The 1090888-nt window shown below is 47.1% G+C and overlaps 1 protein-coding gene and 2 non-coding genes across 3 annotated transcripts; all 3 read right to left on the bottom strand.

Moving 5' to 3' along the window:
- Positions 1–121963: 121963 nt before the first annotated feature.
- Positions 121964–917465, bottom strand: PDZD8 (PDZ domain containing 8). Its single transcript, XM_069611909.1, has 5 exons — positions 916387–917465; positions 671268–671393; positions 525819–525921; positions 197262–197424; positions 121964–125825 (listed from the first exon to the last, which is right to left on the bottom strand). The coding sequence occupies exons 1-5, from the start codon at positions 917265–917267 to the stop codon at positions 123679–123681; spliced, it is 3420 nt and encodes a 1139-aa protein (XP_069468010.1). The 5' UTR covers positions 917268–917465; the 3' UTR covers positions 121964–123678.
- A 102875-nt stretch (positions 917466–1020340) lies between these two features.
- On the bottom strand, positions 1020341–1020412 carry TRNAP-AGG (transfer RNA proline (anticodon AGG)). Its single transcript has one exon. It is a non-coding gene; the product is annotated as a tRNA-Pro (tRNA).
- Positions 1020413–1031922: 11510 nt separating this feature from the next.
- Positions 1031923–1031994, bottom strand: TRNAP-AGG (transfer RNA proline (anticodon AGG)). Its single transcript has one exon. It is a non-coding gene; the product is annotated as a tRNA-Pro (tRNA).
- Between the last annotated feature and the right edge of the window lie 58894 nt (positions 1031995–1090888).

Raw genomic sequence — 1090888 nt, 5'->3', positions numbered from 1 at the left:
CTATTCATAATATGTGGTGACATGTCACCCATTATAAAGGAGGCTGTATCACAGAGGACATCTCGCAGGCTTCCTGCCTCTCCCTGCAGGAATCATGCGGGTCATTCTGGTGCATGATCAATGGGCCATGCCCGGCTTGCACATACAGCTTCCTCAGACATATTGAGCACTCCATCACGAAAATTGTAATAAAATGACAATTATGACATATTGTTTTCAATGGTAGCAACAGGTATTTTACAGTGGCAGTGCTGCAATATCCCACATATTGTTGGTGACCAAGCATCTATTAGAATTGTCCATGTGTTAAAGAATTATTTGTACATTGTATGGTGTTTTGCCCAATTTTTTGCAAAAACAGAGCTCATAAATTGCACCATTTCAACCCAGTAGTGAAAGGCTGAAAGTCCCCTACCAGAATTGAACGTAAGCATACAGGCTCCCCAGCGATCCCTGTAGATCTCCCGGTTTGTGCAAATAGCTAAAGGGGATGAACCCTATTAAATGTTCTCCCATTCCATGGCTATCCACAATGTTCTCTCTCCGTATTCAACAACCTGTTTTGTACAATGCTTTGATACTTATAACTAGGTTTAAACTATATCAATCCTATACATATCAAAATATAAACCAGTGCTCACTTTTCTGACCTAATTACTTCATTACTGCGTTTTTCGTAAAACATAGTCTGAAACAGAACTCTTATATCATGTCTTTTATGCCCTGGCATTGATGGCACATGTCATATTACATTCCTGTTTAGTTTTATGAATGTAATTGGACCATCACCCGAATGCAGTGCAGCCAGTAGCTTTCCACATTTACTTAAATGATAAACTGCTGTCAGCACTTACATTCCTGCATTGGACACGCAGAGGTAGGATCCAGCAGATCACGGCAAATTAAAACATAACCTTTAATACAATTGGGGGCCTTAAAACAGAGAACGAAGACTCTTCACTTTAAAAACCTTTTTCTTGTAAGTTGAGACTCACATGTATTGTCTTTATTTTTTACACAGTCATACACAGGGACACATGTGGAGCAAACACCTGTTAAAACTGTAGCTTTATTTTTCCCCACTTTGATTGAAAGCCTACAGTTACCAACATACAAAGTAATGCTAACAGAAATAAATCTAAAGAAACTGTGAGACTGAAACTATCACAGCCCCAGCTTTGTTTCACATGGCATGCCGATTTATGCACGCCTTCCCTTCCGAATGGTGGCAGTGGCCAGGACACACATTTGCCATTTACTTTTCTTGTTGATAGTTTTCCCCTTGTTGGGACACTGCCCAAACGTCCTTCCAGCCCAGATGCCGCCCCTCTTCTCACTGTGCACACAGCTTTTGACTGTGTGCGTTGCAGGAAGAGGAGAGGGAGTGCACAGGGGAAGAGGCCCAGGGACCGAGCTACTGGAAAGCGTCAGGAGAGCTACCAGTGGCTCGTGATGTACTTACTGGTTGGAGACCCTGCCTTTAGAGTATGCAAAGACTCAGATACACAAATACATGTCATTTGGAAGGATGCTTATCCAGGCTGGGACATATGGTTTCAGAAGGCAAAGGAACCAGACATAGCATCCCCTCAGTGGCATGGGTTATTAGCCTGTGTGGATAGAGCGAAGAAGAAGAGAACGCTGTTCCTCCAATGGTGGCACATACTCGGAGTGGTCTCTGTGCCTTTAGGATTAGCGCTTATGAAAGGTTAAAGATGATATTACATGGATCTGTTGCCCGCCCATATACACCCAGTATCACTGGGTTTGCCTGCGTTCCAGTTGTTGCACTTGGCGTGATGGCATGTGTGCTGCTGTGTGATTTGCATGTGGGAACATGTTTTTCCAGGCGTGGCCCTGGAATATCCTGGTGTGAAAAGGGGGACTGCATGTTTGATCTGAGGTGGGTGTGACCTGGTTTGCTTTGGGCCATATACACCCAGCGTCTCCTGCTCTCTGCCCATGGTCAAGGATGCTGCTGTCATGTTCACGTGTCACAGCGATGCAATGTGGCATGATACCAGAGCCAAGTGTTCTAGTGGCATGCAAGTGTTCTGAGGATAACACTAGGTGGCGTGCTGCCTGACATTGGGGAGGGGTGGGCTGTATGCAGGTGTGCCCCTGGGTGGTACTGTTAAGTATGTTGCTGTGCCGTTGCAGGATGGGCCGCTGCGTTTCCTGAATCTGGGAACGAGTGATGCTGGTGAGTGAATTTCATGCTGGTTCTGTTGAGATGCACAGGACAGGTGTGTGCATGAGTTCCATCTCTTGCCCTGGGGTTTTTATGGTATATTGGTTTCTATGTTTTTTGTGCACGTCGGAGAATGGGTTTCCAGGAGTGTCTCTCTGGAATTGGCTGGTGTGATGCGGATGGCCTCGGGTGGATGTGAGCTGGTTGGCTTTGCACCGTCCGAAGACTCGGCAGCAGGTGGGCGATGTGCTCCAGTGCTGTTGTGGGATGGCTGATTATGTTGCTTGTTTGCGGGATTGAGCAATGCTGGTGGTTGCTTTTGATGCTAGTTGCAGTGAGGCGCATCAGTGCAATCTATGTCTGAAGGCCAAAAGACTGACCTTGCAGATTCCAGGCCAAGAAAGACACACCCACAATGTCAGTCTTTTCTTACCACACTCTTCCTCTGCCCTCTGGGGATGGCAACCCGATGCACAGCATGTTGCTCTTCTGTACGCAACCTTTTGTGCCTCTGCAGACCTCAAAGACATGGGTGTGTCCATGTGTTCTAGCTGTTGTGCTCGTGGTTTGATAGCATGTTGGTTGCTGAGAGATGCCCCCTGGGCTCCAGTTGTTGCACTTGGTGTGATGGCATGTGCATTGCTGTGTGATTTGCATGTGGGAACATGTTTTATCTGAGGTGGGTGTGACATGGTTTGCTTTGGACGATCTGTAGATCCATCCTATAGTGTGTATGGCCAGAGGTCTGTTCCATTGGCATTGCAGGGTAGACAATTGTGTTGCCTGTTCAATGGTGTGGGTGATGCTGTGGTGTGCTTGCATTCCCTTCTGAGTGAATGTAACAAGCAAAGGTTTTGTAATGGTTTCCTGTTGGGTATCATTGGTCTGTTGTGGTATACTGCAATGTAGTTGTTTCCAAGTTTTCCTTCTTTGTGGGTAATGTGCTACTGCGTGGCCAGGAAGTGATGGAACGGTCTACCTGTTTCATGGATTGGAGGACCACAAATGTGTGGGTGCTGTTTCTCCCAGCCTGCCCTGTATGGTGATTGGCCCTTTGGCTCAGTTGCTTGTAACACCTGTGTGGTGCATCAGGAAGCAGAACTCTGTGCTGTATTTTTGACCCAGGCAGCCTCCTGATTGGGTATTTCATAGCACTGTGTGTGCTCCGCTCCTGCAAAGCATTTGTTTTGGCTCATTATTAGTTTTTTTTCTTTATCCTGCAATTTTTTAACCGCCTCACAGCCTGTGACGCCCCCCCTCCTTCATCCGCAGCCCTCTTCCTTCTCTCCCTCTCCCCTGCCCGCCCCGTATGGTGATTGGCCCTTGGGCCCATATTACACAACTCACCAGGGCAGCCCACTACCCGTGCAGTCCCTGTGGCTAGGGACCTTGAGGCAAAGGGCAGCTCACAATGAAGCAGCTGCAGACCGTGTTGGCCTGTGTTAGCCTGTGGCACCTGCAACCATCAACCAGCAGCGACTGACAAGGTAGGCAATGTCTGGTCAGGAGGACCAGCAATCACTGCTCCCTATTAGACTGTCCTACCCATCTTATTATCCCATTATATTATCTAAAAGCCTACAGTTTGTTGTGCATTCATATGTTCGCCATATCCAACGCCTAAGCCAACTATGTCAATTAGCAATATCTTGCATCTAGATAGATTGTGTTTGTCAGCCATATCACACATTTCAGATAGATTGGGCCAGGTAGAAAGTCTGGACAGTCACATCTAAGCAAAGTGTCCACTGCTATACTCACAGCAAAGGCATTTAACCCTCCGCCCGGTATCCCAAACGTTGTAGCTCCTGCCTGCATTGCTATACCCCATCTAGGCGTATCACCAGGTATCCCAAATCTAAGTGCTACTGTTTGTTACAGTCTATTGTTGTATCCCCATTTAGGCATTTCTCCGGCTACCCAGGTGTCCCAAATGTAGGTGCTACTGTATTTTACTGTCTACTGTTGCAACCCCCAATTAGGCATTTCTCCGGATATCCAGGTGTCCCAAATGTAGGTGCTACTGTATTTTACTGTCTACTGTTGCAACCCCCAATTAGGCATTTCTCCGGATATCCAGGTGTCCCAAATCTAGGTGCTACAATGTTTTACTTCTACTGTGGTACCCCACTTTTTGGCACGCACCCCCCCCCTATCAAGGTGTTTCAAAACCTGCTCCTACTGCCCTGACCAGGTGCCCCAAGGCCAGGTAAATACACATCTAGAGTTGTAACACAGTTGGACGTGCCCCCTCTGCTCAGACACTTAATCTGATGTACCCTTCCCACAGATTAGTCACCATGCCACACGCTGGCCAAATCAGAGCCGCACGCTGGTGCAGCAATAGGCCTGTCTAGAGCCACCACACCCTAACCCAGCCATCCCCAATGCATAGCCCATCATCCCAAGCCTTCACCACATCTCTTGGCCCCCTGCCCAACCTCCAGAACCCCATGGCATACACACCTCCCACCCACTCTTCCGGGTCCCTCCTCCATTGTTCAGACATGTGTTCCAGGGAGACCACGAATAGTGAGACCAGCCAATCGCATTGGACCAATATAAAGAACATTGCTGTCGGACTCGATCCAAGCATACAGTAAGTATACCTTAGACCACGTCTCTGGACACAGGCCACAGGCAAGGCCACCCATACCTGCACCTTAGAATGCAGTATGGCTATGCTATTCCAGTCTAGCAGCTCACATAGCCGTCCACACAAACCCCAGATATACCTCAAAACCTCTTCCATTAGTATACAGCGACAACCAACGAAAAAAAAAAAATCTGTCTAGCTGGGCACACATCGAATCTTCAACACAGAGAGCCTGATTCACAGATGCGTTTTTTAATGGCGCAATCCCATAGGAAAATGCTCTGTGAATCAGGCCCTAGCACTCTATCCTAAACCATCGACAGCACCCACCCATGTGCCTGACCACCGGGCTGCTTACTGGAGCCTAGCCAGCCCACCTGAGTCCTAACCGGGCACAAAAGTGCACAAGCATCTTAATTTAAACTCTTAGTCCCTCCTACACATGGACTGCGGTCAGCAAGGGCGTTCCAATAGCTTTTGTTATATTTTCTTCTCATTGATTTGTTAAGGATGTTTGGTGATCGGCAACTAATAACTGCAAGGAGCTTGCTGTATTCTTGCCTATATGTTATGGAGTATGCAATGTTCAGAGAAAAATGAATGTTCTGGATTAATCAAGCTTGCAGGACCTGACAGTTGTCTAAGATCTCACACTATTAGCTTGCCAGTTTGGAATGGGTGCTGGCACGTCAGACAGAGACACCAAACAACTCTAGGACAACTGATGGGCTACCCAGAGACTCTAGTGAGGTTCAGTGGCTACATAACAGGGGTATGCAACCTTTGGCACTCCAGATGTTTTGGACTACAGCTCCCATCAGCCCTAACGAGCAGTCTCAACGGGGGGGCAAGGGCTTGTGGGAGGCATATTACAAACCCTGTGGAGAGCTACCAGTTGCAGGTATATGAATGGTGAGGTCCACTTCCTGTTCATGCCTGGCTGTCTCATGACTGCTAGAGGGAGGGGCAGTGCAGATCCACACCAGGAGAGAGGGGCGCTCGTGCGTCAGGCATTTCAGGCCATTTTGAGTGTCTTTTACACATGGGATTCCGTGTCTTTGGCATTTTGCCCCGTCCCTAAGATTTTGACTCCCTCTTTGCGAACCTGTTTGTGAAACCCTTTGTGACACACTTGGTGATTAAGTAGATTCCAGACCATAGCCCTTACTCCATCCACCTGGAAAAAACAAAAATGAACTCTTTATGGAAACCTATGCAACACCCTCTTCCTTAACTACACGGCATAAGTTAGTTTTCCAGTTCACCCGATCCCTGCTGTGACCTGTGGCAATGCCCCGCTGGATCTCTTTGGAAGCATGACATGTGAGGATGAGGTTGGGGCAGATGTGAAAGGCGTGCTTGCTCACACCACCGAATGTGAGGCGGACAGTCTGTCTGAGGATGTAGATGTTCAAGGCATGGGTTATGCTGTAGCTTATGCAGATGTTTTTTTGGGACATGGTAGAACCATCATCCATTGAACAGAAAAGGTGCATACAGAAGGTGGAACGGGGATGGCACCCATTAGCAGGGCATCGTGGAGTGTGCTGCCTCACCTAATGTGTGTCAAGGTGGCAACAGATGCATGGTGCTTATGCATAAAATGGTGGCTGTTGGGCAGGAAGCGGTGGCAGCAACAATTGAGAATCTATTGTGGTGGATGGTTGAATGGCAGCAGAAGAAGAAAGACAGTGAGGTGGCTGTAAGGGAAGAAAGCGATGGAGTGCCAGGCCAACAAGGCGGCGGAGGCAAGACGGAGGGACAGCAGGTGGAATGCAAGGAGGCGAGGCAAGAGAAGAAAGCGATGGAGTGGCAGGTGGTGGAGAACAAGGAGGAAGAGGCCAGGCAAGAGAAGAAAGCGATGGAGTGGCAGGTGATGGAGATCAAGGAGGAAGAGGCCAGGCAAGAGAAGAAGGCGATGGAGTGGCAGGTGGTGGTGAACAAGGAGGCTGAGGCCAGGCAAGAGAAGAAGGAAATGGAGTGGCAGGTGGTGGAGAACAAGGAGGCTGAGGCCAGGCAAGAGAAGAAACCGGTGGAGTGACAGGTGATGGAGATCAAGGAGGAAGAGGCCAGGCAATAGAAGAAGGCGATGGAGTGGCAGGTGGTGGAGAACAAGGAGGAAGAGGCCAGGCAAGAGAAGAAAGCGATGGAGATCAAGGAGGAAGAGGCCAGGCAAGAGAAGAAGGCGATGGAGTGGCAGGTGGTGGAGAACAAGGAGGCTGAGGCCAGGCAAGAGAAGAAAGCGATGGAGTGGCAGGTGGTGGAGAACAAGGAGGCTGAGGCCAGGCAAGAGAAGAAAGCGGTGGAGTGACAGGTGATGGAGATCAAGGAGGAAGAGGCCAGGCAAGAGAAGAAGGCGATGGAGTGGCAGGTGGTGGAGAACAAGGAGGCTGAGGCCAGGCAAGAGAAGAAAGCGATGGAGTGGCAGGTGATGGAGATCAAGGAGGAAGAGGCCAGGCAAGAGAAGAAGGCGATGGAGTGGCAGGTGGTGGAGAACAAGGAGGCTGAGGCCAGGCAAGAGAAGAAGGCGATGGAGTGGCAGGTAGTGGAGAACAAGGAGGCTGAGGCCAGGCAAGAGAAGAAAGCGATGGAGTGGCAGGTGATGGAGAACAAGGGGGCGGAGGCCAGGCAAGAGAAGAAGGCGATGGAGTGGCAGGTGATGGAGCACAAGGAGACTGAAACCAGGCAAGAGAAGAAAGCGGTGGAGTGACAGGTGATGGAGAACAAGGGGGCGGAGGCCAGGCAAGAGAAGAAAGCGATTGAGTGGCAGGTGATGGAGAACAAGGGGGCGGAGGCCAGGCAAGAGAAGAAGGCGATGGAGTGGCAGGTGATGGAGCACAAGGAGACTGAAACCAGGCAAGAGAAGAAAGCGACGGAGTGGCAGGTGGTGGAGAACAAGGAGGCTGAGGCCAGGCAAGAGAAGAAAGTGATGAAGTGGCAGGTGATGGAGAACAAGGGGGCGGAGGCCAGGCAAGAGAAGAAAGTGATGAAGTGGCAGGTGATGGAGAACAAGGAGGCGGAGGCCAGGCAGGAGAAGAAAGCGGTGGAGTGACAGGTGATGGAGAACAAGGGGGCGGAGGCCAGGCAAGAGAAGAAGGCGGTGGAGTGACAGGTGATGGAGAACAAGGGGGCGGAGGCCAGGCAGGATACAGACGGACAGCAGATGGAATACAAGCAGTGGATGAGACGACGAGGATTGCAAGTCATGTAGGACAAAGATGAAGATCAGATGGTGTCTGAGTAAGATGATGAAGAAGCAGACAATGCGGATTGTGTCATTCTGGATGGGCACAGAGAGCCAAGGGACAGGACAAAGGATGTGTTCCTCCAAGGTATGACACCACCACCCCCCCTCCTCCCCAGCCCCCCAACCGCTGGGAATACAGAAGAGTGCAACCTTTGCAACAAGAGTGTGGGGTGGTGCAAGAAAATGTGAGATGTATTCACTGGCCATGACAGCAATGCCTAAAAACATTCCACTGTGGCTCAAAGCAACCCATAGGAGCCAAGTAGCTTCCACAGTCCTTTTGGGTGACATGACATGATGACATAATAGGTTATTTATAATGCGCTTAACACCCAGAGGTTGCAAAGCGCAGTCCTGGGCTCAAAACTGTGTTGCTCCGTGTCTTCTTGCTTCCAAGGCGAGCAAGTTGCCCCTGAGCTATCCTCCCTGATGAGGAGGAACCATCTGTGAGTAGGTCTGGAGAGGTTGGTCATTTCCCACCTACTTTTTAAAAATGTACTGTGTTTTGGTTACAAGTATACCCTGTCATAATCTCCAACACATGACAGTCGTACATTCAGTAGAAAAACAGAACATTTCGCAAATAAAGAAAACATACAAATATTGAAATTAAAGTTAATTTCCATTCAATGTTACTAGAACATCAATTATGGCATTAGTCCATATTACAATTATTTAGATTTTCCGTTGGAAAAAAGTTCATGTATACATCTTTCTACAGCTAAGTATAAAGATATTTGAATGCTTATCAGTACTCTGTCCCAGAACCAGGGGTGTTGCTAGGTCTGGAAAAAATCTGGGGCTACGCTAATGTTGGGACTGTCGGGACTCAGGGATAGCTAGCCTTTTGGTTGTAGCCCCTGAGCTTCTATCCAAGGCTAAAACCCACAGGCCCGGGGCTATAGCCCCTCAGCCTACCCTAGCAACACCTCTGCCCAGAACCTCCCTGTATTTCCCACCTGGTCATGGGGGGCAAAGACATGAGTAGAAGTCCGAACCACAGCAAGTGGCACCATTGCCAGCTATTTATTAATGTATTGGACATTTATAAGGCGCTTAGACAACAAGACAGTGTTTCAAAGCGCCATAGGGAACCAGGGAGAAAAATAAACAATGGAAATAACTATGAATACATAGAAAGAAACAGCGGTCCCACTAGGCCTTGTGACATTCAGTGCGTGCAAGTGCAATGAAAAGGAAAAAGGGGGTGTGGGGTCAGGGTAAGTGCTATTAGGCTCCCCTAGGGGAGGAAGTGCCAGAGGTGCCCGTTGCGGAGGCCACATATCAGTGCATGAGCAGAGACATCCCAGGAGAAGAGGGAGGTCTACCATCCAACAGGTAAGTGGGGGGCGGAGGTGAAACCACGCAACAGGCGGGTGTGGGCTCAGTGGCCAGTGCAGGGGGGGATGTGGGCGTTTGGGTTGAAAGTCTAGGCCCCTATTTGACTCTTGAGGGACCAGTCCGCCAATCTCAGTGACAGAGGAGATGGTTAGCAGGGGAGGGGTCCTGTACTCGCTCACTGCCACCCTGTGGTAGCTAACGTGGCTCTGCCTCATAGGGGAGGAGCTGGCATGTAGGGGTGGTCAGCATAGGCAGGGAGCTGGAGCACAGGTGGCCCACGACGCCTTCGCGGTTTATCCGAACGCCCATCACCCCAAGACATCAGAGTAAAGCCAGCAAAAATGGGGAAAGGGAAAATGGGGAAAGCATTAGGAAGAACCAATTAAATATTCCCAGTGCCACCTATTGTGTTGCAGGGAGACACAGATACACATCTGTAATTGCAGCTACTGCATAACAAGGAAACGCCCAAAATTGTGTGGTTTAAGCTATTGCATAGTAGGGAAACGAGTAGCAAGGAACGATTGCAAAATACTGCGGTTTAACAGGGAGAACCTGACAAATTCTCATGTTTGCTGAAATCATGTAGCAACGAGAACACAAAAAATGATTTTGTTTGACGTTCTTGTGTGCACGGAAAAAACTAAATATATTCATGTTTGCCTGCCTCGTATAGCTGGGAGATGAAAATAAATAAATCTCATGCTGGCGGCACTCGTGCAGCAGGGAGAACCAGAAAACTCTCAAGAGGGTCTCTGCACTGTTCGCAGGTGGCGGTGGGCATTACTATATTTTTAAAATAACATGAGCAGAACTCAAGAAAAGGGAAAGGAAACGCTAAAGTCATGCCAATAGCATTAAAGCCATCATTAATTTGCGATTAGTGCGATGCCTTTCACAATCACAAACACCACCAAACATCCTCATCCTGCTTCTATGGGCCTCATTACGAGTCGGGTGGTACAGGGTTAACGGCACCGGTAAAGGTGCCGGTGCCGTCAACCCCGTACCGCCCGATTCAGAGTTCCCCTCACGGGACCCGCTCTGCACGTCTGGTCTCACCAGACGTGCAGAGCGGGTCCCGCAAGGGAAAGAGGGAGCAAACAACCGGCCATCTCGTAATGGCCCGTTGTTTGCTCCCTCTCCCATTCAGCCCTATGGGGGCTGAAATGGGAATGGGGAAGGACCGTATCCGGGTCCTCGTGGGAGGAATTACTGGGCCTTCCGACCTCGGAATGACCCGGTAAGTCCTCATTCCGAGGAACTGGACCCGGATACGATTTCGGCGGCAGCCATGCCGCCAATAGCGGCATGGCTACCGCCGAACTCGTAATGAGGCCCAATGTGTTTGGCTTGGAGCAGGCAATCGGCCTCATTACGAGTTGGGCCGTGCAAGTAAAATGCAGCGGTAATACCATTACATCACCGCCCAACTACAAGTTTGGCAGAAAGTCAAAGGATTCAAGTCCAGCTATGGAACAGAGGTAAATCCGTCACCTGTCCACCAAATTATGGCAGAATTAGCAACAACGAAATTCCCTATGGACTCGAAACAAATGGGGACTAACCCCCCACCACCACTTGTAATCCGGCTGTAATACGACCCGACCTAGTGGCGATAACAGTATCTCGGCAGATTTACCACTGAGATACCACCAAACACTTAATGAGCCCCAATAAGTCGTCATCAGAGCTGGTGTGTAGGCTATGGCTGGGTAAATATATAGGCGTGTCAGAGAACTGGCACTAGAGAATTGCTTACCCCTCACTACTCTAACCTCAGCGATGGGTTGGAAAACTTATGGTCACACATATATACATTTACATAACAGCATTAATCTGTGCAAACAGCAAATATAGGCAGCCACACGCATAAGCGTACATGAGAGTAATTTTAATTGGGGTGTAAAACATTAAAAAACAACAGACTAGTACATCAACAAATAAAAAAGGACACAAAATGAAGTTGCAGTATTTGTGTCAGGGAAAATAAGGCAAGGCTACAGGTAACAAAAAGCCAAAAAGAGAACAGACAAAAAAGGTGAGGCAACTTAATACACCTTTTAATCCTGATACACAGATTATACAAAATGGCTAAAATTAGACATTTGATGAGATATAAAATGTCGACATGTTTCGGCCAGTAATCAGATGGGACAGTTTCTCAAGTGTCCATCCAGAAGAAAAATGTAGTGGCCATCTTCAGGACAGGACATTTCTTCAAGATGAGCCTTATGAGCAATTTAATATTGGCATCAGAGATCTAAAAAGATGTACATATATATACAATTAATCACGAGACATCAAAACATTGGCTTACATGATAGGGCTACAATGTCATTAAATACATAACCTCAGATGTAAAAGCAAAACTCATGTAGGCTGTCTATTTTACTCATATTGCAAAACACATTCGAATATACCATCAAGTTTTGTCCTGCAGACAAACTAGTTTCGGATACATGCTTAACACAGCACACAGTTGACATAACATCATGTGACACATAAGATAAATCCAACCCTTACCAGTAACTACTGGATCGAGTGTGATCAAACCAAAGAGAAGGACAAAGCCGTCAATGACTCCTTCGTGGACAGAATTGTCGCGCCTAATGACTGATTAATAGTCATCCAGATGACTCATGGCACTATCTACATAAATAGACAAAAGGTGGCCAGTAATTACATCTTGGTCCTTTTACACATTAGTCTTTCCATTTGTCATGTTATTACTACCAAGGGCAGTGCTAGAGAAAATGAGCTCGCGGAAAACGGGACACCAAACAGCTTTATTCATACAAAAAGTAGCTTACTTCCAAATGTCGCCAGTTAGGTCATACAAGAGACTGGAAGGAAACTGTAGTGAACATCATTTAAGCATCCAGTGTGAGACTCAGAGTGATGTCGTGGCATCAGATTCAGGGAGTGTCCTAAGTCAAGAAAAGGAAAAGAAGGAAACCGCAGAGGTTTAATCTGGGGGTCCTTTCAGAGGAAAACAACCTTTAAGGAGGGCATTATCTATATATACCTTTTTAAAGTCTAGCACGAAGAACGGCATCAATACCGATTCGTGGTGGAAAGATGCGGCATGAAACTCATACCGGCGTTCAAAAACGGGTGAATTTTAGCCCGTGTAATCGAGAGCTTGCTGTACAATTACTATGTAGTCAATCTGCAAAACACAGAACACAAAGAGCTAATCAGAAACACAGTGTTAGCAAAGTCGGGCTTGTCACTATGAGTAGGGTAGAGTTCAAGGGCTTACCTCGGGCTGCTCGATATGGAACCGAACGATCCTCTCGTCAAGACCGCGATGCAGCAACTGGTAGGAGCGGTCGTCAAGAGGACGAATTTAAATACGTCTCGGCGTCGGCGCAACGGCGGTCGGAGACTCCTGTATTTAAAGGTACAGTGTATCTGATACCTCGCAGAAAGCAAGGTCTTAGTACACACGTCAGAGAATGACAGTGTTTAAGAGAACTATTAATCAGGGGCCCCACAATGGTGTGAAGGGGCCAACCTGGGATACACACAACGATGAAGGCAGCTTATAAGGGCAGAGATCAAAAGATTGGAAAGTCAACCGATGTCTATGTATGACAAAGATAATAATTTATGTGTGCCCAGTGGTGACATAACAAAAACGTCACAAGGCCAAAATATGACCAAATGAAGGGAGGTGGGGGGGGGAGAGGAGGTGTGGGGGGTTGGTTGGAAGGAGGAGGAAGAAAAAGGTGAAGAAACGGGGAAAGAAGGAAAAGAGGCTGGGTGACTTGCCATAGTCATCCACAGTGTACTGCATTAGTCTAAGACCGTCTCCCTGCCTCTGTCCCACCAGTGGGACATTTAGTACAGGCATGCTGCCTGTCAAGATGGTCACTTCCTCTCCATAGCCACAGGAAGATGATGTGTTGCAGGCAAAAGCAGGCACCGTCAGCTCTCAGAAATGCGGCATGCTTTACGGTTACCACCATACTCTTAATGAGGCCCTTTATTCTTTAAAATCCTATTTGCATCTCCGTTCTGACAACCCAGAAGATTTCCTAGGCGCACTATTACGGCTTTGAAGAACCCCCAGATATCACAGAGTTGTTTTTGAAGCTCGGATATCTTCTGCGTTCCTGATTAATTTTAAAGGCCACCATCATATTGAGACACTCGCCGTAATCAATAAGTAGCTGCCATGCTGTGACGCGAGGCTCGCGCAGTCTTATCTGCGAGATGTGTAGCAGCCACGCAGCGTGCACACAAAATGGACCTCACGCTGATCTTCACCAGGCACGTTTCAAAATAGAGCTGTATTGGGAATAACAAGTGAACTGGAAATTTTATTGCAAGGTATATATTTATCATGGCTTCCATTTGGCTGAATGCAACATTGCATGTGTTAAAGATGCAAGGTGGCTGAAGGCCTCACAGCCCGCACTACGGCTGCTTGCGAGTGGAGGCTTCACAACCAAGTGCTGCTCCCTGTTTGGGCCGGAAAGGGCATAGGGACCGAGCCCCTGCTCAAGCCAGGACTTCAGCAAGCGCCCTTTATCTGGCCTCTTCTTCCACGCGTAGGGATCCTTCCACCTTTGGACCACCCTTTCGTTGTGGCGCTTCCGTTACCTCACAGGAACAAGGAAAATGGCTGTTTAGGGCCTGTTAACTGTCTTCTGGTTACCTATAGCCCTGTTCTAACCCAAATCAGAACTTACACCTGCTTCTTCTCAGACAAACGTCCACCCCTTCCGCTTTCCCACCTACCCTCATTCTCACTGGTACTGCACCCTCTCTTCACAGTCTTCACTTGCCTATTTCTTCTACCATCCATCTTGCATCTTGACGTCTCCCCATTCCTCCTTCTACTTGCTCTTCTCCCTCCCTTCTCTTATAGCCTTCAGCTTCAACTTGGTGTAACTTCTGCATCCCTCTGCGACCTCCCCATCTTCCTCACTACTTCTTCCTCACTGCACATGCGCCCCTCAAATAAGACGCTCCTGTGCTCGCAGAATTTCCATCATAATCTAACCCCCTCGACTACTGTACAACTCTTACTCCTCTGCCCCGCCCCCTATAACTCTCTCACTTGGCCTCAGGAAAGCACAATACCTCTGCAACTCGTCTTTTTACATCTCTGTCCCCTTTGACTCGTCACCCACAGCTTTCACTTCTTGGCATCTCAGAAACCTGGATCTCCCCCGCTACCTTCTCCCACTGACCTGTTGGGAAGGACGGTGGTGTGAGGCTCATCATCACTAGGGCCCTCAATACTGCCCCCTCTACCCATGTCTGACATCATCTCTTCCACTATTGAATATGCCACTACTCAACTCCCCCCTCTTACTCCTGCCACTGTTAGGCTTCTCTATCGACCCCCTGGTTCGCTCAACTCCTGACCTGACCTGACCTTTCTCCTTGAATCACTTCCTACTGACAGTCCCTTGTCATGCTAGGCGAGTTCAACCTTCCAAGCCCTTTCTACTGCCTTCCTTCCACTTAACTCCCTCCTTTCTGACCACTCCATCTACAACCAGCCACTCACTCTGGTAGGAACTCTGTTGATCTCATCTTTCTCTCCAATTCACTCCTCTTCTGACCTCTCCATTAACCCCTCTTCCGCTGATCACTACACTCCTAGCTTTAACATCTCTGTCCCTCCACTCCTTTTACTCATCTCCCCTCTTCACTGTCTCTTGCCACTTACCCTGATAATGTTAGGACCTCTCTCCAGTTTCTTTCCCCTATTCATGTCTCTTCTATTGATCATGTTTTCTCTGACTTTCACTATGCACTTATAACTCCATTTGACCTCAACTATCCTGCTCAGACATTCACACCTTCCCGTCCCCAGCCTTCTGAAATTCACACCCTCAAAACAAACATGTGCAGTGACCTATGACACTAGCACAAATTATGGCTATCTACCCTACTTTGCTGCCCTAACCTCTGCCCTGGACTCTGCCACATAACCACCTGCTTCACAAACCTAATCTCCTCCCTTAACAATCAGTCCCGCAAACATTCATCTACCATCCAATTTTGCTTACACCTGCCATTATGCATTGCCTCCTTCGTTTCTGCGAATGACTTTGCTGACTACTTTTCCTGTAAAATCTGTAACATTTGTGAAAACTCTCCTCTCTCTCCCTCCCAAACCTTCCTTCTGCCCACTACGTCTTCTACTCTCAACTACTTCTCCCCTATCTCTTCTATTGCGTTAGCACCCATCCTTTGCAGCGCCAACCCATCTTGCACTCCAATCAAACCTTTTGCTCCCCAAAAGGTTTTAGGGCCCGATTCATGGAATATTTGCCTGGTTCAAAGTGACTTTGCACTGCTGACACAAACCCTGATTTATGGAACTGTGCAAAGTGTATTTCTACAGTGCAAAGTCTGGGCAAAGTCAGCGCATAGTCATTTTAGCTGTAGAAAATGACTTTGCTTGGATTTTGCATGGCAAACATACACTTTCAGCAGTGCAGTCATTTTGAAGCGCACAAATATTCCATGAATCAGGCCCTTAGTCTCAGTAACTTGCAGCTAGTCTCTTTAACCTCTCTCCCTCCAGTGGCCTCTTCTCTGCCTCCTTTAAATCTGCATCAGACTTGCCCCTATTAAGGAAACTCCCTATTCACTAAAATGTCCCAGCAAACTATTGCCCATTATTCATGTCCTTGAGTGGGTGGTCTTCGACTGGATCACTAAGTAGAAAGATCACTTGAGGATAATGGCCTGGGAGATCCACTTCAATGTAGCTTCTGTAGTAAACACTCCAGTGGGACTGCAGTCATGCATGTCTTCAATGTTCTGTCTAGTGTTCACCACTTCAAACTCTCTTCTACATGTGCCTTTCAGATCTTTCTGCCTCTTTCGGCACGGTCGCCACTGCCCTTTCCTTATCACTCTCCAGCACCTGGCCAAATCTTCTCTTCCCAGGATCACCTCCTACTTGAAAGGTCAATCCTTTAAAATGTCTTGAACTCACAAATCTCTGACTCCACCCGCTCCCCTGCAGCACCCCACAAGGAAAGGTCCATGGACCTCTGCTCTTCACCCTCTATACCTCTGCCCTAGGAAGACTTATGTTATCCTTTGGCTTTCATGATCACTGTTTTGCTGAAGGCACTTCTATATATTTCTCCTTTCCCTCCTTCAACCCAGCCATCTCGGAACAGATAATGAACTGTCTCCCTGCAATTCATCACTGGATGGCTGCCACTGGCACTCCACTGCCTCACGCTGAACTATTCAAAAAACGGAAGTCATCTTTCCCTTGGCTTCCAATGCCATCCTTCCCATCCCCTCTTCTATGTCCTTCCCACCTGACCTTCATTCTCCCTCACCCAAGGCTCAGAATCTTGGGGTCCTCTTTGATAGTGATCTACAATTGCACCCATTCATTACCACTGCCTTTGCTGCTCAAATTAACACCAACATTCAGAAAATCCATCCTTTTCTTACTAACAACTCTACAAAAACACAATCTCCACTCTCGTGCTCCGCAAACTTGACTAGTTCTCAAGCCTTCTGCTTGCCCTTCCTTTCTACTCTTTCGTCCCTCTAGACAAAGTCATCAGTTTAGCAACCCACACTCTACAACCTACCCAGATACTCCCCAACATCTACCTACTGATAACATGCTGGTTGGTTCTCCACACACAACTGCTCTCAAAAAGTTCCTTCTCTGGATTTACAAAGCTATCAATGGTCTTGCTCCTCATTAACGGTCTGATTGTATCTCAGGCTACTCACCATATTGTTCCCTCTGATCCTCCTCTGCACTCAATCTCACCATGCCAAACCCACCCTGTGCCTCGTCTTGCTTCCACTTTCTCTTTTGACTCACCCGCTCCACTGGAACCCACTGTCCATAACAATCAAAGCCCTCCCAAATGTGAATCTTTTCAAAGATTGCTTCTTACTTGCTCCCCAAGTCCAAGGTTGGGTGAGAATGCCAACCAATCAGTGGGTCTATGGGGCAACCTGCTATACAATGTTGCATAGACCAATCCGCTGCCATTTTGTTTGCTATAATCAGTTTTATACGTAAAGGTAGTTTGAGGGTTGTCATACAGATAAGAGACAGCCAATGAAGTACTAAACCGTATATACCCTGTAAGTGGATATGCCCCCCTAATCCAATCCCTCCCGCTAATAGTTTTTATGGTTTGCCAGATCGGACAATGTCATAGATAAGACAGAGCTAGCCAAGGCCTATGGTGATACTCTTGAGAGACATCAATAACCTGGCTCCACTGAAAAGAACAAGTTACTTACCATATGTGGTAACGTTGTTTCGATGGGATGTTCCTCTGACATATTCCACGTCTATGATAGGCAATGTCCACAGTTGTGCTGCTTTGGAAAATATTCGGCAGAGGGCGTCCTGCATCAATGACGTTGATCCGTTGTTGTAACGCTCACCTGGTATCCACAGGGACGTCACTCAGCCTGTTCTCACCTCTTACGACCTCGAACCCTTCCCTGGAGGCTATTCGACTGGAGACTGGGCCTGACACATGATTGGTAGAGTTTAACTCCCTATTGTCTCTGTGTGCTTGAACCCCTTCTTCCCCGGGGTCCACCCCTTCCCTTTGATCCACAGCTCACCTTGTTTTCTTGGATAGTGTGCTCTCCATCCTGCTTTCAGCACAGGGGTGCGTTGATTGATTCAGGCTTGTTGCTGCCTAATTACTTCACTGTCAACAGTCCGACAAGTAAGTATAATGAGTCTTTTGAACAGTTCTCTAACTTCATTCCTTTCCTTCCTTAGATGATGGCCGGCGTCCGGGGATGGCGACGTGCTGCTGAGATGAGTAGCGCTGAAGATGAGTGAGAGCGCGATGCGCGATGCGACCCTTTCGTATTTGTATTGAACTGAGTTCTTTTTCTGTGTCTTTTAGGTGCTGTGATGTTTTCGGCATAGATTTCGGTTATGAAGAAGAAATGCAGTCAGTAAGTGCGGAACGTGGTGCCTCTAGATGTTTCCATGCTAGCCTCGAGTGTCTTTTCCCTCTTGCAGATGGATGAGAAGTTCCGGAGACAGAGTTCCCCCAGAGCGGCTGGGATTCAGGTAAGCGTTTGAAGCTCGTACAGTCTTTAAAAATAAGCAATGATTTGCTGAATGCTTACTAATGCCTTTTTTCTGTTCTTTTCCCTTTTCCTTAGGAAGCAATGTGCCGGGATGGGAATGACACCGCCGAAGATACACGCAGAACAGAAGGAGCGATGAATGATGGGCAGAAGCGCCGCAAGGTAAGGGTGTTCCTAACGGTGTTCTTGCAGGAGCTGAGCACAGAAGAAAGATGCAGGCCTACTGGAGACCGATCCGAACACGTTGAGTGTCACGCTGCAGGTGCAGAAAACACAAAGCATGTTTCTCAGCCTGGACGGGGGCTTAAATAGTCTCTGGGTATCCCAGGTGTCTCTGGGCTGAACCACACCCAAAAGACTAGACTGCACATGCAGTTCTGGGAACTGAAATATGTGGGGGCATCCATCTTGTCCCCATCAATGCACTACAAGTCCAATCCCCAATGTTATCCTATGGGAGTGAGTGAGTCTGGTGCCACAAGCGCCAAGTCTGACTCCAAGTGGGTCTTTGGAGGGATGGAGAGGCCCTTGAGGCCCATGTAGGTGATCGTGGCCTGGCTCCAGCCTGACATCTTGGAGGGCTGGGGACATGAGGGGCAGGAATCATGACAGTTGTCCCTCGAGTGCCTCCGTCGAGGGACGACGTCACCTCATGTTATATATAGGACGCACAGCGCCCGTAGCCTCAGTTATAGTTTTTTCCCAGAACGTGTGGCACCAATCTCCTGCCAGTATGACTGCAGAAAGTCTTGCGGAAACGGAAGCTGCAATCGCATAAGAAATTCTGTAGAGGGGCAGGCTGGGAGGGCGTTGTGGAATATGTCGGAGGAACATCCCATCGAAAGAACGTTATCAGATATGGTAAGTAACTTGTTCTTTGAGGGGATTGTGTCCTCCGACATATTTCACATCTATGACAGACTCCCAAAGCAGTACCAATTTATGGAGGTGGGAAAAGAATTGACAATTTTAGAATTTTAGAATGCCCAATCAAATGGCTGAATAGAGGACTTCCTTACCAAAGGCCAAATCCTGCCTATGGATGGAGTCCAAGGAATAGTGTTTCACAAAAGTATGGACAGAGGCCGATGTGGCTTCTTCGCAAATATTGCGAATCGGAACGCCCCTCTGTAGAGCAGTGGAGGCAGCCACACCCCTAGTAGAGTGAGCCCGTAAGCCTACTGGAAGTTCCTTTCCCGCCAAACGGTAACACTCAGATCGTCAAAATGATCCATCTAGACAAGGTCTGTTTGGAAACAGCCTGGCCCAAGCGCCTTCCAGCGTAACCAACAAAGAGCTGATCGTCCACTCTGACCCAGGACATCTGTGAGAGATAGAAACTCAAAGCTCTTCTAGGACCCAACCTATGGAGCCTCTCCTCTTCCTTACCAGGATGTGGAGGAGGATAAAACGCAGGAAGAATCACCTTCTGGCTCAAATGAAATTCCGACACATCCTTCGGAAGAAAATAAGGCCACACCCGCAGGACAACGCTGTCCTTATGGAAAACAGTAAAGGGTGGCTTGGCGGAAAGTGCCTGCAATTCACTCACTCTGCATGCAGAAGTAATCGCAACTAAAAACACAGTTTTAAATGACAACAGTCGCAATGGACAAGAATGTAAGGGCTCAAACAGAGCTCCCATTAGGAAATTTAAAACCAAATTCAAATCCCATCGCGGCACCTGGAAAGGCGAAGGTGGAAACACATTAGTTAGCCCTTTTAGAAACTGAGAAATCAAAGGGATCTTAAAATAAGAACATTCCTCAGACAAGCGCTTAAATATGGACAGCGCCGCCAGGTAATCCTTAATGGTACCCAGTTACAGGCCCTTGTGGACTAAAGAAAGCAAAAAAGACAAAACTAAAGGAATGGAACATTGGAAAGGATCCACATTCTGTACCCTGCACCAGTCACAGAACTTCCTCCAACGGCAACGGTACAGGGATTTCGTTGCGGGCCTTCTGGCCGAAAGCAACACCTCCATCACGTCTTCAGGGAGGTCCCAATCTTTATACCTCAACCTTTCAGATACCAAGCATGAAGGCTGAGAGACTTGACCTCTGGATGGAGAACCCGACCCCCCACCCGTGAGAGAAAATCGTCTCTGTAGGGAAGACTGTGTGGAGGGCAGATGGACAGGTCTAGAAGGTCCGGGCACCACGCTCTCCTGGCCATCGCCGGAGCATTGAGGAGCATTCAGGAACCAAACCTCTGTAACCTCTGCAACACTTGCGGAATGACGGGGACTGGAGGAAACGCATACAGCAGTGGGAAGGACCACTCCACTACGAACACGTCCCCTAAGGCTCCTCTTGGAGGAAATTCCCACGAGCAGAATCTGTCACACTTCTGGTTGACACTGGTGGTGAAGAGATCCACTTATGGGGTTCCCCAAAGGGCGAAGATCTCCATAAGAACTTCCTGAGCCAGCTCCCACTCGTGAGAGACCGTGCTCTGCCTGCTCAGAGCGTCCACCGCCACGTTTTCGTCTCCGGCCAGATGAACTGCCGAGATCAAAACTTCCTGCTGGATGGCCCAGAACCAGAGCTGCATCGCCTCCCTGCACACGGGAGTGACCCTGCCCCCCTTTTTTGTTGAGGTAGTGCATGGCAACTGTATTGTCCATCATAATCAAGACATTCTTCCTCTGCACAAATGGCAGAAAAGCCTTCAGGCTAACAGATTGATGTGGAGTCTGGACTCCGACGGAGACCAACGTCCGCTGGCTGTCAACTCGTTGGCATGAGCGCCCCAACCTGTGAGGGATGAGTCCGTCACGATCGTCACCTCCAGCCATGGTTGCCAAAATGGTGATCCCTTCATCAGATTGCCTTTTTCGGCCCACCATAGAAGATCCTGGGCGACCAAGGTCGGAATCTGAACGGGATCCGACATCCTGCCAGAGAACTGCAACCACTGCATCTTGAGAGCCCACTGCAGGGATCTCATCCGCAGCCTGGCCTCTAGCACCAGGAAAATGCAGGATGCCATGAGGCCCAGCAACCTCAAGAATTGAAACGCCAGGAGACTCTGGGCACTTTGAAACTTGTCCACCATCTGCAGAATGTGATGATCCCTCACCTGGGGAGGCGAACACTGCCCCAGGGATGTGTCGAGCACTGCTCCAATGTACTGGAGCCGCTGGGTAGGTGTCAAGTGGGACTTCTTTAGGTTGAGGGAGAAGCCTAGCTTGTGAAGGGAGTGGCAGGTGACGGACAGATTATCCAGAGCTTGCTCGGGAGAGCGCGCCCTGATCAACCAATCATCCAGGTAGGGGTAGACGTGAATCCCCCCTTTCCTGAGATACGCTGCCACCACCACCATCAGCTTGGTGAAGACCATCGGGACAGAGGTCAATCCGAACGGCAGGACCCGAAACTGAAAGTGCGAGTCGCCAACCGCGAACCTTAGGTATTTCCTGTGCTTGGGATGAATCGGCACATGAAAGTAAGCATCCTTGAGGTCTAGATACACCAACCAATCCTGAAGTTGAAAGGCCTGGAGGACTAGAGAAAGAGTAACCATCTTGAACTCGTCCTTACTGAGGAGCTTGTTCAACCAACGCAAGTCCATGATGGGTCTCAATCCCCCGTCTTTTTTCAGGATAAAAAAATAAGGGGAATATCATCCCTTGTTCCTCTCCGCTACAGGCACCAGTTCTATGACGCCTTTCTCCAGCAGGGATAGGATTTCCTGCGCGAGGAGAGGATCCAGATGCTTCAAAGAGAGCTTCCCCGGTGGATTGTTGTGAGGCCTCTGCCGGAAGGGAAGACAGTAGCTGTGGGCTATGATCTCCAGAATCCACACATCTGAAGTAATGGCCCACCATTCTCCAAGATGCTGCACAAGTCTGCCCCCAACCAGCGAACCATGGGACATGGCCTCATGACTGAGCGGACGCGGCAGTGCCTGAGGGCAAAGAGGCAACTGCCCAAGCAGCTTTGGCACCCCGAGTACCTTGCTTTCCACCCCTGGTACTCCTACGGTGGCCCCTTTGAATGGCAGCTCACCTCGATCTACCAAAGGAAGAGTAGTACCGAAAGGAATCTCCCCTCCATTGCTGTCCCCTAGGACGAAAAGGTGGAGGTTGACGAACTGCACTGCTCGCTCAAAGACTTTGCAGCAAGTTGAGAGAAAAAAAAAGACAGCAGCAGCTTTGGAGGTCTGCAACATCTCAAGGCTCTCGTCAGCCTTGCTGCCAAAACAGATGAACACCATCAAAGGACATGTTCAGAAGACGGGATTGCACGTCAGGAGCAAACCCTGACTTCCACAGCCACGCAGACCTGCGTATCACGGTGCTCGCAGACATGGACCGGCTGACACAGTCTGCAGTGTACAAACCCGACAACGGAGTCGCATCCTTGCCGTCTTGCACGAGGGCTAGAAAACCATCCCGTTCCTCCCTTTCAGGAATACGCTCAGCCGCCAAAGATGCACAGTTCCAAAGAGTGTGTGTAAATCTCACCAAGGCACAAGTGGAGTTGGCCGCCTTCAACGCCATACCCCCAGCCGAAAACATCTTCCTCGGCCAACCATCAAAGCACTTATCGTCCCTATCAGGAGGGATTGTAGGGTACGCAGCCTGTTTCGAGGAGGCCGTAGTCGCCTGCTCCACCAAACTCTCCGGAGTAGGGTGCATCGATAAGTAGCAGGGGTCACCACTGGATGGGTGGAATTTATTCAGAAGCAACTTATTAACTGCCTGTAGACTCTCTGGAACAGTCCAAGCCGCTGCCGCCACCCTCCTTTGCAAAGCCATGTGAAACAGCAACACCAGGTCAGTTGGTGGACCTTGTTCCCGGATGTCCGTCAAATCATCCTGAGCAAAATCAACAGGTGGAGCAGACCACCCCAAGTATTCTGCCACCCTTGACATGAGATGCCAGTAGCAGGAATCGGCATGCGCCCCAGGCTCAGTTCGGCCAAACTCCACCTCCGGAGAGATGTCAAGGCCACTAGCGTCATGCAATGACTGACAGAGTTCCTCCATCTGACTATGCCCAGACAAAAGAACATCAGGGACATCAGGTATCACAACCATCTCCTCATCAGACAATTCCTCAACCTCTGAAATATCTTGCAAAGGTTGGAAAAAGTCCAATCTAGGAGGAGGAAGAGAATAGGGCTCAAAAACAGGCCTCACAGACTTACTGAGAGCCTTCCTCGGAGGTTCCACAGCCCTCAGGGGCACCTCCGGCAAATCCTCCACAAACAGCGTCAAGGGCCCCGAGGGAATCGGGGTCGACCGAAGCACTGAAGGCGTCGAAAACATCTTCGAGGGCGGAGCACCGAGAGAGCCCCTCGACAGACACGGCGCTGATGGCATCGACAACTTCTTCGAGGGCGGAGCCTCGAGAGAGCCCCTCGACGGACACAGCGCCGATGGCGTTGACGCCTTCTTTGAAGGCTTCACAGGTTCCAACGATCTCGATGGCGTCGAGGACTGGGACCTGGATCTGGCATGGCTATGGCGATCTCCCTTGTCTGAATGGGGCCTCGACGGCTCCCGATCGCGCGGACCACCCAAGCCTGAAGGCGTGTGAGTGGTGGGCCGAGCCGGTTCCTTGCTGGCTTCTTTCGAAGGCATGGACGGAACTGTGCCTTGCGACTCGAAAATCGCTAACATCTGCCAGCGGAATGAATCCCATTCGGCCGGTGACAAAGACTTGGTGGGACAAGTCAACCGTCTGGTGGAGTCCTCCTCCGACGAGGAAGGCAACTGGTGATGGCGCTTCCTAGAATGCCTCGATGAGGCAGAGGAATGGCAGGAACCACTCCTAGACTGAGACCCACTGGATTTTCGCTGACACGGAGAGTCGCCCCTCAAGTCATTGGTCGAAAGCCCAGCAGACTTCGATTTATGGGGCTTAGACACCCTACCTACTTTCACTTTCTTCTTACGTTCCCGCAAGGCCTTAGACTTCAGGGACTGGCAGATGTCGTGCAGGTCCATGATGGACATCTTCAAACTGTAGTCCCAACATTTTTTAAAGCCAGACTTTGGGGTAGTAGAAGAAGACGAAGACATCGCTTTCCAAGAGAAGAATCGAGCGCGCCGAATACATCGGAGGACACAATCCCCTCAAGCACGCCACACAATCCCCTCAAGCACGCCTTTCTAAAGATAGGCCAAATAAAAATGGTTTACGCGCAGCTAAACTAAGGGCGCTGAAGCAATGGGGAAAAACCCATTCAGCAAAAGACAAAAACATATACAAAAGCGATGTTGAAAGCTAAAAGACGCCATTACGATAATAGAATCTCTGGAGCAACCTCAAGTGAACTATTTAAGATTCTCAAGGAACTGGAAGACCATCGCCCAGTTCCCGTACAGTTAGTACAGAATGCCAGCTGGTATACATCCATCCAACAGGTCATGAGGAATAAAACAGAGAACATACAGAAAAACGTAGTAACCAAAACCGACTCCCGTACTGAGGTTAATGCGATCTTGCCACCGGTATGCTCCGACCCAGATACGTCTACATTTGAGTCCCGACCCATTTCCGAGCAATATTTGCAAAAGGTACCCAGCCACTTAAAACCAACTAACTGTAAGGGGGATGTTTGTCCTGCCTCAATATTCAAAGAATGCAGTAACCAACTTGCCATTCTCATTACTAAATTCATAAACCTCTCTTTTAAAGAGAGTGCTGTCCCTATTAGCATTAAAAAAGCCTGGATCTCACCTCTTTTGAAGAAAACCACTCTTGACCAGAATGTGCTAAGTAACCACCGGCCTATTACGAGTGTGTCATACTTGCTAAAGATTCTGGACAAAGTGGCGCAGCTACAGATTGAGGCGTTCCTATCTAAATATAACATTTTGGTGTCCAACAATCAGGCTTCTGACAAAGTTATAGCACTGAGGCGACTTCAGACCTTAAGTCCAATATGGTTGATATACTGGACAGAGGGAACTCAGCTCTGCTGGTGCTACTAGATCTGTGCACAGCATTTGATCTTGTGGATCATACCATCCTTGCTGACAGACTATGTAACATGGCACACTTCTCTGTCACAGCAGCTAACTGGGTCTGATCATTTTTATCTGACCGAACCGCAAGAGTCATTTTCCAGGACGCAATGACAGAAGAATTCCAGGTCCCCTGCGGTGTGCTGCAGGGCTCCTGTCTATCACCGGCGCTATTCAACATTTTTATGCTCCCTTTGTTTCAATAACTGGATGCAACAGATCATTTACGCAAATTATGCTAATGATACTCATTGCCTCATACCATTATCAGGGGACGGTAGCACTGACTCCAGTCCTCTACACTGTATGTATGGGAAAATACAAGCATGGATGCAGGTGAATACAATAGCCCTTAACGACTCAAAGACAGAACCTATGGTTGTGGGCACAGCCCCCCAACTTAGTAAAATGGTTAAAAGTATGGCCAGTTTGATATAGCGGGATGCCTGATCAAAACCCAACCTAAGGTCAAAACTCTTGGTGTCGTTCTTGACCAAAATCTATCAATGAAGGCACATGTGAGTGTTCTAATCTCTGCCTCTTCCTACTACCTTAAATTGATAGCCCAACTCCGCCCCTTTCTGGGCATTATTAACTGTGCTATGATTGCGCGTGCCATCATAGGGGCCAAGCTTAACTATTGTGCTAGCTGGTTACTGGGGGGTAACCAAAGGGGAACTCACTCGACTTCAGGTGGATCAGAATAATGCTGTGTGTTGTAATCGGGTTGGGGAGGGCAGACCATTTCTCTGTAGCTTGAAGGGCCCTGCACTGGCTACCAATGAACAACCACATTCTGTACCGTGTGCACTGCATAAGACATCGATGCCTCCATGGCTTGGGCCCAGAATATCTAGCCCAACATTTCCAATGGCTGCTCGCACATATGTGCTTGCGCTCTAACACCACCTCCCTTCTAGTGACGCGATGTTCCAAACGCTCATATGTGACAAGGGGGCCATTCCCACATGGAGGCCCGAGTCTGTGGAATGAACTTCCGCTCAATCTGCGATCATGCTCATCCTTTCCTGTCTTCAAGAAGAACCTGAAGACCGTAGTCTTTGCTAAACCCCTAATTAGCAGTTAATCAGCCATCTTCCCCAGTTTCTTCTCTTCATGTTTTGTGTATGTATGTTTTGTTTAGAGCCCCTATGCCCAAGGGCTTCGTCCTTGGCGCTATATAAATGAACTAAATAAATTGGGGTATAAGACCTCTGTGCAATCAAGTTTACATGTGAGTGTACAAGCATCCGTCTGATGTTTTTCAGTTGACCCTGCTTTATATAACCTTATAATAAAGTAGTACTTTGCCATATTCCTTGAGCCTGTCTGGTTATTTGGTCTGAGATCTTTATTGGTAATTCCATCTAGTACAAGAGACCCTTCAAGGCACTAGAGGACATGTATTATACAAATATATCAATATTCACTAAAAACACTTTGTTTAAGGGACGTTATGTTTAAGTTGGACTAATAAAAACCTATGAAATTCAAAGAAAAAACATTTGTGATGTCATCTTTGATGTCCTGGGTGTTAGTCTTAGCAGTGCATGGTGGTGGCGCGAGTTATAGTTGCTTAGCTTACCATAAATGGTGAATTTCAGGGGTTTTTCGGTTTTACTTGGAACCGTAACATCCATTTAACAAAGTTTTTTCTTTGAATTTCATAGGTTTTTATTAGTCCAACTTAAACATAATGTAACTTTAACAAAGTTTTTTCAGTGAATTTCAAAGGTTGGTATTAGTGCAACTTAACCATAACGTCCCTTTAACACAGTTTTTTCATTGAATTTCATAGGTTTTTATTAGTGCAACTTAACCATAACGTCCCTTTAACAAAGCTTCTCATTGAATTTCATAGGTTTTTACCAGTGCATGCTATTTTCCTATAACTTACTAATATCATACTTACCCGATATAGCAATATTTGTGTCCAATTTCCAAAGTTTCACCTTAAAACTCTGCCATTTCCCACCTTCTGGAATAATTTGTAACCCTTCTATACACTTCTTGCAACTATTTCAACTAGTTTTGCATCTGTAGACGTCTATGAACATCTGACTTCATAGCAGACCTTCCGGACAGTGCCACATGACCATACGCTGGCGCGAGGCATGAGGACGTGTCTGAGAACCCGTCCGCACTTCGTGATAAGTTCTCTCCTTGGCAGACAGTTCAGAACTGCATTTTCTACTGATGTAGGAACTTGCAACTTCAACATTTCCCTTGCACAGCTCCAACACCTTTTCGTACTCAGCCATTAACAATGTAGTACACAGTACATACTTTTAGCAAAAATACTATTTATCTGAAAATGACATGAGCTAAGGCCATCCCTCCTCCCCATGAAACAGCACCACTGCTGTAATGAAGGAGCATGAGAAACACTGCCCCAACCTTACAAATAACACACACACAACGTTTTCCCCCATCTACCTACCCCTCCATATTACTGTTTGGTGCCTCTTTGCTCATTTCCATCCGCAACTTTCCTTCTTAGCTGTCCTTCCAAAAAAAAGCCATCCGTACACAAAATAAATGTTCCTTTAAGAAGCACCTTTCACAGTTAAAAAATATAAATAAAAAATTAAAAAATCGCATAGACTCCCTCTACTTTATATTTTTCAGTAAAGTACATAGACACAATAAGATTTTCCAACATTTCCATTTGCAGTTTGTGTTATGCTAATGGGAATATTGTAGCGTTCATCCTCGGTTCCAGGGACTGGAACGGTGAATAAAGGGCCAGCAGGCCAAGTTATCAGCCCAATCGAAGCGAGAGTGCATAACATGATCTCTGGATCATTACCCCCCCTTCGTCCCCTAAAATGGGGGATGAATACCATTAACAATCTAGATTTCCAAAGCAGTAACCCGTGCTACTAAAAAAATTGATTTTTCGTCCTAAACCGGGATGCCTGTCCAAGACCATCGACTATTACCATGTTCAATCAAATAGTAACATTGTTTCTTCAGTCATCATCGAAAACGTTAATCGTGAGGCACACATTGTTCTTTTCCCATACACAAAGTATTTGTTTTCGATAAAGCAACCGCTTCTGTCGCACTGTGAATTCCAAGACGTCGGCATGAACTTGGGCCTAGACCACCATAAAAGATGTTATGTTACTCCTAATGGCCACTGCAGCGAACGGACAAATGGGGCCCCCGCGATCGTCCCACAAAACTGTCACGGTTAGGCAGCCGGTGACAAGTACGTGCATCTGGCGTGCAAAAAATCCATCACTTGGCACCTGGAAGCCATGGCAATCGCAGTAAGGCAGGATGTAGCTATTTGGAAAACATACAGGAAATATGTATCAATACCCAACCTTTAGCAACCAATTTCAAAAAAGACAAAAAACGTGGAAACTGATACACAAATCAATGTGGTCATACATGACATTTTAAAGAAATATTAGCATTGAACATGGTTGAATCTAGTGATAGCCTACAAATGCTGAGAATCTGCACTCTCCATAACTAAAAAAAACAGGACGAGCACACAGAAAAATAGTACTTCAGTTACATTGCCAAAATTAATGTTCAGGTAATAAAAAAGTAAATCTCGTTCCGGTGTACAGTCGTCAAAAGCAAACTTACACGATATTCACCGTCTCCATTGTCTTCGTGAAACTCAGACAGCAATGTGCTTGCACCAAAGATTCTTCTTGATCTGATATTACATGTGCCTTACAAACGTTTTGAATGCATAACCTTATCAAATGGTATTTTTTTGCAAACTTTCACTCCCTGCATTCCTACTGAATTTTGCCTTTCGCTCAAGGACAAAAAACAATTGAACCTTATGGGTTCAGTCGGATGCGTGGGCTTACTGAGCTCGCAACCAAAAAAGCAAACCAAGTGACCTTCACTCAGAATGCAAATACATTTGGACTTTGCAACAACATGTCTCAACCCGTTGATGAGAACTGGTACTCCCAAACACTTGCAGACCTGCTGTTTCCACCAAACAGTGCAGGTGGCTGCCTCAGATTTCAAACTCTAGTGCGCCAGTCTGACTGCAATATTATTTTAAATACATTGTAACACAAACACAGTAATTCTTCGCCTATACTGTACGGACACTATATTGAGCAACAACTTCCAATTTAGCGTATGACTTTGGTGATAGAAAAACACCACTTTTTGACTTCCTGCTGCCTCATCCCATCCCAGCCTCATTAACCCTCACCTTCCGAGACAGTATTTAATAAGTTTAACAAGTGCAATGTTGTGTTTTATATGTTTTAGCGGCGATGACCGCGTACATCAAAACACAAATGAAATATGGCGGGCGCATCGAAACAATCTGACGCACTTCATGCTCTTCAACATCCAATCAGTGAACGCGTCACTTGTCCATGGACATGACGCTACAGATTAGCCAATCGGTGTCTTATTCGCGGAGCGAACAGGGAAGTATGACCGCAGAGCAGACATAGACATCACTCATTTTTTGAGACATACTTTTTGATAGTTTTAAAGAAAACTACTGGACGGATTGGCACAAATTTACAAAAGCACGCTTTCGGGACCAAGCTCCTGCTGCAAATTTGGTGAAAATCCATCCAGCAGTTTGGGCTGTAGGCGTGCGCAAACTTTTTCCCCCATTCAGTTTATGGGAAAAAAAGACGTTTTGGGACCCCCCCCTATAACTTTTCCCTGCCTGGACCAAACATCACCAAAGTTGCCCATATACTTTTTTTGCAAAGTTTGGTAAAAAGTCCTCTTCCTACGGAAACAGCAATTTAACCCTAACTACACAGCCACTACCGTGGCTGTGTAATAACAAACAAATATATTATAATTTGTATATAAAATACATCATATAAATTAGATGTTACATATAAGTATCATAGAAAATTAATAAATATAAAAATCAATATAATACATACAAATATATATGGGCTAAAGTCCCACCCCCTACCATGCATTATTAGGATATTTCAAGTCACGAAGGAGGTTTTCCACCAAATAGAGGAGCGAGGCCTAAGGTCGAGTTCCTTTATAAGGTCACGAAACTCCAAGGTGACTTGCAATATCCTTTCTATGTATGGTAGGGGGTATTTAATTCCTCATTATACATGACCACACACACACTGTCCTTCCCTTTAATACCTCGTCTCTTGCTTAATATAATGTAAGAGATCTTATATTTGCTGATCCATAGCCCCCAGTATAGACTCTGTTTGGATGCAAAAGAGCAACATACAGCTCTTAATGTGTTACAGAAAAATAGTTCAGGCAGTTTGATAAAATGTATCAAAAAAAGGTTTTCAATTTGTGCTTTAATAGAAGTGAAACATGTGGGTCTGTGCTCACATGTGTTAAACGCCAGCCGTGCACAAATTAAACGTACTACAGTAAACAGTTGCTTGTCAATTAATAGCTGTAAAGCGACATGGAACACTATTCAGCAAGCAGGGACTTTCATTTTTGTATTTTTATTTGTCTAACTTTATTTTAGTGCAGTGCCAGACATACATACATGTTTACAGAGTACATTTATATTGCAAGCAGGGAATTTAAAAAGCTTTTCACTGCTTTAAGTGCTGCTGTCAGCGCTGGAATTCTGGCCTGTGCTGGCTCAAGCAGCAGACATTGTGGCGTCACACTGAAGCGTAATAACTGGTCACAGAGCAGTGATGATATTTTCTCACCACAGGTTAGTTGTGATATCACAACTAGCCTGTAATGAGAACCTTATTTCTAAGCTTTTATTTGGATATTGCAAATTGCCATATATTTATATAGTCATATTTTTAATATATGTAAACATTTATTGTAGCGTCTACATAAGTAAAACATATATAATAAATCATTTTTATGTATTAACTAATTAATACAATAAAACCCAACATGTCGCTATGTAATAAAGTTGCGGCAGCAGGTTGAAACATGGAATCTGCACTGTGTATATTCCTGTGCAAGTGGATGTCACAAAGGTGCCTGCTCAAGATACGCGCGGACCAAACACAAAGGGCCTGATTCATAACTTGGTGTAGTGAACGTGCTAAAGAGCACGATTCACGCGCCAAATGAGGCCGCCCTGGCTCCACCAGTATTCTCAAGTAGGCCTGGGCGTCCTTGTAGTGCACGACAGTGCACCTTCAGGATTGCGCCCGTTTTAGTTAAAACGGGCGCAATCCTGAAATCTCGGCAGCATTTTTCTAAAATAACGACATTTGTTATTTTACAAAAATGCTGCAGAGAACACAGGTGTATATGAAGACTTTCCTATACACCACAGTAAGCAGCAAAGTTGAAGCTGCTTACTTTGGTGTATATGAAGGTGTTCATATACACCACACGGGTGTAGATGAACGCTTTAATATTCACCAAACAAGGCTTCTTGTGGCACTCCTCCAGTAGAACGGCACCAAAATGGTACCGTATGATTTTAGCGCACATATAAAACTGGAGGAGTGCCACAAGAATACCCTTCTAAAAAGCCAGGTAAGGAATGTGGCGACTGCTAGGTTGGTTTCCATCCCATCCTAACAACCGCCACATGTATTCCACAAGTGGTGCATTCCTACTGACTTCCGAAGAATGCTCCACCTTCAGAATAGGTCTTAAGTACCGGGGGGTGTCAGAAGATCCTATTGGAAAAGATGGCTAAATGACCAGAGCCTTTCACAAGAATACTCTGATCAGGGTCACAATTTGTAAGAATGCTGGAAACTTCAGGAAAAGGAGGGATTGACTTTTGATCAACGTACAAAAAGGCCATCTTCAATATTTCTCAGTTATTTAAGAACACTTGACAATTGATTACTTACATATATATACCAATGGTCATTTAGAAAGGCGCAATCAGCTTACAAATGAACGAACCAGTGTTTTGCCCATGTAGTGCATCTTCAAGGCTTCAGCCCTTTAATGTTGATTTAAATATATAAATCAATGTTATTGGAAAGCATGTATTCAGTTTCATCCGGACGCGGACCCCTTGCTCACTGTGCTGAGAGGGGCACAGCTACACCTCACTGATGAGGCCCAAAAAGGCTGAAACACGTGTCGGGGGTTGCTGTTGGTACTCTTGTTCGGAAGGGAACTGCCATAGCATTGCGGGACAAAGACTGATATGCGGATGGATGTTTCCAATCTGTGAAAGGTACAGTGCGCTAAAGTGTGGCTGCAGACTCTCGATTGGGTACCTTCCCAAAGAACAGGTCAATGGGCCGTGTTAATTCTCGCAGAGGGGCGCCTGTGACTAATCATTTTTCTTTTCTCTATTTGTTTAAGTTTTGCCTAGTCTCGAGGTGACGCTTCTCATTACTACAGAATTGTTATTCTAAATCAACATCATCAAAATGTAGCACTGAAGAAGTGAAAGGTGCACATTTGGCTAAAGTGTAAAGTGATTATTCAGCATCATCAAGTGACTACGATTAAAAAGGACTTGGTCTATAAAAAGGGAGCGCCTGTGCAGCGTGGTCCGGGTGGGCAGATATGCCGGTCGCCAGTGATTAGACAACCAGGGGCATGAAGTGGGAGAGTAGATCTCCAGGGAGATCAACAAATAAAAAAACAACCCTCAGATATTTTGTGGCGAAGCTTGCAGGGCAGGCCTGCGGTAGCAGACCGGTTCTCATAGAGACCAAACACTCATCACCTCATGGGCTGCTGATAACAGTAGGGCCCCCACCTGACTCCTGGAGCGCCAAATGAGGCCGCCCTGGCTCCACCAGTATTCTCAAGTAGGCCTGGGCGTCCTTGTAGTGCACGACAGTGCACCTTCAGAATTGCGCCCGTTTTAGTTAAAACGGGCGCAATCCTGAAATCTCGGCAGCATTTTTCTAAAATAACGACATTTGTTATTTTACAAAAATGCTGCAGAGAACACAGGTGTATATGAAGACTTTCCTATACACCACAGTAAGCAGCAAAGTTGAAGCTGCTTACTTTGGTGTATATGAAGGTGTTCATATACACCACACGGGTGTAGATGAACGCTTTAATATTCACCAAACAAGGCTTCTTGTGGCACTCCTCCAGTAGAACGGCACCAAAATGGTACCGTATGATTTTAGCGCACATATAAAACTGGAGGAGTGCCACAAGAATACCCTTCTAAAAAGCCAGGTAAGGAATGTGGCGACTGCTAGGTTGGTTTCCAACCCATCCTAACAACCGCCACATGTATTCCACAAGTGGTGCATTCCTACTGACTTCGGAAGAATGCGCCACCTTCAGAATAGGTCTTAAGTACCGAAAAGGTTAACCCTTTTAACAACCTTTTCGGTTGAGTATCAGGCCCTGAGCATCCCTTCAGTTTGCTGCTTCGTTGAACCGTCAGCCTGTTCCGCACAGAGATGCTGTGCATGCGAGTGGCGACCCACCACATTCAATCTGCTCCGAGCTATGATATAATGTCACGCAGCATCTGCACGCTTCCCTGCAGAAATACACAATTTCGTACAATTCCGTTAAGTTCGCGATTCAGTAAAAGAGTGCAAAGATCCGCAACTTCACACAGCTCTGCTGATAATAGTCAACACGAAGTAGTGCACTCTAGAGTCAAAAAGGGAAGGAATACGTGTGGATAATTGAAACCGGTCATTAGGGCGAACCTCTTTCATAAACGTGGAACATCTTTCTTAAGCTCAGACTTCTCTAGATGGTTTACCCAGGCTGAGTCCAGTTACTATTTCGATCCTACCTCGTTTCAAAGTAGAGATAAGAGCTATCTCTGAGAGGAAGCATGCCATGAGGCCCTCATTTTATAGAGAGCGAAGAGTACCAACTTTTGAAAGGTAGCACGCCTTCAAACACACATTTAAAAGGCTGTGGAATTATGCAGTTAAGGACTGCAAGGTAGGTCAGTCTAGGAAGCCAGATAAACTGTGGGTAACAAAGGGAGGAGCTTGCAGAAGAAGGGGGGGGTCAGAAGATCCTATTGGAAAAGATGGCTAAATGACCAGAGCCTTTCACAAGAATGCTCTGATCAGGGTCAAAATTTGTAAGAATGCTGGAAACTTCAGGAAAAGGAGGGATTGACTTTTGATCAACGTACAAAAAGGCCATCTTCAATATTTCTCAGTTATTTAAGAACACTTGACAATTGATTACTTACATATATATACCAATGGTCATTTAGAAAGGCGCAATCAGCTTACAAATGAACGAACCAGTGTTTTGCCCATGTAGTGCATCTTCAAGGCTTCAGCCCTTTAATGTTGATTTAAATATATAAATCAATGTTATTGGAAAGCATGTATTCAGTTTCATCCGGACGTGGACCCCTTGCTCACTGTGCTGAGAGGGGCACAGCTACACCTCACTGATGAGGCCCAAAAAGGCTGAAACACGTGTCGGGGGTTGCTGTTGGTACTCTTGTTCGGAAGGGAACTGCCATAGCATTACGGGACAAAGACTGATATGCGGATGGATGTTTCCAATCTGTGAAAGGTACAGTGCGCTAAAGTGTGGCTGCAGACTCTCAATTGGGTACCTTCCCAAAGAACAGGTCAATGGGCCGTGTTAATTCTCGCAGAGGGGCGCCTGTGACTAATTATTTTTCTTTTCTCTATTTGTTTAAGTTTTGCCTAGTCTCGAGGTGACGCTTCTCATTGCTACAGAATTGTTATTCTAAATCAACATCATCAAAATGTAGCACTGAAGAAGTGAAAGGTGCACATTTGGCTAAAGTGTAAAGTGATTATTCAGCATCATCAAGTGACAACGATTAAAAAGGACTTGGTCTATAAAAAGGGAGCGCCTGTGCAGAGTGGTCCGGGTGGGCAGATATGCCGGTCGCCAGTGATTAGACAACCATGGGCATGAAGCGGGAGAGTAGAACTCCAGGGAGATCAACAAATAAAATGATAGCCATTGAGTAGGAGAACTTTGACTTCTTCCACAGTGTGGGTAGAAGCTTGCGGTGCCGGTAAGTGCATGGACGTATTTAATTTTTTAATAAACGAAATGGCACTATGTGGGTTTCTACAGTGCATTCATGTAGGAATTTAGTGAAAGGTTAGACCAGAGGATGGATGGGGCCGGAGTATTTGGGCTAAACTCAGTGACGCTCGTCTTCGAGTTCCAATGTAATTGGTCAGCGGGGAACTGTACGTTTACACTTTTGGGTAAACTGGTCCCCGCCTTTGAATGTTCCTCATTTGCACTCTGGGGTGCAAAACGGGAGGGCAAAAAAGGCAGTTTACACACGTGTACATTGCCCTTCTGCACCCCGCCATGAAATTTGAGTAAACGCTGCCTGCCAAGTATGCATGGCAGGGAGCATTAAAAAATGTATTCCCATGGAGTCCGCGGACTCCTTAGGAACCTCTAGCATTTGCGCCGGCATGAAAATCTATGCCGGCGCAAATGCTGGAGTATCTGGAAGGAAGGCGGCAGCAGCAGAAAGGTACATTACATTCCGCCCCCCCTCTACATCATACAAATGAATGAAAATGTAGACCGCTGTAGAGGGGGTAGAATTTCAGGCAGTGTGGGGGAAAAACAACCCTCAGATATTTTGTGGCGAAGCTTGCAGGGCAGGCCTGCGGTAGCAACTGGTTCTCATAGAGACCAAACACTCATCACCTCATGGGCTGCTGATAACAGTAGGGCCCCCCACCTGACTCCTGGAACTTATCCCTTCAATCTGGTGATTATATGCATGGTAAAAGCAGCCCGGAATTTCATTCCCGGTAATAAATTGTGCGATAATGCAGTGGTAAAGTAAAGGTTGCTGATTACCGCGGTAACGAGAAAACACTCCAAAATGAAAAAGCCTTCCCTGTCCTCACAGTCACTCACCATGTGTCCTTCTCCCCTCCTTTCTAGGTGCCCCGACTGTAAATGTCCTCCTCTTCCCTCCTATACACCTTTTTTTCCTACTTCACATATACATTTTTAGGACTTTTCACTTTCAGTTTCCCTCTGTATTCCCGCAGGAATCGCTCTCCTCCAGGAAACATAAAAATGGTCTCTGTGCTCAAAGCACATGGGAGATATATAAAAACGTTTTCAGCAGCCGGGGGCACCCTTTTCTCTGTCAAATATTTAAAATACTACAGGACGGATTTACTCCACACCAGAAAAAGGCACATCTGTCGTGCTTTGTGACTCACCTGTTTACGGTTTGGTGCAAATGTGCCCAGCGGATCATCAGATCACTTTCTCTGGGGAAAATCAATTGCACTACGCCAAAATCTATTTTTTTCTTAATAGCTGTTTCACCTCTTAGCTAATATTCACCAAAGTTTGTAGTTTAGGAGGGCTCAGAACAACATTTTTTGTGTGGAAGATTTGATCCAAACCCGTTCAGCGAGTCAAACGTTATTACCAATTCATTGTTGTGAAGTTTATGTCAACACATTTCACCTTAACTATAGGGAGGTGACCTCCAATATACATACACACACACAAAAAAGACCTGGGTGATTTTGGGGGTTCTGATACAGATCAGAAGAAGGGGCAGGTAGTATTTAGTTGACTTACACCTTGGGAAGGAAGACTGGTAGACAAATGTTGGGGGGTTTACTATCATTGCCTTAGAAGAGATGTGGTCTTTAGCCTTAATCCACCAAGATGGTTGTAACGGTTTATTGAGAAGCCACCCTCAACACTTGGAGTTCCTTCCCTCCCGACTCACATGGTTATGCAACAAACTGTTTAACAGATTCTTTTTAGCCCTATCTCAGACATACATCATGCCTCTTGGATTCCCTGCCCCCCTGAGCTAACAATGAGCCAAGAACCAGGCCGGTGTGCGGGAAATATCAGTATTTATTTCAATTAAAGTAATAGAAATTAGCACGAAAATTCCAAAAACCTCTTTATCCATGGGACAACACAATCAACTTCTCTCAGTATAAATAAATCGCAAAAGTGAGTTAAAAATAACACAATCACTATTCTTAACTTTCTGCAAATTTCACTTCACAAAATAATTATATTGATCAATAACAAAAGGCACTTGGTGTAATGTTGTGCGATTTTGATTTTCTTACAGGCTTAAAACGGTAGCAATAGGATTTCAAGATTGGTAAAAATACATATGGCAATTACAATTCTGCCCACACTTGGTTTAAAATAAACACAGGATCATTGATCCCTTTATTTTGCAAACCCGCCTTGCTTTGGTCTGTGTTGGGAAATCAGACAGAAAAATTGGAATGCTTTGGGGAATTTTGGATTTCAGACCCCCCCCCTTACTGAAAGGGTGATGTTGGGGAAGCTCGATAAAAAAGTTGGTCTGATTTAAGAACAAACACACCTTTCTTCCTTAAAAAAAGTCGGGGTCAGCTGGACAACAAGGATTACCCAATTAATGTATAGGCTATAGTTTTCAGCACACACTGGGAAGTGAGCTTTATTAATTTCGAATTTTAACAAAATTCATCCCGTAGTATTCCACCAAATGGGAATTAATTAAATTAATATTTTTGGTTAAATAGGCTAAGGATCTACACAGTTTTGCCTCCCCCCACCAGCTATAAAAGGAAAGGATTCAAGGCAAGCAGACTCCCCCACCTTTTAGTTTCCCAGTGCTCAGTGCTACTTAGATAGCAAGCCTCTGTTTGAGGTCCAGGAAAGCCAGCTGCATTGGAGTACAACTAGTTATGTATCACAACTTCATAATTTTACTAGCAACTGCCATACTAAACATATTTTCTGTATCCACAAATCATGGGGATTTGGATAAGCCAACCACCAAATCTGTATCATGTAGCACGGCCATGTGGCACCTTTCTGCCGGTTCCATAAAAAGCACAACAGTTATGAATATTTAATTTATTAAGCATATCCTTAATTTCATTTTCCACCTGCTGGCCAACTGTCACATCTGGAACATGTTCAGATAAGCCAGAAACCTAGTTTAACTGGCCATTAGAGTTCCCAGAGTCACAGGATGACAAATTTGATATCCCCTAAATCGCCTGAAAATTACGTTTAAAAAAAATGGTACATAGACGAAATCCATACGCCTTATGATGGCTGAGAAAAGGGCCTAAATGATAATAGTCCTTTTAAATAAATTGTGAATCTTCATGTGGGACAAATGGCCCTGACTCTTGCCTTCCGGCCATTTGTTTTCATGGACTTTAAGAAAAGACATCCTTGGCTGGAGCACGACTAATTTGTGTGAAAAGGGGAGGACCCACTTCAAAGAGCAAGCTTCCAACACAAAGGAGACTGATAAAGGTACACCTCTTTTCTTAAAGTCCATGCTTTCAGAGCCCTCAGGTCTGGAGAACACTGAATTTCGACACCTTCAGCAGGACATTTTTATTGTGGGTGGTCATTAGATGGGAGATGTGACATCCAGGCTGGAAGTAGTATATGTCCTTGTGAAGTTTTGGCCACAGCCAGCAAAAGGGTCTACCTTGGGCTGACTTTGTTTCATGAAGACAAAGTGGTTCTTCAAATGTCACTGGAGTTTTGTGGGTGAAACATAATATACATTGCTCTTTTTCAAACCACACATGTTTTGTTTTCCTGACATCTTTCTGTGAGTAGTGATTTTTTTTCACTTTTACCTTTTCAAAAACTTTATTTGCACACACATGTGCAGGCCGTTTTTGTTTTCAATGTTTAAAAATCCTGTTTTCCATGTGGCAGGGATCTTTGATCCTCCTTTTGTAAAAAACAATTTTAAAAAAATGCTGCTTGTTCATTGGTAATGACAGGTAGGCCCCTTTCCACATGGCTCTTTAATTTTACTTGAAAAACAAATGCCAGGCCGTTTTTTGTTTCAGTGTTTAAAGTCTTGCTATTCATGTGAAAGGGACTTCTGTTTGGGGCCTTTAAATGCACCCCATACAGTTATGCTGCCGACCACGTGCTGGCAACTCCTTCCATGAAAGGCCTCCCAAGGGAGGGTTGACAATGATTTCGTTAAGCCTATCAGTTATCAGCGAGCAACCGTAGGCAGATTCTTCTCTGCCATGGTCCTATTTCGTAGATGTGCAGCCAAACCCGCGTTTGCTGTAGCAACGGCACTGCTGAGACAGCCACCCTGACATGCATGATGGACAGTGTGTCCGTGGGAGTGTTGAATGGTCCATACTGGTGGTGGGGGTTGGGAGGGATCTCAATGGCCAAGCGGCTGGAGGGACTGACTGTATGGCCCTTGTGTGGTTGGGATTGACCTATTGAGGGGTATTTTCCCCTATGTTTGCCATGACAACTGTATTAAGATGGGACCTCAAATGAGACAATGGGTGGATGAAATGGGTGTCCTGAAGAGTGGAACAGATGAGGAATGCGGTGGCTTCATTCGCATTTAGAGACCACCAAGGAATTAATTAATCTTTGATAACTTGCTTAATACCGAAGCACGGGACCAGGATTCAAAAACACGTGGCTCGGCGTTGCCTTGCTTACAAGATAAGCATGTTGCCCCCCCCCACCCCCCCGAGGTATCCTCCCGGCCCGGAACGTCACTAATAGAACGTTTCATAGAAGCAGAATATTTGGGGTTGGTCGTGAGTTTTAGAATTGAGCCTAACACGGAACGCGACCATGGTTTCCCGAAAATTGAGCCCTGCCCCCATCACCTGGAAATGAGGGAGGACAAGATACATCCATGCCAGAGGCAGTAGCAGGGCACAGCGGAGTGTGGCTGTGCTTCCAAACCTTTATGTGGCATTGAGTTAACAGCCAAAGTCTGCAGACTCCCCTGCCCTTGCTTATATCACCTGTCATCGTGGGTCTTGCCAAGATCCGGGGCTACGCTAATGTCGGCTCTGTCGGGACTCAGAACTAGCTAGCCTTCTGGTTGTAGCCTGTGAGCTTCTGTCCGGGGCTACGACCGAAAGACCGGGAGCTACAGCTCCCCTAGCCCTCCCCTAGCAAAGTCTCTGTCATTATCAATCGACTTTCCATGGTACCCAGAAACACAGTTGAGACAGAAGGCCAGTCACTGCAGGGATCTGCTGGTGCTTCCAATTGAGTGGTGGGAATTCACTTGAGCAGCGAAAAGGGTTTTGCCACTGCGGTCGGGCCCTCAGAACCATTGAATACCTTTGTTTTCCTGAATGTATTCAGGGAAGCCATGTACAACCCTGGGTTTGTGGATCCGACGAGTGCCACGAAGAAGGCTGAGACTCTACAAGCGGCAGAGCAGCAGCACAGTTTAAAAATAAAATGCCTTTTAATTGCCACGTTGTTGGCAATGAGGACCCCCCAACTGTGCATTTCGTTCAGGTGATGCGCGGCCCCGGGACACAGCTGTACACATAATAAAGGTCATGAACTCGGTTACCAGAAATCAAAAAGCTGCGCTTCTCTTGTCGATTACTAGACAGCTCTGTGCTCCGTTAAAGGGACAGGCGCTGCCTGTTACCCTGCATTCTCCCCCCCCCCCCAAGTAGCTCCAAAATACAGTGATGGAAGAAGGAACACAGAACATCAACCCCACCTTTGCACCCGCAGCAGGCTCCTCGTCCCCGCCCCAGCTGGATCCAAGGTCACTGGCTGGGTTGGATGGGCTGGATTTCATTTCTGAGTTACAGAGTGCACACCATGAGTTCATTCGGCCTGGGTCCTGGTGTCACAGACCGAGGGATCAACTGGTGGCTCAAAGTTGTGTTAAACAAGGTTTAATGTGATCAAGGCAGCGGGGCTGGAGTAAGGGTGTAACCACACATTGATTTTTCTAATTTAAAAGCTGGGCGAGAGTTGAGAAGAGCTGAGCAAGTTCAGAAGGTTGGTTAGAACACAGTTTTGATCCTTTGGTTTATCTCAGCCAATCAGCAACCAGTACTGCTGGGCTCGAGTGAAGGTCCTCTGTGCACACAGATGTCGCCTGCCATCCCAGCCAGCAAAGGGCATGGATGCCTGCAGCCAAGCACTTTAAAAACATCATCTAACAGCAATGCAAGTTTATTGGCCACTCCAGCTATACAATACATAAGGATTATATGACCCAGACTAATAAAAGAAACCGACAAGAGGAGAACTACAAATCAGGCTAATTAACACTAGATCAAACAAAAGCACCTCTGCCAGTGACCACATCCGAGCAGCGTGACATACAGACCTGATGGGAGTGACTGAATCCTGGATCTCTGACAGCTGGACTACCTGGGCTAGGCACTCTGCTGCCACTAGCTCCAAGCCAAACACAAAACACAGTCCCACCAGAATGGGTGGCGGAGTGGCACTAATCTACAGTGGGGGGGTTGCCTTACACCAAACTCAACAGGCACATTTGAGTACCTCCTTGTGAAAGGTTTGGCTGATCACAGTACCATGGTAATCGCGTACCACACCCCTCTAATCCCCACGAAAGTGTATGGCTCGAGAGTACTAGAGGGGCAAAGCGGCCTCAAGATCAACCTCCAAAAAAGCAGTAGGAAGCATCTTGATCCAGGGCCAACTAAGCCTGTGGGTTCACAGCCCTAACAAAGCGTCAGACCAGGCCTTACTCTCAAGCATGACTAACCTACGCTCCTAGCCCTTCTCACAAAGAGGGACCTATATTAGATGTGATCTATGCAAAGTGTATCCATGTAAACCCTGGGTCTGCAACCTGCAGCTCTCCAGATGTGTTGGACTTTGACTCCTAGGACTCATCACCATTGACTATGCTGGCTAGCGGTGATGGGAGTTGTAGTCCAAAGCATCTGGAGAGCCAAAGGTTTCAAACTCCTGAACTAGACCCTTCCACTCACCAGACAGAATGTTAGTCTGATTGCCACCACAAAAGCATAAATCTACCTCCTACTACACACATACCAAACACCACTCCCAAGAGCAAAGTGAGCATAATTGGGCCTCGGAAAAAAGGGGACCTCAACACAGGTCAGGAAAACCTTTGTCTCCCACTGAGACCACACCTACACAAAGGTACTGCAGTACTATCTGAAACAGCAGACCCTATGAAGTAGAAAGAACACTAGCTAAACAAATCCCATCATTAACTTCAAAGACCAAAATCCAGCCTGAAACTGCATTACAAAAGGTGCTACACAGAACTAGCCCAGGGGCCAGGGCGGAAAAAAAGGAATGTTAATGGTGCAAACCAAACGACAACCTGTAAAAGACAAAAGTGTGGCTATGAATTCAAGTGTAAGAAGAGACAATTCTAACAGACAAGTGCAATGGAAGGGCCTAGCAAAAGTAAAGAAGTGTTGAAAATATGCCCCCAAAACTAAATCCCAGTGCAAACAGAAAATAGCCCATCACCATCACAAAAAGTAGCCCCAGCACACTTCTTTCAGGAAAAATCTTAAAGCAATGAAAAACACCACCAAAAAACAGACCAGGTACCAAAAAGAAGAAAGAATACAGGTTCCCCCTCTCGATTTAAGAGTTTAATTCTAGTGCTCCTTGGAAGATAACGGAATGAGTCAAATCTAATGAACACTTCTTGGCGTAGGGCAACCAATTGCCGGCCGACATCAAAGACCAGTCTTTGATACAGTAGCCCCTGTCCTCTCGAGAAGTCCACGTATCCTTTCAGAATGGATTAAAAGTAGCCATCACCACTCGGTTGTCATGGTGCTTCCAGCGGTCATGCGATTGGTTCCGAAGTGGGATCTCGGAGTTGCGAGACAAAGTTGGGTGTTCTGGGTGTCCTGCCATGATTGTCGGGCAGATGTTGGGGAGAATAGCAGATCATGCTGTAATTTGCTCTTGCTCGTGTTGTAGAAGTGGTTGATAATGAGAGGTCCTGAGTATTTAATTCAATAGTTCTTCCTGGATTTTTATAAGGGAGTTTGTCTGGATATTTGGTTCCAGCACTCTTTTGGCATAATCTCAGCAGGGCTTATTCTTGGGTCTTCTAGGCCACCTTCCCCCACCTTGATTTTGTAGTCAAAGGATTAATGTAGTCAATCATATACGTGAATAATTAGTTTAGCTTCTTCTGAAGTTTTCCAACCAGGTTGGATGAAAGCCAATCCCATTGGCTGCAACCTCCTTGGATCCTAAAAAGTGATGTTTCCTTCTATGCGGTGGAACTCCCACTCTGGTTGGCCATGTGTCCCAAGCCTTAGTCACTTTGACATCAGGTAGCTTTGCTCCAACTGGTGGCTGTGGCCTTGTGTGTTGGTTTGCCTTCATCACATGTATTCCAAGCTTGCTTATGCAGTTAGCATGTGTTTGTATCCGAGCATATATGCATTGGCATGTCAGATAAGCTCGCGCGGGCTTTATCAGTTAACGATGCGATGTTGATCCAGTCTTTTTCCTTAATGTCAGGGGTAGAGTCATGTGAGGCTATTTGCCTATACAATTGCTGGATGCTAGCATGGTGTCAGTAGGCTAATTTATTGAGCCCAGGAGTGGCGTATTGATTTATGCAGAAACATGAAAACAGTCAATCTAGCGCCATGTGTGGTCCCCACTTTGTAGGCCAAAGAGACCCCACCGCTGCTTACTAAATTGAAATAATTAAAATATGAGGTGCTTTTTATGAAAAGGATAGTTGCTATTTAATAGACTATACATTCCAAAGATACTGCGCCTCTAATAATTCAATTAAAGCAATGGGCAATATGACAAGTATCAACGTGGTAAACTCTGTTGCCCAAACTTAATTTAGGATGCCACTCAAGAACGCATACCTCGGTATTAATGTGCGCATAGTCCAGCGTGGGCAGAGGACTGCCTCACACTGCCATGAGAGAGTCATTCTACTATTTCTATTAAATTGCTGCTATAGAAGAATCACTAAAGACAATGTATGGTTTCTTTTCATTTTAGGGCTTACCTCAGGTTCTTGCTCACATTTCCTTGGGATGCGGGAGAATGTGATGCAGGGTTTGGTCTCTTTTTAGCCCCTCCCCCGATAAGAATTCTTCCGAAAAGGGGTCGGCGCAGTGGGATGCGAGTTGAAGTTTCCAAGCTGCCTTCTCTCTCCCAGTAAGCTGCAAACGCCCACCCCTCTCCCAGTCCGCGTGGCCCCGCAGGGCTTCTCCCAGTTCGCAGGGCCTCTCCCAGTCCGCAGGGCCCCTCTCCCAGTACAGCTGGCCCGCAGGGCCTCTCCCAGTCCGCAGGGCCTCTCAGCGCCTCTCCCAGTCTGCAGGGCCTCTCCCAATCCGCAGAGCCCCTCTCCCAGTCCGCGGAACCTCTACCAGTACGCAGGGCCTCTCCCAGTACGCAGGGCTCCCAGTCTTCGCAACATGTTTTTTGTACCCATTTATTTTTTATTTGTTGTACATCAGGAATGACATTTTTGATCCGAAATGCTGCACATGGGGGGGGGGGGGGGGGTAATGCAGATGACTGAGGCAGTCCCTGTGCAGTTTGCCTTTTCAATGGATGCGTTAAGGTGTGAATGACCAAGGGTGGCATACAGGGACTGGCCATGGGCATGGGCAAGGAAGATGCACAGACTAAACAAAGGCAGACTAGAGCCACTGCCGTTTATGTGTGTGCACACCTGCTGTCAGTGCCCGCATGTAGGATAACCCCGGGAGGGTGGAGTTCAGGGCCATTTAAGGTCAGTACAAGTCTGTGAAGTGTTACTTCTGTGGCAGGCAAGTCGGTTTTTAAAGAAAGTTATTGATGGGCCTATAGCGATGAAGGAGGGGGCGGGCGGGCATGACAGGAGCAGCAAGGAGAAGGAAAACCGAGAAGAGGCATCCAGGGGGTTGACAGAATAATGCGTATTTCTATTTATTTAAAAACAGGGCGACATTTCCAACAGAAAAGACTTACAAAGTAGGCAACAGAAAGCAGCAGCAGTTCCCGGGTAAAGGGCATTTATGCTGATAGAATGACATTTCCTGGGCGAGGAAGGGGTAATGGGAACATATTACAGGAACAGGAACTGGAGGACATCATATTTTTTAACATTGAGAGCCTAAGGCCAGTATTTACATATTTAAAATTACATAGAGGCGTCCTAGCCACACAAAACATCCACCAATACCCCGATGACACACAGCTATACCTCAAAATTGACTCCATCAAGGACATCCACATGCTCAAAACCTGCCTCTCGTTGACCCAGTCTTGGATGTCCAGTGCATACTTGAAGCTCAAGCCCTCCACGACTGAATTCCTGCCCCTCATCAACACTGAATACCCACACATACAGAACTGGCTATGAACCCTGAGGGGTTCACACCCAAGCTCGCCTCCTGCTCCAGATCCCTCTGGTTCCACATCACTTCAAGATTCACATCGCTGAGAAAACTCAGACAGCTTGGTATCAGGTCTCCCTCCTGCGGAAAGTGAAGCCCTTCCTCCCTCTGGACAGCTTTAGATCCACTGATCAAGAACTGGTTCCATCGCCCCTGGATGGGGCAATGCAGTCCTCAAAGGCCTCCGGTCACCCCCCCTTGTGCCCCTGAGATGTGTCCTAAATGCGGCCGCACGCCTCATCAAGGGTCTATGCAGATACAACCACATCACCACAGCCTTCACCGGCCTTCACTGGCTCCCAATGCACGCATCAATCACCTTCAAATCTTGCTGCATCATCAATAAGACAGTCAGCCTCAAGTTCCCCAGCTACCTCGCTGATAAACTCAGCATCTCCAGCAGAAAGCCCACCACCAGAAGCCAAGACACGTGCAGACTTGAAATCCACTGCTGCCAAAAGGAAAGGACCTGAAAACAAGCCTGATCTGCCTTTGCCCCAAGAGTATGGAATCTCCTCCCCGTCAGCATCAGACACATCCCCGCGCTCCTACAATTCAGAAAAGAACTCAAGACTCGCCTCTTCAAGGAGTCTCTCCTCCTCAACACCTAGGCCATCACGTTGCCCCTCGCACCACCTGATTCGCTTGATGCCACCCGCCCCTCTGCTCCCCGCCAATCGGTACAGCTGCACCCCTCCTCTGTATATCTGTTCTGTTTCCTCTGTAAAGCGCCCTGTTATGCATCTGTACTGTTGTACACCTCTGCAACGTGCTCCGTTATGCATCTGTATTGTTTTATACCTCTGTAAAGCACTCTGTTGCTTTTCGTAGCTATGTCTGTGCTCAATAAATACCATCACAGTAATAATAGAGAAGTCCAGAGGGCATATGCCAAGAGAGGTGGGTTGGGTGGTTGTTGTGGAAAGGAGGGCAGAGGGGGCTACTTCCACTGCTAGCACTGGTGTTTTCTTATACGTGATGCAAAGTGGTCTTATATAGAGCCCTTCATCCAATGTTGGCCTCGCTGCGCATGGCTCTTTAAGAAAGGAGCATAGGATGCGTTCGTCAGATAGTAGCAAAGCAGATGCAGACACATGTGGTGTTCAAGTATGCAGGTCGGAAGTACCCAGTATATTTGTGCAAATTTGAACATCTCTATGTTTGTGGCTGGTCTGGACCAGGCCGGTTCGCCATATGGCCAGCTCCCAGATTGTGGAGTGCAAAAATTGACCAAACATTTGCCAATAGAAGATGGCTAGCATCTGAGTATGTTAAGTGCACCAGACCTGGTGAGACATCTGAAGGAGTGTGGGGACACAGGTTTTTAGTATTGAGGGATAGGAAGGCATGAAGAGGGGCAGGGGAGTTAGGGTGTTGCTTCCTGGTTGTGGAATTCTTGGAGATTCCGGTGCGGACCAGTGTCACGCAGGAGAGTACCCATCAATCGAATTGGTTTCCCATAGATGGTAGTGCAAAGAGTTTCCAAACTGCTTGTGTTAAAGCAGCCCAGGTTTCTGGTGTACAGTCTTTAGCCAGTTGCTATTCTCTTTCATTTCTTTTAAAGTAGTTGGTCGAAAAACAGGAGCTGTTTCCCAAAAGAAAGGTAGTTTACTTCAAGGTGGAGCGATTTGGGTAGGGTGTTGGTGATCCAGAGTGATGAGGTCAAATCAGACCGAAACACGTGTCTGGGGTTGCTGTCGGTGCTCTTGTTCAGAGGAGAATTGCCTGGCATTTCGGTGCTTGACTGCTCCAGGGCAGGACAAAGACAGATGTTTTGGATATTTCTCCTCTGTGAAAAGATAGTGAGCAAAAGAATCTGGTTAAGGACATTGTAACCAGGACTAATGTCTGGCAGAGGGACTGTCAGCACCCTCCCAAGCCCCCCTTGTTAATTTGCACATTTAAGTAACTTTGGGTCTGACCCTAAGTTACTAGGGGAATCCAGACGTGAACCCCTTGCTCACTATTCTTAGAGGCACAGCTCCACCCTACTGATGAGGTCCAAGCAGACCGAAACACGTGTCTGGGACTGCTGTTGGTACTCTGGTTCAGAGGAGAATTGCCTAGCATTTCGGGGCTGGACTGCCCCAGGACAGGACAGAGTCTGACATGTTTTGGATATTTCTCCTCTGTGAAAGATAGTGAGCTGAAGACTCTCGATAAGTCTCTCATAACCAGGACTGACGTTTGGCAGAGGGACTCCCAGGACCCCCCTTGTTAATTTTCAGAGTTTAGTAGCCAGAATTGAAAAAGAGGATTCTCCTTGCCATTTCTTGTTGAAGTTGGAGACTAGTGCAGCATTGCTGGACATAAGTGTTCAGGAAGGAGTTTAATGTTGACACTTTCTTCTGTAGGAGGAAAGCACCCCTGCCTCTGTGGTATGAACAAGGAGTAATGCACACGGTTTTGAAATTAACTCTTGTTTTAATGGGTAGCCAGTGGAGAATATGTAATACCTTTGTAAAAGGTTCAAATCGCTTAATTCTGAGAAGTAGTCTTGCCACTGCATTTTGATGTTTCCTCATTAGGTAATCTGGGAGTCCGCAATAGAGGCCATTTGCACAGTCTAGTTTGGATAGTATTAGAGGAATTATGGCCATGCTCCTGTGGGTGAATGTTAAGTAAGGTAAGATGCGGTGTAGCACGTGTAGCTGGGAGAAAATGCTTCTGATGCTGGCTTGGTTATGTGGATTCAAGAGAGGATGGTGTTCATTGTTGTTCCAAGACTTCTTGCTATGCCTGATGGTTTGGGCAATGGCCCATCTCATCAGGCCAAGAGATTGTGGTGGAGTTAGAACCTGTAGGATTGCAGAGCATCGCTCAGTTTTGTTAGTGCTGAGTTGTCTGTTTGCTGTCAGCCATGCGCCCACTTGTGCAAGCCAGTTTTTAATGTCTAGAGCATTTGGTGATGGGTGATTCACAAATGTGTAGATTATCTGTATTATCCGCGTAGTTGTAGCAGGACATACAAGATCGATTGAGGAGGTCTAGAGTAGGGGTGTCACGTAGATGTTGAAAAGTAAAGGGGAGAGGGTGGATGCTTGGGGTACTAAACAAGTGGGTGAGGCCGGGAATTGTAGGGTCCCAACATAATGGTTTCTTTTCTACCCACAAGGAAGGATAAGATCCATTGTTGAGCTGTTTCTTTAATGCCAATATCTTCGCGTCTTGTTAGGAGGAACTCATGACTGATGGAGTGAAAAGCGGCTGCGTGTCCAGCGGGATGAGCGCACTCTCTGAGCTTTCATCTGCATTGTTTTGAAGTGCATTCCAGATGGACCCGATTCGGAACACCTAGAGGGTCTAAACCTCACTATTCCTCATTCAGGAGTTGGTTTGTTTCAGTGAAATCTCAGAGGGGACCACATTTGCTAGTGCAATAGCTGGCTGGGTCATATGGGCCAGCTCTAGGCTTTCGAGATCTGATGTATTCAGATTTTAGCAGAGCTCAGAGTCTTCTGCTGCTGGAGTCATTAAGGAGGGATAGGAAGATGGGTGCTAAGTCTGGAGATTTCATGATGAATTTGTAAAGATCGGGGGCGGGGGGTTGGGTGGACAGATAATCTGGATATCTGGATGGGTTGCACGAGTCAATGGTAGCTTGGAGGCCCTCTGCAGACGGAAGGACAATAGAGAGGTGGTTGTGGGAGATGTTGGAGGTGTGTGAACGGGTGAGTGTTTTATTGCCGAGGTGATCCTGGATGTAGAGGATCCTTTGATTGAAGTGTGCAGCAATTTGGTCACAGAGGTCTTGTGTAGGGGTTATGTTGCAGGCTAATTCTCTGATTGTCTTATACATTTCCCTTTCACTGTGATGTAAAGAATCAATTCATATTAATATTTTATTTCTATCGCGCTCGTACACAAGTCTTTCAGAGCGCGACAAGGCAAGGGAGGTGAACAGGGGAGAACAAAACAACGATCATACTAGGCCCAGTGACATTGAGAACGAGCAAATGCATTTGAGAACGTGCACGTGAAATGCATTTGAAGTGTGCTTTCTTTGCTTCGACTACTTCAGCCCTGTAAAGGAGTAACTGTTGATGGTAGGTGCATTTTTCCTACAGATGTTATCCAGTTTCCTATTTTCTTTTTTAAGTGGTTTAGTCTGGAGGTGAACCATTCATATATGTATATGATCATACCAGTATTAGAATATGCAGATGGCTGTTAAGAATGAGAACATATTGTTACCACCAGATGCAGGGAGACCCCAGGGAACAGGTCACAAGGCTAGGTTGTGTCTGCACTTTAACATCTATAATACAACATAAACCCACTCTTGTGTGCAAAAGATACACATTCAATTTGATTTAACATTCTAAAAAATATCAATTTGTCTACATCTCATTTGAATAAAAGACACTAAATAATGCTACAGGTCTCTTGTCTCAGATCACAACGGACAACAAATACTGACACAATAAATTCCATTTCTAAATACAATTAATTCCTAAAAACAGAGTTACTTGTTCTATCGCACACAAAAAAAAACACATTTCTTCTGCCACCTGAAGTACCCTTTTCACTCATTTACTAAAGGGTGCAAGTAGCATGAAGTGCTCAATATTGTATCCTTAACCCCATCTACCCAAAATGTTTCGTTCTTTCTATATTTGGGTAAATCATGAAACTTCTCAGGGACAATCATCAATTACCAACACTAATTCTCCGAGACCAAACTCTGTGTTGTAGCAGACCTGAAACTTCATATCATGTTTTCAGACGGCTGTCATTGCAATTACTCTCCAACTCATTTGAGAATTCTACAGTGACATATTATAGATATACACACCACCATGACCCGTTCCGTTCTTATCCATTGGTTCCAAATTACTCTTCCTTCTCCTAAGTCTTGAATCTCAATGCACTTCAAATGGATTCTACATCTACTGTTCTCTGAACACCTTTAAGAAACAAAGTATGTCAAATAAGTGGCACATGTTTTAAGGTTTCACATCTTCCAAGAGAAAAAAACATTTAATGGATTCACTTCACTGTCTTTCTCTACAGCCTTGCAGAGAATCACCTAGTCTGCACATGTATACAAAAGAGAGACCAACAGACAGTGTGGTGACTCTATAATTACCTTCAACTGTACCTCTGTAAATACCTCCCCTCTAGAGCCCTTCGCTCCTCTACCTCCAACTCCCTCGGGGTCAGTCGTTTTTTCAAGAAACGAGCTGGTGGTAGAGTTTTGTCTTCTGCGGGGGCCTCCCTCTGGAACTGCCTCCCTGCCACCTTGAAACTTGAGGAGAACCATCTACGGTTCTGGAAGCTCCTCAACACCTTGCTCTTCGCCTCTGCCTTTGCCCCCTTCTCCCCTGCTGATCTGCTATCTCTCAGCAATGCTGCACCTGGCCACCCTCTGCCCATGGGCCCAGGTACCTGCTCACCCTGCTACCCTCCTGCACTGCCCCCTGGCCACCCCTTGCTCTGGGGCCTGTATCTGTACCCATACAGGCCTCCCCCACTCTTTGTCTGCACTGATAAGATACTCCCTATCTGACTAACCTTACACTTGGCCCTCACAGGCTGCACTACCACTGTTTTGGATCAATGTATTTATTTACTTATTATTTATCCTGTGTTCTCTTATGCTCTGCACTTACCAATTTCTCCCTCCTCCCATGCATTTTCCCCCTTTTCCCTTCCCCATGCACTTGCGCGTTCTCAATGTCACTGGGCCTAGTAAGATCGTTGTGTTTGGTTCTCTCCCCTGTTCCCCTCCCTTTGCCTGGTCGCGCTCTGAAACACCCGTGTATGAGCACAATATAAATAAAATATCATATCATATTGGGCCACTCCTTCAGTGTGAGTTAATCTTCACTCAAAAGCTACGTTTACCGAAATAAACATACTTCTCAGCTTTCATAAGTATGTTTCATATTCCAAGTGTTTGCTCATTTCAAGATTAGTGCAAGCTTACGCTTCAAACTACAATGGAAAACACTAGCGTCAAGTTTCGACAAAGGTACTCCTGTGCAATCAGTTTCTTCCAATTGAGCTACTGTAGCTGCTACATATATGGCCACTCAGATAAAGCTACTCTATTCTCATGCTTACTTATAAGTAGAGTGTTACCTCTTCATGTGACCCTTACATTTAGCCTTTTCCTCCTTTAGCCGGTTCTGCTGCATACTGTGCCACTGTATTCAACTCTGGCAACGCTTTTCAGACATCATGTCAGCCATCAGCATAACGTTTGTACGTTGTAAGGTTATTTTCTTTAATTGCCTACTGGCATCTCCTCACAGTGCAGGGCTATGCCTATCACATTTAGCTGTCAGAATGTCTATTACAAATGAACAGTGCGGCCTAGCTCAGTTTGAATAACAAGTTGAATCCCTCATGAAATTAGAAACTGGGAAATCACCCATAATCCATTACCTCATTAGGTATAAAAACTCAATAATTCTGAAGTAATCTTGGACCATTCTATACATTCATTGATGCCGCTCATATCGCTCTGTGTCAAATAAATGAGCTCCTGTTTTCTTAGCAACCATTCTTTGTCTGCTACAGCGTCATTGCCGTTCTTTATTCTGTATAGGACAGTCCATTTCAATTCATCTGGTGTATGATTCAGTTTGGAAAAATGATTCAGTAGCGGTGCAGTCAAGATTATATTTTGTATACAGCTTTCATGCTCAGTAATTCTAGTCCTAATCATTTTTTCATTCTTGCCGATATACAATCATTCACAATGGCACTAAATGGCGTGCAGCACCATAAAAGCAATGCAAATTCCAGCGCTGTAAGGACATGGAACAAGGTCTTTGTTGAGGGGATCAAAGGAGTAGATTGGTGAACCAAGAAATAGGATTGCACAGTAGTCCAGTTTGCTGAGCACAATAGCAGAGGGAAGTGCTTTAGTTGACTGGTGTTTGAGGTGTAGGCATACATTTTTTAATATTTAGGAGGTTGAGTCGGAAATATGAGATTGAGAGAGTTGCCTTCAGTGGTGGTTGGAAGATTATGTTGTTTGACCAATTGATAGGGAGTGGAGTCTGAGCTGTTGGACCTCAGTCATATTGGAGCGGTCGAGGCTACCCATTATGATGGCAGGTTTATCAGCTGGGAGTCTTTTGAGTAAGAGACTGAGACCAGAGAAGAGGGAGAGAGTGCACAGTGGGCAGTAGATGAGGATAGCAAAAGGTTTTGGAGCAAGAAGTTGGACCTAGATATGCTCAAGGCAGTAGGGCATGCCAATGGCCAGTCCTTGATGATCATGAGACCAAGTAAGAGAAAGAGGCCAAGTCAGTGTGATTGGGTGCCTGGGTGGCAGCGTGATGGGCATCCAGGTTGTAGTGGTAGGCATCTCCGAGAGCTTGGGCAGATGGGAATCAAAATGAATTTAGGGAAGAGAGGTTTTTTGCAGAGGGATTGGGCATTCCAGAGACTCATGATGGGGTCATTAGGTGAAGCAGTCGGAGGAGGTAATTGCTGGAGTAGATGAAGGGGAGCGGGTAGTGTAGTAGGTGTGATGAGAGAGAGAAGCAGCCTTAGTGGCAGAGTGAATGAGTTAGGGAAGCAGGGGGGAGGGGACTGGAAGGAAGAGGGGTGTGTGTGTGGAAGGAAGGCGTGGTGTAGAGAGAGGGAAAGGACATTAAGTTTGGCATGATCGTGGCAGGCTAGCAGTGATAGGGAGCGCGTGCGGTGTGGACCACATAGTCCTAGGTGACCAAACAGGCCAAATTAGGAAAACACAGGGTTCTATGTGAACAGTGTAATTTGTTTTAAAAAAAAAAGAACAGTCATAGGGTGGGGGATAAGTGGTAGAGGAGGCAGGAGAATTGCAGGGTGTGCCAGGGAGATCATCAGAGAAATGCAGTCAGGTAGGTAGGTAGGTAGGGGAAAGACGATGGATAGGTTTGTAGATGAGGAGCAATAATTTGAAGCACGAGGGCAATTGTGAATAGTGAGCCAGCCAGCATGGTGACGGCATGGTGGGTTCGGGAGGATCTAGGTAGGTTGCATGGGGTACGTGTGGCAAAATTGAGAACTTTTTGAGAGTAGATGGAGAGAGATGGCAGAATAGTAGGCTGGAATAGTAGTCTAGTCTGCTGAGGGCAAGGGTGGATATGAGAGATTATGTAGAGTGGAAGGTGAGGCATGGATACATTTTACTTACTCACCTGATGCAGTGGCTGTTGTCATGATGAATCACTTGGGTCCAAGTTGGTGTCAGCTACCTTAATGACCACTCCTTCTGTGACCCCTTTCAATCAAGCTTCGAGTACAAACACTCTATGGAAACCGCTCTCACTAACGTCACCGACTTTCTAACCACCACTCGTCACTCTAACCTATCCACCTCGATCTCTGTGCAGACTTGGACACCTTCGACCATCCCACCTTTGGCATCCAGGACATTGCACTTGACCGGGTGACATCCAACCTCTCCGGCTATTCCTACTCCGCACCATGGATCTCCAACACTGCCTCCCCAACACCTAGGCCAGATGGTGCATTCCTGGGCACAGTCACTCCACCCTTTATACCCCTTCCCTGGGCAAACTCATCCCTTCCTCTGGCTTCCAATATCACTGCAGGTGAGACGCAGATCACTTTCCCCTTTGCATCCTTCGGCCCCACCCTTACGATATCCATCACTGACTCTCTCACTGGAGTGCGTCACTGGATGGCCTTACGCAGTCTGATGCCGAACTCATCCAAAACAAACGCCCTAAATCTCCCTGCCTCAAACATTAACCCATAACCTTTTCCATCCTGACGACCTCTCTCCCTCGACTAAGGCCCCCAGCTTTGAGGACCTCAGAAAGTTAGGAATTACATAAGGAACTTCGCCAGAGTCCTGGGATTACGTTTCCCTCCTTAGGTGGAACAAATCTTACTAGATGGATGCCCTTTACTCATATGAAAGGAAGACTAGAGCTAACAGCTGAGTCAGGCCTAGGAGTAAAGGCCTGTCCTCTTTATTGGGAGTATTTTTGCTGTGCTTGCATTTCATTCTTGTCTTCCCAAGTGATGCAAGGACATAGAAGTCATCAGCAAGACTGGGTATTTCCAAAGCATTATTGCTGAACCCATCAAGTGCAGAATTATCCCAGCATGCAATGCACCATAACCTTCACTTACACAGTTCACTGATATGCTACCCATTAATGGACCTTATACAGGGCGCTTAACAAATATAATGTCAAATTCTATAACACACTTCACAAACTGAAGTGTGTGTAGAATTGACCAACAGGTATTACACAACACACTTGTACTAAAATGTATCTTATTTTGGTTATTTATAGAGTGTGAACCTAGATTAGATGGATGTTGTCGACTTTGCTAGGGCAAAGGGCTGAGTCGGCCCCATTGGGATTCAAACCCATGAGCAGCAGACTACTTTCGATCCCTGGAGCTGCAGATAATGCTAAACTCACTGAGCAGTCATGGCATCTATTTGCAATGTCACAGTGAGATCACAGGTACAGGCTACATCTGAAGGACCAGGCCCTGAACAACAGGTGCTCTGATCAGAAGACCCCAACACACTTCTATTGGGGGGAGAGATTGTTGGCACATGGCTTTACCCGGCGCCTGCCCTTTGATGGACATGCTGAGTCATTGCAGACGCCTTCTAATGTAATGTCACAGCTTACTGTTGTGTTAACAGCCACAAATGATTTAAGCAGCATCAGGCAAATAAGTTTGTATTGTATGCAGTAAAAACTATCAATATTGAATCAGACATTGGATAAGGGACACCCAAGAGTACTGTGTAAAGAGCTTTGTGGCCATAAGAATTAGGGCTGAATTACAAACAAAAAAGACGGAGGAAGCAAGAAAATAAAACATAGAAGTGACCAATGTTCCCTGTAATTATTTTTCTCTAAGTGCGGAACTGGTTGCCTTTCGTGCACACTTTATTTTCCATGTGCGCCACTGACTCACAAGGTAAGCCACTTTGTGAGCATGTGTAGTTAGTGAGCTACCATCTCCGAAGAGAGTTTGGAAAGGATTTGGCCCTTCCAAACCACTGCAATTCTTTACTAATCTGCATAAAAGGTGCATCTTACAACACTTTTTCCAAACACATAGGTTAAAAGAAATATTATATATGAGACTATAAAGAGACTTCATCAACCAGTTCAAGACCTCAAGATGTATCACAGTAGCTAGCAAAAGTACTCCTGGGCAGAGAGAAATATGTGCTTTATGTCATTGGGAAAACACTCAAATGTATTACAAAAAAAACAAATATTGCTTTTCATAACTGATGTGGCTATCAAAAATCAGACCAGATACAATATTTGCAGATGAAATAAAGGCAACTCAAAGGAATGTGTCAGAAAACATGCTAATAGGAGTCCATGTGGCACTTTAATGAAGGGCCATATGAGAACATGCCCCTCATAATTAGTCTAAGGATGACAATTGCATCAGAATAACTGCACCAGAGAATATGATGATCAGAATTCCCTAACTTCTACTTACTATCCACATTATGTTGTCCCATGAGTTACTCAAAACCAGCCTTACAGATTAGAGACATATACACCATCCATTTTGAATCCCTAAAAAGAAAAATGTGCCCAATAAAAAGGGCAAACAATGAACACATAGGAACCAACCCCAGGCTTCTGCCCACAACGTTCCAATGATATTTTTTTGAATCAGTGTTCAGCAGAGCAGTGGCATAGAAAGGAACTCTAATAATATGTATGGTCGATCTCAAGATGCATTTTAAGGGCAAATAACATCTTTCAATAAGCATAAAGTATTCATGTTGGCAAAGCGAATTACTTTTTTACTCCCTGAAAAATAATTTCACTCCAAGTAGGAAGCAAATTCTTATCAGAGCCTTGCTTGTAACCCTGACATAGGAAGTAAAATGACTTGGCACATACTGCCTATAGTTTGCCCACCCTTCCTCACCACAACCTAGACAAAATTCAACAAAAGACTTACTGAGGTTTCTTATACAGCCCTGTTGAAGTAAATCACATATTTATGCCTTTTAAGTTAATAGCTCCAATGCTCCGATGTACAACAGCTTGAGAGCCTTCTTCTGTAACTAGGGATCCCTCCGTAATTAATTGTTATCAGTTAAACAAGATGCAGGGGGATCCTACAGTCAGTAAACACAGAACACATGTTTAAATTGAAATGCCCTCAGCAGCAGAGCATAGAAATAAACAGAAAGTGCAGTCCTCTAGACTATTACTAGAGTGTCCTTTCCTTCGGCAAACACACACATTTTCTACACTGTACTGCCAAAACAACTGACTTGGTTTTTGAAAGTTACTGATTTGTTCATCACCCGCAAGGAGTGCTCTCCTGTGCCCTTTCACATGTGCCCTTCCCCAGCTCCTGTGCTCGCCTCCAATACTAGTTGACAGGGCACTGTAAAACATGAAAGTTTGTAGCAGTGAAACACTCACTAGTATATTTGCATACTCATAATACTTTGCAAGCAAAAATTATTTAGTGCCTCACCATGATATTATATGCGCTTTAAGAAAATGTCATGAATCTGCAGGTACACAATTATTTTGCAGAGCATACAAGATTGTTTGCAACTTATTCCACCCTTATATTGTTGGGTAGGTTTATGAGTGAAATCGTTTTTGTATAGCATTGAGTTACAATATGATTTGTTAAGGTCTATGCCCAATGCAGCTCTGAACACTTAGAAAGGATGCAGATTGTGTGGAATTCATTCTACTGTCGGAATATCTGTTGCCCTAATACTATGTACGAGATATACCTGGCATAGCCCATAACCATTATCCCTTGTAGACCAATTAAGTGATATTGCAATGTTGCTCTCCACTTATAGGGTAATGTTAGCAATGCTAAAGCAGGAGACACTGAACAGGACATTGGCCTAGTCAAAATTCTTAGACAGAAAATTAATATGTGAGTTTTATAATGCGTTAACATGCAAGATACCACTTCAAAGCGCTTGCGTGACATATGTACTAAGAATAGGAAGCATGGGATGAGGTTACACATTCAAGTAGCATGTTTACGTACAGTCAGTGTCCGATATATGAGATAATTAGGTTTTATAGTGTGGGTAATGCTTTTATTATTAATATGAGTGTATTTATTGAGCACGGCCCTGGCTATGGGAATTACCAGAGTGCATTACACTTGTAGGGGAACAACACAGTTAGGGAAACAGTGACAAGAAAGTGGGAGCTAACAAGGGAGGACAATGGCGGCCAATTTACAGCAAGAGATCTACAAGCAACCATGGGAGGAGAGAGTGGGGGCAGATCACAGAGTCTCAGATACGATGGGGAGTGAAGGGTGTGTGGACATGTGTTATGGAGGAGCCATTCCTTGAAGAAGGTGGTCCTGAGCTCTTTCCTGAACTGTAGCAGCAATGGCGCAAGTCTGATATTGATGGTAGAAAGTTCCAGAGTCTTGGAGCATAGTCAGAGTTCTTCTAATGTTTTCCTTCCTGCACATTCTGAGTACAAGCCTTCACATTTCCTTACTTCTGGTGGATGACAGGCCTCTGGGAGATGCTGAGTTTCTCAGGGAGGTAGCTTGGGGACTACCCTGTAGAGGATGCAACTTTATTTGAATAAAATACAGGCTTGCAGCGGGAGCCAGTGCAGTTAGAGGAGGTTCAGGGTTGAATTTCCAGAGTCCTTTCATGAGTCATGCTGCAGCATGCAGGACACATCTTAGGAGTGCCAGTGTAGTCACTGGAAGGCCTTCCAAAAAGCAACTTTTTATCAGGCACAATGAATAACAGAAGTTCTGGTACTTGAACGCTATTCAAATTACAACAAACATAAAATAAGTAGCTCTAGGTACTTGTCTGGTAGCCGTTCGCAGAGCCAAGAGAGGAAGAGTCAAGGTTATCTGGTACTATCTAAATATGTTTTAGGGTATAGGTTAGAGTAAGCGCGTGTAGACTAAAGCATAGGATTTATGGGTAGGGAGTGAACAGTAGTTGGTTAATGCGTGCAAGCATATCTTAGTTCGATTTTTCTGTTCATGGAGCCATGTTTTCATATTAGTTTTTACCTCTTGTGGTGCCACACTAACTACATCTGTGGCACCAGACCTTTGTTAGGACTATAATATACTGACTGAGCCTGGGTTGGTCCACAATAAGAAATGTGTTACTTGGAAACATTATTTGCTGCATTGGGTTTAAATGGCCCTGCAGATGTTTTGGACTACAACCCCCATGACCCACCACCACTGACCAGGCTGGCAAGGCATACTGAGAGTTGAAAACTCTAACGCATAGAGAGCCACATAACGAATAAGGATGCAAAGCTCCAATTTGATGGGTGGTCAGGACTTTAGGGTCTGAGGCGGCTCCGGTTTTAATAATTTCAGGGAGCTGCACCAGTCTTTGGTTGACATTGCATTGTTGGGATTTCACCACCTCTGATCCGCTATCGGATCTGTGGTGTGATGATGTGTGCCAAGATACAAATAAGATGGACGGTGTGAGCCAGTGGAGCTAGGCGTTTTTAATGGAGTACCGGGTCAGGCAACACTGGCTGCTGTTTCTCTAGGTCTAGTGTGGCTGTGGAAGAGTTAGGATCGTTCATAGATATGAACGTCACTAGTTCTGTCGATATCTACCTTGTTAGGAATTGAACGATGATTCGGGGTGAAGTGCGTTTTACCCGATACACTTAACTTCGTTTGGACAAGTACCCCATGGACTGAATTTTACAGGGGACATTTCATTTGTCTTTTATAATCTGATGGTTGAAGATAAATGGCATGGAGAACAGTTCTTTTAATGTTGGTTAAAAAAAAATAAATACCCACTTCCTTTGCATATTTGCAGATGCTCCAGTTCGTGTGACTTTCTGATGTCACGTCCTGTGTCAGAGAATTGACATAGCTCACAATACTAATGATGGCCTAGGTAAGATACAAAACAATTCAAAGAAAGTAGATAGAAATCGTTCATTGGTCAATCGGGCAAAAGGGAAAGAGTTAGGTACAAGCTCTTGATTGTAGTAACTCTCCGAAGGGTAGTTGCCACACGTATGGGACACTGGGCTGGTGTGACCTTGACTGGGACATTTCTTGAACGGGAATCATTTTATTAATTGCTAAATGGCAATATGGGGTCTCCTTATGCAACCACCGACTCAGAGTGCCACAATCTATAGCTCTGCGTCACACCAACAATGTAGAAAAAGAGATGGGGGCTGGCGAGGGAGCTTCGTCTCTATTAGCTCGATTAGAACAAGCATCACGACTTACATTTCTTGATAATCCTCAATACTCGCATCTTAGGCAAGAGCTTAAAACCGTATGTCTAACCGCGGCTAAACCGCCTAACATCATCGACTTCAGGTTTGGATGGAGTGAATGTCTGATGTGGAGGGAGCGTCCATGAAGCAGTGTTTACAAAACTAATTTCTAATAGCAAACACAGCCGGCAAGATATGGCATCAGCCACATGGCACCAAAAAGTACAAAAGGAAGCTGGAAAACCCCACCCCCAAAGCATGACTGAATTTCTAAAGGTGAAGGAACACCAGCTCTTGAATAGTATTCGACTATTAAAGAAATCATCCAGCGTGCAATTGACCACCAATGGTCACAAGAAGTCTGGACAAAAGCTCTTGTCCAAGGAAGGCAGGATCCGAGCTTTGTGGACCTCAAAATCAGGCATCAACCTTTCCTTCTTTGATAAGTGAATTGGAAAACATAGATGGTAGTCAAACTTCCTCATTTAGCGTGAAAATTAGAATCCCTTTTGGCAGAAAAGATTGGCTCTGTCTTTATGAAAAATGGCACTGGCCTAAGAGTACAGAATTTCCTGCAAGCTACTAAGAAGCACATCCAACGCCACCACAACCAAAAACACTGTTTTTCAGGAAACTGGTTTAACATCATTCATGTCCAAAGGTTCTAATAGCTAACAAGCTGATATTGAAACCTCCAAGAATAAGTCTAAAACTGGGAGATGTTCCTCAAGAGAGAAACAAATAAAAGCGCCCCTCAAAGGACAATTAACAATTCCTGTGTAACACAAGATTTTCTACTGATCAAGTGCGACATCTCGGATGTCTTTGGCACATGTTGTATAGTGCTTGGAGTGAATGCAGATGCATGATGATGCAGAGAGAATGTTTGGGTGTGAATGCAGGAATGCCTGTCGTGAAGGTTCCAGGAGTGAGCAGTTGGAGCAGCCTAGCCTGGTTGATGGGACCGAGTGGTTGACTGCGTCATCTTAACATGTAACTAGAATAAAGCTTACCTGAGGAACCTTGTAGATGTGTCCTATCTGTGTTTCTACACTGGCGACGAGGAAGGTCTTTAAGAAGACAAGAAATTGATCTACAAAAGTAAATGTTTTAAGAAAAGAGGCTGCGGGTATGGGGGAGTGCAGCAAGAGGAGAGAGGAACCAGTGCCCCCCCATTTATAGTAAGTCCCATCACCCAGGGCAAATTAATAGGCTGCATGGTTAAAAAGCACTGCCACAGCCCAGAGGACCTTTGCCCTGTAAGAGTCCAAGAAGAGGGAGAGGCCCTAGTGCAGAGCCCAAGAATGATAGAGATGGGGCCAAAGGCAGAAGCAGAAATGCCAGGGCAGAAGTAAATATAAGTGCTGTGTGCAGGTCTCAAGGTTAAAGATGCCCACAAGTATAGAAGCACCATCCCAGCGCAGAAAGAGTGGGAGGTCTCCAGAGAAGAGGAAGAGTTGGTGAACCTGACGTGTAAGGAGTTTGAGGAGTTGCACCTCAACGAGAGGTTTTAGGGCAATGGGGACTACCTATGGCATTTGGTAACGCCAAAGTCCAAATGCAAGACAAAGTCCCTAGACAATGGTTCATCAGTGACAGTGGGCAAGAGATTAGCACGCAGCTCGAAGTTTCACTCAAGCGTGGCTGACTGTGAATAAGTTGCAGAAGTGGGACCATGCTAATGAGCTATTAAGGAATGTCTGTGGCGAATGTGGGGATGCTGCTGTGTTATGGAGGAGATTGAAGTGCCTACCAGATTGGGCAAAATGGAGAGGTTCCATTTTCTCCAAATGGCCATGGGCTGTCATGGTGCGAGGAGCGGCCGTTGGTAGCATGGATCTCCACAGTCCCCGATGTCCGTTGCCTTTGTGATGACGTAACTGCGTCGGGGTGGGTGTTTGCGATGGGCCAGAACGCTGGTCTCTGCATTCGCTCAGCAGATGCCGTTTCCAAGAGGTCTGAGGAAAGGACTCTGCGGCACCGGCAGCTTCATTGACAGTATGTCTAAAACACTAAAAAAGCACTAATGAAGCTTTGTGTGGTGAAATGCATCTAGGGGACATCAGGAAGAGGAAAGAAAGTATCTATGTGAAAACTGTGACCCCCAGAAGTCCGATGGCCGAAAATGCAGACTTTTTTTCCAACCCCTTTTATACCACATACAGATGCGGGGGAGAACCCCTCCAACCACCATACTTGTATTATATCCCATACCCCCGGCCACATATATGTCGTGTAAGGGGGTGGGTCAAAAGAAGAAAAAAAGTCTTCATTTTAGGCAGTGAGTTCTGGAGGCGACATTTTGGCATATTTCTGAAAGAAAGGCTCGTGTTGGAGGGTCTCCTTCGTTGCGAATTGAAGGACGTTGTGAAGCCCAATGAGGGTCAATGGATCCGAAGCGGATCAGGGAGAGGCGGATCAATTTAAGGTGCTGTCCACGCCCATATAAAGACAACTCAGCTGCTACCGGTGGTCTGGATTGAGAGGCCGCGATATGCAGGAAGCAGTCATGAGCAGTGTCCGCAGCAACATGGAGCTTCTCTCGGTTCAGGAGTTGAGGTCCTGTATATATGGACCAGGTATATGGCATTCACAACGCGCCTAAACACAAGGTACTGTCAGATGGTGCTGACGTGACTTCAACCGGCAATGCAGGCTGGGGGGTGATTTTGGGGATGAAGGAGAAACCTCAGCGTTGCACACTGATGCACAGCGCACGCCTTGTATCCTTTGTATTGCATACAGGCGGGAAGTACATGTTCAGTTAAATATCTGCTTCATTTTCAGAACCGTTTGAAAAATGGACCGAATGTATTTTATTGTGGTAATGGATGGCTATGTGAATGGATATGCAGTGTACGCGAAGAAAGGTTTATAGCTGCGTTTAGATGCATGTAAATTGAACCTTTTTTGAGCAGTTTCAGGTTAGTGGTGCAAAGCACCTATGGACTTTGTTAATTACTGCTATTGCTTTTAAAGGGCAGGGAAAGTACCTGAAGTGTTGTGAGAGCCTGAGAAGTGGGCTAGAACTAACCTGTCGAGGAATGTCAGGTTTAGAGCTGTTGCTCAGCATGGACTCTTAGCTAATTATTTTTAAAAGGCAAGTATTAATTGTCGTGTGGGGTAGAGAATGTTTAACATGGAGGCATGTTGAATGTTATGTATTTTCATGATGCCTGATGTGAAGTTGGCATGCATAAGTGGATGGGAATTGTTGTGTTCCCACAAGGTAGGAGGGTCATGCCTCCCGCAGTTGTGTGGATGGGAATAGGGTGTCCCACCAGTTAGCAGGGTCATGCCTTCCACATTGTGAGTGGATGGGAATTGTTGTGTCCCACCGGGGTAGATGAAGAGGGGGGGGGAGGTAGTCATGCCTGCCTCATAACAAGTGGGAGTGAATCCGTACAAAGTCCGTGCATGTGCAAGTTCGCACCAGACTGTGCTTAAAGGTATGTGTTCACATTCCGCCAGGTTATAGGATTGTTGCTTAGCAAGTGTAGAAAGAGTAATGTTTGGGGGGCGCTCCTGCCTTCTCTGAGTTGCATCCGTCGTATAAAAAGATGCCATGTTAGTGTGGCGCTTTTGTGTTCCATTTCGTGGATTTGTGTGCGAGTGTGAAGGAGGGAGATGTGTTGTATAGTGCTTGGAGTGAATGCAGGTGCCTGATGAGACAGAATGTTTGTGTGTGAATGCTGTTGTGAAGGTTCCAGGATTTAGCAGTTGGAGCAGCCTAGCCTGGGTGATGGGACCCAATGGTTCACTGTATCATCCTAACATGTAACTAGAATAAAGCTCACCCGAGGAACCTTACAGATGTATCCGAGGAATCTGCTTTTCTACAGCACTCTTGACCAAGGAATCATTTTAAAGAGACTCCATTCCATAGAGAGGGTGGCGAGCAACGCTTTAAAATAGTTTGAGGTGCATTTATCCAATGGAACCAGACTGATTATGGCTAATAAATGGCCTTCATCTGGGAAATGTGGAGCTCCTCAAGGATATAGCCCATCTCCCTTGCTGTTTAAGCTATATCAGAAGGGACGCCCATTTAAATGCACTTAAGAATCTTTACAGGAGGTTTTCCACTCTTATGCTCCAGGCTCGCAGCTGCTTTTTACACAATATGGTAACAACTTCAGTTAACCATTCTCTAAGGCTATTTTTCAGACTATTCAGCCTTGGGAGCAAACCACCTGGCTCGGTCTCAAGAGTAATAAAGCAGACCTCTTTGGTAGAGCGCAATCTTACTTCGACTATCATTAGCATTGTGAGCTGTGCAGAGGCTCTGGACCAGGGTGCATCATCATACAGGGCCAGGAAGTGGAGCATGCAGCTCCTTCACATCAGGAGATATGCAGAGTAAATAAATGGGTACCTTTCGGCCAACATTTCAAAGGAGGAATCATTATTCATTATTCATCATTATTCATGCCATCAGCAGGCTACTTATGTTTCACCGGCTTCTTACTCTTTTTAAAAAAAAAAACTTTATTTAATACTGGCATGTAACATTATAGGAAGATCATGTTTTACTCAAAACAGTACATTTTCATTGCATTTCATTGGTTTAAACTACATTAATTTATACAGCTTTACGGGTGAGTGAAAGGGAGGAGGGGGGAGCCGACAGAACTTAGTGGGTCTAGAGGGGGAGGGGGGGTTTCCAGTTCTCGTGGTCCTCGTCTTGTCTTCTTCTGCCATATAATATGTTCTGAGGGGGGCCCATATGTCTTTAGGCCTCCAGGTGGGCTGGACCCCTTGGATGCAAGATTCTTCGCATTCCTGTGTGCTGATCAAGTCTCACATCCAGGCCTGGTGTGTTGGGGGAGGTCTTTAGATTTCCATTTCCTGAGGAAGTTTCTTTTGGCCACTGCACCCCCCACGGCAAACAGTCTGCGGGTCTTGACCAATGCTTTGCCCATGTCCCCCAATAGGTATTTCAGCAGAGTGGCCGTAATATTTGAGTTCAGGATCGAGTTCATAGTTTTTGCCACTTTGTTCCAAAATTATTGATTGGTGGACATTCCCAGTACATATACATGGCTGTAGCATTAAGTGTACCACATTTAGGGCATGTCTGTGGTCTGGAGGGATCAAACTTGGAGATTTGCTTGGGGGTAATGTGCAGATGGTTTAGAATTTTGAATTGGATAAGCCTGAAGTTTGCGCAGAGGGAGACGTTTTTTGTGTATCTGCAGTAATTTGTCCATTGCGGCTCTTCTATCTGGATGTTCAAGTCTTTTTCCCATTTGGTTTTTATGTCATTCTTGACTGGTGTGTTGGATTGTGTTATCCTGTATAGCATGGAAACATTGCCTATGAAGCCTTCTACAGTAAGGATTTCCGTTAGGAATTTGTGGGTTGGAGGGGCATCCGGGAAGGTCAGCCATTTCTTCTTGCAGGCAGCCTTTAGTCTTTGGTAACAGGTAGAGTCGTGGATTGTCCTTTTCCTGCCCTGTTTTGAATTTCTGTCAGCTTGAGAAACCGGCCCTCCGGGAATAGGTCTCCAACTTTGGCATGTTTTCCAGGATCCCAAGATGCTTGTATGGAGCGGTCCGTTGTGTGTTCTAGACCTGGGTAGTGCCATAGGGGTGAGTGTGGTCAGTATGGAGTTTCACAACCTACTCTCTTAAAGCTCTGCACCCATGCTCGCACTGTTGATTCCACCGGGTCTGCTAGTGATTTTGCTCTGGGTACTTTGGCAAACATCATGCTTTTGAGTTCTAGGGGGGGATGCAGCAAATTTTTCTGCATGTATGTGTGCGAATTGTTCCACTGTGTTGGTCCATTATTTTGCAAAGTGTGCTTGTGCAGAGTAATAGTATTGTTGAAAATCAGGGGCTGCAAGGCCACCTGTGTCATAATTTTTGCATAGTTTAGACCAGCTTATTCTGGGACTCTGTCCCCCCCACCCCCCCCCCAGACGAATCGTGTGGCGAGCTTTTGTGGCGTATCGAAGAATTTCCTGCCCGGCCAGATCTGGATTCCATTAAATAGATATAGTAGTTTTGGGACTACCAACATTTTTAGTAGAGCTATGCGGCCGTAGAGGGACAGCGGCAGCCTGATCCATGCAGAGAGTTATATTCCAGTTGCGTCAGGTATGGGGCGTAGTTGTTAGCAAACAGGGTTCTTCTGTCCGGCGCCATTATGATGCCCAGGTATCTTGCAGTGGTAGTGGACCAGCGTAGGCCTTCCATGGTTGCGGTCTGGATAGTGGATTTGGTCAGCAGGATTATTTCAGACTTGGCTTGGTTAATTTTAAATCCGGAACGCCTGGTAAATTTGGCTACGTCTCGGAATACTGGTGCGAGATGGGTATCTGGGATCCTGATGCTTAACATTGTGTCATCCGCGTAGAGAGAGAGATGAATTGTGGGGTTCCCAGTATACGGATTCCTCTCCAGGCACGATTATGCCGCAGATGTGCCACCATTCCCTCTATTGTCAGTGCAAATATCAGCGGGGAGAGTGGGCAGCCTTGTATGGTTCCTCTTTGTAGTGTGAAGGTGGACAACAGCATTTTGTTGGTTCATACTCTAGCCGTAGGGTTATGGTATAGTATATTTATGAAGCAGAGAAAGCCTGCGCCAAAACCAATTTTGCTTAGGATTCCAAACATGAACTTCCACGGGATGGAGTCAAATGCTTTTTCTGCATCTAGTGGGACTGCTACCTCCTGTGCCCGATGGTCCAATTGGGAGGTAATGGCGAAGAAGCACCGGAGGTTCAGGGCCGTGGAGCGCCCGGGAATAAACCCAGATTGGCCCAGATGTACCAGTTTGGTCATGTATGGATTAGGTTTGTTGGTTAGGGCTTTAGCAAAAAATGTTGTATCAACATTAATAAGGGATAGCAGCCCGAATGAGGAGGGGGAATGCGCTGGTTTATTTGGTTTCAACAGTACGGTGATTATGGCTTCTCTCATTTTAGGTGGAAGAGTTCCGGATTCAAGAGATTCTTCCCATACTTCTAGGAGCCGTGGGGCCAGTTCGTCTGAGGATTTTGTAAAGGTCTGCCGGTAGGCCGTCTGACCCTGGTGCTCTGCCCGCCTTGAGGTCTTTAATTGCCTGCTGTAGGTCCTCTAGGGTTAGTGGCAGGTCAACAGTGGCGCTCTCTTCATTAGTGAGTTTGGGGAGTGGGAAGGATTCCAGGTAATCTTGCAGTTCGGCTGCCGTTACTCGGTCCGCGTTTGTGTAGAGTTTGCAATAAGATTCTCGGCACACCTCGTTCACTTTATGTTGGTCTACCTGAGTCCCTCCTTGATCGTCTGTGATGCTAGTGATTTGTCTGTAGCCCTGTTCTGTCTTGATTAGGTTAGCTAGTAGCTTGCCAGATTTATTGCCCTCTCCATAATTCCTGGCTTTGATCGGTTGTGCAGTGTACCACACCTCTTGTTCAGCAAGTGTTGAAAATTTGGCTAGGGCTCCGTGTAGTCTGGCTAGTGTTGCAGGTTCTGGTGTTCTAGTATATTCTGTCTCTACCTCTTTGATGTGGTCTTCTGTTAGGGATAACTGGGTGCGTATGTCTCTTAGCATGCCGTGGACCTTGGAGATCAAATGTCCTCTCAGCCATGCCTTAAAGGATTCCCAGACTGTGTGGTGAGATTTCAGAGTTTTGGTTCCGGTCGAAGTAGTCCTGCACCTCAGTACGGAGTGCTTCATGGAGTGAGACATTGCGTAAGAGACCTGGAGGCATCCTCCATGGTTGGAGTTCTGGTGAAGGAGGTCTGGATTTCAAGCGCCACTGTTGAGTGGTCTGAGAGTGTTCTAGGGAGTATTGTGCATTCTTTCAGTCCCGAGATGTGGCTTGTGGAGCATAGTCAGTAATCAATTCTGGAGCTCGACCCATGGATGTATGAATGAAGTGTATAGTCTCTGGATATGGGGTGCATTTCTCTCCAGGCGTCTGCTAGTGGTAAAGAGGACATGGCTTGTTTTATGGTGAGTGCTGATTTCGAGTTTGGCCGTGGTGTGGTGGATGTCCTGTCTAGCAAGGGGTCTAGTATCGTATTGAAGTTGCCTCCCACATAATACAGTTGTTTCTTCCGTTGGAGATATCAGGGACACTATCTGTTGGTAAAATTCGGGTGTATCTACGTTGGGGCAATACGTATTCACAATGATCAGTTCTTGGCCATGTAGTGAGCCCCATATTATTACGAATCTTTCGATCTCATCTAGTTTTGTTTTTTGCAGCAGGAAGCCTAATCTGCGCTGAATTAGTGTTAGGACTCCCCGTGATTGTGTTGAGTAGTTAGTGGAGAATACCTGTGGGCCCCAAGCACGGCCAAATGGGTTGGTCATCTGTTCCGTGATGTGCATTTCCTGGAGCAGGAGAATGTCGATTATGTGCCTGTTGGCATATGCAGCTATTTTCCTGACCTTAATCGGGTTCAGAAGGCCTCTAACGTTCCACGTCAGCAATCTAGTGCCTCTGATTATTTGCTGTTGCGCCATTCAAAAATTGTTTGCAATGTGCATGTTGTTTCTTCCATTTTGTAGTGATCTTTTCTTCTTTGTACCCATACCAGGGTTTTCTCATTCTTGTACAAACAGGTATTAACTTTGTGAACATTTTGACAACAAAACTTCGCCCTGTACTGGCAACTGGCCAGTGTAGTTCTCATCCCCCCACCCTGACCTTCCCCCGCAACGGGCGGTGTATCCCCAAAAACCATATGCAACTTTGCAAGTAGGAACTTAACTTCAATGGAGGAGGGGGGCCATGTGGGCCAATCCTGTTACGGTACCACGGCTTCATTTGGCTTGTGGATTGACATATTGCTGTTTGTGGTTGTCTGTGCTTTATGGGAATTGTTGTCCTTCTTGTGGCCTTAGTTGGAGGCCTGTGTGTCAGGTCTCGTTGGGTGCTTCCGGAATGTGGCACTCGAATGACATAGCGTCTTCTGGTGACTCAAAGAATTGTGTTTTGCCTGCGTGCTGGATGCGAGCTTGCCAGGGAATAACATTGCGTAGATTACTTTCCGTTCCCTAAGTGTTCTTTTCACAGGGTCAAAGGATCTTCAGACAGTTTGTACTCCCATTGAAAAGTCTGGATAAACATGGACACGGTTGGACTCAAATGTTAGTGGGCCGTGTTCTCTTGCCAGGCGGAGAATGAGGTCGCGGTCCCTATAGCTGAGTAGCCTAGCTATAATCGTTCTTGGTGGTGGGACTGGTGCCCGATGTGCTCTTTCAACCAAGAATTGTTTTGAGAACTGCGCATCTGGAAATAGTGAGGGGAGTAGGTCCTCCAGGAATTGTTCCCTGGTGATATTGGACTTGCGCTCTGCCACCCCGACCACTCTTATGTTGTTTCGCCTAGATCTAGATTCTAAATCTTCGCATTTGTTTTGGAGGGTCTTAACTTATTTTTGGATCCTATCCATGGTTTTACATTGGGTGCTCGTATCTTCCGGGGTAGAGACCCTATCCTCCGCTTCAGAGACCCTAGTGTTTCGTTTTTTTTATATCTGTGCGGATAGAGGCGATGTTGTCGCCAATGTCATCTTCTAGTTTGGCATTAATGACTGCAAATCCTTTTTCCATGGCTGCCATGTAAGGGATCATGCTTTGTGTTGAGGGATCAGGGGGCGGATTTTCAGATGATTCGGTAGATTCCGCATTGTGTTCTTGATGGGGGGAGGGGGGAGTTTGCAAATGCATCCATGGGACCCTTTTTCTTCTCCTTATTTTTGGCGCGGCCTGCCATGTTCATGTGATGGGTGTGGGTTATTTTAGCTTGGTCACTCAGGCCTGTGGGTCTTTAGTGGAGCTTGGAAGCAAGTTGGTAATCTGTTTTCGTTGGACAGCGTCCGTATCTGGTGCAAGGAGAACAGACTTTGTATTAGCACCTTGGTATGACAGTGTGTATAGCTGGATGATGTAGGGAAGGATTTGTCTTGGCCCTATTCACCAGTTTTCAATCTTATCTTTCAGTTTTGGAGATAATATAGTTTGGTGTGGAGGCAGCTCCAAATCATTACTATTGGCATCATGTATGAGGAACCCCTTTGCTCCACAGATGGCGCCGTGGGTAGATGCAGCAGAGTGGGGGCACATAGAGTGCCAATCTGACTTGGCAGCTACCTTCCCGCCCTGTGTCAATGGGCCGTGAAGAGGAGCAAGTTTTTTTGTTTTGTTTATGGATGGCCTGTGGGGGTAGGGGGACTGTGGCCCGTGTGCATTGGGGGACTGCGGTGTTGCCCACCCCCACCCGCATACCTTAGTGGCTGCACCGAGCCAGTGTCCGCCTCCAGCAACGTAATGTTCTTATCCCCTCCGGGGAGCGGTGAGACCCGAGCGTAATAACACGCTCGGTCCTGGCCTAGAGGCCCGCGACAGCGTTTCTGGAGCTTGGGTCAGGAGTTGTCCTCACCGCCTGCCGGTGTTTTGTCGACCAGCGTCTGGTGCCCCGTAGTGAAGGGTGGTTTCAGGAGGCGGTCCGGGCCTGCCGCAGTCAGGGGACCGTCGCCGCTCTCACGCCACGCAGGGAGAGCGATGAGGCTGCAGTGGAGGATGGAGGGATCCCGCTCGCTGTTTCGGGAGGATTTTGGCGCGCAGGCGCCAGGCAGGACGTCCAATCTTGTAGACGGTGTTTCTCTGCAACAGAGCTTTGGACAGCTCTGTAGTTGGTTCAGATTATGCAGGGGACATTCATGCACCTTCCAGCTAGCAGGGAAGTGTAAGTCGTCGCGTCTCTCCGCAGGATTTTCGCTTCAGGGTTTCTGGTGCCGTGGAGCTCGTAGATCAGGCGGCCATCTTGTTCGGCACATCACAGCGCCCCCCGCCTTCTTACTCTTTTAATGAGTCTTAGCCTAATCTGCCTGAAGTCAAACTTAGACCTGTATCTTCATATGGCTCAGCAGATAAATGCAGATCTTAGCAGCTCCAGTTTGCAGCCAGAAAACAGCAAAGAAAGCAGTGGGAATGAAGATCATGATCAGTGTGAAGGATGAAACAGAAGCCAACATGCAGACTGAAAGTACCATGAGAAACCACATAAAAGCAAGTATTGAGGCACCTGAAGGAACAACATTCATGCACCCAAGAGATCATAAGAATTATGTGGTACATTGGGTCCTCTGTAACCCCAGGGGAAAATGCAATTAGATGACCTGGAGTGTGGACAAACACATCAAAAATGGGGCACCCTGAAGAAAGAAACCTTTCTTCAAGAGAAGAAACAAAGAAACGGGGAAACTTGAGGAGGTGGTCAAGAACTCAACCAAAGGGGGGAATGTAGAGGAGCAGACAAACATCTGCAGGAGATCCTACCCCCTTACCTCCCCAGTATTGGAGACATGAGACCGTGCTCTGTCCAACACCAGCTACTGTACCATTATCGCAGCGATTATTTGGTAGTCGGTATCCATTAAGACAACCATATCCAATATACCCTCGAGTTGGTGAGCCTGCAGGAGGAGATCCCTGAAGGAATATGAGAAGGAGCTAAGAAAATGGACTGATGACATCAGAAAGTGTGCATAAAGTCCTGAAATACTGAATGTAGATAATGTATGAATCCTAGAGGAGAAATGACAAAGTAAAGAATCAAGTGAACCATAAATGTGTAAAAGAAGATTACATGTTAGAAAGTGCTGCAAAAATGAGAAGTATTATGAATGTACATACGCTGAAGCTCAAGATAGATCAAGTCATCGTATTGGCTAGCTACAAGGAGTGAATAGAATGCAGGCAGAGCCGCCATTGTATAGAAACTGGACATTGGAATCATGAAATAAGTAAGCCAAAGAAACATGGAGAAAATGAAACGCTGTTTCGCAGTAGAACAACAGGTTGTTGGAGCTGCGTTGGGAGGCTGTCTGGCCTGAAGTCAAGAACTGAGAAGTCAAGGTCAGCTATCTATGCTGGAGAGTAACATGTGTGCAGAGGATGAATCCTCTCACGCTTAGGTGCAAGAAAGAACACAGAAGGTGCCAAGTCTTAATTCATTAAAACATTTAAAAGCTTGCAGAATGAACAGAACTGTGGTCTCTTATCACATGAGTCAAGGCTGAAAATAGGGCTTGAAATTGGAGTTCGACGTAATAGCAAGTGCCCTCACTTGCGCTGCATTCCTAGGACAAGAATACTCTGCAAGGCCAAGTACAAAGACAATTTCATGGCAGAAGGCATGGGTGATGAGAGATGTTGGGCTAATTGGGTGATAAGGCAGCTACATGGCCTATCTACTTGCACCTGGGCCTTGTTTTATGTGCTGCTAATTGAACCAAATGTTCCAGACATGGCACAAGCGTGCCCAACCAATTGTATTAGTCCATAGAATGAAGGACCTTATAGCTTGAGAAACCAATGAAACACCAATTGATTTTTCTTAAATGACACCTATGAAGAGGTAGTCATAAATTGTCCACCTGATATGACAATAACACACCTAGCTCCTATATGATTGTATATCTAGATGTGTCCCTTAACCAATCCCAACCACTGATGGGTTTTATACTATTACCACGTAGCAAGGCGTCATTCTGACACACAAAGAAAGTATATCATTGTATTTCATGTGGAAATTGCAGAGAACGAGTGTCAGTCCGTTGTAAACTCTGTTTTAGATAATTGCTAATAAAACAGCAACTTGACATCTTCTTCGGTTTGTACGGTTATTTGGACTGAGAATTATTCTGGTGTAATCCCATCCGGTAACAGATGCAGGTTTCCAAGGACCATAGCTCACTAGCATGTGCAGTGATGTGGGCACAACAGGGAAGAGCATGGTCTGTGTGGACAGATGTATGGATGGCATGGGAAGGGTTTGCACAGTGTGTGAGGTGGCAGCCGGGTGTATACGTGAGAGGGAAGTGTGGGGGACAGATTGGGTTCGCAACACTAGCACAGGTGTGGGAAGTGAGTGCACCAGCATTATTTGGCCGTGATTCATGCAGACAGGTCCCCGGGAGGTACATGGCATTTCTGCGGTACTAACGCACTGGCTCCAGCTTGGGGTCCAGGCCACTCACCGTCCAGTGCTCACCGCCATTCCTGCTGTGTAGGGCACTGAGCCTCTGGCCAGCCTACTGGATGTCGGCCTTGAGCTCCAGGAGAGGGAGGCTGTGTGCCAGGGACAGTGCCAAGAGCTGTTGCAGGATGCGCGACAGCATCACGTTACAGAGGGCGCAAAGCTCCAGCACCAGCCTGCCTACCTCTGCATCGGCTGCCTCCTGCGAGGGCCCCACTGGCCAAGCATAGTGGCACAGCCACTGCACGATCCTCTTGGCGAAAGGTATCCTTGCGGCAGCCACGGGGGCTCAGGCTTACTCCCTTGCAGTCTCCTCCCGGCTGTTGCACTCCTTCCTGCACTCTCTGCTGCTTTCCTCCACAGACTTCAGACGAGTTCTGCTTCTGGTTGCTTAGCAACCATTGAGAACAGAAAGCGCTCGAAACAGTGGCACCGGGCCTGCCGCCCAGGTGGAACTTGTACTTTAAAAAAAATAGTTTGTTGTTTTCAATAATGGTCACCATCCACTGTTGAAAAACTATTCTGAAAAAGCACAAGCTCCAGTCCCGGTGTCGTAAGGGAGTCACCAGGGGGCGCAGCTGCAACCCCCAAATGATGTCCCTGCACTGGTCTCTGAAGATGGAACTGCTCTTCTAACCAGGACCGAAGAGCAGCAATTGCCATACCAACCAGTTGATTTTGGAATCAGTGGGATTGACCCACTTGCTAAGCATTCTCAATTTTGTTTTTAAGTTCCTTTTGGCAGACTCTACGTTTCTTTGAGATTATCTGTGGGACCTTTCAATTAACTAAATAGATGACCATGTAGGAGGGGAGACCTTTATATGTCAGTCTGAAATCGCGTTCATGCAAAATCGGCCTAATGCAACAATGTATGTGGTTCTGTATAGCGCCATTCCGCCACTTTTGGAGGCCTCTGCTAATGGCTATGCATGAAAATGGGCGGAAAGGTAAATAGTGGGAGGGGCAGATGCTAACCCTGTGGTGTTCAAGGGTGCAGTTCAGAAGTAGCCGGCTCCAATGTCCCAGTCCGCTTCGTATGGGTTTGTATGCAGAGACTTGGGACAGTGTTATCCATAGGCAAGTGCCCAAGATCTGATTGACTACAACGCTATGGGTCTGGTAAGTTGCTGATGTGGGAGAGTATGATGGCGTGAAAACGGAGAAATTAGTCATGGCTCAATTAGTTGATGTGAAAATATCTAGGCCTGTGGCAACTGTCTGTGAGGGAGATGTATGTGTAGTGTAATGTGGTAGAAGATCTTAGAGGGGAGTCATTTAACATCCGTCTCAAACAAATGGTCATCGAGTAATTTCTCATAGCTCAGCACATTCAAGGCACTACTAGGTTCTTCTGTGCACTTCCGGCTTGCCTCTGGCCTCACATGTGCCTAGATTGAATGTCAGCAAACTAATACCATTCACTTTTAAGCTACCCCAAACTACATTCCAAACTCCAGTTCAAGCGTGCAAAATCCGCAGACCCTCCCTCTGAAGTCCACCAATCTACTACACTCAGGGTTCCTCTCCTCCGTCCCTACGCGCATGCCTCGCTTCTAGAATATTGGGGGTGCACATGATCTCAGCTAAGTCCACCTCTGTCATGTGAAACACTCTTTTCTACCTTCTTCTAATAGGTAGACCTGTTAAAGGTAATGTATCCCTTGGAATGATGTTTGCAAAAATACCTAGAAAGAAAGGGCCTGCTGATCTCTCAAATTACAAACAGGTGTAAACATAGATGACCCTTCTCCTGAGCCATCGTGTATTCCCCTCCGAAATCTTGCCGCCGGGAGAATTCCAGTAGCCATGCTAGATACCCACCCTGCTTGACAACGCAGGGCTTCGCCCATTCTTCTTGTATTCAGGGTTGTAGAGTTGTTGGTTGCTATGAGAAGCATGCTTTGAAACAAAAATTGACTTACTGTATAAGGGCCTAATAAATGCACAAATAAAATAAATAGATTTTGGTTCGAATCACTAAAGGGAAGCATGGCGCTGGGTGTGGGTAGCGGGGCGCTTGATGTGATGGAGAATGAAAGGCATGTACCAAAGGCTATTTGGCAAGTAAGTTGCACAGGGCACCTGCTTGAAATCATACAAGCATTGCTAAGCTTGCCCAGAACATTCCCTGGTCTCCATTCTTGCAGATCAAGTGGGCAATGTGGGTAGGATTCAACCATTACCACTGATGTTTCGGATCCAATCAACTTGTCTTGTTGGCAGGCTCTGGTTCATGCAGCATTCTATTTTCCCTTGCCCGCTTGCATTCTATTTGACCATCAGAATGCTTGTTCCAAATTACCTAAAATGAATACTTTAAAAGAGGGGCACTAAATCGGTATGTTAATTTCTGGTTTAGAATACAATGTGATAGTAGCTTTTGGCTCAACACCATCCGAGTTTGGCTGCTTTTGGCAACTTGTTTTAATATCTTCACCATTCAACTTTGTCTCCCCCATTTCTACCACCCTTCCCTACAGAATCGGAGGGAGTAAAATATCAGAAACTGGAGATATTCTTCTAGAAGGGGGTTAAACATTGAAGAACCGATGAAACCCCAATATCTGTAACTGGCAGCATTAGGTAGCAGGCCTTGCATTGCACAAAATCAGGAGCGCACTTGATCCATCCGATATTGAGCAGTGCTTAGTCGGGCGTGAGGGCTCATGTCTGTATTTTCTATCTTTTGTTCCTCAGTATCTGCCTCAAGACTTTAATAGGTTTTATCTGGTGGTTGCTGCTTCCTTAAACCGAACTGAACACGACCAGCCGATCTCGGCCAGTAGAGCAGAGCATGACCAGGGCCTAGTACACCATAAGCCGGACAGAGCTAGGTAATACACAGACTCCGGCAGACCAACAAAATATGTAGCAGAGGAAATAGGGCTTTAACCTTGGGGCAATAGAGACAAGGGGTTTATCTACAACTTGAATAGGGTGTCCCGCTCTGGGAGCAATCTAAGCAAACTGCGGCAGGATGGGTCAAACTAGAGGAAGAAAACCCACCTACCTCAGGTTCTCTACGCTCGAGAGGCATAGGGATTAAGCACCCAGCTACTTCTTGATTTTTAAACAGACATGGGGCCTCATTACGAGTCCAGCAGTAACCTTGTGCTACCAGCGGATTGCCGCTGGACTTGTAACACTTTCGTAACACTTTGTCCGGCACCTGATATCCCGGTGCCACCAGGAAATTACGAGTCAGGAAATCAGGCGCCGGAAAATGTTGTTCCCCATTCCCGTGGTGTCCCATAGGACTCCCTGGGAGTGGGGAGACGGAAGCACTGGCGCCGTTGTTATTGGTGCTTCTGTGACAAGTCTGCCTACCGGGACCGTAAAGCCTGGCAGGCCAGTCCTGCCGGGCGCAAGAGCCCTAGCAGGCAGACTAGCAGTGTGGCAGTCCGGAAAGGGTGCTGGTACGTTGCTACCAGCATCCTTACTTCCAGACTGTCACACTTGTAATACGGCCCATGGATATAGTGGCTAGCCACTACTTTGCTCGATTCGCAGTCTCAGTACACGAGCTGCTGCTTCTTTGCCACAGTTTACGTTCACAGGGATACAGCACCCAACTCGCTATTTGTAATTCAGCGCAGAGGAGAATACCTTGTACACGTCTTCCGGGCCCAGGGTTTTAGTGCCGCAGTGCTAAGGGGCAGCAATTGCTGCATAGTGCATTTGAAGGGCACCAGCTCAGAGATGGGAAGAGGCAGAGGAGCACATATCCTTATGCTGCTCCGTGTACGCACCGGTGCATGGGGTGGCTTTTCTTTGGTGGGCTTCTAGATTCCCCCTGAAGCTGCAGGTCTATGAACGTATGTGCTGATTGAGGGCAGCAGCTGCAGCAATGGATGTAGTCCTCAGAGCATCAAGTGGAAGGCATCATTGCATAAAACCAGCAGCCCAATGCTTGAGACACAAAGGCTGAAGATTGATGGGATACAATGGTGTCATGTCACCAGATGGAGAGGGCAACGCTATGACATCAGGGAGAAAGGCAGCAGGTGCTGACCTTTGTGTGTCCCTGGTTCATATGCTTTGATCCACTTTCATGCATAATATCCAAGAAAAGCTCCTAACACAGACAGTTTGGTGGAAAACCCAACAATCTGCAGTTGTTGCCACCGCCATATTCATATATCGGCTGAGGAGTCTTGGGGTGTTGCTGCTACCCGGGACTCGGGCCTAGATCTGAGCACCTCCTGCAATTACACAATTCATAAAGTCACTGACTTGGTTCTTAAGCATGATCACATTTCAAGCGCAATAGCCAAGAGAGAAGCCTTACTCTGCCCCTTAACACAGCCTTGTCCAGTCCAGTTCCCTGGCAGCCAGAAATTAAGCCCATGAGCACGCTTAACTATGATACATTCTTCCAAGCCCAAATAAACTCCAGCCGTCTTCCGGCATAGCGCATTTTCAGGAAGGAATGTTGCAGAAAAGCGCGTTGGCAGCATATAACTGGGGAGACTAGACCAGCTCTGCAGGGCAGGTTCAAGGATCATCTGTCACAAAGACTAAAGGAGAGACTGCAACCTTGAAAGCAAATCTCCCAGGGCAATATCACTACCTGGAAGCAGTGCAGAAGGCGAGCTGTGTAGACCCCCCACCCAGACTCTCTGCCCCGATCTGCAGTCCTAGATCCTGATGTCCAGAGTGAGGTGAAAGATTTGTGACCTCTTCAAATCCCATGCCCCAGTCTTGCATGCACTCTGGAAAAAGCTGAACCATACCACAACAAGGATCTGAGGGGGAGCAGCAAAGACACTAAAACACAGTGTCCCACTCCAAGCAAGACCCTTCAGACACAGGGAGACCCTTACAGAGCTGTCCCATTGGTAAGAAGGAGAACCCGATTAGAAGGCTGTCCCAGGACCATGTATGCCAGAAGGGATGTCTGGTGAAATGCTAGACTGGCTCCTAGTAAGGACGATGGAATGAAGGGAAATGCAAAGTGTATCTGTGGGGTTCAATAGGCTAAAAGGAAGCCTTCACATTAATGATGAACCCAGACTGTACAGCTGCAGGAGAAATTGAGCCATGGGAGCACGGAACAGAGCCAGAAAAAAAGGGGCAGGGCGCCGGCATGGGACCAACATGGTCACTAGACCGCATGTAAGCTTGGGAAACTGTAGATCCACAGCAGCTGGGCCAGGTCAAGTAGCTAGGGAACCATTCAGACCAGAGCCAATGAGAGAATGCTTCAGACAAAGAATGGGAAGAAGAGGGCTAAATCAAGCCAGCTCCAGACAAGAAAAGGGAGCAGAAAGAACGATCCAGATTCTAGGACACAGTTAGAAAGTCTTAAGCTGGGCAGATTCCAACTCGGAGAGCCAGTCGCTTTGCAAGACCTGTGCCATTTGACAGACGGGCCAAGCTGCTGATGCTCAGTGCTGTAAAGTTCTCAAGTAGGAAGGGCAATGAGTATACTGCAGCGCTCGAACCCTGGACCAGCATCCTGACTGCCAAAAGCCTTGCGCTGCAAACAGAGTAAAGCCTGGCCTGTACCAAGTAAGACACTGTCAGAGTCGGCCCCAGTTTTAATGCAAGGCTTGCAGACTTAAGGTATCTGCAGACGAGTGGTTTTAGCATGAAATAAACTTATGCATATAGCCTTTATTGATCTTGCAAACTCCTACCAGTCGGGGGCGGGGGAGGTGAGAGAACTTTAGCAGAAAATGAGCAGTTGAGTGGGCAAAGGGAGGGAGGGCCTTAGAGACCTAGCTCACCCTCGGTTGCCGAAAGCACCATGGTTATGAGGGGCGGATAACCAAACACTCAACGCACTTATTCGCTGGCAATTTTTTGGGGGCCAAATAATGCTGAGACGATTGGTTTGGGTGCCCGCTGCAAGCAGGTAAAGAGCTGGAGCCTTTGAGAGGCCTCTGACCACCCATTGCACTCACCTATTGATGATCAGAAGTTTCCTTTCTGATCATGATAAAATAAACTCTTCTGGACCAGGTGACATGAGCACCTTTTTGCCCACAGATAAAATGCTGCTGTGTCCTAACAGACCATTCTATATTGACGTAGCAATTTAAAAGAAAAACTAAAATAAAGGACGATAAAAGACTGTTTTATTTCATCTCATACACACGTGTGAAGGACCACAATGCCATCCAATGATGTTTCTTCACTTTAATATCAGTACAGGGGAAGCTTTGGTTTCTGGCACCCTGCCATCTTATATTACTGGGAATAACATTCCTGTTCACAGAATGCTTTACTTTTTTATTTTTAAAGCTGAATATCCCAGTTTTCAGAAGACTTCGCTGGTAAAAGAGCAGCAGACCAGGAAGCATTTTCTGGCCTTTTTGCAGCCTTCGGCTACCCAGATAAATAATATTTGGTTATCCAGCAACATTGGGTTACTGTTGGTGCAGGACAATCAAACCTTTACTCTAACTGCCAGGTCAACAATCTTCCATTTCTAATACCCTCTCCTCCTTACACCCCCTCGGTTAATCGAAATCCATCTGGTACCCAACCCTCTATATCCCTACAGAAGATTTTAAAATATTGCGCCACATTTCAACCAGTATCTCACGACGAACGGTATTACTAACAGCAGTGGAGAATTCGAGGAAAGAGTTAAACTACAGAACATTTCATCCCCACACTAGTGTTGCACTGTCCTCCTGCAGGTCCGCTCCAGTGCAAGACCAGAAGTACACACACTAAGAAAGATATAACTTGCCTGTGACTAGATTTCCTTAGCTTTGCGTTCTAAGGAGTATGTTGCTTACCTGTAACTTCTGTTCTCCAGCATTGCCTTCTTTCATGGATTCACATGCTTTGAATATTCCCCCGTCAGGCTGGGAATCCTCAGTAACTTCAGTAGTACACTATATAAAATAAAATCACTTTAGTAGCCCACCACTGTCCTTTTCTGTGTATTGTTCCCCAGCCAATGGGACATCTAGTATCTAGCCCCACTCAAGATGCCATCTTCAGATGCTAACCCCCGGAGAGTAGTGTCACAACCTTGCTCCCCTTCGGATGGATGACGGGCACATGTGAATCCATGAAAAGATACCCATGCTGGAGAACAGTAGTTAGAGGTAAACATACTCCTTCTCCAGCATTGGATCATCCATGGCTTCACATGCTTGTAACAGAGCAACAGCAGTCATTAGAAAATGAACAGGAGGGGGTCAGGGGAGTATGGCATAACTTATTGAAACAGGCGCTGCAGCACTGCTCTCCCAACTCTTGCCTCCGATTCACCTTGCCCTTCGATGCAGTAGTGCTTCACGAAGATATGCGCCACTGGCCAATCCCATCGCTCTCATAGAACACGCTTTCACATGTCCCTATTTGCGTATGTATGAGCCATGGTGATCGCAGCCGCTACCCATCGGGTGATGCTTTGTTTGGAGATCGCCTGGCCTTTGCTTGGGGAACTAAAAAGCTATGAACAACTGAGGCCTGCCAAAAACGTGTCGTTCTGTCCAGGTAAAATTGTAAAGATCGTTGAAAGGTCTAATGAGTGCAGCGCCTGCTCTACTGGGGTAGAAGGCTTAAGAAAAATCAGCAAGACTATCTCGGATTGTAAGTGGAACTCTGAGAGCACCTTAGGGAGGAAGCCTGGGTTGGCTTTTAATATTACTCTGTTAGGTTTCAAAACATAGGTATGAGGCTTGATCGACAAAGCCTGGATCTGGGATGTCCGCCTGAATTACGCAACTGCCAGTAGGAAAGCAATCTTCCAATACACATACTTAATAACAGTGGTAGCCAAAGGCTCGAATGGCGCCTTCATCAGGGCCGTGAGGACGGTATTCAGGCTCCATTGTGGAGGCATTTTCTATTGAGGGTAAGTACGAAAAAATACTCTCATTAAATGTTTCACCATTCTTGCACCATCGAGAGGGGCTTTGCCCTCCTTCCTCATATCTGGAGATTGCTGGCAGGTGCACTTTGATGGACGAGTGTGAAAGGCTGTCCTTTGCAAGTTTTAGCTAATATGGTAGAAGGGGACGCAGTGCTATGTGGAGAGGATCTTGCTGTTGCTGGATACACCACTTACAGAAATGATCACATTTTTACCTGAATCACTTGTTTGTAGAATCTGCTAGCCGCTGCAAGATGTCTCTGCAGTCTTGTGAAATCAGGGCGTGGACGAATTCTACCAAGTCAGCAGCCAGGCTTTTAAGTTGAGGGAAACTGGATCGTGGTGCAGAACCTGTTGGTTGCACATCGAAGGCAGATTCGGATCTTTCCTTAGGGGAAATCGGTTGGTGTTCAGCCAGATGCATGAGATCTGAGAACCATGGCTGTCTCGGCCACGTAGGCACTATTAGGATGATCCTGTATTTGTACATGGTCATCATTTGTAGGACTTTGCGTATCACCAGAATCGGTGGGAACACATAGGCAAACATTCCTTACCACGATTGAATGAAGGCGTCCCCTCTAGTGACACCTTCTGTGGGTATCTGCTGACAAATTGCAGATACTTCTTGTTCTCCCATGTTGCAAACCGGTCGAAGGATGGCATCTCCCACCGTTGGAATACCTTTCCGAGCTGTGTGCTCGCTAGTTGCCATTCGTGGGACTGAGTGATGGCTCTGCTGACTTGATTCACCTTTTCGTTTTGCGTTCCTGGAAGGTGGAAAGCTTGGAGCATTATTCGGTTGCAGTTTGCCCAATGCCTCAATTGTTGGGCTTCTTGTGCTAATGACCTGGATTTTGTGCCCCTTGTTTCTGTATATAATACATGGTGGTAGTGTCCGTTCACACCCTCACCACCTTGTTTTTTAGCACTGGCTGGAAAGATCGAAGAGCCTGGAACACTGCTTTGATCTCCAGGACATTGATGTGCAGTTGGGGCACTTGGACACACCATAGGCCTTTGATGGTTAAGTAAATTACGTGAGCGCCCCATCAAGTGAGTGACGCACCTGTTAATATCGTTTCCTGAATGGTAACTCTTGAATTGACATTCCAATTGTGATGTGACGGGGTTCCACCCACCATTGCAGCTGGCATGCTCGCCGAGATGTTATGAGCAACTAGTGGGTCCATGACCTGCTTGTCTGTGACCATTGGTATGCTAGAAATTCTTGTGGTGGCTGCATGTGTACCATGCATTGCAGAATCAACAGGATACAGGAGGACATTGTCCCTAACAGTTGCATGCAGGTTCTAACAGAAATGTTGTTCACAGGCCGGAACTTTGGTAGCAGATGGGGATTTGTGAGGGTAATTTCTCGAGGGGGCACCCCAGCCCTTGTTCATGAATTGGGCCCCCAAGAACACCAAGTTGCTGGCCGGCTCGAAATAGGATTTTTCAGAGTTGATTTTGAAGCCGAGGCATGCGAGGATGTGTATAACTAGCGGTAGTGGTATACATGATATGCCTCCCTCCTTAGGAACGCTGCCACTGGAGCCAGGCATTTTGTGAATTTCATGGGTGCTGAGCGCAGCCCAAATTGCAAGACTTTGATCTGATAATGGTTCCCACAACAAAACTGATGCTAAAAAATCTCCTCCCTCTACCACTTTTATTACGTCAGATAGGGCGACCATTTTTAATTTTAGTTCATTGATGGGCTTGTTAAGCCCTCTCAGGTCTAAGATTGGTCACCAGGATTTGTCTGGTTTCGCACGACAAAGAAACAGGAGTATGTTCCCTAGCCCCATTCGTTACTTGGTACTTTTTGTATGGCCTGCTTGATAAGCATTTTCTCCACTTCGTTTTGCAAGACGCACAAGTGTGGTTGTTTTTGCGCGCTTGGTGGGTGTTGAGTGGTGTTCTGCTAAACTCCAAAACATTACCTTTTTAAATATTATATCTGTGACCCACCATTTGTCGGTTGTAACGTTCTCCATTGTTGTACGTGCAACTGTAGATTGCCTCCCACCTGGGCTTGTTGAGATGTTGCGTGAATTCCTGTGGTGGCCTGGAAAACTTTGCAAGACAGGACTGATTCTGCGGTCTCCCCCTTTGGGCGGTTGGTCCTGGACACCTCCTTTGGCATCCTATTTTGTTTGTTAGCATAGGTTTTTCTGTACCCCTGGGAATATCCTTGGAAATAGGATGATTCCCTCTGGTAATATCTGTTGCCCCTGCCGGAAGCTGTTGAGCGCCCTGAAGCCCTACGAAAGGACCAACATGTGCGCTTTGCCTGAAGGGAGGTCAAAGACCTTATCATATCTATCTGTTTTAATTATATGAGATCATATCATATTGTACATAATGCCATAATTGCCTTTAGGGCATCATCTATCTTTGGGGCAAAAAGCTGATCGCCCTCAAAAGGCATATCTATTGTACTTCAGCCAGGACCGTCTTTGCAATAAAACTCCATTGACGATCTGCTTACACTCCTACAGCTTCCTTGCGTTTGTCATTTGGAAGTTACAGCAGTGATGCAATTCTATTCCCCATCTCTCAAAACATACCTCGTTATGATCACCCAAAAATGTGACCCCTTGTCCGTGATGGAACCAGTAGCTAGGATCTTTTTCCCAAAAGCATAGTTTCCTGCCTTCATTAGGCCCAGGGACAGAACACTTCAACCCCTGGGTGTGGGACTTTTGCCCAGCATTGGCCAACACCACCGACTCGGGATTGGGCTGCGATATAAGGCACTTAGGGGGCCAGGTCGGGTGCTTTAAACTTCTTTTCTAGTCTCCCTTTTATCGCTTGCTCAGAAAGCGGCTTCATCATTAGCAGCAAGCATTCTTCCCAAACACGGTCTAGTATAGGTGCTGCCATAACGGTCTATAATTGCTTGTGCATTAGATCAAAAAGAAAGCAATCCTTTTTCTGCTCCGATGTTACCAGGCTGAATTCTTCACACGCTTTTGCCATTATGATATGAAATGTGCCTACTTCGTCAGGAGGGGACGGTTTGGTAGGTTCCTCCAGTAATGGGCCAATACCTGCATCACCTTCATCCCAGCCATCCAGGGGCAGGGATTGTGTGGTTACAGAAGCGGTCTCTGGGTTTTCTCCATCTGTGTCTGTAATTTGTAGTTCTTGTTTGTGATACAGAGAATCGGCCGGTCTACATAGTGAAACTCCTAGGAAACCTTGTGATTCTCTTAACGGGCTCCTTGATGCAGCCTTGTACCGAGGGGCCAAAAGCCTGAGGTGACTCCCTGCGAGGAGATCTACTGCTTAATGGAGAATTTGCACCCTTGATAAATTCCCCCAATTATAAGCGCTTCTCACCAGTATCAAAGGAGGGAAACCATACGAGTTGTTTGTTACATAGGTTGCATTCAGTAATCGTTTCTTATACAGGTTAGTCTCACAAGCACAATGAGTCATATGTAAAATTGTGATTGAGAAATTTGAGTTAGGTGATTTTGCTGTTCAGACTATTCTGCTGAATGTGCCAATGGAGAATTTGCACCCCTGCGTTCCAATTCTTCTCTTTGTGATGTCTTTTCTTTCCCCAGTAGGGAATCTGGTGACTCCCTGAGGGACATGGAAGATCCTTGTATGAGGTATCCTGACCTCCATGCTCCTGCATGGAAAGCAGTCTGTTATCCAGTTGTTCCACTAGCAACTGCAGTGAAGCTAAGATCTGAATGATCAGAAACTCCTGCAGATTGATAGCGAGTGGCTGTGGAAGCTTTGGCAGGGCTGGTAGGGTCGGCAAACACGGTGCTGGAAGCATTAGGTAGTGTATTGGTTTCTTTCGTGGTGATTGAGGACTGGGGTCTGAATAATCCTCCTCCTAAAATTCGGGCGAATAACCGTGTTCAAATGTAGAGTTTATGTGAGCTCAAGGATTTGTTCTGGTAGCACCAATGAGACTGGTGAAATGGAAGGTTATTCCCCCTACTGATTGTCAGGGATTTCAGCCTGACTTGCTCTTGTTCCTTGACCAGTTGTCGTTAACCGATAAGCTGATGTTGCAGGACTTGCTTCTGTTCCACAACAGGCTCTAGCTCCTCGACGGGCTATTGCAATGCTGGTAGAGGTACCCGTTTCACTATGGGCTCCCCAGGAGCGGCATCTCTGCTTTGTACTTGACGTTGCTGGATTTCTTCCTGCCTTCAAGAAGATGCTTCGCCTGAAGAGGTTGCAGTTGGCAGATTCTTGGACGATTTTTGTGATTTTTTTATGGTCCGTCAACTTTTTAGTCGATGGGGGGGCCGACTGCCTTTTTCATGTCCTCAACAGTGATCTTGCTTTTACCTGTTGACGAGTTTGTCACAGTGGCCCCTTTCGCGGTCAAATTTTTTGTTGTCGACGAGGACGTGCCTGTCAGTGGTCGTATCGTCGGAGATATGCCATGCACAGTGGGCAACATAATAGTTGTCAGAATGCCACTGGTCGTCTTTGTTGTCCTTTTTGTCATCAACAAGGTTTTTTCCCCTCCCATCGAAGAGTTTGTCGTGGATGGTACTGCCTGCTTTGACATGGCTCCTGTCACTGACTAGTCCATCGACGGTGTAGCCGTCGACATGGTAACAGTCTTTGACAGGGGTTTTGCCTCGATTTACTCAGACGGTTTTCTTCGTGGACGAGCCCAGTGATGCCATCCACGAAAGTCGGATTTTATGGTGAGGCTTGATTCTCACCCCTTGTTCGTCTTACAGAAAGCTGGTAGTCTCTCCTCATACCTAACCCATTTAGGGGTTTGTCAATCTTGCCAGCAACCACACTTCTGGAAGACTCGGCCTCAGAAGGGGGTATTTACCTTCATTTAACCAACATACTAGGCGCCTAAATGTTGTGCTTAAAAAGTAGCACATATGTCACAATTTTCCTGTATGTGGTTAGGGTACAGGCAAAAAATGCAATCCCTCAAAAGTTCTTTATGACACATGACAGTCAAGCTTTAAAACAACAGATGTCTTTGCCTTTTCTTCCATAATGAATTGACACCCCACTTATCTGTTAAGAGAAGCAGTTTGAAGGAATTACTGTACAAAATGTATCTGCCCTTTGCAGCCTTTGGTATCTTGCTCTGGCGATTCCACTTATTTCAAAGGTTTAGTTGTCATGCAAATTGTTTTATCCCTGTTGTGAGCCTGCTTCACAGCTTAGAATTGTAATATATAGAGGTGGGGAGAAACGGTCTTTGCGCCGGTTGTTGGCCAGTTCACAGGTAGAAATAACTTTCACTGATCGATAGTTTTTGTTGGTCACAAAAGATTTTTAATAGTCAAGGTCTCCGGTCTCAAAGTTTTGACTCTCAACACGTGTTTCACCATTCAGACAGTCCTAAATGGTTCATCGGGAGAGATTTGTCAATAAACAATAGTTAGTATTGTACCTGAAAAGTTCAAACCAAAGAAATAACATTTGTCATAAAAAGGGTCTTGTGTCACCTCATTTGGAAAACAAATAAGCATTACATTCAAATCTAGATGTTACACTTGGAATAAGTTACTTACCTGTAACTGTTGTTCTCCAGCATGGGTCTGGCATGGATTCACATGCTCATGAATATTCCCCGTCAGGCTGGGAATCCACGGTAAACAAATCAGTTTCAGTTTCTGAACTGTCTTTCTCCTAATAACCAATCACTGGTCTCTGGGTCATACAGCCCCCAGCCAATGACCGCCCTCTACCTAAGCCCCTCCTCTGGCAGCCATCTTCAGATTTGATAGCACGTAAAGTGGCAGTAGGACGAAGAGAAGAGACGCAGAGGGGTAGGAGGGAGGGATTGCATGTGTATCCATGCCAGACCCATGCTGGAGAACAATTGTTACAGGTAAGTAACTTGTTCCTTCTCCAGCATGGGGTCTGGCATGTATTCACATGCTCACGAATATGAGAATACATAGCAGTACACACATGCACAACCACGGGAGGTAGCAAGGCTCAACATTAAGCATTTACATCAACTCAACATTAAGCATCTCTTACCCCTTTCACCAGGCCGACTCTGGACTCCTCCCTGGAATCAGCCGGTCGACGCAGTAGAATCTCGTGAAGGTGTGCGTCGACCTCCACGTAGCAGCCCTGCAGATGTCCAGCAAGGGCACACCAGACAGGAACGCCGTGGTAGCAGCGATCGCTCTGGTTGAATGGTCTCTCAGACGGCCGGGCGACGTTCTGTTTGCCAACCGGTGACAGTGCATGATGCAGCCGGAGAGCCATCTGGAAACGGAAGCCTTCGAGAGGGCCTTCCCTTGGTTCACAGGTCCAAAGTTCACAAACAGCTGTGATGTATATCTTCCGAAAACTCTTTGTGCGGTCCAAGTAGAACTTTAGCGCTCTAGCCACATCCAGCGAGTGCAAAGTCCTCTCGGCCAGCGACAAAGGCGACAGGAAGAAAACGGGTAACACCAAGGGCTCGTTGAGATGGAAGTCCGACGGCATCTTGGGCATGAAGGAGGGGTGCGTCCTCAGCACCATCCTCGTCTCGTGGGATGTCAGGTATGGTGGTTTGCAGGAGAGGGCCTGGCTCTCTCCCATTCGTCGTGCGGAGGTGATGGCCACAAGAAACGCTGTCTTCCACGATAGGAACTTCAACGGTTCCGAATGCAGAGGCTCGAATGCCGGCCCCATGAGCCTGCTCAGTACCACGTTGAGCTCCCACGCCGGAGCCTTCACCGGCGGGAATGATCGGAACAGTCCTTTCATAAACTCCTTCACCAGGCGATGAGACAACAGAGATGATCGCCCCGGAGTTCTGGTGTAGTGGGAGATCGCCGCTAGATGCATCTTGATGGAGAAATGAGCTAGCCCCGCCTTGGCCAGCGACAGCAGGTACGGGAACACTTGAGGAGCCGTAATCCGTAGAGGGTTAATCTTCTCTGCACGGCACCAGACAGAGAACCTCTTCCATTTGTGTCCATAGCACTTGAGAGTTGAGGACGCCCTGGCCTTTGCAAGCACCTCCTTGCAGTCCGCTGGGATATCGTACCCTACAAACTAGTGCTGCAAGAGCCAGGCCTGCAAGTTCAGCGACCCCAGCTCGTGGTGGAGGATGGCGCCTCCTTCTCTGGTGAGTAGGTCCGCGTCCATCTGCAATTTGACTGGGGGGGGGGACGCTGACATGTCCAGAAGGTCTGGGAACCAGATCTGTCTCGGCCATGCCGGTGCGACGAGGATCGTTCTGCACCGGGACCGTCTGAGTTGGTCGACGAGTCGCAGCAGCAACGGCAACGGCGGGAATGCATACAGGAACAGGCCGTCCAGGGGAATGGGAAGGCATCGCACCATGCTCCCTGGCTGGGGAAACCTGCTGGCGAACCTCTGGCACTTGGTGTTCGTCGCCGTTGCGAATAGGTCGATCTGGGGATTGCCCCATCTTTGGAAAAGTAGATACTGACGCAGTTCCCACTCGTGGCACGAGCGCAGCTCCCTGCTGAGCGAGTTGGCAATGGTGTTTTGTATTCCTGCCATATGGAAGGGTACCAGAAACATCCCTTGTGCGACGGCCCAGTGCCACAGATCCTGGGCTTCCTTGGATAGGGCTGGGGATCTGATGCCTCCCTGCTTCCGGATGTAGAACATCGTGGTGGTGTAGTCGGTGAAGATCCTCACCACCTTGGCCTTGAGGAACGGGAGGAACGACCCGAGGGCCCAGAACACAGCTCGGAGCTCCAGGACATTGATGTGTAGTGACCTCTCCTCTGGGAGCCAAAGGCCTCTTGTGTGGAGATCTTCGGTGTGCACTCCCCATCCCTCCAGGGAGGCGTCAGTCGTCACCATCTCCTGATGTGCCAGGGTATGCAAGTCCATACCCACCGCCAGATGCGTGCGGGTGCCCCACCACCGGATCGCTTGGCGGAAGGTCTCGTTGAGCGAGATTCTGTCTTCAAAGCTGCCTGCCGCCTGCATCCAACGGGCGTCGAGGACCTCTTGCAACTGACGCATCCGCGGCCTCCACAGGCACATGGCGTAGATGCACGAGGACATCATGCCGAGCAGGGACTTGACGGACCTCACCCTGGCCACGTCCATCGTCGACAGCCGTTGCACCTTGCCCAGGATGGCCTTCGTCCTTTCCTCCGACAGAGAAGCCAATTGCTCCACTGTGTCGAGCCTGGCTCCCAGGAACAAGATGAATTGCGACAACACCAAGTGGGATATCGCAAAGTTGATCGAGAATCCATCCCAGATCCGTGAGCAGTTGGACAGTCTTCACTGTGTGCACGACGGCGAGTTCTCTTGTCTTTGCTCGGATGAGCCAATCAGGTAGGGACTTGAACTGATAAGTGTCGCCCTTGGACTACGAAGCTCAGGAACATTCGATGGCCTTTTAGAATGGGATGTGAAAGTAGGCATCTTGCAAGTCCAGCGACGAAAGGAAGTCGCCTTCCTCCAGCTGTCCCTGCACGTGTTGGAGGGTGACCATCCGTAACTTCTGGGACTTGATGTACTTTTTTAGATGACGAAGGTCCAGGATGGGTCGCCAGCCGCCTGTCTTCTTTCTTACGAGGAAGTATCGTGAGGACACTCCGGATCCCCGGAGCCTCTTTGGGCCGAGCTCGATGGCTCCGTTCTTCAGCATCGCCCTTACTTCCAGCAGCAGTTGAGAGACGTGGTTTTCCTTCCTGGCCACGGGTGTAATGCGGGGGCACTTCTTTAAAAACTCGAGTGTGCCCGCGGGCCAGGGCATCCAGCACCCATCGGTCGGTGGAGATGGACTTCCACACGCTGATGAACTTCGCCAGCCGGCCTCCCACTGGGGTGCTCAGGTGGGGGCCCGATGCTACGGCCTGTTCAGTCCTGCTTTGCAGCGGCCTTGCTGCCTTGGTGAGGACGAGGAGATCCTCCTGACTTGCCTCGTCCTCTGTAGGCCTCCTGCGACGAGGAGCGGGCCGCCTGGCGGTACGTCGAGGAGCCGCCGCCGAATCCTTTGGAGGCACCTTGCTTGCCTCCGGAGTTCCGAAAGGTCAGCCGTCATTGTTGCAGAAAACCCAAGGCCCAAGCCGTGTCTGTGTCGGCCCTGATGGCCTGCAGTGACTCGTCCACTGTCTTGCCAAACAGGTTGTTCAAGTCAAAAGGCATGTCCAGAACTCTGGTCTGCACGTCTTGGCGGAAATCGGTTGCCTTGAGCCGACCACACCGGCGAAGGCAAACGCTGTTGCCCATCTGGCGAAAACCGGTGTCAGCAATGTCCATGGCCACCGTCATGGCATGGTCCAACGCCACCTTGCCTTCCTGTAGGATCTCCAGGTCCTCAGCCCTCTTGTCATCTGGGAGGAAATCCAGCAGGGGAGCGATCTTAAACCACAGCTCCCCATCGTAGCGGGTCACAATTGCGAGGGCGTTGGCCGCTTTAATCGTCGTCGCCGCTGACGAGATTATCCACCATCCCATGGCGTCCTGTTTCTTCCCCTCGCCGTCCGGCGGGGAGGTCGAAGTTGAAGCCGTCGCCCATGCCGCTTTCTTATTGGCCGCCGTGGAGATAAACGAATCCAGGGTCGGCTGCGCCCTAAGGCACATGGGGGCGGAATCCGGGACCCGGTACTTCTTCTCGTACTGGTCTCTCTTGGCAGGAGTTGTGGACGGGTTCTTCAGGAGCAACAGCCCCTCGTCCCAGATGTCGTCAAGTAATGGAACCGAGAGTACCGTCTTCTTCTTGGCCTCACGCCGTCGATGGAGGAAACCTTCCTTCTTCTGTTCTTCTGTTCCTCGGGGCAAAGCTGGAAGAGCTTCAGAATTTTTTTTCTCCTTTCCACCAGAGGGCGCTACCCTCAAAGCCGCGGTGTCGCTGTCACTCGGCGGTACCCATCGAACACAGACGTCATTGTCTGTATAAGAGCCTCGAGCGTGCCCGCTGGCTTCAGTTCTGTTTTTTCGTATATTGTAGTCAATTGTTTTTGATTAATGGTGTGCCTCTTTTGACCCAAGCCTTAAAAGAACTTAGAGTGTAATACACGTAAACTGTACTGTGGGGTTGGTTTCGGAGGGTCGATGAGGAATACGTGGGAGGAACATCCAATCGAAAGAACGTTACAGTTGGCAAGTAACTTTTTCTTCGAATGGATTGTGTCCGCCCACATATTCCTCATCTTAGACTCCCAAAGCAGTTTTGTCTCGGAGGTGGGAGTACAGACTTTTTCTAATCATGTACAGAATGGAGTACAGATTTAGCAAAGAGACTTCCTTGAGAAGAAGTCGAGTCCAGAGCATAATGTTTTATAAAGGTATGCATGGATGACCATGTGGCTGCTGCACAATTGTCTTGTACAGGGACACCCCTTTTTAGTGCTGTCGAAGTTGCCATGCCCCTGGTTGAATGAGCTCCCAATCCATCAGGTGGTTCTTTCCCAGCCAATCTATAACATTCTGTTATAGCCAAAATTATCAATCTAGATAATGTTTGTTTAGTTACCGCCAGTCCCAATTTGCGTCCAGTGCACCCCACAAAAAGTTGATCACACTGACATATTTTTGCTAATCTTGAAATGTAGAAACTAAGAGCTCTTCTGGGATCTTATTTTTTGTGACAGATGAAAGTCTGAAACAATTTTTGACAAAAAAGATGGTTTAACTCTAAGAACTCCTTATAAAAGATAGGGTGAGGAGGACCGCTAGAGAGCGCCTGCAACTCACCCTGTGGGCTGATGTCAATGCTAGAAGTAGTATTGTTTTCAAAGTAAGTAGCCTTAGCGGACAAGAGTGTAAAGGCTCAAATGGAATACATGTGAGAAATTTTAGAACCAAGTTCAAATCCCACACTGGAACCTGGAAAGGTATTGGTGGAAATACATTGTTTAACCCTTTCAAGAATTGAATTATTAAAAAGGTATCTTGAAGTAAGATTCTTCTTCTGAAGAGCGCTTAAAAATGGATAGCACTGCCAAGTATCCTTTTATCGTACCAACCTGGAGCCCCAGATTAGCTAAATATAACAGAAAAGATAAAATTGTGGGGATATTACATTGAAATGGGTCCACATTCTTTTCTCTGCACCAGTTACTGAACTTATTCCAACGACACCGATACAGAGATTTGGTTGCTGGCCTTCTGGCCGAAAGCAAAATCTCCATCACGTCATCCGAAAGATCCCAATCCTTGTATCTCAACCTCTAAGAAGCCATGCGTGAAGGTTCAGTGTGTTGACCTCCGGATGGAGAACACGACCTTCCTCTCGCGAGAGAAGATCCTCTCTTCTTGGAAGACGTATTGAAGGGCAGATGGACATGTCCAGAAGGTCCGGGTACCACGTTCTCCTGGCCCAATCCGGCGCAATTAGGATCATGGTTTTCCTGAACTTTCTCAACCTCCTTTTTACCCGAGGGATCACAGGGACCGGAGGAAACGCATACAGAAGAAGAAACTCCCATTCCACTACGAATGCGTCTCCTAGAGCTCATCTCGTGGGAAATTCCCTTGAGCAGTACAGTTGGAACTTCCTGTTGACACTTGTCGCGAACAGATCCACCTGCGAGGTTCCCCAAAGGGCGAAGATCTCTTGAAGGACTTTCTGAGCTAGTTCCCACTCGTGGGAGACTGTACTCTGCCTGCTCAGAGCGTCCGCTGCTGTGTTTTGCTCTCCGGCTAGATGAATTGCCGAAAGAGATCCCTTCTTGTACTGCCCAGACCCAGAGTTGCATCGCCTCTCTGCACAGCGGCAGTGACTCCATTCCTCTCTTGTTGAGGTAGTACATGGCCACTGTGTTGTCCGTCATTATCAGGACATTCTTTCCCCGTACAGAGGGCAGGAAGGCCTTCAGCGCTAGTCTGATTGCCCTCAAATCCAAAAGGTTGATGTGACGTTTGGACTCCGATGGAGACCAACGACCGCTGATTGTCAGTTCGTTGAGTATGGGCTCCCAACCCCATGAGTGAGGCGTCCGTCACTACTGTTATCTTCGGCCATGGTTGCCAAAAAGATTCTCCTTTGAGAATATGATGTCTGCAAGCCCGCCATTGTAGATCCTGTGCTACTTTGGCTGGAACCTGCAACAGATCTGACATTTCCCCTGAGAATTGAGACTATTAAGTTCTGAGAGCCCATTGAAGGGATCTCATTCTCAATCTGGCTTCTGCGACCAGAAAAATGCAGGATGCCATTAGACCGAGCAACCTGAGAAAATCGAAGGCCGGAAGATACTGGGCAGGGCATTCTGGAATCTTGTTACCATCTGCAGAATGTGGTGAGCTCTCTCTTCGGGAGGCGAGGCTGAGCCTGAGCAAGTATCCAGGACTGCTCCAATAAACTGGAGTTTCTGTGATGGTATCATGTTTGACTTTAAATTCAGAGAAAACCCTAGTTTGTGAAGGAAGTGACAAATCATGGACAGATGATCCTGGGCTTGCTCCGAGGAGCGTGCTCTGATCATCCAATCGTCCAGATAGGGGTAGACATGAATCCCCCCCTCTCCTGAGACTCGCTGCCACCACCGACATCAACTTGGTGAAAACTTTTGGGGCGGAGGTTAACCCGAATGGCAGAACTTGAAACTGATAGTGAGACTTGCCAATCACAAACCTTCGGTACTTTCTGTGCTTGAGATGGATTGGCACATGAAAGTAAGCATCCTGAAGGTCCAATGATACCAACCAATCTTGGAGATGGAGAGACTGAAGGATCTGAGAAAGTGTGACCATGGGAAGTGAAGCAGAGTCAGTCTGCTGCAGTCGTGTTGTGTGCTTATCCTTTTCTTTTCCACTTGAGGAGCTGCAGCGACGTGCTACGAATACTGTTTCTTTAACCAGGAGGTGTGCCTATAAAATCCCGGAAACAGCGCGGAGCGGTGAAGCAGAGTCAGTCTGCTGCAGTCCGCTGTGGGCTCTGCGCGCTCTGGGCACCAACCCCTGCTCTGTCTGTCAGTCCCTGATGACCGCAAACTCGGGGCCCCAGACAAGAAAGAAGATCTTACAGCACCGTCGGATGCTCAACCCTTGGACTGCCATGAAAGCGGCAACTGGAAATAGGCGGCCAAGGTAAGCTAGCAGGGAGTGGGGGAGTCTACCCTGAAACGGGTTCTCGTGAAGTCAGTGTGCCCCCTCCCTCGGTCTCACTACCCTTAATGTCTTCAGATGTAAACAACATACAACCTGCATTGTTGGTTGACCTAGACATAATTCCGGAACAAGGAGGCCTGCGAGGGGGGAGTCAGTGTGCTTGAAGTAAGCTCGCCCCCTCCCCCTGCCTCTCCGCTTCTAGCCCCGCGTATCAGTGGGCCGCTACTCTCTAATGACACACCTGCAAGCATATTGAGTCATCCACCAGCGCTTCAGCCAGAGCCTGTGCAGGAGCCCAAGCAAAACACAAACGCTCAAGGAAAAACCATGCAAGCGATTGTCCCGGAAACAAGTCCTGAGGTTTTTTATTCTCCCTTCGACCTGACCGATGTCGAGATGATCGAAGGAGAAAATATAAAACGCAAACACTGCAACAGTGCTTGTTCACACACCTGTTCAATCACATGGCCCCGCTGGGCCACCTGCCATTCAGCATGTGATCCCGACTAAGTCTACAGAGATGTCGGTTGCTTTGGGCATGCCATCCGTTAGTTCCTCTAACAACGTCAATTCTAAAATGTCCAACATCATGAGTGATTCTTGCGGCCCACGCGGCTCCTGCTTAATGTCGAAGCGCTCCACTCTTCAAACAATGTTTCTGACAGCATCAGCTCTAAGAAAGAAGTCACATGACATCTCAACGAGGGTCAATGAACATTGCGCCACAAACGATTAACCTGACAAGGCTGCCTGATACCTTGGCGTGCCCTGTAAATTAATTTTCTCCACTTGAAATCCACCAAATGATAGATATGGATGGACATAGAGAGGGAAATGAAGTTCCAACTAACCCATTGCATGGCGAGTTGCCCTTCACGCCTGAAGTGCAAAATGCAGTTGATCATAATGCAAAAAAAAGACCATATGGATCTCCATAATGCAGGACGAGAATTGCGTTTGATGGCACAATTGGACGCCGACTACGCAACGGCCGAAAAAAACTGTTAGCACACCATGAGCTACGACACGTAAATAGACAACGTCCACTGCCGCAGCCCAGATTATTCGATCAATTAGATCCAGTTCCACAAGCAAACCGTTTTCGGTACGATCAAATTGTACTGACTGAGGCCAGTTCTGACATGGCTAGTCAGCGATCTGAAAACTTGGGCTGCACGCACAACCTAAATCAGAGGGCGTCCTTACTAAACGTCGTCTCAAACCATTCACTATTAAGTAACCACGCATCAACGAGTACTCCAAGAGACCGACAAATCTGGACTAAGAAACAAATGCCTGACAACCCTATAAACTCTCAATTGAGTGCCGATCGAGCAGCAGCCACCCAGATCTACAACAACGTGCTTGGTGCTTCATCCATGGCGATGATTCCTTTTACAAAACTTTATGAATCAATCCACGAGGCTCTCAAAGATCAGACATCTGTAATAGCGGCTTTATCTGAAAAAATGACGAAAGTTGAAAATTTTAACAACTTCCTCACAAACCAGATTTCTAGAGAGGCAGATCTCACGGTGCGCTGGCAGGAACGCCTGACTGATCTAGCCGCGCAACATCACTGCCAAAATGACACTTTGTCAGAAGGCCTACTGGACTCCCTAAAATGGATGCGCCACAATGCTGATGAGTGCGGCTGCTCTCTAATGTCGACGAAACGACATAACAATTAACAATTGTGCCTACAATTGAACTACCATCGAATGGTAGATCTAAAGCTTTGGTTGGAAATAAAGCAAGTACAATACAAAGTGGTCCCGCCCCCCTGAATGTGCCTCAAATTGGACACTCTAAATTAACAAATCAGAACCTTGCCCCATAATCCTTAAAAATGTCACCCAAAATGCATTAGCGGAAACCTCAAACACGACCTTCAGCCAATTTGATGTGACCTCTGATGTTCATCGGCATGTGGTGAATTCTACGAACGACATGACTGAGCCAATTGTTATACAGCAATCTCGGTGCCCGACCAATTCATTTGGCATCTTTGAAGGATCAGCCAAATCAAATACCACTGCCCAGCCAGATGCCTTACCTGTTAATTTTGATCCACCAAAGCGCCCTTCCACCAAAAACTTGCAAGAGGCCAAACAACCAGGACTAACAAAAGCCAAACCCAAAGTAAAAAAGTTTATCAGAAATCCGTCTTCTCTGAAGCAGTTGGGTCTGTTCAAACGAGTAGACTCAACAAAAGAAGTGGAGGGCAAGTCAACTATTGCCACAGCAGATCGTGTTACCTCAAACGGCGCTTTAATCTCCATGACTAACAAAAGGAGAAGAGTGGAGTCTGAGACTGGTACTGTTGATAATTCCAAAAATGGATCTGAAATAGACCTTTGTGATCTATCCACATACTCGCATCAAGGAGACTCATTTGAGAGCCATGAAACGAGGGAAATCAATCACTCAAAGCCGAATCTGAAATCACTTCCTAGACCAATTAAACCAATGTCCAACCAAAGACCCAAACCACTCGTGTCAAATCTGCATGATAGAAAGGTATCAAAAAGACCCCAAGATAATCACGACCATCCAAAGGAGCCTTTATCAAAATGGAACCCAAAATGCATCTTAACCCAACAGAGTAAAAAGGTACATTATTCCTCAAGGGTCCACCAAAATGCCTCTTCTTCTCCACCATCCCAAGTTGGGAAATTACATCTTCAAAACATTCAAGACAATAAGAATGAGGTCAACCTAAATCGCACCAACGTGATGAAGTTATTTAAATGTATCCCAGCGCTACGTACTATTGAGTCAGACGATATCAAAATTGTGTAATATCCAACGGAACACACTGCTGACCAAGTATTACTGCACATTGCTTCTGCTTCAGTTCGAAAAACAATCATGCGAGCTTCTGAAGAATTATTGGCCTTTGGTTTCGATATAATGACAGACCCATCGGTGCAGACAAAGAGCGTGAACAGCTGCTCTTCACCATCTTCACCTAAGCATGACACCACCCTGAGTCGCAACGACCTGAGAAAATCACTTGCTGAAGTTTCAAAAAGAGAAAGCCATTACATGAAAAATAGCCGCAAGTCGGCATGAGAAAGCCTCAAATCCATTTCCCATAATGTGAGCCAATAGCAATGATCTGTAGGGTGTGAATCCTGGTGCGAGTTCCTATCCTAGAATACGAGAGGGTTCACGCACCTTTTTAACAACTTCGAAATCAATCTACAAAGGGTGATCGTAATTTGCTTACAGGAAACGTGGCTAAGCGACGTGCCGACAAGAGATGGCTTTGAAATTCACTTGAATCCGGTGGTAAAGAACCTCCAAGGTCGTCCACACTCGGGCCTCCTAACAATGATAAAAATCAACATTTGGTGGAAAACACTGGAAACGTTCAATCCTAATCCCTTTATTCAGGGATTGTTCATGCAATCATCCCATTCTAAATTAGAGGAGCATCAGCACTTACTGATCATTAATGGATACTGGAACCCCCACAAAATCAGCACAGTGTCTTTTCTAAAGGCTACCACTCATCTGATTGACAACGCAGTAACATCCTATAGAAATCTATCTATAATTTGTTGCTCCTGGTTTGCTTTCAACGATGATCAACAGAAAAATCTACCGTTGGAAGACCATGAATCTCTAGCCGGAGTCGGGCCTGGACGACGGCTCTAAAAAACCGCAATTGCCATATGGTTAATGGTAATGCCAAAGGGGACGATCCACCGGTTTCCACCTGGCATCGTGAGGCCTCACACAGTATTCTGAACTACTTCTGGGTATCACAAAACATTGTGGAAAAGACTATCCAGCTGAACGTCGTTAAAATGATGAACAGCGATCATCACCTTTTGCGATTCTCATGTTTCTTGGAGTGGGTACACTTGGATGGGCAATATGAAATACCGATTACAGTCAACACAGGGGGAAATCACCTGCGAATAAACAGGCCCCAACTTCAAATTTTGAGTGACCTGCTACTCAACCTTCATGAATTTCATCAAGTGAACTATGCCCTGTTGGTCAGCCAATTTAAGTTCTCAATGGTTGCGGCCCGGTCAATGGGTATGTCTCACAAACATGTGTCATGCACAATCATTTCTGAACAAAAGAAAACCATGCGGTCCGATATAAGACGGCTGAAAAGACACTTTAGTGTTCTCATAAAGCCTGAAGAGCTAAGAAAGGTAATCAAACAAAGGTGACAGACGTACCGAATTTGGTTAAAAAAATAGAGCTGAAGAAATGATGAAAATCTTGGTGACTAATGATGTGAGACAAATATGGGCTATTCTTAATACAGGAAATTCTTGATGCCCTGCCATTATTTCAAACAAAATAAACAGTATGACTTGGGAGGATCATTTCTCTGAAGTCTATCAGAAGCCACATGATGAACCGCTTACAGCTACAAGGTCCGCTGATGTCAATTGGGATGTGAAGATGTCCGTCACTGACATAGTGAAAATGATCAAGAGCCTAAAGAATTATCATGCCGCTGGTCCTGACATGATTACCAACGTGATATTGAAAAAACACGCCCAACAATGGGCAGCCTTGATCGAAGTTCTGTTCAAGACGATATCTATCACGAAGCAAATTCCTGATTCATGGCTGGAGGCAGTTGTAGTCCCAATATTCAAGAAGGGCAATCGGGCTATTCCGTCGAACTATCGCCCGATTGCCCTTCTTGATACAATCGGAAAAATCCTGGGCTCATGTTGCCGTCAAAATCTCTCTGCATGGGCATCTAAAGCAAAGATTTTGGATATTCGACAAAGCGGCTTCACTCCAGAAGTAGGTGTAGAGGTAAACCTGCTCATTCTAAACATCTTGAAGCTGGAAACCCTGAAGTCGAAGAAAAAACTATTCCTAGCCTTCATTGATATGAGTCAAGCATTTGATAAAATAAATCGTGGCCTGCTCTGGAAGAAACTGCAGGCCTGGGATTGTCCGAAATCCATTTTGGAGCCGATACAAGCACTTCACACCGGTACATCAATGCAGGTTCGGCTAAACAGTCAAGGTGACCCATCAAACAAAATTTTCACACACAGGGCGTGAAACAAGGATGCCCCATGGCAACAGAGCTTTTCAAGCTCTTCATTGCAGACGTTCCAGACCACCTGAACAAGGTTCGTTGTTTCCCTCCCAAACTCAATGGTACTCAAATAACGTGTATAACCTATGCAGACGACTTTGTGCTCATCGACCGGACTCAAATTGGGTTACAACGGTTGTTGAAAAACCTCAATGAGTATCTAAAATTCAACGACTTGGAACTGAATGCAGAAAAAACAAAAATAATGTCCATCTGCGCCACATGTTCTCGGAAAGACAAAGCATTTAAATGGAACATAGAGACCAAAACTTTGACGCCAGTTAACGCTATTCGCTACCTTGGTGTCATGTTCAACAATTCTTTAAATGAGCACCATTGGAGGCAGGACTTAATTGCACAGATGACTCCGTTTGCCATTCAGGGAGCCAAGATAAATGGAGACTATGGGAAATTCAGTTTATCACCCGTTATAACATTTTACGTTCAAAAGGTAATCCCAGCGCTTACTTTTGGCGCCGAGACCAGTTGGACCATGGCTCCACAGACATGGGACAGACTAGAAGCGATATTCTGGAAGCGTGTGTTACATCTATTATGTTATGTATCCATCACTGCGATACGTTACGAACTATCCTTGAACTCCTTATACTCAGTGGTGATCTGGAAATCAATGAGTGTCTGGCGGAAAATGTGTGTAGAACCAACCATACCTGCTTATAAAATCTTTGTTACAAATCCTGACGTCTCCAATAACAATCTGCTGATTGAGTGGAAATCAACCCTGGCAAATCTAAAAAAACACCGACATAAAAAATGATGACCTAATTAATCTTCCGCAGTTGGCCAAAAAGAAATTTGAAGCCTGGTCTTGGATCTGTAACTCAGAACAACGAGACAAAAACAAATCCACGCTGAAAGCCGAAACCAGTTTTCATAGACTGAATAAACCCTGCAGATACTTATTAAAGTGTCCCACACGCTACTACCGTGAACAATTTCTGAAGTTTTGACTAAATGCCATGCAAACAAAGGAAATGTTGTGGCAAAGGAAGAACAAGAACACATTAGATAATATTTGTCAATACTGTTTGAATGACATTAAATCGTTATATCACTTGGTGATAGTTTGCCCAGGGTTAATTACTCAGCGCTCATGCCATCTTGGGAAGTATGCACCTCAGGACGATGATACGGTAAACTGGTGGGGTTGGGTGATTGCAGGGCATGATATAAATCTAACATGTGCTATTGTAAATTATCTTGACGCATTCTTACGAAAGGGGGCGTAAGTAACTTCTGTTGGTGTAGTCAAAAGGAACGATACTGCCCAGGCATTGTTTTGTTGTTCAATTAATTCTTTTGTGTGACCTAATATTTCTAGTATTTCCAAACATGACACGGGTGTCATGAGTTATGCTGCACTTGACATATTCATCTTGTCATGCTGTTTAGACGTGATGATTCTTTTGTAACAAAAGTTGAGCTTGATCGACAGTGAAGTTGTGATTGCTTGACTGAAGTTTCAATGAGAAAAAAAAAAAGTAAGTGTGACCATCTTGAACTTGTCCTGCCTTAGGAACTTGTTCAAGTTTCTCAAGTCCAAGATGGGTCTCAGTCCTCCGTCCTTCTTTGGGATGAGGCAATATGGGGAATACCAACCCTTGCTCCTCTGTTACAGGTACATATTCTATTGCACCTTTCTGTAGCAGGGTAAGACTTCCTGCAACAGGAGCGGATCCAGATGTTTGACAGAGTTGTATCCCGGGGGCGATTCTGAGGTTTCTTTAGAAAAGGAAGGCAGTAACCTTGGGATACTGTTTCCAGTGCCCAAGCATATGAAGTAATGCCCCGCCATTCTTACAGATGCTGTGAGATCCTGCCTCCCACTGGGGTCTTGTGGGTCAAAACCTCAGAGTGGTTTTGCAGCAGCTGCAGCAGTGGCTGAAGGGACAGATGTCGCTGCTGGGGCAGATCTAGCACCTTTTCCTCGCTCCCGACGAAACTTTGACTGGCCTGTCCTCTTCCTTTTCCAATTGAGGAATAATAACGAAAAGGACGACCCCTCCAGGAAGAGGAGCCTGTGTAGGGGCGTTGCTGAGGTTGTCTTATAGCGGCACTGAGAGACTTTCATCTGCCTTGCTGCCAAACAACCTTGAGCCGTCAAAAGGCATATTAAGAAGCCTGGATTGCACTTCCGGTGCAAAACCAGACTTTCTTTGCCACGCAAATCTACGTAGCACCGTGCTAGTTGCCATGGACCTACTGATACTGTCAGCTGTGTTGAAACCTGATTGAAGGCATTCTCCAGAAGCTTCCTTTCCATCCCTTATTATGGCTAGAAAACATCACGCTCTTCACCTTCTGGGATGTGTTCAGCTGCCGCTGACATGCAGTCCCACAGGGTATAAGTGAACCTTGCCATGGTACAGGTTACATTAGTAGACTTCAAAGCCATACTCCATGATGTAAAAATCTTCCTAGACCATGCATCCACCTTTTTATCGTCCCTATCTGGAGGGATTGTAGGGTATGCAGCATTTCATGTGGAAGTGGCTGTCTGTACTACCAGACCTTCTGGAGATGGATGTTTACTCAGGTATTCTGGATCAGAATTGCAGGGTCTATATTTAGACACAAATTCTTAATTAACTGCCGGGATGGCTTCAGGGTATTCCCATGCAGAACTAACACTTCTCTGCAAGGCAATGTGAAAAGGGAGAATGGGGTCTTGTTGAGGAGTTCCTGATAGTATATCAGTCATATCATCATCTTGACAGACTGGTGAACTTCTACCCCACCCCATAAATTCTGTAACTCTATTCATGAGTTTTCTGTAGCCCGCATCAGCCTGCTCTGATGGGTCTGCCTTGTCAAATTCGTACTCTGGAGAAGTGTCCAGCCCACTTGCAGCCTGTAAACATTCCTGTAGATCTTCAATTTTTCATTGTGGATTAATTAATTCCTCTGGAACAGATTTTATGCCAAATTTAACACCAGCAGAGGTGACTTCTTCCTCTTCTGATTCTCCCTCATAGATAGATGACATGGTCCTGAAAAAATCATGTCTATTCTCAGGTTGAAAAACATTTTCTGGTAATGTAGGTTTTTCCCTTATAAAATGCTATGGGGTCGACGTAAACGTCGATGGTGCCGATGTCATAACCACACCCTTAGACGTTGAGGGAACCTTCGATGACCTCGATGTAATCGTCGAGGGGATTGAGGAAACTGTCGAAGGAGCTTTCGAATTTATCGAACGCGAACTCGACGTAGTTTCCTTCGAAATAATTTTTGACTCGAGGGCCTTCGAAGTCGTCGATGGCGTCAATGTCGACTTCGATGGCGTATGATATTGACACAGGATTTTGTTTCCCTCTGCCGTCGATTTATGCACCAAAGGGTCTTTTTCATGAGGTCATCGAGAAGAGTCCCTCGATGACACCCTCAACAACTTTTTATCAGCTTTCCTTGTTTTGGACCTCCCTCTGTCACGTTTTTCGTGAGTAGGGGCATGGTCTTCTTTAGCCTTTTTTCAGGGGGACTGGGCCGCGTTCTCAAAAATGTTTAGCATGGAAACGCGAAAGGCTTCCCATTTACTCAGGGAGTCATGCATTGATGGGCATGCGATCACCTCCTCCGAAGACGTCGAGGAGGATGAGGGAGATCGATGCCGTCTTTGCTTTGTCTTTTTGGATGACAAAGAAGACGACTTTCTCAATCTACTCCTCGACCTATGCTTTTTACGATACTTTTTTCGAAGACTCGGCTAAGTCTTTCCCTTTCGAAGTAGACTTTGATGAACCCTCCCCCATCACCAGTTTACCTCTGCATTCTTTCAAGGCTTTATGGGTCATCGACTGGCACGAACAACAGTCTTCAATTTGGTGGTCAGAACCGGAGGCACCAAAGACAATTTTTGTGTGGATCAGTCAGAGACATTTTCGTTCCACACTTGAGACATTTTTTTTAATCCCGTCTTCCGTATGGAAGGGTTCGAAGAAGACGACAGCTTTTTCTTCACAAGAGATTGAAGCGCCGTTTGAAACGATCCAAAGCAACGCTAACGGAAAAAGCGAACTGAAGCCAGCGGGCGCGCTCAAGGCTCTTATACAGACGATGACGTCGGTGTTCAACGGTTGCCGCCGAGGGACATTGACGCCGTGGCCTCGAGGAGAGCACCCTCTGGTGGAAAGGAGAAAAGAAAATTCCGAAGCAGCAAGATGAAGGTAAGGATATATCTAAGATGAGGAATACGTGGGAGGACACAATCCATTTAAAATGTAGTGTAGTGTAGTGTTATTCTAACTCAATAGTGTTCAAAATAAAGTCTGGCACAGTCTCTGGCTCCCTTTGCCAATTTCCGGATATAGTTGCAACAATTAACAGCTTCAAATGTTCCTTCAGAACTTGGGTTTCCCTTCCCCAAGTTTCAAGTACACTTGGTTTCAGTATAAAAAGTTCAGAAGGGGCTCAGGGTAACCTTCCCCAAGATTCACAAAATAACCTCACAATGTTCAGCTTTATCTTGTGTCAGGGTTGCTTTCACAATTCTCCTACATTCGTTGGGGCTACTTGGTCTAGGCGCAGTTAACAGGCCACACAGCTCAACCATTACAGGTCACACAACCAGTTTTCCTTGTCCAGGCTTTCGAGGGGATTGGGTCCTCCAACGTATTCCATATCTATGACAGTAATCACCACAGCTGTGCTGCTTCGGAAAATCTTTCGGCGTCTGCGTCCTGCGTTGATGACGTCTATACGCTGCCCTCTAGGACCTCCTCCGACGTCACAGGATGTAAGTAGGACGCACAACGGCCGTAGCCTCGGTTCCATTTTTTCCCGCAAACGTGTTCATTTCGGAGATCTCGGCGCGCCTCGACTATTTGGAGTTTATTCTTTATCGGTTCTTCGAACCTGTTCCTTTGTGAAGTTATCTTTAATGATCTCTACCTCGTCTTCCACCCCGCGTCCGGGCTATAAGTGCAGGGATTTTGGGTCCAAGATGTCGGGGACGGACTCGCACGACGCCTGCCTTTGGTGCCTCAGGGAGGACCATGACACGGATGATTGTGTCGACTGCCAGTCGCTTACGTCCAAAGCCTTGCGGGAGCGCAAGAAGAAACTGTCGGTAGGTAAGGTGTCCAAGCCACAGAAGTCGAGGTCTGCGGGGCTTTCGACTGACAATTCAAGGGGCGACTCTCCGCATCATCGTCGGAAGTCCAGTGCGTCTCAGTCCCGGAGTAGGTCCCGCCACTCCGCTGCCTCTTCGAGGCACTCCCGGAAGCGCCGTCATCAGTTGCCTTCCCCGTCCTCATCCGAGGACTCCGCCCGTCGGCGGAACACTTATCCCACCAAGCATGCGACGCCGGAGGAATGAGCTTTCTTCGGTAAGAAAAAGCTAATGATTCTTGAATCGCAGGGCACTGGTCCGTCCGCGCCTCCGAGTGGGGTCGGTCGTGATCGGTCGAGAGACAGCGCTCGTACACCTTCGGGCTCGGGTGGTCGGCACGATTTGCGGGACAGGTCCCGCTCGGACAAGGGGAATTATTCTCGTCATGCCCGTTCCAGGTCCCGGTCCTCGATGCGCTCGAGACCGTGTGCACCTGTGATGTCTTCGAGTAAGACGTCGACGCCTGTGGCGCCGAGGTCGTTGACAGACTCTTTTTCAAGGCTCTGCCTCCGAAGAAGTCGTCGACATCGGCGCCCAGGCTGTTGAGGGACACGCTCAGGGCTTCGACCTCGAGGCCTGTGTCGACGCAGTCGGTGCCACATTCGGCATTGACGCCGATTCACTCGACGCCCTCGATGCCTTTCGAGGCCGTTTCGACGGGGGTACCCCGGGGCACGGTGGACCCCCCTAGAAAGGCTCTGGCCAAGGTCAAGCATAGCTTTGTTCCCCATTCTGTGCCCTCTTACCGCCATCTTGAGTACATTTCAGAGGTGGATGAGGGCTCCGATGATGGCATGGTTCCTGATACGGTGCCAGATGAGATTCTCTCGGGCCATAGCCAAATTGAGGACCTGTGTCTGTCCCTGCACGACGCCAATGGTCTGGACACCTCTCCGGAAGTGGAGTTTTGAAGACCTGAGCCTGGCACTCATGCCGACTCCTCGTACCGGCGCCTTATGTCTAGGGTTACTGAGTACTTGGGGTGGTCTGCTCCCCCAGGGTATTTTCTTCAGGATGACCTTATGGATATCCTCGACCAAGGTCCACCAACTGACCCGGTACTGCTGTTCCATATGGCTCTACACAGGTGGGCGGCGGCAGCTTGGACTGCTCCGGAGAGTCTCCCGGCAGTGGACAAGTTTTTGCCGTGAAAATACCGCCCAGCCAGTAGCAACCCCTGCTACTTGATCGTATCCTACCATCCCTCCTGATAGGGACAGCAAGCGTTTTGATGGTTGGGCGAAGAAAGTGTTTTCTTCAGGGGGTATGGCGCTTCAGGCTGCCAATTCCGTATGTGCCTTGTCTCGTTTCACGCACACTCTGTGGAACTGTGTTTACTTAGCGGCTGAACATATTCCCGAAGGGGACGAACGGGATGGTTTCCTTGCTATGGTCCAGGATGGCAAGGATGCCATGTGTGAGGCCGTTCAATCGGATTTGGACATGGCAGATTGCGTCGGCCGGTCCATGGCGGCGAGCACCGTAATATGCAGGTTTGCGTGGTTGCGCAAGTCGGGGTTTGCTCCTGATGTGCAGGCCCGGCTCCTCAACATGCCCTTTGATGGTGAACATATTTTTGACAGCAAGGCTGACGAGAGCCTTGAGAGGTTGCAGACCTCCAAAGCTGCAGCCAAGTCATTGGGCGCTGCAGTTCGACAACCTCCGCCTTTTCGTCCTAGGAACAGCAATGGAGGGGAGGTTCCTTTCGTTATTACTCATCCTTTGGTAAAGCGAGAGGAGCTGCCAGTCAAAGGGGCCACCGTATGAGTGCCAGAGGTGGAAAACGAGGTACTTGAGGTGCCAAGGCCGCTCGGGCAGTTGCCTCTTTGCCCTCAGGCAACGCCGCAGCCGCTTCAGCTCAGTCATGAGGCCATGTCCCATGGTTCGCCGGTCGGGGGAAGGCTGGCGCAGCATCTCAGAGTGGCGTGCCATTACTTCAGATGTGTGGGTTCTGGAGATCATAACCCACGGCTACTGTCTTTCTTTCGGGCAGAGGCCTCACGACAATCTACCGGGGAATCTCTCTTTGACGAGTCCCGATCCGCTCCTTGCGCAGGAAATTCGATCCCTGCTGGAGAAAGGCGCCATAGAACTGGTGCCTGTAGCGGAGAGGAACAAGGGATGGTATTGCCCTTATTTTTTGATTTCCAAGAAAGACGGGGGATTGAGACCCATCATGACCTTGCACGGTTTGAACAAACTCCTCAGGAAGGACAAGTTCAAGATGGTTACTCTCTCTCTCAAGTCATCCAGGCCCTTCAACTTCAGGACTGGTTGGTGTTTCTCGACCTCAAGGACGCTTATTTTCATGTACCGATCCATCCAATGCAGAAGTACCTGAGGTTCGGGGTTGGTGACTCGCACTTTCAGTTTCTGGTCCTGCCGTTCGGATTGACCTCCGCCCTGAGGGTCTTCACCAAGCTCGTGGTAGTGGTGGCAGCGCATCTCAGGAAAGGGGGGATTCACATCTACCCCTACCTGGACGATTGGTCGAGCAGGACGCGCTCTCCTGAGCAAGTCCTGGATCATCTGTCAATCACCTGCCACTCCCTCCACAAGCTGGGCTTCTCCCTCAACTTAAAGAGGTCCCATTTGACGCCAACTCAGAGGCTCCAGTACATCGGAGCAGTGCTCGACATGTCCCTGGGGCTGTGTTTTCCTCCCCAGGTGAGGGCTCATCATATTCAGCAGATGGTGCACAGGTTTCAGCTTGCCCAGAGTCTCCCAGCATTCGAGTTCTTGAGATTGCTCAGCCTCATGGCATCCTGCATTCTTCTGGTGCCAGAGGCCAGGTTGCGGATGAGATCTTTGCAATGGGTACTCAAGCTCCAGTGGTCTCAGTCCTCCGGCAGGATGTCGGACCCGGTTCAGGTGCCGTCCTCGGTCGCCCAGGACCTTCTGTGGTGGGCCGTCAAAGGCAATCAGATGAAGGGGGCTCCTTTTTGGCTACCCTGGCCGGAGGTGACGATCGTGACGGGCGCATCCCTCACGGGATGGGGAGCTCATGCCAACGAGTTGACAGTCAGCGGTCGTTGGTCTCCGTCGGAGTCCAGACTCCATATCAATCTGTTGGAGCTGAGGGCCGTCAGGCTTGCCCTGAATGCTTTTCTGCCGACTGTGCGAGGAAAGAATGTCCTGATCCTGACAGACAACACAGTGGCCATGCACTACCTCAACAAAAAGGGGGGGCAGGGTCACTTCCTCTGTGCAGGGAGGTGATGCAGCTCTGGTTCTGGGCAATCCAGCAGGAAGTTTCGATCTCGGCAGTTCATCTGGCTGGAGACGAAAATGAGACGGCGGACGCTCTGAGCAGGCAGAGCGCGATCTCTCACGAGTGGGAGTTGGCTCAGGAGATTCTCCTGGAGATCTTCGCCCTTTGGGAGACCCCTCAAGTGGATCTCTTTGCCTCCAGTGTCAACCGGAAGTGCGAAAGGTTCTGCTTGTGGGAATTTCCTCCAAAAGGAGCATTAGGGGACGAGTTTGTGGTGGAGTGGTCATTGCCACTGCTGCACGGGTTTCCTCCAGTCTCCGTCATCCCGCAAGTGCTGCGGAGGTTGCAAATGTTCGGTTCCCGGATGATCCTCATTGCTCTGGCGTGGGCCCGGAGGACGTGGTACCCGGACCTTCTCGATTTGTCTATCTGCCCCCCACGTCGTCTTCCCTACTGAGACGATCTGCTCTCACGGGAGGGGTGGGGAGGGGGGTCAGGTTCTCCATCCAGAGGTCAGATCCCTGAACCTTCACGCTTGGTTTCTGAAAGGTTGAGGTAGAAGGATTGGGACCTCCCTGAAGACGCGATGGAGGTGTTGCTTTCGGCCAGAAGGCCCGCAACTAACTCCCTGTACCATTGGCAAAAGTTCTGCGACTGGTGCAGGGTTAAGAATGTGGATCCTTTTGCATGTGACATTCGGAACAAGTTACTTACCTGTAACTGTTGTTCTCCAGCATGGGTCTGGCATGGATTCACATGCTCATGAATATTCCCCGTCATCAGGCTGTGAATCCTCGGTAAAGAAAAAATCAGTTTCAGTTTCGTTTCTGAACTGTATTTCTCAGTAGTAACCAATCACTGGTCTCTGGGTCATACTGTCCCCAGCCAATGACTGCCCTCTCCCTAAGCTCCGCCTCTGGCAGCCATCTTCAGATTTGGTAGCACGCAAAGTGGCAGTATGACCAAATGAAGAGCCGTAGAGGGGTAGGAGGGAGGGTTCGCATGTGAATCCATGCCAGACCCATGCTGGAGAACAACAGTTACAGGTAAGTAACTTGTTCCTTCTCCAGCATGGAGTCTGGCATGGATTCACATGCTCATGAATATAAGAATGCATAGCAGTACACACATGCACAATCAACGGGAGATGGAAAAAAAAGCTCAACATTAAGCATTACCTAAAACTCAACATTAAGCAGTTCTTACCTCTTCACCAGGCTCACCTTAGGCAAACAGGTTGCGCAGCACCGCTTGGCCGACCCTGGACTGCTCCCTGGAATCCCGGTCGACGCAGTAGAATCTCGTGAAGGTGTGCGTCGACCTCCACGTAGCAGCCCTGCAGATGTTCAGCAGGGGCACACCAGACGAGAACGCTGTGGTAGCAGTGATAGCTCTGGTTGAATGGGCTCTCGGGCGGCCAGGCAATGGTCGGTTTGCCAACCGATGACAGTGCGTGATGCAGCCGGAGAGCCATCTGGAAATGGAAGCCTTCGAGAGAGCCTTCCCTTGGTTCACAGGTCCAAAGTTCACAAAAAGCTGTGATGTCTTCCGAAAACTCTTCGTGCGGTCCATGTAGAACTTCAGCGCTCTAGCCACATCCACCGAGTGCAAAGTGCTCTCGGCCGTTGACGAAGGCGACGGGAAGAAAACAGGTAACACCAAGGGCTTGTTGAGGTGGAAGTCCGACGGCACCTTGGGCATAAAAGAGTGGTGCGTCCTCAGCACCACCCTCGTGTCGTGAAAAGTCAAGTATGGAGGCTTGCAGGATAGGGCCTGGATCTCTCCCACTTGCCATGCGGAGGTGATGGCCACAAGAAACGCAGTCTTCCACAACAAGAATTTGAACGGTGCCGAATGCAGGGGCTCGAATGGCACCCCCATGAGCCTGGTCAGCACCACATTGAGTTCCCACGCCGGGGCAGGGGCCTTCACCGGCGGGAACGATCGAACAGTCCCTTTATAAATTCCTTCACCAGACGATGGGACCACAAGGACGCCCGTCCTCGGTTCTGGTGTATCGGGAGATCGTAGCCAGATGTATCTTGATGGAGGCGTGAGCCAGTCCAGCCTTGGCCAGCGACAGTAGGTATGGCAGCACTTGAGGGGCCGTAATCCGTAGAGGGTTAATCTTCTGTGCATGGCACCAGACAGAGAACCTCTTCCACTTATGTCCGTAGCACTTGAGAGTTGAGGAAGCCCTGGCTTTTTCAAGGACCTCTCTGCAGTCAGCCGGGATATCGTACCCTCCAAACTCTAGTGCTGCAGGAGCCAGGCCTGCAAGTTCAGCGACTCCGGGTCGTGATGAAGTATGGCGCCTCCTTCTCTGGAGAGAAGATCCGTGTCCGTCGGCAGCTTGACTGGTGGGGACGCTGACAAGTCCAGAAGGTCCGGGAACCAGATCTGCCTCGGCCACGCCGGTGCGACCTGCACCGGCACCTCTTGAGCTGGTTGACGAGTCGGAGCAGCAACGGAGGGAACGCATATATGAACAGGCCGTCCCAGGGGAACGAGAAAGCATCGCCCATGCTCCTCGGCTGGGGAAACCTGCTGGCGAACCTCTGGCACTTGGAGTTCGTCGCTGTCGTGAACAGGTCGATCTGGGGTTTTCCCCATCGCCGGAAGAGTCGATCCACTTGATCCTGACGTAGTTCCCACTCGTGGCACGAGCGCAGCTCCCTGCTGAGTGAGTCAGCGATGGTGTTCTTTATCCCTGCCAGATGAAAGGGCACCAGAAACATCCCTTGGGCGAAGGCCCAATGCCACAGATCCTGGGCTTCCTTGGAGAGGGCGGTGAATCTGGTTCCTCCCTGCTTCTGGATGTAGAACACCGTGGTGGTGTTGTCGGTCAAGATTCTCACCACCTTGAGGGACGGGAGAAAGGACCTGCACGGAGCTCAAGGATGTTGATGTGGAGCGTCGTCTCCTCCGGGAGCCAAAGGCCTCTCGCGTGAAGTTCTCCGGTGTGTGCTCCGCACCCTTCCAGGGAGGCATCTGTTGTCACCGTTATCTGGTGGGTTGGGGTCTGAAAGTCTGTGCCCGCCGTCAGATGAGCGCGGGTGCCCCACCACCGGATCGCTCGTCGGAAGGTCTCGTCGAGCGGGATCCCGTCCTCCAAGCTGCCAGTCGCTTGGATCCAGCGGGAGTCGAGGAACTCTTGCAGAGGGCGCATCCGAAGCCTGCTCAGGCGCACAAGATATATGCAGGACGACATCATCCAGAGGAGGGACTTGATGGACCTCACCCTGGCCACGTCCGTAGCCAGCAGACGATGCACCTTGCCCAGAATGGCCTTCGTCCTTTCCTCCGACGGAGAGGCCAGACACGCCACTGTGTCGAGCTTGGCTCCCAGAAACAGTGACTTGCGACGGGACCAGGTGGGATTTGGGAAAGTTGATGGAGAATCCCAGGTCCGTCAGCAGCTGGACGGTCTTTGCTGTGTGATCCATGCCAAGCTCCCTTGTCCTTGCTCGGATGAGCCAGTCGTCCAGGTAGGTGTAGACGTGGATCCTCTGCAGGCGCAGCCGCGCCGCCACAGGTGCGAGGCACTTGGTGAACACCCTGGGTGCCGACTTCAATCCGAACGGGAGGGCCTTTAACTGGTAGTGCCGTCCTTGGACCACGAACCTGAGGAACTTTCGGTGTCCTTTCAGAATGGGGATGTGTAAGTACGCATCCTCCAAATCCAACGACGACAGGAAATCGCCCTCCTCCAGCTGTCCCAGCACGTGCTGGAGGGTGACCATCCGGAACTTCTGTGCCTTGGTGTACTTGTTCAGTCGTCGCAGGTCCAGGATGGGGCGCCATCCTCCTGTCTTCTTTTTTACTACGAAGTACCTTGAGTATACTCCGGAGCCCCGGAGCCTCTTCGGGACCAGCTCGATGGCACCTTTTTTGAGCAACGCCCTTACCTCCAATAGCAGTTGAGGGGAGTGATTTTCCTTCCTGACCACGGGTGGAATGCGGGGGCACTTTTTTAGAAATTCTAGGGCGAGCCCCTGGGCCAGGGCGTCTAGCACCCAACGGTCGATGGAGATGGACCCCCACACGCTGACGAACTTCGCTAGCCGGCCTCCTACCGGGGTGCTTCGGTGGGGGCCCGACACCGCTGTCGGTTCAATCTTGCTTGGAGGACGCCTTGCCACCTTGGCCTCCCTGTTGACGACAGCGTGGCCCACCCGACTTGCCTCGTCCTCTATAGGCTTCCTGCGACGAGGAGTGGGCCACTTGGCGGTACATAGAGGAGCCACCGCCGAATCCCTTGGAGGCACCCTGCTTGCCTCCGGTGCTCCGAAAGGACGGCCTTCATTGCCGGAGAACGCCTAGGGCCCTAGTTGTCTCCATGTCCGCCTTGATGGCTTGGAGGGACTCATCCACCGTTTTCCCAAACAGGTTGCTCCCTTTTGAACGGCATGTCCAACGCCTTGGCTTGTACATCCTGGCGGAAATCCGTCACCTTGAGCCAACCTCGTCGTCTAAGGCAAACGTCGTTGCCTAGCTGGCGGAAACCGGTGTCGGCAATGTCCATTGCCCCCGTAATGGCATTGTCCGGCGTCACTTCGTCTTCTTGCAAGATCTCCAGGGCCTCGGCCCGCTTGTCATCCGGTAGGAAGTCCAACAGGGGGGTGATCTTGTACTATAACTCCCTGTTGTAGCGGGCCACGATCGCGAGGGCGTTGGCCGCCTTAATCGTTGTTGCCGCCGACGAGATAACTCGTCCCATTGCGTCCAGCTTCTTCCCTTCGCCGTCAGGTGGGAAAGTCGACGTTGAGGCCGATGCTCCCCCCGCTTTCTTCTTGGCTCCCGCTGAGACAACCGAGTCAGGGGTCGGTTGTGCCCTAAGGCACAAAGGGGCTGTGTCGGGGACCCGGTACTACTTCTCGTACCGATCCCTCTTGGCAGGCGTCAGACGGGTTCTTGAGAAGGGTGAGACCCTCGTCCCAGATGTCATCCAGCAGAGGCACGGCGAGGACTGCCTTCCTCTTGGCCTTGCGCCGTTGGTAAAGGAAACCTTCCTTCTTCTCATCGGGGCAGAGCTGAAAAAGTTTGGATGCCCTGGCGATCATTGCATAGAAAGATCCGATCTCGTCGGACGGGGAGGCCCGGGCTGCTGATGGGAGCTCCGTCCCGTCGTCATCGCCGTCGTTGTCGGTACCCGTCATGGGCGTGTCCATTCCCGTGTCATCCCCAGGGACGGGGGACGTGGGACGTGGGTAAAGGTTGAGCAGGTCGCGAGGGCTGAGAAGGCAGGGCTGGATGGATCCGTCTTCTCTTGTTCGGGGGGCTTCCCGCCAGCCCGGCTCTGGTTCCTCCGTCGAGCCTGGTTCCGGATCCTCCGTCGGTGGTAAGGGCAATCTCGTCCTTATCTCCGAACATAAGGATTGTATTGCCAACAAAATGGCTGCCGAGTTATCCTGCGGCTCCGGAAGAGACGGGTGACTAGGACCCTCGCCAGTGCCGCCGTCACTCTCGTCGTCACCCTCGTCGGGATCCCTCCCGTGGGGACGGGCCTCTTCGACGCCCTCGTCGAGGCCCTCTAAGACTTCTACCAGCTCCTCCTCGGATGCTGTGTCAGTGTCCACAATGGCCACCGCCCCCCCCTCTTTTTCTGCCGGGGACTTCACGGGGGTCTTTTCAATGGGTCTGAAAGAGGCTTCCCTCCCCGGAGGCAGGGAGACTCTGGGCCCCGAGGTCGCCTCCACTGGTGTAGCCTCCACAGGCTGCGCCAGGGCCGCCGCAACTCCCTCGATAGAGGCCTTGGCTGGGTGAATCAAGGTCTTCACCGCCTTAGGCGTGCTTGAAGCCTTCACCTTGGGGGGAGGGTCACCGCCCCGCTCCCCCTCGGCCAAATCCTTCCAGATCGACCAGGGCCTCTCCAGAATCTTACCCGGGTTCTCGGATTTCCTCTTCCTCGAACCAGAGCGTTGGCTCGTGGGTGATGCTGCCGGGGAAGGCGTGCCCTGCCTGGCAGCCGAAGAGCCAGACCGTTCGGCGCCCGCGGACTCGCAGTGCTTTGCCTTCTGTTGGGCCCCCGTCGCCGGGGCGCCCTCACAGGACTTAGAAGACCGCTCAGACGACTTCTTCTCACCTGACGGACTCCTTCCTTCCAGCCAGTTGGAGAGACAAAGGTGTCGGTCCCTGATGGTCCGTTCCGACATGTTCCTGCAAAACGCACAGTCCTTCTCCACATGCGCTTTGTCCTCATGAAGGCAGTAGAGACATTTCGAATGCTCGTCCTCCTTGAACACATTCGGTAGCTGGCATCCAGGGCAGACCCTGAACAGCTTTCCAAGCGTCAAGCTTCCTTTCTCCTGGGCCATGTTCGGGTAGGCCGCAGAAACTTCTTGAATCCCCCAAGAAGCGTAACTCGACGAAATCTTCACCCTTGAGGGGCGTAGGAAAAAAATCTGACACGGATACCCGTTAATCGGATGTAGAGACGGTGGAGCTTGAGGCTCTATTTGACCAAAAAATTTGAAATTCTCCTTGAAAAAGCGCGAAAAAGCAGGAAAAGCTTGAGAGCTAAACACGAGGACTCCCAACACTTCAGCGTGCGGTAAAAATCTGAAGATGGCTGCCAGAGGCGGGGCTTAGGGAGATGGCAGTCATTGGCTGGGGGCAGTAGGACCCAGAGACCAGTGATTGGTTACTACTAAGACAGATCAGAAACGAAACTGATGCTGATTTTTTCTTTACCGAGGATTCCCGGCCTGACGTCGGGGAATATTCATGAGCATGTGAATCCATGCCAGACCCCATGCTGGAGAAGGAAGGTCCATCCCGTCGTCACCACCATCGTCATCTGTCCCCGTCCTTGTGTCCGTCGCCGTGTCATCCCTGGGATCCGGAGAGGGGGGTGAAGGCTCCCCAGGCCACAAGGGCATGAAGGGGGGGGGGGGTCAGGTGACCTCTCCTCCGCTTGTTCAGAGGGCTTCCCGACGGGCCCAGTTCTGGATCGTCTGCCAGGGTTCGTGGTAATCTCGTCCTTATCTCCATGCATAAGGTTTGGATCACCATCAAAATGGCCGCCGAGTTGTCCTGAGGCTCGGGCAATGGCTGCGACGGGAGGGCTGGTCGCTCCTCCACAAGGGCCTCGTCGACGTCACTGTCGCTATCTTTGACCACCTCCTCGGGATCTCTCCCGTGGGATCGGACCTTCTCGAACCTCTCGTTGAGGCTCTTCACGGCCTCCACCAGCTCCTCCTCAGAGGCTGAATCCGTGTCCGTAATGGCCACCGGGGTCTTCACGGGGGTCTTGTCGATGGGCTGGAAAGAGGATTCCCTCCGCGGTGGCAGGGAAACTCTGGGCCCCGAGGTTGGCTCCACTGGTGTAGCCTCCACAGGCTTTACCAGGGTCGCCGCGACTCCCTCGATAGAGGCATTAGCCGGGTGAATCAAGGCTATCACCACCTTGGGCGCACGCTTGAAGCCTTCACCTTGGGGGGAGGGTCACCGCCTCGCTCCACCTCGGCTGAATCCTTCGAGATTGACCGGGGCCTCTCCAGAAGCTTACCCGGGTTCTCGGATTTCCTCTTCCCCAAACCAGAGCTTTGGCTCGTGGTTGATGGTGGAGGGGAAGGTGCGCCCTGCCTGGCGGACTCGCGGTGCTTAGCCTTCTGTTGGGCCCCCGTCGCCGGGGAGCCCTCACAGGACTTAGAAGACCGCTTGGACCTTTTCTTCTTCTCACCTGCTGGGCCCTTCTCCAGCCAGCTGGCGAGGCAGGAACAACGATCCCTCATGGTCCGTTCTGATAGGTTCTTGCAGAACGCACAGTCCTTCTGCATGTGCGTCTTGTCCTCATGAAGGCAGTAGAGACATCTCGAATGCTCGTCCTCCTTGAAAACATTCTGTAAACCGCATCCAGGGCAGTTCCTGAACAGCTTGGATCCAGGAGTCAAGCTATCCTTGTCCTGGGCCGCGTCCATGGTAGGGCTCAGATCTTCTGGAATCCTCCAAGAAGCGTCACTCGACGCAAACTTCACCCTTGAGGGGCGTTGGAAATTCCAAAACGGGTCCCCGTTGATCGGAAGAAGAAACAGTGGCGCTTGAGGCTCCATTTAACCGAAAAATGAGAAAATCTTGAAAAAGCGTGAAAACGCAGTAAAAGCTCGAGAGCTATAGCACGAGGACTCCCAACACTTGAACGTGCTGTAAAAATCTGAAGATGGCTGCCAGAGGAGGGGCTTAGGTAGAGGGCAGTCATTGGCTGGGGGCAGTATGACCCAGAGACCAGTGATTGGTTATTAGTAGAAAGACAGTTCAGAAACAAAACTGAAACTGATTTTTTCTCTACCGAGGATTCCCAGCATGACGGGGAATATTCATGAGCATGTGAATCCATGCCAGACCCCATGCTGGAGAACTGTGGTTCTGTCTTTTTTGCTTTCTTTAGCTCACAGGGGCTTGCAAGTGGGTACGGTTAAAGGTTACCTGGCAGCGCTGTCCATATTTAAGCGATCGTCTGAAGAGTGGTCTTATTTTAAAATTCCTTTAATTTCTCAGTTTCTAAAAGGGCTCACTAATGTGTTCCCTCCGTCACCTTTCCAGGTGGCTGGTTGGGATTTGAACCTTGTCCTCAAGTTTCTGATGGGTGCTCCGTTTGAGCCTTTGCATTCATGCCCTTTGAGACTGTTAACTCTTAAAACTGTATTTTTGGTTGCGGTCACTTGCGCACGCAGAGTGAGCGAGTTACAGGCACTTTCAATTAAGCAACCCTTCACTGTATTTCAGAAGAACAGGGTTGTCCTTAGAGTTTGTCCTTCCTTTCTTCCGAAGGTGGTGTCAGAATTTTACTTAGGCCAGAAGGTTGTTCTTCCGGCCTTATATCCTCCTCCACCATCCTGGTAAGGAAGAGAAGAGGCTCCATAGGCTCGATCCTAGGAGAGCTTTAAGCTTTTTATTTCACGCATGTCCCGGGTCAGAGTGGACTATCAACTCTTCATTGGTTACGTTGGAAAGCATTTGGGACAAGCCGTGACTAAGCAGACTTTATCTCGCTGGATTATTCTGGCTATTTCTGAATGTTACCGCTTGGCGGGTAAGGACCCACCGGTCGGCTTGCGGGCCCTTTCTACCAGGGGTATGGCTGCCTCTACTGCCATACAGAGGGGTGTTCCTATTCGTAACATCTGTGATGCAGCGTCACTACTCCCTCGATTCCATCCGTGGGCAGGATCTGGCCTTTGGCAAGGCGATCCTTTGCTCTGCAATTTCATTGGGCATTCTAAATTTCTTTTTCCAAATTCTTTTCCCACCTCCTTGCATTGGTACTGCTTTGGGAGTCTGTCATAGATATGGAATACGTTAGAGGATCCAATCCCCTCGAAGAACAAGTTACTCTTACCTGGTAACGTTCTTTCGATGGGATGGTCCGACGACGTATTCCATATCGCTCCCTCCCTGCCTTCCCCGCTCCAGAATTTCTTATGCGATTGCAGCTTATGTTTCCGCAAGGCTTTGTGTGGTCAGACTGGCAGAAGACTGGTGCCACACGTTCTGAATAAAAAAACTACAACTGAGGCTACGGGCGTCGGGCGTCCTACTTATAACATCCAGTGACGTCAGCCGTCGGAGGAGGTCCTTGAGGGTGACGTATCGACGACGCAGAAAGATTTTCCGAAGCAGCACAGCTTGGTGATTATTGTCATAGATATGGAATACGTCGTCGGACCATCCCATCGAAAGAACGTTACCAGGTAAGAGAGTAACTTGTTCTTCTGGCACATTGACTTAGATGGGTTTGGCAGGTCACGAAAACTCACAAGTTCATAGATCAATGATTTATCTTTTGTGGCACTTCATTGGTTCTTCTTTCCATATTCCACTTGGTTTACTTACAGCCTTCACTTCTAGTTATTCAGCTCAGTTTTATTAGTTCGGCATTTTGATCCCACTTCACTGGCCCCCCCGGCTGCTCATCCACAGCTTTTATTCTCTTTTCTTTAACATTGCCATTTCGTATTACTTTCTCAGTGCCTTTGATTGATCAGAGACTTTTGAACATGTACTGTCCCTTCAAACGTGACTGATAGTGTTTCTACAAATTCCATTTCTAACATTGCATTTGTTTGTTCTTGCTGCTTTGATCTGAGGCTTTCGAGAACGTGCCGACTGCACACGTCCTCTCTCATACAATACAACTTGCGTACCAAGTTTCTCACATGCTTTGAAACTCACTGGTCGCGGCATTCTTTTATTTAGCTTCCTTGTTAAGCCGGATTCATGAATTTGGCGTCAGGGTCTCACCGCCTGCTCCTCAGACACCCCTCGACTCTTACTTTGCATTCAGGGGGAAGAGCACTGTTTGGCAACAGTAAAGAGACTGACATTCCACTGCTCCCTTCTCCTGCTTTTCCTGGCCCGCTGGAGACACAGCTCCCTCACCACAGAATTACACTGCTTTACTGTACAGTCCTTCGGCGTCTCAGCATCCCATTCTCCTTTGGCTTCTCGCGGGTTGTGCTGGCCTTCCTGCTGTGCTCTCCCTTCTACCAAAGCAGCTCTCTCCCTTCTCCTTTTATACACCTGGATCCCATCAAGGGGTTTCAGGTGTGATTCACTAGTCTCGTTTGCCTGATTCCAATTAGACAAATTATTGGGACATGCCTGACCTTAAGCTCTGTAGTCTTCAGGATCCCTCTTCTTCGTCCCAGTACTATAGTGGTGTTTCCTATAGGTAGTCTGCATTACTCTTTGAGGCATCTTCATCTCAGTACTTCGTGAAATTTCAGGGGGAAAATTAGGATAGGGACAGCAATAACCGACAAAGGCTGAGGGAGGGTAGGGCAAGTCACTGTCAGGAATGGGGGGACACCATGTCTCACCCTCCGGCACCCTCTCCTCTATCCCCAAAGACCCTCTGCCCAGGTTATCCTCCCTCGTCAGTCCATCCACAGCATCGGGATCCAAAAGCGAGGGCCTTTCCCTGGTCACCTGACCAGAAGATCACAGAGAACTAGTTGCGAGAGTGCCTTCAGGTGTCTCACAGAACCTGCCCTTGAAATGTGCTGGTGAGGGAGAAAATCATAAGCTCACCTAACCATGCATCTTGAACATAAACTACAGGGTGTACAAGCCAGCCATACTCTGAGCCAGGAAGTTTCACTGCAGAGGACGATCACACACTCCAAGGAGCTCATTAAAATTAACAAATGAGGGCCGGCAGGGAGAATCTGCCACTCCAATGGGATTTCAAAACACTGAGGATGTTCTAATGTCCCTCCAGAAAATAAGTTGGGCATATTGTAACCTGTGCCTAGCGTTCACTGTTGATGTCCAGTGAGGCTAAAACAGGTCTGCGGTCGGTACAGGTCTCGTGTAGTATTGGACTGGCCCCTTCTGGAGGGCGAAGGGACAAAGTCAGATTTGCATATGGATTTCTCCTTCTGTAATAGTATGGTTGCCTGAAAAACAATGGCTGCTCAGAGCAATGTCAATCAAAGCCATCCATCATCTTGTGGCAGTCCTAACTCTGCATGTGATCACCACCCCCTCAAAGTTGGCCTGCTAAACAGTCTTCCCTGTTCACCTTCTCTCAATGTATCCCTACTTCATTTGTGATGACCCGTGCACCCAGTTCTGGTGTCCATCTTCACCAAATGGTAAATGATGTCCCACAAAAGGTCAACCATGTGGTAATCGCACCTTTATTCAAATGTCCAATGCAGACTCGTCTAAACACAACTACAAGCCTACCACTGTTATCCCGAGTGTCCCTAATACACTGCAGTCCACTGTGAATGCTCAACTCTCCACCTATTTCTCACATTGATCCTCAACCATTAGTTTTGGGTGGGCCCTTTGTTTTGGTTTTGCTTTCCTGCATTTATGAAGCACTTTTACGACATACACTGAACCACTACCGGCTCGGTTAGCATATGTATGTCAACAATACACAAGTGCATTTAACACTGCAGGAAAGCACTGCGAGCCACCTCAAAGCCATCAAATGCGCAATCTGGGTCTAGCAATGGAAGCAGAAAACTGGGTCTGCCTGATGAGATTCTTCACATCATCCTGATGACCCCCAGAACACATTCAGCACAATACAATCCAGCTGCAACCTCAACCTCCCATCCCAACAACTTATCCTCAAAGCGAAGATTCTTGAAATGTGTTATTCCAAGTTAATCTCACATTTGAGCCTCAGAGCAACGTTGGCATTCAGCCACTTGGTGCCCCCTGTGCGGTGGGTGAGGGGGTAAGCCTCACTGGCTCATTCTTAGTATGAATGTACTGGTCCTAGTAGTGGCTATATCCCCTTGGATTATTGTAATAGCACCAGTGCTTTAAGGGAGCCGGGGACAAGCCGCGGCAGTCTCCAGAAAAGGCTCCCGAGCAGGGGCCTTTCCGGGGCCCACCCCCGACTTACCCAAGCCATGCAGACACCTGAGGCACCCTGTGTAGCGGCTGCCCGGTTAGACGAGCGGCCTGCAGGTGTCAGCACTTTGGATTAGAAGAAAAGAAAATGCATTGCCTTTTCTTTTTTTCCAAACCGACGTGCGGACACCTGCAAGCAGGGCTGCCTGAGGGCTGGACTGGCCAGCCCTCCTTTTGTTTGAGTAAATAGCCATCACCCAGCATGAAGCCCATGCTCTCTTCCCGCTGGCTGGTGGTTATTTACTCGGAAACAAAAGGGGAGCTGGGCAGTCCAGGCCTCCTGTTTCAGAGTATAACGCCATCGGCAGCACTTTCATTCAAGGAGCCCGTGGTTAAGCATTGCACCACGTGGGTCCTTGGATGACAAGGCTGCCTGCTGGGTGTGAGCTGGAGCACACGGGTCCCACACCTTTGGTGCGCCCAGCACCTTCTTTTGTTTAAAAGGAGGGGCTGGGCAAAGGTAATAATGCCAGTGCGCCCAAGCTCTGTTTCTTTTAGCAGCCCCCACCCTTAGGCGATTGGGGTGGGCTCTCGATAGGGGGCGTGGCCTAAGCACACGCACACTTAGGCCACACCGCCTAACGAGAGCACCCCCCCTCTTTTTCTAATTCCACTTAAAGCACCGAATTGCACCTTCATGGGAATCCCAAAGGCTTTCAATTAAATGGCACACATCATCTGGGTTCTGAAACTACCCTGCCACATCTTCAGCACTTTGTTTAATCGGTAACCTAGGTAATAATGTCAATGTTGGACTTACATGCACCCAGCTTTGTCCACATAGATTAAAATAAGCTTTCCCTGGTACCTGACATGGCTGCTGCCCTACAACAGGCTGAAGATGCACCCTTCACACCACAGGTCCCAACCAGAGAAACATGTGACCACACCTTTCCCTAGAACCCAGAGTTCTAAAGTTGCAAAAATGACAGAACTCAATGGTTTTGCTTAATCGATTACCTCCAGGTGAATTAGCCACTCGGGAAGCCCCGTCTGTTTCAACAGCCATTCGTCCTTCTACTTAATGCCTAGTACTTGCGCCCAATGCTGGCCCTTCTGCTCGATTCATCAAGCTTAGGTTGTGACTCTACAGAAGACTAAATGCGCGACACAGGCTACTTTCAGAAAGATGTTCAAAAGACTCATGAACATTGCTGGCCATGGCGTTCATTTCAGAGGATAACTACAGAAAACATTGTAATCCTCTGGTGAATTGAAATACTGCCTCAGTTTTAAAAGTGATCCTGGCCTCAGAGACAGTTGAAGTAGTTATGATTGCAATACCATAATCGAATTGGACGTCAATTTCAATTTAGAAAATGTGAAGCCAGGTCAAATAATATTTTTCTAAAACACACACACACAGGCTTAAAGCAGTGCCATGTTTATTTCTTGCTGGAGTAACCTCTTCAACAGGCTAGTTTGCAGCCCAAGGAGCAAAAATATAAGCAAATTGATTTAGTAAAAAAAAAAAAACTTGGATAAACTACATTTCATTTTCTTTTCATTAGTGACGTTGTGTTGTCCAAAAGCAGCAGAGTGATTGACGATTCCGAGTGGAACCAACATTCAAAGCGGAACAGACCAACGGTGGCAGCGGTGGGTGAGGCTCCATTCCTTCTTCATACAGTTTTCTCCATAGCACCTAGAAGTTCAGATGAGAATCAAAGGTGTAACAGCATTCCACCGTGTCTCTTATTGATAGTGATATATGGCAGTAAGCAGCCAAAAGGAACTTACCTCTGGCTCCACACTGAACACAGCAGCACTGCTTTCACTGGGATGAGAAGGCCGCTTGCAGTTTGCACCACACATGGTCTGTTTTCATGCACGTGGGCGCGTGAGCAGGAGCAGAGAAAGTGAAGCCGTTCACCACATTCAGTTTCTTGCAGCCATTTGTGATGGAACATGGTGATCAGGGGCAACTGTGGCAAGTATGTGGCTGAATCAGGAATATTTAGGGAAGAAGGCATGGATAACATTGGTGTTTCAGCGACCATCATGTTTTGCGCTCCCAATTCAAGGCAAGTAATATCACCAATTACAATGACGAGTCGCACGTTACATTTGCACACTTCTATATAGGTTACTACCTTTGGGAGTAAAAACAAAGATTTTGTACCAATCCTTACATAGCTATCCTGCCCCACAGTTGTTGGAAGAGCATGCCCAGACATGTAGTGGCAGCCATCTTTTCCAGTTAAGATGCAATCATCGAGTAAGGATGACGGCAGGGGAGATATTAGGGTTTTAGGAATCTGGAAGCACTACCACTACATGTTACGCAAGCTGCACAGGACTACCCTTGGGTCCTACCCTTGGGTCCGCTTTCCCTTTCCCAAGCAGGTGATCTTGCTCTTTTCTGCACAGGGATGTGCTTTCTTACCAGGATGCCTTCTCAGTTGGATGATGACACAAAATAGCTTTTTGGAGGGAGTTTGCTGCTAAAAGCCCCGAATGGACATTGAAGCCCTACATGCGTTTCGCCCTAAGAGAGACATCAGTGCCAGTTCCAGACCATCAATGGCGAGTCGCCCTGAGATGCTCAGTGCCTAGACAGAGTCTGCAACAGGGGAGATGCACAAGACCTGTTTAGAGACCCTCAGGGCTCTGCTACAGATTACAAGAAACTGAATTCGTCCAAGAAATAACCATGTTTTATTGTTAGTGTGTGTCGATTTGTAACGCTTAATACATTTTAAATCAAAACATTTTCTTTCCATTTTTTCCTCCACAACAGTTTTTGCCAATCCCCCGGTCTTTTGAAAGCAGCTTGAACAATGCAATTAATGTCGCAAGAGTTTAAATATAGCAGGTAAAAAATAAAATAAAAAAAAAAAAAAAGCATTAGTTTAACTTTTTTTTCCAATGGACCCAACTTTCTTTAAAGGAGGAACTATTACAGGGCAGCGACCAGGGTGACTGGCCGGTGCACCTATGCTTAGACACGACTGATGCAAACAAATGCCACTGACGCTGCATGAAAGGCGTGTATACTGCTACGAAAAACAAGGACTGTAAGAACATGTGCAGCAGCAAAAGAGGATCCTTCCCATGTTCACGGATTGCAAAATATGGACTTATGACCACTGAAAAATATCCCCTTTTAAAAAACACATTTTCCTCTGGTTTCATAAAACTATGTAAGGCAAGCAACGTGATATGTGACAACTTTACAAAACAAATGGGGGTCGGGGAAGGGGAGGGTAAAATAAATAAAAATAAAGCCACTGTTTGCTTCCAGAATACATTTGGCAAAAAAGTAAATAAAGCAGGAACCCTCTAGCCTTCCCAAAATAAAAGGCCAAATAAACCTATTTTTAACCGAGGCAAGACGAACCATTCTCATCCCTGGTCCCTCAATGATTACCGTGTCCTCGTCCGTTTCAGAGCACAGAGCGGTATAATCGTCATACAACAGATCACAGGTGGCCCACGAATGCCCGGCATAACCCAAATGAACATTCATCCCAGAACTAAAAAGACACAGACTGTTGAGTTCACATAATTGGTTAAATAAAGCCAAGAAAACTGGAAAGTGGGGTAGATTCTGCAGTAAATTATTAAAACACAATTTCAGGATTCAACCAATTAAAATCCATTCGTAAAGGAATGTTGCACAACCAGCAGTTGCATGGTTCGCGACGACACTTCTCATTCACAGCATCCGGAATAAAGCACAGGAAAGCATGCAACGTGGAGCTCTGGAGGAAGGTGCTGTAGAGCCAGCCACACCGCATGTGGTGCTCGCGGCAGCTGGCTTAAGGAGATGGAAGGCCACCTAAAACCAGACATTTGTCCAAATCCAATTTTAGGATTAAAAAGGAGTCTTTCTTCCAGGCTGCAAGACCACAGCCCCGCAGAAAGGCTTGGAATCTGAAGCAACTACAGAGGTGAAGACTGTGGAGCACCTTACCAAACTCCATTGCACTTCATCCAGTTCCAGGTCAAAATGGAGGGAGCTTGGGGAGAAAGATACTTGGGCACGCCGCCCTCTTGTGTGTTCTGCAGTAGCTTTCAGTGTACTGCTAGGACTCTAGTCTCTGCCCCCAGACTCAGTTGTCCAATCTCAGAGAGGCATCTCTCTCCAGAAAGAGATCCAACTCCACAGAAACTAGGCCCACCCAAACATTGTATTGCAGTGGTGGCTATTTGATAAGAGCCGCTATTAGTGTCACTTCCACCACAAGTTAACCTGCAGGAAAAGTGCTGCTCATCTTATTGATATTTTACTACATTTTGATGAATTCAATATATTTTTGATTAAGTGCAAATAAATACCGTATTTATCGCTCACTATCAGTTCCTGAAGCCCAGATGAAAAAACCTTCCATTCGTACCTAGGCCACGCTACACCGGTTCAGATGGGTCTATAATTTGCTCCTCCAATATGCAATTAAAAACGTCCGGCTCCACCTGGCTGACGACGTCTGTGTCATCAGCCTCCTCGGCGATGCTGCTCGTTTCTTCCACCGATTTAGCTATTTTTCTGGATTGTTGCTCTACAGATGCACTCTCTAAGGACTCTAAGTCCTCAACCCCGGCCCGATAATGGATCGTGAGCAGCGTTAGGGCCTGAAGTCTCTCGCCAGATTTACTTAAAGCAGCAGATAAGAGGGATTTCTTGCGGGCATCTGTTGTCTCTTTCTCTTCCCTTAACAGCGAGTTATTGTGTTCCAGCTCCTGGTCAATTTCACACTGCAGCTTATCCAACATAAACTCAAGCTTTTGGAACCGTTCATCCGTGGGTAGACCTCTGTAGAGGTCCCGGCCAATCTCCTTAACAGCAATGAACACACTGTCATCCAGTCCACCTTCCTTCCTCACCAGCTTGGCTCCGCTGTTCGCCCGTTTGGAGGGACTGCTGGTGCTCCCAGTCTCGGTGTCACTGCTTTCATTATCAGAAGTGTTTGGGGTGTGCTTTGGTGATGGCTCTACTAGGTCGCTTCCTTGCTCAGCTGCACGAGCTTTAGAGACTTGTCGGAGATTTAAAACGCGGTAGCTGGTGTTGATGATATGCCTGGTGATGCCAGTGGTTCGGTTGACTGACAACTTGGATTCAGAATCAACCCTTCTTTCCATCGAGATGCAGAGTGGGTTTTCAGCCAGACACTTCTCCTGGCATTTCTTGTGGCAAACATATGCACAGATTAAACACTGAGAAGCTGCCTTAGTCCACACTTTCTTTTTGCAGTGGTCACACCATGTAGGGTTCTGGAACTGAGTGTCTTGAAAATTATGCCTGCTCTCTGTGAAATTGTGCCCTGGGGTGGGTTCCTCCCTGAGGAATGTAGACATTTCCTCTGGAGAACTGCATTCCCTTTCCTGTTCCGTCAGGACACTTGACGCTTCAGATTCGCCGTCTATCAAATATCGAAAGTTTAAAGTTACGTCACCATAGCAAAACCTTTCATTAAATCCTTTGTGAACACTGAGACTTCGCAGGGCAGTTCTACTCACCGTAGCCTTGGGTTCGGGCGCATTTAGCCTGAAGGTGGTGAAATACTCCAGGCATGATGTGGCCACACATTCCAGAGCTATGTCCTCCAACTTTATGCTGGCATGTCCCAGGCAAACCAGACCCCCCGTTTTGAAAGCATCCCTACACCAGAGAGCGACATTCAAGTACTTATGAGCGCTTTCAACTTCAAATACACAGGAAGCCCTTGTCCATCGACCTAGTCGGTTACGATAAGCAGTCTCAGAGGACTCCCATAAGTGATGGTCATCTGTACTGTCCTTTGTGCTGCAGGAGCTTTCTGAAACCTTGTCTTTCACAGACTCCGGTTTGACAATATTTTGCTTTGGTGCAGGGAGGTCCTCCCCTTGATCAGTAATTTTTGCTGGCTTTTCTGCAGGTTTTTCAACATTGTTACAAGGCGGAGGGGGCCGCTCTGGCTTCTCAGTGGTGGGTTCTACAGTTTCCAACAAACAATGAATTTCAGAAGAAGGCAAGGTAAGTTTAATCTGAGGTCTAGGTGGCACTGGGGGTTTAAGAGTGGATCCTTGGGATGGTCGGGCAGGTGGTTGTGCTATGTCGGAAGTCTCAGGGATTTTTGGCGCCAGCGGTTTGGGTACCTCCTTTTGCTGTGGCTTCAAAGATGTTAAATTGGTTGGATTCAATTTGCGATTTGGAATTGGAGAAATAGATCCGAGAGGCTTAGTGGCTAGTATCGGTGTGCGCTTGGGGCTCTGATTGGCTGGTGGGGTCACTTCCTCTTTCAGGTCACTGAGTGGCTTGATCTCGCCTGCCAAGTCTTCAAACTCAGAATCCAATTCTTTGTTATCACCATCCCCCAGATGACCAGACGGGTCATCCTCGTAACTGAGTGGGCACGAGGGCGACAGGAAGGCCGAATCCTCCAGTTGGCCAAAGTTATCCTGCAGGGGTGCCGTCGGCTGGTTCTGGCCCACGGGCCGTTCGTAGAAAAGCTGCACTCTATCACCAGCCTGCTTGAAGAGCTTTGTAATCTGCACTGAAGAAGTAACCTTGACACCTATTGACAAAAAGAAGAAATTAGAATTAATGCAAAAGTAAACTATGGCAATATCAGGTGAAGCACTCTTACAGAAGTTAATCGGGTTTAGGAATACAGGAATACTTTCTGGTTGATCGGCACTCAAAGCATTCTTTTATTTTTCATTTTTTCCAGGCACCTCACACAAACTGCTTTGGCAATATTGTAAGCATGCCACAAAACTGTTCATTAACTGGAGTTTCCATGAAACCGTTTTTAGCTATGCACCTTAAGAAGTTTATGCCTACAATTATTCTCTATTAGAACAGAATGTATCCTCATTGGATAAGTACCATGTGGACACAACTTCCATGGAGCACGATTTGATGTAGTCTAACATTCACCTAAACACAGATAGTAGAAGCTAATCGTATATGAACGTGCGATTAATCCGCTCACTTAGACAATGAGGTGCTTCACATTAGAGATATGTTGAGAATCATCTTTCCTTATATTGAAATGTATTGATCAAATCGTCATAGATAATTAAAATGGTAAATAATATGAACAAGCAAACTGGACAAATACGTAGAATTTACATGGTAGAAAACACGATTATATTTTTAGATGTGAACGGAAAGGAGACTAATTGGGAACGGATGTGATGTAAAGAGGGGAGGGGTTCCAATGTTTGGGGGCCAGTAGTGCAAAAGAGCCTAAGGTGGCTTTGGGAATGTCGTCAGAAGCTCGGTTTGAGATCGAAGGGAGCAAGGCCATACAGGCTTTCAAAAACGACAGCCAGTGGACAAGTAGACAATATTCAAAGGATAACCAGAAACGGACTCAAGTAAGGGGAGGACAAAGGTAAGTGGAGAAAGACCACAGATGGCAGAATTGAAAATAGAGCGTAAATGGGCAAGTTGACAGGCAGGTGGACCAACAAGGAGTGAGAAGCAGCAGTCAAGAGGAGAGAGAATCAATGTAGTGATAAGAGGTTTACTAGCATGGACTGGAAGGGCAGGATTGGTAAATATTGTAAAGTTGAAAACAGTAACCAGCAGTGTTCGCAATGTGCAAGGAAAAAGAACCATGAGTCAGAGAGAAGGTTTAAGTTACTTACCTGTAACTATTGTTCTCCAGAATGGGTCTCATATGGATTCCCATGCTCATGAATATTCCTAGTCGTCAGCCTGGGGATCTTCGCTAAAAGAAAAAACTATTCACTTTCACTTTAAAACTGTATTTCTCCTCTAAACCGATCACTGCCCTCTGGGTTATACTGCCCCCACCCAATGACAGTCCACTCCCTAAGCCCCTCCTCTGGCAGTCATCTTCAGATTTGGAAAGCATGTGAAGTGTAAGTATGACTAAGAAGAACCGCAGAAGGGCCGGAGGGCGGGTTCGCTTGAACAATAGTTACAGGTAAGTAACTTAAACCTTCTCCAGCATGGGGTCTGTCATGGATTCACATGCTCATGAATAATGAATACAAAGCAGTACAACATTCCACAACCACGGGAGGTGGTAAGGCTCAACAGAAGCAAATAATTCTTACCTCTGGAACAAATTCACCCCAAGCAAACAGGTTGTGTAGCACTACTTGGTCAACTCTTGACTCCTCCCTGGAACCCCAGGCGACACAGTAGAACTTAGTGAAGGTGTACGTGGACCTCCATGTAGCAGCCCTGCAATGTCCAGCAGGGGCACACCAGAAAAACACCACCATCACAGCGATCGCTCTGGTGGAGTGGGCTTTTCGGACGGCCGTGCAGCAGTCCGTTAGGCAACTGATGACCGTGCTTGATCCAGCCAGAGAACCACCTTGAAATGGAAGCCTTGGAAAAAGGCCTTCCCAAGGTTCACAGGAGGAAAGGTCACCAACAGTTGTGAAGTCTTACAAAAACTCTTTGTGCGCATCACGTGGAACTTCAGGGCACGAGCAACGTCCAACAAGTGCAAGGCCCTTTCCGCCAGAGACAAAGGTTTCTGGAAGAAAACAGGTAGCACCAAGGCTTGTTGAGGTGGAATTCTGACAGAACCTTCACCATGAAAGGGGAGTGCATACACAGTACCACCTTTGATCCATGGAATGTCAGTTATGGCTGCTTGCAGGATAGGGACTGGATCTCACCTACCAGTATGGCAGAGGATAGCCACAAGGAAAGCAGTCATCCACGAGAGAAACTTGAGCGGGCCCAATGCATAGGCTCGAAGACAGCCCCACATGAGCCTCGTTAGAACCGCATTGAGTTCCCACGCCAGGGCATGGGCCTTCACCGGCAGGAAAGATTGGAAAAGTCCTTTGAGAAGCTCCCTGGCGTGTCTGTGGGACCAAAACGAGGATCTTTCTGGGGATTGGATGTAGTGGGAGATGGCCACCAGATGCAACTTGATGGAGGCATGCGTCCAACTAGTCTTTGCAAGGATAGCAAGTTTGGAAGGATCTGTGGAGCTGTGACCCACCCCGCCCGTGAGGGGTAATCTTCTGCAACCAGCACCACGGAGCAAAAATGCTTCCACGTATGGCCGTAGCACTTTAATGTCGACGATGCCCTACGGTTGGCGACAACCTCCCTGCAATCCGCTGGCAACTCATAACCTCCAAACTCTAAGGCTGCAGTAGCCAAGCTTTTAGGTTCAGCGATCCTGGGTCGTGATGAAGGATTGAACCTCCCTCTCTAGTGAGAAAATCCAGAAACCACTGGCAACTTGTCTGGAGTTGACGCTGATAGGCTGAGAAGGTCTGAATCCCAAATCTGTCTTGGCCACGCTGGGGCGATGAATATCAACTTGGATTGACACGGAGTAGGTTCATGACTCATAGCAGGAGGGAAAGGAGGAAACGCATACAGAAACAGCCCTACCCACAGGAAGGAGAACACGTCCCCCATGCTCCTCGGCTGGTGGAATCTGCTGGTAAACTTCTGGCATTTGGAGTTCACCACTGTCGCAAACGGATCGATCTGGGGTCTGCCCCATTTGGTGAACACAGTCCACCTGGATCCAGACAAAGCTCCCACTTGTGGCATGAGCAAAGTTCCCTGCTGAGGGAGTCTGCGATGGTGTTCTTGACTCCTGCCAGGTGAAGAGGGACGAGGAACATCACCTGTCCGACGGCCCAGTGTCAGTGCCCCATTGCTTCCTACAACATGCTGGTGGTGGTGTCCGTGAACATCCTCACCACCTTGCCTTTCAGAGATGGTAGGAACGACTTGAGGGCCCAGAAGACTGCCCATAGTTCCAGGATTCACTCCAAACCCTTCCAGGGAGACGTCCATGGTAACTGTCTCCTGGTATGGGGGGGAGGGGTTTGAAATAACGTGCCTTGGGCGATGTTGAAGCGGATGCCCCATCACTCTAACACCCGTCTGAACTCTTCATTGAGTGGGATCTTGCTTGTGAAGCTTCCGGACACCTGCAGCCAATGGGCGTCCAGGAATTCCTGTAGGGGTCGCATCTGCAACCTGCAGAGACGTACAAGGTAGATGCACAATGACATGCCCAGTAAGGACTTAATGGGCTGCACCGTGGTCGCCTCGGTCGACGACAACCATTGCACCTTTCATAGAATGATTGCTAGCCTCTCCTCCGAGGGCGATGCCAGACAAGCCACTGTATTGTGTCTGGCACCTAGGAACAGCACGTTCTGTGATGGCATTAAGCAGGACTTTGGATAGTTGATGGCGAATCCCAGATCCGTCAATAGTCAGACGGTCGTCTCTGTGGGTTAGTCGGCCAGCTCCGGTGAGCCGGCGCATATCAGCCAGTCGTCCAGGTACGGGTATACGTGTATACCCGGTAGACTGGCCACCACTGGTGCCAGGAATTTCGTGAACACTCTTGGGGCTGACTTCAAGCCAAAGGGTAGAGCCTTGAACTGGTAGTGCTGGCCCTAAACCACGAAACCTAGGAATTTCTGATGTTTGCGATTGGGGACGTGGAAATTAGGGATGTAACAGTATACCGTTAAAGATACCGCGAACAACGTAATTTAACAATAACCGTCACATTGTTTATACCAGTATACCGTTTATACCGTTAAGTGTGTTTTTCAATCTGATTTGGAAAGGTTCAATAAGCAAGTGCTAAGCAGTCCTGGTCTTGCACTGTTGGATGTGCCGTCTGCCAAGGGGGCCTTGTTTGGCAGACAGCATAGGGAAAGTGAGGCCACATTAGTAAATGCAGCTTTGCTGCTGTGACCGCTCTTTCTCTGTGATCAGTAGTCGGGTCAAAGATCAGCCGACTTTGCGCAAATTGTGTTGAAAGCTGTCCAGTGCCTGAACATTTGTGTTCCCAATGCAAAGCTGGTAACGATGAGCTGACTGACTAGCTCTATAAGCATACCGGAGAATCCAGTTCATAGACTCCGCCAGACCTGGTTTTCATGGGCAAACTAGAACAAAGTTATTTTGTTTCAGGCATTATTTATTTGAAAGGCAGCAAACAGATTTTAAACGTTTTCACACAGTCCTCCTGGTCCGCGCTACAGGTCAGATCTTCTATGGTAATTGTCCCAATTTCAATTTGCAATTAGCAAGACCACAGGGACATCACAAGGATGAGCTGAGGGCCTGAAATGAAGTGAGCATTTTATTTTTCCTTTTGTCCGTATGTCAACAAATGTAATAAAACGTTCAGTGACTTGCAAAACAGTGGAGCCAGGAGCACTTTGCATAGCAACCACTTAGCCAGCAGGATCAGAAATGTATTGATTCAGCCTGGCCCGGCATCATGTGCCATTACTTCAGTAAGTTAAGGTCCTACTGCACTGAGCAAACACACATTGGAGCAGCCCTTGCTCTGGCTGTGCAAATTGTAAAACAAAAAGGACAGCCAATTAAATCATGCATATCAGATTACTCTCCCCAAGTTTTAGATTCAGGGAACTTAAGTTTCCCATGGTCATGGACAGATAGCCATCCAGTTCTGTTTTAGCTTAAAATACTGGGATTTGTAGTTTTCGCAGCAATTTGAAAGATGGGGAACTACAAATCCCAGAATTCAAAGGGGGGAATGAACTGGATGCCCTTTTGATGCATGTCCACAAACATTTTTAGCTCTGTAGACCAGGCATGGACTGACCTTTATGGCAATAGGCCCATGGGCGAATCAAAAACGCGAAATGCTTGTGTGGGCCAATTTTTTGGGTCAAAGCGGGGCACTTTTTTGGCCCTTGTGTGCCAGTTTGATGAGTGACTTCACTATGCGGGTAATAGTTTTGACCACTGTTGCTGAATAAATATTCTTTTAAATTAACAATTTGCATCACATTTTATCAAAAATCTCCCCCTTGGGTACTATTCAAACAATGTTCCAAAAGGAATGAATTCCCATTTGCAACTATGTACCACTTTTATGTTGGTTCCGGGGACAATTTTATGCCCCAGTCCGACCCTGCGGTAGTCTGTGTGAACACTGGGCCTATCAGTGCTTTCTGCTAGCAAATAACTGCCACCCACTGTCCTCTGTGTAGATGTGCACATTGGCACTAGAGTTGCTGCTTCGCTTGACCCTTCACCTATTTGCCTTCTGCATATGGCACTGGACTCGAGCAGGCAGGACAGATTTTACATTCAATTTGAAGTATCCAGAGCAATGGGGGTGAAATGTTTCTTAGGTCTATTCTCAATTTGTGACACCACCCATGAAAGCATTCCTCCCTCTGATGTGGCATCACAAGGGTTCTAATGCACTCAGACCTGGGGAAAACGGTACTGATGAGGCTCTGGTGAGGTGGTGGTCTAGCCCATATTTGTGCCGATATATAATTTAACAGTCATTTTTAAATTTCTTTTTTTTGCCACTATCTTCAAGAAGGTAAATGAACATGTATTGCAAGAATCAAGAAAGAAATCAACAGCGCCCACTGAATGCTGTCCCTTTAGGAGTACATGGTCAGTGGTGGCTCCGACATCATAATACACCAGGCAGATGGTGAATAAGCTATAGTGATTAGATCACTATGCAACCTTTCAGTGTGTCTGTGTTGGCTATGACCTCTTGACAAAAGAAACACAATGACATGGGCTTTCAGACCGCACAAGTGACTTTTCTCTCTTTAATGGGATAAAGAAATTTCAAAACAAACTTTGTCGCAGCCAGGGGTCCTGATGCCCATGCCATGTGGTTCCAAAAAAATGGAAGTCGGTCAATTTTCAAAGCGATGACCAGTGACTGAGCAGCAAGCTCATTGCTCAAAATGTGCATTATAACACTTCCACTAGTCACTCTTTCATTCAAGGCGATCAACGAGTGAGCGCCATGAAAGACCAATTCTGCAGCCAGTTTAGATTCCTGGAGGATCAGCTAAATATGTGCAGAGACATGTTTAAAAATGCTACCTTGATGCAGCTGGAAAATCCTGCCTGCGTATTCGTAAGTTAACTAAAAAGCATTGACTTAATGGTAAGTTAAATGACTTCAAATTCAAAAAGGCAATGCAAAAAAAGTTCTTTTTTTGGTACAAGTAGTTTCAGTTGGAGCAGTTTTTAATGCCATTTTGAAAACCACACGTGCCTGACACAAAATCAATGTGTTAGCAATAGGAAGAATAAATACAGTGCCAAGAAGGAAAAGGATTTACTTTGGGTTGGCGGCTTTGCGATTTATATATAATTAATGTTTTCTAAACATATGACAATGGGGGATTTCCCTGGTTCTATCATTGAATTTACATATAATAAGTCACACCACAAAATGCACTCCTCTCTGTGGGCATTGCCTGCTGCCATATCAAAGTGTAACATGTCCATGATTACCGAAACCCTTTTGGTCCTCAAGTAAACTAAAGGCTGTAGCGTAGAGGGAGTGAGTGCATGTGCGCGCGTGTGTGTGTGTATGCGCACAGGCGCATACTACCATCAGCCTCAATTGATCTGCGGCATGCAGATTATCAAAATGGCAACATGTTCATCTTCACCAGTAGCCTGTGGGGGAGCTAATAGCCTAAAAAGAAAAGCTATTAAGTTTGCTTTGCCAGTCGCAGCATGCCCCCTCACCCCACTCCTCTCCACACGTGTGTGTTTGGTGGAAGCAAGGGGTGGCATTTCAGTGGAAAGTATGTTGAAAAGCCCAATTCTGGTCCTGGGTGCCTGGTTTTGTTTGTGATGATAAATCGGACAATGTATGACCTTATAAGAAAATATTTGTCAATATTAGTTAACTCCACCTGCTATACCGCGATAACCATGATATACCGTCATTTGGCAAGAAGGTTATCGTACCGCCATAAAACTAACACAGTGACACCCCTAGTGGAAATATGCTGCCCCCTGGTCCAATGACCTTAAGAAGTCTCGTTTCTCCAGTTGACCCAGCACATGGTGCATCGTAACCATCCTGAAATTTTGGGACTTTAAGAATTTAAGATGCCGTAGGTAAAGAATGTGTCTCTAGGCTTTCCCAGTCTTCTTTCTGACTAGAAAGTATCTGGAATAGACTCCAGAGTCCCGGAGCCTTTGGGGAACTATCACCCTTTTCGCAGCATGGCTCTTACCTCTTCCAGAAGCTGTGGGATGTGCTGCTCCTGCCAGGGAAGGGTGGAATACGAGGACACCTGCATTGGAACTTCAACGTGTGCCCCTGGGCAAGAGCGTCCAGCACCCATCTGTCGGTGGTGATCTTCCTCCACTTGCTGACAGACCTAGTCAGCCGGCCCTCCCACAGGGGTGCACGAGTGGGGGCCCGACGTCTTGGCCGGCTCAGGCTTGCTTGGGCACCGGCATCCTGCCCTATGGGCAACAGAGACACTGCCCTTGTTACCGTAGGCCTGTGATCAGCCTCTGAAGGCTTCTTGCCTAGAGGATCAGGAAGGCTGTCTGTAAAACGTGGAGAACCCTTTTGACAACCTGTTCGATTTTCCCCTGGAGCAGTGAAAAGATGAGCAGTGCTGCTGGAGAGTGGTCTCTGTATCAGTCTTGATGGCCTGCAGGGACTCGTCGACAGCCTTTCCAAAAAGATTTTCCCCATCAAAGGGCATGTCCAGCACCTTCGCTTGGACCTCGTGATGGAAGTTAGTGGCCTTCATTCATCCCTGCCATCGAAGGCAGACACTGTTCCACATTTGCCAGAACCTTGTGTCAGTGACATCAAATGCCACCGTGATGGTGTGGTCCGATGACACTTCCCCTTCCTGGAAGAGGGTGAGGGCTTCTATCTTCTTATCGTTGGGGGAAAATGCCAAGATCTGTCTTAGCTTGTACCACAACTCAGTCATACCTAGCCAGGATCAGCAGTGTGTTGGCCGCCTAGATAATGGATGTTGCGGTTTCAATCACAGTCTTCCCCGTGGGGTCCCATCCCCCCCCCACTCCCCCAACTGTCTTAAGGACCGAAGACGACAAGGACAGGTTAGCCGACACCTCACAACCACCGACAACACTGAATCCAGAGATGGTTGTGATCTCAGACACTTGGATGCGTAGCCCGGCACCCTATACATCTTTTCCAGCCTACGCCTGCTTGGTCGGAGCTGTGCAAGGGTTCTTCCTGAGAGCCAGGCCCTCTTCTCAAACATCTTCCAGAAAAGGCACCGCCATGATAGTCTTCCTCATGCCCTCTCGCCTTTGGCACAAGAAGCCCTCCTCCTTGGTCTCCTCGGGTGCCAACTGCAATAGCTCGGAGGCCCTGGCGATCATGGAGCGGAACGAACCCACCTCATCCGGTGGGTAAATGCAACGTGGGTCATCCAAATGTGACTAATCACCGTCCGCTGCCACAATGTCCTAGTCATCATCCGTCCTCAGGCCCGTACCCGTGTCTGGGTCTGCTGGGGCCCGACGTGGTGGAGGAAGAGATTGATATGGGGCCATCAGATGATGCTTCCTCTTCTTCAGAGGAGGCTGATTGGGGACCTGGGGGACCACAGGTACTTGAGCCACAGACATCCTCATCTGGATCTCCGACACCAAGGTGTGGAGAGTCGACAATATCCAAGGAAATGTCCCTCGGCTCAGAAGGCAACGCAGTAAAGCAAGGCACCGGGCCGGCGTGGTCCACATCGTCCGAGGACCGTATGTATGGACTCCTGATCTTCGTCATCCGCAGACGAGAACTCCATATCTTGGGCGATCTGGGAGGGCTTTTTAGGGGCCTCCCCACCCCACCCCCTTTCCTCCCTGAGGGACCAGAGCGGTTATCTTCACACCTTCAGGCACACCTGCAGACTTTGCCAAGGGCTCTGCAGCTGTGTCGCACCGCCTGGGCACCTACACTTTCTGCACCATGGGAGCTACCCTCGTAGGATCAGCATCCATAGTTGCCGTGGTAGTAGCCGTTGACTGGGTTGCCAACTAGGTCTTCACCTGTGCCGGTTGGGCTTGCGTGGGCTGTGCAGACTTCTCCTCGGTCCTCGGCTTCTCTATAAGGAGACAATGGACAACCTCCAGCTAAAGGAAATGCGAAGTGTGAAGGGTCGTAAATGGCCTCTGCCCAGGAGAAACATGGAGGAGATGCTCCTGGGTCCCAGGGAGAGACCAAAGGGGTGGAGCTGAACAACCCTTTGTTGCTTAACAAGGACAAAAGACACATTTTAAAAAGACTGATAACTTACTATGTAAAATTGCGCAAAAAATAGAAATATAGAAATAATACACGTATGGTAATGTTCAACGCGCACATATGTAGAAATATTCTCCTAAATTGGACATTGTGTTCAGGATGAAAAGGGAATAATTCTGGGAAAAGCAGACAAGATCCCACAGCGGCGGGGCTTGGAGGATTATCTGCTACACAAAATATGTAATCTGTATATATGGTTGTTATAGAGGTTGCACATCTGTAGATATGTATTGTACCAAAAGTAGATTTTGTGTTCAAGGAGCTAGGGGTGGACTCTAGGCCTCATAAACCCACACCATAAAGGTGACACACTGTTTTTCTCCTCCTATCAAGGAAGAGAGGCGACCTTGACCAATCCCTGTCAAAGGGGCGAGTTTAGGATAAACCGACCCAGTCCAATCCGAGGAGCCCAGCAGTCTGTCCTAACTGGAATCCCTGACCAGAAATCTTGACGGACCAGAATCCTGACAGTTCCGTTTAAAACCATATCTAGTGAGTATCTATAGATAGAACTGTGTCACTAGCATATGTACTGTCCATAGTCAATCCCTATCTTAAACCCATCCTCTTTTGTCTTCAGAACCTGATATTGTTAGGAGTATTTTTGAATTGTTAGAACTTTTCCAACGCTGAGTTTCTCTTATTTGTATTCTAAAATCATAAGTCATTAGTGTTGTGAGTAACTAAAGTGAATCCCAGAAAGAAAATGAATATCCACCACGTGAAGGGTTCCCTGACCAGGAATGTGGAGATTCATGTGTGGCATTCTCTTTTTCTATAGTCATAATCTAGTGTAAGAAATCCTGTTTGTCTTTTAAAAGTGCATTCCTGTTTTCCCATTCTTGCGCCCGTCTCGAAAAACGACCTCCACTAAAACGTCCATAACTCCCTCGATGTTTGTGCTAGAATCCAACATCCACAGCTTTAATTCGCATCTAAAACCACATCCCAAATCCATATGGTTCTCCTGTGATCGTGATTACCGTGCATTGAAAAGTTTGCCGTGAATTTCGTTTTAGGGAAATTCTGACACATGTAAAACAGCTTTTGATTGCTTCAGACCTTAATTTTAAGATTTCACATTGTTCCTTAGTATCAAATCATTGCTAGTGTTTGGGTGCAACTATCCAAAGTGGCTCCCATAAGAATTTAAACTATTTCAGCAATTTAAACCATATTTAGTGTTTTTACCCAATCCAGATAACTTTAAAACTATTCTGACCGCTTGCCAATCAATTCTGTTTTTCTCTTGTGTTGCTGGGGGGAAATTGGGATTGATATTTTGTTTGAATTCTGCTATTCCTGAATACCTGCTCTCTCCTCCTATCCCTTTACATTGCCTATTGGGGGGTTGAAGGGCGTGCAGGGGGAACTAGTAACCACACTGCTATTTGATCTGAACATACACAAAAGTATTATTACTGTGCTGAATTGTTTTGCTCACTATTACTCCTTGTGTATTAAAGAGATTATTTAGTGTTACATCACCGCATTGGTGATCATTGTGAACCCATTCAAACACAGTATGATTAAATTGTGAATATATAAATAAATATTTTAACTTTGCAACCCAGCTTGATTCCTAGTTCAGTGTGACCGGGGAGGGTTGGGGGGGTTCCAGGAGAGGAGCATGATATGAGTGGTACATCGTTCAGAATAAAAACTTTTAGACAGAAATAAATAAGGATTTTAGTTGTGCATTACACGCTAGGCGTTGACTTTTGTGTGTGCCGGATTGAAATCACTTACAGATTAGGGGCTCGTCACGAGATCCTGAATTAGAAATACCACATCTGACAGTCTAACACAGCGTGCTAACTGACGGGGTACATACACCTTGTTGGGCTACCACACTGTGCTACACTGCAAAAACACCCTTCAATAGAAACACTCAAAGGAGTTGGGCCTGTTTTGCAAAGGTAAAAGTAAGCCTGAGACAAGTCAGAAGGAAATTAATATTTCCAGAATGGCGACCCCAGTGAAAATTAATATGGCAAAAGAACACCTACGGCACAAATTGTTTGTCAGGGGGTAATGGGATGAGCAGGATGAGAATATTTGGCTGCATGAAATCAAACAACAAATCACTGCCATAGAATTAGACATATGGCAGGACCAGGGTCCATTACACCAGGCACTTAGTGAACTGTATATGGCCTCAAGGGTAAAAGAAGAGCAATGTACCTGTACCTCCACATTGGAGTAATACAGGAAAAATATGCCGAAAACCTAGATCTGGCAAAAAAGGCAAGTACAATCACTAGAGAAAACCCAAATTGATCTGGACTCTGCAGAGCAAAGGCTACAAAAGAGCCAAGAATCAGAGAGTGAAACCAGACAGTACCTGACAAAAGTAAAAGAAGATCTAGAACTCCTGCAGCAAGAGAGGGTAGAGCAAGACACCAAATTACTGACACTACAAAAAGAGTGCCAAGAAAGGTTGGATTCTCTACTACAGAGCCAACAAAAGCTGGAACAGCAATTCAATTATAATAGGGCCTGCGCAGGGCGATAATCGCCCTGGAAAATCAGATTGATGAGACAAAAGAAGAAAATAATAAATTAATTCTTAAAGACCTTGAATCTCAAACAGAATTTGATGAAGAGCGCCAGAAAGCTGGTGCATTAAAAAAAACAAAGGGTCGACCTGGCTGCACAGAGGGGTACTCCAATTCAGGATTGGGATGCCTTAGGCCAGGAAGTCAGCCATTTAAAAACCAAGGTGGAAGAAAATCACCCGGCCCTTCAGGGACTGGGTGAACTCAAAATTGCCTAGGAAATGCTGTTAGAGCACACCAGGAGGGTGGAAGATGCTCTCGCGAAGAATGATCAGGCTAGGAAGGATCAGACTCAGGAGGTGAGCCTCCTGCAGCAAAAAGTGGCCCAATACTCCCAAATCAGACAGGAAGCAGAGAGAGGCAATGAGGCTCTCTGTGAAAAAAATGACAGGCTCCATAGACAAAAAGCCATGCAGGAACAACTAATAGAGACCAGTAAGACCTTAATAGAAGAACAAAAGGGTCAGATCCTTGCATGCCATCTGGGAGTAGGGGCTGAGAGAGATGAGGTCAGATGGGAGAGGGAAACCCCTGAGCATAACCTCAGGAACCTTCAGTTCCATGGACTGTGCCACCCCCATGTCCACTGGCTCACATGAGCCAGGGGCCACGGGGATGGTAGACTTCAACCCAATGGGAAATATGGGGCTAATAGGTCAGCACCTCCCATAAATGGATGGGCGGGCATCTATGTACAGGTTCCCAAGTTCTAGTGCCATCTTCTCTGATCAGGGAGACTCCAGTGAGGGGAGAATCAGAGAAATGGATCCTCAGAAATATAACTTACCCAGAGATCAGACAGTAAAATTTGGTGGGGAACTCCATGAGACTAGGCCCACTAAGAGCATACTAAAAACCTCTTCCCAGCTAGGACGGGGGGGGGGAACTCAGTCAATCCTGGGAGCAAGGAAGACTCAGAAGACTCTTCGGAGCACCACAGATCCCTAGAACCTAGGCCCCCACATTCTGCCAGCCATTCCCAAGCTCGCAGAACCAGGAGAGTCTAGAAGACCAGACAGCCACCTCTGGTAGCAGTGCCTCTGAGTCAAAGGATGAGTGGACCAGGGTGACCTGAACTAAAAAGGCCCAACAAAGTCAAGAGGGCTTTACTAAAGGATCCCCTGAAACAAATAAAAGCTATTAGGAGTGTCATCACGACCTACCACAAAAATGCTAAATATTCAGTTTGGGAGCACCTTGAATTATTTGAGCAGATGATGGAGACTTTCCATCTTAAGGACAGCCAAAGTTGTATTCAGTATGTAAAGTGGACATTTTCTCCTAAGTATTCCAGCTTCTTTGCGGGGCTGGAGGATCAGAGCCATTCCAGATGATCCACCTATAGGGCGGCCATCCTGAAACATTTTTCCGTTCACAGGAATCCTCAAGAGGCTGCAAGGAAGCCTACAACTTACAATGTGGGGAAGACCAGGCCCCACAAGAATTTGTTCAGGAATTAACACGCCTTTGCGCAGACCACTAGAAGGGTATGCACTAACAGTAAGGAATTTTTGAACACCTTCTTTCATGCTCTCCCTAAGTATATTATGACCCAGCTAGTGAGGGACTTTCATGAGAAAAGATCACTAGACTGGATCATTGAACAAGCCACGTGCATCTAGGAAGTACAGAAGCCGTTGGAAAATCAAAATATGAGCAAGAGCCCCAAAACGACCAACATCCCTGCTGCTGCTAAGGTGGCGAAGGTGAAGGTTGCCCCCATTTTAGATCTGGAGATGGGGGGGCCTAAGAACCTTCCCGCGCAAAATCCGGCCAACCCTAAACCCAGAAGGCCCTCGGGGCAATCCCAAACAGGGAGTCGGGGGTGGGAGGGGGGATCCAACCAGACACCTAGAAACCCAGGAAACCTTTCTCACTGTCCCCAGGAGGGCAGTAATCCCCAAAATGCCAGACCACATTTCTTTCCATGGTACCCGCCAAACTTCAACCCCCAAAACAACCCATCCTTCTTTGCCCACTTTCCTGAGCCCAGACAGCCCAATCCAGGAGAGGGGAGTCCAAGGGTGGAGGGGTACCCAAACTTTCCGAAACAGGGGTATTTTGCGAGAAGGGATAGTTACCCTTCCTGGGATCAACCCAGGGTAGATCTGAGGACCCCGTACCAGCCAGAACGGGTGTCCCAACTAGAGCGCCAGGTCCGGAACATGGCACAGGATCTGGGTCGCATGCTGAGGGCTCAACAGAACCCTCAGATGAGCATGGCAGTTCAGAACTCCTCGAATCCAGGGTCTGGTGCTCCAGAACAATGACGGGGGAAGAACCCAGACAACCCACCGGTTCCCAGGGAGGAGGCACAAGGGGAAGGGGGTGTAAAGCCTCAGAGGAAGCTTCCTTCCCCACTTGTGGAAAGCCTCTGGAAACCCAGGAACCAGAAGCAAAATCTCCTGCCCCCGAAAGTCTGCAACCCATGAAGCAGAGGGTGGGTACGAGAAATCAAGAACCTAAAAAAAAACATTTTGTGGAGGGGGTGCAAATCTTCCAGTTTCAAGGAGAGGAATCCTCAGAGGATTCTGGGAAAAGGATCTTCTCCTTCAGGGATGGGGGAACTCCTCCCAAAGAAAAATGGGTCCCAAAGGATCCAAATCCTGACTGGGTAGATGTGGGGGCCGAGTTAAAACCGCCCATCATCAGTACCCAAAATGACCAGCACGAAACCCCCCTGGTTCAAACACATGCTGGTGACTGCCACCAAAAAGGAGGGGTGGGGGAGCCCAGAATCAGAACCAGCGGAATCCAAAACTTCCCCCATATCTAGCTGTCACCTTTTTCTTACAGATTCCCAAGAGCCCAAACAAAATCCTGCCCAAATCACCTCTCTGCCAGTATCCAAAGCAAAGTAATTAACCCACCAGTTGGCCAAAAATGTGCATTATCTTTGCCCCCTTGAGGAAAAGGAGGGAAGATTTTATGCCCCGGTCCAAATACAGGGGCAATGTATAATTTTGGCACTGGTAGATACTGGATCCCAAGCCACCCTTCTGTCAAAAAGGGCCTTTGATCAACTGAATTCGGGAAGGGGGAGAAGTACCATACTCCTCTCACCCCTCTTCCTGGACAACTTCAGAACCTCGACGGGAAGGAAACTCCCGTCGAGGGGACTGCGGATTTGGACATTAAAATTGGGCGACACAAGGTGAAGCACCCGGTCATAGTTGTGACTCCAGACGGGACACCTTGTTTACTAGCGAATGACATCCTGCGTAGATTGTCTTCCCTCAGATTGTGTAAACACGGTCCTCTGGACCCAGACTAGCCGACCAATAAAATTGAAACAGTGTCAACCATGTTAGTTTAAATGACACATGGTTGAAAGAAAACCTGACCGAATAGAATTTCACTTCCAGAATAATCAAATCCCAGACGTGACAGTAATTGCAGTAGGACAACAAACTGCTGATGGGGGGGTCCTCTCTTTTTCTGAAAATCAACCTCCCTTTCAGTCTAGGTGGCATTCCACACTGGAAGGAAACACTGAAATTCAATATAAATTCACAATCAGAAAATCCCATTCCTATAGTCCAAAAAGATGAGAAATCAGCTCAAAGCTTGGTGGATATTCAGAAAATCGGAGAGCCGTTGTTCATCCCCATTCAGTTAAATAAGGGGAAGGACTCTGTTCTCGCCCGAGTATGTGTGAACAACGGTAAGAGCTTCATCAGCGAGGCCATGTTCCGGCAACTCCCAAAAGATCCAGCCATTCCCACATTTAAACTGTTAGACAAATGGGAAATGGACCTGGAAACACCCAATTCCAAACATCTCCTGCCTAGCAGGTGTATGCTCAAACTTTCCATAGGCAACAAGAGCATAGTCCATAATTGTTGGGTTGTGCGAGATGTCCCTGCTGCATTTTATTTAGGCAGTGACATTCTCAATCGCTTTGCCATTAGTTTGGACCTAATAAACTTCAAAGCTTGGTCCCGATTAGAAGGTAATCCCATGGACTGATGACCCAGAGAAAGCATTTCGGTCAGCTCAACTGCTGCCATATGCAGTTGAAATTCAGATTGGAGGGGAAGTCACCATCACAGAATGGACCCAACAATTCTCACTGGTGAAATTTAAGAGCGACAGAAACTGAATAACCGCGACGCCCATGTCCATCTCAATGCTCACTTCCAACAGCAAGGGTTGGGGGTAAACCCAACACCAATAGTCAACATAGAACACAACACCATTCCAATAGAGGTGGATAACAGTGACCTAAAGAGTATCACTCTGGGCGCAGGCACCATTATTGGAATGGTGGTTGATGACCGACATTTTTCCATAGATTTAGCTAATGGACTGTTAGGACCAATCCCCAAGGACTGTTTTGACAGCGATAGCGACGATGACACAACACCAGACAGGATCTTATCCCGGCATGGGGAGAATTTCCTGGTGTACTCCTCCTGCCCTTATGGTGAAGAAGATGTGACCTGTGACTTAAGGAGGGATGAGGTGATCTCTCAAGTCCACGAGTACTGCCTCCGCCACCTGAAGCCATCAGTCCAAATCAGCACTCTGACCAGGGACTTCTCCACCCAGCTGGAGGAGGCCGCTGAGATAGCCAAGCCGGAATTCTTTCCAGGCTTCAGGCAGATGGTTGAAGGGAGAGAGTCAACCTAGCTGATGCCTGTGAGACTCTGGAGCAAAAGCAAAAATTGAAACAAGTTTTCTTAGATTTTCAAGATCTCTTTGTGGTGGACTCATCACAGTGGTCGCACCGACATCCACGCAACAATTCCCACGGACCCTGGCATGACTCCAGTGTTTGAGACGCAATATCGCTTGCCTCTCACATCAATGGAGTCCTTACTGAAATAATTAAGAACCATGAATCCTGTGGGATAATTTTTCCAGTCCACAGCACCTTCAATAATCCGGTGCTGGGGATTTTGAAACCCAACGGCCAATGGAGACTCTGTGCTGACCTAAGGGAGCTCAACATACGGGTCCATACTTCCCGATGGCCTCTTTCCTACATTGACCAAGGGCTGGCCCAGATCCAGGGGTCAAAGGTATTCACTGCCATTGACCTGACCAATGGGTACTAGACTGTACCTGTCAGTAGGGAGGACCAATACAAGCTGGCCTTTACCTTTGAGGGGCAGCAGTACACGTGGACCCGGACTCCCTTCGAATGCAAAACCTCCGGCAATGAATTTAACATCTTTCTACATTAGGCCATGCCTGACCTGGGTGAGAGGGGTAACCTGGCATATGGGGACGATATTCTAGTCAAAAGCTCAACTGTGGAGGAACACATAGCGGAGATCCGTTATGTCCTGACACAGTTGTGGGCGGCTGGAGCAAAACTCTCCTTTCAAAGGGCACAGTGGTGCAGAACCAGTGTCAATTTCTTGGGGCATGAGATAACTCCTCAGGGTGTCTGTCCCCAGGAAAAGAAAGTGGAAGCACTCCAGAAAATAAGACCCCACAACTCTACGGGAACTAAGGAGCCTCCTTGGACTGACTAATTACAGCAGAAAGTTCATTGAGGACTACTCAGAGATAACCAGACCCCCGATCCATCTTTTTAAAGGGGGGGGGCGTCAAGTGGGTGTGGGGTCCAGAACAAGCAGAGGCAGTAAGACAACTCAAAAGAAGCCTCTCACAAGCGCCTTGCCTAGCTTACCCTGTCAAAAACAAGGAGTTCTTCTTGGAGACGGGGTTCTCAAATACATGCTTGACTGCAGTATTATATCAAAAGCATGACAAGGTCAATAAAGTAATCTCCTATGCAAGTAAGACTTTATCCTCTGTGGAGGGAAAATTCAACGATTGTGAGAAGGCACTCCTGGCAACGGTGTGGGCATTGAAGAATTACCGCCCGTTCATCCAGGGGGAACACATCATAGTGGAGTCTCCACACCAACCTTTGCAATATCTTCAGAGTGACAGAATCTGGACCGGAAATGTGAGTAATTCCTGAATTACTTCCTGGATTCTGTCAATGCAAGGCTTTCCTGTGGAGGTCAGATATGGCAAAAACAAGAAGAGTCCCCTCGCGCAAGGGCTGGCTGACTTGCATGATTGTGCCAGAGAAAACTGTCTCGAGGACGAAAGTCTTAAAATCAAGGACAACATGGAGGCATACCTTAATTCCCCACACAAAGTTTATGAAGAAGACCAGTGTGAGGGAATGCCCACTGTCTATGTGGATGGATGCTCCTACCATGTTGACAACAATGGGAAAAAAAGAACTTGTGGCCGGCGTAGGGAATGCATGCATGAATGATGCCCCAGAACCCTCTGCTGGGTACAAAATCGGTCTCCGAAGTAGTCAAGTGGCAGAGCTGATGGCTGTGCATCAAGCCATCCTCACTGCTGTCCAACACCAACTCCACGAACTGGTCATAATCACCGATTCAGATTATGTACGGAATGGTTTCGTGGAGCACCTGGTTAACTAGAAACCCAGAGGCATTCTATGTGCTAATAAACTTTTAAAAAATGGAAAATTAATACAAAATATTGATGATCTGGTCACCTCGAATGATATGACAATCTACTGGAAAAAGATCAAGGGTCATTCTAAAGTAGAGGGACCAGACAAAACTGGAAATGACCTAGCTGATCAGCTGGTCAAAACCAGAGCCATCCAAGGGGATCTACTTGAGATCGAGTCCCTGTTGGGGGAAATCCAGGTCACTGCTATCACTAGGTCCCGGACAAATGCCCACAATGAACTTTCAACGGCACAATGGAGTAAGGAGACCCCAGATGCCGATTTGATTACGTTCAAAAAGGGGATCCAGTAATTGGTAAGTTTTATCAACACATTGAGGACCCTGAGAACTTTCCATAGGGAAAGAGGACCTCAGAGTGTTGAAGAAATGTTCCGATTTCAAGACGGTTTGTTGGTGAGGAGATCTATAGCTGGCCATGACCAGTGGGTGGTCCTCACCTCATTCCGAAGCCTGATGCTAAGTCACGCCCATGATGCAGCCACAGCCGGTCATCAGGAGTTTCATACCACACAAGAAATCTTGCGAGAGGTTGCATCCTGGCCACACATGGGGCAGGACCTCGACCAATACTTGAAGGGGTGTCTTGTGTGTGCGCAATTTCAGCCAACATCACTCACACACCGTGCTCCCCTCCAAAAGAGGGGAATGACACTGCCTTGGTCAGATTAACAAGTCGATTTTATCGGGCCAGTCATTCGCTCCTCTAGGGGGAACAAGTACATGTTGAACGCGACATGCTTGTTCACTGAATGGGTGAAATGTCTCCCGGCCCCACATTGCAATGCGGAAACAGCAGCTGCCCTGATGATCAGTAACATCTTCTCGCATTTTGGACTACCCCAAAAGGATTGAGTCAGACCGAGGTAGCCACTTCACTAGTGAAGTGATGACAAAGATGTGGGAGATACTTGGGGTCAAAAGGAAACTACACATTGCCTACCGGCCAGCCTCTAGTGGTGGAGTTAAGAGATACAACAAGACTATTGTGAGCATCTTAAAAACGTTTGAAGCAGATTCTGGGCCAAGTTGGGACATTCAATTACCTCTTATCCTGATGGCCATCAGATCTACCCCTTCTTCTGCAACAAAAATGTCTGTTTGAGCTGATGACTGGACGAAGGATGGTGCTTTCCCAGCATCCGCTCTACAGAACCCAAGAGCAGACCTTGATAAATGCCTCCACAACTCATGAGTATGTCGAGAGTCTGAGAAACACCTTCAACATGCTTTTGCATATGCTCAGTGGAATCTAGAAAGATCTGCAGACAGTATGAAGACCGACTATAACCTTAAAACAACTAAAAAAGAATACCAAGTAGTAGACCGGGTCTACTTGTACAATTTCCAAAGGAACCAAGCCAAACATCGCAAATTTCTCCCAAGCGGGTGGGGTCCTTTTGAAATTGTAGACAGAATGTCACCAGTCGCCTACAAAATCTGCATCCCCAAGGGCAGTGTGGCAGAAGGGGAAGACAAGTGGGTCCACATCAACCAGCTGAAGAGTTGCCATCCCAGGCATACTCTGCGGCAAATAGAGGAGCCAACCGGAAACCCAGAGGGGGACATTACGGATCCCTAGAAAAATCCAAACGTTAAAACCATTCCACCTGTTAAAATCATGGGAATTACAGGTGGGGAATATTGTAAATGGTATTCAATGTATGCATCTGCCCCACTACATGAATAGTAGTGTGGAAATTTCCAGAACCATGCTCTGTTCTGTCTCATAGCACTGAAACCAAGGATTCTGAGTACAAAGGAGGACCACTCAGGGACCGGGAGGAAAGACCCAAGGGGCCCGGAGCATCGCTCCATACTCCCATCCAGAACCGTCGAGGAGAACATGTCGATCCAGTGCTGATGGGAGTAGCAGATGATTTTTCCACCTGGACCAAAAAGAAAGAATGAAAATCCCAATCTCCCGACTTCCCCTTGACGAGCGGTCAAATTCAAGTCGTGAGGGGGGCTCTGTGGGATGATTCAACCCTCTTGTTGCTCTGCCATGTGGCATCACTGTGTTCTGATGCTGCCAGAATCATCAAAATGGCCGCATAACCCTTGTGCACGCCAAAATCTCTGAAAATCGCGCTCTGCAAAGCACAAAACGATGGCTGCCCAATCTACCACGCATGTTGTCAGTGGTGGAACAGAGATCCCACTCCTGAAATATGTCACTGGCTCCACAACAAGTGAAAATGGAGTACAGAGGGGAAAAGCAGTGCTCTGCTAAAGGAAATCCAAAAATCTTGCTTTAAATCCTTTTTCTTTGTTGCTGAAACTGCAGAATGCTGGTACAAAACACCCAAAATTCTTGCTGGGTGCTACAATTCACTTATTCCAAGAAATCATTGTGAACTTACAATGTCCTGAAAAGCTGAAAGTATCAAAGAAACATCCACAGAATAAATTGCCTGCCTGTGGAATCAGTAAAAATCTGGGCGCAGTACCCTCGGCCGCCTGAATGACAGCTGTCAGAACCCTGCATGATAAACTTTAAAACCTGTATAAACTGAAATCAAATGTTTGAAATCTAAGTGACCTGTTCCCGAGAGTAACCTATGTTGTAATTGTTTGAGCCCATGGTTTAGAATCTGGAATAAGTGTTCTAGCTGTTACTTTGAAATAACAAGTTTGTTTTAAGCCAAGGAAAAATGCAACAGAATTAACATTTAAATTTAAGCCTGGATAAAAGCCACCCAAACTGGAATAACAGCTTTCCTCACAGAGGCAATGCCTCTCCCCCCCAGTCCTCTCCAGCAGGAAATTACACCTAAGTGATGATCATACGGTGGGGGAAGAATTCGGTCTGCAGGGGGAAGGAGACAATGGACATCCTCCAGCTAAAGGAAATGCGAAGTGTGAAGGGTCGTAAATGGCCTCTGCCCAGGAGAAACAGGGAGGAGATGCTCCTGGGTCCCAGGGAGAGACCAAAGGGGTGGAGCTAAACAACCATTTGTTGCTTAACAAGGACAAAAGACACATTTTAAAAAGACTGATAACTTACTATGGGGGTCATTATGAGTTGGGCGGTAAGGGATACCGGGCACCGGTAAGGAGACCGGTGCCGGTAATCCCTTACTGCCCAATTCTGAGGTCCCTTAGCGGGAATCGTAAAGGACGTGTGGTCTCACCACACGTCCTTTACGGGTCCCGCTAAGGGACCAAGGCGCGAATAACGAGCCTGCTATTCGCGGGCCCGTTATTAGCACCTTCCCCATTCCCATTGAGCCCTATGGCGGCTCAATGGGAATGGGGAATGGTTGGTTGAATGGGGAGGTCTGCACAGATCGGAATGTCCCGATAAATCCCCATTCAACCAGACCGGTGCCGGACCTGGTATTGGAGGCAGCCATGGCGCAAATAGCGCCATGGCTACCTCCAATCTGGGAATGAGGGCCTATGTAAAATTGCGCAAAATATAGAAATAACAGAATTGTTAATGTAATTTCGGGATGCACGGGTGAAAAGGCACCAAAACTGACATGTTCTGGGAAGAAACAGCGGAAAATGTGATATTACACAAAATGTATTTCGGATAGAAGAATGAAACTTTATACACGTATGCCCATGTTCAATGCGCACATTTGTAGAAATGTGCTCCTAAATTGGACATTGTGTTCCGGATGAAAAGGGATAAATTCTGTGAAAAGCAGACACAAGATCCCACAGGGACGGGGCTTGGAGGAGTATCTACTACACAAAATATGTAATCTGTATATATGGTTGTTATAGAGGTTGCACATGTGTAGATATGTATTGTACCAAAAGTAGATTTTGTGTTCAAGGAACTAGGGGTGGACTCTAGGCCTCAAACCCACACCATAAAGGTGACACACTGTTTTTCTCCCACTATCAAGGAAGAGAGGAGATCTTGACCAATCCCTGTCAAATGGGTGAGTTTAGGATAAACCAGCACACACACCCCTTTATCATAAGCATAAATACATAGAGACAGCAGAGGGCAGAAAAAAACAGACAGATTCACCCACTATCCGAATGCTGGCGGAGCACCCTGCTGCAGAACCATCCTTCTTACTTGCTCCAGACTCCAGAAACTTGGCAAAGCAGAAAGGCCCATTGCATAGCTGAACCATTATCAGTTTCTGATCTTTCTTTCTTAGTGTAACCAATCACTGGTCTCTGGGTCATACTGCCCCCAGCCAATGACTGCCCTCTCCCTAAGCCCCACCCCTGGCAGCCATCCTCCGATTTGGTAGCACGTAAAGTGGCAGTGGGACCAAGTGAAGAGCCGCAGAGGGGAAGGAAGGAGGGTTCGCATGTGAATCCATGACAGACCCATGCTGGAGAACAGTTACAGGTAAGTAACTTGCTCCTTCTCCATCATGGGGTCTGGCATGGATTCACATGCTCATGAATATATGAATACATAGCAGTACACACATTCACAACCATGGGAGGTGGCAAGGCTCAACATTAAGCATTACATAAACTCAACATTAAGCACCCCTTACCTCCTCACCAGGCCCACCTTCAGGCGAACAGGTTGCTCAACACTGCTTGGCCGACCCTGGACTCCTCCCTGGAATCCCAGTCGACGCAGTAGAATCTCGTGAAAGTGTGAGTCGACCTCCACGTAGCAGCCCTGCAGATGTCCAGCAGGGGTACACCAAACAAGAACGCCGTGGTAGCAGCGATCACTCTGGTCGAATAGGCTCTCGGACGGCCGGGCAACGGTCGGTTTGCCAACCAGTGACAGTGCATGATGCAGCCAGAGAGCCATCTGGAAATGGAAGCCTTCGAGAGGGCCTTCCCTTGGTTCACAGGTCCAAAGTTCCCAAACAGTTATGAGGTCTTCCGAAAACTCTTCGTGCTGTCCACGTAGAACTTCAGCGCTCTAGCTACATCCAGCGAGTGCAAAGTCCTCTCGGCGCCGACGAAGGCGATGCGAAGAAAACTGGTAACATCAAGGGGTCGTTGAGATGGAAGTCCGACGGGACCTTGGGCATGAAGGAGGGGGTGCATCCTCAGCACCACCCTCGTCTCATGAAATGTCAAGTATGGAGGCTTACAGGATAGGGCCTGGATCTCTCCCACTCGTCGTGTGGAGGTGATGGCTACAAGAAATGCTGTTTTCCACGACAGGAACTTCAATGGTGCCGAATGCAAAGGCTCGAAAGGTGCCCTCTTGAGCCTGGTCAGCACCACGTTGAACTCGCACGCCGGGGCCGGAGCCTTCACCGGCAGAAATTAACGGAACAGTCCCTTAATAAACTCCTTCATGAGGCGATGAGACCACAGAGATGATCGTCCCGTAGTTCTGGTGTAGCGCGAGATCACTGCTAGATTTGGATGGAGGCATGAGTAGCCTGCCCTGGCCAGCGACAGCAGGTACGGCAGCACTTGAGGGGGCGTAATTTGCAGAGGGTTAATCTTCTGTGCAGGGCACCAGAGAGAGAACCTCTTCCATTTGTATCCATAACACTTGAGTTGAGGACACCCTGGCCTTTGCAAGCACCTCATTGCAGTCCACCGGGATATCGTACCTTCCAAACTCTAGTTGCGCAGGAGCCAGGCCTGCAATTTCAGCAACCCCAGGTCGTGATGGAGGATGGCGCCTCCTTCTCTGGAGAGAAGATCTGTGTCCGTCGATAGTTTGACTGGGGGGTAGGAGGGACGCTGACAAGTCCAGAAGGTCCGGGATCCAGATCTGTCTTGGCCATGCCGGTGCGACGAGGATCATCCTGCACTGGGACCTCTTGAGTTGGTTGACGAGTCGCAGTAGGAACGGCAACGGGGGTAACGCACACAGGAACAGGACGTCCCAGGGGAACGAGAAAGCATCGCCCATGCTCCTCGGCTGGGGAAACCTGCTGGCGAACCTCTGGCACTTGGAGTTCGCCGGCGTCGTGAACAGGTCGATCTGGGGTTTGCCCCATCATCGGAAAGGCTGATCCACTTGGTCCTGACGCAGTTCTCACTCGTGGCACGAGCGCAGCTCCGTGCTGAGAGAGTCAGCAATGGTGTTCTTTATCCCTGCTAGATGGAAGGGCACCAGAAACATCCCCTGGGCAACGGCCCAATGCCACAGATCCTGGGCCTCCTTGGATAGGGCCGGGGACCTGGTTCCTCCCTGCTTCCAGATGTAGAACATCATGGTGGTGTTGTCGTTGAAGATCCTCACTACCTTGCCCTTGAGGGACAGGAGAAACGACCTGAGAGCCCAGAACACTGCTCAGAGCTCCAGGATGTTGATGAGGAGTGACCTTTCCTCCGGGAGCTAAAGGCCTCTAGCGTGAAGATCTCCGGTGTGCACTCCCCCTCCCTCCAGGGGGGGGGCATCCATCGTCACAGTCTCCTGGTGAGCTGGGGTCTGAAAGTCTGTGCCCGCCGCGAGATGCGTGCTGGTGCCCCACCACCGAATTGCTTGGCGGAAGATCTCGTTGAACGGGATCTTGTCTTCGAAACTGCCCACCGCTTGCATCCAACGGGCGTCGAGGAACTCCTGTAGAAGACGCATCCGCAGTCTGCATAGGTGCACAAGGTAGATGCAAGAGGACATCATGCCGAGAAGGGACTTGATGTACCTCACCCTGGCCACGTCCGTGGCCAGCAGGCACTGCACCTTGCCCAGGATGGCCTTCGTCCTTTCCTCCGACGGAGAAGCCAATCGTGCCACTGTATCGAGCTTGGCTCCCAGAAACAGTGCGACGGAACCAGGTGGGATTTGGGGAAGTTGATGTAGAATCCCAGATCCGTGAGCAGTTGGACGGTCTTCGCTGTGTGCTCGACGGCGAGTTCGCTTGTCCTTGCTCGGATGAGCCAATTGTCCAGCTAGGGGTAAACGTGGATCCCCTGCAGGCGCAGCCGCACCGCGTCTGGTGCTAGGCACTTTGTAAATACCCTGGGCGCCGACTTCAATCCGAATAGAAGGCCCTTGAATTGGTAGTGCCGTCCTTGGACTACGAATCTGAGAAACTTTGTGTCCTTTTAGAATGGGGATGTGGAAGTAAGCATCCTCCAAGTCCAGCGACAATAGGAAGTCGCCTTCCTTGAGCTGTGCCAGCACTTGCTGGAGGGTGACCATCCGGAACTTCTGGGCCTTGATGCATTTGTTTAACCGATGCAGGTCCAGGATGGTGCGCCAACCGCCTGTCTTCTTTCTGACGAGGAAGTATCTTGAGTATACTCCGGAGCCTCTTTGGGACAAACTCGATGGCTCCTTTCTTGAGCATCGCCCTTACTTCTAACAGCAGTTGAGGGACGTGATTCTCCTTCCTGGCCACACTCTCGAATTTCTAAAGAAGTGCCCGTGGTCCAGGGCATCCAGCACCCAACGGTCGGTGGAAATTGACTCCCACACGCTGACGAACTTCGCCAGCCGGCCTCCCACCGAGGTGCTCAGGTGGGGGCCCGACGCTATGGCCAGTTCAGTCCTGCTAGGAGGCGGCCTTGCCACCCTGGCCTCCCTGGCAACAGCGACGAGATCGTCCTGACTTGCCGCGTCCTCTGTAGGCCTTTTGCGATGAGGAACGGGCTGCCTGGCGGTACGTAGAGGAGTCACGGCGGAATGCTTTGGAGACACCTTGCTTGCCTCCGGAGTTCCGAAAGGGCGGCCATCGTTGCTGCAAAACTCCCAAGGCCCGAGCCGTCTCCGTGTCGGTCTTGATGGCCTGAAGTGACTCCTCCACCGTCTTTCCAAACAGGTTTTTCCTGCCGAAGGGCATGTCCAAAACTCTGGTTTGCACGTCCTGGTGGAAATCTGTTGCCTTGAGCCATCCCCGCCGTCGAAGGCAAACACTGTTGTCCAACTGGCGGAAGCTGGTGTCAGCGAAGTCCAGGGCCTCCGCCCTCTTGTCGTCCGGTAGGAAGTCCAGCAGGGGAGCGATCTTGTACCACAACCCCCTGTCGTAGCGGGCCACAATCGCTAGGGCGTTGGCCGCCTTGATCGTCGTCACCGCAGACGAGATGACTCGTCGTCCCATGGCGTCCAGTTTCTTTCCCTCGCCGTCAGGTGGGGAGGTTGAAGTTGAAGCCGCCGCCCCTGCCGCTTTCTTCTTGGCCGCCGCCGAGACGACCGAATCCGGGGTCGGCTGTGCCCTAGGGCACAAAGGGACGGAATCGGGGACCCGGTACCACTTCTCGTACCGGTCCCTCTTGGCAGGCGTCTTGGACGGGTTCTTCAGGAGACCAAGTCCCTCGTTCCAGATGTCAAGCAACGGCACTGTGAGGACAGTCTTCCTCTTGGCCTTGCGCTGTTTATAGAGGAAGCCTTCCTTCTTCGGTTCTTCGGGCAGAGCTGGAAAAGCTTGGATGCCCTGGCAATCATGGCGTGGAAGGAGCCAATTTCGTCGGGCGGGGAGGTCCGAGGGGGTGGTTATTGAAGGCCCATCCCGTCCCCACCATCGTCGTCATCCGTCCCCGTCGTGGCCGGATCTGTTCCCGTGTCATCCCTAGGATCAGGGGAAGGAGATGAGGCTGAGCGGGCCGCAATGGCTGGAAGAGTAGTGGGCGGGGATGAACTCTCATCTGCTTGTTTGGAGGGCTTCCCGATGGGCCCGGTTCTGCGGGGTCATCCATTGGGGGTAGATGCAACCTCGTCCTTAACTCCATGCATAAGGTTTGGCTTGCCATCAAAATGGCCACCGAGTTGTCCCGAGGCTCATGCACTGGTTGCGACGGGCGCGATGGTTGCTCCTCCTCCACGGGAGCCTCGTCGGCGCCACCGTCACTCTCTTCGTCCACCTCCTTGGGATTCCTCCTATGGGACCGGACCTCCTCAAACCTGTTGAGGCCCTTCACGACTTCAACCAGCTCCTCCTCAGAGGCTGTATCCATGTCCGTAACGGCTAACGCCCCCACCCCCTCTTTTTCAAGCAGGGTCTTCAGGGGGGTGTTATCGATGGGCTGAAGAGGATTCCCTCCGTGGTGGCAGGGAAACTCTGGGCCCCGAGGTCACCTCCACTGGGGTAGCCTCCACAGGCTTCGCCAGGGCCACCACGACTCCCTCGATAGAGGCCTTAGCCAGGTGAATCAAGGCCTTCACCACCTTGGGCGCGCTTGAGGCCTTCACCTTGGGGGGAGGGTCACTGCCTCGCTCCCCCTCGGCCGATTCCTTCGAGATCGACCGGGACCTCTCCAGAAGCTTACCCGGGTTCTTGGATTTTCTCTTCCCCGAGCCAGAGCGTTGGCTCGTGGTTGATGGCGTCTGTGAAAGTGCGCCCTGCCTGGCAGCCGAGGAGCCCGACCCTTCGGCGCTCCCGGTGCCCGCGGACTCGCAGTGCTTTGCCAACTGTTGGGCCCCCGTCGCCCGGGCGCCCTCACAAGACCTAGAAGACCACTCCGACTTCTTCTCACCTGCTGGGCCCTTCCCCAGCCAGCTGGCGAGGCCGATCCGATGATCCCTCATAGTCCATTCCGACAAGTTCTTGCAAAACGCACAGTCCTTCTCCAAGAGCGATTTGTCTTCGTGAAGGCAGAGACATTTCGATTGCTCATCCTCCTTAAAAACATTCTGTAAACCACATCCAGGAAGTTTCTCAACAGCTTGGATCCGGGCGTCGAGCTCCCCTTGTCCTGGGCCATGTCCATGAGGTAGGCCTCAGATCTTCTGGAATCCTCCAAGAAGCGTAACTCAACGAACCTTCGCCCTTGAGGGGCGTAGAAAATTCCGAAACGGGTCCCCATTGATCGGAAGTAGAAACGGTGGAGCTTGAGGCTCGATTGACCGATAAATTGAGATTAAACTCTTTGAAAAATCACAAAAACGCAGTAAAAGATCGAGAGCTATAGCACGAGGACTCCCAACACTTGAACGTGCGGTAAAAATCTGAGGATGGCTGCCAGGGGAGGGGCTTAGCGAGAGGGCAGTCATTGGCTGGGGGCAGTATGACCCAGAGACCAGTGATTGGTTACTACTAAGAAAGAGATCAGAAACAAAACTGATACTGATTTTTTCTTTCCAGAGGATTCCCAGCCTGACGATGGAGAATATTCATGAGCATGTGAACCCATGCCAGACCCTATGCTGGAGAAATATTTTAACTTTGCAAACCACCCTGATTCCTGGTTCAGTGTGAATGAAATGACGGGGCGGGGGGGGGGTTCCAGGAGAGGGGCGTGATATGAGTGGTACATCGTTCAGAATAACAACTTTTAGACAGAAATAAATAAGGATTTTAGTTGTGCATTACATGCTAGGCATTGACTTGGGTGTGTGCCGGATTGAAATCACTTACGTACTGATCATGCCCAATCCACTTTGGGACCTGCTTCTGTGGCGTACCCGTTGGACTCAGACTTGCAGATCATGGCCTTCTCTTGGGGCCACAAGGATGAGGCGTGCTTAAAGGATTTAGATGACTGCTCCTCTGACTGGCTGGTTCTGGATGAGGCATGACCCTACTCGGGGTATGGGTCAGAGGCCGTATTCGTGTTGGGCCATGCTGCCAGCCTACTGTGAAAGTCTTTTGTCGTCTTCTTAGAAAAACCTAGGCATATCTCACAATACCTCCTTGTCTGGGTGTAGGCAGCAGAGGCATTGTAGGTTCTTGTCCTCCACAAACACATTCTGTAGCCCATATTTGGTGCAGGGCCTGAAGAGGGGCCTTCCCTCCTTCTCCTCAGTCATGGTCGGAGAGCGCAAAGTAGGCCCAAGATGGCCTTCTAGAATCTTCGATGTTGTTCGCCCTTGTGAGGTGTAAAACTTCACAGACAACTGATCGCTGCTGTCAGCAGACGAAAGAGCTCACCGGCTCTTTGAAACAAAAACAAACTGTACTTATTTCATCAAAAAACACGGAAAAACGTACAAATAGCTCAGAGAGCAACTCGAGGACTCCCAACACTTAAGCATACAGTAAAAATCTTAAGTGGCTGCCAGAGAAGGGGCTTAGGCCTAGGACTGTCATTGGATGGGGCAGTATGACCCAGAGGACAGTGATTGCTTTACAGGAGAAGAACAAGTTACTTCTTACCTTGTAACGTTCTTTCGACGGGATGTTCCTCCGACGTATTCCTCATCTTAAATATCTCCTTCCAGCTCTGCTGGCCTCGGAAATTTTTTTTCTCTAGAGGGCGCTGCGCGTCGACGTCCTTCGAGTCGATGTCCCTCGACAGCCGCCGTATCGACGTTCGATGTCATCCTGCCTATAAAGGCCGCGCGCAGCGTCCGTTGCTCAGTTCCGTTTTGTAGCCCACAGTATTACTGTCTGGACTAGACTAATCACCCTGAAGGAGCGTAAACTGCAACAACAAGGGAAGAAGAACTGCGGGGATGGATGGGAGGGTCGATGAGGAATACGTCGGAGGAACAGCCCGTCGAAAGAACGTTACAAGGTAAGAAATAACTTGTTCTTCGAAGGGATTGTGTCCTCCGACGTATTCCTCATCTTAGATAGGCTCCCATAGCAGTATTCTATATTCGGAGGAGGGAGTACTGACGTCACGCTGTCTTCTATTGATGAATAGAATGTAGTACAGCCCTTCCAAACCTAGTCTCTTGACTGGAGGAGGAATCCAAATTGTAAAAACATGTAAAGGTATGGACAGACGACCATGTAGCGGCCGCACAGATGTCTTTAACCGGCACGCCTCTTTTGAGGGCCGATGAAGCTGCAATACCTCTGGTCGAATGAGCCCTAAGGTTTTGAGGGGGCTCTTTCCCTGCCAGTTTATAACATTCCAGAATGGCTAGAATGATCCATCTGGATATGGTCTGCTTAGTTATTGGTAACCCCAGCTTGTGACCTGTGTAACCTACAAACAGCTGGTCTGCCTGTCTTATCCTGGCTAGTCTACTAATGTAAAAACTTAAAGCCCTCCTAGGGTCTAGCCTGTGTAACCTCTCTTCCTCTTTCCCCGGGTGAGGAGGAGGATAGAAAGATGGTAGGGTAATCTTCTGAGTGATATGGAATTCAGAAACCACCTTTGGGAGGAAATTAGGCTTCACTTGCAGGACAACTTTGTCTTTGTGAAAGATTGTATGAGGGGGTTTACAAGAAAGAGCTTGTAATTCGCTCACCCTTCTGGCAGATGTAAGTGCTATTAATAAAACAGTTTTAAGGGTAAGGAATCTTAACGAACAAGAATGGAGAGGTTCGAAAGGTGTACCCATCAGGAAGGTTAGTACTAAGTTTAAATCCCATAGGGGAACTTGGAATGGTCTTGGGGGATAAACATTGGTTAACCCCTTTAGAAACTGTATTACCAAGGGTAATTTGAAATAGGATGGTTCTTCCGCAGTACGCTTAAAGATGGATAGCGCTGCGAGATAGCCCTTAATGGTGCCAACTTGAAGGTCTGAATTTGCCAAATATAGTAGGAAGGACAAAACCATTGGTGTACCACATGAAAATGGGTCGATATTCTGTTCTCTACACCAGCTGCAAAATCTGTTCCAACGGCAGCGGTATAAAGACTTTGATGCTGGCCTCCTTGCCGAAAGCAACACCTCCATAACATCATCAGGGAGGTCCCAATCCTTGTACCTCAGCCGTTCAGAAGCCAAGCGTGAAGGTTGAGGGTTTTGATGTCTGGATGGAGAACCTGACCTCCCTTCTGTGAGAGTAGGTTCTCTCTGAGTGGAAGTCGAATTGGAGGGAAGATGGACAAGTCTAGAAGGTCCGGGTACCACGTTCTCCTGGCCCAATCCGGGGCAATTAGGATCATGGTTCGACGGAATCTTCTCAACCTCCTGATCATTTGAGGAATGACAGGGACCGGTGGGAACGCGTACAGAAGCGGAAACTCCCAGTCCACTATGAACGCGTCTCCCAGAGCTCCTCTCGGAGGAAATTCCCTTGAGCAGAACAGGTCGCATTTCCTGTTTAGGCTGGTGGCGAACAGATCTACCTGAGGGGTTCCCCAAAGGGCGAAGATCTCTTGAAGGACTTCCTGAGCTAGCTCCCACTCGTGTTCTGACTGTGTTCTGCCTGCTCAGAGTGTCCGCTGTCAAGTTCTTCTCTCCGGCTAGGTGAACTGCCGATAGAGAGATTCCTTCTTGGATTGGCCAAAACCAGAGCTGCATCGCCTCTCTGCACAGGGGTAGTGATCCTACGCCTCCTCTTTTGTTGAGGTAATGCATGGCCACCGTGTTGTCCGTCATTATCAGGACGTTCTTCCCTTGTACAGCTGGCAGGAAAGCCTTCAGCGCAAGTCTGATGGCTCTCAGCTCTAACAGGTTGATGTGTAGTCTGGACTCCGATGGAGACCAACGACCGCTGATGGTCAAATCGTTGGCGTGGGCTCCCCACCCCGTGAGTGAGGCATCCGTGACTACTGTTATCTCCGGCCAGGGTTGCCAAAACTGTTCTCCTTTCAGAATGATCTCCTGACAGGCCCACCACTGAAGGTCTCGAGCCACCCTGTCGGGAACCTGAAGAAGATCTGTCATTCTCCCTGAGAATTGTGACCACTGAGTCCTCAGTGCCCACTGGAGGGATCTCATTCTCAGGCGAGCCTCTGGCACAAGGAAAATGCAGGATGCCATGAGGCCTAGCAACCTCAAAAAGTCGAAGGCTGGGAGACGTTGGGCATGCTGGAACTTGGTAACCATCTGTAGAATATCTTGAGCCCTCACCTCTGGTGGCGAGGCTTTTCCCAGGGAAGTATCCAGGATCGCTCCTATGAACTGGAGTCTCTGCGATGGTATCATTTGTGACTTCTTTAAATTGAGGGAGAAGCCCAGTCTGTGAAGGAAGTGGCACACGTGATTTAGCTGGATCTGAGCTTGCTCCGGAGAAACAGCCCTGATCAGCCAATCGTCCAGGTAAGGGTAGACGTGAATCCCTTCCCTCCTTAGGCTTGCAGCCACTACCGACATTAACTTGGTGAATACCCTCGGGGCGGAGGTCAGCCCAAATGGCAGCACTCGAAATTGATAGTGAGAGTTGCCAATTGCGAACCTCAGGTATTTCCTGTGTTTGAGATGGATAGGCACATGGAAATAAGCGTCCTGAAGGTCCAGAGATACCAACCAGTCCTGGAACTGAAGGGCCTGGAGGTTCTGAGAAAGAGTGACCATCTTGAATTTGTCTTTTCTGAGGAATTTGTTCAATTCTCGCAAGTCCAAGATGGGTCTCAGTCCTCCGTCTTTCTTCGGAATGAGGAAGTAAGGGGAGTACCAGCCCTTGTTCCTCTCCGCTACAGGTACCGGTTCTATGGCACCTTTCTCTAGCAGGTCCAAAATTTCCTGCAAGAGGAGCGGATCTGGAGCTTTCTGAGAGCTGATCCCCGGTGGATGACTCTGATGTATACGTAGGAAAGGCAGGCAGTAACCTTGGGCGACTGTTTCCAATGCCCAAGCATCTGACGTGATAGCCTGCCATACCGCCAGATGTTGAGTCAACCTGCCTCCTACAGGTGTCCTGTGAGGGGAGTCCTCAGAGTGGTTTTGGGGCGGCTGATGCAGATGCCGATGGTAAAGAGGCACCTGCTGTTGCTGCGGCTTTAGAATATCTACCCCGTCCACCTCGGGTAGTTCTTCTTTGACCCCTTTGAGCCGGTCGTCCTCTACCTCTTCCGAATGCGGAGTAGAAGCGAAAGGACTTGCCCCTCGCAGAGGTTCCTGTGGGACGAAAAGGAGTCTGACGGATTGCAGCTCCTAGGGATTTTGCTGCAGCTTTTGAAGTTTGCAGTTTCTCTAAACTGTCATCCGCCTTTTTCTCGAACAAAGAAGAGCCATCGAATGGCATGTTCAAGAGTCTGGCTTGCACATCTGGGGCAAAACCCGACCTTCTCAACCAAGCAAATCTCCTGGTTGAAGTACTTGCTGCCATTGCTCTGCTCATACTGTCAGCCGAGTCAATGCCCGTCTGGAGGGATTCACACATAGCGTCTTTACCGTCCTGTATAATATTCAGGAACGCATCCCTTTCTTCTCCCTCCGGGATGCAGTCAGCCGCTGTAGAAGCACACTCCCAAAGTGTATGGCTGAACCTAGCAAGGGTGCAAGTAGCATTAACAGACTTTAACGCCATGCTACATGCCGAAAAGACTTTCTTTGCCATAGCATCATATTTTTTATCGTCCCTGTCCTGTGGGACTGTAGGGTACGCTGTCTTGACATCGGTAGAGGATGCTGCTTGTACCACCAGACTTTCTGGGGATGGGTGTTTAGACAAAAACTCTGGGTCTGTGGAAGATACCCTGTACTTTGTAGACAGTTTTTTATTTACTGCAGGTATTACATCTGGGGTTTCCCAGTTTGTCATGATCTTTCTCTGAAGAGCTTTATGAAAAGGCACCACAGGATCCTCCTGTGGGCCTTTGTCAAGAATATCCGTGAGGTCATCTTGTTGGAAAGATTGTGAAGGTGCAGACCACCCCATGAACTCTAATTCTGGCCATTAAGGCTCTGTAGGGGGTTTCAGCATGCTCCCTCGGGTCTGGCTTAGCAAACTCCACCTCAGGGGAAGTGTCTAACCCACTTGCCTCATGTAAAGAATCATGAAGATCCTTTAATCTGCGCTCTTCAGAGGAAAATTCCTCTCTAACTGGGGTTACAGGTCCCTGTAACTCAAATATGTCTTGTTCAGACAATTCACCCTCTTCTAAAATTGAGGATATAGTTCTCAATTGTTCTGAACTCATAAAGGGAGTAAATCCCATTTCCAAGGCAGAGGGTGCCGAACTTGTCATTATTGGCCTCGAAAGCATCGATGTCGTCGACGCCGAAGGCTTCGAGCGTGGCGTCGAAAACAGAGGTGGAGGCCTCGAGGACCTCGACAGAATTGGAATTCTACTCGACAATATCGAAGTCATCGACGTGGAGGGCCTGGGGATAGTCACTGGATGTGTGGAAACCGTGACTTTTCTTGGCGTCGACGCCGGTGTCGAGGCCGGCGTCGAGTCGACAGACCCATGTGTCGAAGGTCCCCTCGACAACGGCGTCGAAGACATCGACCTCGACGGGACCCTCGTCGACGGCGTCGACAGAACCTTCGAGGAAGGTTTGGAGGTCATAGTCCTGCTCGAGGGTTCGAAACGCGCTCGAGAGGTTTCTTTCGCCGGGTACTGCGACTCGCGGCGTTTTTGACCTTCGGGTCTTTCGACCAGAGCATCGCTCTCGGCAGTCTTCGAGGGGGTCGAGGCCGCTTTCTCGAAGACGCTCATCATATTCTTTCGGAATTCCTCCCATTCAGCCCGGGAACTATGTTTCGTGGGGCAAGGGATTCTTTTTGGCGAAACAGAGGAAGAGGAAGACGGAGAAGGGGATCTTCGACGTCTCCTCTTCGAGTGCTTCGATCTCGAGGAGTGATGAGACCCACTCCGAGACCTGGAGCGCGAATGGTGACGAGGAGACGAATGTCTCGACTTCGTCGACGAAGAAGAAGCTTTAAAAGTCTTACCTTTCTCCAGCTTCCCCCTACGCTCCTTCAGGGCCTTAGCTGTCATGGACATACAGTCCTCGCACTCCGAACAATGGTGTTCAGCTCCCAAGCACCACAGACAAATTGTGAGGATCGGTCAACGACATCTTTTTCCCACAATCTCGGCATTTTTTGAAGCCGGATCGAGGAGTTGTCGGTTCCGACGAGGAAGCCATCGAGTACGGATCGAATAACTCGAGGTAAATAGGATTATTCTGACTAAGAACTGAGCAACGGTATTCCGAGGCACCGAGTAAGCGCGGAAAAACGGAACTGAGCAACGGACGCTGCGCGTGGCCTTTATAGGCAGGATGACGTCGAACGTCGATACAGCGGCTGTCGAGGGACATCGACTCGAAGGACGTCGACTCGAAGGACGTCGACGCGCAGCGCCCTCTAGAGAAAAAAATTTTCCGAGGCCAGCAGAGCTGGAAGGAGATATTTAAGATGAGGAATACGTCGGAGGACACAATCCCTTCGAAATACAGTTTTAAAGTGAAAGTTACACTTTTTTCTTTTACCAAGGATTCCCAGTCTGATGACGCAGAATATTCATGAGCATGTGAATCCAAGCCAGACACCATCCTGGAGAATATCCACATAGCGAGTGGAAGTTAAAAAAGGAATGGTGGTGGATGGAGAGAGAATTGAAGAGGAGATCTAGGCGTTGGGACAGCGAAGGCAGGAAAGAACAGAATCTCAGTTTTTGAGGCACTGAGATGTAAGAAATGAAAGTGCATCCAAAAATGGATTGAATAGGAAAGGCAGAGATGGTAGCATGAGGAGAATCAGAACGACGAGAACGACAGAGATCCGGGAATCATTCGCGTAAAAGTGAGAGGAAAGGCCAAAAGGAGAGTAAAGGAGGGGGGGAGGGGTGAAAGAGGAGAGGGCCCATAGCTGAGCATGGAGGGACACTTCCTTCCCAGGATATGTAAAAGGATCAGACGGATAAGATTGGGACCTCTGAAGAACAGAACCAGAAAACCCAGACACCAAAGGGGAAAAGAGAGCGATGTGATTGACAGTATCAAAAGCAGCAGAGTGATCAATAAGGATGAGAATAGATAAGACCTTAGAGTGGCGTGCAGATAGAAGAGAGTTAAAAACACTGAGGTGTTACAACAGCAAATAGATTGAATGCTAGTTTAAATGCAGAATTTTAAACACAGGCAAGTAGAAAATACCTATGAAAATGTGCCTCTTACCATAATAACTTGGCTGCTACCATAATATGTGGACCAGGCAGCAATTTGACATCTAATTGTGCTCACCATTCCTTGCATGAGACTCTCCTTAGCCCCTCCGTCCCCCAATCTCACTCCAATGTGGGTGCTCTGTGATACATAGATTCTTTTATAGCACACGTAGATGGGGGTGTCAGATGGTTATAGAAGCAGTTTACCTCCACCGCTGTTAATTCCTTCCCAGAGAAAGCAGAGTCGTTTAAAGATGGGTAGTTTCAGCAAGGTTCTCATACACCATGCACGCGCTCATTCACGCCCTCACCAAAAAAAAAAAAAACAGATATCGGCAATCTTGTTTTCATCACAAGCCCCAAGAGATCTCATTTTCACCTAGAGATTCCCATTTCCTGAAAAAAACATTTGCTCATTTTAAAAGCTCCAATATATCCCTCGGTATAATGGACGTTTTACCAATTCTGAGATAAAGATACATGCAGAGTGGCTAATAGAGAGAAACAGTTGGACCAGGACTGGCACAAAATGACACAGTCTTCATGAGCACGTATAGATAACATAAGAGTAGGGGCAGGAGATTCACAAGTTTTCAGACAAGAAATGCTATTAACACTCGGAACGAGGGAGCAACCAATCTGGTTGCTTGGATCGCCGGCTGAATCCCACGATTCAAGCAACCCGATGGCTGCTCCCCTCACCCTACCTTCTCCACATGGTAAATGGTCCCCTCCCTACCACACCCCCCCACCCCACACTTAACTTTTTTGCTTTATCGGTGGACCGCCTGTCAGCGCTGCTGCTTCATCTCCCGCTCAGCCTCCATGGAAATTGACTAGGGGCTCCAAATGAAGCCCCACCTTCTGGACTCATGGTGGCCATCTTAGAATGTATTCTCTTTGAATGAACGGGAAACTGCAAGGCATTCTGTTCATTGGGCAACACAGGGTTCTAATAGCAATATCAACCCATTACATGGGCTTGAATGGGTGGTAACTGCACTGGGGACCCCCAACCGGGACCCCCGTTAAAGGCCCTCACTATGCTCCGGATTTATCTTGGACCTCAGGACGTTACCACCCATTCCAGCCCATGGAACTAGCGGTTATTGCTTAATTGTTACTCCTTTTTGACCTTTCTTCCTAACACAAGGATCACATTGAACATAGAACGGGAGGCTCAGGGGCAAGGGCAAAAAGGGTCTTGCTGGAGGAAAACTTCATCTGCAGAACTGGGCATTATGTCAAGCTCTGTCAAGCTCTGACTGGTCCACCAGTAACACCAGAATTACTCGCTATCAAACGACAATGAATGGCAATTTCTTCATCGTTCTACAGGTTAAATGCCAGTCACAATATAAAACCAGCATCGCTGTAAGAGTTGACACGCTTGTGGAAGTATGAACCTTCAAATGTATTTGGTCTTCCACTCATTTTGAGAAAGTATGGCCCGTCTGTCCACCAGAAGCTGCAAAGAAAGCCAGCAGTAAGCTATTGTAATGTGTAGACTTCCAACACTCCGCTATCGTGAGAGAAGGCCTCGCTGGGCTTCATCGTAATTACAGTATACCTTGAAAGCCAACGCTAACCATTACTGTAATGCACCTACGGACAGTTTCACTTACAATACAGCAGGCGTTTGTTATGAGCCGAAAAGAAGGATTTCATTGGATTGTGTCCATCCCTTGTTGAGTCGGATTAAATAGTTGGGGGGCGGGTAGGGGGCGAGGGGGTGGTAGTTTGTTACCTGGGGTTGGGTACCAGCAGCCTTGTGTGCGAGTCATCCGAGGTGGGCTATCCCCTGGCAAGTAATACTAGTAATACTAGCTTAATTCCGATATGTGCTCTGCCAGCACACAGGTCATTCCATGGGTCCTAGCTGTGGGCACATGTAGGATGACACAGCACTGATCTAGGACCCCAAGTTGTCACATGACCCAAGGAAGCTTTTGCTAAAGCAGGGCAATCTTGAATGCATCCGAAGAATGATCACTGGAGTGGTGTGCAGGTTGGTCATTTCATTTCCGAATAGAAGAAGGAACAAGTTACTTACCTGTAACTGTTGTTCTCCAGCATGGGTCTGGCATGGATTCACATGCTCATGAATATTCCCCGTCAGGCTGGGAATCCTCGGTAAAGAAAAAACCAGTATCAGTTTCGTTTCTGATCTGTCTTTCGTAGTAGTAACCAATCACTGATCTCTGCGTCATACTGACCACAGCCAATGACTGCCCTCTACCTAAGCCCCGCCTCTGGCAGCCATCTTCAGATTTGGTAGCACGTGAAGTGGCAGTATGACCAAGTGAAGAGCCGCAGAGGGGTAGGCGGGAGGGTTCGCATGTGAATCCATGCCAGACCCATGCTGGAGAACAACAGTTACAGGTAAGTAACTTGTTCCTTCTCCAGCATGGGGTCTGGCATGGATTCACATGCTCATGAATAAAGAATACATAGCAGTACACACATGCACAACCACGGGAGGTGGCAAAGGCTCAACATTAAGCATTACATCAAACTCAACATTAAGCAAATCTTACCTCCTCACCATGCTCACCTTAGGCGAACAGGTTGCGCAGCACTGCTTGGCCGACCCTGGACTCCTCCCTGGAATCCCGATCGACGCAGTAGAATTTCGTGAAGGTGTGCGTCGACCTCCACGTAGCAGCCCTGCAGATGTCCAGCAAGGGCACACCAGATAGGAACGCCGTGGTAGCTGCGATCGCTCTGGTGGAATGGGCTCTCGGACGGCCAGGCAGCGGTAGGTTTGCCAACCGATGACAGTACATGATACAGCCGGAGAGCCATCTGGAAATGGAAGTCTTCGAGAGAGCCTTCCCCTGATTGACAGGTCCAAAGTTCACAAAGAGTTGTGAGGTCTTCCGAAAACACTTCGTGCGGTCCACGTAGAACTTCAGCGCTCTAGCCACATCCAGCGAGTGCAAAGTCCTTTCAGCCGGCGACGAAGGCGACGGGAAGAAAACAGGCAACACCAAGGGTTCGTTGAGGTGGAAGTCCGACGGCACCTTGGGCATGAAGGAGGGGTGCGTCCTGAGCAATACCCTCGTGTCGTGAAAAGTCAAGTACGGGGCCTTGCAGGAAAGGGCCTGGATCTCTCCCACCCGTCGTGCGGAGGTGATGGCCACAAGAAACGCTGTTTTCCACGACAAGAACTTCAACGGAGCCGAGTGCAGAGGCTCGAACGGAGGTCCCATGAGCTTGGTCAGCACCACGTTGAGCTCCCACGCCGGGGCCGGAGCCTTCACCGGCGGGAACGATCTGAACAGTCCCTTCATGAACTCTTTCACCAGTTGATGAGACCACAAGGACGTCCGCCCCGTGGTTCTGGTGTATCGGGAGATCGCAGCAAGATGAATCTTGATGGACGCGTGCGCCAGTCCAGCTTTGGCCAGCGTCAGTAGGTACGGCAGTACTTGGGGAGCCGTAATCCGTAGAGGGTTAATCTTCTGTGCGTGGCACCAGACAGAGAACCTCTTCCATTTGTGTCCGTAGCATTTAAGAGTTGAGGACGCCCTGGCCTTTGCAAGAACCTCTCTGCAGTCGGCCGGTATGTCGTATCCTCCAAACTCTAACGCTGCAGGAGCCAGGCCTGCAAGTTCAGCGACTTCGGGTCGTGATGGAGGATGGCGCCTCCTTCCCTGGAGAGAAGATCCGCGTCCCCTGGCAGCTTGATTGACGGGGACGCTGACAAGTCCAGAAGGTCCGGGAACCATATCTGCCTCGGCCACGCAGGTGCGACGAGGATCATCCTGCACCGTGACCTCTTGAGCTGGTTGATGAGCCGGATCAGCAATGGCAATGGAGGGAACGCGTATAGAAACAGGCCCTCCCAGGGGAACGAGAAAGCATCGCCCATGCTCCTCGGCTGGGGAAACCTGCTGGCGAACCTCCGGCACTTGGAGTTTGTCGCCGTCACGAACAGATCGATCTGGGGTGTGCCCCACCGTCGGAAGAGGCGGTCCACTAGATCCTGTCGTAGTTCCCACTCGTGGCACGAGCGCAGCTCCCTGCTGAGTGAGTCGGCGATGGTGTTTTTTATCCCTGCCAGATGAAACGGCACCAGAAACATCCCTTGGGCGACGGCCCAGTGCCACAGATCCTGCGCCTCCCTGGACAAGGCTGGGGACCTGGTTCCGCCCTGTTTCCTGATGTAGAACATGGTGGTGGTGTTGTCGGTGAAGATCCTCACCACCTTGCCCTTGAGGGACGGAAGGAAGGACCTGAGGGCCCAAAACACTGCACGGAGCTCCAGGACGTTGATATGGAGGGACTTCTCCGTCGGGAGCCAAAGGCCTCGCGTGCAGATTTTCGGTGTGCGCTCCCCACCCTTCCAGGGAGGCATCCGTGGTCACTGTCTTCTGGTGGCCGGGGGTCTGGAAGTCCATGCCCGCCGTCAAATGCGCGCGGGTGCCCCACCACCGGATCGCTCGTCGGAAACTCTCGTCGAGTGTGATCCTCTCCTCGAAGCTGCCCGTAGTCTGGGTCCAGCGCGCGTCCAGGAACTCCTGCAACGGGCGCATCCAGAGCCTGCACAGGGGGACGAGGTAAATGCAAGAAGACATCATTCCGAGGAGGGACTTGATGGACCTCACTCTGGCCGCATCCGCAACCAGCATCTGCTGCACCTTGCCCAGAATGGCCCTCGTCCTTTCCTCCGACGGATAGGCCAGAAGCGACACTGTGTCAAGCTTCGCTCCCAGAAACATTGCGTCTTGCGCGGGCACCAGGTGGGACTTGGCGTAGTTTATGGAGAATCCCAGGTCCGTGAGAAGTTGGACGGTCCTTGCCCTGTGCTCCACGGCGAGCTCCTTCGTCTTCGCTCGGATGCGCCAGTCGTCCAGGTAGGGGGTCCCTCTCGGCGCAGCCGCGCCGCCACCGGTGCGAGGCACTTGGTGAACACCCTGGGTGCCGACCTCAGTCCGAAGGGAAGGGCTCTGAACTGATAGTGACGCCCTTGGACCACGAACCTGAGAAACTTTCGGTGTCCCTTTAGGATGGGAATATGGAAGTAGGCATCCTCCAAATCCAACGACGACAGGAAATCGCCCTCCTCCAGCTGACCCAGGACGTGTTGGAGGGTGACCATCCGGAACTTCTGTGCCTTGATGAATTTGTTCAGTCGTCGTAGGTCCAGGATGGGACGCCATCCTCCCGTCTTCTTCACGAGGAAGTATCTTGAGTAAACTCCGGAGCCCCGAAGCCTCTTTGGGACGAGCTGGATGGCGCCCTTCCTGAGCATCGCCTTTACCTCCAAGAGAAGTTGAGGGACGTGATGTTCTTTCCTGGCCACAGGGGGTACGCGCGGGCACCTCTTTAGAAACTCGAGCGCGTGACCCTGGGCTAGGGCGTCCAGCACCCAACGGTTGGTGGAGATGGACTCCCACACGCTGACGAAGCTCGCCAGCCGGCCTCCCACCGGGGTGCTCTGGTGGGGGCCCGACCCCACGGCCGGTTCAGTCCTGCTTCGACGAGGCTTTGCCGCCTTGACCTCCTTGGCGACGACGGCGGGGTCCGCCTGACTTGCCTCGTCCCCTGTAAGCTTCCTGCGACGACGAACGGGCCGCTTGACGGTAGGTGGAAAATCCGCCGCCGGAACCTTTGGAGGCACCCTGTTTGCCTCCGCCGCTCCGAAAGGGCGGCCGCCGTTGCTGGAGAACCCCAAGAACCCGGGCCGTCTCCGTGTCTGCCTTGATGGCTTGAAGGTAATCGTCCACTGTTTTCCCAAACAGGTTGTTTCCGTCGAACGGCATGTCCAAGACCCTGGTCTGCACGTCCTGACGGAAGTCAGTAGCCTTGAGCCATCCACGCCGCCTAAGGCACACGCCGTTGCCCAACTGACGAAATCCAGTGTCAGCGATGTCCGTCGCAATCGTAATGGCGTGGTCCGACGCCACCTCTTCTTCCTGCAAGATCTCTAGGGTATCCGCCCTCTTGTCGTCCGGTAGGAAGTCCAGTAGGGGGGCCAGTTTGTACCACAACTCCCTGTCGTAGCGGGCTACGATAGCCAAGGCGTTGGCCGCCTTAATCGTCGTCGCTGCAGACGAGATGACCCTGCGTCCCATAGTATCTAATTTCTTTCCCTCGCCGTCCGGCGGGGAGGTCGACGTAGAGGCCGCGCCCCCCCCCGCTTTCTTCCTGGCCGCTGCGGAGACGACCGAGTCCGGGGTCGGCTGTGCCCGAAGGCACAAGGGGGCCGCGTCCGGGACTCGGTACTTCTTCTCGTACCGATCCCTTCTAGCCGGCGTCGTGGATGGGTTCTTGAGGAGGGCGAGGCCCTCATCCCAAATATCATCCAGTAGAGGTACGGAGAGGACCGTCTTCCTCTTGGCCTTGCGCCGTTGATAAAGGAAACCTTCCTTCTTCTTTTCTTCCGGGCAGAGCTGGAAAAGCTTGGATGCCCTGGCGATCATGGAGTGAAACGACCCAATCTCGTCGGGCGGGGAAGCCCGGGTGGGAGGTGACGACGGCAGATCCTCGTCGTAAACCTCGTCGTCCGTACCCGTCGCGGCCGTGTCAGTCCCCGTATCATCCCCACGAGTCGTGGACGGGGAGGAGGGCTGAACAGGGCGCGATGGCTGAAAAGGAGGTGGAGGATGAATCCTTCTCTTAGGGGGAGGGCTCCCAGAAGGGCCTGGCTCCGGGTCCCCTGTCGGGAGCGGTTCCTCCGCTGGTGGTAACGGCAGTCTTGTTCTTATCTCCGAGCATAAGGACTGTATAGCCAACAAAATGGCCGCCGAGTTGTCTTGCGGCACTGGTTGAGGGGATTCCGACGGGCGGACAGGGGCCCCGTCGGCAGCCTCGACGTTATCGTCGTCTCCCACGTCGGGGTCCCTCCCGACGGGCTGGTCTTCTTCCACGCCAACGCCGTGGCTTAAGACTTCGATCAGCTCTTCCTCAGAGGTTGAGGCCGAATCCACGATGACCCCCTGCCCCCCCTTTTTCTTCTCCGTCGGAGGTTTCACAGGGGTCCTGTCGATGGGCATAAAAGAGGACTCCCTCCGCGGTGGCAGGGAGACTCTGAGCCCCGAGGTCGCCACCACTGGTGTAGCCTCCACAGGCTGCGCCACGGCCGCTGCGACTGTCTCGATAGAGGCCTTGGCCGGATGGATTAAGGCTTTCACCACCTTAGGTGCGCTCACCACCTTCTCCTTGGGGGGAGGGTCACTGCCTCGCACTCCCTCCGGTGGGGCCTTCGAGCTCGACCGGGGCCTCTCCAGGAGCTTCGCCGGGTGCTCAGCCTTTCTCTTACCCGAACCAGAGCGTTGGCTCGTGGTTGATGGTGCCGGGGAGGGTGCGCCCTGCCTGGCGCCCGTAGAGCCCGACCGTTCGGCGCTCCCGGTGCCAGCGGACTCGCGGTGCTTGGCCTTGTGTCGGACCCCCGTCGCCGGGGCGTCCTCAAAGGTCTTAGAAGACCGCTCAGATTTCTTCTTCTCGCCTGACGGGCTCTTCCCTTCCAGCCAGTTGGCGAGACGTTGATGGCGGTCCTTCATGGTCCGCTCCGACATATTGCCGCAAAACGCACAGTCCTTCTCCACGTGCGTCTTGTCCTCATGTAGGCAGTACAGACAAAATGAGTGTTCATCCTCCTTAAAGACATTCTGAAGCTGGCATCCAGGGCAGACCCTGAACAGCTTTCCGGGCGTCGAGCTTCCCTTCTCCTGGGCCATGTCCGAGATGGGCCTGAGAAACTTCTGGAGTCCTCCAAAAGCGTGGCTCGACGAAATCTTCACCCTTGAGGGGCGTAGACGAATCCGAAACGGGTCCCCATTGACCGGATGAAGAAAGGGTGGAGCTTGAGGCTCTTTTGACCGAAAAAAATCGAAGTTTTTGAGAAAAAAACTGGAAAAAATAGCACTAACGCTCGAGAGCAATAGCACGAGGATCCCAACACTTGAACGTGCGGTAAAAATCTGAAGATGGCTGCCAGAGGCGGGAATTAGGTAGAGGGCAGTCATTGGTTGTGGTCAGTATGACGCAGAGATCAGTGATTGGTTACTACTACGAAAGACAGATCAGAAACGAAACTGATACTGGTTTTTTCTTTACCGAGGATTCCCAGCCTGACGACGGGGATGTGAATCCATGCCAGACCCCATTGCTGGAGAAACAGAGCAACTCCAATGAGCAATGCGGTTAATGGAGAAATCTGACAAACGTTCAATCTGGTTTCCAGCAGAAGGAGACAGCAGGCGTCTGACCAAGAAACCCTCTGAAGACCCCGCAAGGAGATTGCTCCCCAAGAGCACGGTTATTTAGTACAGGCAAACCCATCAGATGGATACGGTGTCATCTAGGAATCAAACGTAGCATTAAGGCAATGCCTGGGGATTAATTTCTCCTAATAAAACAGGAACATGTGTTTATTTCGAGAACCAGGAGAGCATTATAACTTATTGGAAAACACCTGAAATGATTGGAAACCTATACGAGCAAGCTGGATAAAGGACAGATGTTATACAAGATACAGAAATGTATCAATGCAGACTGATAATCGGTTTACTGAATCGATATTCTCGACCAGGTAGTGTCCCAATCGTGCAAAAAGTGTTAAATCACTGATTTACCGTAGAGGTAGAGTTGAAACTGATGGAGGCCCACCCTCCACCGATACTTTCTGAAGCAGGCAGCCCGCAGGATGAGGCCAAAGATGGAAGAATGGGACAGACCTGCTGTAGGATTGGCTCTGTACTACAGGTCTCCCATGTGATCGCATAAGCCCAGTGTTCTAGACACATTTACTAGAAAAACAAGCAAATGCGCTGAATCCAAAAGAGTGAGTAAACATATTCCAAGTAAATAGGAACCAGAGCTCCGGGGAGAGGTTTGGCTCAGTAGTACACGTAGAGCAGTGCCCGAGGAATCGGATCAGCCATCACTGCCCGAGAGAAAGCCCAGCCCGAGGGTCCACATGCAGGCTTTCATTTGCATGGATCATTAGGTGAAAGAATGGATTACAAACAGACTTAAAATTGACATCTAGTCGTACTCTACTAAAAATACAACCATGGAGAATGAGAATTACTTTTTTACTCCTTAAAAGGGACTTAAACATCTCACAAATATCTAGTACCATACTACCACTTGGAAATCATACCTGGAGCCCTGCACTCCACCAGTGACTGCTTCAAGTACTTCATGAATGGGGGTGCTGGTCTCACCTTGGCATTCCAGAAGTCCCCTCTTGTCAGTCGTTTTTTGGTATTTGCTCAGCCTTTGGAAAACCATTTATCATGGGCTTATTTTCAAGCAGGGTAGGTACGCATGTGCTACCATTATTTGCTGTGGTATGGCTATCCAAATCATGGCATTGCCACAAGGTGCCTCCATGTGCAGGCTATTGCTAGGTTATCATCAAAATTCCATATACGCATGATAATATTACCAGAAATTGCCATCAAATGCCCACTTAGGGACATTGGCTAGAATAGTGAAGGGACCAGCTCCCCCCTTCCCTTTCCTCCAGCCCTCTCCAGAAGACCTACCTTGCTTTCAAGCTTAGAGCAAGGGAGTTCTTCAATGGGAAAGCCATGGGTCTGCTAGCAGCAGCGAGGTCAGCTAAACACAAGTGACACTTACCATAGTTGCGCCTTAGAACAGAAACAGATGAAGGCTGAAGAAACGCTCATTCCTAATTTCGAACCTAGAGCCAAAAGCCATAGATTAACTGCATTCATGTGAACAGTGCATGAGAGCGAAATTGCTTGAAACACAGGACACTGATAACATATCCGAGTCACATGGCAAACGAAGATCGTAGGGTCGGTCCATCTAGTACATAATTTGCACATAATGGGACAGTGCTGTAAACGCAAGCGTGCAACGCTCTGCATCAAATGCTCCTGGCAGCCCTTAAAGATGCCAAAGCCAAGGAGTCAGATGACTCAACCTCCTAGCACCAGCCAACTACACTCCATCGACTGTTGTCTGGTGACCAGCTAATAGGTTAACCCAAAAAGTAGTGAACTGCAATTCTGTTTGGCTCAGGCATTGTATTACACATGTTAATGTTAAAGGTATTTGTATCGCGCACCGTCACCACCGGAGTGGTCCCCAGGCACTCTGATGGATCTGAAAAGCAGGGTGTGAAAAAAGGTGGCTTTGGGAGTGTTAGTAGGGTGTATTGGGAATAGGAAAGTGAGAGTTGTGATTTCCTATTGGCAGTTTCAGATCCTTTTGCACCGTTCGCTGAGCTTAAGTGCGGTTTTCGGGTCGGTGCGACTTCCCATGTGCTGTTGTGAAGGGTTATGTGTTGTTGCAGTGTGGTGAGGTATGTGCGTATTGCTGTGCAGAGATGTGGTTGTGTGGGTTTCTGTATGGGAAGTGTATGCGGAAAGTTAAGGTTTTACAGTTGGTTTAGCAGATTTTCCTTACCTCTCAGTCTTTGCGTTTCTGTGCTTAACATCAATGTTTATCCTGTGGGTTTGCTATTGTGGTTTGTCCGCTTAGTTGGCGGGCATGTTAAGGTGTGGCTGTTTCCTCTGTAACTAGTGGCATGTCTACCTGGCTGATGCTGGCGCGTCCCCACTCTGGGTTGGCGATGATTGGAATAGAGGGTCTTGGTCACACTCTGCCCATCCTTTGGGGGTTCCTTACCCACCTAAGTTTCCTATGTGGACATGGGTTGTTGTGGTGTCCTCCCCCACCCTCTGGTTAGGGAAAATTAAGATAAGGAGTAACTCATGACCCTAGGATCTTGTTTTCCGTCGGGTGCTTCCTAGTTTTCTTCTGGTTCTGGAGCAAAGAGACAAGTTTTGGGTAGTTTCCTGAATTCCAGATGATCCCTGGTGTTGCGTATGTTTTTTGGTAGGCCATTCCAGGTTATTGCTGCTAGGTGAGAGAAAGATGATCCTCAGAATGTTCTCTTAATGTATGGTTTTGGTTATAAACTAATGTTGTCATTTGATCTGAGTGGTCTTGTTGGACGGTAGATTGTTACTTTCTCATTTAGGAAGTCTGCTCCTTGGCTGGGGCTTGTTCTTTGCGTAATGAATATTGTTTTGAACTTTATTTGCTGTTTTATTGATAACCAATGCAGCATTTTCAGCGTTGGGGTAATGTTTTCTCTTCATTCTAGTTTGAGCAGGAGTGTGGCCGCAGCGTTTTGGATGCTGAGACTTTTAAATAGTCGCTCTGACATTCTTAGGTATATGCTGTTGGCCTAGCCTACTCTGCACATGAGTGCGATGATGGCGAGTGTTTTGTGGGTGAAAGAAAGGAATGGAAGGATCCTTTTTACCATGTGTAGGAGGAAGAAACCTTTCTTGATTATGGCGTTTACTTGTGGCTGGAGTGTCAGTTTCTTGTCCATGTCCTTTTGCACCTCCAACTCCCTCAGGGTCAGTCGCTTATCCAAGCTGGGGCCTCTCTCTGGAACAGCGTCCCTGAAACTTGAGAACCATCTCCTTAAGCACCTCAAGACCTTTCTCTTTGCTTATGCCTTCGCTCTTCCTCTCCCATGCTCATCTGTCTGCTTCGGCCCTGGGCACCTGGTTACCCTCTGATTTTCGGGCCCAGGACCCTGCCCACCCAGCCTCACACCTGCATTGCCTCCTGGCAACCCTTGCACTTGGGTCTGTATCTGTAACCCTACAGCCCACTTACCTGCACTTATCAGACACCCCGTGTCTGCGCTTTCACTTTGCACTTGCCACCTTGCTGGCTGCACTACCAGTTGTTTTATCCCTTGTTCAGCACTTTCCACTCCTCCCCTCTCCCCTGAACTTGCACATTCTCAATGTCACTGGGCCTAGTAAGATCCTTGTTTTGTCCTCCATTATTGCCCTCTCTTGCCTCGTTGCACTCTGAAACACTTGAGTAGAAGCGCAATACAGATAAAATATCTCATGCGATGTAGTGGTTGTTTTGCCCGCTTTTGGATATTATCATTATTTCTGTTTTGCCAGGGTTGAGTTTGAGGCTGGAGTTCATCCAGCTGTAGAGTTCTTATAGGCCGTCTTCCAGCGCTGTTTCCTTCCAGTGTACCTTGCATTTTGTAGACTCATCAGCGTAGTTGTAGCATGTGTTTTTTTTATTGAGCGTGTTTAGTGGCGCCAGGTATATGTTGAAAAGCAATGGGGATACGGAGGATCTTTGTGGTATTCCACAGGTGGAGTCTCTTGGGGTTGATTTGAAAGGTTTGTTCCATACAGTTTCTGTTCTGTTTGATATGAAGGATTTTATCCATGGTAGGGCTAGGTCGGTGATTCCTATTCCTTCCAAGCTCCCGATTAGGATGTCAGGTTTAACTATGTAAAATGTTGCAGAGGGATCCAGAAGTATTAGAGCTGTGCTTTTGTCTGAGTCTACATTAGTCTTTAGATCGTCCCAGATTGCGAGCAGTGCCGTTTGCGTTCCTCTCATTGGTCTGAAGCCTACTTGTGCTTGATCCAGCACTAGGTGTTCTTCTATGAATTCTTCTGTTATTCTGTAGACCTATGTTTCAAGTAGTTTCCCTGGGTACGAGATGTTTGAGATGGGTCTGTAGTTGGAGAGGTCCTCCACGTTTCCTGCTGTGCCCTTGAATAGCAGCTTGATGTATGCTGATTTGAATGATCGCGATACTTTCCCTGTTGAAAGTGATTGATTGAAAAGGTTTCCGTAGTATTCCATGGGTGTTCCTTGTGTGAGGATTGAATTGTGTATATCTGGTGGGCAGGGATCCATGGGGGAGCCAGCTTTGTTGCCATTGCTTACCAGCTTGACGAATGTCTCTGCTGATATTTGTGGGAAGCTTCGGAGTTTGTTCTGGTGATCCTTGGATGGCTGGTTAGGTTGCATGTTGTAGTTGCCTGGCCTGCTTTTTATAATTTTTTGGATGGTGGCGATTTTGTTTTTGAAGGTTTGAATTTTGTTTCGACGGACATGCTTCCCTTAGAGACACTTCAGCATTCCCTTGCAGCATTATCATTATCATCAACAACCTTTCAACAATTGGTCTTTGCTTTGAGGTTTTCTTGACTTTCTAAATTACTGAATATCAGGCAGCCATGACATCGTCTCAGTTCATAATCTGGCTAGTTTTGTCATGGGTGAGGATTTTGCTCTAGTGGCTAAGATGTTGAGTAGGACCTATGCTAAATCTGATCTACTGCACCCCCCCCCCACACTTGACACTAATGGCTCAGCAAGTGACACAAATGGAAAGGGAGGCTGAAGCAAGTGTGGGGAGGCAAGGAATTGAAACATGAACATGACTATCAGCAAACTATGTATTTTGGGGGGCATTTGAAAGAGCCCTCAAAGCTCTTGCCACGGTTCTTAGACTTCCTTTTATCTCCTTTTCTTGGTTATGTTATAGTCTCCCAAAAGTCTTCTCATCATGCTTTTCTTGGAGTTTCACCAAGGTGCAAACACAAGGCGAGATAGGTATTCATCAAACCTTTTACAAGGTTGTCCATAACTTGCCTTACTGTAGGGGTAAAACTAGAAGAAGTGACGAAGCGGTCATTGAGCGCCATCCTCCCTCCCTCCCATTTACCTAGATAGGAATCAAGAAGAATTGAGAACAAAACACAGGGGGCCTGGGTGATGGTTCTTCAGGAGTTCGAGAATGTGATGCATTTTATTGGGTGGGAGAGGCCAGCCTCCAATCTGAGGCCGATGAGTCAATTATGCTTCTTTTAATCGAGATTTCAGAAGGAAGTGAAGAATCCCATAGAGGAATTATTAAACTTCAGTCGGAGTCCACCAATGGGCCCCATCAACATATACATAAGATGGTGTCAAAACAAGAGGGGCACCTTTGGCTCATAGGCTTGATGATAGAAGAGACATTGCTTTGGAAGCAAAATGCTCTCTGCACCATCTGCCAATATTGTCGTTGAACCTTTTTTCCACGAAGTAAGGAGCTAAGGGCAGGGGATAACCATGCTCGACTCCTCATACAATACCCAAGCACCATGCCTGACAATAAGGGTCAACAAAAAGAAAAACAAAAATTAAAGTTTTCAGTCCTCATGAAAGATTCTAAGAATAAAGCACCCTCTTCTTGAGGGTTCCATGTACATCGGAGATTGCTGTTAAAAAAGAGAGCATCATGTTGGCCTGGGGTGGAAGTGGCCCACTAGCAGGAACACTTGCCCAAAAACTCAAACTTGCACTTCTAATTTTGGGTTTTTCAGTGGAGGATACTAAATATCTGAACAGACTAAAACCTGCTGAAACAACTGTGGCGAACCAGAAGCAAGACTCGAACCAGAGGACACTGTGTAACTTGTCTTTATTTATGACAAAGTGCCTCGGTTTCCCTAATGCTAAGAGGGGGATTCCCTTCCTTTCCAAAAATTAAGGTGCTTGTCAAAGGCTGAATTAGCAAAACAGTCCTTCGTCCTAACCTGTCCAACTACCTGTCCCTACCACTAGAAGTAAACTAAAGAAATGGGTTTTCACCCCGTCCCCATCAATGCTTTGCAACTAACCCCCTTCATTTCAGCCTTCTCAGCCTAAGTGTTCTTCCCAGGACATGGAGCAGTTCAAATAAATGTTCCTCTCGAAAAAGAACAAAGTCACTCAATCCGGGTTCATCAAATCCGCAGAGCTTTTCAGTTTCCATCAAATGAATGTTCTGTTCAGAAAAATAGAAAGCTACTCGATCCTTGCTCACCAATTCACCCACGCTTTGATTACTTTCATCCAGTAGCTAATTAGACTTCTCTCTCTCCAGGATAGTTGTATCCTGTGGTCCACCTCATCTCCTCAAGCCTCTCGACTACTGGGTAGCATGGACGATACCCTTCTTGATTCGGTCCTCGCTAGACTTTCAACATTATCAAGGTTCCTGTCCCTCTGGGCCACTCAGCATTACTCTCCCGTCCCTGGACAGTCCTCACAGCTTCCAGCCAGTGTTTGCTCTCCACCCCCCCCTCTCTTGTCTAGACTTCCTGATATAATTCTCTTGGGTTTCTGTACTTTGATCTCCCAGGACACCTTGATTCTGTATTCGATTGTTCTTGGGCTTGCTAACCAGTCGAGGATTCAGAGTTTGGATCCCCCCCCTTCGTGATTTTCCACCACCCGCCTCCTTTTTTCTTCCGTGGCCTAGGTACCTGGTTCCTCTCAGCACTTCTGCCAGGGAGGGTCAGTGAGGTCAGCAGCTGAGTTAGTCTCTGCCTGCCGTTCAATTTCCTCTTGTGGTGACAGCCTTCTCAGGGGTTCCCTATAGCTCATGGCTCTCTTGGTTTCTCGGTACCGGGGTTACTGAGCTTTCGCCTCAGACGTCACTGGGCTAGGAGACGTTTTGCAGGCTACATGTCCACCACATCAATTACATGGTCTTGCCTCAATGCTTCCTGTGATCTACGCAGCTCCTCCCTTGCCGTTCAATTTCACGTCATTGAACCTTCTCCTCCAAGTAAGGACTTCAGTGTTCTTATAGGAATCTTGATCACAGAAAGTGCAGTGCTTCTGATTATTCTGTTTTAAGTCTGAGGAGGGGTCCTCATGGGTGTCTGATAATTCAAAAGGCTGTGGTGACCATATCCAAGAGTACAGATGGTATAGGTTCTTGTGGCCTACCCCGGAGTCCTCGTGCCCAAGGGGGAAGACAATCCCAGCGAGGGCCCGCTTCTCCAAACCCATAAGGATGATCTTGCAGAGCAGGCTGATCTACCTAGCCTCAATGGGGGAGGCTTCCCCTTGGGGAGAAGGGATGAATTCTCAGATATGTCCGATAAGACATGCATTACTCACCGTAATAGCATTTCTGAGGATTGTGTCTGCTTAGATTCACATGCTGTGCATATAGTCCGACATCTAGTGGTAACCGCAGAGTATTGCATTTTGTCTTTTGAGGATCGAAAGGGGACGTCGGCATAGGCGTGTCTGTAACACTATCCCTAACGTGACGCGTAGTGTACCCAGAAAGCCTCACGCGTCGAGGTCCCTCGATTGTATTTCTTCTCCCGCGAGGGAGCCTTATGACTATCGTGAGCGAGTACAGAAAGAGAGAAGTAGTAGAAGTCTATGCTCCTTCCATTCGAGCAAGGAGGAAGGGTGGGCGCATGTGAATCTATGCAGATACAATAATCAGAAATGCTATTACAGTGAGTAATGCATGTCATCTGATGCTTGTGAATCTGCTTAGAATTACATGCTGTGCATAGACTAGCGAGCAGTACCCGGAGTTGGAGTTGGGATGCGAGAAGGAACAGTAGCGAAATGATGTCTTAATACTGCTTGTCCAAACTGGGAATCAGATCTAGAATGAGTATCTAGGCAATAGTGTTTTGTAAAGGGGTGTAAAGAACTTCAGGTTGCCCCTTTGCAAATGGACTCTAAGGAAACATTTGCACTGATTTCTATGGAAGCCCCCATGCCCAAGTAGAGTGTGCTCTAGGCTTGAAGGGCAGTTCTCCCTTGGCAAGAGTGTAGCAAAGTGTGATGCAGCAGACAATCCATTTAGAGATGGCAGATTTAGAGACAGGGTCTCCTTCTCTACCGGCTGCCACTGAAACGAAAAACATGTTTGTTTTCCTTAGTGGTTTAGTTCTTTCCAGATAGTGCATGACTGTCCTGCACACATCCAGTGTGTGTAAGCTTCATTCTGCCATGTTGGTAGGGTTCTGGAAGAATGTAGGTAGTTCTATAGACTGGTTCACATTGAACGTTGAAATTAATTTAGGCGCAAACCTGGGGTGAATGCGCTTACCTCTGAATTGTGACAAAAGGGTCTAGAATAGAGAGGGCCTGTAGTTCACTAACTCTTCATATAGAAGTGACTGCCACTAGGAAGGCTGTCTTGTAAGTGAGTGCTTTAAGGCTTGCTTTGTGTATAGGTTTAAAGGGAGACCCAACAAGTCTGGTAAATATCACATTTAGGTCTCATCCAGGAGCCGGTATGGAAATGGGAGGATACATTCTCTAAACCCCGTCCATAAAAGCTTTGATTACTGGGATCTTCCATCAGGACACTTTCTGCTGGGACATAGTGTAGGCTGAAAGTGCAGCGAAGTGGACCTTCAGGGAATTGAATACAAGACCAGAGTCCAGCAGGTGAGTCAGGTATAACAATATGTGTAGGAGAACATTCAATGGTATTGATGCTCTTGGGGTTACACCATAAGACAAAGCGCTTCCATTTATTGTAACAATGTCTGGTGTTAGGTTTCCTTGCTTCTCCAATCTCCAAGTATATCCATGCATCTTTGAGGAAGCTGGAGATGTTTAAACTCTATGATTTCAGGAGCCAGGCCGCTAAGTAGAGAGTTTGCGGGCATGGATGGAGAGTTTCCCCCCTGTCCCGAGACATGTTGTAAGGGCAAGGCAGCTTAATCGGAGGAAAGAGACATTTCCATCAGATGGGAGAACCAGGGCTGGCGTGCCCATAATGGGGCCACCAAAATCATGGTAACTGGTTCCTGGTGCATCTTGTGCACAATCTTGTTGAGAAGAGGAGATGGGGGGGAAGCGTAAACAAATCTCCATGACCATGTTATTCAGAGACCGTTCCCCTTGGATTGGTTCCGAGTGTACCTGGAGGCATAATCTGGGCATTGTGAGTTTTCCAGAGGTGCGTACAAGTCGTTCTCTGGGAAACCCCACTCTGCAAAAATGTTGGAGACTATGTCTTTGTGTGTCGGTCGCCATTCGTACTCTAAGGGCTGTGGGAAGACTCAGCTGATCACGTCTGCCAGAAGATTGAGTTCCCCTGGAACGTGTTGAGACAATAGTAACATCTTGTGCTTGGGAGCCCACTTTCAAATGTTCCGAGATAGTTTGGACAAACCTGGAGAATGAGTGTCCCCTTGCTTGTTTAGGTAGTGCATGGCTGTGGTGCTGTCCGTGAGGATCAGTACTGTCTTTCTCTGCAGCTGCATCTGAAAGGCCTTCATTGCTTTGAACACCGCCAGTAGCTCCAACAGGTGTATGTTGTTGGAAGTTACCGTTGGGGGCCAAACCCTGTGCACCGTCTGTTGAAGGTGAGCCCTGCCCCACCCTCTGAGGGATGCGTACGTCATACGAGTGGCTTCTACTGCGGGGGTGGTGAAGGTTTTCCCCTTCAAAAGGTTTTCCTCAACCACCAGGCAGAGAGAATGAGGGCTACCGAGACAACAATTAGATTGTCCCATAGTCCGCTGGACTGACACCATTGGCTGTTTAGCCACTCTTGCATTGGGCAAATGCGCGTGAAGAACCAAGTAAATGCAGGACGACATCATACTCAACAGTCGCATGGCCTTGCGTACCGTCACCTCGCGACCGGGTACATACAGAGGGATTTGAAACAGCATGTTTTGAACCAACTCGTTGGAGGAAGACAAGACCATCTTCTGTCCGAATAAGAGCCCCTAGAAACTGCCTAACTTGGCTGGGGTCGAGGCTGGATTTCTTCTAGTTTATGGAGAAGCCCAGGCTGAATAAAAGGTTGACCGTCCTTTGAGTATTTTCTAGGCATGTTTCGTAGGAGTCCCCTGTTATGTGCCAGTCGTTGAGGTAAGGCTAAAATGGGATGGATTGCCTGTGCAGGTGAGCCGCTGCCACTGCCAGTATCTTTGTAAATACACTTGGGGACGAGGCAATGCTGAAGTGAAGGACTTTGGACTGATATCATGAATCTTAGGTACTCTGTGTGCCGGCAACATTGAAATATGAAAGTATGCATCTTTCATTGGGGTTCGACAAACTTGTTCGCTGGGCGCAAGTCTAGAACAGGGCGCATGGTTAGATCCTTTATGGTTACAAGGAAGTACACTGAATAAATACCCTTGTTTACCTGTAGAACGGGGACGAAATTGATAGCGCCCTTTTCCTGCAGGATCTTGACCTCTTGTAGCAGGATCTTGGGGTGTTTCCGGTGTCAGGCACCTGGATCTTGGAGGTCTGTACCGAGGTGGCTGGCAGAACTCGATACAGTACCCGTGGGTGCCAGTCTTGAGCACCCACTGGTCGGATGTGATCCAGCTCCGATGCATGCAGGAATTATGTTAAGCATCCCCCGACAGGGGAGGGATGAGAGGGGACCCGGATTCGAGAGTCATTTTTGACCAGAGGCCGGGGAGCCTCTAGGGCTTGCATTACGACCCCTTCCCTTTCCCCGATGTTGTCCTCTCGGAGGGCAAGTACTGAGGGTGTTGGAACCTTGTCCCGAAGACCAATTGTTCCCTGAGCCATAGTGATTATGTGGGGAACGTCGATAGGATTGCCCGCAAAAGGAGCAGCAAGAATTTCCCCCTCTTTGTTGAAAAGGTATTTGAGTAATCTGGTTAAAAGATCTGAGAGTCTTGTGTTCTTTCTTGGCAGTCTCTAGCGCCTCATTAACCGCCGACCAAACAGATTGGAATCTTCCACAGATTTGTCAATCAAGGACGCTTGAGTATCAGGTTTGAACCCGGAGTTAATCAACCAGGCATGGCGATTTAAAAGGGTACCTTGTGCCAGGGTACGACCAGCTGTTTCAGCAGCATCCAAGGTATTCTTGAGGATGTTGTGATTGACTTGTTTGCCCCCCGACACGATTGCTAGTAGGCATGAGCGCACTGGTTCTGCGACCTCCTGCAGGCCCTCCTGCAGTAGGTTCCACTGGACATCCGAATAACTAGCCAAGAGCGTGTTATGGGCTATGCACATGGAGTAAGCCACAGCAGTGGTGATTCTTTTCCCCAAAGCATACAGCTTTTTGCACTCCGTCTGGTGGTGTTTCGCCTGCAGACAATTGGAGCCCAGCCCTCTTCCCAGCAGAGTCTCTGGTGTGGCATGACCCCCAATATATTGGGGATCGGTTGGGGAGGGCCGAAAAAGTTTCTCCATCCTAGGATTAACCGCTCTGGTTTGAGAGGGTGTCAATAAAGAGGGGGCGATGCGCCTGTAAATCAGGGTCCTATAACCCTCTCTCTCTGGGCATTGGCATCACTGGGTAAGGAAGCTGAAGCAGGACTTTCAAAAACATCAGTTTATTTTCTTCCAGCAGGCAAGGCACACCGTACAGCATTAAATACATCTCTGGAACTCTCCTTAAAGTTATAACATTTCCCCCCTTACATACCCTTCTTGGTTGGCTCAGCTCCCTATCTATGATGCAGAATACTCTCATAGGTTCAGGCACTCCTAAACAAGCCCCTTCCTCCTCTAGGGTTGGCTGACTGAGCTGTCACTTCACAAAGCTACCATGTCATACCTACATCTGTAACTGATTCAAATTGTGTGTGCTGTACCCAACCTTTAAAATGGGAACATTACTGACGTCAATCCTGAGATGATCTTAGCCCCAGCATCATGGTTTTCTGTCCCCAGAGGCCCAAATATGGGCATCTGCTGTGCCTTCTCTGCTAATTGAACCAGCTACATGCAAAACTCACTATCTTCCCTTGAATGATACCTCGCTCGAGGGCTCATCACTGTCAAGATTAGCGATAGGAAGCCCAGACACCATGCCCTCGACTACTGAACTCTCACTGAACTACCACGAGTTAATTCTTTCATCATTTCATCATGGTTTTACAGAAATTCACTTATATGTATGCCCAGAGTGCCTAACTTTGTCCCAAATCCAAAATGGCTAATCCCTTATGAAATGCCTGACCAACCCAATCTTTGCTTAAAACGTGGTACATGCTCCGATTTGAACCTAGTTTTTTAGTAAATGATAAGCAGGTACTACTTAAAATACCTTATATCGCACAATACATTTCTAGACATTCTGACCCCATAAAATAAATCGTCCTCCAAAGCGCCTTTCGGCAAAGCACTACGTTTCTGATTTCTACAACTTTTAGAGTCATTGATCACCCCAACAAGTTATCTACGTTCAGTTTGAGGTGGAGTGGCTCTATCTCAATTACATTCAGTTTGAAGGGGGTGGGGGTGCACGTCCCTGTACACGTCTCGAACTGAGAAAGGGAATAGCTTGGCTAGCCAAAGGCTTTAAAAAATAAAAATGTCCTCCACAAAATCTGAGTCTACCACTGCCTCCTGTGTGGCTATCAGGAAGTGCTTAGCAGCCTTCCTAAGAATGGCGCTAAACACCATTTGGTCGTCCACAGGAGAGGCCTGACGTAGAGGAGACTCAAGGCAAATGGCATCTGGGTCCGGGGTAGGGGACAGCCAAGGTGGGTTCCCATCAACTGGTTGGTCATCTCCCCACTCCGGGGTGTGATCATGAGGATCGTCGAAAGGATCATCCCCCTGTGCATTAAGGTCAACTCCCTGTGCATAAGGGTCAAAAGGAACCTCTTCAGGATCGGATAGGCCGATGACCTCCTCCTGAAGAGGGTCCGAGGTCCTCTGGTATTTATTTATTGTGGGTACATCATAAGGGATCTCCTCATGAGGCCTTTTTTGAGTGAACCTCTCTGAAAAATCTACAAATGTTTCTAGCCTGTTCATACAACCCTCAAATTTCTCCCTAGTCCATACAGATGACGCAGAGGTGTCTTAAGAGGGGGGTGGGGGGGCGGAGGAGGGTTCTTCTAGAGGATCATTGCAGCCTAGAATGTTGAGAATTTTCACAGAGTCTTCGACAAAGACTGGGTACTCTAAAGTCCTGCCGCTCTTTTGGGTGCTCTGGCTTCTCCTTTGACGTACTCTTGGGCCTATCCCGCCCTTCTGGGCATCCTGATATGTCTTTCGATGCATCTTTGTGTTTACTAGCCACTGAGACAATCTTTGCGAGGCTTTCGCTGATGCTCGGCGTTACGGGAAGGTGTTTAGGCTGGGAGGGGGGTTGCGTCAAAACTTTCGACGCAACCAAAGCTTTTTCAAGCGTCGGCGCACTCTTGGAAGGCATGTCAATGGCCTTGAGGGATTTGGTGCTGGCGCCCTTACTTACAGAGAGCCTGGACGCATGCCGCTGGTGCTTTTGCAGGGAGGGCTGCCGATCCTGCGAATCGGCTGGTGTTAAGAGGAACCCGACGCACCCGTTGGTGCCTTGGATCACTTCGACTGAGGTCGCGGCTGTACCAGGGGTTGTGTATTTAGTCCCATGTGATGTTGGTGCATCCTCGTCGCCGGGGTGCATCTTTCCCATAGCAGGACGTACGTCGTGCCTATCGGGGCCGGACATCGGGGAGTGAGTCTGCTCCGTTGTAAGTTCAATGGCATCCGTGTTGGAGCCATGGTCGTCGCTATGGGCCTCATCACTTTCGGCGGCTGTGGAGGCAGGGGAGCTACCCTCGGCCTGCAACATTACATAGGCCGCCCACTGTTTTACACAACGCTCCTTTATGGTCGTAGGAGTTTACAGTGCCGACAGGACACCTCAACGTGAATGAGGGGGAGACACTTAGTGCACCGAGGGTGCTTGTCTTTCCAAGGAAATATTCCCTTACAGGAAGGGCAAAATATAAAAAGGGAGTCCTGTCCATAGCGCAGGTAAACAAAAGCGACTACAATACCAAAGGGGCAAAGAGAGGAGAGAAGGAAAGACATTCTTAAAAAGAAAGGTAACCCCCAGACCCCACTCTCCCTACTGTGTAGGCCGTCCAGAAGGCCCGGCCACGCGTTCGACTTGAATGCCAGCCGTCGAAGTCTGCTCTGTCTTTGGCGGCGGTTCAGTAATCGTCGCGAAGGGGACAAATGTTTTATAAATGACCAAAGGTCAGGATTTTAACAAATTTGCAATTTAGGTGAGGGCTCCACATAAGGCGACCAGCTACCTGGGTTGGAAAAAACAATCTGAGGGACCTCGACACGTGAGGATTTCTGGGTACACTACACGTCACGTTAGGGAAAGTATTACAGACACGCCTATGCCAACGTCCCCTTTCGATACTCTAAAAACAAGATGCAATACTCTGCAGTTACCACTAGATGTTGGAATATATGCACAGCAGGTGATTCTAAGCAGATTCACAACCATCAGAACACAAGATTGGCTAAGGACAAAATGCAATAGCTGGAAATTTGCCTGCAGAATACTGGATTAGACACTACAGCGGATGCATGTTTAACATTTGTATTGGCACCTTCACTATATATTCCTGAAGGGTTATTAAAGATGTTTGTATGCACGGGCGCGAGATGGCCAGCACCCACGTCTCAGCAGGTAATGAGTCATAGTATCGAGACCCAGGAATTGGAACAAATATTTATATAAAACTGTGATGTTGCCCAAATACATCATCACCTTGACAATACCCGGATGCTGATCAAGAGTACATGTCCATGTAGATGGTCTCATGAAGAGGTCAGCGGGTGTTGTCCATTTGTGGAGCAATATAAATAGAATATAAAAAGGACAAATATCCTCTGTGAAGGAACACAGGGGGTATGGGTGCGGCCAGGGAGTATGCATACCTGGAAGTGGAAGAAGAACCCTGGGTGCCTTGTGAATAGTTGAGATTTGCTCAAAGACCTCTACAACAAAATTCCTTACATCTCGAAAGAATGCATAAAGCCTCCATCACCCAACATATCAAGATGGAGTGCAAGTAGGACTACCAATTGGGGCACACAGAGTAGGCATAACGGATTTTAAGCGATGGGTTTAGAAGAGTAAAGTGCACAATTCACAGAGAATATCCAGAGTATGTAGCGTGAATGGTTACAGTGGTGACGGGACAATGAAATGAGCCCAGAAGGTACAATTACAAACAACGTTTGCCAAGGGAACTGGCAATCAGTCTCCAAAGAGCAAGATGCTGCAGAGCAAATCTGGAGTAGACCAGTGGTGCCATACTCGTTGAGCAACTACATACCTCAAGGAGAAGTCTTCCTGATCAGGTCTTGGGGAGTCTGCTGGAAGAGTTGGATCACTCCTAGGAACTCTGCTTCCTTCCACCTCTTGAAAGCAGTTGTCAAAGCCATCTGGACTTTACTATGGCCCAGTTGTCACAGCCACCTGGCCTTTACTATGGCCGCAGTATTACAACACCCCCAATTCAGAACTATGGGGAAGCCTGCATCTTCTGCTGCCATTGTGTGCTCTTGACCAAAGAAGATTGCATTATCTGAGCAATGGGGCATCAGCTGACGATTGTATACTCTATGCAAAGTTTAAGGCTGTGTTAGTCTGTATGGCTTTTGCACAGTACTGTAGACTCTTTTATTATTTACTTAGATACCAAGGAAGCTGACTGATTTATATTACACTGCACAGATCCCAAAACGCTCAGGGTGTTGCTCCCAGCTGTTCCTGGGCCTGGTTTTCACAGTTTCAGTGCCTGTGTGAATTGCAGGCTTTGGCGCTACCCGTTGAGACTATAATCCCCAGCATGCACTCACGCCCAGAAAACTGGTCACTGAACACCCAGGATTCTGCCACGTATTCATTAAGACCCGAGCTGAACATCTTCCCCTACAATATATGCCAAATTGGAGAAGTGTTCCTTTCAGGTTAAGGAAGTGAAGTTTTGGGGTTTGTTTTAACACCGAGAAGTATTCAAATTAGTACAAGTAAGGAGGACAATGTTTTAGGGTAGCCTACACCCACTTCTCAAAAGTGTACATTCCTTTCTGGGATTGGCACATTTCTACAGATGATTCATACATCATGTTCTGCTATTGCCGCTCCACTTGCCAGCTGGACCAAGTCCCCTGTACCTTTTCAGTGGTCGCAAAAAGGGCTTTTGAGGCATTGGAAAGGGCATTTACTATGGCCCCAGTATTACAACACCCTCAATTCAGAACTGTAATTTATCGTAGAAACGGACACCTCTGCCACAGGACCTGTGTTATCACAAAGATGCCTCCACTCGGTAGCCTTTTTCTTCACGCAAGTTCAGACCACTGGAACAGAGATCGTGTCACAGGACGTTCGCCATTATCCTCTTTCCAGGAATGGAACATGAACAAGGTGGCTAGACTTCAGCTATTGGTTAACTCAAATCATCGAAACTTGTAGGCTCTAGTGCTGAAGTTCACGAATGCCCGCCAAGCTTTGTTCGCTCTTTGATTTTGTTATGCCCCCTCACCATGAGGGTTTGAATGGTAAAACAAATGCTCTGTCCTGGCTGAGTAAAGAGATCAAAGCACCAATAACAGGAGCAAATCCTGAACCTGGACCAAGTTGCTTGTAGTTGTATCCCTTCTAAGTGCCTGGCACTGTTCATCAGTGGGTTAAGATGCACCCCAATTGTAATAAGTAGATGAACCCAACCATAATCAACAGTCTTCCTTTTATTCGAGAGAGGGGCGCCCGCTACCTTTGTAAAACTATTTGTTAAGGAACCTGGGATTGGTAACCCTAGGTCTCCTGGGGGCAACCAGACGTGGTCTCCCTCTCACTGTGCTTAGAGAGGCATCAGCTTCACCTCACTGATGATCCCCAACAAGGGTGAAACACGTGTATGGGGTTGCTGGTGGTACTCTCGTTCAGATTGGAATTGCCATTGTATTTCGGTGCTGGACTGCCCCTGGGCAGGACAAAGACTGATATGCAAATGGATATTTCCCATCTGTGAAAGGCACAGTGAGTAAAAGCAGTGGCTGCGAACTCTCAAGTGGTTAATAACCACTGAACAGGTTATCATGTCTGTTCTTGCGAGAGAGGGGCGCCCGCTACCTTTGTAAAACTATTCCTTTTATTCGATGCAGGCTTTAATTTACCCTCAGACGACCTCCAGACTGTATCCATGCTGCTAAGGTTGCAGGAAACCCAGGGCAACAGAAGACTTTAGAGCTCCTGAAGAGACTGTTGGTGGCCTTCCAGAAGGGGGGGATTTAAATGATTATTTTAGGAGATGTTCCCTTTATATCTAAGGAAGATCAGACCATAAACAACCTGCAGGCCTCTTTACAAGATATACCCATGTCTCACAAACCTTGGTTTATGCTACCCATGGACTTTAGAAGAGTTCTGGTGGACCAAGGGTATGACAGTGCATAGGTCGTAGTGGATTCCTTCACAAAACTGGGGAAGAGCATACCTTGAAAAGAGATTCCATCCAGCCTGAAACTGGCCCGTTTATTTAACACATTTTCTTCTCCTATGGTCTCCCCGTCATCATCACTTCAGGTTTTGACAAGCACTAACCAAGTTAATGGGGAATCGATTCTCCATATTCCACGGCTTACCATCCTCAAACCAACAGACAGTGCATAGCAGACTATAGAACAGTGGCTCTGTTGCTTATCTGTTCAATACCAAAAGTCAGTTGTCTCCCTACTTGGGTTAGTGGAATTTGAGAAGAACTGTCCACTCCTCAACCATCTGTTTCACGTTTTATGCTTTATGTGCCAAACATCCTAGTGTTCTTCCTGTGGACTTCATGCTGACCAAACCAAGGCTTCACTTGTATGGATAAACAAACAGTGTAGCAGCATCCATTGAATGTACAAAAGACACAATAATGTGCCACAAACCTTTGCCGGCGTGCTTCCCTGCCCTGTCCCGTAGACGATAGGGTAGCGTTATCAACCCTTCCACAATATCTCAACTGGAGAAGGAAAAAAAAGCAAGGAAAAAAAAAAAAAAAAGACTGATATATACACCCGCAAAACATAACCCGTAATACCAACCTTTGGTAGGTCAGAAGGAGGCGTCAGATAAAAGGTTGGCATTTTTAACCAGAACTTTGTTGAAATGAAAAAAAGGCCCACCTGTCCCTATACAAAGGGGTGGGGGGGACCCGTGCCTAACAGAAATCCAACGTTGGTACTTGTCATCAGTGATGTTGCCCAAATCATAATAGGCCATCCCCCGTCCAAAAACGGCCTATGCGGACCCTACCACTAAAGAAAAAGGTTCAGCAAACAAAGAGGTCCAGGAGAATGACTCCCTTCTCCAGGATATGCTTATTTAGCGGAGAAGTCGGAGCCCAAGTGGTCCTTTGTGGTGCTTTGCAGTGTTTTTTTAGTGACTATTACCAGGAGACTGAGCAGAAACACCGGATCCAGCAGCAGAAGCTACTTGAACCCATTTGTTGTGCGGAGAAGTGGGAGGACAAGTGGTCCTTTGTGGTCAGTTGTGGGGTGGAGCCCGTAACTCCTGTGGCTGGGTGGGTCGCAACGCTTACAGATAGAGGACTATCACACCCCTGAGTTCCTCTCGCGGTACGGTAAGCAAAGACATTGTGAGAATTATTTGACGGGAGACTGCGGAAGGATCGGTTTCCTTCTTTGATCCTGTCTGCGTGACTGATTATATTCTCTCGAACGCAACACGTACTGTGCGGAGCCCCAGTCTGCTCTCCCCGCTCACCCTCCCTCTGCTTTCTACTTCAAGCTACTTGCCACTCCCCCACTTCTCATCTGATTAACCAAATTAATTGGAACTTTGTAACTTTTACTATTGCGCACTATAATGGCAACAGGGATTGAAAACAATGACCAAACCAAAGACTGTTAAATCAGGCTATAATTTACGAAGAGGGAACAACGTTAGAGCGGCAAAACCTGCTCCTAAAAGAATTCCACTGTAGCAGTGGCTGGCGACTCTGATAAGGGGACTATCCCTGCAATGTTTTCAAAAGTCACACAAAAAGTGACCCCCCCCAGGGCGGACGGTGAAATCACTGTAGGAGGGGCCCCCTCACCTACCCATAACATTAGCGAGGCATTGGAGATGACGAATTATAATGACATTGACAATAATTCTCTTTTGGACCTCTGCCTCCCTATTCAAAAGTCCATGGCAGCCACGGCCAGAACTGCAACCCCAACGAAGAAATGCACCATGGTTGTGGAGGCGCAGGTTTTGAGTGCTGTGCACCCTGAACAACAGGGATCCAATGGGATGCGGAGCCCAAAACAGACCGGAAACTCCACATCAAATGTGTCTGGAAATCATTCCATCCATCCCACCCCTATTTCACCTGTAGTTCTGACCATGGGACACATATCGACTTCCCCTAATCTTTATATTGACACTCAAGAACTTTAACACGCTGAGGGCGTGGGGGTTTGGGATGCTTAGAGCTTTAATAACAGCCATAATTGAACTGCAGGTGTCAATGGCATCAATGCAATTTGTACTTAAAATCTTACTAAAGCTTTATGGGAGGATTCATACCAACACAATTATACAACTCGGGCTGCCAGATTCAAAGGCTGGGCTGGAACATGAGGCACCAGAACTTGTGTACCCAGTTGAGGATATGGAGCCCTCGGCCCCCTCGAACAATGGAAACCCAATAGCACCATGTGAAGGCAGCCCGAACATCCCTATAACAAAGAAGCAGCAACGTATGGCAAAACGTGTGGCCTTAAAAAAGGCTCTGGTGGAGATTGCCTCCCCACTCCCTGCCACCAATGTCCCACAGGTTAAATCAAAGAAAGAAAAGAGGACGCAAAACCAAGAAACGTTTGGCTAGAGGTTCAGTTGGATTCTCCCAGATAAAACTACTGAGTCCGTAAGTACAAGTGGAAATGACTCAGACCTCTCGGTATGTACTATTGGCGATGCAACTAAAAACTCAACACCCAGTAGGAAAATCAAGCCAAGGGCGGAGGATTACCGTCAACCAACTGAATCTGCAGATGTGGAAGATCCCAAAGCCACTAAAATGTGTATAATCAAGAATCTGAATCAGAAGAAAAGGGACAAATGGCCGACGAGATCAGAGGTTTTAACCAAGCTTCACCTTATACCCCAACTGCGTGTCATACTTTCAGAGGATTTCTCGTTTGTTGAACCACTGAGGGTATGCAACCCTAATGTTTCAGTGCTGCATTGTAGGGTTTTGGCTTCCGCACAACTGATCCTTGCACACAAAAGTCTTATGCAGGTAGGGTTAGAGGTAGATACAGACAAGGAGAAGGAAGATCCCTCCCTACCTAGTGAGAATCACCCAGCGTCCAAAAGTAAATGTGTTAAGCCTACCCAACCAACTGGAAAGAAGGTGCAGATGAGCTACATCCAGAGTACTCTGAAATGGCTGGCAGACTCACTCCCCATGGTACTACAGCAGCCATGAGATTGTTCCTTCAGTTGGAATACGCATGGCCACCAGCATTTTCTAACGACCCAGGGGTCCCTATCTCTTATTGACAACCAAACATTTATCTTCCTTCAGGAGACGTGGCTACTTTTACCTATTGCTATGGATGGCTTTACTCTGTACTATACACTAGCTCTAAAAGGGGTGCGTGTCCTACCTTATGGCGGCCTTATCATCGGGAATACCAACATGATCACCAATAGAAAGATCACAACTGAATACGATAACTATATCTGTGCTGCCGAGGTGACAATTATGATAAAATCAACTTGGGAAAAAATTGTATTAGTTAATATTTATAATCCTCCTGGGGCTAAGCACAGAGTTGATCCAAGAAGCATTACACAAATTATTGGGCAGATGGAGGCTTGATACTAAGAACTATTTTGTTATTTTGGCTGGGGCCTTGAACTGCCACATCAAAGGTGGGATAGGAACGGGCAATAACCCTTCCCCAAGTAACATTAGCCTCTTGGATCATAAAACCTCAGATGTTGAAGGTGACTGTTGGTCTAGATACTTTAAGTGTTGGGATCTTGAGATCATTAATGGCCGCACTAAGTGATAGACCGGGCAAGGTTACTTGGAGGAATGAGAGGGGGCGGGTGGTGGGGAGTACCCTTGACTACATATTTACCAGTGCTGAGGTTGCCTCAATTGTAGAAGATATGGGGGTCCTGGAAACTGAGTGGAGCGACCATGATCCCCTTATAATGAAGGTTGCGACCTTCTCTCCTCCTGTGGGGGGCATTAAACTAGGGGACCTCTCCGCCTGCCACACTCTAAACCACATAATATGGTCAGAGACAAATATTCTGAAAGCAGCCAACTCTGCAGGTGAATGGGATCTGAAACATGCATATAGATTCAATCATATGTCACCTGTGCAAATTGAGAGATGGATATGTACATTCTCAGGGACACATGCTTCCTGTAGATCCCCGATGATGGTGGGGAATTCCACGAATGTTACTTCTTTCAACAGAGCCATTAGAGATTAAAAAACGGAGGCTTAGAAAAGACATTTGTAACCTTAAATCTGTGGCCTATCCCTTTGTGGTAATCTCCAATAGTATCAGGAAATTAATAAAATAGATACCGTTCTTGGCTAAAAATATACAACAAACGTAGGAAACTGGAACGATGGCAGCATACTGTTAAAATATTATCCAGTAGAAATACATGCAATATCTGGTCACTCCTGGGGGAAGTGGAGGGGAGTAAAAACTCCCATATGATCAATCCTATAGGTATTGAGGAATAGACTACCTTCCTGGAAAACCGCAATGGCATGGAGCGTAGTAAGGCTACTGTGCAAAATAGCATTAATCTCATTACGCCTCCCTTCGCTGTGTCTACAGAGGAGCTCCTATACAGAGTTGAACTCTTCCTGTGCACCGGATCCTAATGGCCTATCCAGTGTGGTTATGAGGAATAATCCCAAATTCTGGGCAGGTTTGTTGAAAATTCTGTTTCAGAAAATTCTGGCAGAGGGTCGTATCCCCGCTTCGTGGCAAGCTGCCATTCTCATTCCAGTATTTAAAAAAGTAAACACTACTGAGCCTGGGAATTAACTGTTACTGTCCATGTTTGACTGTACGGGCAAAATGTCTGCTTCCCTCCTCCTGAAGGAATTACAGAAGTGGGCTGATGGAGTGGGAATCTTAGACCGCTTTCAGAGCAATTTTAGAGCTAGCTACTCCATGTCCCATAATCTGTTTATTATGGATTCTCTCAGGAGTAAGGCTCTCTTACATTCTAGCGTCCCCCCCCCCGTTGTATGCCCTGTATGTAGATTTCAGGGCGGCTTTTGACTGTCAATAGAGCCTTACTGTGGAGAAAATTGAGAAGCCTGGCCTGCTCTGAGTCTTTTATACTATCTTGAGCTCCTACATACCAACACAACGGTGCAACTCAGGCTAGATCAGCGTGGGTCTACTACCAATTCTATTCTATAGCTGAGAGGTGTAAAGCAGGGATGTCTAACTGCCCCTACATTGAACAACTTATCTGTCTCCGACGTCCCCAAGTATCTCCGGGGGATCAACAACTGCCCGTCAAAAATTGGTTCCAGACATTGTACGATATTGGCATATGCAGACGATCATGATTTTAGATCACACGGTGGGATTATTTGATCAGCAGAGCAACTTTGGCGCTTTGCTGAGGTCAATGAATTAGTCATTAATCACAGCAAAACGGAATTGATACTATATACAGCGAGCAAGGTGGCTAGGCCCTGTATGCTTGTGGGATTAATTGAAATAAATTACACACACTTGTATAAATACCAAGTCGTGGACTTTGACAGCAAGGGAAACTAAATCACCTGTATTCAGGTCTGTAAAAAAACAAAGGCGGCCCAACTCACTGCGTTAATCTATAACTTCACACAAGATCAGAGTGGTTTTTCTATCTGGCCTGCACGTCAATTGTACATACAATGTCTGGTACCAATGGTAACGTACGGCCTCCACCCACTGATCAACATGAATTTGAACTGGCTGCAGTTAGTTGAAGGCAAGTTTTGGAGAAGAATTCTAGGCTTCCCTCAATACATCCCTATGGCTGCGATTAGGCTGGAGCAAGGAATAATCTCCCTTAAAGCTATTGAGCTACGGAAGAGAGATGAATTCTATATTGGAATCATAAACAACCCTACTAACCGGCTCCTAATGGCTGTTGAGGAAGATGTGCGTGCCGGCAGACAACATGGCCTAGAAATGCAAATGAATACCTAGTTTGAGGAAATAAGCTGGTCCCCGGAGTGGAGACAGGATAATGAATGCCCGTTTCACCTTCTGCATAAACGCTTAAATCTTTGGGATTGGCAGAACAATTTTGTACATTTAGAAAATCTGAAAAGTTATACATTTCTCTCTCATGTTCTGTTTACCAATAAAAAGGCCCAGCCATACTTAAATCTCTGCCCTCTGAATCCCCAAGGCGTTTTGTCCTGTTATTACGCATCAACCAATTTCCAACTTTGGAATCCAGAGGCCCTGAAATGGGCCTATTGAAAGCAGAAAGGTATTGCAGAATATGTGATTCACGTATGGAGTTAGAAACTGCCCGATACGTTCTTACTCAATGTCGACAAATGAGTAGAAGTCGTGCAAAAAATCTTGGGAAGTTTGTGAATAGATTCCAATATATAGGGCAGGTGGAATTTTGATATCAGTGTATTAATACACAATCCTAAATTGCATTTAGCCTTATTCCATGTCTGGCGTGCATCAGGGTGGGCCTTGTGACTATGCAGGCTCTTTTGGAATGTAATTAGAAAATCAGGTCCGAATGTTTAAACTAAAGCAGGTGATTCATTTGTATACGTTTATTTAGTAACTTGCCTGCTTGGTTCTCACCTTCTACATAATTTCTATCTATTTTTATCTTTTATTCTATATGCTCTTATGAACTTTTACTTTACATGTTTTCCTATATACTCCGCTTTGTGAAAATCGCTCTGTATACTGTAGAGCTGAAAAGAAGTTTTAGGCCATTGTAATATCCACCTATATGTATTAGGGAATTCCTGTCTTTTTGCCTTCTTTTAGGTCTTTATAGTGATTTGTTAGTTTTATGTGTAAAGTTTTTACTTATGCATAAAACTGTATCACATTAATAATGAATACAATATTTAGCCTTAGTACCTTATCTTTATATAGTTCCTTTGGATATTTTTAATTAACCCCTCTAGTTCCTTTAGGGGACTCTTGCAGCCCTCAAATGTCCATTGATACTTCTGTCTCAATGTCCTCCCTTTCACCATCACATGATCTTGCTCCTTTCCCCACTGGGTTTCGGTTAGTGTCTCTTACTCTCTTTTCCAGTCTTGAAGTTTCAGCTATTCCGTTGGCTTCCGGCTGTTCCTCCTGATAATCACAGTATTTTATTCTTATGGACCTGCAACCAGGGTCCCTTCCTCCAATGTTCTTGTTTTTATTCTACACTTTCCTGCTACTGGGATGAGTGTCACAGTCCCGTGGTAGTCTTGGCTGATTTTAGTTATTTTGCAACTACTGGGACGAGTGAGATGCTTCCTGTAGTAGTCTTGATTTGCTTTACTGGTGTTCCAGCTACTGAGAGGACGACTGAAGTCTTCCAGACTTGTTTTAGGGGTTCCCAATTACTGAGACAAGGGAGATGATTCCTGTATTATTCTTGACTTTCTTTACTGTCTTCTCTGTGCCACCGCTCCCGTTACCTTTGTCTTGAAGGGTCGGCATCACTGGTTCTACCTGGGGTCACAAGGTTACTCCAGGACGGTAAATGCTCCCAGCATTTCCCTTCGCTTTTATATGCTTCTCTGTGGCTCTGCAGAGCCCTTTGCTCAGCAGTCTCTGCGTTTTGTGGACCGCACGGTCCACCTCCCCGAGGTCACACAACCACCCGACTCTTGCAGATGTTCACGCGAGTCAGTTCGCTGTCGGCTCCTGGACTGCTTTGCCACGTCCTCTTGACTGAGTACCAGCCTGATTCCAAAGGTCTCTTTCCCAGGTTTGAGCTTTCCAGGCTACACCTGCTCGCAGTTGGCTTCCTTTTTCTGCAAGTCCTTCCATTTTTATATCCTCTTTCTGGGCCCTCCCCAGCAGATGCTCATTGCCCTTCAGTCTCCATGAAGTATTCTTCATGACTCCATGGTTTCTGACTTCCCAGAGATCCATGTTTCTAATGGAGGAGTGATTATTAATATTCTATCACTCTTCTTCCCAGTATGATTGGATTCCAACCTGGTGGCACGATTCATGCATGTTTCCTTTATTCTTCCTCTTCTCAGTAGTTGTGGATTTTAATTTATTTGGGGAAGAAGGGTAACACTAGAAAACGGTGGTCAGTTGCGGTTCTGATGACCTCAGGACCTCATAGGACAGAGGGCTAGCGAGTTCCTTCACGGAAGTCCTTATCACAAAGAGGGGAGTCCTAGCCTGTGAGGTCCCCCCTATGGCCACCCCTAGGGGGAATATTGTGTAGCGGGCACATATCCCTAGCCTCACAAGGAAGGGCCCCCCTCCGGGGAGAAGTGACGAGATCCTGTGAATCATCACAAATCCAGTAGCTATGCCTTAGAGTGCTGAAAAATAAATCACTCTTCCAGGATTCTCTTGTATAAACCATGTATGCCACTATTTGCTTGCTCCCTAAACCTCTGCCGATCACTGTACAGGGGTCGGAAGAACGTGTTTAAGAAAATGTTGAACTCTAGAATCCTCAAAGACGAACTACAGTACAGCATTAATTGGAAAGGGTATGCCGAGACCGAAGGTCATGGGAACCCACACTGTATGTACATGCCCCTAGCTAATGACCATGTTTCATCGTTTTCACTGGCACGCTTGTGTGGAATAGAAGCCTTAGGTTGGGCTGCCTTCATGGAGGGGAGCATGGTTGATTAAGGTTCTGACAGAACCCCCAAACAGGACCCAATGGAAACTTGCCTGGTACACTTTGGAGATCCCCAATGTTAGGCATGTCAGGCACTTGCAGGTAAATGTTTTACTGGTACTTTTAGCCTGGTACACGGGCTCCATTACAAGACTTACCCAAAAGCACATTTTCCACACAGTTGGACAAGACCCTTTATCAGGAAAAACCCAGCTATAAGCCTACTTGAGCCGTTGGGACCCCTTCCTACTGCAAGGCTTGCCACGTACCCTTAGTGAAGTCAATGTGATTACAAAACTGCCCGCCCATTTTATCCATTCCTTATTCAAGCGGACGGGAGGATTTTAGTCAAAGTCTTCGAGAAAATAAGGTTGTTTCACTTGTTTGTGCGGGGACGCTCCAGAACTCTTGCAACGGCGAGATAGACAATATGTCTGCATCCCGTCGAAGGTATGCAGTTCGTCGTGCAGAAAGACTGCTGCACTTCAAACAAGAGTGAACAGCTGCATGGAGGAAGTGAAAGCAGTACCCGAGAGGATCATCCTCTGAAACTTAACGTTACTTGCAGCTTGACTTGTGGCAAAAGTGACTCCTGGGAGAAACGGAGCAGAGAGCTAGAAACTAACGCTGCAGTCTTCTAAACAAGGAGACCATTGAAATGTGCTTGGGACACATCTTATATGCAAGGTCACTCAATGCCCCAAATCAGAGAAAACAATAACCCGAATTCTAGTGATACCTGCGCTTCTGAAAATAAGACGAAGGCCTGTTGATTGAGGGAAGGGCGCCCTGACCCCCTTCAATAGATGGTAGAATATTCCATTAGTATACAGAAAAGAAACAGAGTAATGCTGTGTCAGTAACAAGGTAGAACATGACTTTCTAGATGATAGTCAATAGATACGATTTTACTGGAAGTACCCGATCACCAGCAAATTGGAGGGCCATTTCTTGTGAGAAGCAGGAAGAAGAGTACTGATTCCATTGAGAGCAGAGAACTGGAGCTAGTCAGCTAAAGCTTTGCAAGGTCTGAAAGTTGGATAGAGGGATCTCAGTGGAAAGATACATATGGCGATTACTCATCAGAACGGAAATGTGTAACAGGCAATGTAATAAAGCACACGCTCTCGCACAGTACAAGCTTACCTCCGATGGCTATAATGCGATCTCCTCTTTGAAGGTCCGCCGCAGCCGCAAGAGAATTCGGTGTTACGGTTTCAATGCACACGTGGCCTGCATCTCCCTCGCTGGCCTGCACTTGGCGAAACGTGAGTCCAACGCTCTGCGAAGTCCCCTTGATGAGCTCGGCCTGAAAAGACAAATGGACAGCATTGTGGCGGGCATGCAGATCACTTGCTCTCTCTCAACTGTATTCATTTCCATCTGCGGGCAAGAAACCCAAAGCAAGAACTGTCTGCTGTTTGCAAGCCTGCAGCGTGCTCCATTGACAACTAAGGAAAACAAGCGCCTCCTCCGCTCCGATACTAGATAGAGGCACACTGTTTCCTAGTCTACAGGGGTGACCGGGCATGTATCAGAGCTCCATCAGAGTGGGAATAACATACTCTATGAAGGATGAACACATTATCTGCACTGTATTCTTGTGTTCATTATACATTGCTCACACTGCTGGACGGCTGCTACAAAGTGCTGTTCTAGTGGCTGCAAGAGAACAGATTTTCCAGGATCAATAGTGAGGCTGCCTTCTGAACAGTTGTTAGACGGCTTCTCCAGATGTTTTGGCATATGACTCCCATGACCCACAAACGGTCACCATGGACTATACAGATGGCGGCTTTGAGGGGAAGGATGGACGCCAACCTCCGTGTTGTCGGCATTTTGGTCTCTTTGGAGGGAGTAGGCTTCAGACAGGGTTGGTACAAGCAAGATGCAATGAACATAGATAAGCGCTCCATCAGGGAGCGGCTGACAGGCACCAGGGGCTTTCTGATGAAGATGCTAAGCATGGAAGAGGGTGCATTGGGTTTCTTATAAAAATAAGTTCCACTGCCAGAGTGATTACCAGCAGTACAAGTAGATGGCTGCAAAACCAAACCCAGAATATCCCCATTGTCTGTCGGTTGTCAAAGAAGGATAACAGAGTTCCCCCATCTCAGAGGAGCAATCTTTTTAAAATGACCCACAGAAATCACTATTGTCAGCATTTCCAAATGTTCCATCTACATAATGTAAACAGAATGATCTACTCCCACTAAAACGTTTCTACTTAAACAATTACTGAGAATAAAATATTTGATCCAAGTCCAATCAACCTAAAAACATCTTTTCAGAGGTTATCTGGATTCGAGTATCGACCAAAGGTATTTTAGATGTCTTCGGTTGTTTCTTTGTATAAAAGAAAACACGTGCCCAAACACCAATGCTCGAGTGGTGTCCCGAACAGAGGGAGTCATACTTATCTTGTATAATTGGCCCACATTTATATACACAAATCAAAAAATCTATTCTCCGTTTCAATGGGAAGGTTTTTAGGGGCCCCTCTAACGTTACACTTGCAGAACGTAACGCCAAGAAACGTTCCCAAAAGTCAAAGGGAGCCCCTCATTCTGTATTGGAAAGTTTAATGCTCTCATCTAAGGATGCCAACATTATAAACCTCTCAAAATCACTATTTTCGAAAGATCAGCTTAGTCAAAGATTTGCTATTGCCACTAAAATATATATATCTCCAATGAAAACATTTAGTTAAGGGGACGTTATGGTTAAGTTGCACTAATGAAAACCTATGAAATTCAATGGAAAAACGTTACAGGGACGTTATGGTTACAGGTAAAACCAAAAAACTTCAGAAATTCGACTGTTATGGTAAGCTAAGCAACCATAACTCGCGCCACCACCGTGCACTGCTAAGGCTAACACCCAGGACATCACAAATGTCACTGATGACATCATATAGCTGGCTCACTTTTTTTTGTTCACTGAACTATCTAGGCCAGGTGGGTTTGTTCACTGACATTCAGATTATAAAAATTCCAAAAGGTGCGATATATCTAGACGTTAACCTTGGCATATATTCTTAAAAGCACTTTGCTTAGGGTTTGGAGTCAGCTCATGGTGCACATACATGGGGCAATAAGCAGGCCTCAAACACACAATTCATTTGAATACATGAAGATAATCTTTAATGCTATTAACTTTTTCTGATGATGCCATTTCTTTGTTCCTTACTTTAGTTTCCCTGTATGTGCCTCCGATTTGAATGCATTACGGGTCTTCTTATGCATTGTTTGTACCAGCACAAGTGTGTAGTAAGTCTTAAATTGTTAGCGAGTTATTACATGTTTAACATTACACCATCACCCCTGATATCTAGTTACCAACATTATAAAAACAACCCCTTGGAGTGACTTCATCAAAATTAACTTCACATGTGATGTCATCAATGCCATTTGTGATGTCATCTTTGATGTCCTGGGTGTCACTCTTAGCAGTGCACAGTGGTGGCACGAGTTATGGTTGCTTAGTTTAGCAACTGGCGAATTTCTGAGGTTTTTCAGTTTTACCTGTAACCATAACGTCCCTCTAACAACGTTTTTCCATTAAATTTCATAGGTTATTAATAGTGCAACTTAACCAGAACGTCCTTTTAACGAAGATTTTTTTCTGAGTATTCCATGGGTTTTTACCAGTGCATGCTATTTTCCTACAACGTACTAATATCATACTTACCCCAATATAGCAACATTTGTGTCCAATTTACAACATTTCACCTTAAGACTCTGCCATTTCTCACCTTCTACCATCATTTTTAACACTTCCATACTTTTTCCACTGTTTTTGCTTCCGTCGACATCCGTGAACGTCTGACGTCACTATGGGTCTTCCGGACAGTGCCACATGACCATACATAGACTCAATACATTTTTCCAACATTTCCATTAGTATTTTTTTGTTATGCTAATGGGAATAATGTGGTGTTCATCCCCTGTTCCAGGGACTGGAACTTGGGATAACGGCTGGCAGCACAAGTTATCTGCCCAAGCGAAGTGTGTCTGTGCGCCCTGATGCCTGCGTGCTTCGGCACATTATAAATAACGAGGGCTCCCAACCACTATCCCCCATTGTAGCCCCTGCAATTGCAGATAAAGGCCATTGGCACCCCTGGTTGCACAAGCGAGAACCCGCGGTGCTAAAAATAGATTTTACTTGACCACCATGGAAAGAGAAGGTGGGGCTCAGTACAGACCTCCTCTTCCCTTTCCGTGGCAGCCTGCAGAAGGCGAAGTCAGAACCCTATCAGCATATTACCACAAGCACATTTTCTTCCCTTTCAAATCTATCCTACTTTCGAATAATTTTATCACATAGCCGGTCCCAGGTGGACATGGCCACTTTTACACCATTTTTCATCCCTCACGGTCATGGCCAGTAGCCAGATTGTCCGGGTCATCACCTTATACCATGACCCGGACAATCTGCCCACGGCCACAGGCTATCCCTCAGTCACCAAAGTTATATCACTATTTTTTGTACTTACATTATGACAATTGTCAAAAAATAAAACACAGGCACATTTGCAAAACCATGCTTTCAGGTCCTTGCCAATGCTCTTACACGAATTTGCTTGAAATCCGCCCATGTTTTTTTTCTCAAAAGTGTGAAAGTATGTACATACCTTAGTCATATGACAACCCCCAACTTTGCAAAATCAATTCAGACTTTACACAAACATTTACATTGCTTCTTTCAGCCATATTCCATCCCATCCTCATCCCCCCTCACCTCTCTTGGAGATTTGATAAGTTTGAGAAGTGCAATGTTATGAATATGATTTTACTGCGATGTCTGCAGATACCGGCCGTTGTCCACGAATCCAAGATAGCGGGCGTTTCCAAAAATCTGCCGCACTTCAAACCTGTTAAATCTTTCTCTGTGCGGGGGGGATATTTTTTTATTTGTCATACTTTTCATGGTTGTTCCGTCCTTTTCTTTGGTAGCATAAAATGTATTCAATTTAAGCTTCCTCGTGAATTTAAATAAATCCACTCTGGGGGACGGAGATACACACACTCTCACGCCTGTACTGGTTTCGAGTTTCATACTGTGCATATTGCACCATCTAGGGATAGGCCAAAAGTATTATACCGCCTATGTTTATTTCTTAAGTAAAAGTAGGAGTCGACTTGGGTATTCCCGCCATACGATCCATACCGTGAGAGAGTGTGTGTGAGTGAGTTTGTGTGCGAGTGTGTGAAAGTGCGTGTGCGTACACACATACACTGGACGTGTCCAACAGTTTTTGCTTCCAATTAAGCGTCTTCACTATATATTATACATTTCTAGGACCGGTTTAGAACGTGCTTCATGCTTGATATCTGCTCCCCTTTTAACACCGTTATTATGCATGGCACTCATGAAAAAGTGATTTAGCGCAAGATCAACCAACGAATCTCTCGGAAATGCCCTTTTTGATAAATTAGGCCATCCTACCACAGATTCCCCAATATTACATATATATCTTCCAGTGCCTTGAGAAACATTCCACCAATAGGAGGAGCCATGTAACTTGCACTTTACTCCAATGCCCGCACATTACGTCTGTTGGTGACAGAATATATGGAGCCATTAACGCCTCAAACTTACTTCTGCCTTCATCCCTAAGCATTCAGCAGCTGAGGCAGCGTAGCAACAGGTAAACAAGGAGTCCAACATGAGGGAGGGTATTGAGTAATCTGTGGGATTATTCATAATAGATGAGACCAGCATAGAAGCCCTAGAGGGGGAGGATCTCAACCACCACCACCACCACCACCACCACCTAGACCAGGAAACTATGGGGCACAGACTTTCCAAAACAGGCGTGCTGACTACAGAAGAAATCCAGGCGCTGCGGCTTGTCACGTGTGCAAGCCCACATGGCAAACTACTAGAGGCCAGATTTCCCAAACTGGTACAACTCTCTGCAGGGCTCACTGTCCCTGTGGTAGAGGTAGCCGTGAGACCTTCAAGCACTACCTTCTGAGGCAGATCAGAGCACTAGGAAATGCAGAGAATGACCCACCTAGACAAAGTCTGTTTGGTAACTGCACTGCCCATATGAGCAGCAGAGTAACCAACGAAGAGCTGGGCATCGTTTCTATTGTCCCTCATCTTAGAGACCTCGTAGTTGGGAGCCCATTTGGTATCCAGCAGACCTACCTCTGCTCCACCTTGGATGGATGAGGTGGAAGAAACAAAACTGGAAGGTTAATCTTTTGAGAAAGATGGAAATCCGACAACCTCAAGCACACGAAGTGCCTTTTTCCTCTGAGAAAAGCAGATATTGAGGGCGTACGCTTTGGTGCAGCCTCCCAGAAAGTTTGGTTGTATGCGGATGACATGCTGGTGGTGGTGGTTCAAAATGTGGAGAGCTCCATTCCTGTGCTGATGGAGTTGATCGATGTGTTCAACAAGGTTTCTGGATACAAGATCAATTGGACCAAGTCAGAAGCGCTGCCGGCATCAACCACTTGCACTGTTTTGAAGATGCACGGCTTTCCCTTTAAGTGGTGTCCGAATAAGATGCGATACCTTGGGATTTGGCTAACGAATGATGTCTCGAAAATAATGGATGTCAATATTACACATGTGATTCAATCTTTGGAGCTTGACCTGAAGAGATGGAATGCACTTAAATTGAGTCTCTGGGGGAGAGTGAATGCCATCAAAATGACATCAACACCGCAAATCAACTATGTGCTCAGTGTGCTTCCCCTGGATGTGAAGGGCCATTGGAGGTAAATTGAGAGTTTAATCCAGTCTTTTCTCTGGGAGAACAAACAGCCACGCCTCAGCTTGTGGAAATTGCAGCTGCCCCAAGACTGTGGAGGTTTGGGGGTTCCTGACTGAGAATTATCATTTGGCCTTTGGAGCCAGGCATCTGGTTCCATTTATTGAAGATTCGGAGGATGTTTGGACGCTGGCGGAATCAAGTAGTTCTTCTCCGTTGCCGCCTAGGGCCATACTGTCCACGGTGGATGGATCTGGTTATCGCTCATTTCCGCCGACAAGATTCCTGAGAACTTGTTGGAGGGAACTATGGAATAAGCGCAAGGTATGTGATAATGATTACATCCCTATCTGGTTGAATCCAGGTATTTTGCTGAATGGGAGGCCGCTATTGTGGTTGAACTGGCTCCTGAGTGGTGTACTACGGTTGAGTGATCTGATGGAAGACGGCAAATGGATCAGCTATAGAAGACTTGCACAAATTAAAGATCTCAGAGACTGTACAATGGGTGAATACAGAAAATTGAGAGGTTTGCTGCGGAACCAGAGAACTGTTGATGGCGGTGGTTGGCAGTTATGGCTACCTGAATATAAGACATTAGGTGGTATGGCGTCCAAAGTATATAGAAATCTGAGCCAACAGTACACGCCAGCAGAGGGGTTGTTAACTAAGTGGTCTGAGGTCCTTGACTCTGATATGACTGTGGAGAGGTGGAGGTTTCTTTGTAAAAACGTAACTCTGACATCCATTAATCTTGGAGAACAATGCCACCAAATCAAAATTCTTAATAGAGTGTTTTGGACTCCCCAGAGACTTTATGCGAGAGGGATGATTGACTCAGAGGCCTGTTGGAGGTGTAAGCATGATGTCGGCTCCTTTGAACACTTGATCTGGGACTGTTATGAACTGAGGACATTTTAGAGGAGTGTCACTGAGAAGATTAATGAGGTTCTATTACTGCAAGAGGATTTTGATTATAACACTATCATCTTGGGTGAGGATGATAAAGTGGAAGATCTCACTTATCCACAGAAATGCTGGTTTTTTAGGGCTGCAAATTCTGCGAAAAAAATTGTTTTGAGAAAATGGAAATGTGGTGAGAGGCCGACCTGTTCAGAATGGGTGGAGGACTTGAGGCAAGTGGCCAGAATTGAGAAGGTTATCCTTCGCAGGAACAAAAAGTTGAAATTGTTTGATGATATGTGGGGTGGGTTTTTGGATGACATGTGATAATAAGTTGGCCTGTTTTGCTTTTTAGATTCTGTGAAGGTTGGGGGTGGTTATGGGGTGTGGATTCTATGCAATGAGTTCTACGATTACAATGCTGATAAGTTTGTTGCTTGTATGTTTTCTATAAAATTCAATAAACTTAATAAAAAAATAATTAAAAAAAAGAAAAGCAGATATTGAGGCTTCACTGAAAGAGCCTACAGCTTACCCATCTAGCACAAGTGAAGGCCATCCAGAAGATCACCTCAAAGTTGAGCAATCTTAAATAACAAAGTGGATTAATGAACCACCATCAAAGCCAACACAAGATCAAAACCAGGCCAGAAAAACCAATGGACATGAGGGAAGCTAGTTATCCAACCTCCGTAAGAAGGGTATAACCTTGGGATAATACAAAGCACGCCCTGCTCAGAGACCTCAAAGATCAAACTAGTTGCCAGGAACCGTTCACGGTGAACCTGCAAGTCAGAGATGGGCCAAGGAGAGCAGACAAGCCAGAAGAGCAGAGGTAGGACAAGACAAGGGGTTGAGACCTTGCCCCCGAGACAAGACTACTTACACCAAACACAGTCACATATAGGCTTGGTGAAGAAGAGTGACTGCCCCCAGTCCTCATTACTCAGGATCTCGGCAGCCAAACATGGCAGCAAAGGCTGGTGAGGTTCAGAGGGAGGACCCGACCCCAATTTACAGAGACTGTCTACCCTTCCGGAAGACACCAAGGACAACAGACTGACATGTCCACAAGTTCTGGGTACCACGTTGGTCAGGCCCATCCCAGGTTGAACAGGATCATGGCAGACCTGAACCTCTGGAGTGGCTATGGAACCAGTGGAATGACCGGATTCTGAGGAAATACATAAAGGACAGCAAGGTTCCACTCAATAGGTCTCCTAGAGACCACAGCAGGAGAGGTTTCCTGTAGCAGAATAACGTGCCCTTCCTGTTGACTCTAGAGGTGAAGAGGTCCACTTGAGGGGTCTCTCCCAAAGGACGATTGCACCTAGACCTTCCTGGCAGAGCTCCCACTTGTGGGCGGTCCAAGCCTGCCTTCTCAAGACTTCCACAATCTGGTTCATGTTTAGCAGCCAGCTGGGCAGTCAGACATGTCATTCGCAAACGCTTAAAAACAGTTTCATTGCTTCTCTGCACAGCGATGATTACCACACCACTTTGTTTGCTTAGGTAATATATGGCCACTGTGTTCACCGTCAAGATCAGGACAAATGTCCTGCACAGTGGGAAGAAATGTCACCAGGGCCAGCATGTCTAGCAGTTCCAATAGAATGGCGATTTTATGCCTCAGCAGCAGACCACAGTCCGCTCACACTTCGATAGTTCATGTGATCACACTAGCCTTTTTGAGGCATCCATGACCACTGTAAACTGAGGGCAAGGATACCTTAGAGTTTCTCCCCTCAATGTATTCTACTGCCGAGTCCACCACAAGAAATCCCATGACACAGTCCGGCTTCTGCAATATGTCGATCATGTCACCCTGATACTGAGACCACTGATAAAGCAGTCACTGGAGCAACCTCATATGTAACAGACCCTGTAGTACAATGCAGGTGCAGGATGCCATGAGGCCAAGATGACAAAGGCGGAGGATGGGACCAAACTCGGATTATAAGAGAAAACATCTTGTCCTCAGGTAATGTCAAGGGGCGGGTCTTACCAGACCTATTGCACAGAACTGCCCTGATGAACATAAGCGAATAGGCTTCGAACTCCAGCCAGCTGTCAGTGCCCGTCATTGACTGTTATAGGACACCCAATGAAGGAACAATCGTGCATTGGAGGGGAGCAGGCTCAGGCATGCATCAGCTGAACCAGCAGCCGTGGAGTCATGGTCAAAAGAGGTGCCCCTGTCGGCCTGCCCAAACGCCTTGGGCACTTGCTCCGCCTCTGGTTGGTAAGACCAAGGCTGAAGAGCGCGGGAGAGTGAAAGAAACGAAGGAAGTTAAAAAGAAAAAAGGAACAACTCTTTCAGCCACACGATAAATTGGAGCAACAACTGTAAAATTTTAAGGAATCTGAATTCATTTATGTTGTTTTGGTAGCTATTGGGGGCGGGGAAGTATAAAGGGCTAACTTAACATCAACAGACTGCAGGGGGCGTGTGGACTACACTGTTCGAGTACTTACTGGGAGAAGGTAGGAGAGAAATTCAGATAATGTGGACAGGAGATTCGTGGAGGCATGACTCAGATTGCATTTAAGTATCCAGTGAGCATTCAAGCTTTCAAAATTGTGTCCAAGAGTATTGGGTGGGGAGAGCCAACTTCGTGAACATGTACCAGACAGTCCTAGAGGAATGATTTGGGGGATCATTTAAAAGAATATTGAGGGAGTGAGTGGTGGCGATTCGGTGATGAAGATTATCAGTTGAGAAGGGGATGCAGGGCATGCAAGGAACAGGGGTGAAGCAGTACAAAGTGAAGGGGCCACTGCGAGAGACACGAACTGCTGGCATGGAGCTGCTTTCTGCATCAGGACGGGGTGGCTCATATTTGGTGGTATGACTTCGCACAATGCACAGTTTACATCACAATCCCTGCCTTGATAGTAGCTTCAGGAGCGCTTCCTTCACCGTCCTATATGTAAATCTCATCAAAGGCTTGCTTCTGCCTTGACGATTAAGCTGCCCAATGACCCATTTTAGCGCAGTTTTTCTCTGCACGCCTGACACATTTGCCATTTAACAGAATCTGTTGCCTACAGCATGCATACACAATACAGCCACTGAAACTTTAATGACCCTTTGCAGCTGAGAAATCTCTTTTCTCCCCTTTAACACAACTTTAAATGCTGAAGTGCAGCTCGACGCTTACTGCAGAACAGCACAAGTGACAGGCTGCAGCACCTACATAAGAAAAGGGGGTTGGGGGAGCGGCGGGGTTTGTGCAGCCATAGATCTCTCCAACGGATAGGACATTTGGAAGGGTGATTTTAAGAGAAAGAGCGATGCAACTTGACCGATGCAAGGTGTGTACCTTCAGTACGTCTGCAGGACACATGGACAAGACCCTAAAATGATACACCTCCTGGTTATGCAATGAAGCCTGCGTGAGTTAAAACGCTTTCAGAAGCAACGTTGCAATGCACCAAGGTTAGTTCACGTGATGTCATTTTGGAGGGCAAAACCATTTAACATTCATGGTTATATAATTTTTTTCATTACCATATAACTTGTGAAAATACCATCTTCAGACGGAAAGCTCAAGGTGTTCCTCATTACAATTGCAGCAAAATCGTTGCTCCTGTGCCCGAGGGAAGCCCAATAGAGCAACGTTGTGCATTGACTTGGAAAACTGCTATCAGTCGGAAACACTCCACAGAGTGCTAACAAATTAGTAATGCAACACATGTATACACATGAGGGGAGTAATCAAAGGCCCCAAACCAACGTAACTGAAGGGCCCACTGAACGAAATGACCTGCCAGCATGTATAACAAAACTGATGTAATGGGATTCTCAGGCTATTTCGCGACTGTGAGCATAGGTAAGATAGATTGACAGAGTACTGGAACATCCATCCCACCCAGCACCTCAGTCACTGTAAAAACCCATTGAATCTAGTTACACCAACACTCCAGGCTCCACGTGACATGTCAGGTTAAGTGGCCAGCTCACAGACCAATTAAGACCACCAACAAAACTCCCCGACATGTGCATGCCAAGCAACAGAAAAAACAGTGGAGTCATACCAGGGAGCCCCACCACAATACCAACATACTGTAAAGTCACACACGCCTTGATGACCCTATGAAAACAATGCATGCTGTGACCACCTTAACATGCACACGATCCAGCAAAGGAAAAACTGGACCCTGCCTTCATGACCAATACAAAACCTGTTAACTAGAATAGCGAAGCAAACCAATTCAGAAGCTCCAGAGAAAAATCGAAAAACTGTAACTGGTACGCCTAGATGTAAAAACACAAACTCCAAAATGAAAATTCCAAAAGCAAATGTAACCCAAACTCCAGCTCCAACTACCAACTGGAAACACGTCCCCCAAACAATACCAAAACTATTGGAATTCCAACACCAGTTGGAACTCTACACACCAACTCCGCTCCCTACTTACACAACACAATTGCACGCAGCGGACCCGAACACCAGATCATGTACTCCACCAAAAGGTAGGTTAACGCACGCTGTAACCAATAACCATCACGACCTACTACATCCACTCCACACACTGTACAGGACCACCCGGCATCCTGTAATACCATGCACTGTAACCAACAGTGAAAACTGCACCACAGCTGTAACCAACTGTTAACACCAACCTACAGAACCCACCGGGCATTCTGCAATATACCCCAAACCCTTCACCACGCCAACACATGGACAAAACACACAGTAAAGGACAAAACAAACCAATGGCAAAAACCAAATGCACAAAATAGATTGAAAGGTACATCATGTAATGCAGCTAACCAATACAAGTTTCCTGCATCCACAAGTCCAAGAAATGTCTAAAGCTCGCCACAAAACAAAACACCTGCAGCAGATGGTGACAATACATTTGTCAAAAATACAGAAACAAACCCCGCTCCCACCTGTCCATGCAGCCAATCTGTAATGGAAAACAGCCTGACAATGCAATTAGCACAGTTCACTGTAATGGGGTACCCATGGGCAACACCACAAACACTCAACCATGCCCAGCAGGCCCCAGAACAAACATCTCTTCAGGACCAGCCCACTTAAGGAAAATCACTAACCCAGAGGCCACTACATATAACACTAACAGCAGAAATGCAGGTCTCACCCTACACAACTAAAGCTAGTTCATCTTCGCAAACCACAAGTCCTCTCCATTGCACATAGAAACCCCAAAGAACAGGATCCAATTCCCTCTTGTTGCCACTCCAGCTGCAATCCCTTTCGCAGAACTCCTCACTTTACACCAGGAGCGAATAATTAATGCAGATCCTCGATCGGAGACAATACATTAGGGCCCATCACCACCAAAGGTATGTGACATAACTTTTCCTCCACACAACCCCCCGGCCGCTGACCACAGCAACCTCGTGCAGCTGCTTTGTCACAAAATGATGAGTCACTGCACCAGTTATACACTCACCAACGCCTCCGAAATGCGACCATCCAGAGTCACATGTTTTGCACACCGCCCGCTGTCCATCCTGCACGGGCCTGGCGTGCGCTTGATCCCCATGGCAACCATTGACCATGCAGTAACGAGAAACTTGATCATGTGAGGATCTTAGCATCACACCAACACCTCCCTTAGCCACCTCCCTTATCCAACGTCATCAGTCAGCCTCTGCCTGCGGACACTGGCAGAACTCCCATCACCAGAACGATACTTCCTCTTCTACCGATGCCTCCTGGCTACCGGCAATCTATTGCTCATTGGGCCCACGTTCGCCTGGTCCACCGTCAACTCTCTTCCACCGCTGATGTGGCTGCCTGCCCGGACAACACTCCTCCTGGGGTACAACAACCCAAAGGCCACCCGCCCTACCCTCAGCCCAAGTAGCTGCTGCACCACCCGTCCTGCAGGGTTGCCCAGAACCAACTGCTTCTGGTCCCAAGCAAAGCTGGCACCTTCCTGGATGGATATCTCTTCAGGAGGGCAGTATCTCGTCCCTGTGCTTCCCCCTCCTCAGCAACCAAGACCACCTAGTCGCCAGTGAAGTAATGGGGTTCTTGGACTTGCACACCAAGCTGGAGTCAGGAGGCAAGTTAGTTGGGTAAGTTTATTCCCTCACTGAGCACAGGTAAGCTAGATGGACTGTTACTCTCACCTGGTATCCACAGGGACGCCACCCACCTGGGTTACTCGCTGGTATGCTTCTCAGCTTTGCCCTGATGTGGTCTGCGGGGAAGGTTCTGCCTTGTGGTAGAATTAGGCGTGCTCTCCGTCCTGCCTTCTTTGCAGGGGCGCGTTGTCTTTCATGGGCGAGTACGGTCCAGTTACTTCACTGACGCCGGCCCGTTTGATATTGTTCAGGTAGGTCTTATTGCTGTTCTTTAGTTTTGTTGCTATCCTGCATGCCTTTCTTTGTTTAAAATGTCTTTTTTTCTCCCTTAGGTATGCAGAGCTTCAGCGCGGAAAACTGGCTTGGTTGAACCCCGTTGGTAAATGATGGTGCATTAAGAGCGCTATGATGCGGTAAGTAGCGCTATGCGCAGCGCTGCAAAGTCTTGCCTTTGCTAACCTGCGTTTTCCTTCCTTGTAGGTCGTGGTGTTCTTCAGTGCGAGTGGAATGTCCGGAGTGGTGCCAGCCGAGAGGCGACCAGCCAGGTAAGCTTTTTGAGCAGTTCGTAATTTGTAAATGTCTCTACAGCTTTCTTTAATGTTGCCTCCATCTTCCTCTTTCAGGTCGTTCTCTCCGGGAGGCGTGCAGATTAGAGGAAGCTGTTCTCAGTAGCTGCGAGTGTTTAAAGATGAAGACTGAAGGTAAGATTCTGCTGCTAATGATGTTCCTTTTGTCTCCCTGCAAGTTCTGTTTCTCTGAGGTTCGAGGAAATAGCTGGACAAGGTGAGCTTCACGTTGCAAGCTGCAAAGTAACACGAAGCATGTTCTGCAATCAGGGTGTGGTTTATATAGCCCAGGTAAAGTAGTACCAGGGAAAGTAGTTCCAGGCCTGCCACACCAAAACACTAGACCGCATAGCTTGGTTCCTAGGAACCAAGCTATGTGGATGCCTCCATGTTGGCTGACAATACAATAAAGTAGTTCCCAAGCACATTGTTGTTCATGGTGTATGAGCCTGGCGCCATAGGCGCCAGGACTGGCCACATGAGGGCTTTTGAAGAGAATGCCAGGCTCTAGAGGCCAGAGTCCTGACTCCACTTGGCTAATGGGTTTGCCAGAGGGGGTTTTGAGCGAGGGTCGTGACATGGACAGAGTACTTAACATCCATCCCAGCCAGCAGAGCATCGCCGAGACTCACTGTAAGAACCCATAGAACCCGGTCACACCCACACTCAAGGCTCCACATGACATCACACCCTTCTACACCCGGACACACACACACATTACAACAAAAACCTTGACACTGAAAACTGGCCTATTAAAGCAGACTGTGGCGTTTCTGCAGGTAACACAAGGACAGGCCATGTGAAAAAAGGCCTACCTGTCATTACAAAAAGAAAAGCAGCATTTTAATTTACAAAGGTAGAAGAAATTCAAAGGTCCGTTTCACAAGAAAAACAGGATTTTTAAACACTGACCCCAAAACTGCTTTGTGTGTGTTTTCAGTTTAAAGCAAGACATGAGAAAAATGTATCACTGCTAACAAAGATCTCAGGGAAAAAACATGGTGCGTGTTGACAAAATGTAATGTACATTAGCTTCACATGCAAAATACCAGCAAACATTTGAAAAGAAAATCCCACTCTGTTCCCATGAAAAAGTTCCTGTAGGCATGAGGCAGACCCTTTTGCTTGCTCTGGGGCAAATGTCACAAAGGACTTGCCCCAGTGAAAACGTGGCTTTATTCCAAGCTGTTTACAACTGCAATAAAGTGTGGCCGCTAAGGGCGTTGAAAACAAACTTCCCCCAGACTGAGAGTCTCCGATTGCTCATTTCTTTGCAGGCCAGAAGACCTAGCTGGCGCATGAACGGAATGTAGGGGGCAAGATGTGAAAACAGGGGCTGCAATCAAGGCTGAACTCTGGAGAAAAAAAATACAGGAAAATGGAAGCTTTCTAGATCGAAATGGTGGCCCCCTTCAGATAAGGTCGATCAGTAGAATGGGATGACACTGGCTACATTAAATGTATACCAAAATATTTATTTGAAAAAACTCATCACATAATCAATCATTTTGCTAGAATAAAATTTCATAAAAAATATTGAATCAATTCATGCCTTCATACGCATCCACATTCAAAAATACATTCAAACATCCATAAATAAAACACCCTAGTGTAATAGTAACACCAATTTGTATTATTCCAAAATATTTTCAATTAACATTTCCTATAATGACCCAGTCCATAATATCAGGTGTCATATAGCTGGTTTCGAATATCACCAGATATCCCTCAGAGATCACGTCGACACGTGTTTCGGTCAGAGACCTTCTTCAGGACGTCGGGCAGGGAGTAATTGCTCCACCCAGTTCTCCACGTATATGGGCCAGTAATAAATCTAAAATGTAAAAAACCAGAATGTCATCCCTATTTCTTTACACAGGTGACAGGCAATGTCACAATATGCTTAAAAAATGAGCAGATAAAGCCCTACTCACCCCCACGTTCCGGCTTGCGGGACGGTAAGTTAGGACAACGGAAATCAATCCTCCATTGGCATCAATATCTATGTGGAGCCTATGCAACCAACAAGAACAACTCTAAGTGTCTGTCGCAGAACAACCCACTAATGCACCTGTCTGCAACATTACAACACATCCACTACTAGACATAACTAAGAAAAAGGATTTACAAACACAACGTAGCTGGTGGAGACTCCTATAGTGCATAAAGACCCAGGAACACCTCAAGTCCACGTACAGTTATGCCAGGTGGTGTATCGGTCAAAAAATTCTCCGTAACGCTGTCACAAGGGGAAACAATTGCCATATATCAATGCGGGACCTCGCTACTAATTATGTCATGATGGGCATAGTGCCTTATGTACTCGTCACCAAGTATATCATGATTAGAGGAGACGAACAAGTTACTTTCTTACCTGGTAACGTTCTTTCGATGGGACGGTCCGACGACATATTCCATATCTATGACAGGTAATGTCCACAGCTGTGCTGCTTCGGAAAATCTTTGGCGTCTGCGTCCTGCGTCGATGCGCCGTCCCCGAGGACCTCGTCCGACGTCACCCGATGTGATAAATAGGACGCACGACGGCCATAGCCTCAGTTATAGTTTTTTCCCAGAACGTGTGCCACCAGTTTTCTGCCAGTCAGACACACAAGGCCTTGCAGAACGCAAGCTGCAATCGCAAAAGAAATTCTGCAGCGGGGAAGGCAGGGAGGGAGCGATATGGAATACGTTGTCGGACCATCCCATCGAAAGAACGTTACCAGGTAAGAAAGGAACTTGTTCTTCGAGGGGATTGGGTCCTCCGACGTATTCCATATCTATGACAGACTCCCAAAGCAGTACCAAGCAAGGAGGTGGGAAAGAATTTAGAATACAAATTTAGCATGCCCAATCAAATTGCGGAATAGAGAACTGCCTTGCCAAAGGCCAGATCTTGCCCTCTGATGGAATCAAGGGAATAGTGACGTACAAAAGTATGTACTGAAGCCCAGGTGGCTGCATCACAGATGCGATGAATAGGAACTCCCCTCTGCAGGGCAGTAGACGCAGCCACTCCTCTGGTAGAATGGGCCCGCAAGCCAGTCGGAGGGTCCTTACCCGCCAAGCGGTAACACTCGGAGATAGCTAAAATAATCCAACGAGACAAAGTCTGTTTCGTCACAGCTTGTCCCAAACGCTTTCCAGCGTAACCAATGAAAAGTTGATCGTCCACTCTGACCCGGGACATGCGCGAAATATAAAAGCTCAACGCTCTCCTAGGATCAAGCCTATGGAGCCTCTCCTCTTCCTTACCAGGATGTGGAGGAGGATAGAACGCCGGAAGAACCACCTTGTGGCTATAATGAAAATCTGAAACCACCTTCGGAAGAAAAGGACGACGAACTCTAAGGACAACCCTGTCCTTCTGAAACACAGTGAAGGGTGGCTTAACTGAAAGTGCCTGTAACTCACTCACTCTGCGAGCGGAAGTAAGCGCAACCAAAAACAGTTTTCAGAGTCAACAGCCTCAAAGGGCAAGAATGTAAAGGTTCAAACGCAGCACCAATAAGAAACTTAACAAGGTTCAAATCCCAGCCTGGCACCAGAAAAGGTGACGGAGGGAACACATTAGTGAGCCCTTTCAGAAACTGCGAAATTAAAGGAATTTTAAAATAGGAACACTCTTCAGACGAGCGCTTAAATATGGACAGCGCCGCCAGGTAACCTTTAATGGTCCTCACTTGCAAGCCCCTGTGGGCCAAAGAAAGCAAAACAGACAGAACCATGGGAATGTCACATTCAAAAGGATCCACATTCTGAACTCTGCACCAGTCGCAGAACTTTCTCCAACCGCAACGGTACAGAGACTTAGTTGCCGGCCGCCTGGCCGAGAGCAACACCTCCATCACGTCTTCAGGGAGGTCCCAATCCTTATACCTCAACCTTTCAGAAGCCAAGCGTGAAGATTGAGGGATCTGACCTCTGGATGGAGGACCTGACCCCCCCCCCCTCCCGTGAGAGCAGATCGTTTTGGTAGGGAAGACGACGTGGAGGGCAGATGGACAAGTCTAGAAGGTCCGGGCACCACGTCCTCCGGGCCCACGCCGGAGCAATGAGGATCATCCGGGAACTGAACCTCCGTAACCTCCGCAGCACTTGCGGGATGACGGGACTGGAGGAAACACGTACAGTAGTGGGAATGACCACTCCACCACGAACGTGTCTCCCAAGGCTCCTTTTGGAGGAAATTTCCGCGAGCAAAACCTTTCGCACTTCCGGTTGACACTGGAGGCGAAGAGATCCACTTGAGGGGTCCCCCAAAGGGCGAAGATCTCCAAGAGAATCTCCTGAGCCAGCTCCCACTCGTGAGAGATCTTGCTCTGCCTGCTCAGAGCATCCGCCGTCTCGTTGTCTCCGGCCAGATGAACCGCCGAGATCGAAACTTCCTGCTGGATGGCCCAGAACTCGAGCTGCATCGTCTCCCTGCACAGCGGAAGTGACCCTGCCCCCCCTTTTTGTTGAGGTAGTGCATGGCCACCGTGTTGTCCGTTAGAATCAGGACACTCTTTCCGTGCACAGTCGGCAGAAAAGCCTTCAGGGCTAGCCTGACGGCCCTCAGCTCCAACAGATTGATATGGAGTCTGGACTCCGATGGAGACCAACGACCGCTGACTGTCAACTCGTTGGCATGAGCTCCCCATCCCGTGAGGGATGCGTCCGTCACGATCGTCACCTCCGGCCAGGGCAGCCAAAATGGGGCCCCTTCATCAGATTGCCCTTGACGGCCCACCACAGAAGGTCCCGGGCTACCAAGGGCGGCACCTGAACAGGGTCCGACAGCCTGCCGGAGGACTGAGACGACTGGAGCTTGAGTGCCCACTGCAAAGATCTCACCCGCAGATGAGCCTCTGGCACCAGAAGAATGCAGGATGCCATGAGGCCGAGCAGTCTCAAGAATTCGGACGCTGGGAGATTCTGGGCAAGCTGAAACTTGTGCACCATCTGCTGAATGTGAAGAGCCCTCACCTGAGGAGGAAACACTGCCCCAGGGACGTGTCGAGCACTGCTCCGATGTACTGGAGCCGCTGCGTTGGTGTCAAATGGAACTTCTTTAAATTGAGGGAGAAGCCCAGCCTGTGAAGGGAGGGGCAGGTGACGGACAGATGATCCAGGACTTGCTCGGGAGAGCTCCCCCTGATCAACCAATCGTCCAGGTAGGGGTAGATGTGAATCCCCCCTTTCCGGAGATGCGCTGCTACCACCACCATGAGCTTGGTGAAAACCCACGGGGCAGAGGTCAATCCGAACGGCAGGACCGGAAACTGAAAGTGCGAGTTGCCAACCGCGAACCTCAGGTACTTCTTGTGCTTGGGATGGATCGGCACATGGAAGTAAGCATACTTGAGGTCGAGAGACACCAACCAGTCCTGAAGTTGAAGGGCCTGGAGGACTTGAGAAAGAGTCACCATCTTGAACTTGTCCTTCCTGAGGAGTTTGTTCAAACCGCGCAAGTCCATGATGGGCCTCAATCCCCCGTCTTTCTTTGAAATCAAAAAATTAAGGGGAATATCATCCCTTGTTCCTCTCCGCTACAGGCACCAGTTCTATGGCACCTTTCTCCAGCAGGGCTTGAATTTCCTGCGCAAGGAGCGGATCCGGACTCTTCAAAGAGAGGCTCCCTGGTGGATTGTCGTGACGCCTCTGCCGAAAAGGAAGACAGTAGCCTTGGGTTATGATCTCCAGAACCCACACATCCGAAGTAATGGCTTGCCACTCTACAAGATGCTGCGCCAGCCTTCCCCCAACCGGCAAACCATGGGACCTGGCCTCATGACTGAGTGGTAGCGGCTGCAGCGTTGCCCGAGGGCAAAGAGGCAACTGCCCGAACGGCCTTGGCACCTCGAGTACCTTTGTTTCCACCTCTGGCACTCTTACGATGGCCTCTGACTGCTAGCTCCTCTCGCTTTACTGAAGGACGAGTAATAGCGAAAGGAACCGCCCCTCCATTGCTGTCCCCTAGGACGAAAAGGCGGAGGTTGGCGAACTGAAGCCCCCAACGATTTCGCTGCAGCTTTGGAGGTCTGCAACCTCAAGGCTCTTGTCAGCCTTGCTGCCAAAAAGGTTTACACCGTCAAAAGGCATGTTGAGGAGCCGGGACTGCACATCAGGAGCGAACCCAGACTTCCGCAACCACGCAAACCTGCGCATTACGGTGCTCGCCGCCATGGACCGGCTGACACGATCCACCAAGTCCAAACCCGACTGAACGGCGTCACACATAGCATCCTTGCCATCCTGAACCATAGCAAGGAAACCATCCCGTTCATCCCCTTCGGGAATATGATCAGCCACTAATGCAACACAGTTCCACAGAGTGTGTGTGAAACGAGACAAGGCACATATGGAGTGGGCTGCCTGAAGCGCCATACCCCCCCCAAAGAAAACACTTTCTTCGCCCAGCCGTCAAAACGTTTGTCGTCCCTATCCGGAGGGATGGTAGGATACGACGCCTGCTTTGCCGGGGCCGTAGCCGCCTGCACCACCAAACTCTCCGGGGTGGGGTGCCTAGACAAGTAGCAGGGGTCGCCACTGGCTGGACGGTATTTTCGCCGCAAAGACTTGCCCACTGCCGGGAGACTCTCCGGAGCAGTCCAAGCCGCCGCCACCCTTCTCTGCAGAGCCATATGAAAAGGCAAAACCGGGTCAGTGGGTGGACCGAGATCAAGGATGTCCGTGAGATCATCCTGAACAAACTCCCCTGGGGGAGCTGACCAACCCAAGTACTCGGTAACCCGAGACATAAGGTGCTGATATGAAGAATCGGCATGAGTGCCAGGCTCCGGCCGACAAAACCACCTCCGGAGAGGTGTCCAGTCCACTGGCATCATGCAGCGACTGCCTCAGGTCATCAAACTGGCTATGACCCGAGATAAGGTCATCTGGAACCATAACCGGAACCAGGCCTCCATCAGAGCCTTCATCACCCTCTGAAATGTACTCCAGGCGGGGAGTGGAAGACCTCCGTGGACCAAAGCAGTGCCGGACCTTAGCCATAGCCTTTCTAGGGGCAAACCCCGTGCCACGGGGCCCCTCCGACACCACCGCCTCGAAAGGCGTCGAGGGCGCCAAACGAGTCGGCGCCGGTGTCGACAGAAAAGGCGTCGACGTCGAGCGAACCGGCGTCAGCTGCAGCGCCACCAGCATCGGCGGCGTCGACACAGTCCTCGAAGCCGGAGCTCCGAGCGTGTCCCTCGACAACCTAGGCGCCGACGGCATCGACCCCCTCGGAGGCGGAGCATCGAGAGAAATCGTCGACGACCTAAGCACCACAGGCGTCGACGTCTTCTTCGAAGACGGCACAGGATCACACGGTCTCGAGCGCGTTGAGGACTGGGACCTGGCACGGGCATGGCGAGAACGGCTACCCTTGTCCGAGCGGGACCTCTCCCGTGAGCCGTGCCGACCACTCGAGCCCGAAGGCGTACGAGCGGTGTCTCTCGACCGGTGCCGACTGACCCCACTCGGAGGCGCGGACGGACCGGTGCCCTGCGATTCCAGAATCACTAGCATCTGCTTCCCGAAGGAAGCCCATTCGTCCGGTGTCGCTTGCATGGAGGGATAAGCGACCCGCCGACGGGCGGAGTCCTCGGAAGAGGACGGGGAAGGCGACCTATGCCGGCGCTTCCTGGAATGTCTCGAAGAGGTGGAAGAGTGGCGAGACCGACTCCTGGAAGGAGACCCACTGGACTTCCGATGACGCGCAGTCGCCCCTCGAGTCAATCCGTCGAAAGCCCCGCAGACCTCGACTTCCGGGGCTTAGACACCCGGCCTACCGACAGCTTCTTCTTGCGTTCCCGCAAGGCCTTTGCAGTGAACGACTGGCAGTCGACACAGTCGTCCGTATCGTGGGCCTCCCCGAGGCACCAGAGGCAGGCGTCGTGCGAGTCCGTGACCGACATCTTGGACCCACAGTCCCCACAGTTCTTGAAGCCCGGACACGGGGTTGAAGACGATAAAGACTTCGCTACTAACAGGTCTTCACAACAAACCGAACAGGTTCAACGAACCGAGAATAGAAAACAGCAAACTCCCAACGAGTCGAGGCGTACCGAGATTCATGAAGCGAACACGTTCGCGGAAAAAACAGAACTGAGGCTATGGGCGTCGTGCGTCCTACTTATCACATCAGGTGACGTTGGCCGTTGGAGGAAGTCCTCGGGGACGGCGCATCGACGTCGACGACGCAGGACGCAGACGCCAAAGATTTTCCGAAGCAGCACAGCTGTGGACATTACCTGTCATAGATATGGAATACGTCGGAGGACCCAATCCCCTCGAATAGCCCATACAAAAGGGGGCGACCTCACTGTGTGCTCATGTCTACACACCAATACAAATACCGTGTTATGGACTTAATGCCCAATGCGTATTAAAACCCATCAAAAAGCACCATACACTGTAGCGTGTCAATGCGGCATCACCCGTATGATATAGTAACAAACACCTCCTGTCCGTGTCATACAAACACTTTCATGCGAGGACTCAATTACAGCTATGACCATGTTCAATCTATCTAGTAAGGTTCCTAAAGAGCCCAACACCGCGTCGCAGACACCTCGTGTCTATTCACCATAGATAAGTGTATTTTCACAAGTTAGCGTTCACTCGTGTATGTCTACCTGAGCGTACCGCACAGCTCTGTGCGTAATGGGAAACAAATCTTCACGTCCGGTCCTCCTGCTTACACGCGGCATCAACACAGTGACAACAAGAGTGTGTGCTGACCGCTGCCGGGGACCAATATTTGTAGCATCCAAACCTCATTACAAACGAAAACACTAACACTAAACATTTTTTAAATTTATTTTGACAAACACCAAACACTCCGTGTGTATAACAAGAACTAGACACAGGAGAAAAGAAAAAATGAAAAAAATAAAAATGCGAAAGTGCACCCAGATTTACTGCCACGTTTATCACATACAACGTGAACTAAACCAAAAATGGTCAATGTTAATATTACATATACTGCACACCCTGATAGAAGGAACTGAGAAATATACAGAATGATAACCTTCAAGTTCATATTGCATTTATGTGAACATATGAACAGATGATACCATTGATTCCCCAAGATACAGCGGACCAAATGGATTGGATCAAGTCAATATAGACACAGTATATACCAACATGTATAACCAGTTGTGCTGCTTACATAGTTTGTGCACATGCGGGAGCAAATCACAACTTGTTAAAAACAGATGGAAAAAATAAACAAGATAAATATGTTCCAATGTATATTATCGTTATGCTAGAATCCGTTCATGAATATTCTACCCACACCAAGAAGGCAGTAATATTAATTCTCAATTTTTTGTCACCAAATTGTTCCATTCTACTGAAACATTCAGTCCCTTCTGGACTGTGTTGAGGGTATGTATCCATTTTTTTTCAGTATAATGCAATCTTGTATCAATATCGCCCCCTCTCATGGTATTCCTGATATGTTGAAGTATAAACCACTTCATATCTGGGTCCTTGTGTTACATTTTAATAAAATGTTGCACCAGCGGCTTATCTGCCACCCTATTAAGTATGCAGCTCCTATGCTCCGATATCCGTTGTCTGACCTTGCGTGTGGTCTTACCCACATAGAGGAGTTTGCATGGACAGCTAATGATGTAAATTACATTTTTCTTTAAGCAATTGGTGTGACAGTTCATCTTCCATACTCTATTGCCATAATGGAATTCCTTCTTGGTTTCCATAAGCGGGCACGCAACACATTTACCGCATTTATAATGCCCTATAATGGGTGGCAACCCCCATTGGTCATTAATAGTGGGTTCTTTTTTGGGCTCTCGATAGGTATGCACCAGTTTTTGTCTTAATACTTATTGGGCATTAAGTCCATAACACGGTATTTGTATCAGTGTGTAGACATGAGCACACAGTGAGGTCACCCCCTTTTGTATGGGATAGTCTCCTCTAATCATGATATACTTGATGACGAGTACATAAGGCACTATGCCCATCATGACATAATTAGTAGCAAGGTCCCGCATTGATATATGGCAATTGTGTTTGCCCTTGTTACAGCGTTACGGAGAATTTTTTGACCGATACACCACCTGGCGTAACTGTACGTGGACTTGAGGTATTCCTGGGTCTTTATGCACTATAGGAGTCTCCACCAGCTACATTGTGTTTGTAAGTTATTTTTCTTAGTTATGTCTAGTAGTGGATGTGTTGTAATGTTGCAGACAGGTGCATTAGTGGGTTGTTCTGCGACAGACAGTTGTTCTTGTTGGTTGCATAGGCTCCACATAGATATTGATTCCAATGGAGGATTGATTTCCGTTGTCCTGACTTACCGTCCCGCAAGCCGGAACGTGGGGGTGAGTAGGGCTTTATGTGCTCATTTTTTAAGCATATTGTGACAGTGCCTGTCACCTGTGTAAAGAAATAGGGATGACATTCTGGTTTTTTACATTTTAGATTTATTACTGGCTCATATACGTGGAGAACTGGGCGGAGCAATTGCTCCCTGCCTGACGTCCTGAAGAAGGTCTCTGACCGAAACACGTGTCGACGTGATCTCTATGAGGGATATCTGGTGATATTCGAAACCAGCTATATAATGACACCTGATATTATGGACTGGGTCATTATAGGAAATGTTAATTGAAAATATTTTGGAATAATACAAATTGGTGTTACTATTACACTAGGGTGTTTTACTTATGGATGTTTGAATGTATTTTTGAATGTGGATACGTATGAAGGCATGAATTGATTCAAGATTTTTTATGAAATTTTGTTCTAGCAAAATGATTGATTATGTGATGAGTTTTTTCAAATAAATATTTTGATATACATTTAATGTAACCAGTGTCATCCCATTCTACTGATCCACCTTTTCTTGATTGTTAGATACTTTACCTGAAGGATCAGGGACTGCGAGTGCAGGTTTAACCCTTTATTTACTTCACCCTTTAGATAAGGACAGGGTGCATGGCATCTGCAGTGGAGGATCTTTGTGTTGGCTGGTGCATCCCAGGTATTTACGATCTTTAGCCTACACTTCCAACAAAAAAGACTAATACAAATGTTTTTAGAACTCAGGTCACATGTTGGCCCAGAGGGGAAAATGGCCTGGAGAATATAGAGCTACAATTTGCATAACAAAGATTTGCTATTCATTTAAAAGGACTATTATCATCATCATTTAGGCATTTTTCTCAGCAACCATAAGTCGTACTGCCTTCATTTTTACGTCATTATTTACATAATTTCCAGGCGATGTTGCTGAAATAAAATGAATCCAACTGTGACTTAGGGATTTGTAATGAATATCTAAAAGATGTTCCTGGCTGCTCTAAACATGTTCCGATTTTGGGAGATGGTGGAGGGTAGAATTAAGAATGTGGAGAGTAAATGACATGTTCCTAAACTATTATTCTTTTCGTAAAAACAGCAGAAACTTGCCAAACTGCTGTGCAACCTAGTGCGGACCCAGCTGTTTTATTAAATTCCCCATGATTAGCAGAAGTGAAGATCTAATAGATAGATATATACATATATATATATCTATCTAGCTGGAGTCAATACGATAACGCAGGCAGCATTCTTCAGGGCAACATTAATACGTCTTCACAAATCACCAGAGTCCACAGTGAAGACTTACAATGTCTTTCTGTATTGCAAAAAACACACAATGTTAAAATATATCCAAGCAGCTCCTCAAGTTAGCCAGGGGAGGTGGTAGCAAAAAGTACGCGTTTCGCTACAGCTTGTAGCTTGACAACATTTGCCCGTCTGCATGCACACATTTAATTAGTGTGTGCAAAACGAATAAAGAGGTGTGCATCGACCTACAATTCGGGTGGTCCTATGTCACAATCTAGGTTTAGTTATGTGCAACTAGGAGACTATAGAAATTAACGTGGTGCTTCCCATACACGAGACATATTGTGGTGGCCATCTTGGACCGTCTCATGTGGAGTAAACATGTTGAGCCATACCAGTAGTGATACTTGCAAGTGGCCTTGTGGCCTAGACTCCAATAGGGTTCACAATCACCTACGAGTTGGCCAGGTACCCAGAAATCTACAAAGGTGTAAAGCAGAAGGCGCACAAAGCCCACACTTCGGTCATTGTTAATCACATGCATCAGGACTGGTGTTGGCCATTCCAGCCAAGAACAGTAATAGCTCAGCACAAGCAAAGACTGGGGGGCGGTGGTGGGGGGTTCCCGGTGTCGCTGCAGGGCAATCAAAATGTTTCTAACAGACTACAGATGGGGTATTCTGGGTATTTTATCTAGTTATCAGTGTTCTCACCGGAAGGCAGCACAAGTAAGTTTACAAAGTTCTTGCGATGGAACGGATGTGTGATATCTAACGAGGATTCAGGAGTTGTCTGCAAGTTATTCAAAGGCACTAAATGGGGGCTAACTTGATCGAGTGAGGGTGCGCGTGTGTCAGTATGCGAGCAGTTACACCTTGCACACCCTATAATCTCAGAGAAACAAATTAGTCTCACAGAAGAATGTTCCTGCTGTCTACAGGTGCGGACAAGTTTTTCTTTAAACTAGCTTTGCCAAGGCACAAAATATGTTCACTTCCCTATTTCCTCAGTAGAAACCCCACTCTCCCAAGCAGCAGTCAAAAATCACAAGCAACAACTGACCCACTCAAGCGTTTTGTTCTAGTGCCAATGCATAAACGGTGAAGTCGCTAGTATTAGCGTCTAGCAATAACCAGGGTCAGACTGGGTTATTAAATAAACCTTACCACGATAAAGGTTGCTCACATTCCTGAATCTCAGTTCTCGGCATTCATCCACAAATTGTGTGGCATACTTTTTGGGAAATTGCGTGTGAAATTGTGCATTTTGAGGGGTAATGGGCCAGAAACAGCAGTTAACACTACTACCTACACAGTTCACTAAGATTAAAGTGGGCCACACAAGCTTAATGGGTTGGCATTGGTTCATAAAAAGGTGGAGGAGAGTCCGTGAAAGATTGACTGGTGAGATTTGCTTCATAGTACCTCTCTCCCCCTCGCCATCAGCTGTCCTTTTACTTCCTGCTGCCCTCTAACCCGTGTTGGTGGAACTTGGGTGCCATCGGGTGGGGCCTGGTTGCAGTAGGTCAATAGGCACAGTCAACTGCGTAACTTGGGATGCTGTTCCAGAATGCATGGAGAACGGAGAAGGATTTTGGATTTCGTTTTCTGACTTCACAGGAAAGCAGCATAGTGCTGGGGAGTTGAAAGGGCACATTTTGGGAGACCAGAATATAAACCAGTGAACTAGTTGACCTTGATAGGATAAAGACGGTGAATAAAGGGGATTGTTCAACTGCTTGGGACATACGCTCTCTAATGGGAACAGAAATATTGGTCACATACTTGCTGTGTGTGGCTTCTTTAGAAGGCCATTTTTAACTATTCCCGTTTCCGAACGCTGTACCCCCTCCCACCCCCTGCTCTGATTAGTGATGAGTACATCTAGGTCAGACATGGGGGAGTCGACATATTCTTGTGGGGGTTTTTAGTTATTTGTGCATTCATACACATCCCATAGCCATGATAAACCCCCTGGTCGTTCTCCACCCGCTACCTGCACTCCCCTGCCTAAAACACATCCTACTGGGATATCTTTGAGCTAGCACTATGAAGCAGTAACATCAAATGTTAGCCTGCCAGTGTTATTTCTAAGCAGTCTGCAGAGTGCAAAATGAAAGTTACTCACCATAGTGACTAGAGTACTCAGTCCATAGTCCCATTTCCTCCATCCTTGTGGGCGTCCCCCAACATGGGGACGGTACCAGAACCTTTGGCAGCAAAACATTGAGCTTCCCCTTTAAATTTAGTATGGCGTGGCCTCGGGAACTCCCTGCCGAGGCACAGCCCTCCGGCACCTCAATTCAGTCCTTTTTCAACTCATCGGATGCTTAGATACCTGGCTACTCTTAGTACATATTAGCCCTTGGCATACACGCGTGGGAAGGCGGGTGGGACATATGAAGGAAAGGGGACTTAGGACTATGAGTACTCTAGTCACTATGGTGAATAACTTGAATTACTCATACATCACATCCCCTTTCCTCCATCCTTGTGCGTGATTCCACTGAACACGAACATAGGGTGGAGCTGTGATACCCTGCCTCATATCTAGAGCGAAGCCAAAAGGTTCTTCAGAACTGGTGGACCAAACTCTGCATCGTACCTGCAGCTGGTGCCCAGTGAGTAGTGCGTACAGAAGGCCAATTGAGTGGCCCAAGTAGCCGACCTGCTGACATCCCAAAAAGCATGCCTCTGAAACGCGACCCCAATGGCTTTGGCTCTGACCGCATGGGCACAAATCCCCTCAGGAACAGGTTTGCCCATGGCTGTACACCTCTCAGATGGCCTGCATCATCCAACAGTTGATGGAAGCCTTTGAAGCCTGAAAGCTGGGGAAGGAGCCCCCAAAAATCAAGAACAATGCCTTGGATTTTCTGAAGGATTTTATCAGAGAGAGATCAAACTTGAGGACCCTCTTGAATTTCAAGGAATGCAAGGCCCTCTCTGCCTCTGACTGCGGGTTCAGGGGGAACAGTGGCAGGCAGATCTCTTGATTCAGATGAAATGACGAGAACACCTTGGGCAAAAAGTTTGGATGAGTGCACAAGATGACCTTGTCATCGTGAAACGTGGTGAAGGGCTTGCACGAGGACAATGCCAGCAGCTCACGAACCTTGTCCACAGAGGTGAGAGTCACTAGTAGAACTATCTTTAGTGTCACCAAGCGGATGTTCACAGAGGCCATTGGCTCAAAAGGCTTGCGCTGCAAAGCTGCAAGAATAACATTGAGGGTCCAGAACGGGTGCAGCCTATGCACTGGCGGAAAAAGCCTAGACAACCCCTTAAGGTGGGCCTTAAACCACTGGGTTGGCAGCAGAAAAAACATGCTCAGGGGAATATTTGTAAGCCCCAAAGGCCGCCAAATAAGGGCAACACGTATCCACCTGAACTCCAGAATGGGCCGGTGTGTTGAAAAAGCCATTTCGTCATCCAGAGGACATGTGGCAGGGTCCAGACCCTTGTCTCGAACCCAATGGCAAAATGTAGTCCATTTGCTCTTATACTGGGACAGAGTCAAGGGCATCAAGTATGATGTCCCAGTTGTCATCCGAAAATTGAACATGCTAAATCCTCAGCTGGACGGGACCCTGGGAGCACAACTGCAGAAGATCCGAAAACCAGAGTCTCAAAGGCCACCGGGGGCAATCTGGATGAGGCTACAACCCACTGAAGCCCAAAACTTGCAGAGGGTCCGTTGGAGCAGAGGGCTGGGCGGGAAAGCATAACACCCGGGGCAGTGCCAGCAGATCTGGAAGGCATCTCCCAGAGACCCCTGACACAGTCCTGCCCATGAAGCAAACTGGGGGCACTTGGAATTCAGAGGGGATGTAAACAAATCCAGGTTCACAACTCCCCCACCCCCAAAGCTGGAACAGGGGCAACAAGGTCAGTGTGCAACTCCCACTCGTAGGTGTTGAACCCCAGGTGGTTCAGCTGCTCCACCTCTGCATTTCTGTCCCCCGGGAGGTGGACTGCGGAAATCCAGACTCCTGACATCAGGGTGTCAATCCCAGACAAATCTCCTAGGGGTGTGTGGTTCACTATGACCCGCCCCCCTGCTCTTGTATCTCAGGGCCTTTGTGCACTGCGTTACTCCTAGATTACTCCCAAGTTACTCCTATTGACACACTAACATAAGACACAAAGAAAACACATGAATCGTTTGATTCAACAATAGAAACTTTTATTCATACATAGCAATGCACAATGCAAACACTACTATAATGCAAATCTCAAATTTGCACCTTTTATGCTTTTGGTGCAAATCTACCATGCAATGCAATAACTGTAAGCCTTACAGACTTCTAATGCAAGCAATCAATAGCAACTCCAATCCACACCATTCCTCACACTCTCCAAGACAAACCCTGTCTGATTACCTCATCTATCATGTCAGCCAAAGTGATGTTTAAGTGTCTGTTCTAATTCCCCATGCACGTGTCTTATTCAACAATACTCCCCTTTTGCTCCGTGTTGCTCTGTCTCTCCTCTCCAGCTAACTCTGCAACCAGTCAGTCAGGGCCTCTCCTGGGCCTCTCTGCCAGATCGATCTCATCAGAATGTTTCCCCATCTGCATATCAGCCAAAGCCATCAGATTCTGCTGCTCACAAAACCAATTCCCGAAGTACATCCAATCACTCCCAAATGCCTCTCCAAGTCATCTCTCCTCTCTCAGAGTGTCAGTGTGTTATCTCCACCTCCAACTAGCATCTCGAACTACCAACTCCCTCTCTATCTCAGAGAGACCAGCACAGAGCAGCAACCCAAATCTCAGAGCCTCACCTCTCATACTGTTCAATGGCGTATAATTATCCATGGTTACATGTCTCTCTAAGCTAAAATGTATCTCTTTCTGTCTGTCAGCATTTCTAAATGCGAGCAGTGCCTAAAATCTGTGATGCATGTACTTGTACTTTTCAATCACTGTGTGTTGTGGTCATTGTGACAGTCATCATATCTACACCATATCTTCTTCTGTCTGCGGTACAAAACACCATCCTACCATCTCCTCATTTCTCCATTCACTCCCCCTCTCATTCTGTCTCGATCTGCAAAGCTCCTCTCGCTGCTGCCTGCCACCACCTTTCTCTGTCTGCCATACAACCCATGCCTAATAAGGCCTCCAATGCCTTCTCCACTCGGACCAGGGTTGCGTTATCTGTCTGCCAAGCAAACTGTTTACGCATTCTTGGTTCGCACTAACTCATAACTTGCGCACTCCGCGGCGCTTTTGTGTGTCATTCAGGACGGCTTAGGAGCCAGCTACATCTATGTCTAGCGTTTACTCTTTCTCTCGCAAACCCAAGCGCTATCTATAATGCAGACTCAATGCATATTCCAAGTGTCTCTCATGCATGTCTCTACAATGCATACATAATACTCCATAACATCTCTACATATGTCTACATGTCTCTACAAATATAACATGCGTCTGTACATGGCACTTCAAATATAAAATGCCTCATTCTATAGCAAATACAAATGCAACGAGGCAGAATAATGTGGATAGTCCAATGTCACTACTTCATGCCACTACTAATCAGAATGTATGATGGATAACTGGATCCCTAAATGGGTAATGATTCTGTAATGATAATAAACCAGGCTTCTCCATACTATCTGGTTTCCCAAGGGCCCATTCCCAGATCGATACTGTCTCCAAGTAGAGGAGGGGTGTAACGGCTTCCACCCTGCTTGTTCAGGTAAAACATTGTAGTAGAATTGTCGGTCCTGACCAGAACAGTCCTATCCCAGATGAGGAGCAAATACACCTTGAGGGCTAGGCCCACTACTCTGAGCTCAGGCAGATTGATATGCAGGTGGACTTCCATCCTGGACCATGCTCCATGAAATGCGTAGCTCTCTAGAGTAGCCCCCCAGCCCGAAAGATGAGTTGGTCATCACCAGCTGGGTAGACTCTGGTCAGGTGAAAGGGGCTCCCACTGAAACTGTGCCATCCATCAGCCACCAGCAAAGATTGGGCCGCATGACCGGTGGTATTGGGTTCCTGTCCGACTGAGACCACATCTCTGGATACCAATTGGCAGCCAGGTGGAGCTGGAGGCTCCTCATCTTGAGGCAAGCTGTACAGCGAGCACGCAGGAGGGCATCAGGCCCAGAATGTGCTGGAACCACCATGCTGATGGTGTTGTGTTGGCCAGAAAGTGTCCCACTGCCTTGCGGAGGGACAGAAGCCTCTCGGGCGTAGGAAACACCCGCTGCACGGTAGAGTTCCAACGCACCCCTAGGAAGACCTAGAGATGGGCATAACTGAGATGGGCATAACTGACTTCCTCTGGTTGAGGGAGAACCCCAGCTGATGAAGGATATCTGCCAATCTCTTGCAGGCGTGCACCACCCCTTCGGATGACCCCTGCCCTCACCAGCCAGTCATCCAAATAAGGGTACAGATGAAGGCCCGCTATCTTGTTCATCAACTTTGTGAAGACACGAGGAGCCAAGTTCAGGAAGAAGGGCAGCACCTTCTACTGAAAGTTGTACGACAATCGTGAACCGCATAAACTTCAGATGCGGTTGGTAGATGGGAACATGCAGGTACGCATCCTTGAGATGCAGGGAACAGATCCAGTCCCCTGCACACAGAGACTCTGCTATGTGCGCAGTAATAATCGTCTTGAAGCGTTCCAGTGCTAAGAAACAGATTTAGAAATGACAGGCCTAGGATAACCCTCAGCCCAGCCTGGTTGTTTGTGGGTGCCGCAGAAATCCTGGTACAGTACCCAGCGCACCTGTATAGTCTATAAGAGGAACCGGTTCTATCGCCTGCATCTCCAAGAGCGAAAGGCCCTCCCGTAAAAGAGCTGGGTACCCGATCTGACAAAGAGGAGGAGAGGATGGAGGAGGCAAAGGAAGAGTAAGACAATCCCGTGGAGACTACGGATATGAGCCACAGGTTGCTGAAAAGACACTTCCAGGTGTCCTGGAACAGAGCCAAACGGCCCTCCACAGGCGAACTGCGTTTCCAGACCTTGACGTCACTGCTTCTTGGCGTCAGAGAAGGGAGCAGAAAAACCCATGCAACGTCGTCTGCTGCTTCCCCCTGTTGTCGCTGGGTGACCAGTCAGGCCTCCATGTACTTGAACTCAGTCCTGCCCTGAGACTGAAGGAAGGATTTCTGACCTGGTTTTGTCAGTATGGGCAAGGACTTTGCGGTTTGAGTGGAGGTTTTCTTCTTTGTCAACTAGTCATCTGTTGACAAATCAAAAAGCTCTAGGTCCTCAAAGGGGGATCCAGGATCCGCTCCTGCACGTCAGATGAAGACAGTGGTGTGCATCCATGCTGTCCATCCCATCTCGACCTCAACACAGCCCTCTGCTGCTGTGCCGATGCGGGAGACCGAAGACTCCATGAGGTGCTGCTCAATGTTCTGGCATTTGCCAGCCTGGCCTTGAAGGATGCTTGCTTGTCCGAAGGGAGGTCAGGCAGAAATTCCCCGAGATCCTGCCACAGCTTCTAGTTAACCGCATCCAAGAGGGTGTCTGCATGGGCTTGCCGCAGATGCGGTCCTGAGATGGAATAACACAGCTTTCCCAGATACCCGAGGACTTGGTCCTCCTTGGAGAGGCAACTGGAGGTGGCTCCCATGGAGAAAGACAACACAGACTATGGTTTACAATACAAGGTAGCCGCAGCCATCACTGAGGAATGCGGCTGTCGGTGGAAGGCAAGGGGGATTGGCTCTACGTCCGTCAGCCTAAACCTGCTGTCCAACTTCTCGTTTATCTGGGCGTTGGCCTTGGGCTTCTCCCAGACCTTATGCGCGACCTGCCGAACATCCTTCTGGAGAGGGATACCAGACCAGATCTTGGTGCGCTTCCCCAAGACCTCTGCTAGCACTCCTGGGGGGGAGGGGCTTCCTCGGGCAGAGGGACCCCTAAGAACTCTGACTGGCCCTGAAGGCTGTCATGAAAGGCCTTTACTGAAGTCGAGGGTTCATCATCCTGGGCGGCGTCATTACCGTTGGGTCCCAAGGGGCCCCAGCCCTCCAAGGCACTGGGCAGAAGTATCCCTGAGTAGAAGCCTGCACCGTAGGATCCGTTGCCGCTTCCAGAGGGAAAGGGGCTGGGATAATCTTGCAAAGCTCATTCGACGGGCGAAAGCACTGGTAGTCCCAGAGCTGGATCCAAGCTGGCCACCAGCCTGGCAGGCTCCGCCACGTGCCTCTCCGTCATTTTGAAGTCTTGCGCCATGCACTGGGCGAGAGGGCACTGAGGCCCTGATCTAAGAGGCCCCAGACACAGGATACTACAGCTTCAGTCTTGCACCCGAAGCAGAGGCGTCTACCTTGGATCACACTGGCAGGCACTGAGCCCTCAGCCGGATGGCCGGTAGTCATAACACCCCGACTCCCGACCTCTGAGGGAGCTCCGGTAGGCCGGAAGCCCTCGGCACCTGTGCCGGTAGCCGTGTTGGATCGTGCCAAGAACAGACTCTTGGAGGTGGCACTCGACAATTCCTTACAGCCCGTAGGGTAGAAGAGGACGAAGTTCATCGCCCTTCCAAGGGCAACCTGGTAGGGGCCCCAAGCCCATCAGCTTGGGAGCCAGGACTGCCTCAGGTCTGTCCCTGGAGCACCCAGAAGAGCCCCTGGGCCCCTCTGCTCTGGAGCTGGTAGCCTTAGAGGCCTCTGGCCTCCCAGAACCTGAATTTGTGGGAACCCCGGGGAAGGAGTCGCCGTGCAGTGGGGCGTACTGAACAGAGGGCCTACCATGTCTTGTTGAGAGGTCCTGGAGATGAAGTCCTTAGGAGGGAAGGAGTAGAAGTGTGGTAGATCTCCCTCCACCACAACCAAATCTTCCATGCCCTGTGACCAAGGGCGCTGCAAGTCGAACATGCGTCCCAGTGGTGTTTGGGGCCCAAACACTCAAGACATGGTGCAGGGGGGGTCCGAGGCAGGGAACGAGTGGTCGCATGAGGCACATGTCGTGAATCCTCCTGCGGCTGATGAGCACCAGGGAGGTGAGGCACCGAAGGGAAGTTAACCAAGAATGTAAAAAAAAAAACGGGGAGCAATCAGAAAGTTAAAAAAAGTCTCTGCGCTGGCTTCCAGGTCCGACACCCTCTGCGTAAAAAAGGGACTTGGGTGTGGTGCGGGAGGGGCCTTGACTGGGACTTCCCACCCCTGAGGCCGCGCCCCCAAACAATACTAAATTTAAAGGGGAAGCTCAATTTTTTACTGCCAACGGATTCGGTACCATGCCCATGTTGGGTGACACCCACAAGGATGAGGAAAGGGGACAGAAAATACAAGTGTGTCTTAATTGTAGATGTAAATGCAGTTGCGATGTAATAAGTGTTTGAACCAAGTATAACTTCAGCCACTTGATTTATATCTGTTCCTTGCACTGAAGACCTGGTAAAAACAGACAAAGCCAGACGTTTCTGCTTCTACATAGGTATTAGATGGGCAATTGGCAGGCAGTGCGATCATACACTCAGGTACTCACTCCATTTTTCAGTAGTTGCCATCTCATGGCCAGGTAGTACCATTATGGAAGTGCCTGGAAAATACCTATTCAATGCCTGCACCAAGGCCAAACAGTTGGCCTTGGCAAGTATTGTTTTTGTAGGTTTTATATAGTTCCTTCATGCCTCTCGTCTCCAACTCATGCAATACTGGTCCACGGAAACAACAAAGGTGGTGCAAAAAATTGACAGATGGAGCAAGGTACAACAAAATGATAGCTGGGAGTCTTTCAACTGCAGTGTGCACTCCACCTTAGAGTTCTGAATGACAACACAGAAAGCTCGAGTTTCATTGCGTCACTTGGAAGCCTAAAATCTATCCCACAGTTGAAAGCTACCCCCCTCTCGATGTATGTGAGCATATAATCAAAAAAGTGAAGGGATTTTGAAAAATGTACCAGATAAAACCACTGGCCATGTAGAAATAAAAATGAAAACTATGCTGGACCTTAACCCTTAATTTCACTCATCATGGAGAGTACATTTGATATTCCAACTCCCTACTGTGCAATGGCTAGTGTTGGTTTTTTAACAGTAGGATTATTTTTGCAATATTAAGAAGGATACAAGCTTATTTTCTGAAAGTGAACTCCACCTGCTGCTACAGGTTGCTGTAGAGGAAGTAGCTTATAAATGGGGGAGATGCGAGTTTTGATGCAAAAACATTTCTATGTCAAGACCGGAGGATAGCATTATGCTTCAACATCCTTTATGCCTACTCTCCCAGCGAAAAATGTAATCAGAAAACTTCACATCCCATGAACCCCAGTGTCTCTGGTAGTTCCATGTCCAAATCATGTCCCTGGGCTCCATGGGCTACTTCCTGCCGAGGTCCCTTCCTCTTCTTTTTCTGCTATTCCATGAGATAAGTGGCATACTCGGTTAGCTCCATCTTTGGAGTATCTTACAGTATAACATTTTGTATGTTTAAACAATTCATAATACGCAGCACGATTCATGCGAGCAAGGGTAACGTTTATTTGCAAAGCGCAGCCCCGAGACGTATAGATTGGGATGTTATCCTTCTGTAGAGCATATTGCATTGGTGTTGCATGCTGCAGCACACACTGGAAAGCTTTTATTCACCCAAGTGAACGGACCGCAGAGCGCACCTGGACCCATAGTATCTAACTCACTCCAGGGCACCCGGCTGTGCTCTGTGAGGTGGTCGCACAGTTTCCAGCCTCTCGCAGCCTAAAGACGTTCCCAGCTTCGTTTTGGCCACGCGAGCGCTCTGGAACGAGGGCATTCCCAGGGGACGTTCCCCAGGGCTTGCGCATGCCTGCAGAGGCATGAGTGCGTATTGAGGTCCATTCCTTAAATCGCAGCAGTAATTTCCCTTAGCATTACAAGCGGAACCTATCCCGGGACACGGGCATCCTTTGCGCAGCGGCTCGTGAGATCAGAAGCCAGACAGCAAATCACTGACTTAAATTACAGTGAATACAATTACAGAGAGCTGACAGACACTTGCGGAACGCGAGTCTCAAGCAACATACAGCCACAGCAGCAGAGGCTTGATTAAGCAGGCCTAAGCGCCAGCTCTAAGAAAGAGTTAAAGGAGCAGCCCATAGCAGTTAGATAAGGAGCAATTCTGAAGAAAGTGAGAGCTCCAGCTCCAAGAGAGCATTGTACAGCAAACCGAGGCCGTAGACGTTTACTCAATTTTCTGATCATGTTAAGGCAGCACGGCCCCCGTCTGCCCCCCAGCCTGCCTAGTTTCCAGGGACTTGTACATTGAGCTCACATGGAGTCAGATGACGTGAGTGTGGGCAGCCAAGACCAGGTGTTCTCCCAAGAAAAGTCAGCATTAAAGGGTGTTAGGAGACTCCTTGGTTAGCGCAGTATGCCAAGGGATGCGCCTGCTCCAGGAGAGGCTGCAGATGGGCTCAGAGTGTCCCAGGACGGAATTACCAGGAGAGGTAACCGACACCTGAACTAGACCCTAAAATGATTATGTTCATATCCAAGGACCTCAGAGATCTTAGGAAAGGGATGGACAGAGCCTGGAAAGGTTGCCAGGAAACCGTGTTAGACATGGCATGCCCATTGCTAAGATCATGGACCTGGCTGAAAGGGCTGAAGATACCGAGGAGCCCATGGACCCCTGACACCTTAGCCAATTGGCCGCAAAGGGCAGTATGCCTCCTAGGAAACGTGAATTGCGCCCCATCGCCCTAAACTAGGAGAGACCTCCTATTGAAAATAGATTCTAAACTAGGGGATCCAATGTCGTACAAAGCCGGCGAGGCCGCTCGAGGTGTTCTATTTGTCGAAGCTTTCGCGAAAGAAATGAGAAGATTTGTGGGCATGTATACGGTCCTAGACAAAGCTCAAACATCCATCAAAAAGATTTTCCCCTCAAGAGTTTTTGGCAGGAACAGTCGCAGCAGAGGTTGTGCGTCTGGTCGTTGTCACTCAGAGAAGGCCTCAGAACCCGAGAGCACATTACTGGGAGTCCCAGCAACAAGATGCATTCTCAACACGAGGGCACATTACTGGGAGTCCCAGCAACAAGATGCATTCTCAACACGAGGGCAAGGCAACCGTGGACGCAGAGGGCGAGGATATTGTCACCCAGGAACACAGTCAGGTGAGAAGGGCAAGCACTTATTCCCCCAGTGGAGGGCTTACAATTTTGTAAGCATAAGTGTCCTTATGCTTATAAAATTGGTGAATTATTTCAAGCGAGTCATGGCTGCAGCAGATGGTAGCAGGTTTTCAGCCAGAGTTCGTAGCAATGCCTGAACAGTGAACCAAGCCAAAGAGATTCAGCAAGCGTGCAAGGAGAGTGAGCTACTGGAGAGAGAGTTGAGGCAGTTTGCAAGCAAGGGCGCGATTGAATGCAGTGACAGAGCAGCGACAGCTTCATTAACATGTGCCTGGTACACAGACAAGATAAGGCCCATTATAAACCTGAAAGAACTAAATGGGTGGCTTGTCTACAGGCACTTTAAGAAGGAAAGAGTTCACCTCCTCAGGGACATACTCCAAAAGGGAGATAGGCATCTTTGAGATCCAACCTCACAAGCCAATGTGACGATTCCGATTGCCAGAGAACATTGCAGGTATCTCTGCTTCCTGTGCAATGAAAAGTATGGCAGTTCAAAAGCCTCACATTTGGTCTAGCCTCAGAGCCCTGGGCTTTCACAAAGGTCATAAGGCCGGTAGCAATGGCCATATGAGAGAGGGAGAGGTATCCGCATGATCATTTACTTAGACGATATGCTCATGCTGGCGAGCAACAGGCGTGTACTCATCGACCATATGCATTGGACAGCCCAGCTGCTTTCATCACTAGGTTTCATGATAAATCGGAGAAGTACAAACTAGTCCCCATGCAACACTTAGAATTCCTGGGTTTTGTAGTGGCCACAATGAGAAAGACAGTGGAGTTGCCAGCTCCCAAGATGAGCAGTATAGAAAGAGCAGAGGACAACATTAGCAAAGCCCATGATCGATCCAAGCTCTAGCAAGGATTTTCGGGCTTCTAGCAGCCTCCATCCAAGCCATTTTCCCAGATCCTCTGCACTACAGAATTCTCCAGAGGCTGAAAGTTTGCCACCTGTAAGGAGGTGTGGAGTACCACCAGTTGGTGCCTCAGGATCAGGAAGGGAGGTTAGAATGGTGGCTTTAGAACATGGAAGCCTTGAACGGGTGTGCGATCTTCAGGGACATCCCAGAACTAGTTATAGAATCCGACACCAGCAGAGCAGACTGGGGAGTGCGGTGCGGCCATCTAGAAACAGGCAGCGAGTGGTTGTGGAAGGAACTGTCCCTCCACATCAATTGCTTAGAACTGCTTGCAGGCTCTTTAGCGATAAAAGCCTTCACCAAGAGTAAGGCAGAGTGTTGCATTCTGCTCAGGATGGACAACATCTCTGCAGTCCGATATATCACTCACCTGGGGGGCACCATGTCACGTAGGCTAGTGGAACTTACAAAGGACTTCTAGCATTAGTGCTTCGATCGGAAGATCTCTGACAGTAGAATATCCCCCTCAGTGTACAAAATGTAGTAGCGGACTGGAACTCTCGCTAGTGGCTCGACTCCAGTGACTGGATGCTGCACAGGGAGGAGTTTGCTCAGATTTCAGCCCTCTGGGGTCTACTAGACACCGACCTAGTCACACCCAGGTTCAACTAACTGTTAACTTTTTCAGCTGGAGACAGGACCCAGAACCGCAACGTGAAGATGCTTTTCTTAAAGCGTGGTCGAGCACAGTGCATTACGATTTTTCCCCTTCATGTTAGCCAGGGTGCTAGCGAAGATCAGGTGGGAAGAAGCAGAAGCAGTAAACTGGAAGTCGCAAGCGTGGTTTCCAGTTCGGATGGAACATATTTGGATTTCCCGCCAGTGCCGTCTGACCAGTCAGGGAATTCTCCTCTGACTAAGACAGGTCAGCTACCTGTGCATGATATCAGGAGCAGATGGTGCCTGCCGGGCATTTTGGGATCAGCTGCAGATTTTATCAAACAATCCTGGGCCCCGTCTACCCTCAGGAGTTATGAGGCAGCATGAGGGAGATGATGCCTATGGTGCAGCCAGCGAGACCTTGATCCCGTATCGGCACCTTTAGTGCAAGTGCTCAATTTTCTAGCCTCCCTAGTCAGATGCTATAAAGCTTTTCAGACCCTAGGAGTCTATAGGTCAGCAATTTCAGCAGGGCATGATCCGTCAGATGAGGCCCCAACAGAACCATTTAAGTGAGTGGTTGCAGCGACTATGGACCGTTGGGTGCGTGAAATCATGTCCCTGGCCGGCATAGACGTAACACGATTCAGAGCGCATCCAGTGAGGGGCGCCATAGCTTTTGGAGTACGAACGAGTATTCAAGACATTTTGAAAGCAGAGGATTGGTCCAGGGATACCACATTCATGAACTTTTACTTTAAGCCAATAGCGAGTGCAGGAATAGTAAAAAGCTTTGAACAAGCATAATGCTTGCCTCCGATCATGACACTGGGTGAAGATTACCCCTGCTTTAGCGCAGGGAGTCTTGATTCTATTAAAGACACTGAGGCAAGCATTATCCCACCCAGCAACACAACACTGGTGATCAGTTGTCTTATAATGCCTATCATGAGTTTATGGTACATTGTGTCGTGTGACCCTCCCTAATGCATGTGTTTTCCGACAGGTGATGACCCAAAGGCTGGCTGAGAGAGATCAGAAGGGACGCAGTTTTGCGAGCAAAGTTGTTTGCGTTAGCCATGTGGTGACCCTTTGTCGGAGAGTGTCAGTTTAGTCGCAGCAGGAAACGGCGTGTTGGGTTTTTCAATTTGGAGTGCGTTTGGCAGATGTCAGTTGGAAGGCAACAAAGAAGAGCAAGGGACCTGGGCAGGAAGTAGATCATGGAGCCCAGGGACAGGATATAGACATGGAACTACCAGTGACACTAGGGTTGATGGGATGTGAAGTTTTTTTGGTTATATTTTCCTGTTTGATGTAAAAAAATTAAAAGTGAAATAATGATTTAAATCTACTGGGAGAGTAGAAATAAAGGAAGTTTGAGCATAATGCTATTCTGTGTCTAATAGAATCAAGCCTCCCTGTGCTAAAACAGGGGTAATCATTATTGATCAGATTCAAAATATTTGCGCAAGCTACGTTACAGCTTTGTCAAATAAAGGGCTGGATTAAACGGAGGAACAAAAAGGCATTTGGCGTTCATTCAGCAGGAGCTTGCAATCTGAATATTCTGAATGTATAACTAAGTTTCCAGCTGCCAATAGAACTACTCGCACAGCGAGCCCTTTAAAGCAGAACTTCTCAAATATGACAATAGTGATTGCAATAAAAATTAAAGAAGTGTGGGAGCCACCGAGAACGAACATCGTTCCAAAAACGTGCTCTATGGAATGTATTCCCCCAGAAGGGTCTACTACCACGTTTTATCACACTGCACCCTTCACAGAGGAGCAATATCCATTTTCATATCAGTCCGGGCCCACCCACAAGGGCAGTCCAGCACTGAAATGCTAGGCAAATCTCCTCTGAACAAGAGTACCATCAGCACCCCCAGACGTGTGTCAGCCTTGTTGGACCTCCGCAGTGAGGTGAAGCGGAGTCTCTCTAGGGTGCAGTGAGCAAGGGGTCTGCGTCTAGATGCCCTAACTTGGAGTAAAACACAACGTTTTAGAATATTTACTAAAGTGTGGTATCCTCTACTAAGAACGAACCTAGTTCAAATAACCTATTCTATGGAATATTCCCCTCAGGAGGGAATACAACCACTTTATAATATTGTATAACTGAAATCAAACACTGGACAGACCCATTAGAACCTGCACGTTATAACTCCCAAATGTAATTAGCAATAGTTCCACCATTGTGGCTTCATCAGAGGCACAACCAGAAGAATTCTTCAAATCCTAACAACGTACTTTGAATCGAGGTGTACAAAGATTATAAATGCAATAAAACAATTTGTGAGCGGGGTGCTGAGCCCAAGGAAGATGGACACTGTCATGACAGTTTCCACGTCGTTCTAAATCAGAGGGCGGATCTATAATGATGAGCCCTTTCACCGCAGTGAGTGGAGAAACTATAGGCTCCACTCAAGGCAGTAGCAGGAGGTTGCTGTGCCAGACCTGGACAACATGCCTTCTGGGGTTCAGCAACTGCCAGAATGCAGAATCCAGAGCATTTAGCAATAGGAAGAGGACTAGCGCTCTCAGTAAATGGAGAGCGCCTCAATGCTTCAAAGTCCGAAGCATTAGCAAAGCTGCGCAACGTAGGATAGATAGCATAACAGTGCGAGTGCTAAAACTGCAGGTACAGCTTTATTTGGGCCAGGGAGTCACCCCCCCCCCCCCATCAGCCTCCAAAAACTACTCTCAAGCTGGCGCTCTGCCGTCCAAAGGTGTTGCCTTGGGGGCAGGGGCGGACTCAGGGGGCTACAGCCCCGGGTCTTTTGGTTGTAGCCCCGGATAGAAGCTCAGGGACTACTATCCCACCAGTCCCAACATTAGCTTAGCCCCTGATCTTTTCCAGACCTAACATCCCTGCAGTGCCGCCCACTAAATATCAGACCCATGCGATTTCTCCTGAGTGCACATCTGGAGTGAGCGCACTTTAGGTGACTCATCACTGTGAATTGGACGGGACAGGCTTTGAAAGCAACCATGGGCCCAAGACCATTGGGATATTTCCAGAAGAAGCGTGCCAACCTTCCAGAGCCGTCCTGCATAGGACGAAAGGCAGACAATGAACGAAGTTCAGGTCTGCGCAATTTCATCTCCAACTATGCTTCCAGATCAATTAAAGTGTGTAAAACGATAAACCTATATTTAAAAGATCAGTTTGTACTTCGGATGCCAACTACCGTAACATGCTATGTGGATAGCAAATGTTCTTATCATGCATTACAGCAGGCTGGAAGTTTGCAGCAATCTCTAGACCAGGTGACCTTTTTACACAATTTCTTTTAGAGTCGGGATCATGTTTATCATGACATAGCATAAAAAGCATGTGTAAAATGTATACGTAAAAAGGTTTTACGAATGCTTTTTATGCGCAGCATATTTTCATTTAACTGTATGGCAGAGAGCAGGCGCATAACTAAATTGCCTTTTCCGCCACCCCCAGAAGCACAAGCATGTACACCAGCATGCCATTTTCATGATAGCACAAATGGGTTCGATTCTTATTGAATCGAACTGCTTTTTACACCAGCTAAAAGCAGGCGGATTCTGCAGGAAACCATTGCAAACACTGCCGGCCATGCATTTATTTATTTAATTTATTGTGCATTTGTAAGACGCTTCTACATCAAGCAAAATTGTGTTTCAAAGCACCCACAGGGCAACAGGGAGGGAGCATGGGCAGAAAGCAAATATAACAATGAAAGATAGAGGCGGACCTATTAGGCCTTGTGAGCATTCAGGACGTGCAAGTGCAGCGAGAAGAGAATGGATGAGGAAGTGGGGGTAATGCTAGGGGTACCAAGAGGGAAGTGCCCTCTACGAAGTAAGCATCTGTTAAGTGTCTTAGTGAGAGTGGTCAGCTGCCAATAGATAAGTGCAGGCCTGTGGTGGCACAGGCCACAGGGTGCAAGACAAGTACTGCGAGCGGGCGGAGGTGAAGACAATTGGGTGTGCGAGTCCAGGACACAAGGGCCCTGGTCACCAATCTCGATAACTGTGGCGTTTTGCAGAGGACGGAGGAGTCGAAAAGGAAGGTCTGGAGGAGCTTCTAGAATTTGATGAGATTCAGCTCAAGACGAAGAGGAAGGGGGAGGCTGTTCCATAGGAGGGAGCCTGCTGAGGGAATATCGCCCACCAGCTCGGTGATTAGCAAAGTGATTGACACAGAGTTGGTGCTGGAGGAATCGGAAAGATCTGGTGGGAGAGTATTTAGTGAGAGCCAGTTGTAGATACTGGGTACCCAGGCTCAGACAACTTTATGGAAGATGCAGGGGGATATTAATTTGATCCTTGCAGCCACCGAGAGCAATTGGAGAGATTTTAGGGCTGTAGAGATGCGGTCCATGGGCTTGAGGCCAAAGATAAGTCTGGATTAGCTGGAGGGGTTGTAGAGAAGAAAAGGAAAAGGCTATTGCAGTAGCCTAGCCTAGCGAGAACCAGAGCTCTAGAGACAATGAGCTTCCGGGGGAAGTGAGGAAAGGAGGAATTCCAGTGAGGAGGCAAGTGCCATTTTCTTAATTTGTATCAAAAGTGAAAAAATTAACCAATACAGGTGAGTATGCCTGCATTTGCACCTTTGTTGTGCACTTCGTATGGCAAAATGCTACAATTGCACGCAAGGGACATGCTTCAACCCAAGAGCAAATATAACAGGTCCTCTCCATACAAGTTACATTTTTTAAGTAAGAGGACCCCCTGCATTTCCTAAGAGCTGAAAGCAAAGTGCTTTACAATAGCAGATTTTTCAAACTTTCGTTTTGCATTGTAGGACTACTTTCAATTCGGGGTGTAGAAAATAAAGAGACAATGATATTATTTTGGCTTATGTTTCTAGAAGTATTTACATATCGTGTCGCTTTACAAAGGCTGTGCATTTTTCAATTAAACACCACAACCATATTACTGTAGCCCTTGAAAGACATGTTAAATGTGTGTAAATAGTGTGCAGGGGTTATGTGGTCAGGTGCCTAATTTGAACAGGGTTCACTGCTTAAAGTGTGTAAACTCACTGACTTAACTGCATAAAGTAGGTTTCTTCGAAGTGATTAAGTTCAGACTATTCGAAACGGGCTGCCTTACACGACAGGGTGGGTTTCTATGACGTTTGGGACAAACTGGTGTCTTAATGTGCTCCTCAATTAGTGGCCCTCCAAGGCCAAGACTTAGAATGGAGTTATTGTGGCAGTGACCATCCCTCCGTTCCCATACCACTTACGTTGAGAGGGATCAAATAGTCTTGCCAGCTAGTTGGCACTTTGAATGCAAAGCCTGATGGTAAGGCTTCATTAAAATAGGAACGAATCTGTAACTAAACGTGTAAATAGGAGACATCTTGCAGCTTTACAACCGATTGCCGTGGACTTGCGGTTAAGTGTCTCCTTTCACAAGGCCGGTGTTCGATTCCCATCAGTCTGCAGCACTGCAGTCTGGTGTTATACGTTTAATTTCTGAAACACCCAGGGGGGGGGAACTATTGCATTAGAGTACAGATGAGGAGAAATGGCATCTTTCCCTCCAACTCTCTTCCCGCTCCCTCTCCTCCCCCATTCATTCACTTTCCTCCCTCTAATCTCCCCATCTCTCCATCTCTCTCCAAGCTCGTAATTTAGGCGTTCTCTTTGACTCCTCTCTCTCTCCTTCTCCCTCACTTCTCGCACCTGTCACTACCACATCTTCAATAGTCACAAAATCTGTCTCTCCCTCACTTTCCACGATACCAAACTCTTAATCTCCTCCCTCATCTTCTCCCGCCTCTTCTATTGCTCTTCTCTACTCTTTGGACTACCTATATCTCATCTTGCCCCGCTTAAATCCATCTACCACTCTGCTGTTCGTACCCTATGTCTTCTTACCTCCCATGACTCCATCTCTACTTTGCTCTCTTACCTTGGCTGGCTACCATTTCACTCCCAGCTTAAATTTCACTTTCTCTGCCTTGTCTTCAAATCCCTCCATGGTCTTGCTCCCCCCTTATCTCTCCTCCCTTCTCTCTTTCTACTCCCCCCTCCCGTTCCCTTCGATCCACTGACCATTTCCTTCTCACTGTACCTCCAACCCCCTGTGCCTCCTCCCATTTCCGCTCCTTCCAACTCCTAGCGCCTCTGCACTGGAACTCCCTTCCTCTAGCAATCCGCTCCACCCCGACCTTCTCCCCATTCCGCACTTATCGTAAATCCCTCCTCCTTCATTCGCCTCTTTGAAACCTCCCCCCTCTGCTTACCCTCCCTCCTTATTCTCTCCCCTTGACTATCTCTCTCCCCTCTCCTATCTCCCCTCTCTCTCCCTTCCATTTCCCTCCTCCAACTCATCACCTCCTTCCCCCCCTACCCAGTCCCACTCCCCTATTCCCCTTTCCCCCTTGAGTCAATTGTTCTTACTACTGTTTTCTTGAATGATTCATATTGTAATTTTGCTTCCACCGTTATATTATGATATTATGTTGTTCCACTGTACAGCGCCTTGGTGTAAGGCACATTATAAATCAAATCAAATATGAAGAGGGACACAAAGCTTGTGGGTGTTTGGTCATTTGTCCACCCATTGACTGCCCATGGCCATGCTAATCCCTGTGGCCGTTCCCACCCAAAATACCTCATGAGAACTCGCTTTCTAAAGTGGCCTTGCTTAGTTCAAGAGCTGCTACTTGGTGATGAATTCTGGAAGGGGGGGGTGATAGGCAGGATGTGACATTTGAGGTGCTGCTGGTTGCAGATCGTGAGTACCGGTTTTCTATCTGGGGTACATTTACCAGCCCAACAGAAATCCCTGCATCACAAAAACTGCCTTTTAGCAGTTGTAGAAAATAATGGCTGTGCTGTGTCTGCTAAGCACATATGGGCAAGATGGAACACAGACCCCGAGAATGGCTGCATTTATTTTCTTCATGTGAACCCAACGGGAAGAATTCAAAGGCAGCCTGGCTCAGCGCTGCTGTGTTGTCAGCTCAAAAATGTTACAAGAGAAAATGTTTGTGTTTAAACACAACCGTACACTGGTGCTACTTTCATCTTTAAACATCATTCAGCATGGTTTTAGTAAAACACAGACATGTCCATCTATATTCAGGTTGAACACCATCAAATGAGGGTCTTCACTCCGTGAACTGCTTTGTTGTGTCAAATAAAGTCTGTGAAAAGTAGGAATTCCGTTTCAGCCCGGACAGCTAGCATTCACTTTGGAAACAAGTTAACACCAGCAAAGCACTTCAAAGAAGCTCTCTCTCTCTCTCCTTTGCCTGGTGCCGGTTTCAAAGAACCAATTTCTCAAACATATTCCTGTGTATAAGAAATTGACCAGAGCTATGAAAGCCTTCAGAATGAAAATGCAAAGAAAACCACATTTGTTAAATTAACATGAAAAATAAAATGAACCTGTGTTGCCCTGCTTTGCAAAACAGTGAAATGACATTGTGCAAGCTAAATGGGAAGAATACTGTAAAGTGCCCAGAAACAGAACTGTATAGGTTGGGAAGAAAAGCTACCAAAATATAGGTATTTTACTCTGTACATTTTATTTTTCCTCACAAAAATAACTTCAACAGCCTGGCTGAAGCTCAGGCATTCCTGTTAGACCAGTTTGGCTCAAAGGCCACATGTCGAACCTCCATGTGATTTGATGCTGCCAGGGCAGAGACGCTGTTCTTTGGGCTGACAAGTGTGAATTACAGGGTGCATCAGACTGCTTGGCATAGATGCACCCATGGACAAAGGGCTGGGAGGTTTCAACCCATGTGTTTGCCTCAGAATTGTGAAATCCCCTGCATTCAAACTGAAGGACTTCAAAGGAGGAGTCATGACGGCCCCTGTGCAAGCTGACAAGGGAAAGACATTTGGCTGGGGGGTTGGAGAGACTGCTCATTTTGGGAACAAAGCCAGCCCATTTGAATTAAAAGACTTTACATTAAGACATTTATTTCAGTAATATGAGATGATGGTTTTTAGTGTGATTTTTTATCAGCAAGATAAAGACGATGTGGGTCTTCCTAGCATGTGGGGGGATCTGAATGGCATAAAGTGGCATTTCGGGAGAAAGTGTACATAACACAGATGTAAAATGTGATAGAAATATGCCTGACACGGTTAGGCTCATGTGTAGCCATTTGTAGGATTGTAGGTGAAATGTTTTCCAAACAAATTGTGAAAGTGCCAGAAGGGCAAAGCAGCATCGCACACACATGCGGTTTGAAATGACGTATTTCTTGCAAAATATGGGATCTGCCAATCTGATTTTCATGAGGATAAAAATTGTAAATATAAGGGTTTTGGTTCATAAATGATTTTGGCAAAGTAACTGTGGGGAAACAAAGCACATCATAAAACACCCACAGTAAAACTGATGTCCCTTCCCAGGGCGCAATCCGCCTGCAGGGTGGTGGCGATACACTCAGCCTAACCTATCCTATCTTAGAGGTATGTCCAGGTTACTTCCACCAACATAGTAAAAATTCTCGGATGTCATCCTGCTTATAAAAAGGAGGAAGCATAGAGAGTGAGGGCAGTCAACAATCCAACATTCAAAGTCCAGAGATCCAGACATTCAACATTCACCCTGCAAGAATCCAGACTCAAGAGCCAGGCCAGAGGTAGCTGATCCAGATCTAGGGAGAACCACTGATCCAGAATTAAACCATTCAAAAATCCCAATAATTCAGGGAGAAAGGAGGAAAGGCTGCTGACCCTTTTGGGAGAATCCAGTGACCAGTCCTTGCCCAGTGGATGCATCCCGCTGTCCGCTGTGACCAGACCCCGGTTACCCCACTGTTCCCTTAAAGGAGAGCCCCATCGCTGGCAGGGACCAGATCTTTGTCCCACTGTCCAGAGACCCGGTTAGCTGCCCAAAAACCTAACTCAAGTGCATTTTTAAGTATCACCCTCCCCAGTAAACAAAAAGCTGCATACACCGCTCTGTACCCTGCATTCTGTCAAACCCTATAAAAATACCCTAGTAAATTCAAAAATTGTTAGAATCCTCTTGTGTATCCTGTCCTAAGAGGAATCCGTGTTAGTCTCCATGTGTTGGCGTAATTCTTTCCAAATAATTTCAGTTCTTCTGAAGTCCTTAGTACTATTTTGAATAACTTAATTTCTCATAGAGGTGAACGCGACGTGAATAGGTTAACCTTGTAATGCGTACCGTGTCTTTAACAATCTAGCCATTAATATATAGTTGCAATATAACAAATCCTTTTGCTAACAAAACCAAGTTTGCCCATGAAATTGAAATAGTTTCCCTTTTAAAATCCGATTTTCCTTTCCTATAAAGAATCCCATACTGTCACCCATCAGGAGGCATCCTTTCACTTCAGTTTCATACATGTTATTTGCCTTGGTACCTTATCAGAAAAACAGATTTCGATTGTTTAGCTCATTTTCTAAGCCGTTTGCCCGTTTTAAACCTGTGAAAACTAAGAAATTACATTTCTGCCACGTGTGATTTTTGCTGCACTGTTTTCCTTCCAAAAGTCTATTTTCTCACTTATAGGCAGTTTAGTACCTTGCCTTGTAGTTTGTAAGTGTTCTTGCCTCTTTCGTACAGACACACAAACTCCTGTCTTATCCATTCAACCACACATGTAAAATAACCACAGTGAATTCCGGGTGCCATTTTGCTAATTTTTAAGGGTTTTCAATCCGATGTTGGCCTCCCACTCAGTGGTGGAAGGTCGGATTTTCAATCTGATTTTTGCCTGTGATACCCGACTCCTTCCTACCCCTCTCCACCCAGACACAACTCGGTTAACAGGGGTTTGGGGAAGTGTTGCAGGGGGAATACATAGCAGTTGTGCCATTTAAAAGTATTACCAAAAAGTAATCTTGCTTTGCATTGAGGTGTCTGATGTTAGAATGTTAACTTAATTGTATCCTATCAATTTGCTGTGCAATTATCACCACACAGGTCATTGCTGCCCTATACTGAATCTGTTTGATTTTCATTTGAATTTAAAAACAAATAAATATTGTATTATTCATGGTGCATTGCGACACATGGTGTACGTTAAGGGGGGTGCGAGACGGGTTGGCTGCCTTCTCAAAGCAAGAATCTGAATTTAATAAACGTGAAAGCATTTTTATTGTGAGCCACATCCCTGGCCAGTGAAAAGAGTCCTAGTCTGGAGTGTGCAGTGTCTTTAAATCTGTGACAGCTAGGAGGTTAGTTCTGGGGAGGACACTGGGTATATGTCCAGGCTGAAGGTATCCTACTGTTTGCGATTAACTTGTCCTGTGAGTGAGCGTTGGTAAAGTGTTGCTGTACGACTGCAGCTGGTAGGTTGGTGGGACAGGTTGGAGAATGTAGCAGACCTGCTGCCGTGTGCAACGGGTAGCCGATGTGGTCAAGGTAAGTTGGAAAGAGGAGGGTGAGCAAAATAGTGAGGGTGGTGGGGGAGAGCCAAACTGGTGCATCTTCCGTAAATTCAAGTGTTCCCTAAATACATCCAAGTTTAGAACATCTGGGAAGGTTTAGGTCCCTTAATACATGCAAGATTAAAACGCCTGAGTATGTTTAGCTCTTGAAAATATGTTTCGTACCACAAATACGTTTTTGTTTCGCCGGTTGATGCCTCTGTGCTGATTTTTGGGTCAAAGTATGATCACTGAAATAATTCAAATGAATTCAGAACGATTGGGAAACATTTGAAATCGGGTATTGTACAACGTGGTGAAAGTTGTAACTTAAGAAAACAGAGCAACTCCTGCTTGTGTCAGCCCCCGACTCATTGGCAGTGGCCGTCACACTTCCATGAATGCTATGGCTTTACAGCAATCCCATAGCATCACTGTTACATTAGAGCTCTTAGTTGCCTCCAAGTATGCATATACACAAAGGAAAAACCAGCAACACAAAGCATCCTGAAAAAGCAACATTTGCAGAAGCTATTGCAAAGCATTGGCAGGTTTCGAAATGAAGATTCAATGAGCAGAAGCAAAACACAGCTTCTGAGTGTCAACATCACTCTGTAGGTAGGCGCCACCACAGGAGAACCAGGCGATGCTACTGTAACGTTTTGCCCACTATGTATGATCCATTGCGTCTAAAAGTGCATTAGATGTCTCCTAATTCTTCTTTATTAAAATGTTCAAATACTCAGTTAATATCACATGCTTGTAGGGCACCAGTTGGCCAGAGGAGCCAGAAAGTAGCTCCCGATAGCTGTTGGATTTAAACTAACAGGCAGGAGCTAAATAGCCCCCACCATTTTCGAACCCTACATGGCCAAAAAATAAACCGTAAAGCATTTTTGATGCCAAACAGTGCTTGATAAATCTGTAATTTAAGAGATGTATTAATATTCCACATGCCTGAAGAAATAAAGGAACGTTGGCCTGAAGAGCATGTCTACCCGGTTATATGTGATTTTACTGACCACAATTACAGAGTGCTACATTTCATCGTGGCCAAAACACTGAAAAACAGTTTTTTAAAAACAAATATGGGGGCTGCCCTCAGAGCCCCTTGGTATTCTACCCTTATAACACCACCCAAACCCCATACCGACCCATTTTAACCCCTTACCCCACTACCCTTTATATATGTATTTAATGTTTGCAGTGTTTTTCAGTGTTATTGTCAAGCAGTGAAATGTACCACTCTGTTTTAGATTAATTGACTGGGTACCGTCTACCCTTCCCCGTCTCTCCCCCACACACACACACACACACACACTCCCGCTCAAGGCAATCACAGCTTTCATTTCAAAATTAGGACTCAAGCGTTGAGGCTTCAATATTGGGCACTCGTTAAGCCACTAGAGGGTCTTCAGAACGCGGATGTCAATACACACAGATGTTTCCATTTCCAATCCCTCTGCCTGGATACAGAACCATGGAATAATGCTAAGTGACGCACACATTTTGATTTTAGTGGTCGTGTGTTTTCTAACTTGACTAACAACCATGCGGTCACATCAACACAACCAGCATTCAAACCAGCCTTGCAACTAACCATACACTCCAGCTCCTGTCTTCCCAATAATTGCCTAACAAAATGACTGCAGTGCTTTGGGACCAAAGGAATCAAGACAAAGCTTCCATGGGTTGTGTTCCTTGGATGCTGTATACTCGATCACAGCACACTAACGTGGCCACACTACTCTGGTGGGAGTGTGTCTTAAATATCGACCAAAAACGAAACTGTGCAGCTAAAAACGGGAAGTGTGTCTCATAGACGACTACTCCAACCGCCCACCATGGAACAACATATTGCAACTCAAGTTTCATTGAAAAGTACCGGCTTACAAATGACCAATCAAGACAGTGTACACAGTTCAGGAAGACCCGCAATAGGCCACTTAGGGTTGACACTGTACCTAGACTTTAAGATTACCCGCTACTTTCACCAATGTAGACATTGGTTCTGCCCAGTACTGAAATACCACAGCTCATGGTCACCTGCATTCTAATACAACCCCACTAATTGGCAGGCCTCAGCGATTATTCAATTTAAAGTAATCCCAACTAATGGAATCCAATGTCAAATGTGTATCTAATTCAATACGTGGGTTAATGAGAATCAGACGGACATGGGACCTGGTGTGTGCTAGCTATCCGCATCCCATTCTCATTAACCGGTGCCCGCTCCCCCGCCCCCACCCGATAAGTGGTTTGCACAGTCTGTGCCTGCGTGGCGCAAGGGGGATCAGGCCGTGAGACTCTTCAGAGCGCCAGCCAGCATGGCGGGGCTCTGCTCTTAAGCCGGGCTGCAAGAACGAAGCAGTCCAGGAATTCAGCATCCACACTCCGTCTGCAAAGCTTTGAGATTCTCCCAATTAAGGATATTAAATCCTGCCAAAACTGCAGCAGTGTTAACCTGCCTGAGTTGTAAGGTAGTGTAAGACTTCCTACCCAGAGTTGCCCATACTTTTGCATTCTTATCAAAATCTGGAGCTGGAGAAGGGCCTATCCCCTTTGCGCCTAGGGCAGCTGACACTACTGCCGAGTGTGTGGAAAGATTGCCCAAAAGTATGAAAGGTTCCTCCTTAGGCACCCTGTACTTGTCTGGAGCTTTGGAGATTTGTGGATCTGAATGAGGCTTACCCAACGAGCTAAATCTTGCTCTAGAACCAGCAATTCCATGGGAAGTGGATGCTTGGACTGCTGAGATGGAAGTTTCCCAAAAATACCTGCCGTTTCAAGCTTATCCTTAGGAAGGATTTCTAGTGCCTTCATGGCTTTTGTCACAGTCACGAAACACCTTATATGGTGACTGAGTGGTGTCATCCGTATCTGTGTCAGTCTTTGGACATTTTATGTTTCTTGGATGTCCAAATTGTTTCCATTTCCACCACTGTTCACACCCCAATTATGGATTGTGTTCTCATCTTGATTTAAGACATGAATTTGAATTTCTCATTGTGCATGTGATGAAAGCTGTCAGAATAAAAACACCAAATGGTGTTGGCTGGTTACTATTGCCGAGCGTTCTGAAGGGCAGGGTGTGATAAATGACCACCTCTTCGTTGAGGCTTGGGGGACCAAAAGCTTAGTAATACATTTGCTATTTTGCTTCTTAAAACCAAAATAACCCTTTAGATATGCAAATCAGTGACATCTTTCCCGACAATTACACGGAATATCACAAAAACGCGTTACACTGTCTCATTTTCATAATGTCTTATTTGAAAAGCACAAGATAGGGTTTGCATTTATGTGGAGTTTAACATTTATTTTCTGCACTAAATACATTATATCATGAAGAGATGCCCGTGTTACCCAATAAGCAGGCAATATCACAATATAGTTTGAGTGCACAAGTATTGAAAGTACATTTACAAAAACATATTAGACTTGCATTACTTAGCATTACCACATTTCCAGCAGTTAGACCCGACGAGGTATTCTGTTCCAGTGCTAAGGGAGAGTGGTCTCAACTGCAGACTTCACCAGTTAACTCAAGTGTGTGATCCTGGGCAAATAATGTTCTCACTGGGTCCTACCCGTATGATTTTTAATGAGGTCATATTCCCTGACAGAGCAGAACGGCCTGCCGCCCAAGCTAAGGGTCCGAACAAAGCAGGGGTCCCTTACTGAAGGAGGCAGTGCCTTTACAGACAAGGACAGCCCGCTCTGGAGGGGCACATCACCATTCGCACCCTCAATGAGAGAACACCTGTGCTAAGGCTGACTACGAAGTGAAAAATAAAAAAGGACCTTAGCAAACCACAACGTCTCTAGGACTTGCAGAAGTTCGTTTTCAGTGTGCATGAGCAGGACGTCATCAACACTGAATGTGGACTCTGGCAGATCACACCCCTCCCTCCCCCCCCACCCCCATGGGTTAGTAGATAGCCTCTAGAGCGTGCATCGGCTCACTGTGGGTGCTAAAGGAGCTAGGAGTGTCGGCACAGAGGGGCAGCGATTCACAGCACCCCGGCTGCTCAGAAAGCTTCTGTAAGGTGTACTGCTCCTGTGAGATCCTATGGTCATGGGATGATCCATTTTAATCCCAGGCTTCAAAAAAGGCTGTAGGAATCGACCTTGCAACGATCGTCTACTGTCCATGTAGGAACGGGCAAGATATCCGCCACATTGCTCCTCGGGGTCCTTCAGAAATGGTCCATATCAATCCTACCTGGATAAGTGCCTAAAGAATTAGTGTGCCTGGAGTTCGCGTTGAGTTCCCGATCTTCCCAAGAGTCTGGGAAGAGGGGAATTCTGTATATAAAGGCTTTAAAAGGTCCAAAAGGCCCCTTGCTGCAGTTTTTGGCTCCGGCCATGCGAGGAGAGGAGAGGAGAGGAGAGAAATAAGAGGACCTCATCATGGGTAAAGGTGAATTTGGACCTGTTCGAACAATTGAATTGGATACCGGATTGGACCCTTATATTTTACCAACTAAGGGATGAATTTGTGCGTATGTTGAAGGCATGGCATTGGGCTGAAAATGTAGCACAGAGACCCTCAGAAGACATAGGGGCCAGTGTCATATGTCCTACACTTTGAGGAAATGCGCATTCAGTATTGTTCGCAGATTTCATCTGCTTCAAGACTAGATCAATTGCCGACCATGTCCACATTGGGGACCAGTTTACATATCCTGAGAGAACTACGTACTTGTGCCTCTCTGAAAGGTCAGAGATTGCAGAGAGCGCACAACACATTAGCTTCTCGCGACATGTATAACGCAATGATCTCGTTCTGCATAGAACAGCTGGGCAACATGCAAGGATGATGTGGCCATAGCGCCTTACCTCAAATACTTGCACTACATATTTATGGAAGGTGGCAGAACATATCAAATAGGTGCACATTGAATTTTAAGTATCTTTTATGAAGACTTTTTATTGGATTTTATTTTTTGTTACTAAATGCAAATTGTATGTATTTATAATTTTATGCATGTGGAAAAGTTTGATGGAACTAAAAAGATTTAATTAAATAACAAGGTTGGCCGTGGGCTCTGCCCAAAACAGGACTTGAAAAGCGCTCAAATCCTGGGTTTGCACTGAATGGATCTAATCAAACAGAACAAACGTGTGCGATTGTTTTTAATTATAATAAAGGGAACATATGCGTATACCCATATGGAAATATAAGATGAGATACTGATACAAAGTTGCAAGCGCTTTTTTTCCTGGTTCCTACACACTTACAAATGTAATGTTCCTTTGGCATGAGTGTGCGTACATGCATGGATGTATGGAACAAGTTACTTACCTGTAACTGTTGTTCTCCAGCATGGGTCTTGCATGGATTCACATGCTCATGAATATTCCCCGTCGTCAGGCCGGGAATCCTCGGTATAGAAAAAAATCAGTATCAGTTTAGTTTCTGATCTGTCATTCTTAGTAGTAACCAATCACTGGTCTCTGGGTCATACTGTCCCCAGCCAATGACTGCCCTCTCCCTAAGCCCCGCCTCTGGCAGCCATCCTCAGATTTGGTAGCACGTAAGTGGCAGTATGACCAAGGGAAGAGCCGCAGAGGGGTAGGCGGGAGGGTTCGCATGTGAATCCATGCCAGACCCATACTGGAGAACAGTTACAGGTAAGTAACTTGTTCCTTCTCCAGCATGGGGTCTGGCATGGATTCACATGCTCATGAATAAGAGAATACATAGCAGTACACACATGCACAACCACGGGACGTGGCAACAGGCTCAACATTAAGCAATACAACAACTCAACATTAAGCATCTCTTACCTCCTCACCAGGCTCACCATAGGCGAACAGGTTGCGCAGCACTGCTTGGCCGACCCTGGACTCCTCCCTGGAGTCCCGATCGACGCAGTAGAATCTTGTGAAGGTGTGCGTCGACCTCCACGTCGCAGCCCTGCAGATGTCCAGCAGGGGCACACCAGACAGGAACGCCGTGGTAGCAGCGATCACTCTGGTCGAATGGGCTCTCTGACGGCCGGGCAACGGTCGGTTTGCCAACCGGTGACAGTGCATGATGCAGCCGGAGAGCCATCTGGAAATGGAAGTCTTCGAGGGAGCCTTCCCTTGATTCACAGTCCCAAAGTTCACAAACAGCTGTGACGTCTTCCGAAAACTCTTCGTGCGGTCCACGTAGAACTTCAGCGCTCTAGCTACATCCAGCGAGTGCAAAGTCCTCTCAGCCGGCGACGAAGGCGACGGGAAGAAAACTGGCAACACCAAGGGCTCATTGAGGAGGAAGTCCGACGGCACCTTGGGCATAAAGGAGGGGTGCGTCCTCAGCACCACCCTCGTGTCATGAAAAGTCAAGTATGGAGGCTTGCAAGATAGGGCCTGGATCTCTCCCACTCGTCGTGCGGAGGTGATGGCCACGAGGAAAGCTGTCTTCCATGACAGGAACTTCAAAGGCGCCGAATGCATAGGCTCGAATGGGGCCCCCATGAGCCTGGTCAGCACCACATTAAGCTCCCACGCCGGGGCAGGAGCCTTCACCGGCGGGAATGATCGGAATAGTCCCTTCATGAATTCTTTCACCAGGCGATGCAACCACAAGGACGCCCGTCCCGTAGTCGTGGTATATCGGGAGATTGCAGCCAGATGTATTTTGATGGAGGCGTGAGCCAGTCCAGCTTTGGCCAGCGACAGTAGTTACAGCAGTACTTGAGGGGCCGTAATCCGCAGAGGGTTAATCTTCTGTGCACGGCACCAGACAGAGAACCTCTTCCATTTATGTCCGTAGCACTTGAGAGTTGAGGACGCCCTGGCCTTTGCAAGAACCTCTCTGCAGTCGGCCGGGATGTCGTACCCTCCAAACTCTAGTGCTGCAGGTGCCAGGCCTGCAAGTTCAGCGACTCCGGGCTGTGGTGAAGAATGGCGCCTCCTTCTCTGGAGAGAAGGTCTGCGTCCGTCGGCAGCTTGACTGGTGTGGACGTTGACAAGTCCAGAAGGTCCGGGAACCAGATCTGTCTTGGCCACGCCGGTGCGACGAGGATCATCCTGCACTGGGACCTCTTGAGCTGGTTGATGAGCCAGAGCAGCAACGGCAGCGGAGGCAATGCATAAAGAAAAAGGCCGTCCCAGGGGAACGAGAAAGCATCGCCCATGCTCCTCGGCTGGGGGAACCTGCTGGCGAACCTCCGGCACTTGGAATTCATCGCCATCGCGAAGAGATCGATTTGGGGTTCGCCCCATCGTTGGAAGCGTCGATCCACTTGATCCTGGCGTAGTTCCCACTCGTGGCACGAACGCAGCTCCCTGCTGAGTGAGTCGGCGATCGTGTTTTTTATTCCTGCCAGATGAAGAGGCACCAGGAACATCCGTTGGGCGACGGCCCAATGCCACACCTCCTGGGCTTCCTTGGATAGGGCCGGGGACCTGGTTCCGCCCTGCTTCCGGATGTAGAACATCGTGGTGGTGTTGTCGGTGAAGATCCTCACCACCTTGCCCTTGAGGGACAAAAGAGAGGACCTGAGGGCCCAGAACACTGCGCGGAGCTCCAAGATGTTGATGGGAGGGACTTCTCCTCCGGGAGCCAAAGGCCTCTTGCGTGAAGATCTCCGGAGTGCGCTCCCCAACCTTCCAGGGAGGTGTCCGTCGTCACCGTCACCTGGTGAGCTGGGGTCTGAAAATCTGTGCCCGCCGACAGATGGGAGCGGGTACCCCACCACCGGATCGCCTGACGGAACGTCTCGTTGAGGGATCCGGTCCTCGAAGCTGCCCGTCGACTGGACCCAGCGGGCGTTGAGGAACTCTTGCAAGGGGCACATCCGAAGCCTGCAAAGGCACACCCGATAAATGCAGGAGGACATCATCCCGAGGAGCGACTTGATAGCTCTTACCCTGGCCATGTCCGTGGCCAGCAGACGCTGCACCTTGCCCAGAATGGTCCTGGTCCTTTCCTCCGACGGCGAGGCCAGTCGCGCCACTGTGTCGAGCTTGGCTCCCAGAAACCGGGTGACTTGCGACGGAACCAGGTGGGATTTTGGAAAGTTGATGGAGAATCCCAGATCCGTGAGCAGCTGGACCGTCTTCGCAGTGTGCTCCACGGCGAACTCCCTTGTCCTTGCCCGGATGAGCCAGTCGTCTAGGTAGGGGTAGACGTGGATCCCCTGTAGGTGCAGCCGCGCCGCCACTGGTGCGAGGCACTTGGTGAACACCCTGGGTGCAGACTTCAATCCGAACGAGAGGGCCTTGAACTGGTAGTGCCACCCTTGGACCACGAACCTGAGGAATTTTCGGTGTCTTTTTAGAATGGGGATGTGGAAGTACGCATCCTCCAAGTCAAACGACGAGAGGAAATCGCCCTCCTCCAGCTGTCCCAGCACGTGCTGGAGGGTGACCATGGGCAAGGGCGTCCAGCACCCAACGGTCGGTGGAGATGGACTCCCACACGCTGACGAACCTCGCCTGTCGGCCTCCCACTGGGGTGCTTCGGCGGGGGCCCGACCCCTTGGTCGTTTCAGTCTTGTTTGGAGGCCGCCTTGCCTCCTTGACCTCCCTGTCGACGACGGGCACCACCTGACTTGCCGCGTCCCCTGTAGGCTTCCTGGGACGTAGATCTTGCTGCTTGGCGGTACGTGGAGGAGCCACTGCCGGATCCCTTGGAGGCACCTTGTCTGCCCCCGGAGCTCCGAAAGGACGGCCGTCGTTGTTGGAGCACTCCCAGTGCCCGGGCAGTCTGTCTTGATGGCCTGAAGGGAATCATCAACCGCCTTCCCAAACAGGTTGTTCCCGTTGAATGGCATGTCCAAAACCTTGGTTTGTACGTCCTGGCGGAAATCCGTGGCCTTAAGCCACCCTCGTCATCTCAAGCAAACGCTGTTGCCCAACTGACGGAAACCGGTGTCGGCTATGTCCGTTGCTACCGTGATGGCGTGGTCCGAAGCAATCTCACCTTCCTGTAGGATTTCCAGGGCCTCAGCCCTTTTGGCGTCCGGAAGAAAGTACAACAGAGGGGCGATTTTGAACCACAACTCCCTGTCGTAGCGGGCTACGATAGCCAGGGCGTTGGCCGCCTTGATAGTTGTCGCTGCGGATGAGATGATCCGTCGTCCCATCGTGTCCAGCTTCCTGCCCTCGCCGTCCGGTGGAGAAGTTGATGTCGAGGCCGATGCCCCCCCGCTTTCTTCTTTGCCGCCACCGAGACGACCGAATCCGGTGTAGGTTGCGCCCAAAGGCACAAGGGGGCAGCGTCGGGGACCCAGTACTTCTTCTCGTACTGGTCCCTCTTTGCCGGCGCCGTGGCAGGGTTCTTGAGGAGGGCGAGCCTCTCATCCCAGAGGTCATCAAAAAGTGGTACGGCGAGGACCATCTTCCTTTTAGCCTCGCGCCGTTGGTAAAGGAACCCTTCCTTCTTCTCTTCTGGGCAGAGCTGGAAGATCTCGGATGCCCTGTAAATCATGGCATGAAAGGATCCAATCTCGTCGGGCGGGGACGCCTGAGCAGGGGGCGACGGGGGACACGTCCCATCGTCGCCTCCGTCGTCATCTGTACCTGTCGTAGCCGTGTCCGTGCCTCTATCATCACCGTGGGTAGTAGACCGGGGGAAGGCAGAGCAGGCCTCAGAGGTGGGAGAGGTGGCGTAGGATGCGCCCTCCTCCTTTTACGCGGTGGACTTTCCGAAGGTCCTGGCTCCGGTTCCCCCGTCGGGTCTGGCTCAGGTACCTCCGTCGGGGGGAGGGGCAACCTTGTCCTTATCTCCAAGCATAAGGACTGAATCACTGATAAAATGGCCCCTGAAGTGTCTTGCGGCACCGGAAACGACGGGCGCGAGTGCTCTTGAGGAGCCTTGTCGTCGACACCGTCGCTCTCGTCGTCGCCCTCGTCGGGATCCCTCCCGATGGGCTGGGCCTCTTCCACGACTTCGATGAGCTCTTCTTCATATGTCGTGTCCGTATCCACGACGGCCACCAGCCCCTCCCCCACCTTTTCCAACAAGGACTTTGTGGGGGTCTTCTCAATGGGCCTGAAAGACGACTCCCTCCACGGTGGCAGGGAGACTCTGGGTCCTGATGGCGCCTCCACTGGTGTAGCCTCCACAGGCTGAGCCAGGGCCGCGGCGACATCCTCAATCGAGGTCCTAGCAGGGTGAATTAAGGCCATCGTCACCTTCTGTACGCCTGGGGCCTTCAGCTTGGGGGGGAGGGTCCGAGCCTCGCTCCCCCTCTGCCGGAATCTTCGAGATCGACCGGGGCCTCTCCAGAAGCTTCGCTGGGTTCTCAGACTTCCTCTTACCCGAGCCAGAGCGTTGGCTCGTGGTTGATGGCACCGGGGAGGATGCGCCCTGCCTGGCAGCCAAGGAGCCCGACCGTTCGGCGCTGCCGGTGCCCGCGGACTCACAGTGCTTAGCCATTTGTTGGGCCCCCGTCGCCGGGGCGCCCTCACAGGACTTAGAAGACCGCTCGGACTTCTTTTTCTTCTTCTCGCCTGACGGGCTCTTCCCTTCCAGCCAGTTGGCGAGACGGAGGTGGCGATCCTTCATGGTCCGCTCCGACATGTTCCCACAAAACGCACAGTCCTTCTCCGTGTGCGTCTTGTCCTCATGGAGACAGTAGAGGCATAACGAATGCTCGTCCTCCTTGAAAACATTCTGAATCTGGCATCCAGGACAGGTCCTGAACAGCTTCCTGGGCGTCAAGTTTCCTTTCTCCTGGGCCATGTCCCGGGTAGGCCTCGGAACATCTGGAATCCTCCAAAAGCGTAACTCGACAAAATCTTCACCCTTGAGGGGCGTAGAAAACTCCGAAACGGATCCCCGTTGATCGGATGTAGAAACGGTGGAGCTTGAGGCTCTATTTAACCGAAAAATGAGAAAAATCTCCTGAAAAAGCGCGAAAACGCAGCAAAAGCTCGAGAGCTACAGCACGAGGACTCCCAACACTTGAACGTGCGGTAAAAATCTTAGGATGGGTGCCAGAGACGGGGCTTAGGGAGAGGGCAGTCATTGGCTGGGGGCAGTATGACCTAGAGACCAGTGATTGGTTACTACTAAGAAAGACCGATCAGAAACGAAACTGATACCGATTTTTTTCTATACCGAGGATTCCCGGCCTGACTACGGGGAATATTCATGAGCATGTGAATCCATGCCAGACCCCATGCTGGAGAAACAGTATATCTAAACTGCGGTAGGGCAAGGGCACAGTAAGGACCGTGTTGTGGGCAACACCTCTCATTGTTTTTGATTTGTATACGTAGTTCTCGCTCTCTCTATATATTTTTCACCTTCCTTTGCTCTTATCCCCCTCTCTTCCTGTTGTCTCTTATGTGGCACTTGTTTTGCCCGGTCCTTTTCTTTCACCCCCATTCATCCTCTTTCTTTGCACCTTCCTCCGACCCCTCGCCTCATCCTTCCCATATGTGTTACCCTCTTCCTCACAACCTCCAGCACCTCAAATCATCCCTCCCACCCCGGGCCACGCCCCTTTCAATCTGGTCTTTAGTTTTATTTGGTTTCACTGTCGCCATGCCTGTCTAATACACCAGTCGGGCTAACGGTCACACTTTGACCAAGCCAGCAGAGCCCCTTCAAAGTGGATGCCATTGCTGAGGCCATGAAAAGCCATGGTTCTACTGCCTACATGGGTGGACATGGCAGAGCAGGCTTCCTCTTCTGCCAGGGCCATTAGCCTCCTGGAGCTTTCCCCAATGCTGGGGGCGGATTCCTATCTGCCTCTACTGTGCCCCTCGCCCACTCTGTGCCCCAGGCAGCTGCCCACTTCACGCACGCCCAGAGATTCTCCAGACGGCCTCAGACTAGTATGGTGCCACGGGTCTATATCTACCAAATGGAGGTGCCTAGAAGCAGAATGCGTCCATCGTTGCATCCATCATGTGGTGCATTAAACACTATACTCTACGCACCTTTTGCACGTGGCACAACCTTGATCCAGTTTTGTGACAGAAAAGCTTCAAGTGGATAAACAAAATGAAGATGTGTTTGGCTGCGACCTCTCCTGCTCCCCTAACACCGTTTAGAAGCAGGCGCAATTATTTCCCGTTTCTGAAGGCAGCTCTCGCAGCCATGACGCGGGAGAAGGCAAATTGTTTGACAATTACGCGGAATTGCCGCGACATTCTAACTAACGAGCAATTAGAGGCGGTGAATTGCAGCGCAGGGGAGGCAGCAGGCAGCCGGCATTTAACTCGCGCAATAATGTCACAGGCAGGTAAAGGCCGAGCCTCGGCTGCAGAGGGAGCAATTTTGCGCACGCCGATGTGGCGTGTACTTAAACTTAAGTGTTCCAAACTCTGACAGCCCTTTAGCGCGAATTATGGCTAACTGTGACAGCCTAGCCTAGCCCCCCCCGCCCCACCCCCGCGCCGAGGAAAGACAGCAAGCATCGATTTTCCTTTCTAGCAGAACCGTCTGGTTTATGCATGGGATGCAAAGTCTGAACACTCGAGCACGGCCAGCAGATCATTTGCCGACCCTTTGTAGACGTCTTCCACAAACACGGCTCCTTGGCCGCAGGAATGTGACTGATTTTTTTTAAAGCTGTAAAAGACACCCTGTCTTTACCAACTGTCCTCCACGCCCCTATAGCGCTCCCAAGCAGCAAAACCTCGCATACATACAGACGCTACAAACCCGCAATAAAAAGCCACTTCCAAAGCTTCAACACTTGCCTGCTCCATAACTCCTAAAGTTTTCCTAAGAGTCCAGGAGCAGCTGTGCCACCCACCGGTTGCTGAGGTCTGCATAAAACCTGGCTGCATGCCCTTAAAATGCGCTTTTTTGAGCAGGGAAAGGTATTTTTCAGAGAACTGTCTCCAAAATGCAGCTGCAGCTCCGAATCCAGACTGATATGTCCTTCGATGGTCAAACTGAGTAGCATTACATTGGATAACACTTATTCAAGCGCTTCGAAAACAAAGGATCCAGCACTGTGGGCTATACAAAGACAGTACTTTCTCACGAGATGGTGAATGGCTGAATGTGTCTCCAACCCAGGGCTGCAGAACAGCAGGCTTGGATGGAAGGGAGCAACACAGCTGTCGGAAGCAGTCGTGCAATATTAATGGACTACTGCTGCATCGCCCACGGTACATGGCTGGCCTGCAAACGTTGTAGAAAGGCAGGGTACAAAGGATAGCGCCTGGGAAACCGCGGCCAGCTCCTTAACAAGGGCTGGGATGTTACTTGCTTAACACGTTTCTTGATCAGCTGCACCTTTTCTTATGTAAAAAAATTGGAACTGTGATGCCACATTTGTAACTGAAAGCCCACACAGTGCCAGTGACTTCCCAAATCTACGCCTTCAAGACAATTAAATTGACGAACAAAATAAGTCTTTGTTAAAGCTCACTCAGGACTACATGCGACCTCAAGGAAAAACGTTATGACAAATCCCGGATGTACTATTCAGCCGTATAATAAGGATATTCGTGATGCTAAGAGAAGGTTAAGAGCAGAATTGCGGGGGTATAGGAGACTGAATATAGCGGGTTCTTTTTACTATGACAAAGTTAGAAAAGCTAAAAACAAATATAGAGCCAGTATAAGAACCATCAGAAATACAGAGAGGAATATTAGAAATCAGAGGTTGGTTTACACTATCTGCGCTGGAAATTCGCGTAATATATGGCAGCTACTGAAAGATAACAGAGAGAAGGCCAAGGGTCAGCTGGATAATCCCATAGGAGAGGAAACTTGGGTAAGATTTCTTCTGGACCGTAACTCTGGAGAGGCAGATGTACCCATAATATCTAGAGGGAAGAATCCCTTCCCTCCACCTTTTGAGGCCTCGGAAGAGGCCATACTGAATAAAATAGCATCCTTGAAAGCCTCTAGAGCTCCTGGCCCGAATGGACTAGCCAATATAGTCATTAAGAACCACCCGGCGTTTTGGGCTTCTCTCCTGTCAACACTTTTTAAAAAGGTATTAGCTCAGGGGATGATTCCCCTTTCATGGCAAAAGGCGATATTGGTGCCGGTGTTTAAGAAGGGATGCCGTATGGATCCAAATAATTACAGGCTTCTTTCCATGCTGGACACCACGGCAAAACTTTTTGCGGCTTTATTGCTCACGGAATTACAGAATTGGGCTGAACAGATTAATATTCTTAGTAGGTTCCAATGTGGATTCCGGCGTGGATTCTCTACCACGCATAATCTGTGGGTGATGGACACATTACGAACTCGGGCACTTACCAAAGGACAGCCCCCGTTATACGCCCTATACATTGACTTTAAGGCAGCATTCGATTCTATACCACATGTGAATGTCTACTGATTACTGCTAGTATATACACACAAACTTGGTGAATTTACTCTTGCTAACTATTTGTTAATCATGTGCATCAGGCTATTGCTACTATTCTCATGCAACATATCGCGCCACGCCTACTAGTGTCGCTGCAATCATGTTGTGCCCTTTGGTCGCTCATTGACCACAGTAATTGCGTTGTGCCCTTTGGTCGCTCATTGACCACAGTAATTGTGTTGTGCCCTTTGGTCGCTCATTGACCACAGTAATCATGTTGTGCCCTTTGGTCGCTCATTGACCACAGTAATTGCGTTGTGCCCTTTGGTCGCTCATTGACCACAGTAATTGCGTTGTGCCCTTTGGTCGCTCATTGACCACAGTAATTGTGTTGTGCCCTTTGGTCGCTCATTGACCACAGTAATTGCGTTGTGCCCTTTGGTCGCTCATTGACCACAGTAATTGTGTTGTGCCCTTTGGTCGCTCATTGACCACAGTAATTGTGTTGTGCCCTTTGGTCGCTCATTGACCACAGTAATTGTGTTGTGCCCTTTGGTCGCTCATCGACCACAGTAATTATGTTATGCCCTTTTGGTCGCTCATTGACCACAGTAATTGTGCTGTGCCCTTTGGTCGCTCATTGACCACAGTAATTGTGTTGTGCCCTTTGGTCGCTCATTGACCACAGTAATTGTGTTGTGCCCTTTGGTCGCTCATAGACTATAGCAATTGTGTTGCCCATGGCCATATATTCACCACACTGCCATCTGTACGAGCCCTATGATTACTGCAACTTAACACTATGTGCCTGACCTCATTCTCTAGATAACAACATAGCAGACTTAGCAGTTACTCTGCCTGCACTATACCATAACTAAAACTCTAGCCACCTATCTAGATACAGGACGCTTACACATTACACAATGCTCCTTATACTATCCTATCTAGTATACCTGGCCTCCTCACTTGACTCACTCGCCCCATGGGAACATCTCACTATGTCGCCTCTTATAGCAACTACAATACAACAATCCACTACACAATATAACATAGCTGACAGAAACCTAAGACTACGAGCAAGACTACCCAGAATCTTTGATCCGCTCATCAAATACGAAACTAACACCACTCGAGAACCTACTCGCAAACCATTCACCCATAACCACGTTAAGCACAATAACTACCAAACTAACAAAGAAACATTTGCCACTCCCAATGCTGCAAAAAATACTACTACACATCTTAACCGCACACCTAAACTCAAAGGAGCCTTAATAAACGCTAGATCCTTAGTCGCCCACGCCTTAGAAATATCTGAAGTTATCCTGACAGAAGACTACGATTTCCTAGCCATTACAGAAACTTGGCTGCATGAGGCATCAGGCCCAGCACTATCCCTAGCCGTGCCCAATAATTATACTATCCTCAGATCGGATAGGTGCGGAGCTCGAGGTGGAGGACTAGCCATCATCGTCAAAACTAAACTCCAGATGAGACTCACCCCCTCACCAACCATTGAATCTTGTGAGATAATGTCCACCAAGACACCTACAGCTAACTCACAAACCCTTAACCTTCACTTGATATACAGACCTCCAGGTCCAATCAAGAATTTCATAGAAGACTTAACTACCATCCTATCAGAAAACCTTAAAGATACTACTCAATCAATATTACTAGGCGACCTCAATATTGGCTTTAATGATATCAACGACTTACAAGCCACAGCAGCCTCCAACACCCTAACAGAACTGGGTTACACACAAAGAGTGCTTGAGCCCACCCATATCAAAGGGAGAACCCTTGATTGGATTGCTGACCACAACTGCATTATAGCCACTCTCACCATCTCACCCCAAATCTGGTCAGATCACCATCTAATCTCATTCTCCTTGGACACTGCCACCCCCAAACTGCAACAACCGTGTGCACCTCCTGCACTTACCAGAAACAAAAAAAACATGACACTAGACAAACTACTCCCCGGCATCATGCCCACTTTGGACGCTCTACCTGACAACCTTAACCCTAACAGCCTAGTGGAAGAATTTAACAATATCATGAACAAAACTCTTGACAACATCGCACCACTCAAGCTCAGAAACAGCAAGCCAAAGAACCACCTGAACAACTGGTTCACCCCTCTCTTAAAAAATCTGAGATTAGAAAAAAGGAAATGGGAAAATACATGGAAAATTAACCCCAGCCCAGAAAATAAACTGAAATTAGCTAAAATCTCTTCTCATTACAAAAAAGAAATCATCTTAGCTAAACAAGAGACCTACAATAACAGAATCACACAAGCCAAATCAAGTACTAAAGAACTGTTCACCATACTCAGAGAACTGGAAAACCCAATAACACCTCAAGACAACTGTCTTAAAGATAAAAAGTGGTGCTCCGAAATCCAGCAAGCCCTCTCTAACAAAGTCCGAAACCTCCAAAAGAAAATAGAACTAAAACGTGAGACCCTAGCACCCAATATATTACCGCCTATCAAGACACTTCCTAACTCCAAACCCACTACGCAATTCCACTTCTCCAAAGTCTCCATACTAGAAGTAGAGAAAGTAATACTCGGTCTAAAACCGTCCAACTGCAAAGGAGACTTATGTCCAGCACAACTCATCAAAGATGCCGCACGAGATCTAGCACCATTTATCACCAAGTTAATTAATGCCTCCTTTACCACAGGCATTATCCCCAGTAACTTAAGAGTCCTGGGTGCTCCCACTCTTAAAAAAGGCTACTCTAGACCCCACTATACCCACTAACTATAGACCTATTACTACGGTACCGTTCCTTCTGAAGATACTGGACAAGGTGGCATATATACAAATCCAGAGCTTCCTGGAACAAAACCAACTACTAGGCTCCCGACAATCTGGCTTCCGCCCTCTTCACGGTACAGAAACTGCATTGATTGACCTGAAAGCCCAAATAGACAAAGTAAGAGATTCTGGAAAACCAGCACTCCTCCTGCTACTAGACCTATCGGCCGCTTTTGATTTAGTGGACCATAAAGTCCTATGTAACCACCTAGATTCAGCAGCACACTTCTCCACTGAGGCTATAGCATGGATACAATCCTTCCTCAGTGACCGCACCATGAGGGTTTTCTCACCTATAGCAGCTGCAGACCCCATCCCCATTACCTGCGGTGTGCCACAGGGATCATGCGTTTCACCAACGCTATATAACATATTCACTAAGCCCCTGTTTGATGATCTGGACCATCTGGGTATCAGGTATACCAACTACGCTGACGATACCCAGATCCTCCTCCCACTCACAGGGGTTTACGAAAAAGATCTAGCAATGGTGAACAAAATATACAGCATCGTTCAGGCATGGATGGCAAACCATGGCCTATGCCTGAACGATGATAAAACTGAGCTTCTTATCCTAGGCACCGCACCCCTCATCAAAAAACTAAGCTCAAACTACTCTTCCTTCATCATAGATGGGAACTGCATACAAGTTGCCAAAGAAGTTAAAACATTAGGCATCTACCTTGATTCTACCCTATCATTCTCCAAACAGGTAAACTCCCTAGCTTCCTCGACAGCCTACACATGTAAGCTCATTAGAGCAGGAAAACAATTCCTTTCCCAGCACAGTTGTCTAACATTAGCCAGAGCCCTTATCATCTCTAAACTAGATTATTGTAACGCACTGTACATAGGAGCCACTAAATCTATCATAAACAAAATCCAGATACAGCAAAACAAGGCCCTCCGAGCGGCATTGAACATTCCCAGGAGAGAACACATTACAGTAATAAGAAGGAAACACAAATGGCTCTCCACCCATGAGAAAATCAGACTCAAAACTGCATCTCTCAACATACAAATCCCTACACAACAAAGCCCCCCAATATCTTAAGGACAGATTCACCAGAACACACCCCACAAGACAAACCAGACTTGCTTACACCAATCGCTTACAAGTACCACGCTTTAAACTGACCACCATAGGCGGAGCTAGCTTCCCAGTCAAAGCTGCTCAATTGTGGAACGAATTACCCACTACTGCGAGGCTAGAACACTCCTTTTCCAAATTCAGGCAAATTGTAATCAACTGGCTAACGACAGCAACTGCTAATTGAACCCATGATAATGCTCACGCCTGTTTGCTACACAGTATCTGCACCATACGATTGTAAACTTGTATTGTAAACTTGCACCTGTAACTGGTAATGTCTGTAACTGGTAATGTCTGTAACTTGTAACTGTAACCTGTAACTTATGCTCTAAGCTGTACATATTCTTACTTTCTGCGCCCTTATACCCCAGGGTCCGGTGCGCACAATAAATTCTAAACAAACAAACAAACATACCTAGAGCCAGGCTGTGGAAAAAGCTGGAAGTTATGGGCTGCCCGCCTAGTCTGCTGTACTACTTAAGACAGCTGCACTATAACACCATGGTGTGCCTCAGACTAAATCAAGAAGGATCCTTGACTAGACAAGTGAGACAAGATAGGGGGGTAAAACAGGGATGTGTAACTGCTCCACTGGTATACAATCTGTACGTATACGATATCCCAATAGTGTTGGCCGAAGTGAATAACTGCCCACCTAAAGTAGGAGATACAACTTGTGCAGTACTGGCATATGCAGATGATCTGGTCATTTTCGACAACACTATTGCTGGTATTAGGCGCTCAGCGGTAGCACTATGGGAGTATGCAAAGATCAATGGGTTAACTGTTAACTTAGACAAGACCAAAGTGATTAGATTCACGAAGAAAAAAGTCTCTCGTGTTGAGCTTTGGGTGCAGAATAATAATATACTCTATTCCCCTTCCTATCGATATTTAGGAGTTGAAATTGAACCATGGGGTGATTACTCTCTCTGTAGACAAAATAGGAGAACTAGGGCGCAGCAAGTTACAGCTTTAATTGCGTCATTTACCAGGAGGCAAGCTGGTTTTACATTATGGGGGACGAGACACCTGTATATACAGGTGTTTGCGCCTATGATTACTTATGGCCTGGAAGCACTAACCTCTTCTGATTTAGCCTGGCTGCAAGTGGTGGAGGGAAAATGTTGGCGACGCATTCTGGGGTTATCCCCTAGTGTCCCTATGGCCCTCATAAGGCTGGAGTTGGGTTTACCCTCACTTAAAGCAATGGTACTGAAAAAGAGGGCGGGCCTTTATCTCAAGATGAAGAATAGTTATCTGAACCCTATATTGGTTACCATGCAGATAGAAATAAGTAAAAAAGATACTACCTCTCCTCTTCAGAAAAGTATGACTCAATTTCTGAGAGATATTGGCTGGACAGACAGAGGGACATCTATTTCCCAAGAGGTCATGACAGCACTGGGGAAAAAGATAGATCTCTGGGATTGGTTAGAGAACTTTTCTCATCTAGGGTGTCTAAAGTCTTGTGCCTTTGTAAAGTATCGACTCTACAACTTTATGAAACCTCAGGCATATCTGTACCTATGCCCTTCCACAAGGCTAAGACGGTTTATTATTCTCTTCCGTCTGGAGCAACTTCCGACCCTGTGTAATGTGGGACCTAGGGAAAAGATCTCAATTGTTGAACGAATATGTCGTATATGTAATCTACCTGAAAGTCTGGAGACAGCCAAGCATCTATTAACTGAATGCACTATAATGAGACCCACAATTGTTAAATACTTAGGAGAATTTGCCCATAATCTGGGATCCATACCGGAAAATCAATTTTGGTTATACTGTACCAATACAGCAAACATGCATCTTTTTATTGCATTATATAATGTATGGCTCCAGATTGAAAAAGTGATGGGCATCCTGATTTAAATGACTGAAATGATTTAGAATGTTTTTATTTTTATTATGAAGTTCCCTTTTGTATATACCTGATTTTTCTTATCTTTTTTATACTTATATAATTGTATAAATTGTATAATTTAATTTTTGTATTTTGATTATGTAAAAGTAATGTGTAAAGTTTGAATTTTCAATCTATATCACATTAAAGTATTATTATTATTATTATTAAAGCTCACTTTAGATCCAGGATGTCTGCCAATTTGACACAAAATAGTCCGCCAGTGGGTCGATATTCACATTTTCTTATGCACAACAAGCTGGAAGTTTGTACCAAAACAATACCAGAGACAGGAGACCTTTTCACACAATCATTTTTAATGTGTGCCTTTAAGTGCCTAAAGTATAGTTGTGTAAAACCGAAGAGTATTCAGGTTCCTAGCACTTTGCATACTGGGTCTGTGAGGCTTCCAATACAGGTGTGAACAATAATGCACCAATAATTCTCCTTTCTCTTTACCAGGACCTACAGGCTCACTACCGCAGACCTTGTAATATCCTTCTAGAAACCTGTTAAGTTGCTCAACCCATAGGAAGAGGAGTTTTTGGGCGGCTTTTAACTTTGGCACTGTTTGACAAATCCTCACAAAACATACACAGCGGCCTCTGAATTCTTGTGAAAACTTTTGTGCAATATCATTAAGGGGGTAAGACATAGGGGGGGACCCCAAAACATGTAAAATTATGATAGACCGGAATGGAAAAAAAAAATGCTTGAGGCTACAACCCAAACCGCTGGATGGATTTGCACCAAACTTGTGCAAGGAGCAGTAGCCTGGCCCTGAAAGGTGCTTTTGCTAATTTGGCGTTAATCCGTACAGTAGACAAAAACAATCCCTAAAAAGTAAGTAAAAAAATAAGTGATCTGGGTTTGGTCCACGGACTCGCTTCCCAGTTCAGGTGTCTGTGCACTCCTCCGAATCAATCAGGGAGCAGTCACGTATTAAAAAGCACAACATTACACTTGTGAAACAAATGAAATAATCTCTGGGGAGGTGAGGGGTTATGTAGGGACATTTCTGTGATGTCACAAACTTGACAAAAGTTTGAGGGCATCCCTGCATATTTCGGCACTACAGGGCCAGTAAGGAACAAGTTACTTACCTGTAACTGTTGTTCTCCAGCATGGGTCTGGCATGGATTCACATGCTCATGAATATTCCCCGTTGTCAGGCTGGAAATCCTCGGTAAAGAAAAAACCAGTATCAGTTTCGTTTCTGATCTGTCTTTCGTAGTAACAACCAATCACTGGTCTCTGCGTCATACTGACCACAGCCAATGACTGCCCTCTACCTAAGCACCGCCTCTGGCAGCCATCTTCAGATTTGGAAGCACGTGAAGTGGCAGTATGACCAAGTGAAGAGCCGTAGAGGGGTAGGCGGGAGGGTTCGCATGTGAATCCATGCCAGACCCATGCTGGAGAACAACAGTTACAGGTAAGTAACTTGTTCCTTCTCCAGCATGGGGTCTGGCATGGATTCACATGCTCATGAATAAAGAATACATAGCAGTACACACATGCACAACCACGGGAGGTGGCAAAGGCTCAACATTAAGCATTGCATCAAACTCAACATTAAGCATCTTACCTCCTCACCAGGCTCACCTCAGGCGAACAGGTTGCGCAGCACTGCTTGGCCGACCATGGACTCCTCCCTGGAATCCCGATCGACGCAGTAGAATTTCGTGAAGGTGTGCGTCGACCTCCACGTAGCAGCCCTGCATATGTCCAGCAGGGGCACACCAGAAAGGAACGCCGTGGTAGCTGCGATCGCTCTGGTGGAATGGGCTCTCGGACGGCCGGGTAGCGGTCGGTTTGCCAACCGATGACAGTACATGATACAGCCGGAGAGCCATCTGGAAATGGAAGCCTTCGAGAGAGCCTTCCCCTGATTGACAGGTCCAAAGTTCACAAAGAGTTGTGATGTCTTCCGAAAACACTTCGTGCGGTCCACGTAGAACTTCAGCGCTCTAGCCACATCCAGCGAGTGCAAAGTCCTCTCAGCCGGCGACGAAGGCGACGGGAAGAATACAGGCAACACCAAGGGTTCGTTGAGATGGAAGTCCGACGGTACCTTGGGCATGAAGGAGGGGTGCGTCCTGAGCACCACCCTCGTGTCGTGAAAAGTCAAGTACGGGGCCTTGCAGGAAAGGGCCTGGATCTCTCCCACCCGTCGTGCGGAGGTGATGGCCACAAGAAACGCTGTCTTCCACGACAGAAACTTCAACGGGGCCGAGTGCAGAGGCTCGAACGGAGGTCCCATGAGCTTGGTCAGCACCACGTTGAGCTCCCACGCCGGGGCCGGAGCCTTCACTGGCGGGAACGATCTGAACAGTCCCTTCATGAACTCTTTCACCAGACGATGAGACCACAAGGACGTCCGTCCCGTGGTCCTGGTGTATCGGGAGATCGCAGCCAGATGAATCTTGATGGACGCGTGTGCCAGTCCAGCTTTGGCCAGCGTCAGCAGGTACGGCAGAACTTGGGGAGCCGTAATCCGTAGAGGGTTAATCTTCTGTGCGTGGCACCAGACAGAGAACCTCTTCCATTTGTGTCCGTAGCATTTAAGAGTCGAGGACGCCCTGGCCTTTGCAAGAACCTCTCTGCAGTCGGCCGGTATGTCGTATCCTCCAAACTCTAGCGCTGCAGGAGCCAGGCCTGCAAGTTCAGCGATTTCGGGTCGTGGTGGAGGATGGCGCCTCCTTCCCTGGAGAGCAGACCCGCGTCCACCGGCAGCTTGATTGGCGGGGACGCTTACAAGTCCAGAAGGTCCGGGAACCATATCTGCCTCGGCCACGCAGGTGCGACGAGGATCATCCTGCACCGTGACCTCTTGAGCTGGTTGACGAGCCGGATTAGCAGTGGCAAAGGAGGGAACGCGTAGAGGAACAGGCCCTCCCAGGGGAACGAGAAAGCATCGCCCATGCTCCTCGCCTGGGGAAACCTGCTGGCGAACCTCCGGCACTTGGAGTTCGTCGCCGTCGCGAACAGGTCGATCTGGGGTGTGCCCCACCGTCGGAAGAGGCGATCCACTAGATCCTGCCGTAGTTCCCACTCGTGGCACGAGCGCAGCTCCCTGCTGAGTGAGTCGGCGATGGTGTTTTTTATCCCTGCCAGATGAAACGGCACCAGAAACATCCCTTGGGCGACTGCCCAATGCCACAGGTCCTGCGCCTCCTTGGACAGTGCTGGGGACCTGGTTCCGCCCTGTTTTCTGATGTAAAACATGGTGGTGGTGTTGTTGGTGAAGATCCTCACCACCTTGCCCTTGAGGGACGGAAGGAAGGACCTGAGGGCCCAAAACACTGCACGGAGCTCCAGGACGTTGATATGTAAGGATTTCTCCGTCGGGAGCCAAAGGCCCCTTGCGTGTAGATTTTCGGTGTGCGCTCCCCACCCTTCCAGGGAGGCATCGGTGGTCACTGTCTCCTGGTGGGCTGGGGTCTGGAAGTCCATGCCCGCCGTCAGATGCGCGCGGGTGTCCCACCACCGGATCGCTCGTCGGAAACTCTCGTCGAGTGTGATCCTTTCCTCGAAGCTGCCCGTCGTTTGGATCCAGCGCGCGTCCAGGAACTCCTGCAACGGGCGCATCCGGAGCCTGCACATGGGAATGAGGTAGATGCAGGAAGACATCATTCCGAGGAGGGACTTGATGGACCTCACCTTGGCCGCGTCGGCCACCAACATCCGTTGCACCTTGCCCAGGATGGTCCTGGTCCTCTCCTCCGACGGGGAGGCCAGAAGGGACACTGTGTTGAGCCTCGCTCCCAGAAACAGAGCGTCTTGCGCGGGTACCAGGTGGGATTTGGCGTAGTTCACGGAGAATCCCAGGTCCGTGAGAAGTTGGACGGTCCTTGCCGTGTGAACCACGGCGAGCTCCCTCGTCTTGGCTCGGATGAGCCAGTCGTCCAGGTAGGGGTAGACGTGGATCCCCTCGCGGCGCAGCTGCGCCGCCACCGGTGCGAGGCACTTGGTGAACACCCTGGGTGCCGACCGTAGACCGAAGGGGAGGGCTTTGAACTGGTAATGACGCCCTTGGACCACAAACCTGAGGAATTTTCGGTGCCCCTTTAGGATGGGAATATGGAAGTAGGCATCCTCCAAATCCAACGACGACAGGAAGTCTCCTTCCTCCAGCTGACCCAGGACGTGCTGGAGGGTGACCATCCAGAACTTTTGCGCCTTGATGAACTTGTTCAGACGTCGCAGGTCCAGGATGGGGCGCCATCCCCCCCGTCTTCTTCTTCACGAGGAAGTATCTCGAGTACACTCCGGAGCCCCGAAGCCTCTTTGGGACGAGTTCGATGGCGCCCTTCCTGAGCATCGCCTTTACCTCCAGGAGAAGTTGAGGGACGTGAAGTTCTTTCCTGGCCACGGGGGGGACGCGTGGACACCTTCTTTAAAACTCGAGCGCGTGGCCCCGGGCCAAGGCGTCCAGCACCCAACGGTCGGTGGAGATGGACTCCCACACGCTGACGAAGCTCGCCAGCCGGCCTCCCACCGGGGTGCTTCGGTGGGGGCCCGACCCCACGGTCGGTTCAATCCTGCTTGGACGAGGCTTTGCCGCCTTGACCTCCTTGGCGACGACGGCGGAGTCCGCCAGACTTGCCTCGTCCTCTGTAGGCCTCCTGAGACGACGAGCGGGCCGCTTGACGGTAGGTGGAGAAACCGCCGCCGGAACCTTTGGAGGCGCCCTTGCCTCCGCTGCTCCGAAAGGGCGTCCGCCGTTGCTGCAGAACTCCCAGGGCCCGGGCCATCTCAGTGTCCGCTTTAATGGCCTGAAGGGAATCGTCCACTGTTTTGCCAAACAGGTTGTTCCCATCGAAGGGCATGTCCAGGACTCTGGTCTGAACGTCTTGACGGAAGTCCGTAGCCTTGAGCCATCCACGCCGCCTAAGGCAAACGCCGTTGCCCAACTGGCGGAACCCAGTGTCGGCGATGTCCGTCGCAACGGTAATGGCGTGGTCCGAAGCCACCTCACCTTCCTGCAGGATCTCCAGGGCCTCTGTCCTCTTGTCGTCCGGCAGGAAGTCCAGCAGGGGAGCCAGTTTGTACCAGAGCTCCCTGTCGTAGCGGGCCACGATAGCCAAGGCGTTGGCCGCTTTAATCGTCGTCGCTGCTGACGAGATGACTCTGCGCCCCATAGCGTCCAATTTCTTTCCCTCACCGTCCGGTGGGGAAGTCGATGTGGAGGCCGCACCCCCCCCCCCCCGCTTTCTTCCTGGCCGCCGCGGAGATGACGGAGTCCGGGATAGGCTGCGCCCGGAGGCACAGGGGGGCCGTGTCCGGGACCCGGTACTTCTTCTCGTACCGGTCTCTTCTAGCTGGCGTCGTGGAAGGGTTCTTGAGGAGGGTGAGGCCCTCATCCCAAATGTCGTCCAATAGAGGCACTGAGAGGACCGTCTTCCTCTTGGCCTCGCGCCGCTGATAAAGGAAACCTTCCTTCTTCTTCTCCTCAGGGCAGAGTTGAAAAAGCTCGGATGCCCTGGAGATCATGGAGTGGAACGATCCAATCTCGTCGGGCGGAGAAGCCCTGGTGGGAGGCGACGACGGTACATCCTCGTCGTATACCTCGTCGTCCGTACCCGTCGCTGCCGTGTCAGTCCCCGTATCATCCCCTCGGGTGGACGGGGAGGAGGGCTGGAAGGGGCGCGACAGCTGAAAAGGAGGCGGAGGGTGGATCCTTCTTTTCTTGGTAGGGGGAACACCAGAAGGTCCCGGTTCTGGGTCCCCCGACGGGAGAGGTTCCGTCGGCAACGGTAGATGTCGTCACCTGCGTCGGGATCCATCCCGACGGGTCGGTCTTCTTCCACGCCGAGGCCGTGGCTTAAGACTTCGACCAGCTCCTCCTCCGAGGTTGAGGCCGAATCTACGACGACGCCCTGCCCCCCCTTTTTCTTCCCCACGGGGGATTTCACGGGGGTCCTATCGATGGGCACAAAAGATGACTCCCTCCGAGGTGGCAGGGAGACTCTGAGCCCCGAGGTCGCCACCACTGGTGTAGCCTGCACAGGCTGAGCCAGGGCCGCCGCGACAGTTTCGATAGAGGGCTTGGCCGGATGGATTAAGGCCTTCACCACCTTAGGTGCGCTCACCGCCTTATCCTTGAGGGGGGGGGGACACCGCCTCGCTCCCCCTCCGATGGGGCCTTCGAGCTCGACCGGGGCCTCTCCAGGAGCTTCGCCGGGTGCTCGGCCTTCCTCTTACCCGACCCAGAGCGTTGGCTCGTGGTTGATGGTGCCGGGGAGGGTGCGCCCTGCCTGGCGCCCGTAGAGCCCGACCGTTCGGCGCTCCCGGTGCCAGCGGACTCGCGGTGCTTGGCCTTATGTTGGACCCCCGTCGCCGGGGCGTCCTCAAAGGACTTAGAAGACCGCTCAGATTTCTTCTTCTTCTTCTCGCCGGACGGGCTCTTCCCTTCTAGCCAGTTGGCGAGACGTTGATGGCGGTCCTTCATGGTCCGCTCCGACATGTTGCCGCAAAACGCACAGTCCTTCTCCACGTGCGTCTTGTCCTCTTGTAGGCAGTAGAGACAAAAGGAGTGTTCGTCCTCCTTGAAGACGTTCTGCAGCTGGCATCCAGGGCAGACCCTGAACAGCTTTCCGGGCGTCGAGCTTCCCTTCTCCTGGGCCATGACCGGGCCTGAAAAACTTCTGGAGTCCTCCAAAAGCGTAGCTCGACGAATCTTCACCCTTGAGGGGCGCAGACGAATCCGACACGGGTCCCCGTTGATCGGATAGTGAATCGGTGGAGCTTGAGGCTCTTTTGACCGAAAAAAACGAAGTTCTTGAGAAAAAACTTGAAAAAATAGCACTAACGCTCGAGAGCAATAGCACGAGGATCCCAACACATGAACGTGCGGTAAAAATCTGAAGATGGCTGCCAGAGGCGGTGCTTAGGTAGAGGGCAGTCATTGGCTGTGGTCAGTATGACGCAGAGACCAGTGATTGGTTGTTACTACGAAAGACCGATCAGAAACGAAACTGATACTGGTTTTTTCTTTACCGAGGATTCCCAGCCTGACGGGGAATATTCATGAGCATGTGAATCCATGCCAGACCCCATGCTGGAGAAAGAACAGTTTTTGGATGGCTTACAACTTTGGCGCCATTCAATGAAACAGCATGACATTATGTAATATCATTTTAGATTCGAATCTGAATGCCTTTGCAAAGTTTTGTGCCGTTTTGCCAAGAGGGGGCAAAATCAGAGACGGGGTCTCAAAATATTTGAACGGCTTATACATTTGATGAATCTGCGCACACGTTTGCAAAAAGATTTTAGAACCAACTTTAAATGTTTTTGGCGGAGTCAGGACGCAGAGTCTTTGTGTCGAGACTCCATTTGCCTACTGCTCCCTTGCTATCCAGCGTGTTCGGTCCTCTTTCGCTGCCCAATACTCAAGAGCATTCAAAAACTGCTGGACTCGGTGGAGCGGCCGCAGAGTCAGGACGCAGAGTCTTTGTGTCTTTGTGCTCCGAGGGCTAGAGAGCAGGAAATCACAGATTGAAGAGTTCTCTTATTGATATTCCGCCTCTACGGATACCGCAAGCATTAGTGAGAACAAAAAGGCGAGAGGCTGTCACTAGTCGAGCGGTAACACATTACTTTGAACAGTTGTGGGGGATATCTTGAAGATTCCTGTACATATGTTGTTTAAGAGTGTAGATCTCCGGGATATATTATTTGCCCCCAACTGACTGCTTTCTGAAGCCGCTGTGTAGATATTACGGCCCAGTGTGACCACGCCTGCGTCCGTAGCTGCATAGAGCAGAGGCTTGTTCAACTCAGCGGTGACTCAGGGATCGAGGAACATGTTTGTGTGCCAGCATCTGAATGATACGAATATAAAAAGCTGAGGTGGCCGGAATATCTCTAGGAACATTAGAGTGGAACGTACCTGAAAGAGCGCAACCAGGAGACTGCAGGATTAATTCCTTTGATCCTGGTTGAGCTGTATAAGGAGAGTTTATTGTTCTGAGCCTTTAAATAAGAAGGACTGATTATTCTGCTTTGCCATTGTGAAGCTCTGCTTATTAGTATACTTTAAATAAACCGGGCTGTACTTGTTAACTCTCCTGGAGGACAATCGGAAAGACAAGATGCCATTTCATAAAAAGGGCCCACAATGCAACTACAATTTGCAGAAACAAAATAATAAAGTCACTACAAAATCTGCTGACCGTGCTGTGAATAAAAGCAGAACGAAAAAACAAGTACCATCAAATAAAGGTACCGTAACTGATTTTGTTTCCAACAAATGCACATCCGGAGAATAATTCAATAGTACCGGAGGACATTGAATCAGACACAATGACAACATTCATCAAGATATAACAAATGAAGGAGACGGACAATAATTCTCTTTTAGAATTAAGTCTGTCGATGCAAAGGTCAATGACTCCAGCACCAGTTAAGTTTATGGAGAATAATTCCCAAGGTCTCCAAATTGAAGAGTCGGCTTCACCTGCAGCACCAGTGGATAGATTATCAGTATCACCAAATTTAGCTGTGCATCTGAAAGTATCGTTCTCGTGCCAGACTGCCTTGGTGGAATTACAATCTTCAATGGCCTCATTACAATTTGCTCTGAAAATATTATTAAAACTGTGTGGGAGAATATTAGAGAATACCTTAACTACTGCTCCAACGACTGTGGCAAATGAAAATTCCAGAGAGGCAGAGTGCAACTTATCTGAAGCTATACGGGAGTTTGCTGAGCCAACCGTGAATCCTGATCCGAATTGAATGCTACAAATAATTCAATGATATATTTTTCACGTAAACAACGGCAATTGGCGAAAAGGATAGCTATGAGAAAACTGCCTTGTATTGATGCCTCACTACTTCCTGATACTGCCCTACCGCCCAAACGTACAAAAAAAGCAGCATGAGCAAGAAAACATAACTTTAATGGAGCAGGTCGTTTGACTAGCTGGCTCATTTCTGAAAAAGATAATGAATCTTCTAATGGTGAGGAAGAAATACCAGTTCCTGGGTCACCCCAACCGAGTGAGGAACTGGATAAGATCTCTTCTAGCCCAAACAACAATGTAAGACCAGTGCTGCCGGTAAGGGAAACTGAAAAGTCAAGTATTACAGACAACGCTAAACCTACGGGACAGACTGGTAATCTAATTTGTAACATTAAGAATCTTTTACCAAAATAGTGATCATGGCTGGCTGATAAGAACTGAGTTGATGGTTAGTTTACATTACATTCCTCAATTGCGAATACTAAGGTCAGAAGACTTTGAATTCATAGAGCCTCAGTGAATTAAATTCGAATGAGTCAGTGATTCACTGCAAGTTCTTGGTGTCAGCTCAAATGTTACGTAATTATAAGGAGAGTCTAATAGAGGTTGATGTAGAAACTGATGCAAACCCCGAAAAAGAAGACCCTAAATGGCCTAAGAAAGTGAGCACAGATTAAGAACAAGCCCAGTGTACCTGAATTGCAGATTGGGAAGAAGGTTCAGTTGGCAGACACTCAGAACATCTTAAAGTGGCTAGCAGAGTCTTTACCAGTGGTAGTGCAAAAACAGTGAGATTGTTCCATTTCCTGGAACTGTAGAGGTTTTAGCCACCTGTTGTCTCCTTGAGGGTTCTATATCTCATATCATTAAACATACCTGTATATGTCTGTAGGAGACCTGGCTAACCTCGTCGATTGTACTGCATGGATATTCAATCTAACATTCCCTAGCAAAAAAGGGACAACTGGGAAGACCCTATGGGGGGTTAATTGTTGAGTCTCACATAATGTAAAACATGCCGTAAATACACAAATTTGGATGATTTTATTATTGCTGTTGAGTTGGAAAGTCAATGAAGAGGCAGTGTTGAGAAGATATTACTGATTAACCTATAAAGTCCACCGGGGTCCAAGCAGACAGAAAATATTCAGGAAGCATGTCATGACATCTTGATTAAATGGTTGTTTATTCCTGGGAATAAAATTGTAATAACGGTTGGTGAAACTGTCATATGAGAGGGGATGAGGGGACTATCAGTAACCCACACTTAAAACCTAGGAGTGAAATGACACTCGATTATTGACCCAGAGGGCGTATATTGGTTAAGCTTCTTTGACAACTGGGACTTAGAAATGGTAAATGGGAGGACCTCCAGCGATTATCCAGTAAATATGCCTGGAAAAATGGTAGTTCCCGGAGTACCCTCGATTACATCTTTATTAGTCCAGAAATAGCAGCTCAGGTCAAAGATATGGATGTCAGTTTAAATGGATGGAGTGATCATGCTTCTCTTATTTTAACATATGGCTCCGATGAATTCCGTACTAATGTAAAACATATGGGCAACCTGAACATATATCATGCCGCAACACGTATTTGTTGGTTGGAAGAAAAAAAAACGCGGCCCAGGCCTTGCCTGTAGATATTACTCTCAATTACAGCTTGTTTAAGGCCAGGTCTATGAACGAAATTGAGATGTGAATTTCTTCTTTTGTGAGTTCCCATGCCGCTACATCTGTTGGGATGACAGTAAATGATACATCTAAAAATAAACCATATGATAGAGGAATAAGAGATGCAAAAAGGCTTCTTAGATCTGAGATTCGAAAGGCAAAAAAAACATGTAATACGCTGGAGTCTTGTTACTCTACCATCAGGGTACTTAAGAACAAGTTTAGATTGTGGAACAAAAGAAGTATATGAAGAAATTAAAGCAATGGAAGGATACGGTTAAAGAACTGTGCACCAAAAAACCCCGAAATATTTGGGCCCATTTTGGGGGAAGTCAGGGGTAATAGAAGAACTCCCCTGATTAACCCTAGTGGAGCCCACATACGGGCACATTTTCTGCTGGGCTGGAATATTCCTACTTGTGAGGAGGGTAAAATGATGGTGAATATTGTTCTCCCGGCCCACCCTTTAAATTGACAGTTGACTTGCTGCTCTCTCCAAGATAAACAATTTTAAATCTTGCCTGGCACCGGTCCCAAACGTTCTTGCTAACATAATATTCACGAGCAAGCTAGAATTTTGGGCAGGGTTATTTAAGATTTTATTTGAAAAAGTATTGGCAGAAGGAAGAATACCTAGACCAGGGTCTCCAACCTTTACGTTAGCTAGAGCTACTTGTAGTGGAGGCCAACAGTGGAGAGCTACTAGCGGGCGATATCAGGGTGGGGATATTTATAAACCTCGGAATTTTTACCAATATTATTTTGGCTCCATTATTTCCCCTCTTTAAACAGATGGAATAACAAATCCCTTCACGAATATATTAAGAACTTCAAAAACCTCTTTGTTGAATTATTATTTATTAGTAGCTGTCTCAAAAAGACATATATTTGTTGGACTTCCACACAAATATCCTGTAATTTTTGTGCCCCTTCCTTTGCGTTTTATGCAGGCTTTCTACATGCTAGGCACACTATTGTTTTCCAAATGTGCATTTCACACTTCCATAAAAAAAAAGCAATTTCCAAATTGAAAAATGCTGCTTGCGTTCACGAGTTTTCTTTGAAATGTTTTTTTTGTCAGACACCACACATACTCCGTTATTTGCTGGTATGATAGCTCAGCGGGTTGAGCGCTCGCTGCTGCGATCTGAGCGTGATCTGCAGGTCGCAGGTTAAAGTCCCGGCAAGGCCAACTCATCCTTTCATCCTTCTGAGGTCGATAAATGAGTACCAATTTCAGTTGGGTGATATTGCATGTAAATATGTGCTCTGTAGAGCGCTTTGGATTAAGGCGCTATATAAATAACACATCATTATCATTATTTGTGTGCCCCTCTGTGTTTTAGCACAAGTTATATTTATAAAGATTTTAAATGCTTGTCAAACTGGTTGATCACAAATAAATGCTTCTGTTATGCTGACAGCAGTTTTTAGAAAATTAAACTGTGGGTTCATGGGTGCCAACTTTTGATTTTCACTACAGGGGCAGAAATATCCCCACCTCAGCCCTGAATATAAGCAAGCAACCAGCCCAACCCATACCCTGGCCAAACACATTGTATAGCACTTTTTTTTATAAGGCATTGCAAAAAGTCATACGATTAACAACCTGTAGTTTTGAATATATAACATCTCAGCATCGGTCTGTCAACCTGCTGAGCTACCCTGGTAGGCTTCTACTGTACAGCGTGTCTATGGATCGCTTAATGTACTAAAAGTGGGTGTACCTGTGTCATGGAAGTGATTTAAAGTGGAAATGTACAATATGGAATTTGGAAAGAAGCCACATAAAAGAAATTGCACCATTTTTTAAATATTATTTTGAACATTTCCAGGCGAGTGGCAGTGCTACTGTGATATTTACATTGCGTGGTCACAATGATCCTGATCCTTCCCCAGCCCCTCCAACATCTCTGGCAAACAAGAGCAGCTTGCTTAAGCAAGACTGTCGTGGGGGCGCACAAGGCCAACTGTGGTACTACAGGCGGACTGCAGAAGCATAACGTGATACTGACACTTGTCAGTGGATTTCCAAGCAGCTCCATGTGGCACAGCAGCCAAGCTCCCTGCCTGCAATTGGGAGGACACGGAAATAGCTGCAAAACGAACCATTAAATAATATAACTTAGGATAAATGTTTATTTTTCGGTATCTTCAGGCGGGCGCCTGAAAAGGCTCAGGCGAGCTACTAGTCGCCCGCGATCGACTGTTTGGCGACCTCCTACCTAGACCATGGCAGACAGTCATACTAATTCCAGGATTTAAGAAGGGCGATAAGATGGTACCGGGCAATTATAGGCTCCTATCCATGCTAAATTGCACAGGTACATTGATACTGCATGAACTCCAGGAATGGGTTGACAAAATAGGGTTGGTCAATTGGTTCAAATGGTCCCAAAGTGGATTCAGACAGGGGTATTCAACCACACAATCTGGTGATTATGGATACCCTTCGTACTAATGCCAGTAAAAGCGGCAATCCTCCACTGTATGCCCTCTTCGTGGACTTCAAGGCAGCCTTTGACTTGGTCCGTAGAGAAATACTGCAGTCAAAACTAGACTCATTTGGCTGCCCAGAGGGATTGCTGCATTATCTGAGGTTATTACATCAAAACACCATAGTGTATCAAATCCGATTGCCGGGGGAATATGATCAACCCGCTAGTGCACAATAGAGGAGTCAAACAGGGCTGTGTTAATATACAACCTTTTTGTGTACGATCATCCTGTGGCCATATTAGCGGTACATAATTGCCCCCCCTACAATTGGCACTATACACTGCCCAGTGTTAGCATATGCAGATGACTTCTGGATCATACATTTAGTGGGCTTCGCAGGTCTGCTGAAGCTCATTGGTCATATGCAGCAATCAATGGATTAATAATTAACCATGAAAAAACTCAACTAATGGTGTAGACTCCAAAAAATATCATTCGTACAGGACTTAAGGTTCGAGAGTTGGAGATTTATTATACTCCCCAATATAAATATCTAGGTGTCGAGATTGACGACCGGGGAGATTATACTACCTGTAAGCAAGCACGAATAACTAGGGCAGCCCAAATTACAGCACTGGTTCACCGCTTTACGATTACACAGCGGATATACCATTTTTGGCTGCCCACAGCTTTATCAACAGGTATTAGTGCCAATGATAATTTATGGCCTCAAATCACTTCAGTCGATTGATTTAAATTGGCTGCAGATACTGGAAGGCAAATTTTGGAAGAAGATCTTAGGCCTCCCTGCATGTATACCTATGGCTATTATCAGGCTAGAACTGAGACGATTATCATTAAAATCCTTAGTGCTAAAGAAGCGAACAGAATTGTATCTGAGAATGTGTAATGATCCGGATTTACCAGGTTACTCACCGTAGTGACCACCTTACTCCTAGTCCATAGTCCCCTTTCCTCCATACTTGTGGGACATCTCTCCGTCCTGTGGGGCGGGACCGGAGCACTTTGTAAAAAGCATCCACATTTTTTTCAAAAATGTGTCCCTCCTCTCTTTCCTGCGCGGGGCCCGGCACGCGGCCGTAACCCCGCCCACCTTGGCTCTGCCCCGCGCATCGCCCATCAGTCCTTTTCTATCGCCGGGTCAAAGACCCATTAGCAGTAACAGAGGAACATTATTAGAGGGGACGGCGGGCGGGCGTATGGAGGAAAGGGGACTATGGACTAGGAGTAAGGAGGTCACTACGGTGAGTAACCTGGTAATACACATACGTCATGTCTCCTTTCCTCCATACTTGTGGGAGATTCCCAAGCACTCCTTACAGGAACTACGGGTGGATGGAAATACCCCTTAATGAAACAGGTTCTTCAGCACAGCCTGACCAAACTGAGCGTCAGCTCTTGAGCTCATGTCGAGACAGTAATGCTTACAGAAAGCAGATGGAGAGGCCCAAGTAGCTGCCCTAGCGATGGACTCCCAGGGGACATATTTCTGAAAAGCAACCGCGGCTGCCTTGCCCCGCACCAGGTGTGCATGGATACCCTTAGGAGGTTTCAGCCCTTGGACGGTGAAAGACTCCGTGATGCAGGCGGCGATCCACCTAGAAATAGTTGCCTTAGACGCCGGCTTGCCCTGAGGGTTACCGAAGGTCACAAAAAGTTGAGAAGAACTCCTAAGCTCAGAAGTCCTGTCCAAGTAGAACCTAAGAGCTCTTCGGACATCAAGACAGTGTAGAACCCTTTCAGCCTCTGAGGCAGGGTTCGGAAAAAAGACCAGAAGGGAGATCGACTGATTCAGATGGAATTCGGTCACTACCTTCAGTAATAAAGCCGGGTTTGTCCGAAGGACTACTTTGTCCTTGTGAAAGACCAAGAAAGGACCACCGACAATGCCTGGAGCTCACTCACTCTCCTCGCTGACGTAACGGCGACCTGAAAGGACACTTTCCAAGACAAGAACGAGGTCTACCACAGCCATTGGTTCAAAGGGTTTATGGCACAGCGCCATCAGGACTACATGTAGATCCCATGGCGGGTGCGGATTACGAACCGGAGGGTAGAGGCGTGTCAAGCCAGCAAAATGCCTCTTCAGCACTGGGTTAGTTAGAGAATAAGAACAAAGGTCTGTAGAAAGATAAGCGGAAACCGCTGAGAGATAAGTCCTGCATGACAGAACATGAACCCCTGACTCTGCTAGGGAGGACACGAAGGACAGCACCGTGTCAATCGTGGCCACCCTCGGATCCAACTTCTCCAAACACCAATGACAGAACCTGAGCCATTTACTCCTGCATTGAGATCTGGTCGAGGGTTTCCTGGCTGCCTGGATAATGTGCATGTTATCCGCAGACAAACTCAGATTCTCTAAAGACTTGAACTCAGACACCATGCCGCCAAGCTGAGCGATTGTGGGGAGGGGTGCCACATCCGTTGTTCCCCCTGGTGAAGAAGATCGGGAGTTACTGGTAACCTGATAGGCGGAGACACCGACAGGTGTTGAAGTTCTGAGAACCAAAACCTGGCCGGCCACCACGGGGCTATCAGTAGAAGGGAACAGTTAACAGAGTTCTTCAACTTCCAAATTGCACGGTGAACTAGAGGCAGAAGCGGGAAGGCGTACGCTCTCATGTTGTGGCATGGAATCTCGAGAGCATCCCCTAGAGAGGAGGCTCCCAGCCTCCCTCTGGAGGTATACTGAGGAAGTTTCTTGTTCACCGCCGTGGCGAAGAGATTCACCTCTGGTGTGCCCCAACGCGAGAAAATCCATGATAGGACCTCCGCCTTCAACTCCCACTCGTAGCTGACCACTGTCCGCCGGCTGAGGGCATCCGCTGTGACATTCAGCTGGCCCAGGATGTGCACTGCAAGCAGCCAGACACCATGAAGCACAGCCCACTCCCAAATCTGGATGGACAGGTCCACGAGGGGGATGGGGGAAACTTTTTGTTCCCCCTTGCTTGTTTATGTAATACATGGAAACCACATTGTCCGTGTTAGGGAGAATTCTCTGTTTAGGCTGAATTTCCCTACCTAGTGAGTCCCCCAGCAGCTTTGCTGGATTTCTGGGGTTTAATTTTTTCTCCTGCCAAGAGTGAGACTCTTTTACCCTCACTCTTAGACATGTTGAACTGTGTTATCTTGGACAAACCTTGTGTTGAATGGGCTATGGGGTCTTTTACTCCATAGGGCCTCATGTATTTTTGTGATGTGGGTTACACAGCACCCTCTGTGCCGTGACCCAGGGGTGTCCTAGGGACTCCCCAACATAGACTCCATACCCTGGGACTGACTACTGTCTCCCAGGGCATGTAAAGTCACCAAAGACTTTGCTAGTCTTGAATCCTGAACAGAACCAGTACAAACCATCATATTGTGGACGTACTGGCTGGGGCAATTCGATTGCCCCAGGGTCTGTTAGTCGAGGGGGCACGTCTCCGTCCCCCCTGATCGAGTTTTGGCTGGTGGCAGTGGAAACTACGTTTTATATTCGACCGCGAATATTTTCCTATGGGATTTCCCATTGTTTTAGGCTAACACATTTAATTATTTATTTACGGTAGCCTTAAACATACCGCCGGTTTATATATTTATTTTTATAACTCCGGTTGGGACTTTTTGCCAAAACTTGATTCTAAAATGGCGTTGGTGTTCGCCTCTGTAACTCTGACCCAAAGTGGAGCCCTTTGTTCCACTTTTGGCGGGCTTCTCCACAGAAGCCCTCCAAAGTGGTGCCACTCTGTCTGGGGTACTTAGGAGGGGTGGAGGGGGGTTTAGGCACCCTGGACTGAGTTACCTTGGTAACTCAAGTCGCACTCCGTCCTGATTGGCCCAAGTGGTGAGCCGGCCGGCTCACCACTTAGCATGTTTGAGTGACAGCTAGGCTGGGTGAATGGGGGTTTGCTGCATAAAAGCAGGGCTTTGGGGACTGGAACTTCAGAAGTCGCCACAGGACCAAGAATCCGACGAGGGAAGAGCTGAGCCGACCTGCTTCGACGACACCACCCGGTGGAGCCCTGCTGAACCGTCTCACCACTTTTCCCGACGACCGAGGAGAACTCTTAACGGAGTGGCTCCTTCCCTTGACTGGTGGGGACAACCAGTTTTCGCCTGCTTTTCGCTTCTCGAGGTATCTCGTGGCCGCCTTGCCCGTGCCAAGCACCCCGGCAACCGGAACCCCACCACTTTTACCCCAACCACGAAAGTCGGTACAACCCTTTGACCGGAGGACTCCGCGGCTGGTTTCTTCCCGGGCAGTGCAACGACCTTCTTCTTCTGCTCTTCAGCGAGAACTTCTTCTCCCCTGACCGACGTCGAGCCTTGCTGCCACTGCCTGGAACAACTGCCACCGCTGGAGGATCCTTTCCACTTAAGGTACCGTGTTCCGCCTGGCTTCCCTTGCCACCGACTGTACGGGGTAGATTTAGCCCCCGGCTTTCGAACCTGGGAGTGCCTGGGACACCCTGGCTAAACTTTCTAAGCCACTCTACCCACTTTCTAACTCTTTGCAAGACTTTGAATCCCTAATAACAGTGTGATCTTGGGCACATTTTCGCTCCGGCTACTCTAAGAGTGGGCCCTGCCTAGTGACTTTTGCTCACCTGTGACTTTGTGCTTCTTTGAGCCTATTGCAAGTGTTCTGGATCTTAGAGTGGTGTGTTTAACCCATTTCTGTTTCTTTTTACCCCTTTCCTTAACCTAATAGAGTGTCATCTAACGTTAAGCGCTCACCTCTGTTTTAATTATGTGGTGTTAACTTAGAGTTGTCTAGATAGGAGTAGGGGTTGAAACTGCTTTTATTATAACTGTGTTTGAAGTGTTTTTACTATATGTTGCTAGAGTGTTTTTAACTTATGTGTATTTTAAATAAATAACTATATACTTTTGAAACCAAGCTCTGGTCAGTGTTTGCTTGTGCTATTCTGTCTGAGTACATATTGTGTATACTTTGCATACTGCCTAACTCTTCTTGAGAGAAGTCTGACTGCTCAGCCACAGCTACCAGGTAAATCTGGGTGGTACAGGCTGCTACCAAAGGGGTTTACTGCTCTACCTGTAGTCTTAAATCTTTTGCAGTGTTCCCCAAGGGAACTGCACAGGTTTCTGCCTAACACTGGTGTACAGCGGTGGGATTTGTATTGAGTATACATTTTATTGTGCTTTAGATACCTTAGTGCAACTAACCACAAAGCTTAGCACTGAAAAAGTAAAACCTCTAACATGTCAGTTATAGAAAGCTATAGTCAAGAGTCCCTTGCAGCCAAAACTGCTGATTGTTTAAGAGTGCTCTGTAAACATAAGGATCTCCTGACTAAGGGCAAGAAAATGGAGCTGATTGAAAGATTGTTAGCTAACCAAAGTCTGGGTGATGGTTCAGAGGAACCTACCACTCCAGCAACTGTAGATGACAGTGTTGAAGTTAACATGGAGCAAAATGTTGATGATTCTGAGGAAGAGTCAGAAGAGGAGGGTGAGGCCTGCTCTACCTGCTGTGCCTACTGGACCTTTACCAGGTCCCACATTTAGTCCTCAGTACTTTGAACTGGAGAAAATGAAGCTAGAATTGGAGTATAAGAAACTTAATGCTCAAACTGACAAAGAACTAAGGCTAAGGGAAATGGAGCTCAAGTATGACTTAGAAATGAAGAAATTATCTGTTGAGAATGTTTCTCTCTCTGGCTCCTCTAGAAGTTCCAGTCCTAAAAGACCCCGGATGCCTAAAGAATTGGTTGGTATGTATGAGCCTAAGTTGGATGTGTTGGATTGGTTGTCTCTGTTTGAATATAATCATGGGCTCCAGAACATCACAGGAAATGACTTACTCACCTGGTTGTTCTCTAGGCTTCCCCCTGTTGCAACTGATGTGGTAATGGAGATGGGGGAGGAGGATAGGAAGGACTATGAATGTGTGAAACTAGCTTTGATAGCTAGGTTTGGGAAGACCCCTTCCCAGTATCTTAAGAGGTTTAGGAACCTCAAAAAGCATGATGGTACCCCTTGGGCTACCTGGGTGAGTGAATGTTTGAAAAACTTAGAGGGATGGATTAAGGGTTACAAGGTGAACACTTATGAAGGTATGAAGAATTTGTTTATGTTGGAGACTATTTATGATGCCTGCTCTCCTGAGCTCAGACAACACTTGGCTGATTCCAGGGAATTGGATTCCCGGAAACTAGCTAAGGCTGCTGACTTGTGGGTTGCCAACAGGGCCACTCACAAGGATTCTGGGGTAACTCAGAAGAAGGATGGGGAAAAACAGTCTAAAAAGGACTCCAAAGAGAATTCTAATACTACAAATTCCAAAGAGGGCCCCAAACAAAACTATAAGGGTAAGCCACAAGGGAAACCAAATCAGGCTAGTGTACCTTCTGGTCCCAGACCAGAAGGAGGTCAGAACAAGCCTCCATTCCAGCGAGCCTTTGGCTCATGCTTTGTTTGTAAGGCTACTGACCATGTGAAAGGAGATCCCAGATGTAAGGGTAAACCTTCAGGGGTCCAGCTTGCCTCCTTAGCCTTCGCTCCAGAAGAGGAAGTACAAATGGCAAGTGGAAACTTTCTATTACTGGCTGATGAACCCACTGGAGTCTCAGCTAGTGTTTCTTTAGTCTCTCTGGGGTTGTGGGAGCAACAGAATTTAGATGTCTATAACTCTATCCCAGATAATACTAAAGAGTATTATAAGGACAGTGTCCAGGTGAATGGTCAGGAGACTCCTGCCATTAGGGACACTGGAGCCAGCATAACTGTGGTGGATGAATCATTTTTCAAGGCAGAGGATGTTGCTAAGGCACCCAAATGCCTCACCAAGTTAGCTGGTGGGCCTGTGCAGATGTGTCCCCAGTTACCAGTTCTCATCCAATGTAATGATATGGCTGTAAAAATACCTGTCAGTGTACAATGTGAAGTGCCAGGTAGGGTTCTGTTGGGTAATGACCTCAAAGCTCTTGGAGTTGTATCTCATACCCCCAGACCGCCTAGCAAAAGGTTCCAGGAACTCACCAAACCTGCAAGGGAGAAAACCCTGAGAGGGTTATCTCAGGAGATGATGACAGAAATCACTCCTCTACCACTGGAGCAACTTACTGCAGTAACTACCAGATCAGGAGCAAAGGGGCAACCCAAGACTCCTAGGAAAAAGCCAGCAGCAAGCACTCCAGTGCTTCCAACAAGGACTTCCCCTAGGTTGTCCAAAGTTACACCTGTAACTCCACCTCCAGCTGAGGCTGAGAGGGAGGTACAACCCTGTGTGGTTGAGCTAGACTCTGAGGAAGAGCTAGAAGGAGGCCCCAACCTTATTGGAGATTTGGACCCTGAGGACCATCCTGAGCTGCAGTCTTTACTGGCAGAAGGTGGGCCTAGCAGGGCAGCTTTTCGTAAGGGGCAAAGAGAATGTCCAACTCTGGAAGGTCTCCGCCACCAGGCAGCTTCTCAAGCTGATGGGCAAGAGCCTGGGAAGTATAGGTTGCACTGGGAAGATGGCCTCTTCTACAGTGAACCCACTGAGTCTGAACCTGGAGACTACAAACGCCTTGTAGTCCCACAAGAGAACAGACAACAGTTCTTACAACTAGCCCATGAGATACCTTTGGCTGGTCACTTGAGTTTCAAGAAGACCAAGGAAAGGCTCTCACTCTACTTTTATTGGCCAAAGATGGGGGCTGAAGTAGATAGATATTGTAAGAGCTGCCATACCTGCCAGACTTCTGGTAAGGTTGGTTCCAAGAATGTGGCACCTTTAGTGCCTCTCCCAGTTGTGGGAGTCCCATTTGAGAGGGTAGGGATTGACATTGTTGGTCCCCTTGATCCCCCAACCTCCTCAGGCAACAGGTTTATCCTTGTTGTAGTAGACCATGCTACTAGGTACCCTGAGGCAATTCCTATGAGGACTGTTACAGCTCCGGCTGTGGCTAAGGCCCTCCTTGGTATTTTTACCAGGGTTGGGTTTCCTAAGGAGGTAATCTCTGACAGGGGGTCAAACTTTATGTCCCACTACATGAAAGCCATGTGGAAAACCTGTGGAGTTACCTACAAGTTCTCAACCGCATACCACCCTCAGACAAACGGGTTGGTTGAAAGGTTTAACAGAACCATGAAGAGCATGATAGGTGCTTTAGAAGAACCCCTTAAGAAAAAGTGGGACCTTCTACTGCCATGCCTTCTCTTTGCTTATAGAGAAGTCCCTCAGGAGGGAGTAGGTTATTCTCCCTTTGAGCTTCTCTATGGCCATCCAGTCAGAGGTCCATTGGCCCTGATTAAGGAGGGATTGGAAGGTGCTCCTCCCCTCAAGCCAGTCAGAGTGACTGACTATGTGATAGGTCTCCGGAGGAGAATGTCACACATGATGGCAGAAGCAAGTGACAACTTGAAAGCTGGTCAAGCCCTGGTCAAACATTGGCACGACCAGAAGGCTAACATGGTTGAGTTTACTCAAGACCAGCTAGTTCTAGTTATGCTCCCAACAAGGCAGAGGGCCTTGCAAGACAAATGGATGGGACCCTTCAAGGTTGTGGGAAAACTTGGAGAGGTCAACTATCTGGTGGATCTGGGCAGACCCAGGGAAGCTCCTAGAGTCTTCCACACCAACCGACTAAAAGCATACATCTCCAGACCTGATGTAGGAGCCTTGCTTCTAGCTTCAGCTGCAGAGGAAGAAGAGAGTGAATCTCTCCCTGATCTTCTCAGAGGTGTGCCTTTAGATGAGAAAGTTGAAGGAGTCAACCTCTCTTCAGACCTGACACCTGAGCAACAAGAGGAGTGCAAATCTATGTTAAATCAGTTTGCCTCCCTGTTCTCACTGTCACCAGGCTTGACCCCTTGGGGCCAGCATGAGATACTCACTGGTGACTGTCTGCCAGTCAAAAGCAGAGGATACAGAATGTCAGAACATATCAGAGCCCACATCAAAGGAGAGGTCAAGAAGATGCTTGATCTCGGGGTAATAGAGCCCTCTACTAGTCCATGGTCTAGCCCAGTTGTGTTAGTACCAAAGGCAGGATCCAAAGATTTGAGATTCTGTGTGGACTATCGAGCTCTAAATGCAGTCACCAAGACTGATGCCCACCCTTTGCCCAGGACAGATGAGTTGGTGGATAAACTTGGTGCAGCCAAGTACCTCAGCACATTTGACCTGACGTCAGGCTATTGGCAAATAGCCCTGACAGACCATGCCAAGGAGAAAACTGCATTTTCAACCCCAGTTGGCTTGTACCAGTTTAAGGTCATGCCTTTTGGACTAAAAAATGCACCTGCCACATTCCAAAGGATGGTGAACCAAGTTCTGGCTGGGATGGAAGTTTTCTGCATGGCATACTTGGATGACATTGCAGTCTTCAGCCACTCCTGGGAAGAACATGTGAACCACCTAGGACATGTGTTGCAGGCTCTGGAACAGGCCCATTTGACAATCAAAGCCAGTAAGTGCCAGATTGGTCAAAGTAAAGTGGTCTACCTTGGACATGAGGTAGGAGGTGGAGAAATAAGGCCTTTGCCCAGCAAGATTGAAGCTGTGCAAAATTGGACAACACCAACTACTCAAACCCAAGTGAGAGCTTTTCTAGGCCTCACTGGATATTACAGGAATTTCATTGAGAACTATGGGACCATAGCTTCTCCACTGAATGTAATCTCCTCTCCCAAATTCCCTAAAAAGGTAAAATGGAATGAGGAGTGCAATCAGGCCTTTGAAAAACTGAAGAGAGCTCTTTGCCAAGCTCCAGTATTGAGAGCTCCTGACTACCACCAGCCTTTCATTGTACAAACTGATGCTTCCAATGTAGGTATAGGTGCAGTTCTAAGCCAACTGGATGAGAAGGGTAGGGAGCACCTCATTTGCTTCATCAGTAGGAAACTGAAGGATCCTGAGACAAGGTGGGCAACTATCGAAAGAGAATGCTTTGCTATTGTGTGGGCACTGAAGAAGTTTAGGCCATACTTGTATGGTTCTACTTTTGTTATTCAGACTGACCACCAACCCTTGAGATGGTTAATGCAAATGAAAGGGGAAAATCCAAAACTATTGAGATGGTCAATCTGCCTGCAAGGGTTTGATTTCACCATTGAGCACAGGTCAGGGTGTCACCATCAAAATGCTGATGGACTCTCTAGGATGTATATCATCGACTAGAGGTATGAGGTTCATCCAGGAGTGGATTAAATCCTCCTGTCCCTTAGTCTGGGGGGGGCGAGTGTTAGGGAGAATTCTCTGTTTAGGCTGAATTTCCCTACCTAGTGAGTCCCCCAGCAGCTTTGCTGGATTTCTGGGGTTTAATTTTTTCTCCTGCCAAGAGTGAGACTCTTTTACCCTCACTCTTAGACATGTTGAACTGTGTTATCTTGGACAAACCTTGTGTTGAATGGGCTATGGGGTCTTTTACTCCATAGGGCCTCATGTATTTTTGTGATGTGGGTTACACAGCACCCTCTGTGCCGTGACCCAGGGGTGTCCTAGGGACTCCCCAACATAGACTCCATACCCTGGGACTGACTACTGTCTCCCAGGGCATGTAAAGTCACCAAAGACTTTGCTAGTCTTGAATCCTGAACAGAACCAGTACAAACCATCATATTGTGGACGTACTGGCTGGGGCAATTCGATTGCCCCAGGGTCTGTTAGTCGAGGGGGCACGTCTCCGTCCCCCCTGATCGAGTTTTGGCTGGTGGCAGTGGAAACTACGTTTTATATTCGACCGCGAATATTTTCCTATGGGATTTCCCATTGTTTTAGGCTAACACATTTAATTATTTATTTACGGTAGCCTTAAACATACCGCCGGTTTATATATTTATTTTTATAACTCCGGTTGGGACTTTTTGCCAAAACTTGATTCTAAAATGGCGTTGGTGTTCGCCTCTGTAACTCTGACCCAAAGTGGAGCCCTTTGTTCCACTTTTGGCGGGCTTCTCCACAGAAGCCCTCCAAAGTGGTGCCACTCTGTCTGGGGTACTTAGGAGGGGTGGAGGGGGGTTTAGGCACCCTGGACTGAGTTACCTTGGTAACTCAAGTCGCACTCCGTCCTGATTGGCCCAAGTGGTGAGCCGGCCGGCTCACCACTTAGCATGTTTGAGTGACAGCTAGGCTGGGTGAATGGGGGTTTGCTGCATAAAAGCAGGGCTTTGGGGACTGGAACTTCAGAAGTCGCCACAGGACCAAGAATCCGACGAGGGAAGAGCTGAGCCGACCTGCTTCGACGACACCACCCGGTGGAGCCCTGCTGAACCGTCTCACCACTTTTCCCGACGACCGAGGAGAACTCTTAACGGAGTGGCTCCTTCCCTTGACTGGTGGGGACAACCAGTTTTCGCCTGCTTTTCGCTTCTCGAGGTATCTCGTGGCCGCCTTGCCCGTGCCAAGCACCCCGGCAACCGGAACCCCACCACTTTTACCCCAACCACGAAAGTCGGTACAACCCTTTGACCGGAGGACTCCGCGGCTGGTTTCTTCCCGGGCAGTGCAACGACCTTCTTCTTCTGCTCTTCAGCGAGAACTTCTTCTCCCCTGACCGACGTCGAGCCTTGCTGCCACTGCCTGGAACAACTGCCACCGCTGGAGGATCCTTTCCACTTAAGGTACCGTGTTCCGCCTGGCTTCCCTTGCCACCGACTGTACGGGGTAGATTTAGCCCCCGGCTTTCGAACCTGGGAGTGCCTGGGACACCCTGGCTAAACTTTCTAAGCCACTCTACCCACTTTCTAACTCTTTGCAAGACTTTGAATCCCTAATAACAGTGTGATCTTGGGCACATTTTCGCTCCGGCTACTCTAAGAGTGGGCCCTGCCTAGTGACTTTTGCTCACCTGTGACTTTGTGCTTCTTTGAGCCTATTGCAAGTGTTCTGGATCTTAGAGTGGTGTGTTTAACCCATTTCTGTTTCTTTTTACCCCTTTCCTTAACCTAATAGAGTGTCATCTAACGTTAAGCGCTCACCTCTGTTTTAATTATGTGGTGTTAACTTAGAGTTGTCTAGATAGGAGTAGGGGTTGAAACTGCTTTTATTATAACTGTGTTTGAAGTGTTTTTACTATATGTTGCTAGAGTGTTTTTAACTTATGTGTATTTTAAATAAATAACTATATACTTTTGAAACCAAGCTCTGGTCAGTGTTTGCTTGTGCTATTCTGTCTGAGTACATATTGTGTATACTTTGCATACTGCCTAACTCTTCTTGAGAGAAGTCTGACTGCTCAGCCACAGCTACCAGGTAAATCTGGGTGGTACAGGCTGCTACCAAAGGGGTTTACTGCTCTACCTGTAGTCTTAAATCTTTTGCAGTGTTCCCCAAGGGAACTGCACAGGTTTCTGCCTAACAGTCCGTTCTTATGCGGACCACCTTGTTGACAATGAGTGGTCTGAACGCCCTGAGCGCCAGAAAGATCGCCAGAAGCTCCAAATGATTTATGTGCAGGAGCGTGTCCTAAGGCGACCCGAGGTCCGAGACCTGAAGAAGATCTAACGTCGCACCCCACCCCAGAAGGGAGGAGTCCGCCGTGATAGTCACCATGGGGGCTGGGTCCTGAAACCCCGCGCCCACCGGCAGGTTGCTGAGAGATGACTACCAGTCCAGGTCCACTCTCATGGAATCTGGAATCCTTATCCGCATGGAATCCGGATCCACTGCCTGACGCCATGAATTCCGAAGAGCCATCTGGGTCCGTCTCATTTTGAGACGAGGAAGAGCCAGTACACACGAGGCCATGAGGCCCAGAAGCCTCGGGAACCACCAAGCCGACATGCTCTCCGACTGCGCAAACATCTGACACATGGCCAACAGATCCGCCATTCTGTCCCCGGTCAGTTGCACCCTGCAGTCGATCGTGTTCCAACGAAAACACAGGAAGATCAGGTCCTGTGAGACCGTCATGGAGGATTTCTGCCAGTTCACCGACAGCCCAAGATGGAACAGGAGCTGAAGGAGAGACTGGAGGTAGCCCGCTGCTGCCAACGGGCAAGGGCTGCGTAAGAGCCAGTCATCCAAATAAGGATACACATGGATACCCTGGAGACGAAGAAAGGCCGCAATCACCGACATCTTCGTGAAGACACGCTGCGCCGAGCTGAGGCCAAAAGGAAGCACCCGAAACTGGAAGTGCTCCTCTCCCAAAGAGAAGCAGAGGCATCTCCTGTGTGGATTCCAAATCAGGATATGCATGTACGCGTCCTGAAGATCCACCACGCTGAGCCAATCGCCCATCTGCAAAGAGTAGCGTATCTGGCCGGGCGTGATCATCTTGAATTTCTCTTGGGGTAGGAAAAGATTGAACTGGGAAAGTTCTAGGATGGTGCGCAGGCCAGCCTGGTTGGGTTTGGGCACCGTAAACAGCGGGAGTAGAAGCCCTCCCCTCGCTCCTCAAGGGGAACGGGTTCCACAGCTCTGATGTCCAGAAGTTTCTGAACCTCGGCCATGAGGGAGGGTGAGTCCGACAGGTGAAAAGGAGGGTTGAGGGGTGGGGTAGGGGGCAAAAGGTAAGCGGAAGCCCGCTTGAGCGACTGACAAGACCCCTCTGTCTTCTCTGATGGTCTGCCACGCCTCCCAATGAGACGCAATACATCCTCCCACCGGGGTCTCGTGCGAGCGCAGAAAACCCTCATTTGGCAGGCTTATCGGTGGTGGTGCCACCTGAACCTGATGAGGAGGCTGAGGAGCGGGAGAAAAACCGCGTAAGCTGTTGTCTACGGCGGTTATTCCCCGCAGGAGTATCCACTCTGCGAGATTTGCGGTCGAGGAAGCCCCCAAAACCAGAGGAAGGTCAACTTTGCGACAATGGTCTCTGGGATTTGAAAGGCGCTTTAACCAGAACAGACAATGATTTAGCCGTCTGGATGCTATCCTTGGTTTTGGTGAGCTCCACATCAGTAGAAGAATGAAAAAGCTCCTTACCATCGAATGGAAGGTCCAACACCTTGTCTTGCACTTCCTTAGAAAATTTAGTGGCATGCAGCCTTGCCTGCCGTGAGTTGTCAACCCCAAGCATCAGGCCCCAAGCCGAGGTGTCTACGTGATGAGCCGCAGCCTCCAGGAGATCCTGGGCCAAGACCCTGGCATCGGAAAGGCCTCCTTTGAAGTCTTCCAGCTTCTCGATGTGCTCCTCAAACTCCGACAGACCTTTCCACATCCGCATATAAGCTCCCGCCAATATAAATTCGGCGTTGGCCTGCCTGAGCTGCAAGGCCGAGTTGGCGAAGATTTTCCTCCCGAGGGAGTCGAGGAGCTTGTCCTCCTTTCGCAGAACCTGAGTAGCCGTCGTGGAAGAGGATGGTGCAGGCCTGGACTGCAAAGTGGCCGCAGCACTACTGTGGAGGAGGGAGGCGGACAAGACGACAGGGCCACCTCTTCCGAAGAATGCAGCCTGTACCTCGCGTCAATCTTTTTATTGACAAAAAGTCCCGAGTGTGGCTTTTCCCAGACTCTTCGGACCTCGGCCAGAACGTCCTTCTGCAGGAACAGGCCGGTATGCTCCAAGGGAGACAGGGTGAACGCCCCAAGAAAGCACGCCCTCCTGCGGAGCGGGTGCCTCGGGCACCAGAACATCTAAGAAACTCATGTCTAGTACCCGGTCATGAAAGGCTCTGATAGAGCGGGGAAGGTCCTCGTTGTCCTGATCGCCTTGAGGGTCATCTGACAGGTCATCTGACAGGTCAGGATCCTGCTGAGCTGTGTCAGGCACTGCCTTGTCCACTGGGGACAATGGGGACAATGGAGGCAAAGGCGGGAGAGCAGGGGGGGGGGCACCACGGTCAAGGGAGGTGCCGGCGGAACCACCGGAGGAACAGGTGGAGCCGGAGGCGCCGGTGGACATATCTCCTTGAAAAGCCCTTTGAAATATTCCCTCATGGGGTCGGTGCGCATAAGCGCTTGAAATTTACCGAAAAAGGCATCCTCAGGAGATTGTTTCGGGACCTGAGGAGGCCTCTCATGAGGTGGGCAAATCCAGGGACGTAACGGGGAAGAGTGCCACACCGGCCCCTCCGCCGACGTATCCACATAAATCAAAGGAGCCGCTCCCGCGGGCAACAAAACATTGTGCGGAAGAGGCATCCGGGCATTCCAATCATAAACCGGCCGGTAAGGATGCGCTTAAGGGACCTTAGGTTCACCCAAGAGACCGAGCCCTACACCAGAAGCCTATGGCGTAGTTGTAGGGGTAACACCTAAAATGACCGCCGTGGTCGTGGCGGGAACAGGCACCATTTTGTCCTTATCTGAGGGGAGCTGCGGCATGCGAGGAAGTGAGGCAGGGGTCCCCGTCGATGGATTAGGGGTCTTAATCTTATGCTTAACGTAAGGGACCTCGGCCGAGCCGGTACTATGAGGACTGGAATGTTTTTGTGACATACCAACCGCCAACTGAGCCTTCAAAGGAAGGACCTCGGCACTGCCGGTAAAAGAAGAACCTTGCTTCTTTGCCCCCTCAACAGATCTGGTGTCACCACAAGAGCGGGAACAGTGAGCTTTCACCGGCAAAGCCTTGACCGGCCTCTCAGAACTGTTGGTAGCTTTAGCCTCTGTACGAGGGACCTCGGACCCAGGCCCGGTAACAGCCTTTTCTGCGCAGGCCTCGAACCTCCGTTCGATAACTACAAGCCCAGCCAAGGCCTCAGGGCGCACCCCGGTTTTGTTTTTGAGGGAAGCCGACAGAGAGGCCTCAGAGCGAGCTCCGATACCCCACGACTCAGTGGAACTGGGTCTACAAACAGCCTCCACAGGAGGGGCCTCGGAGCGTACTCCGGTGTTCACAGGCCCCTTACGGAGACCTTCGGAGAAAACTCCGGTAGAATTATTAGGCCCAACGGGCACCTCAGGGCGAACCCCGGTAACAGAGCGATCAACGCCCCTCCCGGACCGAGGAACCCGGGAAGGTATCCCCCGTCGGGGTGCTCTGAAAAGTAAACTTACCAGGCGTTTTTTCTTCTCGTTGATGAATGCCTGAAAATGCGAAGGAGGAGTTCGTCGGAGCACCACCTCCCACCGCTCCAACCGACGTTGAAGTGCCGGACCGAAAGGGAGTCACAGTAAAAACAGGAGTCCGAGCGGTGTTCCGGACCCAAACACTCTAAACAAAGAGGATGGGGATCCGCCCTCGCGAAGCGATGGTGACACGATGAACAATCTGGAAAGTCTAATTTGAAAGACAGACAGACTAGTAAACGAACGCCAGCGAGAGCCAGAGAGGAAAAAAGGGAAGAAAACCTTCCAAGGATGCAAGTGCATCCGGCCCCGATTGAGCGGAGAAAAGGACTGATGGGCGATGCGCGGGGCAGAGCCAAGGTGGGCGGGGTTATGGCCGCGTGCCGGGCCTCGTGCAGGAAAGAGAGGAGGGACAAATGTTTGAAAAAAATGTGGATGCTTTTTACAAAGTGCTCCGGTCCCGTCCCACAGGACGGAGAGAGGTCCCACAAGTATGGAGGAAAGGGGACAGGACGTAGGAGTAAATCAGCTTTTAGTATCTATGGACCAAGCAATCATGAAGGAGGCTATGAATTCTCTCCTTAAGAAGAGAATGGAACAATATTTCAGAAAGATTTGTTGGACCGTACGACCGGGGAGGTGGGGTGTGGGCGTGCCTGTTGCAACGAAGTTTGCACTATCTAAACGTGTTGACCTGTGAGATTGGCTTGAAAATTATGCCCATCTAAGTAAAATTATCAATTTGTCACATACATACTCTATACATTGAAGAGTCTGCAGCAATATTTTAATCTCTGCCCTGCAATTAGACTAAGACGCTTTATTTTGTAATCAGGATTAATCATCTGCCTGTTTTGCCAATCACTGGAAGAGAAAATCAGTTACCTCAGACCGAGCGCTATTGCAGGTTATGTAAAAATAAAGAAACAGCAGAGACAGGCAAACTACCCTACTATGTCAAAGAGCTACAAGATTTTTACATGATGAGGACTATGTAAGAGAGACAATCTGGGAACCCCTTTCCTGACTCTGGGAGGCTGAGAAGTGCAACTGCAGTCACCTAATTTTGAGCCTCTTATGCGGCACTGCCAGGAGACATGCCGCCATGATGCCCAAGAAGTGTTGGTACTACCATGCCGAGGCCACTGCTCTGCTGAGAAAATGCCCCGCGGCCCTCTTGATGGCTGCGATCCTATCCGCTGAGGGGACAATCCTCTTAGAGCTCGTATTCAATATAAGGCCCAGGATGGTTAGACTGCGTGGGTGCCAACTGTGACTTCTTGAGATTGATGGAAAATCCCAGCTTGTGGAGTGCATCCATGAGGGCAGAGGCAGTGTGCTGGACTGCCTCCGGGACCTTGCCCTGACTAGCCAGTCGTCGAGATATGGGTAGATGCGATGCCCATGCACCCCGAGTAGGGCTGCAACAGCGTTAATCAGTCTTGTAAAGACCCCCAGGGCCGAACTGAGGCCAAAGAGTAGAACCTTGTATTGGAAGGGAAAACCCATGATCCTGAACCTCAAAGGACCAATGGGGCTGCCAAATCGGAACATGTAGGTAGGCATCCTTCAGATCCAGGGAGCACATCCAGTCTAACGCACACAATGTCTCCACTATTAGCGCTGGGGTAACTATCTTACACTTTTGGAGAGGAAGGGAAAGGTTCAAGGTCCAACACAACTATCAGGCCAGCCTGGTTATTTTGTGTATGGTGAAAATTTGTGAATACAAGCTCAGACCCCCCTGAGAGGATTCCTCCACTGCCTGAATCTCTACGAGCAAGCGTATTTCCGCCAACAGAGTTGCTGTACCAATCTGTGGGAGGGGAGGAGAGAGAAGGAGGGATAGGGAGCCAGAAGCCTGTGGATACTTTGGAGAGGGTTCATGGGTCCGTGAAACTTGTCTGCCAGAGGTGAGAGTGAAGGGGAAGCCTGCCCCCCACTGGAGACTTGTGGATCTGGATGGGTGTGTCACGATTTCTTGCCCTCTGAGGCTGGGGCTGAGGAGGGGGGGGACTGGAAAAAGCCCCTGTGAGCCGCCTTGTGCTGCCTGTGCTGGCTCAGGGATCTGTCTGCTTCTCTGGACCGTCTCTTGGATACCACTGAAGCCCTGAAGGACCGACCCTTGTCAGAGCTCTGGTGCTCTTGGCTATATGTCTTAGGGGTGGAGATGGTGAAGATCGATAAGGACTTAGCAGTCTGCGAGCTATTCTTTTTCTTATTGAGTTCCTCGTCCGTTGTTGAATGGAACAGATCGCCACCCCTCGAAAGGAAGGTCCAGCATACGTTCCTGGACATCAGGGTTGTACTTAGTTGCCCTTAGCCAAACCACCCTTCTCATGTTGGTAGCAATACAGATGGCACGACCTGAGGCATCAATGTGAGCCACAGTGGACTCCATTAGGGTCCTGTGCCACTATTTTGGCTTCAGCCAGCCCAGCCTTAAATCGAGCCTGGCTCTGCAGCGGGAGTTCAGGAAGGAAGTCGGCGATCTCCCGCCACAGCCTCTGGTTGACCGCCGCTAGCATCCGCATTGGACTGGCGCAGATGGAGTGGCATAGGAATAGATTTTCTTTCCAAACGCCTCCAGGATCATCTTCTTACCCAGCAGTGCTGATACTGATGTAGCAGAAGACAATTGAGGCTTTGGGTACAGTGATGCTGCTCCCATCACCGAGGAGTGTGGCTAGGGGTGCGCCAACAGTAAGAGGGGGTCCCCTTCCGTTTCACTAAACATCGCATCGAGACACCGATTGGTAGGCTGGGTAGAATGTGGCTTGAGCCATCCTTTTTTGGCAAGCGCCACCACGTCCTTCTGCAGTGGGATTCCCGTTCTAGCCGCAGGGCGAGAACCTCTGCCAATACCCCTGCCTCCGGTTGTTCCACCCGTGGCTGTGGCATCCCCAAATACTCAGCCAAGCCCGCCAGACATTCGTGAAAGGCTTTGGCTGATGGAGTGTCAGGGTCGTCTTCCTCATCTGTGTCTACCATTGTGTCTGCTGTTCCTGTGCAGCCGGAAGAGTGCTGGGCGCCGGAAGCTGTGGGGACCGATTATGAGCACCGGAGGCTGCTGCGGCCTTCTAAACTGGGCTGCCGTTACTGGTACAGGCATGGTAGCTGGTGTCGTAGCACCTGGGGCTGCGCTGGACCCAGAGGAGCAGGACCCAAAGGCGGTGTGGACATGGGTGTTCCTAGCGGCTGTACCGGAGGGAGCATGACCCTGATCACATCCCTAGGATGTTAACCATCTGTGGGACCTCACGGGAGTAAGGAACTTCTCAAAGAACCTGTCTTCACAGGCTGGAAGAGTGCTTGATGGAATGGGCATAGGTGCAGGGCCCTGAGGTTGCTGTGACCTAGGCGCACCCTGTCTCGCTGTATGAAGTGAGGTGTATCTGCCCTGCGAAGTCGATGGGTATGCTGTGGGCCAAGTGAAAGGCGTTGACCAGTCCCAGCTGGAAACTTGCTCCCCTACCTGGTCCCCAAAGGGAGATGGTGTTGGGTGAGCCTCTATTTTGTCTGGCCCGGCGGCCTTTTTGTTTTGCTACATGCCACGTGCCTGCGTTGTGGTACTTGCTTCCTCCAGTACGCAGAGCGGTGGAGGTTGAGGCCTACCCTGCACTTCAGGTCGGGGCACGGTAGGCGGAGTGCCATTGGTTGTGGAGCCGGTAGTGCTGCGTACAGGTGCCCCCTCAGACATTAGTCAGTTGTTAGGGCAGCCCCTCTGGTTGAGACCCGGTAATAGAACCTAATAGAACCTTGCGGTCCCTCCGTGGAATCACCAGTAGGATCTTGCAGCCCCTCGGCCTGGTGGCAGGTAGTTGGAGCAGCCTCTGTGCTTGTGCTGGTCGTAGAACCTGTTAGGTACCTTCCGCTAGTGGGTTTACTGGGAAAGGAGTCACCTTTGCAGGGTGCAGAGGAGAACAGTGCACCTACCTTGGAACTGGTCTTCTGCTTCACGAACGCTTTTAGGTCCTCTGGAGGATACCTTCTGAAGAGCTCCCTCCACCTGGCTAGTCTGTTCTTGAGGGGCGCAGTGTCAGAGTGTTGCATGTGGTACAACCGTCCCAGCCGTGGTCAGGGACAAGGCAGCGGAGGCAGAGGGCGTGGGGTCAGACGTTGGGAAGGGACCCACGCAGGCCGGACACCTGCTGTAGCCTGCCGTCATCGACATGTGCTGGGAAGGAGCGTGGCGCCGGAGGACAAAGAGGCACCTGACTATTGAAAGAGAAAAAGACGACAAAAGTACTTCTCCGGGGAAGAGCATGTGGAATTACTAGGCCAGCGACCTAACCCAGGAGCGCTGGTGAAAGTGGTTCATTCCCGTTGATGCAGAAAAGAGGACTGAAGAGTGGCGCCAGTGGGCAGTCAGAGGAGCGCATGCTCCCAGGTCCGCACCCAACTAAATTTAAAGGGGAAGATGATTTTTCTGGTGACAAAGGTTCCGTCTCCCGTCCCTAGCGAGGAACGCCCACACAGTATGGAGGAAAGGGGACTCAACGTAGAAGTAGGCACAGGAGCTGGAGGAGTGACTGACAATTGGCCGTTGCCAATATATACATGATATACATGATCTCCCTGAATTCTGAGGAATGTTGCGATGGCTGCCATAATCTTTGTAAAGACACCCGGTGCCGAGCTGAGACCAAACAGTAGCTCTTGATACTGGAAGTGTTCTGTTCCCACAGAGAACCTCAGATATTTCCGATGCGGGCTCCAGGTCAGGATATACATGTAGGTGTCCTGAAGGTCTACCACGCTGAGCCAATCGCCCTTCCGGAGAGAGTACTTTATCTGGCTGGGCATAATAATCTTGAATTTCTCTTGGGGTAGAAAGTGATTGAAATTGGTGAGGTCAAGAATAGTGCGCAGGCCAGCCTTGTGGGGTTGGGCGCTGTAAACAGGCGGGAGTAATAGCCCTCTCCTTGGTCCCACAAGGGAATAGGCTCCACCGCTCTGAGGTCTAGACATTTTTGCACCTCAGCTTTGAAGAAGGGTGACCCAGTCTGCTGAAGAGGAAGGTGTGAGGGTGGGGTAGGGTGGAGGGGCAAGCAGAAGCAAGCCCGGATGACGGACAACCCCATTAGTCTTCTGTGATTGTCTGCCACGCCTCTACATGAGACGACATTCGTCCTCCCACTGGAGTCTCGTGCGACCAATGGAAAACATTTAGATTGTTTATCGGCAGAGAGACCACCCGAAAGACCTCGTTTGAGAACCCGACCTCTGAGTATAAGCGGCGTTATCTGGGGTTTTGGCAAGGACCGACAAAGACTTAGCAGTTTGCATGCTTGCCTTGGTTTTGGTGAGTTCCTCATCATTTGAAGAGTGGAATAGTTCCTTACCTTTGATGGGAAAATCAAGTACTTTGTCCTGAACCTCCTTTGATATCTTCGTAGCATGCAGCCATCCTTGGCGCGAGCAGTCTACTCCAACCATAAGGCCCCGAGCGGAAGTATCAACATGATGGGCTGCGGCCTCCAGCAGGTCTTGCGCCAGAGCATTGGCATCAAATAAGCCACCCCTAAAGTCTTCAAGCTTGTTGGGAGGAATACATTCCTGAAACTCAGCAAGCTACTACCACAGCCTAACATTACAAGCCGCCAGGACATCAGTATTAGCCTGATGCAGCTGGAGGGTCGAATTAGAAAATACCTTTTTCCCCCAAGGGCGTCAAGAAGCTTGTCCTCCTTGGAAGGGACTTGGGGCGCTGCAGTGGAGGATGTAGAGAATGGCTTGGACTGGAGCGTAGCTGCTGCCACCACCAATGAGGGGAGTGGACATGCAGTCAAGGATATGTCTTCAGGTGCGTGCAGCTTGTAGCGAGCATCAATCTTCTTGTTCAGGTGCTGCCCGGAATGAGGTTTTTCCTAGACCTTGCCGGCTTCGGCCAGAACATCCCTTTGAAGGAATATGCTGGTGTGCTCCTGTATTGACAGAGTAAAGGCCCCTGAAAGTACACCACCTTGTTTAGTCAGAGGCTCGTGTATTGGAATGTCTAGCAATGCCATCAAATCCACTACCGAGTCATGAAGAGCACTAAGAGAGGGACGGGTCGTTGCTGTCCTGATCCACTTGATCTTCATCCAGTGTGGCGGGAACTGAATCCTGATTCGCATCACGTGGCATCGCAGACACCGTGGGCAGACTTAACTGCGCAACGGGAGCCTTTAGCAGAGGTGAAACTGGAGGCAGTGGAAGTGGCGGCCTCAATGGCAGTGGGAGAGGACGTGGCACTACCGGGACCTTCGGAGGAGTAACCTGAGCAGGTTGAGGTTCAGGTGGCTACTTCAAATATGCCTGTACTGGATCTGAGTGCATAAGCATCTGAAACATGCCACAAAACACATTCTCAGAAGAAAGCCCTGGCACTGGAATGGGTAGAGGCCGCTCGGAAGGGGCATACCCACAGGATTGCAAAGAGGAGATGCAAGGAAGGCCCTCTGCCAACTGGATCCATGTAAACCAAGGGAGCGGATGTAGGAAGGCGTGACCGTGGCAGCAGAAAACTAGCACGCCAATCCATCAGAGGGGGGTGGGGGGGAAACGGATTCTTATTATCCACATTACGTGGAAAATGCTGGTCCACCCCATAAAAAGACCCCTTGAAACCAGCTGTTGAGAGAATTGGTGTGAGAGGTCGTCAAAATGGCTGCAGTAGTCCGCAGGGGTTGGACCGCCATTTTGTTACTGCCTGAGGTGAACTGCGTCACAGGAGTCTGTCATCACGGGGTATCAGGGCACTTATGTTACATTTTAGCCCTGTGACAGAGACCCTCTGCAGAGCCGGTGCTACCAGATGTAGAGCACTTCTACAACCCCTTAAAACGTTCTGGAGAATTAGCCCTTAGTGAGGAAAACTGGACGGCGCCGGTACTGGAAGACTTAAGGTGTTTAACCGTCTTTTCCCCCTCAGCAGAATCGGTTTGATCACAGGCTCGTGTGTGGGAAGGCTTAGGGTCACCCCCAGTAGCCATAGCCTTCAGAGGAGGCCCTTTGATCTTGCTGGTCTTCGATATAGCTTCAAGTCAGGGATCCTCGGGGGGAACCCCATTGCGTTTAGTCGTCTTAACGGGACCCTCAAGACGAGTCTCAGTGCACTTAGTTCCAGATTTGGAAACCTCTGGAGCTACCCTGGAGAACCACCAGCTCCAGAAGTACTGGGGTTAACCTTAGCCCTGGATGAGGAACCTCGGATGAAGATACAGTCCTAGTAGCCCCCTTACAAGGAACCTTGGAGGAAACTCCGGAGTCCAGGTTGGATCCCTTTTGGGACACCTCAGGGAGAACCCTAGTACCAGAGCCACTTGGGGCCCCTCCCGGAACCAGAAAACCCTGGGAAAGAGTCCCCTGGCTGAGGTGCCTTGAAAAGGAAGGAACTTACCGGCATCTTCCTTTTCTCTTCAATGAACTGCTGTAAATGTGGAGGAGGAACCTGCTGGAACACCACCTCCCACCTGACAAGTCGACGCTGGAGTGCCCGGACGGAGAGTGAGTCGCAGTAGAAGCAAGAGTCCTACCGGTGTTCCGGGCCCAAGCACTCCAGAAAGAGAGCGGGGAACTGCCCTCACGAAACGACGTTCGCACGAAGCCCAGCACACAAATCTCAGATGCTCCGGCATAGATGGAAGAAAGACTGTGGAACCGGAGCAGGAATGTGAAGGACAAGGGAACAAAAAGAAAAAATTCCCGAAGTTGCAAGTGCGTCTGACCCCGACCGCGGAGAGAAAAGGACTGAAAGGTGATGCGTGGGGGGCAGAGCTCAGGAAGGCAGGGCTGCGGTAAAATGCAGTGGCACCGCATTAATATAAAAAGGACCAAAAAACAATTTTTTGATGTTTTAAAAATGCTCTGGTCCCGTCCCGATGGACGGAATGTACCACAAGTATGGAGGAAAGGGGACGGGAGGGTACAGTAGACGAGATGTGAGAAAATTAAGTAAGAAATCAGAAGTAGCATTAAACAAAAAAAGGATGAGCTTTCTGAATATTGAAAAGAGGATGCGTAAAAGAACGAGATAATCGAGATAGGATTAGAAAAGTTTAAGTCAGTGTCAAGACAAAGACCAAGATTGTGAGCAGAGTGAGCAATAGATAGAGAAGGCGGAAGAAAGGAAAGAGGCAGAGGAGGAAGAAGAGTAGCAGGAAAAAGAGAACTTCAGTTTCGGAAGACTTCAGAACAAGAAAGGGACCAGATATCCAAGTCTTGATGGCTGATAAACAGGCAGCACGATTATCGTGAATAGAAGATGTGAAAGAAGAGGAAGACAGAAAGAGTTGGGTATCATCTCCATAAAAATGAGATACCAAAGGACGAGATAATATCCGCCAAAGGGGAAGTATAAAGAGGAAAGGTCCCAGAACAGAGCCCAAAGGAACACCATGAAGAAGAGGTAAGGTATTGGAGGTCCCGGTCCGAGTTACTGAGTATGTGCGATAAAAGCGATAGAAGCAAAATCAAGATATAAACAGAACCAGAGAAATCAAAAGAATAGAGAGAAGCAAAAAGCAAAGTACAACCCATTGTGTCAAAAGCAACTAACAAATCCAGTAAAATAAGAGAAGAATGCTTGGAGTAGCGAGCCAAGAGAAGAGTCACAAACTGAAAGAGCTGTTTCTGTGGAATGAAAAGGATGGAAAACTTACGAGGAAGACTAGCATTCTGAGTAACAAAAACAGAAACCTGAGAACAAGACGTTCAAGCAACTTAGAAAGAAAAGGAAGAAGTGATATTGGACAAAAATGAAGGATCTAGTGAAGGCTTTTTCTCAATGGGGAGGATTGTGGCGTGCTTAAAAGTGAAAGGCAGATGCAAGGAGAGAAATATTAAAAAGAGCAGTTAGGGAAGAAATCAAAGAGGGCTAGACTTGGTATAGTGAAGAAGGAATAGGGTCATAGAGGCTGCAGGGTGGGCACGGGATAGAAAAAGACAAAGTATCAGAATTAGAAATAGATGAGAATGACAAGACGGTTGAAATAGATGTAGAAAGTGGGGCGAAGGAAGAAGCGAGGATGGAACAATGGCAGCTCGAAGAGTGGCCACTTTTGAAGAAAAATGAGTAGCAAAGTCTGAAGCGGTTAAAGTAGAATTAAAAGAACAGTCAGGCGAAGGACGACAGAAGGAGAGAAAATGTCTACCGGGATTTCTTTATTGAGGCATGCGGCATGGCAAAAGCCATGAGCACTGGCCGTTGGTCACGTTATGGGGAGATAGTGGACACTGGACTAGGATGCAGGTTAGGTGCAGTGGATACAAGGTGAGGTTTGGGGAGCTGGGGTATATGGTTAAGCCTCATGCACTAGGCAATTCAAGCATGACTTGCATCCCCAGCATGCGCTGATGGAAACAACACACATCAGTATGTGCTGCAAAACAATAGCTTTGTTAAAGGAGGTGTATAGTTTTCATATAAGTTAAGAGGAATTATTAATAACGTATATACAGTGCTGTAACATCATGAAAGATTTTCACTGATAAAAATCACTGAGATTCATGAAAAGAAACGTATGGTTGCAAGGTAAAATCAGAAAACTAAAGAAATTCGGCAGTTATGGGAAGCTTTGCAACCATAACTCATGCCACCACCATGTACTGCTAAGACTAACACCCACAACATGAAAGATGAAATCACAAGATCCTCGACTGCTACAAATGAATCCCCTTGTACTTAGAGGGCATTGTAAAATTAATCAAAAATATAAAACCATTTCAAGCAACTATATCTGTCTGACTTTCCCTCCTGGATGAGCGCCAGTGCCATCAGTTTTTCCAAATCGACAGGATCATAAATATTAGCCTGTGTCACATTTAAACAGGATTGTGAATGTTAGCCACTGCCACATTTAGACATTATTGTGAATGATGACTTGTGTCACATCTGGACAGGACGGCTGAATGTTAGCCATTTGGACATTACTACTACCACATTATTACTAACCATATGCTCAAATCTCTGCATACCAAACTCACATGAGAATCCGTACAACCATCTTCTCACAGCAAACCACATGCACTTCACCACACCGCAACAAACACATAAACCGCACCAACAGCACACAAGGTCTTGCTTCTGTCCGACAATGGGCTGCCCGCAAGGAGTTTATAAAACATTATGTTGCACACACTTGTTATTCTCTGCTGTTCAGCAACCCTAACACAAATGTGCATCAAATAGTGGCAGCCCTAAAAACGAACAAAATTGTAAGGCTTGACCAACACACATCACACCTTATGAAAAACAGACTGAAACTTCCCAAAAACTGCATACAAGTTCTGATTGAAGCGCACACAAATAGTCCACCAGATACTACTTTTGACCTATACACAAACACCAAGCCACCTTAAATTACAATGCACGTTGATCATGCAAATTGTTATCAAAACATAACAGAAACACCCACACCTATCAAAATACCAACACAGACTAGCACATGCAATACATCTTAGCAACTAATGGCTAGACCAGCACAACACTTCAACTTTGATAATACACAGACCGTACTAAGCCAGGGATAGTTTGAGCACAGTACCAGAAGGTTAATGCCGGCTTCAGAACTGGGAGGACACCGCAGCTTTATAAACCATCTCTTCCCGAAGCAGGACACTGCATTGGCGGGTACACGACCTTCTGGGTTATACGAGTTCTACACACAGGGGAGAGTCAAATTACCTTTTTTAATTGCAGACTAACTATAATCTTTTCGGGGTTTGTAAACCAGTAGACATGTTTTTAGAGCGCAGGTTACATTTACATTTTATTGGGGAAGTGACAAGGTTTTCGTTTTAACAGGATGTACTAGTGTGGGGTTTTAGCAAATAAGAGAAATGGGGTCACACGGATAAATACAAAAATTCAAAACATTCAAAGACTCAGTAGGGTGAATGGGCAATGAGGGACATGGACAGGTCAGAAGTCAAATTTACATATTTTATTCAATGAATACAAATAAAACAGTACAAATCCTTTTATTTCATCCACACTATAACATTTTCTAAAATGCATACAAATACATAATATCAAAAATATGCTAGAAAAAATAATAATGTATCTGTCTAAAAGACTATCTAATCAGAAAAAGTGCTAAGTGGCACTTAGCACTTTTTTTGACAACCTTGTTGCACTGACTTTTGTGGCCTAACTGTTGTAGATACACAGTGGCTATATACATTATAGTTAGCAGTGCCTGATTAGATAATCTTTTAGATAGATGCATTATTATTTTTTCTAGCATATTTTTGATATATATTATGTATTTGTATGCATTTTAGAAAATGTTATAGTGTGGATGAAATAAAAGGATTTGTACTGTGTTATTTGTATTCATTGAATAAAATATGTAAATTTGACTTCTGACCTGTCCATGTCCCTCATTGCCCATTCACCCTACTGAGTCTTTGAATGTTTTGAATTTTTGTATTTATCTGTGTGACCCCATTTCTCTTATTTGCTATTTACATAGTTCCCCAGGCCCACGGTTTAGGGGATACCCATCTCAATTGCTCTACTGGTGTGGGGTTTTGCCAACACTTCTATCCCTCTTCATGGGCAGGTATTTTTTTATTTTATTTTTACAAATGCTCAGTGATAATGAGCATACAGAAAACTGTATCCCCGCCAGGTGGACTTGCAACGTTCGCTAATAAGAAAAACACTCTTTGCATGAAACTGTGAAACCATATCCCCACCCCGTCCCCCAAAGCACAAAGTTCTTACCAACATGAAATATGACAATTCACTTGGCATGTGTTAGCCCCGGCATAAAGGGTTGGGGCATTTGACTTGGTCTCAACTAATTCAGTACAATGAAGATGTTGGGCTTTATAAAAAGGATTGGAGTTAGTTTTGTATCACGCATAAGACATGCAGGTCCATCATTTCAACATCAGGCACTGAAAACAATGTTGCACCTTAAGTCCGTAAAGGAGGTTTATAAGCATAAAGGCAAGTTTTATTTTATACTTCTGAGCAATTCACCAAATAGGTCTAAGTTAAAATGCCTACTGAGCGCGTGTGACTTCTGCATGCTCTTCCAATCTGACTGGCCCCCGATTCAGTGATCATTTAAAAAGGGACTGCGCCTCTACTACTATATACTGCTGTGCCAGCATATGCATTTACTTCTCATGCAGCACACTCATTTCCAGAGACGATGGCCTAGTAAGAAACAATTGTATAAAGAACCCAGGCAGAGGAACCATTCATTTGGTTGTGAAAGAAAAATGTATTTGTTGGGGAGTCCCGTCCTGACGAAGGCAGCTAATTTACTCACACCGAAACACAGCTATGTGTCGACCCTGAACTACTCAATTTTGTGAATTTTAGATATTTTATGTTACTCTGCTTGTCTTGTGTAGTAATATCTGTCAATTGCACTATCCTTTTGCTACAACATATTTGCAATACCATTGGTATGCAAACCTTTTTTGAACTATGTTCATAAAATTGTGTAGAAACTATGTACAATGAGAAACGAGACCCATGCTCAAATTAATTAAAATGCTTGGTTGAATCAAGACTAATAACTTCACATAATCTCGATTTTGTTTAAACAGGATGCTAATTTGTAACAAATTGATTTCGTAATACAAATTACTATATAGATTTTGAATTGCCAATGGTAGGAACATCTTTTTTTTGTATCAGTTACCCTCCCCAGTTTCTATATTGTAGGGGACCCCCTCCTGTGCTTTAGATAATGCAATTAGCAAGCAGTATTACAAATTGTACGCACATGCAAAGATATGGCTAAAAAAGGTGGGCAAGGGGTTGAGAGGGAGGAAAGGAATCAGTTCATGTGGTATTATTCGATGGTGTATGTACAGAAACTGATAAAAACCATCAGTAACAATTTATATAATGAGTCTCGGGTGGATAGCTCAGAGACAACATCTTGAGAGCAAAACGCCGCAAAGCAACACATGCTCGAACCCTGGGTCCACACTTAGAAACATCTGGGTATTAAGCATGTTACAAATAAAATATAGAAGATAAATTAAACTAGAGTGCGGGTTCACATCAATGGCACAAGCGTAGGAACACTAAATAAGCTACTTTTTGGCTATATTCATATGGGAAATTGCAACATTAAAAACGCCACTGCACTGATAAGATTGTAAAATGGACGCAGATTTACATTTCTTCTCCTGGTTCACACATCTATCCATGGTTAGGCACCACTGTATCTATCCTTCTGTATCCAAATTTGCTCAAAACCAAACTAAAGCCTCACTTACCCTCTTAACCTACTTCTCATCTTCGTTCTATCTAAAAATAATTCTCTCAGCTCTAACCTGCCTCTGTCCCTCACTTCCTCTGCCTCCCATCTAGCACTTCACCCATTAGGGACACATCGCTAACACAGCTGGCCGTATCACATACCTGCACTAAATGTCTAATGTTGGTTGTCCTTAATCTATGTAGGTCCACCCATGTATTGTCCCTAGTGACGGTTCCATTTACCCCCTCCAAAACCTGGTCAGAATGTCACTCAAACTCACCCAATTGTAAGAAGCTCACTGCTTCCAGTCACATTCGAGTTCTTATCGAATGTACATTCTTTTGCAATGAAAAGGCATTCTTCCTCCCTGTATATGAAAAAGAAATGGATGGCCAGGGTTTGAGCATTTAAGTGGTTACAATGTCCTAATCGTCAGTAATCCCATCATGAAGAAAACAATGAAGTGATTTCCTTCAGGGGAAGAGCCAATTACAGAACCTGTGGGGCTGAGGAGTTTTTATGTGGACACAGTAGTTACATTTATGGGCTTAAGGGGTCAGTGCTCTTCCCAGGCCAAGCTTTGACCACTGCACTAGAAAAAGGCACAGTCAACATTTAATCAGGCAACTCCCTGCTTGAGGGAAATGCAGGACTTAGAAGACGGGCCCTGCTCCTTGAGGTGCCTTGCTGCTGTTCAGAGGGTGTTCCAAAACAATAGGTATGATCATCTGAAATGAATAAGGCAGGAGTGCATAGAAACAGTCTGTGGTAGGTATCTATGGTGGGATAGGCAGACCTAAGCAAATAAAGCTCAGTCACTTCAATATACTGAAGTGGTGCCTTCGAACAGTATTCTGGCCCAGTTCCTATCTGGATCAAGTGTGAGGAAAAAGAGTGAAAAGGGTAGTATTTGTACTTCTGCTAATCTCGGTGTGATACAGGAGATAGTATTATGTGACAATGCATCCATTGAAAAGATCTCCGTCTAACAGGGAGAGACCATCTGCTCAACGTAATGGTCATTTGGACCAACCATATGGGGGCTTAATATTAAACAGTGGTCTGTGGGTTTTGCCAATGGGATTCCGAGTCCGGGTAGTAACGTCAAGATATGAACATTGGCACAACAATGGAGGCATGGATGAGCAAGAAAAAGCAGAAATGTAGCCAGTAAACCGCCCAGAAGGTAGTAACCCAGAGAAGCAAGAGATCCGAATGGACAAGGATGGCACGCCTTCCCCTGGGGAAAGACCAGAGCTGAAGCAGCGGAACACATCAGCGAGGATCAGAAAGTCCCAGTAGCCGACCAGGACAGGCCAGACTACAATGGCAACTGTGCATCTCGTCCAGTGTTGTGCCGAGGTTTGCCAGCACAAGCCTGGCTTCATGACAGTTCAAAAGGTGTCAGCTATTCACTGGGCTATCTGCAGAGAGAAGTCATCTTTAATATGTGTTCGAATAATTGATAATGATTAGCAGCATTCAACGGTACATTAAGTAGGTAGCAGCAGAGATTAGTTTTGAACTCTGGGTCGCAGAGTTAGTGTAAACAGAGGCATGCAGAGGAGTAGGGATACAGGTAAATTCAAGACACAGCCTAAATCAACCGGGATTTTCACAGTATGAAAAAAATTCTAAGATTCAGTAAAAGACATAGAAATGAACGTGTAATTGCCCAATTACTTGCAAGCAGGCTCATGAAAGTTCTAACAGTCGGCAAACATGCTCAGTTTAGCTCAATGTGAATAGAAATTCAGCAATACAGCACTTGCTTGCTGTGTCTTAACAGTTTGAATTTCTACTCACCTTTAGGTAAAACATGTTTGCCGGCAGTGTAACTCAATTCTAAAGACAACCTACTCTTCCGAAAGTCAAACACAGCGTGTCTTTAGAATTCACTGTACTGATGTCAGTAAACAAAACACAAGCTCACTCAAGGTAAAGAGTGTCTGCAAGCTTGCTGGAGGGGGCTGGCGTTTGATAATTGCCACCAGGGCACTGAATCATACAAACATATAGCAATATTACAAAATGGATGTCTGCAAGATATAAAACATACAGGGCTTTGGGACACATGACGTTGCTGATTCTATATTTGAAAATTACTTGCAAAGCATTTTTAATTTCTCGTTGTAGGCATATTAGGGTTGAGGGCACCCCTCCCAACACTAACACTCAGAAAACCCGGAATGCGTCATACACAAGCAGAGACAGCATGTAAAAATAAAGCATGCTCCTAGTAACCCACCCATAACTCAATCTTATTTGCTAGAGACAAAGCCCTGCAACAGGAAGAGGAAGTAACAACATCACCTGATCAAAGCCATTAACATTATTCATGCATTGTTTGCCTTGTTGCCTATCGGAGTAAAATTCAAAGATTCTGAATGATCACTCAAACATTTTTGTCATGGTTTCCAAACAATGATTACTAATTTCTGCAAAGTGATTGTATATTGTTCATGGTATTCATTAAAGATGTTTTTCAAAAAGACTAAGTTCGTGATTTTGCTATAGCACAGTGTTAACAGATTATACAAGTGCTCGTTCGGCGTTCCTTTATGCAGCCTAGTTCCCTACTGGGATCTGAGATTGGAGTGTTCTTAAGAGTAACCCAAGATAGTTGCATCTGATGAGAACTGCTACTGTATATAATACAGATATTCACAGAGTATCCAGAAACCCCAACAACGTTCCTGCACTGCAGTGTAAAGTGTGGTAAAGAAAGAAGGAATGAGAAAAGAAAAGAGAAAAATGTAATTCCTACAAATCTACCCAACCCTGTAGCATAACAATCCATTTCAAACATGGAATCTATCGGCAAACAGCTTCTTAGTTCCCTGAAAATGTACTGCAATGACTAACAGTGGAAGCTGAAAAAGTTGCTAATTTCAGTATAGGAATCATAAAGTAACTTCGAGGCAGCCCTGGGCTCACCATTGTCCCGTGTCAGGACATGAGTAAACCATTCAGATTTGGCTATATTCATGTCATCCAGGAGTTCCGTTTTTGCCTTTTTGTTATATGTGCAAGACTGAACGAGGATGATCTGTAGACGGGAATTGGTAATAAACTCTTGGTCCATCATCATAGTGTTCATGGGAGCCTCACTGTTCTCACGAGATGTGGGTTCTAGTTCTTCATGAGGACTTTGTTGTCCAAGACACAAAAAATAACAGTGATGCTTAAAGCCAATCTCTTTACATATAGATACAATACTCATCCCAACCTCTTTACATAGATGACAGCAAGCCCCCACGCCATTCTGGCAATTCAAATCCAGTTTATTTTCCTTTGCATTCTGGGACATTGTGTACAAGCAATACAAATAAAATATCAAAGTGTTTCAGAGCGTGAGGAGGCAAGGGAGGGGAACAAGGGAGAAACAAAACCAACGATCTTACTAGGCCCAGTGACATTGAGGATGTGCAACTGCGTGTTCACAATGTCTTATAGGACTTGTAGTCATGTATAATGTGGGCAAGCATAAGCAGCTCATCTTATGGGCAATCTCAAATGCCTTATTCACATCTACAGGTGAGGAGCTAGTGTAAAGAGACAGCTTTTCGTCAGCACGACTTGCAAAGATTTAGAAGAATGCCAGTTGTCTCTACACTTGCAGAGTATTTGCAAGCATCATTTTCATACTGTACTATGGCCTGGACTCTTCGCTCTAACTAAATCAGCCAATTTGGTGTTCATCCTGAAATTCCGGCTGACGGGGGTGGATAGCCGGGCCTTTCCAATGCTGCTGGTATTCTCTGGAATGCACTCCCAGTTGACCTACGGAGGGTGGAGAATCATCTCCAATGGCACAGCGGTCTTAAAACTGCACTCTTTTAGCTTGGTCCTGTTCGATGTCCTGAGTATCTTAGCGAAGATGCGCTCAATAAGAGTGGTTAACATAACACTTGGCACCAAAGTCACTGAATATGCACCCTGAAGCTCATCAATTAGCCACTGCTACTGGTAGCACTCAGGATAGGGAGACACGATTGATACAGCTTACCGTGCACTCTATAAATCAGAGTTACGTGACATAATAGAGGTCTAGAGGTTTGACTACAAAACCCATGTGTCTAAAGATTTTTAAATAATGTATTGCTTGAATGTGCTCCCAATACATCTTGTAACCGGCATCCATGAGGCTTTACCAACCCGCCATGAGTGAGGTACCCTTAATTGGGGGACAAAGCCAACTCTTTAAATTAGACTCAACGGTACGCACTCCAGTGTCACTGATACCACAGACGCTGCAGTCAGGTCATTCGACGCTGTCTCCCACCTCCCGGAGAGGCAGCTAGGAGTTGAACGCAAATCTGGATAGAACAGATATGCTGTTCAGACGCTTTGTAGAATTCCTCTGTCAAAGAACACACTTCTTGTTATTTCTCTCTGCCGGATCAATTTACTTATGGTTATAGGGCACACGTCGCTGCTGGCCAAATGAACAGCGGAGAGCTGTCACTTCCACTTTTCAACACGGCTGATGTTGCCTTGGGTTACAGTTACATATCGTTACTATCACTCATCTGCAAAAGCTGCAATATTGCATTGCAAAAGTAGACCTTTACATTAGTTTTAATTCCAGATAATTGGGTGAACACAAATGTCACCAGCAATATTTTAGACACAAATTGCACCCAGAACTCTGCATCCATTTAATTTACAATGACTTTCTAGAAAAGCATTTTACTGCCGAGTCAGGTATGGGCGGCATTTGGGTTTTCAGAAGGAAGCTACCCCGTTTGGAAGAGCAATGATAAAACGGTTTAAATGGGATGTGAAACCGATTCCCAGCTATAAACCATGGAAGTCAATAACCAACAGGTCAACCTTAAGATCTTTTAACGCAGAGTTTACAAGTAGAAGACATCGGTAGCATTCATAATCACCTTCTCGTTCTGGTAATGTGTCAGGGGGAGGGGGTGTCCCGAACCGTTTCCTGGTAAGTCACCCACATACTCCATAACCCCCGACATCACCTTTGGGATCATTTGCTGGTCGCGAGATCAGCGTTGGGACTAAGGAGTAATCCTATGGCTCAAACCCCACTTCTAATTCTAAACATTTTTGTCACTGTAGTAGTGTGATCGAACTAATATCAATGATGGTATATTAAAATGTCCCAATATACTTAACACCTTGTACCACGGCAATAGTTAGTTAAAGTGCAATGTCTCTAAAAAATAAATGAATAAAAAAGTCACATTGTACCCCATGCACCCGTCACAGATTTCATGAACAGATGAATTGTGCCTTGGCTGCTTTTTCACAAGAAGTGGTGACTTGCAGGTGTAAGGTGAGGGTCCGTGTTGCTGCAGCTACATGGCCTCTCCTTCACAGATTGACGAGAGGACAGGGTGCAGTTTCCTTCATGTCAGTCTTGCTTTGTGGACGGTGTGGAGGTGGAACACGGTCCTCGGCCCTGATGGGTCACTTTCATTGGGAGTTTCAAGGAGAAGGAACGAATGGTGCAGTTTCACCTTGGCAGTGTGGGGGGTGAAAGCGTGGCTTCGCCTCTCCTGTGTGTTAACAACTAGGCGCACTCCCACAAAAAGAAGTGGCACCTGGGCCAACGTCGCCGACCATCGTCCTATATAAGCGAGTCCTATCTGGAAGGGAAGGCCACTGGAGTGTAAGCGCTCTCAAACTGATGTGTTGGCAAACGCTGATAAAGCCAGTACCTTCTTCACGACTTAACGTCGGGGGGCTTAATCCCCAGCACCAAAACGCAAGAGTTCAGGTCATTTTAAAAAATACAATAAAGGAATTGATTGCAAATGAAATGTTGCCAGATTAACTCACTTCCCGCCATCTACAGTATGAACGTTCTGCAATTTTGGTGAGAATCCTTGGCCAGTACAGAACCCTCATACTTGACATGCCACAGTTCCCAGAAACACCAGCCCTCTGCAAAGCAGACGTGTCGCTCTTTAGCCAATCAGGGCGTTTGGAATGCAACGTTAAAGAAGGAGAATGGATGGTGGAACATAAGTAAGAAAAAAAACACAGACACGGAGAAGCAAAAAGCTAAGTATTTTTAAGATCAAATTACATTATTTTGAAACTTACACTTTCAAAGTTAAAGGCATAGCAATGTAAAGTATACAAAACAGCAAACGTAACTGCAATTTGAGATTTAATTTATAAACGTTAGTTTGACACCCACGAATATCTATCATTCTAACTAAAGCAACAAACAATTTTTGAGCATTTGGAAATGTATCTACAGGCAAAGCCATCACGCATATGCGCTTGGACTGGCATGACGCCTGAATATAGTTTAAGATTCAGACAAGTAAAAGAAATGACGCTATGCGACTCCCAGTAAATACGCTGAGACACCATGCAACATCTTACTCCCCCGAATGCTATTGAAACCTTCGAACAGTGAGAACTTGCGGGTCACATCTGCTGCACCAAGGTAGGGCTATTCTGAATGTGACCCTTCCAAGGAAACTAGAAATCAGTGGAGTTCTATACAGGAACACTGGTGAATTCAAAGAAATATGGGCAATGTCACTTTGGCCAGAACTCTGGCAGGAAGAAACCAATCCCAGATTACCGTCATGCCAAGCTTTGATTACTCTCTGGGATACTTCGTCCTAAGAAGGCAGGCCAGAACCAACCTGGGCTGAAGAACTTCCACGAGGCATTGAGCCTGCCAAAATGCTCTCTGTATACCACACGTGGAGTAGAGAGTTTCTATCTTGCCAAAAACCCTCCATATCACACCCCTTCTGACCCGTTAGGTGGGCATAGAGTCAGGTCAATGTTGATGGGATCGATATGTTCGGGCACAGAGCTCCAATCTAAACACAAAGAAAAGATGTGAAGCTCAAGCTGAAAACTGTTCAGAGGACATGCACCCATCACAGCGGAATGTGCTACTATGGTTGAGCTAAATAACAGCAACGAATTTCATACTGTTCAGCTAAGAAATCCATTTTTATAATGCTAGAAAAACATGGAGGGTAGGGCTGGGCGATATGGACCAAAAGTCATATCTTGATATGTTTGGGTTTAGTGGCGATACACGATGTATATCTCAATATTGTTTATGTGGGATAAATGCTCAGTTGCAAATCGCCAACTACATGTGAGATGTCACAAACACCTTTATTTATAAGATATTGATCAAAATACAGAGCAAATACATGGCTCCTCTCTTCCTGTTTGAGAATGCACGCAGCTGTGTAAATATCAAAATGTAAATAAAATATGGTAGTACATGTAATAATGTGTATATATCTTGATGCCAACAGTATTGTCTCATCCTATATCTAGTTTGAAAATATATCGATATATCTCCAAAAGCCGATATATCGCCCAGCCCTAGTGGAAGGGACATTGTGGGAAAATCTGTTAAAATTGCATTATACTGCTGAAAGGGCTGCTTTCTGGGGAAGGGATCTCGAAATTATGCATGTTCTATGATCAATCCATTTTATGTTTAGAATAGTAAAAGATAAAAGAAAAGCTGTACAGCAAGTATAGGACAGAAAAGAACTGCAGGCCAACTTGGCTACTGTGGATTGTTGAATGTCTGTTACACCAACCAATGAACTGCATCCGAATGTTTGGTCATTGTCATTCTCGTTTTACCTCATCTCAAGACTGTTAACTGCGCCCCAACGATCTTAACATGTGTATCATGTGGATGTATATAGCTGACAAATGTTTGGTATGATACCAATATTGTTGTGACATATGTTTTGTCGTGGTAAAAAGCAAACCAAAAATGTAAATAAACCTAATCTACTTTTAATTGATGTATAATCCAATGTAAATTTAGTGTTTCTTTTAATAAAGTATGCCAAATTCAATGGAAAATAGTTTGTGCACAAGAGGATTCAAGAAAGTTACTTTCTTCTCCATTGATCCTGAGCAAGAGAGCATCTTTGTCCGGTTGTGCAACTCCGGGAGTGTTTTTCTCCTTCATTCTGTATTTATTATAAATCTTAAGTTTGTAATTAATACAGTTGAGTTCATCAACCAGGCGCTGCCAAGTTGGCTGTAACCGAAACCAAAAACTACCAAAACCACTCAACTCCCAGCTGCAAGACCGGGTTTGCATATAGTGGATCCCTCATTCAGTATAACAAGGTAGCACCACATATCCATCTGTCATCTTAAAGAGGGGGAGAGAATACAGAAAGGAGAGTCAAAAAGAAACAACAAAAGCAACATCAGTCAATGCTCCCCCCATCACACCATCACAAGGTTCCCTGAATACTTCAGTCCGCCTTCAAAGAGAAAGCGCTTTGGGGAAACAATCATATCTTACTGTTATTGGACTTCCAGGGAAACCAGCAACTGGGGGTCAAATACAGTGCATGTATAAGGGTTAACGGCTACAATCCGCTTTTAGTGGTAGACCAGTATGGACTACAAGGGAATAAAATATTCTTTCACCCAGGAAGTGCAGCATAGACTGAAGTTGGGGGAAGAATTTGGAACCAGAACCATGAGGGTACCTGTTGCACAAGTTAAATGGAAAAGAGCCCTGTAGATCTGTTCCTGGCGGTATGGTCACTGGGAGAACATTTGTCAATTCTGATCAGCCCATATGGTTTGAGGATAGTGCTTGGATTGGTCAGGCAGGTCTACCAGGTCAAAAACTAAAATCCATCGTATCAGAAGGCACGCAAGCAGGGTAGCACGGTACAGAACAAGGAGACAGGGATACAAATCACACATAAAAAGGTAAATAGGATTGGCTGCACAGCGAGAACCACACATGACTCAACCAACGTTGAGACCAGAGCGCCATGACTTTGAAATAGGTGGAGGCTGATGCAGAGCTAAAAATGAATCGTGTAAAGTACTATAACTCTGGGCAATGCAATCAATCGCGGGGACTCATTACTTCTCCAAGGAGAAGTCCCTCTCTGTGAGGCTAGGGAGGTGAGCCCGCTCCGCTACACCCGCACTAGGGGTTGAGGCAGATGGGACCTCACCAAGAGAGACTCCCCCTTAGGGGCAAGGACTCGCATTCCTGTGCGAAACTCCTGAAGCAAAGCCATGTAATGGCATACAAGGGACTGCTCAAATCCAATACTTCCAATTGTTGAGAATTGAAAAAGGAGCAAGATAAAATATGCTATCCACAAGAGAAGAAAAAAACTGTTGGCTCTTTAAGTTAAAAGCCTAGATCCACTGGGGGAGTAGATTAAAGGAGTATTCATCAACTCTGGGGAAAAAAGAGTGAGGAGAGAGTTTCATGTAGTGAAGCAGGGGAGATGCCCCGATAATGTCATGCTAGCTGGAGGCAGCCCGTGTACAAGCAAGGAGCCCGCAAAGTCCAAACATGCTAGAAGCCAGCAACAGAGAAGCTATCTGCTTGTAAGCTGAAGCACATAAGACTGACTTGACAATAATGGTGATGGCGTGCCCACAAGATTCCAGTGCTGGGCAGGCTGCCCGGTTAATGATGCAGAGACTGCCATGGGAAAGTTCATACAGCTGACATGATTCCCCCTAGTGAGGAATAGTGAATCTGGGAGAGGACAAGCAGCATCAGGTGAAGAAGCCAGCGGTTAGAGGAACCAAGAAGAAAGAATGCTCAGAGGTACCAAAACCATAAGCAACCCTCAGATGTTCCCACCTGAAAGGAAGTAACAGGGAACACAGGAGGAACAGGAACTGAGGTTACAGGAAGATTGAAACTCGTCGTCTCAGTAGAAACAAGAAAAGTGAGAAAGTAAATCTGACAAATGTTAACTGTAAAAAAATGAGACTTCTAGCTGTGACGAATCACTGGATGTTGTCACTCCTCTCATGGGAGGTGAGGCAGCTAACTGATAGTCGCACTGGGGGTGGTTTAATGGGGAGGATCTCATGTGGAGTATCTCATCCACCCCCTCCGCCCCAGGGAGGACGACAACCATCTAGGATTATAGCCCTTATGAGAACATCAGACCCCACACACACTAGCCTCTCCTTCTGCTAACCTCTGCAGACAGTAGACCTATGTACTGTTTTAAACTACCTCAAAGTTCTGGAAAGTACTGAGACAAAGAAGACCATCGGAGACATAGGTAATCCAAGTGCCAAGACGAGGTGGGACACAGGAACAATGAAGTCCAATACCACAAATGAATTGCAGTGGCATAGACTTCTGTGGAGGCCCCTTTTACGCTATAAAAACTAAAGAGGGACTTCCCATCAGGGAGTCAGCCAACCAGGATGAGAGGCTGTGAAGCACGCAGGAGACGCGGAGAAGGCCAGGACGGAGCAGAGAGCAGTCTGACCCTGGAGTCATGAGGACAACAAGACTCCTTTGCCCAACAGCGTCCAGACTGTAACGAGAGGCTGGCAGATGGTGATGCGAACGCAAGAGGCAGTGTCCATACCCTCGCTCCCAGGGATACAGAAGATCTGTGAGGTCTACCACTGAGATGCCCGCGCAGAATATAGAGTCGGAGAGGGACCCGGGGAAGAACGGACTGCGCATCACAGGAACCGGCAAGGTAACCGGGGAGGTGTGGGGACATGTAGGGCCTGGAAGGTACAGGAGACCACAACCCTGTATGAACATAATGAGCAGGTCTATCAGCATTGTGTCAGTAGTTGGCAAGCGAGGAAGCAAAGGGGACATGAAGTGAAAGAGAGAGAAAAGGGGTTTGCGACCCAAACCAAGACAGTGCTACGAGTCATCTTCCACATGGCAATACTTGGCAGTGAAGTGAACCAAGTGGGCCAAACCAAGGCAGCAGACAAGGGGAAGACCGGCATTCCACCTGGTGGCACGAGATGGTTATATTACCACCAGAAGGGGAGTCATTCTCCTGGCAACTCTGACCAGGAGGAAGGTCAACAAGTCTGGGGAAGAGCCATTCCCCCAGGTTCTTTTTGATACTGAAACAAAAATCCAGTAGAAGGGAGGCATGCTCCTGGCCTACCGAGAAAGTATTATTAAGAATTGTGTAGCCTGGGAAGGGAGTCATTCCCCCTGAGCTATCTCAAACTGAACGCCATTAGAAGGGGGGCATTCTCCTAGCCCACTAGGAAAATATTGTATGGAACTTTGGTAGTAGGGTCTGATAGTATTCATTTTTGGATGCTGGACTCACTCTTTTTGGACAAGACGGACAAGCACCTTAGTTAGTAAAATAGGTAGGGAACACCGCTTCACGATAGGTATAGTCATGTTTTCAGACTATTATTTAATAAAGTAATTCTAAAGATGCCTCTGAAAGCATGTCCTTCTGATCCGCCACAGCTACTTCACAGAGGAGTGAGCGGAGACATGAAGCAGTTTCGTGGATCCAATACACGAGTACTGCAGTCTACAGTCTGAGGCGCTATATAATGATATGGCATTTATAATGCGCCTATACACAAGTCTTTCAAGGTGCGACGAGGCAAGGGAGGGGGCACGGAGGGAAGACAAACAACCATCTTGCTAGGCCAGGTGACTTGAAATCGCGCAAGTGCAGGGGAGGAGGGAGAGTGTAAGTGCGGGGGGAAAGGGAGAGGGAGAGGGGGCAGTGCAATACATAGGATCAACAGTAAGAATAAATAAAACAATAGGTCTCAGTGCAGCGAGCTAGTGGCAAGTGCAGGGGTAAGTGCAGACATTAAGTGTCAAGAGCTGGTGGGAACTGTGAAATAGCCCCCCAAGTGCAGGGGTCGCCCGGGAGGCAGTGCAGGTGTGCAGCTGGTGGGGGAGGGGAGCTGGCCCCGTGATCAGAGGGTAGCCACGTGACCAGTGCATTTTTTAGTCAGGAGTTCAGCATGGGAGAGGAGAGAAAGCACAAGCAAAGAGGAAGGTTTTGAGGTGCTTCCGGAACCAGAGATGGTCCTCCAAGTTTCAGGGATTGAGGGCGGCTATTCCAGAGCGAGGCACCAGCCAAAGAAAGATCTACCACCAACTCGTTGCTTGGAGAAGCAACTGACCCTGAGGGAGTTGGAGGCGGATGAGTGAAGAGTTCGAGAAGGAAGACATTTAGGAAGAGACAGTTTCAGGTATTGAGGCCAAAGGCCCCAGAAGGCCTTGTGGACAATGCAGAGGGTTTTGAACTTAATCCTTGCAGCCACTGGGAGCTAGTGCAGAGATTTCAGTCCAGGAGAGATACGATCCCTGTGCTTGAGGCCAAGGACAAGTCTCGCAGTCCTGTTCTGGATGAGTTGCAGAGGGCGGAGAGTAGAAGCAAAAAAGCGACCGCAAATGTAAATACGTTTTTAAAGCTGCGGTTTTATTTCTAGGTTTTCCGGGCTCCTCCAGCCCGGAAAACTTAGGAAAGAAAACGCAGCTAGTGCTTATTTTTTTTATAAAAAATAAATAGCACTTACCGAGATTCAGCTGCAGCTTTCCTGCTCTGGTCTCCGGTCCCCGTCCTCCGCGTACAGCACCAATGAAGGAAAAGCCACCCAGCGGTAGCTTTTGTTTACTACAGCTGGCTGGCTTTTCCTTCATTAGTGCCGCAAAAGCCAGCACAGGAGGGCCTCCATTTCACAAAATGGATGCGCCCATGTGCTTGCTTTTGCGAATTTTGAGCTTGAATAGCTCAAAATTTTACATAGGAAGTTTTAAAACAGAGAATGCTAGTATTTTTTTTATGTTGTCTATTTTTTAAATAAACATTTTTACTAGACCATCCCTTTAAGCATTCGAGTGTGTGGGAGGGGGCAGTGACAGATGGGAAAAGATAGTGGGAGTGTGTAGAGGGTAGGTGGAAGGCTATTGTAAGGAGGAGTGAGAAGGAAATGCAAAGAGGGGGGCGGGGGCGCAGATGCAGGGATTGTGTCGCTGCGCAAAGTGGTCCGTCCTGGTGCAGAACCTCGATCCCCAGATAAACCTGGAGAAACAAAAAGGTATTTAAACAGAAAAGTAATCAACACCCTTGCAGAGGCTGCAAGGATCCAGGGAGAGATATTCCACCCTTCAACCAGGGCAGTAGAATCACATGCCCTCTGAGGCCCTCCTCCTAAGGGGCTGAGAACCTGCCAGCCAATCATTGTGGTCTTCACCCCACCTTCCGAATGTTACTCTAAGACAGATTCCAGTCCGTTTCCGAGGGACAGAGTCAGGGCAGGGCCTTTCAACTTTTTTAGTTGACATGAGCCCTGGGCCTCAAGACCCCCTCCCAGAGAAGCCACACTGCAGCACGCTCCTTCAATTCGGGACATTAAATGGGTGCCTTTCAGCATACACATTACAGGCTGCCTTTGCAGGAGCCTTCAGGCCATTACCTCCCTTGGGTCACTTCAGTATCTGGCAACCTTCTGATCCCCTGTTTGATAGCAATTGGTAGAACAATGAATAGCTTTTCAGTGGACATTTGGCGTTCCATCTCCCCGCTGGTTGCCTGTTCATGAAAATCTGCAGCTATTGCCCTCCCCGCCCCCCCCCCACCTCCTTGCTGCAGTTCTAACTCGATTATCATTTAAGCATCATGCAAGTGCTTTGGTCTTTTGTTTCTTTTTTGCCAGATGGAGGTAAGGGGGGGGTCGAAAACATGTTGAAATGGGCCTCCACCAGTCCTACCACATTCAGCTGGACGTGCAATTTTCTATTGCTTAGTATTAAATTCTCCTAACCATCGGACCGTTACAATTGTCCTTGTGATTAACTAACCTTTGGACATGCATGGAAGGATTGCTTGAAATAGTACGAATTTCTAAAACATCTTTTACATTAATTAATTCAATATGATTGTTTATAACGCGCCCCATACACCGTACCAGAGTATGGTTTCTAAGCGCGATCTGGGATTCGAACCGGTGTTGATCTGCGTAGTCATGCTTCCAAGGCCAGCGCTTTGCCCCTGTGCGACCCATTCATAATGGTTTGTTTGTACTAGTCTCCTGAATGAAACGCAAAACAATGCAATATCGTGTATACATCTTTTAAGGTGCTTACAACTTGGTGGTGAGAATCGTGCTAACTTTTGCACCACTAGGTGTAAAGATTCAGTAAGTGAAAAATAAAAAAATAGAATCTTGCCCCACATTGAAAATTCCAAGTCAGCACCCATGACCATACCGCCAAAAAGCCAAGCAGGGGCTCTGGGTACTGTAGGCAGCTGCAAGGGACAGATGCAAAAGTTCATATCATCCACACGACCTCCATGGTCTGCACAGTGCGCACAACAAATAGCGAAGCCCTCCAATGACAGGGGTCGCTGCATAAACGTGCCCTTTTCAAAGCAAGTTGCAGACAACCGGAAACCTAAAGACCTCAAAAAATAAAGTGAAACGCAGCGTGCAATCGGCTCCCAGTAACTCATAAGTAGCTGCACTGAGGAAGCAAGTTATGTTAGTTTCCAGGGACTCATACTGCGCCCTGTGCCATTTGCAAGGTCTCTAGGCGCTGTGGTGGATCTTAAAACTTAGAAGGGGTGGGGGGGTTAGGTTTGTGTGTCAGGGAGGCAATGCAAGGCAGCTTCGCGCCTGGGTTGATGCACGCCTTTCAGAAGTTCAAGGATACTGTGAGTGGGTCAGTTTGCTGGTGTTCTGTGGCGAGAGCATATGGGCATTTGTGTCAGAAGGGGAGCCTGCTGAGCCTAAGGTTCTCGGATGCATTTGCTGGGCCTCCCATTGTAAAAGTGTAGGGTTCCAAGACTGGAAGCAACAACTAAATTCAAGTAGCAAACCATCCTCTCCGATCAGAAAAATGGGGGTGGTGTGACATGCATGCCCCTCCCTCTTCGAAGTAGTTCTGACCCTAAAACTCAAAGTAGACTTTTTTTACAACTGTATGAACCTCAACCCTCCGATTACCTCTACTAGTTTGGAAAAGTGAAATATAAGGAAGCTGGCACTCTTAGTTGGTTAAAGGCCCAAAGATCCTTCCCAGGTGTAGCCGAGGTTTCCTCCAGGCTACATTATGCTAAGGCACTCTTGACAGGTGTAGGGGTGGGGCAGTCTGAAGAGCCCAGGATGTGGCCTATGGGGAGATGTCCTGTATCTAAGGCCAGGGAATCTCTGAACTGGCTAAATATTGAACACCGGGTGCTATTTAAATGTCCTTGCTACCTGATCAAGCAACGCAGGCATAAACCTCAAGGGGTTTGAGAGCCACTCGTCTACCCCCCTCTACTCAGCCACTCAGGTGTGTCATTGCAGAGGACAGGCTTTAAAACATTGGAATAATCTACCTACAGAATCCATAATGCCACTTCTTCCTTGTCCTTTTAGTCTCAGATGAAAGAACTACTCTTGAACCTGGCAGAAAAACACAGCTAGAGTGCCTTTAAGCTATAGGGGTGCTTTAGGATTTCAATTACTCAATCCCTAGGGCAGCACTGCATACGTAATCAAACCAAATCTAGTTGAGAAACGGGATTAAATTTAGATGGAATTGCCATTTTGAAAAAATCTGCCTAAATTCAAATACTATGAGGGGGTGAGAAATGTTTGTTTGCACACTGTTCGAAGTTAATGTCAGTTAGCTGGGAAATCTATGCAAATGAGAAACGCTTTGGGGTGAACTGAGGTAAATCGGGAGTTTCGCACCTTTTATGAGAATCTATGTCAGGAACAGCAAATATCCAGCACTGCCATATATCTGAAGGAGCAGTCTCTATGAGAGGCACACCTTACAGGCCGATTGGACTCTAGAAGAGGTTAAGAGAGCAGCATATAGTCTCAATCTGGGGGAGGAGAGGGCAAGAGCCCGGGTCCAGATGGTCTGCCAGAACATTTTTAGAGCGCAACTGCCAGACAGGGTCATTAACTTGCTGAGGGATATCTTCACACTGAGTAAAAACAAGGGCACACTTCCAGTTACCCTTCGGCATGCTACAGGATCTGCCATTCTAAAACAGCGGAAGCCTCCTTTGAATTTTTGGAGCGACAGACCTATAGGCCTCAAAGTTAGACAGCAAAATGTTGTTGATGGCCTTGGCACGGAGGTTGGCAGTGTTCTTAACGAATCTAGCTAATGCTAATCAGACTGGATATGTCAAGGGAAAACACATAGCGACAAATATGCCGTAACCCTGCCCATCTCGGCTCTGCGCATCGCCCATCAGTCCTTTTCTATCGCTAGGTCCAGGACCTCTTAGCAATAACAGAGGAACCTTATTAGAGGGGACGGCGGGCGGGCGTATGGAGGAAAGGGGACTATGGACTAGGAGTAAGGTGGTCACTACGGTGACTAACCTGGTTATACTCCTACATCCCGTCCCCTTTCCTCCATACTTATGGGAGATTCCCAAGCACTCCTTACAGGAACTATGGGTGGATGGAAAAACCCCTTACTGAAAAAGGTTCTTCAGCACAGCCTGACCAAACTGAGCATCAGATCTTGAGCTCATGTCTAGACAATAATGCTTACAAAAAGCAGATGGGGAGGCCCATCTAGCCACCTTTGCTATGGTCTCCCAGGGGACATATTTCTGAAAGGCAACCACGGCTGCCTTGCCCCGCACCAGGTGTGCATGAATAGCTTTAGGAGGCTTCAGCCCTTGGACGGTGTAAGACTCCGTAATGCAGGCAGCGATCCATTGAGAAATAGTCGCCTTAGAGGCCTGCTTACCTTGTGGGTTACCAAAGGCCACAATCAGTTGAGAAGAACTCCTAAGCTCATATGTTCTGTCCAGATAGAACTTAAGAGCCCTTCTAACATCGAGGCAATGCAGAACCCTTTCTGCCTCTGAGGCAGGGTTTGGAAAAAACCTGATTGACTGGTTCAGATGGAACACAGATACAACCTTCGGCAGGAAAGTAGGATTTGTCCGTAGGACCGCCTTATCCTTGTGAAAGACCAAGAAGGGATGCTCCATTGACAAAGCCTGGAGCTCACTCACACGCCTTGCTGAAGTAACGGCGACCAAAAAGGACACCTTCCATGACAGGTGCTTGAGGTCCACCGTGGCCATTGGTTTGAAACGTTTATGGTACAGCGCCATCAGGACCACATTTAGATCCCACGGCGGGTGCAGGCTACGAATTGGAGGATAAAGGCGCGTCAAGTCTGCAAAATGCCTCTTAACCACTGGGTTAGACAGAGAATAAGAGCATTGGTCCGTAGATAGGTAAGCAGAAAGCGCCGAAAGATAAGTTCTGCATGACAGAACGTGAACGCCCGACTCTGCTAAGTAGGATATAAAGGACAGTACCGTGCCAATTGTAGCCCCCTTGGGTCCAAATGGTTGTTTAAACACCAATGACAGAACCTGAGCCATTTGCTTCTGTACTGGGGCCTAGTCGAGGGTTTTCTGGCTGCCTGGATAATACGCATGTTATCTGCAGACAGGCCAAGATACTCTAAAGACTTGAACTCAGGCACCATGCCGCCAAACTGAGCGATTGTGGGGAGGGGTGCCACCCTGGTGAAGAAGTTCTGAGAATCAAAACCTGGCCTGCCACCACGGGCTATGAGCAGAAGAGAATAGTTCACTGAGTTCTTCAATTTGCAAATCGTCCGGTGAACTAGAGGCCGAGGCGGAAAAGCATAAGCCCTCATGTTGTGCCATGGAATCTCGAGAGCATCCCCCAGAGAGGAGGCTCCCAGCCTGCTTCTGGAGGCATACAGAGGAAGCTTTGTTTGCTGTCGTAGCAAAGAGGTCCACTTCCGGTGTGCCCCAACGCAGGAAAATCCATGAGAGGACCTCCGCCTTCAACCCCCACTCGTAGCTGACCATCGTCCGCCAGCTGAGGGCATCTGTCGTGACATTCAGCTGGGCCGGGATGTGTACTGCAAGTAGCCAGACACCATGAAGAAACGCCCACGCCCAAAAACGGATGGACAGGTCCACAAGGGGGTGGGGGGCTTGGTTCCCCCTTGCTTTGCTTGTTGATGTAATACATCAACACCACATTGTCCGTGCGGATACGGACCACTTTGTTGGCAATGATCGTTCTGAACGCCTTGAACGCTAGGAAAATCGCCAGAAGCTCCAGATGATTTATGTGAAGGAGCTTGTCCTGAGGCGACCAAAGATCCAAGACCTGAATAATGTCCAATGTCGCACCTCACCCCAGAAGGGAGGAGTCCGTTGTGACCGTTACCATCGGGGTTGGGTCCTGAAACCCCACCCCTACCGACAGGTTGCTGAAAGACTACCACCAGTCCAGGTCTGCCCTCATTTAAGCCGGAATCGTTATCAACTTGGAGTCGGGATCCACAGCCTGAAGCCAAGAACTCCAAAGAGCCATCTGCGTCCGCCTCATTTTGAGACAGACAAGAGGAAGAGCCAACACACACGAGGCCATGAGACCCAGAAGCCTCTGGAACCACTAGGTCAACATGCTCTCCGACTGCGCAAACATCTGACATGTGGCCAACAGATCTGCCATTCTCTCCGTGGTCAGGTACACTCTGCAGTCGATCGTGTTCCAGCGAAAACCCAGGAAAATCAAGTCCTGAGAGACCATCATGGAAGATTTCTGCAAGTTCACTGACAGCCCAAGGTGGAACAGGAGCTGGAGGAGAGACTGAAGATTGCAGGCGGCTTTCAAAGGGCACGGGCTGCGCAAGAGCCAGTCGTCCAAATACGGATACACATGGAAACCCTGCAGACGAAGATATGCCGCGATCACCGACATCTTCGTGAAGACACGCGGCACCGAGCTGAGGCCAAAAGGAAGCACTCGAAATTGGAAGTGCTCCTCTCCCACAGAGAAGCGGTGATATCTCCTGTGTGGATTCCAAATCAGAATATGCATGTACGCATCCTGAAGGTCCACCACGCTGAGCCAATCACCCATCTGCAAGGAGGACCATATCTGGCCGGGCGTGATCATCTTGAACTTCTCTTGGGGTAGGAAAAGATTGAACTGGGAAAGGTCTAGGATGGTGCGCAGGCCAGCCTGGTTGGGTTTGGGCACCGTAATCAGCCAGGAGTAGAAGCCCTCCCCTCGTTCCCCAAGGGGAACGGGTTCCACAGCTCTGAGATCCAGAAGTTTCTGAATCTCGGCTTTTAGGGAGGACAACCCCGACTGCTGGAAAGGAGGGTTGAAGGGCAGGGTAGGGGGTAAGGGAAAGCCCGCCCGAGCGACTGACAAGACCCACCTGTCTTCGGTGATGGTCTGCCACGCCTCCCAATGAGACGCAATGCGTCCTCCCAGCGGAGTCTCGTGCGAGCGCGGAGAACCCTAATTTTGTAGGCTTTTCAGTGGTGTTACCACCTGAACCTGAGGAGGAGGCTGAGGAGCGGGAGAAAAACCGTGTCCGGTGCTGCCTCCGGCGGTTATTATCCAAAGGGGTATCCACTCTACGAGATTGCCGGTCTAGAAAACCTCTAAAAGCAGAAGAGGGCTGGCTTTGCAATAACGGTCTCTAGGTCTTAAAAGGAGTTTTAACCAGGACTGACAAGGACTTAGCTTTCTGGGTGCTGTCCTTCGTCTTGGTCAGCTCCACATCCGTTGTAGAATGGAACAGCTCCTTACGGTCAAACGGAAGGTCCAACACCTTGTCCTGCACCTCCTTTGAAAATATGGTGGCATGCAACCATGCCTGTCGGGAGGTATCAACTCCCAACATAAGGCCCTGAGCCGAAGTGTCTACGTGGTGAGCTGCAGCCTCCAGCAGATCCTGGGCCAATACCCTGACATCAGACAATCCTGCCTTAAAGTCTTCCAGCTTCTCAACCGGAATGAACTCCTCAAACTCCGACAGACCTTTCCACATCCTCATATTCGCCCCCGCTAACACTAGTTCTGCATTGGACTGCCGGAGCTGCAAGGCAGAGTTAGCGAAAATCTTCCTGCCAAGGGAGTCGAGGCCAGTAAAGCAGGTCCAGTTGAAGAATCGCCTTGTTGACTTCTCAAAATGCCAATAACGGAAACGCTTCTGTTGTTAGTGAATTTCTGTGCAAGTGCTGCAGAGAGTTAGCCAAACAGCTGAAAGTGGATGCATTACTGGTGAGCTCAGCATCAATATGGCTTAACCCATCAATAAAGATCAGTAAGCTGAAGTTCTGGCCAAACTAGTATCTGAGGGGAGTTGAGACGAATTGGCGACCTATCCCTTGGTGGGTCATGGCTTTCCTTCCAAAATCTTATGCAGAATCCAGAATCCTCAAGTCCTGTATACCATTGAGTAAGCTGCCAAATGAAGACCCAACTGATTCTCTTGATCATTTGGGGCACCAAAAACATATGGCTTTGGCTGTATACAAACTACTGAGTGGATCAGGAGTCTGGAATAGGAAAGTCTTTAGATACTTGGTCATGCCAAATCACTTCTGAGATGACTTTATCAAGATGGGAGGCACTTTGCAGGAATATACCTTGAATGTCAGTTAACATTGTTGAGAGGGCAAGGCAGGTCAAGCTACTGAACAGGGTTTTCTGGACAACTGAGTGGATGTGCAAACAATGCCCAAACGCACCTGAAGGCTGCTGGGGATGTCACCAAGCAAAAGTTCACTGGAGCATGTGTTATGGGACTGCTACAAAGTGATGACGCACTTGAGTGAAATCGATGGTGTAACAAATACAGTTCTTGGCGTAGACTAAGAATATGACCCACTCTGATCTTGGATGAAGACACTGAGTTGGAGGGTTTGTCATATCCACAAGCTACCTGGATCTTTAGAGTCTCTAAAGTGGCCAAAACAATAATGCAATTGGATTGTTGTCTCTTTTCTCCTACATTTCTAGCCTTGTTGCTAATTGATATTTTCTGCCAACATTAGATGGCTGCGGTACACTCAAAGGAAGAAGATAACATTTCAGAGGTCGGTGGGGCTGGAACAAGCTAAAGAACAGACATGGGCAGAGACATGTTTTAGACAATACCTGGACAAATCAAATGATTACACATCCAATGAAAATAATGGACTAGACAAACTGGAGGCTGCATGATATTTATACAATGTCATGTCTCCAAATATCGGAGGATAAAATGGGAAGACAGAGCGAGAAGGCTATTGATCGCCAATGTGCTCACCCGGCCTACAGGTGTAATCAGAACCTGAAATAAGCGGGGCAGCAGCGGGGAGGAAATCAATGACACTTATGGCTGCCGCCCTGTAACGCAGAGATCATCAGGGCGAGAGCTGATGGGACCTGACAAGGATCCTTCCAGGCCTCCAGCAGCACCTGGGAGAACAGTCCACTGTCAATCCTTTCCAATTTCCTCTCATTGCAATTGACAAACCTATTGGAACGCGCAGTCATGTAAAAAGTTAACCCTATGATTGGATGAGTCGGAACTTTCTTTTTACCTCATTATTAATGCATGTATATTCCGCATTCATGGAGCGGGTTGCTACTATTCACTCAAACATGAGATTTTAAACTGAAGCACTGCAGTGTTATTTTAATCTGCTGAAATGGGGACACATTTTAAAGGCCCTACAGTCCAGGCAGGGTTCATCCATCCACCCACTTTATTAAATAGCCATGCTGGCAACTTGATCGGATGGGACAAAACCATGTATCTCTCAGATTAACGCTGTAATATTTAAGAGCACTGCTTCAATGTATATCAAGTTTGGAAGATAAAAAAAAAAAAAACTGGTTATAGGTGCAGCGATAACCAGTCCCACAGGTGTAGGCAGCGGCAATGGGCTATTTTTACATGTATAAACCAGTACTTTGTACGCTGTAATAATTAGCACACTAGATTAAGTCATGTAATGGGGACCAGCTGGGCAACTAGAAACCGGATTGAATGGATGACTGCGGTTCACAATGCACTCGAGGGCTCTCCCCTACCCCACCCACCCACCCACCCACACACACACACACTCCAGGAAGCACAGTCATTCCTGGCAGCGCTACAAGAGTGAACGGTGGCTTGTATTGGCGTTTACATTGTGTAACAAACTATCCAAACGATAGCATCAAGAACACGTAAATTGTCATCTAGACTTTTTACCCAAGAAATGCCGTTCCTTAACACAAAGCCTCGAACCCACCAAATCGAACAAGGGCAAGTTGCACTTTTCAGTTAGTCAAATGTAATCTGTTTAATCGTGTGCATACATTACCATGCTGTGCTGCCGATAAAGGGAAAGGGGCATAATTGTAACGTGATGCGATACATTTTTTAATCTGTTCACTGTGCAAAATGGTTGGTAGCGTTCTCTTAAAAAACAAAATAGCCATTGTTCTTTTTATTTGTAAATCGGGGAGGAGCCTGGGTCCCAGAGGGCACTGGAAATGGCATCGAGACCAATCGGATTGCAACTGCAAGTCAGCTTACCTAACTCCCAATTCAGTGCAGCCATCTCCTAGCAAGCCAACTCACCTCCCTCCCAAGTCATTGCAGCAATATCATAGCAAGCCAACTCATCACCATCCCAAGTCATTGCAGCCATCTCCTAGCAAGCCAACCCACCTCACTCCCAAGTCATTGCAGCCATCTCCTAGCAAGCCAACCCACCTCACTCCCAAGTCACTGCAGCCATATCATAGCAAGCAAACTCATCTCACACCCAGGTCATTGCAGCCATCTCCTAGCAAGCCAACCCACCTCACTCGCAGGTCATTGCAGCCATCTCCTAGCAAGCCAACCCACCTCACTCGCAGGTTATTGCAGCCATCTCCTAGCAAGCCAACCCACCTCACTCGCAGGTCATTGCAGCCATCTCCTAGCAAGCCAACCCACCTCACTCGCAGGTTATTGCAGCCATCTCATAGCAAGCCAACGCACCTCACTCCCAAGTTATTGCAAGCAAACTCATCTCACTCCCAGTTAATGCAGCCATCTCATAGCAAGCCAACCTATCCATTAAAATGACGGTTTTTGGAATATTCACCTGATTGTGCACAATGAGGTTTAGGAACTGTTAAGAGTGTAGTGATTTTTCATAGACAAAAAAGCAAAGAAAGATGAAGGGGGCAAAAAAAAGTAATATATCTCTCCCTCTGGTACTATGTGTGGACACCTGTCTTGTGGGGACTAGCCCTTCCCGATGTTTTAGAAATGCGCTAATAGCAGAACTATGTTAAAAAAAAAAATCATAACAGGATCCAACTTCATATTTGCAGAAATGTTCATGTTTACTCGCGTGTACGGTACCATCTTTGTGGGGACTTACTTTATTATTCTTATTTGGGATCGATTCCACCATAAGGCGATGGAAAAATGCTTACTTTATAGTACTCAATATACTTTCTACAATTGCATTTCTACATGCGAGTACCTGCTTGCATTATAGCTATCACAACGGTTTGGCATTTCCCACAAGATGTTTAATTTGTATGTGAACCTTAAAAAGGCACTTAGTTTCTGGCATCAAACACCATTATAAACACTCAAAATGTTCCAGAAATGATAACTGTGACACCGGAGATGACTTGATTGACCCAGGCTGACACACTGTGGTCAAAAAGGAATAAAGAATTCAAATTCAGACTTCATTCTTTCACAGGCCTCATCTTCCCTGCTAACTCATATCTCCTCTTTGGAAATGGTGTAATGGAAATGATGTTGCTCTCTTCTTTTGGAATGTGTATAATAATAGTGGAGTTAACTTTCCTATAGGGGTCATGTTTGATTATGGAAAAATAACATTTTCCACAGATATCGTGTGTGATAATCATGAAAAGGTTCCCACAGAGACGGTGTGTACTTGCAATCATGTTGAGGTCCCCACAGAGATGGTGTGCGATTACAATGATGGTAAGATCCCATAGAAATGGTGTGTGATTAGGACTATACTCATGTCCCCACAGAGACAGTGTGTAATTATGGTGCTGTTAAGCGCTTGTGCATCAGCCGCTATATAAATCTAAATATAATACAAAAAATACAAATACAAAATATGGTCCTCACAGATATGGTAAGTGATTTTGATAACACTAAAGTGTCCACAGAGATGGTGTGTGATTACAATGATAAGGTCCCCCATAGAGATGGTGTGTGATTAGGACTGTACTCAAGTCCCCACAGAGACAGTGTGCAACTATGATGCTGTTAAGCGCTTGGGCATTAGCCGCTATGTAAATCTAAATAAAATAAAAATACAAAATAAGATCCCCAAAGATCTGGTAAGTGATTATGCTAATGCTAAAGTCCCCACAGAGATGGTGTGTGATTACAATACGGTCCCCATAGAGATGGTGTGTGATTACAATGATAATAAGGTCCCTACAGAGATGGTGTGTGATTACAATGATAAGGACCCCATAGAGATGGTGTGTGATTAGGACTATACTGAAGTTCCAACGAGACCGTGTGTAATTATGATGATGCTAAGCGCTCAGGCATTAGCCGCTATAGATTTCTAAATAAAATACTTAAAATGTCCATGTACACACACACACACACACACACAATGAGTTCACCGTACATAACATGTGCATCACCATAAACCGATAAAAAGCAAATAATCCAATCCATAAATACAATAGAACAGAGTTAACGATATGGATACATACAGATCCTTTTAAAATACAGTTGCAATACAAAGGAGAGGAAAGAGATAAACCATTGGACTTGATATATGTTTTCACCTTTCCAGTTTTAAGTTAAAACTCATACCCAATTACTCCCGCTACACCTAAAAAGGTTAATAGAGCGATTGTTACGCTCACCTCATGACCGCTCACTACCCCGTCCAAAAATGCCTTTGTAGATATCCAGAATGCATTGTGAACAAATCTAGCGGAGTAGTTAGTTCTGCACTCGTGCAGAGCTCTACATGCTCTCTGGCTGGATCAACCCCTGCACGAATCGCTGCCATCCCTCCAGTTTCTATTATGTTCAACCTGAGGCAGAGCAATTGCAGCGGATAGTAAAGATTCGGAAATCAATCAAGGTACTTTGGTAGAGTGCTGACCAGTTTATAGATCAGAGTCACGCTATTGTAGAGGGAATAAGATCTCATGCTTTCAATTGTGTTTTGCCAATCTTTATGAAAAAAAAGCTTTTACCAAATCGGGTGTCAGCACTAGAAGATCAGGCAACACGGTAGTGTACAACAATATGTTACATGCAAATAGACAAAAACGCCTAATGGAGTTTGTAGGGTTTGTCACCTTTACCTCTATAGTGAAATCTCTCAAGGGGGACCTATTCGGAGGAGTCAACACATTTCTGTATAGCAGTATCACTTTCCAGCAATACCCGGCCTTGAGTGAAATCAAACCAAACTCTAAACGCAATGCGGCGATAGGCACGCACGTGGGTACATTGAATGCCCTTCGCCATATAAAGGCCTCAACTGCGTCCCAATCAATATCGCCTGTCAAGTAGAAGGTTTTATTGCATATGAGCAGAAGATAGAGTTTAACCATTTTAGCCGAGATGTGCCTTGTGTCGCTTTGAAGCCATTTCACGTTTAACCATCAGATTCTTTTGGGTATGATGAAAATACCATCCCAAGATACTTAAAATCTACTGCAGGAACAAGACAGATCCACCCTCCAGACCACGTACAAGTATAAGGCCTGTTGGAGCGACCATAGAACCGAATGAGGAGCGTCTGCTATTTGTGATTAAATCATTCTCCTATGCGTAAGTGTCTCTGGTGTTGATTAAGTTCTGCAGACCAATCTTACACTGGTCCGCAAGGATCACGTTATTGCATAGGATATCCAGCAGACCGTCAGGCCGCCCATCAGTGGAATAAAAGCAACGGCCTACAGATAGGCCGCAGGGTCCGCCAGCTAAAGATTGAAGAGGCAGGGTGCCAAGCCGCAGCCCTGGCGTAAACCGAGGGATGTTTTAAACTGTTTCATCAAATGCCGCTGCCCATTCAACCTCACCCGGACGGACGACCCCTCATGGATGGTCATCAACAGACCTAGCAGATCTTCTGGAATTTGCCATCTTCTCAATTTTGCCCAAAAGTGGTTAAGATGAATGGTATCAAAAGCTTGCGACAGATCAATGTCAGCAATATAAACCGGTGGCCCATCAGCCCTCATGGCAAAATCCTGCAGGCATTTGGCAAATCTTTTTATGTTTGTGCCCAACGCTCGGCGGAAAACCTTGCTTTAGATCCCAAATGAGGACGCCCAGTCCTCTAGTTCGGCAAGCACTAATAAAGCAAATATGTATGCCTTTAAAGACAATGCAAAAGAAATGGAAATATAGCCGAGATTCGAAGGGGAGCTAAAAAATAGATTCAAGAGAAGCAGAGATGGAAGTGTTAACTGATGGAATAAAAAATGTTTGGATTGAAGATTTGAAAATCGAGTGCAAGGGAGCAAGTCAATAGGCAGGGAGGCCAAGCAGAAGAGTGAATCAATAGTCCAAGTGGTCAGAGTAGCAATTCAAGTTTGTTGGCTTGGAAGGAGAGAAAGGGGCAGGCTTTCCTCTCAAACCGTGAAAGGATTTGCACTCCAACTCGCCAATCTTCGAAACATGGTTTTTTTCTAGTCTTCCAGACACACAAAATTACTCTAGTGGCAACCAAAAGGACCTTATAAACCCAACACAACGTCAAATAATCAAAATGTTGAACATAACTCAGACTTCATTATCACAGCTAATGGCTTCCTTGGAAAAGTAATACCCCATACCACATCAACCCTGTCCAAAACATCATTCCAAAAGTCTATCACTTTCTCACAATTCCATAACATATGTAACATAGTACTCTTTTCCTTCAAACACCCCAGCACTTCTCATTATCGCCCATTCTCAATCTACACATCCTATCCAGAGTCTAAAAAAGACCTTTGGTGAATGAAGCGCACATTTAAATCAGCTTTCCCCTTAATTGGAACCTTCCACATACTTTCCCACTCTTCCATACATACAGACTCACCCAGTTCTTCAAACCATGCACATCTTAACTTATCCCATAATACTGAAGAACGATCTTCAACCCGGAAGAGTTTAAAAAAACTAGAAACCTTATGCAGAGCAGAAGAAAGAAAATAACACCTCTCAGGTCTCTGCATCAGAGGCAAGTCAATCATTTGCCTCCTATCTGACATTAAAGCACTCAGAAAGTATACCTTCTCAATTCCAGTTCATGTAAACCAAATGTATTCCTTAAATCCTCAAAGGACTGCATTCCCTCATCACACCAGATATCTTCCATCAACAATATACCCCTATTAATCCAACTTCTCCAACACAACGTTCTATATTAATCTGCAGACCTGGATTCTGCCAGATGGAAGCTTCCTCATAACTATAATCCTTGCCCACCACCAGTAACCAGTGAAGTGATAGCCTCTTTAGTGAAATTCACCAATTGCAAATTAGCCACTTGCCTAGGCAACCTATCAAAGGAGTATAAACTTACAATACAAAAAGGCCTCATTTTATGTTCCTCAATCCGAGCCCAAGAGAAGGAGTCTATAATGAACAATGGAGTAGATTCAATGAGTTTTATGCTTGATGTTTTGTCAGAATGGTTTTTTATTTGATTTTTGCTTGAAGGTAGTGGGTGGGGAGGGTTGATGTTTTTTATGTCTTTTTTGTTGTATTTTTTTCAGGGGGAGAAAGTGTATTTTTGATGATATATTAGCAGTTAATTGGTAATAAGAAAATGTATGCTCATTTACTTAGTCTTTCTATTTTTTTGTAATCACTAGATATTATAATCTAGTTATGTTCAGATTGTTCTAGTGTCTTTACTGAATTGTAATTGTTATGTTGAACTAAATAAAGAGTATTAAAAAAAATGAAGACAGGGGCAGGCTTTCCGAATATTATAGAGCTGTAGTTAACCAGAACAAACAGGGTTGGAGTTGCGCATGTAGAGTGGAATCAAAGATAACGCCAAGGTTGCTAGCATGCTGAGATAGATGAATTGAAGGGGGAAATTAAATGAAAGAGCACGATGGAGGGCCGAGATGGAAGAAGAGAGAAAATAGAATTTCAGTTTTGGAGGGGTTGAGGTGCAGAAAACAAGAATGCATCCGTGATGGGATAGAGAGTAGGAAGGCAGTCATTTTAGCATGCATAGAGTCTGAATAAAAAGATAAAGGCTTGTAAAATCAGAATAGACCACGTAAAAAGGGACAGGAGAGTCCAAAGGAATTCACAATATCTACAAGGGAATAAGAAGTATAGAGTGAAAAGGAGGAGAGGACTAAATACCAACACTTGAACACCATGTTGCAACAAAAAGGTGATTGAGGATTTTCCACAGTCCACGGGTTTGAAAATGAGCGATCTGAGAGTGGATTGAAACCATTTAAGGACAGTGCCAGAAAGACTTGGAGGGGAAAGAGAAGAGGCATAGATGGCAAGAGCAGAGAGATCTAGTAGAATCAAAATAGAAGATTGTTTATCTTGTTGAGCAAAGAGTTAGAAACACTAATCAGTTTCAGTAGAGTGAAGAGGACGAAAGCCAGAGTGATGAGAAAGCAAGGAGTTACGATCAAGATATGTGGAATGTTGGGTATCGACAATCCTTTAAAGAATTTGAGAGGTAGGTTAAGAGATAGACGAAAATGAGCATGAGTAAAAGAATCAAGGAAAGGTTTTTATAAAAATAGGCAAAACCACAGCATGTTTAAAGGAAGAAGGGAAGCATGAGGTGGAGAGGGACAGATTAAAGGTAGTAGTTGGAAAGGGGAGAAGGAAAGACGGAAAGACCTTGAGTAAGAAATGTGATCAAGGGGTGAGGCGGTAGAATGGGCACGAGCAATAAAACTAACAGTTTCAATAAAAGGAGCATGTGGAGGTTTACAGGAGAGGAAAAGGATCTAGGTGTCAGATTAGGAGCATATGCAGATTATAAAAAAGGACAGCAGAAAGACCATCAGTAAAAAAGTGAGCACAGTCTGTGGGAGAAAAGCTATGGGAAAGGCTCTGCGAAGGGGATACAAAATGTGATTCAAAATCTGAAATGGACAAAGTGGATGAGGAGAGCGAAAATCAAAATCAGACTAAAACAGGTTCTTAGCAATAATTAAAGAGGAATCCTGCATAGAATGTAAAGGGGAGCAACAGTGAAGATCAGCCAATGACAGATCCTGATATTGCTTGCATGGCCATTATCCTCATCGCAAATTTTGAAAATCTTTCAGTCATGTCCATTGGTTGGCACCATTGGGGCTATGATGCATCTTCATTTCAAAGACTCATTTATCTCATCCCGTACATCACCTTGTGAGAACTTTTAGAGTTCTGGGAGGAAAAAAAGATTAAGGAAAGCACATGTTTGGAAAGTTTAAATCTGACTGAATGCAGAGAACCCCCACATACAAATGATGTAGAGGAGCTGTAAAATAACGTAACAGATGTGGGGCATATGGATATGTTAGCAATTTTATTTATAGTGCTTCTGTTGTGTGGAGATTATGAATTTAAAAAGGCTGCCATGTGTGGCAGCATGGAACGAGGAGTCTGAACAAACAGTGGTATAGCGATTGCCATACACCTTTAATTATATGATAATCAAACCTACCTATGCGTAACTAGAGGTGGATTCCCTACCTCAAACAAACCAACTCACGCAATCAGAAAGATTGTAGTCAAAAACACAGGTTCACCGTCCAAGTCCAAACGCCAGTCCTATTCCATCACTGCCACTTAAAAACAATACTAATATAGGAACTACCCAGGAGAATGGCTCGCTTCTCCTGGGTATGAATCTCTCAAGGTGCAGCAACTACATGAAAAGTTCAAAAGGTTCACAACCAAAGGAGAGGTTCCAAGGCTCACAACCAAAAGAAAAAGTTCCACAATATCCAGGTGGGGCTAGGACAATGCCTCCCTTCTCTTAGCTTGCTCCCCAGTTCTCTCTAGCCTCTACCAAGCTAGCTCATCTTCAGAGTCTTGATCAACTCTTGTAGTTCCTTCCAAGGGCTTCTTCTGCGCTCTACTTGCTCTACTTTCTTTAACTTGCCACCACTGGGATGAGGAAGAGGCTGCTTGATACTCCACTACCAATTGGCCAAGGAATTGCATTACATGTTTCACTACTTTCTCTTCTACTGCTTCTCGATTCACAGTCTCAAAGGTTCCCGGCTCCCTACCGGACTTACTCTTATCCCAGTTAACTTCTCTTGTAACATGCTTGGGATCTTCTTCGTCCCTGTTCTCATCACAGCGAGATTGTCGGACAGTTTACATTAACATACGATTTCAGACTGTATGATACGTAGAGATGGTTTGGGTGTTAGTCTGTGGTGTTGGGAGTAAAAGGGGCTGTGTCCCAGATTCACGTCCTTGTCGCCAGGAAGGGAGGAACTCCCCCATGAAGTCCTCCTGCATGTTACCACTCCTAGGGGGACTATTGATTAATAGCCGCACCTCCCTAGACTCATGGAAAGGGACACGCCTCTGTGGAGAAGGGATGCATCTGGAGGATCATCACACATGTTAAAGGTTCTAAGCTGGCACTTTATATGCTCCATAGTATAAAGTCAAGTAGCACTTGTGACGATTCGCTAGGTTTCGTCACTTCTCCCCAAGGGAGAGCCCCTTCCATTGAGGCTAGGGAGGTGAGGCTGCTTCCCAATAGTTCCCCTGCAGGTGGCTTAATGGGGGGAGGGGGTACTTCATGGGGAGGAACTACCGAACCGGGGACAAGTACGACCACCGAGGGTATAGGCCCTCAGTTGACGTCACACCCAAACATTCTCTGACCTTATACCACAAACCTCTTTTCAGATAAACATATGTACAGTTGGAATACCTTCAGTACAGCCCAGGTATAAGACTAGCACGAGGAAGATCACAGAAGATATGAAAAGTACTTGTCAGGCAAGCACTCGTACAAGGTGGCCACAAGGAGGCATACACATGCAAATGCCAAAAAGGAACCCAGGACTTTCAGCCAAGGAGGAGATGGCAACAAGGTATAAGACAGAGGACTATAAAAACTTGTCACGCCCAGCTGGGCCAAGCCAGTCCCGGAGTAGCGAGAGTCGAAGCAGCCAAACACAAGTCCAGAAGCGGCAAAGACCAGAGACAGTACGCAAACAAGAAGCAGAGCGCATCTCCAGAGTGCTCGAAGGCAGCGATCGAAGGACCGGTAGATGAAGGCGAGGCAGTGGTATGAACTCGAAGGGGGTGGAACACGCGGTGCCACAACAACACCGAGACTGCAGGGAGCCGACAGATGTGGAAATGCTGCAAAACTACTAAAAACTGTGGGATGCCAGGAAGAGACAGACATCAGTACCTGGAAGAACCAGCGCTGTGCAAGCAGCTCCCAACAAGTAAAAGGAGACATGGTCGAACCGGTGGTGACCAGGGAAGAGTCAAGGGGACGCCGCTTCCAGCCGTCAAAGTGGCAGAGCCTGAAAGTGGGCTAAGAAGGGTCGGGGACCCTATAACGAATAGAGTGTGCATCCGAGGAGTACTTAGTCTCAGTGGAATGAGAGAAACCACTGACCATCAGAAAAGGGTTGGGGACCCTATAACTAATAAAGAATGCATCTGATGAATACTTCCTCGTCTCAGTGGAGAAAGAGAAACCACTGATCACCAGAGAAGGGCCCAGGACCCTAAAATAGCTGAAAGAAGCAACAGAAGAGAAAATCCTCAATAAAGTAGACACGGGAAGATTATTGAATATTGCATAAGAGTTGGGAACCCAAAGCAAAGTGCAACACAGCATAAGGAAAACTTTGCCCAATTCATTGACCATAGGAATATCAATGAAGCCCATAGAAATAGTTGAGATACTAAGAGCCTGAGAACAGAGGCCAATAGAATTTCTGAGCTGGCAAGGGTTAAGAATATTACAAGTTATATGTAGAGAACCAGGGGGAATGGAGTCATTTTATTTTTTATTTGTAAAGCACCTCAGCTCGTAGGCATCAGGGCGCTGTTGCATAAAACCAGTTACATGTAAACAAAGGCAGGCAGTGCAGGTTAGTGTCTGGCTTCGGTCCATAGATTTTCGATCGCTTTTCTGGCAAGGGTGAAAGGTTGAGAGATGATCAGTCTTGGCCCAGGAACTGCTTGGCAGGGAGCGACTTAGGTGAATAGCAAGGTCTTTACATCCATATACACCGGGAGAAGGGAGGCATCCTCCTGATAAAGAATCTGAAAGCAGAACTAATGAAAAAGTCAAAGGAATGTCAGGGGAAGGGAGTCATTCCCTGATTTGTCCCTTTTTGTAAAGAGAACTTTTCTGAATGTACCAGGAGAATGCAGCCATTATCCTGGTTGAAGATCTTTTGCGTTTGAACTGCATCAGGAGAAGGGAGTAATTCTCCTGGTGGAAGACTTTACTTTATTTAGCATTATTAGGATTAAGTGTAAGGGATAGAAGTAGGCTTTTGGACAAGGACCGTGACTTATTTGACAGACATTCTGACACTTCCTTAGTTTTGGATTGTGGCAGGGAGACCCCTCAGAGTTTGGGATGGATAGGTTTTCTCTGAGATATATAAAAATAAATGTTTATCACCAAAACCATGCCATCTTTGTCTGTCTCATACTTTTACACCCTTACATACTTCACTTTTCAAATAACGCGTTCCTGCTAGGCATGTGATAGCATGCCCAGAAGACTGGCAACTACACTTGCTCATTTAAAGATAGCCAAACAATTTGACAATTCCAGCTTCCCTAGTGTTCAATGTAGCTTCCACTCTAACAATGCATCTCTTTCTGCTTCCAGTGGCCTAGGTGCTATGCCAGCAGTCGATGCTTCGGGCTCAAGTCTAGAAAAGTAGCTTTGTTCTTTTCATTTGTTGTGCTTGGCTGATTTAGATGTACACTTTCGAAGGGGGGATTGGAGGGTTGAAGCTTTGCTAAGCATAACGGACCAGGAGCATTGCATCACAGGCGCTGGATTATTCAATGTACATGTTGAGTTAGCACACAGAGGGGGATTCCAGGTCAACCATTACTTTGGTGCGGTGGAAAATAGTCTTGTTCACAAGGTCAACAGAACATTGATCACGGATACCAACAACGAGAGGTACGATAGGCTCAGTGCTAGGGAAAGGCATCCTCATTGGGTTTCTTATGAAGTGGGGGGGGGTACGGAGATTGCAAGAGTTTTGAGTGTTTGGATGGTGCCCCAGAGCAATGGCTAGGTTTTATTCAAAATTGTCCAAGCATCTCTCTCCAGTTCTGCTTTGGTGGAGTAAACTGCCAGACCTGGTTGACAAGAGATTATATTCAGCAATAAAACGGTTGTGGCAAGTTCTTTTTTCACAAAGTGGGCATTTGTTCTGCATACACTGCCTGTGCCGTGGCTAAAAATGGGAAACCCTAAATTCTGCTGTATGAGATTAAATAGGAACAAATCTAGCTTGGAAGCAACAGGGCATCATGCATAGGGTACGGTACGCACCCCAGGGCTTATAGGTAGCGTTGAGGAGTAGCAGAGGAACTGGGGGAGGGCGAGCCAGAGAGTTGTCGAGCTCTGGAGAATGGAAAGTGAGGTTGAGTGATCAGCATTCGAGAGACTTTCTTTCAAGTGTAGGGTCTTCAGGTCCTTCCTGAACTGTAGGGTGGAGGGGACCAGTCTCATCTACACAGAAAACTTGTTCCAGAAACAGGTGTTTAGCAGGAAATATTCTTCCAATCTTATAGCTCTTTGTTTCAAGACTTGCAATGTTTTGGCTTCTGTGGGCTGTGCTGGTCTACGGAGATGGTGCGCTCCTCTGCCAGGATGGTGGCGATGGTCGAATTTGCTTAGTCCTATGAGGACAATGTTTAAAAAGGAAGGAACTGGTTACATCTTCCAGAGACTAAAGTACATTTATTTACCAGTAGTACTTTCAAGATCTTGCACTCATATCAGGTGCTTCTATAATGATTAAAATAAACCTTTGGCTTGCTTACGACATGAAAGACTAATTTTGCATATAATAAAAGGCCCCTGATACTGCGATGAAGTCAAGCGGGGCCCAGCCAACTTTGGTCTCAACAGGAGCAAAGAATGCCTTAGAGTATTACTCACCAGTGTTGCATCCGGGGAATCCCCTCCAGGAACTCAGAATGTTGTCTAGCTTTAGCACAGATGTAGTTTCACTGTCACAGCACCAGATCTTTCCGTGAAGGAGCAGGGAACGATGGGGTGCAGCATGCATACTGCAAAGATTGGGGCTATGGGATGACTCCTCCACAGTAAGAAGGGCAATACTCTATACAAAATTCTTAAGGGAGCTAGATGTTTGGAATATGATGGTGAGATTCAGGTTAATATCATGAGGTTTTGCGGTTCGGGATTAAAATGTGTTTGCAGTGCCTCCTTTTGGCAGACGTCCACTTCCGAGACAGTCAAGAAAGGTTTTTGCTCTTCATGTGTTTGCTGATTCATCATGGCTCTTCATTTGTTCAACAAGCAACAGCTCCATATGGAAGCGAGTACAACCAAATGGCTTTCTGATCAACGTGCATCTCCTTCCACTGCAGCACTAGAACTAGTAATAGTTATAGTTGGGACCACAATGTGCACTAAATTAGGTCAAATATTTCAGTCTTCATAAACCTTCAATCAAGACTGTCACATGTCCTGCTGAAGGATCAGGTACCTGATCAGTCAGTGGTCACAAGTACAAGGAGTCTGGATCACCTACTTATCAGTCATCCAAGGTCTCACCTTCACCAAACCTTAATCATGGTCTGCTGCAAATAACCAGGTGTTGCGCTTCTGGTGCTGTTCCCATCCAGAGGTGGTGCATGTGTGCTGGGTTGCTACTTTCAGCTCAACTATTGAAGACAGTGGAGCTGGTGCCCATGACTAGAATGACGAACAAATCTGCATGCATGAGATGTTCGGTGCCGTTTGGTCATACAAGATGGTCGTGGGCACATGCAAGACACTGTCCGACTGGGCAGATACACCCTTCAATTTCAAGGCCTTTAGCAATGGGGAAGATGGAGCAGGAATTTGTTTTTGATCTGTGAATTGGAACATTTGTGTCTGGGCATTTGAAGGCAAGTATGTTATAAATTTCTGTATGGCATGGAGTGCAAATTTACAAGGGGATGCAGCGTGGGTAACTTAACAATTCTGCAGAAGAAGGGATGCCACTTTTCCTGCCACACCACTATCTTCGTCATTGATTCCATGTGCAATGCTGATGGTATGGAAGAGTCAGTGAAAATGAATGCTCCAAGAAGGTCTTGCTTGTGGAATCGTCTGTCGTTTTGGATGGAGACCATGCTTTTCCTGGGTGTTCGTGTTGCCCTCTTACTTCTCAAACCCTTTACTGCACTCACCCTACAGCAAGGTATTTGAAAGGGTAGGCCTCCAACACCCTTGGTATTAAGAAGTAATTGACAAAAGATTTCAGGCCTTGGTAAGCATTGCCATTCTCTATATTCCCATCTGTGGGCTACGTTTGCCCCTTTTTTAAAAGTAGTATTTCTCTTAAAACCTTTGCGTCTTTATAAATGTGACCCCCACACCTCAGATTCTGGATAATCTGAGGGGTTGCTTGGGAGGACCTCTGATTTCAGAAACATTTGTTGTTACCAATCTGTTGTGTCGTTTGCCTCAGATAAAATACTCTCCATTTCGCTCATGCGATTGCCCCCTGGAGTGTGTAGCTCTGAAACACTGCAGAGAATTCTTTGGCTCTCACCTATACATAATCTTTACTGGCCGAAAGGTCAGCTGGATATATGGACAAACTGGGGTAGTTGCTGGGTCACAAGCAGTTTTAGATGAATGGATTCTAGGCCCACTATGGAATGCAACCATAAAGATTATTTCAGCCCCTCCATGTGAACCAAAACATTTTCCTAGGTGTGTTCTTACTGTGCCAATTTCAATGGAAACAAGATCCAGAAACAGGGTGTGGTTTCTAGATATTATTTTAACCAATGTTCTGGGTAGTTTTCAATGTAAATATCCGTTTATTGCTGTACTGTTTATGGTAGATCTGTCTTCGGCCGGTTCCTCCCTTTGGAACAGCCTCCCGGGCCACCTTGAAACTTGAGGAAAACCACCTCTGGTTCCGGAAGCACCTCAAGACCTTCCTCTTTGCCTCTGGCCCCCCCCCCCTCCTTATCACCTGTTGATCCGTTTCTTCTCTTGGCATCGTGCACCTGGGCCCGAATGACAGATGATTCGGGCACAGGTACATGCTCACGCTGCCACCCTCCTGCACTGCCTCCAGGCCACCCCCTGCACTAGGGTTCTGTATTTGTACCCATACTGTCCCCTCTCCCACTTTTCTTCTGCACTTATCAGATATACCTTATCTGACTTTCAACTGCCACTTGCTGGCTGCACTACCATGGTTTGTTGCCCTTATTTATTTTATTTAATATTTATTCTGTTCTCTCCTCCACACTTCCCAATCCCTCCCAACCCCCGCACTCGCCTTCCATGCACTTTCTCCCTTTCCCCCTTTTCCATGCACTTACACTTTCTTAATGTCACTGGGCCTAGTAAGATCGCGGTTTTCTTTTTTTGTTCTCCCTTGTTCCCCTCCCTTGTTGCCTGGTCGCACTCTGAAACACTAGTGTACGAGCGCGATATAAATAAAACAACATTTAATTTAATTTACTTTACTGTTTTTCTGTTATTCTCTTAGCACTAAGAAGAACAAGTTACTTACCAACTGGTAACGTTCTTTCGACTAGATGTTCCTCCAACGTATTCCACTTCTTTGACATGTAATATCCACATCCCCGCACTTCGGAAACTTTTTCGGCAGAGGGCGTCCTGCGTCGGGTCAATGTCCCTCGGGGGCCTTCATTGAGGGTGACATCACAGGATGTTATAAATAGGACGCACGGCACCCGTAGCCTCAGTTTAAGTTTTTCCCCTCAGAACGTGTGGCACCAGTCTCATGCCTGCTTGACTGCACTTAGCCTTACGGAAACGGAAGCTGCAATCGCATAGGAAATTCTCCTGAGGGGCAGGCTGGGAGGGTGATGTGGAATACGTTGGAGGAACATCCAGTGAAAAGAACATTACCAGTTGGTAAGTAACTTGTTCTTCGAATGGATTGTGTCCTCCAACGTATTCCACATCTTTGACGGACTCCCAAAGCAGTACCAGTAAATGGAGGAGAGCGAAAAAGAATTGAGTATCCAATCAGATTGCGGAATAAAGAACCGCCTTACCAAAGGCCATATCCTGACCATGGATTGTATCCAGGGGGTAATGGTCAACAAAGGTGTCGATTAAAGCCCATGTGGCTGCATCACAAATGTTCCTAATAGGAACCCCCTGCTGTAGGGCTGTGGAAGTAGCCACGCCCCTAGTGGAATGAGCTCGCAACACTTCAGATGGGTCCTTACCCGCCAATCGGTAACACCCTAATGGTGAGGATAATCCACCTGGACAAGGTCTGTTTGGTAACAGCCTGGGCCGAACAGTGTCCAGCATATACTACAGAGAGTTGATCGTCCACTCTGACCCTGGCCATCCTAGAAATGTAAAAGCTCAGAGCTCTCCTAGAATCCAACCGATGGAGCTGCTCCTCTTCCTTAATAGGAAGAGGAGGAGGGTAGAACGATGGAAGAACCACCTTTTGACCCAAATGATATTCAGATACTACCTTAGGTAGAAAAGAGGGACGTACTTGCAGTACAACTCTGTCCTTGTGAAACACACTAAAGGGTGGCTTAGATGAAAGTGCCTGCAATTCACTCACTCTGCGAGCGGAAGTAACCGCAACCAAGAACACAGTCTTGAAGGACAGTAATCTCAAAGGACAAGAGTGCAAAGGTTCAAACGGAGCACCCATGAGAAGTTTCAAAACCAAATTGAAATCCCAAACCGGCACCTGGAAAAGGGACGGCGGGAATACATTAGTCAGTCCTTTGAGAAATCAAAAGGAATCTTGAAGTAAGAGCATTCTTCGGACGAGCGCTTAAAGATACAGTGCTGCCAGGTAACCTTTAATGGTACCCACTTGAAGGCCCCTGTAGGCCAAAGAAAGCAAGAAAGACAAAACCATAGGAATGGAGCACTGAAAAAGGATCAACATTGTGATCTCTGCACCAGTTGCAGAACTTACGCCAACGGTACAGGGATTTAGTAGCAGGCCGCCTGGCCGAAAGCAACACCGCCATCACATCATCAGGGATGTCCCAATCCTTATACCTCAACCTTTCAGATACCACGCGTGAAGGTTGAGAGTCTTGACCTCTGGATGGAGAACCTGTCCCCCTCGCGCTAGAGCAGATCCTCTCGGTAGGGAAGACGACATGGAGGGCAGATGAACATTTCTAGAAGGTCCGGGTACCACACTCTCTTGGCTCAATCTGGAGCAATGAGGATCATGTGGGAGCCGAACCTCTGTAACCTCCGCAACAATTGAGGAATGACGGGACTGGAGGAAATGCGTACAACAGTGGGAATGGCCAATCCACCACGCATCTCCTAAGGCTCCTCTTGGAGGAAATTCCCTTGAGCAGAATCTCTCGCACTTCTGGTTGACACTGGTGGCGAAGAGATCACTTGCGGGGTTGCCCAAAGGGCGAAGATCTCCTGAAGGACTTCCTGAGCCAACTCCCACTCGTGAGAGATCGTACTCTGCCTGCTCAGAGCATCCGGCGCCGCATATTCATCTCCAGCTAGATGAACTGCCGAAATCGAAATTTCCTTCTGGATGGCCCAGAACCAGAGCTGCATTTCCTCTCTGCACAACGGGAGTGACCCTACTCGCCCCCCTTTTTCTTTTTTGTTGAGATAATGCATGGCCACTGTGTTGTCGGTCATGATCTTGACACTCTTCCCCCGTACAGAGGGCAGAAAAGTCTGCAGGGCTAGCCTGATGGCTCTCAGCTCCAACAGATTGATGTGGAGTTTGGACTCCGACGGAGGCCAACGACCACTGGCTGTCAAATCGTTTGCATGAGCGCCCCATCCTGTGAGGGAATCATCCGTCACTACCGTCACCTCCGGCCACGGTTGCTAAAACTGTTTCCCCCCCCTCATTAGGTTCCCTTCGTTGGCCCACCACAGAAGATCCTGGGAGACCGAGAGTGGAATCTGAACAGGATCCAACATCCTGCCGGAGAACTGTGACCACTGCATCTTGAGGGCCCACTGCAGGGATCTCATCCGCAGCCTGGCCTCTGGCACCAGAAAAATGCAGGATGCCATGAGGCCGAGCAACCTTAAGAATTCGAAAGCCGGGAGACTCTGGGCATGTTAAAACACAATGTGATGAGCCCTTACCTTGGGAGGCAAACACTTCCACAGGGACGTGTCCAACAAAGCCCTGATGTACTGGAGCTGTTGGGAAGGTGCAGTTGCGACTTCTTCAAATTCAGGGAGAAGCCCAGCCTGTGGAGGGTGCGGCAGGTGACACAGAGATGATCCAAGGTTAGCTCGGGAGAGCGCGCCCGGTTCAGCCAGTCATCCAGGTAGGGCAGAGGTCTTCAAACTGCGGGGCAGCCCCCCCCCAGGGGGGCGCGGCCACATTCCCAGGGGGGGGCACCAGAGCCCAGCATGAAATGTTTAAAAAAAACTTTTTTTTAAAAAAAAAGTTTTTTGTTTTTTTAGATTGGAGGAAATGGGTGGGGGAGGCTCACATGGTCAGACTGGACCATAAAACGGTCTTAGGCACCAATGAAAAAAGGGCCAGCAATTGCAAATGGTTATTCAGTCCTTTAGTCACAGACTGATTAGTACCCAAGGGGTTGTTTTTTGTTCAAATGTAAACAAATTGTGATATTTCAAGAATATTTATTCAGCAACAGTGGTCAAAACTACTAGCTGCATAGTGAAGTAACTCCTCAAACTGGCCCACATTGGCCAAAAAAGGTGGCCCATTTGGATTTGGCCTACACTAGCATTTTGCATTTTTGGTATGGTCATCGCCCTATTGCCCTATAGGCCAGTCTAAGCCTGCCGGCTCATCCATAATGGGTGAGGGTGCGTCCGCCCACTGGCCACCTCACCCATTATGGAGGCACCGAGGAGCCAGCCCAGTGAAACATTGAGCACTCCCCGAGCTGCTTTTTCCAGCTGAGGGAGTGCTCCTGGGCTGGCTGAACTGTCAAAGGGAAACACTGTTTGCCTGTGACAGTTCATTTCCCCAGCCTCATCACTGAGCCATGCAACGCTGGCAGTGTTTTGCTTCGCCAGCCTTGCATAGCTCATTGGAAATGCTGGCTGGGGCACTGAATGTACGTATGTGCGAGGGGGTGCTCCTGCGCCTCCTCGCACATACGGGCAGAGCAACCTGGAGCGGGGCCTTTTAGCAACCACATGCAGGCCCCTTCAGAAGGTACTTTTGTGGCGATTTATTTTTTATTTAAATGTTTATGGATGTGTGTATGCTGGTGTTATGGGACTGTGGTGGGAGCAGGATGGGCGGCAGAACTGGGATAGTGGTGGGAGTAGGGTGGGGAGAGCCCAGGGTCTGTACTGGGAGTAGGTTGCGGTGAGAGCACGCAAAAGTTCATAGCGATTTCTACATACTGTCCATCTGGCACTTTTGGGGGGCCCGGCCTGCCCAAACTTTTCTCAGGGGGGGCCCAGGCCAAAAAAGTTTGAAGACCACTGAGGTAGGGGTAGACGTGAATTCCCCCCTCACCTGAGGTACGCTGGCACCACCACCATGAGCTTGGTGAAGACCCTCGGGCAGAGGTCAATCCGAACGGCAGGACCCAAAACTGAAAGTGTGAGTCGCCAGCCGCAAGCCTCAGGTACTTCCTGTGCGCGGGATGGATCGGCACATGGAAGTAAGCATCCTTGAGGTCCAGAGACACCAACCAATCCTGAAGTTGACGGGCCTGGAGGACTTGAGAAAGTGTGACCATCTTGAACTTGTCCTTCCTGAGAAGTTGGTTCAACCAACGCAAGTCCATGATGGGTCTCAATCCCCAGTCTTTCTTTGGGATCAGAAAATAAGGGAAATAACATCCCTTGTTCCTCCACGCTACAGGCACCCGTTCTATAGCACCTTTCTCCAGCAGGGACAAGCTTTTCCTGCGCAAGGAGCGGATCTTGAAGCTTCAAAGAGTATCCCAGGTGGATTATCGTGAGGCCGCTGAAGGAAGGGAAGGCAGTAGCCGTGGGCTATGGTATCCAGAACCCACGCATCTGAAGTAATGGCCCGCCATTCTTCGAGATGCTGAGACAGTCCGGCGAACCATGGGACATGGCCTGATGACTGTTTGGAAGCGGCTGCGGCAGCGCCTGAAGGCAAAGAGGCAGCTGCCTGAGCGGCTTTGGCACCACGATTTCCCCGACCACCACGGGTACTTTTCCGATAGCCCATTTGACTGGCGGCCCCTCTAGTTCTACCAAAGGAGTAGTAACAAAAAGAACCTCCCCTCCACTGCTGTCCCCTAGGGCGAAAAGGCGGAGATTGACGCACCGCAGCACTCAAAGATTTCGCCGCAGCTTTTGAGGTCGGCAACCTCTCAAGGCTCTCGTCTTGCCTTGCTGCCGAACAAATGTGCGCCATCAAAGGGCATGTTCAGAAGACTGGCCTGTACATCCGGAGCAAACCCAGACTTCCGCAACCACGCAAATCTGCGTATAACGGTGCTCATAGCCATGGATCGGCTAACACTGTTGGCCGTATCCAAACCCGACTGAAGGGATTCGCATATGGCATCCTTGCCATCTTGCACAAGAGCAAGGAAACCATCCCTTTCCTCCCCCTCAGGAATATGCTCAGCCGCCAAAGCAACAATTCCACAGAGTGTGTGAAAGCCTTGGCAAGGCACACGTGGAGTTGGTTGATTTCAAGGCCGTGCTCCCAGAAGAATATATCTTAGAGGCCCAACCGTCAAAGCGTTTGTCGTCCCTATCCGGAGGGATGGTAGGTTACGCCGCCTGCCTTGAGGTGGCCGTAGCCGCCTGAACCACCAAACTCCGGGGAGTAGATAAATAGCTGGGGTCGCTAACGGAAGGGCAGTATTTCTTAGTTAAAGATTTATTAACAGCCGGAAGAGATTCTGGGGCCTGCCAAGCAGCTGCCACACTTTTCTGCAAGTTAAGATGAAATGGCAAACAGAGTCAGAGGACGGACCTTGATCTAAAATGTCCGTCAGATCATCCTGCACAAAGTCTTCAGGAGGACTGGACCAGCCCAGATACTCAGATCCTCGCCATGAGCCTCCTGTACGAGGACTCTGCATGTGCCCCAGGCTCAGGCCTACCGAATTCCACTTGATATGATATATGATAGTTTATTTATATAGCGCCTATACACAGTGTTTCAAAGCGCTTCAAGGCAAGGGAGGGAACAAGGGAAAAAACAATGACATTCTTACAGGCCATGAACAGTAAGGATGTGAAATTAACTATCATACTCGGCCTGACGACATTTCAGATAGTGCAAGAGCTAAAAAACAGATAAGGAAGGGAGGGGGCGAGTGGGAAGGAAATGGAAACAGACAGGCGACTAGGGAGAGGGGTGCAGAAAGGTAGGGGAGGAACAAAACAAGCAACTATCATATTAGGCCTGACGACATTTCAGATAGTGCTGGAGGGGAGTTGGGGAGGAAAAAAAACAGTAAGGGGAGGGAGGAGGAGACAGACGAGGTTGCTATCATACAAGGCCCAGGGACAATTCTGATAGAGTAAGTGCATAAAAGAAAGTAAGGGGAGGAGATAGGAAAAGGGAGAAGGGAAAGGAGGAGAGAACAGAGAGTTAGCAGTCAAAATAGTGGAGAAGCAAGAGGGGAGAGTGAATCCAATTGCAGAAGTCAGTAGTAACACATAATGTTGCAAGCCAGGATACAAGATGAAGATGGAAACAGCATGATTCAGGGCCACCATGAGATGCAAAAGAAGTTCAGCATGAGAGTTGAGAAAGGGTGACGCACCATGAATGAATGAAGTCCACAAAAGTCAAATCCAGCATTGTCCACAAGACGGTGATGGTGAAACCAGAATGTATCAGGACAGACTCCTGCAGAAATAGGCTTGAGTGGGGTGAGGGGGGAGCAGGGTAGAAGAATCAAGCAAAACAGGCAACACCTGTGTGCGAGAATGGGGGGCACAAGGGAACATCACGGGGGACCAGAGGAGTAACACATGTTGGTGCATGCCTACCTGCTGTCTGAGCAGGGGGGGGTCGGGCCCTGGGTCCTCCTCGTCCGAACAGGTCCAAAAAGGAATTCCCCTTTTCTTTGTCTGCCCTTCGCTTAGGACGCCCGGGCCAGACACGCCCTTGATCTAATAGTTAGGAGCAGGAAGGAAGAGGCAGGGCTAAGAAGGTGGCTGGTGCTTGCTAAGTGGTGAAAAAGAGCAGCAAACAGAAAGGCACCAGGTGGGCGGGACTTAGGCCAGGTGACCTAGATCCACTTGCACCTGCTCCCCATCTGCAAAGGAAAAGAGGCTGGAGGGCTCCTTAAGTAGGGAAAAGGAGCAGCAAACAGGAAAGCACTAGGTGGGCGGGGCTTGCTAAGTGGTGAAAAAGAGCGGCAAACAGGAAGACACCAGGTGGGCGGGGCTTAGGCCAGGTGACCTAGATCCACTTGCACCTGCTCCCCATTTGCTCCCCATCTTCCGAAGAAGTGTCCAACCCACTGGCATCATGGAGGGTCTGGCGCAACTCAAGAAAAAAGTGGATCATCAAGGTCACCAGGGTCCTCAACCTCAGACCTTTCCTCCTCTACATAAATGTCATCCAGTGGGAGTTGAAACACAGGCCTGGGGACAGAAGAGAGCCTGGAGGTCAAAACAGGCTGCACAGACTTCCCAGTAGCCTTCCTTGGAGGATCCATGAGATCCGGGTACTCCAGAGGCAAATTTTGATAAAAAATCTCTGAAGGTGCCGATAGCGCCGAAGGCTTAGACGCCGAGAGTGTCAACAACCTCGACGTCGTGAGCGCGAAGGCTTCGGCGTCAACGCAGGGGCCGACGGCGACCATGGGCTGGTACGATGGTAAAGCTTTGACGTCCAAGTCGGACTGACACTGCGGTCTCTCCGGGGACGAGACCTAGAGACACGTCTCTTGCGACTTTTCGATTCCTTGTCCGTACGGGACCTCGAAGGCTCCCAATGCGAGTCGCGTCATGAACCCGAGCCCGAAGGCGTGCGAGCCACGGTACGAGACCAATCCTGGCCGGCTTCGTCAGAAGGCGCCACCGGACCCGCGCCCTGCGACTGAAAAATCACTAATATGGATTGTTTAAACGCCGCCCATTCCTCCGGAGTCGAGGACTTTGTAGAGCATGCAACCTTCCTCGAGGCACCATCCTTCGAGGACAGGGAAGGCGACCGATAACAGCGCTTCCTAGAGTGCCGGGATGAGGAAGACGAGTGGCGGGAATCACTCCGGGACAGACATCCCCGGGACTCCTTCCGACACAGAGTCTCGCCCCTCAAGGCCTTGGCAGCTTGCAGAAAAAATTGAACTGAGGCTACAGGCACTGTACGTCCTATTTATAACATCCTGTGACTTCGCCCTCGACGGAGGCCCTCGAGGGACATTGACCCCCGACGCCATCAACGCAGGACGCCCTCTGCTGAAAGTTTCCGGAGTGCACAGCTGCGGACATTACACGTCAAAGATGTGGAATACGTTGGAGGGCACAAACCATTCGAAGCAGCAGAGTTACTTTGGTATTTGTGAGCATAATAAATGAATAGACAAACTATTGACTGGGTGTGTGTCTCCATTTGTGAAATCGGCAGCACTAAAAGAGCAAGAAGCCTTGAATAAAGTTGACTTTCTCTGCAGTTTACCAGCAGTCCTGGGTCGCCTTGTTTGCCAGCATGCAGGATTTATTCAAATTAGCGTGAAAGCCTCTTGTGGAAAGCTCTACAGGGCCTTCCTGCTCGAGTTTCATCGCATACTCATGTGTAACATTCATGGTACAACATAAAAAGTCCCTGTCGGGACTAAGTCGAGGTACATCTCAAATAAGGAAATAACATTTTGAAAAGGGTAAAATGACTGTCGCAAAACATAGATTTCTATTACTGCATATGTACTAATGGATTGATACCTTGTCCCACGAGCCACACAGGAAAGTCCAGGATTATGTTTTAGTCACCAAGTTAGTACAAACTAGTCTTCCTAAATCCTTCTGATGGGTCCTTCAGTATGCAGGGAAACACATTAATTTAATTCTCAAATGACACTCAGATTACTTCAAGTTTTGGACTGGTTTTGTTCACCTTTATTTAGGAAACTTGGAAGGTGTCCTTCCGGCCCCAGTGATGGAGTAGATAGTCAGCCATGAAGACACATTCGTGAACGTACCACCTAAACTGCGTTCCCATAAAAACATTTGAGACTACTGTAATAGTATGCCAGAGAACAAGGGGCATTCGCATCAACAATATCACCCATTGAGTACCTAGGGCCCATTTGAAACCTCCCCCCCTGGGCAATGACTGAAGACTCAGCCATGGGGCAAATTTTACTGTCCTATTCTCCAATAGATGGGGATCATAAAGGAAACCACAAATATCCAGCAATCTCAGCGTCTGTCCTGTGTGTCCCAGTTTTGTATCGTGCTGATGTTACAAACACCAACACCATCCCCAAAAAACAGGAACCCCCTATTGGTTAGCTCAGGCTTGCTACCTATGGAACCTATATACATCTGGATTCCCACTGGTCTTCCCATGTCAGGTGGCTTCGCCTGAGACTTCACAACAAAACGATGTATTACTTTGTTGCAGGGTGGCACGAAGACCATTGGTCTGTGCAACATTCTACACCACCTCACGATCAGAGCGTCTGGATTGGCTCGAGCGGGTCCCTCCATTACTGCGACCAAGTTTCGTTCACAGCGCTCAGTGTACCTTTTTAAAAGGTAAAGAGAAAGACTATGTGTTAACATTGTTGCCACCGCTCTGATCACCTAGCCTGAGAGAGTGCCTGCTAGTTGCAGTTATGGTGGACAACGCATGTATCAATCTTGTCTGATTTGCTCGAAACAGCTCCTCTTATCACCATGAGTAAACAGCCACTTTTCGGCTCTGCTAAATCACGTGTGCGAGGACCACAAAACTGATCCTTTCTGTCTACTATGAGGATTTTATTCAGTATTTCACAGGTGGCTCACTGCCTCGGGAATCAGAAATGTTCCACCCACCCTTGTCCTTGGCTGCGAACACCATCTCTGTGCTTCATGCAGCAGGGACTGTACTTCTCCGTCCATGTATTTGAGGCCTGTGGTTTCACATGTATTCACTAGAGTAATTCTATGCTTTCCCAACACATCCTAATATCTTCATAGAGGTTAGTCGCGATAAAGCCCAATAGGTTCCTTTTTCGTCCCTGTAGCTCTTTAGGATTTGTTGCAATAAAGCGGTTGCAAGCTCGGTCCACATATGTTTGGCTGTCTTGCGTTTCTGTATTTGGCTAAAGAAAAGGGAAAGCTCTTGACAGTATGTACATGTATCTGTCCCTGATCTATAGAAGGTGTAAGCATGTTCTTAGTGTATAGGCGTATGTGTTTCTGCTCATCGTTGTGCAGGAATGAAAATTTGCTTTGTGACTGACGCTGCTATGTCGTGTTATCACTAGTGACATCATCATGGCTTGACTTTGTCATCAGTCAATTTGGTTCATCAATGAGGCACCCGTCGCCTCGAAGCTGTCAACTGGATATGGTTTAAAAGGTTGTCTGAGAGAAGGAACAAGTTACTTACCTATAACTGTTGTTCTTCAGCATGGGTCTGGCATGGATTCACATGCTCATGAATATTCCCCGTTAGGCTGGGAATCCTCAGTAAGGGAATAGTTTCTTACCTGCAACTCCATTTCTCCAGCATTGGTATCTTTCATGGATTCACATGCTTAGAATATTCCCCGTCGTCAGGCTGGGAATCCTCGGTAAGTTATATAGACATTTTCCATAGGAAAAATTCCAACACTTTTGTGTCCCATCTACGTCGTTTTGGGCCGTGCACGCCGGCGCCACTAGGACGTAGGGGTATATATAGCTCGGCCCCCGGGGCTCCCTCAGATTTCAGCCCCCCAAAGTAGTATGGGGGGGGATCTCTGGTTTGCATGCTCAGGGGAGGCCGGCGGGCGCATGTGAATCCATGAAAGATACCAATGCTGGAGAAATGGAGTTACAGGTAAGAAACTATTCCCTTCTCCAGCATTGGATCTTTCATGGATTCACATGCTTAGAATAGATTGTATAGCAGTATTCCCCAACATTGGAGGCGTGTATGCAAACCAACATCACAACAATCACAGTGCCCACTTACTATGGCAACACATTAATATAGCATGTTAACTGTAAAAGACACGACACTTTAAAGCATAGTTACCAAAGGATGAAACCCCACTTGGGGCTTACCTTATTGGAACAGGTGACGTAGTACTGCCCGCCCCATCTGTGTATCCTCAGCATGTTGCTGTGCGAGACAGTAATGTCGGGTAAATGTGTGTGGTACTGACCAGGAAGCCGCCTGGCAGGCATCCCCCCAGCGGAATTCCGGACCACAAAGCCGTTGTCGACGATATAGGTCTCGTCGAATGGGCTCTTGGATGCTTTTCTAGCGGCTTTCCGGCCTTGGAATGACGATAAGAAATGGCCTAAGACACCCATCTGGATAGTCCTTGTTTTGAAATCGCTTTACCCCTAGCCACAGGACCATAAGCTACGAAGAGTTGTCTCGTGTCTGAAGCGTTGAGTGCGATGGAGATAAAATTTTAAAGCTCTTTTCACGTCCAATGTATGGAGAGTCTTCTCTGCCACTGAAGACGGTGTTGGAAAGAATGTAGGCAACACTATAGCAGCATGTTTATGGAACATGGAAGGTACTTTAGGTATGAAATGCGGGTTAGTGGCCCGCACAACTTTATTACTGAAAAACCTCAAATACGGAGGGTCGATCACTAGAGCTTGTATTTCCGACAGGCGACGAGCAGAAGTAATGGCCACCAGGAAAGCTAATTTTCAAGACAAACATTTTAATGTCGATGACATTGGTTCAAAAGGGGGTTTCATCAGGGCTGCCAGGACCAGGTTCAGACTCCAGATCGGAGGAAACTTCTTCTTGGGAGCAAAGGTTCGAAACAACCCTTTAAGGAAGTGTTTAACTAGGCGGTCACTGAACAGTGGAGTGGAATGTCTCTTCTGAGAAAATCTCGAGATGGCAGCTAGATGCACCTTTATGGATGAAACAGATAAACCGTTATTTGCCAGGAGCAACAAGTATGGTAGGAGTTGTTCCGGTGTGATCGCCCGCGGGACCAGACCTGGTTGACCTGCGCACCATATGCAGAACCTTTTCCATTTGTATGTGTATGAAGTGTTCGTGGACGATGCCCTTGCAGGTTGCAAAATACGACGACAATCCACTGGAATCGCGAACGCGCCAAACTCGGCAAAATCAGGAGCCAGGCCTTCAGACTGAGGTTGTCCGGGTCGTGATGCCAAACGGTCCCTTTCTCCTGAGATGGAAGGTTGGGGATCTTTTGGAACCTTCATTGGTTCTGCCACTGAGAGGTGAAGTAGATCGGAGAACCACACTTGTCTGGCCCAATACAGGGCCACCAGGATCACCCGACAAGGATATCTGTGGATCCATTGCAGAGTCCGACGGATGAGGGGGGAATGGGGGGGAAGGCATACAGAAACTTGCCCGTCCACGGGAAGGAGAACGCGTCCCCTAGCGAGTCTTGTTGTGGCCACCTGCTCGCGTATTGGGAGCATTTATTTTTGTCTCTCGTCGCAAAGAGATCGAGGGCCGGATGACCCCATTCTGCGAAGACACGGTGCAGTTGCTGATCGTTCAGTTCCCATTCGTGTAGACAATTCATCTCCCTGCTGAGAGCATCCGCTTGCACATTTTTTACTCCTGGTAAGTGGAACGCCAACAGATGTAGGTCGTGTTGTAGGGCCCAATGCCAGATCTCCTGGGCTTCCGTCGGCAGGCTCCTGGAGCGAGTTCCTCCCTGCTTTCGTAGATAAAACATTGTTGTCGTGTTGTCTGTCATGATTCTCACCACTGAGCCCCTTATCTGTGGCAGAAAGGATTTTAGGGCCCAACGCACCGCCCTCAACTCTAGCAGGTTGATGTGGAGGGAGGACTCTTCCGATGACCAATGACCCTGAACCTGTAAGGAGTCCAGATGAGCTCCCCACCCAGTTAGAGAAGCATCCGTAACCACTGTCTTCTGGAACGCAGGTTCCAGTAAGGGCATTCCCTTCGTTAGGTGTATGGAGATTCTCCACCATTGAAGCGCCTGCACGAGCAACCCGTTGATGGTCAACTTGTCCGACCAGTGTCCTCGACTTTGTGCCCATCGATCCGCCAAGAATTCCTGAAGAGGCCTCATGAAGAGGCGACAGTTGTCTATCAAGGGTATGCAGGACGACATGGTCCCCAGCAGGGACATGTACCTTCGTACTGACACTCTGGTGTCGACCTCCCATTCCGATGCCTTTTGTTGCAGTCTGAATCTTTTCGAGGGATGGCTTCACCAGCCCCGACTGTGTGTGGAACTCTGCCCCCAAAAAGACCAAGGTCCTTGAAGGCTTAAACGAGGACTTGTCGAAGTTCACTGCAAAGCCCAAACGTTGCAGGAGGGACAGGGTGGCATCTAGGCTTTCTTGTGCCCTTTCCGGAGACACATGGTGACCTTCCTTTCTTAACCAGGCTGCTATTGGAGCCAGACATTTGGTGAACGTCCTGGGGGACGATTTTAGACCAAACGGGAGGACCTTGAACTGATAGTGGGTTCGTCCGACGACGAACCGCAGAAATCTTTTGTGCCGTCGACGCATCGGGATATGGAAGTATGCGTCCTGAAGGTCTAGCGACGACAAATAATCACCGGGTTGTATCGATCGGATCACCTCCTGAAGCGTCAGCATTTTGAATTTTAAATTCTTGAGCAGTTTGTTGAGCGCTCGTAGATCGAGAATGAGACGCCATTTTCCATTTGGTTTCTTGACGACAAAGTACCGGGAGTACACTCCCTGTCCTTTTTCTGCCACCGGGACCAGTTCTATAGCCCCTTTCTGCAGCATAAGCGCCACCTCCTGCAGTAGTATTTGAAGGTGGGGCTGGGCCGAGAACACCGGTGGAATGTGTTTTGGCTTGCCCTTGAACTGTAGAGAGTGGCCCAGATGAATCGTGTCCAAAACCCATCGGTCTGTTATGCGCTCCCACTCGTCGATGCGACGAGACACTCGGCTCCCAGGACGGCCTGAAACATGTCATTGTTGGTTCTTGGTTTGTTTATCTTTTGTCGACAGAGGGTAGGCACCCCGCCGTCTGGAGGTTTGGTAATCTCTGCCTCTACGAGAAGATTGGGCCGCACGCCTGTAGCCTTGGGACGAGTAGGAGGGTCTGCTGAAACCTCGGTCTCTAGATGACCCAAACCAGGAGTTACCAAAGGCCCCTCTGAAAGGACGAAAGGAACGAAAATTCCTACCACTCGAGGGCTCCGAGTGACCGCGCCGTGTCAGTATCCTCTTTCATGCCCTTCAAGGCCCCATCAACTTTTTCACCGAACAGTTGCTCCCCTTCACACGGCATATCCAAGACTTTATATTGCACCTCCGGTCTGAACGTAGTGCACTTGAGCCAGGCTTGTCTACGTAGAACTACGCCATTATTGATTTGCTTAAAACCGGACTCGGCTAGGTCGACAGCAATGTTTATAGCATGGTTGGAGGCCTCCTCTCCTTCCCGCACTAGCCACATGGTGGACTTTCTATGTTCCTCGGGCAAATGCTCCAAGATAGGAGCCGGTCGGTGCCACATTTCCCTGTCATACCTAGACATAATCGCCAAGGAGTTGGCTGCTTTCACTGTAGTCGCGCCGATGGACAGCACCTTCTTGCCGAAAGCGTCCTGTTTCCGGGCCTCGTTGTCTGGAGGGGTCGTGCATTTATGTTGAGACCTGGCCTTTCTAGCCGCCACCACCGACTCCGGCGAAGGTTGAGACGTCAGGCACTTGGGAGTCGATTCCGGAGCCTTGAACTTCTTCTCCAAACGACCTTTCACTGCCGGTTCAGAGAACGGGTGCCGCATGGCCTTCAGGCCCTCTTGCCAGACATGATCCAAAATCGGGATGGCAAATATGGATTTCCTTCTCTTGCCCATATGATCAAAAAGAAAACAATCCTTTTTCTCCTCTTCAGGGACTAGGCCAAACTCCGAACACGCCTTACTCATCATGGCATGGAATGCACCCACGTCGTCAGGTGGCGATGGCTGTGCCGGGCTTCTCGGAGCTTCCATCTCTGCTTCAGAGTCCCAAGTTGGGTCCCTTGAGGGGGGATAGTGAGATGTCTGAACCTGATCCTTCACGGTCAGAGTCCTGTAGTTCTCCGTCTTGCAGGATAGGGCAATCTTCCGGCGCGTGGGAAGCGGCCATAATCCTTGTCGCCGAGCGAGGAGCCCGGCCCGGCTCGTCGACGAATGGCGTAGACTGTATCCGTGTCGGGGCCTTGTAGTGACGAGGTTGTAGGGATGGAACCCACACCCAAGAGCGACATTGCGCTGGTCGGCTGCAGCCCCAGATAGTTGGGCGTGCGACCGTGTCGCGTTCCTCGTCAGCCGACGAGATGGAGAAAGTCGCCTCTGGTTGAAGCAGGGCCTCCGGTGGGACGGGATCGAAAACCTCCGGTTGCCATCCCATCGACGGGACCACCGTCGACGATATGTTTCCTACCGCCGCAGTCTGACATGTGGGAGGAGCCGCCGATGATGCAGGCGTCGACGAGCGGGTCGTCGGCGAAGCCAGTGGCGCAGGGCCTTGAGGCGTTCCCGCCGCTTTTGGGGCCGACTTGCTGGCCGTAGCCTCTCGACTCAAGGTAGACTTATGACGGTCTCCTGAGGAGGATTTAGATGGTTCTTTTCTCTCCTTTTTAGATGAGGAGGAAGAAGACGGCGTCTTGTGTGAAGAGGAGGAGGCCTTCGAATGTTTCTCCGAGGGTCGTTTTCCGGCAGCACGTGCCTTCTTCGTCAGGGGTTCCGACTTACTTTTTGAGGCCGTGGAGCCCACCTCCGATGCCGGGTATGCACCCGCTCCGTCATTGAGCCAATCGACCAGGTGTCTTTTTCGATCTTTGAGGGTTTTCTGGGAGAAACCCTGACAGATTTCACAAGTGTCCGCCGTGTGGTGAGGATGAAGGGAGTAAATGCAGTCCATATGACCATCCCCTTTGCACACCTTCTTAAGACTGCACGTAGCACACGGACGAAACAACGCCTTTCCAGACATTCTCTTGAGAAGAACAAACAGTCGCAGAAGTAGAAAGAACAACCTAACCAAATAGCAGATACGTGAGGTAATCCCACCACTTTGGAAGACGGTTGAAATCTGAGGGAGCCGCGGGGGCAGAGCTATATATACCCCTACATCCTAGTGGCGCCGGCGTGCGCGGCCCAAAACGACGTAGATAGGACACAAAAGTGTCCGAATTTTTCCTATGGAAAATGTCTATATAACTTACCGAGGATTCCCAGCCTGACGACTGGGAATATTCTAAGCATGTGAATCCATGAAAGATCCAATGCTGGAGAAAGAAAAAATCAGTTTCGTTTCTGAACTGTCTTTCTCCTAATAACCAATCACTGGTCTCTGGGTCATACTGCCCCCAGTCAATGACTGAACTCTACCTAAGCCCCTCCTCTGGCAGCCATCCTCAGATTTGGTAGCACGTAAAGTGGCAGTAGGACCAAGTGAAGAGCCGCAGAGGGATAGGAGGGAGGGTCCGCATGTGAATCCATGCCAGACCCATGCTGGAGAACAACAGTTACAGGTAAGTAACTTGTTCCTTCTCCAGCATGGGGTCTGGCATGGATTCACATTTCCATGAATACAAGAATACATAGCAGTAAACATGCACAACCACGGGAGGTGGCAAGGCTCAACATTAAGCATTTCATCAACTCAACATTAAGCATCTCTTACCACCTCACCAGGCCCACCCTCAGGCGAACAGGTCGCGCAGCACTGCCTGGCCGACTCTGGACTCCTCCCTGGAATCCCGGTTCACACAGTAGAATCTCGTGAAGGTGTGCGTCGACCTCCACGTAGCAGCCCTGCAGATGTCCAGCAGGGGCACACCAGACAGCAACGCCGTGGGAGGAGCGATCGCTCTGGTCGAATGGGCTCTCGGACGGCCGGGAAAAGGTCGGTTTGCCAACCGGTGACAGTGCATGATGCAGCCGGAGAGCCTTTGAGAGGGCCTTCCCTTGGTTCACAGGTCCAAAGTTCACAAACAGCTGTGAAGTTTTCCGAAAACCCTTTGTGCGGTCCACGTAGAACTTCAGCGCTCTAGCTACATCCAGCGAGTGCAAAGTCCTCTCGGCCGGCGAAAACAGGTAACACCAAGGGTTCGTTGAGATGGAAGTCCGATGGCACCTTGGGCATGAAGGAGGGGTGCGTCGTCAGCACCACCCTCGACTCGTGGAAAGTCAGGTATGGGGACTTGCAGGAGAGGGCCTGGATCTCTCTCACTCGTCATGCGGAGGTGATGGCCACAAAAAATGCTGTTTTCCACGACAGGAACCTCAACGGTGCGGAATGCAGATGCTCGAATGACGGCCCCATGAGCCTGGTCAGCACCACGTTGAGCTCCCACGCCGGGGCCGGAGCCTTCACCGGCGGGAACCATCGGAATAGTCCCTTCATGAACTCCTTCACCAGGTGATGGGACCACAGGGATGAGCGCCCGGAGTTCTGGTGTAGCGTGAGGTAGCAGCCAGATGGATCTTGATGGAGGCATGGGCCAGCCCCGCCTTGGCCAGCGATAGCAAGTATGGCAGCACTTGAGGGTCCGTAATCCGCAGAGGGTTAATCTTCTGTGCCCGGCACCAGACAGAAAACCTCTTCCATTTGTGTCCATAGCACTTGAGAGTTGAGGACACCCTGGCCTTTGCAAGGACCTCCTTGCAGTCCGCCGGGATATTGTACCCTCCAAACTCTAGTGCTGCAGGAGTCAGGCCTGCAAGTTCAGCGACCCCAGGTCATGGTGGAGGATGGCACCTAGTTCTCTGGAGAGGAGATCCGCGTCCGTTGGCAGTTTGACTGGGGGGGGAGGGGGGACGCTGACATGTCCAGAAGGTCCGAGAACCAGATGTCTCGGCTACGCTGGTGCAACGAGGATCATCCTGCACCGGGACCGTCTGAGTTGGTTGATGAGTCGCAGCAGCAACGGCTGGGAACGCATACAAGAACAGGCCGTCCCAGGGGAATGAGAAGGCATCGCCCATGCTCCCCGGCTGGGGAAACCTGCTGGCGAACCTCCGGCACTAGGTGTTCGTCGCCGTCGCAAATAGGTCGATCTGGGGATTTCCCCATCGATGGAATAGCAGATCCACTTGATACTGCCACAGTTCCCACTCTTGGCACGAGCGCAGCTCCCTGCTGAGCGAGTCGGCGATGGTGTTCTTTATTCCTGCCAGGTGGAAGGGTACCAGAAACATCCCCTGGGCGACAGCCCACTGCCACAGATCCTGGGCCTCCTTGGATAGGGCTGGGGATCTGGTGGCTCCCTGCTTCCGGATGTAGAACATCGTGGTGGTGTTGTCGGTGAAGATCCTCACCAACTTGCCCTTGAGGGACGGGAGGAACGACCTGAGGGCCCGGAACAAGGTTCGGAGCTCCAGGACGTTCATGTGTAGTGACCTCTCCTGCGGTAGACAAAGGCCTCTTGCGTGGAGATCTCTGGTGTGCGCTCCCCATCCCTCCAGGGAGGCATCTGTCGTCACCGTCTCCTGATGTACCGGGGTCTGGAAGTCCATACCCGCCGCCAGATGCGCGCGGATGCCCCACCACCGGATTGCTTGGCGGAAGGTCTCGTTGAGCGAGATCTTGTCTTCGAAGTTGCCTTTCACTTGCATCCAACGGGCGTCAAGGAACATTTGCAGTGGACGCATCCGCAGCCTGCACAGGCGCACTAGGTAGATGCATGAGGACATCATGCCGAGCAGGGACTTGATGGACCTCACCCTGGCCACGTCCATGGCCAACAGCCGCTGCACCTTGCCCAGGATGGCCTTCGTCCTTTCCTCCGACGGAGAAGCCAGTCGCGCCACTGTGTCGAGCTTGGCTCCCAGAAACAGTGTGACCTGCGACAGAACCAAGTGGGATTTCGAGAAGTTGATGGAAAATATTGTTGTCCGGAAGGAAGTCCAGCAGAGGAGCAATCTTACCACAGCTCCCTGTCGTAGCGGGCCACAACCGCAAGGGCGTTGGCCGCTTTAATCATCATCGTCGCTGACGAGATGACCCGTCATCAAATGGCGTCCAGTTTCTTCCCCTCGCCGTCCGGTGGGAAGGTTGAAGTTGAAGCCGTCGCCCCCGCCGCTTTCTTCTTGGCTGCTGACGAGACAACCAAATCCAGGGGTCGCCTGTGCCCGAAGGCACAAGGGGGCGGAATCCGGTACCCGGTACTACTTCTCGTACCGGTCTCTCTTGGCAAGGGTCGTAGACTGGATCTTCAGGAGCGACAGCCCCTTGTCCCAGATGTCGTCAAGTAACGGAACGCGAGGACCGTCTTCCTCTTGGCCTCACGCCGTTGATAGAGGAAGCCTTCCTTCTTCTGTTCTTCGGGGCAGAGCTGGAAGAGCTTGGATGCCCTGGCGATCATGGCGTGGAAGGAGCCAATTTCGTCGGGCGGGGAGGCTCGAGGAGGTGGTGATGGAAGGCCCATCCCGTCGTCACCACTGTCATCCGTCCCTGTCGTGGCCGTCTCTGTTCCCGTGTCCTCCCTAGAATCAGGAGAAGGAGAAGAAGGCTGTGAGGGCTACGAAGGCTGGAAGGGTGGGGGGGGGGGGGGGTGAACTCTTCTCCGCTTGCTTGGAGGGCTCAATGACAGGCCAGGCTCTGCTGGATCGTCCGTTGGGGGTAAGGGCAACCTCGTCCTTATCTCCGGACATAAGGCCTGGATCGCCATCAAGATTGCTCCCGAGTTGTTGGGGAGTGGAATCCTCCACGGGAACCTCGTCGGCACCACCGTCGCTCTCTTTGTCCGCCTGGTCGGAATCCCTCCAGTGGGACCGGACCACCTCAAACTTTTTGTTCAGGATCTTCACGACTCCAGCCAGCTCCTCTTCAGAGGCTGTATCCGTGTCTGTGAAGGCCACCACCCCCCCCCCCCCCCCCTCTTTTTCCACCGGGGTTCTCACGGGGGTCTTATCGATGGGCTGAAAAGAGTATTCCCTCTGCGGTGGCAGGAAAACTCTGGGCCCGAGGTCACCTCCACTGGGGTAGCCTCTGCAAGCTTCGCCAGGGCCGACACGACTCCCTCGATAGAGGCATTAGCCAGGTGAATCAAGGCCTTCACAACTTTGGGCGTGCTTGAGGCCTTCACCTTAGGAGGGAGTGTCACCTCCTTGCTCCCCCTGGCTGTCTCCGTCGGGATCGACCGGGACTTCTCCCGAAGTTTCCCTGGGTTCTCCGATTTCCTCTTCCCCGAGCCAGAGCGTTGGCTCGTGGTTGATGGCGGTGAAAGTGCGCCCTGCCTGGGAGCAGAGGAGCCCGACCGTTCGGCGCTCCTGGTGCCTGTGGACTCGCTGTGCTTTGCCTTTTGTTGGGCCCCCCGTCGCCAGAGCACCTTCAACGACGCCTGCTCGGACCGCTTCTTCTCACCTACTGCTGGGCTCTTCCCTTCCAGCAAGTTGGTGAGGCGGGTACGCCGATCCCTCATGGTCCGCTCCGACATGTTCTTGCAAAACGAACAGTCCTTCTCCACGTGCGTTTTATCTTCGTGAAGGCAGTAGAGGCATCTAGAATGCTTGTCCTTGTTAGGACGAATCCTGTGCAGTTCTCTTAGGGAGCACTACAGAAGATTAAGACTATAGGTGGTGAGAGCAATAAATCCCCTTTGGTATCAGTCTGTAGCACAAAGATTTAGTTGGTAGCTGTGGCTGAGCAGTCAGACTTATCTCAAGAGGGAGATGAGCAGTATTCAGGGTTTACACAATAGGCCTACAGTACTATGGCACAAGGAAACACTGACCAAAGCTTTGTATTAAAAAGTAGATATATTTATTTTATACACTTCTAGTAAAACACATCACAGTAATCGAGCAAGTTAAAATAAGTCAAAGAAAAATATACACACTCCCTATTTGAATTGTAGACCAAGTGAACCAGTGCGAAAACTGAGCAAAACGGCACAGTGAAAACTACACACAAGGGGTCCTCTAACAATTTCTCACAAGGAAGGGAAAGCACAAGTCGCACAGAAATATCTTCTTACACACCCTAGCAACAATTAACATAAGTTTGTGAACCAGCTTAAACAAGACAGTGCATCAGTATAAACAATACTTAAATGAAAACTGAGCAAAATAGCATTTCACAAGGTTTAGAAAAGGGAAGGAAAGGACAGTTGTAAGAAATAGGAGCACAGCACCACACAGTTCTAGATGAGAATCAATCAAAGGCAGATCTAACAAATATAGCCAGTCAGTAGGCCTGTACCAGAGTCGGTGGTACAGGCCAAGGGCCCAGTAGCAAAATGTTCTTGTATCTGTAGTCAGTTCTTTGGTTAACGACTTTGAAAAGGTGGATGCAGAAGTTGAAAGACAAAGTTAAGAGAGGGGCGGCCAACCCTCCAGGTAGGTAAAGGATTTAAAACCTTTAGTGCTACCGCAAAGAAAGGGCGGCCTGGCTGAACAATGTACCTTAAAAATGAAGAAGTGGCTCCTGCGGTGGCGGTGGTTCCTGGTAGTTCCTGCAGTTCTGGTGATCCAGCAGAGGAAGAGAGGTTCTCGTCATGGAGGAAGGTTCGAGTTACTGCACCACCCAGGGAAGAAACCAGCCGCGGTGTTGCCCGACGAATAAAAGGTACACTCCTTTAAATCGCAGTCCGGGTGAACTGGTGCCTGGCTATCCGGCCTCCGAGTACTGGCTACTGGCGATTCGACTAAGGCAGGTCCAGGAAGGCGATTGGCAAACTGGTTGGCCCCACCAGCTCAAAGGAAGAAGGCTCTTGCAAATGAAGATCTTCTCTCGTCGTGTGGAGAAAAGTGGTGAGACGCTGCAGCAGGGCTTCACCGGTGGTTCCGTCGTTGCAGAGGCCTTTGGCTTCACTCCTCTTCGGCTTCTTAGTTCCATTGGCAACGTCTTGCTCTTCCAGTCCTCAGGACCCTGCTTTTATGCAAAAAGAGCCCCATTCATACAGCCTAGCTGTCAGTCACACAGTGGAGTGGTCCTCTTTGGCGGGAGACCCTCCAGCGTATCAGGATAGAGTGCGACATGGGTTGCTGAGGCAACCCTGTCCAGGGGTCCTACTCCCCCTCCCACACAACGGACCCACCCCAGACTCTGTGGCGCCGAAAGGAGAGCTTCTTGGCAGGAGCCCGCCAAAAGGACGAACAAAGGATCACCGACCTGGGTGAGAAGTTAAGAGAAAGACATGAGAAAGAATTTATATTAAAGTTCGGGCAAATAAAACCTACCGGAGTAAAGTTAATATTAAAATACACCGGCGGTATGTTAGAGGCTGTCAGAAAAAGTGGTAGCCTCGAACAATGGGAAAATCCCATAGGGAAATATTTGCAGTCTAATATTTACGGTAGTAACCACTGCCACCAGCCAGAAACTTTTGAGAGGGGGACTGTACGGTACCCTCACGAAAAAGAACATAAGGGAAAACTATTAACCCTTCCCAGTACCTCCATAGTAAGATGGGTTGTACTGGTTTAGTTCACAAAAATGGACTAGTAAAGTCAATGGGGACTTTACATGGCCTGGGAGACTGTAGTCAGTGCCAGAGTATGGAGTCTATGTTTGGGGGTCGCTACGACACCCCTATGTCACTGCACGGAGGGTGCTGTGTAACACATGTGAATAAAGATGGTTTCTATGGCGGTGAGAAAATCCCCATAGACAAACACAAAAATAGCCTAGACACACATAGCAAAAATGCCTAAGACTGGGGAAAAAGAGTCTCACTCTTAGCAGGTAAAAAGAAACAAACCCCTCAAATCCAGCAAAGCTGCTGGGGGGACTCTATAGGAAAGGGAAATTAGCCATAGAATGAGAATTCTCCCCAACAGTCCTCCTTGAAGACATTCTGCAATCCGCATCCAGGGCAGTTCCTGAACAGCTTGGATCCGGGCGTCATGCTTACTTTGTCTTGGGCCATGTCCACGCGGAGTAGGCCTCAGATCTTCTGGAATCCTCCAAGAAGCGGAACTCTACGAAAACTTCGCCCTTGAAACGGTGGAGCCCTTGAAACGGTGGAGCTTGAGGCTTGATTGACCGAAAAAATGAGATTAAACTCTTTGAAAAATCGCAAAATGCAGTAAAAGCTTGAGAGCTATAGCACGAGGTCTCCACTTGAACGTGCGGTAAAAATCTGAGGATGGCTGCCAGAGGAGGGGCTTAGGTAGAGGGCAGTCATTGGCTGGGGGCAGTATGACCCAGAGACCAGTGATTGGTATTAGGAGAAAGACAGTTCAGAAACAAAACTGATTTTTTCTTTACCGAGGATTCCCAGCCTGTCGACAGGGAATATTCATGAGCATGTTAATCCATGCCAGTCCCCATGCTGGAGAATGACAATGCATTACTTACCGTAAAAGCATTTCTGATGGTTGTATCTGCTTAGAGTCACATGCTGTGCATAGTTCCGACATCCAGTGGTCACTGCGGAGTATTGCATTTTGTTTTTCGTAGTCGAAAAGGGGACGTCGACAAGGCGTGTCTGTAACACTATCCCTATAGTGACGTGCATTGTACCCACAATCCCTCACGCGTCGAGGTCCCTCTGTTTGTATTTTTTCTGCCCTGAGGGAGCCTTCTATACGTGAGTGAGTACAGAAAAGAGAGAGCTGTAGAAAGGTGTCTATGTTCCTTCCATCCGAGCGGGGAGGAAGGGTGGGCGCATGTGAATCTAAGCAGATACCGTAAAAGCATTTCTGATGGTTGTAAGTAATGCATTGTCTTCTGATGTTTGTTAATCTGCTTAGAATCACATGCTGTGCATAGACTAGCGAGCAGTACCCGGAGTTGGTGGTGGGTTATGAGAAGGAACAGTAGAGAAAAGATGTCTTAATACTGCCTGTCCCACCTGGGAGTCAGATCTAGAGTGTGCATCTAGACAGTAGTGTTTTGTAAAGGTGTGCACAGAACTCCAGGTAGCCGCTTTGCAGATGGACTCAAGGGGAACATTTGCAATGAACGCTATGGAAGCCCCAGTGCCTCGAGTAGGATGTGCTCTTGGCTTGAAGGGTAGTTCTCTCTTAGCAAGAGAGAAACAGAGAGTGATGCATTGAACAATCCATCTAGATATAGTGCACTTTGAGACTGCATCTCCTTCTCTTCCTGCTGCCACAGAGACAAAGAACTAATTAGTCTTTCTCAGTGTCCTGGTTCTTTCCATGTAGAACATGACAGCTCTGCGTACATCTAGTGTACGCAGACTTTTTTCTCCCAAGCTGGAAGGGTTTTGAAAGAACGTTGGTAGTTCCATTGACTGGTTTACATGGAATTTCGAGATGAATTTTGGTGCAAATTTTGGGTGTGTGCGTAGAACCACCTTATCCTTGTGAACTGTTACGAAGGGGTCTAGAACAGAAAGAGCCTGTAGTTCACTTACTCTCCTAATGGAGGTGATAGCTATTAGGAAAGCAGTCTTAAGAGTGAGGTCTTTAATAGTTGCCTTGTGCATGGGTTCAAAAGGCGAGCCCATGAGTCTAGAAAGTACCACATTTAAGTCCCATCCGGGAGCTGGATTAGCTATCGGAGGGTGTATTCTCTTTACCCCCTCCATGAAGGCCTTAATAACTGGGATCTTACACCACGACACTAAGTTGGGAAGTGGTGTATGCAGAAAGTGCCGCCAGGTGGACTTTAATGGAATTGAACACTAGACCTGAATCCAATAAATGGGTCAAGTACAGAACAATATGTGTGGGAGAGCAGTCAACCGGGTTGATGCTCTTTCCTCTACACCAGATGACAAATCTTCTCCACTTGCTAGAATAGCAGTGGCGAGTATTAGGTTTTCTGGCTTCCCTGAGGATGTCCATACATCTCTGCGGGAGTTGTAGATGTCCAAATTCTATGATCTCAGGAGCCAGGCTGCTAAGTTCATGGTCTGAGGGCATGGATGCAGTGTCCTGCCCCTGTCCTGTGACAGCATGTTGTACGGGCAGGAAGGTATCACTGGGGGAGATAGGGACATCTCCATCAAGTGTGCGAACCATGGCTGCCGGGCCCACATTGGGGCCACTAGTATCATGGTAACTTGTTCCTGGTGCATCTTGTGCACCACTTTGTTGAGAAGGGGAGTCGGGGGAAAGGCGTAAACAAATTTCCCTGACCATTGAATCGACAGACCGTTCCCCTTGGACTGGCTCTGGGGGTACCTGGAGGCGTAACTTTGGCATTGTGAGTTCTCCAGAGTTGCGAACAGGTCTATTTCCGGGAATCCCCATTGCGTGAAGACGTCTAAGACGATGTCTTTGTGCAATCGCCATTCGTACTCTTCGGGCAGGGGGAAGTCTCTGCTGAGTTCGTCTGCTAGCAGATTGAGTTCCCCTGGTACGTGTTGTGACAGTAGGAACATGTTGTGTTTGAGAGCCCACTTCCATATATTCTGGGACAGCTTGGACAGTCCTGGAGAGTGGGTGCCCCCCTGCTTGTTGATGTAGTACATGGCTGTGGTGCTGTCTGCAAGGATCATCACTGTCTTCCCTTGTAGGTGTTCCTGGAAGGCTTTCAGTGCTTTGAACACCGCCAGTAGCTCCAGTAGGTTTATGTGCTTGGATGCTACGTTCGGAGTCCACACTCCGTGAGCAGTCTGATGGGATAGGTGAGCCCCCCATCCTGTGAGGGATGCGTCCGTGGTTAGAGTGGCCTCCACCGCAGCTGTGGCGAAGGGTTTCCCTATTATCAGGTTTTCCTTTGTCCACCGCGTAGCGAGAGAACCAAGGCCTGCAAGACCACCACTAGATCGTCCGATTGTCTGTTGGCCTGACACCACTGGCTGTTGAGCCACGCTTGCATTGGGCGCAGGCGCGCGTGAGGTACCATATAAATACACGACGCCATCATTCCTAGCAATCGCATCGCTTTGCGCACCGTCACCTCTCGACCTGCCACATATTGGGGGATCTGAAACAGCATGTTTTGGACCCTCTCGTTGGAGGGGAAGACGAGGCCCGTCCTTTGTTTGAATTAGAGCCCCTAGGAATTGTTTGACTGGGGTCTAAGCTGGACTTCTTCTCGTTGATGGAGAAGCCCAGTTGGAACAAAAGGTCTACAGTCTTTTGGGTGTTTGAGAAGCATGTCTCGTAAGAATCCCCTGTTGTGAGCCAGTCGTCGAGATAAGGGTACACAGGGATGGATAACCTGCACAGGTGGGCCGCTGCCACTGCCAGTACTTTCGTGAATACCCTTGGTGCAGATGCTATGCCGAAGGGTAGCACTCTGAACTGGTAGTGTTTGCCCTCTATCATGAACCTGAGGTATTTTCTGTGCGCTGGCAACATTAAAATATGAAAGTATGCATCTTTCATGTCCAGTGTTGTCATGTAATCTCCCTGTGATAACAGTGGGATCACTTCCTGTAAGGTCACCATACGAAACTTTTGGGGTTTGACAAACTTGTTCGCTGGGCGCCGATCTAATGCAGGGCGCATGCTTAGATCCTTTTTGGGTACAAGGAAGTACACTGAATAAATACCCTCCATTACCTGAGATAGAGGCACGACCTATATGGCTCCTTTTTCCAGCAGTTGGTCCACTTCTTGGAGAAGGATGGCGAGGTGTTCTGGTGTCATGCGGCGTCCCCTCGGAGGTCTGTATGTTGGGGAACTGTTGAACTCTATACAGTAGCCGCAGGCTACGGTGGAAAGTACCCAGCGGTCTGATGTTATTCCCTCCCATGCTGGAAGAAAGGAGGTTAACCGGCCCCCGACCGGCGTTGCATGGGAGGGGACGCGAATCTTCGCGTCACTTGGTGGTGTTGTTGGCTTGGGAGCCTCTGGGGGTGGAACCCCGGCCTCTTCCCTTGCCACAGCGTTGACCCCTCTGACTGTACTGGCCGCTATTACCCTGGTAGTTGCTGGCAGAATACTGTTGGTTTTGTTGCTGGCGTTGTCCATGAAAAAAGCGCTTATTACCAAATCCCCGCCTGTTAGGGGGTTTTGAAATTTGGTGTATGGTCTTTATTGTATCAAATTCTTTCTTCGCGTTCTCCAGCGCGTCATCCACTGCTCTCCCAAAGAGGTTGGACTCCTCTATGGGTTTATTAATAAGGGACGCTTGTGTTTCCGCCTTAAAACCGGAATTGCGAAGCCAGACGTGACGCTTCAGTAAAATTCCTTGTACCAAAGCGCGGCCAGCCGTCTCTGCTGCATCGAGGGTATTCTTGACGATGCTTTGATTGACCAGAGAGCCCTCGTTGACTGTAGCCAGTAAACGAGTCTTTAGGGGTTCGGGAACTTCTTCGATGTCCTGTTTGAGCTTAGCCCATTGAGCATCGGCGTAGCTTGCCAATAGGGTATTATTGGCGATTCTGGTAGAGAATGCTGCAGAGGTGGTGATTCTCTTGGCTAGGGCATACAGCTTCTTCCCATCTTTATCTGGGGGTGCCTCGCTAGTAGATAGTGGGACTCCTGACCTTTTCCTGGTGTTGGTCACAACCAGGGAGTCCGGGATTGAGTGACCCTTAATATATAAAGGGTCTGATTGAGAGGGAGAGAACAGTTTCTCAATCCTCGGATTGACCCCTCTCACCAATGCAGGAGTGGAAAGAGAAGGTGTAATACGTCTCTTAACTGAGGCGAGGATGGGTATTATCTGGCTAGTGGGGGGTTTTTCTTTGATAATCCTCTCCACAAAATCGGTGTCTGGGGTGACCTCCCCAGTTTCGATTTCGAAATGTGCTGCTGCCTTCTTCAGCAGTGCATTGAAGGTGGGTTGATCGACAGGCGAAGGGTTCCTGACTGGTGTAGTTTCAGTAGACCTGATGACTATACTGCTACTGCCTGCGTCAGTCGACCTAGCCGGTGACTGCCAGGGATTTGGGTCGCCCTCGCCTGTGTCTTCCTGGAATCCCTCCTCACCTAGGTTAGTTTCCTCGTGAAAAACTTCCTCTTCTTGTTGGTCCTCAACATAGGTGAACTCATCTTCCTCCTGGAAGAAGGTGTCTTCCTCAGTGGGATTATAAGAGTATATGTCCTCCTGTATGGGGTTATAAAACTTCTGGTATTTAGCCCTTGGACTCTCCAGGGGTGCCTCCCTTGGTCTCTTGGGCGCCCTGTCTTCTGGGATGGACATGAACCTGTCTAGTTTGTCCATACAGGTCTGGAATATTTCAAAGGTCCACTGAGGTCGGCCAGGACGGTCTGGGAAAGAAAAAGGAGTTTCTTCCTCCTGTAATTGTCTGGTTCTGTCCCATAACGTCGAAGAAAGTGAGCCTTCTCCTTCTGAGTAGCCTTCTTGCTGGCTAAGGCCTTCTGTCGGCGTCGGGAACTGGCCTGATCTGTTTTCCGGCGCTTTCGGCGTATCTTTGGCCTTGTGCACGGTTATCGGCGTTTCACTCGCCGTACGTCTCTGGCCGTCCTTAGATGCTATGCGCGTGAGGCTTTCGGCGATCATTGTCTCTTCCGAGGGATCGGTCGCCGTCGCGCTATGTAACGTCGGGCCTTTGCTCGTCGAGTCCTTGTTCGTCGAGTCCTTGCCCGTCGAGTCCTTGTTGGCAACGTGAGCGCTCTTACGATGCGCGTCGCCGGAGGTTTTGGTGTTAGCGCCCTTATTTTTAGAATGCCCAGTCGCCTGTCGCGGAAGCGGTGGCGGGGAGGGCTGACCACCCTTACGGTCGGCGGAAGACGCCAGTGGGCCCGGCGTCCCCGTTGGCGCTATGGCTGCCCTCGTCTTCGACGAATGTGTGCCGGGGGTATGTGCTTTGGTGTTTTTCCGTGTGCGTCCTTGTCGCCGGGGTGTACATCCCCATAAGCTGGGCGTGAGCCAGGCTTGTCCGGGCTGGGGACGGACGAGGAGCGTGAACGCTCCTTTGAGAGGTCTACAGCCTCCGTTACGGGGGCCGTGTAGTCACCGTCCTCGTCACACTCGGCGGCGGCAGCAGCGGGCGAGGAGTCAGGCCTAGACATGGCGTAGGCCGCCCACCTTTTGACCCTGCGGTCTTTTAGAGTTTTGGGCTTTAGTAATTTACAGGCCGCACAGCCGTCCTCCTGGTGATCGAGGGGTAAGCAACGGTTGCACCGTTTGTGCTTATCCTTCCAGGTATATTTACCCTTGCAAAGCGGGCAAAACCTAAATGGCGTCCTCTCCATAGCTGAGGGTAATAAGTGTGACTACGACCTCGAAAGAGAGGGAGGGGAAAGAGAAAGGCATTCTTAAAGAGAAGAAAGAAAGACCACAAAACCCCACTCTCCCTACTGTGTATGGCCGGCGAGGCCAAGCCACGTGTTCGGCAGCGCCGAAGGATCCCCACCGCTCGTCCTTCCGTCGAAGATCTTGCTCGGCGGAGACACGGCTCTGCGTCAAGGGAGGGATCTATGTTATTGATCTTAATAACAAACGACCAAAGGTCGAAGAAACTATTTGGCAATGTCTCTCGAGGAGCTCCGCATAAAGGCGACCAGTAGCTGGGCGGAAAAAAACAATCTGAGGGACCTCGACGCGTGAGGGATTGTGGGTACAACGCACGTCACTATAGGGATAGTGTTACAGACACGCCTTGTCGATGTCCCCTTTTCGACTACGAAAAACAAAATGCAATACTCCGCAGTGACCACTGGATGTCGGAACTATGCACAGCATGTGATTCTAAGCAGATTAACAAACATCAGAAATCTGTTTACATATGCACTGGCGTGCCTGGTGATTGAAATTGGCCGAACAGCAAGTTACATCATTTGTTTCTCATTCTTCGGGATGACATTCGCAAAAGGGACATTAGGGCCATTCCAGGGACCACCCTCTTCACTACTAAACCTCAGAAGCATCACAGAGAGTGGAGGCTGGAAAGTGGCAAGAGATCAGTCCCCCTTACTTCATTGCAAGAACTCGCCATGTGACAATTAGTGGGGAACTTCAAAGTCTATGCATGATCCACAGACTCCCTCTAGGGCTGGCCTGTCTTTCAGGAGGTCACATCATAATGGGACACAGTCTTCTGTTCTACTAATCAAACTTTTCCAGCTATACCACGCTCCCGGGCCTGGAGATGGGCGTTAAGCAAATCGTCCAATGTGCTGCTCAAGAGGTCACTGTTAGGGCTGCACAGTGAGAGTTGACCAGCCCATTTTATTTTGGCTTTATCTGTGCAGGCTCTGTTCTTTGACCCAAGTGTGAATAGTAACTTGCACGCAGGGCGCAATCGCGAAGATGAATTTCATGCAAAGCCGCAATAGCTGGCTTTGCACTGTTGCCTGGATGACAGCTATACACCACATCTCCATGTCCAGAACAGCATCATATAAGACTGCACTGCATAGGCATTGGGACAGAGTCAATGCAGACCACACACCAATAAGGAAAGATCAGCCAAGTACTGCCTGCAGAGCTGGGCAGTACTTGGCTGTTCGGTTGGAATGGATGTTTCATATCAACTGGCAAGGATGCTGAGACGTAGTCCAGCTTTCAATGTTGACTTTGCAAGATAAACACGTGGGGCTGCTTAATTTTTCACCATTGAATGGATTCAGACCATGTATAATTATTAGGTTTCAGACCATGTATAATTATTAACTAAATGAAATTACAATTTTTTCAAATCTAAAAATCTATTGTGTGTAAAATATGGTACGAGCTAATCCATCAACAAATGTTGAATCAAGTGTTTTCTGTAAATGATCTGCCAGTAGGTCAACCGGGTTCGAAATTGCCAGGAGATGGGAGCTATTTAGCGCCTAGTTAGAGGCAAGGGGAGTGTGGTTAGCTTGCAACCCACATCTACCAGGAGCTACTTGTGACTCCCCAGGCAAGTGGTGCCATTCAAACAGTTATGTGGTATTAACTGCGTGTAGCTTTGGGGATGTTTATAAAAGAGAATAAAAGACACACCCAAGTCATTTATAGCGTATTGAATAATATACAATGGAAACAATGTAGTTTGCATCTTATGCAGCAGCTCCTGGTAAACCAGATGTAGCTCCTACCTAAAGAGTGACGTCCGATACTCAGGAGCTGATTTTTGCTCCTGGTCAACCAATCCTAATTTCGACCCCTGGGTAGAGCAACAAGAAATCTATACAAATCAATACACTACAGTTTGACCTTTGGCGATTTTATTTTGGACTTGGCACTCAGCAGCCTTAATTAGCGCCAGAGGAATGCAGTCTTCTAGATGCAGAGATGCACTTAAATCAGCCCTTGGCACCCATAAAGTCACATTTTAGTGCATGCTATTTCACCAGGCAGCGACGGTTGCACTGGAATGTTGGTATATGTAGCCGCTATCCCATGTTGACACCAGTCCTATCTCACTAGTGCACAGATATTGGCCACTGCTTCTCCAAAAACGCATATAGTTTTTGACTCCAGCACTTTATCCATACGTGGAGTACGCTACTTCAATCCCTAACTTATTTATTTAGTTATTTTATTTAAATATTTGCATTTTTAAAGCGCAGCAGCTGCCCTCGGGCATTGTGGCGCTGTTATAAGAAAGTTTACTCGACATGCTGAAAATAACAGGAGCAGAGATGGAGACTTGGTTACAGGCATGGCTATAGTTCCAGGGTTACATGGAAACTGTGAGCATGGTACAGTTGTAATTTACAGACATTGTTGCATGCAATAGAATTATAAGTGGGATTCACTTAAATAGGGTGGTTTTCAGAGCTTTTCTGAAAGCTATAAGGGATGTTTCAGCTCTTAGTTTAGGCGGTAAGGAGTTCCAAGCTTTTGGTGCTAGGACTTCGAAACTCGAGCCGCCAGCTTTGACTCTAGTGAAGTTGGGGATTGCGAGTTGGTTAGCATACAGGTCCCTTTTGGGTCTGAGTGACTGGACTGGTTGTATCCGTTCATTGAGGTAACTAGGGGCAGATTGGGATATGCATCTATGTGTAATGGTGAGAGTCTTGAACTGAATGCGCTCTTTAACTGGGAGCCAGTGAGCATTTTGTCTTGCTAGGGAGATGTGTTCTCTCTTTGGAATATTGAGGGCTGCTCTCAAAGCGTTGTTCTGTGCAATCTGGAGTCTATTCATGTTTTTGGCAGAGGTACCTAGTAGGAGGACGTTGCAATAATGCAGTTTCGCGCCTATGGTGGCCCTGGCGATGTTGAGGCGGTTTGTAGTGGACAAGTGAGGCTTTACTGCATTGATTATTTTGGTTGTAAGAGCTGCTGAGGAGGTGATGTAACTGACATGTCTGTCCATGGACAGGGTAGAATCTAGGTATACTCCTAGTGTTTTTACAGCAGGGGAAACGGAGCTTACCGAGTTCTCAATTAGGAAGGTACTGTATTTGCTGTCTAACTTGCTGAGGGTTTCTTTAGGGCCCACCAGTAGGATCTCTGTCTTGTCTCCATTAAGACAGAGGCCATTGGCTGCCATCCATGCCTGGATGATGGCATACGTGTTTTGTGGGGTTTTTAGGTCTTGCTCGTAGTCACCAGTTCGTGGGAGAAGGATTTGAGTATCGTCGGCATAATTGTTGAACGTTATGCCAAATTCTTCTAAGTCATTGAATAGTGGGAGTGTGAATAGGTTGTATAGTGTAGGGGAGGTGCAGGACCCTTGTGGTACTCCACAATTGATCGGGGAGGGAGTGGCTGAAGCTTGGTCTGAGTAGACCCTTATAGCTCTGGGCTCCAAGAAGGATGAGATCCATGCTGTGGCTTCATCCGAGAAGTGAAGTGGGTTGGTGAGATGTGTCCTTAGTGTTTTGTGGTCGACTAAATCGAACGCAGCCGACAGGTCAAGGAGTAGGAGGATGGCACATTTGCCTTTATCCATATTTTTTAGGAGTTGGTTCTTTAGGTCGAGTAGTGCTGACTCTGTGCCATGGCGTGGGCGAAAACCAGACTGTCTCTTGCCTAGGATGTTGTGAGATTCAAGGTAGGCTTGTATCTGTAGATAGGCTGCCTTATCTAGGATTTTCAGCAGGATTGGCACTGTTGTAATGGGTCTGTAGTTGTAGGGCGAGTCTGGGTCCAGCGTGTTTTTTTTTATTTTTTTTTTTTAGTAGTGGGCGAACCCAGGCTTCCTTGAGGGAGGAAGGTACTTAGCCAGTGGCGAATGAGGCATTAATAAAAAGGTAGCAATGAAGTGGGCTAGGGGTTCAGCGCAGTCTTTGATTACGTTTGCTGGACAGATGTCTCCCTTGTAGAGTGAGGGTTTTATTTGTTTCATGATGCGTAGGACCTCAGGGGCGGTTACCTTTCTAAAGGTGAATGGCGGTGGAGGATTGTTGTTATGTTTATGTTGGGAAGGGTGCTTAGGGCTGGGGGCAATCCGCGTTTTGTGGGGAGACTTGGGTAGATTGTCAAGGTTGGCTTTGATTTTCTCTTGGAGTAGGTCTATTTTGTCAAGCATAGCCTTCTGGATGTCATTACACCAATTCTCGTCTTTGACTGTTTGATGTTTGGATGCGGGCGGTATGACTAGTTCGTTGAAGATAGCGAATAATTCTTTTGAGTGATTGGGCATTGTCGATTCTAGTGTTGTATGCGTCAGCTTTGGCTATGGCGTTTTTGTATTGTTTGACAATAGTTAGGTATGAGTCGTGTAGAGGGACGGGATTGCCATTTTTTGAGTGCTTGTCTTTTGAGTGTTTTTAGGTCATGTAGATCTTGGTTGAACCATATCAAGCATTACTTGTTTGTTTGATTTGCTTGTATAGCGCACCAAGCCCGAGGGTATCTGGGCGCTTATCTTGAGGTACATGTTACATAGTTATAGGCAGTAATACATTGGAATATAAAGGTAATTAGCATTTACAAGTATAAACACGGTATTAGAGATTTACAAAATGTACATTAGAGATAGGGTCATGATTAGAGCTAGAGAAGGAATACAACTGACTTTGGATGGTCTAGGAGTGAGACCTACCAAGGCTCTGGGCATAGTCGAGTGGGTAGCAAAGGTCTGGAAATCATGATAGGTTTGAGTGGTTGCGTAAATGCTATTCTGCATTTCAACAGTGCCCGACTGTGATAAACACACCGAATTACTGGTTACTCGCTTTACCTGCTGAGACCTTGTAACATGGAAGTGTTAACATTGAACTTGAAGATAAGCTTCAACCATGGATGCCGACAGGGGGGCCAAAATAGGATCAATGACCTCAAGGACCTTCGAAAAAATTTTTTACAGGGCCACTTTCATCAGGATCAAATGAGCCCAGGATAGATGCGCTAGATGGAGTAATAAGGAGTCCCAAGGTCTTTGCATTTATTTCGGGAATGTGTATCTTTATTGAAGAAAGGGTGAACACTTCTACCAAACTATGTACACGATAATACAACAGGGGCTGGAGCAATCGATTGCAGAGGAGTAAATGAAACTAGTGGTTTGAAAGCTAGTTGATGGTGGATTGCACAGTGCCAAAAACTGGTGACAAAAGTGTGACACATTGTATACTTCCATTTACAGTAGATTGCAAGAGAGAGGAGAAGCTCAGGAAAGGAGAGAATAATGGAGCAGCGGGTGGAGCCGCTTTACAGGAAGAGCAGATTTTAAAGGACAGCGGGAGCAGGAAGGGGGGGGGGGGGATCAGAGGTGGGTTGCAAACAGCACTGTAGCAGGGGGTTGGAATCATTTGAAGGAGCGGGCGATTGATTCAGCAAATTAAAGACAAAGCAGGTTATGGATGGATTCCAAGACTAACAAGTAATTTGAAAAGGGATTGTTTGCAGAGGGTCGTTCATCATGAGGTATGAGCAACGAGGGACGAAAAATAGCTTGAGAGCAGCAGTTCAGAATTTTATTTGGGGGGGGGTCTTCAAAGTGTAGAGCATCAGGTAGTGGCGTCACAGGTTCCTCCCTTTGGAACTTTAGCGAGTTTCCCCCACTGGGCAGACGGGCAATAAAACAGCAGTTGGTGCCCAAAAGAAATGAAAAAGGTTAATATTGCTCTTCAGAACTGTATTGCTCGCCTAGAGTGCACGGACAGTCATTAATCACCAGCGCAATTGCAGAGCCAATACTTTAAACGCAGGTAGACGCAATAACTTACAACCACACGCACGCTTAGAAAATAATGAGCACTTATATGGCTATTTATTCAAAGCTTGGAAGCAACAAGTGATAACACAGAAATAAATCACAGAAAAGACAGAATTCCAAAGAAAATACATCACCGTGGGCGTAACTGAATCCCTCATCTCGCCAGAAGCGGCTGGAAGACCCCGATAACAGCCAGGCCGAGAGCACAACAGCCCACAGGTATGCCAGACAAAGGCATCCCCCTTCCGACCGAGGTCTTTGTACTTGTCCCGTCTGACCGTTGAGGGGTTCCGCATACATGCACTCCTCAAAAAGGGGTGGTAATTTCTCGAACCTTCTGGCAATGCACTTGCGCACTGATGGGCAACCGTTGGTTGCCAGCTGGATCAACCGACAGTAACCTCAAGGAGCAAAGCGCTTTTCTCCTCTCCTAAGAACAAACGCCACAGAAAACAGTCCCATAACTCATAACAAGACATAACAAAACCAGTTTTCCCAGCAGAATGTCCTTGACTGCATACCAGGTTTGGAAAGCATGTTTTCTTCAGCAAAGTAAATTCAGCTCTCAGCAAAGTAAGTGCAGCTTTTCACTGAGGCATGGAGTAAATATCCATTATGGCTCTGAGTGCCCCCAGAATACACTGCGCACCAGCGCCATGTTTTAGCTCAAGCATAACAAGAACTGCCACCCAACATCCCTTAACACTCAGAAAAGTTAGAGGCTTCAGTTGGGTCGGATGTGTTCTTATCTTTGTTTCTCTCAATCAATTAGAACAGCTCATACAAAATGTACAACAGAAAGACTATTACTCAGACTCAACAGGAGAGAAGAGATAAGACCAGCTCTTATAGCATTGCACTGGGCACCAGACAAACAAAAATCAATTTCAAGGTGCTCTGTGTTGCCCACAGCGCTCACCATGGTCAGGGAGCAGAATTGATCCAAAGCAAAATCTCCTGTTATCAACTAACGAGAGATCCAAGTTCCAGATATGACATACTAATAAAAGCCAGAAGCCTCGGTAGAGAAAGACATGAAGCTCTGCCTTCTCCATTAGGGAGGGCAAAATTTGAAAACCACTACCAAGGAAAATGGGCATATTACAGGACTACTTGAAACAGGAAATGGCTAAAACCAGGTCTTCATCGCATAAGCGACAGGAATTAGCCAACACTCAAACAGCACCTCTCAATGAACCAACACCCACACAGATTAAGCAAACACCACACTGGCACCTGAGAACCCATTTCCAAAGCTTGGAGAAAGACGCCTGCAACTATTTTTTAAACCCACAACAGGATTGGAAATCTAACATTCACAAGGATATCAAAATGAAAAAAAAACATCTTCACCCCATGCCAGTTTGTTCCTCACTGGTTGCAACCAGCTTTGAGTTTCAACCGTGTACAAAGTTGCATCTTTGCGCTGATCGCTTGATCCAATCTTTCAATCTGAGGACTATTTACCAGCACTGGTGGCATCTAAACTTGCTACACCTTTAGCTCTCCTTGTGTCTGCATTCTTGAATCTTTCCATACTGCAAGGAATTAAACCAGCTGCATTAAAAGAGGCCATTATCACGCCCAAATCAAGAAAGCCTTCTCTGGATCGGACAAGCCTGAAGAGTTAGCACCTGGTTGCCTGGATGCCCAAGAGAAGGTTATGACTTCACTACTTAGCTGAATCTGGATTTGATTCCAGACATGGTACATTGGCCATTGTTGGCCATTGGTCTTGCAAATGCTGATGCAAGGTGCTTGTTACTTCTGGTGATGTTGGACCTCTGAGGCATAGCAGTGGATCACATTTTAATTTTCCACTCAGTTGAGGTAGGAAAGTTTGCTAAAACTCGCCTTTGATTCCACTACATGCTAACAGAATGAACTGAAAGAGTTAATATGAGCCCTTTTTCTCTGACCCAATCGGCATTAAAAGTCCTGCAGTGCTCACCACTTTCTCTCCTGCCATTTAATTTTTATATTAAACCCCCTTTGAGTTGGTTTCATCAATTGGGATTAAAGTACCATTCCTGTGTGGATGAAAGGTAGATATGTGTAAGCACCTGGTAGGGGTTTGCAGCTTGGCCATAACAGACAGATAGCCTGAGACATGGTGGGCCCAAGCAAAGCCTTCACCCCTTACCGGGTGCTTAACGCTATTAGTACCCATGAGGGAACTCTGGGTTGCCAACTGGTTTTTTTTTGGGTTTAACGGGAATCAGTTGTGAAATAACAGAGCAAGCCCAATTCATCTCCCCCTCTGCCCCTACAAATGGATAGCACGCAATGTAGAAATGGATGCAAGTTCCTTTTCGATGTTAATGCCATCCATGTAAGGTGGGAACAGGTGGTGAAACAGCAGGTAAGTGGGCAAAAGGAGAGTAGGAGGGAAAGGAGAGGTGTGGGAGGGGAGGGAGAGGTGGACAGGGCCGGGAGGGATAATGAAGGCACTGGGGGAGTGGTGCAGAGGCTGCGAAGGAATGCAAGACTACACCATAGGTGCAAGTCTGCGTTCTAGTCTCTTCACTGGCTGGCACCATGCCCCTAGGTGCCAATTCAGAGTATCAGATTTATTTATCGCTAGCTTAATAAGCTGCCTCAATGAAGCCAATGAGTGGTTGACCCAAAATGGTTTGCAGTCAAATCCCACTAAAACGAGGGCTATTATACAAGGCCCCAAATTTACTAATAGATTCCCACCCCCCGTCATCTCTTCAACCACTGCTTTTATTCAGGTTACCTTTTGTTCATGTTACCCATTAGCTACTCTCCCATCAGAATGCATCTAGTTCGTACGACAAAACTTCGGCCTAGCTGGAGACATAACTAGTCTCTCGTACTCGCACATGCTGACAACCTCTCAGCACCGATCCACATGCGTGATCATCATGGGTAGTTAACTGGGGCTCGACCATCCCATCAACTCTCTACTTTGGCCAGATGCACACACGTATTCTAATCCACTGACAATTTTCCCATACTTTGGACCTCAGTCCCCAGAGGGGATTCCCACCACAAGCGCGTTGAGGCAATATAAATGGAATAACGACGCTATATAAATGACAAACTACTACTACTCGGATTCTTTTAGGAATATAGGGCTAGTTTGGGGGGAGGATTTTGGAAAAATCCCAACTTGTTCACATGGCAGTTTTGTCGATTTTTAGAGTGCGACATCTTCGCAGGGTGCAGCATTTCTTTTTTTTTTATTTCTTTTTTTTTTTTACACAGATTAAAATATGTGGATGGGATCTTGGAGGGCATTTATTAATCCCACATTATATTACTCACAAATGCCTTGTATGCCGGGATTCTGGCCTGTCTGCACAACGCTGAGATATGGCTTCCTTTTAAATGCTCATCCTGTGACTATTTTCAGTGAGACTTTGTATTGGCCTCCTGTTCACTAAAGAATCATTTGCAAACTGCTCTGCCTGTACTTCACATGCATAAAATAAGCATTGAGGAGGAGCTCAGTCTTACGGGCATTAAGGCAGATATCGTTGGCGGCACACCATTCCTAAATTGCGGACAGGCAGTTTGCTATGAGAGAAGGAGCAGAAGTGCATGAGGGGAGCCTGAAGGAGAGCTGGGTGTCACCCGCATAACACTGAAAGTTAGATTAGAATGTAGAGATGCGGTGGGCGAGAAGTGCCAGGTAGTGGTTGAATAGCCAGGGAGAAATGTTAGACCACTGGGGAACACCACAAGCAGAAAGTGAGATTGAAGAAAGGAAAGTTGGACCTGGGAGGGTTGATCAGTGAGAAAGGTCAACCAGGCCAGGGCCTGACCAGAGATACCAAGGTTGTCGTGGAGGCGATTGAGCAGGATGTAGCGGTTGACTGTCGAAAGCAGCTGATAGATAAAGGAGAATGAGGACAGAAGGACGGTTGGAGTCAAGATTAGAGAGCAAGTCTTCACAAGTGTTCAGGAGAGCGAGGAGAGTTTTGATTGATGTAGTAGAAAACCACCCGTTGTATATCTTTTGCATTGAGGCCTTTTTATTATGATTTGTGGAGTAACCAGATCCTTTTGATAGGTAATAGGGGAGAACACAGTGCTGTAAAATGGAAGAAAACAGGATATTTAGTGAGTCTGGCACCCCCCGTTTAGCATATGAAGGGGGGTTGCATGAGAACTAAGATGTAGTTGCAGTAGAGGCCCTTAGTGGCCAGGGATCTCCTCAACAGATATAGTGAGGGTGTTAGAACAAAAAGTACAATTGTTTGTGATTTTATGCTCTGTGAGTTTTTTTTGTGGTGTGGTTAGTAGTGGCTGAAGTAGGGCTGGTTGAGGTGTGATTTAGAAAGGGTAAAGAACGCGTGTGTATTTGTGTGTGTGGGCCAAGAGGGGCGAGTGTGGGGTATAAGAAAAGGGTACAGGTGAAGGATGCGTGTTGAGGCAGGTCAGGGGTATTGGTAATATTGCACAAATATTGGCAGGCAAGGGACGCTATTATGGAGCCAACAACCCTGTTGGATTACATTTGCAAGGCCCTCCTGTTATATTGAGATAAAATTCTTAAAGCGAGAAAGGGTTGTTGATTTACGCAATGAAAAGGCTGAAGGCGGAATACGACTACACACACACAAACACAAAGTAAAAGAGGAATGGAATACAGTAGATTAATTGGAAGAAGAGCAGCCACCAGTGATTTCCCCACAAGTAGAAAGTTTGTGGGGGCCCAGGTTTTGTAACCGGATTGGACGAATGGCAGTAGCTAAGAGATCGGTGGTAGGAAAGAAGAAAGCTGGGACGACATTAGGGGCACAGTTTTCGATGTTGCATAAGGGTCCAGGAAGAGCACATTATATCCCCTGGGCACACATGGACAAAAACAGAAACAATCTTATAAAAACACTCCCATCCCTCACAGCCGGGGCGGGCAAATAGATATACAAATTCAAAAAGCATACAGCTGGGACTACTTTGGCTGTAGGGGATTTGAAAGGTTTGCGTCGATACTGAGAGATAAGACTGATATATGGATCAAAGCAGGGTATCCGGGTGTGAAATTGGATGATCGCCATGACGGTGCACATTTTAACGACATGAGTCCCCAAATATGGGCAGCGCTACAGTGTGCGTACCTAGACACACCCGATCTTCAGTCGATTATGCAACAAACAATGCACAATGAGGATGCGGCCCTATACATATTACACATATAAGAAATTTGGCGGGCGGAGACTGGGAATTCAAGGGGTTGAGTAATTCCTTTTTTCTATTTCGTGGTTAAAAGAGGGCTCCAGTAAGAGGTGCAGAAGATACTTGACAAGATAGTGGGGATTGAGGCAAAGGGTTTGGCGGAAATTCTGTTTATTATCCACCATTGTAAACGGTTGAAAGAAAAGAAGAAAATGGTACAACGAGCGCAAGCAAAACTGGTTCAAAAGAAGGGAGCAAAGGTTGTATTGGAGGGGGCTGCGGCAGCAGTGCAGACAGAAGGGTCAGCAATTCCTAGAGTGATTCAGGCTGATTTACACACAGCACCCGGTAACGGTTTATTGAGAGGCCACCCTCGACCCAGGGAGTTCCTCCTTCCCTCCCCAAGCTAAGTGTCACACAAACGGTTAATGTCGGTTCTTTTTATTCAGCCCTACCTCCAATTCATCTAATACACCTTGGATCCCTCTCCCTGAGAACAATGAACCAAGAACCAGGCCGCTGTACATGAAATATATTCATTTGAATTAGAGGTTACGAAACTCGCGCGGAAGTGTTAAACACCAATTTATCCGTGGCACAACACAAAACACTTCTCTCAACATAAATAAATCACACAAGTGAGTGGAGTGGAACAGAACACAAATGCGCATTGTGGCCCATGGGCATGTGGCGCGCCATAAAAATTAAAATAAATCACAATTCTTTAATTTCTACATCTACAAATTTCACTTCTAGAAATAATTGGCGCTGGTCAGTGAACAGTTTACAAATTAGCGCTGTACAATTTCGATTTTCCTATGTGCTTAAAAGGCTATCAGTTTGGTTTTTCAGATTTGGACAGATGCGTATGGCAATTATAATTTCACCAAACACAGGGTGATTTAGCGGTTTGTTTTTCAGACAACCCCCGTTTTAATTTGGTCTGGGTTGGGGCAGTAGGACGATTTAAAAATTATGGATTTCAGACCCCCTCTCCACTAAAAGGTCCCTGTTGGGGAAGTTTATACAAAAAGATTAGACCGATTTAAGAACTAAGACACCTCTTCCTCAAAGAAGTCAGGGTCAACAGGAAAAATGGATTACCCAATTAAAGGAACAAGTTACTTACCTGTAACTGTTCTTCAGCATGGGTCTGGCATGGATTCACAAGCTCATGAATATTCCCCGGCGTCAGGCTGGGAATCCTCGGTAAAGAAAAAAATCAGTTTCAGTTTTGTTTCTGAACTGGCTTTCTCCTAATAACCAATCACTGGTCTCTGGGTCATACTGCCCCCAGCCAATGACTGCCCTCTACCTAAGCCCCTCCTCTGGCAGCCATCCTCAGACTTGGTAGCACGTAAAGTGGCAGTAGGACCAAGTGAAGAGCCGCAGAGGGGTAGGAGGGAGGGTCCACATGTGAATCCATGCCAGACCCATGGTGTAGAACAACAGTTACAGGTGGTAACATGGGGTCTGGCATGGATTCACATTTCCATGAATACAAGAATACATAGCAGTACACACATGCACAACCACAGGAGGTGGCAAGGCTCAACATTAAGCATTTCATCAACTCAAAATTAAGCATCTCTTACCTCCTCACCAGGCCCACCTTCAGGCGAACAGGTTGCGCAGCACTGCCTGGCCGTCTCTGGACTCTTCCCTAGAATCCTGGTCAACGCAGTAGAATCTCGTGAAGGTGTGCGTCGACCTCCACGTAGCAGCCCTACAGATGTCCAGCAGGGGCACACCAGACAGCAACGCCGTAGTAGCAGCAATCACTCTGGTCGAATGGGCTCTCGGACGGCCTGGCAAATGTCATTTTGCCAACCGGTGACAGTGCATTATGCAGCCGGAGAGCCATCTGGAAATGGAAGCCTTCGAGAGGGCCTTCCCTTGGTTCACAGGTCCAAAGTTCACAAACAGCTGTGAAGTCTTCCGAAAACACTTTGTGCGGTCTAGCTACATCCAGCGAGTGCAAAGTCCTCTCAGCCGGCGACGAAGGCGACGGGAAGAAAACAGGTAACACCAAGGACTTGTTGAGATGGAAGTCCGACGGCACCTTGGGCATGAAGGAGGGGTGCGTCCTCAGCACCACCCTCCTCTCGTGGAAAGTCAAGTATGGGGGCTTGGAGGAGAGGGCCTGGATCTTTCCCACTCATCGTGCTGAGGTGATGGTCACACTGTTTTCCACGACAGGAACGTCAACGGTGCTGAATACAGAGGCTCGAATGGTAGCCCCATGAGCCTGGTCAGCACCACGTTGAGCTCCCACGCCGGGGCCGGAGCCTTCACCAGCAGGAACGATTGGAATTGTCCCTTCATGAACACCTTCACCAGGCGATGGGACCACAGGGATGAGTGCCCCGGAGTTCTGGTGTAGCGTGAGATAGCCAGATGGATGATGGAGGCATGGGCCAGCCCCGCCTTGGCCAGCGATAGCAAGTACGGCAGCACTTGAGGGGCCGTAATCCGCAGAGGGTTAATCTTCTGTGCCCGGCACCGGACAGAAAACCTCTTCCATTTGTGTCCCTAGCACTTGAGAGTTGAGGACGCCATGGCCTTTGCAAGGACCTCCTTGCAGTCCACCGGGATATCGTACCCTCCAAACTCTGGTGCTGCAGGAGCCAGGCCTGCAAGTTCAGCAACCCCGGGTTGTGGTAGAGGATGGCGCCTCCTTCTCTGGGGAGGAGATCCACGTCAGTTGGTAGTTTGGGGGGGACGCCGACATGTCCAGAAGGTCCGGAAACCAGATCTGTCTCGGCCACGCTGGTGGGACGAGGATCATCCTGCACTAGGACCGTCTGAGTTGGTTGATGAGTCGCAGCAGCAACGGCAACGGCGGGAACGCATACAGGAACAGGCCGTCCCAGGGGAATGAGAAGGCATCGGCCATGCTCCCCGGCTGGGGAAACCTGCTGGCGAACCTCCGGCACTTGGTGTTTGTCGCCGTAGCAAATAGGTCGATCTGGGGATTGCCCCATCGTCGGAATAGTAGATCCACTCTATCCTGCCGCAGCTCCCACTCCTGGCACGAGCGCAGCTCCCTGCTGAGCGAGTCGGCGATGGTGTTCTTTATTCCTGCCAGGTGGAAGGGTACCAGAAACATCCCCTGGGCAACGGCCCAGTGCCACAGATCCTGGGCCTCCTTGGGGGATCTGGTGCCTCCCTGCTTCCGGATGTAGAACATCGTGGTGGTGTCAGTGAAGATCCTCACCGCCTTGCCCTTGAGGGACGGGAGGAATGATCTGAGGGCCCAGAACACGGCTCGGAGCTCCAGGACGTTGATGTGAAGTGACCTCTCCTCCGGGAGCCAAAGGCCTCTTGCGTGGAGATCTCCGGTGTGCGCTCCCCACCCCTCCAGGGAGGCATCCATCATCACTGTCTCCTGATGTATCGGGGTCTGGAAGTCCGTATCCGCCGCCAGATACGCGCGGGTGCCTCACCACCGGATCGCCTGGCGGAAGGTCGCATTAAGCGAGATCCTGTCTTCAAAGCTGCCCGTCGCTTGCATCCAACGGGCGTCGAGGAACTCTTGCAGTGGAAGCATCCGCAGCCTGCACAGGCACATTAGGTAGATGCATGAAGAAATCATGCCAAGCTGGGACTTGATGGACCTCACCCTGGCCACGTCCGTGGCCAACAGCCGCTGCACCTTGCCCAGGATGGCCTTCGTCCTTTCCTCCAACGGAGAGGCCAGTCGCGCCACCGACTGTGCCACCTGCAACGGAACCAAGTGGTATTTGGAGAAGTTGATAGAAAATCCCAGATCCGTGAACAGTTGGACGGTCTTTGCTCTGTGTCCGACGGCGAGTTCTCTTGTCCTTGCTCGGATGAGCCAATTTTCCAGGTAGGGGTAGACGTGGATCCCCTGCAGGCGCAGCCGCGCCGCCACTGGTGCTAGGCACTTGGTGAATACCCTGGGTGCCGACTTCAATCCGAAAGGAAGGGCCTTGAATGGGTAGTGCCGCCCTTGGACTACGAATCTGAGGAACTTTCGATGTCCTTTTAGAATGGGGATGTGAAAGTAGGCATCCTCCAAGTCCAGCAACGACAGGAAGTCCCCTTCCTCCAGCTGCCCCACCACGTGCTGGAGGGTGACCATCCAGAACTTCTGGGTCTTGATATACTTGTTTTACCGACGAAGGTCCAGGATGGGTCGGCAACCGCCGGCCTTCTTTCTTACGAGGAAGTATCTTGAGTACACTCCGGAGCCCTGGAGCCTCTTTGGGACGAGCTCAATGGCCCCTTTCTTCAGCATCGCCCTTGCCTCTTTGGGACGAGCTCAATGGCCCCTTTCTTCAGCATCGCCCTTACTTCCAGCAGCAGTTGAGCGACGTGGTTTTCCTTCCTGGCCACAGGAGGAATGCGGGGACACTTTTTTTTTAGAAACCAGAGTGTGTCCACGGGCCAGGGCATCCAGCACCCATCGGTCGGTGGACATGGACTCCCACACGCTGACGAACTTTGCCAGCCGGCCTCCCACCGGGGTGCGCAGGTGGGGACCAAACGCAACAGCCAGTTCAGTCCTGCTTGGTAGCGGCCTTGCCACCTTGGCCTCCTTGGCGCCGACAACAAGATCCTCCTGACTTGCCGCGTCCTCTGTAGGCCTCCTGCGATGAGAAGCGGGCCACCTGATGGTACGTCGAGGAGCTGCCGCCGAATCGTTTGGAGGCAGCTTGCTTGCCTCCGGAGTTCTGAAAGGGTGGCCGTCGTTGCTGCAAAACTCCCAAGGCCCGAGCCGTCTCCGTGTCGGCCTTGATGGCCTGCAGTGACTTGCCCACTGTCTTGCCAAACAGGTTGTTCCCGTCGAAGGGCATGTCCAAAACTCTGGTTTGCACATCCTGGCGGAAATCGGTTGCCTTGAGCCAACCGCGCTGTCGAAGGCAAACACCGTTGCCCACTGTCGGAAACCAGTGTCGGCAATGTCCATGGCCACCGTTATGGCATGGTCCGACGCCACCTCACCTTCCTGCAAGAGCTCCAGGGCCTCAGCCCTCTTGTCATCCGGAAGGAAGTGGAGCAATCTTAAACCACAGCTCCCTGTCGTAGCGGGCCACAATCGCTAGGGCGTTGGCCGCTTTAATCGTCGTCGCTGCCGACGAGATGACCCGTCGTCACATGGCGTCTAGTTTCTTCCCCTCGCCGTCCGGCAGGCGGGGGGGGTTGAAGTTGAAGCCGTTGCCCCTGCCGCTTTCTTCTTCGCCGCCGCCGAGACGACCGAATCTGGGGGTCGGATGTGCCCCTAAGGCACAAGGGGGTGGAATCCAGGACCCGGTACTTCTCGTACCTGTCTCTCTTGGCAGAGGTCGTGGATGGGTTCTTCACGAGCGACAGCCCCTCGTCCGAGATGTCGTCAAGTAACGGGACCGCGAGGACCGTCTTCCTCTTGGACTCACGCCGTTGATAGGGGAAGCCTTCCTTCTTCTGTTCTTCGAGGCAGAGCTGGAAGAGCTTGGATGTCCTGGCGATCATGGCGTGGAACGAGCCAATTTCGTCTGGCGGGGAGGCCGAGGTGGTGGTGATGGAAGGTCCATCCCGTCGTCACCCATCCCCGTCGTGGCCGTCTCTGTTCCTGTGTCCTCCTAAGATCAGGGGAAGAAGGCTGTGAAGGCTGCGAAGGCTGGAAAGGCGGTGGGGATGAACCTTCCTCTGCTTGCTTGGAGGGCTCCCCGACGGGCCAGGTTCCGCTGGATCGTCCGTTAGGGGATAAGGGCAACCTCGTCCCTATCTCCGTGCATAAGGCCTGGATCGCCATCAAGATCACTCCTGAGTTGTCCTGTGGTCCAGGCACCGGCTGCGACGGTTGGGGAGTGGAATCCTCCGCCTCCACGGAACCTCATCGGCACCACTGTCGCTCTCTTCGTCCGTCTCGTCGGGATCCCTCCCGTGGGACCGGACCTCCTCGAACCTTTTGTTCAGGATCTTCACGACTCCAGCCAGCTCCTCTTCAGAGGCTGTATCCATGTCAGTGATGGCCACCGCCCCCCCCTTTTTCCACTGGATTTCTCACGGGGGTCTTATCGATGGGCTGAAAAGAGGATTCCCTCTGCGGTGGCAGGGAAACTCTGGACCCCGAGGTCGCCTCCATTGGGGTAGCCTCCACAGGCTTCGCCAGGGCCGCCACGACTCCCTCGATAGAGGCCTTAGCCAGGTGAATCAAAGCCTTCACGACATTGGGCGCGCTTGAGGCCTTCACCTTGGGAGGAGGGTCACTGCCTCGCTCCCCCTCGGCTGTCTCTGTCGGGATCGACTGGAACTTCTCCCGAAGTTTCTCCGACTTCCTCTTCCCAGAGCCAGAGCGTTGGCTCGTGGTTGATGGCGTCGGTGAAAGTGCACCCTGCCTGGCAGCCGAGGAGCCTGAACGTTCGGCACTCCTGGTGCCCGCGGACTCGCAGTGCTTTGCCTTTTGTTGGGCCCCTGTCTCGGGAGTGCCCTCAATGGTCTTAGAAGCCCGCTCGGACCTCTTCTCACCTACCACTGGGCTCTTCCCTTCCAGCCAGTTGGTGAGGCGGTTACGCCAATCCCTCATGGTCCGCTCCGACATGTTGCAAAATGCACAGTCCTTCTCCGCGTGCGTTTGGTCTTTGTGAAGGCAGTAGAGGCATCTAGAATGCTCGTCCTCCTTGAAGACATCCTGCAAACCGCATCCAGGGCAGTTCCTGAACGGCTTGGATCTGGGTGCCGTATTGCCTTTGTCCTGGGTCCACGGAGTAGGCCTCAGATCTTCTGGAATCCTCCAAGAAGTGGAACTCGACGAAAACTTCGCCCTTGAGGGGCATAGAAAATTCAGAAACGAGTCCCCGTTGATCGGAAGTAGAAACAGTGGAGCTTGAGGCTCGATTGACCGAAAAAATGAGATTAAACTCTTTGAAAAATCGCAAAACGCAGTAAAAGCTCGAGAGCTATAGCACGAGGACTCCCAACACTTGAACGTGCGGTAAAAATCTGAGGATGGCTGCCAGAGGTGGGGCTTAGGTAGAGGGCAGTCATTGGCTGGGGGCAGTATGACCCAGAGACCAGTGATTGGTTATTAGGAGAAAGACAGTTCAGAAACTAAACTGAAACTGATTTTTTCTTTACTGAGGATTCCCAGCCTGACAACACGTAATATTCATGAGCATGTGAATCCATGCCAGACCCCATGCTGGAGAACTATAGGATATAGTTTTACAGCGCACACTGAAAAGTGAGCTTTGTTAATTTTGAATTTTAACAGCAATCATGCCACCCCACAAGGATCCAGGGCCCGAATCCCTGCTCAGACAGCAGGTAAGCATGCACCAACACGTGTTTACCACGTGTTTACCGCTGGTCCCCCTGTGATGTTCCCTTGTGCCCCCCCCACACACAGGTGTTGCCTGTTTTGCTCGATTCTTCTACCCTGCTCCCCACCTCCCACTCCAGCCTACTTCTGCAGGAGTCTGTCCTGATACATTCTGGTTTCACCATCACAGTCTTGTGGCCAATGCTAGATTTGACTTTTATGGACTTCATTGATTCACGGTGCGTCACCCTTTCTCATGGTGGCCCTGAAACATGCGGTTCATATCTTCATCTTGTATCCAGGCTTGCAACATTATGTGTTACTACTGACTTCTGCAATTGCATTCGCTCTCCCCTCTTGCTTCTCCAATCTTTGACTGCTTACTCTCTGTTCTCTCCTCCTCTCCCTTTTCCCATCTCGTCCACTTACTTTCTTCTATGCACTTACTCTATCAGAATTGTCACTGGACCTAGTATGATAGCAACCTCATCTGTCTTCCCCTCCCTCCCCTCACTTGTCTCGCCCCACCCCAGCACTATCGAAATGTCGTCAGGCCTAGTACTATAGTCGCTTGTTTTGTTCCTCCCCTACCTTTCTGTACCCCTCTCACTTACCTTTTGTTTTCTCCGGCTCTACCAGAAGGGCAAATGTTGTCAGGCCTAGTACGATAGTAGCCTGTCTGTTTCCATTTCCTCCCCACTCTTCCCCTGCCTACCGTATCTGGGTCTTAGCTCTTGCACCATCTGAAATGTCGTCAGGTCTAATACGATAGTTAATTTCACATCATTACTGTTCATGGCCTGTAAGAATGTCATTGTATTTTCCCTTGTTCCCTCCGTTGCCTTGAAGCGCTTTGCAACACATTGTGTGTAGGCGCTATATAAATAAACATATCAGTGTTCTGCCAAAGGGAATACAATTTTATTTTTAGTTAAATAGGCCAAAGATCTACACAGTTGTGCCCCTGTGCCCCACTATAAAGGTAAAGGATTGAAGGCCAGCAGAATTCCTCCACCTTTTGGTTACAAAGAGCTCAGGTTTACTTTCCTTTAAAGTTCAGGACAGCCAGCTGAATGTCAGGACCCTCTGGGAAGATAGGATAGGGTCTGGTCACTCCACTTTCAAGGATGGCCTCCCACTCTCCAACATAGGACCCAGTCACCATTTAGGCCCTCCTAGAAAAACTGCTCCACCCAGATACACACTCCACAATCTCCAATGTTGTTTCCTTGCAGGTGTCAGATGTTAAGTTTAAGCAGCTCTCCCGGCCTCAGTACATTCCACTTATATAGCAGTGATGACACCACCAAGTTTACAATCTTGGGGGAGTACCCTGCAAGGGTTTACGCAACTAGCATTGGACAGTTACCCTTCTCTCTACTTTCAACTCCAGCCTCTCTCTACGGTTTAGTTTAACAGCCTGGAACAGACATATGGCAACTTCCATTTGCAATCCCCATTTGTTCTCATGTCAAATTTTGGCAAAATTCTAGTTATGTGGCAAAACTACATAATTTTACTCGCAACTGCCAACATGCATGTATTTTCTGATTCAGCTAATCATGGGGAATAAAATAAGAACAGCTAGGTCTACAACATTTTACACAGCCGTGTGACAATGTTCTGCTTTTTCACAAAAAATAACTGTTAGGAACATGCAATGAATTCCCCATATTCCTAATTTCACTCTCCACCTGTTCACCTCTTAAATTCGGGACATGTTCAGATCAGCCAGAAACCCATTTTACATGGCCATTACAGTTCCCAGAGTCATAGGTGGATGTATTTCATATCACCATAAGCGCCTGGAAATTACGTAAAAAAAAAGACACATGCATGCAATCAGTACAACGTATGCTTGCTAAAAAAGAAAATAAATGGAATCTTCATCTGTGCAGATATGAGCTTCCCTTCCTCCACACCATTTGCCTGTAACTAGGGTTATTAGTCTTTGTGTTTGAAGTTTGCTCTTTGAAGTTGGAGTTTAACCCTCACTTAATAGTAGCCCCCGTTCTCTCACTTCTTTCTTATATTCTGGTCATGCTCCAGCCAAGGGAAATTGTCCTGCAGAGACCGCAAGTCTAAAGGACACTTGCTTTTCCACATCTTTCAAGCAAGCCACATTTTATTGCAGTTGTAAACTAGCTGGGGGACCAAGGGGATACAAACCAGGCTCTCTGTGGGGGGAGTTTTGTGAATTTTGTCCCACAGCAAGCAAAGGGTTTGCCTCAGGCGTACAGAAACTCTCCGTACAGAAACTCTCTAATGGAAACAAAGTGGGCTTTTCTTTACAAATGACTGCTGATATTTTGCATGCAAAGCATAATATACATTATTTTTTGTCAACATGCGCCATGTGTTTTTCCCTGACATTTTTATGTTAGCTGGGGTACATTTTTCACATTTAAACTGAAAACACACATGCAAAGCAGTTTTTGTGTTAGTGTTTAAAAATTCTGTTTTTCATGTGAGAGGGACCCTGGAATGTCTTCCTTTAATTAAAATGCTGTTTTTCCTTTGGTAATGACAGGTAGGCCTTTCACACATGGCCCTTTAGTTCTGTTAGTGTGTGGCCTTTAATTACACTCCACAACCTGGGCGCAGAGGAGAAAACAGTGGCCAGGTGGGTACCAATCTCTGTATCAAGAGGGATTAAAAGGGGGGTTTCAACCGGGCAGAGGGGGGTTTTTGGGTGCCCGGAGAGGGCGAAGGGGTTTTGGAGGAATGCGACCTTGAGAAGGAGCAGGCCAGCTTTGGACATGTGGATGCATGGGCCATTTTTCAAAGGCATGCAGGAGTAGGCAGATGTATGCATATCCCCAACAGATGTGTCCTTATCCGCAGGGAGCTCCAGGTTCATGCCCTCAGTCATATGGACAAATACCCCCGGCGTCTTATGGTGCACCAATGCCCACGGCTCTGCTCGCTCCCCTACAAACTTTCCTGCAGCTACCCACCCCAGAAGCTAGCAAAGTGCCCCCATACACTGTACATTAGGGACAGCAGCAGGGCTCCCATATCCCGAGCAATAACACCTTTCCAAACAGTACCCTGACTCACTATAAGGGAGCCACTGTGGTTGCAGGAAACCCATTCGTCTTTACTGGGACAAAAACGTACCCACATTAGGACAGCCCACAGAGAGCTTTAGCATGTCCAGTTCCATCAGTCAATACCGAACCAAAAGAGGAACCCTTGGTAGGCGTGGCGATCGCAAACAAACTATTTTCATGGTGGATACATGTGCGACTAAATCATGCATTCGCAAGGGAGGATTCCCTCCATCAGGCGAGGTGATGGAAACTCAGAGCTTCTCTCGAGCAGTTTAATCGGTTCCTTTCACAAAGAACTTACCCATTAAAATCAGGGGCAGAGAGGTGGCCTCCCTGGTTATATTCCACTGCAACTCTGATCAATTTGTTGGGAAGGGATATTTTGAGTAGGTTCAACATGACCATCTTTTTCACCGAAAGACGTGTGGTGTGTTCCACACCTGGTGTGTATGCTGTGTGGGCAATGTTGACTTTGCATGCACTAGGCAATGAGTCAGTGGCTAGGGAAATACCAGTGGCACACAATTTGTTTCTATACAACATTACCATAATACTGAGTGCCGTGCCACAAGTGGCAAACAAGTATTGGTGAGTACCCACCATGTTTCTGTTCAGGCCTGCCCAGCCTCAAGAGATTGTTGCAGGCACCATCATTGAACTGGATATAGAAGGAGTTCTAGTGGCAGAAGATCGAATTGTTCCGATAGCAGTTGACTCCATTAACGGGGAGTGGTGCACAGTTCTGGGAATTGACCCTACAAAACCAATGAAAAAGGTCTGTGATGAGATGTTTGAGAACAGAAAAAGAGGGCGAAATACTGGAAGTGTGTGTTCCCGGTGAAATCATGGAAATTTACTGACATGTAGCGTGTCCTATGCTGCTAGTAGCAAATGCTCCTTCATTTACCTCTGCCAATTTGACCAAAGTTCTGGACAAATTGTCGAACAATCCACAGGACGTGGGACTTTTGAAAAGAGTTACACTGATACGCATCACCATGAAACGTGGCGCTGTGTTGCAGCGAGTATCAAAGGCAGCAGTGATAGGGATTTATGATACTATTAAGGCCCTTTTACATCAGGGCATCATAGTGCCCTCAAATTCACCATGTAACAGCTATTTATCTGGTGAAGAAATCAAAGGGTGCTAGTTGGAGGATGATTCAGGATCTGCGCCCTCTTAGTGACAATATACAGGCCGAGTTCCCAGTGGTTCTGAACCCTGCTACAATACTTTGTAATATACCTGTAGAGACAACCCATTTCACTGTAGTGGATTTGAAACATGATTTTTCCAGCGCCCTTGCTTCCTGATTCGCAGTATCTCAGAGTTTATGTTTGCAGGGAGCCGATTCCAACATACTAGGCTTCCTCAAGGGTACTGGGAGTTCCTGAGTATTTTTAATAGGGTGCTACATGAAGATTTAGGCCACATTTCCGTTCCCAGTACCATAATCCAATATGTGGATAACTTGGTATGTAGCAGCACGGAGTACCAATGCAAGAAGACTATGGCCCTCATTACGACCCAGGCGGTAAGTTACTGCCTGGGTCGTACCCTTACCACCATGGCGTAAACTAGGTTTACGCCATGGTGGTTGGCGGATTTACTGCCCCATTCCAAGGTGAGTGGGGCGGTAAATCCCCATTTCCCATTTTACCCTTCCCCATTCCCATTTTCGCCCCATAGGGCATAATGGGAATGGGGAAAGGCGATAATTACAGCACCGTAAATTACGGTGCCGTAATTATCGCCAAGGTTCCTTTGCGGCATGGATTTTAACGGCTGCAAAAAAGCAGCCGTTAAAAGCCATCCCGCAAAGGGAACCTTGTAATCGGGCGTTAAGGGTCGGCGCCGTTTACGGCGCCGTAAACCCCTTAACGCCTGAGTCAGAATGAGGGCCTATATTGTTGTTACAATTGTAAGCTGACAAAGGGTACAAGGTGGACCCAACACAAATGCAATACTGTCAGCAGGAGGTGTTGAACTTGGGACAGTTGATTTCTGTGAATGGCAAAAGTAACCCAAGAACGAGCAGCTGCAGTGCGCGCCACACTCCAGCCAGTGACCGTGAAGGATATGCAGACATTTCTGGGCCTTTGTAATTATTGTAAAGCATGGATTTTTGATTAAACGGCATACACTAAATCACTACTTCAAGCCCTCAAGGAGGCACAGCGTACACAAAATATGATTATCTGGACCAATGAGATGGCCATTTCAGGAGCTTAAGGATGTTATTTCCACTGCCACAGTATTGGCTACTCCTGATTATATGCAAGAGTTCTATCTCTTTTCACATTCTGATGGTCAAATGATGATGGCTGTACTGACAACACAGCACAATGGTGTATAAACCTTTGGCCTATTACAGCGGCATGTTAGATTCTGTCATGCAAGGACAGGTCCCGTGCGAACAACCGTTGGTGGCTGCTGCTGCCTTCGCCATGGAGAAGTCTTATTGTCGTGTGGTGTTCATTAACAGTGTACATAGAACATGCAGTTTCTGCGATACTAGAGTGATCCAAATCCACTTTGACCATGCAAAGGGCTTCCGCATACGAAGTAATATGGACAAGTCTGTCTACTCATATTGTTTGTTGATGGACAGTGAACCCAGCCACCTTTTTGACTGAACCCATTACTGACGATAAGGTGCATGACTAACCTATGAAGGCCTAGAAGATGGTATCCCTAAGGCCTGTGTCTATACAGTTGATGCCCTTGATGAAGGAGAAGTAAATTGACAAGTCTTCAACTATTGACCAAAAGACAGATCAGACACATTTTGGAGCTGAAATGGTGTGTCTGGTTGAGGGAGAATTTGAGGTTGTTTTGCAGCCAAGGCTGGCAGGTCATTATTCAGCAGAACTGATCGCTCTCATTGAAGCACTTGAAGCAGCACAGGGGTGCAGAGTAACAATATAATCAGACTCTGCATACGTCATGACAACTGTTCATTCAGGATTGTTGAGATGGATGAGGAGAGGGTTTTCGTAGGGCAGATCGGTCTCATGTACAGCATGCAGCTTTGTTAGACTGATTGCCGCGCTTGCACAACCTACGTTTGCTGTATTAGTAAAGTGTGCCACCCACATAAGCGGTGCAGACTTCGTCTCCCTCAGAAAGGAAGCGGCAGACACGGCGGCGAAGCAGGCTACCTATTTGCCAGTGCCAGAGATACCTGAGCATTCAGCATTTGTGAACATGCATTAACAGTTGCAGGTGCCACTCCCTTTCCACTCTCTTTATTCAATTTATATTATTTTTTTTCGATCCTCTTCTATTTATAATATTCACATTTTTTGGAACCTTAGAAATTTGACCGCCATGGATACAGCGTTTTCTGCAGCATTTCGTCTGCTTGATACACCACTGAGGTACTGTGACCGATATTTGCACACTACTCCCTCCCTCTTCTCTTTATTCTACCTCTTCTCCTCTTGACCTGGTCTTTTTCATATCTATTTGGGTTGAGTTTCCTCTCATCATTTTACTTTGAACTTATATTCGGTATATTCACACGGCCTTCTTGATATGTTTCCTAGTAGGATTGTTCATTATTCATTATCCTTACACATAACTCACTCCTTTGTTTGAGTTCCATTTGAGCTTGAACTATATATCTCAACACTAATACACTTTGACTCTTTAAGTGTAAGGTTTACCCCATGTTGACACTATGGACCGGTGGGCATTACAGCCTCGTCATGTTGATCGCTGTTAGATTACTTAAGATTATATATAGGATGATTGACTTACTTGCGAGAGTTGGGTCTAACACCATTTTCTGTTGCTTTGTTTACTTTTGTCTCATTTATGCTGTATTCAACTATAGTCCCTAAAGGCTTTTGAAGAAGAGGATTTCCTCGAGACGAGTCAGCCTACAACATTGGACTATAGTCAACAATGATGAATTATGTGATGTGTTTTTCATGCTTTAACTATTGCTTATGAATAAATGGAAGATTATCTTTTCTCTCTTTTTACAAGAATAATGGTTTCATTTGCATGCTATATTTGAAATCAAGATACTTTTGGATACCCAAATGTAATATGGACCATTAATTCTCAAACATTTCACGCTTTTTAAGCGTGTCTTGAGAGTGTGCAGGAGACGGGAGGACTCCAACCTTGGGTCCTCTCTTCTGTTTTTTCCATACACGGCCCTGCCCGTTATAGAAATTGAGATACAAGACCAGGCCCCACAAAGTGAACAAGTTGGTGTTGCAAAAGAGAGGGTGTGCACAATGCCCAGCTGACTTGGTGTGGAGACAAATGAGTACAGGGAAGGTTGTGATGTCTTATGAATTGGCATTGGTGGCCTTTGACCAGCTCCACTATCCCTTCCACATTTCAAAGCAACATATTGCAAGAGATATCCTGGAAGATTGGCATATGCATAATATTCAGGAATTGTAAACTTTGTTCACATCCAATTGTGTGGTGTGCCACTCTTCCAGTAAAGGACAAACCCTGAAAACCTTAAAAAGGCACATTGCCACGCCCTATTGGTCCATTCTGTGATTTACACATAGATTTTGGAGAGCAGTAACTTTGATACTTGATAGTGGTTGTTTGGCCTTTCTCCCGTTGGAGAGGCTGGGCCGTGTGCACATTCTGATGCCAAACCGGCCACCAAGTTCTTTTTTGATGGGGTGTGTGCGATACTTTTGACAACTGCACCCACTTCTTCAATGAGCTGTAGGAGATTGCAGAGCTCTTTTTGGAATCAAGCACAAGCTGTGTTCCATTTATCACCCTGAGGCCAACAGTCGTGGAGAGGATGAACGGAACAGTCCGCTCAAAACAAAATTGTCCAAGCTGAGTTCAACACTGAAAAGAAACTGGGTGCATTGTCTCCCCTTGACCTTGTTCAGTTTAAGGTCTCAGCACTGTAAGGATCCACGTCTCTCCCATCATGAGATTGTGACGGGAAGAAGTATGCACATGAATCATTCCTGGAGGATGAATGTCATTCGAATTTGACTCAGTTAACCAAGTGTATTTAATACTTTTCTCAACAGATTGCTCCACAGCGATCGGAAGACACCAATAAGCACTGCCCCGGAATCTGTGAGTTTGCCACCATTGCAATTGTTTCCGAATGACAAAGTGTATATTAAAAATGTTGTGCAAAGGTTGAGTTATAATAGTCTGTACACTGTAGTTTATGCTATTCCCCTTCCTGTTAAAGTTAAGAAACTGTTATTGGGTATATTTATCTGATGTTCCAAAATCAGCACAAACCGTGCCTCCACCAGGGGACATTTTGACTGAATGTTTTGGAATACTTGTCCCTGTTTGGCCATGCTGGTTTTCTAACACTTTACAGCAGTATCTATGGTGTTATTTCTTTTTCCGTTCTTTCCTTTTTTGGAAAGAGTGGAGGAGGAAATAGACTATGATCAGTACAAAGGAACAGTGCTTGATACAATGCCCAATGTGCACCACCCAGAGTTTAACAACATGTGGTATTAGTTGCATGACCACTCAATGCAAGCCCCACCCTATGTTGAAACTGGATGGAGTATTTTTTATATTGAACTGATGGGAGAAGGCGGTGGTGAGCTGTGCAGCGGGGGATGGTAGGAATCAGAGAAGCAGTTGTATGGAACATCAATAAGAACTGTTTCGAGATATGGTCTCCACACATATCTAGACAAATATGGATTGAAGCACATGAAACACTGGTAATGCAAGCAAAACTGGTAATGCAAGCAAGGGGTGAATATTAGTTTTGCTTGCGAGACCACATAACTGTACCAGTAGGCACCAACACCAATGATGGATATATACTGAGTATGCAGCCAGCAAGCACACATGCACCTTCCACCCTTTTGGCGAGGCACCTATGCATTGACAACACTGCACTGAGCTATCCTGGTGGTGCCAGAAGTACATTTGACAACAGCATCCGAATTAGGGGGGTGCAATCAATTTCACTGCCTATCCAACCCCACAGGTGAAGAACAGGCATTTGGTGAAGCCCAAAAAGGAGGAGACCGAACTGTCAGAGGAATCGTCCAGCTGTACACCAAACATAACTATTCTTCGCCTCCCTCTTGACTCCAGGAATCCAGACTGCAGCAAACACCAAGTGGTTGCGGATCATTTGGTGGAAAGTGATCCAATTTGGAATGACACTAAACAAGGTCTTAATGCTATCTAAAGTGGACTGAGGGCGCTGGGAAATTGATACGTTCTAGATCTCCCAACGGTGATAAAAAGGGGCATGTGCAAGATGTTTGGGTTGTCCTGTTGCACATATATTCCCCCAAATGACACGGAAAACAGGCCCCTGACGCATATCATTGGGGACCTGCACAAAAAATAGACTGGAATGGAGAACAAAGCAGATGTGCAGCCTGAAGATTGGTTTGATACATATTCATGGGCGCCGTCCTGGCTTGGGACACTGGTGAAGTGACTGGGTCCGATCATGGTGTTCCTGTTGGTTGTGTTTTGCACGTGCCAGATGATGAGCTGATGTTGTACCAAGACTATTTGAGAAATGCAAGAATGATGGTCAGTATTGGGGCAAGAATAGCCCCCCTAAGCACAAAAGGCCAGGCTCAGACTTAAGATTTGAATAAGCCACCCATGGTTAGGGTTGAAAAACCCTTCCACCTATCTGCCCCCCCCCCCCCCCCCAGGGACACTAACATCACCCGCACCAGATTCTGAGCACTATACTGAGCACAGGGTAGATCGAGCGGGTGATGGGGATTGCATCTATCTCGCATGCAACCCAGAAAAGTATGCACAGGATGGGAGTATGTTGCGCTGTGTGTGTAGGGCATGGGTCCCAAGGTTGAGGCAGATCGACAGAGAGAAGGGAATAAGTTAGTTAATGAAGGATTAACTAAAGGGGGGGGAATGTTGGGATGCACGCTCACACCACCACCCCTCCTAGACATTTAGTTTGCAGAAAATATGTTAAAACATGGAGATGAGCATAGGACAGTGTGGGGGTGAGGGGGGTTGTCATGGATAGAGGCACTTGGCAGGAATGGGAAATCACATAGGGGGGTGTTAGCCAGCAGTAAAGCAGCTACTATATGTAGGCTATAGTATGTTTAGGTACTCCGTTATAATACAAACTAATATGGTGGTTATGAGTAGACCTGAATCCTTGCAGGACGTGTTCTTGCAACACACACAGAACGGTGCGGCATTATGCTCCACTTGACCATTGCGTCACGATTCCCAGGCATGGCAAAAAACAAACACAGCCCCACACATCAGTTAGGCCTTTGAATCAATTAGGCAAGAATGTGTGCAGCTGACTAAGTGAAGGGCTGCAGCCCAGTGCTGAAGTCGTATTCTTGGGAGTGAAGGCAGAGGTCTTGGGATGCCAAAACATGAATCAAGATTTAAGACTCTAGTGCCCCCCAGAATGATGGTCACTCTAGTTGAGCTACCAGACGTGCAGGGAAATGCGCTCTAAATCAGTCGTGAATTGGATTGATTAGTGGGATAGTGGATCACCCTTGGGGAGGCGAATTGATAAAGGGGAAAATAAAGGAAATTATCTATGTTTTGTGCCAGGGAGAGCCAAGAATGATGCCTGTACAGTGGGGAGGGCATGGTGGGGACACCAGCGTGTCTGGGATGAGAAATGGGCTGATTTGTCCGCGAGGACCAGGCTGACCTCGAAGAGTCCCACTGAGTTCACATTGCTAATCCGGTGCACACCACGTGGTTAGGATAAAAGGTAGGGTGGTGCCAGTTGATGTTAACCAATTGCCTTACAGCATTTCATGATTAACGAAGATGTTCAAGCAGAAAACACACACCGACTATTGCTAGTCGGTAACCCTCTGCTGCACTCTTAATGGGAGCTAGCCCCAAGTGAAAGTTATACCTTGTATATGCTTAAGGCTCCAAGTATGGAGAGTTAGATATACAGGGACAGAAATCAAATTATTACAGAATTATAATTGGTTTTGTCTAATATTCAAAAGATTAACAGTATATCTGGGGCTCTGTCAATCTGACAATCTACAGACAAGAAACCATCAAGCTGAGAGTGGACAGATATAAAGTAGACCCCGTAGGTAATATAACAGAACATAATCAGTTTAATTGATAACATACAACTCCATTGGAGTGTGTTAATGCTAATCGCATTCACAGATAAGTTTGTACCGGTCAATGGTTCAAAAAACAACGAACAAAATTCAATTTGAGCTGGACAAAATAAACAAAACCTGTTTGGTCAAGAAAAGAACACACATATGTAGTGTACATTTACAGAATACTGGTGGTAGGGTAATTTATATGCAGGGTAATCACCACCTTGGTGTTGCCCCACTGCTGAGCAGTTACATTCACTCTGCTCAGGGTTCCTAAAGACACTCCTATTGGGTAATCAGTGCCTACGCGTTTCGGATTAGTGAAAATCCATTTTCAGGGCAGGACGTGTTTTAGTTTCATCAGAGTTCAGTTGCAATTCCTGCTCTTCTTGTGAAGCAGGATCGAATCATAATCAACCAGTCACAAGACAGCAGTGTCTCGCCGGGTGCAAGGGTGGTGACAGGCTGTAACACCAGGATTAGGCAGAAAGAGCGGGTCGTCCATCATACGCCAAAGTGAAACAGCAGCAGCTCCATACTTGGAGCCTTAAGCATTTACAAGGTATAACTTTCACTTGGGACTAGCTCCCATTAGGAGCGCAGCAGAGGGTTACCGACTAGCAATAGTCAGTGTGTGTTTTCTGCTTTAGTTTTGCTGAACCTCGGGTGGCCTCGAGTTTCTCCCTCCTGCACCTGAAATACAACGCACCAAAATCACATACATGATCTAAGACCCCTTTTGGGCTACTTAATATTGTTTTGAATCCTTTATTTATTGGAGTGCCTCCCAACCCAGCTCTTTTGTTTCTAACGAAGATGTTAGCCACGTGTGGTGAAGATGAGTGAGAAGACAGCGGAACCAACTGGAGAATGGGCTACATGTAACCATTTGCAGGTATATAGGCGGTAGCCAATGACGGTGGGGGATTTATACTGCATATGGATTACATCAGGAGTGCCTAATTGTGTGTTTATAATCTGAATTTCTTACGGAAGACATCGGAGCTCTGTGGAAGTGGATTCATAATACCCCGTCACCTTATTTCCTTTGTAAACAAAATAAAAAACTCGCGTCTTTCTCAAAAGCAGGTGCACCTAGTCTTTTTCCCGAGCGGGTTGTATTTTCATGGCTTGATTGCAAGGAGTTTCTCTACAGTTCATAGCAATGACCGCTGTGTACTACGGATAATGGTGATGCCAGACAAAGGTTTCAAGAATCAGAATAAGAGTAAAAGGCAATGCATACTGTTACATATGCAAGTAAACTGGCACCTACCACAGAAAGTGCCTTTCCTTGCAAATCAAGTGTACACGAGGAGCTAATATTTTTCAGAACATTGCAAATCGTCCAGTGGATGGAGCCAATAGTTTTACTCGAGAAGTAAAGATATCTATGGTGACATCATACAGAATACCGCACAAGTGAGAGTGCTTTAGTACCAATGCATCACTGGGTTAGAGTAGTAGGGCATACACTTGAGGGGTGGTAAGGTGCATGTACAGAGCCACACCCCCACCCTTTCACCTCACTAGGTCACTCCCACCTGCGGCAATGAAGCCGAGTGCTCAGAGAGCTCCGTGTGCTCATCACAGCCACAGAAACACCATTAACAGAAAGGTCAAAGTTAAAAGGCTAATATTTTCAAGAGTTAAATATTCAAGAAAATCTAATCCCATGCCTATTTACTGACTGAGCCCCACATGCTTGTGGTTATTTTGTGAATTCATTTTCGCTTCCATTTAGCCATGAACTTGAATGCTGCCAGGCAACGCAGACCTCGATGACCCCTCTCCTTGGCGTGCTAAACACATCTCATGGACGACTGGCCAGGGGCTGGCATGCAAACAAGACTTTAAATCTAATGCTGCGTGTTTTAGCCCTTGCTAAATAGGAATTTGACTTAATCTTAAATGCCCTGGAAACAAGTCTATGGCAGGTGCCACTTGTACAAGTCTTGTTCACATTGCTTGGCCAAACAGCAGCTCAGCACAGAAGCAGATTTCCCCTCTAGGCAGATTAAATAATTTACTTGCAGTAACTGGGTCTATTCCTCAAAGGAGAAAACAATACCATGAAAACAAATTGGAGTTATCCATGTCGAGGGGATGGGGTTTCAAATAAAATAAAAAAAAATACAAAAAAAAAAACATTTTTAAATAAAGGCCAAGACAAGGATGCAGGATTAATAGATCCATATGACGGGAAAGAAGTTTACCAAACTTTTTTTTCACTAAAACTACACGAAACATCCCACAAAAGAAAACATTCCAAGGACATTTCCGCTAGTGTGTCAAAAACCCAAGTTTCACAAGAGCCATTGTGAGTTTTAGCCTACACAGAACCTATTCTCTAGAAGCTCAGCATCAAGGCAATGTTCACAGCCTTCACGCAAAGTTCAGTAACAGGGGGTCTGCAACCTTTGGCGCACCTGGGCTTTTGGACTACAACTCCCATCAGCCCTAGTCATCATGGTCAATGGTTGGGGGAACGGGGAATCATGGAAGTGGAAGTCAGAAGACCTGGAGAGTCACAGTTTGCAGACCCCTGGTTTCATCCAAGACAGAACACTACAAAACCTTTACTCAGTCTCACGCAGAGATTCTCTCTGTCACTCACGCAGAGATTTCTTGTGTAATCCACAAACATGTGGATACTGTCCGAGCCGCTATGCCCTATATGCTTGGGGCAGGCACTAGCTGCATGTTCCTTTAAATATGCAAAGTCATGTTTTCTTTGCTCTATTTAAAACGAACTTTTTGGGATTTCAGTTTTACCCGTAATATACTTGGTTTGTGAATTATTTATGACTGCTAAACATTGAGTACAAGTATTGGGTGTCACATTCCTGAGTGCCCCCACCACCCCAACTCTTGCCAGCATCCCCTTGGAACCATTATGTCTGAGCGACACCTTTCAGCACTGCTCCAAGAGGCATATAAATAACCAATATCATGACAACCACTTTCGAAACGTAACCCGCACAAATGCTATGCCGCGCTTATACCTGCCTAATCTCCGGAATTTTTCCAGAGACTCCGGAATTTAAAGCATTTCTCTGGGTCTCTGAAAAAGTCCCGTGAATCTCAGGAATTTTGAGATTCTTTCCGGGTGTCATATTCTCCATCTGATTGGCTACCGGCGGCAGCCAATCGGGTGGAGAAGTGGCCGGGACCCGGAAACGGCGCTCAATGCGACCCCCGACCCCCGTAATAATGGTGCTTTCAATCCATATAATTGGATTGAAAGCAGTATTATTATGGCGGCGTCGCAACGTTCATTTTGCTTACCAAAATCATTCATTCAATGCTATAGTAACCAAAATGAAGGCAGCGCCGCAGCAGGAATAATGCTGCTTTCAATCCAATGACATGGATTGAGAGCTGCATTATTTCGGCGGGGGCGGCACCTTCAGTTTGCTTACTATAGCATTGAATGAATGTTGTGGCCGCCAAGGACGACAGGACGCCGGGGTAATTGTAACTGCCTTTATTGGTTAACAAAACGCAGGGTTGCAATAGTCCATGCGTGGGACGGGGCAGGTACTCACAGTCTTGGCTAGGCCTTCCAGTTATATGCACTGGAGGCCGGGTGTGCACTTGCGCTGCACGCTGTATACTTCCAGGGCCGCCAGGAGGCCTCCCTTGGCATTGGACTTACGCTGGAAGTGAGCTGGTACAGGATTGGGCCTTCAGTCACGTTGGCTCAGATGGAGCAGCGCTGTCCAGACCGACTTGTCTGGCGCACTGCCAGCCTCACACTGGCGCCAAAGTCCCCGCTCGCGGAGGGCGGGTCCGCAAAATCACGTTGGGCCGAGATCTCGCAAGACCGCGCTCCCGGGATCACATGATGTCCCCACAATGAATTATTTTCAGTGCTATAGTAAGCAAACAGAAACCGCCGCCGCAAAAATAGTGCTTTCAATCCAATGGCATGGATTGAAAGCACTATTATGAAGGCAACAGCACTGCCTTCATTTTGCTTACTATAGCATTGAATGCATTATTTTCAATGCTATAGTAAGCAAACTGAAGCCTACAACAACCGAGTTTACCTTTTGGGCGTGTGGGCGGAGCCATGTGCAAATGGGCGGAGTCTTGTGTGGCTGTGGGTGGGGCATAAATCTCAGGAATTTTGATTTTCAAATGTAGGCAGGTATGGCCCCGCTATACTGGTCATCTTAACCCCTTACAAGTACTCTTCAGAGGTACTTCAAGGCAAAGAAACAGTGGTCTATGACCTGGGGACCTGTACATTCGGGAAAGGTTAGGTTTCCTCCTGTGGCTATTCGGAGGCATTGTTTTTTCTCCCAGAGCTGCAACGTGTTGAATTATTTTTGTGGGAGATTACATTTGTAATGTTTCACAGATTGAAATTTTGATATTGTTGCAATTAAGTCAATATAAAAAGAGGCATAGTATGAAGACATTTATATTATGGAGCTGCATCTAGAAAACAAATCCACATAAAAAGGAACAGCTTAATGTTTTATGTTGAACGCTTGAATGAAAACACAAAGCAAAAACAGTTACAAAGTGTACTGGCATACACAGAGCAAATGAATATTCCGGAGGTTGTACCATTAACAATTTTGATGTTGGGTTAAAGGGATATTTTATGATTCCGTGAAAGAACTACAATTCTTTATCAAAGTAGAATGAGAACCATCTGGATATTGTCACAAGAATGACATGTAATAGCTTTATTTCAGTTTGAATTGTTACAGAGGAAGTTCAAATATTATTAAAATGATAATTGAAGGAAATCCGCCATTTCAGGACATAAAACGTACTGATACAGAATTTAAATATTTCCAGAAACAAATTAAACCAAGCAAGATAAACCAAAAGGATGACCACCACAGTGTGCTCCACTACATCCGACACTGATGGAAGACGGGGATTGGGAGGCAATAGCCAGACGTTCACAACGGGGCCATAAAAAGTGGGATGATCGCCTTCGTGGGGAGTGCAATTTGTTAAGTCATCCAAGTTCCGAAAGTCTATGAGAAATGGTAAGATTTGACCACGCTCTGCAGATTGGAAGCAGGATTCAATCTTTTTTTGGAAGGAATCGAATGAAGGATAACGCTACAAGATGTTGAGCTTCTAAATCTGAAAGTTCATATACCCCTTGGAAAAACACAGATTCAGCAGACATAGCTGCAATGGTGGTTGGGTTTCGAGACTTTCTGTAGAATGAGAGAAACAATAAAAGCCTCGGATAGACCAGCCATGTATCTAGCAAAGTGCTGCAAAATATAGGACAGAAACATATGGACTTACTTTAAGTGGGGAGTGTGTGATCGAAGCAGGGGCAATTGCTGTTGAGTCTGTAAACGTACCGGGCAGGACTACAGGCATCAGCAGCTCTGTTTAAGTCTAGTTAGATGGGGTGAAGCAGCCAGGGGGGGTGGTAGAGGGAGCAGTGCTTTCCAGACCGAAGCACCAGGTCAGCATTTTCAAGGATGTGATTTCTTAAGTGAACACAGGAGTGGATAGCTGGAGGAGATTCGGATCTAGTCAAATGGCCTTGGAAGTCCCCAAGAAGAGCTTTTATTGGGAAGGAAGAATGGGCATCAGTAAATTTGACGTTACTGTTAAAGGGGATCTTAAACAGAACAGTCTAAGAAACTGGCCCAGCCAAACCACGCGTGGGTATCAAGAAGTCTCGGGTTGCATTCTTTGAATTTATGAGGCAATGGCATGTAGTGTGTAAATTGGAACTTAGGCTTACGGGCTATAGGTGAAGGGAATATCACAAAACCCAGATGTGGGGGCAAGAAAAAGCCAATCGTCCAAGAGGATTTGTTTGGCAAAGCGAGCCCTGAATCTAAGAATCTTGAAACAAGTTGAAAGAACAAGTTACTTAATACTGGTAACGTTCTTTCGACTTGATGTTCCACCAACGTATTCCTCATCTTTGACATGTAGAGTCCAGCTTCAGCAATTTTTGGCAGAGGGCGTCCTGCGTCAAGTCGATGTCACTCGAAGGCCTCCATGAAAGGTGACGTTATCGGATGTTATAAGTAGCACGCATGGCGACTTGCCTCAGTTCTGTTTTTCCCCTCCTCGTGTAGCAGAGATGCCCATAATGCGGTCCTGACCGTACTCAGCCTTGTTGGAACGAAAACTGTAATAGCATGGGAAATTCTACAAAGTGGTAGGCTGGGAGGGCGATTAGGAATATGTAAGAGGAACATCCAGTCGAAAGAACGTTACCAGGGGTAAGTAACTTGTTCTTCGAATGGATTGCGTCCTCTAACTTATTCCTAATCTTTGACAGACTCCCAAAGCAGTATCCATATTTGGAGGAGGGTGAAGAATTTAGACATTTGATTTTAAAAGGCATATTAAAGTACTGCCTTACCAAAAGCAACATCCGGAGCATGGGAAGTATCCAGAAAATAATGCTTAGTAAACGTGTGCATTAACGACCAGCATCACAGATGTTTCTAATAGGGACACCCCTTTGTAGGTCTGTCGAAGTGGCCATGCCCCTGGTGGAATGTACCCACACAAGCCCTCAGGAGGGTCGTTGCCTGCTAATCTATAGCATTCAGAAATAATGACGATCTACCTAGAAAAGGTCTGTTTAGAAACAGCCTGGCCTAGTTTGTCTCCTGTATACCCCACAAAGAGCTGGTTGTCCACTCTCACCTTGGACATTCTGTAAATATAAAAGCTTAATGCTCTCATAGGGTCCAACCTATGGAGCCTTTCCTCTTCCTTACTAGAATGCATAGGAGGATAGAAGGCTGGCAGCACCATTTTCTGACTTAAATGAAAGTACAAAACTACCTTAGGTAGGAAAGAGGGTTTCACTCTCAACACAACCCTGTCCTTGTGGAATATAGTAAAGGTTGGCTTGGAAGAAAGTGCCTGCAACTCGTTCACTCTACGTGCAGATGTTATAGCAACCAACAGGATTGTCTTAAATGTCAACAATCTCAACGGACATGTGTGGCAAATGGGGCACACATTAGAAACTTCAAAACCAGGTTAAGGTCCCAAACGGGAACCTGAAAAGTCGATGGCGGAAACACATTTGTGAGCCCTTTTAGAAACTGATTAACCAGTAGTATCTTGAAATAGGAATAGTCCTTGGATGAGCGCTTAGAGATTGAAAGCGCTGCCAGGTAACCCTTAATGGTTCCAACCTGAATACCTTTGTGTGCTAATGAAAGCAAAACATCTGGAGTCGTACAGTGAAAAAGATCAACATTCTTTTCTCTGCACCAGTCGCAAGACTTATTCCAACGGCAATGGTACAGAGACTTTGTTGCTGGCCTTCTGGCCGAAAGCAACACCTCCATCACGTCATCCGGGTGGTCCCAATCCTTATATCTCAGCCTTTCAGAAACATGTTAAGGTTGAGAGTCTTGACCTCTGGATGGAGAACCCCAACTTTCCTCACGCAAGAGCAGATACTCTGTGGTATCAGAGGACAGATGGCCATGTCCAGAAGGTCAGGGTACCACAGTCTCCTGGCCCAATCTGGAGCAATGAGGATCATGTGGTTCCCGAACCTTCTCAACTTCATGATAACTTGAAGAATGACTGGGACCGTAGGAAATGCGTACAGTAGCAGGAAATACCAATACACCACAAACACATCTCCCAGAGCTCCTCTTGGAGGAAATTCCCTTGAGCAGTACCGCTCGCACTTCCGGTTGGCACCAGTCGCGAACAGATCCACTTGAAGGGTTGCCTAAAGGGCGAAGTTCCCTTGAAGGACTTCCTGAGCTAGTTCCCACTAGTGGGAGACTGCGCTCTGCCAGCTCAGAGCCTTCCACTGCTGTGTTCCTCTCCGGCTAGGTGAACTGCCGATAGGGATATTCCTTCTTGAATTGCCCAGTAACAGAGCTGCATTGCCCCTCTGCACAGTGATAGCGACCCTACACAGCCTCTTGTTGAGGTAGTGCATGGCCACCATGTTGTCAGTCATTATTAGGACATTCCTTCCCCGTACAGATGGCAGAAAAGACTTCAGCGCTAGCCTGATTGCTCTCAGCTCCAAAAGATTGATGTGTAGTCTGGACTCCGATAAAGACCAACGACCGCTGACTGTCAGATCGTTGGCTTGAGCCCCCCACCCTGTGATTGGAGCGGTCACTACAATTATCTCCGGCCATGGTTGCCAAAAGTGTTCTATCTTCATAAGATTTTCCTCGCAGGCCCACCACAGAAGATCCTGATCGGAATTTGAAGGTGGTCCGACATCCGCCCTGAGAACTGGGACCATTGTGATAAGAGAGCCCACTGAAGGGATCTCATTCTCAGGCGGCCTCTGGCACCAGAAAAATGCAGGATGCCATGAGGCTGAGCAACCTCAAGCATTTGAAGGCCGGAAGACTGGCATTATGGAATAGATTACCATCTGGAGAATGTGTTGAGCCCTCACCCTGGGCAGTGAGCACTTTGCCAAGGTGGTGTCTAATAGAGCCCTGATGTACTGGAGTTGTTGGGAAGGAGTCATGGGACTTCTTGAAATTGAGGGAGAAGCCCAGTTTGAAAGGAGTGGCAGGTAACATTGAGATGATCCAAGGCTTGCTCGGGAGAACGCACCATGATCAGCCAATCGTCCAGACCGGGGAAGACGTGAATCCCCCTCTCCTGAGATGCGCTGCCACCACCACCATCAGTTTGGTGAAGACCCTCGGGCAGTGGTCAACCCGAATGGCAGGAGTTGAAACTGATAGTGCGAACCACCAACGGTGAACCTCCGGTATTTCCTGTGCTTGAGATGGATTGGCACATGAAAATAAGCATCCAAAAGGTCCAATGACACCAACCAATCCTGTAGTTGGAGGGCCTGAAGGATCCGAGAAAGAGTGACCATCTTGAATGTCCTTCCTGAGGAACTTGTTCAAGTATCAAGTCCAAGATGTGTCTCAGAGTCCCCCGTCCTGCTTGGGAATAAAAAAATATGGGGTTTTGAAGCAGCTGTTGCAGAGGCTGATGGCAAAGAGGCTTCTGCTTCAGCTGGTTTGGCACCTCTACCTCGTCCACCAGGAGGACATTTGTGTTGGCCTCTTTGAATGGCCATTCCTCTCACCCTTCCAAATGAGTAGTAGCGAAAAGATCTACCCCTCCACTGCTCGCTAGGACAAAAAGGCTGAGGTTGCTGAACAGCTGCGCCTAAAGATTTGGCGGCTGCTTTAGAGGTCTGCAACTTCTCAAGGCTTTCATCTGCCTTACTGCCAAAAAGATGAGACCCGTAAAATGGCATGTTCAGAAGACTAGCCTGCATATCAGGTGCAAAACCAGACTTCCACAACCACGCAAACCTGCGTATCACGTTGCTCATAGCCAATGACCTGCTAATGACATCTGCAGAATACAACCCAGACTGAAGGGACTCACATGGCTTCCTTGCCGTCCTTAGCCAGGAAGCCGTCCCTTTCTCCCCCTTCGGGAATATGCTCTGCCGCCATAGAGATGCACTCCCACAGAGTGTACGAAAATGTTGCCAGCGCACAAGTGGAGTTGATACTCCCCGCCAAAAATACCTTATGCGCTCATGAAGCCACGCGCTTATTGTACCCATCAGGAGGGATGGTAGGGTACACTGCCTGTTTCGAGGTAGCCGTGGGTGCCTGGACCACCAGACTCTCGGGAGTGGGGTGAGTTGACAGGTAGCCGGGGGTCGCTACTGGAGGGGTAGTATTTTCTGTTAAGAGAATTGTTCACCACAGGATTAGTCTCCGGGGTCTCCCAATTCCTGGCCACCTTTTTTTGCAGAGCCACATGGAATGGTAACAATGGATCTGTAGGTGGGCCTTTTTCCAAATTGTCGGTTAGATCATCCTGATCATAATGCACAGGAGGTCCAGACCAGCCCAAATATTCAACAACTCTCGACATAAGTTGCCTTTATGAGGAGTCGGCATGCTCCTCTGGGTCTGGCTTGCCGAACTCCAGCTTAGGAGAAGTGTCAATACCACTTGCATTATGCAAAGTATCACAGAGATCCTGCATCCTACTCTCCTCCAAAATAAGGCATTCAGGCACATTAGGGGTCCCAAACTGGAGACCAGAAGGGGCATCCTCATCCGAACGCCGCTCCTCCTCAAAAATGGAAGTGAGGGACTTGAGAAACAAAATTTTTCTGAAGAGGGGCATAGCTTTTCTCTAGGGTAGTACCCAGATGCTTCAAAGTCCTCGAAGGCATCGACTTTGACTTTACAACTGCCTTCATTGGAGGCTAAACGGTCACTGGTACCTGAGCCGGAACAATTGGCCCAGATGGCGCCGAAGGCATCGAAGGCCTGACCGGGGTGGAAGACCCGACTGGCACTATCGACTGGCGTGGCGCCAATGGCTTCGAAGGTGTCAAAGACCTTGACACCTCTCCACATCGAGTGATCTTTCGATAACTTGTCCAAACGAGGTCGCAAGGGCTCCCGATGTGGATCACGCCGTTTACTCGAGGGCGTGAGAGTATCCAGCCGAGACTGCTCCCTGCCGGCTTCCACAGAAGGCGCGGACAGAGCTTTGCCCTGTTTATCTAAAATCTTCCATCTCCACACGGAAAGCTTTCCATTCTGCTGGCTTCGATTTTATGGACGGGCATGTCAGCCTCTCGGGGGTGCCGTGTGACAGACGAGGGTGACCGGCAATGCCTTCACCTCAAATGCTTCGACGAGGGCGAAGAGTGGCGGGGAACCACTCCTAGACTGAGTGCTTGGCCTTCTTCTGAAGAGAGTCACAGGTCAGGACTTATGAGGCTTGGACACCTTGTCTACCTTGAGCTTCCCCTTTCGTTCCCTCAAGGCCTTTCCAGTCATAGACTGGCACTTTGCACATGTATCCGTGTCGTGGCCCCCACCGAGGCACCACAGACTCGATGCGGGTCTGTGATGGACTTATTGGAGCCGCAGTCCTGCCATTTTTTGAATCCGGACCAAGGTATCGGAGTAGAAGACGAAGACATCTTCGAAACTACACAAGTATGAGGCACACACAGTTTCACGAAGCAAACACGTTTACTGAGAAACAGAACTGAGGCAACGGGCACCGTGCAAGCTACTTATAACATCTGATGACGTCACCCTCAACAGAGTACTTCGAGGGACATCGACTCCACGCCATCGACGCAGGGCGCCTTCTGCCGAAAAATGTCCAAAGCAGCCTAAACTGGACACTACATGTCAAAGATGAGGAATACGTTGGAGGACACAATCCATTGGAAACATGCTTTAGGGCAACCAGGAGATCTAAAGCACAGGAAAGATAAGGGTCATAAAGATATTAAGAAAGAGTGATCACAAATTATTCGTAGGCTGATGGGAAAGAATGGAAGTACGAAGATGAATAGAGAGGACTTGAGAAAGGCACCACCATGACCCAGACCATGGTTTCTGGCATTCGGAAGTTGCTTGAATCGAACCAGGTTTCAATCATGAAAGGAATGTTAGGATTTGATCATGGGTGAGATTGTGCAAACACGATGGTGGAGAGAATATGAAGCACTGTGCAGCCGAGGCTTAGAAAGGAGAGGTGGCTGGTAGCATTTGGTAGGATACAAGTGGCAAACGAGGAATGTAGTGTGAAGGTGATGCATGTGTTGGGGAGGGGTGAGGTGTGAGGTGAATGCACCAAAGACTTAATATAGCATGTGAACATTAGGCCATCACTTATCTTTTAGACTTGGGCTTCTCAGTGTTACACTTCAGGCTTCCTTGCAGAATACCTTGCAGAATATGACTCCTTTACAAGCTCCTCTGTGGACCAGATACAGGTTGCCATGGCGCCTGTGCAAACTACGACGGAGTCCGTGTCAGCTGACACGTCCTGTACGTGGAAGATGTTCCGCAAGACACGCCCTCATACGGCTTTAAAACCACCGTCTTTCAAGGGGCTCGTTGCTGCTAATTAGCGTTACAAGCTACAGCGGTTACGTCCGTTTACTCCTTCGTGTCTTCTCCGCACGAATTCCTAATCTGCTTACCTGGTTTTGACCCTTGCCTGGCGTCTGGATTGGCTTGCCTCCTCCTTTATTCCTGTCGTACTCGCCTGGCTTTTGACCCGGAACGTTATTGGATCCCGCTTCCTGCTGTCTCTTGCGGTACTTCATTCCAGCTAGCTGCTACTAGACGCGGAACCACTTTACCTTCTTCGCAGGTGACTTGCTATCAACCATCCGGAACTTTTCTACGCCATATCTGGATGCGTGTGTGCTCAGGTACATACTTCTAATTGGCAATTCCATCCCTGCTATTAATTTACTCCATGGCCTTGTTTGGATCTTCACCTTTTTTTGGATTCTGGGACATTGAGTGACTATATTGTGAACTTGTCTTCAGTGCATATAAACACTTTGCTGATACTGCACCAACCCGGCACTAGTGCGACCCTCGTGCCGTTCGGGACCATTTCCCTATACTAACATTCCTGTTTGTTATTTTCTCCTTTCGTTGTCTTCTGTTTCATGGACTACTTTCCATTCTCAAAATATCCATATTTCAGGTTAGTTGTTATTGGTTCGATACTTTAGGAAGTCTTTTTAGAATTATTCCCACTCATTGTGCTTATTCATATTTTTGTAGATTCATCCCGGGGAAGCTCCACTCCAATACTTACCTAGGTATATTCCTGTAAATACTGCTGTTCTGATTACTTGGTTTATTTTCAACACTGTCTAATATCTTTGTATTCCTTTGCAGCATTGGTATTGGTGGTGTGTGTCCTCCCTGCTCTTATTCAATTGACACCTCTGTCCCAATCGAAACAGCAGAGAGGTACATTGTAGAAAAGAGCCCCTCTTTGAGGAAGCCTGAGTCTTGTACTTCGGGGAGCTGGGATGGAAGGCTGAATATCGATTCTTGTACAACCATCATCTCCAAGGTCACTCATCCTCATCTTGGGCCTATTTCGGAGTGGTGAGTAACACTCAGTAAACGATTGGTTAATGGCATAGGACAATGCAGCAGGGGTGCACATGGCAGATGAAGCAATCGCCTACCAAGGTAAGCCAGCGATAAAACAGGAGAGGGAGAGAGAGAAGTGATCATAATGGGATGCTCATAAGTGGAGGAGTTGGAAAGCCCGGCAGAACGTGCTGGTGAAAGGGAGGAATGAAGGGTTCACATTTATTAGTGTGGCCCATACCAGAAAGTTACTAGAAATATTTCAAGTCATCCTGAATGGAGGAAGGCTCCTCCAGAGTCCAAGCACAAAATGAGATTTCAGGACACCTGCTTGGATTGAAGATGGCAGCCAGAACTAAATAGAGGGTCCCATTTTAAAGGTGGATGTCCACCATTGTAGACAAAGGAGTACATACTGGAGTACACCGTTATCAACAGCCTGCAGAGGCTCTGGAGTCCAAACCAGCCTCTTCCATTCAACGTAGGATAATGCAAGACAGCTGGGTCAGACCTAGCAGCAGCAGCAGTTCAGATGCTGCTACACAAGACCATGACAGGAACAGTGCAATCCATTGGTCACTAGGCCAATTGAACTCAAGCAGGTCCAACAAATAGGAGGCAGCAGGCTCCAATGAGTGGCAGTAAAAAGGGCTGTCCAGACTGCCAACTAATACAGAGCACAAAAAGCAGTAACGTGGTACATCAGACTGGTTTCACTGCAAAGGTTTAATTCCAGCAGGGCCTGCAGGTAAAACGGAGGTGAGCCCAAGAACCTGAAAGCTACAACAGCCCCTGGCAAACCTGGGGAGGAGGTGCCTGCTATAGAAAGGCATCAGTAGTACAAGATCATTGAGATGTGCTTAGAAATCAGATTGATGGCTGAAGGAAGACATCTGCAGAGTAGTCTGGTACCTCTTAGAGCGTCGGACTTGGCCATACAATTACCTTGGGCATCAATGAAAAAGTGGCCCACGGTTGCAGGTGGAAATTAATCCCTTTAACGACAGGCTGTTGGAGTAGAATTTAAGCGAAAGTTGTTGGGAAAATGGTTGCAAATAGTGCATTTTAAAGAATATGTGTTCAAGTAAAATTGGTCAAAACAACCAGCCGCACACTGAAGCAAATTATTAGACTGGCCCACTTTGACCAAAAACAATTGGCCAACACTAGCATGTACTTTGGGCATTTCCCTATTGGCCAATCTGAGCATATGGCTCTCCCAGACAAAAGATTATGCCAAATAAAAGAAATATATATATATATATATATATATATGGCAGTCAAACCGAGAGCAGGTGATCTACGAGTCAAGCGTCTGAAGCCAAATAATGGTAAGAGCTCTCCAGACACGGCAGTCCAAGGAAGGAATCTTCAGCTGGTGGCACAGATCAGAAAAGGGGGAACATCGAAGAAGCCCTTTTGCATTCTTGTCCACTGCATTAAAAAGGAAGGAAGTTGCACACAAGCAGAGCTGCTGAAGTATTTCTCAAAAATAAAAAAAGACAAAGAACATACTCCCAGCCCAACAAAATCCGTACGGTCAGAAGAATGCAGGCAAAGAGTGATATCAAAAAAGGGAGCCATCTTGGGAAGGATCCACCAAATAACACTGCTTGCAACTGGATCTGCTTGAACACTCATACCATGTCTTCTAGAGGGGCCATCCTCATTGCCAATGGCACTACACTGGTGGAGGGATTTCTGGCTGCCATCCGAGGGTGCCCCCAGTACCTAGCTCTTGAGCACAATCCTTTCAGCAAAGGAGCCCAGGGTGGGGTAGATAACGTGCACTATGCAGAGGTAGATGCAAGGGCATTTCATTGACAAAGGGGCAGAAGAGCGCAGAACCAAATTTGTCTGGTTCAGAAATGCACAATCAAGACCAACCTGCATGGGCTGCAGGAAGAAAACCCTGCAGGAACTGAGTTGCTTAGCTGATGGGGGTATAGCGCAAAGCTAGCACAGAGCAGCAGAGTGCTGTACTACGGGTGGGTGCCAGAAGTGGCCGTGGCATGTTATACAGTAGCGCAGGACTGTTGGGAGGTTGGGAGGGTAGGATTTGCATTTGTCCAGCAGGTATTGTTGAAAAGGAAACGCTTTTAGTTTGTTTGTTTATTATTTGTAATGCGCTCCTAACCCAGAGATAGCAGGGCACAAGAGCAACAAGAGGATTGTATAGCTTAGGTTACATAAGGCACTGCAGATGGTCTCAAGCTATGGTTACAATGCTAGGCACATCAACATTAGAACAGATACAATAAGTCATATTTACATAAACATACACACGTTTTACAAGTTTCATATTATAGCTGAGTGTAGAGTGTCTGTGAAAGTATCAATACTTTAATTATCATGTTCCTTAATCCAAAGGATGAGATTAGATCTAAATTGTAGGTAAGGAAGGTCTTCCCTTAGGGATGGCGGTAGGGAGTTCCAATGTTGTGCTGCTTTGACAGTAAAGCGACTCCCCGCGGTCATAGTACGTTTGAATCTTGGCACCAGTAGGAGGTTGGAGTTAGCCTTTCTGGAAGGACGGGAGGATGCTTGTATAGTGAATCTCATAAGGTATTGAGGGGCAAGATGGTGGAGGCATTTGTGAGTCAGACAGATTTAAGGAAAATCTTGTCTTTTGTGGAGAGCCAGTTGACAGATCTTCTAGTATCTGAGATGTGGGCTGTTTTGCGGAACTGGAGGACAGTGGGACATTTGTAACCTCTGCCGGGAATGAGCTGTAGATGGTTGAGGGCGGCACGCGTGGGAAGGACTGTTTGCAAGTCTTCTCTTCAGAGGCGAGCAACTCAGCAGTGTAGCGTTTAGACCCCAAGAATATAGATCCTGCAATAGAGCCCGTAGGCGATGCTTGCAGGTGTTTGTATAATCCTGGCACATTGTCAACTACAGCAGTCCACAAGCGCAGCAAAAAACATCCGCTACGGAGCAACGGCACATAGGAAGCGTGAACGAAGAGCAGTTGGACAATCATCTGGATATCGTATATATTCAGAACCCATTGATGTGCATTTCATTATCCAACTTTACCCAGAAGATCAAAGACAAATGACAAGTCTCCCACGCCACACTGGCTCATACATTTTCATATGTAGTTAATTCAGCTAATTAACACCAATTGGTTTGTTTGGGTTACTTGCTGTGTTCTGCGTCACATTCGGGGTTCAAGGAGAAGCTGAGAGTTTTCAGAAGGGCACTCCATAAGGGACACTCGTGTGGCGACTGTACAAGCCAACAGCTCAGTGGGTTTTGGAAGCAATCATTCTGAATTAGTACATTGTTCGGTTAATACAAATCTATTTAAATAATAAATCAAAGCGGCAGTGCTACTTTGGCTTCATACGGGCCCGTGCAGAAGGTACTTGCCATTATGTATATGCAGAAAACTAGCCCGGCCCAATGATCTGACGACACATCCTTAGAGCAACGATCGGTTGCACCGTCTCCGGACCCATCTTTGGCGAGAGGCGATGAAGGTCTTCGCTCGTCATGCCTTTTAAATCCTAGTTTATCAAATTCATAGAATTCTGTGCCTGTTATGAATGGTTCAACACCAGATGACGTGCCCACCTGCCTCCCACTCCTAACTTGGCATTTGTTTTTCCTTTTCGGGTTTGCATCTGGCTTCAAAACCCTTTTGTACTAGGACTGGGGAGCCTGTTGGAAGCAGCCCTCAGTGGCAGCTAAGGTGTCTGAGAATACAGGCTAAACTCTTGGAAAAAGCCTTTCGTTTTCTGAAGGAAGAGGTTGGGCAATTATAAGATTAGGTACTTACAGCATTATCCTGGTCTGATCTTATATATGATAGGGTATTTATAAGGCGCTTAAAACCCAGAGGTTTCTTAGCGCAGACCGGGGGATCGAACCTGTGTGGCTCCGTGTCGTCTTGCTTCCAAGTCGTGCAGATTGCCCCTGAGCTATCCTCCCGAGAACGAAGGAGAGTCTGCCGTATGGCCCTCAGGTATTCACTGAAGCTCCGAGTGAAGTTAAGTGCGGTGGCCACTCCATCTACACTGCACCACAAAGAAACGCAGTCTGAAAAATACCCTGATCAGCCTATGGCCTGGAGTCCGCTTGACAGAAGAGAGGTACAGCCAGTGCATTAAATGTGATTAGAAATCGAGGGGGGGTGGGAGGGGGGTTCTCCTTAGGAGAGCTCGCCTAAAGTCGGGGGTGCTGGTAATAGAATAAGAGCTGGCGCGCACTGGCATGATTACCTTTGATGCACCCAGACCCTCCTTTTAAACAAAAGAAGAGGCTGCGTGCACCAAAGGTGACACCAGTGTGCCCCACAGCAAGAAGTCCTTTCATCCAAGGAGCCGGTGGTAGGCAACGCTTTAACCACGGGCTCCTTGAATGAAGGTCACACTGCTGCTTATGTCCCTGTACTCAGAAACAGGAGGAGGGCTGGACTGCCCAGCGCTCCTTTTGTTTCCGAGTTAAGTCATCTACAGCATGAAGCCCATGGGCTTCATGTTGCGTGATGACTCTTTACCCGGAAACAAGAGGCGCATTGGGCAGTCCAGACCTCCTCCTGTTTGAGTACAGAGACATCAAGCAGCCCTGTGGCTGAAGCGCAGCACAGTTACACAGGCTGCTTGCAGGTGTCAGTACTTTACAAGTGCTGACACCTGTAAACTGCCTGTGTAACTGCAGCGCTTGGCTATACAGGCTGCCCGACTGAGGTTTCAGCGTGGCTGGGGCTAGTCGGAGGAGGGCCCCTGAAGGGCCCTGCTCGGGAGCTCTTTTTGGAAACTGCCGGGGATCGGCCCCAGCTAGCCCCTGCCCACTTGAAATCCTGGGTATAGCAGAAACGTACACCTTAAAAGAGGTAAACGCTCTAAAAAAAAAACAGGAAAGTGACAGAGGAGCCAGCCTTGTGCAGCTTTCCAGAGAGCCCCATGTATATGGTTCAGATCTGTGGTTCCAGCAGAGCAGTGCCACCAGAAGAGCCACTGCTTAGGCAGCCTGACTGATACATGCTACACATTTCATTTGCATGAATTACTAGGAGCAAAGTAGTAAGTCTTCGAAAAATATAGGTCTTTTGGAGTGCAAATATAGGTTTACTTGCCTAAAAAAATGGCCTCATTACAATTGAAAATTAACTTCTAAAAATCATTGTACTCCTACCTTCAGAAACATGGAGTAAAACGCTCTTACCTGGAGCACTTATTGGGAGGACTGATCCGCTGAGCGGGAATTAAGAAAACTAGAGCTTTGCAGTTCAGGGAATCTCGGCCCTTTTTGCAAAGCTATAGGAATACTTGGTGAAAAACTCATCACTATGAATCTGGTCTGTAACTGGACATGTTCGCTTGACAATAGATTGGAGCATTTACAATAATTGTGGCTTCTGCAAAGAAAGCAGTGAGCCTTTAAGTGCTTAATCCGTTCTCATTACCCAACAGCCATTGGAAAGTTCCATGCCTTGATCACACGCTGGGCAGAAAGTGGGCATACTCGCCTCCAACAAAATCTTGTAATCCTGGGTGATTTCAACTTGCACTCTAATATGTCTAGTTCGGCTGAAATTACATCTCTCTCTGACAGTCTGTTAGATCTGCAACTGCATCAACTAGTCCATGCTCCTACTCACGTACGTGGTAATACCTTGGACTTAGTGTTTGCGAATGACTCGCTGCTATGTCCTGGTCCCATCGAGCCAGTGACGTGGTCAGATCACGATCTAGTCTCATGTTCCTTTTTTCCTACCGGCTCCTCCAGTAGAGCTCGCCCTCCTAAAATGCCTTTGCGCTCCTGGCGCTCAGTCGACCTAAAGGCTCTTACTGATCGGATTGTCTCTAACTGTGCCCCCTTGAAGCAACTATCTTTATCCTCACTGTCCCATTCTCTAACCACCGTGGCAGACCTCTTTGCCCCACTGAAACTGATTCAAGGCCGTAGACTTCCCTCCCAACCCTGGTTTACTGACCAGCTTAAAACGGCTCGCCTCCATCTTAGACAAGCTGAACGGAAATGGCGTTCTGGTTATAATCCAGAGCTCAGAGATATATATATAAACGCAACCTGTCCACATACCTGACAAGCGTTAAACTGGCAAAATCCTCCTTCTTTGCCCAGAAAATTGAACACGCTCTATGCAAACCTAAAACTCTTTTCCATTGTGCATTCGTTATCCTCTTCGGAGACCCTGACCTCTATGGTCAAGCCCTCTCAGGAACTGTGCAATGACCTGGCCTCCTTTTTTACACCCAAAATTGATGCTATACGAGCAAACATTGCTAAATCTCTTGCAATATTGCCTCCTGAAACCCCCAGCTTTGTGCCCTCTACTGATACCTTGGCTAGTTGGTCCTCTTTCCCTCCATTCACCGAGGCAGCGGTCTTGACAGCCATTTTGAAGATAAAATCATCATCTCCCGGGGACCCCATCCCAGCCTCTATTATGAAGGTTAATGCTCCTGATATTCTGACTGAGATCACACTGGCAATAAACAACTCTTGTCAGTCGGGATTTGTTCCCCCAGAACTGAAATCTGCTAGGGTTATTGCCCTCCTTAAAAAGCCTTCCCTTGACCCCACTATCCCGGCTAATTTCCGCCCTATTTCTCTACTTCCGTTTCTGTCCAAACTGCTGGATTCACTGGTCACACCGCTTCTGTCCTCTTTTTTGGAATCTTCCAAAATATTTAATCATGCCCAGGCGGGTTTTAGGCCTGGGAGAGGTACGGAAAGTGTCCTGGTCTCGGTGCAGGACGACATGTCCAGACTTGTCGATGCTGGCGGAGTTGGGGCCCTGATCCTGCTAGATCTCTCCGCCGCATTCGACACGGTAGACCACTCCATCCTTCTCTCTCGCCTCTCACAGATTGGGATATCCGGTGCTGTTCTTGCCTGGTTTACTTCGTTTCTTTCGGATCGCACTCAGACCCTTGCTATGCCACCGTTTCTCTCCCCCTCTTGCTTTCTCACTTACGGTGTCCCTCAGGGATCCTCGCTATCGCCAATTCTGTTTACCATCTACATCTGGGCCCTGATTTGCCTCATCCGCTCCTATGGGTTAAACTGCTACTCATATGCAGATGATACCCAAATCCTGATCTGTCTGGACCAGGATCAGAGACCTCTGTATGCCTCCACGACTGCCTTAGGGCAGTCGGGATCTGGATGGACCAGAATTGGCTAAAGTTAAATGGCGATAAAACGGAGGTACTGTTGGTAGGCTGCCCCCCCAACCCCTCCCTGTGGACCCCCTGCTTTCTGGCCCGCTGTCTTGGGCCCGCTACCCGACCCAGTTAGCAAAGTCAAGAATTTAGGAGTTATCCTCTCCGCTTCTTTGTCAATGTCTAACCAGGTTGCGGCTGTGTGCCAGTCCACCCACCACCAGATCAGAATTCTTAAAAGAGGGTTATGCCCTTGATCCCGGTAGCCCTCCGCCCCCCTGTGGTAGCCGCGTTAGTCCTCACACGACTGGACTATTGCAATTCGCTCTGTCTCAACCTATCGGCCTCATCCATCGCCTTCAGCGTATGCAGAACCTGGCTGCTAGGCTGGCTACTGGCTCCCCTTATGGTGCCCACATTACACCAGTGCTTCGCCAACTGCACTGGCTCTCGGTGAACCAACGAATTCAGTTTAAATCTGTGTATTGTTCACCGGGCTATTCACGGTCAGGGTGCTGAATTTTTGCAGCTTAAATTCACCCGATATTGTCCGGACCGGAACCTCCGCTCTGCTACTTCTAACCTGCTCACTGTCCCCAGGTTTAACCGGGCAAGGCTCGGTGGTAGAGCCTTCTCTGTTGCCGCGACCATACTTTGGAACAGCCTCCCTGAACCTCTTAGGGCCACTGTTAACCATCTCGGATTCAGAAGAGCGTTGAAAACCAACTTGTTCTAAGCCTGACCACTCCACTGGTCTGCTCCGACTGGGTAGCTCCCCTTCCAGCGCCATGATGCCTTTGGGCGAACGCGCGCTTTACAAATGCTAATAACATAACATAAAATCAGTGAATATGTGGAGTAGCCATCAGCTGGAGCAAACTCGGGTTCAGGGCTCGCCTCTGCCATGGGGAGACCCTACACTTCGCCAGCTCGAATATACTCCGGGCTGACTCGGGCCTTCTTCCTTCAGAGGTCAATAAATGGAACACCATAAAACTGGCAGATTTTATTTACAGCATCGCGTAAGAGGGGCTACATGAATAAAAGCCTGATACTAGTGTTATTAAAATACAAACTCGGGACACATGGAAAGACGGTACTGAAAGATCAAAGACCACCTTGAAAAACTAGGGCAAGTCCAGCCAATCAATATATAGATATACATATACAAAACTTTGTTAAAGGGACGTTATGGTAAAGTTGCACTAATAAAAACCTATGAAATTCAGTAAAAAAACGTTAAAAGGACGTCATGGTTACAGGTAAAATGGAAAAACCGCTGAAATTCGCCAGTTATGGTAAGCTAAGCAACCATCACTTGCTCCACCACTGTGCACTGCTAAGACTAACACCCAGGACATCAAAGATGACATCACAAATATCATTGATGACCTCACATGTGCATTTACTTTTCATACAAGGGGTTGTGAATGTAATGTTGGCAAAAAAAGTATCGGGAGATGTGTAATAAACTACATACTTCATCACGCAATGTAGCGTTCTAAAGAACATTCCATTGCAGTATTCTTTCTAGTACAGGAACCTACTCATACAGAAATGTAGGTATTGGCTACAGGATACACCACAGAGGTGCTATATTTGTAATTTTCCAAAGTTAAATAATAAAACTGTGAATGCTTCTGTATCAGACTTTTCCATACTGTGAAACATGTACTAAGTAGCTAATAAAGCATCACTTACTACATATTTCTACTAATACACACAAAACAAATAGACTACAATGCATACAAAGATGGGGCTTATATATGGAGAGTAAAGTAAGCAAACAAGAGGCAGTATCATTATCAACTGTGTATAATCTACATGATTGTATTCACGCACAAAAATGATTGCTGTGTTTCAGGCCTGCTTCTACCCCTATATATGTACATCATAAGATGCGATTAAATTCTAAGGAAAGTAGTGTAAAAACATGTGAGAATAGCAATATCTATAAATGTAATGCCTTTAGAAAGTTTCTGACTGTCAGTAAATAAACCCACCTGGCCTAGATATGGCAGTGAACAAAAAGGAAGGGGCTAGACATGTGATGTCATCAGTGATGTCATTGATGATATTTCTGATGTCATCTTTGATGTCCTGGGTGTTAGTCTTAGCAGTGCACGGTGGTGGAGCAAGTGATGGTTGCTTAGCTTACCATAACTGGCGAATTTCAGGGGTTTTTCGATTTTACTTGTAACCATAACGTCCCTTTAACAATGTTTTTCATTGAATTTCATAGGTTTTTATTAGTCCAACTTAACCATAACGTCCCTTTAACGTTGTTTCACTGAATTTCATGGGTTTGTACCAGTGCTTGCTATTTTCCTACAACTTACTAATATCATACTTCCCAAATAACAATATTTGTGTCCAATTTACAAAGTGTCACCTTAAAACTCTGCCATTTCCCAACTTCTAGAATCATTTTTAACACGTCTATACACTTTTTGCAACTATTTCAACTAGTTTTGCATCCGTAGATATCTACGAACATCTGACTTAATTGTGGACCTTCCGGACATTGCCACATGACCATACGCTGGCACGCGGCATGATGACGTGTCCGAGAACCCGTCCGCACTTCACGATAAGATCCGTCCTTCGCGGACAGTTCTGAACTGCATTTTCTATTGATCTAGGAACTTTCAACTTCAAAATTTCCCTTGCACACCTCCTACACCTTTTCGTACTCATTATCCATTACCAATCTAGTACACAGTACATCCTTGGAAGAATTTTATCAAAACTGCTATTTATCTTACAAACGGCATCAGTTATTGCCATCCCTCATCCCCAAGAGCCACCACCACCACCAGCTGGAGGACCTTCACAACAAAAAAGCACACTACTTTCATAAACAATGAAGAGGACCAAGAAGATGAGGTAGAGGAAGTGCCTACTTCTAGCACCAAGATCGAATCATGGGTGTACCAGTTCTTTGCTACTGTTGGGAGTGTACCAAAGGCTAAAGCTACCAAAGTTAAATGCACTGAATTTTGTACTCAGTCGTAGACTACCTGGACAGTACTCCTACGGGACTACCTCCATGCGCTGCCACACCAAATCCAATGACCGCAATGCTCTCAGAAAGGTTATTCCTTTCTCAGCAAGTAGTAAGCTGTCTTCCTCCACCTCATCTTCCTCAACAAATACTGTAACCACACAACCTGATGTCTGCGGGCAATGGTGCGTTATAAATAAATGAGGGCTACGGACCATTATCGTCCATTGCAGCCCCTGAAATGGGGGATAAAGGCCATTAGCACCCCTGGTTCCCAAAGCGGGAACCCAGGGTGCTAAAACAGATTTTTCTTCCTATAGTAGGACGCCTGCGTCGTCTCGCTGTAGGAAGGAAAATCCTTTTCCAAGATAGCCAACATGGAAAGAGAAGGCGGGGCTCCATACACAGCCCCTCTTCCCTTGCCATGGCAGCCCGCAAAACCCTATGAATGTATTACCACAAGCACTTTTTTTCCCTTTCACACCTATCCTACCTTCGAATATCTTTACCACATAGCCGGTCCCAGGTAGACAGCCACTTTAACACCATTTTTCGTCCCTAGCGGTCATGGCCAGTTGCCAGATTGTCCATGTCATAACCTTATGCCATGACCCAAACAATCTGGCTACTGCCCACGGCCACAGGCTATACCTCAGTCACAAAAGGTATATGACTATTTTTTGTACCTACATTATTACACTTGTCAAAAAATAAAACATGGGTACATTTGCAAAACCATGCTTTAATGTCCTTGCCAATGCTCCTCTCGAGTTTGCTCGAAATCCGCCCATGTTTTATTTTTTTAAAAGTGTCAAAATGTATGTACATACAATAGTCAAACAACTTAGCCCACACTCGACAAAATCCATTCAGTCTTTACACAAACATTGAAGGTTTGGTCTATAATCTTTCTCAAAACTTTTGTCCACATTTGTCAAATAGCAACAATGTCATAAGCCATCAAAAAATGTTGAGACCCCCTCCACTCTAATTTCGCCCCCTCTTGAGAAAATCCCACCAAACTTTAGAAAACCATTTATATCTAGATCCAAAATCGTTTTGCCAAATGTTGTGCAGATTCGTATAATGACACCACATTTATATGCCTTTACAATATTTTGGGACTGCCACCCCCCCTCTAATTTTGCCTCCTCTTGACAGAATCCCAAATACATTTGCAAAACCAATCAGGATTAGTTCTAGACTAAAATAGCAAAATTACATGCAGTTTCATTGAGTGGCAAAAAAGTTTATAAGCCATCCAAAAACTGCTTTTCCCCAACCCTGTAATGCAGAAATAGATACAGATGTCTAAGGACATCTGAAGTGTCCGCGAACACCACAGGACTGTCCCAGGACATCGAGTGTTCACGGACCTTCGGGGAGGTGAAACAACCAGTTTTTTGGCTTTTTATGGCCATATCCAATCGAATCCTCATCCCCCCACCTCCCCAGAGATTGTTTGTTGAGTTTGACAAGTGAAATGCTGCTTTTTTGAAAGAAGTTTTCACCGCGCTGTTCGCGGACCCCAAAAAAGTCTGTGAATCCAAGATGGCGGGCGTTTCAAGAAAAAAGACGCATTTCACGTTTTCTCACCATCCAACCAGGGGACGCGGACTATGCAAAAGTCCGCAAATTTTTCTGGCCAATTGGAGGCCAGTCCGCGGACCGAACAGGGAAGTGAGTCCGCGGACCAGACAGATATCACAAATTTTTTTGCATTACGTTTTGGTCATTTAAAAAAACTACTGGATGGATTTAAACCAAATAAAGCACACTTTCTGGACCAAATCGCCGCTCCTGCCACAAATTTGGTGAAAATCCGTCCAGCGGTTTGGGCTGTAGGCGTGAGCAAATTTTTTCCCATTAGGTCTATGGGAAAAAAATACATTTTGGCACACCCCCTATAACTTTGTCCCCCCTGGACCAAACCTCACCAAACTTTGCTAAATAATTCAGAGTGGGCCATATACTTTTTTTGCAAAGTCTGGTGAGGATTCGTCCAGGGTGAGCGAAGTTATAAGCCGTCCAGAAAGTGCTCTTCCTATGGAAACAGCAACTTAACCATAACTACACAGCCACTACTGTGGCTGTGTAATACATACACCATAATCTTATTTCTGATGTTTGTATTTGCTTAGATTTGCATGCTATGCAAAGGCCGACATCTAGTGGAAGCTGCAGAGGATTACAGTTTTTTTCAAAACTTGAAAAGGGACGTTGACAGGGTGTGCTAGTAATACTATCCATAGTGCGACGTCCACTGTACCCATGGTCCTTCATGCTTCAAGGCCCCTCAGATTGTTTTGTTTCTGACATGAGGTTGCATGAAGTGTAGCGTGAGTACAGGTGTATTAAAGCAGGTAAGTATCAGAAAGCTCAGATAAACATCTGTGCACCTTCTACTCCAAAGGGGGTTCGGTGGGGAAGCGGGGCGCATGTGAATCTAAGCAGATACAAGCATCAGAACTACGATTACGGTGAGTAATTTATCCCTTCTGAGGCGTGTGGAAGCTGCTTAGATCACATGTATGCATAGATTAGCGAGCGGTGCTAGGAGAAGGTGGTGGGTTGTGAGAAGGTCCTGCGGCAAATAGATGTCTTAGAACTGTTTGCCCCACCCGGGTATCTGCGTTAGAGTAAGTGTCAATGCAGTAGTGGTGAGTGAAAGTGTGTACTGGGCTCCATGTAGCTGCTTTACAAATGGCAATAAAAGCCAAAGTAGCTCCTGTACCCTTTGTGGGGTGAGTTCTTGGTGCGAATGACAGTGTTTTGCTTGATAATGAGTAGCAGAGCTGTATGCATCCGACTATCCATCTAGAGATGGCATTCTTGGAAATGCAGTCTCCTTCTCTGGCTGTTGCTAAGGAGACAAACAGTTGGTCTGTTTTCCTGAGCGGTCTGGTCTTGTTTACAAAGTAAAGGACTGCCCTCCTTACAGCTAGTATATGGAGTTTTTTCTGAGCTGGTTGGGTTCTGAAAGAAGGCTGATCACTCAATGCATTGGTTTATGTGAAATTTGGAAAAAAGCTTGAACCTAGGTTGTGTTCTCAATACCAATTTGTCCTTGTGAATAACAAAGAAAGGGTCTTGCACTGAATAAGATTGAAGTTCACCGACTCTTCTTATGGAGGTTATAGCCAGTAAGAAATTATAAATTACTCACCGTAGTGACTAACGTACTCTTAGTCCATAGTCCCCTTTCCTCCATACTGTATGGGCCTCCCTTCCACAGGACGGGAGACAACCGTTTTTTCACCAGAAAAAACCTTCCCCTTTAAATTTAGAGGCGCGGGGGGTGGCCCAGGGAGCATGCGCTGCCCCGACTCTGCCCTCTAGCGCCACACCTCAGTCCCCACTGACGCGTCGACAATAGATTTAACATTGCCTAATGACACCAGTATTATTGGGGGGAGGTTGGTGGGACGTATGGAGGAAAGGGGACTATGAACTAAGTATGTTAGTCACTACGGTGAGTAACTTATAATTACTCTTACGTCCCGTCCCCTTTTCTCCATACTGTATGGGCGATAACTGATTGTATCCCCGGGGTGGAGAGGAGACCCTCCTTAAGCAAATGGGTTCCTGCGAACCGCCTGTCTGAAAGCTGCATCAGATCTAGAGCCGGCGTCAAACCAGTAATGCTTGCAGAAAGACGAGGGAGAGGCCCAAGTGGCCGCCCTGCTTATGACTTGCAAAAGGACATGGCGCTGGAATGCAATGGGCGCTACCTTGGCCCTGACTGCATGGGCATGCATATTGGCCGGAAGCGGCTTGTGCTGGCCTCGTACGCTTTTTTGATGGCAGAGACGATCCAGCAGGATATGGAAGCCTTAGAGGCTTGGTATCCTGGTCTTGAGCCTCCGAAAGTGACAAACAGAGCGTCCGATTTGCGGAAGCCCTTGGTCCTGTCCCAGTAGAATTTCAGGGCACGCCCGACATCCAGGCAGTGCAGCACTCTCTGCGCTTCGTCCTTGGGATCGGGGAAAAAACGTAGGAAGGACTATTTCCTTGTTCAAGTGGAAAGCAGACGGCATGTGCCCGCAGGAACACTTTGTCCCTGTGAAAGGTAGAATGGTTGGTTCCCAGGCAACCAGCGCCTGGAATTTGCTGACGCTACGAGCCGAGGTGAGGCCGACTAGTAAGGCCGTCTAGATGGTGACCAGCCTGACGTCCACGGACGCCATTGACTCAAATGGTTTGGGCCCCAGGGCGCCCAAAACTATGTTAAGGTCCCACACCGGGTGCGGTCTCTTGACGGGCAGGTAGAGCTGTGCGAGTCCCGTCAGATGTTTGACGATAGGATTGGAAGAGAAGATGCCTTCCTCCGAGTTCCTGAAATCCCCAATGGCTGTGAGGTAAGTGCGTCAGGTGTCCCCCTGCACGCCTGAGTGGGCGAGGTGTGCCAAAAAGGAGAGCACATCGTCCAAAGTGCACGCCAGGGGGTCGATTCCCCTGGAGTCTGCCCAGTGGCAGAATCTGGTCCATTTGCTTTTGTGCTGGGCCCTGGTAGCATTGCTGCTGGCGCTTTGTATGATCTCCAGATTGATCTGTGAGGCTGAGATGCCGGAGCGTTACCTGCTCAGGTACCACGCTGTGAGGGCTGGTTTCCCTGGCGCAGGGTGGATGACTCTGCCCCCCTGCTGTGCCAGAGGATCTGCTGGGCCCGTCGGGAGGTGAATCAGGAGCACTTCCGAGAGACACAGCATCTCCGAAAACCATGGCCTGGCCGGCCACCCACCATGGAACTATTAGAATGATGGAGTTGGCGAGACTCTTTGATTTTGCAAATTACTTTGTGAATCAGTCTCGTGTCCGGGACGGCTAAAAGGACCACTGCCAGTAGGCCCAGGAGATGTTGGTACCACCATGCCGAAGTCACTTCTCTGCTGAGGAAGTGGGTGGAGGCCCTCTTGATGGCCAAGATCCTGTCCTCCGACGGAAATACCTTCTCGGGGCACGTGTCCAAGATGAGGCCCAAGAATGTCAGTCTGCGTAGGTTGCAGCTGTGACTTCTTGAGATTGAGCGAGAAGCCCAGATTGTGCAGTGTCTTCATAAGGGCATGGGAAGAGTTGTGAACCACTTTCAGAGATTCAGCCCTGACGAGCCAGTCGTCGAGGTATGGGTAGATGTGGAGGCCCTGCGCTCTGAGGAGAGCCTCCACCGCATTCATGAGCCTGGTAAAGACCCAGGGGGCCGAGATGAGGCCAAAAGGAAGGATCTTGTATTGAAAATGGTAGCACATGATCCGGAACCATTGTAAAGAACGATGGGGCTGCCAAATCGGGACGTGTAGATACGCGTCCTTCAGATCCAGGGAGCACATTCCGTCCAATGTTCCGCTATAAAAGCTGGCGTAACCATCTTGAATTTCTGCAGTGGTAAGGAGAGGTTGAGGGTGGGAAGGTCCAGCACAACTCCTTAAGGCCGCCTGGTTCTTCGTCTGAATGACGAAAATCCTGGAGTAAAAGCCAAAGCCTCGCTGGGAGGCTGGGACTTCCTCCACTGCCTGGCTCTCTACGAGCGACCGGATCTCTGCCAAAAGAGTTGCTGTCGCGAACTGTGGGAGTGGAGGGGAGGAGGGAGGAGAGGCTGGGATCGGGAACGGGACCCAGTGGATCCTACGGAGAGGATGCAGGGGTCCGCAAAATGTTGCGACCAGAAATGTGCATGGAGAGCAAGCTTGACCCCCCCACCAGTGACACGTGGACCCGAAGCGGTGTGTCATGCCTGCTTTCCATCGTAGGCTGTTGAGGAGGAGGGGGGGGACTGGACAAAGCCCTTACGCCCCCCCAGCCCTCTTTGTTGCTTGCGCCGGTTCTGAGACGGCGAGCAGTCCGGCTGACTGGATCTGCGTTCCTGGAAGCAGCGGAATCCTCCTTACATACGACCCCTTTCTGAGCGCTGCTGAGATTGAGTACGATTTGGGTGTGGTCTTTGTAAGGATGGATAAAGCCTTAGCTGTTTGTGAGCTGTTTTTCTTCTTGTCCAGCTCTTCCTCCGTAGAGGAGTGGAAGGAGGTTTCCCCCGCCCACCCCCCCTCGAACGGTAGATCTAGTATGCGTTCCTGGACATCCCAGTTGAATTTTGTTGCCCGGAACCAAGCTGTCCTTCTCATGTCCAATACAGAGGGCACAGCCTGAAGTGTCAATTTGGGCCACTGTGGATTCCAACAGGTCATGCGCCCCCAGCTTGGCCTCGGCTAGCCCCGCCTTAAAGCGTGATTGGCTCTGGGTGGGGAGTTCCAGGAGGAAGTCCGCAATTACCTGCCATAATCTTTGGTTGGCGGCTGCCAGCATGGCGTCGGCAGTGGCCTGATGCAGATGTAGAGAGGCGTTGGAATAGAGTTTCTTGCCATACGCCTCCAAGATCTTCTCTTGCTGGCCTAGCAGCGCCGCAGAGGAGGCGGCTGAGGACGACTGAGTACAGTGATGCTGCAGCGATCATTGAGGCGTGTGACTGAGGATGGGCCGAGAGCAAGAGTGTATCCCCCTCCATCGGCCTGTAATTGGCGTCCAGGCGTCGATTGACCGGCTGGGCTGAGTGGGGCTTGAGCCAATCCCTCTTGTCCAGGGAGACTACATCAGTCTGCATAGGAATCCCCGATTTGGCAGAGGGACGTTGTGTGAGGACTTCAGCTAGGACCCCCTCTGTCGGCTGCTCGACCTCTGGTTGGGGTAGGCCCAGGTACTCCGCCAGACCAGCAAGATGTTTGTGGAAGGCCCTGGCTGAGGATGGCGTGCCCGGATCATCCTCCTCGTCCGTATCCTGCGAATCTGGAGGATCGAGCAGAGGAGGGGGTACAGGGACCGCGACCGGAGGCTGAGGAGGCGGCGGAGGTTGAGGAGTCGGCTGTGGAGCCACTAGCATGGCGGGAATGACTTCCCTGATGGAGTCTTTGAGGAGAACGCCCATCCGAGGGGACTTCAAGAGGCCAAGTAACGGCTCAAAGAAAACCTCCACACTGACTGAAGTGGTGGCAGGGGGTGCTGACAGGGTGGCGGGAGGCTGCGGAGTACCCTGTTCATATGGATGCAAAGGAAAGCTGCCCTGCGCATAAGAGGGGTAGACTGTAGGCCACCTACCTGGTTGAAGCCAATCCCACCTTGACACTCGTTCTTCACCGAATTCCTGGAATGGCGTCGGACGGGTGCCTCATTCTGGTGCGGCGGCCTTTTTGTCGGGCTGCCTGCCACGTGTTGCTCAGCCCGCTGGGCCCGGCCTCCTCCAGGACTTGTGTGTGTATCATTGGGAGGATTCACAGATCCCTCTGCCCGGGGGCCGGTAGCTGCAGCAGCCTCGGTGCACGTGCTGGTAGAAGGGCCTGAGCGGTCCCTCCCGCGCAGGAGAGTCCCTGGGAAGGAGTCTCCCTTGCGGGGTGCAATGGAGAATATCGTCCCTACCTTGAGCCCGTTTCGATGTTTCACGAAGTTCTTGAAGTCCTCCGGAAAAGCTCCCTCCACTTGGCTAGTCTGTTCTTCAGCGCCTTTGAGGACAGCGAGTCACACGCTGAACAAGCTTGGCAACCGTGGTCTAGGCCAAGGCAACGTAGGCAGAAGCATGGGCATCTGAAGTAGGGAAGAGCCTGTTGCAGGGTTGCTTAACCCTGCAGAAGTCGACTTGCGCCGGGGAGGAGCATGACGCCCGAGGACAGAATACCTGAATGATAAAAAGATAAAAAAGAAGACTGAGAAGCATCCGCGCGTGGAATTACATGTCCGAAGACAAACCCAGGAGCGCTGGTGAATTCGGCCTGTTCCTGTCGAAGCGGAAAAGGGGACTGAGGTGTGGTGCCGGAGTGAGGGCAGCGCATGCTCCCTCGGCCGCGCCCCCACGTGCCTCTAACATTAAAGGGGAAGAAGGGTTTTTTAGGTGAAAAAGGTTCTGACTCCCGTCCCTTGGAAGGGACGCTCATATAGTATGGAGGAAAGGAGACGAGACGTAAGAGTAAGCAGTGTTGTATGTGAGGCGTTTAAGACTTGACTTATGCATAGGCTCAAAGGGGGGGGAAGGGGTTCCCATGAGCTTTGCAAGTACTATGTTGAGATCCCAGCCTGGCGGTGGGTTTGATATAGGAGTCTTTTTACTCCCTCCATGAATGCCTTAACAACGGGAACTTTCCACCATGAAACCTTATTTTGAGAGGTGGTGTATGCTGATAAAGCCGTCAGGTGAACCTTTATAGAGTTAAAAACTAACCCCGAATCTAGCAAGTGGAGCATGTAATGAAGAATGTGGGATGGAGTACATTCTATGGGGTTTATTTGTTTAGACTGGCACCAAATTACAAATCTCCTCCACTTCTCGCAATAACAGTGTTTGGTTTCCGAGCCTCCTTGAGGATATCCATACACCTTTGCGTAAATTAAGATGTCCAAACTATGACCTCAGGAGCCATGTAGCCAAGTTCATTGCGTGAGGTTGAGGGTGTAATGTTGCCACTCCATGCTGGGATAGCAAATGGGTCAGGCATGGGAGTTTGATGGGATTGCACCTCGCCAGTTTGCGCAGATGTGGATATCAGGGTTGTCTCGCCCACATGGGAGCAACTAGGATAAGTGTCATTTGTTCTTTGAGAATCTTGTTCACCACCCTGTTCATTAGTGGAGTTGGGGGGGTAGGGGGGGGGGCGCATGGGAAAATTTCCCTGACCAACTCATCCATAGGGCGTTCCCCTTGGAGTCTGGTTGGGGCAACCTGGACGCGAAGTCTGGACATTGCTCGTTTTCTCTAGCGTGTGGTAACCCCACTGCGAGAAAATGAGATCTACGATGCTTGTGTTGAGTCGCCACTCGTGTTCTTCTGGTAGTGGTTCTCTGCTTAGCGTGTCCGCTAGCGTGTTGAGTTTCCCTGGAACATGTTGGGAAGTGAGGAACATCCCCCCGTTTGAGTGCCCATTTCCATATTTTCTGTGCTAGCTGGGACAGATTTGGAGAATGTGTGCTCCCCTGCTTGTTGATGTAGAACATTGCAGTGGTGCGGTCTAAGCACCTGTACCGATTGATTTGTCAGCTGTGCTTCGAAGGCTTGAAGCTCTTCGAATACTGCCAGAAGTTCCAGCAGGTTTATATGGTTCTGTGCTGTGATGCGGGTCCACAGACCATGTACTGGGAGATGAAGGTGATGTGCCCCCCCCACCCGGAAAGTGACGCGTCTGTTGTAACTACTGCTTACACTGCCGGATCGTGGAAGGGTTTTCCCTGCAACAGATTCTCCTTTGTCCACCAGCAAAGGGCTTGTACTAGCATTGGCGAAACCACCACTAGATCGTCCCAATGACCGCTTTCCTGAGACCACGGTATCGCCAAGCACTCCTGCATTGGGCGCATGCGCAGTCATGTGTGGGGGACCAGGTAAATGCAAGATGGCAGCATGTAAAGCAAACACAAAGCTTTACATGCATACGCTTATCTGGTGACCGGCTTGATACTGAGGTATTTGCAGCAGTATGTTTTGGATTCTTTCATTTGATGGAAAGAATAGCCCTTCTATTTTTATGACAGCTCCTAGGAACTGTTAGATCTTGTTTGGAACCAGGCTTGATTTTTGCTCGTTTATTGAGAAACTCAATTGGAAAAGGTGGTTTATTGTTCTTTTGCCCACAAATTTGGGGTGACTCCCCTGTGATCAGATAGTTGTCCAGATAGGGGTACACTGGGGTTGCCTCCCTACGCAGGTGTGCTGCCACCACCGCCAGTACCTTGGTGAATACCCTTGGAGCAGATGCAATTCCGATGGGTAGCACTTTGAATTGGCAGTGCTGGTTTGCCATCTTGAAACGTAAGAATTTTTTGTGCGCTGTGAACATTGAAATATGAAAATATGCATCTTTCATATCCAAGGCTGCCATGTAGTCGCCCTGCTTTAGCAGTGGATTACTTCCTGTAGCGTTGTCATGCGCAATTTTTGTGGCTTGACATAGGTGTTTGCAGGGTGCAGATCGAATACTGGACACATTGTTAGATCGTTTTTTGGCACAAGTAAGTAGGATGAATAGATACCCCCACGTTTACCTGGTCCGCAGGGACAATTTCGATGGCGTCCTTTAGCAGCGTTGCAACCTCTTCTAGAAGGATGCGCTGCTCCTCCTTTGTGGTGGATTTTTGATGCGGGGGATCGTTATAGGGTCGCTGCAGTAACTATGCAATAACCGCCCGCCACGATTGATAGCACCCACTTGTCCATGGTGATTTCCTTCCAATGCATGGGTGAAGTGTGCTATACGCTCTCCTACTGGAGAGGCATGGGAGGGAACCTGAAGCGGATGGTCATTTCTTCAGAGGTGTTGCTCCACCTCTGGAAGTGGCGGTCCTCCCCCAGCCGCGAGATAGACGCTGGCCTCTTTAGAAGCCTTAAGAGGCTTGTCCTTGATTGGAACCCCAGGATGACCACTGATATTGCCTAACCGGAACCCCTTTCGGAATTTTGTCCCCTGAAGCGACAAACATTGTTTCTGCCTTTGTCCTGATGGTTTGAGAGCTGGCCTAAAGACTTAAGAGTGTCATACTCTTCCTTAGCACTCTAACGCATCCTCAACCGCCTTGCCGAACAGGACATTTGGTTCGTTTGGCATATTGAGGAGTGTTGCCTGCGTCTCTAATTTAAAACCTTATTAGCATAGCCATGCATGGCGTTTTATGGGAGTGCTTTCAGCAATGATTCTACTGGCATTATCTGCTGCATACAAGTTATTTTTTAAGATGCAGTTAGACGCCACTTTTCCTTCCGCTAATGCGAGGGACAGTTGGCACTTTAGAGGTTCTGGGGCTGAGGTCATCAGAGTTTCAATTTCCTCCCACTTGTGACAGTTGTAACTTGCCAGCAAAGTGGTATTGTTGGCGATTCTTGTCTGAAAAGCCGCTGAGGTAGCCACGTTCCTCCTGAGAGTGCAAATATTCTTACTCTCTTTATCGGGGTGTGCTTCTGATGAAGCTAGAGGTGTTCCTGCCCTCTTTCTTGCTGTGGTAACAAGTGAATCTGGTTTCAATTGGCCCCTGATGGAAAGGGGGTCTTTGGGCGCAGGGCGGAACATTTTCTCAATGCGCGGGTTTACCGCCCGAGTTCGATTTGATGTTTCTAGAGAGGGTTGAATTCTTCTCTGTATTGACTGTAGAATGGGTATAAATTGGGTTACAGCCCTTTTGTCCCCTAATATGTCCTCTACAAAATCTTTGCCCAGTTATGTCTCCCGAGTTGGGATTTGGAAATGTTCTGCTGCTTTCATGAGCATGTCATTAAACTGTAGTCTATTGTCCACCGGTGAGTCTGCCTATGTGGTCTGGAGAGGGCAGGATGTACACGTCATTATCATCGTAATGATCCACCTCCCCCAGGGTGTCTTGCTCCTTAGTCTATTTGGATCATATAGATCAAATTGATCTGTGTCTTGCTGAGGGGTGACTTGAAGGGTGTCTGGACGCGCCCTTTTTGCTGGGGGTGGAGAAGACATGGCGCCACTAGTGGGTGGCGTGTTTTATATCATTTCTAATGCCTGGGGATTTTTCTCAAAGAAATCTGCCATGAAAGACATGCGTCTCATCACTCTATCAATGTCCTCAGCAGACCATTGTGAGGAACTTGGTATAGTTACAGCGGGAGTCTGAGTTAATTCTGGGGTAGGCTGCCCTTTGTGTTTCATAGCTGCAGCACTAGTACCCTCTCCTTGGGAAACACTTCCCTCATCTTTATGTGATGCACTTTCTTTCTCCCTATGGGAACGGTGACTCTTCAAAGTGTGTTTTTCCGAAGTTCTCCCTTTAAGGAGAGTCTCTGTGGCATGTTTTTGCACCAGATGGGACATTTTCGAAACCTGGGTGTTTTTTGCCATTTGACGTTAATGAGGAATGTCAAATTTAACATTGGACACAGCGTCCGAGTCGCTTTTATCTCGCGACTTTTGGAGCCTGTCGTGGGGCGAGTGAAATCGAGTGCCCAGAGGACACAGAGCTGGTGGACCTACCCCTCGACACCGTTTGCGGCCGTGTACTTCGGGCCTTGGGGTATGGGTTTTGTGTGGGATGACTTGTGTGTTCTAATGCCGCTGGGTGTCGTCCCCGTAACACCGCCGCCGGCCTATCGGATGGGGTCAGGGGCTAGCACGTGGGAATATGAAGGTTCCCCATCACCTTTGTCATCTGAAAAGACGCTGATGCTGCAGTCACTGGATGCACCCTCCACGTCCAATGGAGCCCTCGGCCTGCATGGTGTGATGGGCCCAACGTTTGGTTTTTCAGGTCTTTGATTTGAAAAGCTGACCAGTTCTACAATAGCCCTTGTTGTGGTCCCTCGGGAGACAGGTTGCACACCCGGTGCTTGTCCTTCCAGGGGATTTTTTTTGTTGCAACTGGGAAAAATGTCAAGGGTATATTTCCCATAATTGGTTGGAAAGGCAGCCTGGCGAAGGTTAAGAGAGAAGAACAAGTTACTTCTTACCTTGTAACGTTCTTTCGACGGGATGTTCCTCCGACGTATTCCTCATCTTAGATATATCCTTCCAGCTCTGCTGGCCTCGGAACATTTTTTCTAGAGGGCGCTGCGCGTCGACGTCCCTCGAGTCGATGTCCCTCGACAGCCGCCGTATCGACGCTCGACGTCATCCTGCCTATAAAGGCCGCGCGCCGCGTCCGTTGCTCAGTTCCGTTTTGTAGCCCACAGTATTACTGTCTGGACTAGACTAGTCACCCTGAAGGAGCGTAAGCTGCAACAACAAGGGAAGTAGAACTGCGGGGATGGATGGGAGGGTCGATGAGGAATACGTCGGAGGAACATCCCGTCGAAAGAACGTTACAAGGTAAGAAGTAACTTGTTCTTCGAAGGGATTGTGTCCTCCGACGTATTCCTCATCTTAGATAGGCTCCCATAGCAGTATTCTATATTCGGAGGAGGGAGTACTGACTTCACGCTGTCTTCTATTGATGAATAGAATGCAGTACAGCCCTTCCAAACCTAGTCTCTTGACTAGAGGAGGAATCCAGATTGTAAAAACGTGTAAAGGTATGGACAGACGACCATGTAGCGGCCGCACATATGTCTTTAATCGGCACGCCTCTTTTGAGGGCCGATGAAGCTGCAATACCTCTGGTCGAATGAGCCCTAAGGTTTTGAGGGGGCTCTTTCCCTGCCAGTTTATAACATTCCAGAATGGCTAGAATGATCCATCTGGAAATGGTCTGCTTAGTTATTGGTAACCCCAGCTTGTGACCTGCGTAACCTACGAACAGCTGGTCTGCCTGTCTTATCCTGGCTAGTCTACTAATGTAAAAACTTAAAACCCTCCTAGGGTCTAGTCTGTGTAACCTCTCTTCCTCTTTCCCCGGGTGAGGAGGAGGATAGAAAGATGGTAGGGTAATCTTCTGAGAGATATGGAATTCAGAGACTACCTTTGGGAGGAAATTAGGCTTCACTTGCAGGACAACTTTGTCTTTGTGAAAGATTGTATGAGGGGGTTTACAAGAAAGAGCTTGTAATTCGCTCACCCTTCTAGCAGATGTAAGTGCTATTAATAAAACAGTCTTAAGGGTAAGGAATCTTAACGAACAAGAATGGAGAGGTTCGAAAGGTGTACCCATCAGGAAAGTTAGTACTAAGTTTAAATCCCATAGGGGAACTTGGAATGGTCTTGGGGGATAAACATTGGTTAACCCCTTTAGAAACTGTATTACCAAGGGTAATTTGAAATAGGATGGTTCCTCCGCAGTACGCTTAAAGATAGATAGCGCTGCGAGATAGCCCTTAATGGTGCCAACTTGAAGGCCTGAATTTGCCAAATATAGTAGGAAGGACAAAACCATTGGTGTACCACATGAAAATGGGTCGATATTCTGTTCTCTACACCAGCTGCAAAATCTGTTCCAACGGCAGCGGTATAAAGACTTTGTTGCTGGCCTCCTTGCCGAAAGCAACACCTCCATAACCTCATCAGGGAGGTCCCAATCCTTGTACCTCAGCCGTTCAGAAGCCAAGCGTGAAGGTTGAGGGTTTTGATGTCTGGATGGAGAACCTGACCTCCCTTCTGTGAGAGTAGGTTCTCTCTGAGAGGAAGTCGAATTGGAGGGCAGATGGACAAGTCTAGAAGGTCCGGGTACCACGTTCTCCTGGCCCAATCCGGGGCAATTAGGATCATGGTTCTCCGGAATCTTCTCAACCTCCTGATCATTTGAGGAATGACAGGGACCGGTGGGAACGCGTACAGAAGCGGAAACTCCCAGTCCACTATGAACGCGTCTCCCAGAGCTCCTCTCGGAGGAAATTCCCTTGAGCAGAACAGGTCGCATTTCCCGTTTAGGCTGGTGGCGAACAGATCTACCTGAGGGGTTCCCCAAAGGGCGAAGATCTCTTGAAGGACTTCCTGAGCTAGCTCCCACTCGTGGGAGACTGTGTTCTGCCTGCTCAGAGCGTCCGCTGTCAAGTTCTTCTCTCCGGCTAGGTGAACTGCCGATAGAGAGATTCCTTCTTGGATTGCCCAAAACCAGAGCTGCATCGCCTCTCTGCACAGGGGTAGTGATCCTACGCCTCCTCTTTTGTTGAGGTAATGCATGGCCACCGTGTTGTCCGTCATTATCAGGACGTTCTTCCCTTGTACAACTGACAGGAAAGCCTTCAACGCAAGTTTGATGGCTCTCAGCTCTAACAGGTTGATGTGTAGTCTGGACTCCGATGGAGACCAACGACCGCTGATGGTCAAGTCGTTGGCGTGGGCTCCCCACCCCGTGAGTGAGGCATCCGTGACTACTGTTATCTCCGGCCAGGGTTGCCAAAACTGTTCTCCTTTCAGAATGTTCTCCTGACAGGCCCACCACTGAAGGTCTCGAGCCACCCTGTCGGGAACCTGAAGAAGATCTGTCATTCTCCCTGAGAATTGTGACCACTGAGTCCACAGTGCCCACTGGAGGGATCTCATTCTCAGGCGAGCCTCTGGCACAAGGAAAATGCAGGATGCCATGAGGCCTAGCAACCTCAAAAAGTCGAAGGCTGGGAGACGTTGGGCATGTTGGAACTTGGTAACCATCTGTAGAATATCTTGAGCCCTCACCTCTGGTGGCGAGGCTTTTCCCAGGGAAGTATCCAGGATCGCTCCTATGAACTGGAGTCTCTGCGATGGTATCATTTGAGACTTCTTTAAATTGAGGGAGAAGCCCAGCTTGTGAAGGGAGTAGCACACGTGATTTAGCTGGATCTGAGCTTGCTCCGGAGAAACAGCCCTGATCAGCCAATCGTCCAGGTAGGGGTAGACGTGAATCCCTTCCCTCCTTAGACTTGCAGCCACTACCGACATTAACTTGGTGAAGACCCTCGGGGCGGAGGTCAGCCCAAAAGGCAGTACTCGAAATTGATAGTGAGAGTTGCCAATTGCGAACCTCAGGTATTTCCTGTGTTTGAGATGGATAGGCACATGGAAATAAGCGTCCTGAAGGTCCAGAGATACCAACCAGTCCTGAAACTGAAGGGCCTGGAGGATCTGAGAAAGAGTGACCATCTTGAATTTGTCTTTCCTGAGGAATTTGTTCAATTCTCGCAAGTCCAAGATGGGTCTCAGTCCTCCGTCTTTCTTTGGAATGAGAAAGTAAGGGGAGTACCAGCCCTTGTTCCTCTCCGCTACAGGTACTGGTTCTATGGCACCTTTCTCTAGCAGGTCCAAAATTTCCTGCAAGAGGAGCGGATCTGGAGCTTTCTGAGAGCTGATCCCCGGTGGATGACTCTGAGGTATACGTAGGAAAGGCAGGCAGTAACCTTGGGCGACTGTTTCCAATGCCCAAGCATCTGACGTGATAGCCTGCCATACCGCCAGATGTTGAGTCAACCTGCCTCCTACAGGTGTCCTGTGAGGGGAGTCCTCAGAGTGGTTTTGGGGCGGCTGATGCAGATGCCGATGGTAAAGAGGCACCTGCTGTTGCTGCGGCTTTAGAATATCTACCCCGTCCACCTCGGGTAGTTCTTCTTTGACCCCTTTGAGCCGGTCGTCCTCTACCTCTTCCGAATGAGGAGTAGAAGCGAAAGGACTTGCCCCTCGCAGAGGTTCCTGTGGGACGAAAAGGAGTCTGACGGATTGCAGCTCCTAGGGATTTTGCTGCTGCTTTTGAAGTTTGCAGTTTCTCTAAACTGTCATCCGCCTTTTTCCCGAACAAAGAAGAGCCATCAAATGGCATGTTCAAGAGCCTGGCTTGCACATCTGGGGCAAAACCCGACTTTCTCAACCAGGCGAACCGCCTGGTTGATGTACTTGCCGCCATTGCTCTGCTGATACTGTCAGCCGAATCAATGCCCGTCTGGAGGGATTCGCACATAGCGTCTTTACCGTCCTGTATAATATTCAGGAACGCATCCCTTTCTTCTCCCTCCGGGATGCAGTCAGCCGCTGTAGAAGCACACTCCCAAAGTGTATGGCTGAACCTAGCAAGGGTGCAAGTAGCATTAACAGACTTTAAAGCCATGCTACATGCTGAAAAGACTTTCTTTGCCATAGCATCATATTTTTTATCGTCCCTGTCCTGTGGGACTGTAGGATAAGCCGTCTTGACATCGGTAGAGGATGCTGCTTGTACCACCAGACTTTCTGGGGATGGATGTTTAGACAAGAACTCTGGGTCTGTGGAAGATACCCTGTACTTTGCAGACAGTTTTTTATTTACTGCTGGTATTACATCTGGGGTTTCCCAGTTTGTCATGTAAGAGGATTCAATTCAGCACTACAGCTAAGTTAACGCCTAGTCTAGAATACTGAATGAAAACCCTTATTGATATATCTTTAGGTCCAGTTCATGCGTTCTGGATGACTACCCCTATATAACACCCCTCTCTTGGAATCCCCCTGACCCCACTGAGCCAAGAAGTAGTTCTGTTTTGCAAGTTAAAAGGGTTTATTTGATACTTTAAACAATAGATATATATATGACACTTTATAATAAATTAATAATTGAATATCACACTTAATCTGATATGATACAGATTAACAACAGAGAATCTGGCACTAGCACACTTCTTATAATCACTAATGAGTTGACAGGGAATGGATAAGGTAGCACACTGGTAAATAGGAACAAAAGTATAATGTGGTAGAGGATGCTTTATGTAAGCTCAGGTGGATGCAATATTCAATGAATGCAGTACAGAAAATACTCAATAGGATTTCAACCAAACAATGTAATCACTTTTCTCTGGCTATTCACTCCCCCCCTCCTTATGCAATGCAAGGAAATGGAAGGAAGCACACAGTTCTCAGAAATGCAATCAATGTAATCAGTTCAATCCAGCAAGCTTAGACAACAGAAAACAGATAGGAGTTTTGAAATCACAGGCCCAAATTGCTTTGATATGTGCTGGCAATGAATGAGAAATATGCTGGAAACGCTTTTAATTCCCTTTCAGAGGTTCAGGGTGAGTGGTATCTAGTTAATATTAGTCCAGGCTCACACTAGCAATGATGCAGGGATAGTTAGCAGGTTAAACGAATTTCTGGCAAATGGAAAGCAAACAGCAGCAGTTTTTGCATGTGAAGAAATTGCAAATCGCGGTAAAATTCGCGGATGCGTGTTCCGCGATTGCGGTAAAACTATAAGGGATGCGGTTCTTGGTGCGATTCAAAGCTACGATTCTAAGCTATCAGAGGAAAGTTACTGCAAGTCTCTAGCCCAAACGGTCGCGGAGATATGAGCGATTTAATAAAGGTCGTTTTTGGGTTTGCAAATTTCAAAAGCTCAAAATGACAAGTGCAGCTTGCAACTAGAAATGACAGGTGACAGCTAGGAGGCAGTTCTACTTAGGTTAAATAGATTGAATTAGATGAATTTAAACTAAGAGATTGGTTCTACACAGTTCTGCTGGGTACTCACACTATATTCTTGAATTAAATGTGCCTCGCCACGGATCTGGTCAGGGTTTTAGACTGGACTCTGGTCTGGTCTGGCCTCTGCACTTCACAGTGATCTGGGTCAGCTCTCTCTGCTGGTCTGGGTCTCTCTGGGTACAGCACTTCTTTCTCTCTGGTCTGGTCTCTTAGTTCTGGATAGATTGAAGTCTCTAGTTTGGCTCTCTGGAGGTTGATGGAGGTAAAGTATGGATTTTTCCGGCAGAGCGTCCCGCTGCAGATGGATTTGGAAGGTCCCTATCTGTCCTGTCTGTCTGCTTTTATGTGTTTAGAATGTGGGTGTGTTCTAGCATCACTGACCCTACCTCTCTCTCAGCTTCTAATTGGTCAAACTTCCATTTATCATTTGATTGGGGAATGAACTGTGAGTCAGCGTGATGTCATTTTACAGCCTGCAGAAAGTCCACTCCTCCTGTCAACTTACACACAAATCTAGATTTGAAACAAATACATATTTGCAGAGGTACATATTGTTTTAAAATCATATGCACCCATCATGCATTACAGGAGGTATACCCTGTTCAAACTCTGCTCTTCCTGGGAGCTTGCATTCAGAACTGGCACATATTTCACTTTTTAACTGATTTTGCAATTTCTGACATGGACCCAACTTTACATACATGTGCGCAAGGAGTAGGGACATTAACTGATGAAGTTTCAGATTTTTAACATGCATACATTTAGAGTTATATCCACTTTTCCGCTGACACCCCCCTGAACATGCCACCGGGTCGAAAAACCTCTTAAAATGTGGGCAGAAAAATCACAAGAGTTATGGTGTCATTTATAAAATTTTCACATGTCCGCTCTATGAGTTATTCATCTTTTTAGAGTTATGTTCTGGCTCCAAAGGGGTGTGGTTTACCCTCAGCACAAGGTTGAATTTCTGGTTAATCCAGTTCTGCCAAGCCAGCTTGCTCTCACAGGCAGTGCCCCTTCCAGCTCCTGCCAAGAGGAAGCTACATTTTACGACTGCGGTAATAAAAACCTTTGCCTGAGTGAAGAGGGCTTTGTTCACTCTCCTGCAGAGCACAGATAATTCAATTATCAGATATATGGCATATCCTTAGTGTGGGCAGCAAAAGGAAGGTTGGCCTGGGAACACAGTGGTGACTCAAGTTTCACTGCTGATGGGGGTAGTTGCCAGGCAGAATCAAGTTCCTTAAGCCAGGTTTCAGATAAAATGTCACTTTTTGTTCCCCAGTTCCTGCATTCAAATAAAACTAAACATTTTCACATATGCAGCTAGAAGGCTGATTCTAAGTTTAAAACTATGACATTTAAACAATTGCAACCTATGTGATACTCAAAAGTAGGTCACTCAGTCAATTTAAACATTTTCGATTTTAGTGTCTTTAAATCCAGTGCAACTTAAACTGCTGCAATCCACAGCTCAGCCAGTCTTGTTATAAACCTTGTCTTATGATCTTCATTTCCCAGATTTTGTAGGCACACAAAACTCCATTCTACCAAATGTCTGCTGGTGTTCAGTGAATATTTTGCACATATTGCAATGTTTGAAATAGGCACTTTGGCTTGCCTTCAGAGAAACACAGGGTGGTTTTAAACTGCCGGCTTTTGGATAGTGGTGAGTACTGGTACTGCACCCATTTTTGGGATTTAAGAAAATGAATTCCCCACAATTCTAGGTTGCATTTGGCAATCAGCATTGCCATTCCCAATGGTTTCAGACTACTGTGCGGGTAGTCCAATGGTGGTTTTAGGCAGTGTCCTTCTGTGCCCATAACATCGGCAAAAATGGGTGGCAGCCTATTCTTCCTGCATTTCCCTGTGCATTTTCTGGGAAGCTCTGGCCATCATGATGTTTTCATGTCAGTACTGCACAGTTTTGAGGTAGGGCTCGGATGCATGGGTAAATACATCCCACAAGCCCCCCTCTTGCGATGGCCATTCGGTTTCACTGATGGGACTCGCAAGATCTGGGATGTTTCCTCATCTTCTTCCAATAGATGGCACAGTTCAGCATCTTTTCCTCCATCCGGTCGGATCGATCGGTTCTCCTCGCCGGTCCTGATGGGAATATTGGGCGGTACCCCGAGCCCGTTGCGTCTCAGCTCCCGGTCTCCGGATCGTCCTCCTTGGCCCGTCTCAAGGTGTTCTTTCTCCTAGGACGACAAAGGAAGAGCGGCAATACCTACTCATAGACGTTTTTCCACCACTGTTGAGATAGTGGGGCAGCATATGCATTTCATCATACCGAAACGTTACATTCTTACTTTGAAAAGAAAACAGTATAACTAAGAGACAGTTTCATGCAAATCACAATATTTTAGAGACTAGATGTGGTATGTTTTATGGTTGGAACTGAATTAGTCTGAGACAGTACCCGCTAGGATTCCAGAGGATTCCTCCAGTTGTTGCAGAGTGTGCCTGGGATGGCAACATTTCAACTGGTTTATGTGGACCCACTTGTCTTCCCCCGCTGCCAAAGGACCTTTGGGGATGTGGATTTTGTAGGCCACAGGAGAGATCTTGTCGATGATCTCAAAGGGTCCCTTCCATGTAGGCAAAAATTTGCGCTGCTTGGCCTGGTTCCTTTGGAAGTTGTATAGATGGACCCGGTCCCCCACCTGATATTCCTTCCTGGAAGTTTTCAGGTCATAGTGGGTCTTCATGCTATCAGCTGATCTTTCTAGATTCCGCTGAGCATAAGCAAAAGCATGTTGGAGGTGTTTCCTTAAATTCTCTACATACTCATGAGTAGTGGAGGCATTTATCAGTGTCTGCTCTTGGGTCCTGTAGAGCAAATGCTGAGGAAGCACCATCTTGCGCCCAGTCATCAACTCAAATGGTGACATTTTGGTTGCAGATGAAGGGGTAGATCTGATAGCCATTAGGACCAGAGGTAATCGGATATCCCAACTTGGCCCAGAATCTGCCACAAACTTCTTTAATATGCTCACAATTGTCCGGTTATATCTCTCTACTGCCCCAGAAGAAGCTGGCCGGTAAGCAATATGCAGCTTTCTCTTGACCCCCAGTATCTCCCACATCTTTGTCATTACTTCACTGGTGAAGTGGCTACCTCTGTCTGACTCAATCCTTTGAGGTAGACCAAAACGGGAAAAGATGTGGTTAATCATCAAGGCAGCTGCAGTTTCTGCCTTGCAATTTGGGGCTGGGAGACATTCCACCCACTTGGTAAACAAGCATGTCACAGTCAACATGTACTTATTCCCCCTAGCCGAGCGAATCACAGGGCCTACAAAGTCGATTTGTAAATCTGACCATGGCAGTGTCATCCCCCGCTTTTGTAAAGGTGCCCGGTGTGTGAGGGATGTCGGCTGAAATTGTGCACACACAAGACAACCCTTCAAATATTGGTTGAGGTCCTGGCCCATGTGTGGCCAGTATGCAACCTCTCTTAAGATTTCCAATGTTGTGTGAAACCCCCTATGACCGGCGGTGGCCGCATCATGGGCGTGACTTAACATCAGGCTTCGGAATGAGGTAGGAACCACCCACTGATCGTGGCCAGCTTTGGATTTCCTTACCAGCAAACCGTCTTGGATCCGGAACATTTTTGGACATTTCATCAACACTCTTAGGTCCTCTTTCCCAATGTAATCGGTATCCGTCAGGGGAAAGTTCTCAGGGTCCTCAAGGTGCTGGTAAAACTTACCAATAATTGGATCCCCCTTTTGAGCTGTAATCAAATCAGCATCAGGGGTCTCCTTACTCCATTGTGCAATTGAGAGGTCGTTGTGAGCATTTGTCTGGGACCTAGTGATAGCGGTGACCTGGATTTCCCCCAACAGGGACTCAATCTCAATTAGATCCCCTTGGATGGCCCCGGTTTTGGCCAGCTGATCAGCTAAGTCATTTCCAGTTTTGTCTGGTCCCTCTACTTTGGAATGACCCTTGATCTTTTTCCAATAGATGGTCATCCCATTCGATGTGACCAGATCATCAATGTTTTGGATCAACTTCCCATGTTTCAAGGGTTTGTTGTTAGCACATAACATGCCTCTGGTTTTCCAATTAACCAGGTGCTCCACGAACCCGTTCCGTACATAATCCGAATCTGTGATTATGACCAGTTCGTGGAGTTGATGCTGGACAGCAGTGAGGATGGCCTGATGCACAGCCATCAATTCTGCCACCTGACTACTTCGGGGACCAATTTTGTATCCAGCGGAGGGTTCTGGGGACTCATTCACCCATGCATTCCCTACGCCAGCCACCAGTTCTTTCTCCCCGTTGTTGTCAACATGGTAAGAGCATCCATCCACGTACACAGTGGGCATTCCCTCACACTTGTCTTCTTCAAAGACTTTGTGGGGGGAATTAAGGTATGCCTCCATGTTGTCCTTTATTTTTAGACTTTCGTCCTCGAGACAGTTTTCTCTGGCACAATCATGCAAGTCAGCCAGACCTTGCGCGAGTGGACTCTTCTTGTTTTGGCCATATCTGACCTCCACAGGAAAGCCTTGCATTGACAGAATCCAGGAAGTAATTCGGGAATTACTCACATTTCCGGCCCGGATTCTGTCACTTTGGAGATATTGCAGAGGCTGGTGTGGAGTCTCCACTATGATGTGTTCCCCCTGGATAAACGGGCGGTAATTCTTCAATGCCCACACCGTTGCCAGGAGTGCCTTCTCACAATCGTTGAATTTCTCCTCCACAGAGGATAAAGTTTTGCTCGCATAGGAGATTACTTTATTGACCTTGTCATGCTTTTGATATAATACTGCCGTCAAGCACGTATTAGAGAACCCCGTCTCCAGGAAGAACTCCTTGTTTCTGACAGGGTAAGCTAGGCAGGGCGCTTGTGAGAGGCTTCTTTTGAGTTGTTTTACTGCCTCGGCTTGTTCTGGACCCCATTCCCACTTGACCCCCCCCTTCAGGAGATGAATCAGGGGTCTGGTGATCTCTGCGTAGCCCTCAATGAACTTTCTGCTGTAATTAGTCAGTCCAAGGAGGCTCCTTAGTTCCCGCAGCGTTGTGGGGTCTTTCAGTTTCTGAAGTGCTTCCACTTTCTTTTCCTGGGGACAAAGACCCTGAGGAGTAATCTCATGCCCCAAGAAGTTAACACGGGTTCTACACCACTGTGCTTTCTGAAAGGAAAGTTTTGCTCCGGCGGCCCTCAACTGTGTCAGAACATAACGGCTCTCCGCTATGTGTTCCTCCACAGATGAACTTTTGATGAGGACATCATCTACATAAGCCAGGTTACCCCTTGCACCCAAGTCGGGCATGGCCTTATGTAGGAAAATATTGAACTCATTACCGGAGTTAAGGTATCCGAAGGGAGTCCGGGTCCATGTGTACTGCTGGCCCCCAAAGGTAAAAGCCAGCTTGTATTGGTCCTCCCTACTGACAGGCACAGTCCAGTATCCATTGGTCAGGTCTATTGCAGTGAATACCTGTGACCCCTGGATCTGGGCCAGCCCTTGGTCAATGTAGGGCAGAGGCCATCGGGAAGTATGGACCCGTTTGTTGAGCTCCCTAAGGTCGGCGCAGAGTCTCCACTGGCCGTTTGGCTTCAATATTCCCAGCACCGGATTATTGAAGGTGCTGTGGACTGGACGGATTATTCCCCGGGACTCACGGTTCTTAATTATTTCAGTAAGGGACTCCATTGATGCGAGAGGCAAGCGATATTGCTTCACAAACACAGGAGTCATGCCAGGGTCCGTGGGGATTGTTGTTGTGTGGATGTCAGTGCGACCACAGTCATACGAGTCTACCGCAAAGAGATCTTGGAAATCCAAGAAAACTTGTTTCAACTTTTGCTTTTGTTCCAGAGTCACACAGGCATCAGCTAGGTTGACTCTCTCTTCCACCATCTGCCTGAAGCCTGGAAAGACTTCTGGTTTGGCTATTTCAGCGGCCTCCTCCAGCTGGGTGGAGAAGTCCCTGGTCAGAGTGCTGATTTGGACTGGAGGCTTTAGGTGGGAAAGGCAGCCCTCATGGACCTGGAAAATCACCTCATCCCTCCTGAAATCACACGTCACATCTTCCTTACCATAAGGGCAGGAAGTGTACACCAGGAAGTTCCCCCCATGCCGGGTAAAAATCCTGTCTGGTGTTGTATTGTCCTCACTGTCACTGTCAACACAGTCCTTGGGGATTGGTCCTAACAGTTCATTTACAAGATCAATGGAGAAATGTCGGTCATCAACCGCCATTCCAATAATGGTGCCTGCGGCTAGAGTAATACTCTTTAAGTCGCTGTTATCCACCTCTATTAGAATGGTGTCATGTTCTATGTTGACTAATGGAGTTGGGTTTACCCCCAACCCTTGCTGTTGGAAAGAAGCATTTAGATGTATGTAAGCATCAGGGTTTTTCAACTCTTGTCCTCTTTTAACTTTCACTTCCAGGGAGAATTGTCGGGTCCTTTCTGGGATGGTGACTTCCTCTTTAGTCTGAATTTCAACTGCATGAGGTAGCAATTGAGCTGACCTAAATGCTTTTTCTGGATCATCAAAGCCCATGGGATTATCCGCTAATCGGGACCAAGCTTTGAAGTTTATTAGGTCCAAACTAATGGCAAAGCGATTGAGAATGTCACTGCCTAAGTAAAAGGCGGCAGGGACGTCTCGCACGACCCAACAATTGTGGACTATGCTCTTGTTGCCAATGGAGATTTTGAGCATACACCTGCTTGGCAGGAGATGTTTTGAATTGGGTGCTTCCAGGTCCATTTCCCATTTGTCTATCAGTTTGAAGGTGGGAATGGCTGGATCTTTTGGGAGTTGGCGAAACATGGCTTCGCTGATGAAGCTCTTACCGTTGTTCACACACACTCGAGCGAGAACAGAGTCCTTCCCATCATTTAACTGAACAGGGATGAACAGCTGCTCTCCATTTTGCTGAATATCAGCCAGGCTCTGAGCTGATTTCACATCTTTCTGGACTATAGGAGTGGGAGTTTCAGATTATGGATTGGTATAGAATTTCAGAGTGTTTCCTTCCAGCGTGGAATACCACTTTAGACTGGAAGGAAGGTTGATTTTCAGAAATAGAGAGGACCCCCCATCACTAGTCTGTTGTCCTACTGCTATTACTGTCACGTCTGGAATTTGGTGGTTCTGGAAGTGAAATTCTACTTGGTCAGATTTTTGTTCAACCATGTGGCAGGTGCCGTTTAAACTAACATGGTTGACACTCTGTTTTAATTTTATGGGTCGGCTAGTCTGGGTCCAGAGGACCTTGTTTACGCAATCAATTAGGGGTGACAACCTTCTCAGGAGGTCATTCCCTAGTAAACAAGGGGTGCCCTCCGGGGTCACAACTATGACCGGGTGTTTCAACATATGTCGCCCAATTTTAATGTCCAAGTCTGCAGTCCCCTCAACGGGAATTTCCTTCCCGTCAAAGTTCTGTAGTTGTCCCGGAAGAGAGGTGAGAGGAATTTGGTAATTCTCTCCCCTTCCTGCATTCAGTTCGTCAAAGGCCCTTCTGGACAGAAGGGTAGCTTGAGATCCAGTGTCCACCAGTGCCGAGATTGTACCCTGCCCCTGTACTTGTACCGGGGCATAATATCTTCCCTCCTTCTCCTCAAGGGGGCACAGATAATGTACATTTTTGGACAACTGGTGGGCTAATTTTCTGGTTTTGGACATCGCTAGCGAAGAGATTTGGGCAGAATTCTGTGGAGAGCCTTGGGAATCTGAAAGAAAAATTTGGCAACTGGAGATCAGAGCCATTGTGGGTTCCCCTGGCTCCGGTTCTGGGCCGCCCCCCCCTTTTTGGAGGCAGTCACCAGGATGGGTTTGAACCAGGGGATTTTCTTGCTGTTGGTTCTGGGATGAGATGGTGGGCGGCGGTAGCTCAGTCTCCACATCTCCCCAGTCTGGATTTGCATCCCTAGGGACCCATTTTTCTTTGGGAGGAGTTCCCCCCTCTCTGAAGGAGAAGATCCTTTTCTCAGGATCCTCTGAGGATCCCTCTCCCTCAAATTGGAAGATCTGTACCTCCTCCTCAAACTGAGTCTGTTTGGGTCTTTTGTTTCTCCTACCCCCCCTCTGCTCCTTAGGAGGCAGACTTTCAGGGGCAAGAGATTTTGTTTCCGGTTCCTGGGTTTCCAGGGGCTGTTTACAAGTGAGGAAGGAAGCTTCCTCCAAGGCTTTACACCCCCCTTCCCTTTGTGCCTCCTCCCTGGGAACCGGTGAGTTATCGGGGTGCTGCCCCCGTCATTGTTCTGGAGCACCAGGTCCAGAGTTGGGTGCGTTCTGCGCTGGCATGCCGATCTGAGGGTTCTGCTGAGCCCTCAGTATGTGACCCAGATCCCGCGCCATGTTTTGAACCGGGCGCTCTAACTGGGAAACCCGCTCAGGCTGATACGGGGCCCTGTTTTCTCCCCTGGGCTGATCCCGGGAAGGGTAGCTGTCCCTCCTCTGGTAATACCCCGGGTTGGGAAGATTTGGGTACCCCTCCACCCTTGGCCTCCCCTCTCCCGGATTCAGTGGTCTGGGCTCAGGGAATTGGGGAAAGAAGGATGGATGGTTTTGGGGCTGAAAGTCGGGTGGATATCTGGGGAAAAAGTTCTGCCCAGGGTTTGGTAAATTTCTGCCCTCCTGTGGGAAGTTTGGAGGGAAGTTCCCTGGGTTAGGTGCTTGTCTGGATCCCCCCCCTTGGGCTGGAGGAGTCCACACATAACCCAGGATGGGTCGATTTCCCTTGTAACGGGGACTTACATAATCAGGAGAGCGAGGGACCCCATTTGTGGGGCTGCCTCCTTGGCTCCCTGTCTGTGACTGACCCGAGGACCTCCTGGGCCTAGCATTATAAGGTGCAGGCAGGTTTTTAGGCCCCCCCATCTCCATATCCAAAACGGGGGTAACCTTTACCTCTGCCACCTTGGCAGCAGCAGGGGTGCTGTTGGCTTTGGGGTTTTTCTGGGCATTACTTTTGTTTTCTATGGGCTTCTGCACCTCATAGATCCGGGTAGCCTGTTCAATGACCCAGCCTAAAGATCTTTTCTCATGAAAATCTCTCACGAGCTGGGTCATTATATATTTGGGCAAGGCATGGAAAAACGTATTGACAAACTCTCTACTATCTGTGCGCACCCTTCTGGTGGTTTGCGCAAAAGCACGCTTTAACTCCTGCACAAATTCTCGTGGGGCCTGATCCTCCCCACATTGCAAATTGTAGGCCGCCTTGCGAGCCTCTTGAGGATTTCTGTGAACAGAAAAATGTTTCAGGATGGCCGCCTTATATGTGGACCATCTTAAATGATTTTGGTCCTCCAGCCCCGCAAAGAAACTGGAGTATTCCGGGGAGAATGTCCACTTTACATATTGAATACAGCTTTGGCTGTCCTTCAAATGGAAAGTCTCCATCATTTGTTCAAACAACTCTAAGTGCTCCCAAACAGAATACTTAGCGTTCTTATGGTAAGGCGTGATGACGCTCCTGATCGCCTTAATCTGCTTTAAGGGGTCCTTAAGCAAGGCCCTTTTTGCCTTATTGGCCTTTTTGGTTCGGGTAACCCTTGTCCATTCTTCCTCGGACTCAGAGGCACTGCTCCCAGAGGTTCCCGTCTGTTCTTCCAGGTTTTCCCGGATTCTGCGAGCCTGGGAATGGCTGGCAGAATGTGGGGACCTGGTCTCCTGTGTCCTGCGCAGTTCAGAGGAGTCTTCAGATTCCTCCTTGCTGCCAGGATTTGATGGGTACCCCCTCCACTGACCTAACTGGGCAGAGGTTTTCAGGATGCCCTTAATGGGCCTACTCTCCTGGGGTTCCCCATTGAACTGTACTGTACTTGGGTGCCCATACCCGGATGCCCACCCCTCCATTCCTGAGTGGTACTGGCCTATGAGCCCCATACTCTTAGCTGGATAGTAATCTGCCATCCCTGCAGCCCTGTGCTTATGTGCGCCAGGGGACATGGGGGTGGCAGAGTCCAGGGACTGAGAGGTATGAGGGCCTCTGGTACTAGTGCTCCTGAGGTTATGCTCCGGAGTTTCCCTTTCCCAGCGAACCTCATCTCTATCCGCCCCTGCTCCCTGTTTCAATGCAAGAGCCTGCATTTGTGCTTTCAGTTCCTCTGTTAAGGCCTTACTCGACTCTATCAGTCTCTCCTGCATCGCTACCTGTTGTTGGAGCCTATCATTGTGTTGACAGAGGGCCTCATTTTCCCTCTGTGCTTCCTGGTTGGTCCTGGAGAACTGGGCCAGTCTTTGCTGCAGGAGGGTTACCTCCTGAGCTGTGTCCCTATTGGCCTGCTCCTTTCTTGCTAGAGCATCTTCCACCCTTCTGGTGTGCTCTACCAAGTTCTGGTTTTCTTTTTGGAGATCACCCAGCCCCTGGAGGGCCAGGTGATTTTCTTCCATTTTTCTTTTTAAATGGCAGACTTCCTGGCCTAAGGTATCCCTTTCCTGACTAAGAGCCTGCATCTGTGCCGCCAGGTCGTCCCTTTGCCTTTGGAAGGCACCAGCATTCTGGCGCTCCTGATCAAACTCTGCCTGGGTATCCAGGTATTTCAGAATTAGTTTGTTGCTCTCCGCCTTCACTCTATCCAGGTGGCCTTGCAGGGTGACTACCTGCTCAGCACATACCCTGTTGAAGTCCAGTTGTTGCTCCAGCTTTTTCTGGTTTTGCAGTAGGGAGTCCAAACCTTCTTGGTATTCCTTCTGCAAGGCCAGAAATCTGGTATCCTGTTCTACCTTTTCCTGTTGCAGCACATCCATATCCTTCTTTATTTTAATGATGTGCTGCCTACTATCATCTTCTGACTCCTGGCTCCTCTGCAGCCTCTGCTCAGAAGAGACCAGGTCAGATTGGACCTTCTGTAATGCCATCTGTTGCCTATTTGCCAGATTTTGGCTTTCAGCACATCTATCCTGCATGTCTCCCATATATAGGTACAGGTATGCTGCTATCCTGGCAATCTTATTGTGTTCCTCTTTGGCTTTAGGAGCCATATATAGTTCACTCAGGGCCACATGTAAGGGACCCTGATCTCTATATATATCTGACCCTGTTTCAGTGACCTGTTGTGTGATGGCCTGCAACCACACATCCTGGCCCTGTTCAGTCCATTCACCTCTCACAAATAGCTTATGCAAGAGGTGCTCTCTGGCTATTTTCATGTCTACTAAGGTCGTCATTCTAGAGATTGGTCTCTGTCCTGACTTACAGAAGTTTGTATTTTATTTTTGCAGAACAGAACTTTTCTTGGAGTGTCCCTTTTGAGGAATGCTTCACAGCGTAATGCAGCGTGGTGATCCGACCGGATGTATGTATCCCGTCAGTTAGCACACTGTATTAAGCTGCACAAGTGGCATTCTAACCCAAACGTCCGGCTCGAGCCCCCAATTTGTAAGAGGATTCAATTCAGCACTACAGCTAAGTTAACGCCTAGTCTAGAATACTGAATGAAAACCCTTATTGATATATCTTTAGGTCCAGTTCATGCGTTCTGGATGACTACCCCTATATAACACCCCTCTCTTGGAATCCCCCTGACCCCACTGAGCCAAGAAGTAGTTCTGTTTTGCAAGTTAAAAGGGTTTATTTGATACTTTAAACAATAGATATATATATGACACTTTATAATAAATTAATAATTGAATATCACACTTAATCTGATATGATACAGATTAACAACAGAGAATCTGGCACTAGCACACTTCTTATAATCACTAATGAGTTGACAGGGAATGGATAAGGTAGCACACTGGTAAATAGGAACAAAAGTATAATGTGGTAGAGGATGCTTTATGTAAGCTCAGGTGGATGCAATATTCAATGAATGCAGTACAGAAAATACTCAATAGGATTTCAACCAAACAATGTAATCACTTTTCTCTGGCTATTCACTCCCCCCCTCCTTATGCAATGCAAGGAAATGGAAGGAAGCACACAGTTCTCAGAAATGCAATCAATGTAATCAGTTCAATCCAGCAAGCTTAGACAACAGAAAACAGATAGGAGTTTTGAAATCACAGGCCCAAATTGCTTTGATATGTGCTGGCAATGAATGAGAAATATGCTGGAAACGCTTTTAATTCCCTTTCAGAGGTTCAGGGTGAGTGGTACCTAGTTAATATTAGTCCAGGCTCACACTAGCAATGATGCAGGGATAGTTAGCAGGTTAAACGAATTTCTGGCAAATGGAAAGCAAACAGCAGCAGTTTTTACATGTGAAGAAATTGCAAATCGCGGTAAAATTCGCGGATGCGTGTTCCGCGATTGCGGTAAAACTATAAGGGGTAGGAATGCGGTTCTTGGTGCGATTCAAAGCTACGATTCTAAGCTATCAGAGGAAAGTTACTGCAAGTCTCTAGCCCAAACGGTCGCGGAGATATGAGCGATTTAATAAAGGTCGTTTTTGGGTTTGCAAATTTCAAAAGCTCAAAATGACAAGTGCAGCTTGCAACTAGAAATGACAGGTGACAGCTAGGAGGCAGTTCTACTTAGGTTAAATAGATTGAATTAGATGAATTTAAACTAAGAGATTGGTTCTACACAGTTCTGCTGGGTACTCACACTATATTCTTGAATTAAATGTGCCTCGCCACGGATCTGGTCAGGGTTTTAGACTGGACTCTGGTCTGGTCTGGCCTCTGCACTTCACAGTGATCTGGGTCAGCTCTCTCTGCTGGTCTGGGTCTCTCTGGGTACAGCACTGCTTTCTCTCTGGTCTGGTCTCTTAGTTCTGGATAGATTGAAGTCTCTAGTTTGGCTCTCTGGAGGTTGATGGAGGTAAAGTATGGATTTTTCCGGCAGAGCGTCCCGCTGCAGATGGATTTGGAAGGTCCCTATCTGTCCTGTCTGTCTGCTTTTATGTGTTTAGAATGTGGGTGTGTTCTAGCATCACTGACCCTACCTCTCTCTCAGCTTCTAATTGGTCAAACTTCCATTTATCATTTGATTGGGGAATGAACTGTGAGTCAGCGTGATGTCATTTTACAGCCTGCAGAAAGTCCACTCCTCCTGTCAACTTACACACAAATCTAGATTTGAAACAAATACATATTTGCAGAGGTACATATTGTTTTAAAATCATATGCACCCATCATGCATTACAGGAGGTATACCCTGTTCAAACTCTGCTCTTCCTGGGAGCTTGCATTCAGAACTGGCACATATTTCACTTTTTAACTGATTTTGCAATTTCTGACATGGACCCAACTTTACATACATGTGCGCAGGGAGTAGGGACATTAACTGATGAAGTTTCAGATTTTTAACATGCATACATTTAGAGTTATATCCACTTTTCCGCTGACACCCCCCTGAACATGCCACCGGGTCGAAAAACCTCTTAAAATGTGGGCAGAAAAATCACAAGAGTTATGGTGTCATTTATAAAATTTTCACATGTCCGCTCTATGAGTTATTCATCTTTTTAGAGTTATGTTCTGGCTCCAAAGGGGTGTGGTTTACCCTCAGCACAAGGTTGAATTTCTGGTTAATCCAGTTCTGCCAAGCCAGCTTGCTCTCACAGGCAGTGCCCCTCCCAGCTCCTGCCAAGAGGAAGCTACATTTTACGACTGCGGTAATAAAAACCTTTGCCTGAGTGAAGAGGGCTTTGTTCACTCTCCTGCAGAGCACAGATAATTCAATTATCAGATATATGGCATATCCTTAGTGTGGGCAGCAAAAGGAAGGTTGGCCTGGGAACACAGTGGTGACTCAAGTTTCACTGCTGATGGGGGTAGTTGCCAGGCAGAATCAAGTTCCTTAAGCCAGGTTTCAGATAAAATGTCACTTTTTGTTCCCCAGTTCCTGCATTCAAATAAAACTAAACATTTTCACATATGCAGCTAGAAGGCTGATTCTAAGTTTAAAACTATGACATTTAAACAATTGCAACCTATGTGATACTCAAAAGTAGGTCACTCAATTTAAACATTTTCGATTTTAGTGTCTTTAAATCCAGTGCAACTTAAACTGCTGCAATCCACAGCTCAGCCAGTCTTGTTATAAACCTTGTCTTATGATCTTCATTTCCCAGATTTTGTAGGCACACAAAACTCCATTCTACCAAATGTCTGCTGGTGTTCAGTGAATATTTTGCACATATTGCAATGTTTGAAATAGGCACTTTGGCTTGCCTTCAGAGAAACACAGGGTGGTTTTAAACTGCCGGCTTTTGGATAGTGGTGAGTACTGGTACTGCACCCATTTTTGGGATTTAAGAAAATGAATTCCCCACAATTCTAGGTTGCATTTGGCAATCAGCATTGCCATTCCCAATGGTTTCAGACTACTGTGCGGGTAGTCCAATGGTGGTTTTAGGCAGTGTCCTTCTGTGCCCATAACATCGGCAAAAATGGGTGGCAGCCTATTCTTCCTGCATTTCCCTGTGCATTTTCTAGGAAGCTCTGGCCATCATGATGTTTTCATGTCAGTACTGCACAGTTTTGAGGTAGGGCTCGGATGCATGGGTAAATACATCCCACAGTCATGATCTTTCTCTGAAGAGCTTTATGAAAGGGCACCACTGGATCCTCTTGTGGGCCTTTGTCAAGAATGTCCGTGAGGTCATCTTGCTGGAAAGATTGTGAAGGTGTAGACCACCCCATGAACTCTGTAATCCTGGCCATTAAGGCTCTGTAGGGGGTTTCAGCATGCTCCCCCGGGTCTGGCTTAGCAAAATCCACCTCAGGGGAAGTGTCTAACCCACTTGCCTCATGTAAAGAATCATGAAGATCCTTTAGTCTGCGCTCTTCAGAGGAAAATTCCTCTCTAACCTGGGTTACAGGTCCCTGTAACTCAAATGTGTCTTGTTCGGACAAATCACCCTCTTCTAAAATTGAGGATATAGTTCTCAATTGTTCTGAACTCATAAAGGGAGTAAATCCCATTTCCAAGGCAGAGGGTGCCGAACTTGTCATTATTGGCCTCGAAAACGTCGATGTCGTCAACGCCGACGTCGAAGGCTTCGAGCGTGGCGTCGAAAACAGAGGTGGAGGCCTCGAGGACCTCGACAGAATTGGAATTCTACTCGACAATATCGACGCCATCGACGTCGAGGGCCTGGGGATCGTCACTGGATGTGGGGTCACCGTGACTTTTCTCGGCGTCGACGCCGGTGTCGAGGCCGGCGTCGAGTCGACAGACCCGTGTGTCGAAGGACCCTTCGACAACGGCGTCGAAGACATCGACCTCGACGGAATCTTCGTCGACGGCGTCGACGGAACCTTCGAGGAAGGTTTGGAGGTCATAGTCCTACTCGAGGGTTCGAGACGCGCTCGAGAGGTTTCTTTCGCCGGGTACTGCGACTCGCGGCGTTTTTGACCTTCGGGTCTTTCGACCAGAGCATCGCTCTCGGCAGTCTTCGAGGGGGTCGAGGCCGCTTTCTCGAAGACGCTCATCATATTTTTTCTGAATTCCTCCCATTCAGCCCGGGAACTATGTTTCGTGGGGCAAGGGATTCTTTTTGGCGAAACAGAGGAAGAGGAAGACGGAGAAGGGGATCTTCGACGTCTCCTCTTCGAGTGCTTCGATCTCGAGGAGTGATGAGACCCACTCCGAGACCTGGAGTGTGAATGGTGACGAGGAGACGAATGTCTCGACTTCGTCGACGAAGAAGAAGCTTTAAAAGTCTTACCTTTCTCCAGCTTCCCCCTACGCTCCTTCAGGGCCTTAGCTGTCATGGACATACAGTCCTCGCACTCCGAACAATGGTGTTCGGCTCCCAAGCACCACAGACAATTTCTGTGAGGATCGGTCAACGACATCTTTTTCCCACAATCTCGACATTTTTTGAAGCCGGATCGAGGAGTAGTCGGTTCCGACGAGGAAGCCATCGAGTAAGGTTATCGAATAACTCGAGGTAAATAGGTATTTATCTGACTAAGAACTGAGCAACGGTATTCCGAGGCACCGAGTAGCGCGGAAAAACAGAACTGAGCAACGGACGCTGCGCGCGGCCTTTATAGGCAGGATGACGTCGAGCGTCGATACGGCGGCTGTCGAGGGACATCGACTCGAGGGACGTCGACGCGCAGCGCCCTCTAGAAAAAATTTTCCGAGGCCAGCAGAGCTGGAAGGATATATCTAAGATGAGGAATACGTCGGAGGACACAATCCCTTCGAAAGGGGGAATATCTATTCTCTTCGAGCCCAAGATATGACCACCCCCCACTTTCGCTACTGTCTGGGCCGAGGCCCGATGGGCCTTCCAAGGCCGAAGGGGTGTCGTTGAGGCAGGTTCTTTGTCAAATGACTTTTGTCCTTAAAACAGTCAAAGATGATCATCGATAACCGGCAATATCAAGGATAGAAAGAGTACTAGCTCTAATTCAAAGTCAATTGCGTTATCCGAAATGGAACTCTGCCTTATATCGTCTGATGAGGATGGGGGAAAAAAAATCAATACGAAGGACCTTGACGCGTGAAGGACTACGGGTACAGTGGACATCACACTAGGGATAGCATTACTGGCACACCCTGTTGACGTCCCTTTGAGTTTGGAAAACTAATACTCTGCAGCTTCCACTAGATGTCGGCCTCTACATAGCATGTGATCCAAGCAGATTCCACAAGCCTCAGATATATTATACACACACACAAATGCATAGTTCTATCCCCGCTCTACATTTGATGTACATACCACACTGCTAACTCATCATTGGGAACAGACTGGCTCTGAAATTACTTCAAATACTTCCTCTAAAGGAACGGCCAAAACCTTATCACGTGCACAAGGGCATTCGCAGCAGGACGCCGGCTACTGCCCCGTAACATTCCAGCCCTAATGGAGTCAAGGCTGACTGCCCCCAATCTTCTATTCTTCCATCCCAATAGGTAGAAAATGCTTGGTGCCCTCCTGCCTCGCCAGGCAGAGGAAGCAGAATTGTTGCAGTTCACAAAAGCCAAAAGGAGACCTGTATCGCGCTGCCTACGGCCATGCAAGCTCAGCACTCACGATGGCTCTTAGGACAGCTAGGACTCCGAGATCGGTCTATCTAGCCTCTGCCCATCGGTCATTGCTTCAGCCATAGCTCTACAAACTGAGTGCCACAGAACGCCTAGGGGACTTGAAGCTCCATGCTACTCAAACTACAGACATGACTACAAACACAGCATTCCTCGCTGCGTCCAGGATATGCCCTCCGCAAGGGCCTCATAGCTATTCGCACCCAGGAGCTGCGTCCAGGGTGCAAATGGTTGGTATTTTTTCACAAGGGCCTGGCTCACGCATATTGTACAAGCTCGGTCCTCTTTCCCTATGGCAGTCTGATATGGCTGAAAGGCGATTATCATTTAACACAACCCTAAATAACCACACAAAAAATCCAAGTCAACAAAATGTGGCTGGCATCTTATACTCCAATATGCTATTAGAGTTTACTGCTGGGTAACAAACATATGCTATCTGTCAATGCCGCCAAGATACCCCTCTGGTGGTGAACGTGCGCTCTACAAATGCACCCGTTATATTATGGCTGCGTGGCATGCGTGTGTAACCGAGCGCTACAGAATATAAACTAGCATGTTCACTCCTAAAGCTCTTTCTACATGAAGGAACCCCGGCTGGGTGCTCGGTAACAAGCAGGTCACAGGTTACACAACCGACATGGGCACGACTCACTGGCTATCATCCATTACTAGCATACCTTTAGACCTTTCAGGCTGCGCTGGGCGTTACGTAAATGCCCAAAAATCATCCGTGTTCGCGGACAGAAGAATGGCCACACAAAAACCGAGGTGACTTAAGATAGAAATTGGGAACTTTCCGGAAGGCGCCCGCTCGCCGTGTTTGATTAAACATGGTTATCTCTCTTCCAATGGGCCATACTGTTTATATAAAGCGTGCCAGCCTTTGAAGCAGGCAGTACCTGTTTATTCAGGGACACCGGGCATCGCCATGAATCAATCTCTCTAAATGGGGAAAAAACAGCTGTTTGCGAAAGCTACTTCAAACCCAGTGCTGGGCGCAATACGTACGTGTGTATCAAGGTCGATTACCATGAGAATAGGACTGAGGAGGCGGGGGCGAGGCATCAATGGCTGCCGAACAAAGCCCCACCTACGGGGGCCAGCCAGCTGCCTACACGACGGACGAGGACACGCAGTGAGGTTATTAAATCTGGAGATTTAAGTATAGTCCAGCATTTCCGCCATTTAAAAGGCAACGCCACATGCTTGCTTCTAAATGGGTTCATGGTGTTGCCCAATGAAACTTCCAGCGCACAGCATCACATCCTGCATGCGCCTGTGGAAGCACAGCAGGGAATGGGCGGGAACATAACGGAACGGAGGTCCGGAAAGACAGGCCTTGCCGCCCTGTCCCCAGATCCGGTGCTTGCCCACGACACTTACTACAGTGAGCAGGAGGCTTACAGATGACTCTGCAGCACTGCCGAGTCTTCTGAAAGCGGTCTGTTCGAAGGGCGGGTTGCACTTGATAAGTATCTGTCATGAAGATGAGTAATCACATGCACAAGCAACCCCCGCTTCAGACACTTTCGGTAGACTGGCATGAGCAACTGAATACAGAATCAGCCAAAGCCTTATATACTTCGTGTAGCTCTAGCTATCCAGACTGCTATATGTGTCCTGCAATGTAGAGACTTGTCAGTGCGAGTACTGTGACCAATTAAAACTGCAGAGCCCAACTTCCATTATTCGCACAAAGGGGTATCTTAGTGAATCACAATAAGACAAGTTTCACATTTAAAATTCTGGACATATTTATGTTCCCATAATGCTCTTTGCTTTTATACAAATCGCCAGGATTGGGTTCTAAGAAGAGATACTGTATTGCGACCTGACCGGGGACCACGCCCCTAGGCCCGACCACACCCTTGGGTTAGAAACTATCTCCCTTTCTGAATGCTGTATCAGCCAATGACGCTAGGGAATTCACAATTGACTGATATGACGTCACTACAGGGGGAGTATAGCAAAACAAAAAGGTGATGGCTGGAAGGTTTAGTATTAACCTCAAACATTTTCAATGCTTTGGGCAGTCGTCCAAACCATTTTTTTTAGCCTGCCAATCCAATACAGAAAGGGGAAAGGCCATACGCAAATCGGGCTCGGTTCCAACCAGAAAGGGACATTTCAGCTCCAACTGCCAGGTAACATCCCTTCTGCACGAGGTCGCTGCAAGGAAGCAGCATTTTGTATTTCTTTTGGGCTGCTGAGGAGAGTGGGAATGTTGCATATAGTTTACTCATGCCTTTCCTAGGAGTCTAGTGCAATGCTGGTCTGCAGAAAGACTGCAGGGGTTCACAGGGGGACGCAGGGTAGCCATGTGCAATATGATCAGCAGTTTTCAACTATGGGTGCATTCCACCTTCAAGCTCAGGGGGGGCATAGTCCATCAGGTGTGCCTCTGAACCCCTCGACAGAATAGATCCCCATTGTTGATATCGGCCCATCTAGGATGCTACACATGTATTCGATATGAGGGTGACCCCACTCGTTGAAGAGATACACTTTTGTTTGCTGAAGGTCCCATTCGTGGCAGGACCGTAGCTCCCTGCTGAGATAGTCTGATGGGGTGTGATGCCTGCCAGGTGAAATGGGACGAGGAACATGCATTGAGCAATGGCCCAGTGCCACAGGTTCTGCGCTTCCAGGTATAGAGCAGGGGAGTGCATCCCGCCTCTTTCTGATACGAAACATGGTGGTGGTGTCCATTAAGACCTGCACCATCTTCCCCTGGAGCAGAGGCTGAAAAGACTTGACTGCCAAGAAAACTGTCCGTAGTTCAACTCTTTCTCTTCTGGGAGCCAGAGTCCATTGCCATAAGATTGTCCCGTCTCACCCACCCAACCCTCTAGGAACGCTTTGGTCGTGAAAGTCGGCACCCTGCGATAGATGCTGGTGATCTGAACACCATTGCATGACCTGGCAGAATGCCCGATTGAGGGCGATCTTGTCGGTCCATGTGCGGTTGACTTGCTGCAATCTGGCATCTAGAAACTCCCGAATGGGTCTCGTCTGCAGCCTGCAAAAGAGACTTGGTGGATGCAGGAGGCCATCCCCAGCAGGAATTTGATGGGCCGGACTATAGTAACGGAAGCTGCCGACAGCAGTTGGACCTTTCCCAGAATGGCCTTCATCCTCTCTTCTGAGGGAATGGCTAAACACAAGAGTGTTGATGGAGGCACCCAGGAATAGTGCGTTCTGAGACGGCACTATGTAGGACTTCATGGTCTAGATGGTTTCCGCTGTGTGCTGGATTGCCAGCGTGCGGGAGCAGGATTGGATGAGCCAATCGACCAGGTAAGGGTAGACGTGGATTCCTTTGCGGTGCAGGTGCGCTGCCACCAGGGCCAGGCACTTGGTGAACACCCTTGCGGCCGAAGGGCAAGGCCTTGAACTGGTAATTGCACCCTTGAATGACGAAACGCAGGAACTTGCAGTGTTTCTGATGAAGGGGGTGTGCAAGTACGCATGCTCTAGATCAAGCACCGCCAGCAAATCTCCTGCCTCCTGTTGGTCGAGCATGTGCTGTAACGTGCCCATCCTGAACTTCGAGGAACCTGAGTCGAATCTGGTCGTGAATGGGTTCTCCACCCTCCTGACTTCTTCCTTTCCAGAAAGTATCTGGAGTACACTCTGGGGGCGCCGAGGGACTGGTTCTATCACCCCTTTGCTTAGCCTCGCTTGAACATCCTTTAGCAGTTCTGCCACATGCAGTTCTCGTCACGGAATAGGAGGAATAGGAGGGCATTGGCTTGGAATTCCAATGCATGTCCCTGTTAAAGGACATCGAGCACCCATTTGTCCATGCAGATATTTCGCCACTGGTTGACAAATTGCAATAACCGGCCTCCCACTGGGGTGCTGAAGTGGGGGCACAGGTCATGGGCTATTCAGGCCTGCTTGGGCGTCTGGGACTGCGCTGGCTGCTACTGCCTTAGGCCTGGGAGCGTCCTCTATAAGCCTCCTGGGTGGTAGATCGGGAGGGCCGACGATCAGGGGGTGGGTTAAACCCTTCGATGACCTACTCTCCCCTTAGAGGATTGAAAGGATGGCCTCCTTTGCTGAAGAGTGCCCAAAGAATGTGCTGTCTCAACGTGGGTCTTTATGGCCTGCAGAGTCTCATCGACCGTCTTCCCAAACAAGCTGTGACCATTGAACAGGATTTCGATAACCTTAGTCCGCATAGCTGTGCAGGAGTTACTGGCTTTGAGCCACACCATTGCCCATCTTGCAAAATCCAGTCTGCGATGTCGAGGGTGACCATGGTCGTGTGTTTGGAAGCCACCTCCCCTTCCTAGAACAGGGCTAGGCCATCAGTCTTATCAAAGGAAGTCAAGGATGGGCCCCAACTTATACCACAACTCCTTTTCGTACCTTGATAGGATGGTGAGGGCGTTGGCGGACTTGATTGTTGATGCTACCATTGTGATGATGCGTTTTCTTGCTGCATCTAGCCTTTTACCTTTGTGGTCCGGAGGAACCATGGAACAAGAAGGATTGGAAGACCTCTTCCTAGCAGCGGCTGAGACCACAGAGTTCTGCGAGGGCTGTGACCTGAAGTACTGAGGTGCCAAATCCGGAACCTGGCACTTCTCCAACCAGTCATAGTAACTGTAGGGGCCTTCATGATTGCTAAACCATCCTCGCAGAGGTCATCCAACAGGTGAACTGAAGCTGGCCTTCGCTCAAAAAGGAACATTTCCTTTTTTTCTCTTCTGGTAACAGGTTGAACAGCTCGTCAGCCTTAGATATCAGAGTGGAATGAACAAATCTCATCCGGCAGAGAGGCCTGGCGGGAATATAAGTATCCGGGGGGTTCCCCATCCACTGGAAGGTAATCGTCGAACTCATGTGTGTGTGTGTACCAGTTGTGACGGTGTCTGTGTCAATGTCGTGTCAGTGTCAGCCTGCACAGTTTGCTCCATTACAGGGTGTTGCACCACCAGCATTGGCCGAGGGGTAACGTGGACCTTATGAGGCGGTTCTTGGCTGAACTTAAGGCCTCAGAGGGCTCCTTGCCAGAACAGCGGTGGGAGAAGTGGGCAGCCGTTGCTGGGTTTCAGCCACCAGTGTGTGTAAGGTGGTCATGATGTCCAAGGACATATCCCTGGGTGTAGGGGCAGGGTCAGGGACAGGCACCAGACCCAAGCACCGCTAGGGCTAAACGGCTGAAGGATGACAGGCCGATTGCCCCGTTCTGCCAATGTCTCATAAGGGGTCGAGTTTACCTTGGCCCTCTTCCAGAACAAGAGTACAAATCTGAGGCAGGTCCTCTTCAGAACTGGTGTAGATTGCCAGAGTGAAGTGTGTCAGAGCCTTGGTGGGGCTAGGTAGTAATTCTGGAGCTTGAGGCATGTCTCACCAAACCAGGGCTCTTAGGAACCAGGCCACGACTGGAACCTGCACAGCAGGAAGAGGCATCGACTTCAGCAGTCTAGGCGGCAAGGAAACCCTCGGCGTGGTAATCGATGCAGTGGTAAAGGTGATGGTCGTGGACGAAACCTTTAGTCTTGCAGCCGTCAAAGGAAGAGCAGTCTTCATAGACTGGGTCTTCGACGAGGTACTAGTCGACGGACAGGTCGACGGGGCAACGGTCTTAGTAAATGAAGTCATCAACAACATTTTTGTCTATGACGGTGGAACCGGTGACAAGTCCTTTGACGACTTGCTCTTGGATGAGGACCTGTGTTTGGCTGCTGACACTAGTGACTTTCTCGCAGACAAGAGGCAGCCCGTCTGCTGGTAGTTTGTCAACAGAGTTAGTGATGGTGAGCGGCCTCTCTCCGAACTGGGTCCCATGGCGAGCGTTGACGAGGAGGGTGCTGGAGCGTGTGATTTTACCTTCTTTTGGATCTTTGCCAAGAAAGCATCCTTAAAAGGACCTCAACCTTTTCTTACAAGAGAGCACGCTCTTTGGAACTGCTGGCCCTGGAAGAGACATGATTACGCACAGAGGCCACGTCAGAGGTCTTCCACTCATCAAACCACACTATCAATCTGCGTTGGCGGTGGTCCTGCGTCTTGACAAATTGGACATCCGTCAGCATCGCTGTCGGGATGAAGACAGTAAATGCACAGAGGTGCTGATCCTTGAAGATATTCTTCGGGCTGCAGTTTTCACAGGACCTGAAAATACTTTGGGGCATCCGCCATGGTGTTCGCGTTAAGGCCCCAGCCTGAGCCTGTGTTGCCACAAGCTGGAGATCCGACAGACTGAATTGCCTCAAGCAACAGGTCCCCGCCACAGTAGTCCCAACGTGATGGTAGATGAAGTTTTTCAATAATAGGCAAAAAGAGCTAAAAGCCAACAGAGTTCGAGGAGAGAAGCACAAGGACTCCCAACATGTGAAACGTACGTAAATATCTGAAGATGGCCACCAGGGGCTGAGATGAATATGATATGGCATTTGTAACACGCCTATACACAAATGTTTCAAGGAGCGACTAGTCAAGGAAAGGGGAACAGAGTGAGGACAGACAACGATCTTACTAGGCCAAATGGCATTGCATTGCGATCGCGCAAGGGGAGGGGAAAAATACCAGGGTAAAGGGAAGGGGGCAGTGCGGTACATGGGAGCAAACAATAACAAGAAGTGCAGCTGGCAGGTGCATGGGTAAGTGTCCAAAAGTGCAGGTAGGGGGACTGTAGGGTTACAGATACAGACCCAAGTGAAAGGTTTGCCGGCAGGCAGTGCAGTTGTGCATCTGGGCAGGCAGTGACCTGGGCCCAAAATCAGAGGGTGGCCGGGTGACCAGTGCAGTATCAGACAGGGAATTAACAGGGGAGAGGAAGAGAGAAGGCAGAAGCAAAGAGGAAGCTCTTGAGGGGCTTCCAGAACCGGAGATGGTTCTCCTCAAGTTTCAGAGAGGGAGGGAGGCTGTTCCAGAGGGAGGCCCCAGCCAAAAAAAGATCTACCACCAACTCGTTGCTTGGAGAAGCGACTGACCCTGAGGGAGTTGGAGGAGCAAAGAGCTAGAGTAGAAATGTATTTACAGAGAGAGAGTTGGAGGTATTGAGGGCCCAGGCCCAAGAAGGCCTTGTGGACAAGCAGAGCGTTTTGAACTTAATCCTTGCAGACACTGGGAGCCAATGCAGAGATTTCAGTGCTGGAGAGATATGATCCCTGGGCTTGAGGCCAAGGACAAGTCTCGAAGTCCTGTTCTGGATGAGTTGCAGAGGGCAGAGAGTGGAAGCAGGTAGATTTAGAAAGAGGCTGTCTCAGTAGTCCAGCCTAGAGAGAACCAGGGCTCTACAGACAGTGATCTTCTGGGGGAAGAAGAGGAAAGGACGAATACCTCTGAGGAGGTGCAGTTTCTAGTTTGACTTCTAAGAGACGTCAGAGATGTGAGGAGAAAAGGAGAGTGTGGAGTTGAAGATGACCCAGAGGTTCTTAGCCTCACAAGAGGGAGCAGGAAGAGGGCCAAAGGAAGCTGGCAAGAGAGCGACAGCAAAGGAGGGTGCAGGTGTGCCAATGAGGAGAATCTCTGTCTTACTGGCATTAAGGCAGAGATCATTGGCGGCACACCACTCCTGGATAGCAGACAGATGAGAAGGAGAAGAGGTTGCATAGGGGACCTTGAAAACGAGTCGAGTGTCATCCGATTAGCACTGAAAGTTGGAGCAGAAAGAGGGGCAATGCGGGGGCCAAGAGGTGCCCGGTAGTGGTCGAACAGCCAGGGAGAGAGGGTAGACCCCTGGGGAACACCACAGATAGAGAGTGAGAAAGAGAAAAGGAAGGAACCAAGTTGGAACTGGGAGGGTCGATCGGAGAGGAACAAGGTCCACCAGGTCAGGGCCCGATTGGTGATACCCAGGTTATCAAGGAGATGATTGAGCAGGATGGCATGGTTCACTGTATCAAAGGCAGAAGAGAGATTGAGTAAGATGAGGCCAGAGGGGAGATTAGAGTCAAGGTTACAGAGCAGGTCTTCACGGATGTGTGATAAGCACATCAGAGAGAAATACATGGGTATGACAGAAAGAAGACAGCTTAGGAGGAAGAGTGTCATTGGCTGGGGCAGTATGAACCAAAAGTGACACGGATAGGCTATAGAAGAGACAAGCAGTTTTAGCTTAAAGCTAAACTGCTTTAAATTGACTGAGTAGTCCCAGCCTGACAGGGAATATTCACGAGCATGTGAATCCATGCAAGATTCCATGCAGAAGAAATTATTTTCCTGTAACACTGCCCAGGCAGGCAAGACTGGGCCAGATTGACCAGGGAAAGCAGACCAACCAGCGGCCAGGAAGGGGGTTAAAAGCAACACAGAAATCAGGAATGTTTGGGATGTTTGTGTGAGGTCAGAGGTGAATATGGCAGAATAAGGGCAGCAGGAGGAAAGATGGTGGAGCCAATTTTTGGAGTATGTGAGGCATTGGTTAGCGTGTGCAAGTAGTACTGCATTGGGAATGTGCCACGAAGAGTAACATGTGGTTCGGTGAGGAAGTGCAGCGAGTGACTCAAGGACTTGTGTGAGTGAAAGGAGGTTTTCCGAGTAAGAGGGATGAAGTTGTGGAAGCAGTATGGAGGGGAGGCGTGAGTAGCAGTGTTGGGTAAAATGTAACTTGAAAGGGTGGCTGTGAGGCTTAGAATGAGTGAGAAACATCATAAGGACAGAAGAGGAAGACTCAGAGTAAAAAGTGAGAGGTGAGTAGCGAGATACACACATCAGAGAGGAATACAAGGGTATGACAGAAAGTAGACAGTCGTGCAGAGTGTCTGCTAAAAACTGGATAGAATAGAGACAGTTTAGGGAGTCCCTGGGGGATTTCAGGTAGACAAAGCAGACTGCTTTTAGGTTTTCACCTCCAGCAGAAATCTGAATTTAGGCAGTAGGGGTAAATAACCAGTATTTACTAAACTGGGGTCTAGGGACACCTGGGCTAGGGATGGGGTGTTTTTCTAAACGAGGAATAGAGGGACTGCTATTGGCCCCATGGACTTGCTTTGAGCCATCTGCGACAGTCTACAGTACTGCCAGTTACCAGCCCTCGGCCCTCCACACCAGGATCATCCTGTTCCTATACCATGGAGCCCTAAAGGAGCACTCCTTGTGAGCTACAGACTATACCCACCAACATTCAGATGATGCTCCACTCTACAGGAATTGTGGGTCAATGATATTTACCACCTCTAGTCCTGCCTTGCATTCATCTCAACCAGATGTCCACCACATACCTAAAATTCAAATCCACAAAGAAAGTTCCAGCTCCTCACAAATTACACTGTGCACTCCCTTACAGCCAAACGTTCTGGCAGCAATGAAACTCAAAAAATGTTCCCAAGTAACACCTAGGACTATGGTCATTCAAGATGGCATTGACTGTCCTCTCATTCCTATCTTAGTGCCAAGAAAACCAGATGGCACAGAAAAAGAAAAAACGTTATACAGTGACTAGATTCTGAATGGCAGGTCTATACAGACCTCAAAAGACGAAGCATTAAACGCATACCAAGATAAAGGGGCACAAATGGATAGAAGCTGCGATTAGCCTAATTGCAAAGCATTCCTTCTAGAATGAAGAGCAAAGCAGTGAAGAATCTATTGACTACACAGAGCTATGAATCATGGACAACTTGGACAATTATGTATTGCAAGACGAACTGATGGTCTGTCCGGCAAAGCAAAGGCAAGAAAAGTGAGACAAATTTCAGAACCTACACAGGACGTGTATAAACAATCTACTCTGGAGCAATACAAAGCCAAATAAGAAGGGAGAGTGAACGCCAGTCTGAGCAGTCAAGGGCAAAACAAGCAGGACAGTCACACAATACATACCATTTCAGATTACCATTTTACCACGTCCAAAGTATTTGTAGCAATGGAACACCAATGCAAGAATACGGCTTGAACGAAACCTTGCAAGTTTCCACCTTTAGCAAATACCTGATCAAGTACTAATACTGATGGACACACAGACTGCAACTCACCATACTGTGCTACTGTTAAAAGACGCAAGCGCAAACCGTGGATAGCCACAACCTGTACAGCACCCTGCTGCTCTGGAGCCAAGTCTGAGCTTTAAACAATAAAAGAAAGAAGGAAATTAAGCCATGATGGGTGAAGACCAGTGAATGCAACTAAGGAGCACAGTCTTGGTCATGGAAACAGTACAAGACAATTCGAGTAACAAAATTGTTCCATGTACATGTGCGGATATCATTCGTGTTATTTGTAAAGCAGATATTGTAACGATACATAACAGCATAGGTGAGTTGTATTGTTAGTCTTTATTCCATGGTCATTAGTAGACAATATCTATGCCAACACGTGTTTCAACCTCACCGGTCGTTTTCAAGGCAAATTATTGCGTCCACTTGTTAAATATGCCCTTTCCAAAATAAACGGATACAAGTCATATTCTTGCTGCTGTTAGGATGCAGATGTCTTGTGATACCATGGCGTTAATATATCCAGTTGCAATTTTTAGACTGAACAAGGCGCGGTTTCCCTCATCGACATTGTAAATTACGGTACAAGCAGTTTCATTTCGAGTCTGTCATGCTCCTGACACTGCCAGCGTCTGTCGCGTTAGGTTACTTCCTAGCGTAAATGCCAGACAATGGCATATTTAACAAGTGGATTCAATCATTTGCCTTGAAAAAGACCAATGAGGTCGAAACGCACGTCTGCACAGAGATTTTCTACTAATGACCATGGAATAAACACCAACAATTCAACTCGCCTATGTTGTTCTGTATTGTTCCAATATCTGCTTTGCAAATTCCATTAATATCAGTGCATGTACATGGAACAATCTTGTTACTTGTTTCTTATACTAGGCAGTGGTAGCCTAGAGTTCCATAGCCTGCAGCTGATAGCATATTAGATATATTATTTCCTTACACACTGTTGACCTATTAGCCACAGCGCCCTTATACCTGGGATCCCCAAACACACTTAAGTTCTTACAATTCGAGTGAGGCTTTTAATAAACAAACTTGCAGAACCTTTCAGCATTGTTCTGCTAAGAGTAGTTTCCAGTGGTTAGCCACATACTGAAAATGCCATCGCAGAGCATGTCCTGAAACCGCAAAGTGCCCCAACTCTGCTTCGAGGGTGGGTCAAAGGGGGGCTCCAGTCCGCCGGCGGTCGGCCTGTCCGGATGCATTACTCCGAGATCCCCGATGACGGCCTATTAAATACAGGAACATGCAAGGAAGGCGCAGCTCTGGAAACAGGGCATTGAGTGAAATAGATCAGATCTCCTCACTGGACTCGAGCGAGGAAGAGCTAAAAGGGCTTTTATTATGGGTTGGACTTCATTTCAGACAGACACGACCCTCACAAAGAAGCCTTCGAAAAACATTGACAGAGCCACGAATTCAAAACCACAGTCAGACGGACTCGGCCCTTCATCTCTCAGAACTCAATACATGGAGTACCCCAATCCGAGACATCAATTGTTCTACGTCTTATGCGTGTAGCCCTATTTAAATCACCAGGTAATTCTGTTTCGCTTTTGGCTCGAGGCTCTACCGCATATACGGTGACCGAGAAGCCGTATGACGTCATCACTGGGGAGTTCAAAGCTGCACTCTGCATAAGGCATCATCTGCAGGGTTATACAGGGGACATGGTCGCTTCACTGGACACCTGGTGGCTTGGGCCACTGAAGGCTACCTATGGCAACTCCCGTGAGGCTATACCTCACATACGTGGCAGAGAAGCTGTATGACGTCATCACTGGGGAGCTCAAAGCTGCACTCTGCATAAGGCATCATCTGCAGGGTTATACAGGGGACATGGTCGCTTCACTGGACACCTGGTGGCTTGGGCCACTGAAGGCTACCTATGGCAACTCCCGTGAGGCTATACCTCACATACGTGGCAGAGAAGCTGTATGACGTCATCACTGGGGAGCTCAAAGCTGCACTCTGCATAAGGCATCATCTGCAGGGTTATACAGGGGACATGGTCGCTTCACTGGACACCTGGTGGCTTGGGCCACTGAAGGCTACCTATGGCAACTCCCGTGAGGCTATACCTCACATACGTGGCAGAGAAGCTGTATGACGTCATCACTGGGGAGCTCAAAGCTGCACTCTGCATACGGCATCATCTGCAGGGTTATACAGAGGACATGGTCGCTTCACTAGACACATGGTGGCTATACTGGGCATCTGAGGTAGATCTGGGCAAATAACCGACGAAATACGAACAAAGTGGATGAGGCAAGTTAAAGTCCACGACCTTTATTAGCGAGTACAATGGGTTAAAGCAGGACAAACTCCTCTAACGTGAAAGAAGAGTTTTCTTCACCAAGTAAACAGTGCTATGATGAAATAAAACATACAATGTTGGGGTATCTCACTGCCAAAAAGTACCAGTTTCCATTTTGTTTACTGGTCCATTGGCCCATCTCTGGCGTATTAGCCCTGGAAGCACTCAAGCCAGGGCAAGCTGTGGGATACGAAAAGTTATTTATAACGCGCTTAATACCCAGAGGTTTCTAAGCACGGACCCGGGGATCGAACCTGTGGTGCTGTGTCGTCTTACTTCCAAGGCAAGCACGTTGCGCCTGAGCTATCCTTTCGAGATTTGAACACAATTTCTTGATGTGTAAGCACCTTACAAATGCACAAAAAAAAACTAAAAAGGCAGCGTTGGGATGAACTAGAAGCAAAAAGGAGGTTCAGCTAAGCCCAAAAAAGGACAACTGGCATGACTTTCCTGCTCTGGTCAGGATTCTACAATCTTCCACACAGTCCCATGGAAAGAGGTCCAAGCTCTCTTCTTGGTTTTAGTCCTGCAGGTCTGGTGCCCATCACGCTTCTTGGTTTTAGTCCTGCAGGTCTGGTGCCCATCACGCTTCTTGGTTTTAGTCCTGCAGTTCTGGTGCCCATCATGCTTCTTGGTTTTAGTCCTGCAGTTCTGGTGCTCAGCAGGACTCTTGGTTTTAGTTCTGCAGCTCTGGTTCCCAGCACGCTTCTTGGTTTTAGTCCTGCAGTTCTGGTGCCCAGCACGATTCTTGGACTTAGTCCTGCAGTTCTGGTGCCCAGCACACTTCTTGGACTTAGTCCTGCAGTTCTGGTGCCCAGCACGCTTCTTGGACTTAGTCCTGCAGTTCTGGTGCCCAGCACGCTTCTTGGTTTTTGTCCTGCAGTTCTGGTGCCCAGCACGCTACTTGGTTTTTGTCCTGCAGTTCTGGTGCCCAGCACACTTCTTGGTTTTTGTCCTGCAGTTCTGGTGCCCAGCACACTTCTTGACTTTAGTCCGAGTTCTGGTGCCTAGCACGCTTCTTGACTTTAGTCCCCGAGTTCTGGTGCTCAGAACGCTTCTTGGCTTTTGGTTTTGGTCAGGTGGTGAGCGGAATTGAACCTCTAATTGTTTTACCCCATAATTAACCCCAGCACCAGCTGCCTTGGAGAAGTAAAGTCGAGATCTGGAAATATATAGTACTTGTGTGGACATAATGCTGTCCCAAGGTCAGTTCAAAGTGCCGAGGGATACCGTGAGCTGGAAGAGGAAGGATTAAAGAGTCTTGGGGTGGCAGACGGCACATACGGAGTTGGGGTAAGGGAGCAGTTGTGACAGCACCACACTTGGTTAAAGAAGAGGATGCCACACATCTTGGAATAGACAGTGCACTTGGAAATCAGGTCGGACAGCCCTGGCTGGTTACCAGCCGAAGCGCAATTTTGTTAACGCTGCCGTGGTCGAGGCCTGAAACTATTTAATCCCAGTTCACAACACTCGCTTCAACCACAGTAGTGATGTGGCCATGCATTATTAAAAGGGAGAGTTATGATGGAGTGAAGTAGTGCGATTTAAGGTTCAATTTGTAGTGTGATGGGCTTCATATTGGGGAAAACTCTAGCCAAGTATTTGGTCATTAATCTTTCTTCCATGTCAGTTGCTGGTCAAGTGCACGCCTGCCAGCAAGAGCTACAACAAGTTCTCGTCATGAAAGCCATGCAAAAAGCCCCAAATTGACCAGCATAAAAAGGGGCAAAGATATATATGAACTTTCAATGGACAAAAAAGGGTAAGGTTTAACTTCATTTAAGGGATGGCGGCAAAAAGGTGCGTTGTGCTTGGGAAAGATCTACTTTTATTTATCGGAAAACAGATTATGGCACGAGGAGTTCTTTTTCAATACGATGGCCTTATTTTATAAACTTTTACAAGGATTCCAATCCTCATAGAAAAGTGACATTTTCCAAAAAATGCCCGTGTTCGCTTTAATCCTCTTATTTCCTTTTCACGGGATTACATTCCTAAATGGCACACTATGAAACAAGCGGACTGTGCGGCATTTGAGTCTGCGTGGTTAAATAAGCCGCCTGCAGAGGCCAGCTGTGAGGCATTTGGCCGGCACAGATCTGTAAATGAGGCTGCCCGGCCCCATTTTAATAAGATGCCAATGGGGGCTGCACCTGTGCCCTCATGCACTAAGAGTGGACTCAAATGCGCCAATAATGCTTATATTTGCCTGGTCACCATATGTACACATCTCGCATGTGCTGCCACGTGCCACATTTTACAGCAAACGACACAATATCATCGTCCAAAGCCAGGTATCATGACCATATGAATCTTTTAGTTTATGACAAAGGTCTATATTAATTGAAAGAACATTCAGCTTTAAGCAAATCAACGCGAACAGACATAATGAGGAAATAATTGCATCAGTAGGGCACAGGGTAACCATGGGCATTAGCAATCTACCGCTACCCATGCCAACATCCTATCTGGCTTGGGCTGAAGTGACACCTAAAAGTAATCACCCACGAGTGTGCTTGATAAAGAACAGCACCGATGATGTGCTATGCAACATTTGAATATGGAAAAGGAGTACAGGAGCTGAAATGGAGGTGCAAGAATCCAAATAAAGGAATACAATCTCCAAAAGGTGAATGGAACGCATCGCGGGGATACCAGCTGCAACATTGATAGAAATAGAGGTACGCGAGGGCATGGCTTGGAGGGCTGACCAAGAACGAAAACATCAAAGAACATGTGTTTGGAAATTGACAAAAGTCGTCAAAAAATAAGGGGAAACGCAATCAGCAAAGACACATTGCGAATGTGATTATGGCAAAGGAATCCATGGCCTTCATATGAACAGACAGAGCCAGATCAGTACCGGAAGACCTTGACATCCAGTGTTAAGTCACCAACATGGCCCCGTTTGCACATGAAGCGCCTCTCTTCCGCAAGGGCGACATGCCCCACCCGGGGGTCCATCTAGAGCTGGGGTAAAGAGGGGCAGCGACCCTCCCAGTCACGGGCATAGTGGCAGCAGTGCATGCTGACTTGTGTAATGTTGGAGACCGCGGTGGCATTAGCAGAGCATGCATTCTGCAGCAATGCAATGCACTACACAAGCACTGCACCACTGACGACATTACCACTCCCCCCAACATCCCCCGCCTACTTTTCTTGGATTTCTAACACCTTTACGGGCCAGATAAGCGATTTAAAGAGGAGATAGGGAGGGAAAAGAAGACTGTTGGGGGGCACATAGAGTCCTAAGCACCGAGGAGACCGGCGAGGAGGAGTCCAAGGAGACACTGCAGGTCTTGACTGACCAGAGAAAGTAGAGGCAAAGTGTACTCGGCGGCCACCCTCCAGATCTGACCGGTATTAAAGGCAAGATGGAAACAGGGGATCATTGGGAATAAGAGGGTTGCTCGCTTGCATCAACAGTGCATGAACAGAGGCCCTGCAGTGATAGCGACTGCCATGCTGTTCCGGTGGAGCGTGCTGAAGCACAGTGACGTCATGCCGCCGATAGGGCCCAAGCGGCAGTATCGCTGCACCGATGCCACCAGGACCACATTCTAAACAGTACTAATGGTGAATCATGGATTCGCCACTGAACGTGCGCACATCCACTGCACTTGCTACGAGGACTTCATTGGAAGAACCCAGCCTCCACATTTGCACTGGCTACTGATAATTGAATCTTGGCAATTAGGCGGCAGGGAACTTTACACCCGGCGAGTAGCCTGTAACTTGACATTTCTAGCCCTGAATTACCACTGCACACAGAGCACTGCAAGACCAATATAACATGGCAACACCTGTGATCTAACATGCAGGTCACACACATACAGCCACTGCTCGCAATACATTAAAGCAACTGTAAAGCCACTGCACACATGCTCAGCACTGCATGATGGTGCGAGTCATCACTGAAGCACACGGATATCAGCATTGCAACGTCCTGCACAGAGCACTACAGCCCTTTCTGGCACAAAGTGCTACCCTGCACTAAGCGATTAGTGAGATCACAAACGTACCTATGGAAACACAGACAAAGACTTAACGGGTGAAGCGCTTCGACCGTGTATGGGAAAAGCTGCCATTTAGTAAGATGCAAGCCACACAAAACCAAGCACCAGCAGAGTAACTGAAGGCATCATATGCATAATGTGCAAGTACCCTAGCACAGAAGAGAAATCAGGCCTAAACAGGCAGCATATGGCCAGCATTGCAACAAACGTACTCGCCACACTGGTTAACAGCAGGATTTCACTTGCCTGAGTATCCATCTCCATGCACAAGATTCCTTCCACACCCATACTCCGCCAATGACCATGAGCATTCGCTATGAAGATGACATGCTGGCGGCGCACAGTCAGGCTGCTACTCTATAAACAAGGAGGCACTCAAGGTTACTCTCTACCCAAGGAGACATCACCCAGGGCTACTCTCTACAGCCAAGGAGGAGGCACCCAGGGCTACTCTCTACCCAAGGAGGAGGCACCCAGGGCTACTCTCTACCCAAGGAGGAGACACCCAAGGCTACTCTCTACACCCAAGGAGGAGGCACCCAGGGCTACTCTCTACCCAAGGAGGAGGCACCCAGGGCTACTCTCTACCCAAGGAGGAGGCACCCAGGGCTACTCTCTACCCAAGGAGGAGGCACCCAGGGCTACTCTCTACCCAAGGAGGAGGCACCCAGGGCTACTCTCTACCCTACCCAAGGAAGAGGCACCCAGGGCTACTCTCTACCCTACCCAAGGAGGAAGCACCCAGGGCTACTCTCTACCCAAGGAAGAGGCACCCAGGGCTACTCTCTACCCAAGGAAGAGGCACCCAGGGCTACTCTCTACCCAAGGAAGAGGCACCCAGGGCTACTCTCTACCCTACCCAAGGAGGAGGCACCCAGGGCTACTCTCTACCCTACCCAAGGAGGAGGCACCCAGGGCTACTCTCTACCCTACCCAAGGAGGAGGCACCCAGGGCTACTCTCTACCCTACCCAAGGAGGAGGCACCCAGGGCTACTCTCTACCCTACCCAAGGAGGAGGCACCCAGGGCTACCTTCTACCCTCTACCCTACCCAAGGAGGAGGCACCCAGGGCTACTCTCTACCCTACCCAGGGCTACTCTACCCTACCCAAGGGGGCGGCACCCAGGGCGAGGCTACTCTACCCAAGGAGGCGGCACCCGAGGCGAGGCTACTCTACCCAAGGAGGCAGCACCCAAGGCTACTCTCTACCCAAGGAGGCAGCACCCGAGGCTACTCTCTACCCAAGGAGGCAGCACCCAGGGCTACTCTACCCAAGGAGGCAACTGTAAAGGCGCGGACACAATGGGGCATATTTTTGGGCAGCAACTTTTATTGATCAAGAAATGGTTGGAAACATGCCTCTCAATCTCTAAAGCTAAGAGGGGTTTCTGTACCTCAAAGAAAATTAGTGCTATTGTCAGGCTGTCTGAAGTTAAAAAGTCCATCACTGTCGTGTCTCAAAAAGCCTAACTCTGTCCCTAACATTAATAACTTAAATGAACTGTGCAAAGATGATCTCTTCCCAAAATAAAGCTTTCATGGTACTTCCAACCAACAGAAAAGTTCTCAGTCTCTTGGGTAATCAAAACTGATGAAAATAAACAATGTTCACAAATGTACGACTCAAGGCTACGGTCGTGATCCTTTACTCAATAATCCTTGTTCAACTTTCCTTCCTTTTGGGCTCCTGAGCGCAGATTAAATAAACAATGTCACTGGGTAATCCGTAAGGATAGGCATCTCAGACTCTCAGTTCTTTATCCCACCAATTTAGCACCCTTCCCTACCAAGCATAGGACTCCTAGATCGTTTTTTCTACTTCCAGGGTTCTTGACCCACTTATTGTCAAACTTATTTGGGTGCAGGTCCCAGACTCAGAATATTCTGAATGGCTTGGTTTACTCTCCTGCCAAGCAACTGTCCTCTCTCAGACAGTCTTTTACAGGGTCCCAGACCCTCTTACACTTTGTTACTTTACGCTTTTGTCTCTCATATGGGTGGAGGTCCCAGACTCGCAATTTATCTTATCTGCTTGGTTCACTCTTCAGCCAGATATAAGATTCCTCTTTCTCCATCTTTGTTATTCTCAGGGACCCAGACCCTCTTAACTTCCATATAGTGTGGGACACAGACTCGCAATCTCTTCTCTGGGTCCCAGATCCTCTCGTCGTTTCTTTCACCCCCTTGCTTCCTTGAACCTCTCAGGTAACAGGAGTACCCTTCTTTCTCTTCTGTACAGGTACTGTAATTTCCAGAGCAGCTGCATCGCTTCTCGAGGCTCTGATAGCGTTCAGGTAACTGGCGGGGTCTGCAGCGACTCTGCAGACGTCTTGCTCTACCCGGCTGCACATCCTCTCAAGCACTGACAGAGCTTGGGGTGCCCAGAGGTTCGACTCGGCAGAAGCTTGTGCAGTCCTTCAGTCCTGGACCACATTCGGGTATTCCTTCTCCTCTGTTCATGGCTTCCCTTTCGCCGCTTGTCTGCTCACCTGGTGCATGGCTCTTGCATTTCCTCCTCCGAGGACAGCTCTCCCTTTGTCTCAGCTGAGCCGCCTTTAAACATCTGTGCCAGACTGTTGAATTGCTTTGGGCCAATATAACACCATGAGAAGCTAGACCGCTCACTCTGGTTCTCTAGAGTGGCCCTCAGTCTCCCGGTCTTCATCTTCACAGTATTTTATTTGAAGTATATGCAACATACTTTGTGTTCTCTGTTTTAGTCCTGTCAAGTATATAAGGTTGACTGACTTGACAATAGAACACATTGGCTCCATCTAAAGAGGGGGGAGGAAGGAGGATTTTGCATGGAAGAAGGCGCCGAGTAGATTGAAGCAGGGGTACACTGTATTCTCGGAGTATGGTTGGCCCCCAATTCCATAAGAAACGTCCTTCCACAGGTGATCCTCCCTCGGTGCACCACTCCCAGGGGGACTATTATACTGTAGACACACAGCCCTGGCCCCATGGGAAAGTCTCCCCCCCTAGGGAAGAAGGGACGACATCCTCTAATTTGTCAGACTGCCCAAGGAGGTCTCGAGACTACTCTACACAAGGAGGCACCAGTCATTACTTCAAGGCTTATCCTTAATGTGTACACTGCACATTATTACTCACTGCCTTTGAAAACAAACAGAAATAGGCACCCTTGTTCACGCAACAGTGTAAAAGAGGAGCCAAAATAAATAAATGTGATCGCTATGCGGAGTAGCCAACCTGTTGAGCAAGTGGGATTGCTACACGCAGGACAGGAGCCTGCATAATGGGCAGAACAAAGATACTCATCTACTATTTTGTTCTGTTGAATCTCTCGTTACCACTGTGCGAAGTTTACACCGAAGAGACAAGTTTAGAAATAACGAGGTCAAGGCTGACAAATGCATTGAAAGGGTAAGCAGACTGGTGTGGAAAATAGGGCAGGAGCCTGTGGTGCACTCCAGGATAGAGCAAAGAGTCTGGGGAAAAGGAAGGGTTAGAGCAAGTTGAGTGGAGACTTGTACAGTAACCTGCAATGAATGACCAGGGTAAAGTCCAGCAGAGAGCATGCATGTGGACCAAGGGACAGCATGCAAAAAATGAATGGACAAGGTAAAGAAGACCAGCAAAGAGCATGTGAGTGAGCCAAGGGACAGCCTGTGATGCAGCAAGCATGCGTGTGGACCAAGGGACGGCATGCAAAGAATGACCAGGGTAAAGAGATAAAGCAAAGAACCTGTGACGAGCAAGCGTGCAAGTGGCGAAGGGACAGCCTGTGATGAATGAATGACCAGGGTAAAGAAGACCAGCAAAGAGCAAGGGAGTGGGACAAGGGAGAGCCTGGGATGAATGAATGACCAGGGTAAAGAAGGCCAGTAAAGAGCATGCGAGTGGGACAAGGGAGAGCCTGGGATGAATGAATGACCAGGGTAAAGAAGGCCAGCAAAGAGCATGGGAGTGGGACAAGGGAGAGCCTGGGATGAGTGAATGACCAGGGTAAAGAAGGCCAGCAAAGAGCATGCGAGTGGGACAAGGGAGAGCCTGGGATTAATGAATGACCAGGGTAAAGAAGGCCAGCAAAGAGCATGGGAGTGGGACAAGGGAGAGCCTGGGATGAATGAATGACCAGGGTAAAGAAGGCCAGCAAAGAGCATGCGAGTGGGACAAGGGAGAGCCTGGGATGAATGAATGACCAGGGTAAAGAAGGCCAGCAAAGAGCATGCGAGTGGGACAAGGGAGAGCCTGCAAAGAATGGACACAGTAAAGAAGACCAGCAAAGAGAATGCAAGTGGGGAGCCATGGTACAGCCTGTGATGAAGGAAAAGGATAAACAGAGGCTGAAGATGGTCTAGTTCCACCTTTCATCAACCGCAGAGTGAGGAGTAAAGTGGGCAATGTGAAGGATCCGGTTAAATACTGGTTCTCGTGTATTTGGTAAGGCATTACCCCCATGCTCTTGTGATGTGTCTGGGCACTGCACAAATGCTGTCAGAGGTAAAGCAGTGGCACATAAAGGAGGCAAATCCATGCAAGAGGCATAGGTGAGCGGGCACTTATCACATGCTGCCCTCCGCTTCATTCCTGGGAGTACTAGTGACTATAGTCTTTCTGGTGCTCTGCCCACATAAGCCAAGAGTACAGCATGGCAACTGGTGACCCAGTTCTCCATGGTGAAGGCAAGGACGCCGTTTGCCTCGAAGCCATGACATTGGCCAGCTGTGGAGAGCGGCCAGAGTGATAAATACATACCCGCATCCTGCCACTTGCCTTTTGTGGTTCCTGTAGTTTTTTGTAGTTTTTCTGGTGTGGCTCAGGCAACCAGCTTACGCACCAACTCAATGGGTTGAACAGCTGCTGAAGAGAGCGGCTATTGTCAAATGGTCACGGGTTTGAATCCCAGCAGCGACGACTCACTGTTTTTCTAGGTCAAGAAAACATGCACTGATGAGTTGGCCAAGAACACCTGCTACTAAAGTACCAAGAGAACATGTTATACAGTAATCTAAACACGACCTCAAAACGTTGGCACAGGAATGCATGCAGTTCACGCATCCTGACTGTTGATTTGACACCAAGTCGTTCTCAGTGGAAGTTTTCCAGTATAACTGCATTTGATGTCTTTGGTTGGTTGTGGTGGCCAAGGCCTGGCAGGATATCTCAGAAGACAAGTCGCACCGAGCAGGCATGCTGTCCAAGACCTGCAATCGAATGTCTAATGTGTGGATATCACTGTAGCCAATCAGGTGCCTTCTCCTTCATATACCCCGAAGGCCAGATATTCAAATTACTTTTGGCATTTCAACAATGCCATGGGCGAGTACAAGAAAATAAAAAAGGGAACTCATTTTTCAAAGCTAGCGAGGACAGCACGTAATACCAGATAAATCAGCATAGATCAAAAGCATCGACTGCATCTGTGAAGAGTTATTAAAAACTGCCAGGGACTGTTAACATCCATCTATTCTTAACAGTTAAACGCTTTAGAAAAGATCATAATAAATGGCAGGAACTAATAAATCTATTTTATTAAAATGCTGCCGCAACGTGCCTCCTCAGCCAGTGAATTCGGACTATCAAATGCAGATCTCGTGGAATGGGGGTCTTTTGGTTGTAACCTGCGGCCGTCAACTATGGAGGTTAACTGCGTGGATATTGGGTTAAATAAGTTAATCCAAGTAGTCAAATGAGTTTCTGTACATATTCCTGCTCGCAGGTTTATTATATGTATATACCGTCAGTAAAATGGTGCAGAAAAATCAACAAGTTAGCTTAAACTGGCAGGATGCCAGCCCTTTCCTTCCATGGGTCAACCAACACACGATAGGGTGCTGTGAGAAACCAGAAGTTGGCTCACCCACTAGACCCCAGGGATCTGTCATCCAGTTGGCCGGGACACGGCAATCGCTTTTGCATCCAGTTCCTGGGGGTGGACCAGTGCAGGAGGATCACCTGGGTGAGGGGTCTTGGGGGGGAAGGGGTGGGGGGGGTGGAGTGGGACTGGGATGCCAGTTGGTGAGACAGGATATCCCCTTCCCTGTAACACCTTTACCCATCTCCCTTTAACACAAAAACTTCCTCACTGACAGCCCACTCTAAGGGAAAACAGACTAACACCGGAGCCATGTACCCGACATGTCCCAATATTATGGTCAGTCGAGGTCAGGCAATTATCGACAATCACTCACACCTGATTTACATTACACTTCCCCACACGGATAAAAGCCAGAACACGAACAATTGAAAGCTGTGTGTTAAAGTGGGCCTGAGGCTGGCGGAAGGGGGCCCGTGGTGAATCGAAAATCACCCAAAAAAGTTCTACATGAGAATCCTGAGAAGAAAGGAACTTTTGAATGCGTCACATCAGGCGCTCTAAAGTATGAGACTTTGAATGGCAAAGAGGCTTGGACATGGGTCCCAATACTGAAATTTGAACTGCATCCTTTACCTGGCCCCAGCCGCAGGATCAAATCGATAAAATTCTACAAAATCAGGCCGCCTGGGTCACTACTTCCACTCCGGATGGGGCCTACATCAGTCCAGTGCTTAGTTCCCTACACTGGCTTCCAGTGGCAAGCAGAATTGAGTTTAAATCCCTTTGTGTAGTCCATCAGGCCTACAACCATCAATGTGCTGAATATTTACAGGATACATGGCCGCACTACATTCCTGAACGCACTTTGCGTTCCAGCAATGCGCATTTGGTAGTTCTCCCTAAATTTTGTCGTGCTAGAATAGGCGGCTGTGCTTTCTCAGTTGCTGCTGGCACCCTGTGGAACGGCCTATCACAGGTTCTTAGGTGCACTGAAAACCATCTAGCCTTCAGACGTCTTTTGAAAACCCTACTCTAAGCTCTGCTTCCGTGCGTCTCCTCGCACCAAGATGCCTTTGGCGAACGTGCGCCCTACAAGTGATCATAACATAGCATCCTCGTGCTAGAGAAGCCCGAGACTGTGCTAAGCTCGAGTGTGCTGCCTTGTCCCATGCTAAAAACATGGGGAAGGGAAGTCAAAGGCTTGAATATCCGGACATATCATTTCTTGAACACTTTTCTGTTGCATAACATTTTTCCCCAACACTATTTGTATTTAGAAGGATTGGCAATAGGTTTATTAGTATAGGCCCTCTTATTTTGACAAGACAACACTAGGACTGCGTTATTTGATGGTCGTAGCTTGCACCAATCTTTAGACTTATTAGATGGGTGTTTTTCACACCCGAATGAAGTTCAATAAACACCATTGAACTGTGATTACTTTTGTCTGTTACTGTTTGATACCATGCCTTTCTTACAGTGCACAACACACGATTCAAGGGTCCAAACATGTAGTGTCAATAAAACTAGAATGTTCAAGGTTTTTATACCGCGCACAAGTGCCACTTGCGTGGTGTCTGAGCTCTGGCGGTTCTGTGAAAAAAAGGGGCAGGGATAGGTTAGTGGCAGGAGCAGGAGAAAGAGCAAAGGGGCTGATGTGCCGTTGGCAGCTTCAGTTTGGATATTACTGACTTGTTCCTTAGGATAATACTGTGATTGTTAGACCTGCACTACCCTTAGAGATTAGCACACATTGGCACGATTCACATCTAGTAAGCACCACTACAGATTAGCACCGATTGTTAGCTTGTGCCCTCTAGTACACTACTGCGATTATTAAGTTGCGCCTCCTATGATAGCACTGTGATTATTAGCCTGTGCCCTCTAGACTAGGACCGATTATCAGCTTCGGCACTCTAGGACAATACTCAGATTATTAGCTTCAGACCTCTAAAATAGTACTGTGATTATTAGCTTACGCCTCCTAGGATAGTACGTGATTATTGGCTTGTTCCTTAGGATAACACTGTGATTGATTGTTAGACTGAGCACTACCCTTAAAGATTAGCACACATTGACCTAATTCACAACCAGAAAGCACCACTATAGATAAGTACCGTGATTATTAGCTTGTGCCCTCTAGGATAGCACCGTGATTATCAGTTTGAGCCCTCTAGGATAATACTGCAGTTATTAGCTGTACCCTGCTTCACACCAGAGATTTGTTTACTGTGGTAAGTTTCTTCCAGGGAGACCCACGTTAGGGACAGCCACTAGAATAACCCAGCAATATAACCCCAGTAGAGCTCCCAACCGGACAACCCTAACCCGAGACAGCGACCGAGTTAACCAAGCAATATCACCTGACAAGACCATCCCAACAGACAGAGACCAAGCTTGTACCAGACAATCCCCCACCCTCAGCCCACCACCACAAGACAGTTTGACCAAAAGCAAAAAGACAAACTCTGCAACAACTAACCAAAGAAAAAACCCAACAAAAACGCTCTAGCTCAAAATGCTGCGCAAACGAACTGGACCAAAAAAAAAAAAGAAAGCAGAAAGAACAATCCCAACTGAACAACACTGAAGACTCACAACTGCAGAACACACTCCCATAGACAGTAACAGTACCAATGCAGAGAGAAGAGAACAATCCCTCTACCCAACTCCATACCTCGCAAATAACCACTCACCAGAACGAGCAAACTCAACATACACATCTAGAATGACCAATAACCAACCACATCCACGCAGAAGAAGAATGGACAAAGCTAGAAATAACAAGAAAATAATAGACGCCCTAACCCCTTACATCACCAAAACAAGAGGATCTTCTGCTCGACAGCCACAGAATTTAGAAGATGAGCCTGATGAAAACTAGAACCAAGACTGAACCTAGAAGAGCTTTTCGATGACACAGACAACGGTACCAACTCCTCAACTAGAGACTGATCGGGAAGGAAACCGGAACACCAGTCAGAACGCCGACAATAAAGCACAAACCAAACTACACCTTTAAACTTCACTCTAATAAATGCAAGCTCCATATCAAAACACTGATCTTTGACCTCCTCTGTGACAACGGCATTGACATCCCATTTATCACAGAAACATGGCAGGATGACAACTACAAAAATCACACCCCAAAGCTGCCTCCCCACCAACTTCAAATGCCTTCAGGTAAACAGGAAAAATAAAAAAGGAGGAGGCCTCGCAATAGCATTCAAAGAACACCTGAAAATAAAAATATCTTATCTGCGAAACCATGGTCGTACAACTATCAGCGAATCCAAAAACAAACATCAAATTCATACTGGCTTACAGAACACAGACATATGATGCAACCTTCTTCGCCAACTTCATAGAAGCCATCACCAACATAGCCATTGAGCACGAACATCTAATAATCCTGGGGGACTTCAACATTTGTTTCGAAGAAAAACACGCCAACTCACACATCTCACTAACTGGGCAGCCAACACCCATGAAATTACAACAGTTGGTCAATGGGACAACACACTCGGCAGGACACACCATTGACGCAATCACCACGGCACAACCAATACAAATACTTTGGAGCGACCATCTCATCATCCCATTCGTGATCACACTACCAACTCAAGTCAGCATTGAGCCCCTCACAGCCACCACAAAGAAACTGGAAACCGTCAAAGGAAGCAACCTAATGGAACAACTGGAGATGACCAAAACTTCAGCAGCAGAACTGGAGAAGGGAGAGCTAGACGGGAACGTGGAGCTACTCCACAAATGGATTGCTGATACAATCGAAAACATTGCCCCGGAAAAACCATTTACCCACTCAAGAAAAAGAGCAATGGCAAAATGGTTCCCCCCACAACTAAGCAGAATGAAAAAGAATAAGCTGGAATTGGAATGGAGGAAAGAATACAACCAAGATAAGAAAATCCAGTTCCAGAAACAAATCCGATCATACAAGAAAGAAATTCAAAAAGGCAAAGAGAAGGCATTATGATGACAGAAACACAAATGCCACCAACAAACAAAAAGAAATATTCAACATCATAAAAGAAATGAGAAACACACCTGGTTGCGACAACACTCCAACCCCCTCAGAGAAACTATGCAACGACTTGGCAGACCATTTCAAGAACAAAATCAACGACATCCGACAAATCATACAAAACAGACCAACCGACACTAACACTAAACTAACCGGACCTGATGAGGCGTCATGGCACAAACTCCAAAACTTCCCTGAAATATCCGCAGAGGCATTCGTCAAGCTGGTAAAACCCAGCAAGAAAGCGGAACACCCATGGATCCCTGCGCCCCTGATATCTACAAATCAATCCTTGCACAAGAAACGCCATTAGAATACTACAGAAACCTCGAAGTCACTCACAACAGGAACTGTACCACGATCCTTTAAATAAAATATGTTAAGCCTCTTTTAAAAAACACAAGTGGCGATGTGGAAGCCCTCTCCTAACTACAGACCGATTTCAAACATTCCCTACAGGGCAAAACTCCTAGAAACGTATGTATTCAAATTAACCCAAGAACATGTAGAAAAACATCACTTGCTGGATCAAGCACAAGTCGGTTTTAGACCGGCAAGAAGAACAGAATCGGCACTACTATGCATCTGGGACAACCTAAAAACAAACGCAGACTCCAACACAACCTCAGCTCTGATTCTGCTCGACCTCTCAACAGCCTTTGACACAGTAAACCACAACACCCTAACCAAAAGATAGGTATAAGAGACATGGCACTACATTGGATTAAATCATTCCTAGCAGACAGAACAGAAACCGTATGGATAAAACCCTTCACATCTACTCCACGAGTCAATGACTGCGGAGTACCACAAGGATCCTCACTATTACCACTATACTTCAACATCTACCAGACTCCAATAATCAGGATCTTCGAAAAATACAAAATGACATGCTGCAACTACGCCGACATACTGAAGCTGATCACTCAACCCTAATAGAATGTCTAATAGAAGTCTTTGACTGGATGCACGCCAACAACTTGAAAATCAACCCAGGAAAGACAGAAATCATGATTATATCCAAAAACCAAGAGAACACCTACCTTCCCTGGCCGACGGAAATGGAAACAACGCCCCACACCATATAAGGTAGTAAAAAATCTAGGAGTCCTAATGGACAACGCCCTAACCTTAGAACCACAAGTAAATGCAATAATCAAGAAATGCTTCTTACTCCTTCAACAACATCACTATGAATCCTACCTTTCCTCTCCTTCAGCCACAAATCACTGACAATAGTCGCCCTCATGTTGTATCAACTACTCAAACAGCCTCTACCTCGGGATGCCAGAATACCGCCTGAAGAAACTACAACGCATCCAAAATGCAGCAGCCAGTCTCCTCCTCAAACTATCCAGAAGAGACCACATCACTCCAGCACTAAAAATACTACATTGGCTCCCAATCAAACATCGTATCACGTTCAAAACAATGTGCATAACACACAGGACAATCAGCCAACAGGGAGCTGAATTCCTACAAAAGAAAGTAATCTACAAACCAAAATACTCTGATCAAGCAATGAAATCCACCTGGAACCAAAACCATACGCCAAGAAAAAAATAGGGGGCTCATCTTTCTCCCACCTGGCCAAAAAAACCTGGCACAACATCCCGAAAGAAATAAGAAACACCAAAGACCACCTAAAATTTGGAAAAGGATGCAGTTCAAATTTCAGTATTGGGACCTGCTATGTCCAAGCCTCTTTGCCATTCAAAGTATCTTACTTTAGAGCGCCTGATGTGACACATTCAAAAGTTTGTAAAAACCTGGCTCTTAAACACCCCAGAACCAAACTGAAACTAAACAATCAAACAGGAAACACAAAGAACAGATCGACAGAATATATGATGGCACAGACAACACCCAGAAAAAGACTACAGGAAACTCCTACAGCAGGAGAGATGACGCTGGGCGGAATAGAACTCAAGCGACAACCCCATGAAGACAGACAGAACTGGCATACATGCCCAATTCTACCCAACAACTTTACCCACTACATGAACATTAGCAAGTAGCATACTTCGATAGAATTTGAACGTTAGCAAGTATCACTTTTAGATAGAATTGTGAACGTTATCTTGCAACGGATCTAGACAGAATTGTGAATGATAGCAAGTACCACATTTAGTTAGGATTGTGAACATTAGCATGCGTCGCATTTATATAGGATTGTAAGGTTAGCAAATATCACATTTGGATAAAATCGTGAATGTTAACAAGTGCCACACTCAGATAGAATTGTGAACATTAGCCTGCGTCATATTTAGAAAGGATCATGGGTGTCGGCCGGTGCCACATCCAGATAGAATAGCGAATATTAGCCATTGCCACATCTAGACTGCATTGGGAATATTGAAAATGCCACATCTAGATAGAATTGTGAAAGCTAGCTTGATCCGCATCAAGACAGGTTTGAAGGTAGGTCAGTGCCACATCTGGATATAATAATGAATATTGGCATGCATCCTATATAGACAGGAATATCATCCTGGGCCGGATCTATATAGAAATGCGAAGACATTCACGAGCCACGCCTAGAAAGAACATGGAAATTCAGCACTTATCACCTCTAGATAGCGAGGCCAATAACCAACCCACTAACAATCTCACCCCTCTGCATACACCTCTCAAACCCTAACCAAACACATCCACAACCTAAAGCACAACAAAACGCACAGACTTCACTACACCGCAACAACAAAACCACACATAGCTTCACACAACAGCACACAACGGCTACTGACTGGTAAAGCACCCCCAAGCACAGCAAACAGTGTTAACCGAACGGAAGCTGCCAACAGCACATCACTGCTCTCTTGCACTTATCCCGCTCGTTCCCACTAATTTCAAACCCCACCCCCTTTTCAGATCCGCCAGAGCGCCAGGGGACCACTCCGGTGGTGATAGTGCGCGGTACAAATATCCTTTAACATTAACGTTCACTGAGCTTGGGTGCAAAATTCAGGAGGCGGACGTCATGTTGCTTGTGCTACGTCTTGTTGCGGTGTTGTGAAGTGTGTGCAGTTTGCTGTGCTGAGGAGTTCTGGTCGTTTTAGTGCAGCATGAGAGAAGTGTATGCAGAGGGTTGATTGTTAGTAACAGTTTGGGTTGTTAGTGGTCGTGGCTGATCTTCAGCTTTTCCGGTTTATTAGTTGCATCTTCCCTTCTTCTGTGTGCCCTTTCTAGTTGTAACGGTAAAGTCACCTCTGGGTGAAGGGTTCTTGCGCTACTTTGCTACTCTGTTGCCTGAATTCTGAGTGCAGTCCCTATTTCTGACTACATGCCTGTTCCTAGCCCAGAGAGTCATCAACGGGGCGTGGAGTTCTTTAACTGGATTGCCTGTGGGGGTTAAGTTCTAGTAGGGGCATAGTGAGCGTTTGGTCCAGTTCCCTCTTGTTGCCTTTACTGGTAGCATGCCTGGAGGCGACCCTCACTTTCCGATTTCCATCCCTGGGTTTTCCTTGGCCTACATGCCTGGTCCTAGCGTTTATCAACCTCTCTTTTACGGGGATCTATGTTGACCGGGGAGCTAGGTGGGTGAAGTGGTGTGGGGAAGCAGCTTCTCTCTCCGGTCCTATCCCTCAATCTTGTTTTTGCTGGTCACTTCTCTTGGTTCCTGTGCTTTGTTGATCAGGAGGTGTGCAGACATCGTTCAGTCGGCTTCGTTGTGTTTGGAGATGAAGAACCAGGTTTTCAGCAGTTTCCTGAATTTTGCATGGTCCTCCACGGTACAAATTTCCCTCGGAATGGAGTTCCATAGATTCGTGGCTAAGCAGAATGCTGAGCCGCAGAGTTTTTTCTTTCAGTACCATTTGGGTTCAAGACTAATGTTGCAGGATCTTTGGGTTCTAGCTGGTTTGTAGATGGAAAATTTATTTTGGATAAAGTCTGCTCCCTGGCTGTGTATTGCTCTGTGCGTTATGCACACGGCTTTGAAGGAGTTTCTCTTTTTGACCAGGATGAGATAAATGAAGGAATCAAATAAAGGAATAATATATTGAACAGAGAGCTGCAAGTCAGTAGGCTGGGAGCCAAAGTATAGAGCAGTAAAAAAAAGAGAATACAAGAGAAAAGAGCGAAGACTCAGTAGTTTGAGTAGTGAGGAATAGACTGGACTTGCGAATGTTGAAAAGTTGAACAGTCCCGAAAAATGCCAGACAAAAATAAATAAGTTGAAAAGGTACAATTGAGGTAGGGGGAAAAGAAACAGAACGAGAAGGAAGAGTCAATACTCGACACACAATGGGAATTCCAGGCTGAGAGGGAGGGGTTTTCCGAAGGCCGTGTTCAGTGTTGGGACAGACAGCCTTGCCAGAATTCAGACATATACATAGAGATTGCATACAGACACTCTCCTGCGCACTTGCACCCATGGGTCAAAGCCCTGCAGCCCATTAAATGATTTCAAACCAGAATAAGGACACAAAGCATTGTTCTCAACCGTTTGCAGCCACTTGGCTGATGAGAACCAGCGTTTGCTTCTGATGAAATTACAGGAAGCATCATGAAACAGTGGTCAAAGCCAAATAGCCCTTGAACTGGTATTTGTCAAAAAAGAGACTACACAGTGATTGTGGGATGCCTAATGCAAGATAACCCACCTGAACAGGAAACATGTTTTATAGGCAATGTGATGTCACAGTTTTGAAAACCTATCGCTCCTGGTCATTGGCTCCCTCTACTAAGCTACATATATAATTATATATTCTTTCTTTATTCTGATGTGAATCAGGCGGGGCGAATGGCACTCTCCATAGAGATTAAAAAGATTAATCTGGATAAAAAAGCTTCATGAAACAAAAAAATGTTCCTTTATTAGTGTTTCTTCAGGAAACAAACAGCAATCAAAATGTTGATTTAAAAGCCATAAAAAGTAGCGTCCGGGGGTCGAGGCGTTTCGCTGCAAACTGCCGTTTGTTCACAATAAAGTGCTCTGTGGAAACAGTGGTCATTAAAAGGCAACCTAACAGGTGGTGGGTTACAGATAGAGAGGACGATCTCATTTGTCCCTCACTTTGGGAGTAAATCTGTTAGACATTTCTAAAAAAATGTGAATAATCAGTTTCAACTTTAATTATCAGTTACATTTAACTTGCTTAATACAAACCATGAGTTACGCAGTCTAAATTACAATGACTGTTGAGATAGGTACTGTGTTTTATGACACATTTTGTTGTGTATTTTGTTTGAAGTGCATAGCTTCCCAACATGGATTTTGTAACACTTTTGTCATATGCCTGGTTAGTACTGTTTACGTCTTATATATTCTCTGCATCTCTCTCACGAGCTGGCAAACTGTATCCAAAATGCAACACAGAAGCGAAATGGTTCAGATAGTGCCGAAATAAAAACAAGTAACATCCTTTTGTTTAATTACTCTGTGCCCTCAAACCTAGCTGGTGTCTGTCTATTTTAGGTGCATAATGCCCAAACCATAGACCAACACAGTTATTGTAATGGCAACAACATGTATCCACAACTAGTGATTGGATAACCTTATCTAAGATCCCACCCATAAATCTTCTCATAAAAAATGTACTACTCATCATACTTGAATATTATTGTTAGGCCCTAAATTACTTCTGCTGTGAAAAAAGACATGTGCTCAACAGGCAATCACATTCCCCATGAACTAGCTGCATGAGATGTTTTATGTAGATGGGAGGAGAGAGAGAAGTGACTAGCGCATCGTCCGTTTTTTAATGAAATTAATCATCCCATGTTATCTCTCCTGCCATGGTCGCCGAGTCACAAGGACCTGTTCTCGCAACGGTAACCGCCATCCTGTTCGACACATTTATGAATAAATATTTTTTGAGTCATGCTACTTCCACCCTGTTAAGATTTCATCGCAGCAATTAGTGGTCTTTTTAGTCGCATTGCGTTCACACCTAGCCAATCACAGATGCATTAATCTGCCAACTACTTATGATCTCCTGGGAGGTTCACTATGTCCCATAGACTTAAAATGGTCAGCCGTGTTATCGTATTTACCTCGACAGCAGGATGCACTCAACTGTATCTTGTTCCACCATGTAACAATCTGCTACGAAGCCTTGGGTTTTGACATTCCTGTGAATGACATTCTAGACATTCATCTAGCTAGCCACAGCATTTTCCTGGAATTAAATGCATTTGTTCAAGCGTGCTAAACTGGAGCTTTTTCTTAAAGCTGGAAAGCTCAATTCTCTGCTGTGCAATTTAAAACAGCAGCTTGTCACATTCTGTTCCTCTGCTGGACACATTTGCCCTGCACTTCTTTTGCTATCTATCGAGTCCTGGTGCATGCCCGGCACACGATACCTCTACCCATGAGCAAGCTTCAACCTCATCCTACCTATAGCCATGCTGCCCTACTTGTGTAGTGAGCCCCTACCCTGGGTACACGCATCCCTGTCACCTAGTCTATTCTATTCTATTTTAAAAACACACTAATTGCGCATGCTAATGCCTTATCTGTCCCCTACTTGTGTAGCAAAACTAACTATTCTTTGTGCCAGCTGCATTATTCAAAGTGCAGTTTCAAATGTGTCCTTCTGATTTTATAATTCTGTTTCTTCTGAGGAAGGCAAAGGGCACATGCTCTAGTCAACAATTGCCCCACTACAATCACATGGCATTTAATAATGGAATAGTTAAATGCTGAACATTGACTAAATGTAATGGTGACCGCCCACTCCATCTTCCATACGTGGGTAGGGGTTAGCAGGTGGATTGTCAGAGTGGGTGTGACTTCTAGGTGGAGCCTGAATATTGGATGCTGGCCTACCCGCATAAAAACTGCACCAAATTATGAAACATTTCCGTGATAGTAATTCAAAGGTGCATTCCTTCTGAGCATGGAATGCACACTGTGTGCAGTGCACATTACATTGGTCAGAATACTTACCATATGAACAAAATGTGTGCAGCGCACGAGAGACAACTTCAAATGTTTCATTGTTCAGAGTTTGGGCGCCTTGTGAGCAAAGGACAACTTTGAGATGCAGCTTGAAAATGCGGGCCACAACATCCACTTGCTGCACTCATTGAGAATCCAAAAGCACAGCGTTCATGAGACACACGGCAGTCAGGGGCAGAGTGCTTCCTCGCCATGGTGGGGTTTGGGCACAGGTCTCTAAAGGAGTGGTGCTCCAGCAAGACAATTTTTGCTGCATCAGAGGTCTGTCTTGCTGCTTCCCAATTAATTCCTTCCCTCCAATAGCATCACATGAAATTGCACGTCCTAGTACACAGCTTTGAGGTAAGAAATGGCACCGCAGCACTTCAATTTGGAAAGATGGCAGACACTAAGAAAATATTTCAAATTATGACAGACGAGCTGCTGATGAGCCAATCAGAAGGCTCGGGATGCAAGCATTATTGGCTTGTGAATGCAGCATTATAAAAGCCACCATGTTGTGCTCACCCGCAGTCTTGACAGTCTCCACATGATCCACTGCATGGTTCCATCATTCCTCACACTGTGCTCATCTGCCGGCTCTTCTGCATCCCTCCATCTCCGACATACGTGCTTCCTTCCATTCAACGCATGCGCTGCTGCCTTGTCCATATGATGCATGCACCAACATGTCACAGTGCCCAGCGCAACCAACATGGAGTGGTGTGTGCACTTGCATTTATTCATCACTCCTTTTCCATTTTAGATGCACCATGCCACTTTCCAGTACCAATTGCGGTTGCTAATCGCAATAATGGTCCACTATTTGAACCGGGAGGATAATTCAGGCGCAACACACTCTCCTTGGTAGCAAGACTATGCTGAGCTACACAGGTTCGATCCCGGGGTCCGTGCTTAGAAACCTCTGGGTATTAAGAGCGATATAAATAACCGATTAAAAGCTTTGCTCAGGTCATTCATTTGGCAGCGGAATTACCAAGCATTAAGGCACACCGCAGAAGGCATTCTCGCTTAAGTATTCTCCATAATATAGGAAAATACAGCTGCCCTTCATTCAGACTTTTCCCAATTATCACACTAGACCCAGATTGCTACATTTTTCACTGGGAAAGACCATCTTAATTGATTGCAAGATAGTTAAGGTCATAACTTGCCAAAGACAGCGTTCTTTGACCAAATGGAGGAACAAGGCTGAAGGCAGAGTAACGGAGCTCGGAGGTGACTTGGAATATCCTTATAACGTACGGTAGGTGGTATTTTATAACTTATAACACATGGTCACATACGGTCATCCCCTTTAATACCCGGCTTCTTGCTTAATCTAATGTAAGAGATGTAACAATGGAAGGTCTTCCATTTTCTGATCCACATAATCAATGTAGAATATGTTTGGATTTAAAAGAGCTAATATGCAGATTTCAAAGTTCTGCAGAAAAATAGTTTAAACTTTTTAATAAAATGCATTAAAAAAACGTTTTCATTTTGTATTTTAAGTAATAAAATGCAACTTCTTGCTCACGTGTGTTAAACCTCAGGAGTGCACAAATTAAACATTCTACCATAAACAGTGCCTTGGCAAGTAATCGCTGTAAAGTACCAAAGAAAACCTTTTGACAAGCAAGTAATTTGAAAAGCTTGCAACGGCTTTAATTAACTGCTTCAAAGAGAGCTGGAATTCTGACCTTTGCTGGCTCAAGCAGCAGGAATTGCGACGTCACAACATAAGCGTAATAACTAATTACAGAGTGGTTGTGATGTCACAACTAGTCTACATTTTTCGAGTGATGCCATAGCCTGGGTACAATCCTTCCGTACAATGAGTGTTCTCCACTTCAGCCTCTGCTGACCCAATCCAAATTACCTGTGGCGTTCCACAAAGTTCTTACGTCTCACCGACAATGTATAACTTCTTTACCGAGCCCCTTTTTGACAAACTTGACAGGCTGGGTGTCACATATACCAATTATGCTGATGACACTCAGATCCTCATACCCCTCTCGGGCAACTTTGTCGAAGACATGGCTCTGGTAAACAAGATATACCTCCTCATTCAGGCATGGATGGCCTCACATGGCCTCTGCCTGAATGACGACAAAACAGATCTTTATTCTGGTCTCTGACTCCAAACTAAAAAAACTATGCCCGAGCTACACCTCATTCACTATTGATGGCAAAATAATCAAAGTAGTAACCCAAGTAAAAACACTAGGCTTCTACCTTGATTCGACATTATCCCTAAAAAAAACAAGTTAGTTCCCTAGCCTCATCTACAGCTTATACCTGTAAACTAATCAGGGCCTGCAGACCCTTCTTATCCAAACCTAGCTGCATTATGCTCGCTAATGCACTAATAATGTCCAAGCTAGACTACTGTAATGCCTTATATGTAGGTGCCAACACAAACATCCTCAATAAAACACAAATATTACAAAACAATGCCTTGAGAGCAGCCCTAAACATCCCACGCAGAGAGCATATATCCAACTTCAGAAGAGACCAGCTCTGGCTAAAAATCATCAGCGATAGGATACTTCTCGAAGTGACATCTCTCACCTTTAAATGTCTTAACAATGGCGCTCCTCCCCATCTCTCAGACAGACTGACTAGAAAAACCCCTACTCACCACACTAGATCCTCTACCCCATCGCTGCCTAGAAATTCCTAAATTTAGACTGTCCAAAGCTGGGGGTTTTAGCTTCCCAGTCAAAGCTGCACTCTTGGAATGCACGCCCCGCTGCTATTAGAGCGGAACAGTCTTACTCTAGTTTTAGACATAATATGCGGAACCGACTGCACACTAATGACATCTAAGAGACTGCTCACCCACTTATGTGCCTGATTCTGTACAAATCTGTGCGATTATATGTGTACACCACTACCGTCTTTATCTATGCACCTCCTGATATCCACTACCCAAACTGTGTGTATTGCAAATGTTCTGACTCATGTAATTTACCTCTATGATGAAACTAAGCTACGAATATTCTTTTAACTGCTGCGCCCAGCTACTTGAGGGTTTGGTGTGCATTCCAAATAAATAAACAAACAGTAAGAACATTATTTCCAGGCCTTTATACGGCTGCCATGAAATATATCTTTATTGTGCATAAAAGGGGTGGATAACCTATTTTTTGTTATCAAGGTTCGTAATTAAGAGTCGATGAGCAGGTGCTAAAAGAAGCTACTGTGTGTCCGGCATCACCCAGTAGGCAGGCACTACCGCTGGAGAACCGGGAGCGAGTAGAGCATAGCAAATCCAACTTCCACAGGAGAGGCAAACTAGCTTTTTGACCATTAGGTATGAACCATTATATTTAGATGTGTCCCAATTCTTTATTTACATTCTCAAATACTCAAATTTAATGTCACTAATTCAGGTTTGTAAGGCACCAGTTGGCACGAGGGGCCAAAAGTAGTTCCTGGTAACTGTTGGTTTTAGGCCAACCAGGTTCTCCTAAGAGAAGCAGGAGCTAAATATCCGCCTCCACCTTTTCCCTCCCAGCAATGTCGACCCCTGTATCATGCACCTATATGGTGCTCAATTTATCATCCTGGGAAGAATGGGAGGCTGACCGAAGGGACAGGATTCGAGCCAGACACCTTAGGGTTCCTCTTAGTCAAAAGAGCCATCGGATACGCGCCAGTAAGAAATCTGATTAATTGTGGCAATGCATAGGGAAACAAGTTCCATCGTTTGTATCTGGTTTGTTTCAGATGGGAGAAATGGCATTTGGAACTCAATCCTAATCCCCCACCCCATAGAAGAAAGACTGCCAAATTGCTAGATGGAGCCGATTTGCAAGAGTTTAATCTACTAATGATATGGAACAGAAAAGGGAAACATGGAAAATGCTCACTGAGGAATTCTCAATAGGTCAGAAGCGATCAGCTTAATAGTTGCCATCAAACATTTCTGAATCAGGTAGGTAGGGCTTGACACGGTTGAGACGTTTAGAGTTACAATGCTTGAATGAGACGATTGGGGGGGGGGAGAAATCAGTGTAATTTGGAGGAGTCATTTTAGTGCTAAACATGTGCAATCAGCAATAGGAAATATTCAAACAACTCTACACACAACAATCCCCATGGACATACTCACTGAGCACCGTGCGACTTTAATTGGGGTGCTCTAACTCCAGTCTCTTCTCTAGATATCCCAATGCGGGGATCACTCCAGGCCTAGTTTTCCACCATGCCCAACAGTAAAGCCAAGATTATTTATAACAAGGAAAGCAAATCAACACAAAATGCAAGCTCTACGGACATGGATTCATTGGTCTCCAGAGAAGGGGAAAGGTTCTTTGGTGACCATAATGCTACATCAGCATGCCATGGGTTCCATACAGCAGATTGATGGGACCACCATTGGAATGCAATCTCTCAGGACATGGATTCATTGGTCTCCAGAGAAGGGGGAAGGTTCTTTGGTGACCATTAATGCTACAGCAGCATGCCATGGGTTCCATACATGAGATTGATGGGACCACCATTGGAATGCAATCTCCCAGGACATGGATTAATTGCTCTCCAGAGAAGGGAAAGGTTATTTGGTGATCATTACTGCTGCAGTAGCATGCCAAAGGTTCCATATGGGAGTTTGGATTCCAATGGTGGCCCCATCAATCGCCCATATGGAACCTTCATAACAGCACCACTCTGTGCAAAGACTTCAACTTCTCATTTACAGCATGGGAGGAACCACCTTAGGGCTTGGTGGGTGCCAGGGCCTTACCTTAACCCTCCCACTTTGAAGCAGAAGGCATCAATATGTTGTGACGCCCAGCCAGTGGCTGTGAGGATAAAGCCTGTCAAATGTCTTGCTCGTAGAGCGATGTATTTACTTACTTTTAAACATTCATTAACGTGACAGCCGCAGCAAAAATATAGTGGCAGGCAGAGGACAAAACCCTGCCCAGGTGATATAAATAGACCCCATAGGATGAAGCTAAAGGCTTAACTGCTGGGCTTAGCTTATAGCTGTCCCATGCCTTCAATAATTTGCATCGCTTCATTTTCACTAAATAGCCTGCGGGGGATGGGAGGCAGAGCGGTGTGTTTAATGGCTCCACTCATTACCAGCTTACAAAACTGCCATCCAGTCCCCCAGATCCACCACTCCACAAATCTTTGAGGGAGGCTCCACCCCACCTTTACAGTGGGATGTTTTAGTCAAATTCATGTAAAGCTTCCAGCTCATAAAGCAAAGCCACAGACCTACTGCCAGACCTGCCTATATTTAAAAAAGAACAACCCAGAGATCCAGGTCACCCAATGCCCCGCCCACATCCACCCAAGACCATGCCCATTTGCCCCACCTACATGGCTAAAAAAAAGGCATACACCACAGTGTGATGTCAGAAAAGGGGCAGGATTGGCCCTCTATGATTGATTACCTACTACCAGCATGTTTGTAGCCAATCACATGGAGGGGTTGCTGGCACTCTGAGATTTCAAGCTTTTCCCTGGAGACCCGGAGAGAAGCCTGGAACCCTGGAGTCTCTGTGTTAATCGACTAGGCAGGTCTGCCTGCTGCATCATGAGGCGGGACCATAAGGTGTTTCTGTGCAACCATGGCTGTCAAAGAGGGAGGGGCTGTTTGCTGATAGCATTGCTCAATGTTCTGGCTGCCCCATCAAGGGAACAGACAGGCACACTTTCCTAGCCTGGATCCTTGCCCACTGTCTGTAGCATGGGTTCTGAACACCAAGAGCTCACAAAAATTAATTAACAAGACTTTGATGATCATGTGACCATTTTCCAGGGACACCACTTTTTCAGGCTTGGGCCTTAACAAATTCCAGGTGCTCCAGCTGAAGCTAAGCAAGACCACAGATCCCAGAATTGATTTGTTAAATGAAGCCATGAAGTCACCAAGAGTCTGGGTGTTTTATGATACACAACCACCTATTACTCGATCCTCTCACTGCTCCCTGAACACACGGTCTCGCCTACAAAACCCACTTGTCAATGAAGGGAGAAAGCTCAGTGTGTGGCAGAGGAATATTTCAATTGCCCCCTAGAACAACACTGCATGTGCAATATCTCCATCCACGTGAACTTGAGTACAGCCACTGTATTGAATTTAGCTGAACTTTTGATGCAACTGTACACCAACTACTAAAACACTCCAGTATCCTGCATACTGGCCCTCAAACACAAAACAAAAACACACTTGGACCTCTACAGCAGCAACAACTTAAAACCACAACACACACTACGGAACACCCAACAAGAAACTAAACCAATTACACACACACACACACACCACTCAATGCACACTCCTACACCAAACACCACATAACGTCTACCAACTAAAACCAAACCCACCACAGTGACCAGTTTTTCCAAACTGAAGCTACCAACAGCATATCAAAGCTCTTGCGCTTTTCCCTCTCCATCCCACCAAGCCCTCCCAGCACCCTTTCCTTTTCAGATCCGCTAGTGTGTCTCGAGACCATTTAAATGGCAGTGGTGCATGGTAGAAATAACAAACAATACAGATATTAATGTAAAGAAATGTGTGGTTACATTGCATGTTCCCAGTGCAAAACAACATTTACACACAAACTATTCACAAAAATCAAACATTTGCTGGAAATTCATGCATTGACATGCACGACCACCAAAGCCCACCACCCAACTACACTACTGCTGCAGCAAGGATTCCTGGCCAATGACTGACCTTGGCCTACTTGCTATTCTGGTACACAGACTCCCTCCCTTCTGTCTTACTGATGGACCTCGATTCAGATTTATAAAGCGCACACACTGACACGAGCAGAAGGGCGCAATAACACCACAAACACAGGTAATTCAATCAACACAGCCAGAAAGAACGACCACGCGCAATCTACCATGCGAAGAACAAGGTCATTCAAAAAGGTATGTTTTCAGTTTCCGTTTAAACTCTTCCTGACATTGGATGCCTCTTATATCAGGCAGCAATGCGTTCCAAATGGCAGGAGAAGGTGAAAAGAACGCTCCCATACTAACATTCTTTAGTTTGGTTCCTGAAAAAGGTTCAGGTCATTAGATCTTAATGATCTCGGACTTGACTTCATCAGCCTTTCCGCTAGATATTCAGGATTCTTTCCTGCCCAACATTCATAGGTAATCATTACCGAAAAGAAATCCTAGGCTCAATAGGTAACCAATGCAGAATATTCCTAGCCTGGGATCCATGATCATTTCTCTTCAGCCCCTCCACTACTCTCACTGCATTATTCTGAATCACCTTTAGTTTGTTGTGATCGCCTTTACTGATGCTCACAAGCAGACTACTGCAGTCATCATTTTTTCAAGCTTATAATATACCTAGCCACAGTAGCACAATTTTGTTTGATAGAAACAGACGAATCTACTAAAGTAATTTAATAAAATAAGCTGATCTAGACATAAGGCTATTTACCTGATCATGCATGCTCATGGTCTGATCAAGAACACCTAGTGTTTTCACATGGTCTTCACCGCTAATTATACAGCCAGCCATCTAAAAATATTCATATTCCTCATTCAACTTCCGTAGCATGCCAGCAGGCATTATCGTAGCCTCTGCACGGGTCGAAAATGGAGGGGAGCTGGGGCACCTGCTTGAAACCTAGAAGAGCCTGCTTAGCTGGACACAACAGCTACTAGAAGCTACTTTTGTCTCCCCAGACCAACTGATGCCGAACAAAGACATGTAAATTTGACTGTTTAGGAGAACCAATAAAGATTAGGATACATCCTTACATTATTTAATTCATATGGGGCCATAAATAATGGACAAAAGCATACATTTCCATCTTATGTGGAAGTTAGATTTGCTGAAACCCTATGTACTAGCTCCTAGTTTCCCAGTGGTAGCTCCGGCTCACTGGCTAATGCTGGATACCTATGCGCTGCTTTTAGCTCCTGCTTCTCCAACCTTAATTTCAAGCACTGCTGTGACTTATTTAGGGCAAGACCGTTCACCATCCAAGACTGAATTAACGAGTCCACTCATTTATGCTATCCACACCAGCTTCGTACACCCCTGTCGGAGAGACAAGACATTGGGTGCCATCTGCGTAATTTGTGATCATCACACCCTTATCTTCTAGCAGTTGGAATAATGGGAGAGAGAAAAGGTTATATAAAGGATAGAGACAGACATAAGCTCTGACGAACACTGTACTGACTCTCTATAAGAGATGCTGCTGCAGTACCACAGCAGACTCTTGCCTTGCGATTTTCCAGGAAAAGGGTAACAGGCCGCGGCTTGTTGGGTGTCCTGACCCACGTTTGAACTATTATGCTACAACATTTGGTGCTGTGGGCTTAGAAAATCCAAGATGGCGGAAAAGCCCACATTTGCGCCAGAATCCAAGAAAACCGCGCAGTTTTGCGCACACCAAAATGACCACCCACCAGTGCAAAGAAAGATGGTTCTGTTCAAAATCCGTTTTAATTGATGTCAAAAATGGCTAAAATTATGGGCACAAAATTACTCTACTGCAGATCCACATCAATGCCATGTCAAGCAAGGATCAGATACTATCAAGTAAAATCCTTTCTTTTTGAAATGTATGAATTCAAGACAGCTTCCAAAAATGGGTGCAATACCATTGCAAGCCACTGACCGGCGCTGGCGCTCTAAATCCTGACAGGAGAGCTGTCTTGCAGAACTGTGCAGTGAACAGAAGGTGGTCTTATGTAATTAAAAGTTCAAAAGACTTGCTTTTCCTGAGAACCCTTAACACCCCAGAGACCCACACAACAGCCCAGGATATCACATGGCCCTGTTGATTGAGAGGGAGGAGTTTCCCCTGCAGGCTGCAGGACACAACACAATAGCCCCTTTTCAATTGAATAGAAATGCAGATTAGGGTGTAACTGTCAACAGCTGCCCTGCCAGGAAGGAGAGGCCTGTGATCTCTGACTCACCAAGTTCTGGGGGGCGGGCCAGACTGGTTTGCGGATTCATATTGCACCAAATGTATGTTTGATTAAATTGCTTATAAAATCTTGTATTAAGCTCACAGAAATGTACAATTTGGGGGTCCTTAATATGGAAAATGCCCTCACGATTAGAGACCAAACTCCACTTTGTGCGGTGTTCTGGGACCGAACCCTGCTATTTATTAATATTGCAGACACAGGGTTTATGCTAGAGACATAGTAAATTACTGTAATGCCCAGAAGGGGGGCTGTACCTCTGTGTAAATGTGGGTAAAAGTCCAATATTGGAAAACCAACCAAAAAGTGCAAAATGTGTCATTTCTTAACCTAAGCTCTTAGGAAGATCAGAGTTGGGCAAGAGTGTATCTTAAATTAATCTGTGATATGTGTTTGTAATTTCAACAAACTGTATCTGGGAAATATGTGTTTTGGGTAAAATTGATTTTTTATAAGTGAATGCAAAGGGGAGGATCCTCTGACTCATAAAACATACCTCATCAAGATGACACTCCATTCCTTCCCCCAATCAAGGGAGAGAGGAGGCCTTGGCCAATGATAAGTTGTAAGGGGCAGGCTTAGTTATGCCCACGCACACACCCATTTTCAAAACACATGGACAGGCAAGATACTCACTTTCCACTTTCTTGCAAAGCATTTTGCCGGACGACTTCAAAATCCAGAACTCAACTCCAGATAGATCCAGAACCAAGCCAGAACTTAAAGCAGGGGCCAATCCACAAGATGAATTCTCTTCAGCAGGCCTCGAAATCTTTTGCAACCAAACTATTCAACAGCCGGGCGAGCTGTTGAATTCTTTGCCAAGAACCTTTGCCAGAACCGGTAGCAGACCCAGAAAGCAGTGCTGTATCCAGAGAGACCAGAACCAGAGGGACCAGACCGCTGTGAAGTGCCGCTAGCAGACCCAGACCAAATTGCTGTGAGCAGAACCAGTACCAGAACCCACCCGGAGTCCAGTCCAAACCTGACCAGTAAAAGTGTCATTTTGTCATTCTGATCCTCCACTTTAATTTTGAGAATCTACCTTCACTAAATCGTCCGTATCTTTTGAATCGTAGGTGCTAGGAACGAGATTTAACTTTCATTTTAAAGCTAAGATTATAATAGGCTTTCTAACAAGCCTAAAACCGACTTTCTATTCCTTATAGTTTTTCCGTAATCGCGCTCGACACACTCGGAAAAAGTGCTGTGATTTGGCTCAAATTTCTTCACCTGTCAAAATAGCCGCTTTTGCTTTAACTGCTAAAATTTGTTTTCAACCTACTAATCCCTCATTGAGTATTGCCAGTGTGACTTGAACTAATCGTAAAAAGCTATCACCTACCCTGAACCTCCTACAGGGAATTAAAATCCTTTTTAGCATATTTTTCCCTTCTTTGCATACCACATTTAAAAGTACTTTTACCTGTGTTTAAAATCATCCCTGTTTCTATAAAGCTTGCTGGGGGGAACGGGAACTGAACTACATTTGATTGTATTCCTGAGAACTGTGTGCTCTCCTTTCAATCTTTTTATATTGTATAGGGGGAGTGAATTGCCACAAGGGGAAAAGGGAACATATCTCTTGTTAAACCCTATCAGTTTATTTCTGTACTGCATTCTTTCCATCATTGTTTTTCCTTGAGACCATAAAAGCATTCTCAGTTACCTTTTCCTTCCTATACCAACTCCTACGTAATTAAATAAGCGTACACTTGTAATATTATCCATTGTTGATCACCGTCATATTCTCAAGTGTGATATCAAATATTAATTTATTATAAAAGTGTGATATATATATTGTTTAATTTTTCCAATAAATCTTTTAAATTGCAAAACAAACCTACTTCTTGGCTCAGTGAGGTCAGGGGGATTCAAAGAGAGGGGCTTTATATAAGGGTTTATCATCCAGAGTATAACTTGTCATAAAAATATATCAATAAGGCCTTCCCTTGGGCGTCCCAGACGAGGCACTGATTTAGTGGATTTCCTGAATTGAATTCACTTAACAGGCTGAGGTAGAGAATGCCACCACCTGTTTATGTCTCTCAACCAGCAAGTAATATTCGACTAGGTCAAACGCTGCGGACAAGTCCAGCAGCATTAGTAGTACACAGTGACCTTTATCCATTTTCTCGTTTATTTCAGATACAGCATGGCTGGCTCAGGATCATGTGCTGGCCTGAAACCAGATGACCATTTACTTAGAATGTTATTTGAAAGATGTTGTAAAATGTGCATATCGCTACCCGATCAAGAATTTTTAGCAGGAATGGCACATTGGTGATTGGCCGATAAACGGATTCCAGGGATTCAATTTTTTTTTTAGCAGAGGAGTAATCCAGGCATTCTTAATATTCTCTGGTACCTGGGATTCCTCAAATGGTAGATTAACACATTTAGTAATAGCTGGTATCAATACAGGCAAGCAGTTTTGAACTGCAACTGCCGGACAGGCGTGGCCTTCACAATTAGGGGGCTTAAGCTTCCTAATGATATCCATCCTTTGAGACTCAGGTACTGGTTTACAATTAAAGACATTTCACCCTCTTCCTGGGCTACAGCTACCAGATGAGGTGCCTTCCCTCTCATTTTCTCCTTGATAGTTTTCATCTTATGGCCACTTGCACTTAAGCACACAAGACATTATCTACTTTTTTGGGGCACATGTCTTCGAGCTGCTTCAGAATTTTGAAAAGCTCTTGGGAGTCTAATTTTGCAATCATTATTCTCTCATCATATGCTATCGTTTTAGCCCGAAATGCCATTTTGTAACCCTTGGCAGCTTTCGGTTACATGTCCTTATCGGAGGAGGCTCTGAATGTAACCGACGCAAAGCATTTCCTTTTATATACTTTCATTTTCTGCAACTCTGAAGAATACCATCAATTAGATTTATTAGTCGGCGCCGCCCTGGTTTTAAGAGGGCGACCATAGCAACTACTTGCAAAAGAGTATTGTGATATTTACGTGCCGCATCTTCTGCCGTTTCGGCACTGCTATTGGTTGAAGCTAGTGGTGCCAGTAGTGGCTCCTTCCACAATTTGTACAAGTGTCTTAAGGCAAACCGAATGCCATTGGGCTTGGTTTTACGCACATAACTAGGTAATTCCAAATCAAAGGAAATAAAATAGTGGTCAGACCAGGGGCATGGCGACAAGATCACATTACTAATAGACGCATTAATCATTGCCACCCAGTCCAGTGTATTCCCTTTGATGTGCACAGCCTTATAAAGCCATTTCATCCCAATTTCATAAAGCAATGATTCTACTATAGCTACAACTGGGTCCTCCTTGTTAGACAACCACAAGTTAAAACCCCTTAAAGGGATAGTCCAGTAAAAAGATGTATTTAAAAAATAGATAGGCAACATTAAAAAAAAAATACTAGCACTTTTTTTTTTAAACTTCCTATGTAAAATTTTGAGCTATTCAAGCTCAAAATTCGCAAAAGCAAGCACATGGGCGCATCCATTTTGTGAAACAGATGCCCGCCTGTGCTGGCTTTTTCTTTTGCGGCACTAATGAAGGAAAAGCCAGCCAGCTGTAGTAAACAAAAGCTAACGCTGGGTGGCTTTTCCTTCATTGGTGCTGTACGTGGAGGACGGGGACCGGAGACCAGAGCAGGAAAGCTGCAGCTGAATCTCGGTAAGTGCTATTTATTTATTTTTTTAAAATAAGCACTAGCTGCAGTTTTTTTTCTACGTTTTCCGGGCTGGAGGAGCCCGGAAAACTTAGAAATAAAACCGCAGCTTTAAAAACGTATTTATGTTTGCGTTCGCTTTTGAAGCGACCGCAAACATAAATACAACATTGTGTTTGAAAACGCTGCGGTTTTTCTTTCCAAGTTTCTCAGGCTCCTCCGGCTCGGAGGAGCCTGAGAAACTCAGAAAGAAAAACCGCAGCATTTTCAAACACAACCGCGGTGTGTTTCTGCCTGCTGTGGCCATCAATTTGGGTCTCCCGTGCTCCCCCAGGGGAGCACCGGCGACCCAAAGTGAAAGCCAAGGCAGGCAGAAACACAACACGGTTGTGTTTCTGCCTAAATCTGCTTTCCCATTTGGGGCTCTCGGGCTCCCCTGGGGGAGCACCGGAGACCCAAAGTGATAGCCACAGCAGGCAGAAACACAACGCAGTTGTGTTTGAAAACGCTGCGGTTTTTCTTTCCGAGTTTCTCAGGCTCCTCTGAGCTGGAGGAGCCTGAGAAACTTGGAAAGAAAAACCGCAGCGCATTCAAACACAACGTTGTATTTATGTTTGCGGTCGCTTCAAAAGCGACCGCAAACATAAATACAACGTTTTTAAAGCTGCGGTTTTATTTCTAGGTTTTCCGAGCACCTCCAGCCCGGAAAACTTAGGAAAAAAAATGCAGCTAGTGCTTTTATTTTTTTAAAAATAAATAGCACTTACGAGATTCAGCTGCAGCTTTCCTGCTCTGGTCTCCGGTCCCCGTCCTCCGCGTACAGCACCAATGAAGGAAAAGCCACCCAGCGGTAGCTTTTGTTTACTACAGCTGGCTGGCTTTTACTTTATTAGTGCCGCAAAAGCAAAAGCCAGCACAGGCGGGCATCCATTTCACAAAATGGATGCGCCCATGTGCTTGCTTTTGCAAATTTTGAGCTTGAATAGCTCAAAATTTTACATAGGAAGTTTAAAAAAAAGTGCTAGTATTTTTTTTTATGGTGCCTATCTATTTTTTAAATACATTTTTTTACTGGACTATCCCTTTAACAAAACATGTATTGAAGTAGGTTTCAATAAAGAAAAGTACCATGTAATACAACACATTAGCAAACTCACTCATGGAAATCTGTTGCCTGTATAAAAAAAATAGATTAAAATAGGTGTTATTAGAACCAGGTCTAACGAATCTCGATATGAATGGTTTCACAATAATCTAAGACCAGTAGTCTTGAAAAAGTATAGTCCCTGGGCCCCTCACCTGCTCCCATCACAGTCGCTGGGCTCCCTCATCCGCCCCCCTCCTACCCAGTCCCTGGGCTCTCCCCACCCTGCTCCCACCACTATCCCAGTACTCCCACCCATCCTGCTCCCACCACAGTCCCTGGGCTTGCCCCACCCCCCCGTTCCCAACACAGTCCGAGTGCCAGTGGGAGCTGGTTAATTTTTTAAGTGGAGGGGCATAAATAGTTCCCACAAAAATGACATAGCGATCGGGTGCAGTGTGGAAACCTGAACCAATCAAAAGGGATATGGTGGCGTGGGGGTGCCCCCTCAACCCCCACCCTGTGATTTTTTTTTTATAATGGGTTAAAATGTTGCATTTTAGAGCATACTTTTTAAAAAAATGATAAAAAGCCAAACAGTTTGCAATTGGCGCTGGGGGGCCAAGGGGCAAAGCATGGTATTTGTGACTGCACCTCCATGATAGATATCTAGTAAAACAAATGTCATCCCGGTCCCCTGGGCTCCACAGCGCCTCAGAAGGAGAGCTGATTTTGGAAGGTGGGTAGGGGGATTGTGCAACAAAGGCATTTTTAAAATGACTTTGTTGTACAACCCTCCTTCGCCCCTGTACCTCCCACTCGCCAAAATCAGCTCAGTGGACCAACACACACACACCCCAATCACTATCATTCATACAAGCACCCATTACCATACGCGGACTCATGCATACACATTTATATAAAGCTCCACCTCACACATACAGACATGCAGTGTCCCAGCCAGCATTTCCAATGAGCTATGCAAGGATGGCGGAGCAAAACGCCCCAAGCCTTGCATGGTTCAGTGAGCATGTGCGGCTGGGGAACTGAACTGTCAAAGGGAAACAGTGTTTCACTGAGAGTTCAGCCAGCCCAGGAGCACTCCCTGAGCTGGAAAAAGCAGCTGAGGGAGTGCTCAGTGTTTTACTGGGTGGACGCCCCCTCGCCCATTATGGATGAGCTGCAAGGCTCGGACTAGCCAATAGGGCAATACCATACCAAAAATGCAAAATGCTAGTGCAGGCTAGTCAAAATGGGTCACTTTTCTGGCCAATGTGGGTGATGAGTTACTTCACTTTGCAGCTAGTAGTTGTGACCATTGTTGAATAAATATTCTTTAAATATGACAATGTGCTTACATTTTAACAAAAAACACCCCCTTGGGTACTATTCAAACAGTCTGTGACTAAAGGAATCAATATCCATTTGCAAGTGCGAGACGCCTTTTTCATCGGTGCCCGAAACAGTTTTATGGTCCAGTCTGACCATGTGAGCCACCCCTGCCCATTTCCTCGAATCTAAAAAAAATAAAGATTTATTTATTTTGTGCTTTTACACATTTCACCCTTCCTCCCCACCCCCCTGGGATGCCGCCGTGCCCCCCTGGGGTGTGCACTCCACAGTATGAAGAACTATGATCTAGACCTCGAATTTCCTTTCCCCAAAAGTGCAGGTCAGATTTACAAATTAAAGCCCCCCCTCTCCCTTCTCGTAGAGTGCATCCACTAGAAACGGATCATGTCCCGCTGGAATGGCTAGTTAGGCTGGAGCAGCTGCCTTATGAAACCATGTTTCTGTGCCGGCACAAACAAATATTTTTCACAATAATATGATCAGCAATCTTGGTGGCATGCTTCAGTAACAATAGAGTATTCAGGAGCCAGAATGTAACGTGAGGCAATCTTTGACTTTTTGCGTTAGAATTCATCTGACATTTCAATGTTGCGTACTCGTTCTTCGTGCCCAATTCTGCTTACTTGGTGACACGTTTGGGCCACAAGACTTGGGAAGCCAGATCTGTCCTTCTACAAGTCGGTTTAGCTGCGTCAGTCACTTCTGTACCGAGTTCCCATAAATCCACACAGGATTGTGCATGGCATCAAGCTGCGCTGGGTTGTCAATAGCCACAGGCATAATACCCAGATCATACTGCAATAGGTTATCATGGGCTTAGCTAGATTGTCTGCACAGTCCTCCGTTTCACTGAGTCCATTGCAAGAGTAGAGGGACCAGATTTCAAAAATAATCAATCAATGGGACAGGCAATAGACTTAGAAGTAGGACTACAGTAAACACAAACAGGGCTCTGATAAAACTGTAATCTTACTTGTAGGACGCTGGCCTGTTATGGGGGCAAAGTGGGTGTTCACAGGCACACTCCTCTAAATGAGAAGAGCGGCCAGGGAGGGGGAAGAGGAAACAAGGGCGTGAACAGCATTCACGCAAGCAGGAAAAGCAGCACCGGGCCCAATTTTGGAATTTCTTAATCGGTTCCTTGCAAAAACCGGGACCGTAGCCACCAGTCCCTCTAATCCCAGGACAGGGTTTCAAAACCTGCAAAACTACAGGGACCAAGGGCAAAATACCAGGACGGTGCCAGCAAAAACGGGACGTCTGGTCACTCTAAAAAGAGCGCTCTCCAACGTTGTGCTCTAGGAGACATGGCCATACTCCCGTTCGTCGACAAGACACGAGCCAGGCCCATTTCCTCATTATGATTGCAGTAAGGGAGCGTGAGGAACCATCTACGGCGGTGTGCGTGTGTGGGCCTCCACTTCCCTGCCAGCATTAGCCATATCACTTGGCAGAGTTTCCAGCGACTGCGTTCGAGGCATCCGATGGGCCGCAGCGTGTTGCTGCTGCGTCACGTACCGAAGCTTTGCTAAATAACGTTGCAATACGCCATTAGCCTTGGAGTTTAAAGTGAAATTATGCAAAGAACCTGCAGTCTCCCACGTACTCATCTCAGCCCTAGAATACTTCAATGAGGGAACGAAAAAATAAATCATGAATGCACCAACCTTAAAAACCACTCCGCTCCTACCGCGTTGCACTCGCTAAACCAGTGCTTAACCAGCCCACACTAAATGGACCCACAGCGCCGCCTGCTGTTTCGCTAAGAATTGTGATATTTCACAACACGTCACCCGCACACAAGCCCTCAGCAGTGTGCAGTGCTCTGCTATTCCTTCTAGCCCACGAGGAGCATCTTTGCTCCGTTTTGTGAAAGGATACAATTAAAGCAAACTGCACGGAGTGCAAGAAACACCCGTCAATACTATGTATTACATACAAAAGCACGCATCAGCAGAAAGGCACACGTGCATTTTCTTCTGCCACTTTAAACGCAGAGTTTTAAGGGAGAAGACGGTACGGGTCTGGATTATTATTATTAATCTAAACCACACCATTCCTGTGGTTATACTGCCACCGTCCGGTAAGAAGCGATATCGTAAAGCTGCTGAGAGCTAAAAGAGATACGTGTGCTAACGTCAACAGAGAAAAGTACAAGTGAAAACAGGGCGGTGCCCTTTAAAGCAAGACGCGGGTGTGGACATACCGAGATATCCCAGTAGGTGCCTGCACCCTGGGCCTCTTGTATGGCATTTCCACATTTTCCCACAGCAAAAGGGTTGGGTTTGCTGAAAATGTGGAATGTGGGGCCACTTTGAAAAGGATTTCCAGGTTCCCTCTTTCGGTTCCCAGTCCACCCCTGGCAAGGCGGATGCTGAATGTTGGATAATATGAAGCTGTGAGTCTGGAAGACTGAAATGCCCCCAAAAGATCGTATGTATCCATTGGTATGAATGGTAAGTAAAGGGGTGGGAGGATTTGTGGGGTATGTTTGGGGAGGCATTTACGTTGGGTTGTTTGACCGTAACGTCAAGTTAGCTACCGTCTTTTCGGCTGCAAGCTTTTCTGTTAAGGGCAAACACCCCAAATCCTGGAAGAGCAAGCTATAAAGCATTGCCATAGTCTTGAGGTCACCAAACAAGGATTTAATCACTGGGAATTAACGGTGTCAAAGAGTGTCCACTGTTTCCTGCACTGAGTGGACCCTCAGCGTAGAATCCTTTAGCGGCAGAGACGTATTTCTGCATCGTGGATGTGGGGTGGTCCCCATACTAAGTGCATTTGGCTTTAGTAATCAGTTAATGGTGAGGGCCACTTCATACATGGCCCTCATTTATTGGATGGTAATTGCAAAACCAACAGGAAGAGCTTGACCTTCGTGAAACCAAGGGGTCGAGGCTCTGCAGCCAGGATGAACTGGCACTGTGCAACCCATCACCATGCGACTAAAACAGCTCTGTGCTGGATTGGGCCTTTGGATGAGATTGTGTTGGCTGGAGAGTCTAGAACAGATAGAGGCACTTCCCCTCAGGCGAGACAGGGGGCATTAGGGGATGGACCGAGAGGGCTGTTCCAAGTGAACTCCACGTCACCCAGAGTGATATGATATTTTATTTGTATCGTGCGCGCGTACACAGAGTGAAACAGAATAAGCAAGCAGATCATGACAGATCATCAGTGTGGGTAAGGGCAGTCACAAACTGATGAAAGCCCAACAGCACCGGAGGGAGGAAGGATCCTAGCAGAGAAGATCATCAGTGTGGGTAAGGGCAGTCACAAACTGATGAAAGCCCAACAGCACCGGAAGTAGGAAGGATCCTAGCAGAGAAGATCATCAGTGTGGGTAAGGGCAGTCACAAACTGATGAAAGCCCAACAGCACCGGAGGGAGGAAGGATCCTAGCAGAGAAGATCATCAGTGTGGGTAAGGGCAGTCACAAACTGATGAAAGCCCAACAGCACCGGAGGGAGGAAGGATCCTAGCAGAGAAGATCATCAGTGTGGGTAAGGGCAGTCACAAACTGATGAAAGCCCAACAGCACCGGAAGTAGGAAGGATCCTAGCAGAGAAGATCATCAGTGTGGGTAAGGGCAGTCACAAACTGATGAAAGCCCAACAGCACCGGAGGGAGGAAGGATCCTAGCAGAGAAGATCATCAGTGTGGGTAAGGGCAGTCACAAACTGATGAAAGCCCAACAGCACCAGAGGTAGGAAGGATCCTAGCAGAGAAGATCATCAGTGTGGGTAAGGGCAGTCACAAACTGATGAAAGCCCAACAGCACCAGAGGTAGGAAGGATCCTAGCAGAGAAGATCATCAGTGTGGGTAAGGGCAGTCAGAAACTGATGAAAGCCCAACAGCACCAGAGGTAGGAAGGATCCTAGCAGAGATCATCATCAGTGTGGGTAAGGGCAGTCACAAACTGATGAAAGCCCAACAGCACCGGAGGTAGGAAGGATCCTAGCAGAGAAGATCATCAGTGTGGGTAAGGGCAGTCACAAACTGATGAAAGCCCAACAGCACCGGAGGGAGGAAGGATCCTAGCAGAGAAGATCATCAGTGTGGGTAAGGGCAGTCACAAACTGATGAAAGCCCAACAGCACCGGAGGGAGGAAGGATCCTAGCAGAGAAGATCATCAGTGTGGGTAAGGGCAGTCACAAACTGATGAAAGCCCAACAGCACCGGAGGGAGGAAGGATCCTAGCAGAGAAGATCAGTGTGGGTAAGGGCAGTCACAAACTGATGAAAGCCCAACAGCACCAGAGGTAGGAAGGATCCTAGCAGAGAAGATCATCAGTGTGGGTAAGGGCAGTCACAAACTGATGAAAGCCCAACAGCACCGGAGGGAGGAAGGATCCTAGCAGAGAAGATCATCAGTGTGGGTAAGGGCAGTCACAAACTGATGAAAGCCCAACAGCACCGGAAGTAGGAAGGATCCTAGCAGAGAAGATCATCAGTGTGGGTAAGGGCAGTCACAAACTGATGAAAGCCCAACAGCACCGGAAGTAGGAAGGATCCTAGCAGAGAAGATCATCAGTGTGGGTAAGGGCAGTCACAAACTGATGAAAGCCCAACAGCACCAGAGGTAGGAAGGATCCTAGCAGAGAAGATCATCAGTGTGGGTAAGGGCAGTCACAAACTGATGAAAGCCCAACAGCACCGGAGGGAGGAAGGATCCTAGCAGAGAAGATCATCAGTGTGGGTAAGGGCAGTCACAAACTGATGAAAGCCCAACAGCACCGGAGGGAGGAAGGATCCTAGCAGAGAAGATCATCAGTGTGGGTAAGGGCAGTCACAAACTGATGAAAGCCCAACAGCACCGGAAGTAGGAAGGATCCTAGCAGAGAAGATCATCAGTGTGGGTAAGGGCAGTCACAAACTGATGAAAGCCCAACAGCACCGGAAGTAGGAAGGATCCTAGCAGAGAAGATCATCAGTGTGGGTAAGGGCAGTCACAAACTGATGAAAGCCCAACAGCACCAGAGGTAGGAAGGATCCTAGCAGAGAAGATCATCAGTGTGGGTAAGGGCAGTCACAAACTGATGAAAGCCCAACAGCACCAGAGGTAGGAAGGATCCTAGCAGAGAAGATCATCAGTGTGGGTAAGGGCAGTCAGAAACTGATGAAAGCCCAACAGCACCAGAGGTAGGAAGGATCCTAGCAGAGATCATCATCAGTGTGGGTAAGGGCAGTCACAAACTGATGAAAGCCCAACAGCACCGGAGGTAGGAAGGATCCTAGCAGAGAAGATCATCAGTGTGGGTAAGGGCAGTCACAAACTGATGAAAGCCCAACAGCACCGGAGGGAGGAAGGATCCTAGCAGAGAAGATCATCAGTGTGGGTAAGGGCAGTCACAAACTGATGAAAGCCCAACAGCACCGGAGGGAGGAAGGATCCTAGCAGAGAAGATCATCAGTGTGGGTAAGGGCAGTCACAAACTGATGAAAGCCCAACAGCACCGGAGGGAGGAAGGATCCTAGCAGAGAAGATCAGTGTGGGTAAGGGCAGTCACAAACTGATGAAAGCCCAACAGCACCAGAGGTAGGAAGGATCCTAGCAGAGAAGATCATCAGTGTGGGTAAGGGCAGTCACAAACTGATGAAAGCCCAACAGCACCAGAGGTAGGAAGGATCCTAGCAGAGAAGATCATCAGTGTGGGTAAGGGCAGTCACAAACTGATGAAAGCCCAACAGCACCGGAGGGAGGAAGGATCCTAGCAGAGAAGATCATCAGTGTGGGTAAGGGCAGTCACAAACTGATGAAAGCCCAACAGCACCGGAGGGAGGAAGGATCCTAGCAGAGAAGATCATCAGTGTGGGTAAGGGCAGTCACAAACTGATGAAAGCCCAACAGCACCGGAGGGAGGAAGGATCCTAGCAGAGAAGATCATCAGTCTGGCAGGAACACAAGGCTCAGCAATGGGCTGCATGTTGGCATCGCTACGATTGCAGTTGGCAATGGCACATGCCAGATTGGCATGAAAGGTAATAGAATTGCTTTAGTAATAAGAAACAAAAGCAGCAATTGTTTGCGAGCGAGAACACACTTCTATGTAAGGATTTGAAGTGTCCATCGTGCGTGGCAAACAATATGGGTTTAATCATGAGCAACCCTGGTGGAGGGCAAAACTGTCAAGAAAATACTTTTAGTAAATTGATAGAGAGGGTAGAAATGACATTAGGTGGTAGGCATTAAACCAAGTCAAAACCGTCACATGCATACTAACCATTTGTAGCTGAAAGAGGGCAGGCCTGCGACATGTCGGACACAGATCAGCACAGATCAGCACAGATCAGCACAGATCAGCACAGATCAGCACAGATGGGGTTACCTCTGGCGTGCCAATACTGCCCATTCTCTGTGACAGTACATGCATAAGCACAGGCCACATGTCCGACAGGCTCCGTCACGAGTAATGTAAGGTTAAAAAAAAAAAGAAAACGGCGAGTCAAGGAACCCCTCAGGAAAGACCCCACAAGGAAATTAAACTACATTACAGACAATGAACTGCAGAGGGGGCAGCCTCATTCTGAGCGTGCTCTCCACACCAGTACACAGGCAAGTCTACACACAAGGGAAAGTGGAAGACCACGTGCCATACAGCCACACAATGCCATAGAGACGTGTAGGTCCTGCGGTCAACAATATTGACAGAGTAAAGTAAAGTTAAAAATAAAATGACAGTTTGATGCATTACAATACAGTTCTAGAATAAGAAATGTACACCCCTGGTATCGAAACATACCATCACCCATGTAGCATACTCTACTGAAGAACTAGGCCTCAGCCTCAAAACTGTTGGCCCTCCCCGCACACCAAGCAGTAGCACAATGGCACAGCACTGGCACAAACCCGAGGACATGGCCGGGTAGGAGCTGTAAAGGAGAAAGCAGTGCTTAGTGAGATTGGAAATCAAGGGGGGCTCCTGTTAGAGGGTGTGGCCTAAGGGCACGCCCCCCTAACGAGAGCCCACCCCCTCAATTAAGGGCGGGGGGCAGCATTCATACTGGGTGATGACTAGTTAATCGGAAACAAAAAGAAAAGACTGGGCCCTCCAGCCTTCCTCCTGATTAGAGTACATAGACATCAGGCAGCCCGCACTACACGGTTAAACCTGCAGGCAGCTCGTCTAACCGTGCAACCTCTAGACGGGCTACCGGCGGGCTGAGGCTAGTCGGGGGTGGCCCTGGCAGACTTAAAGCCCATGGAGGAATAGAACCGGAATCGCGTGTTACTCTTAGGTTCATGACGCTCGTCCCCCTGTTCCAATTTATTGGGACAAATAATCCAGAAAAAGTAAGATATGCCAGGTGACTACAAGGGAAAGGCTTGTGCGGTACAGCTCCTGGAAATGCTGTGGAGGCGGTGTAACGTATGCCAGGTGATTGGAAGGGTAAAGCTTAAGCCATACCTCCTGGAAATGCTGTGGAGGCGATGTAACATATGCCAGGTGATTACAAGGTAAAAGCTTCTGCTAGAAAGTAACTCAACTAGAGGAAACATCCAGAGGATAGAGCTTGCAAAACAAATGGGGATGGCTTACGAATGCCAAATCAACGAACACGCCTTTGGACAAATACGGCTGGTGCTTCAGATCTGATGAAATGCACATGTAGTCTCCTGGGAACAGGAAGGCCGGGCCATGCTTTAGAAAGGTGCTGCAATCCGCATGGCAATGGTCACCATGACTCCAGGTGAAACTATTCACACCATTGAAAAGGTTGGGTTACCGGGCCCCATCTCAACCGTGCAGGCCGGCTTCTGCCGGGAAGTAGAGGAATAGGCTTAAAACACTAAACACATTGAATGGCCCGCAGGAAGAAATACTTGTCAGCATTAAACGGTGCATAAGATTCAGTGCAGGGAAGAACTGGAACAGAGACTAAATCAGCAGTCCGTCAGGAGCGGAGGTCAAAGGTCTCAGGACGGCAGGGGCAAAAGGGCATCCCATTTACAGGATTTAGAGGCACTGAGGATTTCTTACAGGGGGGTAAAGATACCGCAGGCCATCATTCATTCCACTTCGAGAAAACGTGCTCACGCATGTTTAAACTAGCCTGCACTCAGGGACCCCCGTGTTTTCAAGAATCGCTTGTGTTGCTGGTGCAGGCTAAATATGACAGCAGGCGTGGCTTTCCCGGTGTACGGGGTCACAACGTCGACAACGCGCTCCAGAGGTCAATGACCAAAAAAACATGCATGTATTTGCTTTGCAGCGTCGTCTGGTTGAATCCTTCCTGGGGACACAATGTGAATGTTGCATCTGGAAAATCCCCTTCCGAGTATAGGACCTTACCTCGGGTACCAAGCTTCCACCTGACCAATAGCAGAGTGAGGAGCAATGCGCATCAAGAGAGCCAAAGCTGGCGAGGCCAGGTAAGAGGGCCCACATCACTACTGTGTTCAAGCTATGCCTGAACCTCTGCACCACTCCGAATCAAAAGGCATGAGAGGAAGGCAAAGAGGAACCATGAGCGTCGACCTTTCACCCTCCATGACAGGTAAGACTGAAGTCTTCAGCAAACGTGTATCCGGGGCAAGGCTACTGCGGAAAAGTCTTGCGACCTCCACCTGCGCGACAGATGATCGGGTCCGTCTCCATGTTACAGATACTGCACATGAAGGGTCAATGGATAAACCTGGATGGAGATTGCTCGCACCCACAGCTGGACTGACATCAACCCCCTCGAGCAACAGCAGCTGCTTCTAGGAATGAAACAGCCATTTAGTCTGTGTAGACTTGCAGCACTATGCCTGAAAGAAAGAGTGAGTGTGAGTGTGTGTGAGTGAGTGAGTGAGTGTGTGCTGAGACTCAATGCCACCCCTTGTGTAGCGAGTTGAAGCTTGCCCCTTATCCCCCCCCCATCCTCAGCCTCTCAAAAGGCACCGATGCTCAGCGTTTCCTGAAACCAGACGGCCTGAACTCCCTTTTTCCGGGAGAACTGTTATCTCTTGGATAGCAACCATTTCTCTGGGGAGTAAAAGCAATCCCCAGCGAAGTGCCGAGAAAGGCCCCAGGCACTTAAGTCTCTGTACCGACCAACAATCTAGAGGCTGCACTGAGTATGTACAGGGGTCTGGCAAGGGGCCTGGATCCAGCAGTCATCGCTACAGCTAGGACGCTGGTGAATACCAGTACAGCACTCAGACCAAAAGTCAAACTCGCGCTGCGACTCGGGAACTTCAGACACCCTTCCCCGCTGATGTGAAAAGGAGTGTCCCAAAGATGGAGCCACACCAACCAGTGTTACTGCAGATGCTCCAAGGCGTCCTGCACTTGCACCTTGGGGAATACTTGCAACAGAAGTACAATAAAACAATTCCAGTATGTTTCTAAAGCTCCCTGAAGTACTGGGAATAAAATCCCAAACGTGTCCAAAGTATTCTAGAAAGAGGAGTTTGTGGGAGGCTGCATACTTCTCTTATTAGGCTCTATACCGTATCAGGCTGCCCGAACTACTAGGCCTTGAAAGCCTGCAAAAAGTAAGAGGTTGAAAGGTTTAGCAGTCGCAGAAATAGAAAACGACCTGCTCGGAGGCGTTCTACCTTGCAACGCTGAAACCTCTAAAAGTTTGGCGCAAAGATGGTTTCCTATCATTAGTGCTATCCAACACCTGCTGCTGCTCCTGCTCTTCATATTGAAGGCCTTAAGCAATGCAGGATCTGTGATGACCCCCACAGCCAAGGCAGTGCGCAAGTGACTCAGTCCTAAAGCCGGAAGTTGCTGCAAGAAACATTCTTTTGCAGAGTTCAACCAAAAAGTAAACTAGCCTGCTGGTTCTGGAGCCCAATGTTCGGTGACATGGTCCATCTCATCCAAGATCAAAATATTCGATGGATTAAATAAAAGGCATAATTAAATTCCCTCAAAGCCAAGTCAGAATTCTGGAATGTCTTTTTGCCACCCACTTCCCAAACCTTAAAGAATGGAAACTTGTGAAGCAGGAACCTTACCCAGTGCTGCACTGACACTACTGATTGGGAGGAGAGATTTCCCTGGACTACAGTCGAGTGACACTAATGATTGGGATGAGAGATGTCCCTGGACTATTGCAGGGTCGTGGCAGCAGGACCTTATGCAGGCTTTTGGAAATGCAGACTCTGCATTGACATTTTCCCATGGAGGAGATGCAAATTCCACCACAGACACAGAAGATCCTATCGGCACAAAGGCAGATTACTTTTGGAGCCGATTTTCCAATATGCCTCTCCCTCTCAGGATAGGCCAAACATAACCCCTTCACGGCTTTTGACATCAAACCCTTAAATTGCCCGTTTGGTGGAAATCGCAAGTACTCCTCCACAGAGGAGGCAGTGTTGATAACCTTTACCCCATTTGCAAGAGCTTTGCGAGATGTGCCACCTGAGCCACTGGAAGGACATGTAGAGTAACCATGGGGACAGGCTCCTGCAGCTGGGCTGGGGCAGGAAGAAGTCTGTTCATAAGCTCATCAGCCGGGAGACCCTCAGAAGACAAAAATGTAAGAAGCTGGAGATGGTCAACACAGAGGCGGCTAGTGTCCTCCTCACTTCCTCAGAGGAGCTATCGAAAGACACGGCTGAACAAGCAGAGGCCGCCAGTGTATAAGCAGGCTGAACACCGAGGCAGAGCACCAGGCAAATGCCAGATATTGAAGAATGCAGCCGTAGCCACTGGACCTTTTCATCAAAAACACTTACGTGAATGGTTAAAAGCAAACCTTAAACAATTTATAAAACATTGAAATACATTTAAATAAATAACTATAAAATGACTCACAAACGTACACAAAGCAATGATAAGACAAAAGCACATTCAGTTAAAATGTCCACAATCGTATTGCTAAAATACTCAATATCTAGGACAAAATGAAATTCTTACCATTTTCTTTAAAAATTACGCTCAATTATTCTACTACGGCCACAATGACCAAAACACGTCGGCCCTCCATTATTGCAGCCCATAAATTACAAGTAAGAACTGTTGTTATGGAGTGTACAAACTTTTCAAAATACAAGCTTCTCCGGTGCATGACTACAGGACGTTTCATAATAAGATGGTATTGAGTGTCAACTACGACCTTTCTGCACAATCCTTTGCTAAGGATTGATGAGGAAAATAGATTTTCATTACAGTAGAAAAGCCTACTAGAAAGAAAAACAACATGTGAGGCCCCCTCAAAAGGCACTCTAGACCCTCCTCAGGAATCAATCTCTGAACCCTCCGGAACGACTTGATCAGAACATCAAGCCCAGTACCAGTGTAGAAGATGACTGTTTATGGGGAGGGGCTTCTGGACTCTTGCACAGCATGCCTCTGATGTCATAGCGGGGCGGCCTCGATTCTGCCCCCCCCCCTATTATAATCCAAGGGGTGGCCCGTGCCACTCCCCGTTTGCTATTTTGCAAAGAGCAGCCATCCACTTCTAGTTTCCATGACTGCCAGTCAGTCCCAAGAGCAGCCACCCGCTACTGGGTTTTAACTGCCAGTCAGTCTTTCTCGACATCACAGACTTCAGGTGACGGAGTCTCAGCTGTCCCTAAGGGGAGCCAGTGCCCATCAAGCAGCTTTGACACAAGTGCGGCCATTCCGGAACCGCTCGTGGCCGCAACCAAGGCGTCAAAGTTCTCTTCTCTGGCTGGGACCACCCAGGGGTTGGACGCTGCGGCAAACAAATAGGACGAGCGACTGGAGCCCCTGTCTTATAAGCACTCCCTGGGGCCCGAGACCTGATGGGTCCAACCCAGGGACGCCTACTTCCACCTCCAGGTGGGAAGAGAAGTTGGGCGTGTTGTGTGGCCCCAGGGAAGGGTGGCCAGAGGGGCAGCCCGCTAAGTGGGCTGTCCCTTTAGTGCCCCCTGCGGGAGGCAGAGGGGAGGGTTGGCCAGCAACAGCACGCAACATCAGCAAATGTACTCCTGTAGCATGGTTGGAGTCTTGCTTCCTCTTCTTGCCCCTTCAGTTGGTCTCTGGGCAGAAGCAGCACCACTGGACAGTAAATGAGCCATCTTGTAAGACGCCAGAGCTTCCAGTACTGAAGCACTGAGTTTATAAAGGAGCAGAGGGTGAACTCTAGGTGGACCTCTGGTACGACCCTTACCTTTTGGGCGGGTCAGACAAAGCCTGAAGACAGACAATTCGGTACTGCAAGATTGGCCTTGTCGCAACGTGAATGCATGAAGGCCTAGCAGGTACATGTGTGTCTGGGTAGCAAAAGGGCCATAACAGCCCTCAGATGGCCCGCAAACTGGGGAGACACCTTCCTGATCAGTATAGACGCCCCCAGGCTCCTGGATATTTACTGGTAAGAAAACCTCCTTCACTGCATCTGAAGCCCATCAGATGAGGAGAAAATCTGCTTCCACGCCTGAACCCCTACCATTTACCTGCCTTTTTGGCAAAACGACTCCTCTGAGGGCACAAGACTGCCCCAGATGTAGGTTGCCGAAGCATACAACAGGCTCGTCGAGGGTCAGCTGTCGACAAGTTACACGACCACTGCATATACCCTTTGCATCCAGTGACATGCAGCCTGTGGTGGAAGGAGGCTGACAAAATGCATACATAAAAAACAAAGCAAGCGTATACGGGAGGAAAAAGCCAAACGCCCCTTTAAGAGAGAAAACAGGGCTTCCAGTTACAATAGAGGGGCTAGATCTTGAATAGAAGAACAGGCAACCGGAAAGGATGTGAAGAGCAGTGCTGACTGCTAGGCTGAGAAAGAGCAGCAGACACCCGAGTCACTGGGGCCCAATATATAGAGAAGTGGGGAAAGGGTGATGGAAGGTCCACGTGACATGAATTCTAAACATTCGGCAGCAGCATTGTGTGGTCCCTTTGAGGCAGTTTTCAAGCGAGACCTGCTACAAGAGCAGAGCAGGCTTCCCAACAAGTTGGGAAGGAGGGACAGACTCCGAACAGGAGTAGTACAAGTTCCCAATAAATTACACAGAACTGCTCCGTAACAGAGGACGCATTTCCAAAGAGTCATTAACAATCTTTGAGCAAATTGATGTCGGGTAAACTTGTATCCACGACTTGTGTGTTTATCCGAGGACTGTCCTTTGCGGATGTGAAGACATTATATATAAGATTATATTTGCCTCAGACAAATCTCAACGAAGTGGATGTTAATGTGGCCATCATAGTGAGATTCACTACACGTGTAATATTCTAGAAAGAATCCCAAGTATGCACTCAGACCACCCGTGCCTGCACACAGAACCTCCTCCAAAGCCACCATGTCTCATACTGTGGCAGCAAATAGAAAGGTGAATGTAAGACTTCAACTATAACAGGAACCTGCAGCTCCCCAGACACTACAATGCCCATGACTGGTCACCATTGAATGTGCCGGCTAGTGCTCATGGGGGCTTCAGTCCCAACACCAGTAGAGACGAGGGCTCCTGACCTACACCCTTATTAGGACATATGGATGCAAACTCGCCAAGATGAATCAGCACACTTGGATCATTAACAGGGATATGGAAAAATCAGCAACTGGAATGTATAGAAATGCAGCGCAAGATCAGTGAATCTTGAGGAAGCGCGGTGTAGCGCAAGATCAGTGAATCTTGAGGAAGCGCGGTGTAGCGCAAGATCAGTGAATCTTGAGGAAGCGCAGTGTAGCGCAAGATCAGTGAATCTTGAGGAAGTGCGGTAAGAGAACAAAATGCGACTCTTTTAGCAATTAAGATCGGAGTCTTAAAAAAAGCAACAAGCCGACACTTGGTTGTTACTAGGTTCAAACGTGTCAAACGTATCTTTAACAAAGAAATTAGTTATAAGCAATGTATCCGATGCACAGCAACGGTTGTAAGCAAGTTCCCCTTGCTAGGTTCTTATGCAAACCGTGATGGGGCAAACATGTCTGGTTCAACCAATCCCACTCACAGTAGCACATAGGGGACATAATACTTGGATAAATCATAATGGATAGATCCAGAATTGCATTAGCATACAGTGGGAGAGAATTATAACAAATGGTAAGGTGAAATTGTGCAAGATTTTAGCATCAAGTTGTGCTGTATAGGAAATATTAGTACACGGAAATCGCTATTGACCTCAGCCAATCAGAATGTTCAGATTGCAGTCAGCAACTACTAGTATTGACTGCATTCTGACTTCAAAAGCAGACAGGGAAGCAATATTGCAATTTCCAAGCAATATGTGTTTCAACAAGACGCTTCCTGTCCAAGAGAATTCTTTTTTCACTGCAACATCTTATTTAGCACACCACTGGGAAAATGCTCTCACTTGCATATCAAGAAACGGTTTACTTTTACACAACCTCTAACGCATGCTCATGTTAAAGCAGCTCCATTTTAACCTAGTTTGCAATTGAAATGCTTAACGTATAGAGACAAGTTTGCCATTTATATATTACAAAATAAAACCACATTTAATTAACTCAGTTTGTCACTTTACCTTCCGATTATTAAATCAACGTTTTTTTACCTCAGCACCACAGCTCCAAAACATGTATTGCTACTACTATGTGCTCTGGGAAGCATTATCGCTTAAGATAGTGACCCCCTCCCCACATTTATGGCCCTCTGCTTCCACTCGGGCCATTACTCGGTGGCGGGTCATTAACCTGCAATAACGACACTCTTCAATCTATAAGGTTATATTAGTTTAGTTTGCATAGAACCCCTATTCAGGCCACTGTGGTTTGCCCTGCTAAGGAAGGACCTTCACTCTGAAGACTTAAAAAACGTGCGAGTATGCTTTCAAAAAGTATGTTGCGTGCACGCACACGCTGGAAAACTCCAGGCAGAGGACTGGAGGCTTTTGTAGTGGATATGGAGGAGGGGTTCTGAATTTGAGCAGTGGGTATGGAGAACAGGGTCTGCATTTTTAATGGCTATATAATATATGGCGAGAACATTGGAACTGGGTATAGAACTACACAAGGACAGGGATTCTGGAGTGGATAGGGAACATGGCCAGGACGTCTATAGTGGACTATCAGGCCAGTGTTTTAGCCATAGGTTCAAAACCCAAGAAGTTAAGAGCGGGATGTTGTCGGACAGAGGTTGAGCAGTCAGTTTTATGCTATAAAACAGATTAGACGTGGCCAACATTCTATAACATGTACAACTGGAGAATCCTAGAGCCAGACATGTTGCAAACGGTACAATGTTGCACAAGGGAACTTCTGTAGTTGTTGCAAGGTTATATTATTATATAATTATGATACAAGAAGGCTAAGAGACTGCATTTCTAAATTCTTAAAGGAAATAAAAATCGCTTAGAATACGGGCAAGAGAGGTTTTTAGAAAAAGGGACGAAGATGCTGTACTTCACCCCAGTTATGCAGTGGGATCCAATAATTCTAGCAGTCAAAGGAGAAAACAAAAAACAAATTCTGGCTTCACAAAGCAGAACAGCAGAACTTTCGCAGAAGCTGGAGCCCGTACTAATCGGTATGGTGCTCTACACAAGGATGTTGACAGTATGCAAGAAGGTGCTAGGTCACACTTTTCTCATCCACAGAATTCAACACATTAAAACAGTATTTTAATAGCATCCATGCCAAAGGGCACATTTTTAAGGAATAGGAAAGCACAATGAAATCTATTGAGACAAAGCAAATACAGGAAAAACAAGCATTGGCAAAGCCAATCGCTTTGGCGTTTACTGCTGGTTCTTTAATTTATAGGCACCAGGGAGGGAGCAAGGAGGCGCGCGCAAGAAGGGATGTAGGTGCGCAAGTTAATGAAAAGGGAAACGGACAAAGAGGAAGCCATTGAGAAAGGGGGCCATCGATGGTGAGCAAGGAAGGCGAGTGGGTGAGAGGACCGATGAGAGTAAAATTAGGGGCTGCAAGCAAAGGAGAGAGTTGGAGAAGATGGATTGAGGGTACAAGAAGGGATATCTTCAAGGGTGCTAGGGTGAGTAATAGGGCGAGGAGGAAATGTGCGAAGCGAGAGAGCGTGACCGGGAAAAGTGAGAAAGTGAGAGTATGGCAGCACAAGGAGAAAGGGACAGCACAGAGAGAAAGTGAAAGTGCAAAGATGGAGCGTGATACCACAGAGGGACAGAGACAGCGCAGAAAGAATGACAGCGCAAGGTGTGGCAGTACAACAGTGCAGGGTGAGAATGACAGCACAGAGATAGATTGACATACTTGTCGATTTGCGCAGTTTGGACAACAACCCACCGTTTTGTCTTGTCAACCTATTCTAACAAATATCGGACTGCAAACCTGTTTGTAAACCGCGTTTTTCACCTCAACACTACCCCTAATGGCAAAAAATAGCCATGTGGTGAGAACAAACAAAAAAGTGTTTTGCTTGTTTCAGCCTCAATATAGTTCAATCCGGACAGGAGAGTGCTAGCAGAAAGAATGTAAAGGAATACAAGATTCCTATAAAGGCACTAGAATGTATAAATAGTGCCGTGTTGCACCTGCAGATAATGAGAACATTCAGAAAACACCCTCCCAATTAAGCAATCGATAACTATGAGGGCCAAAGCACACTCGCTGCATGCCTAAATGCGGATAAGAGTGCATAGAATCGCTAGAATCAGCTTCTGGAGTGCTCCCTCTCCATAACTCTAGGGCCGAGCGCTGTGCAATCGGAGTTAGAATGCGAATGCCGGCCAATACCTTTGAAGTAGACACAGATTAGCAACAAACTGCAAAACGTTAATGAGGCAGGCACCGAGCTACCAAACCGGAGGACGCAGACAAGACAAGGTGACACGAGAAAATGAGGTGCCTTGGGGTGAAAGGGAGGAAAAACGTAGGATCAAAACACACAACCAAATCTTGGTGCTGAGAGGTGGAACACAGCTGCCTTGGGTTAGAGGGGCACTGTTTGCAGTGAAGCGGGTGGGCGTGCTCCACGCTCGAAGACTGGAGCTGATTTGTTAAACGGAAGAATTCTCGCTGCCTTTGCGCTTCTGGCTCCCTGGCTTCTTATCCGTGTCTTCCTAAGAGCTCCCATAATCCACCACGTTTTATAGTGATTACTCAAATCCTCTGCCTAGAAGGAGTGAGGGACATACAGTGGCAGCACAGCATCAAACCTGAAAAACCTCTTATCTTTCGGTGATAATTCATCCACCCCTTTGTTGCGCTGCCTTTTTCACGCCTCCCTGCTGATAGTTCCAAGGGACTCAGGGGCCACAGACAGATTTCGCATGGCATAAAAACAACTGTATCGTAGTGTAGGAAGGGAGCTCTGGCTATCTTTTCCTGCAGAGCTGCATGGAACCCAGACAATTGGGCTCACTCTGTTTCACGTGCACCCTATGTTGACTGAAGTTGTTAGTGTGTGAAAGAAAACATGGCTACCTCCCCGAAAAAAGCACATACTGCAGACCCAATGAAAACAGTGACATGACTAACATACTGAATACCAGACCAACACCCACAAATCAGTCCATGGGCATTTTCAGAGACATTTTTTACTTTTAGTACACATGACATTAAAATATGCAATCTAGCTTAAAAGCTGCAGTATATATCTATTAAAGCACCAATCAAGTCAAATTACTTATTAACATTAACACATGGCGTCCACCATTTTGGAAGTAAAAATAGCTGACAAATTCAGCACACAATAGAAATGCATCTAAAGAGTGCAAAAAGTGGTGTGGTTTAAGGTGCAGATGGGCGAGAATGGGAGGAAATTTATATAGATTTGACTTGGAGATTGGCGTTAGATGGGTGGGACACAGACAAACCACACAAATCCATTTTCATATGTCATCTGCATTGAATGCTCTTATTTTAATGACAATTGTTTTGGCTTAAAGGTAGCGCTTTCGGTGCCACCTAATAGCCAAAACTAAAAATCGTTGTAAACAGACTATTTCTATCAAAGGTCTTGTAGGGACCATGCAACTGTGGGATACAGGTGATCTCTTACCACTCGGATGGAGCTCCGGGACTTCTCTTTCCACGGACTACTGCCCAGCTCCAGTGTGCAGTGGACATTCAACTCCTGGTCATATGAGCCAGAGATCAGGAGCCTGAAACAGAAAAGTGATGCAGTCACTCACTCTCCTTGGCATTGCAGTTGCTTTCAAGGTGCTTGAATCAGTGAGATACACTAACTATTCAAGGGCCACAACATGGAAAGGTGCAAAGTCACCTGTACAACATATGCACACTTATACAGAGATTTACATCACATCAATGTAAATTAAACCTTGTCTGCATGAGGAATGGATTTGACCAGTAACATAATGTACGCACAATTCAACACATGTCTATCACTGCTTCAACCAACAGTGTCTAGGTACAAATGAAGGGCAGGAAGAACGAGGGAAAGAAGTTTTTCAAACATACTAAAATCGCTTTGTGTGGTCTCCAGGCGCTCATGTGGGTCTGTATGGAAATTGGGGTTGGGTAGTGAGGGAGAGGAACAAATTACTTACCCGTTTTAATGTTCTTTCGGATGATGTTCCTCCAACGGGGGGGACACACACACACACACACACACCCACACACACACACACACCCACACACCCACACAGCTTTGCCGTCCCAGCAATCTTTTTTTTGACCGAGGGCGCTCTGCAGCATCGAGTCAATGTCTCTCGATGGTTACAATTCCTGTGTCTAGACGTGATATCAATTACAATATAAAGAGCATGCACTGGCCTCAGCTCCTAGTTTTCCCTCTTTCTGCACAGCAGATTAGAGCATTTGATGAACTAAATGGGCGTTGAAAGTATATTACAAAATTCACCCACACAAGGGGGGGTAGGCTTGGAGTTTGAGGAATCAGTGGGAGGAACATCCATCGGAAAGGGATAAGTGATTTGTTCTTCTAATGGATTGCGTCTTCCCACGGATTCCTCATCTTAGATCGACTCAGATAGCCGTTTTGTATATTGAGTTGGGCGAAGGGGATGGTTGTATAATTTTCTGATTATTGATCGATATTGCGCAGAACCGCTCTTCCAAATCAAGCGTCCTGGCCAGATGGTGTGTCCAAGCAGTAATGCTTTGAGGTAGTGTGGAGTGAGGACCAAGTTGCAGCATTGCAGATGTCCTGCACTGGAACACCTCTTTGGAGAGCCCAAGTGATGGACACTGTTAGGAAAGATTTCATAATTGTAGGTAATTTTCCTTCCATGTGGCAACCCCTAAACTTTTTGCTGTTTTTCACCTTGTTCTTGACTTTGCCAGAGAAGTGCAGCCTTCTGCCGCACTCCTCTGGGCTTTCGCTCCTTTCTTACGGGGAAACTGACATGCCCTTAAAACAGTCAGTACCGGGGAACGCTGTTTCTTGTAGTTTCTTTTATCATGTTGCGGCTTTCGTACAACATGACACAAGAGGGCACTGTAAGCCAAGTTACAGCTCTCTTGGGTCTCTAGCCTTCTACAGGCCCTAGATACTCGTTTAGGATTGTATCTGATCGGTGCAAGTGATTCAGGGACGGGAATGGTGGCAGCGATCGTTTCTTGTGTTTTGAGCTCCTTTTGGCGTTCTAAGCGCGTTTTCCGCGCTTAACCCAAAATGGTGGCCTGGCTCCCAAAATGGCCAGACCACGAGGCTCCTTTGTCCTGTCCGCTGACCGTCTTGCTCCCTTCACCTTCCCCAGGTCGAGCCGACCCGGGGCCTTCCTTATTTGGGCATGTACTTTCCCGCGAAACACGGATGCTTTCGCGGGCTTCTACATGTCTTGTGTGCGCCTCCAGGATGTGGGCTGGGATGTCTGGTCCCAATACACATCCTGGGTGCCAGAGAGTCTAGGGTGGTGTGAATGCCTGGGACCACCGTGGTCCGTGATTGGTCCACGAATGGTGTGAGTGTTGATGAGCGGATCTCCCATTGGGTCCCCTCCGTTTTGGCGCGAAGGGAACCGTGGATAAGAGGGGGCTGGAAACACTACTACCATGTCGATCTCCTGAGTTCTCACGAACAAAGGAATACAGGAGCCAAGTATCCTGCAACCAAGAGGCTGGACCGAGGAATCGCTGGTGACCCGCTGAAGGACTTCTCCTCTGCACTGCTGTCGCCTTGTGAAACCCTTTTCACCTTTGATCGAACCAGAAGGCCTGTACTGGTACTTCGACCCTTGGAATAGCGGGAACAGCTATTCTCGGCATCTTCACCATCTCCTGCCAGTAAGCCTTCGGAAGCGTCTCTGGGCCATCCAGCTGACTGACCAGCTTACACGGGAGTCTTGCTCTGTAACCGCCGCCAGGTTGTGTAGTATTTCGAGTCCTTGTCACTCTCACACGCTTCGTACACTTGGCGTTCCCAGGTCTGAAGTGAGTAGTGTACATTTGGCTCAGATACACACGGCCGCTCCGTTGCCCTGCTGTGGTAACAAACTGTGCGGGTTTCTTCGATTGGGACGTCTTTTTACTCGACACGACGAGGCTTTCCCTGCTCTTCTGAACCTGCCAGCTGCTGAAACTGACGCGGAGAAGCCTGGGTCTGCTTGCATCGGGGACCGGTGAGTAGCATAGCTAGGATCTGGTCGCCCTCCTGCAGGAGCCCATTGCTTTTCCCCGCTGTGTCAAACAGCACCCTTTTCCGTACTCGCGCTCTGCTTCTGCCCACTGTGGAGGCTGCGCTTGAGTCGCGGAACTTGTTCTTCTTTTGTGCACTAAACTGAACTGCCTGATTTCCCTCGAAGAGCTTCTCCTTTTGCCCGTTGGCACCAGCGCGTGCAGGTACTTTTGAGCACAAGGCTCCACTCTTCGCAGGGCTCGGACTTCCATCTAGTTAGGTGCCTCTGAAGGCGAACTGGGTCTAAGCATTATTTCGCACTGCCCGTCTTCCTTCCCTTTTAGGTGGACTACCCATTTCGTGCATCTAACGCTTGAGACTGTCGTATTTGTATATATATTGTGTTGATATGGTATGTGTTGGTTTACTATCGTTATATTGTGATTTTCTCGCTACGGTCATTGTTTTAAAGGCCTTGGAATAAATGTGTATATATTTTTAATATAACAACTGTTTGGAGTAGTTTGTAAGTGATCTTGCTTTGTGTGCTCATTGTGGGCTTTCAGTCACCCTCACCCCTCTTGAGACCTAGTCTTGACCGCCGCAATCGCTACCTTGATTGGTCTGGCTCGTCCAGAGGTTACCCTGTTCCAAGTAATTAGGTTGGCCTTCTGAACTTCTGCGCCACCAGGACAGAGTTCAGAAATCCGTCTTAACAGACACTCCTCTTGTGGAATGGGCTCCTAGGTTCTCAGACATTTTTTCCCACAATGGAGTAACACTCCAAAATGAATAGGATCATCAAATGTGATAAAGTTTGTTTGGTCACAGCTTGGCTAAACTTGTGGCCGGCATAACCAATAAATAGTTGATCATCTTGCCTGACATTTGCCTTTCTAGACATGTAGAAACTAAGAGCCCTTTTTGGGGTCAAGCCTGTGTAACCTCTCTTCCTCCTCAGAAGGTTGAAGATGTGGATAAAAAGCTGTAAAGTTATTTCCTGTATTAGATGGAATCCAGGTATACAAATACAGGGCAAAATCCCAAAGTTTTTGTTTTCAGGGAAACAATTCTCAAAAAGGGACGTTAATCAGGGAACAGAAATGATGCGTCAAGCACAGAGAATTGAAAATCCCTCACTACTAAAACCCGAGGGAAAGTAGAGATTGACCGATTGTCTTCACATACAACTTAACACCACCATAAACATATCACACAAATACACATTGCGATGAAACTCATTGAAACTAGAGGGCAATTAGAACAATCCAAGTGTGAAAAATATATATAAATCTTACTTTATTAATAAATATTAAAAGCAGTATATATTCATACAGTAGTGCATCACGAAAAACACAAAAGACAACTGTCTATACAATAGGACATACAATAGGGAGAGTGGAGATTTTATCAGTCCTCCTTTCGCATTTGAAAAATTCGACTATAGCGGTTATACTTCAACGCTATTAGAGAAAGAGAGTGTCGACATGTTTCGGCCAGAAATCAGATTAGATACGTTCTCAGGTATCCATTCAGGAGTAAGTAAAATGGCCATCTTCAGGACAACAAATTTCTTTATGATGAAGCTGATGTGTAGTTTAGAAGAGACATCATGGATCAGACTCAAGCCCACAAGCCAGCAAACAGTGAAACAGCACTCTGGCGGAACTCCGGGATGTGCCATCCATGATGTCTCATCTAAACTACACATCAGCTTCATCATAAAGAAATTTGTTGTCCGAAACATGTCGACACTCTCTTTCTCTAATAGCGTTTAAGTATAACCGCTATAGTCGAATTTTTCGAATGCGAAAGGAGGACTGATAAAATCTCCACTCTCCCTATTGTATGTCCTATTGTATAGACAGTTGTCTTTTGTGTTTTTCGTGATGCACTACTGTATGAATATATACTGCTTTTAATATTTATTAATAAAGTAAGATTTATATATATTTTTCTCACTTGGATTGTTCTAATTGCCCTCTAGTTTCAATGAGTTTCATCGCAATGTGCTCTTAGTTGGAATTCAGACACACCCATGGGAAGGAAGGAGGGACGCAACCTCAAAACTACCTTGTGCTTGGAGAATATAGTACATTGTAGTTTGCATGACAAAGCCTTTAGCTCACTCACTCTGCGAGTAGAAGTGATGGCCATTAAAAAGATAGTTTTCAAGGTCAATAACCTGAGAGAAGAATGGAGCGGTTCAAATGTACAAAACGTAGAACCCGATTCAAATCCCAGAATGGATCCAGAAAAGAAATTGGTGGGAAAGTATTTGTCAGTCCCTTCAGGAATTGCACGGCAATCGGTATCCAGGGCTCGAAATTAAGATTGGATAAGCAGGAGCTACAAGAATCTCCTGGGTATCCAGCATTAACCAATCACCAGAAGCTACCACTAAGGAATAAGGAGCAAGTACAGTGTCACAATTCTAACTTCCACATATAATTATGTCGGCATTTTAACGATTATTTGTGACCCGTTAGGCTTTAAATGTCATATAGATGTGTCCTAATGTGTATTTATAGATTGACCCAAATGCAGGAAATTACATTCAGATAATTGTGTTTGTTCAGCATCATTTTGCCTGGGGAGCCAACAGTAGCTCCTGGTAACTGTTTTAAACTAGCCAGGCTCTTCTAGGCTACAAGTAGGAGCCAAATAGCTCCCCTCAAATTTGAACCCTTGGCATCTTAAAGTAAGAGCCTTGTTCAAGTAAAAAATGAACACGCCGCCATGTATCCCTTAACGGTAGCCACCTGCAGCCCCTGATGGGCTAGGTGCAGTAAAACAAAAAAACAAAGTGATTAAATCTTTACCACTGCACCAGCTGCAAAATGTGTTCCTATGGCAGCGGTATAGTGTTTTTGTTGCTGGTCTTCAGGCCGGAAGCAACACCTCCATCACGTCTTTTGGGAGGTCCCAATCTTAATAACTTAACCTTTTAGAAATCAGGCATGAAGGTTCAGAATTCAGATTCCTGGGTGGCGAAGACGGCCCCCCCTCTTGTGATTGTAGATCCACTCTCCGCAGAAGGCGGAATGGAGGGCAGATGCACATGTCAAGAAGGCCTGTGTACCCAGTCCACCTGGGCCAATCCAAAGCAAACAGGATCATGCATTTCTTTAACTTCCTCAACCTCCTGATTACATGAGGAATGAGAGGGACAGGTGGGAACGAGTACAGGAGTGGAAAATCCCAGTCCACTACTAACGTGTCCCCAAGTGCTCCTCTGAGGAAATTCCCTGTAGAAAAACAGGTTGCATTTCCTGTTGATACTGTAAGCGAACACATCTATTTGAGGGGTTCCCCAAAGGGTGAAGATCTCTAGGAGGACTTCCTGAGACAACTCCAACATGTGAGAGATTGCGCTCTGCCTGCTCAGAGCGTCCGTAGTATTCTCTTCTCGGCCTACCTGGACAGCTGATAGAGATCCCGTTTTGTAGCACCCAAAACCAGAGCTGCACTGCTTCTCTGAACAGTGGTAGCGACCCTACGCCACCTCTTTTGTTGGGGTAATGCATCGCCACTGTGTTGGCCGGCAAAAAGACCTCAAACACCAGTCTGATCGCCCTCCGCTCTAATATGGTTTATGTATAGTCTTGATTCTGGGGGGCCCCTCCACTATGGATACAGCCCTACAGAACCGGGAGGAAACGAATGAGACAGGAGACGATCATTCCAGTAACCAATGATCAATACAATATACTGATTTATACGCTTGCTGCAAGCGAACTATCCCAAACACAAATATCCTTACTATCCAAGGGTCTCACATTTGTGCCATCTAGACACACGGACTGGTTTGATACAGAGATAGAAGTGTGCTGATTCCTCAGGGTGGTATGCTTGGAAAATCCCAAACAAGACAGATTGACTCAGGACTTCACCCTTGTTTGATCTTCACCCCTTTGGACACTCAGATACCAAATGATATTCTCACCTTCGAAAAATGGATCGTGAGTGATCTCAAATGACTAAAAGGGGCTCCTCAACATAATATCTCCAAAGAATAGAGGGATGCCATGAACAAATTGGGATCCGATAAGAACCTTATCAAACCAGCAGACAAAGGGGGAGGAATAGTGATTATGACCACCAAACAATACCAAAAGATGATATTTGCACTAATGAATGACACAGACAGCTATACACCACTAAGAAGGGACCCTACGAAAGGACTTGGCCTCAATATCTCAGACAGTTTCCTATGGACCTCAAAGAGGATGGGTCCCTGAAAAAGAAGCAGAATTCTTTAATAGCACTCAAGGACATAGCCCAACTTTTATGCTTTACCCAAGATTCATAAAGAGCTCGTATAACATCCTGGCAGACCGATTGCATCAGGATGTGGTTCCATTTTGGAACCTTTATGCACATTTGTCTATACATTTCTCAAACCGATGAGCGCTCTAAAAGAAAACTACCTTAGAGACAACGCACACTATTCAAATCTTCGAGAAGCTAAACTTTAACCCTGACAAACTATTTTTAGTCACTATGGATAAAAAAATCCCTTTACACTAGTATCCCACAGAACTAAGCTATGGAATGCATACAGCAACATTTTAATACATATAACCTACAAACAAGGGTCCAACACAACTTTATTGTAGAACTAATGACACTAGCCTTTTGCAAATACTTTCTTCAACCAACAATTTTACCTTCAGACTAAAAGGCACTGCAATGGGCGCAGCGTTCGCAACAAGTCTGGCCATTTTGTTTAGGCCAGTTTTGAAACAGACCATATCCTAACAGACCTAAACCCCTCTCAGCCACATTAACTGGAAGCGATATATAGAGGTCATATTCATCTGGAACGACACAGAAGAAAGAATTCAAACCTTTCTCCACTGGCTTAATGAGAGGTACCAAAACATCCAATTTAAAAACGTAATACAAACGTTCAGATATCCTTTTCCTGGACATGATGATTAAACACAACAAAAGGCAAATTGGATTATAATTTATACCGCAAGAGCAGTGATAGAAACGCTCTGTTACACTTCGAAAGCAATCACCCATCACACAAAGAATGTGCTCTATGGCCAATATTTGCAGATTAGTACTTCGTGCACCACCCTTGGGGAATTCTACAAGCATGCAGCAGAATTGGATTCAAGGCCTAAAGCGCGCATATCCCAGGAAATTGCTCTAGCCTCAGATATGGAACCCTTACTCACACCCAGGCCTCGCACATAGAATGAGCAAAACAAACAAATGACCTGTGTCATCGCCCACAGCAGACACGTTTCAGGTCAAGAAACAAACAAATACTGGTCACTAGTACGGTTAAACCTTCCAGAGGAACCACTGCCAAAATTCACCTTTAAAAAGGGGCAAGAATCTACGTGATCAATTGGTGCACTCCCAGTTCTTAAAAGAAGCATCCTGCACAGACTATGGGAGTGGTAAGGGGTCGGTATCCATGTGGAAACTGCGTTGAATGCAAATTCACCAGAAAAATGAAAACGTTAAAAACAGGAGAAACAACATGGACAATTCGAAGTATGACCTACTGTAAAACCAATCAAACAATTTACTGCATTGAATGCCCACATGGACTGCGCTATGTTGGCCAAACCATGAGAGCAGTGAACGCAAGGATTTCTGAACATAGATCAAAAATACGCTGCAAAAACATTACAGCCCCTTTGGTGAGCCATTACATGGAATTCAAACACGGCCTGAACAATCGGTTCATAGACATAATTTCGAATACAAAATATTCGAAAGTCAAAAAGTTGAAAAAAAAACGTCGAAAAAAAAAATGTCTAATTTTTTTTTAATGACGTTTTTTTTCGAAATGGGGGGGTTCCCCCCCAACCCCCCTTTTTTTTATTTTTACCTATTTTTTTCACAGAAACTAGAGCCCAAAAAAAAATATCGAAAAAAAAAACAATTCGACATTTTTTTTTTCGACATTTTTGATTCGACTTTTTTGACTTTCGAAATTATGTTTTCGAAATTATGACTGGACACCTGAACAATCTACTCTGGTGGATTCTGGATACAGTTAAAAGTGGACCCAACATGCAGAGAAGCCCAATTGAGAAATCGACCCAATGGATAAACAAAATGGACACAATCACGGCATGAACGAGGAATTTTAACCCCTCACATAAAGTGTCCTACATCACGACAGTGCAACCTCACCAGTTTCAGCCTCCTGAATGTCACATAAAACTATATCTAATCCCAGCACGCACGCGTGCCGACCACCATCAGATGTGGTCACTGATGCTTTCATAGCACACCTATAGACGCCCCAGCTGTAATTCGGTAGCCACAACAGGCCAACCTTTAATGAGACCCCGGGTAAGAAATACAGTAGGCCACACTCACTAGCAGGCTCCCCCGGTCTTTTGCTGCCCCCCAAATCAAGATTCTATTACTATGGAGTGTAATTGTTACTGTATCCACACAGCTCAGCACTATGTGTCGAAATTCCAACAGACTGCACTTACCAGCAGGCATCGCCGGGCCTTTAACTCATACAATATCAAAAAGGCAATTTCTTCCTTTCGTTGCAACCAGACCAGTCCCCATGACAACGGAACATGCATCTTTGGACAGGCTCCACGACTATGGACTTTTCTGCCCACAGGAGGCTTTCATTTCAACCATCCACGCCCCTCCAATGGGTTAAAACTAGTCCCCATGACAACGATGACACGAAAGGGCATAGTTTTCTGGCATGCTCTTTAGATACACTCTCCTAGCCGTTTCCCTGACAACACATTGCGTCCTACTCTGAAGCTGTTGCTCACCAACACGGCAGACTCAGGCAGCTGCATACAGGTAAGTTATCACAAACCACTAGCAAGCTTTCCCAGCCCGCTACGCCCCTGCTTCAAACGCTGTGTATTTTTTAACAATTTTTCTACTCACATATGGACCGCCGCCCCAAAGCGAGTGCACACGTTCCTCTGTATTACCCCACGACAGCTGCAGAAAGAACTTGAAAATAGCAATACGAGGTAGGAAATCCTAATAGGTTTTGCCGCCCTGCTCCTCGGCACATATAAATATATATATTTTCTGCAAGCACTGCTTCCGCATGCCCCCCCCCTCTCCCCACACACATAGGACATGTGGGCACCCATCCAGTTGTCAGACCACTGCGTCCCTCGAAATAGGCACTGGCTCTCCCACTGAGGTGGACATAAAACAAAGTGATATACCTCAGTGTGGGCACCATTTGAAACCTAGTTTAATAGACTGGTTCAGCCACTTTCCTCCCGCACCATCCGTTACCACAGGGTTAAAATCATGAGGTGAACCTACAATCTTTATAGAGAAATGTCCCTCGTTGCAATATGGTGCACAACAACTGCGAAGTGACTTTACCCTCATCACAGAGTAACGTACCTTGTTGGTAACAGTTGTACACAAATGCCACTGTAAAAGTTCAGTGCTCTAATCGAATCTCTCCGACAGATACCAGAGCCATGCTGTGAGCAGCCTAATAATCACCCGGAAACCCACCCGGCCACGCCCAAATACAACAAGAGTTTTGACTGCCTCACCACCTATTGCCAACCTCCCGGATGGGATGTTGCACACTGGAGACCCTCACTCAGCCTTAGAATACAGGGTTAGTGTCCATGACAGCTGCCTAGGCCCCCTCCAAATGACATTTGTCCACTCCTTGCAGATGACCAACACATTTACTGTGTACACCCACAGGGTCGACCAAGATGCCCCGAAGGAGATTAAATGGTTCTCACGCCGAAACGTGCCAAACCAGGGATCTCTCGTAAGCACCCGAGACAACCCTAATTAAGATCACTTTGATGTTACCAACAGGTTGGCAGAGCATAAGCTAGAAAAACTAAGTTTTTGTCACTAATGCCTTCATTTTAGGCAGACTCTTAACTAGGCGAAAAAGAATTCAGTATATTCAAGTCAATCATTTATGATACTAAAGTGTTAGATTGGCGAGCTAAGACCCTCTTGGGCCTAATTCCTGGTGTCCCCTGCCCGCATCCACCACATTCAGCCCTCCCTCCTCCAGACCGTTTCCCTTCCGTGTTTTGTCTATTCCTCCCGCCTCTCCCCTCCCCTGATTGGCCGGGCCGCTTCCTCCTTGTCCCCGATTGGCTCGCGAGTACAGAGCAGTTGAGCCTACCGCTCGCTCTCCACTCGTGCTTGCCACTTTGTATCCTGCACCACGGTGAGAGTTAGATTGGCGAGCTAAGACCCTCTTGGGCCTAATTCCTGGTGTCCCCTGCCCGCATCCACCACATTCAGCCCTCCCTCCTCCAGACCGTTTCCCCTCTGTGTTTTGTCTATTCCTCCCGCCTCTCCCCTCCCCTGATTGGCCGGACCGTTTCCTCCTTGTCCCTGATTGGCTCGGGAGTACAGAGCAGCTGAGCCTACCGCTCGCGCTCCACTCGTGCTTGCCACTTTGTATCCTGCACCACGGTGAGAGTTAGATTGGCGAGCTAAGACCCTCTTGGGCCTAATTCCTGGTGTCCCCTGCCCGCATCCACCACATTCAGCCCTCCCTCCTCCAGACCGTTTCCCCTCCGTGTTTTGTCTATTCCTCCCGCCTCTCCCCTCCCCTCCCCTGATTGGCCGGGCCGCTTCCTCCTTATCCCCATTGGTGCAGACGAGAAGCTCCCCATCTCTCTGCTGGTCCTCCCAAGGCAGCCCTCTGCCCGGCAGCCCCTGCGGCTAAGGACCCGAGGCAAAGGAAGACTCCTTCAGGGACGACTCCAGATCGTATCTGCAGGTATCCGCAGGAGAAGCAAGAAGCCAACAACAAGTAAGTGTGGCAAGGGCGGGGCCAGAAGCAACTACTTCAAGCCATACTACCCTACCACTCATCTAACAATGCATCACCACCGTAAACTCATTATAATTGCTTTCAGAAACTCTGTCCTTGCATGTGAAAAGTGTCCCCAATTGCATTTAGAAGTTGTGCCCAATAGTCTCTCTGAAAAAGTTGTATTTAGAAGTGTACCCAATTGCATTTAGAAGTTGTGCCCAATAGCCTCTCTCTGAAAGTTGCATCTGGCAGTGTGCTAATATCCTCTCTGTGAAAGTTGCATTTAGAAGTTGTGGCCAATAACCTCTCTGAGAAAGTTGTATCTAGAAGTGTCTCCAATTGCATTTAGAAATGTGCCCAATTGCATTTAGAAGTGTACCCAACTGCATTTAGAAGCTGTGACCAATAACCTCTCTGAAAAAGTTGCATTTAGAAGTCTACCCAATTACATTTAGAAGTTGTGCCCAATAGTCTCTCTGAAAAGTTGCATTTAGAAGTGTGCTAATATCCTCTCTGTGAAAGTTGCATCTAGAAGTTGTGACCAATAGCCTCCCTGAGAAAAGTTGTATCTAGAAGTGTACCCAATTGCATTTAGAAGTTGTGACCAATAGCCTCTCTCTGAAAGTTGCATCTGGCAGTGTGCTAATATCCTCTCTGTGAAAGTTGCATTTAGAAGTTGTGGCCAATAGCCTCTCTGAGAAAGTTGTATCTAGAAGTGTCTCCAATTGCATTTAGAAATGTGCCCAATTGCATTTAGAAGTGTACCCAATTTCATTTAGAAGATGTGACCAATAGCCTCTCTGAAAAAGTTGCATTTAGAAGTGTACCCAATTGCATTTAGAAGTTGTGCCCAATAGTCTCTCTGAAAAAGTTGCATTTAGAAGTGTACCCAATTGCATTTAGAAGTCTGCCCAATAGCCTCTCATTGAAAGTTGCATTTAGAAGTCTGCCCAATAGCCTCTCTGTGAATTTAGAAGTGTGCCCAATAGCCTCTCTCTGAAAGTTGCATCTAGAAGTTGTGACCAATAGCCTCCCTGAGAAAAGTTGTATTTAGAAGTGTACCCAATTGCAATTAGAAGTTGTGCCCAATAGCCTCTCTCTGAAAGTTGCATCTAGAAGTTGTGACCAATAGCCTCTCTGAAAAAGTTGCATTTAGAAGTGTACCCAATTGCATTTAGAAGTTGTGACCAATAGCCTCTCTGAAAAAGTTGCATTTAGAAGTGTACCCAATTGCATTTAGAAGTGTACCCAATTGCCTTTAGAGTGCGTGAGTGTGTCGAGCAGACAGGAGTGTGTAGGGCAATCTTGAACGCCTGAAATGAATAATAATGCATAGAACGGACCTGATAGCATAGAATTGCGTGACTTACATAATATGTTTTGGAATGCAGGGAACATCTGAAAGAGCATATATCATACCACACCCCACGCTTACTCTCTTCTTTACACCACCACTCAACTAGAACACAGAGATACTATGACACAATTCGGTATAACTGTTCTCATATCAACATCTCCCGCTCACTCCCCATCACTCTAAGTAATCACTGCTGGTTTCACACCCCCAGCCAGGCGTTCTCCTCAGGCCTAACGCAGCCACACTCGGTCTGGATAAATCCTGCCAGAGCGAACACATACTCCTGATCTCTCAACCACCACACCTACCGCTAAGAAGCAGCTACCACACGAATTCCGCACCAGCTGCACACATACCGGGTGCGCACCCGCACCTTAGGACTCTCTCTACTCTCTCTACTGACCCGAACTTCGGTTCCCAAGGGCGTTCAACCTACCAGCGCCTTCAGACCATACCAATGGTATATAAGGCACTATATAAATGCAAAATAACAATAACAATAAAGTGGTGTATTAACCACAGAATAAGTACTTTACACACTGATCGGTTTTTCAAGCTTACGAAAAGTATTTTCTTTCACTGTCTTTTTGTGTTAGACTTTGTGGATAGCTTGTTTATGTCTATGCGATACTATGACTTCATTCAAAGCATTGTGCTAAAATCTGGTTATGGAAATCAATATGCTGCACATCAATTACACACATTGTTATTAATCTACAATTTTCTCATATGTTCCAGTGAATGTATAATTCTCATATGCTGTAAGCTTTACATACACTATTTGTTTTGGACCAAAATAAATTAACGTCTTCTTTCATCTCTTTGAACTAATTTCTGTTCACAGTACTTTTTTTTTCACCATGCCAGGAATACTCCACGGCATATCCGGTAGTTACCCGTACCTATGAATTCTAAAATAACCTATTCATGTTAAAGATCTCACAGTGGAATCAAGTTTTTATATGTATTAATATTTACCCCAGTAACCAGTAGGAGTAGGGGTTTACCCTTCCTTTGTTAATATGGATTCTGATGGGGACCAAAGTCCACTGATCACGAAATAGCTCGTAACCTCCCCCTCTCTGGGAGGGAAGCACCTGCGACTACAGGTATCTCCAGCCAGGTTTGCCAAAAAAGTTCCCCCATCACCACATTCTCCTCGCAGGCCCACCACAGGGGATACTGTGCGACCTTTCTCAGGACCTGAAGGTCAGTCATCCTGCTTGAGAATTGATACTATTGGTAACCGAGGGACTGGAGGGACCTCATCCTTGGGTGGGCTTTGGCACCAGGAAAATGCAAGATGCCATGAGGCAGAGCAACCTCAAAGTCGAATGTCGGAAGATATTGGGCGTTCTGAAATCTTGTAACCTGCAAGATATGTTGAGTCCTCAACTTGGGAGGTGAAGCCTTCTCCAAGAAAGAATCCAGGACCTCCCCAATGAATTGCAGCTTTTGAGAAAGTGTCACTTGGGACTTCTTGAAATTGACGGAGAAACCCAGTTTGTGGAGAGAGTGGCAGGTGCTGTTGAGATGTTCCAGAGCCTGTTTGGGAGAACAAGTTCGGATGAGCCAATCGCCTAGGGAGGGAAAGATGTGAATCCATTCCCTCCTTCGATTCGCTGCCACCACCGCCATCAACTTGGTGAAATCCCTTGGGCGGAGATGAGCCCTAAAGGCAGTACTCTAAACGGATAGTGAGAACTGCCATTGGTGAACCTCAGGTATTTTGTGCTTAGGATGTATAGGTACATGAAAATAAGCATCCTGAAGATCAAGTGACACCATCCAATCCTAGAGCTCAAGGGCTTGGAGGATCTATGAAAGTGTGAATATTTTGAATCTGTCCTTCCTGAGGAACCTGTCCAAAGGCCTCAGGTACAAGATGAGTCCCAGTATTCATTATTGTGGACCCAGAAAATAGATGGGAGTACCAGCCTTGGTATTTCTCCACTACTGGTACCCTTTCCCAAAAGACCCTTTTCTAGCAAGGAAAGAATATCCTGCAGAAGGACCAGATCTGGTTCCCTAAGATTGCTCGCTCAGGGAGGTTGTTCACAGAGTGGTGTCAGGTTTTTGTCAGTTTTCTAGAAATGTTTCCTTAGTGCTGCATGGAAGGGCAGCACAGGCTGCTTATGAGGGCCTCTATCCAAAATGTATGTGAGGTCATCCTGGGTAATGTCCTTATCAGGACGTCTCTAACACAAATACTCAATCACCCTATTTATTCATGACCGTTCTATAGGCCGCATTAGGGAAAGTATGAAAGCGTGTTAAAAGTCCAATCATGGCTGCTGTAACAATTGTCCTTAGCAATCTTTCGTCATCCCAGTGTGTCTTGTCTGCAGAAAGTGGGGATGGGACAAGACATTTGGGGAGCACAAGCAAAATCATCACTCTACTGAACCTCACCTCTGGTCTACTCTAACTCCACCCCCTTCCTTTGTCTGCTTACTTCAAAAGGCTTCCAATATTTAGCACTCTTGTGTGAGAGGACCATGGTTATGTCAGGGAGGTCTTTGAAGCACTGAGTACAAGCGGACTTACCAGGGAAAGTTCATGTTCCCTGGAGGAATGAGACGACTCATCAGTGGGTCGAAGAAAACAATTCCTGGCCTTGGTTCCACATGGTGGTTGTGGGAACACCCAGGGCAGATCACTAATACACACAGCCTCGTCATGAATCACTCACCTCATCAAGATGACAATAGTATGACATCCAATGATTGCTGATGTAGAATTGTGTAATCTCTTTGCCCACCTTGCCAAACATGGTATATATTTTAGGTATTAGCGGGACACCAGACTTCTAATAATTTGACCTAGAGGTGCAGATGGCCAAAAGGCCACCTCTGGCTGTTGGAACCTCGTGTTCCAGGAGCAGTGTCCAGCAATGCCTGTGACCTTTGAATGTGTTCTGCTGCCACATCAAGGGAGCTGCTATTTGTCAGGTGCTTTTCCCAGCAAAGACACGTGGGTGCACTATGTTTAATGTGGAAGAGGCTAATTAATAGCTCCTTTTTAAGAAACGGAATAACCTGCATCATTTTAGTAATAAAATAAACAAAAAGGGCAGGGTTACCCTGTTAAGGATTTCAATCAGGCGACACACACCTTGGTCTCGGCCTAGTATGCAGCGCACAACTGAAATGCTTATCTCTTTATATTATATAGATTTAATATTGAGATGGGACACCACTCGTATCACACTCCCTTTTCAAATACCCCGGGTCACAATGGACCATGAACCAGGCTAAAATAAATACAATATTTATTTTAAATTTCAAGAGAAGTTATACACTTTTTAATATGGGGCAGCAATCACCAATGGGGAGATCATTACAATAAGAATGTGAGCAATGCATTGGGTTTAACCATCTAGTGGAACATATACAAAAGAGCAGAATAGGAACACTTTTGATTTAGAAAAGATAGCACCCAAGTTAAAATTTCCCCCTGCAATGTTCCCTCAAACCACAAATAATCAATTCTGAGTGGATAAACAGAAGCGGCAGGTAATCAGGGAGAAGAAAGGAAACGGAATTCAAATTGGACCTTCCCTCCCCAAATGAGAGAGAAAAACGGATTTTAAACCCCTTGCAATGTTATTAAATGACACTCGGAAATTGACAAATAATGAATGTCAGTTATAAACCTTGAAGCAAATAGAATTCCTCACTAAAGCAACAATGCGAAGACACTAATAATCACAAAGAATGGATTACCAAGAGTATAGAGTTCGAAAATGTGTGGAAGATTTAAAAACAGGTTGCAGTCAAATGACAAGTGTGAAGGTTGAATTTTTTTAATTTCTGCCTTAAATTACCCAAACGGTTTTTAATAAAAACGGGCGAAATACACTGATTCGGTTGGGGGGATAGAGGTATATCACAGGGATACTCTGGAAGTGAAAGTTAAGTCTCTAGCTGGTAAATTGGAGGAGTTATACAAGATATAAAAAAGTGCGCTTTGAGTAAAATGAAGCTGTGAAATAGGAAAGGAAATCAGTTCTGACAAGAACAGTTTTACTTTGAACTAGAATATTCAGGCTAGCCCACCAAAGAGGGACAGTAAGATCCAGGGTTGATTTGCGATTTCAACCCTGTCACCCCAGCGCCCAACCCTGGCGGAAACCAGTCCGATCACTCGAAATAGGACTAATGGTTTAGGATTACACAAGACAAAATTACTAAAGAGATGGCACTAGAAATCAAGGGCAGGGTTGCAAGAATGAGTCTGACAGCTTCAACAAGTTATCAGGATAAGGATAGGATGACTTAGAGAGTGCAATAAGGACCGAGGCAAGACACGGTATACTATGGATTTCTATGGGGTGGTGATTTATACTCGCAGTCCACCTTTTAGTTTTGGGATTTTTGGAACGTCAATAGGTTCTGGTCACCACACGGCAGAGCACCTGGCAAACAGCTGGGCAGTTCTGGTCACTGGATGGCACTGGACTGGAATAGCCATTCTGGATACTAAAGGTCAGCTGGATGGCAGGATGGCAGCGGGCATGCAGTTAGTGGGCAGCAAGCCAGGCTGGTGTCATGATCCCTACCTCTGACCCCCACTGGAAAGTCAGCCTGCCAGGTAGGGCCAGGTTTTGGGGTTCCATTATGGCCTTAAATCCCCACCCGAGACTCTCTTGGAGTCAGTCCTCGCGCCTTTGGCACCAGGCTCATAATCACTATGGAGAACACCTTTAGGTTGGGACTATTTTACTTGGAACTCCTTTCTTGGGGGCTTCAGTCAACATGGAGCCACTCGCATAGCTCAGTTCCGAAGAACTGAGCTATGCGGTATAGTGTTTAGGATGTGGCTGGCCTGGGACTCCTTTACCTGAAGACTATTTAAACCACACCCAAACAGCAGAACACGCATCGCGTTATTCTGCTGTATGCAGCGTAACCCTCACCGTGTCCAGTTGGATCTCCAGTATTCTTTGATGCCAGCTATCCTTGGAACCGCGTGCCTGCAGAGAGAAAAAGAATATCGTTATTGGAATCCTACCTGTGAGTAGCATCCTGTCTTCAGCCCATCATCATCTCCTGATTCTGCTTACCTGGAGACATTCCATCCTGCCGAACTCCATCATCTGGGCACTGCATGCTTCCCGGAACGCAGCAACCTGAAAAGAGGAGAGAGAATTACCAGGTTACTCACCGTAGTGACCACCTTACTCCTAGTCCATAGTCCCCTTTCCTCCATACTTATGGGACATCTCTCCGTCCTGTGGGACGGGACCGGAGCACTTTGTAAAAAGCATCCCATTTTTTTCAAAACTGTGTCCCTCCTCTTTCCTGCGTGGGGCCCGGCACGCGGCCGTAAACCCGCCCACCTTGGCTCCGCCCCGCGCATCGCCCATCAGTCCTTTTCTATCGCAGGGTCAAGACCCATTAGCAATAACATAGGAACCTTATTAGAGGGGACGGCGGGCGGGCGTATGGAGGAAAGGGGACTATGGACTAGGAGTAAGGTGGTCACTACGGTGAGTAACCTGGTAATACTCCTATGCCCAGTCCCCTTTCCTCCATACTTATGGGAGATTCCCAAGCACTCCTTCCAGGAACAATGGGTGGATGGAAATACCCCTTACTGAAACAGGTTCATCAGCACAGCCTGGCCGAACTGAGCGTCGGCTCTAGAGCTCATATCGAGGGAGTAATGCTTACAGAAAGCAGATGGGGAGGCCCAAGTAGCCGCTTTTGCGATGGACTCCCAGGGAACATACTTCTGAAAAGCAACCGCAGCTGCCTTGCCTCGCACCTGGTGTGCATGGATACCTTTAGGAGGTTTCAGCTTTTAGACGGTGAAAGATTCCGTGATACAGGCGGTAATCCATCTGAAAATGGATGACGCCGGCCTGCCCTGAGGTTTACCGAAGGTCATAAACAGTTGGAAAGAGCTCCGTAAGCTCGGAAGTCCTGTCCAGGTAGAACTTAAGTGCTCTTCGGACATCCAGGCAGTGTAGAACCCTTTCCGCCTACGTGGCAGGGTTCGGAAAACAGACCGGAAGTGAAATCGACTGATTCAGATGGAATTCGGTCACTACCTTTGGTAGGAAAGCTGGGTTCGTCCGAAGGACTACCTTGTCCTTGTGAAAGACCAAGAAAGGATGCTCCACCGACAATGCCTGGAGCTCACTCACTCTCCTCGCTGATTTAACGGCTATCAGAAAGGACACTTTCCAGGACACATACTAAGGTCAACCGTAGCCATTGGCTCAAAGGGTTTATGGCACAGCGCCGTCAGGACTACATTTAGGTCCCAAGGCGGGTGCAGACTACGAACCGGAGGGTAGATGCGTGTCAAGCCAGCAAAATGTCTCTTCACCACCGGGTTAAAGAATAAGAACACCAGTCTGTAGAGAGGTAAGCGGAAATCGCCGAGAGATAAGTCCTGCAAGACAGAACATGAACCCCTGAATCTGCTAGGGAGGATACGAAGGACAGCACTGTGTCAATCGTTGCCACCCTAGGGTCCAATTCTTTCTCCAAACACCAATGACAGAACCTGAGCCATTTACTCTTGTATTGGGATCTGGTCGAGGGTTTCCTGGCTGCCTGGATAATGCGCATGTTATCCGCAGACTAACCCAAATGCTCTAAAGACTTGAACTCAGGCACCATGCCGCCAAGTTGAGCGATTGTGGGGAGGGGTGCCACATCTGCTGTTCCCCTTGGTGAAAAAGATCAGGAGTTACTGGTAACCTGATTGGCAGACACACAGACAGGTGTTGAAGTTCTGAGAACCAAAACCTGGCCGGCCATCACGGAGCTATCAGTAGAAGAGAACAGTTGACAGAGCTCTTCAACTTCCAAATTGCTCGATGAACTATGGGAAGAGGCGGGAAGGTGTAAACTCTCATGTTGTGCCATGGAATCTCGAGTGCATCCCCCAGAGAGGAGGCTCCCAGCCCCCCTCTGGAGGCACACTGAGGAAGCTTCTTGTTTACCGCTGTGGCGAAGAGGTCCACTTCCGGGGTGCCCCAACGCGAGAAAATCCCCGAGAGGTTCTCCGCCTTCAACTCCCACTCGTAGATGACCACTGTCTTCCGGCTGAGGGTATCTGCGGTGACATTCAGCTGGCCCGGGATGTGCACTGCAAGCAGCCAGACCCCATGAAGCACGGCCCACTCCCAAATCTGGATGGACAGGTCCACGAGAGGGGGAGACTTCGTTCCCCCTTGCTTGTTTATGTAATACGTTGATACCGCATTGTCCGTTCTAATGCAGACCACCTTGTTGACAATGAGAGGTCTGAACGCCTTGAGCGCCAGAAAAATCGCCAGAGGTGACCAGAGGTCCGAGACCTGAAGAAGATCCAACGTCGCACCCCACCCCAAAAGGGAGGAGTCTGTTGTGATCGTCACCATGGGGGCTGGGTCCTGGAAACCCGCGCCCACTGACAGGTTGCTGAGAGATGACCACCAGTCCAGGTCCACTCATGGAATCCGTAATCATGATCCTCTTGGAATCCGGGTCCACAGCCTGACGCCAGGAACTCCGAAGAGCCATCTGGGTCCGTCTCATTTTGAGACGAGCAAGAGGAAGAGCCAGTACACACGAGGCCATGAGGCCCAGAAGCCTCTGGAACCACCAGGCCGACATGCTCTCCGACTGCGCAAACATCTGACACGTGGCCAACAGATCTGCCATTCTGTCCCCGGTCCGATACACTCGGCAGTCTATCGTGTTCCAACAAAAACCCAGGAAAGTCAGGTCCTGTGAGACCGTCATGGAGGATTTCCGCCAGTTCACCGACAGCCTAAGATGGAACAGGAGCTGAAGGAGAGAATGGAGGTTGTCCGCTGCTGCCAACGGACAAGGGCTGCGAAGGAGCCAGTCGTCCAAATAGGGATACACATGAATACCCTGGAGAGGAAGATAGGCCGCAATCACCGACATCTTCGTGAAGACACATGGCGCCGAACTGAGGCCAAAAGGAAGCACCCGAAACTGGAAGTGCTCCTCTCCCAAAGAGAAGCGGAGGTATCTCCTGTGTGGATTCCAAATCAGGATATGCATGTACATATCCTGAAGATCCACCACGCTGAGCCAATCGCCCATCTGCAAAGAGGAGCGAATCTGGCCGGGCGTGATCATCTTGAATTTCTCTTGGGGTAGGAAAAGATTGAACTGGGAAAGTTCTAGGATGGTGCGCAAGCCAGCCCGGTTGGGTTTGGGCACCGTAAACAGCCGGGAGTAGAAGCCCTCCCCTCGCTCCCCAAGGGGAACGGGTTCCACAGCTCTGAGGTGCAGAAGTTTCTGAACCTCGGCCTTGAGGGAGGGCGAGCCCGACAGCTGAAAAGGAGGGTTGATGGGTGGGGAACGGGGTAAAGGTAAACGGAATCCCGCTCGAGCGACTGACAAGACCCATCTGTCTTCTGTGATGGCCTGCCACGCCTCGCAATGCGTCCTCCCACCGGGGTCTCGTGCGAGCGCGGAAAACCCTCATTTGGAAGGCTCATCGGTGGCAGTGCCACCTGAACCTGATGAGGAGCGGAATACATACCGTGTACGCTGTTGTCTACGGCGGTTATTCCCCGCAGGAGTATCCACTCTGCGAGATTTGCAGTCGAGGAAGCCCCTAAAACCAGAGGAAGGTCGACCTTGAAAGGAGCTTTAACCAGAACAGACAATGATTTAGCCATCTGAGTGCTGTCTTTGGATTTGGTGAGCTCTACATCAGTAGAAGAGTGAAAAAGCTCCTTACCATCAAATAGAAGGTCCAGAACCTTGTCTTGCACCTCATTCGAGAACTTAGTGGCATGCAGCCACGCTTGCCGCGAGGTATCAACCCCAAGCATCAGACCCGAGCCGAGGTGTCTACGTGATAAGCCGCAGCCTCCAGGAGATCCTGGGCCAAGACCCTGGCATCGGAAAGGCCTCCTCTGAAATCCTCCAACTTCTCGACCGGAATGTGCTCCTCAAACTCCGACAGACCTCTCCACATCCGCATGTTAGCTCCCGCCAAAATCAATTCTGCATTGGCCTGCCTGAGCTGTAAGGCCGAATTGGCAAAGATTTTCCTCCCTAGGGAGTCCAGGAGCTTGTCCTCCTTTCCCAAGACCTGAGTAGCCGTCGCGGAGGAGGATGCTGCAGGCCTGGATTGCAACGTAGCCGCAGCCACCACTGTGGAGGAGGGAGGCGGACAAGACGACAAGGCCACTTCTTCCAAAGAATGCAGCCTGTACCTCGCGTCAATCTTTTTATTGACAAACAGTCCCGAGTGTGGCTTTTCCCAAACTCTACAGACCTCGGCCAGAACGTCCTTCTGCAAGAACAGGCCAGTACGCTCCAAAGGAGAGAAGGTGAACGCCCCAGAAAGCACGCCCTCATGCGGAGCAGGTGCCTCGGGTACCCGAACATCTAAGAAACTCATGTCCAGCACCCGGTCATGGAAAGCAATGATAGAGCGGGTAAGGTCCTCGCTGTCCTGATCGCCTTGAGGGTCATCTGACAGGTCAGGATCCTGCTGAGTCGTGTCAGGCACTGCCTTGTCTACTGGGGACAATGGTGGCACAGGCGGAAGCGCAGGGGGAGACACCACGGGCAAGGGAGGTGCCGGCGGGACCACCGTCGGAACGGGTGGAGCCAGAGGAACGGGTGGACATATCTCCTTGAAAAGCCCTTTGAAATATTCCCTCATGGGGTCGGTGCGCATAAGCGCTTGAAATTTACCGAAAAAAGCGTCCTCAGGAGATTGTTTCGGAACCCGAGGAGGCCTCTCATGAGGTGGACAAATCGAGGGACATAATGGAGAAGGGTGCCACACCGGCCCCTCCACCGACAAATCCACATAAATCAAGGGAGCCACCCCCGCGGGCAACGAAACATTGTGCGGAAGAGGCATCCGGGCGTTCCTATCATAAACCGGCCGGTAAGGATGTGCACAAGGGACCTTAGGTTCACCCGAAGGACTGAACCCTACACCAGGGGACGATGGCGTAGTTGTAGGGGTAGTACCTAAAATGGCCACCGTGGTCGTGGCGGGAACGGCCGCCATTTGGTCCTCATCTGAGGGGAACTGCGGCACGTGAGGCAGGGGTCCCCGTCGATGGGTCAGGGGGTCTTAATTTTAGCCTTAACTTAAGGAACCTCGGCAGAGCCGGTACTATGAGGCCTGGAATGTTTCTGCGACATACCAACTGCCAACTGGCCTTCGAAGGAAGGGCCTCGGCACTGCCGGTAAAAGAAGAAACTTTCTTCTTTACCCCATCAACAGATCTGGTGTCACCACAAGAGCAGGAACGGTGCGCTGTCACCGACAGGGCCTTGCCCGGCCCCTCAGAACTGATGGTATCCTTAGCCTCTGTACGAAGGACCACGGACCTACGCCTGGTAGAAGCCTTATCGGCACGGGCCTCGAACATCCGTTCGGTAACCAAGCCCAGCCAAGACCTCGGGGCGCACCCCGGTTTTGTTTTTGAGGGAAGCCGAAAGAGCGGCCTCAGAGCAAGCTCCGCTACCCCACGACTCAGTAGAACTGGGTCTACAAACAGCCCCCACAGGAGGGGCCTCGGAGCGAACTCCGGTGGACACAGGCCCCTTACAGAGACCCTCAGAGAAAACTCGGGTAGAAATATTAGGCCCGATATGCACCTCAGGGCGAACCCCGGTAACAGAGCGATCAACACCCCTCCCGGCTCAAGAGGAACCCAGAAAGGTATCCCCCGGCCGGGGTGCTCTGAAAAGTAAAGAACTTACCGGGCGTTTTTTCTTCTCGTCGATGAACGCCTGAAAATGTGAAGGAGGAGTCCGTCCGAACACCACCTCCCACCGCTCCAACCGACGTTGAAGTGCCCGGACCGAGAGGGAGTCACAGTAAAAACAGGAGTCCCAACTGTGTTCCGGACCCAAACACTCTAAACAAAGAGGATGGGGATCCGCCCTCGCGAAGCGACAGTGACACGATGAACAGTCTGGAAAATCTAGTTTAAAAGACAGACAGACTAGTAAACGAACGCTAGCGAGAGCCAGAGAGGGGGAAAAAAGGGAAGAAAGTCTTCCGAGGATGCAAGTGCGTCCGGCCCGAACGTGTGGAGAAAAGGACTAATGAGCGATGCACAAGGCGGAGCCAAGGTGGGCGGGGTTACGGCTGTGTGCCGGGCCCCGCGCAGGAAAGAGAGGGACACATTTTTGAAAGAAATTTGGATGCTTTTTACAAAGTGCTCCGGTCCCGTCCCACAGGACGGAGAGATGTCCCATAAGTATGGAGGAAAGGGGACGGGACGTAGGAGTAGAACAGCATTAGTGAGCGCATACTCACGGTTCCACTCGAACAATGAAAATGACAAGATTCTTACCGGATCAGCCACCTCTTGTTCAGCATCATACCGGAACATCACTGCAACCGGCAAAGGAGCACCGTGGCCTACGAAGGAAGAGGAAAGACACAGGTTAGCATATACAAGGCAAAACAGCGCCTCGCATCTCGCATTACTTACTGGACAGCATCGTGCACATCGCGCCTTTTTTTACCGGCTCGTGCTCAGCTCCAACCCGCATGAAAAATGCCAAAATCTCTTTGCATGCCTAAAGAGAGGAAATAAGATAATAACAATAAGAGGAAGGAAGGAAAGAACAGAATAGAATACAAAGACTGTAAAGCAGCAAGGCCTACCTTAAATACACTCAAAAGGGCTCGCACCAGTGAAGCAACTTGGTCACTCACGCCCACACGAGACAATGCACCCCTGCCACAAAGAGCAGGACGGAGAGCATGCTTTCTAAGGAATTAAGGTGAGGAGAGGGCCCACGGAAGGTTTTGAATCCAAGGGAGGTGGGAAGACACCCTACCAGAGACAGTTAAGTCTTGAATCCAGCTCTCCTGTATTTGAGGCTCAACTTCCATCGGAGGCACTACCTAGGGATCGGGGAAAGGGTTCGAGGCACATATCATCCAACCAGGGATGAGTGGGGTCCCCTTGGATACCAGGTGAGCGTAACAGCTGGTTCAGGATGCAAAAGGTACCACCGCTTTCCCCTTCTTAAATGGGAGATTAGTGGATTTTCAGATTTGAGGCCTTGCTGGGAATAGGATCAGCACTGCTTGGGTTTGCAGTAGGCCCTGGAGTAGGGTCAGCAATGTTTTGGCCTTGTAGTTGGGGTCTGTAATCTGGATGGATGGAACAGGAACGTCAGGAAGAGTGTGTATGTCTAGATTCTTGTCAGGGACTCTTATTTATAATGCATAGTGACATCATGAAAGTATATGGCTGGGGCAGGCTTAACTAAACAAGCCTCCAACAAATGGACTGGACAAGGGTGCTAGTCTCCGTCTCGCTCCCAGCTGGTTGGATTTCCAGAAAATGATGTCAGATTTATGATGTGAGTTTTACAATGTCCAAAACCTCCCACAATTACGTTACTTGAAATCCAGTTTTGCCCTAAATGACACCTTCATGCAGTGGACACATCTAAACACTTACATAAGCAGGTTACATATTGTATGCAGCACATAGCAGTCCAATCCTCCAGTTTGTGAGACCTTATGTCGCCCTTCTACCAGTTTTTCGCGCTTTTCAAAAAGAATTTACATTACTCAAAATTCTAAAACCTTATACATGGGTGTGGATTATCATAAGGAATGTATGTACAAAAATGTGCATTTGCAACATGGATGCTTTTCTTGTAATCCGCAATACTTTGACATTTCTGTCCCCAAAGTGTCAGTGAATGCTACCATGTCTTCAATGAAAGGCCATAAAATCATATTTAAACTAACATTTTCACATTTTTACAATTCTTGCTGCAGAGATAAAAGTCTTTAAAGGTCATTTATAAAATAGTATTTTGAAGCAAATGGCAGTCCTTTTTCACTGGACCATTCTTTTCTTCTTCAGCTGCCACCAACTGTCAATTCAGCCCTGTGTGGGGTGGGGTGGGGGTTCCCAGTTTGATTGAAGGTTTTATGGCCCCCTCCACTTCACAGGTTAGTGTTCCAGATCTCCTATTGTCCCAGCCTGGAGCACAGACGAATGTCTGACGAGTGTGTGAACATTCTTTGAATGGATCAAGACAAAGTTTTTCAAGCTAGCAATTATCACTTTTGTGTCCTGGAAGTTTATGGTGGCTCTCTTCCTAGGGGGAAGCTTTAACTCTGCCAACTGTTTTTGACAGTTTGCAAATCCAGCCAAGGCAGTTTAAAACCTTTATTTTCTGATATTGTGTTCTGATTTAAAACAAGCCTGTGGAATAAAATAGGCCATGTATGTATTTTCACCAGCCTCAAACCCCTTCACGTTGCTAGGTAATGGCAGGCTCTAATTCAACAGTTTACTTTTCAAACGGGCATTTTTCGCCTTTAGTTTTACAAAACCCATTTTTTTAATTTTTTTTTATTTTTTTTAAAACGTGGCGCACAGCTGGCATTTCCTTTTACATTCGTTTTTGCATCTCCATCAGATTCCCACTCTGTCCTACAGCCATGGTTATTTTCTTGAGTGCAGGGGTTTTGTCTGAAGCAGAGATGCATTGAAACTGACATGGCTCAGATAGCTGGAGTCTCTTTTGAACTACTGAGCTTTGATACATTTGTAAAGAAATGAACTTGTTTTCCCGTGCGGGAAAAGTGAAGCTCCTTGTTGATTTTTTTCAAAGTTAGTTTGACAGGGCCCGTCATTCAGGAATCATGCCTGGTTTTTCTGAAGCACAATTAGATATCCTGGGCATGGCAGGGCTTTATTGATCACAGTGGTTTAAGAAAGAACAGATGGAATTAGCGTCAAAGCAGCATTTATTTTGAAGGCGAAAAAGGTTCCTTTTCAAAAGGGATTTTGGGGTTTTCAGCAAAGCAGTGGTGCCTTTTCACTTTCTTCCTTTTGTATATGCCAGAATACACTGGCACCCTCTTTCAGTGTGTCCTCTTGTTCCATCCTGCCCAATGTATGCTTGGCAAGAAGGTGCAGTCATCTTTTTGTTGCTGCAAAACGCAGTTTTGAGGCCATGGCGCTCACAGGAGCCAGCGCAGCTGCCCAAACGCAGTTTGGTAATGTGGGGAAATACTGTTGAGTGGGTCAATATATCCCACACCGCACCCTTACAGATGGCACTGTCACACAGCCTGGTACGTGTGATCCCGCACATACATCAAAATACAGACAAACGTGCTTGCTAAAAATGAGCAGATAAACAATTAACAGCCTTCTAGATTTCCAAGGCAGACATACCACACACCCAAGAGTTCCACAGATGCAGTCCTTCCTCTCCATGACCGCACCCTGAAAATAAATAGTGGAGCTTACTAGGCAATTAACTAAGGAAGTAATACAGTACACAAATCTGCAAAAGCACTTGGATCATCAACACAATGGACCTATGCAATCTACCATGTGTGGAAGAAATTATCCTCTTGGTCACTCCAAGATTTGTGATTTCCGGTGGGGTGTAGGAGGGGGGTGGGTGGGAGAGGAAGAAATCACAGAGTTCGAGTTAGTATGAAAAAAAGTGATCTGAAAGATAGAAGATAGACTACGAGTAAATCGAAAATAAACACCATAAACTAACAATCCAAGAACTCACGGCATGAAGGAAACTTAATGAGTGATCCACCAGTCATGGAAAGACCACAGGCAACATAACCGATTTATTGGCTACTCAGACTGCAAGCCACCCCTGGCCCCTACATGGTTCTAGCCCGTTACTCCTACTCTTCCACTATCTATACGATCCCTCTCTTACAAATAATCAAATTCCAGTCTCCCCCTTTTTTTGTGTTATAGTTCAAAAGAACTTTTCGCGAATCATAAAGATATGAATAAAACATACATACATCAATGATAGAGTTTCAATTTCAAATTTAAAAAAAAAAACAGATTACAAGGATAAGATAGAGGTGACAGAACCGATAGTCTTTGTAACTTAATTCCAAGGTCATACATAAGAGATACCATATATTAAAAGATACTAAAACATAAGCATAAGAGTAAACAAGACACTTAGTGTACAAGCACTTAATGTTCCTATTTCACACTAGCGAAAAAGAGGAAGCAAAAACGAAAGTACAGACATAGTACAGCATCCTAGGAAGATGATTCAGCTAATAGTTTCACATTTTCTTCAAACTCCCCAAGACGAGAATTCGCCACCTTCCATATCTGAGTAGTTACTATTATTAAGCTCCTATTCGAACCTGCTAGACACCTCAGACAAAAGTTCTCACGGGCAATATCATTCATAATTTGAAAAGTATTTCTCATATATAGGACTCATGCTTTTGCAGCAGGTAAGCACGTGTTTGTTTCAACCTCCATTTCATCACAGCACAATCTGCAAAACCTCCTTTCAACAGGTATTTTTGACCATGTTCCCCGTACCCCCAGAACATTAAGATGGTTAAACCTCAGGTCCAGAAATATTTCCCGGTTTGCCTTAGAGGGCAGCAGCTTCAGATAGAACTGTCGTGTCTCATAGAGAAAAGGTAGATTAGAGAATTAACATAGGGAGCTATATTCCGCAACCCTATTATTACTACAGACCCAGTCCCACTTTTCTATTGAGTTTTTCAGGGCCTTCAAAACCACCCCCTCACCATATTCCCATTTTGGGGTGAATGCAATTCTTTCAAAAAGATCCAGATTTTTATTCTGAAAGGTATTCAGAGCCACCATGTTTCCACCCCTCAGTCCTTCGCCTAAGATATACAACAGCGTGCCTTGACATGCATACATTATCTTAATATATAGCTTTGCCCTATTGTATTCTATCTGCGCAAATAATGATATCAGCCCCATTTCTAACCGAAAGGTATGTATTGGCGTGTAATTAGAGAGACCAAGTAGTCTTCTCCATATCCGACCCTCTGTCACATCTGCCCAATTAGACCAATCACAGAAGGAGGCTTCCAATGCATACAGAAAAATGGAGACCAACTTGTGCTTATATATATGAATGACTCCCAATAGGCTAAAACCAGCAGTTTCTTTTTGTTTTAGAGAAGGTCACAACACCTGTTAGCGTTGCCATTCTTTTGGTTCTTTTTCTAAGTTCAACTAAATAGTTCATGTTCTTTCTTTCACCAGTCCCCCCCCTTTAATTATTCCCACAATACACAAGTAGTCTACAAACAAAGGCAACCCACAACCAGAAACAGAGCAACTGCCTTTCATGATTAGACCAACAAAATGCCTGCAGAAATGGGAACACCCCATCAAACTTTGGATGTGTGACTAATAGAGGGAATTTGACCCTTCTCACCAAGGGGTATCCCCCCTGTGAGGCTAGGGAGGCGAGCCCCCTCCGCAACTCACTCTAGGGGTCTTCACTGTGAGAGACTCCCCTCTGGGGCCAAAGACTCACGTTCCTGTGAGGAACTCCCTTCACCAGCCAACACAATGGCATACATGGGACTACCAAGTCTTACTCTGTACCAAGACTGGGTCAAAGAAGAGGCTGGGTATGCTGTTCTTCAGTAGAAAGAGAAAAAGTCTCTTTAAGGATAAAGTTAAAGCTACAGAGCGGTAGCGAGGGCAAGAGGGTGAGATGCGTTTCCAAGCAGGGGAAGGGCCCTGCTTAAATGAGCCTGGGAAGAGGCAGAGCCATTGTGTGTAACCCACAAATTCAAAACTTGCTAGGAAGCGAACGAACGCTGAACGGTACCAGAGAGCCTAAGAGAAGAAGTGGTGGTGGCGTGACCCTGAGTGAACCAGGGCGACAGGCCCGCACAAGGAAAGTGGCCATCCGATGGAAGCCGCTGCAAGCTAAGCAGTCCCCCATTGAGATATTGAAGAAACCGGTAGACGTGCGAGAGCTGCAGGCAAAGGACACAGAGGAAGTCGATTTATGTGTGCAGCGAAGACACAAAAGGAGCCATAACTGCAAGAATCCCAGGACCATTTCCTAAGAGGAATGAAGGCAACAGGGGAGTGGAGGCACGGGAAGAATAACCAAGAGTATAATACTGAACAAATGACTCATACCAGTACAAATAAGGACTTACCATATTGGAACTGTGATCAAATAAATACGAAACCAATAATGTTAAATGAAGGAGAGTTGGATACAAGAGAATTATCATTGGTAAAAAAGTTAACAAAGAAAGCAGAAATAATGTTGCCAAAGAGGGAGTTGAACGAAAGAAATCCAAGAGAAATACTAATGAATGTGAATAACTTGGTTAAAAGAAAGCTACAGAAATCCTCAGAGGAAAGGGATGAAATATGGAATATATTGCTACCCTGGAAAGACAGACCACCTTGTGAGACGCCCAAAGTAAGAGACTCTGAGACAAGAAAGAGAACATCTCAAGAGGTTAAGGCCTATACAAATCAAACAAGTTGAAGTAAAGACTTGCCTAAAGTGGGATACAAATGGTCTAATATGAGAAAGGAATTATCTGAACTGTTAGAGAGTTGCCAAAGAAGTAAACATACATCAGGAAGACAAGTGCTGGAAGCACGGAACAGGAGAAGGGAGTTATTCTCCTGCCTTTATTTTGTTGCAACAAGTTTCGAAATTGAGATTCGATGAGCGGGCGGTAAAACCAGCTCCTGGGTGTCAGCCATCACTCTGTAGGCAGGGGCAACTGCAGGGGAACCAGGAGCTACCAGAGATGCTTTCCTTTTATGTCTGCTTTGTAAGGACCATTATGTTAAAATATGTATTAGATGTGTTCTAATTATTCATTAACATTCTCAAATACTTAAGTAAATGTCACATTTACATATTTGGAAGGCAGCACTTGGTCCTAGGAGCCAGAAGTAGCTCCTGGTAGATTTTAGTTTCAAACTACCCAGGCTCTACTGTACTCGAAGCAGGAGCTAAATAGCTCCCCTCAATTCCGAACCCAGTTACGATAGTGATTTGGTCAGATAGGTTAAGCTTAGAACGAAATTTTGGAAATGGAGGAAAAAGATGACTGACATGCACCTTAGTTATTCTTTAGGTAGGGATAGCTAGGCCTTTCTGACATTCAACATTACCTATAATGTCCTCAAAGAATCTGCCTCCTTCGGAGCCATAACAGATGTCTCATGGATAAATACATCAGCCTCCAACCACAAGAGTAGTAAGCTGCTTTTTTCATTGAAGGTCTATTAATCGCATCATGCCACTGCACGCTAGCAGTCACCGCTCTAGTAATGTCAACATCTGACTTCTCCAACAGGCTTCCCAGATCACCCGCTGAACCATCTACAAAGAGTATACAACTCGGCAGCAAGACTTCTGAGACGGCAAAGATGGGAACACATCACCATGGGGCTCTGGATACTCCACAGACTCGGTCAAAAGCAGAATCTGCCACAAAACCATTTGTTTCACACACAAGTCATTCCATGTATGGGGCACATAAACCACAGTGAAGAAAGGCAGATCACTTGCTCCCGGCAGGATGGTTTGATCCAGCTATACAGCCTCAGTTACAGACCTACATTTCTACAGGCATAACCAGCATGGAGTAACCTTGCTCGTAGTCCTAGAAACAAACTGATGGAAATTCATGCCCAGGCACTTTGGTACTGTGACCACATGACATTCAGTAGATACCCAAGAATCTGGCGACTCACTACAACCAGAACTAATCTGACCGGTTTCTTCCAGGCGCCCTTCAAAACAGACAACACCAAAACCTTTCCTTAAGCACAGGCCCAGACTGCATGAAGCAATTTGAGCGCATCCAAACCATCAGCCTAGCCATGATTGGCAGAGGAATAAAGCAAGAACAGCTAGTTCCTGTGCACCCGATACACATCCTCATTAGCAGATCATTACAATTTCCTTTGCCCGCTAACCTGCCTACAATTTCCTCCTCACATGCACACTGCTGCTGAATGCCTTCTTGTGCCCCTGACAGTAACTCTGCACCATAATACAAATGAGCCGCCTTCAGACCCACACCTCTACTGCCAGACCCAGTTAGTTGCGAGTCGAGCAGGCTGCACCATACATATAATGAGCAGCCTTCAGACCCACACCTCTACTGCCAGACTGTTACCGATGAAATTATTACAACACAGTATGGTATAGCCAAATTCCAAAAGGAGATCACACAGGAGTAGACACTAACCTGATCGAGCAACAACTGCAGAAATAAAGGATCACCCGGGAGTCCCTGCCTCCCCCAATCACTGGAAATCAGAGTATCAGCGAAGGGAAACACAAACCCCAGGGAAACCCTCTGGGGGGAAAAACCCCTGGACGTCTGGGCTCAGCCTTCTTGAATTGACGACTCAGGATGTCTTGGACTGGCTTTCTCGGACTGATGACTCTTCTCAAGGTGGTGAAAGTGGGAAGGAGTCCTACAGGAGGAGAGAATGACAGCTAAGTAGTAGAATGAGTGGAAGGGAAGAATCGTAATCTGTAGCAGTGAGTGTGCTTACTAATAACTGACATGACTGGAATTAGGTCCTTCGAGTTGATCAATCCTGTTGGCTGGGAGTGTTGTAACCCGAAGGGGAGGGGAATAACTGACAAGTAAGAATGGTTAATAAAGACAAACACGAGGAGGAAAAGTACAAGTCAACATACGAACGGAACTTACTTCCGCAAGGTGTACTTTCTCTCTGGATTGGGTCGGAATTTTGAATCGAGAGCCCAGCTCGAACGAACAGGAGAAACCCAGAGAAGCAAAGAGGGAGCGTGAGCAGGGAGGCCGACGCGGGACACAATTCTATGAACGAAAGAAAGTTAGTCAGAAGGGAGAGAGAGATTGCTTTCAATATATCAGAATGTAAGGGAAGAATCCTCTGCGAACTTATGGAGCATCACATTCAGCAGAAGCGACGCATCGAAGCAGCGTTCCGTGTTCCTTAAGAGGAGTCAGGTGATCAGTCACGTGCCTCTGCCGGCAATGTGGAACAACTTGACTGCTGAAACAGTTCTCTTGCCCTATTGGAGATTCCTTGTAAAATGGCTCCACATAGAGACCAATGGCGCCTAATCTGCCATCGCAAGAATGGTGTAACACACCAAGTTAGTCGCGAGTCGAGCAGGCTGCACCATATATATAATAAACAGCCTTCAGACCCACACCTCTACTGCCAGACCAAGTTAGTCGCGAGTCGGGCAGACTGCACCCAGAGACGTCTTTATGGGAGGGCAAAAGGGGCACTTGCCCAGGGCCCCCACGTTGGAGAGGGGCCCCACAAGGCTAGCTGATCTGAAGAAGATCCTATCGTTCTTAAGTAGCACACATCAGGATATTTTATGGGGTGCTGCTGAGGCTCTAAACTCATTGCCTTTCTGTTTTGACAAGTACATTCTGCCTTGATCAATTCATCATGTATTGCTCTCTATGGTCACTGTGTTAAACGTAGTTTGTGTGTTCCTTATGGCACAACTCTAACATTCTTTCATTCCTGTGGGAATTATGTTGATCATGTGCAATAGGCAATGGTGAAATGAATATTGATAAATTTAGTGCCACAGTGGTTCAGAAGTTAGCTCAGTGTGTGAAGCACCCATTGCAGAGATATGTGTTAATATGCACAATTAGAATATCACATTCCAGCAAGGCTGGCTTAGCCTTTGCTATGTCTGAAGTTTATAAACCTGTCTGCATATGAACTTGGTTTTGCAGAACAACATTTTCTATTATCAGCAATGTACCTGCACCAGCTAGGGGTTGCTATAAAAACTACCATATCATCTGTTTGGTGAAAGTGTAGAAATTGGTTTGTTCAGATGGAGTGTTGTAAAACCTAGGCAATCGCCTCCAACGATGGCATAAATTGTTAGTCCAAGAGGTGACTAAGTATCCAAATTCAAGACTATGGTTTGCCAGCAGACAATACAGTGATCCTGGTCAAATCATCTAATATATCTTACATTACTGTGCTGTCTTCTGCGAGGTTTGCCTTCTTGCATGCTGCTGGTATAGTTTAGCCCATTATTTGATATATGATAGGTTATTTATAACACGCTTAATACCCAGAAATTTCTAAGCGCCGACACGTGGATCGAACCTGTGGCGCTCCATGACATCCTACTTCCAAGGCGAGCACGTTGCCCATGAGCTATCCTCCTTTCTTCTCATGTAGGCCATTTGGGTGGAAAGGGTGGTAGACAGAAGAGAGCGGGCCATATGTTGCAGGCCTCAGGTGAGCATATTTTAAGGTCTGCTTGTTTGACACAAAACAGTTTTCTTTTCGGTAAAAAACAAAGGTTTTTCTGCACGTTCGTAAATTAAAATGTCACAAGCCATTGTTTTGGAAGCATTTAAAGCTTTAAAATACAAAAGACAAACCTAGATTAAATGTGTTAAATCACATAGATTGGTATGCTGGTTCTTCTATACTTCCCTTGATGGAGAGAATGAAGCTAGAATCATTCCCATTTTGCATAACACCCCTCTATAATATTTTGTTTAAAATGGTCAAGTTTGGTAATGTGATTTGTGTAGTTTCCAAGTCCGTTTTATTATAAAATGAGATTGTTTTAGTTCATGGTAAGAACTAAAAAGAAAGTGTTCAAATGCAGAAATTGCAGAATTGGCACAAATCCCAGCTTCACCCCTTTAACCAATGTGTGATCCTGGGCATCTCATTTAATCTTGTATTGCCTAACCTCTCAATATTGTCAGTCCCTAAACCTTTCAAAATTGTCAGCCCTTCTGAGCGATTTCCTTCTCATGGTATGATCTTCATAAAAGCCTTATTCATGGTTTAACTGTGTTAAAGGTCAGGATATTTATATCGCACACCACAGGCCTTTGTTCCTTTGATATCTAATGGCAACACTATTTGAAAACCATATCCCACTTCTAATCTCAGTCTGTCTGGATAAAGACACCTTCCTGGTAGCTTCTAATCTGTCTCCATTATCCATGCTACGGTATGTGTTGCGTTCTCCTTCCTTCCGATTGGTGGTCTCTATCCATGCATGAGAACCTTTGCATTCTGTGAGGCTGCTAATGTGAGTTCTCTGTCTATCATGGGTTACATGTACCTTTTACATATGGTCCTGCATTAATACAACATCTACCTTCCTGGATGTTATTGGTAAAAGGTATCCTGTATGTACTAGAACAGTAACCTCTTTGTAGACTGCTAATGTTGGTCTTCAAATGCTACTTGTTTATCATTCTGAATGAAGAGGCTAAGGGGACTTAAAGGGAGTAAACCTGCTTATTATGCTAATATGCTGTGAGACAGCATATCAGCCTATAGGTTGTGAGCGCGACGGGTGGGGGTGGGGGGCGTGGCCAGTATTCTTGATACTTTCATTCCTTTGGTTTGGTGGAGGGGGCCCCAAAGATGTCCGTGCCCAGAGCCCCAAAATTGCTTAAGATGGCCCTGGCTGCACCATACATATAATGAGCAGCCTTCAGACCCCCACCTCAACTGACAGATCAAGTTATTTGCGAGTCGAGCAGGACAGTAACGCCTGTGTGACCGTCTGGGTACAACTCCCTCCCCCACGCATGGGTCTTCATCAGGAATCGACTAGCAACATACCACACCCCAAAGAATGGGCTCTTTCGATTTACAATTATGAACACTTGAGGATTCGAAACCCCTCCTTTGCCTCCTGCTTTTAGAGAACCATGTGTCTGCAACCCACCAAAATGACAAAAGTCACGTTATACAAAAGCATTTACATGGCATTTTGTAGGCCCGGAAGATGCTCATCCAAAACGATATAGTGCTGCCGCGTGCAGGCTGCAACAAATGAAGGGGGGCATGGTCCCCTCATTTTAGATGCAAGTACATGTCAAAAGTGTTCATGTATGCATTAAAAGATGTTTGGATACACAACAGGTCCCAGCAACAAGCAAAGATGGTGGGTGTTAAGTGGCTTGCAAGAGAGCCACCATCCCTGAATCTGGGAGCCCAAAGACTGCTGCATCCTGTGACAGACCAATAACGCCCCCAAAGAAGTCTGCAACCCCACGCCTCAATATGTGGGTTACAGACCGAGGCAATGCGTTTATTTCAATCAGAATTGTATTTGAACAATAAAGAACATCCATCGCTGAAAACACTGCAAATTGAAATTTTTCGAAATGATTTAAGATATCAATCTGTTGAAATATTTTGTAATGTCCCATCTGCATGATTATATGTCCCCTTTCTTGCAAACTGGTCTTGAACTAGGTGCGAACCCCAAACCCTCCCTGTCCATATGTTGTGTACTTTGCAAACAAATCTACTTTCACGCGACAAGCACAAAGGCATGTTTTTCGCTGGAGACGGCAGTCGGTTGGGGCGCCAGGAATGCACTTGCCGCAGTAATGTAAATGTAGAGTTCCACTGCCTAAAAGCTTATAGAGAAGGTGGCCTAGGCGAGGAGTCTTTCAAAAAATGAATTGTTTTGCGCACTGGACCACACTGTGTGATCGTGGTGAAACAGAGCTTGCAGCGACAGTCCCATCACTGGTCTTATTTGTGTGAGAAAGTGAAGTGGGAGCAGTCTGTAGAAGCCAGTGGTAGGCGTCTGAGCAGATTCCAATGATTGGCCTCTCCTTACCTACCAGCCAGGCCACACACAAAAATACCTTGTTGCCGTTCCATGCAGCACCTCTTGCACATTTGCCCAAGATCAGTGAATGACTGCTTGGTCTACGTGCAAGAAGACCCTAGGCGACTAGTGGAGATGCATTGCCTCACCAGCCTGGAGACTGCCAAAAAAACAACTAAACTATCCATGTTTAGATGATGTCATTCAATTCTTGCTCGTTTTCGGCCATGTGACACTGCTTGGCGCCGAGAAGCAATTCATTTTGCTGGTGTCTGAGCAGGAGATTTCGTAAAATACATAAACCTGGCCGTGTTTATTGTAACAATGCCAAAACCACCAGAATCTCAAGGGGGCAGGTAGTCCCGGAACGACTAATGAAATGCGCCTATCCTAAGGTGTACTTATGCTAGATTCGTTGTAATACTCGATTTAGCAGCATAGTAAGTATGGCAGGTGACGAGCAGAGAAATGGAGAGGTTGAAAATGCTTGTGTCCAGCAAGGTCATGTAGGCTTAGAACAGATCTGAGACTACGCGGTGCAATTGCGCCCTCTGCGGGACGCATAGTTCTCGGTCTTAAACGGAGTGAACGGCAAGCAGCGCTGCAGTAGATGGACGTGGAACTAGAAGTATCAAAGTAAAAGGACTGCAATACCTGCAATGTTTCAAAACCGTGAGAGCCAAACGCAAGTTATTGAAGGAAATGAGGTGGAACGTTTTTAAAACTCTGGCCGTCTAAGCACCCCAAACCGATATAGCAATCAACAAAATAACATGCAGCGGTGGAAGGATGATACTTTCGGCTGGCTCATGCACATTTTTGGTCGATAACTCACGATCACAGGCCCCTGGCTGAGCAATGCCATCACAAAGAAAGTACATTGAATTAAAGTTCAGGTAAAAGATACTTTTCCTTTTAGTAGTATCGAAGAAAAGTGCCATTATAAAATCACACCGGTGAACTGAAGAATTACAAAAATGCTGGCTATAGAGAATTGGAATTGTTGCCAGGTGAGCACTTCCTGTTGTGCAGCTGGAGTCCAGTAATCCTATGCAACCTTTCTCATCTCGCATGCTGCGCGCGCGCACGCACAGCTTTCACCACTTCCCCTCCAGAGGGCGCCTTTGTGCTTCGAAACGCATGGCCCTTCCACCCTCAACGGGCTGGCAGTGGCAAACGACAGGCAACATCCCACCGTGAAGGAAGCAGACCATGGGAGGCGAGTGCCACCTGCCAAGTATAGTGCAGGCTCTGGCCCCTGCCACGTCTTCTAGGTTGCGGACACGTCAAATGGACATCTTTGTCCCAGAGCACGCGGCCCACACGTAAACGGTGCTGCTTAGGTGCAACTGCAGGGGTGTTGCTAGGTCTGGAAAAGATCAGAGATTGTCGGGAATCGGGGCTAGCTAGGTCTTTTGGTTGTAACCCCTCAGCTTCTATCCCGGGCTACAACCAAAATACTGAGGTCTATGGGAAAGGGGTAGGGGGATGAGGAGGGCTGGGAGGCAAACTGTGTTAGCACCCCTAATTTCCTAATTTGCAAAAATAGTGACATCAGTATCATCACAGAATGAGTACGCAAAGGTATCGTGAGAAGTAATCCTGTTGCCATGCGTAGAGAAATACACTGACGTTGTGAGGCATTTATTTGGAAGTAGCAGACCGCTGAATACCCATACCTGCCTACATTTGAAAATCAAAATTCCTGAGATTTATGCCCCGCCCACAGCCACACAAGACTCCGCCCATTTGCACATGGCTCCTCCGCCCACACGTCCAACAGGTAAACTCGGTTGTTGTAGGCTTCAGTTTGCTTACTATAGCATTGAAAATAATTCATTCAATGCTATAATTAACAAAATGAAGGCAGTGCTGCCGCCTTCACAATAGTGCTTTCAATCCATGTCATTGGATTGAAAGCACCATTTTTGCGGTGGCGGCGGCTTCTGTTTGTTTACTATAGCACTGAAAATAATTCATTCAATGCTATAGTAAGCAAACTGAAGTCGCTGCCGCCGCAATAATGCTGCTTTCAATCCATGTCACTGGATTGAAAGCAGCATTATTCCTGCTGCAGCGCCGCCTTCATTTTGCTTACTATAGCATTGAATGAATGATTTTGGTAAGCAAAATGAACGTGGCACCGTCGCCGTAATACTGCTTTCAATCCAATTATATGGATTGCAAGCACTATTATTACAGGGGTCGGGGGTCGCATTGAGCACCGTTTCCGGGTCCCGCCCAATTCTCCACCCGATTGGCTACCGGCGGCAGCCAATCAGGTGGAGAATATGACGGGACCTGGAAAGAATCTCAAAATTCCTGAGATTCACAGGACTTTTCCGGAGACCTGGAGATATGCTTAAAATTCCGGAGTCTCCAGAAAAATTCCGGAGGTTAGGCAGGTATGTGAATACCTTGTACAAACTTCTCATTTTGGAAGATAAGGCATAATGAGTTAAAAGGATTTCTCCTGGAGCACTCCCTTGGTAAAGTGACAAAGCCCGGATTTGAGAGCAGTCTGCAATTCAGGAACTTGAACACATCTCTTCCCAGATGTAATTGGTAGAAATCCGTGCTGGAAATGGAAAACATTTACTGGGGGAACTGTCACCTCTTTGAAGTGGTAGAGCTGTGGGAAGGAGGGGGCGGGGCTAGCAGACATGACACCCAGCTGGGTTATGCAACAGTATCTAGTCATGGAACCCAATCTTAGCGATTTGCATAAAAGCAAAGAGCATTAGGGTTATCATAAGGTCCACAATTTTAAATATTAAACCCTTTTAAGTGAATGGACTCTTGTGTTTTGATTGGTCACAATATCCACCCTAATAAAGAGATATCTGTAAATTGCAGGGCATATACTAGTTTGGACAAATGCAACACTATGTGTGGCTTTGGCAGTTTGTCTGCAGTGCCGAGTTTTCTGACAGCTAATACTCACGGGTGCAATGTGAGCAATCTGGGGTTCAACGAGCAGACTGCTTTCAGAAGATTGGGCAGCGCTCTGTGCCGAGTCTTCTGAAAACAGTCTTCTCGTTAAGGCACAGGCCATGGGAGAGTGTGCTGTCCCCCTGGGATTGAGGGAGGACATTTTTTCCCGGATCACTGCTCCGTCTTGTTCCAACCCATTCCCTACACTGGTAGAAATACTGTTTGCAAAAGGTCTTGTTGAAACTGGTTTCAGAACACCATCTGTGGATGACATTGCAAAAATACAGCGATGGTGTTTTGCTAACTGAAACTAACTGCTGTTTTTGCACAAGTTTTTTATTTTTATGTAAATATATTTGGGCAATACTAGTGCCTAGATGCCTAACAGTTTAGTGCATGTTACAAATGTAAAAATAAATAAAAAATAAAGAAATATTGTCCAAATTAGCAATATGCTTTTATTTCAGAAGCCACAAATAAGGATTATTTTGACTGTCCCAAACAAATAGCATATAATAACTACGTTTATCAAGTGCTGCTACTACAAAATGTCAAGGGGGCCACATTAACGTACCTCCGTGCCCTTCATTGTTGGGGAGTGAGCAGGCCAAAACTGTTTGCTGGTGTAGAATAACAGGGGATCCTATAACAGAAAGTTGCAAAAGCAACTGAGTGGGTTAGGAGACCGTTGATGAGATGTTATATGTTCCTGTAAATACTAGGTCTCCTTTCCTATTCCTGCAGCAACATGCGCTGTAAAATGGGGTGTTTTTATATGGGGATAAGTAAGTCTCCCTCGCGTCACTCAGTATGGGAACTTGTAACCCCCCCCCATAGTGAAAATCAAAAGCTGGCACCCAAGAACATACGCACAGTAAGTGAACATATCTTAAAGTGAAAGATACACATTTAGTTCTATTGACCTTTCCCCTTAGAAGAAAGTGCACAAGACAAAAGAGCATTAGTCTTTCAAAAAAAGTAATCAACAGAAAAATACCTTGAGATAGGACATTTTCCAATAAATACGCTGGCAACGTATAAAAGGCGCTCCCCTTTTAAACTCTGCAATATGTAGTGAAATATTCACTGGAAAACAAAATCCCAATATGGAGCATATGCTTTGATGATAAAGTTATGTGTCTGAACTGGAAACACGAGAACCTGGGTGAAACCTGGTAGCCAAAGGTTCAATGTCCTCACCCTCTGACACAATTAGATCCAGAGTCCTACTTTGAAGCGCCATTCTTTTTACCTGCGACATCTATGGTTTGTAAAACATCTTTAATTTCAGTAATTAAGACATTCACCTCATTAATCGGTTCGAACATTTTATATCATTTCTTTGGCCTTTCCCTCTGTGAGATCGAGACATTAGCCTTCCTTTTAGACATGATACATAATGGCTAATGCACCCACACAACAGCATTGAGATAGACTATCTGTGGTGAGAGGTTAGGCTCACCAGGTTTATACAATGGTCAAAACAAGGCTAAAACAGTTTCAAAGTAGCCCAAGCTATACAATTAGGTGTTTACAACTCCGGTCCTAGACAGGAGCGAAAGGAAATGCTAAGATGTCCCAATAGGTGGCTTTAAAGGGGTCCTTTGGGCAATAGTTAAGTGCCAACAGTCTAGAAGATTTGGGATGGAATATATCTCTAGTCCTACACGCAGAGGCCAGGAAAAAGAAGAGGCCCAGCAACAGGAGAGTGTTGGGCCTCAGACCAACATGGAACGGCGCTCTGGCAAAAATCAGTTTTGGGGGTGCACAGCTTCGTCTTGTTCCGGCCCAATTACTTTCTTGAACATGAACAATATTTTAAAGAGGAATTAATTTCCACTCTGTTGTCAAAATAAAGAACTCTCCTAGATAATGCTGCAAAAGCGTCTATTGCTGCTCCAAAGTGTCTAAGAGTCAATAGCTCTCAAAGCAAAAGAAGAAGTGGTGGTGAAAAGGAAGGTATTTCCCAACTATACTGACTAAGGCTAGGCTATAAAGAACACCTCGAAACGACTTCAAAGAGCCATAGGGGAAGACCAGATATGAAGCAGTCATCTTGCCATATGATATGAATACCAAGACGAAATATAAAAATACTTGCCAAAGGTCGCGAGCGCATGAGCATTTAATGGGCAAACCAGATATGTGATGCAAGGACCCTAGTAGAGCATGCCAATATCTAGAAAATGGCCTTGGTACTCAGGCATGCCATGGAAACAGCCACCTAAGGGAGCATGCTCCTTGACATATAATGTTAACTTCTAGCAAATAGTTGCATACCGGATAGATAGCTCATGGGCAACAGGATGTTTGGGAATGGGGTAGTGTTGTGGGACAGGTTTGAAACCCAGGAGGAACTGACTAGTCCTATCATTCTGAGGGCAAGAAATCCTTCATACGTGTGTAATAACTCATCAATACAGAGCTTCGAAGCATCCATCTACAAAAAATAAATAAAATAACCCAATAATTATATGATACAAGCGCAACACTGGCATATTGAAATGGTAGTAGGTTGTGCTAGTTGCTGTTCAATGGCAAAGGCTGCCCATTTGTGTGAATACCTGGCAAAGAGGCAGAGATGGGAGTTCCTCCCTGGATGAGAACGATGCCCGATGATTTACTTTAAATTAAAATTCTGACAAAATCTATGAAATGATGGTAAAATGATATGATATGATTATTTATAACGTGCTTAATACCCAGAGGTTTCTAAGCGCGGAACCGGGGTTCGAACCTGTGTTGCTCTGCGTAGTCTTGCTTCCAAGGCGAGCACGTTGCCCCTGAGCTATCCTCCCAATATGGACAATTGTAACGCTAGGCAAATCGTGAATGTACACAGGCATGTCATCTCAGTACCCAGAGTAGCAAGAAAGCCTTTACAGTAGACAAATGTCAAAACTCTTGGCTTTGTCATTAATTGTTGCTACAATCATTGTTTTCTACCTTTACACATGTATTTATTCACAGTAAAAACACACAACACCCCCATCAAACATAGGAAGTTATTCACATTAAGTGGAATCACCTCAGCCTTTCCATTTTTCCAAATCCTAAATCCTAACCGCATTGTTGAAACTTGAAGGGCTGCAACAATTTGTACAAAGATTGCTTTTTTCCATACTTACTCAAACTGGTTTTGCCTCCCAGGAAAGAGCATAGTGTTGCAAGGTGACTCAATGTTACCAGAGAACGTGTTTCCAGTCCTGGGCTTTCGTTTAACAGATGAATGTATTCTGGGAGTGGTGGTCCTTATTTTCTTCAAAAGAAAGCCCAGTGGTATTGCTCAGACATGCCGGTCCCCTCACACCACTTGATCAACATCTAGACGTAGGCCAAAGACTTGGTTACCTCCCTCAAAATAATCCAATGCAGCTTGGAAACAACTACCAGGATGATCTATGTGAAAACCTAACTCCAGTTCATGACTCGCACCTATGTATTGTCTTGATCATAATTGCTGAAATAACTGTCTTGCTCTTATGCTCATGCACTAACAATGTTATGACTATGTACAATAAGTTTGTGAATTATGTCTAGAATTTGCTTTCTGTTTTACTCCATTTCGAACATGTTTGCCAACCTAGAGGCAAGTGTTGTTTTGTAAAAAGCACTAAATATTAAGGGAAACTGAACCCTTGCTCTACCTTTTTGTTTTGACCTTAGTCAAATAAATAAGCTAAAAGTCAAACTTGGGGTTCCTTTTGTACTTATATCTCTTTTAATCACGAGTATACAGTGTCTCTGATATAGCATGACAAATGAGATAATATTTGCAGGAAATTATAATGCAAACTGACGTAAATGTATGTGGCAGGACGCCACCATTTTGTTTCAAATACTTGTAGCTCTGAAGTCCTACCACTTGCTTTGAGCAGTCCCTCCCGTTACCCACTTTTAAGATATAGCATCAGCTATAATAGGGACACCTAAACTTGTCCTTTAGAGTCATTTGATTGACTCCCTCCAACTTTGCCCCCTCCTTTTTGTGCCACTCCCATCCACTGACCTGCCCTTTTCACCTCTGCTTCATCAACAATGGAACAGATTCTCAGTTTCTCAGAGGAAGAAACCTCAGACATCATACAGGGCCCGACCCTTTTTAATTTAGATGGGGCCCAACAGCATATAGCCGCCACAGCATCTGGCGATGACTTACTCAAACTCAAGAAAAAGTGTTTCCGGACAGAGGTCCATGGACACTTCCTGAGGGAATACTTAAGGGTCAATATGGTCCCACAGGGACTACTAGTTCGCAATGAACCGGCGTTGTTCTTAGAAGATAAAGAATACATGATCGGATTTAGCAAGATATCCACTAAATGCTCAAGAGACTTAATGGTGCTAACCATCAGCACAGCACAAAGAATTCATGCCAAAATTAAAATCGAATTGGCAAATGAAGAAGAAAAGTTCCTCACCAATGAGGACCTACAGAATGCCCGAGAAAAATTAAAGGAAATTAACATAGGATTTGACAAATGTATGGCCTCCACCTTGGAAAAAAAGCACAAGAAGTTGTCCAAAGATATCCAAAATTTCAAGATTGAAAATGTATATCCATACTTAGCACCAGATTACAAGGATAAAAAAGACAGAGAAAAATCGGCCATTCACACGGGTCCTAATAGAGGAAGAAGAAAGAGGGTCACGTTCTCTGAAACTTCAAGTTCTGGGTCCTCTGATGGATCACCTCAAAATCTAGGGAGACAGCAGTCTGGAGGACAACCTGTACCACCACCTCCCCAGGTCCCTTTTTTAGGGCGGGGGGGCCCCAGAGGACGCTACTGGGGCCCACCACCACCAATGCCAATGCCGTATTACCCCTACCATTATCAACAGTGGGGACAACCGGGACGGGGACGACGCAACCAATGGAGGCATTAGAGACCATTCCAATTTTCAACCTATCAGGCCTTGAACTCACAAGGGCCGAAAGTGCGGTTTTGGCTAGAGGTCTCTCCTTTGTACCTTCTAATAGAACCAATTGGTTCAACCTCGACCAAGAACTATCAACCTTTTTTAGAACAGTAAGACGAAAATTCTACTTCAAAGACAAGGAACCAGGAGAACAAGAGGAGGACTCAGGCCTTCGGCTACCCTCCAACTTTAACCCAAGAGAGAATGAAATATCACCTTCAATCATAACCTTTGAGAATTGCATCAAGAAAGAAATGACCAAACTCCAAGACCGACAGGAACAAAAGATACAAAACCTATCTGTTGAAGAGCACAAAGCACTGAAAAGTCTCTCTACGAATAAGCAAATAGTTATAAAATCAGCAGATAAAGGAGGAGGAATAGTCATTCAAAGCATGGACCAGTACAAGAGTATGGTTAAAAACCTCTTGGATATTTCTACAAACTACAAGAAATTGAAAAGGGATCCCTCACTGGAAATAATAAACAGAATCCAGGAGTCGGTGAATTTCGCATCAGAGCATGGATGGATTACTGAAAAGGAGGCAATCTTCCTCACTACATCAGAAGGCAGAATACCCGCCTTTTATGCACTCCCTAAAATCCATAAGAATCAACATCAACCTCCGGGAAGGCCCATTGTATCTGGCTGCGGTTCAATACTCGAACCTATTTGCAAGTTCGTGGATTATTTTTTGAAACCCCTGAGTCAGGAGACACCCACCTATCTGCAGGACACGATGGCAACCATCTCTATCTTTGAAAATCAGCCGTTGATTCCCACAGAAGAAATACTAGTTACAATGGACATTACCAGCTTATATACTAGCATCCCACAAGACTCCGCTATCGAATGCATTAGACATCATCTCACACACAACATGAAACCGACCCGTGTACCAACGAACTTCATAGTAGAATTACTTGAACTGGCCCTCCGCAATAACTTCTTTACATTTGATGAGATCTTCTACCTCCAGGTGAGCGGTACTGCAATGGGCGCGGCATTTGCGCCCAGCCTGGCAGTGATTTATATGTCAGAGTACGAACAACAGTTCATTTTTCACGCCAACAATCCTTTCCGGGACAAAATCTCACGGTGGTTCCGATACATTGATGATATTATTTTCATCTGGCGGGAGAGTGAGACATCTTTGGATAACTTTTTGAAATGGGTGAATGAACAAACAAGTGAAATTCAGTTCACTTTGGAGAAAAGCAATCAAAGCATCAATTTCTTGGATCTAACCATCTCGGTAAAAGAGAACAAACTAATTTGCTCCCTGTTCAGAAAGGAAACTGATCGTAACACTCTCTTGCATTATAGGAGCTTTCATCCTAATAACCTCAGGAACAACCTACCATTTGGCCAACTTTTAAGATTGAGGCGCAATTGCACAGAGCTAGAACAGTACAAGGCGAATGCATCCATACTTCAGACCAAACTACGGAACCAAGGGTACCCCAAAAAACTGGTAACAATACAAAGAAAAGAGTCCAGTATATACCGCGAGAAACCCTCCTCTCTCCCAGAGTACAGAACCCGGACACGTCACAACAGATGACCTGTGTGACCACCTTTGGCCCTGATACCACCCATGTTAAGCCCATTATTAAAAAATGTTGGCCTCTTATACAAATCAGCCTACCTGATGAACCACTACCACGGATGGCACTGAAACGTGGAAAAAATTTGAAAGACATACTCATTCACTCCAGACTTAACAAAAAATCACAAAGATCAGAAAGGAACAAGTTACTTACCTGTAACTGTTGTTCTCCAGCATGGGTCTGGCATGGATTCACATGCTCATGAATATTCCCCGTCGTCAGGCTGGGAATCCTCGGTAAAGAAAAAACCAGTATCAGTTTCGTTTCTGATCTGTCTTTCGTAGTAATAACCAATCACTGGTCTCTGCGTCATACTGACCACAGCCAATGACTGCCCTCTACCTAAGCACCGCCTCTGGCAGCCATCTTCAGATTTGGAAGCACGTGAAGTGGCAGTATGACCAAGTGAAGAGCCGCAGAGGGGTAGGCGGGAGGGTTCGCATGTGAATCCATGCCAGACCCATGCTGGAGAACAACAGTTACAGGTAAGTAACTTGTTCCTTCTCCAGCATGGGGTCTGGCATGGATTCACATGCTCATTAATAAAGAATACATAGCAGTACACACATGCACAACCACGGGAGGTGGCAAAGGCTCAACATTAAGCATTACATCAAACTCAACATTAAGCATCTTACCTCCTCACCAGGCTCACCTCAGGCGAACAGGTTGCGCAGCACTGCTTGGCCGACCCTAGACTCCTCCCTGGAATCCCGATCGACGCAGTAGAATTTCGTGAAGGTGTGCGTCGACCTCCACGTAGCAGCCCTGCATATGTCCAGCAGGGGCACACCAGAAAGGAACGCCGTGGTAGCTGCGATCGCTCTGGTGGAATGGGCTCTCGGACGGCCAGGCAGCGGTCGGTTTGCCAACCGATGACAGTACATGATACAGCCGGAGAGCCATCTGGAAATGGAAGCCTTCGAGAGAGCCTTCCCCTGATTGACAGGTCCAAAGTTCACAAAGAGTTGTGACGTCTTCCGAAAACACTTTGTGCGGTCCACGTAGAACTTCAGCGCTCTAGCCACATCCAGCGAGTGCAAAGTCCTCTCAGCCGGCGACGAAGGCGACGGGAAGAACACAGGCAACACCAAGGGTTCGTTGAGATGGAAGTCCGACGGTACCTTGGGCATGAAGGAGGGGTGCGTCCTGAGCACTACCCTCGTGTCGTGAAAAGTCAAGTATGGGGCCTTGCAGGAAAGGGCCTGGATCTCTCCCACCCGTCGTGCGGAGGTGATGGCCACAAGAAACGCTGTTTTCCACGACAGAAACTTCAACGGGGCCGAGTGCAGAGGCTCGAACGGAGGTCCCATGAGCTTGGTCAGCACCACGTTGAGCTCCCACGCCGGGGCCGGAGCCTTCACCGGCGGGAACGATCTAAACAGCCCCTTCATGAACTCTTTCACCAGACGATGAGACCACAAGGACGTCCGGCCCGTGGTTCTGGTGTATCGGGAGATCGCAGCAAGATGAATCTTGATGGACGCGTGTGCCAGTCCAGCTTTGGCCAGCGTCAGCAGGTACGGCAGTACCTGGGGAGCCGTAATCCGTAGAGGGTTAATCTTCTGTGCGTGGCACCAGACAGAGAACCTCTTCCATTTGTGTCCGTAGCATTTAAGAGTCGAGGACGCCCTGGCCTTTGCAAGAACCTCTCTGCAGTCGGCCGGTATGTCGTATCCTCCAAACTCTAGCGCTGCAGGAGCCAGGCCTGCAAGTTCAGCGATTTCGGGTCGTGGTGGAGGATGGCGCCTCCTTCCCTGGAGAGTAGATCCGCGTCCCCCTGCCTTGATTGGCGGGGACGCTGACAAGTCCAGAAGGTCTGGGAACCATATCTGCCTCGGCCACGCAGGTGCGACGAGGATCATCCTGCACCGTGACCTCTTGAGCTGGTTGACGAGCCGGATTAGCAGTGGCAAAGGAGGGAACGCATAGAGGAACAGGCCCTCCCAGGGGAACGAGAAAGCATCACCCATGCTCCTCGCCTGGGGAAACCTGCTGGCGAACCTCCGGCACTTGGAGTTCATCGCCGTCGCGAACAGGTCGATCTGGGGTGTGCCCCACCGTCGGAAGAGGCGATCCACTAGATCCTGCCGTAGTTCCCACTCGTGGCACGAGCGCATCTCCCTGCTGAGTGAGTCGGCGATGGTGTTTTTTATCCCTGCCAGATGAAACGGCACCAGAAACATCCTTTGGGCGACGGCCCAATGCCACAGGTCCTGCGCCTCCTTGGACAGCGCTGGGGACCTGGTTCCGCCCTGTTTCCTGATGTAAAACATGGTGGTGGTGTTGTCGGTGAAGATCCTCACCACCTTGCCCTTGAGGGACGGGAGGAAGGACCTGAGGGCCCAGAACACTGCACGGAGCTCCAGGACGTTTATATGGAGGGACTTCTCCGTCGGGAGCCAAAGGCCTCTCGCGTGCAGATTTTCGGTGTGCGCTCCCCACCCTTCCAGGGAGGCATCCGTGGTCACTGTCTCCTGGTGGTCTGGGGTCTGGAAGTCCATGCCTGCCGTCAGATGCGCGCGGATGCCCCACCACCGGACCGCTCGGCGGAAACTCTCGTCGAGTGTGATCCTCTCCTCGAAGCCGCCCGTAGTTTGGATCCAGCGAGCGTCCAGGAACTCCTGCAACGGGCGCATCCGGAGCCTGCACATGGGAATGAGGTAGATGCAAGAAGACATCATTCCGAGGAGGGACTTGATGGACCTCGCCTTGGCCGCGTCGGAAACCAACATCCGCTGTACCTTGCCCAGGATGGACCTGGTCCTTTCCTCCGACGAGGAGGCCAGAAGGGACACTGTGTTGAGCCTCGCTCCCAGAAACAGAGCGTCTTGCGCGGGTACCAGGTGAGACTTGGCGTAGTTCACGGAGAATCCCAGGTCCGTGAGAAGTTGGACGGTCCTTGCCGTGTGATCCACGGCGAGCTCCCTCGTCTTGGCTCGGATGAGCCAGTCGTCCAGGTAGGGGTAGACGTGGATCCCCTCGCGGCGCAGCTGCGCCGCCACCGGTGCAAGGCACTTGGTGAATACCCTGGGGGCCGACCATAGTCCGAAGGGGATGGCTTTGAACTGGTAGTGACGCCCTTGGACCACAAACCTGAGGAATTTCCGGTGCCCCTTTAGGATGGGAATATGGAAGTAGGCATCCTCCAAATCCAACGACGACAGGAAGTCTCCTTCCTCCAGCTGACCCAGGACGTGCTGGAGGGTGACCATCCGGAACTTTTGCGCCTTGATGAACTTGTTCAGACGTCGCAGGTCCAGGATGGGGCGCCATCCCCCCCATCTTCTTCACGAGGAAGTATCTCGAGTAAACTCCGGAGCCCCGAAGCCTCTTTGGGACGAGTTCGATGGCGCCCTTCCTGAGCATCGCCTTTACCTCCAGGAGAAGTTGAGGGACGTGAAGTTCTTTCCTGGCCACGGGGGGGACGCGCGGACACCTTCTTTGAAACTCGAGCGCGTGGCCCCGGGCCAAGGCGTCCAGCACCCAACGGTCGGTGGAGATGGACTCCCACACGCTGACGAAGCTCGCCAGCCGGCCTCCCACCGGGGTGCTTCGGTGGGGGCCCGACCCCACGGTCGGTTCAATCCTGCTTCGACGAGGCTTTGCCGCCTTGACCTCCTTGGCGACGACGGCGGGGTCCGCCAGACTTGCCTCGTCCTCTGTAGGCCTCCTGAGCCGACGAGCGGGCCGCTTGACGGTAGGTGGAGAAACCGCCGCCGGAACCTTTTGGAGGCGCCCTTGCCTCCGCTGCTCCGAAAGGGCGTCCGTCGTTGTTGCAGAACTCCAAAGGCCCGGGCCGTCTCGGTGTCCGCTTTAATGGCCTGAAGGGAATCGTCCACTGTTTTCCCAGACAGGTTGTTCCCATCGAAGGGCATGTCCAGGACTCTGGTCTGAACGTCTTGACGGAAGTCAGTAGCCTTGAGCCATCCACGCCGCCTAAGGCAAACGCCGTTGCCCAACTGGCGGAACCCAGTGTCGGCGATGTCCGTCGCAACGGCAATGGCGTGGTCCGAAGCCACCTCACCTTCCTGCAGGATCTCCAGGGCCTCTGCCCTCTTGTCGTCCGGCAAGAAGTCCAGCAGGGGAGCCAGTTTGTACCAGAGCTCCCTGTCGTAGCGGGCCACGATAGCCAAGGCGTTGGCCGCTTTAATCGTCGTCGTCGCCGCAGACGAGATGACTCTGCGTCCCATAGCGTCCAATTTCTTTCCCTCGCCGCCCGGTGGGGAAGTCGATGTGGAGGCCGCACCCCCCCCCCGCTTTTTTCCTGGCCGCCGCGGAGACGACGGAGTCCGGGGTAGGCTGCGCCCGGAGGCACAGGGGGGCCGTGTCCGGGACCCGGTACTTCTTCTCGTACCGGTCTCTTCTAGCTGGCGTCGTGGAAGGGTTCTTGAGGAGGGTGAGGCCCTCATCCCAAATGTCATCCAATAGAGGCACTGAGAGGACCGTCTTTCTCTTGGCCTCGCGCCGCTGATAAAGGAAACCTTCCTTCTTCTCCTCAGGGCAGAGTTGGAAAAGCTCGGATGCCCTGGTGATCATGGAGTGGAACGATCCAATCTCGTCGGGCGGAGAAGCCCTGGTGGGAGGCGACGACGGTACATCCTCGTCGTATACCTCGTCGTCCGTACCTGTCGCTGCCGTGTCAGTCCCCGTATCATCCCCTCGGGTGGACGGGGAGGAGGGCTGGAAGGGGCGCGACGGCTGAAAAGGAGGTGGAGGGTGGATCCTTCTTTTCTTGGTAGGGGGAACACCAGAAGGTCCCGGTTCTGGGTCCCCCGACGGGAGAGGTTCCGTCGGCAACGGTAGTCTCGTCCTTATCTCTGAGCATAAGGACTGTATAGCCAACAAAATGGCCGCCGAGTTGTCTTGCGGCGCTGGCAGAGGGGAATCCGACGGGCGATCAGGGGCCCCGTCGGTACCCTCGACGATGTCGTCGTCACCTGCGTCGGGATCCATCCCGACGGGCCGGTCTTCTTCCACGCCGAGGCCGTGGCTTAAGACTTCGACCAGCTCCTCCTCCGAGGTTGAGGCCGAATCTACGACGACGCCCTGCCCCCCCTTTTTCTTCCCCAAGGGGGATTTCACGGGGGTCCTATCGATGGGCACAAAAGAGGACTCCCTCCGAGGTGGCAGGGAGACTCTGAGCCCCGAGGTCGCCACCACTGGTGTAGCCTCCACAGGCTGAGCCAGGGCCGCCGCGACAGTTTCGATAGAGGGCTTGGCCGGATGAATTATGGCCTTCACCACCCTAGGTGCGCTCACTGCCTTATCCTTGAGGGGGGGACACTGCCTCGCTCCCCCTCCGCCTTCGAGCTCGACCGGGGCCTCTCCAGGAGCTTCGCCGGGTGCTCGGCCTTCCTCTTACCCGACCCAGAGCGTTGGCTCGTGGTTGATGGTGCCGGGGAGGGTGCGCCCTGCCTGGCGCCCATAGAGCCCGACCGTTCGGCGCTCCCGGTGTCAGCGGACTCGCGGTGCTTGGCCTTATGTTGGACCCCCGTCGCCGGGGCGTCCTCAAAGGTCTTAGAAGACCGCTCGGCTTTCTTCCTCTTCTTCTCGCCGGACGGGCTCTTCCCTTCCAGCCAGTTGGCGAGACGTTGATGGCGGTCCTTCATGGTCCGCTCCGACATGTTGCCGCAACACGCACAGTCCTTCTCCACATGCGTCTTGTCCTCATGTAGGCAGTAAAGACAAAAAGAGTGTTCGTCCTCCTTGAAGACGTTCTGCAGCTGGCATCCAGGGCAGACCCTGAACAGCTTTCCGGGCGTCGAGCTCCCCTTCTCCTGGGCCAAGACCGGGCCTGAGAAACTTCTGGAGTCCTCCAAAAGCGTAGCTCGACGAAATCTTCACCCTTGAGGGGCGCAGACGAATCCGACACGGGTCCCCGTTGATCGGATGGAGAATCGGTGGAGCTTGAGGCTCTTTTGACCAAAAAAACGAAGTTTTTGAGAAAAAACGTGAAAAAAATAGCACTAACGCTCGAGAGCAATAGCACGAGGATCCCAACACATGAACGTGCGGTAAAAATCTGAAGATGGCTGCCAGAGGCGGTGCTTAGGTAGAGGGCAGTCATTGGCTGTGGTCAGTATGACGCAGAGACCAGTGATTGGTTATTACTACGAAAGACAGATCAGAAACGAAACTGATACTGGTTTTTTCTTTACCGAGGATTCCCAGCCTGACGACGGGGAATATTCATGAGCATGTGAATCCATGCCAGACCCCATGCTGGAGAATGTGGAGTATGCGAGAGATTGTAGGACACCATCCTTGTGGCACTTGTAACGTATGCAAACTAACCAAAAAAACTACATCCTTCAAGATTGGGGATCAAGATTGGCAGATAAAACACTTTTCCAATTGCAAAACTTCAAATGTTATTTATGTGATTGAATGTCCATGCGAAAAGAGATATGTTGGTCAGACCAAACGACAAGTGAACAAACGGATAGGGGAACATAGGTCACGTATCCGGTGCAGGGTACACACAGCGCCCCTGGTTTCACATTACATCGAGTATCAACATGGAGTAGATGACATGAAGTGGTGGGTTGTTGACACTATCTTTAATAACACCAACACCACCAATGCACTTAACCACAAAGAAGCATGGTGGATTTTTAAATTAAAAGCCACCACTAGAGGTCTTAATGAGGCGGTACCCACAAACTACAGATAAAGTATACTTTCTCCGAGACTATATTGGAAATATACACCAAAGGGGTACATGTTGCCTTTCTAGGCAGGCCTAACCTGCTACACTGCCCAGAATGCCACTCCGACTCTTGCCTTGTTCTGATCCATCTTTCTGAACTCCTTTGTTGTATTGATTCAAATTTATCTACATATAGGATGCACTTTACAGTATATGTACATAAGACAACGTATTGATTCAAATTTATCTGCATATAGGATGCACTTTACAGTATATGTACATAAGACAACGTAATGTGATGCTCAACATGTCGGACCCCGATCTATATGAGTATCTTGGGCCTTTGAGACATTGCTGTAAGGACAGTCATATATACTTTGCTGTGCATCTTCCTGAGGTCTCTTGATGTATGGATCCTACTATTTCTATATACAATATGCATTTTACAAAAATTGTTAGAGGCACACGAATGGTTAAAACGTTGGATTTTGGTATACACCTTACACATCTTTTTATGCCTCAGTTCATTGTAAATTGATATGAGACGCTCCCTAAGAACGGGGCACGCCTTCACTGACCTATAGCCACTTCCGATGGCAAATTCGATGCGCCCACAATCCGCTACAAATACACTGTCCAGGTCTCCATAGACAGAAGCCACGGACGCAAGAGAATAAGCATTCCTTGTCTCCTCTTTGACAACCACTTTGCTGTCATCTCTGCCCGTGCGCGATACCAGGGACACTCCACACTCGCACATGCGCAGGAGCCCGGTTCTATGCTGTGCGCATGCTCAGTACCTATCGACACACAGCTCCATTTTTTAAATGCTAGCTACAGCGTAGCATTCCATCGCTGACACAGCGCGCTCCAGGTGTTTCATCCTGCCGCCGCACAACGATCCTACTTACTGCTAGGACCCTGTTTGTATCAGTGGGTGACTCAGCATCCACAACGTGGTACGTGCAGCCTCCTTATTTTTCCGTTGCAAGCGGGTGACGAAAATAGCCTCCTGTCCCTGCAAGCGTCCTGGCTCTGGCCCACAGCACTTCTGCACGCCCCGAGGTCGCCTAAAAATTACCATCTTACAGATATAGGCACAGAACAGTGTTTGCCTTAAAACTCTGTCCCAGGCCACTTTTCTCAAATCCACGCCAATGGAAGTTGAATCCCATTCCCATTTCTAACACATTCAGGTCAGTTACTGGATAGCACAAGCCACAAGGCTGAGTATTTATTTTAAACCTGCCGGGGGGCATTTTAATCTCAATTAAATCTATTTGTTTTTGTTTGTATGCCATGCTAATATCCTGTTGTGTTTTTACAACAACACAATAATGCCCGATTTACATTAAATCCTTTCCCATCTGATTCCCCCATGCAGGGAGACTGGGTTTTTCCCTTGAAGAAGGCGCTTCCCGCCGAAACGTCACGGGACCACACCCCCTCTGGCTCAGACATGCCGGTCCCCTCACACCACTTGATCAACATCTAGACGTAGGCCAAAGACTTGGTTACCTCCCTCAAAATAATCCAATGCAGCTTGGAAACAACTACCAGGATGATCTATGTGAAAACCTAACTCCAGTTCATGACTCACACCTATGTATTGTCTTGATCATAATTGCTGAAATAACTGTCTTGCTCTTATGCTCATGCACTAACAATGTTATGACTATGTACAATAAGTTTGTGAATTATGTCTAGAATTTGCTTTCTGTTTTACTCCATTTCGAACATGTTTGCCAACCTAGAGGCAAGTGTTGTTTTGTAAAAAGCACTAAATATTAAGGGAAACTGAACCCTTGCTCTACCTTTTTGTTTTGACCTTAGTCAAATAAATAAGCTAAAAGTCAAACTTGGGGTTCCTTTTGTACTTATATCTCTTATAATCACGAGTATACAGTGTCTCTGATATTCAGCATGACAAATGAGATAATATTTGCAGGAAATTATAATGCAAACTGACGTAAATGTATGTGGCAGGACGCCACCATTTTGTTTCAAACAGTGGTATTGCGATGACATGGAGTCACTAATTTGTTCGCCCTAAACATCCCACAAACGGAAAAAATAGCCTAGTCGCCTGCTAAAATACCATACACTAATGCCAATTCTTTCCCTTCTCACATTACCCGCATCAGATTAAGCCAGCAAAAAAAAATAAACAAATAAATAAAGACAGCCCCTTTAGTCCACCATAAACACCCAACATTTATGGATGTTTAGTTTCACAAAGGTGCTTATTTAGGAGGTGGGAGCCTTAAAAAAAAAACAAACACAAATCGGAGCAGAGTGTGAAGCCATTGGCTGCATCAAGGGAGGTAGATCCATATGGCCAGGGCAGGCATTTGTTCTGGATCTGTGCAGTGCTGTTCAAATCTCTCTGCTCTCCCAGGAGGGAGCTTAATAGGCTGCCTGGTGTGCCCCTTGCCCCCAACAGTGCCCCGGGCCACTGCTTGATTTGCCTGCCCTTAGAAACAGGCCAGTGTGTACGATGTATATGCTATGTTAGGATTTCAAGAAGACTGTCACCTCTCCCCAACGGTGCGGCATCCTCTTGTGGATTAGGGAGGTAAACCCACTATGATCGACACCCCCTAGAGGACCGTGTGGGCGAGATCCCTCCAGAGGAGACTCCCCTGAAAGGATAGAGCATGCAATAGGCATGTAAGTCAGTACTACCACCAGGCAATAAACACCTTTGTAGGGTATAGGGGTTGGATTTTGAAATGATGTAACCCTTTAATAATGGTTGCCTTGGTTTCTGACCTAGGTATGCCAAACGTTCTGTGAATACCAAGGAGCGACAACTGAACTGGAAGATCGTCCCTGGAACAAACAATCACACAAGAGGCTGAGCAGTCCCTGTAGAGCTTAACCGTGCTGAGGAGAGGAGGCGGCGAGAAGCCCATGTTGGCAATGGGGGGGGGGGGAGGGGGGGCAGGGGGGCAGAGTCTGGAATTGAAACTGGTATGTACTCCTCTAGCCTACTGCTGCAATATTGAGTGGGTACTGCAAACTGCAATGTTTAAACAACTGTTTCTTGCCTGTGCAAGGTGAGGCTTTACTGTGCATGTCCTTGCAATGAAGGTCTTTTTGCCTAGTGTGCAGCTATGCTCATCTTCACATCTCATACTTCTGACGTGTTTCCCTTTTGGCATATGTAAGCGAGGTTTAAACTCCCGCTTTCCTAGGAAAATCGGCTTTAGCAGATGGAAGTCATCATACTGTAAGCATGCTCGCCTGCTTCAGACCGTGTGTGAACCTCAGAGGAGTATATTCAACTCAACTAAATGTATCACTCTATACTGTCCTTCCTGATAACAGTCTCCACATGTGAGAATGCAGCTGGTATCAAAGACATGTATGCTGGAACTTTGTTCCCTGCTGCAACATTGTTTCAGTATGATTCTCTGCCCTATCTGGACCTCCTCTTCCATCGAAATGCATGTGATCTTTTGAATATAAGTGAACAGTGCTTGGATGGAGGGGGTTCTCACTTGTGTCAACGTCTTGTACTGTTGTTGGTTTGTTTCCCTGTTGCTTGCTTTTTACTTATATATTTTTCACCAATCCACCAGAATAGTCAGTGGTCATTTTCAAGATTGGTGCCTGCAAGGTCAGATTGTTGCTGCACTGTGGCCAAGTCCAAGGGTTCCTGGGCACACTTCCCGATAATCCTCTGTGGGCCCCGGAGAGACAAGTTGTCAGAAGGGTGAGCTGGCCAGAGCGCCCAGAGACTCAGGGAAGGTGGACAGAGAAGATGCACAAGAGCAGATGGAAAATTGTGAGTTGGTGAACACCGATAATTGCATCAGTTTATGGTCTGGTCTTGTATAGTATTATTTTAAACGGATTGGGGTAAATGTTTGTCTCTGGTTAAAGAATTCTGAAATCTGCTGTGAATATCCAAGGATACAGATGGGAAGGTACCCGGGCAACAGAACTGTATATCTGAATAAGAAAACATAAAAGCGGTTGGCCACCACAGCTTATAATACAAATAAAGTAAAAACAGTGCATCCATGCTTCCTACCGACTTCAGAGAACATGAGACCGTTACGCTGGTTAGAGGAGTGTAGTATGGATCAGTAACTAGGATGGATGTATTGTGTAAGTGTGAAGAAAATATTTTCGATCAGGGCTCCATGGTTGTCCTGTCTAAAACCGTATCTTGAACGTCTAAAACGATGCATTGAACAATACTCTGGAATAGTTGGCTCAGCCATTTCAGTACCTAAACTGTGGTGGTTCAGTTTGTTAACAGGCTCATGGGAGCTCCCTTTGAGCCTATGCATAAAGCAAGTCTGAAAGACCTGACCTATAAAACGGCCTTCCTAGTGGCTATCACTTCTATTAGAAGGGTTAATCTACAGGCACTTTCTGTTCTAGACCCCTTTGTTACAGTCCACAGGGATAAGGTAGTTCTGCGCACTCACCCCAGATTTGCGCCTAAATTCATTTTGAAGTTCCATGTGAACCAATCGATTGAACTACCTACCCTTTTCCAGAATCCCACTAGCATGGCCGAAAGAAGCCTACACACTAGATGTGGGCAGGGCAGTCATGTTCTACCTGGAAAGAACTAAACCACTGAGGAAAACGAACCAATTTTTCGTTTCAGCGGCAGCTGGTAGAGAAGGGGATCCCGTCTCTAAATCAGCTATCGCAAGGTGGATTGTCAAATGCATCACACCAAGTTACACTCTTGCTAAGAGAGAACTGCCCTTCAAGCCTAGAGCACATTCTACTCGGGGCACTGGGGCATCCATAGCATTCATTGCAAATGTTCCCCTTGAGTTCATTTGCAAAGCAGCAACGTGGAGTTCTGTCCACACCTTTAAAAACACTATTGCCTAGACACTCATTCTAGGTCTGATTCTCAGGTGGGACAAGCAGTACACTAAGACATCTTTTCTCTACTCTTCCTTCTCACAACCCACCTCCAACTCCGCGTACTGCTCGCTAGTCTATGCACGGCATGTGATTCTAAGCAGATTAACAAGCATCAGAAGACATGCATTACTTACCGTAATAGCATTTCTGATGATTGTATCTGCTTAGATTCAGATGCGCCCTCCCTGCTCGGGGTGGAAGGAACAGACGTCTTACTACTTTCTCTTTATGTACTCACTATAGCCTTGGGCTCCCTCATGGCAGAAAAAAATACAATCTGAGGGACCTCAGCGCGTGAGGGATTTTGGGTACACTACACGTCACGATGGGGATAGTGTTACAGACACGCCTATGTCGACGTCCCCTTTCGGTCCCCGAAAGACAAGATGCAATACTACGCGGTTACCACTGGATGTCGGACTATATGCACAGCATGTGATTCTAAGCAGATTAACAAGCATCAGAAACACTTATACGTGTCCTTGTTTCCATTTCTATTTGTTTGAAAATGCCATTCATTTATTCTTATGTGCTTCTGTCCATGTTGGCACACTCAGTAAACTGGAGTTAGTATTTCATCCATCTTAAGATGGTCGCCACCAAAACAGGCTTGAAATGGTGATCTAGTGCCTTTTTCATGTTTACTTGCATTCCTGCAGTCTTCTCTACAGCAATCTTTCACAGCGACACAGAATTTGCAGGTAGTCCTACAGTATTTGCACATACACAAAACATGGGACCCCGTTGGGCAAAGCCACACGATTGGGTAAGGGTGCCACCATTGCATATATATTTCGCGGCACCTGTACATTAGCATCTTTTTCTTTACTTCCTCCTTCCGGTGCCAGTGATGGCTTTGGAAGCATGTGGGGTTCACCTCAATACAAGGAGATATTCGGTCCTTGACACTCGGCAGCACGCCACCAAGGTCACTATAATTTATTTATGCAGGCGCTGTTGATGTCCTGTCGTTCTTAGTGTCCACACAACATAGCACAAATGCTTGTGGCATGGCACTACCAGCTCACGCTGTTTCTATGCATGTACACATTGTGTGCTCAGGACATCACCTCTGTGCACTTTCATAATTTTCCTTGTAGCATGACTTGACCTAAGACAGCATCCTACTTCTCACCTTCTGTCTATATCAATGCACTGGCACTAGACCTGGTATTAGACACGCAACTACCTTCAGATGGTTTTTAGACCATGACTTGACAGCACGTTTCAACATTGCCCTACAGGAGTCCTGCCTGTCATACACTCTGTTTGTTTAATTTATTTGTAAAGCGCTCCAGACCCAGGGGTATATGGGCGCTCAAGAATATGGTTACAGAATTCAGGTTAAACATATAGTACAGTTATATAATTTAGAAATACAGTTTTTATACAGTTGCAATTTGCATAGGAGATATACAATGGCAATAATATGTACACAAGAATGATACAGAGGCTAGTGCCCACAGACGCATGGAGGTAGTGAAAGAGCTGGGAGGGGTCAGTGTATGAGGTGTCCTGAGTCACCTATGGTGGGGGTTAGTTTTTATTCAGTAGCCAGGTGATAACCTGGGTTCTGAATGGTTGAAAGGTAGAGATGGTTTTGAAGTCCAGTGGAAGTGTATTCCACAGTTGGGAAGCTGGTTCCTCCGGCTTGTTTTAGGGTGTATTTGGGCACCATCAGGCATAGTGTGTTGGTGGATCTGGTAGTTCTGATATTAGGTTTCAAGGTGAATTTATTGGTTAGATAGGGATGGGCAAGGGGGTTCAAGGCTTTGTAGGTGAGACAAACAAGTTACTTCTTACCTTGTAACGTTCTTTCGATGGGATGTTCCTCAGACGTATTCCTTATCTTTGATAGATCATCTCCAGCTTGCTGGCCTCGGAAATTTTTTTTTCAGTAGAGGGCGCTGCGCGTCGACGTCCCTCGAGCCGATGTCCCTCGACGGCCTCCGTATCGGCGCCGACGTCACCACACGAATAAATAGACTCGCGCAGCGTCCTTTGCTCAGTTCAGTTTTGACGTTAATAGATGTTGTACATGAATTGGTTATTGACCTTGAAGGAGCGTAAGCTGCAACCACAAGGGAAGTATTACTGCAGGGATGGATGGGAGGGGCGATAAGGAATACGTCGGAGGAACATCCCATCGAACATTACAAGGTAAGAAGTAACTTGTTCTTCGAAGGGATTGTGTTCTCCGACGTATTCCTCATCTTTGATAGACTCCCATAGCAGTGGTGTGCAATTGGAGGTGGGAGTAAAACTCCATGTTTCCTGTTAGGAATGAACCAAATGTAATACGGCTTTATCAAACCTAGTCTCTTGACTAGAGGAGGAATCCAGGTTGTAAAATCTTGAAGTTATGTGCGGACGACCATGTGGCAGCCGCACATATGTCTGGAACCGGAACCCCTCTTTGGAGGGCCGAGAAGGCTGCAATACCCCTGGTTGAATGAGCCCTAAGATTTTGAGGAGGCTCTTTTCCTGCCAGTTTGTAACATTCCAGGGTGGCCAAAATAATCCATCTGGAAATGGTTTGTTTTGTTATCGGCAGTCTCAACTTGTGCCTTGAGTAACCCAAGAACAGTTGGTCTGCTTGTCTAATCCTAGCAAGTCTGCTCATGTAAAAGCTTAAAGCCCGCCTTGGGTCCAGCCTATGTAGCCTTTCTTCCTCTTTCCCTGCATGGGGAGGCGGATAGAATGAAGGTAAGGTAATTTTCTGAGTGATGTGAAATTCAGAAACCAGCTTTGGGAGGAAATTAGGCTTCACCTGTAGGACAACCTTGTCATTATGGAAAATTGTATGAGGGGGTTTACAAGATAGAGCTTGTAATTCGCTCACCCTTCTAGCAGATGTTGAAGCCACTAATAAGACAGTTTTAAGGGTGAGAAATCTTAGCGAACAAGAGTGGAGTGGTTCGAAAGGAGTACCCATCAGGAAATTTAAGACTAAATTTAAGTCCCATAAAGGAACCTGGAAAGGTCTTGGAGGGTAGACATTAGTTAGTCCCTTTAGATATTGTATTACTAAGGGTAATTTGAAATACGAAGGTTCCTCCGCAGTGCGCTTGAAGATCGATAGCGCTGCGAGATAACCCTTGATAGTGCCAACTTGAAGGCCTGAATTTGCCACGTAGAGTAGAAAGGATAACACCGTTGGTGTACCACATAAAAAGGGGTTGATATTCTCTTCTCTACACCAGCTGCAAAACTAGTTCCAAAGGCAGCAGTATAAAGACTTTGTTGCTGGCCTTCTGGCCAAAAGCAACACTTCCATGACGTCATCAGGGAGGTCCCAATCCTTGTATCTCAACCTTTCAGAAGCCAGGCGTGAAGGTTGAGGGTTCTGATGTCTGGATGGAGAACCTGACCTCCCTTCTGCAAGAGAAGATTCTCATCGAGTGGAAGACGAATTGGAGGGCAGATGGACATGTCCAGAAGGTCGGGGTACCACGTTCTCCTGGCCCAGTCTGGGGCAATTACGATCATGGTTCTCCGGAATCTTCTCAACCTCCTGATCATTTGAGGAATGACAGGGACTGGTGGAAACTCCCAGTCCACTACAAATGCGTCCCCTAGAGCTCCTCTTGGGGGAAATTCCCTTGAACAGCACTTTCTGTTGGTACTGGTGGCAAACAGATCCACTTGAGGGGTTCCCCAAAGGGCGAAGATCTCCTGAAGGACTTCCTGAGCTAGTTCCCACTCGTGGGAGACTGTGCCCTGCCTGCTCAGAGCGTCCACCGTCAAGTTCTTCTCTCCGGCTAGGTGGACTGCCGATAGAGAGATTCTTTCTTGGATTGCCCAAAACCAGAGCTGCATCGCCTCTCTGCACAGTGGTAGTGATCCTACGCCTCCTCTTTTGTTGAGGTAGTGCATGGCCACTGTGTTGTCCGTCATTATCCGGACATTTGTCCCTTGTACAGATGGCAGAAAAGCTTTCAGCGCTCGTCTGATTGCTCTCAGCTCTAACAGGTTGATACGTAGTCTGGACTCCGATGGAGACCAACGACCGCTGATGGTCAAGTCGTTTGTATGGGCTCCCCCACCCCATGAGTGAGGCATCTGTGACTACTGTTATCTCCGGCCATGGTTGCCAAAACAGTTCCCCCTTCAAGATGTTTTTCTGGCAGGCCCACCACTGAAGGTCTCGAGCCACCTTGTTCGGAATCTGAAGGAGGTCTGTCATTCTCCCCGAGAATTGCGACCACCGAGTTCTCAGTGCCCACTGAAGAGATCTCATTCTCAGACGAGCCTCTGGCACAAGGAAGATGCAGGATGCCATGAGGCCTAGCAACCTCGAAAAGTCGAAGGCTGGGAGACGTTGGGCATTTTGAAACTTAGTGACCATCTGCAGAATATCTAGAGCCCTCACCTCTGGTGGCGAGGCTTTTCCCAGGGAAGTGTCCAGGACCGCTCCAATGAACTGGAGTCTCTGTGATGGTATCATCTGTGACTTCTTTAAATTGAGGGAGAAGCCCAGTTTGTGAAGGAAGTGGCAGACATAATCTAGCTGGATCCGAGCTTGTTCCGAAGATACAGCTCTGATCACCCAATCGTCCAGGTAGGGGTAGACGTGGATCCCTTCCCTCCTTAGACTTGCAGCCACTACCGACATTAGCTTGGTGGAGATCCTCGGGGCGGAGGTCAGCCCAAATGGCAGAACTCGAAATTGATAATGAGAGCCACCAATTGCGAACCTCAGGTATTTCCTGTGTTTGAGATGGATTGGCACATGGAAATAAGCATCCTGGAGGTCCAGAGATACCAGCCAGTCCTGGAGCTGGAGGGCCTGAAGGATCTGAGAGAGAGTTACCATCTTGAACTTGTCCTTCCTGAGGAACTTGTTCAATTCTCGTAAGTCCAAGATAGGTCTCAGTTCTCCGTCTTTCTTCGGTATGACAAAGTAGGGGGGGTGGGGGGGGGGGGGGGGGGGGGGAGTAGTACCAGCCCTTGTTCCTCTCCGCTACAGGTACCGGTTCTATGGCACCTTTCTCTAGCAGGCCTACAATTTCCTGCAAGAGGAGCGGATCTGGAACTCTCAGAGAGCTGTTCCCCGGTGGATGACTCAGAGATGCGTAGAAAAGGCAGGCAGTAACCTTGGGCAACTGTCTCCAATGCCCAAGCATCTGACGTAATAGCCTGCCATTCCGTCAAATGTTGAGTTAACCTGCCCCCTATTGGTGTTTTGTGAAGAGAGTCCTCAGAGCGGTTTGGAAGCGGCTGATGCAGATGCCGAGGGTAAAGAGGCACCTGCTGCTGCTGCGGCTTTTGTGTTTTTACCCCGTCCACCTCGGGTGAATTTCTTCTGACCCCTTTGAACCGGCTGTCCTCTGCCCTTTCCGAATGCGGAATAGAAGCGAAAGGACTTACCTCTCCAAGAAGTTCCTGAGGGGAGAAATGGTGTCTGGCAGCTCCGAAGGATTTTGCTGCTGTCTTTGATGTTTGTAGTTTTTCTGTCGTCCGCCTTCTTACCAAACAAAGAAGAGCCGTCAAAGGGCATATTCAAGAGTCTGCTTTGCACATCTGGAGCAAAACCAGACTTTCGCAACCAAGCAAATCTCCTGGTTGTTGTACTTGCCGCCATGGCCCTGCTGATACTGTCAGCAGAATCGATGCCAGTCTGAACCATCCTTAATGATGTTGAGAAACGCTTCCCTTTCTTCTCCCTCCGGGAGGCAGTCAGCCGCTGATGAAGCACACTCCCAAAGTGTGTGGCTGAATCTTGCGAGCGTACAAGTAGCATAGATGGATTTCAACGCCATGCTACATGCGGAAGAGACCTTTTTTGGCCATAGAGTCATATCTCTTATCATCCCTGTCCTGAGGAACAGTAGGGTAAGCCAATTTACTGCCTGCTGAAGTAGCTGCCTGAACAACCAGACTCTCCGGAGTTGGGTGTTTGGATAAATATTCAGAGTCAGCAGAAGACACCCGATATTTAGCTGATAGTTTCTTGTTAACTGCCGGGATCCCCTCAGGTGTTTCCCAGTTTGCAAATATTCTCCTTTGTAATGCCGCATGAAATGGCACTACAGGATCCTCCAGTGGACCTTTGACCAAGATGTCTGTGAGGTGGTCTTGCTGAAAAGCAGGTGAGGGTGTGGACCATCCCATAAACTCTATTATCCTTGCCATCAAAGTTCTATAAGGGGTTTCAGAATGTTCCCCTGGGTCTGGTGTGGCAAATTCCACTTCTAGGGGAAGTGTCCAACCCACTTGCTTCCTGTAGGGATTCATGGAGTCTTTCAACCTACCTTCCTCAGAGGTAAATTCCTCTAGTGCAGGAGTTGTAGATCCCTGCAACTCAAAAGGCATTTCCTGATCTGAATCCGCTCCTTCATAAATAGAAGATAAGACCCTGGAGTGGTCAGGTCTTGAAAATGGTATAAATCCCATTTCCAGAGCAAAAGGAGCCAGATTTGTCATGATTGGCTGAGGAAACGTCGACGCAGACTTTAAAGGCTTCGAAGCCATGGAAAAAGGCGTCGAGAAAGGTGGTAGAGGCCTCGAACTCGAGAGTATCGGGATTCTACTCAAGGTCATCAACGACATCGTGCTCGAGGTTCTCGGTATGGGCACTGGGTGTGAGGTGGCCGTGGGTTTGTCCTTTCTCGGCATCGACAGCTCAACAGACCTGTGCGAAGAGCCCTTCGATAACGGCGTCAACGCCGATCTATGAGTCGAAGGGATCTTCCACAACGGCGAAGACGCAACCCTGCCTTTACTCGAGGGTTCGTGATGTTCTCGTGTGGCTTCTTTCGGCGGTTACTGCGACTCGCGGCTTTTTGATTTTTCGGGTCTTTCACCCAGGGTATCACCCTCAGCAGTTTTCAAGGGGGTAGAGGCCGCTTTCTCGAAGACGCTTAGCATCTTTTTCCTGAATTGCTCCCACTCAGCCTGAGAGCTATGTTTTGTGGGACAGGAGATCCTTTTTGGGGAAACGGAAGAAGACGAGGAAGGGGATCTTCGACGTCTCTTTTTTGAATGCTTTGATCTCGAAGAGTGATGGGAACTGCATCGAGATATCGAACGAGAATGTCTTTTATGATGGCGAGGAGACGAATGTCTCGACTCCGCCGAGGAAACATTCGAAGAAGTTTTAACTGCCTTACCTCTCTCGAGCTTCCCCTTAACGCTCCTTCAAGGCTTTCGCCGTCATGGACATGCAGTCCTCGCACTCCGAACAATGGTGCTCGATTCCCAAGCACCACAAACAGATCCTGTGAGGATCCGTCAACGACATTTTCTTTCCACAGTCTCGACATTTTTTTAAGCCAGACCGTGGAGTCGTCGGTTCGGGTGAGGAAGCCATAGAGTACGAGTCGGTATTCACGAGGAATATATCGATATATTTGACTGAAGAACTGAGCACTGATATTCCGAGGCCCCACGAAGCGCGGAAAAACGGAACTGATCAACGGACGCTGCGCGAGTCTATTTATACGCGTGGTGACGTCGGTGCCGATACGGAGGCCGTCGAGGGACATCGACTCGAGGGACGTCGACGCGCAGCGCCCTCTACTGAAAAAAGTAGTGGTCTGCAAGCCCTCATCAGCTTACCTGTGTAGGCAGTGGCTGAGGCGGTCATGTTGATTTGTTTAGAGAGGTTGCTGTTGGTGTGTAGATAGAAACCAAAGGTTTTTGCACTTTTGGCAATGCGTATGCTGTTTTCGTCGATAATGCTGATGTAGCTGGGGCCGAGTTTCGAGAGGGTGTTAGGGGAGCCGACCAGGAACAGTTCCATCTTATCATTCAGGCAGAGAGGCCGTGTGTGGCCATCCATGCCTGAATGATGGTGAAGACTTTGTTGATTCGGCAGACATCGGAGTTGTAGTTACCCGATAGGGTTAGGAGTATCTGGGTGTCATCAGCATAGTTGGTGTAGGTGACACCCAGATAGTCCAGTTTGTCGAAGAGGGGCTTTGTAAATATGTTATACAAAGTAGGTGAAACACATGAACCTTGTGGGACACCGCATGTGATGGGTATCGGGTCGGCCGCTGCTAGTGGTGAAAAGACACACATGGTCCTGTTAGCAAGGAAAGATTGGATCCATGTGATGGCTGAGTAGGAGAAGTGAGCAGCCGATGACAGGTGGTTACATAGGATTTTGTGGTCGACCAGGTCAAAGGCTGCAGAGAGATCCAAGAGAAGAAGGATGGCAGCCCTGCCCTTATCTTTGAGTTCGTCGATGGGACTTAAGATCAACAAGGGCCGTTTCTGTTCCGTGTTGAGGTCGAAAGCTAGACTGACGGATTCCTAATAATTGGTTAGATTCTAGGTAGTCCTGAATTTGTAAATAGGTAACTATCAAGGATTTTTAGTAAGAACGGGACAGTGGTGATAGGTCTATAGTTAGTAGGTATAGCCGAGTCGAGAATTTGCTTTTTTTTTCTTAAAGTGGGAGGACACAAGATTGTTTTAAATTACTTGGGACTGCATTGCTGGTGAAGAACAAGTTACTTCTTACCTTGTAACGTTCTTTCGACGGGATGATCCTCCGACGTTTTCCTCATCTTAGATATCTCCTTCCAGCTCTGCTGGCCTCGGAAAATTTCTTCTCTAGAGGGCGCTGCGCGTCGACGTCCTCCGAGTCGATGTCCCTCGACAGCCACCGTATCGACGTCATCCTGCCTATAAAGGCCGCGCGCAGCGTCCGTTGCTCAGTTCCGTTTTGTAGCCCACAATAATACTTTCTGGACTAACTAATCACCCTGAAGGAGCGTAAGCTGCAACACCAAGGGAAGTAGAACTGCGGGGATGGATGGGAGGGTCGATGAGGAATACGTCGGAGGAACATCCCGTCGAAAGAACGTTACAAGGTAAGAAGTAACTTGTTCTTCGAAGGGATTGTGTCCTCCGACGTATTCCTCATCTTAGATAGGCTCCCATAGCAGTATTCTATTATCGGAGGAGGGAGTACTGACTTCACGCTGTCTTCTATTGATGAATAGAATGCAGTACAGCCCTTCCAAACCTAGTCTCTTGACTGGAGGAGGAATCCAAATTGTAAAAACGTGTAAAGGTATGGACAGACGACCATGTAGCGGCCGCACATATGTCTTTAACCGGCATGCCTCTTTTGAGGGCCGATGAAGCTGCAATACCTCTGGTCAAATGAGCCCTAAGGTTTTGAGGGGGCTCTTTCCCTGCCAGTTTATAAAATTCCAGAATGGCTAGAATGATCCATCTGGAAATGGTCTTCTTAGTTATTGGTAACCCCAGCTTGTGACTTGCGTAACCTACAAACAGCTGGTCTGCCTGTCTTATCCTGGCTAGTCTACTGATGTAAAAACTGAAAGCCCTCCTAGGGTCTAGCCTGTGTAACCTCTCTTCCTCTTTCCCCGGGTGAGGAGGAGGATAGAAAGATGGTAGGGTAATCTTCTGAGTGATATGGAATTCAGAAACCACCTTTGGGAGGAAATTAGGCTTCACTTGCAGGACAACTTTGTCTTTGTGAAATATTGTGTGAGGGGGTTTACAAGAAAGAGCTTGTAATTCGCTCACCCTTCTAGCAGATGTAAGTGCTATTAATAAAACAGTTTTAAGGGTAAGGAATCTTAACGAACAAGAATGGAGAGGTTCGAAAGGTGTACCCATCAGGAAAGTTAGTACTAAGTTTAAATCCCATAGGGGAACTTGGAATGGTCTTGGGGGATAAACATTGGTTAACCCCTTTAGAAACTGTATTACCAAGGGTAATTTGAAATAGGATGGTTCTTCCGCAGTACGCTTAAAGATGGATAGCGCTGCGAGATAGCCCTTAATGGTGCCAACTTGAAGGCCTGAATTTGCCAAATATAGTAGGAAGGACAAAACCATTGGTGTACCACATGAAAAAGGGTCGATATTCTTTTCTCTACACCAGCTGCAAAATCTGTTCCAACGGCAGCGGTATAAAGACTTTGTTGCTGGCCTCCTTGCCGAAAGCAACACCTCCATAACATCATCAGGGAGGTCCCAATCCTTGTACCTCAGCCTTTCAGAAGCCAAGCGTGAAGGTTGAGGGTTTTGATGTCTGGATGGAGAACCTAACCTCCCTTCTGTGAGAGTAGGTTCTCTCTGAGTGGAAGTCGAATTGGAGGGCAGATGGACAAGTCTAGAAGGTCCGGGTACCACGTTCTCCTGGCCCAATCCGGGGCAATTAGGATCATGGTTCGCCGGAATCTTCTCAACCTCCTGATCATTTGAGGAATGACAGGGACCGGTGGGAACGCGTACAGAAGCGGAAACTCCCAGTCCACTATGAACGCGTCTCCCAGAGCTCCTCTCGGGGGAAATTCCCTTGAGCAGAACAGGTCGCATTTCCTGTTTAGGCTGGTGGCAAACAGATCTACCTGAGGGGTTCCCCAAAGGGCGAAGATCTCTTGAAGGACTTCCTGAGCTAGCCCCCACTCGTGGGAGACTGTGTTCTGCCTGCTCAGAGCGTCCGCTGTCAAGTTCTTCTCTCCGGCTAGATGAACTGCCGATAGAGAGATTCCTTCTTGGATTGCCCAAAACCAGAGCTGCATCGCCTCTCTGCACAGGGGTAGTGATCCTACGCCTCCTCTTTAGTTGAGGTAATGCATGGCCACCGTGTTGTCCGTCATTATCAGGACGTTCTTCCCTTGTACAGCTGGCAGGAACGCCTTCAGCGCAAGTCTGATGGCTCTCAGCTCTAACAGGTTGATGTGTAGTCTGGACTCCGATGGAGACCAACGACCGCTGATGGTCAAGTCGTTGGCGTGGGCTCCCCACCCCGTGAGTGAGGCATCCGTGACTACTGTTATCTCCGGCCAGGGTTGCCAAAACTGTTCTCCTTTCAGAATGTTCTCCTGACAGGCCCACCACTGAAGGTCTCGAGCCACCCTGCCGGGAACCTGAAGATCTGTCATTCTCCCTGAGAATTGTGACCACTGAGTCCTCAGTGCCCACTGGAGGGATCTCATTCTCAGGCGAGCCTCTGGCACTAGGAAAATGCAGGATGCCATGAGGCCTAGCAACCTCAAAAAGTCGAAGGATGGGAGACGTTGGGCATGTTGGAACTTGGTAACCATCTGTAGAATTTCTTGAGCCCTCACCTCTGGTGGCGAGGCTTTTCCCAGGGAAGTGTCCAGGATCGCTCCTATGAACTGGAGTCTCTGCGATGGTATCATTTATGACTTCTTTAAATTGAGGGAGAAGCCCAGTCTGTGAAGGAAGTGGCACACGTGATTTAGCTGGATCTGAGCTTGTTCTGGAGAAACAGCCCTGATCAACCAATCATCCAGGTAGGGGTAGACGTGAATCCCTTCCCTCCTTAGACTTGCAGCCACTACCGACATTAACTTGGTGAAGACCCTCGGGCGGAGGTCAGCCCAAATGGCAGCACTCGAAATTGATAGTGAGAGTTGCCAATTGCGAACCTCAGGTATTTCCTGTGTTTGAGATGGATAGGCACATGGAAATAAGCGTCCTGAAGGTCCAGAGATACCAACAAGTCCTGGAACTGAAGGGCCTGGAGGATCTGAGAAAGAGTGACCATCTTGAATTTGTCTTTTCTGAGGAATTTGTTCAATTCTCGCAAGTCCAAGATGGGTCTCAGTCCTCCGTCTTTCTTTGGAATGAGAAAGTAAGGGGAGTACCAGCCCTTGTTCCTCTCCGCTACAGGTACCGGTTCTATGGCACCTTTCTCTAGCAGGTCCAAAATTTCCTGCAAGAGGAGCAGATCTGGAGCTTTCTGAGAGCTGATCCCCGGTGGATGACTCTGAGGTATACGTAGGAAAGGCAGGCAGTAACCTTGGGCAACTGTTTCCAATGCCCAAGCATCTGACGTGATAGCCTGCCATACCGCCAGATGTTGAGTCAACCTGCCTCCTACAGGTGTCCTGTGAGGGAAGTCCTCAGAGTGGTTTTGGGGCGGCTGATGCAGATGCCGATGGTAAAGAGGCACTGCTGTTGCTGCGGCTTTTGAATATCTACCCCGTCCACCTCGGGTAGTTCTTCTTTGTCCCCTTTGAGCCAGTCGTCCTCTACCTCTTCCGAATGCGGAGTAGAAGCGAAAGGACTTGCCTCTCGCAGAGGTTCCGGTGGGACGAAAAGGAGTCTGACGGATTGCAGCTCCTAGGGATTTTGCTGCTGCTTTTGCAGTTTGCAGTTTCTCTAAACTGTCATCCGCCTTTTTCCCGAACACAGAAGAGCCATCGAATGGCATGTTCAAGAGCCTGGCTTGCACATCTGGGGCAAAACCAGACTTTCTCAACCAAGCGAATCTCCTGGTTCATGTACTTGCCGCCATTGCTCTGCTGATACTGTCAGCAGAATCAATGCCCGTCTGGAGGGATTCGCACATAGCGTCTTTATCGTCCTGTATAATATTCAGGAACGCATCCCTTTCTTCTCCCTCTGGGATGCAGTCAGCCGCTGTAGAAGCACACTCCCAAAGTGTATGGCTGAACCTAGCAAGGGTGCAAGTAGCATTAACAGATTTTAACGCCATGCTACATGCTGAAAAGACTTTGCCATAGCATCATATTTTTTATCGTCCCTGTCCTGTGGGACGGTAGGATAAGCCGTCTTGACATCGGTAGAGGATGCTGCCTGTACCACCAGACTTTCTGGGGATGGGTGTTTAGACAAAAACTCTGGGTCTGTAGAAGATACCCTGTACTTTGTAGACAGTTTATTTACTGCTGGCACTACATCTGGGGTTTCCCAGTTTGTCATGATCTTCCTCTGAAGAGCTTTATGAAAAGGCACCACAGGATCCTCCTGTGGGCCTTTGTCAAGAATATCCGTGAGGTCATCTTGTTGGAAAGATTGTGAAGGTGCAGACCAGACCACCCCATGAACTCTGTGATTCTGGCCATTAAGGCTCTATAGGGGGTTTCAGCATGCTCCCCCGGGTCTGGCCTACCAAACTCCACCTCAGGGGAAGTGTCTAACCCACTTGCCTCATGTAAGGAATCATGAAGATCTTTTAACCTGCGTTCTTCAGAGGAAAATTCCTCTCTAATTGGGGTTACAGATCCCTGCAACTCAAATGTGTCTTCCTGTTCAGACAATTCACCCTCTTCCAAAATTGAGGACATAGTTCTCAATTGTTCTGAACTCATAAAAGGAGTAAATCCCATTTCCAAGGCAGAGGGTGCCGAACTTGTCATTATCGGTCTCGAAAACGTCGATGTCGTCGACGCCGAAAGCTTCGAGCGTGGCGTCGAAAACAAAGGCGGAGGCCTCGTTGACCTCGACAGAATTGGAATTCTGCTCGACAATCTCTACGCCATCGACGTCGAGGACCTGGGGATAGTCACTGGGTGTGTCGTAACCGTGACTTTTCTTGGCGTTGACGCCGGTGTCGAAGCTGGCGTCGTGTCGACAGACCCGTGTGTCGAAGGTCCCTTCGATAACGGCGTCGAAGACATCGACCTCGGCGTCGACGGAACCTTTCGAGGAAGGTTTGGAGGTCATAGTCCTACTCGAGGGTTCGAGACACGCTCGAGAGGTTACCTTCGCCGGGTACTGCGACTCGCTGCGTTTTTGACCTTCGGGTCTTTCGACCAGAGCATCGCTCTCGGCAGTCTTCGAGGGGGTCGAGGCCGCTTTCTCGAAGACGCTCATCATATTTTTGCGGAATTCCTCCCATTCAGCCCGGGAACTATGTTTCGTGGGGCAAGGGATTCTTTTTGGCGAAACAGAGGAAGAGGAAGACGGAGAAGGGGATCTTCGACGTCTCCTCTTCGAGTGCTTCGATCTCGAGGAGTGATGAGACCCACTCCGAGACCTGGAGCGCGAATGGTGACGAGGAGACGAGTTTCTCGACTTTGTCGACGAAGAAGAAGCTATAAAAGTCTTACCTTTCTCCAGCTTCCCCCTACGCTCCTTCAGGGCCTTAGCTGTCATGGACATACAGTCCTCGCATTCCGAACAATAGTGTTCAGCTCCCAAACACCACAGACAAACTCTGTGAGGGTCAGTCAACGACATCTTTTTCCCACAATCTCGGCATTTTTTGAAGCCGGATCGAGGAGTTGTCGGTTCCGACGAGGAAGCCATCGAGTACGGATCGAATGACTCGAGGTAAATAGGATTAATCTGACTAAGAACTGAGCAACGGTATTCCGAGGCACTGAGTAAGCGCGGAAAAACGGAACTGAGCAACGGACGCTGCGCGCGGCCTTTATAGGCAGGATGACGTCGACGTCGATACGGCGGCTGTCGAGGGACATCGACTCGGAGGACGTCGACGCGCAGCGCCCTCTAGAGAGAAAACATTTTCCGAGGCCAGCAGAGCTGGAAGGAGATATCTAAGATGAGGAATACGTCGGAGGACACAATCCCTTCGAAACAGGCTATTTAGACAACCCTTTTAGCATGTATTTAATGATCAAAGCGGCTGATGTTCTCCGACATTTACCTTTGATTCCTGCGTTGTTCTGCCTACTGCAGAGAGACATGCACGCATACGTCTTAGTTCTATTTAAACGTTGCCTTGGAGACGGAGTCGAGGCGCCGAGGTCCGACAGGAATGCCGGAGCACGTACGCCTCGCGCCCCTCCCCCGGGTGATTACCCTTGGGCGGGGATGTCTCCATGGCAACTCTTGAAACGCTATGTGTTACCAAGCTGTCAGCGCCTTTCTCGTGTGTTTGACATTACTCTCGGATTATTACTGTGAATGCATGTACATAGTAGTGTGAATGCATCTTATAAGTGTAATCGGTCTTGTATAATGTTCTAAATTCATCATTATTGCGGGTAACCATGTATCGCTACCTCTACTGGCTAATACTTGCAGGTTTTATGTATTAGTCAGTAGAGGCAGAGGCGAACAAGAAGGGGGAAGAGAAAGACAAAAGGAAAACCGAACACAAGGTTACAACAAAAGAAAACGTGATAAATCAGCAAGGACACTGACGACCCAAGAACTACAGACACTACAAAAAGGCTTAAGCTTTGTGCCCACATATGACGACAGCACCTTATTTGAGTCCAAAATCGAACTATACAAACTAATCAGAAAAATTAAGCTAAAAGTGTTTTTTAGCGAACTAGAAAAGGAGGAAACCGGGAACAGAAAAGAAGAATTGAAGGAATTCAGGAGCAAGAGCACTTTTATCCATCCCATCAGTAGACATTTTCCAAAAAACAGGTAACCAGAGATTTTGAAAAAATGCATTTTAAATCTAAAACTGGACGCAATATGAAACCACACGAGTTAAAATTAATTCAAGACTTATATGGTGATCCAAATATCACAATAAGAGATGCAGATAAAGGTGGTGGTCTAGTTTTGTTGAACACAGTTGACTATGATGAAGAATGTGAAAGACAACTGAGAGACATCAATACTTATGCACGATTAGAAAATGACCCAACAGCAGAAATTAAAGAAAATCTGGGGATCCTTCTAGACAAAGCGGAAGAACTAGGGTGGACAAACCATCCCACGAAAAAATTCTTGATGAATTCTTACCCATGGGGACCACACTTCTATACTCTCCCAAAGGTACACAAAGACTCAGTCAAACCACCAGGCAGACCAATTGTTGCAGGGACACACAGCATCCTCGAACCCCTTGGTAAATATGTGGACTACTTCTTACAACCTTTGATTAAAAAAACAAGTACATACATCCGAGATTCTACACACTTCTCGCAATACCTAAATTCAATACCATTCGATTCCCAAAACATTTGCTTTACAATTGACGTTAAGAGTCTGTATACGTCAATCGCACATGATCTGGGTAACGAAGCAGTAGAATGGGTACTTCTGAAGGCAGAGGAGATAAGAGCTCAAAAAGAATTCATAATGGCACTGCTGGAATGTATCAGCAACAATTCATACTTTAGATACAAAGACAATTACTATCTACAGGTGGCTGGCACAGCTATGGGGGCCACCATGGCCCCTTCGTATGCAAACTCATTCATGCACAAATTTTAAACTGAAAATGTTTTACATAACCAACGGTGGCAACAACATCTGGGTATCTGGATAAGATACATCGATGATATCTTTGGGGTATGGAAAGGCAGTGAACAAGAACTACTTGAATTCTTTGATTACCTAAACAGTAAGGACACAAGAATACCGTTCACACATGAATACTCTTGTGAAAGCATACACTTTCTGGATGTACAAATCAGAATAACCGACACAGGATACCAGACCACCATCTTTCATAAGCCTACAGATAGGAACAATCTACTACAAAGACTCAGCTTTCACCAACCAAGCCTCATCAAAAATTTACCATACAGCCAGATGCTTCGTGTAAAAAGACTAGTGAGTGACCCTGCAGAGTACAAAAGAGAAGTCAAAGAAATGGGTAAGGAATTTCTGGACCGTGGATACAAGAAAGAAGAAGTGACAGCAGCAGAAACACGCATAGCAACTCAGAAAAGAGAAGATCTATTGAGAACTAAAACTAAGGAAGATGAACCTCCCTTAGTATTTGTATCCAAGTACTCAAGACAGAGCAATCGCATCAAAAGAAAGTATCATTAAAAAACAATGGAATACAGTCACCTGCGACCAACGTGTAGAACATTTATTCAAAGAGGTCCCAACATTCGCCTATCAACGAAGTCAGAATTTGAAAGAAACTTGTAAAGACCAGACCAGCACAAAAGAAGAGAGCCACCAAGAGGATAGGTACTTTTCCTTGCCTGAATTGTTGCAATTGTGGCTACATCATGAAAGGTGATCCTTTGAAACATCCGTATATAGGAGAGAATATAAAACTAAAAAGCTTTGGAACATGTGACTCCCAAAACGTGATATATACCATAAAATGTCCCTGTGGCTTGCATTACGTTGGACAAACTAAGAACGGCCAAGACAAGATGGAACGAACACAGATCTTGTATACGTAACACCAAAACTTTGGCTGTGGCAAGACATTGGCATGACAAAAAACACAACTTGGCACAGATTCGATTTGCTATCCTAGAAATAGTTGAAAAGAGAGATCCACATGAAAACTTTCAGAAAACAATGGATCAATGAGAAACTTTCTGGATAGATCGTTTGAGTTTGCTAATTCCTAAAGGAATGAACGAAGAGATTAACTACATGTGTTTTTTGTAATTAAACATTCATGACTGTGTATGAACTCGTACAACAGCCTTCGTAATGGCCAACCAGGTCTGGAGTCCAGACATTAACATATGAAACGGACGTAATTTGACACTTGGAGTGACATTTGTTCCTAATTTCATAATATGTACTAGATGGTCTAAAACATTGTTTGTGTGAAGGCTTTCTGCTTGTCCTTCCAGATGAAAAACCATACGTGACGTTTTATTTAAACGCCACAGTCCTATTGTTTTACATTCACACTGGTGCCTGCTTTAATTAAGACCTACCGTTTGAAACCCGCAAATGAGGAACCTAAATACTTCACATAGTATGTTAATTAGCTTTGTATAAAACCTACAAGTATTAGCCAGTAGAGGTAGCGATACATGGTTACCCGCAATGATGAATTTAGAACATTATACAAGACCGATTACACATATTTTTTTTTTTTTTTTATTTACTTGTATGTAATCATAAAAGAAACAGATTTTTACAAGAGCAAATTCTGCTCGAGGTAAAGTCTCGTTGACATTGCTGTTGGTTTTACAGACATATAGACCAGACTTGAGGTTATGTAGGCGAGAAACCGACGTCCGCGGATGCTTTTGTTTTTTCCATTGCCAGTTCCAGTAGTTTGGCTGCTGCCATGTGCCATCAGGTTTTTTCACCTGTAATAACACGGTTCATAACACGGTTCCACCAGATGTCTTCGTTGCCCACCAATGAGGAAGCCCTCAGAGGGCTGAAGTATGCAATTCTGGCTTGGTGCAGGGCAGCACATCAACAGGTGTCTTATCGATTCGGGCTCTTCAGGCTTTTGGCAGAGTCTGCAAGTTTGTTCCTTTAGTCCCGCTCTGATCGCTAGAATTTCATTAGTCGGTAAAATGTTCAGACGGGCTTTCAGAAAGGTTCTCATCAGCGGTTTACTGGGGTATCTTTTGCAGTATACCATAGGTTCTTTCAGCTTGTTTGTATTCATGGGGAGATGGGCTAGAAGTTTGTTAGAGGTTGCTTTATCAATAGTGCAGATCCAGTCCCAACATTCCAATTTTGTTTTAATCCTAGTTGGATTGTTCTTCAGTTCATCTTCCGTACAGGCGATTATCTGCAGTTTCTGTTTTTGTTCCAGGACAATGGTTCATAGAGCTATTATTACCTTTTTCGATCTCTTCGGCTATCATATGGTAGATTTTCAGACTGTCCGGATGAATGACTTTCCTGTAGAGCTGTAGAGTACTGTGGACCACCACTGCTTTCAAGGATGTGAGGCCGAGTTCTCGTTTTATCGGCGCTAGCGCTGTTGATTTAGGTAGGCCTAGAACTGCTCTCCAGATGAGACCTTGGAGTTTTTGCCAGAGTTGGGAGGGGATTGCAGGGGAAGCATCCATGCCATACGTCAAGGAAGGAATGATTTTTGCCTTGTAAAAATTGATCGCTGGTTGAAGTGAAAATTTGCCGTATTTTCGATCAACGGCTCTTAGTTGTGCGGCTAAATTCTTTGCCTTGGCCCAGAGAGTAGCTTGCATGTTCCGGCATTTCTTGGTGCTGTCAAGTTGCACTCCTAGATATTTAAATGAGTCCACTACTTCAATTTTAGTCTCGTTGAGATGCCACTGAAAACAGTCTTTTTGCTACCTGGTTTTTGCACGATCATGATTTTTGTTTGAGATTTATTAATCTCGAGGTTATTGTCAGTGATGTAAGATGATAGGTTATTGAGTTGACGCTGCAGACCGACCTGAGTAAGGTCAAGTAAAATCAGGTCGTCCGCGTACAGAAGTCTCGGAACCCTTGTAGTTCCTATTTTTGGTGGAAAGGACCTATTCCTGGCTGTCTTTAAAATCTCCAAGGAAGGATATGAACAGGGCCGGAGCCAGAGGGCAGCCCTGCTTCACTCCACGGAAGGTCGGTACAGCTTTCACGATTGAACCTTGGTTGTTTAGATAGACCTTTATGGTGGTGTTAGTATGGAGACTGATTATGGGTTCCAGAATGCTTTCTGGGCAATGCCAGGTCCTAAGCTTCGACCACAGTTTCGACCTGTCCACTCTGTCGAAAGCTTGGGACAAATCAACGAATGCTAGGAAAATCCGAGGGGCACCTGCCAGAACTCTTTCCTTGAGTAGATTCAGGCACATTATGTTGACACTGGTGCTCGTGTTTTGCTGGAAACCTGTTTGCAGGGAGTCGGAGCACGTGGAGGTAAAGGCCCATTTCCGGAAATGTGAGAGAAGAATTGAGGCGATTACCTTCCCGATGACATCAAGAAGGGCTATTGGCCGATAATTCAAGGGATCCTCTCTGGCCCCTTTTTTGAAGATCGGAACGATCACAGCATTCGTCCATGAGTTGTTCTTTTTTCTTTACAGAGCTTGACAATTGAGCTGATGAGAATCGACCACTCGTCCGGATGCTATTTTAGATCACAGTTCTCAAGCCCGTCGGGCCGGGGTGCTCTTGACGACTTCAATTTCAAGATTATGGATTTGATGTCGCCAATATCTGTCAGGTCCATCCAGATTGAGTCCCCTGTGCGCTTAAATTCTTCGTCATTTCCTTCTGGTAAATTGAACAGGTTCAGAAAATGCGCGGCCCATTTTTCTTCCGGTACTGGATTAATCATGTGCGAATTTGGGAACTTGTTTGATGTATTGATAAGCGACCAGAAGTCTCGGGATTTTTTGTTTGAGAGAACCTTCAGCATTTCTTCAGCGTCCGATTGGTATAGGAGACATCTTGAGTTTCTCAACCATTGTTTGTAGTTTCTTGTTTCTACTTTAAGTGTGTCCCAAAGTGACGTTCGATTTGATGTTACTGTCTCTCTTTTCAGTTTTCTTAAGAATTTCCGTTTGGCAACCAAGGTCACATTGTACTCGTGAGTGTGTTGAATGCCGAGTTTATTGGAGTTCTACCCAGGTTTTTTGAAAGCCAGCAGGAGAGGAATGTAGCTCGATCGGGCCACTCCGTTTTGCAGAGCGGGTTCCGACGTTAAGCTGACGAATTGTTCTGTTAGATTACGGATGTCAGGAGCAATCATTCGGAGACGGGTTTGTTGCGAGTTGCTCTCGATTTGACCTTCGTAGGTTTGCGAGATAGTCCCATTGCTTCTGCAGGTCAAATTCAGTAGATTATGATCACTGTACTTCGTTTGGTAACGTTGAATGACAGTATGCTGAGATATACAGATTCTGAGACAAAGATGTAGTCAAGGGTGGCAGACGACGTGCCACGTTCCCAGGTTGGTATCAAGGCCTCTACATCTGTCATAGTGGCGGAGTTACGGAGATTTCGAGATTTCATCATTGCGCTCCATGCAAGCCCCCTATTCGAAGCAGAGGGGTTGGTCGAATCTTTACTTTCAGGAGCGTCAGCTGTTGTACAGTTTGCGTTGAGGTCTCCGCAGATCAAAATGGTTGAAGATTTGTAGTTGATTGCAATATCGTCAATTGCACTGGCTACTTTCTCACACGTTCACAGTTGAGGTCTTTTGAGGGTTCCAATAGACGTTTATGATTGCTACTGAATCCTGTGCTCTGGATTTGGTCGTTGATGTTTCAGAGTACCTTGTGATCAGAACGGCCAGAATTTCATAGGAGCGGGTTATGACCTTGGTGATGGTTATGCCGGATCCTATTCATGCAGCTGTTAATAGTCCCGATGAAGGACGACCCAGGGGCCCTTTTGAAGCCGGGGATATTTCAAAACTGTAGCCATCGAGGGCCGGTTTTTCACACAGCCACGTTTCTTGGAGGCATATAATATCGTAAGGGCTCAGATCGTGGCTGTCAGATTTGGTAAGGTGAACGTGGCCTCTAGTGTTCCATGAGGCTATACTAAGCGTTTCTTTCAAGGGTATTTGCTGAATCAATTGGGATGAAAGGAACGTCGACTTTACATCCCCCGGTGGTTGCTATCTTTTCACCCCTGGTGTTAGGACCCTGCGGAACCAATTCCATTTATCTTTCTTGGTTGTTATTTCAGGCTCAATTGGGGACTGCTTAGATTTTTCTCGAAGGTCTCTCGTTCTGCAACACATCTTCTCGCTCATGATTACTCAAACGGGAAGTTATGGAGTGTCCATAATACCGTTCGGGATCGTGATTTTGTCTACGGTCTTCTCTATAGTCTGGTCTCACGTCTCTCCTTGTGATGAATCTTGGGCGGGCTGTGGTACAGCATCCGCCTGAAGGTGGTCCGTTGGTCGTTGGACTTTTTTTTTCGATGTTACTGTAAGACTTTTCCCCCTTCTCTCTGCTCTATAGAGGTCTTCTGTTCGCGACTTGAATCTGTAGTTTTTTTTTTCGGGGGAGATATGTAAGTGTCTTTTAGCGATTCTTTGGAGATCGTAGAGGGCATCTCGTAGAGGTTGAAACCCAGAAGGGCTAATTCCGCGTAAATATCTTGAGGCAGTTCTTACAATGCATATTTTTTAATGTGCAGGTAGGCCTTCGCTTGGTTCTTTCTATGATATGGTTCAATCAGAGTGAAATCGGCCGATTTTAAATTCTGTAGGGTTTTCACCTTTTTGAGTGTTCTCAGAACCGTATTTCGGTTTAGGATCGTATATCGGTCATTAAAGGTTTTTTATTCGATTTTGAAAAGGCGGGTCCGAGGTACAGATGACCCGTTTGATTTAACTTGATCCTCCAGTAAACGTCTCGATGGACTAGGTTTGCGAATGGTGTGCGTTGATGTCGATGGTAATGCTTTTTGTTGATTCTGGATTGGTGTGACCGATGGCAGTTTGGTGGCTTTAGGTTCACTTTGAGAGGATATGGCAGGTAGCGTTGTTTCATTTGGGAAGGCTTGATTCGAAAGTCGGGCTTCAGTTTGGTCCAGATGATGAGTTATGTCCATCAGCGAACTTTGAGCAATACATTCTTCGGTAGATTTTGGTGAAGAGGAGATACAAATAACTGAGTTGTTTAGACTTTGTTTTTGCTCCGTGGGAGTCGCTTTTTCTTTTAATGGCTCTTTATGTTTTGATCTTGCGGCCATCAGGGGATCAAGGGCCGACACTATTAGTGCCTCGTTGGTAATCGTTTCGTTGGTCGTGGAGATTTTCAGCAATGGTTTGCTTTTGGTGCTCTGTGTTGTCTTTTGTTGATTTTCCACCGTTCTCTGATGTTTAGCCGGTACCGAGTTCGGTTGTGTGTGTATTTCCGTTTGTCTTTTAAAAACTGGCACTAGATCAAGTGGGCTTGCTGTAGCTTCCGTTTGGGACTCTTTTTCCAGAGTGGGAGGTGAGGCTCGTTTGAGACGATTTATGATCTCTTCTAATCGACTCAGCTTAGAGTCCCATATCGTACTTTGCTCTCTATTTCTTTGGTCCAGGGCTGTAATAAAACCTTCAACAAATATAATTTTGCTATGCATCATTGCAGTTAGAACGTTACTGTCTTTCTGTGAGTCGTTTATCGCTTCATATAGCTTTCCGAATGGTGCCAAAGCTATTGTGATTGCAGACATGATTATTGGCAAATCTAGTTTTTTCGAGGGCGAGTCCTTGTTTCCCGCGGGTGTAAGTTCGCTGAGTCTTCAGTTTTTTGGCAGTGGGGTATGTTGGGACGATGAGTCCGATGTTTGCAGATGATCATCTGTTTGAGACAGACCCTCGTCTGGGATCGGTAGATCAGAGGGCGGTCGAGTTGCAAGAGGCTTCGGTAGAAGGTCGTCTCTTGGTTTGCGACCACGTCTAGGAGTAGAGGAAATTCGATTACCATATGCTGGTCCGGTGATTTTAGGGCGCGTTGACTTGCTTGAATCGTGGGTACTGTTTTCCAGAACTGAGATGCTCAGGGTGCCACTTGGATTCCTGGCATCAAGATCGGAGGCCGCTCCCTGTGGTTGAGTCTTTGGTCGTTTCTGCACCCATGGGTACCTCACTATTGCGATTTTCTGGGATCTGTTTCGGATCGGGAGTATCACCCTGCACTTCTAGATCGTTGTTCACTGTTTTACACAGGGGCCTCTCGTTGTTACGGTTCGCCAGGTCCGCTATCGGTACCAGTTCGGGCCTTGGCAGACTAAAAGGCTCTCGGTCCTGATGAAGGGTTTTGGGTAGCTGAATAACTGTGCCTGAAATGGGATCCCCAATGTTAGTTTTCTTGCTTTGCTCACAGGTGGGAGGTCCTGAATAGCCTCCAAGATTTCAGCATCTGACAATTCTTTCGTCTGATCCAGTTTTCTTTTGAATTGCTTATTTATGAAGTCTTTCAGGGCATTGGAAAGAAGTGGGGCCGGGAGAGTTGTTTTTCCTGCTTTCTTTGGTCTGCTTACTTTTTGCTTTATGTTTTTTTTTTGTTTTTTTATTTCTTTTGTTGCTTTGTATATTAGTCTCTTTAGGGTCTTGCATTTCTGAATCGGACAAAGGGACTGGCTCTGAGTTAGGGAAAAGCTGGTCTGACCGCTTTTCCGTAGAAAAAGGAGTGATAGGGCTCCCCACTTGCAAGAGGGGGCCCTTAAGGGTAGCACACAGCGCTGCAGCTGTTGATTCAGCGATATTCTGTACGGGCACATAGTTCTGATCTGACAGTGGGGGGGCCCCGAGGGACCGAAGGAGAGACAATGTTACTTTCCTTTCCATATGGAGCGTGGAATTGGGCTTTCACCGCAACTGTCGCTGAATTAGAGTCTAAAGTTGCGTCCTTGGGAAAGACCTTCGTGGGGCCCTCAGGTTCAGTCAGCAATGCCGAAACGGCGTTTAGAGTTTGAAGTGCATGCAGATCCTGCATGGCATTGGTACTCGCCGGAGACGTCTTTTCGGGAGCCTGCAAAGCTGAATTACCCCGCTCACTGGATGGCCCGCCTTTGCCGGAGACGGCTCGCTCCCAGGAGGGCAGACCCCAACACCGCCACCCCAGACAGGCTGCACAGGAGCCTTGGCCAGCCGTCCTCCGACAGCTGAAACCACGGCATCCCTCGTCTCGTTGTCGAGACGGGAAGGCAGCGCCTGCCGGGCAGGGGCCGGGCTGCAGATTGCTGGGGAGCAGGCCGCCAAGACTGATGTCGAGAGGATGTGGTGGGGGCCCGTTTGCTGACACGTAGCCTCAGAAGTCACCAAACCGTAAGTCCTCAGTACTGGGGAAAATGGTAACGCTAGAAGCGTGGGGGCTGGAAACGCTTCCTCATTAATGGTCGTTGTTGTTTTCGTCCGGCCAAAGTGGAAATCATCGTTGGCTGAGGCGTTTCTAAATGTATTTGGCACATTTGTAGGATGTACAGAGTCACTGGGTGATGGAGAGTTAGCCCTTTTGGGGTCCACGACATTTCGCTCTTTACTGTACCTTGGGACAGTCGATGGGCTCGGTGCAAACAGCACTCACAGTGTTCATTGTGCTCGTAATGTTTGAGTTCGAGGAGATAATAGATTTCGGGGGTGATCTTTGGTCCTTTTGCTTTCCACGACACGAGGCTAGCTTGCTGGTCTTAGCCTCGAGTGCTTTCAAGTAACTCCGTAATAGTCGCAAAGGGGCCTCTGAGGTGGAATCATTTTCCGAGTGTACAGGTAAAGTCTCAGGCGTGTCAAGGGGCTCCATGGCTCCTGCAGTCCTCCTGCAGCAGACTGCAGACGACTGCTCACGCTCCGCTTATAAGATGCATTCACACTAATATGTACATGCATTCACAGTAATGATCCGAGAGTAATGTCAAACACACGAGAAAGGCGCTGACAGCTTGGTAACACATAGGAGACATCCCCGCCCAAGGGCAATCACCCGGGGGTGGGGCGCGAGCCGTACGTGCTCCGGCATTACTGTCGGACCTCGACGCCTCGACTCCGTCTCCAAGGCAACGTTTAAATAGAACTAAGACGTGCGCGTGCATGTCTCTCTGCAGTAGGCAGAACAACGCAGGAATCAAAAGGTAAATGTCGGAGAACATCCGCCACTTTGATCATTAAAGACATGCTAAAACGGTTGTCTAAATAGCCTGTTTCTTTCACAGAGACAAGTTTAACGTATGCGTTTCTCCACGCATTGGCAACACACGTGGCTGGAGCCGTGAGGGTTGCAAAACGAAAAGCCTTTTGGGGCTTACCAGATTTGCATGAAAGTGATCAGGTAGGACACTTTTCTGTCCTTTTACTATGTACATAGAATTTTGTAACGCTGATACTAAATGAATTCTTTTTTTCATTTATTTTTCCTGGCGTACCAATTGAATATTCGTGGGACAAACAAAATGGTATGTGTGAATTTGATGTATTGTATATGAATCATTCAATGAACCTGTATTAACATGTTTGACTATGTGTAGCTTGATGATGTAATCAAGAGCCTATATACAGCCCTGATGAAGGTTTACACCGAAATGCATTGGCTTAATGTATATTGATGGCAAAATATGATCGCCCAACAGATCACATTCAGAATAAATTTAATCATAAAAACAGGGATGTGAATAAACATTCCTGGGAAAAACTACACGGATCTAACGGATGCTTTGATTTGAATTTATGAGAACGTTGGATTTCAATATTTTGGGAATTTGCAGCCCTCTCTAAGGGCCAACTGAGAAGCGCCAGTTCTAATAAGGCAAAGTTGCCTTGTTTTCTTGTGAACTTTTCAAGCCACCTTTTATAAACAGAGAACTATAACATATTTCTAGGTTTATAAAAGATGGCTTGAAACGTACACCATTCAAGCCATATTTTATAAAGCTTTGAGGACAGACAAAACCTGAGGTGTCTTTGTCCGTCAACAAAGCTTTATAAAAGATGGATTGAATTGTGTAAACTACTATACTGAAAAACACAGGAGCACCCTACGCTCTGGACCAGGGTATTACCATACCAAAGGAAACTGAAAAAGCATCCAGAAGACTCCATTCATAAATTGTGTATCAAAAAATGTATTTGACTTGATACAAAAATGAATCATGTATGAATACACACTCTAAATCTCATTTAAGTTGCAGGAAGAACAAAATACTTTAAAACAAAGCAGATGACCAAATTCATTTCTGCAGTGAGCAATTCAATCATTCATCAACATACATTCTGAGACACACATACAAAAATACATACAAAGATTTAGTCTATATGTAATTCAGATGACAACATGAAAGGATTTTGAAACAAATGTCATAATATTGCAACTATTTAGTTTAAGAACATGTCATCTAATGTTGGAGTGGATCTAGATAATTTTGAGAAACAATTTTTTCTTCATTTGATCTCGTCTCCAACATTCTTCGGTTTCTGACCGGTTTCAACGTGTCGGAATAATTTAATCCACGTCTTCATCAGGGATTCGTAAATAATATGCTGAATAGTCAGCCACTAATTGCGTGGACACAAGGGGATCTGTCTGCATTAGAGTCTATGGAAATGACCCAAAGGTCTCTCGTTGGGAGAAATGATTATTTGCTCCCACTTGATAGTGCCGCTACCAATATTCTCGTCAGTCTACAGCATGAGATGATTAGAATAATCTGAAGAGGGACTTGTAAAAAATGTTTTAGGTTCCAATTTCACTGCGCTTCGACCAAGTTGTAATTCAGTTGGACATCCATACCGAAGGAGTACATCCTTTATTCAGGTCGAAGATTTTTGGAGACGGGATCAAATGAAAAAAGGTCACAAGAGGAAGTTACAGTGACTGACAGAAGTGCCAGCCAGCAACTGCCAGTATCAGTGATGCTGTGGCTCGCTGGCCGTTCTGTCAGTAAGGCAGCTGCCCGACTTCAAAATGGCAGGCGTATCTCCCGTCGTGGCTAAAGCTGTGGTGGGCTAATGTGTTCCACCATGGCATGGCAGACTCTGGGGGCCCCGGCAGGGCCCCGGCTCAGCCCCACTTTTAGGAGATGCCCGGGGCCCAGCCCACTTAAAGTACTAAGCATGCATGCTTTTGTCCCCATCTCACTCATGCCATTGATGCATCAGACTGCAGAAGGGCCACTGGGGTGTTCGGGTTCACAGTCACAGCCAGTCCTCTGCTCACACTTCACACAGGAGCAGTGAACACTGGAGCTCAGCAGGAAAAAGAGGTTGGCTAGACAGCAGGCTCCTGTTTTAGACCCCCCCCCCTCCCAACACCCACAAACCAGGAGGTGCACATGGTCAGGATCCCAGAGTGAAGGAGACCCTTTTGTGGGCCCCAAAGTGTGCTGAAGCAAGGGAGCATTACTCCCTTAGAGTGTGGTGTGAACGACGCAGTGCTCGCAGCTGAAAGAGTAATTTAGTAGGTTTGGGTGTAGGCGCGCCAGCATATGGCACACAGCAGGTGAGCTCAATTTTCTATGGTGCTGAGCTAGAAGCACACCCAGAGAGCGCAGTTGGATTCTTGCTCTTTTCCGGGCTCAGTGCATTAGAAGCTCAGAGCAACTGGTTCTTTCTCGCCTCCACAGCCGCAGAGGCTGGAGCACTGAGGAGGCTGAGTCAATGGGCTTCTTCTCACTAGAGTACTCACCAGGGGCAAACTAGGGCCGGTCAACTCTCGTCAACTCCCAACACCCCCCCCAGCTATAATCCAAAATGCTGCTGCCCAAGACCTTTCAAGCAGGCTGCGGGTGTACTGGCCCCAACCACTGGTGGGGGATGACCACACATTTTTTCCCCAGAACACCCAGGAATTAATATGGATAAACTCCAAGCAGGCATACAATCAAATAATTTGGATAACAGTGCCTAGATGATTCCAAGAGTTACAGAGTGTGGTGTGGGGTAGCAGTCGTAGAGAGTCTCATTGCCTAAACTAAACTGGTCTGTTTCGGCCGGTGAAGTGTCGCTGGACAGCGCACAGACATCAAGGGTTGGATGTTAAATCACACCTCGACAGTTGCGCCACATTTGCAATGGGCTCTGATCCTGGGTTTCCTTTTATTCTAGGAAACCAGCATAGAGTTAAGAGTTCCAGATGTACGGCCTCTTATGTGACCATGGACACGAGTCGACTCCCAAGGCTTGACTTCATGTGGTAGGCTTTGCTTGCGGGAAAGGTGTTGGTTGGTGACGAGGTTGGCTTCTTGTTGTCGGGACCATGAGCCCTCCACACGAGTCACCTCCTAAGGCTTTGCTTGTGTGAAAGGTGTTGGTTTTTAGATGGCCTCTTCTTGCCGTGACCATGAAGCCCTCCACACGACTCACATCCCAAGGCAGCACTTCATATGGTAGGCCGGGGTCTGTGTGGGTTCGGACCGAGGACCGTCTCCTGGCTCGACGCCTTTGTGATCAATTCGTCATGTGCCGCTTCCCTGGTTGCTCGCCCTCAGTCCACAGCTAGCACAGGCCTCAGATCGGGTGCAGTACACCATCAGAACTGTTTTGTTCCCCAGCTCTCCTAAATGCTTTGTTCAAAGTTGTCAAATCTCTCGACTTCCGAGTTTGCCCGTGTCCGACATGTTGGGCACCATATTCTTCCATAAATGGTTTTAACCCTGCAGCCTAGAATGGGTGACCTTTACCTGACTGGACGCATTCCTGAATGCCATCCGCTACAAAAAGCATTTTAAAAATGGGCATCTGCGCTTGCGGGTGGAACAAGTCTCTATTCTGCATATATGGAGTACTCCTATTAGCACAAGGAAATGTTGCTCGCTTCTGAGTGTGCCAAACATTGACAAGAATTGTTCCGCCAAGGGGCCGCACTCGCAGATTCTAAGGCAGGCGTTACTTTTTGGCCACCATGGCCTGACAAAATCAGCATTTTGATATAATGTATTCTACGTGTTATCCAGTCACGGAAGAAAACTTTCTCTGTGCCAGGACTTTGCCTTCACACTCGCTGATGTCCTGCGCGAGCCAGATATAGTGCTTCCGGCACACGCGTGGCCGGGATCCTCGAAGCAGGATTCCTAGGAAAGTTCAGAGCGCCCTGTCCGCAAACGTCGCACGGACGTGCGAGTCATTCCAGCACCTCCCCTCCTGTAGACATCGACCCCTGTATGCGGCAGCTGTAATGTCCAGTACTGAGATGCGCTTAGGTGCACTGGAACCCCTCTCGAGCTCCCGGCCTCTGCGGGGTGTCTGCGCTGGATGGGAATTCCAATCATACTCCATAGTCTTGCAATTGGAGCAAACACGTCCCCCTCCTAGCTGCAGCACAAGAGGCCGAGCCATTCCTTATGGGCGTGTTCGTACAGGTGAACATAATTGCATCCCAAAAAGGCGGCAACTTGTGTGCGTAACTTAAGTTACGTTGCTCTCTGGGTGTAGGGCTCAACTAGGGAAATGAACCAGGCCCATCCAAGGCAAGTTGGCCTGTTGTCAATGATGGCTTGCATGTCGAGCGGTGGGTTCAACAGCACCATGGTGGCATCAGCTGTAAAGGCAGTTTTCACTTGGCCGATGTATTCCCATTGGCAGCCCTAGTCTGCGCAGGGGCTCAAGCATTATGTCAAGATCCTTTGTGCCCAGTGAGTGTTTTACATGTGCTGGGCCTCCTGCTGACTATTTCAATAGGACTGCCAGATACGGCCCCCAGACTCGTCTATGTCGTGCGTTACATCATCAGGCACGCCTCCCAGAACTGCATCGACGCCCTGGTTTCCTCGGGAGTGGACGCTCTTGGTGTGTTGGTCCATTTGAGAGATTTTTCAGCCCTTGGTCCGGGCTCCCACATCCTCACTTGAGTCAATCTCCTGGGTTCCACTTCTTCGCCCCCATTACCAGTTTTACTTACAGCCCTCCTTGGTTATATTATTCTGCCTACTTTCATTTGCCATTTAGTTCGGGTTTTGCCTGCCCCACCTTGAGAGTTCTTTGTAAAATGCATCATCCTGCAACCTCTCCATACATTCCATTGCAAGCTCGTCATGGCTTTTTCAGTCGTCTGATTTTCCTCCAGTGGATCACTGCTTCTCCATGCTTCCCACTTTAGTGAGTGGTGTTGTTGGAGTGCCACTTACATAGTGGCTGCCCAGAAGAACCGGCCATACCTCACAGTCCCACCTCACCATCTGTAAGGTAGGGCTGCTGGATGACGCACCGTGACCAAACCCGGAATAAACCTCACCTAAACGTTCAGCATGTCCTGAAAACTGTGCACTTAGGAAGGCGAGGTCTGGGGAGCCGCTACTCCAATATCTTTTACTTTTCTGGGTTCTGCAAACAGGCCAGAGCTATGGAATAAATGGCCAAAGAATTCACAGCAAAGGAATTCACATTTAGGCGTGTTGACAATGAGGCCTTGTTCTTTGGAGGCATTTGAAAACTGTGTTGAGCAGACAAAATATTTGTACTTGATATGCTGCAGATTGTGTTCTTGAAAATCTGACCCTGCCAAACCTGTGGCGGTTATACCTTGACTGTATGGTCATTTTCAGTGAACTTGTGTGAAGAGACAATAATGCTTACCTCTCATGAAAATCATACAAAAAATGAGCATGAGGTCAATCGTCTACTCTATCGATCCACTAGCTCGTAGTTATCCCCATCCACATGGACACCAGAGGCTTTAGGAAATGATTTAACCTTCCCTATAGTTAGAAAGGTGGCAAAGGTTAGTCAACCTGAGCTATGTCGCCTGGTCAGGCCTACACACTAAGTCTATATTCCGCCTTTTAATAGGCAAATCTTTAACAAATGAATATCAAATCACTGGAGGCAAAGAGATCCACTTGAGGGTTCCCCCAAAGGGCAAAGATCTCCAGGAGAATCCCCTGAGCCAGCTCCCACTCGTGAGATATCACACTCTGCCTGCTCAGAGCGTCTGCCGTCTCGTTTTCATCTCTGGCCAGATGAACTGCAGAGATCGAAATTTCCTGCTGGATGGCCCAGAACCAGAGCTGCATCGCCTCCCTACACAGAGGAAGTGACCCTATCCCCCCCCCCTTTTGTTGAGGTAGTGCATGGCCACCATGTTGTCCGTCAGGATCAGGACATTCTTCCCCTCGCACAGTCGGCAGAAAAGCCTTCAGGGCTAGCCTGACGGCCCTCAGCTCCAACGGATTGATATGGAGTCTGGACGCCAACGGAGACCAATGACCGCTGACTGTCAACTTGTTGGCATGAGCTCACCATCCCGTGAGGGATGCGTCCGTCACGATCGTCACCTCCGGCCAGGGTAGCCAAAATGGAGCCCCCCTCATCAGATTGCCTTTGACGGCCCACCACAGAAGGCCCTGGGCGACCGAGGGCGGCACCTGAACAGGGTCCATCCTGCCGGAGGACTGTGACCACTGCATCTTGAAAGCCCATTGCAGAGATCTCATCCGCAACCTGGCCTCTGGCACCAGAAGAATGCAGGATGCCATGAGGCCGAGCAACCTCAAGAACTCGAACGCTGGGAGACTCTGGGCATGTTGAAACTTGTGCACCATCTGCTGAATGTGATGAGTCTTCACCTGGGAAGGAAAACACTGCCCCAGGGACGTGTCGAGCACTGCTCCGATGTACTGGAGCCGCTGAGTTGGCGTCAAGTGGGACTTCAAGTTGAGGGAGAAGCCCAGCTTGTGAAGCGAGTGGCAGGTGACGGACAGATGATCCAGGACTTGCTCAGGAGAGCGCGCCCTGATCTACCAATCGTACTGGTATGGGTAGACGTGAATCCCCCCTTTCCTGAGATACGCTGCCACCACCACCATGAGCTTGGTGAAGACCCTCAGGGCGGAGGTCTATCCGAACGGCAGGACCCGAAACAAAGTGCGAGTCGCCAACCGCGAACCTCCGGTACTACTTGTGCTTGGGATGGATCGACACATGAAAATAAACATCCTTGAGGTCCAGAGACACCAACCAGTCCTGAAGTTGAAGGGCCTGGAGGACTTGAGAAAGAGTAACCATCTTGAACTTGTCCTTCCTGAGGAGCTTGTTCAAACCGCGCAAGTCCATGATGGGTCTCAATCCCCCGTCTTTCTTCAAAATCAAAAAATAAGGGGAATACCATCCCTTGTTCCTCTCCGCTACAGGCACCAGTTCTATGGCGCCTTTCTCCAGCAGGGATTGCATTTCCTGCGCAAGGAGCGGATCCGGACTCTTCAAAGAGAGATTCCCTGGTGGATTGTTGTGAGGCCTCTACCGGAAAGGAAGACAGTAGCCGTGGGCTTTGATCTCCAGAACCCACACATCTCCACTCTACAAGATGCTGCGCCAGCCTTCCCCGAACCGGTGAACCATGGGACATGGCCTCATGACTGAGCTGAAGCGGCTGCGGCAGTGCCTGAAGGCAAAGAGGCAACTGCCCGAGCGGCCTTGGCACCTCGAGTGCCCGGTTTTCCACCTCACGCACGCATACGGTGTCCCCTTTGACTTGTAGCTCCTCTCGATTTACTAAAGGATGAGTAATATCAAAAGGAACCTCCCATCCATTGCTGTTCCTTAGGACGAAAAGGCGGAGGTTGGCAAACTGCAGCGCTCAACGACTTTGCTGAAGCTTTGGAGGTCTGCAACCTCTCAAGGCTCTCCTCAGCCTTGCTGCCAAAAAGATGTTCACCATCAAAGGGCATGTTGAGGAGCTGGGCTTGCACATCAGGAGCAAACCCCGACTTCCGCAACCATGCAAACCTGTGTATTACGGGGCTCGCCGCCATGGACCGGCTGACGCAATCTACCATGTCCAGAACCGACTGAATGGACTCACACATGGCATCCTTGCCATCCTGCACGATAGCAAGAAAACCATCCTGTTCCTCCCCTTCGGGAATATGTTCAGCCGCTAAGGAAATACAATTCCACAGAGTGTGCGTGAAACATGACAAGGCACATACGGAGTTGGCTGCCTGAAGAGCCATACCCACTGAAGAAAACACTTTCTTCACGCAGCCGTCAAAACGTTTGTCGTCCCTATCAGGAGGGATGGTAGGGTACGACGCCTGCTTTACTGGAGCCGTAGCCGCCTGCACCACCAAACTCTCCGGAGTGGGGTGCGTGGTCAAGTAGAAGGGGTCGCCACTGGCTGGGCGGTATTTCTTCAGCAAGGACTTGCTCACTGCCGGGAGACTCTCCAGAGAAGTCCAAGCCGCAGCCACCCTTCTCTGCAAGGCCATATGGAATGGCAACACCTGGTCAGTTGGTGGACCTTGGTCGAGGATACTAGTCAGGTCATCCTGTTGAAAATCCCCAGGTGGCGCAGACCACCCCAATTAATCCGTCACCCTCGACATAAGGTGCCGGTACGATGACTCGGCATGCGTGCTAGGCTCAGGCCTAACGAATTCTACCTCCGGAGAGGTGTCCAGACCACTGGCGTCATGCAAAGACTGACGCAGGTCTTCAAGCTGGCTATGACCAGAAAGGTGGTCATCAGGAACCTCTGCAGAAACCTCACCTTCCTCAGACCCTTCATCCACCTCAGAAATATAATCCAGAGGCTGGAAAGAGGGCACAGAAAAAGGGACAAAGACATTTTTTGCCTTGGCCACAGCCTTTCTAGGGGGTTCCACCATGCCACGGGGTACCTCCGACAAAGCAGCCTCGAAAGGCGTAGAGGGCTTCGACGTCAAGCGTGGCGCCGACAGCGTTGAGACAGGCCTCGAGGGCGGAGCCCCGAGTGTGTCCTTCGACAGCCTGGGCGCCGATGGCGTCGACTGCTTCCTCAGAGGCGGAGCCTCGAGAGAGTCCCTCGGTGCCGACGTCTTCTTCGAAGACTTCACAGGCTCTTGCGGTCTCGAGGGCGTCGAGGACCGGGACCTGGAACAGGTATGTCTAGAGCGACCATCCTTGTCCGACCGGGACCTCGAAGGCGCCCGGTGGTCGCGACGACCGCTCGAGCCTACAGACGTACGAGCAGCATCTCTAGCACGGTCATGGCTGGCGTCTTTCGACGGCACGGACGGACTGGAACCCTGCGACTGAAAAATCACCATCATCTCCTTTCGGAAGGAATCCCATTCCCCAGGAATGGAATGCTTGGTGGGACAAGCAACCCGCCGACGGGCGGAGTCCTCAGACAAGGATTAGGAAGGGGAAGGCGACCGGTGCCGGCGCTTCCATGAGTGCCTCGAAGAGGCAGAAGACTGGCGGGACCGACTCCTGGACTGAGACCCCCGGACATACGCTAACGACGCGGAGTCGCCCCTCGAATTGTCAGTCAAAAGGCCGGCGGATCTCAGCTTCCGGGGCTTGGCCACCTTACCTACAGAAAGCTTCTTCTTACGCTCCCGCAAGTCCTTCGAAGTAAGCGACTGGCAGTCCACAGTCATCCGTGTCGTGGTCCTACCAGAGGCAAGCGTTGTGCGTGTCCGTCAGCGACATCTTGGACCCGCAGTCCTGACACTTCTTAAAACCCGTCCGCGGGGTAGAAGAAGATGAAGAAATGAGATATACTTCACAAACTAACAGGTTCGAGGAACCGAAAGAACAGAACTCAGAAGAGTCGAAGCGCGCCGAGATCTCCGAAGCGAACATGTTTGCGGAAAAAACAGAACTGAGGCTACGGACGTCGTGCGTCCTACTTATAACATCTGGTGATGTCGGCTCGACGGAGGCCCTCGAGGACAGCGTATTGACGTCATGGACGCAGGACACAGACGCTGACACCGAAAGATTTTCAGAAGCAGCACAGCTGTGGTGATTACGGTCAGATATGGAATATGTCAGAGGACCCAATCCCCTCGAATAAAATTTACCCTTGAGATTGGTGAGCCACTGCTACATTTCCTTCAATTGCCTATTGTGAATAATTGTATTAACTTCTTTATATCATAAGCCAACAGATGTCAACAACCTTTTGCGAGTTTCCAATCAAGGGCCAGGTTTTCAAGCCTTCCATATAGCCAAGCTGTACGATTGAAGAGAATCATTTCTGATATGGAAGATTTCGAAACTGAATGTGGCCTCCTCATTCATAAATTTACTGCCCGGGGTTACCCCGCGAAAGTGGTAGAAGATGCGTTGTTGAGATCTACACAGATCACCAAACAACAACTTTTTACCCCAAAACCAAAAAAAGAGGTGAATTACATCCTACATATTTCTACATTTGCCAGGCAAAGTCATCATAACAAAAATATTCTACAGAAGAATTGGCCTATTTTGCATCATGACCCAATGGTCCTAAAATTGTTCCCACAACCACCCATGATGGTATACAGGCGGGGGACTAATCTAAGGGATAGGCTGCTTAAAGCCGAAAGGGGGCCTAGACAAGATCAGATGTTATAATCTCAGAAAAAGGGCATTTTTGCCTGCCTCTCATGCAGTCATTGCAATATCATTAAGGGTGATTACATCATGCATCCACAGACTGGCAAAAAGATTATACTGAGGCATTTTGCGATGTGTAGAACGACAGGGGTCATCTACAGCATTAAATGTCCATGTGGTCTCCTATATGTTGGCCAAACAATTTGTTCAGCCCACGAAAGGTGGACAGAACATAAATCCAATGTGCGATGCAAAAATGAAAAATCACCAGTAGCAAGACATTTTTGAGCATTCAGACACAATCTATCGCAAATCCAATTTCAAATACTGAAAGTTGTTAGGAAACCATCACGTGGTGGTGATTATAATTGATTGCTTGCCCAACATGAGATGTTTTGGATCCATTCTCTGGACACTGTGCACCACAAAGGTCTCAATAAGGAGTTTTCATTAAACTGTTTCATTTAGACATTTACAAAATGCTGCGGCTATATATTATTTCCTTTTTCAAAAACGGAGATCACTATATCAGAACCTACTAATTGAATACTATGAGAAGACTGGAAAGAGATAGCACAATGAAGTATCTGTTTGCAGAACACTTCATACGTATTATACAATAAAAATGGTTTTATTGTATAATATATTACAAGTCCAACTCTCTGTAGACTTTATTTTGAAAATAACGCGTTGTGCTGGATCAACATTTGTTTGTCCATGTTCACAAGGATAGAGTCATCTTGTGAATGTTATAATACACACTTGGTTCAGAACTGGTAATTACTGAGATTGAATGTCAGATATGATCCGGGGACATGAGCACAATGTCTGTGCCATTTGAGTCCGCCTTTACTTATTGTTTGAGCCGTGGGCTGAATATTACTGAAGTAGTTACTATGTTGATGCCGATTGGCGGCGTCAGCGAGACGTGAATTACATCACCACAGCGCGCTCTGGGGCATATAAAATCAGGTGACTTGCGTCAAGTTATTGGACCGGTACGCATTGGGCAAATTCTTTGCAGCTATAGTGGCGACAAGAAGTTGGAGTGAAGATACTGGGTCGCGACAGCCCCCCCATCTTTCCAAGATCCACAACGCATGCAAATCAGTAGGAAGTTATTATGGTAGGCCATTAACTAGCTTGAATTGAGCAGTATTGTGGCAAAGGTGGTTAGTAATAGCTTTCGTAGTAAACTAGCTGGCTACTTTCACCTGAGCAGTTGATGCTTAAATTGACATCGGGTTTGCACATTATGATGTTACCTTAGATTTATACATTTGTATTTCTCCAATTTTTTTTAAAATAGGTTCCACAAGTGACATGGCATCGTTAAGACTATATCCACAGGTAGGCAGGATACAATGCTCTCGCTGCTGAACCGTAGTCAAGTCACAAGAGTAGGTGAGAATGATTTGATATTCATTTGTTAAAGATTTGCCTATTAAATGGCGGAATATAGACATGATAGTGTGTAGGCCTGACCAGGCAACATAGCTCAGGTTGACTAACTTTCGCCACCTTTCTAACTATAGGGAAGCTTAAATCATTTCCGAAAGCCTCTGGTGTCCATGTGGATGGCGATAATTACGAGATAGTGGATCGATAGAATAGACGATTGACTTCACGCTCATTGGGAATTTTTTGTATGATTTTCACGAGGGGTAAGCATTGTCTCTTCACACAAGTTCACCGAAAATCACCATACAGTTGGACATAATGAATCTCACCATTTGATAACTACTTCTCTAGTATACCAACTGATGTCGAAGCTGCATTTATGAGATGAAAAGGTTATGAACATTTACTTTGTTACCTACTCTGGACATTAATACAGGTAGACCCAGCAGAACAACAATATTCACATATCTGAGTTACAGGTAGAGTCTCTTTATTAAACATGCCTGAGGATGGGTACATTATTGAAGTCTTAGATCTAAGTAAGCAGTTCAGTTCTGTTTACGTATGGCGGGCGGTGCATCTTATCTGAGAAACTGTGTACCAGGGCTTGATTGTTTGATCTACCAACATCGTTGAGTTTATGGTTAAATGGAAGGCTTAATATAGTTTGATTTATGGGTGTAGAACACCTAGGCATGGTGGAAAAGCCACACACCGTTGTCAAAGAGTTGTTCATTGAAGAAACACTGTTAGATAAACTGCATTAGCTGATGAATTGCTGCGAGATTGTAATATCTATTGAATTTTCATATGAACAGAGGCTTTTTCAGTATATTGTTAGAGATGGTTTTGCTCCTGAAGAAGGGGTTCTCACCCCGAAACACGTGGAGCTATCAACATTGAATCTGGAGTTCTGTATTGTTGAATTCATGAACCACAGGAGACTTACCTTCACTCCCCTGTGTTCAATTTATGTATTTTTTTGCATTTATATATCGTTTTGTTAAATCACTTTCTGTAAGATAATCATTGAATGTATTTGTGAACATTGTATTTTTTATGAGTAAATATTTGATTTTTGTTTGATACTACTTACATTTTTCTTGACGGATTTATTCAGCGTTGGTGGTGTGCAGGGGGCAAGAGTGTCTCTAGAGTAGACACTTTTTCCTTTTGTTTCACATATTTGACCTGTGGCCAGTGCCACAGATAAGTGTCTTGAGCACTTCAAATCTTCAAAGATGGTTTGAGGGTTATTAATGAAGTGGGGTCTCGCTAGAGGCCAAACCCCTCTCTCAAATCTCCTTGGGATTTCCCCTCCCTAGCCTAGGAATTCCTAAATCCCCAAATGATCAGTAGAGCTCAGTAAGAAATGCAAGACGAAAGACCTTAAGTGGTCCCTTTCACTCACCCAGGTTTCACTTGGTCTTTACCTCTCATGCCCTTGTAGTCCTCGCACTGATTTCTTTTCGTCCCTTCCCTCTCAGTCACCTATGACAGACTGAGGGGCAGTCAAAGTAGGTCACAGATGTCTGTAGTGTTGTGAAGGGTGCATATATGCTCCTGCCTCAGCGTGGGGACCCAGCTTCGGTGGTCTGGGGAACCTCGCACACCTCCTCTGGGTGTTGAAGATCAGTCACAGCAACTTTTTGCAACCTAACCATTCCTAGAGGGAGGTGATGACAGAATGTTCATAAGCGTTCGAGAATCCCTCCCATAAGGAGAACACAGATGAACAAGACTTACCAACTGGTAACATTCTTTCGACTGGATGTTCCTCCAACGTATTCCACATCTTTGACACAGCTGTGCACTTCGGAAACTTTTTCAGCAGAGGGTGTCCTGCGTCGATGACGTCTGGTCGATGTCCCTTGAAGGCCTCCGTCGAAGGCGACGTTACCGGATGTTATAAATAGGATGCTCCGCATGTAGACTCAGTTTAAGTTTTTTCCCGCAGAACGTGTGGCACCAGTCTCATGTCTGCTTGACTGCACATAGCCTTGCGGAAACGTAAGCTGCAATCACATAGGAAATTCTCCAGAGGAGCAGGCTGGGAGGGTGATGTGGAATACGATGGCGGAACATCCAGTCGAAAGAACGTTACCAGTTGGTGAGTAGCTTGTTCTTCGAATGGATTGTTTCCTCCAACGTATTCCACATCTTTGACAAACTCCCAAAGCAGTACCAGTAAATGGAGGAAAGAAAATAATTTAGAGGACTGTGACGCTGGAAATGCATTGGAGGGTCGGAGGGACAGGGCCTCTGTATCCTTGTCCTTTACTGCTTTTTATTGTGTCTTCTGTCGTGTTTTCCACGTAGGGGTTCATGTGGGACTCTTGGCAGTGCAGCTCTTTTGGTTTGGTGAACAGACCAGTGGGATACCCTTATGGCACCCATGGGTAGGGGTACAACCCTGTGCCCCTAGTGTATGTTTTTGCGTACCTGTGTGTCACACACAGAGCAGGGTACAGGCTGGTGGCAGCTCTGTGCTGAAATGACTGGTGCCCTGAGCATCCTCCATTTTGGGATGCCCAGGTCCTGGCATTGGAATCGGTAGATTCCTGATGGAGACAAAATGGCCTACATGGCCTCTTGCCTTCCATCACCTGTTACCTTGATCTTCCCGAAGTCCCGGGAAGCCCTGCCTCTGTCCCTTCCCCCCGACTGGCTGTTGGGTGGAAGTTCCATATATGTTAGTGTGGGGAAGCGCCAACCAGACAGGCTGGAGCCTTCTCAACGAGCGTATGTTGTGGGTACGCCTGTGGGTGGGACCTGGGTGGAGTGTGTGACGAATATGCATTCTATGTTGTGGCTGTCTAGTATCTGGTGTTTGACACAATGGTTGAGATAGCCCTGGCCTAAACCAGTTTGAATGCAGTATGGAGTGTTGAATGGCTCGGTACTTGTCCCAATACGCATAACTTGTTTTGAGTGTCTGGAGAGAAGTGAATGACCTGAATGCACCGGGTGCCCGATTGGCTGCCTGCCTGCATGAATGCCCTTGCTCATGATTGGATGCTTGAGTGTGACCCAGCGGAATGAATGGGAGATCAACAGTATATCTGGGGACCTCTCACTGCTAGGAATGGTGTTCGGGTCGGAAGCTGAGGTCCACTACGAGTAACTGAAGGTTAACCTTGAGCCCTGCTGGACGAGAAGAATTGCTGTTGCTCTCCTTCACAATCTGAAAGCTGTTGTGCCTCCAAGGACTGACCCACAGAGGACCTGGTAAGGCGTCCTCTTCCCGAGCTACGAGGGACCATGTAAGAGGATTCAATTCAACACTACAGCTAAGTCAATGCCTAGTCTGGGATACTGAATGGAAACCCTTATTGATATATCTTTATGTCCAGTTCATGCGTTCTGGATGACTACCCCTATATAACACCCCTCTTGGAATCCCCCTGACCCTACTGAGCCAAGAAGTAGTTCTGTTTTGCAAGTTTAAAAGGTTTATTTGATAATTTAAACAATAGATATATATATCACACTTTATAATAAATTAATAATTGAATATCACACTTAATCTGAGCAGTAATCAATAATGGATAGTCTGGCACTAGCACACTTGTGAATAGGAACAGAAGAATAAGGTGGTAGAGAATGCTTGATATAAGTTCAGATGGATGTAATGTTGAATGAAAATGCAATACAGAAAATACTCAATATGATTTCAACAAAACAATGTAATCACTTTTCTCTGGCAATCCCCTCCCCCCTTTATGCAATGCAAGGAAATGGAAGGAAAGCACACAGTTCTCAGAAATGCAATCAAATGTAATTCAGTTCACCCCAGCAAGCTTAGACTACAGAAGTTTGAAACACAGGCCCAAAATGCTTTTTATATGTGCTGGCAATGAAGTGAAAAATATGCTAAAATGCTTTTAATTCCCTCTAGGAGGTTCAGGGTGAGTAAAATATACTTGGGATGAGTTCAGGCTCACTTTAGCAAGGATCTAGGAGTAACTAGCAGGTTAAACGAATTTTTGGCAAATGAAAGCAAGAAAACTGCTGTTTTCACACGTGGAGAAATTTGCAAATTGCGGCAAATTCGCGAGTGCGTTTTCCGCAATTGCGGCAAAAGTGTATGGAATAGGAATGCAGTTCTAGGCTAGTTGAAAAGCCAAGATTCTAAGCTTTCAGAGGAAAGTTACTGCAAGTCTCTAAGACAAACGGTCACGGAGATATGAGCGATATGGTAAAGGTCGTTTTTCAGATTTGAAATTTTAAAAGTTCAAAATGACAAGTGACAGCTAGCAGCTAGAAAATGACAGGTGACAGCTTTTAGGCAGTTCTACTTAGATTAAAATAGATTGAATTATATTATTTTAACTAAGAGATTGGTTCTGCACAGTTCTGCTAGGTACTCACAATATATTTAGAAATAGAATGGGCCTCGCCACGGATCTGGTCAGGTTTTAGACTGGACTCTGGTCTGGTCTCGGCACTTCACAGTGATCTGGGTCAGCTCTCTGGTTCTGCTAACAGTGGTCTGGGTCAGCTCTGCTCTCTCTGGGTACAGCACTGCTTCTGGATCTTTCTGCACAGCTTTCTCTGGAGATTGATGGATTTGAAGTCTGGATCTCTGGATGTGGTATGGTCCGGCAGCATGCTCCGCAGCAAATGGAATTGAATGTCCCTATCTGTCCTGACTGTCTGCTTTTATGTGTTTTGAAAATGGGTGGAGAGGCTAGCTTCCTAGGCCCTACCCCTCTCCACTTGTCATTGGCCACTTCCTCCTCTTCCCCTTGATTGGGGGAATGAAATGAAGTGTCATCATGATGAGGTCCGTTTATGATACAGAGAACCCACTCCTGTCAACTTTACACACAATCTATATTTGCTCAAAAAACATATTTGCACAGGTACACATTTGTTTAAAATTACATGCACCCATCACATATCACAGGAGGTATACCCTGTCCAAATCTGCTCTTCCTGGGAGCTTGCATTCAGAAATGGCAACATTTGCACTTTTTAATCAGTTTACCAATATCAGATTCTTACTCAAATTTATCCAAATGTGTGCAAGGCATGCAGGCATTAATTGATGAAGTATCAGACTTTTCACATGCAGACATTTTAAGTAATACCCTCTTAACTGCTAGTTTGCCCCCAGATCATGCCACCGGTTCTAAAAACCTCTTAAAATGTGGGCAGAAAAATCACAAGAATTATGGTATCATTTAAATAATCATGACAAGTCCGTACTATGAGTTATTCATCTTTTTCTAAAACCATATTCTGGCTACAGGGGTGTGGTTTCCCCCCAGCACAAGGTTGAATTTCTGGTTTTTCCAGTTCTGCCAAGCCAGCTTGCTCTCACATGCATTGCTCCTCCCCTTTCCTTCCAGGAGGAAGCCACTTTTACGGCCCCCATAATAAAACATTTGCCTGAGTCAGGACAGGGCTTTGTTCAATTTCCTGCAGAGCCCAGGTAATTCAATCAGAGAAGTGTCATATCCCTTTTGGTGGGAGCAGCAAAAGGCAGGTAGGCCTGGGAACACAGCTGTTGTGCAAGTCTCAACTCCTGTCGGGGGTAGCTGGTAGGCAGAATTCATTTACTTAAGCCAGCCCCCAGCTAATGTCACTTTTAGTTACCCAGTTTTCTGCATTCAAATAAAACTAACCATTTTACATATGCAGCTAGAATGCTGATTCTAAGTTTAAAACTATGACATTTAAACAATTGCAACCTATGTGACACTCAAAAGTAGGTCACTCATTTCTTTTAAAAATTTAGATTTTTAGTGTCTTTCAGTCCAAATTTACTTAAACTGCTGGTGTTGTTTTAAAACGCCGGCTTTCTGATAGTGGTGAGTACTGGTAATGCACCCATTTTTGGGATTTAAGAAAATGAATTCCCAACAGTTATGGGTTTGCTTTTGGCAATCAGCATTGCCATTCCCAATGGTTTCAGGCTACTGTGTGGGTAGTCCAATGGTGGTTTTAGGCAGTGCCCTTCTGTGCCCATAACATCGGCAAAATGGGTGGCAGCCTATTCTTCATGCACTTCCCTGGGCATTTTCTGGGAATCTCTGGCCATCATGATGTGTTTCATGTCAGTACTGCACAGTTTTGAGATAGGGCTTGGATGCATGGATAAAAACATCCCACAACCATCGTGCACAGCTGATCTTTGCCTAAGCTCCCTGGTAGACAGACCTTTGACATGCTGCCGACCCGATACAGGGATTGCTGCGGAACGCCAAGGAGAAGCGGCCGGACTGTTCGCCACTGTCAACGACCATCGTCCCCGACCGGAGCCTCCATGCTGCTGTTTGCCTAAGAACTTCATTGATCCAAGGACGCTCTCGTCCTCATTGTCGCCGCTGTATCCTGCTGGAGAAGGCCTGGCCGTCGACACGCCAAGGAGCATCCACCGGTGGGTTTCCCGCCACCCAAAGGCCACAGACGCCGACGACTCGAAGCCCTTACTGGGCCACAGTTCTTCCAACTCTTTGCGGTCCAGAACTATCGACACGAGGTGCCCCGCACGCCTCTTCCTTGCAGGACGTTTACGATTCCCCGTCAACGAGCACCGCTAGGAACGACGCAGCCACTTCACCGTCGTAGCTCGACCTGTTCTCCGTCGGACGTTCGACAACCCGTGACTCCTGCCTGAAAGGGAGGACACTCATGAAGGGCTGTTGATTCCCCGACGAAGAACACTACAATGCTAAGTACTTTGGAGTTGCAGAACTATTGGAAAGTCTAGTGCGAACAATATATGGTCTGGGCTTGTATCTTTCTTCTACAGGTTGCCCAAGTGGAGGGATCTCCACACAGAATTGTGTCTAGTGGTACCGGGCCAGTACTCTGCCAATTGTTCAACCATCTTGCTTTCCTTCCTCTCTCTACTGCTGGTTTCCACTTTATTTGATCTGTGTGTCATTCTCACCGTATGCACTTTAATGAGATCTGATAACGTTAGTGGTACCACTTTAGAACTGTATACCTTTACCATTCGCGATAGTGTATGTGACCTTGAATATTAATTATATAAAGACTGTTTTGAACAATACAGTGTGTGGACATTCCTTTGTGGGTGCTTGAGGACTACACTGTACTTAAGAACCAGCTCGCATCACCTCCTGAAAAGCTAGGCCTTGATTGCTCGACTACATACCAATAATGGAGAATCTTGGCAGGGGTCCTCTGTGCCTCTCCTCTACCATATAGAGAGCAGAAGTACAGAACCCCCCCCTGCGGTCTTTACAAGTACCCAATCAGATTGCGGAATGAAGAACCACCTTCCCAAAGGAATCTCCTGACCGTGGATCATAACCAGGGTGTAATGTTTAACAAAAGGTATGAAGCGAAGCCCATGCAGCAGCATCACAAATATTCCTAATAGGAACACCCAGCTGGAGAGCGGTGGAAGTAGCCACTCCCCTAGTGGAATGAGCTCACGGCCCTTCATGAGGGTCCTTACCCGCTAATCGGTAACACTCCGTAATGGTGAGGATAATCACCTGGACAAGGTCTGTTTGGTAACAGTCTGGTCCAATCGGTTTCCAGCATATCCTACAAAGAGTTGATCGTCCACTCTGACCCTGGACATCCTAGAAATGTAAAAGCTCAGAGCTCTCTTAGGATCCAACCGATGGAGTCGCTCCTCTTCCTTACTAGGATGAGGAGGGTAGAAAGATGGAAGAACCACTTTTTGACTCAAATGAAATTCAGATACTACCTTAGGTAGAAAGGAGGGACGCGGTGTACAGTCAAAGTTGCGAATACATAGTTTCAAAATGCAATACTTTCGAAAACAAAAGGATCGAGAAAAGAAAAATTCGAATACTTTTTTTTAATGTCTTTTTTTTGGGTTTCGCATAGGAAAAATGTGTGGTTTTTCCCAAAAAACTGCGGTTTAGGGGGGCCCACCCAAATAAAAATAAAACGTGCATTCAAATTTATTTTTTCTTTTCTCAATCCTTTTCTTTCCAAAGTATTGCATTTCGAAACTATGTATTCGAAGCTTTGACTATAAACCGAGGGACGTACCCCGCAGTACAACCCTGTCCTTGTGAAAGACAGTAAAGGGTGGCTTAGGGGATAGTGCCTGCAATTCACTCACTCTGCGAGCAGAAGTAACCGCAACCAAGAACACAGTCTTAAAGAACAGTAATCTCAAAGGACAAGAGTGCAAAGGTTCAAATGGAGCACCCATGAGAACTTTCAAAACCAAATTCAAATCCCAAACCGCACCTGGAAAGGGGACAGCGGGAACACATTAGTTAGCCCTTTGAGAAATCAAAAGGAATCTTAAAGGAAGAACATTCTTCAGACGAGCGCTTTAAGATAGACAGCGCCGCCAGGTTACCCTTAATGGTACCCACTTGAAGGCCTCTGTGCGCCAAAGAAAGTAAGAAAGACAAAACCATAGGAATGGAGCATCGAAAAGGATCAACATTGTGACCTCTGCACCAGTCGCAGAACTTACGCCAACGGTACAGGGATTTTGTTGCAGGCCGCCTGGTCGAAAGCAACACCTCCATCACGTCATCCGGGAGGTCCCAATCCTTATACCTCAATGGTTCAGATATCAAGCGTGAAAGTTGAGTCTTGACCTCTGGATGGAGAACCTGACCAATCCACTATGAACGCGTCTCCTAAGGCTCCGCTTGGAGGAAATTCGCTCGAGCAGAATCTCTCGCACTTCCGGTTGACACTGGTGGCGAAGAGATCCACTTGCGGGGATCCCCAAAGGGTGAAGATCTCCTGAAGGACTTCCGGAGCCAACTCCCACTCGTGAGAGACTGCACTCCGCCTGCTCATAGCGTCCGCCACCGCATTTTCGTCTCCGGTCAGATGAAGTGCCGAGATCTAAATTCCCTGCTAGATGGGCCAGAACCAGAGCTGTATTGCCTCTCTGCACAACGGGAGTGACCCTACCCTCCCCTTTTTGTTGAGGTAATGCATGGCCACTGTGTTGTCCGTCATGATCAGGACACTCTTCCCCCGTACAGATGGCAAAAAAGCCTTCAGGGCTAGCCTGATGGCACTCAGCTGTAGCAGAATGATGTGCAGTTTGGACTCCGACAGAGACCAACGAACGCTGGCGGTCAAGTCGTTGGCATGAGCGCCCCATCCTGTGAGGGAAGCATCTGTCACTACAGTCACCTCGGGCCACGGTTGCCCCCCTCATCAGGTTCCCTTCGTCGGGCCACCACAGAAGATCCTGGGAGACCGAGAGTGGAATCTGAACAGGATCCGACATCTTGCCGGAGAACTGCGACCACTGCATCTTGAACAATTGCAGGGATCTCATCAGCAGCCTGGCCTCTGGCACCAGAAAAATGCAGGATGCCATGAGGCTGAGCAACTTTAAGAATTCGAAAGCCGGGAGACCCTGGGCATGTTGAAACTTGTCCACCATCTGCACAATGTGATGAGCCCTCACCTTGGGAGGCGAGCACTTCCAAGGAGGTGTCTAACACAGCCCTGATGTACTGGAGCTTTTGGGAAGGTGTCAGATGAGACTTCCTGAAATTCAGGGAGAAGCCAAGCCTGTGGAGGGTGCGACAGGTGAGACTGAGATGCTCAAACCCTTGCTTGGGAGAGCACGCCCGGATAAGCCAGTCATCCTGGTAGGGGTGGACGTGAATCCCCCCCCTCGCCTGAGGTACGCAGCCACCACCACCATTAGCTTGGTGAAGACCCACAGGCGGAGGTCAATCCGAACGGCAAGACCCGAAACTGAAAGTGGGAGTCGCCAGCCACAAACCTCAGATACTTTCTGTGCTTGGGATGAATCGGCACATGAAAGTAAGCATCCTGTAGGTCCAGAGACACCAACCAATCCTGAAGGTGAAAAGCCTGGAGGACTTGAGAAAGAGTAACCATCTTGAACTTGTCCTTCCTGAGAAGTTTGTTCAACCAACGCAAGTCCATGATGGGTCCAATCCCCAGTCCTCCGTCGAGATTGAAAAAAGGGGAATACCAACCCTTGTTCCTCTCTGCTACAGGCACCAGTTCTATAGCGCCTTTCTCCAGCAGTGTTAAGATTTCCTGCGCAAGGAGCGGATCCGGAAGCTTCAAAGAGAGTTTCCCTGGTGGATTGTCGTGAGGCCGCTGAAGGAAGGGAAGGCAGTAGCCGTGGGCTATGGTATCCAGAACCCACACATCTGAATTAATGGCTCGCCATTCTTCGAGATGCTGAGACAGTCTGCCCCCAACCGGTGAACCATGGGACATGGCCTCATGACTGGAAGCGGCTGCGGCAGTGCCTGAAGGCAACTCGCCCAAGCACCACAAAGAAATGTGATGCGGGTCGGTGATTGACATTGACTTGCAGTCCCGGCAAGTCTTGAAGCCAGACTGTGTAGTCGGAGGGGTCGAAGAAAAAGGCATCTTAACGATGCACATGAGACGTGCCGAGTTTCACGAAGCAACATGTTCGCAGAAAAAACAGAACTGAAGCTACAGGCACCGTGCATCCTATTTATAACATCCGGTGACGTCGCCCTCGACGGAGGTCTTCGAGGGACATCGGCCCTACATCAACGCAGGACGCCCTCTGCTGAAAAAGTTTCTGAAGTGCACAGCTGTGGACATTACATGTCAAAGATGTGGAATACGTTGGATGACACAAACCATTCGAATCAAGCTCTCTAGCCAGACCTCTACTGTACAAAAGAAGCCTCTCCTCCCTTTAAGTGAACAATGTTGCAACATTTCAAAGTCCCTGAAGAGTGCGGAAATTAAGATTTCCCTCTGCACTAATGATGGATGAACCATTTCATGTGATGATAATCACAAAGCTCCCGTAAGTCCCGCAGTTATAAAGTTGTGCTTCAACAATGAAGAAGTGATCACGCAGAACGTGCAAGCCAATATAAAAACTACATTCTCCCAGAGTTGCAGGGACTACAAATGTGCACAATCTGCATGACAAAGAAAGTTTAATGTGGCAGGCAGTGAATACAAGCAATGACGAGAGGTGTCTGGGTTAGGAAGGGAGACTCCAGATGGCGGTAGCGCATCATGCAACGTCAGGCCAGTCCCCGTTCCAATCACAAAACAGCATAATCCTTGCAGATGTCCTCACCATCATTACACACTAACCAACCCAAGGGAAGAAGAGAACCCTACTATAAAAAGGAAGCTAGTTCAGTCTGGTAGGATGGCAAGTTGGAGGAAGGAGTTTAGAACCACAGCGACAAGCAGGAGAAGCAAGCTGGAGGATGGAAGGAGTGTTGGACTGGAAGTAGAGGATCATAAAGTTGTTATAGGAGAGTCATCTAGGAGATAGAAATTGAGGTTGGAGTAAGTAAAAAAAAACAAGGAGGGGGAGCTTACATCAAGGAAAATGGGTCATCAGGAGGAGAAGAGTTGTGAGGAAGCTGGAGGAGACTTTATAGAAAGTATGTAGAGGTTGGAGAAGAACCATCAGAAAAACAGAATAGGAGGGAGCAAGTAGGCAAAAGCCCTTAACATCAGTGGCAGAGAGAGATGGGATAGAGAAGTAAATTAAACTACAACACCCGAGGAGGAGGGAGGAGATCAGGTACACCTAGTTAGAAAGATCAGGGAAGTTCCAACAGATCGTGTCAGTCCAGGGCAGCATCTAGAGGCAGTAATTGGAAGTACAAGATCTAGAGGGTGTACCAGAGGGGAGGCAGTGTACCAGAGGAGGGCTCAGAGTATCTTCCAGGGACTCAGGCCATAGAGCAGGAAGCTGACCAGTAGATTGGGAACTTGCAGAGCTTGACAAGAGAACTTTCAAAGCTGAACCAGAGCCCAAGATGAACAACCACCACCTCAACCTTCCAGGAGGAGTTCTTCAGGCTTTTTCCAAGCCCAGCAAAACAAGGAATTAATCTTAAAGCTCTGGCAATTGCTCTGGGCATTACTCCAGACCACTGTTCTTCGCCTCCCAAGCCATTACAGAAAGGGGAAAGACCATATGTAAATAAGGCTTGGTCCGACCAACAAAGGACAGCCGCCAAAACTGCCATCCCTTCTGCACAACACCACAAGCATCCCCAGACAGGTTTCATCTTCATTGGCAGTCCTGAGCGAGGAGTAGCTTGGGTCTCTAGGCCAAGCAGGCACGGGAGCCACCTCTCGGATACCAGTCCCAGTCAAGGTTGACAAAGCAAAAGTCTCTTACAAATAGTCTGTCGGTAGAATCAAGTTAAGTTTCCTTTCTTTCCAACTCCACTCTTCCACTTCTTCCCCCACCCCCATCTAGAACCTCCCACCTGCCCCCCTTCCGCAGCTCACAAATATACGACTTCTATAATAGAGGTTGTGGGGCACAAACACTGAGGAGGACTCGGAAAGAGGTTCCTGCTTATTGTTCAGTATCTTTATTAGATCCCCTCTTGATTTATCCCACACCTTCCCTTGCCCGAATCATTTACCCAAGACGTTTAATAAAATCCTCCGTCTGACACGGAACGAGGCCTGGTCTTGTGTCCTTCACTCTGCATACTCTGACAAAAGGTACTAGGTGTTAAAAGAATAGCATGACCTACTCAATCGGGCTCACAAGGAAAAAGGAAGGAACATAGAAAGTTATGCTAGAAAGTAGAATAGCAGTTGCCTGGAATAGTAGAGAGAAGTAAAGACAGGAGAGGAGAAGCTTGGATTACTTTCATGGATGTTTGCTTGTGACAAAGTGGCGAGTACCAGACGAGCAGATTTCAAATTAGTCATAGCCTTGGCCATGACATCAGAAGCTGAGAGTGGCTTAGAGCCCCAAGAAGATAATTCATTGCATTACGGACCTCATTCAGAAGGGGAATTTTAAGCATTCACAAAACATGGCAAACCCATGACCTTCTGAGCAAACTTAAATCACATACTCATGGGCAAACATGAAAAGCATGCACTCCATGATGCAGCAGACAAGAAATCAAGATTGGCAACATAGAATTTCTTAAAAATAAACATCATGCAAATAAATTTATTGATGGATTCAAGTTAGCACAAAGACTACAGTGAACCACAAAAAATTAAAGTTATTCTGGAAGGACAAATGGCAGTTCAGTGTCTCAGATTCTGAATAATGCCCGAAGAGCTTAACAAAAAAAAGAAAAAAACTACAACGGGTGCAAGAAATCTCACAGGGGACGCGGTCAAAGTTGTATGCAAGAAGTGGTCTGGGAAGAATCAGGAGCCTGCTGCTCGCTCTGCATAGTGACCCATATAGGTGGTGCAGGGAGGATTCATGGCATTTCCTGCCCTCCCCAATACCACGCACACCAAACCTCCCCACCGAAAACCAGGGACACCGATGACATCAGACCCTTCTGCAAGCCAGACAGATGGAATAACAGAGAATGAGCAGCACATCGGGCAGTTTGCAGGATTTTTGCAGGTAAGAATTGGTGAACAGAGTCGCAGGCATGCGTGGCAAATGGAGCTTTGAGGCAGGATATGCCTAGAGAAGTTGCAGATAGTTTACCGGAACAAAGGGAGCAGAGGAGCAGATCCAGCTGGGCTCTAGGACACGGCCATCTGAAATTAAAATAATGACGACCCTTTTTGAAGCCCTGGCCATAGAACTAATCAAGTAGTTAGGAAATACGGGGAAGAGACCCCATATTTCTTAATAACTTTATTACAACGCAGGAAAAGGACGAGAACAGTAGGAACAACATGTCAGTGAAGACGGCCAAAAGGCCCAATCCTGGAAGTTCCAGGACACGGAAGGAACCAGCCAATACAATCTTTTATTGGGCTCATTAAGAAAGAATACAGAAAGAAGAAAAGAAAGCGAGAGTGAGGGTGTTGTGATGGCTGTCAAGAGATGTAGCAGCAAATTAAAGGACAGTGGGGTAAGCATGGTGGCAGAGCCTCCTGTGTGCCATAACTGTGCACAAGAGGAGCCAGGAAAAGTGGGGTAAAACACTGCAACAGGCCTGCAGGGAATGTTAGCCCAGTGCTTGACCAAAGCTAGAGCCAATCCTTGGGAAGGACATTCCAATCAGCCCAACCCATGCCCTTTAAAGAGCCAGAGATCCAAATAAGGACAGCGTCTGAGCCAGCAGTGGACTAAAGTCCAGGAGTGAAATATGGCTGGTTGGTGAGAATAACCTCAAAGCACTGGCAAGGGGTTTGGGGAGGGCGATTTCTACTTGGAACCGTTTTGGGTAGGAGAATATGGAATACAATTATTCCTGATAGGCATGTGGATCAACATCCTTGGAGAGCCTGGGAAGATGACCTGTAAGCAGTTACAGGGAATCACTTAGGAATGCAGGAAGCCCTGGACAAGACATTTTTGAAACTCAGACCTTAGGTCTTACTAAGACAAGAAACATTGGGACTTGAATCATAGGGTCTTGGTGCACATGCAGAAGGCCTCATACCTGCAATTGGGGCACATAATTAATCTTTCATCCCAACACCTTTAGTCATAAAGTCCCTTTTTAAAAATGGAGATTTGGTTTCAGAAACCTAACACATTATTGAAAAAGTGAATAACATAGCATACCTGATGCAGTCACCAGACAAATCCCATCTCAGGCCTACTCCTCCTTTGAGTACCTAGTTTGCAGACTAACTCTCCCCCAAATCTTCTCTCATTATGGCCACCTTCTATCGGCCACCAGGTCATTCTACTCTTCCTCTTGGAATGGGCTGACCTGGCGGCCTCCCTACTCTCCTCAACTTCTCCCAATGGGCAATCTGAACCACCATCTGATTCTCCTGACTCCTCAGTTACTTTCCGCAAACTCAGCAACTTCCTCTCTATCCTACCCCCCTGGCGCCACGCACACGGCTGGCCACACCTTGGACGCTCTCATCTCTACTGACATCCCTCTCTCTATCCTTCTCACTACCTCCCTCTCTTGGACTGACCCCTCTTTCAACATACCTGAAGCTCTCCTCGGGCAGCAACCCACCCGGCTGCAAAGTCACCAGATCCATGAAAAAAGTAACAGTGGGTGTCTTTGCCTCCACCTACTCTTCTCCACCAATTCCTTCAGCTGACTCCCACCTTGACACAGCCCTTGCTAACCTCAATCCCTCTAATTCCAACACTTGACACTCTTGCCCCTGTCATGAGGGCCGACTGAAGCCTTCCAAAAGTGCAACTCCTGGTACGACTCCGACCTGCTGCCCTTAAACGCAAGTGTAGGGCAGCTGAGCGGAAATGGAACACGTCAGACGAACCATCTGACAAACTGGCCTGCCTCCTCCTTCAGAGGCAATATCGACTCTGCATCCACTCCAAGAAAAGTCTTTATTCCAGCCTGCATCTACGCAATAACACGACAGAACTTTTCAAAGTCTGCAAGGAACTGGCCAATCCTGCAGCAGCTTCTTCTGTCACACCCGCAAAGGATCTTTGCTCTGCCCTGGCTGCACACTTCACCACAAAACCCCAACACATCCTTTCCACCATGTCTTCCACACCACTGAATACACCAGTACAGGAGCCTCCCTTGACCCCCCCCCATCCCACTTACCCTCTCCTCTCTCTCACCTGTCACACCTGACGAGGTCACCAGACGAGTCAGATTATGAAGGCTTCATCCAAACAGGTGGACCCCTGCCCCTCTAAAATCATTAAAGGCAATATTGACTCCCTCGCCCCAGCCTTGGCTGATCTTTGCAATCTCTCCTTTTCCACTGGAGTTTTCCCAACTGTCCTTAAGCACTCCCTTGTGCACCCTCTGCCGACCGCTCCATTCCAGCAAACTACTGCCCTATCTCCATCACTCTTTTCCTGGGCAAATTCCTGGAGAAGTTGGCCATCTCTCAGCTGACCCTCCACACTAAATCTATTGGTTGCTTTCATGACCATCACGCATTCAGAGGCACAGAAACTGTTCTTCTGAACACCCATGAAGACCTGCTCTCAGATCTTTACACCAACACTCCCTCTGTCCTCATTCTCCTCGACATCTCCTCAGCCTTTTACACAGTTAACCACCACATCCTGATCTCACGTCTTTGTGACACCCTGGGAATCACAGGTCAGGCTCTGGCATGGTTAACCTCCTTTCTCTCCGACCGCCCATCCAAGGTGAAACACTGAGCCTTTCTCTCGACTATAGCTCTCTCAACCTGTGGCGTTCCCCAGAGATCTAATCCCCCTGGTTCTTAAACGTCTATATGGCTGCCCTGGCACGTGTAATTGCCACTTTTCACCTCTAACTTCCAGTGTTACGTGGATGACATGCAACTTTTTTTCAGGCTACCCTCAGCGGCGACCTACTCCTCCTCCTCCTCCTCCTCCTCCTCCTCCTCCTCCTCCCTCATATCTGACTGTCTGCTATTCAATCCTGGTGTGCTACAAACGACCTCTGCATCAACGCTAGTAAGACAGATCATTTCCATTGGGACCCTTGCACCCACTTTTCCACTCTCACTCTGGCCGGCCTCCCTTGGCCCTGCGCCCGCACCCACCTGCAAGGCAAGAAACCTTGGGGTCCTTTTTGATTCCACTCTATCCTTCTCCACTCACATTTAGGACATCTCTAAAAAGTCTATCAGCAACACCTCCTCAGAGGTACTCTACTGTTTCTAACTTTCCCACAGCAGCTCACTGTCTCCAGGGCCCTGGTTCTCTCTAGGCTGGACTATCGCAACAGCCTCTTCTTCAACCTCACTTCTGCCCTTCGCCATCCAACTCATCCAGAACATAACCGCAAGACTTACCCTTGGCCTCAAGCCCAGGGACCGCATCTCTGGTGCTGAAATCCCTTCACTGGCTGCCCATGGCTGCAAGGATCAAGTTCAAGAGGCTCTGCATTATTCACAAGGCTTTCTGGGGCCGAGGGCCTACATAAATACTGTCCCTCACGAGCCCTCCGCTTATCTACCTGCAACCTTCTGCGAGTGAGCCAGTTCTCCAAGCAGAGATTTGGAGGGAGATCCTCATCAGCAGGTGCCTCCCTCTGGAATAGCCTCCCTGTCGCCCTCTGTCTTGAGCCGGATCTTATGTTCCGGAAACTCCTCAAGACCTTCTCTTCCTTCTCACTCCCTCCCTCTACCGTGCTAACCCAGCTCTCTGCTCTTTCCTTCTCTCCCTCCTTGTCCTTACACATTGCCGACTGGCTGACAAGTGCACCTCAGTCTCACAGGTCCCTGGCACCCCTGCCAGTCCTCCTTTGCACTTGCCCCAGGGCCCTACAACCCACCCACTGCACTTGAAAATTAACCCAAGAAAGAGGCTCTCTTTGCACTTACCCCAGTCTCCCCAACCAGGTGCACTTGGACTGTGACCGCCTGTGCACTTGCACGATCCGTACACACCAGGCCTGGAGATCGTCTGTTCTCCACTGTCTTCACCCCGTAATTTGCACTGGTAAAACTGCAGAATCGTCAGGTGTATTTGCTGCATCTAAAACTGTTAAATGTATTTTACGCACTTACTCTGCCTGTCCAGTCTATTATCGTCTCAAATTCAAGGGCTCTAAGTGACTGTTTTTCCCCGTTCCCACCCTCCTTGAGAACTTTGAAACAGTTGCCTGTGTATAGGCGCGTTATAAATTAATACCATAGCATACAATTAATATAAAACTCCTTTTTTAACAGTTGACCTAAATGGCGTAAATAGTCCTTTTTTAGTTGCAAGGAGAATTTCTGGTACCTGTAAGCATTTAACCCATCACAAATCAGTTGCTAATTACTGCAGAAGACAGAGAGAAGGGCTAGATGCCCTATCTGTGGAAGGGGTCAAGGATCGAGTACGGTCCAGAAAGACTCCCTTTTCCACACTTATGTACACCCCGCGCCCCTTGGCCAATGTATGCTTATTAAAGCTTGACTAGCCACCCCGTTTTGCAGAGATCATGCCCACCCGTTACAGGCCTTTATCTACCCATCTTCTAGAGTGAATTAAAAATGTGTGAAACGCAAGTCTCAAGTCTCCTATTGATCCCACACCATCACAGCCCAGAAGTGAGGTACCCTGAATGCCATTGCATACCAAATCTAGAAGAACAAGTGTTAGGCAGAAACCTGTGCAGTTCCCTCTGGGACCACTGCAAAAGATTTAAGACTACAGGTGTTTGGCAGTAAACCCACTTGGTAGCAGTCTGTACCACACAGATTCACTTGGTAGCTGTGGCTGAGCAGTCAGACTTCCCTCAAGAAGAGTTAGGCAGTATACAGAGTATTCAAAATAGGTCAAGAGAACACAGTAGAACAAGTAAACACTGACCAGGGCTTGGTGTAAAAGAATTATTTATTTAAAACCACATCTAGAAAAACACACAGGCACTAATAGTAAGCAATTCAAAAACACGGTCACTAAAAGATATACACTCCCTTAAAAGAATAGACAAGTCTTAAGTAAAGCCCCACTTATTTTCAGACAGCGGTGAGCGCTTAACGTAGATGGCACTCTAATAATTCGGTTTAAAAGGGAGACAAAAGCAGAGAACAAGTTGAAACAGATCCCAACACTTTTACCAGAACGTAAAGAGAGAGGAAGGCCAAGTGAAACCGTGAAGTTAGAGTTCAAGAGGCCGGATCCGCTTTAAGAGGATCAAACGAAATGTGTCCAAGGTCACACGGTTGCAGTGCAAAAAAGTCTTGTAAAGGTTCAAAAAGGAGTTGGACCAAAGAAAGGGACCAGTTAGAGGGTCAAGGCGACCAGCCCAGTGCAGAAGGTTAAGGGGTTATTATTACTTTGTAGCAATCTTTAGAAAGGGAGGCCTGGCGGACACGGTACCTTAAAGTGGTGAGAACGCTCCAGCAGGGGCAGTTGTTCCTGGCAGCTGTGCAAGTCGGTGCTTCGTCCGGGGGAAGAGAGGATCTCGTCGTGGAGGAAGACAGGAGTCTGTTGCACTGCCAGGGAAGAAACCAGCCGCGGAGTTTCTCAGGTACAAGGAGCGATCCGGTGATTCGCGGTTCAGTGGTGAGTGGCTATGCGGCTGCCGGGGTGCTTGGCACGGGCAGTTCGACCACAAACCGGGCTGGGGTGCGAAGAAAAAAAGGAAAACTGGTTGTGCCCACCAGTCAGGGGAAGAAGCCTCTCCAGCCGGGAGATCTTCTCTGTCGTCGGGAAGTGGTGAGTCGGTTCTGCAGGGCTCCACCGGTGATGTCGTCGTGGCAGGTCGGCTCAGCTTCTCCCACGTCGGATTCTCAGGTCCTGTGGTGACTTCTGAAGTTCCAGTCCCCAAAGCCCTGCTTTTATGCAGAAAACCCCCATTCACTCAGCCTAGCTGTCTCGCAAACATGCTAAGTGCTTGGGCCAATCACACAAGAGTGCAACCTGAGTTACCAAGGTAACTCGGTCCAGGGTGCCTAACCCCCCTCCCACACCCCCTGTGGTACCCAGACAGAGTGGCACCACTTTTGGAGGCTTCTGTGGAGAAGCCCGCCAAAAAGTGGAACAAAGGGCTCGACTTGGGTTGGAGTCACAGAAGAGAACACAAACGCCATTTTAGAATCGAGGCAAAAAATACAAACCGGCGAATTAATATTAATTAAATAAACCGGCGGTATGTTCGAGGCTATGAGAATTAAATAATTAAAGTTGGTAGCCTCGAACAATGGGAAAATCCCATAGGAAAAAATATTTGCGGTCGAATATAAAAAGTAGTTTCCACTGCCACCAGCCAAAACTCGATCAGGGGGGACGGAGACGTGCCCCCTCGACTAACAGACCCCAGGGCAATCGAATTCCCCCGACCAGTACGTCCACAATATGATGGTTTGTACTGGTTTCTGTTAATAATTTGGGACTAGTAAAGCCAACAGTGACTTTACATGCACTGGGAGACAGTCAGTCCCAGGGTATGGAGTCTATGGTGAGGTGTCACTATGACACCCCTGTGTTACTGCACGGAGGGTGCTGTGTAACACACATAGGAAAAACACACGAGACCCTATGGAGTAAAGGACCCCATAGACCATAAAACACATTAACAGTCAAAGGAATACCATAAATCATGTCCAAGAGTGGGAGAAAAAGAGTCTCACTCTTGGCAGGAGGAAAAAAAACAAACTCCAGAAATCCAGAAAAGCTGCTGGGGGACTCACTAGGTTAGGAAATTCAGCCTAAAGAGAGAATTCTCCCCAACAACAAGTTACTAACCAACTGGTAACGTTCTTTCGATTGGGTTCCTCCAACGTATTCCTCATCTTAGATGTATTCCATCCAGCTTTGCTGCTAGTCGGAAATTTTTTCGGCAGAGGGCGCAGTGCGTCGATGTCGTCGAGTCGATGGTCCCTCGAAGGCCTCCGTCGAGGGTGACGTCATCGGCTGTATAAGTACCACGCGGGGCGCCCGTTGGCCTCAGTTCTGTTTTTCCACTTTTTATCTTTGATCTTGTACAGTGTAGATTGCGCCGGCAGACAGGTATGAGCCTTGCGAGATTTGAGATGGCAATAACCCGGAAAAATCTACAGAGGGGTAGGCTGGGAGGGCGATGAGGAATACGTTGGAGGAACATCCAATTGAAAGAACGTTACCAGTTGGTAAGTAACTTGTTCTTCGAGTGGATTGTGTCCTCCAACGTATTCCTCATCTTAGATAGACTCCCAAAGAAGTATGGACAATTCCTCTGGAGGAGGGGGTAGATTTTGATACTCTTAGATGGCTGAGTATAGTACTGCTTTTCCAAAGGTTAGCTGCCTAGACTGGGAAGCATCCAGGTTATAGAATTTTGAGAAGGTGTGTAGCGAAGAGCAAGTTGCTGCTTCGCAAATGGATCTTATAGGAACACCTCTTTGAAAGGCCGTGGAGGAGGCGATGCCTCTGGTGGAATGAGCCCTTAACCCTTCCGGAGGGTCTTTTTTGAGCTAGTCTGTAGCATTCTGAAACGCAAAGCACAATCCAGCGTGAAATTGTCTGTTTTGTCACCGATTGACCCAGTTTCCTTCCTGTGCAACTTATAAACAGCTGGTTGTCCACTCCAAGTCTGGAAACTCTAGAGATGTAAAAACTTAAAGCTCTTTTCGGATCCAACCTGTGTAATCTTTCCTCCACCCCATCCTTCGAAGGAGGAGGATAGAATACGGGTAAGACAATTTTCTGACAAATGAAAATTAGATATTACTTTCGGTAAAAATGATGGTTTTGCCCTCAACACAACTCTGTCCTTATGGAACAGTTTATGATGGCCCAGAAGACAGTGCCTGCAATTCGCTCACTCTTCTTGCTGATGTTAGAGCAACCAAGAAGGCTGTTTTCCACGTTAGTAATCTTAATGGACACGTGTGCATAGGCTCAAAAGGAGCACACATTAAGAATTTTAGGACTAAATTTAGATCCTAGATCGGTACTTGAAATGGGTGAGGAGGAAACACATTAGTGAGTCCTTTTAAGAATTGTATTATCAAAGGAATTTTGAAGTAGGAGCATTCTTCCGATGAACGCTTGAAAATGGAAACGTCGCAAGGTAGCCTTTAATTGTTCCGATATTCAGACCTCTATGTGCTAGGGTCAGAAGGAAAGATAATACTTCCGGAATAGAACATAGAAAAGGATCGACATTCTTTTCTCTGCACCAGTTGCAAACTTTTTCCAACGGCATCGGTATAGAGACTTTGTTGCTGGCCTTCTTGCCGAAAGCAACACCTCCATAACGTCATCTGGAAGGTTCCAATCCCTGTATCATCCTTTCAGACACCAAGCATGAAGGTTGAGCGTTTTGACCTCTGGATGGAGAACCTGACCCTCCATTTTAGAGAGAAGGTTCTCTCTCTGAGGAAGACGTACTGGAGGACAGATGGACATGTCTAGAAGGTCCGGGTACCACGTTCTCCTGGCCGAATCCGGGGCAATTAGGATCATGCAGCTCCGAAACCTTCTCAGCCTCCTGATGACCTGAGGAATGACGGGAATCGGAGGGAACGCGTACAATAGTGGGAAATTCCACTCCACCACGAACGCGTCTCCCAGGGCTCCTCTCGGGGGAAATTCCCTTGAGCAATACCTTTCACATTTTCGGTGGATTCCGGTTGCAAACAGGTCTACTTGAGGGGTTCCCCAAAGGGCGAAGATCTCTTGAATGACTTCCTGAGCCAGTTCCCATTCGTGGGATACTGTGCTCTGCCTGCTCAGAGCATCTGCCGTCATATTCTCTTCCCCTGCTAGATGAATTGCCGTTAAAGAGATTCCTTCCTGAATCACTCAATACCAGAGCTGCATTGCCTCTCTGCACAGGGGTAGTGACCCCACACCACCTCTTTTGTGAAGGTAGTGCATGGCCACTGTGTTGTCCGTCATTATCAGGACATTCTTTCCCCTGACAGATGGCAGGAAGGCCTTCAGCGCTAGTCTGATTGCCCTCAGCTCTAAAAGGTTGATATGTAGTTTGGACTCCGATGGAGACCAACGACCGTTGATTGTCAAATAGTTGGCATGAGGTCCCCACCCCAGGAGTGAGGCGTCCGTCACTACTGTGATCTCCGGCCATGGTTGCCAAAAAGGTTCTCCTTTTAGGATGTTCTCTGTACAGGTCCACCATAGAAGGTCTTGTCTGACCTTGTTCGGAATCTGAAGAAGATCCGTCATTTGACCCGAAAACTGGGACCACTGAGTCTTTAGGGCCCATTGAAGGGATCTCATCCTCAAGCGTGCCTCTGGCACCAGAAAGATGCAGGATGCCATGAGGCCGAGCAACCTTAAAAAGTCGTAAACCTGGAGATTTTGGGCATTTTGGAATTTGGAAACCATCTGAAGAATGTCTTGAGCCCTCAACTTGGGAGGCGAGCTCTTTCCCAAGGACGTGTCTAATTCAGCTCCTATGTACTGAAGCTGTTGGGAAGGTGTCATCTGTGAATTCTTGAAATTGAAGGAGAAGCCCAGTATGTGGAGGAAGTGGCAGGTGACTTTCAGATGATCCGATCCAGTGCTTGCTCGGCAGAACGCGCCCTGATCAACCAATCGTCCAGGTAGCGGTAGACATGAATCCCCCCCCCCCTCTCATGAGGTGCGCTGCCACCACTACCAATAACTTGGTAAAGACCCTCGGGCGGAGGTCAACCCGAAAGGCAGGACTCGAAACTGACAATGTGAGTCGCCAACTACGAACCTCAGGTATTTTCTGTGTTTGAGATGAATCGGCACATGAAAATAAGCATCCTGGAGGTCCAATGACACCAACCAGTCCTGAAGTTGAAGGGCCTGAAGGATCTGAGAAAGGGTAACCATCTTGAACTTGTCCTTTCTGAGGAACTTGTTCAAGTTTCTTAAATCCAAGATGGGTCTCAGTCCTCCATCCTTTTTGGGGATCAAACAATACGGGGAGTACCATCCCTTGTTCCTCTCCGCTGCAGGTACTGGTTCTATAGCACCTTTCTCCAGCAGGGTTAAAACTTCATGCTGTAGGAGCGGGTTTGAAGACTTCAACGGGTGTCTCCTTGGTAGATTGCTTTGAGGTTGCGTTAGAAAAGGAAGGCAGTAACCTTGGGCTATTATTTCTAGAGCCCAAACATCTGAAGTAATGGCTCGCCATTCTTGCAGATGCTGTGACAGCCTGCCCCCTACAGGTGTTTTGTGATGCAAGTCCTCAAAGCGGTTTTGTGGCAGATGTTGCAGCCGCTGATGGCAGAGAGGCTGCTGCTGGAGCTGGTTTAGCACGTTTTCCTCGTCCACCACGAGTGGCCTTTTTCTGGCCCCTTTGACTGGCCATTCCTCTCGCCTTTCCATATGAGGTGTAGTAACGATAGGATCGTCCCCTCCATGACTGTCCTTGCGCACGAAAAGGCTGAGGTTGCCTAATAGCAGCTCCTAAAGATTTGGCAGCTGCTTTTAAGGTCTGCAACCTCTCAAGGCTCTCGTCAGCCTTGTTGCCAAAAAGGTGAGACACGTCAAAAGGCATGTTCAGAAGGCGGTTCTGTATGTCCGCTGCAAAACCCGACTTCCGTAACCACGCAAATCTGCGCATTACCGTGCTAGTGCCCATGGACCTGCTTACACTATCTGCAGTGTCCAATCCAGATTGAAGGGATTCCTGCATGGCTTCCTTTCCATCTCTAACGATGGCTAGGAACCTTTCCCTTTCTTCCCCTTCTGGTATGTGCTCCGCCGCCATTGCAATGCACTCCCAAAGAGTGTACGAAAATGTTTCCAAGGCACATGTGGAGTTGGCAGATTTTAAAGCCATGCTCCCGGCTGAAAATACCTTCGGTGCCCAACCATCCACACGCTTATCGTCCCTGTCTGGAGGGATAGACGGGTATGCAAGTTTGTTAGAAGCTGTGGCTGCCTGCATGACCAGACTCTCGGGAGTTGGGTGCTTGGACAGATAGCCGGGGTCGCTACTGGCTGGGGAGTTTTTTGAGGTGATGGATTTATTTACCAGAGGAATAGAATCCGGAGTTTCCCAATTCTTGGCCACCCTATTTTGCAGGGCTACATGAAAGGGTAGTACTGGGTCTTCGGTGGGACCATGGTCCAATATATCTGTTAAATCATCCTGGATGAATTCGGCTGATGGTTTAGCCCATCCTAAGTAATCTACTACCTTTGTCATTAATTGACGGTATGATGGACTGGCATGCTCTCCTGGTTATGGTCTGCCAAAGTTGTTTTCAGGAGATGTGTCAATGCCACTTGCATTGTGTAATGATTCCACCAAGTCCCTCATTCTGCTTTCTTCTGAAATCAAACATCTGGGACATTTGGGGTGCCATATTCCAGCCCAAAAGGTACATTCTCCTCATCAGATCTCTACTGTTCCTCAAAAATTGAGGTCAGGGATTTGAAAAACTCCTTTCTGGGGAGAGGCTTGAAAACCTTCTCTGGGAGAGGGGGAGGAAGAGGTCTAGTACCTGGCTCTGAAGACAATACAGGTTTTGTAACCTTATCCTTCTCTTTTTCTGGCTTCCATGGCTTGGCTGGAGCCTTTGGCGGCAAGGGTTTCGGCGTCCACGTTGATAACGGCATCAACGACATCATGGTCGTTGACGGGGTCTGATTCGAGGGCTTCGAGGTGACCTTAGAAGATTTTCCCTTCGAGGTATGATGGGTCTCGGATGGCGTAGATGACCTCAAGCGGTCGACTCGACTGTTTTTTCACTCGTCGTCCTGGAAGGTTCTCTATCCATCCTTTTTTGATCACCCGGGCTCGAGGGCGTTCGAGTGTCGGAGCGATGACGCTCCCGGCCGGCTTCCGAAGAAGGCGCAGACCGAGGCTTTGCTTTTTCAAACACCTCCATCATTTTGACCCTGAATGCTTCTCACTCTTCGGTAGACTAATGTTTCGTGGGGCATTTCATCTTTCTTGGAGACTCATCTGACGACGAGGTGGAGGGAGACCTGTGGCATTGTTTCTTCGATCTTTTTGACCAAGACGACGAGTGATGGGAATCGCTACGGGACCTCGATCGATGTCTTTCGCGTCGAGGAGAATTCTCCTCACGGGATCTCGACGCTAGAGGTTTTTCGACCTACCTGTACCTTTCCTCTCCTCTCTCGCAAGGCCTTCCCCGTCATCGCCTGACACTTCGTACAGGCCTCCATGACGTGGCCTTCTCCGAGGCACCACAGACACTCTCAATGCGGGTCCGTGATCGACATTTTTGACCCGCACGATTTGCACTTTTTGAATCCCGATTTTGGGGTCGTGGTCGGCGTCGATGACGAGGACATATTTCGTTATTATATATCTTCTCACAGAACTCGAGGCGTGCCGAATGTCCAAAGCAACATATACTGCGGAAAAACGGAACTGAGGCCAACGGGCGCTGCGCGTGCTACTTATACACCCGATGACGTCACCCTCGACGGAGGCCTTCGAGGGACCATCGACTCGACATCGACGCACGGCGCCCTCAGCCGAAAAAATTTCCGAAGAGCTGCAAAGCTGAATGGAATACATCTAAGATGAGGAATACGTTGGAGGACACAATCCACTCGAAATCTACTGCAGTCAAGTTCCAAGACCAGAAAAGTGGTTAACTGCAGGAAGGTATTCCGTGATACCACTTGTGATAGCCAGGGTAAGATCCGAGAATGTGAATTTAAATGAGAGAACATGATACCAATACAAATTAAAGTGAAGGTCAAACAGAGGGACAGCAGAAGGCAGATGCGCGCACACACACAGTAGGCTATAAAGCATTTAGGGTGTAATAAGAACAAAAAGGGGCAGCAAGCATCTGCATTCTCCCTCGGTCCATGCATATGTGCAGAGACTTTACCCACTTAGCTAGATCAGTGGTCTTCAAACTGTGGGGCTGATCCCCCAGGGGTTGGAGGGGGCAGGGCCAGAGGATATCCGGCAGGGGCTTGCGGCTCTTTAAAAAGGGAATATAGTGTGATTTGGCAACATTCCCCCTAGAGATGGTGGAAAGCGGGACCTCAAAAGGGAGAGACTCCCCTCCTACAGACGGGGACTCCCATTCCACTCCCTAACCCTCTTGCCTTTGTAACCATAAAACCTTTAACATCTGTTGAAACTTAAGCTGACAATACTATGTGTTATTGTAGTACTCCCTCTGATACTTTTAAGATGAACATCCAAGGAACTCAAAGCACCGAGAAGAACACGCTCCAAGGAGTTATACAAAACTCTTTGAACCAGCAGATGCACTTCAGAGTTCCACTGTGGAGGGTTAAGCAACAGTACGGAAAGTGAGTAAATACTTGATAACAGGAGGGGCAACAGGTGCAAAGCCTCCCACCCGTGGAGTTCCACCCAGGAGAAACGACTGGAAGCAAACCTACAGCTTGGAGGATGCCAGCAGTGGCCCACAAGAGTACTCCAGAGGCTGAAGAAGCAAAGGTCCGAGTGGGAGCTGGAACCAGGCAGGCGGTGGCACAGCCTTGAGGAGGTGGACTGCGCCGAGACCGGCTGGCTGGGCGAGCAACAGAAGCAAAGCAGAGCTGTGAGGATGGATGAACTGCCGAAACAGAGCGGAGTCGCGGAGCACGGAAAAGCAAGAACAGTGTTTGAGGCGAACACAAGGACCTGATACCCTGGGAAGAACCGGTGACGTACTCCAACCAAGATAAAGGTAAAGGGAGTTAAGGGTTTGGGGAACGGTCAAGAACTTGGGAGTGATATCCTTCGAATTGGTACTTTCTCTAAGAGTTTGAAGGCTGGATAAGGCATCAGGAGTGATCTCCTTCGTCAAAGTGATACACAAAAGAACAAGTGTCGAGTATTCCTTGAAAATAGGCCCCGGCACATGGGTGCTGACAGTCCAGGAGGAAAAAAGGCAAGCGACTCATAGGAACAGGTTCATAAACAGCAAGCGTACTTTCAAAGTAAGAGTATATCAAGAGTGAACTTCCTCGTCACAGTTGTGGCAAGAGTCCTACATATCAAGAGTGCTACAGGATTGAACTCCTGAGTCAAAGTAGGGAATCTAACTTGCAGGAAAGAGACCAAAAGGACCCAAGAGCTATCCGGGAGCAATGTACCCTGCAAGCAAGATACAAGTAGTCCTAAAATGGTATCGACTGTAGGATGAATTAAGACAAGACTGACTTGGTTGTTTATTAATCCTTGGGAGCAAGTAAAAACTTTTAAACACGTGTTCAAGAGGACATCAAGAAACCATCTTGAAAACGTCTCCAAGCAGACCAGGAGAAGGGAGTCATTCACCTGGTCCTAGCGCTTTTGGTAAAACTGATCCTTTCACAAGAGACTTCTATTGAGTCAATCAAGACTGGATAGTTTCACCAGGAGAAGGCAGTCATTCTCCTGGTGTTTTTGTGAAGAACCTGGAACATTGGGCGAGTTAGACCTTAGTAGTTGGATTGGACAGAAGACTGTACGTTTTGATTTTGACAGACATTCTGACGATAACCCTTGTAGAGATAGGGAAAGACAGGTTTACTTTCATTGAGTTAATAAAAGTCTAAAGCCAAAAGGAGAACACCATGTCAGCCTCCTTACCCCATCATGCCACAACAGTGGCTGCTTCTACAAATAAAATAAGCATCTCTGGCATTTGGGGGAGTGAGGTAGCAACAATCGTTCTGCTGAAGTGGGGCTTAAGAGTCAAGTTTCGATACCACAGAGTTAGATTGACATTAGAATGGCCTTCACAGTCCCCAATCAAACCTCCTTATAAGCAGCTCCACAAAGCACCATTAGTTTACTGCACAATCAAAAATTGACTAGTAAAAGTGGATATGCTAATTAAATATTTTCAATTTTTTGATTCAGATTTACCTTATTGTTTAAATGACTGGATCTGGTATGCGGTATCCAGTGATGATAGTTCTTGAAGGATACAAACATGTCCATTGTAGAAAAGGCCTCAAAGAAGTTACTGGAGTTCCGATTTGTGGGGGGATATGAAGTACCCTATAGGTTAATGCTTTGGTTGCCATTGTCAGGTGTCTTGACCCACGTTTCAACTATTATGCTACAACATTTGGTGCTGTGGGCTTAGAAAATCCAAGATGGCGGAAAAGCCCACATTTGCGCCAGAATCCAGGAGAACCGCGCAGTTTTGCGCACACCAAAATGGCCGCCTGACCTGCCACTCACCAGTGCAAAGAAAGATGGTTCTGTTCAAAATCTGTTTTTATTAATGTCAAAAATTGCTAAAATCATGGGCACGAAACCACCAAACAAAAATCCAACTCTGGTTGAGTGTTCTACTTTACTCTACTGCAGATCCACATCAATGCCATGTCAAGCAAGGATCATATACTATCAAGTAAAATCCTTTCTTTTTTAAATGTATTAATTCAAGACAGCTTCCAAAAATAGGTGCAGTACCGGCATTGGACACTAACCGGCGCTAGCGATCTAAACTCTGATAGGAGAACTGTATTTCAGGAGTTGCAAAAGGATCCCGAGCTAGCTGGGACTTCAAAGGCTTGTTGATTAATGAAAATTCTTAACACCTGCTGTTCCCAGAAGGCAGTCTGATTCAATTAACAGTTCAAGAGGCCTCTGTTCATGGGAAGTCTTCACACTTAGCCTTCCCAGCAACAGCCCAGGAGATCACATGGCCGTGTTAACCAGATGCAGAGTGGCCCCCTGGTCTGCTGACCTCAGTCAACACAATAGACTCTTTCTGCTGAATAGAATATGCTGATTTTGGGTGTTTACTGTCAACACTGCTCTGGGGGAAGGAGAGACATGCGATCTCTGACTCACCAAGTTCCTGGGGGCGGACCCAGACTGGATTGTGGATTTCATATTGCATCAAATGTATGTTTGATTAAATTGCTTATAAAATATTGTATTAAGCTCACAGAAATGTACAATTTGGGGGTCCTTAATATGAAAAATGCCCTCACGCTTTGAGACCAAACTCCACTTTGTACTGTGTTCTGGGACCGAACCCCGCTATTTATTAATATTGCAGACACAGGGTTTATGCTAGAGACATAGTAAATTACTGTAATATGCCCAGAAGGGGGGTGTACCTCTGGGTAAATTTGGGTAAAAGTCCAATATTGGAAAACCAACCAAAAAGCGCAAAATGGTGTTATTTCTTAACCCAAGCTCTTAGAAACAGAGTTGGAACAGAGACCTACCCGAAGTAATATATGATGTGTATATGTAATTTCAACAAATTGTGTATCTGGGAAATATGTATTTGGATCAAAAATAGATTAGTGCGCACATTGACTAGGAGAGGATCCTCTGACCCATAAAACATACCTCATCACGATGACACTCCATTCCTTCCCCCAATCAAGGGAGAGAGGAGGACTTGGCCAATGATAAGTTGTGATTGGCAGGCTTAGTTATGCCCACGCACACACCCATTTTCAAAATACATAAAAAGAGACTGCTTTGGACAGGCAAGACACTCACTTTCCATTTTCTTGCAAAGCATTTTGCCGGACCAGACAATATCCAGAAGGAACATCTCCAGAACTTAGAATTCAAACTCCAGAACTTGTAGCAGAGAGACCTAGTGCACAAACTGAATCCTTTTCAGAGGCCTCAGCATCCAGCAAACCTAACCAAACAATTCAACAGCCGGGTGAGCTGTTTGATTCTGGCCTAGAACCCTGTGCCAGAAACACCCAGAAAGCAGAGCTGTATCCAGAACCAGAGACCAGACCGCTCTGCAGTGCCAAGAACTTTTGCCAGAACCAGAGATCAGACCGCTGTGAAGTGCCGCTAGCAGACCCAGACCAGATCGCTGTGAACAGAACCAGTACCAGAGAGAGCAAACCTGACCAGACCCTGACGGCCTATTTCAAATTTATAGTGTGAGTACTCAGCTAGAACTGTGCCAGAACCAATCTCTTAGTCTAAAATAATCTGATTCAAACCATTTTAACCTGTCCAGAACTGCATCATAGGAATCGTGTGTTCATTCTGTCATTTCAAAGCTGTAAAAGTGTCATTTTGAAGTTTACTTTAATTTCGAGAAACTACCTCCACAAAATCGTCCGTATCTTTTGATCCGTATGTGATTTAACCTTCATTTTAAAGCTCAGATCCTAGGCTTTCCAACGAACCCAGAACTGACTTTCTATTCATTATAGTTTTTCCGTAATCGCGCTCGACGCACTCGGAAAAAGTGCCGCAATTTGCGATTTGGTCCAATTTCTTCACCTGTCAAAATAGCTGCTTTTGCTTGCACTGCTAAAATTCGTTTTCAACCTTATAATCCCTCATGAATAATTGGTAGTGTTGACTTGAACCAATCTTAAGTAGCCATCACCTACCCTGAATCTCCCATAGGGAATTAAAATAATTTTTAGCATATTTCACTCTGTTGCAAATCACATTAAAGTATTTTTGCCTGTCTTTGAAAACCATCCCTTTTGCTCTAAACTTGCTAGGGGGGAACTGAAATTCGTATTGTATTGTATTGTATTGTGATTGTATTCCTGAAAACTGTGTGCATTACTTCCATCTCCTTATATTGCATGGGGGGCCGGGGGGGGTGAATTGCCACAAGGGGAAAAGTGAACATATTATCTCTTGTGAAACCCTATCAGTTTATTTCTGTACTGCATTTTTATTCATCATCGCATTTCCTTGAAATCATAAAAGTATTCTCAGCTACCTTATATTCCCTATACTAACTCCTAAGTAATTAAATCAGTGTGCTAGTGTAACATCATCCATTGTTGATCACTGTCATATGCCTAAGTGTGCTATCAAATATTAATTTATTCATAAAAGTGATATATATGTATTGTTTACTTTCTCAATAAATCTTTTAAATTGCAAAACAAACCTACCTTTTGGCTCAGTGAGGTCAGGGGGATTCAAAGAGAGGGGCGTTATACAAGGGTTTATCATCCAGATTATAACTTGTCATAAAACATATATAAATAAGGGCTTCCCTTGGGCATCCCAGACAAAGGCATTGACTTAGTGTGAGGAGCATTTCGACAGAATCCCCTTGCAAAATTGCAAATAGTCAGGGACCCAGCAAATGGAAGAGAGGGGAAATGCATGGCACAGCATTGCAAGCACACCCAGCCTCACTGATGACGTGTATTGGCACAGAAACCGGTCGGAGTACACCAGTGGCCTGGAAGGTCATGCAGAGAATTGGAGTGCGCACCTTTCCTTGTTTTTCCATTTTTCGCAGGACCTTGAGGGGTGGAATCCTCAAGACCTGACAAGGTGCCGCACCAGGGTTATATATGCCCGGCTTTGGAGTGCCTCACTTGAGGCTACCCTCCCCCCCCTCCTTTCTCCACTGTGGGTTTGGGCGTGAGCGTTTTCTCTGCTGACCAGATGATTACATCTACCAGTAGCCCTTGCAGCAAATTCTTATCACCTGCGGTGAGCTGCAAGTCCACCCAGCCTCCCTGAGGACGTGTATTGGCACAGAAACCGGTCGGAGGAGTACACCAGTGGCCTGGAAGGTCATGCAGCGAATTGGAGTGCGCACCTTTCCTTGTTTTTCCATGGCACAGCATTTAGGCATACAAATGTACAACACTATGCACACCTAATGTTAAATGAGTATTAGTGACGATATTCAAGATATTATGATCAAATTAGTAGCATGATCATTTAAAGACTATTTGAGGTGCGGGGGAGATAGTCTCAACCTTGGCATCTGGGTTGGAAATGATCTTCCCAAGATGGGGAACTCGTGTCCCCTGCACACTGTCTGATATCTATATAAACAGATATATAGTTTAACCATATGGTATATGCTACATGAGCAATACTAATACTGTCCAGGGTCACCATATGTGATTGGATGTTATTCTGTACATTTATGATTTATATTAAGTAAAAACAATTTGTTCATACAAAAACATTAATAAGTTACAATCTTCAAATTTAACACAAGAACTTGAGATTCATTAATTGATGGCCCAACGCGTTTCGAGAATTCACTCTTCATCAGTGGCAAAATAGGTAATTCACAGTTTCTACAAAAGTAAAGTTGAAAAAAATGTATCAAGTGTATAGCGATCTTATATACCATCAAATACTACATTTCAATTTGAAAAACACCTGCATGCTACAAAAAACTGCATGGTAAGAGACCTCCTCCTTAACATTTTGAATTATAATATAGTCACATTAGGTATCATTATGTATCATTGAAATCATCACAGTGCTATATACATTGATTACATGACACTGTCGTTCAAGAGCTTCCTATTAGGATTGAAAACGATTTTTAGACTAAAAATGAGCATAAATGTACCCCATATGCTGTTGGTAAGTTTAACGTTCAACTGAAGGAAAACAGAAAGAAAATAGGCTTGCTAACCTTGTCTTGACAGTGTATCCTTTCATCAGTATTAATTAGTTCTAAAGAAACGAATTTCGTTTGTGGGTGTACATGGATTTACAGAATTCGCCAAAGAAAACAGGTAAACTACCTGTAAAAATAAAAGTGATGTAAATTTCTATCAGATTGACTGGGATATTGTTAATACCAGTTAAGCATAACAAATGCGGACCTTGGTTTTTAGACAGAATTCCAAAACGTTGTGATTACACTCAGGACACGTTCTTGTATGGTAATCCAATTCAGTTGTGAAGGAATACCCAATAAAGACAGGTCACGGTAGTAGGTATGGAGCCAAAGGTCTGAATCCCTACCCAAGCAGACCGCCTAGGAAAGAAAAAGAACACCAAGGTCCTTTGCAAAATAGTGTCACAAGACAAACGTGTAACAGCGTGGTTGTCTGTCTAATGGAACTTACTGGTTAGAAAAACCGCTGTGTAAAACTCTGAGGACTCGCTGAAGCTGCCTTCGCTGCGAGGAGAAGATATTATGCTGATCGAGATCGTTTACTTTAAATAACGTCATAGTGATGACGCATGTTCATCATAGCATGATCGCGTCAGGACCTCCGACGTCACGCTGCGCATGCGTGATGTTAGACGGCATTAGAATAAACGTTGGAAGACGACGTGATCAAGTCAGAGTGATTGACGTCACGCTGCGCATGCGGGATAGAGTATCCGTAATAACAGATCTAAATGTCAAATGAACTAATGCCTGCTAGAGCCTTGACTTACTTTTAAAGATGAATGAATGAAATACACTTATACACGAGCAAAAGGTATGAAATCTCAACCATTAGTGTAGGTGTGTTGTATGTACACTCGGGTGATGCTCTTGAACTCATGATCCTCATGAAGTCATGGTATGCATGCATAATTGTAAATATCCTGCTAATGGTAGTCACATATCACTGGAAACCGTAGTGTATTTTATGTGTTCATGTCACTTAAAACAATGAAATGAAAACATAAATCCAGGTCATCATCATACATGCGGGTGATATTTGTATATTCAAAAATTGTTTGCAAGCTCATAGAGATAATGTAATTTGGGGCAGGAATGGCACAGATTGTGTATTGTACATATGTGATGACTTCTAATCATGCAGTGGTGTAATCGAACCTTCATAAAAGGTAGGTAAATGTGACATCTCGTAAATTCTTTACACAGTAATATACCAAATAAAGTCATGATTGTCGTACTTCTACTGTTCCAGACTTGGATTCACAATCTATTAGATATTATGCACATCTGTGGGCTACAAAGATATTATTAGGATTCTGTGACACTGAAAAAAGTAATCATGTTCACCGGTATGCCCTTGTTTAGTTCCTATCAATATGGGAACAAATGAACCCGATACTCTTTTACAAGCTGTCTAAATGATGGTTAAAACATGTTTGATAGCTGTCATTTACAGAAATGGACCCAAGTAATAGTCCTCATTGATTCCTAATGGATTTAGTGAGTCAAGACCGTGAATCCAATATAAAACTCTTTGGGATAATCTTTTTTGTAGATCTCCCTCTCTTGGGAGTGGGTGTAGTACCTCAAGCATTACTACCCTCATTTGGGCAACATTATGATGATGGTCTCGGAAATGTGTATAGGCGGGTGATTTGATGTTTGTCCTGATGTTCGATTTGTGTTCCGTCCATCTTTCTTTTGCCTTTCTGGCCGTTTATACCCACTTAGTATTTACCACACATGCATCGTAACGCGTAGATGACATTTTTATAATCATATGTGGCGTACTGTTTGATAGGAATTTTCTTGCCTGTATTTGCATGTCTGATGTGATCTCCCTTGATCACAATCGAGCAGGGTTGGCAGTTGTGGCAGGGAAAAGTCCCAATCTTAGGTTTACTCAGAAAGGTTTGCGTGGGACATTTTTGTTTCTCTGCTTTGATTAATCTGTCTATGAAGTTGCTGCCCCTTTTGAAAGCTAGCATCAGTGGTTCTGGAAATAGTGTATTCAATTGAGGATCTGATTTAATAAAGTCCCAGTTCTTATGGATTATCTGCTTTATTTGGAAGCTTTGGCTGGAAAATCTCAGCGTATCACAATCACAAATTGACACTTTGAATCTAGGAATATCGTTTATTCCTACAAACAATACAAGTCTATTCGAGGATGAAATACATTTATTGAAATTAGTTCGCAAGATGGAACTGAGAATATTTTTTGACAACCTGACAGAAGACATACAAGAAAGAACCCACAATTTTTGGAAATCAAAAAGGTAAAAGCAATTTTCACCCCCAAATTAATCATCCGTTGGTGAATCTATTCAAAACGAAAACCACAAAAGAACTCAGATGCTTAAATCGTCCGTTTCCTGAACCGCCTATGTTGGCGTATAAGAGGTAAAAACTACAGGGACACTCAGAGCTGAGAGACCAAACAAATCCACCCAAACCACATTAAGGAAACAGAAACTTGGAACATACCCATGCTTGAACTGTCAACACTGTGCTAATATCATAAAAGGGGACCATATAAGACACCACAGCAGTGGTAAAAAAAAAACCCCTGAAAGACTTTGCGACTTGTGACAGTAAGAATCTGATCTACACACTCCGATGCCCATGTGGGAAATATTAGGTGGGCAAAACAATCTGGAAAGCTAAGGAACGTTGGACGGAACACAGATCAAACATCAGTACATGTAATAACAAATCACCAGTATACAGACATTTTAAAGAGAATGGACATACCATCACCCAATTAAGATGGCCAATACTTGAAGTAATCCATCCCCTCCCAAGGGGTGGAGATTTGGCCAAAAGATTATCCCATAGAGAATTGTTCTGGATATATAAACTTGATGCACTGGCACCACATGGACTTAATGAGGAATACTATTTAGGTCCGTCCTTATAAATCTGATTTCATCATTTCTCAATTGATGTTCTACAAACAATCACATAGGAGTAACTACATCATGCTACATCAAGGAATTTGTAGTGTTGAGGAATTTTGCTAAACAAATAAGCATATTATATTGGTGAAAATCAATACATTGTAAACAACTCACTATAAGAATTGAGAACATTGTAAATTAAGGATGATAAATTACTCTGGTGATATTTGCCGGTCACATTACAAGTGAACTCTGAGAGACAAATTACCACAAATGTGCTTTATGTTTGTATCACAAGTTAGATTTCTGATTATACGCTTTTCTCATCCATTTAAGAAGTATCTAAGTAGATGAATGGAGATTTTACTGTTTTTTGACCAAAGAGCATATGCCCTTAAAAGTATGGTACTAATTATCTAATGGTTCATGAGACTAACCCCTACAATATGACCTAAAAATGACAATCGCTGAAGAAGTTCTTAATATTAGACGACTTCTCCTAAAAATTCCGATATAAACCGTCTTTAAAAACATAACGGTTTAAAAACATAACAACTTAGTTCTGTCTATTATCAAGAATACTAACTCACATGCATTTTTTTTAATAATAAATTGTTTTTAGAACTCATCAAGTAAATAAGGGCATCCGCCCTTGTCTTTGCGCTTGATCAGGAGACCGTAATCTAGAAAACAAACCATTATTCGTGCTTTGTTTACTTTTGTGACGTCATGCACGCACGCTACGGGATGACATCACACTAACAAACGCCATAAATACGGCCATTTTGTATGCATGACATACATCCGGTATTGCACTGGCCCACGGAGCCAAACACCAACATCAGGAGAGGAATTCTACAGAGCTTAGTAAGTACAACCTAGCAACTTTGAATTTGACCCTATTTCTGCACAAATACCTAGCATAACTCACGCGCTATAAACCTGGGTTTCTTAATCCTCAGGTATCTTGGAGCTTGAACTGCTATACCTTTTTTGGCTATACCGGGGACATTAACCCTACCACGCTTTTTCGGTGGACTATTCCAGTGCTCCTGGCATTACAAACCCTTTTATCTTTTTGATTATTACCAACAAGTAAGTGTTGTATACATTGTCATTTGATCATTAGGAAACCTAATAAACTAATAATCATTATCCTTGGAGATTACCTAATTTCGACCAATTAAATATTTAGTTTGCAATAGATTTGATTCTATTGCAGTTTGCTTGAATCATTACCGCCTAGTAAGCATTTTTTACGATTTCTTTTGATTATTAGGAATTAAAACTCTATATTCTTAGGGATTCTGTCCCTTTCAACCGTACATTTACTTTTGAAGCACTAAAGTATACTCACCAAATTTTGTTCGGAGGATAAATTCTGAATTGGTCATATATATATATTTTTCACACAGGTTAGACACATAGACCCTATATAGTCCTGGAGAGACTAAGAACATAACCGTTCTCGAACTTATTACCATGGAGGAAAAGAACATCCTTCCACCCAATTTGTAAAGAAACAGGGTAAGCACATCTCTAGTTATTATCACCACTAGGTCTCATACCCTCTTAAAGTGAACAGGAGAACAATCCACTATTGAGTTCTCTTTCTCAATAAGGTATAACAGCACTAATTAATTGAGTTATTTTACTATAATTATATAATATCAGATATAAAGAGATAGCTATATAAAGAGATATAGTCCGAATTTCTGTTTTGATACCCATTTACTTTATCATATTGTGTATGATTTGAACTTGCATCTTCTCATATGATGACGATACTTGTCAAACTTTGATAATGTCAAAACTATGTTTCTATTATGATACATTTTGGTTCTAGCAACAAATGTAAAAGTTGTAAAAACAATTGAGTTTGTATTGTGGATCTAATCTAGAATATTGTTGAATTGTCTTTACTAGATTTAACGTTTGATTTATGTAATACAGCCCCTGAAGAAGAGAACCAATCTCGAAACGCATTGGGCAATTATTTCTGGACCAATAAATCCTGAACAAACCAAAGATCAAGTTCTAAGTTGTTATTTGTACATAAATGCAAAATGAATAAGTTATTTTCAATATACCTAATGATCAGACTACGTGATGTCTAAATTTCACTCAAGAAATGTAATCTATATACTTTAAGAATTAATATGAATATCTGATTACTTATTCTAAAATACTTGGCTACAAAGCCCCAGACAGTGTGCAGGGGACAGGAAATCCCTAGAAGGGAACTTATCTTGTTCTCACTTTGTCCACAGCCCATATGCCAGGGTTATCTTTCTCCCCCGCACCTTGACCTCTAATAAATAACCACACGAATATAATACTAGACTATTCAAAAAAGTCAAGATGCAATTAGGAGTGCATAGTGTTAACTCACATTTTTGTTAATCATTTAGACAGCTTGTAAAATAGAGTATCAGGTTCATTTGTTCCCATATTGATAGGAACTAAACAAGGGCATACCAGTGAACATGATTACTTTTTTCAGTGTCACAGAATCCTAATAATATCTTTGTAACACACAGATGTGCATAATCTGTAATAGATTGTGAATCCAAGTCTGGAATAGTAATGACTATTTGGTATGTTACTGTCTAAAGAATTTACGAGATGCCACTATGACGTTATTTAAAGTAAACAATCTCGATCAGCATAATATCTTCTCCTCGCAGCGGCAGCTTCAGCGAGTCCTCGGGAGTTTTTCACAGCAGTTTTTCTAACAAGTAAGTTCCATTAGACAGACAACCACGCTGTTACACGTTTCGTCTTGTGACACTATTTTACAAACGTCCTTGGTGTTCTTTTTCTTTCCTAGGCGGTCTGCTTGGGTAGGGATTCAGACCTTTGGCTCCATACCTACTACCGTGACCAGTCTTGATTGGGTATTCCCTCACCACTCAATTGGATTACCATACAAGAACGTGTCCTGAGTGTAATCACAACGTCTTTTGTTATGCTTATCTTGTATTAACGACATCCCAGTCAATCGGATAGAAATTTACATCACTTTTATGATCACTTTTATTATTATTTTTACAGGCAAGTTACCCGTTTTCTTTGGCAAGTTCTGTAAATCCATGTACGCCCACAGACTAAATTTGTTTCTTTAGAAATAATTAATCCTGATGAAAGGATACACTGTCAATACAAGGTTAGCAGACTTCTTTTCTTTCTCTTTTCCTTCAGTTGAACGTTAAACTTACCAACAGCATATGGGGTACATGTATGCTAATTTTTAGTCTAAAAAAGTTTTCAATCCTAATAGGAAGCTCTTGAACGTAAGTGTCATGTAATCAATGTATATAGCACTATGATGATTTCAATGATACATAATACACCATGTGACTATATTATAATTAAAAATGCGAAGGAGATCTTTTTTGCATAGCTGCACCCTGGAGTGAAGGTAAGGTTCTCCTCTAAATGCTAGCATTAGAAATCCCTCTTGTGCCTAAAGGAGATCAGTTTTTTGTAGCATGCAGGTGTTTTTCAAATTTAAATGTAGTATTTGATGGTATATAAGGTTACTATACACTTGATTAATAAGTTCTTTTCAACTTTTTTACTTTTGTAGAAACTGAATTACCTATTTTGCCCCTGATGAAGAGTGAATTCTCGAAACGCGTTGGGCCATCAATTAATAATAAATCTCAAGTTCTTGTTTTAAATTTGAAGGTTGTCACTTATTAATGTTTTTGTATGGACAAATTGTTTTTACTTAGTATAAATCAAAAATGTACAGAAGATAACATCCAAATAATCACATATGGTGACACTGGACAGTATTAGTATTGCCCAGCATATACCATATGGTTAAACCATTAATCTGTTTATACAGATACCAGACAGTGTGCAGGGGACAGGAGTTCCCCATCTTGGGAACATACACCTCTTTTTTACAGCATTTAGGTGTCTCAGTTAAGGGGAACATCTGTGGTAACAAAACAAAAAACACCCCCCGCCCCCACGCCCTCCCATCATGGAATGGGTGACTGCACTTATTTGCCGAACACTGGGACTGGAAGAGGATCTGAAGGCTTGAGATGACAAAGAGTCCCAACTTTAAAGACCTGGAAGACCTTAGCCTCTATAAAGATCTGTGCTGTGGGAGAAGTCAGATGAAAGTCACTCATGATTTGGTGGCAACCGTTCTAGCTTGGTGCTGCTGCAGTCTTTCATGCATTTTTACGTCAAATAAGCTTTTTTACTGCTTAACGGGAGAACCTTTGCCTGTTATGTGATTAAATTGCCTTTGTTAAATCGCCTCATGTTTATGATAAGTGCAAAGTTGTCTATCAGGTCCTCGGACATAAACGCTGGTTCAGTTTCACAGACTCAAGATACAAGAGATGATGTGCGTCAAACTCAAGCTGCAGGAGAAGACCACCTGGGGCCATGGCCTGGCTTTAAAGGCGTGGGACAACATAGTACACAGCAACAGATTTAAGAAAAGGTAGCTTAAGAGACCACTATTGGCCAAGAAATGTATGCACGATCATGGCACAGCAAATAATGAATAAATGTTCTACTCCTTCCTATGCCACATATCTAACGATGACGGGAGAACCTACACTGGTTGGTCAGTGTACCTCAAACACAGCGCCTGCTCTCTGAATCCCAGATGATACCAGATAAACACAAGCATTTGGTGCTGCAGGAGATTAGGCACAAGAGGGATTTCTCATGCTAGCATTTAGAGGAGAACCTCACCTTCACTCCATGGGGCAGCTATGCACATTAACTAAGCACAGGATAAAAAATCAGCACTCTACAGTGGAAAGAGCCATATGAATTACTGCACAGAGACAGGGTATTGTGCTTTACGAGGTGCTTTTGTATGCAAAGGGCCTTCTTTAGGGCTTTTGAGGACCATCCCATGAATGGGGCAGACATGTCTAGATCGTAAAAGTTGCCTGGTTACAGAAGCTAAATCCCTGTGCACCTGCATTTTCACCCTGCCCAGTTATTGGGGCTGTTGCGTTAGTCGATGCGGGACCATAAATGAGGTGCCTCGGTAACACTGGCCATCCACTACCCCCAGATTATTGCTCTGTGGCAGTCTAGATTGCATAAGCAGAGAGCAGGCAGCAGGACCGGAGGGTCAGCAGCTACAAACTGCCTGTGGAACAAAGCACAACGCTTGAAGACAATGCCAAGGAGGCAGGGGCTGCCCAAGCTGCCTGCAAGAATAAAAAAGGAGGCACAAGAGAGCAAGAACAACAAAGGCACGAAAGTGGGGGCACCGAAGGCACATGGCAGCTGACTACTAATAAAAAGAAGCGGATCAAGGCCGCACTAATTGATGGGGAAAAGGAACGGGGATTGGTGCACAAGCATGTATGGAAAGAGTGTGAAACCGTGCACCACATGCAAAACGCATGTAACTTGGCCATGCACAGCTTTTGCAGTAAAATGGTGTAAGCCCCACCACTAGGTGGTATGATACCAAGACACGGTCACATGAAAAAACCCAGGGTATAGGAAAGTGTCCAGTTAGAAGAGTAGAATATGGCCTTTAAGAACTAGAAAGATGGAAGTTTGGAAATGTTTAAAACAGTAATAAACCAATTAGCAACGCCATGGCCGTTAACTTCTGGAGGCCCATCTGGCGGCAGGGCGTTAGCTGGGAACTCAAATACAAGGCTTCAAATATTATGTTGAAGTGAAGAGTGTTAATCTAATGATTAGTTCTACACAACAGAGGGCTGAAAGCCAGGTTTCCTGAAGTCGGATAATGGCCTCTTGTGAAAGTCACAACGTGGCAGCTTAAAACGGTGCCAGTATTTAGAAGTCCGCGCTGCAGTCCTTTACGAAGTTCCGTTGCATACTGTTGTCATTTGTCCCAAACGGAGAAATATTTGGTAAATTTAGATAAAAGCTTGGGGGAATTTAGCAGCTAGGATTCCTATTTGAATGCTATTAAATGCAGCCTTTATGTGGAAAGATTCCATGTTCAGGCTCTTCTCCAGCCTCGAGGAAGGGGGGAGTGGCAGATAAAGCATGAGTGAGGCTGCGGCTTTGGTGAAGTAACACTATTCAGAACCACAGGCAGCTAAACAGGAAGGCTTGAGCAAGGCCCATGTCCGGCCACTGAGAAGCGACAGGCAGTGAAAAAGGCGCCCCTAGAGTCATCCACAAACACACAACACATGGTACCCCTAAAAAGGTTACACCCCAAAATAAAGCGAACATCTTGGCAAAGGACAAACCAATGCTCATCTTGAAGGAGTCCAGTGAAGGTAGAGTGACCCCGCTCCCCGCCCCCACAACCATATGCACATACCCTTTGAGAGAAGGGATGGAAAGGAGACCTCAGGCTGCACACTCCACCGGGGACCGGAGGACAGATTCACGTGCTAGAGAACCGCAAAATAAAGGGCCGTGCAGAGGTCAAGAGGGGCCCAAGCAGCAGCACTGGATGGGTGGTCACAAGTCAGGGAAGATAAAGGGTGGCTGAACAAGGTATGGTGTAGTGGGGGCCGGGAAAAACAGCCAGCGCTGGACGCATATGAAAAGGGGGAGAAATGTGCAAATGGCCCGATTTGTTAATTTGTGCCGGAATAAGGTGGCTGATGTCGAACTAGACTAGAGGCCAACATAGGAACTAGAAGGGCAGCGGAGGGAAAGTGGATGACTTACTCAAGCTGGAGGGCGTGGTGGTGCGGGTGAGCAATGCGTTGCTGCATAGTACAGTTTTGCTCACGAGTAGTCCTAAAGCAGGGATGGTGCCGTGTGGAAAGCAAGGTGGGGGCTGGCTCAGGATGTTGGGGGTGCCACCAGTAAGAGGGTGTAGTAGAGTTAAGGAAGACACCAAGGTGCTTAAAGCTGTCCAGGTGCCCTGCAGTGAACAGAGGGAACGGAAACGATCACTCTAGTGCTGTCAATTTTTGTCTTTAAAGTGACATCTGATTTCATGAATAAGCCCAGAAAACTACTGCGCTGATTGGGACCAGGTCCTGTCGGAGCAGCAGATGGTTTCTAAGCCCTTGATCTTGCCACAGTGCAAAGGAACAGAAAGGTCACACAGATGTAATTCGCAGCAGAATGCCAACTACCTGATTAGAACAGTCAATGGAACACCAAACAAGCAGTGTTTCCGTCAAACTGCATTCTGTCGAATCGATAACAAGCATCAGTGGCCTGGTGAGCAACTTCACTGCTCCTTCAAGACGAACGGCCATCAGTTAAGGACAATAAAAGTCCTCTATGGATCTTTGGATGAACCTTCGACTTTTTAGCTGCAAACAAATGGAAAAACCGAAATCGATTTGAGGCAGGGAAGACGTTGAAAAGTAAAAAAAGCCGCCGAAAAGTTGCAAAAGAAGGGTCATGTCTCGGTGGAAAGCCAAAGACCAGAAAGAGGGCAGAGGGGCCAGGATGCATTGAACATGAGGTAAGGTTAGTGGTAGCAGGTGAAGATTTCTAGTGGTTGGGCATCAATATCTCCCAATCAGTAGAGCAACCCAGCACAGCGAGGGAGCCCCAATTAATGTAGTAGTGTGTTCTCCCACACAAGAAAATGTTGAAAATAACGTGTTTAAATGGTGCATTTTAGAGCACAAATTCGGAGTAAATGATTAAAAGCCATACAATTCACAAATTGGTTATGTAGGAGAACCTCAAAAAATCCAGTAAATGCCATGTCACCAACAGTACCCAAGTGCATTTTACATTTTCTAGATACCCTTATTCACAGTAATCTGTACTAAGCCAGTAATGATCAATGTAAATCCCTTTGGGGCGTGGCTTGGAGCCGATGGAGGGCAGAAGCTGATCTGCCGGGCTCCGGCCGAGACGCCGCTTCCTGATCCTTTTTCTCCGGTGCAAGAGTGGTTGCAGCCATCGGAAAAGCACGCATCGGTGGGGGAAGTGCTCCCCACTAGGAATTACTCGAGTGTTGGAATTTTCGGAGCCCCCGTGAGGAAGAGCGGGCTCCGGATCCCACCCTCCCCTCCGCCGCGCATTGATCCAAGATGGCGCCTGGCACAGCTTCACGCAGCCCCTGAACCAGCGTCCCCTGACGGAGCGCTTTGGGGATCGGCAACAAGGCCGGGGGGGGCGACCCCTGTCTGAGACTGGTTCGGAATCGACACAGACCCCCGGGCCCCTGACTCCGTTACCCCTGGGCTGGCCCAATTTATGCAACGCGGACTACAACTAGAACCACGTGGATGGCATCACATAAAGAGAAACTCGCCACCTTTGAGAAGCAGCACCCCGCCCCACAGCCATCACCCGAACGACCTGATTCCAGCCGAAGCACTCGGGGGCCCTGAAACTCAAGATGCGTGAACCAACATAATACCCTTTGGTGGGCCCCTGACCACCACCGCACCCTTGGGCCGCCCCACTTGGCTCCCCGACTCGGCGATCCACGTCCTGCGGCTTCAAGATGGCCACCAAGAACAAGAGCAGGGCCGCCACCATGGACTCCTTTATCTCGACCAAGGCGAAGACCTCCACCCAGCCCAGACCTAGCCTCTCCGAAAACACTCATCCGAACGAAGGGGAGGTCAACGACAATCGCTCTCAGATATTGGATGCCATTGCCTCACTGAGAACCCACATTGACTCCAAGATTGATGAGTTCAAAATAGACATACAACTCATCCGCCAGGATGCCTGCAACTTGACGGAGAGGGTAACGACCGTCGAGAATTCCACGACGGAGCTGTCTGGGGCCACCACAACCCTGAAGTCCGAAGTCTCCGATCTGAAGAGGAGGGTCGCCTTCCTTGAGGAAAGGGCGGAGGAGGCCGAAGGACGGGCCAGAAGGGGGAACATCAGGATCCTGGGTATCCCGGAGGGAACAGAGGGCCTAAACACCACATCCTATGTCGAAACCCTTCTGCTACAAGAGATCGGTGCCGGAAAACTAACCCAGGGCTTTGCGGTCGAAAGGGCACATAGATCCCTCCAGAGACGTCCTCCCCCCGGCTCTCGTCCACGGCCAATAATAGCCAAAATATTGAATTTTCAAGATAGAGAAACCATCCTACGGCACTCCAGGGAAGCAGGTCCCATTGAAAGGGGGGACTCAAAAATTACTATTTACCCCGACTACACCCAGAAAGTGCAGAGGGAAAGGAACTCATTCGTCCCGATCAAGGCGAAGCTTCGCCAACTGGACATTAAATACAGGCTGCTGTACCCCGCGCGCCTGAGAGTTGTTTATAATGGGCGAGCGATATTTCTCGAAAACCCGGAGGCGGCCAATATGTGGCTAGAAGATAATAACCTAGCCGATGGCAAGGATCCTCCTCGGAATGACGATTAAGTCCCGAGTCTCCTCGCACCACCACTAACCGGACCCCAGCAGGTAATCCAAACAGTTTAACTTACGGAAGCGGCCCTCGCACGGCCCTGCCGCCTCGCACCAACCCTACCCCCAGCAGAAAATCCAATTGGGCCAGTTCACCGCCCGACCCAGCTCACGCCCGATTCCCGGATGGGTTCAGACGGCTCGAGAGCGCCTGAGCACCGCGACAGTGTTGCAGTCGCTGGGCGCACCAGTTTGTGTTATGTTATTAGTTTAGTTGGTTTTGCAGTCTACGAATCATCAATGTTGGTAAAGTACAAGATGGTGGCAGGTTACGACACGAGACTTCACGAACCAGGGGCCCCCCGCCCGCAGAACGCCACCTGTGGTTCGTTGTGCCACCGGGCCAGCGGGCCAGAACTCCAAGACGAATTCAGAACACCGATCCGATGGCGTCGCAACTTGTTGTGATGACATGGAATGTGAGGGGAATGGCTTCATACCTCAGAAGGAACCGCGTACAGTCCTACCTCAGGAGGAAGAAGGTCTCGATTGCGCTATTACAAGAGACCCACCTTACAGCGGACTCCATGTCTAAGTTAACAGATCGATGGGATGGGACCACGAGGGGGTCTCCTTACTCCAAATATGCGAGAGGCGTACTGATATGGGTGAACCCGAATGTGCCTTTCCAGCTAGAAGGCTGGGATTCTGACAAGGAAGGGAGATATACATCAATGTGGGGCACAATAGAACAAACCCCAGTGTGCTTCATCAACACATACTTTCCGCAGCATGGAATCCCGTCATATTTAAGCACGTTGAGTGCTAAACTGGCACAACACCGAGGCAGGACCTTTGTGTGGGGGGGAGACTTCAACTGCGTCATGGACTTGAGCAAGGACAGATCGCGCCCTCCTCCTCAGCCAAGCAATCCTGCATCCACCTCCTTGACGGAAACACTTGACCAGCTCAACCTGGTAGACATCTGGAGAGTGCAACATCCAGAGGCCAGAATTTACTCACACTACTCAGCTCCACATGGCGTCCACACAAGGATCGACTACTTGTTTGTTGATAAGGAACAATCTCCACTGGCCACATCCACTGAATATTTGGGGAGATCGATCTCCGACCACTCCCCGCTCGCCATGCATTGGCAGCTGCGTGGACCCAAACCTCCAATTCCCATGTGGAGGATGCCTACAGCAGCGTTGGATGATCCGGAGTTCAGAGAGGACCTTGCTGAGAAGCTAGAGGAATATGTCGAAATCAATAAGGGATCGGTGGCTACCTGGTCCACACTGTGGGAGGCCATGAAGGTGGTTACCAGGGGAGAAATCATTTCAAGAGCGGGCGGAACCCGCAGACAACTACAGTCCTCTCTTGAGGCCCAGGAATTAGAGATCGCAAGACTAGAGTCCGCCCCTGACATTTCCCCAGAGTCCGAGAAGATCCTTAAAACAGCCCGTATAAAATGTCAGGAATCATGGGTCAGACTGGAGAAATTTGACTTCGCAACACATACCGCCAGATCCCACAGAGAGTCTGACAAACCCGGCAGATTGCTTGCCTGGCTCTGCAAGCGGGAACACCCCAAACACCTGCCAACGGAGATAAAGGACGAAAAAGGAGTAACACACAAGACGCAGATGGAGATCAACGAGACTTTTGCTAAGTTCTACTCCAAATTGTATGCCCACGAGTCCCAGGTGCCCGCCGCAGAATTAATCGAAACATTGGAGGAGATAGGCCTCCCTCAAATCTCCAGCGAGCAGAGGGAGGAACTGGACTCGGAAATCACTTCCGAAGATGTGACAGCGGCCATCAGATCGCTCGCTAATGGCAAAGCCCCCGGCAGTGATGGTCTCCCGCCCGAATTCTACAAGTCCTACGAACCGATTCTCACCCCCATCCTGCATGAAGTTTATCAAGAAGCCTACACAAATGGCATCCTGCCCAACACCATGAAAGAGACCATAATTATTCCAATGCTCAAGCCGCACAAGTCACCCACCGATTGCGATTCTTATCGACCTTTGGCCATGCTGAATTACGACAGCAAGATCCTCACTTCTATATTAGCCAACAGACTCGCCAGAGTGGTAGGATCCATAATTCACGAAGATCAAAATGGATTCGTCCCAGGACGCAACACCACGGCCAACCTCAGGAGACTACAACACATCATGGCCGAAACCCACGACCGAGAGGAGGACCTGGCGATACTGTCACTTGATGCCATCAAGGCCTTCGACTCTATCTATTGGGAGTGGCTTGTGGAGGTTTTGAGGGGCTTCGGTTTTGGTGCGGGCTTCATCAGATGGATCCAGGTACTTTATAATTCGCCAATGGCAAGGGTTAAAACAGGCAGAATTGTCTCGGGATCCTGGGCAATACAAAGGGGCACGAGACAGGGGTGCCCACTCTCGCCCATGCTGTATATATTGGGCCTAGAACCAATAGCCATATACTTTCGCCAACAGTTTTTTGATGCGGGCATTAAGGTGGGCAACGTTTACAACATAATTTCATTATACGCGGACGATGTACTTCTCTACTTGAGGAACCCTGAGCTCAACGCACCCACAATGCTAGAAGTTCTCGACAATTATGCAAAGTACTCAGGGATACGATTCAGCAGACACAAATCAACTGCATTCCCCCTAGCTAGCCTGAGGGGCATTGCAGTAGACGACCTCCCGCCTATCGGATTACAGTGGCAACCTGACAAGTTCCGGTACCTGGGAATCAATGTGGGTCACACCCCGCTACTCACACACGAACATAACACTATAGCAGCAGTCACCGGCCTTCGGCGTTCAATCAAATTTTGGTCCAAACTACCACTGTCAATGGTGGGTAGAGCGGCGATTGCCAAAATGATAATCCTTCCTCGATTCCTGTACTTCTTTGCCAATATTTGCCACTACGTTCGCCCGCCTTTCTTCAAGACACTAGAGGCCATCATCAAGGACTTCTTTGGGGTCCGCGCAGACACAAGCTCACACTGGCCACGCTGTCTCTCCCACATAAGGAAGGCGGAATAAAACTCCCAGACCTTCACCTCTACTACTTGGCGGCCCAGCTCAGTCACATTACGAAGTGGCTGTCTGATGACACATCGGCCGAACTGGAACTACTCAGGCAGTCTTCCACAAACTTAATCCCCAAAGAAACTCTATGGTTTCCCCCTCGGCTACCTCCCGAAACTCCGCTGATTGTCAAGCTGGGCAGGCAGATATGGGCCAGGGCCTGCCACATAAGGCAAGTGAAACATCCATACTCACCGGATAACCCCATAATGGTGGACGTGTGCAAGTCGGAGGCGGAACTTCCCACTCCCAGGAGATGGGAGGAAGCAGGCATATATACATGGGGAGACATGTTCACCGATGGGGAATTCACGGACTTCGAGTCGTTACAGAACATTGAAGGACTATCCAAGGGCCAGTTCCTCTGGTACCACAGGATCAAACAGATCGCTAAGAAGCAGTGGAACAGCTGGCCGGAAGAGCCCACCCCAGACCCACTGCTACAGGAAATGCACGACCTCTCAGATGGATGGAGACCAGTTTCCAGACTTTACAACAGACTCATAGACAAGCCTAACCCCAAAGGTCAGGCACTGAAGGCGAAATGGGAGGCATATCTTGAATCACCACTTACTGACAAGGAATGGGAGAGAGCACTGATCTACCCCAAGAAAGTGTCCCGGAATTCCAGATTCGGACAAATACAGCTGAATGTCCTTTACCGGACATATATGACTCCCCACAGGATTGCCTCATTCAACCCGAAAATACCCCCGACGTGCCCATGGTGCGGAAATGACAAGGCAGACATGATCCACATGTTCTGGTCCTGCATCAAAGTGAAATCACTCTGGTTCAAAGCCAAACAATCCTGCGCAGAAGCTGGCATGGTAAGATACGACTGGACGCCCGGAGAGTGCCTACTAGGTATATATCCTAGACCGGGCAAATTTAAACATTTGGTGAAACTAATGGACATCTCATGCATTTTGGTCAAGAGAACAATAGCGATGGCCTGGAAGACTCCAGCGGGCCCCAGCCATGCTCGGTGGCTGAGCGAACTGGCGAGATGGACGATTGCTGAAACCAGGGCCTGGCAAAATGGGATCACAACCAGCGGAGAAGCCACAAGTGGAACCCTGGACTCCTGGAAAGCCCTCCTGAGTGACATGCGCTTCAAGGCAGACTATAAGCCTCCCTGAGGGACTGTAGCGTCCTACAACACCCGATTTTTCATACTGATACAGAGATGGAATTACCCGAATTCGTTCCCCTCGCTTCCTGTAACATCGGAACTATAATTTTTACTTGCCACCAAACATCTCATAATTAACGCCACATGTAGACTGCTGTTGTTTTGGTTGTTCTCACGTTACTTTTTTTGTTGTATCGTTTCTTTATTACCACACTTGTAAGTTTGTAATGTTTCTCACTTTCTTGAAAAAACCAATAAAATACTTTGCAAAAAAAAAAATGTAAATCCCTTTCATGAAGCTACGGCCCCAATTATCTCAGCTAGCAAACGTCACCATAAATTACTGCCAAAAAGCTGAGCCCACACAGGTCCAGCAGCACTGACCACTGAGGTCAATACATCCCTCTAATGCCATACAAATACGTGTACTCTAAAAGGATGTGCGTGTGCACACACTTCACAGCATGTCTACATTACATCAGAATGCATACATACAATACAAACTTACAAAATAAAACTTGAGTATTCATCAAGGGAACACCACAGGAACAGATCTGCTGGCACAGCTCTAGTTAGCTACTCCAATGTGTGCCATTTATCAAGGTAGTTCAACTGAGTCTTCACACAATATACCCTGCTTTTTAAACTACCTACTTTACTTCAATGGTAGATCCTGGTTAGCATGCACACAATCGATTAATAGAAGTTCAAATTTGCATAATACTCTGCAGGGCAGTGATCTGTACTAAACAGTAACTATGAGGGGGCATCACACTGCTTATTTTAAGGGGTGTCCAGGTCTTAGAAGCACAGATGTAAAACATGGGAGATTCTTAGAGCCCACATTACTTTCCACATCCAGACTGAAAAATTATACTTTCTTAATTTGTGTTATTTCTATGTATAAGGTTTATAATTTGTATTTTTATTATTATGTGCAGAACTAGCTTCAAGAAACAAGAGCGATTTGTAATCATATGGGGAAGAACACTAAAGAAGCAGATCAACTTGGGGAGCAAACAGGGATGCGCAATTTGGCAGTAAGGGATCTACAAGACAAATATAACCAAACGGGGAAGATGTGGGTGTACGGCTGGCTCTGGGGCTGCGGGCAGGCTGACTGATCCTCAGTCTCCTAGGAGCCCACTTTCCAATGATAAATCAGGAGCTGTCCATCATAAGGCCCCCTGCTTCCTCCATTGCCCCCTCGTACCTTCTGTGAATCTCCAGGCTGGGCGATGTGCAGAAAGTCTTAGATCAGCCGTGGCCTCGGGTGGAAACAAATCCTTAAGCCAGCCGTTCGTGGGCGCTCGTGGCACAGCAGCTGGCTGGCTCTGTGCTGCTCGCCTGGCACACCTACCCCTCACACTCTGGAAGACCCAAGGCCCACCCCCAGCACTGCTGACAGCAATGCCAAGTGCTTGCCCAGAGGCTGTGCATGCCAACTCTTATACTCCCATCCAAAGCCCACAGCGGACATCAGAGACTAACATGGTGGCATGCACACATTGACTGATGTTAACCCTTTCCCCTCCCCGCAGTGCCATCCAAGCGTTTTGTACGCCATTTAAGTTAAACTCCAGTGTAAAAGCTGCATAACAGGTCTGCACCCAGTAAACACATCTGTTTATATTATTTTGTTCCATCTCTGAACTTTACATTTAAAAACGTTTTCAGTGGTATAGCTTAAATCACAACTTTGCCCAATCCTTTTAAGGATTAGAATGCAGCAATTCCGAGCAGCATTGGCTAAGAGCGATGCATCGTTATGAGCACAATTTGATGCAATGTTGAATCCCCATGAGGCGCATTTCACTCCTATTTGTACTCAACTATCGGGTTGATTGACTCACTACAGCCCTAGAGACCTTGAGCCCTGCTTAGGCTGCAAACCAGGATTCAGTGAAACAAAATGGCGGCGTGTGGGGAAAAAAAAGCACATTCTCGAGAAGCAATCAACTAGTAGTAACATCACTAACAAACTGGACTGCCAATCAGCTACTCCTTACATATGAAAGTACTAGAGCAACCCTCACAAATCAGCAAATGGGTGTTTTCGGAACCATTTAAAACCATAATGTAACCTTGTTTATTTTAAATACAAAATACAGTACAATGTGTAACATAACTTGAAAGCGGCAGGAAATATATTTTAAAGCATCAAGTCACATAACTTTAATAACATTAAAACATGGCAGCTGCCATTTTGGAAGTAAAAATGGCTGACAAATCGACCACACAGAAATTCAGCCAAAGAGTGCAAAAAGAGGGGTGTCTTGGGTGGAGATAGGTTGGAAGGGGCGGAAAAATGCCATCCATTTCACTTAGCAATGGGTGTTAAATGGATGGGACACAGTCAAACTACCATGTATCCCTTCCTCATATGCCAACCTGCATTGAAAAGCATTACAACAAACCTGCATTCAAAGCCCATGTTTCACGCTCTCATGTTAAAGCTCTTATTTTAATGACAATAGTTTCGACTTTGTAGGTAGCACTTTCAGCGACACCTAATAGCCAAAACAAAAAATGGCTAGATAGTAGGATAGGTCCATATGTAATAACCAGTGACGATTCAATTGTTGCACATCAAAAAGATATTTGTCTGTTTCTTCTTGCAAGGTAATATACCACGATATCCTCAAGAATAAAATACTGATATTACTTTGTGATGTCACTTTGATGTCAAAACATATGCAAATTATGGGGCCTTGCATGTCTTTTGCCCCACATGACCTTGCAAATCCTAGGTCCACCCTTGTATATAAAAGTGCAGAACCGCTTCTGAAAGCTAGTTTTAAAAAAAAATGTTTTTAAACGTCTTGAAAATAAGACCAACTAACAGGAAGCAGATATATAATGCGAATGGTTGGTGCAATTTCAGTTATGAAAACCTAGCCTTTATGGGATGAGCAGCAGGGATCGTCAACAGAAGCAGACAGTGACATCTACCTGGAGCACTCGATCAACGTGACCTTCAGACGTCCTTCCGTCAGCCCCATGTCCTTCAATGACAGCTCTTGATCTTCTACATCTTCAGTTGGGGGTAACACTTGGAATGGGAAGAATGGCTTGTACCTGCAGTTAAAGAAAACATCTATTTTCAGAAATCTACTCCAGTGAAGTTAGTATCTAAAGTCATAAGAGAATTAACAAATGGTGCAATCAATCACAAATAGGTACATTAGAAATATCATGTGACCTGTGCTTGTAAATCACTATGCAATGTAATTTGCCATGTGCACCTGGATTTCTCTGCTTTTTCTAGTGTCCACTAGCCTCCTTCGTTTACAGAATCTGATCTTGCTCCTGCGGAACACAGACAGCTTCTCCACTAACAGATATCACTTCCCCCCAATATGAGCTGCCGTCATCACCGCTTTCTTTTGTGCAGAAACCAAACACGCCGGGCTGAAAACAGTTCCCTTTGTGCATTCCCATAATAGTGCGACACTCATGTTCTGCAAATACTGGAAAACAAAACCACTACTTGTATTGAAGGAATATTCAAGTATTAATGAAAGTACTGGAGTCGCAGATTTAAGGATCAAATGTGCATCCCTCTTCAGAGTATATAGCCTTCCCCCGGTCCACATCACCACAAAATGCAAAGGACAAATCTCTTAACTGTCTGTTTTACCTTTATGATTGGAATCACTGTTGGTTTGTAGAAGTGAGGGGGCTGAGTAGGTGATTTAGCCACTACTCTCCCACCTTACTCCTGCAGAGTAGACGTTCATTTCATGACAAACGTAGAAATGGACAGGACCTAAATTAGAACACATAAGAAAAGCTACATGGTGTTGTCCAACCGAAAGGGCCTGCCTCTACCCCGACATGATTGGTTCTGAATAATTGGATACAAATAAGAGTTACACTTTTTTTACGGAAATATAAAATGTAACCCCTAAATCTAAACTTTTACCACTCCCCTCCCGTCCCCCCCACACATACTCAAGTTACCCTCACCACCCCACAACTCATCCAGACCTATTGGAAGTCTATTAACAGCAGAATGGACAGATTATATAAAGGCAATAGCATATCCCCCCCCCCCAACGAGGCCTTTGGGATTCATATAACCCAACAAGTAGAAAAACTTGTGTCTGGGACAATGAAAACGTTAAGGATAAGCAGGTTCTGCGCTGGGATTTGTTTGGTCTTTCAATTTACTGCTGTACGACACATTGAGGCTACCAAGTTTGTATGGTTAACTCGAGAACATGGTGGGGCAACTGTATGTGGAGTATGTGTAGGTGGGAAATTGCATTGCTTGCTGTAGAGCATAACTTGGATCTCTGGGTTGAAGAAGGGCTGTAGGAACTCTGCTTCTGGCTATGTTTTGATGGAAGGTTCTAAAGCCAGGCTACACGCTTAGGCTGCCAGAATGACATCTGAGTAGGCATGCACACCTGAGCTTTGATTTTTGCTCATTCAAAATAACGTTGGATTCTCTGAAAAAGTGAGCCCTGCTAAAGAGGCCCCCACCCCTCCAAAGACCCATGCCGCAAAATATAAAGTAGACATGTGTTCTTTCGCCTGGAGCTAATATACTGGCACCAGCAGCTGCCATGTAGTTTGGCAACACTGTAGCCATAAAGTAACGTGCATTCCTGAAAAAAGCCTGCTGGAACACAAATGTACATTGTCATTGGCTGCCTTCAACAGCAGGCATAATTCAATTTATATAGAACTGTGTATCCCCAAGGCCTGGTGGCAGTTTAGATAAGCTATATCTGTTGACACATGCAGCAGTAGTGAGCTTTAGTGCATTGCTGCTGGGGAGTGTTTGTCAAGCAACACATGTTTGGCCCAGCACTAGCCATCTCATTTGTTCTCTACTCAGAAGGATGACACCTTCACAGGAGGACAGGGCAGGCCTCCAAGGGGTAGGATGCAAATTGATGCTTCAAAGAAAGCTCTGCCACTACAGTGGTGAAGTCACACCAAGGAGGAAATTACTGGCGTCTGTATCAGTAGCCCAGGAGAGGATTTGATTCCAGAATAAGGGTCCTGTCAACTTAAAATTGCACATGCTTTTCCTTTCTTTTCTGTCACCCTCCACCCCCCTCCAAATCCCCTTACTACCTACCTGCAAACAAGACACTCTGGGAGCGGCCATCAGAAAGCAAAACCCTCATTACATCAAAGATTGCCCCTTAAAAAACGCTTGAAATTGACTAATCTGCTGTAAGAAATCGGCTAATTAAGGGGTCACAGTGCAAAATGGGCACTTGTCATTAGTCACTGACTCGTGATATTTGACTCTTGCCGATTAAGAAATGGTGTGTGTATATACAGAATTGAGGTGGCAAGCGACATCTGGCTGACTAGTACCTTGCAACTTGAATTTGTGTTCCCCTGCTCCTAATTGAATCATCTCAGTACTAATATGGAAAAGGAACCTTATTGGTGTATCCGTCTGCCCAAAGTTCCCAACCACTGGGGTGAAGATTAGCACTTCCAAGGAAGGATCAAGGTTCCCCCACCATCATCCAAATCAAGAGAAAACTTAGAATGACCTGCTGCTGAAAAGTCAGCATGATGCTGAAACACTGGTGGCCAGGATTCGGCTTACTCAAAGTGGAACACCTGCAAGTGCCCCATTTCAACGTTCGTTGCCGGAAAGGGCAGGAGAAGGACTCCTCTTTCCTTTAAGACCCTAGACAGGGTCATACATCAGCGCAGGATCAAAACGAGCTGCCTTAGGGTTTTGATCTCCCATTTTGCTTAACTTTAGAGTTGAATACCCCCACTCACAAACCATTCCGAGATTCTGCAAGATGCAACGGAGCTCCTCTCTGCAATGTACATGTTCGAACCATCAACTGAACATCACCTTGGTGTTCTTCAGCACCGCAAGAGCAGATATAGAACTGCACTTTTATGTTGGACTCAGTTGATCCGGCACACCACTGAAGTAGAATCAACCCATAGAGATCGTGATGAGCCGTCCAACTGCGAGAATCTGCACATCACTGCATGTCCAATGCTTCCTTCGAGCTCACGGCCGCTTACTGAAGAGCAGAGCGTCTACCTCGATCCAGAGGTAAGCACCCAGAAACCAGGCACAAACTTACAGAACACTAACAAGATGTACTACAGTATTTGTTCCCCTTTCCCAGTTTTAAGGTCTCCAGTGACCATAAAGAGCAGTCTCCATACCTTTTTGAAAAGGCATATCCTTAAATTTGAACAGTGCTGAAAAGACAATTCCCTGCATAACCTTGTCTTAATTCTCAGAGCATCCCTTTTCACTCAAAAACCTGAATTATTTGTATAATCTTTTACATGGTTGGGTTGCCAGTATTTTTCATAGTGTTTGTGCTTCTAGTTTAGTTAAAGTCACATTTTTAGAGAACCTTCGATATCGTTTTATGTTGGCTCCTACAATACTATTGTTTTGAGCGCATCCTTGCTGGCTAAACCCCTCTTCAAGATTATAGCCTCCTCTTGGCCCATGCTACCTCAAAAACGCCAAAGTGGTGCACCATTCATGTTTGCCCGTTTCAGGTTTATGATTGGGATCACTGCTCGTTTAGTAGTAGTGCGAGGCTGAGTAGGAGTTTAGAAACCACCACTAGTCCCTGTACTTCTGCAGAGGAGTAATGACTGTCACAGACAGTGTGCAGACGAGGCCATCATGCCCGCAGCAACAGATTGCATGATTGTTTTTGCTGGAAGATTTACTAGCGTCAAGGATAAGACATAAATATAACAGTAGGAGTGTAAGTATTGCTGCACTGCAAAAACCGTATGGATGGAACAGGTTTTAGCACTGAAGTCTGAGGTGGGGAAATGTATGCACCCTAAATTAACCAGCAATTAAAGACAAAGTGACACCCAGAACTGCTGGAGGACCGCTTCTGGGGTAATCTACTAGTGGAGCATTGTACTACTGATCATACGACTGGCAGTTAGATTGGGGGAATGCTATCTGAATCTGGAAATATTAATCACCGGCACAGCTGCATAATCAGTGGTGTAGTTCCAGGGGGTTGCAGGAGAAGTGTGCCGCTCCTCCAAGCACCCCAAAAACTCACATTTCAGCTTGTGTTGTTGCTGCCCTTCAGGCCTAACAACCTGGGAACCTAGCCATCCATCCATCCAACTCCCAATCTGCCATGAGGTATGCTGTGCTACAGCCGACAGCTTTGTAGTGTGGAGTCTGTGGTGTGTTGTCGGCAAGTGTATTGTCACCTTCCACATAGCTCTAGAAGGAAAGGGGAAGTTGGCAATTGTGCATGCAGACACTCAGTCTGCTAGAATAGGGTGCTACCACTCTCCAGCAAGGCCATGTCCAATGTAAAAGATGTCCAGTGTTTGACAGTAAGCACAGGTCTCAAAACCTTCAAAATTGCATTCTGGGCTTTCAGACAATGAAACATTAACTTCAACGGCTCATTGAAATACATTTGGTCTGGAGTCAAATTTTGGCGGACAGAGTGGAAAAAGCAGGTCTGCTGAAAGGATGGTCTGTTAAGAAAAACCAGGATGGCTTAGTTGGAAAGGGATGTAGTTGTGCTAGGTGTCTACACCTCGCCATATGGGTCTGGATTACAAACATCTTAACAATACTTTTAGTAACTTAAAGGTCAAGATGGTGTAAAGCCTAACTTGCCCAATGCTAAGGTGGGATTTCCCTACCTAAAGAAACTAAGGATCGGATGTGTCATTAAGTTAAACTTAAAAGTTTGTGTTTGTCCAAAACCTGCTTGCCCTCACAACTACAGCTAAACAATGTTTAGGGATGTCAACAACAACCTAAGTAGTGTTCCAAAATAAAGTTCTGAGCGTCTTCCAGCTCTTGGCTTATTTTCCATCTCCCCTTCCCCAAGTTCAAAGCAGTTCCACAAAGTTTCAGGGTTCCCTTCCCCAAGAAGGTAAAACAGTTCTACAAGGGACTCAAGGTTCCCCGCCCCAAGGCAAGAACGCAGTTCAAAAAGGGTCTTAGGGTTCCCTTCCCCAAAACGACCACACAGTTCTGAAATGGACTCAAGAGTTCCCATCCCCAAGGCAATGACATAAGTCTAGAAGTCTCAAGGTTCTCTGCCCAAGTTCAACGCAATCTCTAAAACGGTATTGGGGTTGTCCCTTCCACAAAGAAAACCTAGTTCAAAAGGGGGCCCAGGTGTTCCTCTCCCAAAGGCGACAATGCACTTCTGTAAAAGCCTCAGCATTCCCTTTTCCAAAGGCGCCAACAAAGTACACAACAAAGTTCACAAGGTCTTCTGTTTCCCTTCCCCCAAGACACCAGCTTGTGCAGCTTTCCAGTTCACACTTCGTTTAAGTCTCTTAATACTAAAAACCATCTCCAGTTACACTCCTGATTTCTGAATAGTTTACACAGATTGCTCTCTTCGGCTTTCTCTTCAGCAATCACTTTCATACAGATCTGTAGGTTTCCTTGGCTTTCACAGACAGGGTATTGTCAATTGTCGGACCACACGGTCCAGCTATTACAGGTCATGCAACCGGTAACGCTAGGCTTTCCTGCACACAGAGGTTTCCTCATCACTGCCCCTGTGTTTTGGTTCACCAGTCTCTTGGCTTTGCCATAATGTGTTTGTTCTCTTCACACAGTTCACTCCGTGTTACCTACTTTCATTCACCACATTACTTTCACACTCTTGTAATGTTCCTCACTTGCTTTTCACTTAATTTCAAAGGATTCGTTCATTGCCTTTCAGTATTTATTATGTGTGTTTCGCATATGCTTGCTTTTCATTCATAAGCTCAAAGCTTTCCTTAAATGCAGTATTCTTAATTCACCAGGCTTTCTCTTTTAGTTCAACTTGCTCATACAACACCTGACTTTGGGTTCACTTTTGCTTGCATACCTATTTTCGTTCACCCGGCAGTTACATTTGCCCTGCAGTAGCCCCAGGAGCACCCCGGTACGAGCGTTTCCTTTTGTTCACTTACCGGTACCCCGCTGGCGGCTCCTCCGGGCATCTTCTTTCCTTGCTATCTGCTCAGTGTCCACATCTCAGTAGCGTTGCGAGCCATGCTCGCACTTTGGAAATCTCTGTGGGCTGCCGGCAGCTCCACTCGCCAGTCGCAGATGCTGCCGGTAGCTTGCTGCACTGGGGTCTCTTCCGTGCCACACAGCTCCGGCTGTGGGCGCCCGACCAACGAAGCTTTAACAGCTGTGACCCTCCGGTGGCCAGTCTGGCCTTTGGTGTCCCAGTCTCTCCTGAATATTTGCCGGCGACCTGGCCTCCAGGCAGGACCGTCCTCGGCAGCATAATTAAGAGTATTTCTATCCTTGCATGCCTGAAACACCAGGCCTGGCTTATCCTGCTGGTCTCTCCTCTCAGATTGTTGGTTCCACCCTTTATGCACCTGCAACCACTTAACAGGTTGCAGTTACGAGTCGTTAAACCCAATTACCTGACCATAGTTACTGTTGTGTGTTCTCTGGACACGCCCGACATTCCCAACAGCCTTCATGCCTCTTCCTCATCTCAGTACCAGAGTGGTGAAATGACAGTGTACAGAGTTGCCTCTTCCTCGGCCCAGTACTATAGTGGTGCGACGGAGGGAGAATGATAGAATGGGATTGGAAACAGCCTATAAAAGGCAGGGGGAGTGTAAGGTTGGTTATTACATGGAAAAGGGGGATACCATGTCTCGCCTGCGGACATCCTCTCACCAATCCCCAAGGACCCTCCACCCAGGTGATCCTTCCTCGCATCTCCACCCACAAGGTCACGAGGTGTCGGCCGTGTACTGGCCACATGAGAGGAGGATTCTGGGGGAAAAGTAAGGACGACGCTCTCAGTTTCCTCACATAAGGTGGAGAGGTTTATGCGATTACTTTTAAAATTAAAGTACTATACTTTGATGAGGGGCTTTATGAATCCAAACTCTGCCTTTGTAATGATTCTGGTCATTTGCTTGCATCCGGAACCCAAAGTAGTAGTCACTCAACACAAACGCTGCGTTAGGCTACCGCAACTTTAATGCCTTCTCGGGTCTAGCACATCCAGGACCAAGCAGATCATAAGCTATCTCACTTTGCCTTGGTCTTCCTTGGGAAGACACCAAAGCCATGCATTAAGGCAAGTATCAGGTAATCATCTGAATTGCCCATGAATAGGCCAGTATCTAATGAACACTTAATAATTGCATATAAAAACATCTTAAGTAAAGCTCATTGGCAAAAGCATAATTAAGCTTTATAGGCCTCGCCAGAGGGTGGTACCAGCAGTTATGGGCTCTGAAGACCAAGTTCAAGGCTGAAGCACAGCAAGGGTTTAACAAGGTCGTCAGGGACCGTAGCTCCCCCAACAACCCGAGGGAGTGGTCTATAAAGCCATTGTCTTTTTTTTTTAAAAGGGAGGAAAAAGGCAAACTTTGTTCTCAGCAACCAACACTAGGAAGGGGCAAGGCTTACAAAACAGCCAGGCCGCGTCTGCCAGGTGTGGCTCAGCTAAGGTGGCAGGTAGCAAGGGAGGCGGATGGCTGCCCCCTAACCTAACAGAATAAGGAGTGGGAGATGGGGACGGGGGGGGGGCAGGCGATTCCTTGTGCCTGGATCGCATCTGTCTGGAGCTACCCGGGGGAGGAGGAGAGCAGAGCCGACAGCATGGCTGTCAGCGCTGCGCTTGCATGAAGAGAGGGAGCGCTGCCAGACATGCTACCAATAAATCCAGCCTGAAGGAAGAGTAAGGCTTCCCTCATTGGACAAATTCCAGGCTATAAAGATTCTCCGAGCCATACCCGTTTGTATACCCGTAAAATTGGCGACTGGTGGTCCCTCCACCAGGACATTAGACATAATAGTGCTATTATTCTACAGTACTACTACTCTGTCGCAAATGTGGCAGTGTGCAACATGCAAATAATTCAGGCATCAAGACGGAAGTAGATTTCAACAAGCAAGTACTTTTGTCTAACAAGCTCCGATTCCATAAAGCTCCAAATTTACACAAACCGACCAATTAGAATACAATGAATGATCACAAAGAGCCAATTGTGAGCACTGCACTGTTAAAAAGGTAAGTTTGGGGTGTATACCTTGGATTATACAGTATTCTTACATAACAAAACTCCCATAAAGATTCTTGGTCAACCGTGTATCCAATTTGGAAATGCACTAACTAGGAAGCCTCATACATGATCTTCTGTATATTGGGCGACAGAAAAATAGTACAAATCTTATTTTAGCCACGTGATGAAATCGCCCCAAACTATACAAACCTCCTCTACGGATTAAGATTAACAAAGGTAAGCAAAAGCAAAATTTCTTAAGGGGTGAGAACTCGCACAAAGGATGGTACTAAAGGTGCTTTGTGCAACATTAAAAAAGCAAGGGGAGGTTTACAAGTACTTTGCAATAGAGTGAACGGTGAAGTAAATCCTAGAGGTACGTCCTCGTGTCAGCAATCTAAAAATCGTGGGCAAAAGAGGACCCTCGCTAAAAGCCGCAGAGACCAGTCAAGCCCCGCCGCACACAAGAGAATGCAGGGGCGGGGGAAAAAGAGGGAGAGGGAGAATGCTGGTCGTGATGAGAAAGAGGGGGAGAGCAAAATGTAAGTTTGGGAGGGGGTGAAACCTCGTTTTTAAACAAATCCTACCAACACAGGAGAAGGTGGTTTGGCCAGTTTTCCTAAACGTTTAATACCGCACCAAATAGCCCCAAAAAACGGCCTTTTTGGTATGCAACCTTCAATGGGTGACCTACAGATAGAGAACCATCCTAGACTATTAAGACAAACTGTTAGCAAGTATTGGCACAGGTGCCTAGATGGAGTACTGAAAAGTACAGTTCTACACAATACAAATAATGACGCCACTGCTCTGTGCTGCTTTATTATAGCCACATCAGAGCTTCAGGGCCATAGAACATCTGCGATCTACTATATTGACAGGAAGTCTGCTCTAGTCACAAAACTTCAAGAGGGACCTGCGCTTTGATCAAGAGTCACAGAGGGGTCAGTTAACCAGAGAGACACTTTGATCTACAACAGACAGGAAGATGGGTGGGATTTAGGAGTACGTGTCGTCACCCCTTACCTTTCCTGTTGCAAACCACTGTGGTCCTGACCCCACACAACAGAAGATTTTTGGTGGGGACCCAGGATTGGTTCCTTAAAGTAGGCTTAGCCTGGACCAAAACTGGCACCCATTTGGCTTTAAAAGCTGAGCCCCTCACTTAGCAGATCATCCGGCGACTTTGAAAGGAGTAAGGAGGACTCATTTGGACCCTGGCTGTAGGTACAGTCTACCTTACATCTTCTGCCAGGGAAGGAAGGCCAGGATTGCCAAGAGGGCAGCAAGATCTCTTCCCCTAAACATCTCCCAGGGAACAGAGGGAGATACTAGGCTCAGAGAACCCAGCCAGCAGCTCCAGAACCAGTAGACAGCAAACCCTGCTAGGTTCTGCCAGCAAGCTTCCTAGGTGGGAACAGCCAGATAGTCTCTGAACAAAGGACAAGGCTGTTGCCTGCAAACACTCTCCTCAACTTTGGGCCATCTGCCTTAAAGGACGACAAGCCCTGCGAAGAAGCTAGGAGGAGTGCCACAAAAAGCATCAAACAGCGTCCATCTTTTAAGGACATTTGAGACAGCCGATTCCCTTGAACCGTGACTGGCTGCACCAGTGTTAGGCAGAAACCTGTGCAGTTCCCTTAGGGACCATTGCAAAAGGCTTAAAACTACAGGTGTTGGCAGTAAACCCAATTGGTAGCAATCTGTACCACCCAGATTTACCTGGTAGCTGTGGCTGAGCAACCAGACTTCTCTCAAGAAGAGTTAGACAGTATATAGAGTATACAAAATAGGTACCAAAATACAGTAGCAAAAGCAAACACTGACCAGAGCTTTGGTATAAAAGTATATCATTATTTAAAAACACATTTTGTAAACTACACTAACACTAATATGGCAAGCAAGTTCAAACACAGTCACTATTAATATATATACATCCCTGATTACTTATTGAACAAGTCTTAGTTAAAACACCACTTATTTTCAGACAGAGGTGAGTGCTTAACCTAAAATGGCACTCCAATAAGTTAATTAAAAAGGGAGGGAAAAGGGCAGAATTAGGAACATACACAATACCAACACTTTAGGAGAACCAGAGCAAGTCAGAAAAGGCAGAATCTACTGAGGAGCAAGAAAGTCATAGGCCAGGCCCACTCTTGAAGGGAGCAAGGCGGAATGTGTCCAAGATATCACAGTTGAATAGTACTTTTAAAGAGTTGTTGCAAAGAGTTAAAAAGGGTGGGCTTAAGTCAGGAAAAGTTAGTTAGTAGGTCCCAAGTCACCCCAGGATAGAAAGTCAAGGATTTACGGAACACCTTGAACAGTCTGTTGCAAGGGAGACCAGGCGGGACTCAGTACCTGAAATGGTGAGAAAGCTCCAGCGGGGGCAGTTGTTCCTGGCAGCGGGTGCAAGTCGGTGCTTCGTCCAGGGGAAGAGGAGATCTCGACGTGGAGGAAAGCTGGAGGTTGTTGCACTGCCAGGGAAGAAACCAGCCGCGGAGTTTCCCGGTAAAAAGGTACTACCCTTTTATTTGCGGTAGTGGTGAAGCGTGGCTATCCGGCTGCCGGGGTGCTTGGCACGGGCGATTCGACCACGAGACGATCCAGGAAGGCGAAAAAGAGGGCGAACTGGTTATCCCCACCAGCTGAGAGGAAGAAGACTCTCCGGGATGAAGATCTTCTCTGTCGTTGGGAAGTGGCGAGACGGTTCAGCAGGGCTCCACCGCTGGTGTCGTCGTTGCAGGTTGGCTCAGCTTCTCCCTCTTCGGATTCTTTGGTCCTGTGGCGACTTCTCAAGTTCCAGTCCCCAAAGCCCTGCTTTTATGCAGAAAACCCCCATTCATCAGTCCTAGCTGTCACTCAAACATGCTAACTGGTGAGCCGGTCGGCTCACCACTGGGCCAATCACACAAGAGTGCAACTTGAGTTGCCGAGGCAACTCAGTCCAGGGTGCCTAAACCCCCCCCTCCTCCCACACATCCTGTAGACCCAGACACAGTGGCACCACTTTTGGAGGCTTCTGTGGAGAAGCCCGCCAAAAAGTGGAACAAAGGGCTCAACTTGGGTTGGTGTTAGAGGCGAACACAAACACCATTTTAAAACCGAGTCCTGGCAAAAAGACCCAAACGGGGAATAAATATTAAATAAATAACCCGGCAGTATCTTTAACATTGCACCAAAAAGTGGTGCGTTTAAAACGAATGGGAAAATCCCATAGGAAATATTCTGGTGGAATATTTTGCGTTGTAACCACTGCCACCAGCCAGAAACTCGACGAGGGGGGACTGCACAGTGCCCCCTCGAAAAACAGACCAAGGGGCAATCCAATTACCCCTACCAGTACTTACACAATATGATGGTTTGTACTGGTTCTGTTCCCAATTTAAGACTAGTAAAGTCAATGGGGACTTTACATGCCCTGGGAGACAGTAGTCAGTCCCAGGGTATGGAGTCTATGTTTGGGGGTCATTATGACACCCCTGTGTTACTGCACTGAGGGTGCTGTGTAACACATACCAAAAGAGTAAAAGACCCCAAAGCCCATTAAACACATTACAAAGTCAAAAGATATCTCCAATCATGTCTAAGAGTGGGAGAAAAAGAGTCTCACTCTTAGCAGGAGAAAAAAATAAACCCCAAAAATCCAGCAAAGCTGCTAGGGGACTCACTAGGTTTGGGAAATTAGCCTTACCAGAGAATTCTCCCTAATAACCACTGACTTGTGTCACTGCATTCACTAAAAGCCATCCAAGATGCCTCGACCTGCGTTCCAGATCCGCCAACCAGCAGACAGCTATTCCTGACCCTGAGCCACTGTGTAGGCAAGCCTGCAGCAATCCGTCCAGCCTTGCTTGCCAAACTGCCTGACGCCCGATACCCACAGCTGTCTCCCGTTTTGAACTCTGTCGGAGGAGCTGCAAAGCGTCCTGGAACCGACTTAACACTGTTGAGCCTCAAGGTCATCTCAAGCACCAGGTACATTGCAGTTCTGTCCCCCTGATCCTTCCCTGAAGGCCCCTAGTGACATTTACGACCCCTTGCTCCCTTGGCGCTGAAACCAAATAACCTTGAACAGTTAAGACAGATTGCTTTACTGACTACCCTCCTGTCAGTATCCAGAGTGCATCAGATTGCTTCGTGAAACTGCCTGTGGTCGGTTTTCCTTTATAGGGTGGGCTGCATTTTGTAGTGTGCTAGAACGATCTATTGCAATAATAATAAGTAGACATTTTTATACAACCTTGACTCAACAGTCCCTTTTATCATTGGGTTACAACTAACGATCCACAACCTTGCAGAGATTAGCCTGCCGTTCCATCCACGTTACCAAAATCTGACCAGGTTTATAATTTACTTGTATTTCCAATCTCTTCGGATCCCTTCTTGTGTACTAGATGTGTGGGGCTGATAGATGGTTTAGAAACCGGTATTCATCTCTGGACCACTGGGGCCCCGGTAGTTGATTCGTAACACCACTGGTAATGTAGTAAAAACCGGACCGCAGGCTAGAGCTGGTGGATGAAAAAAAGTCTTATGGGAAGGAGCTCTACCCAAAAGTTATAAACGCCGCGCTACCACAAATCTTTCAACTTTCTTGAAAGCCTATTTTCATTGAATGCACAGCAAAAACATAGGCGTGCGCACCTATAGATCTGATGGCTTCAAAGACAACAAGCAGTAGGCTCGTTTTCACAATTTAGTAGGATTTTTCAACATAACAGGATTCGGGAAGAATTGTGACTAGCAGACATTCCTTAGGCTGCTCTCAACCTCTACGTGGGCTCCCCTGCACCCTAGCACCGGAATCCCTATTACAAACCAACAATGGGTATCCCATTCTATAGACTGTTCTAAAGGAGGACCTTCTGCCTTTTCAAACTACTTCCCTCTGGGAATTCCCAAGTGTCTAAAAATGGCGTATCAAAATTCCCTCTGTTCTTCTACATCCATCTCTACTCTCCTGCCACCCCGGTCTTACTAGGATCTCTCCGCTTCACGTCCTGTTTTTCTCCCCTTCTCTACTGCCCCTTTCGCCGATCTCTCCCTCCTTATTCTCCCCCAATGCTATAACCTCCTCTCCAAGCACCCTGCTATCACACACCTTTCTCTCTCACCTTCAGTTCTAATCCAATCATCACTTCTCTCTTCCTGTACACTCCACTCACCAGTCGCATACAAAATTGGCACAACTCTCCCTTCTCTCAGACTACCTCATCTGCACTTGCAAACACTGCTGCAATCTCGCCAGTACACTCACCACCTCCCCCTAACATTATTCATCTCTTTAGAAAAGGGGCTTTTATAACCCAGCCTATTCTGTGCTGCACTACCCGCAGGCCCCCAATCTTGGTCTTCACTTTCCCCAGGTGGTTAGAAAATCATGAGACAAGTTAAAAACCTCCGTTAAGGCACTCCCCTTTTCACTCTGCAGCATCCGCTCTTTCGTTGAAGTGGGAGGCAGTTCAGTGTCTGTGTCCCACCCCAGGTATGAAGGTTCCTTTTCCTTCCTATGGGTGCTGCCATTACGAATTTGAGGATGCTTTATTGGGCAGATTTTCCGACAAGCATCGCACAGCAGTCCAGTTGTCTTGTGACTCCAGTGCAGGTCGTCTTCTGGCAAGCTGGGATGTTCTGGTAGTCCTGCCAGGGAGGAAAAAGATATCTGGCCAGAAAGGGGGGTGCCAGGTTCTGTGGCTGGAACCGTGGCACCAATGCGCTCATGCCACAAAAACCTCTGAGGAAAGCCAGAGACTGGGTGCCGCCCTAAATCCCCTCACTCCACCTCTTGGGTGGGTTGGGATAGGATATGGCAATGCCCCAGTAGGCCGCCTAACCCAGGTTGAGAAGGATCCCTGCTGCCCTGACAGTCATGATCGTGATCCATCCATCCATCCATCCATCACATTATAGACAATGTGCCAACAACTCTGCTCATGTCCCAGCATTGGATACATTAAATGATAAATAAAAAAAACAGTCCACCCCAAATGAGAACAACAAAATAGGTTTATTTATTTATTTTATTTTATTCAAATTTGTTGAGCGCACATCAGCCCAGAGGCATCGTGGCGCTTGTTACAGACATCTTAGTTGCAGAGGAAACCGTAGTTACAAGCCGTACATAAATTACAGGGGAAATATATACAATAGCAAGGCAGTATAATTACATGGCTTCCTGAGAGTTTGCTAGTTATTTAGCAGGAACGAGGTTTTCAGTTTCCTGCGAAAGATGGGAAGTGAGTTTTCCGTTCGGATGTCTGAGGGGAGAGCGTTCCATGTCTGTGCTGCAATGTAGGGAAAACCTAGACCTCCAGCTTTGGCTTTTTTGATGCGTGGGGTGCAGAGTAGGTTAGCGTATTGCGTCCTAGTGGGACGTGTGGAGGAAGGTTTGAGGATGGCATCTGAAAGATAGGGCGGGGCGGAGAAGGAGAGGCATTTGTGAGTGAGGGTGAGGATTTTGAGGGTGATCCGTTCTTTGACTGGGAGCCATTGGGCTGAGAGCCTGGCCTGGGTGATATGCTCTCTTCTTGGGATACTGAGAGCGGCCCGGAGAGCGTTGTTCTGTGTGATTTGTAGTCTATTTATGTTTTTGGCTGATGTGCCTGCTAGGAGAGCATTGCAGTAGTCCAATTTGGCTCCAATGGTTGCCCTTGCTATGGAGAGGCAGTTAGGTTTAGAGAGGTAGGGCTTGATGGCGTTTATAAGTTTGGTGGTGTGTGCGGATGCGGAAGTGATAGCGCTGACTTGTCTAGTCATAGATAGCGAAGAGTCAAGGTATACTCCCAGTGTCTTGACGGCTGTGGACACGGGGATGATGGAGTTGTCAATTGAGAAGTTGGTGTACAGTTTGTCCAGTTTGTCTAAGGTGTTCTGTTGACCTAGTATCAGGATTTCGGTCTTGTCACCATTAAGGCAGAGGCCATTAATTGCCATCCATGCCTTGATGATGGAGTAGATAGTGTGGAGTGCCTTTGCGTCTTCGTTGTATGAGCCTGAGAGGGGTAGTAGTACTTGTGTGTCGTCCGCGTAGTTCGTGTAGGTGATGCCGTATGAGTCAAGTTTGTCAAAGAGGGGCTTGGTGAACAAGTTATAGAGTGTGGGTGCAGTGCAGGAACCTTGAGGGACCCCGCAGTGGATTGTCGTCGGTGTGGCGTTAGCGATGTCCGAGAAGACTTTCATGGCCCTACCTTCGAGGAAGGAGGTGATCCAGGCGGCTGCTTCTTTGGAGAAGTTGGCTGAGTGCGTGAGGTGGGAGGTGAGAGTCTTGTGATCGACTAGATCAAACGCGGCTGAGAGATCTAGAAGAAGCAGAAGAGCCGGTTTGCCTTTGTCCATGATTTGGGTGATCTGGCTCTTCAGATCTACCAGGGCTGTTTCTGTGCCATGTCCTTTCCGGAAGCCCGATTGCCTCGTCCCGAGGATGGAGTGGGTTTCCAGAAAGTGTTGGATTTGGCAGTGTGCGGCTTTGTCCAGTAATTTCAGCAAGAATGGCACAGTGGTTATTGGTCTATAGTTGTTGGGTTGTGAGGGGTCAAGAGTTGGTTTTTTTAGGAGAGGCCGGACCCAAGCCTCTTTGAGGTTGGCTGGGATGATGCCTGTTTTAAAGGACGCATTGATAAATGCCGTGAGGAGTGGCGCAAGGCAGTCTGCGCAGTCTTTGACTAGTTTAGGTGGGCAAATGTCGCCTTTGCATGGGGAGGGTTTGAGGTTTGTTAGAAGGTTAATAACTTCTGTTTCAGTGACATCTCTGAAGGAGAAGTCAGGTATGGTGGGCTTGGAGGAAGGGGGTGGGGTGTTAGTCGGTTTGGTTCCTGTCTGGTGAGGAAGTGCTTTGCAGTGGTCTTTGATTTTCTTTTGGAGAAGGTCAATTTTGTGAAGCATGGCAGCTTGAATGCTGGTACACCAAGCTTCATCTTTGATTATTTCATCTGGAGTGTTAGGGGGGGGAGATGAGCTCGTTAAAGATTGCGAAAATCTCTTTGGAGTGTGACTTGGCATTGGTGATACGAGTGTTGAAGGCGTTGGCTTTGGCATTGGTGATAGCTCTCTTGTATTGGTGGGAGATTAAATTGAATATGTTTTTGGTATTGGTGCAGGGGTCAGATTGCCAGTTTTTTAGTGCTGCTCTTTTGTGGGATCGCATTGAGTGCAGTTCTTCAGTAAACCAGGAGTTGGAGTGTAAGGATTTCTTTTCTTTTTTCCATTCAAGTGGCGCTATTACATTGATGGCTTTGGTGAGGACATCTTTATATATGTCTGCTAGGATGTTGGGGTCGCTAGCGAATGGGGGGGCTAACACTGGGGTATTGAGGTGTGGGCGTAGGTTCTCCTCTGTGAGTTTCTTTGAGCTTCTGACTTGGGCAGCGCTGGCAGGGGTCAGAGTCTTAAGGTTTTTGGTGATAGGAATAGAGAACTCTATGCAGTTGTGGTCAGTCCAAGGCAGTGAGGAGTTGGAGGTGATAGAGGAGAGGCAGTTATGGTCTGCGATCCAGTCAAGTATGCGGCCTTTGATGTGAGTAGGACTTTCTACTTTTTGGATGAAGCCCAGGTCATTGAGTTCCTTGGTGAGAGTGGCTGCAGATTTGTCCTTGGGATCATTAAATCCGAGGTTGAGGTCCCCTAGTAGAATGGTTTTGGTGGAGCTTTTGATGTTGTTGCTAAGGATGTGTAAGATGTTGTCCTGGGAGTCTGGGGAATTGCCTGGGGGGCGGTATAGTAGGTGAATGTTGATGGTGCTGTTGGGTGACAATGTGAGTTTGGCCGATAAGAGGTCAGAGTTGTTGGTTGAAGGGTGACTGATAGGTCGGAGCTGTAGGTTCTCTTTGTAGATGAGGGCTACTCCGCCTCCTATTCGATCTGGCCTATCTTGTCTGAGTATGGAGAAGCCCGGTGGTAGTGCAAGTGTAACGGCAGGGCCTGATGCTTCATGTAACCATGTTTCGGTGATGGCTAACAGGTCAATGTTCTTACTGGTTATAATGTCATGGATATCAGAGGCATGAGCTGGGAGTGATCGGACATTGAGGAGTGCACATTTGATGTGAGGTGTGTGATGTTTGCTTGTGGAGGTGTGAGTGATGGTCGTGTCTGGTATGTTCTGTGAAGTGGTATTGCAGGGTGTGGCTAGGTTAGTGGGTGGTGGACTGTGGGTGTGTGGGTATTCCGTGCGGGGGCAGCGTGTGGAGGTGGTGCGGGAACTCAGCCTATAGTTTCTGAATTCCGTGGGAATGGCTAGTGTGCTAAGTTCTGGGGTCTGTGTGCGCGCTCTAAGTCTTTCTAGTCTGTGCAGAGTTACTACACAGGGTGTACCATCTGTCATGGCAGGTGTGATATCCTTAATAGCGAAATGCTTGTGGTAGAAGAGTGGGCTGGGTGGTGTGTGGATGAGGGGATGGATGGGAGGATAAAGTTTGAGAGTAGTGAGTGTGGAGAGGAGGGTGAGCAGCGTGGTGGCGGCAGCGGTGAGCTTGCAGGACGCTATGGGCATGATTGTGTACTTGGTGGTGCTGTGAGCGGGGGGACTCAACACAACTTCAAAGGTGGTCTGTAGGCGACCATAGGGCACAACACAACTTCAAAGGTGGTCTGTAGGCGACCATAGGGCACAACACAACTTCAAAGGTGGTCTGTAGGCGACCATAGGGCACAACACAACTTCAAAGATGGTCTGTAGGCGACCATGGGGCACAACACCATGCACAGCATGAGCCAGACCCGTATGACGATCAAAAAGCACAGCATCGGACAGTGGGTGGCTGAGCTTGGCCATAGGGCATAACAAGTGATATGGGTAACAGGAGAGCACTATAGTAACTAGTATAGATTAGCAATTGAAAAGCTATTGAAAAGCTAGTGACAGTACTCACGTTGATTATGTCCTAGTATGAAATTGATCATCCACGTTAATCCAGGAACGAATGTAACCTTAATGAGGAGAATGTGTGTGATCTTAGAGGTCCAACGGTGACAGTAGCTCCCCGGAGCGAACAGGGGCAAACAGGGCAGACGGCCTTATGTTGGCCTTGGGTGGCCGCCGGCTTCCGCCTGCCGGCGGATGTGTGGCCTTAAGGGCTGCCTACACAGCGTTGCTAGGCAACGAGCAACGCCCAGCCTCACTTTCGGGCCGCATCGCGCCCGACATTTTGTATCGGGAAAAATGTCGGCGCGAGCGGATCGAGGGCTCTGGAGGCGCAGGGGGCTCCTGTGATGCGGTGGGGTGCCGATGGCAAGTTGCTGCAGATCCTTAGAGGGGATCCGCGCCGCCTCCGTCGAGTCGAGGTCTCCGCTGCGGTCCTGGACGGTGGTGGGGGGCTCCTGCCCTCTCCACGGCGATGGGGGTCTGAGGGGGCCAAACGGGCAGACGGCCTTATGTTGGCCTTGGGTGGCCGCCGGCTTCCGCCTGCCGGCGGATGTGTGGCCTTAAGGGCTGCCTACACAGCGTTGCTAGGCAACGAGCAACGCCCAGCCTCACGGAAAGGTCACGGAAAAAGTTGAGCCCAAAGAAGACAAAGGCGATATGCTCACAGCCAATCCTATACACAGGAATAAATCCATGGTTACTTTCTCAGTATTTAGGGAAAGAATGAGGAACCAAGGAAGGGAAGAAAAAGGGGGTGAAAAGTGCGTGGAGGAGGGTGTGGTTGGGGGAAACGAAGCAGTCTGTTCTTTCGGAGAATATAGACACCGAACAAAAACTCACTACAAAAATAAAATCTCAACAACCAGCGGTTTAGAACACACTTCAAATATGTGCAAGATAACATAGGTTCTTTAAGTTATAATATTCAATTCTTATAATAATTTAGCATTAATATAGCGCTACGCTGCTTATTATTAGCCACGCTGTGTGGTGCTCATTTATCGACCTCAGAAGGATGAAAGGCTGAGCTTGGCCCTGCCGGGATTAGAACCTGCGTCGGCAGGCTCTGCACACAGATGTCAAAGCGAGCGCTCTACTCGCTGTGCTATCTGACTGGTTATATCTGCTATTATATCCTAATAAAGCAGAATTTGACAAAAAGAATTTGGAGAAATTAAACGAAATATGCCGTGTGCACAAGTGCAGTGAAAAAGATAAAATACAGACAAAATGGGAAACTGGAATTGACACAAGTGACTACCAAATTTGGATTGCAATTCTAAAAGGTCCACGGCAAAGGGACAGCAGATTTCCACTACATGAATTGGCGATAAAGTGCTTAGTTTACAGATTAGTGCAATCTTTCAAGAGATGCGCTTAATGAAGCTGGACCTTGTCACCGGAGAGTATGCAACACAAAATAGTGGGAGTTAGTGTAAACCACGTAGCATTCTTTCACGAATGCAGCCTGCTAATTTATTTATTTTTTAAAGGAAAAAAGGACTCCACACCCTTTCATACTCCCATCCTCATAGCAGGAATATTCTGGTCAGGCTCACTCCTCATTCCTGCGTATTACGTTTGTATGGTGAAGACATTGTATGCAGGACAAAGTAGCAAGGCTGATGTACCAGTGTTTATTTATTAAATCTTTATTTTTTTTGGAGAATAAGAAAAGCGGCCTGTGGTTTACAGAGAAACCAGTATTATAAATACGCTCTCCCAAGACATCCTTGCTGTAATTACATACACTTAGATACAGCCAGAGTACTGGTAATACTATCAACTGAAAAGCTTTCCAATGTTCGCCACTAGGTTTCATTTAGTTATGAGAGTCTTACTTGGTACTTCATCGGGGGAATTATTTCAGGGCTCCTTCATTTCCTGCATGGGACTCGTTGCCATAGTCCTTCAAAGGTATGACTCCTACCTCAGCAACAGGCACCAGCATGTTCAGACTGGCACATGCCGATGCCAACAACGCCCAGTGACCTGCAGAGGGCTACACACCCTCTGGTCATCCAACCTCCACATGAAGGCACCGTGGGCACTCGTGGCAAATTCAACATTAAAAAAATGCACCCCTATGCTGATGACACAGCTGTACCTGAAAGTCAACTGCCTCGACAACATTCACCAACTGAAACGCTGCCCTTCCATCATTCAAGCCTGGCTGTCAAACGACTTTCCGAAACACAGCCCCTCCAAAACAGTTATTCCTCATAGGAGGTATTTGTTAATTAGTTAATTATTGTATTGCGCACCTAATCCTGAGGTAACTGGGCACTGGAAAACGTATGCGAACGTTACAGACATACACAGGATAACAGGCAAGTCGACCAATGGTTACAGGTAGGTCTAGTGGCCAATAAATACAGATAAGAGTAAGGATGTCGCCAGTGGTGACAGTACAATGAAGAACATATACATAAATACATAGTGTGAATTGAGGGGAGATAGTAGCATCTGTGGTAAAGAATAGGCCTAGAACTCCGTTAAAGATTCTTATCAGAGAACCAGCTCTTTACTTTTGTTCTGAAAGACCAGAAGGAAGGTTCCATTCTGATGGCAGAAGGTTGGGAGTTCCAGCATTTGGCAGCCAGAACTGGAAAGCTAGCTCCTTCCGCTGTTTTTAGATTGAACCTTGGTATAGTGAGGCAATCTAAATAGAAAGATCTGATGGGTCTAACTGATTGGTGTTTGGAGAATTTGTTGGACAAGTATTTAGGGTCGGAGTTTGACAAACATTTGTGGGTGATAACTAGGGTGCGTAGTGTTATTCTGTCACGCACCGGGAGCCAATGGGCATCCCGTCTGAGATTCGAGATGTGGCTGGACCTACAGATGATTAGCACTGATCTCAGGGTGTTGTTTTGTAGGACCTATAACCTTTTGAGGTTCCGTTCAGAGGATCCTAGGAAAAGAGTGTTACAATAATCGATCTTTGAGAGCACTAGGGCCCTGGCAAACATAATGCAGCTATTAGGGGACAGGTATGATTTACAAGCATTGATCAACTTGTTGGTGTAGGCCGTTGTTGAGACAGTGGGGCTAACCTGTTTCTTTAGGGACAGGGTAGTGTCTAGATAAACCCCCAAGGTTTTGATTTCCTTTGCAACTTTGATAGAGTTGGATATTGAAGGGCATGTACCGAGGGTCAAGTTTGTTTAGACGTGCCCGAGTGCCGACGATCAGGAGCTCTGTCTTTTCGTCATTGAGGCAGAGGCTATGGACTGCCATCCATGCCTGGATTTCCAGGTAGATTTCTTTAATTAGCTTGGAATCATCTTCATAGCAGCCAGTCAGAGCGATGAGAACCTGGGTGTCATCTGCGCAATTCGTATAGATGACACCCATGTTGTCCAGACGATCGAAGAGGAGCTTCGTAAAGATGTTCTACAGTGTTGGGGAAACGCATGAGCCCTGAGGTACCCCACAGTAGATAGGGACAGGGTCTGCTGAGGCTGTGGGAGCGAAGACTCTGGTAGTTCGATTGGATAAGAATGATTTGATCAAATTGGAGGCATTGGTGGAGAAGGCAGCTGCTGTGGTCAGGTGTTCTGTAAGGATCTGGTGATCAACCATATTGAATGCAGCAGAGAGGTCCAACAACAGGAGGATCGCGAAGTTGCCTTTATCTTTGGCCTCATCCATCTGGATTTGAAGGTCCAGAAGGGCCGCATCTGTGCCGCGTCTAGGCTGAAAGCCAGATTGTCAGAGTCCAAGTAAATTGTTGTCCTCCAGATGTTTCTGGATCTGGAGGTAGGCAACTCCGTACAGTATTTTTAGGAGGAATGGGACTGTTGCGATTGGCCTATAATTAGTTGGTATGTTGGCATCCAAGTTCGTTTTTTTAGGAGCAGCATAACCCAGGCATCCTTGAGGTTGTTGGGGACTGAGCTAGTGTTGAATAAGGAATTTATCACAGTCGATGAAAGGGGACAACTCTTTGGCGCCTTCCTTAATGGTAGGGGCCAGGCAGATATCTCCTTGGCACGTTGAGGGTTTTAGGCCTCTGATGTCTTCCACTTCTTTTGGTGTGACTGGGGAAATTGAGAAAGGTGGACACAGAGGGGCTTGGTGGTCTGAAGAGTGATTCATGGTGGAGCTGTTAGCAAGGTTGTTCTTTTTGGCTTCTATTTTAATTCGTAATTGAGATTTTGTCAGCTAGAGCTTGTTGGATTTTGGCGCACCAGGCCATATCCTTCACTCATGCTTCTGTTGGCGGGGCTGGAGACTCCAGTTCCCTTAGGATACCGAAGAGCTCCATGGTCCTTGATTTAGAGTTTACGATTCCATTTTTGTAAATCTCTTTTTTGGTGTTGAGGATGGTAGATTTATAGGAGGCAGCCGCCGTAGTGAACAGTGCCTTGTTGGGAGTGATAGGCGATTTTCTCCATGTGGTTACAGCCACTCATTTGGCATTCCTCAGGATTTTTTGTTCCTGTGTGAACCATTTGTTAAGGAGGGCAATTGGTTTGGCTTTTTTTGGTTTGATAGGCGCAATTTTGTTCAAGGCTAACTTTAGGTGTCATTATAAAAGGTTGACTAGGTTTGTTAGAGTCCAGGTTCTTGTAGTTCGTTGAATCCAGCATGCTGTGGATTAATGGATGTAAATTCTGCAACATTATGTTTCGGATATTTCTGAAGAGGGTCTGAGGGGCGATAATGGGATTAGGGATATGGGGGGTCTTGACCTGGATGGCGAAAGATATGTAATGATGGTCTGACCAAGCGATAGGTTCATTCTGGAGTATTTTGGTTGAGCAGTTGTGGTCTGCCAACCAATCCAGTGTTCGACACTTGCTATGTGTAGGCCCCGTGATTCAGTGAATAAAGCTGAGCTGGAAGATAGTTTTCCAGAGCTATAGCATTGGTATAATCGGATTCCAGATCTATGGCGTTGGTATAATCGGAGTCATGGAGCCCAAGGTTAAGGTCTCCAAGCAAGATGATTTGCAAGCCTAGTTTTGTATTGTTCGTTACTAGGTCTGTAATGTCATCCTCAAAGGAGGAGATGGGACCCTGGAGGTTGGTAGGTAATGCATGAGGATCGTTTGGGTAGCTGATAAAGGGAGTTTAACTGATGGGAGTTCCGCTGAGGGTAGGCTGGTGTGGGGGGTGGCTCTGAGGCTCAAGTGGGTTTTTGCAATAAAGGCACTCCACCTCCTTTACCAGAGTTTCTGTCTGCTCCGATAACGGTATAGCCCTGCGGGAGAGCCAAGGACAGTGCAGGGCCTGCTGCCTGGTGTAGCCAAGTTTCAGTGATGGCGAGAAAGTCCAGGCAGTTGGTTAAGATGAGGTCAGCAATATCAGGTGCTTGGGCAACCAGGGGGCGTGCATTGATCAGTGCTCCTTTGATAGTAGGAGTCGTCGATGCAGAGATCAGTGCTCCTTTGCTCGTGGTAATGGTAGGTAGTGGATCCCTAGTGGGGGTGGGGGGGGGTTACCAGTACGTTTGGTGAATCAGTGATCCCTGTAATTACTGCTGTGCAGGCAGGAGGCCGGTAGAGTAGTTTTAAGTTTAGTAGGCGGGAGTTGAGCTGGTGGCCTTGTGGTAATCTTGCGGTTAGGGAAGCAAGATCTTAGTCTCTCGTTTCTAATCGTCATTGGGCACGGTATTAATGGGGTGGGTGGTGTGGCAAAGCGTTGGATCCATTCTACAGGGCTGAGTGGGTTATTAGGGGTACCTCTGCTGTAAATGCCATCTGCGGAACTGGTGTCTTTGCGGGACGAGTGTTGAGGGAAGGAAAGTAGGAAGTTGGTGGGCGAAGTTGATAGCAACAGTGGGAGGATGGTGGTCATAGTAAGGGTGACTCTGTGGAGGGCAGCCTTGAGGGAAATGGAAATAGTGTCCTAAGGGCACAGCTAAGAGTGCAGTAGGCAGAGTATGAAACCCTAGAGACACAGCTAAAAATAAAGTAGGCTGAATATGGGGTCCTAGTGACCTAGAGGCACAGCTAAAATACAGTAGGCTGAGGCTGTTGTGATGGGCAAGTAGGTAAAGTAGGTGCATGCATGAAGTAAACACGTATTCATTAGGGGCAGAAGAAATACATAAAATGGGCTAGAATGCACAGAAGGCAGGTCATACTCGGGCCAGCAATAACCACCAGAGTGTGAAAGTACTAATAGGCAGATAATCGGGATTTAAAAAAGTAATCAGCATAAGTAATCACAATAATAGGCCTGAAAGTGAGGGCTGAACTCCTCGAGTGTCAGTGATAACAATAGGAAGTACCGTAGATGTTGGGGGTATTGCGGGCAGCAGCGCTTGAGCAGACTAGTGCGGCGGTACAGGGACACAATGGTAGTCTTGAAGGTGCGTAACGTTTGGCAGGTTAGCAAGTTTATAGGGGATAGGTAGTTCAGAGGGATCTCACTTATAGAGTTGCAGAATGGGTAGTAAGTAAACTCACCGAAAGGGAGCACAGGTGATGCGCCCAGGGGCAAACAGGACTTTTGTCCTGGCCTTCATCCGATGGCGGGCATCCGCCTGCCAGCGGATTCGACTGGGTGAAGAACGGTGTGGTTGCTTAGCAACACAATGCAGCCTCGCTCTGGGGCCGCATTGCGACAGCCATGATTGAATCAGGTGGCAGTTTCGCATCAGAGCAGCGCGGCTTAAACTGATACAGACAGGAATTTTTCAGCAAATATTATGGTCTGATGGGCCTCACCACAGCATTGGGCAAGCAGCCAGGTGGGTTGATGAAACGTGCATACACTGCACATGCAGAACAAAGCAGTCTCGTGGTAGCTGGGAGGGATGTTGGGTTGCTCCTGCAACGGGAGGGAGATGTGCTCCAGCCCTCTCGACCTCAGCAGGCACTCTCGACCGAGTACCTCGGGGGCAAACAGAGCCTTTGTCCTGGCCTTCGTCTGATAGCACTAAATGCACCAACGTTCAAAACTGGGCGACAGAGCTCGACCACTTCTGAACTCAACCCTTGTGAAAAGTCCCTATGCTTCACTATAAGTTGCAACCATTACTTCAAAGCACATATCAACAAGAAGAGGCAAATGGCATGGTACCCGTTTTCACTCCTCAGCCATATCAAACCATTCATCCCCACCTCAGACTTGAGATCCGTCATCCAGGCCGTGGTGCTCTACCATCTGCATGGTGGCAATGACCTCCTAAACGGGTGTCCAGACCACCACTACGGTCTCTTAAGAAGTCATCCAGAATGCCACAGCCCATCTCATGGCAGCACTGAAGAAATTCAACCACATCTTCCCAACTCAAGGAACTACAACGATTATCCCTCTAAGTTTGCATCACAAACAATGAGCTCCAATTTCCAAGACGGCATCATACTTTACTGAAAATATCAACATGTCAGGAAGGTAATGCAACACCAGTAGACAAAATACTGCTAGACTGGAAACCAAGAAGTGCAAAACCACCACCAAAAAACAAGTATTCTCCCGATCTGGACCAACCTTCCTCCTAACATCAGACGGGCTCCCTCCCGAGATTCAGGAGAGAACTGCAAACCTTGTTCTAAAGGAACATTTCACTGACAAAAACAAGTCTGACAAGACGACCCTTCTCTCTCTCTCCGACCCACCAAATATGTGCCACGGTTGAACTATAGAAATAACCTACATACATGCATGCATGCATGCATGCATACATGCATACAATTCCTAGAGGAACAAAGGTGAAGGATACATTTGGTTTAAGTGATGGTGTCTCTCCCATGCATCTCTGGCTGCTAAGTCATTGAAGTATTATCAGATTGGATCCTGATAAGCCACTGAACAGTGGTTGGGGTATTCTAAAAATTACGAGCAAAATGCCACAGTAGCAAGGAGGGTGAACAACGTTGCAAGAGTATTCTAGTTGGAGACAAAACCTGTAACACATTCAAAATAGGGCTACCGAAAACTAAACTGCCATTGCTGGCCGGCAACCTCACAGCGAACAAAGCAGACAGTGGTGGCTAAGAAACAGGACAGTAGTACTATTTTTGGTGAAAACAAAAAAATATCACTGTGCCAAGATAGTACTGGTGATTTCTTTGCGCTCCACGGGAGGAATACGGAATATTGTGGGAGCACATGTTTATCCCAACATATGGATTATACATTTAGAACAGATATACTGGACCAACTTCGACGCACCTTTAATAGATGCAGAAAAAACCTCTTTGCGTCATGTATGTAAAGTACTCCAAGCTAAATTGAGTGAGTCATGAAAGAAGAAAAGACCTCGGTGGCTTAACTCTAGAATGAATTTCCCTTAAGGCGCGAGGAGCGGGAATAACCCAGCCCAATTTCAAGAGACCACTCGAAACGGAAAAGAAAGCAAGGAGACATTCACTTTCCCCTAGAAAGTAAAACTCCTGTTAAAAAAAGTAATGCTTTAAATAGATAACTTAAGCAAGAGACATCTTCAAAGTAATATAGTGCATGCATACGGACGTACATGTGTATAACGGACAGTGCTGCAAAGTGGCAATGACGTAATTAACCACAAATTAGCAAATACACACAACATATTTCATCCCCCGTCCTGTTAAGTCCGGTTAACCTCATCACTTCCCTCACACGCTTCCTCTGGTCTGCCCCTTTCACATCCCTCGGTAAATTGTTCCATGTTATTGATGGTTTGTCTCATGTCTTGCAATTATGCTTCCAATTTATTCTAATGTATCCTTGTTGTAATGTACAGCGCTTTAGTGTAAAGCGCTCTATAAATGTAATAAATACAAATACATTTTGAATTACATGGCAAAGAATTCACTGGAAATGGCAGGGTGCTGGAGCTATGGGTAATAAACAAGGCCAGTTTTCCATTCAAACCTTTCCAACTGGAGTGCCCCAGAAAGGCAATAACTACTACCTCATGTGCTCAAACAAAGATCACCCTAATATCTCCCATGGGGATAGGCAGGTTTAGTTCAATTTCTGGAAATTTTGGAAAGGGCATTCCACCCAAAGAGGAGAAGCAGGGAAAACGCATCAAGCTGATCTTCGCGCATACAGTAAGATACTATACACTTCCATAAATATGATGCTGGGTTCTCTTTAATGAGCACAATTAGCACGCCCCCTCATCAGATGGGCAAAGTGCTCACCGTGGAGCTCTTGGTGTAACCGGAAAGTCAAAAGTTTGAATCCTACAATGGCATGGAACCTGTTGCAAGCAATGGAAGCAAGTGGTATTCGTCCAAACCTTCCATCCATCACTTTTTGATGTTTAGTCTGATGTAGCAGGTGTGCCCAGCCATGGGACCCTTGATCCCTGTGCCCAGGGAATCTAGCTGGTGGTGCAAACCCATAAAGCATGATGGAAGTAATTCATCACCAGTGGTTATGAATAATAATTCAAAGCTTACTTCCACCAATTGTTTGCTGTTCATTTGAACTATAGCAGGGCTGTGTCAGTCTGATCCTTCTAAAGTTGATATAATGGCGTGCAGAAGATCATGGAGTTGAATAAAATGAAGCAATATCATGGGGGCGGCGGTAGGTTGGGGGGGGGGGGACAGTCCGGTGGGGGCATGCCGGCCATTAGTTGAACAGAAAACAAATTTGACAAGCGAAGGCCAATAAAGGAGAGCGAAGGGAACCCAGTGGTGGGCTGGTCACCACCCAGCTTTGAGGATTTTAGCACCAGTCTCCACTGGGCTGAGCAAGGGGACATGCCTAGCCAAAGAGTAAAAACACAACACATTTTCTTTGGATGCCAAACCAGCCACATTTTTCATCTCACTGCAAATCATAAATGCACTCCCAAAAAGGTGACGTTACATGTATACACAATATCAACAATTCCTACATAATTCACAACATTTCCTAGCAATTTCCAATCAGGATCTTACCACGTCCGCGGACAGCCCAGCAGCAACAACAGGGTCAAGGTCCGGGGCAGCAAAGAAGAAAAGAACTCCAAGGTGGCCTGAGGGGTTCAAGTGAGGGTGCAGGAACGGCAGCGATAATCAAGCAGGACGAGGCGAAGACCTATGCTCACCTCGTCCCACAGGGCTCTATTTAAGCCCCCAGGATTGGCAACGCTGCACCCCCGTCGCGCCCCAGCCCACGAAACTACCTCCACCAGCCCACGCTGAGTAGCCGTTTTCAACAGGGATCCATCCGCCTGCGCCTGCTCCCCTGGCCGCCCCTGCTCACTAAACCCAGAAACCCCGTAATGGCAGGTTTTTGCCTTTGAAAGAGGTGGGAGTTTCAAAAAGAAAAAAGTGGATACAAGTGAGGAATGGTGTAGCTAGCAGAGAGAGGGGTGCGCATGCTGGCCTGTATCATAAGGAAGCAAGGGGGCACACGAGGCAACAGAAGATAGCAGAGAGGCAGAGTTAGCAGAGAAAGCAGGCTGGAAAGAACACTGGGGGGCAGCCAACCCATGGGAGGGCAATATTCCAGGTATTTCCAGATTAGTAGTTTAGGAAAACAGGGCTACCATTAATATTGTCCATAGGGTACCAATAGAATAAAGCATCATGAGACAAAATATGTAGGATGTGTGACTGAATGTAAAAGGTAGATATGCTCGAGACCAGTGCTGGTCATTGGGCCGGCTCTCGGCGGATCTGTGATCCGGCACCAGATGTGTAACCGGATCCCAGGATCCGGCCAGTCAGCCACCCAAGCCATGAACTGCCGGAAAACGTAAAAAAAAAACAAGCGTCTGCAATGGCAGCATTGCCTTTTACCGCCGGCTCTGGCACTGGTATGTAATGCAGAATGCTCGCTACAAGTACAACTGATTCCTTTCAGCGGCATTGTGCATTAGACACCAGTGCCAGAGCAGGTGGTAAAAGGCAAAGCTGCCGTCGAGGGCGCTTTTTTTTTTTTTTTTTGGTAAGTATTCCTGCATTGCTAGAAGTCCACTAAGAGTGTGGTGGGATTCCCCCACCGCTGCTCGAGACCGGTTATCCCGTGGCCTAAGTAAGCAAACGAGCCAATGTTAGTTAGCACAGCTGCTGTACAGTCTCCATAATGCAATCCCAGAACGCCAATCCAGTCCGCATTTCTGGAAGGCTGCTAAACCCGAGCAGGCCTCGTTAGGCCGGATTCTTGCGGGCCTCCTGCTCTAGCGGTCGAGTAAAAATAACCTGCGTTTCACTCACTGGATGAAAGGAGGCCACAATTCCATGATTCCCTTTAATGTTCGCACACGAGCAGCAGCAGCAGGGCCTGCACATGCAACGCCGCCCGCCGCACTCGGCCCGCTCCGGAGCTCCGGGAAGGTCGGCTGTCACCAGAGCCTGAAATCACAGCTTCAGCGATTATTTTTAACTCGACAGTGGGCGAGGATGCAGGCTCCAAGGTGAACTGCAGCGCGATGGGACCGCACAGAATGTTCTAGAGGACATTTCCTGTAATAACGGCCAGGATGCCAGGCTGGCAAAAGCAAAGACCAGGTGTGCCATGGCCGGTGCTGGATTTCACATCTGCATAAGCAGATGGCACCAGTAGAGAGCAACTATCCCGAGTGGATGCGGGATTCATTCATCTCGCTTCTACTGCGTTTCTAAGCGCAGTGGCAAAGGAGAACAATCAAGGGAGCAGACTTGATTTCCCCCGAGCTGTCCAGCTGTGCCGGGACAGATGTTTAGATTACCATTGAATGAATAGGGGCTTTTAGCCTAGATCGCTTTTCCAGGGGGGCGGGGGTGCCGAGGTCCCAGAGTACCCACGCCCCCTATAACAATAGGTGTAAAGATCGAACAGGAAACCAAAGGACCGAAGACACACCAGACATGTAAACTTGTCATTTGGTTGTCTGAATAGCGACTGAGAAAGGAGGGATACATTAAATGTGCCAGAACACAAGTAGAACAGGAAGCAAAAGCACCCTCGATTTTCTCCTTCAGTGCACATCAGGGGAGATGTTTGGCTAAAGAGGTGGGGGCCTATTTTTACCTTCAAATAAGGGCTTTTCTCTCGGGCCTCGTATCACAGGGCCCTTCAGACACAGGGATTTTGTAGTTTAGCAAAGGATTAACGTGAGAGCTAGCGACATCGGAGCTGGACGGATGCAGAGACCACAATGAAGCATGCAACACGGCAGTGATAGGACTCGAATTCCAAACCTAAGGACACCTGACGCCAGGCCTCTATCTGGGGAGCCAGGTGTGGGGAATCCACCACAGGACGAACATGCCTTCGGAGAACAGCATACATGACAATGGTTTGTGAGCTTTAGCAGGTTTCCTTGCACACAAATCACTGTCACAAGAACAGATCCAACATACACCAATGTTCCATCACCTTGTGGGTGGACAATGTCAGTAGTACAATTCTTAATAATCAGTTGAAAACCTCTGGCAAATCTGGCATCTGGCTTAGCGGTCTGAAATGGCAGACTTCAGTCCATGCAGGGTTCATTCCTCCCAGCAGTAGCCACCTTGGCGGCCGATTGGAACTTTCCACATTTAGCAGATAACCAAGTCTGCAGGGATTTTCAAGACAAATATTCCTTTTTGTGACAAGGTTCTAGAACTCAGAGTAAGCACACAATTCACCTTTACGTGTAGTCTCATGTGCATGCTGTAGCAATGAACGCTCTTCCATGCAAGAGAGGAAAGGTGACTAATTTGGTCTTCTCCCAGCGCATCATTTTAAGAGTGCTAGCGTCATGCCTCATCCTGATCACACATCTGGGAGGTTCAAGTAGAGCAGGGGTCTGCAACCTGCGGCTCTCCCATCATCGCTCCATTAACTAAGCAGTCCAAGGCTGATGGGAAATGTAGTCTGAAACATCGGGACAGCCGAAGGTTGCTGACCCCTAAAGTAGAGACTCCAACATTACTGGAATTTGCCATGTTTTCTACAGTCCTACACCTCTGGGATCCACATGTGCTTTGAAAAATATTGGATCTTCTTCTGCCTCTAGTTTGGGCATGAACGCCAACACTAGGGACCTTGATGTCAAGGCAAAATGGGGCCTGCCAGGACCTCTATGGATGCTTCCAGAAGCATGCACAAGTTAAGGGCTAGCAGACCAGAAATGATTGTCTGCTCTCTTCGGTAGGGACCGGCCTCCTGGCTGGCGGCAAAATGTGCACTCACCACTAGTCAACGGTCATGGATGTTTGACCTTGACGAGTAAGACATGGTGTATGTATGGAATTGAAGTGTCGACTGAGTTTTTATGGCTGGCTAGTAGCTTGTAACTTAAATGTTTTCCCCCCTGTTAATATTAGGGTGGTGCACATGTTGGTATCAAAAAGATTACAATAATGTATTTATTCATTTTTCCATTTATAGAGTGCACAAAGCCCTCGGGCATCTAGGAGCTGGTTACAGAAAGGTGGTTTGAAAAGCACTGATAACAGATAGGTAAGTGTCTATAGTTAGTTGAACAAGTGTGTCTTCAGCTTCAGGTTTTTTTTCTGAATATCTGGTAGGAGGTCTCAGATTGAAGGTGACATGGCAGATTGTTCCAGAGGTTGACCCCGACCACCGGGAAGCTATAGCCACTAGCTCGTTCCCATCTAAATCTGGAATTTGAGAATCTGGGGGCTGTAGGAGGATCCGAGTGGTCTGGCAGGGGAATATTACTTGAGCCTCTTGACAAGGTAGGAAGGGTCCTTATTAGTGAGGCATTGATGGGCAATTGCAAGGATTTCGAATTAAATTATTTCCCGGATGGGGAGCCAGTGGACAGAGCTCCTGGCATCCGAGATATGGTCGGATTTACTCAAGTCCAGTGCCGCATGGAGGGCATTGTTTCGAACAACAAAGCCTGTTCAAGTTCTTTTTTACAGATCACTGCACAGGGTTTACAAAAGGGAGATATTGACACAAAGTAATGGGATGGCTGGGTGATGTTGCCACTGGTAGAGCCCAGTTCCAGGTGCTGTGCAATAAAGGATTGGCTGATCCGATGCTGGCAAGATGAGAGCTTTCTGTGCATGGGGGTTTATGGAGTTGAGGGCCAATTTGTTGCATTTAACAGAATGGAAATGTTCCTAGCAGAAATAGGTTGAGTTGGGGGGAGGGCGGACCATAAACCACCAGGAGAGATCCACAAGGGTAGTTTAAGAGTCAGGTGCTCGCCTTAACCATGGTGCCAGCCTGTGCTTTGCACCACTGAACCCTGTAGAGTAGACAACCATTAGTCCTCCCAAGGTTAATAAATGGAGTACCATTCAAGGGGGTAACTCCTATTTTAAGATCAAGGGTTTCTCCTGGATACCTTGCGCTTAGTTTGATAGTTCAAAACAGAGGATTTGCCACACACTTTCTTGTGAAAGTCCTGTTTTAAGTCAATTTTTATTCATTTATTATTTGCTTCATGTGGACTCATAGTCCCAATTGTGGTCAGCCGACACGTGTTTCGACTGTGTGGGTCAGGCAGTATGAAAAAGATGATCCAATTGGGGTAGCGTGGTGAAGAGCAGTCAGTCCTATGGATGACGGCTGAGCTTGAAGTCTGCCCTAATCCAGTTAATCTGGATGCAGACGTATGTCTTGGTCCGATACCCATGACGCATCGGGTATCAGACCAAAATGCATGTCTGCATCCAGATTAACTGGATTAGGGCAGACTTCAAGCCCAATTGGGGCATCTTTTTCATACCGTCTGACCCACGCGGTCGAAACACGTGTCGGCTGACCACAATTGGGACTATGAGTCCACATGAAACAAATGCTAAATTAATAAAAATTGCACTTAAAACAGGACTTTCACAAGAAAGTGTGTGGCAAATCCACTTTTTTGAACTATCAAACTAAGCGCAAGGTATCCAGGAGAAACCCTTGTTCATACAATAAAGGAGGTGTGGGCTTCACCTCAACCCCTTCCTGTGACCTGCGGATAAACTAATTAGGACACCACCTTTTTTTTTAATCATCAGAGTTTAGCAATGAACACTCTTCCTTAGCTCTACACCTAGGGCCCAATGACGTAAACACCTATTATAACATGTGTGTCTGAAAGCAAAGGGACAGGCACATATGTGTCCGTTTCCTATTTTTTTGTCTGGAATATTTTTACTCCCTATGTGTGTGTGTTTTGGGAATACGTGCACTTTATGGAGTAAAAGTAGCTGATGCACCACTTATCGCTAGGGTAAAACATCCATGATTTGCTAAAGTGAAATGTTTCCATTTACTACTGGGAATCTGGCATCTTAAGTATTGAAGATTCATTCTCTCCTGATAAAATGGTCGCATTCAATGGCTTTCTATCCAAGTTATCCTGACATGTGTGCTGCAAAACGCCCCATTTCAACTTAACTTATTTTTTAAACATCTCCAGAGGAAAATCCTTTACCAACCCCTCCTGAGTGATTTCAGGTGGGCTCACTTGTCACCACTATGCTTTTAATTTTCATAGGTCCAATGGCGCGGCCCACGAAAGGTGCTTTGAACCCCACACTAACCCTCTGTCCAATTCAATTAGACACCCTGGGTTACACAAATGTGCAGACATGAGCATTGTGTGTTCCAGCATGAAGGGGACATTCCTGGTAGAAGCCGAATCTTCAGTCTTAAAGTTGAAAAGGGACTAATACCCACCCATTAGCAAATGTATAAAGAAAATGCAACCGTCTTGTCCTTTGTGTGCAGACACTGGGTTCAATGTATGGAAACAAGAGATATGATGGGATGAGCCAACAGGTCTACAAATAATGTACACAACAGCACATATCGATAACCAGTGGTAATCCATCTCAACACACTTCGGATAACATGAACCACCTAAGGTGATTGCCTTAAAGGTCTTCTGCGTCTCCAGATTTATCCTGTCTTTAACAAACCTCTACATATTCTACACATAGACTTGCTTACACGTCCATCTACCTAGTCATTTTCTCTAATGTTCGTTACCCAACTTTGTTCCATTTTGTTCACCCATTCTCCCACCACCCATCCTTTCCTTTCTTCCTCTTCCCACAGAATATGGCCTGGTTGAACAACCTGTGCAGGGTCACAATTGGCTCACCCACAGACAAGGACTCAGTGCTTTAAGACCAATTCGGTGGCGACTAGTACAGTATAAGTAGTAAGCATTACCAAAGTGTCTCATAGTAACTAGAAAGGCTCTGTGGTTTCTTCACTAATGCCTATGTGTCGGGACTGATTTTCTGTACTCTGGCCTGGTGGACAGATGCATAGAAGGCCAACCTAGTATTGTGACAGGGGCAACTCTGGGAGCTCTAGCCAAAACAGTTCAAGGTAGCAAGGAGAGTTGTCTAGGCTAAGTCTCAAGAGATGGTGAGCTTGTAAGGGGTGCACAATGGGCACACACAGTGTAGTAGTCAAGAAACACACAGACAAACAGGTATAAAAATACTTATGGTCAAATAACAGTTACAAATTACCAACAGGTAATAATATCACACAACGCTAAAAGTGTGAGACATATACACAATCACTAGGTTAGGGCAAAATACGTAACACACCTGAAAAGGATGACACAGATTAGTATAATTACTACAGGTCCACAGAGGTTCAATCCAAACTTCAGAAGTCTATCCCCAAGATGTATGAGGCCTTGTGCCCCAACTTTCAGCAAAGTTAAATACAGTTTAGTGAAGCTGGAAAAAATGAAGGTAGGGTCTCTGAGGGACAGTGAAAAGTTCCAATTGTTAGGGCACAAGTCAATCTGACTAACAAACGTGTTCCCAACTTTGGGGGGCGTGGCTAACCGCCATGTAGGAGAGACGTGTTCGGTGCAGCTCCATGCGATACGTTTAACGATCCGCCGCCAACTACTGCTTTATACGACTACAAACATCTGAAAACCGCACACAAGCCGTGCGAAAGCCTGATCCACCTACTGTCGAAGTCTGGAAGCCCTACGTCCCTCCGTTGGCCCGCAACGTCGAAAAGAAAAGAACGCCATGCGGACACAGAAAATGGCGGCCATTGCGAGTCCCGGCCCGACGCTGTAAGCAGAGCGCTGCGACCGACCCCGAAGGAGCTCGCTGAGGACCTGGGCGCCCGACCAACGGTGATCTGAAGAGGGCTGCCTGCACCCGCGGGGCCCAGACCTGCACGCCCGAGCCCCAGGCCGTCGGAGGGGGAGTCGGAACTGCCTCTAAGGAAATCGGACTGGGGCGGCAGCGGTGGCCTCTGCTGAGATCCGCACTCCCGCAACCACGAAGGAAAGCGGTAAGGAGTCGGAGGGGAGGAGCGCCTGGCGCGGCCTTTACTACACTCCCACTGGACCCGAGGCAGGGGCCTCGAAGCCCATCTGTACCCAGCCACCCTGCCAAGCAGCTGAGGCGCCCACACTCCGCTGACATTGCCCGGCGGGCCGATGACCCACATCCCATTGGCACCCTGAGCAAGGCCTGAGGACAACCAGCGCACGAACACGTCCACCGGGAGACAGGCCCCCTGGAGCGTGAAAGCTTCCCCCACACTAGCCGGCAGAACCGGCCCCGACGACACACGCAGGACTACCCACTCCGGGCATCCCTCGCACGACAGCGGACCATCTGTACAACCAGAGGCTACAGACCGCACAGTGCCTGCCGAGGACTGGGGGGCCTCGCGGCGGGGACATGACCACCAAGGGCGCCCGAAGCAAACACCGCCAAACCACCATGGAGTCCTTCGCGGCCGCCGGAGCGACTGGGCCCGAGGCGGCTCCCGCCCCGGGGGAGGCACCGGGCGCCGAGACGCCTGAGCCGGCCAACTCCCAGCTACTAGAGGCCATCATGACACTTCAGAAGACCATGGAGAACAAAATTGACGGGGTCGCCATTGACCTGAACTTACTGCGGCAGGATTTGCGCTCCATTGCCAGCAGAACGGACGCCCTGGAGATCCAAGTTCGAGACAACACTGAATCCAAAACACAGCTTTTAAAGTAAGTGGACATTTTGGCGCAAAAGGTGAAGAACCTGGAAGACAGGGCTGATGAGGCCGAAGGACGGGCCCGCAGAAATAACATTAGAATCATCGGCCTGCCCGAGGGCATCGAGGGCAACGACCCCACTAATTACATCGAGGACCTCCTCGTACACGAAATTGGAGCCGGAAAACTGTCACAGGGCTTCACCATAGAAAGAGCCCACCGCTCCCTAGCCAGGCGGCCCCCTCCGGGGAACCCACCCAGACCTATAATAGCCAAAGTCCTCAACTACAAGGACAGGGAAACCATCTTGGCCTTCTCCAGAATGGGTGGCTCTATACAGAGGGACGCTGCAAAGATCGCAATATACCCCGATTACACCCTGCAGGTTCAAAGGAGTAGGGCCCAGTTCCACCACACCAAAGCTAGACTCAAGCACGCAGGCCTGCACTATTTACTCCTCTACCCGGCTAGACTGAAAGTCCTGCGCAAAAACAAGGCACACTTATTCGACACCCCCGCAGAGGCCTGCGAATGGATGGACAGAGAACAGATCCCAGACATTGAACTGAAGCAACGCAGACCCTAGCCGCCCGCAGCGATGGTCCCTTCCTCACTTCTCATGGACAGCACCCATCAATCACACAGCAACACGCCAGCAATGGCGGCGACACTGATGGTACCGGAGCGGCGCCGGACAAGGCGTACCTCTTGATAATATCCCCGGAGGCAACCCCTCCCCTCCCCTACCCCCAGGCTAGTTTGGGTGAGTTCACGCGCGCGTAGGGCAACGGAAGACCCAGGTCCGATGGGGCAGAAACGGGAAAGTCAGAGCAAGGGTAACCTCGCTAGACGTGTTGTGTTTAAAGTTAAGTTAGACGTTATTATTCATGGGGGTCAGAACCCCAAGTTGGGATTTCAGTTTAAGTTCTCCACACGCCAGACCGGGACCACGCGCAACAGAATCGCCACCAGGCTGACCAAGTTTGTTAAATACCTCAACCTCAGGCTGTCCACAGCCCCACGACCACATCCAGACTATGGCTGAGCAGATCAGAGTCATGTCCTGGAACGTCAGGGGACTAAATAGCTACATCAAACAGCGCCGCATCCACGTCTACATGAAACGCCACAGAGTCGGAATCGCCCTCCTTCAGGAGACCCACCTAAGCGCCCCCAAGCTAGCAGCGCTGGCCAAAGTATGGAGAGGTACCCTGGTGGGCTCCTCGTACTCCACATACTCCAGAGGAGTCTTGATATGGATTGCCCCCTCCGTCCCTGTCTCGCTGACCCACACCAAAACTGACAATGAAGGCAGAATGGCCCTGGTACAGGGCACCATAGAAGGGCGTGATATGCGCCTGATCTGCACCTACGCCCCGAATCATGATGCAACTGTCTTCTTTCGCTCGCTGTACACCCGGCTGTCCCAGAGTAACAATATGGGGAGGCGATAACAACTGCACCTTAGACCCTCGCATAGACAGATCGGATGGTAAGCATGGTGACCCCCTCCCCTCCCGCCAGAATACTGAACGCCCTCATGCAGCAATACGCCCTGAAAGACCTGTGGAGAGCACAAAACCCCGAAACCAGAGGCTACTCCTTCTACTCCCCCCCCCCCCCCACATAAGGTTCACACCAGAATAGACTGTTTGTTCGTTAGTGAAGAGCATGCGGCCAGATTTGAGGACACGCAGTACCTGGCCAGAGTGCTATCGGACCACTCCCCCCTGATGACCTCATGGGCGATCACAGCCCGTAGACCCCCCCATCCCGACATGGAAACTAAGAAGTGAAGCGCTACTAGACAAAGCCTTTAACGAACAAATCAGGGAGGGCACTACACACTACTGGCAAACCAACATTGATAGTGTCCAACACATAAGTACAGCATGGGAAGCCTATAAAGTGGTAACAAGGGGGGAAATAATAGCCGCCGCTGGAGGGGCCCTAAAACTCATCACGTCCCAACTAGCGCACACCGAAGCCGAACTCCAAGCCCCGAAGCAACACCATCCCCTGACCCTGCCCATACGCACAAATTGATCGAACTCAAACAAACATGCCTGACACACTGGAAGACACTGGGGAAACTAAGCTATACCAAATACACTGAAAGGAACCACGCCCTAGGCGATAAACCTGGGAAACTACTCGCGTGGCTTTACAAGCGGGAAACCCCCAGGTACCCCATCTGCTCTATTCGTAACATAGATGGCCTGACCCTCCACACGCAAGTGGGGATCAATGCAGCGTTCAAGGAATATTATCAAACCCTCTATTCCGATCCCGCCCTGCCCCCAGACTCCGCAATTGAAAGTGTCCTGGACATCATCAGGCTCCCTTGCCTGGAAGACCACCTGGCAGATCCCCTCGGAGGCCCCGTCACCCCAGACGAGGTCACGGCCACCATCAGGTCACTGCCCTCTGGGAAAATGCCGGGACCAGACGGTCTCCCAGGCGAATTTTATAAAGCCTACGAGGACATACTAGCCCCCCTATTGTCCAAAGTATACAACGAGGCGTACGAAAAAGGCCACCTCCCCGACTCCATGGCTGAAGCCACCATCATCCCTTTACTCAAACCCGACAAAGATAGCACTGACTGCAGCTCGTATCGTCCCTTGTCCATGCTAAATGTAGATAACAAAATCCTCACAGCACTACTGGCCAGAAGGCTTCAAGCAGCCATCCCACACCTCATACACCAGGATCAAATGGGTTACGTGCAGGGCCGTTCCATCTCAGAGAACCTGCGCAGGCTGCATCACGTCATACACAGCACAAACAGCATACCCGGCAAATACGCAGTTGTGTCCCTCGACGCCTCTAAGGCCTTTGATTCGGTCCGATGGAAATGCCTCTACGCCGCCCTATCCAAGATGGGGATCGGTCCGGCTTTCATGAATTGGGTCAAACTCATCTACACCAATCCCACCGCCAGAGTGCGAACCAATAACACCTTTTCAGAAAAATGGAGCCTGGCCAGAGGCACCCGGCAAGGGTGCCCCCTATCCCCTTTGCTCTACATCTTAGCGATCGAACCAGTGGCGGCATACCTCAGGCAGGAGTACGGAGACGGGGGTATTACGATAAATGGAGTGAACCACCTCGTTTCCATGTACGCGGACGACATGCTCCTCTACCTAAAAGATCCCGAACACATCCTCCCCTACATTCTTGAAACCCTAGATGGGTTCCACAGATGCACCGGGATCCAGATCAATCACAGTAAGTCTTGCCTATTCCCCCTGGCTGCCCTTAGCGAGACCAAGAAAGAACACCTCCCCCCTCTAGCCCTCAAATGGGAACCCACCACATTCAAATACCTGGGCGTTATGATCCACCGCGACCCCGTAGCCGAACACGCACTAAACACCGGCAGGGCAAAGGAGGGCCTGGCTAAATCAATTGACTTCTGGTGCAAGCTGCCTCTCTCGATGGCTGGTAGGGCGGCACTCCTTAAAATGGTGGCACTCCCGCGCCTTCTACACTTCTTCACCAATGTCCCTTACAATATCCCGCAACATTTCTTCAGAGACTTGAATAAACTTTGTAGGAAACTTCTATGGCGGGAAGGAAGGCACAGAGTAGCCCTAGACATAAAACAGAGACCGTACGATAAAGGAGGCCTAAAAACCCCCAACTTTGAGCTCTACCATATAGCAGCCCAGCTCAAGCACGTGATTCAGTGGATGTCTGATGACGCCTCAACGGACACACGACTCTTAATGCCCCCAGACGCACCCTGGTTGCTCAGGGACCTTCTCTGGATCAAACCAGCGCCAAAAACGCATAATACACACCTAATCCGCCTGGGCACCCAGATCTGGAATCGGGCCTGCAAATCGGTCAAGCTGACCGACCCTTACACCCCACAAATCCCAATAGCTGCCATCATGTCCACCAGACCAGAGGACCGAAAGGCGATCCGGAACATATGGGAACCCTCCGGTGTCACCACCCTGGGTGACCTGGTGGATGACCAGGGCATCCACACATTTCCTGAGCTGCACAAGTTGACAGGGGTCCCGCTGGGTCAGTTCCTTCTACACGGGGCGGTGTTAGAAAAGCTTAAGAAGCGATGGCCAGATGCAGAATTCCTCTGCGCCGGGCACCAGGCCATCAAAAACTTGCTGAGCGTCGCAGAAGGGGGGCACGAAACCTCGAGGCTCTATGAGATCCTAATTGACAACACCACACATAAACTCAAATGTAAAGGCAAATGGGAATCTGAACTAAACACGCAGTTTGGAGACACGGAATGGGAAACCATAACACATTACCACAAAAGAGTTTCCAGGAATGCCCGATTCCAGCTTATTCAATTCTACATCATCCACAGAGCCTACCTTACCCCAGCTGTCATCTCAAGATTCAGCGGCACCGGTGTAGTGACGTGCCCCAAGTGCCAAGAACCCACAGCCTCACTGACCCACATGTTCTGGGCCTGCCCGGCCATACAGACCTTCTGGTCCCAAATTCAAGCTAGGGTAGCAGAAGAGGACATAACACTGGACGTGCAGTCCCCCAGGGCCTGCTTATTGGGCTCATACCCACGAGACAAAAAGAACAAGCCCACAAGGATTTAATGTACATCCTGGCAAAAAGGCGTATCGCCATGGCCTGGAAGCGCCCCAGAGCCCCTAGACTCATAACATGGTGGGAAGACCTCCGTAGATGGACTGTGGCCGAAACCGGGGCCTGGGAGCTGGCGCACCGACAACAAAAAATTGGCGACTCTGAGGACCATTTACAATGGATAGCCCTCACAGCAGCTCTGTTCCGCCCTAAAGAGGACAGCTCCTCAGGCGAGGACCTGGACAGCCCAGGCTCACCTTAGCGCAAACAGTAGACTGCCCAACGTCCCGGTCTGGGTTTGCATTGGGGGGGAGTGAAGGGGGGGAGTTACTATTGACACATAACTGATTACTATGTTGATGATGCTGGTTGTATTGTATTTTGAAAAAACAATAAATATATTTAAAAAAAAGAAAACGTGTTCCCAACTTTCGGAGTGCGTGTGTGAACAAGCAATGGCAAAGCCAAAGTAATACAAAAGTTTCAAAAGTTACCAAACTTTTAAAGGGGAGTTAGGGGTGCAGGTAAGTATCGGTACAACTCCTCCCCCGTTCTCCGATTCTTCACAGGACTTGGCAGGTCATTTGAAGAGGGTCTGAGGCTGCTTTTCCTGCTGTCAGTCTCAGCCCTGGATATTCAAGGGGTTGCAGGTTCAAGCAGTTCTCTGGTCGATGTCTAATGCTGGTACAAGGTCTTCCAGTTGAAGAATGCAGCAGAACTCGATGCAGAGCCCCTCTCAGGACAGGACTGGACACAGGTAAGCAGTTTCGGACGACGGCCACCAATGCATTGACACGCAACTATCTCAGGTCCACTTGATGCTAGGACCACAAAATTTTGCAGATAGGTTTTGTTGCACACGTTGAAGTTTTACCACCCCCTACCACTCACCCTCAAGTTCCAGGGCTCAGCTCGGAATGGTGACATCCGCAGCACAGTAGCCCAAACTCTGAGCTGATCTGCCACTGGGAACTTCCAAAGGCTCTTCTTCGTAGGACTCCGAGCCGACTGAGAATGGATGGTCCCTCCACTCAAAGGGTTGCAGCTCCTTCCCAGGACAAAATCACCTCCAAGACAGGGCTTTCGCATGACAGCAGCAGAAGTTGGTCGCCAGGCCTTCTTCCAACAGGTCTCCGGTCTCCTTGCAGCTGGACAGGAGTCTTGGCTCCTATAATTTCTTCCAAGATCTCTCTAGAGTGGGTGCAGGGGTCCTCTTACCCTAGTAAGAGCAGAAAATCCCACTGGACAATGACAGATCTGGACCACACACATCACACCCCAGAAGTAGTCCAATCCGACCACTGGCGACAAAACACATGCATACCACACTGACACACTGGAACCAGTGTGTGGATTGAGACCAGACAGTGCCAGCCCACTTCCTGGCAGCAAACACACATAGTCCTCCAGTAGCCCACCAAAAGCCTCTGCTTTCCCAGGCACTGGAAGTCTATATAAGGATTTTCCTGGCCTCACAGAACAGGAAGAAGGCTAAAAGACAAGATGGCTAAAGGACAAGCGAAAAAATGTGTGCTATGGCCATGTTTGACCACTAGCAACAGTTAGTAGCCAAATGCGGTAAACGCAATAAGGCTAAAACAAAATGCACCAAAAGTCACTGCTGCCACCAGCTTGTCCATTAAGCACACGTAGAGTAACCATAAATCCTCTCAGTGTTAGTCTAGGGCAAAACAAAAAAGTGTACCTCATTGTAAAATGGATTGTACGTTGATAAAAATGACCACAAGTGGTAATACATTATTTAAAGTAGTAAAGTAACAAGACTAAGGGAAACTGTTTCCCAGTACTGACAGCCTAAGGGACATGTCCATTCCCCCATAACAGATGAGCAAAAGACTAGTGAAAGTTAAGGCTTCACTGCACTGTAAAAAGAGGTCAGCTACAAAAATAAAACCAAAAACACTATGCAGAAACATGGCTGCAGAAGAAAGCATGGTGAGCGGCCAAACAAAGCCATCTTTCATAAAGCCAATACCGTTATTTGCTGCCACGCCAACCAAACATTCAACTCACCACCACCCCTTTCCCTTCTCCCTCCTCTCTATAGTTTTGTTTTGCACCAAAAGTGGCACTGAGAGACCATCATCTACGCTAAAATTAAAGATGATAGTGGGTAGTTTTAGCATTCTCAAATGAGACCCTTTGCTAAAAGAATTTTCCATCGTCCAAATGAATTAGAAACACTTGTGTACAGGCACGTTATAAATGACATCAATTCAATCTAGAAAAGCAGAGTTTACACATTTGGTGGTTAAAAACATTGGGTAGATTTTCTTTCAGTCAATCCTCATGCCTGGTTAGTGAACCTTTCCTCACCAAAGCAGACAGAAATGTCCCTGTTCTGAAGAGATGTTCCCCTATGTTGAGCTAAGCGACACCTCGCATATGTTCATGACTAACGTACAGCTGCAATGCTCGAGAAGACAAAGCAGGCCAGAGATTGCACAGAGTTCAGAAATAACCTGCTTTTCAGCTTCTGCTCCACAACACTTCCTAAGGTGCTTATCTCAGCTTTGTGCATTCCCCAGCTTGACTTTTAATCCCACTCATGCAGATCTTACAAACTGGGCCACAATCTGTTCATCCTTCGCTGCCAGGCGGTCCGGGCACTGATGCCGTTTCACCACCCCCTTCAACTTGAAACATCGTACCATATTACGACAAGGATTCTTGAAGAACCCTAACCTAGGCACACCCCAACGCGGAGCGACCAAAACAGAAACCTAGCTAAGACAAGGAACCATAGCACAACACACGACCATTATTTTATTAACAGTTTTGACAGTGCAAACCAGGCACGGGTGCTTCAGATCACGTTACAAAATCATTTATACAACAGTTCGAACATACAACGTTCATGGAAGACGAAAACGATCCGAGGTACGGACAAAGGGCAATCAGCAATGGCATTAATGATCTAAAAGACAGATTGGCACAATCAGGCCTTCAGATGATTTCGGAATTTCTGAAAATCAGCCTCGATGTTCCGTAGCCAATACGCACCTCCTAAATTAAAAGCCAGAATTGTGACTTGGCACATAGTCGCCATGTCGCTAGTCGCCATGAATCCTGCCACATTATGAATAATTTCCTAAATTAAGGTTAGCAAGTTGCATGGCATCTCCTTTTTCAGTATGCCCCCCCGATTAAGCTCAGAGTGCCCTATACACAAAGATCCAAGGGGACCATCAACTCCACAAATCACCACCATAACATGCTGCACTCTAAACTCAAGCACCAATCTAATATGGATCAGTCGCTCCCTCTGAAAAGCAGGGGCAATTGGCCTGCAAAACACATTCTGCAACTTACATCACACACACGCTTCAAAGAGAGCACTCCGACAAACATACACGATAACAAAAAAAACATGCACCAGTTAACCAGAACATTGAGTCAACCTGTAGGATTCCTGGCAATAACTAGAAGCTTGTTTACTTAACAACACAATTATGGCTGTATCCAAGGACATACTAGGAGGACCAAAGCAAGTAGAAGGCTAGATGTGTAGAAGGGTGACCAGATTTAAAAAGTAAAAAAGCGGGACAGAGTAACTAACAAAAAAGTAGGACTAACTGTTGAAAGTTGCTGTCAAGGCACTACACTTCAGTAGCGTTTGGAGGAGAAGGGGGTTTAAGTGTTACTGTTCAAATAAACATAATTCCAAACCAACTCTATCTTAAGTTCTAAAATGCAGCATTTCTTCTGTGCGAGATTGTGCATTCCTACCTGCCAGCTATGAAGCCCTACTACACCTGGACCACTGCAGTTTTCAATGGGAACATAATCTTGAGAAAGGGAGATGGGCACCAAATACCGGGACATCTGGTCACCCTAATGTATAGGCTTTCTAGATAGTAAATAGCCCCTCTTTAAATAGGATTTACCTGAATTAGCAAGCATATGCAGTCTTCATCAAGCAGGGTAGGAATATTAGAAGGGGGAGTGCATGATGCATTTGAACTGTTTAGCAGACACTTGGGACATGCAGATATATTTGTGTACAGCTCCTTACAGGATGGAGACATCCCCCATTAAGACCAACTATCGTTCCATGAAGAGGGTCTCTCAAAAGGTACTGGGTAGGTAGGGTCTGCATCCAAACCTGCATGAATGCATGCATGAGTGCATGCAGAGTACTGCTAGAATAGTGTTGTATTGCTGCTTGGGTTCGTGTTTATGTTATTCCTATAGCACAAGCTTAACTGGCTAACAGCAGAGCACAGCACAAAATTAAGAAAGGGGTGAATTTGGATTCATTGGAAGAGGGATGTTCATTTTGATCAAAAATGACTCACAATCATACATTTACAGATGACAATAGGCATTCCCCGGAAGGGTGCCTGTACAATGCCACAAACGACAAGTAGTTAACCAGTTTATGAGGGTGTTAAAAAAAATAAAAGGGGCATAAACAAGGGACAAAAACCATATAAGAAACAGATGATTTACAAAGATAACATTAACCCAACAGGAAAAGTGCTTCAAACTAAGGAGCAGTACTATATAAAAATCAAAATTACAATATTAAGCGCCACTGGAGAGAGTGAAGGATCATGTAGGGAGGATGGTGGAAAGGGGATTGGAGCAGCAAGTAACTGAAGTTTAAGCCTACCTCTTGAAAGGGTCACCGGTGGGCTGGCTTTGATTCAGATCCAAGACCTTTGATAGCTTCAGAGACTAGGAGAAGGAACTTGAAAAGGGAGTGGTTGTTCACAAAGAGCCAATCAGCATGTTCTCGGTAGGTAGAACTGGAGGACTCTAGGTAGGAATGTTGAGCGGATTAACACGAGCAGCAGAGGCAGTGCTAGTGATAAATTATTGCAGTCGGAGGTTGCCATTAAAGGACCCGAAGGTTGCGACCCTTGGGCGAAGAAGCTGGGTGGCGGGGGGGGGGGGGGGGGTGAATAGGACAGGGAGGGACGAATTCCAAACCCGGGAGAGAAAGGACTTCCATTTTTGAAGAGTTCAGCATGAGGCAGCGGCGAGCCATGCAGTGACGAATTGCAGGGAGGCCACTCTGGTCTCGTTATAAGACCATGATGGTTATAATTTATGTAGCCCCTCTAGCGCAGAAACTACAAAGAACCTAAACATAAGTATTGTACTAAAAAAGGCACCATTGAGAAGGACTTTGCCCAAGTTATGGATGACTGCTATAAATCCTGGGCTTCATCTAGCCAAACTAAAAAGGCCTGGCTACTTCTAACCCTCTAAGCCTAAAAGTTAAAATGCAGGTTATTTGCCAGAGGTTCCATGCGAACAGGATATACCTCATTTAGCTGGGCCCTCTTCCCTGGCCAGGCACGTTCTTTAACTCAATCTACACATTTGACATGACCGGTGTCTAATCCTCAGGTCTATTCTGACGTCTTGTATTCAGATATGCAATTTACAACACGATGGGGAAATGTTGCCACCTAGTCACAATAGCCCTAAACATCTGTTAAACCTCTCGCTTTGTAATAGCCTACTTCTCTGCCAGTTTGCCCTCGCAGTAGGTTACACCGGCCCCATGGTCATTGGGAACCATTCATACTGTGCTTCAGTCACTGGTTTAAGATAAAGAATGCCCTCCTCAAGGACATTCGTACAAACATGCTGTTTTTGGAAAACTTAACGGTTACTTGTTTGGACTAAAAAAGGATTCACAATTCGAGGTTACAAAAAAAATATATTAAAAAATTCACCACGAGATGTAGAAGGGATTAACTTATGCGTTGTGCAGCGTAATCAGGATCTGGGGACGCAGACCTCATTTTACACATTTCCCCAATTGAATCCCGGAAAATGGTAGATCTCATGGGCCATGCCTCCTCAGACCTTTTAGACACTGAGCACTTACATTCAAATCCATTCCTTTGTTCTCTAGGGCTCGGTGGCACATGGTGGCAAGGGGAGACCTTGCTGAAACAAGAAAAGCAAACGATAAACAATCAAAATTAACATGGATGACGCCATTTTAACCGAGAATGATAAGCCAAAGTGCTCGCCCCCCTGTGAAACCTGCAAAGCAAAACCTAAGCACCATAATCATTAAAACAAGCTCCTTTATCTGCCTCAGATAGAAGATCGTTCCGGCAACTACTTAATAGGTAGACAGATCGAATTTTGTGCTAAGAGTCTGACTGGGGTTTGCCTGGATCAGATTCATTTCCAGGAAGGCATACTTGATGCATCTCAGCTCAATCTCACAGGATTACTACACAGGTCTTGCCTGCTGAGATATGCTTTCGGCATGGGACCGAGCCACGCTTAATGGTCAGACCCATCGCAATGTACCAGGAGTTCCTACTGGGATTGGGGAGAAGTCTGCAACCTATTTGGATTATATTTGTTTCTGCCAAATCAATTCTTTACTTTTTATCTGTTATTCCTACGTTAGCTAGATATGCTTTTCTTAAATCAACTATCAATTTAATTACAGTGGACCCCAGTGCGGTTGTCCCAATTGTGCTCTTCATGTTAATCCAGCCAAAAATAGGAGTAACTGGAATTATGCAAATTTGAGGGAGTTTGTGTTGTGGATGAATGGCAACATCAGCTTTGCCCATGCTTTATTCCCCTGTACTAGCGCCTGGCTTTTTCCTTTCCAATTTTCAGAGACTTGATCATATTTGGCGACAAAAAGGAAACTATTTTTAGATCCAGTCTTGAAAGAAGGACTAGGACATTCTATGAGTTTGTAAACAATCTTTGAGACAGGACTTGCACTTCTTAAATACCTCCTTTAATCTATTGGTCAGAACATCATACTCTAAAATAATAAAGTATAATAAAAAGGTATGGCACTCCAGTGGAGACTTCCGGGGACACCACCTCCAGGGACAGCGTGAAGGCTGGGCAGAGGTGCAGTGGCCTGGCATGAAATGGAGACGGCTATTTGCAGATCACACTTGCGTTCCCGGCCTCCCGACTGGCCAGCTCTCCCGCAGGTGGTAATATAGAACAAAAAAATTGTAGAGCAGAGCGAGCTATGGAAGCAAACTCCAGTGCATGGTATTGCAACAGATCTGTAGATGTAGAGAATGGATGGAACTATTGATCACTACTTTGCGTAAACATCCAATTAGCTTTGTGCAGTCATTATGTAAGAGGGAAGAAAGTACGAGACTAAGCAAATTAGATGGCGTAGCAGGGAGAGAGCTGGGAAAACTAGGTGAAATATTGTAGTTTGTGGCCATCTCACTTTCAGGGTAGCTGGTATAAGGCAACCAGGTGATAAGATAGAATGTCAAGGAGTTTGGTATCATCTCATGGGTTGAGCACCGGTTTCACAGATGTAGGCAACCAACAGGTCACAGAACTAGGTTTGCCATCTAAAGAATTTTGCCATGGGATCATGTACATTTTCAAAAGTGTACACTCGTCCATATCATGTACCCTTCTCAACCAAATGGAATCTGCTTGACACAGATTTAGGCTCACTAACCGAAACTTTACTGAAAAACATGAGAAAACATTGCTTTACAGTAGCAATGCTGTAATTATGCATTATGTAACAACTTACATTTTTAGGAATGGAATTTCAGGATTGTCCTTTCAACAAAAAAAGCTACCCAATACTGGTCTTTGCCAAACAAGATATAGTTGGCTTAATAAATAGTTTCATGCTGATTATGTCTGGTTTGCAATTATTTGAAAAATAATTCAACTTTTCTTGTCAGGCCTTTGGCACTTTTAAGAGTGCAGAGATCCTTACTGCTGCCTTCTCTCTCCATTAGCTCATTTGAACTTGCAGTGAACATGGAAAAAGAGGGCTGAGGGAGCCCTGAGAGCAAGAGAAACGTAGGGCGAGCTGTGTTTTCATTGAACAGGGTATTTAAAATCGCTAGCTGTGCTACACAAGTGTCAATTTAATTAGCAAACATACAGAATTGCATAGCAAATTGCTGTGTGACACTGCCTATTCTATGCCTTGCCCAAATAGGCTTACAACAAAGTCTGGATGAGGCCACAAACTATTTTGAAAACTAAAGCGAAAGGTAATCCTCGAAATCTTATGCATTACAATTAACTAGGAAACCTGCCAAAATTAAGTTATTCATATGGCATATTAACGGCTATGTATTATTTTTTATTACTTTTAATTGATTTACAATTTTTTATAAGACCTTTCAATTATACTAATTTTCATATTCATTCTTCAATTTCCAGTTTAATCTTAAATGTCTAAGAGTCTATCCAGTACGTTTCCTTTCTCTAACCATCTTCGAAAAATTTTCTTCATAGGTGGAGTTTACGAAAGAAGGATACAACTGCTATCACCCAGTTGGTTTTCTCCTAACTCATCAGGCTGGTCCACCAATCTTCTTCCTTGTACGTTTGGTGTTTAGAAAGTACATTGCCCAAGTAAGTTACCATGTGGTTGATCAAACCCTCACAGGGCAGGAGCAAGTGTCTGATTGATTCCGTTTGGTCTAAGGATTTACAATCGTGACATTTTGTTGAAGGTGCCAGCCCTCTATTTCCTTGACCTCGTTGGTAGCTAATAGATTCAAACGGATCCTCAGAAAGGTGGTTCTTAAAGTCTTGTTGGGGAATTTCTCCATGTATGCCAAAAGCTGGTTTATTCTTTTTGTGGTTATAGGGAGGTCTTTTGTTAATCTGTATTTAGCTACCCGTTCCAATATTTCAATCCAGTCACTTTCTGCAAGTTTTTTCTTTATTTTGTTTGGGTTTGACCACAGTTCCTCTTCCGAACTGCCAACTTTCTCTAGTATAGCTTTGTTTCTGTCGCACCACATACTCAACGTGCTGTTTTTGCCTGCAGAAAGTTTGCTGTGGATGATTTCAAATACCTTTGCACGCAAAGGGGATGTTGTTTTCCTATACAACATCAAGGTGTTCCGTTCAACCATTGCTTGCAATGACATCAGACTTAGTTCTCTTTGAATGAGGGCCATTGGTGTAGACGACAGTGCAAACGGGAGTCGTCGCCAGAAACATCCCTCCAGTTTCACCCAGACTTTAGACGAGATTTCTGGCATAGCTTCCACTCCGTAGATCAAGGATGTTACAACTTTAGCCTTCTAAAAGTTCATGGTCAGAATTATGGAGAAACGTCCAAATTTTCTGTCTATTGCTTTTGCCATTAGGGTTTTTGTCTTTACAAGTAGGATTTCTTGCATCTGAAACTCAACCGAGCTGTTATTCAATGTTATCCCCAAATAATTAAATTCCTTCACCTTTTCAATCCTTACTCCGTCAAGGTGCCAATGTAAGTTTTCCGATCTTTGAGGATTTTTCCACTATCATTACTTGAGTTTTGTCTTTGTTGATCTCGAAATTGTTTTTTGTTATGTAGTCTGACAATTTGTTTAGTTGTCGTTGGAGACCAATTTAGGTCTGATCTAATAAGATCATGTTATCAGCATACAAAAGGCGAGTTATCTTCTTGCCTCCTAGTGATGGGGGAAAAGGACAGATATTGCTCTCTGAATATTGAAAATCACCTAGGTATGCATTGAACAGGGCCGGAGCTAATGGGCATCCCCGTTTTACTCCTCTCGATGTCTCAATTGCTTCAGATAGCAGGCCCTTACCATTTATTCTCACCCTCATTGATGTTTCGCTATAGAGAGCTTGTGTCGGTTCCGAGATCATTTTTGGACATTCCCAATCTTTGAGCTTTTGCCAGAAAACTTCGATTGACCTGGTCAAAAGCTTGGACCAGGTCCATGAAAGCAATTAATATTCTAGGGCTTCCATCTTTGACCTTTCCCTTAAGGGAGCTTAAAAGTAATAGGTTAGCGGTTGTTCCCGTCCCTTTCACAAATCCCGTCTGGAATGGGTCTGCACAATTAGCTGTTTTAGCCCACAATTGAAAGTGGTCTAAAGAGAGTGAGCTAAAAACTTTTCCAATGACGTCCAAAAGTGCTATTGGACGGTAATTCTTTGGCCCATCTCTTAGCCCCTTTTTATAGATCGGACCTACCATTGCACATTTCCATGATTTCGGGATTCATTTAGTCTTCACGCATCTTTTGAAGACTTCAGTGAAGAAAGAGGCCCAATCCTTTGGGTGTTTGAGGTCGATGTTTCTAATTCCTTCGGGGCCCCAGTGCTCTTGATCTATTTAATTTGGAGATCTTCCTTAATATCGAATCTTGGTTGTATGGAATAGTCCAAGGATCAGTCGAACCGAAGTCTATTGTTTGACCTTCTCTTGGTTATTGAAAATGTTTTGTAAAATAAGACACCCATAAGTCTTCACTTACGTTGTTTTGTAGGGCGTTATCACTTGTCAATAATGTAGATTTAATTAGCAACCAAAAACCTTTCGATCTGCGTCCGCATATTGTCTGTAGCACATCTTTAGAGTCTGATTGGTACATTTTCCATCAATAAAACGTGCGCCAGTTTTTATAGTCCTTTGCAATTTGTTTTGCTTTTTTAATGGTTTCTAAGGAGCATATTTTAGCGGCTTGTCTTGCTCGCCTCAAGACCTTCTTTTTTGCAACAAACAATGCATCATATGTGTGAGCAGATTGACCAAAGTTAATCTTGAAAGTTTTCTTTTTATGATGATAAACGGCGAGTAAGGGTTGGTAATCAACCTCTGCTCCATCTTCACCTAGATTATTTTGGTCCAAGTTCTCCTTGTATCGTTTAGTAAGAGAGTTTATGGGTTTGACCGCAAGATTGAGTCGAATGCCACTGTTGCCACCTTCAACTTTGGCTGTCATTCTTTCTCGACTTATTTGTTGATTTCCATACTGCCGTTAAGAGGTTATGGTCACTCTTCTTTGTTCTTACAACTCGAAAGTCTATGATAAGGGGCAAAAATTCTCTTGATAATCTATTACTGCACTTTGCCCTTCTCGTTCCCATGTTGGGATACGTGGTTTGTCAGAGTTAAGCTCGGAAGATGTCTAGAAGTCATCAATTTTAACCAAACAGCTCCTCTACCTTTTGAGGTTGTAGCCTTTGCTGCACTTTTTCCGTTGTGGTGAGATGTGGCACAAGTTGCATTTAAGTCGCCACACACTATTGTGTGGTTGACTTGATAGTCAATGTGCGCCTCATCGATGGCTTTCCCTACGATCCTCAAGAAATCTGTTCCGAGCGTTCGGATTCCAGTACACAATCACTATTATCATGTTTCTTTTCTCCGTTATTTTTTTACGGCATCTGTAACATCTTGATGTTGCCAATTTATCAGCGTGGCTTGGAAAAATGTGTGCGAGATGAGAGTTTTAACAAATGTTAGGCCAGTGCCTGATCGGATGCTGTAATTAGACCTGGGGTGGGTCGTCCTTTTACGGCTCGGCATATGGAGATCTCATACCCGTCCAGATTGGGTTTATTAACCACGACTCTTGAAGACACAAGATATCGAACTCACCCAAATTGACGTCACTGTTAATGGTCAAGTGATTGTATCCTCTTGTGTTCATGAACCTATTGTTAGAGTGTCTAATGCCGGTATGTAATTAGGCATTGCACTCTTTTGCTGACCTGTCTCGGATGGCTATCATTTTTGCTGTGGCACAAGAGCTACTGGAAACCAAGCCCAATTGTTATCATCCTGCTCTTTCGTTAAGTTTGCATTGCTGTTTATTTGGTTCACCTAGCTGCCCCCAGTCAGGTCTTGCTTAAAAGTCGCTTTAAAATTTTGTAGTTGGGCCACTAGCCCTCCTCCCCAGCCCCAGTGGATTATCATATGTTTCAGCTTTTGAGGTCGAAGGTCTAAGCGTTTCCTCTGCCGCGTTGTGTCTTGAGACTCGTTCCTTGTTCGGTAATCTATACTCCTGGTTATGTTGATTTGGATTACTATTGGAGTTGCATCGTGGTGATGAAACAAGTTCAAAAGAAGTATCAAAGAGTCAAGGGTGATCCATTGCAAGACTGTAGATGTGTTCTCCATCCAGTGTCATTTTGGATCCGAGTTTGTGGGTCTTCAGCTTCTGGGATAATTTTGATGAGGTCGTATCCTAACATCAAAAGGCCCTCAGTTGCGTCTACCAGCATACTTTTCACCACTGGAGACGCAATGTGAAGGTACACACGATCTAAGCGCCCGTCTTCACCAAATTCAATTACCTTCAGGTAATCTGTGCAAATTTGTCTCAGGTTAGGGAGGCATCGGAATAAAAACACTGGTTTTACTGTTCACATTTACTTTTTCGTCTTTATCAAGTATTTTTTCCAACTTGAACGTGCAATTTTTCTTGCTCATTTCCCTCTTGGGGCGGCTATCGTCGGGTTGGAAACTTAACCGTCCTCTATCAGAGTAGTGTTTAGGATATGTATTAGCATTTGTCAATTAATGCAGTTTTTAGGATTCTACCCAAATAATTCATTACACCTGAAAAGGTTTGTATAAATCAAAAAGGACGTTTTTACCTTTAGTTCTGAAGTTTAAAAAGATTTTATCTGGAACATGGTTGGTTCTACGTGCTCCTTGGGTTTCATCTTTACTTCCATACAATAGTCCTATTTCTACTCTATGGAAATGAGTTAGTCCAGGCTAAGCCTCATGACACTTTAAATACGTGCAAGTGCCTTCTTTGGCATTTTTATCTCAGCTCTGTTGCTTACCTATACAAGCCATTAGAGCAGAACTTAGAATTCTAACATTATGGCAATGGGATGTCTTGAAGCCTCAGGGTGCTTGCAGGGATCTTGTGGGCTAAGGAGCATAATTAATTGGATCAATTTAGGCACATATTGTTAAATTCCAGTAGCAAGTTCCATTCTCACAAAAGAGGACTGTGAAACTTGGGTGAATCATCTGGATCTGAAACGCTATCATCTGAAAGATATTAACAGAAGAAAACATGACATCAGGCATGGGTGACCAATTAAAATTACATTTAAAATAAGCATATGTAGGTATTGTTTCCCCGAACCCTTCAAGGTTCTTATATTTCAGCTTTTGCATCAGTTCATGTTTGAGGTGCATTTTACTTTTAATGTGCTAAATACAATCTGAACCTAGGGCCCTGGATGGGCATTCAGAAATCTCTTGAGTGTTTTTGCGATGAGGATTATACAATATAAATATTTAAACATTTTTATTTTGCAAGAGGTACAATATAATTTAGAAAAATTACATTTTACTTATTTTGTGCACAATAAATGAATAGTCTGAAATAATTTGACTGTATATAGATTTTGTATGGCCCTTTTCACAACTGTCTTACCTTACTTTTATTAACTGTTTGAGAATGGTATGAAAAACCACAAAACAAACAGTGCTCGAAACTGAAATTTGGAGGATCACCATTCTCCTGCATCTCGACCAAAATGTGGACCTCACTCCCAAAAGAAATTTGAACAGATTGTCACTAACTCAGAAAATTACTGAAACATGTCTCTTCAGCTCATCGAGCTGAACGGAAAACTCAACACTCATCACAATACAAGAGAAAAACCCACAACAACCTAATGAACCGTGAATTCCTAAGGAAACAAGCCACTTTAACGCAGGCCACCATAGAAGGTGAACCTTAACAAACCAAACTCAACCCCAAAGAGAAGGGGGCAGAACAGCCTCATCACTAAAACCACATACAACATTCCAATGTCCTGCATACTCGACCCAAAACGTCAAAACTAACACACATACCTCTACAAAAGAAGAAACCTGCCTGAAGCCACGACAAACTACACAAAATCTGCAATCCCTCCTAAACTAAAACTACAGGAAACAAAACCAGAAGCACACAAATCACCCCATACAGCCTCACACACAAAACACTAAACCATTACCAAACAAAAGAAACCCAGTATGCAGTGACTGTTTTTTCCGAACTGAAACTACCAACAGCACAGCAAAGCTCTCGTGCTCTCCCTTTCAATCCCACTAACCTTCGAACCCCCTTTTTCAGATCCGCCAGAGCACGTGGAAACCATGAAAATGGCAGCGGTGCAAGGTATAAATCACAATAACAATTTTTTTTCATGTATTTAAAATCACAGGAGACTGTCATGTTGCCATTTTTGGAAAATGGGCAACTCCAACCATCAGCAGATACAAACTGTATACTATAAACGACATACATAAAGCCAGTGTGACGGCGCAGACCCAAAGGATGAACGCAAGAGCCATAGAAGCCCTAAACATTCCTGCGACTCGGACCACATTTCAGAAATGCTCCTTTGAGCCTGCTCAACTGGTTTATGGTGAGGAATGCATGTAGCAGAGCGTGGTGTGTTTGTATACATAGCCGAGTAGCCACATTCCAACCTGAGAAAGTGATCGACATCATTTAAAGAAGTCAATTCTATTAGTAGAAATAACTGTATCAACATCGGCTACAATCAGGCTATTATTACTGCTCGCAATTAACATGGCCTTTTCTCTGAGTGGATCAACTAAGCCCAGCTCTGGTGTCATTGGCTTTGTTGCTGCAGGGGGTAGCTGCAGGTGGTGACATGAGCCATGCAAGTTGGACTGAAGCATTGTCCTTGTGGGCTTCCTATGGCAGCCAAAGCACTTGGCCAGAGACATGCACGGTGTGGATTCTGCAGGAAGGATGCATGGCTATGTTGCACAGCATCTCCTAGGTGTAGGATTAAACAACTTTACATGGGAGCAACCTCTTCCCCTTGGGAATATTGGCCTATACTTTGTGTGCCTACCTTTTTAGGTATACATGGATCACTGCTTTGATTTTTCTGCAGGGCTGCCTCACCAACTGAGTTCCAGACCACCCTGCTACAGTCTATGATCTGTGATGCCTCAACCTTGTCTGCACCCCCTGCTTTAAGTGACATTAGAAAGATGGGGTAGGGGGATTTTACATAGTCAAGAAATGGAGGTGACCTAAAAGTGAAGCATCACTACTTATTCAGTATTTTGTTCAGCTTCATGATACAAGTAGGGCCAGCATTGTAGCCTGTTCAGAGATGATCATGTTTGCCCTTGCAAATTCTATATAACCACATCAAGGAATACATCAAGTTTGTGATGAAAGGACTACTGCCCTGCAGGGCTACAGGAAAGAGTAGGGGTGGAGAGGGTCAGAAGGGTTTACAGCGTGCATGGAACCAGAGAGAAAGTTGCTGACATTCGTAAGGCTGAAGATTAGACGGGCCACCATAAAGATCACACTAGTGCTGCTGAAATCAGAAAGAACAGTCTACTGGTGAACCCACAGTGTGGGCATATAAAGCGCACAGACCAAGCAAGGCATCGATTGACAAATACCTGACCCAGAAATTAGGCTGACCTGACATTTCCATCCCCCTCGCCAAGGGAAGAGGGCAGGAGCCCCTTCCTCATCTCAGAAGCCAGGATCACAGCTGTTAAGCTGTGCGGCACCATCGGAGGCATACTACAAGGCCTGCTTGACCTTGTCTCTTCGCCCTGCCTGACCCCCGCATGTCGGGCGCTTCGCGGCGCGAAAACGAGGCTGAGCCTCGCATTTGATTTGAATTCCCCGCCGGCAGGCGGATCCGACGGCGGCGCACACGAAGGCCACACAAAGGCCTGTTCCTGCTCCCTGGACCCTCATTCCGTCCCCCTCGCCAAGGGAAGAGGGCAGGAGCCCCTTCCTCATCTCAGAAGCCAGGATCACAGCTGTTAGCTGTGCGGCACCATCGGAGGCATACTACAAGGCCTGCCTGACCTTGTCTCTTCGCCCTGCCTGACCCCCGCATGCCGGGCACTTCGCGGCGTGAAAACGAGGCTGAGCCTCGCATTTGATTCGAATTCCCCGCCGGCAGGCGGATCCGACGGCAGCGCACACGAAGGCCACACAAAGGCCTGTTCGGAGCACTGTGGGCCTGGGCCACAGATACTGCCCCTTAGTTCTGGCAAGTGAAGGCTCCGGAACACTCGCTACCCCGTCTGCAGAACTATCCTGGCCCTCCGTTATATGCTTTACCGACTAACGAAGCGTCACTGATGAGCCAATGCTTTCAGCATCCATATACCCACCTGGCCATGTGAGTAAACCAGCACTCTACTATACCCAACACTCTATGCCCATTGTGCCAGTATATTAGTGGATGGTCATCCAGCTCGCACAACACAGTCTCGACAACCACACTGTCTTAAGTGCTATAGCGTCCCACAGGGACTCTGATTTTAGGCGTTCTAGCCATAGATTGCGGCCTACCTGGCCTTGGTTGCTAAGACGCACAACATATCATTCAATCTTCTACACCCTTTCCTTTTTGCTGCCTTGCTCTGCACTCGCCCTTTCACTCCGGTGTCAAGTGCTGGTCTATCTATAGAGCCTAATACCTGTTTGGTTCATGAATGCTGACTGACCTCATTTGTCTGTGTTGTGCTTTATGGTCACCAGTAGACCACATTTAGACTGTGTTGTGCCCTATGGTCACTAGTAGACCACATTTAGACTGTTGTGCCCTATGGTCACTAGTAGACCATATTTAGACTGTGTTGTGCCCTATGGTCTCTAGTAGACCACATTTAGACTGTGTTGTGCCCTATGGTCACTAGTAGACCACATTTAGACAGTGTTGTGCCCCATGGTCACCAGTAGACCACATTTAGACTGTGTTGTGCCCCATGGTCACCAGTAGACCACATTTAGACTGTGTTGTGCCCCATGGTCACTAGGAGACCACATTTAGACAGTGTTGTGCCCTATGGTCACCAGTAGACCACATTTAGACTGTGTTGTGCCCTATGGTCACCAGTAGACCACATTTAGACTGTGTTGTGCCCTATGGTCACCAGTAGACCACATTTAGACTGTGTTGTGCCCTATGGTCTCTAGTAGACCACATTTAGACTGTGTTGTGCCCCATGGTCACTAGTAGACCACATTTAGACTGTGTTGTGCCTTACGGTCACTGCTTTAGTCACTGCAGCTGCCCAACCATTATATGACATTGTACTCAGAACTAATCCTCCGCACACACTGCTCACGGCTGCACACCACTCTCAAAGCATACTGTGATGCAATGCAGATACACACAGACCACTAGAATTGTGTCGGACCCTATGGTCGCCAACAGACCCTCTGATGTATGCATTCTAGTCAATGTCAAGAATTGTCACACCTAGGTGCCCTCTGATGGATGCATTTCAGTCAATGTCAGGAATTGTCACATCTAGGTGCCCTTGTTGTATGCTCCAACCTCTCAACCAGTTGTATCCAATCTAGATACTATAGTGCACAGGCTGTACCCTACCGATTCTACCCGACTCTAACCAGCCACCATCTATCTTAGTCTGGCCTGCTCCCCACCAGCGCCACTAGACTCCACCGCTATTCTCAGACCATGATCCTCTGGCTCGCCCTAACCATGTTCCCTTTCTGCTTAATACAGGACAATGTACCTTGTAGCAACAATAGCTACATAGCCCACCAGGACGGCCTGGCTAAACTAGGGTGCCACAGACACCACCCCATCCCTTGCCCCACTCCGTTCCTACCCTCCACACCCCCTTTCCCCTCCACTTACCACCACCCTCTCACATCCACATCCCTCGTTATCCATGGCCTACCCATCAACAGCCACCACAGTCCCATTGCTAAGTCTAACCAAACCAAAATGACCACCAAACCTCCCACCCGCTTTAAGCCGCCCGGGCCAACCCCCTCTCCCTTATTCCCAACATCACAGCCCGCAATGACAGATTAGGCTCCAGGCTCCCCACCACAAATTCTAAACCTAACTCCAGACCTTACACCAAAACTAATACAAAGCACATTGCACCAAACAAGCCCATTCCTCCCCCACTAAAAGGCGCCCTACTCAACGTCAGATCCCTGGCTGCCCACCCCACAGAAATTGCAGACATCATCCTTACCAATGACCTGGACTTCTTAGCCCTAACAGAAACTTGGCTTCATGAGGCGTCCGGACCCTATTTATCGCTAGCCATCCCAGACAAATACACTACCTCCAGAGCAGACAGACCCAATGCCAGAGCTGGAGGCGTAGCGATCATTTCCAAATCCGCCCTAGGCCTTAGACCAACCGACACAGTCGCATTCACATCCTGCGAGCTACTCGCAACCAAACTACAAACCTCCCCCACAGCCACGATCACCATCCACCTCATATATAGACCCCCCATGTCCCCCTGGGACCTTCGAAGAAGACATCACATCCCTCATCACCGAAATTTCCAAACCAACAGCACAAATCATGATCCTTGGAGACTTCAACCTCGGCTACCAAGACCCAAACGATGCACATGCTGCATCCCTAGCCAATGTCCTAACTGATCATGGTCTCACTCAACTCATTGTACTCCCCACCCACCAAAAAGGCAGAACCCTTGATTGGGTAGCAACCCACAATTGCAACACAACCTGCAAAGACCCCCAACCTCTGGCATGGACCGATCACCACATGAACCCCTCGAGGTTAACACCAATCAGGTACTGCCCAATCAGCACCCCATGGCACCAGCATGCCCCACCAGGAATAAACGCAACATCACTGCTGAAGCCCTACTACCACTGGTCTTATCTACCCTCAACGCTCTCCCAGCGAACGCTGACTTAAACCTGCTGATCGACACCTTCAATGATTCCATGGCCAGAGCAATGGACACCGTTGCCCCCTTGAAAATACGCAAAGCTAAACCCAAAGCTCATCTGAACTTGTGGTACACCCCTGAGCTCAAACTACTCAGGAAAGAGAAAGTCAAGGCTCACCACACCTGGAAGACTAACCCCACTGCGGAAATCAAATCCAATCTCACTAACTTACCCTCACTTTACAAAAACGAGATAATCAGGACCAAAAAAGATACATACAACACCAGGATCACTCAGGCAGGATCCTCCACTAAACAATTATTCAAAATTCTGAAGGAACTAGAAAACCCTATCTCGCCCCCGGAAACCTGCCTGAAAGACAAATCCTGGTGCACCAACATCCAGAACGCCCTCAACAATAAAATTTTAGGACTCCAAACTAAAATGGAAAACAAACGGCAACAACTCTTCAACAATAATGTCACCAACCTTAGCCTACCCACACCTAACACTAGCGCAGGCTTTTCGTTCAAAAAAGTCACCATCCCGGAAGTTCAAAAAATCATCACCTCCCTGAAACCCTCTAACTGTAAAGGAGACAGCTGCCCGGCTCAGATCATAAAAGATGCAGCCAGAGAGCTCTCCCCCTTCATCACCAAACTCATCAACCTATCCTTCACCAATAGCTCTATCCCCAGCAACTTAAAACAATCATGGGTTCTCCCTCTCCTGAAAAAACAATCCCTCGACCCGGCCACACCCACAAACTACAGGCCCATCACCACAGTCCCCTTCCTACTGAAAATCCTGGACAGTCGCGCCTACTTCCAAATTCAGGAATACCCAGAATCCAACCAACTGCTAGGAATATGTCAATCTGGCTTCAGACCTCAACACGGAACTGAAACCGCCCTTGTTGACCTCAAAAGCCAGATTGATGAAATTAAAGGCAATGCCGCAATCCTACTCCTCCTAGACCCCTCAGCGGCCTTTGACCTGGTCAGCCATGAGGTCCTCTGTAATCACCTGGCCACCGCAGCACACTTCTCCCCCCCCTGCCATCACATGGATACAATCGTTCCTGGCAAACAGAACCATACAAGTCTTTTCCACTACAGCTGCAGCAGACCCCATCCCCATCACATGCGGGGTCCCACAAGGTTCCTGTGTATCCCCCACTTTGTACAACATATTTACAAAGCCTCTATTTGACCAACTGGACCATCTGGGTGTCACCTACACAAACTACGCAGATGACACCCAGATACTCCTCACTATCTCTGGTAATTACCAAGAAGACTCCGCCCGGATCAACAAAATATTCTCCATCATTCAGGCATGGATGGCCTCCCATGGCCTCTGCCTGAATGATGAGAAGACAGAGCTCCTAATCGTCGGCTCCCCCAACACTCTAACCAAACTTGACCCTAGCTATAACAACATCACCATCGATGGTCATTCCATTCCCATAGCCAAAAGCGTAAAAACCCTTGGCTTCTATCTAGATGCCAACACCAACCTTAGCAAACACACTAATATGACCGCCTCAGCCGCTGCCTATACCGGCAAGCTCATTAGGGCCAGCAGACCCTTCCTATCACCCAACAGCTGCCTCACCCTTGCCAGGGCCCTAATACAATCCAAACTGGATTACTGTAACAGCCTGTACCTAGGCACTAATCAATCCGTACTCAACAAACTGCAGGTAATACAAAATAACGCCTTGCACGCAGCCCTCAACATTCCCAGACAAGAGCATATCTCTGCTACCAGGAAAGCCTGCAAATGGCTATCCATACGCCAAAAAATTGATCTAAAAACCCTCTGCCTCACGTACAAAGCCCTCAATCACCTAGCACCACCTTATCTAGCTAATAAACTCACCCTGAAACCTGCCACCAGATTCACCAGATCCTCCAACACTCTTTGCCTACTAGTGCCCAGGTAACACCTAAAAAGAGCTGGAGGGGTAAGCTTCACAGTGCTTGCCCCCCAACTCTGGAACTCCCTACTGCTGATCAAAACTGTCAAATCCTTCCAGATCTTTAGGAAGCAGGTCATCAGCTGGCTGCTAAACAAAGAATAACACTACTAATTCTAGACCCGTGCGGATACTGGCTTAGACACTGTACTTATTCTGAAAATTGTATATTGTACGCACTGCATATGTTCTGTTTTTTGACCACTGTTATCTATATGTATATATTATAAACCTGTACGAAGTATGCAACACACAGATACTTCTCAACTCTGTAACCAAATTCTTAAGCGCCCTTCTACCTCTGGGTCTGGAGCTCCATACAAATAAAATAAACAAACAGATGACCACGGTACTGTACTGCTGCTGTAATCTGCATTAAACCCAACCCACCAATGGGCCAAATCCACTCTACTGTTTCTACACCACTCGGATCTGCAGCAACTATTGCAACCAACCGAGCGCTCCTAGTCGCTCTCTACTAGGATACAATTCCGGAAGTCGCAAACACCAGGCAAGCAACAATGTCAAAAGTAAATAACGAATGCCTAACTGCATGATTATTGGCACATGCAAGATGTCAGCTGCAAGATGTCACATGCAAGATATATTAGCAAATTATTACCAGCGTTCCATGCTCAATGATTTGTCCTTTGAGAAAATTCCCATCTTGTAATTACCCAGCTGGCAAGTACACAAATGAGCAAAATAATTGAACCACATGCCCAGGTTTGTGTCCTGGGGAACGTTTCCTTCCATGTTCTGCTTCTTTGCACAGCTGGCAACTGCATAATAGGCAAATAAGTGGCACACGTCAGGACTGCTCTTCATTACATAATTTGATTGAACAGGTGAAGGCCGTCTAGAAAACGAGTTTGACTGTTCAGCCTTCTACAAGAGGCTAAGAAAGACAACGGGTGGACTATGTGTCTTTCCAAGCGACATAAGCACGCAGACGTCTCCATCCTTGCATCTTGGGCCATAAAGATAATGAGGTCCCAATTTCTCCTAACATAGGTCAAAGCACCCAGTTTTGCTTCTATGCATGTTCCCATTTTTGGCATGCCAGTTTATTAGCATGCCTAGGTTTTTATATTGAACCTGCAAGGATTTATTTTCATTTTGGTCGTCCAGAGTACCGCCTCTGTTGTCTGGAGCGCTCTGCAGCAGATCCACATTTCTGGAGTACGGCATAGAACCCGTAGATAATTAAAAACAAATACAAGCCTTGCCAAAGTCCGGGTGACAAATCTTGCGTCATATAAACCAGACTGCGAGCAAACTAACAACATGATTACGTTTCTTTCAGCGTTTACAAAGCACCTAGAACTTGCAGTGTTCAACGTTTTATGAGCCAACAATTTCGCAAAATAAGTGGACTGGGGCAAAGATAGGAGTGTGTGCTCGGCTCCCATTTTTTCTCCTCCCTTCTCTATGTGCTTTCCACCCCTCTCAGCGATTAAGAGATATATAAGCAATCTACACAACCTAAAATAAGCGAGTATGATGCTTTGTAGTCATTAGTCCTAACACGTAGAGCACGGTTTGCAGCAAATTAAGACTCAGAAAACAACTGCCAGTCCTTCAGGAAAAGGCCGACTTGCACTGTTTAGAACCCTGACTCCTCGTCTCCAGGACTTGCCACGTACTCCCTCACCGACACATCCAGAGGCAAAATAGTAACACCTCATTCCAAAGCATCCATTTTGATTGGAAGTAGAAGCTGGTGGTCGCGGTCTGAGTGAGTAGCAGCAGTCTTTTTGGCGAGCGAAGCCCAGTCCCGCATCTGCTGGGACTGAGGCGGGACATACGAGTCCCACTGTTAACAAAACATTTGCAATTTGAAAAAATGTTCCTCTCGTCATTCTCCGCCCTTTGCTTTGCAATCTAGCTTCACAATAGGACTTGAGGAAAAACGCTGCATAATCATACTTTGCAAGCATATTTCACAGCACTTTGAACCTTTCAACAACAGGAAGGGATTTTTTCAAAATGTCCCAAATGTGCTTGCAATACAAGGGCAATAACAAAGCTAATGCTAAGCAGTGTGTATGAATTTGCAGCAGACGGGCAATCTGCTGGCCTGGTGTGTCCGATTGATCTCATCCGCCTCCTTCTATATACCCATGACAGTGTCTCTTGATACAGAGCTTTAGACCTTTCTCAATCGCATTTAGCTTGAATTTAAATGTTATTTGGACGCCGTCCTGCCAGTACCACAATTATGCTCCTATAAATAAGATGACGATCTAGTCATCGACACTTTGAAGCACCTGGTGATAGAGTGCCCCAACACGACAGAAAGTAGAAAGCTATACCTCCCCTCATTGGCTGAAAACCTGTGGATTTTTCAAACAGATGAATTATGGAACAGACTAATCTCTGGTGAGAACAAAAGATGGAGCCAAGCCCTGGCCAAACTGATCGAACTCGTGTTTGATCAGATAAACAGTCTACAGCCTGAGGGTGGCCCGGTCTTGGGTTCTGATCCAGCGGAAAGAGGACCTAAATCCGCCATGTCAGCTGTTTCTCCCCTGCGACAGAGGCCTGGCCAGCCCCCCCCCCCAGGGGAGGTTTTTGCATGACCCTCCTTTTCCTGTCGCTACTAGCGGAACCTAGAAGGTTTTGACAAAACTTAGTGATAACTGAGTAAAGTTCAAATAAAAAAATAAAAAAATAAGATGATGTCCACTGTAGCCATCTGTTAACACTGATTGACTAGTGGCGAGAACCACTGCATCACTTCATTGACCAACGTGTGCATTATTGTGCGTCATTGTGAAGTTCTTGCTGGCAGTCCTATGGAAGCAATCTATGCACGGCGTCACTTTGCATCTGCTGGACGCAGCAGCTCTGTGTAATTTGATTTGCAAAACTACTGCCGCTGACTTCCATTTCTTGCTGCATGTTCCATCTCGAGCGGGAAACCGATCTATGCAACAACAAAAAAATCCTTGCAACTTAAATTGCCAAAATCCAGAAGAAACTAGACATAACTATTCAAATGCAAATGGTTTCACTTGGCGTTAGTCATCAGTAAACACTCAAAATGAGCGCTTGCATTTTACTTCAAGGTGAGCCGAGTCGACCCTTCAATCTGCAACCGGGGCAGACAAAAGAGAACGGCAGTGAATTGAAAGGTTGTGTTACAACGCAAGGACAGTCAGGTCTTGGGGAGAGTGGAGGTGGTTTGGGACTTTAACGGGCCAGGAACCCGATCCACTTGAAGGGCTGCCTGCAACTTCGGCTTTGCCAGTCTCAAACATACTCTATACTTGCACGTGCTTCCAATCTGTCCAGCCGCACTGCTTTGCACTTCACCCATTTAGGTCACCTCGGAGGAGAGCCATTTTGCACCCCAGCTTTCTAATACAATGGAGCCAGATCTCAAATGTGTAGGACAAGTCTTGAATTCCTTGGTGCCATCCTGCTAGATGTGCCAAAGGTAAAAGTCGACAAATGCCCAAGAGACCTCACAGCCATATATGATATGTCAATTATAACGTGCCTGTACACAAGTGATTCTAGGTGCGACAAGACAAGGAACGGAAGACAGGAGGACAACAAAACAATGATCCTACTAGGCTTTGTGTCATTCAGATTGCGCAAGTGCAGGGGGGGAGGGAAAGGGTGAATTGAGAGGCAGAAGTGGAGAGTGCAATGGAACGCATAAGTGCTGCCAGGGGGCTCATAAGAGCAGGGAGGCAGGGGACTTTAGAGTTGCAGATACAGTCCCATAAGAGGTTGGGAGGCCCGGAGGCAGTGCAAGGGCCACTGGTCGTGCAAGAGCCTGGTCCCACAGGTTAAGTGGGTGGCCAGGTAACCATTATGCACAGCAGACCAGTGCAACAGCAAGGGAGAGGGAGAAAGAAAGCTGAAGCAAAAAGGTGGGTCTTGAGTTGCTTCTAGAAACTTACGTGGTCCTGCCCAAGTTTGAGAGAGGCAGGGAGACTGCTACAGATGGGGGCCCCAGCCGAGGATGGAGATCTACACCCCACTCTGCCTGGAGAAGCGTCTGACCCTCAGAGTTGGAGGTGGCTGAGCGATGGGCTCGAGAAGGAAGATGCTTAGGAAGAGAAAGTTGGATGTAGTGTGATCCCGGACTAAGAAAGCCTTGTGGACGATACAGAGGGCCTTGAACTTGATCCATGCAGCCACATGGAGCCAGTGGAGAGATGCCAGAGCTGAAGAGAGACGATCCCTGGGCTTGAGGCAAGGACAAGTCTTGCAGTCCTGTTCTAGATTAGTTGTAAATGGTGAAGATTAGAGGCATGCAGTTTTAGAAAGAGGCCTTTTCAGTAGTACATCCTAGAGAGAACCAGGGCTCTGGAGACAGTGAGCTTCTGGGGGAAAGTGAGAAAAGAAAGAATACCACTGGGGAGTTGCAGCTGATAGTGTGACTTCTTAGAGACGTCAGACGTGAGGAGAGAAGGAAAGGGTGGAGTCGAGATGACAAGGTTCTTAGCCTCACAGGAAGGTGCAGGTAGAGGGCAGAGTGTGGGCGGCCAGAGGGAGAGTCAAGGCGGAAGCAGGTGTCCCAATGAGAAGGATCTCGTGCTTACTGGCACTACGGCAGAGATCATTGGAGGCACACCATTCCTGAATTCTGGACAGACAGTCCAGTATGAGAGAAGGAGCAGAAGAGGCTAAGGGAAGCCTGAAGGAGAGCAGTGTGTCCTCCGCATACCACTGAAAGTTGGAACAGAAGGTAGAGATGCAGTGGGCCTGAGGTGCCAGTTAGCGGTTAAAGAGCCAGGGGGAGAAGTTAGAACCCTGGACAACACCACATGTAGAGATTCAGAAGAGAGGAAGGACCTAAGTTGGAGCTTGGAGGGTCCATCAGTAAGAAAGTAGGTCAATCAGGCGAGGGCCTGACCAGTGATAGCCAGGTTGTCACAGACAATTGAGCAGGATGACATGGTTGACCGTGTCGAAGGCAGAGGCTAGATCAAGGAGAATGAGGACAGGAGGAAGGTTAGAGATTTGAGAACAAGTCTTCACGGGTGTTCAGGAGAGCAGTTTCCATGGTTTTGGCTGCTCTGAAGCCAGACTGGTGATCATGGAGACAACCAACAGATTCAGTAGGTAGATTAGCTGGTAGATGGCAGGCTTTTCCAGGAGTTTGCCCATGAAAGGAGTGATGGAGATCGGGTGGTAGTTTGCCAGAGAGGAAGGATCGGCAGATGGCTTCTTAAGGCAGTGGTACACAAGGGAGTGCTACGTTCCAGTGGCAAAAGAGGGATCGTAAAAATCGGCCAAGGCTGGAGCAACGGTGTGGATGTGGTCCTTAATGGTTCTGGATGAGCAGGGGAGCACCTGCTTTGAAGAGACTTTCATAAATCAGACTAGAAAACATCAGAGGCGATACAGCCGTAGAGGGGCCTGGAGAGGGAGAGGAAGAGGAGAGGGGAAACAAAGCCCACGGTTTTAGTGGTGAAACGAGAAGCCAGAGCCATGCAAAGGGCCTGGGAGGGAACAGGAAAGGTGGAGACTGCAGCAGGATTGACCAGCTCCATGCACATTTTGGTAAGTTTGGCCGAGTTGTTCGAGGCAGCAGAGAAGCGGTCTTGGATGTAGGCTCTCTTCTTAGCAAGGACAGAGTCTGTATTGCCGTTGGAGCAGGCAGCAGGCCAGTTTGTCAGAGGATGAGCCCGATGCCCTCCCATTTCCTCTCAGCCGCCCTACACTTGCGCTAAAGGGAGGCGAGGTCGGAGTCATACTAAGAGTTGCAATTGAATGCAGGCTTCAAACAGATCCACATGACAGGGGCAATGACAACGAGAGAATTAGAGATTGAGAGATGAAGGTTGGAAAGGGCTGTGTCAAAGTGAGTCAGCAGCAGGTGTAGGGGGAGGAGAGAAAGTAGCAGCGAAAGCTTCCACTGACACACACTTCATGGACCGGATGACCGAGAAGGTGGGTGGCAGTGCAGAGGTCGGCTTAACCGGAGGGGCAGAGAACATGTGAGGAGAGAAGAAAGAGGTCAGTCCAAGAGAGAAGTGGTGAGAGGGTTGGAGAGAGGGAGGTCTGAGAGATCACAACATCCAGGATGTGCCCTGAATTGTGAGTCAGGGCAGAGAGAACAAGCGAGCGAGAGAGCGCAAGTCGCAGAAGTTGCGAAAGAGCCCAGAGGAGGGGCTAGAAGCATCCAAGTGGATGTTGAGGTCTCCACGGAGGAGAAGTTGAGAGGTAGAGGCATGGAGGGAGGAGGAGCGGTCAGCGATCTCGGAAAGGAAGAGGTAGCCTGTAGATGGTGGCCACAAAGAGGACAGGAGAAAGAGAGCCTGCAGACCAGGCATTCAAAGAAGGAGTAGGACTGCGTAGGAATGACAGAAGCAGGGATCCACTCCGGGAAGATCAGGGCTACTCCACCTCCAGGACGGTTGGTTCTGGATTCGGAGAGGATCTTGTAGCCATCCACGAGGAGTGTCAAATCTCATGACGGAGCTGGCCGTGAACCAAGTAAGTCTTGGTGAGATAAGAGTACATACAGATGAAGGTCATCGAGGAGATGGCAGATGTCCAAGGAGTGTTTGACAGCGGAGCAAGAGTGAAGAGTAACGACGTGCAACAGATTGCCACCTTTGCAAGACTTCCCTGCAGGAGTACAGGCATGAGGTAAGCCCTGCGGAAGAGTTAGAGATGCCCGAGAATGGGAAGAGGAGGAGAGGAGAGGGCAGGGTAGTCTGAGAGGAAGAAGAGGGTGTTGGAGGAAGGAGGCGGCAGACCAGCCAGAGAAGCAGAGGAGGGTGCCACAGAGGTGGTGGAGGAGGAAGGTGGCAGAGTAGCCAGAGAGGAGTAAGTAGGAGTAGCAGGAGAAGGAATTTGATTAAGATGTGGGAAGTGTATCTAAAAGGAGGAGATTGCTCTGAGGACACTGGATAAAGACGGTGCCATTTAAGTAGACATTAATGATGGTCTTTGAGGAGTGGAAGGGGGCCAGGAGGGCCTTCCACTCAGTGACACCATTAAAGGGAGAGGAGGAAAAATTAGAGAGAATGGAGACCATATGGGGGTCCATAAGCCTGGAGCGGGAACAACAAAGAAGAGGTCGGTGAGGGCCTGTCTGGAGGAAGTACTGGTGTAGGTATCAGCAACAGGGAGGCCTGGGTTGGAGACCAGGATGTCCCTTTTGAGCTTCTTCCTGCCAGACCTAGTGAGAGGGATAGGGTAGTCAAGAGAATGGCAGTTAGAGAAGATGTGTGAGAGACAGAGAGACAGAGAGACAGAGAGACAGAGAGACAGAGAGACAGAGAGACAGAGAGACAGAGAGACAGAGAGACACAGAGAGACAGACAGAGAGACAGACAGAGAGACAGACAGAGAGACAGACAGAGAGACAGACAGAGAGACAGACAGAGAGACAGACAGAGAGACAGACAGAGAGACAGACAGAGAGACAGACAGAGAGACAGACAGAGAGACAGAGTAAGGGGCGAGGGGGAAGCAGCCCAGGCAGGAGAGGGTGCGGTCCAACCGCTAGGGGGCAAACAAGGAGGAAGGACAAGAGGGGCAAACAAGGAGGGAGGCACAAGGGGTATCAGGCACAATTCGGGGGCAACAAGTATGTACACCCGAGAACAAGAACACTGGAACCTTGGGGGGCCCTAGAAGAGCGAGTGGAGAAAACAGAGCAAGCAACAATTGAACACTACATAGTACTCAAGGGCGCAAGAATGCAAGTACAATACAAAATATGCAAAACTGGTAATCCTAAGGGACCTGGAGGGGAGGAAAAGAGATACACACAAGTATACAACACAATGGTCACACTACAAAACAAATTACGCAGACACTAGTAATCCAAGGAGACCTGGAAGTAAGAAGAAATGCATACAACCCTTAACTACAGCTGAAGGGAAGGGCAGGGCAGGAGAGGTCTGCCTTCAATGCAAATGGCAACCCAGGAGCAAACAGGCCGAATTAGCATTGGCAAAGGCAATCGTTTTGGCTTTTGCATGTCTACTGGAAAGGAGGTTTGCAAAGTTGAAGAAGCAAGTGAATGCAGGGCAGTGAGGATTAAGGACAACCTGCTTTAAAGTTTTTAAAAAAAAGGTTCCTCACAAGGCATGAGATCTAAAGTGGTTGCATGTCAGCTATACCTAGTTCATGTGTGACAAAGTTGCATTCACTGACCTACCGGCATACAGATGGGCTCTTCCAGAGCCCTACTAGTTGAGGGATTTGTGGGTGGGGAATGGTGAGAGGTGTTCTAAAAGGCACTCCCAGAGCCCCAACAACGTCTGTCCCCCCATTGCTTGGCCTCTTGCTATCAACAGTACAAATAGCACCACCCCTGATCCAAGAACCGGAGGTTAAGAAAGTACCCCATTAGGCCCCGGACAAGCCAATCCCCAAACAGAGCAGTCACATATAGCAAGAGTCCCATGTTTATCAGAGGGTCCTGAAAGCAAACTGAAGGGAAGAAGCCAAGTATATTGCAGCCCAACCCATGAGCACTCCAGCACAGTTCTGAACCAACATGTCCTTGGTTTTTTCCACTTATTCATCTGCAGGAACATATTTTACCAGCAGCATCAAGGCACAGAGTGCAGAGCCACCCTGGCTACAAAGGCACCACCACATACCCAAGCCTTAAAATTGCAGACCATGGTTTTAAACCCTCAGTCTCTGCAGGAAAGGATGTACGTGAAACTAACCAGAGAAGAGGGGAGGATGCTAGTCAACACACCTGAGAAAGTTCCAGGATCAAATCAATCACAGGGCAAGAGGGAAATATAATAGAAGGGCATCAATCAGGAACATTTAGTAATCAAACAAACTATAAATGGCCACACTGCGCTCCAGGGATTGACAATCCTACTTAAGGCACGAGGTGGAGTCAAAGCCAGAAGAAGAGAAACAGGATGCTAAAAATGTTTATAGCCTGGCAAGGGTTCAATCTCAATGTGACATGCATCCAACGGTGAGGGCTATATCTCAGAGAATGGATAAGAGCAGAACCAAGAAAGTACACATAGGGACAGGAGGATGCTGAATCTCTAGGCTGGCGAGTGAGAATAATCAGAGGATTTGCCCTGGCAAACTTGGGAAAGACACTTAGAAGCTTCTGGCGACCACCTGGGTTACGATCAACAAAAAGAAAATCGTCTGCATAGGCCATCCAAATTAAACCTAATTGGCCAACCTTTGGAGGAACAAATGAAGTGGGTTCCAAGTACTCATCCATACCTGAAAGTCCATCTTCCTCGAGAGTTGGACAGATTGATCCAGTCTGACCTGTATGGAGCTGCTTTCATGGAGTCTAATGAGCAATTATAACAATCCTTCAGGAATATTCCACCTGGACAATTTGGCCCACAAAACATTCTGATCAACTGTCAAACGCTGCCGGCAGATCTATTGAGACTGCGTAGACAGCCCTTTTCCCGACCAGGCTAGATCCTGAAGACACCATATCATAATCCCATTGATGGTGGTATGTGATCTTCTGAAGCTAGTCTGGCATTTTTCTTTTTTTTGCTTTATTCAATGGCCCATCCTTCCAGATGTCTTAAAAGGAGGGATGCAAAGACCTTTCCTTCCGCATCCAGAATTGTAATAGGGCAGTAATTCTTCGGGTCGGTCCTTGCATCCCTCTTATAGATGGGCATGATAGGCCTTATGCCAGGACTCTGGAATACATGCCCCCTGGCAATTTGCTTTAAGAGAATGGTCAGAACTGAAGACCACATTACTTGGTCCATTTAAAATAATGTATTAGAAAGATAACGGGTGCCCCTATGTAGAATCTGTGCACGCATGCACCTCAGCCTACTTTTGTATCTTGACTTCACCTTTTTTTCATGGCAATATTAAGCAACCCGTCATGTACTATCTTTTCAATTAGTTCTCTGATCTCTTTAGCTTGCACTATTTCCATATTAGATGCATGCACGCTTTACCCTTTGACTGATTGTCAGCCTAACTTACTCGCAGATTTGTGGGAAATATTTACCCACGCAGCTGTACTCCCTTCCATAACCAAGCAGCACTTCAGCAGAAGCAGCAAAATGGCGGCGCTGGCTCCTGTGAACACCACTGCCCCACACCAAAACTGCATTTTCAGCTGCAAAAAGTTGCTTGCACCATCTGGCCAAGCACATATTGGGCAGGATGGAACAAGGGGGCACACTGAGAAAGCCAATCGGTGTGTTTTTACAAGTACAAAAGAAGGGGAGTGAAAAAGCAGCGCTGCTTTGCTGCAAGCTCAAAGTTCCCATGGAAAAAGGGAAATATTTACATTTTAAAATTATGCCGCTCTGATGCTCTTTTCCTGCGATTCCTCATCACACTACTTTTATTTAATAAGACCCTGCCATGCCCATCCACATTGTGCTCCAGCAGACAAGAACAGTATCCATGAATGAGAGGCTGTTATTCAGATCTGAAGAAATCAAAATAAGCTTTCCTTCAGCTACATGACAAACGCTTTACTTTTTGGCTACAAAATGTCAAGGATCAATGCGTCAAAAAGGCTCTGGCTCTCTGGGCCTATGTCAATTTCAGTGCATCTGTTTTTAAACAAATTGCGGTCTACACGAAACTAACTCTGGCTACAAAACAATGTGGGAATTCAGAGGGAAGATAAAAACTGGATTTGCAAGAAAAATGTCAGCAGTCACCTCAGGTTTAAAATGTACTTTTGCAAACTAAGAGAAATACTTGTTAAAAGGTGGATGTTAGATTATCTAACAATGTGAATGGGGTTTGTGCTGTGAAACATATGGGAGATCCTATTCAACAAGGCTTTATTCTGATTTACAACAAAAATAAATAAAATAAGGAATTAAATTGCATTAGTTTGAGTGGGGGAAAATCAGACCCGAATAGGTTTCTGCTTGGGGGATGCCAGCAACAGAAGGCCCCTCACAGTAGATGCTAGAACACACAAGTGATAATTGCTATCTTGGCAGACTTTAGTTTGGGCTGAGGCCTCTTACAATGGAAGTTCCGGGACACCAACCTGTGAAGTGGAAGCGGCCATAAACCTTCAATCAAACTAGGAAAACCCCTCCCCACACTGGGCTGAAGTGACAGTTGGTAGCTGAAGAGAAAACAAATGGTTCCAGTGAAGGACAAAGGATGCCCATTTGTTTCAAAAACGTTTAAAGACTTATTTTTGCAACAGAAATTTGCAGGAATGTAAAAAGGTAACAGTTTTAATGTAATTTTGTGGGTTTTAGATTAAGATGTTGTAGCCTTCACTGTCATATAGGGAACAGAAATGGCAGAGAATTGGGTATTCCGAGGAAAGTGTACATGATGCCAATATAAAATTCAATACCGACATACCTGATGGTACTCCATACACGTGTAAAGTTATAGAATTTTAGGCCGAATATTTCATACTAAAAATGACAAATAATTATCAGAAGGGTGAAACAATGTCCTACAAATTGTAGACTTGGACTGGCATGTTCTGCAGAAAATATGTAACCTATGTATGTAATTTGTTAAGATGCTCCAACTGTACAAAGGTGCCATTTATGGCAAAACTGAATTGTAGCAAAAGTAACTGTGGGAGGTTCTGGACATTGTAAAACTCACATCATAAATCTGACATCATGCCCTTGAAACCCAACCAGCTGATAGGAAGGCGGCACCTTTCACCCCTGACCAATCCAGTTGTTTAGAGGCGTGCTTAGCCAAGTCTGCCCTGCCATATAATTCTATGTCGTCACCATGCTCCATAAGACTCTTTCCTGAATTTCCTGCATCTGCGTTCCCGATCTCCTACATTCATCTTGCCAAATTCTAGATCCCACTGCAAAGCCAAAGCATAGCCGATTCCAAACTCCACTGCAAGGCCAAAGCATTGCTTGCCATCCCTCAAGGCCTCAATCCAGAGACCCCATTAAAAGAATCCCAATAACCAAAGGGAAAAGCTGTGGTGTTCTTTTGGAAAGCATCCTGAAACCAGACTGGCCTTTTGCCCCCTACCTGCATGCCCACTGCAACCCTGCCATGCCCTAGCTGTCCTGATAATCCGGTGACCTGACAGGCCCAGCTGTTCTGCTAGGAAAGTCCTCCGCTACCTGGTGACCCAAGCTCTGGAGTCCATAACCCGGTTGACTGTTCCTAATCCCAAATTTAAGAGCAGACTGAGTATCCCCCATCCCATAAAACATAGTCTACCCCATCTTGACTTTTGTTATTTGTGCCATTCTCTAAGCCACCCTATCCATACCCTGATAACTTGTATAGACTGTTCCAATTTTCTGTGCACCCTGTTCTTGTTTCCTAGTGTTAGCACAACTCTTTTATTCACCTCACATTGTAACTAGACTTTGGATATTTGGAGTAATTTAAGTCAATTCCCACATAGATCAGAACACGGCGGGAAAAGGTTGATGTCGCAAATCAATCTTTGAACGTACCGTGGCTTTCTTTAACAATATAGTCTAAATAATTTAGTTTAAGTAAAATTTGCCTTTCATTTTAAAACAGATTCTCTCTTTTTAACTGCTCTATTTTCCTAAAAACTAACCTTTTACCTTCCAAATCTCTCTCAATTCACCAGCTATAGCCCTCCTTTCACTTCCATATTGTCCCTGTACTGTGCATCTCTCACCCTGCCCAAAAACCGCATGCCGATACAGTTTTTTTCACCCATTTTTTGAGAAAAAAAAATATTTTTGCATTTAAAACTGCAAACCAGAAAAAATGCTACTTTTCGATGTGTGAATTTGGCTGCACTCGGTTTTCAATTTCAATCTGTTTTGGTGAACTGTATGCTTTTGTGATACCTTCCCTTATGGTCGATAGTGAGATAACATCCCTTGTAAGTGATTTGAATCTGGCACACACCCAAGTCACGCACAGCATGTAGTGCGCAAATGAAACCCTTATTTATTTTATTTATAAGTCCAATATTCTGAACGATATACCACTCATCTCACACCCTTCTCCTGAGACCCCCTGGACATACTGAACCAGGAATCGGGCTAGTTTGCAAAGGTAAATATTTATGTATTCAGAATTTAATCACAATATATTTTAATAGGCAACACCAACCACCAATGGGGTGACAGAACACTGAATAGTATCTTTAATGCGTTAGGAATCAAGTAATGAGCACCAAAAACAATGCAGCAAAGAAAAGTATACTTTTGCCTGGTTTAGAACAGATAGCACTTATGGTTAGAGGTTCCCCCTGCAACACCCCTCAACCCACCAATAGGCAATTAAATAGATGTGAGGAGAGAGCAGGTATTCAGGAATAACACAAATCAAACAGACTATCACTCCCATCTTCCCCCTTCAAACACAAGAGAAAAAACAGAATTGACTTTTCACTGTCGGAATTGCTTTGAAATGGTCTTTGGAATTGGCTGAGCAAAAACACCAAATGTGGTCAAAAATACTTAAAATTATTATACATTCATATGGGAGCCGCTTTGAACAGAAGCAAACAATCACAAGCAATGTTTTAATCAGAAGAAAACATTTGAAATCTCAAAGTCAAAGTGGGAAATAATTTAAGCTAATTCACACGTGTAAAACTGTTCAGACTGTCAAATCGCGGAAAACTTTTCCTTATGCGATTTTTGCTATAACGGGCCAATCGCACTGTTTCGAGTTAGAGGTTTTAGTAAAAGTCGTTTTTGCAAAATAGGCGCGAGAATGGAAAACAGAAATTCGGGTTTAAAACTACAGATCGGTTTTCTTATACTATGTTAAGAACTACAAAAAAAGAGAATGCCAGACAGGAATCTGTTATTCACGGCCGCTCATAACTATTCATGTGTGATACTCTAGTTTCCATTTGGTTTGGGAATTACTTTTCTTAATCAAATCAATAAGAAGTGAGGGTTTAGTAACACAATGTGAGAAAAGTCAGTGCAAAGATAGTTCTAACAATACTATGGTCCTGAAGTACAGATGGGATGGGTTTGAAAATGGGATCATACAATGCATCTATATTATGGGTCACTGTTCCTCCTATTAATACTTACAGAATAAGTTATTCTGTTATTGGAGCGTCAGTTCTGGTCATTGGATCGGGTCTGTCAAGGAAGGACAAATCATCTGGCGCGGGACTGGATCAGTTAGGCCGGTCAACGGATTTGCACAGGATCTGCTCATCTTGTTTCTAAGTATTTCAAATCAGCGGGATAACGAGTTCCTCAGGCAAGCCTTGTGGTAGCAAGCCAGAGAGTTTCAGGATACTGGTTCAGAAGGCTTTCCCACACCACAGCGCTACACTGGGTTGTGAGTATAAGTTTGAGGATTTAGGCCTTGCTGAAAATCAATAGTTCTGTACTGCTTGGCAAGGTTCTTGGCATCTGGATCTGGAAGGATGTTAAAGGCTGGATGTAGAATGCTGGATCAGAGTGCTTTGCCGGAATCAGAAAGTGAATCAGTGAGTCTCTTTGTGTTGTGAGCTGTCTATTTATCCTTTCAAATGACATCACAAAATGGGTGTATGGGGCAGCTTAGCTAAGCTTGCTCCTATGAGCTGGTATTGGATCAGGACCTCATCTCTGCCTTGCATCTGAGTGATTGGATCAAGGCCGGATGATGTCACATTTATGGTTTAGCTTTACAGTCCTTAGAAACCTCCCCTCAGCCACTAGTGTCAAAATCAGATTTGATCCTAAATACATATTTCTACATTGGTGATCTCTACACAAATCACACACAAAGTATGTAGCATCTGTTCATCAAAATCCCGCCACTGTGGGATCTTGTTTCACCTTTCTACAGAATTGTGTCCTTTTCGCCATGAACACAGTTTCCAAATATTCTGCAACTTTCCACAAAGGTGTGCATTTATCATAGGGATGTGTGTAAATTTTCACAATTCTAGTATTAATACAGTTCACATAAAACCACATATATTGCCATTCCTGTCCAGAATATGTTACACAGTTCTACCGCCTCTTGAAACATGCAGCCAAAAATTAGACCAACAACTCTTTCCTTTTTATATTTTTCACCACTTTGAATCACAAGTTATGAGTCTCTAAAAAATTGTTCATTGTTCATTCTTAACAGCAAATGGTCCGCCCCTTTGTCTCTCCCTGGACTCCAGGAACAGCCTCCTCCTTTGGGGAATTCCTTCCAGGAGCAGTTTACAACCCTTTCACACATCCGTTTCCTGGGCTGAAGGATCTGCCATTGTTCATTCTATCTTTGTAGACAAAAGTCTGGCCTAACCCACAATTATCATCCACCAGTGAGTTTTTGCTGAGAGGATTTCCCTCCCGTTGGGAGAAACCTGTTTTTCCACTTTTTGCAGCTCAGACAGGCTAATTTATTCTTAATTCCTTAAAGTCCAGCAGAAACAAAATTTGTTGCATCAAATAATAAATACGTTACTCTCTTAGCTTTAACTCTGTCGGATCAACAACACAACTGACATCTGTATTCTTTTTAGCAACAATCCTTTTATGTTTGCTAATCCGGCAGACTTTTAGTTTAGATTTGAAGTTTCATCAGGAGCTCATCTGACAGCTGTCATTCACAGGTAGCCCAGTGTACTGCACACAGATTTTGACAGGAGCGGTCAGTTTACAGGCAATCCAGTTTGTCTGAGGAAATGTTTTGTTCTTTACACTTTAGGACTGTATATTCGCCATGCTTCATAAGATTACATGAATTTTAGCGCCCAGCAAGATTTTGAATTTTGAGAAGTGTTGTGTATAGGCATTTTAGAGTTTTTAGCAACAAAGCAAATGTCATTTATAGGCACATTTTGGAGTTTCATTTTGAAAGCACCGCTTCTCTCTCTGCACTCCGTTTGCTGGTCCTGGAGCCCACTGGCACATTTTCTGCAGTGTGTGCTCTATCCCACTACATATGCACCATGGGTGGCAGATTGTGCATCCATCTTTTTGTGCGTTTAATCATGCGGTTTTGGAGGTTTTCGGCACACAAGAGAGTTGCCGCCATTGTTGCTGTTTCTTGCACCATAACTATCATAGTGATGCCGCATAAGAGCGGAGTGGGTCAATAGATCCCACACCCTAATACAGTGATAAAACATATGTATACCATTCTTTAAACACATTTAATTATTTTTACAAAATCAGAGTGTCAATTTAGGCCTTTGCAAAGGGTTTTTGCCTCTTAATTTGTGAGAGAAGGTCGGATTTTGATTCGGTTTGCTGCCTCTTATCCGCGACTACCTGCTGCTCCTTTCTATCCACACACAATTCGATTATCTGTGGGCTGAGGGAAAAATCGCAGGGGGTAACCTTAGCTTGGGTGTCATCTATCCTAATTCAAAAAGTGCCCCTATTCATTTGTGCTTTGGATATGTCTTACTGGAAGGTTTCCCCCAAGTGCATGGCTTCCATTTCAATTGTCATCACCCCATTGGTGATTGCTGCCCACTATTAAAATAGTGTGATTTTTGTGAATTTTAAAAATAAATATTGCATTTTCACCAACCGGCCTGGTTCATGGTCCATTGTGACCCAGGATATTTGTGAAAGGGGGTGTGAGACGGGTCGGGTACCGGCTCAATTTGAATTAGTTGAAATTAAAGAAAAAGCATTCCTATTGAGCACCACATCCCAGGCTAAGACCAAGTGTCCTGGTCCAGTGTGACGCCCGATTGGAATACTTAACAAAACACTATAGATATGTCCGATATTGAATGCTCACAGTTTGCTATGCTAAAAGTGAAAAGCTTCCACTCGTGTGGAGTATTCGCCATAACATTCATTTTACGATTCATACTATATAATAGAGCCGTCATTTCATTTTATCCGATTTCTGCCACCATTCAGTTGTAAACCCACCGGAGCCCCAACTCTAATTTAACCATCAAATTCGAGTCTCACCATACAATGATCACTGCACTCTGTAGATTTAACATTAACTTTACTGCAATGATCTAACAAGGGTTTATCAATACACTAGTAATCTAAAACAGATTTAGATGTTACTCTGTGCCATGTAGGCTGGCTCGAGGTGTTCCCAGGAACAGCCCAGTTTCTCTGCATTTCTGGTAGTCTTCCTCAGTCTCAATTATGGGGCAACATGAATTTAAATCCCCCGCCAAGAGCACTACTCCCTTAGTATAAAAACACATTTCCATTCATTCACAGTTTCAGCCAAACCAGCAAGCAGCATATCCAGTTCACAGACATCTTTGTTCCAATAGATGTTTATCAACAGAAGTCTAGTTGAACTCCCTTTCCTACAGAGGAGTCATTTTACAGAAACCCCGAAAGAATAGTCAGAGTGTTTGCATAGACAATCCCAAACACCTGATGGTCGACCAAGACCGCTTTTATTGGCAGATCTAACTAATACAAGGTATCCCTCTAGAGTGGGACCATCTATCAGCCATGTCTCATGTAGATAGATCCAATATGTAATTTCAACATCTCCACAAAGTCAATGTTTGTTAGCAAATGTATGTGACCTCTTATATTCCAAGAAACACTGAGGCTGGAGGAGCTACTAAAAGTTCCTATATGAGCCTTGCTAATTTCTTGGGCTTTGGATAGCCCGCACCAACCATGTCCAGTCTTCCTCAGTGTCTTCAACAGTGTCTTCCTCAGTGTCTTCCTTGGTACCCATGTGTTGTATAAATTCAACTGTAAATTAATTGTACGAGCTACAACAGGATGCCAGTACCTGGGCATATAATAGTGCATCTATCCAGTTATTTTTTTTTTATATTGCGCCGCTCGCCCAGAGGCCTCAGGTCGCTCACAAGACAAACAAGAAACAAGGAAGGGTCAGCCAGGATGTAGAGCGAAAAAGGCAACAAGACACTGGACCTATTCCGCTATCAAAGGAATGTCTTTAGATGTTTTTTAAAGTGAGCAGTTGAAACACACTGAGGCCTGACGAACATGCATTCCACAAAGCCAATGGCCAGGCATTAAAAATCTGCACCACCAATTTTTATAACAACTCACGGTTGATGAGGTCTAGTTGTGTTGCAAGAACTGATATTACGTCCGACCGGAATCTTATTTACTCTGGAAGAAAGATGAGAAGGTGCTTCATCGCGGGGACACTTAAAGACCCTAAGCAGGCCCTTCAACTGAATCCTTCGATCAACGGGAAGCCAATTAAGTTTTCTCGGGACTTCAGACTACTGAGATTGACGCTTCAAGCCACAAACTGCCCGTATTGCAGCATTTTGTGTTACTTGCAACTTTCCTATGTTGGTCTGAGAAGTCCCTACTAACAAGCTGTTGCAATAATCTAGTTTTGTGTTAACAATATCTGCAGTGAACAGGGCTCCATTTGCATCAGGAAGATAGGGTTGAATCTGGAATCTGCCACAGCAGGTGGACAAAGAGTAGGAGGATTTAAGATAAGAAACCGGTTAAAACTCCCAATGTTTTAACAGAGTCAGAGACTTCAATTACATTACCAGCAATTATAAAGCTTTTTCACTGTGAAACTAGTTTTCACATTTTTTGTCGTGTAACTAGGATAAGCAGCTCTTTTTTTATTATTCAGGGCTTGCAAATTAGTAGCCATGCACGATTGGATGGCTAAAAAGACTTAATTGACTCCTTCAGAGTAATTAGTGTAGGAACCAGAAAGCGTCAACACAATCTGGGTATCGTCAGCAAAATTTGAATACTGTACCCCCCAAAAAACAAGATCAAAGTTCTAGAATATATATATTTTTTAAAAAGGCGAAAGACAGGAACCCTGTAGAACACTGCATGCAAGATGTGTGTGATTGGGCATTCCTTTGACCACATTTGCGGTGCTTGGTCCAAGAAATTATTTAAATCAGGAAGCGGTAGAAGGTGCACATTTACCTACTTCGATCAGTCTTTCCACTAAAAGGGTGCGATCGACTAAATCAAAGGCGGCAGAAAGATCCAATAATAAAAGTAATGCCATATTGCCATCCTCAATTGTACCTGCAATATTGGATCTCAAATCCAAAAGAGCTCTCTGTCCCATGGTTGGAACGAAAACCAGACTGTTCTGAAGCAAGAATATCGTGTTGCTCTATAAATGTTTGATATAGGACTATATGCTATTTGGGGCAATATTTGGGCACAAACGGAAGGTTCGTAATCGGCCTATGATTACCCACATCCGTTGGATCAAGGTTCTCCTTTTTCAACAACAGTGCAACCCATGACTCTTTAATATTGTCTGGGCATGAGCTTCCTGAAAAGAGCAGTTAATGAATCTGGTAACCCATGGTGCCACGGTCCTAAAATCTTTAAACAGAGAGGCAGGAAAAATTCCCCCCTGACATGATGTTGGTTTCAACTTATGTACCACATCAATAACCTCCTTTTCCAATACTTCTTTAAAAGCAAACAGCGATGCCTCAGAATCACTTCTATTGCCAGAAGAAGGCATTCCATCAGCTATAATCTGTGCGGTTTTCACTTGATCAAAAATGTGTTGATGTTTTAATGTTTTCTGGGTAAAGCCATTGTGATTGCACTGGCAATTCTTTGGGTCTTGATCTCGTCAATTCTATCCTAGCATTCAAGTTAGTTTCTTTAGCTTTAAAAACTGTGGACTTAAAAACTTTAGCTGCGCATTTATAAGCTGCAAGATTACATCTGATGGATGTTTTCACCAGGTACCTTCAGCTTTGCGTTTAACCGATCTGGCACTTAAGAATTCTGGTGTATACCAAGAATTAGATACGACGACTTCTTCTGACTCGCAGATCTCATTGGCACTAGTGTATCAAAAGCTTGATTCATTCAGCAAGAGGAATATTATCTTCCAAAGAAGGCAAATGTGGCATCACTAAGGCCTCAAAAGCCTCATGCGTCACTTTCCTACAATTCATAAACAGGACAGATGATTTATTAGGCTGAGTTTTTATCAGAACAAATGGGGAGATGTACCCAAAAGGACAGAGAATGTTGGTCTGACAAGATGCAGTCATATATAAAACCCAATCCAGGATGTTACCGCCCTTAGGAAGGTGCACATGCTGAATAAATCCCATGGATTGAAGTGTTTGTAGTAAAGATGCTGCATCGTGGTCCATCGGATTATTAGTAAAAGCAAAAGACTAGGTAAAATACCCAGTCATACAGCCGCTCTCTGGAATCCCAATCCGGGTTTTACATTAGTTATAATTTTCTGTGAGCAATCAGTATAAACATTAAAGATGATTCATGAAAAACTCAAAAATGATTGTTGTTTTTCAACAATGATTTTATCTGTCAAACAAAAGTTCCTTTTAGGAAAAAATAACAAGTAGTCACTAATGGTGTTTTAGTGAGGAAGAGTTTGCCACAAGTCACTCCATCCATAGACCTATATTGTGCCAATGCATTTCGGAATAAAACAATTCCTTCATCAGGGCAAGTCTGATCAATGTAAACACCACATACACATTGTATAGTGCAAGTCATATCATGATTAGCCAATCGCAAACAAAAAGAATGTATCCATGCATGAAAACCGAAATCAAAATTATCAAGTGAAATAACATTTTAGAAATTGCACATACCCAGCAGTAATGTGTGTAGAATTAGAAGGCAGATCGGAAACAAAAAAGAGAAATAAGAGAAACACATCAGTATAAAGGCAAGTATTGATACTGTGTAACCAAAAAAGGGGGAAATGGTCCATTACCTGAAGTAGGTAAATGTGAAGTGGCAAATTCAAAGCGTCAAAAACGAACCGCTACACCGGGTTCAGCGAGCAGTGGCTGTACACGAGCACCGTCTGCGTCATCTTTTTTAGGCGCCAGCCGAAAAGAACCCGCAGGGGGAGGAGGAAGCGTAAAAAACAAACCTCAGACCAGATTACAGCAGAAGAAAATTTAGTTGTAAACATATCTGAGACGAGACTGAATAAATCGGAGGAAGAGACTCTGCAAAAGGGTCTCAGTTTCGTACCAACTTACGGAACTACCTTGTTTGACATGAAAATTGAACTATACAGGTTTGTTCGCAAGCTCAAACTCAAAGTCTTCTTCGAGGAATTGGAGACACAAGTGAGTCCAATCAAGATGCCAGATTATCAAGAATTCAGAATTAAAAGCGGATTTGTTCCAATCACAGTACCATCCATAGAAATTTTCCAGAAATTGGTTACTCATGACCTAGAACGCATCAGTTATAAAAATCCTCCACACAGGAACCTAAAATCACATGAGATGAGATTAATCAGGGACCTGTTTAGTGACAAGAGCATCACCATCCGTCCAGCGGACAAGGGGGGAGCCTTGGTCATTCAGAATACAACTGACTATGATGCCGAGTGTACGGGACAGCTTCAAGATCATACTACGTATGCCACTTTGGATCATGATCCAACTCTCTTGATCAAACAAAATTTGGATAGCCTTTTGGCTAAAGCACTCGAATTGGAATGGATCAATGAGCACACACAAAGATTTCTCTAAAAATCATCCGAGAATACCGAAATTCTACATGTTGCCGAAGATTCATAAAGATGCTACTAGACCACCAGGCAGACCAATTGTCGCAGGAATAGAGCATTAACCAACCTCTAAGCATCTATATTGACTTCTTCCTGCAGCCTCTGATACAGCAGACTAGCACCTACACTAGGGATACCACCCATTTCCTTCAAAACTCAACTCTTTGACACCTCTGCCAGAAGATCTGATGTTCACCATAGACGTGAAAAAGTTTGTACACCTCTATACCTCATGACTTGGGGATAGAAGCTGTGGAGTGGCTTTTGCTTGAAGCACCTGAAATACGTGCCCAGAAGGAATTCATACTGGCTCTTTTACAATTCATTGCAGAAAACTTGTATTTTCAGTATGGCAACCAGTTTTATCTACAAACTGCAGGGACATCAATGGGGGCCACTATGGCACCATCATACGCCAACAGCTTCATGCATAAATTCGAAACAGATCACGTGCTGAATAGACAAGAATGGAACAAGGATATGCGGATATGGACAAGATATATAGATATCTTTGGAGTTTGGAAGGGGACCAGAGAGTCCTTTGAGACATTTTTTGGATATTTAAACAGCATTGACCATAGGATACAGTTCACTAGGGAGCTCTCGAATGACACTATAACATTCCTAGATGTCCAAGTCAGAAAACAAGCAACCAACTACAGCACCTCACTGTTTCGGAAAATGATGGATCGCAACTATCTCTTGCACCGTCTCAGCTTCCACCAGCCGAGTCTACTCAAAAATCTAAAATACAGTCAGTTACCAAGGGTCAAAAAAATAGTGAGTGATCCTGAAGACTGTAGAATGCAACAGATAGAGATGAAAGAAGAATTTCTGGCCCGTGGATACAAACAGAATGAACTTGACCTAGCATCTGACAAGGTTAATGCTCTGTCACGAGAGACTCTATTATCAGGACAGAACCCCAAGAACAAGAGAGAATTGAAATCACTGGTCTATGTATCCAAGTTTTGCATACAAAGTAACAAAATCACGAAAACCATCATGAAACACTGGGATATCTTTAAGAATGACATTAGAGTACAGAATTTGTTCAACAAAAAACCAGTCTTTGCATATCAACGCAGTAGGAACTTAAGGGATGAACTGGTGCAGACAAAACCTACAGCAAAGGAACCTTTAACCCAGCGTACGGGTACATTTCCCTGCCTCCATTGTGTCAACTGTAACTTTGTCATTAAAGGGAACACCATTAATCATCCGAGAACAGGGCTTAAGATTCTACTTAAGACTTATGGCACCTGTGACAGCAGCAACATCATTTATGGCATTAAATGCCCATGCAGTAAATTCTATGTCGGACAGTCGACAAGAACAGCCAAACTAAGGTGGGGCGAACATCGGTTCTGTATCCGCAATGCGAACACTAATTCAGCTGTGGCACATCACTGGGTGGCCAATGGACATAACATGACACAGATAAGATTTGTGATTTTGGAGGTTTTAACCAAGAATAGTCCCCATTGCGATCTGTGCCAACGTTTGAACCGCAGAGAGACGTACTGGATAGACAGACTTTATTCCCTGCACGATCAATATGAAAGGAGAAATAACCAGAAGGAGTGGCCAGTTGCAGGGCATGATGGGCAGCTTCATGGAGCCATGTCTCGGTAACAGCTAACATGTCAAGATTAGACTCTACAATAAAATCAGCCACTTCAACTGCGTGCCGCACTAGCAACCATGTGTTTAGTAATGTACTTTTTAGTGCCTGGCAAATTCCTATCCAATACCTATACACAAGCCAAAACTGTTGTTTAACAGGACTTCAGTGATGGACACAAACTGTCTTATATCTAAAAAAGGGGGGGGGGACACTTGTGTTAATAAATGTTTATTACACGAGTAGCACAGGTGCAATTAAGCATTAACTATCAGAATTTCAGAAGACTGCTTAGAAATAACACTGGGAGGCCAAAGTTTGAATTTTCAGCTTCATAAAAGGTGGCTTAGAGATCCCTGGATGAAGTAATTGGGGTAGTAGGGGACAGAAAACAGGTGGGAATAGCCAGAGGTCTTAGCAGGGTCATATGCAAAACAATAGTTGGGTAAATAGTTTGCCCTACCAGCTGGGATACGGCAGATTCAAAGCTATCCCCTGTTTAAGCAAGCCATAAAGACTCACCTTTTCAATCTGGAGTAACCCTCCACGGCCTCATTCCCTTTCTACTGGTCATGTTATGTGTTTTGTCTTGCTTTATGTGCGCCCTGAGGCCCATGGGCATGTGGTGCGTAATAAGAATTAAAATAAATAAAATATATAAATAACGGAACAACCAAAAGCTGTGTGTCGCTCCTCATATGCAATCTCCTTTTCTAGCTGCACTCCAATGCAATAGTTTCATCTTATAGGTAGCGCCATCTAATAGTCAAACATTATTATTATTTTTTTAAAGCACCCACTTGACTGAATGATCCATCTTATTTGATCACTTCCTTTCTTCCTTTTTGGTGGGGAAAAGGTTAGGTGCGATTTGGATAGTGGGATCTGGGTGTTAAGTCTATATGGTTACTGTTCAGGATTTGGATTATTTGCAGTCTCATATTCAACTCCCCTGAAAAGGTATAATAAAATAAGTAGTCGCTGAAAATGTATCTTCTTGGTCCTGCAATTTCTGTGCTGTAAATAACTAATTTACTGACCATGGTAGAGGAGGGAAAGTTTGAGCCATTACGGATGTGCCTGGCTAATGCCTAAACAACAAAACTTTGGTGTTGCCAATGCTAGTTAGATCTGCATTCAACTTTTAGGAGAGAAATGAGTTTTCTGGTGGAAATTACTGCGCGTTTCATCCTTCTGAGGAGGACAGATTGCTTGCCATTATATTACATAACAGTATCTTATTTTCAAAGACTGCAGTACCAATCACAACATTACAAGTTGCATTGATGTCCTAGAAATCTTATTTTGCAATGGGAATTTAGGCTATGTTCACTATTCAAACCTTCGATTTGCAGGTAGAGTAGAGTTCATGAGCTCAAGCAAATTTGACAATTCAAGACCATTGGTGCCTATTGGCTCGAATCGTGTTGAGCTGTCGAATGCAATTGAAAACTGTCTGAAGAGGTGTGGACCTGCTTGCAGGATTCAAACCCGAGAAAGTGATGCCGGTCACTAGTGGACAGACTTCATTGAGGAGCTTGAGCCACTTGATCTCTACTTGCTCGAATCATCTACAGTGTGTTTGAGACACTTGTGGCGTGCAGTCATTTAGGGCCTGGACCAGTGTACAATACGATGGCTATTGGTTCAGCTTTTTCAGAAATCCGACCTGATAAACGTGGCAACATTTTTTTTTTTTACTTCCTTATAACTTTTGAAAGCCTCCTAAATTCCCCAAACTTCATATTTCATCGAAAAATATTCAGGCATTTGGTTTCAGAAAAGTCTGGGAAAATAGGGGTGAAATATAGTAAAAGTTAGAGATGTGAAATGTTGCATTTCCCATATGTCAGCAACTTTGTCCAGAAGAAAACATTTGGAAATTGTCTTTACTGGCGCGAGAGGCTGAAATATGGGGCTTTGACAATCAGTTTATAAAAACGGCAGAAAATGCAAAATGCACCTTTACATGCATGCATGCATTTTCAACACAACTTCGGCAAACCCGCTTCTGTACAAAGAGGCGTTGCTATTCCTGTACAGATTATAAATAAGTGCTCTTTCGATGCAAGGGCATAACTGTTTATTGATGTATAGATGCTTTTTACATTAAAAAAATAGACATGAAAGCAACGAAAAAAGGAACAAGTTACTTACCTGTAACTGTTCCCCAGCATGGGTCTGGCATGGATTCACATGCCCATGAATATTCCCCGTCATCAGGCTGGGAATCCTCGGTAAAGAAAAAAATCAGTATCAGTTTCGTTTCTGATGTGTCTTTCTTAGTGGTAACCAATCACTGATCTCTGGGTCATACTGCCCCCAGCCAATGTCTGCCCTCTCCCCAAGTCCCTCCCCTGGCAACCATCCTCAGATTTGGTAGCACGTAAAGTGGCAGTATGACCAAGTGAAGAGCCGCAGAGGGTAAGGAGGGAGGGTTTGCATGTGAATCCATGCCAGACCCATGCTGGAGAACAACAGTTACAGGTAAGTAACTTGTTCCTTCTCCATCATGGGGTCTGGCATGGATTCACATGCTCACGAATATAAGAATACATAGCAGTACACACATGCACAACCACGGGAAGGGGCAAAAGGCTCAACATTAAACAACTCTTACCTCCTCACCAGGCCCACCTTCAGGCGAACAGGTTGCGCAGCACTGCCTGGCCGACTCTGGACTCCTCCCTGGAATCCCGGTCGACGCAGTAGAATCTCGTGAAGGTGTGTGTCGACCTTCACGTAGCAGCCCTGCAGATGTCCAGCAGGGGCACACCAGACAAGAACGCTGTAGTAGCAGCGATGGCTCTGGTCGAATGGGCTCTCGGACGACCGGGCAACGGTCGATTGGCCAACCAATGAGTGCATGATGCAGCCGGAGAGCCATCTGGAAATGGAAGCCTTCGAGAGAGCCTTCCCTTGGTTCACAGTTCCAAAGTTCACAAACAGCTGTGATGTCTTCTGAAAACTTCGTTCGGTCCACGTAGAACTTAAGCGCTCTACCTACATCCAGCCAGTGCAAAGTCTTCTCGGCCGGCGACGAAAGCGACGAAAAGAAAACTGGCAACACCAAGGGCTCGTTAAGATGGAAGTCGGATGGCACCTTGAGCATGAAAGAGGGGTGGGCCTCAGCACCACCCTCGTATCGTGAAAGGTCAAGTATGGAGGCTTGCAGGATAGGGCCTCAATCTCTCCCACGCGTCGTGCGGAGGTGATGGCCACAAGGAATGCTGTCTTCCACGACAGGAACTTCAACTGAGCTGAATGCAAAGGCTCAAATGGCGGCCCCATGAGCCTTGTCAGCACCACGTTGAGCTCCCACGCCGGAGCTGGAGCCTTCACCGGCGGGAACGAGCGGAACAGTCCCTTCATAAATGCCTTCACCAGTCGATGAGACCACAATGACGGCCGTCCTGTAGTTCTGGTGAATCGGTAGATCGCTGCCAGATGTATCTTGATGGAAGCGTGAGCTAGTCCAGCTTTGGCCAGCGACAGTAGGTATGGTAGCACTTGAGGTGCCGTAATCCATATAGGGTTGATCTTCTGTGCACAGCACCAGACAGAGAACCTCTTCCACTTATGTCCGTAGCACTTGAGAGTTGAGGACGCCCTGGCCTTTGCAAGAACCTCTCTGCAGTCAGCCGGGATATCGTACCCTCCAAACTCTAGTGCTGCAGGAGCCAGGCCTGCAAGTTCAGCGACTCTGGGTTGTGATGAAGAATGGCCCCTCCCTCTCTGGAGAGAAGATCTGCGTCCGTCGACAGCTTGACTGGCGGGGACGCTGAGAGGTCCAGAAGGTCCGGGAACCAGATCTGTCTCGGCCACGCTGGCGCGACGAGGATCATCCTGCATTGGGACCTCTTGAGCTGGCTAATGAGTCAAAGCAGCAGCGGCGGCAACGGAGGAAACGCATACAGGAACAGGCCGTCCCAGAGGAACGAGAAAGCATTGCCCATGCCCCTCGGCTGGGGAAACCTGCTGGCAAACTTCTGGCACTTGGAGTTTGTTGCCGTCACGAACAGGTCGATCTGGGGTTTTCCCCATCGTTGGAAGAGCCGATCCACTTGATCCTGGCGTAGTTCCCACTTGTGGCACGAGCGTAGCTCCCTGCTGAGTGAGTCGGCGATGGTGTTTCTTATTCCTGCCAGATGGAAGGGAACCAGAAACATCCCCTGGGTCACGGCCCAGTGCCACAGATCCTGGGCCTCCTTGGATAGGGCTGGGGATCTGGTGCCTCCCTGCTTCTGGATGTAGAACATTGTGGTGGTGTTGTCGGTGAAGATCCTCACAACCTTACCCTTGAGGGACGGGAGGAACGACTTGAGCGCCCAGAACACGGCGCTGAGCTCCAAGATGTTGATGTGGAGAGACACCTCCTCCGGGAATCAAAGGCCTCTTGCGTGGAGAGCTCCGGTGTGCGCACCCCATCCCTCCAGGGAGGCGTCCGTCGTCACTGTCTCCTGATGTGCCGGGGTCTGGAAGTCTGTGCCCGCCGTGAGGTGCGCACAGGTGCCCCACCACTGAATCGCCTGACGGAAAATCTTGTTGAGTGGGCTCTGGTCTTCGAAGCTGCCCGCCGCTTGCATCCAGCGGGCGTCGAGGAACTCCTGTAGAGGACGCATCCGTAGCCTGCACAGGCGCACTAGGTAGATGCAGGAGGACATAATTCCGAGGAGGGACTTGATGGATCTCACCCTGGCCACGTCTGTGGCTAGCAGGCGCTGCACCTTGCCTAAGATGGCATTGGTCCTTTCCTCCGACGGAGACGCCAATCGTTCCACTGTATCGAGCTTTGCTCCCAGAAACAGTGCCACCTGCGACGGAACCAAATGGGATTTCAGGTAGTTGGAGAAACCCAGCTCCGTGAGTAAGCGGACGGTCTTCGCCGTGTGTTCGACGGCGAGTTCTCTTGTCCTTGCACGGATGAGCCAGTCGTCCAGGTAGGGGTAGACGTGGATCCCCTGCAGGCGCAGCCGCGCCGCCACCGGTGCAAGGCATTTGGTGAACACCCTGGGTGCCGACTTCAATCCGAATGGCAGAGCTCTGAATTGGTAGTGGCGTCCTTGAACTACGAATCTGAGGAACTTTGGTGTCCTTTTAGGGTGGGGATGTGGAAGTACGCATCCTCCAAGTCCGACGACGAAAGGAAGTCGCCCTCCTCCAGGTGTCCCAGCACGTGCTGGAGAGTGACCATCCTGAACTTCTGTGCCTTGATGTATTTGTTCAACCGACGTAGGTCCAGGATGGGGCACCAACTGCCCGTCTTCTTTCTGACAAGGAAGTATTTTGAGTATACTCCGGAGCCCCGAGCCTCTTGGGGACGAGCTAGATGGCACCTTTCTTGAGCATCGCTTTTACCTCCAACAGCAGTTGAGGGACGTGATTTTCCTTCCTGGCCACGGGAGGAATGTGGGGACACTTCTTTTGGAATTCGAGAGAGTGCCCGTGGGCCAGGGCATCCAGCACCCAACGGTCGGTGGAGATGGACTCCGACACGCTGACGAACTTCGCCAGCCGGCCTCCCACCGGGGTGCTTCGGTGGGAGCCCGACACTACGGCCGCTTCAATCTTGCTTGGAGGCGGCCTTGACCTCCTTGGCGACGAGATCCTCCTTGTTTGCCGCAACCTCTGTAGGCCTCCTGGGACGAGGAGCGGGCCGCCTGGCGATACGTAGAGGAACCACCGCCTGATCCCTTGAGGTCCCCTGTCTGCCTCTGGTGCTCCGAAAGGGCTGTCGTTGCTGAAGGACTCCCAGGGCTCGGGCCGTCTGTCGGCCTTGATGGCCTGCAGCGACTCATCCACCGTTTTCCCAAACAGGTTGTTGCCGTCAAATGGCATGTCCAACACCCTGGTCTGCACGTCCTGATGGAAGTCTGTCGCCTTGAGCCAGCCTCATCGTCGAAGGCAAACACTGTTGCCTAACTGGCAAAACCCGGTGTCGCAATGTCCGTTGCCACCGTTATGGCGTGGTCCAATGCCACCTCACCTTCCTGCAGAATCTCTAGGGCCTGCGCCCTCTTGTCGTCTGGTAGGAAGTCCAGTAGGGGAGCTATCTTGTACCATAGCTCCCTCTCGTAACGGGCCACAATCGCTAAGGCGTTGGCCGCTTTAATTGTCGTTGCCACCGACGAGATGACCCGTCGCCCCATGGCGTCCAATTTCTTTCCCTCGCCGTCAGGTGGGGAAGTGGAGGTTGAAGCGGTCGCTCCCGCCGCCTTCTTCTTGGCCGCCGCTGAGACGACCGAATCCGGCGTCGGCTGAGCCCTGAGGCACAAGGGGGTGGCGTCGGGGACCCGGTACTTCTTCTCATACCGGTCCCTCTTGGCAGGTGTCGTGGACGGGTTCTTCTGGACCGCAGGTCCCTCGTCCCAGATATCGTCGAGTAAGAGTAGCGCGAGGACCGTCTTTCTCTTGGCCTCTCGCCGTTGATAGAGGAAACCTTCCTTCTGTTCCTTGGGGCAGAGCTGGAAGAGCTTGGATGCCCTGGCGATCATGGCGTGAAAGGAGCCAATTTCATCGAGCGGGGAAGCCTGAGGGGGTGGGGATGGAAGGTCCATCCCGTCATCACCACCATCATCCGTCCCCATCGTCGTATATGTCGCTGTGTCATCCCTGGGATCCGGAGATGGGGATGAAGGCTCCACGGGCCGCGAGGGCAAGAAGGGCGGGGGTGGATGAACTCTCCTCTGCTTGCTCTGAGGGCTTCCCGATGGGCCCGGTTCTGGATCGTCCGCCAGGGTTTGTGGTAATCTCGTCCTCATCTCCGTGCATAAGGTTTGGATCGCCATCAAAATGGCCGCCGAGTTGTCCTGAGGCTCGGGCAATGGCTGCGACGGGAGGGCTGGCCGCTCCTCCACTGGGGCCTCATCGGCACCACCGTCGCTATCTTCGACCACCTCTTCGGGATCTCTCCCGTGGGATCGTACCTTCTCAAACCTCTCGTTGAGGCTCGTCACGGCCTCCACCAGCTCCTCCTCAGAGGCTGAATCCGTGTCCGTAATGGCCACCACCCCCCCCTTTTTCCACCGGGGTCTTCACGGGGGTCTTGTTGATGGGCTGGAAAGAGGATTCCCTCTGCGGTGGCAGGGAAACTCTGGGCCCCCGAGGTCGTCTCCACTGGTGTAGCCTCCACAGGCTTTGAAAGGGTCGCCGCGACTCCTCCCTCGATAGAGGCCTTAGCCGGGTGAATCGAGGCCTTCACCTCCTTGGGCGCGCTTGAGGCCTTCACCTTGAGGGGAGGGTCACCACCTCGCTCCCGCTCGGCTGAATCCAAGATCGACCTGGGCCTCTCCAGAAGCTTACCCGGGTTCTCAAATTTCCTCTTCCCCGAACCAGAGCGTTGGCTCGTAGTTGATGGTGCCGGGGAAGGTGTGCCCTGCCTGGCAGCCGAAGAGCCCGACCGTTCGGCGCTCGCGGTGCTTAGCCTTCTGTTGGGCCCCCGTCGACGGGGCGCCCTCACAGGACTTAGAAGACAGCTCGGACTTCTTCTTCTCACCTGCTGGGACCTTCTCCAGGCAGCTGGCGAGGCGGGAACGACGATCCCTCACGGTCCGTTCCGATAGGTTCTTTCAGAATGCACAGTCCTTCCCTACGTGCGTCTTGTCCTCATGAAGGCAGTAGAGACATCTAGAATGCTCGTCCTCCTTGAAAACATTCTGTAACCCACATCCAGGACAGTTCCTGAACAGCTTGGAGCCGGGCGTCGAGCTACCCTTGTCCTGGGCCGCGTTCATGGTAGGCCTCAGATCTTCTGGAATCCTCCAAGAAGCGTCACACGAAAACTTCACCCTTGAGGGGCGTAGGAAATTCCGAAATGGGTCCCCATTGATCGGAAGAAGAAACGGTGGAGCTTGAGGCCCGATTTAACTGAAAAATGAGAAAGTCTCCTTGAAAAAAATGCGAAAACGCAGCAAAAGCTCGAGAGCTATAGCACGAGGACTCCCAACACTTGAACGTGTGGTAAAAATCTGAGAATGGCTGCCAGGGGAGGGGCTTAGGGAGAGGGCAGTCATTGGGTGGGGGCAGTATGACCCAGAGATCAGTGATTGGTTACTACTAAGAAAGACAGATCAGAAACGAAACCGATACGGATTTTTTCTTTACCGAGGATTCCCGGCCTGACGACGGGGAATATTCATAAGCATGTGAATCCATGCCAGACCCCATGCTGGGGAAACAGTATGCTAAACAGAAATGCACCCTTCTGACGTATCATTGTTTCTCCACACTCCATTCTCATTAAGCAATACACAATGATGGAATCAGTAAAACCATTAGAAAGGGAACTCTAGTCAAGCATTTGCAAAAAAGCCATAAAACGCCACATTAACTACTTCTCAGATCTTGCATGACAACACAGTAAATGTTTCAGACTTCCGCGCCTAGTCTCGTTAGCGCATCTCCAGCCAGCTAGGTCCTGTGTCTGTCCTCTTATGGCAACCTTTCCAATGCGCACCGGTTTGTGCTCCTGGGCGCATAAGCCTCCTGCATTCATAAATTAACCAGGAGAGACCCAAAGAGCGAATCGCCCGTCTAAATTGGACCTGTAAAATGATCCTTGTGTCGCCTTATTACAGCCGGGTATAAAAGCCTGCCATAACCTGAACCTGGGCTATCACTAACTTCAAAAGTCCTGCTTCAGCGCTCGCAAGAGAAATATAGCGCTCAATAGGAATGCATTATTTACTAAGGTAAACACATGTCATATGAATGAATCCAGCTGTGTCCTTGTCAGCCTGGCACAACCGACACCCGTAAATACAACTAACAAAGATGGCCAGTCGGCGGCCTCCAAAAGATGTGCTCGCCTCTGGTGTCTGCACCTTTGGAAGAAGTGGGGGGATGACACACAGGACAATAAAAACTTGCACAACGGTCCGTATATAGTGGATGGTCTCTACTGTGCGAGACTACAGAGAAATTTTTTGCAATCAAATATCAAGGCCCAAAAGTCCCAGCAGTAAAAAAAATATCGAGAAACAGTATCAGTGGCAAGTAGAGTCTGAAATATTGTTGGACTAAGGGTCCATCACTGGCTTAAACATTACAATTATATGGAGAAACCAACACACCCATTGCTTATCCTTCCTCACACAGACTTTAAGGCTCTAAACTCCTTCGCTCCAAAGCCCTTCTCGTTGAACGCCCTGCCCCTTTTAGCAATAGCAAAGAGTGGAAAATGGAATACTCCAAGCTAGAGGGCGGCTGGCTTGTTCTACTCTTCCCCTCCTGGAGTCCCTTTTCACCCCCATGCCACGTGCTCCCTCTCCCTCGGGTCCCTCTTCCATCGCTATAAAAGGAATAGCTGGTCTTCTGCTCCCATCACTCTGTGCTTCTTGTCGTTCTGCTCTTCGCAGTTACACGGCTACCGACCGGATCACTGATGAGGAGAACCCCCGTCACACTGTACATACCGACCGGATCACTGATGAGGGTCACACTGCCCACCCTCAGTTACACTGTACCGGCACCAGAAAGTCAAAGCATGCTCTGCACACCCTCAGGCCAACTCGTATGTGCTTATGCGCGCACGGGCGGACATGCCGGCAAAGGAAGCATCACACAGGAGGAAAGAGAAGATCTGCAGAACATTGCAGGGTCATCATAATGAGAAGAACCGTGCCACAGGCATGTGAACTGATGTGGATAACATCCCCAACATAGACGCCCACTACACCCAAAAATGAACAAGAGAGCACCATACAAGCAGACACAATGATCAATCTACAGCATATGTAACTGCTCCCCGCTGCCCACAGCGTACCACCCTCCTGCAAACCCTCCACCCAACACTAGAAAAATGGAAGGGGCTGCACAGCGAGGGGCGCGGATTGAGTAATCAAGAGCCTTTGCCTCCAAAACAATTTCCAATTAAGAACCATTCTTTAAAGGTATACATTGGAACTGAAGTCTGGTAAAGGGAGCAGTCTTATTTATTAGGAAAAGAACATGCCAAATACCGGAATGAGTTCTGCTTTCACATTCAGTTGCTTCAAGAGGCTAAATATTAGTTGGAGTTTGGGGCTGTCGAGCAAGCGTCCCACTTTCCGTCCCCACGATCAAGTAGTTGGGATTCATGTAGCTTGCTGGCCCAATAAAGCGCATCCTTTGCACGTGCAGCGCCACCCTTTTTAGGCACACATTGCAAAGTTGTTGTCCCTTATTAATTGTTCAGTTTTTTGGAAGCCCCGTCTATCTCAGTGTGCTGTGACCTGGGATTCATTTCAAGATTAGACAATATGTAGGTAGAAGGGGTATCCGGTCTGTCTGACCTGCATAAGCATGCCCCCATGGCAATAGAGACCGTAGCCAGTAGGTAATCATTCAGTCATGCACAGCGCTCCAACAGTGGGTGGTGCTGCACCCAGACGACCATTATGCTGCGGCCCTCCAGTGCTTACTAGGCAAGTCAAGCTTCCCCGCGAAAGCAAACGTTACTGTGAAGAAAGTGTAAAAGACCAGCCATATTTGGCCATTGTAGTGGGCTCCATTTTACAATCAGATGCAATGTCCCAATTTTGGCCGTGGGCGCGAAGACAGGTATTGGACAGGTGTTACCAGCTGTGCAATTCCTAACAAAGGAAGTGCAAATTAAAGTCATATTTACCGATTGCCCAGAAACTACAATCAGCAGAAATATAAGCACTGCTTCAGCTCTAGAAGCAGTGCAGTGCGAGTCCCTGCCTTCTTAAGGTGTGCCATGCACAAGTACCATGAAGAGGCGCCAGGGGGCATGCCCACACCAGTCTACACTCATGCTGCCTGGAGTGGGATGGACCATGCCAGTGAACAAGCCAATAACCAACATTGCCTGCGGGAAACCGCGTTTACTGCTGGGCTCACTGTCGGCCTATATAATAGTGAACTCTTCATAGGGATCCTTTCCAAAACATCAATTCAATAAAACGTATTGTAGGGGCTAAACCCCCTCATTTACAAATATCAAGAACCCTCTTCCATAAGCAACAACGCATTTGCGTACATTAATATTACAAAGTAAAAACATCTCACATAGAAACCGCTACAATTGAATGAAGCACTTGTACGGTTCCATCAAAACAGTTAAAGTGGAAAAAAGTGCATAAAGTGCTAGGCAACATCACACAATGCAAACGTTTCTAACGTGCACATACGTATTGCCTAATGAAGGACACTGGCACAAAGGCGCAATCACAAGACGGTGTGCTCTCACCCAGTGGCTCCACAATCGACCAATAGTCAACTGTCAGTGGCAGCCTTGCAACCCATCCAGGTCCTAGAGCCCCATGGGGCACACTGGCCAGCCTTATTTCCGGAACCAGCAACAGAAGGTAAATCCGCCTTGGGGATAGCCAGACAATGCGTAAAGGGAACAGACTAGAAAAGAGCCATAATGCGGGACTGTTTTAATCAAAATAGGTATAGTTTTTAAATCTCATTTATTTGTTTTGGTGTTCTATTGTGTGGAAAGGAAATGCTACTCACTGTAGGGACAACTGTACTCTTAGTTCAAAGTCCCCTTTCCACCATACTTATGGAACATTCCATACTCCTGGAGGGGACCAAAGCGTTTTTGTAGCAGCACAACTGCCCCCCATTTTATGTTTAATGAGGGCACAATGCATGTACAGCCACAGGGCCTGCCTACCCAAGCCCAGCCCTGCCCAGCCATCATTCCACAACCACCAAGGTCAGCTTCAGGAAAAGAGACTTTGGACTGGGAGTACAGTAGTCACTATGGCGAGTAACTTTTCCTTACTCTGACGTCCCTGCCCCTTTTCTCCATTCTTCTGGGAAATTCACAAGCACATTTCAAATAGATGGAAGGACATATCTGAAACCCAACTGAAGCAAGGACTACTTGTCCAAATTGAGCATCCACCCTCATAGTCATGTCATGGCAATAGTGCTGCCAAAAAGCCAAAGGGGAAGCCCAGGTTGCCACTTGTGCAAGAGTCCAAAGGGACTGGTCTTTGGAAGGAGACAGTGGCCTCCTTGGCTCTCACCAGGTGTACATGAAGACCTGTGGGTTGAGCTTCGTGCACTGTATACCTCTTTGATGCATTACACAATCCTTCTGAAAATAGTTGCTTTAGACCCTGGAGAACCTTGGTTTGCAACGTCCAGGATCTGGGTTTGAAAAGAATTTCCGGAGAGAGATCTCTTAATTACTATGGACCGCCGACACCACTTGGTAGGAAAGACCGATGATTGCGAAGCACCACTTTGTCTCAATGGAAGACTGAACGGTTTATCAGCTGCTAAAGCTCGGAACTCACTCATCCACCTGGCAGGTGAAATTGTCAACAGGAAGGTGAACGTTTAGGAAACCAACCTCAAGTCTGACATAGCCATTAGTTCAAAGGGTTTCTGACATGATGCAGAGTGTACCATATTCGGGTTCCATTTGGGATGGCGGACCAAACTGCAGGAAAAAAGGCAACACAGACTGTCAAAATGGTGTCCAGTTAAAGTTTCGAAAATAAAGTATCGAATGACATTTTATTCGAAAGTCAAAGGGTCGAATTTATTTGTTTATTTTTTAGTTTGGTAAAAAAAAAGGTTTTTTAATAAAGAAAACGGGGCTTGGGGGGAACCTCCCCCCATAAAAAAAAAAAAATGAAAATCGAACCTTTTTTCGACCCTTTGACTGTCGAATAAAAGGCATTCGAACCTTTTGATTTCGATACGTTAACCTATGACCTGTCAAAATGTCATTTAACCAGTGGTTTCAAAATTGAGAAACACTCGTCAGTCGAGATATGCGCGTAGTGCCGATATGCATGTTCTGCAGGTCTCTTATCTCGACCCTTGCATCATCTGAGAAAGTAAAGTACCTAGTCCAGGTGAGGCGAAAAGTGGGTTTTTGTGTCTCTCTAGACTCCAGCAGCCAAACCTCAGCCATTTGCATTTGTATTGGGCTCCTGTGCAATCTTTCCTTGCCACTGGAAGGATCTGCACATTACATTCAAAAGCCCCAAAGAATGGAAGGACCGGACCTAAAGTACCATGCTGCCAAGTTAAGAGATCCTGGCGAGGGGTGCTGGGTCTTTCCCAACCCATTCGAAAGAAGGTCTCTTTGTTCTGGAAGGGAGATAAGGGGACCTCCAAAAAAACAGAACCTGGCTGGCCACCAGGGAGCCATAAGAACCAGGGAACATGCTACTGCTTCCTGTAACATCCAAAAGAGATTGATGAATCAGGATTAGCAGGAAAAAGCCCTCCGTCCCACAGGATCTCCAGCACATACCCCCAGAGAGTTAGATCCCAACTCCATCTGGGGGCATAAAGAGGACACAGCTTGTATGGTACTGTGGCAAACAAATCCACCTGTGGAAACTAGGCTCAAGGCCACTTTCTGGTGCAACTACCATTCCTGGTAGACTTCTGTCTTGACTGCTATATGCAGTGATGAATGGCCATTCCAGATCTGCCAAGGTAGTATGGCAAGCTGTGGCAATCTGGTGCCCCCGTTTGTTGGTATGGCACATCAAAACAGTGGTCTGTTCTTATAGATAACAATTTGTTCTGAATGATGGCCAGGAAAGACGGTCAGAAAAATGGCTCTCACTTCAAAATCTATATTTTGATTCCAATCTTCGTGTGACCAGAGATTGAATGACCTCCAGATGATCCATGGTGGTCCTCCCACCCAACAGCGAGGAATTTGTGGCCATGGCCACCTGCAGTAACTTCCAGCGTCAGATTGTGTGCATGGGACCACCAGATCTAGTCCTCATGCAACTGAAAGGGATCCAAATATCATGGGAAATTAGGGTCTGAACCTTAAGACAAGCCTCAGGAAAAGTATGGTTCTGCACATTTTGAGCCGGACCACAGGAACAGATTGGACACATGAGGCCATGACTCCCAGAACCCTCGAAAACCACTAAGCATTTGTGCTGGGGGAGCTGAAGAAAATGGAGCACATTGTGCAACTGTCCATGATCCTTTATGGCATTGGAACATCCCTGGCTAACCTAGTATCCCAGAAAAAGCATGCAAAAATGAGGTCTTGTGAGACCATCAAAAGGGACTTCAAACTAGGCATATCGGTAAACCGGGATAACAGTAGATCCACGAGAAAGCAAAGTTGTGCGTCAGTCACCTCCAGAGCCTTAGCCCACACCAGTCAGTCATCTATACAGGGAGGCTCTATAGCAAGGAAGGCTGCGACTGCAACCTGGGTGCTCAATTGACGCTCAATAGAAGTGCTCAAAACTGGAAGTGGGATTCTCCCACCGAAAACTTCAGGAATCTATGATAAGAGCCAGATCGGGATTTGTAAGTACACATTCTTCAGATCCACTGCACAGATTCAGTCTCACCAAGGAAGAGCAGGACGGATCTGCACCAGAGCGATCGTGATTTTTTTTATGATTTTTTTTTTAAGGTCAGTTGCAAATTAAAGCCTGCCAAAACCAGAATGGCATGCAGGTGTTCCTGGTTCAGATTTGGCACTGTAAATTGCAGTAAAACCCCTGGCCGATTTCTGAATATGGCACTTCCTGTTTGGCTTTCATTTTGGTCGGTTTTGAGATCTCCTACCCCAATGAGATAGATACCATCAGTTTCAAAGGAGGATGGGAAAGGAGAGGTGGGAAAGTAGAGGCGGTGAAAGAGGTGGGAAAAGGGAGAGTTTGTATCCTCTGCTGGGCATCTCTCTCACCCAAGGGTCTGAGTTGGTCTGCCAAGTCACTACGCTTAGGGAAATCCTCCCTCCCACACGAGTTCCATGGAACCATCACTTGTTGGTCTTTTCTGCAGCTTAAGAAGAGCCTGCAGAGGAAGCCAGATGGAAGAAGGAAAAACAAACAAAAAAAAAGTTGCTGATTTTTCCTCTGGATACTAAGCAATCTGTACCATCTCGCCTTGCAGTCCTGGAACGTGCAGAAGCACGTAAAAGATCGGAAACCCAACCCTATCCTGGAGCTACCCAGAGGATTAGTGGATACCAGTTTGCTCATAAAAACCAAGGATTTTGGCAGGGAGGGCCTGCCTTCACGAGTTCATCTGTTGTGCTATGGAATAGACCCAAACCATTAAAGGAGAGGTCAAGGACCTGAACTTGCACCTTTGTGACTTTAGTAGCATGTAGTCATGCTTGCATACTCAGATTGACAACCCTCTGAACTAGGAGTCTACATGGACCACCGCCACCTCAAGTAGATACCGCACAATTACTCTTGGCCAACCTTGAACAGCTATTGTTGTTCTGGGGGATAAAACTCACCAATTCAAAACAGTCTCTCCAATTGCCTCTGATTTGCGGCTGCCAAGAATTGCGGTTGCAAAAGCCTGTCTTAGTAGAAGTGCCAAATTGGAGAATACCTTTTCCCGGTGCCTCAAACGCACTGCCTGCTTATTCAGGATGTTCGATGTGGATGAAACTGAAAAGGCTGGTCGGGAGTAATTGGGAGGCCACACTGAAGTGGACAAGAACCTAAGGATACATTAAAGCAGTCTGTGCTTAGTATTAATATTTTTGTTAGTAGGGATTATGGCATGAGGCTTGACCCAAATCTTCGCTTCAGCAAGGACACCTTTTTGCAACCTTATGGCTGATCTAGCAGATATTTTAATTGAGTAGGCCCCTACCAGAACACCAGCCTCTGATGGAGGCAGTTCAAGAATGGAAATCTCCAGAAACTCCATGAAGCCCATGAGCATTTTGATGGAATGCGCTCGATAAGGATAGGATCTACCCTCCCGATACCTCCCTCCCATCCCTTTTCCAGGTGGCACCTCACCAGGGTCAGTCGGTTCTCCTGAAGGAGTGATTATATTCAGTGTTGAAACGAAGGTGGCGATTGTGGGAACTTCTGGCGGCTTTTGTGGAAGTGAAGGTTGTTACGCTCACCTGGTATCCACGGGGACGCCACCCAGCTGCCGGGACCCTGGTGCCCTTCTCAGCCGCTCCCTGGTATGACCAGCGGGGAAGTTCTGCCTGGAAAACAGGTGGGTAATGTTCAAGACTGGGCAACTGGGGTAAGAGCCTCCCAACAGCCGGTATGCCCGCAGCCCCTCCCCGGACCTTTCCTCACCTTGTTATGGGTTTTGGCGTGCTCTCCATCCTGCCTTCTTGACAGGGGCGCGTTGTCCTTTGTGGGCGAGTGCGATCTAGTTACTTCACTGATGCTGCCCTTTAAAGTTTTTCAGGTAGGTCTTATTACTGTTATTCTGTAAGCCTTTCTTGGATTCAATAATGTCTTTTCTCTCTCCCCTTAGGTGCGCGGATGTTCGCTCAGGAACGTTGGCTGAATTAGAACTCACCGGCAGGTGATGGTGTTTCGAGAGCGCCTTGATGCGGTAAGTAGGCGCTATGCGCAGCGCTATGATGCCTTGCCTTTGCTAACCTGTTGTCTTTTGTTCCCGTAGGTTGCGATGCTCGCCTGGAGCAAGAAGTCCTAAGGCGGTGCTGGTCGATGGGCGACTTGCGAGGTAAGCTGCGGGCACAATTGTAAATGTTTCTCTCCTTTTGTAGATCCGACGATCCGGAAGGCTCACTGTTCCTTGGATGCTGATTGCAGGAGCAGATGGCAGCTAGCGATGGAATCACAGGTAAGCTGCTGCTAATAACGGTGTCCCGTTTGTCTTTCAGGTGCGGTTCTTCCGAGGTTCTCAGATGCTGCTGAACACGATGAGCGTCGCGTTGCAGGAATGCAAAGTAACGCGAAGCGTGTACTGGAGTCGGGGCGTGGCTTATATAGTCTGCAGGCATCCCAGATGTCTTTGGGCCTGCCAAATCCAAAATGCTAGACCGCATGGTTCAGTTCAAGAACTGAGCCATGTGGAAGCATCCATGTTGTTGCGCAATGCCCTTATGGGCCCAAATTACTGCTTTAGCACATGAGCCTGGCGCCAAAGGCGCCAGGACTGGCTCCAAGAGAGTCTGGGGGCAAATGTCAAGGCCCTTGAGGGCCTGATGGGGGTACTAGAAGCAGCCCACCTGGCCTGTCAATCCTGGCCTAGGGCAGGGGTCGTGACAAAGGTGCCCTGGGCGGCTTAACTGGTTCCTGTGGTTTGATCAGCTCTCAAAAAGTGATCTTTGAAGTACTCCTTCACTGGCTCGGAATGCATTAGAGCCTGACATTTAATGAAGAAGACTTCAGACTTGACTAGCTCGAGTCTGTGCCCACCACCTTGTTCCCACCACCTTTCCGGAAGTGATTGCACCAGGCAAGATGTTAAGCCTCAGGCGAAATCCTAGCAAAGTGTGCACTGTCCGCTGATGGGAGCTGTGTTTCTCCATCTTTTTACCCATGCTGTTCTTTTCTTGCTCCCTGCTGGCCTTTCTACTGCCATCCCTGCTTGTCTTACTTATCCTACTGCTGCGCCTGGAGATACTGTGCCTTCGTCCCCAATTCCCATAGTCTACCCAATGGATTACCTCTCTGTTCTTTAATCTTTTGCTCCCATTGTCCACTTTTCCGTCGTCTTCAAGCATGTATCTATTCTCCCGATTCATAAAAAAAAAAAAAAAAATCACTTGATGCCCCTCTGTTCCAACTTTCGCCCTCTCTTCTTCCTTTCTAAGCTACTGGAGCCAATTGTTTACACTTAAGTGTTAATCTGTTAACCCTCGCTCACTGCTCCCTTCAATCTCGAGTCGCTCCCTTCAATCTCGAGTCAGGACCTCTCACCCCACAGAGACTGCCCTTCTGGCAGTAACTGGATCTCTTCAGTCCACTCTGTCCAGTACCTCTCCTCTCCTTGTGCTCCTTGATCTTCCGGCCTCCTTCAATACGGTCAACCACTCTATTCTTCTTTCGCCTTGGTTTTCGTGACTGTCTAGGACTGGTTCCAGTTTCAGCTTACCAACTGCACATGCTCAGTTTCCTGGTCTGCTATGTCCTCTTCGGTTTCCCTTTTTTTTACACGGTGTGCCCCAAGGTTCTGTGCTTGGCACTCTGCTCTCCATATACTTCTCTTGGGGCCACCACCTCTGCACGTGGATTTTTATACCTTTTGTATGTGGATAACTCAGCAAATCTTCCTCTGTCTTCTTTTTCTTCTCTCCATCCACTCCTGTATATCTTCACAGCACTCAATCCTTCAAAAAGTGGCTCCTTCCCTCTCCCTTGCCACCTCTGCTCGAAATCTAGGTGTTGATTTCGATCCCTCACAGCTTTTCTGCTCACATTTCCTCCATCTCTCCTTTGGACACTTCCAGCTTTTTTAACATTCGGAAGGCTCGCTGGTCTTACTTTTCATGCTTGTAAACTTCTGATCACTTCTTTAATCTTTTCACTTTTTATTGCTCCAGTCTACTCCTGGGTCTCCCAGCCCATCACCTAGCAACTCTTTGCTCCATTGATGCTTCCTCCAATCATGCTCTATGTTTGCCCTCTCCCAGGGATTGATCTCTACTGCCTTGCACCACCTTCAATGGCGGTCCTTCGACGCTCTACTACTTTCCAACGTACTATGCCTGGTCTTTAAAGGCCTTCCTGGACTAGCTCCTCCCGATCTTTCTTCACTCGTTTCCCTCCATTCTCCACTGTGTGCTCAGTCCCTCACCCTCCCTGTGCCACTTCTAGTTTAATTTCTTTCTCCCTCCTGGCCCCTAAGCACTGGAACCATCTCCCTCTGGCTCTTCGGTCTTTACCCAGTCCCTTTCCTTTTTAAAAAATAGACTCAAAGATGATTATTTCCCCTCTAATATTTGTTGCTCCATTTTGCATGATTTTGACTAGTTTCACATTTATATATTGTTTGTTTCCGTGTAAAGCGCTTAGACATTAGGAGCTATATACATTTTTAAAAAGTTACAATATCACAATAACGGGTACCTCAGTGCATGGGCAGTGGGATTTAGTCACCTTCAGTTGGTCCAAAAACCGAGGCTGAGCCTCAGCAAAATGTGCCGTGAGCAAGGGAACCTCTGCTTCACCAGCAACATATTTAGCCCTCACTTAGGGAGCCTCGTGACAAGTCCTGTGACAGGGAATCTGTGTTGCCAGTAGCAGAATTAATCCAAAGATCGAGTAGTCATTGGGAATTTTAGCACCCCCCCAAAAGGGATATCTCAGACTTTCCAGTTCGTGAATTAGCAGCCGATCAGGGAACCTCAAAGCACACTCTGTAACCATAGCACTCTCCAATGTGGGAGCCTTGGATGAGTCCCGATAAGGCTAGGACCGAAACATTCCCTCCCTTGAACAAAGATGTCTGAGGAGAGAGCCCCCAAATTGGGTGCCCTGTAAAGTTACTTAGTAGCTACGATCTCTTGATTGAGTCATGAAGATGGCTTTGTGCAGGGCATTTAAAGACTTCTTCCCAGTGTAGGAGAAGACGCCTAAGAGCATGAGTCAAAAGTGCATCACAGGAGAAACACAAATTCCCATAGGTGATCGGGCCCCAAGAACGCCAGAGTGAATGAGGGTCCAAAGCTGTGTAATGACATCTGCAAACCAAAACATCCAACACAAGGGGAGACCGATGAAGAACAGAGAAAAGGGTTGGGGAGAAAAAAAATAAAGAAACACTGGTGCCACACGCCTCTGATCCCAACCACCCACACAGAGAAAAGATCTGAAAGGAGGGGCCCGGAGGCAGGGCTTGGAAAGGAGAAACTGGTGGACACGCATAAGCCGAGCGCACACAAAACTAAAAAAGTACAAAACAGGTTTTGTGGGTCTGCAAAATAAATTCTGGTACAGTTTTGCAGGACAAACTGTTCCAGATGTATAGAGGAACAGGGGACGTAGGAGTATGGCAGGCATCTAACACTGCACCATGAACACCTGCCTGGCACACCTGTCTAAATACTCCCTTGGGCACCATCTGTGGAGTTTTAGTTGGAGTCCAATAATAGTCTCCAATAAAGTAGAGGTTTAACCAGCCATATCGATGGTCAACTTTGGTCAATGGATTTTCAGTTGCCTAATGTAAGCCTGTACCAGAGGCAACAGATCACCCAGTGCTATCCCATCCATTCTTAAAGGGGTGGAAGTGATCACTTGAATGCTTCCATCAGAGAGAGGAGATTGAATACAACTGTAGAGGAGCAGAGTGTGCATCTGCAGGAGATCCCCGCCTCCCGTGTATTGGAGACATGAGATTGTGCCGTGCTCAACACCCACCATAACAACAATACTGCAGCGAGTGTTTGAAAGAAGATACCCATTGAGACAACCCTACCGAATGTACCCTCAACGTGATAACCTGCGGGAGGAAAAACCTGAGGGATTATGAAAAGAATCTAAGCGGGTGAAATAATGACGTCAAAGAAATGTGCACAACGTCCCGAAACACTGGCTACAGATGATGTATGGATCCTAAAGGGCTAATGATGGAGGATCAAGTGAACTCTCAAATCTAAAAGAAAAGATTACACACGTACATTTAAGAAAAAAGTTCAATGAATGTACAGACGCTGAAACACAATCTAGATTAAGTCCTCATAGAAGCTAGCTATGAGTACCAAAGAAAGCAAAATCCATTGTTAAAAACATGAATTCCAAATTCCCTGCAAGACCGTTGCACATTGCAAACTGATAATCTACTCACAGGTTAAAATGGAATAACCGGTCACAAATGGGTTTAATTTGTAAAAATAATGAAGGCACATTCCAACAGCAATGATCCTGTTGGATCTATTGATTTTACCCCATTGATCACAACAATCTCATCAGTCACTGTGCCAATCTGTTTGTACTCCCAACTATCAGTAAACGGTGGTAAGGTCCAACCTCCTTTACACCACCCCACTCACCACCCCAATCAAGATTGGTTGACCATTCAGCTGGTGTTGCAAATCTCGGCTCCATTTAGGAAATCTTCCCCAGTTCTCATCCTAACCATCACCGATGACAAGAACTGCCCGCATCACCATGGGAGCAGATCGAGAAACGTTGGGTTGGACTTGGCAATACCCACTAGTCCCAGGTCATTGAACTGGAAGTTAATCAGCTACTGACGAGTGCCCTCTATGGCTGGAATGCAGAATCTACACAGGGTGCAGTGCTCTGTCCAAGGTTTTCCAAGAATGGAGATTTTTCTTTTCTTTATGCCCAGAATCCAATGAAACCTATATTGGCATTCGTGTTTGGTTGCAACTTCTCTAGAATGCACTGCTTCTGGGAAAAGCAGAAGGGTCAGCAGAATGGCCCTCCGAATCCAGGCGCCCAGGGGGGATGTGGCGGAGCGGCGAGAACACTGGCAGGGCCTGGGAACTGTTCGAGAAAGCGGGTGGGCTGCCAGCACACCACTTCAACACTCTCCACGGGTAGCAGTCGGCGCGGCCAAATGGGGGAAGAGTGTTCCAACGCCAACCAATGGCGAGTGTGTGATAACAGGACCTCCACACGCATCAATATCTGCACTCGAACTAAAATAGCTCCGGGATCGGGGATGCATTGTTAAATGCTACGACCTTGGCCATTGAAGAGCAGGCATTGTTACAAAGTGTGCATGGCAATGATTCATAATCTACACTAAACAAAATACCCTGGGCACCCAGTCCATTTTTTGACCGGTAATAAATGGTGCAGTAAACACAGACAATTGAAAAAAAACAAAGTACCAATTAAAGGGTGGGTTATAACCGGACTAAAGCTCTTAAAATGGTCAAAGCCGACTGCAGAGCTAACCAAATGGCGAAAGAGGAGAACGCATGGCCGTTCTGTTATGCCATTTGCCTTTTCGACTTCGCACAACAAAATTGTAGTGGTCTTTAAGCACAGCCTTGGTCTATGTAAAGGTGTAAGAACGTTATGGCTTGCTCCAGAATCAGCACATGTGGGGTCGGGTGTCGAGGCCTGGGGCGACTGATTAACATACGGAATAGGATGCAACTTTAAATTAGAGACATACGCACAGGACTAATCGCATTTGCCTTTCATAAAACCAAGAGGATATGGTCTTCTAATAGTGTTTTGAAAACAATAAAAGCTGTGCATGTTTTAAACTCCAAGAATCAATACCAATGTTTTCACTGAAACATGCAGTCCTGAAACGTGACATTTCAAGTTCAGTTTTCTGCCATTTCTCAATCCGTTACCTAGCGATCAGAGTTCGCGTCCCGACGGCTGCATACATTCATAAGAGCCCATGTTATTTTACATAAGGCCGCTAAAATAAACGTGGGGGCGACGAAGACCCTCTGAAAACCGTGGCGGACGCCATCCACCCGCATGTACCCTGGACTTGAGCCCTGCGTGGGTGGGGTGAAGTCATGCAGTTGACCTATGCGAAAGGGCAAGGTGAAGTCCAGCAGGAATCAGACCGTTACGTAGTATGGCTCCTCTCCTACTACCACTGGAAAGTGAGATTGGGCTATACCCGGGTCTCCTGACAGTCTCCAGAGACAGGCTAAGCAGCAAGCCTGCACCAAGGGAAACAAGTAGCGAGTTATATGCAGTGTAACTGTGCACAGCAAATCCCTCGCCCAAGGATCAGCAATGGAAGAAGCCTTGATGGAATTAATCCAATATCTCCCTGTGAAGCATCGCCATCTAGCAAGGGTGTGACAGCCCAGGTTTTTATTTTTACTCATTAATAAAAATGGTTTAATTCCATCTCTGAAAGGGTAATCTGCTGACCCCTTCATAAACTCCGTGCCAAAAGCATAGCATGCACCAGTGCCCTGCTGCATCAGTCTCCTGATCTACAGATCCTGCTCTACCAGTGGCACAGAGCAGGTCCAGAGGACACATGTGCCAATCCGACAGCTGCACTGATAAAGTCTCTGCAGCACAGGGGTTGCATTTAAGGTATGCAACCCCTGTACCAAAATAATAATGACCGTAAGTAGCCCATGGTGGTGGCAGGGTAAACACTATATGCAAGCTATGCCAGAGTTAAGACATGGTGCACAGCACTACTCTGGACCATTGCAGACGCATACAATTTGATATCACACATGTCAGCTATAGTCAGCCAGCTACATTGTGGAAGGTAGTGTGTATTCTGACCAGACCGGCTTGGCCTGACAAACAGAACAGGAACCCGAATGGCCAGACGACCTCTTTGGTCTCTGTGTGGTTAAGTAACACCCTCTGCCAGTGATGGCCACTCTATAGGAAGCTGCCCTGGGCCCAGGCATCAAAGGAACACACCCATTCAAAAGTAGTAGCCTCACACCAGGGTGTTGCATTTCTAAAGACCGTTTATTCTAGTGTGAAGGGGAATGGTTAGTGTAGAAAGAGGAGCTCTGTACGTTGGGGGGAGGCCTTTCCAACCTGTCCCCTCCACTCACACTACAGCAAAGCACTTTGGGTGTGATATCAGATGGGCAAAGTCCACTTATTTAAAGCACAGGGATTGAACCCAAAAAGAAGGCTAGCTTTAGTCCAATCATCTATGGGCTTTTGCCTTTTAAAGAAGGGTCTCCCACCACTTCTTCAGATCAGCTTTTGGACTCGAAGCCAGGAAGAAGATTACATTGGGCCTCTGTTGGGATGTTTCACTTTCCAGAGCCCTTTACAAGTGATGTGAAGACCGAGCGCCAAAGGAAGAGGCCAACTCTCTTCCCTACCCATCCCAAGGGCACATTGATGGGTGAACCTCTGCTGGAACAAGACCTGCCTGGAGATGAACTTGGTGAAGGACCCCTGAAGACATGCACAAGCCTGCCACGCTGGGATCCTAAGAACAACGGAACTTGCCCCTGCCGTCCCCAAGCACCCTCCCCCCCACCCCAGAGACAGACATTCCCCTCCTGCAGAGCTGCCTATGGCACTCACCAATTTTTTCAAACACTAACTGCTAGTTCAAACCAGTTCGCCACAAAAACTCACTATGTGAGCGCATTGTTACCTCAGCTTTAACTACAAACTCCATCGAACCACCACTCGTTCCACCAGCATCTTTACCCCTGGTCGTCATCATCAGTCGAACAGACCATGGTGGATCTTTGAGCCCCGAATCGCTCAAACCAAATCTGCACATCCAGTCAGAGTCTTCACAGCCTATGCGTCCATTGAACCGATACTGGTAGACCTCACGTTCTGTCTGCATCGCCTCAAGCAATTCAACAAACCTGTCCAGCTGACCAGCGTATCCAGTCACTATCTTCTTCGAACAGACTGATGGCCCAGATGATCCACTCTTTTCCCTGCATCACATTTGAACCGCAACAAGTTCAGATCATCCGCAGCCTGACATCACTTCCAGTCTAGGACACTGCAACTGCTGCACTTGAACAGCATTGAACAGCTTGGTTTGCCATAAATCGACCCACCAAAAAGGTACTATTGACCTATAACTGTGCTCTTGGTCCATTTCGGGCACTGGAGACTGGGTCCATTTCGGACACTAGAGACTGGTTAAGTCACTTGTACACATTTTTCTAAGACAAATCCTTTTGCAAAGGGCACTGTGGTAGTTGAAATTGCCTTTTCACCCGTGTTCTTGGTCCGAGTGCTCAATTCTCTCTATTCTTGCATATCAGCGGTGCAGGGTTGGGTTTTTGTACAGTTTTTCTATTCAGGATAATGTGTTTCAAGTATATATATTTTTACAGAACCTTGAATGGACATTCCCTTATTTTGAGCTGTAATATTTGGCGTTTGGGTCACTACTGAACCACATTTGCACCCCTCTTGACAGTATAGCCTTCCCTTACTTTCCTGGCGCTCCACCCGAGTGTAGACATAGACAGAGGAAGGTATGAATAGCGGATGGGAAGCCAGTGCAGTAGCAATAGTCAAGGGTCCTGGCAAGGAGGAGATTTTAACATGTGAAGGAAAATGATGCTACTAAGCTGCAGTTGCCAGTTCCATCAAAGCACGTTTCACTCTGGAACAGAAATATAAAGGCAAAATGCATTATTCCTTTCAGATAATATTATGCAAGACATAAAAACCCTCTGTTATAGAAAAAACGTTGGTCTACAGGGCCCAACTTTCTGTGTTTGGCAAGCCAGTAGTCGAACCCCAAATGGGCCCCATGATCAGAGGCCCCTGGCTCACTCCTGACTTTGGCTGGCATCTTAAACGTTAGCACCTGTCGATGCCACATAACCAAGATGCCATCTTGCATCGTTTCATAAATAAAAAAAGCACGCTTAACGATAGGACCGGGTTCTTGCTTTGAAACCAGCGGTCAAAAGAGGATGTTGGAGTTCCGCATTTTATATGTTAATAGGCAGGATTTTTAAACCATGTTGTCAGGCCAGACAACTCACTCTTCTGCAGATCATTCGAGATTATCCTTGGCGCGTGTAGCAAGGGCCTTGGGCCGTCCGAGTAACAATTGCACAGAAGGTAAACGGCTGCATTAAGGAGGTATTCGGAGGTCATGCTTGGGAGCAAACAGCCCCAGTGCTATTTGCTAAGAGGTGGACCACGAAGGCAAAGTTAAGGGGACAGATGCACGTACTCTGTGTTGCAGGTTTGCAGACTTCGGTTCAGTAGGTTTTGAGGGCAGAGGCAAGGCTGCGATGCAACTGGTGGCCAACTGAACTAAGTATATCTACTCCTCATAAGCATGGGGTCCAATGGTAATTTGCAGAATTATTCATCTTACTGCATGAATTCTACCGGTCGCTCCCTAAAAAGCCAGTCACGGAAAAGCGACCTCAAAGTTGGTGTGGGTACATTGCAAAAAAGTGGGTGGCAAACCTATTTCAATAGAAGTCGTGGAATCATCAAATCACATTTTTATGGGTAAATCGGGATGTGGGCAGTGAACAAGGCCAACAGGTGCTGTCCTTTCAACCCCATCTTCTCTGCAGTGCTGCTGGGGACATCCCAGATCATCAGAACGAAATCTCTTAGAATGTCGTTCTTTTATTCTTTCTTTCCTCACTTCCCCCCCATAAACTCAAGGTCGCTAGAGTTCTGGTTCTCTCTAGGCTAGATTACTGCAATAGGCTTTTTCTTAATCTACCCTCTTCCTCTCTACGACCCTTCCAGCTAATCCAGAATAGGGCTGCAAGACTTATGCTTGGCCTCAAGGCCAGGGACTGCATCTCTCCACTGGCCCCAGATTACTGCAAGGATCAAATTCAAATCCCTCTGCATCATATATAAGGCAGTCTGCGGCTGGGGACTACACCATATACAGCTTGCTCTCACCAAATACTCTCCCTCCAACTCCTTGTGTGTCAAGCGCTTCCCTAAACAGCGAGCTGGTGGCCAAACTCTTTCCTTAGCAGGCTCCCTCCTATGGAACAGCCTCCCCCTTTCCCTTCATCTTGAGCCAGATCGCCTTAAACTCTGGTAGCTCCTCGAGACTTACCTTTTCACCTCCTCCTTCCCTTCTCTCTCCCTCCCTCCCCTGCTAAACCCACAGTGGCCATGATTGGTGACCAGGGCCCTTGTGTGTCCTCTTGGGCCCCGCCCCCCCACACCGAATAGCCTTCAGCCACTGCCAGCTCCGAGCACTTGCCTTGGCACCTACTGGCCTATGCAAACACGGGCCTGCACTTACTTTATTGGCAGCTGACCACTCGCCTAGGTACTTACAGATGCTCACTCCCTAGTGGTTCCCTCTTGGAACAGCTAGCACTAGCCACCCTCCCCCCCACTGCCTCATCCCTTCTCACTCTCTGCACTTTCACCTTCTTAATTCTCACAAGGCCTTGTAGGGTCTTCCTCCATCTTTTATTGTTATATTCGATTTTCATTTCCATATTCCCTCCCCGTTTACCTGTCGGCGCTTTGAAACACAATTTACTTGATGTACAAGCGCCTTACAAATGCACAATTAAATAAAATGAAGCACCCCAATCTCCAGATTTCTCAAAGCATATCTTTTACAAAACCTTTTCCTCGCCCATTCTCCCACACACAGCCCTTTTGAGCTGGACCATTTTTGAGAGTGCAGTCACATTTAAGATGGCAGCTGTGATATAGTGGCTAAAATGACCATAATAAACCCAGTAGACATGGGCTTTCAGCAGAGTGGTCCCAATTTGGACTATTATACACAGTGATTTTACAGTCATTCTTTTCAGGGGCTAGCGCCTTGGCTCATCTTGAGGGAACCCGCAAGTGGACGGTGTGCATCCTCTTTTCTCAAATATCTGACTTCCTGCCCCACCACTCCCCCCCAGTGTGCTTACGAAATTTAACAAACTCACTTTCTTCAACCAGTCGAGTGCGTTTGGCCTGCTTCAAATGGTGCTCAACCGGAATTCGAACGAAGGTCGCCTGGATTAGGGTTCGGAACACTTACCCAGGAAGTTTGTGCATGAACCCTCTGAAAACTCATTGGATCTTACCTGCTTTTTTGGGTCTAAAAGGCGCACCTTTTATACTTTGACAGCAGCATTATAGGAAACTTCCCGGGTTATTTTTCGGGTGTTCACGATGAACATTATTAGAGGCAATGTGTATTGATCGGGTGCATAGTCCTCAAAGGAAATGTGGATATTTCTTTGGCACCGTGTACATCAATAGATTGGTTAGTTAATCAAAAGTCACAGACTGCTATTAGAAGGTATTTCGCGATTGGGAGAATAAGAACTAGGGCTAGTGACAAGCGGCCATTGGACGAGAGGGCAGACAAGATTATTTAGCAGCAGGACCAGGTTGTATTCCAGTTAGAGAAACAGGACATGAAAGTGCCGGTTAGCGTGCAATCTAGAAAAAACACTCGATATCAGCCTAGTGTTGCAGCTAGCTATGGAGGGGTAGAACTAGTCCATAGGACGGCTTCCAAGCTGAGCTGCATAGTTGGTACATACACCTGGGAGCTGTGGACTCGACTCAGGATACGATTCGGTACAGGTAGAGCGCTCTGGTCGAGTGCTGAGTCAAGTGAAAACACTTGTAAAAATGTCCCATCTAGGTTTCTACTGGTGAAGTACCAGTCTGCGTGAGCATGCCCATCAACAAGGTGTAGGTTGCCGTCTCCTGAACTGCACATGTAAGAGCATACTGAACCATTTCTCTTAAAGGGGGAACCCCTCGAGTTTGCACAATACAACTATGGCGAACTTTGCAAAATGCAGCACTTCAGTACGAACTAGATGTATGCAGACAATCAAACAGAATTTCGAGATGGGTCCCAAAACGATGACTTTTGTGGGCGTGAGGAAAGCCCAATGCAAGGGCGATTGGGAGATGCTAAGAAGATGTCCCACCAAAACGCACTTTCAAGTCTGGTCACTCTTGCTTGGGTTGCCAATTAGTGCTAGAAGGAAGGACTGGGACATGACTACCCGATGGGAGATACACATACGACTAGGATTGGGGTGGCCCCAACAGTTTTTTTTGTGAGGGGTTAACAAGTGCAAAGATAAAGGACTTGGGTATATGGGATTCCGATAGATGTAGGCTGTAAATACCAGTTCCAAATGACGCAGACTGCCAAAGAAGGGCAACTGAACAATGGTAAACACCCTTAGATGCCATCAAAAGAGATTTATTTTAATTGTTCATTCATAACGAGCTTTATACCAGCTTTGCGGTTTCTAAGCGCGGGAACGGGATTCAAAAATCTGTGGCGCTGTGTTGTCTGGCTTCCAAGACAAATGCTTTACACCTGGGCTATCCTTCGTCACCAGAATAGATCAGAGACACCAAGGGCAGGGTTGGAGCGTAGGGCAGATGGGGGCGAGTTCAGTAAGGGTCCACATTTGGTCCTCTCACAGCGTTACTTCATGTAACGTCTCAGGGATAAGGGAGGAAAGTCTGGTTTTCTAGAGCACACAGCTTACGGCGGCTCTACTAGGTCGGTATGCCAAGAGGTTCAACAGCTACTCGAGGTATCGGGCGTAGGAGGAATGTCTGCAAGGAACAGAACGCTTCCACAACTTTTAAAAATGGTAATCATCACACAACTACATTTCCAGTTGAGACCGCATGGAGGCGGAGGTCATGGCACAGTCATTCGTACTGGGAGCAGCGAGAGGGATGAGGGGAATGGAGAGTCACCGGAGGCTGCGGAATGTGAAAATGTGGGCGATGGCAGCCATTCCTATTGCCCAAGATGGTTTGCATGTTCATGAGTGACATTGGGTACAGTGGGTGCAGCAGTCCACCTAGTCCAGGTGGGCAGAGGAGGCCAGGTGATATTTTGAGGGATTATTCTTCGATAGCAGCAATCATGGCAGAGTTACAGGGTGCAACCACATCAAACTTACTGTTCGGAAGCACAAGAGTACTGTGCACCCAAAAGATTAGACAACGGCACCAAGAGATACAAAGATCTTTGGGAGGCCTGGTGGCCCATTAACAAGTCATAAGAGTGGAGAATGATGCGTCCAGAAGGCTGAAGTTTATGGAGAGGCATGAGCAATGAATTATGGAAAGAAAGAGGTTAAAAAGAAACAAAAAAGGAGCAAAGGCAGACAGGGTTTGGTATTGATTAGAGAGAAGTTATAAAGTGACAAGGGAAAAGATGGGCGCTTTCTGTGCGAGTCTTTGCTGCCCCGAAGAGAATACTCCTGCAGACACCCCTGGGGATGAACCCAGGGTGAACTTTGGGGAATGAACCGATTCTTCCCTAGCCTCAGACAGGATGCCAGCTCACCGGAGAATCCTGAGACAGACGCAGTGTATGGAGACCATATAAATTAATGCTAGCCAATAAAGAGGCTGTGGGCCCCTTTCCGACACTCATTTCATTATAAAGAGGTCAGGGATGACGAGGGGCAGCATTTCTTGGTGGATTTGGGTGAGCAATGATCATTTTTGAGCCAGTGTTTTTAATGTGTCTATATATTGCTAAGCAATGGTAAAGTGTAGGTTGTTGCTGCTATGCTCCAGTACCACATTCCGTCAAAAGCAATGTTCCGTGTCACCTTCTGGATTCCATAAGCAAGAACTGCTGTGGGTGCAATGGCGTGTGCTCCACTTTCATAGCAGAAATGCTTGCAGCAGGCAGAAGTGGAAATGGAAATGTAAATCAGTGCATAGTGCATAATGAAAGTGGCACGGCGCACAAAGCGTCAAACTCAACCGGGCTGCCTCGAATTGGGGCCTGTGATAATGTATTCAATGGAGGGCATTGAAACGATTCCAACAAGGACAACTGTCCCTCAGGCTCTCACACACGTCACTAAGTAGGGTAGGCAAGTAGCTGCAGATCAAGACAGAGCGAGTGGGAGGCGAGAATGAAGATAAACCCACCATTAACCACGGACAGCATACGCAATGCCTGGCGATTACAACCAGGAACAGTTGGCAAAGAAACGAGGAATCTAGTGGCAGATAAGGAGCACATGGTTCATCCAGTCGCCCCATTTCATAATTCCCAGCATATCCCTCGCTTGCCCAGTAGCGATGCGACATCTTTTATCCATGAACTCTTACGTGTGCACAGCACTTTGATGACTGTCTTTTGCACGTTTGGGGATGCTTCTTTGCTGGTTTTCGTCTCAACTGCTCGTAATCGTGTTATAATAGACACCAATAGATTAGTATCCTTGGAGGGGAGGGCGTGTGGAGAGGCTCTAACATTCTACAGAAAATAAATGTAAAAGAGGCTTAAAGGCGAAGTTCTCTCGGAAAGGTATTGGACCAATGGACTTTTGATCATAATTCATTCAAACAGTCACCCCTGCCCCCCCGCCCCCCAATACATTTTACGTTAAATTTTCTCACATTTAGACACGAACCGCACAGGTTGTAAACTGCAATCTTGTGATAATCTTATCCGTTGGTCAATCGCCCCAAGTTAAATGCCCTGGAGGTAAATCATAACACACACCTCTCAAGCTGGAGTGTTGCCAATCGTCCTCAGAAGAATCTGCGTTCCACACAGCTTCTAACATGCAGAAGATGGCTGCCGCCGTGGCCCAGGATACCCCAAACACATCCAAAATGCCTGCGAAGCCATCAGCTGTTTGCCCGGTTCAGGATTGTCCTCCTCTCCCTTCCAGCCCCTTCCCTCCCACCTTCAAGGGAGAGGGACGATGCCGGCCGGCGAAGTCGAGCAGGGAAGGCCGGAGGGTAAGGCCTCCCAAGCTCTCTGCAGCTGCGCTGCGAGGAGCGTGTCAGCTGTGGCCTCCATCAGCTGTTTTATTTGAATTTGGAACAATGGAGTGTTTCCAATCGTCCTCAGAAGAATCTGCGTTCCACACAGCTTCTAGCATGCAGAAGATGGCTGCCGCCGTTGCCCGGGATACCCCAAGCACATCTGAAATGCAGCCATTTGCCCGGATCAGGATTGGCATCCTCTCCTGCCTTAAAGGGAGAGGGAGAAACCAGCAGGCGAAGCAGAGCGCGGAAGGTACGAGGGTAAGGCCTCCCAAGCTCTCTGCAGCTCTCCGCTGCTCGGAGATGATGCATGCCGTGTCGAAAATGGAACATTAACAAAGTAAGCCGCTCTCAGAGTGTCCATCGGTTGCTTCCGCCGCAGAGGAGCAGCTTAAAAAGCTACCTTTCCTTGCCATGTTATAAACAATGCTATCCATGAGGGCCATTCGTCTTAGAGCACGCACTCACCATGCACCACTCGCCGCTCTGGCCCCTTCATTGTACTCAAGGAACTGGCGGTTAGGCGCAAGACTGTTTTACCTGCCACCCGCACCCTGGGCCTCACAACCGAGCACGTCCCTCTGCATCAGTGGCCCATCTTCCTTCCATTTCCACCTGACCGCTTCCTATGTTCCACCTTTCTCTGGTCTCCGCCGCACTAACAACGCCTGTACATCCCATTTCGGGAGGTGCTTGGTGCGGCACGCCACTGCGACTGTATGATCTCCTAGACCGCCGATCTCTAGGCAGCGCTCCGCAACCACCGGAACACTTTTTAAAGGAATAAGTGCAAAGACATCAGCGTGCACCACACCTTCCACCAACCCAAGCACCACTCCAGTAGTGGCGCTCTTTGACAGTGACTCGCATGCTCCACCCGGCCTAGGAGATACCAGAATGTCATTGCTTGTATCCATTGCTTCCACAATCCATGCTGCACCCATTCATACTACCCCCATTAAGTTGCCGGTTACTGTGCCCTCGGCCACTTTCAATCATGTTGTACCTGAGCCTATGACCCATTGCATTCTGCCTGCTGTTGTGCCCACTGAAAGCACTCTCCACTTCACCTACAAACTCTGAATAAAGGACACATCCCAGTAGGGAATGAGACCAAGAGATTGGTTTTGCGAGTTATCAAAGCTTTATATAAAATTCAGTATCCAGAGAACTCTGCTGCCTTGAGAGTGCTCTGGCAAACCCAAACAATAGATTTTAAAAAGGTTACAGCATCATTTGTGATTTCTATACAGTCTACAGGTTACAGTTCCATTGGTTAGAAAGGGGATGCACATCTAGTTCTGTAAGGGCCGGCATTTATGCAGTAAATAATGATCATCAATATACCTTTGAGTAAATATTAGAGGCCTATAAATTGTACATGTGGGTTTATACCATTCCACCTTGGGTTGCTCGCGAGGTGAAGGGTGTGGGGGGCCTTGCCCCTGAGGTAAGCTGTGGGAGTCGGGATTTATAGCGGTCAGGTCTGGCACATCAGAGCGGGAAGGGGGTGGAGTGACATGTTAGTTTAAGACAGAATATACTGTGACAGGAGTCGAGTTTTATTGGGGGAACTCTAAGGTGGTAAACAAGGAAGGGTCACACTTCTGGTACATCGAGAATAGCTTTGGAGGGGCACAAGGTTGAACAAGCAGTCATTTTCCAACAGCGGGGGTGAGAGGTGCAGGAGCAGGTTTGTTGAGATGGATGAACTACAAGTCATGGTTCGGCTCCGGACAGTAATCTCAGAGGAAGAGTGAGAAGAATACATTGTTTGCAACATCTTGTCTCAGAGCATCCGTGAGAAAGGGACTTGGGAGGCGAATGGCACAGGAGTAAAAAGGTGGGGGCTGTCAGTGCTCGCTGTGTGTGCAGCGCCGCTGAGGGGGGGAGGGGAGAGAATGCGGCCTAGTCTAAAGATGGAGTCGGGGGCGGGGTACACAAAATGGAGTCCAAGTGTGTCTTGCAATAGCCCCACCTCTGCTTATGCCAGGGCCTTATTCCCCATGGCTGCAGAAGGGCATCAGAGGCTTCACCCACTAGTGCAAGAGCAAGTGGTCCCTTTCGCGTAGAATGTATGGGGGGGCTCAACCGACCCCCCTCCTTCCTTACACCACTAGTACCCCAAATGCTATACCTGAGCCTATGACCCATTGTATTTTGCCTGCTGTTTGACCCACAGCAACTTGCCGGTCAAAGGGCCCACGGCTACCACCATTCCTAACGCCCACCCTCTCCCTCTCAGTTGTGCACTAATCAATGCCCTCTCACTCCAGGCCCACGCCCGTGACATTCACAACCTCATTACTAGCCACGGCCTGGACTTACCAATCGTTAGCAAAACTTGGCTGCTCGAAACCTCAGGACATGCCCTTTCACTGGCCCTCCCTTCTGGATACACCATATTCAGGCAGGCTCGCCCCCTCCAGAAAAGAGATGAGGTAGCCCTTATAGCAAAGGAGTCTGTCTCCGTCAGAAAGTTCCTGGAGGAAACCTAGGTGCTAACAGTGACTACCTGTCCCTCAAAAAAATCAACCCTTCCCCAAATTGTACCATCACCCTGCACACCGTGTACCCACCGCCAGGACCAGCGACAGACGTCCAAGACGCCCTCCTGCATACCATATCCAACAACCTAAAGGAATCGTCCAAAGTCATCCTGTTCGGGGATTTCAACATGGGCCTCTATGACCCTTCAGACGCCAAAGCAGTTTCCTTCAACAGATCCCTAACCTCCCTAGGCCTAGGATTCCACCAAGCGGTGAAAGTGCCCAACCACATCAAAGGTTGCACCCTAGATTGGGTTGCACACCACAATTGCACCCCGACTATCACTGTCATCTCTCCAATTCCATGGTTGGACCACCATGCATTTGTTTCACACTGAAAAATCGACAAAATACCAGCCCGTTCAGTTAAACCGCATCCTCCAGCACAATGCAGGAGTTCTAGGCAGCTCACCAAGGAAAGGCTAATCCCATATCTTCATTCGCCTTCCCTCAAGGCACTATTCTCTAAGGACCCCGATACCCTGGCCGCCACTTAAAACAGTATCATTACCCAAGCGGTGGAAGCCATTGCCCCGCTTACCCTCAGGAAGGCCAAACAAAACAATTATACAAACACATGGTTCTCCGTCGAGCTCCTTGAGATGCGCGCTAGAAAGAATCTTGCACTCCGCCTGGTTAGCCAACCCCTGTGACTCCACTAAAGCAGCATAAAAAAATGTTGCCAAAGAATACAAAGAGTAATTCCTTCAACACGAGGATCTCTTACGCAAAATCAGGCTTCAAAGAAATCTTTGCTATCTTCAGGGAGCTTGAATCACCTGCACTAGATCCGCCGCCTATCCCCAAAAAAGCAGAATGGTGTAATACTGTAACAATCTGCCATGATTGACAAACTCAACCTCCTTAAAAGTAAAATTAATCACCCATCAGCAGGCCCCAAGCCAACAAATTGCTGACCACTACAAAACCACCAACGATACCCCTGCGTTAAGCTTCAAGGAAATTGAAGAGAAAATAGTAATTGCTCTCCTAAATTCAATAAAACCTAATTGTAAAGGGGACGCACGTAAGCACAAATCAAAGAGTATGCATCTGACCTAGCGCCATTCCCGACCGCTTTTATGAATGCCTCTTTTTCCTCTGGAAGTGTCCCAACATGTCTCAAAGAAGCCTGGGTACGCCCGCTCCTGAAGAAACCTGCACTGGACCCTACTATCCCATTACTACAGTTAGTAATGGCATAGTAGGATTATTACTACTATAGGCCCATTACTACAGTTCCCTTCTTGTTACAACTTTTAGACAAAGCAGCCTACAAGCAGGTCCAAAACTTCCTGGAAGCAATTCAACTCCTTGGCCTACGACAATCAGGCTTCTGTCCAGGCCCTGGGACAGAAACTGCTCTCCTAGACCTTAAAAATCAAATTGATGAGCTCAGGGACGCTGGCCAACCAGCTCCCCTCCTAATACTCGACCATTCTGCTGCTTTTGATCTCGTGGACCACAGCACCCTATGTCACCTCCCGTCATCCACTGGCAACTTTTCCACAAGTGCCACAGCCTGGATCACATCCTTCCTCCAAGGCAGAATCATGAACCTTTTCTCGGAGCAAGCATGCGCCAACCCATATACCATCAAATGCGGTGTCCCACGGGGCTCTTGCATCTCGACGACCCTGTACAACCTCTTCATGAAGCCGGAATTCAAATACCTGGACGAGTTAGGCATAACATTCACCAACTATGCAGATGACACGCAGGTGCTCATCCCCCTCACAGGTGACTGACGTTGACAATAAAAAGCTAAACTCCAACTATGCCAAAATTCAAACCTGGATGGCAGAACATTGGTTGAGCCTCAATGGGAAAAAACAGAATGACTACTCATTGTCTCCCTGGGGACAGAAACTACAAATCATTTACCATTGACAAGACGCTGATCCTCGTGTCGCAGGCAGTCAAAACCCTAGGGGTCTTCCTAGACTCTAATTTTACCATGAGCAGACAAGTAAACGCGATTGCATCTGCCTCAGCCTACCATTCCAAATTGATCAACGCAGCCAGGCCCTTCCTGTCCAAACAGAACTGCCTCACCATAGCTAGGGCAATAATTGGCTCACGGTTGGATTACTGCAATGCCCTCTTAGTAGGCACTAATGCAAAAAATCAAAACCCAAAAACTACAAACCATACAGAACAATGCCCTCCGTGCTGCAACCGTTATCTCAAAAAGGGAACATATCTCTGCTACCAGAAGGCTATCCCACTGGCTCCCCATTAAGGAACGCATCACATTCAAAACTCTCACACACACACAAAAGTCTAAACACTGCACCCCGGTATCTCTCCCAGAGATTTGCTAAATCCCTTTCGGACAGACCTACAAGCGCCACCTATAACATGGTCATTGTTCCCAAAACACAGGTCACGCGCAGGAGGTTCGAGCTTTTCATTCATCGCCACTTCTCAAAGGAACTCCCTACTAACTCACCTAAGATGCATAGATTCTCACACAGCCTTCAAGAAAGCCATCAAAACATGGTTGTTTGTATAAACTAGCCACCGGGGCGCCCGCACCCTGTCTGCTCATGTAACGCATCACCCTTGTAATGTTAACTGTTTTGTATGATGTGAATCACGCTATTCCTCCATGTATCTGCATTCTTTCTCATGTGTAGGTCCTGCTCCTTGTAACCCACGAGCACACCCACATATTCCTGTAACTACGACATCTTCATGCAACAGCGCCTCGATGCCCAAGGGCTGTAGCACGCTTTACAAATCCAAATAAATAAAAACAGCAGACGCTAACTCGCACCCCTTGTTACCACAACAGCGCACATCTCATTCGAACATCCTTTGTGCGCAATCTATTGACATGTCTCCATGGAAAATCCAAGACGCCTCTTTGCTCTATAAATATCCATAAGCCTTTTCTGATCAGACAACATTGGAGTTTCTGCTGCCTTCGTGTCAGTCAATTTCATTCGAGCCTCCACGACTCCTTGTTGCTCTGTTCAGCTAGCCAACAACTACAACTGAAAAAGTTTTACACTAGCTCCAATGACTTCTCTACAAGTGATTAACTTTCAATAATTACATAATTGACAAACTTTCTTTCTTAAACCAGATTTTAATTGTATATTAACATCCGTTTGTTCATATGCCAATGGGAACTTTCCAACTTTTCACATATTCCTGTTGTCTTTGCACTATATTGTTTTTTATAACATGTCTGTCTTCTCAATTTTCCGATGCATACCATTTTAAAATCAAACTTCAATGCATCATTTTATCCAAATGATTAAATATACTTTTCTCCCACAGTTGATTTTCTACTTCGTCAATCCTCAATTATGGCATCAATTCAACCATACCTTTATGAGCTGGAGTATAGCAAAGAAGAAACGTGTGAGAAAGTTGTCGAAAAAGATGGTGAATTGAGTGAAAGTGGCGAGACTGTTGCAGGATTTTGATCCTCGTCACATGGAAGACGTTGCCACTTGTGATATGTGCCACCAATGTGAGGTAATGCCAACTTTGGTGGAGAACAGTTGTTGCAGAGAAACCTCTGACTGTGTTGCTTACATAGCCAAAGAAGAACCTCCACCAATATGCATGGCCCTAGCAGCAAGACTTCAGGGCAGCCTGTCTTACAAGATCTACGTTGAGAATTCTGATGCTGCAGATGCAAACTTGTAGCAACTGTTCACCCTCATGATCCTAGTCATGTTATATGGCATTTCTATAGTGCCCACTGCCATTGGTATGGCCTCAAAGCGCTGTGGGGATGAACGCTCTTTGGAAGACCGAGAGGAGTGCTGAGGAAAGGATTTCTAAAATGTGTGCACATTTTTTGGCCAACTTGGTAGGTAGGGAGTGGCTAGGTTCCTAACAGCAGCCCATAGTCATCAGTTGAGACAGCGGGTGCCATGACAAGGTTGTAGGAGTCTCAAATTAGTCTGATTATGTGAAAAGCTGGACTGAATTTTGCGTGGGATTCGGATGTTTCCTATTGGAGGAGATGATGTGTGCTTGGGTGGGTGTAGTCAAGCCGTGTTTATTGTAGAAGCATAAAGGTGGGTGGGCTGTGACTCAGGCCGGCTACAGCTATGTTCCATTGTGGGGAGTATTTGACGTACCAGTGAGGAAATACTTGACACTGCGATATGGTCTTGATGAGCTTATCATAAAAGGTCTGACAGATACATTCAATGTCACACCTTGTCGACTTCTCAGGTGCCATTGCATTGCCATCAGGTGGGGACCCAGGAGATGGGCTAAGTCTGTGAGGATGCCACAGGGAAAAGCCTGGTTATGACAGCCTCCCTGAAGGCGAGATTATCTTCTATGCAGCGGATGGTTAATGGGATCGAGTTCCAGACGGTGGGTTCTTGGACTGAGAAAGAGGAGTCCCCTATTCTTGTTGATTTTGTCACTGGAATGACGAGAAGAAGTGCTGCGCCTGATCGGAGGTTTCTTTTAGGCCTGCAAAGTGTATGTTTATGCAGCAGGTATTATGGTCCAATGCTATGAGGAGCTCGGTGGGTGATGCACATTGCCTTCAAGGTAGATCGTCGCCCAATTGGAAGCCAGTGAAGGACACATAGGGCGGATATGAGAGGCTCTCTAGGGCTAGGAGGCGTCTTGTGGCAATGGTTTGTAACTGTTTAGCTGTGATGCAGAAATCTGACCCGGATAGAGGATGTGGAGAGAGGGATGTGGAGGCGAGTAGGAGACTCTGCCAGGCTAGGAGTTACTTTGACTTTCTTTGGAACGCGAGGGTGGGTAGGTGGCCCTGGGGCTGCAGGAGGGTAGGGAGGGTCTACTGTGGTAATAGTTAAGAGGTTGGCCGAGTGGTCAGCCCAAACATGCAGGCGGGGAGGCAGTGTGGTGATTAGGTCTGGTGAGCTGAATAGTCTAGGATGTGACCTGAAGAGTGGATAGGACCTAAAACTAGTTCCGTTACATGTAGAGTTTCCAGGCTGTCCAGTAGGGCAAGTGTCATAGGGTTATGTGGTATGTTGAACCAGATAATGGAAGTCCCCTAGTATTGCGAGGAGAGGGTGGGAGACAACGATGGCTGCTAAGGAGTCACAAGGGGATTCTGCAAACCGTTCATTGTATCCCGGGGGTCTATATATGAGCAGGAAGCTGTGAGTTTCCGAGGCGGTGAGCAGCAATTTTACCATGAGCGATTTGCAGTCAGAATTGCAGGCTTGAGAATTGCAGGCTTGTTCCTCAGAGGGCGAGAAAAGATATGTAGAGGAATGCAATGACACCTGCCCTGCAGGGCTTGTTGTACACAATGAGATTGGAGCTTGATGTGAAGGCGTCATGTGCAATAGGCCGTAGGTCTTGGAAGAACAAGGTTCCAGTGATGAATAGGATATTGTGGCCTTCAGATAAGATCAGGTCATAAAGGTTATGATTTTTAGCAGAAAATCTTGCATTGATCAGAATACACTTCAGACCATTGATTAGATGTTTGAGGTAGGGGAAGAGTAAAGGGGAGTGTAAATCCAGAGTGGGAACTTGTGGTGGGGAGGTTGGAGAGGGGAACCTTGATGGATGGGGTTGTGATGATGGACGTGGGTGAGGGTGAAAGCTGATGTGGTGATACAAGTGGGGGGTGGGGCTGCTAGGGGTGGTCATGAGTAAGTATTGGGTCCATCCATTTTATCTGTGGCAACCTTGCACTATAGCCCTTTACGTTGTTATAGAAGTCCATTGTGTTATCATGGGTTCACGCATAATATACATTTAATATAATTAATAATGTAATGTATTCTTTGTTCAGGCTAAACAATTCCACCTTGCATTTGAGACATTACTTTTTGTTGATTACAAGCTTTATCCAAAGTATACACATACACACTTTTTATAACCTCCTTATTTCAAAACGAATGGCTTGCAACATCTACAGTTCTCTCTTTCGCACATATGGTACAGGCTTGGGGCCTATCAAGGGTTTACCTGGTGTATTCATGAAAGACTGGGATTCTGCGTTCAACATATAATAATAATAATTAGGCTTTTATATAGCGCTACAAACCCTCAGGTATCCGAGCGCTGCTTATTATTACCCACGGTGTGTGGTGCTCATTTATCGACCTCGGAAGGATGAAAGGCTGAGTTTGGCCCCGCCGGGATTCGAACCTGCGTTAACAGGCTCTGCACGGGTGTCAAAGCGAGCGCTCTACTCGCTGTGCCACTTGACCGTTTAAGCCATCCATCAACATTTTCCCAGTGCCTCCGGGGAATAAACTTTTTTTTACAGCCAGTACCACTACCAGATCAGTATAATTTGTAGTCTGTATATGTCATCAAAAATACATTACTTATTAAACAGATTACTTTCAATAAACTTGGGATGGTTTTACTTTCTAATTATTTTAAGTTTTTGTATTTCATATCAAGTTTTTAGTTTCCCTAACATCCAGATTTTTCGCTTATGTTCCAAAACATACAAGGGCCAAACCTTAAAGTCACATTGCCAAATACTCAGTATTTTCCTTCTACAGTGATTGCATTTCTTATTCTCATTATTCCTTCACAGGTTACTTCTAGGGTTCAAGCACATTTAATTCAATTTAGGAATACACAAGTCTTTTCTTAAATGTTAACAATCCTCACACTGACAGTCATAGTAAAATAAAAGCAATGGAGTAATATGACAAATGAATGAAAGTGTCTGTCCAAGTCCCCAATACCACCAAGTGTACTTATAAAAAGGGTATGATTTACCAGCAAGATCAACAAAGGTTACTGAAACTGCCCTGAATATGTTTCCAATGTTAATCACAGTAGATCATAAATTATCCAAACACTTCTCACTTATCAATGCACTGTTATCACTTTGTCCATACCTTTTCGTTTGGGTTTTGGGCCAGCAAGTACACCAGAAAGTGAAAGAATATACAATTCAACGTGTGCTTGAGTCTATCGACACTTGTCCACGCAAGACCCAGTCCCTGCAATCAACAGATCTGTGGTTCCTTTGACAAGGTGCCAGGCCTATTGCTGATCGCATCATCCTTATCCACCCCCACCCTTATCACAAGGCATTTCTCACTTGGGCCATGAGCTCTCAATGGGGGTGGGTGGCTGGGCACACACAAGGTGCCAAATACCATGTACAACTCAAAGGGTGGGCACCATTGGCTACCCCAGGCGTGGTGCCTCCGTACTCCACTTTAAAGACCCTCAGGGACCTCGATTCACTCAAATGCCAGTGGTAGCAGGAGACACAAAGACCTGATGACATCACAGAAAGTGATGTCACTTGACCTTTAACCCCAGTGACACTAGAAGTGGCGTGTGGGTATTTAAAAAAAAAGTACATTAACATTTTAAATTTGTATATGTATTTATTTAGATTTATATAGCGCTTTAATCCAAAGCGCTTTACATGAGGAACAAGCAAATACAACAAGCAATATATGACATTGAATCAAACCAGAAAACAGTACAAGGAACAATTTATATTATTGAGGAGGTTAAGCGCAATTGGATGGGGACCAAAGTGAGATCAACCTTGGAAGAATGAAAGGCTAAGTTGGTCTTGCCAGGATCCGAACTCGCTACCTACAGATCAGACACCGATGCAGCAGCGAGCATTCAACCCGCTGAGCGTTCTTACTGCTTTACTATTAGCAATGCAACCCTAATAAAACATGTCAAAACTGGCTGTAGGCCAGATACATAATAACACTGATCATGTTTTCAGTAGCATTGATGCACAGTAAAAAATGCCATACTGCAGTAAGACACAAGGCATAAAATAAGCGGCATCGCATTGCAATTTGCGATATAATGATGTTTTGCTGTTTATTTTAGGAATCATGTCGCACCAACTGCGATACGATTTCCACAGCAGAAGAAAAAAAAAAAAAAGATTGTGCCTTTAAAAGTTCTGCCTGCTGTGCATAACGTGCACTGCAGGCGAGGCAGAAGCACCCGGGCTGAGCTCAAAACGTTGTATCAATGTTTTGTCAGCCCAGCCCGGATGCAGCGTCATCACGTGGTGAGAGGAGGTTCTCAGCCCCCCCTCTCACACTCTGGCTTAACTTTGAGGTAAGGAGGACAAAGGACTTGATAGGGGAGGTTTGGGTGGGGGAGCTGGGCCCTGCTTTTCATGCAAATGTCGTGGATGCAAGTGTCTGATGATAATATTTCTCCCGCCCGTTCGGGTGGGAGAAATATTATTCTCAGCCACTTGCTCACACCCAGCACCCGCCATAATAACGCAGCCTGCTGCTCGTAGAAGGCGAGCAGCAGGCTGCGTTATTATGGTCTGGTGCTGGGTGTGGGCAAGTGGCTGAGAATAATATTTCTCCCACCCGAACGGGCGGGAGAAATATCATCAGACACTTACACCCAGCACTCGCCGTCGGGGGGGGGGGCCCAAATACAGTAGTCGCCAAATTGGTGCAACAGTGCGTGGGGGGTGGGTGGAGGCACGCACAGCGCAGAACAGTGGTAAAAATTGACTAGTATATACTGCATATACTAAAGTCAAGTAAGAAGGAGATTTAAGCCTTCGAATTGCATTCCAGTAGGCCATCACTGCCCCTACTCCACCCCTCTATAATCATCCAGGTTGTAGTAGCCCTCGAAATGCAGAGCAACACAACTAGGATGGGAGAACGAAATGCCGTCCCATCCTGTGAGTGTGTGAAACATCAGAGCAAAGACTGTGCGTGTGCCTCCTACCTTGGAGCACAATCTCACTAATTTGGTGCAAATCTCGCAAGTTGGAGCAAGGGAATCCCCTGCGTGTGTTTGGGCTGCTGACCCCGGATAACATGCTCACTTCTTCAGTGTGAAACTCTGGCGAAGGCTCTTTGGGCAAGCATTCAGGATGGGTCTCACACCTATAAACAGTGTGATATATTGAGTGGGCACCTCACTCCTTGGAGCATAGTATCTGCCGTTGCTGGTAATCTCACAACTGAATGTAGAGTTTCACTCTTGGTCATCTCAGTGACCCCATGTATATTAATGGAGTCAGTCTCCCATCTGGGAAGACAATTAGATCTCTGTTAAAGAATTGTCACTCCAGTTTTCTCGATCTATAGATGCATACCATATTCATTCAATGTGTGTGCAGGGGTGATAACGTGTGTCTGAGAGAGCTCATTCTTTAATTCAGAAGAGATAAAGGGGTAACAACCCCCTGTATGTGGGAATCAGGCTCATTTTGCCCCATGGCCCCTCCAGAAGAAGTGAGCAGGTTTTAAGACCCTGCTGATTCTGCTATCCGACAGGCTGGAGCCTTCTATCCCTTGTCCCATCACGGCTCCCAACATCCTGAGCGGCAGCTTATGGACAGCAGGCAGCTCCTGACATGCCCGTTGCCAATTAAATGTAGATAGATCTATTTAGCCACTGGGAGAGAGCCATGAATCCACATTGGTGGTGAAGAAGCACTCAACATACAGAACACAATGGTATAGTGTTGCAGTCCTGCTAAGAAATTACAATTCTCACTCTTGCATCCTAGCTCTCACACCTTAGCCCGCTCAACATGCACACTACTCTCACACTCACTTGTTTTCAAAAAATGTTACTTCTCACTCTAGCTGTCATTTTTACTCAAAACTAGTTTTCATGCGTTCTTGCACGATAGCTCTCAATCGCAGTCACCCACAGTACTTGCACCCGAGTTCTCACTCACAACTGCGCTCTAATCTTGCATATAGCCCCCCCACTCTCCCTTGCTCCCTGTCCCATGTTTCTTAGTGTTCATTCTCACTCTCACTCACCCCACACACCCTTGTTCACTCACACACAGCCTGCAATAAAAGTCTTTCAGAGTTTTAAAAATGTTTACCAGAATCCAACTGCACTTCTCTTGTCTGCCATCTCGCAGCCTGATGCCTCTGTTCAGAAGCGCATGGCAAAAGGTCCTGATCTCGATGTACCCTCCCCTTTTGCGGCTAAGCCTACATATCTAGTCTTTTGAACTGTTATTTTTTGCGCCCCTAAATCGCCCACCCCAGCCCAATTACTTTTTGGTAGCTGGCATTAGTGGAAGATGGCATTTTAACACATAACAAAAACAAATAAAACTTAGAATCATTACAGATGCAGCCAATGATTCTGCAGTTTTATGCAGGAAACTTGGAGCTCTGTACAGGCGCTCTAGGGCAAAATACATGCAAACCTCCTAATTTGCATAAAGGTGAAAGGCCCCAACACTTTCCCCGATTGCTGGGCTGGGTGTTGGCAAGTGGCTGCACTGCCATTTGTTCGGCTATCGATTCTCGAGCCCCCTCCACCCCCAGAGTGAGTGTGCATTGTGGATAGGTAATGAGTTGCTCTTTGCCTATTTTGTAGGAATTGGTCTGCAGTGTAGAGGAGGATTAGCCAGAGAGGACCTTCCCACTGTGACTTAGCAACATGCCTTAAGAGGTAAGCAAAGCCTAGCCCAACTTTCTATTCTAAAAATATATTTTTAATGTAATTCAAAGGCCTTCTGCAAGCAGGATGCGTTATTGGTGCAGGTGGCCATGCTGGGAATTAATTTTCTCCTGCCCGTTTCGGTTGGAGAAATCAATACCAGCCACTTGCTTGCACTCAGCCCCACACTAAAACTGTGCTGCAACACTGACTGCATGACCCAGCCACACATCCTTGAACTGAAAAATGTTTTTAGAGCTTTGTTTGGCCATGCATGCGGCAAACCTTTACATTTTACAGACATTGCACTGATGTTATACTTCAGGAGGTACATAGAAATAATTTCTGCATTCTTGCTAATTCTATATCTTGGGGTACAACTAATTCTGGTGACATTCAATATTAGGACAAAATTGCTAATCAAATTAGTTCATTTGCTAATCAAAAATAATTTAATTAGCAAAATCTGATAATCAATTTTTGAAAACTAATTTATGCCTAGAGACATTCCTAGACTGGCTGCACTAAAATGCCAATCTAACCATGTAAAAACACGTATCATGCTTACTTTATCATAGATGCCCAGCAAAATATACAATGCCACAGTAAATACTAGCTGCACCCAAATGCCAGTCTAGCCAGGTAATTACACTGATTGCTTTATCAGATGTCCAGTACAAAACTTCAAGGCACAGTAAGAAAAGACTAGACTCGCTGCACCAAAATGCTAGTCTAGACATGCAATGAGAAGCTATGCAACAAGGCAACCCTGTCGGTAATGACCCGCTGCCCAAGTTAAGTGCCCAAGTGAAGAGAGAGGGTCCCTTAATGCGATTGCAGCGTTAAAGGTGATAACATTTAAAAAAAGGGGAGAAAAAAAGCGTTCTTTATTCCGTCCTGCAATGCTGAGTCGGGAACAGAAGTCAGTTCTTCAGTGTGGAGTCAGTATCAACACTAAAGACGGACTACTGATCCCGACGCAGGATGAACTAAAGGTAGGTTTGTCTTTTTTTATTTTTACATTTTAACTTCACCTTTACCACCCACGTAAAGGTGGTATGGGGAGGTGGGAGGGAGCAAGGAAGGCGAGGGGCACACAGTCAAGGGGGAGCTCGGAATGAAGGCTTATACCAAAAGGAGTGAGCCTGCAAAGAGAAAGGAAGGAATGGAGGGGGCTAGGGCGATAAAAATCTTTTTTTTTTTTTTTTTTTAAACTGAGGTTGGTTGGGAGGACCCAGTGGAAAAAAGGAGGCACATGGGGAGAACCTGTGAGGATTTTTGTTAAGCGTTATCACAGTAATTGGTACAAGATTACTGCCAGGTTACCGCAGCAATAACCAGGGGAATAAAAACGGAGGGAAAAAATAAATGGGTGGCATCTGTTGTGCCCTAAAGTAGTGCCTAAAGAAACCTATTGGTGCAACATGTAGAGGGCCCTGGCTAGTGGCCCTTGAATAAACATGGTAGAACAAAACCCTTGAAATTTGTTTCAGTTAAGGGACAGTTAAGGTGATCAGGTTTTGTTGAGTTAAAGCTGAGCACATACATAAGAGGGGATTCACAATGACAAGAAATTAGAGGCAGTCAAGATCTCATTGGGTTGAGCCCTCGATGCTGCAATCAGTGTGTGATCTGCAGGTCGCAGGTTCAAATCCCAGCAAGGCCAACTCAGCCTTTCATCCTTCTGAAGTTGATAAATTAGTACCAACTCTGTTTGGGTGATATTGTACGTATAGGTGTTTTATGTGAAGTGCTTCGGCGTAAGCACTATATAAATAACATTAGATCCTAGGGGTCATCAACGGGGACACACTGGGTTAACATCCGGGTTAACATGACTATCACTTCACACATCTGCTGAATTTCAAGAGTTTTATCAAGTTAAATCTGACCACCTTAACTGTCCATTAGCCGGTATTAGCCTAATTGTTTCTTTTTAATTCATCGAATGGTACATGTGACCGAATGGTACTTCGATCGATTAAATTCGGCTAATACATAGCGAACATGTGGAGCAGGGGGTGTCCCCCGCTCCCAATGATCGGTATGTATAAGCCTTGGGGGAGGTTGCAGGGGTGTTTCCCCACTTCAAAATGGGAGACGGGGACCGAAAAGAAAAAGGGAGCCTGCAGAGTCAGATCCGACCTGCATTAGAGGGACAGATCTGATGCCACAGGGGTGAAGGGGACCGGGCAGTGAGCAAACAGGTAAGATGGGGAGGCCGGGCGATTTAGGTTGAAGTTTGATCCTCTGATAATTGATCACATGCAGGCAGTTTCTTTTTGGACAGTTCGTCGTGATCAATTATCAGACGATCAAAAAACCAAAGCCATTGTATAATATATATACGATGGCGAGGAAGCTGCGAAACACGTACCGTGTTTGTCTCAGAGTTTGGCTAATGCCGCAATAAACTGGACATTTTAAAAAGGACATTTGGTTTGTTTTTGGCATTCAAAACGTACTTTGCTGGCGGTTACTTACTGTTTGGAGTGCTATCCCCCAATCACTTTCCCCCTCTCTGCAAAAAAAAAAAAAAAAAAATGAGTATTTTTGATATTATCTCTCTTATCCAAATTCATCGCCGGGAGCGGTCTTTCCTTACAATTAAGGACAATATTGCACTAGCACTTTATCCATCGTCTGTTCATTCACTAAGAATGTTGCATTGTTGTACTGGCACTTTGGATATGAATTATGCTGCTTTAAACCATAACTTCATGGTTATAATGATTTTTCACATTAGCGTGTCTATAATAGCACTTTATCTATTGCTTACTTATAGAGTATGCTTCATCAATGCACTGGCACTTTCGTATTGGGACGTTGCTGTCTCTAATTGCCATTTTGTAACTGTGGCTGCACTTTTCATCAGCAGGTTTAAATATCATGTACTTTATTAAGAGAATGCTGCCTCGTATCCGATGCATATGCTGCTGCCTAAAAACGAGTATTTTATTATATTGTACTTTTAATGGGCTCATTTGTAATTTACTTTGCACTTGCATTTTTTAGATAGACCGTTGCATTGGCATTTTGAAAAAATAAAAAATTTAGACAATTTACCCAGTGGCACTGAATCAACCCCTGGGAATACTGAAGCTCATTGAAATGTGCGTCATCTGCAACTGTTAGAGATGTCCGCGCTGCTCTAAGATCTGTGGCCTCTGTAACACTCCGAATCTCGGGGCGTAAAGGTTAGATGCTTATCAAGTTAGATTAAAAGCAAGCACATTAGCGCCAAACACCATCCATAAATTGCATAACATTTTTTTTAGTTGGGAATCACAAGCACGGCTTTTTGTGTTTTGGGCAAACTTCCGTGCCTCATGGAAAAGTCATTTATTTACTTGATAGCCAGATGAAATTACTTCATGCACAGCCCACTGGGCGAACTAGTTAGTCCAATATGGCGGTATTATTTACGCCATTGGGATCTAGACTCGAGGTAATCACATGACTTGGAATAACAGGAGGAAGGGGAGGAGCCTAACGCTCCCGCGTTTGTTCCCGTTTTTCACTTCAAATTGTGTTGTTCACGAATGTGGATGTTAATCAGCCTGAGGAAGCTTGGTGAGACAAGCGGAACGCGCGGCGAACTTCCACCCTAAGGGGGTGAGTGTTTTTTAAACCTGTATGCCATGGGGAGAGGCCACTAACTTTGTGTCCACCCCGATTATGCTAATTTGCATGTTTTATTGGTTACATGGCTTTTTTAATTAAATAAATACAATTTTTTCACTAGATTTTGGTATGGTCAGGTGTGCAAGGGACAGTGTTTAACACGCTGTTTGGGGAGTTTTTTTGCAGTGTTACAACTCTCCTCCCTCGTGAGATATATATATATATACACACACACACACACACACACACACACACACACACACACACACACACATACTTCCAGGCATCTACGCACATGTACAAAGAAAATACTTGCTTATCTTTTCCCGAATCCATTGTTGCTCCGAGAGGTACTCCTCTGTAGGCAGGCCTCTCTGGCTCCCTTGCTCCATGCACGCAAGGAACCAGCTCTGGTTCCTGTCATGCGCAGAGCAGGCAAGTCTGAGCCTTCCATGTCTTGTGTTGGGGAGTGGAGGGGCTCAGACCTTCATTTTGAAGTCATTCTTACAAGAGGACTCATCTGAGCACTCATTACTTTTGGTTTCTGTCTGCTGCTACCCTTAACCAAGGGCCGCAGCAGCAGTGCCAGGGGCGGCACAGGAGTTGCTAGCGACCCCCAAATGATGTCCCGGTCTGGTCCCTGTAATCAAGATACATTTGTGACCATTCACTGGGCCTTGGACCTTTTCCGTTCACTTCATCCTTAGTTGTCCCATCCTTCAGCTTCCTCAATCTTTACACATACCCAAATATGGCTATGCCCCAATTGTAGATCATGCCCATAAAAAAATAAAACAAAGACCAATGGAATTTAAGGGCAGTCCTTCCACATGGCAAATTCAAATACACACACACACTAAGGTTTTTATTAAGTACTTCAAATCATTAGCAAGAAAATCTCTCTGCAGTCTACTAGGGGGATCATCATTGCATGGCTTATTATCCTGGTTGCCGAATCTCCTCCTAGATTTTCCCAACTACAGGTAATTGAACTCCTGGTTATTACAGTGTTCTTATTTTCACCTGTGGGGATTTATTATTGCATTTTAGCCAATTTGAATCCATATTTTGTTTTCGTATATCTCAATTTAGCGCCTAGGTGCCTCAGGGCTTGGCCATGCTTTACAAATAAATACAAATACTTCTCCATTATCAACCTTTCAATATATTATTATATCTAGTGGTACTATAATACACAGGGTCTTTTTCGAATATGTAATGTTTCCTTTTATAATTTTTTTACTCTATATTCCTGATCATAAAACAACGCCTTCATGTATTGTTTTGGGTTGCCCTAATGTTAGCCACGATAAGACTCTTGTTACAGTGATGTATTTTCCCTAAAGATATGTTGGTGAAATGGACATGGTTGCTCAATTGTGGCTTTCCCGTATCCGAGATTGAATGCAGAGCCAATTATGTCTTGGAGGACATGAGGGGCAATAGATTCCGCGTCTGCAGCATGCACTTCTCGGAAGATATGCATGAAACATCAAAGTTCACTATAAAGTGTTGCCCAAACTCACTCCAAGTTACTTGCCAATGCTGTTCCAACTGTTTTTCCACACACAGTCAGGCGAGTAGTAACCATGGATGATTATTTTATGTTTACATATGGATATATTACTCACCGTAATCGTATTTCTGATGCTTGTATCTGCTTAGATTCACATGCTGTGCATAGGCCGACATCTAGTGGAAGCTGCGGAGTATTACAGTTTGTTTTTCGAAACTCGAAAATGGGCATCGACACAGGGCATGCCAGTAATACTATCCCTAGTGTGACGTCCACTGTACCCATGATCCCTCACGCGTCTAGAACCCTCAGATTGTATTTTTTCCTGACATGAGGTAGCATGAGGAGTAGCGCGAGTACAGATGATCCAAGCAGATAGAAGATAGATAAGATAAGACTACAAGCATCCATGCGCCTTCTCTCAGATGGGAGGAAGGGTGGGTCGCATGTGAATCTAAGCAGATACAAGCATCAGAAATACGATTACGGTGAGTAATGTATCCCTTCTGAGGCATGTGGAATCTGCTTAGATCACATGCTGTGCATAGATTAGCGAGCAGTGTTAGAAGGAGGTGGGATTTGAGAAGGGTCATGAGCAAATAAATGTCTTAGAACCGCTTGTCCCACTTTAGTATCTGTCTTGGAATGGGTGTCAATGCAGTAGTGCTGAGTAAAAGTGTGAATAGAGCTCCAAGTAGCTGCTTTGCAAATGGTGTCAAGGGGAACATTTGCAATGAAAGCCAGAGTGGCCCCAATGCCTCTTGACAAGTGGGCTCTGGGCGTAAAAGGCAAAGTTTTGTCAGAAAGAGAGTAACACAACTAGATACAGTTGACAATCCACTTGGAGATGGCACCCTTAGAGACGCGATCTCCCTCTTTGCTTGTGGCTACGGAGACAAACAGTTGATCTGTTTTCCTAAGCGGTCTGGTCTTGTTTACGTAGTAAAGGACCGCCCTACGCACATCTAGGGTGTGCAGTTTAACCTCAGCCGAGCTTTGTGGGTTTTGGAAGAAAGCCGGATGCTCGATGGACTGGTTTACATGGAATTTAGAAATAAACTTAGGTGAGAACCTAGGGTGTGTCCGTAAAACCAGCTTATCCTTATGAATAGTAAAGAAAGGATCCTGCACTGACAGAGCCTGAATTTCACGGACCCTTCTGATGGATGTAATGGCTACTAAGAAGGCAGTCTTATAGGTCAGGTGTTTGAGACTTGTTTTATGCATGGGCTCGAATGGGGGGGCCCATGAGTTTAGATAGCACCACGTTCAGGTCCCATCCTGGTGGTGGGTTAGATATAGGAGGATGAAGTCTCTTTACTCCCTCCATGAAGGCTTTAACCACGGGTACCTTCCACCACGACACCTTGCTATGTGAGGGAAGAGATCTTCTACGATTTCTCTGTGTAGACACCATTCGTGTTCCTCCGGAAGGGGATCTCTGCTCAAAGCGTCCGCTAGAGAATTGAGATCCCCTGGAACATGTTGAGATGACAGAAAGATGTTCCGTCTGAGTGCCCATATCCAAATTTTCTGGGCAAGTCTGGACAGATTTGGCTAACAAGCCCCTCCTTGCTTGTTCAGGTAGAACATGGCTGTCGTGCTGTCCGTCCGGATCTGCACCGAAAGGTTCAGTAGGTGGGGCTTGAAATGCTCTGAAAACTGCCAGAAGCTCTAGCAGGTTGATAATGTAGAATCTTTTGACAGGATTTGTTTTCTTTTAATTTATTTTTATATAAAAACATAACAAAAATGTATATACAGGAGGATAACGGTACTTTCCAAACGTATTTGGAACAGGTCAGGCAGAGGAGGTATGACACGTGATAGATTATTGAATGATATTCAGTTAAATTGTAACCATTATATTCCAAATAATAAAAAGTACGAGAAATTAATTCATAATTTATCTTTTATTGTGGAAAGAATTTAAATTGACATGTTTGCAATTAACATGTTTGAAAAATATGAATGCATGTAATAGTCAATCTAGTGTCATGTGCCATTCAACATTGACAGTAATCCCTATATAAAATATTTGAAGAACAATTTAATGGATTATTTTATTCTTTAAATATGCTCTATATAATATATTGTAGAACTAAAGAGCAAGAAAGGAAAATTAAATGTATATTACATATTTGTGGTGTCAATGTATTCTATTTTAAAGGAGGAGAATATTGGGCTAACTAATGTCAATTACCTGACATCACTGAAGTTCAACAGGTATATTTCACAAAGAATTGTTCAGAATGTTACATAAGTGAAATGGTTGACTTTTCTTTTTCAAGATCACCTTTTTCAATATCCTCAACCTTGTCTTTGGATCACTTGTTGAAATTCGTCATGCATACATGGTCACTTATCAAGATGCAATTTAACAAGTTAACATTAGAAAATCTATTATCCATGTTTATTGAATGTGTTTTTATGTACAAAGGATCTACTACTAAAGACAAGGAACACAGGTATATAAATAACAGTGGCAGTCATAATTCATCATCCATTTGAGTTTTAATGTTCCTCTCATGGTGTAAAGTGCTCACCAAAGTGAAACGGTGTGCTTGTTGTCACTGTATTTATGTGTCTTGCCCCTGAAGATATCACTTTTTTTTTTTTTTAAAAGAATGGGGTAATTACAGCAAAATTAAAAAAGGTTTTGATTTCTTATTTGTGTTCAAGTGATCTCATTTTCATTCTCAGGAGGATTTACATTAGTGCAATCCGTTCATACATTGCCCATGCCATTAGTGATGGTCACCAGGTTTATAAATAAATGTGTGTTAAAGGATAGTTCCGGGACTTTTTTTTTTTATTGTCCCTACGGGTCGGCCATGTGTTTGTAAGCATAAATCGGTAGATCGTAGGAAACTTTCCTATGGACCTTACCCGACTTTTCGCCCATTATCGCACTCGAAATCAGCCTCCATTTTGTGATAATCCTATCATTCCGCCGCATCGACCTGGCTCACCTGCCTTTGCGGCACTAAATCAAATCCCCCGCCCCTGAGCCTGACATCAGCAGACGCGTACTGCCCATTTCAAGCACGTCTCGTGTCAACAATCGCTGCGCCTCAGCTATTGACGTGTTGCCATGGAAATGGCAGGACGCCTCTTTCCCCAATAAGTATAAACAGACCGTTTCACAACACACAGCAGCAGATTTTCGATTCCATTCCTCTCTCTGTGTTACTTTGAGTATTCTGTGACTCGTTTCAGTGCTCTGGTCAGCTACCTTCGCCGCTTGTAGCCCGTGTGAACACCTGTACCATCTCTGTAAATTATTTTACTATCTTTACCGCACAATGGCCACAATAATGCCGTATATGTACGAGCCCGAGTACACCGAGGAAGAACTACTGGAAAGTCAAGCACGCGAAAACGATGGGGATTCGGACGGCAGTTGGGAGGACCAGTCAACGGATGAAGAGCCTGGACCATGTCGCATGGACGGCGTCTCCACCTGGTGCACGTGCAATCGGTGCGAGCTAATGCCAACTGAGGAGGAGAACTGCTGCTGCCGTGAAAATTCCGGGTGCTTGGCCTACATTTCGGAAAGCGAGCAAAGTCTGCAGGAAGGCGAGCAAAGTCCGCAATGCATCACCGAGCTGCCAGAGTTCAGGGAAGCCTGCCTCTCACGGACCGTGTTGAGGATGATGATGGTGCTTATGCACGAACTTCGCGGCACTGTTCGTCCGCGTAATCCGAGTAACGAGTAAGTATACTCTGTTTGTGATGTCAGTGATGCCACCACTATTTCATGGTCGTCTCCCACATATAAAATTACATTTACATATCATTCGAACGCATGTAAATTTGTTCCATATAGTGCATTTTCTAGATATATTTTTTTTCTAAGAAAAATGACATGTGTTACCTGAATCGACATTGATAAGAAAGTTTGGTCAGTTTAATACAGTTTGCATCTTTTTTTTTCACAGGTGGTACAGGCTGGTGGCCTATCGTTGCTTCACTTGGTGGCTTCACGGGAGGCTCGGACACCGCGTTCGGAGAGTAATACCTGCCTGTGCGGTACTTGCCATTAGACAACATTTCCCCAGTGACAGTGGACAATACCGCGGATTTTCCCTCGATGTGCTGCAACCTCAACTTTACAATGTGTAATGTTTATTATTTATGTTTAATTAAAATCTAAAATAAAGCCCAACATATATTTTAACAATGGTTGTTTTGATTTTTTAAATGAATCTAGTGTATATTCTCCTGGGAGGGTGAGGTATTTATAAACTCACCCCCCTGCATTCCATGTAGTAGATCCTGCAGCCATCCTCTTACATTCAGTTAGATGGCCTCTCCTTGGTGAGGCCCTGCGGCAAACGGGTCTTGTCTGCACGACCACCGCCCCGATCCACCCCCCGCCCTATCAAAGGCAGTTCGCACCGGGGTACTTGTGCTGGCAAGTGGAGCTGTCAGGGAGCGATAAAGGCCAAGAGGTGCCAAAGACCATGTACACTTCAAAGTGGTCTATAGAGCATGGGTTGTTGTTCCCATGTCTACCTCCAGACCCCGTGTCTCCTGCCAAGCATCCCCCCTCACGCTGGACGGCCCCCTGCAATCCACATAAGTGTGTCTCCATTCACGAGTCTTCCTGTGTCTTGTCTGCACGACCACCGCCCCGATCCACCCCCCGCCCTATCAAAGGCAGTTCGCACCGGGGTACTTGTGCTGGCAAGTGGAGCTGTCAGGGAGCGATAAAGGCCAAGAGGTGCCAAAGACCATGTACACTTCAAAGTGGTCTATAGAGCATGGGTTGTTGTTCCCATGTCTACCTCCAGACCCCGTGTCTCCTGCCAAGCATCCCCGCTCACGCTGGACGGCCCCCTGCAGACCGCATAATGCCACGACATATACACGTCATTCATTCACAAACACACCCCTGTTTCGAATTCTTTATAACCCACTTCATATTTCTAATGAGAACTTCTTTGCGCTTTGCTAGTCAACCCGTGAAGGTGCTGGTTATCTGCTCTTCGTCTCTGTGAACTTCCGTGACCACTTTGAGCAAACTCGTCAGTTTGCAACCTGTGAACTGCTCCCTGTTCTACGACAAGAAACTACTCTGATCCCTGCATCTAACTGTTTGTTCGTCAAGGTAAGTCCATGTACCATAATCATTTTGCGTCCAATTTTTTAATTTATATCTATTTGCTAGTAGTCATCAAATTGCATCCATGTTTTCTTTTCGTTCACGACAGTACATGCAAGGAACTAGTCACATGTTCTGAGTTTAGTCAAATTACTTTTTCTATTTTTTGAAAGTTATTGAAATACTTATCCGCATGTGAATAACATGTATAGTTCCAAGAACCAAAACGGACCTTGCATTGAACCTTTTATGTGTCATTTAATGTTTTAACACATTGGTATTCATAGAGAATTGTTGATCTTTACTTCTCAGAACTTTCCATAATGCCTGCCTGTTCCATTGGCGGTTGCCCTTCGAAGACCCATAACAAATCTGAAGGTACTATAATGCATGTTTTCCCTAAGACAATAGATCAGATAAGAGAATGGGTCCGATATTGCGGATATCCAGCCTCTGAGATAGAAAGTAGAGTCCTAGAAGTCTTTGCGGACAAGAGGGGTGATCGATACCGCATCTGCAGCAGGCACTTTAGCCCAGACATGTACTCCACATCATTGCTAATAAGGACGAAAACACCGCGAGCGAGGCGAAAATTGCTCTCAACCGCTATTCCCACTCTATTCGTCCACATCCCTCCACTGGTGAGTCAAGTTTACGTATTTATCTCTCGGCATTGCGGTAGTGTGTAGCATTAGCTAACAATAATTTCCCCATTTATGTATCCACTCAATATGAAGGCTGAAGATTCTCCATCCGTGTCGTTATTGCAGTCATCAGCCACTTCAAGCGCCTATCGGGTAATCTTACTTAGCTATTCTGACACTGACTTGTTTTAGGCATGTAAATCAATAGTTTTAATTGATCGTGTAATTATTTTACCTAATGGTACACCACAGTACTCGTCCTCTAGTCTTTGTTTTCAGTTATAATTATTGTTATCCAAAATAATGCAAGTACTGTCTTTCAGGGAGATGCTGAGGAGTCCAACGCATTGACGACAACCGTAGATGTCACTCAGATGCTCGAGGTACGTTTCCGGACAGTTCCATCGATGGAGATCATCAGATCTTGCATTCTTGTAGCGTGATTGTTACACACAATGTTTCTTTCGTTTTTAGCCATTGGTATGTCCTTCTGTCGTCGCCCTCCTATGTGTCTTCTTTTTTCAATATTGTGTTCATTACTAATGAAAGTCCTATGTTTCAGGGAGTCGATGGAGCATTAGTCCAAGAGGAAGGGGGAGCATGCAGTTACGGGTCGGCGCAACAGCTTGCAGAAGTGTGCACCGCAGTTACAGCGTCCCTTGATGTTCTTATGCATTTCGAGGTATGGATACTGACAGATCAATCATGCGAGATCAAATGACGTGATTACATCCGCTATACTTCCTTCTTTATTAACGCAAGTACTATGTTTCAGGGAGCTGACGGAGCTTCTTCAACAAGAACATCACCCCTAGTAGTTGATGCAGATCTCTGGGTGGTGACACTTCCAACGATGGAGCAAATCGAATCATATTTGGATATCCATTATTTATTTTAGACAACTGATCATTTGTGCAGGTCTATTTAGATGAGCCGTTGACGCCTGCAGAAAGTTTATGTTCTTTTAAACAAAATAGAAAACCATACTAATGCAATTACTGTGTTTCAGGGAGTTGCTGAAGCGTCATCTTCAATAATATCATCAATGGAAGTCTATGCGGAGCCCGAGGTATGGATCTTGACAGTTCAATCTAACTAGATCAACAATGCGTGAACTATTGTCGTTTGAATGTTCTACACAATGCGTTCATTCGTGTTTTGCTATTGAGATGTACGTATGGGTATTGGTCCCCAAGTACATTTTGTGTTTTCAATATTATTATACATACTAATGAAAGTTCTATGTTTCAGCGAGTCGATGGAGCCTCAGTGAGTGATGGATGTGCTTATCATGAAAGTATAGTCGTTGCAGCGCGAGAGGAAGTGGAGACATGCACACACGAGTCGGAGCAACAGCGTCCAGATGTTGAAGTTCGAGGAAAGAAAGTTTCAAAGAAAAGAAAGCAAAAGAAGGTTAGTGTCCTGTTCACTATATTATGTTGTCTTTCACTGTCAATAGTTCAATACTGTAAGTTGTGTTTAAACTGAACATCCCTTTTCTAATCTGTCCTCTAGTTGCGAGTGGGTGTAAGAACTAGATCTACACAGACAGTGAAGCGAACGAGAGATGTTGCTTGTCAAACCTTTTGGCAGGGACTTGAGACTGGAGATGCATCGTGCCAATGGGAAGAATATGAAGTGATTGACAACGGAGCTATACCACCACCAGCCATTGATAGTGAATGTCCTCCTGGTAGTTTGGATGCAGTCGTAGATCAATTCACAGAATCCACACCCGCAAAAAATAAGAGCACGCGAAAGTTGAAGACATTGTTTTTTTCTCCCATCTCCGGACAAGGAACAGATGTTGCAATGGAAGAGAATGAAGTGGACGACAATGAAACACCATCAATATCACTCAGCATAGCGGAAGACGATATCAGAGATTGTACCTTTCATGCGAGTGACATGTCCTCAACGTTACAGGCCGAACCAGCTGGGATGCAGAGTGACAGTATAAGGAAAGAGGCCAAATTCATTGTATTCGATAGCTGTTTGATGGATATTATTATGATGATGAAATGTGGGCATTGGGTTGGTGGGGAAGTATGTGGGGAGCCATTGATTAATGTGACTCGTGCAATTCGAGGCACTAACCTTAAAATACATGCCACCTGTACACAATATCATCCGTTCGCATGGTCTGCACAACCCATGCTGGGGCAACTGCCAGCAGGCAATCTACTTTGTGCAGCGGCCGCACTTTTTAGTGGTTCAAGTTTTAAAAAGTTACAGTATTTCTTTCAGTTTGTGGGAATCCATTTCATTGCGAAAAGTCAGTTCTACAAATACCAAACCGATTATCTATTTCCAGCCATCAGCGAAGCTTGGAGAATGGAAAAAATGTCAATGGAAAGTACATTCGCGGGCAAACGCTTCAGGCTAGCCGGTGATGGACAATGCGACAGTCCAGGATTTTCAGCCAAGTACTGCACCTACCACTTTCAGGACATGGAAAGTAAGAAAATTGTGAGTTCGGTGGTCGTGCAGGTGTCACAAAGTACATCCTCAGTGGCCATGGAGAAAGTTGGCTTTGTAGCATCATTGCAAGAACTACAATCGCGGGGAATGGTGATCGACCTGATAGCCACGGACAGACACGTTTCAATTGCCAAGACAATGAGAGAACAGTACAAAAATATAAATCACCAATTTGACGTTTGGCATCTTGCAAAATCAATCAATAAAAAATTGTCGGCTGCAGGAAAAAAAAAAGATATGCAAGGTATTTCACAGTGGTCCAAGTCAATCAGCAACCATCTTTGGTGGAGCTCAAAAACATGTGAAGGGTCGTTGGAAATTCTACTGGAAAAATGGCGGTCAGTAATGTTGCACTGTAGCAACGTACATCGATGGTCGACAAATGAGCATTTCCACAAATGTGAACATGGCCATTTGTCCACAGAGGAGGCACGGAAGAAGAAGTGGTTGATTCCTTCATCACCCACTCACAAGGCCATTGAAAAGATTGTATTTGATAAAACTATAACAAGAGATTTGAGGGGACTCACGGAATTCTGCCACACAGGAGATTTGGAGGTGTTCCACAATATGTGCCTAAAGTACAGGCCCAAAAGATTGCATTTTGGCATGGAAGGCATGATAAATCGGACTCTTCTAGCGGTCTTGGCACATAACCATAATGTTGGCCGTCAACAAAGTAGGACGACCGGAACTTTAGGGACGCTTCGCTACAATAAGGCCTTCACTAAAAGAAGTAAACAATGGGTGATCAAACCAGTGTTTGAGGATATGCAATATGAGTTTATTGAGAGACTTATCGTAGATGTCCTCGATAGGCACATACATGGAGTGGTGAACGAACCTATGCAGGGGACAACTGCATTGCCACCCAACATTGCCTCTGTTCCATGTCCACCTAAAGCAGAGCTCATTGAGAAATACACATCACGGTTTAAATGATTGTAATTCGATTGTCTGTTCTCTCGAGTCTCCTCATGTTGCAGGCCCATTGCAATTAAACCAAACAGTAATATAAATCATTTTTACAAAAATTATAGAATGTTTCCGTATTACAAACACATGGCCGACCCATAGGGACAATAAAAAAAAAGGCACGCAGACAAGATGCCCTTACACTAACTGGAGCTAACTAGAAATGTGTGCTCGCTCAAAGTGAAGGTCAGCTGCTTTGATGTTTTGCTCGGGTGGCGGAACGGCCCACGACCCAATATAAGGTTCTATTGTGATTTGACCTTGACAGGCCGGGACCATCCTGAAAGACTAAGAAAAGATAATGAATAAAATTTCAGAAACTAAACGATGAGCCACGTTCATTAGAAGAAGTAACGTCGGCAAAGAAGGAGTGGTGTTTCGGGTCTGCCCTACACAGAGACACAATGGAAAATGCAAATATAATGTAAGTAACTTTTGATGAGTTTATACCGCAATTTCATTACTATACAGTGGCTTTAAAGACGGGTTCAGTTGTACTTGTTCGTTCTATGTGGCATAGTGTTTTCTACCGCGCACTATCTGGAGGAGAAACATCTGCTTTTACTGAAGCACCTCAAAACCTTCCTCTTTGCTTCTGCTTTCTCTCTCCCTCTCCCCTGCTACAACTGGTCCACTGTCTGCGACCTCGGTCCTGGGCCCTTCCACTCTCCACCTGCACTGCCTCCCTGTCAACCCCTGCACTGGGGGACTGTCTCAGTATCCTACAGCCCCCCCTTCCCAGCACTTGTTCTGCACTTACCTTGCACTTGCCACCAGCTGGCCCTATTTTTTATTATTTTATGCTACTTACCTTGTACTCCACTCCCCCCCCTCCATGCCTCGCCACGCCTTTAAACACTTGTGTACACCCAGTAGCGCTGTCCTCGCTATGAAATGAATAATTTTAATAAGGATCTGATGGTGAGACTAATTTCATTTTTTATGTTTTTAGGTACATCATTCACTACTGTCTGTGTCACGAGTACCAGACACCGGCGGACGGCTTCTACAGCCGCCAGTTGCTTCTCCGCGTGAACAACGTTACCACCCTGACCATTTTATGGGACGATCGCCAAGTACAAGTATGCCCTTACGCGGTACTAACGGTTAGATGCAACATACCTACCGTTGTGGTGGCCTAGTGCCTCGTTGTTGGAACAGCCATGCGATTATCAGTGCGACAGAAGAGCTTATTTTTATCGTAAACCAACACCCTGTGTACTGCACACGAACATCGCTTCCCTCAAGACGAACTAATTTGGATCGAGAGCAAAGAAAAATGCAAATCGCTGAATATTCTCTAAACATTTGATGTCCAATAAACGTACTTTGCCAAATGTACAATCTTGCCGTTTGCTTTTAAACCACGGTTTCACATTCCGAATTGTGGTGCTGTATTGTGAGATGCTCTAAGACCCTGTGTACAGCAAAGGACCATCGCGTTCCTCAATACGAACTTTTTGGAACATGAGCAAATAAAAATGCAAATCGCTGAATATTCTCTAAACATTTGATGTCAAATAAATGTACTTTACCACATTTACAATCTTGCGGTTTGATTTCAAAGTACAGTTTCATATTCCGAATTGTGGTGCGCTGTATTGTGAGCTGATCTGTGTTGATTTCCGGGGTCTGTGTGGAGTCGCGTAGAAGACGCCTGGGCGCGTTTGCCTACGCAGCTCAGTCACGTCACGGATAGAGGCGGGGAATATGAATGTTTTGATAAAGTCTGTTTCAGGGGCGGGGGATTTGATTTAGTGCCGCAAAGGCAGGTGAGCCAGGTCGATGCGGCGGAATGATAGGATTATCACAAAATGGAGGCTGATTTCGAGTGCGATAATGGGCGAAAAGTCGGGTAAGGTCCATAGGAAAGTTTCCTACGATCTACCGATTTATGCTTACAAACACATGGCCGACCCGTAGGGACAATAAAAAAAAAGTCCCGGAACTATCCTTTAATACTTTATCACTAAAGGTAAAAGCAGCGAAAAGTAACTTTTCTACTGAAAAACATTGTCAAATCGTCACAGAGTAAGTATTTGTAATGTCGCTGCATAGGAAGTTTATTTTCCAATATATTATACTTTCGTTAAGGTGAGTCCTAAGACTCATAATTCACTTGATTAAAGGTAAAGCAGCAAAATATTGATGGGTCCATGTACCTAGCTGTGACATAAATATCAAGTTTATTTCCAATCTTTATCATAATATAACAAATGATCACTAGTATATTGCATTGGAATGTACACTGATTTAAACACTTGTAGTAGTCTGACAACCGACAGAAGGAAGAAAGGTACCACAAATTCAATGGACGTCGTTGACAACTTATTGTGAATGTTCTGTTACAGATGGGGGATGGAGTCGGCACATCAAGATTGACGCCATCAAAACTCACTAGGAAAACCAGGGTAAATTTGATTCAGGCTTTTAAGAACATTTCCAAGTGGTGATTTGGAAATGTGTTCTTTGGTATTAGATTGTAAGGTTGATATTCATGTTTTGTGCACAGAACTAATGCTAATGCTCATTTCTTTAAATCTATTAGAGGCCTGCTACTAGGAAGCAACTTTTTTTTAGGTTGGGAATGCTTGTCCCACGGTTCAGAACAGGATGCCGATGTGCAGTGGCTGAAATTTGAATTGAATATCACCAGCGGGCCATGGAAAGTAACAATGGATCACTGTTACAGCACACAACGTCCACTGGCACCGACAGACAACACAGAAGATGCTTCATTAGTTTCCAATCCTCACCCAATCTATGTGTTCAAAACTATTTCTGTCAAAGAAAGAAAAACTTCCATGTTTCTCCAACACATTCTGAACATGTAGAAATATCAGAGATTGAAATCACTGAGGCATCTACAGAATTCATTGATGATGTGCATGACCCAGACTACACAATGAGTAGTGAAGAGGACTTATCCATCACCATTGAATCTGAAACCACTATATCGCAGGATGATTAGCTATTGAAGGAACCAAAAACCTTTTCGACAGCTGTCTGCTTGGGATTATAAAAATGATTAAATGTAACTATGGAAAACGTGGGAGGATTTGTGAAGTTTACTCGAGAAGTCAAATCAACCTGAAGATCAAGGGGAGCTCAATGCACGAGCATGCAACATTTTTGTGGTGCGCTCAACCCATTCTTGGAAAGTTCCAGCTGGAAAAGTACCTATTTCTTGTGCTCTTTTATTCAGTGGATCAACGTTCAGTAAGATCTCCAGTGTCTGTACAAGTTTAGGACTTGGGTTCATTGCTAAAACTGCATACTACAAATATCAGAGACTGTTCCTGTTCCCTGCTATTAGTCAGGCCTGGAATCTCAAACAGATAACCATAGACCATGGTCTAGCAGGCAAAAGGCTCAGGCTTGCTGGTGATGGACAATGCAACAGTCCCGAATGTTCAGCGAAGTACTGCGCCTAGCACTTCAGGGACATGGACACCCAAACAATTGTTCTGCCGTTGTGCAAGTGCCTGAACGTACATCCTCTGTTGCCATGAAGCAATACGGTTTCATTAAATCAATAACTTCTGCAATCAATGGGATTGAAAATACAACTGATAACCACACACATAAAGCATCAATTTGATTTGTGGCCTGTCACCAAATCAATAGCCAAGGAAGTCACTGCTGCCGCTCAAGGGTCAGAAGAAATGTTAAAATGGCCACTGTCCATCAGCAACCATCTTTAGTGGTGTTCAAAAACTTGTGAGGGTTCAGTCTAGATTCATAAAAAGTGGTGTTCAATGCTCCATCATAGTTCAAACAGACTAATGGGTGGATACAGAGCATTTTCATAAGTGTGCACACAGACCTGTGAATGAAGAGCACGATCCTAAGAAAAATTGTTTGGTGCAGCGTTCCCGTGCTCACATAGCCCTTCAAAATATTGTGTGCAACACATTGCTTACAAAAGATTTGAATGGTTCAACTGAATTTTGCCACACGGGTGATTTTCCAAAATACTTGCCTAAAGTATAGACTAACAGGTTGCATTTCATTATAGACTGTATGGAGGCCAGAACAAAGCTGGCTGTACTTGCTCACAATGAGAACATTCGTAGGGGATACGCGAGAACAGCGGGTGCTTTGGTATGATTCGTTACACTATGGGGTTTACCAAAAGAATAAAAGGGTGGCTAAGCCAATATTCAAGCAGATTGAATTTGACTTTGTGAAGGATCCGACTTGGACTGTGCTACCCATGCATACGCACGGACTGACAAGAGATTAGGTTTCCAGGGGGCAGTCTATGCCGAAGAGCAATGCTAATGTTGCTAGTTCTCCAAAAAGTGAAATTGTGAAAGATTTGACATCATGATTCAAATGAAGTGATGTTCGACGAAAGGTCGCCCGATGCGGTATTTAAAACAAACATTCACAAGGAAAAAAACAAGTATATGGTACATATTTTTCAAATATACAAGCACTTTAGTCAAATAAATTGGAGTATTTTTGTTAGTACATGTTTATTTGAATGAATCTTTACATATATTTCTCCCCAGAAAATTCTTTGATTTTTAAAAATAAATGAAAATGTTTTCTGTACTTCTTGGTCACAATCCTTAAGTAAATGGATTGTTAAAATAAAAAAAGGCATAACACAAATGTATCTTTCATTTTAAGTATTGCATTAAAATAGTCAAAAATGATAAAAGGCACATGGGTGCCAAGCACAGCACTGATGCATTAAAGTCACACAAGTGACAGATGTGACATTATACATGCATTATGAAAAACAAAGAAAAATGTAACGACATCCAGAAGATGCGCTCCCCAGCTCACATAATATATGCATAAATGTGAGAACATGAAAGGTTTCACCTGGGGGGCTAGTACAATCATCCGGGGAGGCTGCATGGTCTCCCACTGCACCATCTCCTAAACTCCATAACAACTGAACAACGATATGATATATTTTATTTGTATCGCGCTCATACACAGGTGTTTCAGAGTGCGACTAGGCAAGGGAGGGGAACAGGGGAGAAACAACACAACAAAACAACGATCTTACTAGGCCCAGTGACATTGAGAAGGCACAAGTGCATGGGGAATGGGAAAAGGGAAACGTGCATGGAAGGGGTAGAGTGGAAAGTAAGGAGCAGAGGAGAGCAGAAGAAAATTGAGGCAATAAACAGTGGTAGTGCAGCCAGCAAGTGGCAAGTGCTGCGTTTAATGCAGCAGACTGGGTAAGTCTGATAAGTGCAGAAAAAGAAGGAACAAAAAAAAAATAAATAAAAATAAAAAATAGGGGGTGGGGGTTGTATGGGTAGAGATACAATCCCCAGTGCAAGGAGTGGCCAGGAGGGTGGCAGGGTGAATAGGTACCTGGGTCCAGGGGACAGAGGGTGGCCAGGTGCACAGTGCCGAGAGAGCAGATCAGCAGGGCAGAGGGGAGCGAAGGCAGAAGCAAAGAGGAAGGTCTTGAGGTGCTTCTGGAACCGGAGATGGTTCTCCTCAAGTTTTAGTGTCAGGGAGGCTGTTCCAGAGGGAGGCCCCAGCCGAAGATGGAGATCTACCCCCAGCTTGTTTTATCGAAAAACTAGTGACCCGGAGGGAGTTCGAGGTAGAGGAGAGAAGAGCTTGAGAGGGGAGGTATTTGCGGAGGGATAGCTGAAGGTAGTTTGGACCCAGGCCCCAGAAAGCCTTGTGGACAATGCAGAGGGTTTTGAATTTAATCCTTGCATCCACTGGGAGCCAATGGTGAGATTTCAGAGCTGGAGAGATACGATCCCAGGGCTTGAGGACAAAGACAAGTCTTGCAGTCCTAGTCTGGATTAGTTGCACAGGGCGGAGAGTAGAGGCAGGTAGATTTAGAAAGAGGCTGTTACAATAGTCCAACCTAGAGAGAACCAGAGCTTGGGAGACAGTGAGCTGGTGAGAGAAGGAGAGAAAAGGCAGAGTACCTCTGAGGAGGTGCAGTAGGAAGTTGGACAAACTCTACAACACACCCACATTACAAAGTCTATGCAGTCCATATTATTTACATTACTTTCTTTTTAAACACATATTTCATGAGTTTTTTTTCTGGAGACCACAGGGACCTCGCACACATCAGAAGTAGTAAAAAATATTTGACTGGACATTCGATTAGTTAAAAACGTGAAAGCTGACACATAACGTGGCCTTGTGTCCTATTTTGCCTTTTCACAGCAGGCTGTATGTCCTCCCATCTAACTCCATATCATTACATCTTTGCTTATAGACCAATGCAAAGAGGCGGAGAAGCTAGCAAATTGATTGATGGAGTCTGATCAGGGGAATCTGGCTTCGCTCAGAGTCAAACGTGCAGGAACGTTAACCCAAAAAAAAAAAAAAAAAAAAAAAAAAAAAAAACACACTATTCTTTCCTGCCACCACACACCACAAGCCAAACACCATACATGGCAATGCAACTAACAGGCAATCTTGCCTCCCCGCTAGCTTGCAGTGCATACATTTGATATATTTGGTAATTCACACTAAGTTATAAACACAATGCCCTGGCTAAAAAGCAAAAGAGAGACCAACTTCATTTGATTGAGACTCAGCCAGACAGAGCAATCAGCATTAGTTGGGGTGATGCTAGTAATTGTGGTTATGGGTCTGCGCTTGGACAATGCAGACCCAAGAGGCGGAGGATACTTGGCTGTTAAAATTCAAAAAAGATGCACTGGATTGTAGAGTATGCTGCGGAATGTAGTTCATGGAAGCAGCGCTAATTGCAAGTGGTGCACACAAAGGACTGGTTTAATGATGCAGGATTAAGAGCGACCAATCATATTTATTTTTGTCTTAAAAGGAAGCTGCAAAGTGTGCACATGTATTTTATTTTTGTCCGACTTTGGTGATGCGTTTGAGAGTATTTGTGAACAGGCAAAGTAGTGTGTTCATGTGATTATGTATTTTTATATTTGAATATGAGGATTTCAATAGGTGTCTTTCGTTGGTCACACAAGGCTGTTCTGGACGAGATATTGAATGTAATGCTTGTATAGTTATTCAGAGTCGTGTGGCCATGTTGAGTTTTTTCAGTCTGAATAATTGTGGGTTTGATCAGATACCACTGACAGTACTGCAATGAAATACTTGGAGCTGTATTATAGGCTGACCTACTTTATTTTGCACTAAATCTAAGAGGTGGAATAAAAATCCAAATTGCCCGGAATTTATTTTGCTGGAAATCAATATATTCAAAAACAGTTTTCTATAGGCACCACAAAGTAACATGGATGGCTCATATTGAGGGTCATCTTAGTTTTGAAGAATGTAGTCCCCCCCCTGAGCAAATTGCAAAACAATTTTAAAAAGCATGGAAGAAGCCATCATAAAGAATGAAACCGAAAACAAACTAAATGATGTATGAAATGACTTCATTGGCAAATCGGAGTCGACCCAAGAGGAAGATTGAAACAGGCCATAGTATATAGAACATAGTAGTGCCAATATTACTAACGAGGGTTGACAATGGTCTCTACCTTAATACCATTAAGACCGAGATCCTTCATATTGGGACGCCAGCTCCCTACTACACTCTGGCTGCCCTCCATGTGACCGCGCTCCTCACCCTCCTGTGAGGCAAAAAACCTTGGTGTCATCTTTGACTGCGCTCTCCCCTTCTCTCCTCACATCACAGACCTTGCAAAGAAGACCCACTTTCAGCTGCACCTCCTCAGAGGCAGTCTCCCTTTCCCCCAGAAACTCAATGTCTCCAGAGCTCTGGTCCTCTCCGGGCTGGACAACTGCAACAACCTACCCAACTCCTCCCTTCAACTAATCTAGAATAAGGCTGCAAGACTTAGCCTTGGCCTCAAGCCCAGGGACCGCATCTCTCTAGCCCTAAATTCTCTCCACTGGCTCCCGATTGCTGCAAGGATCAAGTTCAAACCCCTCTGCATCATCCACAAGGCTTTCTGGGGCCTAGGTACTCGCTACTTCAAACTCCCCCTCCCTAAATACCACCCTTCTAGAGCCCTTTGCTCTTCTTGCTCCAACTCTCTGCAGATCAGACGCTTCTCCAAGCAGAGAGTGGGGGGTAGATCTCTCCTCCGCAGGTGCCTCCCTCTGGAATGTACTCCCTGCCCCTCACAGACTTGAGCCAGATCTCCTTAAGTTCAGGAAGCTTCTAAAGACCTTTCTTTTCTCTTCCTCCTTCCCTCTCCCCCTGCCCTGCCAATGTGCCTCCTCTGCCTCTTCACTGGGTATCTGGTTCCTTCATATTCTTACACGCACCAGGTCTCCCCGACCAGTCTACCCCTGCACTTGGTCTCCTCTGACCACCCCCCACACTTCCCCTCCCCCCCCAACCTGCACTTGCCGTTCTGAACTCGCACCCCCTTCACTAGCCTGGCTAGGACTGCACCCCCTGAGCGCTTACAGACCTGTTTCCTCGCACTTGACGCGGGGACCTTCTGCCCCTGAACATTCTTCTCCCTGGGCTCTGTCCACCTGGCCTCCCCTTGCACTCTGTTAACCCTCTGGCACCGCTCTCCCCTTTGCCCCCAGCACTTCGGCTTGCGGCACTTGCACGATCCGAATGATACAAAGCCTAGCAGGAACGTTTATCATCCCTATGCATCTCCCCCTTGTCTTGTTGCGCCTTGAAACACATTGTGTATAGGCGCATTATAAAAACACAAATGAAATCTGTACATGAATCTCTTTATCCACCCTTGTCCATCTGTGGCTCTGCATCTCTATGCATCCATACTTCTCCCTCTATCAATCTCTCCATCTCCACTCATCTCTGTATGTCCACACGCATATTTATGTACATCTAACTTTTTGTTTCTCAATACAACTATCCATCTCTGTTTAGGAGTGTCTATTGGTATATGTCCAGTGCCCTCTATGAATCTCTCATATCTACCCAACCATCTCTGTATACCCATCTATATACATGCCCATCTAGGAGTTCCACTCTATCCAGATTTCTCTACACGTATTACTCTATGCCTCTCTTTTTCAATCTATATGTCCATCTCGGTCTATATAAATACATTTGTACATCTCAAAGTATGCATTTCTTTATGGCGCTCTATCAATCTCTCCCTGCAAATTTAACCATGTAGGCCTTTTCCTATATATCAATCTATAGATAAATTGTTCTTTACCTTTACTCATCTCCCTGTATGCATCTCTACATCCTTCCATCCATCCATTTCTCTGTATCCATCTACCACTATGCATATCTCGGTCTACAACTTTATCCATCTCTCTCTATATATCTCTATCCATCTCTTTCTGGATCGATGCATTCTTTTAAAACTCAGTAACTCGATAGCCCTGTCGCCCCACCCTCGGTCTCTCTGCCCGTCTGAAGAGCTGTGTCTGATTGCATAGATCTCTGTAACTCTGTACCCCCACATACTCTTGAAAAGTACAACGGTTCATATACGACTAGCATTTATGCTCTGTATCGATCAGGTCCAGCTTATGAAGACACGTTGTTGCCCAATTAGAAACTTTCCATGCCTCACGCTCCCCACTTGCAACACCACACATCTGACTCCACTCATACCCTCATTGTCTGTCTCAATGTAAGAGAGTACTTGGTGCTTGCAATTGAACAGCAAGCATTTTGTGGAATGTTAACATTTTATTCAAATAAAAGTATTGTTGAATTATCGTTGCTAGTAAATGAAACTTTTTTACTTTGGTTAAAAACAAGCTAGTCGGAGGTGGCGCTGTTGAGCAGCCCAAGATGGCTGCTTAGCCTCTGAGCTTCGTGTGGCTCCGGCGAAAATCTGCTTACAGCTGCGGCTAACTTCACCCTGGACACCTTACATCTTGCTAAGCTGTTGCTCACTCCCTTCCGACTGCATCCTAAAAATTCCGGCTCGGATCGGACTTCAGAAGCCCGTCTACAGCTCTTTCGGCGGCGGCTGGCCGTTAGCTTGCTGAGGCCTCGGCGCGCACCCGGCTCCCGCCCCCTCCTCCCCAGCTCCCTGTGCCTGCAGCTGGCGGTGGAGCGCGAAACTCGGCGCCCGCGTGCTCCGCCTCCCCCACCAAGGGCCCCCCCCCACTGTGCTAACCGTGACCGGCCACGAGGAAGTGGGACTGCCCTACCAGCCGCAGCGGCCCCCCCTCAGAACGTGCCATTGCTCGAGTGGGACTGCTGCAGGGGCCTGCGCTGGAGCGTGCCCCACCCCCCTCCCTTGCCTCCAGAGCCGAACTTTCCACCATCAGACGGCGTGAGGCGGCTGGGCTGGAGCCGGGCTTCCGCTCGAGGTCCGTGTGCTGTGGGCCTTCACAGAGGCCCATACTGATCGGGGGAGGTGCCCGTGTTGGTGAGATTGCAGTGCCCCGCGGACACACCATCAGCCCACCGCCTGGTCACCCATTGGGGCCGCAAAACACTTCCTTCTACCCTGACTTGGGTCATTGAGCCCTGCCTGCTGACTCTGGAGAGTGGGCTCACAGGAGCTCGCGCTGACAGCGCCGGACACCTTACCATCCTGCATCACTGGGGCTCCAAGCCGCATTATAGCCCCCCCCCCCCCCCGCTGCCGAACACTTGCAATTAACGGGCTCCTATAAACGTTGTGCGCTCAGCCTCCACTTCCCCCCTTTTGCAATGGCTGGGCTCCTGGGGGAGTGGGCCCTGTCAGGCTGAACTCACACAACGCCTCCCAACCTAATAAGGGAGTGAACCCATACACCATAACCACTACAGTTTGCCAGGTAACAACACTCCACCCGGCTGCGGCCTCCTTTCCTCCACTGCTGCCATAGCCTGACCGCCCCGCCGACGCAGGAGTAGTGCCTACCGTCCTCCAATACCCCGGACTCCTTTCCATCCGCCCTCCCCCATCGGCTGAAAATGTGGGCCCCTGCCACATCCAGGGTTGTACCAGCAATGTCAAACAGATCTAGAGGGACTTCTAAGGGGGGAGCCATGGATATATTTCCCAAGACTGTCCCGAGGGCCGAGGCAGGGCACGCTTCCTCCCCACAGGAGGAACCTGAGGCTGACCCTCACCCCTGTGCAATGGCCCCTGATTTGACTACACTTATGGAATCTATGGCCAAAAATGTTGCCTCCTTCCACGAGAAGTTGGATGACATCAATGCCAATGTTGCCTCCTTAAAAACACCAGTGGATCAAGCAGGGACCAGAATCACTGATGCCGAAAATAGGATATCAGCAAATGAATATGAAATTCATGTGCTGCAGAACACACTTGCCTCCTTGTCGCGCGACATGAAGAGTGTGAGAGCGAAGTGTGACGATTTGGAGTCGCGCTCTCGCAGAAACAACCTGTGTATTATTGGGGTCCCTGAGAACGCCCTTAAGGGGCGCATGGAGATGCCGTCTAAACCTTACTCAAAGACCTTCTAGGAAATCCGGCCCTTTGACCGTATTTATCGGTTGAACGAGCCCACGAGCTTGGTCACCACGCCCCAAGCCGGGCGACATCCCAAAGCCCATCGTCGCCAGGATTCTTAATTACCAGGACAGGGACCTCATCCTCTCTGTCACGCGAGAAAGGAGACCTACGCTTCAAGGCCCATACCATTAGGATTTTCCCAGATTTCTCAATAGCGGTACAACTGGACAGGCGTCAATTCCTCGGCGTCAAGAAATTGCTTAGGGAACGCAGAGCCCCGTATGACATCCTGTTCCCGGCGCGACTCAAAATTACTCACAATGGCAAACTACTTCTTTACTGTCCCGGATGAAGCGGTGAAATTCATCGAGGTGCACATACCACTTCACAATCCAGCGGGCGACCATGCCAACGGTTCATAGTGATAATACCGAATACAAAAATCTCGAAAACCAAAATCTCGAAAACAAAAGGCCGAAAAAAAAATATCAAATTTTTTTTATGACTTTTCTTTTCGAAATGGGGGGGTTCCCCCCCCCAACCCTCCCTTTTTTATTTTTTTTTATTTTAACCCTTTTTTTTAACTTACCTGACCCCAAAAACATAAATAAATAAATAAATAATTCGATATTTTTTTCGAGATTTTTGACATTCGGTATTATGTATTCGGCCTTTTGACTGACCACCCATGCCAACGATTATGAACCATGTGCGGCCTAGCCCGACGTTGCCCAACCCATCTAGTAATCCTGGATTCAGAATGTGACGATGGCAATATTGTACTGCAAACTTGGCTCCTTACCACATGCATCCGGGCTATGGCTCAGCCCCTGAACTATGGACATTGATCTCCTTTTCCCTCCCAGGGTGTGGAGCTGGCCATGAGCCCTAGATACTTCCTCAGTGTCATCTTGCTTTTGATAACCTACTGGCTTCAGGGGCCCGACATAGGGTCCATTTACAGCAGAAACCTGTCTGACAGCTTACGCTGTCCTACACGACGCTTAAACTGCCGACCACACGGCAACAACACACCTCACTGCAATGCTTATGTTTAGTTGGTTGTTACTGCTTGTTGGCCCCTGTTGGGCCTTGAAAGTGGCATATCCCCGTTGGATCTTGCCCTCTGACCTACTTCCCAGTGAGTTTCGGCACAATTGGTGACAACTGCATTTGGGATGGGGGGATCTGCACTGCAAGTTGGGGGTGGGCAGTGAGGGGGAGGTAATGTTGGGGATTGGGGAAACGCTATTGCAAAAGGCAGAGGCAGACTGGCAGACCACAGGACATTGGGGCGCCCGCATAGGGGCGGATCCCGCCTTACATGTACTCTACAACAGTGGTGGGATGTTCCCTAGACTCTTAAAATGCCTGCAACAGTGATGTCCTGGAACTTTCGGGGCTTGAGTACACCAAGGCTCGTAAAATCATGACCTACGCTAATAGATACGGTTGCATAATATTACTATTGCAGGAAACGCACTCCACGGGCCCTCTGACTAAGTGTATGGCACCATCATGGGGACCCCACAGATATTCCACCTCATACACAACTCAGGCCATAGGGGTGTTGACAACGATTCACAAATCACTTAAGTTTGTACTCCACAAGAGCTATATAGACCCAGAGGGAAAATACGCTATATTGCATTGCGCAATAGCCAACAGAGAATATCTATTGGTGAATACCTGCGGCCCTAACGTGGACTCCCCTGACTTTGTCGACCTGGTGGTATCTATATTGCTGGGCTATGTGGGGGGTGCAGATCATCTGGGGGGTGGGGGGGGTATGAATTTCATCCACACTGGACAGAACAGGCACAGCTCCCAGACTGCTGACCGGCGCGGCACGTAGACTGCTAGCACACAGCACAACACTTGATATTCGAGACGCATGGCGGGCACTGCATCCACAAACACGGGAGTACTCGCTACTCAGTACACGATAGCTTGTCCAGAATTGACATGTTCCTTCTGTCAAGCGCAATGCTGGGGAGAGTGGTAGAAACACAAATACTTGCTTGGCCCCTATCGGATCATTCACCGATCTTGATATCCCTAGAACTGGGAGCATCTGCCCCTACCATCAACGCATGGCGATTCAAGTCTTCCGCCCTACAGGATATCGTATTCAAGACAAACATCCATGCCGAGATCCAGTCCTATTTTGAGCTCAATACACCCCAGTTCACCACCTTGGGAGTCCGATGGGATGCTTTCAAAGCCTTTATCAGGGGAATGTCCATATCTAGGGAGGCGGGAGTCCTCAAAACTAGAAGAGCGGCCCTTGGCTGCTCCGAAGCCAAACTACGCGAACTAGAGAGGGCTCACCCGACGTCAGTTGACCCTGCTACCCTTTCCCAAATTAGCAAAGAACTCCAATTCTTCAATGAACAGGCCACTAGGGAAGTCCAATACTTTAGCCGTCCACAAGCTGCGCGGAAATATGTAGAGGGGGATAGACCCGGCAAAACAATGCCCGCCTTGGCTAGGGGTGAGTGGGGTCAAACCCAGATCACTTGCGTCAAGGATAGCCAGGGGGCAGTACGGTGGTCCGACCAGCAAATCCGGGAAGTCTTTACGGACTTCTACTCAGAACTATATTCTCAAGTCCCCCCAACAACTCCCCCCGAGCACAGTGATTCCCATATGCGAGACCTCCTCGAGCAGATAACCACAACCTAAATCTCCCCCGCAACCAGAGACCAACTAGACTCCCCTATCCTACTAGATGAAATAGTTGAGGCCAAATCCAAGTTCCCTAAGGGAAAGGCACCGGGTCCCGACGGGACGGCAGAATTCTACCAGGAGCACGTAGCTATTCTGGCCCCCAAACTACTTGAAGTATGGAACGAGTCACTCCGGCTAGGGTCCCTTCCCCCAACATTGCACAAGGCCGGCATAACGGTCCTACTCAAACCCGGTAAACCCAGCGATGAGTGTCGATCATACAGGCCCCTCTCGCTAATGAATTTGGACACTAAAATGTTCGCCAATTCGTGCCTGGGAGATCCACATCCCATAAAATTAGAAGGTTGCTTAATGTCATGTCGCGAATTGGCCAGGGTGCGAGTGCAGTTGCGGTCACACTAGTTGCCCAGAAGGCATTCAACATGGCGTCCTGGAAGTATTGGAAACTATGGGCATAGGGCCTAACATGATTGCATATATTAAGTTACACCTCCCCAGTGGCCAGGGCTCGAGTCAACTCCCAGACGTCGGGCCTGATCCCTCTCTTTAGAGGCACCCAACAGGGATGCCCGTTCTCCCCGTTCCTGTTCGCCCTGGCAATAGAGCTAATGGCGGACTATGTCAGGGAGTGCCACTCACGTAGAGGGATACGTCTGAAAGACACCCCTGAAATTCTTTTGCTCTATGCAGATGACGTGTTATTGTTCATAAGAGACCCTGCTGTTCATCTTGACCCAATCCTACGCGATATCACCCGTATAGGCACACACTCCGGGTTCACTATAAACTATACTAAATCGGAGATCTTCCCCCTCACCAGCTCCACGCTACAGCCAGCCACTAAGTACCTGCTTCGCTGGTCCCCTGACGGGATTACGTTTCTAGGAGTCCAGGTGTTCCTGACCAAAGAAACATTACTAGCCGAAGCCAAAATGGCGCGCTGGCGCTCCCTTCCACTATCACTAGCCGGGAGACTCTCACTGGTAAAGATATTACTCCCCAAGTTGCTGTACATATTCAGTAATGTACCTATTTGGCCCGGAAAGAGATACTTTACAAACCTACACAAGTTGTATGCTCAATTCTTATGGCACTATGGCGCTGTGTGTAAAAAAATGGTCTGACATGACACTCCCCTACGATAGAGGCGGTTTCACCGCCCCTGATATGCTACGGTACTGGATCGCAGCACAGGCACAGTTCGCTTCTTACTGGTATCCTGGGCCCCCTTCTCGTCCCCATGTCAAGCTGGAAACTCTGGCGGCAGCAGGCACCAACGTAATGTCTTTAATACTACATCAGCAGTATGAACCGGACTCGCCCATTGACCCGGTCCAAACCACTGTGCAAGCCTGGGGTCGGATACTCGAGACTTGTGCCGAACAACACCCATACTACAAGTGGGTCCCCGCCTGGCGATTTCCCGGGCTGGAACCCACATATGACACCGCCCTGGCATGACAATGGGAGGCCCTGAGGCACCTTGCTCTAACTGATTCTACCCAGATGGGCAGTTTATAACACCACCAACGTGGAGGCCGGGTCACTCGGGTTCTGCTCTGGAACTTCTGCAGTTTTACAGATCCGTGCCGCCTTCCGAAATGCATGGCCTGACTCCCCTGGGATTGCCTACATCGCCAATTCGGGCGGTGCTCGTGGGGTGGTTTCTTCACTGTACAAGCTCTTACAGACCGCTGCCCCTCCCCAGCCCTCCAAGGCCCGGGACAACTGGACGCCCGAGCTGGAGTTAGACTGACCATCTGTGGGAGAAGATGTGCTCTCATACCAACAGGTTTTCCCTAAACTTTCGCTATCGAACCATACAGTACAAATTGCTAAACGGGCTGTACTACACCCCGCGCAGGATCTCTGAATTTGTGCGTTCTGACCCACGGCTCTGTCCTCGCTGCGGCGCAGAGGGTGCTGACCATTTACACATGTTCTGGGACTTCCCGAGGCTAGCCACATTCTGGGGCAAGATCCTGGAAACACTATCCGAAATCACTGATGCCGTGGGTTGATTCCGACCAGATGGGAGTTCTGTATGGGGTGTGGTAGACTGAGGGGGTTAAAAGTATGGCTAAGTTCCTGAATGTGAGCTGTATAGCAGTAAGAAATGTGTTTTACAGAATTGGAAGAGCTCCTCCCCCCTTCATTCCAGAAATGGTTAAACCTACTCACGTAGTCCCGAAATTGTGAAGGAGAGTTCCTTGGTATGATCCCAGCTCGCTCCCGCCCCAAAAATATATGGTCCGCCTTTAACAGCTACCTGAACAGCTTAGACGAAACCTCCTCTGTGGACGATTCCCTCCAGACTTCTCCTTTAAGTGCTGAAGAACTTGATGCTCCGTGATATCTCATTCTCCACCTGCTGTTGTCTCATTGTTTCTGTATACTTCTGTATTCATCTATACATGTACCACATTTCTTGACTGCTCTGATGTATGTGTATGCTATATGCCTCTGCCAACAAAAATAAAAGTTTAAAAAAAAAAAAAACAAGCTAGTCGTTTTTCATTTTACCACCAAAAAAGAAATTGGGAAAAGCAGTACTAATCACTTTGCAATGTAAAAGTGGCAGACCGGAAATAACACAAGAACACTCTCCCGCACGTGCATGTAGTCTTGTATGTTTAACATGGCTTGATTAAGAATGTGCATATCAATAGTAGCGTTTGAACTAAAGATATTATGGCGAGGAGAAAAGTCTTATCTTTTTTTATCTAAAGGTCTAAATAGAAAAAATATTTTTCATTTCTGCTGTAGTAGCGAAACAAAAAGCCAAGGGTACCTTGGATTTTGAACACTGAAAGAAGAGGCTCATTGCATGTTGTCCCAGAAATGATGGCCAGAGTAAAAATTCCAAGGATCACATTTTGGTAATAAGCAGGAAAAAAACCTTGAAATTGAAAGAAACGCAAGTTTCTATTCTGAATAGCTGTCGAGAATGACCTGCATTTTACATTGCAAGAATGAAAACCCAACAATTCATGTAGGTTATGCCTTCATAACTAACATTTATGTAAATGTGTGCTTGACGCGAAACAATGTTGTACATTTATCTTTAACTTAACGCAAAGACACTATTATAATCTAACCTATACATAAAAAGTTACGTTTTATTTAAATGTAGTTGATCGTGTTACTTTTGACAAAGGTACTAAAATACAACAAAGAAAAAATGTATCTAAATAGTTCCGTCGCAAAAAAAGTATGTATGTATAGGTATGTCATTGTCACCATTTGCCCCTGGATGGGTTCTTCAACCAAAACTGGAGCATCACCATCACAAACGGAACAGTTCTAGCGATATTCTGGGACGATCGTCGGCTCCTGTTTGCCCATTAGCAGTACCGACCATCAAGACTAAGTTGACCGCATTTCATCAATAAACACACGCATAGAGCAACGTTGTACGAATCATTTTTTCATCACAAACAGAATGCCATGTGCTGCAAGAGAAAATGTATGATGGAACTCCACAGTTTTTTTACATGCACAATTCAAGTACTGGCATTATAGCATCGAAGAATGGAATCTGAAAGATTGCATGGAAGGTGACTGTTGACCTAAACAGGATTACTTTGGCTTGAAGTAAACAATCTGTTCTTCCATTGATTATGTGTGACAAAGGTGTAATGGCTTCGTTGGAGGTATTCAACTCTTTCTGTTGCAGTAAGAAACATAACTACTTCATAAATTCCTGACTACCAGTAAAGTGTAAGAGTGTGTGTGTGTGTGTGTGTAACAGTGTGTGTGTGTGTCAGAGTGTGTGTGTGTGTGTGTGTGTGTGTGTGTGTGTGTGTGTGTGTGTGTGTGTGTCTGTCAGTGTGTGTGTGTGTCAGAGTGTGTGTGTGTCAGAGTGTGTGTGTGTCAGAGTGTGTGAGAGAGTGTGTGTGTGTCAGAGAGAGAGAGAGTGTGTGAGAGTGTAAGAGTAGGAGTGTGTGAACGTCTTCTGCGTTCAGTAACGTGATGGCTAAGCTGTTCACCAACGCCATGACAAGGGTGTAGTATATTGGTTTGACATGGCCATGTCAGTGTGAGAGGCATGTGCTATAAATTACTGACGCCAGGACACTTTAACATAGGGTGATTGATCAACTGAGAATCTTATCACAAGATGGCGGTTTACAGCCTGTGCGGTTAGTGTGCCTAAATGTAAATGGTAAGATGTCTTGGGGGAAAAAAAAAAGTGATCGATTTATGATCAAACATGCATGCCCTATGCATTTGGCCAATACAATTCCAGAGAGAACGTCTTTAAGTTTAGGGCAGCACAAATAGAAATAGTATGGTTTGCTCGATAAATGAAGCAGGGGTGGTCCGACTGAGGAGTGAAGCTCTACGAAAGGACATGTTGTAGAGAAGATGAGGAAAGTTAGCTACATAACATTTTGACTGCTGTGATTTGGGTTTAACAATTCAGTCTCCAAAAAAGGTGGGCAAAGGTGAGTGGACATGGATAGCGAAGTCTTCTCCCACACAGCCTTCCTGTCTGTTACCGCACAGTAACACCAAAAGGTTATGTCTGGAATGCTTTGAATCCATCATAACCACGCACACAGCTCTGAGCACCCATCAGCCCCTCGTTGTTCAGCCCGCCAAACCATTAAAGAAAGGGAGCGACCAAACGGAAATCAATATTGATCCCACCCCAAAAGGGGCATTCCTGCCCAAACTGCCAAGTCACATCCCTTCTGCACAAGACCACACGCATCCCCAGACATGTTTGGGCCTCACTGGGCGTCAGTGAGGAGCAGCTTAGGTCTCTAGACCCAGCAGGCTCGGGAACCACGTCTGGGCATACCCATCCTACTTTGGGTGACTTCAGCAAAACCAAAAGGTCTGCTTTCTGTAGTGGTTTGTCAAACAAATAACCCAGTGTTGGAGTCTGCAGTGTTCCCCAGGGCGATGCTGGAAGTTCACATTAATTCTAAACTTTCCTGCCTTCACCCCCTTGTTTTGTTACCACACAGTGGCATCTAAAAGAAATGCAGCGATCGTAGGATCCCACACTACACACAACTCAGTTACCTGCCCTACTAAAACGCATCTAGCTCGAAACACAAGCCTACTGTCTCCCCTTTTGCAATAGCACGATTGGTTATCCTCTGGACAGAACATATGAATCCCCAGCAGCACTATCTCAAGAACCAATGGTAATCGCTGCCTGCTGATAGAGGCAAGTGTCCTCACCTTTCAAAACGGTTTTCGATCCACAATTCTGGTGCTGTTGTACTGGCACCCATTGCCACCACCTTGTTCTAACCAGACCGGTGGGACTTCCCCGGAAATAAGCGTGCCGCCTGGAGTTCTAGCCATCGGAGGTCAATGCCCAAACCAAGCCAGCAAGTTTGTATGTCGAATGCTTTTTTTAATTGTTCTTTTTCTGGTATGTGGCAGTGGTCACCCACATACATCTCCCTGCTCAGTCCCTTTCCACCCCTGCCACTCGACCGCACTGAGCTCGAATCAGCCTGCTGCTGATGTTTGTTAGCATGCACCACCCTTGCATTGAGCAAGCCTAATGATTATTGTTGTACTCCAGTTGCCCTTCGTTCTTACTTTGATTTGGCCTATTGCTGCTAAACTTCCACACTGTATACATTTCGAAATAGCCTATTGCTGATGTTTGCTACAATGAGCCACCCCTGCATGAAGTTAGACTACCGATTATTGTGTATTATCGAACCTGTATATGCCTACACTCATTAACCGCCACCACAATCTACCTGCTGCTGTTGCTGTCAAAAACATGTGCTAAATCATGTGCTAAATCACTGCCTGCACCATCATGCTCAGCGAATGCAATGTGACTCACCCTACCTACTGTTTAGCTAACTGCACTATGCAGCAGTGTTAGCTGTGTTTTTTTGGCCCAGGTGCCCCCCCATGCATTGCCTACTGTTGCTGTGACAGCTCTATCATGCCCAAGTGCCCCCCATGCATTGCTTATTACTAATGTTCCGTTTCTCATTGTCAACCCAGCACACACGCCATTATGCTGGCCCAGAACTTTACCTCTGACTATATTCTACTTGCAGTATATCTCACCCTTAAACTATCAGCACTACTGGAACCACTACCACACTATTACACCGCTATTGCTACCCCACACGCTCACCTATTCTTCTCCTGTGCCCCACAACATACACCCAACATGGTCCTGACCGCACTCAAGACATGACGCCATGGCATCTCAGACTGCACACAGCAGCAACAACCTACGTCGGTGTGATGCTGGAAATGCATCGGAGGGACAGGGCCTCCGAATCCTGGTCCTTTACTGGCTTTTTATCGTGTGTTCTGTCATTTTCCACACAGGAGTTCATGTGGGACTCCTGGCGGTGCAGCTCTCTCTTTTGGTTTGGTGAACAGACCCTTGGGATACCCTTACGGCACCCATGGGTGGGGGGGGTACAACCCTGTGCCCCTAGTGTATGTTTTTGGGCACCTGTGGGTGGCCCGCAGGGCGGGGTGTGGGCTGGTGGCAGCTCCATGCTGAATTTGACAGGTGCGCTAAGTATCCTCCATTTTGGGGTACCCAGGCCCTGCCATTGGAATCAGTCGATTCCTAATGGAAAACAAGATGGCCCTTGTGGCCTCTTGCTTTCTATTACCCGTTACCTTGTTTTCCCAAAGTCCTGGGAAGTCCTGACTCTGTCACTTCCCCCTGACTGGCTGTTGGGTGGAAGTTCCATGTATGGTGTTGTTGTGAAGTCCATTCCAGACTGACTGGAGCCTTCCCAGTGACTGTATGTTGTGGGTACGCCCTGTGGGTGGGACCTGGGTGAATGGAGTGAGTGACCAATATGCACTTCTAGTTGTGGCTGTCTGGTTTCTGGTATGAGAGACAAAGACTGAGACAGCCCTGCCCGAAACTGGCCTGAATGCAGTGTGTAGTGTTGAATGGCTGGGTACTTGTCCCAATCCACATTCCGTGTTGTGAGTGTCTGAGAGGGAGGAGGATGGCCTGAATGCACTGTGCGCCTGATTGGCTGACTGACTGCATGAATGCCCTTCTGTATGATTGGCTGCTGAGAGTGACCCAGCAGTGTGGATGAGAGACAAGATAGTATATCTGGGGACCTCTCACCATTGGAAATTGTTCAGAAGCGTTCAGAAGCTGTGTCTACACTTGAAGAGTAACTGGAACTGCTGATCCTTGACACCCAGCTGGAAGACGAAGACTTGCTGTTGCTTCGACCTGATCTGAAAGCTGCCGAACTCGTCAAGGACTGAGCAGAGAGAGGACCTGGTAAGGCGCCCTCTTCCCGTGCTCCGAGGGACCATCGAGCACCGCTAACCTTTGCCGAAGCTCCCTGGAAGTCAGACCCTCGAAAGGCTACCGACCCGAGACGGGACTGCTGAGGAGAACGAAGCAAAGCACCCGGACTTCGCCGCTGTCGAAGTCCATTGCCGTCAACCAGGGTTCGCAGGTTTGTGTAACCGCTGGAGGCCCGTCGAAGTTGTGTTGCCCAGCCGTGGGGACCGCTTGACGCCGTGCCGCCGATGACCGGAGCCGCCCGCTCCTCTGCCTAAGAACATTTGAATCCAAGGACTCCCTTGTCTGCAACGTCGACGGCTTTGTCCCGCCGGAGGAAGTCGAGGACGACCTACGCGCCGAGGAGAATCCGCTGGTGGGTTTCCCGCCACCTGAATGCCACAAAGACTTCGACGACCCGACGCCCTTGTTGGGCCACAGTTCTTCTGAAACTCTTTGCGGTCCTGAACAATCTGTCGCCGAGGTGCCCCGCACACCTCATCCTCGCAGGACGTCACTGACTAGCACCGCCTGGATCGACATCGGGGTCTCGGCACCTTTGAACTTCTCATCGCCGCCGTCAAGTTCACCATCTTCGACGCCTCTCGACGATCCGTGGCTCCTGCTTTAAAGGGAGTCACTCAAGAAGGCTCCTTCGACGCGTCTTCGAAGAACTCTACTCCACCAGGTACATTGGGGGTTAAAACCTTAATAGTAGGAAATAAGGCTATTGAACAATATATGGACTGGGCTTGTGCTATATATCTTTATTTTACAGGTTGCCCAGGTTGGGGGTGGGGGGATCTCTACACAGAACTGTGTATCGGTATAGGCCAGCATTCTGCCTATTGTTTCAACCATCTTACGTTCCTTCCCATCTCTATTGCTGGTTTCCGCGTTATTGATCTGTGTGACATTTTAACCGTACAGTTGATGCACTTTTAATGAGATTCGATAACATTAGTGGTACCACTTTAGAATTGTATAGATTTATCATTGTTGATTTCCGAGTACAAAGTGCGTTATTGTGATTGTGTACATACCTTTGAATATTAATTATTTAAAGACTGTTTTTAGTAGTGCAGTGTGTGGACATTCCTTTGTGGGGGTTCGGGGATTACACTGTACTTAAGAACCAGCCTGCATCACCTCCTGAGAAGCTAGGCCTTGATTGCTCGACTACGTTACCAATAATAGAGAATCTTGGCTGGGGTCCTCTGTGCCTCTCCTCTACCATATAGAGAGCGGAAGTACAGACGCCCCCTCCAGTCTTTACAGTCGGCCGCTATGGTTGACACTCCCGCTAACCCTTACCTTAACTCACCGTCCCTCTGGCTCGAACAGTTTGCCATGAAGCCCACTCCTAACCAACCTTGCTCTGTGTCCACCAGAAATCTCAGACTGGGAGCCAGACTCTCATTCTTCCTACCGCCCTACCAACATCGACCTGCCGACCAAACCACCTTGGACTAGGCCCATAGCCTCGCCCACCCCCACGCACCCCCAGCTTTTCTGGAAACTACTACACCTGATGCGAATACCTTACCGCACAGCCCCAATACTAGTCTTAAGGCTGCCCTGATCAACACTAGGTCACTCACGGCTCATGCACTTGACGTAGCTGACCTTATAACCACCCATGACCTGGACTTCATAGCCGTTACTGAAACCTATTTCCACGCTGCCTCAGTAACTCTGCTATCATTAGCTATCCCCGAAGGCTACACGATCATTAGATGTGACCGCAACACGGACCAAACCAAAGGAGGCGGTATCGCCATCATCCACAAAACTTCAATCAATCTCTGCATCACCACCCCGGCCTAATTTCCTCAGCAGAACTACTCACAGCCAAGCTAGCCATTACCCCCAACAGGACCATCACACTCCACATCATATACAGACCGCCCGGCCCACTATCATAGTTTGCGGAGGACCTCTCCCCCATCCTCACTGACAACACTAAATCCAAGTCTCAAATCATAGTATTAGGTAACTTCAACCTAGGCTACCTAGACCCCAACGACAACCCCGCCCAGGACATTAACAACCTGCTACTCAACCTAGGCTTCACACAACAGATCACCCTGCCTACCCATTCCAAGGGCAGGACCCTCGATTGGATAGCTAACTTAAATTGCGACACAAACATCGAATCCATTCAACCATGTGCATGGCCAGACCACCATCTGATCACCTTCAGCATTCCCGCTAAAATCATCCCCTCCACATCCAATATAGCGACAGCCACCGCCACTAGAAATAAGCACAACATAACCTGCGCTAAACTACTCCCACTTATCCTCCCTGCTCTTAACGATATCTCATCCTCATGTTCTGACCCCACTGTCTTGGTTGACTTGTACAATCAAACAATGCTCAAAGTGCTTGATCTTATCGCACCCTCCAAACTAAGAAAAAACAAACCTCGGGCACACCTCAACTCCTGGTTCACGCCACAGCTGAGAACCTTACGCAAGGAAAAAAGGACCCTTGAAGCACGATGGAAAAGCAATCCGACAGAAGCCAACAAAGCTAGTGTCACCTTAGCTACTCTTAATTACAAAGAAGCCATACTCACGGCAAAAAAAAAGAGACGTACAATAAACGCGTTGAACTAGCCCAATCTAACACCAAGGAGCTATTTACAGTCCTGAAAGAGCTAGAATCTCCTGCCACTCCACCCGACACCTGCTCTAAAGACAGCACCTGGTGTGCTAACATCCAAAAAGCCCTCCTTGGAAAAATTGTCACTCTCCAATCAAAAATCAATGATAAAAAAATTAGTTTACAGCCCAGCCTGCAACACAAACCACCCCAGACTAACACCAACCCGAACACCGAATCCTTGAAACCCTTCAGCTTCACACCCCTCTCCACCATTGAAGTAGAACACATCATCAAAAACCTTAAACCTACCAACTGTCAGGGGGACGCCTGCCCCGCTACCATAATCAAGGAAGCCGCTCATAACCCAGCGCCCTTCATCACCTCACTTATCAATTCCTCCTTCAGCACTGGGATTGTCCCCGACAACCTCAAGGATGCCTGGGTCATCCCTCTCCTGAAAAAACCCACCCTGGATGCCAACATACCCACCAACTTCCGACCGATCACTGCGGTCCCTTTCCTTTTAACAATTCTTGACCGTGCTGCATACCTGCAGATCCAAGACTACTTAGAAACCAATAGTTTGCTGGGTCTGAGGCAGTCTGGTTTCCGCCCACGATACGGTTCTGAAACAGCTCTACTGGACCTTAAAACCCAGATCGAAGACCTCAAAAGATAAGGGCAAACTGGCCGACCTACTCCGCCTTGACCTCTCCGCGGCCTTCGATTTGGTTAATCACCAAATCCTATGCCGTCACCTAAAAACTGCCACCCACTTCTCGGACAAAGCAACAGCCTGGATCACCTCATTCTTGGATAATAGATCGATGCGAGTCTTCTCCCCTACCACCACCGCAGAAGCCTCCCGAGTCACTTGTGGAGTGCCTCAAGATCATGTGTATCCCCGACACTCTACAATGCATTCACAAAACCTCTATTTGACATTTTGTATCTTCTGGGTGTCACGTATACCAACCACGCTGATGACACCCAGGTACTTATCCCCATCACAGGTGACCACAAAACCAATTCACTCGCCATCAACGCCATTTATCAAGTCACCCAGGCCTGGATGGCCCAACACGAACTGTGCTTAAATGACGACAAGACTGAGCTCATCATCCTTGGCTCCCACCAAAGACGTAAACTTGACCCATCATTTAAAGCCTTCACCATTGATGGTAACACCATCAAAGTGGCCAAGGACACAAAAACGCTTGGTGTCTACATCGACTCCACTCTTTCCCTGTCCAGACAAACCAACGCAGTATCATCATCAGCCTCATACACCTGCAAGCTCATCACAGCTTGCCGCCCCTTCCTCTCTCCAGCCAACTGTACCACACTAGCAAGGACCTTGGTCCTATCCAAAATCGATTATTGCAATGCTCTCTATCTAGGGACCAACCAACGCAATATGAATAAACTATAAATCATCCAAAATAACGCCATCAGAGTGGCGCTCAATATTCCTAGGAACCTTCACATTTCTGAATCCAGGCGAAGCCTTCGCTGGCTCTCAGTCTCCCTCAAAGCACTCGCTCTTACACACAAATGCCTCGCCAACCAAGCCCCTAGCTACCTAGCCAGCAGATTCGTATTACACACCTCTACGAGACCACTCAGAAGTGCCCAAACTAACTGTCTCTCTGCCCCACTTATAAAGATCTGGGGGACGCAGCTTCCCAGTCCTAGCAGCCAAGCTGTGGAACTCGCTGCCTAACCCACTAAGAGCAGAAACTTTGTTCCTGACCTTCAAGCACAAAGCTTCAGCCTGGCTGTCTGCCCAGGACTTGCTGTGATTCCTAGCTCATAACGTCTAGGATCTCCACAACCGCTACTGGCTCAATGCCATTACCTTCTCTCTCACATTATATATCTCCTTGCTCAATTGGCCTCTTTATGTATATCTCAACTGCATTATCTTACCATGCCTGTTCATGTTGTATAATGTGTATATTTGTAGAATGCCTGTATTTCACGTTGTATAATTTGTATATTTGTATAATCCACTCTAAATGCTTTATGTATCATGCCTGTAGCTAAATATTGTGCCTGGTTGCCCTTGGGCCTGGTGCGCTATACAAAGAAATAAAATACAAAATACGATAGATGCTGGTCTCTTGCAGCAACAGGAAGTCCCTGGTCACGCTGCACAGAGAAGCTTCCTTTGACACCACACCCTCCACTTGCTTACAGTTATAGAGTGTAGAGAGACAGCATGGTGAAGACATTAAAAACAAGATTGCCATTATCCTTGGTTGGCTCACTATTGGCTCATAGGAGGCGATGTACCACACCACCATTTAAGTTGGAGTCACGAGGTGCTTTAGATTTCAAATCACCTTTGCCTCATCGTGTCCTAGTGAGGGTCCATAGTTTTGGCTCACAGGTGGCACATACATGTTGCAGATCTACAGTATTGGCATGGTTCCTTTTGATTTCTGGGGATGTGTGTTGACAGAGGGTTGACGGAGGGTGCTCGAGGACCATTTGGTCTCTTTTTTTTTTTTTAAACACATTACCACATTACCCTGCGAATAAAGATGGGGTTTAGGTATTACATTATGGTGGGTGCGATAGGGGGCGGGGAGTATCCACCTGCATTTTTTGGGCAGGAAATGTGTTAAACAGAAGGGCCTCGAGCAAATGTTCGAGCAAACATAGAACCCTTCAGAAGTATATGACGAGGCACACTACTGCACATATTGAACATCACCTGTCAGGTGGATGGCATGAGAAGGGCAGGGCTTCTCCAGCTATTGAGGTAGTGTGTTGGGCAGCTGAAATTCCCTTCAACAAGCTAAAATAGTTGGCATGCCTATTCTGGTTTTATTACTATTTATTTGAAAGAAAGGAGTCCCTTGACAGAAACCACTGTACAAGTAATAGGCTTCAAATGCAGTCCGCCGCTGTGCGATTTACAAAAGAGTATGTTAGAATCCTTACATGGGGAAGGTAGTTTATTTGCACCTTATGCTGCCATTATTAAAGGAATTCTTGCCCGCTTTATGATATTTATATATTTTTTAAACTGGGTTAATGACTCCGGACATTGTCCAAAGAGTTGATGCGAAGGCAGTGTAGAGGGTTCTAAGTCATTCCATCGACAGTTGTAATTGCAATGATTTTTTTAATGAGTATTTTCTACCAGAAAAAAACTCATCGAACTGGATTTTTCTATTTTTGGCGGGTTCCCCCACAAGCCACCCATCCCCTATTGTGTTTTTAATTATTCCTGAGCCCCCCCCCCCACTCCCACCACCTTATATAAACTTTCCCAACCCTGACCCCTACATTATTTCAATGAGTTTTTTCAGTAAATTACAACTGTCGATGAAAGGACGTTATACCAGTTTAGGGAGGTGGCCTTCACCCTACCAAAGCCCACAGAAAAGAGGAAGAAAAGCGAGGGGCAATGTGCAAGTACGAGAGAGAAGAGGGGTAGTTAAAGAAATTAAATAATGTAGCAACGACATGTGCAGGACGATGCTGAAAGGGCGAGGCACAACAGCGTTGAGCAAAACTAGACATGTTAAGAAACAGTCTGGTCTTCGAGGGAAAACAGTTGAAACATCTAAAAGGGGCGTGAGGTTCCGTAAATCCAGCGTGGAGATTGTGTGTAAGAATGACGCCACTGTGCATCATAGGATAATTGCAATGAGAAAGTGCTGCTTGAGGGTGACCTTGAGCCCAGTCACTGAAGGGAGGTCTTCGATTACTAGATTTAATTGGTTTCAGAGATGGGGGGCACAGAGGGTAGAGGAGCGAGAGTGAGAAACAGTGCAGGGTGAACAGAGCTTCACAGTAAAGTGCAGAGGGCATAGGATCAAAGAGTTCAAGGAAGCAAATAGTGGGTCAATCAAGTGAAACGGTAGGGCGGGCAGATTTAAAGACCAGAAATTTTAAAAGGGAGCAACTGTGCTGAAACTGCACCTCAGAGGCGAATGCCAGGAGGTGAAGGAGGTCTGTGCATGCCTGAAGAGGGGGCAAGTAGCAAGCATCAGAACTTTTTTGTTTTTTTTAACCCGTCTAACAAAGGGAAAGCCATTTATGGTAGCTAGTGCCACTATCCAACCTGATGAGGTCAGAGTGAAAGCGGAAGACGGGAAACCAGTTAGTACCACTATCTTGTAGCAGTGCAGTTTACTTTTTCCTAAACAGGCACTGCATACCACATTCGTGGTGTTTAAGGGATGAGGGCGACAGGACTTAAGCTTTTATGTAGGTTCCCTAATCTGTGTGTTAACACCACCCTCCATCTCCATCTCGCCACAATGAAATACTGAAGTGATGCCACCTACTCGAAAAAATGATTAGCATTAAATACGAATGAGGTCCTAGTCGGGTCCCCAAACCAAAGTGACCAGGACCACCTCCACGTGCAATCATCAAACAAAGGCCACCTCCTACAACATTGAATCAATAGGTTACCTTTCAGAAAACCAATGTCCTTTCATAAAAAAAGGGCCACAGTGGACTGCACTTAAGGCTCCGATTATGATAGGTCCAGGCAAGATGGAACGGTCCAACTTTTGCTTGGGTGTAGAGCATGGAAAGCTTTTACAGAATGGGAAATACACAAAGCCTTACTGAACCCGTCTGCCGCTTCCCAAAAATCACCCTTTGGTTATCCATCTTCTAAAGCGGCCCCATGTTCAACTGGCTTTAATCCTCGTTACCAACCCCTGCGCACCAGAAAGCAACCAGTAAACACAAATATGTAGGGACTAGCGTTTCAGTTCCAACGGGTCAGAAATGTGCACAAGCAACAAACGATTGATAATGGTCTTGGTGAGTAGGGAATGCTGTGCCCTGTGCCACTGGAGTACTGGACTCCACCAATGTAGACCAGTGGCAAGTAGCATACAATGCCAATTCAAGCTGAAACATCTGACATGGTCAGAAGAGGAACCACGTAGGTGCTAAAAGGCAACCCTCAGTGAACAATGTGGGAGGGCCATAAGAAATGTACAAAAGATCAGAACAGGTGACGCTAAGAAGCATCTGATCCAGTTGATTGCAACAGCAGAATCAGGATTTGGGGCACTTCATGAGGTTGGTAATGCCACCTGTGGCAAACCATGCCATCATATCAAGCAAGATTAGTATGCCTCATTGAGAGAAGTTAAATTAGTCCAATAGGGGCTCCCCTGAAGTCTAACATATGGGTACCCGTTTCAAGTTGCAAGCTACCAGCACACACGTTCCTACTTGCCAAGATATCCCTCGGCAATGGCTAGTGGAGAGTACACATTTTGACACCTGGTCTAGCAGTAGATTCTGTGGACAGTCCGGAAAGCAGATGGGTCTATATGCAGAATAGAGATTTGTTCAATGGGCTTTTGAATTTGTTGGACTGAAAACATTTCCACAACCTTACCCCGACGATGGGCGTTTCAGTTGGGTCAGTAGTTCTTAGGATTCTCCTGAAGCGCTGGTTTAAGACCAGGACGACGCACCTGAATAGACTTGCTGCCGATTAGAAAGCAGATTTGAAGGAGCCAATATGAATTAGGTCGGTCAGAGGCCAAGATCATTTGGCCGATCCTGGGGGACCTAAACCTTTGATAGCCTTGTTGACATCAGAGCATAAAGCAAGACAAACTAGGGCAGTAGAAAGCTTGTGGATTGTTGCACGTTTTGGGGGCAGGGGCACTAAAATTGAGATGCACAAGGCTTTCGTAAAGGAAGGGATACATGCTGAAGAGTTAACCTGAGTTGTAAGCCTCGATCTTCAAGCTTTTCTACCTCAACTGGTCAGTTTATATGGCTCTGAGGCCATGGTTAGGTTCTGCAAGTCGGTTTGCCAACTAATAGGGCGATTTTACACAAACACCACTCACATTCACAGCAGAGGTGTGGATGAATACCTTACGGGAATCATTTGTTTGGTGGCGATAGCTTAAATAACTTGTTTTACAACGGACCTGGAAGGTCTATGACTCTGTTGATCTTGTCCAACTGCAGTTTTAGCGGGTTGTTGGTATGCACCTTGAGGTTAATGGTGATGTGGTTAAAGTACCAGACAAAGGTTTCAGCCAAGATTGAGTGATATTGTATTAGAACTGCAGGTGACTGAAGGTATTAAGTGTTGGAAGAAGCAAGGAGTGGCCTAATCAGGAGATGGGAGTTCTATAGGCCAAGGCAACCAGTAACAGGAGAAACAGAGTGCTTTGCAAAGCACAGAAGGAAGGACACAGTGAGGGAAGCAGATACAAGGAGGCCTTTGAATTGGATAGGACGACAGATGCGGAAGCACGAGTTGAAGTTGTTGGAAACATTTTCGCAAATTGGTTGTCCAGGCCTGACCAAATGTTAAATCCCTTCTAATAATTTTGTTACCAAGATTTGAACTCTCCAGGTGAGAACATTTACGAGAGGAAGGGGGTCTATTAATGACATTTATGGTTGTCGGGGAACTCTGGTTGAGAATGCTTTTCGGTGGCAAGGTATTTAAAAGATGCAATCTTTTGCATGTTTGGTGGGTGTTGATGCACTGGACAGGGATAGAAATTAAGATTGGATAAGCAGGAGCAAAAAGTAGCTCCTGGGTATCCTGCATTAACCAGTGAGCAGGATCTGCCACTGGGGAATGAGGAACTAGTACATAGGGTTACGCAAATCTAACTTCTACATATGATACAAAGTTTTGTTGTCCATCACTTATGATTCCTTATGCTTATGTCATATAGATGTGTCTGAATGCTGATTTACAGATTGACCCAAACACAAAGAAGGAATGTCACATATGTTGCACGGGGGAGCCAAAAGTAGCTCATGGTGCCAAGCTAACGAGGCACTACTGATCTACAAGGAGGAGCTAAATAGCTCCCAACGCCCCTCCATTTTGAACTCGGCTGGATATGGGGTATGTTAATCTGGTCACAAAGTACAAAACCATATTCTACAGACATTGGAGACAGAAAATAAAAAGGATCAAAATAAGTGTAACCCTGGCTGGTCGCTGGTGTATTTATGCCACGTGCAGATGGAAACATTCTTAATTTAACAGACCATATGACAAGTTCTATGAATCAGCACTGCTTTTTTCAGAACTTTAACTTCTAAATGCTGCATTTGATGGCCATTGACCCCTTGGCCCCAACATAACCTTACTAGCGACGCTCTGTTAAAAATTCAAGATCCAGCACTTGACAAGCCCCTCACCCCCAATAAGCAGTTGGCATTACACATTCAAGCCCTTCTAAATCGATTAAAAACTAACCACCACAGTATACCAACCCCCGTGAAGCCTTCTTGGACTTACAGACTGCACTTCAGAAAAATTCAGACAGCCAAAAAAATCTATTGTCTACATAACTGATATAATGCAAGTCGTGAGCTTCCATCCGAATGCCAGGACCATGTTCAGTTATTGCATGCATCAGCCTACAAACGAAGTGGTCCTTCCAGGCGCAAATCTGGCTAAGAATGTCGACTAGAGCAAAAAAACAAAAATACCCACTGCTTCTCTTTGAGGCTGTCTGGCAATAACTTCGCATAGGTTTCCTTGATAATCAAAAGTATTTTAAGATCTCTGAAACAGGATTGTTCAATGCAACGCCCCAGCACCAACAGCTAGCATTTAAAACGGTTAGAGCCAGAATGAAAAACGCTCAGAGGAAAAATTAAATCCATGACTTAAAGGCCGAACAAGCTCTGGCTCGAAAAGTCTACCGACTGGGCCCCCTTGAGCCGATTAGAAGCACGCTGTGTCTTCACACTGCATTGTTGGACACACGCACCCGTTGCGAAGAGGCACAAGGACACGCATCCTGCCTGCAAGAGCCACCTCAGAGCTCTGACCTCGTCATGGAAAGACAAACAAACCTCGCATTCTGTTAGAGAGCAGCTTACAAGCTGTTCCAATTATCAGGCAACACTTCCACTAAGGCCCAGGCTTCCCTAACTGGTTTACATAGTGCATACCTGCTCCATTCTCCTTCACCTCTTCAGGAAATAGGTGAATGCCTGGACTCCACCGACACTCCTAGATGCTGGCAGTTCGTCATCATGCCATTGGTACCAAGCACCTTCTTCAGAAATGTCCTACTGGAGTTCATTGCGGCCCAATGAACAGTCTAATGCGTGCACTGGGCCACGGTTGCCCACCACTGTGGACAGTCTAATATGTTCTTGCTATTCCTTCTGCAAGTACATAACAACAAAGCCCAGTATCCTGTGAACTACAATATACTTACATTATATACTTGCATTATTTACCAAGTCTTGTGGCGGGTCTCGAGAAGACTAACAAACTTGTGTATTGGGCTGCCCTCCACATACACTGCATGCGCTAATTAATAACTTGTTGCAGCTTGACTTGCTCAGACCACAGGCATCACCAGCGGATGCCACGGGGAGGCCCTCTTAAAAGAGGGTAGATTATTTATAACGCGCTTAATACCCAGAGGTTTCCAAGCGCGGACCCAGGGATCGAACCTGTGGTACTCCGTGTCGTCTTGCTTCCAAGGCGAGCACGTTGTCCCTGAGCTATCCTCCCGAGAAGTGGCACGATACGATCTAAACAGTGGCACTATACGTTTTTTTTTTAAAAATGTATGGTAAATTACTACGAACAAAAAGTTTGACCAAAATATTGCATACGTTTTTAAAAATATGTATTTTTACTTACCTAAAATAAAAACCAGGACCACTACCATTATTACTCCATAAAAAGGCCATAAACATTCTTCCCTTAATAATCGGATGACCATAATGGTCATACCATTAACACAATTATGAATGTGAATCATTCCCATCGGGATAGGGGTCTAAAATGAAGTTGCAGGGCTGGACGTCACCACTCAGGATAAAGATTGAAGAATTTCCCTTGCATCGTTAATCATAGTCGACCTAGCTAAAGAGGGATCATGCTTCTAAACACCGTTTTAAATGAGGCTAATCTTTTCTAGGACAAGCAATAATGTAGTTGAATTGGAGTACCAAGTAACTTCCTCAGAAATAAAGAATTTGAGAGAAATACATGCGTCTACTCTAGTGCGGGTAACAATGGTACATATGGTCCGTACAGGTTTGCTGTTACAGTACGGACAAGAACCAAAAGTCCTTTTTACAACATGGGTGTATTGGGGCGTGAGATCAGGAAAACTGTATTTTGAAGGAGTGTTCTTTTTAGGTGTCAAAAGCTCAAACGAATAGGGTGGTTTTCAAGCATTTACCAAATAGGTGGTTAAATTGGACTACAGTGTGGTCCGCTGCCCCATAACGGGAGGAACATGTCACATTACTGTATTACCAATAAAGGGTGTGTTGGCCGTTGTGGGGCCCGATTCACTGTGAGCCCAAATAGATTTACCTGTTCAACATTAAATGTCACTAATGACCGCTTCTAGCCTTCAGGAATATCGGACTGAACGTAATGTTTTTGTCAGGCGGCAAAAATTCAAGTTATAAGCTGCTAGCCGGCCATCAAAAAAGCCATCTGCCTGTAAATCTAGATCCCAAGGGTTTATCATAAATGCACATGCTTGAAATACCCTCACCCACAAAGTTATACTTAGACTCGTCTGAATTCTCTGCATCACATCGCATAATCGATCCAAGCAGTTTTGGGACATATTCCCCCTATCCAATATGGACAGGCCCTCATCTGCACCTCCCCCTCCATAGAATCCATCTACAACTTCTAGGAGAACTGCATTGCAGATTTATCCATGTAATCCAATAGGGGGCGTGGATAGGTTGAATGCAAATCCAAGTTACTAATGACCTAGAGTTACAGGTAAGCATCTAGTGTCTTCTCTAGCAATGGATCCTCTGTAGATTCACATGCTTTGAATAGATTCAAAAGCAAGATTTGCCCAAACATGTGCAGTACATCAATAACAAGGGAAGGTGTAACGTTGACGTACACTATTTCAAAAGGTACCGCTGCACTGCTTTTCCAACCCTTGCTTCTCTACGCGCTTGAACGTCCTGGCAGCACAGTCCGGTGAAGGCTTGCAGTCATTCTAGGTATACATCAATGTAGGCAATAAACCATAGTCGCATAATGCTCACTTTACACACAACCCCATTCTGATCAGAATTGTTATAGCACTCGGCACGTATACATGTCAATATGTCCATGTTCCTAATGTGCTCCATTTTCAAACAGAACCCTCCATAGAGCACAATCATGTGTATATTTGGCGTACTGTTCTGGCAACCTGAGAAATGACAATGAAGTGAAATCATGTGTTTTCTATCCCTATTCGAGCAAAACCAGGAAAAATGCCGCAGCTTTTCAATCCGAAAACAGCTACACTCAATCTTTATCCTCCAATGAGGGTGTGTGGTGAAATCATCACTGCGCAGCATATGTTCCTCCTATGGGAATAATATGCAACACATGATATAAGCCATGTCACTCAAAAGAGGCGGTTAAATTGCTGCATGGCTCTAATATATATATATACACTCACCTCGCTTCTAGGGAGGTGCAACTGTAAGCTAAGAAAGGTAGTAGCTGAATCGATTGTCGCACTCAAGATGTCTGGGTAAGCCCTGGGACTATCTGAAAAGCAAAACGTTCGCTAGAATGGTGTGACGCTAAAAGTGCATGAAAGGTATTCTTATTGTTCTAGCAAGAGAAATGCTCTTCGTATTGATAGTGGATAGATACGCTTACCTCTGGAGAAGTATATCTAAGATCCAATCAAGGATGTTATGGAAAAGCCTCTTGAGGAGTCATCTCCTATTCCTCCTATTAGGTAAAGCACAAATGATTCAAAGAAACACGTGTGTACAGGCGCGTTATAAATGCCATATCATATTTATCAAATCAGGTGTGCTCCAAGTGTCCTATAACGTACCCACTTCTACTTCTTGTTATCCCAGTTAATTAAAATTAAGCTGCACATTTACCGATTTTATGTGCGACACAATGTAAAAAAAAAACCGGAGTTCTACAGTCCCGTGTTGGTCCGCGGCCGTCTTTTCCAAAAGTGGAAAGGAAGTCCGCTTAATATAGTAGCGCGTCTTCAGGCGTAATGACGCCATTCCGTGATGACAGCAATGACAACATATGTAAACAAACGCGGGCCGCCAAGTGCAAGCACCGCGAATAATGGTTCTATTTTTTGTGATGGTATAAAACTGTACATGCAAGGGAGAAAATGTTTGACCAATCCAGTTCCGATTGCTGAACAAGAGTTCTGGCAAGATTACAAATTATAGGGGGGACCTATTGAGTGGCTCAATGTGGGCGAAAACATTTCAGTTAAATTTCAAGGCTCACGCATGGAAAAGATAATAAAAGTTTCGCCACAGTGGTTCTAATTGCTAAATAGGAGTTCTGTCTGGATACTCAATTATAGGGGGACTTAATGAGCAATGTTATGCCAAATATAGTAGTGTAGTTTGACAACGTGAACTGATCCCTCATCAAGGGTGTACATACCATAGTTTCGAAGTTTCGCCAATCACAAAACAATCTTTTTAACATTGCTTTATTGTTATTTGGCATTTATATAGCGCTCTATATATCATTGGTATGATCTCAAAGCGCTGGTGGGTTGAACACCCTTGGGAACCGTAGCACAGGTCAGTCGAGAGAGTAGTGTACTATAGGGTGCACTCAATATATGAACAGCTAGTTTGATTTGCCGGATGGTAGCTGCATCCCAACAATAGGTGTGGTGGTAGTGAGAGATCAGTTGAATGTGTGCAGTCAGGTGGTTGGTTTCCAAGACTGCATTCTTGCGGCATTAGGCCTTTCTAGGACGTTTATGTGTGCAGATAGTCCGATTCTTCCGTGGTGTATAGCTGCCTTCTAGCAGGATGGTGAGGTGTTCATGCAGTATTGTTCGTATGTGTGCAAATACGCCTAAATGATTGAGGGGTATAGTTGCGCTTATTTGTGTGTTGGTGTTAAGTAGAGAGTGAGCATAGCGGTAGGAGGGGAGTGTGTCTGGCGTGGACGATTTACTCTTAGGAGCCCACAGTTCCTGGGTTACATTCTGGATCTGGATGAGCTGGCAGTGGTCGTTCATGTTTCACGATAGCAGGACTGAGGTAGATTCAAAAGGTAGGACCGGAGTACATTGTTTTGCTCCATCAGAGGATCATTATTCTTAAACTCAGAATTATGTGTCTCAGTAGCCCATTTTCCGGGTCTCTGTTGTGGTTTATGGTGGGTTGCAGGGTAGGTCTAGGCAGGATACATGGTTGTAGGACATGATATATCTCCCACCAACATAGTCACACCTAGGCAGCCATGCTAAAGGACAGGCTGACCATTTGTCAGCCAGTTGTAACATTTGTCAGCCGGCTGTCATTACTCTCCAATGTAATGCCATTGAAGTCATGATTCCTGCATTCCGAAATGCTCTTCTGCTGCTTTCTTGCATTTCGCCATGCAGATTTTGATCCCACACATGGATGCTGCTCCCAAAACGAGAGCTCCTGCCATCACCTTCAGTCCGTCTGACAGCCACAATGGCATCCATGATCATATGTACGCCAACCAGCTCTTGTCCTTCCTCGTGCTTCGTCTTCCATTTTGGAATGCATCTGCGTCAGTTGTGCCACTGCGTCCGATAGTGTTTCATTATCTTGGTCGTTAGCAGGTGTGACTGTGGAACAGGAACTTCCCATCTTTGCGCAAACTCCTCCTTATATGGCCATGCAAAGGTCCAGACCAACTATTCAGGAGTGCCACCAACCTTATTGCTCTGAGCGCTTCCTTGATTGTGTTGAACACATTCACGGTAGAGTTAATAGTTAGCATCAGCTCCCAGCAAGTGATCTGTAACCACTTGGCATTTGTGTATGTCTGCACCAAGGGTATTATTGATGCAAAGAAAATATGTGCCCTGCTGAACAGCATGTGCTCTGCGGGGGATCTCGTCCAGTGCGGTTTAGGATGCTTCAGAGAAGTAATCCTCCCCCCCATCTTCACCCTGCACAATCCTTCCATTTCTTACTCTTCCCTGCCTTGGCCGTTGGCGATACAGCCGTGAGGCCCATGGGCATGGCACGTTATAAAAATTCAAATAAATAACTCGACCAATCTCTTCCTCCGCTTATTGTTCATTATTGGGAATTCGTGCTTTACAGCCTTCTTTGGTACAACCAACGAGGGCATATTGATGTGTACCAGGGAGCAAACTCCTCCCCACTCAGATGGTACCTTCTCATATGCTTTCGATCGACAAGCCAAGTAGTGATCCATCAGTACTGCTGTTCCCGCCCTCATCGCTGCAAGTTGTAAAATTGTTTTGCATCCAACGTTCTCACCAACTTCAATCTCGCCATTGGTCTGATAGCACAGGGCTGGTGTTTTCAGAGGGATTATCGGCATCGGTCCCGCTTCTTTTTTTTAACCCGTGTCAGTAATTTGCATTCACGTCCCATTCCTTTAGGCACTTGTCGTTTTCTTCCTACACCTTGTTCACCGACAACTGATCGTGTCGGTGCCTTGCTTCCCCACCACTCCATCCTGCCATCCCTGGTTTGTGTACACCTGTCCATGCACTAGTATCTGAGGCCTTTCATAGCAGCCAGGCTCTCCGATCTCCTTCCCTCTTGTTCAGGGACATGGCAGTTTCTTCAATGGGATAGTCTGTTTCTTCCTTCTCAGGTCTGCCAGTTATGTACTGCATGGCATCATCGAGCTGCCAATAATTATTCATCATGTCTAATGCCTTTATGTAATTTTCTTCATACGGGAATGTTCCTTTGGACATCCATCTCAATGTTACGGACATCCCTTGAAATCTTCATGTGTGCACCATTGCGAGATATATCAAGCATTGTGCTCTTGCTGCTGGTATTTCAGTGGATATGAACGTTCTGGATGCACTCATGGTATAGGGGATTAAAGAGCAGACATAACCGCTCTCGCCAGTGGTTTCCTGGTGTACTTTTGTCATGTGTTTGTACCACATGTTAGACACTTTAGCAGTGTCGGTGAGATACATGTCTACACCCTTCATGTCTGGGCCAACACTGCTCTTAGCTCTCCTTACCTTATCTAGCAGTGTTCTCTTATCCACCTGACATGGTCGCCCCATCTGCTTGGGTCGGGGGAATGTTAGTAGAGGGTACAGCGTTAGAAGTAACAACAACATATTTGCCAAAATATGAATCCCATCAATCCACTGGGAATTAGACACAACATAACAATGTTCTTTATTGATCCCTTCATTCCCACTTACGCTGCTTGAACCTTGCAGCCTGGTGCTACAGTTGCCCACCTGAAATGCACAGAAAAAGATGTTACTGTGTTAGTATTGTCAGTGCCCACAAGCCCCGCGGACCAAATAATCACTTATTGCAAAGGCAAATACCTCCTCCCAGACCTTCCTTACCGATGGATCTCTTAATATGGTCAGCACTAGGGGCTCACCATGCTCAAGTTGTGGGTAGGTTTGGGCCAAATACTCGCCAAAGACAAGGTAATATACTAAAGGGGATTGTGCTCTGAATCTGTTGGGTCTCCTCACATAGTATACAAACTGGTTAGAGAACGTTTCAGGGTGGTAGGTGGAAGGTAACATGGGTGAAACAAACAGTACAATCCCCACGACATTGTGCGGAAATGGAAAATAACAGAGTGTATCCTCAATAGATTTTTACAAGTATTCCAGTCACTGCCTCTGCTGCTTGAGATCGTGTGACCATAGGGGGTCTGTGTCTCACTAAGCGTGTATGTTGAGAGCGCACTTGCAGTTCGTCTAGGTGCTAAACGCTGGCCCTGTTGGTCACAGAGACTTTGTTTCCAGGTGAGGCCACTGCTTTGTAGGGTTTGATGTCCTGCAGGTGGTACCAAACAGTTTTAATTCCTAGCTTGACAGCACGGTCAGCCACTTCCTCGTCCACATGGGGTCCAGTAAACCTAGGTGCATTTCAGAGTCAAATAAAATTTCTTAACACTGTATCGCCCACTTTCACAGGGTATTTCAGTTCAGTCTTGTGGTGCGTCGACGCAGTTTAGCTCTTCGCCGTCCCTTGGGCCCCCCTGGATTCGCTGTATCTAGCAAGAGATAAAAGAAGCACTAGCAACCAGAGAAGTAATGTACTCTTACATCTCCTGCCCGAACATAGCTGCACTATTCACAGTCTTTCAGTCCCCTTGTGGGAGGAGCCAGGTAAAGATGCATGTGCCGTCCTGTCACCACCTCATGAGGCATAAAATGGTGGTCGGACCCTGGCTTATTAACGCAGTGCAAACAGTGCTAGGTGCAAATAGTCTTGGCTATGCACTCCTTTAGGAGTCCATTCAGGCGTTCACACACTCCATTTGCTTGCAGGTGGTATGCACAGGAAAATTTATGCTGGATGCCTAGCAGGATTGTGATCTGCTGAAATAGTTTGTTGGTGAAGCGAGGGACGTAGTCAGACCGCAGGACCTCACACGCCCCACCTCGGGAAAACCTCCCTGACCAGGAACTTTGCTGCTCTAAGGGCATCAGCATGTGAACAGGGGCCTGCCTTCATCCACCTAGAGAATGGGCAGACAACCACCATCATGTAGTGGTATCCTTGGCAGACTTGGATCATATCCACGTAGTCGACATGGAGTTGCAGAAATGGGCCTAAAGGTTTTGGTATAGCTTCTCTCACCACTCTCAATGTATGCCCAGCCACATGTTCATTTAAATTGTGGCAGAACCACGTTTCTCCAATGCGTGTAGCAATGACCTCCTTCCTTGTGTGTGTTGGATAGTGTAACTGTGCTAATGCGGTCTTCAATAATGCTAGTGGCATGCCCACTTTACCTGTGTTGTTCCGTCACCATAAGGAGTCTGTCAGAGACATTGAGCACCCCATCTTTACCCATAGCTCCTTCTCTTCCTTGGGTGCAGCTCCCTGCAGTTCCATAATCTGTGTCTCTGGTAATAAATTGTAACCCTCCTTTATTACCATGTTCCACACCCCTGCCTGAGCCTTTTGTCTCTCGCTTTCCAAGTTCCCACAATTGTCCAAAGTAGGCTGCGCATTTTGCATCAAACTCTTTTGCTTAGTATCCTCTTGAGAGAAGGTCTTCCCGTTTTGTGTGGGCTTGGCACTTCACTATTGCTACCTTTTTTGGATAAGCAATCACCTCGATCAATCTGTCCAATAATAGCACATTCTGCACTGGGGTCCTGTCTGCTCTCCTGAACCCTCTTATGAGCCATCGTGTCAGTTCCGAGTGTACTGTTGACGTCACGTAGGCTGTCACTACAGATTGTCACCTTCTCTACGCTGCTTTCCAGTGTTAAAAGGAGGGCCACTAGTTCTGCTGCTTGTGCTGAATAATGAGATGGTAGCCGCGCATTTGCAACCACCTCCCTTGTCCCGTCCTCCTTCAGTCTTACTACTGCAGTCCCAGTACGTCTGACCCCATCAGTTTGATCAATTATCGAAGAACCATCAATGTAGAGCACGTCTCCCTACTCAAGTGAGTCATACTCTACCTTGCGTGCCTCACTGAACATCTCTATGTTGTTTGTGCAGTAATGTGCATAAACATCTGCAAAAGAAAATTGCTGGATTTACAGTCTTGCATCTTACTATCTTCAATTCTACATTCCATAGTATCAGCTCGTACCCTGATGCTCTCTGTGTGGTCAGGGTGCTCTTTGGCTTGTGCAGTATCGCAAAGAGGGTGTGCTCCACATACAGAGTGGTGGTGCGCCCCAGTGTTACTGCTGCAGTCTTCTGCACTGCAAAGGCTGCAGCTGCCAAAGCTTGTTCGCACAGAATGTCCTCTCATAACTGGGTCAAGTTGTCCACTATAGTAAGCAATTGGCTTATGGCCCATGCTGGTAGTCTTTGTCAGTACTACCTACATCACTACACCGTCACCACTGGGAACCCCACCCTCTTCCATAAGTCATCGGCTGCATCTCCTAGTATCAATACGAACAGTCCCTTTACGTCACCCACTGCCAGCCTATGGCCAGCTGTCATTTTCTCCATTTCATAAATCCACTTCCCGCTCCTGCACTCAGTGATGGTAACCTACACTTCAGATTCTCCTTGTCCGTGTGCTTCCATGGCACGTACTGAGGTCAAACCACTCCTCTCTCCAATAAGGGCCTCTGTGTGTATGCCGTCTCCTCCTCAGGTGACCTCCTGGTCAGTCTAATTTGTTGAGGCCCCCTCTCGCCCTCGATGCCTGCGCATTCATCTACTGGTTCTAATATGGGCACTCTTCTGCTGTCATCATAAACCCTAGTCAATCGTCCCTGTGACTGGAGCTATGGCTGTCTCCCCCTCCTTCATCCTGGGAGATCCCTTAGTCTATTGATATAGGTGCTGTGTGAGGTGCAACAGTCCTCTGGCCGCTGTACCTGCTTGTCCGAGTTGCCCTCCCCTTCTTCCTGTGTATGCGTCCTAAACTCCCATGACACCAGTCAGTCTGTCCCTGTGGGTAGTGTTCGAGGCTGTTGCCCCCCTCCCCCTCCTGTCTCCACTATACTTGTCCTCTCTGTCGGATCCTGTGTCAATGTTGCTGCAGAGGTCATCGGCAAAACTGGTCTCCTCGAAACCAAGTCTGTGTTGGGCTTCATACTGAGGTAGACGTCTCAAATCATACTTGCAGCCTCTTGCCCCTGCTCCTAGGCCTTCTCCTCCTTCTGTTGTGCTCGTGCCCTGAGAGCTTGTACTGTCTGGCTCTGTCCACCTGTCCTCCTCAAATCTATCCTTACCCCTATCTAAGGCTACTTGTGTCTTTACTGCTCTTATAGCTTGCTAGTCCTCTCCCTGCGTGCTCGCTCCTTTGCCAGTCGGGTCAACTGTAGCTTTCTCTGCTAACATGCGTTTTTCTCACTCCATCTCCCTCAGTCTCCAGCTCCCTTTTCCCTTTTCTCCATCTCTCGTTCTGCCCTCTTCCGCTCCTTGAGGTTTCTCTCAATCCTTTCTTCCCTTTCCATGTGTTCTCCCTTCCTCCCTTCGGCATTCTCTATCCTCTTTTCCAACTTCGCTTCTCTCCCTGTCTTCATACTCTAATCTCACTTCCCTATCCCTCCTGCATTCCTCATGCATTATCTCTGCCCAATCTGTTGTGTTGCTGTTCCTTTTCAGGCTTTATATCGCCTTGGTCACCCATTCTGCCTCTGTCTTCCCTTGAAGCTTTAGGAGTACCTGTGCTGCTATCCACTCATTCGCAGTTATGCCCACAAGCCCCTCCTTCGCACCCTGCTGTGCCTTGTGGCTTACCGCTGGGTCACTAACTTGCTGCCTTTGCCTTTCGGCTTCTCCTCCTTTGTGTATGGTGGTGGCTTGTATGTTGGATTTGAATACCCGTTTTCTGCCCTTAGTTCCCTCATTGGATACATTCCCTGTTTATCATCGGATGCTACACTCAGAGGGGTAGGTGTGGATGGATATAAGTGTTATTCTACTGGCTCTCCCATGTCCGGTGGCTGGCCTGGTCCATCGCCAAGTCACTATCTCCAACAATGTTGCAGTGTGAGGGTCTTGCTATTGGTTCTTGCCCATTGCTACCCACCCCTAAGACACTAAACTGTGATTGGCTAGAGCGGACGTCCGCAGGCCTAGCATCTGCAAAGGTTGTCAGCTCTTGGTGTACCTTTTCAAGGGAATAAGGACTATGTGTCTGCATTGTGACTTGTGTTTACCACATTAGTCTATGAGCGTGCTCTTTGTGCTTGGTGCAACACTTGCCTCACATTGTAGCATCTTTGTTGCAGTATTCTGCCTGGTAGCCTGAGATCGGCTCCCTTTCCCAGCGCTAGTCACTGTCCATTGTCTGTGTCGGCTGGGTCACGTGTTCGGAAATCATGATTTTGAGCTGTGCAGCTCTGAATTATGAGGAATTTTTCGTATTTACTGTGCCTGGTGCTTTCGTCGTTCAGGGAATGGAATGTCATCCCTATCTTGTGGCCTTGGCAGCGGCTCCTGTCTGAATTCAGTTCAGTTCAGCTCTTGCCGAGAGGCCTGTGGCCTGTTGCAATTTTACTAAACTATTATAATGCAGTTTCTACAGTGTTCGTGCTATACTACATTCGCCATAGGTTAGTCACACTTACTTTAAAATTTATATTGCGCATCGGGTTACCCATAGGCTTAAGGGCGCAGGTTCTGTCAGGTCCCATAGATGCTCCTGCAGTTCCATAAGGTTATTCGCATTTAAGTATCTGCAAGCTTTGCTCAGGATCTCTTGCTTCTTAAGGCGTGTGTGTTTGGCTAAAGATAAAAATAATAAATGCAATGACAGTATGTATATGTGTCTGTCCTCCAACTATAGAACTTTACGCTCCTGTTCTTCATGTATTCGAGTGTGTGTTTATGTCCCTGAGTGCGGATGGCATGTGTGCTTCATGTCTAATGCTGCTAAGTCATGGTATTAATGACATCACTAGCACGTCTTCTGTGCGCTTCAATTGAGACGGTTGATTGAGGTGCCTTTAGTGGTCGCTTGGGGCTCCTCGTCAACTCTGGGGTAAATTTGTACCACACCTGGTCTGTAGGCCTGGCTGAGGGGGTACCTCTCGACATACTTGGTCAACCATCGGCCTGGCCCGTTGGGGGAATTGGTCTGAAATAGAATGGGCGATTGCGAGGTTTCCTACAATGTTTCCTGGACTTCTTCTGTGTCATAAATTTCATGGGAGGGGTAGTCGAATGTCCCATCCCTCTGCAGTCTGTATACAGGCGATTTGATATTAGCCATTCTTATATTGGACTTGTGTTCCGTCCATCTGTCTTTAACTTTCCGTATCGTCTGTCCTACATAGTTCCTCCCACAGGGGCATCATAATGCATAAATAGCATTTTTGCATGTGGACAAGTCATGAAGTTTAATCTTTTTACCCGTGTTGGGATGTCTAATATAGTCCCCCTTAATAATCCTTGAACAATGTTGGCAGTTTAGACAGGGGTATGTACATGCTTTTTGTTTTCCGTCGTACCTTTCGTGTGGAATGCTTGGGTCGCTCTGCACTGACAAGTTAATCTCTCCAAGTCCTTCCTCTTTTGTAAGCCATCATCGGTGGATCTGGAAATAGGCAATTTAAAGTAGGATCAAGTTTTATAAGGCTCCAATTCTTTTTTTTTTTTTTTTTAAATTACTCTACTAACCTGGTGGCTCTGTGCCGAAAATTGTAAAGTGTGTATTATCTTAGTACTATCCCCTTCAGGACCTGCTCTCGGAAGCTCTTCTCTTTTGTGTATTTCTGTTCTTACAACTGCCTCCTCAAGATGTCTGTGGGATAACCAAAATCTTTGAATCTTTCTGCCATAATGTCATATTGCCTTAACAAGGTATCTGTGTTAGAGACTATTTTTTTTCAATCTCAAGAACTGACCATATGGAAGGCTCCCCTTCAGATGTTTAGGATGGAAACTCTAAAAATGCAGCTTGTTCATGTTTGTGGGCTTTCTGTATATAATTATAAAGAGTTCTCCCACAACGTAGTTTACCAGGACAAAGAATCGTAAACTTGGGGCCCCTACCGCTAGGATATATTTAATGTGTTCTTGTCAGTTATTCAGATATTCGAAAAACTCGCCGAGTTCTAACCATGTGCCTTTCCAAAACGCGAACACATCTATGCATCTTCTCCAACTGGCTTTTTCCAAGAAGTAGTTTTTTTTCAAAATAAACATGAATATGTTAGCATAAATGGGTGCCACCGAGGAACCCATAGATGTACTGGATATCTGTAAATCACATCATACCTAAAATAGTTTTTATAAAGTATCAGTTTGATGAGCTCCATAGGAAAATCTTCTGATCTGTACATTCTTGTTCTAGAAGAAACCATTCCAAGGCCTCAATATCCTCCCCATGTGGAATGAAGGTGTCAAGGCTGCTAACATCTAGGGAGACAAAGATCAGGTCAGAGATTGTAAACTGTAATCAACTCAACAATTTAAGCAAATGAGATGAATCTTTAAGATACAGCCATTCGTCCAACAGAATCCCACGTAAGGCTGTATCCAGGTATACTGTCAGAGGCACTCTGTTCCTGTCGCTGTAGGGCAGAAAGGAGGGTTGATGAGATTTGTATGCACCTTAGGCTAAAATACCGGAATCACTGGATGATTTTAATCCCCAAAAGAAAACAATCAGCTGTCCTAGGGGTTGTCCATTCCGTTTCATTGGCTTTGTTGATGGTCTCTTCAATTAAAGCTTCAAATGGTATTTGTCGAGTCATGGTCTAACATATATGTTCTGGGATCCTGTAGTGAATTAAGGCTCCCTGATAAGTGTCCATTATCACCAGAGTTCCTCCTTTATCTGCCGATGTCATGGTTATCAATGTGTCTTCGGCCAATTCTTTCATAAGTTGTAACTGGTGTCTTGCCATTCCCATGTTTTTTGGGCTTGTAATTTATCCTTGAGGTCCCTATATCGATCACTGGATGATTGACTTGAGGATGGAAAGAAATTCTCGATTTCATATCTAAAAAGTCAAACGTTGTTGATCTTTCCTGTGTTTCAGGCAATGACTCAAAGAACACTTACAGCTCAATTTTTCTGATCAACTTAAATTAACCGCCTCTTCAAAATTATTAACCTCCTCTTCAAAATTATTACTGTTGTGTGTAGGGATGAATGATGATCCTAGATTTAGTGCGTCCATCTGTGCTTTCGTAAGATTTCTTGATGAGATTTTCATAACTATAGATTCCTTTACTTGTTCCTCACCCTTGGTTTTCTTTTGCCTTCTCCTAGTCTTCCCAAGTTTAAAAAAGGGGCAGGTGCTGGAGTAACTATAGTGGTGCTAGTGTGTTTACGGTGTTGCTTCCACTGGTGTGGCTGAGCTATTGGGTACGTTCAGTCTCCCCCCTTCTCCACTAGTAACATCACTGCTGTCTGTGTTGCCAGGAGTTGGAGTCTGTCTTGGTTGTCTAAACGGAATCTGTCTATTAGTGTTGTAAAAGTCGTGCCAAGTATAGACTACAACCCTGGCATAATCAAGAGTATCCCTACGGAATGTCCTCATCTTCCATTGTTCCATGTCCTTTTGATAGGAATCTAGTTTACAATTAGTATACTCTAGGATTTTATTAAGGTCCTCCCTTGACTGTAGTGTGATCAGTTGTTCCTTGATCTCGTCTATTTCCTGATGTATAGTGGTTAAGGATTTTGAATGTTTTTCTATGGTGAGTAAGATCAAGCCTAGTGAGCAATTGTTTAATACGTGTTCCCACTTTCTGACAAACTCTTGGTTCTCCTTGCAAAGTGTAGGATGTAAATAGACCCTACGTTCCCTCGCTATCCGATGGGCCCCAAAGATATTGGGCTAGAGTTGTTGCATGGAGTTTTTGCAAAAGTGATAAGTCTATCCGGGTTCTCGTCCGGAGTTGTGTCACTATCCAAGTCTGTAATAAGGCCCAAAGTGCAGATTGCCTCATCCTCAATGAAGGCTACTGTGGTAGCAGATTTTGTAGTCAAGGCACTAACTTTCGAAAATGACATGCTATTAATGCTGGATGCAACTGTGCGAGTTGTGTAACCCCAAACGGGTAAACAAAGTCTAAACATATATATGGTTACACAGTACACACCCTTACTGTTTGGATATCTAGCAACAAGGTTTATAGTGAGGTAAAAGTAAAAATTGCCACAATTTAAGGTGCAGGGTAGAGAAAGATAATTGGTCCTGGCACATGGATCAAACAGATGGAAAAGAGAAAAAGTTCCCAAGATTAGGGCACTCCTGTCCACGCACACTATCACAGGCCAATAAATAGCCAAGATCTTGAAAATTAATCTACAATATGGCCAGTCCTTACTTGGAAATCAGCACACTCTGGTTTGCTGCTCTAAATGCAAAAACACCACAAATAAAACGTGTGATTGTCTTCTACAGTCATTTGTGCAATATTCAAGGGCATGACCAGCAGAGTGATGCCCAGGGTCAGATAATGGCTCATCGAAAATATATATATATTTTTTTTTAAAAAAGGTAGGCAGCACTACTGCTTTATTCAGGTGGACATCTGAGGTTCTTGGGCTTGGTTCCCAAGAATATTATATATTTGAAACATTTAAGGTTTGACTCACTGACTACATCTCTTTTTACACCTGCTATAGGTACTCACCCAAAAAAAATGTTTTCTTCTTTGAGACCTTTCATTTTTGCCCTATGCCTAGGATTAAAGGGCTGGCCCCATATCCTCCACACAACATTATACAGTTCTTCTGACGAAGGGATTTACTGTATTGGTGGCGGGAGACAACCACCCCCCTTAAAATGCCTTAACCAGCCCTTCTGAAAAAAAGGACGGTATGGCCTGGAATTCAAGTGTATCTGAATATCTAATAGACCACCATGTGGCAAATGTAACTCACACCAGCACATACTCTAGTACTGGAGGTGAATAGGACAGACTTTGCATTCATAATTATACCCCATGTGAATAGGTCTCTCGACCTCTACATTCAGAACCATAGAGGTCTGTTATTGTTTTTCCTGTTTCAACACCTTAACCACCCACTGGAGGTGTAGGTAATGTTATGAGAATAGGTCTCTCAACCTCTATTTGGATTTTGGCATGGGTTTGTTGTTACTGTTTTAATTTAACAAATTATGGGACATCGACGCAAATAGGCTTTATTACACAGATGACATGGCACGCATGATGTCATCTGGAATGCACACAAGCGTGGATTTCACTGCAATTTTATAATGACGAGGGGAAAGAGACAGGTAATCTTCCTTTAGTATAGCTCACTACTCTAATGAGAACAGTACCTGATTTTAGGCAAGTTTCACTACCGGTTTTATCTCTCCTGATCCACGATAGTGTTACCTTAGGTAGAGCCTCTTTTTATACACACTGCTCCATTTCCATACAGTTAACCAAGTCAACAAACCTCATTAGACACAAGAGGATTTAACAGATGTGGATCAGTTAGAGTACATTTTCAATTAGGTTTGCCTTTTAATTTGTGCGAGTTAGTTACATAGAATGTTAGCACTGAAGGTTATATGCGCGTTTTAACTTCGATGCAGTGTATGCACGATGGATACAGGAAACGCATCACAGTCTTTTGGTTCGAGGTTAAAGATAGTAAGGTTTTATTCTGTATTTGTAATCATTTGCTTCTTTGCATTCTTACAATATGGTGCATTGTTTTGGTATTTTTGGGATATAGAACAGAAAAAAATGCCCCGAAGACGGACATGTGCCCAAAAGGCATTGGCAGTACAAGCCCCATCTTTGTCTGCTTTCTCTGATCTTTGAATATACAATATAAAATCTGCCCACATCTGGTTTAAGACTCTAGTGATTTACAAAAGATGTATGAGATCTGCTGTTCTAGCATCATATGTGAGCACATAGCTCACTGAGAAACGGATTCCTTGTACAGTTTTATACATCCCAAGGTGCCTTGAGACTGGAGTGCTCGAGTTAAGATGCTTGGAATAACCAATTAAGGATTATGTAAGCAGTGGTGGTGCCCACTAGTCCCATAGTTCTCTCAACTGATGCTGTAGGCACTGTAAGCGATATTCAATCAACACTACAGCCAAGTCAATGCCTAGTCTGGGATGCTGAGGAAAACCCTTATCGATGTATTTTTATGTCCAGTTCAGTACTCTGGATGACAACCCTTGTATAACACCCCCCTCTTAGAATCCCACTGACCCCACTGAGCCAAGAAGTAGGTTTGTTTTGCAAATTAAAAGGTTTATTTGGAAAATGACCAAGATATATATCACACTTTTATAATAAATTAATAATTGATATCACTTATGGATATAATGTTGATCATCAATGGGTAATCTGGCACTAGCACACTTCTTTACAATCAATGAGGAGTTAGTATAGGATGGATAAGGTAGCAAAAATACTTTTATGGTTTCAAGGGAAAAAGCAATGAGGAATAAAATGCAGTACAGAAATAACTTGATATGATTTTAGCAAAAGATAAGATAATCACTTTTTCTCTGGCAATTCACCCCCCCCCTATGCAATGTAAGAAATGGAAGGAGAGCACACAGTCTTCAAGAATCCCAACAAAAATGCACTACGAAATGCAGTTCCCCGAAAAACAGGTATGATTTTAAAACACAGGCAAGATACTTTGATGTGGTTGCAATTAAGTGAAAAATACGCTAAAAAGGCTTTTAATTCCCTATAGGGGGTTCAGGGTAGTCGATAGATACTTTGAATCAGTTCAGGATCACTTTAGCAATGCTCTATGAATGATTGTCAGGTTGCACACGAATTTCAGCAAGCAAAGCAAGGATAAATTTTTACACGTGGCTGAAATTGAGCAAAATGTCAAATTGCAGCAAATTTAGTCGCGTGCGTCGAGCGCGATTACGGAGGCACTATAAGGAGTAGGAAGTCGATTCTAGGCTCGTTGGAAAGCTTAGAATCTTAGCTTTAAGATGACAGTTAAAACTCGCTCGAACAAACGGTTCCGGAGATAAAGGTAGTTTTTCGGATTTGAAATTTTAAAGCTCAGAATGACAGATGACAGTTCTCAGTTTTAAAGAGGACAGAATGACACGATTCTAGGAGGCAGTTCTAATAGTTAAAATAATCTAATTCAGACTATTTTAGCCTAAGAGATTGGTTCTGCACAGTTCTGCTAGGTACTCACAATATAAATTTGAAATAGGCCTCGTCATGGATCTGGTCAACACGTCCAGCGGCGGTTCTCTCTGCTCGGCGGGTCAATCAGTCACCGGTTCTACTCACAGCGATCCGGATCTCTGGTTCTGCTCACAGCGGTCTGGGTCTGGTCTGCGGTTCCAGCAAAAGTTCTTGGCAAAGAATTCAAAAAGCTCGCCCGGTTGTTGAATAGTTTGGTTAGGTTTGCTGGATTCTGAGAATACTTTTGCTTGCAGTGGGCCTTCTAGGTTCAAAGTTCTGTAGTCTACGGGTCTCTGGTTCTGGTCTCTGTCTGGATGGGATGTCGGCCGTCAAAATGCTCCGCAGAAATGGAAAATGAATCTCTACCTGTCCCAGCAGTCTATTTTTATGTGTTTTGGAAGTGGGTGTGTGCGTGGCATAACTGAGCCTGCCCCTCTCTACTTGTCATTGGCCCAATTTTCCCCTCTCCCATTATTGGGGGAAGGAAATGGATTGTCATCATGATGAGGTCTGTTTATGAGTCAGAGGATCCACCCCTTGTCAATTTGCCCTATAAATCTATATTTGATTCAAATACATATTTCCCAGATACACAAGTGGTTGATATTACAGATAAATTAAGACAGGTCTCTGTTCAAGCCCCATGTGCCTGCGAGCTGGGATTCAGAAATGACAACATTTTGCGCTTTTTGGTCGGTTTACCAATATCGGACATTTACCAAAGATTACACAAATGTGCGCAAGGAGTATGGACATTAATTGATGACGTGTCAGATTTTTAACATGCAGACATTTGGAGTAAGACCCTATTTTCCGCTAGCAACCCCCCAGAATAAACCACAGGGTCCTAACGCCTCTTAAAATGTGCACAGAAAAATCAACAGAATAATGATATTACTTATATAATTCTGACAAGTCCGTACTACGAATTATCCATCTTTTTTTAATTATGCTCTGGCCCAGATGGGTGTGGTTTAGGTTCCAAAGCACATGGGGGAAGCTTCTGTCTGTCCCCGCCTCCAGCTTAGGTGGCTCCCAGAGTCACTTCTCCTCCCACTTCTCCCAAGAGGAAGCTATTTTACGACCCCCCCCCAATATAACATTTGCCTGAGCCCAGGACAGTGCATTGTTCTGTGTCTCTGCCCTCTGCAGGGGCCCCTCCCCTAATCTAATCAGAGAGGCGTCATCTCCTTTTGGTGGGGAAGCAGGAGGCAGCCAGGCCTGGGAATGCAGTTTGATCAAGTTTCAACTCCTGTCGGGGGTTGTTGCCGGGCAGAATTCACTCTTTAAGCCAGGCTTCTCTCCTGTCAGAGTTTAGACCGCTAGCGCCGGCTTGTGTCCAAAGCCGGTACTGCACCCATTTTTGGGAGTTGTCTTGAATTTAACAGGAGAATTTTGCTATTGTTTTGATGGGCATCCTTACAGTAGAGTGGTGATGTGGAACCCCCCACAAGAAGGTTGAATCTTTGAGTGGTCTTGTGCCCATGATTTTAGCAAATACTTGACATTAAGAAAATGAATTCCCAACAGCTCTGGGTTGCTTTTGGCAATCAGCATTGCCATTTGTAGCAGGGCTTGGATGCATGGGTAAAAACATCCCACAGCACTTATGTCATTGTTCAAAATCTGTATTTGTCAAAATAGATGCGTTTATCTGGTATCCTGTGTGTATTGTTATATATGCATGTCTAATACAGCATATGAGAATTACAGGATCAGACAATACTGAAATCAAAAATGCTTGCTATATCATATTTCGATACATGGGTCATTTACGTGTGGATATACTATTCATGAATACCAGAACACTATCAAACACTCTTGCAGCTCTCCACCAACGAGGACATCACAAGTCAAATAGAGCTCTAAAAATGTAGAGTTCTCTGGTTTTCGGGTTACTTTTTCTCTCAAATGGCATTTGTTAAGATAGCTATTAAGTCTCGCTGGAGGAGTCTGACCCTCTTCCCTCTCCCCCTGGCCTTGTTAACAGTTACCTTGTTAAACAGTTCGTCTTGCTCTGCATTTCTTGACTCATTATCTTAGAATGCCCATTCTGGTCTACCCTTCTACATTGGGCTTGGACGGTTTCACTCAGTCCTCCTTGCATTATACTGTAGTGCGATAGGACTCAGGAACCGGTTCACTCGAGGCTTCTCAGTGGAACACTTTGCAATGTGGAGTGTTCAAACCACAACTTCCAAGAAACGCTTCTCGCTGGTTTGTGTTTTCACTTTGGTTCCCCTGAGGACTTAGTGCTGCACACGTTGTCTTGGAACCACAAATAACTTTAAAAATCGACTCCTTCGCTCCCCTCCACCATTCCCCCCCGCGCCCGACTCTCCTCCCCTACATTGGATATCATCATAACACCAACTCATTGCACACAGTTCTGCTGGTCAGCACACCCTTTTCTGTGTCGACATTCCTGCATACGTGTTTTGCCTCTTCTGGGTATACCGCTCCTTGTCGGCACCCTCCATTTCTCAGCTTGTATTTATTTCACGTGTAGATGCCCTTATTCCATCCACTTCAGGTAGCATCTGCAAGATCCGCCCCTGGGCCTCACCACTTTTGGTCTGCCATAAAGCTTAGATATTCACAGCTCTGCCACAAGGCAGGATTACATGTTGATCTCACCTCGCCACACCTCAAAGTCTTGCTTTGAGATTTCAACTCAACCTTTTGGGCTGAAGTCTTGAGAGTCAGCAAGCGAACCATGAACAGTGACAGACTTAGAGGTTTGCCATATCTCTTGTTGCAGTGATGAAGCCGACTGTGCTGTAAATGAAGCTATGCTAGTCTGTGCCAAATTGGAACCGGGATTCCGTTTGAAGGCCGGTCATCCACATGGCGGCAATGAATTAACCTCAAAGTGATAAAACGTGGCCCGTGCAACAGTGACCTCAGGGTAATCGCAATTGCCGGAAACTTGTGTCAAATCGGGCAGTAGTTGCAAAGACTAACCCTGTGCCACCCTTGTTCAGCCATCCAACCTCTCTTTTAGAAAGTCGTCCCGTTTGGTGGAGTAGCGTGCTATTTGCAGCAATTAATTGTTGGGTGGAGATTTATAGGACCAGCAGTGCCAGTCCGTTCATCCGAACAGCACGCTGTAGGTTTATTGCTCTTGCTCCTAGCGTGGATACTGCTTGCTTCTCGTACCCCATCGCTACAAAATATTCCATGCAGTAGACAAGCGCTCAGGAATTTAAGAAGCATGGTAGTTTTGCAGGGTCATGAAGGAGAAACTTGCCAGCAGTGGCACATTCAACACTTGGTTAATTGGTGTAACACGAGCACCTGGACCTGCAGGCACCGGCGCCCGCCGCAGTGGAGTGGCCACTTTCAATGCCCTGCCATCGGAGACGAGGGCCTTTCAGATGTCAAACGCTTTGTCCTTCCAGCTCACGTTTCTTCCCGACAGCCGGTAAACAAAGCCAGGCGGCCCTGTTCATTTGCTGAGGTCACCTCACTGCAGCCCCGGGCAAAACAAGCACTTGGACAAAGCCCCAAGACGGTGTAAGGAGGAAGGGTAGGCGTATGGGAGCTACTACCGAGAGCAAAGATCGGAGGCATGGCAAGTCAAAGAAGTAGTAATGCCTCTGACATAAACCGAGTGGCATAACCAATGACCAGGCAAAGGCTATACAGAATGAAAATAGGCAGCGATTTAACACCGTCGGGCATGCTAATCATTTATATAGAAGGTATATTCACAGAAAACAAGAAAAAAAACACTTTAGTTGCAGGGTTATGGTTGGCAGCACAAACACGACAGAAATTAACCTGTTTTGGTGCATGGCACATTGGCAGCGCCAGCGGTGCTGTGTGATAAGGAAAATGGCCTCCTGCCCCATGTTTGGAGTATGTTGGGCCACCTTTCATCCATTGCTTAAAGATCTACCTTGAACAGTGAGCCATCACTGCTACCTCTTCGGTTCTCCTCCCACAACTTTAAAACACGGCTACCGACATATATGGAACACCGGTCAGTCTCTCCTATCCATCACAGGCATCTGTTCCTATCCATTCTCTTAATTGGAGGCGTCACACCAGGGGAACTTGCTTGGGGCCGACACCTATCCACCTGTTTGAAAGGTGGGTAGTGACTGTATTGCACGTTCGGCGAAAGAGCACAATGCACGTGTATCCAGTTATTTACAACACCTAGGCATGGCGCCTGCAAGAAGGGACACATGCCCAACTGCCAGCCCCACTCTCTGGCATAACACTGATACAGAGACAGATAATGCCCATTGTATTGCACAGCATTATATAAAAATAAAAAAATTAACATTTTTTAAAAATCAAATCTAAAATCAATGGGAACCTAGAAAAAAGGACACGGTTTGAGGCATTAACCAAGCAAAAGTAATACAAGGGTTACGGAATAAAAAACTATTAAAAACCCAGAAGACATGTTCAATTAACCTCGAGCAAGCAAAGGTAACATTAAACATATTTATGGTGTCTGGAGTAAAGTATATGATGGGGTTCAAACTGGGGGGCGTTGGTAACGGATCAGAAAGAAGGAGTTGTAGAAAATCAACCTTGAGAAACAGACTTCCATGCAAAATAATGTGTCTGCTAAATTATTTGTATGCACATTCCAATTGTAACAGAACGCAAGCAGCGTGCTCCCTTCTGAAACAGAGGACTCGGGGTTAGGGTACGAGAGAAGATAGGAGAAAGTAGCTAAACTATTTGCAGTGAGCACAGGAGAGCAGGGTTCTAAACTACAGCTCCTCAATGGACTAAACGGTTTAATGTTGGTCAAATCATTAACCTGCATGTTTACTTCACTGCAAAAAAGAAGTCTGAAAGCTGGAAGGGAAGGGAAAAAAAAACAATCAGCCCTCGCTTTCACTAAAATGGAAAACGAATCTCTGGCTGAAACCTCCACACTAACGGCTGCTTGAGCGCTTCTTAAGCCCCTCACACATACCCTACCCATTTATCTGCAAAGCTGCCCCATAGAAAGCAGAATGCAAACCATGTTTAAGATATACTTCCTTTCTGCAATCCAGACCCATTATTGGGTCTACCTTAACAGACACGCATGTGTCAAGCAATCCCAAACATGCCCTTTCCCTTTCATCACCAAATCCCGTGGACGGCTTCTCTGTCATCCCTCTTCTCTAAGCTCATTTTGTTCTGCAGACCAAGGTATGGCTACTCCAATTGGGGGCACAGTACGCCAATGTTCAAACAAGCCAGGTGCTTCGAGATCCGTGGCGAGCTGGCACAATACAAAAAGCATTGTAACGTAACAAAGGGGAATAGAGGCACCTAGCGCGCAAATCTAGGTCTTCAACCAGCACGCCCACTCTTCTCTACATCAAGTTTGTTTCGAAAGAAGAAAACAAATTGGAAAAAAGTATCGTGCTGCGTGGAACAGGACCCAGTTGCATGTAAACCATACTGCCACCGTGCCACGACCCCAACAATCATAGCCCCACACAATACTGTTATATGCAGCACCTCTTGTTCGAGTGGCTTCCTCCACTGCTAAAATATATCTAAAAATGTGCAACAGTTTGTAAAGTAAAACTGCAAGAACAAAGTTGCAAAACCGCCATCAACCACCGTGGGCGACTCCGGGAAGAGGGACATGGAGATGGGTGAGAACCAAGGGCGAGGCGCTGGCAATCGGGGAACGGAAGGCTTCTGTCCAGGCCTTCGTAGTTGCCATCTATCCCATCAGAAAGACAAGCCGTCAATCAGCCACGTTCGCGAGTTAAAGGCCTCCTGATGGGTTCTTCAATTACCGTCAGGCAGACCGCCGCCGCCGCCAGGCAGGCTGCCTAATGAATTGCTCCTCTGTCCCAGCCAAGGGAAAAGCATGAATGGACTGTGCAGGGAGGCACTGCTGCACCTCCACATGCGGCCGAAGAGTAAGTGGGCCACTCCCATATGGATTGGCAGGCACACGTGCTACTTAACAGGGAAGTGCTGCTCTTAGGATTCTAGCAAGCAGGAAGTGCTAAAGTGTTTGCAGTGGGGGGGGGGATCATAAATACAGACCTATAGTGCAACTGTCCTTGGCATAACGACAAGCAGAACAGAAGGAGGACATGTACCAGGTGCTATGCACACTAAACAGGCTGCAATCCTCACAGATACGAAACGCAATGCCACGGAGGTGGTACGGTCGTCTGCAGCAAAGAGCACCGCAAGACTGAAGAGTTCTACCACCGCACAGTACTGTAAATATTAGTATTGCTATTGACCAATACAGTGGTTCTCGATTTCATTGACCAAGATGGATTAAGAACCAAGCTGAAATTCCAACCCAGCCTTGCACTGATGTGAGCATACAGGGCTTAACTCACCGAGCTATACCAATACATGTAAATGACCTAGTAGAGGGCAACAGGTCCTGCCAAATCCATTGCCTGACCGGTTATGTTATGGACAGCCACAAAGCGGAAAAACATAAACGGGCACTAGAACAAGTGCCTCTACAGACTTCTGTGCTTTTTGCAGCACGTCTGGCAGTTTTCGCCACCGAGTTTTAGCAGATTAATGTAGTTTAGTAAGGCTGCACAGGCTAATGGCTTCGTAGAGGCAGAAAGTCGGTTGGTGTCTTTAAGCAGCAGTCGCTCTAGTATAGTCCAGTGAATCTGAATAGTCCATCACCATTACTATTACTATTGCTTCTAAGGCCAGCTTTAGCACACAGGGAGGGAGCCGGGGATATCCAATACATAGGAGGAGGGGACATATCTCTCTGGCTGCGGCATCCAAGCGGCCTCCCCAGTCCCGGGCTCGTGGAGAAGAGGTGAGCCTTTCAACAGGGCACAGGTTTTATTATGCGATGCAGCTTTGGTTTCATGCAAACCGAAAATATCTGTTATCAGCTGCAAAGTACAAAGTCACAACCTAACAGAAAAAATTGTTTAAAAAACAAGACTCTCAAAATCATGAGGTCTCGCTTTATTAAGTACTACTTCATAATCCCATCACATTTTTTAAAATAAGTGCTTTTGGCTAGCGCAATAAGCCGTTTAGATACATTTCCTAACAGTAAATAATACAAATACATTAAAAATACTAACCCCATCTGAGCCGTCGTGCCCACATACTGCTACCTTTGGCAATTAGAGATAAATGGCAAGGCATGCTCCCATTCCCAGCCCCCATTGCATATGGTCAAATAGTCGCATGCCACAATGTACACCGCTGGATTTCCATTCAATCGTTTTTGGGTTCCCATCTTTGACTTCGTATTTCACAGCTTTATATTAGTCTATTCAATGGCCCTCATTACGACCCAGGCATTGGACCATGGTGCTAATAGCACCATGGTCCATGGCGGTAACTTACCGACTCCGCCATGGCGGAATGGAGAATTACCGCCCCATTCCGAGGTTGGCGGGGCGGTAATTCCCCATGCCGCCATGGCCCTTCCCCATTCTTGCCCATAGGGCTCAATGGGAATGGGGAAGGCGCCAAGTACGGTGCTGCAAATTGTGGCACCCTACTTGGCACCAAGGTCCCTTTGCGGGTTGGTTTTTTAACGCCTGCTAAAAGCAGGCGTTAAAGTGCCACCCGCAAAGGGACCTCGTAATCAGGCGTTAAGGGTTTAACGGCGCCGCCACCTTTTACGGCGCCGTTAACCCCTTAACGCCTGGGTTGTAATTAGGGTCAATGCCTTACATTGTACCTTATTCCAGCTATGACATGCACATGGAAATAGGCTGCATCTACTAAAGCAGAGCACTTGCCTTAGGATCGCGGGTATGTTTTCCTAAGGCCAGTTATTAGAGCAGATTAAACTGCTGACGCTGCAGTAAGGTCCTTGGCTTTGGAATTACTGCAGGACTTGACTTTCAATCGAAAACTGACGACAGAAAACCATAGACTGGAAAACAGAGGACAGGACAGAAACCGATAGACTTCTTCCCATAGGAAGAAAGCAGCACCTAGAGCCCAGGTTACCGCCAGGTCGAGATGTTTCAAAAATGCTTAGACGCTGCAGGTGTAGCAGACTACGGACTAATGAAGACACAGAAGGACTTGGCGATGGTGCATGCTCCTTCTTAGTGTTATTCTTGTCCCTCTTCCTATACCAGAAGGTGTTTGGGAGGGTGGGAGGTTAAGTTGCTGCTGAAGTTTAGAACTGTTTCAGTGCCATGTAATAAACTGTTCATTGCTACTCTTCCAAATGATATCATGCAGGCTCCGGTTCTTCACGATAGGGTGCGGTGCCCCGACCGGATGCTGACGACCACCGCAAAGTCTCCCTCCGAAACACAGACACTGCAGAGGGGAGAGGGAGGCTGTTGGGTGTCTTGGCCCACGTTCAAGTTATTATGCTGCAACACTTGGTGCTGTGGGCTTAGGAAATCCAAGAGGGTGGAAAAGCCCACATTTGCGCCAGAATCCTGGAGAACCGCGCAGTTTTGCGCACAACAAAGTGGTCCCCTGACCTGCCACCCACCAGTGCAAGCATGATGGGCCAGGAGTGCCATGAGTGAAATGTGTGCCAAAGGAAAAACACCAGTGCCGGTTGGCTAAAAAAAAAAGCGCTTTAAAATCACCTTGGTTTCCCTGAATGCAAGCTCAAAATGCCTATTTTAAACATCACAAGACATTCAAAAATCTCAATGAACACCAGCAGACATTTGGCAGAATGTATTCTTGCGTGCATACTAAATCTGGAAAGATGAAGAGCCCAAAACAATGTTTATAACAAAACTGGCTGAGCTGTGGATGTCAGCAGCTTAAGTTAAATGGACAGAAAGCCACTAAAATCGAAATGTTTAAAATAAATGAGTGACCTACTTTTGAGTGTAACATAGGTTGCAACTGTTAAATGTCATAGTGTTGAACTTAGAATCAGCATTCTAGCTGCATGTGCAAAAATTGTCAGTTTGATTTGAATGTAGAAAACTGGGAACTAAAGTGACAGTTAGCTGAAGCCTGGCTGGAAGAGAGTGAATTCTGCCCGGCAACTACCCCCGACAGGAGTGAAACCTGCTCCGCTACTCTTCCCAGGCCTGGCTGCATTCTGCTGCCCCTGCCAAAAGGAGATGACACCTCTCTGATTGAATTAGGGGAGTGGCACCTGGGGACTACAGGAAACTAAACAAAGCACTGTCCCTGGCTCAGGCAAATGTTATATTGGGGGGGGGGGTCGTAAAATGGCTTCCTCTTGGGAGAAACTGGGAGGGGCAGTGCCTGTGAGAGCAAGCTGAGCTTGGGTGAAGTGGATAAACCAGAAATTCCACCATGTGCTTTGGAAAACCACACCCCTTTGGGGCCAGAGCATGATTTTAAAAAGATGGATAATTCATAGTGCGGATTTGTAAAAATTATATAAATAACATCATTCTTGTGATTTTTCTGTGCACATTTTAAGAGGTGTTAGGACCCTGTGGTATGTTCTTGGGGATAGTAGCGGAAAAAAGGTTGTTACTCCAAATGTATGCATGTTAAAAATCTGACACTTTATCATCTGAAACCCATATCCCTGGTGCACATTTGTGTAAAATCTGGAAAGGTTTAGAGGTCGTTATCTGGATGAAAAGGGGAGTATTCTATGATAAGTGGACACGACATCGTACAAAGACAGGGATCGGATGGTTTGGTGCTACAGAAAATGTTAACTGGACCTATAATATTAGAAAAATGGTACATAAATAAATATGTATTTGGGTCAGAAATAGATGTGTGTGCAATTTGACAAGGGGAAGATCCTCTGACCATAAACCTACAGAATCACTCTGACACTCCATTCTTTCCCTCAATCAAGGGAGAGAGGAAAGCTTGGCCAATGATAAGTGAGAGGGGCAGGCTTACCTAGGCCCAGGCACACACCCACTTTCAAAACACATAAAAGGAACATTGAAACCCAGGTAGAGCGATTCACTTTCCACTTTCTTGCGGGACGCTTTGCCCGGAGACTCCAGACTTCAAATCCATCAACCTCCAGAGACCAGAGATCCAGAGAGACCAGAGATCCAGAGAGACCAGAGATCCAGAGATCCAGAGAGACCAGAACTGTGCAGTGCTGAGAGCAGAACCAGAGACCAGACCGCTGTGAAGAACCGCCAGGAGTCCAGTCCAACCGGTTGACCCGATCCGTGACGAAGTCGCATTTCTGTCCAAAATCTAGTGTGAGTACCCAGCTAGCACTGTGCCAAAACCAATCTCTTAGTTTAAAATAATCTAATCCAAACTATTTTAGCCTATTAGAACTGCCTCCTAGAATAGTGTCATTCTGTCATCCTTAAACCTGAAAACTGTCATCCGTCATTCTGAGCTTTAAAATTTAAAATCCGAAACACTACCTTTACTAAATAGGCCGTATCTCCGGACCCGTTTGTGCTAGGAGCGAGTTTTAACTGTCTTCTTAAAGCTAAGATTCTAAGCTTTTCAACGAGCTTAGAACCGACTTCTTACTCCTTATAGTGCCTCCGTAAATGCGCTCGACGCACGCGACTAAATTTGCCACGATTTGACATTTTGCTTAATTTCAGCCACGTGTACCAATATTTGTCCTTGCTTTCCTGGCTGAAATTCGTGTGCAACCTGACAATCATTCATAGAGCATTGCTAAAGTGATCCTGAATTCATTTAAAGTATCTCTCACTCACCCTAAACCTCCTATAGTGAATTAAAGCATTTTTCGCATATTTTTCACTTAATTGCAACCACATCAAAGTATCTTGCCTATGTTTAAAACTCCTACCTGTTTTCCTCTAAGCTTGCTAGGGGGGGGACTGAATTATATTTGATTGCATTCCTGAGAACTGTGTGCTTTCCCCACATCTGAGCAGAGGCTGCAGAGGAGCCAGGAATCAGAAAATGATAGTAGGCAGTATATCATTAAAATAAAAGAGGACATGGATATACTGCAACAGGAAAAGACAGACCAGGATACCAGAATTCTGGCTTTGCAGAAGGAGCACCAAGACAGTTTGGACTCCTTACTGCAGAGCCAGAAAAAGCTGGAGCAACAGATCAATTTCAACAGGGCATGCACAGAGCAGGTAGCCACCCTGCAAATCCAACTAGACAGAGAGAAAGAGGAATGCAATACATTTATTTTGAAAGACCTGGATACCCAGGCAGAGTGTGATGAAGAACGCCAGAAAGCTGGTGCATTTCAAAGGCAGAGGGACGACCTGGCGTCACAAATGCAGGCTCTTGGTCAGGAAAGGGATACCTTAGGCCAGGAAGTCTGCCATTTAAAAAGAAAAATTGAAGAAAATCACTTGGCCCTCCAGGGGCTGGGTGACCTCCAAAAAGAGCATCAGGGCTTGCTAGGTCACACCAGGAGGGTGGAGGAGGCTCTGGCAAGAAAGGAGCAGGCCAGTAGGGATGGGACTCAGGAGGTAACCCTCCTGCAGCAGAGACTGGCCCAGTACTCCAGGACCAAAATCAGGAGGCACAGAGAGAAAATTAGGCTCTCTGTCAGCACAATGATAGGCTCCAGCAACAGGTAGCCATGCAGGAGAGACTGATAGAGTCTAGTAAGGCCTTAACTGAGGAACTGAAAGCGCTGGGTCTTGCATTGCAACAGGGAGCAGGGGCTGAAAGAGATGAAGTTCGCTAGGAAAGGGAAACACCTGAGCATAACCTCAGAAGCCCTAGCACCAGAGGCCTTCATCTCTCTCAGTCCCTGGACTCTGCCACCCCCATGTCCCGTGGCACGCATGAGCACAGGGCCACAGGAATGGCAGATTACTATCCAGCCAAAAGTATGGGGCTCATAGGCCAGTACCACCCAGGAATGGATGGGCGGGCACCGGGGTATGGGCACCTAAGTACAGTGCAATTTAGTGGGGAACCCCAGGAAATTAGGCCCCCTAAGGGCATCCTAAAAACCTCTGCCCAGTTAGGTCACTAGGGGGGGTACCATCAAATCCTGGTAGCAAGGAGGGATCTGAAGACTCCTCGGAGCGTCATAGGACACAGGAGACAAGGTCCCCACATTCTGCCAGCTATTCCCAGCCTCGCAGAATCCGGGAAAACCTGGAAGATCAGACGGGCACCTCTGGGAGCAGTGCTTCTGAATCAGAGGATGAATGGACCAGGGTTACCCGAACCAAAAAGGCCAATAAGGTGAAAAGGGCCTTGCTTAAGGACCCCTTAAAACAGATTAAGGCAATCAGGAGTGTCATCACGCCTTATCATAAGAACGCCAAGTATTCTCTTTGGGAACACTTGGAGCTCTATGAGCAAATGATGGAGACTTTCCATTTGAAGGACAGCAGTAGCTGCATCCAGTACGTCAAATGGACATTCTCCCCTGAATACTCCAGTTTCTTTGCAGGGCTGCAGGACCAAAACCATTCAAGATGGTCCACATATAGGGCGGCCATCTTGAAACATTTTTCTGTACATAGAAATCCCCAAGAGGCTCGCAAGGCAGCCTACAATTTGCAATGTGGGGAGGATCAGGGCCCACAAGAATTTGTGCAAGAATTGAAGCGTGCCTTTGCGCAGACCACCAGAAGGGTGCGCACGGACAGCAGAGAATTCATCAACACATTTTTCCATGCTCTTCCCAAGTACATAATGACCCAGCTCGTGAGAGATTTTCACGAGAAAAGATCTTTAGACTGGGTCATTGAGCAAGCCACCCGGATCTATGAGGTGCAAAAGCCCATAGAAAATAAAAGTAATGCGCAGAAAACCCCCAAAACCAACAGCACCCTTGCTGCTGCCAAGGTGGCAGAGGTAAAGGTTGCCCCCGTTTTAGATTTGGAGATGGGGGGCCTAAAAACCTGCCTGCACCAAATAATTCACAGCCCAGAAGGCCCTCGGGCCAGTCACAGACAGGGAGGCGAGGAGGTAGTCCCACAAATGGGGTCCCTCGCTCCCCTGATTATGTAAGTCCCTGCTACAAGGGAAACCGACCCATCCTGGGTTATGTGTGGACTCCTCCAGCCCAAGGGGGGGGGGTGAATCCAGTCAAGCACCTAACCCAGAGAACTTCCCTCCAAACTTTCCACAGGAGGGCAGAAATTCACCAAACCCAGGGCCGAACTTTTTCCCCAGGTATCCACAAGGTTTCCAACCCCACCCAAAACCATCCATCCTTCTTTCCCCAATTCCCTGAGCCCAGACAACCTAATCCGGGAGAGGGGAGGCCAAGGGTGGAGGGGTACCCAAATCTTCCCAACCCAGGGTATTACCAGAGAAGGGATAGCTACCCTTCCCGGGATCAGCCCAGGGGAGAAAACAGAACCCCGTATCAACCTGGGCAGGTTTACAAACTTGAGCGCCAGGTCCAAAATATGGCACAGGATCTGGGTCACATACTGAGGGCTCAACAGAACCCTCAGATGAACATGCCACCGCAGAATGCCCCAAACTCTGGACCTGGTGCGCCAGAATAATGACGGGGGCAGCACCCCGATAACCCACCCGTTCCCAGGGAGGAGGCACAAGGGGAAAAGGGGTGTAAAGCCTTGGAGGAAGCTTCCTTCCCAACTTGTAAACAGCCCCTGGAAAACCAGGACCCGGAAACAAATCTCCTACCCCTGAAAGTCTGTCACCCAAGGAGCAGAGAGGAGGTAGGAGAAACAAAGGACCCAAACAGATCCACTTTGTGGAGGAGGTACAGGTCTTCCAATTTGAGGGAGAGGGATACTCGGAAGATCCTGGGAATAGGATCTTCTCCTTCAGAGATGGGGGAACTCCTCCCAAGGAAAAATGGGTCCCAAGAGATTCCAATCCAGACTGGGTAGATGTGGGGATTGAGCTGTAGCCTCCCATCATTCTGTCCCAGAACCAACAAAACCAAAAAACCCTGGTTCAAACCCATCCTGGTGACTGCCTCCCAAAAGGCAGGGGCGGCCCGGAACCGGAACCAGGGGAACCTAAAACCGAATCAACAGACTGGGTAGATGTGGGGATTGAGCTGTCGCCGCCCATCATTCTATCCCAGAACCAACAATACCAAAATCCCAGGGGTCAAACCCATCCTGATGACTGCCTCCAAAAAGGGGGGGGCGGGCCAGAACCCGAAACCATTTCCAGTTGCCAACTTTTTCTTTCAGATTCCCCAGGCTCTTCACAGAATTCTGCCCAAATCTCTTCTCTCGCCATGTCAAAAACCAGAAAGTTAGCCCACCAGTTGTCCAAAAATGTGCATTATCTGTGTCCCCTTGAGGAGAAGGAGGGAAGATACTATGCCCCGGTACAAGTACGGGGCAGGGTACAATCTTGGCGCTGGTGGACACTGGATCCCAAGCCACCCTTCTGTCCAAAAGGGCCTTTGATGAACTAAATGCAGGAACGGGGGGAGGATTACCGTATTCCTCTAACCTCTCTTCCTGGACAACTGCAGAACTTTGACGGGAAGGAAATTCCCGTCGAGGGGACTACAGACTTGGACATCAAGATTGGGCGACACAAGGTGAAACACCCGGTCATAGTAGTAACTCCAGAGAGCACCCCTTGTTTACTAGGGAATGACCTCCTGATAAGGTTGTCACCCCTAATAGATTGCGTAAACAAGGTCCTCTGGACCCAGACTAGCCGACCAATAAAATTAAAACAGAGTGTCAACCATGTTAGTTTAAATGGCACCTGCCACATGGTTGAACAAAAATCTGACCAAGTAGAATTTCACTTTCAGAACAACCAAAGTCGAGACGTGACAGTAATAGCAGTAGGACAACAGACTGGTGATGGGGGGTCCTCTCTATTTCTGAAAATCAACCTTCCTTCCAGTTTAAGGTGGTATTCCACACACTGGAAGGAAATCCTCTGAAATTCTTTACCAATCCACAATCAGACACTCCCACTCCTATAGTGCAGAAAGATGGGAAATCAGCTCAGAGCCTGGCTGATATTCAGAAAATTGGAGAGCAGTTGTTCATCCCTGTTCAGTTAAATGATGGGAAGGACTCTGTTCTCGCTCGAGCGTGTGTGAACAACGGTAAGAGCTTCATCAGCGAAGCCATGTTCCGCCAACTCCCAAAAGATCCAGCCATTCCCACATTCAAACTGCTAGACAAATGGGAAATGGACCTGGAAACACCCAATTCCAAACATCTCCTGCCAAGCTGGTGTATGCTCAAAATCTCCATTGGCAACAAGAGCATAGTCCATAATTGTTGGGTCATGCGAGACGTCACTGCCGCCTTTTACTTAGGCAGTGACATTCTCAATCGCTTCGCCATTAGTTTGGACCTAATAAACTTCAAAGCTTGGTCCCGATTAGCGGATAATCCCATGGGCTTTGATGATCAAGAAAAAGCATTTAGGTCAGCTCAATTGCTACCTTATGCAGTTGAAATTCAGCTTAAAGAGAAAGTCACCATCCCAGAAAGGACCCGAAAATTCTCCCTGGAAGTGAAAGTTAAAAGAGGACAATATTTGCAAAACCCTGATGCTTATATTAATCTAAATGCTTCTCTCCAACAACAAGGGTTAGGGGTAAACCCAACACCATTAGTCAACATAGAACATGACACCATTCCAATAGAGGTGGATAACAGCGACTTACAGAGTATTACTCTAGCCGCAGGCACCATCATTGGAATGGCGGTTGATGACCGACATTTCTCCATTGATTTAGGAAATGAACTGTTAGGACAAATCCCCGAGGACCGTTTTGACAGTGACAGTGATGACAATACAAGACCAGACAGGATTTTCACCCGGCATTGGGGGGAGGGTGGGTGGGGTGGAGAGGGGGGGGACTTCCTGGTGTACACTTCTTGCCCTTATGGTAAGGAAGATGTGACTTGTGACTTCAGGAGAGATGAGGTGATTTTCCAGGTCCATGAGGGCTGCCTTTCCCACCTGAAGCCTCCAGTCCAAATCAGCACTCTGACCAGGGAGTTCTCCACCCAGCTGGAGGAGGCCGCTGAGATAGCTAAACCAGAAGTCTTTCCAGGCTTCAGGCAGATGGTGGAAGAGAGAGTCAACCTAGCTGATGCCTGCGCGGCTCTGGAACAGAAGCAAAAGTTGAAACAAGTTTTCTTGGATTTCCAAGATCTCTTTGCGGTAGACTCATATGACCGTGGTCGCACCGACATCCACACAACAACAATTCCCATGGAACCTGGCATGACTCCAGTGTTTGTGAAGCAATATCGTTTGCCTCTCGCATCCATGGAGTCCCTTACTGAAATAATTAAGAACCTTGAGTCCCGGGGAACAATCCGTCCAGTACACAGCACCTTCAATAATCCGGTGCTGGGAATATTGAAGCCAAGCGGCCAGTGGAGACTCTCTGCCGACCTTAGGGAGCTCAACAAACGGGTCCATACTTCCCGATGACCTCTGCCCTACATTGACCAAGGGCTGGCCCAGATCCAGGGGTCACAGGTATTCACTGCAATAGACCTGACCAATGGATCCTGGACCGTGCCTGTCAGTAGGGAGGACCAATACAAACTGGCTTTTACCTTTGGGGGCCAGCAGTACACATGGACCCGGACTCCCTTCGGATACCTCAACTCCGGCAATTAATTCAACATTTTCCTACACAAGGCCATGCCCGACATGGGTGCGAGGGGTAACCTGGCTTATGTAGATGATGTCCTCATCAAAAGTTCATCTGTAAAGGAACACATAGCGGAGATCCGTTCTGTTCTGACACAGTTGAGGGCCGCCGGAGCAAAACGTTCCTTTCAGAAAGCACAGTGGTGTAGAACCCGTGTTAATTTCTTAGGGCATGAGATTACTCCTCAGGGTCTCTGTCCCCAGGAAAAGAAAGTGGAAGCACTTCAGAAACTGAAAGACCCCACAACTCTGTGGGAACTAAGGAGCCTCCTTGGACTGACTAATTACAGCAGAAAGTTCATTGAGGGCTACGCAGAGATCACCAGACCCCCTGATTCATGTCTTGAAGGGGGGGGTCAAGTGGGAATGGGGTCCAGAACAATCCGAGGCAGTAAGACAACTAAAGAGAAGCCTCTTACAAGCTCCTTGCCTAGCTTACCCTGTCAGAAACAAGGAGTTCTTCCTGGAGACAGGGTTCTCTAATACGTGCTTGACAGCAGTATTATACCAAAAGCATGACAAGGTCAATAAAGTAATCTCCTATGCGAGCAAAACTTTATCCTCTGTGGAGGAAAAATGCAACGATTGGGGGAAGGCACTCCTGGCAACGATGTTGGCATTGAAGAATTACCGCCCGTTTATCCAGGGGGAACACATCATATTCAGATTATGTACGGAACGGGTTCGTGGAGCACCTGGTTAATTGGAAAACCAGAGGCATGTTATGTGCTAATAACAAACCCTTGAAACATGGGAAGTTAATCCAAAACATTGATGATCTGGTCACCTCGAATGGGATGACAATCTACTGGAAAAAGATCAAGGGTCATTCCAAAGTAGAGGGACCAGACAAAACTGGAAATGACTTAGCTGATCAGCTGGCCAAAACCGGGGCCATCCAAGGGGATCTAATAGAAATAGAGTCCTTGTTGGGGGAAATCCAGGTCACTGCTATCACTAGGTCCCAGACAAATGCTCACAATGATCTTTCAACTGCACAATGGAGTAAGGAGACCCCTGATGCTGATTTGATTACAGCTCAGAAGGGGGACCCAATAATTGGTAAGTTTTACCAACACATTGAGGACCCTGAGAACTTTCCCCTGACGGATACCGATTACATTGGGAAAGAGGACCTAAGAGTGTTGATGAAATGTCCAAAAAGGTTCCGAATCCAAGACGGTTTGTTGGTAAGGAAATCCCAAGCTGACCATGATCAGTGGGTGGTTCCTACCTCATTCCGAAGCCTGATGTTAAGTCACGCCCATGATGCGGCCACCGCCGGTCATAGGGGGTTTCATACAACACTTGTAATCAAGAGCGATTGCATACTGGCCACATATGGGCCAGGACCTCAACCAATACTTGAAGGGGGTGTCTTGTGTGTGTGCACAATTTCAGCCATCATCCCTCACACACCGTGCACCTCTCCAAAAGAGGGGGATGACACTGCCATGGTCCGATTTGCAAATCGACTTCGTAGGCCCTGTAATTCGCTCGTCTGGAGGAAACAAGTACATGTTGACCGTTACATGCTTGTTTTCCAAGTGGGTGGAATGTCTCCCGGCCCCAAATTGCAGCAGAAACAGCAGCTGCCCTGATGATTAACCACATCTTTTCCCGTTTTGGTCTACCTCAAAGGATTGAGTCAGACAGAGGTAGCCACTTCACCAGTGAAGTGGTGACAAAGTGAAGTAATGACAAAGATGTGGGAGATACTGGGGGTTAAAAAGAAGCTAAACATTGCTTACAGGCTAGCTTCGTCTGGAGCAGTGGAGAGATACAACCGAACCATTGTGAACATCTTAAAAAAGTTTGTGGCAGATTCTGGGCCAAGTTGGGATATCCGATTACCTCTGGTCCTAATGGCCATCAGATCTACCCCTTCATCTGCAACTAAAATGTCACCATTTGAGTTGATGACTGGACGCAAGATGGTGCTTCCCCAGCATTTGCTCTACAGGACCCAAGAGCAGACACTGATAAATGCCTCCACAACTCATGAGTATGTGGAGAATTTAAGGAAACACCTTCAGCATGCTTTTGCTTATGCTCAGCGGAATCTAGAAAGATCAGCTGACAGCATGAAAACCCACTACGACCTGAAGACCACCAGGAAGGAATATACTGTGGGAGATAGGGTCTATCTATACAATTTCCAAAGAAACCAGGCCAAACAGCAAAAATGTTTGCCTACGTGGAAAGGACCGTTTGAAATTATAGACAAAAACTCCCCTGTAGCCTATAAGATCCGCATCCCCAAAGGTAGTCTGGCGGAAGGGGAAGACAAGTGGGTACATATAAATCAGCTAAAGTGTTGCCATCCCAGGCACACTCTGCAGCAACTGGAGGAGTCCTCTGCAATACCAGAGGGGACCGCTCCAGATTAATCCAGTTCCAACCTAAATTATCCCATGTATATAGTCTCTAAAATATTATGATTCTTGTAAAAATGCTTCCTGTTCTATTTTGGTTTTTAAAACAAGACTGAAAAATGTAACCGGATGTATAAAATGTATGCGTTCGTCACACCATTAATAGTGGTGGAGAAATGTCTACGAATAGGTATTGCCGCTTTTGCTTTATCATCCTAGGAGAGATGAAACCACAGAGACTGACCAAGGAGAACGACCCGGAGACCGGGAGCAAAGATCCGAGGTGCCCGGGGGTACCGCCCAATATTCCCATCAGGACAGGCGAGGAGAACCGATTAATCCAACCGGATGGAGGAAAAGATGCTGAACTGTGCCATCTACGGAATTGGAAGAAGATGATGCGGACATACCAGCGCGTGGATCAAAACATCCTTTGCTTCCGACTCCCCCTCGACTAGAAATCAAAGTGCAGTCGGGCGGGGGGGGTTTGTTGGGTGTCTTGGCCCACGTTCAAGTTATTATGCTACAACACTTGGTGCTGTGGGCTTAGGAAATCTAAGAGGGCGGAAAAGCCAACATTTGCGCCAGAATCCTGGAGAACCGCGCAGTTTTGCGCACAACAAAGTGGTCCCCTGACCTGCCACCCACCAGTGCAAGCATGATGGGCCAGGGTGCCATGAGTGAAATGTGTGCCAAAGGAAAAACAGCAGTGCCGGTTGGCGCTTTAAAATCACTTTGGTTTCCCTGAATGCAAGCTCAAAATGCCTATTTTAAACATCAGAAGACATTCAAAAATCTCAATGAACACCAGCAGACATTTGGCAGAATGTATTCTTGCGTGCATACTAAATCTGGAAAGATGAAGAGCCCAAAACAATGTTTATAACAAAACTGGCTGAGCTGTGGATGTCAGCAGCTTAAGTTAAATGGACAGAAAGCCACTAAAATCGAAATGTTTAAAATAAATGAGTGACCTACTTTTGAGTGTAACATAGGTTGCAACTGTTAATTAAATGTCATAGTTTTGAACTTGGAATCAGCATTCTAGCTGCATGTGAAAAAATTGTCAGTTTGATTTGAATGTAGAAAACTGGGAACTAAAGTGACAGTTAGCTGAAGCCTGGCTGGAAGAGAGTGAATTCTGCCCGGCAACTACCCCCGACAGGAGTGAAACCTTCTCAGCCACTCTTCCCAGGCCTGGCTGCATTCTGCTGCCCCTGCCAAAAGGAGATGACACCTCTCTGATTGAATTAGGGGAGTGGCACCTGGGGACTACAGGAAACTAAACAAAGCACTGTCCCTGGCTCAGGCAAATGTTATATTGGGGGAGGTCGTAAAATGGCTTCCTCTTGGGAAAAACTGGGAGGGGCAGTGCCTGTGAGAGCAAGCTGAGCTTGGGGGGGGGGGGGATAAACCAGAAATTCCACCATGTGCTTTGGAAAACCACACCCCTTTGGGGCCAGAGCATGATTTTAAAAAGATGGATAATTCATAGTGCAGATTTGTAAAAATTATATAAATATCATCATTCTTGTGATTTTTCTGTGCACATTTTAAGAGGTGTTAGGACCCTGTGGTATGTTCTTGGGGATAGTAGCGGAAAAAAAGGTTGTTACTCCAAATGTATGCATGTTAAAAATCTGACACTTTATCATCTGAAACCCATAACCCTGGTGCACATTTGTGTAAAATCTGTAAAGGTTTAGAGGTCGTTATCTGGATGAAAAGGGGAGAATTCTGTCATAAGTGCCGATGATAAGTGAGAGGGGCAGGCTTAGCTAGGCCCAGGCACACACCCACTTTCAAAACACATAAAAGGAACATTGAAACCCAGGTAGAGAGCTTCACTTTCCACTTTCTTGCGGGACGCTTTGCCGGGAGACTCCAGACTTCAAATCCATCAACCTCCAGAGACCAGAGATCCAGAGAGACCAGAGATCCAGAGAGACCAGAGATCCAGAGAGACCAGAGATCCAGAGAGACCAGAGATCCAGAGAGACCAGAGATCCAGAACTGTGCAGTGCTGAGAGCAGAACCAGAGACCAGACTGCTGTGAAGAACCGCCAGGAGTCCAGTCCAACCGGTTGACCCGATCCGTGACGAAGTCGCATTCCTGTCCAAAATCTAGTGCGAGTCCCCAGCTAGCACTGTGCCAAAACCAATCTCTTAGTTTAAAATAATCTAATCCAAACTATTTCAGCCTATTAGAACTGCCTCCTAGAATCGTGTCATTCTGTCATCCTTAAACCTGAAAACTGTCATCCGTCATTCTGAGCTTTAAAATTTCAAATCCGAAAAACTACCTTTACTAAATAGGCCGTATCTCCGGAACCGTTTGTGCTAGGAGCGAGTTTTAACTGTCACCTTAAAGCTAAGATTCTAAGCTTTCCAACGAGCTTAGAACCGACTTCCTACTCCTTATAGTGCCTCCGAAATCGCGCTCGACGCACGCGACTAAATTTGCCGCGATTTGACATTTTGCTTAATTTCAGCCACGTGTAAAAATATTTGTCCTTGCTTTCCTGGCTGAAATTCGTGTGCAACCTGACAATCATTCATAGAGCATTGCTAAAGTGATCATGAATTCATTCAAAGTATCTCTCACTCACCCTGAACCTCCTATAGGGAATTAAAGCATTTTTCGCATATGTTTCACGTAATTGCAACCACATCCAAGTATCTTGCCTGTGTTTAAAACTCCTACCTGTTTTCCTCTAAGCTTTCTAGAGGGGGGGGGGAACTGAATTATATTTGATTGCATTCCTGAGAACTGTGTGCTTTCCTCCCATCTCTTTACCTTGCATAGAGGGGGGAGGGGTGTGAATTGTCAAAGAAAAGTGATTACATTTTCTTTTGTTGAAGTCATATCAAGTTTATTTTCTGTACTGCATTTTCATTCATCATTGCATTGTCCTTGAAGCCATAAAAGCATTCTCAGATACTTTATCCTCTCTATATCACTTCTAAGCCATCAAAGAGTGTACCACTGTAACATTATCCATTGTTGATCACTATCATCTTCACAAGTGTGCTATCAAACATTAATTTATTATAAAAGTGTGATATATCTATATATTGTTTAATTTTCAAATAAACCTTTTAATTTGCAAAACAAACCTACTTCTTGGCTCAGTGGGGTCAGGGGGATTCTAAGAGAGGGGTGTTATATAAGGGTTGTCATCCAGAGTAAACAAACTGGACATAAACATATATCAATAAGGGTTTCCCTCAGCATCCCAGACTAGGCATTGACTTAGCTGTAGTGTTGAATTGAATCCGCTTACAAGGCGGACCATGGGATTATTTTGGGTCACACTGGAGATCGTTTTTAACTAAGTAGCCCATGGAAAGGGTTAGAGACATATGGTGACAGAGTGGTAAAACGTAGGGACCAGGTCTATAATCGAACCCCAAGAGGCTGGGTCTGAAAACGCACAAGTGCGCAAGCAGCAAAACACACTGCACAACACAGCTTTCGCTAGTCATTTAAATGCTTGTAGGTGTCAGGGACTGGGTAGGAAGTTAGCGAATCAAGGGACTCGATTGGAAGCAGTGATTTTTAATAGTTTAAATGTAATTCCCCTATTTAGAAAATCACCTATCTCTACCTTCAGGGGTAACACATAGGTTCACAATTATTAGAATAAATCCTGGTATTCTAATAGAACTGGTATTCCTCTGTAAAAGATGGTCCGGCACTAGTATCCTGAAATAATGGATTTAGTACAATATATAACGGTATTTATAAAAATGTTTTTATTAATAATCTAACATATAAATTTATAGATTTTGTAGAGACCCTAAACTTGCACACAAGGTGGTAATGTCTAATACATATAGATCACTCTATTTTTCATAAAACCTCCAACATTAAATCAATACATAGACACAAGTGACAATACATTACAACATCACATAATAAATGTGTCATAAAACCACATTCACAACATGTTTCAGTTCTATACGCCCTTGAATGGCTGAACTTTTTTCAAGGGAAACCGTTGTTATTCTAAACATTTCTTCAACACCGTGCGGTAGGGGTCCAAAAACATCAAAGCATGTCATAAAAAACCTGTGACATAAGGGAGAAAACCTAAAACTCCAGAAGATACCACACAGTACCTAAATTACTACGTTAACCTACTGTAGGGGAAAACCAACAGTGAAGGAGTCACCACCCGTCACCATGACAGACAAATCAGGGATCTAATAGTGCACCCTCAAACCAGAAAATGCATTTCAATTATGAAGTGCCATACATTGCTACTTCACCCAATGCAACCTATTAATGTACATTCGCCTAGCCCCTTCAGTCGGGCATTTGTCAATTCTAAACGGTCCATATATCACCACAGAAATTGTGAATTCGAGAAGATGGACCCAACATAATTGAGAAGCAACACCTCATACAGGCCATGGCCTGTCATCATCTGTACATGTATAGTCAATGAGGTTACCTATTAGATCTTCAAGGCAACCATAATCACACCGGGGTGCTTATAAGGTGAGCACCTTCTCATGTCCACAAAGACTAATCAAAAGTCAAAACACGATTATATCTGTGAAAAACAAAGGGGAAACATCTATCAGTCTCCCCATATGCAAGAGGGTGCACTTTACAGCAGTCCCTATAGAGTCTGAGAATATATTTACCTGCTGACCCAGTCACCGATTGGTCACAGAAGTTCATGAATACGCATACATATGGTTACAACTCGGATGGATGTCACCCGGTCACACAACACTCCAAAAGGAGATCGGAACGCTCTCTGAAAAAAACATAACAGCACGCGCTGAACCTATCAACACGGTGTAAATATAACTTTTCCATACCATCCACCATACATTATAGTCCATTGTCACTGCACCGCCTCAAAACGTTCTTAATAGTAAAAACCGACATTAAAACTGCGTCCACCCATATCACATTGACCTTACATTACAGCACAAAAGGTCCTCGTGCGCTGGCTGTATCTGCAGCGTGTGAATATTTCTATTTTTATGAACACGCTCCTAGCATCGTGAAATCACTCACCCGTGTTTACAAAAGTCCAATCTCAATTACTGCAGAGTCCAGACACCGTGAAGTCCGAGCGCGTACACAGCCGGAAGGGAGCAACTTGACAGAATCCTCACTCAGGTAAGATTAGTATAACCGTTTATTGTATAGACTCCAGCGGCAAGCAGCCACCACCAGGGAAATCACTGAACCAACTGGTCCATGTGGAATGTTGATACCTGAAGAGCCATCAACATTCCACACGTGCCCGAACATATTACAACATATCTTCTTCCCTTACATAACCAAAAACATTAACAGAAATACAAAATACAAGAAAAAATGAAGGATGGAAAAGTTAAACAGTAAGATTAAACACACAATCAAACCAGCAACACAGCATATAAAAAGCAATTGTAAGGCATGAATTAAAACAAAGTCGCCCCCAAAAAAAGAACAACCACTAGCAAATGTAGTCTCTAAATTTTATGGGCGGCCCACACCGCCTAGGGAGGCGCCCCACTTCAGCTTGCTGAATAGAAACATTCTGAGTCTCCACATCCAAACCTGTACTAGAAGAACAACCGACATCCTCTTCATGTCTATGCACCAGTTCCTGAGAACCCACTGGATCAAAACCCAGAGCACCATCCTGAGACTCCACATTCAAACCTGCACCAGAAGCACGAGCAACATCCTGCCTCTTGCGTGCATGGACCACTCCATCCACCACCAGTCTCTTACTCCAAATGGAACCATCCTCCAATTGCACATGACCCTTACCCATCCATATTACAACACAACTCTTACTTCCGTATTAACGGATATTAAACTACCAGCATAGAAAGCAGACTAATACGCCCTCTTATGTCGGCCGCCATCTTTAAGCAGTAAGTAACAACTCTCCATAGGAAGGTAACGCTTAAAAGGCTGACAAGATTTTGAAAAAAAATGCGTCTGGGAAGGAGCCCATGGAGGCTCTGTGTTGAAGGAATCACACCGACATCTGTAAAACATGTGAAAACAATTATCTACACCGTAATGGACAAAGTGTTGGTTACAAACTGCCTTAAATCCTTAATTGAATGTGCATGAAACAATGCATGGAGTTCACAACTCCGTTAATCCAGATTATAAAAGGCAATTTAATGGCAACAGATAACAAGGTAGAATCAAGTAAGTATACATGACTTCAAGAAATCAAAAAACTCATGCCATTTTGCTCCATCGTTATGGCAACTGGATACAATGATCCAGATACATTAGTATACATTCTAATTCAGATACTGGTTGGAAAAGAAAAGTACATATAAGTAGCTTCAAAAGGTGAACCTGATGCCAATCTACCCCTTCATTGAGGCTCACAATATGACTTTGTAATTTGAAAATTAATTTTTGTTCAAAATTCAAGTTTCTGATCAATTTCAATTTTACTGGTGCCTTCCATCCTTTTCAGAATAGCCCAGCTTAAGTCACATTCTGAGGCAGAGGGCAACAAGGCGGTCTCTCGTAATGGAGGTCACCGCCAATGAAGAGAACCAGAACCTTCAACAGCCTATTAGTTCTGATATTTAAACTAACGCAATGGATATGCGTGCCTCAGACAGCAACCCTACTAGGAGGTTCTGTCAGTTGCACCTGGTAGAGAAAGGGGTCCTTCCACTGGATCTGCCTCCAGCAGCTTTACCTCTTGTAGGAGTAATTCATTATTGGTGTGTTTGCGGTTTCAGGCTCCTATAGAGATTCCTTGCTAATTTGTAAAACCTCCAACTGTGTTAATAACAAGTTTGTAGGGCACACAACCCAATCCTTAGTCAATGATTATGGTATGAAGAATGGATTGGCTAGGAAAAAAACAAAATAATTTTGGTGGAGAGTGCATAGTTATTTTTTCGACTACTCATACAGCCAACTATGTTCAATTTAAACCTACGGTATGGTTCTTCTAAATCACATCTTACGATTGTGCCCATTTTGTTTTTTTATCCACCTCCTTTTGGGCCAAGGAGCAGAAAATGACTAAATAGGAGTTACTCTTTCCTTATCACAATCAGTGGCCACTATGCGCAAACATAATCGGCTTGAAGACCATCACATGGGTAATTAGTCAACCAAGTTTAGGTTAACAAATAAATGCAATGAGGTGGCAATGAATAAAGGGCTTGGATCCATCATTTATTCGCTTTACTCTCAACTCTACAAGAAGTGCATTAACTGTCCAATACTTAACCCTCTAGTCCACTTTTGCCCATCAAACCATATTATAAACACAGATGGTTTCTAAATGATCACCAATGAACCGCAGGGGGAGTTGGGCCCAACAGGACCCGCTTCTTTGCTGTACATCATTTCTTGGGACATTGTGGTGCTACAAATAGAATAAATAATCCTGATACCCTTAAATTCTTGTGTGAGCACGACAATCATGTTGCAAGAGACCTGGGCGACAGAAGAGCTTGTGATTGACAGCTTTGCTCGTTTCAAAAGTGGAGCCTCAACAAAAAAAAAAAACACACACCTTGAGGATGGAGATCTTTTATTAGATCTTTATGGAGGGCATGCTAATTTCTTGTGTACCCATTTCAAACCTACTTCAGATACTGCAGCTGTCTGTACCAGGGTCTGCTAAATTGCGTTTGATTAATATTATAATTCTCCTTAAACAAGCAATGGTGTGTATCTAGCTTGAACCTCTGTACAATATGCATAGCTTTAGGAGTATGGTTAACAAGAAGAATGCATGGATAATCTTAAGCAGCGATTTTAATTTACGCCTGGGTAATGCCCCCCCCCAGGGCTTCTTTACGATTCCAACGAAGATGCTATATGCATGGGGTGTTCAGGAGCCCTGTATAATTGATATCTTGATCTCCGCGTTTGTGTAAAAATGTCTTCAATGTCATGTATGGCGGATGGAGTGGGATTTGCGCCCTCTAAACAGTTGCACCATCTCAGGTACCCCAGGTAAACTTACTTTCAAGCCCTCACGGGGCTCAGCAACAATTGGATATTTTTGTACTTCAATCACAAAACGGCCCTTAAAATGAAGTCTTTCAAGTAATTGACGGGATTTGTAGTGTCCCCCTCCACCCACCTCAAAGGTTAATACTCACTTTGCCTCTGCAAAAATTACTAATGACAGAAGAAGGTAGGGATGGGAGGAATTTAAGAGAGCTAGAATACATGAAACCCTTAGCCGGTCAGATAGCACAGCGAGTAGAGCACTCGCTTTGACATCCGTATAGCAAGCCTGTCGACTCAGGTTCGAATCCCGGCAGGGCCAAACTCAGCCTTTCATCATTCCGAGGTCGATAAATGAGCACCACACACCGTGGGTAATAATAAGCAGCGCTCCGATACCCGAAGGTTTGTAGCTCTATATAAATGCAAAATTATTATCCCAAATTTGAGTCATCTGAATTTGCTCTTTGCCTTAGATTTTACCACTATTGAAATCCAGCGTTTGTACTCAGATGTGATGGGCAATCTCTCAGATTCTCTTTAACCAAATGACAATATCCTCCTCGATTACCCCCAAAGGCAAGTCCAATCAAGGATGCAAGGCAGAAAAGTGTAAAGAACAGTGCACACCAAAAGGTTTAATTGCAGAAGATAGAGCGGCCAATAAAGAAAGCTATAATGAACCGCAAAATTGAATTAGATAACATGGCGTTGTTCGAATCAAACTTAAGTAGGCTCCTGTAGAGAGGGATTCCCAAACATTTTGGGAATTGACGGCAACAGGCACCACTTATCAGAGGCCCTTCAGCTTTAGACAACACCAGAGGGAGCATGTTTGGGTATCCCATTTCTCTTCACTATATAATCCAAATGCACATTCTGATAAACAGGTCATTTCGATCTAACCTCCCGATATTTTTTTTAATGAAGTATGTAGAACTGAAAGGGCTGTATGTTATACATCCACTCAGGAGGTTTGAGGCTATTGTGAGGCAATCAACTAGAGGCTGTCCAGGCCCTGGTGGTATCCCAACTGGCGTATCTCTGTATTCCGTCCCCATTTGGGACCTTATTTAATCTGGGTGCTTTAACGCCCTACAGACTGTATTATATTGTATTTATACATTTCTCATTCGTATGGTCTCAATGTGCTTGGTGATTGGAACACCCTCGGTACCTGCAGTCCATGTGCAGGAGTTTCTAAGAGTTTAAATAAAAATGTGCTTGTGTGCATTTTAGGTGCGCTGGCTAGACTCCAGTAAGCAGCCCGGAGGTCAGGCACATGGGTGGGTGACGATGGTGGTTTAGGATAGAAGTCTAGAGTTGAAGATTCGATGTGTGCCCAGCTAGACTGAATTTCTTTTTGTTGGTCGTCGCTGTATACTAATGGCAGCGGTGTTGAGGTAAGGCAGGGGTTTCCTTGTAGACAGCTATGTGTGCTGATAGGCCGGAATAGCGTAGCCATAGCTGCATTCTAGGGTGCATGGATGGATGGTTGTGCCTGTGTCCACAGATGTAGTGATAGGATAATGTATTTATATTGCGCTCATACACAGATGTTTCAGAGCGCGAACACAGGTGCAAGGTATACGTACCCTAGGCTTGGATGGAGTTTGACTGCAGTGTTTTTTCTTGGTACACTGACATTGGCTGGTCTCGCTATTTGTAGTCTACCTGGAACAAAAGTCCAAGCAGTGGGAGAGGAGAGGACGGTAGTTTACGGTGTCCCTCAGCGAACGAAGCCGACATTCGTGGAGTATTGTTGGGTAGAAGTGTTGCGTTTGGGTGAGTGTCTCTGTGCACCTATCAAGAGTGTAGAGTGGGGGAAGGTTTCAAGAGGAGGGCAGGAAAAGTCAGGTTTTGAGCGCCTTTCTGAATGCCAGGCAATTGTCAATATTGTGAATGTGCACAGGTGGGGAGTTCCAGATGATCAGTGCTTGGACAGTCTGGAGGAGTTGTAATGTGGTACAACTAGGAGGGATGCTGTGCAAGATCTGAGAGTCCTTGAAGGGTGGTAGTGGGTAACTGTCTTGAAGGAATTCCAGCCCATGTTGTGGATGGCCCGGGATGTGATGCACATAGCTTTAAAGGTAGTACGTCAGTCAATACGGAGCCAATGGAGGACTCAGTGTAGGGCTAATGTGTACTCTGGGAGGTAGTTTAATGAGCAGGCGGGCTGTAGAGTTTTGGATTCTTGCAGTTTCCTTAGCTGAAACGCTGGTGCACTGAGATAAAGGCAGTGTGCGTAGTCTAAGCGGGAGAGGATGATGGAGATGACTGAGTAACGTTGACGTAAAGGAAGATACGCTAGAGGATGCGTAGGGGGAAGAAAAGGGTTCTGTGAACTGAGTTGACTTGTTGGGAGAGGGATACATCCGTGTTCAGTGTGCATCCAAGGTTTTTCACCCAGGTGGAGGTTTCTGGTGGGCAGCCTAGTGACTGCGGCCAAGGAATAAGTTGGGGGCGGGGGAGAGGAGGGGTACTTCAGCAGACTCAATTTATCCCAGATTAAGGATGAGGTGGTTGGTCGTCATCCAGTAGTAAATATCTGAGAGGCGTGATGACAGTTCTGGATGGTTGGGGCCTGGCGATTTTGGGATTGGTAGGAGTAAAAGGTAATTATATTTCCAATGTTTAAAAAGGGAAGGAGTCAACCCAGCAGCATATCGTTAATTTCACTTAACTGTCTAGATTCACTTTTTGAAATCTTTGGACGTGTCATTTTAGCAGAGTTAGAAATTCATGGGTGCTGAAAAATGATATGACAGATATCCAGCTGGACTTCACACATTGCTTAGGCACCAACGAGCAGTCTTTAAAGCTATATTTAATTATTGATCACTTGATCTACGTTAAAAGGGCGCCCATATATTTGGCGTTCATGGCTCGCGGCACAGCTTTTGACAAAATCCATCAGGCTAAACTGTGTCGAATGCCAAGATTCATGAACTGTCCAGCCCTCTTCCTGGACACATGGGTCCAGATTCATAGAGGGATCCTGCGCCTCTTCCAAGTCTGGACCAAACAGACAATGCACAGTAGATTTCCGGACTACTCTAGGAGTCCGTCAGGGCTACGTTTTGGTTCCACTTCTTTTCTCAATACATTGAACGGCCTTCAATGCCTTACTTTCCTTACGCACCACTGTTTCGAAAATTGGTAACGTTTATACTCCCTGCATGTATATGCAGATAACACTTATCATGGCGCAGACGCTCCATGCCATGCAACAACGTATTGCTGCATATACCATATTTATGAACTCTCTAGACTCAAGAGAATCCAGAAAAATTAGCTTTAATGGTCTGCCACAAAACTAAAAACAAATCCTTACATTTTTGTAAAAGGAAAAATACAAACATAAGATCTGTGGCTAAAGGAATTTGATTATCTAGGAGTTCGTTTTAATTCAGGGTTAAAGGTAAGGTCCACACTGTAAAACAAGGCGCTAAAATGCTGCAATCACTAAGCAGCATTTTTCGTTTTATGAAAACCTGCAGGTTATATTAGAGATTTACAAGATAAAGTCTCTTGCCGTTGCCAGATACGGCTCGTCTATATGGGGTAGATTCGCTGCAAGCCATTGAAAACTATTTTGTTAAGAGAACCAACATAAGATATATTCTTCTATCCGCAACCTCAATCCAGGACTATTTAGAGTGAAGCGATTGCCTGATGGATAGATGTCCATAACAAGCCCCAGACTAAATAGTTTACCATTAAGAGCAAGAAGACATCGAGCAGGCATGCATTCATAGTTGCTAACTTTGCAAAACACACATGGAGGACATTTTGCATTTCATACTTTTTTTGCCTGGCTTAGGTTAGACAATGCACTTTAAACTTTAAGGAGACAGCCATTCTGCAATGTCAACCAGCGCTTTACCATTTACTAATAGTGGACTCATTAGCTATCTTTTCTGCATACTGCCCTAAGAATTGGACATTCTTGTATGAAACAAATGTCTTGGTGTATTTTTAATGGAAATCTGACTCCATGACATATATTATATATGTATGGGGCTGTATTTTAACCCGATTTTATTATGATGTGATCAACTTGTTTTTCATCCATATAAGTGATTTTATGGTTCTGCGATTAACTGTTTACCTTTATATGCAAGTATTTTCGATATTTGTGGTGCACTCTTATGGAAATTTGATTTCCAAATAAAGAGGTGTAGAAAACTTGACAATGTGCACTGCGACAGAGAGGGTCTGTTATGTTGTAACCATCTGTACGCAAAAAAGTGAGAACTGCTTAAAAACACATCTAATGTTATGAGCGTGATAGACTTTAATAACATTACCACTTTAGCAAGTCAGGAGCTATGGGATCAGAACGCAGCTAGGTTAGACAGGTTAGGATACATGTTGATTTTTGTGAATGTCCCTTTAGGACATTTCAGTTTCTCATGACCTTTTCTGTTCAGGCCACGCCTCAATATCAGAACTATTCCAAAGGTGCGGCTATACCCGTGGCAGAAAGCGTAGAAAGCGGAAGGAGGCGCATTCTGTTGCCGCTTGGCATACTTACAAAGGCCAATCACTCGATGACCGCTTAGAGAAGGGAACTGGCTTATCGCTGTGGACCAAACGTTGACGCACATGCTGCAGAGATTCAGATCATCTCTGCGCCAAGCACGGTCTGGAATGTGACTGGCTTGAGAAGCAAGATAATGGGACACCCCCTATGCAGAGGTCCAAGGACTGCTGAAAAAACAGCTAGTGAGGATCCGTGAAGATGTGCAACGTTAGGTCTGCCCCACAGAGCTCACAGAAGAGCCGTGGAGTCCTCCTGAACTGCGGCTATCGAGAATGTTCCGAAGTACAGCAGCTGGAGCAGTCAGCAATTGTAGTACTCTTCAGGGTCATCAGCCCATTGAAAGAACTTGGGCCCCTACCAGAAAGATACGGACCTGTCCATGGATATGTTACATTTGGGACCGGACTGTACATCACGATCTAGGACCATCAAGACTGCTGGCCAGTCCATCAGATTCATGCTCCAGAGATCACAATGGACGCCTGGATTGGTCTCAGACTGACTGGGCAATTGTGACCCCCAAATTGGCAATGGATTGGAAATGCAGAGCCAGGTCACATAGTAATATTACAAAGCAGAATATGTTGGGTCAGTGGTTCTTGCTGGAGGAGACAGATCTCCCCAATGCAAGCAACACTCCAGTTTGGGTCAGTGGTGCCCCGTCCCATGACATACTCCATTTAACAAACGTTCACTAGGACTCAATGTACTATGGTTTGTGGCGAGTAAGAGGTTGTCAAGTCTCAATATCTACATTGCTTTCAACTGGTCAATTCTTATACCCAATCCGTTCTTTAAAATCTCGTAGAAATCAAAGCCCAGTTTCGAATAGCTGACATAGCTAAGCAGCCAGACCTTATCGAAACCATATTTGATGTTCAAAACAAAAGCTTTCCCATGTCGCGTACAGATAGTCTACCTCATGGGTCAAAAATTCAAGTTGTAAGCTAGTAGCCAGTCATAAAAAAGTCGCTGGTCACCTGAAATCTATACATATATTCCAAACCACTTCTTACTCGCCAAGGATCAAAATATCACTAGCCAATGCAGGGATCGAAATAATGATTTGATTAGAAGGAGCTAAAAGCAGATGCTGGGTATCCAGCATTAGCCCATAGGCAGGAGCTACCTCTGGGGAACCAGAGGAGGTTATAAGACAAGGCACACATTTAGCTTCCTTTGCGTCCATTATATTTGAGCCATTCTGCTTCAAAAGTCTTTTAGTTGTTCCCCAATATCATTCATACACAACGGAAAACAGAGATAATGCTACATAAGTAGGTTTGTCGCCAGTTGGCCTGGGGAGTCAAAAGGATATCCTGGTAGATGTTGCTGTCAAGTCAACCAGGCTCTCGTAGGGAATAACAATGAGGTAAATAGTTCCCAGCAATTCAGAACCCTGCAATGGCTAGCGGAGAGTGCACATTTTGCACCCTGCTTTCTTTACCCTGTTCACGCCATCAAAATGTGTGTGACAACACAAAGTATAAAAGGCAAAACCTTTGCTCTCTAAAGGAGTGATCGAAACGGTATATGTTGCCTCAGCAGGTAGAATAATGTGTTGTGCCAGGTGCCTTTAAGAGAAGCCGACCAACGTTTACGTTACAAGAGTCCAGAAACACTGCACAATTGCATTTTCTATTCCCATATTGAGAAGGATGACTAAAATGGTAAGAATGTGATTGAATCACAGATTGATGCCCTGATAAACTAAGGTTTGTGATTTTATGAAGGTCGGTCTGCGTTGACCCAGTTCCCATGAAATAAATGCATCTACTGTAAAAGGGCAAATATAAAAATATGAATGAAGTGGTGGTACGAAGTGTAAGGGGGATAATTGTTGCAGCGTTACATTTGATCATTTTAGTTTTCCTTCCTTTTTGGAAAAGCATTTTGTTTTTCTATTCTATTCCCTAGGTTTGTAACTTTTCTTTCAGCTTTGACATTTAACAGAAATTGACTGCTACTAAAGAAGCAATAGTATGAGACCAATTTCATTAGGGTTTCTGGCAGGTTTACATAAGGCCACAGTTATCAGAGCTGATGGTACATTGCTATGAAGCCAGACAATTAGGCTGCTGCCACTATAGACTACTGAAGCAAAAGTTGTCTTGGAGCTGGAAAGCAGTACAGGACTTGATGCGTACAATATAGACCTGTATGAAGGATGGGAGATGGCTCAAAGGCCACACACTTATCTTAGAAACAAGACAATGCCGAGCAGCACTGGTTCAATACTCGATCTAGCGCTTGGAGGTTGGAACGGCATGAAGCAGGATATAAAAAAAAAAGAAAATCAAACACACTTATTTTAAAATGGACTGCTTAAGATGGGAAGGGAGGTGGCCAGTAGGCCAACGTTTGTTACCACCGAGTCTGTACATAGATACAGATTTGGTCCCGCGATTATGCATCGTAGGTGCACAAGACTAGAACAACATATTAATGGACAAACAGAATAAGGACCTAGGCACGGAGTTGCTCCAAGTGGGAAAAACACCTTCAAAGGACGGTCCATGTCCAAATGAGATCACACTCTTTAGTAGTTTTTGCTGTCATTGAGGGATATAAGAAGGTGCTGGGGGTTGGAGGGGTGGGGGATTAGTTGTTGCTTCCCATGTAGACGGGGGCCTGCTGCCAGTGTGCTTCTCAGTGCACTTCTCCTTGCTGCTCTTCAGGATGATATACTGTGGGCGGAGTATCTTCCACAGGCCACTCAAAACTACTTCTCCCAGAAAGCACTTAACCCAAGCAAGGCACTCTGCTTTACATTTTACGTGCCCCATAACATTTGCTGCTTATCCAGTGGCTATCACTGTCACCATTGTTAGTCGGCCCCATAGCGGTCCCCAGGACTGTCAAGACAAAGGAGAGGAGAACAAAAAGATAACATTTCTCAGATAGCAACTTTGTTGCAGCTCGGAGGAAAAAAAACGGCAAAGAAATGCCAAGAGTCCAATTTTAAATGGCCCTGAAAAAATCTTTTAAAAAACTTAAGGGAGCATGCAGCTTACAAAGACTCCAAAACAGAATTGCTCGTTTTTTAGTTATTGCAGATTTAAGTCCCATCAACATGCTGTGCCCACCTGCCACATTTGCTCCCTTTGTTTTTTATACTAAGCACATTGCAATTTGGTACAATGTAAAGCTTTTCTCAAATGACCTGCACGCGCCCACAGCAGAACGTTTTGTGACCATGACGCAAGCTGTACAGAATAAGTCTATAAGAGCAAGGCCATGCTGTGCTCAGTTAAGTAGCAGCGGATTGCAAATTCGGAGAAAATCAGATCATTGCGCTCGGCATCTGTCGCAAGCTGCAGTACAAATTGGCACAAAGTGGTCTTCTATCCCATGCAATTGCAAAAAGGGTTCAATGTTTCCATTCTCACAATACAAGCCAACCAAGGTACGATTATCAGAGCAAAAGAGCACAGATCAATGTTAATCGCCCAGAGCCAACCGTGATCGCAGCATATGTGCATTTTTAAAGCGTTCGACGACTAGATTAAATATTGTTGCCATAGTTGTACAACGAATAAGGAATCGTTTAGGAGAGGGAGGCCCACGATCACAATACAACAAAGGCACGTAAGGAACGATGTTCTTTCTGTACTAGTCTCATATGATAGGGTAGACACATGCCAGTCTCAATGATCACCTTCAGAAACGGCTGCTGTGGAAAGAATCAAGAGGCAAATTAATGGTAGACACGTGACAATGACGAATGCAAGTGCAAAAGGCGGTCTGTGGCTAGCATGGCAGTAGAAAACATCACGCTGCATCACCACAGTAATTCAGGTTAGAGGAGCTACAGGGGTAAAACCCAAGGATGAGCAGATCAATAAAGGGAGACTTCTAACAGAAGACGCACCCTTATGGTAAGTAATGCACACGCTTTAATACCCCTTGGTTGACACCTCTCGGGGTTCAAAAGAAGGCAAAGGAAACGGGTAAGTTCAAGAAGACAGTACGTTCATACACGGTAACAAACTGGACCCCACACCCACGCAGCCAGCTCCTTTCAGGAACTCCAACCCTTAACCTTGGAACTCTAACACGCCCACATTCCACACAGACTGACATACAGCAGGAACACACACATCAAATCATAACAAGTTTCTATAAGCATCAACTTTCACAGGGGGCGGGTAACCTTCTACCTCCCCAGCACTGGCGCTAAAGGGAGGCTACTCAAAAGTCATAGATGGGAAAAGTGTATACCCATAGATGGGAAAAGTGTATACCCATAGATGGGAAAAGTGTATACCCACAGACACCAAGGTGTGTCCGCGGGTTCTTTGCTGCATAAAGTGTTGCTTTCCAGGAACTGAGGGTCCGAACGCAGAGCTCCGAACCAGGGATATCTTTCTACCACCCACTGTCGGGACAAGCTTTAAGCTTGCAGGTACAGATCACATGCGTTAAACTGACGTTTTGACTGCAAGTAATCCAAAGTCAGAATTTGCAGCATGTGTTTAAACCAAACCAACCGTCTGGCACATAACAGGGCCAATATCTTCCTTGGGGTGATTTGACCCCGGGATTAAACGCAAAGTGAAAATATGCAGGCGGTTTGATGGCTGCTTAGTCAACAATGCTCTGTAAACCCGGCTCCATTCGGGGGAGTAACGCATATGGCATTAAGAGGGACTTCACGAACGTTCCCAATAGGACTCCTAGAAATCCATGACCTGCCAGTCTGAGGATGTCTAGCAAGCGTATGAAAGTCTGAAATGTAAAAATGAAAATAAAAGAAGCACCCATCACACCGCTTATGAAATGGAAAAAATAAAAGCCACAGGACCACATTGACACCCTCGCTCCAGCACTTGCTGATTTTTGCTACCACTCCTTTGCCTCGGGATCCTTCCCCTTCCCTCTTAGGCACTCCTTTGTGCATCCTCTTCTCAAGAAACCCACAGCTGATCCTTCTTGTCCAGCTAACTTCAGCCCAATTTCCATTACTCCCTTTCTTGGCAAACTCCTGGAAAAGTTGGCCATCTCTCAGCTTAACCTTCATTCCAATTCTGTTGGCTGTCTCCATGACCAGAATCACGGAAACTGCTCTCCTGAACATCTGTGAAGATCTGCTCTCCAACTTTGATTCTAACATTCCCTCTGTCCTCATCCTCCTCGATCTCGCTTCTGCCTTCGACACGGTCAACCTTACCATCCTGCTCAGCCGTCTCTGGGAAAACCTGGGCATCACTGATCAGGCTCTGGCCTGGCTGACCTCTCCTCTCGACCCTCCTAGGTCCAACTTGGGTCCTTCCTTTCATATATCTTCCTCTCTACCTGTGGTGTTCCCCAGGGGTCTAACCTCTCGCCCTGGCTTTTCAACCAATACCTGGCGACTATCACCCAATGCATTGCCACTTTCTGCTCAAATTTCCAGTGCTACGCTGACGACAACTCATTTTCAGACTGCCCTCTGCCACCTCCTCTCCTGCTCTCATCTCCGATTGCCTAACTGCCATTCAAGATTGGTGTGCCGCTAATGATCTTTGAATGCCAGCAAGACGGAGAGCCTCCTCATCAGCACACCTTCACCATCATTTCCCCTCACTCTCTGGCCAGCCTCCCTTGGCCCTCCTCCTACCCACACCTGCGAGGCTAAGAACCTCAGAGTCATCTTTGACTCCCCCTTTCCGTCTCTGCCCACATCTCTGAGGTCTCTAAAAAGTCAAATTTCCAACTGCACCTCCTCAGAGGTACTCTGCCTTTCCTCTCTTTGCCCCAGAAGGTCATGGTATCCCAAGCTCTGGTTCTCTCTAGCTTGGGCTATTGTAACAGCCTCTTTCTAAATCTACCTGCCTCTACTCTCCGCCCTCTGCAACTAATCAAGAACAGGACTGAGAGACTTGTCCTTGGCCTCAAGCCCTGGGATAGTATCTCTACAGCTCTGAAATCTCTCCATTGGCTCCCAGCGGATGCAAGGATTAAATTCAAAACCCTCTGCATTGTCCACAAGGCTTTCTGGGGCCTGGGTCCAAAATACCTTCAGCTATCCCTCTGCAAATACCTCCCCTCTCGAGCTCTTCGCTCCTCTACCTCAAACTCCCTCAGGGTCAGTCGTTATTCAAAGAAATGAGCTGCGGTAGATCTATGTCTTTGGCTGGGGCCTACCTCTGGAACAACCTCCCTGCACACTCTAAAACTTGAGGAGACCCATCTCCGGTCCAGGAAGCACCTCAAGACTTTCCTCTTTTCTTCTGCCTTCGCTCCCCCTCTCCCCTGCTGATCTGTTCTCTCTTGGCGCCGTGCACCTGGCCACCCTCTGTCCTCCAGGCCCAGGTACCAGCTCACCATGCCACCCACCCGCACTGCCTCCGGGCCACCCCTTGCACTAGGGTCTGTATCTGTACCCCTTACAGCCCCCCCTTTTTATTCCTGCACTTATCAGACCTACCCTGTCTGCTGCCTTAAACGTAGCACTTGCAAATTGCTAGCTGCACTACCACTGTTTGCCGCCTTCATTATTTATTTATTGTTATTTATCTGTTTCTCCTCTGCTTCGCACTTTCCACTTCTCCCCCCTTCCATGCACTTTTCCCCTCCCCCTCTCCCATGCACTTGCGCGTTCTAAATGTCACTAGGCCTAGTAAGATCGCCGTTTTGGTCTCCCCTGCTCCCCTCCCTTGCCGCACTCTAAAACACTTGTGTACGAGTGCAATAGAAATAAAATATCAATATCAAAAAAGGTCTTGGGATATTTACATAGCACTAAAGCAGTACTCTAGCACCTGAAAGCCACTCAAAAGGGAGCTAGATGAGCACGCGAGGTAGACCGCTTTTCTGAAATAATAAAAATAAGTGCACAAGCATGGTGCACAAACAGGGTTTGCTCATGTGTGGCTTAATTTAACTACAAATCACAAAAGACTCCACGGTGGTGATATGCGCACGAAAAGCAACTAGTGCTCACTGAAAACCAACTTTTTTTTAAAAAAGGCAGAAAATCTCATGGCAGTTTACATCTTCTGTAAAATGGTTCAGCATTGATGTGAGCACGGCACCAAGCAATGGGGACGTCCATATCCAAGCACGTCTCAGCTCAAACCAAATCGAAAACCAGTTCAAGTGTTCGAGTGCATCAAACTCGAAAATATATCCAATACCAATAAAAACAATGTTGACATCTACAGAAGACGTTGCTGATGGTTATTACATGAAAAAAATCTCAAATTAATCTACTTTACCTAAACAAAGGCAAGTAATCCAGAGAAAATTAGAAACGCCTATAGAATTGTCATTTATTTGTAATGCGCTGAAAGCCTGCAGGCATTAGGGTGCACATCAACAAAAACATCATCAAGGGGAAACTAAGACAGAGGATCAGTCGAGGAACGTGTCTTCAGGCGTTTCCTGAAGATGGAGAGGTTCCTTTCCAGCCACAAGTCAGTAGGAAGACTGTTCCATGCAAGTGCTACTTGGAAGGGAAAGGGGCGTCATTCCCCCCTCACCCGTTTGGTACGGGGAGATTCAAAAAAATTGATATTGCTAGAGTGTAAAGCTCTTCTGGGATCATACTGCACCAGGCATTGTTTAAGATGGGGCTGTACCATAGAAGTACTTATGGGTCAAAGTATTTATTTTGAACTGTACTGTGGCAGATACTGGTAGCCAGTGTAGATCCTTCCTTAAACTGGACACATGCTCTCGTTGATTGTTAGAAAAAAAAAAAAGGCAACACAAACTTAAGTATGGCTCCACTCTTACCAAAAAGAAACAATGCAAAATCCTCATTGTGGCTTACAAAAAACGAGACAAACCACTTTCCTCGTTCATTCTGTCAAGAAAAACAGATTTTAACCTGTTGATTCACAAAGCACCTCTTTGATACACAATCTGTTGTCTCACCCCCAAGCATTGAAACCACATCTGGACATTTTGGTGTTGATGCGCCATGATTATAATTATTCTTTTATAATGCGCTTAAAACCGGAGCCGGTTTCTAATTATGAGCATGGGATTCGAACGTGTGTTGCTATGCGTTGTCTTGCTTCCAAGACAAACGTGTTGCCCCCGAGCTATCATCGCGACCATGAATTGTTGCAACACAAATATTTTCTAATTATATTTGAACATGTTCATTCCACTTGGCGTTTGCAGTCCTACTGGATTGTCCCACATAATTAATGCCACATGGGCAACTTGGAGAACACACCAAGGGTCTGCAACCTTTGGCTCTCCAGATGTTTTTGGACTGACTCGCAGGACCCCTGACCATTAGGTATGCTGGCTAGGGCTTATGCAAGTTGTAGTCCAAAACACCTGGAGAGTCAAAGGTTGAAAACCCGCAATGCATAATATTAGATAGGACAACAATTCAAATGAATATTTTCACACATTTTTGACTGGAATACTAAATTTCCCTAGGTGACATTATTAAATTTAGCACATTGTAAACATGCAAGTTTACCTATTCTGTTGTTACCAATGCTCTGCGTATGCTGCAATAACCATCGCCACCAAAAGATGTGTTAACTTAGTTTCTTTTAAATAAAAAGATCTGCGCCGATACAAAGATCTTTCAAATTAGAATATAAAATACTCCAGTGCTCACAAATGATACTTTTAATTTTTGAACTCTTTACTGAGTATTTACAAATATCAAGCAAACTAAATTCTCCACGTTTGCAAACGGAACTACTGCTCAAGCTTACCTCTTGCCCTCCTTCTCTACTCCTTCCTCCCTCGCTCCCGACAAGGTCCTCAATACCCACACCCTCTTCAACCTACCCAGACCCCTTGCTCCTCAATACCAGTTTTATTGCATCTCAGTTTACTCACCATATCCTTCCCTTCAATCCTTCTCTTCACTCTACCTCACTTCCCCTATGCCTCCTCTCACTTCGGTGTTCTCCCTCTCACTTCTGCTTTCTCCGTACTCTCCCACTACACTGGAGCCCACTTCCCATCACAATCAAAGCCAGTCCAAGTGTCGATGTCTTCAAAGCTTGGCTTAAATGTCAGTTACTTGTTAAAGCGGGAGCTCCCTCTGCCCTTTCCTACCTACCTGACACCACCACTGCCTCACAGAGACCCTTAATAATGTATCTTTTTATATTTAGTTACAACTCCTCTTTAGTTTGAAGCACTTGCCTCCTTAGTTTAAGGTTACCCATTTTCTTACATGCAACGTGTTTTGGTTTGTCCCTGCCATATGTCTTTTACACCCATAAACTGGCTCAATACTTGTTCTCATCTTAATGCTATTGTACAGGCACCCTACGTGGGAATGCTTCTGCCATATGTAAATGTGTTATTGCAAGTCATTTATGTTCAAAATAGACATCCCTGCTCTAGAAATACAAATAATCAGTTTGTCGCACTCTGCGACATCACTCATTTCTTTTCACCCACAGTGACTTAATATAGGATAAGTTTCTCAAGGTGTGTGTGTGGGGGTATGAAAACAAAAACAGCAGCGTATGTTATTTCCATCAGTAGGCTTAAGAAAAATGTTGAGAAATGTGACAAATAAGGGGGGACTGCAACATCAAGAAATTGAAATCCAGGTGATCCTACATTAGCAGTGACTTGAAATGGATCATCAATTTAATTAGGGTAATGAAGGAAGCAGTGTAGTGATTCGAAAGGGCCAGTACACATTTCAAACATACCCATGTACCGCACCCACTATTTAAAGAAAGTTATGCCAAATGGGCTGGGAGTCCCTCTACCAGGAACGAGAAAGGCCAAATACACCTGTTCTACAAGAAGGTACCCACTCGGGAGGGTCCACAACCACATTGTATTTTTAGGAACTTCGGGCTTCATCCTAAATTACCCTAGGTAATCCAGACATGGACACCTTGCTGATTGTGCTTAGAGAGACTCCACTTCACCTCACAGAGGTGGCCCCACAAGGTCGAAACCTGTCTGGGGGTTGCTGATGGTACTCTTGTTCAGAGGAGAATTGCCTAGAATTTCGGTGCCGGACTGCCAAAGTGGGTGGGACCAGACGGATATGCAAATGGATATTTCGCCTCTGTTAAAGGCAGTGAGCTAAAACATGGTTTGTAGAGCCTCCCGAGTGGACTCCTTTCCACAAAGCAGGTTATTTGGCTGGATTAGTTCTCAGTAGAGGTGTTGCCATATCCTTAAGTGTATTTGTAGATGGATTTTTGGCAAGGGATAAAATGTCGTCATAGGGCATGTCACAGAGAAAGTGTTTGGTTTTATCATTAATACACCCCGTTGACTCAGAATATCTTAATTCATTAATTTTAATCTGGATGTCACTAGTATAATCCAGTTTCATGTAAGTGTTCCTATCGCTCAGTTCACATCCACGTTCAACAGTGTTTAGTAAAACCAAGGCCCCACACTTATCTGCAGGACGTATATTGATACAGTAATGACAGGTGTGGTGAGTGGAGGGGGCCACAGAGCAAAGGCAGGGACCAGCTTGAAAGGGACCGGTTAGAGGACAGACCATACAGACGCGCCTGCCTTCATTTGGAAACCACATGGTCTGCATTTTGTAGCTGACATTCCAACATAAATCCAGTTGAACAGGCCGAAGACTTCCTGCAGGAAGGAGCAAACAAATAAGCAGCCCACCAATGCTCAGGACTGGACATTGGTCGAACCAATAAACTTCGCCCAACCTGGCATACGCTTCCTCCAGAGTTAGGAGAGGCTCCAATCATTTAATGAACAGGTGAACTAATCCAATTGAGTTACATCCGTTTTCAATATAAAGAGTGCGAACAGAAGACCATTTCCATTTTCGGCCTTTCGGATGCTGTAGTGTGGCCATTTTGAAGTGCTTTTTGGTTAATTTCTTCTACCGAGGAATTAAAACAAAAGCAGATCGTTAATTTTGTACTTTCACAGTGAAGTCCAACATTCAGTGCCACTACTAGGGTTTACTAGCACGACTGGATTTTACGTCTGTCCCAAAGCTTCCGAGAATAATTTCAAAGGTCACCTCTAGTCCCTTTGGACATTTACCACGCAAACTTTTTGTTTGAAAGTGATGAAGTACACAGATGAAGATTGTTGAAAATAACAGCATAACATCACAAAGCCGGATAAGTGTGACGCACTGATTGATCACCAGTGCGCTCGGGCCACGTGCTGTGTATGCATCTGCAACAATGGCTCACCAGGCAGCAGACCCCATAGGCCGTCTAACAGGTGCATAGGTATGAAACGTAGGAGCACATGAGCACAACTACTGATGACATTTTCTTTTTTTTTTTCTTAAAGCGGATGCACGGAGCACGACACGCGTTTCTGGTTGTGCTCAAGAATATTCAGCGAGCGAAATGGAGAACACGTGCCCACTAGGGGAACAAGAGGGGCTTCAAACCCACTCAGAAAAGGCCCGAGGGACACAAATGTTTTGCGTGCACTGGCCACATGCTGGAGACCTTCGCCCAACACCAATGTCAGCTTGTCTTAAATTGATGACAGGCAAAGTGAAACGCTCGCAAACACTTCCCATCAGCAGAGTTATTCAAAGCCCACGACTGTCGGTCTACTGATGCGGATACCACTTTAAATATCACCGAGCCCCATCTACTTTTTAACACAGTTGGTTCAGCCACCCATAAATTGATTTGGCTAATGTGGAAAGGTGCTAAAACGACGTATTCCATACAGGTCTGTACTTCGTAATTATTGCAACTTTAAAACTGCAAGTGCCCCTGCATTCTATCAGCCTCGTCAATCGGTCCCACCTCGTGCATCCTCTCGCTTATGTTCCCAAAGAACACCCCGCCATCAAAGACATTAACATTTACTTGGTCAACTTGGTCCTAAAGCACGATAGAAGCTGATCATGCATATGTAGACTGGCAGAGACCCTACATTAGAGAAAGCTCGTGAAGAATCGTGTGCAAAAGGTCACCGAGAGGAATACCCACATTGGACGGGAGGGAATACAAGCCATGGCACTTAGCAAATGGAAGTAACACCATGGGGGAGGGAGGCGCAGAAGCAGGCATATAACAAAGTGTCTCAAGAACCCCATGTGGCGGAATGCAAACAGGCAAATAATATACGCGAGAGGTGTGGGTTGTCTACTAACAGTACGGGTGCCAAGCAGGGCCCGCTGCTAATGTTGAAAGCACGCAATGTGGGATAAAAGGCTGTTCTGCTAGCATGTCCCAAGACAAATGACGATGGAGAGAGTTACTAGCATTAATACCAGGACTGGGGTCAGAATGATAGAGGGTGAGCGACCACAAAAATTGTGCAAGGAATGTTGCTACAAGTCCACGGGGGAGAATTAAAAAAGTGGTCGTTAGGACGTCGTCGTGACAGTGAATGGAATGCAACTGGAGAGGTCGGTTAATTCAGGGTCACCACACACTGCATCTTCAGCAGAATTGTACGAACAAGTTATGGCAAGGTAGTGTTGAGTTCAACACTAGCAAGCATAAGCCTTAGTGCCTACAGCCAGGTACCATCCAAGTATTGTGTTACGAGCGGGAACAAATTTACTTCAAGGGATGTTACCCTGCATGGGAATCACATGTAGTATGCAAGGGTGCCAGTGTTTTAGGTTGAGAGGAGAAGGCGGCTTTGGACATCCACATTTTTCCAGGAACAAATAGAATGAACAATTGCGTGTGCAAGTGGAGAGCAAGATCATGGGGGCAGAAAGGTGCAGAAAACAGATTGAGGCGATTACAAGGGTTCGTCCACAAGATAATGGGGCAATAGCTAAACCACAAAAAGTCAGGAATGCACCTGTTCTAGCCCGAGAGGCGCGTAAAGCATAATTGGAGAAACTCAGGGAGGCAGACATAATAGAAGAGATTAGTGAAATGTTAGCTACAATTGGTGAAGCATCCTGGTTTTCCACGTTTGATTTGCTGTGCTGTGCATATTGATATATTAATCTACAGGAATCGTAACACTCCCTTACATTGTTTGTGACCTCTTTTGGGGCTTAAAGGTTTTGTTGCATGCCTTTTGGTTTACCCTCTGTGTCTACAGTTTTGCAACATCTGATGCAACCATTGGTGATATAGTGAATGTAAGCTACTTTCAAGATGACATTCTAGTGTTGGGGCAAAGTGAATAAGAGCATGACTGTAAAGTGCATGAGGTTTTAAAAGCAGGGAGCAAAAGTTGCACTCACCACTAGCCACTGGCTAGTGGCAATTGACTACTGGTGAATAAGAAATTGTGTGTATGTGCAGAATTGAGGTGGCTAGTGACTTTTCATGCCCGATTAGTAGCTTGCATCTTTGACCCATGTCAAGAGTACTGTGAGGTAAGGTTAGACCATCAAATTATCCAAATGCTAAATTGTTGTAAAAAGTGTAAGGCATACAATTGATTCAAGAAGAATAAGACCCAAGGAGGGATCATTCAAGATGTTGATGCAAGCTTCTCCGCCCCAAAATGAAGGAGCAACTCAGGTTGTTTCAAGGAATGACTAGGTAAACGTCATTCCAACGTATGCGGAAAATAACAGTACAAACGAGCGATCAGTTTGAATGGGCTCAGCAGATAATCAAGATGAATTTGATAGGGTAAAACGAGATGTGGATCAAGCACCCTCTTTGGTTTCATTTAACGCCAGGTGTAGGACAGTTCTCACGGTGGATGCAGATGAAGTAGGGGTGGGAGTATTACCTCAATGGCAAAACAGCCACTATCGGCCCATCGCATTCACGTCAGTCAAGAGTCCTCAGGGATGCAGAGAAGAGGTATGCTGTAATTGAAACAGCTATTGGTGGTATGGTGGGCACCTAAACATTTTAGCACTGTGTGGTGCAGGTTAGCCATTGGAGGTCCCCTATTGAGTAGCATTAGTTACAGTGGTTCCTGATGCGTTTCTGGCCCTATCCATCCTCTAAGTACACTAGAGCTGCAGTGGATAATAATGCAAGATTTTAGAAGGGACTGGTTAGTAGAGGGAGGAGCTTAGAATTTGTTGCCTTCTGGGTGTCAGATTTCTTTGAGAGACTGAGATCTGGTCCAATGTCACGCAGCAGTGGATCCATAAAACAAGGGTGTATCTCATGAATGGTAATTTCGAGTGGTTTACGCCATTTCAAGTACAGCAATCCGTTTTCCAGGTAAGACTTCATTCCAATAGTAAATGCAGGCCTAAGACAGAGCACGGTTCTATGTGAAAATGTCCCCAGAAAAAGTACATTTTCAAAAATGTAGTCATTCAATACAAGCAGTGCAGAGTGTGACACTGTTGCCAGCAATACGTTTGCCATAAAAGCTATTTTAAAATACACATAAGTGTAAGGCTACACCCCTAAATATGGCCCAAACCTCTAACGAAACCTCTACAGTCAGCCTAATTCCTTTCATAACCCCCCCCCCCCCCCCAACTCGAATTACAACCCTTATTCTACCCTCAACTCACAGGACACTAACCCTTCAGTGTGCCATGGCATTTTATGTGTATATTACTCAATGCAAAATAAATAGAAAATGAACAGTGAATTTATCCCCAACCCCATCACAGCTAGCCACAAAGTAAAGAGAACTTTCCCTAACTCATTGCTCCAATACTAACCTTAACCTCACCCCAACTCTACTACTTATCCTAATCACTAGGTTTATCCTAAACAAAAACATCACCAGCCCTCTCCAACCTCCCTATCTTTGATACTTACCCAAACCCGTACCCTGACACTTAATGTACCCCAATCACTAACCAAACCCCAATACAGGGGTTGAAATGAAGATTAGATAAGCAGGAGCTAAAAGCAGCAACTGGGTATCCCGCATCCACCAGTGAGCAGAAGCTAACACTGGGAAACCAGGAGCTAGCACATTGTGTTCTATAAATCCAACTTCAACGCAAGATACAAGTTTAACATTTTGCTTATTGTTTGGAACCTCCTTTGCTTTAAAATTTCATGTAGAGTGCTTATGTATAGACTATCTCGAATTCAGAGTTAAATTCACATAAGTGTGTGTTTGTATGGTATCAGTTAGTCTCTCTGGATCTAAAAGTAGCTTCTGGTAGCTTTTCGTGCCAAGCTAATCAGGCTCTTTAGGCTACAAGCATGATCTAAATAGCTCGGAGATGCCCTCAATTTCGAACCCTGCCAGCATATTTACGCAAACCTGTATCCTAACCCTAAACCAGGCAATCACAAGTCCACTAAGCCCCCCTTAGCCCTAACAATTACCCTACCAGCACTAGTTTTTTTTAGCTATTTTTCAGCTGCGTTTTTGACTACTTTTTGCTTGCCAACTTTTTCACCGAGTATATTTTTGTGTGCTACATTTTAACTGGATATCATCTGCACTTGCCACAAGCCATAGCTAGTGATAATGTACCCATGGCGAGTAAAAAGAAATGGTGCACAGTGTCTAAGTGGAAAACTCAGTGGGCGAGCCACTTGCTACCTAGCTAGCAATTGTCTACCTCTGCTAAAGGGAGGACTTTAAGGTTTTATCTCAGAATATACCATAATCACAGTAAGGAGAAAGGGGTTGAAGTAAATGGTCTATGGAGGGATAAAGAAGGTTGCTCTCACGATATATAGAGCGTTTGTGTTGCAGGCTGGTTGCCTTGTTAGTTTATTCTGCGTGGTACAGGGAGGTTTATAGGTTGCCTACCCATCAATTATTGTGTTTTTTTCCAAGCTGGTTTAGTCAAAGAGTCTTTTTTGAGCCACTTCATGAACATATGGTTGTTCACTTCCAAGTGAAGATGCTTAGGTACGGTGTTCCAGAATTGTGTGGCCAGTACATTGAATAAGGATCCTCCTTGAGGTTTATGTAAATTAATAGGACTAGTGCAGCATTGCCAGGCTTTAACATCCGGGAAGTATTGTAGTTCTGGAATTTCCTTCTGTAGCAAAGTGCGCCACTTCCATGAATAATGGGATGAGCGGTGCACACGTTTTTTAAATGAATCTAACAGCGCCAAAAAAAGCAGCATTAAAAGGGCCTTTCAGCCCATCCCTGTGCCGCAAATTACCAGTTCTATAGTAAGGATAAGTGGCTGACCATGAAGACATTTCCAGACCCCTGTTTAGGATAACACACTGAGGCTGCTACAGAGCAGTCATTGTAACATGCCAACAAATCTTTGAGACTCTTTGATGGTTACTGGGCTCCACTATGAACGTGAGGAAAGCAAAGCAGGTTGGCCAGTAGATCATTGAGAAGAATAAATGTAAGCAGAGAGATCTGCCACAGCAGGGTGGATTGACAAAAACGGGACAAACAGCAACACAGGGGCAATGCCAGAAAAAAAAGTCAGAGCTGGGGAATGGTGTCTGTCCTGAGCATGAACCTACACAAGAAGATGTTGCTTAAGTGTTTTAACAGGAAGGTTCATCAGTTCAGTAAAGATTTTTCCTGCATTTGTCCATCAATGTATCATAGGAGTAAAGCATGTTTGCGGCGTTTTCTGTGGATAGATTGTCAACAAGTTCCACTTACCACCTATAGAATTGGGGCAAAATATTAACGAGGATTGTGTGTAAAGGAGTACTTAAACCCTTAAACCTTTGTTTAATTTCAGGACAACCAATACGTTATGTTATTTTAAGTTGATTGGTGTTTGTAGAAGACATCTGGCATAGTGCGTGCATCCATCAAGGTCAATGAGCCAGTGTGGGCTGCAGCTTCCTCTCCAATTATGTTTGCACTGTTAAATTACTTTTCAGTCGCTTCCAACTGTACTATATTTTCACTAGCTTCACCGACAAGAGTGCTGTGTGAAGAAAGCTATGTAGATTAACATCTCCATGCTCACTGGAAGATTGACTTTACAATAATCTATGCCAAACCATTAACTGTTACATATGCCTATGATTTTGAGGAATTGACCCATTTTCAACTTAATATAGTAAGGGCGGATATATTTCACTACATCTCTACAATAAGCAATTCTAAAGTTCCAGGCCCTGATTGGTTATCCAATAAGATATTCAAACAGAATCCGGAAATGTGGTCCGACATACTGTTACAAATTTTACTAAATATTAACTATACTCAATGTATTCCCCCCACTTGGAAACATTCAATTATCATCCCCATTTTCTAAAAAGGTGACTGCCATCAACCAAAGCTATAGGCCTATAGCCCTGCTAGATGCGACGGGTAATATATACAGCCGCATCATACTTCAGGAGCTAAACGATTGGACAAGCGTGAGACCAAAAGGGATCCATTCCAATCTGGTTTCGTTAGTGGAATGGGCACATCTCCTAACATGCTTATTATTAACTTACTCAAAAGCAAGTATTTAGAACAAAACCAAAATGTGCATCTTGCTTTTGTTGATTTTAGCATAGCTTTTGATTCGGTTGATCGGCAATTACTTTTCGCGAAATTACAACAATATGGCTGTCCCTCATCGCTTTTCACTTTAATTAAGTTGCTACATTCCAATACTTCTTTACAAGTGAGACTTACTCTCGATGGCTTACCACCTGCCACTATCCCGACAGAAAGGGGTTTAAAACAGGGGTGTATACGAGCCTCTACCCTATTTAGTCTATTCCTGATGGACATAGGTAACAAGTTTGAAGACACTCTCTCAGATGCACCAAAATTAGTTAATCAAAAGATCATCTGGCTATTATACACCGATGACCTAGTTTTATTATCCAGGACGCCTTGTGGCCTTCAAAATCTTTTGAACAAACTCCAAGAGTTTGTCACTGATAATAATTTGATTATTAACCTTGACAAAACTCAGATAATAACTCGTCATAAAACCTCAACCAAAAAAATCTCAAACTATAAATGGTCCCTACAAAACCAAGGGTTATCTATTGTTTCACAATATAAATATTTGGGACTTCCATTCACGGACACATTAAATGACTCCACGTACACAGCGATTCTGGACGCCAAAATGCGTACATTAATTTCGCAAGCAAGAATCCTGCTATATAAATATGGAAAATGTACATCATCCCATATAATGACCTTTTTTCAGCAAAAGGTTGTTCTGATCATTATTTATGGTGCAGAAACAAATTTACCTAAACCCAGATCTTTCTGGGATCGCCATGAGGCAAAGTTTTTGGAGCCAGTATTGGGTTTACCGAAATGCACACTACAACCTTTACAAATTAGGTGCTATTTCCATCTATAGCCAAGTATTGTGGAAACTGTGTACCCTATATAGAAAATGTCTAATAGGAGCAACGTCTCCTAATATTCTCGGCATTCTTGTGAATTACCTTCTCACATCTTGACTCAAATTCCCTAAGACATGGACACAGCATGTTTTAGACGCATTATTGGATGCTGACATCACAATCAAACTCCTTTGGTTGAATCCTACCAAGGCCAAAATGAAATTGTATCGTTTTGATTGGATAATCACTCGTAAACAATGTCTTGAGTGTGTAGACTGTGGTGTTATGATTTCTTCTTACAAAAGATTTCGTACCATGGAATCCTACCTAGTCAAAAGCCCATCAAAATGTATTAGATCTCAAATGCTACGCAATCGTCTGTATTTATGTTTGACGAGGCAGATTCTGGTTAGAAGACATCCGATTCCTATAGATCAAATCACTTGTCGCCATTGTAATGACCCACATCAAAGTGAAACTCTTTGCCATCTGGTAGTCGAATGTCCTGCTTCGAGTACTATTCGGTTCAGACACTAACAAATGTTGTAAATTTCTATGCTCACGCATTAGAGAAGAAATATGGAATTTTCTATTAACTAATATGACAACAGCCACTCAGATTGCACTTTTACAGTTTGTTAACACTTATTCCATCTCAGTCAATTTAGAACTAAATTTTGTTGAACATGGTGATCTGTCATATAATGCAAACTTGAGATTCAAATTGTACAGTGGCACAATTCAACATTTTTGTTCATGCTTGTTCATTTATGAGTTTTAAGGGTTTTGAAGACTCTTGCTCTCCTCCTCTGTTTTTAATGTCCCATTGATGGGGAAAAAATGAATTTTGTGAATAATGGAATTTTATTTGTATTATGTAAACAATTTTTTGAGAGGTTGAATAATTCAGCCAACCAAAATAAAAAAAAGATTCATTTAACCAGTGCAAGATTGTTTTCATCATATTTCTAGGGATACTGAATGTACATTGACATGGGTTGCAGACTCTGCACAAGATCTGTGCTCTTGATATCAAAATGTAACGGAATACATAATTATAAGAAAGGTATATCACCTCGATTTGTAGGACACCTTTTAATGCACTTTCAAGAGCACACATCACACTACTAAAAGCACACTTGAATTTTTTTTTCCACTTCTTTTTTTAAGCTAAAACGTCGGCTCAGTTAGACAAAAAGCATCCCAAACAATAAGAACACAAACTGAAAACAAAAATTACCAAAGTCAACAGTTTGGGCAGGCATGGGATAGTTTACAAAGTACTTACATAATGGTACTACCTGACTATAAATTGGCAACAGCTGGAAAATGGAGCAAAAACCTGGACATCAGATGTCAGTACCTGGCAAATGCTTGCCAAATACATCAAGCCAAAGCGGATGGCTTGGTCGTTGTCTCAGACTGCTTAAACAAAGCACTAGCAATCTAACGTTTGCCATTAACGCTTGGTAGAAAAAGCTGAAAAAGATCCCAGGAGGATGTGTTATGGGCAGGGAGGGCAGGTAGTGGGTGGGAATCGACATATGGATTACATTGGCATGGGAAATGGGGTGGGTAAAAAAAAAATAACTAAATCCCACCCACAGGCTGTGTGTCCCGGCTCACAGTCTCCCCCTTACCTGTAGTTCAGTACAATCGTTAAGCTCATAGGTGGGACCATTGCATCGTCCGCAGCTCTCACGACCAAAATAATTAATGCAGTAAAACCTCACCTCTCGTTCAGAAACTGCAAAATTGCCAGAGCCACCATCGGTGCTAAGCTGGACTATTGCAATGTCCTGCTCGTCAACACATTGGAGATCACACAAAATAACGCCCTAAGAGCGGCACTTAGCATTCCAAGAGGAGAACATATCTCCCAAGCCAGATGAGATGCCCATTGGGTCCCAATCAAAGAGCGCATACTGTTCAAAACCCTCACCATCACACACAGATGCCTCTCAGACTGCACCTCCATACATCTCTGAACAAATTCACCAGGCGGCCGGCTACAGACACAAATGGGACCAATACTCGCACCAGCTTTCAATCCCCACCTTCAAAAAGGCCTAAGCCGGTAGGGCCAGTTTTGAGGTGTTAGTACCTAAAAACTGGAACACACTACCACTCAAACTCAGAAAGGAAACCTTATTCACCATCTTCAGAAAAGCCTTGAAAACAAAGCTATTCAATTAGATTCTATTGTATCCTTTTTTCACTGTGACCCAGGAATACACCAATATGACAATGTTATTAACCATGTAATGTTTCTCTTTTTCATGTAACCTGTATTCAAATAAATCTTCTGTAACAGCGCCACGATGCCTCAGGGCCGTTGTGTGCTTTATAAATTCAAATAAATAAAATGCAACCAAATAGACCAACTAAAATCTCAGTCAAGCAACCGAATGGTGTCAGATTCACAAGCCTGCCATGCAATGGAGTACAGTTGGGGAGACTGCCAAATCCCAAAACAGGCCTGGGCAGTTCCCGCTATACGTCGAGGGCACTAGTACATGCCGAAGAGCACAGGCATCACCAACCAGCTGTCACGTAGTAGAAATGGCAGCATCAATTCCCCGGCAGCGGTTGTGTTTTGTCTTACAATTTGTGTGTTCTCGTTTACAAAGAAACTCTTAAAAGTCGTCACATAACATACTAATGAAGAGAAGCATTAATATCGAATTTCTACCATCAGTTGTTCCATAGAAGTAAAGATAGTTTAAATACCAGTTTAACCTATAATACAATAGACCTTAAAATGGTCAGAAGAACATAATTAATTAGTAGTAGCAATGACTAAGGAGACGTGTTGTCCTCCCATTATACGTAACCACAAAATCCAGTTACAGAACCATGAATCAAGGCATGCTTTTGTCTTGCAGTTTGAGAAAACCAATAAACAAGTGCTACAAGATCACAGAATGTACACGTTCTGTATTCAAGCTTGATTTTTGCTCCAGCCCTCATGATTTAATGTGTAAACAATAGGGCCCTGGTCAGTAACTTAAATGGGTAGTCTGTATTCAACTGATAACTGTGGAAGCTCTGGTAGTACACCATTCAAGGTCAAAGCGTGAATAATGCACTGCAGCCAACCCCAATTCACTTGCCTCCAGAACGCCATTAACGAATGGCGGTTGGTTTGAGTAAGTGGCATTGTCTAGCGTTTTCCTCACTTACACCAATGCCTGCCAAACCCTGCCTCACACAGACATTCTGACATCATGCAGTACATCCAACACCTCAACATACTGGCAGAGCAGGGAACATCTGTATGATAAATAGTTGGTCTGATCCCCAAAGTGTCTCAGCAATTAGTTCTATATTCGTAAAAAAGGGACACACATGAGCAAATAGACAGACACATTCACGCAATTTCTTAACCAGAACAAATTCTCACTACACAATAACCGAGAGCAAAGTTAGCGGCCTAAACATAGGGACCATTTCCTGGGTCATGTTGACCCACTGTGTACAGAAGTGCTTCAACAAACAGCCTGTGCTCCCCTCCACTTGGCCCCTCCCCTCACACGCCGATCCAGCGGCAGAAGGGGGGGGGGGGGGACAATGGCAATCGTGGGAGATTTTTCCTAAGACGCCCTCCCCAAAAACATTTCAGGAGATTAACACCTGGGAAATAACCCAAGAGGAAAAAGGTTTCCAATGAGTATGAAAGGCGATTTACCTTTTAAACCTACAACTCTTGTTTAAGTATTTTCTGCTGAGTGCAAACCTAACAATCATATTCACATGTATCCTAACCAGACGTTCTAGTGGGCAAGTCTCTCCCCTTTCATCCTGGGGAATGTGTGTTTGAATCGTGGATTCTGCAACAAAAGCAAGTTAAAACACTAAAACCCTTGAAGAGTAAGTGGTCCTCCGAGATGGGATCCATACGTTTGGCAGTGCAAGTAAAAAAGTGGCAGTAATTCTGTTACTGATACTTTTCCCGCACTGCCAAACTACCAATTTGCCCGTGTGGGGGTCAAATCTGACCCACATTGGCAAAAAAACAGCCAGTATTACAGGTGCCAGTAATATTGGCATTTCCCACCATGGAATCGTATGGGGTGTCATGGAATGGGAAAAGACTGCTATTGCCAGTACCTGTAATATCCCAGTAATACTGGGCTATCTGGCGCCAGTAACGGTAGGTATGCATGCCCGTATCCCACCAGAATACCAGCAAAGATGCAATAACACTGACGGCCCAGGATAATCCAGCCTAATGATCAGCGTGGATAAAGATGGTCACAACACATCTGCCTAACTTGAAGCAAGTACTGTCATGACAGCCTCATGATATAGTTCATCACAGAACAAAGGTGTGTTGGTAATACACACTGGATTAGAGTTGTACCTCTCGCACTATCCTGAGCTATAGATTATCGGTTGGGTTGGTGCCTTAACAGACACGTGTCCCATCTTGCTGATAATACAGGTCTAAAGTTACTGTATGAAGGGGGTGCAGTGTTCATACTTTGTTGCAGGTGGAATGAGCATCCACCAGACTTGTCACATGGGAAGGGTGTGCTCACCTGATCTTGTAGTTAGGAAGCGTGTGCTTCCGCTTGATCACCTTCTTCAGCTGGTTGACAATGATGGAGGTGAGCTGGGGCATAGGCCTCCCTTCAAACTGCGATTTGACCTCAAAGTCAATTAGAGGATCCTCCAGGAAGCAAAAGCTCCAGTGGGTGAAGGGCAGACGGGTAAAAGCCAGCCGCAGTCGACCCAGCACCCGTGAGATTTTGACGAACAGGTAAGCCGACTTGCCAAAGACGAGGTCCACATCAATGGCCAGGTGGAACCCCCCATTGTATTCCAGCTGCACCTCAAAGGCCAACTCGTCTGGGGCAATAGCCGCTTCATCCCCGCCAGGGGGGACGGCAGGGCACAGCAGGCGCACCCCAGTGAAGACTGGCAAGGCATCCCCCAGGCACACGTCCCTGAGACTGAGGCCCTCCAGCAGGCGGCCGGCAGTTCGGGTCAGCAGCAGCTCCTCCAGTTCCACCTTGATCTTCTTGTGCACCCAGCGCCGCAGAAGCGCCGTGTCACGCAGCTCGCGGAACAGGAAGAGGAAGATGGCATTGAGAAAGTGGCAGGTCTCAGCTTTCCGGGGTGCACCCCCGGGCAGGGGGGCAGCAGGGTGCTTGGGCACCGGAGCATCACCTGCTTCAGGAGCCTCCTTGTGATTGCACTGGCCTTCCCCCTGCTCGGGCTGAGCCTTGCCCGCGTCAGGCTCCCCAGGCCCTTGCAAGTAGGTCCTGAGCAGGGGTCCTGGCACCCCTGCTCTGCCAGGGCTGCCCCCCGCGCGTGGCTTGGGCTCGGGCTTCCTGCGGTAGAGCAGCAGGCACTGCAACAGCAGGGTCAGCAGGGAGCCGGCCAACACTGACAGCAGCACCAGCAGAGCCGGGTACATGGTGGCACGGCTCGCCCCTAACTCAGGGCAGGGCCTCCCATGGTCCCAGTCGCCCCCACCGCCGCTGCAAAAAGCACCGAAACCGGGGGCTGCACACCGTCCAGCCCCCCCTCGGGAACCTGCTGTTCTCTGCCGCACTCGCACTGCCACTGACGCGAGCACTTCCGGGAACGCTGGCCCTCCCCTCGCCTCGTCGCCTCTGACGTCAGGCCGTCGATGGCGTCAGCTCGCCGCCGCCCCGCCTCCTCCAATCCAGGAATGCGCTCAGGTTACGGAAAGGTGAGCACCTACCGCAGGCAACGCAGCGCGCGCGGGGATTGGAGGAACAGGGAAGAGAGGGGCATTGTGCGCCTGCGCCTGGCAGGTGCTGGAAGATATGATGCATACAACGAGAGTGCATCTCACCAGTGAGGAAAGGAAACCTTATACACTATTATTATGTTTTAATTAAACAGTAGGCTCAACCCACAAAGCCTAGCTTAATGTGTGAGCTGTCCAGGGTCGACTGGGTCATACGATGGCCCATGCACCAATAAAAAAAGTGGCTCAGAATCTCAAATGGTAGTTTCTTCCTTTCATGACAGGCTACCTGAGTAGTACCCAAGGGGAAGATTTGTGGTAAAGTGTGTTTCAAATAATGCATTTTCAGACTATTCAGTAATACTAGTCAAAACTACCACCTGCACAGTGAAGTAGCTCATCAAGCATTTTAACCCAAAAAGTAGCCCTCTTTGACAAAAAAAATCTGGCCTACACAAAAATGTTGGTCATGCGCATCGGCATTGCCCTATTGACTTATAGGCAAGTCCGGGCCTGGAGCTCGCCCTATCATCACTAAACAATTACATATTATTCCCCCTCTCCCAGCCCCCCATATCCTGTGAACTCTCTGTTCACTGGATCTTCCTTTATTAAAAATGTTGCCAATACCATAAACTTTTTGAAGAAATGCTGGTGTACGTGCCGGCTATAGGGAGGCTACGGTGGATGCTGCTCTTAGCAATGACACCCACAACCTGCAGAGTTACTTCCTCCTCGGTCATAGGTTGGAAAATAGAGGCTGCAGCAGTGGGGTTTAGGCCAGGATTCAGGGTACGGTGCGCTCTAGAAGCAGGATTTAGTGGCAGGTGTGACCTGGGAATGGGGTGTGCCTGGCCAAGGTCCCAACCTATATCAGCATGAAAAGGTTCTATCTGGGTGTTTGTATAGTATTTTACCCCGTGGAAAGACAGGGTGCCAGCAGGCACCTGTGCTGCGATACCTGAGCCACGTTGCCACAGAGAGTCAGACCTTTCGGTCCGTCTTCTCTCTGACCTCTGGCTACCTCTTCCCCAGTCTCATTCACGTCCTTGCTGATGCATTGCTCCTGTTTGGTCAGTTGTCGTTCCCGCCTCTCTTCCATTTCTTCCGTGCCGCCTTATGGGCGTGTGCCTGCTGCAGCTTTCGGCCACCAGCTTCTCCCGTCTTTTTCATGGGTCACTCTACTCAGTGTCCCGCTCTCCCCATTCGGACAACTCTCTTTTCTGCCCCCTCAGCTCACCCCACTCTTGCAGTTCATAGCGCTACCAGGAGGAATCTCCCAGATGCCTCTGTGTCACCACTTGGTTCCTGTCCCTGCGCGTTTTTAAGGTGCATATTCTCCTCCGCAATTATGGGTTCCCCAATAACATCCATCTGTGCCTATTTTCAAGTCTCCTGCCCAGTTCCTTTGGGGTATTCCTATTGCAAATAGCTCAAATGAATCAATCAATCAATCTCCCAGTGAGCACTGTCCCGAGGACCCTGCCCTTGATGCAGGGCTAGTTATTTAGGAAGTGAAGCAGTCCACCTCTGCCCTTGCTTTCGCTGACCCTTGGGCCTCCATCCCTCTTTTCGTTCCTCTTGCTCGCCTCCCTACCAAAATATAATCTGCAGGAAGTTGTGTTCTTTTGATCAGCACAACCAGCTGTATCACCTCCCCCTTTGGTGGCCTGGACCCGACTAGCGATGGTGTCCTGATCCTCTTTTCCCCTGTGTCCTGCATTTAGCCTGTGAGTGCGGCCCCACGCTGGAGCTGCCTATTTCCTGTGTTCAACTTCAGATCCCCCACTCCTTATATCCTACTCCCATGTTCAGGTGCCAGTTCTCCACCTTTCCATGGCCCTCCCCCTGCCACATCGGCCAGCTTCCATGTCTTCCTCTCCTCTCCAGCCACCCACCTCTCGCATTTAGAGACAACTCCTGATCCCTACTCCTTGCATGCGTACCCCTCCTTTTTGTGCCTCCCTATTTGCCCTCACGCTTCCTTTGAGTTCATTACCCTATCCCACTCCCTATAACTACGGGGCACCCTGCACTATACCATGCTGCATCTTTATTTATTTTGAGGGTGATGGTTATGGAACTACAATCTTCAATACCAGTTATTTAAAATATCGAATGGGGAGTAAGTGGAACAGACTTGCGGTAGGGCCTAAGGCGCTGCAAGTGGGGTGGGGATGTTTGTCACTAAACAGTTAGCTATGGAGACATTTCTACTTGGCTTGGCCTAGTTCTTTTAAGTGGTTGCGGGGAAGCAGCAACTCCCGGCCCAAAAATAGGGATTAGCTTTAAAATGGAGTGGAGGGCAGCGGAAATAACATTTCGGGGGTCATTGTTTTGGTGGGTATGTAAGTTTATTTACGCCATGCTCTGATTCACCCACTACAGACACGTGTACACCCAGCTGGTTACGGGTTGCGCACAAGTATTGTAGGTGAGATTTCTGTAGGGGAACGTACTGTGGCGCTGGGTAGAGGGCGAAGTGAACAAATTATACAATATGCTCAACTTCAGTCCTCGAAGATGGAAATGTGTTGCTGAATCCAAAAGTCAGGTTTGATATTGACTTTGCTTAATGGGGTACTTATAAGCTTCCCTTCCCAGGTGATGCTTCGTTTTTATATAGCGCTCATGCCAGTCTCTTTCGGCTGCACCTTTCCATCAGCCAGTGGCACCCCCTAACCCCCACAGTTGCTTGGCCAGTCTGAAAAACGTACTAAGTAAGCTCTGACACTCAGCTGTCCAATTACACTTGGACACTTGGACGAGGGTACAGGCAAATACACACCTGATGATCTGGTTGGATAACATGGGGTTAATGCAGGCCATCTATAATCTATTGACGCGGTGTCCAACATTGGACAAATATTTCTTCAGTGTTGGCTAAAGACAAGACTGGGAAAATATGTCTGGAACAGAATAAAGAGTGGAGGACTAAGCATGTTCCAGGCATCTATAACGCTGCTGCTGATGCTCTTTCTCATTCACAAAATTACAAAGTCCAAGTGGTCGTAGCCCCAGGCAGAGAAGTCAATGACCCCTTTCGATGCCAAGCTGTGGAAATTAGTGACATGGAAATGAGGCTTAGATAATTAACGGAAAGTGCATCTTTGGAGTATACAAGGGCAAGACACAGACAAGCTTTCAGACTGTTTCTCGAGGTTACTCAGCATTTATGGGAGAAACCCAGAGAGAAAAAGACAGGGGGATTTTTATTATAGTTGAAAGATACCGCCAAATCTTAATCGTGCATGGTGGGACACTTGTCAACAATTACCTTAGGATCATAGTTAGGAGGCCGGGGACATCCTACCAAATGCTTTCAGGGTCGTTCCGCTATACTGGCATGGCATCGAAGGAAAATAGGGCACCTATCAATTTTAGTGCTTTCCAGGAACAAACTGCCCGATTGATTGTTCACGTCAGCATTATCTCTGGCATTCTTTTTACAGTTTTGAGAATCAGTTAAATTGTTCCTAGGTACACAAAGACAGTGTTAGTGGGTGACATTTTCGATTTCTGGTGATGGCATGAGGGTGATGATAAGCCACTCCAAGATGATCTAGAGGCGTTTAGCTATGAAACAGTGCCTAAGGAGTTTTGGGCGTGTATATATTTTCTATCTATTTCATCCTATAAAGCTTATTTTGCCAAAGCACTGTACAAATTAGATAAAATGGTACACACATTTCAAACAATGATACCGATTGTGTAGTCCAAGGTTAGGGAGATCAGTTTGAGAGTGAAGAAAGTAGATAGGCTTTAAGAAGAGTATGTGAAGGCAAGCGTCCCCAAACAGCACGATCCTCCCCGCAATGAGAGACAATGAAGGACTCTCCCAAGATGGGAATAAGGCCAAGACAGAGTGCGGGTGAGCGTAAATGGGAGTTTATCAATCAGAATAGGGCATGCAAAGAACTCTGCAAACTCCGAGAGCGCTCTGCCTGACAATAGCAAAGGCAGGCATATATATTTACAAAAATCGTCATAAGAACCTACACACTATAGGGGGCACAAGCTCAATGGGATTGGGTGGCGACGACTGACTATAGGTGCTGCTGCGATGTGGTTGGCTTCGGCTGGAAGACGTCACTGGTCAGCCTCGTGGGTTGGGCTGGGCCTGGCAGGGTGGCGGAGTTCATCCAGGCGGTGTTGTGGGGCCATCGCGGCCAGTGGCAGAGATGAATGTCTTTTCCTGACTTATTAGCCCTATGCCATGCACACCGCAGTCATTCAGGCATTTTGATATTATCCTCTTTAGTAAATCTTTCAGTAGGTTATACAACAGGTTAATGCAACACAGGAGGAATGCACCTTGTGAGGGGACTGGAGGTAATACGTCAGGGCATGGTTACCAGTGTCCTGTTGACCGGGGCCATAGGTCGAGGGGCTAAGCTTCAGGGCCTGGGACGGGCGGTACATGTCTTTCTGCCTTGTTAGAAGTTGTTATGGATGTTCCGCTGTGTGTTGTCAAAGTGTTGGGTGTCCTGATTGCACAGGGCCATAAGTCTGAGATGGTTCGGTGGGTTGTGAGGTTTACGAGGGGGCGCGTGTGTTCAGGCAGAGGTTTACTGCTGTGCTGTAAATAATGCAGGTGGCGGGTGGTGGCCTTGGGTGCTACAGAGGGGGTTACAAGTCTTTGAAGCGGCTCCAGTCTGGTTGGGGGAGGTAACGCAGCGCGGTGCGGTCTCTGCTCTCATGCCTTGGCAGTCTTCGCAGGGTGGGAGGGGGAATGGCCTTGCACGTATTTCACAAAGGTATCTCCCTCGTGTGTTGCCGATTTAGGTAAAAACATCACAAACATTTGAACACTCTATAATACTTATTGTAAGCAATACAAAACATGCATTTAAGCTTTGCTGGATGTGTCTCGATTATACCCAGTCTGAGCACCTTATTCATACTTTATGTTTTAATAAGTACAGTATTTAGTTATATGCATATATATATATATATTTGCAACAAGTGAGGTAGAATTAGGATTGGTGAAGAACATAGAAAGTACCCCGCCACTATTCGTGACGGTGGTGGCACATATGGGACCTGGATATGCACACATGACATGCGCCTTCTCATGCCTCCTTCACATGGGTCCTCGGTATGGTTACATTCGTCTTTCTTGTGTCCTCTAGCAGCATTAGTTCAGTTATGGCGCGAGCCCATGGGGTGTAAGTTTCCCAGTAATACACGTAACAAAATAGATTCCTGGTGCGTTCCTTTGTTACTAGCACCCGACTGCAATGGTGTGGGCTCACCATTGCTTATATCATGGAAGCATGATTTCTTGTACTTATACATTTTACAGGCTTTTGTAATATAAGGGATTTTGTGGAAGAAAGCATCCTTTGCGAGTAGTCTCAACATTAATGTATAAAGATTGTCTGTCATCTATTGACTCTTTTACTGTTTGTTTCATTGCCTAGGCCTGCTGGCCGGGTCATGCTGGGAGCGATGATACACTGCGGGAGGTGAACTGTTACAATGTTAGTGTATTACACTAGCTCATGTCCGTCTTGTTCGTGGGAACGTGCACGCAGCGGATCTGCCAGGGTGCTGCGGCAGCAAGGATGACTGAAACCCTCCAAGGGTGGGGGCCGCGCTACAGTGCGCTGAGCTCACACCATTTTTATCAGACAAGATGGTTTCTGGGCCTAGCTGAATTTTAATACATGTGGGCATTTAATACGTGTGGGCAATGTCTCCAGTGGGTGAACCCTCCACCACCTGGGCCCGGGTGGCATGAGGGGACGCCCAAGAGAGCCATAGTCCTCACCTGGGGAGAAAGTGTAGGCGAGGGGGGGTCCTCATGGACCAGTCCTCCCCTACATTTCCCCCCTTTCGTTACTAAAGTAACGAATTCTTTAAATCTTCTATCCTCCTACATTCTGCCTCGTCCATCACCGCCTCATCCCATGCAGGAGTTCCTTTGATGGGCATCCATGCTCTGCACACCCCCCTTAAGCTCTCACCTCTCCGGGCGTATTCATCTGGGGTACACATTAGATATATGCACCCACCATCTCCTTCCAAATCGACCCAAACTTCCTCGTACCATTCTAGTATACGGGGCTCTTTGATGGTGGTGTGCCACAATTTATCTACAATATCTTTATCGTGGTATATAGGCACCAGTTGGTACCTGGGTGAGTTATCTATCCCTGTTTGTACTTGTGCTTCTTGCATCGTTTTTATTGTACCGTGTGAGTTGCCCATTGTCACCATCATCATTGCACCATTTGGTACTGCGTTAGCACAAACTCGAAGACCCACCTGGCACAGGCAAAAAAGTAAAAGGAGGAACACAACAGCTGGTATTAAAAATTTCACAGTTGTTCCAAGCCATGAGGGAACCCAGGAGAAGATGTTGTCGAACCACCTTCCATTTTCATTTTTTCTCCTAGGTTGTGGACTGCTTCGATCACATGGGACAGGGAGCCATTCTCTGCGTCTTCAGAAGGTACGAAAGTGCAGCAGGCACTTCCTATTTTTCGGCAAACACCGCCGTCCATCGCCGTCAACAGGTCCAGGACATACCTGTTTTGCATGGTCATTAGTCGTAAAGCTCTTAGTTCCACTTTTATTATATTGAATCCTTCTTCAGTGTCGTTTGCCAGCTGAATCAATTCCCAGCGTGTTATCTGGAGCCATTTTGCGTTTGCCCTTGCTTGGACACTTGAGACGAGCGAGGCAAAAAACGTTTCTGCTGAGCTGAATAATCGATATTTGTCTGGGATCTGAGCCAATAGTTCTGATGATGCCTTTGATATGTAATTTGATGCTCGTCTGTTACGGGTCAGCACTTCTCCCTTGCTTCCAGAAGACAGGACATATATTTGCGACTCTTCAGTTGGTTGAGCCGCACTCTGCATGCGTTACTGTGTCCTTTTGCTCCCATCGATGTGGCTTTCTGGTATCACCATTAGGGCTGAGTGCAGAGTGGCCATTGAGCAGCTGCCACTCCATGACTGGGGAGGTGTAGGTATGCCTGGTTGCCGCACACCCAGTACGTATCCATCAGGGCCGCTGTTCCTTTCCTCAGATCTGGAATGGTGAGTGTCTTGTTGCAGTTCTTGTTTGTTCCCATGGGGGTTCTCCCTTCTCCTTTAAAGCACAGTTTATAGTCCATTTCGCTCTGCAGTTTGAACGGCTTTTCAATGGCAGTTACCCAAGTTAGTTTTGAAATGTGTTCTCTCCATACTGGTGTACATGTTTCCTCTATCCACTGCAATTTATCCGGTGCCACACCTCTTAGTGCTTCCGCTTTGCACAGTACTTCTTCATCCTTCCGCTTGTTGTCAGAAAAAAGTGTCCCTTCTATTACAAAAAATGGTTCTTTCAAACATACCACTCCTGCCGTTTTTGGGTAACACGTTTTCTCGTTCTGCAGCATTTGAAAAGTCACTTCGTGTGCCTGGAAGGTGTTCTTAATCCTGCACAACGTGAGATGAAGGAGACATTGGGCATCCACAACACTTTGGGTAACAACACTTTGGGTGTACCTGATGCATGAGGGATGATGGAACAGACATAACAGCTCTCGTTTGTTGTCTGTTTAGCTGTGGCACTCATGTCTGCATACCACTTATTTGTTTGATGGGGGTGTCGTGGGTCTTCCATCTTATCTAGACCTAGCCCATAGTACTCATCATACTTCCTCCTCCCTGCTTCTCTCTTTCGTCTGTTGTTCTTGTTACTCATGTACTTCCCAATCCCCTGGGCAGTGGACAAACTAGACCCCCCTTTCTCATTCCCGCCCCCCTTGGCCCATTCATCATATAATATTTCGTGCATTGCTAGTAGCTTTTCGTCTTCTTTCCTGACGTTATCTGGCAGATTGTTTTTTAGGATGGGGGCAGGCTGGCTGGTGGGGGTGTTATACAACCATGATATGGCAGACGGGTTTCGGTCATTGAGACTGTGGGCATTGTAATTAGATACCCCAGGTGGAGAAACTGTGTTGTTCTGCATTCCACCTTGTGGCTTTTGTCTTTGTGAGGTGACAACACTGGATGGGGTGGTATGATACCCCCACACAAGTTTAGTTCCGTCCCATATCAAAAAATCACCTTCCCTGGTATTGACACCTGCAGTTGCATTGGGCCCGGTGGTACTGTTAATTCGTCCAGTAGTGTTGTTACTCCCTCCCCCCTCGTACATCTCGATAGAGATGAACGCTATAAACCAATATGTAACCAAGCCAAACATTATCATAAAAAACAATGTGATGCATACTGATAATCCACACTCATACGAATATCTACATCTCTCATATACCAATTCTCTCATTCTACTAATTCTATCCGTTGCAGGCTGCCCGTTAGATGCCATGGAAGCTCCTGTTTGAGATATAAAAGTGCATTAAGTGCATGCATGTAAACGTTTTGCTGGCACCATCTGTGCCAATACATTTGACGGGGAATGGAAGCGGGTGGGGATGCGGGGGAGGGGTATTCACAGACAAGGGTATATACAAGCTATAATATTGTTATTTCATTAATTACATACCATTCAACCAGATAAAAAAGAAAGCACACACATTTTTTTTTTTTTTTGGAATATCCTTGTCAGTCATTATTCCACTCTAGTCCAGTGCTGACACACACACACACGCAAGTTCATATTTAGACATCCTACTCATTTGCATCGTTTGCTGTTGTCTGTGCCTCCTCATCTATCTCCTCTTGTACATTGCTGTATGCTTTCCGTACGTCGGTCAAATGCACCCAGTACCTCAAGCCCTTCACCTTCACTGCGGTGGGCGTGCAAAATATTACCTCATATGGGCCATGGAATCGTGGTGCATTCCACCGACGCACAAAGCTTCTAACATAAATTGAGTCGCCTGGCATCAGCTGTAGCTGTTGCTCTGGCTCCGTGACAGATCCTGTTACGTTTCCCTCTTCTCTAGTGAAGGGTGGGGAGAGTTGTTTTGATATGGCGCGCGCTGCTCTTGTCAATTTTCGTAAATAGTCTGTAAACTCGTCTCCCAATATTGCGGCACTTCTGTGAGCATCTGAGTGTTCGCGCAGTGGAGAGTGTGCTGTATTCATTCGTCTCCCGGTCACAATCTCGTGCGGGGACAAATGGTGGTCTTTGCTTGGCTGATTTCTCAATTCAAATAGCGCCAGGGGTAGACAGTAAATCCAATTTTTCTTCAATGAGAAGCATAGTTTTGATAACCTGCCCTTCAACAGTCCGTTCATCTTTTCCACTACGCCATTACTTTGGGGATGATAAATAGAACACAATTTATGTTTTATACCCAATAATGTGGTGACTTCCTTGAAAAGTTCATTCACAAAGTGAGAGCCGTTGTCTGAGCGAATCACGTCACAAATTCCCCAGCGTGGGAACACTTCCCTTACTAGGAATTTGGCGGCGCTTTTGGCATCAGGTCGCGCACAGGGTCCTGCTTCCACCCACCTTGAAAATGGGCACACAACCACGATCATGTACCGCGCGCCATTACACCTTTCCCCCATGTCTGCGTAATCTATATGCAGTTCTCTGAAGGGGCCAATGGGTTTAGGAATTGTTCCCCGGAGTGTGCGTAATGTCATTCCTGAGTTGTATATTTGGCATGTTGTACATTCCAGTGCTAATCGAGACACATGCTCCTGGAGACAGGGCACAAACCATTCTTCCTGTATTTCTGCTGCGATGTGTTGTTTAGTATTATGTGCAGGGAAGTGTAGCTGTTGAAATGCAACTTCTAGTAACTGTAGTGGCATTACCACTTTCCCTGAGTTATTTTGCCGCCATAATAAGCCTGTTCCTGATTGGCTGCATCCCCGTTTTGTCCACGTCAATTTTTCTTCTGTACTAGCTCCTTCCTGCAATTCTAGTATTTGTGATAAGGACATCATGTTGTACCCTTCTGACAGTTCTTCGGTTGTTGTGTTCTTGATCATGACCTCACCTGTGTCGTATTTCTGAAAATAGGAAGCCTCCTTGGCGGCAGCGTCCGCTGCCGCGTTCCCTAAAGACACAACGTCTGTGTTGGATGTATGGGCCTGGCACTTCACTATTGCTACAGCAGTAGGGTTTTGTAGGGCCTCAATTAATTCTTTTAACAATTCTGCATGCTGCACTGGTGTTCCGTCTGCCCGTCTGAATCCCCTACGGCCCCATCTTGCTAGACCTCCATGTACTGTCGTCGTCATGTAAGCTGAGTCTGTGTATATTGTCACTGCACAACCCTTTGCTGCGTGTAGTGCTTCTATGAGCGCAATCAGTTCTGCTGCCTGTGCAGAGTAATGCAACGGGAGGCGGTACTGTACTAGTGTTTCAAACTCACCTTCTTCTAATCTCACTACCGCCATGCCAACGTGTTTTTCTCCCGTGTCCACATCAATTGATGCAGACCCATCCACAAAGTACACTTCCCCCTCGCTTAGAGCGTTTTCACACACCGCTGTGTCCTCCCCTCCTTCTCCTGTGTGGGTTGTGCAGTCGTGGTTTTGCATATCCTCTAATGTGCACGCTTCTGTAATGAATGTGGCGGGGTTCACTGTTTTACATCTCACTATATGGATGTTGGCGCTGGACAATATAATCTCGTAGGCTGTTGCCCGCTGTGTGGTCAGTGTGCTTTTTGATCTCTCAAGTATTGCAAATAATGAGTGTTCCACAAACAATGTCACAGGGCACCCCATTACTATTGTGGCACTTTTCTCAATCGCGAATGCGGCTGCTGCGAGTGATTGTTCGCACGCGAAATGACCCTGCATCACGGCATTCAAAGTACCACTATAGTAGGCCAATGGCTTGTGTCCTAAGGATGTTTTTTGTGTCAGTACCGCTGTCATAAGTGTTCCTTTGCAATGTGAAAATAGGTAAAATTTGCGTCCATAATCAGGGTTTGCTAGTACTGGAGCGCTTGAAATTAGCTCTTTTAGTGATTGAAACGATATGCTCATTTCTTCTGACCATTTTATTTTTTCATTCTCCTGTTGTGCTTCTTTGAGTGCTTGTAGGAGGGGCCTAGTGTATGCTGCATAATCTAGTATCCATGCTCGGCAATAGTTGCACATCCCCAAAAATGTCTGCATATCTTTCACTGTTGTGGGTTCTCCTACTGATCTTATTGCCTCTACCCTGTCGGGAATTATTCTTTTTCCATCTTTTGATATGAGCTGTCCCAGGTATAGGACCTCAGTCAGGCAGTACTGTAGCTTCTCCTTGTCTACCTTGTATCCTTTGTTGGCTAGTAAAGTCAGGAGCGTTGTTGAATCTTTTCTACATGTTGCTTCGTCTTGTGCACACACTAATAAATCATCTACGTACTGAATAATCGTACTCTCTACTGATAGGTTTCCCAAATCTTCATGCAATATGCGGTTGAATATGCTCGGGCTCTCACAGTATCCCTGTGGTAGTCTGCAGTGTTCATATCTCTTTCCCCCCAGCGTGAAGGCTGTAAGGTACCTACTCTCTTCAGCCAGGGTTATTGAGAAGAATGCATTTTTCAAGTCCACTACTGTGAAATGTGATGCCGCTTTTGGGATGCTGCATAGTATTGATGCAGGGTTCGGGACTAGAGGGAACTCTTTCTGAATTACGTCATTGAGGGGGCGTAAGTCCTGTATCATTCTCCAAGATCCCCCTTTCGCTTTTTTGATTGGATAAATGCATGTGTTACATGGGGAGTTTGAAGGCACTATTATCCCTTGTACTAGTAGTGCATTTATCGTTTCTTTTATCCCTTCTTCAGCTTCACGGGACAATGGATACTGTTTGACTCGGGGTAAGATAGCTCCTTGTTTTAGTTTTATTATCACAGGTTGTACTCCGTGCAACAGCCCTACATCATGGGGGCCTGTTGTCCATAAATTGTTTGGTACGAGCCTCATGTCGTCATCAAAAAATGACGGTGGTGTTCCTACCACTGCCATCAATTGGACGGGGATCTCCCTGGCTTGGATCAAAATGTCACAGGGCATCGCTATCTTCATTACTATCTCACCATCTGCTTCTGTGTCTGAAAAGAGATCCTCATCTGTTACCTCGCGTAGGGCGAGGTTGGCGTTTGTACACAGCACTGAGCGCCACTCACATCCTTCTCTGTCCATTCCAATCACAGCAATCCGTTTCGTTGATACCTGCACAGCGTGCAAATCCAACGATACCACTGATCCTGGTGCTGCGTTTGGACACACTATGGGGCGGAAGAGGAACTCTGCTGGAATCCTCCAATCCATGCTTTTTAGCTCTGGAACTATGAGGGTCAAAGTCTTTAGCCCTTCAATAAACATTTCTTCATTTTGTGGCAGCCCTCGTATTTCCTGTGTGGTTGTGTAGGCTTGTACTACCAACATTGCACGCAAGGGGCATATCCCGGGTGTAGAACACACTATTCCTCCTTCAGTAAATGATATGGTCATGTTAAGTTTACTCATAAGATCCCTCCCCAACAAATTTATCGGGGACTGTTCGTGATACAGTAAGGGTGCCTTTACAGTCTTGCCCCCCACTGTTACATCCAAAACTTCTGTGTAAGGAACTTCAATTACAGCCCCAGAGAACCCCTGCGTCTCTAACTTCCTGTTAGATAACGGGAACCGGCCCTCTCTGACACATGATTTCTCCGCTCCCGAATCAACCATGAATATAAACTGCCTGTCTCCTATCTGCGCCCCTACCAATGGTTCCTCTGCTGCACTGTAGGTGGTAGATAGAACTGGACACGCAAGTGTTCTCTGTGGGCTGTCCTATGCGGGGTGTCTCATCGCCCCCCCCTCATTAAATACGTTACCTGAGACCACTGACATGCCGTTGTACGGTGCTGGTGCGGGGGCCCCGTTTGCTGTTGTCGCGAAAGGGTTACCTGGCGTATATTGCATACTGTCATTGTTTTGTGGGTGGCTCTGTGTTCTATACTGGGGTCCCTGTTGCTGGCCGGCATTACCTTGGCCTGGGTTTCTTAGTTGTTGTTGTCCCATTGGGAGGCCATATGGGCTTCCCGGGTGGGGATGGCCATATTGTTCTACCTCTTGGAACCCGTTATTGGGTCTGCTTCTGCACTCTCTAGAATAGTGCCCCCATCGCCCGCAGTTCCAGCAACTTCCTTGTGCACCTCTAGGGCCCTGCCATCCATTTCCTCCCGTTCCCCCGTACCCCGTTCCGCCTCCTCTTCGGCCCCTGTACCCACCTCGTCCCCCTCGAGGGGTCCACTCTTGCCACTGCGGACCTCCACCTTGCTCTTGCTCATTCCACTGCCGTTGTCCTGCTCCCGCCCAATTAGCTGCCATCCTTCCTTGTATTGCTATCAGCCCCTCCTCCTCATCGTCTCCCTCCCTGCTGTGTGGGAGCGCGGCTACTGCCGCTGCGACCTTCACCAATTTTGTCTGTACTAACTTAGCTTCGTCTGCCAATCTTTTCTGAGCCACCTCCTTCTCCCTTTCCTTTATTCGTTTACAATGGTGTACTATTATGCTCTGAATTTCTGGCCATCCCTTTGCTTCAATACCTGCTATCTTGTCGAGCGCTTTCTGCACTTCCTTTGGGAGCCCTCTTTTTATAATGAAGTAAAATAAAGAGGTCGATTGATACCAAGGCGTGCCCGTTTCCGCTCTCCACATCTCTTGGACCCAAAAAATGTAATCCATAGCCTCCTCCCCGTCATTCATTGTGCACTGCATCACGGACTGTAAGTCAGGTGTATCTGGAAATGTTTCGCGTAAGGCGTCCCACACCCTAGCCCGCACTGTATTAAAGGAGGCCCCGTCATGGCGGTCACAATCTAACGTAACTCCTGGGAAACCGGCTTTAACCCATACTCTTTCAGCCTGATCGCCCACCGCTGATACGAGCAGACTTTTCACATCTCCTACAGCTAGGGGTACCCCAGCAGTATGTTTTTCAAAGGCGTATATCCACTTACTTGCCCCTCCTGATAATGGGGGCAATAGCTTTAATAAATTGGCTTTATCCATCTGTGCCCATGGGATATAGTTAGGTCTCCCTCCTCCTCTGTGTATCAACGGGAGCTGCAGCTTTCCTTTCGTTATGGCACCCGGACCCGATTTGGATGCTGATGTTTCTAGTGATGCCATTTTTCCCACTCTGTTCCTCAGTCGTCCCGACCACTCATCGTCCAGTGTTCTCACTGAGCATGTGCCATCCCCCCCTTTCGCTTCCCCCTCCCATAGCCATGCTCAACCTGTCACTTTCTTCTAACTCGTCCCTTATGTCGCATAGTAATTCCTCTCTATCCCCCATAGGCCTTTCATCATTGTCAGTATCTCCCTCACGTGTCTCTATTTCAATTATTCGTGTTGGTTCTTCTTCAATTCTGAACAGTATCTCACCTTTCTTCCACCCCTCTTCAGGTCTTTTTGTCTCGCCTGGCGCTCTAGACGTGCGCCCTGATCTAGTCGCATTAAGTGCTGTTTGTCCGCACATGTCTTTTATCCTCGAGAGCTCATCTTTTGCTATTGAGAGTCTTGACTGTAAATCATCTGTGAGTTTCTCTATGTCCACCCTTTGTGTACTCGCCTGGCCTCGCTCCCTTGTACTTTCATATGGTGGGGGTGCAGTGGGCCGGTGGGGTGTAGTAGTTATCGGGGGAGGCACATACGTCGGATCACTGTATCCTTCTGCGGGTACAGGCTTTTTTAATATCGGGTACAAACTTATTACCTCTACTGGTGGCGCTACACTTGACAATTCGTTGATATCTTTCTGTATCATCAGTGGATTGTCTGTAATGGATGGGAGATCAGGATTTACTACTGGTGCTTTAGGCGGTGGTATCTCTTCAAATAACCTCCAAAGATCTAATATTTCCCTTCTATTTTGCAACTGTTTTCCTTTGTACTTCAAGAAAATGCATGTGACCACCATATCCAGAACGCTTTTATCAAATGACCCTCCCTCTGGCCATATCTGGGGTAACCCCTCTCCCTTCAACTCAGTTACCCATTGGTCGTGATATTTTTTAATCCGCTCCGCGTACCCTGGGAGATTCTTACAAATATGTGATAAGGGTGTTTCAGCCCCCATCTCTGTGCCCTCCTAGTGCTTATGTGTCTCTGTGTGTCTGCAACTCCAATGTGAATGTAGTATCAATATTATTTTTCGTATTCTACTTCACATTCAATGTTATGCTCGGTTGGGCTCTCCCTCCCTTGACTGCACACTACAAAACTGACTGTACACAGTTTCTACTTTGTTCTCTTTGGGGGACACATACAAGAGCAACCCATCATTTATTTTGACAATATCAACCCGGAAATCAAAAGGCACCCACTCACGTCACTGTATCAACGTTGCCTTCAAAAAGTTTTATCCGGTCACACTTACCATGACCATTTGACAATTATACATTTATAGCCGTTTTACACATTCGCAACATCAAAGTCGTCCCCTGACACATACGAGGTGCACACACCTCTTGGTAGCATTCAATTCACCATTCGATCTGCCCTCCCTTTCCTCCCTAGCCGACTGTCCCTCTCTGTCTTACTTAGATAAAAGGATGCGCATATATATATATTTGTGTTTTTTTTTTTTTTTTTTTATTCTTCCCCTACCCCTAAAGAAAAAGAAAAGAAAGAAGTAATAGCGATCACTAATATATTCTCAGTGCCCCCTTTTGCTGAACACTTTTATCTTGTATTTCACTTCGTCATATATTCCCAGTACTAGTCAATATAGCACTATGCGGCGCCGCCTTCCACCCCCTTTCGGAGCTAGGTTCCCGTCACCTTTATCTCTTATTCACCTCGTACTCCTAATGGCCATATGCAAAGAAAAAGAAAGGAAATTTTAGAGTGATCTTTAGTATATCTTCGTACCCCCTTTTCGTTCCCTGTCCTACGCTTCTCTCCCCGCTCCCTTTACAATCGCTCACACTCAGTACTCACGTGCCCGTCTTGAACCGATAGTCTCCGAAACTGGGTCCGTCCAGGCAGTGTCGCCGTCAGCTCAACAGTCAGCCCCGACTCCGGCGAGCGGTACTCAAAGGGGATTTTTCAACCGGGATCCCGTACCCTCTCTCTATTGAGTGCGCACTTCTTAGTGTACCGGTCGCCGTTGGCGGGCAGCCTCCCGGAGCCGGCTCACCGTGCGTATCCCTTTTCGACCGGAGATTCTCGTGCCAAAAGGGGACGGTTATAATGAGTTAGGAAGAAATAATATCACGCTATCGGGGTCACCACTGAAGGCAAGCGTCCCCAAACAGCACGATCCTCCCCGCAATGAGAGACAATGAAGGACTCTCCCAAGATGGGAATAAGGCCAAGACAGAGTGCGGGTGAGCGTAAATGGGAGTTTATCAATCAGAATAGGGCATGCAAAGAACTCTGCAAACTCCGAGAGCGCTCTGCCTGACAATAGCAAAGGCAGGCGTATATATTTACAAAAATCGTCATAAGAACCTACACACTATAGGGGGCACAAGCTCAATGGGATTGGGTGGCGACGACTAACTATAGGTGCTGCTGCGATGTGGTTGGCTTCGGCTGGAAGACGTCACTGGTCAGCCTCGTGGGTTGGGCTGGGCCTGGCAGGGTGGCGGAGTTCATCCAGGCGGTGTTGTGGGGCCATCGCGGCCAGTGGCAGAGATGAATGTCTTTTCCTGACTTATTAGCCCTATGCCATGCACACCGCAGTCATTCAGGCATTTTGATATTATCTTCTTTAGTAAATCTTTCAGTAGGTTATACAACAGGTTAATGCAACACAGGAGGAATGCACCTTGTGAGGGGACTGGAGGTAATACGTCAGGGCATGGTTACCAGTGTCCTGTTGACCGGGGCCATAGGTCGAGGGGCTAAGCTTCAGGGCCTGGGACGGGCGGTACATGTCTTTCTGCCTTGTTAGAAGTTGTTATGGATGTTCCGCTGTGTGTTGTCAAAGTGTTGGGTGTCCTGATTGCACAGGGCCATAAGTCTGAGATGGTTCGGTGGGTTGTGAGGTTTACGAGGGGGCGCATGTGTTCAGGCAGAGGTTTACTGCTTTGCTGTAAATAATGCAGGTGGCGGGTGGTGGCCTTGGGTGCTACAGAGGGGGTTACAAGTCTTTGAAGCGGCTCCAGTCTGGTTGGGGGAGGTAACGCAGCGCGGCGCGGTCTCTGCTCTCATGCCTTGGCAGCCTTCGCAGGGTGGGAGGGGGAATGGCCTTGCACGTATTTCACAAAGGTATCTCCCTCGTGTGTTGCCGATTTAGGTAAAAACATCACAAACATTTGAACACTCTATAATACTTATTGTAAGCAATACAAAACATGCATTTAAGCTTTGCTGGATGTGTCTCGATTATACCCAGTCTGAGCACCTTATTCATACTTTATGTTTTAATAAGTACAGTATTTAGTTATATGCATATATATATATATATATTTGCAACAAGTGAGGTAGAATTAGGATTGGTGAAGAACATAGAAAGTACCCCGCCACTATTCGTGACGGTGGTGGCACATATGGGACCTGGATATGCACACATGACATGCGCCTTCTCATGCCTCCTTCACATGGGTCCTCGGTATGGTTACATTCGTCTTTCTTGTGTCCTCTAGCAGCATTAGTTCAGTTATGGCGCGAGCCCATGGGGTGTAAGTTTCCCAGTAATACACGTAACAAAATAGATTCCTGGTGCGTTCCTTTGTTACTAGCACCCGACTGCAATGGTGTGGGCTCACCATTGCTTATATCATGGAAGCATGATTTCTTGTACTTATACATTTTACAGGCTTTTGTAATATAAGGGATTTTGTGGAAGAAAGCATCCTTTGCGAGTAGTCTCAACATTAATGTATAAAGATTGTCTGTCATCTTTTTGACTCTTTTACTGTTTGTTTCATTGCCTAGGCCTGCTGGCCGGGTCATGCTGGGAGCGATGATACACTGCGGGAGGTGAACTGTTACAATGTTAGTGTATTACACTAGCTCATGTCCGTCTTGTTCGTGGGAACGTGCACGCAGCGGATCTGCCAGGGTGCTGCGGCAGCAAGGATGACTGAAACCCTCCAAGGGTGGGGGCCGCGCTACAGTGCGCTGAGCTCACACCATTTTTATCAGACAAGATGGTTTCTGGGCCTAGCTGAATTTTAATACATGTGGGCATTTAATACGTGTGGGCAATGTCTCCAGTGGGTGAACCCTCCACCACCTGGGCCCGGGTGGCATGAGGGGACGCCCAAGAGAGCCATAGTCCTCACCTGGGGAGAAAGTGTAGGCGAGGGGGGGTCCTCATGGACCAGTCCTCCCCTACATATGGAAGAGATGAAGAGAGGAAGCAGAGTGAACAGGCCGAAGAAGAGCGTTCCAGTGCTTAGGTGCAATAAGTGAGAAAGCACGAAAATGAGAAGAGGCACACGGAGGGGGATGCGTATTAAGAAGTAATTTGGATTGTGAGCATAGTGGATAAGAGGGAGTGTATTATGAGATAAAAGAGGAACGGTAGAGGGGAGCAAGACCATGTAGACATTTAAATGCAATGACAAGAAAGTAAAATAGAAGATAGGAACCAAAGGAAAGAAAAACGTTAGAGAGAAGAGGGGAGTTAATAGAAGTGCAATGAGGGAGAGCAAAAAGGAGACGTATAGCAGCGTTACAAGTGGAGCAAAGGGGTGTGTGATGGGACACACCTCGGCCAATCAGCAAAGTAGATCAATAGTCGATACTAGAGAAAATGAGAGAAACTAAGAAGTTTAGCAGCAGAGAAGGAAAGGGTTGAGAGTGACTATTGTTATAAGAATGGTGCAAAAGATAGAGCCGCATAGTGTGAGATATCTGAGACACAAAGTAGAGAGAAGGCTCGAAGATGATAGACAGGTTTTTTGCTGAAGATGAGAAAGACAGAGGAGTAAGTCGGAGTAGCAAAGAGGAAGGAGGGAGTGGAGGTTCTCGAGTAGTAGCAGGAAAGAAAAGCTCTGTTTTTGTAGAGTTAGGAAAATAGAAGGACATCCAAGATTTGATAGCAGAGAGCTGTCTGAAAACCATAGAGTTGAGTGAATCAGAGAATGAAGAAAAAGAGAAGTAGATCTGAGTGTCATCAGCGTAGAAATGGCTGGACAGATTGAAGGAAGAAAAAAGGTCTGATTGAGGAATAGTGTAAAGAGAGAAAAGTAAGGGCCCAAGAAGGTGCTTGTGGGACTCTGTGGTGTGGAGGACGGGGAATAGAAGTAGTACCAGACCAAGAGACAGAATAGTAGTGATCCAACAAGTAGGATTTAAACCACTTGAGGACAGATGCAAAGAAACCAATAGAAAAAAGAGCAGACTAGAGGAGACAGTGATTAGTAGTGTTGCATGCCGCAAATAAATCCAGGACAATATTCATTGAAGATTGCTTCGAACTCCGCGCAGGGAGCAGAGAATTAGTGACATAAAGAAGAGCGGTTTCGGTGGGCGAGACGAAAGCCAGATTGATTAGTTGGAAGAATAGAATGTAGATATAGGTAAGAAGACACCTGTAAATAGCGTGCTGGAGGAGCTTGGAGAGAAAGGGAAAACGATATATTGGGTGGAAGATTTCTGGGACGCCTTGGAGGTGAAAAAGTGGGGAGGATAAGGCAGAAGTTAATCGAGGGTTCACGAACGGGCGGTGGGGATGGAGTTTAGGCAATGGTGGGAGTGGGTGTGGTGGGGTATGCTCCAGAAGCCGAATTAGTGGCATGAGTGATCTAGAATAGGCATGAGAGTATTAGTTGTGCAGCTCTACTGCTCAGAGAACTCAGTATTAAATGTTCAATTCCTTGGCATTAATATGAAAGCTAAGAGTCCTTGAATAATAAAGGTGATCATCCAAAATTGTAAATGGTGATTTATTGTGGTCACAGCCGATACGTGTTTCGACCATAAGGTCGTGCTCGAGCAAAATCAATAAATTTAAATAATGAGAGTGACAAGATGAAATCATAAAAAAGTGAAGAAGTGAAAATAAAAAATTGGTAAAAGGAATCCAAAACCACATAGTAGGGTTACATGTACCCCAATAGATGGTTAATCATTAACATTAGTTCAACATTTGCATCAGTAAGTATAATATCAGCAAAATGTAGTCATAATTAGAATATTGACAGTAAGGATGTACATACCCAGATTCAAATGGTTTCCGGAAGAATTCCCAAACGGGACCCGCTAAAGGACATCAGAATGCGACGGTAAGGGGTTAACAGCACCGGCATCCTTACCGGTGCCGTTAACCCCTTACCGCCACACTCGGAATGAGGCCCATAGTCAATAGTGCGTATTGTCTGACTGGAGAGAGTAATAGTACATCTGTCAACTTTCTAGACCTCACCATTTTCATTTCCCAAGGTAAGATTGAGACCAGAACTTTCAGAAAACCTACTGAGGTCAACAGCACATTACATGCAGAGAGTTGCCATCGCAATCTACAGTCATGAATATTCCATCTGGGGAATTCTTCTGGGCATGCCGCAACTGTAGCACAGATACCACATTTGCGCATGAGGTTAGACTCCTGACGAGCAGATTCAAAGAAAGGGGTTATCCGGATAGAGCCCTAGCCTCAGCACGGAACAAAATTGCAAAGAAATCCAGAACAGAGATCTTGAATCCAAGTAATATGACCAAACCCAACAAAACAGCTAGGAAAAATGTGGATTTCATAACAGAATACTCTTCTGATGCCCACAAAATGCACAGACACTGGGATCTACTGAAGCTAGACAATGATATTTCACCATTTATCAGTGACAAACCATCATTTGTGTACACTAGAGCACTGATGCTTAAGAACAGATTGTGCCCCTCATTGGTCACCAACCCCAAGTCCAAAGGTTCGGATTGGCTAAGACCCACAAGAGGATTTTTCAAACGTGGTACCTGTACCTTATGTACATTTGCACATCCTGATTGTAGACATTACTACCCATTTGGGTATTAAGACCATGATCACTGATTTCATTAATTGGAGGACTAAGTATGTGGTTTATGCTATCCTATGCGTCTGCCAGATGGTCTATGTAGGAAGCACCATCAGGCAGCTACGCACCCGTATACGTGAGTACCTTACTAGTCTGAAGAAACAGGTCCATCTTTTGCCCTTGGCTACCCACTGGCAGGATTGCCATCAGATGGACAATGTGGATGATATCAGATTTATTGGATTGAAGAAAGCCTCTGCTGACATTAGAGGGGCTGATTTGAAACGTAAGCTTAGGCAAATGGAGGCCAAAACTATCTGTTATTTACGCTGTGTACAACATGGACTAAACACGGACCATGAGATGAACGCGTTTTTATGAAACATATTCCACACTGGACGTGTACATCCAGGCCGTGCCTTGATGTGTTCTCATATTAGGATGCCTATAGTCCTAGACACATTCCTACCTTGATACACATCTCTCATCTACATGTTATACCATTCACCGGCAACGGGTACTACACTATTCCATTAGTGTGCAACCCTGTCTTTTTGCATGCACCTCCTTTTCACACAATACATGTATTCCCACCATTGGATATTACCCGCCCTATTTGGGCCATCTTAGGCTATTTTCATCCATACCAGAGTTGTATCGCCCTCTCCACTATGTACTTTAAGTTTTCCAGCCTCTTATTGGGCCTTCTTGTTATTCTATAGTAACCTAGAACATATGACTCTCTTCTGTGACAAGCATCATCTTAACTACAACATTGCATCCATTGCATTTAACCTTACGGCTATGACACGTGACACCAGACGTCCCCACGTCATCAGAATTTGCTTTCATTCCATTTAGTGCAACTAGCATACAATTAAAGGGCCTTCATTCCTCCCATTTGTTTCGTTTTTCAATTCAAACTCATATCCCGTATGTATGACTCCTGATCATCTTGGTTAGGCATGTCAATACAACGGGATCACACGCATGACGCCACGGACAATATGCGCATGCGTGTGACGTCACGCGCATACGCATGACGCTAGATGTTCACAAGTCATTGGAAGATGGTTTCATTTCATTCAGTGCAAGCAGCCTTCATTACACGGCTGCTTCCTACACGGCGCACACGTGTTCGATCCCCTCTATTCTTGAACAGCTAAACTTCTCTGGATCACCGGCCCTTTTTATTTTTTACTTGGCACTCTGAGATTCTACTTACACATGTCATTACCTTCTTGAATCCTCAGGTATTTCTACCTGATATACGGGAACTACATATACGGTCCGGCTAAATGCCTCGAGATATTTTATTTTGTTTTGTACTTCGGTACACGCACTGGCCACCGTGTAGGTAAGATTTGAACTTTGTCACTTTTGAGTTCCACATAGATTTGCCGTCTATTGATTAGACTCGGCAGTGAAACCTACTTTTAATCAACTTTGTTTCCTTTAGGACCATTCTGAACGCGGTCCATTACTTTACGCTTTGTTATCTAAGAAGTTCTATTAGGGAGCTAACCCGTTACTTTTTGGTGAGTGCTTTCTTTAATGCCCTTGCATGACTTTTCACATGCTGTCCTCCTCTCTATTTACATTATACACCCATATCACACTCTACTCCCGGTTTTGCACTAATGTTATTGATGAACCATCTATTGGGGTACATGTAACCCTACTATGTGGTTTTGGATTCCTTTTACACATTTTTTATTTTCACTTCTTCACTTTTATGATTTCAACTTGTCACTCTCGTTATTTCAATGTATTGATTTTGCTCATGTGCAGCCATCTCATAACTGTCAAGTTATGATCATGCAAAACAGCCTTGAGCACGACCTTATGGTCGAAACACGTGTCGGCTCAGACCACAATAAATCAACATTTACAATTTTGGATCATCACCTTTATTATTCAAGGACTCTTAGCTTTCATATTAATGCCAAGGAATTGAACATTTAATACTGAGTTCTCTGCGCAGTAGAGCTGTACAACTAATACTCTCATGCCTTTCTCTGTTGAAAGAACCTAGGGGAACCTCCTGTGCAGTGTGTTGTAATGTGATCTCAGGTGAGGTGGTGACATCACTGTTGTGTGGAATGTAGTGATGTCAGGGTGCGTGGAGTGTTGGAGATGTTATGTTCTGAAGGGGTTCTAAGAGTTACAGTTGAGAGCTATGCTGGCTTGATGGGACATGCCGATGTTTCTTCCTGGCAAGTTACATACAATAAACCTAGAAGTAACTTACCTGCTGGTCCGAGTGTTCTTCAGGTACCTAGATATTACACTGGCGACGAGGATGGGATCCTGTCGAGGACGGGGCAGTGCACAACCTGGAAACATCGCCCTCCAGTGAATCCATGTTCCAGTATCAAGCTGTCAGCAGGCTGGGGCCCAGAGTTGTCTCAATTGGGCTCCGTATGCCACTTCAGCAGCCGGGGTGGTGCTGAAGAGAGGATCTCAGTCGGCACACAGGTCGGTGTGCAGTGCAGGTTGAGCACATCAGCTCTAGGGCCACCACTCCAGCAGGCCGGGTGGTGCTGGCAGAGGCGATCCCCGTTTTGCGCTGGTCCAAAGCGCAGAGTTCAGGTGCCAGACAGTGACAGAGCTTCATGGCGTGGGGGCGGCCCTCTGGCCTGAAAGTGCTGGATTGCGGAGGAGAAGGTGTTAAGACGGATTTCTGAACTCTGTCCTGGTGGCGCAGAAGTTCAGAAGGCCAACCTAATTACTTGGAACAGGGTAACCTCTGGACGAGCCAGACCAATCAAGGTAGCGATCGCGGCGGTCAAGACTAGGTCTCAAGAGGGGTGAGGGTGACTGAAAGCCCGCAATGAGCACACAAAGCAAGATCACTTACAAACTACTCCAAACAGTTGTTATATTAAAAATATATACACATTTATTTCAAGGCCTTTAAAACAATGACCGTAGCGAGAAAATCACAATATAACAATATTAAACCAACACATACCATATCAACACAATATATATACAAATACGACAGTCGCAAGCGTTATATGCACGAAATGTGTAGTCCACCTAAAAGGGAGGGAAAACAGGCAGTGCGAAATAATGCTTAGACCCAGTTCGCCTTCAGAGGCACCTAACTAGATGGAAGTCCGAGCCCTGCGAAGAGTGGAGCCTTGTGCTCAAAAGTACCTGCACGCGCTGGTGCCAACGGGCAAAAGGAGAAGCTCTTCGAGGGAAATCAGGCAGTTCAGTTTAGTGCACAAAAGAAGAAGAACAAGTTCCGCGACTCAAGCGCAGCCTCCACAGTGGGCAGAAGCAGAGCGCGAGTACGGAAAAGGGTGCTGTTTTACACAGCGGGGAAAAGCAATGGGCTCCTGCAGGAGGGCGACCAGATCCTAGCTATGCTACTCACCGGTCCCCGATGCAAGCAGACCCAGGCTTCTCTGCGTCAGTTTCAGCAGCTGGCAGGTTCAGAAGAGCAGGGAACGTCTCGTCGTCGTGTTGAGTAAAAAGACGTCCCAATCGAAGAAACCTGCACAGTTTGTTACCACAGCAGGGCAACGGAGCGGTCGTGTGTATGTGAGCCAAATGTACACTACTCACTTCCCACCTGGGAACGCCAAGTGTACGAAGCGTGTGAGAGTGACAAGGACTCGAAATACTACACAACCTGGCGGCGGTTACAGAGCAAGACTCCCGTGTAAGCTGGTCAGTCAACTGGATGGCCCAGAGACGCTTCCGAAGGCTTACTGGCAGGAGATGGTGAAGATGCCGAGAATAGCTGTTCCCGCTATTCCAAAGGGTCGAAGTACCAGTACAGGCCTTCTGGTTCGATCAAAGGTGAAAAGGGTTTCACAAGGCGACAGCAGTGCAGAGGAGAAGTCCTTCAGCGGGTCACCAGCGATTCCTCGGTCCAGCCTCTTGGTTGCAGGATACTTGGCTCCTGTATTCCTTCGTTCGTGAGAACTCAGGAGATCGACATGGTAGTGGTGTTTCCAGCCCCCTCTTATCCACGGTTCCCTTCGCGCCAAAACGGAGGGGACCCAATGGGAGATCCGCTCATCAACACTCACACCATTCGTGGACCAATCACGGACCACGGTGGTCCCAGGCATTCACACCACCCTAGACTCTCTGGCACCCAGGATGTGTATTGGGACCAGACATCCCAGCCCACACCCTGGAGGCACACACAAGACATGTAGAAGCCCGCGAAAGCATCTGTGTTTCGCGGGAAAGTACATGCCCAAATAAGGAAGGCCCCGGGTCGGCTCGACCTGGGGAAGGTGAAGGGAGCAAGACGGTCAGCGGACAGGACAAAGGAGCCTCGTGGTCTGGCCATTTTGGGAGCCAGGCCACCATTTTGGGTTAAGCGCAGAAAACGTGCTTAGAACGCCAAAAGGAGCTCAAAATGCAAAGAAACGATCGCTGCCACCATTCCCGTCCCTGAATCACTTGCACCGATCAGATACAATCCTAAACGAGTATCTAGGGCCTGTAGAAGGCTAGAGACCCAAGAGAGCTGTAACTTAGCTTACAGTGCCCTCTTGTGTCATGTTGCACTAAAGCCGCAACATGATAAAAGAAACTACGGGAAACAGCGTTCCCCGGTACTGACTGTCTTAAGGGCATGTCAGTTTCCCCATAAGAAAAGGAGCGAAAGCCCAGAGGAGTGCAGCAGAAGGCTGCACTTCTCTGGCAAAGTCAAGAACAAGGTGAAAAACAACAGCAAAAAGTTTAGGGGTTGCCACATGGAAGGAAAATTACCTACAATTACGAAATCTTTCCTAACACTCGCCCCTCCCAGACTATGGACAGGGGGAACTAATCCACCCCTGGATGATTCTCTTGTTCAGGTCGGTTAAACATTCTGGACAACCCATCAGCATTGCTATGTTGGACACCTGGCCTATGCTCAATAGTGAAGTCGAAGCCTTGTAGACTTATGGACCACCTAAGCAACTTTGGATTCTCCCCCTTCATGTTCATTAGCCACTTTAACGGCTTATGGTCAGTTTGCACAGTGAAGTGGGTCCCATAGAGGTAGGGCCTCAGCTTCCTTAGGGCCCACACAACAGAGAAACATTCTTTCTCTACCGTGGACCATCTGAGCTCTCTGTCCTTAAACTGGCGACTAACAAAACCGATAGGGTGTTCCTTACCCTTCTCATCTACTTGTGATAGTACAGCTCCTATCCCAGTGTCAGAGGCGTCCGTCTGCACGATAAAAGGTCTTTGATAATCCGGGGCCCTGAGGACAGGGGCCTGGCACAAGGAGTCTTTCAAGCCATTGAAGGCCTTCTCACACTCGTCGATCCAAGTTACCTTCTTGGGTTTCTTCGGAGTTGTGAGGGCAGTCAGAGGGGCAGCTATGGTGCCATAGTCTGCCACAAAATTGCGGTAATACCCCGTGAGTCCTAAGAAGGCTCTCACTTGGGTTTGCGTAGTGGGGGTAGGCCAGTCTTGTACTGCTTGTACTTTACTGGGAAGAGGCTGTCTCCTCCCTCCACCTACTTCATGTCCAAGGTAAACCACTGAGCCTTGTCCATTTTGGTGAGGGGCCACTCGGACACCCTCAAAAGAGCTATCTGAAGGACTGCTTTGGAACAGGTCGGGGAGAGGTTCAGACTCCTCTTCCTCAACGTCTGAAGCCAGTAGCAGTGCTGCGATTTCGACGCTTGGGACGAAAGCCTTCAGCCTATTCACGTGAAACACTTTTGGAGCCTGTCCAGGCCTTCCAAGGTCCACTAAATAGTTAACCTCACCCAGGGGCTCCACCACTGGGTAAGGGCCTGACCATTTGTCCTGTAAAGCTCGAGGCCTTATGGGATTCATGATCAGGACTTGCTGACCAAGTGTAAAGTTGATGAGGGAAGCATTCTGGTCGTACCAATGTTTCACCAGCGCGTGTCCTGCCTTCAATTTATCACTAGCCAAGCCCATCAGAAGTACCATCCGTTTTCTGAGCCCTAGCACATAATCAACTACGTTGGTAGTAACAGGGGGAGTGGGCATCTCCCATCCCTCTTTGACGATGGCTAAGGGTCCCCGTACGGGATGACCGAACAGAAGTTCGAAGGGGCTGAAGCCAACACCCTCCTGTGGTACCTCTCGGTAGGCAAACAGTAAGCATGGTAAAAGAAGATCCCATTTTCTTCTCTGAGGTTCCTCCAGAGCCCCAATCACGCTCTTTAACGTCCTGTTAAAACGCCCCCCCATTGGTCTGGGGGTGGTATGCAGAAGAGAACTTGTAGGTGACCCCACACTCTTTCCACATAGCCTGCATATACTTCGACATAAAGTTGCTGCCACGATCCGACACAACTTCTTTAGGGAAGCCAACCCTAGTAAATATGCCGAGTAAAGCTTCTGCAACTGACTTGGCAGTTACAGTTTTCAATGGGATGGCCTCAGGATATCTGGTTGCATGGTCGACCAGCACCAGGATAAACCTATTGCCCGAGGATGTTTGTGGGTCAAGGGGACCAACGATGTCGATCCCTACCCTTTCAAATGGTACCCCCACAACTGGGAGCGGTACCAACGGAGCTTGGATTGTCGCGCCAACCTTACCAGACAACTGGCAGGAGGCACAACTCCTGCAGTGACTTTCTACTTGCACCCCCATCTTGGGCCAGTAGAAATGCATGGATAACCTTTGCTTGGTCCTCTTCATACCAAGGTGACCAGCAAGGGGAACTTCATGCGCCAACTGCAGGAGGAAGGGCCTAACAGCAAGGGGAACCACCAACCTCCTATGGTCTCCTTCTGTAGACTCTGTGGGCTCACTATACAGGAGTCCACCTTCCCAATAAATCCTATGCGTCCCAGGAGGTTCACCCTCAAGCTGGGAGCAGGCCTGTCTCCTTAGGCCTTCCAGAGATGGGCACTCACGTTGGCCTTTACTGAATTCGTCCCTATCAGGACCTCCTTCAACTAACAAGTCTTTTAGTTCAGGATGATCGTTGGGGTCAAATACTTCAGGCATCGCCACCTCCTCGTCAGGCCCGGGCGATTGACCAACTTCCTCCACCGCAGTGGTAGGCGAGCTCGGGGGAATATTCTCTTTCCCTCGTCTTGACTTGTCGACTCCTTTCGCCTTGGGTTTCCCCTTCGGCTGGGGCAGCGTATTGGTCTTGGCCAATGCGGCCCGTGCTTGAGACCGTGTGTAGGGTCTTTCGGCCTTGTCTCCTACGAGCCCTAAAGCTCTGAGATCATTACCTAACAAGACCTTTCCCGGGACGTTTCTCTGAATGCTCACTGGAATCCTGACTGCTGTACCATTTAAAGTAAGATTTACAGGTATTACTGGGAACATACGGAGTGGGCCGTCAGCCAACTTAGTGGGCATCAGAGTAGCTCTGGCAACTTCCTCTGAGTCTACCAACGTAGAATCCACTACAGTGCGACTGCACCCACTATCCCTAAGAGCTGGAGTATCTACTCCATTGATCAGCACACTGTCTTTAAAGTAGTGCTTGGTATTATCCGGAATCCTAGCATAAGCCTCTGCGACTTTAGGCTCCCAGGAACCCAGGGACACTAAAACTACCTCAGCCTCTATCCCGCTGGGAAATGAGTCTGAGGAGAAGGATGCTCCTGTAATCTCTTCTTCCTCGTAGGAGGAGAAGGCCAGATTAGCGGAGTAGACCCCCAAAGGTCTAACCTTACACCGGGGATCCCCCTTCACGTGGTCAGTTGCTCCACAAGCAAAACACGATCCATTGGGTCTGTTTACATAGGGAGGCTTATTGTAACCAGAGTTCTGTTTCGGAGGCGGACCTCCACTACCCTGTGAGTTCTCTTGTGTCTTACCCTTATTTTTCTTTTTGTGGCCCTTATGAGAAGAAGATTTAGCAGATTCTCCACCCTCCATATCTTTGGACTTTTTCCCTTCCTCCTGCTTACCAGGATGAGTTTTGTCCTTATGGGACACTCGATGTGACACCCATAAGTCTGCTGCAATGGCCAGCTTCTTAGGATCTATCTCCTTCGAATCGGCCAAATGCTGCTTAAGCTCCGGGGAAGAAGAAGCAAAAATGTGTTCCAGCATGACAAGATTTATCATGCCTTCGAAGGTAGAAACCTTATAACCTTCGACCCAGCCAGTTAAGTTTTTCAAGGATTCAGTGACATAAGATACCCAAGTACCACCTTCCTTTTTCTTATACTCTCTGAAATGTTTCAAATATCGGGCCGGAGTCTTCCCAAACTTTAAAATGAGAGTTTGCTTTAACATTGCGAAATCAGCTCGCTCAGCCTTCGACATTTCCATAATGGCACTACAGCCAGAATGGGGCAGTCTGCTGAGTAACCAGGCAATCGTATCAGCATTGTCAACTTGTTGAACTTCGCATGCATACTCAAACGCATTCAGACAGTCCATAATGTCATTCCTTTCTTCATACACACTGAGCAGATCTTTCGGAAACCGTGGATGAGAGGAAGCCCCAGACCCATGTCCAGGACCCTTGGACCCATTTGCAAACTGAAGCTTGGCCAGTTCCAACTGGTGATCCCTGTCTTTTTGTTTTTCTGCCTGTTCGATTTTTAGTTTGGCTATGCTGAATTCAAGCTCCTGCTGCCTAAACCGCAGCTCTTGCTTCTTGAATTCAAGCATAGCCTCCCCATCAGCACTGGCAGAGGAAACATTAGACATCTCGTCCTCCCTGTCCTCGTGGTCGCGATGGATCAGTGCAGCGGCAGAACCGTCGGTTCTACCAGTGAGAGCAGCCCCACCACCTTCCGCACTGTCCTCAGAAGTTATAGCGTCAAGCTGTGCTTCTTGCCACGCCACGATTCTTTGGATCATTTCCAATTTCGTGCCTTGAGAGGAAACACCTCTCTCCGCACACATCTTCTTCAATGTTTCTGATTTGGAATCATTTAAAGTTAACAAGGTATTTGTTTCCATACTGTTAGATAGGACTATGGCCTTTTTAAAGTTATACTACAACAATTCACTACGTGTCCTGGTTGGAATAACCTGAAATGCCTTAGTTCGTGCGCAACACTGGATACCTTCAGTCGTATCCCACCGCTGTACACCAATTTGTTAAGACGGATTTCTGAACTCTGTCCTGGTGGCGCAGAAGTTCAGAAGTCAACCTAATTACTTGGAACAGGGTAACCTCTGGACGAGCCAGACCAATCAAGGTAGCGATCGCGGCAGTCAAGACTAGGTCTCAAGAGGGGTGAGGGTGACTGAAAGCCCGCAATGAGCACACAAAGCAAGATCGCTTACAAACTACTCCAAACAGTTGTTATATTAAAAATATATACACATTTATTTCAAGGCCTTTAAAACAATGACCGTAGCGAGAAAATCACAATATAACAATATTAACCCAACACATACCATATCAACACAATATATATACAAATACGACAGTCGCAAGCGTTATATGCACGAAATGTGTAGTCCACCTAAAAGGGAGGGAAAACAGGCAGTGCGAAATAATGCTTAGACCCAGTTCGCCTTCAGAGGCACCTAACTAGATGGAAGTCCGAGCCCTGCGAAGAGTGGAGCCTTGTGCTCAAAAGTACCTGCACGCGCTGGTGCCAACGGGCAAAAGGAGAAGCTCTTCGAGGGAAATCAGGCAGTTCAGTTTAGTGCACAAAAGAAGAAGAACAAGTTCCGCGACTCAAGCGCAGCCTCCACAGTGGGCAGAAGCAGAGCGCGAGTACGGAAAAGGGTGCTGTTTTACACAGCGGGGAAAAGCAATGGGCTCCTGCAGGAGGGCGACCAGATCCTAGCTATGCTACTCACCGGTCCCCGATGCAAGCAGACCGAGGCTTCTCCGCGTCAGTTTCAGCAGCTGGCAGGTTCAGAAGAGCAGGGAACGCCTCGTCGTCGTGTTGAGTAAAAAGACGTCCCAATCGAAGAAACCTCCACAGTTTGTTACCACAGCAGGGCAACGGAGCGGCCGTGTGTATCTGAGCCAAATGTACACTACTCACTTCCGACCTGGGAACGCCAAGTGTACGAAGCGTGTGAGAGTGACAAGGACTCGAAATACTACACAACCTGGCGGCGGTTACAGAGCAAGACTCCCGTGTCTGGATGGCCCAGAGACGGTTCCGAAGGCTTACTGGCAGGATATGGTGAAGATGCCGAGAATAGCTGTTCCCGCTATTCCAAAGGGTCGAAGTACCAGTACAGGCCTTCTGGTTCGATCAAAGGTGAAAAGGGTTTCACAAGGCGACAGCAGTGCAGAGGAGAAGTCCTTCAGCGGGTCACCAGCGATTCCTCGGTCCAGCCTCTTGGTTGCAGGATACTTGGCTCCTGTATTCCTTCGTTCGTGAGAACTCAGGAGATCGACATGGTAGTGGTGTTTCCAGCCCCCTCTTATCCACGGTTCCCTTCGCACCAAAACGGAGGGGACCCAATGGGAGATCCGCTCATCAACACTCACACCATTCGTGGACCAATCACGGACCACGGTGGTCCCAGGCATTCACACCACCCTAGACTCTCTGGCACCCAGGATGTGTATTGGGACCAGACATCCCAGCCCACACCCTGGAGGCACACACAAGACATGTAGAAGCCTGCGAAAGCATCTGTGTTTCGCGGGAAAGTACATGCCCAAATAAGGAAGGCCCCGGGTCGGCTCGACCTGGGGAAGGTGAAGGGAGCAAGACGGTCAGCGGACAGGACAAAGGAGCCTCGTGGTCTGGCCATTTTAGGAGCCAGGCCACCATTTTGGGTTAAGCGCAGAAAACATGCTTAGAACTCCAAAAGGAGCTCAAAATACAAAGAAACGATCGCTGCCACCATTCCCGTCCCTGAATCACTTGCACCGATCAGATACAATCCTAAACGAGTATCTAGGGCCTGTAGAAGGCTAGAGACCCAAGAGAGCTGTAACTTAGCTTACAGTGCCCTCTTGTGTCATGTTGCACTAAAGCCGCAACATGATAAAAGAAACTACGGGAAACAGCGTTCCCCGGTACTGACTGTCTTAAGGGCATGTCAGTTTCCCCATAAGAAAAGGAGCGAAAGCCCAGAGGAGTGCAGCAGAAGGCTGCACTTCTCTGGCAAAGTCAAGAACAAGGTGAAAAACAAGGTGAAAAACAACAGCAAAAAGTTTAGGGGTTGCCACATGGAAGGAAAATTACCTACAATTACGAAATCTTTCCTAACAGAAGGGGTAGCCGTGAACAGAGCTGGGAAGTTCTTGCCACTGGAGGGACTCCGGAGACACCGTGCGTTATAGTCAGCGGGAAGTGCATTCCAGGCAGTGGATTGTGCATACGCCGTTACTCCTGCAGATGCTGGAGGTCGGCCAGCGGGAGGTGCGTCCCAGGCAGCGGATAGGGCAGGCGCCCGTTGCCCCTGCAGTTACTGGGGTTGGCCGGAGATGCGCCTACCACGGTGTTCGTAGCGAAATTATGACGTTGATGGGTCATCAAGGAGCGTTCCAGCGTGTGGAGCTGGAACGCGGAATGGAGTGGAGATGTGCCTGCTACGGTGTCTGCAGCGGGATGATGACGTCTATCGGTCATCATGGTGCGTTTCAGCAAGTGGGGCTGGAACGCGGAAGTGACTTTGTGTGCGCTGCGTGTGCAGCGCAGATTATGGAACGCGTCCTGTGTTTGGTGCGGAACGGGGCGCGTAATAGAAGAGGAGATGTGGACTTCTTTGGCTGCGTTTCCGTTTTCTTGCTACGAGTCGGGGAAGCCTGACAGGATATGTAAGTCGTTCGATTCCCGGGAGGAGTTCTGTGGGGAATCTGCTTGTGTTTCTATGGAATGGAAACTAGGATTGCAGTTCAAGCACATGATACAGGAGGAATCGGAAACTGCATGTTCTTTTGGATTGGCGGATGTGAGCTTTCGCCGGTGTGATCATGGGTGCAAAGTCTGGTTTGCAGTCCTGATGGAGTGGATTCAAGGTTTGGCATTTGGCTTCGGGCAGTTGTGCCATTGCAAGAGGTCGTGTTGCGTTTTTAAGAAACACTAGTGCAGAATTTCATGTATTTACCGTGTGTGTGGTGTCTTGTCTTTGTGTTGTGGCCTACTTGTGTTATGCTCCGGAGTATTAAAAGTTATGGGCAGTATGGGTACATGTGTTGCGTTTTGGCCTACTGATTGAAGATTGGAATTTAAAACATGAATTGTATTTTTAAATTATTTATTGTGTAACATGTTTCATTTGCAGGTGTCCTATACTGTGGGTACCTGGACTCGTGGGTGGTTGGTTCAATCTTACATTGTGTGTTAACCTTTTTCATTTGCAGATGGAGGACAAATTTATTTTCTGACAGGACTCGCGGGTGGGTTGGAGGACTCATGGGTGTTTGTGCATTTTATTACTTTTCGCACAGCTATTTGGCCTATGACTTTTTCCACGGTATAATTAAGCTTGCGTTGTACAGTGGACATTGTTATGAAATAATTTTCGAATTGTCTGTTTGTCTCTGTCTGCCGTGTGATCGCAGTGAGGGTTGTGTGGAGAGTGAAGTGCTATTGGCAGAGACTTGAGTCCACTTGGGTTGTGATTATTTGCTACATTGTGGTTTGGCAATGGACTAGGGGTCCCTGTGGTGGTGTGTTTGCATTTGTAGATGTGGTGCAGTCAGGCTAGGACTAGGGGTCCTCGGTGTTGCTGTGGTGTGCTGTGGTGGTGCAGTTGGCAGGGACTAGGGGTCCGGTGGCAGTGTGTAGTACTGCGGTAGTGTAGTGTGGTGTGCTGCGGTTATGCAGTTGGTATGGACTAGGGTCCCCGGTGATGGTGTGGTGCTGCGGTGATGCAGTTGGCAGGGACTAGGAGTCCTCAGTGTTAGTATTTGTGTGCTGCAGTGGTGCAGTTTGGCTGGACTTGGGGCCCAGGTGGTAGATTTTGTGTGGTGCATTTTGGCTGGACTAGGGGTCCAAGGTGGGTGTTGGTGTACTGTTAAGGACACTAGGTTGGGACTTAGATCTCGTGTTGTGGATGCTTAGGAGTTTGTTTTTGTGCAGTCCTGTTGGACTGTATGTTCTTAGGTGTTCTTCTTGTGTTAGGTGTGCTCTGTATGGGTGCTGTTGTGGACTGATGTTGGGATGGTGTGCTTGTTGTTGCTCTTGGTGAGCTGGGTTTGTGCCTGGGGGTGGCAGCCCTGGTGCCCTAGGGTGCAGACTAGGGTGGAAGGTTGTTTGTGCACGGATGGTTTGGTTTATTAGGTGGTGTACTTTTGAGGAACCGCTGGGGCGTGGGAGGCCCTAGGTTCCAAGGGGCAGCTTGGAACAGGTGGTAGTGCTTAGTTTATTGTTTTTGTTTCTCGAGGGTATTTCCAGTTCTGTTTTATGGGAGGAGTTAGCACTTATTAGACTGCGTTGGGTTCCTCATCGTTGTGTTTTTAGAGGGAGGAGTGGAGTTGGAGTTGGATTTTAGTGTGTTCTGGTGTTGCAGTTGGGATGTCTCGGCTGACACGGGTTGGTTTTGTTGTCCAATTTGTTGGTGGCACATTTAGAGTGTATTCTGGGGTGTCACGTAGGTTATATTTTTGTCCCATGTTTTCGGGGTTATGCACTTTTCCCTAGTGTCGTAGAAGTAGATGTGTTGAGGGTGATGGTGAACTTCAGGTGGCAGATATTGCTGGCCACGCGTGTATGCAGGGGACTGTTTCAATGATGGTTTCAGTGGAATTCCTCTTCGTTCGAGAAATGAAAGGAGGGAGAGGTGTTGTAATGTGATCTCAGGTGAGGTGGTGACATCACTGTTTTGTGGAATGTAGTGATGTCAGGGTGCGTGGAGTGTTGGAGATGTTATGTTCTGAAGGGGTTCTAAGAGTTACAGTTGAGAACTATGCTGGCTTGATGGGACATGGCAATGTTTCTTCCTGGCAACTTACATACAATAAACCTACAAGTAACTTACCTGCTGGTCCGGGTGTTCTTCAGGTACCTAGATATTACACAGTGTCTGCAGTATTGGACCACCCACAATTTGGAAAAATTGAGCGCACCTCAGCCAGTCACCCCCCTTTTCTTTTGTCTTCACGTGATCTAGAATAGGGGTGTGGATGGCCACTGTCCTATCTTTTATTATCAGTGCGAAAAAGGTGTGACCTTCCCGTTGCATGCCAGGATTCTGACCACATGCCTATGTGTTATCACAACAGTATATGTATTGTAAGTGTTTTCTTGCTAATACTGTGTCTTTTATTTTGCTATTCAATAGCAAGGCATACAATAAGCAGCATTGCATAGCAATTTGCTACACAATTCTGTAGGTTAGCTAATTAAAAACACTTGTGTAGCACACTGTCCATTTAAATTACTCAATGAAAACACAGCTCACCCTGCATTGCTCTCTAGCCCCCGTGCGCTCCCCACCTTCTTTTTTTCTGATTTCATGGCATTTGTGGCCAGAGCTACAGATCTTACATGGGGTTCAGATACATCATAATGACAATAAGCATTACCTGTCGGGTCAACTTTAAAAGGTTGTCCCTTTTAAAGAACAAATACCATGTCTCATCCCATGGGATCTCCTCGCCACCCTGGGCCTTGTCTCCTCCCAGGTGATACTCCCACAGTACACCACCCCCAAGGTCAGGATCAGGAAGCGTCTGCCTTTCCCTGGCCTCCAGGGAGGAGACTTTAGGCAGGGGTGTAGTGAGGGGCCAGTTAGATTAATCACCGGGTCCCTGACGCGTCTTCGAATTTTTGTTAGCCCTTCTGGAATCCCCCCAACATTCCCAGCAGCCCATGTACCTTAAAGGGTCTTGCGGGTGTTCTCCGGTTGGTCACAGACTCTCCTCTGTGTCCTTTCCAGTCTCTCACGGCCCCTGCCGTCTTCTAGTGTGCTGCAGCAGCTCTGCAGCATTTGGTTCATCATGGGCTGTGTTTCTCCTGTCGACCGCACTTTCCAGCTGCTCCTTGTGTCTGGACGCCCACTTCTCCACGGCTCCGTTCTGCCTCTCCACAGCGAACCAGATAGGGACAGTTCTGCCTGCAGGGCAGAATCCCCCGCAACAACCTTTCCTGTTCTCCGCTCAGGTCTGCTTCCCGTCTCGTGGTTCCTCCAGGGAGGGCTTCTCTCTCCTTCCTGGTTTACCTCCCCTGTTTTGTATGGGCTCTTCCCAATTTGGTCTCGAGAGAAACAAAACTGTTCATTCATGTTCTCGTAATTGCTCTCTATGCTTCTGCACGTCTTCTTTGTCTCAGTACTGATCTTGAGGTCTTCCATGGAGTCATTGCTCTCCCCCTCATCTCAGTACTTAAGGGATACATGTCCCTTGAGGAGTACCTACACTCTTACTCGTTCCAGCACCTCCTATATTGGCTGTATGGCAAAAACGTGGATGAACATTAGGGAAATTGTTGGTGGAAGGGGGTAGGAAGGTGCGTTAGGTGGGCTATGGGTATACCATGTTCTCCCCAGGTCATCACTAATCCCATAGCGAGCTTCCCTCCCCATGAGATCCACCTGATGAGTACCACGGCCAGGGGTTCCTTCGGGTAGCGGCCTCATCTCCCTGGCCTCATGGGAAGGGGCTCCCCATAAGGGAGAAGTGATGACATCCAGGGATTTGTCACATACCCTAACCCTTTTACTGTGGCCTCTCCCACTGGGGCTTCTCCTATGGTTCTGAGGAAGATGGCTATGGCCTTGGGGTTCTTTTTCACCTTGCTTTGCCCAATCCCAGATGGAAAGATTACCAGATAGCTCTTTTACCTCCCAGGTGTCTATAGGGAAATATTTTCTGGTGGGGTTGTTAATTTCAGTCAATATTTGACCAAAATTAGGAAAATTGGTCCCTACAATGACTAACTCAGGCAGTCCGGGAATGACTGCAGAGTTCATGAGGATTTCTTTATCTCGGACCAGAATTGAGACTGGAGTCCTGATATACACGTGCTGATCTCCATGAACGCACGCCACCCTAACCGGTTTACCCCTTTGTGCGTCTTCTGCCTGTACAAGGTCGGCTCGTATGGCAGTCTGCTTACCTCCAAAATCAATTAGGGCATAGGCAGGGTTGCCATTAATCCTGACTGTCTCGTGGGCCTGAAAAAGATCTGAGACACAGAGGCAATTACCTATTGTTTCAATCTCCACCTCGTCATCTGGAGCTATTTTGTACTCTTCTCCTGCCATGCACCCTACCTCTATGGGTTCTTGCTGCTTGTTTTGGGACAGTTTGACCTTTTTCTTCACAGGACAAACAAGATATTACGGAGGCTGCAAGGTCTTTTCTCTCTAAGGGCATGGGTTTTGCTTTCTCTTTGTTCGGGACATATTTTTGATCTTATTTCAGTCCGAATTCTTTCTGATCTCCTTTTTCCCCTTTTCTTTATTTCCGCAGGGAAGTTTCTTTCCTCATTACCCAGGGACGTTTAGTGGGTACTGGTTGAGGAGTGGATTTTGCTTCTTTCTTTCCCTCATCACTTTGGTGTAGGGCCTTTACATGCTTGGCTGCTTCAGTATGCACATGAGCAGCATCAAAAGCAGCAGTAAAGGAGGGTTTGTTCAGTTGTAAGACCACCCTCTGTAAGGAGAGGGGAGACTACTAAGCAGTTGTTCTATGGATTGGGATTCCATTACTTCAGGAAGGGTTTTCTTCCCTAGCCAGAGAGACAAAGCCTCATCACGAGTTGGGCGGTATCCCGGCAGTATTACTGCCGGGATACTGCTGGGGCTATTAGCATTACCGCCAAACCTCCTGGTGCTATTAGCAGGTTTGGCAGAACGATAATTCCCCATTGGGCCCATTCGGGAATTCCCCATTGGGCCCAATGGGGAATCTTCGGCGCTACTACCGCCGGCGATATTAGCGCATGGTAATAGCACCGAAAATTGGCGAATTCGTGGTGGATTTACACCCAGCTAATAGATGATTTTGCGTACCCTTAAATGCAGCAGTAATAGCGTTACTACCGCATTTAAGGGTTACCGACAAACTCAAGATGAGGCAGAAAGTATTTTGTATATGTGCTCCTAGTTACTCTGAGGACTCATTTGGGATCAGTTTAATTTCTCTCAACCTTTGACAGTAAAAATGTTCTGTCTGCCCGACCTGATGTAATAACCCCTTCTTAATGGCTTCACATTATGTAGTTCCTAAGGGATTCAGGGTTTGGTAAGAGGCTGGCAATTCTGACTTTACAAGGGGTGCTAAATAACATATTTTCAGGTAATCATATCTCTGAAATTGGTAGGCTAAACATTTGAAATTCAGGAAGAAACTTCCTAGGTCTTCTTCTTCCCGCTAGGGCTGTTGTATGACATGAGGGAGGGTGGGTCTTTGTGTCTAAGGTCGGCCTGGATCTGGTGGTTCAACAGTCATTCTAACAGAGCTTCTATGGGATTCATACTGTTCTCTTCGGGAAGTCCTTGTCCTAAAATGTCTTCGGTACCTGTCCCTTTTGATTCAATAGAGTCCTGATCTGTTACGAGGGTACTTAAATAATAGCAATCCCCAGATATTTGGAAAGGATCCTCCTCTGTACCCCACTCAATACCTCCCCTCTCCACAAGGGATTGTTCAGGGTTTTGTATACCGCTAAGGTAAGGTTCAAAGGTGGGTGGAAAAAAGAATCGCTAGTGTCACTGAGGCCTTCTACTCTAAGTGCCCTTTCTCGATCATGGGGAACTAGAGGGATTTTTGAGATGTCTAGAAGGGTTGGTTTCCTCCAAATAGGTTTTATTCATAGAGACCATATAGGGGGTAAGTATTTCTTCTCTATAGGTTTTACTGTCCGATGGAGCTTATCGTTAGGACCAATAGAGTAGTCAGTGAGTTTTCTTTTCCCTGCTAAGGTCTTGCCCTTATATAGCAACCTTTGTTGTTTAACAGGGACTCCAAAATGTTCAAGTATCCATCTTTTGATGGTACGGACCAAATCTTCAGGAATTGCTTGTAGACTCATTTCTTTTCCATGGATTTCTTTTATAGTAAGAATCATCCCCTTTCGTAGGTGTGGGTTTTACTTGCAGAGTAGTCGTGGAAGGGGGGAAAAGATAAAAAAAGGAAACTGGAAAAAAAAGAACAATTCTGTGGGTTCCCCACGGTGTATCCAGTGGACTTCGGAATCCCACTCGGACACCATATGTAAGGGTGCAGAAGAACGAGCCTGACCCAGTGGTGGCATGGTGATTGGCAAAGACTTTTATTCAGGGAAAAAATAAGTGGAAACCTATCTCTCCCTAACTCTAAGAGGGGTTTCTGTGCCTCTACTAAGAAATAAAGGAAATGGTCAGAATGTCCAAGTAAATAAAAACAGTCCACCGTTGTTTCACAATGCCTATTTCTATCCCTCACATTGGTAACTAATAAGAAAAGGGTAGTGGATCTTTTTGGTCCAGGGGAATGACTCATAGGGACATCTCACCTGTGAGAATGACTCTCTTCTCCAGGTCTCAGTTCATTTCTTAGGAAAACAAACAACGATCCAGCTTTTGCTGCTGTAAGGTTTCAGAAAAAGTTCCAATTCAACCATCATTCCTTATTGACCATACATTTGTTTCACTATTGAGTTCCTGGATAATGCCTCCCTTCTCCAGGTATTTGGTTCTCAATGTTCTCACAGTGCCAGTGTAATGACTCCCTTCCCCAGGCTTTCTTCCGTCTGATTGGTTTCATGATATACAATCTTTGGGAAAACCACCAGGAGGTATTGCTTCCTTCTCCTGATGTCTCTTGGCGTCACAGTTCACAAGGGCTGGGTGAAATGACTCCCTTCTCCCAAGCGCTTCTTAGACCATATCATGCAGTTCACACTGCCAGTGGGAATGCATCCCCTCCACTGGCTTCTTTGCCCCTTTTGGCTTTCACAATTCACAGTTCAATATTACCAGGTAGAATGCCTCCCTTCCCCTGGATTGATTGGCCCTTCATGAGTTTTCACTTCACATAAGCTCCCAGTCTTGTTGGTACGGGCCTCAGACCCATGTATACCTCCAGTCCTGGTGTAGCTATCCTGGTACACAATCCTGCCAGGTACTGTGACTGTGAAGATGACGGGTTTATCTTCATAAAAGCGTGCAGGTCCCAGACCTGTGGGATTCTCACCTTTAGCAGCTGCAGATCTGGTACACTATTCTGCCATGTATTGTGACTATGAAGATGACTTAGGATACTCCTGATAAAATGGTGTGGGTCCCTGAACGTTGTTTTTTAGCCCTTCTGGAGACCCACCACTCTTCCCGGCAAACCAGGTACCTGAAAGGGGCTTGCTGGTGTTCATCGGTCAGTTACAGGCTCTCCTGTGTATCCTTTCAGGATGTCTCCTTCCTTGCATGCTGATGGAAAGGTGTCTCATCTCATACATAGATGACTGGAAGTACATAAGTCAGTAATGCCTAATGGCACATAGATTACTGAATGTACATGAGCCAGCAATACCAGCCACAAACTGTAGGTGGCGCTATGAATAAAATCATTGGGTTCTGTTTTATGATGAGGTTATAGTATAAAAAAGAAACCATGCTCACCAATATACCACAGGAATAAAATGCCGCAAAACAAGATACCACTAAAACTACCACCAATACAAGCTAACAAGGTATGGTCACTAAAATAGTGTGATACCAAACCCAATCTAAATGTAAGACTAATTTACCGCCAAATTACCGCCAATATTTTTACGGTAAGAAAATACTGCCAAATCCCGAATTTATCCCAATAAAACAAATTGTAGAATGGGCATATCATATATATATATATAAGTATATAAATAAATGGAAGTGGACAACCAAATGATTATTACATTTATTTATCTTACATATAAAGATAATGGGAAGGATAGGAGGGAGAACACATGAGTGCCGCCAGGTAAGCTCAGCTCCTCTGTAATGTTTCAAGCATCATTCTATATTCCATCCATGAAACACAGAACGTGACGCTGGCAATGATGTATGAGGTGTTTCTCGAGTCACAGAGCATCTAGCTTGCAGCAGCTCGTGATATGGATGTGACTACTGCACATCTCCCCTCCTTCACGATGACAAGAGAATTTTGTAAACCAAACAAAATATATATAACTGCCATGCATCCATGGGGTCCACAAATTGAACATATTTACACAAAGTCCGCCATATGTCTTGGTCCTCGACATACTCTTCCCCACCTCGATCTGCGAGGAGGATCTGTGGTGACATCTGGTAAGGAAACATCTTTAACACACTTGTTGCACACTTTTGGTAATCACACTCCCTTAGCATTCTCTAACCTAGATAGTTTTCTCACATAACCTGCTCTACTTCCAGTATCATCCACTCGTCACAGACAGTCTCACTGCTATTCTCCTGTGGTTTAATCTCACACACTCTCTCTGTATTCCATATCCTCCCGTCAACTGTTTTGATGGCATATTTAAATACTTCCATAACTTTAATAGGTTTGGACCATTTATTCAAACCTTTCCTTAGCACAGTGGAAGTTTAATTCTTAACATGCTTCCCGCTACAGGTTTTATGTTTCTCATTCACAGATGATTGTTTATCATAGGCATGTTTGTTTTTCAACTGAACTCTCCTGATATTCTCACACACCAACCCGAAATCTCTCCTAACTTCACTACATTTATTCATCCATGATGGTACCATTTTGGTGTTAGCTTTCCTCCCTCTACTTAACTCAAATGGAGATAAACCTGTGGTGGAATGTTGAGTAAAACAATGTGCTACAATTTTCTCCCTCACTGCTTTCTCCCAGTTCATTCCATTTGACCACGCCCATCCATTAGTCTCTTTGAGTACCTTATTAAACCGTTCCACTACTCCAATGGTCTGTGGATGGTAAATAGCACTCTTTTTGTGTTCTATAGAGTTTTTATTACAAAACTCCTCCAACTCTTTGGAACGAAATTGTGTACCATTATTAGTCATAATGCTTTTCGGAAATCCTTCTCTCTCACAAATTTCCAAAATAAATTCAGTAACAGTTCTAGCAGTGATACAAAGTCTGTTAATACCTCCACCCACCTTGTTAGAAGATCAATTACAACTAGACAATATTGTTGTATTCCATTACTGTTCACAGGACCAAGCACAACCATACCCAGTTCATCCCATGCTTTCTCAGGAATCTCTGTCACAACCATCGGGATTTTTGCACCTACACAACCTTTCTCACTTTCATTGAAAAGGATACAATCTCGGATAAACCGCTCTATTTGAAGATCACAGCCAGGCCACCAGAAGTCATTTTGTATTCTTTGCTTGGTCTTCACTATTCCCTGCTGACCTTCATGACCTAATTCAGTTAGTCTTTGACATACTCTTGACGGTGGAAATATTCTGTCACCTCTCATGACCATGTTGCTGCACATATATAATTCATTTGCCACCCTCCAATAATCTCTGACACCAAGTTCTTTAAATGTTGCTTTCGTTAAGGATTTTTGATTGGCAACAAGTTATTTCAAACATGTCAATTTACAGTCTTCTGCTTCTGCTTCATTCCATTCATCTTGCGGAATTGATGTCGTCTCTATACTCAAAACAATTTCCATGTCATCTTCACTATCACTTCTAATTTCAGACACACTAGTGAGGTGGGATAGGCAATCCGCAACAATATTCTTAACTCCTGGTACATATCGTACGATGCAATTGAATTCTTGTAAAAGCATTACCCATCTCCTAATGCGATTAGAAACTTTATCCAATCCTTTGGTCATGATGACATGGACTAATCGTTTGTGATCGGTTCAAAACTCCACATTGACACCCCAAATAGAACTTCTAAACTTTCTGCTGCCCATTTTATAGCTAAAGCCTCCTTTTCTATAGCAGCATATGACTTTTCTGCTCCTTTTAATAATCTTGAAGCAAAAGCGATCAACACCTCTTTGCCATCCGCTTCCTGGGTGACCACAGCTCCTAACCCAGCTTTGCTTGCATCTGTAGTAATAATGTTTTTTCTGTCACTCCTGAAATCTTTCAATGCCGGGGCTTTAGCCAAAGCTGACTTGATGAATTCAAATTATTCATCACATTCGTAACTCCATTCAAAAGTTTTCTTCTTAAGAAGTTCTTGCATCGGAACAGTGTATATTGCAAAATCACGTACAAACTTTGAATAATATTCTGCCATACCAATGAAAGTACGCACTTCATCCTTAGAACTCGGTCTAGGCATGTTTTATATGGTGTCAACCAACTGTTTCTTCAGCGATATGCCATTTGCCGAAATACTGTGACCCAAATATTCAATTTCAGAACAATTAATATTACATTTATCTTTGCTTAGAGTCACACCTGCTTCATGTAATTTCTTGTACACATACACCAATCTTTCATCATAAGCCCTTTGATTGTCTGCATGGATCAGAAGGTCATCCTGAAAACATATGATTCCCGGTTGCCTTTCAAAAAGTCTGTGCATTATTTTTTGAAACACAGATGCAGCAGATACCAATCCAAAAGGCATTCTTTTATATTGATATAGCCCATCAGGTGTGATGAAGGCTGTAAGATGTTTAGAGTTCTTGTGCAATTTCACCTGATGATATGCTGACGTTAAATCTAATGTCAAAAAGAATTTTGATGGACCAATCGTGGAAATAAGTTCTTGAATATTAGGAAGAGGATGTCTGTAAGGGACAACACATTTATTTAGTTCTCCCATGTCCACACATATCCTGAGCTTTATCAGATTTCTTTCTAAGTACAAGTAACAGGGAGCCCCACTCACTAGCATCAATACTTTCAATAATGCCTTGGTCTTCCAGAATTTTGATTTCTTTCCTTACTTCGTCTCTCATTTAATAGGGGTATGCCTCTTAATGTTTGTGCCACATGAATATGACCAGGTTTCAATTTGATTTCATGAACATAACCTTGGGGACATCCAATTCCTTCTCGAAACACAGCTTTCATGACATCACTCATGTTATTGGATTTGATTTCATCACCTCCTATTGATAGAACAGCTTCGTTGGCAGTAGAATCCAATTTGACTTGAAGTTTGCTTTGATGCGTCCAACCTAGGAGAGGTGTTTTGCCCACACTTGTGATGTATATTTTGCCGTTGGTTTTCCTGCCTTTAAATTTTAATGTACCCCAAAACCACCCAATTATGTCAATCTTAACACCTCCATATGCTCTGGGGTTGATGTCGGCTTTGTGTAGATACTCATGCTTCTTCCTATCCCATAGATTCTGTGGTACTAGGGTATATGTGACGCCCAAATCTAACATCATGCGCATGTTTATGCCATCTATGCACACAGTGGCTTTAGGGCTCTCCATAACTTCCTCATCTTCATTATTAATTATCATAAATACACATTCATCTTCTTCTTCGCTGTGACACTGTCGGTATTACCACCTATCCAATTAGGGGATGTACTTCAAAATGTACAACATCTGGAGTAATGTCCTTTCCCGTTGCAATTGCTGCATATTATTTTTAGTGCCAGGCAGTCTGGATCATCTGCCCAATGGTCAATGCTGTCACATCTGTAACATCTGCCTTGTCTCCTTCTCCTTGGGCTGATTCTTTGTCTGACTGTACTACGTTTCCTGGTGCGGTTATTGATTTGTCCTCTAAAAGTTGTTTTATTCTTCTTTTCTTCATTATGTGATGTCATGTGTGACTAGCCAATCGATCTGCGCCTGACAGAGGCATTACACACCATGGCTATTGACTCATTGGTATCAGTGGTATTAAGTGGAGTAATATTAGGTTGTATTGTATGAAACTTGATTTGGACAGATTTCACTCTGTTTTCTAATTCTTTTACACATTCCTCAGTGTGTTCTACCTCTTTGGCCACACATAACACAGTGTGTAAAGGTGGATTGTCCTCAGACCATAATCTTTCTCTCACTTTGGTGCTCCTGCATTCCAACATAAACTGATCTCACAATCTTTCATCCAGTTGCTCTTTAAAATTGCAGGTTTTGGCTAATTTCCTTAGTACAGTAATATATTGTTCGACACTTTCTCCCTCCTCTTGTACTCTCTTCCCAAATTTGTACCGTTCTAATATGGTACTCAACTTTTTCTCATGTTTGTTGATCTTCTTGACAGTACGTTCATATTCATCAAGATCGATGTCCTCATCCACAGGAAGTTTTGACAAGGTCTCAAATTTTTCTTGGCCAGCTGGCCCTAAACAATGTAAAAGCAATGATTTTCTTTTTTCAGCACTACAATTTTGACCACACACAACTCCTGCGTAATGTTCAAATGATCTGACCCATCTCCTCCATGGTATTACAGGCTCACCAGCCTCTGGTAGAAAAAACATGGGAGGAGGTACACTGTTGAAGGACATACTTATTGTGCTGCGTGGTGAGTATGAGACAATTGCGTGGCGGCTGTGGTGGTTTGCTTATTCAAACAGTACAATTATCCTTGGTTATGTACGGTATCTATACTGATTAAAAAATTAAAGTCTCATTATATGTTGTATAGTAAAAGGTTCCTGAGATTGCTAAATAGCAATTGGCAACAGTTTATTATTTTATTTATAGTTGTGCCTTGACTTAAGAAATTCTTTAGTTTTAGTCTGTATTCACGTCCAAGTTGTGAGTTTTTTAGATATGTGATGTTGTGGCTTTAAAAATCTTCAGATGGTTGACTGCTATACACGAACCGAAGCGTGTCACTTTAATTGTGTTTCACTTCCATATAGACACACGCGCATGCGCGGAAGTATATGCATAGATTGCAGCATTACTGAAGCATAAAGCGCATGCGCAAGGGTTTTTGAGGCTTTAGGTGAGGTGCGGTGCATTGCAGCAGGACAGCTGTGTATACGATCGCAACGATTACCTTACTTAAAGCTGTTTTGTGTTTCCAGGGGCCGCTACACCGCTCGGGTATAGGCGGAGCAGCCTCAACGCTCGTTGCTGGCAAGCGGAGCGGCACGGCTTCAACGGTCGTCCAGAACGAAAATGTGTCGAGTCAGGATCCCATTCTCGTCGCCAATTATAGAATGGGAATATCATATATATATAAATATATAAATAAATGGAAGTGGACAACCGAACGATTATTACATTTATTTATATTACATATAAAGATAAGGGGAAGGATAGGAGGGAGAACACATGAGCGCCACCAGGTAAGCTCAGCTCCTCTTTAATGTTTCAAGCTGCATTCTATATTCCATCCATGAACCACAGAACGTGACGCTGGCGATGATGTATGAGGTGTTTCTCGAGGCACAGAGCATCTAGCTTGCAGCAGCTCATGATATGGATGTGAATATTGCCATACTGTGACTGTGACTCTGAAGATGACTTGGGTTTATCTTCAGCTGCTGCAGATCTGGTTCACTATCCTGCCATGCACTGTGACGATGAAGATGACTTAGGTTACTTGTGATAAAATGGTGTGGGTCCCTGACTGGCATTTGAATGCTTTTTAATCCTTCTGGAGACCCACCAATCTTCCCGGCAAACCAGGTACCTGAAATGGGCTTGCTGGTGTTCTTCAGTTAGTTGCAGGCTCTCCTGTGTATCCTTTCGGATTTCTCAGGCCACTGCTGCTTTCTGGTGTGCTGTGGGGACTCTGCAGCATTTGGTTCCTCTTGGGCTGTGCATCTCCTGTCGGCTGCGCTTCCCAGCTGCTCCTTGTTTCTGGAAGCCTGCTTCTATAGGGCTCTGGTCGGTCTATCCATGACGGACCGGATAGGGACAGCCCTGCCTGCATAGGGGCAGCTCCAGCAACGACTTCTCCTGTTCTCCACTCCGGTCTGCTTCCCATTTCCCGGTTCTTCCAGGGCATGTTTCTCCTTCCTGGTTTCCTTCTTCAGTTTTAAAAAGGCTCTGCCCAATCAGGTTTCAAGAGAAACTAGACTAGTCATTCACATTCTCGTAAGTTAATTGCTCTCTCCCTCATCTCAGTACTTAAGGAATACATGTCCCTTGAGGAGTCTATACTCTTCCTCATCCTAGTACAAAAGAACAAGAACAAAAGAATCCCTATTGTCACTGGGGCCTTCCTTGTCCCAGTACTTCCTATATTGGTGGCATGGCAAAAATATATAGGAACATTAGGGAAAGTGTTGGTGGAAGTGGGATAGAAAGGTGTTTTAGGGTTAGGTGGGATATGGGGATACCATGTTCTCCCCAGGTCATAACTAATCCCATAGGGGCCTTCCCTCCGCATGAGATCTATCCGCTGAGTACCACCCCCAGGGGGACTTTCGGGTAGCGGCCTCAACTCCCTGGCCTCGTGGCAAGGGGCTCGCCCTAAGGGAGAAGTGACGACATCCAGGGATTCATCACAGCATCAAAATCTCATATTGTCAGCAATATTCCATTTGGTATGGGAGGGTGCATCATATTGACGAGAGAAAATCTTTCAAAATGTACATGATCACACGCCCAAATGCTTTTGATGGAAACTTAGGTCTGTGCCCTGCTGGTTGCACACATCTATGCAACTGCATCTATTGCTCAACATATGAGTGGATCCCAAACTCCTTGACATTCTATCTTATCACCCCGTTGCTTTATACCAGCCACCCTGAAAGTGAGATGTCCCCAAACGACATTATTCCAGCTAGTTTTCCCAGTTCTCTTGCTGATACACCTTCCACTCTGCTTAGTGTCTTACTTTCATTCCTCTTACGTAATGAATACACAAAGCTAAATAGACGTTTAATCAAAGCAGCGATCAGTAGTCCCACCCAGTCTGTGAAGCTACAGACCTAGTGCAGTACCATACACTGCCTCCAGAGCTCGCTTTGCTCTACAATTATGATTGCATTATATTTTAGAATTTGGGGGAGAGAGCTGGCCAATCAGGAGGCTGGGAATGCAAGCAGAATCCGCAAGTAACCATCCACATTTTATGAGAGCCTACTGTGCCTCTAACCAGCCTTTACTTTGTCCTTGGAAGCAGTGCCCCAGGCCGAGTCTCCACTGGAGTGCCTCACTGTGATGCTGGAAATGCATTGGAGGGACAGGGCCTCCCTGTCCTTGTCCTGTAGTCCTTTTTCATTTGTGTTCTGTATTGTTTTCTGTTCAGGAGTCCTTGTGGGACTCCTGGCAGTGCAGTTCCTCCTGTATTTGGTTTGGTATACATATTCATGGGATACCCTTATGGCACCCAGGGGTGGGAGTGCAACCCTGTGCCCCTAGTGTATGTTTTTGGGCACCTGTGTGTGGCCCACAGAGCAGGGTATGGGCTAGTGGCAGCTCCATGCTGAATTTGACAGGTGCTCTAAGTAGCCTCCATTTTGGGATACCCTGGCCCTGCCATTGGAATCAGTTGATTCCTGATAGGAAACAAGATGGCCCCTGTGGCCTCTTGCTTTCGATTGCCTGTTACCTTGTTTTCCCAAAGTCCTGGGAAGCCCTGACTCTGTCCCTTCCCCTGACTGGCTGTTGTGTGGAAATTCCATATATGGGGCCTCATTACGACCCTGGCACTCCCGTAATGAAGGGGGCTGGTATGGGACCGGCCCCCTTCATTACGGGAGCGCCAATCACGAGTTTCCCTTTGCGGGCCCCAGATCAGACGTCTGGTAAAACCAGACGTTTTTTCAGGGTCCCGCGAGGGGAAGAGGGCGGTAACAAGGGGACACTTGTAATGTGCCCGTTGTTACCTCCCTCCCCATTCCCATTGAGCCCTATGGGGGCTCAAATGGGAATGGGAAATGGTTCCTGCAAGGAAGACTTATCGGGTCCTCCTATGTCGGAATGACCCGGTAAGTCCCCATTGCAGGAACCCAGTAATGGAGCCCGGTTTGGAGGCAGCCATGGAGCTAATAGCTAATTAGCTAATAGCTCCATGGCTGCCTCCAAGCTCGTAATGAGGCCCATGGTGTTGTTGTGAAGTCCAGGCCGGACTGGCTGGAGCCTTCCCAGTGACTGTATGTTGTGGGTACACCCTGTGGGTGGGACCTGTGTGAATGGAGTGTGTGACCAATATGCACGTCTTGTTGTGGATGTCTGGTTCTGGTGTTTGACCAATGACTGAGACAGCCCTGCCCGAAACTGGTATGAATGCAGTGTGTAGTGTTGAATGGCTGGGTACTTGTCCCAATACACATTCCTTGTTGTGAGTGTCTGAGAGGGAGGAGTATGGCCTGAATGCACTGTATGCCTGATTGCTGACTGACTGCATGAATGCCCTTCTGTATAATTGGCTGCTCAGTGTGACCCAGCAGTGTGGATGAGAGACAGAATAGTATATCTGGGGACCTCTCACCACTGGAAATTGTTCAGAAGCTGAAGTCCAAACTATGAAGAGTAACTGGAGTGAAACTGAAGCTTGACCTTGAAGCCCCGCTGGAAGAGAAGAATTGCTGTTGCTCTTCTTCACCAATCTGAAAGCTGCTGTGTTTCCAAGGACTGACCCAGAGAGGACCTGATACAGCGCCCTCTTCCCGTGCTCCAAGGTACCATCGAGCACGGCTAACCTTCGCCGAAGCTCCCTGGAAGTCAGACTCTCGAAAGGCTACCGACCGGGCGAGGAGAACGAAGTGAAGCACCCGGACATCGACGCCGTCGAAGACCATTGACGTCAACCAGGGTTCGCAGGTTTGTGTAACCGCTGGAGGCCCGTCGAAGTTGTATTGCTCAGACGCAGGGGACCACTTGACGCCGTGCCGATGACGACTGGAGTCGCACGCCTCTTTGCCTAAGACTTTTTGATTCACAGACACGCTCGTCCGCACCGCCATCCGCCTTAACCCGCTGGAGAAGGCCAGGCCGTCGACATGCCGAGGAGCATCCGCCGGTGGGTTTCCCGCCACCCAACGATCGTAGAGACGCCGGACGACTCGACGCCCTTGCTGGGCCACCTTTCTTCAAACTCTTTGCGGTCCTGAACTGTTGTCACCGAGGTGCCCTGCATGCCTCCTCTTCCTTGCAGGACGCCAACGCTCTGTCGTCAACGAGCACCGCTAGGAACGAAGCTTCCACTTCACCGTCGTCGTTCAACCCTTTTCTTCGTGGGATCTCGACGATCCGTGTCTGCTGTTTTAAAGGGAGCCGCTCAAGAAGGATCCGTCGACGACCCGACATCGAACTCTGCTATTCCAGGTAAATTGGGGTGGTAGAAACATTATAGAAGGAAATAAGACTTGCAGAACAATATATGGACTGAGCTTGTGATACAACTTTGCTTTACAGGTTGCCCAGGTGGGGGGATCTCCACACAGAACTGTGTTTAACGGTAGAGGCCAGTATTCTGCCAATTGTTGTAACCAACTGCTTTCCCTTCTATGTTTATTGTTGGTAACCTTGAACTTAATTATATACAGACTGTGTTTTAACTAATACAGTGTGTCGACATTCCTTTGTGGGGGCTTGGGGACTACACTGTACTTAAGAACCAGCCTGCATCACCTTCTGAGATGCTAGGCCTTGATTGCTCAACCACGTACCAATAATATCGAATCTTGGCGGGGGTCCTCTCTGCCTCTGCTCTACCATATAGAGAGCGGAAGTACAGACCCCCCTCCAGTCTTTACATTGGCGGCAGCGGTGGGATGCTTATGGTTTTAAGAATCAGTGTATAACCGTGCCACCTACAAAATATCTGCACTTTGTTAAATTGAGGTTTAGTTGTGTACAAGATAACTGCATTACAAGCAATGGAGTCTATTGCACATGGTAAATTGACTAGGATGAGCTTAGAGGCTCTCCAGAGTGCTTGTGAAGCCAGGGAGTTAGACTTTGTGGATATGTCTAGGGCTGAGCTGATAGCTGCCCTGGTGGACTACCAGACTGATGGTGAATCTCTTGAAGGGGGGATGCAACCAATGAGGACTCTGCCCCTGGGGTTGTTGCTGAATCTGTTTCTGGGAATGCCACCATTCCTGCTGACTCTGTTCCAAACCCCAGCAATTCCTTGAAGATTGAGTTATAAGGATGAAATTGGCCTTTGAATACCGCAAGTTAGAAATAGATGCTGAGCTTAAGAAAGATGAGATGGCTCAACAAGTGGAGCTCAAGAATAGGGATCTTGAACTCAAAGACAAGGACCTTGAACCCAAGAACAAGGACACTGAATGTCAGAGAATCCAGCTAGAGAAAGCTAGAGTGGAGACTTTAGCTAAACCCAGTGAGAGTGTCAGGTCCCCAGCCACCAAGTTTATGAAAGATATGGTTGGTGTGTTTGTGGATGGTTCAGAAATCCTCCAATGGATTGAAGCGTTTGAAATGGCTTGTGCAATTCATGATGTTGATAAGAGAGATTGGGCTAAGTGTTTGTTAAGCAGAGTGCCTCAAACTGGATATGACTGTATTCGGAAACTGAGTGTGGAAGAAAGGGGTCAGTATGCGTGCATGAAGTCTGCTTTTGGCAAGACACCTACCCAATACCTTAAGAGGTTCAGGGATTTTAAGAAAAGAGAGAATGTGTCTTGGGTTGACTGGGTGAGTGCTGCACACATGAACATGATGGGGTGGATTGATGGTTACCAGGTGAAAACATTTGTTGACTTGTCCCACCTTTTGTTTTTTGAGCATTTCTCTGAAGCCTGTTCACCAGAGCTGCATCAGTATGTTGCTGACCAGATCATTTTGGATCCCTTTAAGCTGGCTAGGTTGGCTGACAAGTGGGTCTCCCACCGGGTGTCTCCTAAGGACTCCAGTGGGAAGGACAAGGACAAAGATAAAGGGAGCTCTCAGAAAGCTGAGGAGTCCCACAAGCAATCACTGTCGAGTAAACCAAAACCTTCCTCTCCTAAGACCCAAAAATCTAGTGGGGATAAGTCATCTGTGGGTGGGAATAAGAGTAGAGGTCCACCTGCTGCAAAGCAGGCTCCCAGTGGTTCCAGTACCGTACCCCGCATTCCTGGCACCTGTTGGGAATGTGGGGCTCTGGATCACAAGAAGGGTGACTCCAAATGTAAAGGTAAGGCACTTGGAGTACAGGCTGTTAGCCTGAGCTACCCTTACCCCATGTCTGAGGTGGAGGCCACTGTCCTCCCCTCCTCTACAGGAATCACATTTGGTGCTCCTGTAGAGATTTCCTTAGTGTCCCTTGGGGTCTGGGACTAGTACGCCGAAGTACTGGCGACTATCCCACACAACACCTGTAGGTTTTTGAGAAGTGTCCTTTTGAATGGCCAGCCTTCTACCGGTTTGAGAGACACTGGGGAAAGCATGACAGTGGTGGACATGACCCTGCTCAAGCCAGAGGACTATGTAGGTGCTCCTCTGAGAACCACCAGGTTAGCTGGTGGGCCTCCCAAATTATCACCTGTAGCCTTAGTCACACTCATGATTGGAGACAAGACAGCAAAGCTTCCTGTCCTGGTTCAGGACAATGTCCCTGCTAACATTCTGTTAGGAAATGATCTAGTAGAGTTGGGGGTTGATCTCGGATGGTCTTCCAAAAACTTCTGCTGCAGTCACTAGGTCACAGGTGACACAGGGTCTGGTGGTGAGTCAGGTACCCGAGCCAAAGGCGAGGCCTAAGGCAAGAAGAAGGAAGAACAACCTCTGTGAAGGGGGCTCCTTCTCTTCCTGGTGTTCCTACAGCACCCATTGGGATCCATGCTCCGGATGGGCTGGGTTCAGTGGAAAACCCAAACTCAACTCCTGAGGGGGAAGAGACAGAAGACTCTCCTGTGGGAGAGAATCTCAACCCGGAGGACCACCCCAACCTTCAATGCCTGCTGGCTGAATGCAGACCCTCCCGGGCGGACTTCTGTAAAGGACAGAGAGAGTGCCACTCTCTCTTGAGGGTCTGAGGAAACAGGCACTGTCCCAGGCACAAGGAGAAGTGCCTAGGACATTCTGGATTTATTGGGAGGGTGAGCTCCTTGTTAGTGAGCCTACTAAGCCTAAACCTGGTGCCCTCAAGAGGTCGGTGGTACCCCAGGTTTACAGGCTCTTCCTGCTGCAGTTGGCGCTTGAGGCTCCCTTAGCTGTTCATCTTGGTACCAAGAAGACTAAGCAGAGTCTCTCTGCCCATTTCTACTGGCCACGGATGGGAGTAGAAGTGGAGTCCCACTGCAGGACCTGCCCAACTTGTCAGTTGACTGGCAAGACTGGAGGCAGTGTCATTGCCCCACTGCAGCCATTGCCAGTGGTTGGCACACCGTTTGAGTGGGTGGGCATCGACATTGTTGGTCCCCTTGACCCTCCCACTTCAGGTGGACATCAGTTCATCCTGGTCTTGGTTGATCATGCCACCAGGTACCCTGAGGCTATACCCCTTCGGACTGTTACTGGCAAGGTGGTTGCCAGGGCTCTCCTGGGCATTTTCATCCGTGTTGGATTCCCCAAGGAGGTTGTCTCTGACAGAGGATCCAACTTCATGTCTAGTTACATGAAAACCATGTGGAAAGAGTCTGGGGTAACCTACAAGTTCCCCACTTCTTACCATTCCCAGACCAATGGTCTGGTTGAGAGATTTAATAAAACTCTCAAGGGCATGCTAGGCGCTTTGGAAGAGCCCCTAAGGAGGAAATGGGATCTCCTCCTACCATGCCTGCTGTTTGCTTACAGAGAGGTACCTCAAGAGGATGTTGGTTTCAGCCCCTTTGAGTTACTCTTTGTCCATCCCGTGAGGGGGCCCCTTGCCTTGATCAGAGAAGGTTTGGAGGCCACCCCTCCAGGTCCCGCCAAGCAAGTGGGGGGACTATGTGTTAGGCCTCAGACGGAGGATGACAGATGAGGGGTCAGGCAACAGCGAATTTCAAGGCCAGCCAGGAATTGAATAAGTACTGGCATGACCTTAAAGCCTTGCAAGTGATTGGACTCCGGGACAGGAAATCCTTGGGATGGAGCCTAACAAGCCTAGAGCTTTGGCAGTCAAGTGGACTGGACCCTTCAGGATCATCTCCAAGATGGACACAGTCATCTATCTGGTTGACATGGGAGTCCCTAGGGTAGCCCCTCAGGTATTCCATGTTAACAGGTTCAAGCCTTTCCACAGGCGAGCAGAAGTCTCATGCCTCTTGCTAGCTTCTGAGCAAGAAGAGGATTAGAGTGAGCCCCTTCCTGATCTGCTGCACAGCAACCCTCAGGATGGCTCAGTGGAGGGAGTACATCTCTCTCCAGATCTGACAACAGAGCAGCAGAGGGCCAGCAGGGCTTTGCTCTGGCAGTATGCCTCTCTGTTTTCCCTGACACCAGGCCTTACACCTTGCTGTAGGCACGCAATTGACACTGGTGACAGTGTGCCTGTCAAAAGCAGCTACTGCTGTATGTCAGATACCGTTAAGAACCACATCCAGGCTGAGGTCGCCAAGATGTTGTATCTGGGTGTTATTGAACCCTCAACCAGTCCCATGTCCAGTCCAGTGGTCCTTGTCCCCAAGGCAAGTTCCCAGTCAGGTACCAAGGATTGGAGGTTCTGTGTGGACTACCGAGGAGTCAATGCCGTCACCAAAATTGACGCGCACCCATTGCCCAGGGCTGATGAGCTTGTGGACACCATAGGTGCTGCCAAATTTGTGAGCATCTTTGACCTTACCTCAGGCTATTGGCAAATAGCTCTGATGGACCATGCCAAGGAAAGGACAGCGTTCTCAACACCTGAGGGACTCTACCAGTTTAGGGTTATGCCTTTTGGGTTGAAGAATGCCCCTGCCGTCTACAGTTCCACCTGGGAAGAGCATTTGACACATCTGGATAAAGTGTTGTAGGCCTTGAAAAGGGCTAACCTCACTATCAAGGCCACCAAGTGCCAGCTAGCTCAGGGGAAAGTCACATATCTTGGTCATGAGGTAGGAGGGGGTCAAATTCAACCTCTTCCCAGTAAGGTACAGGATTACATGACTGGGAGACTCCCACTAGTCAAACCCAATGTGAGAGCCTTTTTTGGCCCTCACTAGGTATTATCGCAATTTCATGGCAGACTATGGAACCATAGCTGCACCACTGACATCTCTGACTTCACCCAAACAGCCTAGGAAGGTTAATAGGACTGAAGACTGTCAGAGGGCCTTTGATGGCTTGAAGGAAAGTCTGTGTAAGGCACCTGTGTTGTGTGCACCTGACTACAGCAAACCCTTTATCGGCCAGAGGGATGCCTGCGACACCGGAATTGGAGCTGTCTTGTCCCAGTTAGATGACAAAAGGAGGGAACATCCGATCATCTTCATCAGTAGACAACTCAACGGTAGAGAACTTAGGTGGGCTACTGTTGAAAAGGAATGTTTCAGTATAGTTTGGAGCCTTAGGCATTTTAGGCCCTACCTTACAGGGTCTACCTTCAAGGTGCAAACAGATCATAAGCCCCTAAAGTGGGTTAGGCAGATGAAGGGTGAGAACCCGATACTGCTCAGGTGGTCCATTAGCCTGCAAGGGCAAGACTTCACCATAGAGCATAGACCAGGGAAGAGACACGATAATGCAGATGGCCTTTCCAGAAGGTATGTTGACCGTCAGGATGAGGGTGTCTATCTCGCGGGAGATTAGGCACCCTAACCTCAGTCTGGGAGGGAGGGGCGACTGTGATGCTGGAAATGCATTGGAGGGACAGGGCCTCCCTGTCCTTGTCCTGTAGTCCTTTTTCATTTGTGTTCTGTATTATTTTCTGCCCAGGAGTCCATGTGGGACTCCTGGCAGTACAGCTCTTCCTGTTTTTGGTTTGGTGTACAGACCCATGGGATACCCTTATAGCACCCATGGGTGGGGGAGCAACCCTGTGCCCTTAGTGTATGTTTTTGGGCACCTGTGTGTGGCCCACAGAGCAGGGTATGGGCTGGTGGCAGCTCCATGCTAAATTTGACAGGTGCTCTGAGTATCCTCCATTTTGGGATACCCAGGCCCTGCAATTAAAATCAGTTGATTCCTGATAGGAAACAAGATGGCCCCTGTGGCCTCTTGCTTTCTATTGCCTGTTACCTTGTTTTCCCAAAGTCTTGTGAAGCCCTGACTCTGTCCCTTCCCCCTGACTGGCTGTTGGGTGGAAGTTCCATATATGGTGTTGATGTGAAGTCCAGGCCAGACTGGCTGGAGCCTTCCCAGTGACTGTATGTTGTGGGTACACCCTGTGGGTGGGACCTGGGTGAATGGAGTGTGTGACCAATATGCACTTCTTGTTGTGGATGTCTGGTTTCTGGTGTTTGACACAATGACTGAGACCACCCTGCCCGAAACTGGTATGAATGCAGTGTGTGGTGTTGAATGGCTGGGTACTTGTCCCAATACATATTCCTTGTTGTGAGTGTCTGAGAGGGAGGAGTATGGCCTGAATGCGCTGTATGTCTGATTGGCTGACTGACTGCATGAATGCCCTTCTGTATGATTGGCTGCTGAGTGTAACCCAGCAGTGTGGATGAGAGACAGAATAGTATATCTGGGGACCTCTCACCACTGGAAATTGTTCAGAAGCTGAAGTCCAAACTGCGAAGAGTAACTGGAGTGAAACTGAAGCTTGACCTTGAAGCCCCGCTGGAAGAGAAGAATTGCTGTTGCTCTTCTTCACAAATTTGAAAGCTGCTTGTGTCTCCAAGGACTGACCCAGAGAGGACCTGATACGGCACCCTCTTCCCGTGCTCCGAGGGACCATTGAGCACCGCTAACCTTCAGCGAAGCTCCCTGGAAGTCAGAACCTCGAAAGGCTGCCGACCGGAGATGGGGACCGCCGAGGAGAACGAAGTGAAGCACCCGGACATCGACGCTGTCAAAGTCCATTGCCGTCGACCAGGGTTCGCAGGTTTGTGTCACCGCTGGAGGCCCATCGAAGTTGTGTTGCCCAGATGCAGGGGACCACTTGACGCTGTGCTGACGACGACCGGAGCCGCACGTTCCTTTGCCTAAGACTTTTTGATTCATGGAAGCGCTCGTCCGCACCGCCGCCTGCCTTATCCCGCTGGAGAAGACCAAGCCGTTGACGCGATGAGGAGCAGCCGCCTGTGGGTTTCTCGCCACCCAATGACCGGAGAGACGCCGGACGACTCGACGCCCTTGCTGGGCCACAGTTCTTCAAACTCTTTGCGGTCCTGAACTATCGTCACTGAGGTGCCCCGCACGCCTCTTCCTTGCTGGACGCCAACGCTCCGTCGTCGATGAGCACTGCTAGGAACAAAGCTGCCACCTCACCGCCGCCGTTCAATCGTTTTCTTCGTGGGATCTCGACGATCCGTGGCTCATGCTTTAAAGGGAGCCACTCAAGAAGGATCCGTCGATGACCCGACGTCGAACTCTACTATTCCAGGTACATTGGGGTGATTGAAACATTATAGAAGGAAATAAGACTTGCAGAACAATATATGGACTGGGCTTGTGATACATCTTTGATTTACAGGTTGCCCAGGTGGGGGGATCTCCACACAGAACTGTGTTTAACGGTAGAGGCCAGTATTCTGCCAATTGTTCTAACCAACTGCTTTCCCTTCTATGGGCCTCATTACACGGTAGGCGGTAGCCATGGCGCTATTAGTGCCATGGCTACCCCCTTACCGCATTCCAGGTCTGTGTTCCCGGAATGGGGACTTACCAGGTCATTCTGACCCTGGCGGGACCGGTAAGTCCCCATTCCGGAAACCATTCCCATTTGAGCCCCCATAGGGCTCAATGGGAATGGGGAAGGAGCTAATAACGAGCCCGCTATTAGCGAGCCCGTTATTAGCTCTGAAGCCCCTCAACTGGTCCCTTCCTTAACGCCTGGTTTTACCAGGCCGCTAAGGGACCTCATAGTAGGGCGGTAAGGGATTACAGGACCGGTGCCGTTACCGGTGCTGGTAATCCCTTACCGCATACTGTGTACTGAGGCCCTATGTCTATAGTTGGTTACCTTTATTAATTGATTTATGTGACATTTAACCAGAGTACAGTTGATGCACTTTAATGAGATCTGACGATAATTGTGGTACCACTTAAGAATTGTATATATTTGCCGTTATAGATTGTCTGAGCACAAAGTGAGTTATTGTGATTGTGTATATAACCTTGAACTTAATTATATAAAGACTGTGTTTTAGCTAATACAGTGTGTGGACATTTCCTTGTGGGGGCTTGGGGACTACACTGTACTTAAGGACCAGCCTGCATCACCTCCTGAGAAGCTAGGCCTTGATTGCTCGACCATGTACCAATAATAGAGAATCTTGGCTGGGGTCCTCTGTGCCTCTCCTCTTCCATATAGAGAGCGGATGTAGAGACCCCCCTCCACTCTTTACACTCACCTCCACCCCATTTGCAACACTGACTGCACGCAGCTGCACACAGACTTGCACTAATAACTGTTTTCAGTGCCTTTTCGGCATATCTATTTATATGTGTACATTCATTCGGCTAACCTTTACTTTTCATAGACACTCATCCTACTAATGTCTTACTTAGAGGTACACAGAAATGCTGTATTGGTGCTCATTTTATGTCTTGGGTACAAATAACCTCTGGTGATATTAAAAATATGAAAATACTAATCAAATACGTTTGTTTACCAATACAATTTTAATTAGCAAACTCTGCTAATCAGTTTTTGAAAATGAATTTATGCCTTGCATTCAGATATCTGCAGCACCGATGGATGGTGCATCCACATCAAAAGTACCTCCAGGAACCATCTCCTGCTGTGGAACTCTCTGCCTCTGGCCCTCAGGCTCATTGACGACTATCCTAAATTCTGCAAGGCCCTAAAGACCTTCCTTTACCTGTACTAATGGGAATGGCTCTCTACATCTTTAAACTGACTAGTGTTCCGTCACAGCGACAAGATACCTTTGAGTAAAAGCTGCGCTCAACTAAGTTCTGCTAACATAACATAACCTAAGGGTACTGTACAGCCTAAGGATTAGACTTCATTGCCCATGGGTGAAAGATCTTTGGGAGACCTTGGGGTGAATAGTGGGAGTTGGAGAGGGGGGTTGAGGGCAGTGAGGCATCCAGAAGGTGAAGTGAATCGAGGGGAATTCAAAAGAAGGTCCAAGACCAGCCGTGGGACTTTAGAAAAAAGCTAAAAATGCTAAATAATAAATTACGCGAATAGGGACTACATCCCGAAATGTACTGCAAATAAAAAATATGATTAAGAAGACTCTGGGCTCTCGAACGCTAATGGAACTACCTTCTCAGCATAATACATTCAGTTAGGCCATTAAAAGGTCAACACTTGGATTTTGTTTTGACTTTAAAACTGGATTAACACGGCGCGGAATCCTTTCTCTACATAGAGGTAGAGTGGTTTGAAGATGTTAGAAAGGGACTGGGGAAATGGTCAGCGCTCCCTGGGGACGGGGGAGCGGTATTGACTGCCCGGAATGGAGTGCTCACGTGGCCACCCCTGGGAATGCTTCCAGAATAACCTGATTCTTCCCATGGCAGTGCCAGGACGCGAGCTCAGCATAGACTCCTGAGACTGTGGCGTTGCCTAGGGAGCCCCTGTAATTGAGCTCCTGCCAATAAAGATACTGTAGGCTCTTTCTGGCGCATTATGTTGTCTGTGCACCTTATTTAATGGAGAAGGGCAGCGGGTACAGTCATGGGAGGTAGGTTGGCAGCCTGATGGGGGTGGTAAGGTAGCGTGGAACGGTGAGTAGCAACAGCTTGCTTCATGGAAATATGCATGCCAAACGAGTTCCGTCACTCATTGCAAACATTTCTGCCCATACATTTGAAGATTTTCTGTACATGAATTTAAAAATACAATTGCAAAAATTTCACAGATTCATGGCAGGAATATACTGAGAGAAAAGTCCTAAATTACATATGCCTCTACTTAAAATGCTTTTTCCTCTAACAAATAATTGATTTAGCAACAACAACTTACAACCCTGCTCAGAGATTGAATCTTTCTGGTATAGAAGTTTGGATTGTTTTTGTTCTCAAAGTTCTTGCCAGGCCTCAAAAGATCTTCAATTAATTGGACTTCTTTAGGTTCCAATATAGACATCAGAGGTTTCCAATATTACAAATCTGCACAACATATTTGCATGGTTTACAATTTTATGTCTGTCACGTGAACAGCACTTGTCATACCCATAGGAAAAATCCTTGTGACATAGACAATTTTCTGTATCACTCATTTTACTATATTGAATTGTGCCTTGTGTGACAGATCCATGGATGTCACCACTTCTTCCCTATTAGGAGCCCCTTCCCATGAGGCCATGGTGGTGAGGCGGCTACCCGATAGTCCCTGTGGGGGTGGTACTCTGCTATAGGATTTAATGGGGAGGAGGGCCCCCATTGGATTAGTGATGACCTGGAGAGAACACAGTATCTCCATATCTCACTAAATCTGACAAACCTTCCTAGCCCACTCCCACCAGTACCTTCCCTATTGTACCCATATACCTTTGCCATACCAGCCAGCTAGGAAGTACTGTGACAACGAAGTGTGTGGACTCCTCAAGGGACCTATATCCCTCATGTACTGAGTTGAGGAAGATACCAACTGACTCACTGGGTTTTAACATCAGTACTGGGATGAGGAAGAAGTGTGGAAGCATGAAGAGCACCTATACTGAATGGCCTAGTTGTCATAGGATTCCCATTGGACGAGCTATCATTTAAACAGAAGAGGGAATTCCAAATCACAGAGGCCCTCCCTGTAGGAACTGGGAGATTCAAACCCTGTTTGAAGTTAAGAACAGCAGAGGAAAATGTATGTCGCCAGAAGGTTCGTTGTGGAAAGCAGGTTGAGACAGGAGGCGGAGCACCCAGCCGAACGAGAAGGATGGAGTGAACAAACTACTTGGGCCATGCTGCCTAGTAGCAGGGGCCGCTGTGGAGCCGCCCCATTCCCTGGAACAATTGGAGGAGGCCAGGAGGCCTCTGCACCTCTGCATAACCGCTGCAGTCCCTTGAATGATTAGGAGACACTGGAGAGGGGAATCCTATCCCGTACCCAACCACGAGACATCGGTAAGCACCCAGAGGAGGTAGGGGAGACCGGGATCATTATTGGGTCCCTCAAAAGAGAAACCTTTGCCAAAAGGGTCTGGAACCCAAAGGGGCAAATACAAAAAGGGTCTGGGACCGAAGAGAGAGAGAAGCCTATGCCAAAGGGGTCTGGAACCCGAGGGAAAGAAGGACACCAATACAAAAAGGGGTCTGGGACCTGAGACAAAGAAGGAAACTAATATGGAGGGTCGGGTACCTGCCAAGGGGGCATGCCTGGCAGGAGAGGGAACTGGGTGTAACTCCTGAAGAACAAGAGAAACTGAGAAGGGTCTGGGAACCCACAGCCAATGACAAATTGCCTCCGGGATCATCATAGTCACAGTACCTGGCCGGGAAGTGCACCAGGTAGACTGTGAAGAAAACTTTGAGAAAGTCCAGGGTAAGGGAGACATACCACTTGGTCTTATGAACACTGTTGAGCCAGCCAAGAGAAGGAAGTTATTCTCTTGGTATCCTGAAGAGCTTCAGAGAAAGACCAGGGGAAGGAAGACACTCCCCTTGGGCTTGATGTACATTGCGGAAAGAACCAAGAGGAGGGAGGTGTCCTCTTGGCTTTATGAAGCATCTGTTAAAAACCAGGAGAAGAAAGACACTTGTCCTGGCATTGTGTGAACCATTGAGAAACTAAAGAAAGGTCAGGGGGAGCGAGACATCCCCCAAACGCTGTGAAGATATGAGACGTTTGTTTTGTGTGTTTTGCAGGAATATACTCAAAGAACCTTTTTGAGACTTTTGATTTACATTCCTGGAGAACAACAATTTGGCTTGCTTCACTCAGAACTGAACTTCGGATTGTTGTCCAGAAGAAGGGAGCCATTCTTCTGGACCAAGAACACCATCCCTCTTTCTTAGTTAAGCTTATAGTGTAAGGGATGGAATTAGTCTTTTGACACAGGTCGGTGGACTCTTTGCTTTAGAGTGACAGCCTGACAATTTCCTTAGTATTAGTTGAGGCAGGGAAACCCCTCTTAGAACAACCCCTCTACACCCTTACACTCACCACATGGCTGCATTTTCTTCACCTACTTAATGACACTCATTTTGTTGGTCCCAAGTCTCAAGATGTACAAGCTTCCGGGATAGAAAGATTGATTTCAGACTGTCGCCCTCATTACATGTTCGGCGGTAAAGAAACAGTGTTTCCGGCAACCCGTAGCACCGGAATCAAGGGAGCATTATGCTTTGTCAGCCGCGCGGATTACGGGATGCCGGAAATGGTGAGACCGGCATCACGGAAACAACAGAAAAAAGGGCAAAATCCAGCTGCACCACCACTAAGGGAGCCAGTGCCCCCATTTCCAGCATGAACAATCCAGATGCAGCGGCACAGCAAACACCGGTACCGGAAACACCGGTTCCGGAAACATCATGACCAGAAATAAAGTGATTGCGGAAACAGGAAACTGTCTGGCGGCCATCTTGAAAATCACTATCCACTCCGATCTGCAGGCTCCAGTAGCCATCCAGTCACCCTGACTGCTGAATCACATCCCACAACATGACATCGTCCATCCCTGAGACCCGCTAGCACAGGCCACTCTTCTCAGAGGTGGAGGTAAGCATACTATCAGACACAATAGTCCAGCATGCTGGGGAGCTGTTCTCAATGGACCAGCGCCGCAGAACCTAGCAGAGGAGGAAGGTGATCTGGGAGAAAGTGGCACAGAAGGTGTCAGCAGTGGGGATGAGGCCACGCACTGTGAAGGACTACCACAAGCGGTGGGATGACCATTTGCATGCGGGTCTGGAGTCTCTTGTCTGCACACCACAGACATTGCATGGGCACAGGTGGTGGACCATCCTCCCCGATCCGGCTCATGCCCTGGGAGGAGAAGTGCAGCAGTGTACTGCACATGGAGGGGATTGAAGGAGATTGAAGGAGTGGGTGCTGCAGAGGCCGAAGCCGGGACACCAGTCGAGGCTGGTGGGTACACAAAGCCCCAATATAAATTACACGCCTGGCCACCCTGCCCTCCCTCCATACCACTACTGCACTAAAATGGCCATTGCACAGTCCCCATCCCCCAAACCAGTAAGCAGTAGCATTGTCCCCCATCCCCACCCTGTCAAAATGGTGCCAACCAAGTCACATGCCCTGTCCACCATGCATGACCCATATCCAACCACCTGACAAGACACCTTACAGTGTCACCTGTACACTCTGTCACACCCACACCCTGCAGGCACCCTCACACGCACCTGCATGAACACACTGGGCACTGTCTTGCCCATACACCCAGGGCCCCTGACAAAGAAGCGTGCATGAAATCCCTGATGAATACTTCACAGGCACGCTGCCACCGCCTACTGCATGTGTCCCTGCCGTGCCACCACAGCACGACATTGGCAGCCCTCACCTGCACCCACACATGACCACCCACCCAACCAATGGGGAGGGCATGGGCCTTCCACACCTCTCCCAGCCCTACCACATACCCACCATCCACATACTGGGCCTGCAACTGGGTCAGCCATCAACTGTTGCCTCGCCCCTCCCGAAGCCTCCCCTCGACACACCCTACACACAGACAGACCTGCATGCCACCACACCAAGCAAATGGCGGTTGAACACTTCAGTAGTCCCACTAGAGCTGTGTTGCACGTGCTATCATCCCACTACCTGCAGCTGAGACCGCACATCACATGCATGCGTGCAGCATGCCATGCACCACAGCATGTCCCCTAAACAGCACGCAGCACAATCACCAAGTTGCAAGTATCTGGGCATTTGGCAGGAATGGAGCCCCCGGTTATCAGATCACAAGGACAACAATAATCCTGGTGTGGTGAAAGCTGTTCAGACAAACCTTTGTCGAAGACATCTGCAAAGTCTTGGTATTCCTCTGGTAAGTCAGTCGTGGGACCCTGGTTGGTAGCACTGACTGTGGACATACCGGACAACAGTGCTAAACACAGAGGAAAGGTGGTTTCCATTTTTGAGGTTAAGCATTGTTCTCAACAATGCAGATTGAAAAACGCACAGTCTAATTTACCCAATCGATAGCCGGATTGTGTTGTTGTAGCCAGCGAAGGCCCAATATGACCCCAAACTGGGGGGCGGCTATCCGGTCAAAAGCAACCCATTTGGAATGCCCCTCTTGTGTGCTCATCAAGACGGGTTCTGTCTGTTCTGTCACTTGTCCGGACCATAGACATGAGCCATCCACTGCATGCACTGTTTCCAGTATCTAGTTAGCACAAGTAGGAACCCAAGTTTTCTTTGCCAACTGGTAGTCCATGTAGTACCTGTTGCTCCAGAATCGATCATTACAGGAAGGGTGAATACTAAGGAATCAAGGACAGAAAAGGATATACACAGGTATATATGCATAGATGACAGAGTGTTTTCAGAGCCAGTGGAAAACTGACTTGTCCCAGTGGCCCTGTCTAGGGGCGAGTATTGGCATTTCCCGAACACTTAATAGGCCTTTTTGGACAGACACAAATAAAATGACCTGTCTGTCCACAGTAAAGGCAGAGATTATTGGCCATTCGCCTCTCCCTCTCATCTTTAGTCAAAGGGCCTTGTGCAGCTCCGATCTGCATTGGTTCCATGTCGCCAACCGGAGTCAGAGACACAGTTTCGGCTTGCAGGGGCGCATTTCGGGGGTCCTGCGTTCACCTCGTCTTTGTATAAGGCGAGCGTCGACCTGTAAAACTAAATCCAAGAGCTCCAGGAAACCGGACGGTATGGAAGGAACCACTGACATGGCATCTTTAAATTAACCGGAAAGGCCTCAGTAAAATACTGCTGCCTTTTTTTGTTCAGGCCATGTGGTTTCTGCCGCTAGTTGATTAAAGCGGGCCAGATAAGACAAAAGGCTTTTCTTTTCTTGAGTCAAGAACTCCAGGTCTGATGCCAGTGCTTTGTACCTAGCGTCAAAGACGAGATTCATGGCACCCAATAGGGCATTGAAATCATACAAAGCAGGATCTTTTGTCTCTAAAAGAGGGTTAGCCCAGCCAGCAGCAGTCCCCCCCCAAATGTGACAACACAAAAGCGGCCTTAGTGGTGGAATTACGGAAAGCCAAAGGACGGCAAAGAAAAGGCAACCTGTACTGGTTGATAAACGTCCTATAGGTTTTAGGGTCACCCAGGAAGCATTCTGGTGGGGCTAGTGGACATGGCCACAGCAAATCGACAGGAGCAAGCCCCGGGTTCGGGCAAGGTGAAGCTGGAGGGGTCGCTGCAGCTGCCCCATCCCCAAATTCATCATCTGAGGGCAGCGGGTGAACTAGGCTCTGCATTACGTCCATGCGTTGGTGCAAAGATGCATGGGTGGCTGCCATGTCTGTGCAAACGGCAGAAAAGGCTTGTAAAACAGCAGCCATAGGACCTGCGCCTGGATCCGTCACAGACTGACAAAGGTGGCTCCTTAATCTGTCAGTATCGAGGTCCACTTGGGTAACCCCAGTCTCAAATGACAACTGGAGTGTCCTTTCACAGGGAGACATTTCCCCCGAGAGCGCAGCCTGCAGAGGTTAAAAATCTGTCAGGCTAGCAGCTCAGGTGAAAAGGCGAGAGCAAACAGCAGAGCTAGAAAGGGAAAAAAAATGTAACAGGTCAGTGTCCCCTCTTACCCTGGAGTGATACAGACCGCACCTCCCTCAGACAATGCCCCACTCCTACCTGTTGTGATGTAGTTGCAAGCGATGAACCTACTTGCAAAACTCCTGTCTGAGAAGTTCCAAGAGTTCAGGATATCCAGGAAGAGAATAGGTAATTCAGAAAAAGTTCTTGTACATGAAACCTGACACGGACGGCACTAGGGTGCAATCTAGGGGCAGAACAGATCAGGAGTTTCTGGAATGCAGGAAGTCCAAACAACAAAAGTACCCAAAAGTATATATCCAGGAGAGAATCCAAGTTCAGTTACAGGGAGCAAAAGAAGAGAAAAACAAAAAATGCAATCCGAAGGTGAAGAAAAACAAAATTCTCGGAGATGTCAACAGGAGAGTCCAGGGAAAGGATCAGAATGATTACCAGCCACAGGGACAAAGAAAAGGAAGTCCAGTAGAAACAAGAGCCAAGTTGAAGGGGAGCAAGGAGATCCAATGAGGGAGCGAGCATCAGAAGCAGTAGGGATAAGAACTATTCTAGCATCAAAGAAACAGAGCTGCTGACGTCGGGGGAGCCAGGAGATCAATCCGAGGGGGCCAAGCGTCGGAAGCAGTGAGGGACAAGACGCAGGCAGGGTCCAGGTAACAGAATCCAGATGGCCGAGAAGGCTGGAAGCAAAGCAAAGGGAAGCAGGCCAACAGGAAGCAACCTTGCCGGGCGAACGCAATGGTTAAGGAGCGCTGCCCGACAGACTTAATTTGCTTAAGTGCAGTTCCTGCCTGGTAGCGCAACGGGAAAGAAAATGTGGCGCATCACATGAGCGTTGAGCGCTGCGCTTGCTGGGGATTGAAGTCCGCGGTGAGCGCCAGATCGCTTGCTGACCCAAACGCCATGCCAAACGCCACAGAACGTGGTGCCTGGCACTCAAGGAGCGGAAAACCGCCAGGAGCGGGTGGGACATGACAGTTAGGTAGGTGTGGTGAGGTGTGGCTGAATTATTAAGTAGATGACTTTGCTGACACTGTTTTGTGTGTGTGTGGTATAGAGGTGTGTGGAGGTGGGCCTACATTGTTAAGTAGATGACTTTGCTGACACTGCATTGTGTGTGTTGTGGGGAGGAGCATTGAGGTGTGCCTGAATTGTTAAGTAGATGACTTTGCTGACCCTTTATTCTGTGTGACAGGGAGGTGTGTTGAGGGTGATCTGAATTGTTAAGTAGATGCCTTTGCTGCCACTGCATTGTGTGTGTGTGTGTGGTAGGGAGGTGCATTGAGGTGTGCCTGAATTGTCAACTAGATGACTTTGCTGACACTGCATTCTGTATGTGGTAGGGAGGTGCGTGGAGGTGTGCCTGAATCTTTAAGTAGATGATGTTGCTGATGCTGCATTGTGTGTGTGGTAGGGAGGTGCATTGAGGTGTGTCAGAATTGTTAAGTAGATGACTTTGCTGACACTGCATTGTGTGTGTGGTAGGGAGGTGCGTTGAGGTGTGCCTGCATTGTTAAGTAGATGGCATTGCTGACACTGCATTGTGTGTGTGGTAGGGAGGTGTGTTGAGGTGTGCCTGAATTGTAAGTAGAAGTCTTCGCTTACATTGCATTTTGTGTGTGGTAGGGAGGTGCGTGGAGGTGTGCCTAAATCGTTAAGTATGTGACTTGGCTAGCACTGCATGGGGTGTGTGGTAGGGAGGTGTATGGAGGTGTGCCTGAATTGTTAGGTAGATGACTTTGCGGATACTGCATTGTGTGTGTGTGTGGTAGGGAGGTGCGTTGAGGTGTGCCTGAATTGTTAGGTAGATGACTGTGGAGGTGTGCCTGAATTGTTAAGTAGATTACTTTGCTGACACTCCATTCTCTTTGTGGTAGGGAGGTGCACTGAGGTGTGCCTGAATTGTTAAGTAGATGACTTTTCTGACACTGCATGGGGTGTGTAGTAAGGAGGTGTGTGGAGGTGTGCCTGAATTGTTTAGTAGATGACTTTGCTGATACTGCATTGTGTGTGTATGTGTGTGTGTGTGTATGTGGTAGGGAGGTGCGTTGAGGTGTGCCTGAATTGTTAGGTAGATGACTCTGTGGAGGTGTGCCTGAATTGTTAAGTAGATTACTTTGCTGACACTGCATTCTCTTTGTGGTAGGGAGATGCATTGAGGTGTGCCTGAATTGTTAACTAGATGACTTTGCTGACACTGCATTGTGTGTGTGCTAGGGTGGTACGTTGAGGTGTGCCTGAACTGTTCAATAGATGACTTTGCTGACACTACATTGTGTGTGTGTTAGGGAGGTGCGTTGAGGTGTACCTGAATTGTTAAGTAGTCGACTTTGCTGAAAATGCATTGTGTGTGTGGTATGGAGGTGTGTTGAGATGTGCCTGCATTTTTAAGTCGATGACTTTGCTGACACTGCATTGTGTGTGTGGTAGGGAGGTGCGTGGAGGTGTGCCTAAATTATTAAGTAGATGACTTTGCTGACACTGCATTGTTTGTGTGGTAGGGAGGTGCGTGGAGGTGTGCCTGAATTGTTAAGTAGATGACTTTGCTGACACTGCATTTTGTGTGTGGTAGGGAGGTGTGTGGAGATGTGTCTGAATTGTTAAGTAGATGACTTTGCTGACACTGCATTGTGTGTGCGTGGTAGGGAGGTACGTTGAGGTATGCCTGAATTGTTAGGTAGATGACTGTGTGGAGGTGTGCCTGAATTGTTAAGTAGATGACTTTGCTGAGACTGCATTGTGTGTGTGGTAGGGACGTGCATAGGAGGTGTGCCTGAATCTTTAAGTAGATGACTTTGCTGATGCTGCATTGTGTGTGGGGTAGGGAGGTGCGTGGAGGTGCTCCTGAATCTTTAAGTAGATGACTTTGCTGATGCTACATTGTGTGTGGGGTAGGGAGGTGGGTTGAGGTGTGTCTGAATTGTTAAGTGGATGACTTTGCTGGCACTGCATTGTGTGTGTTGTAGGGAGGTGTGTTGAGGTGCCTGAAATGCTAAGTAGATGCGTTGCTAACACTGCATTGTGTATGTGGGAGGGGATACACCAATATGATGAACAGCACCTGTGGACCGACGAACAGCAGGTTTCAAAGGAAACATCATTAAGCTAAGGCACGTCAAGGCACAAGGACCACCAGAAATGTTAGCAGAATTGTATGAATATGTATAGTTCCCGCAGGAGAATAACCAACCTGTAGGAAGTTTCATATGGCTCAGGTGACTGGCAGTCAAAACAGTAAAATTACAAAACATGGTATTAGAGACATCAACACAAACATTTGTGGATAGAGTACAGAAACGTCTCTCAAAATACGTGCTTCCTCAATCATCACTCAAGTCCAATTGTTGACATTTGCCAATCTGCTTGGGATCACAAGTCATTACATAACAAACGTCAGCAGGAGCAATATTGTAGGTGGTAATACATGTCATATTCCTCCATTTGCGATCAGCACAGAACTTACAATACTCATAGACAGAAAAAGAGCCTCTGACATCAGACTCATCATGCAGTAGTCCGGAAACGTGCCGCTACTCAGGGACCGGTATTGGCACAGCAACAAGGCACGTTGAAATCAAATTTTCAGCATCATGAATGTCAGCCAAGCAGAAGTACGAGATTTTTAGCACACGACGGGCCAGAAAACCCCATATATTCTCAGGATGCTCGACAATTGCAGCATAGCCATGTTGTACAAAAGACATGGAAGACGCAGAAGGGGGCAAGACATCACGCCCATGCCCACAGCGTTTCCTCAAGAAGCCACGATACAACGCAATTGATGCGTCCTCCGGCGCTGCAGTGACTGCAAATCTGTTGGTCGTCATCCAGATCCTTGACTCCAGGTGCAGGATGGAGACATTTGCATCTCTTCTCACGTGTCCCCGGACCCTCCCGAATGCACGCCACAAATCCACAAGCGTAAACATCATACACAGGGTTTGAAAAAGAATAATTCAGAAACAACGAAATATCAGTGGATTACATCATTCATGCAAATAACATTTGTCAGCAGGAACATGACTCCATTTTCTTTTCCCTGTTTCCATTACTAGAACAACTTGATCCTCTCCTGCTGCAATTGTATGCAGTAATAAAATTGCAGCAAAAATGTTGCCTGTGCAAAGAATTGCAGTAGAAATGCTGTGGTTTGACCCAGTAAAGGTTTACCCCAGTATACCATTTAAGGGGAGCAGAGGTTGCAGGGGTTTCCCCCGCTCCCCTTAAATGGTATAATGGTTCAGAGGGTTGCAGGGGGTGTCCTTTACATGGATTGCAGTGGCAAAACCACTGCCTTTTTGCCATGATTTTTTGTGTAAACAGCCATTTTTGCTGCGATTTTACCACATGGAACTGCTGCAATTACAGCTGCCGGGACCGGCGGACCACTCGGGTTTTCAACTCAAATCTTTGTTCACGGAGCTATTCTGTCTGATGAGCCAAAACCTCTATCCCCATGTGTAGTTATCACCGTGGGTGGCTCTCCCTTCCTCACCATTGACGATTTTACAGCTACAATAAACATGTTTTCCCCACTGTTAATGAGGATCACCTTTATTTCTCCTTTGTAGTCTGCATCCACAATCCCTCCCAAGACTTGGATTCCCCTCAATGCTAATCCAGATCTAGGGGCAATTAATCCCATATGCTTTGATGGAATTTGCACTCCAATCCCGGTGTCAATAACACTGATTCATCTGGGCTCAAACCGAATCTCCTCTCTTGCATGTAAATCCACCCCTGCAGATTCCGGTTTGGCTCGATAAGGAGCTAATGCTCCAGGTGACATTTCCCAGTACATTAAGGTTTCACATACTCTGTTCGGCTTAATTTGTAAGACTTACGTTAACATACACATTAATGGAGTCTCGCCATTGGTGATCGGTCTGTTATTCAATATTTGCACTGCATCCAAAACACGCTCACATTACCCTTTCAGATTTTCTTCACCAGATTTTCACAAATGTTCTTTCAACAAACCATTCATTCTCTCAATCAACCCCAAAGCCTCGGCGTGATACGGGACATGAAATATCCATTCCACGTCCTTTTACTGACAATAGTCTTGAATCAGTTTCCCTGTAAAATTTGACCCATTGTCACTTTGAAACTGCAAGGGTACTCCATAATCCAATGCCACTTGGCCTAACAATTTAATCGTATTCAACTATTTGGCTCTCTTGCATGGCATCACCACATAGTATCCGGAATACGTGTCCACATTTGTACACGCATACTGACATCCTCTGATAATCGGCATCGGACCGATATAACCAATCTGCCAGATTTGTCCAGGTAATTTTCCTAATTTCAATGCACCCTGAATTATATGTGGAATAGATCTCTGTTTTAGATGTTGGCCCAGCGAACATTGTAAAATCACAGTTTTCACGATCCCTATCGGAATGCTAATTCCTTTATCTTGTGCCCACCTGGTAGTAGCCTTTTCTCAGAGATGCCCACTTTTCTGGTGTGCCCATGCATTCCAGATCATCTTCCTCAGACCGCGTGTCTATGACTGAAATTTTGGCATGTTCATCTCCAACAGAATTGAACCAACGTTCCAATGAGCCAGTTGCGCAATGGGTGTCTACTTAATAAACTGTTATTGTACTATGCATCAACATTTCGGCAATATCCTGCCACCGCTCTTTCCCCCACACCTCTTTGGCATGAATCTTCCATCCATTCTTCTGCCATGTTGGCAGCTAGTTCATTTGCCACAGACCATGAGCCGGTGTTTACATAACAACAACCAGGTGCTTCCTGCTTCAATGCCTGATACGCTGCATACAATTCGGCGAATTGCTCTGTATTCAGTAGAGCCCAATAAGATGCCAACAACTTCTTTTTAAAGGGAGTATATCGGTCACCAGCATCGGGTAACTTACAACTCCAAAACCCCAAGGAATTGATCCTGTTTCGGCCACAAACTCCAATTGGCATAGTTTTCCTGTACCAACACATTTTATTCCACTTCCCCTGCCCTCAAAAGCCATAAATCAAGCACTCTCTGTATAGTATCTTTTGCTAACTGAATTGCTTTCTCTTGCCCCTCTCCCCACTCGAAATTAGATTTCTTCTGTGTCACTTAGTAGAGGGGTGCAAGAATCTGCCCTAAATGTGGTATATGCTGTCTTCACAACTCAAACAACCCTATAAACTGTTGAGCTTGTTTCTTATTCATTGGTGTAGAAAACCCAAGGATCTTTTGTTTAGCTTTTGGCAACATTTCGTGATGCCCATTGTGCCATTGAATTCCTAGGAAAATCACGGTCTCTGCTAGACCTTGGGTTTTTGTCTCATTAATTTCCCATCCTTCCTTTTGCAATCCCTCGATAATGAGGTCTAGGTGCCTCTGCAGACTGCTCATCCTTCCGCTGTATTACAATGCCATTGAAACAGTGCGAAATCTGCACATCAGGTTTGCACAGAACTTTATCCAAATGTTCTGCCACCAGCCGGTGACAGATTGTCAGACTATGCATATACCACATGGGCAAATGTTGGAACGTATACTGTCTCCCATTCCAAGAAAATGTAAACTGCTCTTGACATTCTTCTGCAATCGGTACGATAAAAAAATGAATTTGCTAAATCTATCACTGTGTACCAAGTTCCTTCGAATGTCTGCACATTTTCAATCAAGGAAACCACATCTGGAACTGTGAGTACTAGCGGAGGAGTGTACTTATTCAACTCACGATAATCCACAGTCATCCTATAGCTTCCGTCTGGCTTATTAACCAGCCAGATCGGATTGTTCCAAGCTGTGGTTACAGGACGTAACACGCCTGCTTCAAAATACCTCTTAATGGTGTCTGAGATCTCCTTCCGCCCACCAGGATTATGATACTGTTTCATGGATATCTGTCTGTGACCAAGAGAACCTGCATGGGGGGAGGGCATTTTCAATCTTCCCACAAGGATGGGGGTGCACGTCAATGCACTCACCCCAAATTGATTGGTTTTACCTGCCAATCCTAGTGTCAGCCCCTCCAGAAAATTGAAGCCAATAATGTATGCAGGTATGGGAACAATCAATACTTGGTATTTATTCCTTTTCAAATGACCAATTTCCATATCAACTCTGGTTTGGACTGCTGGGGCTTCTTTCCCTCCCAATCCAGTAATGGTGAAATGCCTACCATTAAAACATAAAGGATTCTCTTGTTCAATGAGGCCTCTGCCCCCATATAAATTAAGGTGCAAACCTCTTGGATATTTCCTGATTGCCAAAATAACTTCACATTTACATGAGGCTGTCTGCCTACCTTAATTCGGGCAGCCGCTACCAGAGTTTGACCACAATCCTATTCGTACTTTGAATGCACGTATTTGGACTTTGGCTCCAACATCGACTCACCACTTTCCTTAAATCAGCATAGGTTGGCTGATATGGTAAAGACATCCCCATGGACTCCTCATCTGCCTCCTCCTCAGGCGGAGCTGTAGGGACCTTGCCCCATTTAGCTAATTCATATCCTGCCTCTTCACTTGTTTGCACCGCTCTTTCCCTTCAAGCCCTCTCTTTTTATATTACTGATACATTTCTCAGGTTTCAATTCCATCAATGTCTTCTCGTGGCACTCCATCTTTTAGTAGTGCCAAAAACATCTTTCCTGGACACACAAGAATCTCCACTATCAAACCTCTTTCCAGGGGTTTGTCTGTCAGTACGTCCCTATCTCTCTCCTTCACATGGTCTTTCTTCTGTCTTGTCCCATTCCCATAGGACATTTTTGTATGCCAGAGGAGCAGTTTGAATAATTGTGTTTCGGGCAAAGACTGATAACGCCACTACCCCCATATTTTCGGGATTCTCCACACGGATGGCTTCTTTCATGGCATGCTCCTTAAGCCTCTTAATTGCCTCAATGAGCACCATTTCTTCTACTCACTAGGCCAATCCGATGTAATTGGAAACCTGCGATTACACCCTTGTGCAGCTAACTGTAATAATGACACTTGCGGTTCTCTCCCATCCTCATCATGAGGTGGTCCTGCACGCAATACCTCCTGAATATGTGTTTCCCGTGACAGTGGCAGAAACCTGTTGCATCTGTTGCATTTACAAGACGACCCGCTGCACCTTCATCGAATAATCGGACCATCCATGTCAACAGAGGCTAACCAGCCCTCTGTTTTAATCGGTTAATGATTTCCCCAACCTCCTGTTGAGAATAATCCTCTAAAGTTGTCAAATCCACTAACCCACCCCCAGGATTATTCGGATTTAGCCCTGCTTGCCTACGCATGACTGGTTTAACAGTCACCTCTTTCCGACCAGGTTCTGGTTTGGACGGCACTTCCCTCTCTGACCCACTCTCTGAACTGGTACTGTCGAACACATCTCCATCCCATTGGTCGGGGTTCCAATCAACCCCTGCAGAGGCAATCACTGTTGCTACCTTGCGGGAATTCACCCTCCCTCTTCTCTTTCGATATTTGTATCGGGAGACTCTCGCAGCAGCTCGCTCGGCTACTGCTTGATATTTATCAGCCTTTTCATGATACCATTTCATTTGAAGCTGCTGCATTAGCTCAATCTGTTTCTCAGCAGCCAGCTCATTTTCCAATCTCAGGACACTCACTTCCAATTCTACATTTTGTTGATGCATCCTTCTGAACGCATGCAACAAAATCCACCCTTGTCTACTTAAAGCAGAACACTCCCTCCCCTTCTCCACAGGTACCTGTTGCAGGCACCCAGCCACCTTGGCCGGACTCGCCTCTCCTAAACTTGTATCCCAGGCCTCACTCAAACATGCGCCACACGCCCAAGTCTGTGCCAATTTGTGATATGGACTCTGTGCAGCCTGGGATCGTCACTTCAGGACAGTCTATGCCTGCAGAGCTTCCTTTTTTCCTAAATAGGGAACTCACAGTGTCAATGAAGGTTTCAGTCCCTATCGTCAATACCTTAAACCACACTTACTTTCTTCCTAAACACTAACAGAAAATTACTGTTCTGAGTCCAAGCTCTAGATTCGCCAATGTCTTTGGCATCAATATCAGCACAAAGATCCTGCTCACAACACCATTATTTTTTGCTTTTCTATCACGTGCAACGACCCTAGGACCAATTACCTTATTACACGGACCAAATGTTCTTGGACTCAGAGAGGCAATCACACACACTTAGGTCAATACTTGGAATATAATTGTCTCTTTACAGGCCCTTTATTCATACATAATAAACATACAAATAACTATTGGAGTAAATGCGATTGGTTATACATAAACACACACAAGCAAAATGATTATACAAAGGTCTACATCACCGTGCAGTTGCAATAGAAAACTTAATCTCAGCCACAACGACACTACCCAGTCCTGAGGCAGGTAGGCAGAGAGATCACACATGCTAACGGGGTCTGGAGCGGAGCATCCTTCACCACCCGGGGATCCAATTCTCTGTCTACCACCAGGATACCTCTTCTCTTATGGGGAGAAAATCTCAGCCCACCTTAGGTTGCCAGCCATCCCCAGCCGAAGGACAGACAGCAAGCATTGGGAGCAAAGAGTGGAAAAATCCAGTCAGTAGTGGAAAAACCCAGTGTGTCTCCCACACTCTCTCTCCCAGCACCCCTTATCAATGCACCTGCACATCTCCAACTCCCATCTTGGCTCGTCCTGGAGCAGACAATACAACAACTATCCTTCATGGTGTGCTCATCTGTTTCTTAATGTAATCTTGCAACCATTGCAGAATTCATGTCTGCCTTCTAACTGAGCTCACATAAATGTAGACTTTCATTGCGATTTGGAAGTGAATGTCGAAAATGGCTGCGCACCGGTGCCATGTTTTAGCTTATTTTCACACACGCATTACACTGACACTGCATTGTGTGTGTGTGCTAGGGAGGTGTGTTGAGGTGTGTCTAGATTGTTAAGTAGATGACTTTGCTGACATTTAATTGTGTGTGTGTGATAGGGAGGCGCGTTGAGATGTGCCTGAATTGTTAAGTAGATGGCTCTGCTGACACCTCCTTCTGTGTGTGACAGGAAGGTGTGTTGAAGTGGATCTGAATTGTTAAGTAGATGCCTTTGCTGACACTGCATTGTGTGTGTGTGTGGTAGGGAGGTGCATTGGCATGTGCCTGAATTGTTAGGTAGATGACTTTGCTGACACTATATTCTGTGTGTGGTAGGGAGGTGCGTTGAGGTGTGCCTGCATTGTTAAGTAGTTGACTTTGCTGACGCTTCATTCTGTGTGTGGTAGTGAGGTGCGTTGAGGTCTTCCTGTATTGTTAAGTAGGTGACTTTGCTGACACTGCATTTTGTATGGGAGGTGCCTTGAGGTGTACCTGAATTGTTAAGTAGATTACTTTGCTGACACTGCATTGTGTGTGAATGTAGTAGGGAGGTGCGTTGAGGTGTGTCTGCATTTTTAAGTAGATGACTTTGCTGACACTGCATTGTGTGTGTGTGGTAGGGAGGTGCTTTGTGGTGTGCCTGAATTGTTAAGTAGATTACTTTTCTGGCACTGCATTGTGTGTGTGTGGTAGGGAGGTGCATTGCGGTGTGCCTGAATTGTTAAGTAGATTACTTTGCGGACACTGCATTGTGTGTGTGTGTGTGTGTGTATGTGTGTGTGGTAGGGAGGTGCATTGCAGTGTGCCTGAATTGTTAAATAGATGGCTGGTTGCGCGTGCGCTTTGAGAGAGGAAGAAGTGTTGCTTCCTGTGTGCTGGTCCTGTTGGCCACCATGAAGGATAGACAGTAGCATGTTCATGAATGCTGTGTGCACTGTGTGCACGTGCAGCTCAGAGAATGTTGAACGAGTGCTTTACGTAAAGGTTCTATGTGCGTGCCAGTTGGGTCTGAGTTTTGTGTGTATAAGGTAGCCGGTAGGAGCCTCCCGTTTTACATGTTACCCGAGGCTTGAACGTTTATTGAAGCTGTAACTTGTGGAGTAAAACCCTAAACTTGCTACACGCTCGGCCTTCTGAGCCACCATCCACGAAGGAGCTAATAACATTGTAACACTTAACCTAGGACAAATCTCTAGATTACTAGACACTCTTTCCTCTATAGCTGAAAGGGCGTCGCCCTGCAATTACTGGGACAAGGTACCCTTGGCTCTGATCCTGTGCCGTTCCTGCGGTAGGTGGTGCGCATCACACCTGCATGTGTGCTTTGCAAGATGGCTCACTTGGAAGCTATTCTTACCTTCACTAAACCAGCTTTTCCAGTAAAAGGAGTCCACATTCCAGCTTCGCTAAGCACAGAGTGATTGCTTTTTTTTTGCATTGTGCAAATGGCTGCACGACACGCAGGGCGGAAAGCTGCCTGGATGTGAGTTTATGGTGTCTGATATTTACCAACATCACTGCACGCTTTAGACACACTACTCCTGGGCTAGCAGCAGACTTGGATTGGCCTAAAGGGTACTAAGGTAATCCCTGAAGTGCCAGTCCTGGATTCTAATAGTGACCCGTCTTTTTTGTTGTTGTGGCAAAATGTCCCACTTTCTTGGCCAGAGATGGACAGTTTAATTAATTATTACACTAGTTTTAACCAATGTTACTAAGCAAATACACTTTCAAATGCATTATTTGCAACATATCTGACCAAAACACCCCCTTCAGAAGTACTCAAGCAGTCTGTTCTGGATTGTAACTACTTGTAATGTGAGATTGATTGCCACTTTTTCATTGGTGCCCTGGCCGCTGTTATACTCCAGTCTATTTCTATTTCTATTTCTATTATGCTTATAAAGCCCCACAAGCCCTCAAGTCATCTAGGCGCTAAAACAGAAAAACATGAAACAGGACAAAACTGCAAACAGCAGACGAAGGTCCAATCCTAAGCAAACAGCCTAGTCTTAAGGAGTTTCCTAAAGGTGAGATGGTTTTCTTCCTTCCTCAAAGATTCCAGGAGCTCATTCCAAGCCTGCGCTACCCGAACAGGAAAGGAACGGCCATTCCCCCAGACTCTTTTAAGACAGTCTGACCCTGGCTAAAGGAATCGTTTAGTTTACATGCCATGCAGAGTCAATCCTTGGCCTCTTTGCTGACAAGGCAATCAAGATTGCCAACACGTACCAATCACTCTGGTCTTGAATAAAGAAAGAAGCAGCTACTCTTCAGACACTGGATTTTCCAAGATGTGACCATTTTATGAGCATATTATTTCCACTGATCTCCAAACCCTGCGGGCGAATAAAATACACGCGGAAACCACCTGGAAAAAAGACCCCTCAGAAACCCACAAACTGGCCTTCAACCGTCTAGCAAAAAAGTACAAACAGGCCATCACAGCAGCAAAAGCTCAAATCTATAATGCAAGAATAGATAAAGCCAGCTCAAATTCACAATAACCATTCAAAATCCTCAGAGAGCTTGAGACACCCGCCTCCCCACCCAACCTAATCACCAAATACGAAGTCTGTTGCACCAGCATCGCGAACGCCATGCAAACAGAAATCTGCACTCTGCAGCCGGAGATAGAAAACAAATGAAGACCTGTCCTCTTAACCTTCCCTCCCCCACTAAACCTCATGCACCTGCCCCCACTACCTTCTGATTCAGAGAATTTTTGGAACAAAAAACCTCCAACATTATCAGAAACCCTAAACCATCAAGGTGTAAATGTGACATATGCACAGCAGCAGCCATCAAAGACTGCTCCAATACCCTACTCGCATTCATCACGAAATTCATCAACGCCTCATTCAACATGCACCAGGTTCCGGCTCGCCTCAAGGAATCTTGGTCCTCCGTCTCCAGAAAAAAACCTTCCCTTGACCCGGCATTGCCCAACAACAACTACTGGCCAATCATCACAGTTCCATTGTTGCTCAAGATCCTAGACAGGGCAGCCTACGATCAGATCCAACAATACTTAGAATCTAACCGCATCCTAGGGATGCAGCAGTGAGGTTTCCGGCCAGACCATGGCACTGAGTCAGCACTATTAGATCTGAAAATCCAAATGGCCACCTTCAAGGATGAAGGCACACCAGCACTCCTCTTACTATTGGACCTATCTGCAGCCTTTGATTTAGTTAACCACAAAACCAACCCTATGCGACCACCTCACATTGCCAGCAACCTTTCACAGGGAGCTGCACTGTGGATTGCCTCATTCCTAAAATGTCGATCCATTTGAGTCTTCTCAGACATGGCATCTGCCCCTCCCATCAAAATACCCTGCCGGGTCCCCTAAGGTTCCTGTGTCTCCCTTTCCCTGTACAACATTTTCACAAAGCCATTATTTGATCTCCTGGACGACCTTGGCGTATCTTACACAAAATATGCCGACAACACCTAAATCCTCCTTCCCCTGTCTGTGCGAAGACGACTCTCAACAATATCTATGCCACCATACAGTCCTGGATGGCAACCAAATACCTTTGCCTCAACAATGACAAGACAGAGATCCTGCTCGTGGGCTCCCCGCCGATGCTAAAGAACCTTAGCTCACAATTTTCCTCATTCTGGATAAATGGTATCTAGAACCAGAATTCTGAGGTGGGTGTACATCTGGATTCCTCCCTCTCCCTCAGCAAACAAGTCAAGTCCATAGCTTCCTTGGCTGCCTACACAGCCAAGCTCATCAATGCAGTCAGACAATTCCTCACCACAGAGAGCTGCATGACCATTGCCAGAGCAATAACGAGTGCTAGACTGGACTATTGTAACGTCTTATTTGCCGGAACCTCCAAACAAAAACCTAAAGAAACTACAGATTATCCAGAACAATGCACTACGAGCGGCACAGAACATCCCCAAAAAAGACCACATCACAGAAGCCAGAAAAAGGCACACTAGCTCCCTGTCCAGGGAAGGATTTGAAGAGGGGGTCCAGATCCTGCCACCACCCCCACTCCTACTAAATTCATGACAAGAAAGAAGGTCAGGAAACACTGTAATCATATATTCTATTTCAGATGAATTCCTAACGGACCAATGATTGAAAAATACGTTGAGATGTATCCCCTCAGCCAGCCATAAAGTCCAGGTCCAGTACAGATATATCCCTGTGTGGACGAAGAGGCACAGGCCATGGTCAGAGACACCTATATGGACAGCCTGGTCTAGAGCACCACGAAGCCATGATGCTGACATCGATAAAGACACCACAACATAGCAGCATTAGACATGAAGCACACGTGCCATCTGCACTTCGGGGCACAAACACACACTCAAATACATGAAGAACACGAGCGTACAGTTCTATGGTTAGAGGACAGATACATATACATACTGTCATTGCTTTATCGCTGTTACGGAGAAACTTACTTGGGTGCAGGATGGGTACAGATGCAAGGTCAGTAAACACAGACAGAAATAAGGTTCCTTGGTTACAGTGGAACTCAATAGCATGATGGGTCCTGTGGTTACAGTGTAGCTGGCATAACTAATATAAAACAATATTTGCACTGAGTTATTTACATCACATTGCTAGGTTATTTGAAGAGTGTGGTTTTCAAGACTTTGCAGAAGACAATGTGTGATGTTTCATTTCTTAGTGCTGTGGGCAGTTCATTCCAGTTTGTTGGTGCCAGATGTTGGAAGCTAGAGCCTCCTGTTTTAGTTCTTTTGAAGGAGGGGACGTGGATCTGGTTGGAGATATGGACCTAATGGGTCTGGATGATGTGATGGGGTAATCTTTTCTGATAGATAGGTGGGGGGAGCCCATACGTGAGAGGCACTTGTGTGTAATGGCCATGGTTTTGAATAGGATGCACTATTTGACTGGGAGCCAGTGCACGTCTCTCCTTGCTTGGGAGATGTGTTCCTTTTTGGGGATGTTTAGAGCTGCCCTGAGGACATTATTTTGCATGACTTGTAGTCTATGGATGTTTTTGGCTGAGGTTCCCAGGAAAAGTGCATTACAGTAGTCTAATTTGGCGCCGACTGTAGCCCTAGCTATTGCGAGGCAGTTTTTGGTAGATAGGTAAGGTTTGACCGCGTTTATGATTTTGGTGGTGAGTGCTGCCGAGGAGGCAATGGCACTGATTTGGCGTGTAATGGACAGTGTGGATTCAAGGAACACTCCCAGGGTTTTCACCGATGGTGACACAGCGATAGGGGTATTGTCAATATTGAAGGTCATGTATTTGGGGTCGAGTTTATTGAGCGTCTCTTTGGTGCCTACCAGGAGGATCTCTGTTTTCTATCCTTTGAGACAGAGGCCATTTGCTGCCATCCATGTCTGGATGGCTGTGTAAATGCTAGCCAGAGCCGCTGAGTCTTGTTTATAGGATCCAGTTAAGGGTAATTCAATTTGGGTGTCGTCAGCATAATTTGTGTATGCTATGCCACGATTGTCCAAGTCATTGAACAGTGGTAGGGTGAAAATATTATATAGAGTTGGTGCAGTGCAGGAACCCTGTGGTACTCTACATTGTATGGTGGTGGGTGTTTCAGGAGCCGTTTCAGAGAAAACCCTCATGAGTCTCCCGTTGAGTAAAGACGAAATCCAAGCTGTAGCTTCAGGGGAGAATTAAGACGCATTTTCGAGTTGTTTACAGAGGGTGTCATGGTTAATGAGATCAAACGCGGCCGACAGATCTAGGACAAGGAAAAGTGCCGGCTTGCCTTTGTCCATGATGTCTTTGAGTTGAATCTTGAGATCAAGTAGGGCAGATTCCGTCCCATGGCCCGGTCAGAAGTCAGACTGCCTTTTGCCCAGGATCCAAAAACTGCTGTATTTGGGTGTAAGCCATGTTATCCAAGATTTTAAGCAGGAATGGGACAGTCGTTATAGGTCTATAATTGTTGGCTATCTCCAGGTCTAGTGAAGGTTTTTTCAGAAAAGGGCAGACCCATGCCTCTTTTAGGCATGCAGGGATTGAATTAGATTTGAATGAAGCGTTAATGAAGGTTTTAATGAATGGTGCTAATGTGTCTTCACATTCTTTGACCAGCTTAGCAGGGCAGACATCGCCTTTACAGTTGGATGGTCTGATTTTCCATATAGTGTCCAATATTTCAGATTCGGTTACCTCCCTAAACGAGAAGAGTGTTTTCTCTTTTGAGTCACAGATAGTTATTTGAGGGGCCTTAACGTTGTCTTTGGAGAGGACCTTGTGGTGTTTTTGATCTTTTTCTGGAAGAGTTCAATTTTGTTAATCAGTGCTGTTTGCACACTGTTGCACCAGGCTTGATCTTTATTGACTTCCTGTGTATTGTTAACTGACGTGAACAGTTCTTTGAAGATAGCAAAGAGTTCTTTGGATTCAGGGGTAGCGTTAGTGATCCTATTGTTGAAGGAAGAGGCGTTTGCAAGGATTATGACTTTCTTGTATTGAGTTGCTAATGTTCTGTAGGCAGTGAGCGTGGAGTCCTGTGGGGATCCTTGCAATTTCTAAAGGCTTTACGCTTGAGTGCACGTAATTCTTTCAGTCGGAGGAGAACCAAGAATTGAAGTGTTTTATTTCTTTTCGCTTTTTTACTCTCTAGCGGTGCAATGGTGTCAATGGCTGTTTTGAGCATGGGATTGTAGATTTCAGCTAAAACGGAAGGGTCTGATGAGAGAGGCAGCTTGACGGCTGGGGTATTTAGGTGGGGAAGGATACTTTCTTTAGTAAGGTTCTGTGCACTTCTAACTAGAGCAGGTTGGATAGGAGTGCATGTTTTTGGAATGTTGGAGACAGTGGGGATGCAGAAGTGGATCAGGTGATGGTCAGTCCAAGGGGTGGGAGGGTTGGAGCTGATATCCACATCACAGTTGTGGTCGACTACCCAGTCTAGGGTGCGCCCTTTGCAGTGGGTGGGATTGAAGATTTTTTGGTGGAAGCCAAGTTCCTTTAGTGCTTTAGCTGCGTCCTTTGAGGGTTTATCTTTGTAATCATTGAAGCCCAGATTAAACGCGAATAACCCTATGGAACTGCAGGAGCACCTATGGACCTGACAGATCCAAGTGTGACTAACCTATGGAAAATATAGTATACCATGGACAATCTAGAAACAGCATTATAAGGTTTAGGAAAATTACAGCAGGCCTCAGGCCTCTGAGCAAGAGATGAGCTGAACTGATTCAGGCTGGACAGAGAGCAAGTCGTGTGAGAGAGGACCTGCAGCCAAGGTCAAGAGATACAGATGAAATTCCTATCCCCAGATGACAAAGGGATAAACTGCAGGAAAAGGGAATAAATCCTTATAATTTGGAGCTCAAATTCATGGTCTCCAAACATGTGATACAACTGGAGCAGACAATGGACAGTGATCAGAGGTGGGGAAGGAGAGCTGGTCCTAGGCAGCCAGACACAGACTGCATGCAACAAGTGCTGCGCAGCACAGGCAAGCACTCTCATAAGGCAAAGGTGGTGCACACAAGTTATAATACAGACACATAATCGTTCTCATCACCTTGAAAAGGTACACAGTGAGCTGAGAACCATCTCAGGTCCCAGGCCTGGAGACGTCAGCTCTAGACAATCACAGTTTAGTACCCTAAAGGGGTGGGTAGCAACGGGCTAGAACCATTGGTAAGTCCACAACACTGCAACAATGTTATAGTTAGTGAATCAGGGATAGAACAGGCCATCCACCTGACATGCGAGGGCCAGTAGACTAACATCTATAATGTCCTGTATAGGTTATAGAATTCTCAATACCCAATCACCTGTGCCGGATAGGGGCCCAAGTTGTGATGAAGTGCTGCCGCCATTCGAGAATAATTTTCTGTTCCTGCGCTGATCCCTGTTTGTTTTGTCTGTAATAAACCACAGTTTGAACTTGCCGTTGACTGAGTCCTCCTTGTATCCTGGGGAGGGTGTTGGGCCCTCCAAGTCTGTGAACTTCCGGTATCCCTCTGGCATACCTGGTCGTTTCCCCAACAAGTTGGTAGCAGAGTGGACGTTGGCTCTGCCAGCCCAGCACCAGGTCATCTCCTCTGCCGCCGAACCTGAGAGGATGCAGGACCCTCTCATATTTGGAGAAGACGGGAAAACGCATGCCTGTGGAAAGGCCGTTAGGGGCCCTCTGGAAATCATCCTGCCTGAAGTCAGCGAGGAGTCCAGTCGGACCAGGACGAGGAAGTGAGCACCTTCTGGGGGAGTTGGCAACCGAGCAGCGCCAGCAGACCACAGAGTGTAAGTATTGACCCAGTCGAATGGCAACTGTGGGTGTGAGGGTGCGGATTGAGTATTGTGGAGTATTGTTTAGTATCGCAGAGTATTGTCAAAGTATTGTCAAAGTTAGTAGGGACAGGAGCGGAGGTAGATGTCCTTCTTCTATATTTAGGGCACATTCGGTTTTAGAGGTAAACGGTTCTGGTGAATAACCTAGACTATTGACTCGAGGGTAGGGATGAGAGAAGATATGTATATAGTGTTTTTCCTGTGGGTAGGGCGTTTTAGATCGGGTCATAGATGACGGTATCCACGTAAGGGTTAGCAAGGGAGCTGGCCTAGATATTGGAAGGTGAGTCGACTGATTAAGTCTCCTGGAGTGAGACGTTTTGCACGCTAGGTGACGCAGCAGGTACAGTTCGATCACAAGAGAATATTGGTATACTCTGCCTGGAGGTGGGAAGACAGCTGCTGTGAGTTTTGTGTGTTGTTGGGAGTAATAGGCTATTACAGTGTGCGTGTGGTATTTGATTTTTCTGCACTACAATAAATTGGTGACGTCACCCTTAGGTTTGCACATACGACACAGAGAGTATGAGACAGTGAGGAGCTAGTATTGGAAACTTGGGATTGGCAGTCGAGGTGTACAAATGTTGGTGCGTGGAAGGTGCATGTGCAAGATTGTGGGTGTGCCTGAAGAGGCAGTGATTGTGAAGGAGGGGCGGTGCTCGGAGCACGCCTGATAAGTTGTGGACCCAGATAGGCTTGTAGAAACTGAAAGGTATTGCCATCATATTGTACCTTTCTCGGAGTGTCAAAACCCTCGACTTGAGGTCAGGTAAAGGCACAAAAAGATGTGCCTGGGAAAATGCTGGTGGGACATGCCCTTTCAGCACTTGTGTAAGACACTCCTGCCTTAGAGGGAGAAGATTTGCAAATATACCATAGAATGGTCCAAAAGTACAGAGGGAAAGCTAAACCATGGCCACCTTGTGGAAGTTTCTCCAAACATGTGCAGCAATCACTATTGACACACATACAGGGTAAATATACACACATACACATACATAAGAGGAAAGAATTAACAAAGTGCATGGCCATATCCAAGTTGTGGCGTATGTTTCAGGAGGGCGAGGAGGATGCAGTGAGGCGTCAGTGGATGATGAGTTAGCAAGAGGTGAAGGTGACTTGGGCACACCATTCCGCACTTCCTCATTTCCCTCCGAGTGTAGTAGTCAATGACAAATACAATGAGCAAGGGATACCCCAATATGTAAATTATGGGCAGCAGAGGGTGACTCAAACCCGATATATAAGCCACCACCATATACAAGGGAGGAGTGGCTGAAAGGCGCAGGGCAGCTAGCTATTGAGAGAGAGAGAGACAAGCACCGAGGTGCAGAAGGGTGCGAGTGAGGGGCTCGGAATCATAGCCACAAACGAGTAGATAGGAGGACAGATACTACTGAAGCTGGAAGGGAAAACAGATGGAGAGGCAGAAGGGGCAGCTAAGGCAATGGAAGGGTTGTAGGACAGGACCGAGGCAACAGACTGGGCAGAGATAATGGATGATGCAGATAGGAGGGAGAGGGAACGGGAGGAGAGATTAGAAAGAGAGGACAGGGAGAGGAGGAGAGAAGAGAAGTTGGAGAGAGAGGATAGGGAATGAAGGAAGGAGGAGACAGAGCGCATGGAAAGGGAAAGAGTGTAACGAGAGCAGCGGGATAGAAAGACAAGGGAAGTGGAAGTAATCGAAAGGTAAAGGGAGGTAGCAGAGCAGGGAAAACATATGTTGGCTGAGAGGGAACAGAGGAAGTTGCAGTTGGATATACTGGCAAGGTGACGAGCGTGTAGGGAGGAAGCGAGCGAGCAATAAGGGTGGTAAAGGCTGAGCCCGTAGGCCCTTTTAATGAGTTAATTTTTATTGGATGGATGGGATGCAGAATTTACTCTTACACCAATAATAAGACCAACTCAGGAAGTTGGCAAACATAACTGTTTTAATATCAATTGTCTAAAACAGGGAGTACACCGGACATCAACAGACGTCTCACAGCATATCTCTCAAAGTTTTACATGAAAAAATACACGTTTATAGCAAAAGCTCACCATCATTGATGTCATACTGCGTGACAAACTAAGAAAACTTATATAGAATTGTGGTTAGTCTATGGGGAACATCTAGGTATACTTTCTATGGGGGATAGGATTATTAGTGGGTCTTCATAGTCAGGTGGACAACTATGCCCACCCCTAGTGCAAGTAATCTTCAGTGTCATCAAATACACAATGTTTCATTGGCTCTCAAACTATAGGGCTCTTGGCTACGTGGCCCTCTATAATTGGTTGGCATGCTTGTACCCTTTTGGAATATTCTTCTCGCTAGCAGTACGTAAGCTGGTACCCCAGGTGCTTGTGTGTGGACTTGACCATGCCTCCCCACCCAATTAGCCCATCATCCATCATCACTTGTGCGGTCTGCCATTCAAATTGTCTTTGAACTCGGCCTTGCAAAGTATCACTGCACCTGAGAATAGAAGGGAGCATGAGCACGTTCTTATCTTCAGTCTCGATGTAGCTTGTCCAAAGTATATTTCCACCTACCCCATGTGACAGGAAACCGTGTTTTATTTCCTTCTTTGTATTTAATACTATTAAAATAATAAAACTTGGCAATCATAATGTTTTTCTATTGCACCTCAACAGGGGCTAGCCTTGCTTCTCACGTTCATTGTGTCTTCTCAAATAGATAACCAGTTTCTTGGCTGCCTCAACCTTTGACACTGGGCCAGACAAGCCTTCTCGATTGTTCCTCCATCTTCAGTTGCTTTTCTCTGCTGCACCACACTTTCAGCCCTTTTGCTACTGAGTTCCGGTTTGCTAAAATGCAACATGGAACATCCAGATTCTATACACATATATATATTGGGTGCACCGCCTGCCGTCTATTCACTATTTATAGCCAGCCTTCATGATTACTTAGTCTACTTGCGTTTCAACATCCGTACAGTTATAAAGCGACTTTTATTCAGTCTTCATTCCGCACCTGAAATGTTACTCGAGGCAGTTTTAACCAGCCCCACCCCACAGGGACAGCAGCAGCAACCACAGCAGTTTGCACCGTCCGTGGGGGGAGGGTTCATGAGGCGACACGACCCACAGCAGTGGTTCTGAGGAAGGGGGGCCAACAGAGAGGGTGTGGATTCGGAAAACAGATGTATCATAACCAAGGGGGCTTTCTAGGAGGGATTAAGGGATAAGGGCAACAGATGCAGCAAGACTGAGGGGATTTTTCAGGGGGTTTCCAAGAGCAAGGGAGGGAGCCACCACAGTGTTGGACGTTTGGGCAATTAAAACACATTCCAAGAGTGTGTAGGTACAGGGGGATGCAACAAAACTGGAGGGGCGCAGGGCCAGCAGCCCCATCAATGTAACTAGGATGATTACTTTGCACAGGACCAACAACAGCAAGGACAGATGCAGGGCACACATCAGCAGATGCCGCAAGCACAAGTACAAGCCCCACAAACACAAATGCAGGTACCACAGATGCCAGCATCAGTACCACAATATTTACAAACAGCACAGATTCAAGGGAACACACAGCAACTAGCACAGGTACACAACAATGACACAGCCGCACATGTGGACTGCATGGCGACAGTTCCCGCCAGACAACTGGGAGGCGTTACCATGGTAGGGAACAACCCCTTTACAGGGAATGGAATGTTCTTATACCCTCAATAGGGCAGCCCACAGATGAACTTGATGTGTCCCATCCTATCGATCACACCCAACCCTGCAGTGGAACCTCGCATAGGGGTGGTTATAGGTGACAAAACCTTTTCCTTTCTTGTTGACAAAGGGGCAACTAGGTCCGGCATTATGGAAGGAGCATTTACATTGTCAGCCGATGCCATGAACACTCAAGGATTGTCTGGGGCTCGGCAAGTGGTTCCTTTTACAGACATTTTACTGTCCATAGTAGATCATGAGCTATCACTGCCTTTACTCAACTCTCAACAGACACCTGTAAACATACTGAGATGAGACATTATGAGCAGATTGAACATGACAATTTAATTCACAGACAAAGGAATAGTGTGCTCTAATCCAGGGATACACATGCTTAATGTAAGACAGATTGTCCAAGCATATTATGTATGCACGGTACAGAGGGGGTGCCAGTGAATGCAAAAATGTTCCAGTAAGGAATTGAGATTGCCATTACATGGCTTCCACGAATTGCAGGGAAGGTGTGGCGGGTTCCAACCGAATACCTATTAAGGCCTGAAATAGCATTGGACGAGGAAGAAGAAACAATAGAGCCAATAGAAATAGAGGCAGTGGTGGTGAGAGGGGATTGGATAGCGGGTCATGGGATGGATGACACAGGACGGGCATGGAGAGCAGTGATCGCAGTGGCAGAAGGGTGCAGGTTGACCACAGTGACAAACGAAGAGCTATTAAGGGAAGAGAGACTGGAAATAGAGATGGTGTTCGAGATGAGTGTTACTTACTGGTTACAAATACACTACAGGGAAGTACCACAGAGCATGGCAATGGCACTGGAGGCGCCACCCCCATTCTGGGAGGAGGAAATATCCAAGGTACCCAGCACCCTATGGGCCACAAGTCCCTATGACTTGGACCACTTAAAGGGCATAGGGTGATTGAAGATCAAGCTGAAGCTAGGAGCAATTTTACTAAGAGTGAAACAGTACCCCCAAACTAAGGAAGCTGATGAGGGGATTCATGAGACAATCACAGCCCTGATTGAGATGCATTCTTGTACCATCAGAGTCCCAATGCAACACCATGGTGTACTCGATGAGGAAGGCAAAGAGGGGTCATGCCATTTCAAACAGGATTTAAGATCTCTTAAACACATTGTAGAAACAGAATATCCTTTAGTTGCAAACCCAGCAACAATGTTGTGCAGCATTCCGGTGGAAGCTGCCTGCTTCACGGTCACTGATTTGAAGAATGCATTCTTCTCAGTACCACTACACCCAGACTCACAAGACTTGACCAGTCTTATGTATAGAAACCAGAAAAGGAAACATACAAGACTTCCTCAAGGGTACTGCGAGTCACCATCTATCCTTAACAGAGTGATACAAATGGACTTGTGCAACATAAAGATGGAGATCACAGTTTTGCAGTACGTAGATGACATGTTGGTTTGAAGCACAACAGAAGATCAGTGTAGGAAGGACTCAGTACACATGCTGACCGTGTTAGCTGACAAGAGATACAAGGTAGACAAAGCCAAGTTACAGTACTGTCAGAAGGAGGTGCTATACATAGGACAGATCATATCCCAAAATGCCCGACCGATCACCCGAGAGAGAGCAGATACAATACACAAAACACCAAAACCCATGAAAGTAAGGGAAATGCAACAGTTATTAGGGTTATGCAACTAATGCAGAGCATGGGTCTTTGACTACAGCACATACACAAGGCCCTTACTAGGCGCTCTGAAGGAGGCACAGAAAGGGAAAATATCACTGACATGGACCACAGAGATGGCTGAGGCATTTGACATGCTGAAAAAAGAAATATGCAAAGCACCAGTTCTAGGCATCCCAGACTACAAAAAATATTTTTTTCTGTTCTCACACACTGATGGTGTAGTGATGAAGGCAGTGCTGACATAAAAGACAAGCATGGGACACAAGCCAATAGCTTACCACAGTGGGAAACTTGACCCAGTAATAAGAGGACACTATCAGTGCGAACAAGCTTTGGCAGCTGCCGCCTTGGCAATGGAGAAATCAGCAGCAATAACCATGGGGTGCACCACCACTCTTTACGTGGAGCACACCCTCTTTCTGATACTGCAGAAGCCAAAGAGCAGACTGACAACCCAAAGAGCATCAGGGTATGAGGTGATACTATCAAATGTTGGGCTGAAGATAGTGAGATGCAGAATTGTCAACCCAGCAATATTTCTAGCAGATGTCCTACAGGTAGGAGACTATGCACAGGACTTCACAGCAAACATAGAGATGTTCAGTGACACTCTTAAGGTATAGGCAGATGCACTTGAGGGGGGGAGACATGCTATACCTTGACGGGTCTTCGACAATTGACCAAACAGATGGGGTCAGGCATTCAGGAACTTCAGTAGTACGACTGAAGGAAGATGGGACAAGTGAAGTAGTAGCCATTGCACGACTACCATCCCATTACACAAGCAGCAGAACTAGTGGCCCTAATACTAGCACTGGTACATATCACAGAAAAGAAGGTGACAGTGTCTCAGGAGTCTTGGGAGGGTAGCACAGGGGCAACATGCTCAACTTGGAAGCAAGACAACACAGAGCAACACAGGTTCGATCCCCGGGTCCACGCTTAGAAACCTCTGGGTATTAAGCGCGTTATAAATAACCTATCTTATCATATCATTATCATATCAGTGTATTCTGACTCCGCCTATGTGACATCCACAATACACTCTGGACTTTTGCGATGGCTCATGAGAGGATACAGAAGGGCAGACGGGACTCCAGTGCAGCAAACACTTTTATTAGGCAGATTTATCGAAGTAATTGCTTGGCCAAAAAGGATAGCAATAGTGAAGTGCCAAGCACACACTAAAGGAGAAGATCCCATCTCAAGGGGGAACAAAGCAGCAGACTTTGAGGCAAAGTGCACAGCATATTTTGGGGAGCCATGGGAACTAGAAGGACCTCCAAATGAGTGAAAGTGCACCAGAAATATGGTACTTAAGGAAGGGTACAATGTACTGCCAGAAGCACAGATCATGGAATTGCAGGGAGCTGCACCCAGGAAAGAGAAGGAGATGAGGACAAGGAGGGGATGCACAATGTCTCCAACAGATGCCCTATGGCAGCAGGATAACACAGGGGAAAGTGGTGATGCCATAAGCATTATTGAACACTGCATTGACACAATTGTACTATCCAACACACACGTGGAAGGAGGTCATTTCTACTTGCATTGGAGAAACATAGTTCTGTCCTAATTTGGCAGAACACATGGCTGAATTTGTGAGTAATTATTTGACTTGTGACTTGTCAGCAGTTTACAGCAGGGCATACTTTGAGGGTTGTGGGAGGAGCCATACCGAGACCAGTAGGCCCCTACCAGCATTTACGTGTGATTATGTAGACATGATCCAAGTTTGCCAAGGATACCGCTACATGATAGTAGTCGTATGCCCATTCTCCAGGTGGATTGAGGCAGGCCCCTGTTCACATGCTGACGCCCTTAGAGCGGCTAAGTTCCTGGTCAGGGAAGTGTTCCCAAGATGGGGCGTGTGTGAGGTCTTGTGGTCTGACAATGACCCTCACTTCGCCAATGAAATGTTCCACACATCACAGCATTGTTGGGCATTCAACACAAGTTCGTCTCTGCATACCACCCGCAAGCAAATGGAATGTGTGAATGGCTGAATGGCCTCCCGAAGGAATGCATAGCCAAATCACAGCAGAACACAAAAAATAATTGGCTACACTGCTTACCTCTCGCCTTGTTTGCATAGCGCAATAAGCCTGTGTCCGACCACTATTTAATGCTGCATGAGATGGTCACAGGATGGCGCATGCATCTCCCAAGGCTCGTCCCACAAGAACACTGAAGGACTGTGAGAATAGTAAAAATGTGTTGGGGCAAGAGATCCATGACTATGGGACTCGTGGAGGCCACTTGGTTCCTGCACCTTGGTGAGTGCTGCATCTGCCTGCATCGACCCTCCTGGGCCGAATTCCTGGTGCCCCAGACCCTTTGTAACCCTGTGGCCAGCTCGCTTCCACCCCGTTTCAGCCCTCCCTCCCCTAGACCCTCTCCCTTCCGTGTTTGTCTCTCCTCCCGCCTCCCTCCTCCCCTGATTGGCCGGACCGCTTCCTCCTTGGCCCTGATTGGCTCACGAGCTCACAACAACAGAGCCTACCGGGCCGCGCTCGACTCGTGGAGGCCACTTGGTTCCTGCACCTTGGTGAGTGCTGCATCTGCCTGCATCGACCCTCCTGGGCCGAATTCCTGGTGCCCCAGACCCTTTGTAACCCTGTGGCCAGCTCGCTTCCACCCCGTTTCAGCCCTCCCTCCCCTAGACCCTCTCCCTTCCGTGTTTGTCTCTCCTCCCGCCTCCCTCCTCCCCTGATTGGCCGGACCGCTTCCTCCTTGGCCCTGATTGGCTCACGAGCCCACAACAACAGAGCCTACCGGGCCGCGCTCGACTCGTGGAGGCCACTTGGTTCCTGCACCTTGGTGAGTGCTGCATCTGCCTGCATCGACCCTCCTGGGCCGAATTCCTGGTGCCCCAGACCCTTTGTAACCCTGTGGCCAGCTCGCTTCCACCCCGTTTCAGCCCTCCCTCCCCTAGACCCTCTCCCTTCCGTGTTTGTCTCTCCTCCCGCCTCCCTCCTCCCCTGATTGGCCGGACCGCTTCCTCCTTGGCCCTGATTGGCTCACGAGCTCACAACAACAGAGCCTACCGGGCCGTGCTCTCCTCCCTGCCTCTCCTGCGTCCTGGTCCGCCTCCCGACCCGCCCACAACCCGTCCGATTGGCCATCCGGCCTCCTTTCCCAGGCAATTACTGCAGCTCCCAAGGCAGCCCCCTGCCTGGCAGCCCTACGGCGAAGGACCCGAGGCAAAGGACGACTCCAGATCGTATCTGCAGGTATCCGCAGGAGAAGCAAGAAGCCAACAACAAGTAAGTGTGGCAAGGGCAGGTCCAGAAGCTACTACTTCAGGCCATACTACCCTACCACTCCTCTAACGCAACATCAACAACATAATTACTGCGCCAAATAGCCTCTCTAAAAAAGTTGAATTGAGAAATATTCCCAATTTGCATTTAGAAGTCTACCCAATTGCATTTAGAAGTCTACCCAATTGCATATAGAAGTCTACCCAATTGCATTTAGAAGTGTACCCAATTGCATTTAGAAGTGTACCCAATTGCATTTAGAAGTGTACCCAATTGCATTTAGAAGTCTACCCAATTGCATTTAGAAGTGTACCCAATTCCATATAGAAGTGTACCCAATTCCATTTAGAAGTGTACCCAATTGCATTTAGAAATGTACCCAATTGCATGTAGTAGTTCCTCCTGATAGCCTCTCTGAGAAAGTTAAATGGTAATTGTTCCCACTCACATCTGAAGTGTACCCAGCAGCCTCTCTGAGAAAGCTAAATCTAGAATCGGTCCAACTTGCATTTAGAAACGTACCCAACGGCATTTAGAAATGTACCCAATTGCATTTAGAAGTCTACCCAATTGCATATAGAAATCTACCCAATTGCATATAGAAATGTACCCAATTGCATTTAGAAGTCTACCCAATTGCATTTAGAAGTCCACCCAATTGCATATAGAAGTCTACCCAATTGCATTTAGAAGTCTACCCAATTGCATATAGAAGTCTACCCAATTGCATATAGAAGTCTACCCAATTGCATATAGTAGTGTACCCAATTGCATTTAGAAGTGTACCCAATTGCATTTAGAAGTGTACCCAATTGCATATAGAAGTGTACCCAATTGCATTTAGAAGTGTACCCAATTGCATTTAGAAGTGTACCCAATTGCATATAGAAGTCTACCCAATTGCATATAGAAGTGTACCCAATTGCATTTAGAAGTGTACCCAATTGCATTTAGAAGTGTACCCAATTCCATTTAGAAGCTGCGCCCAATAGCCTCTCTGTGAAAGTTAATTTTAGAACTGCTCCCTCCTCCATTAGAACTGCTCCCTCCTCCATTAGAACTGCTCCCTCCTGCATATAGAAGTCTACCCAATTGCATTTAGAAGTCTACCCAATTGCATGTAGTAGTTCCTCCTGATAGCCTCTCTGAGAAAGTTAAATGGTAATTGTTCCCACTCACATCTGAAGTGTACCCAGCAGCCTCTCTGAGAAAGCTGAATCTAGAATCGGTCCAACTTACATTTAGAAACGTACCCAACGGCATTTAGAAGTGTACCCAATTCCATTTAGAAGCTGCGCCCAATAGCCTCTCTGTGAAAGTTGAATTTAGAACTGTTCCCGCATCTAGATCTGTACCCTATACCCTCCCTTAGGAAGTTGAATTTAGAATTGCTCCCACCTACAGTTAGAAGTGCTCCCAATCACATTTAGAAGTCACGCCCAAGAGCCTCTATATAAAAGTCGAACTCGAATCGTCTCCCACCTGCTTTTAGAAGTGAACCCAATTGCACACCAACTCCACCAATGCCCGTCAGAAACTACTCCCACGAACCTCCTCCACTCTCCGATCTGCCCTCCCTCACCCCCCCCGCTCCCAAGACAACACATCCTCCTCCACAATCCCTGCCAGCACCCTCTCCAAACACCAGGCCAGGGGGGCACGATGGCGTACCACCCACCCCAAGACCACTCATCTCCTGAACCTCACCGCCGACCCGCCAGCACTGCCCAGGCCCGCTCTCCCCACTACCACACCCCACCCTGCAACCATCCACCCCGCGCCTCGCCACCATACACCTACCACCTTCCCCATCCGACTGCACCATTTCCCCTCCCTAAAAACTGCGCGCCTAGCCCTAGCGAGAACCGAAGCCGCCTCTCTCTCCCCCTCTGACCCTCCTACCCTCTCTCTCACGCCAATCGCAGCAAAGAAACTAAAAAGGAAGCGTTCCTGGTCCCCCTCTACCTCTCTGCTCTCCTCGCCCCCCTTGTCTCGCCCCACCACATCTCTCCCACAATCCCCCCTCTCCCCCGTATCCTCGCCCTTCCTGAAACCCCTCGCCCTCGATTTCACCACAACCGAAACTCCCAACCGCCCTCCCCCCATCCTCAAATCCCCCACCCCAATCCCGATCATCCCATCACACACATCCACCCAACCCCGCACGAAGCCTGCAAAACTCTCGGCTCGCCCACTCTTCCCTAGCACCACCATCCCTACCCCTCTCCCGCTACTCTCTGCCCCTCCGCCCCTTCCCGCTCCAGCACCAAAACCAACCTTCCCTGCCGATGTGAACTGTATCCTATTTAACGCCCGCTCTGTAGCAAAAAACAGACTCTGCATCTTTGACCTCCTCACCTCTGTCAAACCTGACCTAGTTTTCATCACTGAAACCTGGTTCTCTGATGACTTCAGCCCAATCGCAAATGAAGCCTTTCCGCCCGACTACCGCCTCATCCCACTGAACCGTCCGTCCAGAGGAGGGGGGGTAGCATTTGTCTTTAAATCTCTCTTCCGCGCCTCAATCATGGACAACCAACCCTCCATTCCATCCTGCGAATCTCTCCTCGTTAAACTATCCCTCTCCCCGTCGCTCTCACTCACCTTCCTAATAATCTACAGGCCCCCTGGCTACGATAGACATTTCGCAAACAACCTCTGCGACTCTATCGCCACCCTCCAAATAAACCATCCCAACCTCACCCTTCTCGGAGACTTTAACATATGGCTCGACATCCCCACCAATCCTATGACACACGCCCTAATCGACGGTCTAGATGCAATTAATCTCCAACCCCACATAAATGGACCGACTCATTTTAAAGGACACACTCTCGATGCCATCTTTAGCTCAGACACCCAGATTCAGTTAAAGCCCCCAACTCCTATCATCTGGTCCGATCACTTCATTCTCTCGTTTGCCATCACCGCACCCGGCCCCCTTCCCGTATCCGCATCTGAACCTCCGATCCTACGCAAATGCTGGAAAAAACTAATAATCACCCCTGACCTAGCCGAGGCACTCCTCCAGTCCCCACCACCCACCTGCAACCCTAAAAACCAACTAACACCTGAAGCCTTTGACTCATGGCTCAACGCATCTCTGATGCAACTCACCCCTACATGCAAACCATCAACCCGCCGTGGCCCGTTCCCCAGTTGGTTCACTCCTGAACTGAAGACCAGTAAACGACACTACAAATACCTAGAACGCAATTGGCAAAATGAGAAAACCCACGAAAGCAGGACCACCTTGGCCCGTCACTTGTACCGGTACAAGGCTGAAATCCGGAAAGCTAAAAAAGCCCACTACAACGCCCGAATCCTAAACTGCAAAAACCCAAGCAAAGAACTCCACAAAATCATCTCCGAATTCACCAATCCAACTTGTAATACAACCGTCGCGACCCCGTCACAATCACTGTGCGACTCACTCTCCCTCCACTTTTACACCACAGCTATTGAAAGGACAAAAACTCTAAACACCAAACTGGCTCTCTTACAACCAATTGACAATCCTCCACCCGTACCGGCCAGCCCGTCAACTACAACCTCAACTCAACCAACATTCGAATCTTTTAGTCCAATATCACCAGAACAATTTCTCAAACTCCTATCTGCCCGCAAACCATCTGGATCCCCTCTGGACCACTGCCCAGCCACAACCCTTAAAGAAATCTTTGCCTCCACCTGCGCAGGAGAACACGCAAGATCTATCATAAATGCCTCCCTTTCCTCCGGTATCTTTCCCGAAGCATTCAAAATGGTTCACGTCAAACCTCTAATTAAAAAACCCTCGCTCAACCCTCTCGAGCCCAAAAATTACCGCCCAATCTCAAACACCAGATTCCTCGCCAAACTCATTGACCGAACCGCCTACTCCCAACTAAACGCCTTTGTTGAAGCCAACAATCTCCTTGACCCCGCCCAATCGGGATTCAGAACACGCCACGGAACTGAAACCACCTTAACCTCGATCTGGGACGACCTTAAAATGACAGCAGACTCCGCGGGATGTGCCGCTCTAATCCTTCTTGACCTATCCGCTGCCTTTGACACGATCAATCACTCGATACTCCTAGACCGCCTCCACTCACTAGGAATTCGTGGAACCGCTCTTAAATGGATAGCTTCATTCCTCAAAGACAGGCACCAAATAACGACACTCTCCAGCTTTACCTCCCAAGCCCGACCAGTCAACACGGGAGTCCCTCAAGGCGCATGTCTATCCGCCCTCCTATTCAATCTCTACCTGATCACCCTCCCACCAATAATTCGTTCACACAACATCCTATGTTACAACTACGCCGACGACACTCAACTTATTCTAAAATTCCAGAACTCGAAACCCAACTCCCAACCCGACCTGGCATCCTGCCTCGTAAACATAGAGCGCTGGATGACCCAAAGCCACCTCTTGTTAAACCCCTCCAAAACAGAAATCATGGTTTGCGGCAACTCCGACCTTCTTCCGCACCCGCTACCCTGGCCACCCGCCATGGGCAACTCGCCTACACCCTCCAAAACGGTAAAAAATCTTGGTTGCACCCTAGACTCCGACCTAACACTCTCGCGCCAAGTCAACAATGTCTCAAAGTCCTGCCACCACCACCTTAAAAACCTAAGGCGCGTCTTTCCATACCTCTCTTTTCCCAACAGAGTCTCCGCTGTCCAAGCAATCGTTATATCCAGACTGGACTACGGAAACCCCCTTTACCTCGGAATCCATACCTACCAACTGAATAAACTCCAAAGAGCACAAAACGCAGCGGCCAAATTACTACTTGCGCTCAGTCCAAGAGACCACATATCCCCAGCCCTTAAAACACTGCACTGGCTTCCTGTAGCCCGTAGGGTAGCTTTCAAAACCTTATGCCTCTCGCATCGAGCACTGCATAAAACTGGACCGCAATATCTTCAAGACAAACTAATACCCTATCATCCCACTCGCACCCTAAGATCAAGCTCAGCCGGCCTCCTAGTAATTCCCAAGACAAACTCAGTCAGGCTAGGCGGATCATCATTCTCTGCCCTGGCTCCAACCCTGTGGAACTCACTCCCACCCCACATCCGCTTAACTGAAGACTTAACGTCCTTCCGCAAACTACTGAAAACCTGGCTCTTCCCATAAAACCAATCCAGCATCACCACAATAATACCGACCCATCAAACTACCTGAAGCGAGAATGACAGCTAAATAAACTCGAATGTAAACTAGAAAGACAAGCAGGCTTAAACGAGTAAAGTAGATCAAAACAATGAAACAGAGAATACGAATAAACCATTGAGAAACTCAGGAAATCTGAACCGATCAAAACGACATAATAAATGAGAAGGGAATACAGTGAATGACATAAATGAAACAGTTAGAATGGATGAAGCGTACAGAACAGACAATTACACTAAACGGAAGCATGTGGATGTGACTGGAGAACAGATGAGTTGTGGAAAGCGGTTGAGTGTGGAAAGCGGTTGAGTGTGGAAAGCGGTTGAGTGTGGAAAGCGGTTGAGTGTGGAAAGCGGTTGAGTGTGGAAAGCGGTTGAGTGTGAGGAGCGGTTGAGTGTGAGGAGCGGTTGAGTGAGGAGCGGTTGAGTGTGGGGAGCGGTTGAGTGTGGGGAGCGGTTGAGTGTGGGAGCGGTTGAGTGTGGGAGAGGTTGAGTGTAGGGAGCGGATGAGTATGTGGAGCGGATGAGTGTGGGGAGCAGATGGGAGCGAGAGCGTAGTGCAGATGAGAGCGAGAGCGTAATGCCGATGAGTGTGGAAATCGGGTGAGTGTAGAGAGCGGGGGAGTGTGGTGAATGTGGTGATTGTGGCTGAGCGGGTGAGCGTGGAGAGCGGATGAGCGTGGGGAGTGGATGAGCGTGGGGAGCGGGGGGAGCGGATGAGCGTGGGGAGCGGAGAGTGCATGAGTGTGGAGAGCGCATGAGTGTGTGTGAGCGGACAAGTTGTGGGGAGCAGATGAGCGCGGTTGAGCGCGGAAAACGGTTGAGTGGATAGAGCGGCTTAGTATGAGGAACCGAAATGAGCGGAGGTCTGTGGAGAGCGGAGGACTGTGGAGATCGGGTGAGTGTGCGGAGAGCGGTTTGAGAATGGAGAGCGGACGAGAGTGGAGAGCGGGTGACTTTGTGAGCGGATGACTTTGAGAGCGGATGATTTTAAGAGCGGATAAACGTGGGGAACACATGAGTCTGGGCAGCGCATGAGTGTGGGGAGCGCACGACTGATTATGGACTGAACGAATGTCCTACCTCGTCCAGTATGTAGACTGGACGAGTGGATAAACTACACGAGCATATAGTCTGGACAAATGTCTAGACCTGACGAAGTGTGCGGCCTGGACGAGGGTGCGGTCTGGACGAGGGTGCGAACCAAACGTAGGGTGCGGACTAGACGAATGTGTGGAGCGGTCAAGTATGAGGAACGGACGATTATGTGCAACGGACGATACTTAACATGCCTTGGAATGAAGGAAACTCTTGAAAACATACATCACGCCACACCCCACGCTTACCCTCTCCCTTACACCACCACTCATCTAGAACGCAGAGATACTATGACACCATTCGGTATAACTGTTCCCATATCTACATCTCCCGCTTACTCCACATCACTCTAAGTAAACATTGCTGGTTTCTCACCACCCAGCCAGGCGTTCTTCTCAGGCCTAACGCAGCCAAACTCGTTCCGGATAAAGCCGACCAGAACGAACACATACTCCTGATCTCTCAACCACCACACCTACAGCTATGAAGCAGCTACCACTTGTTTTCGCACTAGCTGCACACATACATGGTGCGCACACGCACTTTTTGACTCCCCCCTACTCTCTCTACTGACCTGAACTTCGGTTCCCAAGGGCGTTCAACCTACCAGCGCCTTCAGACCATACCAATGGTATATAAGGCGCTATATAAATGCAAAATAACATAACATAACATAACATAACTATGTTACTTCTTTGGTGGCTAGCGCTTCTTTTATCTCTCACCAGATACAACGCCACTGGGGAGGCCCAGTATACAGTGAAGAGAGCAACTGCAACAGAGCACCACAAGAACATTCCAACGGACCCAAAGGCAGTTTTATTGATGCAAGAAGAATTTTCCACACTCAGGAACATGCCCGCACTCACCCAAAAATGCTCTTACTGCGTGAGAGAGGGGCATTTCCAATCTGTGTGCCATAAAGTGAGGGTCATTCCCCACACCGAGAATGAACCCTCCACCCCCAGGAAGAGAATTCAACAGAGCATTTCAACAACCCCACTACGCCCCACGTGCCCAGCCAACACACTTCCAAGGACAGTGACAGTTTGTGAGGGAAATGGATGAGATGCCACGTCAAGACCCTGAGCAGGGCTATGATCAATTTAACGTGAGCACACGATTTGTAGATGAATAGGACGAACCCCCACACCAATACCAATACTTTGGGGAACAGCAACCACAGCAACTATTGCAACCATATGACTATACCTACTATGACCACACCCAAGCAAACTAATTTGTCAACCTCATCCAGAATGACCAAGAAGCGAAGGAAGCACCCCGGATCACCTGCAACCTAGGGATCAGGCACTACTCCTTCTGAGTAGATGCGGGCGCAACAGTAAATATAATGGGGGAACAAGAATTCCTACTGATGCCCAAGAAACCGTCCCTCACAAAGACTTCTTTGAGAATCTTCCAATGGGAGCTGCACAGCCACTACACTCAGTGGGACAGGTTCAACGCATGCTGGTGCACAACGGCTGAACAGTCAACACCCTCATCTATGTAATTCAAAGCCCCACCAAAGGTCACTGTCTGCTAAGCTACCACACTGCGAGCCAGTTGGGGATGATCGTCATCCACTACCAAAACTATGAAGTGATTCAATCGACCAAGACACCGACAGCCATCCTAGAAATGATAGGTGCGATGGACATTACGTACACCAGAGAGCACCCGATCTCAAAAGAGGTCATCCAGGCTAAATTCCCAGATCTGTGTAAAGGACGTGGGAAACTGAAAACCTTGCTGATCAAGCTACACATTGATGAGACAGTGCGACCTGTCCCCCAAAACCCCAGGCGGGTAGGATTCCATCTCCAAAAAGCAGTATTGCAGGAACTGAACCAACTGCTTCTAAATGACATAATAGAGCTGGCAACCATACAGCTGTGCGTTGATATGAGGATTGCCAATACTGCCATTCAATGGGAACGACACCCAGTCCCATGTATTGAAGACATGCTTATGCAGTTAAACAGGGAAACCACATTCTCAAAACTTGACTTGGTTCAAGGGTACCACCAACTGGAACTACACCCAGAGTCAAGGATCATCACCACGTTCTCGACACACAAGGGCCTTTTTGATACTGATGCCTGAATCTCTGCATCTCCTCGGCGGCAGAGATATTTCAGGAGGCCATCAGGCAAATCATTTGCCCAATTAAAAATGCGCTAAACTACAGCGATGACATCCTGGTCTTTGGGGCGACACCTGGTTTTAGGGATCTCCTTCCCTTTATTACCTCTCTCTACCACAGAGACCTTCTGACTGCCGTTGCTACAGATTCGACCCTTTCTCCTCCTCTCTCTTCCTGCTTTGTGTTCTTGGCTCTGCTAAAAGGCGCAGTAACATCCAAGAGTAGGTATTTTTCTTTCAGTCAGAAAGAAGTCAGACAGCTGGAAAGGTGACTTTTCTTTGCTTAGATCCACAGACTCACCTCTTCATCCATGAGAAGACTAGATTGGGAAGTGAAATGAGAAAGAACATTGTCCCTCTAATCAGAGCAGGAGGAAATGCTGTCCTAGGCAGGTGCTTACATTCGAAAAAATCCTCCCAAAAGAATATCAAAAGAGTAGAGAACTCAGAAGCTCTGCTGGAGGAGTCCCCTTCACACTTCCCAGTGGAAGAATCCAACATGACTCGCTGGGGTTGGAGCATCAGCTTCTCTCCCTCATTGGCTCATGGGCATAGTGTGCACAATGAGGCAGATAGACTGCAAGTTAAACCCCTTTGTTTCTGCTGTATATTTCTGTGTTTTCTAAGGATTCCCAACCTGGCCATGTGGAATTATTCTATTCTAGCATGTGAATATATGAACGATCCTATGCTGGAAAATTCAACAGGGCCACAGCCACACAGCCCAGTTAAACAAGTTTGGGCTTTTGTGCAGGCATGGATAGGCCTTTACTAATCACTGTTACAATAGTACTACGTGGTCTTGAGATGGCAAAAGAGCTGGAAAATTGTGCGATTGCCTGAGCATATGGTACCTGGAAAGTACGTATCTAATACCAGAAGCCACAACTGTTGGCTTCGCATTTCCTTGTTTTTAACTGGATTCCAGTGCATAGAAGGAAGGTAAATCAAATGGCTGAAGGCACACTTGGTTAAGACATTTGTATTACACCAATAGCACTTTACAGCTCCAACTAAGCCCTTATCTTTCAGCAGACTGCTTAGAAAAAACACTGGCAGGCTAAAGTTCAATGATACTGATTGATAGAGCTAACTCAATGAGGTCCCAAGAGGATGTGTTTAGGGCAGGAAGTGGCAGGTCGTGGGTGGGAATGACCATAGGGATTTGCATGTCCATGGACAGTGAACAGGTGGGTAAATAATCAAACAACACCCACAAGGTGTGTGTCCCTCCTCACGTCATCTGCCATCTACCTGTACTCCAATGCAATCATTTCAACTTAAGCTCCACCTAATAGCTCAAACTAAAAAGTAGTGTCTGTCCCATATTGCCTATTGGGTATGGAGAGTCTCAGACCTACTTTGACCAGATGATGGGATATGGCAAGATGGAAATGTCTCTGTGATTATGCGTGGACTTTTCTCAGGAAACCCCCATAAGTCCTTCTTAGGGATTAGACTCTAATAGCTTCATCTTTTGGGAGCCAGTGCAGTCGCCTCATGAGCTCTTCTTAGTAGCCTCTTGATACCAATGACCATGCAAGGACATGGGCCTGTTGAACACATCCATGTCTGCATCTGGGTTGAACAAGCATTGACAAAGCTAGTAGGTCAGGATTTGTCAATGTAGAATGTAAAATGTTTTCCCCTGAAGGGATTTTTTTTAACCAGAAATCACCCTCTAGATTATCAACGCCAGACCCAATGCATGTGCGGGGACCCGAGCGTGCGCGTGCGTGAGAGTCACATGGACGGTTAGAAGAGAGGTGCACAAGAGAGGGAGCACTTGGAAACATTTACACCAATTTGGGAGCACTTCTTGGCCATGTATGGCTGAATCTGTAGGTTGGGCACTGTTGATTCTGGCAAGCCCCTACACTGACTCTGTCCCCCATCGCCCTCCCCCTCATGAAGTGCACCTCTAGGGTAACATAACATATTTTCCTTGTACTACCCCTTCCCCGCTCCCCCTTTGAGGAGGGCCTCTCAGAACAAATTATTCTTGTGGTACCCCGCGTCCCCCGCACCGCCACCTTTCATTCCCCACCCTGGTTTAGAGGGGTCTGGTACCATCTGGCCCTCGGCACACAGGACGTGCCCTTCCAGGGGTAAGTCCTCATTGCTATCAGTGCGTTATCTCTTGGCTTTCTGGGATAGTCTAATGGTAACCCCTCAGATTAAAGCAGCGCAGCCTGGTTAACTCTGAATGGAAAAAAAACCAAGTAGGGTTTCTTTGATGGGGATGGATTTTTGCAACCCTTTGACCGGCTAATTTTACATGTCACATCTGCCCGAAGCTTCAGTCAGACTGTAGTCGCTGATGTCCAGGCTATTTTTATACACTTTCCAGACTCAAACTGTGGCCTTTAAAGAGAGCATGACATATGCCACCAGGGGCTTGGAAATAGGCACTGTATAATTCTGCAACCTTGGCCGAATTACAGGCGTAATCCTGTGTTCTGCTATAAAAGGGTATGATGTGAATGGTGTGGATTCTTATGCAGACTTAGAATTAAATACCTGTGACTCAGATGCCCCTCCCCTAATGGCCCTTTGGATCAAAGGAAAATATAACATCTGGGCTCGTCCGGGATTTGAACCCGGGACCTCTCGCACCCTAAGCGAGAATCATACCCCTAGACCAACGAGCCAGCTGCCAACAGACCTGCAAACATTGCTTTTGCAGATGTTTCCATAACAGCTGTTCCAGTGGTTGCCACATCAGCAGAGCTCTGCAGAGGAGTCCCAGACACCGGAGCCCCGCCCTTGTGGATCCAGAGGGTCTCTCCTCTGCTCTGCTCTGCTCCTGAGCAGTGATGGGGACGACAGAGGTTGCCAGTAGCGTGATGCCACTATACCGCTCATCTGAGCTGTACAGGGGAGCTCTCCTACAATGGCTTTCACTTATTAATGCACAGACTGCCCCAATGAATACAGAGACTGGTCTCTAGCGATAGACTATTTATAAATAAATCACATAACGCTGCAGATAATTGCACATATGCTTTGCAATCATTACAAACACGGGTTCAGATCAATACACACTGCTTTTAATGAACATACGTATTCCTCCTGATCCATGCACATGCAAGGAGAGGCTAGCGTACAATCCCTGCAGGGTTGTGCTTGGCTGCATGGTCTCCAGCTTTGCCCTGGTGTGTTACCTTTTCAGTAGGTCACCATGCAAGTTAGCAGTCTGGTACTCGGGTGTCATATCAGTGCTTTCTGGCCCAGTGGCATATCCTCACAACAGCTGACCTAAATGTGGTACAAAGACTGTGTGATTTATAAGTTGCCCTCTGTCGCCACCATCACAAAGTGCAGCTAAATGAGCACACTGCCGAGGCTGCAATCTGCCCGTGGTGGGTCGCTGCCAGAGGAAAGGTGCAGCTGTACCGGGTGGCGGGGAGGAGAATTGGCAGGCGGCGTCTAGCGGGTCAGGTGGTGTGAGGAGCGACGTGATGGCCTAGGTGTTGGCCACCCCCATGTTTCCTACGGTGGTGTTTATCGTGACTTTGAATGGCTCACCCCGCCCCCTTCATCAGCCAATGGATTTCTCCTCTGCCTTCTGGGAGGGATTGATTTCGAAGCTCTACAAAGCACTGAGGGAAATGAGACATTTGGCCTCACTGTAAGTTTGGTGGTGCGGTAATTCTGTTACCACCATTTTGTTTGGGCGGTAACAGGATTACTGTCATTTTTACCACGCTGCCAAACTACGGGTTTAACCTTGAAGTGGTGGCCTTACCCCGGCATAATGCAGGAGGGAAATCCTCCACTGTAACACCAGAAATTGGCAGATATAACATGAGGGAATTACCGCCTGTGCTACATCTCCCAAAATCACACTGAAGAATTGGACTCCAAAAATGAGGACTAACACCACCATACTGCCACTCGGAATCCTGTGGTACGTCCCAGGACTGAGTGGTGGTAACAGCAACCGATTTTGGAGGTAAATCAGCAGGCCTTTTGTCCGGAACTCAGGTAAAGCAGGTCAGGCCTCATATCCCTGAGATGAAGCTTTCAAATGAGTAAATACAGCTTGCAGATTGTAGCCATTTTTCTTTTAGGATAAGTGTTGTGACGCATGAAATGCGCAAAGAGTGTGATTTACATGCTCAGAAGGGTTGAAACGCTATCACAGACATATTTCAAGTATACAATTTCTATGGTCATTCTTATGTTCCCAAATTGCTCTTTGATTTATTTCATGCAAATTATCCCGAAGCCACACTGGTGCTATTTGTCCCCCTCCCCTTTCTCAAAGGAGGTTTATTTGCAGAACAGGAGCGATTGAATTCTTTATATACAGAGTGAAACTGTGGTTCATTGGCAACCCCCAGAGGAATGAATTTACAATCTGCAGACTGGATGCAAATAATGCTATTCTGAGTGACTCAATGTACTTGTTTGCAGGGTTTCATAGTGTAATGTTTGGGTCAGGGAGGCCCCCGTTTGGACATGACCGTCCCTATTTGGGCCACACAAAACATTCAGGCCACAGCCCCTTGTTGGATTGCTCTCTCGATTTTGCATCCCACTTAAAGCACTGGTATTTATGATGACCATGTGATCCCATGTGACCGGGGCACCATTCTCAGGTCATTGGATTTCCTTTAACAATGCATTCTGGGCGCTGAAGTCTTGCTTGACTGTAGGTGAACAGTGGCTCAAAAGCACATCTTCCACTTTGCTTGGTACGGTTTTTGTTTTGACTGAACATCTACCGACTGTTATAGTGTAAAGTGTTATGTGATCTCACTTTTAGATTACTCACTGCCTATGCATCTATACATGGATGTGTTTATAGGTGTATTTTGTAGTTCACAGCATTATTATGTGTATTAAGGGATGATAAATAGTATATGTGTATAGTGTGGAACTATTGCTGTGCTTTCTCCTTACGCCGTCAGGTTGCTGCTCAGCCTGCGCTACCTTGAAAGAGTTTGGTAAAACGAAGCGTGGAAGCTCGTGCCACTCCTCTAGGTTGGTGTCTCAGAACCCTCCGCCATGGCTGGTTCTGAAGCTCCCTCCCATCAGTTCAGTCTGCAGTCAGCTCCCCGGCCTGGCGGTTCTCAAACTTAGGCTGCACATCTTCTGTGAGGTCCCCAACACCCCCTCTGCCTGCTGGTTGCCACTCGCCTGCCCCTGTCGGTAAGAAGTAGAATGCAGCCAGCTTTCACCCATAACTGCAGCAGGCTTATGGGGTTTGTCCCATTGCTCCCCATAGGAGAAACTTTGGAAGCATTGCAAACTCATAGAATCTGACTCGAACCAGTACTTCCATGGACTGTGATATTTTTCCTGCGTCCCCCTTTGAACTATGGAGTTTACTGAATAATTTGAATAATTTCAGAAGGTGAATTGACAGATAGTTAATGGACATGGCAAAAGACACTTAAAATGTTCTGACCAAATGGTCTGACCTCTTGCAGAGACTTCTTTAGGCAATCAACTTCCTCTAACTGCAAAGCCTTCTTTTATTACTATGATCCCTACTGCAGTGTACTTCCTTTAGCGGTCACACGACCTCACTCTAAGCCAGAGCCTGTTTTCTACTAATCTCGCAGCCATTTTGGCACGGTGTAGATTCTCATTAAATTCCTACATATAGGCAAAATACATTTGTTTTAATTCTTCGTTTCAATAATGCTTACTTCATAATTATACACAGTTTGAAACCACACAGGATCTAATACTGTTAGACTAGTTTAAAATGAGACTTTTTCAAAATAAGCATTATAACAAATTCATTTAATATCACCAATACAAAATATTATGATAAACTGTACTAGTGGCTTCAGCCTGGGCAAATATTCTAAGAACTCCAATCGGTAATACATTCTCACACACCAATCCTGTCCCAGTGCACTTCTATTCAATTTTGCCCTAGTGGGATTACACTTTAGCAGCAACCTGATTGTGCAAATGAGCAACTTTTATGCGAATACTCTAAGAACATCCAGTCAGTAATGCTTTTTCACACACCAATCCCGGCCAGTGGACTTATTCAATTTCGCCCTAATGGGCTATCCCTTAGCAGCAACTTAATTGTGCAAATTAGCAACTTCATTGTGCAAATTAACAATCACTCTAATAGAGTTCATACTTCAGAACCATTATATCAGCTGTTAGAACTTGACAATTTTCAAGAAATTTTCTTTTTTCAATTTTTTGTAAAAAACACGATCAACATTGCGAACAAAGTCACTGATTATGAAAACATTTTGGCTTTTTGAACCAGCTGTTCATCTACATTTGAATTCCTACATTATACAGATAAATAGACAGTTCTTCATTGGAATTATGGCCAAAAGGCTTCATTGTGTTAAATGCTATAATCAGCGTTGACTCAAGAACCCTTAGACGTCTTTCTCTATTTCCTTTCCGGCTATGTTCTAATATATGTGCCAAAGTAAACAATTAAATGAGAGTAGCATCACTTTGATGGAATTCTATGAAATGCACAGGAAGAGTATAGTTCTCATCCTTATTTTTTATAGCCCTGTAGTGCTGTAAAATTAAATTCTTACTTTAAGCATACATATAGTTGTACCTATATCTAGTTTATTACAAGGGCAACTGACTGCATAGACCACATACCTGGCCATAGAGTCTATTCTACTGTTAATGCACCATGTCTTATGTGTACAGCTACCATAGTTTATGCTAGTTCTCACATCAGCATATTGACACATTTTACACCCTTTACATTTCCAAACGTCTTTCTTGGATAGTGTATTGGGTAGCCATTGATCTGCGGTTTCCTCTGATATTAAACTACTGGGTGAAAGTATATCTTTTAATGCTCTTGCTTTAGAGAATTTTATCTTCGGACCATTGCCTAAAATCCCATCCAGATTTTATCAGCTTCCAATGTTTGCCAATGTTTCTGAAGAATATTCCTGATTTGGCCTGACTGTTTGCTATATTGAATGATGAATTATCAGAAAGCAAATCCAGACCTGTCAAACCTACTGCTGTTCTGGTGCTGAGGAGAACACACATGTTCAGATAATGCACCTCTGTTCTGACCTGCACCACCCTTAACTGTTCAACGAATGAGACTCGTGCTCTGACCAGCCAATGCACCGTTGCCCGGACGTGTAGGACCAGCTGCTCTTTTGGTGCCATCCATTAGGAAGAAAATACACCTCTATTCCACCATGCACTTGGCAGTACAATACAAGTGAACAGATTAATGCTGTAACCAGTCAATGCAGCATAGCCCAGAGCTACCCACCCCACTGCTGCTCTAGTACTGAGGTCAACATGCACCAGGCAGATAATGCACCTCGGTTCTGCTCTGAACCTCACCTTACTATTCAGGGAATTAAACTCAACTCTGCCTGGCCAATGCACCATATCCCAGAGGTGTCAAGACCACTGCTGTTTCGGGGCTTTGTTCAGCATGCATCGGGCAAATACTACACCTGGCTTCTCACCTGCACCTCTCTTTACTATTTAAGGAATGAGCTTCACGCTGTGACCAGCCTGTGGGCAGTCTCTCTTTCTCTGAACGAGCCGTCACATGTGAGGAGTCGCTCCTCTAGGAGATCTCCCTCTTTCGCCTGGGGGAAGCTGGAGCAGTATATGAGGATACCCTGCCTCCTTCTCCAGTGAGGCAGGGTCTTGGTAGAAAACTTTCAGCAGATTTCGCACAGCTCAGGGTTTTCATGAGGAAGCACACAGTCAATGAATTCCTTCTGGACATATTTAAGGTAGGTTATTTTCCCCACAAGTCAGATATCTGGAAAGGTGACTTCTCTTCCTTGAGATCCACAGACTCCCCTCTTCATCCATGAGAAGGCTGGATTGGGAAGTGAAATGAGAAAGAACATTTGACCCTCTCCTTAACATTCGCAATAGCAGAGCAGGAGGAAATGCTGTTGAAGTAGAAGAAACCAACATGACTCGGTTGGGTGGAGCCTGAGCCCCTCTCCCTCATTGGCCCGTGGGCATAGTGTTCACAATGAGGCAGATAGACTGCAAGTTGAAGCCTTTTGTTTCTGCTGTATATCTCTGTATTTGCCTAGAATTCCCAACCGGACGATGTGAAATTATTGAATTCTAGCATGTGAATCTATGAAAGATCCAAGAGAACAAGGTGAGTGGGTGATGAACCACGTAATCACCTGCGCTGGGCATATGTTTATTATAAAGGATGAGGGGTTCAATAACATGCTGCATGTGCCATGGTCTGGAGCCACACCCTAAGCGCCCGGGGGTTAACCTGGAGAAAAGAAGGACCATAGGCAACTTTGCACTTGCAATATTTGTCAAGCAGTTCTTCTCCTATGTTTTATTTGACATTAGTACCCAGCGAGGGACAATGAGCTTGTAAAAAGCAAACTCATTGGCTCTCGCCCGGACCTTACCAGATCGATAAGGCTCTGAAACACTGCTGCAGCTCTGGGTTCCTTTGCCACTGGCAGCCATGGAAAGGGAGAAGGGACTATGTATAGTTGCTTCTCCCTTTCCATGGCGGCCATTTCATTTGTTTCTTTTTTTTTTTTACATAAGGTTCAGTGGCCGCCATGGAAAGGGAGAAGGGACTAGTTGTAGTCCCTTCTCCCAATCCCTGGTGGCCATTTATTTTGCTTTTTTTTCCTTGAGTCGAGAAACGGTTATAGTGCCGTTTCTCGACTCCAGAAAAATTGCAATTAGTGCCTGGTATGACATGCTGGGATATTAATGGCAATATGACCCTTAGTGGGGGGGCATTACCGGTCAGGTAATGCCCCTGGGGCTCCGTTAAAGCCCTTGCTTTGCTTGGGCTTCTAACTACTGGTAATACCCCCCTCCTGAGGTCGTATTGTCTAAGTAATGTGATGACAGATTTAGTAAATACAGGTAGCACTGCATCAGTGTCTGACTTGTCGTTGTTAAAGGTTGCAATATAATCATAGCTACAGTAGTGCATTGGCGAAGGAATAGAACAGCCAACATGTGTTTCGACCAAAGGGTCTTTATCAAGGCAAGGTGGATTCAATATGTGGTCCCCTGCTTGGGGTTGGTCAGATGGTTCCAAGGTGTAGACGCGCATAATTCAGTTGGATAACTGGCTGTTGATTGGTTTAGATAGTTGCAGGATTCTGTGCTTTAATGGCAGTGGTTCGCTGGTCGAGTTCCTTAAAGGTTCTAATCCTACTTTTTGTTTAAACTGCTTGTGATCTTGGCAGCCCAAGTGAGGGCTCTTCAATTTCCCAGGGGCTGGTTCTCTATGCAGGTACCAGCGGATATGGTAGTCTCGAAGACTTTCCATATGAAAGATCCTATGCTGGAGAATTGAACAGGACCACAGCCACACAGCCTGGTTAAACAAGCATTCCCAAAGTCAACTGTATGAGTTTTTGTGTAGGTATGGATAGGCCTTTAAAAATCATCGATATAATGGTACTACGTGGCCATGTGATGGCAAGAGGTGGAAAATGGAGTGACCACCTGGGCATATGATATCAGTACCAGGCAAACGCTTACCTAATACCACAAGCCACACTGTTATCTTTGCTGTTGCTTGTTTTTAACAGGATTTCAGTGCATGGAAGAGATGTAAAATTAAGTGGCTAAAGCCACACTTGGTTAAGACATTTATATCACACCAATAGCCCTTTACAACGGAAATTAAGCCCTTATCTCTCAGCAGAATGCTTAGAGAAAACGCTGGCAAGCTAGAGTTCAATGATACTGCTTAATAGAGCAAGCTCAACGAGATCCCAAGAGGGTGTGTTTAGAGCAGGGATGGGCAGGCAGTGGGTGGGAATGACCATAGGGATTAGCATGTACATGGACAGCCAATGGGTGGGTGAATAACCAAACAACACCCACATCATCTGCCATCACCTGCACTCCAATGCAGTCGTTTTTACTTACGCCCCACATAGTTCAAACTAAAAAGTAGTGTTTGCCCATATTACATATTAGGTATGGAGAGTCTCAGACTTAATTTGACCAGATGATGGGATATGGCAAGATGGATTTTACTTAAAAAAATGTGTCTGTGATGAAGCTTGGACTTTTCTTGGGAAAACCCTATAAGTCCTCCATAGGGATTACCCCCATGAGCTCTTCGCTCTTCAGAGATTTTCTATAGTACATTTTAGTTTCTATATTCCTGGAGTCTGCAAACGTTGTTTCTCTAGATGTTTTGGACTATGACTCCCAGGATTCCTCATAATTGACTGTGCTAGTAAGGACAGGTGGTAATTGTAGTCTAAAGCATCTAGACATCCAAATGTTGCAGCTGGACACCCAAATATTGCAGACCCACTGCTTTATTCTCTTCCGGCAGCAATGCTAACATTTACTAGGGTTCAAGTAGTTTTGTGATACCAATGACCATGCAAGGACATGGGCCTGTTGAACCCATCCATGTCTGCAGCTGGGTTAAACAAGCATTGGCAAAGCCAGTAGGTCTGGATTTGCCAATGTAGAATGTTTTCCCCTCAAGGGGGGTTTACCAAGAAACACCCTCTAGATTATCAAAGCAAGACCCAATGGCTTTGCCAGTGTTTTTTTTTTTAATAATGGCATGCATGAATCACTCCGAGTAACGAAACAGTTTTATATACAAGGCTCCCAATTCATCATGACTTCATTCTTTATTAGTAATAATGATAAGAACACAAATAAGAGCGGGAAACACCTGGCTGTTAAAAGCAACATTCATAAACTGTCCCCCAACTTGATGCACTTAGTCTGCATCTCAGTGAAGTTGATAGACAAGCGCCCCTCTAATATAAGTCTTCACGTGCTCAAGCAGAGAGCTAAAGCTCGCTCTAGCCAGACCTAAAAAGGCTCCCACCGCGAAAGCACTTGGGCAGCTAGGGAGGCCCATTGGTCCCAACAATGCATGCACTGTTTCTCATCAGTACACAGATTGCTATTGGCCAGTTTCTGATCTGTGTACAGACTGTTGCTGATCAGCGCATATATCGCCTTGGATCAGTCTCCTTTAGCTGCTGAAACGGAGGCCTTACAAGCTCTTAACAGCCGTAAGCAGTGGCTATTGGCAGATGCCTGAAGCCATTGAAGGAACTTTACTGGAAATCTGGGTGAGAAGGGCGTGTGGGGGGACCCAAACGTATGCGTGCACATAGGTCACATGGACGGTTAGAAGAGAGTTGGTGCAGAAGAGAGGGAGGACTTGGACACATTTACAGCAATTTGGGAGCCTTTCATGGCCCTGCAAAGATCAAGTACAAGACCCTGTGCATAGTCCACAAGGCTTTCTGGGGTCGGAGCCAGCTTCATCTTCAACTCTCTCCCCCTAAATACTCTCCTTCGAGAGCACTCCACTCGTCCTCCTCCAACTCTCTCCGAGTGAGCCGATTCTCAAAACAGAGATTTGGGGGGTAGATCTCTTTCCTCTGCAGGCGCTTCCCTCTGGAACAGCCTCCCTACCTCTCTCCATCTTGAGCCTGATCACCTTATGTTCTGGAAGCTCCTCAAGAACTTCCTCTTCTCTTCCTCCTTCTCTCCACCTCTCCCTGGCTAACCCCCTCCCTATTCCTGCCTACTGCCCTCCCTCTCTCCCTAACTCAGCTCTGTTTTCTGAGTGGTCGCCTGCTGCACCTCCAGAGCCACACAGGTTTCAGGCTCCCCCGCCAGTCCTTGCACTTGCCCACATTACTCTGCACTCCACCACCACTTTCTGCACTTCCTTACTCATTCCTTGAGAACGCTAACCTCTCAGCACTTAACCCATGACCTTGGATTGGGTGCACTTCTTCTCTTCCCCCCTCCCTTTCATTCCATGTCTGGCACTTACGCTACCTAGTAGGCACTGGACCTGGTCCACCAGGCTCAGTATGGTAGCTACCCCCCACTTATCGCCTTACCATCAGTCACGCACTTGCACTATTGAAACGTTGTTGGCCGAGTACAGGAGCTTAATGACTGCATGTTCTTCTCCCCTTCGTCCCCCTGTGCTCCTTCCTTGTCTTACACCGCACTTGTAGTAAGGCCATCAGGGCAAGTTTGCTAGTTATTTTTGTAAGATCATTCGGTAATTGAAAGGCCTAAGAATTAATATGTATTCCCCTGTTCCCTTCCCACCTTGAAGAGCCCTGAAGCACTTCACCTGTGTATAAGCGCTGTATAAATAAACAATTACAATTCCGTTGTCTGGCTGAATCTCTAGGTTGGGCACTGATGAGCGAGAGATAAAGGCCCTCATTCCGAGTTTGGAGGTAGTCATGGCGCTGTTAGCTGTTAGCGCCATGACTACCTCCAATACCGGTTCCAACTCCGGTTTGGTGAAAGGGGGACTTACCGGTCCAGTCCGACCTTGGCGGGAGTGGTAAGTCCCCATTCACCAAACCATTCCCATTCCCATTGAGCCCGCATAGGGCTCAATGGGAATGGGGAAGGTGCAAATAACGGTACCGCAATTTGCGGTACCGTTATTTGCTCCCTGGTCCCTTTGCGGCTCCCGCTAAGGCCGCCTGGTAAAACCTCGGAATAGAGCACAAAGGGATTACCGGCACCGGTGTCCTTACTGGTGCCGGTAATCCCTTTGCGCCAAGGTCGGAATGAGGGCCAAAATCTTTATTTGGAAATAAAAATTCCCATCAAAGAACACTCAACAAAATACAGTACAGCATTGGGCACTGATGATTCTGGCAAGCCCCCACACTGACTCTGTCCCCCATCGCCCCCCCTCATGAAGTGCCCTTCTAAGTTAACAGAATATATTTTCCTTGTTCTACCTGATGTAGCCCCTTGTACGATGAAGCGTGGCTTTGCTAGACCGTGTGCCTACCTGATTGTCTCTCGCATATGTGCATATCTGATGCAGCCCTTTGAAACGTGAGGAATGACTTTGCAAGACTGTGTGTCTACTTGATTGTCTCCTGCATATCTGTATACCTGATGCAGCCACTGGCACCATAAGGCCTGGCTTTGCCAGACTGTACGCCTACCTGATTGTCTCCTGCATATCTGTATACCTAATGTAGGCCCCTGTACCATGAGACGTGGCTTTGCCAGACTGTGCACCTATCTGATTTTGCCTCTTGCATATCTGCACACATGATGTAGTCCCTCGCACCTTCAGGTGTGGCTTTGCAAGACTGTATACCTATCTGATTGTGTCACTTTTATATCTGCATACATGATGTAGTCCCCGGTACCATGAGGCGTGGCTTTGCCAGACTGTGCACCTATCTGATTTTGCCTCTTGCATATCTGCACACATGATGTAGTCCCTCGCACCTTCAGGTGTGGCTTTGCAAGACTGTATACCTATCTGATTGTGTCACTTTTATATCTGCATACATGATGTAGTCCCCGGTACCATGAGGCGTGGCTTTGCAACACTGTATACCTACCTCTTGCATATCTGCATACATGATGTAGCCCCCCGTACCATGAGGCGTGGCTTTGCAACACTGTATACCTACCTCTTGCATATCTGCATACATGATGTAGCCCCCCGTACCATGAGGCGTGGCTTTGCAAGACAGTATACCTACCTGATTTTGTCTCTTGTATATCTGTATACATGATGTAGCCCCTCGCACCTTCGCGTGTGGCTTTGCAAGACTGTATACCTATCTGATTTTTTCTCTTGCATATCTGTATACATGATGTAGCCCCTCGCACCTTCACGTGTGGCTTTGCAAGACAATATACCTACCTGATTTTTTCCCTTGCATATCTGTACCTGATGTAGCCCCTCGCACATGAGGCGTGGCTCTGCCAGATTATGCTTTTCAAGAACCGCCTGCATGTTATAACCCGTATGCATGATCTTGCATTTTTAAGAATGTCATTCACAGTTACTGTAACTAGTGCCTTGATGCCTGAGAGTTTGGTGCGCTGCTATAAATGCAAAAAAGGTTAAATATACTCCTTTCCAGACACATACTATGTCCTTTAAACAGAGTATAACATATGTCACCAAGGGCCTGGAATTAGGCACTGTAGTTCTGCAATTAATTAATTAATTAGTTACTGGGTTTTTATACTTCACCAGTTAACCGCCGTAGTGGTCTCAATATGCATAAACCTTACAGGCATAATCCTGTGTTCTGCTATAAAAGGGTATGATGTGAATGGTGTGGATTCTTATGCAGACTTAGAATTAAGACCTGTGACTCGGATGCCCCCCCTCCCTTTTTAATGATGCTTTTGATCAAAGGAAAAGATAAAATCTGGGCTCGTCCGGGATTTGAACCCGGGACCTCTCGCACCCTAAGCGAGAATCATACCCCTAGACCAACGAGCCAGCTGCCAGCAGACCTGCAAACATTGCTTTTGCAGATGTTTCCATAACAGCTGTTCCTGTGGCTGCCACATCAGCAGAGCTCTGCAGAGGAGTCCCAGACACCCGAGCCCCGCCCTTGTGGATCCAGCGGGTCTCTCCTCTGCTCTGCTCCTGGGCAGTGATGGGGACGGCACTGGTTACCATGAGCGTGAGGCCACTTCACCCCTCATCTGAGCTGTATAGGGGTGCTCTCCTACACCTACAATGGCTTTCCCTTATTAATGCACAGACTGCCCCAATGAATACATAGACTGGTCTCTAGCGATAGACTATTTAGAAATAAATCACATAACGCTGCAGATAACTGCACATTTGCTTTGCAATCATTACAAACACGGGTTCAGATCAATAGACACTGCTTTTAATGAACATACGTATTCCTCCTGATCCATGCACATGCAAGGAGAGGCTAGCGTACAATCCCTGCGGGGCTGTGCTTGGCTGCATGGTCTCCAGCTTTGCCCTGTGTGTGTTACCTTTTCAGTAGGTCACCATGCAAGTTAGCAGTCTGGTACTCGGGTGTCATATCAGTGCTTTCTGGCCCAGTGGCATATCCTCAAACCAGCGGAGCTAAATGTGGTACAAAGACTGTGGGCCTCATCACGAGTTGGGCGGTATGCCGACTGGGATACCGCCCAACTGTATTTGCGTTACCGCCCACCTGTCCAGCGGTATTACTTCTGGATCACGGGTTGAGTGGTAAATGTAGTGCCCCATTCCTCATTGGGTCCATTGGACCCAATGGGGAATTTTTTAGCACAATTACCATCAGCAGTTTACCACGCGGTAATTGCACCAGAAATCAGCATTTTTAGGGCTCATTTACCCCCGCCTCAGAGCTTAGAGCTGGGGATAAATGCTGCCAGACTCGAGATTGGGTGGACCCTTAAATGCGGTGGTAACAACGTTACCACCGCATTTAAGGGCTATCGCCCAACTCGTCATGAGGCCCTGTGTGATTCATAAGGTGCCTTCTGTCAACACAGTCACTAAATGAAGCCAAACGAGCGCACTGCTGAGGCTGCAACCTGCCCGTGGTCGGTCGCTGCCAGAGGAGAGGTGCAGCTGTACCGGGTGGCGAGGAGGAGAGGGGCGGGCGGCGTCTAGCGAGTCAGGTGGTGCAAGTGGCTACGTGATGGCCTAGGTGTTGGCCACCCCCATGTTTCCTACGCTGGTCTTTATCGTGGCTTTACATGGCTCCCCCCGCCCCCATCATCAGCCCATGGATTTCTCCTCTGCATTCTGGGAGTGATCGATTTAGAAGCTCTACGAAACACTGAGGGAAATGAGAAATTTGGCCTCACTGCAAGTTTGGCGGTGCATTCATTCTGTTACCACCACTTTTCTTTGGCGGTATCAGGATTACTGTCATTTTTACCATGCTGCCAAACTACAGGTTTGTCCTTGAAGGGGTGGTTTTCCTCCAGCATAATGCAGGAGTGAAATCCTCCACTTTCACACCAAAAATTGGCGTGAGTGGTGGTAAAAGTAACCGATTCTGGAGGTAAATCAGTAGACTTACCCACAAACTCCGAACGAGGCATTGTGTCCTCAACTCAAGTAGAGCAGGTCAGGCCTCATATCCCTGAGATGAAGCTTCCAAATGATTAAATACAGCTTAAAGTTTGTAGACATGTTTCTGTTGGGATAAGTGTAGTGACGCATGAAATGCGCAAAGAGTGTGCTTGACATGCTCAGAAGGGTTGAAGCGCTATCACAGACATATTTCAAGTATAAAGTTTCTATGGTCATTCTTATGTTCCCAAATTACTCTTTGATTTATTTTATGCATTGCAAACGCCGAGAATCTGACTCGAACAGGTACTTTCATGGACTGTGATATTTTCCACGCGTCCCCCTTGGAACTGCGGAGTTTACTGAATAATTTGAGAAGGTGAGTTTTATATACCTTCCAATATAATAACTGACTGCAGTGTGAACTTTGCACGTTGGCTATAATGGTGCATCTGTGGCAGGTTATACTGACACTAGTGTAACAGCCTGTCTGCATGTTTTCATTCACACAATCAGACCACTAGAGCGGTGGTCTTCAAACTTTTTTGACCTCGGCCCTCCAAGCAAAATTTGGGCAGGCCGGGACCCCCCCAAAAATAACAAATGGACAGTAAGAACAAATGGCTATGAGTTATCGCATGCCGTCCCCACACCCTGCTCCCAGTATAGTCCCTGGGCTCCTCCACCTGCTCCGATCACAGTCACTGGGCTCCCTCATCCCACCCAAAGGGTCGCGCCTCACAGTTTGAATACCACTGTCCTAAGGCAACAGCTCCCTCTAGCGGTGACAACAGGCAAAGCTATGCAAATTGGACAACTGTATAGCCTTAGGCAACAGCTCCCTCTAGCGGAACATTTTGTGCTTTCGAGCAGTCTCTACTGGGCATGACTGTATCGGACAAACATACATCTGGCCTTTTATATATTGGAGATGTTTTCTACTGGTTTTACTGGGTAAAGCGACCCCCTCCCCCTAGGAATATATACCTTTATTGGCTTATTTGTTACCTGTTAGTTAATTGGTTAACCCATTTCCCTCCCCCGTTTCTAATCCACATAGTCGTTTTATTTCCCTTTCATGGTTGTGCCCCCTATATTGGGCTTGTGAAGTGAGTAGGGAGCAACCTTAAGCTACTACTAGTTCTCCTATACACCTTTTTGATCGTGGGGATATTTGCCTTATTTTACAGTATTTTTACGTTGAATTGAACATTAAATAAATAGTATATACATTGCTACAGTATATTATGTCTGGTGTCTTTTATTGTGTATGTGTCTGGGTCTAATTGTACTATGACAGCATCCCACCCCTTCCTAAATGTAAAGCCTGACTGCCCAGTCGCACCACCGCTGTGTGAGTATGGCCTAAATGTAAAGCCTGACTGCCTAGTCACACCACCGCTGTGTGAGTATGGGCTAAATGTAAAGCCTGACTGCCCAGTCGCACCACCGCTGTGTGAATATGGCCTAAATGTAAAGCCTGACTGCCCAGTCGCAATATCGCTGTGTGAATATGGCCTAAATGTGAAGCCTGGCTGCCCAGTCGCACTACTGCTGTGTGAGTATGGCCTAAATGTAAAGCCTGACTGCCCAGTCACAGTATTGCTGTGTGAGTATGGCCTAGATGTGAAGCCTGGCTGCCCAGTCGCACTACCGCTGTGTGAGTATGGCCTAAATGTAAAGCCTGACTGCCCAGTCGCACCACCACTGTGTAAGTATGGCCTGATATGGACGCCTTGCTATGCCACTAAGGACAGGTCTTCTTACACCACTCGTGAGAGGAATATGGCCATCAGGAGGGCTTTTAGGGAATTTTTTCCATTCCTGATTGGCTGAAACAATCATGTTCGGATGTCAGTCATTTGCCAAGTAATACTTTCTCTTGTTGGATTAATTTCAAATCAGAACATGGGCAGGCTGTTTCATAATAGGTAACAGCTAAATGAATTGAGGGTTGTATACAGTTCTGTTATGGGGCAAATCGAGTGGTAAAATTTGATGTATATGTCACTCAATCAAATGATGCTCTTATGTAAAGACCCCTTACCCTAGGACTGCCTCCACTCTCTGTTATTGCCTATTTTGCAAGTCATTTCTCTTCAAAATGACACCCTCTTCTTCAGTGAATATGAATACAAATTACATTGGGTATATTTTTAGCAAACATTATGTCTGGGATGCGAGTCAGCCATTTAATTTAAGGAAAGGCATCCTTCCCTTCATCCAGGTATTAAAGCAACAATGAATGCAAGTGTGGCAGAAAACAAGCAGTGGCGGGATTCAGAGTACAGAGGCCTGAGGGAGAATGGAGGCTGGGCAGCGTGGCTAGCGTGGACATGAAGGAGAGGGCCTGGGCAGGGGCAAAGAGTGGCGAGGGGCAGGAGAGGGCCGTGTGCCCAACAAACTCACCCAAATGCCAATCCAGCCGTGGATGGGTCTTTGCTGCTGCTGTCCCATGTACTCAATAGGATTACTCATCCTGCGATGGAGGGTTTGTGTTACTGGGACACCAGGAGCAACCAATCATGAGGCAGGGGGACGGACTGGAGGAGGGAGGGAGGAGGGCCTGAGGGGGAATGGAGCCTGGGCACCGTGGCTAGCGTGGAAATTAAGAAAAGGACCTGTGTGGGCTGGGCCGGGAGAAAGAGTGGCGAGGGTGTGGGGACGTCATGCGATCGCAGGAGCACGGTCTCGCGAGATCTCGCCATAACGAGATCTCGTGGACCGCGCACCACGAGAGAACGTTGGCGCCAGCTGAAAGGTTGGCGGAGGGCCAAACAACAGGTCTGGAGAAGCGCTGCTCCTAATAAAGAGCCATTGTGACTGAGGCCCAGGGGAGCCAATGCAGCCAGCTTCCAGGGCATAAGTCCATTGCCACAGGAGGCCTCATGGGGGCCCTGGAAGCTTACAGCGTGCCATCCATGTGCACACCCTGCCTCCAGTGAAGTAACTGGGAGGCCCAGACTTAGACTGTGAGTACCTGCCCTTGCCCCACACATGGACATTTAACGCCCACCTGTCTACCCTTTAAATAAAGGAAGTTACAATCACTCCAGGCGTCCTGTCGTCTTTAGAGGCCACTACATAATTGGCGACGATGATATCGAAAAGACCCACAGGCCCACCATGCAAGGCGCCACAGCGCCCCCTGCCTTTCTCCCCTCACCTGCGACCCCGGCAATTCCGTGGATGCATTGGGAGCCCCTTTTCTCCACGTATCTGGAGGCTGTAGGCAGCACGGGATATGCCCCTGCTAGGAAGAAGGCAATGCTGCTGAACGCAATGGGGGTTGAAGGACAGCGTGTCTTTGCCAGCTTAACAGCCATTCCAGTGGACGATGATGATGACGACGACGTCTACAAGGAGGCAACCCGTCGCATTGTGAAGAGGTTCACCAATAAGGAGAACGTGGTGCTACACAGGCTGAGGTTCTACACCCGTAAACAAGAAGGGAGTGAACCCGTGGACGACTACATCACCAGGATGAGGGAGCTGGCACCCTTATGCACTTTCGGCGAAAACGCAGAACAAGTCATCTGTGACATGCTGGTCGTTCACACTAACTCCAGGAAAGTGCAGGACAAGTTCATACAAGAAAAGGAAGTGACCCTCGACAAGGCCATCCAAATTGGCAGGGGGGAGGAAGAAACCTCCAGCAGGCGCAAAGAGGTTGGAAGTCATCTGCCCGTACCCAAACTTATGGAGATGGAGAGGGCAATGGAGAGGGCACAGAGACAAGCAGTTCCGTGACAGCCCCAGAAACAAAGGCCCCAGGCAAAAGGAAGTGCCGAAATGCTACAGATGTGCCAGCACCAAACAAATGGCGAATGATCATGACTGCCCCACCAGGAATAAGGAGTGCTTCAAGTGCAGACGCATTGGTCACGTGACCCCGGCATGCACGTGGTGGGAAAAAACCATCTCCCGCATTGATGCCGACTGCGCTTCAAGCGACGATGACGAGTTACAGGACAGACCCATGGTCATCGTGGTCAACGCCCTCCACGCCAGGAGAGAAAAGCCCCACTGCACCATTAAAGTGGACGGCATGGAAACACGTGCCATGGCAGACTCAGGATCAGACCCCACAATCCTTCCCATTGACACGTACAAGGAGATGATGGAACAAGCACAAGTGGAGATCAGAAGGACCAGGCAAAGACCGACAGTTTTCGGAGGTGCAACCGTCGACCTACTGGGCTACATCAGAGCCCAAATTGAATTCAAAGGGAGGTCTACCACCACCAAGGTGTACTTCTCACCCAAAGGCCCAGCCGTGCTCGGATGGGATGATTAATACAGACTCAGTATTAAACTGGACCACAGCACTCCAGAACAGGTACTCATGGTCTCCTCAGGAGCAGCGCAAAATTTCAAGGAGATTTTCCCAAGCCTGTTTTCCGAGAACCCAGGGAAAGTGAGAAACTTTGTCCCCAAGATTCGTTTGAAACCCAATGCGGTCCCTGTGAAACATAAAGTTAGACCAGTACCTGCCACGGCGAGACCTGCGTTAGATGCCCACCTTCGAAAGATGGTCGAAGAAGGAACCATTGAGACAGTGGAATCCTCCGAGTGGCTGAGTCCAGTGGTCTTAGACAAGAAGAAATCCAGTAACGACCTCAGAATATGCATCGACCTGAGAAGTCTGAATCTAGAGATTGTTACCGATAGCTTTCCGCTCCCCAGCATCAGTGAAATTGTCCTCATGATGAAAGAGGCGGCAATCTTCTCGAAGATTCCACTACGCAAATCATTGCGCCCCTTTACGGCGTTCATCACGCTCTTCGGCACATTTCAATACACCTGCATGCTGTTTGGGCTGTCTTCGGCAGCGTCTGCATTCCAGAGAATGATGAATTCCCTACTCAAAGGACTCACAAACATTTCATTCTTTCAGGACGACATCCTCGTGTATGCCAAGGACAACGAGACCTATGACAAAGCACTCAGGGCAGTCCTGAGCAAGCTTCAAGAGGCAGGCGTTCATCTACGCCACGAGAAATGTGTTTTTGGAGTGAGCAAGGTAGAATACCTTGGGTACTGCATCTCAAGCGAAGGGTGAGCCCCAAGAAGAACCTTATGGAGGCCATAACAGACACCCCGGCCCCGATGTCCAGAGAAGAACTATGCTCCTTCCTGGGCCTAGCGGAGTACTATGCAAAATTTGTCCCAAGGTTCTCCGAAACCACGTCCCCCATGAGAGACCTTCTGAAGAAAGGGGCAAAATACTCCTGGGGGCCAGAGCAAGATGAAGCCTTCACTGAAATCAAAAGAAGGATTCTGCATGCACCATGCCTAAAACCGTTCAACCCTGAATGGGACACCTGCATCACAACGGACACCAGCGCGTACGGCTGGGGGCCACCCTGACGCAGAAGAAGGGCGACACTGAAAATATCGTGGCATTTGCATCAAAAGCCCTATCAGTGGAGAAGAATTACTCCACCGTAGAGAAAGAAATGTTGACATGTGCCTGGGCCATCGACTACTTCAGATCTTACGTTTGGGGAACGAAATTTAGATTGGTCACCGACCACAAAACCCTCATTCACATGTTGAGCCCGGGCGGCACCAAGACTGCCACCTCGAGACTGGCCAGGATTGCCACAAAACTTCAAGAGTACACATTCGAGATAGCCCACATTGCCGGCTGGAAAAACGCACAAGCGGTCTGCATGTCCAGGCTCCACGCCCCTGGAACCACATTCTTGGAAGATGAATGTGTCGTGGCCTCTATAAGTGACTGGAGGAACGGCTAGTACATGGACCTGAGTGAGCGCCGCTGGCAGGAGGAGTTCGAGCAGGACGATGCCCTACGGCGCGTAGCAGCCTGGGTCCACGAAGGGTGGCCTGACGAAAGAACAATCCCTGAAGGCCTACATCCTTACTGGAAGGTGAACAACGAAATCACCACCGTGAACGGTCTCATTCTGAGAGGCGGCCAAGTGATCCCGCCCAGCGGAATTCGCAAAGAGATACTGTGCAGAGCACACTCAGGCCATCTGGGGTACAACATGACCAGACGCAGTATACGCGACACCTATTGGTGGCCAGGCATGGATCAGGACATACGACAAATGGTCGAAAGGTGCCATGAGTGCACAAACAGTGACAAGCGCCTGTCTGTGAGACAAGCCCCCATGCTGCCCACCGAAGTCCCCAAAGGGGTGTGACACAAACTAGGCCTGGACTTCATCGGGCCTCTGGACAGCATGCCCCCAGAACATAAATATGGGATAGTCACGGTCGACTATTTCTGTAAGTGGGTCGAAGTTGACTTCACCTCGGACATCACCGCAAACACAGTCATCGAAGCACTCACTGCCATATTCCAGCGCGAAGGTCTCCCCGAGGAAATTGTGATGGACAACGGCGTCCCGTTGGTCTCTCGAGAAATGGAGAAATTTCTTAATCTCAACAATATTCGTCAGCGTAGAGCAAGTCTCTACCACCCACAGGCCAATGGCCTGGTCGAGCGGGCGAACCGTGTCATCAAAGGGGCGCTACAACTAGCGCACGCCTCGGCCCTAAACCCGTACAAGACTGTGAAGGAGGCCGTCGCAGCCCACTGCATTACTCCCAACGCCGTCACCGGCATGTCACCATTCCATCTGCTAAGGGGGAGAAGGGCAGCATCCACACTGGTACCACCCTGGCTCCATCAAGTGAGGGCTGAAGAAGATGTGGGCATGGAAGACGTAGTCTTTCGCATGCAGTGTAACAAAGAAGCCATGAAGGCTCAAGGGGACACGCGTCGAACCGCTTGCCACACAGCAGTTAACAAAGGCGACCTGGTAAAGACACGTCTTCCCCACAAAGACACTTCGACCAGCTCCAGATACAGCAGTCCCATAGAGGTCATTGCAAAAGGGTTTCCACAGAAGGAAATGGAATCTAGAAAGGGTGGCCATGTACCGCAGGAAAGAATCTATTGAACAGCCACACTGGGAAACCAGAGAAGATCAAGACCAACAAGAGCCATCCGAAAACGCTCGCCAGTCAAAAAGAGATGCCCCAGAGTCACCCTACGGCGACAAGCTCTCAAGCACCAACTCCCCAACCCCACTCTGGGAGTCACAGCAAAGGGCAAGACAAGGAGAACCCGAATCACCGGCACCTTCCCAAGAGTACTCCCACAGCCCTGTCCCGCTTCTAGATCAAGGCAGATCACAGAGAGAGAAAAGGAAACCCAGCAAGTTTGCAGACTTCATCATTGAATGACCATCTATCCTTTTCCCAGCAAAAGAGGTGTGTGGGGACATCACGGGATCGCGGGAGCACGGTCTCGCGAGATCTCGGCATAACAAGATCTCGTGGACCCCTGCTCCGCGAGAGAACGTTGGCGCCAGCTGAAAGGTTGGCTGAGGGCCAGACAACAGGTCTGGAGAAGCGCTGCTCCTGATAAAGAGCCATTGTGACTGAGGCCCAGAGGAGCCTATGCAGCCAGCTTCCAGGGCATAAGTCCAATGCCGCAGGAGGCCTCATGGGGGCCTGGAAGCTTACAGCGTGCCATCCGTGTGCACACCCTGACTCCAGTGAAGTAACTGGGAGGTCCAGACTTAGACTGTGAGTACGTGCCCTTGCCCCACACATGGACATTTAACGCCCACTTGTTTACCCTTTAAATAAAGGCAGTTACAATCACTCCAGGAGTCCTGTCGTCCTTAGAGGCCACTACAGAGGGGCAGGAGAGGGCCGTGTGCCCAACAACCTCACCCAAATCCCAATCCAGCCGTGGACTGGTCCTCGCTACTGCCATCACGCAGAGGCAGGATATAGAATATTCATGTTGATATTGCATCCTACACAGCTTAATGAATCATAAAATACCCAATACTAGATATTACCCACCTGTAAGTGGCGTTCTCCATAAGCCCCAGCAGAAAAGGCGCCAGACCGCCATGAGGCCAGGAAAGGAGGGTATCATTCACGGGGGGAGGGGGAGCTTGATTTCCGTTCTGATTGCTGGCGCCACCTTGTAAGAGCTGCTCTTTTCCTGGATGCCTGCTTCCTGTCCACACCTCGTCCCCATGAACCCTTTGACCCGCTCCCTAGATGCGTCCACCGCCTGCCTACCGAGTGCACGGGCCTTCTCCCTCCTTCCTTACCCGCCCCACTCAGTTCCCCATCACCTTCCTTTGCCCCCAATCAAAATGTTTAGGACATGGGATAGCACGTGCTCTCGACAACTGCAACCTGCATGCTTTTTCCAGGGGCTGACAAAAAGGGTAGGTTCTGAGGGCTCTGCAGACCGCAGTGTTGAGTCCTTGTGGAAGCACTTCTGTTAGGTCAGACAATCCTATTTCATTTTCTTTTTGCTAACTTTGATAACTTTATAGGCTTTTTGCTGGCATTTTGGTGTCCTGACATTTGTCAATAGAGAGACTTTCCAAAGTCAAACTGAGGACCGGAATTGCATTTTTGATGTGCTGTCCTTGGTAACCCATGTGGCTAGCAGGGCAACAGATCCAGCTGTCCCCACTGGATCAAGGTAAAGAACACCAGGTGCGGTTCCTTCCAGGCAGAAGAGCGGCACATCTTCAAACTCGGGGTTTGCAGAGTTCAAAAAGAGCTGCAGAAGAGCACACGTCTTATTTATTTATCTATGTATATATGTATATAGCGCCGGAGCCCACGGGCATCTTGGATGCACCAGGATTGAATCCAAGCTGTTGAAAAAATCTTGGGCAGAGTGCCAGCTTTCAAGTCAAGTCAAAGGGTAGTGGGTGACCCTAATCTCCAATGATATATACTTACATAGAGCGACAAGATAAAAAAAAAAGGGACGGGCAATAGACATAGAAGTAGGACTAAAGTAAACACACATAAAACTGCAGTTTTACTTCTATGTTGCTGGCCTGTTGCAGGCGGGTGGGGGATGTTCAGAGGCGCCCTCCTCTCATTGGAGGAGAGTGGCCGGGGTTGGGAAGGGGAAAGAAATGGGGTGGTTGAAAAGCATTCACACGCCCATTCACGTGCAGGAAGAGTTGCGCCAGGCCCCGATTTCGGGATTTCGAAATCGGGTCCTGGCAAAAACCGGGACTGTAGTCACCCACCCTTCCAATCCCGGGACAGGGTTTATAAAATTAAAAAACTGCCGGGACCCTGGGACGGAGGGTGATTTCACGGGACTGTCCCAGGAAAACCGGGACGTCTGGTCACCCTATACTTACACCATTGCAAAAGAAGTCTGGAGGACCATCAGTGGGAGAGTAAAGAGGGGTGCGGAGGGAGTAGAGGGGTAGACACGAGGACAGCCGGATGGCAGGGCGCAATGTTTTTGCTTTGTGACTCTGGGGCTCAGAGGTGGTCTCGGGTGCCATGGGATTATGGAGCACCCGCTATCACGGATAAACTAGTCTTGCACCTGGAATTCTGCCATTCGTAGCAAATTCTTATTTTTGAAAGCTCTAGAATTTGCTTTGTCCTATTCAAGTAGAAACAGTGGCTCTTATGCCTGGTTGGCACTACTTGCTGGGGCCTGGTCAGGACCGGGTGGTCTTCCATCCTGGAGCCTTGGCCTGCCGGAGGAGCGGTGGGAGTGTGGCCTGTGAGGAGACAGGTTTGATTAGATGGGGAGGTGGGTGAGTGGGACAAGTTGAACCGGCAGGGAAGTGGGAAGTTGGGTGGTCAAGCAGGGGGTTGCAGAGATGATGGACTGTAAGGCTCAGAAGCATTGAGGTGCATCCGAGACTGGAGCCTGATGTCTGTTTCCCCAGGTTCTCGATCCAAGGCCCCTTTCTCTTTTTTTTGGATTGTTGGTCTATGGAGAAAGAATCATGTCTCGACTGTGGGTTTGTGCTCACACACGGCGGGGGCGACCAGATGATTCTTTCAATGGACCGGGCAGATGGGTGCCGAGATCAGAGCAGACAAGTTGAGATGGGCCTGCCTAGAGGACGCCTGTGTGGGGATCTCCAGTGATTGTATGTTTGCTGATTTGCCCGCTCACTGGAAATGTCTTGGTGCTTTGTCTGCCACTATATATTTTAAAAGCTATTGAGGGGAGGGGGCTTTTCATACGCGTGTTGTCTTACATACTTACCGCCAACCTTGCCGGGTTACGAGGCAAAGCATTATGGGGAAATTCTCTTTTCTCACTGACTGCATCCAACCCTCACTTAGCCTTGATCACAAACAGCCTTGCAGTGTTACGAGGAGAAGTATAGCCGGGAAGTCTGTACTATCACATGGACTGTCTCTATCATCGCTGGTTAGCCTTGACTACACACAGCCTTGCAGTGTTACGAGGAGAAGTATAGCCGGGAAGTATGTACTGTCACATGGACTGTCTCTATCATCGCTGGTTAGCCTTGACTACACACAGCCTTGCAGTGTTACGAGGCGAAGTATAGCCGGGAAGTCTGTACTGTCACATGGACTGTCTCTATCATCGCTGGTTAGCCTTGACTACACACAGCCTTGCACTGTTACGATGAGAAGCATACTGGGGAAATCTGTGCTGTCACATTGACTGTCACCCTCCCCCTCAGTTAGCTTTGACTACACACAGCCTTGCAGTGTTACGAGGAGAAGCATACTGGGGAAGTCTGTACTTTCACCTGGACTGTCTCCCTCCCCTTTGCTCAGCCTTGACTACACACAGCCATGCAGTGTTAAGAGGAAAAGCATACTGGGGAACTCTGTATTGTCACATTGACTTTCTCCCTCCCCTTCGCTTAGCCTTGACTACACACAGCCTTGCAGTGTTATGAGGAGAAGCATAGGGGAGAAGTCTGTACTGTCACATGGAATGTCTCTCTCCACTTTGCTTAGCCTTGACTACACACATCCTTGCAGTGTTACGAGGAGAAGCATAGCATGGAAGTCTGCACTGTCACATGGACTGTCTCCCTCCATTTTTGCTTAGCCTTGACTACACACAGCCTTGCAGTGTTACGAGGAGAAGCATACTGGGGAAGTCTGTACTTTCACAAGGACTGTCTCCCTCCCCTTTGCTTAGCCTTGACTACACACAGCCTTGCAGTGTTATGAGGAGAAGCATAGGGGAGAAGTCTGTACTGTCACATGGAATGTCTCTCTCCATTTTGCTTAGCCTTGACTACACACATCCTTGCAGTGTTACGAGGAGAAGCATAGCATGGAAGTCTGTACTGTCAAATGGTCGGTCTTCCTCCATTTTGCTTAGCCTTGACTACACACAGCCTTGCAGTATTACAAGGAGAAGCATAGCATGGAAGTCTGTACTGTCACATGGACTGCCTCTATTCCCCTCAGTTTGCCTTGACTACACACAGCCTTGCATTGTTACGAGCAGTGCTTAATTTGTAAAAAGATAAGTGCCGGGGCCCAAAAACTCTTGGCCCCATAATGCCGGTCCCAGGGCCAGCGGGGACCATGCGCAACGCGGGCAGCCCGGGCCAGTTCAGTGGGATAGGCATTTGCCAGGTACTGCCATAATGGTGGTACCTGGCCATAAAATGGCAATAGCTGGGTAATGGTGTGAGTACCTGGGCATATGATGGCAGTGCTCTACCGGTGCTTGCTTTTGACAGAACTTCAGTGCAAGAAACATATTCATGTGCACACAGACTGCCTATAAACCAATTGACTAAAGGCACACTGGTTAAGAAATGTTTATTACACTAAGGGTCTCATTACACGGAAGGTGGTTAGGGTTAACGGTCACCGGTAATGGTACCGGTGACCTTTAACCCTTATCGCCTTACTACAAGGTCCCTTTGCGGGTTGGAGACTTTAACGCCTGCTTTTTGCAGGCGTTAAATACCAACCCGCAAAGGGACCAGGGAGCTAAGTACGGTACCGCAATTTGCGGTGCCGTAATTAGCACCTTCCCCATTTTCATTATGCCCTATGGGGCAAAAATGGCAATGGGGGAAGGGGGAATTACCGCCCCACCAACCTTGGAATAGGGCGATAATTCCCCTTTCTTCCAAGGCGGTGCCGGTATTTTACCGGCATGGAGCAAGGTGCTAACAGCACCTTGGTCCACCGCCGTCCGTGTAATGAGGCCCTAATAGTGCATTTACCACAAATAAGCCATTAACAAAGACTGGTCAGAAATAACACTATCAGGCTTTATACAGCACAAGATGTGATGTTATTGCTTGATGGAGCTAGCTCAAATATATCACAGGAGTATGTGGTTTGGACAGGGATGGGCAGGTAGTGTGTGGGAATTGACATAGGGAGTATTATAGCCATAGGTAGTCAATGAGTGGGAAAATAACTAATCACCCACAAGCTGCATGCCTCTCCTCACATCCCACCTATCTGTACACCAATGTAATTGTTTTGGTTTATAGGTGGCACTTTGGCACCAACTCATAGGCCAAACCAAAAATCATACAGGCCAACCAGTAGATCCAAAGTCAAGAAGATGCGCTGCACGCTGACTGCTGCCCTAGAGTAGTGATGGTATGTACAGCTCAAATCCTCAGCTGGGCTTAGCTCTGAATGGCCACAATGTTCTACTTTTATTTATTTTATTGAGCATTTGTAAGGCGCTTATACAAGAAGAATAATGCCTGTTCTTAGCTGACTGTAAAATAAAATCAATTTCCCCCATTTTCCATCAATATGCTGGCTTGAGATCCATTTCTTTTAAATTGATTTGGGTGCAGAAAAGAGATGTTACTCTAACCATGAAGGGCCGGTTTCCTGATCTGGTCACAGGAGCAGTTTGTCAGAGTATAGATGACCACCCATAACCCTGGAAGTAGGTTCTTTACCCTGCGCCTCTACAAGCACTCAGATCACAAGTTGCAAAGGACAGATTGTTCCTGTTTACATATGCTCCCATGTGGGGAGATGTCATGCCCAGAGCCGCTGCTGCTATAAGGTGATTCGCAGTCCGCGATTGGAAATTCGCTTGAAATTGGTATGGTATGTAGGACACGACGTATTGCAGGGAGATGGAAACCTTTGTTTCTGTCAACCTGTAATGAAGCCAGAGTGGATACCATTTTACAGTACAATGGGTTACACACATCGGTGGTAGAGAACAGCATTGCATTTTGTGGTTTAAACAGTTTATTCAGGGTGCAAAAAGGGGACAATCGACGTACTGACAATGTATGCCGCGTTTTATCTCACTGAACACTGCTAAGGTTCAGTGGCTGTCATTTGCCAATTATCAGGGCAGTCATGGGAGTGAGTAGGGGAGTTACTGGAGGGCTTTGCATTAACAATGGGGTGGGTGTTGACTGCCGTCCTATTTGTACATCTGTATTTACCATAGGGGCAGTTTGTGATAGGTTGTGAAGGGGATGTGGGTGGTAAGTGTGCTATGGGAAAACACAAGTGGAGGCCTTCACATTAACATATTTATACGGGTCCTGACTCCTAGAGAGCTTTGCTTAGTGCTTAGATGCCGGGTGACCGTAGAATGGACGGCATTACTACACTGCCTGACACAGTACAGTAACAGTTTAATATTATAAAGTTGCCTGTGCCCCGAGTGTGCTAATAACAGTATTGTTCTAATCTGGAACTTCTGGTCCATTCAGGAAGTTGACATAACGTGCAGATAGCAGCGGGCCGAGAGCCAGATAATGGAGTGCCTGCCTAACTTGTGGGAGGCTTTCCAAAGCCGCCCCCACCCCCTGCACAGCTCCAGTGCTGTAATAAAGTCTCCCAACTTCCTGCAGCATGCCCACCATGCCATGGCGAGCGTATTTCTCTCCCACCGAGACATCTGTCAGCGCCAAGGCACCGTGTTAGTGGAAACCTTCGCCCTTTACACATTGTGCCTATTACAACACTGTGCGCAATCTCTTCTGTAGACTTTCTATGAAAGACCCCTTTATAGAACCAGTACTGAGACTTCACTGTTCACTCAGTCAAGTGCTCAGGACTGCACTTGTCACGCGACTCCTGCTTTGCACTCCCCTGTGCACACGATTAGCGCCGCAGACTCCTTTATACACACAGTGGCTGCATGACAGCTCCCCTGTACACACACCCGCAGCTTGAGAGGCTGTGCTGTACACACAGTCATTAATCGGATGGGAGAGCTGAGCCAGAAGCGCGCGTGAATGATGACTTTTCTATAATACATCATATTCTGTAAAAGTTCCTGGAGTGCATCATCTTCGCGGGTTTCTGGCGCCGGAGGGTGTGGAGGGGGAGGGACTAGCTGCGAGGAGAGTCTGTGGATGCCGGGAGGGGGCGGGAGGGAAGAGAGCAGGGAACCAGTGATTAAACAGGGGGGGCAACAACTCGTAACCTTACAGACAAGGCCTCAGGGGGGATCCTCATATCCCAGCGAGACCAGGCCACAGAACTCAGACCTAAGGCCAAGCCCCAGCCCCCAGGGGGTTCCCTCACGCGCCCACACTTCAGACTCCCTCAAAGAGCAGCCCCAAAGGCCAGTGGTCGAAATGTACAAAGTAATGATTAATTGATCGGAGACAGTGCAGTCACGTTCCGAGGCCTCCCCCAGCAGCAGGGGGACAGGGACCTGGGAGGCTCTGCTATGTTATCCCTCCCAGGCAGTCCCAGCATATTTTCCCCACAACAAACAGCAAAGAAATGTACCTTGAGTCTTGACTCTTGGTACTGTATGTACCACCGACAGGATGTGTGGCCTGCTGGGCTGGCCTGGCAGAACACGCACAGCCGAAGGCTGCTGCGGGCTTGCAGGCTGCAGCTGGTGCAGGGCCGGCCCAGGACAGGTCACAGGTGCAGGTCAGGTCAGCAGGTGAGAAGCAGGCCGCCTGCATCAAACGGACGATCGGACCTGGACTGGGGCAATTTCCAAAGAGGAGCAGACTGCAGCATTCGGGACAGGGGGCAGTGGCACGTGCGGTGCTCGTTCGTGTATCTGTTACTGGATCTCTGCGCAGGTGCCAGCGCTTCAGCGAGGGTTGCCACGCCCATGCCTTCACACTCATGAGTGACCCTTAGTTGACCCCTCTCATTTCACGGTGCCTGGTGCCGCAGCCTCTCTGCTACAGCCAGCTGCCTCAGCCTGCAGGCTGCAAGACAGTGTGAAGAACATTAACGAACAAAACAATTACGCTTCCCAGTCCGCGTCTTGCATAAAATAGTGTACCGGTGCCCAAAAAAGAGTGCCTGTGTTGGCCATCACCAAACACCGGCACAAATTAAGCACTGGTTACGAGGAGAAGCATAGGGGGGAAGTCTGTACTGTCACATGGAATGTCTCTCTCCACTTTGCTTAGCCTTGACTACACACATCCTTGCAGTGTTACGAGGAGAAGCATAGCAAGGAAGTCTGTACCGTCACATGGTCCATCTCCCTCCATTTTGCTTAGCCTTGACTACACACAGCCTTGCAGTATTACGAAGATAAGCATAGTATGGAAGGCTGTACTGTCACATGGACTGTCTCTATCCCCCGCAGTTAGCCTTGACTACACACAGCCTTGCATTGTTATGAGGAGAAGCAAAGTGGAAAAGTCTGTATTGTCACATTGACTGTCTGCCTCCCTTTCGCTCAGCCTTGACTACATACAGCCTTGTAGTGTTAAGAGGAGAAGCATAGCAGGGAAGTCTGTACTGTCACATTGACTGTTGCCCTCCGCTTCACTGAGTCTTGACTACACACAGCCTTGCAGTGTTACGAGGAGAAGCATAGCAGGAAAGTCTGTACTGTCACATCGACTTCTACTTCTCTTTCGCTGAGCCTTGACTACATACAGCCTTGCAGTGTCACGAGGAGCAGCATAGCGTGGAAGTCTGTACTGTCACATTGACTGTCTCCCTTCCCTTCGCTCAACCTTCACTACACACAGCCCTACAGTGTTATGAGGATAAGCATAGCAGGGAAATCTGTACTGTCACATGGACTATCTTCCTCCCCTTTGCTTAGCATTGACTGCACATAGCCTTGCAGTGTTACGAGGAGAATCATACTGGGGAAGTCTGTACTGTCACATGGACTGTCTCCCTCCCCTTCGCTTAGCCTTGACTACACACACCCTTGCAGTGTTACGAGGAGAAGCATAGCAGGAAAGTCTGTACTGTCACATCGACTGTCTCCTTCCCTTTCGCTGAGCCTTGACTACATACAGCCTTGCAGTGTTACGAGGAGCAGCATAGCGTGAAAGTCTGTACTGTCGCATTGACTGACTCCCTCCCCTTCGCTCAGCCTTCACTACACACAGCCCTACAGTGTTATGAGGAGAAGCATAGGGGGGGAGGTCTGTACTGTCACATTGACGATCTCCCTCCTCTTTGATTAGCCTTGGCTACACCCCTCCTTGCAGGGTTATCAGGAGAAGTATAGTGGGAAAGTCTGTATTGTCACATTGACCTTTTGCATCCCCTACGCTCCTCCTTGACTACACACAGCCTGCAGTGTTATGAGGAGAAGCATAGCGTGGTAGTCTGTACTGTCACTTTGACTGTCTCCCTATCCTTCAATTAGCCTTGACTACACACAGCCTTGCAATGTTGCGAAGAGAAACGTAGTGAGAAAGTCTGCACTGTCTCATTTACTGTCTCCCTATCCTTCAGTCAGCCTTGACTACACCCAACTTTGCAGTGTTATGAGGAGAAGCATAGGGGAGAAATCTGTACTGTCATATTGAATGTCTCCCTCCCCTTCGCCTAGCCTCAACTGCACGCAGCCTTGCAGTGTTACAAGGAGAAGCACAGCAAGAAAATCTGTATTGCCACAATGACCATTTCCATTCCCTATGCTCCGCCTTGACTACACACAGCCTCGCCCTAGCAGTGGTACAAGGAGAAGCATAGCGGGGAAGTCTGTTCTGTCACATTGACTGTCTCCCTCCCCTTTGCTTAGCCTTTACTACACACATCCTGCAGTGTTATGAGGAGAAGCATAGCGTGGAAGTCTGTACTGTCACATTTACTGTCTCCCTATCCTTCAGTCAGCCTTGACTACACACAACCTTGCAGTGTTATGAGGAGAAGCATAGCAAGGAAGTCTGTAGTGTCTCTGTCACCCCTTCACTGAGCCTTGACTACACACAGCCTTGTAGTGTTATGAGGAGAAGCATAGCAGGGAAGTCTGTACTGTCACATTGACTGTCTCCCTCTCCTTCAGTCAGCCTTGACTGCACACAGCCTTGCAATGTTACGAGGAGAAACATAGAAGGAAAGTTTGTACTGCCACATTGACTGTCTCTGTCCCCTTCACTGAGCCTTGACTGCACACAGCCTTGCAGTGTTACGAGGATAAGCATAGCAGGGAGAATTCTACTGCCACATTGACTGTCTCCCTTTCCTTCAGTCAGCCTTCACTACACACTGGCCCTCATTACGAGTAGGCCGGTAATAGCATGTTCATTACCGGCATGCCGGAACGTGCGAGTCTGTGCATGCATGAACCCGCTAACAGCGGGTGATTACTGTTGGAGTGACTTGTGGGGTGTGAGTTAAGAATGCCCTCTTCTCTATAGTGTTTCTCTACTGAGTGATGCAGCCCTAGTATGATGTCATAGAATGTTGTTCACAGTGTTCCTTGTTGAGGGATAATAGGGTTCTAACTTTGTCAGTTGGAGAAAGAGCTGGAGGAGAAGGGGCTCTCAATGTTGGGGGTCTTCTTATATTGTTATGTACTAAATAAACCTTGAGAACCACTTACCTGTCTGCGCCTGCATCTTCGTAACAATGGCGACGAGGATGGGATGCAGTAGCTTCAGCAGTTAAGCGAGAGAAGACCCCCAGCAGCCAGCCATGCATGTTTAGCTCCGGAAGGCCGCCGAGTACCCGTGGAGAGGAGGCTGCCGAGTACCCGTGGAGAGACGATCTCCACAGCCCCGAAGTTCGGGTGAAAAAAAAGAGCGGCCGCCCTTTTCCTGCCAGTGGGAGCTGCGGTCCTCCCCGGGCTGCTCCGCATCGTCTGTGCGTTGAGCGGGCCTAGCGCGGACGACAGGAGGATCGCCGAAGTCCGTCGGCGTGGAGAGACTCGTGAAGCAGCGGCCTGCAGCGCTCCAACTCCGTGTAAGAGAGGTGGCGGCCCGCCCAGTCGGCAGGAGCCGCGAGTCGCCGTGGGCTGCTCCGCATCGCGTGTGCGTTGAGCGGCCCGTCACTAAACGCCGTGGAGCTGCTCCGCGTCGATTGCGCGTTGAGCGGCTCCCCGGAGTGGAAGACGGGACGCCGTCAGGAACTTCGCCAGCGGCCACGGGAGATCTCGTAGCAGTGAAGTGGGGGCGAGCGGGCCGCGACAAGACCAGAGGCGCGAGGGAGGTCGTTGCTCCGCCCCACTCCTGCCCGAGCAGTCACCCACCCTCGCAGATTTATAATGCTGATGTTTTACAGGCGTTGAGCGCCCACTAAGCACCTGCACCTTTTTCAAGTAAGTGCTGTTTGATTCCGCGCGAGTTTCTACACGAGATACTTTCCACAGCTGTTCGACGTGAGTAAGGAGGAACCCTGTTTACCATTTTACCGTATTTCTTGTTAAAGAAGGGCAAGTTACTCAGGAGGCATCAAGACATTACCGTAAATGGTGTTATAGGGGGTAAATGAAAAATAATTCAGCATTCTCTTGTGTGACAATAACTAAGTTATTTGAGAGGGCGGTAGTTGAATTGTGGCAGCAAAGAAGTGTTCCAGTGATAGCAAAGGTGGTCCCAGCGCTGGGTTGGCACACGAGGATCTTCTTACTTACAAGTGCAGCATAAGAAAAGAAAAGTAATACTCTTAACTGGAAGTGTAACTTAAGGCATGGCAGCGTTACCCGGCATATCTGGACCACCCACATTCATGCCTATGCCAGGGGCGGCAAAAATTGCGTGGCCCCAATGGCGCAAGGGCTTCATACATTATATGAAGGCGGCAGGAGGAACAGCATACTCTAGCGAAAGGAAGTTAGCTTTATTACTTCATTTTTTAGGGTACGAGGGCCAAAGAATTTTTGAGACTCTCCCTCATTTAGCAAGTGATGGAAGCGGGGATGAGTTGAATGATTTCGAGTCGGCTCTGATGAGACTAGACAAACATTTCAACCCAAAAAGAAGCACGATCTTAGAACGTTACAATTTCCGCATGCGCGTACAAGCTCATGGGGAGTCTGTTGAAGACTATGTGACTGCCCTCCGTCATCTGGCTCTGACGTGCAAGTTTCAGGGAAGCTTTGACGAGCACATACGTGATCAGTTCATGACACATTGTAGGTCAAATAAGATACGCGAGGAACTGTGGTTGAAGGACGAGCCAAACTTGGACGAGGTATTGGACTTAGCGAAACGAGTAGAACCATCGCTGGCATGCGTCGCCAAGTTATCAAAGGCCGAGGGAGGAGACTCTAAAGAGGCCAAGCCGGAAGTATTGAGGGTGAATGAAGGGAAGAACAAGAAGAAGGGAAGAAACAAACAAAAGGAGAGGAATATTGTAGAAGAAAGAAGAAGTCAAGAGTCGACGCAAAGAGAAGATAAAAAGGATGAGAGATTGTGCTATAGATGTGCCAGTGCTACACATTTTGCTTCTTCAGTGGTGTGTCCAGGGCGGAAGGCGATATGCAATAAGTGCAAGAGGAGAGGACACTTTGGGACGTGTTGCAAGAACTATCAGTTTGGGCAAACGAATCAGAGGAAAGTCCTATATGTGAATGAAGAGGAGGAAGGGAGGTCATCAGATGATGACGACGTACTGGCATTGCAGAATGTTGTTGTGAACACGGTCAATGTTGTTGGTGGGGAAAATGTCCTAGATGATTGTGAACGTCCCTACACTGTTTTGACTGTGAATGGATGTAAGGTGTCGATGATGGCTGACTCGGGGTCAAAGATCACTTTGATATCAAAGTCCGCATTTGAGGATGAAATGAAAGGGGCAGTGTCGACGTTGTCGGTGCCGGACATTTGTCCAGGGGGGTACAACGAAGACAAAATTGAGCTGCTAGGATATGTCTGGAGTAAGTTTGAATTTAAAGGACGATGCTGTGAAGGGAAGGTGTATGTAACAAAGAAAGGTCAATCCTTGTTAGGGTGGAGAGAGCAAAAGAATTTGGGAATAAGGTTGGACCCCAACCATCCTGATCAAGTATTGCAAGTGTCAGAAGCATGTTCGTCATATAGCAAGTATGTGAGAGAGCATAAAAAGGTATTTAATGAGACATTGGGAAGAGTGAAGGGCTTTCAGCACCAGATATTGTTGAAAAGAGGCAGTGTCCCTACCGTGGCGAAACTCAGGCCCGTCCCTTTTGTGTTAAGGGACAAAGTGAAGAAGGAATTGGAGAAACTTCTCAAGTCAGGTGTGATTGAAAGAGTTGGGGGAGTTGAGTGGGTTTCCCCGGTCGTCATTGTGAAGAAAAGTTCAGGAGATCTGAGGCTGTGCGTTGATATGCGCGAGTTGAATAAGTGTGTGTTAGTGGATAGACACCCACTACCAAACATGGGTGAATTGTTAACCATGGTGGGTGGAGGGAAGTACTTTTCTAAACTGGATATGACGTCAGCATATCATCAGGTGGAGTTGGAGGAGAGATGTAGAAAAGGTACGGCTTTTGTGACACATGAAGGAGTGTTTCAATTTAGGAGGATGCCCTTCGGGTTAGCCTCCGCTTCATCAGTGTTCCAGAAAATCATGGATCGCTTGTTGAAGGGGATTAGGGGTGTGTTCTGTTTTCAGGACGATGTGTTGGTCAGCGGAGTGACATTGGAGGAGCATGATGGGAATTTGTGTAAGGTGTTGAAAATATTCGAGGAAAGAGGGATTACCCTTAAGGAAGAAAAATGCAAATTTGCGGTGACTAAGGTGGACTATTTGGGACATGAGGTGTCAGGGAATGGTATCAGACCCAAGGAAGAGATGGTGAATGCCATAAAGAGAATAGAAAGACCCATTGATAAGAGTGAACTACGCTCTTTTTTGGGAATGACAGAGTTTTATCAGAAATTTGTCATGAATTATGCTGATAAAATACATGAGATGAGAAAAATTTTGAGGAAGGGTGTTGAATTTGAGTGGAATAGTCAGTGTGAGGCGGAATTCAATGGTATAAAAGAGGAGATAAATTTAGCCCAACCATTAGGTTGTTTTGACACAAGAAAGACATCCATCATCACAGTGGATGCCAGTGGTTGTGGTCTAGGTGCCGTATTGTCTCAGAGACAAGACGACGGGTCCGAGGAGGTGATAGCTCATGCCTCAAGGGGTCTCAAGGGAGCGGAAGTGAGATATTCTGTTCTCGAGAAGGAGGCGTTAGCATGTTTCTGGGCAGTGGAGAGATTCAAAAACTTTGTGTGGGGTGTTGAGTTCGTAATTCGCACTGATCATAAACCGCTAAAGGCCATATTCGAGAGCAAAGGTCTTGATAAGGTTTCTCGCAGGGTGGCAGGATGGGTTACCAGAATGCAAACGCATTGTTTCAAGATGGAGGTTATTCCTGGGAAGGAAAATGTGTTGGCTGACAATTTGTCAAGGATGAGAGTAATTGATGCTGATGTTGTGGAAGATGAAGAGTTGGAATTAGTGTTCGTCAACACGGATGGTATTGTGTCCAAGCAGGAGTGGTTGGAAGGGATGAGGAGCGATGAGAATATGAATAAAATAATTCCGTATGTTGTTTCTGCCGCATGGCCTAGCAAAGCGGAAGTGGCGGAGGGCGCGATGCCGTATTGGGAAGTGAAGGATGAATTATCGGTCATAGGCGGGATATTGTTCAGGTGGGGAAGGGCTGTGGTTCCAGTTGGACTAAGGAAGAGGGTGATAGAGCTGGCACACAGTGGTCACATAGGAATTACCAAAACCAAAGGGGTGTTGAGGGAAGACTATTGGTGGCCGGGCTTTGACAGGGAAGTAGAAAAGTGTTTAGAAAATTGTCAGTTTTGTGTCAAGAGTGGGAAGGGATCAGTGGCTAAGAAGCAACCATTTGTGGATGTGGGCCTTCCGTCCAGGATATGGAGTGATCTCGCCATGGATATCCTGGGTCCTGTGGAATTGGGATATGGACGTGGAAAGTTCATAGTCCTGGTGGTGGATCTGTTCTCGAGGTGGGTAAATTATAAAATTGTGAGAGATGTTACTGGAGAAACCATGATAATGACTTTGCAGGAAATATTTTCCAATGAAGGTCTGCCGGAAAGTTTGTTGACAGACAATGGTCCCCAATTTGTAGGGGGAAATTTTACCAACTATTTAGAGAAATGTGGAGTGCATCACAAAAGGACTTCATTATATCATCCCGAATCCAACGGTGTGGTTGAAAGGATGAATAGATGTGTGATGGAGAGTGTTCGCATGGGGGAAGAATGTGGTTTGGATAAGGTGGCTGTGATACAGAGTAGGATCTGGGCCCTAAGAATGGCACCTCATTCTACGACAGGGTTGTGCCCGTTTGAGCTTATGAGGGGCAGGAAGCCATATTCCATGGCGTGTCCGCCGTGGCTGGGTAGGAGTAGGGAAACTGATTTGGTTATTGATGAGGTAAGGAAGTCATTGGTGAGGAAGAAGTCTGAATGGGTGGCGCGTGAGAACCTGAAGAGGGGTAAGAAAGAGTTGCGCGTAGAGTGTGGAGATTGGGTCAGGATCAAGAAAGGGTTTGTAAAAAGGAAAGGGGATTCCCTGTATTCGGATCCAGTCAGAGTTGTGGCGGTCATGAAGGGGGCCGTACGAGTGACTGGAGGGCAAGTATGGAACAAAGATAGAATTGCTGCGGTTAAGAGAGGGTATGTGTAGTATGTGCCGAAGACTAGAAAATAAAAATTGAATGAGTTATTGAGGTCATCATTATGAAATCTCGAGATTATATTATATAAGTGAATTTTAAAAAAAAAAGGGGGAGATGTGTTGGAGTGACTTGTGGGGTGTGAGTTAAGAATGCCCTCTTCTCTATAGTGTTTCTCTACTGAGTGATGCAGCCCTAGTATGATGTCATAGAATGTTGTTCACAGTGTTCCTTGTTGAGGGATAATAGGGTTCTAACTTTGTCAGTTGGAGAAAGAGCTGGAGGAGAAGGGGCTCTCAATGTTGGGGGTCTTCTTATATTGTTATGTACTAAATAAACCTTGAGAACCACTTACCTGTCTGCGCCTGCATCTTCGTAACAATTACGAGTGAGCAAGCACGTGCGTTCCCCCATGCCGGTAGTGGCAAAACCGCCATGCCGGTAAAGGGCCACCAACCCCCCTATACCGGCATTGCGGGTGCCGCCCATTGCGTAACCGCCTCATAACAACCCCTAAATACCGGCACGGTAATACCGGCACGGTATTACCGTGTTCCCAAAAACAGGACCCGGAAATTACGTCACCGCGCAGGAACGGGAAATGGGCCGCCGGCCATATTTAAAAACACAATCCATTGCCATCCTCCATAACCACCACTTCTTTCGTGTTGTTGTGTGCCACAACAGAAGCAGGATGTCTAAGGCTACGAAGAAGTCGATCCAAAGGAAGAGAAAGCAGCGTTTTTCAGACGCAGAACTCAGCTTGCTTGCCAACACCCTTGCACAGCATGCAGATACGATCAGGAGCACTGACCTGAAGCATGCGGCCCAAACAAGAAAAAAAAAAGTCTGGCAGGAGGTCACACAGAGGGTGTCGGCAGTGGGGAGCACCCCAAGGAGTGTGCGTGACTGCCGGAAGCAGTGGTATGACCTCCACCTCCGGGTGAGGAATGGCGACAGGCGGGGGCCCACACTCCCCTGTGAAGGTGACAGCATGGGAGGAGACCGCAAGTTCCTTCATCGACCCTGAATCAATCGAGGGAATTGGAGACCAGGAGGTTGGCGCCGCATCATCCACAGAGGAAGGTGAGTGAACCATCACATCCATGTAGAATAAACCATGATGTGGCACAAGTGATGTGGAAGTGAGACTAGGCAAGGTAATGCATGTCCCAAGGCTACATCAACATATCCATTCAAGAATGTGTGCCACATCCTGAACCACACGCATGCTGAGTGCCAATCCCAATCCCAACAGAGGTTCTACATGACCCAACCATGCCCATGGAACTCACCACACAGACACCATACCAATGCCATGCCACCAGCCATGCATTGATTTTCCACATGCCCCCTCAGAACACCAAATGCCACAGCCCAGAAATGAAATGATGCCTGAATGTATGAACACATCACACCGTAATACATCATAGTTGCCATTTGACAACATCACTGATGACCTGCATCTCTTCTATCCCCCAGGCACCGATGAGGAAGAAGGAATGCAGGAGAGGGGTGCAGGTTCATCCACTGCACGCCAAGGGACCAGGTCCACCGCCACCCCCCAGCCCAAGAAACTGCCTACAGCAACAGCCAGTGTACCACGCAAGGCAGTAACCCTGCAGAGGACACCTGCAGCCACCGAACAGCAGCAGCCACCCACAACAGTGGGAGGCATTTCCATTGATGCCCCGCCAGCCACCACGGACGTTGTGTCTACAGAGGTGGATAATGAGGCTGACATCATGTCCGGAACAGCCACCCCAAGCCACATTACCCCCCCCTATAGACTCTGAGAGCATGGATGATCCGTGCCTCCATGACTCGGACCTAGGAGACTCGGACATTGGCATCTTTGAGGAGAACAGTGCCCTGGCCGTGGGCCCCACGCAGGTGACAGCCACCACCCTGCCAGCCACCACCCTGCCAGCCACCAGTACTCCTGCAACCGACGACTCTTTCGAGGCTCGCCTGGCAAGGGTTGAGGCCCAACAAGAGTCCATGCTGGAACTCATACGGCAACAAGTAAATAATGGGAATGAGGCCATGAGGGCCATTGCCACGGCCATTGCAGCCAATACTGCTGCTGCGGAGTCATCGACATGTGCCTTTAGGGAGTGTATGGGGTCACTTACACAGGCCCTTCTTGCAAATCTGCCGCAAATGCAGCGCCCACACCTTGGGCCAGCCATGGGACTGACCATTGACACCTCCTCTGCAACAACGCCTTCCACCTCGGCCCAATCGAGCCCTGTGCGGTTGACACAGAGAAGTGCACGGCGCTTGACCATGGCACCCCCGGATCCAAAAATCGCCAAGAAATAGCAGGACAGGCAATGACATTTTGAAAATGTACATTGGTGAAGGGAACCCTGTTTGTTGGACATATGGGAACGTTTAGGTTCTGTGGGGTGGGAGAGGGAGTTCACTGGGCTATTTCTGGGGTTTGTGGGATGGGAGAGGGAGTTTACTGGGGTATTTCTGGGGTTTGTGGGGTGGGAGAGGGAGTTTACTGGGGGTTGTGAGGGGATTATGTTCACCATATCACGTCTGCTGAAAATACACCGTTGTGTGCAAGCAAATCATTGGCTGGACATCGTTCTTTTTGTACATGTACATTTATTGTGTGATGGTGTACAGTGGGGCAATTCGAATGAAAAAAGTGTGCATGTCCAGATTCAGTGTGTCGCAGACACATTGCTTACATTGTCCATGCATTTCAAAAGTATTCGTCAATTAGTGCTTGGCGTACAGCATGGCCATCCCGTGCATCACGTACTGGCAGGGGGGCTCCTTCGCCTCCGTCTCCATCCCCTTCATCCTCTCCCAGCCCATGCATGTCAATGTCAGGTGGCAGTGGTACATTCCTTCGGACGCACATGTTGTGCAGCATGACACAGGCCATGATGATCTTTGCCACCTTCTCAGACCTATAAAGGAGTGCCCCACCAGACCTGCTTAGGCAGCGGAACTGCGCCATCAGCAGGCCAAAGGCCTGCTCAATCACAACACAGGTACGAGTGTGCACACGATTGTACTCCTCTTCATGGCTGTTCTGCGGGTCCCGCACAGGGGTAAGTAGCCACGGCCTCAAGGGATATCCTCCATCACCTGCAAGCAGATACAAATAGGTGTGTGTCACACAGAACTGCCACCTTCAGCGAGCACAGTGGCAGCAGCTACTTGGTGTGGGCATGCACATGTCCCTGTACGTGCACAAAAAAGTCACCTAGATGCAATGTATACTGTAGTGTGGTACACTGGATGGGGTTCAATAGATGATACTGGGTGTAATCATGCATGCACTGGCAGATGTGCTTTGGTAGTGCGCAAATGTTTGGGCTCCAAATCATGCTGTATATTCTTTAATATGCATGGTCACACTCGCTGCTTTGCCACAGTTGCCATCCTATTCATTCATGCATTGCTTGCCATCACGATGGTGCCCTGGTTGTGCTTCTTACTTGTTGTCATCCATCTGCAATATTTGTGATAAGTGGCCCAGTGATGTGTTGTGTTCTGTTTTGCTGGTTTAGGGGAGGAGTGTTTAGCTCTGCATGCATGCTCCACTCACTGGCTACTGCAACCCAGGGGCACTATTCCCCCCCTTTCCCACCCAGATGCAGTAGGCCCCCTCCTTCTGCATCCGCACACATCAGTACCCCACAGCATGGCCATGGGCCTGTTGTGCAACTCACCGAGCAGCCAGGCACGTGGTCCAGAATGCCGCTCCATGTGACGGGGTAGCGTTGAGATGCGCAGTACCATGGCATCATGTGTGGATCCAGGAAATCGGGCGCAGCAATGAGTGATGATCTTGCTGGAGTCACATAGCATTTGCACATTGATGGAGTGGTATTGCTTGCGATTGCGGTACACCGCCTCTATGGCATGGGGGACTACCAATTCCACATGGGTGCAGTTGATGGCACCAACACAATTGGGCATGCCTGCCAGTGCATGGAAGCCTACTTTGGTTTCGGCTATCTCCTGGGCAGTCCGTTGTAGGGATATATGGGTGCTTCATGCTTCAGGAGGGCATCCAGCACTTGGTTCAGCATGCGTGAGAATAGTGGTTGTGAAATGCCATGCAGCTGGCCCACTGTGTGTTGGTAGGTGCCTGTGGCCAGGAAGTGTAGCACAGACACCACTTTTAGTAGTGGGGGGATGGCAGTGCGTATTTCTATGTGGCTGGGAATGTCATTCTGTATCATGTCCACTATGGTGGTGATGGTGTCACAGTCCAACCGGTACAGGGTGTGGATCTGCTCAGGGGTTAGGTTGAATGGGCTGGGTCTGGTGTGAGGGATTGGTGGCTGCCTACGAGGCACTGGTGGCTGCGCTGGTGGTAATTGCTGGCCTGTCTCACCCTCCTTCTCCTCCTGCGTCTCCTATGTGCTGCCTGTTCTTGATGCTGTAGTTGTTGTTGTTGTTGCTGTTGTTGCTGTTGTTGCTGTAGTTGTAGCAGTATAGGCATGTCCTCCAGCGCCATGATTGCAACTGCTAGTGGTAGCATTTTGGTGTAGGAAGGGGTGTGGTGTGTAGGTCTGCTCCTTTTATACTGGGCCACTCTAAATTGCATACACCTGTGGGGGGGTTGTGGTGTGTGGGTGTGCTCAGTTTATACTGGCACAGCCTCCATTGGCTCCACCTGTGGGGATTGTGTGCACCTGCGGCAGCTGCCTTGTATCCTGCTTGCTGTTTGGCGGTGGTCCGCAATGCCTGTATGGCCGGCATCGTGCAGTCCGTGATTACCGGCTTCGCGATGCCGGTATTTGCATGTATGAGTGGGTTGGAATTACCACCTATTACCGGCATGCCGGTATTTGCTCCCTGAAGGGGCGCGTGTACGCGCCTATGCCGCTATCAGCGGCACCGTTGTTTAGTGTGCCGCTAGTACCGGGTTTGCGGGTCGGAATGCAACGGGACGATAAACAATGCCGGTATTACCATACCGGCATCGTTTTTGCCTTACCGGCATACCTCGTAATGAGGCCCACTGCCTTGCAGTGTTACGAGGAGAAACATAGAAGGAAAGTTTTTACTGCCACATTGACTGTCTCTGTCCCCTTGACTGAGCCTTGACTGCACACAGCTTTGCAGTGTTACGAGGAGAAGCATAGCAGGGAAGATTGTACTGCCACATGGACAGTCTCTACCTTTACTTTAGTCAGCCTTGACTACACACTGCCTTGCAGTGTTACGAGGATAAGCAATGCGGAAAAGTCTGTCTGCACTGTCACATTGACTGTCTCCCTCCCCTTTGCTTAGCCTTCACTACACACCTCCGGACTCCCAAGACATTACTTGAGCCATCACTCCATCATAGGTTCCGACTGATGTTGCATGGCACCTTGCCTCCAGCATCCTCCATCCCTCCCTTTGCTATACTTCCCAATTCATTCCAGACCACATCGGGCCCTGGACAGGACCTGCACGCCTAGATGGCCTCCTGACGTGTGATATAGAGAGATCCCACTTCTACATGCCTTAAGCATCTTTTGCTTACCAAGAGATCGTGTTGGGATGGTCCTGGAGGATAATGATCTCTCCCCGACCTCTCCCAATGTTCCTTCAATGCACCTGCATTCACCTTTCTCACAATCAATTCTTGGTTTTATCACCTCTGACATTATGGCTTGGTGGACAGTAGAGCCTCGACGTGAGAAGGTCTGGGTCTCCTAACTGACCCCAACTTAGCCAGTACACTAAAAGGGAATGCCCAAACACTTCTTGGGTCCATCATGCATCCATCCACCAATAACCTATGTTGCCTTAAGCCTCCTTTCATCAAGTGCATGCTCTGATCATATCAGGCATCAACCACTGCACACATAGCGACACATATCAACTCAACCATTGCCCTCTTTTACCCATTGCCCTTTTTTACCCATTGTCCTCTTTTTGTTAAAACTGATATAATATTGTTTCGTCCTCATTGTATATGTTGGCCTTTGCCCAGTCGCTTTGCGAGGAAATCCGTATTGCAAGGTCGTGACCTTAAGTTAATCAAGCCTCCATTTTAGGTTAAAGCCGCCATTTTAGTTTTTCGTGCAAAGTCACCCTGTGGCCTAAAATGGCTGACCTGTGTTCTCTTGTTCTTACTTTAACCTCTTCAACCTCTGTAGGAGAGTTAATGTCCAACCTGCCTGCAGACTAAGTGTTAGGGTCATGTAGACCTTGTCCTTTGTTGACCTCGGGATCAGGGGATTACTTGAATCGGCGATGTTAACCTACAAGTATACAAGAACAATAACACTATTTAAATATGACATGCGAAACATCTGTTTGACCTGCATTGAAGCAAATGTGTAAAGAGTGTAAAGTTAAACCTAGAGAATAATAGTGCTTGTTAGGAAATGTATTAAAAAGTAAACCGCATGCACGAGATATGTAAATTAGGAATTAACCTGGCGCGAATCCTAGCCCAGTACATGATTAACTTGTAGGAGGCTGGACATCGTTATGAAGAAACTGTATAAATACGCTGATGTCCAGCTAGCAATTCCTGTTCACTGCTCACATTGAACCTGCTGGTGGTCTCTTTGATGTATTGACGGCCACATAGCTATTTATGTACTTTGTTTTATAAACTGTTCAGTATTGCAATAAAGATTCTGGGAATCTTTACAAGCCCGTGTTGGTGTATTTCTCTTTGCATGGTGTAAAAGCCTTAATAATGTATTTTCTGATTCCACAGATGGCGCCCGAATAGGGACCCTCAAGATCGACTTTGTCTCGTTGAAGGTTGGCTCGGCTATCGGACCGGGATCGGACGGTGCCAACAAAAACGGCCCCTCTGGACGAGAAGCGAATTCCTCGACAGAACAGCACGATCCGATCTCTGAACTGTGAGCTGTAGCCCGAGACGACGTCTTGACGAGGGTCCATATATCGAGGTGGGTAAATTTGCCGGAATCACCAGACACGTGGGTCCTTAGAATTGTCCTTAGTAACCCGATCGGGCCTCCCAGTCCTTTGGTCAGGTGAATCGTGACCCGATTCTTAATTTAACCCTGACAATTTGAATTTGGCGCATTGTACTTGCCAGCACAATTATTTGACCATGTAACACCAGAATTCTGATTTGCCTGGGAAATTGTCTGCCTGCTTCAGGGCATTATTCCGCAGCGACAGGCAATCTTTGGAAGATAGCCGTCCCGCACCACAGGAGGGGTCGCCGGCATGTACTATGTACTGTAAGAAAGGATTTGGTAGTATAGCATTTAATGATATTTGGCACAGACAGACCAGACATAACTCTAATCTTCGGTGGCCAACCAATGGTAGCTTTGAAATCCCTCGTATCGAATATCTAGAGTCTATATTGGTAAAGAAAAAGGCTAGACCTGCAGCATTTGACGCATTGCACAGTTGGAAAACAGAAGCTTTGCAGCAACAAAAGAGTAGAGAGAAACATATGCGTCGACATATGACGGCATGCCGAAAAGGCACTGTTATATGATCAAAATAAACAATTGGAATCAGTTAGGAACACGGACAGAGCGTTTCAATTAGGCATTCAGAAAATGTACCCTTCAAAAGATTTTCATACGTCCGATGAATTGATTAACAAACTTTTGCATGAACAAAGGCCCGAAGCCTCTGCGCCACCCCGTACGTCCCACCTCTTGGTGCTTTGCTCCTTCCTGTCGTTATTCCTCCTCCTATAGTTCCTCTGGTCCTCCCTGTTTTTCTTCCTGTTGTTCTTCCAGCCGTCGCTCCTTTGCCTGCCCCCTTGCCTCCACCTGTTGACATTCACAATGTGCCTACTCTTCCTCTTCCAAGTGATTCTGCATCACTTGTAGTAGACCAGGGAGTGGGATCAAGGGTTGTGACTTGTAATACTGTGTCCCCAGATAAAAAGAATGAATTGATTGCTTGGGCTAAACATTGTATGGAGAAGGGTGAACAGGCTGATGATTTTTCCACACTCGAAAATTTAAAAAGTATTCCTGAGAAAAATGTTTTTATTGAAGGGTTAGTGATTCATTTGAGTATAATGTGGAATAGATTAAATGATGTAGATCTCCCACAAGGGTTACGGGATTTGAACGCCTTAGCGTTGTCTAGAGATACTGCAGAGAAAGTATATGAGCATGTCAAGAGGATTTTTGTGTATAGGAAGGAGTTGGAAGAGTTACAGAATGAAGAAGCAGATAGTGATAGTTTAGGTACTATGTTCTCACAGAAACGGTTTTCTCCTCGCCGTGAATTGATAGGTGAGGAAGCGCAAATTTGTACAAAGGATGCGATAAGATGGATTTCGGATATGTCGATAACTCCAGATGAAGTATATGACACATATGGTCAGTATACATTAGAAATGCAAAAGAAAGTGATACAGGTTATGGTAGAATACCTGCAGAATGAGTGTGTAAAAAGAAAGATTTGTTGTCCCGCAGAATTGTTGAGTGTTTATAAGAGAGCCTTTTCGATTGATACTTCTTCGACTGCCTTAGCGCTTGATTTGGCTCTGTTGCTTAGTAAGCGTTCAGAGCTACTTACTTCTCAGTTGCCTATGAGAGAGGTCCCTCCGACATTTGTCCCAAAAGTTGAGATTGCGGCCGATGCTGCACGAGGAATAGTCGCTGTGGACATTCCTGCACATTACGTATCCCAGTTTGTTCACGTCCCGTTCTCGAGACAGGAAGTGAACACCATAAAGCAATCTATTCCTGATGTAAGAAAGAATCTGACGGGGTTCTATAAAGAAATAGAGTCAGTCTTACAATCATCGGTATTCACCTTAAGTGATATTGATTTATTATTTCCGGTACTCCTGCCAGTTGATTTGTGGAAACAAATTAGGACTGCAGATGATGTACCTGGGTTAGGAGATACATGGGATAACATGGTTAGGCTCGACAGAGAAAGACCAGCTGGCGAGCGACCGACCTCAAGTGATATTAACTTTGCCTGATAGGATTATTGTAAAATTAAAAACTATAGTTCTTAAAAAAAGAATCATTTGGGACAAGCTTACGGCCTGTGTCCAAGGAAAGTCTGAGGGTGCTACCGAATTCTGCAATCGGTTCGAACAGGTATTTTCAGATTTCAGTGGACAAGACTTAGGCACAGAGTCAGGGAAAAGGCTGTTTGTCGACAAATTTGTACGTGGATTGCTGCCTGACATCCAGTTACAGATTATGTCTTCCGAAAGCGCTTGGCAGGCGAAGTCTCAATCAGAAGTACTGCACATGGCTCAGTACTATGAAAATCGTGTGAATAATGAAAAGGAAAAACTTGAGAAAAAAAGGGTGACCTGAAAACAAAAGTACTATTACAACAGATTGTTAGAAACCCTAGAGGGGGTAATCAATTTAGAGGTCAATACGTTCCACAGGGAAGTATGCCCCTGGCTCCGGTAACCATTAACCAGTGTGCCTATTGTCGACAGGAAGGTCACTGGCATGCACAATGTCTGACCTTGCAGCAAAGGTCATTTGGGAACATGGGTAGACAATCCAGAGGTCGCCCAGGTGTAGGGGGCCCTGGCAGAGGTCAGTTTGCGCCAGAATCACAGCAACCTTCTTTACAGGATAAACAAGTTTCGAATGTGGATAATAGAAACATTTTTGATCACCCTTCTGCCGCGTACCTCTCTGAAGAGCTTCCTTTTGATGACATTCTGTTTCGTTAGGATCGCCCAAAGCAGGATTTGGAACCAACGCCTATTCCCCTTCATCAGAAAGGTCCCTACGTTGAGATGGCGGTGGGAAATAGGAAGCATCTATTTTTAGTAGATACGGGAGCACAAAAGTGTTCCATTGACCGTTCACGGGTTCCAAACATTCCCCTGTCAGGGCAGTGCAATGTTTCCGTAGGGTTTTCAGGCACACCTGTAGTTTGTCCGGTCTCTTTGCCAGTACCGATAACACTGGGTCCCTTCACGGAGCAGTGTACATTTCTACTTACTACAAACTGTGGGGAGAATTTGCTGGGGTTAAATTTGTTGAAGGAACTGAATGCAGTAATATATTGCTCCCCGGACAGAGTTCGGTTAACAATTTCACCTCAGCAATCACTCGCCTCTCAGTTTTTGACTCGACCTTTACCGCCAGAATTCAGTAATATTCCGGAATGCTTATGGGCAATTGATGATAATGATGTCGGCATTCTTCAAATTGAACCTGTTAAAATTATTCTGAAACATGGAGTAAAATTGCCTCGCATTCCACAATATAAGATCTCAGTTGAAGGCGAATAGGCTTTGAAATGTATGGTCTCTGATGTTGTACATCGTGGAGTAATTGAGGAAATTACAGGTAGTTTGTGTAACAGCCTGATTTTGCCAGTATACAAAAAAGGTGATAATGCGATTCCTTTTTGGTTTATAATTGATTTGCGTGCTATTAACAAAATTGTGGCTCCTCAATTTCCCATTGTACCTGATGTTACAACGATACTAACTATGATTCCGGCTTCTGCCACTTACCTCAGCGTTGCTGACCTCAAAAACGCATTTTTCAGTATTCCTATACACAAGGATAGTAGGTATTTGTTTGCGTTTACCCTAGGTGGACGCTCGCTCATATTCACTCGTGCACCACAAGGGTACACTGAGAGTCCAAGTATTTATAGTAGAGCATTAAAAGAGCAACTCGATACTCTCGAGTTGCCTACTACTTGCACGTTATTATAGTATGTAGATGATCTCCTCTTGGCTGCTGATTCTGAGAGTGCCTGTAAAGAAGGCACCATGTTGTTGCTTTGTCATCTACCAAAACATGGCCACAAAGCTTCACTCAAAAAATTCCAATATTGTTGTCAGGAGGTCGCCTATTTAGGCTATCTCCTGTCAAAGGAGGGAAGAAGGTTGACACCTGAACGAATAAAAACTATTTCTGGCATGTCTGTCCCAAATACGCAGAAGGAAGTTAGAGCCCTGCTAGGTATGGATTCTTACTGTAGATTGTGGATCCCTAACTTTTCGTTAACGATTAAACCAATGCTGGCTTTGACAAAAAAGGGCATTTCTTTGCCATTGCCATGGACTTTGGAACACCAGACGGCATTTGATTTGCTCAAAGCCGCGCTGTGTTCAGCACCGGTTTTAGGAACTCCAAATTTATGAAAAGGCCTTCGTGTTGTGTGTGCATGAAGGTGATGGATGTGCTTTGGCTGTGTTAACGCAGGAACATGGAGGGAAGAATAGGCCGTGCGGCTATTTCTCATCTGTCCTTGATCCTGTTGCATGCGCTTTGCCGAGATGTTTGAGAGCTGTCGCTGCTGCTGCTGCGTCTGTAAAACAGAGCGAGGGAATGGTCCTGGGTCATGCGTTAACCCTAATGGTACCTCACTCTGTAGATATTTTATTAAATAGAACTCAAACGCAACACCTTACTTCCGCACGATTGACAAGATACGAATTGATCTTGTTTGCTCCCCACATTCAAATTCAGAGGTGTTGTGTATTAAATCGGGCTGAACTTTTACCTGTCCCGCAAGATACTGTTGATGGTGACGAAACGTCACACGATTGCCTTTACACTACAGAACAAGAGACTAAAGGTAGAATCGATTTGAAAGACACACCTTTGAATAGCCCACAAGGAGAGATATTTTGTGATGGCTCTTGTTTCAAACTTCCGAATGGTACATCCACGGCTGCTTATGCCGTCACTACCTTAAGCACGATTGTGGAAACCAAAAGAATTATGCATAATTCCACGCAGGCCGCAGAAATTATAGCATTAACTCGAGCTTGTGAACTTTCTGAAGAGCTTACAGTAAATATATATACCGACAGTCAGTATGCCTTTAGGGTAGTTCACAACTTCGGTAGACTTTGGAAAGAACGAGGTTTCTTGACCTCACATGGCACAAAATTACAGCACGGAACTTTAATAGTGCAATAACTTTTAGCGCTCGCACTCCCTGTTCAGTTAGCCATTGTAAAATGTACAGCACATCAAAAGGTTACAGATGGTATAGGAAAAGGGAATGCTTTCGCTGATCAGATAGCTAAACAAACTGCCACTGATTTTAGTTCAGAAATGTATGCTGTAAGGGAAACTGTAAATGTTTGCACTTTTGGTGAAAGTATCGATTCTGTAAAAGACATTCAAGCAGATGCTACTGTAGAGGAGACCAAGAAATGGGTCGAGGGTGCAGGGAGATTGGATGGTGATGGGTGTTGGGTGGACAATGTTGAAGGAAAATGGTTACTCCCTGACGCCTATATTACAAAGATGGTCATTATGGCTCATGGTCCGACCCATGTCTGCGCACGTAAATTGACTAAAATTTTACACAGTGTATGGGCCAATGATAAAATTTTCAAAATTGCGGAGCGCTTTGTCCAAGGGTGCATGGTCTGCTTGCAGCACAATGTAGGAAAAGGTACCTCGACTCCTAGAGGAAATTTCGCTCCACCTTCTGTTCCGTTTGAGGTTGTCCACTTTGATTTTATTGAGATGGAACGTTGCAACAATCTTAAATACGTGTTGGTTGTCATTTGTGCATTTAGCAAGTGGGTTGAGGCCTTCCCTGTTAGAGATGCAACGGCCATAACCACGGCAAAAACTCTGTTGAAAGAGTTCTTTCCTAGGTTTGGGCTGCCGAGAGTCATCTGGTCGGATAATGGGCCACACTTTATCGCTGCTGTAATCCTACAAATATGTGAAGGATTACAGATTAATAAACGGTTCCATTCGGCCAGACATGCCCAAAGTGCCGGATTAGAGGAAAGGCATAACGGCATTATAAAGAACAAGCTCGCTAAGACGTGTGCTGGCACCAAGTTAAAATGGCCGGACGCCTTACCGATCGTGTTGCTGTCGATGAGACCAACCCCTCAAACTAAGACTGGGCTCTCTCCCTTTGAGGTGGTAATGGGGAGGCCTGCTAATATTGAGGGTATGCCAAAGAGTCGCTCATTGCGGGATATAGAGAATGTGCTTCTTTCAGATTACTGTAACCAGTTGACTAAAAATCTATTTTCAATTTATCACCAGGTGCGAGAAGCATTACCTGTACGGTACGAGGGTCCCGGTCACAGTCTACGACCGGGGGACTGGATCCTCACGAAAGTTTTCGAAAGGTCGTCTTGCCTTGCACCTCGGTGGAGGGGTCCCTACCAGGTCCTGCTAGTCACCCAGACTGCGGTGCAGGTAGCAGGGCGGAAGAACTGGATACATGCAACACACACCAAACGGTTCCCGCAGCCCGTGCCATACGATACAGAAGACACAGAATCCCTTTCCAATGCTGTAACCAACGTGCCCGAAAAAGCAACAACCGACACGAGAGTATCGGAGACCGTTCCAGAGTTCATAAGGCCAGAGAAAACAGCCATCTTGTCTCCGCACTCTCCAACAGTGGTACTTCCGGATCATCCATTTTCTGATCCCATTTCCTTTCACTCGCCACCTCCAGTGGGAAGTGACGACATATTGTTTTCTGATTCTTCAGCACCGGAAATTGTGAAATATAATTTACGTCCTAGAAGATAGACGTACGGCACGGTTTGACTGTGCGATTGAGGAAATCAATTGAGGGCTTGCCTTTTGGCCCTACTGTACGAAAGGATTCTGATGGCTAAGGGTTGTGGGAAAGACATTAAGAAGACGCGCGACTGGAGTCGCCAGCAAACAAACAATTGGTGTTTTTCAATTGAAGACTACGATGCCTGCACCCGCTACCGCTCGTACGGAACATTTAGATAAATATGTGACTAGCAGAGACAATGATCAAGCATGTAATGGGACCCCGAAAATGTATTGTTGCCTTTTTGTAATAATAACTGGGTTTTTAGTAACTATTGGTTTTGGGTTATGGTACCTGGAGGAAGCATATCCGCTAGAGGACTTTTTACCTGTTGAAAATGTATCTGTTTTCCCCACTCCTTCCGTGCAATTGCATACCTTGTCGCCTAGAGATTCTTCGCATAGATGGAACTATCAGAATAATACTCTTTTGTTAATAATGAATGCCACTCATGCAATTTTTAATAGGACCAACTGCTGGATCTGCTCGCATTTACCGCAACATGGGGATAAGGGGCTAGGTCGGTACATTCATCCTTTACCTTTGACAACTGCTTGTTATGCTTCTCTTAGAGCACTTTTCTTTGGCCGATGGAATGACAGCATCTCAGGGAACTTTGATGGTACAAATTTGAATAGTTTTGAAAAACGTGTTTTGATGCCCCTGGGATGCTCACTTTTTGCAAATAGGAGTAAGCCAAACGTTGCTTCTGTTAGGCCCTCCGATAGATTGTCTCGTCCTTTTCAGTCTTTGATCTCTTTCAAAATGGCTCCTATAGGCAATAAGGATGCCACGCCTCCATCTTATTCTGTTAACCATAGCCCCGATTCAGTTTCCTTCTGCATACAGAGGAATGGAACACGGTCCATGGGTAATTTTAGAAGATGCGCCAACGTTGCGAATTTGACTAGTGAGAACAGACCTCTGTATGTAGGTGAACCCGTCTATTTCGTTTGCAGTAATGTGGCATTTCCATGGTTGCCCAGGGATTGGCAAGGAACTTGCTATTTAGGGATTCTATTACCTGTGGTATTTATTGCCAGTACTGCAGAAATTTCGAAGACTAGTCCATGACGAGATGTGAAGGGGGATACTCCAGCGCAAACTCTAGGAGACATCATGAAATCCTTTGTGCCATTTGTTGGGCAAATTATGAATTCAGAAGATATCAGGGGACTAGCGAGAGTACTAGAGAGAACCATCAACCGGACCACTGACATACTCTATAATATGACTTTAGAACAGAAAGTGATAAGATTAGTAGCTCTTCAGAACCGGATGGCATTAGATGTCATACTGGCTGAGCGTGGAGGAGTATGTAAATTAGTGGGGTCCGCTTGCTGCGTTTATGCACCAGACTCCTCTCCCGCGATCTTTAGGGCGATCCAAAATCTACATGTTCTTAGTTCAGAAGTGCATGTTCCTGAGGGAAACTGGGAACTTAGTACATGGTTTTGGGACCTCCTACGGTCGTGGGGATGGAAGTTGTTTTCGGCCCTGCTGATTATCTTGGGTAGCTTTCTATTCCTTTGTTGTTGTATATAGTGTCTCCCTGGTATATGTTCGGTATTAGGGAGGTGTTGCGCGCAAGCAACAAGTGTATTAGGGCATAAAATATACGCCCCAGATAAGGTTTCCAAGGAGTACATGTTGAAAGAAACTTTAGTGTCTGATCTAATGGCAATAGATATGTCTTATAATGATTCGGGTGTATAGACATTGAAATGTGGAGTTAGTCGCAAAGTGATTGAAGGTAGTTTAGCGCTTGGCATAGGCCAAAAGGAGGGTTTGTTAAAACTGATAAAATATTGTGTCGTCCTGATTGTATATGTTGGCCAATGCCCAGTCGCTTTGCGAGGAAATCCGTATTGCAAGGTTGTGACCTTAAGTTAATCAAGCCTCCATTTTAGGTTAAAGCCGCCATTTTAGTTTTTCGTGCAAAGTCACCCTGTTGCCTAAAATGGCTGCCCTGTGTTCTCTTGTTCTTACTTTAACCTCTTCAACCTCTGTAGGGGAGTTAATGTCCAACCTGCCTGCAGGCTACGTGTTAGGGTCATGTAGACCTTGTCCTTTGTTGACCTCGGGATCAGGGGATTACTTGAATCGGCAATGTTAACCTACAATAACGCTATTTAAATATGACATGCGAAACATCTGTTTGACCTGCATTGAAGCAAATGTGTAAAGAGTGTAAAGTCAAACCTAGAGAATAATAGTGCTTGTTAGGAAATGTATTAAAAAGTAAACCGCATGCACGAGATATGTAAATTAGGAATGAACCTGGCGCGAACCCTAGCCCAGTACATGATTAACTTGTAGGAGGCTGGACATCGTTATGAAGAAACTGTGTAAATACGCTGATGTCCAGCTAGCAATTCCTGTTCACTGCTCACATTGAACCTGCTGGTGGTCTCTGTGATGTATTGACGGCCACATAGCTATTTGTCTACTTTGTTTTATAAACTGTTCAGTATTGCAATAAAGATTCTGGGAATCTTTACAAGCCTGTGTTGGTGTATTTCTCTTTGCATGGTGTAAAAGCCTTAATAATGTATTTTTCTGATTCCACATTTTCTGCAGTGGTTTCTCATCCCTTTAATGTTTCATATGTGTCTCTGTCTTCTCTCTATCCCCAAGTACTATCTCCTTTTCCATGTATTCTCGTCCACTCCTTATACTCTTAACCTCTTTCAGGATGATGCACCTAAAATACACATCCTGTCAGTCAAGGACCTTAAAACCACTGCGGTAGTGCTGGGTGCAGCATAAAAGCTGATCAACATAACATAACATAACATTTGTTAAAATAATATCTGGCCACCCTAGTCCTGGGTAGTGGGTGCTTTATGACTGGTAGATTCATAACTTCACAGGGTGCCCCCACACTACTTGCACCTGTTCCCTATTTAAGAGTTGACTATGAATTTCTGTGCAGCTCCTTGATACCGAGTAGATCACCAATATGCCTCCCTCTGGTCTGTTATTCCTGCCTGCCTGATATTCTCCTTGACTAGTAGAATTCCATGCAATCTATTGTGAGAAACCTGAAGGTGTCTGACCCGCTAGTCTTAGGGGATCTGTCATCAAGGTTGCCAAGACACGGCCATTGCTTTTGGATCCAGTTCCTGGGGGTGGACCAGTGTAGGAGGATCACCTGAGTGAGGGTCTTCAGGGAATGGGACACCGGATGGTGAGACGCGGTATCCCCTTCCCTGTAACACCTTCACCCCATCCTTCCAAATAGGATACTTAGGAGCTCAACCCCCCCCCCCATTTTCACAACACAAACATTTTCTCCTGGACAGCTCGCTATGAGAGAAAATGGACTAACACCCAAGCCGTATACCTGACATGTCCAATACCATGGCCAGGCAGAGTCAGACAATTACTGACCATCACACACACCTGACTTCCATTACACGGATAAAAGTAGAGCACAAGAGCACACTCTGAGCAATAAAAAGCACACAAGGAAGCAGCAGTTCCAAGATGGCAGTTTAACACGAGGAGAAGGATGGCAAAACAGAAGGGGATTGCAAGGAGGGAAGTGCCCTTGACCTTTTCGACAAGGAACTGTTACTTTCACGAAACCTTGAGAATAGAAAGTGTAAGGCGAGGAAACCAGGCTAAAGAAACATGCATTGTGTGTCGAAGGTACCCGGGGCCCTCCTGCATCGATAATCAAGGCAGGGAGAATCGCCTGCTGCCGTGGTCCTGTCCTTGGCTCCAACAACAAAGCAGCAGCAGTGAAATCAACACAGCCGGTGAATTGGAGAGACTGATACCAGACCTGTCTGTGTTGAAGCCAAGATTGCAAGCAGCACCATTGTATGGTGAGCACTGAAGCAGTGTATGAAACACGTGATAAGCAAAGCGAGTACAATTGAACAACAGATGAGTGATTGAACTTTGAAACCAAGATACAATACCTTTGACAGAGTGGTCTGGCACTGCGTGTGTGCTCATTCGAAGGTCTCTTTGAAATATTTAACTGAGAGTTGAGAAAGGTGAAAGAGTGACAAAGAACTGTGCATCGAAGTGGTGCTGCGACAGGTCAAGTAAAATCCGATGCACAATCAAAAGTCTTCGATGTTGATACTGCCAAGCAAGTTGATGACACAATAAAGTTGGTCTAAACCCGAATGAGGGAGGTCCAAGTTGGTCTGAGCCTGAATGAGGGAGATCAATTGAAAGCTTTTGGGACAAAGCAAGTTTGTGTTAATGTGAATAAAATTGGTCCGAGCTCGGTGGAGGGAGACTGATTGAACATGTTGTTAAAATGGATCTGGGCCTGGCTGAGGGGGATCCGAGGTGAATAGTGAATCACCTGAGAAATTGAGTATGTGTGAAATCCTGAGAGGAAAATAACTTATTGTTTGTTTGTCGTATCCTCTGATAGAATAGACTTTGAAAGGCAAAGAGACTTGGTACAGAAGGCCCTGATGCTAATGTTTGGACTGCACCCTCGTGCTAGAGAAGCCAGAGACTATGCTAAACTCGAGTGTGCCGCCTTGTCCCATGCTGAAAACGTGGGGAAGGGAGGCTAATGGCCTGAATATCCTGACATGTCATTTCTTGAACACTTCTTTCATTTACATAACATTGTTTCCCACACTATTTGTATTTAGAGGTAAGAAATGACAATAGTTTTATTTTAGTATAGGCCCTTTTGTTTTGACAAGACACCACAAGGACAGCGTTATTATTAGCTGATGGTCGTAGCTTGCTCCCATCTTTAGATTTAGGATTAGATAGGCATTTTTCAAACCCTTTTGAAGTTCAATAAACACCCTTGAACTGTGGTCACTTGTGTCTGTCTTACTGTTGATACCATGCCTTCCTTACACTATCCAGCAAGCACTTCTGGGAATGGCTCCAACAACTGATCATCTCCTGGCAGTGCCACCAGATACTAAAGTCTGAGATGTAATGTGTTCATTGAGGTAGCCACTCCGCTCCTGTTTTTGGGAGCTGATCCCTGTTAGTACACATTTACTGTTCTATCCAATCATACATCATGCCAAGTCACCCACTTCCATTTGTTGATGCTTGTCCTGCCCTTTGCATTCTGTGACTTGTAGTTAGACTTTTCCCATTACAAATACAGGACTATCGATCTCACAATGCCAAGGAAAAAACAGGATTGTACAAGCATCCCCCAACTAGAATGGAGCATGGTGGCATCTATTCTATACCTGTTGGAGATGGGCAACATTGCATCTTTGCGTTTTAAGTTAAGGATGTAACAAAGCACAGGCAATGTGTTTAGTTAGATGTGGCTTATGCAGATGGTTCCCAGAAGAGCCTATCACTGGCCTAAGAGGGGCAGTGCCTTCTCAAACCTTTTTTTTGTAATTGGTTATTTATAACGCGCTTAATACCCAGAGGTTTCTATGCGTGGATCCGGGGATCAAACCTGTGTTGCTCCGCGTCATCATATTTCTTAGGCGGGTGCATTGGCCCTGAGCTAAACTGCCTTGGTGAGGCAGAGCTGGCACTGGGCGTGGGCATTCAGCTGGGAATATAGGCATTTAATCTCACCCTCACTTGAGAGAATCCTTAGGGGATCTCAGCTACCTCGCCTGTAAAATGATGGCTATAAAACACAAAAAGAACGAGGAAGGTTACTGACTGTAATGACTACTGTACTCCAAGTCCATAGTACCCTTCCTCCATACATATGCGGCACCTGTCCATGGGGGACGGGACCAGAGCAATATTTCCCAATAGATAATATCCCCTAAAAAATGATTGACACGCGTAGCCGCACGCATGCACACACACACCTTCAGAAACCGCCCCCATACTCGTCCTGCCTTTTCATCATTCTTTTTCCATAGGCCTACGTCATCCCTGACTGATGCTAGTTTTAGCGGGAAGGTGAGAGAGTATATGGAGAAACAGGGGACTATGGACTGGGAGTACAGTTGTCACTTTGGTGAGTAACTTTAACATACTCTTAAATCCGATCCCTCTTCCGCCACGCTCTTGGGAGACCACCGAGCAAGAGAGGCTAGAGGGAGTGGAGGAAAGTGGTTTGGCAGCACCGCTTGGCCAAATCATGCATTGGCTCGACGGCTGGTATCCAGACAGCAGACGTATAGGCTCACATAGCAGTCATGGCAACCGCCTTGCAGGGGACGTGCCTCCAGAAGGTGACCGAAGGCGCTGTAGCTCTTACTCATCAGTTTGCAAACCTTCAGTAGGAGACACACTCTAACATCTTTATCTCTCAGATGCTAGAGTCCACCTAGACCATTGTTGGCCCCAGCAGGCACATCTTATGAAGAATGAGGAGTCTCTCGGCAGAGTGAAACTCTTTGGTGCTGCCCAACTAATATTTTAGTGTTCAACACACATCCAGATTGTGCAGAACTCAATCTGACTCCAAAGACAGGTTTGGAAGGCATCGCCAGCAGTGAGATGTTGTGGTTAATATGAAAGTTCAATACAACCTATAACAAACATTGCAATGTCAAACGTTTCGGCTTTTATGTAGGCATGGGAAAGGCATTTGCCAGGCACTGCTGCAGTGGTATTAACAGCCCATCGGTGGTAGCAGCTGCAAAATGGTACGAGTACCTGGCCATATGATAGCAATGCCTGGCAAAGGCCTAACACTTTTTTGTTTTGTCAATGCTTATTTTTAACAGGATTTCATTAAAGGACACGCTGAGTGCTCATAAATAGAGTGGCTGAAGGCAGACTTGGTTACAACATTTTTATTACACCAGTAGCACGTTTACAATTAACTCTTAGACACTCGCTTTAAAACAACACTGGCGGTTCCTTCAAAAACAAAGTTTGATAGTAAGGATTGATACATCTAGTTTACAGGGATCCCAGGAGGATGTGTTTTGGGAGGGGAGAGGCAGGAAGAGGTCGGTAATAGCCATAGGGATTAGCATGGGCAGTCAATGGTGGGTGAAATACCCAAACAGCACTTACAAGCGTTGAGTGCCTCCTGATGTGCCATGTCTCCCTAGCTGTACTCGAAAGCAATAGTTAGGGCTTATAGGTGGTGGTTTAGTGCCCCAAACTAAAAATGAGGGATGGGTGCATATGACCACTTTTTCACTGTGAAATACTGAGTAACTCTCGGATGCTTAATTTGTCTCGGGAAGATAGGTCAGCGGCAACGTGCTCACCTTGGAAGCAAGACGACACGGAGGTCTGCGCTTAGAAACTTCTGGGTATTAAGCACGTTTTAAGTATCATATATATTGCCTGCAGCTCACTGACGTGGATGAACAGCTACAAGTATTTACTGTTATGGGGAGTGAGTCAACATTGAGTGGAGACAGATATAGTGATCATTAGGTGGAAATAGCCTTACATGCTGGCACAGAACGTGCCATTTCTGGTCACATGTAAACAGATCACCTCTCTTGAGAAATCTGGCATCTTTGGCCCGGTTTTATTTCCGATATAGGATCACGTAAGCACATACGTGTCTAACTTGCATTTCTTCACAGGTCAACAAGCTTTGTCCATGAAAGGTATTCTAGAGGTGTGCCCTAGCACGGCAGGTGGCGGCAGGTAGACTCATGATGCCAGGTATGGTGACTGAGATTCTTGCATTCGGTCTGCACTCAATGACTCAGTGGGTTTGGGGGATGGGGGGGATTTCTATGGCCCGGTAGCCTATCTCATGGCAGCCATCCAGGCCGCACCATCAACATGCACAGAATCCCAGTAACAGTATAAGAGTGGATCTAGGGGAACGCGGCACTTGCACCGCCGACACCTGAACGCATGGGTGAATAACGGGTGCATAGGCGACCTCCTCTGCACAAGCTTAGATGGCCAGATCTGTGATCTTCCCCTTATTCCCCTAGAAGCCAGCCTCATCCCCTCGCCATAGCTCTCAACTCACACGCTTTTGGCGGGTGTCACCCGCCTTGTAAAGGGCTGACTCACCCGCCAAGCCTACTGCACGCCCATTTATTCCAATGAGCGTCTCACCCGCCAAAAACAAAATCGGGTGATTTCACCCGCCTTTGCACAGCAAATGGTTGAGAGCTATGCCTCGCCCACACCTGATCTTACACCCCGGTACACTGCTCTCTGCACACAGAGGGCGCGAGCGAGCCTGGAAGGACTCCTCAGCTCAAGGCTCTTATGGGATTTCCACAGGACAGACTCTAATCGCTCTGCCAATCAGCCTCCTTCTGTTCTATAAACGTCTCTAACTGGATAATTGAGGTGTAATTATGCAGCAGCCAGGAAGGAGTGGTTTTCCTATAACTCTCTGCAGCTTTGCTTGGGCCTGCTCCCATCAATATTGAATTACTTGCTCATTGTACGCCTGTCAAGCGCTTGATGCAGCAAATAAAACAAATTAGGCCCAAAAGACTGGCAGCAGCACACAGCGCGCGCAGAGCAGAGGAACCTGGCGGGAAACGTGGACGGGAAGCAAGAGGCCTGCATACAAAGGGGCGGGGCCTGCTTCCGCTTGGTTTCATTTCATGCACTCTGTACTCACGCCCACGTGAGTTTCTAGAAATGGGAGCCATTTTACCGGCGAGGAAGGATCACTGACGCTGGGCAATTAACATTCTCCCAAAATTATGGCTCCGAGTGGATCTCTTTGCTGTTGAGTTGCGAATATCCCCAGTCCTCCCTAAAATTTCAGCCCTGACAAAAAGGTTTAAACGGAAGTATTTTTATCAAACCAAATCGATATATTAAGAGAGTCAACGCTTAACAAAAAAATGATGGTATTGTACACAAATCAAATCGATGTGTAAAAACAGATTGAATTGTTAGAAAGGTCATTAAAGCAATGTAGTCTTTAAAAATAATGTGTTTTTTCAAAAGTGAATTTATACTTATAACGAACCTTTATTTTACAACAATGCATCGATTTGCTAAAGAAAGTATTGTTGTGCGCATGAGCCATCAGGCCTATCGCGGTCTGGTTATCCTTCGCGCGATGTGTGGCTGTACCAGGCCCATTAGCTTAGCTGAAGATTCTGTGTGGGGGTGGGGGAACGTGCCCTTTGTCCCAACCCTTAGCCCTTTTGCAATGGCTTGGAAGGCGACGAACGATAGGCTGGAGGGTTGCCCAGAGCAATGCCAGAGGTAAAGATTATTTCTAAACCTTCCGGCCATCACCTCTTTTGTTTTGCAGTAGCCACCCCGAGTGAGACTGGTATGCCCAGATGTGGGCCCTGTGCCTGCTGGGCCTAGAGATCCAAGCTACTCCTCAATGATGTCTCCCAACAAGTCCAAAACACGTCTGGGGATGCGTGTGGTCTCGTGCAGAAGGGATGTGACCTAGCAGTTCGGGCTAGACTGCCCCTTTTGGGGGGGACCAAGCCTGATTTGCATAGGGTCTTTCCCCTCTGTCATGGCTTGGCAGGCGAAGAACGATGCTTTGGACTAGGGTTGCCCAGAGCAATGCCAGAGGTTAAGATTAATTCTAAACCTTCCAACCATCACTTGTTTTGCTAAAGTCATCCCAAGTGGGACGGGATTGCTCAGGCGTGGGTCCTGTGCCTGATGGGCCTAGAGACCCAAGCTACTCCTCACTGATGAGGCCCAACAAGGCCAAAACATTTCTGGGGATGCTTGTGGTCTTGTGCAGAAGGGATGTGGCCTAGCAGTTTGCGCTGGACTGACCCTTTTGGGGTGCGACCAAGCCCTTTTGGCGTGGGACCATGCCTGATTTGCATATGGTCTTTCCCCATCTGTAATGGCAAAGAACGATGGTCTGGATGGTTGCCCGGAGCAATGCCAGAGGTTAAGATTCATTCTAAACCTTCCAGCCATCATTTCTTTGTTTTTGCTTTGTCACGCCGAGTCGGACGGGTATGCCCAGACGTGGGTCCCGTGCCTGCTAGGCCTAGGGAACCAAGCTACTCCTCACTGATGAGGACCAACAAGGCTGAAACATGTCTGGAGATGCTTGTGGTCTCGTGCAGAAGGGATGTGACCTAGCAGTTCGAGCTGTACTGCCCCTTTTGGGATGGGACCAAGCCTGATTTGCATAGGGTCTTTCCCCTCTGTCATGGCTTGGCAAGCAAAGAACGATGGTCTGGACTAGGGTTGCCTGAGCAATGCCAGAGGTTAAGATTAATTCTAAACCTTCCAACCATCACTTGTTTTGCTAAAGTCATCCCAAGTGGGACGGGATTGCTCAGGCGTGTGTCCTGTGCCTGATGGGCCTAGAGACCCAAGCTACTCCTCACTGATGAGGCCCAACAAGGCCAAAACATTTCTGGGGATGCTTGTGGTCTTGTGCAGAAGGGATGTGGCCTAGCAGTTTGCGCTGGACTGACCCTTTTGGGGTGCGACCAAGCCCTTTTGGCGTGGGACCATGCCTGATTTGCATATGGTCTTTCCCCATCTGTAATGGCAAAGAACGATGGTCTGGATGGTTGCCCGGAGCAATGCCAGAGGTTAAGATTCATTCTAAACCTTCCAGCCATCATTTCTTTGTTTTTGCTTTGTCACGCCGAGTCGGACGGGTATGCCCAGACGTGGGTCCCGTGCCTGCTAGGCCTAGGGAACCAAGCTACTCCTCACTGATGAGGACCAACAAGGCTGAAACATGTCTGGAGATGCTTGTGGTCTCGTGCAGAAGGGATGTGACCTAGCAGTTCGAGCTGTACTGCCCCTTTTGGGATGGGACCAAGCCTGATTTGCATATGTCTTTACCCTTCTGTAATGGCTTGGCAAGCAAAGAACGATGGTCTGGACTAGGGTTGCCTGAGCAATGCCAGAGGTTAAGATTCATTCTAAACCTTCCAGCCATCACTTGTTTTGCTAAAGTCACCCCAAGTGGGACGGGTTTGCTCAGGCGTGGATCCCGTGACTGCTGGGCCTAGAGACCCAAGCTATTTCTCACTGATGAGGCCCAACAAGGCTGAAACATGTTTGGGGATGCTTGTGGTCTCGTGCAAAAGGGATGTGATCTAGCAGTTCCGGCTGGACTGACCCTTTTGGGGTGGGACCAAGCCTGATTTGCATATGGTCTTTCCCCCTCTCTAATGGCTTGGGAGGCGAAGAACGATGGTCTGGAGGGTTGCACAGAGCAATGGCAGATGTTAAGATTCATTCTAAACCTTCCAGTAATCACCTCTTTTGTTTTGCTGTAGTCACCCCGAGTGGGAAGGGTATGCTTAAATAGTGCCGCCTGAAGTGGTACAGCACATATTATGCCACTTTAGCTCTGAACTTTGGTGATATTTTCTGTAACCCTTTCCTACACCTGACTGATTAGCTCCACAAGTCCACTCACATCAAAGGGGGCACTTAAGTTCGAGGACTTATCTTGTCTGATGCCCTGAAGGGAAAATGGTTTGGTTTACATCTGGGTAAACAGTTACTTATGTCTTGGGTACAGACTTCGTAGATGGAAAAAGGAGAGTACAAGTGCTTTAAAATGGGCGCTTTGATAAAATGATTTTTCAACTTGAGAAGTGCTGAAACACACACAAGCCCTCTAATTCTGCCAAGTCTTATTTCCAACTTTCTTTTAATTGTTATGGAGGCTGAATACTTGCCTTGTCTTGCCAAGGTTGTAGGTCATATGAGCACACATTGAAATAAAAATGGAAGACTATGCCATAATATTGGTGTTTCATCTGCTGTCTGCCCTCGTTGTGCCATCTGAAATGTGCACCAAGTCTAAACTGGGCGTAGAGGTGTGCTGTCACATGCTCTGCAATGTCGTGTTTTCATTGGTTGTAAACTGACAAATTACCACCAAGCCTGCTTCTCTGGGGAACAGTGAGAACAGGAGCTTATACGTAAACCTGAACTTTAAGTCTCAAAGCAGACTGTAGAACAAGAGAGTGAGCAGATGTCTCCTTGATATGGAGTCAATGCATCTCAACAAAGCACACATAATAAATCAGGGAGGCATATTCTAAGGTCAGTGCAGTCACCACCTCTCTTCTTACTTGGAGGGACATTCTAAGGCCAGTGCAGTCACCATCACTCTTCTGACCTGGAGGGATATTCTTGGGTCAGTGCAGTCATCATCTCTCTCCTGACATAGAGGGATATTCCAGGGCCAGTGTAGTCATCATCTCTCTCCTGACTTGGAGGGACATTCTAGGGCCAGTGCAGTCATCACCTTTCTCCTGACTTGGAGGGATATTCTAAGGCGAGTGCAGTCATCATCTCTCTTCTGACTTGGAGGGATATTCTAAGGCGAGTTCAGTCATCATCTCTCTTCTGACTTGGAGGGATATTCTAAGGCGAGTGCAGTCATCATCTCTCTTCTGACTTGGAGGGATACTCTAGGGCCAGTGCAGTCATCATCTCTCTCCTGACTTGGAGGGACATTCTAGGGCCAGTGCAGTCATCATCTCTCTCCTGACTTGGAGGGATATTCTAAGGCGAGTGCAGTCATCATCTCTCTTCTGACTTGGAGGAATATTCTTAGGGCCAGTGCAGTCATCATCTCTCTCCTGACATGGAGGGATATTCTAGGGCCAGTGCAGTCTTCACTTCTCTCCTGACATGGAGGGATATTCTAGGGCCAGTGCAGTCATCATCTCTCTCCTGACTTGGAGGGATACTCTAGGGCCAGTGCAGTCATCATCTCTCTCCTGACATGGAGGGACATTCTAGGGCCAGTGCAGTCACCATCTCTCTCCTGAAGTGGAGGGACATTCTAGGGCCAGTGCAGTCATCATCTCTCTCCTGACTTGGAGGGGTACTCTAGGACCAGTGCAGTCATCATCTCTCTCCTGACATGGAGGGATATTCCAGGGCCAGTGCAGTCATCATCTCTCTCCTGAAATAGAGGGATATTCTAGGGCCAGTGCAGTCATCATCTCTCTCCTGACTTGGAGGGACATTCTAGGGCCAATGCATTCATCATCTCTCTCTTGACTTGGAGGGATATTCTAGGGCCAGTGCGGTCATCACCGCTCTCCTGACATGGAGGGATTTTCTAGGGCCAGTACAGTCATGATCTCTCTCCTGACTTGGAGGGACATTCTAGGGCCAGTGCAGTCACCATCTCTCTCCTGAAGTGGAGGGATAGTCTACGGCAATGGCAGTCATCATCTCTGTCCTGACATGGAGGGATATACTAGGGCCAGTGCAGTCATCATTTCTTTCCTGACTTGGGGGGATATTCTAGGGCCAGTGCAGTCATGATCTCTCTCCTGACTTGGAGGGATATTCTAGGGCCAGTGCAGTCATCATCTCTCTCCTGACCTGGAGGGATATTCTAGGGCCAGTGCAGTCATCGTCTCTCTCTTGACATAGAGGGATATTCTAGGGCCAGTGCAGCCATCGTATCACTTCTGACATAGATAGATATTCTAGGGTCAGTGCAGTCATCATCACTCTCCTGACATGGAGGGATATTCTAGGGCCAGTGCAGTCATCATCTCTCTCCTGACTTGGAGGGATACTCTATTGCCAGTGCAGTAATCATCTCTCTCCTGACTTGGAGGGATATTCTAGGGCCAGTGCAGTCACCATCTCTCTCCCGAAGTGGAGGGACATTCTAGGGACAGTGTAGTCATCATCTCTCTCCTGACTTGGAGGGATACTCTAGGGCCAGTGCAGTCATCATCTCTCTCCTGACTTGGAGGGACATTCTAGGGCCAGTGCAGTCATCATCTCTCTCCTGACTTGGAGGACTATTCTAAGGCGAGTGCAGTCATCATCTCTCTCCTGACTTGGAGGGATATTCTAGGGCCAGTGCAGTCATCATCTCTCTCCTGACTTGGAGGGATATTCTAGGGCCAGTGCAGTCCTCATCTCTCTCCTGACTTGGAGGGACATTCTCGGGCCAGTGCAGTCATCATCTCTCTCCTAACCTGGAGGGATATTCTAAGGCGAGTACAGTCATTATCTCTCTCCTGACTTGGAGGGATATTCTAGGGCCAGTGCAGTCATCATCTCTCTCCTGACTTGGAGGGATACTCTAGGGCCAATGCAGTCATCATCTCTCTCCTGACTTGGAGGGATATTCTAGGGCCAGTGCAGTCATCATCTCTCTCCTGACTTGGAGGGATATTCTAAGGCGAGTGCAGTCATCATGTCTCTTCTGACCTGGAGGGATATTCTAGGGCCAGTGCAGTCATCATCTCTCTCCTGACATGGAGGGATATTCTAGGGCCAGTGCAGTCATCAATTCTCTCCTGACATGGAGGGATATTCTAGGGCCAGTGCAGTCATCATCTCTCTCCTGACTTGGAGGGATACTCTAGGGCCAGTGCAGTCATCATCTCTCTCCTGACTTGCAGGGACATTCTAGGGCCAGTGCAGTCATCATCTCTCTCCTGACTTGGAGGGATATTCTACTAGGGCCAGTGCAGTCACCATCTCTCTCCTGAAGTGGAGGGACATTCTAGGGCCAGTGCAGTCATCATCTCTCTCCTGACTTGGAGGGAGATTCTAGTGCCAGTGCAGTCATCATCTCTCTCCTGACTTGGAGGGATATTCTAAGGCGAGTGCAGTCATCATCTCTCTCCTGGCTTGGAGGGACATTCTAGGGCCAGTGCAGTCACCATCTCTCTCCTGAAGCTGAGGGATATTCTATGGCAATGGCAGTCATCATCTCTCTCCTGATTTGGAGGGATATTCTAGGGCCAGTGCAGTCATCATCTCTCTCCTGATGTGGAGGGATATTCTAGGGCCAGTGCAGTCATCATCTCTCTCCTGATGTGGAGGGATATTTTATGGCCAGTGCAGTCATCATCCCTCTCCTGACATGGATGTATATTGTAGGGCCAGTGCAGTCATCGTCTCTCTCCTGACTGGGAGGGACATTCTAGGGCCAGTGCAGTCATCATCTCTCTCCTGATATGGAGGGATATTCTAGGGCCAGTGCAGTCATCATCTCTCTCCTGACTTGGAGGGATATTCTAGGGCCAGTGCACTCATCATCTCTCTCCTGACATAGAGGGATATTCTAGGGCCAGTGCAGTCATCATCTCTCTCCTGACATGGATGGATATTCCAGGGCCAGTGCACTCATCATCTCTCTCCTGACATAGAGGGACATTCTAGGGCCAGTGCAGTCACCATCTCTCTCCTGAAGTGGAGGGATATTCTATGGCAATGGCAGTCATCATCTCTCTCCTGATTTGGAGGGATATTCTAGGGCCAGTGCAGTCATCATCTCTCTCCTGATGTGGAGGGATATTCTAGGGCCAGTGCAGTCATCATCTCTCTCCTGATGTGGAGGGATATTTTATGGCCAGTGCAGTCATCATCTATCTCTTGACTTGAAGGGACATTCTAGGGCCACTGCAGTCATCATCCCTCTCCTGACATGGATGTATATTCTAGGGCCAGTGCAGTCATCATCTCTCTCCTGACTGGGAGGGACATTCTAGGGCCAGTGCAGTCATCATCTCTCTCCTGATATGGAGGGATATTCTAGGGCCTGTGTAGTCATATTCTCTCTCCTGACTTGAAGGGACATTCTAGGGCCACTGCAGTCATCATCTCTCTCCTGACATGGATGTATATTCTAGGGCCAGTGCACTCATCATCTCTCTCCTGACATAGAGGGATATTCTAGGGCCAGTGCAGTCATCATCTCTCTCCTGACATGGATGGATATTCCAGGGCCAGTGCAGTCACCATCTCTCTACTGACTTGGAGGGATATTCTAAGGCCAGTGCAGCCATCATCTCTGTGTTTTGTGCAGTCACACTTGAATATCCAGCTCTTCTCCATATGTCCTCGACCCTCTCCCCAAGAATGGTTGCCAGGAGACCTTTTATGTCTCCTATGGCCGCGTATTTCCTCCTGTCATTTTCTCTTATTCGTATATCCATTTCCCAGCCCCCGAAGGCAAACTAGCGAGCTAGCATTTTAAGTTATCCTTGTCCATCTGTGGCTATTGAATGTATTGCAGTCTTGCTCCCCCTTTTTCAAACAAGGGAAACTGTGTAAACCCTGTCCCATAGTCCGATCCGACTATTAGTCTATCCATAGCAGGCATAATCGTCCCTGTCAGTCTTCTTGTCGGTAATTACCTTAACCTGCTTACATATGGTGGAGACTCTCCCTTCTCACTATTTGTTCGTCCTCGAGGACGGTCAGGATATGCTATGGAATCTGGTGTTCTATCTTTAGGCTGTTCCAGATCTGACCATCTCACTTCCTTATCCATTTGCAAACTTCCTTCCGGGGCACACGCTCTCCCTCCTTCTGCCCCAAGAATTCCTTGTCTGACATGTCTAGGCCCCAACCAGTGTGACTATCACCCTACTCAACCTTAACTAAATTCAGTCTGCTCAAAGACAATGCCCCATCACTAAACAAGTTTCCTTCCTCACTTTCTAATTGTGGTATGGGGGATCGATCACCATTCCCTCCAGTTCCATACTCACTATCTCGTCTTAACTGTTGATAGACCTTATAGATCCTTTCTCCAATGCTTTCCACGTCAAATGTTTCTTCTTCTACTGCTACTCTAGATACTGCTGGCGTTACTTCCTTTATTGGAAGAATCTCTTCCATCTGTCCCATCTTATTTCTGGACACTGCCTCATTTGTTCTTTATGAATTAGCCTGGCATCAAAACCTTGCTGTCTCCTCTTTTGTTCTATTTCTTCATCTACTTCCCTTTGCTTTCTTACATCCCTTCTAATTCTTTCTTCTTCTTGCCTTTGTTCTTTTTCTCTCCTTACTCCTTTCCCTCTTTCCTCTTCTTCTCTTTCTCTCTGTAATCTTTTGTCCCTTAGTCTTTGTTCTTCTTCCTCCTTTCCCTTTCTTTCCTTTCTGTCCCTTTCTTCTATCACTCTTTGTCTATTGTCATACTTTCTCTGTTCTTCTGCCCGTTCTTCAATTTTCTCTTGTTCTTCCTGATATATCTGTTCTTGTCACTCCCTGCTTTTCCTTTTCTGCTCATCCTCCTTTAATCTCTTCTCTCTTTCCTTATCCTTTCTTTCTTGTGCGTCATTGTCTTTTCTTTGCCTAACTTCCTTGATACTTTTCCCATCTATCTTGGGTATCTGTCCTCCCATCCATTTGTTTTGTACGAGCGCTACCTCGTCAGCTTTATCTTTTCCTCCTTTCGATTTCTTGACTTCCCTGTCTATTTCTGTTAACAAATTCAACCACTCACGTCTTCCTTCCTTGTCTTGCATGACTTTAAAAATATCTTCCTTTCTTTTATTCTCTTCCGGACTATCGGCACTACTGTAAGCGTGGGGTTCATATATCGGATTACTGTACCCCGTCACTGGTCTTAGTTCCTTTAAAGGATACACGTCTATCTCTTCCGTAGCAACACTTTTTACTTCAGGCAAGGAAAAGGGAGCTGAGGGCTCAACGCTTTCCTCCTTATGCTGATTAAGCATCCACTCCTCAGGTGGCGAGTCTTCTCTTTCCTCTTGATACATCTTTCAGAGCTCTAAAAATCACTAATCTTTTCTCTAATGTCGTCCCTCTGTATGAAGTGTGCAAGTATGTAGTCCTGTGTTGCAATACCACTCTTGACAATGATCCCCCTTGTGGCCACAGCATTATCATTTTATCTGCGGTGCCTTTTACCCATTCTGCACTGTACTGTTTGAGCTTGGCCATATGTTTTGGCAGTGTCTTGCATAGGTGCATGAGAGGAGTATCCCCCATAATGACAAGTCTCACTTGACTGTCATTATTTACCGGACCGTTAAATAAAACCTTTTACCTCGGCTTAAATCACCACTTTTCAATGTTTTTAAACAACAAATATGAGCAAGCACCATCAATCGCTGCTCAATCCTCTTGTTTCAATGGCCTATCTATTCTTTTGATTGGCGCCAATCGTTCTTGCTACACTATCTTTTAATCACTGTTACCTTCCCAATTCTTCACAATCTTTATCGCTCTTCGATATTTAACTTAACAGACAACATTTAGACTAGTCACACATTTAAACATTATAAAACACTGTGACCACTTCTTCTCTCGCATTTTTTACCCTGTACAGGGTTTGAGACATTACCTTACCTAGTCCTAACTAACGCGTTTTATATTTCACCCTACTCCCACTGGAGTTTGAAATGTCTCCTTCTAAATCCCTTGTATTAGGAATTCTAGGCGGTACCTCTCATCTGTACAATTATTTCCTGTTACTCAAAATTATTACAATCCCATCCCCTTATTTGCCATTCCCCTTAGTCTACTCACCATTCGTTAATCGACTCGAGGCCTTTGGTATCGACTACTCCTCCAATCCGACCACTTTGCCTTCCGTCCGCAGAACGCCCGTGGAAACTGGGCAGGGATTTCTTCAAAGGGGGACCTGCCCACCGTCTCGGTTTTTCTTGCAAGTTTATTTCTATTCGGTCGCTCTCCACAGGAAACTCTGTGATCTTCCAGTTAATGGCAGAGGATGCCCGAATGTACGAAACTCTGGAGCTGAACTGGTTTGGATCTTTTGAACCATGCGCACCGCCACCATGTGAGCTTAGGGCCCTTTAGGAATGTGCATGCAATGAATGGGATCACACAGATAAACTCTGAGTCCAAATAACCGAACCAACTCAGGAAAATGGCAAAGTACTGTTTTATTAACAATTATCTAAAACAGAGTGTTACAACGAACATCTACAGACGTACGCTTGATTTCTCTCAGCAATCTTTTCACAAAACAAAGGTTATATATCCAAAATACATCAGAGGTGATGTCATACTACGTGGAAAATAATGAAAAACCTACTGTGGATCGGGATAGGCTTTAGGGGAACATCTAAGTATATCATCTATATGAACTAGCATTGTAATTGGCTGCCCACTGTCAGGTGGACTACATATGCCTACCTCTAAAACATGTCATCCTCAGAACCATTAGATACACGGTTCCTCATTGGTCTTCAAACTATAAGATCCTTCGTTATATAGACCACTACAATGGTTGGCACGCTTGTGCCATTTCTGGAACATTCGGTTCTCTTAGCAGCACATAAACCCAGACCCAGGTGCAAGGAAATGGGCCTGACTCCACCTCCCCACCAAATTAGCCCAACATCTCTCATCACCCCATGCCTTCTGCCATGAATATTGTCTTTGAACTTGGCCTTGCAAAGTATCCTTGTCTATGATAATACACAGGAGTGAGGGCACTCGCTATCGTGTTCTACGACTCCAAGTTAAAACTCTATTTTCATCCTTGGCACATGTGACAGGAGACCACAATTTGTTCAATTTTGCAGTTTTTAAATGTCTTAAATGAATTAAACTTGGCACTCTTGGTGTTCTTTCTTTGCACCCCAACAAGAGATGATTCATCCTTTGTATGTTTACTCCTTTCCAGAATAGGTAGCTGACCTTAGGTGCTTCAGTCTTGACTCCAGGCCAGATATCCTCGCCATGCAGCTCCACGATTTAGCTTATTCTTACTGCAACATAGTTTTCACTTCTCTTTTCATGGGTCCTGGCTTAATAAAATGCATGATACCGATGTCCAGCTTCTATACAATGGTGGCTTTGCATGCATTCTATTCACTACACATAGCCAGCTTCTATGATGACTTGTGCACGTGTAATCTTCTTTTTTGTGTTTAAAGGTTCACTTGATTCTTTACTTCGTCATCAGTTTCTATTTGATCAATACATCCTTTTCAGCCAGTATCCTGAGATGTCATTCATACTTTTTTATGATGTCACAGGCTTATTTTCTTTTCTCTTTTTCATATTCCTTCAGGGAGTTCCTCCCTCAAATTATCGTTCCTTCGAGTGTACATTCGATAGGGTTGTCTCAATGGGTATCTTCTTTCGAACATACGTCGCGGCATTGGCACAACAGCTGGTGTCAAACATGGCACAATCTCAGGCTTCCAACATATGGGAGGTAGGGGGCGGGGTTTCCTGCAGAGGCATGTAGCTGGTCCTCTACATTCGCATAGGGATTTCTTTTCTTTCTACTGGTATGCAGATCGAGTGCTCGAGTTAACAATGGCATCACCTTGATTATAGTCTTAAATGATTCTCTTACCAGGGGGGAGGGGCTAATCCATTGGCACGTTCCTTCATTTTGTCCCTTGGAAATTGCAGGGCCAAACCCTCCTTCATTACTTCCCAGCAGCACATTATTGATGCCGGCGGTAAAATGCAATGTCAGATACATCGGAGATGCTCATTACTCACCTTATAATGATGTCAGCTTGTCTGCAGTGTTGATAGAAATACAATTCTTTCATCTGGGGTCTGGATCCCTACTTTCAGCCATTTTTCACTAACTTGTTGTCAAAAAAAGCCTGAAAGCAGATATTTGTATTTGATTTGTAGCATTATTAAATTGCTCTTTATCACCATTAGCTTAGTAAGTGTTGATAACAGAGTTTGGGTCTACAATAGCCCCCTTCTCCAGTCCTGGCTGTTTTACATGGCGCGCTGGAATGTGTAGACCCATAATCCGAATGCTAAAATGCATAGCTACAACTCCCAGCATCCAACTGCTGCTGGGCTCAACATGGAGTTAGTTGGGAAATCTGGTTTAGGAAACCAGTCGGATAAAGGATCGGAATCCTCATATCTTCTCCCTGTGGGTCAGACTCTAGTTGGACACTGGGGAGTCCATAAGGCAAATAAATTGTCTGACTGGAAGATAACGTGGAAAAGAAAATGAGCTCATCTCACAAACCCATTCGTCACTTGGCACCCTGTCTTAGATAGCTTGGATTGGGGAGCAGAGTACCTTGAAGACAGCAAAAGGGCACTTACTTTTTTCCATGGAAAGCACGAGCAGCTGATCCAGTCCTGGTTTTATTCTTTGTATTCAGGTTCCTTTATTTTGCTCATTGGCAGAGGACCAATGATGTACCCTGTGTCCTGGCACAGAGTATGCTCGTCCTTTTTGCATAGACTTGCAGAATAGCCTGGCAGTTAAGTGGTTAAAACAGGTGTGATCATAGCTCTTGCCAATCCATTTAACACTCGTTCAGTTTCCACCAGCATATGGCATATGAACTCAGAACATTGATTATGGGTTTCTGTGCCAATGCAGGTTGATGCATGTGGGCATGACCACTAGACCGATGATGGCCAGGAATAGACTGAGCACTATACCAGCACCTCTTGGGACCCAATTAAGTACAGAAATACTGATAACTGCTGGTCAGTGCTGGACTGCCCCTTTGGGGATGGACCAAGCCTGATTTGTATATGGTCTTTCCCCTTTCTGTAATGTCTTGGAAGGTGAAGAACGATGGCCAGGAGGGTTGCCCACAAACATTGCCAGAGGTTTAAGATTAATTCTAAACCTTCCAGCCATCACCTCTTTGTTTTGCATTGTCACCCTGAGTGGGACGGGTATGCCCAGATGTGGGTCCCGTGCCTGCTGGGCCA

This window comes from Ambystoma mexicanum, chromosome 8 (genome assembly GCF_040938575.1).
Source record: "Ambystoma mexicanum isolate Mex_15411 chromosome 8, UKY_AmexF1_1, whole genome shotgun sequence".
In the NCBI taxonomy this organism is placed as follows: Eukaryota; Metazoa; Chordata; class Amphibia; order Caudata; family Ambystomatidae; genus Ambystoma; species Ambystoma mexicanum.
Note: the sequence above shows the minus strand (reverse complement) of the source record. Positions and strands in the feature narration are given on the sequence as shown.

What these genes read in the sequence shown, in the direction of transcription:
- PDZD8 (XM_069611909.1), bottom strand. Translation starts at nt 917,267, where the DNA reads ATGTACCCGGCTCTGCTGGTGCTGCTGTCAGTGTTGGCCGGCTCCCTG. An exon ending in CTTCCTAACTACAAGATCAG is followed by an intron (nt 671,394 to 916,386) that starts GTGAGCACACCC and finishes CTTTAACTGCAG; the next exon opens with GTACAAGCCATTCTTCCCAT. An exon ending in ACGTTGATCGAGTGCTCCAG is followed by an intron (nt 525,922 to 671,267) that starts GTAGATGTCACT and finishes TTTCTGTTTCAG; the next exon opens with GCTCCTGATCTCTGGCTCAT.